General features: G+C 35.7%; 4 protein-coding genes and 1 long non-coding RNA gene across 29 annotated transcripts; 2 read left to right on the top strand and 3 right to left on the bottom strand.

Annotated features, from left to right (window-relative positions):
* Nucleotides 1-201,724: 201,724 nt before the first annotated feature.
* Nucleotides 201,725-862,614, top strand: TENM3 (teneurin transmembrane protein 3). Of its 23 annotated transcripts, XM_087936357.1 has the most exons (34): nucleotides 201,725-201,864; nucleotides 388,955-389,031; nucleotides 539,437-539,736; nucleotides 554,184-554,462; nucleotides 582,455-582,544; nucleotides 666,362-666,571; nucleotides 706,022-706,259; nucleotides 724,407-724,645; nucleotides 756,593-756,715; nucleotides 772,116-772,327; nucleotides 775,685-775,895; nucleotides 776,281-776,382; nucleotides 776,558-776,752; nucleotides 781,195-781,395; nucleotides 784,449-784,634; nucleotides 799,045-799,071; nucleotides 800,610-800,630; nucleotides 801,539-801,685; nucleotides 810,223-810,439; nucleotides 811,904-812,023; nucleotides 812,380-812,641; nucleotides 818,752-819,019; nucleotides 820,819-820,962; nucleotides 823,556-823,805; nucleotides 824,299-824,319; nucleotides 826,958-827,190; nucleotides 827,876-828,030; nucleotides 831,729-832,603; nucleotides 844,125-844,300; nucleotides 844,886-845,121; nucleotides 850,276-850,572; nucleotides 852,225-853,836; nucleotides 855,537-855,667; nucleotides 858,151-862,614. In XM_087936357.1, exons 3-34 carry the CDS (start codon nucleotides 539,505-539,507, stop codon nucleotides 858,904-858,906), a joined length of 8,466 nt encoding a protein of 2,821 aa, XP_087792483.1. In that variant the 5' UTR covers nucleotides 201,725-201,864; nucleotides 388,955-389,031; nucleotides 539,437-539,504; the 3' UTR covers nucleotides 858,907-862,614. The 23 variants fall into 23 exon arrangements, with proteins under 23 accessions (XP_087792483.1, XP_087792482.1, XP_087792491.1 ...); XM_087936356.1 differs by lacking the exons at nucleotides 201,725-201,864; nucleotides 388,955-389,031 and adding an exon at nucleotides 439,334-439,456; XM_087936359.1 differs by lacking the exons at nucleotides 201,725-201,864; nucleotides 388,955-389,031 and adding an exon at nucleotides 439,529-439,977 and having other exon boundaries at nucleotides 800,613-800,630.
* A 54,945-nt stretch (nucleotides 862,615-917,559) lies between these two features.
* DCTD (dCMP deaminase) lies at nucleotides 917,560-947,307 on the bottom strand. Of its 2 annotated transcripts, XM_087936354.1 has the most exons (7): nucleotides 947,140-947,276; nucleotides 944,792-944,991; nucleotides 941,442-941,553; nucleotides 938,764-938,899; nucleotides 933,871-933,987; nucleotides 927,937-928,033; nucleotides 917,560-918,773 (listed from the first exon to the last, which is right to left on the bottom strand). In XM_087936354.1, the coding sequence occupies exons 2-7, from the start codon at nucleotides 944,905-944,907 to the stop codon at nucleotides 918,695-918,697; spliced, it is 657 nt and encodes a 218-aa protein (XP_087792480.1). In that variant the 5' UTR covers nucleotides 944,908-944,991; nucleotides 947,140-947,276; the 3' UTR covers nucleotides 917,560-918,694. The 2 variants fall into 2 exon arrangements, with proteins under 2 accessions (XP_087792480.1, XP_026555407.1); XM_026699622.2 differs by lacking the exon at nucleotides 944,792-944,991 and having other exon boundaries at nucleotides 947,140-947,307.
* Nucleotides 947,308-991,250: 43,943 nt separating this feature from the next.
* On the bottom strand, nucleotides 991,251-995,149 carry LOC148125455 (uncharacterized). Its single transcript, XR_015744145.1, has 2 exons — nucleotides 995,026-995,149; nucleotides 991,251-994,291 (listed from the first exon to the last, which is right to left on the bottom strand). It is a non-coding gene; the product is annotated as an uncharacterized LOC148125455 (long non-coding RNA).
* Nucleotides 994,631-1,138,948, top strand: WWC2 (WW and C2 domain containing 2). 2 transcript variants are annotated; one of them, XM_026699665.2, is made up of 23 exons: nucleotides 994,631-995,119; nucleotides 1,040,762-1,040,871; nucleotides 1,059,425-1,059,628; nucleotides 1,063,239-1,063,315; nucleotides 1,065,334-1,065,413; nucleotides 1,070,382-1,070,511; nucleotides 1,071,084-1,071,230; nucleotides 1,072,519-1,072,592; nucleotides 1,076,353-1,076,592; nucleotides 1,086,963-1,087,052; nucleotides 1,089,351-1,089,964; nucleotides 1,097,200-1,097,323; nucleotides 1,098,793-1,098,873; nucleotides 1,098,968-1,099,054; nucleotides 1,103,725-1,103,917; nucleotides 1,106,303-1,106,461; nucleotides 1,109,703-1,109,896; nucleotides 1,116,059-1,116,254; nucleotides 1,118,053-1,118,214; nucleotides 1,120,056-1,120,148; nucleotides 1,128,518-1,128,760; nucleotides 1,132,145-1,132,272; nucleotides 1,135,166-1,138,948. In XM_026699665.2, exons 1-23 carry the CDS (start codon nucleotides 994,989-994,991, stop codon nucleotides 1,135,230-1,135,232), a joined length of 3,624 nt encoding a protein of 1,207 aa, XP_026555450.1. In that variant the 5' UTR covers nucleotides 994,631-994,988; the 3' UTR covers nucleotides 1,135,233-1,138,948. The 2 variants fall into 2 exon arrangements, with proteins under 2 accessions (XP_026555450.1, XP_087792479.1); XM_087936353.1 differs by lacking the exon at nucleotides 994,631-995,119 and adding an exon at nucleotides 1,014,290-1,014,375.
* A 2,282-nt stretch (nucleotides 1,138,949-1,141,230) lies between these two features.
* On the bottom strand, nucleotides 1,141,231-1,142,082 carry LOC113435655 (claudin-22-like). The gene has a single exon (XM_026699621.2). The coding sequence runs from the start codon at nucleotides 1,142,019-1,142,021 to the stop codon at nucleotides 1,141,353-1,141,355; it is 669 nt and encodes a 222-aa protein (XP_026555406.1). The 5' UTR covers nucleotides 1,142,022-1,142,082; the 3' UTR covers nucleotides 1,141,231-1,141,352.
* Nucleotides 1,142,083-1,153,433: the final 11,351 nt, after the last annotated feature.

Genomic DNA, 1,153,433 nt, shown 5'->3' with positions numbered 1-1,153,433 from the left:
GAATGCAGAGTTTTGATGTCACAGGCCAATGTTAATGACAGTCTTAAGTGAGCCAGTATACCTGACAGAAGTCAAATGCTGAACGTCCCAGTAAATGGTGAGATTGGAGAAGCTCTTAGTACAAAGAGAGCCATAGTGGCAGATGTTCATAACCACCCAACAGACCACCTGTAGGAAGTGTTGGCACTGGTTCTTATCTGAAATTTTACAATGTTGTTTGTTGTTAACATGAAAAGGGGAAGATGTTACAAGTGTTATGTCTACTTTATATGCAGCTTTATCATTCCAATTTCAAACCTTTATTGTCAATGCACATGTGTACAATGAGATTGGCTGAGCCTCCCTTAGTGCAACCTCCCAACACAAATATACCTCAATAACTCACAATGAAAGAAATAAAATAATGCAAATGTCAGCTAACTGTAAAGAGTATACATCCTTCTATTCCCCACCATCCAGTCAGAGGTGAAAAAGTTGCTTGGATGAGAAGTGAGATGTCTTCAAAGAAAATCCAGGAAATCCAGTTGCCTCTTGAAAAATAACTTTGGATCCCCTAAATAAATAATGCAGGCATACCTTTGATGGGAGTGATGATGTCCATGGCCTGATATTTTAATACTTCAAAGCCCTGGTTAACTTGTTAAATATATGTGCATATTAATAAGTTTTATAAATTCACATTATCACATAAAATAGATCAAGTTCTGCCTGAAGGGGTTGCTGTTAGAAATACAATTGTTTAAAAAGCAACAAATAAAAAATATGGTTCTGCATAATTTCAGAGTCTGGATTAAGTTAATATTTAAGAACATACATTTTGGATAAAACCTTGCTTTGATAAAATTTAGATTTTATTTTAAAATAAAATCTAGAAATATGTTCCATTAGGTTGACTCAGTCTTCCATCCTTCCAAGATTGGTAAAATGAGGACCCAGATTGTTGGGGACAATATTCTGATTCTGTAAACCGCTTAGAGAGGGCTATAGAGCACTTTGAAATGCTATATAAGTCTGTTATTTTTATTGATGACATTCAGTATAATCTTCTGAGAGCATTCAATACTTTATCACATTCAAACAAAAGTCCAATTATTTAAAATGTTACTTTGTTCTTTGGGGGGGAAAAATCACAGACTTTTGAAGTTATTTTTCAAAAATCACAATTTTCATTTCAGCACAGTTAATGTTAAAATTTCATTTTTGCAATGCTGTCCAAACGTGCAGCATTTTTGTAACCAACATTTTTCCATCCAACTAAATGACAAAAGATAATATTATCTGCATGAATTAAAATGAAGACTTAGACATCTAATTAATGGAATGTAAAAAGAAAACAAAACACTTACTATGCAAATTCATAAATAAGTTTGCAAGAAAACATCTCTGTTTACTCCAATTTGGGATATTAACATTTAAAATCGGATGAAGCTGTTTACCTCTTAAGATATATTTCAGTGAGGCTGTTAAATCAGATATGATATCTAGGATTATATCAATTGCTCCTAATTATTTTCTATTCAGAAACAGGTATCAAATCACCAAATGCTATATATAAATTACTATAGTGTAAAATGCAATAGAATTAGGCAGAAGTTGTGGATTTCATAATGTTCATAAAATGTATTTGTCAATGTTTAATAATATTTGCAATCCAAGATAAATATCCTGTAATCAAGTAATGTATAATGTGTTATGTTAAACAGCAGTACATTCCAGCCATTCTGTTCCTTCTACAGGAGGAAGTTCTAGTTGATATATTTGATACATCAGAAGGGGTCATGAATGTTGCCAAAACATGTGAAGAGAAAGGAGTGGGGCTCCCAAGACATACTTTCTTGCTGGTTGCAGAATAGAAGAAACCCAGACAGACAAGTCTGTCAACTTGAATCAGCTGGACAAATAGGCAGTACTCAAATAACCTACATCAAAGGGTGTTATAGATGATACCCAACACTTCAGATTACAGCAGGAAACAAACTGCCAATCAGTACAGCTTCTGAAACAGAAATGTCAGTTGGGTATCTAAAGCTATGCCCATCACTACCCATATTGCCGCATTTTCTAAAAGTTTAAGCTTCCAAGTGGTCTTTCAAGCAGTCCTATGTAGACCAGTGGTCATCAACCTTTTAGACCTCAGGGGCCACCAAACTCATACTTTTAAATCCCAAGGATCACTAATACGATTTTTTTAAAAAAGGTAATATATTTAATGTAAAAAAATATTTTTATATTAAATATAAAATTCTTCACATTCGTCCAGACCTGGCTTGCTGAGGGGGGAAGGCAGCCCTGACGTCTCTGCTGCCCCCCCAGGAAAAGAAAGCAAGCAGAAACATAGTTCTCACTGGAGTGAAAGAGCTGAGATCAAGGAAGGCACAGGCAACAGAAAGCGGCACTTTTCAAAGGTGGCATCTTCCATCTTCTTTTGCCTGTGTCTTCATCAATCTCAGCTCTTTTGCCCTAGCGAGAGTGGTTTCTACTCGCTTTTCCTGTGCTCTCCCCAGGCAGCGATGTCTGGGGCTTTGGAGGGGCAGCGAAGAGAGCACTGACAGGGATGAGAAAACTGAACTGGATGGTGATTGCAGACTTGCCCACTCCACCCCCTCCCACCACCACCAAATGGTACTTATCCTGCCCTGGACTGTCCCTACAGCCTGTGGCCATCGAGGAAGAGCCCAGGCCAGGAGACACAAGCTGTAAGGTGCGGGAGTGCCATGCAAATGCAAGTAGCATGGTGCTCCTGCACCTTTCTGCCCACCTATGCCTCCAGCCCCTCTTGCTGCAATAGCACCATTACTTTGTCCTGCCTTTTGCAGGTTTGCGCTCAGCTAAAGGGTGGAGGCCAGTGGGTGGGTGGGCCATAATCCAGGGCACAGACTGGATTAATTGCTTTGGGGGGTGCTTTGGGGGGACATTTCTCTGCAGCCTGCAAAAATTTTCTCATGGACCACCAGTGGGCTGCAGCCCACCCACCAGTTGGCGGCCACTGATGTAGACTATATTACCTTTTTTGTGTGCGTGTGTGAACAGAGGGACTTGTTCTATTTGAGATGAACCAATTGTGAGTTCTGAAGTCAAAGTAAAACCACAAGACATTGCTTGGTCAAAAATGCTACAGGTAATGACTATTATATTGTCTGTTTTGAGAAACTGATATATGTCAAAAGAAGTAGCTGTATTATATGAGTGGGCTGCTGTCCAATTTATTACATGGAGTGAAAGTTGACTGTCAGGAAATATATATATAAATTGAATGCAGCTGGAATTGAGTATTTAAGAAGTGTATCAGGTGATAATGCTGTAATTTTTCCCATTGATCAGGTTTTTTTACCAGCCTCAACAGCACTTTTTTGTGGAGAAACAGTATATTTAGATTATACTGGTCAAATATTAGAATTTTATTTCATTATTAAATGGAGTTTCTGAATAGAATATAGTAGTTACATTGAACTGTTTGTACTGAAGGGAAAAGAAACACTTACATCTTGCAACCACACCTTGAGTCATTCTGGATTTTTAGAGTCACGGTATGGTGCATTAATTTCTCAGTTTGTAATTTGCCAGCTGCATTTAATGGAACCAATTTTCATTACATCTGTTCTGTGGTTCAAAGAGCTGTTTTAGTTGCCAAAGGGGGCCAGCTTCATACAAATTCAAAATGGTGCTAATACTTCTCTTGAAGTAATTGGTAACTGGGAGGAAAAAAACAAACATTTTATTTTTGCTTAAGTAAACTCTACATTCATGGTTTACCACTGTAAGATCAAAATTAAATGTGTTGTAAAATGCTCATTTTAGTTCATATGATTTGAAAAGACAAACACTGTGAAATGTTTATTTTTCTAGAAAACTGTGGTTAAGGAAAATTGAAATATATATTCTGTATTCAGTATTCCTTAACAATAGTTTTCTAGAATAATTAGCATACTTCACCTTGTTTGTCTTTTCAAATCATATGAACTATATATAGGAAAAAAGTCATGTAACTAAAAATTTCATTGATTTAGGTATTGCATGAATAGGCCATATTTGCCATAGGAACTCTTATGCCTTGTTGCATACTTTTAATTCTCATAAAATCTGTAATAATTGTATAAATGCAAGGTCCCAAAATGACAGCTACTTTCAATAAAAGAAAAAGGGTTTTTCTCATGGGCCACGAAAAATTTGAAATGTTCTACTACACTTTGAAGCTCTAAGCATCAGCCAAGTGAGAATTATAAAGCGTTAATCCTGAAAAGTTTTCACCTGACAATCATAAAATACTATACCTAAGTGTAAAGTGACTCAATTTTACTTCCTCAGGCAATGTCTTTTTAAAAGAAGCTTCAGAAATACTATGCATCATGTCATATTGAAAATATGATCTTGGAATGGCTAAATCTATTTGAAATCATTGAAGTCTATATTATAATGTATTTATGTGAAAAGTTTCAATGACATTTTTAACAACAACAGGACTTCCTGTATTTCAAATTATATTTTAGCTGAACTGACTGCTTAAATTAACCTTAGCAATTAAATAAAATAATTAAAATTGTCCTATTACTTAAAAAATGAAGCAGTAGCAGCAGTAGTTTAGGAAATTTCTATTAACAGCTGCACTGGGGAAATAAAAGATTCCGAGGAAAACATTTTTGTTCCAGATCCCCATAAGAAGATTAAGTAGTAAAAGTTTTTATCTATTCTATTATATTCTCATTTATTGAGAAAGACAATATTAATTTTACAGTTGAAAAAATGTAGGTACAATATTTCTTATAGAATGTACCCCTACAAACTTACAACGAATAGAGCAGGGCTGTCAAACTCCCTGTCCACAGGCCGGATGCATCACGCACTGGTCATGCCCATGCACGGTTTAACAAAGGGAAAAATGTCCCGATACATCACATGACATGAACATGACGACATGAATTTGACACTCCTGATATAGAGGATCCAAACAGTGAGGCAGTCCTTTCCACTGTTATGAATTCTTGAACCACCCACAAGGTCATTGAACATGAAAGTGAGAGGAAGAAGTGTTCCATTTGAAGAAAAATGTTTTATGTGCTTTGGATTCCATTAGGTTTGCTATTCTGAAGCTGAATCAAAAAAAAGGCAAGCTTATTTGCTTATTTAAGCAGATTAAATTTATGGCAAAATGATCAGCTGACTTTGTTCTTCAAAATTCTTGAATTATAAGATTGAAACATACTAATTTATAAGCCTATTTGCCTTAATTAGTTCATATTAATCTGTCATTCTAGTTAACATTTTAATATACTGTATTAAAAGGGGAGAAGCAATATCAGAGGTGGTTTTCGGCAGGTTCTGACCAGTTCTGGAGAACCAGTAGCAGAAATTTTGAGTAGTTCGGAGAACCAGCAAATACCACCTCTGACTGGAGATTTTACAGTATCCTTCTCCTGCCATGCCCACCAAGCCACTCCCCCAAAATATAAATTTACCTACCTTTCCCTTCTGTTGATTGATAATACAATGGTTGAGAATTTATTAAGCCAGTCTTTGGAATCTGCCATGCACATATCTTTACAAAAATGCAAAATTGTCTTTTTTCAATAACCAAGTACAATATATCTACAGTTGTTTTTAAATGGACAGTTTGGAGAAATAAACTTAGTAGCGCATGGACATATTTAAAGTTTAACTTTCTATCTATCTATCTAGACCTAAGCTAGCACAGTAGTCATGTATAATCAGGGACAAGTGCACTCACTTATTGCATATCCATTATAAGAAGGCATTTTATTTGAACATCCATTGGGCAATCCAATAAATCTGACAAAGCTTTTTGGTTCAATTAATCTTATTTTTAAATTGTAAAAAAAAACTTACATTTATTAATACTTGAGACCATTAAATTGCAATATACTCAAATACATTTTTCCAAGTTTCTTGTATTATATGCAAATTTATATTTGCAATTGTTTTTTTAATTGCTGATAATATTGGCCTATCAGACTGGGCACAGAAATTCAATGTATATGGTCACTAGAGTTAATACCAAATTGATGGCACATAATCAAAATGCAGAAATGTTACTTTTAAATATTTTTATAACAGGTAAAATATTCAGAGGAAGTTAAAACAGTCAAGGAAGGTAATTTTATATATTACAATTCAACTTTTTCATGAAGTATCTTCATGTTTGTTTTTAATATTAACAAATATTAATAAATTAATAGCAGTTTAAGTTTAATTCTTTAATGACTATCATACACTACTATACACAGGTTTGTTATTTGGAAACTCAGTGGGTGGCTATGTTGTGGTTCTCCAGCAGCCAGTGCAGAGGGCAGCAGAGTCGGACTGTGAGGAAGAAAGGGAACCAGTGAGGGGGTCTGGAGAGGACTTGGACAAGGGTCCTGTGTCTGATGCAAGGATGGGGCCAGGACCATCTGGGAGTTGGGTGCTGCCTTCGGACCCTTCGGAGTCTGGCAGCAGTGAAGCAAAGGACCCAGGGGCACCTGTTCCCAGTGCCCATGTGCACAGAGCTGCTAGAAGGCGAGAGCAGCTGAAGCAGAAAGGGTGACTCGAGAGAAAGGCTGGGAAATGATTGCCCCTTCCATAAGGGATAAAAATCAGACCTCGATGACGAAAGCTTTGCAGGAAGCAAAGCAGTTTGATTAGATTCCGAGTCCTTCTTGAAACTCTGCGTACTCTGGTTGTTTTTTTCTGATACTTTGGGTGGGTTCTGTTATAATTAATTGAAGACTTCTGTTTTTGGAAGCATTTCCCAGCACTGAAAGTGTGGGCTTATCTTGGGGAACTGTTGTATAATGAGTTCTGGATGGAAATGAAAGTAATTCCCAGCATTGCATTAAAATAGGTTTTGCTTTTGAAACAAGTCTGTGTTTCAGTACATTTGACAAAGCCTAGGATAGAACAGGCTAGGAGCCAATCATGGTTATCCAAACCATTTTACTGAATTGTTTGAAGTAAATTGAGGGACCAAAAAAACTGTTACTTGGAGAAAATAAAAAATATTAATGTAAGAAATGACTAATAAATACCAAATAAAAAATAGACCACGTCTGATTAAAAATTGGTATATATACCAGGAGCATTTGCAGTCAAGATATGAGTCACATATAGGGCACACTAAGAGGAGACTTCAATTGCACAGTCTGACTACTTTTAGATTTTTTTGGCCACCATAAATGTAGGATTTCCTAATATTACTATAATATTTTTTTCATTGATCTTTGCAAAACAAAGGAAGGAAGATTGTTTTTGTTAAGTTTGGGCAATGAGAGGCTGAACCAGAGCATGAGTGCAACAATACTTTATTATAACAATAAAGGGCTGACCGTGCTTGCCACGCCTGGAACTGGCTCGCAGCAATCAGCAACTGGTTGGACCCCGCAGCCTGCTTTTATAGCTGGCTGCTGGGGAGAACCAACCAATGAGGAAAGGGGGAAGAACGCCCACACAAAGTGAGTGGACCTGAGTGAGAACTCCTAGAGTTCTCAGGACATAACACCCCTTCCCCCCAGATGCGAACATGCATAGTCTTTGAGGTAGGCAGGAGGTTTATGTTGGCGCCCGGAACGGCGTAGCTCTGGAACGTCGTCTGTCCGTTCGGGGTCTGCCTGGGAAGGCAGAGTTGGCAAAGTGTCACCAGTGTGCCCCTCGGTTCGGGCCTGCCCGGGGCTCGTAGGGTTGATCACTGGGGATGTGCCCCCGTAGACTGGATCGGGCTGGTCAACTGTCTGGGCGCCGCTGTCTGTGTTCGGGCTTTCGGAACCGGCTGTAGGTGTGAACTGATCGCCGGGCGGGATGTGGATGTGAGGCTGAGGATGAAGCCTCCCCTCGTCTTGTGCCTCTGGGTCCCTGCTGGCGATGGTGCTGAGGCGTCTACGCAGTTGGTCTATGTGCCTTCTCCAGACGCGGCCATCCTCCAGTCTGACCCGATACGACCGCAGCCCGGTGATAGCTACGATCTCGCCCGGGATCCACAGGGGGTCTCCCGCGAAGTTCCTAGTGAAAACTGGCTCCTGTAAGATAAAATGTCTAACCCCCGATGTGGAAGCGAGGGGAGAGTCAGGGCAGTATTGTGGGTGTAGTCTGTCCAATACAGTCCTCAGGCGCCTGCCCATCAGGAGCTCAGCTGGGGACTTATTGGTGACCGAACAAGGAGTTGAGTGCTGGCTCATCAGGAACCGCGAGAGTTTGTGGTGCCAGTCATCCTTGTTGAACCTTGCCAGGGCTTCTTTAGTGGTCCTGACGGCCCTTTCAGCCAATCCGTTACTGGCAGGATGAAATGGGGCTGTGAAAATGTGGCGGATACCCAGGTTGGCAGCGAAACGGCTGAACTCAGTCGATGCGAACTGTGGGCCATTGTCGGAGACAATGGAGTCGGGTAGCCCGTGCGTTACGAACAGGCGTGTTAACACGTTGGTGATTGCTAGTGTGGTGGTCGTGGATAGCTGTGCTACGTCAATCCATTTGGAATAGGCGTCCACGACCACTAGGAACATCTTCCCATGCAGAGGGCCGGCCAGGTCGATGTGAATTCTGGACCAAGGAGCGCTGGCGCTTTCCCATCTAGTAGGGGTGGCAATGGGGGAGCAGGACGGGATTCCTGGCAAATGCTGCAGGAACTTACCCAATTGACAATGTCCTCGTCTAGACCCGGCCACCACACGTAGCTGCGTGCTAACGCCTTCATTCTCACGATGCCAGGATGTCCCTCGTGCAACGCTTCCAGAACTCGGGTACGCAGTGAGGCCGGGATGACCACTCGAGTGCCCCATAGTAGACAGCCCTGCAGACTGGACAACTCCTGCATGCGAGTCTTAAAAGGTGTGAATTTGTTATCAACATTGCCACCCGGCCACCCCCTCCTCACCCAGTCGAGCACCTGGGCGGCGTTTGGTCTGCCTTGGTTTTAGCAGCAATGTCCAGAGCAGTGATGGGTAGGTCCAACTGGGTGATCTCGAAAATAGCGTGAACAGGAGCAGGGTCTTCAGCCAGGGCCGGCAAGGGGCAGCGACTGAGTGCATCAGCGTGGGACAGTGTTTTACCCGGGCGGTGTATAAGTCTGTAGGAGTAGGCTGCTAGGAAGAGAGTCCACCTTGTCATCCTAGGGGAGAGGACTTGAGGGGTCTGCTTGTCCCGGCTAGTAGGCCCAGGAGGGGTTTGTGGTCCGTGACCAGCTCGAAAAAATGGCCAAAGAGGAATTCGTGAAATTTTTTCACGGCTGCAACAGCTGCTAGGGCTTCCTTATCGATCTGGCTGTAATTGCGCTCCGTTGCAGAGAGCGTCCTTGAGAAAAAGGCGATGGGAGCCTCGGTGCCATTGGGAAGCCTGTGACTTAGTACCGCCCCAATTCCAAAAGGGGAGGCGTCTGCTGCCAGTACTAAAGGGAGGTTAGGGTCGAATTGAATAAGTACCGCCTCTGACGTGAGTAGTGATTTGACGGCGTGAAAAGCATGGTCTTCTTTGTGCCCCCAGTGCCACGGTGACTTTTTATCCAGTAATCTGTGTAGGGGTTCAGCTACTGATGCTTTATGGGGCAAAAAGGATGCGTAAAAGTTCAATAGCCCCAAGAACGCCTGTAGTTCAGTTTTGGAGGTTGGAGTGGGTGCCTCGTGGATTGCCTTAATCTTGGACTCCAGGGGGTGAATGCCAGAGGCGTCAATTTTATAACCCAGAAAGTCCACCTGTCTAGTGGCAATGGCACATTTTTCTTTTTCAACTTGAGGCCATGCTGTCTGAACCTCTCTAACACAGCTCGAACTCTTTGGAAGAGTTGGGGTCTGTCCCTGGCCGAGACTAAGATGTCGTCGAAGTAGGGTACTACACCAGGGAGGCCCTGCAAAATCCGCTCCATGAGGGATTGAAAAATACCGGGGCAACACTTACGCCAAATTGGAGACGCTTGCATCGGAAGGCACCCCTGTGAGTGACAATTGTCTGGAGTTCCGCTGTTTGGTTATCTACAGGGAACTGCTGATATGCTTGAGACATGTCCAATTTAGCAAAAATGCTGCCTGGTTCGAATGTGTGTAATAAGTGCTGGATGACGGGCACAGGATAAGCGCTAACTTGTAGAAATTTATTGATTGTCGTCTTGTAGTCCGAGCAAATTCTCAGGCTACCGTCTTTTTGAGGGTGTGACAATGGATGTCTCCCACTTGGCGAAATCTGTTGGCTCAATGACCCCTTGTTTTAATAGTTTATCCAATTCCGCATCTAGTTTTGGCCGAATAGCAAATGGGACCCTACGCGTTTTAGCCTGATTGGGACTGCTTGGGGGTCAACTGAGAATGAGATGGGGTACCGTTATAACACCCCAGCTCTTCTCTGAATACATCTGAGTAATCAGCGAATAAGGAGTCAGTGTCTGAGGTTGAGACAGCATGGACTCCTGTTAGCCCTAGGCCGAGATGGGGAAACCAATCGAGCCCCAATAAGGTGGGTAGATTGCCGTTAACTACCACTAGAGGTAGGTGACCTTTAAAAGCTTTAAAACTGACAAGAAACTTGCCTCTGCCGATTACAGGAATGGTCTTCCCTGGTAGTCCTTCAGGCCAAACTGGCATCTCTGGAGCCGGCTAGTGGATAGGCTTGGTTGGAGCCTCTTAAGGGTGTTCCACGAGATAATTGAGAGCGCTGACCCTGTGTCAACCTCCATGCGGCACGGTTTACCTTCTAGGGAGACGGAGAGAGAAATTTTACTAACAGTGTGGCAAGTGTGCTTGGCAAGGTGGTGCGTGCGACAGTTCAATACTTGCCTCTGTGGTCCCGAGTGCGAGGGGGGGTGCCTTTGTGCTGCGCTTTGGGGGGCTTGGCAGACTCTCGCAATGTGTCCCCTTTTATGGCAGTTATTGCAGGTGGCTCCTTTAAACTTGCAGGTGGCCCTCTGATGAGATCCCCCACAGGCTAGGCACAGGGTGATGTGCTTGGGTGGACCGATGTTTTCTTGTTTGGCTCCTACCTGCGGCCGTCTGTCATTGGAGAGGCGGTGGACTTCGTTTTCATCACTGATGGTTTCCTTTGCTACCACCTCCTCGGAGTGGACTGGGATTGATGTCAGCTTGGCACTTGGGCCCTGGATTTCGGTGGCTGAGTTTGTTGCCAGCTCAGCTGCCAAGGCCTCCTCGACTGCTTGTGCGAGGTTGAGGTCTTTTTTTGCAAGAAGGTGCCTTTGCAGGTGGAGGTCCTTGACCCCGCAGACTAATTGATCGAGGAGCATGTCCTCCAGGTAGGTTCCAAACCCACAATGCAGTGCTGCTGTTCTGAGAGCGGCCATATATTGATTGATGGTCTCCTTGCTCGATTGCTTCCTCATACGGAAGGTGAATCTCCTGGCAATCTGTGAGGGCCTGGGGGAATAGTGGTTAGTGAGAATTTCAAGTAACTCAGACCATGGAACGTTTTTCAACTCACGAGGAGCCACGAGTGCCGTGGCAGTATCGTAGACGGTGGCTCCACAGTAGATTAGGAAATACGATTTTTTCCGATGCTCTCCCGCATCCGCCAGGCCAACTGCATCGATATAATGATTAAAGCGGTTCTTATACGATTCCCACTTCTCCTCGTCTGGTTTGAACGCCGGGAAGACTGGATTGGAACTCATGGTGCTGGGACTGGTTGAACAACCTGTGGAAAAAATCTCTCTGGGGCAGCAGACAATGTTTTAGTGCCCGTGGTGGGCAAGTGATTTCAGCTCAGGAGAGGCTGTTTGCAATCCTCTCTTTCTCTCTGGGTTAACCACGTTTGGCTGTTAGCCGTTGATGGCGTTTGGATTCGCGCCTGTGTGGGCGTCAGTGACTGGCTACAGCGCTGTGCTGTACCTTTTAGGTTTGAAATTCAAATGACAACCGTTTGAATTTCGCGCCTGATACTGAGCGGCTGCGGCTCGCAGCGCTTCACTTTCCCTGTAGCTGGGCTAACAAGCGGCTACAGACGCTTTTAACTTTCGATTCTGACCGCTCTCTCTGGCTGCAGATCAGCGTTTGCTTCTTATCGCTTGCTGGCCGCTTTCTCTGTCAGCGGATCAGCGTTTGCTCTTTTTGTTTGCTCTTTTTGTTTGCTGACCGCTCTCTCTGGCTGCGGATCAGCGTTTCCCTTATAGCCGGCCGATCGCTCTCTCTGGGCTGCGGATCGGCGGCTAGTGACTCAGCGGTTGCATGGTGCTTCTGGTAGCTATCCCATCCTCGTCGCCAGTGTTAAGTTTGGGCAATGAGAGGCTGAACCAGAGCATGAGTGCAACAATACTTTATTATAACAATAAAGGGCTGACCGTGCTTGCCACGCCTGGAACTGGCTCGCAGCAATCAGCAACTGGTTGGACCCCGCAGCCTGCTTTTATAGCTGGCTGCTGGGGAGAACCAACCAATGAGGAAAGGGGGAAGAACGCCCACACAAAGTGAGTGGACCTGAGTGAGAACTCCTAGAGTTCTCAGGACATAACAGTTTTGAGATTAAGCGATATTCTCTTTATATAAATAACTTCCATGCCTTTGGGATGTTGACATACACCTTACCCAGCTACATTTTGGAAAAACAGCATTTTTAGCAATATACAACTTCAAGTGTTTTTCTTCCCTACAATGAAACTACTTTCTCCTTATGTCTATCACTATTTCATTATACTTGCTTCTTCCTATTCTAAGGGATTGGGAAAGGTGCTATTCCATATATAATATATAACATTTATTTTTATTTTAGTGTTCCCTTAAGAATATTGATATATTAAGGTTTTTCTTAAAAATTTGAAGAAGCCATTAAATCTTCCAAGTTCAGCCGGTATCAGTTAAAGGGCATCTTCCTTTTCTTTGCTCCTTCTCCATGTGTGTATTTGTGTTCCCATAAGCAAGTACCTTTAGCAGCAATAGTTTTTGTAAGATAATTTTCTTATAAAACAGTTGTAGACCAGAAACCAGAATTCCATCAAAGCTATCAGTGATGCTTCTGTCTGACCAAAATTTCCTAATTACGGCAATTAAGATGGCATGTAAATCCACATTGCAAGTCCTTTGCTGTTCTTCTTTCTCATTGTTAAAATTGTTCTTTGGTCATGTTAAAACAACTTTAGAGCAATTAGCTTTACATCATTTATGTCCTTTTCTTGTCCTTCCCCATTTCTCACTGTGTCTTAATAACTATTTCCACAATGGCTGTGTGCCATGACAATTACTGGCTTCTCACTGTTATCTTAGGAATTGGATTCATCTCTGGATAGCAGACCAAAACATAAATATGCATGTCTAATTTTCATGGGCTAGAATAAAAGATATGCTTAAATGTTTATATATTTAGCACTGCTTATGATAATAATTAAACAGGTGTAGATTAGGAGAAAAGGCAGAATTGATTTAACTTACACCTTGTTCACTCTCAGCATATGGTTCTAATTACTATTCATTCTGCTGTTTCTGAAAGCTATATACTGTAAGAAAGAAACATTTTGTCATCAAGGGTTGAAAGTAATAATTAGCGGTTAATTAATTAGTTACATATGAAATTACAAAATAGTTATGCAGAATGTATGAATCATGCATTTATAAGATTTACATATATTTCTCAAGTTTGTGTCACTAAATTATAGGTATTTACTGCAACAATCTAAAAAACAATGATAATGTTTTGTCCCTAGACTTCAGCCTACTTGAAAGTAATATTTCTGTCTTAATTTGTATTGGTTTATATTGTTATACAAATGCTTCATTTGATATCATTTGATACTGTATCATTTGAATACAGTAATATTACTGTGGAGTCAAATATTTTTTTATGTATTGGAGTTTTGCAAGTCTTGTGATTCAGTTTCCAAATATTTTTAGGAAGGCACTAAATACAAAAGTAGATAGGTCTGCAACACTTTAAACCAGCCATGCCAAAGATGTACCTGTACAAAAATGCAACATTTATATTTTCACAAAATCTAAAGCTTCCTTCGATGAATCATTCTGAAGTACTACAATGCCCTTTTACATGGATGTTTGAGACATTATACTCCTTGATAGGTTGCAGTCATTCATATAAAAAGGAAGCCTTTGTTGCCTTCACTCATCATGACATTGCTTTCTATCCGCGTGGGTAATTTTCTTAGTTAAATATGATTGTGAAGAGTGCAAACAAAAATAAAGGTGTAAATAGTGCCTCAGAGGACTAATAATAATACTATAATCAGTAGGAATTCATTATATTTAGTGTTTTTTTTAAATCTAAAGTATGTTTTATATGTAAATAAATAATTTAAATAAATAAAAATAAATACTGTATATGTTCATATTCAATTTAAAGGTAAAATAAAAATTGTAAGAAACATATTTGACTAGTATTTAAATAAATGAAACAGGTGATAATCATCAGTTTGTGGCTCAAACTACTGAACTAACTTTTTGCAAATGTATACTTTTCAATACCTTAATGTTATGTTTTTCTGCCATATGGAAGTGAAGACACAAAAATTTATATAGTAATCTCTGAAATAGTCAATATAATTTATAAAACCAAATAAAGTCCTATAAAATAACAAATGGAAAAAATTGGAAAGTTCTTACTCTATCCATTTCACAATATATTCTTTCCCCCTCCCTTCCTTAGGTTGGGATTCTTGCTCAATCTTTTAGGCAACTAAATATTTTAGAATGTCTTTCTCAACCTGTTGCCCATCAGGAATGCTAAATTACTAATTCTACTTTTGCAATCCATGAATAGAACATTATTGAATTTTTAAAAATTGCTTTATGTTTAAAACAATTAGAAATGGATAAGATACTATAAATTTGCTATGGTGTTTTGATTCTTTATTCTTTTTCTGTGTTTTTAATGACTATTTATGTGACTTCTCTTACTATTATTTTTTAAATCTTAAGGTTGTGATTTTCAGCTTTAATTTCTTCTCCATATTACTTTTCTATCTTTGCTTTGGGACCATATGCATAAACCATTTGTGGAAATAGCTGTTTATCCTAATAACTTAAAACAAATTGGTTTCTGATACTGATGTTGCCTGTCTTTTAAATGTTTAGTTTACAAAGTAGATTTGTCATGATACATCAATTTCAACCAATTCACAATCGTAAATTATAAATAGTATCAAAATGATATCAGTGATGAAATAGTTTTATTTAATAAGTAAAATGCTCTTAACCTTTTTTCTAATTCATTTATATTTTCATATTATGTGTTTGTATGTTTCTGCTTGCAGTAGTAATAGCATCATTTTGATTGCCACTAAAAATATTTAATGGTGGAGAATGCAAAACCTCTGATGAAAATAAACTTCAAAGTCTATGTATAAAAAGTCTATGTATAAAATCAATTTTTTCATATAAAATCAATTTCAGTGAATATATTTAATTGAAATCCAAATAAGTTACATAAAATTTGCCTGTGGGAATTAAATTTTGCAATTACCCAATGAAACCTACACTTCCTAATCCACAGTATGCCGTACATTTATTTATATGCTTGCTTGCTTACCTGGACAAATACATTGTTTGATATCTACAGACAAAGTCAAAGTTGAACTGCAGCTCATTGCTGTCATGATAAGCCATGATTTATTAAACATCAAAATGAAATCAATATGTTATCTATAGTTATAAGCACGGAAGAGCCATACATTTCATAATACTTTTTAGAAACTGCCATAGCAAAAATTTAGCAACATAAACCTTAGTTTAATATCATATTTTAGAAGATATATTAGATTTATTTTCTTAGTATTTGAAGGCCTACTACAAACTGAGGTGGCAGCCAGGATCAATGCAACGTGGGGCAAATGGAAGTCCGTCACGGGCGTCCTCTGTGACAAGAAGATGCCGATGCGCCTGAAGGCGAAAATCTATAACTCTGTGGTGCGCCCCGTGGCCATATACGGCGCAGAGTGCTGGCCGACGACCAAAGAAGTCGAAAGCAGACTCCAGATAATGGAGATGCGAATGCTCCGATGGTCGGTAGGCCTCACCCTACTCGATCGCGTCAGGAGCGAAGAAGTGCGAGACGGTTCAACGTCGTGCCCATCCCCACGGTCATGAGGCAGTCCCGGCTACGATGGTTCGGCCACGTGAGCGCGCCAAGGAAGAATCCATCATCAAATCTGTAATGAAGGTGACTGTCGGAGGAGCGAGACCGCGTGGTAGACCTAAACAACGCTGGATGGACACGATCAAGGCCGATCTAGAGATCGCAAAGGCAGACCCGACACACGTGGCAGACAGAGAGGTGTGGAAGCAGTACTCAAGGACATTAGCGGACCTCGCCCGAGCGCGAGACAAACGCTGAAGAAAAAGAAGAAGAAGAAGAAGTATTTAGAAATAATATAAATAAGTACATTTCTGGGTTTTATCATAAATAATATAAACTGCCTGTAATCGATATGATGTATTACTAAGTATTGTTGTCAAGCAGCATTCTTTTAAAAATCCTTCAATTGTTTATGCATGGATAGTATCATTTAATAAATTTATATAAAATCCCATTGTAATGCAAATTAACTAGAACCATTTGAATTTTATTCTTGCTCTAGTGCTTCCTCCTTAAATTGTTAAACAAAGGACTTCTGCAGTGATTTATAAACGATATGTAGCACAATACATTTGGATAGATTTAATTAGCTTGCCAATATAGTTCCATGTTTTGATAGTGTTTTAGAAGCTTCCTCCTACCACAAGTAGTAACAATGATTATTAACTTCTGTTTTTATTTTCCAACCCAAAAATGAAAATATTAACAGCTTTTTTCCCTATGAATATTACAGATTATATAAAGCAAACAAATTGTTAGATGTTATAAATAACTATTATAATTATGCACTCCGTATAACTAAAATATATCTAATGTCATGCCAAACCTCATTATCCCTGTCACATTCACATTCAAACAGAATGGTGTTCTACTTATTTGTGTCCCAGCAAATTAGAAATTTTGACTTTCAACTGCTGCAGGTTCCTAATTCTATCCATATATAACATGGACATTCTGGGGCAGTTGTAAGAACTCCTCAAAATGAATCTGAGATATTCAGTCTGGTTTGAAATCTTGGTCTGAAGGAAAGTGAAATATCCTGGCTTTTTACACATAGCCTTTCAGTTTTTCTGTTTTTCCAATAATATTTTTTCATTAATAAAATATTTCTGTTCTCTTCTTATCTGATGCATGGCAAGCTGCTAGGTTCTTCAACACAAACAATATAAGATAATGTATTGTATCTGGCACCACTAAGTTATGGTAACGTTTGCATATATCTATTAAGGCATCTGTGACTAAGTTTATTTATTTCCTTTTGCCATTCAAATAATATTAAAATAAATGGTAGAAGAACATTAGAGGGATTTTTAACTGAAAATATGTTCAGAGTATTGCAGCATAAATTCAGCACCAGAAAGCAAGCACAGATGACTGAAGCTTCATTTAACTTCTTTATAAATACAATGTCAGTAAATTTTACAATACCAGTTGTAGATTTCTCCAACATGGAGCAAACTCAAACAGAAGCAGACATGTTACAAGTTCAGAGCAGAGCAGTAATTCAACTTCAGCAGACAAGCAAGGAAATTAGTTTCTCATTCACTTTAGAGCTAAGCACAGAACAGAGATAAACCATGCTCAGATTATCTCTTTAAATTTCAGCCTTCAATTCAGCTCTCATTGGCTGACCTTCTTACTAAGCTCTATTCTAGTTCATGAATATACTCTGACAAAATACAAGAGCAAATGAATGGATATCATGTCTGATATAGTTCAGTATGATAGTGTAGTTCAAACTAAGGTGCAGAACTATACTACTACTATTTCTGGTTCCCTCTTCATGTGACTGAAGATTTATCTATCGATGTAGATGAGGAGAGAGGAGGAATAATAAGTACTTTCTACTCATTCAAAAATGAGTAGGAAGGCAGGAGAATAACAGTATTTTTTCCTATAAAATGACTTTAGTGCTTTTATTTAACTTTTGAATTATTTGTTGAGATCAAATTAGAGTTGTAAAGCCTTTGGTTCATTTATTATTGGGAGGAAAACTGTACTAAATTAGTGAAGCTAGAAAATTACCTCAAAAGCTTACAAGATTTATAATGCTTAGGAAACAAAACAAAACAAAACAAAAAAAGCAATTCAAAACCTAATGAGACATTTTAGGCCTCATTTACATCTATAACCTGACCCATTTTTGCAAATGTAATTTGGTAATTTACATACTAAATGCTAGTAATTTATTCATCCTTAACCAGTAAGATGAGATTACTAATACTATAGCACAATTAAGATTATTCATTCCATATTGTCAATATATAAGATGGCTACTTTTACACATTTACCTGTTAATATATTTCATTGAAACAAAATTTTATTCAAAACTCCTTAGAGTATTTCAGTATCAGATTTGTTATTCAGAGTAAGTACTTCATAAGCAGTGAGGTGCCTGGAAAGTATATGTAGGTCACTGTAAGAACTTTTTTTTGGAACTTGGTTGCAATGCTACCAGACAGATGGTAGGATATGCCACCATTTTCATAAGAAACTTGGATTTTTGAAGGCTTTGCAATGGAATGTGGATTCTTGTAGAATAATTCTACAAGAATCAAGTAGCAAAGATAAACATGTTCAAAATGACATAGTCACGATTCCAAGAATTACACTCAATTGATCAGAAGATGAAGATGTCCCTCTTCAGTGGACATAATTCCCAATACAATCATGCTTTGCTCTCATTAGACGTAAAATGCAAATTCACAGAAAATAAGCTGATATTCCAGAAACCAGTATGGTTAACTATATGTCAGTTTAAACCAAGGAAAAAATAGTGAAAACCTAAGAGTATTTTTACAAAATGGTTCATCAACTCCAAATATCACCAAAAGCATCCTACACATCTTTTTTCTTTAATAAAAAGTTGTTTTCTTTTAAATTTTAAAATCAAACAGTAACAATATACCTGTGATTATTTTGTTTTTCTCTTTAAATTATGAAATTACTGAAAGAATGAGGTCATGGGTTATCTATTATCTGATAAAAATGAATATATTTTGTCAAATATAATCTTAGTCAAACTTACAACATATCCATAGAAATTAGAAAGAGTTTAGTTGACTGTAAGTCACCTAAAACATATAGTTTCCAATTGTTTTATTCATAAAAATAACTATACATACATATACACACACACACACACACACACACATACATATACATATGCATTCAGCTTTATTCCGGTATTTTCCCACGTCATTGTAGTTGTGCTTTTAGAGTTGTAGCAACGTTACAGCAGAATCTCATCTGCCATCATCAGGCTTCTGTATATCAAAGCACAGCAGCCACTAAACATATCCTGAAAAGCACAGCAGTATTCCATCAAAACACAGCAGCCACTAAATGTATCCTGAAAAGAATTGAAATGGCTCTACTAAGGAACGAGCTCCACAGCAAAAGAAGCCTGATGATGGCAGATGAGATTCTGCTGAAACGTTGCTACAACTCTAAAAGCACAACTACAATGACGTGGGAAAATACCCGAATAAAGCTGAATACCATACATGTAAGTACCCGCGAAAACTTAAGAATATATATAGTATAATATATATATATATATACACATATACACATATAATATATATATATATACACACACACACACACACATATACACACACATACACATACACATACATACATACATACATACATGTATGTATGGTATTCAGCTTTGTTCGGGTATTTTCCCATGTATTGTGTTCGTCTGTGAGTCAGACTTTCACAGCCATATCTGTTTTAAATTTGGTGCTAGCCATCTGCTGTGCCAGAAGCCTGATGATGGCAGATGAGATTCTGCCGAAACGTTGCTATAACTTTAAAAGCACAACTATAATGATGTGGGAAAATACCCAAACAAAGCTGAATACCATACATATAAATACCCGCGAAAACACACATACATACATACATATATATATATATAATATATATATATATATATATATATATATATATATATATATATACCATCATTAAATATATTATTAATATTATTATTATTAATAATAATTTTTACTTTCATTCCTACATTTTTTAATTTTCTGTCAATAAATGAATAAATTTATGTTTGTAGAGAATACTTTCTTATTAATATTTTTACCCTTTAATAGATCCTTACTTTTAAGACATTTACTTATGTTGAGGATGCAATCCAGCACTGATTTATTGAATTTGCTCAGATTATCCTCTGAGGGAATATGTATGAGATAGTTCCAATTGCCTTATTTCTTAGAATTTTCTTTCTCTGGCAAATACCCAGCATGCCAAACCTCCTTACAATAGCCACTCAGTAGCAAAGTAGACATGTGCTGTGGTGGGTGGAATATTATGGAACTCTTGTTATAAAGCAATGGTACCCTACAGTGTGATTTGCATCATGCTGAGTGAGACGCCTACACTTTTCAGCAGTTGGCTTTGCGTCTGTAATTTATTGCTTCAGAAACCATTATAATAATGCAAGAAATGCTTCAGCAAGCGTGGAGGGAAGAACACATCACAGTCAGGCTGTAATAACTATTTAGACTATTTAAACTCACTCAGCTTGTGCTACATTAGAAAAACAGGCCCTATTAAATTATTTTATATATTTTATTACTATTTTGGCTTCATTGTAGGTGAGATTGAACACCTTATTACTTTTCTAAAGATAGAAATTTATAGAAATAATTGTTTGGAAATTACTGTGTTAGATATAAAAGCGGGTGGGAAGGAATTTGATTTTTTTACTTTGTAGATCTATGTTGCTATATAATCTAGCCACAAAAATGAGAGCTTGATTGATCTGGGTCCATAAAATAAATCTTGTGTTCTTTAAAGAAACATTTAGAATCATAATGTTAATGTGCTTTTCACTTGTAATATTAACTGAGACAAAGACGCCAGCATGTAGAGAATTTTGTTTATTGCAACTGCAATGCCTTACTCTACAGCATGCTATGTCTGAAATTTCATTATTTTTTTATTTCTTTTTTTTTTAAAAATCCGTGCCTCTTCTAATACCACATCCTTTTTGTCTATGTGTTCCTCATTACTTTCTTATTGATAAGTGAAGCATCTACCACTGCATTTTGAATTCCATAATTTCATTGTTTCAACATGAAGACAGAGATTGAGATGCAGGGAAGACAGAGATTGAGATGCAGGGCTTATCATCTGAAACAGCCTAGGTTCTAGACCCAAGTGTCATGTGATAGCAGTTTGAAAGCATGCAAATGTGAGTAGATAAATAGGTACTACTTTGGTGGGAAGGAAACAGCACTCTGTGTTGTCATGCTAGCCACTTGACTGTGGAAACATTTTCAGACAGTACTGGCTCATGGCTTCAAAATGGAGATGAGTGCTACCCTACACTCAGCAACAACTAGCAGAATAAAATCTGCAGGGACTTCTAACATGAAGACAGCATAAAGTACATTTCTTTTCTTGTTACAGTGAATAAAACTACAGATGAGAAAACCTGCTGTTCTTCTCAGTTTTCAATATATGCATAAATTCATTCTATTTCAATTGTATATTAAGCTATAATTTTTAAAATATCTAAAAACTTGTTATTATAATCATTTTTTTTCATTTAGAATATATGGTTATACACAGTTTTAATGCATGAATTTTGTATGCATGCCATAAACACAAAAATATTGTTACATTTGGATGCACAGTCAACCAGATGTTTAGACTAGGTTTAGCATTTTTGCCTGCCTATTGAGTCTTTTCCAAGAACCTAAGATAGGCAATTTTTGAGAATGTTAAAGGTATTATTGGAGGATATAAGCTGTTCCTTCTTTTGCAATTGATTCATGGTAGTTTTGTCAATGCCAATGATGTTCACAGGGTGCTCCAGTTGTTTTGGAATTACATCTAAGACAGCTATTATTATTGGAATTGTCTTTGCTTTCTTTTGCCACAATCATTTTGTTCATATTTTCAGAACTTTGAATTTTGTGATTTTTCTCCAGTTCTTTGTCTTTTTCTACATCTCCAGATATTGCAACATTTTTGTCTTTCCTATAATAATGATTGATAAGACAATTAAGTTATTATTACATCCACAAAAATATGAAATACAGTCACCAGTTCATTAGCTAGCATTTCCCTTCATACAGATTGAATTCTAGGATGAAGATGTTGGCTTTCAAATGCATTGAGAGTCTAGGATGTCATAATGTATTGATATAATATATGTGCAGATCCAATATCCAATTTTCTAGAATATGAAGATTTGTATAGTGCTATTCAAGTTATTTGTTGAACAGCACTCAGTGTTCTGATAACCATTGGGACCACTGCAGCCAATTTATGGAATAGTCTTTCAGTTTTGTTTTTGTTTTGATACTAAGTGATCTTGTCTAATTCTTTGTCTTCTTACTCTATTCTTTTCAATTACTTTAATAACTATTTGTTCCCACCAGTTTTTCATGACTGGAGCATGATATGTTTTACAGATGTTCCAGCAAATCATCATCATCATTATCATTATCATCATCTAGTGTCTAAGCACAAATTGGCTTGAAGTAGGACCTAGAACAAAATAACAAATGTGTAATTTTTAAAAAATCATAAAAAATTACATAAAATGATTAATCCAATCAAACAAAAAATGATACATCCAGCAAAGGGTTCCATCTACCCTAGCCCAGAGCCTGAGACAAGATCCAAATCAAGTGAGAGCCACCAGATTTTATTTCAGAAGGAAGGAGCTGCAAGAGTAAAGTAGATTTGTGGTTATCCTAATAGTTGGAATTGTTTAATTAAAGAAATGTGGAACCATGCCAATCCTAGCAGATCAAACTGGCTCAGTTGTCACCATAGAAATTATATGATTTCTTAAGAAACTAAGCCATATGCCATGAAGTCATAACATTTTGAATTATAGCCAGAAGCAAATTGGCACCTAATGCAGCTTATAGGACAGATCTGTCACATGGACAGAGGTATATCACAGCTCATGCTGCTCCTTTTTGGATCATCATCATCATTTCAATTCAAAGAATTTCAAAATTGGATCTTACAATACTATGATTTCTATAGAATAAGGGATTGGTTAAAGATTTGTAGAAATTTAAACTCTCAAACATCACAAAAGCTCTTTTACAGCTTCTATAAAAAAGGATTGGATGTGGTCTTTGTTTTTAATGAAAGTGTTCATTTCACACGGACTTATTTTAGAATACAAGTAATTTTGTATTCTGTGAAACTACTGAATTAAGCTGAACTACAGCTTAATTCTAAATATTGACAAGAAAAATTAATGACAGAATTATTAACAATTGTAAATTAAAATTAATTATAAAAACAATATTGTTAGGAAATAATGTAAATATTTGGTTGGACCTGGTGCAGCTACAAACTTCTTCCTACAAAATTGTTCTTTACAAACAAAACATTTTATTTTGATCTCCAGAAGCATGTGGTTCCTTTTATGAAAGTAGCCTTGTAACATCAAAAAAACATGAGTCAGATTCATTATTTGCACAACTGTCAGTAGCTTAACTAGTCTCTCTATAACACAAAACACTCTGGCATGCTAAGCAGGCATTAGGAAATAGTAATAGCACTTAGATTTACAATATATACCACTCCATAGTCCTTTACTAAGCACTCTCTGAGAAGTTTACAAAGTCAGCATGCAATAATATGGGTCCTCATTTTACTGCCCTTAGAAGGATGAGTCAACCTTGAACTGGTCAGGATCAAATTCTGTGGGCAGAGTTAGCGAGCAATACTGCATTCTAACCACTGTGCCACCCCAGCTCCTGCTGTTAATTTTGTATTTGTGCTTTTGAGTTTGTTTTATAAATTATTTTGAATTCATGGTGAACAAAGAGGTAACTAAATTTACACACGTATGATATAAAACTGTCATCATCATCAGATTTAGTTGTGTCTGACCTTCAGCCACTCTGTGGATCAACACTCTCACCAGCACTCTACCTTTTTCCGCTGATCATTCCTAGCATTGACTGTTTCAAGTGAAACAGTGACATGACCAAAGTACAATAGCCTCTATTCGGCGATATTGGCTTCAACTGATATTTTTGATGATGTTCAGTCTGGAACTTCTTTGTTATTTTTGCAGTCCATGGAATCCATAATAGTCACCTTCAGCACCACAGTTCAAAGGTGTCCACCTATCTGCCTTTATCAGAGTCCACATTTTGCAGGCATGAGTAGCAATTGGAAAAATTATTGGGTTAAATAATCTGCATTTGTTTGTGAGGCTGATGTCATTATTCTTGCAAATATTATCCATGCCAGACATTGAATTTTTTCCAAGTACTATACACCTTCTGATCTCAGAGCTGCAGTCACCACTTTGATCAATTTTAAAGCTTAGGAAGATGAATTCCTTTTCTGTTTTGATGGTCTCATTGTTGATCTGCACCAGAGGTAGAATTCAGAAGGTTCTGACCAGTTCTGGAGAATCGGTAGCAGAAATTTTGAGTAGTTTGGAGAACCTGCAAATACTACCTCTGATTGGAGATTTTACAATATCCTTCCCTTGCCATGCCCACCACACCATGCCCACAGAATCAGTAGTAAAAAAAAATGAATCCCACCACTGATCTGCACTCATTATCTTTGTTTTCTTGATGTTAAGGTGAAGTCCAAATTTTTCATTTTCAACTTTGACTCTCAGGATTAGCTTCTTTAACTGCATTTGCTGGGGGACTCTTTTCAATGTCAAATTTCTGAATCATAGGTAGCCTTGGCAGCTAAAAGTTCATGGTCTGACCCATAATCTGTACCAGTGAATGTTTTCACAGTGAGGATGGAATTTTTCCACTTCTTTTAACATAATACATAGTAATTTTGGTTTTGATGTTCTCCATTTGATAAGCTGAAATGTATAGTCACAACTTGGATTATTGAAACCACATTTTCATTATGCTTCTCCTCCTGATTTCATTCACCAAGTTCAAACTCACCTGTGATCCCTGTTTCTTGCATGTATCTCACCTTTTCATTGAAATCTCCAGTATAGATAATGTCTTTCTTTGATGTTCATTTCAGAGTTTCCTGAATTTCATTGTAGAATTCTTTGATGTTTTCTACTGCTGTGGCTTCTACATTCCTGATGGTCATATGTATACTACTCTTGAAATGATACCATCAGAAGAAGAGGAGTGGATTTCATACTGCATAAAATAGTGGGAAGAACCATAGAAGTACTCTATAGTGGGAGTGTAAACTTGCAAAATTATCATGTTGCAAGGTTTTCCATTGGTAAATATTGCCATTATCCTATCATTGACTGTTCAAAAACTTTCTATGTTTCTGCCCACTTTTATGTAGTAAAACCCATGCCTCTTCTTCTGATGGTATCATTGCAGAGTAGTATACAATATGACCATCAAAATTGAAGAAGCCACGCCCAGTCCAATGAACTTCACTGATGCCTAGTATAACAGTGTTGAGCTATTCATTTCATCCTTACCAATGTTCGGCTTTCCTAGGTTTAAGCTATTGATATTCCATGTTCCTAATTTGAAAATCAGAGCAGGGAGATCTCTTCATTAGGAGCTGTGTCAACAGCTGGTGGACCATTAGGATTTATCCCATCTGCATCGTGGATGCTCCTGCTACTGTGATAGTCTCTCTGCTCTTCCCTGTAGCTTTATTGGTACTTTGCAACCAGGGGTACCCACTGCTCTGTACCATATCTTCCACATATTTGAGTTGATCCATAAAGTTTTTTGGTGGGGAAAACTGAAGTAAGTCACCTCTGGCCTGGAGTAAGGATTTTTTTTCCAGGCCAGAGCTGTGTTGGAAAATATAATAGGTGTATACTGTTCATCTCACCACCACAGTGAAGTACTGTTGAGGGGTTTTTTTTAGGCAGACCAAACTGTAGGATTAGTAAAATCATAAAAGGATTGGAAAAATCCAAAGTAATATAACCAAAATGCTTAATTGGTCATCTATGAAGATTCTCAGTCATCCAGGTCATAGTTATCAACTGGACAACTGGGCCTTTTTGTTTTTCTTTGAAGACATTTCACTTCTCATCCAAGAAGTCCAATGTGAGCACTGAAAACAAACTTTATAATTTGATTCATTAAAAAGTTTTTTTTTTAATGTCAGTGTAATCATAACCTAAACATTTGGAATATTGTGCAGCATCCTAATAATCAAAAATCATGTTGTAAAGCTAGAAAAGCTGCTAAAACTATATCAGGCTTGGTTAAGTGGACTTCACTGGGCTAAGTGTCCCAGTGGTCCATTACTACGTTCTCTATCTCAGTATTATATGTTGTTTGATGGTGGTGAGAAATGAAACATTTTACAAGATACCTGAATATGTCTTTTTAAATAATGGCCTATTTCCTATTAACCTAAATGGTATTTCCTCTTATTATCAAAGAGCAGCTGCATGTGATGGACATAAAATGATTACAAAGCTCCCTGATAATGACATTTTTTCAGTATAACTTTATTACATTACTTCACTAAAATTCTGATTAAAATTATAGCCAAATTTATTGTACCACTTTTTTAGTTTCTTTATGATATTATTTCGTTAGTTATATTAAGAATGAAGTAGTTAAACACATTTATAAAAATTAAAAGTTTTGTTTGTGGATCTTTGATAAGATAACATATTTGAGAGCCAAATGTCTATAATTTGTTTTTATTTTAGCAGACGTTTTAAGGTTAACAGCATCACAAATAACTGACAGTTTACATTAGCTTGGTTTCTTATTTTATGTCCATTTACAATACATACCATGAGGTTTTGTTTGCTTTTGTTCATGTTCCTCTATTTTATTTTTACAACTGCCATTTCTCTGTGCTTTTTCATTTCCAAACTTGAGCAAATATAAATCCGAATCCAAACATATTGATATTATCTCAGGCATATAATTAAACACTATAGCTCTCATGTATTAGAACTTTTCCTTCTGTTTGCATTGTTTTAAATTGTTATCATATACTAGTTCCATCTTAATGACTATTTATTCTCATTTCAGAAAAAAATCATTATTTTATGAGCATCTCTTTTGATCACTTTAGTTCTGTCCTACTAATTTTGTGTTACTTGCTCTGTACTCTTTCTTTTACATTTTCTAGTTAGTCCTTGATTTTCTCTAAACAGCATTTGCATTTTATTTATACATGGAACTTCAGATTACAATCACTTCTGTTCACGACCAAATAGGGTGATGACCAGAATTTTTGCTTCTATTTTGCTTCTGGTCACAAACAGATCTTTGGGGGATGACCAAGCAAACCCAAAAATTGCCGTGGTGATTTTCCCTGCCATGGTGATTTCCCCTTCAGTGCCAATTTTTTTTTGGGGGGGGGGGTTGGTCTGTGCATGCACAGACAGTTGTGCTTCCAGTCACGGTTGTAACCGTAGTCCTGGAATGGATTATGATTGTGACCAGAGGTTCCACTGTATCATCCAGTTTTTCCATGTGATGTATCTGGCCTGTGGGCCGCCAGTTCAACACACCTGATATAGCTAATAAGAGATTTTAGCTAACTTCAGGACTTCTGGCTGACGTCATGGTGCTATTGAATGTGGGGAGTGGGTTTCCACTCTCCCATGCCAAGTTCCCCTGTTGGAGGGCTCTGAAAGGAGCTAAAGCCACCCTGTAGGGATGATGAAGAAAAGAGGGGTCTCCTTCAGCTCATGGAGGAAAGCAACTGTACTGCTGGACTCAGGGCTTCTTCCCACTCCATCAACAAGGAGAAGAAGCAGTTATCATGGATGCCATAAAGCTGGGACAGCAGAGGCAACAAAGACCTGTGCAGGAGTGGTGCAGATGATCAGTGATTGGAGCTGGATTAGAAGATTCCTTTTTATTTAGACTCTAACTTTAAAGAAAAAAAGAAAGAAGAAAATCCAGGAAAAGAGACTCATAGAACTATTTTTCAAAGCAGCAAACAACCAGAGAGAGAAAAATCCTAGATCCGAAAGAAAAGAACTAAGGGGAGAAAAGCTAAAGACCTTTTAAAACATAGAAAACTGGACTTTTAAATTGAGCAGACATTGTTTTGGAAAGGCTGGACTATCTGCTTGAATCTACTTGAATAGCTTACTTTGTTCCCATAGAATGAACTAAATTTGGATTAATTAAATCTATAAGACTTGAAACAACACTGAAATCTAAGCTATCTACTGGTGAATGGAATATAGCATACCCCTCTAAGTTTAGAAAAAAATTTGATGAGAGAAATAAACAACATTCATCTGGAGGACTACTTTAAGATTATTGGAGAATTTATTATGAGAATAAGGAAAACTTTTAAGTAAAGCAAAATGACTTTTGATTTGCAGAAGCTTCCTGGACCACTTAAATAGAATTGATTAATAATCCTGAGATTTAAAAAAACCATGATTATTGAACTTTCTGAAGAGTAACATTGGACTGAAATATATTGTTTTTGGACTTGAGTAAGAGTGGGACTTATTAAATTAAGTCAAGATGCTCCATAAGGGGGAAATGAGTGAGATTTCAAGAGAAATGGCATTGATATTTCAAAGCATTAGGGGTACTATGGAAAAGAATCACAGAAAGATAAAGTACCTAATGCAAGGCATATATAGGAAAATAGAAAATATGCTACAACTGATAATGAATGAAAATCAAAGAGTCTACAAAACAGAGGAGATAACAGAATGAATGGAAGAAAAGACAGAACAGACAAATCAGCAAACAAAGCAAGAAGTTGAGAAGATGATAAAGACAATAATGACTGATGAAATAAACCAAGGGAAAATCATTTTAGAGATTTAAAAATGGAATCAGAAAACCTGGTTTGAGTGGATACTCTTGAGACCTGGCAGCTTAGGAAGATACAGATGGGAGAAATATTCAGTCTGAATGGTAAAGATACAGGTGTTGTTCGAGATAAAGATCCAAGAGAGGAGTTTGGGAGGCAAGCCAAAAAACTAATAAGAATTAAAGTATTAAAATGGACCAGAGATGATGAATAGAAAGGATGTGTGTGTGAGAGAGAGGGGGGGAGGGAGGGAGGGAGGGAGAGAGAGAGAGAGAGATGATGGCCTGATTAAAGGTAGAAATTAGAATGCATACCTTTATATGAAGCAAGTTAGATGGAAAGATTGGAGGTTGAGTGATGGTATTATTAGGTATGTTTAAATAATAGGAAGACATGTACTTGAATGGAGTATTGTGACTTTGAACAACCAAAAATGAAGGGCTATGTCTTAATATAAACTTATGTATTAATACCAGGATTAGCAATGGTGACCTGATTAGAATTTAGAATCAAGGTAAACATAAGAAATAGGGGGAATATTAGCAGATATAATTTTTGTTTAACAGAATACAAATAATAATTTGATGGAAAAGATCAGAGGTTGAAAGATGTATGCTTGTAATATCACTGGCATTAAAATGAAACATTGAAATATTGAATAACTATTTTTAAAGAAGCATGTATATTAATAGTACAATTATATAAGTTTGATTAATATAGCAACTATTATGATTATGATTATTTATGTTTGTATCAAAATGAATTATACCCAGGGGCCATACTGTTCATGTATTGATATTGATGTATACTTAAAAATAAAAACCTAATAAAACTTTGGCGGGGGGGAAGAGATTTTAGCTGACTTCTGCTTCTTTTATTAGTTACTATATAATACAGTAAATATATGACTGTCATATGTCATGACAGTCATTAGGTGATACGTATCACCTAATGACCTCTCTGATCTCTGCTGTCCCCATTGAAACATAAAATGAATGTGCAGGTAGTTAAGTGGAGTGTGGGGTGCATCCTGGATGGAAGATGCCATTGGAGACCTAGTATAGGCCTACCTAACCTGGCTTCCATATCCCTGAGATGCCTGATGCCCCACTTCCTGCAACTTGGGTCCCAGTGGCTTTTTCCCACTTCCACCAGATCCTCCCTGGCCTTAGGCCAAATACTCTTCAAATGCCCAGAAGTTTCTGTAGCACTGTGCAGACCTTTCTTAGTAATATGAAGCAATTCTTCTGGTGTCCACCATTTTGTCCCATCCACAAACAGGCATGATGAAATGGTTACTGCAGTTGGATCATCACCAAACAGCTCAGGGACACATGGGCTGCTTCCTTCCACAATCTGAGTTCCACAGAGTTTCAGAAAGTAATGTGGGGCATGATGGCCTGTGGAGACAAGTCTACTACAGGTTTCCGGTAAGGTGGAATAGGGAGAAATGATGGATAGCACTGCAGTGACCCTGTGGTGGCTTATAAGACTTAACTATAGGCCCACTGCATCCATCATAACTTTGAAACAGGGTCATATGTAGCTTTGGGGGAGTCGGCTACCATAATTTTGAGCTTTCATTAAATGGTCTTTTATACCTTGAGGATTACTTTTATTACAATTTCTAAAATACATCACATATAGTTAGTTACATTATTATAATTACATTTTTATACAATTACATTATTATATAATTTCTGATCTAAGAATTACATAAGGATGTCTGTCAAATTCAAAGGTTAATCTTGTTTCAACTCTCATATTAGCTTGTAAAGTGATAATTAGATTGGAGTGCTCAAAAATGAAGCAAAGTTTGTTTTCCGTTTTTAATGCGCCACCAAATCCAAAAGGCTGGCTTACATTTTTGTGTGTATGTGGGAGGGTTACATTCAATGGTAGGATTCAGCTGGTTCGCACCAGTCTGGGAGAACCAGTTGTTAAATTACCCACCACCTTCTATCAAAGTGGATCCTGGGTGCTGCACTGTGCCGCAATGGAAAAACAGGCAATGGAGTGGCCAGTGCAAGGGAAGGACAAGGCCGCTTTCCTCTTTCTTTTCCCTGCTCCTCCTCCTTCCCTTGTGCTGCTGCTCCATTGCCCATTTCTCCATTGCAATGCAGTGCAGTGCCCAGGACCCCCTTTGATAGGGGCAGCTAATTTAACAACCAGTTTGCTTAGTGTCAGATTGGGCCACCCCTCCCCCCATGACAGCCAATATCACCCTGGGTGAAACAGTTGTTAAATTATTTGAATCCCACCTCCCCCCATATATAATCTAAGAGCAGCTGTACTTTTTACATTAATGTTCCTATTGTTTTGTTTCATTATGTCCATACTTACCTGACAACTCACAAAATATTTTTATTATAGAATTATCAGTAATAATCCAAGCAAACATTCCTAATCATGAAAGCCTCATTTCTCAGGGTAACCAATCAATAATATGATAAATTGAATATAAGTAAATACAGAAATACATACATAGTTGGTGATAGCTATTTGTAATAGGCAGTTTGCTATCCGGTGGTATACTTTATTATTTTTTAGTTGAAATTTTTTCTTAGCTTTTTACTACGCTGCATTTTTTCAGTATATTTAATTACTTAATAAATTTTGGTTTTAAAAAATCTAAACTTGGCACTCTTTACATTATACTCATCTTTGCATTATTAGCCTACCTCATCTATAAAAGCTAATTTCCAAAGAATGAATGTGACACAAACCCAATGAAATGAGTAAATTAAAATGTATATATACATGGATCTGAATCCTTTATTCTCACAAAATGATTGTAAAAAGCAATCAGTATTTTAAGGTTTCCTTTGACAGAAAAAATATTTGCAGTGCAGTAATCATTTCCATACATTTTCTCAGTCAAGCCATTTTTTTTCTCTTAGATCAAAGTATATTTCCAACTGAGCATTAAAATCTACTTAAACCACAGCACCTCATGCTCAGCATGGGCATCACTTTTACTGTATCTATCAATTGATGTTAAGTTTTCCCACTGACGTTTTCAGCTTTGTACCTTCACAATAATTCTATGAAATCTGACATGCACATTGGATTTTTTTTCTTAGTCTTTTATGAGTTACCTCTATTTTTTTTAGTAACTATAAATAGTAAGAATGATTACATTTGGCTGAAATTTCTGCTTGAATAGGTAACTTTTTGCTAATTTCCGATTAATCCATATTTCCACATGTTCCCAGCTCACATCATGGGGAACAAATGCTAGTTTCAAATGAAGATTGGCTAATATTTTCTCTTTGATCAGTTAATAAAAAGGAGGAAGGCAGTGTTGCCCTTGTTCCAAAAAGTTTGTGAGATATATGTTAAATAAAAAAAATCTCTTAGCTAAGAGTTGGAGCTCTTCTCCAAAACCATGCTTTTATTATTATTATTTTTTTGGCCAGTGAAGTATTTCTGTGGAATACTCATCGAATTATATAATATTCCAGGTCACACATACAGTACATTCCAAGAAAAAAATATTGCCCAAAACAGGGTATCATCAGTGAAAGGCTCATCTCCTAAATACTACCACTATCTCACTAATTTTATTCGAAAGATTACTTAAAATGATTATAAGCTTCCCAGAGTCATCATGATTAAATTGCCTGGCCATATGGTTTTTCTTAATAAATAAATAAAAATAATTATTGTATCCTTCTGATTAAAATGAGGAATAAAATAGGATCACTTCAAGCAGCACTAATTTTCCCTTTATAAATTTAAACACTGCAGCTTAGAATGCACTACAGTAAAATGGAAGCACCCCCAGTTCTTTTGTGGAAGTTTAGTTAATCTCTTAGTTCTGCCTCACTTAGTACCAAACTAAACGTAGTGTGCAGCTACATTTATTTTAGCAACTTATTGTTAGAGGGTGTACAATTTTACATTATGAAGCCAAGGAAAGCTATTCTTTCACTTCCTAATCATATTCAACACACACTCAAATCCATCTACATTGCTAAAAATTAGTCTCAGTTTTTTAAATTTGTTGCAATAAAATAAGCAGAGAGATATTGGATAACAGTCCTGACACAATTTTTGTTGGACCATAGTATCTGTGTAGGACCATAGTATACTTCATGTTAATTCTTAAACAAAGGACAGATTACCATTAGTAGTCACTCTGCTGTAGTAAAAAAAAATTCTGATGACTCAATAATATGTTAAATAAAAATGAGGAAATAAGAAAAGCAGCAGATGTTTTTCAGTTATCAAACTGAATCTGGAAAAAAAATGCTAATTCATTCTAATATTGCCACTGACTTTTGGCAACAAAATAAATGAATTTCAGTTGCAATGACCCATTTTGAGATGGTGAGCAACTTTAAGGGTGAAAATGTGAACTTGAGCTTTCTATCTTTCAGAGCCATTATAAATCCATCTTTTATTTTTTAGAAAAAAAAGGAACATGACACTGAAAATCTGCTAATTTGCTATTAAATTAATCTTAGTGTGTTGAAAGCTCCAAATGAAGTATTTCGAGAGGGGAATGTGGTCTACAGATCACGATTTTCCCACTTTTGCCTTCAACCATTATTTCAAACTTCAGTAGCTGAATTCATGCATCAAGAAATAAAAATCAAACCACAATAGCCAATCAATATGTATGATTTGGTCTCCAAATTCTACAATTCATAATAAACCTGGAGGAATATTTGAAGATTCATTAAGAACACAAGTATTTTGCACTGTAGAAGAGAAACAGACAAAGAAATGCAAAAGTTGTAGCAGGGAAAAGCAACAATACTGAAACGTTACCCTTGAAAAGATAGGAATATAAAACAAAAATTCAAAATAACCCTATCTTGGTTCTATATAATATAAGAGAGGACAAAGCGAAATGTTGACAGGCTTTTATGAGTCTATTATTTTATGCAATTATAATAGAGATTATTGAGGTATCTCTCCTGACTTGGCTTACTCTAAGGGCTGACATATGTGCCAATACAGAGACAGGCATAGTAAAAATAAAATTGATTTAGGTTTGCTTTTTAATTCTATTTTCCTTAACTAGATTAAAAGTCTTATTATATTCTAGCTGAATTTTGATTGTTGAATTGTAAAAATTAATATAGAATTAATTAATAATAGAATAATTATTTATACACAGACATCATTGAGTTGAAAATTGTATCTACACATCTGACATTACTCTTTTACTTTTAAACAGCTTGTTAATTATTTTGTTCTACACTATTTTTTTTAATAAAATAAACTTAGATCTAAACAGTCTATACCCAAAAAAGGAGTAGTAATTAAAATTATGAGATTAGAAAGAAAATACTCAGGGAAAAATAATTAATAACTGTTATTGCTAAGATATGTACTTGCCAGATATCACATATTTTCTATTAGACAAAAATAATCAGATTTATAAATAGTCGGTAAACAATCTCATTAAAATAACATAAAATGAAGGTATTATAGAGGGTCAGTATTTTCACAATGTTTTAATTAACAATATGAAATTTAATAATAGAATAGATTAACGGAGTTGGAAGGGACCTTGGAGGTCTTCTAGTCCAACGCCCTGCTTAGGCAGGAAACCACTTCAGATAAATGGTTATCCAACATCTTTTTAAAAACTTCCAGTGTTTGAGCATTCACAACTTCTGGAGGCAAGTTGTTCCACTGATTAATTGTTCTGTCAGGAAATTGCTCCTTAATTCTAAATTACTTCTCTCCTTGATTAGTTTCCACCCATTGCTTCTTGTTCTCTCTCAGATGCTTTGGAAAATAGCTTGATTTCCTCTTCTTTGTGGTAGCCCCTGAGATATTGGAACACTGCTATTGTGTCTCCTCTACTCCTTCTTTTCATTAAACTAGACATACCCAGTTCCTGCAATCGTTCTTCATATATTTCATTCTTAGTCCCCTCATCATCTTTGTTGCTCTTCTCTGCACTCTTTCTAGAGCCTCAACATGGTGACCAAAACTGAATGCAGTATTCCAAGTGTGGCCTTATCGAGGCATTATAAAGCGGTATTAACACTTCACGTGATCTTTATTCTATCCCTCTGTTTATGCATCCTAAGATTTAAAATTTAATTTTAAATATTTCCCAATCAAAATGAGGGAACATGTTTAAAATTGCAAATATTTTTCATGGATTAGCTGGTTTCTGAGCAACAAGTTGTACAGAGATTTGGAAAGGTATGAAAAAAAGTATCAATGTATTTTTAGTTCCAAAAGATAGGTAAAATTATCTCGGCTCATTTCACCCCAGTTTACCATTCATACTGGAAAGTGGATAAATTTGATGTTCTTTAAAGATTCAAAATTGCAGCAGATATTGTCCATTCTTAAAATGAATTTGCCTCTTATCTACATCAAACTGACTTGATCCAAATTAGGATCATCATTTTTAAATCCATTATGATATGGGAAAGAATCTGTTTGTTAGAATGGTTAAGGCGCCAGGCTAGAAATTGTGTGTTCTAGTCCTGCTTTAGGCATGAAGTCAGCTATGCAACTTTGGGCCAATCACTTTCTATCAACTCTAAATAAGTAGGCCAATGGCAAAGCACTTCTAAAATGTTATCAAGAAAATTGCTGGGACTAGTCCAGGCAATCACCAGGCATCACACTAACTTAAAGGCATAAAAAAGCGAGAGAATTAAAAACAGACTTGAAGAGGAAAGTATTTGTTGCTGCTGTTGTTAAATTAGGTGACAAATAACTATTACACAAGGTCAGATCATACGTTTTTTTTAATTAAGTAAAGGCTTTTCTATTGTTAGAAGAACAGCAGTTCTGTTCTGGTTCATTCTGAGCCATGTTCAAAGAGCACAGGACAATTGCTTGAAGTGAGGGAAGAGTTTATTTAATAGCAAAACTGACAGCATAGTAAAAAAACAAGTTAAGAGGAAAAGGTTGATTACATTTATAGGAAAAGTCGCCCCTAGTCTTAGGAGGCACACAAGTGTGATCCACCAGGGGAATGTACAGGGAGGAAATGTGTTTCCTCACCTTAAGGTGTTTTGTAATTTCAGCCCTCTGTAAGTCCAGATATTGACCTTGAGTGATGAGTTCAGAGTTAGGGGAATCCTATTTCAGGCTGTGAAGGATTCCATATGTTGAGGGGAGTTTCTTATTGACTTAATTTCTTGGTATTTGCCAATTTTATTTATGTAAAGATGTGCCTTGAAATTTCATCCAAGGTGTCAAAATTGTCTAAGGGCTTAAGCAGTTTTTGTTTCACTGTGTTGTTCACTGACAGGTCAAGATCAGGTCCAGTTAGCAAGTGGCATGCATAGCCCAGGGTAGCATGGATGTTTTTTTTCCTCTCCATGCTACATTGCAACCTTCTGCTGCTTTTTTCTGTGTAAAACATAATAGCTTGATGTTCTGTCTAGATTGTGCTTTCTTCTGAAGAAAACATTATTATACTTTATTGTGTTTTTTCCCCCAAAAAAGGTCAGTTGTTTCCTTCTCTTACCAATGAACATATTTTTTACAAAAATCAGACCCTCACAAACATACATACTCATGTTTTCCCCAAAATAAGACCTTTCGTTTGGGCTACGAAATAAGCACTAGGGCTTATTTTCAGGGGATGCCTTATTTTTTCCCATGTACAGTTGGTAGCACTCATACAGGGTGGAAAGGAATTATGTTTAGTACAAACAGTGTGGCATAGCCTGTGCATGGGGTGGAAACACAGAGCTTCAAAGCACAAGAGCAATTGGTTTAACCTCAGAGCATGAGTGTGAAACAACTACTGGTATGAGAGAGTTTGGGCAGGGGCGTGCATGCCCTTCCCATGCCAGGCTGGCTCCTGCAATCCCAGGGCAGCTTTGCTAGGCTCAGTGGGAAGGGCACTGGGGCAGACTGATGCTCCTCCAGACAGAGGAGCTCTGGGAACTATCTTCCTGGCCCGGCCTGCCCAAGAAGTGAGCAGGTTGGTGACAGCCCAGAACCAAAGTGCTGATGGAGCCCCGGATGGTCAGGAAGTTACTGAAGCTAGTGGACATCCCGCTTACAATTCCTGTGCCAATTCCCCTTCCCTGCCAGAGCCAGAATGCCACCACTTTCAGTAGATGTCAGCCTTACCCTCCAGAGGGCCTAGGTAGTTGCTGGATAGAGATGGGCCCATTTCAGCACCTGGAGCTCTTGGTGGATTTGCCTTGTCATGAGGTGAAGCAAGGGAGGTGGGGGCTTGGAACTTCCACATGCACCTCAGGGCCCCCTCAGCCAGGCCACTTCTCACTCAGAGACCTTTCCTCATCCATTGAATGAGCTGGCTGTTTCTTCCCTTTCATTCCCCTCATGAGGCAGACTGCCATGCTATAGAGGATGTGCAGGTGGGACTCATTTCCTTTGCCTGGTCTCCTCCACTGTTTTGAAGCCAGGGACAGTGATGGTGAGAGGCCTCAGCTGCCTTTGTGCATCAGCTGCTGCATCCGCTGTTGGAGGTCCTTTCTTTGGTCCTCACCACTCCCACCCCACCCTGCAGATCATCTGCCTGGCAGTGGCAGCTGCCTTCTCCTCTACCACCTGCCACTTTGGTGCTGCAGTGCCGCTTTGTGATGCATAGTCCCCATTCACTTTTTCAGAGGCAGCAGCTCTGGAGATCTGCAGCTCTGGAGGTCTGTAGCTCTGCTGCTGCATTTCAGTAGATGCCGGCCTTGCCTTGAGACGGCACCATTTCAGTGCTTGGAGCCCTTGGGGGATTTGCCTTACCATATGCTTTCCAGCTCTGTTGTGTTTCTCAACTGTTGCATGCAGGGCAACAAAAGAAGTTTGTGGAACTAAAAAAAAAGTTCAACGAGACCTTCCAACTTTGCGAGTTCCTATTTTTAAACACATACCATTATATATTTGTATATAATCTGCACAAATACATACAAAAACTTTATAAATATGTGATAGTCTTAAAATTATCTCTTTGTCAGTTTGAGTGGAAATGTTTGCTGGTGTGTCATTTTTAAAGGTTTTTTTTTTTTTAAGTGAAAGCCAAACTTTAAAAATGAGATGTAACAGTTTTCAGTATTTGCAGTGAGGTCAAAGGCCTGGGCACTTCATAGAGTGGGTAGTGTGGAACAGCAGCAAAAACTCCAGGTACTCTTGCTGCCTTTTTTCTCTCCCTCCTTTTCTCTCTGCCCACCCCTACTGTCAGCATGGTAAAGTTGTAGATAAGGCTGCAATTTTGACATAGTGTGAGATGCATATTTTGGAGCTCCAGCAAACTGAGCACAGCAGCAAAATGAAGACATTTTTATTCAGAAGGATGAGATAGTCCAAAAGAGAAGAAAATAAGTATAATGGTGTGCACAGCAAGATAAAACTAAATGTAAAAAATGCAAGAGCTTATGCTGACCATTAGCATAAAAAGAAATTTCAGACAGAGATTGCTTCTGAAATCATAAAATAATGGCTTTAATATAGTGAACAAAAAAGCAAACCCAACCTGCATAGAATTTTATTCCATAATCTTATTTTCATTGTAAGATTTTGCTTTTTTTAAAAAAAAACAAATCATGCCTCCTTGTCCAGTTTTACTGAACTACAGTACAAACATGCTCAACAACTTCTTTTTGCTGCCAATTCATAGCACAAATTTAAGTCATTATTGGCTGTTTTCGTGTTTCAGTTCTATTTTCACTTAACCCATAGCAGTTTTAATGTGCTCTTAACCATTCTGTTGGTGGTACAATCAGCTGACCTGTTAGAAGTGGGATTTTTTTTGCCCTATATGGTGGAAACATTTCAAACTTCATCATACATTCCCCTTCTCAACTAGTCAACTTGTAGCTGTCAAAATCATTCTTTTCCTACTAGAATTTGATATGAACCCATGTGGATTGCAAATTGCATTGAATCTATGGAGTAAGTGATCTTTTTTTCTGTTCAACATCTACATGAAACCTCTGGGTGACATAATCTGCCAGTTTAGATAAGTTGTTATCAATATTGAGTAATGCTCAGTTTATATCTAGATTACTGGTCATTTGAAGTCCTGACCCAATGCTTGGACAGGCAGGAATGGGTCTGGACAGGCAGGAACAAATTGACACTCAGTCATTACAAGATCAAAAGTCTATATCTATCTGGGCCCCTAGATCTATCTGTCCCATGCTATGTTTATCACTGACTCATTTTCTTATTATGTGAAATCTGGACAAATTCTTCGACTCAAAGAACAGGTGGAAATTGAGGCCAAAGGCCCTCTTGCAGCATTTATTGCATTGGAATGGTCCTTAGACAGTCAGTGTCTCATGCCTTCTTCATGTCCTCATGCTCAAATCTTAACTACTTCAGTGTGCTCTAATGGGGCCCTATAGGAATTACAGCTGACTCAGAATGTGCACATCACCCCACTGCTTCACACCCTGCAATTGTACTGGTTGCGAGTTGGCTTCTGGGTACAATTCAAAGTACTGTTTATCATTTTTAAAGTCCTGCGAACACAGAGCTTAGATATCTGTAGAGCCACTTATCTGCAGCTACCTCTGTTCATCCAGTATGGTCAAACAGATCAACTGCACTTTGGGTGCTGTCAGTTAAATAAAGTAATCCCCTATATCCAAAGTATGTCTACTCTGTTACAATTCCTGGCCTGGAATGATCTCTCCCCTCTCCTCCAATATACTCCTTGTGACTCCACCTTTATTCCACACAAAACTATTGAAGACCATGATGACTTTGGAACCCACTTGTGATCTTTGCCTACTTTAATTTGCTTTGTCTTTATTTCTTGTTGTTGTTGTAGGAAAATTTTCTTCTTTCAGTCAGTTGTATCTTTTATATACATATATATGTACATATTAAACAGTAATACTTCCAAACCACAGAATAATACAATATGACAGGATGCTTTCAATTGTCCCTTTATAGAAAGTGATAAGGATGGGGAAAGGAAGATGTGCTCTCCTCATGTGAAAATGCAGGTGCAGCTGTGCCCACTCACCAGTGTCTCACTGTTGAGTGGCCAACCTGACCTGCCCATCAACTGCACACCCAGAACTTGATACTATTAACCACCTCCATAGTCGAATCATTAATACACAGAGGTATATGACATTTATATTACTTTTTGATATATTACTGATACCAACAGTCATATAAAGTATACTTAGACTAATCACACTGTGATGTTTAAATTCATTTTTGCTACCTTTTTTTTAGGATAAACGCATAATTATATTCTCCCAATCATCAGCACTAATAAAGTTTTCGTATACATATTAAACACATTGCAAAGCCACTCCATAAGGACGCTACATTTTTACTTTAACATTTGTATATTTTCATAATACCATTTGATCTTTTTTCCCAAAATACAAGGATAGAATTTGTTTGAATTGCATACCTTTAAAATATTACTGTTATTCTTATACATATCTCTATTGTTTAATTTGGTTCATTCCACTGGAGGTTCCTTGTTTAGCCTCACTCACCTACTTCATTTTTTAAAATTTCAAATGCATTAAGTTAGTCTGCACTTTCTCTGGTTCTTTTAATCTTAAATATACTTTACCCCTTATCTATATTCCTTTTCGATATCTTTTTTCATATTTTGTGTACACATCTTCAGTCATTCTCTTATATACATTTTTTCTCATTCATGATCTCTTTCAGTTAATCATTTCACTAGCATAGGTGTTGGGATGTTAGTATAAGGATTCTAGTATGCAAGTATATTATTAGTGGCTTTACTGAGTCTTGATATAAATTTATTTATTTAGATGAGAAGCCATATACATTGGATTAATAAATAATAAATAACTTTTTTGTTTTTTTATTTCATAATAACTATAGAATCTTCACCATTTTTTTACATTCCAACCTGCAATATTCCATAAGCCATGATCATCACTAGTTACACTTAGCTTTTTCACCTTCCATGTATTTAAACAATCGAAGCATTAATCTGTTTAGTAAGATAGAGAAGTTGTTAAATTATATAGTTATAACTATGACTAAGAAAAAGCATTTTCTATTACTAATAAATATTATAGTGGTTGTTTGGGCACATTTAAGATAGTATCCCACAAGTATAATCCAAGCCCTGATTAATCGTGTATGCTTGCACTATTTTTTTGCAGACCAGGATGTCTAATCCAGGGACTACCTTGCAAAGCAATATATCTCACTAAAGTTATGTACCTGACTGTCAGAACTGAACACATATTGTATTCAGCAATAAAACATTCAGTATAAGAAGCTTAGCCTACTTTCTTTGCTGGTCTTAAAGATGGAATTTATTTAAATATCCTTTATTAACTATCAATAATACTGTTTCATTTTTTGTACTCTAATATATTATACAGTAGTCTTATTTTGTAACCTTTTATCTCAGGGTGCTAACCGTATTCATGAAATGAGCTGTGTTAAACCACGTGCAAATGGATTATCCTGCAATACAACCCTTTATGTATAACGCCACAAAATGGGAAGCACCACTGGGTATTTCATTTCAAAAGAAAACTCTTAATTGACAAAGAAAAAAACTATGGAATTGGGGTGAGGGAGATGCAGATTTGTATTCTTTCTCATGAGACTCAGAGGTGTCTCTGGAATAATTTTGCCACCGTGTCACATTTGAGATGTGAGAAACTTTAACAAAGAGGAGGGCTTAAGGTGAAAATCACTCTGAATCGTAGATGGTATTAACTGCTATTTTAGCTGGGCTGCAAACTGCTGAAAAATAATCCTTTTTGTGCCCTTGTCAGAGGCTTGGGCCTGAAATAATAGAAAATCTGCTTTACTTGAGTCGGATACTCATTACAAAATGAATTTTGCTCTTCACTTGTTCAAAGAAATAATTGGGAAAAATATTTTGTAGAATGATGACTATAAAGTTAGAGCTTACTTGAATGTAGAACATAAGTGCTGCTAATAATTAATCTAGCTGTATGCATCTGTAAATTATCTGCCTTGATAGAAAAGAAGGGGATTACTTTTAAAAATCTCCTCTTCTCTCTCTTTCATGCACACACATATGCACATTCACACATAGCATTTTTCAAGTCACAAAGGGCATCCAGTTAATCATACTGAGATCTCTCCCTTAATACAGTAGTTGCTGATTACCCAGCAGGAGATATAGTTACAACAGGATAAGTCAGAGTGGTGTTGCCTATTCCCTGGAGAGGGACATCCTGTAAAAACACCAAGGTTGAGAACTGTCATAGTCACAGCGGTAGGTGCTTTTTTCTCAGAAATTAATGGAGCAAGCTGGGCAAAAAAAATATTTTAAGCTACATCTTCCCTAGAGTAAGATGCAAATTCAAAGCCCTTTGAAGCACTGGAATGAAAGTTGAAGATAGGATATTTTTTCGTATTGATGATCTAGGCAAACTCTAGCACTACAAATATTAAATTGAAATGGATGATAAGTAGGGAGGATGTTGGCTCAAATGCAGTCATAACTGAGAATTAGATAGATAACTTCATGAAATCTTACAGGTTTAAAACAAAATGAAAGTGTGATAAAATAAACCTCAAACTATCAGGATCATTAAAGGCTAGGCAAATGATGTGATATTTCAGACCTGCTTTTAAAAATGTTGTATGCCTGAAAGATCAAAACTGCCTTTATACAGTGCTATAATTATGATATTAATATAGATCAACAAAGCTCCTTTCTTACAGAAGATGTGTATCACTGATTCTTACATTTAGATTTTGTGAATTGATAAATTTAGTTTTCATTGAAAATTTGTTCTAAAATACTTGAGAATGAAGAGATTAATAATTGTAAAGTCAATAGGGTCCAATGAGATTAAATGGCATTACCATATCGCAGAATCTAACTTAATCTCTTCCAGTTATGACTCTGGTAACATAGTATATTCAATTTGGTTAAGGCATAGGTTTAAAAGATGTTCTAATGAATCTAACCCTCTTCATTAGCAGTTTGTTTTGTTCATTAATCACATAGTTTTTTTGAAAGCAATTTTATATCTAATTTAATTCCTAATTTGAATAACCGATGTAGTTATTGGTTCTTCTTGTGCATTTTTTTCAATTCAAATGAAAGACAAAATGTATGTGTCTGGGTTCTTGTGTGCTTATATCAATAGCATTGTCCTTGGTGTTTGATGTTTTAAAAAAACAGTATTTTTTGTCAAATGATATATAATGTATGCAATTTTTTATAAGATTCTTTTTATCTGAACAAAATCATATGATAATCATCTACTTCAAAATGTTATATTGTCTAATAATCTATGTCCTCAACAGATTCAAATCTTGTTTTTAATCATTCATTCTTTATAGTTTCTTTCCAAGCATATTTCCATCACAGAAAATCAGTGTGGCCATCTGTTCCATATACTTCAAGAAAGTCTCAGCAAAAAGAGACTGTATAAATAAATGGAAAAAGAAAGAGCTGTCTTAATGAAAATAACTGAGTTTCTAGAACTAGAAAATGCAGTTATTCAGCATATTCAGCAATATATATACATACATACATATATATATATACATACATATATATATATGGATCTTTGTTGTTCGGGTTTTCTCCCGTAAGATTGAGTATCTAGGCAGCGTTTGATGAAGTCTCATTCATCATCTTCAGGCTTCTGTCTCGGCTCTGTGCTTTCAGAGTAATGTGAGATTGCAGCTGCTTCCTCCTTTTAACTGCCAGTGGGGTGGGACTTGATTGGGTGGGGGCTTGGCTGTGTTCTGATTGGGTGGGGCAGTTAAAGGCAGTTAAAAGGAGAAGCAGCTGCAATCTCACATTACTCTGAAAGCACAGAGCCGGAGACAGAGCCTGAAGATGATGAATGAGACTTCATAAGCGTTGCATACTGAATCTGCGGAGAAATCCAAAGATCACATATAAATACCGAGAACCTCAGAAAACATATATATATATATATATATATATATTTCTTAACTATTAGATTCTCCTTAGCCTGATGCCCATATTTATTAAACCAATTTCCAGTCAGCATTGGTCTGAGAAGCTGTAAACTGGATCTGTTATTTTATGAGGAACTCAGGTAGTGGTGTTCTTTAGTTCTTTGGCTTTGTTACAGTTGACCTCTGCATGCTAAATGCAAAATCTTCATTACCTCCCCAAAGTATTACCAGTTTTCTATGGACAATTGAGGTTACTTAGAAAAACAATTAACCTGTATTCCTTGATCTCCTTTAAGAATATTTCAGAATGTTATACCATAGCTATGTTGCAAGACAGAAGTAAGAAGTTTAAGTAAGTAAAGTTTATGTTTAGTGAGTAGTTATTCTCAATAGTTATCCTCGAGAGGTTATGTAATCATTGTTAATGAGAGCGGGGCTTGTTGGTTTGTTGTTTCTTGTGCCTTTGAATAAGTCTTTTGACTCCTGGTGAAGACCTGGATAAGTTCCTGCAGTTTTCTTGATGAAGTTTTTTTGAAAGTGATTTGGCATTGCTTGCATCCAACAGCTGAAAAAGAATGATTAACCAATTTTATCCAACTGGCTTTGTGTCTAAAGGACTGATACAATTAAGACTGATTCTGAATTTGATTCCAATTAGATCTGGTCAAGCATTGTATCTGTGAATACAGGTAGTCTTTGTTTAATGGCTGTTGAAAGTTACAGTGCCACTGAAAAAAGTGACTTATGACTTATAATTATTTTTCACACTTACAAACACTGCAGATCTTCATGATCACATCATCAGAATTTGAATACTTGGCAACTGGATCATATTTATGACTGTTGTAGTGTCCTGGGGTGATGTGATCACCTTTTGCGACCTTCTGACAAGCAAAGTCAATGAGGAAGCCAGATTCACTTTAAAAAACATGTTACTAATTTAACAGTGATTCATGTAAAAACTATGGCAAGAAAGGTCATAAAATTGGGCAAAACCCACTTAACAAATGTCTTGCTTAGCAACTTAAATTTTGGGCTCAATTATGATCATAAATCAAGGACCACCTATAAATTTACAACACTTTTTCACACTATCATCATTAAGGACAACACAATAGTTTATTTAAGCAACCGTTTATAAAAGATAAACCAAGAACTGGAATCAATATTATATAAATATTAACTTTTTAATTTTTCCTGATTAGGCAGTAACTAAATCTAACTGTTATTTATACTAATATTCTTAGTGTGTTCAAGATGAACAGGGAGAAAAAAGAGCAACTCATAGGGAAAAGCAATTGTATCTGATCTTCAATTAAGTAAAACATTAACAATGCTGTCTGTTTAGAAATGATATTCAGAAAAGTAGTGAAATGGAAAAATTTAAGTGGACTGAGGATTAGGGACAGCTGACCTCATTATGATCTCTTATTGCTTCATATTGAAATTACAAATTATTGGCTTTGTGGAGCACACTAAGCATATCTAGTTTAATATCTGATTCCACAGCAGCCACTGGATGCTTACATAACAAGAGAGAGAGTCTGTTATGCTATCTTTTCAATGGGCATACCCAAGATCTTTGAAAATAGAGTTCAAGTTATGTTTATTAACTCTACATGATAAATAAAATTTGAATATTATAGCCTATTTATTGTGTATACCAACAAAAAAATCTTTGTGACCAGGGCATCAATGACTGAATGAATATATCATATATGGTATAATTTTTAATTCATATAAATGTTCATAGACTTGTACTGTATAATTATTAAAATATCAAGAAATATATTTGTCTTTAAAAATATATCTACTGGCCTGGCCAGTTCTATAATATCATTATTAAAGTAGGAATAAGAAAAAATTAAACAGCCAGTGGAAATAGTTTGATCTTTATAATAATGCAATCTAGACTTCATAAATATTCTATTTGTCTTGAATGTTGCATGACTATAGGGATCCATTTGTCCTAAAATTACATATTGCCATAATATTTAAATGACACAACAGTATAGATAGATTCTAATAATTTGAGTTTTCATTATGGTATTGGATATACACTATCCTGGCAGAAAAGTACAGGTCATGTTCCACATAAATGATTAGGATTTTTATTTCTAATTCCATTGGGGGGGGGGGAGTTCACTGAGAGAACAGAGTAACTTACCCATAATAGCAACTTGAAAGAGTCAAGATTCATTTCTATGACCTATTGGGAGCCACCTACCACTGTAGGTATGGTGCAACTACTCGTGTTAGAAGGAATATAGAGAATGACTCCTTATTGTCAGCCATTACAAACAAGCAAACAAACAAATACATACAAAGTAATTTCTGAATTGAAATTGCCCACACAGATTGTTAGCTGTGGCTTGATCTTATTAGGTGATCTAATAATAGTGAACATTTATTAATAGTGATCTAATAATAGTGAACATCTATAAATCTGACAGCATGGCAACATCGTGTCTTGAACATCAAGCCACAGCTAACAATCTGTGTGGGCAATTTTAATAGCCATCATGTTAAGTGGAAATACTATTCCACTGATGACAATGGCAAATTATTATCCTTTTGGGCTGCAAGAAACAAAGCCCAAATAAATTTTGATGCTAAAGACAAGGACACATTTAAATCAGTGGCATGGAACCAATCCAGACGTGCTTCAACACAGAAGGCCCAAACTCGCTGCCAGTCCTGATGAACAGGAAAGTAATGGATATATTCCTCCACAGCCAAAACCATCCTATCTTGTTCAAATTTGGAATCCAAATTACCATAATTTGTAAATGAAGAAAATATATATGTCCCAGGGTAAGGTCACAAGATCCCATCTGGGTCAATCACCAGGACTAGAGATTTAATCTTCTGAGATTTTTGGACTCATGCTAGAGGGTATTCTCAGGGAACTTCTCTCTACCAGAATGTGTGGATTATTCTATATATTGTATTTATGTGGGAAAGCTGAGAATCGATGGGACGGAGAAGGTGGGCGGCAGCAGATGGAGGCAGAGGAGAAGGCAGTAAACAGGCAATCCCAACACACCACGTGGGCTGCAGGCAAGCCAAGAGATGCAAAAATGAGCCTCCCATGTCCAGCCCACCAACCCTTGGCTTTCCCACATTCCATGCAGTGTATCTGGATCACGTGCCTTCCCCCCCCTCAACGCCTCTGCCTCCGTCTGCTGCTTGGACAGGAAATCAAATGACCCGTGCTGTGTGGGCTGCAGCTGCTAGCAGACACAGTTGGCCCATGTGTGTTCACTGCCTCCTGGTGAATGGCCAGTACCTTTCACTAGGGCTTAATTTTTGGATAGGGCTTATATTAGAATATTACACTTAAAAATCAGGCTAGGGCTTCTTTTCAGGGTAGGTTTTATTTTCAGGGAAATACAATGATTGATCTTATACATTCTTTTTTCTTTTCTCTTACTTGCATGTAATAAGTGCTTGTGGGTACCCATTCTTCCTGAATTGTTCATGTTGGTACCTTCTCTCCAGTTGTCCCAAAGTGCTTTTTTCAAGAGGCAACTAGACTTTCTTGTTTTTCTTTTTTCTTTTGTTTCTCATCCATTCGTCAGAGCAGAAGAAGCTTCTTGGAAGATCTGGATAACTGAGAATCTCCATAGACTTTTTCCAGTTGTTTAACTTACTGGGTATTACAGTGGGTTGTCACCCTGCCATATAGTATTCTGACACAACTCTTTTTGTGTGACAGTGGATAGTTACTGTTGAAACTAAGAAAGCATAAAGTGTTGGTGGCCTTATGATAAACTATGGTTTATCTTCTTGCCTGTTTACAAACATACCTAAAATGGTAATTATCTAGCCATTTCTTTCTCTATTGTGAATTGTATGTCTGGGAAGATGGAGTTCACTAAGGTATAAAAGTTTTTCAATGCATTCCTTTTGATGATGACACATTTGCCATGCATGTAGTGGCACAAAAATGCAGGTGTGTAGCTTTGAAATGCATGGCATTCTAGTTCACATGGAATAGTTTCTGCAATGATCCTGATATTAGGGATCCCATGTGCATCCCTTTTATTTGCTCATACATTTCCCTTTTGAATGTGAAGAAAGTATCTTGGCAGTACTGGTTGCTCTGACACTTCTAGTTTTTTTAGCTATTACTTCATAGGTTAATTGAGGAGGGATGGATGGAAACAGGGACAGTATACACACATATATACACATACACATGTACACATGCGCGCACGCACACACACACACACACACACACACACACACACACAGACACCTCAAGAATTCAGAAGAGACTACATCCCAAGATGGAATGAAGACACTGAAGGACTCTAGTAGACCTTCCTGGTAGTGCGGTGATCCAGAAATCACTAATGATTTCTTTCATAACCTGGATGCAGCTTAAGATAAGAACTGGGAACATTACACAGAAATTGTAGCAAATCCAACAGGAATGCTTGGAGCCTATTAAAGCAACTAGGTGGAGCTAGACAACAAATACACAATGTCACTTCTAACCAAATAGCCTTTCAAGTTGTATCACTCTCCAAAGCTCCAAGGGACGAAGGATACTCCACTCTTATCAAGAATGCACTTTCAGCTTTTCAGCAGTTGGGCCAAATGCTTTCTGAGTACTCTTGTCCCTTCTCTATAAAAGAAATCAACATTGCCATTGGTGGTTTTAAATGTGGTAAAGCACCAGTCTTCAATGGCATTCATCCAGAATACCTATAAGCTACAGGAGGTACCCACAGAATTGGATTGATGAATTCCTCTCAGATGTAGTTTTCAATGAATCCCACTAGTATTCAACAAAACTAAAATAATATCATTTCTAAAATCTGGCAAACCACAAGACAGAGTTGAAAGCTACTACACAATTGCCCTTTTCAAACTCCTACTACAAATTCCTGGAAAGATTAATTAGAAATAGGATAGGTCCCATAATAGATGTCTGTGCTTGTCTTCCGATAAAATCCAGGTGTTAAGCCTAACAGGCTATATTAAAGCAGGATTCCAACAAGGCCTCAAAACGATGGGTTGTTTGTAGACCTAACTGCAGCATATGACATTTTGGAAGACAGATTGTTATACAATCTATGCCATATCATCCCATGCAAAAATAACTGTTGACTAATTAATAATATACTGAGTGATAGGTTATTTCAGATAATAATGGGGGACCACATAAGTAAGGTAAGAAGATTAAACATCAGTCTTCCATAAGGCTCTCATAACGGCATTACACAATTTAACTTACACATATTAGATATGTCAGTGATAAGGGGATGCGAATTTGGATATGCTGATGATTTGACCATAGCAGTACAAGAAAAATACATGGAGGTGGCATACAGCCTCCTGTCCAAAGATCTTAAAATCTTGGGGAAATCCTTTACTGACTGAAAGCTCACTCCTAGCACCAGCAAAATGGTAACTACATACTTTCTTAATAACAAATTAGCATATGAAGCCCCAAAGGTTTACTTAAGCAACAACTTACTCCTTTAGGATACCCATCCAAAGTACCTTGGAATAACATTGGACTGGAATCTCTCCTATAAGATACATCTAGAGAATACAGAGGCAAAAATCAACACTAGGAACAATATGATCCAGAATTATGTGGAACTAAATAGGGAGCTTCAGTGCCACCCACAGATATCACTTCGCAGCAGAATACTGTGCCTCTACATGGCTTAATTTAAACAACTTCTTTCAACCAGTGCCTGCTTATTTTCCTCATTTGTCAGCCAGAAGGCTCAAATCCAGGAAGCTCCTGCTGGCATTTCCACAACGTCTTCCTAACATCTTTGACATTGATTCCCAATGGAAAGTCAAATGGGTCGCTGAATACCTTGGCATAGAAAGATATAAAAGACCCTATAAAAATGGTGCCAGGCTTTGAATTATCATGTCAGCAATGGACAATCCTGAATAGGATTAACACCTCATACGGCGTCTGCCAGGACTCACTGTATAAATGGGCCATAGTATCCTCTGTGAAGCCACGTCAAACTGTAGATCACATTGTAAACTGAGAGCATACAGTATATTGGTCCAGTATCTGATTTTTTAAAAATACAAATCATGCTGCACTTTAATGATTAGATGGTCTAGACATTGGTATTTGAACATAGGTCTTTTTAACATGTATATTTTATTGTGTTTTACTAATCTATGTGAAATATTAATTGATATTGCTAGTCCATGTATGATATGACATACACTAAATAAATAAGAACAAATTTAGGACAGCAAAAAAGAACAGTGTATTTTGTTGTACCATTAAGAAATTTGCCTCATTATATTTCATCCCTCATTTGTAGACAATAACCTATCAAAGAGATACACATTACTTGTGCTCATTTATGTCAAATTTTATAAAATCAGCTTTTCCCACAAGTTCTTCCCTTAATGTACTGCAGTGTTTAAATTTAGATACCAGGGATTCTCTCTAGACCACAAGTTATTAAAACATCTGCCTTTCCATAAGTGGCTCTATTCTCTGCCATTCCATGTGTCCTTTTCTACTTTACCAGCCAAAATTGCCCAATCTAAATTTCAGCTCAAGTGTTTGATGGTGATCATGCTGAGCTCAAATTGTTAGTGCATCCCTAAGAGAATAGAAATTGAAACAGGGTTTAATCTAAAATAGTAAAATAGAATACAGGCTTTCCTAAGAAATAAGTAATGTTTTATATATTTTTATGCACATTTTTCTAGATTTTTCATTCAGAAAGAGATAATTCTAATGCAAATTCCATCAACATGACTATAATATTATTTATTTAACACATTTATTTAGCTGCCACTCTCAGAAAACATGAAATACTAAAGAAAAAAGAAAAAAAGATAAAAACTTAAGATAGTGGGAGAGACAACCATCACTTAACATTATACAATCATCTTGCTGACTCACCATTGGACTCTCAAGTTTGATGGAAAAATCACCTCTTGATATTTTTGTACTGGTATTTGTCTTTCAAGTTTTTCAAGTAATTACTACAGACTCCATTATCAAGTCTCTTTTACATTCAGTCCTAATGATATGACATGGAAATGGCTTCAGGTGAATTTCACAGGATATTTTTTTAAGAATTTATTTTGTTTACCTATGGTCCACAACCAAGTCACAGAATTTAAAAACATAGAATATATTGCAATGATTCAGTTACAACCAGAAACATATACTGATAATGACTTATTTTTGGAATCTGGCTTCATTCTGTGATTTAGTTTGATCTAGACACAGAATAGGAAGGATTACAATGATTCTGACTGTGGCATCAGAATAGTATATTCTAGCTTTAAATAATGGAGTTAAAGAAATCAACACAACATCATATTTGAATTGTTGATTTGATTCAGAATATCGAATCAATTCTATTCCAATATTAATCAGATTTGGAAAATGGATTGTAATTTTTTTTCAAATGGAATTTTTCAATTTTTTAAATTAAAAATCTATACAAATGCATGATTTATTTTATTAAAAATAATTTAACACTTTTGTTTTTGGAATCATCATGTATATTTTTACTCCAACATTTTACTGACAACAATATTCAGTTACTATTAGGTATTACTTATCTTTTTGCATCCTAAATGAAATAATATCCTGCCTCAGAATAGCCATGTTTCAGTTTATAAACTGGTCAGGCTTCACCCCACAGATCAGAATGAACTATTCAATCAAGTTTGGAATAGAATCCAGGGATTACAAATAAGTAATTTTTATTGAGAAAAGAGCAGGCTATGTATATATACATACACAGAGAGAGAGAGAGAGATCCCTCATAGAGTAGATTGTTCAGAGACATTGATTTCATTCTACTTTCTATAACAAAATATTGGGTCCCACTTTTAAGACGCATTGCAATATATTGGGTACCTTTAGAAACTAATTTCAATTACGTTTGAAATATGGTTATAAGACTGGTTATATGGTTATAAGACTGGTGTTAAGATATATTGTATATAAAGGACAGTCTCTTTCTTATGTGCCTGTCTTTTATGTCTTCATTAGAAGTCCTTCCAAAAGAGTTATTCTATGACAGTTTTTGTAAAAGAAATTGCTTGAATTTAGGAACATAAGACAAGAAAAATGTTTAGTTGTGTAATTAAAAACAAAATCCATGTCATTAGCCATTTTTGACTGGCTAACGCAGACTAATTTTGCTAGTCTGGATAGATATTTTTACAGGATTTTAAAATACAGAAAAATGTGATAAACTTTATTATATCTTTAAATAATATTACTGAACACTTGTCTGTTAAACTGTAATTGTAAGACCAGGTTCTACATTTTCAAAAGTAACAATATTAACATGTTTACTCTTCATATTGGTTTTGTTTATTAATATACCATTACTTTTATTAATTAATTTTATTTTTTAAATATTAATTAATTAATTAATTTACATAGTTTTACAGTCTATATTGATTTTCCATTAACTTTGGGTAGAGTTAATTCTCCCAGGCAGACTTCTGTAGGATAAGAACAGGCAGAGCCTAGGAGTTGATTCAAGAGAGGACTTAGAATTGTTACATGTGCACAGATACTCTAAGTCCATCCCCACCCCCCCTTGAATTTCATTAACTTTTATATAACACCAATTTAGTGTTGACCATTAGTTGAGCAGATTTTTATGTAGTTAATCTTCTGAGCTGGATCATATGTGGACTTAATACTTTGTGGTCTGTAGAGATTCTCAGTGATTCAGGTCATGGTTGTTCCAAAGGTGCTGTCAACCTGCAAAGCATCCCTGACCTGCTCTCGAGTTGCCATGGGCAAAGAGGATGGGAGAGCGAACTTCGCTGCTGCATCAAGGAGCTGGTATCTCAGTCAAAACAAGGCACATTCCACCTGACATACCAAGCTTGTCTCCACGAGAACCCACAGTGGCCGAAGGGAGTGATTTTTGCAACCCATGAAATTGCTTCGTTGGGGAATGTGACTGATGACACATATTGGAGGGAACGGAAAACAGGGTCAGAGCCAAAGCATGAATTAAATGAGGTCAGAGTTGACTCCACCTGGTCTGTGCTGGCATGAAGCTCCTAATAAATAACTGGATTTCTTTTTAAGCTTCGCTTGAGACTCATGATTTAATTAGGGCATCTATTGGAATCTTGACAGGTGCTTTTTTAGGAGTCAGCTGATCTTTCTTGTTTTTTCTTTGAAGATGTTTTCCTTCTCGTCCAACAAGCTTCTTCAGTTCTGAAGGATAAGGGGGAATGGAAGGATTTATATTCCTTGCATCCTTTTAGAGGGTAATTGAAGCACTTGGAAGTTTATCTGTGTCCTCAGGGTTACCTGAGTAGTGCTTCTGGTTCCTGTAGTCTGCATTTTGTTCCCCTGAAAATCCATTCCTACTGCCACACCATTCCAAAGGTATTCATCCAAATTGTATAGCTAAAACTCGGTAGAGATTCTCAGTCATCCAGGTGATGGTTGTCCCAAAGATGCTTTTCATATTTCGTGCATGACAATGCAAAAAATAAGCTTTTTCCTAAACCAGTTGGTTCATGTGCCAATTGTGAACTGAAAGCCTTTGCATAATCTTTGGTGCCAGTTGTGCTTTTTCCTAAATAGTGAGGGAAGTCTTTTTTATTTATTTATTTATTAATTAAATTTATATGCCGTGTATTTACTCTACAAAGTGACTATGAGCCTTAATTATCTCCCAATATGGACAATGTATACCAGGTAGATAATATTGCTCTGGTGTGGGAAGGATGTGTCTGGTATTTGACATGGAAATTTTGTCCAAAAAATCATTATAATTAATATTATCTTTCTAGATTGCAATGGATAGATATAACAAGGGCTTTTAAAAATTATGTTAATAACTCTATACAGTAGTTAAAATTAATTAAAATTAAAATAAAAACTAAAATTATTTTTGTCCATTCTTATTAGTCCAAACAATAGACATATAATACAAAGAATAATAAATTTGACAATACATACTTTACAATGCAAAAATATTTGCACTCCCTAGATTTTTTTTGTTAGTGGTGATAAGTGATGAAACATGGCCCATAGCTTTTTAACAGAAATCCCATTAGCTAGAATCAGGGCAAAAGGACAGTTTGTTTGCAGCCTAACATTACAACAATCTGCTATTTTTGTCATAATGGCTGGCAGCAGATGTCTGTACACTAAGTACACTAAGAGTTATGTTCAACTGCATAACTTTAGTTTTGGAACACTAGAAACTTATTAAAATAACCTAGTTATTTTAAAGCACAGGAAAATAGAATGGAATGGAATAGAACAGAACAGAATAGAATAGAATAAAATCTTTATAAATGTGAATTATTGCAATTCATATGGCCTGATTAGTGTTGTTGTCTGGATTTTTAAAAGATTGTTTTTATTTTTTTTTAATGAATCTTCCAAGTGCATGATTCATGCCTAGAAGCAAGTTGTTTTGTATGCCAGCACTTGGCTTTTTTCATTCTTGTGTTATAATCTGATAACCTGGTTTTATACTGTACTTTAGCACCATATAGTCATCTTACTAAAGCATCACAATAAGTTGGCACATTAGCCATCCTTTTGCTTGATCACTTGGGAGAGATTAAATTTATTCATTTTCTGAACAGAAAATTAAATATTTAGCACATGGAAAATAAATGAGAAGTGTGCATTCACATGCATTCACATGCTTATTGAAAACAGAATATTAGATACTAGACATGTACAGTTTCTGCCAAGATTTCAGCAGACATTTTGGCACATTTGCATTTGGGTTATCTACAGTGAAAGCCATTCACTTTTATTGAACTGTAATTCTGGCAGTTTACAATATTTACATGCTGTGGTTAAATTGAAAATCACTTCTTAATTCAAATTCCAATCTAAATGTACTTCATAGTAATTAGGAGTTTGTTACTGACACTAGGGGCCTATTGATTTAATGAAAAACGTAACCTTACAGTAAGTGCTTAATTAGTTGCTTCAGTAGAGTCTGTGCTGTCTCAAATTATGGACTTGAGAATGAGTGGTGATTTGAATTACATGACATAAACTATTGAAACTATTTTTTAATAACAAATATATTTCACTGCAGCAATATTTTCATATGGTATGGGAAATGCTTTTTGTGCCAACTAGAGACTCCAGCTCATAGGTTTTTTTGAAACCAACTCTTGATCACCGGGAATATCATTTTTTATCTCTCAATAATATCTGCTGTGATATCCTTTTTATTTAACAAAGAACCTACTAATAACTGGTTGTAGTAAAAAAAATTCCTAAGTAAAATATGTAGAGTCCCACTTCCCTTTTCTGGAACAGAACAACAGAATTGGAAGGGACCTTTCAATCCAATCACTGTTCGGGCAGGAAATCCTATACCATTTTAGCAAATAGTTGTCCTAAAAACTTCCAGTATTGGAGCACCCACAACTTCTGGAGGGAAGTCGTTCCACTTATCAATTGTTCTGTCAGGAAAGTTCTCCTTAGTTCTAGATTGGTTCTCTACCTTGATAACACAACATGTTCTAGGAATAAAATTACAAATAAAACTACTGTTTGTTTGTTTGTTCATACTATTTATATACTCACCAATCTCATCATAATTTTTTAAAAAAACCGTAATTCAGAATCTCCCAGAGTCATCTTATATGTGAGAGTGGCGGCAAAATTTAATAAATTTAATAAATAAATTTAATAAGTAAATGAGAACAAAATAACATAATCATACCGAGAAAATACAGTATTCCAATGTAAACAAACTAGTCCGCCAAAACTATACCCACTGAGAATCTTATGTAGATTGGACTTAATTAACAATGTGCCCTTAACACCTTCAGGAATTAACAAAACCTTAGGCTTTTTCTAACTGAATCAGAATTGTCCAGATCACAAAGGATTGCTGTTCTATATGGCAGGTTCCATATTACAGAAGGCATTTTCCTTTATATTTACAGCAATGCCACTTCACACATTTAACTTAATTGTCACAGACTTCACATTTTTCTTCAAGGCCTCTTTTTGAATTTTACAACTGCTCTTGATCATAACATTTTTTTAAAACTAAAAAAAACCCACTAAATGTAATATAACTTAGGCTTTCTGACTCTTATATTATTGTACAGTAGACAGAAAGTCTAAGTTATATATAGGCTTACAAATCCACAAACAATCTTCTGATATTCAAATTGAACAATTCCTGTTCCCCATTTGATTCTTCCACAGTATATTGCCTTCCACTCTTTTTTTTTCTTACACAAAACCACTTTTATGCAGCTCCTTTAAAATTTCTAATATCTTATATTCATGTTTTCCCTGTCCCAATCCTGTCCATTTCCCCTGTACATCTTTCATGTTTCCTTTTTTCCCTTTACTCTTGCTTTTGATGTTTGCCATCTATCGAAGTCAGGTACTTGGTAAAGGTGTTCCTAGCCTCTGCTCTACTGACTGCAGTAATAAGGAACAAATTAGTAGTATCTCGATATTTCACAGTAAATGTGTGAAATGTGATTATAATTAACAAACACAATTAGCATACTTATCACTACAATTAAATGCAGCCTACCAAGGTGTTTCAAACCAGGATCAGCAATTATATATTCACTATCAATCTACTATCTAGGCTAAGATTGTTTATTCTACTTATGCACTGCTGATTAGGAAGAACACAGAACTATTACCTCACATATATTCTGAAAGAAAAGTTACATAGACAAGTAGTATACAACTGTCTATTCTCATTGACCATCTATATTCAAAGTTGTGGTTTCTGTTTAATAGCCAGAAAATGGTGACTAGATTTATATTTTTAAAAATGCTATTAGTTGAATTAGTTTCTTTTCATATGATTCATTTAACTGTACTAAACTTATAACTATATGAGGAAAATGTATATTTAAAAGTGTACTTGATTTTCTGAGCAGGTTGCATTCTACCATGGTAAATATGATTTTAAAAATACACTCTGTGTGTGTGTGTGTGTGTGTGTGTGTGTGTGTTGTGTGTGTTGAATAAGAGAGAGATAATTCATCAAAGCATATTTCCCCAAAATATATCGTTAATGTTTTCCCAAAATATATTGATTTTCTGGGCATGTTGCATTCAACCATGGTAAGTATGATTTTAAAAATACGCTATGAAATAAGAATAAGTTGTGTGTGTGTGTGTGTGTTTATCTGCATCTGTGTGTGTGTGTGTGTGTGTGTGTGTGTGTGTGTGTGTAGTATTCAGCTTTGTTCGAGTATTTTCCCACATCATTATAGTTGTGCTTTTAAAGTTGTAGCAACGTTTCTCATCTGCCATCATCAGGCTTCTGTATTGTGTTCGTCTGTGAGTCAGACTTTCACAGCCGTTTCTGTTTTAAATCTGGGGCTAGCCTACTGCTGTGCAAATGGACTGTCTCTGAGTGTTGAGTGGATATGAAGAGTTTCTTTGGAACGCTGACACATTCCCTGTTAAAATGGCCTGTGAAAGAAATAATAACATTCTATTACTATGATAATAATTCAGAAAACCTAGATCTGTTTGGTTTTGGCTTTGGTTTGTAATAGAGAAAGACACAAATAGAACTGTCAATGTATAAAAAAGATTAGGGACAAGGGGTGGACAAGGCTTGGCATGATGAATTAGGAGGCCTAGTTTTGTCAGTAATAGCCTAGTTTAGTAGAAAATATTTTGATCTGTTCAAGAAAAATGTCACTGTGATATAGTTTAGAATAAAACATCATAGCCTGATCAGAATGTTAAAAAGCTTGAAGCTTGAAGATTAATATTTGAGAGTGGGTTAAAATGAGAATTACAAACAACACAAAATATTAAGTGTCAATAGGATAGTGATAGACACTGGTACAATATTGCTATTAGATTGTACTTATTTGGCTCAGCACATTAATTAACACTAGATTTGCAGGAAAAAGTGTATTTGAAACTAACATGCTAGTTGCATTCATTAAGACCAGTGTGTGATTACAATGAATGTAAAATCAATTAATAACAGTGTTACTTTTTCAAGTTATCATTATTTTCTCGGTATGATGCTGTTTTATTTTTACAGATTGTGAAGTTAAATGACCGTCTAAATTTGCCAAGTAGATTAATAGTGTATTAATAATTAATGGGTGGGCCAACATCCAGCAAGCACTTAAATTTTACTGACACCTGGATACTGGGAGATTATCTTCATTTTCATGTTTCAGTAGAAAAATGAGTCACATGAAATCATTTTAGACTTAATTAAATTCATTGTATTAGTTTATATTCTTTAAGCTCAGCACAGCACTGTTCTATTCCTTGAACTAAACTTTTCCTATCCATATAGCCTGTTTTTTAGATAAAAGTTTGTATTTACTTTGCTAAGTTTTCACCTATTATTTTCTGATTAGTACAGAATTATTAATGCTGATTTCTGTGTAACACAGGCTCTGATTTTGCAAGACTCTTATATTAATATATAAAAATAGAATTGTCCTATCATTACTTTATTATGCAAGAGATCTAGGAGCACTAAAAATTAAAAAAGGAATAAAACATTAGATAACATCAAGGTAGTTAACAAATAAAGCAAATTAAAGGGATGTCTTTCCATTAGTTGCTGTATCATTTCAATACCACTACACAATATTTTGCTACAACCTGGATTATAGAAGATTTCTGATAAGAATAAACTCACATAAAGTTTATCATTTTCCAGCATTTTATTGAATAGGAATAAGGACATATTTCCATTTTCTTTCAAAATTTGCCATATTCTATGAATTGGAGGCTATTTAATTCTATGAATTGTATAATTCATAATCATCTTGAGTTTTTCAGCAGGGATCTTTAATTGTTCTATTCAGCCAAACAAGCAAAGAAAAAAATGCAGCAAGTCTGAAATCATTTCTCAACATTGAGAAAATCAGAGAAAAACAACTGTGCTGTTCAGGTACTGTGTGACACCAGCTCAGAAAAGAAGGAAGAGATGGCTCCAGGGACTTCGGACGAGGAGGAGCATCAAGAAGAGAAGTGGTATTCAGTAAGTTCTGACCAGTTCTGGAGAACCGCTAGTGGAAATGTTGAGTAATTCGAAGAACCGGCAAATACCACCTCTGACTGGCCCTGCCCCCATCTCTTCTCTGCCTCCCGAGTCCCAGCTGATTGGCTGGGTCTTCTTTTGTTGCCCTGCACAGGGGAATGAAGCTGGAAAGCAGGTTAATGGGGTGGGGATGGAATGGGGATTTTCCCCTGCCATGCCCACCAAGCCATGCCACACCCATCAAGCTATGCCCACTGGACTGGTAGTAAATTTTTTTGAATCTTATCACTGATCAAAAAGTTGCTGAAGACTCTGGGGGGTGAGGAGGGGCCAGATACAGAAGAGAGGTCACTGGAGAGACAATCAGATGAAGGGCTGGATGAAGCAGGAACAAGAGAGGGGCAGGTGCAAATGGAGAGTTCTGAAGCTGGCCAGTGCAGTTGAATAGAATTGCCTCCTCTACTTGATCCACAGGCACAAATAGCAGAAAGAAAGCAGTCTCAATGGAGGTCAGTGCAGCTATTCGTGAGGTGTCAGGCTTGTTCCTCCGAATCAGATGGGACCAACTAGCAACTTATTTAGCCCAGCACATGGAGCAGAGCACATTGGAAACAATTTGTTTATTTCATGTATATGTGTTCATTCACCCTTCATGAATTCATGTATTGACTCTGGAATTGGATTCTTTGCTCTTTGGGTCTTTGGACTTTAGATTTGACTTTCGGAACCTTGTACCTGGATTCTGGTGGTTTGTATTTGGGTTGTGGACTTATCAGTGACATGAATTTGGTGGAGAGAGCTTGACAGATTTGTGCTGTGCTCTGAGAAGGGAGAGTTGGACTCTGTTGGGGGTTTGCACTGGTTCCTGTTTGGGAAGTGATTCCAGGAAAACACTAACTGGAGTTGGCAAAACCCCAATAAATACCGAAACTATTGAGGCTGTGAGCCTGTGTGAAGCGGGACAGGACATGCTGCCTCTAACAACCAAATCCAGCATGAGCGAGTCAATGAACCTCTGCTTCCCTAAAGGTGCATTGTTGACATAACTTAAGAGCTCGTTTGTGAGATAGATACAATGTAATTCTCACCATTGTAGGCAATCAAGTTGTAAGAGGGTAAATTTCTCATTAATGGCACCAGCACAACTTGAGGGCTGCTCACCATTAAGTGTGTAGTGGGCTGTACACTCTTTGTAATTATAGAACAGGGCTCATCTTCATAGAAGATTTCTGTGGAAAAAGTCCTGGAAAATCCAGATTCAGAGTACCATTAACACATTTATCTCAACTCCCTTTTAATTTTTTTTGAAAAGCATAATTGTAAGCCCTCTTTAAAATTAATAAAGAATGTCCTAAACTCCCCTGCATTTCTCTTCAAATTTAGGAAATAAAAATCACAACTCTGTCCACATTCTTGAAATGACCCCATCAACAACTATTTATCTACTCATATAATTTTCAGCCTTTCTAAAAATATAAATATAAAGCCCCTGAGCAAGTTTTGCCTATAAAATATTAATTAAATGTTTTGATAGAAATTACTGTAGGAAATGAATACCTCTTTTAGAAATATTTATAGTAGAAACAATTGTGAATATGTTATTGCTATACAAGTTAAAAGCATGCATCTGTTATACATGGCATTTTATTTTATGTCTAATGGATGCATGCTTGAGGGTCTATGTCCAATAAATTTATTGTGATACAAACACTATAATTCAGAATTCATTTGACTGGAATTTTAAATGAAGTACTTATTAACTCCTGGATGCTTCATTAATTAGCAAAGACAAATAGCAAGACACTATTTTTGTGAAAACTGTCACCTAATACAAAAGAGAAGTATTTTCTCACCCTGATTTTTAAAATAGAATAGATTTACATTTACATGATAAAATGTCATTTCTAATTTTTAAAAGAAATATTTACTACTTTCCCCCCAAATGGTGAAAGTTTAGTTTGGATTTGTAGATGGCTTAACTGTTGTTGGGGGGGCAGCAAGAACAGAATCAGTATCAAACTTAGAATAAGTTCCTATAGTAAAACAACCTTCACGTTGAGTTTGTCTCTGGATGACTTTATGTCCATGTAATATTCCTGGCAATATTATGGAAGTTAGAGCCCTTAAGGTTTCTGGCAATGTTCCATGTCATAAGGCTTGGCCTTGCGTAGTTTTTGAACACAAACATGGCTGGCATTAATTCATGGGGTAAATTCATTGTCCCATAAATTGAAAGTTTCTATTCATAGCTTTGTAAAGATTAAACCAAAGTAGGACATTGTATTGTGATTCAATGCATTATGCAAATTGATAGCCAAATGCCTCAATTTTGATCACATGATCATGTTGACACTAGGACAGTTGTAAGTACTGGTTATGACCAGTACTTACAACTTTTTGTAAGTACTTTTTAAAGCACTGTTGAAACTTTGAATGGTTATTAAATGGCCATTAAGACTATCTGCACTGCTTTCTTCATATTGAATTCAATATAAATTCATATTCAGTATTCTTGTCCTCCAGCATCCTCTTAATTAAGTCTTCCAAACTTGATTTCTTCCAGAAAAGCTGTCTCCTGCTTCCATTATCCAGTGTTGTCATTCTGATTATGATTACATTACAGTCCAACAATATAACGGGTATTAGTTTACAATATTATAGTTTGGGATTTTTTCTTTCTTTCGCTGTTCCAATAGCCACTTCTATTTAAGAATTTAGAGTCCTGGTTTATACCAAATATGATCTACAATATAATTGAAATACTTTTAATTTTATACTGATTTTTTGAACAGTATTTTAGTAGCACTGTTCTGTACTTTGCTATTTGGTACCTTTTTGTTGTGTAACTTTGAAACATTTTCTTTTCTTTGTTTAACGAGCCACACCAAAGAGAGCCATCAAGTGTGTCAAAGAGAGTTTGCTGGAAATTGTTATTCACCAGTATTAGTGAGTTATTATTGAATTATGGAGTTTTCCTTGTACCTTTGTAATTGTGGCATAGAAACTCCCTTGTAGTGGTTTTTAATGACACTTTTTCAGGTCATTTCCCTTGTCTCATCTGCAACCCACGTAGAAGCAGTTGAATGTTCTAGTTCCAGTCTTAAAACAGTCATTATTTTTCCCAATATATTTTTTGCCATGGGCACAATGTAGTATTTTATTGATTGTTTGATAAATGATATATATAGCTAGAACCTGGGATAATAATTGTTGCATATTTTAAGTACAATGTCTATCTTTAAGAAACAATATTTAAATCAGTAATCAGAAATTCTATGTAATAAAAAGAATGTTTTTTAGTTAGTACAACTGCTAAATATTTTGGGGGGGGAGGACTGGTATAAATAAAAGCTACATTGTGAGAAACAAGGTTGTATACCTTCCCTGTCAATTGATGTAGTGTAGTTACTTGTCCATGTACAATAGCTGTAAATATAGAAGTATATTGAAGCCACTTTTACCATATTATTTATTATAACTCTGACTTTGGTTCCCCCAATTAGTGATTTACATGTTAATAAAATCCTAGTATCTAGGAAATATTTTTTTCAATCTATTGTACAAAAATATTCAGAAATAGGAATGTAGTACAAATAGTGAAAGTGATAACTTTTAATAATGAATGACTAAGTAGTTCTCATTGATTGCAAAGGCTGGGTCAGAACAGCAGTGAAGAATTTATCGCTGCCTGAACACACCTGCTAATCACTGTCCTGGAGGCTTTCACCAACCAGGAGGGACAAGAACCTAGTTGACAGGTGGTTGCAGTAATAGAGTCAAGAACCTTGTCCACTTTTTCAAGTCCAACAGGATCGAACTGTTCTCAGATAAAGGAGCAAAATCCTTCTTCCCCAGACTTCTCACTCAGATCTGCACCATGCATGGGTATCAACTGGGAACAAATTTGAATGATTTTGTCTACCAGGTGTTGAACAAATTCCTCCACATGGCCTTGAAGATAATCACTCAAGCTTCCTGTTTCAGAAGGAACTGGGTGAATCAGAACAGAGCTGCTGGGTGACACTCTGAAGAGGCAATAAGGGTGGAGAAATAATGCTGTTTCACCACTCTTATTACCACAAGATAGGTCTTAATAGCGGCTCTAAGTCATGTCCAATCAGATTCATCCATTTTTATCCAGTGGCATTCTAGGGGTCTCTTAACCCTTTTCAGAACCCACAACTCTATGATCCACAGCGAGTGTCAGGAGTGATGAGTCAAAAGAGGCCGCCCAGGTATGAGCCTGTCCAGGGCTTCAGCACCCTTTGATTCCAAGTTGTTATTAAGGCTTCAGCAGGGCCATGTAGCAAAAGCCCAAAAAATTCCCCTGTTCCCTCTTGAACCCATTAACCCAGGGGAGGATGACTTGAATGTGGAGGGGATTGGTATAAAAGTCTCAAATATATCAAGGCAAAATCACCATGACAGACCATGATAATGTTAAATCTCCCACCAGATCAGTGCCATTGCTCCAACAAGATCATATCTATTGTGTGACCACTATCATGAGTCAGACCCATGATGATCTGGAATAGGCCCATGGCTACCATAGTGGTCATAAACTCATGGGCTGTTTCCAAGACCAAATTCAGGATGGCAGGTTGAGGTCTCCCAGAACCATAAGTCTGGAAAACTCCACTGCCCAAGATAGTCTCCAGTAGCAGTGAGCTGGTATGCAAGCAACAATCCCAACAGATCACATGAGCCCAAATTTAGAAATAGGATATCACAACCAAAGACTGAAAACCAAACCAAAAGAGACTGTCTGATGACCACTGCCACCATACCTCTCCTGGCCCAAACCCCAAACCCAGCTGGACATATCTCTGAGAAGTAGCTCTAACATGGATTTAAATTAAAGTTTTGATTATGTTACCATTGACTCATTTGCCTTAATTGGAATACTATTTAGGTTCAATGGGAGGCCTATTGGGTGACTATATTCATGCGAAGTTGCATACATATTTTATTTTAATTATTATTAATTAGTTGAACAAGTATGAAAAAGTGTAAGTTTTTATAGTTGACCTTTTTCCCTTAAATTTGTTCCATTCTAAATAATTTTTTGCTTTTTTCCCAAGGAAACCCAAAACAAATTTAAAATGCAGACTGTTATGCTTTATTAGGAAGAATTAAATAGTAATAAAATATGTTCCATATATTTCATCTTAGCATTAGGAGTGCATTTTTCACATATCTCCTAGACAGTGATGTTGAGCCACACCTAATTAAAAGTTGCTGATTTGCAGTTCTAGGATTAAGATAAAAGAGCCAGAATGGTGTAGTTGTTTAAATGTTGGATTAGGGTAAAGGAAACCAGATTTAATTCTCTATTCAGCCATAGGATTTTATTGGATTCCTACAAAGCAATCACTGTCTCTCAGCACAATCCATCTCACTGACTTGTCATGGAAAGCAGTCAGAGAAGAAATTGTTTGGCATGCTGACTTGAAGTCTTATAAAATCAGCAATATAAGCTTTACAAATAAATAAAACAAACATAATAAAAGCTCAGAGGTCCAAACCTGAGGTTTAAACACTTGGCAAAGCAAACCCATGCTGTTCTCTCTTTTACACTGGCACTTCCTATTCCAAGAAAGTAGAAGGAAACAAGGAATCCACCTTCATAAAACTGAGGGATCCATCAGGTTTCACATCATATTAATGAAATAAAAGATTCAAAGTCTGTTCTTACTATTGAAGAAAGGGTTTCCTAGACTGGTATATTGATAGATTTCCTCACACCTTAACGGTGCAAGTAATGTCCAAAATTGTTTTCATGGTGAAAATCCAATATGTGCTAAACTGTTGTTTATATGGTACTTGTCTTTGAATGTAGAACTGCTGGATATGCTTATACTGAAGTTAATGAAAACAATGAAAAATATTAGAAAGTTGTTTCAGAGGAGGAAATTAATTATGGAGAACTTGAATCCTCCAATTAATGAAAGGGTATTTGAATTTGGACCCAAATAAAGTAATTCCCAGTAAGTTATAAACTTCAAATTTCCCATGTCTACATTTCTAATAAAAAATACGTTCCCATGTGGTATCCCCCTTTTATGCTATATCTAACCCTTATCTCTAAATCTCCTAGCCTTGTCATTGCTCTTAGTTTTAGCCAGCTTTCCCTTTACTAAGTTTCCCTGGCCTTTCCTCTTTATCCCTCTTTTTTCCTCTAATATTACTTTTATTTCCATCTGCCAGTCCTCTAACTTTCCTCCCACCCTTTTCTTTTCTCTTTTAAGAAATTTCTTCTTGTACAGCTTCTTCTTCTTTTGCTTACTCTTGGGAGCTTTTTCTTTTTTATTAATTATCTCTGTCATCAATGTCTTAGTTTTAGTTCCTTTTATGTCTTTTGGCAATGTCTCTGAATCTTCATGTCCATCTTGGCTGTTTTCCTCTTCCTTTGGCTCCTCCTCTCTAAGGTTCCTTTGTTCTGCTATAAATTGCAATACTTTTTCTGCCAGTATGTCCAATAATCCCTTTCTTTTAACATTTCTTTCACAGATTGCAGTTCCAACTTAAATTCTTTGCTTGCTTCTTCCATTTTTTAAATCAATTGTGTTATTTTTTATTTTATTAAAGTTAATTGTAACCCTTGCCAAGAGACTCCGTTTATTTTTTTCCTTATTAGTCTTTCAATTTCCTTTGCTCAGTCAACCCCCAACAGTCCCAAAATCTTGCCTTCATTTATCCTCTTGCTGCAATCTCCCCCTTTTTCACTTTTAAGCTTCCGGGGTTCTTGTTCTGTTAAAGTTTTCTATTTCATATATTTTCTCATTCACACATTTAAAAGACCAGTAATTTTCCATAAAGTCATCCAGGAAAAAATATCTTGTACCATTAGGTGGCACTCTATATCACTTCCACTTTTCAAAGGTCTAATTTCATTATAGCTCTTTTATAGTCCAGTTTTTATTTACCTTATATTGTCCTCTTGTTTTCCATACGCCGCTGTTATACTCTCAAGCAAGGAATCCTTCTTTCTGCTTTTCGGGGTTATTAAAACAAAAAGTTCAGCTTCTCTTATCTGGTTACATGCCACTCACCATTTCACCACTCCAGCACACACTTATGTCCCGGTAGCTTTACGTCTTCAGGGCAGCCATTAAAACTGCTGTTTCTCTCTGTCTTCCAGGGGAGTATACCAATCCAGGGAGGGAAATGTGGCTCCCCTCAACCCGGATGGTGGTCTCCCCTTCTTCCCCCACCCCTCCGAGGTGGGTCTGATGGTTCCAGTCCCATAGGGAGCCCTCCAACAGAGTAAGCCTGGATTGAAGCCACGCAAATCACAATCTCCGTTTGTCCTCAATGGAAGTGCCACCGGAAGTCTCAAATTAGGAAAAACTTTTCAAACATCCACACAAACAATAGCCAGAAAACAGATTCTATGTAATGAAATTGGGCAGAATTACATTTAGGATTTTTAATTCATTTTGTTCTCCTTCTCATAATTGAACAATTCATACACTTCCATATACTAAATTGACTTTTTTTCTATATCAAACTGATGCAAATGGAATCAATGTGAGGTAAGGATATTTCTCATGTATCCTGTTAGTTTGACCTATACATTTTTGATGTCCATTTTAAGAAGGTTTAGAGCATCTTATTCAGATTCTCAAAATATTTTCAATTTTATTCATTTATTTTTCGCGTTTCTGAACTGCCCATTCCCTCAGAGAGGGACTTTTTACATGGCCTTGAGTATTTAAATAGTATATATGTTCATATTACATTTCAGAAGGAAGTGTTATTTTTATTTACACTTTTTTATTCATTAATTTATCAGTTAGCTGAATGACTGAATTATATAATATCTACAAAAGTCTTTTATTGTGCTTTGAACAGTTTTCACCAATTTTCATGTTTGAAACCCCACTATTTTTGTGGAGAGTATGAATCAAAAACTGAAAATAAATAAAAACTGAAAACAATATGGGCTTAAAGCCAAAAATGCTTTATGTAGTCTCCAGTGGTAAACATCACACCGGAGAAAAGCTTCTGCTCTGTTGTACCACTAATGAGAAAGGCATAGGCAGGGAGCAATGCACATTTGTCATCTGCTATTACATCATAAATGTGAGTAGATCCGTGTTAAAAGCAGCTAAGTGGCTGGCCTTTTATTATGGTTCTTCTCCTGCCCCCCATATCTGCTTACCATTATTCCTTAATCACAGATGCAACCTTTCCCACTTCCACTTGTTAATTCATTTGTTATTTATGCAACTCTGATCTTTGTGACATATTTATCCTTTGGCCTGACATCAAATCATTTTTAATACATGATCTGTTTAAAGGTGGCCTTTGCCCAGTATTCTTCCTTGCAAATCTCTGACACACTCACATATGCATTTTTTATTATTCTCACATATTGCTTATCACTCTGCATTATTACCGCTTTGAAAGCACAACAGATGGGGTTCCTGCTTTGTGATGAAACAGATGAGATATTCAAATCGATTGCTTTATCAACAATCAGTTGTAGATAAAAATCATTTTAATGAGGGAAATTAATGGTGTTTGCGAACATGATGTTAATTAAAGAGCATTGCTTAGGCTTCCCTCTTCTTTTTCCCCCCTTGCAACACATTTTTTGTTACCCATGACATCTTTCATTATTGACTCATGCCCCAAAGAAAATGCGATTAAAATCTGCTTTTGTTTGATGTAGCTTTTATTGAAGAAAGGAATAGATCTTTCTGAAGTGTCCTGGTGAGATGAAAGTCTAATTATCTCTGCAAATGAAAGGAAAAGCTTTAATTAGGTCTGTACTGAATCTCTGCACTGTGAATTTGTGCATTGTGATGGATGGAGCTTACATCTCCTCGGTGGATAAGGTTGAAATAATGAAAGAAGAGAAAACGTAACCTGCTCCCATGATTCAACAGGCAAGGTTGAGCTAGAGGTACACCTGTGTTACATGAGTGTGCCCAGAGCAGCTGCCATAGGCCATGTTTCAGTGCAAGGCATTCAGCTGTTCTACAGCCCCCTCCTGAGCTTTGATCTTTTCTCAGACAGCAGGGGACCTAACAAATCAAGCTTTTCATGTTTCACTCTTTCACTCTCTTTTGCTTCACCATTCACACTCTAAATCCAAAGGGAAAGACAAAATATTGTCTTTTTCTGATGCCATAATGATCAGTAGCTTACATGACTCAAGTTAGCATTATGCTTTACATGAGCTATTTTAAGGTTTTCAGGATATAAAAATGGGAAGGGGAAATAACGTGTGTGTGTGTGTGTGTGTGTGTGTGTGTGTGTGTAATCTTTTCTTATTTTGATGGTTAGTTAACGGTTTATGATTTTAACATTGTTCTTGAGAATAATACATAATTTCCAAATGCATTGTTTTTCTGTAGGACTCTAATACCCATCCTGGTGAGAAAGGTGACATTTAAGGATATTGTTATGATTCTAATGGCCCCAGGAGGAAATTCTAAATGATGACAAATAATGCAATAACCCAATTTTATACCTGCTCTACTCTATTTTTACTACGCTGTTTGAGGCTTACTCAGTCTTCTTGTAGTCCAGCTGATAGCAGAAGGTCAAATTGCTACTTATTCACATCACTTGCAGCTAACACTTTCTTTGTCGGGAATCATAAAGCACCTTTGACATCAAGGGCAGTCAAGGGGATTACTTGCTCACCTTTCCAGACAGGATAATGAGGAAGATGGGAAAGGGAATTGAAGACAAATTTGGATCAGCAGGAGCACATTGACCTTTCATTCTTATAGTGTTTGATATTGTTTTACAAAGAATTAGTGTAATTGACCGTCTTCTGCAAAAGCCAGATGTTCCCTAGCAAGCTAATCATGTGAAAGAAGGAGAATGTGCGATAAATAGGATAATTGTGACCTCTATAATTGTTTTCTTAGCAGGTTTAGAAATTAAAATATGGTGCTGATCTTCAGTGTGTAAATATTTTTTTATTTCTACTTAAAGTTGGAAAATCTGAAAATGAATGTGATTATGTATTTTTCCAGCGCAGATTATAATTTGGTCTTTGTCAAGAAAAGCAGCATTTTCCCAGGAATTTGTTTTTTTATTTTTCTGTCGCAAAGTTAGAACTAGGTTTCTTTGTACCTCGTCTGTGTATGCTTTCATAATTGGCTTTAGATATGCAATAAACCTTACGTTCTATATATGTGTCTTAATATAGACTTAGCTTTCTGTTAATCTTTTTTTTTTGTTTCTTTGTTTTATTATTATTTTAGTTAAAATACAGAATAGCATCCAGGAAACATTACATTGTATGTATTGTACTGTGCTGCACTATATTTTTGTATTACTGTAAATAAAACGCAGACATAGAAAAATGTGTAATCCATACATTGCTTGGGACAACACTGGGTATGAAATGAGTCCAGTATTAAAACTTAATAACTGCCCTAAAGCAGAATGTTGATATAATAATTTCCTGAAAGAGAAACATTTTTGTAGGGGTGATCTAGACAATAATAGGATTTCCAATATCCTGATAGATCTGATTCTGAGCAAATGCACTTTACTGTAGACCAGGAGTGTCAAACTCAATATTGTTGAGGGCCACATTAGGGTTGTGTTTGACCTCGGAGGGCCAGGGGACAGGTGGGTGTGGGTGTGGCTCAGATGGGCATGGCCATGGTGAGCATGACACGGGACCGCACCTCCACACACATGGTTTTATACACTTATAAAAATAGAGAGGTGTACATTTCTGTGATTTTGTTTTTTAATAATTACTTGATCTACTTGAACACCTTATGAGAGAGAGAGAGAGAGAGAGACCAGATAAAGAAACTGACTCCATAGGAAGACTAAAACTATAAATTATTGACATAGGCTACAGTAGCAGAATCCTGCAAGCCTGAAAGGTAAACCTTCTGAGTCAAGGACGGCCTCCGGCAGCACCCTGGAAGTCCCATTTTGCCCCTGGAAAGCCTCCTGCAGCACTCTGGTTGCCAAAACTGGTTGCGGACCTCCATGCCCCATTTTTGCTAGCAGAGGCACCATTAGCCAGTCCTTTGCTATTTCCAGGCTGGCCCTGTGGGCCAGATCTAAGCATCCTGCAGGCTGGATGCAGCCTGCAGGCATTGAATTTGACACCCCTGCTGTAGATTAAACTCTCACCCAGTCATAATTTTGAGATAGCCCCACTATATAAATTAAATTGCTGAATTAAATTGCTCTTAGACATTTATAAACTATGAAAACATATTTGATTGCTTTTTAGGAGTGGAAAAATTTGAGAGGAAAAGCAACTGGTTTGCTTTTTATGTTTGTTTTGAAAAACTTTGTAATGTCTCATTGAGATCAGTACATATTCCTGCTCTGCAGTCTTCCAAGCCACATCACTGTTCCGTGAGTAAAACTGACTATTTTGTAGCATATTTCTGTGAATGTTCTAGACTACAGAACATTTACTGAAAGCTGGAAGGAACTTTGCCAATGGAAAATCTCTTTTAAAAAAGCGGGGAAAAAGAGTTGTCACTTCATCTCAAGTTCAGGATGCTAACAAAGTAAATATTATAAACATTACACTATCTTCCCCTACTTTGCCTCCCAATCATTGAAATTTAGCTTTTTCCTCCATTCCTGAAGCAAAAGATATGAAACAGCTTTATACAAACAAAGTCTTTCATATTATATAGCTGTGTTACACATATATCTTATATTTTCTTTTCTGAAGTTGATTCTCTGATTTTAAAAAAAGTAATAATGAAGTACGTGACTACACATTTTTATTAAAGATTATTGAGCTAAATAGAGAAGCCAAGTATAGGTATTCTCTGAGCCTGAAATAATGTTAAGATGCTACTAAGAAAATGTGTATAGTGGCAAGATAAATAAAACAGTTTTTATCATAAATGAAAAGAAATAGATACAAGCTGTGTTAATAATGCCCACTCATATACACATACCGATTTAATATTAAGAATGAACAAAATGCACTGTTGAAATGCCATTGGACTTCATACTTTCTGATTCTGTCAAACAATACGTACTAGATTCTGGGCAATACTTTCAAGTGCTGTAAGTCAAAATATTGTAGCCAATAAATAAATAGCAGATTGTCTTTTGTATGGCAGGAATTCGTGGACTGATGGCTCTGGTGAAAGCGCTCCACGCTACCTAGATTTTATTGAAGCTGGCATGAGTATATCAGATTGAGGATGTGAGCCAAACTGTCATATATATGGTAAGATTGCATTCTTGGATCTGATTTGGTCTAAAAAGTGTAGAGTTTCACAGTTCAAATTATAATTGAACTTTTCTGTATATTGTGAAATTAATGTAGTTTTATCATGTCTTCTGACTGCCAATTGACATTAATTATCAATGATATAATTTTATGAAGTGATATGTCAGGTTTATGTATTTTAGTGTGCTTATAGAAGCATAGGGGCATTCATCCACAGTGTTTCATACAATATGGTTCCCTTGTCTTTTTTTATTAGATTTTTGGGTGTTTTTTTTATTATGTTGCCTTCTTTTTGGAAATATTGTGATGACACTAGTTTGCTCTTTGTTTAATAGGAGGATTATGTTGATTTTGAAACACTTTCATGTTTTTAGAGATGCCCTTTCTTCTGCCTTGAGGTTGTTCTGTTTCTGCATCTGTTTTGTCAGAAATGTACTTGTCAAATATACATTTCATCCTCATTGTTTGGTCCAGCTGTTAAAAGATTCAAGTTCGTTAGCATTCTCTATATTATAATTAATTCCATATGGAAGATGCTATTTTTTGAGAGATAAATTTGTCCCTCATTTTGGACCATATTCTCCTTATTGCTTTTCAAATTTAGTTTTTCTTTTTTTTCCAGCTTTTTTAATGAGATAATTTGATAGTCGTTGTTAGTATCTTTCTGGATTTGGGATTCATTCTGATTTATCTCTTAAGTCATTAATGCTTTATTGGTATTTATGCTAGCAAATATCCACTATTATCAGATACATCATTATTTCTATTCTGTTCTGCTATTTTTTGCACAGTTTATTGGAGGTCTGTATCTTATCTTGGTAGCATGGTCTGCTATTGTAGATGTTATGCAGAAAATGTAGTTGTGTGGACTTAAGGTATTTAAGCCCCAAGTTGTTTCAATAGAATATAGCTCAGGGTTCAATTGTTAGATTATATGATACTAATTGAAGTTTATTTTAATTTATTGAGAAGAGCTTATACTGTGCTTTCAAGTTAGAACACTTGATTAATTCTTCAATTGTATTTATTATGTATTATGATTGAGTTGTGTTGTATTCTTCAGTAAATTATTGAGCAAATCATGGTTATTCTTCTTCACATTGAACACTAAACCATAAAGCATAACTTTTAGGCTATACTGGATGGATTATGACGATGAATAAAAGCTAATATATCTTAATACTGATGCCCCTTTAAATCACAGTTGGCATTTTGGGGGGGGGAATGTGAAGCCAGCATCAGACCATCCAGCACAGCGGTCGCCAACTGGTGGGCCATGAGAAAATTTTGGTGGGCCACAGAGAAGTCTTACCCCCAGAGCACCCCCACAAAGCAATTTATCCAGGCTGCGCAGAAACACAAGGCTGCGCTGCCCACGTGGCCCGCTGGAACCCTCCCCACCAACTCACTCCTTACCCGGTAAACTTGCCTTGTAAATTGCTATTTTTCCTTTTTTTTCGACCATCATCTGTTCTGCTGTGCCGGGAGATTTAGATTAGCTAGGAAGCAGGAAATAACTGGATTTCTTGCTTTCTAACTAGTTTTTAGATCTTCGGCTCAGCGCAGCCGAACCTCCCTTAGGACTGAAGGTTTGCTTGCAAGCAAATTCAGTGCAGACTCACAGCAAGCAAATTTGAGAGACTGAGCCAGCCGATGGCAGATAGATAGATCACTGAATGATTCTTTGAGCAACTCAATCTGCCTGCTTTGCCTGATTTGGGGTAAAAGTTGCTCTTTTTTAATAAAAAAATCAACATTTATATAAATATTTATAATATTTACATACAAGCCATGTCCAGCCAGTCACATGACCACCAAGCCACACCCACAAATTAGGCCATGCCTACAGAACTGGTTAGTGGTCCCTGGGATCTAAAATTATGAGTCTGGTGGTCCCTGAGGTCCAAAAGGTTGGCAACCCCTGATCCAGTACAGGGCTAGGATGCTACCAGTTCTGCCCAGCTCTATAAAACTGTTAGCTCTGAAGAGCAACAGACACAGAACCGGTTCTGTGTCTGCTGCTGTTTGGCCCACCCGTCTGGCTGGGCTCTTACCTGACCTTTATTTCCTGGTTTTTCAATCTCAGCTGCTTTGTGCAGCACAGCTGAGGTTGAAAAAGCAGTAAAAAAGAGGTTTTTTAAACACTGCACACCTGCGTGTAGCACTTATCAGCTATCCGCACAAAACGTAATCACTGAACCACTAGTAACACCAGTTGAATCCCACCCCTCATCAAGCAGTTCTTTGCAAAGGAGCATTTTGACATTCTGTAGATCAAGAGATGCTTTTAGGTTGTTTTTTTGTCTTGTCTTTTCGCAATGTGGCACCAACTTCAATCCATCCCAGTACCATTTTGGCACACCACAGCTGCTTTCAGAGTTTTCTTTATTTATTTGTTTATCACAGCATGAAGTCAACCCCACCCCATCCAGGAGCTCTTTGCAAAGGGTCATTTTTGCATGCTATGGGTCTGAGACTGTTTAAATAGCATTGAGCTGCAGTGCTGTGCAAAGCCCAGCCCAATAGGCAGGTTGGGCATGCCTCATAATCAGCAGGAACAAGAAGATGGGAGAGTGGTTTCCAGAAATGCCTGCAACTTCTTGGGCAGACTTGGATATTTTATGTCCCACAGACCACATCCAGCCCATGGAGAGTCCCAGTCCAGACCACTGCATTGACATCAGTGCTGAGGTATGACATTGGCAGGGACAGGGAATCAGTGGTGTGGGAGGAACATTGTTGGAGGAAGCGGTGTGTTGCTGGCGGAGAATGAGGTATTAGTGCAGCCTAAGTAGGAGAACTTGCAGACAAACCTTTATACTACTGAGGCTCACACCTGGGGGCCCAAACCTGGAATGACTTGGATTTGGGTGAATCCTTGGCTAATGTCTTGTAAAATTCCCTTAATGATGGCAACAGGAATTGCCAAGATTGCATTCAGTAAGCAATGAGGTCACATTATTTCTTTATGACATTGCTTAGTGACCAAAATTCCACTCCCACCTTTGGTTGTAAGACCAGGACTGTTGTCTGTGTCTGTATTTTATATCATATTATATTATCTTTATCATATTATCTTTATCACTAACCCAGTCTAGTGCCTATAGTATGATATTCTCATCCTGTAGTTATAATCAAATAGATGTATCAACTTTTTAAATAAATATATCTGTGTGTTAAGCTTAAAAACCATGATATTATTATAAATAAGAATACCTATGAACAACACGAATGTTCTTTAACTATAGACTTCTTAAATAAAAAGCTACAAGCTCAAATACGCTCTGGGAGAAAACAGAAAGAATATAAATATTTTAGTTTGTAGTATATTTGTAAATAGTTGATTGACATGATATGCAAACTGAATGAGATATAGAACAGATTTTCTTATTCTACAGTTCACAAGAGATTCTAGACTTTTAAATATAAGTTTTAAAAAAGAAAGACATGTTTTAAAACATATACAGGTAGCCCTCAACTTACAACAGTTTATTTAGTGACTGTTCAAATTTACAAAAACAATGGAAAAAGTAACTTTGGACCATTTTTCACATTTTTGACCATTGTAACATCCCTAGGATCATGTGATCAAAATTCAGATGATTGGCAACTGACTCATATTTATGATGGTTGCAGTGTCTTGGGGTCACGTGATCAATTTTTGCAAGCTTCTGACAAGCAAAGTCAATGGAGGAAGAAATCAGAAGTGGTATTCAGCAGGTTCTGACCGGTTCTGGAGAACTGGTAGTGGAAATTTTGAGTAGTTCAGAGAACCGGTAAATGCCACCTTTGATTGGAGATTTTACAGTAGCCTTCCCCTGCCACGCCCACAGAACCAGTAGTAAAAAAAATTTGAATCCCACCACTGAAGCAAATTCAATTTACAAGTATGTTACTAACTTAATAACTGCAATGACTCACTTAACAACAGTGGCAAGAAAGGTAAAATGTGGCAAATTTTATTTCCCAGAAGATACAGATGTTGTACACATCATTGTTGAGCCCATCTTGGAAGCATTCTATCAGGATGTCTTCCAGCCAATCTGCCAGCTCCTGGAACTCTTGGTTGTAAGCTGCTGCCCCCTTGCGAACCTGGTTGATGGTTTTGATGTGGGTTCAGGCTTTGCATTGAGTGAGTGCATCTTCAAAATGCTTTTTCGGGGCCATTGTCAATCGATCAAAGCTTCAGAGCTCTGACATATCATCATTGTGAACAGAGACCATCTATTCTGCTGCAGTGCCTTCCAGGGCCATAGTTACACATCTGACCCAGGTTGCTTCAATAGCCAGATCTGCTCCATATTCCTGCATATAGTTCCATATCTGGATGTGGAAAAAACCCAGTTGCTTTGGGTCTCATCCTCCTTCAAGTCCAAGTCTAGGAGCCTTAACATTCCCTGCCATGGGATAGTGCTCCCTCCTTGTGGAAGAGGCTGTGCTGCTTGAGCAGCTGTTAGTGGGACTGCTTGGGCTGGATCGAGTCCAGGGGAAATTGCCACCCACACACACCCCCAGCCATGGCTGCCTGTGCTCCTGTGCCATCTGCTGCTGGTCCCAGCATGGGTTGGCCTTGTGGGCAAGAAGTTCTTTTCCTCACTGGTTTCCAAAGGCATCTGTTAACACTCTTTGGGCTTGTTCCACCACGTCTTCCTTCTCTTCTAATCATACTAAATTGGCATTGATCTGAATTTCATACATTTTAATATAATATAGATATACAGATAGGTAAAGATAATTTGAATCAGTCTTTGTAGATATATTTCCTTTCAAAATATGCATATTTGTCTCAGTGTACATGAAAGTTAATAGATAATTTTATATCTGCATATTAGTCCAAGAGGTGCAAATTAGGTCTGTTTATATTGATATTTACACAGGGAAAGTTTCAGGAACTCTAAATCCTGTATAAATAACGAAGATACATTTCCAGTGAAATTGTAAAGTTTGATAATAACAATAAAATATTGATTTTTTAAAAAGTTTAATTTCCTAAAGCGTTCTTGGAGATATATTAAAATTTAAACATGTAAATTTATGTATTTTTACAATAATAGCAGAGAAGTAAAAACTTGTTTCATTAGGAGACAAATTAGCCCACTTGGTGAACATTTTTATTAATGTGTGCAATTCCGAATGCTTTGCAAATGTTTTCTTTAAACTCCAGTTAGAAAAATGTTCTTCCTTGTCAATCAAAGACTGCAAGCTCTGGTTAAATCAATTATAGTGATTTGTGTTTATCCAATAAGAATGTGCATGTCACCTTTTGGGAGACCCAAACATACACATACAGGTATCTATGCTAGAAACCATGCTCTCTTCTCCCTACCTCCCACCTCATCTAACAGTTAAGTATATATGTATTATTAATTTAATAATCACTGTTGGGAATTAAAATAAGGTACTCTGTTTATACAATGAATTAATTTTCATTTGCATATACCTACCATTTTTTTTTATCACACACAGACTATCCACAAATGAGGACATTTTCCCTTTATCCATTCTGCAGAAACAGAAAGACCCTTCTCCTATATTTATCATCTGAGCAGAACAAATTGGACCAAGTTCCATGTATAAGAAATTCTCATCTAATAGGACATTGGAACCATGCAGTTTAAATCCGTAACTCATGCTTTAAATGTCATACTCACAGAAATCCATTCTTGTCCTTCTTCGTGGGTTTTAGGAGAGTAATTATGAGAATAGAATAGAATAGAATGGAATGGAATGGGAATGGGAATTAGAACTGGAAAGGACTTTGGAGGTCTTCTAGTCCAGCCCCTTCTCAGGAGAACCTATATGATTTCAGATAAGTGACTGCCTAATCTTTTCTTAAAAAGATGATTTCAGAAGGCAAGCTGTTCTACTGGTTAATTGTCCTCACTGTTAGGAAGTTTCTCCTTAATTCCAAGGTTGCTTCTCTCTTTGATTAGTTTCCAGCCATTGTTTCTTGTCCTTCCCTCCAGTGCGCTGGAGAATAATTTGATCCTATCTTCTTTGTGGCAGCTTCTCAAATACTGGAATATTGCTATCATGTCTTCCCTAATTCTTCTTTTCTTTAGACTAGCCAAACCCAGATCCTGCAGCTATTCTTCATATGTTTTAGTTTCCAGGCCTTTGATCATCTTAGTTGCTCTTGTCTGAACTTTTTCCAAAGTCTCAAATCTTTTTCATAGTATGGTGGCCGAAACTGGTTGCAGTATTCCAGATGTGGTCTTACTAGGCTTTTATAAAGTGGTACTAATATTTCACATGATTCTAGCCCTCTGCTTATACAACCCAGCATTATATTAGCTTTTTGGGGTGCTGCTGCGCACTGCTGGCTCATATTCAAATGACCATCCACTAGCACTCCAAGGTCTCTTTCACAGTTATTGTTTTTGAGCCAGGTCTCACCTACTCTGTACTTATACTTTTGATTTTTCCTGCCTAAATGTAAAACTTTGCTTTTCTCCACATTAAAATTAATTTTGTAGGATAGGGCCCCTTGTTCAAGTTTGTTAAAAAAAATGGATTCTGAATTTATCTTCTGAGGTGTTGTTTAGTGTCATCTGCAAATTTGATGAGTTCCCTTCTGTTCCCTCATCTAAGTCATATATGAAGATATTGAAGAGTACTGGGCCTAAGATGAAGCTTGTGGTACCCCAATGCTTATTTCTCTCCATGTGGATGTAGTACTACTTGTTAAGTAAGGTTTGTCAGCCAGCTAAAAATCCATCTGGTGGTGATGCTGTATGTTCCACATTTTTCTACCTTACCAAGAAGTAGGTTCTGGTCTACTTTGTCAAATACCTTACTGAAATCTAAGTATAATCTGTTCACAGCATGTCACTGGTTTATTAATTTAGTCAATTTATCAAAGAATGAAATGAGATTGGTTTGGCATGATTTGTTTTTAACAAACCTGTGTTGGCTACTAGTTATAATTATACTTGCTTCTAGTTGTTTGCAGATCTGTTTATTTATTATCTTTTCCAGGATCTTCCCAGGTATTGATGTTAGACTGATTGGCCTATAGTTTTCTGCATCTGTTTTTTTCCCTTTTTTGAAGATGGGAACCACATCAGCCCTTTTCCAATCCTGAGGTACTTCCCCAGTGCTCCAGGGTTTTTGAAAGATAAGGTACAGTAGATTTGAGATAACATCTGCAAGCTCCTTCAGAACTCTGGGATATAATCTGTCAGGTCACCGTGATTCGTATTTGTCAAGGTCAGACAGGTGTTCTCTTACCATTTTCTTGCTTAGTTTTATTTTTATTTCTCATTTGTCTTCTCCAGTTATGTTTTTGGTAGGTTGGGCTATAGTTTCTTCTTGTGTGATGACTGATGCATAGAATGAGTTAAGCAGCTCTGCTTTCTCCCTACTGCCTGTTACTTCTTTGCCATCTTTTCTCTTAAGAGCACCTACTTTTTTGTTGTTATTAATATGTTGAAAGAATCTTTTTTATTATTTTTGACTTTTGTTGCAAGTCTTTGTTCACTCTGAGCCTTTGCTTTCCTGACTTCATCTTTGCATGTTCCGGCTATCTGTTTATAATCAGCCTTAGTTATGAGTCCCTTTTTCCATTTTTTTGACTTGTCCTTTTTGTCTTTCAGTTTTTCAGAGAGAGATCTTTATGCAGGTTTCTTCCTGAATTTCTTGTTTTTCTTTTTCAGTGGTATTGGGCTGGACTGGGCTTTTATGATCGTGTTTTTCAGAGTTCCCCTTCCTTTCTGAGTTGTTTTCTCCTTTACGATTTTCATCCATGGAATCCTTCTTTGGGTCTCTCTGAGTTTGTTAAAATCAGCACTTTTAAAGTTTAAGACATGGGTTGGATTATTTTCTATTGCTTGTGTTTGCAAATATGACTTATATAGAAGGAGGATATTTTGTGGATAGAAATAGTGGACACATGCTTTTTTATATTTTTGCTTATTATTTTAATATGAGTTCTGTTTATATTACAGGAGATTTAAAAAATATGGGTGGCACACAATAAAACTAATAAAATAAACACCTTAGTTTTAGCCTTGATTTTTAAGTTAAACGTTCTTGTACTTCTTGTACAACAGTATTTGCCTTTTAGACACATTATCCTAATCTCAAACCATTTCAACTGTCAGTATAGATATGAACTTAAGATTTTAAAAGAACAACAGAACAGAACTATTGATAACTAAGATACAATTCATTCTCATTTAAAGTGTTCTATTGAAAGCCAGCCTGGGCAAATCAAAAGAAGAAAAGATATATCTCTGCAAAAAAACCAAAGTAATACATAGTTCTTCCAAGCATCTGAACTATTTCATCTTAACATACAAGAGTTTTTCTTTTTCTTTCTGACATTGAAAATTAACTGTTGGAGATAAGTGAAGCTTCTCTGAATCTTAAGGTGAATATTTCAGATGTTTCCCTTCATTGTAATATTGGTGGTCAGTTGAAGAATTACAGTGAGGTCTGTTTTGGTACCAAGGTTTGTTTCACATTTAAGAGAGAGCTGTAAATGTCGGGTTGCAATAATTGAACCCTATATTCTGGATTTAGGTCATGGCAAAAGCTTTGCCAATTTGAAACACAACAAGGGGAGAGCAGGATCAAAGAAAAATCAATAACAGAATCAGAGTCACCAAAACCTGATGGAAATCTCCCCCCCATGCATTATGACATCATATGTACAAAGCAGGCAGATTTAGTATCATAAAGCATGGTACTACTTTCATCATTTTGATAAAAATGCTGAATCTTGTAGATTCCTTTGCCACTATGTGGCTTCATGGTAAATTAGATTTGCCTCCATCAGAAAACAGACATAAAAAGCAGGGGTGGGATTCAAATTTTTAACAACTGGTTCTGTGGGCATGGCTTAGGTGGTGGGCATGGCTTGGTGGTCATGTGACTGGCTGGGCATGGCCAACTCAATATCACTCACAGGCACACATCTCCTCGCCTGGCCTCTCATGACTGTGGGGCTGCTGCAACAGTCGTAAGTGTGAAAAATGGTCATAAGTCACTTTTTTCAGTGCCATTGTAACTTTGAATGGTCACTCCACACAAGCAAAGTACCAGCAAAGGAAGGAAAAAAAACTCCAGAGATGTTCCTGAGACAGGAAGTCTAGTCCTGCCAAGAATGTAATAAGGGTTAACAGAGAGGCAGTTTCTGTAAGCAACACCAGAATGTTTCCTTCCTGAATCCTCACAGGATTAGGCCAATAATTTCTTCTAACAACCGGTTCTCCAAACTGCTTAGAATGTTAACAACCTGTTCCAGTGAATAGGTGCCAACTGGTAGAATCCCACACCTGATGAAAAGTGTATGTGTATACACACATGCATGTATGCACACCCTCATGCACATGCACAAACGATTTTAAGCTTAAGCACTCTCTTTTTTAGCCAATAAACTTTTAGCTGTTCTTTTCTCAGTAGAAAAAGTATTGTCTGGTTTGATCAGTGTTAATTCCTACTTTGCCAACTTCGGTGCTTATACTTGCATATAAAAGTCACTCTTAGAGAGGTAAGTCAGTAGTTTAGAGTGAGAATAACCTCTTGGGAACAGAATAGTACTAGCTATTTGCACCAGTAGCATAATTAATCCAATCTGATTCAAGAAAACCCTTGGATTAACCACTGGATGGCAAAAAAGAATTAGAGATTTATTCATTGCTTTGCTGCTCTTGTGTGGTCTCTTTTGTCATTACACATTGAACTTGGCTACCATACTTATATATTCTGTTCTGTCCCAACACATTGGCCATTCTTGGCAGATTCTTAAATTACCCTGTGCTTTAGCCCTGTGCAAGGTCACAACTAGGTTTGATTTAAAAAGTGGGGGGGAGGATCTGGTGAAGCTTTCTGGTGCCTGCATCCCCATGAAGATCCCAGCCCTTGATGACACTGGCGAAGTGCATAAGAACAGTTACATTTGCACTAAATTATAACTTTTCCAACCTTTCTGATTGTAATCTGGGTATATTTTGTTCTTTTCTTCCTGGTTTTACCTAAATTAGTGTCTCAAGATAAATCTATAATAAAGCATCAATCTTCATTAGTTATCAGAATTTGATATCTATTCTTTCTTGCACTTCAATCTTCATTAGTATTTATGAGGAAAAAAGCATCCCAGTGGGTATGCAGCATGTGTTCCTGCATTTTAGTCCTGCTTCTCTGGAGTCCTTAGCTGCTAGAGGGGAAAGGGGGTTGGGAGGAATTTAATAGCAAGCATATGTTACCAAGCTTTTTATCTGAATGCTTCTGACTATATCAAAAGGCTCAGTCTAAACTTCATAATCCAGAAGAAAAATTATCTCTACATATCCATGGAGCTAAGGTATATATCCTGCTACTAACCATTACTTGTATTCTGTAAGACTAAGTGTGAATTATATTTTCTGTGGTAATTCAGTGATACCAGATATCATATTCCAGCTGATATTTTTTAACATTCATACAATACCTATGACACCTCACTCTGAGCAAAAATATATTATTTTAAAATATATAATTTATATGTAATACAAATAACATAAGCCTGATATGTCTGGATCAATTGACTGCAACCATATTGATTCTAATAATTTAATAATTTTTATCTGACAATTAATGGAAGTAGATGAAATAAAAAGAATGAATCTTTCTTTTCTTTTCTATGTTGGACATTTTCAGTTTTAACCAAAAGCTTACTCCACCATAATTCACGATATCTATACTTTAAGAAGCAAATTATAATAGCTTATTGGAATTTGTTTTACATGAGGCTAATAGAGGACTTAATCTAAATTAAGCATTTGAGAGGCAGAATCATTCATTCATTCATTATCATTACTATGCATGTTGCTGCATTCTGGACCAACTGAAGTTTCCAAATGGTCTTCAAGGGCAGCCCATGTAGAACGCAACCCATAGCCATTTCATTTTGCCAGGATTGAGTTGAACTGGTTCCTCCCCATTCAGACCCTCAACCAGCACCTCAACAGTATTACCCATCTGACTAGGAATGGAGATATATCACTGGGTATCATCTGCATACTGATCATATTCAACCCCCTACTGACAAATGTTAGCTTCGTATAGATGTTAAAGAGGATTGGTGAAAGGCTTAAGCCCTAGGCACCTCATATTGCAGAGACCATTCCTGCCTTCCTTACAGGATTAGGACAATATTTTTTTCTAAAAACTGGTGCTCTGAACTGCTTAGAATGTTAACAATTGGTTATAGCGAATAGATATGAACCTGTAGAATCCCATCCCTGCTCTGGCCTGAACCCAGATTCAAAAGGGTCCAGAAAATTTGCTTCATCCAGAGCCCTTTGTAGATGTAACCCAGCCACCCTCTCAACAACCTTCCTTTAAAAGGGAAGATTAGAAACTGGATGAAAGTTGTCCAATACTGGGATGGGGGGGTGTCCATGGCTAGCCTAATGAGAGAAGGACCACAACCACCTCCTTCAGAGTGGATGATATCACTCTGTCCTGCAAAGAGGAAATTACTTACCGCTTAACCCAACCATATCCTATTCCTGAAGTGTCTTAATCAGCCAGGACGGGCATGGATCCAGAATTAATAAGGTTTACCTGACTTGGAAATAATAGGAGTTACTGGAGCCAAAGCTTTCAATCAAATATGGATTGTTCTGTGAGTAGTCCAGTCTGATAAATTAACCAGATCCAGAATGCAGTTTCATTTGTCCCAATTGCCTAGCAAAGGAAAAACATAATTGGCTGTAACTTTTTAAAAAATCATTTGAATGGGAAGAAATTTGTAAAAGAATGCTTTCTCAAGAATGAAGCAGCTTTATTAAAGCTGTGTCCTGTTATCTCCATAAACCTTCTATTTTGAGTATCAGTCTGAGTAAAGTTGAACAGATTATAACATTCAGGATGTATATGGCATTCCTAAATGTATTTAAAGCTAAAGTGTTATGCCATCTGCATGCAACTACAGGCATAACTGTGGAGGCCAAAAATGGGGCATGTGGAGGCAGTAATAGGCGATGGTGATCCCTGCAGCCTGAAATAGCTGATTGTTGGGAGGCACATCCAACCGACAATCAGCTGCTTTTGCTAAATCAGGCTGTGCTGAAGCTGACCAGGCTGTTTGCTGTTTGATGCAAGGAGGCAAATTGCTGGGAGCCAGAGGCAGATTTTTTTTTCTTGTTTTTCTTCCCAAAAGCTAGGTGCATCTTCTACTTTGGAGCATCTTATAGTTTGAAAAATATGTTAAGTACTTTTGTTTCCATCTGGCGACCGCTTCTGAACTTCATGCTTGAAGTGGAAAAGAATGAAAATTTGATTTTGTTTTTTACCAAGTAGATTGATAGATCTTTACAGAAATGGCTTGTTCATATTATTATGAAAAAGCAAAAAGTTGTGAATTGATGTTAATGCCTTATTTTACTGCAACAGAGTAAGTCAGAAGTCAATGCTTCTTTTTCTTTTTTCTTATCCTTTTTCATCTCTCTTCCCCCTTTTTCTTCCACTGCTTTTCTATTTACTTTTGTGTTTTACAATATTTTATAACTCAATAAAATGTTAAATTGTGAATCAAGGTATATGCTATTTGAGTTGAATTATTAAGAGGATATAAGTTTCCTTGTATGTACAATGTGGTACACCATGTAACAGCAAACTTAAAAAGATCTCTTTGACTATTTGGTTGCTGGAGGTATAAAATTATTGTTTTTTTGCTTTTAGGGCTTTAAATCTGATAATCTCAGAAGGTTTTTGCTCTCCTTATAAGAGTGAAATTTGGTTACTCTAAAAGATATATATTTTGAAATGAGTAATAAATGTTTAGAGTCCTTCACTTGTTAAATAGGTTTATCAGTAATTTTCCAAATATAGAAAACGATAAGAATGTCCAGTGAACACTACTTACTTTGTTTTAGTACAGTTAATTTTCAGATTTGTTTCCTAGAACAAAAGGATGTTATTGCTCCTAGGCATTGTTTTAAATCCGATTTGTGCTTCATAAAAGTGTTTTTAAACAGCAGCATTATCTTCCTGAGAAGAAGGTGATCAAAGGAAGAGGCAGGTAACTTCCTCTACAGTTTGTCCTGAAGAATTAAATTCAAAGATGCCACAAAATGGTATGGAGTTTGAATATTTCTTGTCCAGATGGTATAAGATTATATACTGATCAACCTGGTCTGAATCTGCTTATTATGCAGCCATCTGTTTTCCTGGATCATCCAGTCAGCAAGTTTATAACATTTGTTTTCTGTATGTTTTGAGCCTATTAATTATATGTAAACTTATTGGGAATAGGGGAATATCCTTGTTATTAAAGATTAAAGTTGTTTGAAAGTATGATGGAATAATTCTAGTCTTTAGGTAGCAGTAAGAAGGTGTTGATAGTTTTAAATAAGAGAACTATCAGGATTTATTCAAGAATTCTAGAGGAACTAAGTTTCTATTTACCATTTCAAATTCTTCAATAGAAGATAAATTTAAGGATTTCTGAATATAAAGCAGGAAAGGGTATGAAATTCAGAATGCTAGATTTTCGTTGCTGACTGATATAAAATAATAGATGGCCCAAGTCTCAAGCAGGATAGAATTATTAGAACTGGAGCTAGGTATAGAAATTTGTGGGATATAAGATGCCAAAATATAAATTTTGTCAAGAACTGGTTGTTGGATCTTTTGCCAGTTTGCTGACATGTAACTCTGCTTTTTCACAACTATACTGGACCTAATTCTTACTACTAGAGAATACCTGATAAAGGGGATTGAAGTTGCAGGAACTTTGGGAGACAATGATCATGTAATGCTGAAATTCAGTGTAAGGCAGTTGCAGACAAACCACTCAGCCTTTAAAACAGCTAATTTTAACACACATAGAGAGAACTTGAGAAGGATTCCATGTAATAAAATCTTAAAGGGGGAAACAACTCAAGAAGCCTGGGAAACTTTGAAAAATGTGATTATAAAACCCAGTCCAACTCAATATCACTGAAAATGTAAAACAAGAAATCTAAGAAGAAACCAGCCTGGTTGCATAAAGAACTCTGATAAACTGAAAGAGAAAAAGGATAACTACAAACAAAAAATAGCCCGAACCTGCAAATATGAAGTCAGAAAAGCAGAAAACAATGAATGAACAAAGATTTGCAACAAATGTTAATAACAATGATAAAAAGATTCTTCCAACATATAAAAACAAGAAAAAAGTCAAGGAAATGATTAGTCCACTAATGGGAGAAGATGGCAAAGAAATAATCAGCAATAGAGAGAAAGCAGAGCTGTTTAACACATTCTTTGCATCAGTCTTCACCCAAAAATAAAATACAACCCAACCTACCAAAAACAGAACTGTAAAAAAACAGACTAGGATTACAAATTAAAATAAGCAAAAAACTTGTCTCCTCTAAATGCATTCAAGTCACTGGCACCTGATTAATTATATCCCAAGTTCTGAAAGAACAGGAAGACATGACTTGGAACCATTGAACCATATATTTCAATGTTCTTGGAGCACTGGGAAATTATCAGAGGACTGGAAAAGAGCTGATGTGATTCCCATCTTCAGAAAAGGGGAAAAAAACAGAAAAAAACCTTCAGACCGATCAGCCTGACATCAATATCTGGGAAGATCATGGAGAAGATAATCAAGCAACAGATCTGCAAAAATCTAGAAGCAGGGAAAGTTATAACCAGAGCCCAACATGGGTTTGTTCAAAAGCAGATCATGCCAAACAAATCTTATTTCATTCTTCGACAAAGTGAATAAATTAATCAACCAGCAAAATGCTGTGTACATAGTATACTTGGATATCAGTAGGGCGTTTGACAAAGTAGACCACAATCTACTTCTTAGTAAACAAGAAAAGTGTGGGATAGACAGCAGGATTACAGATGGATTTATAACTGGCTGAGAAACCACAACCAAACTTTAGTCCTTAATGGAACTACATCTACGTGTCAGAAAGTAAGTAGTGCGATACTCTTCTGTTTTAGGCCCATTACTTTTCAATAGCTTCATAAATGATCTAGATGAGGAAATAGAAAGGGGGCTCATCAATTTTTCAATCACTAAGCAGCAGGAATAGCTAATACTACAGAAGATTGGCTCAAGACTAAGATGAACCTCAACAGACTCAAACACTGGGTGCTATTTAACGATATGAAATTCAGTGGAAAGAAAAGTAAGGTTCTATACTTAGGGAAGAAAAATCAAATGTACAGGTACAGATTAGGTGAAACCCCCAAAACAGTAACTGTGAGAGGGATCTTGGAGCCCAAGTGGATGATCGCTTAAATATGAGCCAGCAGTGTTAAGCAGCAGCAAAAAAAGCCAATACAATCATGGATTGCATTAACAGAGAGATAGAATAAAGATTATGTGAAATATTAGTACTGCTTTATAAAGCCTTAAGACCACACTTGGAAAACTGCATCCAGTTTGGTCATCACATTACAAAAAAGATGTTGAGACTCTAGAAGGAATGCAGGGAAGAGAAACAAAGATGATTTGGGGGCTGGATTCTAAAATATATGAAGAATGGTTGTAGGAATTTGGTATGTCTAGTCTCTTCTTAGAAGCCTCAAATGATGCAATACCCATAGTTTCTGAAGGCCATTCCACTGATTGATTGTCCTCGCTGTTAGGAAATTTCTTCTTAGTTCTAGGTTGCTTCTTCCTTGATTAGTTTTCATCCATTGTATCTTGTGTTGTCTCCTGGTGCTTTGAAAAATAGGTTGATGTTCTCTTCTTTGTAGCAGTCCCTCAAATATTGGAACACTGCGATCATGTCATTCCTAGTTATTTTTTATTGTTATTTAGTTAAGTAATAAACAGAAGTCTCAGAAATGTTGATACTTACCCTATTTCACATCTACTTAGATAGAAATTACACCGATCTTTCCTGAGAAAATTCTTTATAAAACCAGGATTGGAGATTCTAAAATAATTACTCTGTGCATTTTAAATGTAACTACACAAATAAGTGTTTTTTTCTTTTTTTTTCTTTGAAGAAATTTCACTTCTTATCCAAAAAGCTTCTTCAGCTCTGTCTGGATGGTTGTAAATGGAAGGATTTACACTCCTTGCAGACAGCTGGTCATTTGCATTCTTTTAGTGAGTGTTAAGGCCACCTGGAGGTTTATCTGTATCATCAAGGTCACCTGGGTGGTGCAAATGGGTGTGGAGCCTCCTTGGAACTGCTAAAAGGACTATAGTGTAGACTGGATATAGATGATGTCACATCTCAATTTTGACATAGATGGCTCGTTGACCTCTTTCAAACCAGTGGTCCTCTCTGTCCAAAATGTGGACTTTGTTGTCTTCAAAAAGTAGCCTTTGTCTTTTAAATGCAGACGGATTGCTGAATCTAATCCTGATAGGTTTGTTGTCCTTTATTAGCTGTTTATGAAATGGTTGTTTTGTTTTCCAAATGTATAGATCTGCACATGGCTCACTGCATTGTACTGCATGGATCACGTTGGTCAGTTTGTGCCTGGGTGTTTAATCCTTGGGGTGGACAAGCTTCTTGGGTTTAAAGTTTGCACGTATGTTGTATTGGCTGAAGATCCTCCTGAGCTTTCTGATATTCCTGCAACATATGGAATGACAATGTGGATTCATTTATTGTTCTATTTGTTGTCAGTTATGGAGGAGCTGCTGTATGGTCTTTTTTGAGATTTGTTGAAGGCCCACTTGGGGATAGCCACACTTTCTGAGAACTTCCTTGATGTGTTTTAGGGGTTTTTTTTGTTTCCCATCTTTGATAGTAGGCAGGACTTTAGCTCAGTGGTGTAGGGTTCTGATAACTCCCATTTTATGCTCCAGTGGCTGGAAGGAATCAAAATGTAAATATTGATCTGTGGGGGTGAGTTTTCTGTAAATGTCAATGTTAAGGCTTCTGTCTTATTTAATGTGTACTGCACAATCCAGGAAGGCTAGACTATTTTCCTTAACAACTTCCCAAGTGAATTTGATATATCTGTCCACAGAGTTGATATGTTTAATGAATGCTTCCAATTCCTGTGTTTTGATCTTGACCCAGATATTGTCTGTATAGGTACACAAGTGAGTGGGTGGAATTCCTGTGAAGAAGTCTAGGGTTTTGGTTTCTACCTCTTCCATATAGAGATTGGCCACAGTGGGGGACACAGGTGAACTCATGATGCAGCCATGTTTTTGTCTGTAGAAATCTTCATTGTATTTAAAATAGGTAGTGGTCAAGCAGAGGTCCAGCATAGCACATATATGATCTGGGCTGAGGTTGGTTCTGTCACCTAAGGTGCTGTCTTGTTTTTTTCACTATCATGACAGCTTCAATTGTTGAAATGCAGGTGAAGAGGGAAGACACATCATAGGAAACCATGGTCTCATCCATGTTCAGTTGTACTTTCTAAAACCTTGCTGGCGAAGTCCTGTGAGTTGCTGATGTGCTGGGTGGTGTTGCCAACTAGAGGAGCTAATAAAGTGGTCACAATATTTTGCAGTGTTGTAGATGACAGAGTTGATACTGCTGACAATTTGTCTGAGTGGAATTCCCTTTTTGTGGATTTTGTGGAGTCTGTATATGCATGGGATGGCTTCCCCAGGGTAAAGACAGTAATATTGTGACTTGTTGATTGCATTGCCCTTTAGTAGTTGTTGCAAGAAATCAATGACTGTTTTCTTATAGCTGCTGGTAGAGTTTTTCTTCAGTCTCATATGTAGCAGTATCCTTCAGAAGATTGTTCACCTTGGCCTTGTCATCATCTGTGTTCAGGATGACTATGCATCTTCATTTATCAGTTGGCAGGATGGTGATGTTCCATTCCCCACCACACAGTCAGAGCTTAAGAAGCTTCTTGGATGGGAAGCAAAATGTCTTTTAAAAAAAGAAAGTCCCATTGCCTGTAGAAAAAATAAAAATAAAAAAGCATCTTTGGGACAACTATGACCTGGATGACTGAGAATCTGCATAGAATCTCCATAGACAATAATTCTTGGAAGTGTTTAGGGTTTTGTTTATTTGTTTGTTTTTGGTATCCTTTGCAACAATCATAGAGGGTTTTAAGCAAGTTGCTTTGGAAGAATTTAGAAATTAGATGACAGCACATGCAGATTTCTTTTATCCATGGAAATATATCTCAGATTAAGGTTTTCACCAGAGCTTTTTGACTTTCGTCTCATGGCAAGGTTGAACGAAAGATGGTCACTGCCTAGGTGAGAGGTAAGGTAAAGTCTTCACATACAACTTATAAGGTTGTATGATATTAGTGTATAATTGAAAATTGTTGCCCCTCATCTAACCTCATGAATATTTTATGTGCAATCATGTTTTCCTCCCACAAACCTCCCTATGGGCCACACTGGCAAATTATTTTAGTGTTCAAAAGTGTATGCTTCCTTTGTTTGCCTGTTCTTTTATACTGTTAGAAGTATAAACAGAAACCACTAGTTTTAAGTGCTCCTTTAACGTATGTCTTTTTTCATTTGATAATAAAACAAGTCTTTTAAGTTTCTAAAGAGGCTTAAAATGCTCTCTTCTTGCTTCACTACATTTTCCTCTAAATACCCTATATTTATCAAGAATCATAACTTTTATATCAAAATATTTTACATATAATCCGCTAAAAGTCTGCATACATGATGGGACTGATACTTTTTCACAATGTTCTGCAGTGACTAAAACTAAGTGGTGACTGTATGGTCTTTATCATTAAGATTGTTTCAGATTTTATTTAATACACATAAAGTGACATTTCAGAAATATGGAACTATAGGGCACAGTAGATCATAGTCTTTCTTCAGTTCATCAAATCTGTGTTATTAGTAGTTCACTTTGTGCTGTTTAATCTCAATCTGGACAAACTTGAATGGAAAGTGGGACATAATATGAATTAAACTAAATATTCTGTTTGGTTACTAGCTGTGGTGGGATTCAATTTTTTTTACTACCGGTTCTGTGGGCATGGCTTTGGTGGGTGTGGCAGGGAAAGGATACTGTAAAATCTTTAGTCAGGGGTGATTTTTTCTGGTTCTCCAAACTACTCAAAATTTCCACTACCGGTTCTCCAGAACTGGTCAGAACCTGCTGAATCTACCTCTGGTTATTAGCTGTCTAGCTCAACTACTATGACAACTATTTTAAGATAGAAATAGCATAATCTAAAATGTTGAGAAATAGCTTTAAATTATCATGCAGGATCTCCATTGTTGTTTTCTGCTATGGGATGGAAACAATTAAAATTGAAATTAAATTAACTAAAATCTAGCTAATATTCTTTGTATATTAACTAAAGTTAAGTTTCCTGCACCAGGATCGATCCCTCTGACATTAATCGATGATTATAAAACTAGATGAAAAAAATGGCTTAGAGAAAATTATATTTTTATGGTCTTTCTCAAGAATTCTTTCTGCCTATGGAGTATAAACTCACCAAGAAATTGTTTATACAATGTATTCTGGACATGGAGAGGCAACAAGATCAATGCTATGTTCCAAGAAATGTTTTCCTCAGCAATTAGTCAGAAATGCAAAACCATGAAATTTAATCCCTTTATATTGGATTAATTTAATATTTACCCTCAGTTATCGATATACAATATATAATAAAGAATGATACAATCTTCAATTATTTACATGTAAATGTAAAATCCCACATATTTCTGTATTTCTGGTTTTATAGGGACACTAGACAACCCAGAAACCATTGTGTCATTGTTTCATAGATGTTCCTTAACTAAACAGGAAAAAAAAAACAGAATGACTTTAGGCAAGCAAAAAACAACAACAACAATGGGGCAGGAGCAACTCCTAATTTCTTGAACTTTCTGTCAGCTTGTCCACTGAGTTTCCTTATGGGAAGCATACTCTGAGCATTGAAAATCCTTCCTTCCTTCCATTTTAGGCACCCCAATTCAAGTGAGATTATAGTATTAGATATATATGGTCAATGAGGATTGCTGTTATGGAGTCAATTGCACCACTTCCTTTAGTTTTTCGGTGGCATACTGTAGCAGTGGTGGGATTCACATTTTTTTTTTTACTACGGGTTCTTTGAGGTCCTGCCACAGGGAGGAAGGGGTCAAGCTATTTTCTAAAGCTCCTGTAGGCCAGACAAGGAATAATGGATGGAAACTGAACAAGGAGAGATTTAACCTGGAGAAACTTTCTGACATTGAGAACAATCAACCAATGGAACAGCTTGCCCTCGGAAGTTGTGGGAACGCCATCAGTTGAGACTTTCAAGAAGAGATTTGACTGCCATTTGTCAGAAATGGTATAGGGTCTCCCGCTTGGGTGGGGGGTTGGACTAGATGACCTACAAGGTCCCTTCCAACTCTGATTATCTGTAAATCTGGCTTGGTGGGAGTGGCAGGGGAAGGGTACTGTAAAATCTCCAGTCAGAGGTAGTATTTGCCAAAATATCTGCTATCAGTTCTCCAGAACTGGTCAGAATCTGCTGAATACCACCTCTGTACTTAGTTGTTTACCTATGTTTCATATAAATTTTAAGCTAATATTTTAGTTTTAGTTTCAAACAATCCTAGTTTAGTTTTAACCTTAAAAATTATTAATGCAAAAGAATGGATATCTTTCACCTTCCTGGTTTAGGGCATGAAACTCCAAGTTATTAAAAGATTAAAGACCATGGAACTAATACACAAATTGAACAAGAACAGTGTCAATATACATTTATCAGCATGTATTCTATCTGACAAGCCCTATTGGACAGTACCTCACTTACAAAAAATGGTATAAATAGCTTTAGAGTATTATGTTTTTAGATGTTCACAATTTTTAGTAACATCATACAAGAGGTAATTGTTTCTGTGACTTCATAAATACACACACACACACACACACATATGTATACACACACACAGAGAGAGTTTTCTTTCACTCATGGTTAGTGTATAGCTGAAGCCATTTATTATCAATCAACTGTGTTTACTCTTTTTAAATCGTAATGACACCAGAAACTACCCAAATGACAAACCACTAACCATGAGTGAAAGAAAAGTTTTGTGTTATCAGTCATATTCTCTGAAAAATGGCCAAGAAATCATAAATTCTGCCAGGGTATGTAAACTTATGAGCACACGTGTGTGTGTGTGTGTGTGTGTGTGTGTGTGTGTGTGTGATCTTGGAGTTTGCTGTGTTCTGCTTGATAAACACAGTCCAAGACTCCAAGACTCCCAACCAATCAGGATGAAGAAAAGACATTCTGGCACAGCAGTAGGCTAGCACCAAATTTAAAACAGAAACGGCTGTGAAAGCCTGACTCACAGATGAGCACAATACACAAGCTTGATGATGGCAGATGAGATTCTGCTGAAATGTTGCTACAACTTTAAAAGCACAACTATAATGACATGGGAAAATACCCGAACAAAACTGAATACCATACATATAAATACACACGAAAACTTAAGAAAACAAATATATATATATATAATTTGTCATTTTTAATCCCAATAATTTATTTTAATCAAATTGTTTGGCTAATTGTGTAATGCCATGCTGGACAATGACCAAACTGATTTTGATTCACATTTCATTTAATTTGATATTGAAACATTTACATTTTTGACACAGTATCAGATTCCTTATCTAAAAGAATTAGATTGATTGGGACTGTCAGATGGGATCAAAATTATTACAGCATATAGCAGATTAGAAATATCTGACTACAAATAGTTTAATAGATTTTCATTGTTCTTTTACACACAAAGACTTGAAAAATAAAAGAAATTATACTGCAATAATGAAAATTAAAGAACTCTCTTTCCTTTCTATTTCATTTTGATTATCCTGGATATGTAGCACATTAAATGTTCAACAGAATGTTCTTTGGACATATACTCATCAAAGAGTATCACTTGGACTAGTACATCTGCGTGGTATAAATAATGGAACAGAACAGGGGGCATTAAATATATTATTTTGTTTTTGTGCTAGGAGACTGCTTTACGTGGCAGGGGGTATCCTTTAAAAAAAAGATTTCTGAAAACTGCTTGTTTCAGCCCATCCATATATTTAGATTGTAAGCCCTGAAGCTCTGAAAAACCTTGAATATTTAGAGGTGGTCAATAGTGAGCCTCAACCAGGCTTGTTTGTATCTCAGGGCTCATGCGGCTCTAATTTCATAGATAAATACGTACGTCCCTAACATCAACCACACTAAGAAATTCTTAATTTAGCAATTAAAACTAAGTCACCAATTATTGAGTTACACTATATCATAAAGCTTGAATTCATATAGTACATCAAACATATAAAAATTTGTAAATGCTAATTAGCAATTGGTGTAGAGTAGGAGAGAGAGAGAGAGAAATACCGAAGTGTTTAAAACATGTGTGTTCCTGACTTATAACAGTGTTGAAAAGCGGCTGGTTGTACATAGATAATTACCATGACTCAGTGTGACAGACCACTATTGTTTACCAAGGTTGTGTGTCTGTCTGTTAGACTGTTCAAACATAGAGCTCCAGTAATCACGTCTAAAAAGTCTTGTTCATCCAGCTGCTTTGTTAAATCTCTTTGCCTATTTGTTCAAATGTGCATTATCTTTCTTTGTCTGCTTCAGTGCTCATATTGTGATAAAGGCGGGCATATGAAAAGACTGGTTCTTTCAATCCTATATAAATGGCTCAAGTTTTCCATAAATGTGTGACACTAATTATTCCTGAAGTTTTACAAAAATACTGCGATTTTGCAATATTTGCCACATTCTATGAAGTTTGATCTTTCTTTTATATTGGTATAAATAAGAATTAATTGAGCTGAATTGAAGCCAGGTTTCCTGTTAGGTAGAAACCTTCTATAGTTGTAGTGTAATAGAAACAGAATTCTTAATCCTTCTTTTAAGCTGAAGCCTAATAATAGTTTTGCAATTAAACAAAAAAATCTCAGAATCCACATATATTTTGCATTTAGAAAACCTTGCAAGGAAGATTGGGGAGGCTCTCTACATCCCTATGAGCAAAATATTTAAGAATAGTCATCTTAAGTGTGAAGTCTCATCATTTTAAATATAATGATCTATTTAACTACATTTGCTTATGAAAAGCAACATGTGTACTGATGGAGTTTGTTTAAAGGCAATGATAAATGCACCTTGACAACCATAACATTGAATTAATATTTTACTCAAAACAAATTGTTCATTTATAGTCTCACACTGTACATCTTATCCCATGGTTCAGTGATTTTTAGACTAATAACATTTTTAATCGCTCAAGTGAAAAACCAATTGTATAAAGGAAATCAACATCCATCTATTCTAGCTTTTCAGCATGACTTCAGGAAATTTGTACAAAAATTTTCAAATTCCTAAAATCTTAGCAGCATCACTTCAAATACGGAACAGAATGTTCATCTGTGAGAAAAGGAGAAAAAAATATCAATCTGGCATGTAAAAAATTAGATTTTTTTTCTACAGTTAGATTTAATTCCAGAAACTTAATGTTGAAGGATATGGAGCAGCTTGAAATGTGTGGTTTTCCTCCTGAGTTCTGGAATTAACCTATGGAGGAAGAACTGTTTCTTTCTATTTAATGGACATTCAGCAAGAAGAATATATTTTAATATATTTTATTTTTATAGCTGTTTTATTCATAGAGTTTAAAATTAACTGAGAGAATAGGTATTAATTATATGAAATGATTATTAAATTACAAGCCATTAAGCTATAGGAATGTTGGTTTATACTGAAAAATTGCTGCATAAAACTTAGTTTAACAAAACAGGAAATAATATCAGAACTCTGAAGAAATTTAGTGCTTGATAAATTTATTGAAATACTTTTTTATTTCTGTGCTTTTGATTTCAGTGTATGTGGCTGATCACACAGTAGTGGATTATAATATTTCAAAAAACAATTTTAAAAAAATTAAATTTCAAAAAAATATCAAAATGTCTTACTGTACAATATAGATAGAACAATTAAGATTCCAAAAACTGATGCTGCGTGTACTCATATCATGTAATCAATTTCATATGGCTTGTATACTAAAGACATAGTTCTGAAATTCATAAAACCAACATTTGACAACACTATCTTGCTTTTTTTATCTGTTGTACAATTTTTTAAAAATAAACTCTATGAAGATTTTAATAGCATTGTACATAACAGCTTTTGAAATGTTATTATTATATTTTTTAAGGATCATGTTGTCTCTCTTTTGCCTTATGGACTGCCAGAAGAATTAACAGATTTAATACTGTTTAGTTTACATTTTGTAAGCCATATTCAGTTCTGTGTTTATTGAGTTTGACATGAAAATAATGTCAGGTGGAAAAACATTTTATTTCATAACAAGCGGTAGAAATATACAGAACCTTTCTAAATAACAATTTCTGCCTAGAATGTAAGGGTAAAAGCATGCCCTGTTTTAACTATTTAAGTGCCTGGAAAATTAAAATTAGGCATAATTTTTTTAATGTAAATTTCATAGGCTGAAATTAGAAAGACCAAATGTATTAATAGGTCATTGAACCATATTTTGTCAATGAAAAGCATAGTTCAAGTAGGTACTTTATAAGAAACCATCTAATTTAACTCTGAACATTATCTTATACATATTTTTTTCCTTGTTTTAAATCATTTTTTTTCTAAATTTCAATCAGGAAAGAGGGACTTGTAGGTCTCGCTTTGAAAAACATTGAGAATATATCTTAATCAGGTCTGCAAATGATATATACAGAGAACAAACTGTCTGGTTTTGTATGGTCCTGTTGAATTTTTCAAGTAGCACAATACAATTCAGAAGTGACCCAGATATTCTTTAAAATATACCAAAGATATACAAAAAATTAAAAGTTACAAAGCTTTACAGTGAGGTTAACAGAAAATAAGATTTTAAAGATTCTCAAATTAAGGATCTCAAATTAAGGATTACAAGGTTGGAAAAAGGTGCTTTTTTCAAGATTGTTTATATTCATGCACAGATTGTGATAAGGATAGACATATAGATGAATTACAAGTTTGAACTACAAACAAATTACAGTATTAAAACATAAACATAATTTTATGACTGGAAGTTACAAACTTGGACTGCATTCTCCATGCCACCTGCTATAATATAAGCTTTGTTTGTTTGTTTGTTTGTTTGTTTAGAATAGAATACCAGAGTTGAAAGGGACCTTGGAGGTCTTCTAGTCCAACCCACTGTTTAGGCAGGAAACCCTACACCACTTCAGACAAATGGTTATCCAACATCTTTTTAAAAGCTTCCAGTGTTGGAACATTCACAACTTCTGGAGGCAAGTTGTTCCACTGATTAATTGTTCTGTCAGGAAATTTCTCCTTAGTTTTAGGTTGCTTCTTTCCTTGATTAGTTTCCACCCATTGCTTCTTGTCCTACCCTCAGGTGCTTGACTTCCTGAAATATTGGAACACTGTTACCATGTCATCCCTAATCCTTCTTTTCATTAAACTAGACATACCTAATTCCAGCAACCATTCTTTGTTTTAGTGTCCAGGCCCCTAGCATTACTCTTCTACACTTTTTCTAGAGTTTCAACATCTTTTTTACATTGTGGTGACCAAAACTGAATGCAGTATTCCAAGTGTGGCCTTACCAAGGCATTATAAAGTGGTATTAACACTTCACATGATCTTGATTCTATCCCTCTGTTATTGCAGCCTAGGACTGTGTTGGCTTTTTTGGCAGCTGCTGCACATTGCTGGCTCATATTTAAATGGTTTTTTCACCACTGAATTTCATTTTGTTAGATAACGCCCAATGTTCAAGTCTGTCAAGATCCTTCTGTATCTTCTGGAGTGTTGGCTATTCCTGCCAGCTTGGTGTTGTCTACAAATTTGATGAGTTCCCCATCTATAAACAAACTAATAGAGTTTGTTTATAATTGTTTGATTCATTTTTATAGAGTTGCACCCTCTTGTCTTTGCATTTTTATAGCCAATATGGATATAGTGAGAGCAGGCTAGATTGAGACATGAAGAAACAGTCCATTTTTGGTTTTTCCTTATTGGAATCAGAATTGGAACTACTTCTTCCACTCCTGGAAAAATACTCATCTCTAATCTTACTCATTATGTAGCTCCTCTCCCCGTCTACATGCAACAATTATTTTTTTTTAATAAACTTTAAAATAATAGATACTGATAGCATAATTCTAATCTAGAGCATAGCAAGAACAAACTTAATTTCCAATCCTACTCATTTTCCCCTCTCAACCACACATTCCAGCACTTGCTTAACAAAATTAAGCCACAGAATGTCAAGCTAATCAATTCATATCTAATTTGGCCATTAGGTCAAACCTTATATTTAGCGGCCCAGATATGGGCAAACCTTGTATTTAGAATGGTTTTAGATTACAGAATGCAGCTTTTGGGATTACATCTGTATAGATTTGCCTCAGTATAGGTAAAGAATCAGCCTTGGGGGCTTCTGGTTTGAGCTTCTTTGGCAACAGACTGAAATCTGCGATCATGCGCTGTTTCGATCTGTGCTCGCTGCTGGAGTGCCCCAAGCCAGCTGGTTTCAGGGCCAAGCCACCCTGTAGAGGTGGTGAAGATGGGGGAGACTGCCAGCAGGGTCGAGGAGAGTCACATCTCTCCTCCCCAGTTGGCCATTACTCCCTTTCCCGAAGGCAGTTACAGCGGTGGTCAGAAATGGCCACCTCAAAGAAGAACTCAACTGGAAAAGAATGTGCAGGAGGAAGATAAGAAGAGAAAGTTTTGGCTGACCGGGTTGAACTGAAAAAGCAACAATACAAGGTACCCTGGAATTTGAATTATAAAGAACAACATTATTCCCCAAAAGACTTTGAAGCAGTGAATAAGAGAGGGAAGGTAAAGGATTTGGGTTTTTTTTTCTTTTCTTCCCTACATTGACAACTAAGAGATTTAAGCAAGAAACCAGCAAAAATCCACTTTGACATTAACAGGTATTTAAGCTGAAAATAAAATGCCAAAGGGATAATAAAGATTTCTGGATTCTCAAAAACTTTTAAAAGAAGGAAAAAAGCAAAAGGGTGGGATCTGGAAAAATGGAGGAGACCACCTAGAAGTGAAAGGAATTAACAGTGAAACTTTAACAAGATTCCTAAAAGATCTATTTTAACTGTAACTTTGTAACAAGATAAGAGAACTCCAGGAAGTGGAAAAAAGAAGCAAGAAGAAACAGCGTTGGATTATTTGGATTACTTGGTGATTTTTGGATTTTTGGCTATTGGATCTAAAGGACTAAAATTAATCGGGTGGTTGTTTAAAAGTTTTAAAATGGAATCACTCTTGGAAGAAATGGAACTTAAAAAACAGAAAGAAAATGCACAAGAAGGAAGAGGTTCTTTTGGCTTCGTATTTCAATTTTTAGAAATGGAGATCCTGAACTATGAGAAACAACAAGATATGCTTGTAAAACAAGAAGGGCAGGACAAAGAAGAAGCCATCTTCAATGACCAAGTATTTCTATGTGGGGAAAAGAAAGGAAAGGGGGAAAGAGAGTAGAAAATTTAAGATCTGAAAAAACAAGCCCAAAAAAGAATAGTTTGAAAAGTAATTACAACATTAGGAAGAAACAGAAGAGAGGATTACAGAAGAGAGAATCAGAATAGAGAGAGAAGGGTCAAAAAGGGAAAGGAGAAGAGGGAGAAGAGGGAAAAGAAAAGAAAAGAAAAAGAAATTATAAAGGACAGAAACAGGACATAGAAAAACAGGGAAACATACAAGGATTAAGGGTATAAGCCTATTTAGAAGACACAGAGATAATGGGTGAAAACTTAATTGAAAGGGGAATTCTGCAAGAGTACATAAGATATTGTTATATTAGAAATAGCAATGAACTTTGAAAATATGAAACAAGTGTGATTAAAAGGATAGATAAAATACTTATTGTAATGGGATGGAATGTTTAATAAATAAACGAAATAAAGAGAATAAGAGAATGAAATTAGGAAAGATGGGGAACATTTTAATTATTATAAATGTGTTATAAAAATTTAAGTGAAGAGGAATATGAAAGAAACATGAAAAAAATTATGGAAATATTATAGGTATTCCTAGAAGTATGATACCCTATTGAAAAGAAATGATAAAGATGTCAAAGATCATAACTAACATTAATGATAGAGCTGAATTGGAATAGAATAAGTATTTTATTTATTATTGTTTTATATATATATATATATATATATTCTCTGTAAGAACTTAGTGTGTATTTTAAGAATGTACCAAGCAGAATTTGACTGGAAATTATGTGCTTTAAATGAATGTTATAATTGTAAAGGCATAAATTGAAATTTAAATAAGAGTTGAATGGATAAAAATTAAAAGATACAAAGGTGTCATACTCCAATTAGTAACTACAGGGAAAAATTTTGTTTAATGAGAAAAGAAAATATGAAATTGAAACAGGACAGATAAAAGTATAAATATAATGACTACAAAGGTATTGAAACTTAGAAAAAGATATATATATAATTGAATTTAGAAAGGAATGAGATAATTAAAAGTAAGATTGAGAAAACTAAGGGAAGGGAAAATTATTGAGAAAATGTTAAAATAATAATAAGATATGGAATAGAACACAAAGATGAATAGGAAATTGAATTTGTGTCTGTATGGAGAAGTGATAACCATGCTATTCTCAAAAAAAGAAATTTTACTTGTATTATGTTTTGTGAAAACCCAAATAAATTTTTTATTAAAAAAAAAAAAAGAAGCAGCCCTAAATGTAGAAACTGAAATCTGTAGAATAATGTCATTTACCCCATTCCGCCTATTTTTCCTTCCTAAAAAGCAAAATACACCCAAAGATACTCTCAAATATTTTAGTGTTATCATTAATTAAAAAATAATGGTAATCTGTATTCTCTTTAGATTATTAAAACTCACAGTTATTTCTTGTGTAGATATGTAAAATACTCATTCTAAAGTCACTGCTATAGCATGTCTTAACATGCTATATTAACAGCAATTTGGTTTGAATTTTGTCTACAATACAATTATTTTTATAACTGTAATCTAAAAGACTGCATTTGCCCAATCTTTTTAATGTATTGGAATGGTAATGTATTTAAACGCAATGCATTAATAGTAGTAGAGTCATAACTGGGTGCAGAGGTATAAAACTAAATGTTTTTAAGTAGCATTCTAAGCACCAGAGTATTAAACTATTATTTCTCTGATGTCAGAGAAATAAACTTGAAACAATAGCAGTTAGCTGACTAAATAGCCTTGCATATATTAGTTAATAAATAATATGAATAAATAATTGAAATGTTGTATTCTGTGAGCATCATTGCTTACTTTTTGGGGGGGAGTGGAATAGATTTTTAGTAACCTCAAAAACTGATTTTGTAGCAATAAATCATCATAATGAGAGAAGATAGCTTACATGACTACCTAAAGCTGGATTAGCTAATATATGCATACTTGTAGTTAATTGTTTTATAAGTAGAGTAGAGTAGAATAGAGCTGGAAGGGACCTTGGAGGTCTTCTAGTCCAGCCCCCTGCTCGAGCAGGATAACCTACCTTCAACCCTGAAGCTGGCCTCCAATTGCCTCGGAGTCTAGATTACAATAGATTTATTACTTGGAACCCTGACATTATACCATCTCAGACAAGTGACTGTCCAATCTCTTAAAAACCTCCAGTGATGCCCACATACAAACATGATGAAATTTACATAGCTTAAGCAATCAAGATTCTTTAAAAAAGGAAAGCTCACATCTAATGTATGTACCCCATTGTGTTTTTTTAAAGTCTTATATTAAAATGACTTTGTTAAAATCTTTAGAGTATATATGATTTTTAGTAGAATACAAATTACCTACACTATTACATAATTACAAAAAATACTAGTTTTAGATAAGTTTGTGTTCAAAGAAATTGTTTTATGTTTCCTATAATTTAAAAACATACTTTCCCAAAAAGAAACAGCAATGCATGTATTATTTTCATGATGAAAAATGGATAATTGGTTTCTGCAAGTTCAATGTATACTTGTGACAGCCCTGCTGTGTTTACTAGTCTATGTCTAGAAAGCAGATTTACATGCATAATTGTTAATTTTATAATATAATCCTTTAATTGTTCATACAAATGTTGATTTCTAAAAAACATCAAGTTTAGTGTTGAAAACATTGTCAGACTATGTATGAATACTGTAACAATAATAATTGTGAATGTTAACACAAGGTGAAAAGCCCAAGGATTAAAAACCAAATAATTTTACAATATATTTCTACTCAGAATGAAATCTCACTAAGATATATAGAATTTATTAATTGATCTTTATGTATAATTCATTATAATATTGTAGCATTTATTACATCAGGTTCTTTTAACCATTATAGACATAATTTTAATGTTTCCTTTTGTTTGGAGCTCATTTTTATTAGGTTTGGTATTACTGGCAATATATGCTAGTCTTATTTCATAATAATATAAATATAACAATATATTAATTGGAAGGGAGGTAATCTACAAATAGCTTTGATTTGCATTCTCTCTCTCTCTTCCCCCACTCCCTCCCCCCCTCCCCCCCTGTGTGTGTGTTTTCTATTGGATGATATACTCTGGTTGAGATTTACAGTGCTTAAGAAAAGGAATTGGTAGTAGAAACATATGCATTTGTTTAACAGCAAGTGTGATTTGGTGATATTCAGTTCCACTGGTATACTGCACCTCTAATGCTTCTAATCATCTAATTGTACCTGTCAAGGAATCAGAGCCTTGAATACTGCTTAAACTAAATAATGAGCTAGTTAAGGGAAAACATTTTAAATTAAATCCATAAAATATGAAATATTTTTGAATAAGGAAAAATCTAGTCTTCGGACTGACAAATGCAGTCTCTCTGTGGTTAGATTTGTACAGTGCAGATGTGTTCCATGACTACCACTGAAATTACAGTTAGTGGTAGTGACCAGATTAAGTCCATTTATACAATACAAGTAGTACTGTACATAAAGTGTGGTTATTTCAGACTACCTTAGATTCATGCCTTGGATGTAATTTATCCTGATCATTTCAAACATTGCAAAATGTTTGAAAATTGCATGGGGTGATATGATTCCTGTACTGAAACTTCTGAACTTGCTACCAGTTTCTTAACAATTCAAGGCACTTTAATATCTTGAATTTTTTTCTATTCCATTGTCTACCTAGTATATGGTAAAGGGTGTGCTTCTATGCTTGTCTTCTATTGTCTTGTTTTCTATTGCCTTCTAGTCTCCCAGATATATTTATTTTAATATTTGATTTTTAATTTTATTTAAAATGTATTAGTATTGGTTTGTTATTTTGCACATTAACATTGTAGGCCACCTGGTTTGTTAAATTAAATAAACTATTATTTTACTAACAGTTCTTATACTTTTCATAAACAAATATTTTAAAAATTTTATAACTACAATTATCTAAAGATAGTGTACAGTTTAAAAAGAAAACCAATTTCCTTGTACATTGCTAATTGAATTCTAAGTAGTGAACTAACATTAGGCTAGTTCTAAATGCTTCAGATCCTACAAAGGGCCGGAACGGGTGTTTTGAAGTTCTCACTGAATTTAGTAAATTGAAATGTATTCAGGACTTATTTTAAATTCACCTATTCTAATTTTGCATTTTCTTAAGCTAATTTAATGGAGTAGAGTGAATTGTGTAATACTCTGATGTCCTTCACTAGTCTTTTTTTTTTATTTCGGTTCTGGCAATTTTATTTCCTAATAAGTTTAAGTGGCTGTGATCCTCCAGAAAATGGTATCTTGAATGGCAGAATCCTTTTTACCCTCTACTGATGGACAGCTGGTTTTTGCTGTCAAACTGATTTTTGGCAGCCAAAGTTTTCAGTTTAGAAGAGTACTTGGAGGTTTAAATGGCAATGATACATACAGATAGCTTCATATATAGTTTTTCTAAACTATTTGCTATTGCTATTTCAGGTATGTTAGTATTTCTAGTTTGCACAATATAAAAACTGAGAGACAAGGAGTTGACAGGCAAAAGACTTAAATCTTTCTTTCTTGAAAGTTTCTCAAACAAAATCTCAACATAGGTCTTATAACACCACTTCTGCAACAAAAATACTATGTGAGCAGCTGTTAAAACATTTGAAAGTCATGCAAAAATGGTTAAGCTAATATACAATTTCAGCTAAGAAAAAGTGTGTCCTAGAATTAAGAAGCTACATGATTTCTGCCAGACATTTTCTTTAAGGCTGGAGAGTTCTTGTAACTACCAATTCTTTGCGGATATCACTAGTTTAATATTTCCAATAAAACGTTTTTGAGGATTTGTGGATTTAGTGGTTTCTAAAGTATTGCTGTTGGCTACTGAAACCCTTTAGTGACTTAATACCGAGTATTGACTTGGATACTCTGTATAGAGTTGAGATAGTTCAGGTAATAAATCAGTACAAGGGAAAACTATGTAAAGAAGACCGATTCATAAGTACTTTTTAACAGCAATAGCCATATAGTTTTTTAAGCAACAACAAGGCCACAAGGCCAAAAATATGTCACAAATCTCTATGTAGAAAATATAGAAATAGTAGAATATAGATTTTAACTAGCAAATAATGAGACAAACATTGATCGAATGCATTCAGTTCCAGACTTTTTTTTTTTGCTTTTTTAACCATTGTTCCCGCAGTGTACAATTTCTGTTTTATATTAATTATCCTTTACATCTAAATGAGTATGGAACCTACTGTGGATTACAGATCAGTTATTGTATATAAGTATTAAGAAACTTTTATTAATAAATATAGGCATACATGTTCATGAACAAATAAAGTGTTTAAAAAATCAGAAATATATATTTTAGCATGGGAATCAATGAATTGATAAACAAATTGATAAACAACAACGCTTTGTTGTTGTAAACTAGTACAATTTTGTTTTTTCATCAATCACACTTTATTTACTTTACTTCCCACTTCCAGTTTAAATGAAAAAATGTTTAAAATTAAGTTAACAAGGAAATCTTAAATATATTATTGTAACTTTCTATCAAGCAGCATACAGATGCAATAAAATGTCAGGAACCGAACAACAAAATAGCTACCTGCTGTGTGTGTGAGAGAGAGGCGGGGGGAGGGAGGGAGGGAGAGGGGGAGGGGAAAAGGAAGGAAGGGAGGAAGAGAGAGAGGGGAGGTGATCCTTATCAATATTGATCATAACATGACAAAATCTGATGTGATTTCCCATACTGGCAAATTGTTCCTGAAAGGTGATAAATTAAGGCCATAAAAATAATCAGGAGTGAGATAAGTTTTTCAACACACACAGGGATTTTCATAAACGGAATATGAGGGAGTATAAAAGGGTTGATTGTGTGTTGGCAGTAGTCCCAACTTGGATTCTTTTGGATTTGAAAACAATAAACTCAAACCAGGATGAAATGACCAAAAGAATGCTAGGAATAAATATTAAAAGTGCTACATACAAACAGAACAACAATCTTCAGTTTGCCAGGAATCTGAAAGAAATGGCAGCAGTTGTGACTATGTTTCTTTCCCAGGTCTTTGAAAAGCATTGCTGAAGATTAAAGTGCCTGTTGGTTTTTCCACCTTTTAAAAGTTTTCTAAGGGACAGAAATTTAATACTTAGAGATAGATTCATAGCACAGCATACCAGTGACTTGATCACAATTCAGACAGTTGACCCACTCTTAAGGATATTATAAAGTAACAATTCCTAGCAACGAATACATAGGGATGGTCTGATGACATATTTTGGTAGTTGGGAGAAATACTTTGGTCTATGATAAAGTCATGGATTTTTTTTTTGAAAAAGGCAGACAACTTATCACAAGACCAAAATACTTAGACAGAAAGTGGGGAAAATGCTAGATGCATCTATAAAGTATAAGAGTAAGGAAAAACAGAAAAGTTGGGAACTTACATTTTTGGACATGCTGATATAAACGACATCATCTGGCTAATGTGGAATGGAGTGGAAGAATGCCCGGTCAGGAGTTTTAACCCAGAAACAAGGAAGAAGATCAAGTGAAAACAAACAGATTGTAAGAGCATCAAAAAATTTGAAGGATAGACTATGTGGTGTGTACCAAGATTTATATGCTGGTCAGAACTCTGTGAGTTTAAAGCCTTTGTTTCGCAGCAAGACAACCAGAAGAAACTGACAGATATTCTGGTATTTTGATATCTCTAATTTATATAAGGAGCAACTATAAGGAGCACAAGCAAAAGGAAAGGAGAAAGAAAGAGAGACTAAAGAAGGAGAAGTAGCTTAAGGCCTGCTTTGTTATATTTCTTACACTACAATGTAAATGCACAAAAATACCTAGTTTTATAAATAATACTTTTACTTATATTCGATCATGCTACTTTATTAGGTATTACAATGTAATAAAATCCTTTATTTGTTTAACTACTGCCTGTGTGTCAGCTTGGGAAGGTGGACAGATAACACTGTGCCAAATATTTTTATTCATGAGAATTTTTTTTCAATCATAGTTTTACTTTGACTAATATATCCATTTATCTTAATTGTTACAATTAGCTATACAAATAAAAAGTTCAAAGGTGATTTATATTACAATTATGCAATCTGCAAAACTTGCTAAGTATTGTAACTTTTTCTAAGCATACATATGGACAAATTCACAATAAATCGTTATAAATTATTTGGCTTGGTAAGAAAGCCAAAATACAAAAATAATTTCACCTCCCTAAATAAGAAAAGGGGAGAAAAGGTGCTCTCTGAATAATTTGCAGACAGCTATATCATGTGTGCAAAGGAATAATGTAGAGCATTATCTCCTTCAACAGTCTTCTAAAGTGTCACTAAACAATTCTCCACTATCCTGTCAGAGCTGAAGAAGCTTCTTGGATGAGAAGTGAAATGTCTTCAAAAGAAAAAACAAGAAAGTTCAATTGCCTCCTGAAAAAACACCTTTGAATCATTAAACAAGGTTTATAGTTTTGGCTTCTTTGACATTATTTATAACAGACAAGTAAAGAACTACGTTGGAGACTTTGGGTGAGGAATTTGATGCTGTGTTTTCTCATGCATCCTTTTTATAGCAAGGAGAATTAAAGTACATTTTGCTGTAAGTTTCTTTCTAATGCCTTCTTCCCTTCTACATTTTAATCTGAGATTTTCTAACTGTCATGCCATTCTTCTCCAGAGCATTTCCATGGCTTACTGAAAAGAATATGTATTTGTGAGGGCAAAGAAAAATCCACAGGGATTGTAACTATGTAGCATTAGATACAAACAAGAGCAAAGAACACTCTCACAGATATTGATTCTTGTTGAGAAGGTATACTTTATCTAGTTCACTGCTTACTTTTGAATAGACCTGATACTTAGCAATTACCTTTTACGATTAAATACACATAAACTGGGGGTTGCAAGAGCTAGTTCTATTATGTCTAGATTTTGTTCTCTGTTTTTTTCAATATTTGCATGACTTTAAAAGGAAAATATTATCCAATTTTATTTTCAATAATTTTATTTTCAATAAATAGTAATAAATAGTAGCAATCCAGCAAAAAATCAAAGCCAAAGTGATTACAGATAGTTCTCATTTAGCAATCACAATTGGGACTTGCAGTTCAGTTGTTGAGTAAATCCATAGCTAAGTGAAATCGTGACTGTGTTCATGATCCTAACCAGCTTTTTCTTGCTTTACAGACCTGCAAAGGTATCAGATAAGAGGATTGGTCATATTTTTATCACCATTGTAACTCCAAACAGTTACTAAACAAGGCAGTCAGAAAACAAGGACTACCTGTAACAATAGAAATCAGGAACAAGATTATCATGAAAAATATAGTATTCCTAGGAAGTATCAGTTGCACTCAACCAACTGTTATTGCATAAGCTAGGACTGAATTTTATTTTAAATACATAGGAAACAGTGCAAAACAAATGAATAGAGACATTGAGAATAAACTACCTAGGCTGTATTTTTTTTTGCACAAAGATGAAACCCATGTCAGAACCATCATGTACAGACCAACTGGATTAAACTATCTGACTCATTTCTAGCCTTAATTCTCACATACTTTTGAAACATATTAGAGTGTGTTAAGATGCATTATTATTGTAGTGCTAAATTTATTGAAATAAATACTAATGAAGAAATATAACTAAAATTTATATTTTATAGTTAAAGTCTTATATACAGGGGTGGGATCTGACCAATGTAACTACTGGTCCGGTGATTTTACGTTTTGCCCCTCTTCCAGCACCCCTCCCTTGAGCCGAGCATTTTAGATGAGTGCACACCACCACTGTGCAAGCTCCATGGCCTGGAAGATCTGCTCTCACAAGGCTTGACTCGCATCATTCTCACAGAGGCAGTCCGCATTCAGCCAAAGCGCACAGGCCAGTGGGTGGCAGAGGAAAAGGGCAGCAGACAAGGGGCAATGCGTGTGGGATAGCATCATGCTCCCTGGTTGTCCCCCCGCCCCTAGCAGGCAAGGCCCAGCAGCTGCGGAGAACCCAGGTAGGACCCAAGCGGCAACAGATCAACCCTGGCTCACCTTCCTCTCAGCCACCAGCAAGCCAGGCAAGTGGGGTGGGGGGGAAGCTTTCCAGGACACAAGCACTGAGGGCAGTGGTGGCATGGCAGTGGCGGCCTAGGCTGGCCCAGGAGTTAGGGCTTTATTGGCGCCACAATCAGTTAAAGAGGTTCCCTGGGAAGCCCTTTAGGAAATCCTGAGTAACCATTATGCCCCCAACCCCTCTCGAATCACTAGGTGGCATGCTTTTAGGCAACGGGCACAAGCTCAGGGGGAGACTATCAGTATGTATATATGGCGGCTCTCCGAATGGCTGCATTACAATGCGGGTTTAAAGAGCTAGATGGCATGCTGCTTAATCAACTAGTATGCGGAGTGAGAGAACTCAGACTCCAAAGACGTCTGTTAGCAAAAGGTGACCTCACTTTAAAAATTGTCATTGAAGAGGCTCAAGCTGCTGAGATGTCCAATCTCTCTGCGGCTGAGATCCAAGATGCAAATAACAATCCAGTGGCTAAACCAAATGCTATTGTCCATTTTGAAGAGTTTACCCCTGATGAATTTTTAGATTATGGCGAAGACGTTAATTGCCTCACCAATAGCCAACAAACTGCAACAACAAAGAGGTTGGAACCCAGGGAACAAACCACAACAGCTTCCTACAGTGCAGGTCATTTGTTTAAGTTGCGGGGGTAATCATTTAAGACCTGTCTGCCAGTTTAGAAATGCTATTTGTTTAAATTGCCAGCAAAAGGGCCATAGAGCCAGGGTCTGCAAATCTGGAAAGAGAACACCACAGTCGCAGCCTCAGTTACCAAATAGGTTCCAAAAACAAAGGGATGAATGTTTTACTGTGACTAGAGCATCTTCCACTGACTCTCTCAAAAATTTATCACAACAGCTGCACATTAAAAAACTTCATGTAACCATCTCGTTAGAAGTTTAAGATTCTCCAATGGAGATTGAAACCGGTTCTTCTCTGTCCATACTGTCTTGGAACACCCTAAAGAGATGGATTCCGACCATCTCAAAGAAACGGCTTCAACCTTGCAATTTGTCTCTCAAAGACTATCAGAGGAGGAATAGGCAAGTTTGCAATTAAATTTCAAGACTTCAAAGGACTGTTACCCCTTACCATTGTAGAAGGCACCTTGCCTAGTTTAATGGGATTGGACTGGTTTGACGCTTTAGGGCTTAAAGTGACAGGTACACATTGCACTCAAAACCAAGATATTGAGGCATTGTTAGCTGAATTTAAGGACGTTTTCAACGACCAGTTAGGCCAGTATGTAGGCACCCCAATTTCTTTTGTGTTAGACCCAGCAATAACTCCTATCAGATTGAAGCCCCGACACGTCCCATTTGCATTAAAACCAAAAGTTGATGCAGAAATTGATAAATTGACCTCCCAAGGGGTCCTGGAGCCTGTGGATTCTGCACGATGGGAAACCCCTAGTGACCCCTCTTAACCATGAGGGTTCTATCAGATTATGTGTAGACTATAAGAGCACATTAAATAAGGCCTTATGCACTAATGCATACCCTGTGCCTGTAATTCAACATCTCCTCCATTCAATGGAAAAGGGCTCCATATTTGCTAAGCTTGACATGGCCCAAGCATATCAACAGCTGCCTGTCACTGAAACAACTGCTTTGACCCAAACCATTGTAATGCACAGGAAAGTGTTTAAATGTAAACGCTTGCAGTTGGGAGTAGCTGTGGTTCCTGGAATATTCCAATGCTTTATGGAGCGATTGCTGCAGGGTATCCCTGGCATTATACCATACTTTGATGATGTCATCATTTTGGCACAACACAAGCAAGACCTTCTGCAACACCTTAGACAAGTCCTCACTTGCTTCCAGACCCCAGGACTCAAATTTAAAAGGAACAAATGCAAATTTGGTGTTTCCCAAGTGGACTTCCTGAGCTATCGCATTGATTCTCAAGGGATTCACCCTACAGACTCTAAGGTTACAGCCATTAAAGAAGCACCTGTTCCTAGCAACAAAAAGGAGCTACAGGCCTTTTCAATCTGCACTCAAAACTGTATTCAATCTGCACTCAAAACTGTATTCAAAACTGGGTATGGTTAACTAATATATTGATCTATAAGCTTCTCAGTTTTTACTTTTAGTCCTTCTGGATAGAAATCAAAGACCTGAAGTCAATAGGGGCAAAATCATTTGTCCAAAGGCACCATTCACAGCATTTTGTCTCCTAATGTTGAACAATTGTTTCAAATAGTTTAAAGAGGTTCCATTTAGTATATGAATATGTAACAATTCCCCTCAAATACTCTATAATATCATCTGAGTCACTCCCTAATCCTGAAAATTCTGTTTCAGTTGCATATGACCTCCTAACTCTAATTGTGACCAACACTCCTTCCAATAAATATCTTTTAAAAATTAAAATCTCATGAAAAAACAATGTTAAGACTAGCACTGTATGTTATAGGAAATCTGCATGCCTTTATTGAAGCAGCACATTAACCATTAAGAAAAGGATTTTGCTTTGAAGTCTACATGAATTTTAAAGAAAAAATAAATAAAAATCAATATTTGCAAAGCTTTTAATTATCAATTTACTTGATGTAATTATAACAGGTGAAGTTTTTCCTCCCCTATGAACCTACATCTTTACTATTTATTTATTTTTTTATTTTACCAAAGTGATTTGCGTAAAGCAATACGTTATATTGTTAATTACCAATACTTATTTTTCTTATAATTCCTCATTTTCTATTATATGTAATATTAAAAATAGTAAAAGCATAATATTAGAAACAAGGAAATTGCTGTTCTTCTAATACTTTGATGTTATGTCTCCTCTTGGAGATTCAAACGAACAAACACAAAGCAGCCGTTTCACAATGAAATCAAACTGAAGGAAAATAACAAGATAACGACTGGCAGAAACGGTTAGAACTCCCCTTCAAAATTCAAACAAACAGAGATCTCTTTGCAGTAATGTCCTCATTCAAAATAGTCATTTTGTTTCTGGCAAAAGGCACCAGCTCAGCTGTGTCCTTTTATACCCATTAAGGCAACGTGCTAATTAACTGGCTTGCCCTTCAGATTAACGTTTCCTGGTTCTGACGTCAATCCACGATCTAACAGTCATCAGATTCAAAACTCTTAACAGGACCAATCCTTCCAATCACAACACTTTGAGTTCTTAATTCTCACATACTCTTCAGTTAGGCTTTCCCTGAAGGAATGTATGAGGAGTTAGATTGTACAAATATTGATAATTAAATAATCCACCCAAATGGTAGACCGTTACATTTTGAATCTTACTATTAAAGTTGTACTTAGGAGATCGCTCATAGCTTACTAGTATTGCATAAAGACTTCTTCAGTTTTATTTTGGGCAAAAATTTTACAACACAATAAAGAGGTATCATAAAAACATGATTTCCATGTTTTTACAATGAATTTTGACATCTGTATCATTCTTGTTTCCCAGTGTTAAGATGGTATTCCAGATACTATATCTTCTTCATTCATGAAAATATACATCATCAAGCAGCAGTAATCAAAAAATTGAACACTACATCATTGATATTTTTCATTATTTTGAAAACTTGGAGAACTAAGGAATATTGTAACATTATGAGACTTTCAAAATTCACATGTTTTCATTTTCTAGAAATGCTTTGACCTTTTCTTGCTCCTCTACAACTTGACTGAAATGGTGTTAAAAGTTCAAATTTGTCATGCAGTTAATCCTTGATGAATATGACAATGTGTGTGACATGTCTAAAAAGGTTTGGTTTAACAATAAGAAGTTAATGCTGGTCACATTTTTAACTCATTCAGGTTCAACTTTTCTGTGGTTTAACAATCTGAAAGAGACCTATGTTCCAAATGATACTATACCTTACGATGCTCCTTGAACTGATGAACACTGATCCATTTTTTTAGTTAAGAAAACGGTATGTATTGTTCATGTTTAATTTCTGCCAACTAAATAGTTTGTGTTACTGGTTGAAATTGTACTGGTTTTGATTTTCTCCTTTGTTATCTTTGAAATATAATTTTATTAAGCTTTCATGCTAAAGCAAAGAAAAGAGAGAAATCATGCCAGTTCATGAAACCTTAACTGGGGCATATATGCCTCTATTTGGAGCTTTCATATATACAATTCTAAATATTCTATAGCTGCCAATATGTAAGCCTAGGTACAAGAGGTTGATTTTTACTTTTAAGATAACAGACATTTTGTAAACAGGTTATTTCTATTTAATCAATAGATGCTTTAGAAATGTTGCTGAAATATTTTTTTCAGCATAACTTCTTATCTCTTTGGTAGCTTTTAATTTTGATAAAAAAATACTATGATTTGAAAGAGATAGGATGTAGAAAGGGAGAGGAGAGGAGAGAAAGAGAAAGAGAAAGAAGGAGGAGGAAGAGAAGGAGAAAGGGAGGGAGGGAGGGAGGGAGGAAGGAAGGAAGGAAGGAAGGAAGGAAGGAAGGAAGGAAGGAAGGAAGGAAGGAAGGAAGGAAGGAAGGAAAGATTGGTAGCTTTTGAACATAATGGATGATTAAAATATGAGATGTAACATTTACTTATCAACCAGTAAAATCAACAATGTTGTGACTTATGTCCTTCCCATTTCTCCAATAGAAAGATTCTTGATGAAAGATAAATGGTTAGCTCCATCTTACAGCTGCATATAAGAGGCTAGTTTAAATCCATTTTAACTGAAGTTTATTGTATTATATGTTTGGAAATTTATTCATACTGCTTATTTACATTCTTTCAATTTGTTCTCTTAGAGAAGGGATCTTCTTCCCTTCCTTTATCCCTTCTCATATAACAATAAGTGATGGACAATACTGTACTCAAATCCACGGACTGAAACCAGTGTTTTAATCATATATCTACCTCCACATTTGTACTAGAATTCAAAATGAACATATTAAAACACGCAAAGGACCAATAATATGATGATCATCTTTAAAGTATTCAGAATCCCTACCTAGCTGTAATATATAACTATTAATACTAGCTGTTGTTCTCAGTCCATCTTATTTTTTGAAATTCCTATTATTTTATCCAAGGAACTGCTCTCTAATGTTAACATTATAAAATCAATGATTACTTTCAGAGTTCTTAACAATAGGAGGCTCTATTATGCACACAGAGAAAACAAATGGAACCAATGAATGTAATTTTGATTTTCATTATATTTACGCATCATACCCTAAAGCTGTAGATGTCTTCTTCATATTCATTCTTCTGGTATAACATTGAAGGGTTTAGGGATTACAGAAACCAATAAGTGCAATGGAACTGAATTATAATTTAATTTAATGTGAAAATAAACCCCTGCCTATGTAAAATTAATGATGTTATAACTTTCTAAAATAGTTTTAGAACTTTAAAATAGTTTTATATTTGATAAGGCCTAGAAGAGTGGCAATCTTCTGTTAATTATTAAATTTATACCTTAAATAGTATAAAATAAATGCACTGTAGAAGCATGACACTGAAGATAGGAATACATAAATCAAATGTTTTCTGTGACCTCTATACAACCTTTTTTCCATTAAGTTTTTCTTCTTTAACTTCACTATCAAGTGTATTTTTATTCTTATTTTTCTAGTTTGTTTATTTCAGAAAAATGTGACATTGAAGTAGCAATTGAATTTCACTTGATTTTATTAAGTGAACTCATATTTAAACTCATTGGCATAAATAGGAATTTATGATCAAAGCTCTATAGGAATTAAAATATTACATCCTTATGCCACTTCCTATTAGGACAAAGTTTCTTTATAATTACAGTGTATATTAGTTCATTTTCCCTTCCTCTTTTATTTTTTCTATATATATTTCTAATTTTTTTCTGGACATGTATATTCTAATTCTAATTCTCTTAATGATATTTTTAAAAGATAAAGAAGCCTACTTCTGGAGACATGATTTAAATATATCTAGGAATTGTTTAATTTCAAATATACGTTAGAAAATAATTCATGAATCAGAAAAACAAAAACTTAGTGTTGGAGAAAGTTGCTGTTAAATATAAATACTGAACTATTATAAATAGTACTATTAGATCCAATGATCCATATTATGTTCTGTTTACCAAACTAACATTTTAAAAATCTCACTAAGATATTGAGATCGCTAAATAAGTCCAAAGTCAGGTCAGTTTACTCTTACATATTGTGACTCTAGAATCTATACGCCATAATTTTTTAAAAGATATATTAAAAACCTGAAATGAATATTTATATGTATTTCCATTTGTATTTTACTGAATGCACATGTTTTCAATGCAGAATTATATAATGCTTTTTTACTCTGATGCACTTTTTAAAAACAAAACTTTGTGAATGGAGACTTGTACAAAAGTTGCTGGAGTATGAAGAATGCTAATGGAATTCCATGTATTCCATAAGAGTTGTTAATGCACATATTTATGATGCATTGGAAGGTGGCAATCTTAGACATACATATATAAGGCTCATTGAGCATCGTGATTCTTACTTCTGACTACTAGCAATTGTTCTATGTATGTTAAACAGCTGGGAACAAAAAAAAAATCACACTATCCAAATATTATTCAACATGTGCTAAAGTCAATAATGCAATAATATTAAAGCAAATAAGTTGAAATATAGTTGTGGCTTTATTGTGGAAAGAATAATAAAGAAAATTACAGTATGACTATTGGTAATATATCTTATCTCTGTAAAAATAAATTGAGGGTTGGCAGTTTTGAGCAATTATTCGAAAAAGAACACCTTGTCATGAAATAACCTATTCTCCTGTTTACTGTCCATATTTATATTTTATATATAATTGTTATGCAATTGACAACTGTGGAAAATGTATAGCTGTCATGACAATTAGCCTGTTGTTTTTTAGCTGACAAAGAACTAGATATACAAAAAGTGCGTGGTACTGTTAATGACTTCTATTATTTAACAGATAACAGAGTTGGAGGAGACCTTGGATGTCTTCTAGTCCAACCCCCTGCTCAAGCAGGAAACCCTTCAGATATTTCAGTCTAATGGTTGTCCAGTCTCTTCTTCAAATCTTTCAGTGTTGGACCATCCACAACTTCTGAAAGCAACCATTCCACTGATAAATTGTTCTGTCAGGAAATTTCTCGTTCATTCTAGGTTACTTCTCTCAGTAATTAGTTTCCATCCATTCATTGCTACTTGCCCTGCCTTCATGTGCTTTGGAGAATAGATTGACCTCCCCTCTTCATTGTGGCAGCCCCTTAGAATATGGAACATTGCTCGTTCTTTACATTTCCTGTTACAGTTTTTTGTATGTTTTAGTTTCCAGTCCCTTAATCATCGTTGTTGCTCTTCTCTGCACTCTTTCTAGAGTCTCAACATCATTTTATATCATGACAACCAAAATTGGATGTAATATTACAAGTGTGATCTTACTAAGTAATTATATACTGACACTTCATGAGATCTATTAATGCAGCCTAGGACTGCACATTTCTCACATATGAAAATTCAATGTGGCATAGAAAAGACTAGATTAGAAATCAAACTCATCTACTGTGATGTTAAAAGTTTGTTGTACCTACTTCAAGGGCTTTCAGAATTCTATGATTTTATTGTGTATTTTGAGTCCTACTTTGGGGTTTGGACTTGTTAGCCTATGACTTTTTAAAATCATCTACAAATGCTTCTGTGGTTATGCCATTGTGCCTTTATTGATTGTGGCAATTTTACCACTTCCAATAGAATATCTAGAGAAGTCAAGCAGATAAATGTGTACAGTCATACCATACAAAAATGAAGTTTCATATAAATTTAATTTGAGTTAAAAATAAAATAATGTCATTAAATGTTCATGGTTTAATATCTTTACATTTCTGCAAGATTAAGACAATAAACTCTTGATTTAGCAGACTTAGTAGACTTCAGATATAATGGAAAATATTTTCATCTAGTTACTTGGGGAAGCAGCCTCGCCCTCCCCAAATAGGTACAATTTTCCCTAGAAAATGGATATGTTTCTTCAGACATTTTGATTTGGAAGAAAGACAGTAGGAAGATTAATTGGGCTGTAGAAATGGCAGAAGGCCAGACTTAATTGACAGAGGGAGGCTGGGAAGTTCAGGTGAGTGTCATGGCTAGGCAGCAATGGGCAAAACAAAGAGGACAGAATTGTTGAAAGAGCTATTGCAAGAAATAGCGGGTGGATTTATATTAGACTAATGGCAAAAGTGGTAACTTCTTTCCCTTATCTTCATTCTTTCCTGACCAACACATATTTGTTCACAAAAAGTTTACCTAATGTCGATGCTAAGAATGATGTCTCTTGGAAGTTTGTCTTCATAAGTACCCATTAGCAGAACTACTGGTATGACTTTGTTCTAAAAAAATATTATCATGATGGATTCAATTTTCTACATATGCACATTTTGCAATAAATAAATGAATAAATAAATGAAATCCTCATGCTTCAGTTTGCATTAAATTTTATAACCCTATTATGTCAGTGATTGAACCTCATATGTGTTTGCTCATCCAAAATTATGAAAAAACAAAATATCTTTTAATAACTTCTAAATAAGTAACATTACTTTTCACAGAAATCTGTGATGGATAAATTTAGTGGCAATGCATTTTAATTTTTAAATATTTGTTACCATGTATTCAGATTTTAATAAATACATAAATTAATGCAGCATTTTGAGTTTTAAACATCCACAACAGATTCTCTAGACTTCAAAGAATTTAATATTGGTATTATAAAGGGCTTTTGAAGAAAACTATTGTAACATAAAAAAAAATAACTGCCTCAGTGTGCCATCTCGTTTTTGAAAGTGTTTTATTACTTTAATTTCCGACTTAGGAAAGTAACAAGCAGCACACTAGAAGAGACACTGTTACAGTATTCACAATTTATTAGAATGCTTAAGCTGGTTAAAAATGTTATGTGAAACAGAAACCCAATATCTACCTGAAAAAATTGGACAAGCTCCAACATTAACATTGTAGTAGTTTTCCTTAGAGTACTGTCTATGACTGATAAGTTGCCAGAGTATGCACATTTTAATAAATCTGTGAGTTAAGATCTCTCAAACTTTTTAAGTTCTAATCATTTCTGAAAGTTTATTCTATTTAACTTGAAAAGTATATCTCTGATGGCTTCTGTTTTGCTTCTAATAATGAAAATTATTTTTCTATATGAAATGACCCAATATATTCTGTACCGTTATTCTAATTTTGTCTACATGACTATTAACTCCTAGGGTTATAGAAGTGTCAAGCCAGGATGGTTGTATTTTTTGTTTGTTTAAACCCTGCTTTATAGCAACTGTATCCCTACCTTTTTAAGTTACGTCACAGCATATAAAAACAGAAACTTATTCTGAGATACAGTCAGTTTCATTATAGAAATTGTGTGTGTGTGTGTTATTAAGACATTGTTATTAAACAGTGCTTGAATTGTTTTAATATTTGTAATGTTTATATAAATACTTTATACTTTGTTAATTGTTTTAATTGTAAGCCACACTGAATCACAAACATGAATGGATAAATTTAAAAATTGAATTAATTAACTTACAGAAATATGAAATAATACATTAATTCAGAAATAACCAGTGATTCTTTAGAAGGTGTACTAAATGTCTTACCCTAATATGTGGAATAGTTCTGCAAACATCAAGTTGACAGAAGTTACATGTTTATCAGTGAAAATCAAGGGATACATAGAGTTCCTTAATCCCACCACTATTTTGCCACAAAAGGATTACAAGACGTTATTCAGAAATGGGCAGTTAGTTTTTCTACAAAACCAAACATAAAAACACAATGCAGCTTAATAGAGAATTATAAGACTTGATTTATAGTATAATGCTCTTCAGTGCATTTGCAAACTCTGTGAGTCATTTGTGAACTGCTTTTATCTTTATTGATTATATGTGGAAGGATTTTTTTTAATCATCTCATTCAATATTTCAATATCCCCAATTATGAAAGATGGAAAGCTATCATACCAGGACATGGACTAAATGAATATAGCTTTTAAAATGCCGCAATATTACATTAAATTTAAAGCAGTATTTGTTGACTAAGGGCTAAAGTACAAATGAAAGCCCTACACTGTTAGGATCTTTGGTCATCTATGCTACTCTTTAAAAGAATAACGATTTGGAAGTTTATTGCTAATAGAAGCATAAAAAATCTTCTAGACTTACCACAAACAATCCTGAGCAATATTAGATGAGTCAATCAGAGCTAGTTGAAAGTAAATTGCTCCATTTTCATCATGAACATATCATCCTTTCAGTCAATAGACTGCAATGGCATATTGTCAAAAAAAAATTTCTTTTAAGTATCCTGATTATGCTTTTTCAAAGCATATTCCAGAGATTCATGATAATTAAGAGTTTGTCAACAACCCTTGTGACTTATTTGTTTCCTTGTGTCCTTTTATACTATTTTGTCCTGAACTTGGGCTTTTTGTCACTTCTTACTAGCATGCTTTATGATCATTGCATTTTGGTTCTTTTTATTGCATTCTGTAAATGCAATTTTTTAAAATTACATAAAAATAGCATATTTTGTCAGAAAATAGACATTTCAGTTTATTTAATGAAAAAAGTAGTTGCATTTTATCATTTCTAAGGAAGTTAAATGTTTAATTAAATGTTGAACTTTAAAAAAACAATTTTTTTTGGTCTAAATTAGTGCAAGACTCAAACTCTGCCCCATTGCAGTTTTATTTGTGGAATTTCAGCAAAGGATATGCATAATTTGGAAACAAAAAGAGCATTTTAAAGGCATTACAAATATATTTGTTTAGGTTCAGGTTTATAAAGGAGCAGTATTTTCACTGGAGACAGACAGTGGCAATTTATCACTTGCAGAACTAAGCTCTTTGATGAACTGTTACAGTTAATCACAATATAACAACAATCTGAGTGTCAGTTAAATCTGATTAGCTGTGAGTAACTAATCACAATTTAGTTGACTGGGAGTGTGTGAATGTTTTTTCCCTTGAGCTATCTTACATGCTGCTACTCAACTTGGCAGTTTTCCAGTTGTATATAATAGCAGAATCAGTGGAGGCTTGCAGCATCTCCAATTTTCTTTAATGATCAATAATATCCTTCATGAATTTTCCTGACTCTTAAAAATTGTTCTCTTTGGAAATGATCTCTGTTGGTTTTATTTAATTATCTCCCAATTTATACAAGACTATCCTCAGTCTTCCAGTAGTTTAAACATAGTTAAACTTCATAGATGCTGCAAACTATTTAAACTATATCAGATACAGTGCTTCCTGTATTTATATTGTCCATACTGTCAATAAAACTGGAGAAACAAAACCTCAGAAGCAAAGATTTTCTGGGTTTTAGTATGTTAATGTCAACAATACTAAATGTTTTTAATCAACTAAAAATGAACATAACATTATGTTTTTGTAATAGAACTTTGTGTTCAAATTTGGTTTCATAATTTGATATTTTGAATTATGTAATCTTTTTTTTATAAGGGTGTTATTGTTCTACAATTTCTCCATTTTTATATTTGGGTTATTTTCTTTTTCTGCAAACCTATAGTGGATAATTTTACACATTTTTTATTTTTACATTTCACATTATAATTACAGATTATACTAAACATACATGCATTTATTAAAGATTTAGTAGGAAACTATGAAATTAATTAAAGAAAAACAGAAAAGAATGATATGTTCTTTAGCCTTGCAGAGGTAGCCCTCAATTTACAGTCATAATTGATCCTGGTATTATGGTTGTAAATCATTGGTAAGTGACCACTCCCAATTTTACAAACATCTTAATGCAACCACAGAACACTGCAAACTGCTGTACAAGTGGGTTGCCAACTGCTCAAAATGTTGTTACATTAGGAGTGTTGCAGTTGTCATCAATTCTAATTGGCTCGTAAGTATCTTTTGGGGTTCCATCATAACTTTGAATGGTTATTAAGTGATTGGTTGTTAAGCAAGGGTTACCTGTACTATATACTTCCCAACTTTACCTATAAGTTTGAAATTGGTTTGAAAACCATGTGATTACATATACACATATGCATATATACAGAGACATACTTTTCTGAGTAGATAGATAATATCTAACAATATGACTGTATGTATGTGTGTGTATACATACATACATACATACAGTGGTTGGATTCAATGGTGTAACAACCAGTTCAGTGAGTGCGCAGCAATTATAAACTGCCCAGCAATTACAAACTGCCCATTTTTGCTAAAACTTACCTTCTACTGCATCTTGTATGAGTGTTGTGGTCCACCAATGGCCTGCAGAGCTGACAGTAGAGTCGAACAGTGGGGAGGAACATGGGCTAGTTCTGGAGTCTGGGGAGAACTCGGATGAGGAATCTCCATCCGACATAGAGATGGGGCCAGGGCCATCTGAGAGTGATGTGTTGACTCTGGAACCTAAAGAATCTGACATCAGTGAGGCATAGGAACAGGGGAAGCCTGTTCCCAGTGCGCACTTGTGCAGAGCTGCCAGAAGTCAACAAAAAGTAAGACAAAAGAGGTGACTCGGGAGTAAGGCTTGGAGATGATTGGGTCCTCCCATAAGACATTAAGGAGGAGCAAAGGGACATGAGTCTTTGCAGGAAGCAACTTTGTTCATTCTGGTTGGTTTAAAACCTGAAGCTCTGTGTTGTCTTTGTGCTCCATTTGGCCTTGTACAGTTAATTGGCAATTTAGTCATTGGCAGCATTTCGAGGGAGATAAAGGTGGGTGATTATCAGTCTTGTCCCAAAAGACTGTGGCAGACTTCTGTTGGACTAGTCATAAACTGTTTGGGACTCATTATAGGCTGTGAATGTATATAATTCATAGCCTTTGAAATAATAAAAAGGGAGGGTTGGGAACAGTGTGTGATTTTTAGTGTCTCTCTTGGTCAGAACAGTGAGCAATCTGCTATGCTGCACAAATCAGCAGAGCTGAAAATGCGGAAATAAAGGATAGACTAGGGCAGAGGTGGGTGAGTGGGGCCATCTAATCACTGGAACTACTGGTTTGCCCAAACCAGTCTGTATTGGCTGAATCCAACACGTGTGTGTGTGTGTGTGTGTGTGTGTGTGTGTTTATTCAGTCACATTGTAAGATATTATCTACCCACTCAGAAAAGTTATACTGTATATAATTCATATGTCCTATGCATAATTATATGTAATAAACACTTTGAATGACTACAGCACCAAAATTTCTTTACTACAGTGTTTAAAAAAGTAGCAAATAGAGTATGTGTCAATTCTGAACCATATTTTATGAATTTAATTCAACTTAAATATAGTGAACCATAATGGAATACAAAAATGGAAAATTATTTATGAAAATGAAGTAGGCTTGAAAATTATGCAGTCAACCAAAGTTAGTACCAAAGATTTTTCATAAATACCCTAAACAACAATAAGAGGTGGAGAAAATGACATATTTTAATGAAATGAGAAATCTAGCTCCAAAACAATAGTAGTTGTGTTTCCTTAATTTAATTGTGCACTTTTTAGCGTCTCCCAGTGTCTCGAATTTCAATGTGTTCCAAAGGTTTAATATAAATCTGAAAGCTCTTAACTGTTTAATCATTGAAAACTGTTGGGCACTTTTCTTTGATGGACAATTTCTAAAAATGCATTTATGACCATTTAAAATTATATATTATTTTTAAACCACACACACACACACACATTCATTTGTGTATATTTGAAGAACCAGAATGTATGTCACTCTATGTTTCCAGAGAACAGAACTAGTCCTCACCTGCCAATTGAACGTCATCTATTGTTTATGACAAGTAATGTATCTTTAGTATAAAAGAGAATGTGTACAGTTTATAGCTTTTGGACATGTATATCTTTCATATTAAAGTTTCATTCTCATGGATTCAGCAGTTGTAGAACTTTAGTTCTCCTAAGATGTTTATACAGTTTATATATTGTTTGTTGCTTGCAAACTCCTTCAGATATTAAAATATGAAAGATTTATAAATACATATAAAAATAAATTCTAATAATGAAAAAAGCACTTCATCCATTGATCATTTAGGTTTTTAAAATTGGCATTAGAACCCTTCAATCTTTGTGAAATAAGAAATTAGCATGATTGATGACAGAATACAAAATATAAAGAATACAAACTTGCTGATGACTTTTTAAAATATTTTGAAATCCTCACTTATATTGTAAACCTTAGAAAATGTCAGTCTCAGGAGTTTTGAATATCAAAAGAAAACAAATTGTATTGTTTAGACTAAAGATGTTTTTCAAGGTAGAACGGTAAAAATGATGAGAAACATATTTGTTTGTTATGGTTTTATATTTGTGCAGTATGATGAAGTGAACTGTTCCTGCTTTTCAGTCAGAAAAACTGAAAAACTTATTTAAAAAATAAGGTTTTGACAAAGTTAAAATATACTTAATTGAAAATATTTAAGAGTTATAATTACAGGAAGTTTTCTTGAATTGGGATACTTCTTTTTAACAAACTAGTTATTAGTATTGAAGGAAAATTGACATCCAGTCAATCCTATTCATTCATTTTACAAGGAATTATTGGTTACACTTTTTAACAGATCAACAGAACAGAGCTAGTTTGGTGTAGTGATTAAAGTGCTGGCCTAGACACCAGGAAACTATTTCTAGTCCTGCCATAGGTATGAAAGCCATCTAGGAGACTTTGGGCCATAACTCTTTCTTAGCCTTATCTCACCTCACATGGTATATGTGAGAAAATAAAAGGAGTATTACCTTGAGTTATTTATTAATAAAGGCAAGATTTAAAACTCTACAATAAATTAAAATATGTGGCTTAATTTGGCATTGGAGAGATAGGTTTTTCTCCTTATCATATTTGCTTTTGTCTATGAGGTTTAACTATGTTTTAATTCATTGATTTGGCAATCTATTGTTATCAAGAGGTCTAATTTGAATATAAGAAATTATCAGTATTATAATCCATCTGTATAGGAAAAATCTCTTTTGAGATGGTCAATAACAACATCGTAACATACCAACAACCCACCAGTGGGAACATCATTAGTAATGTCAAAACTTCATTATAACAAAAGAGAAAATTGTGAACCACATACCAAAATAACTTTATCTGTAAAGAAAATATAATTAATTTGATAACTTTTTAGAATGAGCTACATATTGCATTATTATTCTGTGTATTAAAATTTTATGGTCATTAAAATATGGCCTCGGATCATACTAGAAGTTACCACTTTAAGAAATGTTTCTTTAAAATAGTGTTATAAGTTAGAATTTTTATTTTCTTGCTTTGCAAGTTCTTGATACTTCAGTGTATTAGAAACAAATAAAACAAGGGTTTCTTATGTATTTAAGTCTGTAAGTAATAGAAGTAATGTAATACTGAAGTGTGTGAAGCTCTTTTTTCTAAAAACCAGTTGATTAAATGATTGGCCCAATGATTGGGGGGGGACATAATGAATATTACTGATAGAGTATCAGATACATGTTTCATAGAGAAATTAAATTTTATTTTTATAAGTTAGTTTTGATCCGAATGAAAAATTACGAATTCACTGGTGTGTATAAGAAGTGAAGGAAAAGTACACTAAAGCTTTCAGTTTTCTGTTACTGTAACCTGTATCAATGAAACTTCTGGCATTTGTTCTCAAGCATAGCCTACCTTGAAGGGCAGATATCCTGACCATCCCAACTTTCTGCAATTGCCAACAATTGAAATAGCACAGGAAGAGACATGTCAGAGGGGGAGGTTTTTTTTCATCACCATGGAGCACAGGACTACTTTGTCCATTTTTTGGACTGGTAGGCATGTAGATTATCTGGTATTTCTATTTAAAAAGAGAGAGAAACAAAGAGATCTTATTAGCCCCAGCAGAAAATGTAGAATGGAATATTTCTGATATTTCCCAATCTCCTCTATCACCCAAAAATACAATAAAAGGACAACAAACACCCTTCCCCACTTTCTTAAGAACTGAATCTGGGTGAAAAAGCTAAACAGATATTTGAACCTTAATGAAACTTCCATCATAAATATTAATATTGAGTGAAAATATTTCTTAGAGTGAAAAGTTTATGTTATGTCACACTAACATACTTTGAGGAAACTTGTTTATCCCAGAGACCTGACTTTGCTACTCTGTATGGCATATAGCAATTATGGTTGCTAAAGTTTCAATTGATATAAGAGTTTAAATAATTGATATTAAATTAAATTTAGATAGATCAAGGGATCGATATATTTGATAGTGATGCTATATAAAGCTACTGGATGATTAAGGGCTTTAATAAAAATATAAAAGCAATTAATTGGTAGAAGATTTGGGCAAGGAAGAAAAAACCCAAGAATCTCTTGATTAGAAGAAAAATTTAAAAACTGAGAAAATTGCAAGGCTCCTATTTTGAGACAATCATCTTGAGGGGGGACTTGAAATATGGAGAAACTAAACTAAATAACTGAGAAACTAAAAATGTCTGTAAACAACTGGTTATGAAGTATGTTATAGAACAGGGGTGTCAAATTTAATTTCAGTGAAGGCCGCATCAGGGCTTTGGCTGACCTCTGGGGGCAAGGGCATGGCTGACTGATAGGTGTGGCCGACTAGGTGGGCGTGGCCAGCTTGTCGCCACTTCCCAAACTGCTGGCTTGCTTCCTCTTCACATTAAGTAAACTGGGCCGAAGCCATGCTGTCCTAATTGGGTAGACCAGGCTGAAGCTACATTGACCCGATCTTTCTTCTTCTCACCAGATAGACCAGGTCAAAGCTTCACTGGCTTTTCTCTTTGCACCAGGTATACTGGGCTGAAGCTTTGCTGGCCTGATCTTTCCTCTCTGCATTGGGTAGATCGGGCCGAATGTTGCTGGCCTGATCTTTTCTCAGAATTGGGTAGACCAGGCCTAAGTGATGCGAGTAGACCAAGCCAAAGTGACATGGGTAGACCAAGACAGCCCTGTGGGCCAGATTCAACCACATTGCAGGATAGATCTGGCCCATTGGCCTTGAGTTTGACACCCCTGTTATAGAACTTTGAACTAAGAAAAATGTTAGTGAGTGCTTGTTTAATCGTATTCTCCTAATTATTATAATTAAACATATTTATTTTTTACTATTCTTACTTAAATGATCATATCTTATTGTATAAAGCAATGCTATATTTTCCTTATAACTGTTAGAATCATGTTAATACTTATTTTATTAGAACTCTTCCTATGTCAGTTTAATGATTATATATTAAAAAGAGTATTGAAGGTATTGTCATTTATTTTGATGGCACTAATGAAAATACTATAGTTAAAAAAGCATTCAGTAAATATAATCTTTAATGTATACATTATCAGGAATTTCCAAACTTTTAACAGGAAACACAGGACTGTTAGTTATATTTGTTTTCTTTAACTGTGGTATACATCCGCTAAACTGCGTTAAAGCTCATTGAATTTGGTTTTCAACACATTTTAAAGCAGAAATCTTGTCCTGGCACTCATCTTTCTCCTGGTAATTTCTCCCAGCTGAAATCGTGAGTTATGTGGTAGTTTTCTCAATACCCATCAGTTTTAATATTTGGTACATCTTCCAGAACAAATTACTGATGAGAACCAAAGTACCACTGTATAACTTCACAATTTCCATATCAAATTTTACAGCACAGTGTTTTACATACACTTTCTGTTTGTTTTGAAAGGTGATGTTCCATTTTAAAATATGTAAGCAATTTGTGTTGTATTTTATTTTCATTTCCTAAATTAAAATTAAAATTATTGGATTGGCCTATAATAATGGTAAGGAAAAAAATACCCATAGATCTGTTTCATTTTTTTTTTAAGTAACTGCAATCTTCCTGGAGGAAAAAACCATGCTATGTCTATTTTAACCAGTTCTTGCTGATCTTTTCAGATTCAGTAAATCCCTTAAAGACCACACAGATTCTGCCAGACAGGTTATCAAGAAATGAAAGCACTGATTAAAATCCACAATTCAAGGAGCTGCATGTGGCATTACTAATGGGCTGGCTGAAGCCATTCTGTCATTTAAAAATGGCTAAATAAGAATTCTGTCACATCTTACTTATTGCCTAGTTTCACCTGATCTATTTATATCACACAAGTTGAAGCTGATGTTATATAGAAAGTAAATAGTTCTGGGATTTTCGTTAGTTATTTCATTCACTATATTTTTTTAATCTAAAAGAACAGGACCATTCATTCATTCAAAATACAATCAATATTATATGATACTATTAACTTCAAAGATATATTAATTTGATTGCTTTAATTCACCTTTAAATAGCTTTAATAGATCCTTTCTAATCTTTTCATGAAATATTTGAATGTTGATATACAATTAGTAAAGAAACAAAATTCTCACATATCTATGCCAGCTAATTTTATAACTATATCTATTTCAAGCATAGAAAAGCTGAGATGAGTAAAGCTATCAGTTTTGCTTTCTACTATATTCAAATGTGGTGTGTGCGCGCGTGTGTGTGTGTGTGTGTGTGTGTGTGTGTGTGTGTGTGTATTCTGTCCCAAAAGATCATGCAGTTGCAGTAAACTAGAATCATGTTATTTTTTATTATTATTGCGATCATATTGTGAATCTGAAAAGCATACAGGAAGGCTGCTGGGAAAAGGGAATGTTAATATTGTCTGGTGTTAATATTGATATTAAAAATGTTTATTAAAATGGATTTTTAAGAAATGGATTTGTTATGCCAGCAGATGGAATAACAAACATTTTAAGAAGTACTGTACAAAAAGCAGAATACATAGTGGGCAAATTAATAGTATCATCACCACTGGGGAAAAAAATCTGAAACAAAGAATGAAATTAAAGAAAAAGCTATCCAGAATTGCTCAATGGCAAGATGAGCAGTGTATAAATTTAATAAATAAATAAATAAAAATAATAAAAGGGTGCAGGAAAATTTGCATTAAAAGCTCAACATTTAAAGGAAACTGGCAAACAAATTTTAAATTAATCATTATAAAAACTAATGCTTTCAATGTAAACATAAATAATACAACAAGAGATTAGGAAACCAAAGACAAAACTGTATTTTATTCCTGTTGATCCCTTCAAGAATGGCCAATCAAGTTGTAGGAGTATGCTTCGATTCTAGAACATAATATCTTAAAAATAAATATGACACAGAATTTAATTTCGGGGTTACAACTTGATACACAGACATTTCTACCATTTTGGCTTCTCTCTACATTAAACCTTAATAAAATCCAACAGATATAAAAGGCTTCTTATATTAGAGTAGATTCTTATCAATATGGCATAATTTAACATTTTCAATTTCATTTTGTATCAGAGTTATCAGAGTTCCTGATATTGACATTTTGTTTAGTGATTATAGTAATCTGTAGGTTTTTAAAATGATATAATATACTGTTACTTGAAATTAATTACATACTAAAATTATCATTCCCGTGATATTCTTAAATCCAATGTTCTTTCATTACTATCTTAGTCGGAAGAATTTAAGAATATCACGGGAATTATAATTTCAATTTTTTTTTGTTCTTTGTGACATATTTTTCTTCAAATGTTTTGTATATTCAAAAAAACAAACAGATTTCTTCTTTTAAATCAATTGCTAGGGAAACTGTGTGTGTGTGTGTGTGTGTGTGTGTGTGCGTGTGTAGTTCTGTCCCAAAAGGTCATGCAGTTGCAGTAAACTAGAATCGTTATTTTTTTATTATTATTGAGATCATATTGTGAATCTGAAAAGCATAGAGGAAGGCTGCTGGGAAAAGGGAATGTTAACAACATTAGTTAAAACAGAATTAGAATGGGGTTATATTTTAAAAATATAAACTTTCATCAGTTTTCACAGAAATTCAATCTCCTAACATGGTAATAGAAATTGAAATTTTGAATAATGGATAAAATAGCCCATTCACAATGTTACAGTCTTAATATTGTTTGAGTAATTAATATTTCTTTTATTGAAATTCAGAGAAAGCTAAAAGAACATATGTAGAAACAAGTCCTTTTACTTAATATTCAGTTCAAGAAAGGAAGGTTACTTTAACCTGAAGTCTCTAGCTGGTATAACTTTCTTCAAAAAACTATTCACAGTGAGAAACTCTCTTAATGTTTATCAAGCAAAATAGAAGAAATATGTCTTTTTTATGAGCCATTTATTTTTCATACAGGTCAAAAACAATCTATAAAAATAAAACAGAATTCCTCTACGAAATAAATGTCTGGTATGATACCAGGGGAAATTCAATATATTTTTTTCCAAAGGATTCCACATTGGACCAATCTTGGTAAGAATTTGGAGCATTTAACCAACTGGTTTTTAGAAAAAAGAATCTCAGACGTCAATATTGCATTACTTATGTTACTCACAGACAGACGAATATACGAATCCTTTCCTTTATTTGTTTTCTTACACACTAAAGCATTAAGAACTTGCAAATCAAAGGAATAAAAAGGACAACTTATAACCTTTTTGAAAGAATCATTTGTTAAAAAGGTTACATACTATAGTCCAACACCATATTACACCAGCCATACATTTTTACTACACAGAATATATTGTACTACAGGCCTTGTAGTGCCAATGAAGCTCATTCTAGTAATATATCCAATGAATCATATTTCCTTTACAGAGAAAATTATTTTGATATATGTTTCTCAATTTTCTCCTTTGTTATAATGTAGCTTTAATATAACTGATAATTTTTACACTGGTGGATTGCTCAGCCATGTTATCATGGAAAAACTGAAACCTAAATGAAAGCAATCATAATCTATTATGCCGAACCTTTTTTAAGAAATTCCTGTAAGAATGATCTCCCTGCTGAATAGATGTGTTTTATATTAAGCACTTCTTCTGGGCATCCATTGTTTTACTGATATATGTATTTTTGTATCATTGCTGATAATCACTCATACTGTACATAAGAACAATTCCTGGAAATAGATCTTTTAGAATTTAAATCAGAAAGTTAATACTTTCAATTTTAAAAATAGCAAAGTCGAATACCCAATGGCTGATTCAATTGTAAGAATTATTCCATTTCTAAGCATAAATTACATTGGTGACTAAGATCACCCTCCAACAGCTTTTATAGAAATATCTATAATGAGATTTTATAAGCCTGAAATTGAAGCTGCTTATCATTTAAGTTTTCATTTCTATTCAGCTCAGAAATTTAGTCCTAAGGTCCATGGAATAGATCTTTAATAGCAAGCAAAGAAGATAATTATTGTTCTAGATCTTCTTTGCAGCAAGATCAGAAGTTGGTCAACAGAGCCCATTTGGTATTTAATCCATTTTTAAATGGATTAAAACTTTTTCAGCATTCTTTTTTATTTATCCGCAGATATTGATTTTAAACATTTGTGATTTTTTGAGAAATTTATTTTTACTACTTACCATGCTACCTGGATTAAGGATAGAATCCTATATTATAATTTCAATGTGTCCAATCCAGGATTCCTAATGAAAACTTTGTTGCTATTTGTTGTTGTTGTCTGTCTTTCTTTCTTTCTTTCTTTCTTTCTTTCTTTCTTTCTTTCTTTCTTTCTTTCTTTCTTTCTTTCTTTCTTTCTTTCTTTCTTTCTTTCTTTCTTTCCAGACAACCTAAACATATGCAAAAATTTTCTTTGAGTCCTCCCATTTTTGTAGGTTTTTTTTATTAACAATTATTTAACAATTAAATGTTTATTTATTTTCTGTGACCTACATGGACCTATGACTGTTTCCCCATTAATGATTTACAATTTCTTCATAGCTTTACCCAAACAACATTGCAGTGATATCAAGTCTATCCTCACTGGTGTTTTGGTTCAACAGTGATTGAATGTTTCTACAAAACACTATAAGGCTAGTAGAATATGACTTAAATATATAATTTAAAAAAAAAATTAATCCAGTATTATTCCCTTTTTTCATGGAACTTATCAAATTGTGCAGTGTAACTGGGTGATGAAGTTGGCCATTACTGGGCTTCAGGGTTTAGTGACAATGACCTGTAGGACAAATTTTGATATTTCAATAACTGTGGCTGACATCTTCAAAGATCAAGAGCTCTGCTCTGCTCTGCTGACCACTACCACCCAGGGACAGATTAGCTTTCTGTCTTTATAGCCAGGTATCTTAACATATAATTGGCCTTTAGCCAAAATGCTGGTGAGGGCTAGTCTTGAAGTTTTGGGGTTTTTAAAAAAAAACTAATATTGTTCCTTTAAAAATATTTTTTATCTAGGGAAAATTGTTAGCTGGTATACATAAATGAAATCCAAACTCTACTTCATGTACAGTAATTTTAATTAACAAGCACTCAAGCTTTCTGATTGAATAAGAAATTAACAATCCAGATTATTAGTTAATGTTTGTAATTAAATGTTTTATTTAAAATATTTAAGTTTACTAAGAATTTTAAAAATATATTACTTATTTGCTTTTATTGTGGCAACACTAATTAAAACCTTGATGAGTGCTTTTTGAGCCTTTTTTTATCTCCATATTCTGGTCTTACAGTGGCTGCCTGATCAGAGTACAATGACTGAATGAACTGGATGTGTATGCTGATATTCCCAGTTCTCTGAGGCAATTCTTTCTTCTTTTATTGTTCAGCCCAATACTTTTCTTTTCTTGTCTCTTTGGAACTTTGCATTTAGTCTTCTCATTTCTTCCCTGTCACCAATGGCTTTTGCTTTCACTGATGCCTAGTTTATTGATGTTGAGCTATTCATTTCATTTTTAACAATGTTAAGTTTTCTTATATTTAGGCCATTGATATTCCGTGTTCCTAATTTGAAGATCTCTGAATAACGAAAAGAACTCTTTTCACTAGGAGTTGTGTCAACGGTTACAGGGCTCTTAGGATTTACCCGATTTGCATCATGGATACTTCTGCTACTATGTCTCTTTACTTTATTGGTCCCTTTCAGCCAGGGATACATACTGCTCAATACCATATCTCCCACATCTTTGAGTCAACATTTTATTTCTTTTTCTGAGATTATTGCAACAGAATTATTTTTTATCTGTTAAGAGTCTTATGGGATTCATCAAAGATATCCCTTATATTTTCTTTTTTTTAATTTTATATTGAATCCATTGGTTTGATTTATTACCTGAATCAGATGGATACAAATTGTTACTATGTTACTGATGTATAATTGAGAATTACATATTTTCTATTTCAGAATTTTTTATTATGCAACAGTTGATAATCTATCAATTAATTGACATAAATTTCACATAAGTATTTCTATACAAATGTGTAATTATTGAGGTTTAAATTGCTGTTTGAACTCTTTTTAATATGTGGAAATTATTATAAGGAAATGTGTTTTTTTAATATGGATGTTAAACATTATTTACTTTGTTTCAGATCCAAATTGACATACAATCCCATTGAGTTTCTAGGAAAAGTATTTCAAGAGTGATGAATTTTAAAGGTCACCTTGTGCTAACATCTTGATTATGTTCAGAATTTTTATATAAGAAAGATATACCCTTAGAATTTCATTACCTAAATTATTACAAATTTCACTTTATCATTGAACAAATGTTTACATTCAATGTCTTTATGAAATCAAAGTGAAGAAGTGAAAAGAACATGTGATGTGACCCACTTGACAACATGGAAGTGGCTTGGCTACATTTTTGGTCACAGCTCCATGGTACTCTACACATGTCTGCAAGGTACATTTTTAAGAATTTGAGCTGAAATTATAAATTTCAGTTCTTATTAACATGGCTAGCACTCTTGGATAACCCAAGTTTAAAAAATGCAGACTAATCTCAGCGTATTAATATTTTAGATCAATGTATAGGAATCAGTCTAAACCATCTTGGAATAGTACAAGTTATTTGATTGCCTAAACTTTGGCAATTGCAAATTGTAAAGTTATAGCCAATCCATTTCTAGGACTACTAGAAGATGTAAGTGGGAAACTATATAAAATTTCAGGAACTCCTAATAACTTGTGCTTCATGAAGGCACTGGACATAAAAGTCACCAACCAAAAATCTGAACTATAACAGGAAGCTGAATAGGCAAAGTGGGACAGCATATTTGACAGCAATGGACAATTCTATAAAATTGTGAATCATGACTGTTGTAAAGCATGTAACTTTATTTTGGCCCACTTTTTTTTCCAAGGTGATAGGTGACTGTTTCCTAGTCACTAGCTCTGCAAGTATGAGTTCCATTTAATTTCATTCCTGTCCCAAGTGTGGAACCATTGGAGACTGGAACCATTCTGAACAGTCAGACTGGAGTATTTAAGTTAATGCTGGGGAAATGATCCCTTCTCCAAGATACTTTAGAAGGTACTTCAGAAGGTAAAAGGAACAGTCAGCAGGGCATTTGTTGTGTCCCTGCCCAACCACAGCCCCAGCCTGGGCTGCCATGTCCCTAGCTAAGGGGGAAGGGGTGTTGTGTCCCTGACAGTTTCCGTTATGTCTTTGGAACTGGTTGGGGTTTCCCAACCAGGTCCGCTGTTTGAGCGGGAACACCAGCCGTTCCCATTGGTTGGCTCCGTTTGACAGTCGGCTATAAAAGCCGGCTGTCGAGCAGAGCCAGCCAAGCGAAGCGAGCGAGCGAGCGGAGAGCGGACCAACGGAGCAGCGCTCGCAAGAGCTCCTGCCCTCCGGGCTGCCTGCCCGACCGGGGCAGTTCTCGCCCTCCGGGCTGCCTGCCCGGCCGGGGCAGTTCTCACCATCCGGGCTGCCTGCCCAGCCGAGGCAGCTATCGGCTCCCGGACTGCCTGCCCAGCCGAGGCAGCTATCGCCTTCCGGACTGCCTGCCCAGCCGAGGCAGCTATCGCCTTCCGGACTGCCTGCCCAGCCGAGGAAGCTATCGCCTTCCTGACTGCCTGCCCAGCCAGAGAAGCTCTCCTGCTCGGGACTGCCTGCCCAGCCAGGGGAGCCGCAGCAACCTGCTTTGCTTAAATAAATCATTGTTAGCCTTCAGCTCTGTGTCTGCCTCGTGTGTGCCTTCCGACTACACAACACTGGCGACGAGGATGGGATTACACGAAGGAGAGGCAACTGGACTGAATCAGCTGAACTGAAGCCGCAGCCGCCGCCGACGCTCTCAAGGAGCGCGAATTCAAAAGCCTCTGTTGCTTAGAGCTGTGATCACTAAAAAAGCAAAGCCACGGGCGCTGAAGCTGCAGCCGCCCACGCGCGCACAAAAAAGGGCGCGAAATTCAAATGGCTGTCACTAGCTGAAGTCACTAGAGCGAAGTTACGGCGCTGAGAGCCTCAGCCGCCACAATCACAAAAGAGCGCGAATTTCAAAGAAGCCCCCTCAGCCGAGGAGGCTGACTCTGCCTGACAGGCGCAGCCGCAAAACGCTCTTCTCAGAGCGCGATTTTCAAAAGTCACAACTGCTGATGGTGACTGACACTGCTGAGAGCACGAAGCTCTGAACCTCCGTCTGCTGAGGAGAAAACGCCCCCCCCCGCTGGGCGCTGCCGCCGGCGCTACTGAGAGCGCGAAGCTCAAGCCTCCGTTTGCTGAGGAGAAAACGCCCCCCTGCCGGGCGCTGCCGCCGGCGCTACTGAGAGCGCGAGCTCAAGCCTCCGTTTGCAGAGGAGAAAACGCCCCTGCTGGGCGCTGCCGCCGGCGTTACTGAGAGCACGACGCTCAAGAACCTCCGTTTGCTGAGGAGAAATGCCCCCGCCAGGCATTGCCGCTGGCACCACTGAGAGCACGACGCTCAAGAACCTCCGTTTGCTGAGGAGAAACGCCCCCCCAGGCATTGCCCCTGGCGCTACCGAGAGCAAGACGCTCAGAACCTCCATTTGCTGAGGAAACAGAAAAGGCCACCGCCAGGCACTGGCACTGGCACTACTGAGAGTGCGGTTCAAAGCCTCCTCGCTGAGGAGACGAACGCCGCCCACAGGCACCACTGCCGCCATTTCCAAAAGCCGCCGAGACAGAGCCGGTCTACCTGTCAAACCTCGAGGAGCCGATCTACCTACTGAAGGCAGAGACGGGCCAGCTACCAGTCAAGCCCAGCGAGCCCGATCTACCAAGCAGCCGTTCAACGGGCCTGGTCTACCTGTCAAATCCAGAGAGCCCGATCTACCAAGCAGCTGTCCAACGGGCCTGGTCTACCTGTCAAATCCAGAGAGCCCGATCTACCAAGCAGCTGTCCAACGGGCCTGGTCTACCCGTCAAATCCAGAGAGCCCGATCTACTTAGCAACCGTCGACAACAGCTACCAGTTGAGTCCAGAGAGCCCGATCTACTCAGCAACCGTCGACAGCGATCCCCAGCCTAAAGGGCCCGGTCTACCTGTCAAACACCGAGAGCCTGGTCAACCCGCCAAGAGTTCCCTGAAGGCCCCGGTCTACCTCACCAATGACGACAGTTCCCTGCAGGACCCGAGCTACCTCGCCGACACCTAGAGCTCCCTGCAGGTTCCGGTCTACTCAGCAAACGCCTAGAGCTGGTCCCAGCTGCCTCGCCGACGCCGAGAGCTCCCTGCAGGTGCCGGTCTACCAAGCCTAGAGTCCCCTGCAGGGCCTGGTCTACCTCACCGACGACAACTCCCTGCAGGTGCCGGTCTACCGAGCCAACGCCGAACGTTCCCCGAAAGGCCCCGATCAACTCAAGAGACACTGAGCACTCCTCAGCCGGACCCGGTCTACCGGCGAAGGACTCTGCCCCAGCTGGGATCCCCTGGGACTGGAGGTCTATATGCAAGTCTATGTGCAGGTCTAATTACAGGTCTACCTTGTCCCTGGCCAGGGGGAAGGGGTGTGTCCCTGCCCAACCACAGTCCCCAGCCAGGGCTGCCATATCCCTAGCAAATGATCCCTTCTCCAAGATACTTTAGAAGGTACTTCAGAAGGTAAAAGGAACAGTCAGCAGGGCATTTGTTGTGTCCCTGCCCAACCACAGCCCCAGCCTGGGCTGCCATGTCCCTAGCTAAGGGGGAAGGGGTGTTGTGTCCCTGACAGTTTCCGTTATGTCTTTGGAACTGGTTGGGGTTTCCCAACCAGGTCCGCTGTTTGAGCGGGAACACCAGCCGTTCCCATTGGTTGGCTCCGTTTGACAGTCGGCGAAGCGAGCGAGCGAGCGGAGAGCGGACCAATGGAGCAGCGCTCGCAAGAGCTCCTGCCCTCCGGGCTGCCTGCCCAGCCGGGGCAGTTCTCACCATCCGGGCTGCCTGCCCAGCCGAGGCAGCTATCGGCTCCCGGACTGCCTGCCCAGCCGAGGCAGCTATCGCCTTCCGGACTGCCTGCCCAGCCGAGGCAGCTATCGCCTTCCGGACTGCCTGCCCAGCCGAGGAAGCTATCGCCTTCCTGACTGCCTGCCCAGCCAGAGAAGCTCTCCCTGCTCGGGACTGCCTGCCCAGCCAGGGCAGCCGCGGCAACCTGCTTTGCTTAAATAAATCGTTGTTAGCCTTCAGCTCCGTGTCTGCCTCGTGTGTGCCTTCCGACTACACAACAGCATTGTTGGGCAAAGTGGCAAGGTTCTCATAGTACAAATATAGGCCTTTGTGTACTAGCACAATTTGTTTTGGAAAGTCTTTACAGTTTTGCAGGCTTTCAGCTGTGTGGGTTCAACTTCTAAAGTGTGCGGCAAATGGGTACAACTGGAGGAAAGAATGCTAGTGCCTCTCTCTTTTACTTATATTCTTCAGGGCTCAAGCAGACCCAGATTAATATAATAATTATATTTGTGGTATTTGGTTAATTAGTTCATTTCATATTATAAACAATCCCTCTTTGTTCAGTAGAACCTTTTTCACTCTAGCCATATTTTGACATAATAACTGAATTCTGTGGCATATTCCCATGCCAAATGTGTTACTTGATGGCCAGAAATGGCCAGAAACAAAATTAAGTTTTAGAAATGACAAAAAATTATGATAGTTGTTCAGGTCCATTATTAAGCTGCTTTAATCCTGCACAGGATTTATCATCTTGGAAGTCTTCTGTACTCAGAAAAATGTACAGTTCACATTCATTGATTAAAAAGCATGAGTTGGTTATTTGCATTGTCCTCACATTCATCTGATTTACAGTAGAAGCAGGCATTCAGTGTTAAACAGCTGCAGAAGAACAGCTGCAGAATTTGCCTGGATCCATGCTGGAAGAGTGGCCATCTGTGATAGTGATTGATTCTGATTCTATCCCATTTTCTGGGCTACCTGTTTCACATCTGAGCTAACAGCTTCCTCTATGTAACCACCAGGATATGTTGCTTGATTGATAGTCAGCAGAGTTTCCAGAATGTCAGTAGCCATTATACTGATCCTTGATCTGCACATGACAGAGCTATTCCTTTTACATTACAGAAAAGGCAATCAAGCTGTTAGACTCCCCAGTCTAGGGCTGAACAGTAATTCTCAAGTTCCAATTTGACATAGTTTAATTTGGCTGTTTAGTTTAGATTGACTGAAGTTTCTCTTGTATACATACACATTATAGCTAAATTTCATGTTAAAAGGAAGCTAATTTAATAGTTGATTGTCTTCTATAACACGTTCTCACAATCAGTGGACTCTTTTTCTTGGTTATTTAAATAATAGTATTTATAGCCTTTAGAACAAGCAGTTGTTCTTTGTTGACATAATTGATATCTCTGCCCTTGAAACCACTGGCTGTTGGCTTGTCTCTAACATAAACAGGATTTGAAACAAAATATTGATGAATTCCTATTAAGGATTCCAACCAGCCAGCTTGCATTTTCCATCATATTTAACTCTGTTTCTTCCTCCCACAATACTTTTCTGTTCCCTCTCCCAAGAAACATTCCTTGCCAATTCAATCTTTTCAGGTTTTTGTTTAAACTTGGTTTGTTGTTGTTGTCTTTTTTTGAATGAGAGATTGTCTCTTGGGATTTTTCCTGGAGTGATTTCTTTACCTTGGTAGAACTTCCCCATCCAAGCTGATTGTACTATCGTGTTTCTCTGTAATATCATGTCTACTCCCATGTTTGTTTTAGTATCTTCATGTCTACACCATACTATTATTTAAAAAACCATGGTGAATATTTTTCAGTTCATGAAAATACCAGATGCTTTGTGTTTGACAAATGGTTGGTGATTAAATTTGTTTTTGTTGTATATGTTTATAAGCTTACCATCTATTTTGATTTTAGTGTGACTGCAATGATAATAAGCATAGTAAGAAAAATGTTTATCTTAATTTATCAATATCTTCAGTATTAGCAGGCTGTATTCAACTATAGATTAAAGATTGTTAGAAGTTATGATAAGAAATCATCATTAACCTCTTTTGAATACTGCAGTACTTTTGAATAATCAATATTACATTAAGACATTTCTTTTCTGCAAAATCAGATTCCAATAAAGACTTATCCCATATAATAATATAAATAAAATAGATGGTGCTTTATTTTATTTATTTCTACAGGCTCACATTATATAGCTATCTTCTAAAATAAATATTGTGATAATTTCTCTTGAGTATCACCACACTTCATTTGAAATCAAATTAAAACAGTGAATGGTTTTTAGTGTTTTGTCCTAATAAGCAATAATGCAATTCTTTAGTGATAGGTAAAACGATCTGTGCTCTTACAAAATTAATTGTGCTTAATCAGTAATTTATATCTAATACTAATTCATACTGTACAAAACTTAGTGTACTGGTTTGAAGGTAGTCACTAACATTGGTCCTTCCTTTTCAGTCTTTTTCATGCATTGGGAGCAGTTAATGTGTTGCTGTCCCACAATATCCTCTAGTTAAATTGTAATTGCTCTATTGACAACATTACTGTAAATTTTTGACACATCATTATTCATACTTAACCACTTGACCTGGAATAAATGTTAAAGCAATTACCGCTGAGAGTTTTTCTATAAGAAAAGTGAAGCAAAGTTTAAAGATAATCAACGTGCAAAACCTATCACGATAGCAATTGGAAAAATGGCAAATCCTATTAAACAGATTTTTATTAGCCAAGTTGATGCCAGTAGATATTATCTGGCTATTTAGTCTTATTAAAAAGAAAATAAAGCATCTAATTGTTTACTATCCTGGAACTTATTGCAGTTTGTAATTTGCAACAGAAATTAGATTTTATGTGGTTCATCTATTTCCTCACATTGCAGTATGAGAATTATTTGGTACAATGAACATCTGCTCAATTCTCTTGTCAGAGGAGCAACACTCAAAACAACCATTTCTATGTGTATATTTATATTCAGAAATATTTCTTTTTACCTCTATTTTAGAACATTTATTTCAACAAATTTCATTAAAATGAATGTTCATTTCAGAACATTTTACTGGTGCTAAACATTTTTTTTAACACTGAAAAATTCATGTCAATTAAAGGACGAGAAAGAGATATGCTCCATTTCTGACAAAAATAATATTTTCCAACAAATTCATTCCATTTTTACCTAACAGGCAAATTTCCTTTTTATGTGAGCAATATTCCTTACACTGAAGTTCATGGTATATTTTTTTCTTGTTGGTTTTACAATAAGTATATGGCCTGCCATCAGTTCACACCCTGCTGATCAAAGCCCAGACATGCTGGGTAGGCCATGTTGCAAGGATGCCAGACCATCATATCCCTAAACAGCTCCTCTCAAGGAAAGTAATTGCATGGGGGACAAAGGAAGCGACACAAAAACACGTTGAAAGCTTCCTTCAAGTCCCTGGACATTGACACCACCTCCTAGGAAACCCTAATACAAGATCAATCAACATGGTGCACATTGATCCACTATAGCTTCCAGAGAAGCCTTAGGAGAAGAACAACCACAGCACAAGAGAAGCTCTGCAAAGCCAGAGCTGCAAATGCTGCAACAATGGTACCTACACATGTCTGCCCGACAGGTGGCAGAACATTCCGTGCCCATATAAGCCTTACCAGCCAACTGTGGACACACCATGGACAGCCCACAACCTGTTAGATGTCAAGGTTCTTTTCGAATATGGTGGATGAACATCATCATATAGATTTACTAAGAACAAGGATTTCTTTTTTACTGTTTCCGTCTTTACTATGCACTTTCTTAAAAACACCATTAAAATACAGGTTACTAATTATTGATATATCATTATTGTTGTTAGGTAGCAAATTGTTATGGGAAGCTAACAAAGTTTCAACTTTTGGTATATTATTGAAGCTTCAGTTTTCTTCCCCCAAATTTAAGAAAGTAATTCTTTGGAAATTTAATTAATAAAGCTTTTTTTAAAAAGGCTTCTACTGTACAAAGTTTGGGGAGAATATGAAACTAATTTATTGCCTGCATTGAAGGGGATCATATCTTTTATGAATCTGAAATAGCCAGTGGCACAGCTATTAATCAGATAAACAAAAGATTTTGGTGTTAAAAATTTTAATATAGCCTAATTCAGCATGTGCTTATTAGAGTGGTAAATTTAACAGGAAGAACTTAATTGTTTAAATTTAAACTTTTCATGTTGTATTATTTCTGAAGAGACTTATTTTTAGACATAAACCAATAAATGTGAATCATAGTTTCAGAGGCAGGAATGGAAATTAGGATTATAGGGACATGACTCTAAAAAAAATTTTCTTTACAAGAAAAAAATACTTTTAGTAATCTCAATGCACAAATAACTTGCTGCTGTTGGAGGATTTGTTTTGTTTTTTACTTTTCCCCAGCAATGACAACTGCAGATGAAGAATATAGCAAAAAGAAATACGCAAATGTTAATAAATATATAAAGAAATGATATTTTTTCATTTAGAGATGATACAGATATGAGAAGTATTAAAATATAGAAAACAACATTTTTAACTTAAAGATTTAAATGAGCTTTTAAAACATTTTTGCTGTACATGAAATTTAGGGAACTTGAACAATAGATGATGAGACAGATTTTCCATTCACATTAACAAAAAATCTATATGTCTGGAAATATCAAATCTTGGAAGCATTTTCAAAAGTATAGGCAGCATATTGTATTCTGCACTCTGAATTAGTGAAAATTAGAGTAATAATTCAACTGTAAGTTCAGAGTTATAGACAGGCCTGAGGAGAGGGAAGTTCAGCCGGTACATTGTTCTGGGGCCCATGGAGCTCAAAAGGGGCCTATGAAGGGGAACTTTTTTTAAAAAAAAATTACAGTGTGTCAACATGGATGTGCTCGGGCAAGGGTGCGGGTGGGGGATGATGGGGGTGGCTCATAGCAAAACACTCCCAAAATTCATCGGAGGGCAAACAGCAAGGAAGGAAAGAGTGTCCTTCTCATGCAGCAGGGGCAGCAATGATTGCTACCCCTCCACCTCCAGGCTCCACCTCTTCCTCTCTCTTTCTCCCTTTCTCCCCAGTTCTTGAATGATTAATATCCACTTCTCGTCCTATCAAAATCCTTCATGCCAAAAGGAAGGAGACACCATTGTTAGCTTCGTTGGAGGATCTATGCATGCCACAGAAGCATCACTTTTCTTTCATTTGTATATACTAGAGTGAATCATTCTTCTGCCAGTCAGAAAAAAAAACCTACTTGTGGGCTGTGCAGACTCCAATGCCCCTTCCCCGTACTTCATCCTCACCCCACCACCCCGTTTCTCAATCTACTTCATTGCACTGGCATTCCCACCCTTTTTCTAACCAGCCTCTTGGTTACGAGTTACAAGGAGATGCAAGGAGTAACGCGAAATCCACAGGGTGGTGGGGACAGGGAGGAGAGACCCTCATGGTCATGTTAACTTAATGGGTAGGTGAGGGGGCTGATATTGGTCTTGTTCCAGCACTTAATAATCCTCTTGGCGGCCCTGGTTATAGATACTACAGTATGTTTAGCACATATTACAAAGGCATGATCCAGTAGAGAAAGTGGTATGCTCTTTGTAATAAACATAATATATAAAGATAAAGACTACAGAAATAAATTAATTAAAATTTATTACAGTTATAGATCAACTTCTTGGAGAAGTTAGTTTTTACTAAATAAAATGTTTAAAAGATATTTTAGAGTAGCCAAGAAAACCTGTGTGGTTGACAATGTTGGCTCACTGTAGTAAAATGAATAGCATTACAGTGGGAATGGAAAAGAAATGTTATTTATGTGATTATAAAGATTTTGTTCCTGAGTTAAGACCACAAATGCATTTACTTCCTGAAACAGAGATTTTTCCAACCTACATTAAAGAAAATTATAAACATGTGGGGGAGTACTTATGGGCATAATCTATGAACTAATGTTGCATTTTGAACTAAGCATTTATTTCTAGCTAAACTTTTATTGCTTCCTAAAATATATATAGGTACCCAATATAAACAATAAATATGCAGAGGCTAATGTACATAGTCTTTATTCAGTTTTCTATAGACCATGCTCATGTACTTGGATTTTTATTTAGAATATTCAGTATATTTTACCAATAACTAATATAGGTTTATTTTGTAAAAATATATTCAGTTACCATTACAAAGGGATTCTGAACCTCTTAGAACTGCTGTCTCATATATATCAGTGAAACATCTATTAATCTACCATTTTTGGCAAGCTATACATATGTTGCAATTCAGCAAATAACAAAAATTATTACCTAATCTTACTAATGTTCAGGTATCAGCAAAATTATGAATATTTTATTAATATATCACCTGTTTAGTTTAAAAGGCCCAGAGCAACGTATAATGAAAAGAAGTATATTTTTATTTTACAATCATACAAGCAGCAGTTTCAATCTTGAATCCTAATCTTAAACATGGCACTAATAAACTACAAACAAATTCTTTGTTGCAGACGAAGCTCCACATCCCATCTTATTTTATGTTTTAAATTCTTTTAATTAAAAATAAAGATATGGGAAACTGCTATGCTGCAAAGAAAAGCATTAGCCTGAAGCATAATCATAATTTTTGAATGAATTTTTTAGAATGATTCTTGTACTTGGTGACCTTCTTAAAAAGAAAAAAATTGCAAGAGCTATGGCCCACTTCTGTTTGAAAGTGAATCTACCTGAATACAACAAATGACAAAGATAAGTTGTGTGGGAGAATAGAATTATACAAAGCACTTTGCTGATGTTTCATCTGGACACATTGAGATGCTTCAGTAAGTGTCAAGAGACAAATTGCCCCAATCAGCCTTCTTATCTCAGTGATCGTAGTTTTGTATTGCACATATGTATTGTAGTGCACGTAGGTAGAAGACCACAGGTTGGTTGGAGTAAAGCAGAGCAATCAAATCATTGCAACAACAGAACAATGAGGAGTTTTTATCACAACAGAAAAAATTTTCCAGCTCCTGCAGGGAGAACCTTCTGCATGCGATTCAAATTACTAATTCCTCCACATTCAACTGCACAGTGGCATATGAAATACAGCTAACAGCCAATTTTTAAAAATATGTGTACATTTCTCCCACTATATCTCACCAACGTTCACACTCATACAGTCTTAGGAACATTCCTGTTTGCTCCTTTGCTCTGAAGTTTTCCTCCAGTAAGGTTATATATCCTGAAACAAAAGCTGTGATGTATTCAGAGATTTTTCCAGACCGTATCTTGTCAATTTAACTGCTTAGCTACTGCATTTGACAGATGTCAGTGAGATATTCATATAGCGACGAAAACATTTTCTCCTCCCTCCCCCGCCGCCCATTTGATGACTATCTTCCCATTCTTGCCAGGTAGAAAAAGTCAAACAATAGGAAAAATTGACAGTTAAGAAAACTGGTAGAAATGGTGGGAAAGAACTGTTTCCACCACTCTTTGACACTTCATCAACTATTGCCAGCAGGGAATAGCAATAAAGAGTTCTTTTTTTGCTACTACTTCCTGATTATCTCAGCTTAAAAAAAAACCTGAGTACTGCAAATGTAAAATAATGCTTTTTGCCCTTTATTCCACTTGCCACATGATGTCTAAATGTCATTTTCTGCTTTCTAGGTATGTGGATATTGAGGTTTGGATTAAATGCCACAAAGAAAACTTGATAAAATATCATTTGTATAATCTATATATTAATCTATATATATTATTATATATATTTGTTTTCTGAGGTTCTCGCGGGTATTCATATGTGGATGACACCAGACCCACACCCATGAGAGCCACACAAGATGCCACCACCACACTTCCATGTAGAAAAGAGACTCACACCCACTCAGAAGATGAGACACGACCACGGACCAGAGGCCGCACTGCAGCTGCATCACTACCCACTTCAAACCCCTCCGAGCCATACATGAAGCAAACCGACATCCACTATGAAGATGCAGCACGACCACGAACTCGAAGCCAAACAGCAAGATCACAGCTCACCAACTCAAATCCCCCAGCAACTAAGACTAACCTGAGCACAACCAAGCCCCCACCTGAACAGAACACGCCTCCAGCCAATCAGAACATGACCAACCCCCAACCAATCAGAACACAGCCAAACCCCTACCAATGAGAACACACCCCCACCCAATCAGAACACAGCCAAGCCCCCACCCAATCAAGTCACACCCCACTAGCAGTTAAAAGGAAGAAGCAGCTGCAATCTCACATCACTCTGAGAAGCACAGAGCTGAAGACAGAAGCCTGAAGATGATGAATGAGACTTCATCGAAACGTTGCCTAGATTTATTTTATTTATTTTATTTATTTATTTATTTTATTTTATTTGTCAATTGTTTACAAGATAATAAGTATAAGTGTATACATAGTTATGAATACATGAAATGGGTACATATAAGAAAAATAAAGAAAAATAAAAGAAACAATAGGACAGGGACGGTAGGCACGTTGGTGCGCTTTATGCACGCCCCTACAGACCTCTTAGGAAAGGGGTGAGGTCAATAGTAGACAGTCTAAGGTTAAAGTTTTTGGGGTTTGGGGAAGAAACTACAGAGTCGGGTAGAGTATTCCAGACATTGACCACTCTATTGCTGAAGTCGTATTTCCTGCAATCAAGCTTGGTGCGGTTAACCTTGAGTTTGTATCTGTTGTGTGCTCTTGTGTTGTTATGGTTGAAGCTGAAGTATTCATTGACAGGCAGGACATTGCAATGTATGATTTTATATACCATGCTTAAATCAGACCGAAGACGGCGTAATTCAAGGTTTTCTAGTTCTAGAATTTCAAGTCTGGTGGCATAAGGTATTCTACAACGAGTAGAGGAGTGGAGAACTCTTCTTGTAAGATACTTCGAATCGTACGCGGGAGAAAACCCGAACAACCAAAGATCCATATATATATATATATATATATACACACATATATATATATATTCCAGATTAGTTTATTTAATAGTGTATTTAATATTGTTCATTTTCACCCTGTCCATAATGTAAGGTGGCTCACAATAAGTATTATTTTGCATGCAATAAACTCACTGTGGCCTTTATCTGATCATAGCTGCCGTGTGCTAGCCATCTGGTCTTCTTGAACAAAACCTCTTGAATAGGGGTGGGATTCAAATTTTTTAACAACCGGTTCTGTGGGTGTGGCTTAGTTGGTGGGTGTGGCTTGGTGGTCATGTAACTGGGTGGGTATGGCCAATTCAACATCACTCACATCAAGGGGCACTTCTCCTTGCCTGGCCTCTCATGACAGTGGGGATATTGCAACGGTCGTAAATGTGAAAAATGGTCATAAGTCACTTTTTTCAGTGCCTTTTTTAACTTTGAATGGTCACTAAATGAACTGTTGTAAGTCAAGAATTACTGGTACAAAAATACAAAAAGCTCCTTTGCTTGCAAAAAGCTGCCCTAAATACCAATCATTAGATTAAAAATACCTGCAAGCCAGAGTTACCTTGCAGAATTAAAATAGTTAAAATGCAATTATAACTATCAGCAACCGACTCTTGCTCATAAAGTGAAACCCTTTAGCAGAGAAGTCATTTAAGCTCTCCAAAAAGAGCACACCCATCCAATTGCACCACTTAAAGATACCAGCTGGTCTCACTCATCTCACAAGATATCCTAAGGAAATCATCCAGATTTAAGGAAAGGTCTCATGCCCCCCATAAAGGCAGTAAAAAAATCAGTGCCAAGCTTGCATCCTGCCTCTTGAAAGTACACCCCAAAAGTACAGTTCCAGATACCACTAAAGCAGTGAAGGAAGGCCCCTTCCCCAGGTAGAAAAAGAAACCATGAGACAGGAAAAAATTCAAACACAACACAAATAATTAAATCACAACAATATCCGTTGCTTGTTGAACCAGTTACCAGAACAAATAGACACAGGAACTAGCCAGATTTCTCAACCCAGTTTCTTTTCAGGAACAGAGATTAATCTTTTTTCTTCCAAACAAAGTTGAATAGGGAAAATTATCCCATCAATAAACATAGGATTAAATGTCACCAAGCACAGAATTAAACTTCACCAAAAACCAGTTTTAGACCAAAACTCAGAAAGGGTATGTAAACTCACATTTGAATGTCAATCTTTCTAGCTAGCCAAGAAGCCTTGCTGAATGTCACTCATCTTGGTTCCTTGTCATTAAAAAGCTTCTTTCCACAGCTCTGCTTTGTTATTCAATTATTTCTTCAAAGTGCTGATCATTGCATGTGCTGGAAGTATTTCCAGGAGAGTATTTCCTCCCAACAGCAGTGTAAAAAGCTTAAAACAACCCTTCCCCTTTAAGAGAGTATCAAGAAAGGAAAAAAGCCTCCTTCAGAGACAGTAAGTCTAGGCATATTGCCAAGAATGTAATAAGGGTGGGAAAAAAATAAAAGGAGATTTCTTGTAACTACCGTTTCTCCGAACTGCTTAGAAAGTTAACAAGGGGTTCTATAGAACTGGTCAGAACTGGTAGAATCCCACCCCTGCTCTTGAAACTTTATTGCGTTATAATTTAATCTTAAATGTATGCATATATTATAATAAATTTGTCATAAATCTTAGAAATAACAATTGAGTCCATACATGCCTACATTACTTGTAGAACACTGTCAGTGAACGGAACAGAAAATGAAACACATTTTAAAGATCCATAATTTAAAAACACAAAAAAGTAAATGTTTCTAATACATAACCAGGAGTGGGATTCTACCAGTTTGCACCTATTCGCTAGAACAGGTTAACATTCTAAGCAGTTCGGAGAACCGGGTGTTAGAAGAAATTACTGGCCTAATCCTGTAAGAAAGGCAGGAAGGAAACATTCTCGTGTTGCTTACAGAAACTGCCTCTCCGTTAACCCTTATTACATTCTTGGCAGGACAAGACTTCCTGTCTCAGGAACATCTCTGGAGTTATTTTTCCCCTCCTTTGCTGGTACTTTGCTTGTGTGGAGTGACCATTCAAAGTTACAATGGCACTGAAAAAAGTGACTTATAACCATTTTTCACACTTATGACTGTTGCAGCATCCCCACAGTCATGAGAGGCCAGGCAAGGGGATGGTGCCTCGATGTGAGTGATATTGAGTTGGCCACACCCAGCCAATAACATGACTACCAAGCCACATCCACCCAGTCACATGACCACCAAGCCACACCCACCAACTAAGCCATGCCCACAGAACCAGTTGTTAAAAAATTTGAATCCCACCCCTGTACATAACTGTTCCCATTAATGCCAGTTAAATTTATTTATTTATTTATTTATTTATTTATTTATTTATTTATTTAACTAAACTAATTAAAACCAGGTTTTAGTAATATGTTAAATATAAATAATTTTGCCAGGATAGAACAGCATTCACCAGAAAATGGATTTTTATTCACAGATTCTCCTTGCTTCCAAACTGCTCAAAGGCTAAAAGACCTTCTATATTAGATTTGCAGGTTATGCAGAGATTCAGAGAGAAAAGGACAAGAAAAAACTTGATTCATGAACAGAAACACACGTTATCAGTTTATATATTTTATGTAAAATATTTCTTTTATATCTTGACTCAAATGTATTTCATGTTCATACATATATGTGTGAATAGATACTGGCCCAAGTTGTTTTAAAAATTGCAAGGGATGAGCTATGCAGTGGAGCACTAAATGTGAATTAAGCTTTTGTTCAAAAGTGTTCTTTGTCCTTTTCCATTTTTCATATCTATTTAGTATGAATACATTTTATTTCCACTGAGAAATGGTACAATTTTAGGTCCTGACCTCTGTTCCAATATAGTCAAGGAATCTCATTATATAATGATTCAGGATTTTAATAGGGAATTTTTACCACTAATATTCAGAATGTTAGAGTCTATAGATAACATAAAGCCTAGTTTCATTTTTAATGTACAAGACTAAAATGTGTTAGACAATTTACAATTAACTACTTTGTTTTCTTCACGAAATTACAAGAAGCTGGAGGAATGTGGATTTTTAAAATCCATGCAACTTTATATTTCTGGCTTTCTGTCCTCCTACTACTGTAGCTTTGTATGCCCTGTTGAAGTCATTTAGTAATTTGAGACATGTCAAAGAAAACTGACAGTCTTCTTTAAAACCACTTCTTTTCTTAAACAAAAAAGGGGGGGGGGACATGAAAGAGTACAATCAACAGAATCTTAAAGCATGAACGTGGTTGGTTTAAAAAGTAATTTTCTAACCTTAATTTCAGGATACTCCCACCAAGAAAGACTAGCCAATATTAAGATAACTAATTCATACACTTTGATTTGGAAATATAAGCACCTAAGAAGAAATAGGTCTATAAAACTTTTGCATATTTTAATTTATATAGGGTATAATTTAAATCAAATAAATAGCAACAAGATACGTATTTCTATATTGAATAACGAGGTAACTAGGAGACTTTGTGCCTCCTATTCAGTCTGCTGTCCTAATGCTTTGATTATTATTGCTGGTCCTTTAAACCAGGGGTATCAAACTCAAGGCCTGCAAGTAGGATTTGGCCTACGGGGTGCTCAGATGTGGCCCATGGGGCCGGCTTAGAAATATCAAAGGACCAGCCTGCGGTGCCTCTGCCAATCAAAATGGGCCAAGGGAGGAGCCCCCATTTCTTATTTTTGGCCTCCAGGGCCTCCTGCAGCACTCTCTTAGCCAGAAAGGCCATGGGGGGGTCATACAAGGCCCCCCATGTCCCATTTTCAGGCGGCAGAGTGTTGCAGGAGGTTGTAGAGGTCCCTCCTGCAGCCCATTTTTGACCACCAAGGTGCTCCAGGAGGCATCCATCCCATCAGGCTCCTGTTGGCCCACAGAAGGGAATCCAGTTTGGTCACTTCCGGTTGTCAGCTTCGGTGACAGCAGGGATTCGCCTTCTCTGCGATCCCTGCTGTGCTAGCCGCCTTGGTGCCTCCGATCCTGACGGATTTGGAGGCTAAGGCTGCCCTGTTGGGGCAGCTGAAGATAGGGGGGATCCGGATGGGGGTGAGGGGCATCGCAACCCCCCCCCAAGCCGGCAATAACCCCCTTCTCTCAAGACGGTGCAGCAATGGTCTTTTATGGCCACCATAAAGAAGCCGGCAATTGGATAAAGAATGCGCAGGAGGGAGAAGGAGTTTTTTTTTTTAAAGAAAGTTTTTTCTTGGTCGAACTGGGACCTTAAGGATATATTTAACACCTGGGAAAGTAATGACTTGGAAGCTATAATGTTCCCGATTGATGTTTTCAGCTGCGAAGAAAAGTGACGAAAAGGGGAAGTCACTCTCCCTCCCTTATGGAATTAACAAATGGACAAGGGAAACCAGCCTTTTGATAGAAGGTAAAACCTAAACTCCTTTGTTATAAGTGGGAAGGGAGAGGCTTGGGGAAACAAATTTTTACTCTAAGACTTTGCTGGAGGAGATGCCTTGAAGATAAAGAGAATTGAAATTAATTCTAAGAAAGATTTAAAGCACAGATTGGACGTCTCTGCTTTCCCTAATTTGACTTCACTCCTAGAAGAGAAACTGTAAAAAGAAGAAGCTTGTACTCTGCCTGGACTGTTTGATGACTGTGGGATTTTGGGACTTTTGGGAACTGTTTTAAGCTTGGAAATAACTGATTGGCTTAATAATAATAAGAGGATACAGAAAGAGAAGAAGAAACAGTTCAAAATGGCTCTATCTCTTGATGAATTAAAAAAACAATATCTAAAAACAAAGAAAGAAGGCAAAGATGTTATGGGAGAAGCCCTTTGTTTTCTAGATATGGCGCTTGTCATGTGTCAGCAAATTAAACAACAGCTGGAAGAAGCCGAGGAAGAAGAAGCCATTTTTAATGAACTAAACGGTGTGACTAAGAAAGAAAGGAGAACGAGGAGCGAAAAGGAAGGACTTAAGAAATAAAAAAATGTTTATGAAAGAGAAAAAGAAGATGCAAAAACAACAGAATGCTAGAAAGCAAAAGGAAAGAGGAATGCAACAGAAAGGGGAAATCAAGAAGGCAGAGGTTTGGAGAGGAGGGGGTAAAAAGTTTAGGCGGGCTAAGAAGGAAAGGGAAAAGGGGGAAAAAAGTTACAAAGGTATAAGACAAGATGGAGAAAAGGAAACTTTTTTCAGGGATAATGGGTAATATATGGGATTTTTTTTTAAAAAAAGGGGGGATTCTGCAAAGTACACATGAGTATTGTAATAGTGGTATTTGTATTATAAGTAGATAATCAGAACTTTTTAAGATCTAATAAAAGACTAAAATATCAAGGTATAACTTTAAAAGGTTTAATAATGAATGATAATAAGTTTTAATAAAATACTAAAGGAATGTTTAAAATATTAGTTTGAATATAGAGTTTAATGGATTAATGTGTTGATTGTTATGGATTTATTATTGTAGTATTGGTTTTTGAAATAGTAGAATGTACTAAGCAGAATCTGATTGGGATTTAGGTGTTATTTTAAATTTTAACTTAGGGGAATGATAGAAAGGCATCATACTCCGATTAGTGATTCCAGGGGAAACTATTCTTTTTTAAATTGGAAATGAGACAGATGTAAATGGAGAAATGGACAAAAGATATAAAAATATTTTTTTAAAAAGCAAGATTAAATATATAAAACAGAATTAAGATGAGGCAAAAGTGGAGAGGAGTTATATAATAGATATAGAATGGTAAATAAGATGGGTAATGGTATATAAGAAGAGCGTGAATTCAATTGAGTCCATACAAAAAGAGGTAATCTGGGGCCAAGTTACTTTCTAGAAGAAAGTTTTATTTTTTTATGTCTATGTTTTATGTGTGTGTGTTTAATTAAGAATTAAATAATACAATCTCGGAGGAAGACTAGATGAGAATAATTATAAACAAGCCAGAGGAAAATATAAAGTTGATGACTGGATAGCAGATAAATCAGAAAGGAAATATGATTGAATAATGATTAAAGAGAAACAATGTGGAATTTGGTAAAGGGAATTTACGTGTTTATATGGAAATGGGATAAATTATAAGTACGTGATATAAAGCAATATGTTACCTGCCTTGTAAGGATCTACAATGGAAAGAGGTTTTATGTTTTTAATGTTTAATGATGTTTTGTTTTGTTTGTTTGTTTGTAAAATCAATAAAACTTATTTTTTTAAAAAAGAAGGGAATCCAGTTTGACACTCCCTGCTTGAAACACTCGACCTGGACGTGATAGTCCTTTAAGCAAAGATCTTCAAATAGAAGATACAGCCACTGTCTTCTCTATTTCAGTAAGAAGTCATTTAAATTCTACCAAGGATATCTATAAAGCTAACTGTCATTATTGTAAGAAAGTTACTGTCACCTGCATTCGAGTTGTTAAACAATTGTTGCTGTCTAGATGGAAATCATGTTTCCAAAAGATTGGTCAAATAATTTTGAAGCAAAGTATGAAGTAAACAAGTTACACCTAGTTTGTACAGTTCATGGCATTCAAAAATATACTGCCTCAGTAAATTGATTTTTGTTCAGCCATCATTGCTAAATTGAAATCTTTGCCTAATACATTTTGGTCAGATTTTTAATACTAATTTACAGAAGATGATCACATTGATTTCATTATTGGATGAATCAGTCAATATGACCAGCAGATAAAGGTCAGTCTAGTTTATCTTTGTCACTGACCAACCAGATATCCCAGAAAACAATCTCAGATATCTCATGATAACAATCTCTTCTCAAGTTGTTTAGCAACTCCATGGCTTGGTCCAGGTTACTTGACCTTTCTTGTACCATTAAGACAAGCTTGCCGTATCCAGGCATACTGCAGATGCCATTGGTAAAGGAACTGGCAGGATCCAGAAGATTATCTTCGTCTGTTGTAGCACCTGACCCTTGAAACATCCTGATCCCCAGGGCGCACTTTGCGCCTATCCTTTCTCAGGGGCCTGAAGTCCTGGCTCTGGCGTTCTATTGTTCATCTGATAATAATAGGAAGTACATTGTTTTAACTGTTCTGATGGTTTAGCAAGTTGACTATAAGACATACTTCTTTTTATATAATTTAGTATAACATTCTGAATGAAAGTCATGTTTGCTAAGGGAATGCTTGGGCAAAGTTTGATATTATGAAATAATGTAAGGGTTAGATGTGTATTGAAGATTTGATTGTATGTCACTGAAGGGAAAATGCATTTAGAAGATAGAATCAGGAAATTCCTTCTAACTGAAGGAAACATCACAGATAGGTAAAATTGTTTGAACTACTGACTTTATATATTCTGACTTATCTAAGACTTGTTGAAAGGAGAGAAAGATACCAAATGAGACACCACACATTCATCTGTATAGAAAGAAAAATAAAGCAAACATTTTAAAGCCATCCTCTAGAGGGCCACACAATGGTAAAAACTGAAATAAGCCCCTTTTCTAAAACATAAAAATAGTTAATATAGGAGAATTTTTGAAATCATTAGTAGTTAATGTGTAGGGTTTCATCATTATCCCAGAAATGTTTTAAGACCGATGTATCTAAGAACAATATAGAGAACCTATTATTTCACAAATGAAAACATTGGAAACAGTGCTTCAACCTAGTTTATGATTGGATACTGAATAAAAATGTACATTGTAAGAAGCACTCTATTCTTTAGAAGTAGAAATGCAGAGGGAACAAAAATATTACAACTATAGGGGAAACAAATCAGAGTCTATTACCAGTGTTTTAAAATGAATGGCAAGCTACAAATACATCCTTAGCTTAGATATGGTTACCTGCTTATAATTAAATTCAGCCATATTATTATATATTTTGTTTTCCTACATATTTTGTTTTCCTCATTGGTTTAGCTTAATATACTATTCATTTCTGCCAATGAATGGGATTTTGAATCACGATACAATAATGGAAAACTGGAAGAATTTTCTGTATATACACGATAGATTCCTAGCTACATGCTGTTTGGATATTCATTTTTTATTATTTTCTTTTACAACCTAGATATAAAGTATTATGGTGGTAGCAGCTGAAAGAGTAAAATAAATTACCACATATAAAATAAATTTCTTCCACATATATAAAACTATGTCATTAATCATTTCCAGACCCAAAACAAGATTATTACCTTAGTGACAAATAGTATCCCTTCAATTAAAGTAAAGGAGAGGAGATATTAATTCATATTTTATCCCATCCTTTTTCCAGGTGACAATAGATAATACATAATTAAACAGCTTTCTCCAACTAACATCCTCCAGATGTTTTGAATCACTGTTATTATCTTGAACTTTGGCCATAATGATTAGGTTCATTATGGAAATATGAAGTGTAATTCAAAATATATGGAAAGCAACAAAAATAAACTTTTTAAAGTTTTAGTCTCACATTTGTGATCAATAGATAATATTGATAGTTGTGTCCCTTCTCATTCTTTTCTGTTTTTTGAGACAGTTTTTCCATTTGAATCATTATGCATATATTCTAGGAATTCTGATAAATATATGCAGTTATCTTTCAACCTAGGCGTTCTTAATAATAATAATAGTGTAATCAATATGGAAAAATGGTCCTTTTCTTCAAAAGGAACAGGGAAGAAGAAACTTTACAAAATGTATGGGACACTGCTGAGGTATACATTCAGGGATTAGTTATAACATATACAGGAGGGGAAACAAGAAAAAGAAACAAGATCAAAAGATGCTAGTAGGAGAACATAAGAGACTGGAATTAGAATTACAGAAAGAACCAAATAAAAAGACTTTTAAAAAATCAAATGGAACGAATAAAACACAAAATGAATCTACTAGATAAAGAAGAAGTGGCATGAAAAATCAAAAATATCAAACAGATATTTTTTGAAAATGTGAAATGTGAACATGCAAGATGGTTGGCATATAAATTGAAAACAGAGAAAGAGAAAAAACTGATACAAAGACTGGTAGATGAGAAAGTAACTTTATATTATCAAAATCAGGATCATCATCATCATCATCATCATCCAAGACTATTATGTAAAGTTATATGAGGAAGAGAAAGTTTCAGAAGAGAAAATTAAACAATATTTGGAAAAAGTGGAATTACCCAAAGTACTAGAAACAGTGAAAGCAATGCTAAATGAACAAATATATATGATGGAATTATCAGAAGCGATTAAGAGACAAAGGAGTAATAAAACACCAGGACCACGTGGGCTACAAACATTTTATAAACATTTACAAAATAATTTAGGCCCATCAATATTGGAAGTTTATAATGAAGTATTGATTGACATGAAGGTACCAAATTCGTGGATGTAAGCAAACATTACTCTTATCCCCAAAGAAGTTTCAGATTTAACACAGATAAAAATTATAGGCCCATATTCTTACTGAAAGCTGATTACAAAATATATGCTTCAATAATAGCAGAGAGAGTAAAAAGATTTCTAAATTAACTTATACATCCAGACCAAAATTGCTTTTTGCCTAAGAGACAGATTAAAAACAATATGAGAATGATTTTAAATGCATTGGAATATTATGAAGCACATCCTGGGAAACAAATGGCGTTGATCTTTTCAGATGCGCAGAAAGCATTTGATAACGTAAATTGGCAATTTATGCTGTTACAACAAAAATATATGGACTTCGTTGAGAAATTTAATAATATGATAAAGGCAGTATACTATAAACAAACGGCAAAGGTGATGGTAAATGGAGATACGACAGAGAATTTTAATATTAAAAAAGGCACAAGACAAGGATGTCCACTATCTCCTTTACTATTTATATTGACATTGGAAGTGTTAAATAGAAATATTAGACAAGATATAAAAATTAAAGTTAAGGAAATAAAAAAGGAACAATATAAATTACATGCATTTGGTTTTTATCTTGGAAGACCCACAAGAAAATGGAAAATATAAGAATATGGTGAAGTTGCAGGACTGAAAATAAATAAAGAAAAAAACCAAAAAAAGTAGTTCAAAATGTTACAGATAAACAGAAAAAAGAATTAATGAGGAAAATAGGCATATACAGTAGATAGTTAAGAAAGTTAAATATTTAGGAATTCAATAAATGACAAGGTGTGTAATGATTAAAGAATACAACTATTATAAATTGGCTCAACAAATTAAAACGAATTTGGAGAAATAGAAAAATTTATAATTGTCATTGATGGGAAGAATAGCTACTATAAAAATGAATATTTTGCCAAGATTGGTATATTTATTTCAAGCAATATAAATAAAACTGGGAGGAAATATTTCGAAGACTTTAATAAAACAATATAAAATATATATCTGGCAAGGGGAAAAAGAAAGGATAAGTTTGAAAATGTTGCAAGACTCTAAAAATAGGAGTCGTTTTGGGCTACCAGATTAGGAATTGTATAGCCAGGACTCGATACTTACTTGGCTGAAGGAATGGATTGGTTTGAGGAACAAAAGACTATTGACCTTGGAGGGATGTGATCTTGAGCTAGGTTGGCATGTTTTTTTCTATGGTATGAAAAAAACAAAATACATAGCTATTTTCAAAGATGTTATACTAGGAATGCATTATTATTAGTATGGGAGAATAACATTATTTGAAGGTACCGGTCTGGTTGTCCACAATGGAGACACTGATTTATCCAAATGTTATTGATATAGAGAATGTTACCAGATATAAACTTATTTTAAATGAAAAGGGGGAACTAAAAACTAAGCAAGAATTGAGTGATCAAAAGACTGCGTTAACACAGTGGTCATATGTGCAGATACAATCTAGATATGAGAAGGATGGTTTATATAAAGAATTAACAGAATTAGATCAGATTTTAACAGGAACAGATGAAAAACAAATAAAGAAAACATATAGTTACTTGTTAAGCATTAAAATGGAGGATGAACAAGTAAAAGACAATTATAGTATGGGAGAAAAACTTTGGAAATTCGATTGAGTTAGATAAATGGCAGAAATTATGGGATAGAAACTATAAATTAACAATGTCTACTGCGCATAAAGAAAATATTTATAAAATGTTTTATAGATGGCATTTTTCCACCCTCAAGATTAGCAAAGACATTTAAGGATAAATCTGTAAAATGTTAGAAATGCCAGCAAATACCCAGTACGTACTATCATACGTGATAGATATACCAAAAAGTAAAAAATATTGGACTAAAATACATACATGGAAGAAATGATAAAACAACATATTGATTTGGAACCAGAGACATTGGGCATTATACTAGACAAATATAATAAAGAAAATACATATCTGTTTTTACATGTACTGACTGTTGCTAGAATAATATTTGCACAACAACGGAAAAGGTAAGAGATACAAACAGATGAAAAGGTGATTTAGAAAAATACTAGAATGTGCAGAAATGGATAAGTTAACACTTACAATTAAGGAAAATAAAAGACTGAATGTATTTTGACTTGGGACTTATTTTATCAATAGTTAGCAGACTAAAACAGGAGCTAAAAACAGGGAAATAGATGAAAGGATCAGTGATACAAGGAAGGTATGTCAAATGGATTAAATAAATATTGTTGTTATTGTTATTGTTGTTCTTATTATTACTATAACTGATACTAATATAGTAGATATTGTTGTAAACACTTTGATTATTATTTCCTAAAATGATTTGTACCCAGACAACACACTGTTCAATTGAAACTGGAATTTATGGATGTTATAAAATAAAATAAAAACTTCCAAAAATAATAATAATTGTGTAACTGTATGACAGTAGTGTATCCTTTTTTCTATAGTCCAATTGAAGTGGGGTCATTACCAAAGAAAATTCAGAAAATGAAGTAATTACTTCAAAGTTGTTTCTCTAAATCTAAATGCTTTAACATTTCCTAAGACAGAGCTCTGCCATTAATTCTCAAGATCCTAATAATGCTTTGCAAAAATATTTATTGTATTTAAATTCCCAAAGTAATTTTGTTGTACACTTCAGGTGTAATTTTGCTGTCATTGCATTGGCATCACACTGTGTAAAGGCTCTGTTTCCTCAGAGCAGCAAGAATAAATTTCCAAAGAAATTCAGTAGCCTCAGCATGAAAAGAAGAACACTAAAACTATATTCATAGTTATTTGACATTGTCATTTGAAAATGCATTCAGTTGGAATAAACAAAAGATGTCCAATTTTCTTGCTTTGCTTTGAAATTGTTTACTGAATCTACAAGTAAATAGTGTCAGTTTTTGGAACAGCTGCTTACACGTGAACTGAATTTTTTGTCTCATAACTGGGATAGAGGTAACTAATTGAACTAATCAGCATAGTAAGGAAGTATCAGATGCAGGGAAGTTTCAGTTCACATAATTTCTGAATGATCCATTTACATATTTACTGACTGAAAACAGATAACAGATAATCAGAGTTGGAAGATTCAAATTATCCAAAAGCATGTATTATTTTAGAAGTTCAAATTATCTGAAATAACCCCCAAAATGTTGGTGAATATATCTATTTGCTAATGATTATCACTGTTCACAAGAAAAGGCAAGGGCTGCAATTTATTGATTGACAGTGATTTTCGGGTTCTCATATTTAATCACTACAATAATGGGGAGGGGATTATCCTATAGCCAATCTATGTGGCTAATACTGAATCAGATGAAGTGACTGGTCTGACTGGTATAGTTCCTAATAACCAAACTTATTTGGTAGAGCAGTTTTCTTAATTTTGAACATAAAAACCTTTTCCTAATAAATTGTAGGAGAAGAGCAAGCAGAGCTGGGGACAGAGTTAAACACACCACCAGTTTAGAGTCCTTGCATTCCCACAAGCACTCCAAGTCCAACCCCCACCACCTGAATTCCATTGAACCTTATCTGGTACCAAATTAGCATTAAACTTTAGTTGACCAGATTGTTGTGTACAGAATTGAATAAAACTTCCATGCTCCAACCTTACAAATAAATCCTGATTCTTTGTGTCTCACATTAATCATGTAATATTCTTAAAATTATAAAAAAACTGGTGTTGTCAAAAATACAGGCTTTGCTATACTGTTTGTTTTTGTAATGTAATATGATCATTTCAAAGGTGCTTTTTCAAAAGGCAACTGGACTGTATTTTTTTCCCTTGAAGAAGAAGAAGACATTTCACCTCTCATCCAACAAGCTTCATCAGTTCTGGCTGGATTGTGGGGGGTGATGGAAGGATTAGTTCTGATGGCATGTTGGGGAGTGGTGGAAGGATTATTATTTATTTGCAGTCATGTGATTATTAGCACTCTCTCCAAGAGCCATTGATCCTACTTTAAAGTTTATCTGTGCTCTCAGAATCAGCTGAGCAGCACAAATCGACCTGGAATTTTCCTGGAACTGCTGAAAGTACTGTGTTGTAGACAGAAGATAGATGATGCCGCTCTGTTGAGGAAGAGCTGTTCAATTCTAACATAGATGGCTCTATTATCCCTCTTTCAAACTAATAGTCCTCTCTATCCAGAATGTGGACTTTGCAGTCTTCAAAGAGTGATCTTTGTCTTTCAAATGCAGATGGACTGCTGAATCTTGTCCTGGGTTTGTTCTCCTATGTTGTACCAGGTGTTTATGAGGTTGTTGTTTTGTTTCTCCAATGTACAGATTTACACATGTCTCATTGCACTGTATTGCACATACCACATTGCTCAGTTTGGGTGTTTTATCCTTGAGGTGGACAAGCTTGTATCCTTGGGGTGGACGAACAGATACATCAAGTTCATACTGGAAGATCTTAAGGAAACCATTATGGCTTTCCTATACTGTGCAGCCTTAACATTGAAGTTTACCGAAAAACTTCCTACACATATCAATATTTACATTTTGATTCTCACCGCCCACTGGAGCACAAGATGGGAATGATTAGGATTGTACACCACCAGGCTGAAAGTTTGCCTACCAATAAAGAAAAGAAAAGAAGGAAAAGAAAAGAAAACAAGGAAAAGGAAAAGAACTAAAGCACATCAAGGAAACCCTCAGAACTTGGGACTATCCCAACTGGGCCTATATCAAATCCAGAAAAAGACCCAGCAGGAATTCCTACATAACAGGCAGAGAAAAAAAAAGAACAAATAAAGCAATATTGTCATTCCACACTTTGCAGGAATATCTGAAAAAGTCAGGAGGATTTTCAAGCAACACAGCACACATGCAGACTTTAAACCCAAGAATACACCAAGGCAAAAAGCTTGTCTACTCCAAGGATAAACTCCCCAAACATAAAACTGAGTAATGTGATATATGAAATACAATGGAGTTAAATGTGAAGATCTGTATATTGGAGACACAAAACAACCACTTCATAAACACATAGCACAACATAGAAGAAGCCTGTCAGGACAATATTAAGCAGTCCATCTACATTTGAAAGACAATGGTCACTCTTTTGAAGACCACAAAGTCCACATTCTGGATAGGTTTAGTTTGAAAGTGGGGTAAAGAGGCATATATGTTAGAATTGAACAGCTCTCCCTCAATAGAAGCAGTGGTGGGATTCAGTTTTTTTACTACCGGTTCTATGGGCGTGGATTGGTGGGCGTGGCAAGGGAAGGATACTGTAAAACCTTCAGTCAGAAGTGGTATTTGCCAGTTCTCCGAACTACTCAAAATTTCCGCTACCGGTTCTCCAGAACTGGTCAGAACCTGTTGAATACCACCTCTGAAAAGAAGGGAAGGAATATAACACCACCTACCTCCTGTCTATAATGCAGTCCATTTGCATTCTGATTCAGGTGACCCTAAGGGCACAGGAAAACCAGCAAGTAGCCTCAATGGCTCTCAGAGGGAATGCTAACAACCAGATGACTGCAAAGAAATATAATCCTTCCATTTTCCCCCAACCAACCAACCAGCCAGAACTGATGAAGATTCTTGGATGAGAAATGAAACATTTTCTTCTTCCTCAAGGGAAAAGCATAGTCCAGTTGCCTTTTGAAAAAGCATCTTTGAGACAACCATGACTCGATGGCCGACAATTTCCATAGACAATGTAATATGGTGCACACATATACTTGGTGAAAGACAAACATATTGTTAAAGAATACACTAAGCTTCTTTTATAACCACATTCTACATTACATTTGTCCCCTGGAAAAGTTATTACAGATGTAAGCCTGGGTTATTTTCACATATCAGAAGTTCATAATTAATGCAAATAAAATTGGAAGCCAGTTTTAAGGATATGATTCTTATATATCAAAAAAAGAACAAAAGTATTATGTGTGAATAATCTTCTGCTGAAATTAATTATTTGATAGTCATGTCACTTTATCTTTTCTGCTATGTTCATGATTCAATTGTTTTACACTTTCTATAATTTCTTTACTCTTCAGGTTATACTTCATACACAGACTACTTTTAATTTTCTTATTTTTCAAATTTCCTTGTCTCAAATTCTTCAAATACCTCAACTTCATAGAGTTTTTATTTATCTTCAATTCCAAGCACATTTGCCATTTAAGCTTCTTTTCTTGATTCCTCAACCAGTTCTTGATTAACTGATAGTGCTTGAAGTTATTTAGAAACTTCGGTTTCTTCTCTTTGTGGCTTTTCATTAATAGTCTCTTCACTTTCTACTGCTTGCTGCTTATTTTACAATTTGGTATTATCATTGGTAATTCGGTTCCTTGTTTTTTCCTGAATTTTGGGTTCCTTGTTTTTCAACTGTTTCACGTTCAGTGGTAGAGAGCTTTTGTTTCAAAATTACAAACCTTTGGTCAATAAGATTTTGATGTCTAAATCTAGATGTCTCTTTTTCCAAAGCTTTCTAAATGCTTTGTCCAGCAGAAGGAGGTGAATCCAGTAGCACATTTTCCAGTAAATGTCTAGCTGCCAACATGACTCTTGTTAAACTGGCAGACAGTCAATCCAGCATATAATTTGAATTGTGAATTTTCAGCAGATTGAATGGGTTTTTGGAACATATCTGTTTTGACACTTCAGCTGAGATTTGTCAGATATGATTGTACCTGTTCAGAATACCATTAGCACTGGGCACACAGGTCCCTCCATCATAACAAGGGGAAAATATTATTGTTGTTATTATTTGTGAACTTAAAAGCAATATGCATTGCAATATAATTAAAAACAATAATTGAAAAGTTTTATGAATATATGATAAGAAATATTTTCGAATATCAACAAATAATGGAGACATGCAATCAATATGAAAGCAATTGACTCAGTTCGATTGACACTGGTTTTTCCACTGCTTTATTTCTACAATGTTATAGTTCAAACAATTGATGTGTGTGTGAGGAAGCGAGGGAGGAAGGAAAGAAATGTTTGAAGTATTATAAAACATTATTTATTTACTTACTTACTTACTTACTTACTTACTTTTATTTATTTGCAACATGTATATAGCTGCCATCTTATAGCCAACACTAGGTGGCTTCCAATCAAAAGTTAAAACAACATAAAACATGGTAAACATATTTTAGATAAGTTCTAGTTCATGATTAAATAACATTGTAAAATCAACACAGAAAACAAATATCTGCTAAATGGAAATAAGCATCATAGCTTCCTAATTCAAAGTAAATTGCTTTTCTGTATTAATTCTAAATGTCTGAATAAATGCTGTTCAAAAGTTTTAATTAAACAACAGCTCTTTTTAAGGAATAAAAGATATCAATAATGATTTTTTAAAACAAAAAAGTGTTTTTTTTTTTAAAAATCAGCTTCAGTCATATTTATGGTAGAAGCAGTTTCAGAAAGTAACCAGTTAGATGCTGTGTATTTTTCCTTCCAATTCAAGATTATTGATGTTTCCAAGTACAAAGAGATACTGATGCATTTATTCCCTTTGCACACACAGGAGATCTATAATGCAATTTAGGAACCATGTACTTCAGCTCCATTTTCAACTAATTGATCTTGCAAGGTTTGCCATGTCTAAGAAAAGATAGAAAGGAAGTTCGGCAATTACAAATTAATCAGGGTACATTATTTTCCTTCAAAATGCTATGAATGCTAAAGAAAATATTGTTCTCTATTATATTGCTAACATGTTATCCAGGTGAAATGTAGGACAAAATTATTGACTTCACCTTATTTCAGGGCATTAAACATAGCTATGCTTTCCTCCATGGAAGGAGAACATTTCTCATATAAAACTGAACATAACACACCATAATCGGTGTAAAATGTGCTGTGCTTCTATTTATTCAAATACAGTAACTTGCAGAGTTGGGTTATATCAGGATTATCACTACTGTATGTATTTTAGACAGAAAACAGAATTTAAACAAAGCATTTATGCCTTACCTGCCCTAGGGCAAGTGTAAGAAACATTAATATTGCATTGTTTATATCAAATACTTTATTACAACATACGTTTATTACCTACAAACATCTAAACATCAGCAATTGCTCATATATAACATTCCAGACCAGTTTTTGTTTTAGATTAAGAATTTTTTGTTAGTGCATATCTTTCTCTTTTAGTGACTTCACCTGTGATACTATCAATAATACATATTTATTAAAGTAATAACAGTATACAATGCTATTTGTATAGTACATTATTTACAGATACTGATCTCTTGTGAAGTGTGCAAGTAACGTTCTGCATAAAAATATAAATCAAGTAAGAGAAAGAGGTATAAATCAGCTTCCCTTATACTGGTAGCCATCCAAATTTCAATTCAGCACAAAATTCTGATAATCGTAATCTAACTGAAGTGTAACAGGATGAGAAAAAATGGTGTACAAGCAGTGGGGCAAGACAGAGACTTTTATTTGCAGTAGCAAATAATTATAATAAAATTCAAAATAATTTCCTATGGTACTTATAAATCAGAACAACATAATTTTTCTTCACAGCAGACAGATACTTTTGGAATTTTAAAAGCATTTTGTGGAATTTTTCAATTTGCTTTGCTCTTTACAAAATGGCTATTATGGATGTATTGGCACTCAGAAAAAAGGGAGATAGCTCAAATAAAGCTGTCTGAAAAACTGTTTCACTTTTCTTCATTTCATTTCATTTTCCAGTAGCTGAAAGAGGCTGCTTAACTACCAGGGAAGGCTTAGAAGCAATTTGAAATAATGTCATTTTGCTTCAATAAGAAAAATAATGAGTTTTGATTCAACAAGAAGAATTGTATTGTCCCCACAACACCTTGTGATTCATTAAAGTATTTCCAACCACCTTCTATATGTCTACAAACTTGTTCTGTTTATAAAAAGGCAAAATAGTAAGGTTTCTCTCTAGCATTGTCTCTATCTTTCCTGCCCTTGATGTTTTTATTATCCTATTTACTTTTTCTTTGTTTCAGCTGCTGTTAAAGAAATGTTGGGTTCACCCAGAGATAAAGCTTCTTTGTTTTACTAAAAAATGCTGTGAGATTAAAGACACTTTACCTGTTGCACCACATTATGTTAAGACATCTTTTTCTGCTGATGGGCATAGAAGAATCACATTGAACTACTAAGCATAATAAAGTGATACTATCAGATTATTTTTTCCAATACAAACCCATCAAAAAGTCTAAGATTAAATTAATATGTGCATTGGCATTTAACACCGCCTTAATTTTCTGAGATTCCAAGATATGGCCAGGCAAACACATAAATAGTAAAGCTTTCAGCCCATACATATCTGCAAGCAGCATCACAGCTTAAATGGACCTCTGTATACCTGCATATTTGTAATGCATACATTAGCAAATAACAACTTGAAATCTTTTTCTGATCTGGATGCTCATATTGTGGACACTCACATAACTGATTTGAACTATATATAACAAATCTGGGACTAGAACAACTGGGAACCAACAACACTAGACTTAACAACTGCCTCGGTCTCATCTTCTGCAATAGTTTGAATTCAATTTACAGAATACAAAGAACCCTTTTCCAACAGTGACCACAACATGATTGACTTTTGTCTCAACATACGTCCACACAAAAATCATCACAGTGATGGAATCCCCAATTATAACTTCAAAAAAGGCAATTATGATCTTATAAACAACGATTTCTCATCCCTTGATTGGCAATTTCTATTCTCTGGATGCAATACTGTAGAAGACCATTGCAACGTATTTTTACTTGAACTCAAAAGAGTCATCAAACTATATGTACCAAAAACAACTCCCAAAACCAGAAAAGACAAATTACCCATAACAATAAGGAAGCTTCAATCCAGAAAGAAATCAATTTGGCAGAAAAACAAATCTGGTCATGTTGCCAACTTCAAAAGCTGATACAGAAATTTATGCCACCAGATAAAGACTGAATGTACCAATTATCACATTAAACAAGAAGAAAACCTTCTACGCACCAATTCTACCTGTGCTTTCAACAAGTTTGTAAAAAACAAACTAAAAGATTCACAGTCCATCCCACCCCTGAAAGGACCTAATGGTAAAGACTGCAACAACGACACTATTAAAGCCAACCTCTTTAACACATTCTTTGGCTCAGTATTTGTAAATAGCAATGGATCATGCCCAGTATTTCCTAGTCGAACCACAGACAACTACAATGATCTAATACATATTGATTTTACAGAAGACAATGTTGAAAAAGAACTACGCAAACTAAAACCATCTCTATCTATTGGACCAGACAGAATATGTGCCTACTTCTTAAAAAAGATATCCACTGCCATAGCCAAACCTCTAAGCATAATCTTTGAAAAATCTTTCAGGACCAGCTCCTTGCCAAAACTATGGTCACAAGCCACGGTCATTCCCACCTTCAAAAAGGGAGACCCCAGCCTAGTTGAAAATTACAGACCAGTCTCTTTATGCTGCATCACCTGTAAAGTCATGGAATCAATTATTAACCAATCCATCATCCTCCACTTAGAAACAATCTACTCTCTAATAAACAATTTGGTTTTAGGAAAAAACTATCAAGTAATCTGCAACTCTTAACACTGCAAAAACTTATGGACTACACAACTCGATCAGGGCAAAGCAATAGACGCAATCTACATAGACTTCTGTAAAGCCTTTTATTCAGTGGTACATGACAAACTACTCCTAAAACTAAAATCTTATGGTATCTCTGGACAACTGCATAACTGGATAGAAGCATTCCTGTCAAACAGACAACAAATGGTCAAAATTGGGAGTGTCCTATCAAATTCTGTACCTGTCAACAGTGGTGTCCCCCAAGGCAGTGTTCTAGGACCAACTCTTTTCATACTCTACATAAATGACCTCTGTGAGCATATCAAGAGCAACTGCGTTCTCTTCACTGATGATGTAAAGCTATTCAACACCACAGACAGTATTGCTACCCTTCAAAAAGATCTTGATTATGTATCAGAATGGTCAAACAAATGGCAACTTACAGGTTGTACAGGTATCGGAAGTGATTCTGCCTAGATTCACCTGCTGCTTTCTGTCTGTTAGGAAGCTTATGATACATTTACAAGTGTGTTCCGGTACCGCTAGTTGGTTTAATTTACTTAGAAGAGTATCTGGAATGATGGTATTGAATGCTGAACTGAAGTCTACAAAGAGGACCCTTGCATAGGTATTTGGAGATTCAAGGTATTGTAGGATATCGTGAACCCCAGAGACGCTGCCGAGAGGTGGCGGCAATACTTCGAGAAGATCTCCACCGAGGAGTTCCCACACCCACGAACCCCGCGAGGTGACCCAGTTGAAGGCCCAGTCTCAGGCATTTATGCCAGCGAGGTCACCGACGCCATCAAGGCCATGAAAAACGGTAAGGCAACAGGACCAGACGACATCCCTGCCGACTTCTGGAAAAAGGCACTACCGGGCTCGGCATTGTGGCTAAGCGAGCTGTTCAACAACATCATCTCCAAGGGAAAAGTGCCACACGACTGGTACCGCAGCACCACTGTTCCGATCTGGAAGGGAAAGGGCAGCCCAGCGGACTGCTCCAACTACAGACCGGTCAGGTTACTGTCACACACTATGAAGATCTTCGAACGTGTCCTTGATAAGCGCATTCGGGACATCGTCGACATCAGCGTCAACCAGGCCGGATTTATCAAGAACTGCGGCACCACCGACGCCATCTTCGGTGTGCGGATGCTGATGGAGGCTCACAGAGAGAAGAAAATCCCGCCCACACCGCCTTCCTGGACTTGGAAAAGGCCTTTGACCGAGTCCCCTCGACCTCATCTGGTACGCACTGCGAGATCACGGCGTGCCTGAGCTGCTCGTACAATGGGTCCAACTCCTATACAGATGTCACAAAAGCCGTGTAAAGCGGCAGCTGGGATATCAGAGGAGTTTAATATCACCGTCGGCGTACACCAGGGCTCTGCTCTCTCACCACTGCTGTTCATTCTGGTGATGGACACAATTACACACGACCTGTACACGCCCGCCCCATGGACGCTGCTCTATGCCGATGATGTGTTCCTGGCTAACCTGTGCAAGGCTGAACTCGAGCACCTAGTCCAACAGTGGCACGACTGCCTCGAGCAGTTCGGGCTCCGGCTGAACCTAAAGAAGTCCGAATACCTGACCACTGACAATGAAATGACAGGCTCCATCCACGTGAACGGGCAGGAGCTACCACGCGCCTCCACCTTCAAGTACCTGGGAACTATTCTTGGGGAAGAAGGCCTACTACAAACTGAGGTGGCAGCCAGGATCAACGCAGCGTGGGGCAAATGGAAGTCCGTCACGGGCGTCCTCTGTGACAAGAAGATGCCGATGCGCCTGAAGGCGAAAATCTATAACTCTGTGGTGCGCCCCGTGGCCATATACGGCACAGAGTGCTGGCCGGCGACCAAAGAAGTCGAAAGCAGACTCCAGATAATGGAGATGCGAATGCTCCGATGGTCGGTAGGCCTCACCCTACTCGATCGCGTCAGGAATGAAGAAGTGCGTAGACGGTTCAACGTCGTGCCCATCTCCACGGTCATGAGGCAGTCCCGGCTACGATGGTTCGGCCATGTGAGCCGCGCCAAGGAAGAATCTATCATCAAATCTGCAATGAAGGTGACTGTCGGAGGAGCGAGACCGCGTGGTAGACCTAAGCAACGCTGGATGGACACGATCAAGGCCGATCTAGAGATCGCGAAGGCAGACCCGACATACGTGGTAGACAGAGAGGTGTGGAAGCAGTACTTAAGGACATTAGCGGACCTCGCCCGAGCGCGAGACAAACGCTGAAGAAAAAGAAGAAGAAGAAGGTATTGTAGGATATAATGCAGAGCCAAGTTAACAGCATCATCTGTCGATCTATTTGCTCGGTATGCAAACTGCATGGGATCTAACAGCGGATCCATGATGGTTTTCAGGTGGGACAGCACAAACCTTTCAAAGATTTTCATAACTACAGATGTTAGAGCAACTTGTCTGTAGTCATTCAGTTCCTTGATGGAGGGCTTCTTTGGCACTGGGATGATAGTAGAGTGTTTGAAGCAGGAAGGAACACAGCACATCTCTAGTGATCTATTGAAGATTTGGGTGAAGATGGGGGCCAATTGGTCAGCACAGACTTTTAAGCAAGAAGGAGTTATCTAGTCTGGCCCTGGTGCTTTTCCTGGCTTTTGTCTGTGAAATTGATCTTGCCCTTCTTTTTCTGTGATCACCAGAGGTTGTGAACCCAATGGATTGGGGCCAGTTGTAGGAGGCTTGGCTGTTGTTAGTGTGTTTGAGATAGGGTGGCTGTAGTTTCCTTTCAAACCTGCAGTCAAACGTAATCAGGTCATCTGCTAGTTGTTGATTTCCTTCTGTCTGGGAAGGAGGTTTGCTGCATCCAGTGATGTTTTTAAGAGTTTTCCACATGTTTGCTGGTTCATTTGTTGAGAACTGATTCCTTAGCTTTTCAGAGTAGCTTTTTGCTGCTCTGATCTCTCTTGCTAATATGTTTCTGGCCTGGTTGTATAGCTTTCACCTTCTGTCAGCTTTTCTGTAAGCTTCCTCTTTGGTATGATGTAGCAGCTTAGGTTTAGCTGTAAACCAAGGTTTATTGTTACTATATATTTGCAGGTTCCTTGTTGTTACACATAAGTATTCGCAGAAACTGACATCTGTGAGACTCTGTGAGCTCATCTAGGTCTGCAGAGGCATCTTCAAAAACATTCCATTCAGTGCAATCAAGGCAGGCCTGGAGTTCAGCTTTGCCTCATCTGACCAAGTCTTCACTGATTTAATTTTTGGTTTCATGGTTTTAAGTCTTTGTCTGTAGGCAGGTACAAGGTGAATCATACAGTGGTCAGAGTGTCCCAAAGCTGCTCATGGTAAAGACCTTTAAGCATCTTTTACTGTTGTGTAGCAGTAGTCTAAAGTATTTCTGCCTCTGGTGGGGCAATTTACATTCTGGAAATATTTTGGGAGCTCTTTCCTTACATTTGCTTGATTGAAATCTCCTAAAATGATGGGAAGGGAACCTGGGTGTTTGGCTTCAGCCTCCATAATTTGATCAGCAAGAGTTCCTAATGCCTTGTTTACACAGGCTTGTGGAGGAACATACACAGCTATTAGGAGAAATGAGGAGAAGTCATGTGGAGAGTAAAATGGCTTGTAGTTGATATGTAAAGACTCTAAGTTTTCATGACAGAACTTATATATTATAGTTATATCCTGAGACCTGACAAGCAAAGTCAATGAGGAAATCAAATTTCCTTAACAACTGCATGATTCACTTAACAACTGTAGTAATTCACTTAAGAACCATGACAAAAGATTGCAAAATGGGACATGATTCACTTAACAACTGCAACAGCTGCAATTCATTTAATTATCTTTCCCATCTTCAATACAAATGCATTGTAGATTTATAAATTCATGCAAACATGATTTTGGGAATAGTTTGTACAATCATAAATACATGTAATCTGCTCTTCTTTAGCTACTGGTGGTTTAATTTAATGTGATATCTTGGTGCTCCTCATTTAGGTGTTAGATACATTGTGGGTAATCCTTTGGTATAAATGTCTTTATTTCTATGTTCTAATTATTTTATTTGTGGAAGCCATTTTGAGAAGGATAGCAATTTAAAAATAATGCAGTAAGTCTTTAATTATTATGAAATAGGGTTTTAACATATTATAGTTATTATTTTTAATAACTTGTAATTACATATAATAATGCTTTAATGAAAAGAATTGACCTCAAAGTCTTGTTGAAGCTGCAATACTACAATGGGGATCCAAATTATAATGGGGCAAGAAATGTTTCCAGATCCAACATGTTTTTTTCCTTGATTTTTTTCCTTGAATTTAGGAAACCCAAAGTAGCTTATTGTGATAGTTCTCCGTACTGAAATGATATTGCTTGGAGCTACTGGACACCTGTCTAGGATTGGAGATAGAAATGGGGAACAGAATCCAGCTGAAGGATTGCAGACTTTTCCAGAATCTTTTGCTGGCATGGTGATATTGCTGGATGAACTTCAGAGCCATTCTCCAAAATAAATATTGTTCACAAAATTTCTTCCATGAAAATAATAGGATTTCAGTATGCCAATATATTTTAAAACAATCTAGCAATTTTAGTTTGCTTTTTATATGGAATATTGTTGCCAACAGTATATGCAGGATACTCAAGGTCAGAATGACGCAGGCATTGTCACAGTATCATGACTCATGCCCCTTTTCTATGTGCATTATTATATGTCAAAGGGAAGGAACTTGCAACACAATTCTTTAACATTTCTTTCATCCTACTAATGAAGGTGAGGGCCTACAGACCCTGCTGATTGTTGCGACGTTCTTCTTCCATAGATCAGAAAAATCTCACCTAGGAATCATGCTAACATATATACAAATAATGATGTTTTACTCTGCAAGAAAAATAGAGGTGGAAAATTGAACACCATGTATCTTTCAAAAGTTTTCTTTTTGTTAATAAATCGATGTTATTACTCTTGAAAACTAAACACTCTTGAGTAAGGTTTGGAGGGATGCAATATTCTCACTTGCTGTCAAAAGGAAGACAGGGTGAAAATATGTGCGATTAATATCACAGTGATGAGAAATCTGCTTGATTTCCTGAAGCATTTTATAAATTAGAAAAGACAGCATATAAGGATAGAAAGAAAGTTATATTTTCTCTGTTCCAAAGTATATTACTCTCAGCTTCCATCTTTTCTCCAGTAATGAGTTTCAAGCTGTTCTTTTTTTGCTACATAAATATATCTTTCTTTATTCTAAAGTATTTTCATTATTTTCCCCTCTTGTTTTATGCTAACGAGAACAATCATTTGATAGCCACAAACAGTTGTCCTTAACAAGGCCAGCCTTTGATACATCTCCTAATTTTTTCAAGTAAGAATGAAATTCTATGTATGTTCAGTTCAATTAGAAATAAGTCTTCATTAGCATTCCATGGCATTTATTTACATATACAAATATGAAAATGATTGTGGCATAAATTTGGGGAGGAAATTTTTGCTATACACTTACAAAATTATCTAGCACAAATCCTTTGGATTTTTCCTTCGGAGACAAATGTTTAAAGCAGAACTATAAAATTATAAAAAATAAATACTAGAAAAATAATAGGAGAGTTTAAGGTATGGTGAAGTTGGTGGCTATATTGCATTCCTTTGTGAATAAATATCTGAGTTTCTTCTGTGTAACATTTTTCAAACTATTAAAGCAAAATTAACCAGACATGCTGATATCTCCAATAGGTAATCCTACATTAGTAAGAATCTACATTCATTGTCATATTAAATGATTTGAAATATTCTTAAACTAGGAGAATTTTTAAAATACATGTTTAAAATAAAATTAATTAATGAGGATAATGAATGGAAAGTTATGGGAAAGTTTTGTGTTCTGCCAAATTAACATTTTAGTTTCAAGTCATATGTGAATCAGAATCAGACTGATGAGTCTGAATGTTAATAAATCCATGACAAGATGACTTTTAAAAATATATATATAAGCTAGAGAAACTCCTGGTTGGATTGGGGTCATTTCGTGGAAGAAGGAAAATTAGTTTTTTTTTCTGCTCATCTCATTTTATAACATGTGTACACAGAAAATACATAGAGAGAAAGAGACTCACAAAGACTTTTTCGTTAAATTAATTATTCTTCATTTATATATTTATTCTTCAAAGTGAAAGCTTTTGTTTGTTTCAATTATCACCTAAAATAGAGTAGCCTTTCTTTCTTGCTGACTAGAGGACTAAATACCTCTATAACTAATCTACTCAGTTTGAGTTGAGAAACTTTCTCTAAAATAAAACTTAACTTCCTTATGGACCTGCATGTGGACAAATGGTGAGATAAAAGGACTATGTATTCTGTGAATAGAAAGCCTGTGACCTATTTTATTATGCATTATCTACTAAATAAAGTATATATAAACATCTTGTGAATGTAAATAGTTTCTCATACAATGTCTTACAACATGCTTTATGAAGCTTTTTGCAACTTAAATGTAAAAACTTAGATAGTGGGTGTATCTTTTTTTTTCACTTATAAGACAGCAGAAATTGCTATCTCTTTACTGACTTCTCTCGCATTTTAGTAACAACATTTCTTTATGTGTGGAAGACAAAGTAGAATGGCAAATGAAAATCTATGAAATAGTATCAGTATGCATCATTTCTTATTGACTCACCATGCTCTTTCTAATACTTGGGCAAGCTAGATTCACTGTATTCAACAATGCACAATATAAACTACTGTTACAGCTATTCTTTGAGGCACAGCTGCCTCTGATTGCTGAAATTACTTAAATATAAATTATTAGTAGTGTGCAGATGCTTGGCATCTCTAAATCTGCTAAAAATGTTGTCTTTCAAAAAAACAAAACTATTTGCCTTTTTATCTTTTTTTTCTCCCTAACAGTGAAATACACTACATGTGTGTATATGCTTATACAAAAACAAGGACTGGTATCTACATAGAAACTAAAGTAAATTCAATAATAAAATAGCAGGTGACATTAGACAGAAAATATTTTTTACGCTTTTTCATACTAAAGAAGATAATGATAGTCATCTGGTGTTCTATGGGAAACCCCAAATAGTCATCGGTACTAAATTTGATTCCAAAGAGACTTAATATCTTTATTATAATGGTTTTACTTTGTTATTAAAAATGCTTATGCATTTTTTTAGTGTTTGGTGTCTTTGACTCACTATGAAAATGAAGTTGTTTCTATATGTCAGTTACTTTGTTAGATTTTGGTTGTATATGTGATTTACTGGGATTTTTGTTTAAAAAAATTCTTCAAAAAAATACATTTCTGGTGTCCTCCTCTCCTCCTCTACATTTTCTTTCTAGCTTCCTTATTCACCCACACGTATAATACTTCTCATATGCCTGAAGCCCGGAACCATTCTATTAGTGTTTCACTCTTTAAGAAGTGTAATCATGAACTCATCCAGCTATTGCCTAATTAAGTTTCTTTGTGTTGCCAGTAAACTATATTAATTGTTCTTATTTCATTAGTTTCTTGACTGGTTAGAATTTCTTCCTGTTGAACAAGCAGGCTTTAGGGAGACCTGATCAAACATCGATCAATTGAATATCCTGTAGTCTTTTGCAGAGAAATATGCATATAGAGACTCCCTATGTGTCAAATTTATTGTTACAAAAATCAGCATTTGAGTCTATATCTAGAGAAAGGCTCTAATGGAAGCTGTTGCAATCATTTATAGATCAGAGATTACTTATCCTAATTAGGATGCTGCATGATAATACTACCAGGTATTGGATGTGTCAAGCTATATTTATTTTATCTGCCATTGTAATGAGGAAAATTGTATAAATTGTATAAAATTTTAATACTTAGGAATTTATTTTTGTATTAAATACAGTGAATTTTTTTAGTTTACCTGGGAGGGCAAAAAGGATAGAGAGTGGAGAGAAATTGATATTACTGATGCTTTAAAAAGTAAAACAGAGTAGAATAGAATAGAATAGAATAGAATAGAATAGAATAGAATAGAATAGAACAAAAAAAATTTTACATCATAGAGTAGAGTTGGTGCTCTTATACAAATAGAGTTGGGAAAGTGACAGACTGCTATACCTGAACATGAAAGTTACATGAACAAAACTAGATTCCATCTTTTAAAAAAAAAATCAGGAATTTGGGAATAATGCAATGAAACACTGAATATGCCATCTGGTAGCTAATAGCAATTTAAAAATAAAACAAACAAATGCACTTTTCCATATAGGTTCTTTATATTTTCACAATATGAAAAATATGCAAGCAGTTGATAGATTATGGATACGGTAGAAATGAAGTTATTCTGAAACTTTGAAGTTTTGTTGATAGGTGTCAGTGTCGCTCATATTTTGTGATGTGAGAATGAGGAGTATTGAGTGTACACTGTGAACCATAAATGTTGATGTTATTCTGTTGAATATACTGACTTCAGCAATTTTTGTTATAAAATGAACAAGGTTACATTTTCTTCTCTTCCCAAACAGTTCTCTGCTTTGGCATATATCCTTTTAGAAGACATTATTAAATGTATTTATAGTCTGAATTATTCAATGGACTGAAGTAATAGATGAAAAAGAACAGTGTTTTGGAATAAACTACTTTTCAGTTTCTAATCCACTTCCCTGTTTGCAGAGTATAGCATCCAAATAATGAATTCATCATGAAACTCTCCATGCTTTGTCTCTTTCTTTCACACACATGGACATAACAAAGATTTTGTTTTTTTGTAGAAGCACTTCATTTTGCAAAAAAAAAAAAGAGGTAACAGGAGTTCCTTGGAAATTTTTTAAACAGATCAGAAACTATAAGGAAATAGCTTGATAGCAAACTAAAGTCTGGTGAAAAGAAAATATAACAGAATATCAGAGTTGAAAGGGACTTTGGAGGTTTTCTAGTCAAACCCCTTGCTCAAGCATATAAAGGTTAAACACCTAGGTAAATGTAATAAAACAATATCTATCACATGGCAATCCCCAGTCAAAGTGTGAAGGACTTAAGTTGGTACTCTTAAAAAAGGGAGTGGGTCTCTGAAATATCTTAAAATGACTGTTGAAAAATAATGCACCAAGAGTTGCTGAATGCAGCATATATATGTAGTATAAAATAGTCTGGAATGGAGTTAAACAAGGTATTAATTAAAATCTACCATGTCCCATAGTTGATGATGCCCTCCAAAACTCAAGCCAGGAAAAGAAATCTATTGTCAATTCTCCATTACAGGTAGTCCACAACTGGGACCAGGACTTCTGTCAGTAAGTGATGCTGTGGTTAAGTTAGTTGGGCCTGCCTTAAATACTTTTTATCCCATGGTCATTAAATAAAGTGACCATAGTTTTTTATTATGCTTGTTGGAAGCTCTCTAGGAAGATCCTGGGGGTGATCATATGACCCCAGAATGCTGCAGCTGTTATAAAGACATACTGGCTGCTAAGCACTCAAACGTTAATCATGTCACCACAGGGATGCTATGAAATGAATGTGAGGACTGGTTGTAAATCACTCTTCAGTGCTATTTTCAAATGGTCATTAAATGAAATGTTGTAAGTTGAAGACTACCTATAATGTCAAATCCATTGTGCCCGAATGGACTGGCTATCAATGCTGTTAAATAATGAGCAATACCTTCCTATTATTGCTGTGAAAACTATCAAGATTAACTAGAAGCACATTTTATATAGGGCATCATTTTTTTTTCACAAAAAATATTTTAATTGTTATCTTGGAGATAACTGCTAAACTGCCTTTGTGTTTCTTACTAGATTTAAAATTTTCACACTAGGGGGACAATGTATACAACTGTGCAGAGGTGGTATTCAGCAGGTTCTGACCAGTTCTGGAGAACCGGTAGCGGAAATTTTGAGTAGTTTGGAGAACCGGCAAATACCATCTCTGACTGGAGATTTTACAGTATCCTTCCCCTGCCCTGCCCACCAGGCCATGCCCACAGACCCGGTAGTAAAAAAATTTGAATCCCACTATTGCAACTGTGTTTGTGTGGGTTGGTAGGTGGGTGTATATGCAGGGTCTTGTGAAAAGCTACAACAGATGCGGCAGCATGAATGTAGATTTTCTCCCTGCAATGCTAAACATATGTCTGTAAGGAGCTAGTATCACAAAACGAATAACTTCAAGGAGCAGCAGGCTTCCTTCAAGAGCTCATATTGAGTGTGTAAAACTAGTAATGTCTGAATGGGTCTAGTGTGCTATTGCCTCTGTTGTACCAAAAGTTGAGCTACAGTATTCTAGTGCTATTCCTTCTTCTAGCTTCACATACAACACAGAATATTTGTGTATTTTTATGTAATATCTCTTGTTTAAATAAAAGCCCTGTTTCTACATAGTTTACAATCTGTATATTATTTCAGATACTTTAACCCTTTAACAATTGATAGTGTGTCATCATTTTTCCATTACAATTATTTTCTGTAGCTGAAAGCCAAAAACATTATATACTAATTCATAATTTATGCCCATTTGATGCAATTGTATTTATGTACTTACACATAAGGGAAGTGAAAATTACAGAGAAGCTTTTGTAAGCTACCATCACCTGAAATACACGGATAAGAAAAACTGTAGGACATCTTTATTCATTCAGTGAAATATCAAGACGATAGATTGATATAAAGTACAAACACCTGATCTGAGCTCTGCTAAACCTGCCACCTTTTGTCATAATCTAAATCCAAAGATTTAATGCTACCACATTGCATGTTCCTTCATTTTCACTGGATTTCCCAAATGAAATGTCATTGTATTTGATGGATATCATTAAAGACAGTTTGATGTATCTGGGCTCTGCTGTGAGTGAATAAAAAATTCAGGTTGTGATAGTAAATTTAGATGGAAATATTTCAAGGTATGAGAACAAAGAGTTAAGGGAAGTTAGGGACAATTTACTGTTTTTCCCAAAGTAAGAAAGAAAAAATGTATTGGAAGCTTGAATCATTATAGATAACACAATTTGTTTTGCAAGAAACAATGTTAGTTGTAATTCTCAGAAGAAATTAAAAAAAATGCATAAGTATATTAAAATTTTATCCCAGGTTTTGAATGTATAACTTATTGTGTGAAGATTAAGACATTGATATAAATATTCCATGGTACAAAAGTGTAATTATAGTGTCTATTCTAATTGTGAAAGCTGGGTTCATTCAAATCACAGATTAATCAGGCAAAAGTGAACCAAGAAAAAACAAACAAGAGGGGAAATAATGTAGCTGTAAATCATGCAACCAGGCTAACATGAATCACTGAAAATAGTACCAACTTCTGTGATTTAGATGACATATTAAAAATGGTCCTTCCTGGATTGACAGTTATAGGAATAAATGATAGAATTATTCAGCACTGGTATGTTCTCTTCTTACCATTTATCATCTTGCGTCTGATTACTTCTAAGAATTTAATTAAGGGGGCAACTGAAGCACACAGACCTTTAGTAACTTGGCAGTCTGATGCCTTTTTAGGCCTTTTAAAAGGAAATGTACATTTTGTTTAATGCTGTATTTGTGTTAAGTGTTGTGTTCTTGAAAATGCATTCTTTTTCTATTGCTTGCTTTAAGCTGTTGATGGAAATAAAAAAGTGGGATTTAAAAGCTGTAAGGAATAGCCAGCAAGGCAGTAAATGTAGTGAAAGATTAGGTACTGATTTAAATAAACAGTGAATGGCAAATGAAATTTCTATGTGTCAACAAACCAGAGTAGTCCTCCCAATGAAATCTAAGTATATTTTTCAAATATAAAAATTTTACAGCAAAAGTAGTTCTTTGAATTATACATTGGTGATGTAGAAATGGTTGTAACTTGGCAACTACTGTGCTTAAACCTATATAAATGAATCATAGCTTAAGGGAAATGAGTTTTTCATAACTATAATTGGAATGTGGGATTAACTAGCATGTGTGCAGCTGGTTTGTTTTCAGGATGGCACAGCCTTTTGTTTATTTTCACTGGAACAGAAGCTGATTTTTTTAAAAAATATTGTTATACCAATTCTCTCCTTCAATATTTTTCCTTGAGAAAATAATAACCAAGACTTGTAATGAAAGCAACATAACCAAATTGAAACATCACTCTTGAAAAATAACCTTGATGTTATTTTTTTAAGCAGTTAATATCTTAAAAGCATTCTTTGTCTTTTAAGGTTAACTTCAGAATAGCTTTGGTGTTCTAAGTGACTAAATTAAAGCTTTTTAGTGTTTTCCTTTGTCTCTCAAAACAGAAATTAAATCAGATTTAATTTGTTTTATTTGCTAACACTACGGAAGTAATTATTGCAGTGTTTTTAATTGTCTACAAATAGGTGCTTGATTTTAACTTGTATTTGCCTTCTGATTGCACATTGTTCATATTCCCTTTTCAATTGTGACAAAACATTATAAATTTAAGTATTTAGGTTTATTGAATTTTGAAATGAGGTGATTAGTTGTAGAATGCATAAATAGTCTGTTGCAAAGCAAAATGAATTTTATGATTGACTGTGTTTTATAGGTTCCCTTGGAGCCATTATGTGTAAATTGCAAAAAAGCATTTAGAAGTTCTAATATTTATAATCAAGGATATATGTGTATATTGTCTGTAAATATATTCCGAGAGGAGTAATTGTTGACTAAGTATTCACACAATTGATTCTTATTATCAAACCAGCTATATGTTTTATATTTGAAAGATAGAAGTGTGCAATATTAAATTGTTATAAAACATTTGGGAACAGTTGCTCTTTTATATAAATTAAGTTTTCCCTGTAAGAATACATCATATATTCCCATTTAGTCTAATAATAGTCTATCAAAAAGATTACCAACTAGTGATTACATTGAAACCTTGAGGCAATATTGAACATAGTGGCAATAATGATTATTGACTATTTCCACATTTGAAAACTGAACAATTCATCCTGCCTGTAACAATATGTACCATGATTTGGAAAAAATACTAATACATGCTGTGACACGATCATCTACAGATCTAGTCATAGAGGGCTTGATCAATACAACAGTAATAGAAAAAATATTAAAATGATGGAATAAAGTAATTGAGATGAATTCATATCTGTCACTCTACAAATCCTGTGGTTTTTTTCTTCCTTTCAATAGGAAGATATTATTCTTGGATGACTCAATATTCAGAGGCTGCCAGGATAAATCTTTGCAGTTTTCTTGGTTTTCAGAAGAAATAACCAAATCTACAAGTTAATTATACTATGAGATCCAATCTTTAGTATTATTTTATAATATCTGGCAACAGAATGAACTAAGAATAATTATGTGGCATAGAAGTTATATCCAGTGAAGTTATGCTCACCTTACTTGTACAACACACTTTTATATCTTTTGGAAAACAGTTAGAACAGTTTTTTTTTTCCTGGTAGCCCTAGTATTTGTCATCCAAAACTCTAATTTAGCAATTTAAGAAACAGTGAGAGATTCAGTATTTTGTATTATTTATTATATAAATTTTACAATGGAGACAATTGATTTTCATAGTATATGTAATTTTAAGCATGAATCAAACTGACAATCTCCTTTCCTTTGTTCACTTTTTTGATTTACCTCTTTAGGATTCTTAACACCACAAAAAGGCAGTTTTCCGAACATTGCCAAATGAAATAATTCCTCTTATAAGAAATATTTATTCTGCCCACATACCTTGCCACATTCTCTCTCCACTTTGCTGCTGCCCCAGCTACAATGAAGTTATTTTAAAACTTCCAGTTCAGTAATAAGATTAGTAGCTCCTTTAACTGCAGGCTGCAAGATGTTACAAACTGTGGTAGTGATCTAGAATAAAAATGTCTGCAAGTGTTACAAATTCCAAATAAAAAAATTGAAACACAAATATTTTAAGATGGCCAAGACTTAAGAATCAAAAATGTCAAAGGTACACAGATTTGAAAAGTTTATGACCCTTTGATTATCACCACATGTTGAAATTGGATTATTTTTTGTCTAAAAGTTTGAACTTTTTTGTTTTTTAATTTGATTTTTCTCACAACCTTTTTTAGAGGTGAAACCCAATATGTAATTGGGTACCTGCAGTTCATTAGTAGCAGCTCAGTGAAATAATAGTGGCTAATCTCACAAACTGTTAACATTCATGTTGACCCTGCGAAAGGCAACAAAGGTTATGCTTTAGTTCCACAGATTGCCTATTCACCAAGAAAACTGACAGAGTAAAGTAATCTTGATTTGTCACTTTCTGTTAATCACACTATTTTTCTGTTAAATGCTAGCAGATAATTGTTACTAAATGCGATTTGCAACACCCTCTGCTGTGGTTGAAGGGCCAAAAATAGACAAACAGATAAAAACATTGTTTAGCTTCCATGCAGCAAGTGTTTGCTATTCAAAGATACATCATGCATAAACATTGCTTTTGTCATGAGCTGACACTTAAAAAGCCTTTGCTGTTTTCAGAAAGCCTTCAACAGCTAAAGACAAAGTCTATTACCTGTCTAGTAAGGCTGCACATTATATAAAATGCCCAGTATTAAATGCATCTATATATTGATTATACATTTTTGTATCATCAGTAATAAAAATAATAACAATATATTTTCATTGGAAATGTGTCCTAATTTATGTTACATGGTACAAATATTGTATCATGGGCTTAAACTCTTTTAACACAAATGAAAGCCTAAAGCAACTTCTGTGAAACAATTGCTTTCCAAATAGAATTTGTAGTTATATAATACCACATGCTTGATTTTGTGCAAATTATTTCAAAATGGGCAGGGGGTGGTGGTAAATCTGTATTAACTATACGAAAAGATTTTACATCAGATATTGGGGCTAAAAATATATCTATTTCCAGGTTTGCCATTCATATTTCTTTAGCTTGAATTATAATGTAGGTATCTCTTAGATACTTTATCTAAATAATGTAGCTCTCAACCACCAGTGCCATGCTCATTTATAACAAATGCAGGGATTTATACTGCAGGTGAAAACAAAGAAAGGTTTCCAATTTTTTTTAAAAAAATGGCAATTAATCTGATACAGTGGAAGAATGAAGAATAATAATCAGGAAGGCTTAGTTGATACTAGAATTTCCAATGAAAGCATTTAATTTTAAATGGCTTAACAAAAAGAAGACATCACTGATGTCTTATCTGCTATGATATAGATATATATACACACATATTTGAAGAATATAGACATTGAGGGATAATTTTCCTTCATTTCATCTTTGGTCCATGAAAATGTATGTAGAAAACTTCTACAAAAAGCATTTCAAGTTTTGAAGAAACCTTCCAGTGGAGAATTCCTAGTGACCACGTTCTCTTTGCCAGGCAAAGTTGTTTTTATTGTCTTATGTCCCCTAATATATTAATCATTTTAATCAATCCATTAAAACTCTTATTTTTAAGGAGGCCATACACATGTTTAAAGAACAATAAAATAAAAAGTAATTGTAAATAATAGGAAGATAAAGGATAAAATGTGAATACAAAAGGACTTAATAAGAATCTTTTAAAGGAAAGCAAGTACCATATTTGCTTATAGTAACTTTAATAGATTATTTCCATTGTTTATGTACATCTATGGATGGAAAAGGGATTCTTTCTCTGTCCATTATACCAGAAAAGTTTGATCTACCACAATATACCACTTTTAAGAACAGCAATGGTTAAAATATTTTTATTTTATATATATGTATTATATTCCATTTGTGCTTTTTGGTTTGTTGCATGATTAGAAATGATTAGAAAACCTTCTTTTGAATTTTCCTGTATACTTTATTCATTCAGTGCTTTGCAGAGAATAAAACCTGCAAAATATGTAAAGCCACATTGTATGTGCATATTGGCAAAATATCCTTCTATCAGCAGCTCATATAATTCTATATAAAACTGCTTTCTCACAGCAGAGCTTTTTCATTCCATTGAGAGAAAGGTTGGATTATTTCCAGTGTGCTGTTTCAAACCTTGGTGGATAAACAGACTCAGAGACCATGCCAGCAAAGTTAGCCATTCTTGATCTGAGTCTTAGAGCTTTGATTTGATTCTGATCCCTCACCATACATTATGTGTTCAGAGATATGTGCATTTGAATTTTGGAGGTAGCCTGCTGATTTCTAAGTAAACAGGAATTTAGGCAAGCAACAGCTTTCTTATAATTATCTCATTATAAAGTGCCTTGCTCGGTCATACATTAAGAGTATGAACAGTGAATGATTCTAGGACATAGGTTTATAGGTAAAATTATCTACATTTATGTGATAATTTACATAAGTGCTGAGAAATTATTATTTTTACTTTATTCTGTCCAGAAACTAGAAATGTTAAATTGAAATTGTGTCAAAGAAATTGCAGTGCACTATAATGATACATTGTACTAGGCAAACATATAGCTTAATTTTGCAATGTTGCATTGTGGTAAAACTAGAAACATGAAGAGCAAACATTCTAGCTTAATCTATTAGGCAGGGCCACTGACTCCTAGAAAGTAAAATATGACAAGGGAATATTGTATTCTGATACATCCACTACTTACTTTTCTTCTTCTTACATTTTCCCTGGTTGTATTGTATTTATGTTTATGGTCCTATGCTCTTTAGAAGCTTATTAAAATAACAGCAATAACATGAAACAAGAGATAATGTACTGAATGAATGCAAGAGCTGAGCAATTAATATGACAAAGTCAGATGTTGGCAAACACAATGGAGATTTCTTTGGAGTATAGAAAATCAGAATGAAAAGAAGTTAAATGGAATATTATCACTTAAATTGTGGAAGCTTTTGAAACAAAGAGACACCAAAGTTGCCTGAATGCCAGTTGTCAATCAGAAAACATTGTGTGATGAGGCAGCAACATGAACAATAGCCAGTGGAATGACAGAGATCAGTAGACTTCTAGTACAGTTGTTAAAAGACAACCAGGTATCATGGCAACATTTGAACTGGTTATTTATTTTCAAACTGGGATGATCTGCATGAATGAGACTTCTGAAGATTTTGCCCTTCAGATGAAGGTCACCAGAGCCACAGTATCAGCTGGATTAGATCTAAATGTCCATGAAGATTCTTAGTCATTCAGATCATGGCTGTCCCAAAGGTGCTTTTTCAAGAGGCAACTGGACTTTCTAGTTTTTCTTTGAAGACATTTTGCTTCTCATCCAAGAAGTTTCTTCAGAACTGATGAGAAGTGAAACATCTTCAAAGAAAAAACAGAAAGTCCAGTTGCCTCTTAAAAAGCACTTTGGAATTAGATCTAAATGTTTTCCCAGCTCTGTTTATAACTCTTGAACTGAGGCAAAGAATTCTGGAAGAGCAAAGATGTACCTTGCAGGTGGAAGGAGAAGAAGATCTTGCAGTGGAAGCTGCTGGCATCTTCCTTAACTTGCGTAACTGATGTAGAATTACTGAGAAGTGTCTCTAGTGATATTTTTACTACTATTAGTCATAGTACTGTATTTGTACATGTACACTTACATTTGTAAATAGTGTATTATTGCACTTAGAAGATGGTCTATTATGACAATAGTTCAGGATGATTACTGGAATTGGCTAGGACTAGTTTAATGAAAATAAGGACTAAGGGTGACATAGTGTGACTGTAATCTTGTTGCTTGTATCCTAACTATTTTATTGACTGCTTCCTAGTATGATTTAATTACTTATTGTACCCTATGGCTATTATTAATTGTTGTGACTTATTGGCTCTTGATGAATGTATCTTTTCTTTTATGTACATTGAGAGCATTTGCACCAAGACAAATTCCTTGTGTGTCCAATCACAGTTGGCCAATAAATAATTCTATTCTGTTCTATTCTATTCTATTCTATTCTATTCTATATCAGTGATACAACATCTAAGAGGCTGCCACAAAGAAAAGGGAGTTAATCTATTCTCCAAAGCACCTGAAGGCAGGACAAGAAACAATGGATGGGAATTAATCAAGGAGAGAAGCAACCTAGAACTAAGGAGAAATCCCACTCCCAGTTTGTTGGCCTTAAACCTGGGACTCCGTGGTTAAATCACTGGTGATCTTGATCTCAAACTCCTGATGTCAGATTCTGCATCTATTTGCAAAAAATAACTTTTTAATCTATGACTTCAATCTAGCTGGACATTTGAACCTGATGGTTAACGTGATTGCCCTCTCTCCTCTTTGGAGAAGCTTTATAGCTTTATTTGCCTTAAGAAAGTTCAAAATATTCTCAAAAATCCATTTCATCCTGGGCATCCTTTTTTTTGAACTATTACCATCTGGCAGATGGTACAGAATATTAAAAACAAGCACAAATAGGATGAAAAACAGCTTCTATCCCAGTGCAGTAGCTCTTTTGAATTCTATTGCATAGTGCAGTGTTGGTGCAGTGTTGCGGGTTTTCGGTTCAGTGTGTGGAGTGTGAAGGATGTGTATTTGTGTTTATTTTCATGGTCATGATGTGCACTGAAGATGATGTTTGATTTCATTGTATGAGGTGCAATGACAATAAAGTAAACCAAACTAAAAAAATTATCAAATTAAGACTTACTGTAGAAACACCAAAGTTTCATTATGGCAATTAATATTGTAAATAGATGGCATGGCTGAGGGTTCACCATTATCACCATACCTATGTACTACTCCATGGTTGATCCTGAGTGAAATATTTTTGTTATATCACAAAAAAGTGAAAAAGGTACCAGAATATACTGGCGGTATTTTGTGCATTTGGACCATTATCAACATCTTTAAGAGTTTCTGCAATATTTAAATTAACAAAATGCAGCAATAACATTTACAATAACAAGAAAAAATATAAACCACTTTTTCAGCATGTCCTCATCAAGAAACTACTTCAAATAAATCACCAAAAAAGCCTAAAAACATTTATCAGTACCTTAACTATGATTCAAATCACCAAGAAAAAATATCGATCCTTGATAATAAGAAAGAAACTAAGTTCAGACACAATAAAAAGGTAACATAGGCATTGTAAAATAAAAATATAAAGGAAGACTTCAAGAAAGATAACTATACTTCAAAGCAAATGCCAAAACCCAAAATAAAAAAACAATATTATATTGTGACAGTCACTGTGTCACATACAAATATGCAATGGTATATACATGCATCAGAAGTTACCCAAAGTATAATTTTGTCTAATAACAATGCATCACAATGTGATTCATAAATGTCATCAAAGTGCTATCCAAAAGACAGAAGAATTGTCAGATTCCCAGGCCACCTTGCAATAAAGTATATATTGTGGAAATGTGGTGAGGGCAAAAAAGACCAAGTTAGAATATCACAAAACCAAAGTAACCCAAAAAATAGAGTCCCTGAACATTGCATAAACTGCTTCTTGCAGACTTCCCTGGGAAAATATGAAAACTAACAATCTTTGAAGCCAATGAACAGAGAAGGAAGATTATGGAGGCAATCAAAATGGAAATCCCTGGCTCAAAAAAATTGAATGAAATAAAGTTTGGAAAGTTATGGGAAGCAGATTTCTTTCTGCAATAACAAAAAAATTGTGACATAAAAAATGATGACCCATCTATACTTAAAAGACTATACATTTACTTTCTTGGGTGATGGTGTTTGGTTTACAGACAAATGTTCCTTTTTGTATATTTACAGTTGTACAGTTCATTTAAAATTGTAGTTTTATATGACTGAAAATGGTCGTTGAAGTAGAATAAAAATGTAATACATACTGTAAATAGTAAGAAAAACGTCATCAACTAAAGTGATATGAGCACAAGTTGGTCCAGATATTGCTTGCAGTGTTAGAAAAATATAAGAAGAAAAATTATAAATAGAAGCTTCCAGAATGTGGTTAGCTTTCTAGCCCTCAAATAACTCCTGAAAAATCCTGTTTCTTAGATGAGAGTTGTGTTTCTGTATGGCGCATACAAATAATTTTAAATTGCCATGTTCCTTTCCATCTGCATTTATGATTCAGGGAAGTAATTGATTTTCGTCTGAAGCATTCAACTTTTTGGGTATAAATTGGCATCATTCAGAGTTTGAACTGGTTTTTTTCCCTATAGCTTCTATAAGGAGTCTCAAATGCTGGCTTACATTATGAAGTGATATATATTTCTGTCTAATTGGTCCAATTGGATAGTTTCGGTTGAGAATCTGTTTTTATCTAACAGTATCATTTTGTATCAGTGGTAAACATAGCAGGTAGACAGTATAGAAGATCTCGTGAGAAAGGAGAATTTTGGGAGAATTTTTATCTTCTTAAAATCAAGCAATGAAATACTAAAAATGGTTATAAGAGAGAATGATTTATACCTCGGAACAGAACAAGTATTCTACAATACTTTCATCCTCTGAGATTATAAATGTGCTGTGGTCTGTTAAATATGCCATGGACAAATTGATAATAGTAGCCCATCTTGGGAATCTTAAACTGCCACACAATTCTTTTTTAATGTCCTGTAAGACAAACTGCAGCATTTTTATGACAATTTTGTATATCTTTCAGAAGATAAGAACTGTATGTGGCTTAAAAGTAAGTCTATTTTATTACATTCTGGGATGGCATTTCACAGAAGGTACTAATCTCTGTATTTGAATTTTAATAAAATAATTTCACCAGTTCCTTTACGGCCTGCACTTCCCTCCCATCTTCAGTTGAAACATCATCCACAGAGCACACCTGGAACTGATTCCTTTCCCCACCTAAGAATCCAAGAAATGTCCTTTCTTATTGTAACAATTATGACCTCATACAAGGTGAAAAAATCTAATGTATAACACTGTATCGCCGGGGACACCAAGTAACTCCTTTCTCTAAGGGAGTGAACAAATTAAATTTGTGCATTCCACTTGAATAGAGAAGTCCTGTCATGGGATATAAATATAAAATAGAAAGAAATGCCAAATGCACTGAAATGTTATCAGGCTCAGACAAGTATTCTAATTGTATGAGAGAGAAAAAGAACTGCAATAACAAGGGCCCTTAATGCCTGCAGGCAAGTCTTTGATTTTGTACCTTTCCATCTTGTAGCTCTGTATACCCTTTTCAGTTTAACTTAAAAGACCTTTAATAATTAAAAAAAAAAAGAGTGGTGCTATCTTATTTAATATGAGCGTCAGTAATACATACCAATCAATGGTATTTTTTGTTCCTTCTAAAATAGAAAATATGTTCACTGGCAGAGCGGAATATCAGCGTTGTTGGTTTTATAAAGGCCAGTTAATGTTTTCATATTCAAATGTACAAGTGGCTTTAAATAATTGTAAAACTGTCCATGTTTAATTTGAATTGTGTTACATTGACTTAATTAAATAAGGAGTTTGTACTGTAAACTTGTATTTCAAAAACTAGCAAACGTGAGTAGAAGCCATACATCTCAGCAAACCATCTTATTATACAAGTGTTTTTCAAGTGTCGGGATTCTTTAATTGATTTTCTTAATCAATAATTTCATCATTGCTTTTATTGCATAATGTGCAGATTACGTATAGAGCTAGATGGCCTTATTTTTTTAAAATGAAAATGAAATTTCTCCTAGGGATAAGATAAAGGTAACTTCTATTGTTACTTTTCTGGGTGAACAATTAAAATGGAATTCTGATGCTCATTCTCAAAAAATGCATGTATCATGTAGCTTCCATGGTAGTCTAAAAAGAACAATCTTGTTGACCCCATGCATACTAATAATCACACTACATGCATAATAAAACAAATAATTTACTTTAAAAAATATTTCCAATGAGAAAATATTTAGGTTTATAGTACATGGAGAAGATAATTTATTCACTCTGATTATATCAGGATAAATATACTGAATATAATTTTTGCGGAATATTATAGACTTGGTACTATAATTTAAATAGATACTTTTACTTCTTCAAGGAGAATGCCCATAGTAAATAGAGATTTGGAAGGCATTTTTTTTCCAGGAATGTGTGCAAAGTAAAAATGAATTTCTTTGCTATTGGCCATTTTTCCAGTTCTGCTTAGTGGACAAGGCTGCTTACATTTTTTTAAGTATCTAAATTACTTTCATGTAATTACATTAATTAGCTAGATTAATGTAGCATAGCTAGATTCTTATACCAATATTGTGGAAGGACTCATTGGGTGAAAGGACAAGACATTCTTATATTTTTAGAGTTGTGTAGAAGAGAAATGTTTATTAAAGATACACTTTTATATACACAGCAAAAGTTAGACTTTGAAAAGCAGGATAGGAAGAATATTGATGTTTTTAAACTTTAGTGTTGGAGAAAACTCCTGAGAATACCATAGGACAGAATACGAACAAATGGTCATTAATAAATCAACATGGGATTCTTACTAGAAGCACAAATGACTGGATTCAAATTATACAAGTAGTCCTCAACTTATGACACAAATGAGCCCAACATTTCTGTTGTTAAGTGAACCTTGCCCCATTTTATGACCTTTCTTGCCACAGTTGTTAAGTGAATCACTGCACTTGTTAAATTAGTAACACGTTTGTTAAGTGAATCTTCCCCATTGACTTTGCTTATGAAGGTCAGAAAAGGGGATCACATTATCCCAGGATACTGAAACCATCAAAAACATGAGTCAGTTGCCAAGCATCTGAATTTTGATCAGGTGACGCTGCAACAGACATAATGTGGAAAACTATTATAAGTCAATGCAGTCATAAGTTACAGTGCCATTGCAACTTTGAATGGTCACTAAATGAACTGTTGTAAATCAAGGATTACTGTACTATTTCAGACACGTTACGTAGACTTAGATCTCTAGAGAATGTTCTAATGCTGAAAAAGGTGGGAGGAAAGAAAAGAAAAGGATGACCAGCATCAAGGTGGATGGACAATCAGTTACAGTGTTGATGGGCCTGCCATTGGAAGACCTAGAAGATCAGATTAGAGGCTTCTCATCATGGAACAAATTTATCTATGCATTTCATTAAGAATTAACATCAGTTTAATGGCACACAATCAATCAATATATATATAAACTTTGCATCTGATAATCCAAAAAAACCTCTACAGTTCTATTAAAAATTAAAGTGATTTTATATGTTGTACCAAGTCCCAATGTACTTTGAACTTAAGTTAATATTATATATGAATCAAGCCATACAATAAACCATGATTAAACTATGTGTGAACCCTATTTAAATGTCTGAATGATGCACTAATGAGAAAAAAAATAAGGATAAGTCCCAAACAGAAGCATAAATTTTCTCCAGTCCTTTCCCTCTAAAACTATTTTGTTCTGAATTATTTTTTGAGCAAATGAAATGAGTCAGAACATGAAGGAATGTGATTACTGTCATTTCCAATTACTAACTTTTCAGCATGTATTATTTACACTCCTGCTTGGTAATTCATTAGAAGCTGTAAAATAAATCACTAAGCCTTTTCTTCCTTTGCACAGAAAAAAGATATAGTAATAAAATTTAGCACTTAGAGATGAAATATGTAAAATAATGTTGAAAACTCATGAAATTGGTATGCAGAGGAAAAGGTTTTTGTGAGATTTAACTGGGCACATAGATTAATCAATATTACATTTATTTCAAAGTTTTGTTAATGTGTATATTTTATTTAAATTGTTAAGGTGTTTATACATGTGCATATGGACACTCAGATGCATTTCACATTTTTAAGCAGCCCTGCTGCTCCTAACAGAGATATAAAAGAGAGAGAGAAATAATCTATCATGTTATTATATCTTCTGTTAACTCTTGAAACTAAGAAACTAAGAAACATGTTAACAAAATACTGTGAAGGTTTTCTCTTTTTTTCATTTAGACCACTGTACATCTCAGTGATATTGCTTACAAATAAAGGTTCTTAGTGAAGTAGTACAAATCTAAAAGCATGAAATGATTACTACACTAATACCTCACCTTGTGTATTAGTTTTATTCTGACACCAGATGGCACTATTCACACAGCTCATATTCTCATGAAGTGTCGTTTAGGTACTTACACCCTATTTCCTAGGGCAATGGTGGAAATGGTAGATTCCCATGGATCTTCTTTCCAGAATCCCATAAACTTTCAAAAGAACAATATGTCACCGCTAAACAAACATTTAGATGTTGATATGAACATTTTATGTAATTAGTCAAACTTTTCTTGAAATTCTTGGCTCAGCATTACTAATTTTCTGAAACCATACATGGTACTCTGTTGTATCATATGAAAAAGAACTTAGCATTTAGATATAAAATATGCTCAATTTTAATGAACATAGACTTTCTTATTAAGTTTTGTTTTAAGACTTTTGCAAAAATTGGGATTATGCATTTTGTTCTTTATTTTAGTTTTGAAATAAGAAAACCAATATATTCTAAAGTAGAATTCAATGTAAAAATAACTGAAATATGAAAAGCAAATACATAATGCACCATTATCCATGTACAGCATGCATTTAGCTTTAAAGTAAAAGTAAAGGTTTGCCTTGTCCAGTCATGCCCACTCTAGGTGCTCATCCCCATTTCTTAGCCAAGGGAACCAGTGTTGTCTGAAGACATTTGCATGATCATGTGATCAGTATACGCCAAGGCTCATGGAATACTGTTACCTTCCTACCGAAGTAGTGGCATCTATTTATCTACTCCTGTTTGTATATTTTCGAACTGCTAAGTAGGCTGGAGCTGGGCAAGTAATGGGAGTTCACCCCATTGTACAATGCTTGGGCTTTGAACTCAGTCTTTAACTGCTGAGCCATCCCTCTCTCTCTGGTTTTAGCATACATATAAAGCACACATATAAAGCTTTTAGCTGTATTTGTGCTGTATCTAAAACAGACTTCTTGAAACAATTATATCAATCTGATTTTTATTTATATACTATCAACTTTGTTTTGAGCAACTTAGCATCTTATATATAATGCTTTGAACTCCTGCTTTCTTGACAATTACCTTGTGAAGTAGATTTGGATTAGAAGGAATGACTTGGCCATGGTCACGCAGCTGACTTCCCTGGGAAGGGAGGACTAACAATCTCCTAGTTTCTCCTAGTCCAGTATCAGGCACTAAACTGATTTTTCTTTCAAAAGAACTGGTCAATTTTGAAAGGTTTCCAAGAAAAAAATTCTGCTTTTCAAATAAATGTATATTATTTATTTTCCTGAATTGATTTGATTAACTTCTATTTTGTTCCTTGGAAATGACATTCAGCTTTCACCTGTTAGAGAAATTTCCAGGCAGATCTTAAAAGATCAGTTGACTGCAGTAATTTAAATCAATGATGGGGAATTTGAAGCCAACTAGATTTTTGAATTATAGCTGCCAACATCCTTCATCAATGATATCTTTCACAACTAGATATCCATAGCTTCCTTCTTCCATAACTTAGATACTAATGTTTGTAGAAGGATGAATAAGTAGACCACTATAAAGGTACCATTTAATATGACAAAAATATATATGATCATTTCAGCCTACTGTTGGTGGGTAAGTCATAGAGGGACAGTCTTCCCAACTCTCCTACTATAATATACACTTTCCTAATATATGGCTATTTTTGCCTATGTTAACTAATATATAGGCTCATACAAAATACTGCATGCATAGGATCTTCTGATAATTAACATTCACTGGAATAGTGAAACGTTAGCAAGTAGACTTTGGATCTCACTTTTCAAATATAAAATGAAACATAGATTGTAGTAGCTAAATAACTGCAATGATTTACTGTTTGGAACTCAATTATTTCAAATTAGCTATTTACAGAATACAGAATAAACCAAGTTGTAAGCAACCTAGGAAGTCTTGTAGTCCAATCCTATATTTCAGACAAATGGCTGTCCAGTCTTTTTTAAAAAAAATCTCTAGTGATGAAGCATCCACAACTTCTGTAGGCAAGCCATTCCGCAGATTAATTGTTCTCACTGACAGGAAATTTCTCCTTAATCCTAAATTAGATCTCTCTTTCTTAAGCTTCCATCCTTTACTTCTTGTCTTAACTACAGGTGCTTTAGATCCCCTCCTTTCTGTGATAGCCCCTCAAATATTAGAAAACTGTTACCCCTTCTCTTCATTAGATTAGACATTCCCATAGCCATTCATTGTATGGTCTAGCCTCCAGTCCCATAAAGATCATTACAATGATTTTTGTTGCTCTTCTGTTCACTCTTTCTAGAGTCTCAACATCTTTTTTGTGTGTCATGCTGACTAAAACGGGATGCAGTGTTTCAAGTATGGCACAGTATAAAGCAGTACTAACATTTCACATGATCCTGATGCTATCCCTCTGTTGGTGCAGCCTAGGACAGCACTGGCCTTTTAGCTGTGGCTAAATTACATTTCTCTTTATTTCTTTAGATTAATTAAATCTTGCTGGATTAAATACAGACAACATTAGCTAACCAAAAAATGCCAAAAGAAGTTATTCAAGATAAATAATTTGGATTTCTTTTTGTAAAAAGCAGCTGAATGGATGTCAAGTGATCTTACTAGGGGCTGTTCTTGATTTAATCTGCTACAAATAATTAGTTACAAAAGCCAGACAAGGAAAATTATATTAAAGCAACGTTAAGAGAAATAACTTTGACCTCATAATATTTTCTGGCTACATTTCTAATTTGCAACAGCAATCACAGCTGTACAATTTCCAGACATGACTCATAGTTCATAATAGTTTCTGATCCAAAAGAGAGGTGCCAAACAGATTATTCAGACTTCATCAACTGTAAGGTCTCCTTTCAGCTTGAGGAACTTAGTAGATTTATATCTGATATCTGTTTGTTATTTATTACTAATGAAGTTCCTATACAAATCTCAAGGGAAAGACAGAGAGATCTAAGGGAAATCCTTCAGATAGATTGAGAAGGTTAGATCTGAAGTAACTCAGAAATTATCGCTTATGAGCTGATTCATGGACTTACTGTCTAAATGATAAATTGCATATTTACCAGTTGACAATAAACAATGTTCATAATAAAGGCATTATCTGAAAAACTATATAAATTGAACAACATAAAAGGCCATTAAATATCATTAATGGCTAACAAATATTTCACATTAGAAAACTCATTTTCTGTAAGAATCAAGTAGAAATAAGATACAACATGAAACTAAATTATTATCCATTTAAAAAAGATTTTTGATATACTGGCCTTCCAAAGACTGTAGTTTGATTTAGTAAACTAGGAGCTAGATTAAACACTATATTTCCATCTGTGGCAATTTTAAGGTTCAGTTGTATTCATCTTCATAAATACAAAAACTACATCATTCAGACAGCTAAAATGTATAATTGCCATGAGCTGTGCCATACTCATTGAGGAATTAATATGGAAAAGGAAAAATTTGCAACAGAATATAGAAAAATTGAAATACTGAGACATTTTTTTGTGAAGCTTGACAAAATAGAGAAAAACAGAAAAAGCTTTAAAATATATTTAGTGTCCTCAGAGTCATAAATTCTGATAATCTTATTCTAGATTAAATTTAATTTCTTGACAAATAATGAAGTCTACTGGTCTAAACTTGTCTTTGTTTGAATGCTAGCTATAGCAAAAGGAAGCCAATGGAAGTAAAATAAAACATCCTATGTTCAGGGGGATGAATGTTTCTGATGGGAAAAAAAACATTCTTCATATGGATCAAAATTCAGAAAAAGGATTGTTATTCAACATGTTGATAAGTCAGATTAGGATAAAGAAAATACTATATATCTTAAAATGACTTTAGTAAGAATGTTTAGACTTGGCAACATAACACTTACCTTCAGCTAGGAAGAATTCCAGAGATGTCTCTCTGTAATGAACAGTTGGTACTCTTTAACAGCTAAAATTTAATAGCTCTTTAAAGACCAGTTAACAAACAAACTGAAACAATAAGAGATATTAACACTTTGGGGATATCTATACTTACTGTAGAGGCAGAATTTTATATTTTTAAGCAAGCAGAAAGGGAAAATATTGTATCATGTATCATGCTTGTTCAGACAAGTTCATTTTCCCAGTTTTAGAATGAAAGGTGCTTCTTTTTCTTTTTGTAAATATTTTAAAACAATCTAGTTAAACTCTTTTTAAAAAATTGTTAGACGTGTTCAACAAAATAAATTTAAACCCGTAATGTCTATGAATGTTAAACATGTCTGAATCAATGATTTAGTTGATTCAAGAATCAGCATTGTCTCCCGGGAAATGATAAATATTCACAGTATTCAAGGGAAATATGCTTCATCAAATCCCAAGATAAGTTTGAAAAATATGCATTCTTGAAAGCATTTCTTTTCTTTTTTTAAATCATTCTAAATGATATATTTACATTCTAGTCTTAACTTATCATGATTTTATACCTCATTCCTGGGCTTTTCTCCAAGTTCAATTTTCTTACACAGTAGTTTGTAGCACAGATGGAAAAAGCGGTAAATTATATGGCCTCTTTACTTTTTAAAAATACATTCATACATTTTTTATCATGCCTCTCCACCTGTTTGATTTATTTCATATATTTTCTGTGTAACCTAATATTCACATAACAATATTTTTTATTCAATATTATATGACTGAAACCTGGCTATGTCCTTACTTCTTACCTATTTATGAATTATTTTTGATCTAGCTTTCACTTATATCTATTTTTTCATGACAAGTGAAAATACAAAGTTGAACTTAGTTATACTGTAGCTCTGTAAGTTGTTTATGGTTGATTCAAGTTACTTTTTAACTGAAAGCAAACACAGTTTAACCACACAAGGGTAAGAAACCAACAAAAATGAAGGGGGTACAGGTCCCTTTTGCGTTGCCAATTGTTTTAATAAATAAATTTGCTGCAATGGAACTTTTTTTTATTACTCTCTGAAATATTAAAGGTTTTTTTTTCCTGTGATAATGAAAGAGTTCTGACACCCTTACTTTTATTTATTTTTTTAAACCCTGAGGCGTTATATTCAGTATTACAAGAAGCAATCCATTCGTTTGACGGTTTCCTTTCTTCATTGCCCAGTTATCCCATCATCAGAATGGATAGGAAATCATTTCTGGAGAGCTGAAACAGACAACGTCACCATATTTTGTGTTTCACTTCCAATTTGGAAGCTTGGAATAAAACCCTTCTAATTGAGATCACCAATACGAAAGAATGACAGCTCTTGTTCTACTACAGCATTCATGTAAGGGTACATCTAAAAGGGGGGAAAGTGAAAACAAAATTTAAATCTGTATACTATAGTTGCATATAGTGCATTTTTATGCTTTAACACTTTTAATTAAACTTTATATGTGAATATATTAGAGAAAGTGAGAGAAATAGGCAGATGCATACATCTAAGAAGACTTGTCAATAGGAAGGAAAATGATTAACAATTATGTTTCTGGAACAAAGGTGAAAATCAAATTGTTCAGTGAAAAGATATAATAGCTTAAATTCTAAACTGAATATTCTGCAAAATATCTCAGTCCACATATGATTTTCTTAAGTTGCTTTAGAAACAGGTCAGCCTAAGTATAGAACAGGAGCAACTTAAACAGTAAATGCAGACATGCCCTTTGATACCCTGTAGGAAAAACAAAGTTGTAATTATTTTTAAAATTATAGAGAAACTTGTCAAACTTCAGGAATGTCAAAATGAAATGAAAGACATTGCACAGGCAACAACTAACACAGCCTGTGTATAAGCAGACATGAGACCTTTATCCTAATTCAAACTTTCCTAGTGATAAGGACTAAAAAATAAGCTTGAAATGTGTATTTAAAAGAAAGGCTTATAATCTAGCAGTCTACAGGATATTATTGGTTAAAGGTCTTTTTAAAAGAAAATTAGATTTCATAGTTACCAAGTGAAATTTATAGCTAGTGGATCTGATGCCAACAATAAATATTAACCTTGTCACCTATTTCCTTAGACTGACAATCTTCTCATAAGTGTATCTAATCAAACTTGTCTAATCACACTTATGTCTAATCACACTTATTAGAATTATTTATTTATTATTAAGTATGTTTAGATACCAGCTCCTCTGAAAGATTCCTTTAAAATATATAGCCTATGTGGATGAAACCAGTTTGCATAGATTAGGACACCAAGCTAGAAATCTGTCTCCAGGTTTCTCACTTGGTGCCTTCATATGCTCACTTCCACATAATTGTTATGTGAATAGTTTCCCTCTTGGACATGAAGCGAATTGGACGATTTTCAATATTATTTTCTCTCAGGCCTAGAAAAAGACAGTAGCAAACCATTTGCCAATAAAATCTTGCCAAGACAACTATAAGGAATAGCAATTGCCAGGAGCCAACATTGATTTGAAAGCACATACATGCATACAAAAGCTACACATGTGTATAGAATGTATATATATTTATGTGTGTAATGTGTACGTGTGTGGCTACACACACACATTCATATTATTCATATAAGAATATGAATCACATACACACATGCATACACACACACACACGCACATGCATACATATTCAGATATAAAAAAGGATCAATTAGGAATTGGAATAATTGTTTTAGGGGACTTTTCTTCCTCTCTTGCTGGGCTTTGACCCATATTTTTCACAATTTCTCCTGCTGAGTTTATGATATGTTTCAGTAAATTACTGGGGCAATGAAAATTGCGTGCAAGTGGAGACTGGGAAAGACATACATGCATATTTAGACCAATCCAAAGTACTCATCCACATTTATTATCACCCATAGACAAATAACTGGATAAAAATAATTTAAGAGAACAAATGTATTTATCTATTTATCTTTTGCTTTCATTCAGAATTATATTTCATGTTTATTTCATTTGGCAACTAATATCTGTGATGAATATAAAATATTATTTTAATGTGTTTGTAATTCATTTTGGTTTAATATAATTTGTAAATCTAGTGAATACATTTTTCAACATTTTTCAGGTATTAAACATTTGCCTGCTTGATGTTAAGAAATCAGGTTATGGTATTGTCCTAAATCAATATTCTAAATTCCATACCATGCTTCCTCTTTATCCACTTTCTCATTTTCAGATTATGCTTTTAAAATTAATTCTGAAATTATTTTTTTCAGGATCTGTCTGCTATTCTCTCTTATTTATTATCGGTCAATGTTGGTTTAAGCAGGCAAAGGAAACAAGGCAGTTTTGAGTTGACAGTCTTTTTATTGCTTGCCTTGTCTTCTTTTTTGAAGGAATAGAAACCCATATCTTAATGTCTGACTCTTTGTTTCAGAAACCGTACTGTTATTCTATGTCTAAAATAAACCTGACCCTTTGTCTAATAAAAGAAGACCCTTTGACTGTATCCAGCAGTCTGGATATATGAGGCAACCTGCCTACTGAGCAGTAATTTGTTCCTTTGTGCTCTGGGTCCTGATCCTTGGATAGGCCATTTAACAAGCAATGCCAACATTATTTTCTGTTGCCACACTCAGACAAATGAGTTGCCATGGGATAGAGAAACTGAACCATAGAAAGAGGTGAGACACAGAGCTGCAGGATATCTACTCTTTGCCCTCACCATTCTTCAGCTCACTGTGCTGCCTGCCAGCCTTCTAAAACTGAACTCCACGTTTACTATTCCTGCAAGAAAAACAAGATAAACCTCAATGTGCTCTCTTAAATGGGGCTCTTGTTGAATAAGTTAGACACTAAACAACTTTGTTTCCACTTTATATAGCTTAATATGAGGTGCTATAATAGCAATCTAGAAGTATATTTCCTTTTAAAACAAATATTCACATTTCCTTGCAATATCTGGTAAAATTTTAGTTACTCCTTTTTCCTTAAAGCATTCTTAATATTTGTGCATATCCCACTCTGGTGCTTTCAAGATGTATTAGAGCATTACAATATTATTCCCTAACTAGCTTGGCTCCTGCACTTGTATTTCAACATGACTATAACCAAGTGGATTACGGAAGGTAATACAAGTATTAGTAATTGATGACTAAGACAGAAATATATGCATCTTCTTAAGATACTAAATACACTAAAAGAAATAGGTAACAACAAATAATATATACAGAGTTAGGATACAGATTCTAAAACCCAGGATTACATAATCATATAAGAAGATGTATGAATCTCATTAACTTATAAAGATTATCTGATCCTCATAGAAAGAGTTGATACATCAAAGTATTTAATAAAATAAGTATATAATATCTCTATATCCAAGTGTGCAGGCTAAGTGTTCCATAGTTCTTGTTTTGAAGGGCATGTAGAACATCTGCACAAATGCACACCAATTAAAATAGAAATATATTAGTTGTGTGATACAATGAAAGGATAATAAGAGAGACAAAATGCAAGATGCAGAAACTGAAGTTACAAGTGCATTTTAAATCAAAGAGTCCTTTTTCATTAGAATCAGCTCTATTTGTTCTCTAACATATACAAAATAGTGAGCCATATGTTTAATGGTTTTTAGTGTCCACAAAGGTGCTTCAAAAACATATCAAAGTAATACCAGATTAAGTAATTCAGAAACAGTTTATTCTTTCCAAAACTATTAATCACAAGGCTTTTTGCATGTAAGGTACCATACACAAACATATGTGTGTGTATATAATAAGATATTATAGTGTAATATGTCTATAAAATGATTAATGTCACTCCTGAAATAAAATTATATATTTCATTACATTGATATTTTAGCCACATGTTTTCAGAAACATGATATAAATTAATCCTATTGCATAGAAATATGTCAAGTCATAGTCACATTAATACTGATTGTAATCTATAGACTCTTCTTTTTCTTTTTATATTACTTTTGTTTTATCATAATCTATGTTTAATGGCACAGAGACCCATCACAGTAACAACTTCCCATGAAAACTGATCAAACAGTACATGAATTATGTGAAATGTGAAAACTATTGTGAAGGAATAATGTAATTGTGACTGAAGAATGCAGTTAGGACAATAGTGCAGGCATTCCAGTGAAACACATAGAATCATTAATACATCCAAAAGATACCAGATGGGAATTTCATTATTGCATCTCAATTTCTCTAATTTGTAAGTGGGGATTTTTTTCAGTGTGCTTTGTACCAAACAAAGATTTTCTATGTTTAGTACACATAGGAGGCTAAAATATATATTTATTTTATGTGGTAAAAATACAAATAAATGAATACATCTAGTTGTTATAATTATTTCATGGCCGCACATGATGTCTGATGGTTCCCAGCATGGTTCATTTGCAATATTTAGTACTATTGTGTTGACATTCTGTCAGGAACTTGCTGATAGTTATAAGGACTTTTGTTGCTGAATTTGATTTGCCTCAAAGCAGGTCACAAATTTCAGTCACAGTTCAGTAGATCATCAAGATTTCATTGTTTGAGTTAGCCTTTTTTCTCCCTAGCTTGTTTACCAAGCTGCAAACCCAGAGTTTGGTTTCAGAGAGAAACATGAAGGAAAGGCACAAGAAAGCAACCTGCTGCTAATAACTTGATTCCAATTCTGACACAGCTGCACTTGAATGACAGCAATTTCTATGCTTATAAAATACATGTAGTTCTTTAGAAGAACAAAGATTAACTGTTGCTTCTGGAGTTTGATTTTTCATTTATTTCTGTCATATTTGTAATTAAGAGATACAACTGACACAAAATATGCTAAATGTGACTAAGAACAAATTGCAGATAATAATGTTGATATAAGTGAAACTGACAGAACACTAATATATATTTTTTTAAATTCACAGGCTATAAAAGCAAAATCTGATCACAATAGCATCCAAAATAAGTTCTAGGTAGCATGAAACAAAGAGAAAGTGTACGAAAATACTTAAGTCAAAGACTTCATTCTCTTGTGCATTAATCTATTATTTCAAAATGGCAAATTAAGACAGTGATAGTCACAATGTAGTATTATAGAGAATGTGGAAGGGTAATTGTTATCTCTAATCATTGGCCTGTATGCATCAGGGTATCATAGACAATTGGCTTCCAAGAACACCCCACCAAGATGTTCAGATCAATGGAAATCCACACTTTGTAATGTCATATGCAGATAAAGCTTTAAAGTTAGAGGAGAGACATTCCACTTAAATGTACATAGCCTTTTCATTCCCAAAGGATGTTGCTATGACTTACCCTTTTTAATTGGCTGTAATTATTCAAAGCAGCCTCTGCTTTGAAAGGGGCCAGTCTTAGAAGCTTTTGCTAGTTGAAAAAAATTTCCTCCATGCAGAAAAAAACCCAGAATAAATATATAAAAGAACAAGTGGGAGCTGTGACCAGGAAGATCTTTGCATAGCTTCATATAGTGTACTTTTCCTAGATCAGAAAAGTTTGCTTCTGGGTATAATTTATTAGTCATTGCTAATACAGCTCTGCAGAGCCAAATTAGTTGAGGGACTGCTATAATACCTACCTGCTGATGTAATCCAGTAGATTTCTATGTTTCCCTGAAAATAAGACCTGGTAGTGGAATGAGAGTGGCAGCAGGAGATGCCCCACTGCCACTGCCATGGGGTTGGGAAGGGGCTGCTTTGGCCACCACAGCCTCACTCTGCCAGTATCAGTCTCTCTGCAGGCCAGGCAGCCAAGGATACTGCTGGGGCTTCATTGTCCATCCACCCATTGCCTCATTTCATCCACCATCACACAACCACCTCCGTGGCACCAATGCATCGCTCAGCCTCCTGCTCTATTTAGCAGTGAGCAAAGAGAAGAAGCTTTGTTCTCCACCCCCCTCCTCATTTTATCCTCTATCCACCACCTCACTTAGTGGCCCTGCCTTGTGTTGGCAGCAACCAGACAGAATGGGCAGACAGCCAGCTGCCAAGGCTCTTAATAGGGCTTACTTTAGTGGTAGGGCTTATATTCGGCACAGGCATGAAAATCAGGCTAGGGCTTGTTTTCAGGGTAGGTCATGTTTTCAGGGAAACACAGGTAGCATGTTCCAAATTCCTTCAAATGCCATCTATCAGGACCTCAGAGCCTTTTCTTTAGTAGCAGATGGAATGAGGGAATATTTACAAAAATACAGCAAAAAGCAGAAGAGAAAACTGTACAGTTTTAACAAAACTATGCCAGTAAATCTGGAGAAAGACAAAGTGATCAACAGATTGGAATATATCAGTTTGTGTACCAATACCAAAGAAAGGAGATTTAACAGGATGTTCAAACTATTAAACAAAGAATTTCACATTCTGATAAAATAGTGCTTAAAATCTTCCAGTGCAGATTAAACCCCTACATGAAAAGAGATACGTCATATGTTGAAGATGATTTTAGAAAAGGCTAAGGGAAAAAAGATACTGCTGACATATATTGGGTAATTTAGAAAGCCAAAGACTACCAAAAAATATTTCATATATTGTATGCTTTGTTGATATAGAAGGGCCTTTGGTTGCGGAATATCTCTAAGAAAATGGGATCACTAGAAACATCTTGTTGTCCCCATGCAAAATTTGTATAAAGTCAAGTAAAGTCCTACTCCAAATGGAGTATGGCAAAAGAGACTGGTTTCATGCTGGCAAAGGAGTAACTTAAGGCTGTATCCTATTGCTTATCCAATCTATATCATGGGAAGCAAATGCACAACTCTACTAATGTAACTCAAGGCACATAATGGAAAGAGGTACTAAGTTTAAATATAAAGAAAATCAAATTCATGACAAGTAACCTACTTTTAAATTTACAATGAAGATACTAAAGTGGTAGAACTGCCTTTTAGGATTGATAATCAACAGAAAAGCAAATTGTTAGATGCAAATTGGCAAATATTACTGCCAAGTCAATGGTCCTATTGACAGATTCTTCCAATTAGATATAGAAGCAGATTACAGATAATCAGAGTTGGAAGGTACCTTGTAGGTCATCTAGTCCAACCCCCCACCCAGGCGGGAGACCCTACACCATTTGTGACAAATGGCAGTCCAATCTCTTCTTGAAAGTCTCAACTGATGGCGCTCCGAGGGCAAGTTGTTCCATTGGTTGATTGTTCTCACTGTCAGAAAGTTTCTCCTTGTTTCCAGGTTAAATCTCTCCTTGTTCAGTTTCCTTCCATTATTTCTTGTCTGGCCTACAGGAACTTTAGAAAATAGCTTGACCCCTTCCTCCCTGTGGTAGCCCCTTAAATATTGGAAGACCGCTCTCATGTCTCCCCTGGTCCTTCTCTTTACTAGATTAGCCAAGTCCAGTTCCTGCAACTGTTCATTGTATGTTTTAGCTTCCAGTCCCCTAATCATCCTGGTTGCTCTTCTCTAGAGTCTCAACATCTTTTTTATAATGTGGTGACCAAAACTGGATGCAGTACTCTAGGTGTGGTCTTACTAAGGCTTTATAGAGTGGTATTAGTACTACCCTTGATCTTGACTGTATCCCTCTGTTAATACAACTTACCATTGCGTTAGCTTTTTTGGCGGCGGCTGCACGCTGCTGGCTCATATTTAGCTGGTTGTCCACTAAGACTCCAAGATCCCACTCACAGTTACTGCTATTGAGCCTGGTTTCACCCAGTCTATATGTGTACTTTTGGTTTTTCTTGCCTAAGTGTAGGACTTGACTTTTCTCTATATTGACTTTTATTTTATTAGATATGGCCCAGTGTTCTGGTCTGTCAAGATCCATCTGGATCTTGAGCCTATCTTCTTGGGTGTTAGCTATTCCTGCCAGCTTAGTATCATCTGCAAATTTGGTAAGTTCCCCTTCTATTCCCTCATCTAAGTCATTAATGAAGATATTGAAGAGTACTGGGCCTAAGACAGAACCTTGTGGCACCCCACTGCTTACTTCCCTCCATTTAGACTTAGACCCATTAAGGACTACTCGTTGAGTATGGTTTGCCAGCCAGTTGCAAGTCCATCTAGTGGTGGTGCTATCTATTCCACTTTTTTCTAGCTTATTAAGAAGTAGATTGTGGTCTACTTTATCGAATGCCTTACTGAAATCTAAATATATTACGTCCACAGTATTTTGCTGGTCTACTAATTTAGTCACTGTATTGAAGAATGAAATAAGATTGGTTTGGCATGATCTGTTTTTAACAAATCCGTGCTGACTGCTAGTTATTACTTTACTTGTTTCTAGATGTTGGCAGATCTGTTACTTGTTACTTTACTTGTTTCTAGATGTTGGCATCTCAATTCACTTCTGAATTAGTACTATATGCTGCATTTTCTTTAAAAAAAGTGTAGAAAGCTCCTGAAATAAAACATAAACTTTTAATTTTCATTACATGGATCCTCACCCTCACTGCTACCACTATCAGAAAAAAAAAGATACAACTTAAATATTTGATCATTCCTTTAGAGGTATAAAGCTCCAGATGTTCATGGTCCTGTTGCAGAATCAATGGTGCTTTGTTATATAGAGAATGGATGAATTTCACTATAAATGACATTCAGAAAAGAACAAATCTCTTTCCTGTACATTTTCTTTCTAGCCTTACTTTATTATTTAGGTGAAATAATTTTATTATCATTAATTTATTATTATTTAGGTGGAATAATTTTTGTAGAGTATCTGAAAGCATCCTGTTTTGTCAGTTTCAGAACTGTAGTGAAGTTTATAACTAGCATACTAATTACATAATAAAATGTAGCACATTACAATAGCAGTAGCAAAAACATGCTAATATAATGAAGAAAACATGTTTCAGTATTTGGGAATAGCTAGTTAATCCACTCCCAAATTCGAACACATATTCTTATTGAGCAATTTATCCTTGAAACAACTGTCTTTATTGTTAATTATGCCATCTAAGAGGTTCAGTATGTACTTTGGCTTCTCTTGCTAATCGTCTGGGATATTTCCCTGATAAAATCTTGTTTTATTTCTGAGTTAACATATTTTTTCCTGTCTTGAATTTGTCTCTTACTACTTTCCTGATTGCTAAGACCTTTTAATGTCCTTATTTTATTTTACCGTATTTATTTAGCCACTAACAAGCTAATTTGTTCTTATATTTCCAAATGTAAAGTTCCTCATTAATTCATTTTTCCCCTCCCTTTTGCTGCATATGAGCTATTAGCTGACATGTTTATTTTCTAGAGTCTGGACCAGCTTTTAAAATTTGTTTTGCCTCCTTTAATTTATAAATGTTATAATTAATTATTTAGGTATTGTTTCCCATGTGAGTCCTCAGCAGAATAGATGATAGCCCCCACATAGGCCATTCAAAGAGACCAGGCGTCTCTGAAGCAGCTGACACAAGTGAGCCCAGCTAACTTCCAACCTCTCTTGAGTGCCAGTATTGAGGCCAGCTAGCAACTGCACATTCTGTGTATCACTCAGCCAATGAAAAGGAAGTGTGGTGCATGTCTATTTGTTTGGCTTTGCTGAGCTTGCATTGTTTTGCCCATTGACTATTCAGCCTCAGGATAGCATTGAAAGAAAATGCTGGTCATCAGAGAGAAATATCATCAAATATGTAATTGCAGGCAATCAGCATCAGCTCGGCATCAATAATTAGGCATGGACCAATAATAAGGAAATAGTCTAGGCCTATCAGGAAAATTGGGAGTTGTCCCCACTTTAGGATTTAGGATTTTGTTCAAGAAAAATTAACATACAATGAAGCAACTTCTTTAACTATTAAAGTTAAATATGAACCAGAAGTTCCTGTTATTAACAGGATATTTGGATTAACAACGTACTTTTTCTCTTCTTAAAATTTCATGAAACAATTTTCTTACTTTGCTTATGACATGCTGTCTTTTGAATCTAATTAAAACTTTCTTCTTCTGGTTCCTTAGGTGGAAAGATAATTCTACAGAGATGAGTTCTTAATTAATGCACAGGGTCTTTGCGAGTCCCACCTTTCAACAGCAGAGATTGACATCCAAGGATACATAAATTACACTAATTGAGCCTTGCATTGACACAGTCTTTCCACAACCAACTCATCAGAGAAGGTAAGAAAGCAGACCAGCATAAAATGTACTGCACTATGCTTTTATGCTTTCCTTTTAGGAATGGAAATCTTTCCAGATTACTGAACATATGACAGTACAATAAACAGATTTTTTTCTCTTTCCTTCAAAAAAATAGTTTTTGCTCTTTATTTAATATTAAGCATTTGAATATAACCATCTATTAATCACATTGTGATGGATGCCAGCACTGAACTATTACAAATCAGCATCTTTATGCAAATAATCACTTGGCAGTATTGATTTCAATATAATATTGCACACCAACTGAAATTATTTTCAACTAAATAGATAGGAATTAAAAATGACACAAAAATCATTTTTGCCAGCATATAAAGGCTATATTCAACGAAAATTCTCCTAAAACATACTATCATAGGTTAAATGAGGTGTGTGACACAAGTCTTCCTCTTTAATATTAAATTTATCCCCAAAAAATCCCTCACTTTGGACCATATACTGTTTCACATTTCAAAGTTCTATTGTATAACAAAAGATGTGAGTCCTTTCTTAGCTATGGTGATGTTTTACAAGCCTCATGACTATAGAAAGTTCATAAAGCCAGAAGTAGACCAAGACTGCAGCTGGCCATTTCGGATTTGAATGACAATTTGTGCACAGAAGCCAGCTGGGTTTTTTTTTTTAAATCAAAGAACTTGTTGAGATGCACACTAAGAAAGTGGCCTTACAAAAGCTCTTGAGAACCACAAGATAATTCTCAGTGCTTCTGGCAATTCCAGAGAATCAGAATTGCAGCATGCTTTGTCTGCAGCCAAAACAGCTTATAGAATTCCCTGAAATGCAGACTTGATTGGGTGGCTAGGAAGATTACTGTGTGAGATGCTACATTCCACTGGTATATTTACGGAAGAATTGTGTAAACTTTTTTTTATAAAAAAAAATGTTTGTTTGGTTTGTATCACTTCACTATGTGTGCGTATGTGTGTGTGTGTACATATTTAGCAAATTTGTAATACTGTTCCCTCTTTTAAAACTAGATAAGGTGGTCTAACTGTGCAAAATGCTTTTATTTATGGCTTGCTGTTGAATAATTTTTGGAAAATTTGTTAGGAATGTCTATAAAGCACACTTCCATAATATTCTCCCTTAATTTTAGACCGGCTGACCAGTTCTACAGTATACTTTGATCTTTTGTAGGAAAAGTTATTTAAATAATGTTTGAATTACATTCATTAAATTTAACAAGACAGTTTCACTAAAATTGAGACTGCAGAGCAATATGCAGCAAGGCTGAAATCATTATACATTTGAAAGGAGAAATACCAGCTGTAAAAGAGTGGTTAGAACGATAGGGTGGAAGGAGCTGCATAATATCAACATAGTTCTTGGTAGAAAGTTAAAAATCATGAAGGGTAAGTGCTGGAAATCATCAAGCCGGAAAATCGATGGAATCCAAAACATGCCTATTTAAAAAGAAAAGAAAACCACCTTTTATGGATTAAGTAACAGTTCAAGCTATAAAGATAATCTGTTTGGTCTGGGAACATGGCTTTTGTCCAGATTAGCGCTTTTGTCTAGATAAGTTAAGATCATCTTAAAAGGAGTGTTTGCTTTCTCCTGTTTTGACATTTCTTTTCATTCATTAAATTTTTTCCCAGTGCCTTATGTTACATTATCAGTGAAAAGCATGTCTGGCTGGTAGTGTTTCACTGCCAGTCTAGTATTTTGAACCAGTGTTTTAAAAGCTTTTTTTGGGGGGAGTGGGGGGGATGATAGGTTTGAAATTTTCTAGAAGTTTTCTTGTTTAGGGGACACTGACAGTTTAGAATTATCAAATGGTGTCATCATGCACAGAGAGAAAGCAAAGTATGTACGTTGACTCCTGAAATCTAAAGAGATACTGTAGGTCTTTCTTAAATTGGGCAAATATTTATTCTAATTCATATCTGGATCAAAATATTGGTTCACACTTGTACATTAAAGGCAATTCTACGTCAGACAAATTACAAAGAAGCTTACATTTCTAAACCGAGTGACTTTTAGTTAAGACATCCAGCTAACTTTATTTTTAAAATTCTGATTCGACTTGATGAAGTTCTAGAATCTGAATGAAGAAAGAAGGAAGGAAAGGAACTCAACTTATCTGTTTATTTTAATCAGCTCTTAAGTAAATGCTTTTAAGTCTGACATTAAAAAAAATATTGAAAATACTTTGCAAAAATGTACAGAAACTTGAAAAAACTTCATACATATGAAAATGACAATTATTCAATATAAATTTAACATGTCTTTTAAGAGACATATGAAAGTTGTAAAAATACAGATTCACTGAGATATGCTTTTTAATAGGTCATTCATAGTTCATTGAATTATTCATTTAAATTTATTGGCCACTCAACTTCAATGGATTCTGGGCAGCATACAAACCTAGAAGAAAAACTAAGAACAACTAAAACATTAAATCAGACAGACACCCGAGTTTAAAATGGCAATGTCTCTGCTTTCCTATCCTTAACCATGATCATAGCTTGTTCCTATTTGGTTTTTGTGGTTTTTGTTAATCATTTTATAACAAACAAAAGTTAAAGTTACAAGCATGTCTTCCACTATACTAAATGAATACTGTGAATCCATGGCTTTCTTAATCAACAACTGTACCAACTTTTTACCTGATTATTGCAATACTAATTGCAATACTAATAGCACCCATCATTATTCTAGTTACAACAAGCAGGAATCCGTTTCTGAAAGTTGATATTACATCTTGTTAGAAACTCACATATCTATATCAATTCATTTTTCTTAAGCATTTAAGGATGTAGGTTTCTGAACCAAAAAGACTAAAGAAACCTAGATTGAAGTCAATATATATATATATATATATATATATATATATATATATATATATATATATATATATTGTGATTGGAAGGATCGGTCCTGTTAGGAATTTTGAATCTGATGACTGTTAGATCGTGGATTGACGTCAGAACCAGGAAACATTAATCTGAAGGGCAAGCCAGTTAATTAGCACGTTGCCTTAATGGGTATAAAAGGACACAGCTGAGCTGGTGCCTTTTGCCAGAAACAAAATGTCTATTTTGAATGAGGACGTTACTGCAAAGAGATCTCTGTTTGTTTGAATTTTGAAGGGGAGTCCTAACAGTTTCTGGCAGCCGTTATCTTGTTATTTTCCTTCAGTTTGATTTGATTGTGAAACGGCTGCTTTGTGTTTGTTCGTTTGAATTTCCAAGAGGAGACATAACATATATATATATATATATATATATATATATATATATATATATATATATATATATATATATATATATATATGGCATTCAGTTTTGTTCGGGTATTTTCCCACGTCATTGTGGTTGTGCTTTTAAAGTTGTAGCAATGTTTCGGCAGAATCTCTTCTGCCATCATCAGGCTTCTGTATAGTGTTCATCACCAGAAGAGATTCTGCCGAAACATTGCTACAACTTTAAAAGCAAACCACAATGACGTGGGAAAATACCCGAACAAAGCTGAATGCCATACATGTAAGTACCCGCTTGGTGTGTTTGGGTCTTCTCCCGTCTAAGATTGAGAGTATCTTGGCAACGTTTCAACAAGGTCCCACTCGCCATCTTCAGGCTGGTGCTTTCGGCTTCGTGCTTGTGCGAGCCAAGTGTGATCAGAGCTGCCGTCTCCCTATATATGGGAGAGGTGGGGAGGTTGGCTGTGTTGTCAGTTCTTGATTGGTTGATGGAGTTGATGTTTGCAGATTGGCTGGCTTTTTTGTAAGAACTAATTTACAAAAAACCCAATGGTTCCCTAGGACACACCATCCACCGGAAGAAAACACACAACAACCGCTACTTAAATGCACAATCCCATCACCACCCTGTACAGATCAACTCTGTAGCCAAGACCCTCATCTCCAGAACCAAACGTCTAACTGACAAAGACCACCTGAGAACAGAATTACACACCCTCACTCACTTATTAATTTCCAATGGCTTCCAAAGAAACACAATTACCTACCTAATCCTAAAGGAGACACCCCCCAGAAACAGAACAGGACAATGGTATCACCCTCCTCCCCTACATCCGAGGCACCACAGATAAAATCAGCAAAATTCTCCACAGGCATAATATTAGGACAGCCTTTGGCACTGAAAAAAAAATAGCCAACATCCTAAGAAACCCCATAGACAAGATCCAGCTAGAAAACCAAGGAGTTTATGAAATACCATGCAACAATTGCCCAGCCACATACATGGGACAAACCAACAGGAGAATAAGTGCACGCATTGTAGAACACAAGAACGCAGTCAGAAAAGAAGAAAATACTTCCTCCCTTTTCTAGCACCTTAAAACCACAGGATATGAAATTTATTTTGAGGAAACCAGATTAATCTCCAATACTGAACACTGTTCAATACTGAACAGATAATAATCAAGGAAGCCATCAAAATAGAGAAACACCCCCATAACATGAATAAATGGGATGATACGTTCCGCCTACCAGACATCTGGAAACTAGCCCTTATCAACAAACGAGTCCCAGACACGAAAACAAACACTGGACCCAAAACAACACATGTCACCACCACCATACTCCAGACTCAAACTCAAACCCACCCCATAGACAAAAGGTAACCACCGTCCAGAAACCAGACCTTGGCTGCATCACCAGCTGCCACACACCCCGACCCCCAAACCAAGCAAACTGACACACTCCATGAACACATAACCATGCCTCAAACTCGGAGCCAAACCAAAACCCAGAATGTCACATCACAGCCACCTGCTCAGGATATCACATCATGGAACTCAGGAGGTTACACCACAAAACCTCAGGATGTCACAACACAGCCAACGACCCAGGAGATTACAGCACAAGACCCAGGATGTCACAACAATAGAACTCAGAAAGTCATCACACAGCCCATGACCTAGTTCATTAAAACCCAGGACATAACAGCACAAGACCCAGGATGTCAAAACAATAGAACTCAGAAGATCATCACACTGTGATGATCACACTGTGATGAACACAATACAGAAGCCTGATGAAGGCAGATGAGATTCTGCCGAAACATTGCTACAACTTTAAAAGCACAAGTATAATGACGTGGGAAAATACCTGAACAAAGCCGAATACCATACATGTAAGTACCTGCGAAAACTTAAGAATATATATACCCATGTTTGTGCAGAGATCAATACTATATAAATATATAAGTATTGTATTTTAGTAGCTTAATACCTTAAAGATATGGAAGTATTTTTACTAACAATAGTTCTGAAGGATAAAAATGTATTAGAATATATACATTATTATAGTAATGAATGTGAATTATCTATATAAGTGTAGCCTTCCAAGTGGCAAATTAATTCATAATTGTTGTATTGTTTCAAGAATTGTGTATGTATGTGTGTGTGTGCACGCACATGTGCATGCACATGCATGTACACATTTTTTAATCTCGTTTGTTAGGTTCTTTTCATAATATCACATTGTCTTACTAGGATTTAAGTACTCTGGAAGAATTGCTATACTTTTGTTAGTCTTCCTCAATAAATCTAGGCCTTGTTGTAGACCATTTTATGATGACCTGTTAATTTTTTTGACATAATCCTAAAATCACCCCATCTATCAGGTTAATAAAACAGAATGTGAGTTCACATAACTATTTATTTGATTATTTTTATTATGTTTGTATGTTTTGCCTTTCCTCTGGGAATTCAAGACAGCATATACAGAAGATTTCCTTCATTTTGTCCTAAAATAAAAAGTTTGTGAAGTACGCTGAGCTGTCATGACTGTCCCAACGTATCTCAATAACAAATGAAGTAATTTAAACAAATATCTGTTTGATCTTTGACCCAACCCCTCAACCATTATATCACACTAGATCTTCTATTCATTAATATCAGAGATCAACTCTGTCCTATTAAGTTTCAGTAGACACATTCTCATCTATTGTAGTTAATTTGGTCAAAAACTTTGAATATACATGATTTTGTCATTTTAACTTCAATTCTATATATTTGGGGACACTTATGATACATTTAAGATTAGAAGTCCAGAATATATTATTGTTGTGATGTTATGTATGTGTTACTAGCATTTTCTCAAAGTTATTTTCACTTAAAGAATATAAGCATTTTTATGCAAATTATCCTCTATTTCTACTAACACAGGGATGTCAAACTGGCGGCCCACAGTCTGCATGTGTCATGCACAGGCCACACCCACCCCAGCTCCGTGAAGGGGAAAACGTCGTAGTATGTCACATGGTGGTAACATGACATGGCGAGTTTGATAAATGTGACAATTATCTAGCCTGGAAGATTCATATTGTGTGTGTGTGTGTGTTTAAATCAGTGTTAAGTCCTGTTGACTGCCTGGACAAGACCATACAATTTTCTTGGCAAGGCTTTTGGAAGTGGTTTCCCATTGCCTGCTTTCTAGGACTGAGAGATATTGGCTGGCTCAAAGGCACCCAGCTGGCTTTGTACCTAAGATGGGACTAGATATCGTGTGCTTTCAGTTTCTATACTGATGCCATAATATTTGGCAATATTTGTCAATATGAAAATGAGTGTTTATTATTTAGTTGCTAGCCTTAATTTTTTGCTTACAGTTAAAGCTTTTATGGATTAATTCAAAAACATTTTTTTTCAGCTAAAATATGAAAAATCTTGTCAAATCATGTAAACACATTTCATTCCCTCAATAAATGCAGTTATAAAACTAATGCCAATGCAGCAGTTATCTTTTGCACTAACAGAAGTGCAAAGCAAATATTAATACAGTTTCTTTAGGAATTAGTTGGGAAAAAGAGAGAGAGAGAAATAGAGAGATAAGAAACTTAATATTTTAGAGGAGTATTGGCAATTATGAGCCAAACTTCCAAAAGGTTCAGATCTGGATTTATTTTAAAATACCAGAAAATTTTCCTCAACTCAAAACAAGATATCATCTAAACATATCTAGGATAATGATTAAAAACATGCATATGAAAAGTGTACCACTCTATGATCGAAAATACTTCTATCTGTTCACCATTGAGCCTAGCTGTTATTTCACTGATAGGTGTTAAAATAGCTATCTAAAAGGTAGGTAACTGTAAAAATCAGTTAAAGTCTAAACTAATGTCTAGGAATAGTTGAAATGTTAAATTTCTTATCAGAAAACTTGACAAGATTCAATTTTTCCTTGAAAATTAAAATGTTTGGAATGATATCTTTGACAATAAGTATAATCATTCTTTATATTTACTGACTTAATAATCATTAATACAGTACTGGATTCTGACTGCATGTGAAAATTTGAATTACACCATCACGGATACAACCTCATTGTTCCAAATCCAATAATGATTCTCTATAAAAGCAATTGACATAGTAACATTTGGAATTGAGTTTAGGATTGTACTGAAAATTTTTTGCTTGCATCTCAGTTATTTCAGAGTACTTTCTAATTAATCCTTATGATTTTCAAAAAAGAAAGAGGGGATGTCATTATGTGGGACAACCTGGTGACCTTATCTAGTCAGGGAAATGAAGTAGTTAGTACTTCTAGCAGAGATCACAGGAAATCTAAAAGTCATAGGTGAGTCTGGGAGGAAGATTGTTTCTCAAGAAAATTGCATGAATTTGGACCTGAAAGACATGGACGTTAACAAGAGTCAAGATTGACTACAGGAAGGAAAAAAAGAGTTTCTACCAAAATAATAATAATATAATAATATTCTCTTGTTCATACAAATGATCAACCTATATATTGACAAGAATAGCCTGTAAAGAAAAAGAATATCCAGTCAGATTTGTTATAGTAATTCATGAATTATTTGTTATGTTAAGAAGGAGTTTGATTTAATTAAGCAGTTAAGGCATGATAGAGTGTGAATGACAATCTAGTAGTTCTTATTCAGATTATGATTGGGCAAGAGACCAAAAGTCAGCCATTCAGGACAGTAAGCAACCATTATTCCTCAGTGCTTTATATTCAGCAATACACTATTGAAAGTTTTTAAAATTGTTTCATTTTTTAACAAAGAAATGATGGAAATGTATTTTTGCAGATAGACACATTTTTCACCAATTCACCCACTTCCTTTCTTTGGAGGTCGTCTCATTTGGAAAGCCTTTAAAATTCATCTCAGGTCACATAGAAGAGTAAGTTTTTAAAAACCTGCATTTTTAAAATCTCTCTTTCTAGCAGCATCAAAGGGGATGTCAATGGGGAGAGGACTGAACAGCAGGCAAAAGAATGCTCCCACTGACTTTATCTGCTACAGAGCCCTGAAGACAGTAAAACTTCAAATAGGGGCAATCATTTTGAAAAAAAGTTTTGACTTAGCATAGTTTTTCTTCTGTCTACTCAGATGAGGCTTCCAGTCACAAAGTAGTTTTTCTTCCCTTGCCATGTATGCAAAAGCACTTCCCCTTTCAAACTGTGATAGCCAATTGATATCCATCTTTCCTTGAGAAGTTAATATAGTTTAATATATATTTGAATATCTCTGTATGTGTATAATAATGAGCACTAACTAAAATTGATCAAACTACTGTCCTTCAGAAATGGAAAGTTTGAATTGTTGAAGAGTGTTTGGCTGGTTAAAAAAAAAGTAGCCATATGTTAACTTAGATTAAAGTGTTATGTTCACTCACAACACAATTGGCTGTCAACAGATGCCTTCACAAGAATTATAATCTAGAATTTTGTTGCCAATGCTGCTGGAGTAAGGGGTGCTGCCATCTGAACTTCAGCCAATGAAAGGAAATTGATCTCTACCAAAAGAACAAGAATTTTAGGAGACTGGCAGACACCATAGTGAATGGAACCATGATATTTGGCATTAAATATTTCACATTGATTCTGTTCTATTTAACTGAAGCAGTCAGCTAGTTTTCCTCTTCTCTGTCACTAGTGGAATGGTTAATCAGATGTAATGAATTTCTGGCAGGAACAAGAGTTCAAATTATGAAAAGGGACTCGACCCTGATTAGACCTTTCTACACTGAAGCCTGGGTAAGAGTTAGATCAGTGGGAAGAATACTAGAGTGTGATCTGTGAAAGAAAAATAAGATAACTGTAGGGTTAGGAAGCATATGTGGAATTCCTGGGGCTGCTGGTTTCAAATTGCAGTCTAAAAGAGATGGCATGGGTGGGGACCATTATTGATACTGAAAACTTCTTTTACATGTAATAGGAAACAAACAGCATTTAATTGCTGGAAGAGTATCTGATATTAACACAGTTGAGAAAGTCCAGAAATATTTCACAAGAAGAGTTCTCCACTCCTCTACTCGTTGCAGAATACCTTATGCCACCAGACTCAAAATTCTAGACCTAGAAAATCTAGAACTATGCCGCCTTCGGTCCGATCTAAGTATAGTATATAAAATCATATATTGCATAGTTCTACCTATCAATGAATACTTCAGCTTCAACCATAACAAGACTAGAGCAAACAATAGATACAAACTCAAGGTTAATCGCACCAAACTTGATTGCAGGAAATACAACTTCAGCAACAGACTGGTCAATGTCTAGAATAGTCTACCTGACTCTGTGGTTTTTTTCCCAAACCCCAAAAACTTTAACCTTAGACTGTCTACTATTGACCTCACCCCTTTCCTAAGAGGTCTGTAGGGGGAGTGCATAAGCACGCCAATGTGCCTACGGTCCCTGTCCTATTGTTTCTTTTATATATTTTTATTTTTCTTATATGTATCCATGTATTCATAACTATGTTTTTACTTATACTTATTATCTTGTAAGCAATTGACAAATAAAAATAAATAAATAAATAAAAATAAATAGAGGTTGTGGTGGAATGGGTGGAATGAAGTAGGAAGGCCAGGGTGGAATGAAGTAGGAAGGCAGAAATGTGGAAGGGATGAAAGAAATATGGGAAGTATTAGGCATGTGTAACATGGGAAACTAGACTTGATAGTTAAGGTCAATCCTACATTTATCTTTCTGAAGTTCTATCTGGCCTAGGTTGTTAATTGTTGGGATCCTTAACCTTAATTTGCTGGAAGGAAATATCAGGCCTATAATGAATCAGGAATGTGGCTAAACTAACAAACTTCTCTTCTATCTGGGCATATTCATTAAACAATGGCAGAAGGTATATTTTAGTGAATTAAATAATTTTATCTTATATAAACGTGTGTGTGTGTGTAACTCACAAAATATTTATTGTATTTCTTTGGGGAACACCAAAGATAACAAAAATACATCAAATTATAATGACTAGAGCTGACGAAATTAGCATCCCAATTTAGATAAAAATAAAGAATAAAATGCAAATTAAATGAAGCACTAAATAAGTATTAGCAGTGTAGAATAGAAAAAGAAAATGAGAGCATTTAAAGTAAGTGAAGAGCTTAATTTAAGTTTGGGTGGCAGGTTTAATGGTGTTTTCATCTCAGGCTTTAGTTATTTTGCTTTCCTGGACCATCCACTATGAGTAGCTTGGTATGATTGGAAAAGGATACTTCCAGACAATTGAAGATTTTGACACCTATTAAAATTTTCAATTAGAATATCTTGAACCACTTTTCTTGATTTCAGAGGAATGCCTCTTCCCATTCCTCCCTAGCTTTGCATCAAACATAGAACTTCTTATTCTTAGAAGTTCCCCTCAATGTCATTTTATGATTCTGCCTATGCCTCCTGGCAGAATGGACAAATCTAGGACTTTTGAAGAAAATCCAAATCTACAAGAATATTATTTATTGGAACTATCAAAATAATTTTGAGGGGATTCTCTCACTGCTTATAGTCTCTCTGGGGTTTTTAAAAAGAGTGAAATGGAGGATAAAACTACAGCAATGTTATTTCAGGACTACTTTATAATATAAGTTAACTGTCTTTAGCTTAAGGAACAAAGAGGCTGTTTCACATGGCATACTTTATTTGACCCTTAAACTGGGAAACAATATTTTAATTCTAATTTCAATAAAGATTACAATTACAATAATAAAAACTAATACAAAAAATGGAAGAATATAAAGAAAGAGTAGAAGATGCAGAAAAGAAAGTAAAGAGAAAACAGAAAAGAAGCAAAAAATAATAAGAGTAAAGAAAAAAAAGAAACATATAAAGAAGAGACCCCCTTCGTTACAAATAGAAATGGAGCATATGGGGGCCTTGTCCAGAAAGAAATTATTGAAGAACCACTCTTTATTGGCTCTTGCTGGCTCTTCATTCTGCCACCATCATCAGTTCCACTTTTACTAGAACAATCTTCAGTCTGGCATTTCTACCCTGGAAATCCAAACTGAGAAATAATTAATGACTGAAGTAGTTAATATGGAAAAGGCAACATTATATACAAGCCTGATTGGCTATGTACCTCCCTAGTAGTCTGCTTATATCCAGGTATATCCAAATATTCCAGAATGCATTCAAAAAGGCATAATTACTTTCTTCTTCAGAAAGAATGTTTTAACATTTCTCAGAAATCCAGCTTGGTATAATCTAGAAGAAGATTGCATTTTAAAACCAAGCAGCAAACTAAAGTACAATATTTTGAACATATACACAAAGAATAGCTTCTTAAACAGAACTATGAAATTAAGCACTAAGAATTGTACCATTAAATTTCTCAGTCAACTCAAATAGATCCCTTCCTCTTGAAATGAATCAGCTACAAAGTGCCATTTTGACATCTGTTTTGAACATCAAAAACATACAAAAAGCCATCACAAATGAGTCAAAGTGACAGTCTCAGTTAAAGACTCAAATGTTCAGGTATTTCCACAGGTTCCAAACAAACAAAAATATTTTCTTTGCTGAAAAAAAAATGTCCTCTTTCTGTTCACTTTGCTGAACTAGTCCAGTTCTTAGGGAACTATGTCACTCTTAGTGTCTGAAGGAAGAAAAGGAGTAAAAAAACAATTCCTCTTGCTAATTATCATAAATAACATGAAGATAAAGAACCAATGGAAATGGATAAGATGTTTTTTAGATCCTTAAATTAAGTTATAGAAATTACAATATTTTTAATGAACTTTTTAAAATTGCATGGAAGTCTTTGTGTAAAACGCTTTTGTATGGCAAGAATAACCATCTGCCTCAAATCAGCGCCTTTAAAAGAACACCAAGTTTGCATACTTCCTTTTTAAATCACTTTTGGAAATTGCTTGTTACTTACTTTTCAGCTATTAGGAACTTTTGTTACATAGTCATCCGTATTCTCAAATAACATATTTATTCCTTTATTTATATTTACGGATCAACTGTGACATATATGTACACTAAGATTTTTTTAAAAGTTGGGGTGGAGGAATAACATGATAAAATTATTCAACAGGCTAAATAAACTATTCCACATCCAGTCAACATTTACGTATGTTTATTTACATTATTGATTTACATAGCCGCTCATCTAACAATCATAAGACAAGATTCAAAAGTGAAATAATAATTTAAAAAAACCAATAACACATACACACACACACACACACACACACACACACACACACACACAAACAATGGCACCTAAGAACAATGAAATTCAAACCACATAATCCTAGTCATTTTAGAGGAAAAAACATGATTGATTCACTCAACTTACAGACTCAGGGAAGCATTCAGGTTTTAAAGATTTATGAACATTCATTCATTCAATTCCTACACTGTCCGTCTCACCTAAGTGACTCTGAGTGGTTTACAACAACATAGCTGAGAAATATAAACGCATGAATAAAGCACAGTTAAAACAGAATTAAGAACAAGATTAAAATTAATAGTTAGAAATAAAAATCAAAGTTTAAATATTTCAGAAGGCGAACAAGGTGGAGGAAGTATCCTCAAGCCATCACCCATCCCCTGGGTTGCATTACATTCTTAGACCACCGTGGTAATTGGCAGACATGGGCCTTAACACTCTTTTGAAAAACCAGAGTAGGCTCACCTTACCTCTGTAACTAAGATGTTTCAAATGGTGGGAGCAAAGCAGAAAAGGTCTTCCTTGTAGATCCCATCAGTCAAAAAATTTTGAACAAAGGGATTCACAGCAGGTTCTCCCTGCTTGATTGGGTGGGTCTGATCAATGTAATTGGGACAAGATGGTTCCTAAATATCCATCAGAATCAGGGTCAAACAAATATTCGGGTGGGGCATGATAAAGAGAAGGCACTATAAGAGAGAGGGCCAGGGGAGGGGTTCTACCAGTTTGCACCAATTTGCTAGAACCGGTTGTTAACATTCTAAGCAGTTCGGAGAACCGGTTGTTAGAAGAAATTACTGGCCTAATCCTGTAAGGAAGGCAGGAAGGAAACATTCTGGTGTTGCTTACAGAAACTGCCTCTCCATTAACTTTTATTACATTCTTGGCAGGACTAGACTTCTCAAGAACCTCTCTGGAATTTTTTTCCCCTTCTTTGCTGGTACTTTGCTTGTGTGGAGTGACCATTCAAAGTTACAATGGCACTGAAAAAAGTGACTTATGACCATTTTTCACACTTATAACTGTTGCAGCATCCCCACAGTCATAAGAAGCCAGGCGAGGAGATGCATGCCTCAATGTGAGTGATACTGAGTTGGCTACACCCAGCCAATAACATGACCATCAAGCTCTGTCCACCCAGTCACATGACCACCAAGCCATGACCACCACCTAAGCCATGCCCACAGAACTGGATGTTAAAATTTTTGAATCCCACCCCTGGAGAGGGCCCACTTTCTGGTCTCACCAGATGTCACTGCTTAGTATATGTGAACCAGATATGCCTACCTTATTGGATTTAGTGGGTAAGGAGAAACAATTGGAAAGATGCAGTCCTACAAATAACCTATTCCAATGCCATCAAGGTTTTTGTAGTTAGTAATCATCACCTTGAGTTGCATCCAAAATCTTCCCAAAAGCCAGGGCAGTTCATGAAGCAGTGATGTAACATAGGCACAGCAATGTGTGCCCATAATTCTCCAAGCATTCTTGAAGGGCAGTCCCATTTGGAACTCATTACAGTAATCCACATGGAAGATGGCCAAGGTCTTCCAATCCAGAAAGTCACAATAGATACTTAAGACAAATCTGCACAAAAGCTCTTTATCATCTGCTTCTCAAATAGGAATTGTCTGGTGCAACGTGGCCCCATTGAGAACTGAAACTGGAAAAACTTTAAAACCCAAAGTTACTTGTTCGGGGGTTTAGCTGAAGCCTATTCTTCCCCATTCCATACCCACAGCCTCCAAGCATCATGGAAGAACTTCATCAGCATCATTTGGTCAATCTGAGGTTGAAAAGTATAATGGGATATCATCACATTGTCCAAGTAGCTTCATGTAGATCTTAGTCAAGAATGGGGAAATAACAGGATCCTGAAGGGACCCTCTCTCCCCAAAAAACAGATTTCTTGGGTTAGATCTTTCTGTCCCCTTCTCCCATTAACACCAATTACAACTGACTCTGAGGGAATGAAGAGAAATATTGATTCATCTTGCTCCCTACACCTGAATTGGTCCAGAACACAGGTATCAAACTCAAGTGTATCATGTGACGTATTGCGACTTTTTGCCTTTGCAGTACTTTGTAGTTTGATACCCCTGATTCAGAAAGAAGCTGGATCAAAGTATTGCACACTGCTGAGTGAAGAAAGGATCCTGCCTCTATCAGATATAATCTATAAGTGTGATCAATGCTACTTAGATATCTGACTGAAAAAAGTAAGTAGACTGAAAAAGGTCTAAATAGATGATAGATAATAGTTGATATATGAAAAATGAGAGGGGGTGGCAGGCAGGCAGACAGGCAGGCAGGCAGATAGAGTTAACAATATCACAAGCCCCCTATAGCAATCGCTATCATCCTCTTATACCATTAGCAAGACAGATGAGTCTTACTTAGAAAGGATGCAGTCTCATCAACCAACCTGCTCTAATGTTTAGCTAAAAAGGTATTATCAGACAGTATTAAGAGACTGTTTTCAACATTATGTCTGGTGTAATGTAAACAGATGTTATACGTTTTTGTAAAGTTATTGAGACTGACTGAAAAAAAGCTATCCTATATGAGTCATACAAGTTGTTAGTAAAATAGTTGACCTGCATAAAGAATTGCTTTTATTTTAGGTTAACTCTTTGATGAACCAGTTGATAAAAGATTTGCACTAAGTGCCAACCATGTTTCCCCCAAAATAAGACCCAATCAGAAATTAAGCCCTAGCATAATTTTATGTGCACCTAATGTAAACCCTACACCCAAAATAAGCCCTAATTAAGAGCCCACGCACTCTGTCTCACTGTCTGGTTGCTCGCGACCGCAATAGGACAGATGCCATGAGATGAGACGAGGCAGGTGGGGGAAGTATAGCTGCCCCACACCCTGCACCCATCCACCTTAGGGCCCGTGCAGCCAGGCCACACACTTCACCTCATGGCAGAGGCACTGACAGCAGCAACTCCGTCCAGCAGGAGCCCACGTGGCCGCCCACCCACTCCGTTATATTGTCTGATTGCTTGTAGATGCAACAAGGCAGGCAGCCATGTGGCACACAAGTGCCACTGCCATTAGGTCAGGCAAGGCAGGGGTGGGGGTGGTGGAGCTGCCCCATGTGGCCTGCACCCATACACCTCAGGACCCTCACAGCCAGGACACCCATTCCCCATCCCCTCTTTGTCCTGAAGCAGTGGCACTGACAGCAGCAGTCCTATCCAGCAGGAGCCCATTCAGACAACCACCCACTCCATTCCACTGTCTGGTTGCTTGTGGCCACAATGGGGAAGGAATCCACATGGCATACCAGTGCCACTGCTATGAGGTCAGACAAGGCAGGTGGTAGGTGGGTAGAAGTATCCCTCATGCCTCGCACTTGCACACCTCAGGACCCCCGCAGCCAGGCCTTCCACCTTGCCCTTCTCCCAGGTGACTGGAGAGCAGCTGGAATGAGCTGCCCCTTGCAACCCAGAAGAAGGTCTCGCTTCCTGGAGGCTCCCCTCACGTCCTCCTCACTCCTGGCAGCCCACTGGTCTATGTTGCCCCATCATGGTGAGCTGTGATGAAGGCTGCTGTGGACACTCATTGCTTCCCTGGACAGGCACTGGTGCTGCTGTTGCTGCTGCTCCCCCCAGGAGTGGCACCTTCAGGGCAATGGAGCAGCAGCCCAAGGCCCAGCCTTGTTCGGCTGCGCATTGCCCAGGGAGCCTGACATGGGCCATGGGCCTGACTGATTGTGAGGACCTGGACCAGTTGGCTGATGACCATCTAGTCAACTTGGGCCAAATTGGCAAGCTGAAGGGCCACTACCTCTTGACCTACAGGACTGCAGGCACCTTCGACCCAGTTCCCAGAGTGTGCCAAGGGGCTTCCAAGGCCCTCTTTGTGTGGCATGCTGGTATGGGATGGCACAAGATCCAGCATCTCCTCAAGTGCTCAAAGCATGTCCTGCACTTTAACAATCCCAAGTTCCCACAGCAATGGCACCTGGTAAGCAGGTGGCGGGGCATGGATGGCCTGAATGCGGGGGTCTTGAGGTGCCAGGTACAGGCTATGTGGGGTAACTCCAGCCCCCCATTGTGGCTGCAGGCACGCGGGGCTTTTGCTGCTGCTGCTGATAAGACATTCCCTGAAAATAAGCCCCAATGGGTCTTTGGACCAAAAATAAATTAGATTAGATTAGATTAGATTAGATTAGATTAGATTAGATTAGATTAGATTAGATTAGATTCAACTTTATTGTCATTGCACATGAACACAGGCAATGAAATGCAGTTAGCATCTAACCAGACGTGCAAGACAGCAATGAAGTATAAATATATATACAGATATACAAAATATGTAACTATATAAGGATATATAGAATATCTATGAATATACAGAATATATGTCTATGGAAGGAATATATATGACTGTACAGGGTGTTTATGAACATATTGAATATAAGTATAATGCACAAAGGGTTTATACAAGATATATATTATCAGGGAAAGTATCAGTGTGTGTGTGGGAATAGATGAGTTGAGTTCAATAAAGAGACTGCTGTATGGTAGAAGCTGTTCCTTAGCCTGCTGGTCTTAGATTGCAGACGCCTGAACCTCTTCCCAGATGGAAGAAGGGTAAACAGTTTATGCGCTGGATGGGAGGAGTCCTTAACAATGCTGTGGGCTTTTCGCAGACATCGTTTCTTCTGAATGTCCACAATGGCAGGAAGTGGGATCCCTATAATGCGTTGTGCAGTTTTCACCATCCTCTGTAATGCCTTCCTTTCTTTAATGGTGCAATTTCCATACCAGACTGAAATACAGCTGGTTAGGATGCTCTCGACTGCACAGTAGTAGAATTTGATCAGAATAGTTGGGGAAAGGTGGTTCTTCCTCAGTAATCACAGAAAGAAGAGGCTCTGGTAAGCTTTCTTAATCAGGCTGGTGGTGTTGATCTGCCAGGGACAGATCCCCAGAGAGGTGGATCCCCAGGAACTTGAAGCTGGTGATACATTCTACTGTTCTCCCGTTGATGTATATAGGAGAACATTCTTCTTCCTGAAATCCACAACGAGCTCTTTGGTCTTGTTATTGTTGAGTAATAAGTTATTGTCAACACACCATGTAACTAGGCTCTGAACTTCCTCCCTGTACTCTGATGAATGACAGGCCTGGTCTTATTTTCAGGGAAACACAGTAAAGTAACTAGGTGCAATATATTATCCCATGAGAGTGACTGATATAGGCAAATGTTTAAAGCGATTGTGTTTATATTACTAATAAAAAAACAATGTATTGTTTATATGAGTGCCAGTTTGGTCTAGTAGTTAAGGCAGTAGGCTTTAGAAATCAGGAAACTGTGAGACTGGTCCCACCTTGGAGACTAGAAAGCCAGCTGGGTGACTTTGTCACTAGTCAGTCTTTTTCAGCTCTTAATGTCAGGCATGGGCAATGAGCCTGTTGGTCAATTCCTGTTACAACACATAACACTTCGTTGATTAAAAAAAAATAGACCTTGTATTTGCAGAAAAGTGCAAGGAAAGAAAAAATAAAACAGACATTGTAGTTGGAACACAAAAATTGTTAAGTAATGTTATATAATGCTATATCTATAATGTTATTTAATAATGTTTGTATTCCAAATACAGGTAATAAATGCACTTTCTTTCCAAAATAGAAATATATTTAATTTTCAGTGACTTAAAAATTTGCATTCTTAATAAGAAAAGGAAAGAATTTGGATTGAGAAATTAAAATGAATATCTTTCAACCCGTTCTCCCTTAATATTAATCTACTAGCAATCAATGGTTGTAGTTATGATGGCTGCATTATTATCTCTGCTGTCAAAGACAGTATGTTCTATATTGCCAGTTGCCTCTGCATGGGAAGGATGTATATATGCATTTATATAGTCCTTGTGGGCTCCTGATCAGCATCTAGTTGGCTACTGTGGGAATAACATGCTGAATGATAACCCTTTGATCTGATCCAGTAGGACTCTTCTTAGGATCTTCGGGATGCTTGAAGAATTTGACCTTGTGAATTCCAATACAACTGACATAATCTATAGCTCCTTGATTAATGTGCAGATCAGAATGCACTTACCAGACCTTTTGCATTTCATTAATGTTCAGACACAGTTTTCAGTTCAAAGGTCTACAGGAGAGGCATAGTTTGATATCAGGTTTAAAAATGGTTATTCTAGAAAGGAATGTATTAAGGAACATATTTAATTATGGAATTTAATACACTTTAATTTATTTTAATCACATTTTGAAGGAGAAGAAAGGATTACTGACTTATCAATGAACGAATGAATGAATGAATGAATCTATATGAAAGTTTTATATATATAGCCAAGTGAAATGATCTAATAAAACTATAAAAATGTTACATCCAAATATTCTAAAGCTGTTGATGAAAATATACAGGAATTATAATAAATCATTGTATTAAGCCCTGGTAATGCAGTGGTTAACACATAATATTTCAGACAAACTCTACCCCTTAGCCCAGAGTTTGATCCTCATAGGGTTCAAAGTTGACTTAATATTTCATCCTTCAGAGGTCGGTATAATGAGGACCAGATTGTTGGGGGGGTGGGGGGATGCAAATAATGCTTACATTGTAAACTGCTGAGAGAATGCAGTTACCATAGTGTAAAGCACTATGTGACAGTATTTAAATCTAACTTATATTGCTATTTTAAAAAATTCCCTTCTCAGCCTTATGGGTGGTCTTTGTCCTCCTCTGTCTCTATTCTACCAGAAGCATGGGAGTTTCAGGGTTGGCCAACTCATTACACTGGCAGAGTATCTGATGGCTGGCATGGCTTACATGTTGATGGTGTGAAGCTTGTTCTTCCCATTGAGCTGACTTTTCAGAACTTATCTTTTGGTAGTATTGGGGTATTGCTATATTCCTTGCCTCCTTATCATGATTCCATGTGACTGTGGTATAGCAAGGTACCAATAGCTCATCTATATGTCTACTGTACTATGTGGCCCACTTGTAATTCCACCTTATCAGTTTTAACTACCTCCCCTTTACTACTACTACTTTACTACTATCCAGTCTAAATGACACCTCTGGATCCTTGTTGTAGATCTTTATCAAGTGGATTAGCACTCTATGTCTCCTTTATTCTTAGCATACAATTTGATGTCATCCTTGTAGATGAAGTGGCTGATAGCAGTTCCATTCCTGAAAGCATATTCATATCCAGTCCTGATGATTAGCTGACTAAGCAGACTCAAGCTTTTGCAGAACAGCAGCAGAAACAGTATCACCTTGTTATATGCTACACTTGATGGCCACTGAATCACATGCTTTCCTGTAATCATTCCTGATGGTTGGTGGCTATAACACCTGGTAAGACTTACATATTGTGGCGAGACAGATTATTTGGCCAATAATTGGATGTGTTATTCCTTTGTGGGGGTCTACTGTTAGCAACTGGTTCATCTAGGCTCCTGGGTATTTATGTATTGCTGTTAATTTCTTTAGCCAGTAGGTATGGATCATGTCTAAGTCAGATGCTGTCCAGCTCTTCATTTTCTTGACATGCTGTTGAATCCCATATATTCCTTCTTATTAGATCTACTGTTGTAGTAGTATTCCATCAATTCCAGATTCTGTTGCCTCACCATGTATGGTTTGTTCCACTAGTCCACAGATTGCCAGATTGTCCTATATATCTAGTGTGGACTTTATTAATCCAGGCAATGTCAGAAACAGCATGGCTCTCTTTGTGACATTCTCAAATTCTAGGTAGGCAGGTGAAACATTTGTGGGTCTTTGCACAAACAAAGGGAGTTGACCCACCTTTATGCTAACCTGGCTGTGTTATAGCAGTAGTATACAGTAATATAAAATATATATTTATAGTATATATTTTCCAAATCTTGGTTGAGGAATTTGCAATAGCATTTTATATTTTTTATTGGCAGTGAATGTATCTGCTTAACTAATAATATATAATGTTGATCAGTGTGAGATATTTGACAGAGAGGGAAGGAGGGAGGGAGGCAGAGAGAGAGAGAAAGAAAAAGATATGGAGAGAGATATGGAGAGAGAGAATTAAAATCTATCACTCAGGGTAAAATGAATGGAAGAGACACTCTAAACTATTTGTTTGAGATTGTACTAAATTCAAAACTGAGATCTTCTTGTAGATGCTCAATTGAGTTTCATATAGCAACATACCAAGAACACTGACTTTAAATAACTCAATGACAGCTGAGACAAAAATATTTTTAAAAATGATTTTATTGCAACATGCAGTCCTGACCCTCTAAATGAGTGTCATCATCCACCCCTGCAATAATGTTGATATCCTGGAATATTGCAAGATCATTCATTCATTCATTCATTTAATGTATATTGCTCCCTATTCACCTATGGCTTATATAAATATAAAACCACATTTAAAACAATAAAAACTAACAAAAAGAATCAAATGAATTAATAAAGTACAATGTAACAAAATCATCCCCCGACTCCCACCTCCCGTCCCAATGACAGCAGATCACACAAGCCATTTAATGGGCTCCATCCCGCTCTGGGTTTCTCAGGTCTGCTTCCAGAACCAGGTCTTCAGCACCTTCCAGAAGAGTATTAGAGTGGAGGCCATTCTAATCTCTGGGAAATGATGTTCCAGAGAGAGGGAGCCACTCCAGAGAAGGTCCTTCTTCTGGGTCCCACCAGATGTATCTCCCTTGGGGATGGCACCTGCAACATTCCCTGCCTCCCCGCTCTGATGGTTCAGGTAGATGTGACTGGCAAGAGAAGCTCCCTCAGATAATCTGGTCCCAAGCTATGAAGGGCTTTAAAGGTGACAACCAGCACCTTGAATTGCACCTGGAAGCAAATCGGCAATCAATGCAGATCCTGCAGGAGAAGTGATACATGTGCACACCAGGGCCTGCACAAAACCATGTGGGCCACTGCATTTTGCAACAACTGGAACCTCCAGATGCTCTTCAAGGGCAGGTCCATGTGGAGCGTGTTGCAATAGTCAAGACAAGAAGTGACTAGGGCATAAGTGACTGCGAGTAGGGACTGTTGGTCCAGGAAAGGGTGCACAAACCACAGTTGTGTAAAGGCCCTCCTGGCCAAGACCACCATCTGCTCTTCGAGCAAAAGCCATGAGTCCAGGAAAACCCATAGACAGGATCTGTTTGGGGTAGTGCCACCCCATCAAAGACCAAAGGTGGCAATTCTCCCTGAGCCAACAGATCCACAGCCAAACCCACAGCCACTTAGTCTTGCAAGGGTTTAGTTTCAATCCCTTTGCTCCCCATCCAACCCCTAACAGCCTCCAGGCACTGCAAGAGGGAGGACACAGCAATACTTAACTCACCACAGGCTGAGACATACAACTGAGTATCACCAGCATATTGGTGATACCTCAGTCCATGGTGATGGATGATCTCACCCAGCGGCTTCATATAAATGTTGAACAGGAACAGAGACAGTACTGAGCCCTGTGGAACCCCATAAAAGAGTAGGCAAGGGCTGGATCTCTCCCCTCCTATCAACACTGATTGAGAGTGGTCACAGAGGAAGAAAATAAACCAGGACAGCACAAGGCCTCCCACTCCCCTCCCCTGAAGCCACCCTAGGAGAATCCCATGGTCGATGGTATAGAAAGCTGCCAAGAGGTCAAGTGGAGCAAGGTTGGATGCACTACCCCCATCCTACTCCTGCCAGAGATCATCCAAAAGTATGACCAATGCTATTTCTGTCCCAAATCCAGGCCTGAATCCTGACTGGTAGAGGTCGAGATAATCAGTTTCATCCAGAAATCTCTGGAGCTGCCGTGCGACCACCTGGTTTTATCTTCTATTCTTTGCTGGCTGAGGAATTCTGGGAGTTGAAGTCCACAAGTCTTAAAGTTGCCAAGGTTGGACACCCCTGCTCTAGAAGATAACATATTTTTAATTCTCTGGTCAGATGATCCATAAGTGTATAGAATTTGCTTTCCCATCAAGTCAACCAACATTGTGTTTCATCTATATATATAAAAGTGAAATACCACTCATGCATCATCACAAAATCTCCAGAACCGTAAAGCCCACAAACTTGAAATTTGGCATGTATGTTCCTTTTGGCTTCTAGGTTCTCACTAAGAAAGGATTTTTTTGAAATGACCATCACAGCATTAGTATTTCTTATACAGTAATTAACACATTCTGATGCTAAGGAGTTCAACTCTCCCTCCCCACCTGGAAAGAAATCTGTTTCAAATGCAAAACACAAGCAGAGGAGAGAAGTTTCAGTTTTAGTTTCACAGCATCAAGCAATTTTAGTACAGAACAGTTGAGCTACACCAAGCCCAAGGTCCTTGCTGTCTCCTTCTTGCTCACACAGCAAATACTGCTTCAGTTTCCAAACAGCCCTCAAGTCTCTCACACACTGACAGGACTCTAGCCTGATGAATACTGATGGATGCTGGTAGACAGAGGCACAATTTCCCCCCCTTATTTTCTTCCCGAAAAGCTCGGTCCAACCACATAGCTTCATAGTGAAGCACAGGTATCGAGCTAGTAATGATATAAAATAGAAAAACTGGTTATACTGTATTACAATAAAAATTGCTTTAAAACTATTAAAATTAATGGTTAAGCAAATTGAAGGTGTGAAGTAAGCTTTAATAAAATTAAAATAAGGCTAAATAATAATTCTAGTCAGAAATGAAGTGTTTTTATGTGTCCGTGAATGTGCAATTTAGTAAGTAAGCAAACAAAATTATTTTGTTTTGCTGATCTTAGCAACTCAAAAATTTAACCTTTAATAACATCCTTGAATTTTCATTCAGAAACAAATAAACAAATTTACATATTGTTTCAGATATTTAAATATTCATTTTTAAAAAAAGGGAAGGAACTCCCCATACTCATAGAAATCGTTTGCATAAACAAGCCTGAATCTAGGAATAACCTTCTTCAACATCATATCTGGTGCTACAAACTGGAGTCTGTCTTTCAAAGGAATATTCCTTTCCTGGAGGGAGCAACAAAGTACCATTAAAACTGCCCAGTAAAACTTCATCTTTGATTGTTCCATGTTAAAGTTCTGGAAGAATTCCACACTGTCATATCATGAATACATTCTTTTTAGTTAAACAAGAAGCTATGCCTGCTTGTTTCTCAGTTTTATCAAACATAATTTCATTCATGCTGCTAAACGACTTTCCATTAAAATAATAAAAATAATGATTAAAAACATTCCACTAAAAGTAGAGTGCAATAGTTGAGTAAACCCACTTTTCCTTTCCATCAAGTAAGGACTTATTTCTATAAAATGTCACTTATTGTTTTTCAGCATAGTCATCCTGTTTACATAAACTACAAGTTTAGTAGAGAATCATTTTCAAAGATGAAATGGAAAAAGATGTACATATTCATATTATTACTACTAAAAATTAATACACTTTTTTCTGTAGAATTATGATAATAAAAATGAATATGATAGTGCTCAGGAGGGATCTAGCTGTTTTGGGAAGTTTCTTTTTAGAGAACAGAGAAAGTTTCACAAAAAAGGAACTAGAAACAAAAAAATCCTTTCCTTCTGCAAGCTTCCTTAATTTAAGACTGAAGATGTAATCTACTATTCTCTTACTTGAAGACCATAGAAATCATTGTTGGGTGATGATTCCTTGCCTTTGTAGAGCTGGCTTGTGGTGTATTGCAATGCCATCTGTCACTTGTACACTCTAACTTCTACTTGAAGTCTCACAGAGTGATTGTCTGGAGGTTTGCAATGCAATGTCATCAGTATGCTGATGAATCCCTCCTCTGTTTTTTTGTTTACATTGGGTCCTGGTACAGGTCCAAGATTAGTGTCTGGGGGCTGCAACAGATTGGATGTAACCTAGCAAACAAGTAGAGTCCATGAGTGGAAATTCTGGGCTCAACCACACAGCAACTATGGTCATATTGCAGTTACAGATGGCAAATGGTTAGCACTTAACTGACAGTGACAAGAAACCTGATTCTATTCTCTGATTCCCATATTTCACACATATTTCTCATAAGGATTTGAATATTGTTGGCAAATCAGTGTTGTGGGATTTAATTTGGAGAAAATGATCTAGTCAGAAACACATGTTAAAATATTGCCTATCGCATAAAGATTTGAAATTTACAATTATTTCCCTTTCCGAAAGATTCCTTCAACTGTGTATCTAAGCTCTGGTCAGATGGCCAGGTTTCATCACTGTAACATAGCATTTCTGGTTTGTAAAACAAGGATACTTTACCAGTTAGTATTATATACTGTATCCTTCAAAATGGCCTACACAGCCAACAGGAGTTCATCAGCCAGGGAAGTTTTCAACTAGACAACATAAAATTTATTTTCATAAATTTCTGCACAATTGGCAAGGGCAGTGCCAGTGTAGCAAGATTGTGATTTATCACAATTGATATTTGAGCCAGTGAGTTGCTATATAACTAGTTTATGACATATGCACATAAATGTCCTACACCATGTTTGCCACATGTTCGTTCTTTCAAAGAAAGCTCTTTTAACCTTATTGCCACTCAGTTATCATTCAAATATAACTTATCATTATTTTGTAATTGCTGTGTTTTCTTGTTATCTGGAATGATTACAGGCAAGCTGTCAAAAAATAACAATGTCCATTTCCCAGGTTTGTCATATTGCTACAAGACTGGCTCATATTTCAGCTACATAACATCTAGTCACTGAACAGAGGATATTAGCGTCATAAGTGCTTCAAATGCATCATTCTAATTTAGCAGAATGGAGATTAGTCTGAAAGTGAAAGCCTGTCTAAGGGAAAACAGCATTTTTAATTGTATGTCATGTCAATTTAGAGGATCTACAGAACCATGAACATATTGACAGTAGCATACAGTTATTTGTGATTTAACAAAATACTTTTTAAAAGCTGCACCTGGCCAGTGTCTACCATACATGAAACTCTAGGACATGATATCATATTTTATCAAAAAGTTTTATCAAAATCATATTTTAACTTCAGAAAGCCAATTTCCAGTTGTTTTTTATTTAGTTTAGTTAAATAACACTTCCTGTCCATACAACCTAAGCACCAAAATGATCTTGGTTGATCTTAAAAAATGTACCATATGTGAACTTGACTAACCATTTGGGCAATGGGGCAGACATAATCCACATCTGTAAATTCCAGAAATGTGGAAGAGAAGCAAACTTGTAGTGTGGATTTGGTGAAAACCGCATGGATTTTCCATATAGAGAATCAATAATCAGCTTGAGAAAGGATCTGTCTTCCCCTCCTCTTCCCTCCCCTATATGTACTCAGGATTACAGTGTACAAGCTGTTTCTTCTTCAGATAGCAACTCTCTTCTATAAAAATAAAATAAAATAACCCATGTCTGTAAAACAGACTGATAAATTGATGCATAGTTAACTAAACTAGGCTACAAAATTGCAGGCTGTTTTAAATAATACATGAAAATATGCTGGTATTTTTAATATTGTCCCTTATTTATTCACAATACAAAAAGACTCTAAATAATTCCATGTTCGCAGTTATGTATGAAAATTTTTTAGAGCCAGTAAATTAGACTGTGCTGTAAGAAGCCACAGTTTTTACTTCTTTCTTTTACAACTTCCACTGTTTTTCTCTGATCTATGATTTGCAAGCTGCTATTATTATTTGTATTCTACAATTACTAAAAATGATATCTCCCCTTCCTTAGTCTCAAGCATTTACTCTGAAATGAGTAAATGCTGTTTATTGTGACAGTCTGTTTTGCCTGTGGAAAAATGATAGACTATACTACTGCCAGCCAATTGCTAGTTTTTTACTGGTTTCTAGTTGGGAAATCAGAGACTATTTAAGCCTGTGACAAAAGATAACATAAATAGTGAGCAAACATCTCTATAGTTTATTTTTATCTATATTTTTTTTGATTGCGTTAGTACACTAGATTAGCAGTTTTAATTTTAAAAACATTAATATCAAGTTAAAATAGCATTTTAATTAACATTATACTCTGAATAAGTATTTTAGTACATAGAACTGCTAATGAGAACTACTACTTCAATTTGATAGCGAACTGTATATTATTAGTTCCATTTGAGAATGCTTGAACAATGTCTATGAAACCAATTCTTGAATGTTTCAGTTTTATGACTATAAAATACTACATTCTGAACTATTGAAATTCTATATAAATGCCCGAGAGTAATTGAAATTTTGCAATGAACTAAATTTTTTAAAAACTATTTTTAACTATTTTGACTAATCAAATTATAGTGGAAGCTTGTGTGTATTTACTCAGAATCAATTCTACTGCTTTTCAATTTCAGTGGAAGGTTTTCAATAAAAGGTGACTAGAATGCCAGCTGCATCAATACAATTTTGCTTGCAAACTAGATTGGGCAATTTCATACTTTTTAAATATTATTGATGTTACAGTTTTTCAGACAAATGCTATTTTCATAGATTTCGCTATCTTTTTAGTTTCCATGCATCTTCTTTCCTGTGTATTTTACGCATCAATAAGTACAAAAGCCACAACTCTCGTACTAAAGCCACAGTACTTCCTCCTTTTTCAGTTTCCTGAATGTTTATAATTTAAGAAAAAGGAAAGCAAAATAAATGTTGTTTCCTAAGTGTACCCATTAGCATTCCACTTAGGTGAGACAATCATTCAGATAAGGTTTTAGTGAGAGGAATGTTTTCTCGATATACTATCCCCGTCTCCTGACTAATGACTTTTCCCCAATTCTCCTTAAGTCTTTGCCATATTATTTTCAGCCTAACACAATTTGTTCATTCAGCTCTATTTTAGTCGCATATAATTTTTGCAAGGTAGTCTAGATTAAGAAGCATTTCCAGAAAACTAGCTCTAACTTTATTATAAGGTTATTTTAACGGAATCTTGCAAGTCTGAAAGTCCATCTTTCCCCATTCACCTTTAAAATCTAAGAAATTACAAAGGTTCCCTCCTAAGATATTTACTATGCCAACCTTCCTTCTGCAGAGTCATTGTCTAGATTACAGCTCTTCCTTCTGTCAATCCCCACATACCATTACATATAGCAACTTATTGTTGAGTTTTTACTTGTTGAATTTGGTTTGGTCTGGTTTTCTATGGCAGAGGTAGTGAAGGTTGTTGTTTGTTATGGAGAAGGTATGTATTTCAGGATCCACAAATGTGAAATTCCAAAGGGGAAGTTACTGCGGATGTATCAGAGACTTCCCCATTTTCTCTTTAATATTTCAGGCATATTACTGTTGGACCTGAAGATTTTATATACCCATCTTGACTTGATAAAACTTTCTGGCTCCATGATTGTGTCTAATTCCCCTTTAAAGCTGTCTAAGGTAATAGCCATCAATACATCTTGTGGCAGCAAATTCCATAAATTAATGATATGCTGGATGCAGCAATAATTTCTTTTTCCTATTCTGACCTCATCAATTTAGCTGGATGCCTCTGCATTCTAACTGCATTAGATGTGTTTTGAAAAGTGTACTTCAGCTTTTGCCTCAGCTTTTATTTTAAAGGAAAAACAGTTGTAGAATCCTATTCTCAGCTGTAATTTTATTACAGATTGGAATAGCAGATCAAGTTTTCTCATGGAATATAAGAAGAAATGTCTTCCAAGGATGAATAGTCAATATAAAATAATATGCTATTTGCTTCCTATGCCCTACTATGTTCATATATGGCAACAACATGGAAATGTGAAGGCTTATGACTATTATCCCATTTCTCTTGCTGTCACAGTGGGCTCAGATTCAATGTCTGAGGAGGGGGTTGATGATGAGCACTCAGTGCCAGAGCCAGCTTCAGAAATCCCAACAGATGAGCAGCCAGCTCCAGCACCACCAGATGGACTGCCAATTGAGTAGGCCAAAGAGAAGGAGCAAAGGAGCAAACATAACACAGCTTCTGTCTTGCTCTGGAGATGAGGGCACAGAATTACTGTCTCCTCCCAACACTAGAACTGGGCAGGCTGCAAAGAGACTAGAGCAAAGGCACTCTGCAAGCCTGCTTGCACATGAGTCTCACCCTTCTAAAAGAACTACACTGGAGCTGGTTCTGTTACAGCAATAACCACAAGCTCTCTGTTGATGACAGCAGAAATACTAAGACCTAAACCTGGTTCTAAACCCGTGATTTTATAACTTGCATTATATAGTCAAGAGCCAAGAATGCTGATGATTGTAAGTTATAATTTTAATGTGAGAATATGGCTGTTTGCTTTACATTTCATCAGCAACAATTAACAAAAAGAAAGATACACCTTCCCTTGCGTTATACCATTCAGTTCTAAAATGTGCAGTAATTTATAGAGCTTTGTCTGACTCAATCGTTTAGCGATTCAGATTTAAATATTCTTAATGAGACAATAAATGGAGGCTGTCCTGCAGAATTGACAAAATGATCAGGATTTAATATGAGTGGACTTCTATGTAACAATGTCTTTGTAACTTGCTACATTTCTTAGATTATTTTAAGATTAATTGCTGCCTGCCTGAATGGTAAATCTTAACTTTAGGCTTTGTTTAAATCTAAATTTAAATGCAGATATAAACCTACTCGTATGAGAAGGATAAGAAAAGAGAGAGTCTTTCCTATCTTGCACCTAAGTATGGAATGAATATGCCTTGGCTATGCATTATTACCTCAGTAAATTCTGTTGTAAAAAGTAAATATTTTATCAAATTTCCAAACAGCTGTACATTGCTTATATAGGTATTTCCTAATTGTTCCTGTTTCTCACCTTAGAATGTATTGCAGCAAATATCAGGAATTTTGAAGTTCACTCTTGTAATAATGCATTCCTACCTTCTCTTGCTACCCCAACAAATTTCAAGTTCTTCCCAAAGCAGAAGGGAAATAGCCTCATTGTTCAAGTGAACTATTGCTCAGATAGTTTGAATTAATAGTTAAATCAATATTTTTAGCAAAACATGTATAGCTAATTTTCCCTGGTAGAAGTTAAATTTATTTACTATCAACAGAAAGGCCATACAAATCACATGGAATTTGAAAATATTTGCATTTCTTCTTAAAGGTAGCAATGATTGTGGAAGTGGTTAAAGATCTTGCCTGAGCTAATGACCCTTATTTTAAAACTCATCAGTATCCAGCAAAATATAAATATGGCAGAAAGTCAATTTTGCACATAGAATGGAATAGACACATTTCTGTAGAGGAAAATAAACAGTGGTGCTTAAGAGCACTTGAGAGCTCAGCTGGCCCCAAAACTAAGAATTATTTGAATTCTTTTAATCAGTATACAATAAAATGATGTTGTATTTAGGTTTTAACAAAGTGTTCAGGGGTAAAATCAGGTCAAAGATGGCATATTTCTGTAATCTCAGTTTGATCTCAAGGGAATTAATGGTATCATAGCCTACTTACATTGAATTACAGAAATTTAAGAAGTTTTCTATCTTAGCCAGTACTGTGCTTATTTTATCTTGAAAAAATGAAATGAAGCAGGTTGATGGAATCCTTACTTGACAGTCTCCTTCTTGTTTGAAATATGCCTAGCCAACTCTTTTTTATCATCTGCAGCATGGAGCTGTAATAGTTCTTAACATTTCATTTTTATTCCACCTGTGTCTGTCACTGGTCCCCTATAGTTCTTCACATTCACATATCCTTTAAAGTTTAGCCAATCACAAAGACCAGAAGAAAATCTGATTGATGATGTGATCTTTCTTTGACTGCCAAAGGAACAGATTTTGTTGCAGCAGTCACTTGGGAAACAGATTCAGGCCACATGGTGTGCCAAAATACATGCTTTATAAAAATACACACAATAATCATTCTGTTTGCAGATATTATGATGACAGAGGTCAATAACTAAATAGTCAAGATGACAGAGCTTAGTACCCTAAGCAACAGGGGGAGAGTGGGAGGCAGAAGTTCAACACTCCAGCTGTTTAGCACAAATTCTTACTTTTTTCCCTGTCCAGAAGTGAAATGGGATGGAATTGCTATAGAATCAGTCTCTATCTCAGAAATGTCCTTATTTTTTTGGATTGCAATACTCCTGTACTTAAAAAGAATTAATCAAAAATATAATGTAAGATGCAAATATGCCTTGTGAATAATTTTTGCACTTGGTGATATAAAGCAATTTGTTGGATGATTATTAGAGATATGAGGATCAATGGCCTTAACTATTTAAGGACACTATCAGACAGGCTAGCGTTATATTACAATTGTTCCATATTCTTTTAAAATGTTCTGCCAATGATGGAGAGTTATTTGCATGCTAAAGTAGGACAGTTATAAATTCCAGAAATAAATATTCTTGTTCTTGAGCACAATAGGTTGAATAGGAGGTTTGTTTGTTAATTTATTGCTTACTAAATAATATTTTTTCTATCTAAAATTCAGAATAACATGGAAGAGTTAAATGAATTTCTATATATCACCAAAATTGTGCTTAAGAATTATTTATGTATGGATATTCATCTGGTATAGCAAATGAGACCAGAGCCCTATAAAATCAAATATACCTGTTAATAGTTTTTTTAAATAATATAGCAAAAAGAGGAATAGGAAATCCAGTGCTCAGTTTACATAACTAACCCAAGCTAATTAACTGGAATAGAAAAAGAAATTATTTGATTCAAAATGAAGAAAAGACAATTTGTCAGTAAAAATGGAGAAGGAAGAATGATGTTGGGAACACAAAATGCTAAAAGTGAGAACTTATACAAAATTTCAAAGGCTGGCACACCAGCAGTTGAGGTGAGTGCATGCACCATTTCCATAGTGGCTTTATATGTTAATCATTCTGTGTGCAAAATAGAAAAAGAGTATTCCATCTGAAGAAAGCTCAAAAAAAAAAAGAACACCTTGGACATCGGTTTATTCTCCATCTTGTTCTATGCTCACTTAATACATTGATTTCAGATATTTATGACAACTATTGATAAGATTTCAGGACAGTTATAATCCATTAGAAAGTGATAGAAAACATTAACACCATGTAAAAATAATTGAAGGGTGTCTATGTAACAATCTTGTCATCACTTCTTACATTGCATGACAGCTGTTCTTGACAGCATAAGTACCTTTAGGAACTATATTTGATTTCTATAACTATTCTTTGTTTAAATATAAATTTAATTTTTCCAGTAAAAATAATAATCTTTTACTGTTATATTTATAAACATAAAATTTCTTATTTTAAAAAATGTAATTTAATTTTTTTTTTCTTTTCCAGCTAGTTGGAATTAATTGCCTCATTTTCTACAGCAATATCACTTCAAATATTGTGAATTTGATTAATGTGAATAATTTGTGGGATTAGTTTCAGCACTGAAATCTGTCTGTATTGTGTTAATCTCTCTAACATTGAAGAGGGAGGTATGAAGAGAGATTGTGACTGTGTTTCATTGATGGTTAGTTTACCAAGATAAGATCTCTATCACCAGCAGAACTGTTATTATGTACATCTGACTATGGATGCCCTTCAGGTTTCCCATTCAGAATGGAGTAGGCAGTGTAAGATTTTTTTCATGAATGAACGGCTGATTAAAATATTTCTCAATATATTGGTTAGGTTCTAGCAAGTCAAAAATACTAAATCATTCTAGCAACATAAAAATTCCTTTGCCTTAATATTTTTGACAGAAAAAAGTCCCTCTTATTTACAGTGGAACACACCCCTATTAAAATACCAGGTTTTTGATATGTAAAAAAAAATCAGACCAAGAATAATCACATCAGAATCCTTTCCGCTTTTAATATAAATATAAGTTGTACTTAATGAAAACTCTTAGGGGGGAAATAACAATAACAACAAAAAATTAGAATAATGTATCTGCATAAATGTTCACACTCTCTTATAAATAGTGATTTGGCTGTGTGCAAAATTTTCAATAAAGAGTTGTCCATACACACCTGTCATCAGTTATAAAGTGACTCTGATCAGGCCCCCATAAAGTTCAGCTGTGCTAGTAGGATTTTTCTGGTATTTATCTAGTTGCCCCATACAGAAAAAAATCATAGTCTGCAAAAAACTTACAAAGCATGAAAGAGAACTCATTGTTGGAAGTTATTAGTCAGCAGAAAGATACAAAATATTTCCAAAGCATTGAATATACCATGGAACAGAGTGAAGACAGTTATTCACAAGTGTAGAAAATATGGCACAATAGTGACATTACCAAAAGCTGGGTGTCCTTCCAAAATTGATGAAAAAATAAGAAAACTGGTCTAGAGGATGCCAACAGGCCTGTAAGCAAGATTAAAGGAGCTGCAGGAATTTTTAGCAAGTACTGGTTGTGTACTACATATGACAATTATTCTTCAAATGTCTGGGTTGTCAAGTAGAATGGCAAGATGGTAACCTTACAAAGAAAAACATCCAAGCCTAGCTAGGTTTTGCAAAGAGCTACCTCAAGTCTGACGAAAGCATTTGGGAAAATGTGTTATGGTCTGATGAGACTAAAGTTGACCTTTCGGATATGATTCCAAAAAGTATGTTTGCTGCAAAAACAAAACTGTGCACCACCAAAAGTACACGGGTGAATCTTGGTGGTTGCAGCATTATGTTTTTGAGCTGCTTTTCTTCAGCTGGAACTGGGACTTTAATCAAGGTGGAAGGAATTATGAATAGTTCAAATATCAGTCAATTTTGGCACAAAACCTTCAAGCCTCTGCTAAAATATTATAGAGATTGTAGAAATTCACCTTTCAACATGACAACAACCCAAAACATATCTCTAAATCAACAAAAGAATGCCTTTACTGGAAGAAGACCAAAGTTTTAGAATGGCCCAGCCAGAACTTGGGCCTGAATCCAATTGATAATCTGTGGGGTGACCTAAATAAGGCTGTGCATAGGAGATGCCCTTGCAATCTGACAAGTTTGGAGCGCCTGTGCAAGGAAGAATGGCAAAGTTCCCAAAGGCAATATGTGCCATGATGATAGGCTTCTACCTCATAAGATTGAATGCTGTTGTGAAATCAAAAGGTGCTTCAACAAAGCATTAGCTTAAATGTGTACATCTCTATGTAACTATGTAACTCTATATTATTCTAATTTACACTTTATTCCAAGAGTTCAAACATACACATTTGTATAAAATTCATGCAGACTTTTCTCTGAGTCAAATAATATGGTAATTTTGTATTTTATAAATGCAACTTTTTTCTGCATTAAGACAAATAACCCTTTGATTACAGGTGTGCTCTATAAATGTTTGTGCAAAGGATGATGCACTCACCATCTAAGGACATCCAGCATCATATGAAAAAATCTGGAAGTAATTAACTTAAATAGTTTATAACTTTGCAAAAGCAATGGACATGCTAATATTTTTACCAATGGGCTTAATAGCCAAGGTCATGTCATCTTAATTATCCAAATAATTGAGTTACATAGGATCATATGTATATACCAACTGTAATTAATATAAAAGTTTTTATGTTCCTTTACCAGGAAATAGATATAAATATCTATAGATACAGATATATAACATAATAGTGCATGTTTGGGTATTTTTTAATCAGAAGAGGAAAAAAAATGGGAGACATTAGAGGGTATAATATGAAAAAATGGTTAGAGGCAGCACTTTATTTTTTATAGTAATTTTGTTAAATACTAGAATTATAACAGTACAAACTAGTACAAAGTAGAAAACAAAAAGTGTAGGAGAGAAAAATATAAAAGGAAAAAAGAAAAGAAAGAAAAATAAAAACATAATAAAGAAAGAAATATATAAAGAAGTTACTTCATCACAAGAAGTATAAACAATTTTAATAGCTAATACACAAGGGAATCTTTTATAGAAAAAAATTAAGGAACAATAGCTTATTGCAAAATATGCAACATTCAAAATAACTGTCTATATTTTTCTGCATTATTTCAGCAATAAACTTTAAATATTTAATTTATACAATATTTAAGCCTAAGAGCTAAGTGGAAAAACTTAATTAGATACACACATTTTGTATATGAATATTCAAAGTTGTACATAAGCCTTCTCATTAGAAAAAATAACTTTTGGCATATGAAGGAAAAACTTTAAAGACCCTGTAAAAATCTAGATAGTTTTGCAATTCTAACTTTAATATTCTGTTTGATATTCTCTTTTTCTAATAATCGTGGTACAGTCAAGTAGATTAGACATTATGATAGCCTTGTTTATTGATACTAAACACAGATTTAGTGACCACTTCATTTAGCAACTGTTTGCAGCTATGACAGTGACAAATAGCTTTATGAACAATTCTCACATTTACAACTTTCAGAGGACTGTAAAGCGAAGGAAAGCTGAAGTAAAATTATAAGCACAACACTTAGCAACCACTTTGCTTAACAGCCAAGTTGGTGACTCCAATCGTTCACTACCTGGAGATCAGAATGAAGGCAGTGCTAATATGCCTACAAAGGTAAATACATTTATTCAGGTGAGACCCTGCTTTTTGGTAGAAACATTCATACTCCCTGAAAAGAGGATGTAATAGCTACTTTTATGACATACCCAGATACAAAGAATTTTATAGATGGAATGATGCTTTCCTTAAAAGATGAGGTAGACTCCTTTTATTTTCTCTATTTTACAACAAAGGCAATCAGTCATAGGGCTGATGGAAATTCATTAAATCATGTTGAAATGATCTCAGTAACCAATGGAACAGGTAGCCATTTCCCTAACTCCCAAGATTCTCATTTGAAACTAAATGACATAAGATTGCCTCATTCCTGTGAGGCAATCAATCCAAAATTACAAAAACTCAAAGAAAGCAGACTGGTTGCTAAACATAATGATAACAAAGATTTCTGGGACTGTTAAGAGAAGGGAGGAAAAGAAAACGGTTCCCTCGCTTCACAATTTGATAAATTTGTGTATTTTTCAATGAAGCATTCTCCCCTGTACCCTGAATGTAACAAAAATATATAAAATACTTAAACCGAGATCTAATTCATTTTATATATACTGTATAATCAATGTTCCATTTAATAAGCTCCATCTAACTTTGTCATATACCTCAGGTACCAAATGAATAATATGGCATAATAGTCTTCATTCCACATTACTAGTATTGCCAGCAAAACTTGTTCGGCTAAAGGCCAGGTAAGACCTTTGGGAACTTATAATACTCATCTTGCAGAAGCGGCAGGCATTATGAGATCCTGAATTATTCACTATCTTAGATTAAAATTTCAACCCAAGCAGAATTTCTTAGTTCTCCTAAGGGGCTTCCAAGTCAGGAATGGAGTTTTTCTGCAGCCCATGATCAGGCAAAAGAGTTAGCAGCTCCAAAACTGCCCAATGGATGAAATATAATTGGCGGTTTTTGTTTACTCACCCCCAGAAATTCTTAATTCTTTGTAAAATCTCTGCTCTCAATTAAATGGAGACATCAGGGATTTTTTGCTGATTTAATTGGGAATATTACAGAAGTTTTAAGCCTTATGATAGTGTACAGATGATTACCCTGTCTAAAAATATTAAAAGAAGGTGCTTTCATGTACCTTCTTTCTGCTTTTATATACAATTTAATTTAATTTAAATAATACAATTTTTAAAATCTGAGTTATCATATTAATTGATAACTATCCAGTTGAAAATACTATTGAAACTTTAATTCTTAAAACAATAAAAAGGAAGAAATGCAGTTTTAAGGGATACATGCACTGTTTTTTTATTTTTAAAATCTGCAGAAGTCACTATAATTATTATAATAATGTACACAATGGGAGAAAAACATTCTGTCTGAACATTGAACATTTATAATTATTAGGTTTAAAAATAAATTTTGAAAATTAGTTTTACCATTATTTCAATTTGTCAGGAACATCTGGCAATTTTCAGGACCAATGAAATTAAATGATAGAAAGCTAGGTAGTTGAAACAAATTAATAGATGGCAATCAGATTTGTTTATTTGCCAGCAAAATAGAAAAGAGGAAGAACAAAATTAACAAAACAAAAAACTCTGACCTATAAAGAAAACAGATATCTCCTAGTGGGGGGAAAATCTTCTATCCTTATTCACATGCCAAAAGCTGAATTGCATTGAATTGAACTGAATTGAATTGAATTTGAAGCAAAGTTTTAAAAAAAATCTTGTAAGCAATAAGAATAGACAGATTGGCGGAGGCAGATATATTTTCACATAAGAAATATTTAACTGAAAGTATTTATTAGTATGTAAGTAATTCTGATGAAGGTGTTGATTAAGCTATTCTAAGATCTATGGTTCTGAAAATTATACTGTATATATTCTTGTCTCAAAGCAATACTGTTTTGCAAGTTGCAAGCATTCAAAAAAGATGAGAATTATAATTACTGTGTTTTGGGCTATTGAAAAATATGATGAACCTGTTGAATGGCAGCAGCTGGAACTCAATTCTAAAGTACAATAACCATTCATTTTGTTATGAGAGGATGAGTTAGTTCCATATATGCTTTAGTTACCATAATGGGTACATTTAAGCAAAGGACACAAACATTATCAAATGATTTATTATGATGTGATAGCAGGAGATAAAATATTTATGGTCAGAGATGTAGTCACAATCATTCTGGGCAATTAAAACTTTCATAGTTTGAAAGACAAAAGAAGGCACTAGACCCATTTTGCCATTTACTTTGGTTTTCTTCTTTCATGTTTTTTTTCCCCCACCACAGCTTTTTTGCATAATGTACATTTGTTAGCAGAAGAAAATGATTTGATTTAATAAGACTGAATCTAACATTTTACTATTACTACTACTACTACTACTACTACTCATTTATTGTTTTCTCACAATAAGTTATGAAAGTTTCTTGCATTAATTGTGCATTAAAAGGTACTGGTTTTTCATTAACAAGTGAAAGGAAAAAAAAAAACCTATATTCAGTACTGAACATATCAATCCTAAAAATGATATTCCAGTAATCTGAAAACAATGTCAATATATAATCATTTATGATATATAAAAGTTTACAGTCTCAGCACAACACTGTTTTTGGCACATATGCTTCACTCCACATATGCTCCACTCCACTCAGTCTCCACCTGTCTGAAGTTCCCCAGCCGATCCTGGGTTGTTTGTCCTATAGTTACACTGTAAATCCTGAACTTAAAAACTAGTATTTCATTTCTTGCTTCAAAAATTCAACCGTGTATAATCTAAGGATTATCTGCAGAGCATGGTTAGTGGTTGGTGACAGAACATCTGGTTCATTAAGGTTATCAAACATCCAGCAAAAGGACATGTCCTCCTCTTCGTTTTCATCTACGATCTGACTTCTTAACTATCAAATTAAGCTGCTTTTGTCTGTGATACAGAGCTTCCTTAATAGTGCTAACTGCAAGTTAACAAGCTCCATTTGAAATTGACAACACTGTAGTCAATTATAGGACGAAGTCTTTTGCCTCCTAACTGGCTGGGGACTCATACCTGGGAGTGCATTAGGCTGAGGGTGCACTAGGCAACAGCCAGCACTACTGCATTGCTCTCAATGTATATTTCCCATTGTACGCCTATTTATTCATGTGTAGTCCCTTCTTCTGCATTAAATATTAATACAAAAATATTCTTCTTTTCCCCATTTTTATTCTTTTTTTAACTATCCATATCCTTCTTTACTTGTTCAGATATCAGGATTACTGCAGGATGAACTGAATGCTAGTCACAGGAATCAGTAGACTCAAGCCATCACATTCTACTGAGGTATCCTTGCCTGTCACACTTACCATATTATTTTTATCATCCCTTTGACAACACTGCGTTTATGTGGATGGCAACCTAGATCCAATTCCATACATAAAGCATGAAAGGTGCCTAGGACAGCCATTGGTGAAAGTGTACTGTAATGTAGTAGAGGGAATTCTTTAACAGGAAATGTACAATATTAATATTAAAGAAGAAAATTGTTACTTTTGAATATTGCTGGGATCTTGTTAACTATGAAGCAAATTCATAAATTAGTGAAAACTTCAGACATTTGTCTCACACAGATGTTTAAATGTGCATATTTGAGCAAGGCAACCAGTTGTTTTTACTTTCTTTAGATTTCATTAAAGATAACTCATTTAAATCTTAATGGACCACTTCTCACAGTAGGAAAACAGTTGTGTTAAGTAGAATAGATTTTTGGAAGGGAACTCCCTTATTCTAAGCTGCTCTCAGCTAGTTTATTGTTATAACCATAGCTTATTAAATAGGCACATAAAACATAATGCATGAAATATAAAGCAACCTTCCTAATTAAACATAAAAAATAACAAAATCTTTTTCTGTATATCAAATGTTATGACACAACATGACTAAAATTTGTATAGAGCTAGCTCTAAAGCTGTAACAAAGCCATGAGTCTAGAAGGTCTCATAGATCCACATATTTTTTATCATTTTAAAACACCACATAATATAAATGACCACTTGCTAACCACTAAAATAAAATAAATTTTAGGATGTAGTGTATAATGTAATAATTTCTTGAAAGAGACACCCATGTAGGAACCATATTATATACAATGTGCTCTTATGCCTGTGACTAAAGACTAGCATTTGGATTTCATAGTCATCAGTCCTGAAATTTTCCCTTTTGCAGTAAACAATAACTAGTATGCTCTGAAGCCCATTTTTAACATGGCTTAATTGCCATATAATAGACTTAATCCAAGATCAGTACTCTGCAACATTAAGTGAACTGATGTGTGTGGAATGGCTATGCCTCTATGACTAGAAGAAAATCATTAATATAAAAATTGAACAGGAAGGAAACCAATAAAAGTTCTGCTTGACTCCTCCTTTTATTAATATAAAATCCAATAGGTAGCCTTGCTGGACTACAATATAATTGTAATAAAATAAACTTTAGTTGTAGTTGTAGGTTCAGTTGAACCTGAGAATCCATTTTTCAATATTTAAATCTCTATCAATAAATACATTAAGATATTGTTTAGTGTGAGTGTGTGTATGCTTGAATCAAGACCTTTAAAGTAATCATGTTTGTGCATAGATGATATCAAGAAATAATCTTCTCTTGATGTAATTTCCTTAGCCAGAAAAAAGAAATATACACACTCAGAAGATGCCTCCACTGTGGCACAATTAGTCCACATATATTACTTTTTTATGCACATTGAATTTTTTCACTTTCTGTGAATTGGAACTAGTAATAAATGGTATCAAGATCATCAGATAATAAAATGTTGTAAAAAAGATTCATTCTTAAAAGGAAAAAAAAGTTCATAATTTTTTTTATTTACCCAAAGGACCTCTGATAATTTAAAAAATCTTTGGGGACAGATAACAGTATTTAAATTCAATAAATGTTATGGGATAAATATTAGAAATGGTGTTTTACAAATTGTGGCTAATGCCATACTTTGAAACTCCTCTATATAATACTTTTTCATACTATGACATGTTTTCTTACCCAATATAATATATTTGCCACTTTTTCCCAGAAGGTTTTATTTCTCTTTTTTTACGGCTTCCTACACTGTAGAGTTAGGAATCCTACAGGTATTAATCTGAGGAGAGCCACAGCAGTTGGTTCCAGTAGCTTACCAACGCAGACTCTGGAGAATTGTGTGTGTTGGTGCAACAAAGCAGGTGTTCCAGGTGGTGAGTCAACACATAAATAGTTGGGGTCTCAGCATCAACTTCCAGCCCATTTCCATCCATTATGGTAAAGCAGTGCTTCTTTTCCCTAGATGATTAGATTCTTTAAACTTTAATCTCTGCCAATGAATTAAGAAGAAATACATTTTTATTCCTCATTTACTGCAAACAAACAATTTATTTCTTTGTTCCTGGATTGTAGATGTCAAGACAATGGGCATGAAAAATGAAGAAAGGAAAATGCAACTAAATTCTTCTCAACAAACTCTGATCCAAAATGAAAACTCTTAACATTTACCTCTTCAAGAGTCTTTTAACCACTCCTTTTCCTTCTGGAATTACTTGTCACGGTTGGGGAAGGTATTTTGGCATAAGGGACAAATTGAATTCAGGCAAGAGCATCTGCCATCAGTAGTAAGGAATACCCCATTATAGCCATACAGACTCAATTGTATTTGCCTGGAGACGAATACATATAAATGTTCCCATGGCAATTCAGATTCACTGACATCAGGTGGAAACTCGACAGCAGCACAGGGGCCATTTTCTTTTTGGGTGGAATCAGAGGTAGTGATAAGAGAGATAAAGATTTTCTCTACAGATATATTGTCTCTTAATTAACCCTTAAAGAAAGCATTTTTGACAACCACTGAAAAGAGCAAGCTGTGTGTGATCAGGAAAGTCTTCTACTTTTAAACATCTTTAAAGGGGGGTTGAAAAACTTACGTGCATTATATTCAGCCAATAATCCACCAGTTGGCTACTCCTAGAAAATTCCAGGGTGACTGTATTAGGAAAATGTACCTTAAGAAAGAGAAATTTTAATGGATTTCATGCATTTAAAAAGGGAATGCTGACATTTATGCATTTTTTAAAAAACATATAATTATTTTTGTATATAACCCAAATTATTCTTTAAATAGAGGCTATCTTATAAAGTAACTGGATGTGTTGCAAAGCAAATGTCAATGGTAGTTTGTTTTAGTATGTTGCAGCAGGCTGGTGATGTAGAAAGTTAGACTAACAAGTGATGGAGTTTATGTGGATTTGAGTTTTTCTTCTAATCAAGCCTGGCTGCTGCTGCTGTTTGTTGCCACAAATTGTCTCCCTTGTTAGATTATGTAGTGTCTTGGAACAGAATTGCATGCAGTGCCTGGAACTCTCCTCTTGTTTGGACTGTTGCTGGCTGGACTGTTGGTTGGATTGTTTTCTCCCTTGGAGCAGCAGTTGGATGATTGGATTGTTGGGTGCACCAGGCATGTTGAACAGCTGAGTAGCATTAGGCTATGCAACAATGGAGAAGGGTGCCTTGGGCAATAGAGGACTCCTTTAGCTGACTTGTGCAAAGATGGTGAGCTCCAGGTTGGTTGCCCCTTGGGAATCAATATAAAGTGGCATTTAGGGATAGTTAATGGGCTGCAGCAGACCCAAGAACAGGTCAAGGTGCAATTTTTGACATTGTCTTTGTGGCTTTACATTTCTTCTCCTGTCCACCTGTGCAACCAGCTTGCCCTCTTTCATGACTGGAGAACCAACTGAAGACAGACTGTACAAATCTATGGACTAGGATAGATAGGGTTTGTGGTGGGAAAGAATGTTTGTCCCCTGAATAGGAGCTGTTTCCTTTTCTATAGGTGAGAAGGGGATTGATTCACTCTTAGTTATCTGGTGTTAGTTGCATGGGTGAGAATGGATAGGTGGTGAGGTATGGTTTGTTATAGAAATAATTCAGTAAAAGAGGAACACAGACAAACCACAAGCAATAAATCTTACTTTGAGATCAGTGATTTATTTCATGAGCAATTTGGAACATGAAAAGCCATCATGACAAAACAACATTTCAGTAAGAGTACTTACTAACAACTCATTGCAATGAGGTCCAGAGATAGCAGCTAAGTCCAGTGAGGAATAGCTACCATCAGTAGCCCCAATTTGAGATTTATCCCCTTCTTTTATCCCCTTCTTCTTCTGAAATCCATCCAGTAGTATTACTTAACTATTCCCTCATACTCTCCATATACCCACTTGTAGGTATATGCCACGCTTCCCATCTGCTACTTTCAGTTCCCCTTTTTCTTGATGCCCCAGACATTCATGATCCAAAATAGCTCTATTTTTGATTGTCCAGCAAATAGATGATGTTAGCAAACATGTTGCTGTTCCTGCAAATTCAGCTCGGCAGGTTGCAAATATTATGCCATGCTTGCAAAATCAGCTCAGCCGGCATTATTATATATTGTTAATTTGAGGCCTTCAATTAAGCAAAGGCCTACATCAACTTTAGGGCCTAGTGGTCCTCTTATCACAGTTGCACCTCTTTGTCCTTATAGGACAACACTAAGTTGATAAAGATTAAGACATATGCTGAAGCGTATAATCATTATGTGTGTTAAATGTTCATCCTTCATGTAAGATGAAAGATAAATCTACTTTAATTTGCAGCATTAGAGCAGCAGGACCTGCATTTAATTTGGCTGGAAACAGTTGCTCTTTCTCATAGTGGTATAGCCATAGTCACTGGGGGTCATAGATGCAATGGATAAGGTCCTGTATCCTTGAGTAGAATGGGAGGATGGTCCAGAGACCTGAGAGGCAACAGACTTTGCAGAGGGCACTCTACTGACCTCTGGCAGGGAAGAGCTACGAGATTCTCCCATAGTGGCATGAGTTGTGATTGTCATGCATTGCAAAGGGGATAAACTTTTCCAGCATAAGTTGGAGAAGGCTACTAGCCACTTTCTGGGTGTACCATGCTTTTGCCATTGATGTTGCAAACATAGATACCATGTTATCACTTTCCATAGCATAATTGCAAACCCAACATTCAGTTAATTTATGTGTGGCATGTGCAGCTTGACAGGATTCAACCAGGTTCAAATAAGTATTTTTAGTGAGATCTTCAGTTAGGGGCTTTTGTACAACTGCCCTTGGCTTGCTCAGTGACGACGCTTGGTTATGACAATCATGGTGCACCAGGTGGCTCAGGCAAAGCAGGTGTCTCATTGGCCCTGGTTTGTCGCCTATAGGTTGTAATGCCCAATAAAAATGTAAAGAGCTATTAAGCAAAAGCAACACAACTATTGGCCATCAGGCCTTTTCTTATGCAGGCGGGTGCTTGCAAATGGCATTGTGCCTCCATAGCTCAGGTGCAGATTATTCAATGATGGCAGATAGAGATGACATTGAGCTGCTTCGTCATGGTCTCAAGCGAAGGTTGTAGGATGATCGGGGGCAGAGGTTACTAGCACTTGCCTTGGCAAACTCATTCCTGGGCCCTAGATAACAAATGTTCAAGGTGATGGCTATTGGCTACTGTTTCTGGATGCCAAGTCAGTCTGTAATAAGGCCATCTGCATTTATTATCTGATTGTCAATGAGACCTAGCATGTATTACTGAGACCTGACTGAGAGGATAAAAAGGTTCCCATTTCTGAGATGTACCCAGCTGAATTGATGTGGCATCAACCAAGACAACAGGGTAGCGGGTGATAGGATGGCAGTGGTCATCTGATATGTACTAGTAACCTCTCTGACTGAGCTTCTTGATTTTGTGTTCAATTTGATGGTGGAATTCCACAGAATTGGGGAGATCTCAACTAGCTTTCTCTTGCTTCAGCTTGCTGAGTCAGAGATAACTCAGCTCAGCAACTGTGATAGCCATGGGCCTTTCCCAAGTCATCCATGGTCCAACACATAATAGTGGTCATCCACTTGGACTGATATTCCTGTCAGAGCAGTGGAAAGATGTTCTGAATTTGTAAAAGTTATTGGTGTCTGCCCTGTCATGGTTGAATTACTCTTTGATGAGCCTACAGTTTTCTGCTACCACTCCACTTCTATAGGAAGCCTGCGTCTATTAGATTGGGATTGTTCCACAAAGTTTGATACATGATTCAGCTAAGCCCTAGGTTTCCCTCCAGAATGGGAGAGTGACTATGGCTTTGGACTGAGTCATCCCTGAACAGCCTCTCCATGCCCATGGTTCCCAGAATTATCCATGGTATACAGAAGAGCAAAGGGAATTGAAGAGGGCCAAGAGACCTAGAGCACCAAAGAGTAACATCAAAGAACAACATAAAGATGATTGGACATGGACTAGAACCACAATTAAATCCTATCTCATGATGATAAGGGTGATGAAATGTAATTATTTCTCTGTCCTTATCACATCTGCAGTTAGCTTCTCAGTGGCCCTGTTTCAGGTGACTTGGACCCTCCTTGGAAGACATAGTTCTGTGGTTCGTCTTCAGGCTCACTGTGATAATATGCAGAGCATCTGGCAGATAAAGTCACTTGTATTTGCTTTATTTTGGACTCTAGCCTTGGTGCAAAACCAGTGAAGATTACAGGAGCTAACAATCTTAAAGGAGTTTGATCTCAATGAATCTGAGGACATGGTACTTGTAGCTGTTAGTGCAGCCACTTCTGTGTAAGATCTGTACCTTTCCACACTAGTCAGGAGAAAATGTGTGATTGGGTCTGAGCAGTACTTAATTCTTCCTTGAGAGAGGAAGAGTCACACTAACAATTAGTGGTGTACCCATTCCTTCATGGGCCATTCTCAATCCAACTAATTTGGATAGTTCTTGTTCAGTGCCCAGCTTTCCCTTTTTTAGTGAAAATTTAGAGAAAGTGATCATATGGCATCTTCAAAAGATTCTGATGAAATAGTTTATCTGGATCCCTTTCAATCAGGATTCACATCAGGATATACAACTGAGATGGCATTAATCTCACTCTTGAATTACCTCTGGTAAGAGTTGGGTGGAGTAATGTATCCATCCTTGTTCTTCTTGACCTTTTGATAGCCTTCATTACCATCCACCATGGTATCCTCTGGACCAGCTTTGAGAGTTGGGAGTGGGTAGCAGTGTTATACTGGTTCTCCTTCTTCTGGGGTCAGTATCAGTTGTTGTTGAGGGTAGGGAGAGGCCCAGCCCACAATTCCTGCTTTGAGGGGTGCCATAAGGTTTAGTCCTTTCCCCTTTTTTATTTAACATCTAGATGAGACTGCTATAAGAGTTGATCAATGGTTTGAGATGAAATATCATCAGTATGCTCCAGTCCTATTAGACAAGAAATATTAGCTTGCAGAGATTGAGAGACAAGCCTTATTTGCACCTGCCCAACGGAATCCCCCTTCCTAAGGTAATGATCCAATGACCCTGTTGGCCTTTTGGAAGATCTGGAAAAAATGATTATGGATCTGGTCATGGGATCCTGATGAAGGGTCACATTTACAGATTATAATATTTCTCGGCTGTTATATGTATTTGTGGTTTTTCTGTATTGTGTTTTAATTGGTTTAATTGATTTTATGATTGCTTACCACACAGACTCACTAATTTGTGAAGGGCAGCTATAAATAAACAAACACAATAAACCTTTCTACACAATTATTTGTGCAGATGGAGTAATGTGTCAATTGTGCTGTATATGAGGGACTCCTCTGTTTATATTTTTCCATTGTGAAAATTCTCCACTTAGTCTTACTTTGCTTTCCTTATACTACTTATTTCTCTAAAACAAGACTTCTCTTATTCTGTAACTGCTAACTTTGCTCTGAATCTTTGGGATTCTGTCAGAAGTAGTTTGAATTTCTAAATGAACAATAGCCACTGCTAATCTGACATAACAATTGTATGTGTATGTTTAAAAGGAAAATTAAAGAGGAGTGCTTAGAGGTTTAAAATTTTATATTATGGCTTCATTTGAGGCCTTTCACAAAAAAATAAAAAATAAAAACTATAAATGGAAAGATTATCTATAAGAATTTGAACATGGGATTATTGTAAGACCTGTCAAAATAAATAGGAAAATATTTTTCAATGTGTAATTATATGACAAGATTTGGTAGCTAATGGACTTTTTGTAGGCACATCAAGGTCAGAGGAGCAATTACTGTTTATGAATTATTTGAAATCTTTTATAGCTTTTTCCAGTTTTATAGCACCTGTTTATATTAGACATCTTTGCCATTTCACATATTTCTTCCCCATTGTTTTCTGCTAAGAGCATTGTAGAGCATTTTGTCAATTTTGCACTTGTTTGCAAAGCCTTCCTTTATTTCACCAAAGAGCTTGCAATTAGCCCACTTCTTCCTATTGAGAAGCATCTTTGTAATAACAGCTTTCCTGGCAGATCTTTTGTTAGGCAGATTTTAAAATCAAGAGGCTACAAAGGATTGGGGGGAGGGGGAACCAGCCTTAGAAAAGTTCAACAAATCCCCTTCAAGGTCATATCAGTAAAGATTATAGAGATTTTCTACTTCAGTAGGCATTGCAGTTTTGGTCTTTTCTAGGTGCTAATTTGGAAAGATCAAATTAATAGAATAGAGTCAACTTGCAGAAGATGATTCCTAAATCTAAGGAAGAGCCTCAAATCTTATTTTCCATGTTTAATAGTGTTTATTTTCTGTCTTTTTCCCCCCTGCAGCTTGCTTTATCACTTCCTTTGAAGCAGTTCACAGTATATACTTTGACAGCCACTGGTTGTGAGAAATGTAAGACTGCAGCAAGCAACCCCATAGCCTAATCCATCCAGTCGCTGTTGGTCACTGATCCAGCTGCATGCATCAGCTTAGTACTCAAAAGGGCATGGTAATTCCCTCCTTCTGCTTTTTCTTTCTTCGAAGGCAAAATCTTCACCTGGTGTTTTTTATTCATGCATTCTAATCATGATGGTTGCCATCATCAGCCCTGTGGGTGACAGTAGAAATTCTGTGAGCCAAGACCTAATGCCACTGCTTGTTAAGCGACCATGTCAGACTGATTTTAGGGCCCATTTTGCAGTTCACCACAGGCCTATCTAAAAGCATCAGGAGCCTCTGTCTAGCAGGACAGACTCATTGTCTTTCTAAATGTCTCCTTCTGATAAGCAGTTCCAAATATCGTTTATTCACTGTGGATTTGAAGGCACAGTAGGGAACTTAGCTTGCAGAGCAGATACCAGAAAATGCTTAATATTTTCACTTGGTAGAAAGATAAATAATCCATTTTTGAGATTTAATAAATGCAGTGTTTACTCTATTTCACTCACACACAAATGAACTCTGCTTATGTTAAAAAGTTTGAAATTAATATCAGAAATTTTAGAAGGCAATATGTTATTTAAAGAAATGTCTCTTATCTGCTGAAAGAATATGCGGGGAATTCTTATTTACAGTTGTTCATAGATATTTCATTACAATGACTCAAGATTTTCCCTTATACTAGCATTTGAACTATGAATCCTGCTTTATTAACAACAATCAATTTTAGATATTGCTTTTTGTTTATTCAAATCCTACCAGTTTTTAATATTTGATATTTCTCACCTCTCCTTTAAAAAGTTACATGAGAGTGGGGGTGAAAACTACTTACTAAAACTCATTGTGTGTATATTTTGAAGATGCTTAGAAATAATAGTCTTCATGTGCAATACATAATTTGTTTTAAAACTGGATGCATAACTGTTTTGATTAACAGGAACAGCTATTTGACACTTGCGGTGTGATTATGTTACAAATTCAATTTTGTCTAAAGATAACATAATGCTGTCACAGTGTGCAACTATACTCAGAATGAATGCCTGTGATCCACTGTGTAGTCAGATATAAGTCCTTCTGGAAAGCAGCCAATGGAAGTTACAAGATAGCATTATGTTTACACTTAGGGCCTATTCTTTTGACCAATTCAGCCCTTTGGCAACAACACTTTTTAGGCAGCCTGAGATAGCTTCCAGCCATGTTGCCACAGGCTGGGTTGCATATATACACACATCATGTGCTGAATTAGCATAGAATATTTGCAGTTAAAAACGACGAGAAAATTCAATTGAATTTAGTTTTGTGTTGAAATTTGTCCATAAGCATCTTGTGAAAAGTGTCTGAGCACAGCCCAAAAATCCAGTTATGCATTAATTCATGTTATACATTAATACTAAGCAGACATTAGCAAACAAACTTTTCATTATATCACAGGGGAAATTAGGATAACTGAACAAATGTTTGTAATTTAATACAACTCAGCACTGATTAAAAGAGTCAGAAATGTGAGGAAGTTTGATTACCATGAAAACGTTTTTGGAGTGTCCCCTTATATAAGGAGTGATGCTAATTTGTATTTGTTGGTTCTTTTCTCTTGTGCAACACAGACGTATTATAGGAGGAAAGATTAAGAGTTGGCAGTCCTTCAGAGAAGATGGATACTTTCATCTTCGTAGCAATTATAAGTGCAATTAGAAATTTGTCTCTTACTCCATACTTACAACATAACTGTCTCTATTCTATAATCTATTCTGTGTACTCATCAAAATCATAAGTTGATTTTTTCCTGTTTTACTCCAAACAGGACTCCATAAGGGATTTCCAGTCAGCCATAAATGCAGATATTGTCTTTTCTCTCATGAAAGAATCAATTTAGCCATCTCAGGATGTTAATTTTATGACAAAAATAATGGGAAATTATGCTACTGTTTCCTGGTGAATTGCTACCAAAGTTCTGTGTATGATTTCTGGTGCATTTTTTTTTAAAAAAAGACCTGTTCAGATCAAAAAGTACATGCATTCCACAGTTTATCAGACCCTGTTTAAAGTATTAGGCTTCATCTTTCTACAGGAATATAAAAGCATCCTGTCCCAGTTTTTTAGTTATATGTATTATCTACCAAAATCAAATCCATCATGATATGAATAGGCATGTAATGCTAGTTTCCATTTTCACGAGAAGCATTATGTTTGGGAATATGGTATTATATAAGCAATTGCAGATTTTGAAGGAAGGAATCATGGCTGTGTGCATGCCTTACCAAATCAGTATCATCTGGATCATACTGGATATAAACTATTGCACAGATTTCTGTCTACACATACAGAGGAGGCTTCCCATTAAGTGGAATAGGACAAATGGTAGTTGGCATATGACATAAACAAGATGAAAAATAAACATCCAATGTTGTAGTCAATATGAAACAGAAAGCAGTGTTAACGGAAGACCTGTGCATGAGCCTAGCTATTATAGGGAAGAAGTTTTTATTTCACCAGGCTGAACATTAAGTGGTATAAAGAAGTTCAAATCTGATTTCTTTTAATTTCAAGCTTCTATCCCTGGATGCCAATGCAAATCCCTCTTTTCTCAATTAGATGTCATTTTAAGTACATGATCAGAGAAATAGTCCCCGGCCCATAGCTAAGGTTCCCCATTTACACTTATTTAGAAATAAGTTATTGAAAAACATGTTTTCCTTCTTTACCCTTGTGCTAAATTAAGGATTGAAAACCCTCTGAGCAGAGAGAATACAAATATATATATTTGTTTTCTACAAATATAGGCATATTGGTGTACATATCTGTGCCTTGGTAATAAACGAATGTATCTTTCATTGCTACAGAAAAGCATTATCTCTTAGCCTATAGCAATCTTGTTGGCAACTCTATAACACCTGTATAGAATTTCGGAATAGGTCCTCTGCATATATTCTAAAATCATTATGCTTATTTATGGTTTTTGTTAAGATTCATTAGATTTCAGCCCAATCAATTTTTAACAATCACTGTTTTTATATTGATTAACAAAGATGTTGGACAATACATCAAACAAGTCAGACATTTTACACCAACTTCCTTTATTTATTTATTCATTCATTCAATTTCTATAGACATCCATCTTAATCAATCACCTTGATTACAGTCCCAAAAACAAAAACAATAAAGATCATTTTAAAAACAATAAAAACATCCCAAATAAATATATACAGTTGCCAAGATACTTAGCCAGTTAATAGTAAAACCAAGAAATAGGGCCCTTAACATTTTTAGCACCTCAGGCTTAGGAACACAGCCAGATTTTTAAAGGTTTATGAAAGGCCAACAATGTTGCGTCCATTATAATCTCTGTGGGGGGGGGGAGCGAGGGCCAGATTAGAAATGGATTTGCTCACCCATAATATATGTTACTGCCTGAACACGTTGCCTGAGTACAAGTTATTCTAATTAGAGAATGTTATTATATTTGAAATTAGCATTTAATATGAAGGCCCACTTTTCACTAGCGTTAGTTCATCTGCCTCTAGAGACATATGCATTTCTATTGAAGATACCTAAGTGTAGGTTCTTTTCCCATAAGTATATGTAATGCTGCATGAAATTTGGGCTGTACATCATATATATGTAACACCTTCTGTTTACTGACCATAACTTACATTAATGAGAAAGATATTTGTCAAGGAAAAAAATAAGCTTCAGCATCTGTACCTGAATCTGAGCCACAGGGTTCAGATTATTAGGTGGCTAACTTATATAAAAAATGTATTTTGCCTCTGACAGGATTTTTATATAGTTACAAGGTTTTTGCTATCTATATTTCTGCAATGGAAAAAAAATATGAATCACTGTTATTCAATGTACATTTCTTTCAACACCAAAACATGCAATATACAAAGCTCTAAGACAATCGTGAAATGCGAAGGCAAGATGCAAACCGTGCTCTAGTTTAATGGATGATTCGTGATGTAGCTGTCCTGTGAATCATGCTTTCTTTCACTGCCCATTTCTGAACCTGTTATTTTCCCTCAGTTATGTCTATTATTTACTTTACGCACGCACACCAGAAACACACACACACAAATACATAGACATATTTAATTTAATGTAGGAGCAGATATTAAAAATGTTACATTCTCTCATGTGATTTAATTGCTACTGTATCCTGTAAAAGAATTATTCACTAATCTTTCAAGTTTAGCTTTATTCTTTTAATAGCTTTTCTGGTTGGTTAGTTAGTAAGCTTATATATTTTAGGGAAACTACCTTTGAGTTTTCTGCTCCCAATCAGAATTCACTCTCTCAAAGCACTGTGAGTGGGCAAACTGATTAATTTTTCCCTCTGTTTTCAAGGTAGATCTGCCAGTCTGCGTTAGCTATTGCTCTTACTTCTTCAACTCTTCACTTTAAAATTTACCTTCCCCCAAAAAAACCCAACCACAGAAGCTATAACTAGTGCTTGTTTTTAAGAATTTGCCTGACTACATTGCTACAAATCACCTATAAAAAAAAAAAAGCACAAAATCCTTATGAACAGCTCAGTTCTGTTAACTTGTAACACCACAGCATTGTCCAATGCAAACAGTTTTCTGAGGATTCAATATCTGGCCAAATATGTCATATAATCCTTTTATGATTCCCAGAGATTAGGAATGGGTCAGTTTGTATTGGAATCTGCAAAAATATAATACTCAAACTTTGTTGTATCCGTTTCTTCTCTAAAATTCCATTTACAATTATATCAAGACAATGTATCTTACCTATATTTATACAATAGTATAGTACAACATCTGATTTTGTATGCTAGTGGTATTCAATGAAAGTGGAAAAGTGGATATATGACAATTTTTTGCATTAAAACTGAATAAGCATAATTAAGTTCATATTGTCACCAGCAACTGGTCGCACGATATATCTTTAATAATGGTTGGGAAGTTAAAATCAAAAACTGGTACATTAAGCCTTGCAGAATTTTAAAGCATAATTTGCACCCCTAATAAAACCCACTTCCTCTCCAAGTCTCATTTTTTTCTCATTTTAGGTGAGCTTAGGTAGGTAATAAAATAGATGCTTGAAGTCTTTACAGGGCCACAGTGTCACCAGCCATGCCCTCTATGACCTTCAAATACAGCATGAAGACAAATTGCTGGCTAAAAAGGTTGTTCGTCCCTATAGTATATCACAGAAACAGGACTGACTTTTCCATACAATTTCATTTGTCTTTCATGGCCATGTTCAAAATAGTACCCATTAATCTTTGTATCTATCCAATGCAGAAAGCACACTGGAATTTGTTAAAAGGAAGAAGCTGATGCTCAGGAAGCTCAGGTATCCTACAGGTTTTCCAGCATACCTTTGTACAAATAAATGATTAATGATCTGCAAAGAGAGAGAAAAAAATAGATGGACCCAGTATCATGCCCTTTGAGTTGGGTGAATTTGCTTTAACATTTCCCAATTTTTGTATTAATCTTAAGGCTTTCTGAATATGAACATTGCTTTTTTTTTATAAAAAAGGAATGCAATGGTGTCAGCGATCTGTCTTTCCAATACAAAAAAGACAAAACTACTTAGATATTTTGGAATGAAATGATCGTTTATTTATTCATTCATTCATTCATTTCAGTACCTACAATTAAATAAACTTTGAAGGGATAACTATAATTCTCAGGGTGGGATAAATAGCCTAGTATTCTAAAATAAAAATGACAAATAAATACTGTTCTTGTAGCTATTTCCAGTAATTATTTAATAAGAACTACTTTGTAAGCATGATGGAATTAAACAATAAGAAATAATAAGCAGCTAATGGCCAAATATTTAAAGAAGAAAGATTTTTTCAATAAATGTATTCACAGTTTAAATCAACTTGTATCGGACAGCAAATATTCTAACAAATTATGTCACATTTAAATTACAAACTATCCAGCTTAATAATGTCATATTTACTTAATAAACGAATTATCATTGTTTGACAATCACTTTTACAAAGTTCCATGAAAATGTGGTAGATATTATTTTTCATGTGTATTAGCTAAGCTAGGCAGGCAAATGATAATCCTGTACTGCTATCCAGAGGACTTAAAGAATTTAAAAGAAATTTGCTGTAGTAAGAAAATAATACCACTGAAGTACATGACGGAATTAAAGTTTAACTAATCTAAGTCATGGGGAAGAATTCCAATTGCAAGAATCCACAGACAGTAAAAGAATTGAGGGAAAAGGTTTAACTACAGAAAATGTATGGATTTTCTCTAATATAGACTGTCCCTGCAAATTAACATGCATGGACCAAAACATTAACTAGGTTTCTGTAATACTCTTATTTTCCTTCTTGTCTATTATTGGTTCTAACAAACATTATTATAAACTCGATTTCAAACTTAGTCCATGGTAATAAGAGAGCAGCAGCTATATTTCTTCTCCCATTCTGCATTACTATCTTAGAAGCCAATTGCTTTTTTCAAGATGACCAACTTTCCATTTTTAAGCTGGGCAACTCTGCAGGGCTGAATAGTAAAGCTATTTAGCACTCGTGACTATTTGTAAACATTTTGCTGCCAAAGTTGCTCAGAGTTACCAAAGGTTGTCACTTGGTGGAATTCATGGTGTTCATCTTGTAAATGTCTTCCTTGTGCACCAATGCTATAATTAGGGTGGTCTGTAGCATGATGTCTGCCACCTTTGATCATTGCATATATCTGTTCTAATTCTTGCATAGGGACAAGTGACACTGTAACTGGCTGGATCCAGAAATGGTCTATGTATCACTTTAGAAGGTTGAGTTGCGTGTGGCTTTGAATGAAATTATGATGTGGTCTCTTCTCAAAGAATTTTGCCTTGTATTCAAATATACAGTCCTCCCTTCTGTGAGAAGATTGTTGACAGGGAAGTAGGGGAACCAGTTATAAAGTGCTGTAAAGAAAGCAGATTATCTAGATGCTTTTCAATGAAAATTCATGCCTGAGCATGCAATCAAGGTATCATTTCTATCATTTGTCAACCTGGAAGATGAACTTAGTTAGGATCTAGATGAAGTATATATCAGTCACATCTCTTGGTTGCTTTTTATATCATTAACTATGGTATCTTTCTGAGATGCTTATAAGGAATAGGGACATTGCAATCTGCAATCTGCCAGAATTGATAGTTGGCGATAATCCGGAAGGAGATATCTAACTCATGACCATTATTTTTAAACATCACTAGATTCAATACCCTTTTCAATACCTACCTGAAACTACTGGTGAGGTTATCCATAATTTCAGGTTACAGTATTTCCAATATGTTAATAATTCTAAAAGGTACATCACAGCATGGACCCTGCCGGTTACGTAGTGAAGATCTTGAATCCAAATGAAAGTAAGGTTTTTGCTTGTTATCAACAGTTTGCTCTGGAGTTCTTTCTTGAAGAAGTAATACTCAGTGACTTGGGAAGTCCTTCTGGAAAGAGATGGAGATTTCTCATTGGGAGGTACTTAACAGAATCTTCAATGTACTAGAGTAGCTCAACAATTTTCTAAACAATTACATTTTCATCATTATGAACACCTGCCATCTATTCTGCATAGGGTTGACTCAAAAACTAGTTTGTACAAATGTAGTTGCCTACATATTAATTGGAACTTGATGCCTACATTAAACCTATGATTTGGATCCGGAATGCTTACAAGTAGATTTATAGGTACATAAAGTTGTGGCTTGGACTTATAAAAACTCTATATGACTTGTTGCTGAAGTATTTACAGAACCATTAGTGATGTCCCTGGGGGAGGGGAAGCAGTCAGTGAAAGCCCTGCATCTTTAATGTGCATGCAAGATTTATTTATTTATTTATTTATTTGATTTGTCAATTGTTTACAAGATAATAAGTATAAGTGTATACATAGTTATGAATACATGAAATGGGTACATATAAGAAAAATAAAAGAAAAAAGATCAACTGGGTGAATAGATCCTGTTTTTATTCTAGATCATCCGCTACTAATATCTACTGTGGATGCTTTACTTCTACTTACTGTAGAGGTTTAGTGATTTTAACAAACTGTTACACTGCTGAGAGTATTTAAAATTGTGGAAATATAATGATTTTGGGAATAAGCAAGTAAAATTGAGGAAGGAAGAAAGGAAGGAAGGAAGGAAGGGAGAGAGGGAGGGGGGGAGGGAGGGAGGGAGGGAGATGGATGTTTAACAAATATGAAATGTAAATAAATAAAAAGTAGGCTTATACAGTATAAGTTACAGTAGTGGTTCCTTTCTCTGTTCAACATCCTTGGGTTCTTCTCTAACTAAATAAACAGACCGAATAAACGATTTGATGTAAGTTATATTTGCTAGAATAGAATATGTTTTGGTCTTAGTCCTTTCTCAGAATTATTGTTGTGGTCAATGACTATTTCTTCTACAGTGAAAGTTCTCAGTCAATGAAAAAAGATTCTATTCTTAATGTCCTGCCATGTGTGCCCTGGCTCTAATAGGACAAAAAGTCAAATCAGGTAATCTGTTCATTGTAACAGTGATCAGCCATTTTATAAATTCTCCCAACTATAGGGTTGAAGAATAGCAAAATGTTTTTGGACTGGGAGAAAAAAGAAAAAAAATGTGGCTTGAACATAGTTGGCACCATTACAGAATTTACACATTCAAAAGTGAAAGCAGCACTTAAACCTACAAAGTAGTCCTGGGCAAGAATTCTGTCACAATTATGATAAAAACCTACGGTTGAATAAAGAAGAAACAGAACTGATAGAATTCTTTATTCAGAAATAAGCTATAAGTGCTTGCTTAGAGTGTGCAAAATGCTTTTAATTCAGAATGAATATTTTAATGTTCTGATTTCAAAATGAACACAGTTGTTAGAATTTTATTTCAAGGTAAAGAAAAACACACAGTTTTTGTTCCCCCTTAGGAACAAAATATACTTTCTAAAGAGTGCTACCCTCAGAAATGTTTTGTACTATTCTGAGTAATGTGATTTGTGTCTTCTGACTTAAGATTCTTAAAACAAATCCTGCCTGGGCCAGCATACCAGTAGGAAATTGTTTTTGTCCCTGTTGCTATTGGCTTAGGCTAGATGAGATGACTGAGAGGAGGGTAAAGTGCTGGAGTAAAGCAGTCAGCATTTAGAGGAGATGAAGAGACATTCTGGATTCATTCTGTGCTGCAGAGAGAAAAAAAAGGAAACTGCTGCGATAAATAGTTGTGACTAGGCCAATACTCTTCCTGCTGCTGCTGCTGCTATGGTAAGTGTATCTGGAGATTGCTCACCTCTGAAACAACATCTCGATTATAATTCTACTGCTCGGTTGTAGTTTAATACTATACTGGTTGGTAGTTGGAAAGAAAAGAGATAAATTCCTACTTTCCATTGTTTTTCAAATCATACTGAGCTGCTCAATCTTGTTTACACATGTATAAAGCTGGTTATCATAGGAGCCCAACTATTTGCTTCAATTTATATGGTCATTTCATCATTATGACTCTGGACAATTAACAGTAATTGAAAACATGAACTATAGCAAAATAATTGTTTCGTGGAAAAACTCACAAAAGCAATCTGTCAAACACAGTTCTTCAATATCTGTTGCAATTGTTCATGAATTGTACTTCATCATGTGAAATAGCATTGACATGGGCAGGCCTACACCATATTTATTCTATTAATAAATAGCCTCCAGTGGCCTTATTAACAAATGTCATAGATTCAGTTGTTATTTCTATTATATTATGTAGATGAAGTGGATTCTAGACTAATTCTAGATTGATTTCAACCAACTAATGTTCTGATATTATGACTTCACTTACAGAAATGGCCCAACCTGTTTGAGTTTACTATAAGACATGACAAGGGATTTGATCTTGTTAGCAGTTTTTTAACTGCTAAGACAACCATATTATACCCTTACTTCTTTTTTTAGAAAAGTTCATGGATGATCTCCAGGAAAAAAAAATAGACTTAAAGGACAACCAAGTCCTGGCAACATACTTTTACATTGTAATAATGTGATGGATGAAACTATTGGCTAATTAATAAACATTATGCATATCAGTCTATGTGACCCAAGCGTAAAGGGGATCATAAATAAAATAATTTATTTAGAGAATATGCCTGATTGTAGATGGTTCTTGTTAAAGAAGAGATGTCATACCTAGGAGAAACAGGTTGATATGTCCAGTAGACATTCAGCTCCCAGCAGTATGAATAGCTAAGACCCCATTCCCAGCATGAGATTCTTGGCAAGCCAAAAGATATTAAACACCTTTGGAGACAGCATGGTTGCTGCATTACTCAGGAAAAGAGAGACATTACTGCCTCAGTTGGTATGATCTGTGATAACATTGAGCAGGAAAATGCAAACCAGCAAATCTGCTCTTGTCCTGGTCACTCAATACTTGCTTTTTGCAACAGTGTCCAACGTAAAAGATTTCCCAGGTAGAGAGTGAAAATCCAGCTGAAGAAATTAGTAATAATATTATCTGGAATTCTTATATATCAAATACACAGAGACATCCACATTTGTATTTTCTAGATAACTTGAGAGCATTTTCACCTTGATCAGGGAAGTGAACATTTTGGCTTTATGTTTAATACCGTTTGCATATCATAGAAAAACATTCAGAGTTATTTATGTAGTCTTTATCTTAAATGAAAACTGGTAAGTTTTCCAGCTGCAGCTTTCGTTGTCTTGGCATGCTATCTTGACACCGGGCTGGCCATTTGTTGTTAAATTATGGTACAAGCAGTTCTTATCGACTGAAGTTTTAAAACCACTTTTAGTGCAGTTTTGGCCCCATGGTTTCTCTGTGGCTATACAATTGAGAATAGTTTCATTGATGAGTATTATTATAGCCATTGTGTGAAGTGGAATCTAAGACACTACTGGAATTTGTACAAAATGTCTCTTAAAATTACACACAAGATATAAACCTTAGAATATTGTTTGTATCTTTGTAGATTTTATGGTTATCACTATTTAGATTCAAGCATAGAATGGACTGTAGAAATAACAATTATTTTTGAGATGTGGTGGCTCAGTGGCTAAGACGCTGAGCTTGTCGATCAGAAAGGTCGGCAGTTCAGTGGTTTGAACCCCTAGTAATGGATTGAGCTCCCGTTACTTGTCCCAGCTTCTGCCAACGTAACAGTTCGAAAGCATGTAAAAAATGCAAGTAGAAAACTAGGGACCACTTTGGTGGAAAGGTAACACTGTTCTGTGCACCTTCAGCATTTAGTCATGCCAGCCACATGACCATGGAGATGTCTTTGGACAGTGCTGGCTCTTTGGCTTTGCACTGCCCCTAGAGCCGGAAACAATTAGCATGTATGTGCGAGGGGAACCTTTACCTTACTTTTAACCATTAAATGTCACCCCCAAATTAACTTAGGTCAAGATATTGCTTACTGATGCAGTTTAACAGGGTTATTTCTTTATTCACTCTTGCTCTGTCAAAAATTTGATTTTTCATGTCATGGTGATATTTAGTATTATCAACCCACAAATCATAATGTACCATGTTTATTAGAGTCCATATTATATTTGTATACAACATATTTCTATGAACAACAAAGCATATTAGAAATAAATATTGGACTATTGTAAAATTTGCATTTTTCAATCCATTATTTCCAGCCTATAAGCCTGTATCAATTATTGATGAAAATCTACTTTTTAAAAAATTAAAATATGTCTGAAAGGTAGCAAAAGATATCATGTTCTATTTGCATGAGATTTGGTTTTTCAAACATCTGTCTTCCATAATTCTAAAAGCCCTAATACTATTATAACCATTTATTATCATAATGCCTTATCACTTCTTCATGGCCAATGTATCTTCTGGGGATTGAAATACTGTCTGTACATCCTCATAAGAGCTATGATGTGAAATATTTAGACTTACTGTGACTAGATATTTCAATGATTTACTACAGGACAAAAAATGAAACAGCAAAAGGAGAGCAATACTTTTACAAAAATGTCAATAAAAGAATATGCTTTTTTAAAAAAAAATTCTCCAGAATTCTTCACTGGGCAGTAGTGAAGTTTCCTTATTGCTGATGCATACTCTGAAGTTTGCTCTCTTTTAAACCAGATTGGTTTTTCTTCCGTATCCATGTTTTACATTGAATATATGGCAAATCTCATGCCCAGTTTAGCAAGTGCAATTTCTAAATCAAGGCAGTAAAAAATTAATTTGAGCAGTTGTTCTGTTTTGTTGTGTACTCTTTTTACATTGCTATTTTGGTCAGTGTCTTTAATGTGTTGCAGTAGCCATTGCAATGCATATAATGGAACGTTAATTTCCCTACGTGTTCCTGAAAGAAAAGGAAAAACTCAGATTGCCCTGCATCTAATTTCAGTTGGTTTTATAGTGTAAGTAGATTGCCTGATTCTCCTGCATTTATAAATGTCTCAAATATTAACTGCAATATAGACACTTGCATGACCTAAGTTGGAATGGACCAAGCTGAGATTGTGTAAATGCTGTAATTGGGACATCTCTTTTTTTTTTTTCCCTCACTCCTTTTTCCCACCCTCCCCAATTATTTTTCTGGAAATGAGAATTGAGATTGGAACCTCCATCAGCTTTTCCCTTCCAGTTGAAGATTTCTTAAACTGGCAATAATTTTTTAAATATTTTTAAATATTTTTTATTTATCTCTAAAGTTAAAATATAAACTTGGGCGGTGGGGGGAGAAAAAAACCAAGCAAACCAACCTTGAATGTTGACATAAAAATAGAAAACAGGTGTACAAAAATATAACAGATAACAAATATATCACTAACACGTTAAACATAAAATGTCTACCCTGGTTGAATGCTGAAAAGTATATCTAAAATATCTGATATGTTCTTCTCCCTCCCATTACATAACAGGTGTACAAGTAATTAGAATCTTTCCCATCTATATTCAATAAAAATACTATGTTGCATAGTAAAATGTCACCAATATAGAAATCTATTAATCTATCAATCCATCAACCATTAATAGGAAATAAAAATGCCACTTTTCTATCAGTTTAAATGTTGTATTTAAAAGAGCCCATAAAATCCTCTAGAGGTCATCTAGTTATGGTGCTCTTAAGGCAATATTCATTCTTAACATCTACAGTCCTACTAACCATTCATTTCAATGTGAAAAAATGTAGACACATTTTAGACACTTTAGACACTTTTATAGGTAGTCTTCAACATACACTAGGTTGCTTAGAGACCATTTGATTACTACAGACATCCCAAAAGTTACTTATAACCCATTCAAAGTTATGGTGGCTGCAGCACCTCCACAGTCATTAACCTTTACAACCAACTGTGGGGATACTACAGAACTCATCCACTCATCCATCTCACCCCACGGGGTCCCTACAGCCACCTATCCTTCCAAAGGAGATCAAGCAGTTATAATAGGTGTGAATCAGCTGAGACTTGTAAGCAGGGGTAGGATTCTACCAGTTCGCATCTATTTGCTAGAACCGGTTGTTAACATCCTAAGCAGTTTGGAGAACCAGTTGTTAGAAGAAATTACTGGCCTAATCCTGTAAGGAAGGCAGGAAGGAAACATTCTGGTGGTGCTTACAGAAACTGCCTTTCCATTAACCCTTATTACATTCTTGGTAGGACTAGACTTCCTGTCTCAGGAACTTCTCCGGGTTTTTTTCACCTCCTTTGCTGGTACTTTGTTTGTGTGGAGTGACCATTTAAAGTTACAATGGCACTGAAAAAAGTGACTTATGACCATTTTTCACACTTACGACTGTTGCAGCATCCCCACAGTCATGAGAGGCCAGGCGAGGAGATACATGCCTCGATATGAATGATATTGAGTTGGCCACACCCATCCAATAACATGACCACCAAGCCATGTCCACCCAGTCACATGACCACCAAGCCACACCCACCACCTAAGCCACACCCACAGAACCAGTTGTTAAAAATTTTGAATCCCACCCCTGTTTGTAAGCCTCCATCTTCCTTTCCACTCATCAAAAAAGGGGAGATCGGACCATCTGGAATTTGAAAATTCTAACAAACAAGGGGAAGTCAGCTAACTGGAGTGTGCAAACTTCAGCAAGCAAGCGGAGGTTACAAGTCTCCAGCTTCCCACTCAAGAGTTGCAGGACTCAGCCTGCTCCAAGCCCAACCACACCCAACTTACCATTCTGGATTTTTTTTGCACCTTCTAAGAGAGGCATCTAATCAATATAAAATCAGCTTTCTTCAAGATCTAGCTTCGTGGTAAAACACATGTTATTCTACAGACTTCTAGGGGCTCCTTTGATCAAACCTTTTTAAGAAGGTTTGATAGACGCCACAAATAAAGCTTCCTAAAAATTAGGAGCCTTCTTTAAAAAAAATATCATGAGAATAGACCCTATTGCAAAACAGGAGTTTGCCACAAGGCTGGATCTATAAGAAATTGCTCTGGTATCATCAGGCCAGTTTCCTCTCTTCAGAAGCTGCAGAAATCAAAAGGATAAATTGGGACTTGTTAGAGCCCTGAGCAGGCTGAGTCCTGCAAGTTCTTGGGGTGGGGATTTACCCTTGTTCCCTGGAGACTTGCAAGTTTCAGCTGATCTGATCTCCTGTTTTCACTGCATGGAAAGGAAGCTGAAGGTCTGCAGGGTCTACTTCTTCCCTGGCAAGAAGTAAAGCACATAGTATCGCAGAGGGTGGGGATAGACCAGGGCAGGTGACCCTGAGACTGCATAAATCTCCTACTCATGAGGAACCCTATGCTCTATTTAACAACCCTTGATTCATTTAATGATTAGGGAGAGGAGGGGTGTGTTGTTAAGTGAGGCTGCTCCACTTAACAATCATTGTGACATGCAACCATAATGGGCAGTTTCCATTATGATCATACCTTGAGGACTACCTGTATATTGATTTGAAGCCGGCACAGATTTGTGCAGCAAAAAAACCATTGTCCAATTTGGTAACTTTTAAATCAATGTGTCATATCTGAAACACCATGTGAAAATTTTATATGGCTGCAATATTTCTATGCATACATGTTTCAGTTTTCCACTTGTTCCATTTCTGTCCTATAATTCTGGCTTGCATTGCCATCACCAAGAGAGCAAGAAAAAGTAATTGGACTACTTGATTAAGATCAGTGCCACCTTTGTTTCCTCTAAAGTTCAATACTTTTGAAAGAAGCTGTAGGCTGAAAAAAGGAAATCAGAACATAGAGGTAAACTTGAGTTACAACCATAACGGAGCTTGCCCATTTCAGTCATGTAGTATTGGTTGTAAAACAGGTCAGTCATGTAACTAACATGATTTTGGATGTTTTTTGCAATGGTCATTAGGAAAACACCACAGTTGTTAAGTGAACACTGCAGTCATTAAGCAAATACAGCAGTAGTTAAGCAAATATATTGTTCTCTATGGCACAGTTTTGATGAAAACCATAAATAAGCGTAAATGCAGCCAAGTTGCTGAGCACCTGAAGTACAGTCATGTGACCATGGGGGGTAATCATCAGAACATTGGATCTGGGTCATAAGTCCCCTTTTTCAAGTAGGTTGTAACTTTGAACAATCACTAAGCGACTGGTCATTAGTCAAGAACTATGTGAATGGCTGTATCAGAGGAGTACATTTACTATCCATACTAAATGAAGTATTAGGAAGCAGATCAAAGTGGTATCAGTAAGACCCAAAGCAACAAGACATTCTTGGCCCAGCTTTCACCATTTTAGTAAACCTAAGGTTGGATATAGCATCAGGCCAAAATCCAAAATCCTGACAGACATCTTCCTGCTTGCAGCTAGCAACAATCAAACTGGCAGGCCATGAGCAGATCTAATAAAAACAGGTCACAAGCTTACTTATCATTATTTGGCAAAAGAAATAAGGCTCTGAGACTGCTTCCTCTTCAGTTTAGCTTCTTGACAGGATCCTTACCTCAAGAAGTACATCTAACAAACTTGCAAAATTGCTAAGCTGTGTACATGGCCCTTTGTGGCTTTTGAGGCTAGATCTGTTGAAAATAGAAAGGGCCCATGACAGAACAGTGAAACAAGGACAGGGAACTAAACTGAAGCCTGATCCAATTTCTTGCAATTTGGATTTTTTTTTTTACTATAAAGTACATCCAGCTTCTATTATCACAATGTGGAATTGAGACATTATAATCCAATCTTACTTCCTTCTAGTCGTGTTTAGAAAAATTACACAGCATGTCTGCTGTTAAGCAGCTAACACAAAACATACATCAGAAAGCAGATTCTTGTACTCTAGGCTTGCTGTAAGATTATTTGCATGTTGCTGTCCACAAATTGCTTGTTATTGAACCAGTTGTTTACCATATCAGCCCATGATCATCATACTTCAGGAGACGGATCCTGATAGGCCTGGGAAGATTTAACATAATGTACTCAGGCTGTTCTTTTATTACGCCTCAGTACATATCCCCAGTGCAAACCATTCCCATTCTAAATCAATAGCAATGACTTTAAGGTATCTTTAAAAAAAGAAACAAAATATTTTTTTTGCATTAACCCAAGTCTTTAAATGAATAAATACAATTAAGTCTATATCTCGTACTATGTTGCATACCTTAGCAGGCTTCTGAAAAATAATCTGGCTTAATGTTCTGATAAATTATGCTCTTTATTAAAATCAGTTATTTTTACAATTAGAAGTTTGTAAGCAGATGATCTCTATATCCATTTTTTTTTACTGTAAGCAAAACACCAAGAAAGAAATCTAGAAGTCTAGAACAATAAAATAGATTGACTAATTTCTTGACCAAGACCACTGAATTGGGAATATCTGATATTGCACCCCTCTTTTAGACATTAGAGAATAAGAATCAGGGCTATAGCTGAAGTGCTGAGAACTTTAAATCCAAATAATCAAATCCTTTCACAGACCACCCAATACACTCCTAGAACAAGGCAAAATTTAGATGAAATTATCTGTTGTTGCTGCTGTTATTATTTTATGTGATTTTTATATCTGCCCATTTCACACAAGTGACTCAGGGTAGCTTAGAAGACAATAAGCTTGAGTGAGGCAAGCCTCCACACTAATTCCTTATTTATTCAACCTTTATGCTGAATAGATGGGAAAAAATGCATTGGAGGAGGAAAATTTGTTTTCACAGCCAGTCATCTCACAATAAAATCAAGGGCAGAAACAGCCTATAACAACTAACAGCAATAGAGTAAACAGTATAAATATGTGTGATGTCTAAACATTATTCTGATACTGCTCTAATAGCTAGAAATGCAAATGATCTACAAGCTCAAGTAATGGAAGACAAGAAGAACAGAGCAAAAGGTCCACTTATAATGGCAATTGGTTTGCCATTGGAAGGCCTCAAGGACCAGGATGGGGTCAGATCACTATCTGGTCACAAAGAGTTGGTGTAAAATCGAACAATTGTCAATTAAACAATCATTTTACTTATTTCAGTATTTTTTCTCAAAATATTAGGTAAAAAGTATTTTATTTGGGTTGAATTGTATTGTATTGTATTTTTTTGTTTGTATGTTTTTAGCGTATCACATCCAATTTTATTCTGCATATATGTTCTAATAAGCCCCAACCGTTGCCCTTCAGATTTTATTTTAAAAAGTGTTTCCAGCAAATCTAAAACTATTGACACTCTTATCTGTTGACAACTGCATCTTATTCTGAGATTGTGGGACTCTGTAACCGTGGCACAATCCTCGGAGTAGATATATTTAATTCCAGGATTTGGCAATAGGCATCATACATGTACTCTAAAACACTTCAAATTCAAAGGACTGCACAAACAGAATTTTCAGAATGCTTAAAATGGGCACTACTTCTTTCCCAATTGCCTTTATCTATTCAATTACATTGCATTTTTCTTCCCTTTCCTTCCATTTTGAACTCAAAGTAGCATATATTTATTTCTAAGACAGAATGTCACAATTATTCTTCATAGTCAACCTACTTATTTGCATTAAAGTTGGCTGCATTTACTCCAGAAAGGAAAAACCTTCAACTCTCTATGCATACATTATTTGTAAGTTAGTCATAATATATGTATGTGATATATGGATATCAGCTCTTAGATTCACAGTTGTAGAAAATACACCCCCAGGGAGAATCATTTTACAATATGGCTTTTTTAGCAACAAACTGTCAACAACTTTCTTGAATATACCTATTACCATGCTAAATTTATCTGAGGATCATACAGTAGTTGTGTATATAATTCAGTACTGGACAAATGTTTTTCCTAAATAAGAAAGCCTTACCATGTAAAAATATCTATTGGTTTCTTACTTTGATAAAAGATAAAAAAGGATAAAAAACAATTCAATAAAAATCTATTGCCTATGACAGTGTTTCTTAATTATTATTATTTTTTTTTTTGCTTTTGGGTGCCCTTCCTACTTTTAAAAATTATAGAGGACCCCAAAAGAGCTTTTATTGATATGGGCAGTGTTTACCAATATTTATCATATTAAAAATTAAAATGGACATCTGTAGAATATTTATTCATTGAATATTTATTTATGGCAAAATAAGATTAAATCTATTTGATAATCATAAAATGTTTTCATGAAGAAACTCTATTTTTAACAAATAAAAAACAATGAAAAGAGTGACAGTGTTTAATTTTTTTGCAAATATCATCCATATCTGGCTTATCTTGAATTGAGAGGTCTTGGGGGATTCCGGGGGTCCTTGAAATCCACTTTAAGAAGCACTAGTCTATATAACAACTGCTTCAGAGTGATATATAATAATAATCCTCATGAGAAAAGGTTTTTTTTTTAAAAAAAGAAATTGCTGGCTTCAGAAAGTAATGATTTTATTTCCTAAGCTACAGCATGCCATGAAAGTATAATCTTGTACAATACTATCCATGCTTTACTGGCAGTTGATAACAAAATTGCTTTGCTATATTTCTCACAGCTTTCTTCTACGGTGTTAATGGTTTTCTATGGAAACACAAATTTCACTTTGCATTAAATCTTGCCATTACAGCAGGATCTAGTGCATTGGAAAGCATCCAGAGATGTGCAACTGATTGGTAATAAGGTTTAGCTTTCTTTACAGACAGATTTGAAGCGGCAACTGGTCACACTTGCATTTATCATATACATAGATTTGCCTTGATATTGATTTGTTTAAAAATGTATATGCTGTAAACCAAACCAAACCAAGAAAACAACAAAAATATGAAAAGAAAAAAAGTATAATCTTATAATAATTTTAAATACAATACTAAAAAGTAATATCCTATAAAATGATACATGTAATTCAGCCATTGTAAAACATATTCCTTAGAAAGGGGTTCTTTGTGGCATCGACACTGCAGAAATTTGAAAGTTCTAATTTTTTTAAAAAAATGTTATATTTACTGTTATGAACAATTTTGGAGCGAAAAGGGATCATTATAAATTGACAGGAAACTTTTATTGTCAAATATAGGAAAATGGTAGCAGTGGTGGAATGGAGTATCCTGTTGAAACTTTAATTTAGTATGCTGACCTCCAGATAGAACATTTCTGTTAAGTGCAAATGCACTTCAACATTTTATTTCAGGAGTTGCTTGAGAGATTTTATAGTAATAGCTTATTAAAACCATGTTTTCTTGTTATATAAAATTGAGAATCAACAAAAATGTGTCTTATATAGAATTGTTCCATTCAGAAACTACTTAAAATGCACTAGCAAAAATGTTTTACAATTTGGGAGGCTGCAAAATTAACCATATTTATTGAATTTTAGATTACAGTCTGAATTACAAACCACATTTTGATGCCTTACTTAAAACAACCATTCGTTTGTAATCATTAATGGCATTCTCAGTCTCATTTTGTATTTAATTTGTCCTGTCTATTAAAAGATATATCAAGGAGAAAATTGCAGTTCTGCTACAAGCACAAATAGGTAAATGGCAATTCTGATAAAATTGGTGCATTAAGAAGCCAAGTGATTAATATTAGCATACAAGACAATTCTGTATTTTGTTGTAGCACCAAAGAAAAGGCTTGTCATACACGTATCCAGAACATATTCCAACTAGGACCTGCTGTCGATGTGACTGATGAAAACAACTTGACATTTAAGTATTTCAACTGCCAGTTTATCACATGAGTGGTTCCAGTGATTAGTTTCTTAAACAGATACTTTACAAAGACAGAAACTGAAAGAGACTCATATACTCTACAGAGTAAGCTGCAAAGGGAATAGCAACAAGCACACATTTGCTTAGATGATAAAAAATTATAATTATTTCTGTTTCAGGACAAATGGTAGTGGAGTGGAACTTTCCCTAATCACACATGTATACGTACCCACATATATACACACACACTTAAATCATAACATTAATTTACCAAATATCACACTTATAATGCTTAACTTTCTTTCTTTTAAATTGTTTTCTATACTACAAATCAAATAATTTGTTCTAAGGTAGACTGAAACTATTTAATTTGCTAGTAGGCAACCTGTGCCCCATTGGGTTATTACCTTAATAGGTTATTGCCTTACCTAAACAGGAAAGCAGAATGACAAAGGCAGGGCAAAATAACTGTGGAAGCTGGAGTAACTTCCAACTTCTTGCCAGCTTCCCCATTGAGTTCCCTTCCCTGCCATATTTGACCAGTTCCTGGAAGCAAATGGAGGGATTAAAGAGTTAATGTCTCTAATGAGAAAACACGTCAATAAGCTAGCTGAAGAAGTAAACAGCAAAGCTCACATTCCAAAGCTTACCCATGATGTTCTGCCAGCCTGTGTGGACTGGGGGTCTCAGGGCAAAGAAGATGTGGTGGAGATGCTGGTCTTGCAGATCTTAGTCCAGGTTGCTAATACCCCTCTGAACAGGGGCAGGTGGCATAAGAGGAGAGAAGTTTTGATTTATCTATCCTTGTGGGAATCTGTCAAGGAACATCAGAAATTTTCCTTCCTTCCTTCCTTCCTTCCTTCCTTCCTTCCTTCCTTCCTTCCTTCCTTCCTTCCTTCCTTCCTTCCTTCCTTCCTCTCTCCATTTCCAGCAGGCAGGTAAGCTGCTGCTGCTGGGTGGAAGAGGAAGCAAGGAATTGTAAGACTGGTTGGAAAACTGTCACAGAACATAGAAAGTAAAGAATACATGATCATAACAGTATGGCGGCAGCAGCCAGTAGCACTGAAGCAGCCATGACGTTTCCCAATTTCATTCCCTTGGGAGAAATGGGTCCTGGATTTTGGACAAATTCCATATGTTACTATATTTGAGGTACCTTGGTTCAAAAAATAGTTGCCCTGTTATGCACCATTTTGCCCAGTTAGAGGTAATAACAGTGAGAGTTTAGTAGTATATAGATATCTCAGTGCTATTAATACTCCTTAGGATGAGGAGAAAATCACATGCTGTGGGTGCCATTTCATGGAATTATAAAATACATCTTTCATATGCATACAATGTCATCTCAATATAGGCTTTCATCTATACCCTAAACTGTCAATGGGTTAATAATGCAATTATAATTCATCAATGGATTAGCCATCAATTTTTTGTTGGGTCAACTCCTTCAACTGGTTGTTGGAGTTTTTGGGAAAAAAACAAGATGCTTTATATATTCATGAACTATTAGACACAAAACAGGTCTGCTTAAAGTCAAGAAATCCAGAACATTCATTCTTTTCTGATTTAAAAAATATTAATGTGTCAATACAATACATAAGAAATCAGTAAAGGCTGCATTCTCACAATGTAGTTGCAAAAGCATAGATAGTACATAATAATTGCAAAGCAAATATAGAAGATGTATTAAGCTACTCTGAGTACTCAAGTGGATTATACAATTGTAGGAAACTTTAAACAGAAACATTATTACTACTTACTTGGATACCTGTAGAGAAGAGACTACAAACATATGTTTGGTTACAGCTGAAATATCTTATCTTCTTTGTAAGCTTATCTAAGAACTCAATAGGGGACACTTAATCTATGGCAGTTGTAGCTATCTTTTTTATAGGATAAGGCTAAATAGGCACTGGCCTAGAGTACCAAAACTTAGGTTTTATCAATGCTGTCCCATCTTCCATGCTTTCCTTCCTTTCAAATTATTCGTCTGAAAATGCACAAATCTTCACATAAGCAAGAAGTAGCAGCCTTAGACAATATGGCCTAGGAGCACCATATATTGATGACACTGGTTAAAGAGCATAAATGTTTTAGTTGGCTTCACAAATGATGCTTTTTTAATATTTTCATTTCTATTATTTTGTAAATGCCCGCTTATCTTATGGAACATATGTGCTCAGATCCACTGTTGCTAGAAGCTATGAAGATACAAAATATATCAATAAGTTCATTTTGAAATAAGCATGGGAAGCTGGGTGTGTATTGCATGTTTTTTAATAAGTGTAGAAAAATAAATCACTACTCTCTCCACCCACCCACCCCCACCCTTTTTTTTAGTTAGGCATTGTTGCTCACAATAAAATATTAAGATGCATCTATACTTAAATATTATATATTTAATTTATATATGTATTTCATAGGACACTCATGACTCCATTTTTACTTATGGCTCCATTCTGAAATGTCAGAGAGCTGTGATTTATCACTTATATTTTAGGCATCCTAGTCTAGTGTCCCAATATCCTAGATTTTAAAATACAAACTGGAGATAGCAGCATCAACAAGATCAGAATAAGAAATGAGGACATAGAAGAGAATGACTGTAGATGTTTACCTCTCGTAACAAGAACAATTCACATGGGGACAGAGTATCTCAGAGTATCAGAGGGTCATTTTGTGCTATGTTGTTCTTCAGCATTGTTACTGTTAATGGTGATATACAGAACAGTGAACAGTATATTGGTCCCACTGTCCATATAGCGTAGTCATCGACTTACAGCAGTTCATTTAGTGACCATTCAAGTTACAATGGCACTGAAAAAAATGACTTATGACCATTTTTCACATTATGTCTGTTGCAGCATCATCTGATCAAAATTCAGATGCTTGCCAACTGACTCATATTTATGATGGTGGCGGTATCCCAGGATCATGTAATCAGCTTTTGCTACCTTCTCACAAGCAAATTCAATGGGGAAGCCAGATTCACTTAACAACCATGTTACTAATTAAACTGCAGGGATTCACTTAACAACTATGGCAAGAAAGTTTGTAAAATGGGGCAAACTTCACTTAACCAAGGTCCCAGCAGCAGAAATTTTGGGCTCAATTGTTGTAGGTTGAGGACTATTGTAATTAAAAGGAAAAGAAACAAAGAATTTCTATGGTGAGAATTTTTAGGAAAAGCATTTAACGATAAGAGAAGCTGGTAAGGAATGTTCTTTTTAAGCTTTCAATGATCTCTGTTTTGTTTTGTATCTTTATCTCTGAATCTAAAGTGAGTTGGGCAGATGCAATTTCTATCATGGCCTTGCTTTCTTAATAGAGTTAATGTAATATTACATTGTAACTATTGCCCCTGTGCATTAAGTAAAACTATAAAACTATATATAAAACATAAAACTATATGAATTTACCTGAGACATATTTACATGTAGTCCTCATTTAGTAACCACAATTAGGACCAGCAACTAAGCAAAGTGGTTATTAAGTGAAACTGTGACTATGCTTTCCTTTGCTTTACACACCTGAAAATATAAAAATGAGGAGTGGGTCACAAGGTTACTTTTTCATCACTGTTGTAACTAAACAGTTGCTATATGAGGTAGTCATTAAATAAGGACTTTTTGTGTCAGTTACTTTTTATGAAAATTAAAACGTTGATCCCTATATCTGTTCCAGTTTATAACTGATGATGGCAGCGTTCATGGCAAATGAAGCTAGCTTTAACTTCTTCATCTGCTGCCAGTTTCTGATCTATGGCAGGTAGAAATGTTATGCAAGTAAAAAAATAATTCATTTGATACGTTGCCTGTATCTGCTGAATAACACCAGCATTTACATTCACAATGAAAATTTATTGTGCTTGTGCTTCAATTCTTGAAAACTTGGTTCAACCCAATTCACTTTTGAATTAAGAACATTTCAGTTGGCAGTCCTCCGGCACCCAATTTCTGTACTATGGTCTGAGGTTCTCTTAGGGATATGCATCAGTGGGCTGAAGGGAAATTGGAGTCTTCTGAAGTACTCAAATGAATCTAAGTCTTATTGCAGTTGTGAAAAATTTCAGAGATTCAACAGAACATAGTCACTATTTTTGCAAGAAGTTGATAGCTCCCTAGTCAGATGTTCCTTAGAACATGTAACACTGTATACATTGATACTGTTAGTAGTTGTACTGCTATGGAAACTCAGTGTGTGCCTACAACTCAAATCAAACAAGTTTAACCCTTGATCTCTGTCATTACTCCATTATGTATGGAAACCGGTGGTGGGATTCAACCAGCTCACACCAGTTCGGGAGAACCGGTTGTTAACTTTCTGAGCAATTTGGTGAACTGGTTGTTAGAAGAAATCATTAGGACAGAGAACCGGTTGTTAAATTCTTTGAATCCCACCATTGATGGAAACTCTTTACAACTCAGAATAGAAGGACATTTCCAAAATTTACAGGCTGCTAGGAGATGTAGTTTCAAATGAGGGGGAGCAGAAAGATGGATTGTCTATTTCTTCCTCATATTTCCTTTATTTCTTATTTTTTATTGCAAAATATTGTTAATTAAGGGTTTTAGTTATTCTGAAATTCAGCACATATATATGTACTCAAAAGAAAATAGGATGCAGCAGTTCTGACAATTTTATAGGCTTATAGGAACACACGGTTGCAAAAGTATTACTCTGATACTGGTTATATTTGTGGTGAGCTTCAAAACCAGTTTTTGTTGATTATTAGATGGAAAACATGAAGTGACTTATGAGAACAAATAATACTGATTTTTTTACTTTAATCTGGAAAACTAGAAATGAATTTAAGTCCACAGATTCCAGTCACTGACTACTGTCATCTTTAGTTGTCTCATACTTAGATAGTGGTTAGCTAATGATAATGTATAATCTTTAAAGCAGGTTCATAGAACTTTATCAAGAAACCACAACCACCTAACCTGTTCCACTTCTTTGTACCTATTGTGATACTGGTAAGAACACTAGGGAAACAATTCCAATATGTAGGAGCTATATCCTATCGGATGTTTATGTGAATTACTCTATATAATAACATGTAGTAGTATATGGGAGAGATCTTGGGAGGCAAGACAGAGAAATGCTGTCTAAGGTATGGAAACAGCATAGCTTGCAGTGCATAGTGGGTAGAGCAAAAGTCTCAGAATGCATCCTCCCTAAGTTTCTCAGACTATAAAGGTGACAATGGGAGAATTTTACTTTCAGAGTTGCATCATTTTGCTGTTATGGTTGTTATTGATCTCTATTATATTCTTCAGTTTCATTACTTCATTGTTTATTATAAGTAATGATATGCAAACTACAGCCTGGAGCATAATAAGACTGAAAATGTACTTGAAAATTCAAGGAGCTATACAGTGGGCTTATTTATTAACGAGTTCTTACTGGTCAAGTGGGTTTTATGATACTTCTGAAAATTCGTTTTATTTGAACTTATATTCAAAAACTTCACATATCTGAAGAATAATATTTTTTACATAATTGCTAAGTTGCACGTGAAACTCTTTTTCTGTGATGTGGTGCACCTAATCCTATTGAATGGACAGATTCATAATTAATAGACTTGAAATTGAACCCTTCCCAAATAAAAAATTATGTGATAATTTTTTCTATATCCAGATAGAAGGTTCAATTTCAAATCTGTCTGAGTCAATTTAATGGTTTATTTATTTGGTACTCAGAAAATAGATAGGTATATCTGTATTTTCATTGGCCGAAGACCCTTAAATATTATATATATGGATATAATCTTGAGTTTTCTTGCTTGAGGGGCTTGCCTTCTTGATTCATTGATGGGGAAACCCAATATACTAAGTTGTTGATAGTAAACTCCCTGGGAAAATATTCTGCACATCTATATTCTTACCAGAAGTATTGGAATTCTTGAAAAGTTACAGAAATTGAAATTATGAAACCACTGAAGGAAACTATTGCATGTAATCACCATACCCTTTTCTTCACAGCTGGACTCTATGACAATTTGATGGGTTTATTGCATGGATTGCTTTGGCTAAACTAAATGGCAGCTAGTTTCCTTTCCTTTGATTGTGCTGAGATTAATGAAAAGCTTTTGAAGCAATAACGTAGCTACCACAAAAAAAACATTTCCTTGATGGGTGTGTTTTAAATACAGTATATCCAAATTTTTCAAGATCGGTGAGCTATGGTAATGAAATTCTTTTAGGGTATTATTATTTTCCTACAGCAATATGAAAATTGAAACACATGTTGATGAGAGTGATATAACTCACATGCTTTTTTCTTTCCACCAAAAAATTTAATCATAAAAGCAGAAAATGAAGTACAATTACTATTCAAACTTTAGAATAGCAATTTCCCCCCAAAAGAGAAATAATCCTGGGCCTATCCACTTGTATCATGTTGTTCTACATGCCTCACTTTATAACTCCACTCATTGCAGCAAAGCATTCCCAAAGAAAGGGATTAGAAAAAAATAATAAGCCAATGCATAGTATCTTTTTTAAAAAGTTACTTCACTTGTCTGTCTCTGACTAAAGATACAAAATATTCTTGGAAAAATCACAGACTGAATTAGAGATAGCATTATTATTTTTTCTTCTCTCAGTTATAAAATCCCTGGCTGATCATGGTATAATAAATATGTCTGAATATCTCTAGTAATACACAAGTATTTTTTGCTTTCCTTGTGATTTATTAAACAATCAAAATTAACAATTCTTCTCAGCAAAAAAAATAAAATGGTCTAACATTTTCAAATCAAAATTCAGCCGTTTTTTACTATGGAGTAGGAGGGACATTCAACAGTGCTGAAATGGCCAGTGCATTTTTAAATATGTGTAGACATTTTAAATTGTGTTAACAGAGGATGAGAGTAATGAGATCAATTACATGTCAATATCTTTACAAATTAGAAGGACTCAAGAGAAGAGAAATATTAAGTGTCCAGAGAGCATGAATGGAAGTGAAGATAACTAGAACTATATCAAATAACATTAGAGCGAGTTAGTTCACAGTATATAGTTACATGTGGCAGTAATATACCTTGCTCCAAAATTATGTATGCTTTCTTCAGAGCTTTTTGAATCATTGATTAGTGGCATTATTACAGGAAGCGTCAGTGTTCTCATCTATTTCAGTAGAGAGGATCACACTTTCGATTAATTCTTTTCATAGTTCTACTAATCCCAGCACATTATTTTCACTGACATCAACAGATGTTAAAGAACAACCTTGAATTCTGAGAAAAAATAAAAAGCAATAGTAAACGTCCATGGTCATTAAAGGAAGCTGTCATCATTCATTGAATAACATCATACATTTAGCTGAGTGATACAAATTTATCTGAGATGTACAAATATAAACTACACATATAGACTGCATGAAACCTGGTTTAATAGCAGTAACTATGAGAGGGATTTTGGAGTCTTAATGGACAATCAATTAAATATGAGCCAGCAGTGTGAAGCAGCAGCCAAAAAAGCCAATAGCATCCAAGTTGCATTAACAGAGGCATACAATCAAAATCACCTGAGGTGCTAATACTACTCTATAAAACCTTAGTAAGACCACACCCAGAATACTGCATCCAGTTTCGTCACCACACTATAAAAAAGATGTTGAGACTCTAGAGTGCAAAGAAGAACAACAAAGATTATTAGGGGACTGGAGGCTAAAACATATGAAGAATGGTTGCAGGAACTGGGCATGGTTAGTCTAGTGAATCTAGGACCAGGGATGACATGATAACAGTGTTCCAATATTTGAGGGGCTGTCACAGAGAGGAAGGGGTCAACCTATTTTTCAAAGCTTCTAAAGGCCAGACAAGGAATAATGGATGGAAACCAGGAGTGGGATTCTACCAGTTTGTGGCTATTCGCTAGAACCGGTTGTTAACATTCTAAGCAGTTCAGAGAACCCGTTGTTAGAAGAAATTACTGGCCTAATCCTGTAAGGAAGGCAGGAAGGAAACATTCTGGTGTTGCTTACAGAAACTGCCTCTCCATTAATCCTTATTACATTCTTGGCAGGACTAGACTTCCTGTCTCATGAACTTCTCTGGAGCTTTTTTCCCTCCTTTGCTGGTACTTTGCTTGTGTGGAGTGACCATTCAAAGTTACAATGGCACTGAAAAAAGTGACTTATAACCGTTTTTCACACTTACGACTGTTGCAACATCTCCACAATCATGAGAGGCCAGGCAAGGAGATGGGTGCCTCGATGTGAGCGATATTGAGTTGGCCATGCCAATAACATGACCATGAAGCCACACCCACCAACTAAGCCACACCCACAGAATTGGTTGTTAAAAAATTTGAATCCCACCCCTGATGGAAACTGATCAAGGAGTAATTCAACCTAGAAATAAAGAGACATTTACTGACAGTAAGAACAATCAACCAATGGGACAGCTTGCCTTCAGAAGTTGTGGGTGCTTCATCATCAGAAGCTTTCAAGAAGAGACCGGACAGCCATCTGTCAGAAATGGTATGGGGTCTCCGGTTTGAGCAGGGGGTTGGACTAGATGACCTACAAGGTCCCTTCCAACTCTGTTATTCTATTCTATTCTATTCTATTCTATTCTATTCTATTCTATTCTATTCTATTGTTCTGTTCTAAATTGCTTGATTGTTCACCACCAATAATAATACTAAAAAAAGAATAGGTTCCTTAAAAAGGAAAAATGGGTAATTGAAGCAGTTCCACACTTCATTTTGACCTTATACTCAGTTATTAGATCTATTCTTTCAGGATATTAAAGGATATCTAGACATGAATTAGAAGGAGATATAGGCATTTCCCCCCTTAATCTTCAACCTTTTACTGAGTAGAATGACCTTATACATTGAATAGATAGGACCAAAATAGATATCAGAGAACTTTGTGATGTAGTTAAAATGCTCTGCAGTCAGAATGCTCTGATTCATATAATACTGTGTCACATATAAATTGTAAACTGAAACTCTTATAAGACAATTTAATATTTGGATGCCCCATCACAAAGAGTTCTATCAAAAGAGGTGTTCCATCCCCCAATCCCCAGTCTTCTACCATTTATGTAAACTTCATCTTTTTTTTTTTTGTAGCAAATAAATATATTGATGGAAAGTCTTTGGTAATATTCAAATAAAGCTTAAATAAAAAAAATAACAATAGCCATATGAGAAAGAACATTTATTCTTAATCCTTTGGCAAGCATTTGAAAGTTTCTTATTGCCATATTATTTTACAGTGTTGTGATATATATTTCCTATATATTTGATAATTTTATAGGAAATGTTCCTGCATTCTCTTAAATCAATGAAGTTACACCAAAATAAACAGAATTAACTCTATAGCCAGAATCCCTTAATATGCTGCTGGAAATGTTTGGAACCCCAAGGAAGAAGACACTGTTTTTGTAACTTTGGTGGATGCTTTTTCAGAGGGCTGGGACTACAACAGAGAAGGCATGTTTCCTTGGTCCAGGACGTCTTGGACATGACACTAAAGAAAACAGCCTGAGACCATATTCTTTGAGCTTTATTTGGCAACAGTTGAGTTGCCAAATCTAGTATTGACTTTGACATCTACTGATAAGACCTTGCTCGAAATGTCACTTGATACAGTGAAAGTTAAATGATATTCTACAGATATAAAGAATTTGGTATAAAGAGAAAAAATACCTCATAAATTGTTTAGGGAAAATATAAAATTAGACAGTGTTTTTTTCTGTTCTATGTATTCAAACCAAATATATATATTTTCATTTGTCATACTGAAAAAGAGTAAATGACCTTTCATTGATTTTATTGCTTCAAATACTTACACTTTATCAGCTTAATTTCACACATTTATACTTTGTCAGAATCATTAATGTCATAATAATTACAACAATTATATATGAATAATGTTTTTTTATGCATCCCTGAAGAACGATGGGCAAAAACATGTACTAGAGTGATCTAGGAAATCAGTTCCAAGTTGTTCATTAGGAGCTTAAAAATATTTATTTTGGATGGATAGCATGTATTTGTATATCCTGCTGACATATCACAGAATTAATAATCCAACACCAGTTTATTTAATGAGGGAAATAAATTGATATTTCATGTTATCTCCTCTGAGCAATTGGCAAAATGTCAACTTCTTAAGCATTTAAAAATACATTTGATTAATACGTTTAGAGATGAATGTTATTTTTCTTCAAATACATTTGATGCCAAAAATATGATTAAAGAAATGCAAGCAAAGCTAGAGATGTGATTGGTGCTGAACAAAATGTCAAAGTAAAGGCAGAGGAGTTCATATAATAGGGATGGAATAAATAAGAAGGAAAATGAGAGTCACCCTAACAAACTGAACAGTTACTCAAGGCAGTTCACAGGCCCAAATATCTAGAAGGTAGTCACAGTTTAAGTGAAGACTGTTTTATCCAGGAAAAGAGTTCAGGATCTCAGATTCCACTATGAAAGTGCAATGTGATGGAAAATAACATTATTTCCAGCAACTGTTTCCACTCCCTTATAAAACTTTCTGAAACCAGACCCTCATTTGGTGTTCATCATTGTTCCGACTCCTATTTTCTTTATACATGAATAGACAGTAAACATTTAATTAAAAATGTGATATGGTTCAGTATACATATTACTCTTCTTTGTTTTTTTAGACACCTGTTCTGACCTAGACTTCACAAAATCACGAAACAGACTCCTTGTCCCAATAAAACCCCTTTTATTTGGCTAATGTGAATTCCTATCATTCACAACCAGCAAAGTCCCGGCAAACAGTCTTTTCAAGGGTGAATTGCAACCACAGACCTTATCAGGCTTGGAGAGTTGCCAGGCCAATAGCTTCCAAGAGCAGCGCTGTACAGGGAAATACTTGGCAAGGAGTCTCCTGCAAACACCAGTCCCCTTTCGCTCCTATTTATTCCCTATGGGAGCGGCCATTCACTGTCCACCTGTGCCTTTACTCCCAAGTCGATCCTTGTTCCTTAACTGTTCCTGACAGCTCTGCACATGCGCACATCAGGAACAGGTTCCAGCTGTTCTTCTGCCCCACTGATCTCTGACTCCGCTGATAACTGCCGGATGGCTCTGGCCTCATCTCTGCTTCTGAAGCAGAGCACTCATCAGAGCTTTCCCCAGACTCCAGGACTGGCCCATGTTCCAAGCCAACCTCCTCACTGTCCAAGTCTGCTGCCAGCTCTGCTGGCCACTGGCGAGCTACAACAACACCTAGACATTTCTTCTTTCATAAAAGTCCATTCATTTCTATTCTTTCTCCAATCTTCTATTTTTGTGCTGATCAAACATGCTTGATGTTTATTTGGTCATGTTTTTTTCCTCCTAAAGCTTTTTAACCTTTTGAAATTTTGAATTCCTGCAGCATCTGTTATCCTGATATTGTCTGTAAATAATGACGTTAGGGTCATAGAAGGATATGTATATGAAAAACTGAGATCTCAATTTTGTAATCTATTGATGATTAGACAGATGGAGGCTGAGAGGGGGAGGGAGGGAGGGAGGGACAAAATGTTAAATACAACCTAAAGTCTCGTGCAGTGGGAAAATATATAGAGGCAAAAAAGCCACTAGCTATGAAATCTGTCTAACAGTAAATTGGCTAACCTTCCCAAACTAGCACTGTTTAAATATGTAAGGATTATGACTCTATCTATAACCACTTTTAAAATCTTTTCTATACAATTTTCTATATTAGATATATATTGTACTACTCCTAAAAATGTGATTTTCTACACAATCATCGTAATAAAAAACATTACGCTAACAGCTTTTTATATTGCTTCAGTCTGAAAATATTGAACCAAAAGCAGAAAGAAAATCCCTTAACATCTAAATGGCCTCAGGATTTTTGCCTCCACTACACAACAAATTGAGCTACATTTATATGACTTCATGCTTTTCTTTTATGTAATCACGTTTTGTTATCTTCAGATACCCAAAAGCAGCTTGTAGCTATTTTATATTGATAATGTTATGAGATATATACTGTTAGGAAATGGTTTGCATTAAACAAAGATGACTAGATAATAAAAATAATTATTTTAACCACTGTTCATGGATTTTTACATGAAAATCTGATCACAGACTTATTGATGGCTGTTTCATGACCCTGCAAGTTAATTTTCTATTTAGAGCTGACAGTCCTATGCATTTTAAACACTCCCTTAACCAAAAGGTATAACTTCAAACCATCCTTTAGTTTAACATGAAAGGGAGAGGATGGAAAGCAAGGAGAGGGTTGTTTATGAGAAATAGTCTGTTTGGAAAATATACATACAAATTTTCCTTAGCATACATTTTAAATAAATAACTAGTGATCAGACGAAGGTAATTGATCTGTGTACAGATATAATGCACAATTTTGGCATGAGGTTATTCAAACGTTGTAATTCTATCAAAGGTTGTAGGAATTAATATTGGGCAAATGACTTGTTTATTCATTTAAAACTATTAAACATGTTTTCAATTGCATATAGTAGCTTATGATAGAAGTGAAATAGGAAAAATATAAAATGAGTCTATTTTAGAATTACTGGTGCTGAAAAGTAATGCAGCAGCGTTAATGAGTAAAGAATAGTATATGCACAAATAACATATATAATGGAAAAGAGGTGTCCCAAATGCTAGATATCACTCCCAGAGTTTCCTTCCAGTATCTAGCTCAGATACAGACTAAGATTCAAGAAGCTGGCATCCGGTACCTTAATTTGAAAATACAAAAAATTCTCTAAGCAAATGTTTAATGAGAAGCCTGAAAGTACAACATAAGTGCAATATCACTTCACCATTTATATTCCTAGCAATTCATCCTGAGAGAAATACTGCTTCCATTGCTGAAAGTAATCTATAGCCATTATAATTATTCCCCATGAATTTGTCTAATTATTGTCCCTGAATCTATGTATATTTCACAGTTAGCTATACACTTTCTCAAGAAGAAGAACTGCCTTTTATCTATCTAGAATTTGCCAGTATTTAACTTTCATGATTGACTTAGGGTTCTATAATTCTGATTAGCAAATAAAGAAGTATTACTACATATTTGCCCACCTCACAAACTATATAATTTTATATACATTCATTATTGTCCCTCCTTTCTCACATTTTCCCTAAATTACCCCCCCAAATGTCATAACCATTTTTATTTAGCTTTTTAATGTGGATCAATCAAACTCTATGCACTATTTTAATTTAGATGTATTATTTACATATAATTATAATATTGTCAGTTTTATTTTACTTTTCAAATCCCCCAAAATAGAACAACCTGCCCTTTTTGTAAAATCTGTATATGGGTTGCTTCTAGGTGGAAAGAATTCTTAGTTGGGGGCGGGAAAGAATCAAGCATTATCTCTAAGAAATCTCTCCTATCCTTCCCCTTCTTCCCTGCTCTCAAACGATGGAAATATTGGAGAAAAAGAGATTACGAGAGAGCACACAATGGGGAAGACACTAGGCTGTTTGCATAGCAGGCACCAACCCTGTGTACTCTCCATTGTGTGCCTAGAGATCTCTTCATCTCCAATTTTTCCACTGTGCAATGGTAGAAAAAACAGCAACAGATAAGGTATGGGACAGTATGTACTGACAATAATGTCAAACATATAACTAAGTGATGCTGCAAAGGTCATAAATCTTGGCATTGATTGACAATTTATTTTTCAGCACTTGTGTAACTTCAAATGTTTACTGAACAAGGCAGTCAGTGCAGTTAATGATTGCCAAAATTGGACTGCTCTGTAGGTTCCATATACAACTGTCTGTTAACATTCAAATATGGTATCCTATATCTAACATTTATACATTAAAGTTATATGTATCAAATAATTAAATAATCTATGTATCTCATAAATATACAATACATCTGATACATGAAATAAACCCAAATCCTTTCCCAATTTGCTGTTTGGGATAAATAAAAATATTTTAGGAATAATTTTACAAAATAACATTTTTGTATCCATTAAAATATTTAAAATTATTGCTAGCATTTCAGTTATATTGATACATTATGTATTATTCTTTGGCTGATTATTCTCTCGCTATATTGTACTAGATTCCATAAGTAATTTTTAGTTTTGTGCAAAGCTTTGCAATGTATTAGTGTTTATTTACACAAACAGACTATTATTTTACATAGATATGCCATATTATTTATTTTTGTTAATGTGATCTGGTATATCTATTAGGTTTAAAAAAAACTTTTTAAAAGACTATACAATCAAATTGTTATTTTAAAAGAAACATATTATTTAGACTGCAATTATACAAAGCTTTGATTATATGAGGCTCCATTATTGATGGAGCTTTATTGGTTGATGGAGGGCTTTAGGGTATAGTTAAATTGTGATTGTCACCTAACAATAATATATGGCTTGGAATAAAAGTATTCCTGCAACCACCTCCTTTGAATGTAATATTTTGGTAAGAATCAACTGAGAGAACATGTTGTGGTGCTTTTTTTTTGATGAAGGGCAACAAAAAACAAATCTTTCCTGTAAAATACTGATTCATGTGTTAGTTGTTAGTAGTAGGTTTAAACAGTTGATCACTTTGGGGCACGAATTATTTGGCTTTCTACAATGAAGTGACATAAACTTAGCCTCAAAGATAAATAAATCTGAGCATCTGAAAGTATTGTCTGGATGAAATAAGCAAGAGTTCCAAAATGACGATAGCTGAAATCACATTCTAATAGGTAACTTTAAAAAATGAAGACAACCCAACACTATACAAACTGCAAAATTCTGGATTAAATCTAAAAGATAGAAAGAGGATAAAGAATATCAATAGGAGAATATTTGATCAGTTGTGAGCTGTCCTGAAAAGAAACAGGATGCAAAAATAATGTAGAACACTTACATATGGATGGTATGTGTTGTAGAGCGATGGTAAGGAAGAGGCAAGAGACCAGAGCGTGCAAGTAACAGGCTTTATTGCAATGAATAAAGGGTTGTCGCGTCTGCTAGCTAACTCGCAGACCAGTGGGCGACAACGGGCTGGTTCTGCCCGACAGCCGGCTTATATAGTTTGCAGTATACATGTTGAACTCACATGATGTGAACTGTGGGCCATTGTCTGAAACCAGGGTGTCTGGGAGCCCGTGGGTAACAAACAGTCGGGTCAGGGCTTTCACTATTGATTGGGTGGTGGTCGTGGGGAGTAAGGCCACATCAATCCACTTGGAGTATGAGTCCACGACCACTAAGAAGGTCCTGCCATGCACCGGCCCAGCTAGGTCAACGTGCAGGCAAGACCAGGGGGCGTTTGCGCTCTCCCATCTGGTGGGCGTGGCAGCTGGAGGGGCGGCCCGGGTTTGTTGGCAAGGTTGGCAAGAGCTTACCCAGTCGGCGATTTGAGCGTCCATACCGGGCCACCATACGTAGCTGCGGGCCAGGGCCTTCATTCTTACGATGCCCGGATGTCCTTCGTGAAGTACCTTCAGGATGGGCACTCGCAGTGATGTAGAGATGACCACTCTTGTTCCCCACAGGAGGCAACCTTGTAATTTGGACAGTTCCTGCTGGCGGGTTTTAAAGGGGACAAAATCAGTTGAACATTGAATTTCCGGCCACCCCCTCCCCACCCAGTCCAGAACCTGTGCGATAATTTTGTCCTTTTTCGAGTGCACCGCGATGTCTTCGGCTATCACAGGAAGTTTGAGTTCGAAAATGGCATGGATAGGTGCTGGATCCTCGACTGGGATCCTCGACTGGGACTGGCAGGGGGCAGCAGCTGAGGGCATCGGCATGGCTCAGGGTCTTGCCTGGACGATGCACTAACTTAAACGAGTAAGCAGCCAGAAACAAAGTCCATCTGGTCATTCTGGGCGAAAGTACCTGCGGAGTTTGCTTGTCTCCAGACAGAAGTCCTAAAAGGGGTTTGTGATCAGTCACTAACTCAAAGTGGTGGCCAAACAGGAATTCGTGGAACTTCTTAACAGCAGCCACTGCAGCCAGGGCCTCTTTATCGATCTGGCTATAGTTCCTCTCGGTAGGAGAAAGAGTCCTGGAAAAGAAAGCAATTGGTGCCTCGGAGCCGTTGGGGAGTCTGTGGCTCAGGACAGCGCCAATGCCGAAAGGGGATGCGTCAGCGGCCAGGACTAGGGGGAGACGTTGATCGAACTGAACCAGGACCACTTCAGAAGTGAGCAAAGATTTGACCGATTTGAATGCATGGGCCTCTTTGGGTCTTTGGGTCTTTGTCAAGTAATCTATGTAATGGTTCAGCGACCGATGCCTTGTGTGGAAGGAATGAGGCGTAGAAATTCAAAAGTCCCAGAAAAGCTTGTAGTTCAGTCTTGTTGGTAGGTGTGGGTGCCTCATGGATGGCCTTGACCTTGGATTCAATAGGATGGATGCCCGATGTGTCAATCCTATAACCCAGAAAGTCCACCTGCCTAGTGGCGATGGCACACTTCTCCCTTTTGAGTTTGAGGCCATGCTGCCTGAACCTCTCTAGCACTGTCCTGACTCTCTGAATGAGCTGGGGCCGGTTCGTGGCTGAGACTAAAATGTCATCGAAGTAGGGGACCACTCCTGAGAGACCCTGGAGAATCCTCTCCATGAGTGACTGAAAAATGCCTGGGGCCACGCTGACCCCAAATTGGAGGCGCTTATATTTGAAGGCTCCCCTGTGTGTGACTATTGTTTGTAGCTCCGCTGTCTGTTCATCGACAGGGAACTGTTGGTATGCCTGGGACATATCTAACTTCGCGAAAATGGTGCCGGGTTCGAAAGTATGTAAAAGGTGCTGAATGACGGGCACGGGGTAGGCGCTGACTTGCAGATAGCGGTTGAGCGTGGTTTTGTAATCAGCACAAATTCTCAAACTGCCATCTTTTTTGAGTGGGGTGACTATGGGGGTCTCCCATTTAGCGAAATCAGTGGGTTCTAGCACCCCTTGTTTGAGTAGTTTATCTAGTTCTGCGTCCAGTTTTGGACGGATGGCAAAAGGCACCCTACGGTGTTTCAAACGAAGAGGAATTGCCTGGGGGTCTACTGAAAATGATATGGGGGTCCCCGAGTAGCAACCCAGCTCATTGCTGAATACATCGGAAAATTCTGAAAATAGGGAATCTACATCAGAAGTTGAGACAGCATGGATCCCGGTTACGCTAAGGCCGAGAGAAGGAAACCAATCAAGTCCCAATAGACTAGGGAGAGTACCGTTAACAACCACTAGGGACAGGCGTCCCTTAAAGGTTTGGAATTGCACAAGGAACTTGCCTTTCCCGAGGACAGGAATGTTCTTTCCCTGGTAGTCTCGCAGCGTCAGGTTGCATCTTTGTAGCTGCTTCCTGGACAGCCTGGGCTGGAGTCTCTTCAGGGTATCCCAGGAGATGATTGAGAGTGCAGATCCCATGTCCACCTCCATCCTGCAAGGCTTACCTTCTAGGAAGACAGAAATTTTAATTTTATCAGGGGTTAGGGAAGTATGGTTAGCGTGGTAGCAGGTATAGCAGTCCACCACTTGCCTTTGGGAGTTAGAAGGTAGTAGAGGTCTTTGTGGTAAGGATCGCCCTGCTTGGCAGACTCTAGCGATGTGACCCTTCTTTTGGCAGTTCAGGCAGATGGCGTTTCTGAACCTGCAGGATGCCCTAGGGTGGGAGCCTCCACAGGTTAGGCACATGGGAGGTTGCTTGGGGGTGAAGTTATTTCTCTGCCCCGCTCCTACCTGTGAAGGCTTCTGATGGATTAGACGGTTAACGTCAGAGGCGTCTGTGGGGTCATCTTCGCTGATTACCTCTTCAGAATGGACAGTTTGCGTGCTGGATTTGGGTTGACTTCCCTGAATTTCAGCTGCTGACTGAGCCGATAGTTCAGCAGCCAGGGCTTCCTCCATGGCTATGGCTAGAGTCAGGTCTTTCTTTGCTAGTAAACGCCCTTGGAGTTTCAGATCTCTTACCCCACAGACGATCTGGTCCAGCAGCATGTCTTCTAAATATTCTTTAAATCCGCAATGCAAGGCGGCTGTTCTTAGGGCGGCCATGTATTCATTGATTGACTCCCCCTCTGTTTGTTTCCTGACCCTGAAGGCATACCTTCTGGCTATTTGCGACAGTTTGGGCGAATAGTGGTTTGAAAGTATTTCCTGTAGTTCGTCCCATGGGATGCTTCTGATGGCGCGGGGCGCGACTAATGCTGTGGCTGTGTCGAAGACGGTGGCTCCGCAGTAACTCAAGAAATAGGACTTCTTCCTATGCTCTGCAGCATCGGCTAGACCGATGGCGTCCAGGAAATGGCTGAATCGGTTTTTATAGGAGTCCCATGTCTCCTCGTTCGGTTTGAATGGAGGGAATGTTTGATTCGCACTCATCGTGGAGAAGGGAACAGGTTCCTCTGCTTCAAATTGTTATTTGAATTTGCGCTCTTAAAAGAACGCGCTGCGGTTGTCTCTCTGGGCTGCTTAGCTCTTTTTGAAAAACGCGCTCTTGGTGAGCGTGGGCGGCCTCGGCTGCTGTGCCTGTGGCTTGTTTCAGCGACTCAGCTCTTACAGTATCAATTTTGAATTACGCGCTCTTTGTGAGCGTGGGGCGGCTGCCCTTGCTAACTCTCTCTGTGACTACAGCTCTTCATGAAAACGCGTCTGGCTAGCCTTCGACCATCCCATCCTCGTCGCCAGTGTTGTAGAGCGATGGTAAGGAAGAGGCAAGAGACCAGAGCGTGCAAGTAACAGGCTTTATTGCAATGAATAAAGGGTTGTCGCGTCTGCTAGCTAACTCGCAGACCAGCGGGCGACAACGGGCTGGCTCTGCCCGACAGCCGGCTTATATAGCCAGCTGTCAAACAGAGCCAACCAATGGGAGCTGCTGATGCTCCCGCCTAAACAGCGGACCTGGTTGGGAACCCCAACCAGTTCCACGGACATAACAGTATGAAGAGAAGATAAGAAATATCAGAAAAACATTTGGCATAATGATCCTACTATAAAAGTATGCAGCTAATTTTTATCTCATGAAGCCTTCAACACCTCTGAAAAAGTAGGTAGAGCCAGAAGATGATCTGGTGTTGAGAGGCACTGCAACAAATGAACCTGGGGAAAAATGTTCACACTGCAAACTATGTCTGTTTAGTAGTATCAGTATTTATAAAATAAAACAAAATCCACCTGTTTTCCATGCTGCTCTACTGCCTATGTTCACAATCTATTAATGCAAAGCATGTCATGATTAAGAGAACGGCCTTCTTTGTGGAAGGTATATAAGCATGTCGTATCTAATGTAGAAGTAGGTGGTTAAAAAAAAAGAATATTGAGTTTGCTGAGGAGATAGGAAAATCTCCAGGGACAAAATTCAGATTTTCCATATATGTCGTAGCACTTATTATTTAATGGTAGGGCCATGCTCAGAAAATTTGCAGCTCTGGAGTTATAATACCATGCCATAATTTGCAAAATTGACTTCCTCAATAATCCTTATCTTCAGTTCTGCCTGTTCTTCAGCCAGTGTTAACCTCAGGCAATTTAATGTTGCTGCATCTTTCATATCCCAATTCCTGACTTTATTTTTCCCCTACTCATGGTTCCATTTAAATAATGTGGATGAAAGGACTAGCCTTTGTTAATCTTCTGGAACAATTCATAACAGCTTTCTGATCTTTGGTGGCACCAAATCTGTTTTTTAATCTTTGTAAACAGGTCAACATGCATGATGATTTTATAAATACATCACAAAGATTTTAGCTATGAAGTTTCTGGATATGAAAATGATGAATATCATTTCTATAATATTCAAAATCACGTGAATTAGGTAAATAAACAATGGTATCTCTTCTTTAAAAGTAGTAAAACAAAAATATAGCAGATCAAATTATTTCTTTGATTCCTAGCTAATGGGTTTGTTAAAAACAGATCATGCCAAACCAATCTTATTTCATTCTTCAACAAAGTAACTAAGTTAGTAGACCAGCAAAATACTGTGGACATAATATATTTAGATTTCAGCAAGGCATTCGACAAAGTAGACCACAACCTACTTCTTAGTAAGCTAGAAAAAAGTGGAATAGATAGCACCACCACTAGATGGATTCGCAACTGGCTAGCAAACCGTACCTAACGAGTAGTCCTTAATGGGTCTAAGTCTATATGGAGGGAAGTAAGCAGTGGGGTGCCACAAGGTTCTGTCTTAGGCCCAGTACTCTTCAATATCTTCATTAACGACTTAGATGAGGGAATAGAAGGGGAACTTACCAAATTTGCAGATGACACTAAGCTGGCAGGAATAGCGAACACCCAAGAAGATAGGCTCAAGAACCAGATGGATCTTGACAGACTAGAACACTGGGCGATGTCTAACAAAATGAAATTCAATGTAGAGAAAAGTAAAGTCCTACACTTAGGCAAGAAAAACTAAAAGGACACATATAGACTGGGTGAAACCAGGCTCAATAGCAATAACTGTGAGAGGGATCTTCGAGTCTTAGTGGACAACCAGCTAAATATGAGCCAGCAGTGTGCAGCCGCTGCCAAAAAAGCTAACGCAATCCTAAATTGTATTAACAGAGGGATACAATCAAGATCAAGGGAAGTACTAATACCACTCTATAAAGCTTTAGTAAGATCACACCTAGAGTACTGCATCCAGTTTTGTTCACCACATTATAAAAAAGATGTTGAGACTCTAGAAAAAGTACAGAGAAGAGCAACCAGGATGATTGGGGGACTGGAGACTAAAACATACAACGAACAGTTGCAGGAACTGGACTTGGCTAATATAGTAAAGAGAAGGACCAGGGGAGACATGATAGTGGTCTTCCAATATTTGAGGGGCTGCCACAGGGAAGAAGGGGTCAAGTTATTTTCTAAAGTGCCTGTAGGCCAGCTGGACAAGGAATAATGGATGAAAACTGAACAAGGAGAGATTTAACCTGGAAATAAGGAGAAACTTTCTGACAGTGAGAACAATCAACCAATGGAACAGCTTGCCCTCGGAAGTTGTGGGAGTGCCATCACTTGAGACTTTTGAAGAAGAGATTGGACTGTCATTTGTCAGAAATGGTGTAGGGTCTCCCGCTTGGGCAGGAGGTTGGACTAGATGACCTACAAGGTCCCTTCCAACTCTGATTATCTGTTAAATCTGTTAAATATAAATCTATTTCCAAACATTCCATTGAGGTTGTGAATGAAATATTTGTAAAGGGCATTGTCTCTTGTAATCGAGTCTTCCTCCTATAATAGTCACCACATTTGACTCTAAAAGGTCTCTAGGGAGAAAGATTAATTAGATTTAAATTGTGTTACAGAAAAATGTACTTTACATAGTTGCACTCTAGAAAGCATTATGGTGTTTCTTTAATGTGTTTAAAAATTCAAAAATGTTTTTAAAAGCCACTTAAAAAGTCAAGCTAAAGGCAAGCTAATGGAAAATTGTGTCATCCTTCGAATTGATGTATGCTCAGTTTCATGAGGCCTTACTTGTTGTATGATGTTAGGCAGATGCAAAAGAAATCTTTGTAAATGATCACCGAAGTTTTTCGAACAGGCCATTAGAATCAACAGAAAACTAGAGAAAATCTCTTGCTGTTTGCCATGAATCCAGATTAGAGAGGCAAGAAATATAAACACACTGAAAAGTAAGATCATGCAGTACATTTAGCGTTAGCTGTTTATGGATTGTCCTGAATGTAATTTATTTTTACATTTTTCGTTTTCTTCTTTTTCTATGTAAACACAGATCATTCAAGAAGTGTCTTATCAAAAGACACATTTAAAAAGTCAAATATTTATTGAAGAAATGACAAATTCCTCCTAAAATCTCACTCTGGTCTTCTGCTGTCTAATATGTTGTTATAGAAAGGTTCCGAAATGGTTCCGAAAGTTTAGCACTGATGATGTTACCTAATTTGGAATGCAAGAAAATAACCAAGCTCAGAGAGCACCAAGGACCCTTCAGTTCTGAAATAGTTTGAGCGGGTTTGAATGTTTTCTTGCTATAAAAGTGCATTAAATAGAAGAAATTGAAAACAGTAAGAACAGAGAGCAACCATTATGGAACACCATAGAAACCTAAGCCATGTAGGTCTTTCAAACTATTATTACAAAGGAAGACAATTGTTGCTTTCTTCCCTCACAATTTTCCTTACATCACATGAAAGCACATTAGTTAATGCGCTGCTTTCCAACATTCCAAGAGCGGCATGTCTCTCTTATATATACAAGAACTTAGACCCATATTTGGGGAATAAATACTGTAGAAATAATGGATATGCACTTCAAGAACTCAAGGGCATACTTGAATGAAGAATATAATCTACTACTAGTTGAATCCTGTATCTAACTATACAAATCTGGGTTTTTTTTGTGTGACAAAATACCCTTAGATTAGTAGAGATAGCTATAACAATAGAAGGCTTGGAAGATTTAGAGAAGTCCATAATAGTTGTCTGTGACTTTGATCCGAGATCTGGGGTGTAAAATATATTGTTTGGGGCACAGAGTATGCTCCTGTATACTGCTTTTGGAGGCAGAAGGTCTCTGCGCTTATTGCCTTCTTTAACAAAGTGACTAAAAAGTGGATCAGGGAAATGTTATTACCATAGTTTATTTAGACTTCAATAAGACATTTGACAAAATAGACCACAGCGTACTTCCTGGTAAGAGAGCAATGTAGGAAAGACAAAACTACCACCAGATGGGTTCACAATTGACTGACTAACCAACCATATTAAGCATGTAATCCTTAATGAACTACATTTACATGGAGTGTAACATGCAATGGGGTACCTCAAGTTTATTAGCACAGTATATTTCATAAGAAAGACTCCAAGACTCCCAACCAATCAGGGTGAAGAAAAAACCATTCTGGCACAGCAATAGGCTGCCCCAAATTTAAATCTGAAACCACTATAAAAGCCGGACTCACAGATGAACACTATACAGAAGCCTGATGATGGCAGATGAGATTCTGCCGAAACGTTGCTACAACTTTAAAAGCACAACTACAATGACATGGGAAAATACCCAAACAAAGCTGAATGCCATACATGTAAGTACCCGCTGTCCCCTCCATATAGAAGCATGGCAAGTGTTGGGTGGGGAGTTTTTAGACTCTTACCACTGGGTTTCTGTATTTTTTGAATTTGCAAAATATCTGGAGTTTACTTCTATTGAATGTTTTTATAATCTTGAATTGAAATATAGAGGAAAACATATTTTCTTTGTTCTTTGTTCCCTGATCAAGTTTCACAGATTAAAATGGCTGAACAGTGGTTGAAACCTAATAAAGGAGGGAGGGATATTGAGCCCCTAGCTGAATTTCTCTTTAAAAAACTTGATGAGACAATAATGATCTTGCAAAATATGTTAGGGCATACAAAAATACAGTACAAAAAAGAGCTTGATCCAGCTCCAGGGCAAAGAGAGGGCAAAGAGAGGCTGGAAAACTGTTATTCCTCTGTTGCTCCAAAGTTTAAGTCTGCATATTCCTACAATATCAGTATCAATTTCATTTCTGACTGGAATGAAAAGTGACAAATTTCTTTCTTCTATGAACATTGAGAGAGAGAGTAGGAATTTATTACAGTTAACTGGTAACCACTTCTATTTGAACTTTGATCAAAAGATAGACTTATTCTGGAGAATAAACATATTATATTTTACTAAACAACAATTGATAAGAAAGAAATGTAGATATTTGACCCAGGACAAACTATTTATTTACTTTTGGGATAATTTGGGGTAGATAAGATGCAATAACAGTTTGTTAACAGAGATTTTTGAAAGTTTAATTTTCTTCTGTTTTAGTATTATTATTATTTCTGTTAATTACTTTGTTACTAATATATAGAAGACAGGTCAATAATTTGCAAATAGATTTAGTAGTTTAAAATTCTTGGGAGGACCTGTTTCACAAGGTGTGGGAACTAATGTTGCAGTAATGTATTAATTGGTATTCCACTAGAGGGGATAATAATTGTATAGATGGGGGGTTGATGCACCTTTTTACTGTTTGGATTATTTGGGTTTTTTGCCTTTTTTTGGTTCTTTTGTCTTTATTTGGATTTTGTTTGGAGTTTTGTATTTTGTATTTGAACAAAATAAAATATACAATAATTAAAAAAGAATCTGAACTACTAACAGTCAAAGCAAATACGTGGTAGATAAGAGACAATGGAATTCTTGTGGGAATGAAGGTACTTGAGCTTGATGGTGCATTTGATGCCTCCCTTTGGGCTCAGCCCACTCATTCTCTATATTTCTCCCTGCCGTTAATAAGCTAAATCTTTTCTTTAAACCTTATTTGTTCTTTCTTTGAACAAGGCTATTTTGACTCCTAAGGCTAAATCAAGCAATTTGGTAGGCAATATAAAGGAATGTAGATACAATCTTTGGGAAGAAATAAATGGTTAAGGGATGAGAAATGGCAACCAAATCTATAAAAACATAAAGTATAGTAAAGAAACATATTCTTTTGTGGCAGAGATTTTATCTTGCTTATCAACAATAATTGAGATTGGGAACTCTGTCACTAAGCAATGCAACCATAAGGCACAACATTAGGTGACTGTGCAACATATGATGAAGTTCTGGAAATCCTGGTTGCTGTCAGTAGGCAAATCCCATGTAGTCACAGTTCCCCACCACCACAGGATCACCACTTGCAACCTCCTACAAGCCTTTCCATTAATTTGTTTGTTGGCAATGGGCAATTAAGGTCACAAATGGCAATCCCATGACAGCAGAATGTTGTGACATTGTGCTGATGATGTTTGTCCATCGTATTCGAAGAGGACCTTGACATCTAACAGGTTGTGGGCTGTTCACAGTGTGTTCACGGGTGACTGGTAAGGCCTATACATGCCAAAATGTTCTGCCACAAGTCAGGCAGACATGGGTGGGCACCAGTGTTGCAGCATTTGCAGCTCTGGCTTTGTGGAGTGCTCATTTCCTTTGTGCTATGGTTGTTCAATGCCTGGCAGCCTTGGTGGATCAACATGTGCTATGTCAATCGATTTTGTGCCAGTGTTTCCCAGGAGGTGGTATCAATATCCAGGGACTTAAAAGAGGCTTTCAATGTGTCTTTGTGTTGCTTACTTTGTCTCCCATGTGATCGCTTTCCTTATGACAGCTCACCATAGAAGAGTTGTTTAGGGGTGCAATGATCTGGCATCCTTGCAACATGGCCTGCTAAGTGTGTCTGGGCTTTCACCAACAGGGTGTAAACTGATGCCAGGCCTGCTCTGGAGAGGACTTCTGTGTCTGTCACCTTGTCCTGCCATCGAGTCCTCAGAAGTCTATGGAAGCAGGTCATGTGGAAGTTGTTCAATTGTCTAGCATGCCTCCTGTATACAGTCCAAGTCTCACTGGCATACATTAGGATAGTTAGCACTACTGCTCGGTAGACTTTGAGCTTTGTAGCAAGGCTTATTCCAGGGTGGTCCCACACGTTGGTCACCAAATGCAGAGCTTGTCTTGGCAATTCTGTAGTTGACCTCAATGTCAATTGTCATGGGAGAGGGTGCTGCCAATATATGTAAATTGGTCCACTGCTTGCAGGTTTTATCCCTTCACTGTGATGGTGATGTTGGGCTCTTGGTGTTGGGCTTTCGGAGCTGGCTGATGCATCACTTCAGTCTTCTTTGTGTTGATGAGGAGGCCGAAGTTGTCGCATGCTGCTGTGAATTTTTCCACACCGGTTTGCATTTCCTGCTCTGATCCAGCATTCAGGGCACATTTGCTTGATGCCATTTGTAATGGGAAAGCCCTCTGAAACTTCTCTGTTGTCCAAAAAACAAGCTGTCATGCCACCATGGAATTGATGTACCATTAGGATGAATCTGTAGGGCACCCAAACTTCGACATGATGCACCATAGACTTCGAGACTGACAGTGTCAAAAGCTTTGGTGAGATCCATGAAAGTGGTATACAATTCACAATTCTGCTCTCAACACTTCTCTTGCAGCTGTTGGGCTGTGAAGATCATGTCCACAGTACCACTCTCTTTGCATAAACCATAATGCGTCTCAGGTAATAAACCTTGTTCCAGGTGGTCAGTAAGGCAATTCAGCAACACTCGTGCAAGGATCTTGCCTGTGATGGAAAGCAGTGATATTCCTCTATGATTATTGCAGACCTGTCAATTCCCTTTCCTCTTGTGGAGGTGTACAATGGATGCATCTTGCAGTTCCTGAGTAATGGATCCTTGATTCTAGAAGGACTGGAACAGCTGAGTGAGTTTGTCGACAAGCACTGCACTGCCATCCTTGTAGGCTTCCACTGGGATCGTGTCAGATTCTAGGACCTTGCCTTTTTACAGCTGCCTGATGGCCTGTAGGATTTCAGTCTTTGATGGTGGGGCATCCAGGTTGTGTTTGAAATCCATCTGGGGCATTCTGTATATTGCCTCGTTGTTGATTGAAGATGGGTGGTTCAGTAGAGATTGGAAGTGCTCAGCACAACACTGTAGGATCAGAGTCTTCTCAGTAATGAGAGTTGCATCATCTGAGTCCAGTAGAGGAGAGCTCCCTGAAAACTGAGGTCTGTACAAGGATCTGAGGGCTTCGTAGACTGTTTAGCATTGTTTCTATCAGTAAACCTCTGAATTTCATCTGCTTTGGCACTCAACAAGGAGTCCTGCATCTTGCGAAGTTTGCTCTGTGCAGTCCTGTGAGTGTTGTTGAAGGCATTTTTCTTAACTGTTGATGACAGGTCATTCTGAAAAGCACGGTGAAGGCGGTGCTTTTCAGCAAATAGAGCCTTGATCTCTTCATTATTTTCATCAAACCAGTCCTGTGGTTTCCTGTTTGAGAGTCCAGGAACCTTTACTGCAGAAGAGTGCATAATATCCCAGAAGTGTTCCCGGTCCTTCTCAGCATTTCCCTCTAATTGCAGCTCTGAGAGTTGGTTGTCAAGATCTTCTGCTAGTGAAGCTGCTGTGTTGGGGTTCCTCAGTTTACTGAAGTTAGTCCATTTCATCAGAGCTTTGTTTCCCTGAGGACATCTCTTTATCTTGATGTGAAAGCTTAATTTGGAGATGATATGGCTATGGTCAGTCCAACAGCCAGCACTCAGCACAGCTTTGGTCACCCTTACATCCTGTCTGTCTTTCCTGCACACAATGACATAATCAATAAAATGCCAGTGCTTGGAGAGTGGGTACATCCAGGACATCTTTTTGCAAGTGGGCAGGTGAAAGATGCTATTGGTGATGATCGGATCATGAGCCACACATGTCTTCAGTAGTAATAGGCCACTGCTGTTACATTTGCCAATTCCATTTTTTCCAGTGATGCCATTCCAGGCAGAATGATCAGATCCTATTCTCGTGTTGAAATTCCCAAGTAGAATCAGCTTGTCAATATGCTTCATGGATGAGAGTAAGGCGTCAAGATCTTCATAAAACTTGTCCTTTACTTCATCTGGATTTGTCATTGTGGTGTGTAGGTGCTGATCAGTGTGGCTTGTTTTCCTCTTGGTAGTGAGAGATGCAGTAATGAGTCAGTTATTCACACCCTTGGGAAGACTGGCAAGTTTGCGGATAAGACTATTCTTAACCTCAAAGCCAACTCCAGATTCATGACGTTTGTTACTGCTGCGTCCACACCAAAAGAATGTATAACCGTCTCCTTTTTTCTGTGAGTTGACCTTCGTTGGTAGATGAGTTTCACACAGGGCTGCAATATTGATGTTAAATCTTGCAAACTCTCTAGAGACCAGGGCTGTTCTTTCAGGTCAATCTGCTGAGGGGTTGTCTTGAAGCATGTGCAGGTTCCATGTGCGAATAGTGACTGGTGTCACCTGACGTTTTCTTTTAAGTTTTGTTATTCAACTGCATGAAATGGGATCCCCTCAAGCCATGGCAAGCTGGCCAGAGTTCTATGAAGCAACAATGTTTAGGGCATCTTTTTAAGGTCCTTCTTCTACTGCAGAGGTGAGCAGTGTGGTCCTAAAGAGGGCTGCTCAATCACTCAGGTAAACACCAAATCTAGCTGTTGCTTTGGTCAGCAAGAACACGATCATTAGATCTGAGCCACTTACGTGCAAGTCCACAGCTACAACTCCCAGTGTAACCACACCTGCTACTTCATTGCTTGCCCATCGCCACAGGACTATGAAGGTTTATGGGAGTTGGGGGATGTCAAGACTTGCGCATGAATTGGATTAAAGTGAGGAGAGGTGCGCATAGTCAGCCTCACACTCTCTTCCCAGATTCTATCTTGCTTCAATGGCAGGACAAGAGTTGAGACAGTTGGATATGGACGCAGTGGTTGACCAGGGTGCTTTTCATGTCTTGCCATGCTCTTAGTGCACCACATCATTTCATGAGCATTGTCCTATTCTAGAAGGTTTCACCCACTCAACGTGACATTGTAATTGCAAGCCAGTTGCCAATCATCTAAATTACAATCACTTTTCTCCAAAGTACTTCCAAAGTACTTCTAAAACAAGTACCAGAAATTCTAGAAATTTAAATGCCTATGATATCTATAAGAAACAGAACTTTAATTAAAATTATGTCATACTATGTGACAAGGTTGTTGTCATATAGGTTGCTTAAAGGTTTTCATATTTAAGCATGTTGCTTTAAATATAGGTTGCCCACTGTATGTAATATTTCTTTCTACACTACATTAATGAATTGATGAGCAATATTCATAAAAAGTATTTCATTGATATGTTGAAAACATAAGATGATCATTACAGGTGATTATAATATTTACTGGATTTTAAAAACAATGAACCACACAATGCTCACATTACATAAGAAAACGTGTTTTTAATGTGAAATTTTAGGAATTAATATATGTGCAACTAATATTCAGTAACAGTAAATGTTACATCAGGGACACAAATATCATTGTTGAAAAATTACTAATGGCACAATAATATGAAAATCACCATTGACTGATCATCAATCACAATCACAATGAACTAGTGTCCAAGTGCGGGAGGGTGTGTCTAAATTGATTTATGTGTAATACATTGAATTTTGAATTTTGATAATACATTTGAATTTTGAACTAATGTTCAACTGGATTTTATTTCCCTGTCATTTAAACCCATTGCTTTTTTGTTCTGTCTTCTGCATGTAGCCCTTCAGATATTTGAAGATAGTTATAAGTTTCTCCCCAATTTCCCCTCTCCTGGTCAACATACTCAAAAACTTCAATTATTCCTCTTTATTTGTTTTTTAACTCCTTCCATGGTCCTTATATTCTTGATTGTCATGTTCTGGTCATGTTACAGTTTGTCAGTGTTCTTTGTAAAATATGATGCCCAGAACTGAATCCATTTTTTCCAAGGTGCACAATAGAAAGGAATAATGATTTCTCTTGTGGAATAAAAATATAGGATCCAAAGCAAATATAGGTAGTCCTAGCTTAGTGACTGTCATTTCCCCATGAGAAAGATTCATTTAATTAATTTCAAAATCCCATCTAGATCCTCTGTCCATTTGTAACTTTTCAAAACCAATACTCTATTCCTGGCCACCAATCTTTGCTGTAATGCCATCCACACTTCTTCAGGAACATCTAACTTATGATTTCCTCATTGGAAATTTGCATAACATACCTGCATGAAGTGCAGTAGGTTTAGCGAATACCCAAGTATTTGAAGGTTTTTACCAGCATTCAACTACCATATGTGCATTCTAGTTCATATTGCAGTCATTAATTTGTTTTAGAATAAAGGTCGTCACTATTGAATGAACACTTGTTTAGTGCTTGTTCAAAATTGTATCAGCCTAACTGAGAGGAACTTATGATGGCTCCTCTTAGTTGCAGCAGTCACAGCATCCCCAGAGCCATGTGATTGCAATTTAGGCACTTGGCAACTGGCTCACAATTAAGACATTGCAGTGTACTGAGGTCATGTAATCATCATTTGTGACCTTTACTGTCAGCTTCTGACAAGCAAAGTCAATGGGAAAGCTGGCAGGAAGTCAGAAATAGTAATTATATTACAACAGGATGCTGTTACTATGCAGGATTCATTATTGATAGTAACTGGGACTGCTGCAAATGCCATCATTAGTCAACCTAGTCATGTGACATTGAGCTTTATGACATCATTTAGTGACAGAGATGTCAGTTCTAATTACCATAGTTAAATGAGAACCACATGTGGTTAATCTTAAGTGCTTCCTCAGAGCAATAATTGACTAGGGCATCCAGGATTTGTTGATTGAAATGTTTTTGAGAGAAAGTCTATATCACGGGTGTCAAACTTACAGCATCACATTGCCATCACGTGACATGACTTTTTTCCCCTTTGCAGAGCTGGGGTGGGCGTGGCCTGTGTGCGACACATCCAGCCCGCAAGCCACCAATTTGACACTCCTGGTCTACCTCATCTTCCTACAGTAGGTTGCAATTGGTTAATTTCTGAAGTAGTGCCCTAATTTAGTTGTTCTGACTACAACAGAATTAATATAGAAATTAAACAAATTAATACAGAAACAAATAAAATACTGTACAACCTTATTGCACTCTTGAGAGTATATGTATTCTAGAATTCTCATAAAAGTCATGCATTAACAATAGTAACTTTCCAACTACCAAAAGGTATTTATCAATTTACCCTGCAACCTTTTTCTGGAAATAAAATCAGATACAAGCCTAAAGCCAATGAATGTTATTATATAATGCAGAACATGGCTTGGACAAATATTTTTCAGTCAAATGTTGCAGTATCAGGGCAAAGACAAGAACAGAATGTCCAACTCTACAGTCTGCTTGCTCATCTGCCAAAATATACTCTAAATCGATCCAGTCAATCAATTTATTTTATAGTTGTTTAGCTAGATTTTACTTATAATGCTTAGAAGACTGATGGACTGATGGATAATCATTAAAAGACTGCATTTTATCCATTTGGATTAGTGTTTTGAAAAATATAGCCAATGAATCAGTGTGGAACAAATGTTCAGAAAAAAAGTGGCCTTAAAATGCTGGCCAATTCATTTTCTTGGCACCACAGGAAGTTACAAAATACAGAAATGTAAATATAAAAATTTCTAGATAATTTTACCCTTATATAACAGATATTTAAAATCTAAATAAAAAAACCGCCCTTACTTATATAGGATGAGGATTCTCAGCATTGTGTCAAATTCTGGATTCAAAATAGTATATTGTAGCTCTTTGTAATCATTTAAAACTTTCTAATTTTAAGTATAAAGGAGGAAATGAGCACATGCTATGTCCCATCTCCCCAATCTCTAAAGCTAGAAATGTAAATATATTTGGCTAAAAGAAGTTACAGTTCTCCATGAAATCAGAATTCTTTACAACTTCTAGTCCTGTAAGTGATCTTAAACTCATTCAGTTGGAGTGATTACAGAACATTCCTCTTCATGGTTAAGTTGGAGTGTTAGGTTAAATACCAAACTACATAGCTTTATCTCCCTAAACATCTCCATATGGCTACCCTGTTGTTTTGAAATCAATTAAAAGAAGCCTTACTGCTTTCATTTTGTGGTCCCATCTTGTCACTTTTATTCCCTCATAAATATTCAAGAAAGCAATAGGAGACCAAGTGTCCCCCTCCAAAGAGCTTAGTCTTTTAGCAGCTCCCTATTTTGGACTACTTGAATGTTTTAATTAGACCTGTTCTTCTTTGCTGTTATTCAAGCATCAGATAATGGTTCATGATTTGACTAAATCAAATCCTCATAAATTTGGTCTGTCAGTACCAAATTCTCAATGGGGAATTGTTGAATGAAACAATGTTTCAGAAAAGGAAATGTATATGAATAAATCTATTTACTATTGCCTAGAAACTAGCATGTGGAACAAAGCTACTATTGACCTCACAACTTTCCAAACTGTAAATATAAGAAAACAACAAGGGAGAAATCTGTCTTGTTTTATCTTTTCTGATAACTTTTTATACATCTATGCTTTATAGCAATATGGCATGCATTTGGAAGAATTATAAGCAAGCTCCAGAGTAAGTAAAACCATGCCATTGAAAACAATTTGGACATGGTCTATAAAACCTATCATTTCTAAAAAAGAAAATAGGCAAAGGGTTTTTTTCCCTTTGAATTACATAATTTCTTCACTGTCTCTCTATTGCAGCCCTAACCTTTAAAAAATTGTCCATCCCTGTATACATTCAGAAAATATGTTCGTGAAATATAGATGATGCATAATTAATGATCAATTTCATCATAAAGTTTCAATGTTCGTGGTTATTTTTTCTGTTTCCAATAAATTATAAGGGTTTGAATGAACTACATTACACTCTAGTCTGTAGCAATATTTATATTCACATGCAGGTATAAGCAAAAATAATGTCTACAACAAATTAGCTTATGTAAACATTATAGTCACAACCCATGAGAGTTAGTTGCATCAAAGTCTCCCTTTGAAAGCAGTGGAACTAAAGTGCTTGGTTAAACAAGTTAAGTCCCATTGATTTCATCTCCTCATTACATGTACTGCTGTGCTAAATATCCTTGACCTTATACATGCTCTGTGGGTTGTATCTTTTGCATACGGTGGTTTTTCTAACAACCTTTCTAGCCTGCCAGGAGCTCAGAACATTCAAATGATTTACAGTCTTGTCTTCTGTGCAAATTGGAATCCTAGTTTTAAAGATGGGCAAAACTATTAGAAATATTTTCTAATATTTATACTAAAATGCCGTCATACTTAGGGAAATGATACAAATAGCATAGATCGTTATTTTGTGAGAAATCGATAAAGATACCCTGTTATGACTGAAGAAGAGCTTTTTAAAACTGGTTTTATCCCTAACACAGAGCAAAGTGGGGTGATCAAGTTTGCTGATCAGGACTTTTTGGAAGAAGATTTTGAGGTACATTTAGCATCAAACTATTGATGCAGGCTAGATTTACATAAAATGAAAATCAGTTCTTAGGATAAATGCAGAATTTATATTTCCTAATTCATGATTATTGTTATAAAATAGATAAATTTCTTATTTGTAATTACACATTATTAGTAAGAAAGAAGAAAGACTTACTGCAATTCTGTTTGCTCAATTTGATGTTTAGCTCCCCACTATTTATTACTTACCTGATCTGCTTCTTCAGATTGCTCAGGACAAGTTATTATTGCTGCTGCTGTCTTGTTATTGTTATAATTGCCGCTTTCTTGTGTTTTTATGTTGCTTACCATATTGTGAGACTGCACTTCGTTTATTATTTTTCTCCTGTTTTCATGATTCTGTTTTGTGCAATGTATAAGCTAATATTTTCTGGTAAGAACATAGTGTTACAAACATACAGGCCTTCCTACTTGTGATTGATTCCATACTGCAGTCACACAGGCTGTCTGACATCCAATTTGTTTTCTTTTCTTGTTTATGTGCATGACAGAAATATTATGGTTATCCATAATATTTTCTCTGTTTTCTCATCCTTTGTCTGTTTTCTCATCCTTATTCTGGCCATGTTAAACAGTTCCACTTATTCTTTCATTGTATAAACCAACAAGTATTTATTTAATAATAATTTCATATAATTGTCATATCAGAAAATGATTTGCATACTTGAGCTGGTAGCTATAAACTTGTAGCATTTTTCTCTGGTTGTTAAAAGGTCACAAGGGAGAGTAGTTCTCTGTTGATTGGTGATAGTGATATAACCTTATGTAGTTCTGCCAAAGGTAAGATAGCTTCTTCCACAAGTCTTGCACCATTGATTTTACTAATGTAATTATATTCCTAGTATATGGAGGTTGGATTGACATAATGTAAGTCAGATTCATAGTACTGTTAACACAAATCTCCTCCCACAAATTGTAAGTTCAGTGCAGAATTTGATATTGTCACTTAAATCTGAGTTTAAAAGCTGGATGTTATCTGTATTATCCATAAGACTCCTGTCTGTCAGGAACTTCTGAGCACTGTTCTGTAACTATTACCAATATGACTGAGGTTGGTTTACATGTGGACTGTCTTACAACAGGTTTATCATACATAAAAACGGCTTCTGTAAACAAAGCCTTTTACCATACCTAGCATACTTAAATCCCAGATTCAGAGCAGGTTAAGGGTTAAATATTGATCTTATGTATACAGAAGCTGTTGCCCAAAAGAACTGTAAAAACACAAACTATGTAGTCCAAAAGCCATAGCTCAATCCAGTTCTAATATTCCATTATGATCTAATGACTGTCCATACTTGATTTTCCATCTTTAAGTTGAACATCCTTAGAGTGGAAATTTTTTTGATTGGGAAAGTCATAACAAATAAATTGGGAATGTGATATGGCAATATCTCCTACTGCCTTCAACTTTACAGAGCCCATTGATCATTTCTATAAAACAAAGTCCTCATATATATATTATAATCCCAATAGCAGTTACTTGCAAATATTCCTTCTTACTGGGATTTCCCGTGTTCTATTTTTCCCACTGAATTTTATGAGGCATAAACAATTATATTTTTTAGGAACTTCTGAAGTCTTACTCTTCTCCCAAGCCTTTCCTGTACATCATAAACCGTGTATAAATGATCTTCATTTGTTTCTGCTTTCTTTCTTACACTCACTTTTAAATTGAATATATAATTTTTGCGCTGTTTTAATTTACTGTTTATATTTTGCTTTTTCGTTGCTGATTGTAAAACACTCATAGATTTGAGACAAAAGGAATTTGTATATTTGTATGTTATCATCATAATTTCTTCTTAGCTTTCTGAATATCATGCATACCCAAAAAGACTCAGAAGAAATGTTCGATGTGCTAGACCTACAGAAGTTATATCTTGAGACTTAGAACAATATAATTTTTATAGTAGAAAAATAAACTGATGTGTTATTTTTTGAATATATTCAGTAAATCAGGCTATATTAAATTATGTATTAATTTAATAAAGGCAGGAAGATTCTAGAAGCATATCAGGGTAGCATGCCATATTTTAATAAATATTTACCTAGAATATCTTACTCCCTACTTACCTAGATACCTTACTCCCAGATCATCAATATCTTCATCCATATTTACATAGAGGTAATAATTTGATGCAATTTATTATTATTAATTTCTGTTTTATGAATATTGCATTCATTTCTCATAATTTGGAAGTAAAATTTTAAGTCAATCTATTTACAATCTCAGCATATGAATGTATTGTCCAATATGTCCTAGAAAACATGATCAGAGCCTCATTTCAAAGGTAGTTTTGAACTATAACAATAATGTGCAATGCAGTCTGTCTCTCTGTCTCTCTCTCTCTCTCATTGTATTGCACATTATTGACTGACATCTTGATTTTAGATATATTCCTTGAACTTGCATTTTGCTTTCATGTAAATGTTTATGGGATAGCCATTTTTTAAGGCAACTAATTTCTTTACAATGACATAAATATAGGAAGTAATTGTTTGTCTGATTGATTTCAGTGGGACTAAACTGGCTTTAACCCAAGAATTTTGACTTAATTGGGTCACAGCTTGGGCTGCTGTTTTTCTTATATGCAATTCTAAATTCCATGGGTGAAAGTGATTCAATCTGTTTATTTCACTAATGCAAGTCAATCCAATTTTGGCTAATTACCAATGTGAAGCTCTCCAAATGACAAGAATTGTGTGCATGTTCATAGCTCTATTAGGCAAAGAGACTGAGTGTAATAAGACTCCCTTCATGTCTTTCTTAGATCACAGCTTGCAAGCTTTTGTTCAGTGTTGACATAGTGCTGTCTATGATTGATTCTTGGCATAGTATAAGGTTTTATCTATTTGGACTTTTCTTCAACCCCCGCCCCCCCTTGCTCACATTCTTTGTTATTCCTTTTCCTCCTCCACTACTTTTTGATCAAATTGTACCACAAAAGGGAACCATGAAAAAAATACAAGTTTGGAATAGAAAGCTTCACTTTAGTGTTACCAGACTATAGTAAATTACTTCGTAATTTGATGATAGAAGAGAGATACTTTATGAAAAACGTTATTTCTTTCTTTTTTCTTTCGTTCTATCTAAAGTCACCAGAAACTTCCATTCTCATTTGAATGAAACAATGCATAAATATACATAAAGTTTGGGAATCTCTAGATATTCATGTATCCTAGAAAAAGATTAACTTTATGAAAAAACTTGGGGTTGAAAAAGCACCATACAAGAATCCTTGAAGTACTTTGGATTCTCCAACATAGCATCAAATACCCTAACATGTAACTTTAAAAAGGCTTGGCAGAACTGCATATCCTTACGTTTGTCCTTAGAGCTGTTCCTGTCTTTAATAAAGGCACTTTGATATATATATATATATAGGATATGCTTGCACCAATCTGAGCTTGATAGTATTCATCTGACATTGTAAGGCTTGGATACAGCTTAGACGCCAAGCAGATTAATTATCAGTTCAATTCCATTTTCAGAGGAATAATTGAAAACACCATTTTGTAGTTCTTTAGAGCTTTGGGACCAACAGTTTTCAGTTGGTGCTAGCCTTTACCTTATTTGGCTACCTACAAGCAATTTTTTTTTACCAGTTTTCTCCTTACTTTCACAGGCAAAATGCCATGTTGTGTTGCAACCTTCCACTCTGTTCTCTTTAGTCTTTCTGATTAGCATTGTTGTCTTTTTTCCCCTTTCCATGTGATAGGCAGTTGATGTTCATTTCTTTTTAACCTTGCTTTGCTTATATGGCAGGGCACAAAGAATGTGGGAGCAAAACAGCAGTGGCTGCCGATTTTTCTGCCTTTCACTGACTAGCTAGAGACTACTAGCCAGCAACATGGGAGGATGGAATTCCAACTGTAGTAACATTTACAAAGCAGGACAAATTGCAAAAGAGTTTATGAAACACAAAACTGACGGCTGTGTTTGTGTTCAAAGTTGGGAGAAATATTAACAGGACCAAACATGATTAAAACTTTGTATCTTATAAATAGGAATATATTAATTTCATTTCATATATGTCCATTTTACTACTAGATTATTCTCTATAACTCTTAGTTCTGGGGAGAAATCCTCAACTTCATCTGTATTATACTTACTGTTATTGTTTTAAGACCAAACCTCTGTTTAATATGGATGAAAGACATAAAGTCTTGGTTTTTTATTAGTTTGTACAAGTAACAGTGACTGTGTTCCAATGGCTGATGCTTTGTGTTCAATTAGAATTCCAAAGGAGTATAGCCAAATATATTCATGCTGTCAGGTTGCACTATAATCGAAGCACTTTTGTACCTATTTACTTTGTAATTCATCCAGCAGCAATGAAGTCATAGTGGGGAAGGAATATCTAATCAATTTTATTCTAACAACATAGACATGGTTGTTCAGATATATAATGAACAGTGGTGAGATGCATTCTTCTGTTTGTTATAGAACAGCTAAAGCAGAAGTCTTCAAACTTGACAGCTTTAAGACTTGTGGTCTTCAGCTCCCAGAATTCCTCCTCCAGTCATGTTAGTTTAGGAATCCTGGGAGTTGAAGTCCACAAGTCTTAAACTTGCCAAGTTTGAAGAACCTTGCACTAAAGCTTCATGAAATAACAAAGTACATAAGAACATGTGAACCTACAAACACTTTAAAAAGCCCCAGGTGATATTTCTTTAGGGCCCCAAACAAATTAACACTTAGCAGTAGTACATAGAAACCAGATTGTGATATAAGTCTGTAGAAACGGTTGCACCCTGGAAAACTCTAAACATTTCTGAGAGTTCCTTTATTAAATGGTGCTATTAAGAGCAATTAGAAATGCTAAATAATATTGGTCCCATAAGTAGGTGACATCTCATTTATATCTATCTGGCGAACTCAAATGAAAACACATTAGGTTCTACTGTACAAAAATATTGACATTGGATATATAACCCAAATTGTTCATACAGTGTTAGGGCATATTTACTACCTTCTAAACAAAGATGCTATATATTGAAATTCTCCTCAAATGGGAAATAGAGGAAGAGGACAGAGAGATTTAAACTATCTATATAGCAACTAATGTGTACTATGTAGAAACTATAACAACTAATTTATTAGTTCATAAATTAGCATAAATTTGCATGGAGAAAAATTGATTTTTTTTCATTTTTCTATTTTCATAGTGAAAGGAAACAGTAATGCTAAAACCCCATTGTGATTATTATTGATGATTGATAGATTAATTTCTAAGGCTACCCACTAATCAAAGAACTCTAGACGGCTTACAAAGGTTAAAAACAATAAGAACCTCAAATAAACATCAAAAGACAACCATTTGAGTAGTAATGTAAGAAAAAACTTCTCATTTTAATTGTCCAAATATAAGGAAGATTAGTATAACACTTCATAAATAAAAGCAACAATGTTTTCATGATTAATTTCCAATGTTATGATGTGGTGATATAATTGGAAAGTAAAGGTCATTAAATACCTAGGTATCTATTTTCACTCTTCTTTGTCCTGGAAAGTTCAATCCTCTAATCTTATGTTCTATGCACAAGAAAAATCTTAACAAAATAGCTGTTAAATATTGTGTTCATCTCCAAGCAATTATTATGTGATCTGGATGTGAGGGTATTATCATCTTCATTTGTCATCATCAGATCACTTCCTGGTCCAGTTGTAATTGATAGCTGTGGGGCTGGACCATTTGAAAAGCTCACCTTAGGCATCTTGTTACTCCAATTTGTTCCAGTGGTTGCTTGTGGATCGTTCAAATACAAAGACTGCCCAGTAACCAATAATCTTTCCCTTTTTCGCTATCAATTACGGATGCTGGATTGGATTATTTGAACTGTTATCAGTCAGGGTTCAGGCACAGACATGGAACAGACAACATGGATACTGTGTCATCCTGTTGGTACATCGTCTCTTTAGACCCTTAGGTCGTCTTTGGATGAAACTGCATTGCCACTGAAGAACCAAATTCATAGTTTTGGGGTTCTGCTGGACTTTGATTTTTGCTGGATCTGCAGTTAGAGATTGTATCCAAGAAAGATTTTGCCCAATGTCTGCCCTTGAAGGTAGAACAGACTAGGAAGCCAGCATGAATGCGAAAAACACTTTTACTCTACAATGACATCTTGCGAATCTGAATATGCTTCTCTCCTTCTTCCCTTTTTCTTCATGGGACCTAGGGAGGGTCAAATCTGAGAGCCTTTCTTAAATTAGATTTTTGCTCTGGACTCAGATTTCATTTATCTAACCATTTCCTTGTTTGTAGCTTGTTAACTCTTCAAGATAGTGTAGACAAGAAACATGATCAGGATGCTCAGCACTATTTTTTTTCCTTCCATTCAGTTATGTCTGATTCTCAGAGACTACTTGGACAAGTCCTTGCCATTTTCTTGGCAAAGCTTTTCAGAAAGGTTTTTCAGGTTTGCCATTGTCTCCTTCTTACAGCTGGAAAAAAATGACTGTCGCAAAGGAACTCAGCTGGCTTCATTCCCAAGATGGGACTAGAACTCTTGGTTTCCCAGTTTCTAGGCCAACCCCTTAACTACTACATTAAAGGCTCTTATCTTTATTGTACAGTTGCATTAAAAAGAGTGCTGTAAGAGTGAACATTTTTCTCCTTTTAGTTTCTAGAAAACTAGAGAGGCTCCCTTCTGAAATGCTTCCCTTGCTTTTCCCCACCTGCAGGCTGAGCTGCCTCTTATCAAACTGAAGGTTGTAGATCTTCCTCTATGTCTCACGGTTATTTCCATATGCTATCACTTTGTTTTTTCTTTTTCTCATCAAGGTTATTTCTACTTCCCATTATATCCAACTTTGGTTGATGTTCCAATACAATCTTAGTTGGAAAGGAGGATATGATTATAATAGGAGATTGGTTCTCTCACCACCACATGTTTAGATTGTAAAACATTCTACAATGGACTGCCTATAAGCACCACTCATAAGCTCTAGTTGATGCAAAATGTGGCAACAAACCAGTTCATGGATGCTGGTGGGTACATGTTATACCTATCTTGTTGATATTGAATTGACTTCCTATTAGTACTGCTATTGCTTATTTAAATCTGTAAAGCCCTGTATGGCTTGATCCTGGGTTACCTGCAAGACTGCATCTCTCCATTGGAGTCAGTCCAATAAATTAAATCTTGCAACAAGAAGAAGCTATCTGTCCACCATTTCCAGGAGGTCAAGAAGGCCCAAACATTCACACAATGTGTTTCAGTACTGAGAACCTAGAAGGACACTTCCACTGGTATTTTTAGGCACTTTGCACTAAAAATTATAGGTCGGGAGATTCAATAATGTCTTTTCTGGAATGTTTATGTATATGTTCAAACTCTGAATGTGAGACAATTACATGTTGTTATGCCCCTGGTGGAGACTGACTCTGAGGGAGAGGAGGAACAGCCAACAGGGAGTGGAAGTGTAGCTCCGGAGATTGTGGAAGAGGCTGGGAAAAGGCAGACACTGGCTGGGCAGTCAGAGAAGGACCCAGGCCCATCCCCTCTCCATCCTAGGGCACACAGGGAGGAGAGGGCATTGATCCTCTTCATGGGCTGCAGCTATGACAACTGAATAAGAGGACGGACATGCGTACAGGCGAGTGCTGGAAACAAAGCATGGAAATATCTCTAGTTTATTGCTCGTCCCTACATTTGGCATCCTTCCCAGTGTGTGTTCTGATATCTGTGGACATCTTCCAGCCCTTTTCTTGCCTGGTTTGTGTTGTTTTTTACTCTTTATAATTTAAACGGCATTTCCTCCTTCTTGTAACTGCTTGTGTGGGAGTTTTTTGTCTCCAGTCAAGGATATTTGGAGCTTGGAAGCAAAGTGAAGGGATAAAAGGGGCTTCACCTGTTTTTTTGTGAGTTTACTTTGTATCCCACCCTGGGTCATCAGACATGTCTTTTTAACATGCTCTATCTATTACCTTTGGAGGAAACACTAATCTCTCTTCTAATCTCAAATTACTAAGACTAAAGCATGTGTGTGTTCCCTATTAAATAATCAAGAGGAAAAGGGACCAAGATCTCTAAGAAGATTGCTAAATTCTGTGCCATACAATAGTGGTTAGAAGCCATTAGGTCTGAACTTAATACAGGTACTGAAATAAACTTGCTTTTTTAATTAATAAAATTAGCCAAAATCAATGTTTAGGCTAATGGAGAGAAAAAAATGAATGATTAGAAATCTGCCACTCTTTTACCTAAGCATAACAGGATATGCATCAGCTGAATGCTGGGTTCAAAAGGGGTAATTTTATTTTTTATGACTCTCTCATACAAAGGAAACACATTTATTTATCATAATAATAGTTTGCAAACAATCTGTTCTAATCAGGGCAGAAGATTCTATTGAATTCCTCAATAATTAGTTTATAATTTGCATATAATGCAGAGTGTGTGTGAATCCCAAAAGACAGCCAAAAACATGAAGTGATGGAAGTCTTACATAAGAAAAAGATAAAATATTCATAGTTCATTGATTAATGTGCAATGAATCGGTCTTAGTCAGTTTGTTATGACATTTACACAGTAAGTTTGCCTCTGAATAAAAGAGGCCAAATGCTCATGAGTTGTTGTGGATAAGTGAATAAATTAGTTGTTAATTACTAATACTGACATTATAGCAAGTTTTTTCTACTTCAGAATCCTTTTGTATTTTAGACTTGACTAATCTGTTTCAGAACTGTATTAACATCTGTCACCTATACAATTAGTATAGTTGCTGAATTCTTGTTTTGAATAAGCAAAATTATTGAAAAAATAATCAGCTAAAGTCCATGAACTTGTGTGTGTTAATACAATTTATCAGTATAGAGAGGTGGCAATTTGATATGGCAAAGGAAAGAAGTTGCTACTTATGAGCAAGGAACGAATTATGAGTATGAGAGAAAATAATAAAAGCTATATAAACAAACATAATTGAAAAGTAGAAATCAGAAAGTCCAAATTAAATAGTCAAATATATGGTGTGGCAATGTAAGGCTATAATCAAGGACAAGCTATTTCAGGAACTCCAACAGAGCAGATGGAAATTTGCCTTTATATGAATCATTGGTTAAATTTCCTCTCTGAAAACTATTCATTTGGAATCTGTAAGAATTCATCTGTGTTTTGGACATTAAGAGAATAAACCTTGTACTAGATATATCAGGTCAATATAACCTTTTATTAAACTTGTCAAACGTGTATAGCCTTAAGGTTGTAAATTATGCTTACATTAGGGACTGAGGGTAAGTATCAGCGAATCTGTTTTGAACAAAGACTTTATCATTTTGATTATACTGAGACTGAGAATTTTCCCCATTACCTTTTATATTGCTCATTATACAGTATTTATCAGTTTGTATTGAAAAAAAGTCTCTCATAACAATCTCTTAGCTTCATTTAGATGAAGAAAATGCTTGTTTCTCTTTATCTGAATGATGAACTTCTGTCATAGAATGTGGTTCTATTTGTACCCTCTGCACAAGAGATTTGTCTAAGTCCCATAGAAATGGAAAACTGTGGCACTATGGATTTCCTTATTTTAATTGCATTATAATTTTGTTTCATTGTTTTATTCTTTGTGATATTAATGGCAGTAATTTCCTATGTTTAATAAGTAAACCACAATCTCTATCACAGGTTTTAGGCGAGGGTTGGTACATGTTTTTGAACATTCTATATATGACATAATCTTTAAGTACTGCAGTACTGCTGATAGGGTGGCATCCATCAACTGAATGTCATTTTCCTTGCTTCTACTTATTTCCCAATTTGTTCTAAAGTAACATGGCATCTTCCAGAGCAGCACAGAAGCCAGAGGGCAGAAAAGTAGAATAAAGCACAGAAAGGAAACCTGTTCTGCAAGCAGATATTCATATGGAAAGCGTATTTAGAAAATATTACTGCTAGGCTGAATATAATTTTACAGAATTATGGTCATTTGGAAAGAAATTTTCAATAAAAATTATACAGGTTTGTAGAAAAATGGAGGTTACCATTAGAATTGAGTTTCCAGAGATTTTCATTTTTTTTTTTGCACAAAAAATCCTTATCACTATTTGGCAATATAACAGAAACTTCTACATTCTTAAAGCTTAACTATGGCATTTATGTCTTAATAACATTTTCATTATGAATTAACATTTTCCTTCATACATTGGTTATTCAGTCATCAAGAATCAACAGAGAGCTGATATCTTGGACAACCCATGAATTCCACATTTCCTTAACACCAAATTTCCTTGATTCAGAAACCACATTCATTTTAAATGTTAAAGTCAGTGTGTGCCATACTCACCGATATAGCTTATTACATTTCTCCTGATAATTGCAATTATAAATATTAATTATGGAGAACTTACAATTCAATTACATTTAACCCAAAACAAAGAGTTCTGAGACAAGAAATATTTTAGATGGGAGAATAGGGGCTTCCTTCCAGATATTTCAATAAACACTTTCAATTCCACATTCACAAATAGATACAAAAAAAGCTAGATTTTTATTTTATTTTTTTGCTGAACTTACATTCTCAGGATCATCTTTTGCAGGTAAACTGCTCAGGGTCAAAATGCTTGATTCATTATATAAATGAACATTACAGTCATGTAAGCATATAATGATGACTCTGTCTTCCAAGCTCCAGAAAATTTACACGTAAGCAATATTATTATCCTGAATCAAATATTCCTTTCTCCCCTGCCCCTGATACTGGCAAATTAAACAACAATCTCTCTCACTAGACTTCAGAGATCTACTAGGGTTTTGTTGCTGATTATTTAAATATTTGGGGACAAAATAGCAAGCATTTTGCTGTTTGCTATAAAAGAGTACACTATGAGTGCTACTGGACCAAAGCCTTTGAAAAAGTCAGACAAAATAAATGAAAATAAGTTTAATTTGATCTTTTTTTTCACCAATATTAAAAAAAATTGAAGAATGGTGCAATGGACTAATCTAGAATAAAATGGCATTTCTTCACCTTATTTCATATGCAGAATTTGACCATTCATTTAAAGGAGTTAGGTTTTTCCTTCATGGGAGAGCAACAAATTAATTTTCCAACACAATGAATTAATGGTGGGACAAGTGGGAGCAATTCCCAGTTTTTCAAGACATCAACAGTATGGTTTAGTTGCATGAATCACTGTACCTAATTGTAAGGAGAGCCCTGTTTATTCTTGCCTTCAGTCTGATTAACCTTGGTTTAATACAACTTTTGAAAAACAAATGGCACTTTTTTCACCCAACCAGTAGACAACATAATACATAGTAGATTGTATTTCATCTGTAATCATTTAGTTCAATCTGTTCTAAAACCATATATTTTTTATATACATCTTCACTAAGTTAGACACAACAATTCCTTGTATCCATTCAAAGTGCATTTATAACACTCAAGAGGAATGTTAGTAAAACAGTAATATCTGTAATGTCTTTTCCCCAAGATCCAAGAGATTGCTTCACCGATAATATACCTCCCTTTACTTTTGAAAGTTAGTAAGAATTCATTTTCCCTCCCATCCGCCTGCTCCTTCCATAATTATCCCCATGGCTTACATTCAACCTTTTAGTATTTTAGTTTCCTAAAGGCTATGCATATTATACCAGCTTTTCCATCTTGGATAGAATCACCAGAGCTATCTTTGCAGACTGAGGTCTAATGGATCCACTCAGAAATTGAGATTCTTCCCTTGAGGTTATAGTTTGTCCAGTTATTACTCCAGAATGGCATACTTAATCTGCATCTTGTTCTCTCTGAAATCTTCTTTATATGCTGTATGTACTTATATGTTTGCTAAGACAAACACCAGAATTGAGTATGTCAGCTAAGAAGGAAGTCAGATCTAGTAACTTCTCCTGTTTAAATATTTGCCATCTTGCCTAACAGTGAATTGAGACACTTTGTTTGCAAAGGTTTGTCCTTTGATTGCCTACTGATGTAAGAAGCTTGAGTTTAGCTTCAAGTGATTGCAGTCTTTATGACCACTCCAAATAAGTGAAATGTAAACCTATGTAGTTCTCCAGCACGACGATTGGCGAATCCACGGATGGGTTGACACATGCCTTTCTACCCAGAGACTGAGTCCATAATCTTTGCCACGCCCCTGTCAACTGTCACTTTTCCCCAGTTCACGACTCAGTCTTGCCCTAAGAGGTTGTGGCAAAGATTGGCTCACAGATCTTCGGTCAGAAGCATGGATTCTCCAGTCCATTATTTAGTGCTGGTAAGTTAGATCTTGCAGCGCTGTCAAAGCACTGCGGAGGCTTGGTTTTGTTTTGTTTTTTCTGTTTTTCTCTGGCTTTCTAGCCATTCCCTGTAGCCCTCTAGCTTCCAGCTGGGGAGTAATTTCCCACATGCGGGAAGCCTGCTGTTCACCTGAGGTGCCGCTTGTCCAGGCGCTGCTTCTTAGAAGGTCCGCAAGCCGCTCAACAACTGTTTTCAAAAAAAAAATTCTCCACCTTGCGGCTCTGTGGCTATTAGAGGCTTTAGCAGCTTTTAGCAGCTCCTTTCTATTGCTACTTGCATTCTAGAGGCTATTAAGGGAGCCCTTTTAAATTTGGCCATCCTCTGCTGTCAACACTTCAGCAGCCTTTTGGGAACGTGTGACAACAGGAGGGCTGTGCTGGCTACTACTGCTGGCTTACCTCTTCTTCTTCTTCTCCAACAAGAGATCCAGCTCCAAAAAGGGCAGAACTGCTAGCCAGGAGAAAGCTGAAAAAATTAAATGCAAGGTTATCTACTCCAGGAAACCATCAAGGGCTGAAGAGAAAGATGCCAACGGAAGGCAGAAAGCCATGGAGAGACAGTTTTCCAAAGTGCAAAGAGAAGGCTGAGCAGGAAGGTATCACTTTGCTTGCCTTGACTCAAACCATTATTCCCCCGCACCCTCAGCTAGCTTTGCAGTTCCTATGAGCTGGTCACCAGAGGATGATGGGAACATTTTTCTATTTTTCCAACTGAAGGTCAGGTTGAGACAGAGCAGTTTCCCTTTGACTTTTGGGTTTTTGAAGGTGCTGAACGCCAGATTAGGGAGAGGGCTTTCACCCCGGAGGCAACTTTTACTCCCACTACGGCAGGGCTCCACCCAATAGATAGGCAGGGGCCTGGTCTGTCTGAGGAACTCAGATTCCTCATTTCACAAGCTATCTCCCAAGGAGTAGCCAATATCCTACATCTTGGGAGTCGTACTGCTTCTGTTACCTCTGAGCCTTCTCCTCAGCAGTCACATAGTCACTATATGTATACTAGAGAGGCTGGGTGGTCACATGGGGCCACATCTCCCGCCCATTCAGTCAGAAGCAGGGCATATGTCTTAGAGGAAGTGGACCAGGTGGAACAAGGGTTCTCGGATGATGACCTTGACCTTGCCTCTGACCCCCCCACCTTTCACTGGACTCTTCCGTCCAGCACTGTTCAAGTCCCTCCTTCATAAGGCCAAGGCCACAGACCAAATTGGGACTTCTTCATCCACACCTGTGGAACCATCAGGTCCTCAGGTGTCAGGCAAGGCTGAATTCTCTGAACCCATCGTGATGCAGGAAAACATCCTCTGCCCCAGGTTCTTCCTGGAAGTAGTTCAGAGGCAGTGGAACTGGCCTGGTACTTTTCCCAAGCTGGGTAGCAATGACAGGAGGCATTTTAATACAGCTCCTTCTTTGTCAGACACTTTAGAGTTGCCTTCAGTGGATGACCCTCTAGCCTTCCTTGTTTCCCCCTTAGCTGTCTCTGGGGACATTGCTGAGGCTCTGAAGCCTGAGGACAGGAAGGCGGAACTGAATTTCCTCCAGACACACTTAGTGAACACTTGGGCAGTTAAAGTGGCCACTGCCACCTCCTTTTTTGTTAGAATCTCCTTACTTTGGCAAAAGGAGTTGCAGGAGAGGGTTCCTCCAGAGGAGACACGCATTCACCAAGACATTAATAAACTGGTGGTAGCAGCTGAGTTTCGGCTGATTCCTTGTTGCATGCTGTCCATTTCTCCTCTAGGGCTCTCGCCTCTAACATCACCTCCCGATGTCTTTTATGGCTTCGCCAATAGCAGGTGGACAGCAAGACCAAATGGAGGTTGGCTTCTGCTCCCTATAAGGGTTCCTCTCTCTTCTGAGAGGCCTTGAATCCATTCCTAATGGAGAACAAGGAAAAGCATAAAGTCTTGTCCTCTGTCACTAGGAGGGCTGATAGGCAGGCTTCGCCTTACAGGCGTCGGCCTTCCTTTCATCAGCCAGACAATGTTACCAATCATTCCTCCTTCCAGTGCCCTTACCCCGCCCCCCCCCAAATATGACTGACAGGACAGATCTACCTTTAGGGATAGTTACAAACAGCAACAGAAACTTCAGGCCAAGCGGCCCTTTCATGAAGCGGGGGGCTCCCCTTTCACCGCTTCAAGTGACTGCCAGAGCTCATCCCCCATTGGCGGGCATCTAACTCTATTTGCCCACCAGTGGGAGAAGATGACTTCAGATTTGTGGGTTCTGAATACTATAAGATTTGGCTTAACTCTGGAATTTCTCTCCATTCCTCCAAGGCACTTTATCTGTTGCCCCATCTGCAAGAACTCCATCAAGAGGGATCTCATGGACAAGGTGACTCAAAACCTCCTGGACCTCCAGGCCATTGAGCCAGTCCCAGAAGATCAACAGGGCATGGATTTTACTCGATTGTATTCCTCATTCCGAAGTCCTGGGGGTGTGTGGAGACTGATTCTGGACCTCAAAAGATTAAACGTCCATTTGACATACAAGAGGTTCAAAATGCACTCTCTGCAGTCAATCTTGGACGGCATCAGGGAGGGCAACCTCCTGTCATCCATTGACTTGATGGAGGCATACCTCCACATCTCCATCCATCCTCAGGTTCTGTTACTCGGATCACCTTTTCCAGTACAGAACCCCACCCTTTGGACAAGCCTCAGCCCCCAGGTCCTTCATGAAGATCCCGGCAGCACTGGCCGCGTACCTCAGAACCATCCTGGTGCACCTCCAGTGCTACCTGGGTGATATCCTCATCCATTCATCCTCACCCCAGCTTGCTCAGGAGGATCTGGAGATGACAATCTGTGTTCTACAGGAACAAGGATTTTCCATAAATTTTCAGAAAAGTTATCTGATACCTACCACTCGACTGCTTCATTTAGGAGCAGTGATAGACACCAGGCTGTGCGACATCTATCTTTCCCAGGAGTGACAGGGCAGTATCAAGTCCTTAGTCACTCAAATCAGGATGGAATGCCTTGTTCCATTGGCAGTTCTCTCTCAGCTCCTGGGAAAGATGGTCTTGCATATAGCCATCGTTCCATGGGCCCGATCACACCTAAGAGCTCTGCAATGGTTCCTCTTACCATTCCAGAGAACAGGCGGCAGCAATTCAATCGCCAAGGTCAGAGCTCCATTGGAGACGCTCAAGTCCCTCAGGTGGTGAGGGATTGCCAAGCAATAGCCAAGGGGACACTGTTCAAGGAGCCCAGCCGCCTGACCTTGACCTCAGATGCCAGCCTGTTTGGATCGGGATCCCATCTCCAGCAGCAGCTGGCTCAAGGACCTGTCTCAGGCAGACCTAAAGAACAACATCAACTGGCTGGAGCTCCAAGCGATCCACCTCACCCGTCATCACTTCGAAGCCACATTAGAGGGACAACACCTATTAAATTTGGCATACAATGTGGCCGCAAAAGTGCATATCAACCACCAGTGGGGGCACCCATTCAAGGTCTCTCATGCATGAGGCAGACCAGCTATTTCTCTGGGCAGAGACTCACCTGAGTTCTATCAAAGCAGAGCACATTTGGGGGCTGGCAAATGTGCAGGCAGACTTTCTCAGCTGGAGCACAGTAGACCACTCTGAGTGGCGGCTGCACCCGGACATCTTCCATGAACTGTGCCAGAGGTTCAGCTGCCCAGTCCTGGACTTATTCGCCACCCTGATGAACTCACAACTGGCCAGATACTTCACATGGTTTCCGACTCCGGGAGCAGAGGGAGTCAACACCCTTCACTGTCCATGGCCCAAGGGCCTGTTGTATGCATTCCCTCTTCTCCCCATCATACCAGGAGTGATCAGGAAACTTCATATGAAGCAGGTAGAGAACTTGCTCATTGCACCCCATTGGCCCAGACAGCCATGGTATGGAGACCTCACCGGTTAATTTAAAGCCACCTGTTGTTCACAGTTATCCAACCTGGAACTTAGCTAAGGTATTACAAGTCCTTACTTTACCACCTTTCAAACATCTCAGGTCTATGAGTCTGCGATTTTTGTCTTTAAGGTCGCCTTTTTAGTCACCATCACATTGGTCAGGCAAATCTCAAAATTGGCTGCTCTCTCCGTAGGAGCGGAACTCTGTACCTTCCACACAGACAGGATCCCTCCTTCATCCCCAAGATGAACTCCTGGTTCCAATGGGGCCAGGAGATAGTGTTGCCAAATTTCTGTCCAGGTCCTTCCCATCCGCTGGAACAGAGGTGGCACACTTTAGACATAAGGAGGACTCTACGCAGATACATAAAATGGACTTTGCCTCACCAAAAATCCGAATCACTGTTTGTTTTGTTCCAACCTTCTTCTCTGGGTTCAAAAGTCACTTCATCGATCATAGGCCATCGGATAAGGGCATGTATTGCAAAGGCCTACAAGACACAGTCAATTCCGGTCCCCAGACAATTAACTGCCCACTCTACTTGAAGCACTGCAACCACAGCCGCATGAGCAATGCAGGCTTCGATCAAAGAGATCTGCAGGGTGGTGATGTGGTCCTCACCATCTCCCTTTGTGCACCACTATAAGTTGGACACTTTTGCTTCGACTGAGGCTGCCTTTGGGAGTTGGGTGCTTCAGCGAGTGCATGTAGCTAGGGAGACAATCGTCACCTGTAGGGACACCAGGCTTTGCTATGTCCCATCGGTAGATTCTCCAATTGTCGTGCTGGAGAAAGAGCATTGTCTTACCTGAATGCTTCTTCTCTGCACAGCAATGGAGAATCCACTCCCTCCCTGGGAGACAGCCAGGTCCCTTGTCCAGCACAGGAAGAATGGAAGAGCCAACGCCCCAATGAGTCCTTCTGATGACTACACCTTCATTGTGAACTGGGGGAAAATGACAGTTGACAGGGGCATGGCAAAAATTATGGACTGGGCAGAAAGGCATGTGTCAACCCATCTATGGATTCTATTTCCTTTATACAATATATTAACAATGCACATTGAAGTTTAGATTTTTCATGAACTATAAAGAATTCTTGAGGTTGAATCAGACAGTTGATTACTGGCATGGACAGAGTTTTCTTGGGTTTTCATTTTCATCATAATACTGTTTTAGAATAAATGCTAGATTGTGCTGAGCAATGTGCTGCAGGAAATACTTCTAGCATTTTCTTCCCACAGCTATTGCTTTAGGCTTGCATTGCCAAGTAGATCTGGAAATGATGCAATTTTTGAATGAAAGAAAAGATGAATCCAATGCTTTTAATTTAATTTAATTTAATTTTTTTTGTAAATTTTATTTGAGTTTTCACAAAAAGAAAAGAAATACAATTAAAACATCTTTTTTGAGAGCAGCATAATCCCGGGTTACATTTCTTCGTACAGACGCAAATTCAGGTTCATCTTCATTTTTATATTCTATTCCATATCTTATTACTATTTTACATTTTCTACATAGCTTCTCCCCTCTTTTAATTTCCTCAATTTTATTTTTTTTATTTCATCTCAATTCAAATCATTATATTTATATTTTTTGTCTGTCCTGTTTCAATTGTCTATTATCTTTTCTCATTAAACAAAATTTCTCCTGTAGTTCCTGATTGGAGTATGACGCCTTTATATCTCTCCCCTAAAGTTATAACACTCAATATAATACATAACTTCCATTTGGATTCTGCTTGGTACATTCTTAAACTACACACAGTATTCTTGATCAAAAAGAAAAAGAAAAAATTATAAATATATATAATTAAAACAACAATCCATTCCAATTCAATTCTATCATTAATATTAATATTCATTAAAGTCTTAACATTTTTCACGTTACTTTTCAATTAAATATCATACTTCTATGGAAACAATTATAAACTTTCCATAGTCAATTCGCCCCCCCTTCACTTATATTTTATAAAACATTGACTAATTAAAATGTTCCCCTTCCTTCCTAATTCAATTTTCTCATTTATGTTATTTCATTTACTTTATTCACAAACATTTCACTAAATTACACTAACCATTCTATCCCTCATTCTAATCATATGTTATTTCCAATTTTCTAAAGTTATTTCTATTACAAATATAACAATACAATCTCATGTGCCTTTACAGAATCCCCCTTTCAGTTAGATTTTCACCCATTATCTCTAAATAGGTCCTGTTTCTTTATATCTTGTTCCGGACCTTTGTAACTTCTTTTCCTTTCCTTCTTCCCTCTCCTCTTCTCTCTCCCCCTTTTACCCCTTTGTCTCTATACCTCTATTTCCCTCTTCTGTATTCCCCTTTTCTGTTGCTTTCCAGTATTATACTTATTTTTTTAATTATTTTTCTTTTCTTTGGTTGTTTTTTTAAGTCTTAAATTCTCCATTCTCTTTCCCCCCTTTCCTTTTTCTTCCCCACATAGTTACTTGTTCATTAAAGATGGCTTCTTCTTTGTCCCAGTCTTCTTGTCTTGCAGTCCTTTCTTGTTTTCATAGTTCCAAATCTCCACTTCTAAAAATTGAAAAACGAAGCCAAAAGAACCCCTCCCTTCTTGTGCATCTTCTCCGTACTTTTTAAGTTCCATTTTCAATTCATTCAAAAGTGATGCCATTGTAGAAATTTTCAAACAACCATCCGATTGACTTTAGTCATTCAAATATAATAACCAAAAATCCAAAAGTCACCAAGTAATCCAAATACACACAAGCTGTTTCTTTTTGCTCTTTTTTTTTCCACTTTCTCTTCCTGGGGTTACTATTTAGTTGCAAAGTTTCAGTTAAAATGTATCTTTTAGAAGTCTTATTGAAATTCTACTCCAGATTCTTTTAAAGTCCAGGCAGTCTCCTCCCTCTTCCAGATCCTGCCCTTATTCCCCTTCTCTCCCCTCTTGCTTATAGAAGAAAAAGTTTTTAATGTCCAGAAATCTTTATTGTCCCCTTGGCATTTAGCCATATTTTCAGCTTAATTGCCTATCAATGCCAAAGAAGATTTTTCCAATTTCTTATTCTTAATTGTCAATATAGGGAAGGAGAGAGAAGAAGAAAAAACAGCCAAACCTTTCCCTTTTCACTTTCTTTCGCTGCTTCCAACTCTTCTTTGGGAACGATGTTATTTCTTGTAAAATTTAAATTCCAGGGTACCTTAGTTGTTGCTTTTTCAACTTAGCCTGGTCAGCCAAAACTTTCGCCTCTTATCTTCCTCCTGCACGTTCTTTTCTGGTTGAGTTCTTCTTTGAGGTGGCCATTTCTGACCACCGCTCCTACCGCCTTTGGGAAAGGGAGCAATGGCCAGCTGAGGAGGAGAGATGTGGCTCCCCTCGACCCTGCTGGCAGTCTCCCCCCTCTTCACCACCTCTACAGCATGGCTTAGCCCCGAAACCAGCTGGCTCAGGGTGCTCCAGAGGCGAGCCCAGGCAGAAACCACGCACGATCGTGGATTCCTATCTGTCGCTGAAGCCCTTCAAACCAGAAGTCCCAATGCTTTTAATTTTAAAAGCAATTAAAAAATGTGGAAAATAATTTGTATATATCCCAGATGCCCCCACAATGTTGTCTTTATTTAGCTACTTGTGTTTTCACAGTCTCCATTTTAGATATTAAAAATGCAAATTGATGTCAGGTTATATCATAATTCATGTTCATATATAGTAGTTCTATTAAGTCATTTTTCAGAATGGGCATCTTTTAATTGAGATATAAACCATGTTCAGATACACATAGAACAATCAATTTTTGCTTCACTCGCTGCATCTATTCTTCATTTTTAAAAGGTTAATCAACTAAAATAAAAATCCAAATGCAACTTCTAATCTGTTGCTATAAAATTATGTCCTCACTTCTGATTTTTATTAACTGTTTATTATTAACCTTATGTCTCTCAGACATAGGTTGCATTTTAAATGTCATCTATAATTTCATTGCATTTTCATTTTTATTCTCTGTTTGTTTTGGTATTATGTTTGGCGCTTCTCTTGAGGGCTGACTTATGCTGGTTGTAATTTCCAATGATAAAACAAGTGCTCTCTTGAGCAAATAAGAATGAAATCTGATAACTGGAAAAATGAGGAAGTTATCTTTAAACTGTACCTTGGCAACTCAGAATGCTTCAAATTTTCAGTTCTTTTTTAAACAGACAACTGCAATAGAATTTGTCTTTGAGGTAGACTATATTTATTCTATAGTTCTCTCTCCTTTTTCTCCACTACTCTGTGGTATATACCTTGGACTGTTACCACATGTTAAATGACATGTTCCTTTTGAAAAACAAATAGCCCTACCAATTTACTAAGCCCTGGTGTTTAGCAAATGTAACATAGTGAAACCACTTAAGGGCTTTCTTTGGTAAGTTGTAGATTTGTGGTGAGGACTAGTTTTCTGGCACAAGACTACTACACAAATGTTATGGGAAAAGTTATAGAACTGAAATGTTTCTTTTTACATTAACATTTAAACATAAACTATCTTCATCTATGTCTTCACTGTCTGTCAATTATCTTGCTGCAAACATTGTATCTGTTGAAAATCCAGAGAAGGATAGCAAATTAGTATGTGTTTTCTTAAAATACTGAATCACATCCTTCCACTTCCATGAAGAATCTCAGCAATAGAATTATTTAGAAACTGAGTTTTTAGAGCTAAGCCCCCTTTTGAAAAATGGAAGATTGATGGATGGATGGGTTGATCGATCGATTATATGCCTTGAAGTTGATGTTAGCTCTTACTAACCGTATAGATATTTCTCTCCAGGACAACTTTGTACCTATCTTTGTTGTAATTTAGTCCATCCAACTTATTGCTGGCCATCCGTCTTCTTCCTACCAAATAAAATGCTTTTACCTTATTTATTATTATGCATTTTCTCATTTTACCCAGAAAGGCATTGAAAACAGGTAAAACTGTTAATGTGTTTTCTTTGTGGATATTCAAATCTACTACTTATTTTGGTTGCATAAGAATATTATTTAAAATAACTTCATTTTTCCTGCAGGAAAGATTGGCAAAATTCTTGTAGCAACAGTGCACATTACATTTTCTCAGAGGGATGTATACTATTAATTTTATGCTGTATTTTATTTATGGAATAGAAAATTTTCCCTGATGTTCCTATTGAACAATTTTTATGCCAAGCATCCTTCTACAAATCTTTTGAAAGATAGAAAAATCTTCTTTTTCCAGACGGGCATTCAGAGTGAGATAATAAGATAAGTTGTGAATTTTTCCCTTGTATGCATTAGATTTTTGAAGTGTTAATGTTTTATATATTTTATTTTATTTTATTGCAGTTTTGTGGTTTTTATCATAGCCTTTTGAAGTACATAAAAACAAGATTGAAATAAATAAAATATTGCTTCAAACTATTGCAAACATTCACTTATCATGAAGCAAATAACACATTTCTAGGCTTATGACTGAGAGAGCCCATATCCAGATTTGATGGATGGATACATAGTATTCACTATGGGGATATACACCATAAACTTACAGAAATGAGGACAATAATATGTTCCTTCGATTTTTTTCATTAGAGCTGCCATAGGGGAAAATGTTAACTGTGTTATAACAAGTTGCTTTGTAGGAAATGGAGGGTTATCTCACATGTTTTCTGGAAAAAGGGATTATATTAGAGTGGGAGAGTTATCATTGCATCCCACAGTGCCCTTCCCAATTATCAGCCAGTTTTAAGACAGCAATTTATCTTCAGGCTTCCCTTAAATAATACTGATTATCTAGATTCTTCCAATTTGATACAACTCTGGTTTTAAAAAGAAAATTATACTTGTATTCAACTGATATCCAAAAATGCAGTCATGTATTAATAAATGCATTTCTAATTAAAATGAGCCATGCCTTTAGGATATCAGTGGACAGAAGATCAATCAAATACAGAATGTGTATACTGAAATACCATACAATACAGATTTTAATATCCAAAATATCTCAGAAGACATTCCCTAATTACAATAACTTTTATTAGCAGAAAATAAAATTAGATTAGCAGTTGAAGACTGCAGGGACTGACATAATAATATAGAATTATACAGCAATAGAAGAATCAGTCAAAGTTCTAAACAAGCTATGTCAACAAATCTGGACCTCACTGTGGCCAAGAAGAGGTCAATCTATATTCCAAAATAAAAAGAGAAAAACCATTACAGAACGTGAAAACTATTACACAAAACTCTTAATTTCACATGCGTTGGGATCATCCAATAGAGAATAGAGCCATACATGTGTGTGGTGGGGGGAGAGATGCCAGATAGTCAAGCAGACTTAAGAAAAGATCCAGGAACACAATATATTATTGCTGATGTCTACTGAATAGTTGATAAAGCTAAAAAATATAAAAAGAAGTCAGTATGTGCTTCATCGATTATTAAAAAAAACCCTTCAGTTATGTAAATTGTGTCAAGCTGTGTGATATGCTTAAAAAAGAAAATCCCAGGAGATCATTGTCCTCATGCAACACCTATGTAGTACAGGTCAGAAAGTCACAGTACACACTGACTGTAGGTTGTAAAAGGAATGAGACAAAGATGCATTCTTTCTTATCTATTCAACCTATATTTTAAAAAGCTAGATTGGAAGAAGGTGAGTATGGGAATCATCAGTAATCTACACTATGCTAATGACATTATTCTGGTAGCCAAAAAGGAATCTGCAAGCTCTTGCAATAAATGTCAAAGAACACAGTGAGAAAATGGAATTAAAATTAAAAATAAAGGAAACTAATAACAAGTGCAGCATGCAGTTTTAAAACTCAAAGGAAAATATTAAAGTGGTAGATAGCTTCTAATCAAGTAAAGGAGCTAGCAGCCAAGAAATACTGCCACAGACTAACACTTGGTAGAATAGCCATTAAAGTCTTGGAAAAGATATTTAGAAGCTTGACGGGTTTAGGCCTACAATGATCAGAATCATTTGGCCAATGGTATTCTCTGGAAGTAAAAGTTGAACTTTGAAGAAGCAGATTGGTCAGAATATTGATGCTACAGGATCCAATCTGATTTGCTCACTGGGACTAGAGGTCTTTTGAGCTTTCAAACTCATGCTAGAGCCCATATTCAGAAAACTTCTCTTTGTTCACAAACTCTGTAGAGAGAAGTTCCCTGAAGATGGGCTCCAGAATGAGTCCGAAAGCTCAGAAGACAAAGCCTCTGAGTGAGTCACTCTTATCTGAAAACATTTCCATGGTCATGTTGCCAGGATGACTATACACAAGGTGCACGGAACACTGTAGTAGTCTAATAAATAAAAAAGGCAATATGATAGTACACTTACTTCCTATTTGTTTCTGAACCCTACTGGGTTGTTGGCTGTAATCTCTTGATGGCTTATGATCAAGAACCGTGGTGGCACAGTGGTTAGAATGCAGTATTGCAGGCTAATTCTGCTGACTGCCAGCAGTTTGATTCTCACTGGCAGAAGGTTGACTCAGACTTCCATCCTTCTGAGGTTGATAAAATGAGGACCCAAATTGTTGGGGGCAATAGGCTGTCTCTGTAAACTGACTAGAGAGGGCTATAAAGCACTGTGAAGTGGTATATAAATCTATGTGCTATTGCTAATATACCTGAAGATCTGTTTTTTTCCAACATGATTGGAATTATGTATTACGTTCATGAGACTCTTCCTATTTCTTGACATCATGAGACTCTTCCTATTTCTTGACATCATGAAAATGAATGTTGATGCATATATTCTTTGCACTAGAACCTAACTGTAGGATTCTCCCTAGAAAGGACAAATACTCCAATCTGTTTATTGTGAATCAGCAAGCTGGAAAAAAAATTATCTGACTTTTAAAATTCTTTTATTTGAGATCACTTTCCATTTTTTCTACTTTTAAGATTATTTTATTGTATTACTAATTCCTTTTGTCATACTTCTGTTTTTAAAATTATATATTCTCCACTTTTAGGTTTTAATACAGAAAAGGCACTGGATCACATAAGATCAAATGTCATCTTGAGGCCTTCCCATAAAAGTTTTGAACTAGCCTTCAGAGATGGACGTAAACATGGAAAATCTAAGGCTATGTACAGCTTGGAGTTGGGTATGGCCTGAGCCAAGATCAAATTATTTCATACAGGGTAATGTGATATAAATTGTCTGGATTGACATTCAGTTTAGGAACCAAATTATTTTCACCAGAAAAGGTGGCTAGGAGATAGAAAGGAATATATTTGAAACATTTTTCAAAAAGCAAGTTTTCCTGGCTCCTTATATATAGGCAATACTTGTTTTGATTTTCTAGAAAGCAGGGACTAAAGGTCATATGATAGAGCAGGGGTGTCAAACTGGCAATCCACGGCTGGGTGCATCATATGCAGGCCAAACCACCCCAGCTCTGCAAAGGGAAAAAAACATCATGATACTTCACATGACGGCAATGTGACATGGCAAGTTTGACACCCGTGTGATAGAGGGAACACTTATGGTCTCCATGGAGAATTCCTTCTGTTCAAAATACTTAAAAGGAGGTGGGAGTTTTAAACCATTTCTTCAAAACCCTGGCTGCAGAAGAGTTCTTTACAACATCCTGGCTGGAGCTATTCCCAATCAAAGAAAAAAGAAAAGATATATTACTAAAAGAAGTAGGAGCTGTTGTTTACACTGCAAGAATAATATTCCAATAAAGGTAAAATTCACAACAGATAATGCAAAACTATCTGCAGTGAACTAAGCTATTTCCAGAGCTAGGAATACAATCCTTACAGGATCTCTAGTTGTCACATATAGCTCTAGTTTAGACATTACACCTCTCTAAGCACAAGTAGAAAAACATATCTGTGCTGAAGGAGGTTACTTTATTATTGTTCAAGAATCAGAAAATAATTGAAGGAAGAGGATAACTGTATAATTGCTACAAAGGCCAAGCAATCTAAGTAGTTGCATTAAGTTTGGGAAAATGTTGTTTGGGAAAATGTTGTTTGAAGGATTGGCACACTCAAGGCACAGTTCAAGTACAATTGAAATGAAAATTAGCTATTTAACTTTTCTGTCTAACCTTACAAGCTTCCATTATTCTTAGAGTTGCAATACTTTGATTATAAATAATAATTTACTTTATCTTTTTGTCTCATACGCTGTATTCCAGAAAGTTAAACACTTTTTAAATTGTCATATGTGTGGGGTGGAGGATGGCACATTTAATATATTGATACTCTGCATGATCAGTGCTTGGGTTTGAACCCATTTGAGAACACCAGCATATTACAGTAATAACCTACAGAGCACTAGAGTTCTTAAAATCAAAAGAACATGAAAAAGGAATCTTTATCAATTCCAGCTGTGGATAGAAGACACATTTTAAAACATTAAAAGAACTTCCTTTCAAGACTACAGGTTCCTGCCTGTGTAGCAGACTCCCTACAATGTTCTCATTTAAGGGTCTGACATGACTGACTTCACCTGGAAAGTTACCCATTATTGGCTGGCAGTAGATAAACCCATCAAAAGATATTACAAATAAGTAAGAATATATCAGAAAACTGCGGTTATCCTATTCCTGTCAAAGTGGAAGTCAAATAGTTATCTGTTAATAGATTTTTAAAAAGGATAATTATTTGGAAGTATATATTTTTAAAATCAGCGTCCTTACTCTGTGGCAGCCAATTTGATAATTCATAAATGGTAGACTTTATGGATCATCCATTTTGGCCACTCATTGTTGTTGTTTTCTTTTACATGTAATGGTATTAAACCAGAGAAACAGGAATTAGAAGATACCTTGCTGTTATGACTCCCCTTCAAAATTCAAACGAACAAAACAGAAAGCAGCCGTTTCACAATTAAATCAAACGGAAAGATAACGGCTGGCAGAAACCACAGCATAAACCTTTACTCTGTCCAGCAAACCAGTCCTGGCAATAAATCTCCAGCCTCAGAGCTTCTTGCTGTAACGTCCTCACTCAAATAGTCACTTTGTTCTTGGCAAAATGTACCAGCCCAGCTGTGTCCTTTTATACTCATTGAGGCAACGTGCTAATTTACTGACTCGGTCTCCTCATTCGCTCCAGCTGATTTTGCCTTCTCAACCGTCTTCTGTTTTTTACATTTAACCACAAATTTTCCAAGTTCTCATCTCCATTAGAAGACTCTCTCAAAACTTCCCTGTCAGCCATTCCCGGCTGTTGATCAGATAAGGAACCAGAGGAGGTCAAAGGTCCTGACAATTCTAATACATCAGGTCTGTCGTCCTTTGTCACGTCCATCTCCTCATCCTGGTTACCAGTCCAATCACTGAGCCATGCCGGCTCATATTTTTCTGCCATGACCTCCTCACTTGAACTCATATCAGTCACAGGAGCTGAATCCAAGCCCGGAGCCACAACACCTTGCATTCAGTTTTATTCAATTATTTTTATTATTATTATTACTGGGAACTGCTAACAACCACAGAAAGCAAAAAAAAAAAAAAAAAGCTTTGAAAGAAAAAAAAATAAATTCAAGAAGTGGAACCCAGTCTAATGATAACATCAAAGAATAGAAGCAGTTTCTGCTGTCATATATATCTTAGCCCAAATATATTCTTTCTTCAGTTTTGCCCCATTCCTTACTAATGGGTTCATCTACATGCTGGCAACAGGAAATCTATAGTGTGGCTAGTAACAAGCAATGTGGCTAGTAACAAGCAATGCTACCAGTGCTTTCAAAAAATTGTCTTAATACCAACCACCATCTTCACTACTGTTAGTGCCTGGTTTCTCTGCCAGCAATGTCTTTGGAGCTGCCAGATAATTATGTATGTTGGGCAAACAAGAAGATAAGATTTTTTTATTCCCTTTCCTACATTTTCTTCACCTCGCACAAATCCTTATTTGTAGAATGATTCTATCTGCCTTGTCAGAATCATGAATCTATTCATAAAGACTGCTTATTATGAGTGGATCTGTTGTGGAGGCTTTCAGAAGTAGATATAATATGAATCAGACAATAGATCTTGTGGTGGCAGCCTGCATTATATGATGAGTTTTGCCCTATTTGTGAACCAGCCAAAATATGACCCTTAAGTCCAGTAGTTTCAGAGGTGGTATTCAGCAGATTCTGACCAGTTCTGGAGAACCAGTAGCAGAAATTTTGAGTAGTTCAGAGAACCAGAAAATACCACCTCTGACTGGCCCCACCCCCATCTATTCTCTGCCTCCTGAGTCCCAGCTGATTGGCTGGGTCTTCTTTTGTTGCCCTGCACAGGAGAACAGAGCTGGAAAATGGGTTAGTGGGGTGGGGCGGGGATGGGATTTTGCAGTATCCTTCTCCTGCCATGCCCACCAAGCCATGTTCACAGAACTGGTAGTAAAAATATTTGAATTCCACCACTGAGTAGTTTGGCTATGAAGTTTTTGATAGCTTATTGAGGTTTTAAACAATCCTGAGTTGTATTTATTTTCTATGTTATTTTTGTTCCGACTTTACTATTACCTGCCCAAATGTCCATTTTAGCTAGCAGGCTATATTATAGATAAATAAGTAATCATGAGATTTGAAACAACTATTTAAATCATAAGTCTAACCACAACAACTATGCTTTCTTCTTGTTGAATCTGCCTTCCTGTAATATAATGCGTTTTTCTGTGTATTACCTTTTTGGATAGTACAAAATAGAACTTCCTTCTAATACCAGAAGGAAGGAAGTCTTATACCTTGAATAATGCTATCATGCTCTAATTATAGTCAAGGATGGACATTCACAGTTCTTCAATCTCTTTTTGTAGGATTTTCTTAGAACTTGATTAGATCTTAAATTCTCAACTTGTTTCTTAGAACTTCTCATTTTCTGAATGATTTGTAAAGTGAACATTATGTTCAAAGTATGATCCCTGAAGAATAAAGTGAAATTGTGATTTCCTATGATTTAGAACTTATGTTTCAGATGCAGTCTGAAATTAAATTCGCCTTTTTGTAGCCACATCATATTGCTAAATCCACCCATAATCCAATGTTTTCACTATTTCAAGCAGAAAATACATTCTATGTAATTATATTTTCTGTTTCCAAATTTTTTACATTTGTTTTATTAAATCTGTTTTTGTTACTTCCAGGCCTGTATTCTAACTTACCAGCACTATTTACAAATGTATCTCTTTATCTGAACATAAATACCTCTCATGGATCAGGCCAAGATTTATCTTAGTTCAAATTTTGTTTTTTCTCAGCAGCTAGTCAGATCCTTCTGGGTTATTTCAAGTAGCACATGGAGATATATACATCTTTCCTTGAGCAACAATAGAAAGGAAGAAAGCCCTGAAACCAAAGCAATTTTGAATCTTCAATATTTCAGGGATTAATTATCCTACCCAATTAAGTTATTCACAAATTTCACAAATCTTCTTTTCCACATTTCTTTTAAAAGGTTGAATATATAGAACCCAACTCTGAAGTTTGCACGACTCCACTTAATATCTTCTTTCAATTCAAGGAGAAACCATTTATGAATATACATATTTTCAAGCCTATGAATCATGTATTTAGCCCAGAGCTATCAACTCCTAGCCCATGGGCTGGATGCGTCACATGCTGGCCGCACATACACCCAGTTTAGAGAAAGGGGGGAAAGTCCCGATTTGTCACATGACACCACCATGATGATGTGAGTTTGACATCCCTGATCTAGCCAATATTAAACGAGATTGCCAGTGAGAATTTCATTAGCTACTTTGCCTGGAGTTTCATGTGTATTGAGATGTATTGAGCCTACAGTACTCTGCAATTATGGAAGCTAGTCAAACAAAGAAGCATGATAAAGTTCATCTAACAAGACTTGTTATTGACAAGTTCATGCTGAATATTGGCAATTACTGCATTGTATTCAAGGTGCTTAAAGATCAGTAACTTTATCATCTGTTTTAATAATCTTCTGAGGTATTAATGTCAAATTGTTTTGGTTCCCCATATCCTTTGTTTCTCTTCTTTGAAGATAGAGGAATTTGCTCATTTTTAGTAATTTTACTCACAATTCTCTATGCTTTTCTTAAAGGTACTACTTGAAGATGTAGCTAAATTATCAATTGTAATACTTTCAGTACAGTTCATGTGGGCCATTCAAAGTTCATAGGGATCCCTTATAGTTTCTAATAGTCTCAGAATGACAGTCTTGTTCTGTCATTCTGCTTTTCAAATTACCTGATGGCAATATCTTCTTCTCATCGGTAAGTGAACAGAAATAGCTTCTGAGTATTTTCCCTTTTTTGTGTTATCTGTTTATCATTTGCCACCTTCACTGTACAACTGATACGATATTCTTTTCTCTCTTTTTATTCGGAAAAAAATAATAAGGACTCTTCCTAAATTTAGTGTGACAGTATCTTTATAGTTCCTTTCGATACATTCCCTCAGTAGTCTTTTTATTTTCTATAATGTTCCTTTTTTTACATTTTCCCTAAACTTTTTATGTAATTAGACATTTTATATTATTTTGTCCTCTTGCTGGTATTTTTTGCAGTAGTGCTTTCAATGTATTTATTTATTTTTAAGAGTTTACACCCTTTGACCAATCTTATGCATCACCCCTTTCTTGAAATCAAGATACATACATATGGCATATTTTACACCAGATTATGTTACTCAGACCATGTGCTCAATGCTATAAATGCATCTGGTTATTTCCTGTTCTGTTAATTAAATATATCTAGGTGATGAATCTATCTGTCAACCATAATATGAAATAAACATTGGGGAGAGGACTTCCTGGATGGGAATGCTTGAACATTCCATTGAAATGAAGTGTTCAAGAGTTCTGTCATGATACCTACCCTTTAGACCACTTGCTAAAATGGAAAATATTGCCTTATGCCCTTTCTAATTCTATGTCTGTTTCATAGACATGGGTGATAAACACTGCTTCATCTTTAACAGTAGTGCAAAGAGAGCTCTATTTGGGGACCAAGATGACACATAGACAGATCTGAAAGGCTTCTAAAAATAATTTTTAAAATGGTGAAACTCTAAAAAGGGAGAGAAGAATATGCAATCTCTTTAGACTCGCCCCAAAGTCAGTGGAATATATGAATGACATGTCATATTTTGTGTGGGTACATTGTATACCAGATAAACATTTTCAAACTTTAAAGTGAGCAGAAGATCATACCATGTTTATAATACAAAAGTGGTCTTATATAAAAATTATAGAGAAACAATACCAGAAAAAGATTGTACTCTTTAATAAAAGTAACCTCTCCTGCTCACCCAAAATCTATGGTGATTGATACAAAGGAAATCCACAAAAGGAAACATTTAGTGATGCATAGTGAATACCAAGGAAGAGTAAGATCATTTTGAAAGTTATTCAGTGCTTCTGAGATACTTTTTTTGTTTCTTACATCTTATCTTTCTCTCAATAGTCTTTTAAATTTGACCCAATTTCTGTATACAACTACATTCAGATATTCATTTAGCTTTACATCCTTTATAATACTGAGCCTCTCAACAACTGTCTGCTCACATAAAAAAAACTGTCTACTGCCATTGCAAAGTGATTGAAGAAAGGGGAAAGGATGCCTTATTGCACACTCTCAATTCTTCACCAATTCTGTAACATAGAATTTATTCCCTATCTATGGAGTCACTTTGTATAAAGCCATTCGCTTTTCAGACAATTTTTCTTCTCTATTTACTTTGGACAGAAAAGAGCTTTTGTTTCCCACATTGATCTGCTCAATAGGCGACCATGTCCTGTATTGCTGCGTATAAAAGGGAAGAGATGTCCCTGCACTGTTCTCTAGATTTCAGTTCTCTACATAACTAAAGAAGTAATTGTTCCATATACGAATACACACCTGTGCAATTTGAATCATTAAATAAAATAAATACTTTCATTTAGTTAGTTTACTTATTTTATTATACATTTATTTTTTTAAAAAAAACTGACTAGCATGTTAAGATTGATAGATGTCCTTTAAATGTCTGGAATAACAATCACCCAATTATTACAAAACAGTAATTTTCTATTATTACAATGCAAAATATTTTAAAGAATTTTTCTTTAAAAACTCGCTAACATAATGCTGTAACAATTATACATGAATAGTTAAGTTACTGAGGACAACTGAACCAATAAATATTTTTACTAGCACTTTAATATTATATTTCAGAAAATAAGGACATTGTTTTCAATCTATTTTCTTATATGATACTTTGGTGGCAGACTTATCTTTTAACGTTTTATGTGCCCCATCCAGGGAATTCTGTTTAAAACACAAAACTGTTAAGTATTTTCTTAATAGACTTATTCATTAATAGCAGCAGTTTTGAACATGACAGTTATCATAGCCCTTATGTAATCTCACATATTTCTTGATCTTCATTATCATGCAGAACACAGAGCAAACTTAAAAATAATCCCATATGAAATTAATAAATGATATATTTATCAACTGAAAAAGAACTGAACAAATCCTATGTATTATAATTACTGGCATGTGAAGTGTGGATTTGTTCTTCATGAATAGAGGGGTTCTTTTTTTGGATCACTTGGTTTTTTTCCTCTTTGTCACATTGAAGCCTTATATTTAGCAGACATTTTTACAGAAACCCTTAAGGACAAATCCAAGGCTTTTGATATTTCCTTGCTGCCAAGGCTGTACCCATGGTCTATGTGTGTGTTCTTCTTCCTGTCCCTTATCAACTAATTGGTCAATTAATTTAATTTGAATCAACTATGTGCTAGTTCAATCACCTGCTCAAGCAGGAAACCCTATACCATTTCAGATAGGTTCAAAAAACTCTATCTGAAGGCAGCCTATTCCACTGGTTAGTTGTCCTACGGTTGGGAGTTTTCTCCTTAATTCCAGTTGCTTCTCTCTCCTTGAGTAATTTCCATCCATTATTTCTTGTCTTACCTGTCTTACCTAACTTATTTGGAAAATAAATTGACCCTGTCTTCTTCTTGCCAGCCCCTCATATATGAGAATACTGCTATCATGGCACTCATAGGCCAGTGTTGGTATTCAGCTGCTTCGAACCAGTTCAGATGAACCGGTTGTTAAATTTTTGTGCAGTTCGAAGAAACGGGTAATCGCATCACTGGCTGGTCTCACCCCCATGCTCCATCCACCATGCCCTGTCCACCCCACACCACCCAGTCACCCCTTATCTCACCTCACCTTCCTTTGCCATTCTCTGCTGCCTCCCATGCCGCCCAGCTACCTGCCTGCCTGATGAGCCTTTGCCTCTTTGCCGGTGCAAGCAGCCACTGGCTCTTTGCCAACCTGAACTGAGGGAGCAGCTGTCGCCTCTTTGCTGGTGTGAGCAGCTTCCACCCACCACCTCTTTGCCAGTGTGAGGGGCCTCCAGCCACCACTCTTTCCAGCATGAGCAGCCTCCAGCTGCTGCCTATTTGCTGGCATGAGAGGCATCCAGCCACTGCCTCTTTTCTGGTGTGAGCAGCCTCCAGCCACTGCTCTTTCCCTCATGCCAGAAAAGAGCTGTGGCTGGAGGCTGCTTGCACTGGCAAAGAGGCAGCGGTTAGAGGCCCCTAATGCTAGCAAAGAGCTGCAGGCCAGTGTCTGGGGTGGAGTCATGCCCAACTGCACCAACAAAGGCCGGAAGTAGCCACCACCATTTCCTGCTGCAAAAATCTTTTTAAAAACCCTGACTGTCAGGCAGCGAGAACCAGCAAGAGATTAAACATCGGCGAATCACTGTTGCTGTTGCTGTACAAAGATAAGTCTAAGGCTCCAGCCCAGGGGTTGGATGCTACCAGTTCAGCCCAATTCTATAGAACCAGTAGCTCCAAGGAACAACTGACACTGAACTGGTTCACTGTGACGACCGTCTGGTCATCTATTTGGCCCACCTGCCTGCCCAGGGTCTAGGCTGTCCTTTATCCTATGCTTTTACCACCTCAGCTGCTTTGCGCAGCACTGCTGAGTGCCACTCATCAGCTGGAGAAGGTAAATGCTTGCCGGAGCCAGTAGCGTGCACGTGCGCTCCTCGAACCAGTTGTTATCCCAGCTCCAGCCATCACCATCACTGCTTCAGCCCATCTGCACCACCCCACCTTGCCGTGAGTGACATCGAGTTGGCCATGTCCACTCAGTCACATGACACCCACCCCCCAGCCTCATGCCCCAATCATTAGGAAGAACCAGTTTTTGAATTAGTTGAATCCCACCACTGCCCTAGGCCTTCTTTTCTCTAGACTGGCCATACTCAATTCTTGCAACTGTTCTTCATATGTTTTTGTCTCCAGACCCTTAATCATCTTTGTTGCCCTTCTTTGCATTTTTTTCCAAAGTCTCAACATGTTTTTTGTAATGTGATGAGCAAAACTGGTTTATCAATTACCTAAAACTTATTATCAACTAATTGATAGCCACTGATTTGTTAGTTTTTGTATCAACCCAAGTCAATCTAGGGGTAAGAACATGATTTGTCACAGACTATAAATTTTTCTGATATTCTGATATCATGAATGACTTCTGTACTTTAAATTATATTGGTGATTTAAAAATAGAAAATATGTAAAAAAGGAATATATATGTGTGTGTGTGTAATATATAAGACATCCTTTTTCTATGCAAAGATTGATTTTTCAGTTCTCTTAACTGAAATTATTTGCTGAGCTCATATTTCTAAGTAAAAGTTATTTCTCTCTACCTTTAGAACATACACCTTCAAATTCTAGGAAAACAACATAGCAACAGCAAATTAAATATCATAAAGCTGAAGTCTCTCTGCTGTGATTTATACAATTTCTTATTTCTTGGTATTCCTCATTCCTACTTCATCATTTCTCCCCACCTTGCTTCTTTTTATATGGCTATATGTCATATGTTTTTCTTTAAACATATAGAAACATGTAGTTATAGAGGCCAAAGTGAATGGACAGCAAAGTAAGAAATGTGGTGGAATGGTATTGATACAAAAGATATAGGTCATTAAAGTAATGACAAGTTACAATAGCAAATGCTGTTAATATCAATAAACATTTTATAGTGTACACATCTCTTGAATTGTTTGTTAGTTATTTCAAAGTTATTTTGGAATTTTGCCAAGAAGTCATTTTGATCTGTTAATGAAACCATCAGTATATCCTATATTATGCTGGAAATTCCTATGAGATTTACACGAGTTTATGCTACATTTCTAGCATGTTAATATATTCTTCCATAACTAGCTGAGGATGGTGATACATGGACATGTATACAGTTATAAAGGAGTGGAGTACGTTACGTGCAGATACTGCATATGATACAGATTGCAAATTAAATAATTTAATATTTAAATTGAAGAGCAAGTAATATTTTCCTTGGCAAAGACAGCAGTTTTCTGATGAATGTTTTTAATTTAAAGAGATGTGTAGTACACAGTATAATAAAACTGACAGTTTGGGTTAAAGATGTTAGCCTCAATTCACATGAGGCTTTTGGAAAATTTCCAGGTTCACATTTATGGGAAAGAAGTCCACTAATTAGCCCAACCAACTTTCTCCTTGTTTTAAATGATATCTTATTCCCAATTCCCAATTTAGCGGCTGTACTGCATATGTGCCAACTTTTGGCATATTCGGAGTTATTATCCTAGTTAATATAATATTTATAAAATACTCAAATATATTTGGAATATAGGGAATTATAACTGCACTAAAATTAAATTGGCAATATATTTCTTTCTACTGAATACATAATTAAGACATTTGAAATAATTTATTTTCTACCTTTAATAATAAATTGTCTTTGTCCTTCTTTCCTTCCTTCCTGCTTTCCTTCCTTCTGTTCCTTCCTTTCTTCCCTCCTTGCTATTTATTTTTGAGTCTTTAGGATACAGAGAAACTGTCTCAACTAGCAGGCAAAGAGCATTTACATTTCTTTCCATCCTGAAAAGATTGTTAGTACTACATTGTTGTTAGTATATGTGGTTCCTGTCCCACTTCAATCTCTTATCTACCTTTATTATTTGTTGAAATAAAGTATAGTTTTTGATATTAACAGTTAAGTGTAAGAGAAGAGCAGGCAGAATTTGGGAGAGGGGGGCATTAAATTCATCATATGCTTAGAGTCATTGCATTCCCACAAGCATTCCACTTCAACCATTCCTTTGCTGCCAATTTAATGTTGAACTTTTTGTTGACCAGATTCTTGTGTATAGGCTTGAATAAATCTTGAATAGGAAGTAAATCTTGAAAAGTAAAGCAAAGCAGTATTTCATTTTGGCTGATCACAGTATATGTATGGGCCTCTTATGTGTGCTGGATGGATAAAATCATTTTCCTTCATTCAAATTCTCTTAAAATCAGAAATCTTAAAAGTGTTTTATTTAATATATCTTACAAAATTAACTTCTTCAACTTATTTTTCTGCTCTTAACAGTCACACAAATTTAAATCTGAAAGGATTGTATCTCATGTTGTATAATATTTTTATTATTTTTTATTAATATTTCTATTAATAGGGTGTTTAAAACTCTAATTCTCCAAAGTGAAGGAAATAAATATCCCTTGTGCGGTTTTCTATTTTTCATTGGCTAATCTTTGCCAATTATATGGAGAAAGAAAGGACGTACCTGTTGAATGAAATAATGATAGAGCAAACCTTTCAAAAGATAATTAAAAGCATCATTACTGCACAATGGCTAGTGATCTGGGAGTGGCTTTTAGGAAAGTCAGAGCTGTTTCAATTAGCATTTTTTAGGCATGAGAGAAAGACATTTAGACCTTTACTGTACAGATGAATTACAATTTTTAAAAAGAAGATAAGCAGCTAATGAGTGCAACTATATTTCGAGTGAAGTCTTGGACATTTCTTTTCTTTGAGATTAATATATTCTTTCCACTTTGTTCTAGTATTCTGTTTTTACTAAAAAAAATCAGAGGTGTTAGAATTCTACTACAAAAATACTTATATTCACAAATCATACTCAACCATAAATGACAGTGTGCAGATTCATACTTTATACTACATTAAAACCAACAAACCACAGGATGGCTTGGTGTAATGTGTTAATCCAGCCATGAAATAATAGGTTTTAGGATTAATAACAGTAGAGAGTTTTGATAGCTGGTTCATTAACAAAGGAAAGCCTAAAGTCTATAAAATGATCCAAATCAGAAGAATAATCTTAGAAGAATCAAGTTACACAGATCAGGATAACAGGAAGAAAATAAAGAGAAAAATAGAGAAAAGGTTGTGTACCTTTAGCTGCTTAAACAAATAACCGATGACTTTGAGTAAGATTCTGCTATCATAGCAAAGTCTGGACTTGACATGGGTATATTTGTAATGAATTATTCTATTATCATATGCTTCTTTGGCAAAAGAGGATTGTATTTACCATTTAGTCCCTTTAATTCTTTCCCCTATCATTCAATGAGCAAGAAGTTGATATCTTGTTCTCAATGCTCATGGGATGAGTTCTTTGATAGAAACTTACCACTATATTAACCATCTTTCTTCTGATTAATATAATTGGCCCGTCTCCTTATTCTTGTGTCAAAGAAAGGAGAGTCAGAGGCCACTTAGAAAAACATATTTTTTTGTTCTGGTTTAAGTTATAATTATAGAAGCTCACTAAGTGATATTCATGATTGGATTTAATAAATTCTATGAACCTCAGACAACAATATATTCAAAGATGACATGTTTAAAAATACTTGTTCAATGCAGGGGAAGAAAATATAGAAACAAACTTTTAAAAAAAGAGGAAAGCGAGATTATTCCCTGAAATGAAAATATAATGCTTCCTTTAGGTTGAAATTATCATCTTGTGACAGCTTGGACATTAAAACATTAATTCTGGAAATATCCTGCTATATATTGAAGCTATGTGACACCATCTGACATTCTGAATTACTGATTGCAACTGTTCTTCCCATACAGTCCTGTGGTAGGTGGGAAATAATTTTTTCAATGCTCTATGACATCTTGAAGGGGTTGCAATGACTCAGCAGTTACAGCTTGGGTTCAAGTTCCAAATGCCATGTGATGGGGTAAGCTCCCATTACTTTCCCCAGTTCCTGCCCACCTAGCAGTTTGAAAGCATGCAAATGCAAGGAAATAAATAGGTATCCCTATGGTGGGAAGGTAACAGTGTTCTGTGCACCTTGGTGTATAGTCATTCTGGCCACATGTCCACAGAAGTTTCTTAGGACAACACTGGCTACCTCAGCCAAGAAATGGAGATGAACACTGTCCTAGGGTTGGACATGACTAGACAGGGGAAATCCTTTTCCTTTACCTATGATCTCTTGAGAAGAGCATAAGGAAAGGAATATTCAGTTTTGGAATCCAGGTGAAATAATCTTGCTCAAACAGATATAGCCTTGTCTAACCATAGGCAGTTGTCCAAGCCCAAAATCTCAAGCCTGGTGATATAGGGTATTCTGTTGCAAGCAGAGGAGTGTAGTACTCTTCTCATGAAATACTTCTGGACTTGCTTGATTGTATTAATGTCCAATATGCAGTGCGGATTCCAGACTGATGAGCTGTATTTGAGTATTGGTCTGGCAAAAGTTTTGTATGCTCTAGTTAGCAATTTGATATTTCCGGAGATTAGATTTACAACTCTTAATGCCTTTTTGGCAATGCTGTTACAGTGAGCTCTGGCACTTAGGTCATTTGATATGAGAACTCCAAGGTCCTTGACAGAGTGAGGATCATCAACGAGGTCATATCCACCTAGTTTGTATTTGGTGTACTGATTTTTTTTTTACCAATGTGTAGGACAGAACATTTGTTGGTCGAGATTTGGAATTGCCAATTGTCTGACCATTTAGACACATAATCAAGGTCACTTTGAAGGACGGTAGCATTGTCAGCATTGTCATCATCCGCAAAGAGGACACAATTGCTTATAAGGTGATCGCAAACGTCATTTATATAGAGTATAAAGAGTGTGGGTCCTAGAATGCTGCCTTGGGGGACACCACTGTTAACTGGAGCAGGGTTTGATATAGCGCTCCCTATTTTTACTATTTGTTGCCTGTTTAACAGAAATGCAGTAATCCACTTATGAAGGGATCCAGAAATGCCATAAGAGTTTTGTTTTAACAGTAGTTTGTCATGTACCAATGAATCAAAGGCTTTGCAGAAGTCTATGTAAATTGCGTTTATAGATTTACCCTGGTCAAATAGAGTTCATATGTTTTTGCAGTGTAGGACAATTTTTTCCTGAAACCAAATTGTTTTTTGGAGAGTAGGCTGTTTGACTCTAAGTGGAGGGTGATGAATTGGTTAATGATTGATTCCATGACTTTGCACGTGACACAACACAGTGAGATTGGTCTGTAGTTTTCAACCAAGCTGGGGTCACCTTTTTTGAAGATAGGGATGACCATAGCTAAGGACCATAGGTTTGGTAAGGAGCTGGTTCTGAATGATATCTCATATATAATACTTAGAAGTTCCGCTATGGCAGAGGAGAGCTTTTTTAAGAAATATGTACATAATCCATTGGGGCCAATAGCTAGGGATGGTTTTAGGTGACATAGTGCCTTTTCTATGTTATCTTCTGTAAAGTTAATATGTAGTAGGTCATTACAGTTGAGTTGTGGTACGACTAGGAAATGTTTTTCAAATAATTTTGTTGTTGCTTTTTTTTCTTGTAGTTAAACTTGGGTTTCATTATTTTGCTTTAAATAAGAAAGACCATGGGGATTGAAAATCACCTTTTTATTTTGTAGCATATCCAGAATATAATCATTTAAAAATGATTTTTAGACATGATCCTTGAAATACACTGTAATCTTGTTTCATGTTTAATTGCCTATTATTTTATAGTAATTCATATTGCTAATTATTAATAATTATCATTATAGCAATGCTATTACTTTTTCCCATAATATTCACAAAAATACTTTTAAGAAGGCTTTCAACCTTGGTATTATGTATTTCTGTACAAGTACAGTAATTCTTTATGTACAATGCAGCTCCTTCTCCTGTTTTGCTTGATCTATTTCTTTTGAACAAATTGTATCCTTCTAGTAATATAATCCAATCATGGGTTCCCTCCCACCAATTTTCACTAGTACCAACAGTATCATTGCTGCCCACATGTATTAGGACTTCAATTTCTCCCTATTTGTTCCCCATACTTTGGGCATACTTTGTACAGCTTTCTGATTCTTTATGGCTGATCTTGTGTTTACTTGCTGTGTTTCCTGTTTTATATACCTGAGTTCCCCTTCTTTTTTGCACCTTCCTTCTTCGTTGTCAAATGTTTTTGTATTAACAATATATCATCAAAGTATTATGTATAAATAGTTCATTGCTTTTAGTTTATTCGATTCTTTGCAGCCAACACAGCCATGTTTCTCAGTCATCAATTCTTATAACTATTTGGTACATTCTATATAAACCCATTATGCCTTGTTACAAGCTTTGTATGTTATAAGCCTTGACATCCCCAGACAATTCTGAAAGGATACAGCAAATTTGAATGTTTAGCCGTTTTATCAAGGACAGCATGTGTTAAGATTCTAACTTAAAAACAATTAGTTTTCTCTAGATTTCAAGCATAGCCTTGAAATATACTGTAGAAGTTGTTTTATCCTTGCCTCAAGTAACTTTAAACACCCTGAATAGTTTAACATATTTTTGCTGATTTGATATAAATAACCTTATATCAATTATAACTTTCTCACATTTGAGCATTGGCAAATTAAACTATCAAGTATAAAGACTGGCTAATCTTAATTTTTAAATGCTACTACAAATTCCCTTTAATAAATTTAATGGCAAAATCTTTCTTTTTGCGCTTTGTGTTCTGAATAACATAATAAATGGATTATGGAATTCAGATATATTGTGAGTAGAGTAATAAAATCTGAAATAAAATATATGTGACAATATCTGTGTACTTCTTTTCTTAAGAGATTATCATGCCATGCAAATAATAGCCCCTCTAAACAAACAGAAACAGCCAATGCCTAAAGAATGAAGGTATGTGTATTAAAAATATAAAAGGAAGTGGAATTTACATTGTAAACTCATTCAGAATAGCTGCAGCCTGTGTTCACTCTCTTGATGTGCTATTAATATTACTAAATCATGTAAACCATTTCATTAAAATATTTTGAGTTAAAAATGCAATGTTCTGAATTTACAGGAAATGTTTTGACTCAATTCCGTTTTTTATAAAACAGTTTCAAACTTGAAACAGCAGATAGGATTTTTAGATATTACTGATTGGGTTGATTTTTTTGTTGTTGTAGAAATTGCTAGTTTATAATATTATGGAAAAGTAAAAAGTTGAGGTTCAATATTAATGCTTTATTCTACTGCAACAGAGAAAGTCAGCAGTCAATACTTTTTTTCCTTTTCTCCCTTCCCTCCTCACTTTTCTTTCCCTTTCTCCTCTCCACTGTATCCTACTATTTGCTTTTGTATTTTATTCTATAATCTAATAAAATGTTTTAAACACTGAAATAGCAGACAGGGTTTAGAACAGATAGAGAAGACATCCCAAATGTGACTTCCAAGATTCTTCCACATACCCTATTATTAGCTCTGCTCTGGGTTAAGCAAAAGCGGGAGCCTTAGAAAGAAAAAATTAGAGCTTTCCAAAGCACATTATGGATGTATTGAGGCATGATGATGATGATAATTGTGGTGGTGGTGGTGATGGTGATGGTTTTACCTAGTTTTTTTTTTATTTGCAATCTCTAGTGCACAGAGAATATTATATAACTTAGACTTTCTTGAGTTCTGAGTACCTTTTTACTTAATTTCTTTCCAACATGATGCTGATTTTAACAATATCAAAGTTATTACAGCTGTGCAATTCTCCAATTGTGTGTCATATAAGTAGCATGCATTTGCAGTGCTTTAAAGAATTCCAGCATTGTATATTTGCCTTCTGCAGCTGCCCTATGATCCCAAGGGGAAAAACACAACAGTGTAGATGATGTTATTTTTATGCCCCGCAGTCTCTGAAACAGGAGTAGAATCTGAAGGTCTGGACAAACTTACTTGTTTCTTCAACTCATCATAAAAAATTTTTTCAAAATTTCTAAAACTCTTCTTTGTCCTGCCCTTGTTAACTTACTACTCAACAACAGCCAGAAAGTCTCAATAGCATTTAGCACACCATAATTAAACCTTTTTGAATTTACATAACTACAATACAGACAAGTTTTCTTTATATCCCGAGTCCCATGTCCACTATAGTGGTATGCAGAACTTTGGATTCAAAAGGAAAGATTGCATTAAAAAAACATGTGACTATGCATGGAGTGCTTGTTGGCATTTCCTTAAACCAAACACATCTTTTTTCCAGGATAATGCTACAGTTGCACTCACACTATGCCAAGAAATTAAAACCCCATAAGGATTTCCCAACAGGTGTTGTATACATTCCTTTCTCCAAAGCACGCTTCTTGAAATCCAAAGTGTTCCACAACTCTAATAAGTATAACTATTTAATAGAAAACAAAATGAAACACAAAGGATTATTTTGAGAGCAATTAAAATTAGAAAAAAATAGTATCATTGGCCTCTGACTACAGATAAACCTCAAAGATTCCTGAAGTTTGTCTGGATCTCAGAGTTCCATCCTTTTTCTATCCTTTATAAGAATTGAGATTGCAATCTAAAATTCAAAACTGATTTTCCAAGACTTTTTAAAAAGAAACATGTATTGAGGTTTTAAACTGAAATAACTGCTTCTTGCTTAGCAATGGTTTTTATTTATGGGGGTTTATCTGAGGCAAATCGAAAGTATGGTTAATCTAAGTTTAAAATGGAATCTTTAAATAGCTCTAATTATATTCTCTTTATATTTGTACATTTTAGACACTTCAGATTTTATCGGTAGCATTTCTGACAAAACCTGGTGTTTATTGGCTGGTTTAAATTATTGTTATAATATATCAGTTGAATGAGAAAATAATTTATGTTTTGGCTATTATTTAACTACATAAGTAAAAAGAGACCAACAATGAAAAAGATAATAATAGAGTTTATTTTTCTGTCAGGTCCCCATAGATCCCTATCGGGATGCGACCATTCTGGCAGAGAGGTTCAGGATGGCCCTTTACAACCTTTTTCTGTATCTGGCCTTTCTGCCACTTTGATGTACCTTCTTGGGAAAGGGAGGAGGGGGGATAGACCTGGGGGCCTCTGTTTTGTCTCAGCTCTGAAGGAATAGGCAAAGCAGTGCCCGAGAACAGCTTCTTATCACCTTCTCAGCTGAAGTTTTCATAACAACTTTCCACCTATGGAGTGGCTCTCCTCAGACTGGACATAGGGGAGAGGTTTCTGCAACATTTAATCTAATGGTTCTGAGCGGGAATTTCAGATCCTGCCTTTTTCTTCTTGCTATCACTATCTCCCAATAAAAGTTTCCTTTTGAAATGTTACTTGTTTCAAGGGGTCTGCTTTCTTGAGGAGAGAGGAGAGGCAAGTCCAAGTTCATTCTTTCACTTAAAACACAAGTAAAATCGAAATCATTTTAAAGGAAAGATAATACTTTCAAGATTATTATTATTATCGTTTATCACAGTCAACTAGATATTTTGGCATTTTTATCCGCTTCATAAAGTCTTCCTAATGGCCTGAGATAGATAGATGTTTTTGTTTGATGATGTCAAAGGTATTGTCAAGGATGTAGGCTGTTCCAAATAAAGTTGCCTTTTGTAATTGACTAATAATGATTTGGTCAATACTAATTGTTGTGGTTGTTATTTTTTATTTAATTTTCAGTTCAATTCACAGCCTGGGACTGGTAAAAATTTAACAGTTCAAATCCTAACCAAGGACTTAAGAGCTGTTAAGATAGCATCTGAGTATATAGGCAGTTCCAAGTAGGTTGGTTTTTTGCAAAGTCAAGAAATTCATGTCTAATAAGTTCAAAATTTCCATGTATCTAGGCAGCCCTTTGGGTATTGTTCCTATTACAATTGATTCAACCAGTGATTTCATCCTCCATAGTCGCTCAACTTCAATTTGCAAATCCCCCCAAAGCTTGGGTTGAGCCAAGTCTTCAAACCCTTTGAAATACCAGCAGGATAGAAGCCATTTGGATCTCAAGGGGACCTCATTCCAGAATCAGGCACTGTGACAGAGAAAACATGCTTCTGGGGTCTCTATGATGGCATTGCTTATTCGAAGGAATCTAGAGCATCCCAACCATACCAGTTTTAATGAGCCTGGCAGATATTAGAGGTGATAAGCATCTTTTATCTAAGATCTATAATGCTTGTGCACATATTTCTTCATAAAGCAGCTATCATGTCATGTCTGCTTATAGCTGCTGACTCAGCAATTAGCTCCATTGGATACGCAAGGGACAGAGAATCCTAAAGTCAAGGCTGAGCATTTGAATAATCTTTCCCAAACCCTAATGATCTGCTGCCCTCGGGAAAGAAGGGACAATGTAAAACTATTCATATCATAATCTCCTTCCAGAAGGCTTTTTTGAGGTGAAAGAGGATCCTTTAATTCTTTAGGTATCCTCACATTTTCTCCAGCACACTTGATAATTTCCTGACAACAGAAAGGCCGAACCGCAGATATTATTGAACAGGCACAGGGAAGATCCATTGTTGGACATTTCTATCTGGGTCTTTTTTCCAGTGTAAAGAAGTAGATTTCCAAGAAACCTTATGGTTCTGGTATTAGCACACCTGGCTTATGATATAATTGCATTAATGTAGGCTGAATATAGAAAAAAGTTTTCAGATAGAAATAGTTCTGACAAAATAGTTTATAAATTGAACAGCTAATTGTTTAATACAGAAGAAATGTACAATCACTATTTGGAGATACTGATCCTGCATCTTACTGTTTCATAAATTGTGCAATACCTTGGTTTAACTGACCATTTGATGAAGCATCATTATACAAATTGTCATTTGTGGCAAATTGCCATTACCTGAATTATGGAAATTGAGTCAAATGATACAAATGTAACATAAGATTATAAGTGCCTTATCTGAATTACTTCAGATGCTATTATCGTCTCTGTTATTTTGATGAAAAATAAGCAAAATCTATGTCCACTGCATTGAACTCTGCTTAACAGGTTTTGATTGAATTGAGGTTTTCCTATAGATTACTTACATTATATCAATTTCACATATGGGACTCTGGATCCTTCAAAAGAAAACAAGGGAAGTAATTGTACTCTACCTATGATTTAAAATAGTGTGGTTTTAAACATTGTAAAGGTTAATTGTTTAGGATAGGACTATAGAAATAATTGTTTAGGGATGGAGAATTTCATGTGGTTCTCAACTAAATCTCAGAAGCCCCTCTGTAAGTCACCAATTCAGACTTTTGATATATGTAATTGGTCCTAACATGCTACCTTGGGAGAGAGAGGAAAAAGTGTCAAAAGTGAGAAAAGTAGATGATGAAAAAAGAATTGTCAGAATAGTCAGAAAAGTAGTGGTCTCATTTACTTTTTACTCTGGTCCTGCCCATGTTTAAATTTTTCCATTACTGTTCTATGATTCCTTTCAGATTATTCCCACAAGAATTCATTCCTCAGCAGGATAAAATAAAGGTCCCTTTCTAACTTAAGGTAGTTAATAAAATCTGTGTTACAATAATCACTTTTCAGCTTTCAGGAAACTTTAGATTACAAAATAAATCAAGTCTGGAATCCATACACAAGGTTAAGTGATGGTTGCTTTTATTATGATTATTGTCAGAAATGTGTACTAAGTGTCCACACTCATATGAATGAAATATTAAAAATAATATGCTCAAATATCATTGTTGAGCTATAAATAGGTTTGTGCACAATTTTAGAGGCTATCTAGGTTTAGGGACATAATGCCAGAGTATGTTTTTTGTAGAGGTGTTGCCTCACATTCTAGCAAGACTTCCTCAATGCAGTACAAATAGTACAACCACCTTGTCACCATGGTCATTAAGTGAACTCCACAGTCATTAAGCGAATGTGATACTCATAAGTGCAAATCTATTCATTCAAGGAGCATATTTTGCGTGGATCAATCAAAAAATGCCAGAATTGACAAAAAACATCATGAATCACAGTCCATTAACTGTGGAATGATCAATTGTAAAGGTGAGCAGTTGCCAAGCACCCAACTTGCAATCTAGTGACCATTGGGGATGCAGCTATTTACAATGGCTGGAGGTGCTTTACAACCCATAAAATACTCCTTCTATGACCAAGTAAAATTCATATAGAGATGGCGAGGGCAAACTAGTGGATCTTTGGTCAAATATTTTTTTTTAATCCAGTTGAACATCTCTTTAAATCCAAAGAAAAGGTGGTATCAGAAGGACATGTCTGTCATTGATTTACATATTTATAATTGAAAACAATTACAAATTAGGTTTTAAAAAGTTATAGATTTGACTTTGTAAAAAAATGAATTGGAAATTGTACTCTGTGGCAATGATGAACATAATATTCCTAAATTTATAAAATGTTAATGAAATTGAATTTGGACAATGAATATGTGAAACATTGCCTGAATCAGTGGGCAAAGAATTTTGGCTATAGTATAGTACTTACACAATGGAAAAACACGTGAACAAGAGATTTAACTTTTACATTAAATTATAACTTAAAAGAAAACTTTTATAAAATGATGTTATGTTGATATTTAATACTGGATAAATTGTCAAAAATGTATAAAGGCACTTCAAATATATATTGAAAATAAAGGAGGAACTTTTTATCATTTTTGGTGGATCTGCAATAAAGCAAAGAAATAATGGGCTGGGTTCATAACTTAATACAGATTAAGGTGAAGATAAAGTGAATTAAAAGATAAAACTAGAGACTTTTCTTTTGAGCTTAATGGACAAATTTAATTTAACTTGAAAAAAAAATGGAACTTTGTGTTCTGACCCAGCCTTAGCAAGTAATGATAAGCCACTAAGTTGTGAATAAAAACACATCCCTTTTCAAACAGGATAGGAACAGTCTTTTATTCACATGGATAAATGAAAATCAAACGTAATTAGTCCCAACAGACCAGTGATGGGATTCAAAAATTTTTACAACCGGTTCTGTGGACCTGGCTTGTTGGGTGTGGTGTGGCTTGGTGGGCATGGCTTGGTGGGTGTGGCAGGGGAAGGATACTGCAAAATCCCATTCTCTCCCCACCCCACTAACCTGCTTTCCAGCTCCATTCTCTTGTGCAGGGTGCCAAAAGAAGACCCAGCCAATTAGCTGGAACTTGGGAGGCAGAGAATAAATGGGGGCAGGGGCAGTCCGAGGTGACTTTACTGGTTCTCTGAACTAAAATTTCAAAATTTCCGCTACCAGTTCTCCAGAACTGGTCAGAACCTGCTGTATACTGACTACCTTCTATCGGAGTTCAATTGAGAGTATATTATCCTACTGTCTCTGTGTATGGTTCTCAAGCTGCACAGTGGCAGAGAAAAAGGCAATTCAGAGGGTGATTAAGATGGCCCAAAACATCATTGGCTGCTCACTCCCCTCTTTGGAAGAACTGTATAGGAATAGATGTAAGAGGAAGATATTTAATATATTGAATGACTCCTCTCATCCGGGACATCAGCTCTTTGAACTATTACCATCGAGAAGGAGATTCAGGGTATTAAGAACAAGGACGACTAGATTTAAGAACAGTTTTTATCCAAGTGCATTTTTGAGTTTGAATGCAGGGTCATAAGATTTTTGTGGAATTTAATGGCTGAGAGTAATGGGGTATTTACATTTTTAAACTGTATAGAGATTATTGTATGGTCTGTTGTGTTTAGTTTTATTTTCTTTCAATGGTGTTGTCCAGTTTTACTTGTGGAAGAGCACCTCATTTCGTTGCACCCGCTTGCGAGTGTAATGACAAATAAATTCTTATGTCTTATGTCTTATACCACCTCTGCAACAGACTTGGCCAAGAAATCTGAATTGCTTGCCCTATCCTAAAAGCGAATTGTTGTCTGCAACAACTGACCACTCGCAAACCCCTATTATTTATTTCCTAGCCAGGGAGGGGCTGTCTAGTGTCCATGTCTGCTTTTCCTTGAGAGTTGGCTTATTGTTTTCCTTTGCTCTCCTTTCCTTTCCTCTCTGCGCATACGCCCATCTTGGATGAGTCCCATCAATTTCTCCCCCTTACTCAGCTCAGGCCCCAAAGAGAGCTGCCTCTCAACCTGAGGGAGGATGGAAGGCCCTGCCTCTGCTTCTACCTCTGATGCTGTTTCTTTATCAGAGCCTTCCAAAGGCTCCAAAGCTGGTCCGGGCTCTCTCTCAACCTCCTCCTTGTCTGACTCTGCAGCTAACTCTGCTGGCAGCCAATGGGCCACAACACTATATACTATATGCTGACAGAAGCAATAATGCTTTACGCACAAAAATGGAAAGACATTTTAATTCCCACGATGATTGACTGGTTGGAAAAACTGATAGAATTAGCAGAGATAGACAAATTGATTGTTTTAATCAAGAAACGGATACATCTAATTTTGTTTGCATTTGGAAACCGCTTCTGGATTTTGCGCTTAAAAAGGAGAAAAAATGAAACTTTAACTTTGGGGTTTGCTGATTAGATAGGTTTATTGTTACAGAAATGACTACTATATACTATTATGATGGTCCCATCAGCCCAATTATTCCAGTTGGCAGGGTCCAAGAGGAGAACCTACTCTGCTGTTGCTCCTACCCTCTGAACATCCTGCCTGCCAATGTGAGGTTGGCCTCCTATCTTTTCATAAGAGTCTAAAGCTCTACCAATCAGCTTGGGGCACCAGTGGACAAACAGCACAATGGAGATAGTTGATTGAATAAGAATAGATCCCACCTCCCTCCCACTCCACCCCGCCTTCTCCACATGTCCTTGATTTTAATGTCTAATTTCAACTTTTTATGTTTTAACTGCATATGTAACCATTAGCTGCTCAGATTTAGTCTATGGTAAGATGGGCGACCTATAAATTTAATCAGCAAACAAATAAATACTATATAAAAGTAAAAAGTTGAGGCTGCAAGTTATTATTTATTGTTATTGTTATATTATTTATTGAAATCAATGCTTTTCTTTCTTTTTCCCTTTTTCCCTACACTTTCTTCTCTTTCCTTTTCTCTCCCCTACTTTCTCATTGTTTTCAAATTTATTTTGTATTTTATATTCGAATAAAGTAATAAAATTCCTGAAAAAAATAATAAAATAAGTACAAATGGTTGCTAAGTGCTCAGTGGTAAGTTGAGAACTACATATAGTTCAGACACTTGGTTTATCTTACACTGTAAAAATTCAAATGTGTATATTTTATTAGATTTTTTTTTATTCTGCCTTTATTTCTGAATAAGTAACTCAAGGTGGTAAATATACATATTTTTTCTTCCTTTTTTCCTCCAACTTTCCCAACAACAGCTTCATGAGTTGGGTTGAGCTTAGAGAAAATGACTGGCCCAAAGTCACCCAGCCTAAAGATCAGAACTCAGAGTCTCCTGATTCTAGGCCAGTGGTGGTTAACCTTTCCAGCACCAAGTGCAGTGCACACGCGCACCAGAAACCAGAAGAGCAGCTCTCCGACGTGTGCACATGGGAGCGCTAGAAACTGAAGATTGGCTTCCCAGCGTGTACATGAACACTGGCCACCTGGTCTTCTGGTTTCTAATGTGCATGTGTGTGTGAAGACCAGGTGTCTGGTGCGTACATGAGCTCTGGGGAGCTGCTTTTCCGGTTTCCGGTGCTCCTGTGCACACAAAGACTAGCTGGCCAGTGCATGCATGCAGGCTGGGGGAGCTGCTCTTCTGGTTTTCTGCACTCTCACGCTCATGAAGACCAGTTGGCTGGCATGCGTGCATGCGCCAAAACCCAGAAGAGCAACGGGCAATGGCTGTCGTGCCTGGAGAGATGATTCTGCATGCCCATTTCCAGCACACATGGCATAGGTTTGCCATCACAGTTCTAGGCCAACACCTTAACCCCTACACTAAACTGGCCGTGATTGGGGCTTTCTTGGGAAATATGGATGTGTCATTTTATCAGTCTGTTAAACCATGTCCTTGACATGATAGTAGATTGTGTCCAGTTCCAGTGAACTATTAATAATTCCTTTGTTTGAATACCAGATTTCCAGGAAATCTGATTGCTCTGCTGTCAGCATAATAACTTATTTCTGTACTTTCCAAGTTGTTCATAGTGAGGACATGACTGGCTATTAGGTATTGCTGATCTTGGTTCTTTGTTACAGTTAGGCATCCCCTGATCCTTTGTAATTGTATTGTCTCTACATGCTACAGGTTTGAATATTAGTGCAGTTTTTCTGAAGTAGGGTATCTTTATTGTAGTTTTTGAAACAAGATTAAATGAATAAATGAATGTGTTAACCCTAGTGCCATGCCTCAAATAAATCACTTTATTCCCTTTTAAAGGATGAATGGAAAATATTCTTCTAATAATTTACATTATAAAGTATAATATTAATAAAAACCAGTCTTTCTTATGTTTACGCTGGCAAGTCCACCTAAATCTTATGTAAACCAAGACATTCAGGAGTGCATGCCAAAATGCAGATGGACTATGGTAAGCCAGTATGCAAAGAGGAGTCTGTCTAAAAATTTATTTTGTCTGCTTGCCATGTTACACTGAATCTGGACATAACTGTGCGTAAGGGGTTTTGAATACAGTCTCTGTGGACTTCATCCAACATCACATATGCAAGTTAATGACCAATTGTTATGTTTGGATGTTGCTAGCTCTTTTTTTTAATTGCTATTCTAACATTAAAATACAGGATTAATTAAACTCAAATCTCAGTTAATTGTGCAGGGGTCTTTTCTTTTTTCTTTTCTGGTGACAGTGATTTTTTTTTAAAGCAACTCTACCCCATCATTCCTATGTATGTTATAGTTTTGTAAAATAGAACTTTATTATCTGTTTTATTTGGAGCTAGGAAAAAGAGAATGCTGCAGACTTTTAATAGTGTATAGATCAGCAACTTAATCACATTTATAATTGCTATGTGAGACTCATGTAGAAAAATGATTAAAATGCCTATATCAAAATCATATGACAGTAGTGATGTTAGTTTATTAACCTCTGACCAAATAAATTGATCTGTGCAAATGAACTGAACTTAGATCAGGAAAGTACATTATTTTAAAAATCTGGGATTTGATCAACAAAGATAAGCAAAGCATAACAGTTATACAATGTATTAAGAATTTTGATGAAATATGTTAACTTAATAAGATTGTGCTTCCATATTTTTTTAAAAAGTGCATTGTTTGCTCTGCAATGTCACTACTATATACGGTCTTTTTCTTCACCTATCATTAATATTCATCGTCAATCATGTCCTGATCACCCCTAAATTGGACTACAACAATGCACACTACCTGACCCTGTCCTTGAAGAGTATCCAGAAACTTCAGCTGGGCCCAAATGCGATGGCATAAGCAGTCTCTGGTAGAATTATGCTACACCTCTGCTTTGTGAGCAGCATTCATTATCATCTATTTCTAAATTCAAGGTGCCGGTGTTGATTTTTAAAACCTTCATGGCATTGGACTGGATTAGTTGAAGGACTGCCTTTCCTGGATTTAATTTGTATTACAAGATCCAGCAGAGAGGGCGTGTTGCAGCTTTTATCAGCGAGGGAGAATCATTTGGTGGACTCTAGGCATCAGGCCTTTTTTGTAATGTTGCCTATTGATGACTGATTGGTCTGAGTGCCAAGCTTCCAGGAATTCCTTCCCGTTTTTGGATTTAGATTGCTCTAGGATGCTCACAGTTTCCCAGTTGAAACTATGGTTGAGTCTGTCTATGTTGTGAAATTAAGGAGTTTTTAATCATATCTCTGACTGTTAGTTGGTCTTCATGGATGCTCTCTGCTAGTCCTCTGCCTGTCCTACGTAATGTCTGTTGTAGTCCTTATGCTTTGTGTTGTAGATGTTTTTTCTTCTTGTACTACTGGGTCTTTTGTTTTACTTAAAATGTTTTGGAGGGATTTAATTGGTCATGTGCTGTTGTGAAGTTGTTTTGTTGTAATGTTTTGTTTGTTGTTTCTGAGATTTTTTTTGATGAATTGGGGTGCTATCCTTTGCATAGTTTGGTTGGTTATGTTGCGCTGGGTTGAGTACACAAGCACTTTTAATAAATTTTGTTGTAGGATGCTGTATCGGCAGTATGTTTCCTTTTTCTAGTGTTAATTGCTCAGTACTTTTGTGCTCATCCAACAGTGCTTTCTATTATTAGGTATTTGATTTTCTGGAAGCATTGTAGTGAGAAGTTGATAGAATATTTGTTCCCCTCCGTAAATGTCCACATTTTTGCATCATCTTTAAATATGTTGCCTTTGGGATCCCTGGTGACAATATAATACAATTAGACAAAGAGGTATATCAGGCTTGGGTTATCCATGCAAGTGTGGGAACATGGACCCATTGCTTTTCACCTGCCACTGTTCTTTTGTGATTTGACCTTTCTTGAATAGACTATGGAGGGATCTTTGCATCAGGTTATCTAGTTTATGTATTGCATTAGTGTTCATTGGAATTTAGGTTTCTTTGTCTTCCAGTATTTTTCTGACTGTTAGTATGTATTATGATTATGTTAGTATGTATTTTTCTGACTGTTAGTATGTATTATGATTATGTTAGTATGTAACCTTGATTCAGTCTTTCTCTGCTGGGAGCATAATGATAATTTGGACCTTCTTTGGGTTTTTGGTTTTTTTTAATAAAGTTTTATTTGGGTTTTCACACACAAAATACAAGTAAAACATCTTTTTTGAAAATAGCATGGTCCCGGGTTGAACTTCTTTATACAGACACAAAACTCAATTTCATGTTCCTTTTTGTATTCTATTCCATATCTTATACTATTTTACATTTTCTATATAGTTTTTTCCCCTCTTTTAATTTTCTCAATTTTATTTTGATTATCTCATCTCAATTCAAATCGTTATATTTATACTTTTGTCTGTTCTGTTTCAATTTCATATTATCTTTTCTCATTAAACAAATTTTCTCCTGTAGTTACTAATTGGAGTATGACACCTTTATATCTTTTAATTACATCCATTCAACTCTTATTTAAACTTCAATATATACCTTAAGTTTATGACCTTCAATATAATACATAATACATAACTTCCAATCGAATTCTGCTTGGCACATTCTTATAATACACACTATATTCTTTTATGTAATTATAAACCCTCATTCCATTCCAGTTCAGTTTTATCATTAATAATCATTAAAACCATAACATCTTTAACACTTCTGTTCAATTAAATATCATACTTCCTTAAAAACATATAATCTCCATAATTAATTTTTCCTTTATTTCTCTTCACATATGTTTTATAAATCATTAAATATACCCTTTGTTACATTTATTTATTGACAAGCATTCCACTGAATTACGATAGCTATTTTATCAGACATTTTAATCATACATTGTTTCATATTTTCTAAAATTATTTTTGCTTCTAATATAACCATACTATCTTATGTACCTTTGCAGAATCCCTTTTTCCATTAAATTTTCACCCATTATCTCTAAATAGACCCTGTTTCTCTATATTTTGCTTTTGTCCTTTATAACTTATTTTCCTTTCTTTCTTCCCTCTCATCTTCTCCCTCCCCCTTTTTCCCCCTTGTCTCTCTAGTTCTAATTCTCTCTTCTGCATTTCCCTCTTCTGTTGCTTTCTGATTTTATACTTATTTTTCACTCTATTTTTTTTTTTTTGGAGTTGTTTTTCCCAATCTTAAACTTTCCATTCTCTTTCTCCCCTTTCCTTCCCCCCCCCCCATCTAAGATTACTTGTTCATTAAAAATGGCTTCTTCTTTGTCGCAATCTTCTTGTTCTGCAGGCATTTCTTGTTGTTTCTCATAATTCCAAATCTCAATTTCTAAAAACTGAAATACGAAGCCAAAAGAACCTCTCCCTTCTTGTGTATCTTCTTGGTACTTTTTAAGTTCCATTTTCAGTTCTTCTAAAAGTGGAGCCATTTTAAAAAGTTTTAAACAACCACCCGATTGATTTTAGTCATTCAAAACAATAACCAAGAATCCAGAAATCATCAAGTAATCCAGATAGTCCCGAGTTATATCTTCTTATTTCTTTTTCAACTTTCTCTTCCTGGGGTTTTTGTTGCGATATTTCAGTTAGAATGTATCTTTTGGAAGTCTTGTTGAGATTTTGCTGTAAGTTCTTTTTTAATTCCAGGCAGTCTCCTCCCTTCCAAATCCTGCCCTTTTATTCTTCCTCTCTCCTTTCCTGTTTTCAAAAGCTTTTAATTATCCAGAAATCTTTATTATCCCTTTGACTTTTTATTTTCAGCATTAAATACCTATTGATGTCAAAGTGGATTTTTTTTTCCAATTTCTTGCTTAAGTCTTAGCTGTCAGTATAGGAAAAGGAGAAAACCAAATCTTTTCCCTTTTCTCTCTCCTTCGCAACTTAAAAATCTTCTTAGGGAACAATGTTATTGTTTTTTAGCAGTTTCACTTCCAGGGTACCTTATTTGTTGCTTTTGCTGTTTGACCCGGTCAACCAAAACTTTCTTTTCTTATCTTCCTCCTGCGCATTCTTTTCTGGTTGAGTTCTTTGTGGTGGCCATTTCTGACCATCGCTGCAACCACCTTCGGGAAAGGGAGTAATGGCCAGCTGGGGAAGAGAGATGCGGCTCTCCTCAACCCTGCTGGCAGTCTCCCCCCTCTTCACCACCTCTATGGGGTGGCTTAGCCCCGAAACCAACTGGCTCGGGGCACTCCAGCGGTGAGCACATATCGAAGCCTCACAGAGACAAGGTTTCGGTCTGTTGCTGAAGAAGCTCAAACCGGAAGTCCGACCTTCTTTAGGTTTTGAGGGCTGCTTTGCTTTCAATTTGACTCTGAGTCTGAGTTCTTGTGGTTTGTGGTATGACTTTCTATACAGAATATTCTTGGGTCTCTCAAATGCTGCTTGGTCTTAAATGCTGCTACTAAAGCTACATAAAATTCTAACTGATTAACATAAACTGTGTTATACTTGAGGTCTTTCTGGAGGATATTGTTTTCTGCAGTGAATAGTGGGTGATTGAATATGTTGGCTACCTATTTAGATACTTTAGATACTTCTTTACTCTAGATACTTCTTGGGTTTAACTTGAGCAATTTGGTTAGCGTTTTATTTTCCCTTTTTCACCTTGACTTAGAGATGTATTCTTGATGGCGGTTGTCAATATTTCTGGGTGTTCTGGAGTTATGTTGCTAAGCTATTTCTCATGCAGTTTATCGAAGGTTATATCTAACACTTGTGGGCAGGGCATGTTGTCTTAACCATTTGTGCAGGAAAAAAATAGTTGTTCCTTATCTGTGGAAAAGGCATCACACAACAAAAGAAAAGACATTGCTTCTTTTTATTAAGTTGATTTAAAATCTCAGGTTCAGATTTGAGAACATTCTTAATGCTTCTCAACACTTCTAATTGAGTTTTAAAAAATAATTATTTGATGCTTATTCAATTAATAGTATGGTGCTCAGGCTGAAAAATAATAAAGTTCAAATGCAAAATAAATTAAAAGAATTGTAAAAGAAAAAACATCCTAACAAAAGTACACACCTTAAAAAATAAAATATTATTATATAAAATATTTTATTAAATTTTAAAATAAACTTTACTGTAATAACATGGTTTTTTAAAAAATAAAGAATGCAGATATTCTAATTAAGTTTTCTTGTTTTTGTGACAACAAAAGCAATTATAAATATGACTTCCTTTAGAAGATCCTCTTCTGCAAATCTTAAAGTTAGAATCCTAACAAAAGACACAGTTCCTCAGATATTAATAACATAAAGCATTCAAAGCTTTAAAGTGTAATTCCATATCTTGAATTGTACCTAGGATGCTTTTCCATTTTGGTATGATGTAGTTAATAGCCTAGATGCTAAATTTTGCACCAGATAAAATCTCTTTGAGGATTGATCTTTATAGAGTATAAAATAATAGTCTTTAAAAATCCTAAACGTTTGTGTACAAGGGTTATCCAGTTCAAAGGATTCAAGTCCATAATGATTCAACAACTTTCTTTAAAAAAGTTTAGCTTTAAAGTAATTTTATTGAAAACAGTCAGATCATTAGTCTATCTATGCACAATTCTCTGAATAATGTATTCCGATTCTGGTGCTCTGCAGATGTGTTAGACTGTAACTTCCTCATTCTCAATGGCTTTTCAGATTAAGAATGAATTATTTAAAAAATCTATATTTGGTTATCTGTTAGTTAAAATACAAACTAATAAGCCCCTAATTAAGCTGCTCTCCTGCCATTACCCTGATAAATAAAAGGAACATTATTTTAAATGTTAACAACAAGTGAATCCAAACTGATTCAAAAGACTATGTATATGCATTATGTTTTTAAAAATTGGTCATGATTTCTAAAATATTATCAAAGTATGCCTTTGCTACATAATTTGATTTATCTTTGTTATAAATTTTAACAAAATGATGCATTGTGCATTTTAGTTATCATTTGCAATATGAGCAATTCTCTTCCTTTTGCAAATGGCAAGTAATACAAAGTGTACAAAGTGTCATCTTTTTAAAGTGAACTCTGTGTCTTTTTCTAATTTAATATTTCAGCTAACATATTTTCATATTATTCAGAAAGGTTTTAGAAACATATGACTCCAAAGCTAAGTACATCAAATGAATAATTATATGTGTTGAAGACTGTCCGTCATTTGGAGGACTATATTGTCAATATGACTGTTCACAAAACGGCTTCAACTTATCTGTATGAAACATTTAATATTTTTCAAAACATTTAATGTACTGCATATTTTGATACATTTGCAGTCTCTAATGAGGAAATATGCAATGTAACACCTGCCAGCAATCTATCATTCTAGATATCTGTAATCATGATCCTAGAAACTAATTTTTCCAATCAACACAATTTTTAAAGCCAGTCATTCATCTCCAAAATTTTTCTTTTCTTTATCTGTCATATTCCATAGATAAGAATCTCATCTGAACCCCCACATTCTTTAGCTTCCTTCTTTGATGTTGCATAGGCTGAGATGCTACAATTATAATAATTCTTAGCAATGTCGTCATTCTTTGTTCCTGTGTGGATCAGCATGAAGCATCATTGTCAGTGGACTTATTAACTCTTGGAAGTTATCATATAATCATAAAGTTGAAATCTTCATTTGGACCATCTAATTCAACTCCATTTCAATGCAGAAATTCAAATTAAGTCATCCCCTAACCTTTGCTTTAAAATGTAGAGAAATTAAGTTGTTTCCTGGGAAATTAGTTCCACTGTTGAACTGCCCTTTACTGAACAGTCCCTACTGTTCAGTCAGAATCTGCTTCCTGTAATTTTCACTCTAATTCCATTCTATTCCATACTTTGGAATGAAACAATAGCAATTGTTTCTACAGGTATTATAACACCTACCTCCTTAATTGTCTTTTCTCAAGATTAAACATTTCCAACTCTTTCACAATTTCTTCATAAGATTTAGTTTTCAGTTTCCTGATAATCTTCACTGCCAATATTTAAACCTACTCAAATTTTTCTCAATTTTTGAAGACTTGTGGTGTCCAGAACTGAATACAATAGTCAAGGTGGGAGCTGATCAAAATAGAGGAAAACAGAATATTTAGCAAATTAGATTTTGTTGATGTAGCCTATAATTTGCATTTGCCTTTTTTTCACCCAGATAATATTGCTAGTTTATATTCCGTTGACAATCAACTACTATTCAATATCTTTTTTTTCATAAATACTATTATTAATCCAAGTATTCCATCTTATCTTTAAAAAAAGAATTGTACTTGTCTCTGTTAAATTCTATTGCATTAATTTTTGCCCATTCTTCAAACTTATTAAGATCATTTTGAATTTTATTTCTGTCTTCTATGATAATAGGTATTCCACCAATTTTATAATCATATGTAGATTTTGTAAGCATCTATACCCTGACATCCAAATCATTAATGAAAACATTAAACAATAGAGTATCCAAACTGATCTTTCTGTTGTGACACCCCATCTGATATGTGTCTTCAATTTGGAAAGGGACCACTGATAAGCACTATTTGAATAAAATTTTATAGGTGGCTAGATATCTACCTGAAGTTCTTGCCATCCATCCCACATTTAACTATTTCACTAATCATGTGATGTGTTCAGAATTTTTAGATATTGGTTCAAACTGATTGGTTTGTACTTTGCAGAAATTTCTTTTCAAGATAAGATTTGCTTTCCATCACTCATTTGGAATTTCAACAATCATGATACTCCTCAGATGCTCTTACATCAAGTTTTCATTGGTGGATCTCAATAAAAAGTAAAGTGACTCCATTCTGATATTGATTTAGTTTAGTTTGCTATGTTTAGCTTTTAATTTCATTACATTTTAGTAATTTTATTAATAATTCATTTAATTGTATACAACCTTAACTTTTTTAATCATTCTCATTTATTTTAGTAAATGCTAATTTAAAATTCTTATTTACTGCAGTTATAAAATAGTGTGATTCTTTTGATCTTGATCTTTCAATAGTTTTCAGTTCCATCAATCATAATATCCTTTTGAACACCACCAAGGATGAGAGGTTTGGAGCTTTACAGCCACTGTTGGTGGGAGTTGACTAGTAAGCCCTCAATGGGGATGTTACAGGGCTCCACAATTTCCACACTCAATATCTACATGAAACTGCCAAATAAAATCTTCCATCAGCATGGAATCAGATTTCATGAGTATGTTTATGATACCCAACTACCCTGTTTTCCCAAAAATATGACCTACCCTGAAACCAAGCCCTAGCCTGATTTTCACACCTATGCCTAAAATAAGCCCTATCCCCAGAATAAAGCCTAATTAAGCCCCACCAAAATTCAAGTTGTATGAGGTGGGGCAAGGCACAACTGCAAAATTCAAGCTAGGCCGGGGATGGGGGGTGGAGGATGAAATGAGGGGGTTGGGGGATATGGAGGATGGAATGAGGCAGGGGATGCAGAGCTGCACTGGCTTACCTGAGGGCCCTGCAGCCTGGCTATCAACATCCCGACAACTGCCTGGCCTTGCAGCGACAGCTCAAAAAACCCTGTCCAGGACCCCACATGTCTGCCGGCCTACTTCTCCTTGCTCACCACTGCAATGAAGCAGGAGGCTGAGTGATGCACTGGTGTGGCAGCCACAAAGCAAGGTGGTGGGTGGGGATGGAAAATGAAACAACGCACGGGGTGCAATGCTGTCCCCCATGCCCCACACCAGCTTACCTGAGGGCCTCATAGCCAGGCCATCAACATCCTGGCAAGTGCCTAGCCTTGGGCCAGCATCCCTAGAGACCCAGTTCAGGACCCCACATGGCCACCAACCCACTTTTCTTTGTTCGCTGCCACAATGGAACTGGTGGCTGAGTGATACATGTGGGGTCCTGGATGCGGCTACTGGAGCTGCTACAAGATGAGGCATGTTGATGTTGATGGCCTAGCTGCAGGGTGCTCAGGTAAGCTGGTGCCCTCACCTTGTTTCGTTCTCTAACCCCACTACCTTGCTTTGTAGCCGCCACACTGGTACATCATTCAGTCCCCTGCTCTGTTACGGCAGTGAGCAAGGAGAAGAATTGCCAAAGAACAAAGTGAGACAGTGGGGGGTTGGAGGATGAGGCAGGGAGTATGGAGCTGCACACACCCTGCACTGGCCCTTCAGCCAAGCCAACCATGCCAAACCCTCACCTCATACCTCTGCACACCAGGGTAGCCATATCCCTTCACTAACCTGTTTCCCAGCTCCATCCTCCACCGCTGCATGCAGGGCAACAAAAGTAGTACATGGGACTATGGTTTAAAAAAAAGTTTGTGAGATCTTTTATTTCTATGAGAAGTTGGCATTCAAGCCCTGGAAGATATGGTAGTTTAAAGGGACAGCATTGCTTGCTATTCTCGTTATTCATTGCTTCTAAACACACACTTCCCGCAATCTTTCAGTGATGCTCAGTTTCCCACTTCACTTCCACCAGACTGGTCTGTCTGGTGGGAGGGGATTGCCTTCTGCCTTCTCTGCTATGCCATGAACAGGAATTGACCATCCCCAAGCCCCGCTGCTGTCAAAGTAAATTCTGGGTGCTGTACTGCAATGGGCAGATGAAAAGCGCAGCTTTTGTCTGAAGGAGGAGAAGCAGGGAGAAGAAAAAAAGGAAATGGCTGAGTGAGAAGCGCTTTGCTGCCCAGGCACTGAAGCACTGCCAGTGACAGAGAGCAAGAGAGCAATCCAATCCAATGTGTGTCTGTGTGTCTCTCTGTGTGTGTGAAAGAGGGAGGGAGGGCTGGCAGTGGTGTGTTCTCTCTCTTTCTCTCTTTCTCCCCCTCTCTCTTTCTCTCTCTCTCTCTCTCTCACACACATACATGGTTGTTTGATCAGATCATTCTCTTGCTCTATCACCCCACTTCATGGCAGCAGCACCAGCCATGCTCTCCACAGTGGCCTGCAGCTGATCTGAAGCTCCAATGCCCTTTGAGCGCCTTCGTCCCTCTACCTCCTGCTGCAGTTTACCTCCAAGCAATCGCTGCCTCCTATGTGTGTGGAGGAGAGCAGGGTACCTGGCTGGGCCAGGCCTTGTGATGAAGAAAAATAAGAGTGCTTATTTTGGGGGCCAAAAGAAAATAAGACTGGGTCTTATTTTCAGGGAAACACAGTATACACCTTGACACCTGGCAAATAAGTGACACTGACAAAGAATTGCTCAAGTACCTTCAGGCTGTTTGAGCCTAGAAGGACAAAAGCAGGTTGAGGTTCAATCCCAGAAAGGTAGAGTGACCTATTCCTTTTGTCTTTTAGAAAGATACCAAAAATCTAGCTCTCCTTCCAAGCTAGAGAGGCTTGATTGCTGCAGTAGATGTCAGTTGTGAAATTAGATTCATTTATTATTGTTTGATGATTAATGATTCCTGGTTCCATAAGAATATTTTGTCCATACAGGCTACATTCTGACAGTGAGTGTAATTGAACTCTCTCAATTTCCAGCTGCTCCAATCACCAATCAACTTTGGTTCCTGCATTCTACTCACAAAAAGCAGTTGTCTGGCATATATGAGTGAAATCCCATGATCCCTCCTTTCTTCAGAGAGATTTTGTCAGACAGAATCCGTCCTGGCCATTGATTTTGGCCAGAATATGGTTCTTATTCTTTCAGGAACCTCTGAAAGATGTTTCCCCCAAAATAAGACTCAATAGGAAAATAAGCCCTAGCATGATTTTTCAGAATGCTCATAATATTAAGCCCTACTCCCAAAATAAGCTCCAGTTAAAATCCTCAGTCAGATGGACACATTTAGTATCATATTTCTCCCAAAATAAGACCTAATTGGAAAATAAGCCCTACTGTGTCTTTTGGAGCAAAAATTAACAAAAAACCTGGTCTTATTTTCAGGGAAATAGAGTAACTTGCCATGTCCTCACCAGAAGTTGGAAGAAATCAGCTTTCTAAGTTCTTTCATGGGATGAAATGTGTTTCTAATGTTCACTTGCATCTGGAGCAGTTCTTATAAAAATGGGGAAAAGTCTTAGTAATATGTGTTTAAATATTAGCTAAAGATTAATTTTTATCCTTAAGCTAATATATTTTATGCTGACAAATTCATGAAAATGGCAAATAGAAGGCAAATTACAAAAGTGTGATTTTCGGCTGAAACGCTGAAATCCCTGGGCAAGAACAGCTGTCATAGACGTCTTAATACACCATTACCAACATATTTACAAACAGTAAATTCCAACCAAGAGTACAATTGGGTCATACCAACATTTATGTTAAATGGGGATTGTATCTTGACAAACTTATAGTAATAAATTTCATAGAGTTTAATACTGTTGTTGTTTGATAGCTTGCCATCAGAAAGCTATACTATAAATTTCAGATAATCCACTATGAAAAAAAGTTTTGCCCTTGCAAAGATGTAAGTATTAAATCTCAGAAGCATGTTTTACTTTAATTTTTATGGAGACATGTAATTAATACTAACACCTTTTCTTCAAACATTTCCTGGACAGATGGAATTTTATACATAGAAGCTTAGGATACTAAAATACCACTTGTTATTTCTAATATTGTAACTGTACCTTAGGCAATCCAGGATTTGCTAATAGCAAAGGAGACTCAGCAAAATCAGGCCTTTTTATTGCACATATTATATAATGTTTTTGTATGGTCTGGGTCTGTGACCTGTAATTGCTCCTTGCTTGCTAAGCAAATGTTATATTCGTTACCGCAGTACTGGATAATATTATTTGTAACAGTAGCTGTGGCAGACATTAGTGAGCCTGTGAAAACTAGGAAAATACAAAAAGAGAACTTTTAGAAACCTCTTTGCTGTATCTGAATATATGTATATTTTGATAATGTAAAGGAAAGGAACTCACAAATGAAAATAATTGGCAACTGATTTTCTGGTGCAGAGGTTGTGAGGCCAGAGCGATAGGAGAATTTTCCTTTCAAGTCTTTAACAGTGGCAGTTTAGATTCAATCCCTGATAAACTGCTCCCAAATTTTCCATTCCACAAAGAATTTTGTTAAACTGGTTTAGAACCAGTGTAAAGATGGAGAGGAGCAGGTGCAATATTGAGGGTGCAATATAGAAATATCTCCATTGCACATAAAACTAATAATCCAAGTGAGAACCACAATTGAATGGGCAGCAGAAACCATTAGCTGAAAAACTACCTTAGGTCCCTCAATGCAGGACATACCAGAGCAGAGCAGAGCAGAGCAGCTCTGGTCTGCAAAAATTAGTGTACAATAATTATGTATATCAATATCGGAGAATGCCTTCAATGGATACAGAGTAAATGCAATCATATATTGATGCACATAGTGCTTGCTTAATATTTTCAACAAACAATACTTACCATGTTTTTTTTAAATGCTATAAAATGTAAAATTGACCTATTGGATTCCATTAAACATAGAATCATTAGTAGCATTTTTGCATATTTTAATTATGGAATAAAGCAGAACCTATGTGAAATAATAAAACTGATGAACTGCAGAACAACTACTGCCATTATGTATCATTTATGTAATGGTAATATTAAATCTATCTATCTCTAAAGTGCACTTGGATATAACTAAAGTATTAAAGGTAAATTGCAGAGATTTTCCATAACTACAGTAAATCCAAGACCAAAACTGAAGCCAAGTATGTCACTCATGCCATTTTTTAATTCAGTGAGTACACCCTACAATGCATTAACATTTCCTATTACATACTTTATTAATTATTATTTCAATTTTTTGAGAAAATATTTAAAATGACTACACAAAAAGCATTCTCATTGTTTGGTAGCAATATATTTCATGATGTTTGTGTTCACAGCTAAGACTTTTAAAGCAAACTATGTTAACTATATTTGCATTGTTTGCTTGTCTAAGCCTGATGACTCTGTATAGAATATCTATTTAAGATCCATTCAACTTCAAGAAATTGCTAATTGTGCCCTTCTTGTCACTAATGTGTCCAGAAAGCACAATATCATAGCTTTTGTTTCCACTATGTCTACCAAAAGATTTATGTACTGATGGCAAATTCTGAATACAAATGAATTTGCTTCTTATATATAAGAAATTGCTTGAATACCTGTACTTCATGCACTGCTGACTATTGTCAACATCTGACTGAATCTCAGCTATAAATCTTGAATTAGATACAGGTCAGGGAATAAGCATAGATATAGCAAAATATTCATAAAAATATGAACACTAAATAGTAAAATAAGGTCAAACTATAGGGAGTATTATAAAGCTATCACATAAATGTAATTTTGCAGAACACATTACTTCAAAGTATTATAAATTTATAATAATGATAACTTATTATCATAGTTTTATTTTGTCATTGAGTGTATATGACATAAATAGAAATAGAGCGCTAAATAACAGGGTTTAGTTGAGATCCAAAGGACTAAATAAATAAGCATTTTTTAATCTAGAAACAAATGCAAAGTAGAACATATGTATAAAAATCATAATATCTGGCAAATTTATGTGGATTTTTAAAGCTCAAAGTAACACTTTTAGTTGTGACCAGAAATTGAAAGCAAGTATGTGCAGCTATTTCCATAATAATGAAATATGCTTTGAGTCAAAATTAAACGCATACAGTAGTTGCTGTGATTTGAGATAATTGCACTTTCAAAACAGACTTAGCAGGCACTCCATAAAATGCCTGTGGCAATCAGGTGGTGTTTTTTTCACCTTTTGTGAGTTCTTAGAAATTTTATTTAAGACAAAGCATACAAGACAAATATTATTTTCTATATGTTTACTCATCAAATAGAGCAAAACAAATCTCTAGTTTGATCCTAGATAGCAGTCCTTTAAGCTCACTGTTCTGCCTCCTAGCACAGATAACATCAGTAGTAAAGCAATCAGCAGCAGCAGCAGCAGTTCATTTAAAATCAGTTATTTCTCTACAGGAAGCTTCTCTGAAACTTCCTGCTCTTGGTAAAATCTATCTTGTTTGTGTAGTGTACAGCTTTGACTAAATGTAAACATTATTATTATTATTATTATTATTATTATTATTATTATTATTATTATTATTAACCTATTTTCTACTTAAAGTAAGGGCAATTACACCAGATGAATTTTTCTCTTGTGGGTGTCAGTCTCTATCTGTCTGGCAGAATAAGGGCTCTCCTCTGTCTTTCCACAAAAGCCGTCTATGTAGATTTGCCCCACAGCGGTCCTCTTTTTCTTTCAGTGAGTTTTTGGATTTAACCGCCTCATAGTCACTTCAGGAGTTTTTCAATATCTGGAAACAACAAATCTTCAACAATCCCCACTCTCTAAGGTTAACATTGATTTGCCAGCCATTAGAACTCAATTTTTCCTCTTTCTTCCCAGAAGATATACTATCTTCACCTGTCATTTCTTTCACTCCTGGTTAACGCTAGCTACCACTTTTCTTATGGGAAAATGCTGCAGGTATGAACATTTTTACAACCTTTTCTATCTCTCTTACACTTGAATTCTGCTTCAAATACCTATGATAAATAGTTGTAACTAAACTTTTCCTAAATTGAGACAACAGTTAAGATCTGTGACTTCATTTCATCCTGTGCTCAGTTTTTGTGACAGAATTTTTGTTTCTGCAGGACCTTCAACTGGAGCAATTATTTTCCTTCTTGTTATCAGTCTTTTGGATATTAGAAGTAAAGACAATTACATATTACCTTTAAATTGCTTCTTGATGTTTGAAGGGGATAGTGTGAAATTGCTCTTGATTGATTGAATTAATTATCTCAGAATATAACCTACATCACAGGATCATTGTGAGATTAAATTGGAAGAGGTAATGCACACCCAGAACAATTTCTTCTTTCTGTTTCCTCTGGTTTCATGTTGATTAATTCTTTCAGTTTGATCAAAATTCTCCTTTCTAGCTTTCCTAAAATAGGCTCTACATGAAATTTCAATACCATCTCATAGCACAGCTTGCTTATAACTCAGATACCAGCTCTAGAGTTTTTCTAGCTGTGCTCTTTCAAATTTAAAGGCTTCTTTGTGCCTAGGTTTTGTTCTCTTCAGCTTTAAGATCCTCTCCTTCTACCTATTTAACATTACCCAAATTGCAAGTCTATCTGTCTTTTCTTGTTTTAAAATATTCTAATTACCAATCTAATTTAAAAATATCATTTTTAAAGCAGAACCTTGGAATCTCCTTTTCATGGCCCCTATAAGCAAGATAGCCAACTATTTCATTATAGAGTAACATTATGTAGTAGCCAAACCAGATCATTCTCAGAAGACTAATACAACATTGCAAAAGAAAAAAAGATAACATGTTTCTTCACAAGTTTGTGTAGTATAGTATATGCGCTAACAATGCAATGCTGTCTTATTTCTTTTTTTTTTTTCTTAAAAGGGTTATAGTCATGAAAGATGAGACTTCATTGTTGGGGAAGGTTATTAAATGTGAGAGAGCTTAATCTTTAATATCCAGAATGACCAATATTTAGCTGATATTAATTAAGATGGCTAGTATTAGTAATTTCAAACTCCTTCCAATCAGAAAGAGTTGGAATGTTTAGTGTCTCTTGGGTTTCCTATATTGAACATTTCGAGATATTTTTTTCCTGGCATTGTGAACATCCATCAATGGGAGCCCCAAGATTACTAGCACTAAGCATGCCATTTCGGGCCACTGTCCTGATGCACATCAATGTGCCCTATATTACCTGCACATAGTATCTTGAGGCAGGATATTTAGAGCAAACAATATTTCTAGAGTAGAACACCTGTCTTAGCTGCAAGAGGAGATACATGCAGACATATGCTTCAGAATTGGTGAATTGGGATCCTTGCACTAAGGTAAGGAAGCTGTGGATATTTTCACTACGTATCTCTGCCATAGATGTGCATCCATTGGTATACAAATACTTCCCATCTGAATTTCATTTTATGTAGGCAGGTAGTTTTGTTGGAAAATGATACACTCTGGAATACAGGGCGATTTTTTTTTTTTTTTTGCATTTAATAAATACCATTCATGCTGAATTTCAAAGCCCAGAAATTTGTATTAAGGAAGGACATAAATCACCAGCTGATAGGCCGTTTGGACACAGCAATATGCCTTGCTAACTTACCATTTGCTGCCACTTAGACATTTCAAACATAATTTCAGCATTTTATGACCTAGATTTTCTTTTATTTTTGCATGGCTTTATAGCTTTGGGCATTTTCCCTAAGAAAACAGGATTCTGGAATTTTAGTATGTTGTCATATCATATATTATTGTTTTCCCCATATCCTCATTCCATTTCACTGATTTTTACAAAGCTTCTTGGTGTCAGTTTAATCTTTCCCTATTTCAGCTTCCTGTTCTACCAGCTCATTTTGCTATTCTCTTTCTGTCAATTCCCCTGGGAACCATGCTAACTCCAGCTTAACTTCATGCTCTTTTTTTCCTTTCATCTAAATGTTGCTGCTATGCAGCCATATTAAACCCAAATAAATATGTAGGAAGCAATTTTCACACAAGTGTATGTTTGAAGGAGCCTTTTGGCCCAGTCTTCAGATGGAAGACTACAGATGCTGTTAGTAGAATTATCATTAATAAAATTAATAGTGTTATTAGTGAACTGATTACTCGTAAAGTGAGAAGTCATTTGCATTCATGCTGAGATTGTAATGTACTTATTTTCCATTTGTACAGTTACGAAGAGATTGATTTTTTTTTTACCCATATTTAAATGCAATCACATTTACAGTACAATGGATACAGTTAATTCTAATAGATATTACTATGTATAAGGAACTTAAGTCTGATGTTCTTTACCCTTAAAGCAATCGAAATGTGACTAGTCTGACTGTAGGGAAATGACAGTAGGGAACACGGGCTTCACATAGGTTTCCACTGCTCGTGAGACAATTAATTTGCTCTGAGCTGGATTGGATAAGTAGGCTGAACAAAACTCTATTTGGAACCCGTTGCTTTAGATCAGATGAGGGCAAATGGTACATTGGTCTCTAACTATATTTGTAATGGATGAGCAAAAAAAAAATCTGCCTTCCTGTTGTTTAGCAGTAGCAATAAAATGTTGGTAAATTAATATCAGCCTGGATTTAAATGAACTTTATATTTACTCTATACTCACTCAAAGAAGCCTGATTTAATTCACAGACATTTCCTGATTCCTAACCCTGTTTATTTTGATGTTCTTTAAAAAAGAGAGAGAGATCCTTCATAGTTCTCTTTAGAATTGCTTGTAACTAATCAGCATCAGTAATAACATAACATAAAATATATTGATAGACTGTGGTAGGATGTAGTCAGCCTATACTTTATTTGATCTACTGCTATTCTCTTTTTGAAACAGCGTAAATGTTTTTTCCAATGAAAATCCATGTTTTAGTGTTGTTTAAACTGAAACTGAAGTATTTCATATTCTGGTGTGGTCACTCATAATTTTTTCACATAAAAAGTGTTCATTCTTGCAAACAATTTATATTCAGGCTCTGAAGAACTAATAGCAATCTTTCCCTAATAATCAAAATAAATTTTATTTGTTGATGTTTGAAAACTAACTGAAATTTTCAGATACAAAGATAATTTGAATGTATTGTATTCATAACTTTAAGCAGCACAACAAAGCAAATAAGAGTACATTTAAATCCATTTTCAAAGAAATCATATAGTTCTATGTTTCAGAGAGATATGATTTTTTTCTGAAATAGTGAACCTCTTCAAATAATATTAAGTACCTGATAATAAAAAGAATGAGAAAGAAAAAGACAAAAAAAGATTGGCTACTTAGTTATCAACCATTTTTTCATACATGATATATTTTAGTTTGGACAATTTGCAACCTATTGAAAGAAGTGGAACATTAAAAAAATTAGAGATTTATTTTTTTTAAAAAAAAAAAAGAAAGTTCATGCATGATGCCAAAAGCAACTTTGGCTTGCTTTGTTTGCTTTCACATTGAACATGTATAAACAACTAAACCATAAAAGGTGTAATTTTAAAACCAAAAGTATAATTTAATCATTTGTTCAATGGATGCTAGAAATAAGAACTTTAAACATAAATATGTTTAAAATCCATTTATATCTACATTATTTCCAGAATCTTTCCTACTCTGGAACAAAATTTTCTGTCTAAAACTTAAGGGAAATAATGTTTAGTAATGTTATGAAGAGTAATAGTTTGATTACACATTAACTGTGGGGATACCTATATGTTGTGTGATCAACACTCTAGCCATTTCTTCCTTATCATTCAGGCTTCACTGTACTACAATACTTACACTGGTTATCATAAATATCTTTTATACCTTATGGATAATATCTTCCAATAAGATATGCATACAGGTGTGAACATTTTCCATTTCATAGCAGACACTAAAGTACAATTCAAAGATAATATACCTCTGCAAAAAAGTATCCCATAGAGCTGTTTATAAGATGAACTATATCTTAAATTCAAAGTGTTATAGGTATCTTTTTATTATTAAACATATTTTACATATTTACAACAGTCTGCCTTTACAAATTATATGAAATTTAATCTTTTAAACCTTTTAATTTAATTCTTTATCAACCCTGTTCTTTATAGATAATTAAGATTTGATATCCCTCCCCACAGTCATCAGCACTCCTATTAAGAACTATTCTCCTTTGTTCTTGCTACAATAATCAGATGTCTATTCAATTCACTAATATTATAGATTCAGTATCAAATCCCATTTCCATATTTCTCACAATAATTATACATGGGTTATATTATTATATACAGATATCTTGTCCTTATTATTAAAAATATAGTTGTAATCTTTACCTTTCTCTTTTAAATTATATAACTGTACCAGTTACACCATTGTAACCCTTCCTCATTGTAACTTGAGGAGAAAAGCAAAGCATGCACTTTTAAATTGATTTATTTGCAGTGTCATACTAATAAAAATAATGCACAAGGTCCTATATTTTTTTAAGATGGGTGAACAGTAATCCTTGATTGCAACTGTAACAATGTCTTACTGATGGCCATTTTCTTTAAAGCTAATGGGAGTTCGAATAGTTAGTATATTATCTAACAAACTGCTTATTTCTAGTCCCAAACTTAGTGTGTGAATAAATAATAAAATTTTAAAAGGACACCTAATGGATTCAATTAGTTTCCAAGGGGTTCTGAGGAACATTCATAGCCCTGTAGCAGACAACTCTATGTATTGAGTAGTGAACAACTGAAAACAGGAAGGAAACCAGATGCTGAACAGATGCCCCTGAGCAGGCCCTCTTTCTGAGGTTAGTTCCCAGAAGCTTTTTGGGAAATGAAGCACAAGAAATGACACAAGTGAATCCAATGGAGTATGGGTACATGCCAAAATTCAGTGAACACTGTTAAGGGATATGAAGCACTCACATTCAGCAGGGAGACAGTGAAGGAGCAATGACTGGAGGCTGCACAGAGGTAGTAGACCAGCTGAGCACAGAACAGAGCAATATGACTGAACAGGAAATACGACTTCAGCAACAGAGTGTCAATGTCTGGAATACTCTACCTGACTCTGTGGTTTCTTCCCCAACCCCCAAAACTGTAACCTTAGACTGTCTACTGTTGACCTCACCCCTTTCCTAAGAGGTCTGTAGGGGGTATGCATAAGCGCACCAACGTGCCTACTGTCCCTGTCCTATTGTTTCTTTTATTTTTCTTATATGTACCCATTTCATGTATTCATAAATATGTATATACTTATACCTATTATCTTGTAAGCAATTGACAAATAAATAAGCAAGAAGAATACATCCAAATTGAATTTAATAAGGAACAAACAATTTCTAAAAGAAATGTCTCTCTGTATAAACTTTTAGAGGAAGACAGATAGAAACATGTCACTCACAGAAGCAAATAGCAACCAAGAACAATTCTCCTGCTGTCTAGTCCAGTTCATTCCAATGCAACTCCTTTGGAACTGAGCAATCAATTTCACATCTCCCCTTGAAAGAAAGCATGCAGACACCTAGAAAAGAAGAATCATCAAATGTCCCCGTAAAAAGAAAAAAGGGAGCCCAGACTTCCCTAGATGAAAAAAGACCGGTGTTGGTGATAGGAGATTCAACTCTCAGGAGAACAGAATTAGTCATCTATAGACCAGACATTCAATCTAGGGAGGTATGTTGTCTCAAAATCAAAGATGTAGCTGAGAACCTTACTAAAATAAATCAAGCCCACAGATTACTACCTCTTTCTTCTCCTCCACATAAGAGCAAACAACTTGACAATGAACTTGAAAACAATATTGAGTAGCTAGGCACAAAAATTAAGGAGCAGATTAAAACACAAGTGGTGTTTTAATCTGTACTTCCAATGAAAGGTCAATGTCCAATGAGGAAACAAGGGATTTTAGAAAAAAGTACTGGCTTAAGAGTTGGTCCTGTCAAGAGAACTTCAGATTCCTAGACCATGGTCTGCATTGCACACATGAAGGGCTCCTGGCAAGGGATGGATTGCACTTTGCAAGAACTGGGAGAAACATATTTGGAAAATGACTGGCTCAACTTATCAGAAGGGCTTTATACTGAAATTGAGGTGAGAGGGTGATCAATCCTTAGGATCTTTAGGACCTAAACCCCAGAACAAACCCCAAGAAAATCAACCAAACAGTGAAGTAGGAAGTAATAAAAACTCAGAAATAAAGTAGGAGATATAGGAAGCATACTCAGAGTTACCATACAGGACTCAAATGTCTAAACACAAATGCTCAAAGTTTGGGGAACAAACAGGATGAATTTGAAGTGTTAGTACATGAAGACAGATATGATATAGTTGCCATTACTGAAATCTGGTGGGGTGAAACTCATAACTGGAATGTACTGGTGAGAGGATACAAATTGTTCAAAAGAAACAGATCGAACAAAAGAGAGGAGGAGTTGCATTATATGTAAGGGATCACCACATCTCAACAGAAATGCACAATATCAAGAATGAACGCTTCCTAGAATGCACATGGATCAATATAAGAGGGGAAAAGTATAACATTGTCATAGGTGTATATTACAGGCCACCCAATCAAACAGAAGAAAGAAATGAACTTTTTGCTAACCAGTTACATGTAGAAAATACACCACAGTAGTAATGTGGGACTTTAACTACTCTAACATCAAATGACATCATTTAAAGCATATTTTAATTCACCTAAAATTAATTTGAAATGTAGTGCCAAAACTACTTTAAAAGAGTACTGTAAACAGGCTGAGAAAAATGATATTTTTATTCCACCTTTATTACTTTATAACTAACTCAAGGCCACAAATATACATAATATTTCTTTATATAATATAGTACTTATTTTCCCTACTAACCCTTGTAAGATGCATTGGGCTGAGAGAGACTGGCTCAAAGACAACCAGCATTGTTTCCATGCCTAAAATGGGATTAGAACTCATAATCTCCAGTTTCTAGGCTCTTGGGCCAGCAACTTAACCAGACACTAAATTGTCTCTATGAGAGAGTAAAATATGAAATACTGAAAATAAATTGGAAGGTAATAATTTGTGTGCTTTCTTACTAATTTACAAATATTGAATTGAGATGACCTAATGCATTATATTTTTAAAATGCAGCCCTTAAGAATGGCAGAACTTGAGTAACTAGTAGTACTAGAGATAAAACTGAAAGTGAATGAAAAGAATGATAAACAGTTGCAACTCATTTTTCTTTTGTTAGGCTCTTCAAATTTCTTTTACTATTGATTTGTAATGCTGTAGATTCCATGTATTCCATTTTATTGCAGAAATACATTGTGTAATTTAATGCCCAATGTATTTGAATATGTATTCTATAGATTGTTTTCAATAATTGCATTAACGGCTACCATTTGTTTTAACCATATTATAGATTAACTCAACTTAAGATTTTGTCTTAATGTCAGAAATATGCTAGAAATCAATACAGTAGTCCCTGGAAATTAAATGAATTCTAAACTCTAAATTGTACTCTCAAACATCTGTGTCATGGACGTGCTCATTAATTTATTGTTGTGACAAAGAAAAGAAACATTTTGTAGAACAAAGTGCCTCTGTAATTTAAGCTTGCTATTCAGTAAAACATGACGGTTTAAACGCTGCAAATGTTTATGTAATTTCAAATATTTTTTTGGTATGAAAGTTTCATTAAGGTATATAAACCAGTACTGTTGTCAGAAATGGCATTAAGTATTCAATACGAGTAGACTTTATGCAATTAATAGCAATTAAAATTATACTTTTATGATGTCAGCCACCAACACTGGAAAGACGTAACTGCCCATAAGGACTTTTGTACCATATCTTTGCCCTAAAACTGTCCAATTTATATGAAAAATGCCAAAAACACATCCCATATGGGTGCTATTATCTTCTAGGATTTCAAGAAATAATCTGTCTTATCCTGCATGTGCACATTAAGCTAATTTGCTTTAATTAGTTTTTTCCCCACCCCTATTATGTTGATGCTAACCTTTGGAGATAAGAGTTGTTAAATTTTTATTATAAAATCAGTACAAACATTCCATACAAACTGTCTTGAAGGGAGACTGTTTTATTTGACTTTCTTCTCCATTCATACTGCAGAATTTATCAACTGCCTCGAACTACCGTGGAACTTTAATAGTTAAATAGGAAATATTGAAAGTTTAACTTTCAACTATTGCAGGGAATCTTAGCCTGATTATAAATAACCAGTCAAGTTAGAAACATGTTACACTTTGTTTGTATCCATAAAATTTATGATGGAATGGTAGGTTCTTTTTTGACCATCAACGTTTTTATGTTAATCTGGTATTTTATCCAAACTTCATTTTTTGTCACTGTATATTTGTCAGGTGCTGCAGTACAATCAAACATTCTAAGTCTCACTAAACCCAGAGACACAGATCAGGAATGTAGAAGATTCTTTTCTTAATCTTCATTAATGTTATTCACATTAAAAGCAATAATATTTTACATTTGTCAAATGATATTTACATTTTTCCTTCATTCAGGAAAGCAAGAATTTCTACGGAGGTACAATCAGAAACAATTATACCCAATGAATACATTTCTATCAACAATCAGTATAATACTTTGATAGAGAGCTTAATAATGTACAATAGGAACAGGATAACAATGCATGGGTTCCTGTATCTGTGCATTGGAGTAAGAATGTTATATGTTGGATCTGTTGACATAATGTTTGAATGTGTTTGTGAAATTATAGACATGTGATATTCAACTAAATTAAATGAGAAATACCTGCATGGAACAAAGTGAGAAACTAAGGATTTAAAATACATTCCGAATAGTGTTGCTTTGTTACCATTACAAAAGTTAATGCATGTAGACATTAAAATAGAACTGTCTTAAGCATCCTCATTTCTGAAGTTCAGGTACAAGAAAAGGGGGGTTTGTTTTTGTTTTGTTAATGAATTGATATTCTCAACAGCAGGCAATGAATTGGTTCACTAGATGAAACCACTAGTAGCTACAACATGGCCCTCAAGGGAAAATGGAATTTTCTAGCTAGCACTATTCAAGTGCCTGATTGCTGATTAGATAGTTATCTGGGATGCATTCAAACTGCTGACATCAGTAGGGCAACTATCAATTAGCAATTGTATGCTTGTATAGTGCTGCCTGTAGTATCACCTCTCCCTGGTTCTTAAAGGTAAATAGCTTCTCCCCCACTCCCAATCCTCAGTTGCTAAGTAGAGACTGACTGCCAAGTGTTTTCTCAAGCAAACTGGTTCACTGATTACTGTCCAGTCTGTTTTTAAAAAGTGGTCTGCTCACTAACTTTAGAAAACCTTCACCATGGTATTATTTGCCTCATTTGAAACTATGTTAAGGCCACATTTTTCATTTTGTTCAATAAAATACACTCCCTTCATGTACAGTACTGCCAAGAAAAAATCTGAAGTTTATCAAATATATATATCAGGATCTTTTTTCACTTTAGAATAAGAATAAGAAAATGTATATTTCTGTAAGATGCCATATATTTCATTGCAGACAAAAGGAAAAGAAAAAGTCCTGTCAAAATCCCTTTAAAAGTTATTGCAGCACTGTCTTCCTCTTTTTTTTCCTTATTGAACTCAAAGCACACAGAAAACCTAATTGCCATCCAGGTGCAGCCAAACTTCAGCTGTAATTAAATCAGCTCAGTCAAAGGCTGTAGAAATATATAGTGTATGTTGCATATGCAAGAATCAAAATAAAGGGAAATGGTGGGGAGAGAAAATTTTCCCTGGGAGATGGCTCATGAAGAAATATTTTCTGAGAAAGGTTTTCTGCATGAAATCTGATGATATTCTGGAATACTTACATATATTAAACAGACTTCCAGAATTGTGATACTTCAAGCTGGCAAGTTTCTATCCCTGATTAGACCTATCCTTCTTTACATGCCATTAGTGGGATAACTTACCCATGTTTCCCTAAAAATAAGACCAGGTCTTATTTTCTTTTGAGCCCCAAAATAAGCACTAGGGATTATTTTCAGGGGATGTCTTATTTTTTTTCCCATGTATGGGAGGCCCACTTCTGCTGGCTCACTGTGGGGCAGGACACCACATGATGTACCAGTGCCACTGCCACCATGAGGCAGTGGAGTGGAGCTGCCCCCACACTCATGCTGGCTGGCCTCAGGGCCCCCACAGCCAGGCCAACCATGCTCCGATGCCTGCCTCAACTCATGGCAGCAGCTCCATCCAACAGGACCCTACATGGCCGCCAGCCCACTTCTTCTGTTTGCTTACAGCCACAACAGAGCAGGATGCCAAGTGACATGCTGATCCCATGGCCACAAGGCAAGGCAGGCAGGGTGGAACTGCCCTACGTGCCTCACATCAACTTACCTCAGGGTCTCTACAGCTAGGCCATCCATGCCCTAACAGTTGCCTTGTTGAGGCCATGGCACCAGCCCGCTACTTGGCCTCCTGTTCCATTGCGGCCATGAGCAAGCAGAATAAGTGGGCCGGCGGACATGTGGGCTCTTGTTTCATGTGGCTGCCAGTGCTGCTGCCATGAGTCAGGTGTTGGGGTATGAATGGCCTAGCTGCAGGGAACCTGAGGTAAGCTGGTGTAGGTCATGGGGGCAATTCAATCCCCTCCTTGCCTCATGACCATGATACCACAAGCAACTAGATGGAATGGGCGACCAGCACAGGCTCTTATGTAAAGCTCATTTGGGGGGGTAGGACTTATATTAGGTGCACACATAAAAACATGCTAGGGCTTGTTTTCAGGATAGGCCTTATTTTCAGGGAAATGGAATATTCAACACCAACGTATTGGGAAGGGGGATAGACAGAAGAGATTCATGTCATCTGGCTCTACATTTTATGACCAAACAAATGAACAAGGGAAAAACTGCATGGTTACATTTGCTGAGTGTAGGGATCAGTTTTAGAAGAGACTGCAGGATAGTGAAGTATAAAGTAATTTCCATGTACTTTTTTGTTGAATCAACTGCAAATTGTGCTAGTTTTATGAAGACAATCTACAATTATTGCAGATGATCACTTTATCAAACATTCCAGATGCTCTAATATGCAACATTTGCTTGTCCTGATGTTGTTAACTGTGTATAGTATAGAGTCATATGTAACTTTATCCCATATTTTTCATAATTGCAGAAGGTTAAATGTCTGGACAAATTAATGTTCCTATCTTTTTATGGGGAAAACGGCAAGACCCTTCCATGCTAAGATGCTATATGGGACGGACAGATTGGGCAGGAGGATCATTTACTGACAAGGTTGTTTAGTGTGCATCTCACCTATGGCAGTGAAGGCAATATAGAGAAAGCAGACTGGCAGCTACATGATACAGATATTTGAAAATTAATCTAATTGCATTTAATGCAATCCAAGCTTGGAAAATGGCAAGTGCTTCCTGCTGCTGCTGCCACTGCTGGTTACATATTTTGCTATCCCTATGAAACAATTGCTGCTGTTATCCCACTAAGAAGTATGCCATGCGGAACGGTTATTGCCCTGTCATATCTTACCACAAGGAAGGCCATTTGAAAGAAGTAGCACTTAATGGCCATGTAAGATTACAAAACACAATGCAAAGCACAATGTGTGGAATCTGTGATTTGGACAGAAATTGGGGAGAATGACTGCTGTTTTAATAAGTCACCAATTATACACCCATTCTTTAATTTCTCCTCCGGGTCATAAGTTGGTTCGGCTGAAGAGCCTAATTCTTATATCAAACACTTTCATAATAGATTATAATATCAAAAAGAGGAAAACAATTTATTTTACAAAATTGTAAAGAACCTTTCATATTTGTTACTTCAATGTCCAGGGGTAGAATCTTGAGCTTTATTTAATAAAAATAGGCAAATGCTTCATTTTCTTAAATGTCTTTCAATGCCTTTCTACAATAGATTGTAATTAAAAGCTTTATTTTCTTGAATCTACAATACTGGGATTCCTAGCATCTTAATGATTTAAGAATTAGTATTTTATTATTCTAATGCATAATGTTCTTATTACTATACTTATAAAAAGACATATTTATTGTTTCAGGGAATTATATGTTACCTGTTATAATTTCATTCATAATAGGAACAATTGTTTCTATTATGTTTTCATTCTATTTCTGTTTCTTCAATATGTAAATAAATAAAAATGAGACTTCATCAATGTACTTTTCATTTGTTAGAGCTAGTTGAAACTTGATCTATAGCTGAGCCTAAAGGTAAAGTATTTTCTTTGATAGAATATATGAATGCCTAAAAGCAAGTTTGGCAACTTTAACAACAAACAAATTAGATTTCATATGGATAATTTTGTTCAAAAGAGACACAATTTCCACAAAGAACGATCCCACATTTTGGGGGTGTTCCATTTGATTGGCTCTAGTCCCCCAACTGCCATTCAAATAATAATGCAAAGCTCTCTGGGATAAGAATAAAAACTATACTTGCTATTATGGATACAATTTTTGCCAGAAGAAATCACATTTTGAAAGTAGACATGTTAATAGTTCAAGATTCTCTAGGTTTTTTGTTTGTTCATTTTGTCACTGCAAACCACAAAGGGAAGGGGAAGAGGCCAATCTACCTCTTCTAATAACTGGTGTTGGTTTTTGAATGTTGCTCTTTTGATAATTCTCACATGCATATAACCTGTTATCAGTCTGTTGTAATGATGAAGTATCATCTCCATGATCTGCCTCTTTGCAGCCTAATATATTTGATAGCTAAAGTGAGCTTCTCTGCTTATAATTGGATGTCTGCTATTGATATGGATAATGGATCTCTCCTATGAAATGCAAACAGCAAATACGTGCTCAGCATGGAGGTAAATTAAGTACCTATGCTACCTGGGAATCAGCAGGTAGCTCAGCCTCATGACTTTATATAAGGATGTATTTTTTCGGGCATCTCAGCATATCTCTAATTGCAATTATATTTTATGCCCTTCTTGTCAGAATTCATAGAGGAGAGCTGTATGTATAAATCTTTTAAATACAAATACAAGCAGATGAGCATGAAAGGTTTTACTGACGATATAACAGTGCTTAAAAATATACGTTTTGATCAGTATACAAATTCAAATAATCTAATTTCATTTTTAAAATAATATTTTTATTAAGCTAACAAAATACGATTTTAAAAATCATGAGTTTGCTGAAGTATGTATTTTTATATTTCACCTGCTACGATTGTCTGATGGTTGTTTGTTGGTAGAATAAAATGGTCAGTTTATAAGGCAAGAATATTCCAATTAACAAGTAGACAAGTATTGCCTTGAAATTTAGGTTTCATTTAGCCATCAGATTGTTGTGAATTTATGTAAATGTGGGTTCCGTATATTACTTTATACATCTTGCATTTATAATAGAAAGAGCATTGTGTTTCTTCCTAGGGAAACTGCATTACTGCAGAATAAAATAAAATGTTTTCACAATTGCAAGTTACATTGCTGCTTGCTTTTCTTTTGGTATCAATAGCCTTAATCCATTAGTTAACATAGACTGCTAAATCAAGTTTTCACACCATACATTTATTTTTTTGGATTTTTTTTAATGTAAAGATAGAAATATGACAGTTATGTGCAAACCTGGTAAAATATTGATTTTATTTCTCAGGGTCTCAGTTCACTCTGAGTTCAAGGTTGACAAGGGCAATAATATCTTGTAATTGTTTATCAGTCATCATACTCATCCGGGGTACTTTTTCCAACAAAACCTTTACTGGATTTATAGGCATTCGTCTTTTTGTTTGTCTTGCATCTCTCACCTTTCACACTGTCCCTAAGTGGTAGTAAAAAAAAGATTCTTTAAAAATAGATGGACATGCATTTGGTAATTAGCATAAGCTTTTCAAACATTTCCTTGGTTTCATTCAGCTAATCCAGCCACGGATATTGTACTGCAAGCCATCCAATCTTTCAAGTCTTATTCCCCACTCCACCTCCTTTTTTCCCCTTTAGCATTCTATAAGGGGAAAAAAACTAAGAAAAACAACTTGTCCCAAACTAAATACTTTCCTTTTTTCTGTGAGAGTAACTTTTAATTTACTTTAGGTGACTGGGTATAGTAACCTGATTAGAGATGAGTGGCCTCTAAAATAAAACTCTGTTTGCTTTATATTACATTTTACTAAGTTATCGCTATTAGCAATTTATAAAAAAATAAATTCTAATGTATACTCATTGGATTTAATGTTATCACTGCAATTCTCCAAAAGCAAAGCAACACCTCATTTTGCACTTTGTTCAGCATTTTGGAGGTGAACTTTGATTTAGGAAAAATGATTTGAAATAATTCTGTAAAAGATATAGTTCAGTAATTACAGTTAAACCATATATGCCAAATATTACAAATGGATTATCACCTTTTCAGTAGATATTACATGAAATTCCACTATCATTTAATTTAATTTAGTTTATTTTTTAAATGTATTAAAATATTTTATTTAGTTGTAGATCTGTGCCAACAGTTGCTTGCCTTCATTTTCATACATTTTTACCTTTAGACTGCCTACTGAGGACTTTTGCCTTTCTTAACTAAGCTTTGCTTTTGTTCACTATATTAATTTCACATATTCTAGGATTTTTCACCATCTTGGATTGAATTTTTAAAATATGTTTCAGAGTCAGTGAAATACAAATAGAACACCTGGTCTACTATTCTTTAAAGCAGCTTTATCTCTTCCCGGGATACTGTAGTAGATGCAAAGGATAACTGCTCAATCCTGGGAAAACCTGGCTGCTTTAAAAAGTTATAGCGAGGTACTACGTTTGTACACCAGAACATCTGTTTGCACTTGTGTAGCATATTCCATAGAAAACAATTTCTAAAAGCTAGAATCTATTTGTATATCAAATCTAGTACAGTTGAAAATTTGTCTTAAAATGATATAAAATAAAATAGACATGCTGTAAAGTAAGACAGAAAATAGGGGGAAGGAATACTTGGAATGCTCATCTCTAATGATCTAAGTGCTAGAGCCCACTATAACTACATAGCCAAAAAGGCATTAAGAGTTGTTAACCTGATCCTACTTGGGTTTTTTTTCTGGTAATATCACACTACTAACTAGAGCATACAAAACATTTGCTAGACCAATATTCGAATACAGCTCATCAGTCTGGAACCCACATTACGTATCTGATATTAGCACAGTTGAGAAAGTCCAGAACTATTTCACAAGAAGAGTTCTCCACTCCTCTACTCGTTGCAGAATACCTTATGCCACCAGACTTGAAATTCTAGATCTAGAAAAGCTAGAATTATGCCATCTTCGGTCTGATCTAAGTTTAGTATGTAAAATCATACATTGCAATGACTTACCTGTCAATGAATACTTCAGCTTTTTAAAATTTATTTATTTTGATTTGTCAATCGCTTACAAGATAATAGGTATTAGTATATACATAGTTATAAATACATGAAATGGGTACATATAAGAAAAATAAAAGAAACAATAGGACAGGGATGGTAGGCACTTGGTGCGCTTATGCACACCCCCTACAGACCTCTTAGGAAAGGGGTGAAGTCAATAGTAGACAGTCTAAGGTTAAAGTTTTTGGGGTTTGGGGAAGAAACCACTTCAACCATAACAACACAAGAGCACACAATAGATAAAAACTCAAGGTTAACCACACCAAACTTGATTGCAGTAAATACGACTTCAGCAACAGAGTCGTCAAGGTCTGGAATACTCTACCTGACTCTGTGGTTTCTTTCCCAAATCACAAAAACTTTAACCTTAGACTGTCTACTATTGACCTCACCCCTTTTCTAAGAGGTCTGTAGGGGGCGTGCATAAGTGCACCAATGAGCCTACCGTCCCTGTCCTATTGTTTCTTTTATTTTTCTTATATGTACCCATTTCAGCTATTCGTAACTATGTATATACTTATACCTATTATCATGTAAATGATTGAAAAATCAAAATAAATAAATAAATAAATAAAAATAGTTGCATTAAAAACTAAACAAATACATATGAGAATGGGATAAGCAAGAGTGGAACTAAAAACATTTTCAAACTAAATTAATTGACAACAATAAGAGAGCCAGAGAACACAATCACACAGAACCAGACATGATTAGGGTTTGATAAGGTATAACTGAAACAGCTATACACCAAATAAAATGGATGTAGAAAAAAAAAGCTCTAATAGTGGTCTGATTGAAGGTTCCTTCTGATCTGAGAACTGAGTGCATATTTCCAGAATTTCCTCTCTTGTCTGCTCACCATCTGTTATTACAGATGACAAATTATGTTTTTCAATCTCCTTTTGGCACAACTGCTATGGTACTCTTTTAGTGTAGTGGAACCCCAAAACTGAATATGGGAGAAGGGCTTAATGGAGGACTTATGTTAGGGTGTACTGGGTAACTTAATATCTGTTCTATGGAATCCTATGCATTATTTTTATTTTTGGAATGGAATAAAATTAAAAGTAAACACATAACTTTATGCTGGCAGATGTTGGTGGGAAAATGTATTTTAACAGATTTTTTAAATGCAGAGAGAATGGGACAAAATATAATTCCAAAGAGAGTTTTCCATAACTTATGAGCAAGAGAGGAGAAGGCCCTCTCTTGCATGCCAGAAAAATCTTGCCTCTGATCTTCTAAAAGGTCTCTCCTGCAGCTTTTATGAGCCAGATTCATAAGAAGAGAAATTGTTCTTTAGATATTCAGACTCTAAACCAATTGGGGCTTCTAAGATCATTGCCAAGGCTTACATTCCTCCTGATAAAGTATTTCAACTTGATATAATTGCTGTAACGGGACCCCATCATCATCCCAGCTGTTCTGTTTTGTACCAGTTGAAAATTTCAGACATTTTGGGGTGATACATGGTGGGGGCTTCACCCAGAGTGTCTTCAAAACAGGATATAACCACTATTTGGATAACTTAGCAAATCCACGCCAAACTATAGCCTGTTGTATCATAAACACCATTATCTCACATGAACAAGATCATGATATATACCAGGTAAGCACTTTAATCAAAGATTAAATTATGTATAATAGATACTTTACCACTACCACAATTGATTAACACTAATCAATCAATAAAAGAAATTTTAGGCTTGAAGAGGTCACCTTCACTTCCTTACTGCTATTTGAAAGGAGAAAAAATTTAACAAATACTTTTCCAGCTACACATGGGGTTACCAGATATTGTATCTGAACAAGCCAAGGAGGACATGGACAATTGGAAAGGAGGACAAATTGGGAGGGCATAAAAATTACAGCAAAAAACTTTCCCAAAAATGTGCATGAGCCTACAGCAGGGGTGGGATTCTACAGGTTTGCACCTATTCGCTAGAACCGGTTGTTAACATTCCAAGCAGTTCGGAGAACCGGTTGTTAGAAGAAATTACTGGCCTAATCCTGTAAGGAAGACAGGAAGGAAACATTCTGGTGTTGCTTACAGAAACTGCCTCTCCATTAACCCTTATTACATTCTTGGCAGGACTAGACTTCCTGTCTCGAACTTCTCTGGAGTTTTTTTTCCCTCCTTTGCTGGTACTTTGTTTCTGTGGAGTGACCATTCAAAGTTACAATGGCACTGAAAAAAGTGACTTATGACTATTTTCCACACTTACGACTGTTGCAGCATCCCCACAGTCATGAGAGGCCAGGCGAGGAGATGGGTGCCTCAATGTGAGTGATATTGAGTTGGTCACACCCAGCCAGTCACATGACCACCAAGCCACGCCCACCAACTAAGCCACACCCACAGAACCGATTGTTAAAAAATTTGAATCCCACCCCTGGCCTACAGGTATCTGAAATTATTTTCTCCAGCATCAGAAAGATTGTTTTTTCAATCTCACAATGTGCAAGAGCCAGTTAAACGCAAAAACCTTCCACATGTAACTGATTAAGGTCTTGTCAATTTCAGGCAGCAGTGTAAACTGGCTGGAGAGTACTAATCAATTAATAGGGGAAGTGCTGTGCCACAGAGAAAAACTGTTCAGGAAAACAGAAAATATTAATTTTAGGGGTATGCCTGCTAGACAGAGGACTTGAGGGGAAAATGAAATACTTTTGCTGGACATTTAATAACTCTAGTTACATGTAGAGTGCATCCTGCACTATTACCTCCTCTTCAGTTATTCACCTTCAGCTTGAGAGATTTCAAGGGACAATTTCTTTTGCAGTTGTTCCTTCTGTAGTAACCCCAGCTATGGTAACTTTGCCATTCCTAGGTAGGGCTCATTTGAAGATTTAAGGCTAGGAAGTAGCTAGGCAGACAGCGTCTGTTGGAACATGTACTCAAAGTTCTGATCCTGCCCCCCCAAAATATTTTTCCACAAGCAAATAGCAGGTAGGATGATAGACTACCAACCCAAAAAATCCAGTACATTTTCCTTCTACTACCTATCTGGACTATGTAATAGATAAACTTCTCATTCTTCATTTAAAGCAGGGTGTTACTTCAGAGCAGCGTTCCTTTTGAACACTGTTTTTTAAAACAACCATCCTTCAGGCCCTGACAGATGACAGTTTAGTCATTGCTTATTTAGATACAGTATATTTCTACATATGAATGTCCACAAGCTAATGTATTTCCTTTAAATGAAGAGCAAATTATGTGCTTTTATTTATATACTAATTTATTTTCTTCATTCATACAAATGTGTTATGTTGAATAGATTACATAAAAATGCTGCTTAAGAATTAGTCAGGAATGTTCATCTAAAAAGGAAAGAGTACAAGTTACTTTTTAAATGGCATTTTATCTGTATTTTATTTATTTATATTTGCTATTTTTTAAAATAAAAACTGATACTAAATAATATACAAATTATCTAATTCGTAATATTCTTGTATTTTTACTATTTTCTAATATTAAAATATTCAGTTACTTTCCAGAATTTATAAAGTTTCTTGCAGATACTTACAAGATAATAATTAGAACTAGTAATGTTGCACAACTTTTTAACTTCAGTTAATCTAATTAGTAGCAAGCTACACAAGAAAATGGAAAAGGCAAAAGGTCTTGATTATTCCCTGAATATTTTTGGACAGGTGTTCATACATATATCACAAGAAGGACAGCTCTTTCATGTTACCCTGTCATATGATACCAATTATTTTAAACGTGTGTGACAAATCATTGAGACATTATAAATGGGAGGTTGCATCTCAGCAGGTTTACCAGTAATCCTGGTGAACCAGAAAGAAAGTGTGTGGGCAGAACAGTATCGCAAGGAACAATATGCTATGAAAAAATTCTCATTCCTTAAGGAGACTTGCATTTTAATCAGTGGAATTTTGTCGCTAACTTTATGTATTTTGATTGCACTCTAACACAGAACCCTATGCATGTTTATGAAGGATTATATGTTTTAACACTTAGGGCAACATCATTACATAAAGATCCAAGAACTTACATTTTTCTACAACATATAATTGCTTGAGTAAAGTATCTGTAATCAGTTCCTTAGCTATTATTATGGATGTTTGCTAGCAATAGCTTTAGTAAATGTATTCTAAGGAAGAAAAGAACTTATTAAAACTGTACACACAGATCTGAACATTAGTAGAATAAGAAATAACCTACACAAAAGCAAAAAGTGGAAAAAAAGAAAAAAGTTAAAGAAAAATGAGAAAGAAAAACAGGTACAAAGAACTGGCTTCCAATGTTCTTCACAGAGCTATAAGTTAAGTACAATGATATTTTAGCTCACTCTTATAACATGATACTGTTCTTTGTATAATCTCTCCTGTAAAATCCTTAAAGCCATAAATCACAAGTTTCTTTTTTTCATTTTTATGTAAAAAATCCATAAGAGGTTTCCAGTCACCAACGTAATGTCTTTTCTTTAATAAAAAAAGCCATTTATACATTTTAGCAAAACTATCAACTTCACCAACCATTCCTCCAATGGGTAGTGTCAATGCCTTTCCATCTTTCCATCTCTGTGCATGTAATAATCTCACTTCAGTAATCCTATACTCTATTGAAATAATACTTTTTTTCTAACTGGCCTAGTTTCTAACTATCGTTTTATCAGGCCTAGAACTAATAGTTCTGGCTTCAATTGAACAACCTCTGAATCAATATATGTATTTAAATCCTTTTTATATGTACACCAAGCATGATAAAATATCCCTTCATGTTGTTCACATTTCCAACATACATTTGAAATGCCTGTATACATGGTTTTACATATTTTTTCTGGTACTGGTTTGGCATCAGAAGCAGCTTGGTCTAGTAGTTAAGGTACCAGGTTAAAAACTGGGAAATTATGAGTTCTAGTCCCATGTTAGACATGAATGTCAGCTGGATAACCTTGGACTGCTCTCTCTCTCTCTCTCTCCCTCTCTCTCTCTCCCCCTCCCTCTCTCCCCAATCCACTTCACAGCATTGTAGTGGGGAAAATAGAAGGAGGAAGCAGCATTGAATATGTTCACTGTCTTGAGTTATAATAAAGGTGGGATAAAAATAAATAAATATCAAGTATTGGTACATCATATTAGAAAAAAAATTACTTGAGATCATAATACAATGTAAATTACACCATTTTAACTACTTGTTTTCCTATGAATCCATCTGTATATAATAATCGAAATTCTTGGTCCATCTTATCACATATTTTTCCTTTGTTCTGTTTGTTTCAAACAAAAGTGTATACATTCTGGCAATTACATGTTCACCATCAGTGTATAACTATGCTTTAAATTCTGTCTTACTTTGTGTCATGTTGTAAGTCTTTTTGTCCATCCTGAATCTTTAAAACCAGGAAACCATTCATAACTATATCCTTCTGCAATTAATTGCTCTCTTGATTAGATTTTCAATTTTCTGTGATTTCCAGTAATTCCTGGAAAATAATTCCTGGAAAACCATCGTCTCTTCATTCTTTCACCCAGACCAAACAACAAGCATCAAAATACCGTTTCAAATCTGGTAAACCCAATCTTCCTCTTCCCTTTGTATCTTATAACCTTTTATATTTAATTCATTTTTCCTTCCCATATAAACTTATAAATATTTTTGCAACTGTATAAATGGTATATCTGTTTCCAAAACAGATATTGTCTTAAACAAAAACATTATCCATTTTTATCACAGAGATTCTCCCCAACAGTCATAATTCCAATTTCTACTATTTGAATATGTCTTTCTTCATTTCACTCTGTCTTAATATAATTATTTTGAAATAGTTTACAATTCATACTTATCATAGCAATATCCAGAAATAGTTTACTTTTTTCTCAATCTTAAAACCACTTTTCTTCATCAATTCTATTTGATCTTCCAATTTCATATTTTTTGTTAACATCTTTGTCATCTCATTATTTATCTTAACCTGTTAAAGTCCTTTTATTTTCACATTCATATTCTATCTCTAGTGGATCTTCCAAAATTAACACCAAATCATCCGCAAATACCCGTAATTTATGAGTTTCTTTTTTAATCTTAACTCCCATAATTCTCTCCCCTTATTTTATATCTCTATTCAGCACTTCAGGTACTAAACAAATGTGGAAACAGGGAACATCCTTGTCTTGTATCTTTTGAAATTCACAATGTTTTGTTAGTTCTTCATTTATAAGTATTTGTGTTTTTTGAAAAAATACAAGTTGATCTTCCTCATTCAATAAAACTATTTCCAAGGTTCATGTGTTCCAGAACTCTAAACAAAAACAAAAAAATCCAGTTCAAATTATCAAAGGCCTTCTCTGCATCTAAGAATATCAATGCTGCTTGTTTTTCATTGTGTTGTTCCAAGTACTCCAAAATATCCAAAACATTTCTTTTATCTTGCAATTGTCTTTTAGATAAAAACTTGCAATTATCTTCATGAAAAAGGTCCTGTAAAATTATCTTTAATTAGTAATAATAAACAATTTATAATCGTTATTCAATAAAAGTATTTATTGTTAAAATCACATCTTGTCTCTCTTTAGATATTGGTGTTATATTAGCCTCCTTTTTTGCTATCAGGAATCTTTCCATTCTGTAGAATAACATTCATCATTTGTGTAATGATTCTAAAAGCTCACCTTCAAAACATTTATAGTAAGAAGCTGGCAATCCATCTGGATCAGATGCTTTTTGTGTTTTAGCATTTTTAATAGCTTCACAAGGTTCTCATATTGTTAAAAGTCAATTCAAAATTTGTTTCTGATTCTCTATAATCTTTGGTAAATACTTTTTCTTTGTTTTGCATAGTTCATGTTTACTCATTTATTTTCATCTCTCACTTTTAACATCGATAATTGTGTCTGTAAAGCTTAGTTGATGAATAATAGTTGTCATCCCTTGGATTTTTAAAAAAATATTTTTCTCTTTTTTATTTCATCCAATGTGATTTATACTTTCTCTTTTCTTTTCTTTTAAAATTATTAGATATCTTGTATAAAATATCTTTTTACAAAGCTTTAATTGTAACCCTCCTTACTTCTGTGTCTTTATTAAGATTTTTCTCAAAAAAAAAAAAAAATTCCATTAACTTTTTTTTAACAGTCTTCCACAATGGTTTCTTTTTGTAACAACATCTCATTCAATCTCACCTAAAACATACATTCTTTATTTTCAAAGTTAAATCCATTGTATTCAAAGTAATGGTAATGTCTCCACATTATAAGCATTATTAGCCAAATCCTTAGACATCTTGTTAAAGATATTTTTCTGTCTTTCAAAAAAATAAGTATATTATTTTGAATCACCATATTTATATCTGCATATATCAATAAGCTACAAATTATCCATTACATTAAAAAAATTCTTTGATAGTTTGCTCTGTGTATTTTTAAGAAGTTCTGCATTTCTATAGAAAAATCATTTCATCCCAATCTCCCAGGAAACATCAATTTTCATAAGAAAAATTTATCCATAAATTGTAAAATGCTACTTTATCTTCATTTGAGGCAAAAATTCACAATATTAAAGTCTTAGCCCCCTGTAGATTACTTCCACCCCAACTTATCTGCCTTAATCATCAGTCAACGTAGATTTTGAACATAGCTGTATTTATTTATACATAAATAACTCAATTTTTTCTTCCTGCTAAAATAAATTCTTAAGCCAGATTCCTGTGATTCAAATATTTTATAATTTTTATTCCTAATACAGGTTTTAATCAGATTATGTTTTGCTTCACCCTTTTCAGATAATGAATTTTTTTTAATTTTTCGCTCTATTTATATTCTATGTTAAGAATTTATAATCCATGGTTAGGCCAATATTTTTAAAAACTCAATGCCTGTAGCACCCAACATAGAATTTTCACATTGTTGTCTTGTTATATCTGTTTTGATATATTTGTGGGTTATGTGTATTCATAAAAAATATTTTCTGCATAAAATAATACCTTTGTGTTAAATATATTTGATGGGTTTATAATATATTTTCTATAAATATTCCCAAACACACAAAAGATAGGCACTTTACCTACTTATATAAAGCGTAATTATTAGTGGAAGGAACAAGGGCAGATGATCAAAGCAGCATCGGCTAATTCAATTCAAGTTTCACCCCTATTGTACTTGCAAACAAAAGGGGCAGAGCTTGTGTTGTGATGGTATAACAGAGTTTTTGGCATTTTGACAACAGTGATGGATCCTGCAGACATCTCCATAATTTACACAAAACGTCTTATTAGGAATAATATTACTTCTTAAAAACATACAAAATAAATGCAAAATTTATGTTTCAAAATCCTTGATTTTTTTCCCCCTCTGTGTTAATGTTTTACAGATTTAATGAACATAAGTATCTCTGAGAATACCTGGCATAAGCAGAAAACAAAGACAGAGTGTTTGAAAGGAAAAAAGGTAAGATAGTATATTTTATGATGGTATATTTCAAACTGAATTATTTTTAGTAACCAGACAAATCATAAAGCTATGAAATGATTATTTCACCTTTAAAAATATGGCTATGCTTTATTTTAATTTTAATAATAACTGACAATCATTTGTGAAAAACAGATGCGACTTTAAAGAGGAGCTAGAGTAATAAACATTGTCAGTGAGTGTGACAGAGCTAGAAGAAGGTTGGCTGTTTCAAACTAGAAATTTAAGTATTTAATGGGCAAAGAAGACTTGATTGAATTCTCAAGTTGTCCACAATTAAGAGAAACTGTTGGAAAAATACTGTTTAAAAGATGAGAGGAATTTAGCTGTTATCTCAAAACTATTATTCCAATGTAAATTTTTCTACTCTAGAACTGAATTTTCATGTTTCCCCCTCAGGAATCATAGGGCAGAAAAATGAGTGAACATCATTATATTTTAATCCTGTAGGCATGTAAGTGGAGGAGAGTAATTTAGATCGGAAACTAAGATGGTGGGGTTCCTTTCTAGATTAGGGCCCTTTGCAATTAGATTGGACTTGCAGGTCTTGATTATGCTGAGCAAAATTTATGAAATAACCATGGAGATTTGAAGGTGATTTTATGATCCCTGCTCCACCCTCAGTTTTCTCAAAACCAGACAAACCTAAGTGCAAACCTTGTGAACTTTGAACAATGGATAAATAGGATTCTATGAATTCAGTATATTTACTATTTCACCAGCATATTTTTCAAAGCCTTATTTAAAACTGATGCAGAGTTTTGCCTTCAAAAGTCACTGTAATTTATGCATTGTCTGTTATTTTAATCATTTTATCTAATCAACCAAACAACAAATTAAGTTGTTACAGGAAAATGAAGAAATTATTGATATGGGATTTTAGCAGTTCCTCCTCAACAATATCAGTGTTATTGCTGGAAAGATTCAGACTCCAGTTCTTATTATGCAGATGAAATTGTTTTCTGTCAGAAAGTAGCTTCTTGGATGTGCCTATACCTATATCTGAGTATGTTCTTCTCCTTCTGTCTCCTCTCCCTCTCTCTCTCTTTCTCTCTCTATCTTGCTGATTTCTCTATCACTTCATTAGGTCTTACTATTATGTTTAAAAGTAGATTATGGATGCACTATGTAGAAATATTAATCAAAGGATGTTGAAGAGCAGATTTTCCATATACAGTGTGCTCATTCTCTTATCCAAAGCACCACTTTAATTTATGTTATCCAATCTTCTACTTTGCAGTAAAATTATGGGTTTTTTTAAAATAAAATGTGGATTATTATATCTCCCTGTTACTTCGTTAAAAATTAAATAAGCTTCACAAGGGAATATATAAATCTTTGACCACTAATTTTGCTAAGTTGTATAGAAATGTAGTTGAGTCTTATAACCTAAACATGGACAAGCGTTACCTGTCACAAACATATTGGGCAATGTGCCTGTGCAAGGAGTGAAATGTTTCTCTGTAAAAAATAGAATAAGACTACAGTATTATAATTCAAAGATTAGAGTGGGTACCAATACAAATAGTCCTTAATTTAGCAACCATTCAAAGGCATGACAGACCTCTACAGGGGCACTTACAATCCATTTTGGAAGTTCCAACAGCCACCCCATCACATGACCACATGTTGGACACTCAGCACCCAGGCTACATTTACAGTGGTCTGTGGCATCCACAGTCATATCACCATGTTATATGTCATTTTTGCCAAAAGCAAAGATTTGCTTCTACTTTTTTTGGCAAAACTAGCCCATAGCCAACAATTGCTCCTTAACAACTACAGTTTGCTTAAGAACCACCACAAAAGTCATAAAATTACATGGGTGACCCACTTTATGACCATCATGACTTAGGCTCCATTATTGTTGTAAGTCAAGGATTACCTGTATCAAAGACATATAGTAATATCTATTCTATATTCATTTTGTAGCATTACTTATCCCAGTTTTGAGAATGAAATTTTATCATAATTTACGATGTTAGACTTTTTCCTGCCAATATTATAAGTATCAAAATGGCCTAATTATACAAAAAATAATTTGTGCTGGAAAAACATTGTTAAATTAAGAGAAAAATTTCTTCAGCTATCTACTCTCAATATAACTTTGAATCTTGTGGAAATTGCATTTTCTAGTACTAATATTACAGTAGACTGTGTCTCAGGGCAATTTTCCTATAGGATAATTGTAGTGATTCTTCTATACTTACTAATAGGCATCATTGTACTTAATTTGGAATATCCTCTTTTAGGAATACTAGTATTTGTGCTGCTATCTATATACTACTATATACTACTTATAGAGTTCATCCAAAAACCAGGACCCATGACTCCGATGGGATTGGGATTTGCCAAATTTGTGTCTAGATCAGTGCCATCATGGCTGCTTGCCAACAACATTTCCTAGAAACCTGAGATTGTATAACGCAAGGAAGTGGTATATCCCCATTGTCTTTTCACCTCTGTATGGCCCCGGTTCTTAGTGGCCCCTGTTCCTAATAGGCTGGTAGGAAGTGCCGATAAACAAGCAGCTATTAGTTGCTTTGGAACCAACCCAAAATTTGAAATCTCTTTATGATGGTGCCCAGTGAAAAAAGAACAAGAAAGCAACTTGGATCTCTGCTGGCAAAGTAGAACTTGCTGGGGGTGCTGGCATTTAACAGGTGAGCCTTCGTCCTCCTCAGAGAAAGGAGACTTGTGGCACAAGCCAGAATAGAAGATTCACAGCTCCTTTTGTTTTTCCTCCCCACCCCCACCCCCGCCCAGCACAAATGGCAAACAGGAGGAAGAGGAGGAGGGAGGAAGAAAAGGAGGCTTCATCAGGGCTATTCTTAATATAAACGTAAGCCTATATTATATGTGGAAAGAATAATAACCTAATGGAGTATGGACTATCTAGTAAACAATACATTAGATATAGAAGTACTTTCTTTGTAAAACATTATCAATAATGTCTTTCATTTCCTTCACACTTTGTCTAGTGTCTATTTGTTTCTTCAGAAAAACAGCAATTTGTATGAGTACCGATATAATAAAGCATGTCAATCTTTAACTACCCATTCTTCAAACTTATCTCTTGTCAGTTATTGGAAAATTGCTCCTGTCCTACAGTGAATTTTCCTAGGGTTAGCATTTAGATTTAATAGCTAATGTAGAGACTTGAAAGTTCTAGTGCCCCTGTGAGAGGCACATTGATCAGTAACTATTCATAACTGTCTACTTTCTGGGACAGATAAGTAGTTACTTAGATATGCTGCACCCTAACAAAACAAATACTGTACAATCATTTCCTTACAAAAAATTGAAACTCAAAAATGTAGCTTACATCTGTCAGACATGACAGCACAGTCTTTTTTAATTGTTACTGTGAGCTTGTGTGTGCTTCTACTGTCACATATTCCTTTTTAAATATGTATATAGAGTTCAAAATCAAATATGACAGGGATGAGCAACGTTTAAATTTCTGGTTGAAGTGGAGCTGTAATTGATCATAATCCCCCCCCTTCCCTCCCCTCCCCCCTCTCTTTCCTTCCCTCCCTTCCTTACTCCCCTGAATGAATTCTGGGCAGTAACCAGAAATAAAATCTAATCGAACTATTTAAATCCACTGCAAAAAAAAATTGAGTCAAACCCCTTAAAGATCACATTGTTAATGTGCCAAACAAAACCACACCTATGCCAGAGCTCCATCAATATCCTGATCCCAGTGCCTGGTCTTAATAGTCTTCTGAAAAATTAAGGCAATTCCTCATGAGAGAAAGCCCTGCTTCCTGGGGCCCACGAGGTGACACAGCTTCACTGATGGGAGTTGGGGCATGCCATGCCAGAATCAGAGTTAGAGGACCTGACTCCATATCTGTAAAGAACTTTAAAGGTGACATGCCACACCTTGAATTACCCTAGAAGTCTACCATAAACTATAAAAACCCATCAGGCTTTATGCTAAAAAGTAAATATTAAAAAATTTACCTTTAAAAAAAAATTAAAAGGTTCTCCTCCCCTTACATATTAGGTTTACAAATAGTTATAAGCTTCCCCAACCTTGTCTAACACAAATACTATGTTAAGTAAATAAATATTCCAGTTGACGAAGTCTTCGTCTATAAAAAAAGAAAAAAAGTCAACAAGTTAGCCCAAACTTTATACTAATCTTCAAATTTCTCTGTTAACCATCAATGGTTATTAATTCAGTGCATTACAATAGTTTAAACAGGTAATGATAAGGATATGATCCAGTATACAGAAGACTTTTTGCCCAGTGTTAACCCCACTAGGTAGCCCAGACCAGGAGATTGAGATTGGCTGTAATATCAGGACTTTGCAAGTCTGATTGTGCTACATTTCCTTTCCCTTTTTATACCGTATTGAAGCAGGGAGACACCAGTTTATCCACCTCTGAATATTAACATGTTTCTCAGAGGCCATGGGGCCACTAGGATCTCCAACTTGCAAACCTCCATCTTCATAGGTAATATGTGCTCGTGAGAAGATAACATTGAAACAAGCAGAGATCATGTTTTGCTTGGGTTAAACTGTACTTAGCTCTGCCCAATTGAAACACACATTATCTAGGCACCAGGACTATATAGGAACAGCACCTCCAGCATGGCACAGTAAGAATTTCAAACCATCTTCCTTAGCAACTTTGAATGGCCTTCCTTAGTAACTTTGTATAGATATTAAAAGTGCAGGGGAAAGTACTGCCAGGCCATTAGGCCAACTTCTTCCCCCACACATCAGTGACTGGAAGCAGCTGCTATGGAAGAAGTAGAACCATTGTTGCACAGTGGTCCCAATTCTCACAATCACACAAACTCGGGAAGAGACAAACCAGTGGGATACCATGGTGGATTATGTTAAACTGCTGAGAGATCTAAGAGGACTATCTGGTCCTGACAAAGATGATCCAATTGATGAGTGCTTCCAGGTCTAAACTCTAGCTGGAAAGGATCCTCTTTTGTAGCTGCACCCACACCGTCAACAATATTCTCTAAAAAGTCATCTAGCTGCAAGGTACAAGGGGCACTTCCAAGGATCTTGCAAAGAGGTGTTGACCTTATCCCAGATCCAGGTAACCATCTCCTCACAAGTTTCCTGTAAAAGCCAGAAGGATTGAGCCCACAAGTGGCAGAGGACATCCTAGACATATACTTCATTAGGGGTTATAGGGCAAAAAAAAATCCCCAGTTAATATAGAAAGACAGCTCCTGAGTTATCTCCTGGAGTCTAGCCATGTAGAATCAAGAACTGAGTGAATTGCCAACAAAGCAGATCACAGCAGCCAGATGGAGATCTTTAAATTGGCTTCTCCCCAAAATGAATTAGCCATGCTTAAAAAAGACTGTTGAATGACAGGATGCCAATGCAATAAGAGAGAAGTAAACACAGTTTGCTTCTCTTATCATGGTCAGATCCACTTTTTGTTTCCCTGCAACAACACTCTAAGAATTGTTTCTGTTTCTTCAGTTCCCACAAATACTTGTTAAACCAGTAATCCTTCAAAGTTTGCCCACCCACCATCTTTCTAGGTAATTAGGCTGTTTGTCACCATTTTTGTTCTTAAAATGATTACTTGGGACATTCTATCAGGATATCCCTTTCTTTAAGTTAAATCTATATGTCCATGTTCTCCAAAGAATTAGTCTTGTCGGAGTCTCTATTCTAGCAGTATAAATACCCACTTTGAAACTTGAATATGTATCCTATCTTCCAAAGATATGTGATTATTCTTTAATCAGACGTATATCTGAGGCAACAGATCTTAAAATATTGAACCTATAAGGACAATAATCTCATGGAACAAAATAGTTCATAAATAGCTAGAGAAGGGGTAGTATAATTTGGATTTAATCTTTTAAATATTGTTAGTGTCTGGGTTCTTGAATGCCCAGCTATATAAAAATATACCGGGTCAAACATTCTGTACTTTTTAGATTAATTACAAATGAAACTAGAAAGCAAATCACCAAATTCAAAGTTGTTCCAGCATGTAGATTCAGTAATTCTTAGAAAAACATTCAACCCTAATCTTTCGTTGTTTTCTTGGATATGAGTGTTTTTATCATTGGCCATACCCACCATACCCTTGGTATAGCCAGTAGGTAGACTTTGGTAAACATCGTAGGAAATTGACCATATCACAGTCTCAACTTTCCAAGTGTAAGCTCTCCCACACAAATTGTTGAAGATTTATGCATTAGAAATGATAATATAGATCAAGATGCCCCTAAATATACATTTTAGAATCACTCTTTAAACTATATTCATTGTTGTAAGACTAGATGCTTCTTGAAGTGAATATTTTCATCAGGCTAAATTCATAACTTTCTTTCATGTATGCATCCATTCATACAATATAAATTGTGCTACCACTGTTTAAATAGATAATGGTTTGTTGCCAAAGTGAGTGAACCAAGGGCAGCTGTCACTGTCGTAATGGAGACCAGGAATTATCAAAGTGGTTATTTGTCCTGGGTATACCATATTAGGCAGCTGAGCATGTGAAAATCTGTTTTAAATTCCCATATTGCCTCATTATGTTACTACATTGAGCATTTGAAGGCTTTGTGGGAATTTAAAATGATAGCTCCCAGCCAGCTTTTGACTGTGTTTTTGCCACCCCTGCCAAGAAAACCTGGCAACTTCAGTAGTGGCCCACCAGAGCACAATTTGTCCAACACCCCTTAAGCCTCAGTATCCACAATTTATTATTTCTCTAAAAATATATATATTCCAATTGATTTTAAATCATTCTTTTGAAAAAGTCACATTCATTGTAAAGGATGACTTTTATTATAACACATAGGCAAATTTTATGAATTTTAGAAGAACTAGAATAATTAATTATCTGTGCTACAGAAATGGTTCAAAATTGTATAATAGAAATAAGGAGATAAAGATGCTGCAATGACCAAAATAGTCCTCCAATTAAAAAAAAAATCCAATGCAAACATCAGCTTTGAGAGGATATCAAATATTTTTGAGAGTAAAGTACAATACAAAGAATTACACTTCTTCTCACCAATGATTTCCTTCTACAACTTTTTAAAGCTGTATTCATGTATTTAATATATCTCTTATTAATAATAGTATTTTTACCAATACCCATTTTAATGGGATTTTTATTTATTTTTAAAATTGTTTTAATTACTAAGATATTCCATTTTTGTTTTTGATATACAGAGATCAAAGCCAATTAGATTGAGGAAATTTATAAATAGTAAAAAAATAACATCCATTTGGGATCGTCTCTTCTTTTTAAACTTAAAGAGTAAGAGGCTAATACTCACCAAGTCTATAAATGTTTGTTGAGACCTTAATAACTGACTGGCTTCTACTGTAAGTGTCCTCTCCCTGTTTGCCAGTTGCAGTTTTCCTTAGTTTATCAAGGAATTTCTACAATGAATGATACAAGAACAATAGCTAGAGCCTTGCTAGCCATGTTTAGCCATGGCAAACAAATGTTAGAATCAGACCCAGCTCAGAGCTCCTAACAGTATGGAAGGAAACTTTTTGGAACCGTTCAGGAGCTGTGGAAAGCATTCTTAAGCCCTAGATGTGTTCTAGCAGAAGCCAGCTAGCATCAACCAAGGATGCTTTGATTTGAATTCCTACAAATCAAATAAGAAGATGGTTGGAGAATATGCCCTATATACCCCTTCCAAGAAGATGCCCTATATAACCCTTATGTTTCTTTAAAATAGCTATACCCCCAATTTCATATGTGAGCTGGAAAATTAATTCCTCAACTAAACTCATATTCAAAGCAGAAATAATACGATGGAATTTAAATTACTGAAATGTTGTTTAATCATTATGTTTGCTGTTAACTTGTTAAGTTATTTCAACACAGTTACCAGAGAAAATTCTTAATCTATTCTGATATTTTTCAATGGTTTAGATACCCTTTTTAATTGCAGAAGTCCATCAATTGCCCACTGGATACTGGGAAATGATTTAAATAATGTACTCTATTATAGAACATTAAGGAATTTACAGAGAGTTCATAAACTCTCTGTGAATTCCGTAACACATGACACAGATTGTAAAATTATATACATACTTTAAATGCAGATGTAAAAGAGGGTAAAGTTGTTCATAAAATATAAGATAAAAAAGACTACATTCAGGGACCAAAAAAGCAAATTTTTGAAAGTTGTAAAATAGTTTATGTGCATAATTTTAATGATATTTCTCTTCAAGCAAACATTTTTTATTTGCTTATCCAGATTTTAATCCATATGTTTTTCACAGGCCATCCTGCCACTCCTCCCCCATGCCATTAAAATATTAAAATACAGTCAGTCTGTGTGCAAGAAATGAAGGTGACGGGAAAAAACCTTGAAATCCACAGCAAAGATTAGTAATATCTGAAAGTGGTTTAGAATTCCTAGTGGGATTTCTCCCTCTTTTAATAACAAAGTGCAAAGGGAAAGAATATGCACAGCTTACTTGTCTTCTTATTTCTTTTGATCTGAAAGAACAATCAGATAAGGGTGATTTCTGAAGACAGTTGCCCCCAGTGATAACCATCATCATCAACAGGAGGTATTCAGGTACTGTCACTGGAGCCTTCCACGTTCAGAGGAAGGGTATTTTATCTTTTTATAGTTAAAAAACTACTGCTGGGTTTTCTGTTTATAGCATACATGTATGTGGATGATGAGTGTGTAGAAGTAAAATGAACTTTGAAAAGGAATAAAGTCTGAACTTCAGAGACTGTCAGAAGGAAATCATAATTTAAGGTTAAGGTGGCAAATCTCATGCACACACAAAAAAATGCCTTTGTCCGATAATGGAATAAATAAACTAGTGTTATGTAGTGCACAAAATACCTTATCCAGAGTTTAGCTGGCATTTTTTCCTTCTTATCTGAAGTGTAAAAAAGCAGTTGAACTCTGACTGATATTTATCTATAGACAAGATGTAGATTGTCAAAGGTTAGTGTCAGCTGAACTGAGAAAACTGAACATAGAAAGATTTTGCCAATGTAACAGAATGTCCTCATAGTAGGGTTATGTGGGATACTTTCCTTGTTATATAGTCACAGTACTAGGCATAGTTTTTCTACAAAATTATAGGCAAAAGGTAATTGGATTTTGTGTTATGGTATGTATTGTCTATCTTACTCAACTTGCTACTTCAAAGCAGACATACATTCCATTAATGAAAAAGATTTAGCATCTAAGTACATATATTCCCACAACATTTATCTGCCAGACAATCAGACACTTTATTTCAGTCAATGACTAATAAAAATACTTTCAATAAAACCAACAAGCAAAATTAATCCATAATATCAAAGACTGTTGATAACTATTTATAGGTGAAACCTACATATAATGTAGCAGAATTTTGTTACTTTTACAGAAAAAGATTTCTCCTAGTTATTTAACAAATAATGCAAGTAAAAATTATTGCAACACACTGGGAATTTAATTTAAAAAGAACTAATCAGACTGTTGACAACTGTCCATATAAAACTCTTGATCAGAAGACCATAGGCAGTATCGAGTTTTCTAAGGGGAACCAACCATATCTTGAGTGAATTAGCCTTCATGCAGCCATGTTCTGAGTCCAGAAGTAGCTGCAGAGCTCCATCACTACCATCATATGTTAGATTATATTGGAATGGCTGGGCAGACAAGTGACAGTGTGGCAGTACATGGCTTAGCTCACATCACAATGAAATGGAAAAATGTTAAGGAGATATGCAATTCAATTAGACAATATCACAGAATTAAAACATTGAAATGTGCCACTAATGTATTTATTTTCCTATGTACTTTTGCTTATTTTAGCAATATGTGGCAGAAAAATAACTAGAGAAAAAAAAATCCTGCATAGTTATCTAGAGCTTATTCTGGTCCAGTAGAGATAAATTAATCAAGGAGTTATTTACAACTTGCCTATGGAAATTTTCAGTTATCCCGGTCATGGTTGTCCCAAGGTGCTTTTTCAAGAGGCAACTGTACTTTCTGGTTTTTCTTTGAAGACAATTCGCTTCCCATCCAAGAAGCTTCTGAAGAATTTAGTTGAGGAATGAATTTTCCAGCTCACATATGAAATTGCAACTTGATTTAAGTCAGTTGTGACATGTTGATCAAATGTTTATGCTGTGTGTTTGTGTGAGTGTTTGTGTGCTTATGTGTGTATGTATTCCATCTGCAACCTTCCTTGACAGTTTTTCATAAGCAAACTCAATGTGAAAGCCAGCAAGGAAGGATGCAAGTCACTTGGGTTACTTCATCCTACCCTAGTCTCTCTCATTTGCATACATTGTATCCTCTTATCCCACCTTCTCTAGGTCTGTCTGCATTTGCACATGCTCCATGTGCTCCTTCCCCAGCCTTCTGGTACTCACATTTGCATCCTCCCCTATACACACATGAGTACCCTGCTTCCTGAGTTGCCCTCCCTTCCCGAGTTTCCTCGCATACATGGATAAAACTGCAGTGCCTTTCACCCCCACCTGTCTGTGGTATACCGCAGCATCCCTTTCCCTAACACACATAATCATCACTAAGGGATGAAAACATGTCACATCACATTTTATGACTGCATTATTTATTTAAAAATCTGGTTACAATTGCCATCACAACTCAAGGATTGCTTCATTTAATCTGGAATCTTTGAAATATGCCATGATTGTTATTAACATTCCTTCATTTATAATTTCATGCTCAATTGGAATCCAAGCTTTAGAGATGACCAGGGAACCAACTTATCTAGTTATCTAGGGGCAGTTTGATTCCATTAGACCTGAGGAAGTGAACATGATCCTCAGGGATGTTAGGGCAACTACTTGTTTATTAGATCTTTGCCCCCACCCCCACCCCCGGTTAGTAAAAGCCTCCAGGAGAATGACTTGCAATGTGAGTCCAGGCAATAATTAAAACATTGCTGTAGGAAGGAGTGTTCCTAATACCATTTAAGCAAACCTTGGTCTGCCTCCTCCTTAAGAAACTTTCACTGAATCCCACCTGCCTGGACAATTTCCACCCAGTTTCCAACTTCCCTTTTTAGGAAAGGTAATGAAAAAAGTTGCACTGCAAATGCAGGTGATCCTGGATGAAATGGATTAGCTGGATTCCTTTCAGTTAGAAAGCAGGCTTGGTTATGGGTTGGAGATGGCATTGGTCACACTTGTAGATGATCTCTGGTGGAAGCAGGATGGGGACAGTGCATCTCTCCTTGCTCTTCTTGACCTTTTGGAAGCTCTTGATACTATTGACCATGGTATCCTTTTGTGCTGACTGCAGAAGTTGGGGCTTGGTAGCTCAGAGTTGCATTGGCTCTTCTCCTTTTTTCAGGGCCAGTCCCAATCAACCGATAGGGAGTAAGATGTCCAGTTCACAGCTTCTCCTTCCTGGCATGCCACAAACTTGACACTCTCTCTGCTCCTTTTTAAAATCTACATGAAACTGCTGGGTAACAGCATCATCATAGGATGAGATATTATCAAATATGCCGATAATACCAAACTTTATATTTTCATCCTTAGTGACCCAAATGATGCTGCAGCTGTACCTCACGGTGCCTGAAGGCTGTGGAGGTTTGGATGGGGGAACAGGCTTCAGCTGAACCCTGATAAGACGGAGTCGCTTTGGGTTCAATGGCCCTGGGATCTGAATGTCTATCATCCTTAGTTCTGAATGGGGTTGCACTATTCCAGACATGTGCAATCTAGGAATTCTCCTAGACTCACAATTCCTGCTCAAAGAAAAGGTGGCACTCATGTCTAGGAGAGCCTTTATGTAACCTCATGTTGTGCATCAGTTTCCTGCATTTTGAGGCCACTCATGTCCTGGTCATCACTCAGTTGGCTTACTGCTATGCACTCTACATGGGGTTACCCTTGAAGAGAATTTGAAAGCTACAACTGATGCAAAATGCAGCAACACAGACAGCTCTGGAGGCCTCTTGGGTGGCACATGTGACACGGCTGTCATGCACTGGTTGCTAGGTTGCTTCTGGGTCCAATTCAAGATGTTGGTCATTACCTTTGAAGTCCTTTATAGCATATGTGCAGGATATCTGAGGACCTGTTTTATCAAGATGGGATTAGCTGTCTCATTCGTTCCAGCAGAAAAGATCCTACATTGGATCTTGTATGCTAAAGAATTTCAGCTGACAAGGTCCAGGAAAGGGGCCTTTTCTGTTATGGCCTCACCCTCTGGAAGTAAGGTCTGCCCCCATATGCTGGGTCTTCCGAAAGAACCTGAAAATGTGGCTCTTTCTCTGGCCTGGGGCGTTGACTTTTTATTAAACTGTAAACCAACCAAAATTGCTGTATTACTGGGCAGCATAAACATTTTAATAATCAGTCAATAAAAATAAATTATTATTAGCATCTCTTCATCTAGTTTCTTGATTTTGCTCTGCTTTATAGTCTTTTTATGGTTTTTATGTTTTTAATAATTAATAATGTTAATGTTTTTAGGTATTTATTCATTGCTTAGCTTTGTTGTACCCTACTAGTTTGGTGAGATGGGCAACTATTATCTGAAAATTTAAAACCTGGAAAGTTGTCTACCATTTCATGCCCCCAATGCATTATCTAGTGCACCAACAAATACAAGTTCAGAGTAATATATAATGATTAATTTATAATTTAAAGATTTTCTCCTTCTGGATAAACTGAAAAATATTTAATACATTGGTCCTGAAAGTCAACATTGTCAGAAACATATCATTGTCATATTCAGTAAACTATTACTGAATATGTTTGGCCACAACTAATTCATAAAAATTACAGTTATTCATAGTAAAAACTAAATATTAATCAGTGGATAAACATTGCTTTTTCAATTGCTTTTATATTGCTCTACAAAATCTAATTATCTGTTACTTTATTTGAAGCACAATACACATGAGTACCTATAGTCTACCATTCAATTCCCATTAAAGGTGTAGATTATTGTGATGATGAAAATCATGACACCTTAAGGGAATATACAGATGTTCAATTGTGTGTATTATACACAGTCTGGCATTCCAGCAACATCCCACATTTAATTGCTCATATTTCTCATATCACACCTCTACTCATAGTTTCAGTTATAAATCAGTGCTATGCTCTCTGAAGGAATGTGCATGTAAACATTTTCTGATTTGCTAGTTCAGAAACACTGTGATATATATAACATGCTTCTGTGAATTTCCTATATTAGTATCAATTGCACTCTTAAAATATTGTATTATATAAACAGGCACATGAAACAGAATTAGATGACAATGAACTGGCATAGTATTTCAAGTACTGCTATAAAAATAGAGTCTTTTATCAGGTGCTATAAATAATGCTTATCAGAAAATAAACTACAGAAGGGAATGAGTTACAAATTTCCCTTCATGACATGTATGAGCCTGATCATTATTGTACCACAGCTGGTGCTATATATATATATATATATATATATATATATATATATATATATATATATATATATATATATATATTAAAATATTCACATAAATTGCAAAGATGGTGTTTTATCCCATTTGATTAAACTCTCAGTTATCCACATGTTTACAATGGCCTCTCAAAAAACAGCAGGCCACCTATGACAATTCAGTTGTTAGTGAACTATCATAGCTTAAGTTATTATTCTGACATGTAACAAGTTTAAACATTTAATGATGTACACTTTTCCTTTGTCACTTTTCCCTATTTGTCTATTTTTTAAAAAATAAATTTTATTAGAAGTCTCAGGAAGAAGATAAAAGCTAACAAAAACGAATACAATTTTGAAAGAGCAAAGAAAATAGAAAATAAAAAATAACAGTGCAGTGAGAAAGAATAAAAGGAAATCAAAAGTTTCCGATTTTCTCCGCAGCAAATACAAGTATTATTTCAAAATTATATTTTACTCTGTGATTGCTTTAAAAAGTTCACTTTTTTCTAGATTCTATTCTTTCTACTCTCAAAACTGTAAGTGATAAGTGCATTTTTTCATTTCGTGCAAAAAGTCTACAAGGGGTTTCCAATGAGCCATAAAACATAAATATTGTCTTTCTCAAAGAAATTTAATTCAGCCGTCTCTGCAAATTCCATCATCATTCCTCTATTGTGGGTAATATCAAAATTTCATATTTCCCAATATTTTGCAAATAGTAAAAAATATATATTCCATCTCTTTTTCTTCAAGTATTGTAAAAGGATGTTGCTACAGTTTCTACAATTCAAAAATATTAAAACTAATGTGGACAATCAAATGAAAATCAGAAATGTGTCACTTTTCCTACCCAAGTATCAGATCTTGCATTTAGTAAGTCCCCCATAGCACCCTTTTTATACAGTACACAAAACTAGTCAACTCTCCAGCAGTTATTGCAGTTCCTAGTCTCAAAATGTGATGAATACATAAATGAATAACTATACCCTGTATAACAAAGATCATTGCAAGAGAGAATTATAATCTGTTCTGATATAATGTATAAACATTTATACATTCTGACTTGTAGGCACTGAATTTCTATGGTATGTAGTGCTTTGATATAGCACGTCTGACAAATATCTTAGAAAGTTAAACGTGCATTTTGTAAAGAAAGACAATATCCCCTTTCATTTGAAATCTAGAGACCCAAACCCTGGTACACATTTGAGATATGAATCTCATGTTATTTCAGATCTTCATTTCTAGTACTAAATACTGTATGTGTCCTGCTTCTGGCTTTAATTGCTTATTCACTTGCACAGTTGCTATGATACTTCACAATTTCCTCAAGGTCAAGAGATAACAAAAGAATGCAAACTAGAAGAGAGTTTCTGACAGTAGCTTGTTCGAAAGATTTACTTTTAACAGGACCACACAGAAGAATAATCCAGATTCAGTCAAGATTCCAAGAGCCATTTTAGGATTGTCAGCAAATGCAGAGATCAAATGGCCAAGGTTTCTTACATGAACAAAATTTACAGAAACAGCATGCAATAGCCAGATATCAAATGGTTGTTTCTGGAAAAGGAACATGGATCAGGACTCTTAATTAGCAACAGCTGTCTGCAGCTTGATTTAAGTTTAGTAAGAAGTTTCAGAAAATGTTTCTTCTTGGCTCTCTACTGCTCTCTACTTGGGGGCAGAGAAGCCTTACATTATTCTCATCTGACTGTTCCAGTTCTCCAGGTGATCCCTATGTCAGGTGATTCTTGACTTTGTGTCTTCTGAAGCTAACATTCCAAGTTATTCTGGAGCAGCTTCTTCATATGCAGAGCCCTAGGCCATAACAAAATGTTTCAGTACACTGAGCAGAATCTCTTCTTGTTGATATTTTTCCTGATAACTGAAGTAATTATCCATAATTTTATTGCCAAGTATCTGATGATGAAAGATTATGTCATCCTTTTGTGATATAACATTATAAAAACATGTCTTATCAACGGATATTTGTCCTGGAGTGTGTAATTTGAAATGTGTCTCTTGAATCATATTTAGGCACAATCACAAACAAAGCTGACAACTAGACAACTATGGTGGGCTTTTTTCTTTTTAGCCTTTTATCTTTTAGTATGTATTAATTTTTATTTCTGTAATAGTAATTTTTAATAAAATTACTATTACAAAAGAAAGACCATCAAGTTTTATCTCAGCGCATGAATTTTCTTAAAATTTTGTATTCTTGACAAAGTTTATATGAATGTTTACAGGTGAATATCAATAAGATAAAATAAAAAGAAGGCAAGTGTTAACATGCTTCTTTTTAAAGAAAATAATTTCTTTTGACATTAAAATTCAAAATGAAGGTAGTTATGCAAATCATGAGGGGGGAAATCAGAATTCATATTCAAGCAGTACTATCATTAGGCCAATGTCGTTACCACAGAACAGGATATACATTTTCACTGTGCTGAAATCTCTTAATCAGACAAATTGATCAATGGAGGAAAAATAAAAAGCACCTAAAGTTCAAGCTATTAAATTTCCATATAGCCACAGATTTAAAATGAAATATAGAATTAAATCACGTTAGTTTCTGAAGTAATTTCACTTTATGCCAAGGTTTTCAAAGGACTGCTGGCTTGAAAAACAAAACCTGATTTAAGTTTGCTAACTGACATTGAATTGTTCAATAATGATTTTGCTATTATAACTATTAAGGTTTTTTTGTTGTTAGTAAAGATGTACCACCATCTGTTCTATTATAAAACTTCACTTTTATCTTAATATGCCTCAAGCCAGAAGAATTCTACCAGTGTCCCAGGATGAGCACACAAAATGTGCAAAAATAAAATCTTGCTAGATAACATTCTTATTAATGAATTTATTAGATAATATCAATAGTCCTAGTCCTAGTGAATATTCTATAGTCTGTTACATTCTTGTTAGAAGTACATTTGTGAATTTAGAAATGTTAAACTAATTAGAGAATAGATCTTTGGATTGTAAAATACTTTTTAAATTGTTTTATGATGTATTTTTAATTGCATGCAACCCAGAGTCATGCTCTATGAGAAGCTATATAAATGTGATTTATAAATAAATATAAATAAATATTACTGAAATGAATAAGTAGCATTATATTTGATAGTGTTATATTATTGCAAAGTAATATTTTAAAACCAAGCATACTAAACATTTCCTTGCCCTTATGAGTGTGTATTGCAAGTTTAATGAGTTAAACAGAGTTGTTAACTTTGAATTAATTATTCTAGGAGATTAATTTAAAATCAAACATTATTGTGGTATATATGGCAATATTTTGGAAAAATATTCTTTGAAGAAAAAGCACAATGAACTACATTTGGTAGACAGGTCTGATTTTACTCTAATAGCCATCTAGCATTCAGACCACTTAAAAGATGTACACTTACAAGTAATCCTCGAGTTATGGATGTAATTGAGCCTGCACATTCAATTCACAACCTGAGGATATATTGGAATAAATTGCATAACTTGAACACAATCACTTGCTCCTTTCATCCATATATTCACTAATTGAATGCCTAGTTCATTAAGTCCGTATGAGATAACTCAGGGTAGGAAAGGCCATGAGGGGGCCTAGTGATGGGCCACCTGCTTCAGACCACCCAAGGCCTCTCCTAACCCACTGAAATACTTCATTCTCCCTCCCCTGGGGTCCTCACAATTGCTCCCCGCTATCCTCTCACGCAGGATAGTTACTTACCATGTGAAGATCTGTCTCTTCTCCAGCCTTTCTCTTTCTTTGCCTGCTCCCAGCAAGCAGTGTTGCTCCAGGGTCTTCGTTCTCTTCGCGAGGGCCTTGAAGAAAGACCTTTCCCGGTAAAAATGGAGCTCCGAAGCAGTGCACGCACCCCTCCCAGCTTCCATTCTCAGAAGCAAAGGTTTTTTGGAAAGATGGCAAAAGGCTTTGCAAACAGAAAGTTTGGGTGTTTCAGGCCTTCTCTCCATTTGCAAAGCCTTTTGCTGCAAATCTTGTCCAGGATTCTGTTTGCAGAGAACAGAGGCCTAAAGTGCCATGAGATCATGCAAGATCAATAGTGTGAGATCTCATGCTACTGATCTCACATGATCTTGCAGTACTTCAAGCCTCCATTCTCTGCATACAAACTGAAGGACTGAAGTACTGAAACTGGCCAAGAAAATGAAAGCTCTCTGGATACTAACCTTAGACTGTCTACTGTTGACCTCACCCCTTTCCTAAGAGATCTGTAGGGGGTGTGCATAAGTGCACTAACGTGCCTACCATCCCTGTCCTATTGTTTCTTTTTATTTTTCTTATATGTATCCATTTCATGTATTCATAATTATGTTTATACTTATACCTATTATGTTGTAAGCGATTGACAAATCAAATAAATAAATACTCAGAAGACTATTGCCTATGGAGACCCAGCATGTGGTGGGGTGGAATAGGAAGGGCAAATGTTGCAGAGCTTTGATTGTAAGAGAGAACAACTGCTTTTGTGCTGCAACATTCGTAATTTCTGGACTTATTCATAAACATTAGGGGGTGCTTATAGCATAACTTCTCATATATGCTAAGGGGATGTTTGTAACTCGGAGACTACCTGTATTTTCTAAAAAAGCATGATCAAAAGTATTGTCTTTGAGGGGGGAGCATTAGCCACCCCATCTTCACCAGCAGAAGATCCATGCGCTAGACCCTATTGGCTAAGGATTTTTGGCTCATGGGATTCAGGAAAAAAACCTTTTGTGTTGTCACTCCTGCCATCTAAAATATCATTCTCCCCTCCTCCTCCTAGATGAGATTGGCACCTTCCTTTTGATCTTTGAAAGGGCTTGAAGACAAGGCTCAGCCAACTGACCTGAGGCCCCAATGGGCAGCATTGCATCCTGGAGGTTGTTAATAGATTAGATATAACCGTACCTCCTCCCCATAGACACTTGCTCCATTCCTCTTCATCTCATTCAATTTAATTTTAACTGAACCATAAATGTATGGCTTCTGTTTATTGGTTTATGTTTTATGTGGTACTTTTATTGATGTTTGTACGCTGCCTAGAATCACCTTTAGTAATTTAAATATATAAATTCATAACTGAAATATATAATGATGTCAAATTATGAATATAAGCAATCAAGTTAAACTGTCTATAAAAATTTAACTGCCTGCAGAAATGTTAATTTGACTTCAATATTATATAAGAGGCTAAACTAAAGCATAAATAAACATGTGTAAGGAAATATCTATGATGGAATGTGCATCAGGAGAAGCAGAGGGCAAGGGGAGTTTAACAACAACACGGAGCTTTTCTAGAGAAAAAGCCCACATCAAGAAACTGAGCTGATAGGGGAAGGAGAAGTTCAGGATAAGCACACCCTAGAATCTCTCAGGATTGATTGTTTGATTAAATCTATATACTGCCCATCTCACTCTGTAAAGTGATTCATAGGCTTCAAAGTTATAGCTTGAGTTTGGCAAAATTTATGTCTGTTAAATATAAGCAAATAAAGGATTGATTCAATTGGATATAGCTGTGTCATTTTTGGTCTTTAGGCCTGACAATATCATAGAATTAAAAGTAGTTCTAAACAGTTTTTTAACTATTTAGATGTTAGTTTATAAATGATTAATATTAATTTTTATTTTCCTAACATTATTTTACTTCATATAATACAATAAAAGCATTAATACAAATAAAATTACAATATCAAATGAATTTTAAAAAAGCAGCTAAAAACTGAAAAGATCATCAAAACTTAACTGTGATTACTAAAATAACAAGGAATAAATAAAAGATTTAATTTTAAAAAGACAAAATAGATCACAGATCAACTATTTATAGCAATTGAGCATGGGGGACAAAGGACTTTTGTTGCTATCTTCCAAACTTCTTGGCTATGGAATTTTTAAGATTGCCTCTCCAGTTGTCTTTAATGAGATGATTAATATGATTAATAAGATGTTGCTATATGTTTAGATGTAACATTGATGAAAATTTATAGCATAGCCAAATGATGTTCATCAAATTCTGAGATTGATTGACTGATTGATTGATCAGACTTATGTGACTGCATATCTCATACAATGACCCTAGATGGCTGACAACAATTCATAAAGTAGTTAAAAACACATCCTTTCTCCAGATGCTGGACCAACCATCCTGATAGCTCAATCCCTGCTCCTTAGTACTTTGGGGTCTTCACATACTATCAAGAAGCTTAAATGGTAGGGATCCCTCTGATCTCAAGTGGGAAGTTGAACTCAACTAGAATATAACAGTGCTGTTCCCAGTGCTGACAAGCTGAACAACTTATTTTCACCTGTAGTGTTCCAACACTGGTAGTAACTTTAGTTGTATAACAATTAAATGTGAATATAGTGTCATTTAACTTGTAATAACATAGACTCACATTATCACTGCAATTCTAAAGAAAAAAGCAGAAGTGTGATTTTGCCTAAGCACTAAATATGGCTTGTCAATGCAGACTTAAGAATAGTTTTGTGTTGTTGCTATGTGATATAAAGGTTTGCCTCAGAAGTATAGTTGGTCCCATTTGAAATGCCAGATGCCTACTTTATTATAATAAGAAAAGGACAGTCAATTCCAATCAGAATTTATTGTGAACTTAAAGGCTGGAAGGACTTTGGCTAATCACTTATAATGTCAAATGAAAATTAAAAGTTTATATTCTTACAGTGTTATATTAAAATACCTACAATTGAATTAAATTACATGAAAGTATACATTTATATAATAGTTTCCTGATACATGCATATAGGTGGTAGCAGGATTGTTTGAGTTACTCTGCAAGAAAGACCTTTGGGAACTAAATACAGACTTGTAATATTAACCAACTGTCTAGTTTTGTTCTGAGTATATTAGTTATGAAAGCCAAAATTTGCATATTATTTTTACTTAAAACATTAAAATATTGTCAGTTTACGCCACTAGGTCCTATAGTTGACATTTTCAGTTTTCTTTTCTTAAAATACGATCTTTTCAACAATCATGTCCTTCTTTTATTGATTATAGTGCTTCTGTCATTGGCTTATTCTTTTTTCCTTATAGCTCAGGATTTTCTTCTCCTTCTCTCCCAACCTTACCAAACAGTAAAAGCAAAAAAGAGCTGATATATATTTATTCATAAAAAAGTTTCTAGTGGTCCAATTTCCCTTTATTCCTCCATAGGAAACCCATCTGGAGCTTGCTCTGTGGCTAAAATAAAGACAGGCAAGAAAATGAAGCAAAGTATATATAATTATAATAAAGCCATGGATCTAATAGTCTCTATTGATTATTGAAAGATTATATGAAAATTGTTTTGATCATTTTCAATAATGTTTATTGGAATTTGATTATTTCCATGTCAGTTAAAACATCTAAAAGTATAATATATATATATGATAGGAAAGAAGCAAAGCTATAAAGAGGTTAAGATTCTGTTAAAATAATAGGTAATGAAAGGATCTTCATGCAATGTAATTACAGGAGATATGTAATGCAGGGAAATCCTTTCATTTGCTTAGAATACACTGGTTGTTGTTTTTTTCTATTTAGCATAATACATTTTGCATTTCTTAATAGTTTCTCCTCCAATCATTCTATAGCCATTTGTGTTAAGAAAATAAATGGATTTTTGGTGGATAATGCTAACATCATATATGATCCAGACTAATTTGAATTTTCATTTTAGATTTAAATTGATGTTAAAATAAATATTGTACATGCACAAAAAATATTTATATCATGCATCAAAACACACAACATCCTACTTTCATGTAACAATAAGCATAGAATTCTGTAATTAGTTTTAAATCTGGATTTTTTCCAGAGACTTCCACCTTGGCAAGGGTGAAATTTTCTATGGTGTTTTGTTTTTTGAGAAGATCTGATTAGGCAGCGGAAGTAATAGTATATCTTTTCGTCTAACATTAGTAGAAAATGATCTTATTCAGCTTTACAAAGTGGCCTGAGGGGTCATTTGTAATAAAATAGGTTTGCCACTTTTATGTGGGGATGGCATCATGCTGAAAACTGGACGTATTCTACATGAGGATATGTGTTCCACATAAAAATATTGTAAGACTCAACTTGATTTATAGGAACAGATATGTAAAGATATGGCCTCCATCAGTCTCACAAGGTAGACCAAATAGGAAACACAACCAGATAAGCTAATTCTACTTTATTATAAAGCTACATTAACAGAAATTTGAAGTCTGAAAGTACAGTTCTCCTGCCATCTCATTTACAACTTTAATAAAATAACAAACAGAACAACAGAGTTGGAAGGGATCCTGGAGGTCTTCTAGTCCGACCCTTGCTCAAGCAGGAAACTTGAGAAACTAAGAAGTGTCCCTTCTGGGCTTCTTACCCTGCCCACAATCTACTGCAGGCTATGCTGTCTCTTATCTAATGGTTCCGTAGGCAGCATCTCTTTACCCCATCTGCCAAGGTCTTTCCCACATACAATTGTACCTTTCTACAAACTCTAATTTGTTTTTTGCAGCTTGCTGCAAAAAAGTGAAACTTTTTGTAACTCCTAGTAGATAATTAATTCTGCTATGAGATGAAATGTTCTGTCCAGTCCTGTTTCACAGTAGCTTTTAGAGCCTGACTGTACAAAAAGGACATTATTTGATTGTTCCTTGTTGCCAGAAGAGCTAGCAATTGTATTTAAATAACAATCATCCCCAAGCCTGCAGACCTTAAGCTTTGATCAAATATGCAGTGCATAACTTCTCTAATAGATACTGATGTAGCTCATATAGTCATGGTTACTGAAAAGTAAACCCCGTGAAGTAACTCAATAATTCCAATTTGCATAGATGAAGGATTGTAACTCTCAGCATCTTATCCTGGATGTTAGATGGAACTGATAGGTGGATAGGCATGCAATGGCAATTATATTCTGATTCTGTGCCATTTGAATCACATTCAGGTAATGTTTCTTATGTATATAAAGAGCTGGATTGAAATAATTGCTTAGTTTCATATTAAAATAATTTTGATGAAATCTGGTAAATCATTGAGGAAATGAGATTAACAAATGAGTTTTCACAGTCTTTGGCTTATCTGCTGTTGCCATTGGATTTCTGGAATTCTAGAGTATTACATATTTTTGCAAAATACTTAAAGTTTACCAAACAATGTTTTCCATTCCATTTTCTTTTTTCTTTTCTTTTTTTATATACCGAAAGCACAGAATAAAGTATGCAAATAAACTAGCTTTCCAGAAATGTGTGAAATAGATGAATAGATTTATTTATTAAAGTTTATTTATTTGTATAAACTACTTATATTAAACATATAAACATACATTTCCTCCTACCTAAGGTTAGTATATGAAATCCCATAAAGATGGTATATATAGCCTCATAAATTCTTCAGTCAAAATTGAGTAGAAGCTAAAAATCTCTTGAAATTGCAAATAGCTCCAAAGCCAATCATTAGGATATAACAAAATTTAGGGGAAGTTATAATTTACCATTTCAACAAAATGTAAATAAAAGTTTCTGGCCAGTCTAAATAGATGTGCTTAAAACTCATTGAATGAAAAGCAAGAGAAAGAAAACGAAAACAAATGTGCATTATACATGGATTTCTGCAGTGTTTTGAAGTACTTTGTTGTACACAAAAAGCAATTGTCTTTTTTCAGTCTTTCTGTAAAACAGTTTTTTGATTAAACACTTGTATATATTGTGTCTTCAATCTCGAGAATTGATTCATATCACATATATTAACATTTTAACTTCCATAATTCTATTAAAATTAATGATGTCACATTGGGTTTAAAACAAAAATGGGGAATAAACAGTGGTGTTTCAGATCTTAAAACAGCATGAAATTGTCTGGCTGAAAGCTTCCAACTGCTAAAAATATTTTGAAGAATGTTATTTGATTCTGCTGTTTCTACTATAGGTTCATATGGTGTTTGCATATAAAGACTTTCTTTATGGTGGTTCCTACCAAGTAAAATTACCCTAAAGTCCTCAGTCATTTAATACCACAAGTATATTCCCTATACTTTCCTAGACTTAATATGCAAACTGTTTCCAGGTTCAGAGCTATAGTAATTCTAACATAGGAACTGTAATATAGATGTTTTATGATATGTGCCTTATATTAAAGCAATAGGAAATAACGTGTCAGTTTTCTCATTAGTAAATTGTTATAATAGCTTACATAAAATGAGACAATCTATTAATATTTTCCTTAGATTCACATTTAAAAGAAAAATACTGCTATCTCTGTAAGTATCCTTATGATACAACAAAGAAATTCATTATATTAAAATGATCTGGTATGTCTAAACTAGCTTGAGCTATATGAAAATTTAAAGATATTGCTGAATATCCATTTTTTAATTTTAGTAAAATAATGAAAAGCATATTTTATTTTAACTTACAGTGTAAAAGCTAATTGATATGAAACATCTAGTTCTGCATATTTGTTGCAAGTTCTTTTGTGGTATTAAAAACCATTTTTCTTGTTACATATTTAACTTACATTGGAAAAACAATTTAAAATTCCTATCCACACATCTACATTTGTGTTACCTGTCTACTCATGTCAAAAGAGCCTAGCCCAATTTTTAAAAAATTCTACTGCTAAGTTACAAAATTTGTATTTTATTTTTGCAGATAATATAATAAAAATTAAATGAATTTGGAATAGCAATATCACAACATATACTAGTTTTTAAAAAGAAGATTTTTACTTCGATAAAATAATTGCTGTAGTAGTAGGAAAGAACATAGTGCTTGACCATTATTTAGGAAAATACTAAACTGTATCAAAGATTAGGTCAAACAAAAAGCAATATTCTAATTAGTTTAACATTATTCATGTTTCCCATGTCTGTTTTTTTTCCTTGTGAACATAGAGTTTTTTGAAAACAATTATATTCACAAATGTAGTGTTTGTGGTTTTAAGTCTCTTGTATATTGTACTTCTATTGTATTTCTACAGGTTTCTCATGTGTTTCTACATGTCTTCATAGGATTACATGTAGAAATACAATAAAAATGTAATAGTCTATATAATTATAACCTGCTATAGAAATAAAATAGTTTATAATACTTGTCCATTACGGTTGGAAATGTGTTCAAAATAGCTAGTTAAAAAGGAGAGAAGAACTCTAGCATTTAAAGAAATCTAGAGATGACATTGTTTAAATACTTCCCACAATGTTTGGAAAAAGTCAACAAATATTTTTTCCTTTTGGTGTAATTAAGTTGCATTTGTCTTTTAATTTTATTTTATTTTCACATTTCTACCTTAGATGTACTGCTTCGTGTGTCATTTTTAAATTTTATTTTTGTCCCCATCTTTTCTTTCTTTCTCTCTCTCTCGTTCTTTCTTTCCTTTTTTGTAAATATGTTTTTGCAGAAATATATCTTCTTGAAGCTTATTTTTAATATGTTGTATTAGGACTTAGTGCAAAGAACTAAAAAACCCCCCACTGTTGCACATTATGTTGTTCCTGAGGAATACTTATGCATATTTCCCATTGTCTACCACTCATGAAGCAAAGCTTTTCAACTATAGTATGTTTTATCTTTTAAGCAAACCCACATACCATCATAACACTAGCACTTTTTAGCTTCTATAGCACCTATATGCTATGACTGCAGACTATATTAATATTAATGAAAAAATGGAAGTTTTAGATTTAGTGACTGTTGTTCCCTCCCTTCACCTCTCAAATCCATTAGCAGAGATACACATATATTAATAAATTTAAAAAAGAACAAAATGGGTCTCCATCCAGAAAATTGACCTTTGTAGTAGTATGCCTTCATATGATCACAGTAATGTTTGAAATTGACTTGAATGCTGTTGTTATCTTAAATGCAGCCTTATAAAATTCTTATTTTATAAAATGTGCTTAATTGTAGTGATCTGCTTTTGATGTCTGGTAAAATGTGTTGAACATTATTTTTATGAATATTATAATTACAAACAGAACTTAATAAGACATTTCTAATTATAAGTTCACAATTTTATTGTTCATTCAAAAAGACAGCGTTAGTTCAACTCATTTCTATATAACCATTGCAAAAAATAATAATAGGTGAAGTAATCCCAATAGATTTAATTTCCTATACTTTACTTCATAATTAGAGGCTCTCAAAATTTAAGCTTTCAAAATTATGAAGCCCACCTTATAGTAGCAATATGGCATTAATTCTTAAATATGGTAGATATTCAAATTTATGTTCACAAGTATAAAAATAAGACCTGCATAATTGCTCCATTTATATTTCTCTGCATAATGAAGTAAGTAAATCTTTTATAGCATTCAGCACTACTTGTTCGCAAAATCTTTATGTCAGTCTGTTGTTATGAAAAATGTGTTCACAATTAATTTTACACAAATTTGTTCAATCATAATTCTTGAATTTATATAAAAGTCAGTTTATTTAAAAGCATTTTACAATGTGCAATTTGCAATGTGCACAAAATATATACATTGAGTGATAGTATATTTATAAATGTAATAGAGAAAAATATTGTAAAATGTGCATTTATGAATTATGTAGTAGGAGAAATGTATATGAAAATGTATCAGGATTTTTGTATCAATTTTTTTTAATTTTTAACTCATACAGAAGTTAGGTAAACAAAATTAATTGAGAAGGGAGCTAAATAAAATGTACAGATTTGCCCATCCATACACTATAACAATTAAAATACAAATCTTCTGGAACCAGAAAGCAAACATCCACATGTATGTACTTGTATTTTAATTCCAATAAATATTGTAATGGATGGAATAATGAATACAAATAATGATATTTTATGCAGTATTTGACCTGTTCCTAGAAAGAATAAATGCAAATGGGTTGTTTAGTCACCAATATTTGGATGCGCAGAATATATACGAAGAATTATATTTGTACATTTTCTCAAGGTAACTATTATTGTTGATATATATATATATCCTTTATTTTCTCATGTTGTCCAGGTTATTTGGACTGGCTAATTCTGCCTGCTGTCCAGTAAGGTCAGAATGAAGTCATATTTTTAGAAGCACTTTTTGAAAATTAAATGCTTGTGGAAATTACAATCTAAGTTGCATAACACTCAATGCATATGCTGAAGATGTAACGTTATTTTTCCCTTGGTTTATATATAACAAGCGATATTCTCTTATTACTTGTTGAATCCTGACAAGATACAAGGCTACAATTTTGAACAGGCAGGTAGACAGACGATATTGAAGAGAGGGAGATAATTTTTTCCCTGTTGGTTATTTTTCCTTGTATCCATCTTCTGTTCAATATTTTTTCTTCACAAGTTCAAAAAAAGGAGTTTAGGATTAAAATAGTCACCAAGGGTACAGTGACATCCCCTTTCAATTCCCCCAGTGAAATTGCAATCTTAAATAAGTTTGTAAGCTTTATTAATGTTTATGTTTGTTATAAAATTGTATATTGCCCAATTTCATGGTTTTGGGGTAGCTTATAAGCAAACCTTAACTGTATTAACTGTCTTCTGCATAATCTCTTTTGTTTCTAGTTTATTTTCCTTGATAATAACAATATGAAAATCCCTGTTTTAATAATGCATTATTATTACAAAACTTCACTGAATTTCAATTTTATCTCATTAATGTTTATACAACTCCTAAACATCAGTACATTGTTTCCAATTTATGCAGAATCCTGAACAAAAAGGGCTACTATGATAAATAGCAGACAGGTGTTATGCTTGTGTGAGATCCAAAGTACTTCTAAAAATTCTAGATCCTTTTGAACTATGTACAACTATATGTATATGAGACTGATCCTGTGATGTATGTGAAATATTTGCACATCTTAAAGAGATTAATGGAAACATTTATGTATGAAGAAAACTTATTAATATAAACAATTGAAATCAAAATCAGTTTCCATTAATTAATTACCACTTGACTGTATTTTTTCTTTCTTCTACAATTCAGTATTTTTGCTATTAAGAAGCCACAGTTAAGATATTAAAGATAGAGCGCAGAAAATTGTTCTTTACGTGTTAATAAGAATATAGCTCTTGACTATTTCCCACTGTTTATGCTGAACATACTATCACCTCTTCAAGAAAGCCTTTGGCTTTGAGAAAGTGACTACTGCTCTCTGCCTGCAGCCTTACCTTCTGTCTTCTGTCAGTAACACCAAAGGAAAGAGGCCCCTTCGTATAACTTGGGGAAAATTTAGTCTCTTGAAGCTTATTCCTTCCTCTTAAGGACTCATTAGGTATTATACTACAAATAGAGCAATACTTATGTGAGCATATAATGGTAATTGCCTAACTAATAATCTGTATTAATGGAAATAGAAAAAGAATGTCCCCTTGATAGCTGAGTGATTGCTGTTAATCCAGGATTTTTTTGGCTTTCATTTTTTCCCTTCGCTTGCTATACATTGCTTAAAATGAGAAGGTATTTTAGCACCAAAAATAATACATTTATTAATATTGTGACCCAGGAGAATCTATAATGTATGATTACTTCTATCAGCAGACAGTTGTTCTTTTCTAAACCTTCTTTTTCACTAACTACTTCAAACTCTCTGTTCACTTATGTAAGCAAAATAAAATGTCTTAGCTAATTCAGGTTCACAAGTTCTTTTCAGGTTTTCTGTTTAAGAAACTACAATATATGAAATGAACATCTTCCTTTTTTATCCATGCTATACTAATTATTAGTTTCTGAGTAACCAAAAATAATAATTAGAATAGAATTAAATAGTGAATCCCCCAGTTGTACTTATTAACTGCCACACTTCTGTTATGCAAAGCAAATGTTCACGATATTAAATAAATTATTTGTTGACCATTATCTTTTGAAGCCTAAGTTTTCAATATAGACATTTTATATGCTTTTATTTATAAATAAATAAATTAGTAGCACTGTGATAGTATATGCTCATACTTGGAAGAAAGTATCATAATTAATTGAGATTGTGTTCTGAATAAACAAGTATAGATTTGTGTTCTGAAGCAATATCTAAAGAAGTACTGGTAGTATTTTAATTTAAACCTGCAATTGCAATTAAATTTAATTTTTAAAACTTGGAAGTAACTATGATCTGTATGAGGATCATACTGTTGATTACATTATCAATGAATATCTAATACGTTAAACAAAAGTAAATACAGTTACTCTTATTTTTTCTTTATTCAAAATATTTGCTGATTTTTGTGATAACTTGCAATCATAATTGTCTCTTATAGCCAATGTGTTTTTCTAGAACAATAATTACAGTAATTGCTGAATAAGGGGTTAATACAAACTATGATACTATGATATTTAATGGAGAAACTGATATTTAATGGAGAAATTTAAGAGCAGATAAAAAATATAGCATCCCACATATTTCTCCATAATTGTACAGTGCTCCAGAGATAATGGATATCATTATCAACGGTGCCTGTCCTAGGAAACTTGGCAAGGTTATGATTGTTTGTTACAGCTTTGGTTATATTAACATACACATTAATATTTATAAATATTTGATGTCATGTTAATTTTTCATATAAGATGATTTATGTAATGTTGCTGTGCTCTGTTAGAGGGCATTTACTGTAGGCTTCAGAATGGAACTGGATTGATGCATGTCCTTTAAGGGAACTTGACTATATATTACTGTACCTATGTACGATGAATCATTCCAGGGAAAAGTGATTCAAAAATAAATTATATAAATTGTAGAAAAGTGCCATTAATGTTTTAAATAAAAAATCATGAAAAAGACCACACTAACAATTTCATATGTGTTATTAAATAGCAGGTCTTTATATCAAAGAGAGCTGAATTTAGTGAAATTTTTGTTTAAATAATGTATTACAAATATTTCACACATTGCTTTAAGATGCTGATACCTTAAATTTAATTATGATAAAACAAAAGTAAAGTCTATTCTGATAGGATCCAAAGGAATGAATAGAATAACATCTATTGTTTCAACTAAATTACTTATTATTACTGGAATAGTAAAAATCATAAAAGCATGAAATGAAATACAATGCTCAGTTTCTCATTACTCCATGAACATTAGCATTCTACGGTAGAGTTATAACTGAGGTAGTTTGTAGAAAGTTTGGGAATTAAGTCAGTGGCAAAAAACTGATTTTATAATCATATATTTATACAAACACATTAATCATTTTACATCAAGCAGGAAATCTGATGTTTCAAAATTATTTTTATAGTATTACGTTAGAGTAATGGCAAGAAGCTTCCAGCCAATGAGCCAGGTCCATCTCACCAGACCTCCTCATTGTTAAATACACTGATTCCTACTACATATCCCCCCTCTTGAGAGTCTCTCAAAAAGAGTAAGGGAAACTTTTCTAGATCAGTGGTAGCCAACCAGTGGGCCGGGGACCACTGGTGGTCCACGAGAAAATTTTGGTGGTCTGCAGAGAAATGTCCCCCCAACGCACCCCCCCAAAGCACCCCCCCAAAGCAATTAATCCAGGCTGCGTGGGACCACAAGGCTGTGCCGCCCACATGGCCTGTCCACCTGCTGGCCCCCTACCCTTTGGCTGAACGCAAACCTTACCTTGAGTAGAGCCAAGCAAACTCGAACTAGAAGGTAAGATCAATGGCAGGGGAGGGAAATCCGCCCGGGATGGCTTGCTGCTCTTGGTGGGAAAGTCGGTCCCATATTCCAGAGCTGCAGTAGTCACAGGACTGGCCCTTTGGTCATCCTGGAGCAGCTGCTCCTCCCCCTGGGTGCACCGGCCTGCCATGGACTGGAGGAGCTGCTCCAGGATGACCAAAGGGCCAGTCCTGTGACTACTGCAGCTCTGGAATATGGGACCAACTTTCCCACCAATGTCAGCAAGTCACCATCAGTCAAAATTCATATTAGTGGTCCGCGGGATTTAAAATTATGTGTTTGGTGGTCCCTGAGGTCCAAAAAATTGGCAACCCCTGTTCTATATCATACAGAGGTCTTTAAATAAGCACTTTCCAAAAGTTTTCTTTGTGCATTGCCTTTGTTGCTTGCAGTGCTTCCTGAAGAAATTATTTCCTCTTTATTGCTCCTTAGCAGCAGCTTAAAATGAAGGCTATATAGCTAGGGCAATTTGTCTCTTCTTGAGGCTTCTTTCTCAAGAAATGAAATTTGATTCCTCAATTAAAATCAGGCATTTGATAACCAGGAAACAGAGAAGAATACAGAACAAACTGAGGGAAATTTAGCTTTTTGGCCCTGCGGTTCCTAGTATTATTGAGAACTATGATGTCTCCTTGGTTGTAAGTGATGGATATGAGAAAGTTGGTCTGACACAGATGACTAAAATTACCATATAGTTTCAAGTTTTCTTGAATAAAATTATTTTCCTTGAGTTAAAAACTTTCCCAGTTTTGATTTAGAAGGCTCTGTACATATTTTGCATCTATATCTGTTATAGGTTCCATGGAGTGAAGGGAGAGGATACATCATATATATGCACCATAATGCTGTTACACAAATGATACATTTGATGTACTTGAATAGATATGACATACAATGGCAACTTATTTAGCTTTTGTAGGTTTTTTAAAACTTTTTTTTTTAAAAAGTTTGATTATTTTCTAAACACTCACGTGATGGTTTTAAAACTGTTCTGATTGTTCTAATGCTGAGCTCTGAATAAGTGGATAAAATAAAGCATCCTTTTGGGGGTTGAGATTATGTTCTTTTGAGAACAATTTTGATAAGATCATGTCAGTGATGGGGTAAACTGGAAGAAGTGGTGGAAAGGCAAAATCAACACTATCTCAATAACTTTTGTTTTTTAACACCCAGTTTTGTCATTCTGACATCCCTTTCTGTATCTGTATATCCTCCTGTATCTTTTGTCTTAAGACAGTACACTGCCAGAAACGACAAATAAGTTTTATAATGTATTCTTTTTAAAGGCTACATAAAATTAAATCTTCTTCCACATGCCCATGCTTTAATAATTTCAATTAATAGGAATCTGTGCTTCTTTATGTGTACGAGAAACACTATTCCTAATCAACATCAAGAAAAAGCTTTAAACCCATTCTCTAACAATCAAGATTGCTCATTTCCTGCTGTTTGTAGAAAGGGGTGGGGGAACTACCTTACCCATAGAGATAACTTATTGGGTAACCTGAAAGCCTCTCTTTCCACTGATTATGATTAAATTCATTGGTAAACTGCCTCCTAAAAACCTGAAAATTTCTGTTTTCCTTATATATAAGGAGGACATCAGCAATCTGTTCAATTAATTGCTTTCAGAGTGTATGCCACCATTCAAGGCAGAATCTTTATCAGGATCCTTTACAACAGTCTGAAACAGGTTTTACTAATCTAAAGACTATTTTCTAAATTTAAAAGTTCACTTTCCATCAATGACACACTGAAAATATAATAAGTAAAAGTGCTATAGCGGTGGTATTGAGATGAGAAAAGCACTCATAAAATGATAAAATCACCTAACAACAGTAATTGGCATCAAAGATAACTGTCTTTCTGCCTTTGTCTTCTGGAATGATGATAATTGAAGCATTAAGGCTGCTTTTTTTCTTCTGCACAGTTGTTGTTCTTTGGTGGGGGTGGGCGTATTACACTTATGAGGGTTATACATTTTCATGGATCTCATTGGAAAATTCAATTCTTTTGAATTGAACTGTTTCTAATGCTGCAAATAATTCTTCACAGGACTAGTTTCCAGGGGCATGAAAAACCCAAGACAGTCTATGACAATGTACACAGCTGCTCAGATACAACTGTTAACAAAAATGATGCTTGAACCAATAGGCTTTCTCAGCAGGAAATATCAATGTGGGCGTCAGGTACTGTAAAGCCTTGATATATTCGTGTAGATTAGCAAAATAGGCAAAGATTCAAGTACTCAGACAGAAAAGGCTAAATTATATACAAATAACATGCTTATTTTGTTTCCAATATTGGGATTTTTTTCAAAGACTTGAAGAGTGGGAGAGCCATGAACATTCCCTTCTATTCACATATTTTTGCATATTTAAATAATATCTGCAAGAGAATTGTTTGTTTTCCTTTTCTTTATGTCTTAGCAGTGTTCATATTCTTGTATGCATGGGGAGATATAGTAGTCATGATTAAGATGTGTCTATACTCAAATAGCCTCCTGGAAATTGAACATGCTGGTTTGGAGATAACTAAAAGTTTGTGAGTTAAAGGGTGAGAATTTCTTTCTCTCCAGTAACAAATAATGTAAGCATAGTTCATAAGAACTAGTATCTTCAGAATAAAACTATCAGTAAAGAGCTCTTCATGAATTACAAGAGAAAGACCTTATTTTCTTCTGCTTGCCACAATGGATATTCAGAACAACCATATAATTAATATTCTGAACTGCCTGCCATATTTATCTGCTGTTCCATTAAAAAGCTTGACTTCTATCAAAAAATACCAGTGTCTTTTATTTTTTGGCTGGGTTATAATCCAAATGTTGAAAAGCCTAAATAAAAATACAAATTTTCTGCAAAAGGAAGGGAGGGAGGGAGGAACAAATAATTAGATAATGTCAAGAGTAAATATAGATGGTATTTGACTTATAACAAGTCATTTAACAACCATTTGCTGTCACAATCATCTTGGAGTAGGAGTTTTAGTCCCCTGGTCTAAAATGTTGTGTTGGCCATTTTGGGTACTTGGCAATCTATTTGCATTTACAATTGGTTGCAAAGTGGCCTAAGATTATGTGAATGCCATTTACAATGTTCTCTGCTGGCTTCCCCAAAAAGTGTGTTTGTGGGAGGCGGGGTTGCAAGTGGAGGGGATGTTAGATTTGAGGCCTGCCAGAAAGGCTCTGGAGGGGAGGAGAAAATGCTACAATACCAGCATTCTAAGACTTTCCAAATACTGGTGCTGGCATTTGCAGGCATTTTTACCAGATTTGAGCTCTATTTTTTGTAATAGTGATTCAATGTTATTGAATGTAATATTGTAGCCACACCAATATAAGTTACTTGAATGAATATATCTGTTCTACTATGTTCTGTTCTGTTCTCCTTTCCTACTTTATAGAAATACTGAAAGGAAAGCTACATTCAGCGATGTCCACAGAGGTGGGCAAGGGGTTCAGGCTGACAAAAGTAGTGTCATGGTACAATCTTCAACCTGTTTTCCATGAATATTGAAACATATGTAGAAGAGGCAATTTGCTGGTTTTCTTTAATGATTTTCTTTAATCAAATATGTTGGTGGGATATCAGTAGAAATATAATCATAACTTATTCAGACATATTTATAAAAAACATAGGAGTGCAGGAAAGCATGGCAAATTCTAAGCTACAAGCCAAAATAATTGGTAAGGTATTGCCAATTCGTAATATGGTAATTGTGCTTCTGTAGGTAACTGTATGTTTCTAATTCTTTGAAAGAAGACAGCAACTAGTATATGTTTATGGTATAGGAACTACTAATGGCATAGAATCTTATATTTCCTCACTTTTAGCTTCATCATCTATTTCCTGTTTTACACATAATCTAATAGTTGATGAATATTCAAGTCAGTGAAAGTTTGTTTATTGTGTACTGTAATATATGACCCTTCCAGCCGATTGGCAAGTTGCATTGCTGACATTCATGTTTTCTAATGGAAGCAGCAGATAACTGTGAGCAGTATAACCTTTATAACTTTCTTCTTCCATGATCAGTATGATTATAGAAACACTTGCCCCTGTTCCTTGAAAATACTGTTTCACAGGGTATATTGCTTTTTCAACTGGATGAATGAAGGAAAAATAAAAAATAAGGCTGCATTTTGCTTTGATTTTCTTTACATAATTTGTTTCTTATAAAGCAGACATAGAGAAGGCTTCAATAAAAGCTAGTAAAAATGTAAATCCTTCTATCGATAAGACCACCCTATTACAGTTTTGTTGTGTAAAGAAAGAACAGCTGCTATTAATTTAATAAAATATATAATTTCAGAAAGAACTTTTAGATGATTTTTTTGGGGGGGAAATACACCTCTAAAGTTCCACATATATTCATGAATTTTCATTGTTGCTATATGCATACATTTAGAAAATGATATTTTATTAAAATATTTGAATAATCAAGCTAATTTCATTTATGTGGTCCTTTCTGTTTACGATTTTATCATCATAATACTTTTATACATTGATATTCTAAAATCAAATTAAGTTGATTTTTATGACAATTTTTCACCAAATATAGATGAAAGACCAACCTGTTCTAAAACCATACATAATTAAATGAAACAATCCTTAAAAATGGAAACAAATAAAAAACTAAAACAAACAAAATATATTTTAAATAAATATTTGGCAGAATAATCAAGATTATTTGTAGGATTGCTCATCTATTATTTTGTCCTGTTCCATACTCTTCCAGATTGGGTATGCTCCAGATCCCTTTTCGGTACTAGGATAGACTTCAAAAGCATCCTTTTCAACTCAGGATTGATGGGTCCACTAAATTGAGCTTGATGTTGCTAGCCTTTCATAAGGAATAAAAACAGGGATCTCCCTTCCTAAGCATTTGGGATAGAGTGTTAGATATTTCCATCTTGGGATCTAGTGCGATGTAGTTGGATGATGTAGTAGATAGTGTGCCTGTTTATTTGATTTTTTAATTAGTTGATGAAGATAATTATAAGGAAGGATCAATAGAGATAATATAGGTAAACCTCGACTTACAATCACATTTGGGACTAGAACTTCTGTCACTAAGCAGTGTGGTTGCTAAATGAGTCATGTCCAACTTTATCACATTTTTTGCCACAATCGTTAAGTGACTCCTGTAGTTGTTAAACATATCCAACTTTCTTGGTTGATATGTCACATGATCCGAGGACACTGCTACCAACACCAGAAGTTTGGTCATGTGACAGTGGTAATGTTATGATGGTAAAATACAATGACTTACGAGTAAGTAAATCATTTTTTCTCAATGCCTCATAACTTTGAATTGTCATTTAATGAATGGTTATAAGTCGAGGATTACCTGTAATATTAATACCTGTAATTTGATAGAAAACTTTGATCTCATTTTAAGTCTATTGATAGAATCAATAAAATCTTATATAACTATTCCACATTGTGGAATATGTATTTTTATTTAACGAGTTTCATAGTTGCATTTTCTGAATATAATTCAGGAATGGGAATTACCACTAAGTAGGCTAGATGCATTGTCTGAGATCCATCGGTCTAAAAAAGTTGTTCAAGCCCTTTCAAGAGAGGCTTTCTCTTATTTCTCCAAGCCTTCATCTTTAATACAAGAAAATACCGGTCCTCTATTCAGATTAAGGGATTGGATATGATGGATAAGAGATTGATTAGGAGGTATCTTGGGAAGAAATCCAACCTATCCTGGTTCCTTATGCTGAGGTTTACAGCATAAACATTGAAATTTGAAATTAATATTAATAAAATCATATTGATAAGAAATAATTTTAAATGAAATTATACATAAGAAAAATCCTATTTCAAAGTAATCGTTAGCAAGAATTGACATAAAACTTTGCAATTAAGAGCTAAAAGAAATATCTAATTGGTAAAAACATGACTCTGAGTCTAACCAACCAACTACAGAGATATGAAAGCATCCAAACACTTATTCTACAAACTATACCAGTATCACCAGTCTTGGGTTGCAAAAACTGGATCTTTGTATTTCTTTGCTGATATCTAGATGTTTTTCAATCTAGAATTGGTTGAAAATGTTTAACAATTACACTGATTTGTATAAAATTCAAATCCCACAACTGTTTTTGGTGTAAATTATAAATAGATTTCCCAGGATTTTAGAAACTAGTTGAACACAGTTGTTGGTAACAGAAAAGTGAGCCTTTCATCTAATGAAGTAAGCTGTGGGTCATAAAAGCTTATGTCTTTTAACAAAAACAAACATATTAGAAGATGCTAGATTAAAAAGTTGCTATTAAAGTCTTTCTGATTTTAGGCATTTCTGACATATTTCAGTCAGTACATTCCCACTGCAAAATGTTAAATTTACTGTGAAGACGAAGGGATTGTGTTGATTTTTTATTGCTTCAGAACGAGGGCACAATTTTATAATGCCACCGAGATTCATGATTGCCAAGTTTTGGCTGCTTTCCATTCTCAATATTATATTAGTAGTGAAAATTGTTTAAATAATAGGTTATGGGACACTAGATATTTCTTTTAGCAGTTCTCTTACAGCAATTATTGTTCCATGTTTACTATGTCATCTAGATTTATAGATGGAATAATAAAATATTTGACATTCATATGAAATAGGGTTTAGGTTTAAGAATTATAGAACTTTAATAGGAATCAAATATTCATTTTATTGTTGGTAAAATTGTTAGATAGACCTGTTTTTTACATGAATGCAAATTATATTTCTAGCCCACTTACTCCAACAAAAGAGCAAGTATTTATTTATTCCAAATTTAATAGTACTGCCTTGTTGGGATCACTGTTCCTTCTTCTCAGTTATATTTATCAAATAGGCTTGTTGCTTCTATTAGCTCTTATTCTTTTAAACATTTCAGTTATCTGTTAGAGATCAAACCTCAACATAAAAGCTGGGCCGAGCATTTATCAGAGTTTGTAAATATCTTTATTTCAGGGATAGAACTTTTTGTGGGCCTCCCAGTATTCACAGAATGGATGAACCAAATGTTCTGAGGGGGGTTTTGTGTGTGTGTGTGTGTGTGTAGCAAATGTTGTGTCCTTTTGTGTAGTTTTTGGAGGGAAAGCTCCAAAAAAGGAGCAAGAAAGGCAAAATAGATCTCCTAAGATTTCCAGATTCTTAAAATTACATTCAAAATGGGACCAATCACTTTTGAAATATAACACAAAGTGTGTCTATTGTCCACAAGGTGCTTTCTTAATTCTTATTTGTTATATTTTTATATAAAACATTTATATTTAAAATATATATCACACTATTTTAAGTTGTACAATTCACACAGCAGCTTAAAGCATTTAAAAAAACTATATTAAAATATTTAACAATAAAATAACAGAGTTAAAAAAAATCACAATCACAAAATATTCAATAAAGGTTTTAAAGCAGAGAAAACAAAGAGGTTCTATTGGCAGAATGGACACACTTCCATTCTGGCCTTCTGAGGTTAAAAAAAAAAGTGCCACTGAACAGAAGTTTTCTATTTTCTTAATTTTTTGCCTCAGTTGAAACAGAAAAGACCCTTTACTTTAGGGAAATTTGAAAGGAAGTGGTCCCTGAAGTATCATAGATTGAAACTCTTTATTGTTTTGTATCAAAAAAGCAATAATAAACTTTTTTGAATTGTACCAGAAACTCACTGCTTGTTGGATATTTCCACCACCACTCTTTTCCCCCCTGGATTTCATTGTAGCCCATAAATTATCATCTCCTTAAATTAGTCCTGGTGATCTTATATGAATCAGCTGTTACAAATAATATATCTACAGATAGTCCTCATTTAGCGAGTGCTTCATATGTGACTGTATGCAGTTATGACAGTGATGAAAAAGTATCCAATCCTCCATTTACAACCGATGCAGGTCTGTAAAGCACAGGAAAGCTGAAGTAGGATAATAAACATAGTTGCAGTTTCATTTAGTGACCGCTCGCTTGATGATCAAGTTATCAGTCCCAATTATAGTTGGTAAATGAGACCTACCTATTAGATCCATTTGCATTTCATTTAAATACTTTTTCAACATATGTCAGCTAAATTTGCATTGTGATTGATTGTCTTTTTATTAATGTAGGAAGAAATTCTAGTTTTCTGCCCTTTGTCTTCAATCTATGGTCTCTGTTATAGTAATCTAACTAAATATTAACAAGTTTGTGAATTCTTGACAGAAACATATTTATTTTCTGGTACAGTTTTGTCCACCATTCTTTGATGTTCCTATTTTAAGAAACATCTGTTCATGTTTCTTTATATTGACAACTATGCTAAGGATCCTATTTTTTTATCAGTATGACTACCATGTATCAATGTGTACCTAATAAGTCATCCATGAGGAATTGTTGTGCCAAATCTAATCTTGACAAAAAGAATTATGGCGTGCATAAGCACACTAACATGCCTACCACCCCTGTCCTATTGTTTCATTTATTTTTCTTATATGTATCCATGTATTCATAACTATGTTTTTACTTATACCTATTATCTTGTAAGCAATTGACAACCCCCTCAAAAAAACTTATCTGATTATCCTAGTTCAACAGTATATTTTCTGCAAAACAAATGGTGTAACTCAATAAGGACTTGCCTCCCATTAAAATAAGATCTATTATAACCTGACAAATTATCATTAAAATGGAAAATAGTATTTAGAGCAAAGGTCCAACTTATGCTGACTGATTTCATGCGAATTTTCCTGTTTTACAATACAATCCTTTTATTTGTATCTTCTAAAGTCTTACATGTTGGACATAAGGATGGAAATTACATAATATATGTACATTGTTATAGACTAATACATAAAAGGATATAAAGCAATCCTGTCTAAAGGGACATAAAGCTTCTCATACCCCAGGTAGGTGTCAAAATCTTGCTAACCTTGAATTTTGAAAGACAAATAAGATCAGACCTGGTTGGTACTTGGCTAGGAAACAATCATGAGATCCCCAGGCTAAAGATTTTGGTTAACAGAGGTCTTCAAAGAAAATATTAGCCAATGAGCTATGTTGTATTGCCAGAAAATTACATAATAGCCTCCCTGAAGTGGCCAAAAGTTGAGCTCAGCTGAGTCTGCATCTCTACTGTCAACACAGCTTCTTCACAATATTGTAGAACATGATCTACATGCCAGGCAAACTGCATACTTTCTGAATCCACATTAACTTGTCAGGATTTGAATCAAGATAATTCCGAGAGAGATTTATGATTTTGCCCACATATGGAAGTTGATTACCCCTCACCCTTCCCTTTTTATAAGCAGAAAAAGGCCCTTGTATTTTGAAACAAATACAGATATTGAGAACTGAGACTGGGAAGATCAGTCTCTAAAATGAGCAAAATAGAATCCTCAGGGATTACCGGGAAAGCGGATCTAGGAATAAATGAAACACAGGGAAATCTGTTATAGGCAACAATTACCTAAGGTAAGAGAAATAAAAACATATTGTTATTATCTTGTGTGAGATGATGATGATTACTATTATTATATTTTATTTGGTGTGATGTTTAATTTAGTGCCCCTGATATTTATTGTATCTATGCAAGTTTAATTATTATATGCTCGATGCAGCTTGGTATCTGAGTAGCAGATCCATTACACAGTGTGATCACTTCTGAAGTTTTATTTCTTCTTTATAGTTTTTATGGAAGATTTCTTTAAAGTATTATTTATGATTTTATTTGTATTTCCCCCCAAAGTTAATTGTTTTATTGCATTATAAGATGTGAATAATACATTGTAGAATACAGATATGGGTACAAATATAGATAACAGCTAAGTAAATTTCTAAAATGTTAACAAAGATAAGATTACATGAATTGTACAATTAATGCTTAAGTATGATATTGATAAACTTGTAAAAAATATTAAATTGATTAAACATTTGTCATAGAACTATGCTATTAGTTTCGCCATTGCTTTATATTCTCCAAGTTTAAATTCCCAGTCAGATATTGTTAATTTGCATCTTTCTTCACAGCACTGTATTTTTATTTCATGCATCACTGAATGTTTTTACATAAAGACTACCCAAAGTTGAAAATGAATTTACATTCCCTTTTTTTTCTTTTTCTTAATACATTTGTTGAATTTAAATTATAGCTGGTGAAATTGATCTAACAGGAGAAAGAATTATATTCCCTAATCTCATGACTAAAAGCTACAAGAGCCAGGTGGTGATACTATGGAATGTATTTTTAATTATTATTTTGTCTTTCAATTTGTCAGTAAGGCTCATAGGTTGTGGGAGTCCTGTAGCTGAAATTAGTGGGAGAATCCCACAGAAAGTGCCACTTCCAGATATCTGATGGCAACATTTCATCTTAGTGGTTTAGCTCTGCTGCTACAATCTTGTCATTTCATTTTAATATAACTTGTCTTACTTGAACCAGACAACTGTCTACTTGTTAACTTGTGATTGACAACTGTTTGATTTTCTTTGTCATGCACTGAGAAATTAATTTGTACTGTTCTAACTAGAAATCCGCAGATGGCAATTGATTTTGGCACCTCAGAAATATAAAATGTAAAAAAAAATACATTCCATTGAAATACACGGAATGATTTCCTTTACTGAGTACCTAAGTACTTGTTTATAAGATTTTAATGAGAATAGAGCACAATTTTCAAATAAATGTGAGCCCAGAATTTCTTTTTGAATAAACAATCTGAATAAAAAAGTATATATATAAATCAAATGTGTTCCTAGGAGTGTAAATGCTGATATAGGCCCAAAAGATTCTGATCCCTTTTCCTTTTCAAGATATGTATAGAACTGAAATACTAAAAAACAAATTTGTTAATTGAAAAAAACATATTATGCGTTATCTATACTTTTCAGATTGTATGCATTAGAGTGCAATTCTTATACTGCAGTTCAGAAAGCAGATACTTCAGAGCAATCTGAAGTTTCCAAAAATATGTCTTTGGAACTCCTGCTAAGCAAATAGTGAGTTCACTGTTGGCTCACCTTATTTCCAGCAATATCTTGGAAGAAATCAATAGGCAGATCCATGTATGAAAATGTCAATCCATAAAGATGAGAAGAAATGGGAGAACAAATAATGAGGGAAGAGCTGTTCCCACCTAGCAAATTCTTTATGCTTCCTGTGCCTTATGAAACACTGCTAAATTATTCAGTTGACCCTCTGGATGGGCAATATTCATTTAAGGACTTTTAGTACTGAAAGAACATTAAGGTACATTATCTCATGAGCTGACATTAACTTTATATTGTTGAAACTAGGACGGTCCATGTCCATCTAGTAGAGCGAAGTGCTTTTTCGTATTGTATAATTTCTCAAGATTTCTCAAGAATTAATTACCTCTTTCTACTCATAATCTACATAATATGAAAATGAAAGCAATAACCTGTGATGTACTGAACTTTTAAAGCATGGGTTAGAGATTTCAGCAACTTGATTGCTGGACTTACCTGACTTGATCATACATCTTTTACATTTAAAAGCTTCATATTATATTCTATTAAGTACAATTTACAAGAAATAACAATATAGACGAAACATATCATAACTGTTGTAGAATACTGAATTAATGATAGATGCAGTATATGTCCTCCAGTATAATAGAAACCACTGCATAGAAAATGTCCATTTCCTCAGCAAATCCAGACCTTGGAATTATTTCCTTTTAGCAATTCACTGAAGGAATATTGTTGTGTAAACTCACAAAAGTATATTAAAAGTGAAGCTGCAATGTGTGTCATGCCAACCTGTGCTGTAATTCCTGTATCTAATAATGGTAGATAGAAATACTTCAGAAATGTGTGCATGGAAAAAATAAAAATGCACAATCTTGAGCACAATCTTTAAAATTTATATAACTAGAAATTGAATTTAAGATGATTCACAATTGATCCAAAATTTGGGATTTAGGACACATCCTTGATTGGAACCAAAGACCAATGCAGTTAATTTAATTTTTCCAATAAAAGTTTGGGTGTATTGCTTCTTATTTCTTACCCCTTAGTTCTATATGCAAAGTTTTTTCTGAAATGGAAGGATCTTCCCAAATTAATTCACTACAGTACTGAAAATAAAAAGAATCCTCTTCTTAACATGACCAAATCCAAAGAATCCAAAGGTGGCTGTTTGAGGCCCAGTCACTATTTTAAAGGAGACTTAATACATTTGCTTCATTGAACTGCCATTAGTGTTTATGCTTATTATCAACTCCTCCTACTGAATGTATGATAACTTTCTACAGTGCTATTTTAATATGCTAAAATTATCCTGGTATTTTATAACTATTTTTATTTCAAAACTGTTGTTATTTTTTTGAAAACCCATTTGATATGATACAGAGTTTGCAATAATACTGATTTGTACATTATAGGTATTTAACTACATTGAATCTCTTAGGCAAGTATTTTGGCTTCTCGTTAAAAGTGCAACATATGTCGTATATGATTTTGTTATTTTCAGAATCAGCAGAATTTTGTTATTTTCAGAATCTAAAGGAAATACTACCATGAGTCAAGAATGCCTTGCCAGTTCTTACTACCTGCTTCCTGAATGCTCTATGTTATTGTCACTCATCCTACATAGATCCACTCCAATAATTAATAGTAAACGGGGTGGGGAGAATTTTTCATGGTCCCCTACTCAAGATCTTATGTTAAAAAAAAGTTCCCATGAGTGAAGTATAAGTTAGCTTTTTTCAAGAAAAAGAAAAGGAATGAATTACATTTTTCTTCTTGTCCTTTAAATGAATAGCATAGTTTGGGTGAAATTATCAGGCAATTGCATGCCTTTTATGCAGATAATGCTATTTGATGAAAGCGGTGTTTTGATCTGCTAAGGATAATACAGATCCAGGGTTGGATTCATTGGTAAGAGTAAAGCTGTCTTCTGTGATAACTTCATCTCAGCATGAGGTCAGACGGGGAAAACTGGGATGGGGGATTAAAAAATGACACAGTCGGAGCAGTATTCAGTTCCCTGCTGTGTTCCTGGCTGCACACTATAGCTTATGTTTCTGATCTGTTATGGTATTGTCTGCTTTTCTCTCCCAGTGCAGAAAGAGATTGCTTAAAAGTTTTCTTTCCTTTTTTTTTCTGCTAGAGGGATTAGTTCAGTGCAGCTTTTTTAATTAAAGAAACTGTATCTTTTTCAAGGCAATTTAAGGCTGCAGTAGAAGGCCATCAGCATTCATAACTTAGTACTATTAACTATAACAAAGAGTAGCTGTACCTATTAAATTTTAAAATGGGATCCAATCTGTGGAATTTTAGGTTAATAATGGCTACTCAGACAAAATAAGTTGCACTGAATGAATTATTGTCCAGAACTACTGTAATAACTTCAAATATTACACATTGTATTCAGCTAAGTTTATGAAATCCCTAAGGCAAGAGAGGGTTTTAATTGCATAAACAAATGAAAACAGTTTGGAGTGCTTTTTTTCCTTTGGTGAAAACTTTCAGGGGGTATCTCCCAATTTAAAAATTGTGAGTTGATGTACCAGGTACACTTAAATTGTTTTGTACTAATAAAAATATATTTGCAGTTTGATTTCACCAAAGGTAATGGGTAGAAGTCTCCAATATTTCAGATAAGGCCCTGTGATTATCACTTTTCCAAGGTGCTTGGATTGCAACATAAGCAGCTTTTCTTAAATTCCTTGTCAGGTCAGAAACAGTTCTGGCAATAAATGAACAGAATATATTGTCTCAGATAACAAAGCAGAAGGACTAAGTCCTATCTATTTACAATTGAATATTTTTATGTAGAAAACAATATGTTATTAAAGTTCACCAGTTGTTAAAACAATACTTCAGGATCAACAAAAACAAAATAACAGTGTCTACTTTTCTCTCAATTTTTCCCTTTTGGCATTTCAATCAAGCTAGTACGTTTGTTGCTGTAAATCCTGTTTCACTGTATGGGTTTTGAGAGCAAGAATTTTATTTACAACTGGTGGCTACTGACGCAACTTTTTTTAAAAAAATCACCTAAAATAAAGAAGGAAAAGGAGATTAGAAAGAAACCTTTGTGGGGACTTTGAAGAATGCAAATGAAAATACAAATATAAAATATAGATAGTATAAATTAGTAGTTACTATTAAAAACAGTATAAATTGTACTTAATTGATATGAATGCCTTAACTATGAAGACTGATGACACTTCATATTCATGTTTTATCATTTTTGCATTAAACCTTGCAGCAGCTCTGTGTCACTGCATTCCCATATTCTGCATAATAGGTTGAGCCTGAGCAAGAACGATTTGCCCAAAGAACTGTTACTTCACCATGTGCACTAAATCAGTAGCTGAGTAATGGGTTTTACTCCCTTGACCTACTTTGTGTTCCCATCATAGAAATTCTGAGTAGGGCTCTGGCTATAATATATATGAAAATAGATCTTCTGAAATTTATTTCATTTTTAACTGTATGAAAGATTTTTAAAAAGACCTCAGGTCCATGTTTACCAAATGTTTGCAATTAAGTTGTTTCCTTGAATGGTGATATAGAATGAAAAGGAAGATGAGATCTAAAGATTACACCTACTTTTCTAAGTTAATATATTGAGGACTTTGCTCACAATCATGCTTTCACCATTAAAAACATAAATACATGTTTTATCTGAGATGCACATGAACATGCGCTCTCTCTCTCTCTCTCTGATAATATGTAAGGACTTCCCTTAATTTTTGTACACCATTAATAGTTTATCAATAAACATTTACCAGGATATTCATTGAATATAATGGTGTGTGTGAGTGTTTGTGAAGGAATATATATTATTTTATTTATATTGTCCCAATACTCATTTTTCATTAAAGCAAAGACCATGGTATATAGCAATATAGATGATACTTTACCTTAAAATTAATATATTCAAGGAAACATCAATTAACAACAAGGACAAAAAAAACAGCATACAAACATTTATAAGACACCATACAATTAAAATATCTGTGACTGAAATAAAAGTGTTTTTGGTGAGAAAGCACATTAAAGTTGCTTCCAGGTATACAAATTTAAGGAAATACATACCCAAATTGGTTTCTACTGATAAAAAGGTTGTTTCCTTTGAAGTGTTATATTTTTACTTAATCTGAAATACATAAGATTTAAAGGCTGGGCAGTTAAGAAATCTTACATATAAAGATGCAACATTGTTTTTGATTGGTGGCAGGAGCTTTTCAGTTATGACCCCACAACTATTAATATTGTTTTATTTTCCATTTGAAAGCAACTGAAAATATCTTGGCTTTAGAATTCTACTAGAAATTCTGTAGTTGGGTAGTTTTTACATTTAGCTTTTATATTATATTGCTTAAATAGGATTTATATTGTATTTTATTTCATTATTTGTAATAAATTGCTTCATGAATATTTCTGTGAAAGGATAAACTAGAAGTATATAATGGATAAATCAGTAAATAATTAAGATTATTAAAGTTGCATCTGTGAAGAAACAGCTATGTCATTTTTAAAAACTCACATGGGTTCCCAGTATTACAGTGTATAGAGAAATATTTTGATTATTTTCTTCTTTCATGAAGAAGACTCCATAGTAAAGAGGGTCAACTTTGGGGTGAAACTAAAGTATTTCACTTTTTCCAAAGGTCAGCCTTATACAGTATACTTGTGTATGCAGTGTAACACAAAGTAATGTAGGAAAAAAACATGACTCCATTTAAAGGTTGATTTATAGAACCAGGACATTCAGCGACTCTAGAATCAGAGTATATATACAACTCTAGTTTGCCTTAATTAAGGTAATTAAGACATATTTCTCATTGCAGGCAGCCATTTAATTTTATGGTTTGCCAGCATTCAGGTTAGAGTACTTGTTTTCTAATATTACCACAATGATTGTGTGACCTATCTAAATTATTTGAAATATGATAGGCAGCTTTTAATGTAATGTTTTTTGTTGTATAAATTTTTATGATCCTTCACTAATAATGCAATAAACTGGACATTTCAGGAGACTGAAACTTACTGGTATAATTCTATTTTATTTCACTTCAACCTATTAATACATCTATTAATTAGTGACCAATTTTCCACTTGTAGGTTAACAATTGCTTTAAAGTTTCATTTATTTAATTGGCTTAAATTGTAGCACAAAATATCATCACAATTTGTTTTTTAGCTGGTGTATATTGTGCAATCATACTTACTCCTTAAAATTCTGCTGCCTTCTCAAAAGAAACATTCATTTTATGATGATATCCTTAGGAGCCATTATATAAGGAACTTGTGGAGTAAAAAACTAATACAAGTAGATTATGCAAGATCTTTAGATAGGTAGAGAGGCTTATCTCATAGGAATGCTCCTATAATTAGGCAAAAACAAACACCTATACTGTGCCTCTTTCCTCTTTTTTCTTTTAAAGTTGGTAACAGTAATGTATAATTAGAAAGAGAGTACATTTTGAAAATGTTTGTGCAGGCTGAAACCCCACCAATCTAGAGAAATACTCTCAGGCCTTTGCAAACATGACAAAAGGCAAAGATTAAAGGGGAGACAGAAAAATTTAACTTAGCTATAATTTTTCAAAGAAAGTCATAAATAGGAGCCCAGATTGATCCAATTCAGGAATATAGAAACATGAACCTAATAGTACTGAGAACAAATGAGAATTGTAACTCACGTTATAGTCAGCCAATAAGATGGATGTAGCATCTAAACCAAGACTATCACCCCTCCCCTTTCATTTCTGTTTTAATATTATGCTTTATCCTTATCAACAGCAAGCATGAGCTCTTCAGCTCCCACCCAGGAAATCTCTGATCTTACAGTTTTTTAACCACAACTTGACACAAACCCCAAAGCAAACTTAGTGGTTAGAAACAATTTCCTCCTATGTGAGTTGTCTTACTATTCTATTTAAGATATTATTTCTTTACAAGCATTTGAGTGCCTGTAAGCATTTGAGGAGACAGACGGCAAAAGGATCAAGGCACTTTCAAAGAGATAGACGAAATAGATTGAGATGCAGATCAAAAAGAAGAGACACATTAAGGCAACTTTTTAAGTCTGGAGAGGATGTGCCAGTGCCTGGCATTCCCCCTCCCCCCCCAATGTTCATTTCACAAGTTTACTTCCAATAGGCAAAGCCAAGGTGCCTTGTATTCACATCGAACCTTTCAGTTTGCCTTCATTGACTTCTTGAATGGTCCTTGCCATTTTATGCGTGTGTGTGTGTGTGTGTGTGTGTGTGTGTGAGAGAGTATGTGAATTTCACCTGGCACTATACAAGTTTATTTGCAATGCTGGTGGGCAGGGAGAGGAAACAGCTTGTACAGACTGGTCTGCCGAGAATATATTTCTTACACGTTGTGTTTTACATTTAGGAACGTCTATTGGCAGATTAGAACAGGATATTAGCCAGTTAAGATTTGAAAGAAACGTGAATTAACACCCTTCAAATTAGCTTAAAGGCTAAATCATAATTAAAGTCCGGTAAGCTTCATCCTCCACTGCAGTATTAGACATTCCCTACGATCCTCCATGCGTTACTTGAAGTAAGTTCGAGAAATCTCGAAAAGACGATAGTGTCCGCTAGCTGTCTGCGTTGGTATCGGTATAACTTCAAGACTTTTCTTTTGCAGGGATACGTGGGCAAAAGTAATGGGGCTTCTCTGTTAGCCCTCTGTAGATCAGTCGATACAACCCCGGGAATAATCGGAGGAAATGCGAGGGAACCGTGGGCATCTCTATTGCCCACTGCCCAGGTGATGGTAGCAAGGTGCTTTCCAGGAGCTCAGTGGCGTTTCAAGAGTTGGCTGCGGTTTTCTTTTTACACTGACACATGCACTCACCACCTCTCCCCTCAGCCTCGTCCAGAACCACCTCTGGAGATCCAGAAATTTCTTGGCAGAATTTCCTCAGCTTCAAATGCTTTCCCGGGCTAGTGATTTTGTCAGGAAGACTTCGACGGTTTCAGATTCCAATTTTGGGCGCTCCGGAGTAACTTGGTAATGGTGGGTTTTTTTTTGTTTTGAGGAACTTCGAAGTTTGCTTTTCCCCAACTGGGAGGCTCTTCCTCCTCCCTTTCCACCCCCCTCTCCTTTAAGGGTATCCATTTCACCTGGCATAGGATACAGTCTCAGACTTATTTCACCTCTCATGGCCAGCACTCAAAATTTGAATACTATTTTGAATTAAACGAGTTGGCAAGCCTACAACTTTTGCGCCTGGATTATTAGAGATCTCTAGCGTTTAGCGTACTGGCGAAGGGATGGTGGTGGTTAAAATTGCATGTTTTCCGCTTGTATTTTGTATGTGTGCACGCGTCCTATATATGTATATATACTTGAAAACCTTACACACTGTAGTCCTATCCATTTCTGTTTTCCTCCTCTGAAAAGTAATGTACGGTGAGAGCAATTATTTTTCTTTAGTTACCCAGCCGGCAAAGTAGTGGTGGACTTGAGTCTACTGCCGCTGCCGCAAGTCATAACCGAGCAATATAATTCAACTTAAAAAGAGTTTATTTTCTCTTTTCGTTTGCTCTGCTGAACTTCTACCGTACCTCAAGAGGTAGCATTTTCCCTTCACCACCATCCCTTTTTCTTTTATTTCTAACATCACATCTGAATAAGAGTTCTGTGAATCTCTGCAGCATATACCGTTCTCCAGAAAGTTTCCGGCCCTCTCTTTCATGTTCTTCAATCGGGAAAAAACCCGGAGAGGGGTGAGGGGACAAAGTAGGAACACGCAGAGGAAAGTCCGTCCTTTCAAAGGCATTACAATGATGTGGAACAAGTTCAACCCTATCTGTTAGTCTTTGTTCTCAAATGAATAGGGTTAGTTACCATTATAGCGTAAGAACGACGAAATATGCTTTGTTTTTCAAGAGGACGTGCATTGAGAGGTATAGAGGCTACTCAGAAGGCTGAAGGTGAGAAAACTACGGAGTGCACTCTGTTTTTCTTGGGACGGAGAAGAGGCGCAACTTGAGAAGCGGCGGTCAACTAATTTACAACGGACTTTGGTTGTAGTTCTTCTGAAGCGGCTGCCCAGTTTCACTGTCGCAGCTTCGCTATTTCAGAAGAAAATACTTTCTAACCACCTTGTTAGAATGAGGCCGGCGTGAGGAGCAACTTTGTCAGGGCACACCCACCAAATCAAGCCACTCTCGAGTGAGCAACATTCCTGTTGAGTTCGCGGCCAAGTTATGATCTAGAGAATGGCCACGTCAGGGAGGGATTGGCCGTTGCCCCTCTCTAGGATATTGTTTCCAAACGCAACTTGGAATTCCCCCGGGCCTCCCATCCAGGCCCAACTTTATTTTCCGAGCCCAGACGTAGGAAAGGCAGCCGAATTCACCGGAGGGATACTTCACTTCGCTCATTCTAGCTCATCCGCAAGCATTTTTCAAGCGGAGAGTTGGGTGCAAACAGCGCCAGGCAATACGGTAGGGAGAAAGGGAAAAGCTGCGGTCCCTTTTGCTACACCTCTGCACTTGCAAGGAAGCGTAAGCTAATTTCTCTTTTAGTTGGGACCTTCTTTCTGAATAGACTTATTTATATGAAGCCGCTTTGTTAAGTACCGGCATCATTAGAAAGGAGCGCGAAGTGCGCGGTGGACTCGCTGCCTTAATTACAGCCACTTTTTTTTTTTTTTGCTTCATCAATCTCTCGGGCAACCGTTTGTTCTCCCACCCTCGCTATAACAACTCAGCTGACCTAACATGCCCAGCCAATGTAAGAGTGCAGGCGAGGGGGATTAAAATGTAAACGTTAAACAAACAAACAAACAAAAAAGAAGTATTGGCGAACAATAGCAGAGTTCCTTCCCTCGCCCTGAGAAATCCGAGTCAACTAGAAACGTTTAGTCCATTTATTCCCTTTCTTCCCTTTAGGACGCACAAATCAAATTACGGGGAGGGGGGGAACCTCACAAAGAAGCACCAGCCTCGTGTCCTAAGAGTAAGCGGCGCATCCGAAGCCCCCCCCCCTTTTTTTTTTTATTTGAGCGTCGGCGATTGTAGACGAATATATAATGAAGCGGTCTAAGTTCATTAGTGTTTGCAATCAGCGGCACGCAGACACCCTCATCAGGGCAGAAAGCTGCGAAGAGCCATTCATCAGTGTGAAGTGTTGTTCATGGATGACCCCTAAATCATGGCACTCGTAGTAGATGCACTGATTGGACACAGCATGGGAGACTCAGCACTTTGTATTAACCAACAGAGGCGGCGGGGATGAGAATGGGGGGCGACGCGAAAGTGGTTCAGTCCAAATGACAGGAGGAGGCAGCGAAAGAGGCGACGCGTCGCATAAAACTTAGGCGGGGAGAGGAGTTGCGGGCTTGCCAAATGCCGAAGCAGAGGAGCCGAGAATTATAAATGGTCACGTCCATTCTTCACTGCCCGCGCTGGGGAGGCGGCTCTCCCCGCGCTTTATGGTAGGCGCCTCTTTTCTGCGTGTGCGCCTCTCTTGCTCCCTAATAAGGGAGGCAGGGGCTGAAGCGGCCGCCGCCGAGCCAGCTCTCCCTTCGGGGTACCCCCCCCCCCCAGCTTACATTCGCTTGGCTGCCGCTGCTCCTCCCCCCCTCCCGGCTTCTGTGGCACTTTATTGGGGGGGCCGTGCTCTTCCTTTCCACCCCGCTTTCTTTCGTGGACGAGCGAAAATAACAGTTGGCAACAACACTAAACTCTCGAATCGGGGGAAGGGACGCAGCTCTGGAAGCTGCAGAGTGTGAATTCCCGAGGAGGCTCCTCTCCCCTCGCTGCCCGTCGCCTGGCAGGACCGGGCACGGAACTTGAAGCACTTCTCTTTTTCCTCCCATCCGTCCTGCCCTTCCTGTACGACGCCCCCCCCCGCCCCGTTCGGTCGGCCAAGCGGGCGGTGCTGCCGTTCGCCCCCGCGCTCTTGGGTTGACTGAGGAGAGAGAGGAGGAGGGAAAGTCCGAGTTGAAGCGCCTCGGTAAGTGGCTCCGTCCCGCGCTCTTTGTCGGTCCTAGCGCCCGCGGGCCCCCTCTGAGAACCGGAGGAGTTGCGGCGAATAGCCGGCCGGGGTGAGGGGGGGGGTTTCGAGGGACGCTCGGGCGGTTCTTTCGAACCTTTCCCAGTTTTCTGACCTAAAACCCTGCCTGCTTGGTGGAGCTTTAGCCGCGACCTGTCTCAGGTGAGGCTTCCCTCTCTCTGGAGTTGGTCGGAAACTTTTCTCCCCCCCCCCTTTTTTTCTTCCCCCTCCCGTTTTTCTTGGGCTTTTGTGCCGAGGCTCTTTGCCGGCGACAAGGCTTCCGAGAGGATTCAGTTCTTGTCCCAGAGAAAAAGGGGAGAAATGAAGGTGGAATTGGGGGATTGGCTGGGGAGGGGGGGGGAAAGGAGCTCCCCCTGGTTCGTCCTCTTGATGTCAGATCTGCTCGGCGAAAGGGGTTGCCAGGACCTGTAGAAAATATAGATCTGGTGTGCAATGGAAAAGGACGAGACTCCAAAGAAACGACAACGGGGAGTGTTGGGGGTGTCGCCAATTCAACTTGATCTCCTCAACTCCTAGAGTGAGGGAGCAGCACCGACAGGACGGGACGGACCCATCTGTTGAAGTCCGCGTTGCTTTTGTTATTCCGTCGGTGTTCCAGGTCTCAGTCGGAGGATTTGGCACTTTTAAGATTCAGCAGGTCGCCCTTCGCTGGCGAACTGAGCTGCTCCAGTCGCCTCGCCCGTTACTTAACCGAAGCATTTCCTTCTAAGCCAGTTATAGCCTAGCTTTCAGAGCTGTTGCACTGGAGTGTTCCACATAATGACAGTACGAATGTGACTGCTATAGCATTTTTATCCTGTTTGCCTTCACTCCCAGTTTATCAGTTCGGATGTTCGGGTATGAAGAAGGCGGAAGGTTTGTAAAAGCCTGTTTTGCTTCAACTTGTGTAGAGTTTTGTGTGTGTGTGTGTGTGTGTGTGTTTTATGGTGAGGTTTCATTCTTACCTTAAGAAAACATTATCAAACCTTTTATAGACAGTACTGAATCACTGGATAGGTTATTCATTTTCCAAATTAAACATTTGTAGTTTTACCTAATTTTTCTATACTTCCCTGGTCAAACACAATTATTTTTGCAGTATTTTTCACCAAACTTCATAAATTGGCTATAATTAATAGATTGTTAACTTTCAATTATGCAGCATAAGAAACCATAAAATTTTGTAATAAAATCATAAATTAAAAGATATCTAAATATAAATATGGATATCTAATACATGACTGTTGTTGCTGTTTGCAGAATTCCAGTGACATGATCTTATTGTGCTTTGCTATTTATTCAGTTAATACACACATACACCTTAATAAGTGAAGCTAACTTCTGAGACTTGAAGTGTCAGAATGCTTGCTTTCCTAGGCAAAACATCTATTCCAATATGAACTTGAATATTCTATTGATTAAAGAAACACATTCAGTTAAACCTGTTTCTTTAAACTTTGAACAGTAGTTTAAAATCTAACCTCTCTATATATTTAGCTAGATTTATTGTTAAAGGCATTAGGCCACAGTAGGAATTCTTAAGAGATAAGTATACAACCTACATTAGTACCTAGATAACCCTACAGTTATACTCTGTTTTCATGTGTAAAAGAGTGATTACTCTGTTCAGCTTGTGCTGAATAAAAATATGTAAGAAACTGAATTGATTAGATTGAACTCTGTGGCATTTACTGGAATGGTGTATTGGCTTAACTTGAAATACATCTATAAGTATAAACAAAGTTACACTGATTGTAACTTAGAAAACAGGAAAAATTCATAAATGTGTTGTATATAATGTATAGGGGACAGTATACTAAAGATTATCTGTAAGGAAATATTGAAAAAAGTACCAATTCTGACTCTTTAGCTGTTTATTATGGAAGAATTTTCCTCCAGGTGTTTTTGAAAATAATAGGTTAAATAAGGAAATGATTTATATATCCACCAATGGGCAGATTATGACTAATGTTGCAAGAGTACTCATAATCTAGTTAGTAAAGTGTTGATATTTCATTTAATTTTTAATCAAATTAGAGTTATTGTGGCTTAAAGATTAAAAAAAATGGAACTAATATAATCAGACATTCTGATTTTTTTTAAAAAAAGTCAAGTGAATTAAAAGAATACTGAGATTTTTAAAAGCTTATTGGCTGCCATATTTAGCACCACCCCAAAACAGTAAACATGGAGTTAAATGTTGTTAAAATGCAAGGATATATTGGGGGGAGGGAGTAACTAGTGTATTTTATCCTAAGCCTAAACCAAGATTCTTCTTTTGCCAGTGTATAAGTCAAGTCTGATACATGATTTGGGAAAGGAAGGCCTTACATATGGATACTAGTTTCGAATGTATACATGACAAACCAAACAAATACTTAATTTAACTTAAGAAAAAGCTATTTAAATATGATTCTTTGGAAAAAAAAAATGCTTAACGTATTGTTACCACATTTATTCTTCTGTTATTTTCGATAGAATTAGATAAAAACAGTTCAATATTAACATGGTAGAAAAATGATGAAATCTTTGCAAGCTCCCATGTAATTGAATGTTGAGAATTTTTATGAGCTGTATTAAAGCTTTTTATCACTAATATATTACAGAAACAATATTTGCACAAAAAATAAATCTCATAATCCTTGACGTTTTTGTTTTCTTCCCTTTGTCTCTATAATGTTTATTTTAATAGAGGCAGCTATATAAAGGTTCTTAACATATAAGATTGAAAAAAGTAGCCTCTTTAAGTTAAATTACACTGTCTTTCCTAAAAGATAGGTTTATCATATCTTTAAAATAATGCTAAATTTTGATTTAAAAAAAATCTTAGTTGTATGTGGCATTTAAAGAGGCAAATTAATAAACATAGCACAGATTTTTAGTGTTTTATATGTAAAAGTGCTATTTAGTGAAATATTTTGTTTTTCACAATTATTTAGAAACTGTTGAAAGTTGTATTTGGATAGTCAAATATGTTTTTAAGAAGTTGGTTTTGCAAGTTGCCAAATATGGACAGCATAGATGCATAGAAAGAGCCTAGCATATTTTTCTAGTTGAAAATTATGTTTTGAAATATGGTTTATTTTTAACATTTCTGTTATTTTTTTAATAATAGATGGAAATTTCTGAATAATAGTTATATTGGAAACATTTCAGATATGTTGTTTTACAGCATAAAAGTATGCATAAATATCTGCTTTTATGCTGAATTAACTTGTATAAAAGCAAAATTGCTACATTTTGAAGTCACTTGTTTGAAAACAAGTGTTAAAGATTTTGAGAGTTTTTTCAGACTGCTGTGTCATGCAACTCTGATCTTACTAGAATCTTAAGTGTCATAGAAAAACTGGGAAAATAGTTTTTTTTAGAAAGAACAGTTTGTTTAATATTTGTTTAGGTTGATCTTTAATTCACAATTAAGCTGATTTATTAAGCCAAACATCAGTTTAAGAAACTGATAATCTGATTATGTACTTACACTTATCACAAAATAAACATTTCCAAGAATAATATAAAAACAATAGCAAGTGAAATCACCTGTTATTCATAAGTTAACTACTTTAACACTACATTGCAGTGTTGGTAGACATTGTGCAGCAGTGAAAAGGTATAGTTTTTTAAAAAATTATTTCCTAGAAACAGTCAGGATAGTTGATGTTCTCATTCCTGCTGTGAAATTTGCATATTTCTTCTTTCTCTGTCTTCTTGTCTCAACTCTGGCAGTACTTGGTTACAAATAATATTTTAATGATGTTGGTAACTATATATAATGCATTTAAAACATGATTTTCTGGAAAAGATTAAAATCCATACATTTAAAAATAAATCAGAGGGTATAATACTATAGTTCTAACAAAGCAGATATTTAAATGTTTCTAAATATGGGTCTTTTCAGTCATGTGGTATAGGATAATATTTTATATATGTTGAGGTATACTTTTTAGATATGAATCTCAGAATTTTTTTTTGAAAAGGTAACATATTTTGAAAACTACAGTTTACTTTATATAGACCATACAAATATTAAAAGAGTAAAATAGATCCTGACTGACTTCTTTAGAACCCAGTATTTCAATAGAAAATATATATGTAATGTATAGCATTGCATCCTGCCCCCCAAATTAAATAAATGGTATAAAACTATTTGGAATATTCCCATTAGATGTTTTTTTTTTCATTCTACAGTTTGTACTTAATTATTGAAATATCTAAAAAAAGAATGGTATAAAAATATACAGTTAACTTTAATCGATTTTTGTACAGAAAGAGTTAAGTTGATCACAGAAATCTAACTTATTATTTTCTGTGTGAATCTCAAGATATGTGCAGGGGAAAGAAATCTTTATACTTAATGCATTTATTATGACACAAACTCAGAAGGCAGGTTGATACTACTGCAAATGATATTTCTTTCATTTCTTCAGCATGCTAAGTTATTCTATTAATTAGTGGTCATATACTGTTGGATTGTAAAGCTGAAAAAAGTGATTAAATTCAGACTTGATAAATAAAAACAACCAGTTATATTAATATTCATGAAATAAAACTAAGTATAATGTTCGCATTATCTGAATTAATTGTAAAGGCATATACTTTTGTTCATTTTTGTATTTTATGTTACAAGGAAACATAAAAGATAAAAATACGGCAAATATCCATATGAACAAAGGTTCTTTTAAAATTAAAAGTTGTGACTGAATAACCCAGAATTTATGCAATAAAACTTCATGTGTTTTTGGTCTTTTCTATAATTATAATAGTAAAATTTAAGTGTGCAATGCAACATGTATAATGGTAATTTATCTTACTGAATTTCTACTTTGAAGATATTGTTTTTTTGGATGACTGTTTTAACTCATTGATATAAATTGAGAATACTTATCAATAGGTACCTGTGGTGTAAACATCATTTGAAGAAATGAAATCACTTGTACTGTTGGTTTGGAAGATTATAGTTTGTGTCATAAATATTATTTAAAATTCCCACAGTGCTATAACATTTCTTGTTTGTAAGTCTCTTTCAAAATATTAATAAGGCGCACATTAAGCTATCACATAAAGAGGCTACTTTTCTCAGAACCTTAAAAAAATCCAACAACTCAGTTTTGCTGATTTCTCAAAAAACACCTATACTATAATTAATATAATGTTAAGGTTGTAATCTAGTACATATCTTTCTGGGGATAAGTATTTTTCAGTTAAACTGGTATTACACAGGAATGCTTTATTAAATGATGAAACAACCCTAATGTATGCCTATCTCCCTCATTACTTCCATTTTGCCAAGCTGCGTAAATAGTTTTTTATTCAGCTTTTGCCATTTAGTGATGTTGGCCTGTTACTATTTATTTTTAGGTTTTTATCATTTTGGGAAAGAAATCGTGGTTTGAGCTGGTATGGTTTATTGTATAAATTATGTTTTTATACAGCTAGAATAGGGAAAATAGGCAAAAATGCTGTAAATAAACACATCCTATGTAGAGTGATGAAAAGTTCTGTGAATTAAGCACAATGAAGAATGGCTATATAAAAATATTTAATAATTAAAGAATATAATGGATTAAAAGGTAAATAATGTATTCTAAGACCAAATAATTTAAGCAGACTTTGCTTACTATGCCATATTGAATTTAATAGGTCTTAGTTCTGGATAAATGTTTGGAATCTTGCAGGATATTCTTTCAACATTGTTGGGTGTGCCATATAATAGATGCAATAAAATTTAGGATCCATTGGTTGTAATAGGATATAGTGGAACTGTAGTTGAGAGTCAGTGTTTTTCAGGATAGATGTTAGGTTTGTCAACAATTGCCACCCAGCATTAAGCTGAGAACTTTAAACCACAGGGAAGCTAGAAGAAACAAATGCTGGAATTAATAGAAATTAGTGTGTGGCACCTTCATGTTGACTGAGGGTCATCAACTGTTTTAGTAAGTTTTGCCTAATACTTATCTAACCATATTGTGTGCTAAATAGTCTTATACTGAGTGCAATCTGGGCTTCTAATCAGACAATACTAGTAAGCAATGAACTGAACAACAACCATACATACCAGTGATACTGAACACAACCAGTTATGTATTTAATAGGGATGTAAGTTACAGTTGGGTCATAATGTATTGTTGCTGTTGCATTATGCATTATGAGTTTCAAAATTAGAGTTATTATATAAATGAAAACACTGTTTTATTAACAATTTGTTCCATGAAACAAAGAAACAAAGATTTCAAATAAAGTTCTATTTTTCATATTAAAAAAAACATTTTTGTGAGAGGAAATTTTTTGTTCCTTGGGTAGTAAAATCAATGTATGTTTATGTATGTAGTGGTTTATAAACTGAATAAAGAACCAAGAAGAGTTTGGTTCAGTTTATATGTAGTTATTTGGTGGCCTTTGCCACTAAATCACATTTTCCATATCATATTTATAATGTTAATGATAACTCTGGCTTTTAAAGGAAGACATTAAAGACTTCTAAAGATTGCTATTGGGAATCACCCCACCATCACTAGTAGAACATCAAATTATAGACAGTCATAATGGATAGCAGGTGTATAATATAGGTTTTGACATTATGGGATACCATGTTTTTTTCATTTCAAAGTTGACTTTATGGAGCATCGTATTGCTTTTTCATTTCAAGGTATCCAATATGAGGGAAATGTTATATAATACTGTAGATTTTAAAGTAAACATTGTGAATTTTAAAGTTTAAATTATATGAGGAATTGTTTTTACACAAATTATTCAACATAAGTTTAAGGTATTTTTTCTGTGTGTTTTAAAAATATTAATCTATCTTAATTTCATTTAGAAAGTAGAAGAAATATGCTGTGCTTTATTAATTACCAAAATTGGTTGATTTTTATTGTTAGAGGACTAACAATAAACTATCACTTTGGTAACTGTTGCTAAATTGTAATAGTATGTGTTTCAGGCCAGTCAGAATGTTTTCTTAGATTTATAATCTGGTAATGGTAAATTTTAAACGCTGAAAACAATGTGCCACTTATTCCTCAAAAGTGACCATTTATTTTAATTGCTTATATGTCCAAATATATTAAATTGCAGCTTATCAAACAGATTTAATTTAGGAGTTTAGATATATTTATTCAGCAAATATTCTTGCACTTTATAGTATAATAAAGATTCAGTTACCAGTTGTCTTCCCTTGTCATTGATTTGTGTGTTGACTAAACATTCAGTATGAAAATAAAATCCAGGAGAATTGTTCTGATTTTTCTAAATAGCTTTAAATAGATACCAATAATATTTAAGATATAACCATGAAATTACTGCAGTGTAGTTATTTTGATATGGTCAGTTCTGTTATAATGTATACTGTGTTTTTCTACAAAGTATTAATAGTTCATAATACAAGCTTCCTTTATTCCTGCAATGAAATTAGAAATCAAATATATTTTAAAATATTAATATGTAATAAAAAGTATTTTATTTCTCAAAACTGAAATTGAAAGCCAGTTTCTTCTCTTTAAATCATATTTTTGGTGATTCGTTAGTATTATTACATTTTAATTGAGGTAAGCATTATCATTTTATACATGACATACTGTGATAGAAATTCAGTATAGTCAGGTGCATCTTCAAATTTTGGATGGAGTGATAGAGGAGGAGAACCAATTTGAAGTTCTTTTACTTAACAGGCATCCTATCATACACTCTGCAACATGCAGTTACTCTTGGTTGGTTCACATGGCAAGTAACACTAAAAATTTAGAAAGTGGAACCATCATAAAATTCTGTTTCACCATCAATCTTGAGTATTTTGTAATATAAAATGTTGAAAAACAAGGCTAAAATTTTACAGAACAGATTACAGTATTTAGGACTTCAGGTGAGACTTGGGTTTTAGTTTTCTTTTATCTATGGTAGTTTAATAAAAAAGTGTTAACTTAGAATAAATTGTGTAAACGTTTAGTGTGACTTAATATGTATTAGTTTGATAATGGGAAACAATTCACAAGAATCTGGTCTTTATACAGTATTTTGTAATTTTGAATTCTTTTGAAGCAGCTATATAAGTTCTTAAGCTAAGTGACAAAATGAGATTTTCTCATTGATATATAGCTAATATTTGAAAACATAACTGTACTATACTTTCATTAATGATATATTTCTTTTTTCTATTTTATGATGTTTTGGGTTCAAGAAAATTGTGTTAATTTTGATAGTTAATAGAAACTAAAGACATATAATTTACCTTTTGAGGAGGCATTATTTTTCACTTTAAATGGCCTAATTAAAATATACACCCATATTAGTATTCTGCTGATGTTTATTCAGAACTAAGACTTTCTGTGCTCGGTAATAATGTACCTTATAGAATTAAATCCATTTCAACTTGCTGCCATTTCCGCTGAATATTTTTTTCAAGTGTAGATAATAAATTCTAACACTTCTATGAATTCCAAATGTTATTATACTCTAATAAGTAATGATATAAATAATTTTAAAATATTTAGAATTTTAATGAACTTTTGATGTATAAAAATGGAAAAGTAAAATTTTTGTGATAAGCTAAATGAGAGTTGCAAGCTGTTCTTGAAAATGCTAACTTAGTTCATAGAACTTTATATTAGAGGATAAAATATTGTATCCATTTGTAACGACTGAAATGGAAAACCTTTAATGTAATTATTGAATCTAATATAAGATGGATAATTTTTGTTACATTTTGTACATATTATCAACAAACTTGCATTCATCTATGGAAAATATTTATTATAATTAAATGTGACAGCATAAATGTTCTTAGCTTGTAAATGAAAAATTATCTTAATATATTTATACACAGAGAGAGAGAGAGATGTACAGAAATCTTTGAACTATAATAATGTATAACTATACTTCTAAAGCTTTGTTGTAACTGAAAATATTTTACTAGTGGCCCCCATAATGGCTTACAATGTTTCGTAGAATAAATGTCCATGATGCATTATTTTAATTAGAAAATTGAGGAGCGAACATAAGAGTCTTTAGGTGTATTTTGGTGTATCCTTTTAGTATCTTTGTTTGCAGCAGGTAAAAGCAGGTAGCAAGCAAGCAGGTAAACGTCTTTATCCTATCTGCACTGTAAAAAAAAAAATCTATCACAGTTTGGTAACAATTATGACAGGATAAATCTACAATTACTTCATTATTAAGAATAAATGTTATTTTGGTGACTTTTTGTTCTTAAGATTGGATTTAGTTCAGATTTTTATGCTTTAGTTATTTCTTGTGTTTAATTGAAATGCAATTAAACTATATTTCTTCTACTTGTTTTAAATGTGAACTGGGATATTTTGACATAAAATAACTTTCTGGGGAATTATATATTGTGCCTTATATTCTAATATTGTGTAATGATAATGTGTAATCTTATGCAGGTTTAATAAATTTGTTTCCCAATTATTTTTTAAAGTATTTTTTGTAGCATATATATGAGGAATGTGATTAAGCCATATAGTTTTCTACCTTGAAGTATAAAGAAAAGAATAAGTTTATGTACTTATGATACACAGTTGTTTCCATTCTTTATCTTGATTAAGTTGATTCTACATGTATGAGGCAAAAGCTTTGTTTTACAAGTTGCCGTAAATCAACTTCTAACCAATAATGACAACATTATTTATGATATTAATGCCTGTTGCTATAGTTCTAAGGGAATAATGTACTAGAAAATGTATTGCTGAATAGTAGCTTCATAAATGGAATGATGTGCAAGGACTAAAGGGAAATTTCTGAGATTAAGACTTTTGAGTCACAGGAATATGGGTCTTTTTTTTTTTTTTGCAAAAAATGCACTCATTTTATTGATTTTTTAAAAATATGTGTGATTTGTAGAAACATTCTGTTCCTTACGGTAATGATATGGGAAAAATAATATGCAATTCTCTTAAAGCTAATGATACCAAAGTGATATATATTCAAGGAGATTTCAAAAAGGAAACGGGGATGATAAATAGCTAAAATGTATTGAGTGTGGTAACTCAGTTGAAACATCTTGCTAGAATACTGAGTGCCAGTACATTTTTGTATATAGCTATGCTGAAAATATCTTGGAAGAGATTTAGCAAAGTATCTGTACTAAAGAAATACCAGTTTTCAAGTCACTAGGCCTGTCCTACTATTATACAGAAAAAAAGAGACTCTGTCAGTTAACTGATTTTATAAAATGTCTTTCTCTGCCTGAATATTGATCTGCTCAGTATTATGAAAGATGAAGTCTCCAGAAACCAACTTATGGCTAATATTGGTTTCATTTTAGAAATATGCAGATACTTTATTGATTGATTAGTTTTATAATCATATTAAAAAATAAAGGTAAAATGCAAGGTCTATTTCCAAAATGAAGTAAAGAATATGATAAAATGAAAGTGTTAAATGCAAACAGTCAGTGTTCAGATAGTCAAATACATTGCCTTTATGCAATACCCCAATCTGTTTAATGTAACAGATTCTTAGCTGAACTGCCTTCTGCATAAATTTAGCTATTCTGCTAACAATGTATATGTTAGTGTCCAGGAGGAAATAGGACAATCTGCGGTTCAGATGTTTTTTTGTTGGGAAGTACTTTTTAGTCATCCAGTGATTTTTTTATTTGACCAATAATTATATATCTGGAATTTGGCTGTTATGATTTTATAGTGAGTTTCCAAATCTTCGGATGCAGCTTTATATATAGTTTCCAAATTTGTCCAGGCTGTGATTCAGTAGGCTAGTAGTGCCTCATATTATGGAAGACATTTCATCTTTTAAAGCCTATTCGGGAATGGAGTATGCCATTTCCCCTAGGTAATATTCTCTGGGCTAAAATGATGCGCTGGCCAAGTTCCAAGATTTTGTTTTGGTTTGGTTTTTTTTTAAATTCATGAGGAATAAGCTGGCACATTCAGGTTTTCCAGATAAGTCTTAACCCACTCAACAGGAAAAATAAAACAGGTTATTTTTTATTTAAACCCCAGACATTTAGAAGAGATATTCTGGAAGCTACAGAAATATTGACAGGATACTTAGATGCTATTGGCCATTCATTTTGCAAATGTGCCGAAACAAGTTGGGTACTAGTTTTGTTGTCTTATGAAATATTCTAGATCTATCAGTCAAAATATAACTCAGAAATAATTCTTAATTGTTTGCATGAAAATATTTATTTAAATTTATACATTTTTCAAATCAGTCTATCAGATTGGACATGCTGATGATCCTATCAGCTAAAGAATGTCAGCTGACAGGTATTAGAAAATGTTCCATTTGTGCTATAGCCTTTGCCTTGCGGGATATCTTCCACTTAGATGTTAGAATGGCCCCAAACTTGCTGCCCTTTCCTAAGGTTTTAAAACTACTTGTGTTCCCGAGCCTAGGGTGCTCAGTGTGTTGAAGAGCTCATTTCTTGGCTTCATTATTAACTGTCCAAGTATCATGGCTACTGTGTATATTTATTTTGGTTATTGTTTATTGTTTTATATATTTTATAGATTGAAATTGTATCAGGGTCATTGATTCAGATGGGTGGATGTAGAAATTGTATTAATTAAAAAAAATAAATGTTTCTACTAAAACAAATCCTTTATCTTTTTAATTAGTGTGGGAATACAGTGAGTTAGTTTGGGTGACTTAAAATTTCTGCAGGATTTTCATCTTTGGAAACTGAAAGCCTAATTTATTATTTTGGAAACTGAAAGTAACCCAATTTCAACAAGCTTCAAAAGAGTTTGTCAGTATAGATGGGAAATGGGTCTGCTATCCAAGAAATACAAGGTTTTAGCCATAGTCATATGAAATTCAGGTTGTTTTTATTTTTGCACGTGACAATTTTGCATGTAGCTATTTTATTTTAAAAAGTATTTAGAAATAAGCACTGTTTACTTTGTAAGCTTTACCCTTAAAGTAAGCGTCTGTAAATTAGGAGCTGGAAAAATTCCTACTTACATTTAAATTAGTATGTAGAGTATTATCTACTAAATATAAACAATTTTATTTCAAGTGCTCCTTTAAAGAAGGAAATTGATATCACTGTAATCAATATGTTGGATTATTTCTTAGTCTGCAGAAGATATCCATAATAATTTATTAGATACAGACTTATGCCAAGAGTCCACTTGTTTTCTAGTGCCACATAGTTGAGTAAAAAAGCCTTTGTTGCTCTCTATTTCTCACAAAAAATATTGCTATCTACACAAAGTCCTGAACAAATTTCAACTGCACTGTTTATGTGTGTTTGATTTCAGTCACAATCTATCCTATATGTTAATCGTACAATATTGAATTATATGTATGTATTATATCAAACTTTTGAGTTCAGGTTTGAACTTATAGATGAAACAGTTTAAGGATTAGCTTGAATTGTATTAAGTTATTCTTTTGTTTATAGTTTTATCAAATGTCTGATCCAAGAATTGCTGTTAGAACAAATACATGATTTAAGCTGACCTAATATTGTTATTGATTAATAATATTTTCAAATTAAATAAATTTCCTAATTGTATGACATGAAGGTATTAAAGACTATAAAAGCTTCTTACACCAGTATATAAAGCAAAAAAGTATGTGTTTTGAGGAACATCATTTTGGAATGCAAACTATATTTTTCTATAAGCTAACAAAGTACTATATAGTTGGCTAATATGATGATTTTAAAAGGTAAACACATATTTGCAAGACTCATATCAGTCTAACAAGCATATTTTAAGACTAATAATATTTAAAGTGGTTCAGAGTGACCTGAGCTAAGTAGCATGATTGGAATGAGATCTGGTAGTGGTTCCTTTCCTACTGTTATAAGGTTAAAGGTTATCATTGGCTGTTTTCTCCGTAAATCACGGTATAGCAGGAATGCACTAGATGCAAAGTTTTCATTTCCATCATCACTTTTCCATAATATCGTGTATATTTGTTTTAAAAATTACACATATAAAAAGAGCCCTGATGGTACATTGGTCACTCTCCATAGCCTGGAGTGTGATCCTGAGGGACTGAAAGTTGTCTCAACATTCCAACCTTCTGAGGTCAGTAAAATGAAGACCCAGATTGTTGTGGCAATATGTTGACATTGTAAACTGCTCAGAGAGTGCACTGGGGGGGTATTTAAGTAAGTGCTATTGCTATTAAAATAGGAATATAAATCTATTCCTGAACAAAATCTAAACAATGGGTTGCATAGTCCATATTTATAAACAATATCTTGGAATTTTAATTAAATTATTGATATCACTGTACAGTATTCAGCCAATGCTTATTTTCAGGTCTTAAATTAGGCTCTGATAGTACTAGGGATTTCATCTCTTCTAATATATTTTTAAAAAATGAATATTAATACTCATGGTTCATATGTAAATGAATAGGAATATAAAATTCAGTGGATTACTTTTGTATGTTCAAAATGTAGTTCTAGAAGTTCTAGAAGCTATACATTAAACACCTTAGAAAATAATGTGTGTGTGTTAATATAACCAATATAACTTCTTCAAATCAAATTGAAAAAACACCATATGAAACGTGTTAACATAAATGGATTAATATTTTTTCCAGTTGTGTAAAAATATAATATTCAGTTTCTTGGTAGCTAGTGAGATGCATAACATCACACAGTAATATTCCCAATAAGAAGTATTTAGAAACATATCCTGCCTTTGATAATGGAGATGGAGTTTATAAAGTTACCAATAAATGCTTTTAACTAAACATATTTTTATTTAAATCATATTTTTAAAGTTAAGGTTATTTTTAAATATTTCCATAAAATGTTTTGTTAAAAAAAAATTGGACATTCCCAAACCTAACTTCTGATTGTATTGTGTTTGGTCATACGGAACTGAAAACGTATTTAACAAATCTGGTAAATGACTATTCCTTAAATGACTGTTCCTTAAAAGTGTAAATTAAAGAAGTAAATACAGAACTTGATATGACAAAATAGTATAATTTAAAAGCTAGTGATGGTGATAATTGTTCTTCTAGCCTGTCAATTCAAAAATATTCTGTAAAGATTTACAGCAATTCATTGAACTGTTCGTGTATGTATGTGCTTGCTTGGAATTAAGTTATCACCTGAAAATACATTTCAAACAGTAAAAAAGTAATTGATTTATATGTATCTCCTAAAAAATGAAATCTGCATCTCTGTGTATTTACATAAAGGCAGGGTGTAGAAAAAATAGAAATGTAGAAAATGAGGGCCAAAAAAATGAATCAAAGCAACGGCATTCAAGTTTTATCTAATACTAAGAAGGCACTTAAAGATTAAATCTTGCTGTGTCATAAATACATTTTGATTTTAGCTATTAAATACTTTTGCAAATTGATAATTTTCACAAATTTGATTTAAATTTAATTTGAATGAATACATCTGAAATAACAAACCTTAACAAACCTATCCCTCAGCAGTTTGTCTAATTTCCTTTCAAAGGAAATTAGTTGAGTATTTGTGTTTTCTTATAGTGCTTTGCCCTACTTATTCTGGTTGTGCTTTTCAAAATTTGCCATGTTTTTTTTAATATATCCATTAGACTTCTATCATTCCTAAGGCAACAAAGAACAAATATAGAAATAAAAGAATTTTATAAACAAAAACACAAAGCAAAGCACTTTATAATACACAAAACTAAAGTCATTCACTTCATTCTTGCAGAAGATGTATGTTGTAACTACTCTTCAGAAAATGTAGAAAATGAGGGTCACATAACTCTTTTTGAAAGGGTCTATAGCTTGGTTAGAGTACCCCTTTGAATGAGATATGGTTAACTGAATATACATTATGTCCAGATCTTTGAAACCTGAAAACAACAGTAATCTAAAATAATAGAACAAGTTAGGATGTTCAGTTATTCTTATGAAGAATAAAGTATTCCAAATGCAATTATATCACATAGTTCCTTGCTGAAATAATACATGATCTAAAATTGAATAAATAGATTGTATCAGACATGTTTTCTGGGAGTCAATTTTCTTACAAAGACACCACGTAAAATACTTTTAGGAAAACCTTATAAGTAGTTTTAAGTATTCCATTCTGGTACAATGCACATTAGGATGGATAAGATACCTACAGATTTGTGACTTAATTGCCATTTATTATGTTCATTCCTCCTCCTGTTTACAAAACCTGATGGACATATCTCATAACTTGGGCACGTGTGATTTTAGCACATGGGCAGCTCTGTTTTTATTCTTTAGCACGCGGGCAGCTCTGTTTTTATTCTTTAATACCAATAATTTTGTGTCTTAGGGTAGTATTAATGATTAAATCAGGGCATGATGTTATTTCATCTGAAATATTTAGTTTAACCACATTGGTTACTTATTAAATTCAAAGGGGTTAGATTCAGGGCAGGTTTAGATTTATATAAATATATTGCAATATTTACCTGATTTTTTTTTTTAAAACAAGTTTCCCAATAATCCCCAAACTGGAACACTTACTGTTATATGTGAACCCAGTTGTTGGTGAAATGAGTTATGGCTAATGCCAAAGTAATTCATCATTACATTTCTATTAAAACTACACTCTATAACTAACTCAGCCTCTTTAAAACCAGAGCTAAATAACTCTTTTAAAAAAATCATTTATTGCTTGAAATATTTCAAAGAGGAAAGGATCTTGGGGAACTTATTCTGTGCCTCAAGATCCTTCCCTGATCAATTACTATTAGTTTATAGAAACCTAACGTATTATTTTCTCAATGCATCAACATGGATTTTTAGTGCTTATCTAAACTCATTTATAAACAGTTTACTGAGAAAAGGTAGCATACTTTTTAATTGCACCATAAGAACCCACTATATCCTGTTCTTTAATCTGTTTTTATATGCTATGATTCAGTGGTGGGATTCAAATTGTTTTACTACCAGTTCTGTGGGCGTGACTTTGTGGGCGTGACAGGAAGGATACTGTAAAATCTCCAGTCAGAGGTGGTATTTGCTGGTTCTCCGAACTGCTCAAAATTTCTGCTACCGGTTCTCCAGAACTGGTCAGAATCTGCAGAATAACACTTCTGCTAAGATTGTAACATTATTCAGGAGTCTGGAGAAGAATCAAAAGGTTTTATGTAATATACACTGCCTCATGTTTTTTTCTCTCAAAGAAAGCTATTAGGTTAGGGAGATAAAGTGTTATTTTGTAAAAAGCATGTAATTTTCAGAAGTACTTTAGACATTAAAACATTTTTAATGTTACCGTAGCCAAGCTCTAAAGTAACATTGCTATAGAATACATATAATCCTGGTCAAAACACCCAGGAATTAATCATGGGAATTGATGGTTGTTTCAGGTGATTAAATATAAAAGTAGCTGTTGAAAGGACAACCAGGAAAGTGATTGGTCTATTAGTTTATTTTTGGCATGTTTCTAATGCTAAATTCCAATTGATTGTTACCTGATACTGGTCATCTTATGTTCACTTTACAATTAGGCATTTAAGGACTGTGTCATTTAAAGAACATTTCTCATTACCTTGTATAGAAGAAGATTTGGCAGTGTTTCTATTGGGCTGGTTGCTTCTGTTGTTTTACATAAATTTTAGTTCCCAATGTCTAGCCTTCAGGAAGGTCAACAAAAATTTCAAATGTTTTGCTGAATCCCACTATATCATGTTCTCCAAATATAACTTTTTATGGCCATCTCTCTCATATGAAGTAATTCTGGGCAGCTTCCAACATTTAAATTTTTTTTTTTAAAATGTTAAATTTCTATGGCCACTCATCTCAGTCAATGAGTCAGGGAAGCTTACTATTCAAATATACAAAAATAATTAAAATAGTCTATTAAAATACAATCACTAATACAGGATAGAGTAAATTAAATCCAACAATAAGACCACCTTAGAATATAGAACCCCAAGGTCTGATGACAAAACGAGGACTTGAGGGACTTATAGAAAATTAACAGGGATATTAAGCAGATATTGGTGCTGCATTTTCTTCTCTGCTGCTCTTAGGTATTAATTGATATTTGTGTTGAATTTAGAGAGAATAATATTATATGGGCCATGGTGGCACAGTGGTTAGAATGCAGTACTGCAGGCTATCTATGATACCTGCAGCTGCCTGCAATTTGTCAGATCAAATCTTACCAGGCTCAAGGTTCACTCAGTCTTCTACCCTTCCAAGGTCGGTAAAATGAGGACCCAGATCATTGGGAGCAATATGCTGACTCTGTAAACCATTTAGAGTCCTATAAAAGCACTGTGAAGTGGAATATAAGTCTTAAGTGTTATTATCATATCTTTTTTTTTTCTGTGGTGTTATACAGTAAACTAGGTTCTGGTGCCTTCCCAGGAATCTATGAAACTTATTATACAGATAAAGAGCCACTGGGGGAAGACTCATCTCAGTTGAAGGTTGAAGGTGAATATGGATTGGGAAACACCAGTATTGGCATCAAATGTGGATTGCTCAGTTTAGATGCCAGACTGGAACTCATTACCATTATATTACATATAAAAGAATAAAAGAGTTCACCAGTAAGTTTGCTAAGCATTTTAAATAAGCAGTATGCCTGCCACCTTTTTGAAAAAATCAGTGGATTGGATGTTGCAATTTTGGCAGTTGACGCAAACTGATTGCAGGGAAGGATAAACAACTTTCAATCAATGCCCAGTCCTCCTTTACTTAACTGACAGATACATCTTCTGAACTCTGGTTAATTTTTATATTGCTTTCATTGATCTCAAAACAACTTTTGATTCAAAACCCAGAAAAGGCTTTGTGAGAAATTGCTGCTTTCTCCACTGGATGTTCCTAATTTTGAATATAAAATTGTAGGAAAGTGGGTTTGTTGGCACTTTTCCAAGGCATTCTTTTTTTCATCTTTAATTACTAGTAAAAAGTGGTGAAATTAGGATGGCTGTAGACAGCTATATCAATTAAACCTTTTCAGAACCATAGTTTTATTTCCTTGCCTAGATTGACCAGTTGAACTGTCTTTGTTATTTTAGATAGATATATGCTAATAGTTTTTATACATCTAAAGTGGTCATGAAATTTATCTTTAAGCACATTTCCTCTACTAAAAAGAGGAAAACCTAGTCACCAGGGGTGGTTTCTACCGGTTCTGTCCACCTCTGTAGAACCGGTAGAAACCCACCCGGTAGCTCTGAAGAGCAGCAGACATAGAACCGGTTCTATGTCTGCTGATGTTTTTGCCCACCTGCCCTTCCGGGTTCTTACCTGACCTTTATTTCCTGCCTTTTCAACTTCAGCTGCTGAGCAAGGCACAGCTGCAGTTTAAAAAGTAGGAAAAAAAGTCCTTTTTCAAAGGCTGCTTCTCTGCAGGCAGCGTGCTGAGGATGATTTACAGGCGCGCACACGCTGCCTGCAGGGAAGCACATCGTAAATCACCGAACCTCATAAATTATTGAACCAATAGTTAACCCTGTCGGATCTCACCCTGCTAGTCACCAATATCAATAAAAAGTATTTTCCAAAAGCACTTTGATTTACCACCAAAGAACATTTATTTCTATAAGTAAGTTCAAGATCTTTAAATATGTGAGGATCTATTTTCAAGTTTCAGCTTTTTGGAACAAACAATTACAAAATTTTATTACCTGCACCAGTTGTTTTGCAAATAACATTTTGTATCTTGCAATGAACGTATTCCACTGGCAGTGAAAATATACAGGACAAAGTCATTTGGTTTGTGATGTTAAGATGTGTAAATAAGATAGTAAGATAATTTGACCAGTTTTGAGTCAGTCTACTCTAAATATTCAAGGGCTTTAGTGTAAACTTACAGTTTAATATCTATACAGGCTCTCATATGATCCTGTTGCTTAAAATTGATATAATCACTATCCCTATAATTACTATTACTATCAAGATAATCCTCATAATTGGTAGGTATAGATTTAAAGCTAAACTTTGCAAATTATCTGCCTGCTTTCTGACTGTATTCAGTTTCATCAATGTCTTGTGAACTGAATTTTTTTTTATATAGATATGAAGAATGATTTAAGTTCTAATTCTACCCTATATATGATGGGAATTGTGTGGAAAACCATTTTGAGCTGCAAAAAAGAGCAACTAAGATGGTTAAAGGCCTGAAGACTAAAACATATGAAGAACGGTTGCAGGATTTGGGTTTGGCTAGTCTAGAGAAAAGAAGGGTTGTGGGGAACATGATAGCAGTATTCCAATATTTGAGAGGCTGCCACAAAAAAAGAGGGGATCAGTTTATTTTCCAAAGCAACAAAGAACAGGACAAGAAACAATGGATGGAAGCTAATCAAGGAGAGAAGCAACTTGAATTAAAGAGAAACTTGCTAATAGTGAGGGCAATTAACCAGTGGAACAGCTTGCCCTCGGATATTGTGGGTGCTTCATCACTGGAGGTTTTTAAGAAAAGACTGGACAGTCACTTGTCTGAAATGGTATAGGAGAGGAATCTCAGGACTAGAAGAACTCCAAGGTCCCTTCCAGCTTCTATTCCATTCCATTCCACTCCGCTCCTGTGCAACTCATAGGAGGGAACTTGTTTTAACCAGATTTGATGGTTTGTTCTCATCATTGATTAAAGATTTAAAAACAATAATTTTCAAGAACACCGCTACACCCAGTAAGTTAAACAGTATACTTTTATACATCCTCATATGATGACTTAACAATACCTTTACAATCAGTCATCAGAGTCATTCAGAAAAGGAAATTATTCTTTTTGTAGGTGATAGGTCAATTGTAATTCCTTAAAGGTTGTAAAGTTTTGTTCAGTTGCAATTGCCATCTGTCATGCTTAATATTTCTATTCAATTTGTAATACTATTTGTGTGTGATTTGTATGTCTATGGGCCTTCAAGTATATTCCTAATGACTTCAGTATTGGGAAGATTTCCTTCTTCCTAAAACTCAAAGAGAGAATACTAGTTCCATCTGGCTTTATGTTAAATCCTGTACTAAAACTCATAGTCTTTTTGTTTCTGGATCATAATTTATTACATTAAACTGTGTGTCTATAATACTATTTACTAGTCTAAAATAACTTTTAATAGATAAAACTTTAGTAAAGTACATTTTCAGTTATTTGTTACGTATTTCTTTATACAAATTGTCAGATTTTATTTTACTTTATAAAAGATTTCAGAATATTAAATAATAATATAAGGACAGTTAGATGAAACATTGTTGTCCTTTTTGTTTTTTGGTAATATAAAGATACATTTATGCTGTAATAAAAACTTCCAGCATTTTTCCTCTAGTTCTTGCTAAGAGCCATCCTTTCCATTGGGGCCAAGAATATTTAATCCTGCAATGCTGACATATATAGCGCGGAGCCATGTCAGCTACAGCTGTTTCCAAACATCAGTAACAAAATTATAGATAGGTTTTGAAGCTTCCATTGTGGAAATGAATACATTTGAGGATTCAATTTGCTGACGGTGTTTATGTAATTTAATCTTACCATCTGGAAGAGAGTAAACATTTTTCAGAAAATTAAAGTTAAAAAAATAAACCTCTTGTGGTTTTAAATTTAGTTAACTTCATTAAAATGTAAAATTAAAAGTTCATTAGGCTATACATGGAAGATTATTATTCAAAACCATTTAGACCATGACAATACCAATTTGTTTGAAAAATTTTTTTTTGAAATCATTTGTTACAATTTTTAAATTTTTTTTTTACATCAAAACGGGCTAAACTTTCTGTTTTTAGGTAAAATGCAATTGATTATTATATTTGTATGAAACTGTATTCAAGTTTTGAAAGTAGAGGAAAATACAGAAGAAACATTCTCAATAATTTAAATGACTTTAGGTATATTTACAGTATAATCTTTATACAGGGAAAATTATTGGTGATTAACCAAGTTTAGTCTGTTAAAAATAAACATATATTAATATTCTTTATTTTGCACACAGTTTTAAATCTCAATTTTTATGTTTTGTGTTGTTTTTCTTTCCAAATACCTCAGTTATAACAAAAGAAAAAAAAGTATCTAGGCAAAATAAATGACTTGATTTATTCTAACATGAGTCTTTCCAGGGAAGAGTATAGATTTTGAATTTTTAGAATATAAAAAATCTAATACATTTGTGCTGCAGTTCTTGATTTTTTGTTATTTTATTTTATTTATGTGCTGCCCTCCTGAGCAGCTTATAAATATTAAAACCAGTCAACGTTAAAAGAAAACAATAACAAAACAATCACATCTACCTATCTAAGGTCTTTGGGAAAGACTTAATAGGTGGACAAAAATGCCAGTCTGAATATGTAACTGACTATATGTAATGAATTGTAATAATAATACTTTATCATTAAAATATTAAAAGAAGATGGGAAGAAAGAAGCATTAAAACCATGGGGGTAGTCTTCTCTCAATCTTCTAACCATATCCAGAGAGGCACCACCCCTCCCCCCGTTAGGGTCCAAGGCCAGTTGGCAGAATCAGGTCTTCAGGCCTTTAGGAGAGTCAGGACAGTCAGTACCAATTTCACCTCAGGGAATATAATGTTACATTGGGCAGGAGGCATGGCAGAGAAGGGTCTTCTCCTGGACCCTGCTGGCTGGAGAGTCTAATTGCTCTTTAATTAGGATAATCTTTCTGCTTTCCAAAGCAAGTCCTCAATTCTTGGTGACTGGACCATACTGTCAGTGCGAGTAAAAAGTGGGACCAGAGTGTGAGCCTAGAAATTCAGGGATTAGGTGTCAGTTGGGCAACAAGGTTCTTGATCTTTGACATTGTCACTGGTGCCTCCATGGGGAGATTTTTTCTACAGTTCAGGTATGGGATCCACTTTCAACAGAGATGTCCATGTAGAGTACCTGAAAGTATGCAGATGAGACAGAACACCATGGATGGACTATTGTTTGGGGATTTTGATATGATATTCCAGAATGAGGCTGAGTCTTTGGATTTGATTTTTAATTTGGACAATAAAATAAACTACAATTGTATTTTTTTTAAAAACACAAAATATTAAATGCTGCTATTTAAAAAATAATTTTACAAATATTACAATGTGATTTTTATCAGTTGAAATGAAAAAAAATACAGTAAGAAATGCCAAATATGAATCTTAAATTAGAAATAGGAGTTACATGTTTTAGTGCAAATTAGATTATGTAAATAACTTTTATCTTTCAATATCTTGCCTTGGTGTCTAGAGATCCTGTGTTGCTATCTACAGACTGTGGGGGTTTGGCTTGGAAACAGTAGGCTTCAGCTCAACTCAAGTAAGCCTGAATGGCTTTGAGTTTTTAGGATCTTCTGGCAACTTTCCATCTCTTATTCTGGATGTAGTTGCCTTTGTTCTAGACAGATGGTATATGCAGTCTGGCAGCTCTTGGATTCATGGCTCCTACTTGAAAAACAAGTGGAATCTATGGCCAGAAGGACCTTAGCACAGCTTCATGTTGTTTGCTAGTTTCACCTGTTCCTGAACTTGGAGGCCTTGCTCATAGTCATTCATGCCTTAATCATCTTATAATTTGATTGTTGTGAAATGCTCTACTTGGAGCTACCCTTAAAGCAGGCTCAGGCATTTTATAACCCTTGGATCACATTGCAATGTATGATTTTATATACTATACTTGGATCAGACCGAAGGCAGAATTTCGAGAATTTCAAGTCTGGTGGCATAAGGTATTCTCCAACGAGTAGAGGAGTGGAGAACTCTTCTTGTGAAATATTTCTGGACTTTTTTCAACTGTGTTAATATCAGATATGTAATGTGGGTTCCAGAATGATGAGCTGTATTCGAGTATTGGTGTAGCAAATGTTTTGTATGCTCTAGTTATTAGTGTAATATTACCAGAGAAAAAGCTACGTAAGATTAGGTTAAGAACACTTAACGCCTTTTTGGCTATGTAGTTCCAGGGGGCTCTAGCACTTAGGTCATTAGAGATGAGTATTCCAAGATCCTTGACAGAGTTTGGATCATCAACAAGGTCTTGACTATTCAGCCTGTATTTTATTTTCTGAATTTTTTTTGGCCAATATGTAGGACAGAGCATTTATTTGTTGAGATTTGAAGTTGCCATTTGTTTGACAAGGTCTTTTTGAAGAGTAGCAGTATTGTCTGTGGTGTTGAATAGCTTTACATCATCAGCAAAGAGAACGTAGTTGCTCTTAATATGATCACAGAGGTCATTTATGTAGAGTATGAAAAGAGTTGGTCCTAGAACACTGCCTTGGGAGACACCACTGTTGAGAGGTACAGAATTTGATAGGACGCTCCCAATTTTGACCATTTATTGTCTGTTTGACAGGAATGCTTGAATCCAGTTATGCAGGTGTCCAGAGATACCGTAAGATTTTAGTTTTGGGAGTAGCTTGTCGTGTACCACTGAATCAAAGGCTTTACAGAAGTCTATGTAGATTGCATCTATTGCTTTGCCCTGATCAAGTTGTGTAGTCCATATGTTTTTGCAGTGTAAGAGTTGCAGATTACATGATAGTTTTTTCCTGAAACCAAATTGTTTATTAGAGAGTAGGTTGTTTCTTTCTAAATGGAGGATGATGGATTGGTTAATAATTGATTCCATGACTTTACAGGTGATGCAGCATAAAGAGATTGGTCTGTAATTTTCAACTAGGCTGGGGTCTCCCTTTTTGAAGGTGGGAATGACCGTGGCTAGTGACCACAGTTTTGGCAAGGAGCTGGTCCTGAAAGATTTTTCAAAGATTATGCTTAGAGGTTCTGCTATGGCAGTGGATATCTTTTTTAAGAAGTAGGCACATATTCCATCCGGTCCAATAGATAGAGATGGTTTTAGATTGCACAGTGCTTTTTCAACATTGTCATCTGTAAAATCTATATGTATTAGATCATTGTAGTTGTCCGTGGTTCGACTAGGAAATACTGGGCATGATCCACTGCTGTTTACAAATACTGAGCCAAAGAATGTGTTAAAGTGGTTGGCTTTAATAGTGTCATCGTTGCAGTTTTTACCATTAGGTCCTTTCAGGGGTGGGATGGGCCTTGAGTCTTTTAGTTTGTTTTTTGCGAAATTGTAGAAAGCACCAGTAGAATTGGTGCGTAGAAGGTTTTCTTGTTTAATGTGATAATTGGTACATTCGGTCTTTATCTGGTGGCATAAATTTTTGTATCGGCTTTTGAAGTTGGCAACGTGACCAGATTTGTTTTTCTGCCAAAGTGATTTCTTTTTGGATTGAAGCTTCCTTATTGTTATGGATAATTTGTCTTTTCTGGTTTTGGGAGTTATTAGTACATATAGTTTGATGACTCGTTTGACTTAAAGTAAAAATATATTGTAATGGTCTTCTACAGTATTGCAATCAGTGAATAGAAAATGCCAATCAAGGGATGAGAGATCATTGTTTATAAGATCATAGTTGCCTTTTTTGAAGTTATAATTGGGGATTCCATCATTGTGATGATTTTTGTGTGGACATATGTTGAGACAAAAGTCAGTCATGTTGTGGTCACTTTGGAAAAGGGTTCTTTAATTTGTATTCCGTAAATTGAATTCAAACTATTGCAGAAGATGAGATCGAGGCACTTGTTAAGTCTAGTGTTGTTGGTTACTAGTTGTTCTAGTCCCAGATTTGTTTCTGCATTGTAGAAGGTTGCATGTGTGGGTTAAGTTGTACATTCGTTAAGGGTCCAGTTAATATGAGGTAGATTGAAGTCACCAAGAAAGATAAAAGCGTGTGGGCAGGATGCTGCCCTTGTTAGTAGTGTATTTAGTTTGTTTGCATGTTCGATGTCATAATCAGGGGCTCTGTAACATAGTAAGGACCGAAGTGTGATATTTAAGAACAGTTCACAGAAAATGGTCTCAGGAATAGCAAGCTCCTGGGTAACTTGGATGTTTTTTAGATGTAGGGACTTTTTATAAAAGATAGCAACACCACCTCTTCTACGGATTTCATCATCTGATTGGTAAACATGATATTTTATTACTGTGGTAATGGAGTCAGGGAGAGATGCATTGAGCCATGTTTCACAGACAAATATAATGTCGAATTTAGCCTTATTTAGTAAGAGGAGAAATTCAGGTATTTTATTTACAAGGCTTCTTGCATTGAGTAGCTTGCATTTAAGGCCAGTTGTGGTTGAAATAGAGGTAGTTAGGGGCGTACATGCCTAGTTTTGAGTGATGTTGGATTGGATGGGGTAGGGTTGGATGCAGAGTTGTGGGTTGTGTGACTTTCTTTTGATGCAATCAGCTTGGTAGACAATGTATAGATTATTTTCTCCATTGTCTAGACAGTTTTTGAGTACTTTGCAGAGTTCACGGGAGCGGATTCCTTGCAGTATGGATAAGTCTGGTCTTGAGCGAAGTTTTTGGTGGTTGGGATTAGTTTCTGCAATGGCGTTTATTATATGAATGAATATGCGTTTGTTGGACTCATTTTTGCATACAACTCTACAAAGTTTTGGGGCCACAGAGCCGTCATTGTATTTGAACTCAGGGCCATCTCTGGTTATTTCAATTCATCTACTTCAGGAGAGCTGTTTGTTGTATTTGAGTTGCTTATGATATCACGAACTTTGGTGATGTTGTCTGATTCGTTGGTGTCTTCGAGACCAAATAAGATGGCATTTGGACATTTCTGTTCACGTTCCATGGTGTCTCTGATGAGTAAGGGGATATTATTTGTGGAATTATCTGATGGGATAGTAATTGTGGCTGTGGTTTGGTGGTTATTTTTGGTTGTAGTTGTGATTGTAGTTGAGGTTGTGGTTGTTGTGGGATTTGATTTTGAGCTGATAGGTACTCACTTATCTGTGCTGTATTTTTTTTTTCCAAGAGAGATTAGGCTTGCTTGTATAGTTGTTTCAAAATGTGTTGCTAAGCATTCTTCTACTGAGTGAATGAATGATTCTATGCTTTCAACCCTGTCCTTTGTCCCTGTCTGGCCTGCAACAGTGAGAGGTAGCAGGGGGAGGTCGATGACGGGTGGCAGTGGAAGGATGGCAGCAGGGCAGCTCTCCACAACAGTCCCAGTTTCTCATGTGGTCCCTGGGGAAATGAATTGCCCTCCCTTTTCTTATGCTTATAAGTATACTTATGCTGGTACAAAATGTGGCAGCATTACCAGCAGTTATGGTTGCCATTCATTTTGCATATGTGATACCTCCAATTTGCAGGCTTCATTTGCTACTCTTGTGTGGGTCAATATAGGTTGTGGTAGTTACCTTTAAAGTGCTTCATGGTTTGGAGCCTAGTTACCTATGGGACCATCTCTCTCCAGTGTGATCTACCTGTGCTGTAGATCTGTTAGGAGAGGAATTCTCCAGTTCTCATTTATAAGAAGTGTTCCATCTGGCAGGAAGACAGTCTTTTCTGCTGTGGCACCTGTCCTCTAAAATATCATCCCCCTGATATTACCTACTTGGTCTTTTTTAAATAATTAAAAATCTGGCTTTGCTATTTGTTCTGGCAATATGGGTGAGCCAATTTAGCTATAGAAATAGCAATAGCACTTAGAGTTGTATACTGCCTCATAGTGTTCTATAGCCCTTTCTAAGTGCTTTACAGAGTCAACATATTGCCCCAAACAAACTGGGTCCTCATCTTACCAACCTCTGAAGAATGGAAGGCAGGTCAACCTTCATCCAGTCAGAATCAAACTCTTGACATTGAGCACTATGCCACCACAGCTCAGTAGCTATTTCATGCTGTTTATGTTGTTTATACATTTTATTTTTCTGTTTTTATTTTGTTTCAATTGTTAATTGTCCAGAATTTTTTTATATGAGATAGGCAGCCATACACATTTATTTAAAAAGACAGCATTTGTTTCAGTTATAAATATAGCTGGATTATTTTATCATCCAATGTTTGCCAGTTTCAATTAATTGTTTCATGTATATGTTATATAAAATTAATATATTGGAAACATTTTATCTAGATAAGAAGTTTTTAAATTAAGTTTTATTTATGAATTAAATTTATGCTTCATTTCCAGGGAGAGTTGTCAGTCATGCAGCTGCTTTTGTATTATATATAGCAGCATGCTCAAAGATATGGCTGCTATTGCCTGAAGTAGTATGACATTATTAGTACTTGAAAAATGAAAATATATATGAAAGTATATGTATTCTTCAAGTTAAGCATGACTCCTGGTGACTTCATGAACATATCCTTGTACTTATTCTGAGTAATCTCAGTATAGATGATATTTGTATTGCTGTCTTCTGGATTTTTAAAAAAATACTCACTAGTTAAATTTATCGTGTTATCCTGTGAACTATTAATCCAAATACTATATATGCCTCTAGGTAGCTTTTCAGTATCAGCCAAATAATGGATTTAACTTAATAATATGCAGTAAAATAAAACATTTGGTAAAGTTGCAAAAATATAATTGCTTTAAAATTATCATAAAATATTTTTGGGTTTATTTATTATTTCTGTAGCCACCACTCAACTAAGGGATTTATAGAATGATACTCTATTACTGAAATGCTTCAATTTATGAATACAAAAATGTTAGCATTTTCAAACTGATTTAAAAATTAAAAGGATTAATTTTAGTTAAATGGAGGATTGAATGTCATTCCATCATCATTGGGCTATGGAAATATTTTTAGGAAGTACTTTGATTGCCTGTACTATTGCTCCTCAAAATTACAAATCAATTGCAACCATTTAAAGGCTTTGTATGGGTGTTTCAAAACTTCTTGGTAGGTTCTTGGCCTGCCCACAAGTTCTGCCTGACAGCAAGGGAAGGCTCCAAGCAGCTGTTCCTGGTTTTGAAACAAAGAGTTGCTCTGGGTAGCAGATCATGTGTTGATTTATTCTTGAGTGAATATTTGTACAATTGTTAGCTTTAGAACTGAAATGAAAATATCTGGCAACTTTTGTAACACTAGTGGCAGGAATCAATCATTTAATATATTTATATGGCTGGTCATTCAATGTGATTGGGTAGCACCCAGAACCACTAAATGAAAAATAATACAAACTACTAAAGCAAACAAAAACAATTAGGTGATAACCAGCACTGACATAACTTATATATAAAACCAATTTGGAACTCCGGTTTGGAACTTTACTCATCCTAATTAAATGTGAGATCAAGGACAACTGTATATTGTGGGAAGGGAACATTCCAAAAGTCTCCAGACACTGGGACAAAATCCTGACAGTTTTAATTCGATGGCCAGTTATTAATAGAATTAGTGAATGTTAAATTGAAAAGTCTAGGAATCAAAGATGCATGAAATTCCAAAGAAAGATATGAAATTGTTAAGACTCTGGCTAAAAACATGGGTAGGGAGGGAAGGACATCAGTCTTCTTAGCATATTTCATTCTAAGAGTTTGTTGTCATAGTTATTGTATCAAGTATGAATTGCCCCAATTTGTTAAATAATGGTGGAGAGAGAATGGAATATAGAATTTTGAATTTAAAATAATTATAACAGTTCTTACAAAGCTTATACATATTTCCTTGGTGGACTTTCAAAAGCTTGGTATTGTTTCCTATCAACACAAAAGTACCTCAGGCTTTAAATTAACATGTGAGAGCTGCTTTTTATTTTTATCTACCCCCATATATACTGACTTCTCAAATTAAACTAATTTCTCAGCTTGTCAGTGATGCATTGCTTTATATTGAATAAAATTTAAAATTGTACTCTCTCATCTGGAGTTGACAAAAACCCTGAAAGTATATCTGATTCTGTGCTGTTCATTTATACAATATTTAAAAATGGAACATGTTCATAAAATGGAGTGATGCTTTGTCAATTATTCTTTATGTACTGGAATGCAATTTTGAGATCTGAAATCTAGAACTCTATAATGCAACATGACTAATAGAAAACATACTTATTCATGCCCTGAATATAGAATTCTGTGATAACATTTATTTGAAATTTGAAATGAGTAAAGGCCATGTGGTCTTCTAGGATAAATTCTAGTTCTTTTTTAAAATATTGGTTAAAAACTCCATTTATTACATTATTTAAACTATTGTGAAATATGTGGTCTTCACAATATAGTTTGGTGACTTTGTAGATTTTTTTTACCTTTCAAATTAGAATTTAATTTATCTGTTCTTAAATGAGGCTTAAAGAAATGAACAAATATAATGTTTTTGGGTCATTTGTTTAATTGCGTTCTTTTTCATCTGTTTTTTGGACATATAGAGAACATTCCACATTTTAGATGATACTTTTGCAGAAATATTGAAAAATTCAAGAGGGTTCACAAACGTGTAAGCATCATTGTATGTGAACATGATACCAGTGAATATTTGAAATGTTACTTACAATACTAATCATCATGTATTGCATGGTCTCTAATCTATGAATAATTGTAGTTGCCAGCCATTTGAAAAGTAATTATTTCATTATATAGTAGGTTTGTATAAGCCTTTATATAACAAATCTGATGTGTTAAGACACATTTTCATTAACAAATAAAGAATGAAAAAGAAATGTATTAGGGAGTTGAATGATTTTAAAAACATTTTTTTTTATCAACAAGAATAAGATACAAAACAGAAAAATGAACATTTAATACTAACAATGAGAAAAAAAATATTGTATACAAAAAAAGGAAAAGGAAAAAAAAACACCAGATGTCAAATAGATCTAACATTAAGCATAAAAAAATTTATCCTGGCTGGATGCTGAAAAGTACATTAAAAAGCAACAACTGGTAGATTCTCCTCCCCTTACGTAACAGGTCTACAAATAGTTGTAAGATTTCCCATCTTTATGTATTCAATATTATATTGAATAAACAAATATTCCACATTGAAAGTTTATCCAATAATCAAATTGACACAATCTAATCATAATATATATGTAAAAAAGAAAAAAGCCAGCAGGTTAGCCCAAACGTTACACTAATCTTTAAATCCCTCTGTTAAACATCTGTTATTGTATTTAATACATAGAAAGTCTACAAACAACTTCAAGACTCTTATAAAATTACCCAGTCCGTTGTTTCTAATCAAGGCACTTAATTTTGCATCTCTGTTAGTTCAGTCAATTTTAAAATCCACTCTTCAAGAGGTGGCATCTGTTTTCCTTTCCAATGCTTAGCAAGTACAATCCTTGTAGCAGTCATCCTGTAAAGAGCACCCCAAATTGTTTTCAATTGGTTTATCCATAATGCCTAAAAGAAAAGCTTCAGTTTTCATTAATATTTTATTTTAAATATTTTCTGCATTATCATGTTATCAAGTATGATTTAACATATTTACAAGACCATCACATATGATAAAATATTCCTGGATTTTGTTAGAATTTCCTTTATACATTCTTGCTAGTCAACCTGAGGTTAAATGCCAATGATTACATTGTTTGTAAAAGTTTTCTTTCAAAATATAATTCAAAGTAAATTTTAAACCATTGATCCATACGTTCTCCTGTTTATCTAGCATTGTGTTACATCCAAAATTTTTCGCCCATTTTGCCATATAATCTTTGAAATATTCATCTTCCAGATTCATCTTAAGTAACATTTTATATACTTTAGCAATTAGATAATCTGCAGAGCATAAGTTGATATCCAGTTCAAATTTAGCTCCTAGGAAAACAAAGGTTTTTTTTTGTCAAGTTTAAATCTTTCAAACATTCTATAATAATTAAACCAATCACAACAAATCCCTCCCTTACTATTTGTTCTCTTGTTTTTATCTTGTCCCTCTTCAAATATTAACAAATCCCAATATGTCACTCATTTACATTCCAACAGCATTTATTTTTTATGTAATGCTTCATGGGGTGATACCCAAAGTGGCACTTTGTCAACCAATCTTCTTTTATATTTCTACCATATATGTTCAATCAATTATCTAATAATATAATTCTTAAAATCAGGGTTAACTTTTACTTTGTTATACCACAAGTTAGCATGTTACCCAAATCTCAAATCAGAGCCTTCAAAGTCTAATAACCTTATGTTTTTCAAAGTTAGCTAATCTTTTAACCATACTGAACAACAAATATCATAATATAATCTAAGATTTGGCAAACCCAGATCTCCTTTTTTTTTAGCATCCTGCAGAAGCTTATATTTAAATTCTTGGTTTTTTATTTTGCCAAATAAATTTAGATATCTTTCTACCACTTTTAAAGAAGAATCTTTAATCAGTATAGACTGGAATAAAAATAACTATTTTTATTTAATTATTTTTTTATTTAGCTGGTAGAAGAATTATTGAATCTGTCATTTGTACTTCTATAACTGTCTGGTTTGGTACAGCAACTAAACAGGACAGGTACAGACTTCAACAGATAGCTAGGACTGCAGAAAAAACAACTGCAACCAGCTTGCCTTCCATTGAGGACCTGTATACTGTATGAGCCAGAAAGAGGACTGAAAAAATATAGATGCCTCACATCCTTCACATCCTGGTAAACTGTTTCAACTTCTCCCCTCAAGATGCTGCTATAGGGCATTGCATGCCAAAACAACTAGACCAAAGACAGTCCCTGCCCCCCCCCACATGCCATCACACTTAATTCCCACAGCACTGTCTTATGCCTAAGGATATCTAACCATGTAGTAGGGCTATATTATTATCCTTCTTATCTTTCCTATTACCTGTTCCTATTCATATCTTATGACCATCATTTTGTTGATTTATGATTTTATTTTATGATTTATCACTTTGTTGCTTGAATGTACACTGAGAGCTTATGCACTGGAGTCAAATTCCTTGTGTGTCCAATCACACCTGGCCAATAAAGAATATTCTATATTTTATTCAAGGTAGTATGTTCATCTTAATTATTGAAATTCTTCTCATCAATGACAAATTTAATTTTTCCCTTCTCTTTAAATCCAACTTTATCTCCTTTTAAACATAACTATGTTTATATAACTTAGAATTTTCATTGCTAAAAATCACCCCCAAATCCTGTACTTTTTTCATAACTTTAAAACCTGTTTCCAATTTCTTCAGGTCTTCCATATTCATGTTCTTGGTCAATAGGAGCTGGATGTTTTGATCAGTTATTAACAGTACTTTCTAAACCTCTTTAAGAGCTAGACAAGTAGGCTGCATTTTCAGAATGTATCAAATTTCTCACGATCTTTCAACACTTAAACGAGTAGAAGACAAAATTCCATTATTTTCTTAGTGTTAAATGCCACTTGCATACTAATTTTAATGATATTTCAGAACTGTCAAGAACTTTTTATTGGCCTTTTCAGTGCAAGTCAGATATTATGAGAGAGAGAAAGAGAGATTTTAAACTTGAATGTTAAACTAAGCATGGTATAGTAACTTAAATCTGAAACCTACAAGTCTTTGTATTTCCAAATCATATTATTTATATAATTTGTAGACAACATAAATTCTGCTTCAAATATGAGAAAAGGAAGAAATAGTAGATGGTAAAATGTTTTCTAAAATTTGAGAGAGTAATTGTAATTTGATGGAAAGGTAGTATTACCTTTATCAGATGACATATGAGGATGGATAAAATAGTTCCTGTCTATGACAGGTAATATAATAACTTATGGTATTTATGCTTTGCCCTGATTATGTGCTTTAAACTGAAAATAAGATAAATACTAAGTTTGTGTTTTGCTAGTTCTCTTTCCTTTAACTTCTTTTTTTAAAAATTAGAAAATCTAGAATGTTTGCATATTGATAAATAATTATATACAATTATATAATTATATATAGGAGTTTGCCTGCATTTGAGTTTCTCCACTGAGCTGAAGAGAATCCAGGCTGGGCTTTCTCTAGCCTCATTGCTCTATAGACTGAGTTTAATTCTGAGGAGATGCTCCCCTGGCAATGGTCCCCAGTTTTTCACTTGGTCTTAGCTTATTCAGACCACCCTAAAAGGACTCTGAATTATTTGACTTTATTGAAGAATTATTCTACTCCCTGATTTCCTCTCTTCGTTTAGCCTAGTGGAAAGATTTGACAGCTGTCCGGCTTCGTTGGTTCAGCCACTTTTCTTTTTGCACCTTTTTTTTTTGCTTTCGTGATTTTTTTCTCCGCTTGTTTATTGTGTTTTTGGTGTTTTTGGTGTTTTTGGTGTGGGTTGTGGACTATGAGTGCCTCAGGAGCCCGTATGGCCCAGGCTGGGAGCCAGAGTCAGTAGCAATTCTTCGATCTGTCTTGGACTTTTTTTCCTTGCATTTTGCAAGCCATGGAAGCTGCGAGTCGCGTTATACTGCCTAATTTACCAGTGGCTATTCCAATCCTTGGTAGCAAGTCCTGCTTTCGACCAGGCTTGTCTAATTTTGGGGGATTTGGTCTGGTTCTCTTGACATCCCCTAGAGCACTGTGGCAGCAGCAATGCTTAAGTCTGCCTCATTTTAATTGTGTTGCAGCCAGCCATTTTTTTTCCTTTGGCCTTTTGAACTGCCTCACTTGGGGAGCTGCGCTGAGATAATCACCAGCTTCTTGGTCGCATTTGCCTCCTGAAATGGTGGACAGCTGCTTTAGCCATAACAGCTAGCCTTTGGCTTAAATTTTTTTCATTTTATTTTTAAAATATTTTTCCTCTCTCTGTCACTGGCAGTTGCTTTTGGTGCACACAAGATGGCAGCCAGGGGAGCTGATCAGGAATTGTGAACAGCTCAGCAGACCAGAGAGAGAGCTGCCAGTCTCAGCCAAGCCCAGTTCTGCTGGTTTAGAGGCAGCAGCCAGAATTAGAGCCAGGGCCCTAGCCCCTAAAAGATCTTCTAGGGCAGAGGAAAGACAGGCCAGGTGCAGAGAGAAGGCCTTGGATAAAAAATTTGACAAGGCTCTGAGGGGATCCAAGATGGCTGACAGTAGTGCCATCTCTCCCCAGATTCCTCATGAAGCCATGCAGCAAGACCAATTGGCAAATACTAGACAGTACTTGACAGCCTGGTCACCAAATGGCTCAGTTTATCAGGATTTTCAGGGAAACCTCCAAATTATGGCAGAGGCTGCTGATTCTGTTTCTGAGCAGTCAGAAGGGCTTATGGCAGCTGGACTGGGAAGACAATCCTCCAGTAGAGTAAGATCTGTGTCAGAGTCTGTGGGACTTCACCCAGAGGAGGCTCAGAGTCAAGAGATACCAGCCTTTTTGAGAGCCTGGATCTCTCAAGCCATTAGACAAGAAATACAAGGAGAATTGAACCAGCAGTGCCAGTTGTCATCTTTGGACGTTGACAGGGGCATTCCTCAGACGCATTGGCAACCCTCAGGGGAGCAGCTGACCTACCACAGAGATCTTTCTCCATCTCCCTCGGGGAGGAGCCAGTCTTATATTTCTGAAATGAAACTACCAGGGGAAAGGGACTTTTCAGAAGATGAAACAGAGGCAGCAGGCACCTCCTCATTTAAGGGCCTTTTTCAGCTGACTCTGCTGGTTAAGGCTAAGAGCACGGCCCATCTAAAGAAGGACACGGTCACCCAAGACCACCCTCCAGAGGGAGAGGAACAGGAGGATTATATCTTCATTGAGAAAACAATACTGGTGGATGCTGTTCCTGTGCCCCAGATGTTTTTGGATGTGATCAAGAGGCAATGGGCTTCTCCAGGGGCATATACTTTCCCTAATGGGTCAGAGACTACTCTTATTTAATGTAGACCAAGAACCTTTGGACATTATTGATGTGCCAAAGGTGGATGGCCCAGTGGTGGCTCTAGCATCCTCATTGGTCCTACCACTGGATGTGGAGGAAGCATTGAAGGTGGAAGACTGGAAGGAGGAGATGGCGTGTGCATCAGGCTGACGCCTGGGCCATCAGAGCCTCTCTGCGGTGGCCAAGGCAGTTGCAGGGCAGAATTCCACCTGAGGACCTTAGGGTGCATCAGGATCTAAATAAGGTACTAGTGGAAGCACAATTGACAGCAGATGTTCCGCTCACTGCTGCCAAATTTTCTTCTGGGCCATTGCCTCTTCCGTAGCAGCATATAGGCTTCTTTGGCTATGCAATTGGCAAATGGATTCCAGGAACAAATGGAAGCTGGTGTCCCCCTTTAAGGGGGAGAGGCTTTTTGGGAAATCTCTAGATCCCTTTTTAATGCAGAGTAGAGACAAGCGCAAAATACCCCATTCTTAGGGGAGGCATTTTGATTACCAGCCTTAGCTCTATTTTAGGAGGACTTCCTTTAGAAAGGGGGAGGCTGGGGCAGCTTTCCCCATCAAAATAAGCCCTTCTTCCAGAGATGATCTTCTCGGCCAATAGAACAGCCTTTGGTGCCAGGGGGCAAGAAGTCTTTCTGGGGCTCTGATAGGCCCTTTAGATGCAACAGTGATGCCAGAGACATCTATCCCATAGGGGGGTGTCCGGGTCTCTTCTGGCAGAAGTGGGAGGAAACCACAATGGACGCTTGAATCCGGGCAACTATTCAATCAGGGCTTTCCCTGGAATTTCTTTCCTCCCCCCCCCCCCAGGTGCCTTTATGTGCTGCCCCATCTCCAAGGACCCGACAAAGAGGGCACTCATGGAATCAGTGATCCAGCATTTGCTGAATATCCACGCCATCCAGCCGGTTTCAACGAACCAAAGGAGACAGGGTTTTTACTCAATTTTGTTTGTCATCCCAAAGGCCTCAGGGGGTTGGTGGGTTGCATGCAATTCTCAACTTGAAAGGGCTCAACAGGCGCCTGATATACAGAAGATTCAAGATGCATTCCCTTCACTCAATACTTGAGGGAATTCGGGAGGGAGACTTTTTGGCTTCAGTAGATCTGATCTGCTTCTGGTGACTGTAGTGGCATACCTCAGGTCCCTACCCATAAGGATCCAGTGTTATCTGGACGACATCCTGTTAGAATCCTCTTCCCAACCCCAGGTGGAGAAGGATCTGATAACAACCATCAGGATATTATGGGAGCATGGGTTCTTGATAAACCTGGATAAATGCCATCTAATCTCGTTGACTTATCTCTTGCATTTGGGGGCTATCATAGACACTCTGGAAGAGCAAATCTTCCTCTCCCAGGAGTGTTGGGACAACATAAAGGCCGTGACAGACCAGATCCTGTCTTCCAGAGAGGCCCCTATCATCTTGCTGTCTCCGCTTCTGGGCAAAATGATCTCCTGTATTGGCATTGTTCCCTGGTCCTGCTTCCATGCCTGGACTCCGCAGTGTTCCTGCTCCCCTATCAGAAGGCAGCCAGGGGCAGCTCAGCGACAAGAGTTCAAGTGCTACAGGCTGTACTTCACTCATTTTGTTGGTGGCAGTCCTGGATCACGGGTGTTTGTACAGGGAGCCCCAAAGACTTTCCATCACCACAGACGTTAGTCTGTACAGTTGGGGGGCTCACCTAGGAACCCGGGTTACCCAGGGACTGCGGTCACAGGAGAAGCTCACCCACAACATAAACTCGCTAGAGCTTAGGGCGGCCCACTTAGCTCTCAAGGATTTAGAGCAGGAGGTGTTGGGGAGGCATGTCCTTCTCCTCATGGACAATGTGGCCACCAAAGCCCACATAAATCACCATGGGGGCACTCACTCCAGATCCCTGATGCAGGAGGTGATTCAGTTGTGCTGGTGCGTGGAGAGATATCTGTTATCTATATAAGCAGAACACATCTCGGGGGTTTCCAACGTGCAGGCAGACTGGTTGAACAGGGTCATGGTCGACCAGTCAGAGTGGCGACTGCATCCCAATCTATTCCAGGAGATGTTGGAATGGTTTGGCCAGCCAATTCTGGATCTCTTTGCCTCTCCAGAAAACTCCCAAGATTTTTTGCAAAGTTTCCAGCGCCAGAGGCAGAAGGGGTCAATGCTGTCTGGTACAGGGTTTATTGTATGCCTTCCCCCCCCCCCCTTCCTGTCATCCCAAGAACAATCAGAAAGGTACTGTTGGAGAGGGCAGAGGTTTTGGTGGTAGCCCCTTACTGGCCCAGGTGACCATGGTTCACCAATCTGGTAGGCCAGTCGTTCTCCAGATCTTGGAGGATTCCTCCGGAAAGAGTCTCTTCAGCCAGGAGGACCATCCAGAGCCAGAATGGTTCCAATTGACTGTCTGGTGCTTAAGTGGGGGCTCCTGAAATGGGAGAAGTTAAGGTCATCCAGATGATCCAGGCAGCCAGATGACCTTTCATGACCAGAATATATGATGCCACGTGGAAGATATTCTTCAGTTGATGCTCCAGCCACAGATTGGATCCCACTTCAGTATCAGTGGCAGACGTGTTGGAGTTTATGTAAGATGGTTTGGACAGAGGTATCTCCCCCAATACCTTAAAGACACAAGTGGCTGCTTTGCCCAACACTCCAGGGTGAGAGTTTTCCTTCGGGGAGCCACGAATTTGAAGCCACCGGTGGTTCACCATTACCCCTCCTGGGACTTGCCGAAGGTCTTGCAGGCACTGACTTCTTCTCCATTTGAAAACTTGCGTGAAGCCAGCCTGTGCCTACTCATGTGCAAGGTGGCCATTACATTGTCCAGGCATATCACAGGCTTGGCCTTATCAATTAGAAAGGACCTTTGTGTTTTTCATGCAGACAGGGTGGTTCTGGGGTTGGACCCCACTTTTCTACCCATGGTGAACTCCTTATTCCATCGCTCACAGGAGTTGATTTTGCCTGACTTTTGTCTAGAGCCTAAACATGCTCTGGAGAGGAAATGACACACTTTGGACATCAGGAAGGCCCTCTGCATTTACGTCAAGTGAACCTCTTCCTTCAGGAAGATTGAGTCTCCGTTCGTCTTCTTTCAGCCGTCAACTTTGGGCCGCAGGGTAATGCCTTCCATCATGGGTCACTGGCTCAGGGCTTGTATTGCAAAAGCCTATGAGCTGCAGGCTCTTCCTGTGCCCAGGAGAATCATTGCACACTCCACCAGAAGTGCAGCAACTACTGTGGCCTGGGCAATGCAGGAATTGGTTCAAAACATTTGTCAAGCTGCAACATGGTTGTCTGCGACACAGTTTATCAGACATTATCAGATTGACTCGCCTCTGCGGAGGCGACCTTTGGCAGGCAAGTCCTGCAGGGTGTACATGTAGAGGTAAGGACTTCAGACCAAACCAATTCCCGCCCATAAGACAGCCAACAGCCAGGTTTGGTATGTCCCAGCCTGGATTCTCCCTTTGGCTCAGTGGAGAAGGGGCGTTGGTCGTACCTGACATGCCTCTTCTCAGGGAGTCGAAGGGAGAATCCAGTCCCACCCCGAAGTCTGCCTGGTCAGAGTCAGAAGAGGGACTTTCATCAAGAGAACTCCCTTTCAGAGCATGATGGACAGCAGTATTCGCTTTGACTTCATTCAGAACTGGGGACCGTTACCAGGGTGGCATGTCCTCAGAATTCAACTCTGTCTCTAGAGCAATGAAGCTAGAGACAACCCAGCCTGGATTCTCCCTTCGACTCCTTGAGAAGAGGCGTGTCATATTGGATCAACGCCCCTTATGTTTGACTGAATAATAGGTAATAATTGAAATAAAAAATAATGGAATTCTTGTTTTATCATGGCTACACACTCTAAATGTGGTATTTTAATGTGCTTCATTTTCCAATATTAGTTTTTCCCTGTAGATATTATTAAGCTTTTTGTTATTAGTATTCTAAAAGGTTTTTAAAAAGAAACATTTCAATAATAACCATGAGAAATCCTGAAGTTTCATTATCATAAATATAATGAGATTTCAATAGAAGAGAATATTTGCAGCTCAGGTTTGAACTGAGATTTGTTTTATTCATTATGAAGTCTGATGTGTTATGACATATAATTCAAAAATTTGGGAGTTAAGTAATGTGTACAGATAGTTCAGTGTTATTTGAATAAAAAGCATTTTGTCTAGCATATAATTATGCCCCATGCTATCCATTAAATTCAACCTGTTGTATTAGCTGTGTCCAGTCAAAAACTCGCTAAAGGAAATATATAATGTCCATATAAAACCATCTTAGGCCTAAAACATTGTGATGGTCAGCAATTTGAATTTTATTTGGAACGTAATAAACCAGCATCTTGATAGAGCAGGAAAAATGGGATTTTTTCATAATTAGAATATTCTTGCATTACAATAGGTTTTATTTTAATAAAACTGATTATTGGTGGATGTTTAAGTAGGGATCCTGTCTCCTTTTACGCTTGGTATCTTGTAGGAATACAATGTTGGGCTAAATCTAATAGCTTTTCAAAGCAGTTTCTAAACTGTTAAAGCTCAAAAATGCTTTCTTTAACTGGCACAACTATAAAAAGGAACAATTTAATGGTATAAAATGTCTACAGAAGTTATACATAAATTTCACACTCATATTGATAACCTGTTTCTCACAGCAGCTAACATTAGTGAAACATAACTCTAAATATAGTTAAAATACAAGTTTCTAATAAAGGCCAGCTCCCTCACTCTCTACAGAGTAGTAGTACCCTTTATTTATTTATCAAATTTATTACTGCCTATATCAGTTCAGGCAACTTACTATTAATAAAATAGTGACCTGGCAAACAATGGTAAATTAATGAAACCCAAAAATGAAGACGTGAATAAAACATAATGACTAGAATTATGAACAAAAATAAGACTAGATTGAGTGATTTTATACTGGAGAGAGAGTCATTAAATTGACTCATTTCTTGAGGAAAAGATTAGCTAAATAACTAGTTAATATTAGTTACAGCTTATATTTAATCAATGATTAAAATATCAAATATGCTCAGATAAAAGCAAAGCAGTGAAAAACTAAAAAAAATTGATAGCTTTACAGATTAGAGAGAAATAAATCAGACAGCAGACATTGCTAGTATTGAACCTAAAACCAACTTACATCAATCATAATCAAAATTGGGCAACCTTTGTGGAGATTTCTGTAGACCTGCTAACAAAAATAAAGCATTATCGTCATCCTACTAACTGAAGTGGGAAGTTAGCAGAGGCTTTAATAATTTATAGCACTATGATGTTAAGTAAGAAGGGTAGTATAATAGAATGTGTGTAAAACTGTCTCTTTGTTTGCTGCTTCTAGGAAAATGCACAGGTAATCTTGGCAGTGTATTGTTTAATCTTTATTTCAAGACCATTGATAGCAAAGCATCAAGTCTGTACAGGGCAATGAATAATAGGTAAGGAGAAAGGTTCATTCCATTTGCTTCTCTCTGTACAAGTTCTGGTCAAAAACTTACAGTTAAACTTCATGAATTGCTTTCTCAAGTCTGAAATAGTAAAATATTGATCTGATGTATAGAATAAGAATAGACTCGAATTGAATTGAATCGAATCGAATTGAATTCGTTATTGGCCGAGTGTGATTGGACACACAAGGAACTTGTCTTTGGTGCATATGCTCTCAGTGTACATAAAAAGAAAGAAAAAATACATTTATCAAGAATCATAAGATACAACACTTAGTGATAGTCATAGGTTACTAAATAAGCAGTCAAATCATACTAGAAAACAAAACAATATAAATCACAGAGATACAAGCAACAAGGTTATAGTCATAAGTGGGAGGAGGTTGGTAATAGGAAGGATGAGAAGAATAATAGTAATACAATCTTTGTAAATAGCTTAACAGTGTTGTGGGAATTAGTTGTTTAGCAGAGTGATGGCATTTGGGGGAAAACTATCCTTGTGTCTAGTTCTGATGTGCAGTATAGCGTTGTCATGAGGGTAGAAGTTGAAACAATTTATGTCCAGGATGTGAGAGGTCTGTAGATATTTTCACAGCCCTCTTTTTGACTCGTGCAGTATACATGTCCTCAGTCTAGGTCCTTAATCGCCATCTTGGCTTCAATCCAAATCATTATATGCCATAATAATTCAAATTGAAGGCTAAGGGTTTTTTTCTCAAGTAAGGGTTTTTTTTCTCAAGCTCATCAACTAAGATCAGTTGAGTCAAAGAATTATTAGGAAAGTCTAATTTTAACCAATAACGTAGGAAGTCATATAGGAGAGTTTTCAGGAAGCTGAATTTTCATCAAGCATATGCTTTGGATTATTATAATGCATGCTGTGCTGCTCCTAGCATGCAACTTCATGGCTCAAGAAGGTTGCAACAGATAGTTCATCATTTCTCTTTCCCTCCCTCTTCTTAAAGATACTAATGATCTCATACCAGTATCTTTGGAAAGAAAATTGAGTTCCAGCTGAAGATAACTAGCCACATAATGAGCAACATATTGTAGAGTGTGAAGATGATGGCCTTGAGAGGGGATTTTTCAGATGCCTTCACAGAAACAACAAGAAGCATTCCTTATGTCTCAGAAAGGGGATAAAATTAGAAAGATGCTTAAGCTTGTTCTACCATACCCATGGGGTACAGTATAAGAAGGCACAAAGTAAAACACAGACCTGCAAGATTTTATTACTATAGTGTAGAGGTGTCAAACTCAATTTCATTGAGGGCTGCATCATGGTTGTGTTTGACCTTGGAGGTCTGGGGGAAGGTGTGGCCTGGAGGGCATGGCCATGATGGGCATGGCCGGGGTGGTGTGGTCATGGTGGGCATGACACAGGACTCATGACAGGAGGCATCTGTGGTGACCAAGTGCTAAGGCAGGACCTCCCTGAAACCCTCCCTCACGTTATACAGGTAATCCTTGAGTTACAAATGTAATAGGGTCTGCCAATTATATTCATAACCCGAGGATTCATTCGATTGAATCACATTAAATGAATGTAATCACACCCTGCTTTCCCCAATGCATTTGTTAATCGAATGTGCACGTCATTAAATACGCATGACGTATCTCAGAGTGGGGAAGAGAGAAGCTGGGAGAGGGCCGTGGAGGGCCGAATGGAGTCTTGGAGGGCAGGATGCGGCCCACAGAGGCTCCATTTTGGCCTGTAACAGGTTGGGGGAGGCCTGGTAGAGTGCTGCAGGAGGCCGTCCAGGCTGAAAACTGTGCGGGGGCCCGCATGCGGCCCTGTCGGGCTCAGTTTTTGCTAGTGTTCTGTCCTAGGCTTCCCCAAAAAGCACTAAGCAGACTCTGTCCCAACCAAACACCTTTTATTAAACAAATGTGAATTTCTAGCATTCACATTCAGCCAACGGCCTGGCAAACAGTCTTTCAAGGGTATAATTAGCAGCTCAAACCTAATCTATTTTGGAAAGCTATTTTGTAAACATTTCCAAACTCAGTGCTGACAAGGAAGGGCTTAGCACTGAGTCTCTAGGATGCACAGACAGATCTTCACAATGATGGAATGACTGAGTGAATGAACAAATTGTTTCCAGCAAAATCCCCCTCACTTTTTGTTCCTCTTTTAATTTTTATGGGAGGAGCCATTCATTGTCCATCTGTGGCCTTACTCCCATGTCAACTCTGTGTTCGTAATTGTTTGTTCCTTTCGGCAGCTCTATGCATGCGAAGGCTGAGAACTGGTTCCAGATGTTCCTCTGCCTCATTGCTGTCCGAGCCTGAAGGCAGCTGATGACTGCCAGCCTGCCCTGGCCCCATCTCTGCCTCTGATACATGATCCCTCATTCAAGTCTTCCTCAGCCTCCAGGATTAGCCTATGTTCTTCCCCAACCTCCTCACTGTCTGGCTCTGCCAGCCACTGGCAGGCCACAACAGCTAACAGAGGCACTTCGGTCAGTTTTTTGCTATTCCCAGGCTGGCCCTGTGGAGTAGATCTAAGCATACCACAGGCTAGATCTGGCCCACGGGCCTTGAGTTTGACTCCCCAGCTATATAGTATGTCACATTTCAATAAAGAATCAATCTAGTCTTTCTGTGGAATTGGTTTCCTGGTCTGATATATCTTGTTGTGTTAACACATGTAGTATAATATGTGAGATATTAAATTTGTGTTGTTTTCAATACTTTTTTGTCTTTACAAGTTCAAAGATGTATTTTATAATAAAACAGAAGACTCAATACTTTGACCCTAAATAATTTAATTGCAAAAGGGATGAAATAGTTGCTATTGCAGCTAGCAAATCAAATTATGACACTGGAAAAACTGTTGTCCTTCAGCTGTGGTTGAATCTTCCTCCCTCTCCCATATGTTAAAAAAAACCACACAACTATTTTATTTATATTTATATTTGTTTTTCCCCATTAAGCTAGTACACTGATATTTCTGATAGAACAAAAGAAATGTGTCCAGATTATAAATTTAGCAGTATTGTTTATTTAGAGAGTATTGCTTTACCCAGCTCTTTAATTGTGCTTTAGTACTGGTTAATTATATGAAATTTCAAGTTCTTTTAAGCATGGTTTAAAAGACCAGCTTGCATGAGATTCATGCCTTCTTCAATTAATCAGTGCAATTTCAAAGTTTTTTTGTTTATGTTAGGTATGCTCTCTGGATATAAGCATTGAAAAAGCTCTAGTTATATGCCTTTGTATTCCCTCATTGTATTCCTTGTTTTTGTTATTTTAAAAGTAATGTATTATTTAATAAGATATCTCAGTTATGAATTCTGTATTTTTGAGAAAAGTACTCCTTTTACATGTTGAGTTTTCTTATTGATGACCTTCAGAATCAGGCATGGGTCTTTAACTTTTGAGTAATTTTAAAAAATGAACACATTATCATGTTGGAATCTCATAGATTCTAATATTTGATCTGCTATTGTGATTTTCCAGATTTTCAAGCTTTGATTGTAGATCTATAATAGTTTCTATAGTATATTCAAAAGCTTTTTCTCTGTCACAGGAAAAATAGAGTCATCCAGTGCAGAGGCCGCTGTATCTTCTGTCATTTTTGTGATGGCTTTATGCAGTTTCCTGCCTCTTTGAAGTTCTTTTTAAAACTGTTAGAAAGAAGCTTTGAGTAATTGTCTAGTGAGTTATCAACCTTAGCTGTTCTGCTTTTTAAAGCTTTAGGGACGGAGGGAATGATATTTGCAAAAGAAGCTAGTAAAAGCTAGTAAAAGGTGAAGGTCTCTCTTTTGATAAAAACAACAAAAATCTTAAGTTTTATCTTTAGGATGATCTCGTATGTTCTATTCTATATTGTGAAAATATGTAACGTGAAAAATGAAAAAAACATGTTGTGCTTTAATAGGAAAAGTGTAGCTAGAAGGAGAGTTTAAGACTTATGTCCTTATCTTAGTTGAATGCTAGTGAAGTAATTCTTCCTCTTCCATATTGTTTAGATTGCTTCTCTAATCTATCACGGATCTAACCCTAAATTATCCATGTGATTTCTCAAACTGTATGCTCTGTTTATATTAACATATTATCCTAAGCCATCAAATGCATTTTTTATTTTTACCTAGCATAGGTTAATTTACTCACTATGGCTGAATTTGTGTTCAATTGTGGTTTCTTTTAACTCTGGTTTGTTGAATAATATAGTACTTCATTCAGAAAATGAAATAAGATTTGATTAACTAAATTGTAGCATTATGTGCAGGAGCCATGGATCTCTGCTATATACCTGTTCCCACTCCATAGAGAGAAAGAAGTTATACATGAGCGTAAGACAATATATAAAGCATAATTAGAGTCAACCATAAAATTAATTGAAAAAGAATTCGTTGAGTGCTTTTGAGCTGAAAGCTTTGAAGCTCTTTTGAAACTGTGCCAAAAGAGGATGGAAAGGTAACTAACCTAAAATTTAATCACGTACTACAAAATTTTATTGTAGCATCACATTCAGATAAGTATTATTAATTCAGATTGGTTAGTGGGAGCATACAAAATAAATAAGGGGACACCTTTTTCAATTTCATATCACACATAGAAAGAATATGTAGAAAGGAGGCATTTATTAAGATTTGCTGTTCATTATTTTTCAAATGATATGTTCAAATGAGTTGTGAATATTCTATATGGAAAACTTCATATGAAACTGGAGCACAGCTGTGATGTTAATGAATAAATACTCTATGTGCTCTTGCATTCTGGATCAGCTGAAGGTTCCAAATATTTTTCAAAGGCAGCATTATGTAGAACAGTTATATAAAGTAAATAGCAAGTTACTAGAGGGTGTGGGTGTTAGCAGAGCCTTCCAAACAATGAATGGTTGCAACTAGTGCAAAACATGAATTAATACTAAGATCTACTTAATTGCAGCTATCAGCTGCTTGCTCAGCAGGAGCCACAAGTCCAGGATGACTCCCAGATTGCCTACCAACTCTGTCTAGGGGAGTGCTGCCACATCTAGACCTGTTGTAATAGCTTCAGAAACAGTTTGTGATTACTTTTACAGCCCAGGATGGAGATGTATAGTTGAGGACTACCAGCGTATTAATGATATTCGTCCATGATAACAGATGACCTTGCCTAGAAAGTTCATATAGATGTTCAATAGTGGAAAGAAAATTAAAGCCTATGGTATTCCATGTAGCAAGTTCTACGTCTAGATCTCTTCTTCTCACTAGTGCCAACTGAAACTGACTTTGGAGGAAGAAGGAGAGCTACTGGAAAATTGTGCTTCCTACTCCCAACCCCCTAAGCCAGTCCAAAAGGATACAATGAGCCCTGGTACTAAAAGCCACTGAGTGAATCAGAACAGCAAGGAGAAACCGTTCCCCAAACTCTCCAAAGAGTATCATCAAAAGCCTCAAATACTGATTTGGTACTATATTCCAGCTTGATCCATCCTCTGAATAACTTTCCCTAAAAATGGAAGGTTGGAGACTGGATGGAAATTTTCCAATCCTGTGGTATCTTTCATGGCCTGTTTCAAAGGATAGAAAACCATCCAATCCCACAAAAAAGCATTCACCACAGCTTGGATCCAACCATGTACAGTAGAACCTCAGGTGATGACCATAATCCGTTCCATGAATTTGGTTGTCACCCGATTTGGTTGTCACCAGAAGTGCATACTCATAAAAAAATGGTGTGGTGTGGAAGTGCAAATCTACGTGGCTGTGTTTGGTCACCACCCAAGCAACCATTCACAACCAGAGGTAAAAAAATTAGGTTGTCACTCGATTAGGTCATGAATGGAAATGTTCACGACCAGAAGTTCTACTGTATCAGCTAATGGGAGGCTTTGAAGAAAAGATGTAGATCTAAAACACAGAACATACAGCCTCAGCACCTTGTCCATTTCCTCAGGGTCAATCAGTTAAAACTCTCTCTAAATAAGTAAACAAGAATGTGCCTCAGTAAGTATATAGGACCTTTCCAGCCAGAATTGGTCCTGAGAGGATCTGAACAATATTCAACAGATGCTTAAAATAGAGATCTTGCAAGAGTTTCCCAAGCCTTCCTTATTAAGACTGATCCTAGTAATTAAGAGCAGGACTTCTGGCTAGCTATTTATATTTGTAGATGAGTTAAGAACAGAAAAACAAGCTTTGTTTTCCTGCACTTATCACTATATAAAGCATTTTTTTTACAAAAGGTCTTATTCAGTGGTGGGGTTGAAATAATTTAACAACCAGTTTTCTGCCCTGATGACAACCTGGGTAGGTGTGGCTGGGTAGTCATGTGACTAGGTGGTCATGGTCAACTCGACATCACTCACGTCAAGGGGCACTTGGCCTCGCCCGGCCTCTTGTGACCGTGGGAATGCTGCAATGGTCATAAGTGTGAAAATGGTCATAAGTCACTTTTTTCAGTGCCATTGTAACTTTAAATGGTCACTAAATGAACTGTTGTAAGTCAAGGATTACCTGTACAAAAATACAAAAAGCTTCTTTGCTTGCAAAAAGCTGTCCTAAATACCAATCATAAGATTAGAAATGGGGGCATACATCCTGATAGCCACAGCCATCATGGAAACCTAAACCATTCCATCCAAATACCTTCCTTTTCATCAGCAATACCTTCTACCCGGAGTTACAAATCAGGAAGGGTGCCAGAGCACCTTGACGAATTAAAATAGTTAAAATGCAATAACTATCAGCAGCCAACTCTTGCTCATAAAGTGAAACCCTTTTGCAGAGAGGTCAAGGAAACCATGAAAGTCCAGTTGCCTCTTGTAGAAAATAATTTAGAAATACTAAAAAGGCTGAAAATTATATTTCTGTTGTAGAGCGGCGGAGGAACGAGGCTGAGCCAGAGTGAACGTTAAAGGCTTTATTCTAAGAATAAAGGGTTGCCGCGTCTGCCTTCTAACTTGGCAGGTTAGCTGGCGGCAACGGGGCTGACACTGCCCGACAGCCGCCTTTTATAGACGGCTGTCAAACGGTGTCAGCCAATGGGAGCGGCTGGTGCTCCCGCTCAAACAGCGGACCTGGTTGGGGGGTCCAACCAGTCCCAAAGACATAACAATTTCCCTAAATAAGAAATAGAGAAACATGCTCTTAAAGGCAGGAAACAGACTCAATCTTTCTTAATAACCCCAAAGATACTGAGGAGGTCACCTTTCAAAAATGCAGATTTGTTAATCAAAGACAGGATTGAAACCCCAAGAAAGCCAGCATCTAGGATTAATTACATTTGTTAAACAAGATTAAAACCCCCAACTCATTGCTGGCCTTCACAAGACAAACTAATTAAAACAAATAACAAAATACACAAAACCTGAAGAATCCTCATAGACAAGAGACTCCTGTGGTCAGTGAACTGACAAAGCATCTTTTCCAACCTAGGAGAAGCAATCCTTAGATCCATTTGCACCACTTACCAGCTGGTCTCATTTACTTCACAAGATATCCTAAGGAAATCATCCAGATTTAAGGAAAGATCACATGCCCCTAGAAAGATGGTAAAAAATCAGATAGATAGATAGATAGACAGATAGATAGATAGATAGATAGATAGATAGATTGAATACTTTATTGGCCAAGTGTGATTGGACACACAAGGAATTTGTCTTGGTGTAAATACTCTTAGTATACATAAAGAAAAGGTACAATCAACAATCAAATCATACTAGGAAACAGTCAATATAAATCGTAAGGATACAAGCAACAAAGTTACAATCCTACAATCACAAGTGGGAGAGGATGGGTGATAAGGAATGATGAGAAGATTAACAGTAATAGTAGTGTATACTTTGTAAATAGTTGAACAATGTTGAAGGAATTATTTGTTTAGCAGAGTGATGGCTTTCGGGAAAAAATGTTCTTGTGTCTAGTTGTTCTAGTATGCAGTGCTCTATAGCGTCGTTTTTGAGGGAAGGAGTTGAAACAGTTTATGTCCGGGATGTGAGGGGTCTGTAAATATTTTCACAGCCCTCTTTTTGACTCGTGCGATATACAGGTCCTCAATTGGTTCTCCCGAAGTGATGCGAACCGGCTGAATCCCACCACTTATCTTACTGGTTCTTAGTCAGACACACTTTATCTACTTCCAGAAATGCTCTAGATCTGTTTCATCTCATACAATTGCTCAGAAAACTAGGGGCCTTATGGAATTCATGAACACAGGTTGTCCTCATATGCATGATTGAATCCAAGCTACTCCAGTCTGCATTTAAGGTGTTAGTCTTCCATAGGACTAGTCAACAAGAGAAGTTGGACATTTCCTGGAAGGACTGTAGCAGTATGTCTCATATAATTTCTCTCTCAAATGATGTCACATAATAAAGTCCATCCCTTTATCAAGATATCTTGATGAGACCTAGCATTCTTTGGCTAAATAATTTTTACTATTATTTGCACTAATTTGTGACAGTCAGCTGACTCATGCCAGCTCTGAACAACTTAGATACAGGTAACCCTAGACTTATGACCATTTGTTTAATGACTATTCAAAGTTACAATGGTGCTAAAAATGTGACTTACAACCTGTCTTTGCATTTATGATTCTTGCAGCATCTCTGCAATCATCTGATTAAACTTGATGCTTAGCGACTTGCATACATTAACAATGGTTGCAGTATCCTGAAGTCCTATTGTCACCATTTACATCCTTTTCAGGGAGCTTCCAACAAACAAAGTAAATGGGAAAGCTGGATTCACTTAATGCACACATGATTCACTTGACAACCATGGTGATTTCCTCATTAACCATGGCAATAAAGGTAGTAAAATCAGAGTCCCGTCACTTAGTGATGGAAGTTCCAGTCTGAATTATGGTTGCAAGGGCTATCTGTACTGGTTCCTCAAAATATATTCCACAATTTTTATAAACAGTCATTCTCTTGTAGTATCCTTCTTTCCCTTTTGATTGTTCTCCATGGATGAAGAACAGATAAACTCACCATGGATTTGAATTTCTAAGAACATGTGGCACAATTTTATTTTTTCTTTCAATATAATGATTAGCAGAAAGAGATTGTCATTGGCCTAAGTAAGTTTTAGAAATTGTTTTGTGACATTTCTGATTCTTGCTAAAAGCATATTTCAGGTGCTAATAATCTGATTATTCTACATTTATTTGATTCTGTGCAGTACTGATGAATCAAACTACCACAACTATTTTAGAGCAGTTATTCTTAAAAGAATGGAATTACGTATCCTCTGCCTTTGTTCTTTTTGTTTCATATGCTATATAGTCTTTTTTTTCCTATCTGTGAAGTTTTGGACCCACTTTTCCTCCCAGGTACTAAAAATCATTTCTAAGTTTTATTAGTACAGAATATCTTATCCATCTCTTGGCTTTGTGTATTTATTCTCATCTACTGAATTAGCTTTTTCTTTCAAATCCTCTTGTAATGCCTTCAGGTTTTTTGTTTGTTTGTTTTGTTTTCTGATATGGGTAATTTCCATTTCCTTAATTCAATCCTTTGAACTTTCTTTAAGGATTATTTCAAACTTGCATTTCTCCAGTTGTGTATCGTAGTGATTTTCAGCAGGAACATAAACACGCTACAAATAATAATTTATATATTTAGCTTCATTTTTTTCAAAAAGCCTTTTTTTTGTAGGCATGTTTTCATCGCTCAGGTTACCCAAAATTCCCAAATTTTAATTTTTTAAAATCTCCCTAGATACTACTGACAAATTTCCATTTATTTTCTCAATGACTTTTGTTTTTAGAATCTGGCTGCCTTTTGGTTGGTTGGTTGGTTGGTTGGTTGGTTTGTGTATCAGATTTATATAGCCAACCATTTCGCAAATATGACTCTGGGCGTCATAGAATAAAAATAAAGAACATATCCTAAATAGCCTTTAAAAATAATGAAACATATATTCGTGGTCTCTGCTTCTTCAGTAGGAAGCTTTCAGTCATGACCTTTTCACATCTGAATATTGAATTGCTATTTTTCATATTTATATTTAATATGAAAACATTTCATATTGCTTTAGACTTTTAGTATGTTATTATTTTTCTCAATGTTAATATGTAGATAAGTATAACAAGTTAGAAGTTCTGATTTTTGTATTTATCAATAAAATAGCTTTACTAGAATTAGTATAATATTTTGCTATATATTCCAAGATTTTGCATTTTCTGCATATCCTGCTCTATAAAACCTACTGTATAAATAATTTATAATAAATAAACAATCTTATGCTTGCCTTATCTGTTCTTCTTCCGTGAATTTAAGGCTTTGAAGTTCAGTAAATAATTTATGACACTTATTAGAGTAGATGAATCAAGCAGTATCCTTGATCCTAGATGTTTTCTGTCATTGTTTCTGAGGAATACTTCAATATAATCTCTCTGATAAACAGGGTGATGGAGAAAATGGCATGATATATTATAAAACATGTTTATATAATAGGAAAGCATTTTTTCTTACTATGATGAATAACAAACTAATTTGACTTTGTAACTTCATATTTTAAAATACATGAAGTAGAGAATTTCTGGTTATTAAAAAAAGATTGGTGTGCCATTTTTAAAACAATGTTTCAATAAAATTTGAAATTATCATAGACTAAAATGAATACTTTTGATTATATGAAGCTGCAAGTAAAATTCTTGAAGGCATCTTACTGAATACAGTTCTTGGGCATATTCAAACAAAGTGTCTCTAATCGTTAAACTCTCAAAATATGATAATTGTTAAAATATAGTTTGATGTAAATTTTGAGTGAAAAATCATAAAAAATATTATTTAATCTAGTTTGGTTTGGTCTTGATTTGATTCATTTGGAATAAATGGAATAGCACTTTTATGTTTATATTCACATTGAAGCAATTCTTACATTAATGAGTTAGGTTTAAATATAGGTTTAAATATATAAAGTAATTATTTGGATACCTCAGTTTTTCTACTCAAGGATAGTCTCAATAAAAGTATTTATTCTACAATTAATACGGTTGTATGGAAATCAGTTTTGTGTCAAATATATAAATATAATTCTTAACCATGAATTGTTAAGTAGAATTCAGGGTTCTGTAACTTTAATTATTATTTTCTTCTACTGTCATGAATGCATCTTAGAAATGATCATGGGCCTTTGGATAGAAATGTATCTTCTGAATTTCAGCCCAAGAATAAGATAGAGGGTAAGGCTCTTCTTATCTCCTACTTTCTTTTGATCCCGGAGTTCTAAAGTTTCTATTTAATCCACAAACATCAATAAATCATTACATAAGCATTGTCAGTGTCTGTAATCACACTCTGCTCTTGAAATTCAAAAAGGAAAAAGGGCATTGGTACTTGCCTGATACGCCCGTTCTCTCTGAGCTGTGAAGAGCATCCAGAAGTGGGAGGTGCTTCAGTCTCTTCTGGAAAGGCTGGGCTTAAAACTCTGGGACGCTCTGCAAATTTCGTCTATGGAAGCCCGTGTGGCCCATACTGCTGATGTTGCCGCACTCCTTGTTGAGTGGGCTGCAATGCTCCTAAATTGCTTGCCAGTTGAAATGGTGGCTTCTATGATTTGTGTCTTTTCCTTAACAGGATGCCATTTAATTGTTTATACACTGGTGATCTCATATTTAGTTTATTGTAATGTACTTGGCAATGAGGCTGCAGCTAATATAGAATGCAGCATTCTGATTCCTGGATGTACTTGGATATTGCATGGGCTTTTTTATTTAGTTATTGAGCTATATTGCATCTAGAGTAAATGCCCCTAAGTATCTTGTGACCAAGATATAATGTATAAATATGCACACAGAGCACATTGGAGTGAGTAATGGTAAGGTGGCAGCAGTCAGGGGCTTTCCATATTCATAAGCCCTGCCGCCATCAACAGCAGACTGGGCTCTGATGCCTGGGATGCTGGCAGTGGTCAGGTGGTGGGTTGACAGTGGTTTATAGATAATTCTTGGGAAAATTGTATTTTATCCTATGGTTTTTAAAATCTATCTACTGGATAGAATACCCTACTAGGCCTGATGAATGGAGAAACAGTTTAGTAGTGCACTGTAGTAACTTGTACCTTAACACTAGTACAATGACTAAATCGTATAAATATAAACTTACTTGTATAGGATTTAAAAAATACTCAGAAGCTGCAATAGGTACAAAATGCTGTGGCCAGATTGTTACTTGGAAAAATCTATTATTGTAGAATTATTCCTAGATGCTATCTAATTATCAGTACTAATAATATTAATTTTAAGCTGGGTGACTTCTCGCTGTTTTAAATATTAGAAATGGCTGATGTTAAGTGTGTTCTTGTATACTACCCAGAATAATATGTTGAACTAGGCTATGTATCTGTTCCTTTCACAAGCCTACTGAGATTCTTTGGATGAAAATTCAGGTAATGAATGGTATAGTTAGATTGTTATGTTAAATATTGTAACCATTTTAAAGTATATTTTAAGATGCCCACTGATTCTTGCTTATGTTCTAGAGAAATCAGGCTACTTGGACTCATTTTAGTTAGGATTCTGGTCTGGACTTGGGATACAGACAGAATTCTTTTGAATTATCTTCATCAGGTCTTTGAAGGAAATAAGCCTTCGTTGGGTCTATTACACATTTCATCAATTTTTAATACCATCAATTTTCTATATACTTTATTGGACTGCCTTTAAGAGTTGTGGCATTGTTTTGCAGTGGTTTTATTCTTCACACAGTGAGAAATTCCATTCAATAGTACTGGGAGATGAGAGTTCATTCTAGTATCAATTGACTTATGAGACATACCTTTTTAAAAAAAATTTTTATTTTAAATGTAAATTTTAATGTTTTAAATGTGTGTCCTAAATTTACAGACCATTAGAAAGTCATTGTGCAGTGCTTCAAATTTTTGATTTCTTGCATGCCAAGAAATAATTTATGTTAAAAATGTTTAGTTTTGCTGAAGGCTTTTGAAAATAAATTGCTTTTCTAAAACTCCAGTTAATATATTTGTATAATTATCAATGTCATTTTAATACAGTGTTATAAAGATAAAATATTCATGAAATTGGGAATGTAACTGTTGGCAGAACCAGTAGACAATATGAAAGAGTCAAACTTATTTCTACCAAAAGAATTCCTTACACCTGTGATGGCAAACCTATGGCACACATGCCAGAGGTGGCACACACAGCCCTTTCAGTGGGCATGCACACCATTGCCAGCTGCTTTTCTGGTGCTCCAGCCAGCTGGTCTTCGCAGGCACTGAAGTGCTGAAAAATAACCTGAAAAACAGCCAAAAAACACAGTTTTGGGGGGGGCATTTCTGGCCCTTTTCCAGGCCATTTTCAGGCTGAAACGCCCTGAAAGTGCCCCCCAAATAGCTTAAAAACGGCCTGAAAATGGCCTGAAAAATGCCCTGAAAATGCCCAGAAAAATGGTCAAAAACCAGGCATGCGTGTACCGGCTAGCTGGTCTTTGTTTTCCGGAGCTCCAGCATGCACACATGCATGCGCATTCATGCACGTTCTGGTTTGACCACTCGGTGCTGAAGAGGTTCACCATCTCTGCCTTACACTTTGCTGTATTTACAGATTGAGAGTACAGTCAGATGCCAAAGTTTGTCTTCATATTTTGTTGAGAACATAATTCATCTTAATTCAGATATAAGATTCAGATTGCCTTGAATGCACACTTTAAAGTTTTTTTACTGCTTTTGTTACTTTTTCTAATATAGATTTTATTAGTTTACACTACATTGACTTTAACAAGGCATAAGAGTATCTCTGAAGAAATTTCAAAGACCATTCCATTATTAATTGGACACCATATTAAGCTTCACAATTTGCTTTAAAAATTGGGAGTATATTAGGTTGGCATGTTTCTGCTGTAAGAATTGCTTATGTGAATGAAGATGTTAAATGAATAATTCTTCCTTCCCCTTATAATCATTTTTGCAGTCTCAAAGGTTTCTTAGAGGATCTTCTAGCCTTTGAAAGCCAACTTTGAGATAATGCTACAATGGGAAGAAAGAAATCTATTGACGTGTCATTGGTCTTGATCAAAGTGATAAAAAAGGGTTTTGAAATATTTCTAGAGATTGGTCCTCGAATGAAATAATGCCACATCATCCTTTATTCAAACAATTTTATCAGATTTTATACACATATGCACAGACACACACCTGGCACACCCAGTGTGTGTGTGTGTGTGTATGTGTGTATATGTATATATATATGTACACACATATACATACTCATATCTACATATCTACATGTACACCTGTATAAAAACCCTATTTTTATAACATTTTGGTTTTATTTCTTTTTTTATATACTTTTCCTCAACCTTTTTCTATTTTGTTTGTCTAAATGTATTTTTTTTAAGTTTGTTGTACTAACTCCCCTCAATTCACTTTTTACAGATTTTTTTTTTTAAGGGAAGCTTGCAAGCTGTAGAGCACTAGTATCTAGCATTATTTACAAAAATATTTTTTGATTCCTGTAGCAGTTTCATAGGCTTTCTTATAAAACAAATGGTGAATAGTTTTTGTTTGGAAATGAAACAACTTGAGAGAAAGATGAAAAAAGCTAAGTAGCGGAAGACAACGTGCTTGGAACTAATGGCAAAGAGAAAGAATCTCACCATCAAAATTCCAAAATATCTATGAATGAGAATGAGAATAAACTGAAAAGCCTTACAGTTATTTGGAAAGGACTTCTCCAAAATAGTTTAGGTTGATTTGGGGAAGATCATCTGTAACATGGGTTGCAAGCAAAACTGTCAATCTTTACACTGCTTTGTTGGGATGCAATTTCCCCTCCTTCCATTTTTTGCAGCATTGAGTGAGCAGGCCGGATAGTGGAAAGCAATGCCAAATATTAGGGTTTCCTGTTCAATATGTTACTACTTTCTTATTTTCTAATTCTTGAATGCCTGTTTACTTAGTGCCACTACAAGAGTTTATTCTGGCAAAGCTGTTGGACATCAAACTAAAATAGATTCAGCTAAGTTTGAAGAGAGAACTAGATTGGGCTATGCATATGAGAATTTTCATCCCCAATGTAAAAGTGTGTGGCAAAGGGGAGTAGGGAGAGGAAGAATGAAATGAAGAGTGGCAACACATTCTGGAGAGAGAGGGTGGGATTCTCATTCCCTGAGGGAGGGCTCCAACATGAGCCCAAGCGCTTGGAAGAATAAACCTTTGATCCTGGTGACTGACTCAGATTGGATCCTGAAGAGTGATAAATATAGCTGAAAACTGTCACTAACTTTTACAGTTTTCTGAGAGAACATTTTACCTGGGGATGAAATTAAAAATCATTCTATTTTTCCATTCTTCGTTGCAACACTGACTGGCTTTGATGAAGACTCTAACTGAAGGCCAGAAATTAGGCAAAAATCATCTTACGGTTCTTTATAAATGGCATGACTTGGGCCAGTCAATCTCCTATATACTGTTTGTAATTAATAATTAATATTTTGGATATGTTATTGAAAATTGTTGTGTTCCTGGACTTTTTAAAACAGCACACATTTTCTAAAATTCTATAGGTTTGGTTCTTTTTCTGAAGGTACTGAAAGATTAACTGTGAAGACAGATGAGGATATTTCTGCTTGTTCCTTATTTTCTTATCTATGTGTGTAAGTAAAACCTTGGAAATCTGTTTGCTAAATCATCTGGTAAATAGTCTTGCTGATGACTGCAGAGTTGCTCTGGGGCTACTGTTGTTAAGTACTTATTACAGGAATCCAACCGGGTAAATTAACAAACCTGTGTTTTGCTTGTTATTTCAAGACTTTTATGCTTGGCTTCTGAAAAGCCCCTTACAGGACCTCATGACCTAAAAAAAAGGCTTGCTGTTTTGTAGTCAGGGATTGCCTTGTGAAATCTGAATCACTGACCTGGCAACAATGAAAATTATTACCTCCAAGGGAGAGTTTAGCTTTTGTTATTCTTTAATGCAGTGTTTGAATGTTTAATATTAAAAATGTATGTGTAAAATAACTATCCAGCATTGAAGGTAGTTTTAGAAAAACACATTAATAGATACATTTAAATGAATTTTTCTACCTTTCACTGTAAAAAGCTGTTAATAATTTTTGGATTTTTCAGTACAAATAAATTTGTTTTATAAACGTTTAATCATAATATAAGCAGGAGGTTTAAATATTTAGAAATCTAGTGAAATAAGATTATGTGTAACATTAATGCTGGGAACTACATGGAAATTAAGAGGAGTAAATTTATATAGTAATAAACCTACAGGAACTTCAGCCAAAGTTTTTGATTTACTGTGTGTGTGTGTGTGTGTGTGTGTGTGTGTGTGTGTTTGTGTTTGTGTAGTGTGTATTTGTAAGTAAATACTTATAAGTAAATAAAGCAGCTTTCCCCCCCAGCTTTTTGACTCAGTTCCTTGAAGGTCAAAGAGCTAATGTCTCTGGACACACATGTAGCAGTTACTTAGATTGAAGACAGAAAGCAAAAAGAAAAAGAGTCATCAGCACAGCTCCTGGGGATCTGGTGGAGCTATGCCATCGAGGAGAGCAGGGATCTACAGCGTCGAGGCTTTGGTGCTGGGGCTTCGGCCCGCTCGACAGAGAGGAAGGCTGTGAGTACTTGCGGGAGCGTTCGGCAGAGCCTCCCATGCAGTTCCTCTCAGGGTGCTCCCTTACTGCTCCATAGCTGATATTCGGAGAGCTAGTTCCAGAGCCTCTCAGCTGTTTTTCAAAACCAGGGCGATCACCCAGGGCCTTTGCTGGACCCACAGAGCATTTTTGAAGAAGCCATTCTACCCCAGGGGCCAAAGCACGTGGTGGGCAGCCATTTTGAATTTGGCCCAGAGCACATGGCAGTTGACCATTTTGGACAGGTCTCACTTTAGAGTGGCTACTTCGGGCTTCACTGCGGGGAACCAGCTCCCCTGGCCCAGGCTTTAAGGTGACATGGTTTCAGGGGAAACTGACAGCGCCTCTTGTGTCGAACCTTTTATTGGCAACATGGAGAGCAATAGAGCCCATTCTGACTATCCTGGCCTTGAGGAAGCCCATTGTTATGAGGTTTCCATGAGGCCATTAAAAAAGAAAAGGTAGCAAGGCCATTCTGCAAAAAGGGAGGCTGCAGACAAGATTAGAGCCAAGGCCTTTGCGCCAAAGAAGGCCTCAAAATCCAAACTCAGGGCCAAAAAAAGAAGGCATGCTGCAGTGGAGAAGCAGTTTGCTTTCTAGGTAGCCAAGAAGCCTTGTTGAATGTCACTCATCTTGGTTCCTTGTCATTAAAAGCTTCTTTCCGGCAGCTATGCTTCATTATTCAATTATTTCTTCAAAGTGCTTATTGTCCTGCCTTCCTTACAGAATTAGCCTCGTAAAGTGGAAAAAAACAAAAGGAGATTTCTTCCAACAACTGGTTCTCCGAACTGCTTAGAAAGTTAACAACAGGTTCTAGTGAATAGGTGAGAACCAGTAGAATCCCACCCTTGATTTGTATTTTTTAATACAGGCATTGTGTCTTTGGTTGCATATAAATGGCTCATTTTAATTCTTTTTAAAAAATAATAAATTGTGGAAATAGCTTGATTAATTTTACCAAGTTAAACATTTTATCTTTTTTTAAAATCTCAATTTATAAATCTACATATATAATGTCCATGGTATAAACTCATGTTCCATAGTTTCATTATTACAATATTTTGATACAACTCTCAGTTGTAATTTTACATTTAATTTTTAAGTATGTTAGGAAAAAAATGCCATATTTTTCTACCATTTCCCTTTCAATTCATTGAAAAAGAATTAACTATTAAAATTTGTTCAGAAAAGTACAGGTTTTCAGTGATGTTATTCGGGTATATGGTTTTTTCCACTAATGTGACAATTTCATTATTCTCAAATAGAAAAGATTCCTTTTGCGCAATATTTGGAACAAAAAAAATCTTAATTTCACAGTTATTTCTTCACTCATACCTCTAACGTCTTTCTACACATATGTGGAATTCCAAGGAAAATTTTGAAGTGAGTTATTTTTTTATTAAGACCAGCAATCAGCAAGTCTCAATAGACTTTAAACCACAAAATCTAAAACAAGCAATAAAGCAATAAAAATAAGATTAAATAACAATAAATGAAAGAGCCAGTACATGATAATAGCATTTGAAGAGGCATGTATTGGAGAGTACTTAGTGAAAATGAATTACGCAGCCTTAAAAGTGTAATTCAGAAAACATTTATAAAATTGATCCAAATGTATATAAAATGAATTTTTTTTTTAAAAAAGAAGCCTAACCATATGTCTGACTCCATTTTAGTTATACTAACTTTCAACATATTAGTAGGTATAAAGGCTATGAGAAATAGCCCTAATTGGTTTTTTTCTAGCAAAGGTGTGCTGCTTCTCTTTCTGGAAGAAGCATAGCCAATATAGTATTTTAAAGTCACAGTCCTCTTTAATTCTCCTTAAATCTTTGGTTATTTAATATCAGGCAGATCTAGAAGTGCTGCATTGTAGTCTTTTACTGTAAATCTTTTACTGTACATGACTGAAATTTCAACTTTTTCCTCTGTAAAACTAATTTTTAATCTTTGGAGCACCGCATACAAAACCAAGTTGTTCAATATCAGATTTGGTCAAAAGTCTCAGGTTGGCTACCTGAGTAGTACACATTAAAAGAAATAAAGAAAGCATCGTAAAATAGTGCTGTAACAAAATACTGTTAGTAGGTATTAAACACATAATAATTGACATTTTGGATCGATAACGATAAATTGTGTAGTATTGTTTTGAAATCAACTATACTATTTTCTAATAGAAATGGATAGATTACAGAACTAACCATTAGAACAAAACTAACAGTAAACCAAATGTCTATTCTATACAGTTCCCTGATTGGATACAGACTTCTAAGAAATTAATATTTATTCAAAATGTAATCAGTTAAGCTGACAATTCCTGAATTTACTAGCTTCGAAAATGTCATAATACTTTGGATATGTAAAATGCATCTTGCTCTCAAAAATAATTTGTATTGATAATAAAAAATAAAGCAGATATTGATCATTTGTAAACATATCTTTTGGAATATACCTTGAAATTATTTATGACAATATCACTATCTCATTCTAGCTCTGTGAATTTTATTTCTTTGTCATCCACCATAATATTCATATAATGTTTTCACTGTTGTCTTTCTGAACTTTGTTGCCTATTAATTCTTCTTCTAAGTCAATGACTTTGACTTAGACAATAATATATGTAAATGCAATAATGTAATTCTTTATAAAATAATTTTCAATCAAGACTGTTCTTCTTGAAAAAGCTAAACTTTATAGTCCTTTTATAATACCCATAGAGAGTAGAAAGATCGTTATTGTTTTCCATTTAAATTATTGTTTTCATTTATTCATTTTTAATTCGTTCATTTTGACTTTTATCATATTTAATCTTCTTGACTGAGCCATTTAGAGATCTTTGTAACAACAAAAAGTTTCCATTAACCTCTGACAGTTATTTAAAAAATATTATACATATAAGCTATCAAAATATAAACAATTTCTAAGAACAGCTCCAGGGATTCTGCTTATACATCTTTGTAAGATTTATTATAATTTGAGCAGGCATGAATGTTGATCAAATACAAAAAAAAAAATGAATTATATCAATTTACCAAAAGATTTTTGTAATCAAAAAGTTAGTGAAAATGTTATCTCATATGAATTCTTAATTAAGAAAACTATTAGAACAAATTGGAAGGAAGGACAATGAAATAGTAATTATGCTTTCAAGCTTTAGACCATAATCAAGCTTTTTGACAATTATTGTATTTCCTATGTTAGTAAGATATGTTGGAAATTGGAAAAAAACATATAAAAGCAAAGATATTAATTAGAAATTTTGCTTTAAAAAGGTGGCAATCTTAAGATAACATTCTTTTAGATATTACAATAGGTTTTTTTTCTGCCCTCTAGTCACAAAAAGGCTGCCTTTTGACCAATGGTAGAATGTTTTATTAATTCTGGAAGTATGAGTTCTTTCAGAAGTTCAGAATTGTATCAGGTATAATTCTAGTACTTCACTGAATCACTCTTTCTCAACCAAAACCATCTTACAGGGTTGTTGTTATGGGAAAAAATTATAGAAGGTAAATGCTATGTAACTTTCATAAACTTCTGGAGAAGAGGGAAAATATATCATTTAAGCCAGGCATACTCAATTTGTGGCCCTAGGCAGCTAATAATGCAGCCCCACAAAATTTTGTGTGATTCATATACATTAGCTATATTATATGTAGTTCATGTATGTAACACACACACACACACACACACACACACACACGCTAATTAGGGGAAATATTTTTAAAAATTATCCTTCATTTTTCACAGATCAGAACAGAAAGTCTGATGTTTTCAGTGACAGTTTCCTTTTTTAATATTGCCTTTAGCAGATTAGCATCTAAAGCATACAAACTAAAAGACTCAAGGTCCATCCCACCCCTGATAGGACCTAATGGTAAAGACTACAATGACGACACCATTAAAGCCAACATCTTTAACACATTTTTCGGCTCAGTATTTGTAAACAGCAATGGATCATGCCCAGTATTTCCTAGCCGAACCACAGATAACTACAATGATCTAATACATATCGATTTTACAGAAGATCATGTTGAAAAAGCACTTCGCAATCTAAAACCATCTCTATCTATTGGACCGGATGGAATATGTGCCTACTTCTTAAAAAAGCTATTCACTGCCATAGCTGAACCTCTAAGCATAATCTTTGAAAAATCTTTCAGAACCAGTTCCTTGCCTAACCTATGGTCACAAGCCACGGCCATCCCCATCTTCAAAAAGGGAGACCCCAGCCTAGTTGAAAATTATAGACCAATCTCCTTATGCTGCATCACCTGTAAAGTCATGGAATCAATTATTAACCAATCCATCATCCTCCACTTAGAAAGAAACAACCTACTCTCCAATAAACAATTTGGTTTCAGAAGAAAACTATCCTGTAATCTGCAACTCTTACACTGCAAAAACATATGGACGACACAACTCAATCAGGGCAAAGCAATAGACGCAATCTACATAGACTTCTGTAAAGCCTTTGATTCAGTGGTACACGACAAACTACTCCTAAAAATAAAATCCTATGGTATCTCTGGACAACTGCATAAGAATTTTCTATGACAGCAAATAGGTATTTGAATCTAAAATTTAAATATATTCCTAAAACTTATTTTAGTAAATATTTTTTCTGTCTTTCAATGTAGAGTATATTATTATGATATTCTCTTTTAACATGTTGATAAGAAAATTAAACATTTTAGCAGACCTTCCATCTTTTGATCTTATAAAATAAAAGTTATTGGTCCAATTTGCAAGCCCTCTTACAAAAAAAATCTAGCTGACATTTTTTTTGCCTAGTGAAAGATCTGTTATCAGTCAAAACTTGTATTTTAAAAATTTTGCAAAATTTTTATGTAATTTTCATATCATATAATAATAGCAATAGCACTTAGACATATACCGCTTCACAGTGCTTTACAGACCTCCTTAAGCGGTTTATAGAGTCAGCATTTTGCCCCCAACAATCTCTCAGCTTCTCTTTCTGAAAAGTCAACCTCTTTTTTTATTTACTTAAAATTATTTCTATTTTGAATGAGAAATGAAATCCCAAATTTGAAAATGAACAATTGAGCTGAAAGGCAATTTCAAGGTTAGGAATAATGCAGTAAATGAATATATTAGGACAAAAATATGGTTTTTTTGGAGCCCAAATAATTTTGATTTTATATGATTTGTCTGTCTGTCTGTCTGTCTGTCTGTCTGTCTATTCCTTTAGCAGTATTCTTCCTTCATGTTCATGAAATGATAACTGGATTAGTTAGATCTGTTATGCATCCTAGAAAACCTTGAGGCTAAATTGGGAATGCTCCCAATATATCTTTTGAGTTTTTAATTGTTTTGATGAGGTATAATTGCTTAAATGTAACAGTTAATTTATGTTTTGTATTCTAAAATGGAAGCTTTAAAGAAGGTACATTACCTTGATAATACAATGTCTTAAGTGTTGGAGGCATTTACTTCAAATTTAACTACTGTCTCCATATTTTATAAGGTACCAATATATAATTCTTGATACTGTTGTAACAGCAATAGCAATACCACTTAGACTTAGACTTTACAGCCTTCTCTAAGCAGTTTACAGAGTCCACATTGGAGCCGGTCAGAATTGAACATGTAGCAGTGGACATATACCTTGTTTCATATTTTTATAATGTACAATTTTTTGAACTGATGAGTGAACTGCCTAAAGCACGGGTGTCAGACTCGATCGTGTCACATGATGTATCTTGATGTATCATGATTTTTTTTGCCTTTGTGGAGCCGAGGTAGGTGTGGCCTGCAGGTGATGCATCTGACCCATGGGCCACCAGTTTAACACCCCTGCCCTAAAATATAGTATTCTTCTAATAGAACAGTAAGTACATTATCAAATATCACTTCAATATTAAATTTACCAATTATGAGAATGTAATATATTAAATTATGAGATATTTTGATTAACATATTGAAATACTAATTCATATACTGATTAGATATTATGAAACAAAACTCTTAATATATTGAAATGCTGCTAAATATATTATTTTTTTCTAATATAGCTTGTTTTAGGCATAGTTTTAGGCAAGTTCATCATAGAATAAAAATAGGAGTGCATGGTAACATAAAAGTGAATTTCAAGTGAGGAAAAAACCCTTCAGAAGCAGAACACAGAAGCATACTGTAACCTGGGGTTGCTTTGAAGGGGGACTAAACAGAAGACATCACCATCATCATCCTTGTTCTCCAGAAACATTTACTTGCTCTAAATGAATTTTCACAGATGATTTGGAAAGCAAGAACTAATCTGGATTTTGTCCCATCCATCCTTACTAAGTGAGACCATAGTGAATGAAAAAGAGCTTCTCTCTGCAGCAAGAAATATAATCAGAACATCTGTTGCATGTTGGAAATATTTGGGAGCTCGCTGATATATACTATATTTGTTTTCTCTTCTGTATTTTCAATCACTGATTTTAATAAGTGCCCTTCAAAGTTAGTTTGCTTTTTGCCAGCCTTTGAGAAATATTATCATCACTGTTGTTATTGCTATCAGAGAAATAACACAATCATATAAATAGAAAATAAAATGTTTTGCTTTGATTCAGAAAATATGCACAGGATTGTAAAAAGTTGCCTTTAAATTTATGAAAGATGTGCACATAATTATTACTATGCTAAATAGTGTGCTGAAATATTAAAAAACACGATAGTACTGAAATTGTATATATTATACAATATTTAAACTAGACTCAAATAGATATCTCGAAATCAAATAGTTTCTCAACTAAAATAAGCATAAAATTAAGCAGTAAAACATGCCTAACAAGACACATTATTGCTAGATATTTCTTATCAATAGTACAAAATCAATTCTAGCAGAAGGAAATGAAGAGGAATATGCAGCAATCTATTTTTCAGGAAAGATTATGTGCCTATGGTTAAGTAATTTTAAATGTTGTTAAAGCAAAGATGTATACCAACGTGCTTGCTAAAGAAGCATGCATTTAACTTTTTTAAAAAATAAAGTTTAGCCTACTATATTTTTCAACAAAAATGCCAATTTTTTTCATTATCAATCTTAAAAAAAACAATTTCCTCCTAAAGTTATAAATTTAGGCCATATACATTTCATAAATAAATAAAGTTGGATCTAGGAAACCAAATCTTTACTATTTATCATTATTATGTTTGAACTTTATTAGCAGTGATTAGAATGTAGTATTGCAGGCTAATTCTGCTGACTGCCAGTTGCCAGCAGTTCGGCAGTTCAATTCTTACCTGCTCAAGGTGGACTCAATTTTCCATTCTCCCAAGGTCAATAAAATGAAGACCCAGATTATTGGAGGCTATAGACTGACTCTTAGAAAGATCTATGAAGCAGTATATTAGTCTGTGCAATCGCTATTGTGATTGTTGTCTCATTTTCACAATTAGTAGGTCTATTCTTTTTAAAACAAATTTAACACAGCGGAAGTTAAGAGAAAACATCAGCAAATAATAAAATTTCTTGTAGCAATATGTTTAAAATTTAAGGACAATAGTTCTAAACTGAAAGCTGTTTAAAAAAAGTAGTAAGAAGGTTCTTCAGAAAAACAACTGTTTTTTTTCTTCTTTCCACTTGTGCTATCTCTGCTCCTATCGCCCCCCACCCCCTCAAGCCTTGGTATGCTGTCTTATCATGAAGCGGAGAGGTTTCCTGGGATGGATGAGTGAAGAACATTAGGACTGTTTGCTAAGCATATATGTTCCTGCAGGTTCACCCAAGGCATAAAGGTCACCCCAGGTGCCTAGCTAATATAGGAAGATAATCACATTAGTGGCAATGGCATCAATTCCTTTTTATGGGAAAAAGGAATGGTAAACCACTCCTCTATTTTTATCAAGATAACTGCATGATAGAAAATATAAAATAATTGATGATATTATGTAGGATTATGGGCCCCTTACTTCAACTGGCATTCAGAGAACTAGAGGAATTTTGGAATAAACTCAAAGAAGTTGTGAAGAATGAATGTGATAAGAGTCAGCCAAAAATGAAAAAAAAATGAAATCAAGCAGGATGGGTGAAAAAGCAGTGATATTTGAATGTGTGGAAATACCAAAAAGAGAAGACAAAGCCAAGAAAGAAGTTAAAAAACAATTTTAGAGATTTTTAGAGAAACAAAATCACAACATCTATAAAGACACTGAAGATAGAAAAAGATATGGAAAAATGAGGTAAATTTTTTGAAAGATCTCTGACACAGATGGAGGTTTGAACCTTGAATTGGTATCCTAAAAGATGTCACTTGGAGAATGACCATGACCAATAGATTGGAAGAAACCATTATACAATAAAAATGAGATGTAACAGTGTTGTACGAATTCCTTAATAAAATATCCTTAATTTCACATTCTAACTAAATAATGCTTAAGATCACTTAATACAGATGAAAGTCTTATATGAAAAAAAAGAGATGACACATGTTCAAGCTGACACAGAAAATATCAAAGAACTTCAGATATTATTTCTGATTATGTTGGATACTCCACTTATTTATCCAGTCTATAACCTGAATAAGGAAAAGTGAATTGGAAGAATATGAGTGTGATTTTAAAGCCGGAGGAAGAAAAATAAATTTACACAGCCCAAAGCCCTTTTCTGAGGGAGATGGGTGGTTAAGAAGTATGAAAGAAACAAATAATCAACCAACCAACCTAGTTGGTGCTGATGCTATCTGATAGCTGAGGAGGAATCGCAAAGTCTAGTAATTAATGTCAAAGAACATAGTTAAAATGGGTCTAAGATTAAATATAAAAAATGATGATCTGTCCTTAACCCATTTTGTCAACTCTCCCAATAGTCATTGCCAGTCTGAGTCTATCCATCTTAATGCTGGGCATCCTCTACTCTTTTCTTCTACCTTTCTCAACATAATGTGTTCAAAGTGAATTTGACCCTGGTTATTGGTCTTCAAGTGAGAACTCTGAGTTGATAAGATGCTTGACGTATATTTAATTGTTCTTTGATTCAAGACATTGATACAATTTTAGTTAGCTCTTGTCATGTGGAATGCCAATTATTGTTAATATGTGGTGACGTATGGTATTTTGAGATAGCAAAGATCCATCTTTTCTGTCAATTTAAAATTGAATATTTCACTATCTATACTAAGGTTTTCACCTCCACTCTCTTTGTTAGAAGTGCTAGATTTATATAATAGATGTTTAAAATGTTATTTCTAGTTCCAGACACTTTTAAGGTCCTTAAAGTGTCTTTGCAGGTTCTGTTGCTCTTAAACTATGGTAAGCTGTGAAGCAACTAGGGTTTTATTCCTTTCCCAAAGTGTGTCACTCCAAAGAATAGTTAACATGTATCAGAGAGAGAAATGAACAGGTAGTCTATGTTTTTCTGGGACTTTTTCCCCCTTCACTAAATTGGGTGTGGGCGTGGCCAGCACATGACACATCTGGCCCATGGGTCAGGAGTTTGACAGGCCTGATTTAGATGAGGGAATAGATGGGGAAATTTGCAAATGACACTAAGGTGGCAGGAATAGCCATTGCTCCAGGAGATAGGCTTAACATGTAGAAGAAGAGAGAGAGAGAAACACACACACAGAGAGAGGTCTTTCTTTCTCTCCCCCAAACTCCACCAGAAATGAGTCTTTGTGAGACTTGTCGTGCCGGCGCAGCCTCTTGGAGCAGGATGCCTTGCAGGGTCCCAAGGACCCATTTCTGGCAGAGTTTGGGGGAGAGAAAGAAGAAAGAAGCGGAAAGAAACAGTCCAGTGGCCAGGTGAGGCACGTGGGGCAAGTTTGCCCTCTCCGCCCCTTCCCCCTCTCCGCCCCTTCCCCCTCTCCTCACTACCTCGTGTTGTTCGCAACAAAAGTGATGCAAGCCTTGTGTTGCCACGGGCCATTTGGGTGGCACAGCCTTGTGTTCCCTTGCAGCCTGGATTAATTGCTTTGGGGGGTGCTTTGGGGGTGACATTTCTCTGCGGACCACCCAAATTTTTATCATGGACCACCAGTGGTCCCTGGCCCACTGGTTGATGACCATTGGTATAGATGATATTTGGCTCAACAGTAGTAATTGTGAGAAAGGTGGACTATCACTTAAATATTAACCAGCAGTGTGCTTCAGCTGCCAAAAAACCCAGCATAGTCCAAGGCTGCAATAACAGAGGCATAGAATCAAGATCATGTGAAATGTTAATACCAGTTTGTAATGCCTAATGACCACACTTGGAATACTGCAAGAATACTGTTTTGGTCACCATGATATAAAAAAGATATGGAGACTCTAGAAAGAGTATAGAGAAGAGCAACAAGATAGGGGATTGGAGGCTAAACAAAGAATGATTGCTGGAATTGGGTATTTTAATGAAAAGAAAGATTATGCTGTATTATTCATGAGAAAGGCACTGCTCATTTTACATCCTCTGATAACACTTTTAATGCCATCATACAAAACCAACCTAGCACAGGTCCTTAAGAAGGACTTGTTAGGGAGCTAAAAATGCCAAATTCAATCTAAACACCTGGCTCGCTATACAACAAATGTTGAGCACAAACTGAGTTAGGCCTTCTTATATAAAGGTTGGTATAAAATTTACAAGTTATATCTATGGTTGTGTTCACCAACTTGAAAATAATTCTGAACATAATCTTGAGATGGTGAGAGAAATGGATCCATGCAATGGAGAAGTTTGTGTGATAATGGGAGATTTCAGAAATCAAATATCTACATGTGATAAATGTACAAAGGAATCAAAGTTCCAGACACCATAAATATTAGAATAATTCATCTTGGAGTTGATAAGAGGGAACCCTAGATTTAATCCTAAAGCAAATTATGGTGATTGACTACAACTACTCCTTCTTTAATGACCACACCAGGGACTACAATCTTGGACATTAAGCAGAGCAGTTAAGCAAGATGCCCACAATACTGCTTTGCTTAGCAACTGTAATCCTGATACACTGATTGTGATCATTAAGTTAATTAAGTCCAAGGGAAGGAGTATGGAATATCTCAGAATTCTGTGGGGTTCCTGAGAGGCCCAGCACAAATTGTTCTTGAGTTAGAAGTATGCTGTTGTTTGGCATGAGTGCAGAGGGTTGGAAAAAGAAACCGCAGCCAGTCTGGAAACCTTAATTGCTTCAGCCTGGTCCAACAACATGGCAAAAAGTCCAAATGCCTGAGAAGCTCCATGGGCAGAGTGTGAAGGGGCCACCCCCACAAGGACCAAATATCTGAGAAGCCCCAGCCACTGCATCCCAGCCTTGCTTGAGGGCCAGTGCTCACAGTGTGTATTACTCTTGGCCATCTTGTAGTCAAGCAATTCTGAGCTAGGTCTTCTCAGGCATTTGGTTCTTTATGTGTAGGGGGTGGCTGTTCCATAAATTATGGTTGGAGTTTACGGAGTGCTAAAAAGCATAGATGCAAAAGGCAGGTGGATGGGGGGAGTTGCAGCACCCATGTGCTTGCATTTTCATCACCTGGCCATGGGAAGCTGTAACAGATATAACTTCAGGCACAGATTGTAAGTCTCTTCATTTAGGACTGTCCTAATTTCAAACAGTTGCTAAGCAATCATTAAGCAAGGATTACCTGTGTATGATATTATCTTTTGAGTAAGAAGTGCTAGCAGCATCCAATGGAAATACATGTAATTAAAAAAAGGTATTTCTACTGATTTGTATGCCATAATTCCCATTACTTGTCAAATTCACTTACACTAGATGTCTTCTCACTTGCAGTGCTGCATTGCATTCTACATGGGGCTGTCTTTGAACAGCAGCCAGAAATTACAGTTGGTCCAGAATGTGGTGGCATGCCCAATGTCGAATACCTTTATGTTCACCGATATTGCATGACCCTCACTTAATCCCAGTTTTCTTCCAAATACAATTCAAGGCGCTTGCTATTACCTTTAAATCCATAAATGGCACTGTGCCAGGTTATTTATGGGACTGTTTCTCCATGCCAATTTCACCAGATCATATAGAGTAGGCTGCTCCAGGTTACTTCTCTTAAATATTGCCATCTAGTGGGATCGAGAGAGCACTCCTTCTCTATGATAGCCCCTGCCTTGTGAAATACTCTTCTCCTTGATGTCCAACCCCACCCCCCTAGAAATCCTCTTAATCTTTCAGAAAGCTGAAAGCTGAAAACTCCCTCTTTCCCCAAGCATTGAGTTATAGTAAATTAGAGGTGGAATATGTTTATGTTTATTGCATCAGAGGAGAACCTCAGAAGAATGTGGAAATTACTGAAAAACTCCATGAATTTTTTAAATTTATTCTTATTTCAGAATATATAGGACAGATACATGAGCCTTAATTGACTTTTCAAGGAAGGAATCAAAACAACTAAAGCAAATTTTGAAATGGGGGGTATACTGGGGACATATTGAAAATCTACGTAGTGACAAATCACAAGCTCCTTATGGTATCCACCTGAGAGTTTTTAAAGATCTCTAACAGTGAAATTGCTGACCTCTTAGCAAAAATATGACTTGCCTCTCAAATTAGGCCCAGTGCCAAAGGACTGGAAGGTAGCCAGTGATACCATTTCTTAAAAAGGAACTCAGGGGAGGTTTGAGAAGTAATAGGCCAGTCAGTTTAACATCTGTTCCAGGCAAACTGGTGGAAATGATAAAGGAAAAATAAGCACAAGCCTTCTGGGAGGATAATCAGTATGGATTCTAAAAAGGTAAAGGCTGCTTTACCATCCATCTACTTTTTTTCACTGCCAAGAGGCACGTGGAGATATTCCTGTTAACACTGTACATTTTGATTTTCTAGAAGCTTTGACAAGGCTTCTCATCAAAGGCTCTTGAATGAGCTTAAAAGTCATGGGTTAATCTCTTTATGGATTGCCAATTGTTTAAAAAGTAGAAAACAAAGCATTGGCAGTTTTCTAGATGCTAATAAGAAAAGTCCCCCAAGGATCTCTATGGGAATCAATTTTTTCCCAATATTTTCATAAATTAACTCGGCATAAGCGTAAGCTTACTGGCATGTAGGATGATAAAGTTAAGATGGTAAAAAACTGTAGAAAGGATGTCCTGAAACTAGGTGAATGGTTAACATAGCAAATAGTGATGTTATACAATTAAGTAGTGCAAAGTAATATGCATTTGTGTAAAATCCCTGTTAATCTACACACACTAACGGAGTTTAATCTTTTTTCCTCAGCTGCATTAGTGTCTTTGACCAAAATGTGCAATATATATTAAATATACATTAAAATGACAATTCAAAGTTAAACCTTTTAAACATTTTATAGTAATTATAAGGAAAAGGAAAATATTTAAAGGTATTTAAAGGTATCAAAGGAATGCAATTTTATTTGTTGCCTTACTCTTGAAGCACCAAGGCAAAAGTTTTCTACATTATTGTTGAAAGTAGTTTTCTTATGATTTTCTGCAAGATAGGGGACATACCACTGTTTTTCTCTCCCTGGGAATTCCTTTATAAGGGGCTGAATTTATACATCATATAGGTTCATGTAGAAATTACAGCACAATAAGTCATGCTGAATATCCCCTATCTCACTATGATGTGAGAATCAAAAGAGAATGTCATTTATGAAAGGGAATGTTTTGATGTTTATGGTAGCTGTTGAAGGAAATGTATAGAATCTAGCTAAAGCAGAGGTGCTTAAATCTGGCCTGCGAGGCCGGCCCGGAAATATCAAAGGACCGGCCTACAGTGCCTCTGGTAGCTAAAATGGGCTGTGTGCACCCCCACCCATGCCTCGTTTTTACCCTGCATGGCCTCCTGCAGCACCTTGCTGGCCGAAAATGGCCTGAAAATGGCCCCCAAATGGCCTAAAAAGGGGCTTGGAAAATGACTGAAAACTGGCCTGGAAACAGGTTGAAAAACGGACCAACCATGCTGAAAACGGGCCTCAAATGACCAACAGAGTGCTGCAGGAGGTGATGGAGGTTGAAAATGAGATGCAGGGAGGCTGTGCAATGCCCCCCACACCCCATTTTTGATGACAGGGTGCTGCAGGAAGCATTCATCCCACCCCCCATCGGCCCGTGGAGGAGAACTACAATTCTGATCTGGCCTCTGAAGAAATTCAGTTTGACACTCCTGAACTTGAGCAATAGATTTGCATGTCTGTTGTTATTAAGCATTGGCAGTAATTGGTTGGCTTGGTGATAAAAGACTGCTAAACTAATATGTTGCCATTCTGTTTCAAAGATCTTTTCCTTTGTCAAGAACATTTACCTCTTCAGATTCAGCACTGTCTGAACATAGAAGCTACATGCCTCAAAAACCTTGTACAAAGAACAGCTGTGGACAAATGGTATATTTCTATCTCCTGCTTGCAAAACCTATTAAGATGAGAAATAGAAATTATTTGCAAATTATCATGTTGATAAGCAACTTGAAACTCATTTTCTCAATAAAATAGTAGTACAATTTCACTGTCTTTCACTCACAAGAAGGAAGACAATGGGGACCAGAAAAGAAGACAAAACAAAGCAGCAAAAAATGCTTATTTGTTGTTCACTTTTAGTTTTTATGTACACATCCATATCCAAAGAGTATTGAATGGTCTAATTGATATCAATCTTAATTTGACTTTATTCTCACATTTTGTGAGGCACATTTTGAACAGTTTCTTGCTACTGGAATATAAAAGAATAAGGTTTCAAATAAACAACAAAAGTAGCAAAAATACCTGTATCTGTACTGATATATTTAGACAGACATTCTTGGAATTTGTTATTTTAACTTTGACTAATTCACAACCAAAAGAATATATTTGTGATTTGACTTTAGATTTAAATTAAAAAAATTTAGACTCACAAAAGAGCATTCATATATAGTTTCTAAACAAGAGGCACAACCAATATTCCTGTGACAGGAAGAAAAAATATTCTAGGCTTCCCTATGAAGTAGAGAATGATGGAAACGATAGGAAACCCAGTTAAAAAGTAGGAGATATAAGAAACATAACCAAGATCCATAAAAGGACACAAAGGCCAGTATATGCTAAAAGTTTAGTGCACAAACAGAGTGAACTTGAAGTATTAGTATATGAAGGCAGATATGATATAGCTGTCATTGCTGAAATCTGGTGGGATTTGTATTATATATAAACGATCACCACAGCTCTACAGAAATACACAAAACCAAGGATGAAAGCATCCTATAATATGGGTCAATATGAAAGGGAAAAAAGAATGGCATTGCTATATACTACAGGCCACCCAACCAAGCAGAAGAAATAGATAAACTCTTTGCTAATCAATTAACAAATGTATGTAGGAGACATACCACAGCAGTAGTGGGAGACTTTAACTACCCTGATATCATTGGGAATCAAATTCTGCAGCAAGTGGGAGATCAAAAATATTTCTAACCAACTTAGCTGATAAATTCGTCACCCAAAAGGTAGAGGAGGGAACTAAAGGAAAAGCTATGCTGGATCTAATCCTTACAAATAGAGAAAAAAGAGTTGAAGTTGCTGAACCTTGGGTGAGAGTGACCAAGTCATACTGGAATTCAATATAATGCAAACACAAGCAACACAAGTAATCTAACCAGTATCTTAAACTTTAAAAGAGCTGATTTTAAAAACTCAGAGCCTAAGCAAAATTTCATGGGTAGAAGCCCTAAAGGGAAAAACAACTCAAGAAGCATGGCAAACACTGAAAAATATGATCATAAAAGCTCAGTCCAACACAATGCCACTGCAAAAGAAAAACAAGAAATCCAAGAAGAAATCATCATAGCTGCACAAAGATCCCTCTGATAAAATGAAAGACAAAAAGGATAAGTACATAACGGAAAGAGGGACACATAACTAAGGCAGAATACCAGCAGATAGCCTGAATCTGCAAAGATGAAGTCAGGAAAGCAAAGTCTCAGAATAAACAAAGGCTTGAACAAAAGTCAAAGATAATCATAAGTTTCAACATACAGATAACAAGAAAAAAGTCAAGGAAATAGTCGGTTCACTAAAGAAAGAGGATGGTAAGGAAGTAACAGGCACTAGAGATAAAGTTCTGTTTAACTCATTCTTTGCATCAGTCATCACAGAAAAAGAAGCTGTAGCCCAACCTACCAAAAATATAACTGGAGAAGGCAGATGAGAAAGAAAAATTAAAATAAGCAAGAAAATGGTAAGGGAATACCTGTCTGACCTTGATGAATATACAGGTGAAACTCGAAAAATTAGAATATCGTGCAAAAGTTCATTTATTTCAGTAATGCAACTTAAAAGGTGAAACTAATATATGAGATAGACTTATTACATGCAGAGCAAGATAGTTCAAGCTGTGATTTGTCATAATTGAGATGATTATGGCTTACAGCTCATGAAAACCCCAAATCCACAGTCTCAGAAAATTAGAATATTGTGAAAAGGTTCAATATTCTAGGCTCAAAGTGTCCCACTCTAATCAGCTAATTAAGCCATAACACCTGCAAAGGGTTCCCAAGCCTTTAAATGATCTCTCAGTCTGGTTCAGTAGACCTGACAGTTATGCAGAAAACCATCATTGACAACCTCCATAGGGAGGGAAAGCCTCAAAGGGTAATTGCAAAAGAAGTTGGATGTTCCCAAAGTGCTGTATCAAAGCACATTAATAAAGTTATATTGAAGGGAAAAGTGTGGAAGAAAAAGGTGCACAAGCAGGAGGGATGACCGCAGCCTGGAGAGGATTGCCAGGAAAAGGCCATTCAAAAGTGTTGTGGACTTTCACAAGGAGTGGACTGAGGCTGGAGTCAGTGCATCAAGTGCCACCACACACAGATGGATCCCGGACATGGGTTTCAAATGTCATATTCCTCTTGTCAAGCCACTCCTGAACAACAAACATCAGAAGCGTCTTACCTGGGCTAAAGAAAAACAGACCTGGTCTGTTGCTCAGTGGTCCAAAGTCCTCTTTTCTGATGAGAGCAACTTTTGCATCTCATTTGGAAACCAAGGACCCAGAGTCTGGAGGAAGAATGGCACACACTGCAAGATGCTTTTTTTTTTTTTTGTAAATTTTATTTGAGTTTTCACAAAGAGGAAAAAAAAACAAATAAAACATCTTTTTTGAAAGTAGCATAATCCCGGGTTACATTTCTTCGTACAGACACAAATTCAGGTTCATGCTCATTTTTATATTCCATTCCATATCTTATTACTATTTTACATTTTCTGCATAGCTTCTCCCCTCTTTTAATTTTCTCAATTTTATTTTAATTATCTCATCTCAATTCAAATCATTGTATTTATATTTTTTTGTCTGTTCTGTTTCAATTATCTATTATCTTTTCTCATTAAACAAAATTTCTCCTGTAGTTACTGATTGGAGTATGACGCCTTTATATCTTTTCCCTAAAGTTGTAACATTCAATATAATGCATAAGTTCCATTCGGATTCTGCTTGGTACATTCTTAAAATACAGACTGTATTCTTAAAAAAAGAAAAAAATATAAATATAAATGTATATAATTAAAACAACATTCCATTCCAATTCAATTCTATCATTAATATTAATATTCATTAAAGTCTTAACATCTTTAACATTACTTTTCAATTAAATATCATATTTCTATGGGAACAATTATATGCTTTCCATAGTTAATTCCCCCCCACTTATATTTTATAAAACATTAACTAATTAAAATGTTCCCATTCCTTCCTAATTCAATTTTCTCATTTATTTTATTTCACTTATTTTATTCACAAACATTTCACTAAATTACACTATTTTATTCCTCATTTTAATCATACATTGTTTCCAATTTTCTTAAGTTATTTCTATTACTAATATAACAATACAATCTTATGTACCTTTACAGAATCCCTTTTTCAGTTAGATTTTCACCCATTATCTCTAAATAGGTCCTGTTTCTCTATATCTTGCTCCGGTCCTTTGTAACTTCTTTTCCTTTCCTTCTTCCCTCTTTTCTTCTCTCTCCCCTTTTTACCCCCTTGTCTCTCTACCTCTATTTCCCTCTTCTGTATTCCCCTTTTCTGTTGCTTTCCAGTATTATACTTATTTTTTGAATTATTTTTCTTTTCTTTGGTTGTTTTTTTAAGTCTTAAATTCTCCATTCTCTTTCCCCCCTTTCCTTTTTCTTCCCCACATAAAATTGCTTGTTCATTAAAGATGGCTTCTTCTTTGTCCCAGTCTTCTTGTTTTGCAGTCCTTTCTTATTGTTTCTCATAGTTCCAAATCTCCATTTCTAAGAATTGAAAAACGAAGCCAAAAGAACCCTTCCCTTCTTGTGCATCTTCTTTGTACTTTTTAAGTTCCATTTTCAATTCATCCAGAAGTGGTGCCATTGTATAAATTTTTAAACAACCACCCAGTTGATTTTAGTCATTCAAATATAATAACCAGAAATCCAAAGATCACCAACTAATCCAAATATACACAAGCTGTTTCTTTTTTGCTCTTTTTTTTCACTTTCTCTTCCTGGGGTTACTATTTAGTTGCAAAGTTTCAGTTAAAATGTATCTTTTAGAAGTCTTGTTGAAGTTTTACTGTAGATTCTTTTTAATTCCAGGCAGTCTCCTCCCTCTTCCAGATCCCACCCTTACTCTTTTTCTCTCCCTTCCTGCTTATGAAAAGGAAAATTTTTAATGTCCAGAAATCTTTATTATCCCTTTGGCATTTTGTTTTATTTTCAGCTTAATTGCCTATTGATGTCAAAGTGGATTTTTTCGATTTCTTATTTAACTCTCTTAGTTGTCAGTATAGGGAAGGAGAGAGAAGAAAAAAAAAAGGCAAACCAAGTGATGTTATTTTTTGTAAGTTTAAATTCCAGGATACCTTAGTTGTTGCTTTTACAATTTAACCCAATCAGCCAAAATTTTCACTTCTTATCTTCCTCCTGCACATTCTTTTCCGGTCGAGTTCTTCTTTGTGGTGGCCATTTCTGACCACCGCTGCAACCTCCTTTGGGAAAGGGAGTAATGGCCAGCTGATGAGGAGAGATGTGGCTCTCTTCAACCCTGCTGGCGGTCTCCCCCCTCTTCACCACCTCTACGGGGTGGCTTAGTTCCGAAACCAGCTGGCTCAGGGCACTCCAGCGGCAAGCCCAGACAGAAACTGCACACGATCACGGATTTCTGTGTCACCAAAGCCCTTCAAACCGGAAGTCTGCAAGATGCTTGAAGTCCAGTGTGAAGTTTTCACAGTCTGTGTTGATTTGGGGAGCCATATCATCTGCTGGTGTTGGTCCACTGTGCTTCATTAAGTCCAGGGTCAATGCAGCCGTCTATCAGGAGATTTTGGAGCACTTCATGCTTCCTTCCACAGATGAGCTTTATGGGGATGCTGACTTCATTTTCCAGCAGGACTTGGCACCTGCCCACACTGCCAAAAGCACCAAAACCTGGATCAATGACCGTGGGATTACTGTGCTTGATTGGCCAGCAAACTCGCCTGACCTGAACCCCATAAAGAATCTATGGGGCATTGCCAAGAGAAAGATGAGAGACATGAGACCGAACAATGCAGAAATGCTGAAGGCAGCTATTGAAGCATCCTGGTCTTCCATAACACCTCAGCAGTGCCACAGGCTGATAGCTTCCATGCCATGCTGCATTGAGGCAGTAATTGCTGCAAAAGGGCCCAAACCAAGTAGTGAGTACATATGCATGCTTATACTTTTCAGAGGTCCGATATTGTTCTGTGTACAATCCTTGTTTCATTGATTGCATGTAATATTCTAATTTTCTGAGATTGAGGATTGGGGTTTTCATGAGCTATAAGCCATAATCATCTCAATTATGACAAATCACGGCTTGAACTATCTTGCTTTGCATGTAATGAGTCTATCTCATATATTGTTTTACCTTTTAAGTTGCATTACTTAAATAAATGAACTTTTGTGCAATATTCTAATTTTTCAAGTTTCACCTGTAAATCACTGGGACCTGATAGATTACATCCCAGAGTTCTGAAGGATCTGGCAGATATTATCTCAGAACCATTTACCATATCTTTAAAAAATGTTGGAGCACCGGGGAATTATCAGAGGATTGGAAAAGAGCTGATGTGGTTGCCATCTTCAAAAAAGGTGGAAAAAAACAGATCCAGGAAACCACAGACAATCAGCCTAGCATCAATACATGGAAAATACTGTGAAAATAATAATTAAAAAACAGATCTGCGAACATCTAGAAACAAATAAAGTTATAACTCGTAGCCAGCACGGGTTTGTTAAGAACAGATCATGCCAGACCAATCATTCTTTGACAACAGGACTAAATTAATAGACCAGCAAAATGCTGTAGACATAGCATATTTAGAGTTCAGCAAGGCATTCTACAAAATATATCGCAGCTTTCTTCTTGGTAAAGTAGAAAAATGTGGGATAGACATCATCACCATGAGATGAAATGGAGACTGATAAGACTCCCCAAGTTATGTCTACTAGAGCAAGTAAAATCACAATCTCAAATCTCCTGGATCACCAAACTAACAAATTTCCTGTCCCTTGCATAACAGGAGAATGATTTTTTAAAAAGCTGCCAAAGAATTAAGGATATAGAAGCACAAAATGATATAGCTATCCTTAGTAAGGTGGGTAATTTGAAATGGCTGAGCAAATGCAAACGTACTTTTCAAATAGACAGCTATTTAAAGTTACAACAGCCAAAACATCTTAGGGAGATATTTACGCAAGTAAGATTCGAAGAGCTTGACACAATGGTCAGATATGGGAGATTCCATTCTATACCCTACAACGGATGTCTATGCATTTGCAGAGCGGCAGAGGTAGAAGACCTGGCTCACATCCTATCTGATAATTGCCTGTATAAGAGGGTGAGAGACAGGTACCTTAATCTATATATCAAACAAATAACATTTAACACAGCATTGTACTTAAACAAAATGGTTCAATTGAAATTGGCATATGTGGGACTGATTGGGGTAGATTGTAAGGGTGATCCTGAAATATAATTTAGCATATTTTATTTCTCTATATATTAAATTATTGTACTTTATTCCAATTTCATTTTAAAGTGTATTTTATTCAAATTTCATTTTAAATCAAATTTTATTCCAATTTCATTTTAAATTGTATTTTACCCAATTCCATTTTAAATTGTTTTTATCAGATTTTACTAATAATTTGTATCTGGAACTCTGCACTTTGATATGGCCCAAGGGCTAATCAATAAAGTAAAATAAAATGCTGTAAACCAGATGTAAACACTTATAACTGGCAAAAGCTGCCAAAAATTGAAGTCATGTAACGTAAATGTTTACAAATATAAGCCAATGATCAAGCACCCAACATGACCATGGTGTTTGCGGTCATCAGAACTATGAAACCGGATTGTGAATACATTTTTGGGAGTTCCTTTTAATTTGACCAGTTGATAAGGATGACAAACTATATCCAATTTTTTAAGATCCTCATGACCTCCAATCTTCCTACTTTGACTTGTTTTTTATAGCTTCAACATTACAAAAACATTTATTGGATTCTAAAACAGAACCAATTTCCCTTTCTGCTCCAGATGTTATCATATTTGCAGTGGCAGCATGGGAAATGCCATGTTGGTATTCGCAAAGTGATGTTTTATGTAGTAATTCAGTCATTCAGAATGGAGAGGACAATGTATTAACATCAGAACAGGTGCTTTAGCCTCATCCGTGCACACGATAACTAAAAGGATCAAGCATAGTAACATTGTGACAATTGTCTTGCTTCTTTATTTCATACACCCCTTACAATTAATATGCATATATTTTTTTCTCAGTATACATGGTCTTATTGGTTTTAAATATTTGACATATTTTAAAGGACTTGAATGCTGGTACTATGTTTATAAACATAGAAGTCTTTCGTCTGCCTATTCCTTTATTTTTTGTACAATGCACTAAATCGACTATCTGCTGTTAAGAAGCTATTAGAACATTCACATCCAACGCTAGGAGTATCATACAATCAGACTGGTGTCAAGGTAGAAATTTTAGTGGCTAAGAATATGGAAGAGACTGACCTTGTTCTCTGCATGTTAGCTTTACACTGAACAAAACAGATGGCATTTTGAATTATTCACATCAGTGAAAGCTTATAACTGTTAGCATTGGTGACAGCAATAGAACATGCATACATGTTTTTATATCTTTTTTGTCCAATGTCTGACCTGCTAACACTTGAAAGATTTTCTTTCTTAAATTTGTTTATTCTCATGAGATATTCCCACTTTTTTCCATAATATTTGATCTGGTCCAAAAGGGTGAATTAAGATTAATTATTTTTCCATTATTCACTAGGACATGCCATAATGATTTATAGAATGAGTAAAACTACAAAGAATTCAGAATCTCAGACAGTGTAAGATTTTACTATATTCTGATAAAATTTATTTTCTAGGTGGACTATATATCTGTATTTCTTGCTTCATTTTATTAAGATGCAAGTGTAGCGTATTTAGTTTTTCTGTAAAACAAAGTAAACTGAAAATGATATCAGATAAGAATAAAAATCTGTAAAAGTTTAGGAGTAGAACTTTAGATTATGTTCTGACTCTTGTTTTACTTGATATAAGGCCCTTCTTAACTGGGGACTGATAAACTTCCATTTTGATGGAAAGAAAGAATATATGGATGGTCTATAACTCCTTTGCATTATTTTATATTTTATTACAATATTTCCTATTATGGTTCGCACAGTCAACCAGATGCTCAAACGTATTACATAATATTGAAGGCATCTTTTTGGCAAGTTTTACAAGATTTTTTTCTGTGTGTGACTGACCTGTTGAAAAGTTGTATTTTCTATATTTTCACACTTTGCGTTACTGGTTACTGGTTAGAACTGAGTTCTTGTCTGGGCTTAATTTGAGAGTTATATCTCATCTACATGAAATTCTGGCAAGTAATTGTTTTAAACGAATGATTCTACATTATGGTAGAAATTATGTTGGGAACAGCAACAATAATATGAGGCAAAAAGCCATTAGTTGTACCTTTAAGAAAGCTTGCAGTCTCCAATCTACTTTGTAAAATTTAATCTGTATCTCCTTCAGTACAAAATGTATCTGGCCTACAAAAAAGCCATATTTATTAGAAAATTGAACTTCCAGTGGAGATTATGATGGCAATATTCAACCTTTTCAGTTAACAAGAAAGAAAGACGGGGTAGGTGGGGAGGGAGGGAGGGGACAGGGGGGAGAGAGAGAATTCAAGTAATAAATCCTATGTAAAAGAGAATAGGAATTTCTAAGGACTTGTTCCAAAGCTCACAGCTACAGTTATAACCATTTCAGATTTTACAGTACTAGCAATAGTAATAATTTCATATATTATTGTTTTATATATATGATTTATTTTTAGATAAAATTTATTGTGTATACATTTCATTCCGTAATAGACATACATTGACAATATTTTTGGTAAATGAGACCAATAATCTAGCTTTAACTGACGTCTTAATATAATGTCAAATAAACCTGAATTGAAATTATGTTTATTTGATATTCTAACTTCAGAAGACAGCATGAGAGAAACAGTAATTAAAAAAACAGCTTAACAAGGCATTTGTAACTGAGAATGTGTGAAAAAAGGGTTAAAGATCTGCTGTCACAACTGCCCACCGAAGAGAGTTTGGCAGTCTCTTTTCACTATATTGTGCTTGCATTCTGATTAAAGCCTGTTGCTCAAGGTTTTCTATGGGAGTGAGTTGCAGTCAACAACCATGTATGGTGTGTTTTTTTCTAGGGATTTCCTAAAATAACTTATATAGAAAAATACATGAGAACATATGCATACTCTTTATTCATTTTTCATATAGAGTTGTTCCAGTTTTTTAATCAGACATTTACAACCTTTCCCCAATTCTTAGTGTATTTTTATCCAAAAAATATTGTCTGTCATGCTTTTTTTTTTTTACTTTTTGGCTTTTACAAGCAAATAGAAATTATATTGATCTTAATCCCTACCTTAAATCCAAAGGGAGTTTATTGTTAAATAAAGTTTGGCACTATAAAGTCGAGGTAATGATTGGGGCAGTTGGAGCAGATTACTATAATTTTTTTTCTAAAATTGCTATTTTATAGTCGAAGATATATGAATGTGAGCCAGCCATTAAATTTACTATTTAATCTCTGCTATCATGCAGCTTTATGAAAAGTACTTCATTTTTTATAATTACATCAAAAAGAATTTTTGCTAATTCATCCTGCCTGCATAATTTCTTCCGAAGGACTCTTGACAGTATAACAATAAGTAGATCAGAGCTGGAATCCTCTTCACTTTGACTTGTATGAAGTTTGGTAATTCACATGTTAGTGGTTTACAGACAGTAGCAATTATTCAAGTTTATATAGAATTTAAGTGATTTGTCTTTCCTATTCAATGTTTATTACTATTCATGAACCACAAGCCACTAGGGTAGGGAGAGTATTTGATCCTGGGAAGAATAAGTGAAAAATGCTAGGAGTGTGTGCCAAGAGCATATACATCCTAGAAGGTTCATCCAGGGTTTGAGGGCCATCCCTCTACCAGCTACATCAAGCAAGCACCAATATTGGATGACAGAAATATAGCAGAATGCTTTAGTGACAACAGCAAGGTATTTTGATTTTTTTTTTAGAATGGTCATTAAGTGAATGCGATGGGCATTTTTGGCCAAAGATGGAAGTATGCATTAGCAACCAGCAAAAATTAGCAAATTGCTCTCATGTGACCATGGGACACTGCAAATATCTGTAATGGTGAGCTGTTATCAAGCATCCAAAATACAATCATGACTTCAGGGTATGTGTGCAGCCATTGTAACTCCAAAAATGGATCATAAGTAACTCTGGGGTGGCCTATAATATCTTCAAATGGTTTATGAGACCTGTCATAACTGAAATTTTGCACAGCAGAGATATATAAATACAAGATAATTTAGAAGACATCCCCTATTTACAAGAACTTCTGGTATTAGAAAATAGAAATTAGATCAGGACACCGGTCATTACTAAGTCAGAATGCTGCAGCAGATATGCAAACGTCTGGCAAGGAATAGAAGCAGAATAATTAGAGGATCTAACCAAGTGGTCAGATTCAAATAATTTAACAGCTGGTTCTCTGCCCTAATGACCAGCTGGGTAGGTGTGGGTGGGTAGTCATGTAACTTGGTGGGCGTAGCCAACTTAACATCACTCACATCAAGGGGCACCTCACCTTGCCCAGCCTCTCCTCACCATGCCTGACCCCACCTCACTTGTCCCCTCCCCTCCCAGGCACTCCTTATCACAGCCAGCCTCACTTCACCTCACCCGGCCTCTCCTTGACTTACGACCACAATTGACCCCAAAATTTATGTTGCTAAGTGAGAAATTTATTAATTTATTTATTAACACAGTTTTCAACCATCTGAATTTTGATCATGTGACCATGGGGCTGCTGCAACAATTGTGTGAAAAATGGTGATAAGTCACTTTTACAGTGCCACTGTAACTTTGAATGCTCACTAAATTAACTGCTGTAAGTCAAGGATTAACTGTACAAAAATACAGTTCTCTGCTTGCAAAAAGCTACCCTAAATACCAATCATTAGATTAGAAATGGACGAATACACAGTGAAAATCAATGATACCCACAGCCAGCATTTGAACCTAAACCATTCTGTTTGAATACCTTCCTTTTCATCATCAATACCTGCAATCTGGTGTTACAAATCAGGCAGGATGCTAGAGCACCTTAAGGAATCAAAGTAGTGAAAAGGCAACAATAATTATCAGCAGCCAACTTTTGCTCATAAAATGAAACACTTTAGCAGAGAGTTCATTTAAGCTCTCAAGAAAGTGAGTGGGCATACTTGGCCTACAAAACACCAAGCTAAAGAGACAAAGTATATAGGGAACCCAGGTTCAAGTCTCTGTCCTCCCAGATTTTCAGGATCACAATAAAATTAGTACATGCCACAGATATCCAAATAAACTTCAAGCTTGGTGCCATGTTACTAAGATTTATTATCAGAGAGAAAACTAAAACAAATTGGATGGATGATCCACACCTCTACCTCCTTTTAAAAAAAATCTTACTATCAGCAATCATGTTCCTTGGCCACTCCGAAGTGATACAAGAGACTTCTATCCAAAAGGTGCTTTTTCAAGAGGCAAAGAGACTTTCTGGAAACCAAGAAAGTCCAGTTGCCTCTTGTTGTGGCCCGGCGGCAGTTGATGGAGCTGGCAGCAGAGTCAGATAATGAGGAGGTTGGGGAGGAAACTGGGCTAGTCCTGGAGGCTGAGGAAGGCTCAGACAAGGGGTCCGCGTCAAAAGCAGAGATGGGGCCAGGGTAGGCTGGCAGTCATCAGCTGCCTTTTGCCTCGACACCACTGAGGTGGGGGAGCTTCTGGAACCAATTCCCAGCCTGCCCATGCGTAGAACTGCCAAAATGAAGGAACAATTAAGAACTCAGGGTCAACATGGGAATAAGGCCACAGGTGGATGATGCATGGCCCTTCCCATGAGGATTAAAAGAGGAGAAAAAGGGGAAAGGGCTTTTGTAGGAAACGACTTGCTTGTTTGTTCATTTGTTCCAGCCTCATGAAGATTTGTCTGTGTAACCCAGCCCTTCCCTGTCAGCACTGCATGTGGAAATATTTGCCGGGCACCTTTCCAGGATAGATAAGGTTTGCGCTAATTAGTATACCTTTGCAATACTGTTCGCCAAGCCGCTGACTGAATGTGAATGCACTAAATTCACATTAATTTAATAAAAGAGATTTTGACAGGACTCAGAGTTGGCTTAGTGCTTTTTGGGGAAGCCTAGGACAGAACACCTCTTTAAATAAGCACCTTTGGGACAACCATGACCTGGATGACTGAAGAATCCTCATAGACAAGAGATTCCTGTGCTCACTGAACTAACAAAGCACCCTTTCCAACCCAGGAGAAGCACTCCTTAGGTCCATTTGCATCACTTAAAGATACCAGCTGGTCTCACTCACCTCACAAGATATCCTAAGGAAATCATCCAGATTTAAGGGAAGACCACGTGCCCCCAGAAAGGCAGTAAAAAAAAAATCCGACAGTGCCAAGCTTGCATCCTGCCTCTCAGCCATTCCTTAACTCAATCAGGCAGGTAGCAGTGGTCCGAAAAGATTACATCATTGCTTTCCTATCGGTTGGGGGGAGAGACCTGAAGCCTCTATTTTTGTAACTAACAAACAAGCCAAAAACTAGCCAGATCACTCCATTTAGAGAAGATTATGGATCAAGGGAAGAAAGAGGCACATGATCGCCCCTTCCCACCTTTAATTGGGAACAGAGAAGGCAAGGAGTGGCTGGGAGGATATTCAGCTGTGTTGGAAATACACTGCAAAAGGACAGTGCCAGGAACCACTAAAGCAGTGTAAAAAGCTTAAAACAACCCTTCCCTTTTAAGAATGTAAAGCCCTGGAATAAAAGTACCAGCAAAGGGAAAAAAAACTCCAGAGAAGCCACTCAGGCTATAAGAAAGTCTGAGCATACTGCCAAGAGCCATTAATAGCTGCTACAATGTAAAAAGGCTTAACAGCAGAGGCAGTTTCTGAAAACACTTAAGCAAGGCAATAAAGTTAGGCAGGATTAGGCTAGAAACAACACACAGAGGCCCAGCAGAACACTTCATTCCTGCCTTCCTGACAGGATTAAACCCATAGCTGGGAAAAACAAAAGGCTGTTGGAAGGAGGTTTCTTCCAACAGCTGGTTCGTCAAATTGTTCATAACGGTAGCTACCAGTTTTCTTGAACTGGTGCAAACCATCTGAATCCCACAATTGAACCAAGGTATGCCAAAGAAATGTGGTTGAAACACAGTCAAGAAGAGGTCAATCTATCTACCAATAGCAAAGAAAGGAGATTTAATAATATACTGTTAACTATGATAACTTTAAAGTTGCCAGGAAAATAATGCTTGTGAACATCCAATGGAGATTAGGGCTTTACATGGGGAAAAAAATGTCAGGTATTCATTTGATGTTGGAAAAGTCTAAAGAACATGAGACTTCACTGCTAATACATCATAGAATACTTGGGTCAGTCACTCTTTCTCTGGCCAATCTAACTCACAGATTTATTGTTGTGGGGAAAATAAGAATAGGAAGCAGGGGTGGGATGCTACTGGTTTGGCCCAGTTCTATGGAACTGGCAACTCTAAAGAGCAGCAGACACCAAACCAGTTTGCTGCAACCTTTTGGTCATCTGTTTAGCTCACCCACCCGTCCAGGCTTTTGGCTGTCCTTTATTTCCTGTTTTTTCAACCTCAGCTGCTTTGCGCAGTACAGCTGGGGTTGAAAAAGCAGGAAAGAAGAGGATTTTCAAACGCTGCACACCTGCGTGCAGTGCTTGTCAGCTGTCTGGGCAACACAGCTGATGTTTTTTTGCAAATGCTGTACATGCGCACACAAAACACATTCTCACCAAACCAGTAGTAACACTAGTTGAATCCCACCCCTGGTAGGAAGTAGTATTCTGTATGTTCATCACTTTTGAGTTACTTATAAAATAATTAATATTTATTAATAAATAAATAATAAAAATCTAATAAAGAAAGAAACAACAATACAAAAAGATGTATGTAAGTGCTTCATTGATGATAAAAAAAACTTTACTTGACAGTCATTTTAGATTATGTTAAAACATGGCGATACAAAATATTGTTATCACATCAAGCCTATACAAAGTGGAGGAAATCACAGTATAGACAGAACATGGCAACATAGATTGACTCCATGTTGATAGAGAAGTGAGGAAAAGCTGTATATTATTGCCTTATTTACTCAAAATATAGATATTGAAAAAAAGTGGACTGGAAGAAAGTGAGCATAATTTTAAAATTGGAGAAAGAAATATCAATAACCTGTGCTATGCTGATGGTACTTCTCTGTTAGCAAAATCTGCAAATGCTAATAATGAAAGTCAGTGAGCACAACGAAAATACAGGACTATGATTACAACCAGGAGTGGGATTCTACCAGTTCGCACCTATTCACTAGAACCGGTTGTTAACATTCTAAGCAGTTCAGAGAACCAGTTGTTAGAAGAAATTACTGGCCTAATCCTGTAAGGAAGGCAAGAAGGAAACATTCTGGTGTTGCTTACAGAAACTGCCTCTCTGTTAACCCTTATTACATTCTTGGCAGGACTAGACTTCCTATCTCAGGAACATCTCTGGAGTTTTTTTTCCTTCCTTTGCTGGTACTTTGCTTGTGTGGAGTGACCATTCAAAGTTACAATGGCATTGAAAAAAATGACTTATGACTATTTTTCACACTTATGACTGTTGCAGCATCCCCACAGTCATGAGAGGCCAGGCGAGGAGATGCGTTCCTTGATGTGAGTGATATTGAGTTGGCCACATCCAGCCAATAACATGACCACCAAGCCATGTCCACCCAGTCACATGACCACCAAGTCACACCCACCACCTAAGCCACTCCCACAGAACCAGTTGTTAAAAATTTGAATCCCACCCCTGATTACAACCAAATGAATGGCAGCAGGTTCAGCAATCAGACTTATAATAATCAATCCATTTAGGTGTACTGGTTTATGTATTTCATTACATAAGTAATTAGAGAATATATATAAATATAGAGGAAATTTCTTTTTTATTTCTATGTTGATTAAATAAGTAGAAGTCACATTTCATTTCCCTGTTAATAAAAAAGTACAATTGAATAAATGCCTTACGTTGCATAACAATCTATTTTCAAATAATTCCTCAATGTTTGACAAATGATGATTTCTTAATGTGTTCCTGAATGTTCCTTTTGTAATTTTTTTGTCATAGTAATATGTTTTTTATTTGCTCTTCTATAAGTGTCTCAAAATTGGAGCCACCCAGAATATAAGATGAGTCACTATATAAATGTTTTAAATCAATCGATCAATTATATTGTTAACTAATTGTCAGTTTTATAGAAAGTTATGATTACTAGCTAATTTTCAGAACTCTAACTTTACCAAAAAAACAACAACAAGAGAGAGAAGGGAATATATATAATCCACATTAATTAGTATAATTATCTTTATAGATGATTACTTGCTTGGATATTTAAGTTTTCAGCAACTATATTTTCTGAAATGGCATATTAGAAGAGAAGAGAGAAGAAAAGAGAAGAGAAGAGAGTTGGAAGGGACCTTAGAGGTCTCTACTTAGGCAGGAAACCCTACACCACTTCAGACAAATGGTTATTTAATCTCTTCTTTAAAACTTCCAGTATTGGAGTATTTACAACTTCTGGAGGCAAGTTGTTCTACTCATAAATTGTTGTAACTGTCAGGAAATCTCACCTTAGTTCTAAGTTGCTTCTCTCCTTGATTAGTTTCCACCCATTGCTTCTTGTTCTATCCTCAGGTGCTTTGGAGACTCCCTCTTCTTTCTGGCAGCCCCTGAGATATTGGAACACTGCTACCATGTTACCCCTAGTCCTTCTTTTCGTAAGACTAGACATACCTAGGTCCTGCAACCGTTCTTTATATGTTTTAGCCTCCAGTCCCCTAATCATCTTTGTTGCTTTTCTCTGCACTCACTGTAGAATCTCAACATCTTTTTTACATCATGTCGACCAAAATTGGATGCAGTATTCCAAGTATGGCCTTACCAAGGCATTATAAAGTGATATTAACACTTCACGTGATCTTGATTCTATCCCTCTTTTTATGCAGCCTAGAACTGTGTTGGCTCTTTTGGCAGCTGCAGCACATTGTTGGCTCATATTTATTTGTCCACTAGGACTCCAGGATCCCTCTCACAGTCACCACTATTGAGCACGTATGCTGTACCTGTACATTTTTTTCTTGCCTAAATGTAGAACCTTACTTTTTTCACCATTGAATTTTATTTTGTTTGATAGCACCCTAAAATAGTTTAGTACAACTATTTTAAGGAAACATAAAAACATCTTTGGATATAGGTTCAGAAGTAAATCTAATAGTGTTCAGGCTTAGATATGTGCTGAATTAATTTAGATTCAGTAATAGGTATCTTTTAGGAAAGCAAATAATGTATTTATACTTAATTGATTTTGAAGTTTAAGGGTAAGCTGAGGTCTTCCAGAAATTTTCTTAGGATGGACTATCATAGGGCATTTTAGATTAAAAATACCACCATTAAGAATACTTTATATTTGTATATAATAGTATAGGCTTCTGATACTAACTACTGTTGATGAATTAAGAGTCATACTTTAGTGAAAAGGCAGAGCTACAGATTGCCTTATGCACTTATTCAGAAAATGATTTCTTGAGTCACTTGATTTGTGACATATATCACTTTAAGTCAATGAAGTGAAAATTCCATCATTTTTTTCATGTGTTTTAAATTTTTCTGAGTGTTTATTTGTAATAGGTTTTATGGATGATTAGTTATGTGAATTGTTTCAGGAGGGGTTCCCCTCCTAGTGGGACCATTTATTACATTTTTTATAAACCTCAATTTACATTTAAACATTTTATGTTAAAGCACTGGTACTGCTTTCTTTTTTCTTTCTTTAAATTATTTGTGAAAACATATAAAACATTGCAGGAATAATCTCTTTTCTTAAAAACAAATTAGTCTAGTTGGCTATAATTAATTACCATTCCATAAATTTACAAGAAATAACCTTAAGAGGCTGACATTATATTTTAGCTTCAAAATAAGAATAGAATTGTTTGCTTTTTGGATTCTGTTTAATTGCTCTTTTCTGAAAAGTTGGAATGGTCATTTTATCTCATTTTTATCAATTAATGCTAGGATGCATTATCAACCTTATTAGGGTGCAGGAATACTTTACATAAGGTATGTCCAATCTAGGGCCCACAAGCGGCCCTGGACAGCAAGTAATGTGTCTCTATAAGATTGTAAACTTGTAATGTTTAGTGATATTTATATGTATACATTAACGATGTTATATATTTTATAAGTAACTCAAGACAATTCCTCTTCACTCAGTGCAACCCAGGCAAGCCAAAAGGTTGGACCCCTGTGCTCTCTATATATTATGATTTCAGAAAATCACTTTACAAAGTTACTATAGCAAGTTATATGGTATGACATTTAAAATGACACTTAGTTTACTCTAAAGCAGGGGTCTCCAACCTTGGCAAATTTAAGACTTGTGGACTTCAACTCCTAGAATTCCTCAGCCAGCTTCGTTCCAATTCTGGGAGTTGAAGTTCACAAGTCTTAAAGTTGTCAAGGTTGGAGACCCCTGCTCTAAAGTCATATTCAAAAGTACATGATGAAACCAAAGTGTCAGATGAACCATGAATTCCTCAATATTTTTATAACGTGTGAGAAGTAAATGGAATGCTTATTAAATTAACGGATGACACTAAATTAAGTGAGATAGATAATGCATGGCAAAATGCTATTTATATGTTATTTTTAAAATGTTGGAAATGATGGAATGAACTTTTAACAGGTACCGGTGCAATATTCTTCAGTTACAAACATAGCCAAAAGATCTGAAAGAATGCACTTCAGAAGAACAGGCACAAAAAAAGAGACTGAAGTTTGCAATAATGCACATTGACAAACCATGGTCCTTATTAGAGAATATTCTTTGAACAGATAAAACAAATATAGAGGTTTTTAGTAAGTCATATCCTTTAGACTCATAGAAGATGCTTTGAAAGAAAAGAACACCCTCTCTATTGTGACACATGGAAGTACCCCAAAATGTTACAGGACTGCTTTTCTGCCTTCAATATACAGCACTTTGAATGTTTACAGAGTACAATGAAATCAGAAGATTATTAAGGCATTCTGGAGTGAAATATAAAATCCAGTATTAGAAAGCTCTGTGGTCATAGTTCCTCCACCAGGATAATGACCCATGACATATAATGTTGATTGGCATCTATAAAATCCTATGTGGTTGGTAGGTCTGGTTACTTGAGGTAATGACTGTCTTCCATATTATCTGCTTGGCCAATTCATCTAGTAGGCTTGGCGCCCTCTGGATTTCATTAATTAAACAATGTCATCCGACAGGATCCTGAAAGTGTGCCTTCTTTGTGCCTTCTCTCTGGAATGAAATTCCCTGTGAAACTTGAATAGATTTCACAATACTCCTATTTCAAAGAGCCTTAAATGATTGGCTTTTCACCCTGGTCTTGGCAAGGATAACTGACCCCCTTTCTTCTGTTTTTATTCGCATCAGGGTTTCTTTTCTTTTGTTCTGTTTTGTGCTGTTTTGTTTTGAGGATTCTTCCTTCCTTCCTTCCTTTTTATTGATTTATGTTCTTAAATGTAATTTACAATTGTAAACTGCCCAATCGCTGGGGAATCAGATGGTATATAAATCAGCCAACTGTTTAGACTAACCATAATTTATTAAATATTTATGCTACCCGATATTTTCATCATCATCATCATCATCATCATCATCATCATCAGCAGCAGCAGCAGCAGTTTGATTCAGTCTGGGACTGGTTAAAAACTTAGCAGTTCAAGCCCTAACCAAGGACCTAAGAGCTGTTCAGGTAGCATCTGAGTATATAGGCAGTTCCAAGTAAGGTGGGTTTTTTTCAAAGTAAGAATATTTAGGTGTAACGAGTTCAAAATTTCCAGGTATCTAGATGGTACAACCGTTGATTTCTTCCTCCATAATCGCTCAACTTCCATCATGATATTTCATTATTTTTTCTACCTGTTTCTTTTCAATTTGTGCATCACCTGGTATTGGAATATTAATGAATCTTTTTTTTTTCTTTTCTACAATAGTAATGTCAGGCGTATTGTGGGCCAGATGTCTGTCTGTTTGGATTTGAAAGTCCCACAAGTTCTTGACCTGTTCATTTTCAAGAACTTTGTCAACTTGATGTTTCCAGTAATTTTTGCTGCATTCAAACCCAAACTTCTGGCAAAGCTTCCAATGTATAATTTTGGCAACTTGATTTTGATGTTGTACATAATCAGTGTGAAATTTTGCTGCAGCCACTGGCAAAATCATCCACTGGTTATGATTTTTATTATATTTTATTTTACTGTTTTTATTTTACTATACTTTATATTATTGTTGTTATAATTTGTCACACAATCATTTAGATATTTAGACTGGATTTGGGATTATTATTCATCTTTGAGTCATTCTCAAGGACCTGGGATAAGCAGATATTAAAGGCATCATCAAAGAATCTAAACAATTCCAAGTAAAGCTGTCTTTTGCAATTGACTGATGGTGATTTTGTTAATGCCGATGGTATTCAAGTGATGCTCCTGATGTTTTGATATTGCACCCAATGCACCTATTGCAATTGGTACTAAGTTTGCCTTCTATTGTCACCTTTGTTCAATTTTTATTTGCAGATCTTTGTGTTTTATGATTTTCCCCAGTTCTTTTTCTTCTATTCTGTTGTCTCCAGATCCTGCAGTGTCCATTATCCCCCCTTTTTTGCTCTTTCTTCTTGACATTTCATAAGTCTGGGATGTTATGTGTCAGATACCGCATACTGTTTGAATTCTAAAGTCCCAGAGCACTTTGGTATCTCCATTTTCCATTTTGTGGTCCTGCCAGTTCTTGCTTGCAGGCAAATTGTATTTCTTGCAGATATTGCAATGCATCATTGTTGTTACTTTGTCATGTCATTGTTTGTAGTCAGTCTGTTCAGTCTTCTTGATGCAGCTAACTAGGCGGTACATTATTTCTTTAACATCTTTGCAGACAGAATTTGCTCTCTGTTGCTGTGGCTTTGTATGCATTTTTTCTTAAGGCTTGATGTTGTGCAACCAAAATTAACCCCTCTGTGTCTTTATAAATTTTCCTGCTCTTGGCCATTGTAAGGTCTTCTGATTATCTGCTACTTTGTGTCTGTGTTTGTCTCTGTGTTCTATTTTCTATTGTGTGTATTTACTAGCCATGTGATACTTTGTCTTGCTATGTCTCTTTTTTAGTCTTCATTTGTTTTTTCTTGTAGGTCAGTTTGGTATCTCCAGTAGTCAGTAAGCCAGTAGTCAGTAAGCCTTCTTGATATACCAGCTTAAGTGTATGTTCTTTGTTGTCCTTCAGATATTCTTCCAATGCCCTGTTTCTTCTTCAGTTGTGTGGTGTATTTGCAACACTCCATGTCCACCTATTTTCTTTGGTAAGTAGCCTGTCAGTATCACTGCCTAGTTGAAGAGCATGATTCATTGTCATTCTTTTTTTCTAGTCTTTCTACTCAGGGCTTTTAGTTCTGCCTGAGTCCAGTTTGCTATTACAGCAGTGTATCTAATGACTGGAAATTACACAGATGTTAGTTGCCTTGGTAATATTTCCTCTGCTGAATTCAGACTTTAAGGTCTTCTTCACTCTGATGATATGCTCATTTTAATCTTCTTCTTGACTTCGATGTGCTTACCGTTAGCTTGAAGGATACCCAGGTATTTTTAATGATATTCCCCAGACTCTTGATGTTACTTCCATAGGGCATCTTGCTTCCTTCGGTTTTCACAATTTTTCTGCTATTGATGGTGAGGGTGACACATTTGACCAGTCCAATTCCATTGCAATATCTTGGCTGTAAATATGAACAGTGTTGAGCAACGATTCCTTTTCAGGAGGTGGTTTTCCATGCAATTTGTTCCATAGTAAATACCTGGCTGTGTATTTGATACTATAACTAGTTCTTCTACCTTTTTTTTTTAGCAATAATATGGTTAATTTTCTTTCTATGTGGTCTGTTTGGTGATGTCCATATTTATGGATGTAATTTTGATTGTTTAATGGCTGTATCAGGAATGAAGAAATAATTGGAATGGAATAATTTGCCAAGTCATATTTCTAATACATGTTGGTTTCCTAAACCATACAATCCAACTATATTTTCCTCCTTAATTCCAACTTTGGTGTTCCTCTCTCTAGTCACAGCTAGCATACTAGGCTTTCAAGTTATGTCAACTTCAGATTGAATTTGATGATAATTCTCATCTACCTCCTCTTCACATGCATCAATAGTTACAGTGATGAGCTGACCACGAAGCGTAACTGTTATTGTATTCAATTGTTGATTGCATTTCAGCCATACATTATTCTTGCCATATCTTTTTTAATTATAAATTTTAGTTTTCTTTGTTTATGTTCTGAATAGCAAACACTGTGATCTTCTGAATGAAAGTGTCCACTCCAGTCCACCTAATTTGTTTTCTATTGTGTGTATTTACATTGGTTTCACATTATTTTTCACTGTTTTGACCTTTTCTGTGTTCATGGTATTTATATTCCATGTTCCCAGAGTAATTCTGTCTTTGTAGTTTGAGATTTTCTTTCTTTTTTATAGAAAGCTTTAATATAGCCAAGTGATAAATACCATTAGTCCTGTTAAAGAACATAGCTCTTCCTCAGTAGCATGTTGAATGCAATCCAATCTGAGAGGCCCATCATCCACCACTAGACCAACAATCATTTTATATTTATTCTCCATAAAATTTTCTTAGTGAAAATTCAGGATTAGCTACCATTACTTTCTCCCATATATGATAGACTTCACTTAGCAACCACATTTATTTATTTAGCATAGGGCATATCATATATGGACTAGCAATATAAATTAACATTTTAACTAATTAGTAGATCCCAATAAAATATAAATGTTAAAAAGATATATATTCAAATATCAATGTGTAGGCAATTTAACTATTGAAGTGCAGCATCATTTATATGATACTGGACCGATATTTGTCCTCAGCGTATGATGTGATCTACAGTTTGATTTGGGACCCTCGGTAGTCACACTGAGGGGAGGATATTATGCCCCATTTATACAAAGATTCCCAGCAGATACCTTGTGAGGAGCAAATGCTGTTCAGGATTGTTCATTGCTGACATGGTAGTTCAAAGCCTGGCAGCTTTTTTGTGGAGTCATTTATATGTCTTCCTATATCTGGGCATTCAGCAACCCATTTGGCTTTTCATTGGGAATTAAAAGTTGTTGGGCAAATGTTGTGCAAGTGGCAGCGGGGCTCCCTGGATTTAAGTCTTCCTGCTGATGAATGTCAGCTTGCACTAGTAGAACTAAGTTGTTCATAATTTTTGCCTGAAGTGTTATGTGGTCAGAACAGGAAGCCAGCAAGTTGGAGAGGTTTTAATACAACTGTTCATGTCATAGAATATGATGTCTAACTTACTAGAATTACTTAGCAATTATATTTGGGACTGTTAATCTTCATTGCTAAACATTGCAGTTGCTAAGCAGAAAAATCATGTGACCACAGTGGACTTATAACACAATTTCCCATTTGGTTGTTATATCACATGACTGCAGTTTGAAATTTTGACTGCAGCTGTCAACCCATTTTTTCCATGTTCGGCTCATTGTGACAGAGTGGGAGCAAACAGGCTGATCTCAGGAATCCTTAAGGAATTCTTCATTGACTGGCCAGGAAATGTTACTTGACCAATTAGGATTTTTTTCTGGCTAAGTAAATAGTTCCAGAGAAATCTGTAGGCCGTTTTAAAATGAAGCTGCTAGGACTGCCAAAGATATTAACAAAAAAGATGACAGTGAAACAGAAGGAAGAATTAGAAAGGAAATTAGGGATCCAAACAACAACAAAAAATGAAATACCTTGGGGTATGGTTAACAGCTAAATGCTCATCGATAAAAACAGACAATTATGAAAAACTGCTAAAACAAATACAAAAAGATTTGGAAAATTGGGGGAAACTCCAAATATCACTGATAGGGAGAATTGCCACTATTAAGATGATGCTATTTGCCTTTCAAGTAATCCCAATAAAACTAGGTAAAATAACTTCGAAGAACTGAACAAAGCAATTAAGAAGTTTATCTAGCAAGGGAAAAAAGCCCGAATAAAACTTAAACTTCTGCAAAATAGTAAGGATAAAGGAGGGTTCGGACTTCCAGATTGGGAACTCTACTATCAGGCCGCGGTATCAGTATGGATTAAAGATTGGATAAACCTAAAGAATAAAAAATTATTGACATTAGAAGGGCATGACATGCAAATTGGCTGGCATGCATTCATGTGGGAAGGGAAAAGCAAATTTCATTCATATTTTCAAAGACACCAAATTAGAGATACACTATTAAGGGAATAGGAACAATTGAAACAAAATCATTACACAAAGATCCCAATCTGGTTGTTGACCAAGGAAGCAATGGTATACCCGAATGTTTTAGATCTAGACAAGAAAGTGAGTTATAAAGAGATATTGTATGATAAAGGGAAATTAAAATCTAAGCAGGAATTGATGTCACAAGGAATACAAATAAGCTGGTGGCCATACCTACAGATACAAACTAGATACAAGAAGGATATAGAACAGTATATGGGATACACTTAGAACAACAAGAATTAGATAAAAATTTACAAGGGCCAGAGAGAAAAATGATTTCTAAAATGTATAAATATCTGTTGAGTTATAAATTGGAAGAAGAAAATGTGAAAGAAACAATGACAACCTGGACCAAAATTTTTGAATATAGCATCAATTTGGAAGATTGGAAAAATCTATGGATAATAAAATATAAACTAACTTTATCAGCAGCTTACAAAGAGAATTTGTACAAAATGTTCTATCACTGGCATTTACCGCCAGCGAGACTTGCAAAAATGTTCCTCAATAATTTGGCAAACTGTTGGAAATGTGGCTATGAGTAGGGAAGCTACTATCTTATGTGGTGGACCTGCCCAAAAGCAAAAAAATATTGGAAGAAAATTAAAAATTGGTTGGAAGAAATCACAAAAGATAAAATTGAGTTGAAACCAGAGATATTTCTATTAGGAATCCTAAAACAGAAAATAAGTAAAAAATGATTGTACATAATACTTCATATATTAACAGCAGCAAGGCTCACCTTTGTTCAAAATTGGAAATGCAAAATATAATTGGAAATGCGAAATATAAATTTATTTAATAAAGTATTTTTAAATTAAAAAAAATAAAAATCTTTATATGCACTTGTAGAGATATACATGCATGAAGAATTCCAATAAATATGTAAGAAATCTTGTTTGTTTAGCACAAGTAAGATTATATTACTTACATTTGCTGTATCATCATGAAAACTGGAAACTTTGGCCTCACAAGTCATGTGTAGAAGAGTTTTTTTTAATTACTGTAAACTATTTCAAACTGTGTTATGTGGGGATAATATTAAGGGCTTACTTGTTTCAGACATGTAAATTGTATTGAAATTTCATGCATTACCTATACTAAAGAAATAAACCAAATATACTAAAGTAAATTAAATGTGTATAATTTTCATAAATAGGTTTACATTTTATGGATTAAAAGTAATCCAATTCATTATTAAAATTTGTATATTCAAAGTATAGGAAAATAGACTCAATATTTTCAGTATCTCCCATTGGAATATTCTCATGACAGTGATTTAAAAAAAGTAAATGAAAACATACTGAAGTTTTGACTATGGAATCACTTTTGCTGTAAATCAAAACATTAATTTTCAGGAAATTATTTTGGCATGAGTAGAGACTAGAGATTAAAAAATTGGAACTTCTATTCTCCAAATGAGTTCATATTTTTCATTAGATTATTCTGTTAAAAACATGCTTTGATTTTTTATCGAAGAAAGAAAATCTTATTTTTAAAAAAGTTCACAAGATGAAAAGGTCATGCAATAACGAGATAATTCCATCTGTCTGTCTGCCAGCCTGCCTGTCTAGCTAACTACCTATCTAATTAGTTTCAGGACACTCAGTGTTAGAAAGTCAAGAGAACATTATATCCTTGTATTTTAAGTTTTTTAAGTGTTTTAAGTTTCAATATTAAATACTTGTCAAAATTTAGGAGAAATACATGCTTTGTAGTTTTGTTTTAGGTTTTTTTTTTTTGTAGTTTCCACTTCATATGATGAAAAAAGTCTTTTTTATGATCAAATTTGCTTGTATTTCTAAATCTATATTAGAAGTTTTTTCACATGGGAAAACATTGTTTTCTTTTTCAACTTCTGCTAGAAGTCTGTGAATAATCTCAGGGTAATTCAGTAATGGAAATACTAAAATGAAGCTTCGCTTTGAGGTAGTGACATTCCTCCCAAATTGTCACCATTTTGAGGCCCCTCCTAGGTCATACAGAAAAATAATTCTATCAAGACTGATGAAGAAGCAAAGCATCTATTACAAATCTTCAGTATATCAAAAAGTGGCACATCATTTGCACTATTTTCACAATCAAAGCCTCCATAGCGTAGTATGTGCTCTATGTTCATTGTACATAGTGCATAATTCAGAATTAAAGTTGATTTCTACATGAAAGTATAGTCTGTACAATTTGAATACTACTTAATATTTTTCCTATTTTCTCAAACTTGCTTACAAATATAGGAAATATAATTCATTCTTTGATTTAACAACTACAGTTATATTTTATAAATAATGACCATTTTTAGTGTTTCTTTGTATCTGTACAGGAGAAAGTATACATATGTCCTACCTCTCTCCCATTATTATATTTGATAAAAGAATAAGAAAGGATAACAATTTAAGAGAATGAATGTGTTCGGTTTGACAGGATTATGTGAAGTGTGATATTGCCTAGAAATGTAGAATATGTTTCAACTTCAAAATACCCATTTTGATGTTTTGAGCTCACTAAATAATAAATTATTTCACCTATTTAATTTAACTTTATATTGTCAGTGGCCTATAAAAATAATATTTAGTGTTAATACTTATTTCAACATACACAAACATTCTGTGTATGCTTATTCTCATGCACATTCTTAGTCAATTTTAAGTTTCCCAGATGGACAGTGAAGAAAAATTGAAAGTTTTCTTTTTTATTCTCCATGCACGCACAATCAGCATAAGAAATGAGCAAAAGTTTCCCCTTTATTTTTGTATGCAGCCTTGGCAGTAGTTAATCCCATATATGAGAGACATGTAGCTGTCAGAGGAGATGGAAATGGCTGCCTCGTTTTAACCACGTATTTCATCTTCCTCTAAAAGTAGAATAAAATGAGTACATTCTGAGTACATAAACATTACAAATTAAATGTTAAATTGTAATTCTATGATGTAGCATGTCAGATGTTTATATGCTTAGTTACTGGAATATGGTACTTCTGAAAAACATTGAAGATAAATAGTCATATATGTGCCATTGAAATTTTTGTCTTTTTCAACATATTCAACATTCAGAAATTTGATCTTCATTTTGACAAGATAAAAGAGGATATGATACAACAAATATGTACCATTCACATTTTGTAATCTATTATGTAATCTAAATAAACATAAATGAATATTCACACATAGAAGAAATAAGTACATAATCTCAAATATCTCAGATTAGAATCAGGTACATCAGATCAGGTTCATGGTTAGGAGAGGAACCTGTCCTACTTAAACCTCAGCATTTAGTTCGATTTGCTGCTTGTTGCTGAAGATTGTAATATCATTATGTCTATATTAAAAGGGCTCTTTGAGGCTTTGGAAATAAGGTTATAGATTCCAAACCTGGAAATAGATTTTTAAAAATTGCAAAACAATTGAACAGCAATAATTCCACTGTCCAGAGGATCATTTGCAAGTAAAGAAGTTCTTAAAACAGTTGCTAACTTGCCCAGGCCAGGCTGTCCCAGAAAGTTCAAACCAAGTTCAGAACACAAAATACTATAACAAGTCTCTAAGAAGTCCAGAATTTCATCACATGGTAGCTTGTGCAGGTAGCTTGTGCCACTATTTAAATCAACAGTGCATGAACCTCTCTCATCAGCAAGAAGCTGCACAAACTAGGACATGTTACAGTGCCAGAAGGAAATCTTTGCTGTCCAGAAAGAACATCAGGGCAAAAGTAAGTCTTGCTCATGAAAACCTAGACAATGTGCTTTGGACATGCAACGCAAATATAATTTGTCAATAGTCCCAGAAGACTTGTTTGATGAAAATCAAAGTCAGCATTTTACCAAAAGAATCTGATACCACATGATTTCAGGCTGCTTTGCTGTATCATCCTGGTAGCTCACCACTATAGATTTCACTAGGAATACTTCATTATACCAAAAGATGCTTGGTATTACTGCAGTGTTCTTGGTCAATCCAAAATATTAATAAATCTCAAACCTGAATAATTAAGAAAGTAAAAGTCAGGTTTTGACTTTCTTAGGAGAATATCTATGTGCACACAATTATTGGGCAACTATTAGTGTGTGGTATTATTATGCAACTAAATAAAAAATGAAAATTTGCCCATCTCACTATTTACATCTGTTAAAGTGAGAATAATAAACAAACAACTCAAAATAAACTACTAATAAACATTCCTGATATTTCAAAAAAAAATCAGTGATCAATATACCCTTCTTTTCAATAACATACATATATAGGTTAATTTATATATAACATACATATATAGGTTAACAGTATTCCTAATATTGTTTCTACAGTCTTATACATATACATATAAAATTTATCTAGACTATTTACTAGACTATTTACTGTACCTGACTGAAAGCAAAAACTATTCTAAAATTAAATCTTAAGAACTAACAAAAGTGTGTGTGTGTGTTCATAGAAATATAGAGAGAAATAACATATCATCTGGGTTTTTTTGGAAGTACAGTTTTCGTAGAATTTGAAGAAAACTCTTGTCTGACTGAGAAAGAAGATGTATTATAACAAAAATGCCTGCTCATCTGCATGGTTAAACACAAAAATAGAAATAACTTTCTCCTAAACTGTAATAGAACAAACATTACCTTAAAATCTTTGTTGAGCCTGAACTAAAACCCATCTGGGTGGAATGAGTGAAGTTATCAGTTTAGAAGAAAGATTCGAATAACACATTTGATGTGGCATTCACACAAACTGGAGAAGAACTTCAACTGGAATAAGTACATAAAGTATAATTGGTCTTGTGTAAGAGTTTATATATTTGAAATTTGCACAAACTTCTAGATTCTAATAGCTTTAAAAGTTGGAAATTGAAAGGGAGTCACATTTCTCCTTCATGGTGGTATTTGGCTATGGAAAGAATGAATAAACTTCTAATACACGTGTGAGTTGCTCAAACACACACACACACACACACACACACACACACACACACAAACATATATAGAGGGAGAATCTGTTTCCAACATATACTCTATTTAATTCTGTTCCAGGTAAATAATTGAATGTATCGAAGAATTCCAGGTGGTATGATCTGACGCGCATATAGAAGGAATGAAGCATGGATGTGAAAGAACGCAGACCTTATTGCTCCCTGACAAAGAGCAGAAGAGACAAGGAAAGGCGTTATACAAATTCTTCCACAGAAAATGAAGAATGCAGAGTGCCTACTCAGAAGTCCTACAGTTCAAGTGAAACCTTGAAAGCTTTTGATCATGATTCTTCCAGACTGCTGTATGGAAACCGGGTAAAAGATTTAGTCCCCAGGGAATCTGATGAATATACCAGACAAGGTAGGCAATTAGCATAAACCTCCTTTATGACTGTGTACATTGTCCTCTGTGTGGTCCATCTTCTCATGCCAGTAATATGAATGATTCACCAATTGTATATTATATTGCTACCATATTAGTTTCAAACTTTAATGTGATTATTCATGTTAATACTTATTTATTTACCATCTATGTGCCTTATCAGTGTAAAAAAGCTATTTTGCAAAACATACACACTGTTGTTTCTAAGTTATGATACACGTATACAATTACCTGATCTCCAAAAACCACCTGGAAAGGAATTTGATAGCTGACAAGTTAATTGAAAAAGTGTTTTGATTTCTATATCAAATAGATTAATATGTTGCATGATATCATACAATATTGTATGATACCATATATATGTGTGGGGGGGTATTTATATCAAGTAGATAAATTACATAATTTATAATTTATGAGATTCAGTGTTCTTATAGATCAGGGGTCAGGGAACTTTTTTACCTCTTACCCCCCAAAAAATTTATAAACGCAGACGTTACCCCTCCCGGCCTCTCCCCCTCCCCGGCCACCTCAGGCTGCTGACACATAATTTGGAGGTCGAGGCGGGAGGAGGTGCCCTCCCCCGCGGCTGGGAAGAAGGCGGGATAGCTCGCTCCAGGGAATGAAATGTCACCAGGCTTCCCGAGGGCTTCTGGGAATTTTCTCGGGGCCAAGGCGGCAGTTGCAGGTGCCTCTTCGCTTCCTGTGTGCCTGGCAGTGATGAGAGGCTTCGGGGAGGGAGCCGGGCTGGCTGGCTAGTTGGCAGGCAGGCAGGGCCTGGGGGCGAGGAAGCGGGAAGGGAGGATGATATTTGGGAGCCACGGTGACACAAACTGCGCGCAAAGCGTGCGGTCATCGCAGCGCCGGGGAAAGCGTCCCTTTTCCCAAAATGCTCTGCCCTATGCCAGAAGCTCGCCTTCCCCTAAAAAACGGGCGGCGCGGCTCTTGCAGAATCTAGCCTGGAGTCATTTCCGACCCAGGAAACAAGGGTGGGGTGGAGGGGATAAATTTGCCTCAAGGGTGTTTTAATAACTGCTGCTATGCCGATAGTTCCGCCATTGGCCAGCGCAACCTCCTCATTACCCCCAGATTTTCACTTTTACCCCATTTGGGGTAATTTACCCCTGTTCCCTGACCACTGTTATAGATCATAAGCAGGGTTTGCAGACAAACTTTTCATGATCCCTTTATCATGATAGAACTTCTTTGTCTAACTGGATTTCCAAAATTTGAATGTCACATCTTATGACAGACTATTCAGTTAAAGGTAAAGAGATTTTATCCTAGAGATTTTATCTCATGACCAACTTTTAGGGCAGTCCTCATCTCTATTTCTTAAGCGTTGTCAGGAGACATTTCTGCAGATATGTGGCCAGCATAACAGCACACCACAGCACAGAACACATGGCAAAACACAGACCACTGTTATCTTCCTGCATGTTTAAATGTGCTCTCTATTCATCTACTTGCATTTGCATGCTTTTGAACTGCTAGGTTGGTAGGAGCTGGGACAAGTGATGGTAGCTCACTCCATCTTGTGGCACTCAGGTCTCAAACTGTCAAACTATAGATCTTTAACAATCTAAGACTCAGCCTCTTAACTACCGAGCTACCTCATTCAAGATCTGTCACAAATCAGGATGGTTAAGCAGGGGTGGGATTCTACCAGTTTGGACCAGTTCTATAGAATTGGTTGTTACGATTCTGTGCAGTTTGGAAAACCGGCAAATCACACCACTGGCTGGCCGCTCCCCTCCCCACTGACCCCACCCAGGAGGCTTCCCCGAGGCCCAGTCGGGGTGGTATTCAGGGGGTTGGGGGAGGGAGAAGTGGCCTGAGAGCAGAGCTGAACCTTCCTTAGGATTGAAGTTTCTATTTTTCAGTGCAGACTCAGGCAGCAGATCGCAGAAAGGTAGATCTGGGAGTGAAGCTGTGATTCTGCAAGCAGCTCAATCTGCCTGCCTGCTTTCCCTGATTTTGGGTAAAAGTTGCTCTTTTTTAAAAAATAAAAAATTCAATCTTTACATATATATTTACATTATTTACATACAAGCCACTCCCAGCCAGTCACATGACCACCAAGCCACACCCACAAATTAGGCCATGCCCACAGAACCAGTTGTTAAGAAATTTGAATCCCAACCCTGTGGTTAAGCAATGTAAAATCTCAGGGAGTTACTATGGTAGAAGGGTTGTTTTTGTAATCTGCAAATGCCAATTGTTTATTTGACTTCCTTGATGGATGGATTGATTGACTGATTATGTATCATCAAGTTAGTGCTAACTGGATGGATCTTCTCCAAGATGATTTATCCCTAACCTGGCTTCAGATATTTTAATGGCATACCCATCACTAGTGCCATTCACATTTCTCCTGGTCACTTTAAAGAATATGATAATTTGAACTGTCCTTATACTCTTGTTAGTCTTATTTACGTGCCCTTTCTCCTTATATCAAAATTTGATATAATTGGCAGAACAATAACAAATCACACACTAAATAAAGACCCGTGAACAATTTAACTTAGTGTGTGTTCATTGGAAAATTCTTCCAACTTTACCAGAATCCTATACAAAGTTCCACTACTATTTCATAATCATACTGTCATGGTCATAACTACTTGCCATGGAAATAACAAGATAGATGGGAATGATTATAAATTGTAAATTTATAGTTGAATTCTGTTGCATCCCTTCTGGCCTCTGTTTCCCTTCTGATTTCTTTTGAGTTTATTTATTATAATATACTGTCATACTCATCATTCTTAGAAAATAAAGTTGTGGGTAGATGTCTATAGTCTGGCATTTGTTCTATTTTCTCCTGAATTGTGCATCATCACTCAGGAAAAAAAAAGTGAGTTGGAGATAGTACTGAGTATCATATATGGTGTGTATGCAGAATGAAATATTTTGTTTATCTGATATGTAGGTGTTAATTTATTTTGTGAGTCCTTTACAGATAAGGTTTGTAACTTGGCTAGGAACCCAGAAACCATGAATTCTAGTCCCACCTTAAGTGCAAAACCAGCTGGGTGACCTGGGGCCAGTTTCTGTTGGCCCTGCAATGGCAAACCACTTCCAAAAAAAAAAAAACCTTTGCAAAAGAAAATTGTAGGGACTAGTTCAAGACAGACACTGGAAATCAATGCTTTGAAGACACACAAACATGTATTAATTTCTTATGTGAGTTCTTTGTTAGTTAAGTTTGCATTATGTACAGTATGTGTTTGGTTTATGTAATTTCTTTCCTCCACACTTCATTGTCCTAACTTCAGTAGTTTGCTTTCTGCAAAATGCATACTTCATAATTGTTCATATTCTTCATGGAATTTTTTTTTTTTTGAATGGGAGATGATGTAGGCATAGCAAGAATTGCCCAAAAGGCACAAATACTCTTAAAACATGAAGTGTGTCATTGAACTAGGAAGGTTGGGAAAGACGAAAATGGTTCTCTGAGCAAGTTCTAGTTCTATTGATATTTTTGATGATTGAATTGCAGATCATGTATAATAAACTATTAGTCCTGTTAACACTTCTCCATAGGGTTTTCTCAAAGGTATTAAATTTTGATGATGTAAGATTGAAGCATTGTATGTTTATGCAATATTAAAACAAAGCCTGCCCAGTGTTAACTTGCAGAGTATTCCTATGCTTGATTTCGAACCTTGACACCCAAATTATTGGAATACATCAGTTAATAAGAGGAAAATATTAACTATCATTCTTCAGTTGTAGTTGTCTCATTTTTTCTCCAAGAAAAGTTGACATACTTTGGGGGCATTTACTGTGGTACAGGGGTATCAAACTTGTGTCATCACGACGGCGTCATATCACAATTCCCCCCCCCCTTTGCTAAACTGTGCATCGGTGTGGCCAGCACGTGACACATCTGGCCCACAGGCTGCAAGTTCGACAGCCCTGATGTAGTGAATACATTTCTTTATTAGATTTGAAATGCTACTCTGTGAAAATATTCAATTATTTGTATTTAAAAGTGACATATTGATGCACTAGGTAGAATGTACTTTGTTATGTCAAATTATCTTCACAAAAGATGTTCTACGCTATGTGCACAATTATTAGGCAAGTTGTATTTTGGAGGATTAATTTTATTATTGAACAATTACAGTGCTCTCGGTCAATCCAAAATGTTAATATGCTTCAAACCTGAATATTTAATAAAGTAAAAGTGAGATTTTGGTTTTCTTAGGAGAATATATATGCATAATAATTGGGCAACCATTAATGTGCATGATTATTACGCAACAAAATGAAAAATGAAAATTTGCCCATCTCACTCATTTATTTGCACCTGTTAAAGTGAGAATAACAACAAACAACTCAAAATGTACAAAGAAGCATTTCTGACATTTCAAAAAATAATAATATTCAGCCACCTTTCTTTTCAATAACAGTCATAAGCCTTCCATTCATTGAGTCTGTAAGTTTCTTGATTTGTTGATGATCAACTTTTTGTGCAGCTTTCCAGGCACTGCTGTTCTGAAAGATGTACTGTTTTTCTTCACTGTAAATCTCCCATTTAAGAAGGGCCCATAAGTTCTCAATAGGGTTTAGATCAGGTGAGGAAGGGGGCCTTGTCGTTATTCTTAACTCTAATCCTAACTCTGGTTTCTCATCAGATTATATAAATCTTTTATCTTTAAGGCCTTTATTGGCTAGGTACTCAGTGGAGTATTTCAATGCATTGGTTGGAGCACCATCTTGCATAAACAACATGGTCTTCTTGAAAGAGGCAGACTTTTTCTTGTACCACTGATTGAAGAAAGTGTCTTCTAAAAACTGACGGTAGGCTTGGGAGTTGATTTTGAGTCCATCTTCAACCCGAAAAGGTTCAACTAGCTCATTCTTAATAATACCAACCCATACCAATACCCCATCTCCACCTTTTTTGAGAGACACAGATTCGAAGTGGAGGGCCCATCCATCTGGTCCATGAAGAGTCACTCTTATCTCATCAATTCATAAAACCTTAGAAAAATCTGTCTTCAGATATTTCTTAGCCCAGTCTTTCCATTTCAACTTATGGGTCTTGTTTTTGCGAAACTGTTGACTATTTACAACAAAATGTTTATTGTGATCACACCCCAATATTTCAAGAGTGCAGCATCCTTCTGGAAGATTTTTACAATTTTTGACTTTTCAATCAGTTAAATCTCTTTTTGGCCCATTTTGCCTGAAGAAAAGAAGCTGCCTAATAATTATGCACACCTTGATGTAGGCAATGTGTTGATATCCTTAGGCCACATCCTCCCTCATTAAACAAATACACATCACATGATATGCTTATAACCACTAAGCATTCAAGTTATACAGCTTAGAGGTGGAAAATATGCATAAAATGATGATATAGTCAAAATACTCACTTGCCTAATAATTGTGCACACAGTGTATTTCTTTAACACTCAGAAAGTATACGTACTGTAGATTTTTGAAATGCCAGTTTTTGATACATTTTCAATTACAACATATGGTCTGTCAGGTTTACTGATTGACAAGATTTATTTAATAGTGATTAAAAGTGTTTGAACTGGCTTATGGGCAGAGCTAATTAATTTACACTTAGCTTGTTCACAATATTTCATTAAGAACTAAAAAGAATTTGTTCCTAATAGTTTAGTGTTTAGGATCTTGTATAGATTTGAATAAAAATAATATTCTAATATTTAAATATTTTATTTATATAGGCTCTTCAAAAAACATTACTACATGTGTGTTAATTTTTAGAATTAAGGACTGATAAATCCATTGGTGTAAATTGTTTAAGCTCATATTTATGTCATTTTTGTTTTTAAACATGCTGAGGAAACATTTCTTGAACCCCCTTTTTAATAAATATCCCTTTTCCCCCTCCAAAACATGGTTTTAAAATTGATGTTTATCTAGAAAAAAGAGCTTGGTTGAATGATTTAAATGGCTTTTGAAATCTAAATTACTTTTGTCCGTCTGAGACTCTGAACAAGGAAGATCAGTGTGTGGCTTCATTAAAGTTTGGTTTTAGATAAATTTGGATAGAAATGATTTGGAAATTGGGATAAAGTGATAGGTCTAAATGTTAAAATGAATGTTGGATAGAATAGCTGTTTGGAGATATGTATCCTGTTTTTAAGCTTCATTGGATGGAAAAAGAAACTAAATCAAATTAGGAAATAAACAAAGAGAAATATGTATTTTTATGTGAAGTTTAATGAATTATCTCCTGCCTAGTTATAAATGTGGGATTACCCAGACATAGTAAGCGAATGAAAGACAAAGTGAGTCTGTAGCTAAATTATAGTACTTAAAATAAAGAAATCTATTTGTAAGTAGTATTTATCAAATTTAGCCCACATAAAAGATACCAAATCCTTTAAATGGTTAGATATATGCCGGGGGTTATATATATATATATATATATATATATATATATATATATATATATATATTCATATTTATTACATCCAAAAGAACAAATCAAGAACAATTAAGTCTTAGCTTAATTGACCAAGTAGAGAAGAGACTCATGGTTGAATTAGCATATCACCAATCATCAGTTGATGATTTTTGGGAAGGTAGTTTTTCCCTGCTAAGTAATTGAGATTTGAATTCACATGTTAATTCTAATTTAGGAGTCAATCAACAAGTGATGCTGTTTAAATAATAAGTGTCTTAAGTTCAGTAGCAGTTATACTATTATATTCCAATTACAAAAGTGAAATCAAAATTAAAAGAAAACAAGGTCCAAACATAAGCTTAAGACTGTAAGTATCAGCATTATTAATAAATTTCTGACTAGAAACAACTGCAAACCAGGGAAATTTTTCTCTCCCCAAGATTATCTTTAGTAGATGATAAAAGAAAAATGATTTTATTATGGTCTGAGAAATAAATTTCATTCTACAAGATAAGTGACAGAATTTTTGCCAAGGCTTTAAAGAAATTAGGTCAGTGAAGCAGATAGTTCCTTAAGCACATTTGATTCATGTGGACAAAGGTATATATTAAAAGAATATTATAAGAAATATGCCAAAGGCATATGCTTTATTCTCAATTGAATTAAACCTTATTAGAACCTTCTATTTTTAAGTATATTTTTATAACAAATTTCATTTTTAACTATAGGAAATAATGGTGAAATTTTATTATATACTGAGCTACAAACATCTAATTTGGCTGTAAAATTATAACCATGCTTCCTTATGACTTCCTGGGCATTAAAAGGAGAAAGCTGAACCAATAGTAATTTTGGACAAATGTGACCCAAGTATGCAATCATAGATTAGCTTGCAGTTATTCCAGTCAGCTTTTTTGTGTGGGGTTGATGGAGTGCCACAATTTTAACAATAGTTTTAAACTATTGTAGATCAAACTAAGTGTAGATCAGGCTAACTTATGTCAAGACCAGTGACACACAGTCTTTAGAGTGTGTGTCACTGGTCTTGACATAAGTTAGCCTGATCTACATTCAGAGAAAAGAGGTTGAATTACACCATTTCAGGATTATGTTCTGATATATTTTGAGGGTTGGAACTCCTGGAGAAGTATCCGTCACGATTAATGGAAAACCCATGTCTTGAGGGTTTTCTGGAAAGCAAGTATGATCTCACCTCAGGATGAATGATATTCCATAGGACAGGGGCCACAGTAGAAGCAGCATGCCACCAGAGATCCTGCCACAGATAAATTTTTAGCCGGCTGGGCTCTTGGCATACCCCTCCTGCTCCTCCTGATGGGTTAGATAGATGTAACAGGAAAGAGAAGGCCCTTTAACTATGCTATGTAGAGCTTTAAATTTCTTGTTTTTATGTTTTACATTGTGATTTGCTAGGAATCACAGAATTGAGACTGGTGGCTATATACAGTGCATTCAGAAAGTATTCAGACCCCCTTCATTTTTGTTAATTTTGTTATGCTTCAGCCTGGTTCGACAGTTGTTGAAATTCATTTTTTTCTCATTAATCTGCACTAAGTATTCCATAATGACAAAACGAAAACAGAATTTTAGAAATGTCTTTAAAGGTCAAAACCAACACCTTGTGTTGCATCCAGAAGCAAACTGGCAAGCAATGAAGGTTGTGGAACAGAGATGGAATGTGTGCTGTCCTTGAGGCACACATAATTGTTCATGCAGCTGCATTCTGCACCAACTAAAGCTTTTGAATAATTTCAAGTGCAGTCTCATATAGAGCACATTAGAATGATTTTTTCTAGAGCTGATCAGACTATGACTAACTATGAATAGAGCCTCGTAGTACAGGAAAGCACACAACAAAGGCACTCCTAACCACAAGTGCCACTCGGTTCTTCAGCAGGAACTGTGAATCTAGAAGGACTTCTGATTGTGAACTGGGTCTGTCTGGGGCAGTCACATTCCATGCAGGATCAAATATGGTAAAATGCCATAGCCAGGTGGCCTCAAACCCCAGAACCATTGCCTATGTTCAGTTGAAACCTGTTGTTCTCCACCCAGACTTCTATAGCTTCAGGTTTAGGGACAGGACATCAACAGCATCGCTTACTTTGCCTAGGATGAAGATATATAATTGAATATCAATGTACTGGTGATGTCTTATCCTATGGTGATAGATTATCTCATGCAATGGGTTCATGTAGATGTTAATTGGGAGTTTGGAGAATACCGAAGCCTGTGGAACTCCACAAAATAGAAGCTGGGGATAGGTCAACAAAATACCAAATAATCCAACTTTCAGCTTTCATCTGAGAGGATACTCAGTTCATACTGATGGATGGGGGAGGAGAGCACACAGGTCAAAAGTTTATTACCAAGCCCAAAAACTAGTGACATCTGGATATCAGATTTAATTGACATTAAAATGGTCGGCACATTATCTCTTCACGATTCCGATCATCTAGACAAAAATGACCTCAAAGAAGACAAGTCATATGATAGGTCTAAGGTACCAGCCTTCTTTTGCTGCTACTCTCTTTCAGATATCCTAATCACCACTCTTTCGACATCACATTGTGTCTGGGGAATTCTTCAAGTCCCAGGCTAAATTTCGGTACCACAAGGTAGACCAAAGCACAATAGTGATAATTGGTAAAGGCCAGGAAATCCTGTGCCTGTTGCTGTCTCCTGTTTTGTCCATAGCGCCTCTGCACCCACAAATGGCCACTGTAAGCACAAATGCTGACACAAATTCACTCAAGCAATCCTGAAATACAGAGCACACCTCTCACTGTCTTTATATTTGAGCCTCCAATAATAGACATTACTGTGATGTTTGCCCAACCAAATACCATCTACACTGGCCCATCAAGCCTCCTCATCTACCAGGATGGCTCCAGAAAGTCTCCACTTTAGTGAGATGCATCTCTGCTCCCTATAGCATGCAGTTAGGATGTGTGGTCCAGTTGATCTAGCCTGGAAACCAATCCATATATATCAATTGAAAAATGGGTCAAAAGGGGGCAAGTGAATGCAGAAACTTACCCACTAGTTGCATAGTCTAATCTCTCATTATCTTTATTATTTTTTGCTACACCCAAAATACTTTAAAAATATACCTATCCCTCTAACACAAAGAGACATATATCCTTCACTCTTGTTACCATCTTTTTGCAAATCAGTACCCTTTGCAAAACAACCATGAATGAATATAACTTTATTACGGTCTTAGACCAGGAATAGACATCACTATTTACCATTTGACAATTGTTTATGTAGATCAAGTCTATTTTCTACCTCCTGGGATTTGTCTGACCAAGAAAAAGAGCAGCTATAATTACATGCTGTGTATTAAAATTACTGTGTACTTTAGCTATATACTCTCCATCTGAAATGGTATACTGCTTCTAATCAGTTTGGAAACACCTGAATCTTGATAGTTATCTTTGGCAACACCTGGATCTTGATAGTTATCTTTCTTCATTATAGTATTTTAGCAGTTCCCCAGCTTCTTAATCCAATGTACATATTTTGCATGTACAGATTAATTTTGAAGATTAGTAGTCTTCACCTTTTGGTGCCAATTATCTCATTTTGAATTATAAAAGAAATACATTATAGGCATGTGGCTGTGACGAATGACAAAACCCATTTAACAAAATATACATGCCAGAATTAACGATTAGGTACAAGATGGGCTACCTAACTTGGTATTGGAGCTTAATAATAGTTGTAAAAATGGTTCTGAAATAATAGTATATTGCAAACTGAAAACGAGTCAGCATTTTTATATGGTTGCAAAGAAGTAAAATGCCTTTTTACATTGAATCCCAGCAGTATAATTTCCACTTTATAATACATTATTCTGTATTGATCTGATCTCATCTTGAGTACTGCATCCAGTTCTGTATATGATACTTAGGAAGGATTCAGACACATTGGAATGCATTCAGATGAGAGCAATAAAGGAAGATTAGGGAATTAGAAATTAAGTCTCTATTGTTTTTATTAAGACAGATTGAAGGAGTGGGGAATAAGAACACTCTTCAAATACCTGAAAGCATATCACACAGAAAGTGGTCAAGACGTACTCTCTAGAATGCCTGACACAAAATAATGGATGTAGGTTATTTTATAAGTAGGCAGTGAATGTTAGAAAAAAGAGTAATAGTTGTTTGACAATAGAACAAATTATGCCCTAAACCTGCCTCCCTCTAACTGATGAAATCAAGGAAGTGATCTTACAGAAGAGCTCAGATATAAATACAGGTAGGATGATGTCAAGCTCCAAGAAAATCAAGATACCCAAGTTAATATAAAGATTTATTGCAAGTTTAAGGTCTCTACAAGAATGTGAATTACTAATGATCAGGGGAAATTAGCGGAAGATAAGAGTAGAAGGAATTCAAGGTAGGCTGGACTTAGATGTCTTGTGGGCATAAAGGGACTCATAACAGATAACAGATAATCAGAGTTGGAAGGGACCTTATAGGTCATCTAGTCCAACCCCCCCCGCCCAAGTGGGAGACCCTACACCATTTCTGACAAATGGCAGTCCAATCTCCAATTCATCATGATTGATGATGCATTTGATCTCTCCCTCTGCCTGGTCATTTCCTACAGATGGATTCCTGTTGAGATCTGTAAAGCACTAGACCCAAATTCCTTGCAAGCATTCCAAGACATCTTGGAAGCACTTTGGAAGAGATACCTGATGATGTCCGTGATTTGCTCATTGTGGATTTCTTTAAAAAGGGAAATAAATCAGATAGCACTCTTCTCTTACACATCGCATGCAAAGTCTTTACTTGCATTGTCAAACAAACTAGTCATTGTATCAGAAAGAAACCTCCCAGAAGTACTAGTTGACTTTTGGCCAAAACAATGTACAGAAGATGTGACATTTGTTGTAAGGCAAGTCCAGATGAGTACATTGAGCAGAATTAGTCTCTTTACTCTGTCTTCATTGACCCAATGTAACCATGGAGGCTTTCTGGATTATTCTGAGATGTTATGGAAGTCTGAGGAAATTCCTGTAGTTGATTCAACCACTACATAATGGAGTGGCAGGACAGGTTTTTTACAGTGGTGTATATCAACTGCATTTGCCATTTCCAATGGAAGTAAGACAGGGTTTTCTGCTAGTCACAGTCCTATTCAATCTGTTTTTCATCTGCATGTTGTTACATCTTGTCAGGGCTGAAAGAGGAAGTCTGTGTCAGATATCAAATGGAGAGCTCTTTTTAACATGCACTGCTTAAATGTGCAGATAAAGTGCCTCCACACAGTCATTCAAAAACCGTTTGCTTATGATTGTGGTCCTAACTCACAAAGACAGCAGTTGGCTAACAAATTCTAAGAAGCTGCTATACTGTTTGTGCTAATTATCACCTGAACAAAACTGAAGTACTTCACCAGCTCATACCAAATCCATAGAAACAAATATAACTGTTAACAACATCCAGCTTACAAAAAACAGCTTCAAAAACATGAGAAGCATCATCTGGAGTGATGGGTCTTTGCAGAGTTGACCAGCATTGGTCCCTAATCATCTGAGCCCTGATGGGGACACATCGTCAGAATGGATGACTGCTGCATATTTTGCCAGTTGCTGTGTAATGTACTGGAATCTAGGTAAAGAACACAACTGCTCAAGGGCTACAAAGTCACTAAGAAAAAAAGCTTACATCACTGTAATATCCAGCCAAAGAAGCAGCAGCTGCCGACAGAAACTGGCGGTGAACTCTGTTATGAAGCCTGCACCAGCTTTGAAGATATGCTTAACCAACACTGTTAGAAAATTGTGAGCATTGCCAGGAACTGTAAAGCCATCTCTGTGTCCACAGATAACTACATACCACAGTGCCATTTTCAGATCCAAAGAGACCCTTAAAACCAATACAAAAATGCAAAAGGAATTTAAGCCAATTAATGAATGTGTATGAAAAATATTGGGATTTTTCAGAGCAATTAAGAGTTTTAAAACTGTGATAATAATGATTATATGGCTTATATGCAACTGCAATGAAGCCATGCATAAATGGGACAGATGCTTTATGTATATTTTTCCAAGCTGTGTATCATATCATGTTGTTTTCTTTTTTATGTCCTAGTTATTAAACTACATTTTTATGCTTGTACTTTAAGCACACATCTTGTGAATAGATAAAGCATTTACTCTTTTTTGTTCATTTATTTTATACATTAGTACAGCACATTTTATTTATTTTGCTTTTTATTCCAGTACAGAAAACTGTTGTAAAAACTCAATCCCAAAATACATTAGTAATAGAACAAATATATTTTAACATTATATGTTAAATGTGTATCTTTACAAGTGACATTCTTTAATAAACAAATTAACAAATATAGTTGATCTTTGGCAATTTCATTTTCTAAAGGTAGGTTGCTAGATCTAACTGACATGGGAATATACCATTATGCTAAAAAAAATAAATTAAGCATTTTTAGCACATAGCATATTTGAAGAAACAGACTTCCAGTCTGAATGTATATGCTATTTCTTGAAAGTCAAAAATTAAATTGTAAAGCCATGATTGACAGCTTACATAAATAAATATTTGTGAATTCGCAAGAAAAATTACAAACGTATACACTTTTAATTTGTATGCTAGTTTTATAATTTACACTAGGCCATAAAATATTTTGTCTTAGCATATAAGGTGATTGTTATTTGTAAAGAGCGTTTTATAGCTTGGTGAAATATGTCAGCCTACTTCTTAATGTACACTTTCAAGTTATGATAGCATTATCCCCTAGACATATAATAAAATATCTGTTTTGAATTTAAGTTATGCTAATCTTATATGTCAGGTGTCATTTGATTGCAGTAGAAATTTTCATTGAAAATTTTATTGTTTTTATTGTTCTCAAACAATATTGTCACTTTTGTCAATTTAGACCTAACAAATCTTAACTGTGCAACTGCTAAACATTGGTGATGATATGGAAGTATTCAGTGAATGTGCAGAGAATTTTAGATTTTAATCTTTAAACAGCCAACTGTAAACTATATAGTGTGATTCTTGTTTAAAGATTTGATTGCTTACTGATTCATCCTAATAGCCTTCACACAGTTTACTTTCCATTATGGACTATTTAGTGTAGAGACACTTATCTTTTTTTCCTCCATGCATTTTTATTCTGTTATGTATGTGCAGCATAGTGATAAGTACTCTTTGATTTGTAGATAATTGCAGCAACTGTTTACATTATTTATGAGTGTCTTAGAATCCATTTACAATCCTGACTCAGATAAAACTGATTGCAACAACTGATAAGACCACAACAATAAAGTAATTAACTGGCTCAGTTAAAAGCTGCCTGGCCAGGGTCATTAACCCAGTTTGTATTTCACCAACGATTCAGTTTTCTGTCCTTTTTGAATCAGCTCACTTTCAACAATATTGTTAGGTATACATATTTACATTTGCCACAGAAAGGTATATAAGAGCAACGTTAGATTACTTGTGGTAAATAACTTTTTGAAAAAGCGATTAGTATTATTTTTACTGTTTTATTCTCTATTTTTCTTCTAAAATTATGTGAAGTAACCTTCAAACATAAAAAAAAAACTATGAAATATAGTGGTAGTGAGGTGGTTAAGGGAATTTTTGTTGACCCTGGATTTTCAGTAGCTTATGGTGGACACTGATTATATTCCTTTTTTTATAATCTTCTTAATCTTTTTATAATCAGCTTGAGGGGCAGGACGACTGCATGTTCTCAGTCCTTCTAGATTTGCAGTGATATATATGAATACTTTGTAGGGGTTGAAGAATATAAGCAGTAATGATGTGAAATGAAGAAAATTAAAAGGTTCATCACATAATGACAACATTAAAATTGATATATTAACTATAGCCATGTGGATTTTAGCAACAAAATTTTAAATATTACTGTACTGGAAAAACTTATATAATTACTGTGATCTTAATTTAATTACTCTGTTTCTAAGAAAATAAAAAGATTCTTATGTTATGTTTTTTTTCCCCCTTATTAGGACAGAATTTTACCCTAAGACAGTTAGGAGTTTGTGAACCAGCGACTCGAAGAGGACTGGCATTTTGTGCTGAAATGGGGCTTCCCCACAGAGGTTACTCTATCAGTGCAGGGTCAGATGCTGACACTGAAAATGAAGGAGTGATGTCTCCAGAGCATGCCATGAGACTATGGGGCAGGGGGGTCAAATCAGGCCGCAGTTCCTGTCTCTCAAGTCGTTCCAATTCAGCTCTTACTTTAACTGATACGGAGCATGAAAACAAGTCCGACAGTGAGAATGGTAAGTTTGTCTTTATGTCTAAAGTTAAAAAAATCTATTTTAAAAGTTTATGTATGTATGAAATACATTTTTTTATTTTTTATTATAATTTAAACAAAAATTTAAATAAAATATTGGAAATAGAATTCCTTTTTAAATTTTACTCAATTGTTAAAGTAACAAGATTATTCTGGATTATATAAAACACAGTCTACGGGTGACATTAGAACACTGAAGTGTTATATCTAATTGCTTTTTCATTTATGCGACTTCATAATTTTGTGGTAGCATATATGCTTTGGTTGAAGAAAGCCCTATATAGACAATAGTAGATTTATCGGTCAAATGCCTGACAGCATAAAACAGTTTTATAAGAAATATAAATTGGGAGAGTTTGAACAAAAGAAGTTTCCTGGTGAACCCAATCCTTATTTTTGATGTTTTTGAACTCTGTTCATAAAAATATAGACTTTTATAAAAAATCATCTTTTTTTAGAATTCACAGTAATTTAACAATTACACAATTACAATGGGGGAATCTGTGAGTGCAGGGAGTAAGAAGAAGGACAAAAGGGGGTGAAACAGTTTTTTGAATCTGGAATATCCAGATGATATTCAGAAGTGACTCAGTGAAAGACCTCTGAAGCAGTGGTGGGATTCAATTTTTTTTACTACCGGTTCTATGGGTGTGGCTTGGTGGACGTGGCAGGGAAGGATACTGTAAAATCTCCAGTCAGAGATGGTATTTGCCGGTTCTCTGAACTACTCAAAATTTCCACTACTGGTTCTCTAGAACTGGTCAGAACCTGCTGAATACCACCTTTGCTCCGAAGTATAAGAAAAATGAGGAAGTGCAGCATTTCTAAGATTCTGTTACTACAACCAATTTCAATAGAAGTACTTGTATTTTTTGAGTGAAGTTGAATGTATGGTCTAGTATACCTAGTGGAGTTGACAATAAATGATGTGAATTTTGCATCTTCATTGATTTATTTGATAGATTTATATAATACTTTTGTAATGACCCCTATATGACTTATATCGGCATCTCCATTTGATTCTCACAACTCTGGAGAGAAAGGATGAACCAAAGGATGAAGAGAATGACCAGTCCAAAATCATTTAATAAATTTTCATGGCTAAGCATGCACTTGACCCTGGCTTTCCCTGGTTGGGTAACTCAGTACTGAAAATACATTTGTTTAGATTTAGACAAGCAATATAGCTTTAAAATTGTTTTCCCCAGGTGATATTAGAAGTTTTATGACATAAATATAAATATTGCATCTGACATGTAACAAAGTTCTAGAGTCTTTGTAATATCAGAACAATGTTCTAATTGTAGTGTATAAATTGTGCAAGTATTAGTAATGGTGATTATTTGTTTCTAGCATCTTAATATGTGGGGTCAATCATTCTGTTTCAAAGATAGCAAATCCAATTTCCACTGTCAATAGATAGTGCAAACTTAAAGTTTTATTTATATGAACAACTTTTCTGAGTTAGGATGAATGTTTGTGAATCTGAAATCTACTAGTTTAATATACTTATACAACTTGGTGCAGTTCTACTTTCTCGTGGTGTTTTTCTTTGTTAAATTGCTTTTTAATTAATAACAGAAAAAGAAAAAGAGCAGAAGCCCAAGATAATAATGATTGGGATACCTAACATGTCAAAGAGAAGATAAATAAACATAAGTGCATTAATTAAAAAAATGAAAAAAAAGAAAACCAAATCATAGTGTGATATGTCATTATAACAGTAATAATCATATATATATTTATCCAAATATCATTCAAATCTGTATATATTTCTAATATATTTGTACGACTATCACTTTTTAATCCACTATATTCTGTATAAATGAGTCCAATATTTCACTATAGACTTGTCTATACAAAGTCTGTCTCAAGTGCAGGAAATCAAGAATCCAGGCAGTTCAAATGAATATAGGTTTATTGTATGCTTATGTTCTCTACAAGAATCTACTAACAGTCAAAGCAAATTGGCAGTAGACAAGAGTCAACTGCATTCAAGGTGGGTTGGACTTTGATCTCTTGTGAGTATGATCTCTTTGATCTCTTCATACTCTTGTGAGTATGAAGAGACTCAAGACCAAGGATGTTTTTGACACACACATGCACATCCAGGCTCAGCCTGGTCATCTCCTACAGTCTATATCTATAGGCAATCCACTTGTAAGGCAAGTGCAATCAGGTCTTCAGTACACAATAAACAGAGTCATACATTTATCTTTCCAATGTTGCAATATCAACCTTGAAACATAGTAAGGCCACATTCATTTATGTTATCCATTTCTCAAGTTCCAAGTACTAGGTGTATAGCTCAAAAGAATATTATCTTCAGAAAAATTTAACTTTTGCCACTCAGATCTATATAATCATTGTTTTCTCCCAAAACTTGGTAAGTATAGGACAGTGTAGGAATATGTTTTAAAGAAGCATTTTCCATATTATATCTCCAATAAAGTGCTGTACTAGGCAGTGTTTTTTACACAAATGTACAAGATCCATTGGTACTCTTGCTATAGAAGTTAAGACACCTTGCCATTCTCTAGGTAATATAGGAACTTTTATTTATTATTCTACTCATTTCTTCATATTTGCATAACACATTGATTTATTGATAAATATCTATAAAAATATCATTTTTAGGTTTAAAGATTTAACATGGATCTCTTATTTCAACTCATAAAATATTTCTATGGTCTTTTAGAGTTGCCAACAGAAAGGGAGGGGGAGCAGTGCAGTAGCTTGGAAACTGAAAGTGCATTCCAGAAATAGTTTTCAAAGATAGTAACTAGGTGACTGAAGTTTCTGCCATGCAAAATTCTAACTGGATAACATGATTGATGATACTTGGCTATGGATGTGTCCCATTGGAGAATATGAATTATGATACATCCAGGGGGTGGGGAAAACCAGGATCAAGGATGACAATGAATTATATGTCTTAGAGTCGGCTACACCGAGGCAGTGCTGGATATTTTAACTCTCAATAAATCCTTTTGAAGTTTTGGAAGTTAGGCTCAAGAGTCATGATTTAATTGAGATAACTGCTGGAATCCTGACATCTTATGTGTCAGAAGCTGCTGGTCTAAATAATATTTTTAACAAATACATTTGTAAATAGTGCCATAGAGATTCTATAATTTTAATATATTTGGATTCTAATACTGACAATCCAACCATATGTTTATTCCAAAGTTTCCCAATTTGGAAAATTAACATCAATTTTCATCTTATAATTATTTTATTTCCCTACGGCTTGAGGAAAATCATCCAAAAATGTCCAGAAAGCCTTTTCCAGTAAAAGTGATTAAGAGAGAAGGTAGGCAAATCCAGCCTTATAAAAAACTGTTTCTCCCTTTGCATTTGAGCATCCAAGAAGGGACAGTAAAGGAGAAAGGGAAAGAGGAAAGACAAAGAAAAAAAGATGGGAAAAGAGCAAGGAAGGAAAAATAAGAAAAGAGGGGAAGGAAGAAGAAAGGAGAATGAAGAGGGAAGGAAAAAGGAAGGAAGGAAGGAAGGAAGGAAGGAAGGAAGGAAGATTATAATGAGAGGGAGGGAGGGTCTGAGGGAAGTCCTGCCTTAGCAGTTGGCCATCACAGGTGCCCCCGAGTGTCATTGACCTGGCCATACCTACCCTGGCCGTGCCAACCCTGCCCATGCCCACTCCACCTTCTTCAAGATCAAACACAACCCTGATGTGGCCCTCAATGAAATCAGTTTGACACTCCTGCTTTAGACTGTGTCATACAATATAAATGGGCTTAAAAGAAGAGATAGAAGAGGATATTGCTGAAAATTAGATTATCTTGGATATAGTTTTAAAACTAATAGAGAAATAGTACTGAAAAATATACTATACAAGACCAACATATGAAATTAGCTAAGGTTTCAATAGTTAAAAGGGACAAACAAATAGTAAACTAGAAGAATGATTTCAATATTAACTCAGAAAATTAAGTTAGACAATTTTCTTACTTTTGATTAACAAAGGAGATGTGTTATATCTCCAGCTATGCTGGCTGGAGAATTCTGGGAGTTGAAGTCCACAAGTCTTAAAGTTGACAAGTTTGGAGGCCTCTGATCTAATTTGCTGCAATGAAAAAATGTTGCCTAAATAAATGTCTTACGCGCACTTAGATTATCAGAGATTTGTTAGTAAAAGGCTGAGGGTGTATTAATTCCAAGGCTTGAAAGAGGTTTAAATCAACCATGTCATCTACTATATGTTGTAACATTTTCAGTGCAGCTTTTATGCATTATTTAAAATAAGATCCTATGTATAACCATAAAGCTATCTTAAAATGAATCTATTATTTATTATGGCTTTTGTAATAGCAGTTCTGTTTCTGGTATGAATATTGCTTGCCTTCCACTTGTGGAGATAGGTGTCCCTAATCAATTGAATGAACTAATAAATAAATAAATAAAGGTTTTGAATGTTCTGTGAGATGACAAAATGCTGAAGATATTCTTCTGTCATTTACTGATTTAAAATTAACAGATTAACAGAGTTGGAAGGAACCTTCTAGGTCATTTAGTCCAACCCTCCGTCCAAGCAAGAGACCCTGCACCATTTCTAACAAATGGCAGTCCAATCTCTTCTTGAAAGTTTCCAGTGATGAAGCTCCCACAATTTCTGAAAGTTTCCAGTGATGAAGCTCCCACAATTTCTGAAAGTTTCCAGTGATGAAGCTCCCACAATTTCTGAAAGCAAGCTGTTCCATTGTCAGAAAATGTCTCCTTTCCAGGTTAAATCTCTCCTTGTTCAGTTTCCAGACATTATTCCTTGTCTGGCCTTCAGGTGCTTTGGAAAATAGCTTGACCCCTCCTCTCAGTGGCAGCCCCTCGAATATTGGAAGACCGCTATCATGTCTCCCCTGGTCCTTCTCTTTATTAGATTAGCCATGCCCAGTTCCTGCAACTGTTTATCCTATGTACAGTGTGGTGACCAAAATTGAATGCAGTATTAAACTGATACATTGTAATTAAACTGATGCATTTGGGGGGAGGGAAGCACAAATGACATTAATGGACCTGTTTTTTAAAAAATTGATATAAAAAATGATGTTGACAAAAATATATACATATGCAAAGTAATACTTAAAATATTTTTATTGGAGAAAAATAACCCTTTTGGCTAATTTAGCTTTCTTTCAGTTTTTTCTTTTTTGATAGTGTACAAATATTTTTCACTTTTTTCTTTTTGGTAGTGTACAATATATTGCTAGTCCGTTTCATTCATTAGAAGGTATTTTGAATGTGTAATTGACCAAAGAATTTTAACACAACCTCTCATTACTTTCTAAATTTAAAAGTTTAATTTTTGATACTGCACTAAAAGAAATCTGTACTACACACCTATAGAACTTACATTGTAGTTTTGCTTTTATTTTTATTTTTTTTAATAAAAAAATACAGAGCTAGCAGTAAAAGGGTTTTAATTAATGAATCAGAGAGTAGCAAACCTGCTCATTCAGGATTGTTGATATAATTATTACTGGGCCAGGAAAGAAACTAAAAGAAAAAACAAGGGCAATAAGCTTTGTGCTTGACTTGTAATCTTAATTGATTAGTGTGATTAGAGTGTTTTGTGCAAATAGTGTGATTACTGATTAGTTTAAAAGATCAAGATTCATGTAATTTAATTGATTAGTAAAATCAGTGATTTAGTGAATTTAATTGAACAGTGTGATTAATGATTAGTGTAATTAATTGATTAGTAATTAGTGTAATTAATTGATTAGGCTGATTGTTGCTTAGGAAAATTATTTGACTAGAGAGATTACTGCAATTGATTGATTGGTGTGATATTGACTATATTGATTATCCAAAATTGTTCCATTAATTAATTTAATCAACGTACCATCTTAACAAACCTACCATGCCAAGAAAAAAATCCAATGCCAAACCACAACCTAAAGAGAAAGTAATCCCCACCAATGAACCACAAGACTCCTGCACATGCCTTAAATGCTATAAAAGGATAATGAAAACTCCATCAAATGTTCTCTACGTAACAAATACGCTCATCATGACTGCTTGGGATTACCCAAGCAAATGATTCAATACCTAGAATCATCCAATGAGTTTCCAAATCATGCAAACCCAAACTGGATATTTGGAAAGAGTTAATACCACTGAAACACGAATAACATCCCTTGACACCATAGTAGCATCCCTTAAAAGAAAGATTATCCAACCTTGAAAAAAAAGACACAACGCAAAAACTTGAACATCCAATAGCTACAAACCACATCTCTACCCAACAACCACAATCCAATCCACAAAAAAACATAAGCAAGACAAATAATGATATCCCAATCCTCATCAGAGAAGCTGTTGAGTGTGAACGAAAACGTCCAAACGCAATCTTATTTGGTCTAGAGGACATCAATGATAATGATGATATCACAACTGTCCGAAACATCATCAGTGATTATCAAGCATCAAACATCTCCCCTGATGAAATACTTGACATTTCCCGCATTGGCCGAGAGCTCAAAAACACAGACGGCTCTGTGGCCCCACGCTTCTGCAGGTTCATTTGCAAAAATGAATCAAGCAAACATAAATTCATATACACTATAAATTCACTCGCCAAAACCAACACCATCCATAAGAACCTCCGTTGTCACCCTGACCTAACCATACAGCAACATGCCCACTCCCGTGTACTCCGCACTGAGCTCAAAAAACATCTAGACAATGGAGAGAAGGACCTGTACATTGACTACCATGCTGACTATATCAGAAGTAAGTCACACAACCCGCAACTCAGCTTTAACCTTCAACCACAACCCTACCTCAACCAATCCACCATCACCCAAGACTAGGCACGCACGTCCCTAACTACCTCAATTCCAACTACTGCTGGCCTTAAATGCAAGGTACTCAATGCAAGAAGCCTTGTGAATAAAATACCTGAATTTCTCCTCTTACTAAATATGGCTAAATTCAACATCAAATTTTTCTCTGAAACATGGCTCAACGCATCTCTCCCTGACTCCATTACCACAGTAAGAGTCTATCATGTTTACCGATCAGATCGTGAAATTTGTAGAAGAGGTGGTGTTGCTATCTTCTATAAAAAGTCCTTACATCTAAAAAACATCCAAGTTATACAGGAGCTTGCTCTTCCTGAGACCATCATCTGTGAACTATCCTTAAATATCGCATTTCGATTCTTACTATGTTACAGAGCACCTGATTATGACATTGAACATGTAAACAAGCTAAATACACTACTAACATGTGCAGCATCCTGCCCACACGCTTTTATCTTTCTTGGTGACTTCAATCTATCTCATATTGACTGGACCCTAAATGAATGTACAACTGAACCCATACACGCAACCTTCTACAATGCTGTTACAAATCTGGGACTGGAACAACTAGTAACCAACAACACTAGACTAAACAACTGCCTTGATCTCATCTTCTGCAATAGTTTGAATTTAATTTACGGAATACAAACTAAAGAACCCTTTTCCAGCAGTGACCACAATATGATTGACTTTTGTCTCAACATACGCCTACACAAAAATCATCACAATGATGTAATCCTCAATTATAACTTCAAAAAAGGCAACTATGATCTTATAGACAAGGATCTCTCATCCCTTGATTGGCAATCTCTATTCACTGGATGCAATACTGTTGAAGTCCATTACAACATATTTTTACTTGAAGTCAAAAGAGTCATCAAACTATAAGTACCAACAACAACACCCAAAACAAAACAAAAAACAGATTACCCATAACAATAAGGAAACTTCAATCCAGAAAGAGATCACTCTGGCGGAAAAACAAATCTGGTCACGTTGCCAATTTCAAAAGCCGATATAAAAATTTATGCCACCAGATAAAGACTGAATGCACCAATTATCACATTAAACAAGAGGAAAACCTTCTATGCACCAATTCCACCCACACTTTTTACAATTTTGTAAACAGCAAACTAAAAGACTCAAGGTCCATCCCACCCCTGATAGGACCTAATGGTAAAGACAACAACGACGACACCATTAAAGCCAACCTCTTTAACTCATTCTTCGGCTAAGTATTTGTAAACAGCAATGGATCATGCCCAGTATTTCCAAGTAGAACCACAGACAACTACAATGATCTAATATATATTGATTTTACAGAAGTCAATGTTGAAAAAGCACTATGCAATCTAAAACCATCTCTATCTATTGGACCGGATCGAATATGTGCCTACTTCTTAAAAAAGATATCCACTGCCATAGCCGAACCTCTAAGCATAATCTTTGAAAAATCTTTCAGAACCAGCTCCTTGCCTAACCTATGGTCACAAGCCACGGTCATCCCCATCTTCAAAAAGGGAGAGCCCAGCCTAGTTGAAAATTACAAACCAATCTCCTTATGCTGCGTCACCTGTAAAATCATGGAATCAATTATTAACCAATCCATTATCCTCCACTTAGAGACAAACAACCTACTCTCCAATAAACAATTTGGTTTCAGGAAAAAACTATCCTGTAATCTGCAACTCTTACACTGCAAAAACATATGGACTACACAACTCAATCAGGGCAAAGCAATAGACGCAATCTACATAGACTTCTGTAAAATCTTTGATTCAGTGGTACATGACAAACTACTCCTAAAACTAAAATCTTATGGTATCTCTGGACAACTGCATAACTGGATAGAAGCATTCCTGTCAAATAGACAATAAATGGTCAAAATTGGGAGTGTCCTATCAAATTCTGTACCTGTCAATAGTGGTGTCCCCCAAGGCAGTGTTCTAGGACCAACTCTCTTCATCCTCTGTATAAATGACCTCTGTGATCATATTAAGAGCAACTGCATTCTTTTCGCTGATGATGTAAAGCTGTTCAATACCATAGACAATACTGCTACCCTTCAAAAAGATCTTGACTATATATCAGAACAGTCAAACAAATGGCAACTTCAAATCTCAACAAATAAATGCTCTGTCTTACATATTGGCAAAAAAAATCAGAAAATAAAATACAAGCTGAATAGTTAAGATCTTGTTGATGATCCAAGCTTGCTAGAAAAATGTTTTAATTCCTTAGGCAATTTGATTTTAACCACATTTCCTTTAATATATATATATATATGTATGTATGTATGTATGTGTGTATGTATGTATGTATATATATATATATATATATATATATATATATATATATATATATATATATATGTATGTATGTATATGTATATGTGTATATATTTATATATATATATATGTGTGTGTGTATGTGTGTATATATATATATATATATATATATATTAATGTGTGTGTGTGTGCACGCACGCACACACACACACACACACACTTTCCCTCAAAATATGACTTACCCTGAAAATAAGTTCTAGCTTGATTTTTACACATGGGCCCAATATAAGTCCTACCCCCATAATAAGCCCTAATTAAGATTCTGCCCACTCCAGAATGGACAGGTAAAAATCAAGCTATGGTGAATACGGAGGGATGGAGCTGCCCTACTACTTATGTTTGGACAGTTCTAGCCAGGCCTCGCACTTCTTGATACCTGCCTTGCCGGCCCATTTCTTCTGCAGCCGGCAAGGCTGGCAAGGCTTTCCTGAAGGCCTCTGTAGCTGAAAACAAAGCTCAGGATCAGAAGAACTTTCTGCAGGCTTCTGACAGCGAAAAGGAGGCCAGGGGCGACCTGTTTTGAGCCTTTCTTTTTAGCAGTTTTGGCCCATTTTTTGACCCAGTTTCGGTCTGGTTTCATCAGGCAGAGTGCTGCAGGAGGCCATGGATGGTAAAAACGAGGTGCAGGGAAGCGTACGCAGCCCGTTTTAGCCGCCAGAGGCACTGCGGGCTGGCCCTGCGGGCTGGATTTAAGCACCCCCTGGGCTGGATGTAGCCTTGACTTTGACACTTCTGTCTTAGATTATCTCATCAGTTAAGTAGATGACAAATGAATTAATTATATTATTATAATATAATGAGTGTACATAAAGATAATGTATTAATACTATAGATATTTATCAAGATGCTATATGAGCAATTGTGTTTTCACCTAGGCCTGCCTTTCTTTCCTTCTTTCTATCTTTTTGAGATTGACTATATGTTTTTAAAAACACATAATCTCAAAGTGCTTTTCTGTAAGTAATCTTTGTATGCTCATAATAGATCACAGCATTTGATTTATATTTTTAGCCTTTTTTGACTGTTAATTTATAACTTAATGGGATATCAATTTGTTTTTCTGGGAGACAAAAGGCAACTGCAAAGAAACAAATCCTTCCTTCAGAAAGTATAAAGTCTGAGAATTATTTAATTTTTTTTCTATGCATTTGCCTGAGCAGCCAGTTCTTATAATTAATGCTTGGTTAAATAAAACAAGGTCTAAGTGATAATGTGCTGATAATATTATATATTATATAATATAGAGGAGTCAGAATACTAATAATGATAATATTCTGTAGTCTTTTGAAATTCTAGCAATTTGGAAATAAATATTAAACCTCAAAAATTTAGTTATAGTATAATGTAGATGAAAATAAAATATTTATTTCACATGAAATGCACTTGGGAGAATGATTGAATGACAAGCATTAGAAAACAATTCCATTACTCACATTTCAGTCATTTTTATGCGGAGAGCAGTGCTTCTATGGGAAATAGATTTTAAATTTGCCCTTTATGAGAAACTACGTTTATTGCTTCCAACTCATCAGAAACAGACAAAGTATGGGTTTTATGATAACATACAATAGGCCTCATTGATTATAATTGGCATTATTTCCAAAATGCAAGTGTTAACAAAGAAAACAATCCTATTAATCTTAGATATTGATATTTAATTTCTTCAACAATCTATGAAAAGAACACTTGCTTCAGCTCCCATGTCAGAATGTAGTTTACTCTCATATCAGCACCCAATATAAAGACAAATAGGATTATATATGGTAAGATATCCTCTTAGGAGTAACATGCATAGTATACATTCTAGCATGAAACAAACAGAAAGTTTAACACAAAGAGTTATACTCATTCTCTCAGATGTGAACTGATTACTAAGTTTATAAGTGAACATATGGTCAAAAGCTCTCAAATGAATTTCCCAAATACATATACTTACTCGCTATATAGTCTCTTCTATCCACATACATGTGCCTACACACACACACACACACACACACACACACACACACATTACTGTCTACCATTGGATAGTCAATGATTTTTGAGCCCCCTTTCACTTATAATATTTGAAATACAACCCAGACAAGCTCATTTCCATTCCAATTCTTTTACTGTCTTGATATCATATATATTCATTTCTTCTCTAATCAATGTGCAGGCTTTCTATCTTGTAATGCCGAGCATGTATCTTTCCATGACTCTTTGCATAATCTTAGCTTTTGTATTGATTGTGAGGTTAGTGTCCATGTTTCACCAGCATATATTAGAGTAGGTAGCACAGACAGATCAAAAACTTTTGTCCTCAGGCATAGGGGGAGGCTGTTCTTGAAACTATGCTTAGCTTGCCAAATGCCTGCCAACCACATTTAACACACCATTCAATTTCCTTTATTATATCATCTTCCATTGAGATCCATTGGCCAAGATATATAGAATGTTCTGTTATGTTTAGTTCTTTTCCAGATATATAAATTTTCTTTCTATAGTGAATTTATTAAACATAATTAAACAGGTTTATTTTTCAGTCAAATGGTTGTCTTGCTACGTGCAGCTCTTGTATGTGTCTTTAAAGTTCTTCTAGGACTTGTGAGGAGAGAAGAACATTATCGGAAAATCTTAAATGATTTAAATAGGAACCATTGATTTTATTCCATCTTTTGCCCAGTCTAGTGTACGAAATACTTCAAGGCAGGCTAGAAAAAGATAAGTGATATTGTATCGCCTTGTTGTACATCTCATTCTGTGTTGATTTCTACTTTAAAATCATTAAGATAAATTGTCACCATTGTTTTTTTATATATTGATTATAGTAAGTTTAGGTAACCAGAATGTAACCAGCCATGGTTGAGCAATGCATTAATTATTAATTATTGCTTTCTGGAATACTGAGTCAAACTCTTTTCAGTCAATGAAAGCCATGCACACAGGCATGGTGTACTCATTGTGTCTTTCAATAACTGAACAATCTGGGTGTAATCGATTGTCCTGTGGCCACTTGTGTACCCTTCTTGTTCTTTGGCTTTATATCATTTAATGTTCCCAATATTCTTTTTGCTATTATCTTTCCATATGGGCCAGTCGCTTTTTCTTCAGGTCATGTGACTGCAGAATGCTGCAACTGGCTGTCAAAGTGAGCTAGTTGCCAAGCACAAACAATGTAGTCATCTTCAGTTATTGGCACTCCAGAAATGGGTTTGGGGGGATTTCCATCATAATTTTGAACAGTCGCTATGAGACCTGTTGTAAGTTGTGTACTTAACTATACAGTTTTTGCATTGGAACAAGACCCAGATTAGAATTTATTTTTGATTATATAACTTAGTGAATTATTTTGGAAAACTCATTCTCAGATAATGTGGTATTTTAATAACAGTAAATAATAACAATCACAATAACAGCTATGTTAAAACCATACATTTTACTATTATATGTGGTGATATTTAATCACTGAGCATAGCTGTTGTCATTAAATCTAGTCTGATTTTGGGACCCAAGATTTTGCTTCTATTCGAAAAGGCATCAATGATCTAATACTGGAAGCTTCATTTTATACGAATTATGCATTAAATTGATTGCAAAATGGATTGATGTACTTAGCATAGAGATACTGACATTGTATGAGCACTTCATTTTTTAAAAAATTATCAATTAAAAAAATATGTAAGTTTTAAAATTAAATTATCTTTTTACAAAAATATCCACTCAGTTTTAAAACAAAGCAAGCATTTATCAATTATTTCTTGTCAGAATTCTTTCCTGGTGGTAGATTATCATAAGATACAATAAAATAATATTAAGATTATAACATTTTAAAAGAAGTAGAAAGAATATTAGATGTAAGAATGTCAGAACAAGATAAAGCTAAAGTCACAACTAAGAATTTAAGTACATATATATATGTATGTATGTGTATATATGTGTGTATATATGTATGTGTGTGTGTATATGTAGATGTATATGTATGTATGTATGTGTATATGTAGATGTATGTATGTGTATATGTATATGTATATATGTATGTGTATATGTATGTATGTGTATGTGTATATGTATATATATATATGTGTATATGTGCATGGAAATGTATATATGTATGTGTATATGTGCATGTGTATGTATGTATGTATGTGTATATGTATATGTATGTATGTATGTGTATGTGTATGACTGTTAACAGTTGGAAACCTGTCTGCAAGAAGATAATTAAACTATTTGAGGTCTGTCCTTTAGTTCACATACAATGAATTATTTGGCCCTAATTCATTATAATTAATAATGTCCCCACTTGAGCAACTCTATGTTGTTGTTCAGCAAGTTAAGATGCTTACGAACTCTTTAAGATATGCTGAAAACATGCTCTGCAAATTGAGGGATGTAAGGTCCCTTCACAATGAGGCACCATAATATTAGCTACTGAGTACTGAGAGTCTTCTATGTTTTGGCAATGATACCAAGGTGAAAATTTAAATAATTGTACAGCAATGGCATCTTTTTGGCATTCCTTTCAGAAATCCTATTTCTAGTTTTTTCCCCCCCTCTGTTCCAAACTTAAGTGTTTTTCAAAATATTAATAAGGTTAAAATTAAAATAAAAAATTCCTGCAAGTTGGCTATTTTTAAAAGGGACACCTATGCATAAACAAATTAAGGTCCATACTCTAGTTTCTTTTTCTTTTGATGTAAAAAGCTGGAAGCTTGCCTCATTTTTAAAGGCAAAAAAGTCTCCATTTCTTTTCTTTTTAAATATTTTTTTCAAATGTGAGTAGTAACTGTCATGTTTCTTATTCCATAAACAATGTAATATAATAAAATATAACATTGAAGAAGGAGTGGAATTACTGACATCCAGAAACAGAAAAGGGCTTAAACACAGGGGTGGGATTCTACCGGTTCCGACTGGTTCTGTAGAATCCCTTGTTAACTTTCTAAGCAGTTTGGAGAACCGGTAGTTAGAAGAAATCTCCTTTTTTTTTTTTCACCCTTATTACATTCTTCGCAAAAAAACTAGACTTACTGTCTCCGAAGGAGGTTTTTTTTTCTTAAAGGGGAAGGGTTGTTTTAAGTTTTTTACACTGCTGTTGGGAGGAAATACTCCCCATGAAATGCTTCTTCTTGGCTAGCTAGAAAGATCGACATTCAAACATGAGTTTACATATCCTTTCTGAGTTTTGGTCTAAACAGGTTTTTGGTGAAGTTTAATTCTGTGCTTAGTGACGTTTAATCCTGTGTTTATTGATGGGATAATTTTCCCTATTCAGCTTTGTTTGGAAGGAAAAAGATTAATCTCTGTTCCTGAAAAGAAACTGGTTTGAGAAATCTGCTAGTTGCTGTGTCTATTTGTTCTGGTAATTGGTTTAACAAGCAACAGCAACTGTTGTGATTTAATTGTGTTTGAATTTTTTGCCTGCCTGATTTGTAACTCTGGTTTACAGGTCTTTTTAATCTAATGATTGATATTTAGGGCAGCTTTTTGCAAGCAAAGAAGCTTTTTGTATTTTTGTACAGGTAATCCTTAACTTACAACAGTTCATTTAGTGACCATTCAAAGTTACAATGGCACTGAAAAAAGTGACTTATGATTGTTTTTCATAGTTACGACTGTTACAGCAAACCCACTGTCATGAGAGGCCAGGCGAGGAGAAGCGCCCCTTGATGTGAGTGATGTCGAGTTGGCCATGTCCACCCAGTCACATGACCACCAAACCACACCCACCAACTAAGCCACACCCACACTACCAGGTGTTAAAAAATTTGAATCCCACCCCTGCTTAAACAACCTAACTAGGAATACCTAGCTAATTTACATTTCTAGTTAAATTATAGATCCAGAATAAACTGTGTTTATCTTCTATTTGATATTTATTATTTTAAATAAATGGGCACAGAAAGAAGGCCCCTGATCAAGATGGCAGCAGATTAAGTTGGGAGCTGCAGTGTAAGAGTTATTTAAATCAGTAAAAGGTTTTTTGTTTAAGTTTCATTTCTAAATTAAGGCTATAGCCTTGGCTACTGCATGATCCCAGGAAAAAACTATACTGCTTTAAGGAGTTATAAATGGTGCCTATATAGATTTATATTATCTCCTTAAAATTGACATAGCATTATGCTTCAAAAATCATATTAAGATTAGTTTTAAAATCACAATTTTAGTTTTTAGTTATAAACCATTTTTATATATTTCTTAATCAGACGGACATACTGTATTGTTTTAAAGTATTGGTCAAGTCCAACCGGAATCTTCCTTGGCACCAGTGTCTCTCAGTCCAACTTGACTCGGGAGGGTTGTTTTGCAGAGGGTGTGTGCAATGAAAGGAGGATATAATGTACATTGTCTTGAAGCCCTGAACTAAAGATGGGATGTAAATACATCGTCCAACATGTCTTTACTAAGTTGGGGAAATTTAAATTTGCTTTTTCTGATGATGCAGAATAGACAGCGATGTGCTATGACAGCCTCTCTCCCCCCTTTTGCAGCATGTAAACTGAAAAGGGAAAGTTCACACTTCATACCAAAATCCTACTTCACGTGGTAAAGTAGCTCTTAAATCTTCCTATTATTCTGTGCATATATAAAGGGATCAATATAGTCTCTAATAGTTTTTGAAAGATCAGTCTACTTATCTACTAAAATCATCTCTACATCTTTTTAAGATGTTTTTTTATAATTTGGTACATTTTTAGTTTTTTTAAAAATCCTCATATGAAACAAGTGAAGCATATTTTTAAAGAAGTTCTTGGATTTTAGTTTATATTACATTCATAGATTTTTAAAGGTTAGATAGGGTTTTTTTGCTACTATGTTGATAGTAAGGGAATTTCTACTGAGAGTATCACGTGGGACAGTTAAGACAAAGATAAAGACGTATTTAAAATTTTAATATTGAAGAAGACTACCAGGAGGAAAAAGTTACTAAGACATTCCCCTGTGCTCCCATTAATTTGTATATTATCAAGGACCTGGTTATGAATATGGTTACTGAAGTAGGTATGTAATAAACAGAATATAATTGAATTTTCAATCTTTTATCATGAGGGAATAATTTTCTTACAAGACCTCTGCTCTGTCTTCTAGCTAATTGTCAGCAGTTATTCAACATTACTACATAAATGTCATAAAATTGTGCAAGCCTTACCCTCCCTCCAAAATGTGATTACAAAATGAATCCATAACTCTACAGTACATAGTATTTTAATTATTTTAATCAAATATCTTTGTTGGAATGTAGTACATGATCTAAAGCTGCATAACCTTCAGATGAGCAATTTTTTCCTGTGGTCATTTCACATGAAGAGCTCACCCGTGTGAATTGAAAAGTAAAAAGGTTGCTAAGAAACATGTTTCAGTATCGAAAATCATAGTTGAATGCCTAGTGTATTCACCTACATGAATATTTTAAAAATGTCTGAATCGTGGCTCTGTTTTTAGTTATTTTGCAGTGCTTGGTTAGAGGTTGAGAGTTTGATCCTATTAGATATGTATAGAATGTACTTTTCTGTAGTAACAGGAACCTTCCAGCAATACATATTAGAATACGAGAGGCTCAACTATAACACACTTTCCCTTGACATGCTTTATCCCGAATAAAGTTTTTTTGGGGGGTCTGGAGGAATATCCATTAATTTTAGTCTTTACTACTTTAACTTTAGTCTTTAATATAGTGCAAAGCAATTTTACTACAAACTTTCTTGTTTGTAGGAACTAGATAAAATCTTTATGAGAATAAGACACTGGCTTTCCTGTTGGCTACAATTTTATTCCTTATATAGACAATGAAATGTCTTTTCAGGTTTTGTAAACCTTGTTAGTCATTTTAACAACCAAACATGAGCTATTATTGCTATATTTCTTTTTTCCAGCTGTACCCATATAGTCTCAGCAGTATTAGTATTAGTTAAGGTGTTAGACTAGAGGCAGGGAAAGCTCTGTTTTAGTCTGTGCTACTACAGAAGCTCACTGGTGACTTTCTCAACTCAATCATCATCATAAGGTTAATGTTGCATATATATACATGAAAGATACAGCCTATAACTATACTGATTAAATGTCAATAAGATCCTTGACAAAGCTGTGTAAATAATTAGGAAAAAACCTCAAACATTTTGAATATTTAGGGAAGCAATTATACTAATAGTGAAATATTAAAAATGACAATAGGTGTATATGCTATTTATTTACAAACATCTATAAGCTTTTACCTGAAAGTTACACTATGTAATCAATTAAAAAATACATAAAGCTTACACAATTTTAAAAAATAGTTTGCACATCTTCACAGAAGCGACTTTTTAATTTTGTTTCATTCAAGAATGCTTTTTGCATAAACATGCAGTAAGCATATAATCCTGATCTTGGAGGAAATTATAACTTATTATTATGATAATAAAAGAAAAATGTTTCATTTAAAAAAAATTGCTTAGCTTTTGAGCTTATGTAGGATTTACAATGCTTATAGTCAGAATGTAATATAAGAATTATAAAATATAATTATTATAGATAAACTACATCTATTTAGCTAATCCATTTTAGATGACAATCTTACTCTTTTTACAAGTGAGGAGTTCAAATGAGTTGATTTCATAAAGTCTCAATTGATTCCATATTTGCCAGCCTTCCTGCTTGGCATTTTTTCAATGAAGATTTTTAAGATAGAAATATGTGCAAGGCTTTGCCTCCTAATTGCTCTTCTTTAAAGCAGTCGTTTCTGTTTTTCACAACTTCCATTCCTGTTGGACTAGTGATATAAACTGCATCTTGAATCTTCAAGATCATTTGACTCACAGCATACAGGAAAAATTAGGAATAAACTAAAAGTAAGTAAAACAAAATAGGACAATAATGTAGTTTGGATCAACACAGGACAAGTTCTATCTGATGGTACTAAAACAGGGGTCGCCAACTTTTTGGACCTCAGGGACCACCAAACTCATAATTTTAGATACCAGGGACCACTAACTGGGTCTGTGGCCTAATTTGTGCGTGTGGCTTGGTGGTCATGTGACTGGCTGGGCATGGTTTGTATGTAAATATTAGAAATATTTATATAAATATTGAATTTTTGGTAAAGAAGAACAAGTTTTACCCAAAATCAGGCAAAGCAGGCAGGCAGATTGAGTTGCTCACAGAATCACAGATTCATTCAGAGATTGATCTATCTGCCATTGGCTAGCTCAGCATGTTACATAAAATTTGCTTGCAAGCAAACTCATAAAATTTGCTAGCAAGCAAATTCACAAAATTAACTCACAACACACCATGTATGTAAATATTGATTTTTTTGTAAAAAAAAAGAGCAACTTTTACCCAAAATCAGGCAAAGTGGGCAGATTGAGTTGCTCACAGAATCATTCAGTGATCTATATCTACCATCAGCTAGCTCAGTCTCTCAAATTTGCTTGCCATGAGTCTGCGCTGAACTTGCTTGCAAGCAAACCTTCAGTCCTAAGGGAGGTTCGGCTGTACTTAAAAGCTGTACTTACATTACTTATATAGTTCCATAGGAACTATAGAAAACAAACACAGTTCTGTGAAATGTCATCTCTGTTATACCAAATAGTATTTTTCTTGTAATGCTTAGTTAATTTAGATAAATTGCAGTTCTATATTCTCAATACTGAATGGTACATCTGAGCATATAAGTGACTATATGGTTTAACACTGTATGACCCAGGAAATTTATATTTAACCTCTGCCATTTCTTAGCCAGTGTTTGAGTATGTTTAAGTTAAAATTGTTTTCCTCAATATAGATATTTGTGGCCTAGAAATTAATTATTATATTAGCAACATTATATTTTAGTTTATGACTTGGTACTTCAAAAATTATATTTTAGAAATTATAATTTATTATTATTATTTAACATTTCATTTATTTTCTTACTATGACTTTCTTAATAGTATCCCATATATAAAAATATCACCTACATTGGGTTATGTTTTGGTTGCTCTGCTTAATAGACACTAACGCTAATAAAACACTAACAAGTAAATCACAATAAGAAAAATCTTCTAAAATGAATATTTAAATAAATATTAGTTCTTACGGCATTAATACAGAGAGGTTTGTGATTGGTACCAAAGAACTATTCCTGGAGAATAGATTGCTCCAAGACTGAACAGGTCTCCTGTTCAATTATCTTGGGGAGTAGTCCTTCATTTTGCAGGCAGGTACTCATCCACCATCATTAAATTCCTTAAGATGACATATGGCTACTATATACCTGCATCTCTCAAATTACTTTAAGCTATTAATACAACTTCTCTGTGAAGTCCAATTAGGCCCCTTTTCTATTGTTGCACTATTAGAATTTGTACAAAATGATTTTTAACATCCCTCTTTCAAGTACCTAATTGTGTCCCTTAATGCCCCTGTGACTAGAGACCGGTTTCATGAAAGTGAAGACTAGAGTGTGGGTGACCATGCTCAACTATTGCTTCAAGATATCTTTTTAATATGGTTTTGCCTGATTAACAACAAGTGATTTTCAGTCGACATGGAAACAGGAAGTAGAACTAAAATCATATCTTAGAACTTCTCCGCAGGTTTCTACTTAGCCTGGATACGATCAGATAAAACACTCATTAAACAGTACATAACAGACACAGAACTCAAATTGGAGGAAGCCAGGCCCCAAACATTATTGCCAGTGAATCTGATAGTAACTTTGCTACCTCAACCATACTTAACTAAACAGTAGTTAAATACAGAAGGCTTTTTACCGTGGCATGTTGTCATCTCTTTCCCTCAGATATCCTTGAAGGCTAATAAAGATTATTTACCTGGAAGGATAATGTCCCTGTGGCTGTGCACTCATTGAAACAGCAAATTTAGATTTTTATTTTTACTCTTGATCTATCCGTTATGCTTTTTTAATACCCTATCTTGATTATGCTGGTCCATAAAATATTTGAATTGATTAGTATCTGGTAGGCATGCTGAATTAATTGTTGACACTTTATTTTTTATTTTTAAATAAACTTTATTCAATTTTTAAAAAGTTTAAAAACATAGAAAAAAAATACACCAACTATGTGAGATATTTTAAGCTGCCACAAGAGGTCCATATAAGATTCTTGAAGAAACTCATAAGAGACGAAATATACAAAATAACAAGAGATGAGCCATTGGTTTTTAAGGGAAAAGAAATTGTGGCATTAAAACAAATTCCAAGGAGAATAAGAGAGTATAGAAAGAATTATTGTTTCCTGGTGTCACAATTGAACAAACATAACATCTTATTTAGGTGCTCATCCCAAAAGGGATACTGATATCGTGGCAGGATAAGAAATTTAAAATAGATAGTATAGAGAAAGCAAGGGAATACTATGACCTCTATGTAGTATCAGAAGAAGATCAAGCCAGCAAAGAAGAAGTCAAGAGTAGAAGCCAGGAAGAACAACTGTCAGAGCAAAGAGAAATAGAACAAGAAGAAAGGGAACAGGAAAAAGTTGAATGACAAGAAAGAGAGGGCGTAAGAACCAAAGAGAAGTAAGAACGAATAGACACCAACAAGTAACATACTAAAAGTAGGATGGAAGAAGAAATTCAGCTAATCTCCATTAACGTCAATGGCTTAAATTCACCAACAAAAAAGGAAGAAAATATTAACTAAACTACAGAAACAAAACACAGACATCATATGTCTTCAGGAAACACACATTCAAAAACACTATAGTAAAGTTTGGAATCAACAAAATTGGGAAATCTAGATGTATCTTTGGCTCAATAAAGAAAAAAAGAGGGATAGCAGTATATGTTAGAAAACAACTACAACCTAAACAGGTTTATGCAGATGAGGGGGGCAGAATTCTAATGCTTGAAATAATAATACATTAAAAGAAAATGTTATTTACAGTTATATATGCACCAAATGAAAAACAGAAGGAATTTTATCGTAAACTATATAGGAAACTGACAGAGATGGTGTATGAAAATATATGTCTGGTAGCCGATTTTAATGTAGTAGTGAACCCCAAAAAAGATCATGTGAGCAATAGTGTAGATAAGAAGAAAAGGAAAACATACCGAAAGTATTCTATGAAATGACAAATGAATTGGGATTGAGAGATGTATAGAAGCAAATGAATCCAGATTAAAAAAACAATTTACTTTCTATTCAGTACCACAAAAATCATGATCAAGATTAGATATGATATGGATGAATGTGGAATTAGAACAAAATATAAAGGAAGTAGAAATTGAGATAAACACGTGGGCAGATCACAACCCTATTAAAATAAGTTGGAAAGGACAAAAAAGGGAAAAAAGACGGATGTTAAATCAAGGAATTCTGAAAGAAAAATAATATGCCAAAATGATGAAAAAGAATTAGAGATCTTCTTAAGAGAAAATAGGAGACAACAAATGTCAGTTCAGAACTTATGGGACACTAAAAAGGCATACATAAGCGGCTTGACAATTTCATACACAGCACAAAGACATAAAGAAAAGAAAGAAAAACAAACTAGATTGCAAAATACACTTACAGATTTGGAAATAGCACTACAAAAAGAACCACACAACAAGATAATAAATGAAGAAAGAGCTATGATTAGACACAAATTGAATATACTGATGCAAGAAGAATGGGTACAAAATATGAGAGGGGTGAAGCAAAATCACTTTGAACATGTGTGTAAGCCAGGAAGGTGGTTAGCCTACAAATTAAAGAAAGAGAAAGAGCGGAGATCGATATAGCAACTGAAAGATGCTGATGGCATACTACAACATCAGATGGAAAAGAAAAAACATGTTGTTAAAACTTTTTTGGAGGAATTATATAGGCGGGAAGACATAATAGAAGAAAACATCCAGCAGTATTTAAAAAGGAAAGGGTTAGCTACAATTTTGGAAGAAAGTAAGGAAATGATGAATAAGGAGATAACATTAATAGAATTACAGGAGGCAATTAAGAAACAGAAAAATAATAAGACACCAAGACCAAATGGTCTCCTGGGGGAGCTATATAAAACATTACAAGAAATATTAGAAATACAAATGTTAGAATTATACAATGATACCCTAGCGACAGCGAAATTACTCAAATCATGGGAGGAAACCTACATTACATTAATTCCCAAAGAAGATACAGACCATCAGCAAATTCAAAATTACAGGCCCATATCATTACTGAATGTTGACTATAAGATACTTATGACTATTATTGCAGAAAGGCTTAAAAGAATATTAAATAAAATTATACATACTAACCAGAATGGATTTTTACCAAATAGACAAATTAAAAACAATACCAGAACATTAATAAATGTCCTAGAATATTATGAGATACACTCCGGAAAACAAGCAGCATTGGTGTTCTTGGATGCACAAAAAGCCTTTGATAATGTAAATTGGCAGTTCTTTACAAAATAATTAAAAGCCATGGACTTTGAGGACAAATTCATTAGGATGATATCAGCAATCTATTTGACTTAGACAGACAGTGTATTACTAAACAGAGATTGAACAGAAGCATTTAATATCAACAAAAGAGTAAGACAAGGATGTCCATTATCACTCCTACTCTTTATCCTTGCATTAGAAAATTTATTAATCAACATTAGAAGGAACAAAGAAATTAAAAGGGTTACAATTAGAAAAGAGGAATATAAAATACAAGCATTTTCTGATGATATAGTATTTTTCTTAGAGGAACCGGATGAAACCAGGATTGCATTAATAAAAGAAATGAAAGAATTTGGCAACATAGTGGGGCTTAAAATAAAAACAAAATGAAGATATTAACTAAAAATATGACAGATAAACAAAAAAAAAGGAATTAGAAGAAAAATTGGGAATGCAAATAGCTAAAAAAGTAAAATATCTTGGTATTTGGCTAAGATCAAGATGTTCCTCAATTAAAGAAAATAACTATAACAAATTAATGGCACAAATAAAAAAAGGAATTGGAAATATGGGGAAAACTTCAGATTTCACTAATGGGAAGAATTGCGGCAGTTAAAATGTCTATATTACCAAAAATACTATATCTATTTTAAACTGTGCTGGTAAAATTAGATAATTTTTTGATGGGGGTGGTGGAAATTGGATAAAATAATAGCTAAATTTGTTTGGGCTGGGAAAAAAGCTAGAATTAAAATGAAATTGTTGCAGGATAAAAGAGAGAGAAGTGGCTTTGGTCTTCCAGATTGGGAAACATATTATCAGGCAACAGCTATGGTATGAATAAGAGATTAGATCAACTTAGAGAACAAAAGGATACTATTAATAGAAGGATCTGACTTGCTAAGAGGGTGGCATAGTTTTTTATGGGAAAGGAAAAATAAACAACATGCCTACTTTCAAAGGTACCAAATTAGGGATGCACTTATCCAAATATGGAATAAATCAAGAAGAACCACTATACTAAAATATCAGGTTGGCTGTCAACGATGGAGGCATTAATATACCCGAATGCAATGGAACTGGCTAAAATGAGGAAATACAAGGACTTGCTCAACAAACAAGGAAGATTAAAAACAATACAGGAGTTAAAACAATAGAACATAGACGTTGACTGTGGCCATATATGCAGGTACAGGCAAGGTATAGAAAAGACAAAGAAGAATATGGATTTTATTTGGACAAACAACAATTAGATAAAATTTTACAAGGAACAGAAAAAAAGATGATATCCCAATTATATAATTTCCTTTTAAATTTCAAAATGGAAGAAGTAGTTAAAGAAACGAAAGTAGCCTGGGTAAAAATGTGGGACATAATATAGAATTGGAGTATTGGGAAAGAATGTGGGGGACAAATTATAGTCTAACACTATCTACAGTGTATAGAGAATATATGTACAAAATATTGTATAAGTGGCATCTACCCCCTGCTAGACTGTTAAAAATGTTTGTAATCAAAATCCAGAATGCTGGAAATGCAAGAAAGAAAGGGGTACATACTTTCATATGTGGTGGACCTGCCCGGAAGTTAAAAAGTATTGGAATAAGATTCGAATTTGGCTGGAAGAAATAATAAAACAAAAAATTCAATTTCAACCAGAACTATTTTTATTGGGCATAATAAAAGGAAAATATAGTAAAACTGATAGATATATCATTCTACATATAATAATCACTGCTAGGATCTCCTATGCACAACACTGAAAATAGGGAGATATACCACAAGAGGCAGCAGTGATGAAGAAAATATTAGACTGCACAGAAATGGACAGCCTGACCTTAGAATTAAAAGATAAAGAGGAATCGATATATTACTCAGTCTGGGATGCCTGGTATGCATGGTTTGAGAACAGAAAAAAAAGTAGTACTGTAATTAACTAAAGGATATGAAGTTGTATATACTGAATGTAGAATCAACAGAAATTATGTAATAAGTGGTATAAATATGGAATAAGAAATAGTGAATTAATGGGGAAAGTAATATGTAATAATTGTAATGTAATAGGAAACTAAGTATAAAAATAAGATTAAGAAATGTAAATGACGTCTTCAATGCTGTATAACTATTGACACTTTAAAGTGGATGAGATATATATTATTTTCAAAATATTCAACAAAATATTAATGGATAGCATTTAACTGTTTTAAAAATCATATCTGGCCCCACGGGGTGCTTAGATTTGGCTCACGGGGCTACCCTAGGAAGAGTGAAGGACTGGCCTACACTGCTTCTGCCCGTGAAAACGGAGCTCCATTTTCACTGGCAGAGGATTGCAAGAGGCCGTCACAGCCGAAAAGGGAGTTCAGGAGCCCATTTTCGCTGGAAGAGTTCTCAGACGACCACAGGTACCCCCAACATGAGTAACATTGAGCTGGCCATGCCCATCCTGACCTCCCGAGATCAAACAACACCCTGATGCGGCCCTCAATGAAATTGAGTTTGACATTTCCCTGATATAAAGAGTGTTCAGGAAACAGCAAAACTTCAGTTTACCAGATCTTGATGCAAGGAATTCTTCATGCAGTATACCACATTTCTCTTATAATTTACTTAATTCATTGTGTAAATAATGCAAAATATATTATTGGCATGATTTGTGTGATATCATTATGCAAGTAGTATAATTTGTTCTACTTATGAAATGTCATCTTCATGTATGTATTACTCTTAAGTTAAACTATTTAATGGCAATTATTTTCAGTTTAATTTAGTGAAATAAGCATATTAAACTGACCATACTCTGAAGTATTTTGAACATTCCTAGGCATGTGGTTGGGAGTAAGTGCTAGTGCTAACCATGTTGGTTCCTAGCTAGGATTCAGTATTTAAAAAAATGTACCATGAAATGCCACTTAGGAGGGCTTTCAAGCAGAAGTAGAAGCTAGAAGAATAGTAAAGGATGCTCAATTAGTGGGAGATGAAGATTTTGAAGACATTGAAGGAAACAAATAATTGTAGCTTCCAACATTTTAAGAAGACAGTATTACTTGTGCATTATTTGATAATTTGGAACCACCGTCTCATATTACTTTGAATACTCTCCAGGTCTCGTTACATTTTTGAGAGAAGTAGTGAATTGGACATATACAGTATTTCCGTGCCAACTTTAAGTATTTTGATAATTATTTAATCATTTGAAGGTAATGGTACAAGTGGAGTTAAGTATAGACAAGGATTTATTTTACATGACAAAGTTAATTACAGTTTTTTTAACCTTTTAGTGATATAATTTTCCCTATATTAAGAGGCATGAGAATTAGTATATTTGGAATTTGTCCATTTGTTTAGAAAATATCAACTGACTGATAATCTAAATGTGTTCTACTGTACGTTTGAGAAGAAATAATTGTCATCTACCACTACCTACCTCACCCAAGATACACCAAGTCATCAATCTTCCTTCATCTATCTACATCCTCTACCTTTCTCCAGGGGGTCCACCTCTGGTGATCTCAGAAAAAGATGTTTGAGGTCTATTTCAAAAGATTGGAAAAGCACCATGCTCAGACCAAGTAACTCCTTCTTGTTTGAAAGCCAATGCTGAACAACTGGTCCCCAACTTCACATGGATTTTTAATAAATAACTTAGATGTATTATGTCTCTTCTTGCTTAAAATATCATCCTAGTTCCTGAAATCCTCCATCAGGAGCTGAATGACTACAGCCTGGTTGTTCTGACATTTATAGTTATGAAGCTAATTTAGAGAGATTACTGCTGGCCCACTTGAAAGTCATCATGAACTGCTGTTAGACACCCTGCAATTTGCCTATTGAGCAAATAGGTTGACAGATGATGCTGTCAAAATGATATTGCACTGTATCTTACAACACCTAGAATCTCTGGGGACCTATGTATAGACTTCAGCTCATCATTTAATGGCATCGTTCCAGAAATTCTTCACTCTAAACTGATTTAGATCACTATGCCTATTCATACTTGCAGGTATATCACAAGCTTTTTGACAGATAGGAAGCAACAGGTGAAGCTAGGGAAAATTACATCTAGTAGCCAGGCAATGAGCACAGGCACCCCTCAGGGTGCTCTCTCTTGTTGTTCTTCTCTCTATATATATACCAATGACTGCATCTTAAGGTAACCTTCTTTAGAGCATTGAAGTTTGCAGATAATACAACAGTCATTGGCCTCATTCAAGATTGTAATGAGTCTGCATATAGATAGGAGTTGAACAACTTGTCCTGTGGTGCAGCTGGAACAATCTGGAGCTCAAAAACTATAGAGAAGAGAGTGGATTTTAGGAGGAACTCTTCTATTCCACCACCTCTTACTCTATTTGACAGCACAGTATCAGCTGTAAAATCCTTCAAGTTTTGGGGTTCTATAATCTTCCAGGGTTTAAAGTGGACACTTAACAATAGAACTAGCATTTTAAAAATACAACAAAGTATGTTTTTTCAGTGTCAATTCATGAAGTTTGGACTGCCTCAGGAGCTGTTGGTATAGTTTTATAGAATAATTATTGAGTCATTTGTTTTTCTATAAGTGTCTGGTTTGGTACAGCAACCAAACAGGACAGGTACAGATGCCCATGAATAGCTAGAACTGCAGAAAGAACAACTGCAGCCAGCCTGCCTTCCATAGAAGATCTGTGTATTGTGTGGATCAGAAGGAGGGCTGAGAAAGTATCTGCAGACCCCTCACATCCTGGAATAAACTGTTTTAACCTCCCCTTGAGAGGCTGCTATGGGGCATGCATGCCAAAACAACTAGACACAGAGACTGTTTCTTCCCTTGTGCTATCACTCTGCTGAACACCTAATTCTCACAGTACTGTATACTGTCTGTGTACATTTACCTATGTTGTGTGGCTGTAGCATTATTATTATCCTTGCTTACTAAACCTTATTGGTATTGTTATTATGATTATTATTACTTTGTTGCTTTGCATAGGCACTGAAAAATTCTGCACAGGAGACAAATTCCTTGTGCATCTAATCACACGGCCAAATAAAGAATTCTATTCTATTCCTATTCCTATCCTATCCCATTCCACTCCACACTCCACTCCAATTATTTTTATATTCTAGAGACGTAATTTTCTCTATTTTAAGAGCATGAGAATTAGTATATTTGAAATTAGTACAATATTGTACATTTGTTTAGAAAATATCTCACTATTAACTTATTATTAGCTCTGGAAACGTTTTATAGTAGCATTTTTTTTATATAATAGTTCTGATGGCACAGGAAATATACTGCATATAAAATGTATATTTGTCCTGTTTATTTAGAATCAAGAGCATTAAATTAAATTATAGTTTTATCTTGAACTATTTTGATAGTGTGTCATAAGACACTGGGTGTTCTTTGCCACTTTTAAAATGCCTTCAATTTCAAGGAAGGTTCAATCCCTCTAAATGCAACTTTGATGTTATGATTTTCTCAACAGGCACTGCTCAGTCCACCCTATGTTGGAATACTGCATATCATGATGAGGATCTAATCCTGATTGGAGATACTGAATCCCACGAAAATACAAGTAAATAAGAATAAAGATAATGATATAAGTAAATAATAGTAAAATGCTGCTTCATACGTTTATTACAATTCAGTAACCTTATATTATCTTTATGATGAAAATTGGATTTTGGCACTTAAACTTTCATTTAAATATAGTTTTTACAACAGGAAATTTTTGTCTGAATTGTCTTGCTAGGAAATTATGCCAGTAAAAAAGAAGTGTGTTCTGAAGTACAGTACTAGAATTAAGATTAGGAATCTGCTACGGTATATTTTGACCTACTGATCAATATCTTTCAAATGCCTATTGACTTATATAACATATGCAGTCCATAGAAACATTTTGAATATTGTACATGTTTATTGCACTTTCTCTAGAATATAGTAACAATTCTGTTTTCAACATCCTAATAATGCATGATTTCACTGCCAAAATTCCAGAGCAAAATGCCTATGATTTTCATATTTTTTTAACAAATAACATAAATAATGATTGCAATTAGCTTTTGGGAGACAAACAAATTTCTACTGCTTGCATTCAAATTCCACAAACTCTGATTTGGGCTCTGTTTGCTGGGATGGTGGAGGAACAAAGGTAGAAGTTAAAATAATTTTCTTTCCGAATGTCTTGATTATACTCTAACAATTGTTGTACAGGCAAATGCCTTTTGATAACATTGAGTATATACATTTGTGTACAAGGTTCTATAGGATCAGGTTTTATACAATATTTTGCATGGGAATTATGCTTTCCTTTTTCAGTTGTAATGTTAATTTTGTGAAGAATACACAAAATCTATTTTGGGGGGATAGTTTCAGTATTTCTGTGAAAAGAAATCTTTTCTGAAACTTAACATGCTTGCATGTAACTTGTTAGTCCATTTCCATACATACACACACACTCACACAAACATCATACACACACACTGTGTGTGTGTGTGTGTACATGCATGTATACTTGTATACATATGCACATAAGAGGTATGGTGACTCAACAGTTAAAGATGCTGAGTTTGTCCTCTGGAAAGGTCTGAGATGCAAATATCACACAAGGGATGAGCTCCCATTATTTGCTCCAGCTCCTGCTTCAAAAGCATGTAAATGTGAGCAGATAAATAGGTACCACTTCGGTGGGAAGATAACACCGTTGGCGTACAGTCATGCTGGCTAGAAGACCATGGAAGTGTCTTAGGACAATACTGGCTCCCTTGGCTCAGAAAAAGAGATGAGCACTGCCCCTTAATGTCAAAAATGACTGGATAGGAAAAACCTTTACACATACTCATGCACATAGGCAGAAGAAAAGTAATTTTACTGGGTATAAAATCAGTATAACATAAAATATTTTATAGTGTTGTCCAGGCAAGGTTAGCTCGAAATTTAGACAGTGTGAGATATGACTTGGGACTTCATAAAGTATCAGAGATCACATCGCAGTCTGAAAAAACATATTCCTACTAATAAAAAAACCATTCCTGCTGTTAAGATTACAATTGCCAACTATGTGCTACATTTTAATTCAAATGAAGATATAATCCTAATTGTAAACACGGTCAGCAGATGTTGCCACTTATAGGGGTTATAAATTTAAAACACACACACACACACACACACCCCTACACCTACTAAAATTATTTTATACCAATTTTATGTTGATTTTCTAACAGAAAATAAGATTAATCACTAAAATGCATATAGAGCCAGTAAAATTTTACATGGATAGCTATTAAAATCTGTATTGAATTTCATTTATTTATTAAATTGATCTTGCCTTTCTTTCATATTATCTTAGTGCTTGATTCTTATAAAATGTTACCATGGATCATAATGCCCTATGCACCACCAATTTAACCAGCTTTTTGGGGATGAGGGTGTGCTAGGAATTCATTTCTTGCTTAAGTCCTTAATTAGGCTTTATAGTTTGCGTATAAATAGAGGAAAATCAGAACATGTATAATAGTAACAACCTAAAACTCAGAAATTGTAATAGTAAAAGCGATTGATCTTTATTCTCTGGGAATCATTATGAGGATCGTCCATTGTGATACTAGGAAGGTTTTGTCCATTTGATAATGTAAACTATGTTTCAATAATAATATTTTAATACTGTACTGTAAAGAAGATGAAATTGATTTGAATTCTTGTTGACGTAACATTAATTTTATATTTGAATAATATTTATAAGAGAATTTTCACTGCTAACTTATTACTGAGGCAGATTCATCATTTTCTCAAATGTACTTAATTTCTTGTTAGTACTATACTGTCAATTCATATGCTGATTATAATGCACTTTCATTGTTGTTACTATGTTGTTGTTTATTTAGATTTTATTACTATTGCTTTCAAATTTTAAAATAAATGAGATAGACTACAGTATAGAAATTCATAAATGTTCACTATATCTAGAAATGAATTTAATGAAAGGGAACATAAAGATTTTTTCTACAGTTTTAAAATTTTAATATAACAAAAAAAGTGAGTTATAACATCTGGGAACAGATGTTAATAATCTTTTCCTACCATGAGTGAAATTTCATGTCTTAGAATATTTGACAAGAAATTCATCTGTGGGTAGTTTCTGACAAGATAAGAAAGTCTCTTGTGAAATGGGTGGGTTCATAATATACCCCAAATATATGATTACACTGGCTTGGTTTTTCTGTCTGGAAATACTGTTTCTCTTATGCTATTTATTGATACCCGCCATAATAAAAATGTACTTGTTAATTTACAACCAAGGTTATACAGTAAAATAGTTATTTAAAAATTAAATAAAAGTGTAAAGCAAACTAAAAATCCACCTAATGCACACAAATTTAACTCTTAACCAATGGCTTTACTTTGCATCCCAGAGATTCTCTACAAGAGCTTAGTTTTTAATAGAAAAAGCAACTGGTATGAAGACCAACCACATTGAGAGGAGGAGGAAATAGCAACGGCTTTTTTTACAGCTCATACATACTAGCAAAAAACTGTATATTTGCCTTCTTTCCCTTGATTTTCCCAAATTGGGGGACAACTAGCAAATTCCTCTGATTTACACAAAGGGGTTCTTTTTCCCCCTTCCATTCAATCATACTCAATTCTCTGAAACTGCCTGGACAAGTCCCTGTAGTTTTCTTGGCAAGGTTTTCAAAAATAGCTTGCCATTGTCTCCTTCCTAGGACTCAGTGAAAGTGACAGGCCCAGGATTATCCAGATGGCTTTGGATGAAGGAGGGATTAGAACTCCCAGTCTCCCAGTTTCTAGCTCTAACCACTGTACCAAACTGGCTCTTGCATGAATAGGACGGGTCAAAAAATTTTGGAAAAGATGCTCCTCCACATACTCCAGTACTAAGTCATACAGGGTTTCAAAGAGCCAAATCAACACTTTAAACTATACTCAGAAGCAAATGGAAAACCAGCTGAGGTTCTGGAGAACTGGTGCAACTTGTACATATTGGTGAATATCAATCAACAAATGAACTGTTCATTCTGAACCAATTAAACTTCTACGTGATTTTTTGAAAGATTGCATTAAGATGAGGTTTGAGTTACTTTTGCAAGATCCTGTTTCATTTATGTGTGCATTGTTATGTATGCCACAAAACTGTTACCAGAGAGACCTATACAGCTCCTCTATGGTGAGATGTATCAAGGAAAGTGATCACAAGGAGGACAAAGGAAGTGATACAAAGACACATTGAAAGCCTTGTTCAAGTCCCTGAACATAGATAGACACCGCCTCCTGGGAAATCCTGGTACAAGATTGATTGACATGGCGCACGTTGATCCATCAAGGCTGTCATACATTTGAAGACAAATGAACTACTACAGCACAAACGAAGTGAGCACTCTGCAAAGTCAGAGCTGCAAATGCTACAACTATGATGCCTACACAAGTCTGCCCAACATGTAGCAGAACATTCCGTGCTCGTATAGACCTTACCAGCCACCTGCAGACACACCATGGACAGCTCACAACCTGTTAGATGTCAAAGTCAAGGTCCTCTACGAACACGTTAGATGAACATCACCAGAGTGACCCATTTCCTTACTTTTGTAGATTTTATATACTAATATTTTTTAAAGCAATTACTCACTTGCCTTGTCTGGGAATCTTTTATCTTTAAACTCAAAAAATGTATACATTTTACTCTTCATGTATGCTTTCTTGCATGTGATACTAGTCTGAAATCTTCTAATTTTGTAGTGCAGTTTTTCGTTATTATTAACTTCCCTAAAAGTAATTTCATGAACTTTTTCAAGTAGAAACTTCTGAAACTGCTTGTTGCTTAATTCTCAGTTTTAAACATGGTTGGATTTTTTTCCAAGTATTTGTGCAGTGTCCTTCAAATTTTAATCTCTTGTCTGACACACCCAAGCATTTGGATCGAAACCTATATTGCTGGTCTTGCATATATAATATATGGCATTTCTGGATATAATGTTTTGCAAAGGTCTTGATTTTTACCCTTTTAACTAGTAAACACTAGGGATTGTTTTGTATAATATAGCTTGGAAATAGATATTCACATGGATAATTGTATATAGAATATTAATAATAAACAACAGAAGTAAAAAGTATCTCTTAATACTATCTGGTCCTTTAATTGTTGAATATTTAACAACCATATTTTTATGCAAAACAAATCTCATGACAATAAAATAAAAAGCCTGTCTTCAGATTCTGTTCAGCTATTCAAAAATTAAATTAGTCATTTACATTATATTGAAATTCGTTATTTCTCTTTCATAGAATCCTAAAGTTGGAACTAGTTATTTTGGCTGAGTATGAACCCCTGCTCAATGCAGGAATACAAATTAAATTACTATCTAACTCTCCTTAAACTTTACCACCATTTCTTTGAGCAATTAATTCAAGTATCAAGTTGCTTTTTATAAATGTAAGGTTTACCTAACAGTTAACATTTTTTCAGCATAGGAACAATTGGATATATGTCTTTATTCATCAAGCATGCATCTGATTTTCTAATATCTTTCCTTTGTAAATTATTCTACTTTTTTGTGGATGCCTTGTTAAAATAACATTAAGATTCAGGTTTTTTTTCTCTGAGTCACTGGAAGAGAAAACCACAAGTACTTTCTAGCTGTAGTGCATATACAGGAAGTTCTCAGTTAACATTCAGTGATCTTTCAAGGTTACAATGGCACTGCATCTATGGTGCTTATGAATGGTTTTGAGGTTCCAGCCATCCTAGCATTCTGGCAGTCTTGTGATTATGATCTAGATATTTGGCAACTGGGAAATATCAAGCTTACAATGATTGCAGCACCTCTATTCACAGGTTCACAATCTACAACCTTCCCTTTCTGCTTCCCACAACCAAATTCATTGAGAAAGTCATCAGAGAAGATCACAAGTTGCTTGGATATGTCTCCCTGACCTGGGCATCCTCTCCAAGCTGCTTTGTGCTCTTGCCTTACATCACTGGCCATCCACACATCCTTGCATGCCACTGCATACCCAGAGTCTTATTAAATTTGCACTCCAACTCTCTGGCCATTTACAACCTTTGTGCACCTTCCCTGAGCCTCTCATACCACATCTCACAGGCCACTCATGCTTCTTTTCTACCCAGCAGTAACCCCTGCAGCTCTGCCACACTCCTGTCACATTTCCCCAAACCCACTTGGGTTCTCACACCCTCTCTGACCTGGCAATAGACCCAAAGCTCTGATATTCTTGCACTGTACCTCTTTTCCACCTTTGAGCAAGCCCCCTCAGAGTCTTGTTGCACCTATCTCACCACTTACATACCCACCCTTAGTATCACTGCATTCATAGCACACCTCTCCCACCATTCCTCCATCCTTGAGCATCCTCTCCCATCCAGCAGCAGCCACTTACCTATCTGCCAGCTTGCTTGCGAATTGCCTGGGACTTGCAACTTGCTGCTGGCTTCTCCACTGATTTTGGTTGTTAAAACTGACAGAAAGTTGCAAAGAGGTGCTTACTTAATGACCCACCATCCTCACTTAGTGATAGCAATGGGGAGTGCAAGGATTGCCAACACAAGGATTGATTATCATCCGGTTGTACTTATCTCCACATTATGAATGTTTTGAAAATCTGATAAAGGACTTTGTTGTATCCAGCCTCCCTCTGGTGTTTGACTCACTTCAATTTGCTTACCATCCAAATCATTCCACGGAGGATACTATTTCCTCTGTTCTCCATCTGAGCTTGGCACTTTTAGAGGAAAGAGATACCCATGTGCAAATACTATTTGTCATCTTTAATTCAGCATTTAATATTATCATTCCTCAGCATTTGGTAGACAAACTGGGCCTTTTAGGATTCATTACTCCTTTGTGCAACTGAATTGTTGATTTTCTCTCTGATGGGCCCCAGTTTGTGCAAATTGGGACTAATATTTGTAATACCATGTTCTTGAGAACAGGTTCTCCTCGGGGCTGTGTCCTAATTCTGTTATTCTTCAGCCTGCTGACCCATGACTGTTGGGCAAGGTTTGCTACCAACCATATTGTGAATTATGCAGATGATACAACAGTGGTGGGCCTTATTCAGAATGATAATGAGGATGATGATCAGGAAAGGAAGTAGAGGGTTTGATTAACTGGCATAATAAAAACAGCCTGGTTTAAATGTAGGAAAGACAAAAGAGATCATTATCATTATCATTTCAGAAAAGACAGGCACAGCCATACACCTAGGTGTATTAATAATTTAACTATGTAAGTGGTCAGTAGTGTCAAGTTTCTGGATATGCAGCTGATGAGCTGGTTAGCTTTGTTGCTCAACAGTGAGACACTGGAGAAGGGGGCACAGCAGTTTCTGCCTTTTTCTGCATTGTATGAGAAGAGCACAGCTTCAAAAAATTTTACTACCTGTTCTGTGGGCGTGGTTTGGTGGGCGTGGCAGGCGTGGCAAAATCTTCAGTCAGAGGTGGTATTTGCCAGTTCCCTGAACTACTCAAAATTTCCACTACCAGTTCTCCAGAAGTGGTCAGAACCTGCTGAATACCACCTCTGGTTGGGACCCTCCAACGAGTAGAGCTCAGAGTGAAGCCATGGACGATTGCAGACCTTGCTTCGACTATGACGGAAATACAGCCGGAAGTCCAAAAATGTGACTCCTAAAAGAAACAATGTGGAAATAAATATAAATATATAGCTAATATAGTACTAGGGGTTCTGCTTTATTATAAGGGGCATGAGATTCAGTAAGTCTTAGCTGACATATTCCTCACTTCCATTTCTTTTGGCAAAGTATGGCATGCAGTTGGGAACTCTTTTTTTATACAAGGTGTAGCATTGCATCTGAATCCAAAATAGTATGTAAACCTGGCTGTGCTCTCTTAAACCACATTAACTGTATCACTTAATTTGAAATGAGTGTGATTCAAAGTTAACCTTAGCTACAGTTTATTAATTTGAATGAAATATTAATTTGAGATTAAGCAGCCACAACAGAGCTAGATGGAGGCCCAATCCAGGACTCCATGGCTGTTATTGTCATAGAAAGCCTTAATTTACTGATGATCAAATGCAGTAATGATTTAAATAAGCATGAGTTGTATATCATATTTGAAGAGCTAGTGAGTGTAATAACTTAGGTTGATAAATAACCATAATGGTTTACAGGATATATGATTCAAACATTATTTTTTTTGTTTTATGTTCACCTAGAACTACTTGGTAAGTATTTAGTTCTGTGACATGTACTACACAGGAAGAGTTATTTCTTGTTAAAGATATAAAGATAGTACAAATTGCTCTGCCAGCATTATATGGTCTCTCTCTAATATTCCATTATACCGGAAGTCTTTCCAGTTAGCATAAGAAAAGTTCATTTCATTTCATAAATTTGTTTTATTAACACAAAACTAAACCTTTTGTCTAAAGATTTAGCTAAAACAATAGAGCTTGACCAAAAATCTAAAGCTCTAAAGGTGATTAGAAGAATAGATATAAGTTAAAAATAACATACTTTATTATAGTCTTATATGTGAATTTAGGTATAATAGCTATATCATGTAGGCATGTCCAAGATGTCCAAGAATTTTGATACTATTGGAGTAAATAGTATTTGTTTTTTATGGTTTGTAACAAGTTATTCTTCCTTTACAGTATTCTACCTAAATTATAGGATTGTTGCATAGTTATCACGGAATAAAATAGATAAGCACCAACTGCCGAATTAGGAGTGTATGAGTAAAGCTCCTGAAAGCATTTAACCAGGGCGTTTATTGAACAAAAAACAGATAAAAATACATCCAACCCTGCACCATTGTAATTGGCTTAGATAGCTTTTTGGCACTGTTATGCCTAACTCTAGGTCTTGTTTTTTTTATACAGCTTACATGTGTAAGAGCAGGTGTTTATCAATAATGGAGCTTTTGAGTTTGCCCCATAAATCCACAAAAACTATGTACAGATGCTATTTAGAATTTCATCTCTTAGGGGATATAAAAGCAGACAGTGATTTACTGGGAATCTCCTGTCTCTAGAAGAAGCATCAGATAAAAAAAATAAAGTTCATAACATTGGAGCTGTGAATGATTTTATACACATATGTAGGATACATTATAAGAATGATAATCAAAAGAATTCAGAAATATAATGAATGGTGAGCATATTAGTGCCATATAGATAAATGATAAAAAGACAGGGTGCAACCTGATAGTCTTTGCAGCAGATCACCAAATAGAGTTTATAGTTGCAGGCAGATGGTTGATTCCTTTCTACATGTACTTTTTTCAGTTTTTATGTGAAGTATACATTTATATATTTTTCTAGATCTATAAAAATTAATCTCTCATCAAATTCTGTTATTACTTTAACCCTATTGCCAAGTTCAGCGTAGAACTATCAAACAAGTATACTTCTGTAGCTTTCCCCCCAAGAGGGCTGGTAGAGTCCAGGTCTGTCTTCATTTTCTTCAGGCAATTATACTTTCCCCGCTCTTAGTCATTCACTTGTCTGCTCAGTGCAAATTTTATTGCATTCTTTGCCAAAGTGACAAAATTAATGGACCAGAGAAATGCTATGGATATAATTTACTTGGACTTCAGTAAGGCATTTGATAAAGTAGACCACAACCTACTACTAAATAAAGTGGAAAAATGTGGCTTAGACAGAATCACCACCAAATGAATTTGTAACTGACTGACCAACTGCACTCAGTGTGTAGTCCTTAATGGAACTGCATCTGCATGGAGGGAAGTAGAAGTAGGATACCCCAAAGCTATGTGTTAAACCCAGTACTCTTCTATATCATCATCAATGATTTAGATGAGGGGGTAGATGTGGAACTCAAAAATTTGCAGATGACACCAAGCTGGCAAGAATAACCAACACTAAAGTACAAAAGAATCTTGACAAAATTCAACACCGGTCCTTATCTAACAAAACGAAATCCAGTGTTTAAAAAGTAAGGTTCTACACTTAGACAAAAAAAACCCAAATGCACAGGTATAGTATAGGTGGTACCTGGCTCAATAGTAGTAACTGCGAGAGGATCCTGGAGTGGACAATTGCTTAAATGTGAGCCAGAAGCGTGCTGCAGTTGTCAAAAATGCCAACAGGCTGCATTAACACAGGAATAGAATCAAGATCGCATGAAGTGTTAATATCACTTTATAATGCCTTGGTAAGGCCATACTTGAAATACTGCATCCAGTTTTGGTCACCATGATGTAAAAAAGTTGTCAAGACTCTAGAAAGAGTACAGAGAACAGCAACAAAGATAACTTACCTGTCAATGAATACTTCAGCTTCAACCATAACAACACAAGAGCACACAATAGATACAAACTCAAGGTTAACCGCACCAAACTTGATTGTAAGAAATACGACTTCAGAAACAGAGTGGTCAATGTCTGGAATATTCTACCTGACTCTGTGTTTCTTCCCCAAACCCCAAAAACTTTAACCTTAGACCGTCTACTATTGACCTCACCCCTTTCCTAAAAGGTCTGTAGGGGGCATGCATAAGCGCACTAACATGCCTACCATCCCTGTCCTATTGTTTCTTTTTATTCTTATCCATTTCATGTATTCATAACTATGTATATACTTATACCTATTATCTTGTAAGTGATTGACAAAATAAATAAATAAATAAATAAATAAATAAATAAATTAAATTAAATTAAATTAAATTAAATTAAATTAAATAAAATTAAGGAACTGGTGGCTAAAACATATAAAAAACAGTTGCAGGAATTGTTGGATAAACTAGAACTAAGGAGAAATTCCCTGACTATTTGAACAACTAGTCAGTGGAACAACCTGCATCCAGAAGTTATAGGTACTCCAACCTGGAGTTTTTAAAGAAGCGATTGGACAGCCATCTGAAAACTCCAACCTGAAGTTTTAAAGAGGCGATTGGACAGCCATCTGAAGTAGTAAAATGTTTCCTGACTGAGGAGGGGGTTGGAGTAGAAGACCTCCAAGGTCCCTTCCAACTTTGTTATTCTGTTAGTCTGTTATTCATTTTACTTCTCATGCTTTCCTCTCATCTTTGCATGTTTTTCCTTAAGTGCTATATGTTCAATTTCTGAATATTATTCCATTAAAATGTTCTCTAAAAACTTTCATTTGAGATATTTTTCTTATTATATCAACATTTTAAAACCTATTTTGATATTAAGTGCTTGTTTTGCATGTTGTCCAATATTAGAATGTTACAGGCAGTCATTGACCTACAACCTCAATTGGGATCAGAATTTCCATTGCTAAGGAAGGAGATTGTTAGGTGAGTTTTGCCTGCTTTTGTGGCCGTTTTCTCATGATTGTTAAGAGAATCATTGCAGTTGTTAAGTGAATCAGCAGTTGTTAAACAAATATAGCTTTACTTGTTGGAAGCATGCTGGGAAGGTCACAAATGGCAATCATATGAGTTCAGGATGTTGCAACCATCATAAACACCTGGCAGTTGCCAGCGCCTAAATTTTGATAATGAGACCATGGGGAGACTGCAAAGGTTGTAACTGTCAATACTGGTTGTAAGTCACTTTCTCAGTGCTGCTGAAACTTCAGACCGTCCTAAATGGATGGTTGCAAATCAAGGACTACTGACAGTGAAATGTTGCCCACTAGTTTTTGCATAGACTTTGTTTACATTAAAATTCACTTCTCTTTTATCCCTACGTAATGCTATATATGTAAAGTGAATCCTGCATGATAATGTCTTGATTATCATTCTCTAACTATTCTAAATGGAATACCAGGAAATTGATCAAGTACAACACATAGTCTTATCCAGGAAGATTTATTTTATTTAGATTCTTTGGGTCTTGTTGAAGCACAGGCAGAGGAAAGGTACCTGTTGGAACTATATAAGCTGTACAATCCAGAAAAGTAACCTAACCTGTCCAAAGTTATTCCTGTTTTGATCTTTCTTAGCCCTGAGCCTTGGAAAAGTAAAGGACTACCTCTACTGCCATCTCTTGAACTCAGTACCACTTATCTATCCACCCCATCTCTGCCTTTTTGGCCCCATGCCTACCCGCTGCCATCAGCTGCTTCCGCTGACCAGTGCTGGCCACCACACTACCTGCCATACTTCATACCAGTACTCTACTACTTGGAGCCTTTTTTGCTACTTCTTTCACATCAGTGCAGCTAGGACTTTTCTTGTACCCAGCCAGGGTTATGTTCATTCCTTGCCCATTTTCTCCATTTGTATCCCATCTAAGGCCTCTGTTTCATCCCAGCCAGGACCTCGATTATCACACTGGCCAGAGTCTCCATTTGCTTTCTTGCACAAAACAAGATGGTATGAAAGAAAGCCCCAACTGGTATAGCAGTGGCGCATAGTGCAGTTGGGCACAGGAGCTGGCAGGACCAAGTGGTGGAGGCAGCTAGTGACAATAAGTAAGCAGTCAGTCAAAAGTTGGTCATAAATGCAGGATACTTCAATAGCCAGAACTTTAAGAAACAGTCATATATCTCTTAATTTAATGTTGTAACTTCGGTTGATTGTTGAATGAATGAACTTTAAGCAAGACTAATTGGAACACATGTAATTTCAAATACTAGAATGTAAGGAGCCAAATATATGTTGATTAAAGCTGAAACCTTTATCTGTAGCATTCCTGTAGATCACAAGTGTCAAACTCGATCGCATCACGTGATGTATTGTGACAATGTTTCTTCTTTGTGAGCCAGGATGGGTGTGGCCTGCTTGTGATGCATCTGGCCCATAGGCCACCAATTTGACACCCGTGCTGTAGATCCTAAACCAACAAAAAAAAATCAAAACCTAGTATATGTGGAGATTGGCTTTGGAAGGTAGATGAAATTGGAAATATTTGCCAATCACTTTGAATATTGGCTTTGGAAGGTAGATGAAACTGGAAATATTTGCCAATCACTTTGAATATTACTGAGTTCCATGACTAATTGCTTGATAAACTATAATGTATTATGCTAATGTATTGGGTTATGAAATCAATGTTAAGAAATCAGTTATGCAAAAGTTGATCAGATAAAGAATATTGTTTTGGCAAAAGGAGGTATTTATTCTTTCCTTTGATACCCATCTTTTATTATACTTTTCTAAACATTCTCAAAGAGGTACAGAATTTTGTTTCCTAAAAGTAGTAACAGTGCTCACAAAAACTATGCAGTACTAGCACAAGTTACATTCCATGTTTTTACTAGCTTGGTTGTTTAGAAATAGAGATCAGAGAAATAAAAATTGTTGGTTGGGAGGATGATCACTTGATTGTATGAATACTTCAGTATAGATAATTAGAAAAAGTTTATGGGATAAATTGGGTAGTCTTGTGGATTAAAGTAATAGAAATGAAATAAGATGTAATAGTACAAATGAGAAGAATATTAAAAGAAAGTATTTGGAAGCCCTTGGGAGTTAATAATGAGTTTTTCTGTTATCTATGGTGAACTGGAAGCTGAAAGCAACAGAAAAAGACAAGACCTGGGGTCTTATTTAATCACAAAATGATTATAAGCTACTATGGTATGCTATTGTAAAAAACGAATGAAGTTTTATAATATGTCAGACCTAATTTTTATAACAGCAAAAGGGACAAGTTAGACAGTACAGTTTAATATAGTCAATTACCAGTTTACAATTAACATAAAAATTTAGTAGATTTTTTTTTAAAGACATAACAAACACTATAGTGTTGCTTCAAAGCTGAATAAGTTGTGAATGGTGCATACAGAGACAAGCAACTTAGCAACTGCCAGGTAAATATTGGGATTTTATCAGTCAGTAGTTAGTATGGGTAAGAATAAATAGAAAATATTACCTGTATTCTCTGAAGAATAGAATAAATTAGCAGAACCTGCCAAACCCTATATCCTATAGAGACCAAGGAAAATATGGAAGGGAAGGTCATGAAATAGATAAAAGGAACTGGGGTATTTTTTTTAATTTCAGAAAAGCCATATAACATTAGAAGGGGACATACTGTAGGTATACACCTCCCTAACTGAACTATAAGAAACAGGAGGAGATATAGCATAATCAGACTGGCAAGATTCTGTTATAATCACCAATCTCAATAAAAGTTGTTTCCGCCTTCCTCTTAAATTGATTTCCTGGTCTAGTCCATCTGAAATAAAATTAGTAATACAGCTAGGGGTGGGTTTCTACCGGTTCTGTCCACCTCTGTAGAACCGGTAACTCTGAAGAGCAGCAGACATAGAACTAGTTCTGTCTGCTGAAGTTTTTGCCCCCCTCCGCCCCCTCTGAGCTCTTACCTGATCTTTATTTCCTGATTTTTCAACTTCAGCTGTGAACAAGGCACAGCTGCAGTTAAAAAAACAAGAAAAGAGGGCTGTTTCAAAGGCTGCTTCTCGGCATGCAGCGTGCTAATAATAATTACAGGGAAGCTCATAAATCCCGAACCAGTAGTTACCCCTGTCGTATCCCACCCCTGAATACAGCATTATATTACTCAAAGGTACTTGAATCACAGGGATATCAGTGTTCAAAATAAGAATGTTAGGAAATCCACCATACAACACTAAAGAAGACAGACTGTTGAATCTTGAAACAGATGCATACATATTTTGAAGCAATTTTGTTAACAAGAATCCAAGCTGATATAGACCTATTTTAAAATCCCCATAATTCAAGAAGTTGTCATCAGTTTGGCAGCTGCCTGAGAGGTCTTTTGGTATTGCCAAAACTTAAAAGAAAAATGTCATAATTCAACATTTCATCATATTTCATTTTATTTATCATTTTATTTATCTAAATGTTAAATAATTTTTAAAAATAATTGAGCAAGGCCTATTAAGGAAAATATATGATGCTAGGTTCTGGCCTTCAAAGGAATATCTCCATCTCAAAGTGAAAACCTGCATTTTATTTATTTATTTGTTTGTTTATTAAATTTCTAACAAATTTGGGAACAGCAAAGATAGACAAAATGTTTTTAATATAATCTGTTGTCTATGAGTATCCCATACAGAATCTGATGGATAAATGTAGCTTCAAATATATTACAGGACAGATTCTAGGACAGAATAACCTCCCTCTCTTTATATGGAAAAGTATAAAGTATAAAGTTGTCATCATATTCTTCTAGATGAAAATAGTAGAATATTAGTGCTTATTTTGAGACAGAGAGGTATGAAAAAACAAGCCAAGATCTTTATAAATAAATATCTAGTGCTATTCCTATTAACTTATTAGGTATATATCTTTCAATATTATTTTGCAAAAATGATCATCCTGATTTTCTGGAAGTTAACAATTAGTTTTTCATCTTTGCCAAAGATAGGTGAAAACTTCAGTGTCCTTATCATGTGCCTTTATCATACAAGATTCTGCATTGTCAGTGTGTAGTATAATTGGAATTGTTCTACTGCCAGAAAAGGATAAAGACTTGGCTCAGGAAATGTTTCCACAATTAAGTAAATGTATAAATTGAAAGAAGATAGGCTAAATACATTCCACCATGAGGGTGGTGATGTAGTCTAACAAATTACCATGAATAGTATACCTAAAACTATAATACCATAGTATATAACTTTTTGGTAAACATTAACAACTTCTTATCTCTCTGGGCCAAGTTTGTCTCTCTATAGATTTTAGATTAAAAATCAACTATACAAAAGCCACATAGAAAATTCCTCTTGGAATCACTATGTTTTTTTTTCTGCCAGATAACAAAGAACAAAGCATTGGTCTAAACCTGCTCTGTACAGATTCAAGACAGTAAAAGTAAATATTTTTTGCATATAATTGATCAATTATCAATTAAGAATAATACTAAAGTTAGGAACAGTTAACTGGCTTACTATCTTCATTGTTGTAAAATAGACTGGAAATTATGTGTCTCCTTTCCTCAGGATGATGGGCTTCACTATTTATCCCCCCACCAAAAAGGGCTGCCAAAATATTCAGATGTGATTCCTTTAATGCTAGAAAAATGACCTGGCTTTTACTTCAGAGCATTAGCTATGTGATCTGGAGTTGGTGGATATTTCCATCCATCTGTTGTCATGAATTGATCATTACAGGTAATGTTGGAGTTTACCACAGCTTACATCCTTCCACAGGGAAGCAGAGCCTCCTCAATTCGCCTGTCCCAGGAACCTAATGGGTTCCTTTGTGTTTTAGAGGAAGCTTGAGGTTTTTCCTGAGGTTTTGATAATAATGTCTTGGGATTGCTTGGAATGAGACAGTGACAATCTATACAGATGCTCTCTTTGCATAGATCCCAATACCCTCCCCCCCACAAGTTTTCACAGGCAGATGAAGTGATAGAAGAGACAGATAGATCACCACTGGTAGTGAAGTAGGAATGAATGTGACCAGATGCAAGTGACAGCTTTTCCTTATGAAGTTATGACAATAAAGCTAGCTTTAAAAAAAGCTTGTACTGTATCTCTGCCTTTATTAATTCCTCCAAGTGTTGGCCAACAGGACAAGCCACTCTCTTCTTGGTCAGGAGGTACTGGTAAAGCCCTTGTAAGGGTTGCTGTGAGGACTGTTATGGACTCTTGGCTAGTAAAATCACTCAACTCTGCAAATTGCATTCCAATTCAGCAGGTCTTCTGGAGATAATTGAGATACACTCTTGTGATGTTATATGGGAAGAGTTTAAATCTGTTAATCCCAAGGAAATGGACGTGATTCTCAAAGCTGTAGGTGCAGCCATGTATGTATTAGATCCATACCCTCCTGCTTGGTTAAAACCACCAGAAAGTGGGCATTTCAGTGCACCCATGCAATGATAAATGCATCTTGTGAGATGCAATTTTGAGATGGACAATTTTATCTAGTTTCTAACCTTCCCCTTTTAGCTTGTTGCTAATCTGTAATGAGTTTCTGGTAGGAATTGTGCTCCATCATGCTCTCCTTGATCACTCACTGGCCTTCAGTATCACTATGGTATTCCTCTAGATAAGCTGAGTGGTTGGGAGTGGGACATACCAGTTCTTCTTTCTCCAAGTTGCTGTTGGTGAAAGGAAATGGTGAAATTCTAGGCTCTGCTTTCCAATATGTCTCAAGGTTCTAGCCTTCCTCCTTTTCAATATCTAGAAGCTATTGGGGAGATTTCTACTAGTACATGGTGAGGTATAAACAATATGCAGATAATGCCTAATTGTATATCTCTATCCCCAGTCATCCAAGTGAATTTATTAAGGTTCTTTCTCAATGTATAGAGGCTATAGATGAGGAAAAATAGGATGCAGTTCAACCTTGCCAACACTGAAGGATTATGAGATTTGAGCCCCCCAGATCCAGGAGTTGGAGGATTCCCTTTTTAGTACTGGATGGAATTGCACTATCCCATACAGACTTGGTGCACAATCTGGAACTACGCCTGGATGCACTTTAAAGAGCAGGAGCCTTTGTATAATTACATCAGAATAGAATGGGAATGGAATGGAATGGAATTCTTTATTGGCCAAGTATGATTGGACACATAAGGAATTTGCCTCCAGGAGTTGAACTCACAATGTTCATATAAATAGCAAGTAATCGGTCATAGGTCATAAATCATAGTTACAATGATTAATCATGTTACAAACAAACAATTGATAAGTTGTAAGAAACCAATAAGAGAAGATAGTAGAAAAGATGAGAAGATGAGAAAAGATGAGAAATGAAACCGTGCTGTGGGAATTAAGTGTACAGCAGAGTGATGGCACAAGAGAAAAGCTATGTCTATTTTTATGGCAGCAATGCTCTATAGCGGCATCCTGAGGGGAGAAATTATGTATAGAATGTGAGGGGTCTGTAGATATTTTCTCAGCCCTCTTTCTGGTTCATGCAGTATACAGAAATGGAAGGCAGGGTGGTTTTTTTCTTCAGTCCTAACTATCTGTTGAAGTCTGTATTTCCTTGTTCGGTTGCTGTGCCAAACCAGACAAATGACAGACTCAATAATTCCTCTTTAGAACTGTATCAACAGATCCTTGGACAATCTGAGCTTCTAAGTTGATGCAGTAGGAACATTCCTGTTGTGCCTTTTTAATGATGGTTCTAATGCTAGGTATCCATTTCAAGTCCGTTGAGATAATGCACTAATTATGCCCATTCCTGGAGCAAGAGACCCTGTTAATGATCACTAACATCTTATTTGCCTCCCGATTGGACTATTGCAACATGGTTTACATGGAGCCACCCTTGGGAACTTTAGTTGGTCCATAATGCAATGGCATGTATATGGCTGTAGTTCATTTTGGCTTTGCAACACTGCTACTTCATGAACTGCACTGCTTCCAATTGACTTACATGTGGATTCAGGATGCTGGAGCCTACATGGCATGGGGTAACGGTAGTAATAAATAAGATCCTTTACTTCTGCTTTAAATACACATGGCCAAATGGGCATTTGGAGTACAGTCGCTATAGTGGTTTACCATGAAAACCTGTTATAGGAATATTTTGAAATAGCTTTCCTAGGATCTGTAAAAAAATTACAGGAAAACGTGACCATATGATATAAAGCAGGGGTCTTCAAACTTGACAGCTTTAAGATTTGTGGACTTCAATTCCCAGAATGCCTCCTCCAGTCATGTTAGCTCAGGAATTCTGGGAGTTGAAGTCCACACGTCAAACTTGCCAAGTTTGAAGACGCTTGATATAAAGAAAGTGTTCATAACACTACAAAAAGCCATGTGATTTTTAAAAAAAAAAGATAATATGGAAATACAATATGAACTTGTCATTTCTCCTTCATTGTAAAAATGTTGAAGTGTTTATAGCTTTTTTTAATGCTTGGAGAGAATGGAGATTAACAGGCGAATTGATGTGAAATAATGTAAGAGCTGCCGTAAAGGCCTTTTAGCTTCTTCTATTAAACCTGACCCTTATTCTACTGCATGGATGATTGGGGTTTATTGAGATTTTTTGAACAGATAATTTTGCAGTGAATGGATTATGACTTGACAGTTGCCAGTATCGGTTTGGCCAATGCTGCTAAGAAAATTTGAGAGTGAAGGTGCAGAAAGATTTAGTATCAAGAGTATCTTTTACTCTGCCAGGTTTTGTCAATTTTAGTATGAACATGATTTTGCTCAAATTATCTAAATGAGCAGGGGCATTATTCTGAAAGCATCACCTGCTCTTTTATATTAAAATGGAGACTTAAGGGAAAAGATAACTTTACTGTTTATAGAGTCATAAAGTCCCGTGGGGTTTTTGGATTATGGCTATGTTTTGCTGACTATATTCTGATAGTGTGTTTCGCAAAACAGGCTTAGAGGAGTTTATTTGTTTTTTGTTTTGTAAAAATATTTCTTTTAGTAAGCCAGTCTTGGGTCTGAATAACAGTACGATATTGGAAAATATTCACTGTTTGGGACCATTTCATAACTAATTAGGTGACAAATAATGTAGCTTCCATCACCAAGAAGCAGCCTCTGCTAATAGATAAACTAAGGCAATTTTGAGCCGAATATTTCCAGAGGGAGTAGCTATATTATTTTTTGCAACATTTATTAATAATCTTACACAATCTCAAAGATTAACAAATTTAATATGTCAAAAAATTTGTGAATTAGGGCCATTTGGGGGTCTAAGAGAATTTAAAAAAGACTTTAATTCTAAATTAATATGTTCTTGGTGCAGCTAAGTAGTACAGCTAAGAATGATAGTTCATATGCTGACAAGAGAGGACTCACAAGATAAGAAATATCTGGGTACTTGCCTTTTTTTTTGACAGGATTGGAAGGTCAGTTTTTCCTTAAAGCAACTGACATTCTGTTTGCTTTATCCATAGATGATGAGTATATAGATTAGCTTGAAAGCATGCTTATAGTTCAAAGAGACAGACACAACTACACATCTCAAATGGAGCTCTTCAATGCTAGCTTTTCTGATCTTGAGATATAGTATCTGAATTATGATAATGAATATCTTCAGCATTGCATCTATATTTGTCTATGATAATTTCTACACAAATAGATAAGAAATTCCTTTTAAATAGTGTCAGGAGTTATAAGCGGATTGGTTGTTTAGTTTTTTTCAGAATTTAAGAAAAGATAACATGTAATTTACTGAGTGTAACACAACTCTAGCATTCCTTCCTAGAGTCAACAAAGGAGCGATAGAGATGTCTGAAGTTAATAAGTCTGTATCTGCCAAGTTAATATAGTGTTTTGAGAGAATCTTTTAATTCACAAAAAAGATTGAATAAGCAACTAATATTTTGCATATCACCTTCTTCTAGCATCCTCTTTCTTTCAAACTGTGCCTCCAGGCTTGATAGAGAGGTGCAGTTTTAAAATGCCCTTTAAAAAAAGGAAGTTGAGGCAATAGAGGTAGAAGGTAGCTGGGGAAGAAAAGTCACTAATTTACCTTCCATTTGTAAGGCAATCATTCTGTCAGAATACCTACAACATACTTAAAATTTCAAATATATATTCTAAAGTACAATTGCAAAGATAAAAGAATAAAAATAGTGCAGAAAAGAACAAAATGAACAAATGAAAAAGAAAAATATGAATAAAGAAAAACAAATATATGAAGAAATTATTTCCGCCTTCACCACAACAAATATAAACTATTTTAATTATCATCTCTTAAAATACAAGAAATGAATTCTTCTTCCCATGGCCCATCTATTTATAAACACATCCTTAAAGCCTTATTGTTCAGTCCTGATCAGCACACCTTCATTAATGTTTAGCAGTTACCAAATACTAAATACATATCTTAACCTTGCTCAAATAAACCAACCTTCTATTCCCTCCTTTTATTTTTAAGTCTTTTATCCCCTCTAATAATATTCTAGAATTTGATTTATTTTCATTTTGTCCTTTCTTACAAAATTCTTCAAAACTTTAACAAGCCCCCTTTGTAAATCCAATGTAAGAGTGTTATCTAGCTCACTTTTTTGGTTTGTTGTTTGTATGTTCTTTTTAATTATGAAGACATTAGCTGGTTTCATTTGTATGGCTACTGCAGCATTTTAAAATCCAATTACAGGTCAATCTTGGTCTTCTCTGATAAAACTTGTTCATCTTCCATAACATATTTTAAACACAGTCCTTCTACAGAGAGAGAGACTCTTAAAATTAACTTTTGGTTCCATTGTTCGAAACTATTTTCCAGTATGTTCAGTGTTAAAATATTTTGCTCCGTTATGTGTTAGTAAGTCCCATCTTGTTTTTTTTATTTTAGAAACATTTTATGTCTTTCTTTTCATAATTTTATTTTGCACATTTAATATCTCTATACCATAACTTCCTCTAATTTTCTGATATTTTCACAATATATTGCTTCATATAATTTATTTCTGTAGGTCTTTTCACGTGCCACGATCCTTTTGTCCAGGACTATAGTAGCTTTCCCAATAGCATTGAGAGTTTTCTTTCTTTGACTTTAGCAGAGCCTCCAGCCTTTACAAAATGGAGATTGTCAGAACAATGATATCTTAACACTGTTTATTCTTTAAACAAGAAAACCAGGTTTATCCTGGATCAGAATATGTTTGGGTTAATTTAAGGTATTTAAGATGCAACCATGATAAATGATCTGTGTTCTTTATTCTTATTTGCTTGAAAGTCAAAAGCAAGGAAATAAATCATTTTATCATAGTTTTTCATAATGACTAATAGTTAATTAAATTTGAGATAATTTTTAGTTTCTCTATCTCATATTTTCATGCACTGAATATTTTGGGAATTTAAGGAGATCATTGACAGTTGAAGAGATGTTGGTAAATTGTCTCTACATTGGTGATTGCCTGAATTCTGGATAGAGAATCAAAAAAGCTGTCATAGAATGTTCATAAATACATTGGTATTTATGAATCTGAGTAGTATTTTGAATTATTTGAAAATATTTCCAAATTTGGGAAATTCTTAGTAATATACACATAAAGAACAATATAAAGAACAGAAGATTTCAGAATATGAAAATATTCATTTTGAAAAAATAATTTTAAACCTTAAATGTATGAAAATTGCCCCTCAAACTCATGTGAAACCAGTGGAAAAACATAATAAAAACAAACTTAGTTTACATGTAGTAGTAAATGTTGCTTACTTGCAGAAAGTTGAGGTAAAGCTGAACCATCTAAGAAACCATATAAATTATATAATCAAGGAAAAAGGTTATAAATAAAAAGACAGGTAAATAAAGTATTTACAAATATGATAAAGCTATGATTTCCCATGTTCGTAAAAACATTTAATGATTAATTATTAATCTTCAAAAATTACTATTGATGCAGAATACAAATATTAGGAATACCAAACAATGCAGTATACATCACAGAATAAAATTATTAGATTATGAATTATGATCATTTTTTAAAAAAAAATTGAAAAGGAAAATATTTAAATGTTCCTGTTGTAAATTAGTGGCAAGAACTGTACAGCCCCCTGTTGGTTGATTTGGTGATGGTGGTGGAATAAACATAAATTGAACAATGTGCACACGTATGAACTAATTCATACACAATGTTCATGCCAATAATAGATGGGTTTCTAACTTAGGTAAAAACACTTCATATATTATGTAGGAATAATGGATAAATAACACAATTGGCCTGTTTCTCCAGAAGAATCAGGGTGCTAACTTGCAAAAATCTTTCTCCATTTAACCAGGAGATGAAACAGAACACAAGATCTGTTAATAGTCCCATCGTTTATGATTAAGATCTGGGGCTGCAGGCATTCCAAATGCAAGAGGCCTCCCCCTCTTTATTCTTCTGGATCCACAACCTTGTAACCTTCGAAAATATTTGCCATGAGCTTCCAATGGGTTTTCCTTACTTCCTGGGGATAAACTCTTCTTTTTAGCAATATTCTGGATAGTTTCAGTTTTGCATTTCATCTAAGCTCCTTAAATTTTTTTAAAATTCCAGTTCTCGGATTCTGTATTTGCAGTGCTGATAGATCTGTGTCAATCATTCTCAAGAAAATTATGCACGTATATTAAAAATGAATCCTGTTCTTTAATCCATTTTGCACTTTCTGCAAAATACTTTTATTCGGGCTACTATATTTGGTCTGCAGAAATCTGGAGGACCTGGCAAAAGAGACGGGGGGGGGTGTCCTTTTTTTTGGGGGGGGGGGATAGCTCTTTGCTGTTTGTTGGTTGTCCGGATTTCTGCAGCCAGAAATGGTAGCCTAACGTAGTAAAACCTAGATCGATGCAAATGCTTTAAGATCCGAAAGGGAAATGTTACGGATCAGATCATCAGTTTGTGATTATCACGTATCTTTAAGGTTGTTTGTGTCTCGAGTAGCGCAGAACCCGCCAGGCACGGATCTCCGAGCCTTAACGTTTGCCGACCTTCCCCTGCTCTCAGTCAAAGGAATTCTAAGGCGCCCGTTGGAAAGAATTGACTTCTTCAATTTCAGACCATCGGAGAAGATCATTCTTAACAGTCAAAAGAATTAAGTACTTTGAGAAATGCATACTCGCTTAAAAAACAACAACAACCCAAGCACCCATCTTTAGCCAGAGATTTAGTTTGCCCTCCTTTTTATTCTTTTACACTTTTTGCTCTGCCACAAGAGACGAATTTTATTTTGCCTTCCAAAGCTGTCCCCGTTCCGGCTCCTCTTTAATGCAATAGGTGCTGCTGCGATGCAGTCCTTCGGCGCGATAGCTTATCTTTGGGTCGGGGCCTCCGCCAGTCTCTGCACATCTGAAAGAAGAGGGGGGAGGTTCGTTTGGGGCGGGGGGGAGAGACGAAGAAGCCCGAGCGGCTTTGGCCGCGCTCAGAACTCCGTCCTCCTCCGGCAGTCCGAGGAAATGGGGAGAAGGAGGCGCCCCGTGGCTCGGCAAGGGTTAAGCGATGGCAACCCCGCCCCCCCCCTCCCCTGCTTGGATGTAAACAGAGCAGCCTCAGCCTATCATGTCTGATTGCTGCTCGGTGCCTGAAGAGAAAGCCAGGCTCTGTAACATGATACATTATAGACTGATTCAACTTGGAAGGGCTGCGCTCAGCTCGTCACATCCAGAAGGCGGAATCACCACGGAAAGGTGGGTGACTGAAAAGCTACCCTTCTCTGACCTTACAGCCGAGCCGGGATAAAGTGCGACTACTTACTTCCAGAAGATCCACTTAAAAACATTCAAAAACAGAAGCGCTTAGTGCTGCTGTAGGTAAATGTGCGGATTTCTCCCCCCCATCCCCTTCTCCTTTTATGTATGTTTGTTCCGATGCGGTGTTATAGAATGGGAGGAGGCTGCTCTTCGCTTGGAATCGGTGCAGAGGCAATATTAGCGTTGGAAATGAGAATGAGGTGGCTTGTTAACCCCTGAAGAGCTAGATGGAGATCTAGCAAAGGAGTAGCTTAACTTTACCTATTTCTCAACGTGCTAATAATGCTCTTGCAAAAAGCTCTCCGGTTACTTAAGTGGCTCTTTTTTTTCGTACAGCACTTTTAACATTCAAAGAATTCTTGAACGGGGGTGTGTTGCGTTAAAAAAAAAAAAAACACCAGCAAATTATTGCATCCAAGCCTTAGAATAGCACATCTAGTCTTCATCGCTTTCTGATGTAGACAAAATTGGGTCGAGTTCCTTGGGCTTTTGGACTTGATTAGTGCGAAAGTGTCGTGGCATTCTCAGAGGGTAGTAAATATTTCTAATGAAGAAATCGGCTCCGTGTAAAAATAACGGACCTCACCGTATAAGCACTGTTTAGCGTACTGCTGGTTTTTTAAAATAGTGATAATTAAAGAGAAAATATAATTAAATATATAAATCGAACTTTATAAACGCAAATATAATGTACTTTTATATAATACCGGAAAATGTTGATTTAAAAATAATTATTAAGTATTGCTAGGAAATATAGGACAGTTATTATGCTACTTGAAAGGGGGAGAAGCATATCATATTTTCCACTCCACAATTGCAAATCCAATGTTCTTATTTATAATTCTCTTTTCTTTTCTCTCATAACAGACACAGAATATGCAGACTATGTGATCCTGTCACAAAGTCATTCTGTTTATAAAGCTTAATATAATTGCATTCATTGCCCCCAAAATTGTATAGCTGTAGACTTGATCCCTTTCCACTGAAGTGGAAATACTTTCAGTAATTGAAAACAGATTCATGTCTGGAATTGTATAAACCACAGTTCTTGTTTTCAAAAATAAATCTTTTGTTCTCCACTTATGAACATTTGACTAAAGTGTTAAAAATTCATTGTTTTGTACAATCTTTATGAAAAGAGAAATATTTAAAAGAAAATATAAGAATTCATCCAATTTTGAACAGCTATTCAGTAATGATCATAAAATGTGTATTGATTTTTTTTAAAAAAAATACCTTATACTAACATCTCATGTTATATGAATTTAAAGCAGTATTTTTAATACATTTAATCATTTCCCCAATGCAAATGGAAGTACACACTGGTTTAAAAGTGGGGAACCTGTAGAGGATTTGATGGGATACTGATCTACTTCACTACAGATCTACACAGCTGCTCTTAATTAACTTTGCTTCAGTTTCCTATACATGTTCTCTTTCCAAGATGTTTTCTAGTTAGTTCAAAAATAGTTCAGTTTAAACTTTGTGGGCCTTCAGGCAAAAACTAATCCCTGCAAACTAACCTGTTCAGGAATTTGAAAAGCAGAGAACAATAGAGTTATTTTACTGCAGAACTAGAAAGAAACAAAATAAATTAATAAAATTATGTAGGAAAAGTTGCTATTTGGAAGATTCTGTACATAGCATATTACACCTAGAGTATTTTTTATGCTTATTGTATCATGGAATGAATCACTATTACTTTTTTTTACAGACAATCATAAAGGTGTATGCACATTTTTGCATTATATATAAGTGCTAATGCTTCTAAATACTGTGCAGAAATAGCACAACGTTCAGTTAATTTTGGAAAACATTTAGGTGAAAATTTTCTTCCTTCATTTTAATATATCTAAACATTCACGTTAATAAAATAATTTATATATCTATTTTATGCATTTTCCTTGTTGCAAATATTTCTAGAGAAAAATACCAGTTAATCCAAATCATTTGTAATCAGGAATAGGGGGAAGCAGCTTGTTTAGACATTTCTTTTTATCTATATCTTTGTCTCTCTCTCTCTATATATATATGTATAATAAATATGGTGGAAATTTGCATTTCCTTCAATAGAATGCTGAAGAAACAGATTCAAAAAAGGGGGATCTAAAATGAATGCATTTTACACATTGGGATAATAGCTGTCTAAATACAATGATCTGGATAATTAATGCCACATGACATATTGCATGCTTCACTCAGGTATTCATTCCTCTATAGAAGAGAATGGTTGCTAAGTATCCATCACCACTGGAAGTAATACAAAATGACAGAATTATAGATCCATATTTTTTTCATTTGTTACTGTGTAATTAGTGGAGGAAAGGTTTCAGAATTAAGAATTAAATTTTGAAATACAAATTGCTAACTCATACTTTTATATTTCTACAAACATAGCTGGTTAGTGAAACAGAATATGGCCATATTTAATAGGAACTTTGTTTTTCCCATATGAAGTGTTAATGTGAGAGAGCACAATCTACTGTAAAGATTTTCAGTTGACCTGCTTAAATCACACTGAAAAGAATGAATAGAACAACAGCAGCAGAACCCTATTTGAAAAGCCTATAAGTCTATATATTTTATTTTAGATTGGAAAGGTTAAAAATACAAATTTTTATATTGATAACAACAAGTCATATGTTGGTAATATTAATCAAAATAGTTGTTTTCCAGATCTTTTTTATTCTAAATCCCAAAAATTAGAATTTGAAATTTTTAAAAATCACTATTTAGATTGATTGATCTTTTAAATCTCATTAAAATTAAAATCTCATTTTATTAAAATGTAAATACGTAAAGTTGCACTAATTTTTTTCTGTTGGCATTCATATATTAGAAGTACATCCCTATTCTTTTGTATATGCATTCTGTTCAGAGCTGTAATTGTAGAGCTAAAGAGAAATAAATATGTGTTGCACACACGTGTACATATTTCAGTATATAAAATCCTTTAGAATTGTTGCAGAACCAATTTTATATTTTGAATTCTGTAGTTTCAAAGTGTGTACCTTCAAAGGTATATCCAAGAAAGGACAGACGTGTGTGTGTGCGTGTGTGTGTATGTATGCATTATAGGTATATGTATGTAGGTATATATTTTACACACAGGTGCACAAATATAAATTTACAATCAAGTATCATGGGAAGCCATATTCCATATTGAAAGAAACAAAATAAATTAATAAAATTATGTAGGAAAAGTTATTAGTTGGAAAAATTGCAAGATGAAGAACCAAATTGAAAATTGTTTGATAGGGTAGTGAAACCAAATGGAATAAAGCCCACTACTAAGTATAAATTAATTGTGGATCCTAAATAAATTCATAAGTATAAAGCTGCATGGATTTTAATAAATTTGATTTCTGTATCAAATGCCTTTAGGATTAGATAGTAGTTGATTCATGTGATTTCATTTTACTATATTTATAGAATAAACAGAAATTAACAAATTCATTTAAGAAAATTATGTTTGGAATGTTCATTGGCTTCACTTTTTAATGCTTTATAATTGTAAGTAATTAGAGTATTTTTTCATCTTGTATTTTTATTTAACATCTGTAACAAAATAACAGTTAGTATAACTACCACTTGTGTATGAATGAGCACAACAAACATCACAGAACAGTAAAAACTGCTTCTCAAAAAATTTTTTGAGCAATAAAAAATTAGAGTAAAAAAAGGAAATTATTTGGATAGCTATTCAGAAAAATAACTTGATTATGGACCAATTTGAATGTAAACTTGTGTCAGGCTTGCTTTGTTACAGAAAACAAGAAAATATGCTTTTACTAACAGATTTTTATTTCTCTTTTTATATCATTTTCTAATACTTTTATTGATTCCTGATTTTTAAGTAAGCGGCTTTTTCTGTTTATTGATTTTCTTTTTTGGCTTTTTCTCTCAAACTATAACTTACAATATGTTGCACCTATTTTAGGCCCAGCTTCTATTGACTGTGATTAGCTGTGCAGTTCTCAGGTTTTTGGCTATAATTCCTGAACAAACATAATTTTTTAATATACTATAGCCCTCTAAAAAGTTATAATCAGTCAAAAGGCATAGTGGAATGTTTAAAAATAAATGGGTAAAATACCAAATATCTGTATAATGTTTTATTTTGTTTTTTGTAGATTAGATGTGAACCTATTAAAGGATTAGGATGTGTTTAAAACTATTTTAGTTCTCTAAATGGACATAAAATAAAATAAAATTACAAGATTTACTGAATTTTGAACATAGTTTAATAACTGTTAAAGGGGAGAATTGTTAAGTGTTACAAATTGGTTCATTTTTTTAATTAAAAGGGAAGAATAATTTCATTGAGTCTTCATTTTATATGATAAAATAAGTTATACAGAAGCTTCAAGATAGGCTTAGAATGTGCTGCTTTATACAGATTACTACATTAAATTCTTGAACAGTTGTTATACAATACTATTAAAGTACCTCAAAATAAGTAGTATTTTATACTGCTATTTCTAATATGCTATAACTTTTATTAAATATATTCACTTTTAGTCGTAAACCATTATTTCCTGGGAACTGTAAAACATAGCTGAGAACATTTTTAATAGTTCTCTTTAAATAAAATGAAAGTACCTTATGAGACAAAGTTAACATTATTAAGGCATTTCATTAATTTGGTGCCTAAATATTATACTGTCCATTATTGCAAAACACACAACAATGTGCCCTGAAAAGTTTGTCTTTCAGTTTTTGTGATAGTAAAGCTAGCATATCTCATTAATTCTGAAAGACCAAAGTGGTTAAACAAGTTGTTTAAATTTATGATGAGACTCAATGCAAATGCAAGTGAGGTAAATAAATAAATAAGCAGAAGAGTGATTGGTGAAGATAAACTTTGTATGGCTTTTTATTGTAGTTCCATTAGGCCTGTGTTATCACTGTCATAGAATTCAACTTGTTGTTTTAGTGTTTTATTCCTCTTAGTCATAATTAATTAATCAGAAATTGAAAGTAGGAGTAGATATTTTCTTTCTATGCTTTATTACTTGAAGATGTTCTCAACAAATGATTTTCTTTAACTTTTCAATCTGAGACCAGTTGATCAGTTTATATCTGCTCAAAGTATCTTTCTTTTAAAGATGACAATTCCTTATCATATACTTACTGCCATTTTCCATATGTGGAAAAGATAAAGAGAACATTAGCTGTTTTGGTTACCTATGTAAGATTTTTATTTTCAAACATGAAAGTATGCTTACTTGGAGATTATTCAAGTTAATATTGTATGAGTATTAAAATGAAGCTATTCCTATTTAATAATATTTAAAAGCAATATTTAAATACATATTGTATTTGCATTGTACATATACATGATACATTCTGGCACTTTGCAAGTTAAACGTAACAGATTTAACTAATCTCTTTCCAAATTTCAGAAACTATTTGGGCATTTTTGTGAACTTTAGATTCACAAACCATGTTTAGTCAACTGACAGGTAAAATTCTCTTTAAAACCTTAACTGACTTGATTTTTCAGATATCTAAACAGTAAGTATTATAGTAAGTACTATAGTATCTCAGCTTTCAGGAGTATATTTAAATAATTTATTAAATGAATATGACCCAGTTCTTAAGAACTTGTACTGTTAGGTGCAGTTGTTACACACATATAAAGTAGATGGTTTTTTTATCTTCAATATTGAATAAACTACAGTTGAATTATTTAAATTAAAAACATACAATGTAACAATATTGAACAGAATGTAACATAGATAAAATTATTTTATGAAATAATCCAGATTTTTTTCCAATCATAAAAATATCCCATTATGAACAGAGATTATTGGAACCACTTCCATTTTTTATACTGAAAAATGTTCCACTTTTTATAAGAAAAATTCTTATCACTAATTAAATGTATTTCTTAACTCTGTTAATTACCTAAAGCATTGGGCTTTATATGGCTGTTTAAAAGCTTTGGATACAGACCTTGAAACCCCTCTCAATATTGTCCAGATAATAATTTTTTTTAATTTAATAGATTGGAGAAAATGTACATACTAGTAATTAGTAATATTTATGTTAATGATTATTTTTAGTTATCCTAATCTTGCTTACCTTTGATAGAGCAATTTCTAAGATAGTGCAAAAGTCTAAAAGTACATCTCCATCAGAAAAATGTTGTATAAACTGAATCAGACTAAAATGAGATGCTCCCATTAGTATCCTAGGTATATGGTTGATATTCAGTCTCCATTTTAATCCATAAAAAATGAAATCCTCCATTGGAGAAGCTCTCTTCAAAAGACTTTTACAGAGAGTGCTATATTATGGATTTAATAGACAGAAGTACCATTCATATACTAATAACTGTGCTAATACCATTTTATAAAGAAAATTCAGCAAGAGCAGCAGCAACAACAAAATTCCTGACTTTTTGACATTTTCTGCTGAGCTGTAGACTTTCCAGAATAATATTGTTCAATAACAGCATCAATATATCACATGGGGAGTAATAAGTTTCAGTAAAACATTAAAATACGTTAAAGGATTGTTATACAAATGTTAGTATATAAACAATTACTGTACATCCCTGCTTCCTATCACTTTTGGTTGAATTATGTATGTTTCATATTTTGAGCTGGCTCTTTGGGGGTAATTTTGTTCATATTTGATATGCTAATAGAGGAGGAACAGCTTAAATATTTAAGCTAAAATTAGCTTAAATATTGTAGATAATTATAAAAGAAGTAAGTGATAATTTAATGCAGATAGAAGGCATATTAGTAGACCATTCAATGTGTGACATATATATGTGATAAAGGTGTTTTTTTTCCAGCAATTCAGTATTGAAACTTGAAGAAAAATATGTCTAAATATAAATACAAAACAAGCTGATGTAAATTAAAAACAGATGCAGATATGTTTTAAAAATAAAAGAAGCAATAAAATAATAGTAATGAAAAGTAATAAATTAATATATTAACATTAGGAATACTCTCGAGGTCAATATGAGGGAAAGAAGCTAAAATTATTTAGGAATTAAAAGTAAATTATTAGAAAAAATATTTAAAAGCTGAGTTGGTCATCACAGTTATATTTTAAAGCAGTATAGTTAGGAAATTACTGAAAGAAACTTGCAATGGTACAAGAAGTTGTAGAAAATTCCATTTTTAAAACGTTATTGTTAGATAGTGAGAGTTGTCTCAAGGGAATTGGAGTATGAAGGCTTTGAAGATTGCACAGTGCAGTGTACTGAGAATGAGGAATAAGCCCCCCCCTCAAAATAGGTCTTTTCGTATCTGCATAATTAGCATGCCATAATCCTACACACACACACACACATAATATTGAAGCTCATGGATTAAGCTCTTTGAGCATACATTAGAATTGAAACGAACATTAAAAACAATAAGATGGAATAGAATTATTAACATACATAAGATTTTTTTCAAAGTGCCATTAATTGTACTGATCACAGTAAGCAATTGATGCTTCCCAGAAATTTAGATGGATGTTTTTAAGCAATCCTATGTATAGTTAAATGTATTCTACTGATTGTGTGCAGCATAAAATTGTGAGCATAGGTTTTTATAGGAGAGCTGTGTAGGCAAAAATCAGGAACTTTGTAGCACCCTTTTAAATTAACAATTTTAATAAAAGAGCTAAAATTTTGTCTCATAAAAGCTTGTGCTGTTTGATGACATTTGTTAATTTGGAGAGGGGCCATTAATCTTCTGATTTTTAAATGTATGTTTAAGTGTATATCTGTCTTAGTTTTGCCAAACCTATTATTCTAAAAATTGTCCTTTTAAAATTAACAATGTAGAAATGGTCCATGTGTTTTACTAGTAAAAAATATTATTTACTGATACATTATGATTTTTGTCTGTGTAGATCATGTATGGAATTCTGTTTTCTTATAATTCTTACCAAGGATCATTGTGAAATCTTGTAACAAACAGTAGTACAGTTGAAGTGTGTGTGTTTTATGAAAGTGAAAGTACAGACCAAAAATTATGGAGTAAAAAAAGTATAGACCTTATATTACTGCTTCTAGAATGTCAAATGATATATGTCTTCATTCTGTAGTTTCTTTTCGGCAGTAAGTTGAATTTAGGTCAGAGGATCTTTTTTAAAAAGGATCATTTTGAAAAACTTACTTGGGATATTGGTATTGCTTAGAGTTCTGTTATTAGTAATCTAAAGTTCTATAATTAGTGAGTACATTTATTTGTCATTAGAGAGTATGTCTAATTAAATGTAACGTAACAAGAAAGTTGTCTTGCTCAAACATATTCAAAATTCAGTCTCCAATTCTAATATAATGTTAGCAGTAATGAAGTTTTTGTTCCTGTATACAAATTTTGAATGAATGCTATGAGGGATTTTTTCCCATAAATTTAGTTATCAATATTCTAATATAGTAAAATTAAATTAGATTTGTTAGATCAAAATTATTATTAGTCATTGAACAGAGTAATGAATATTTTTTCGATCCTCACCCGTTCATGGCTGACCCATCTTTCCGAGGTGGGTAAAATAGGGTTGGGAGCAATAGTCTTAACTCTGTAAACCGCTTTGAGAGGGCTATAAAGCACTACGAAGTGGTATATAAGTCTTAAGTGCTATTGCTACTTATCTGGTATATGTATATGTACATACGTATGTGTTGTATATGTGTTTGTTTAAGTAACTGGTAACAGACTTATTTGAACAATGTTATAGTTCACAAGCCTGTATTTTCCTGAATGCATTTTTGTATCTAACTGAAAAAAAAAATAGTAAAAGATCCCTTTTGGTAGACACCTTAAGAGCCTCAAATAATTATTTTCTAAGGCAATTCTAGGTCATGCTTGCTAAATTAGTTCAGATTTTGTTGGGTGAAACAAGCCATATAATTAGTATTTTGCTTTTGAGGAAGTACATCCCAAAGTTTAAAGATGCTAAAGGTCAGAATACCGTCGTTTTTGTACAATGATAAAACATTAATAAGTTTCCTTGTTAACTTTTATTTCTAAGTAGTCTTTTATTCAAAATTTTATATGTGGGTAAAATCTAACAATGATCAAACAGAAACTCTTTTTTCACCTCCAAATGCTCTTACAACTCTTTTGTACAAGCTTCTCAATCATCTGCTAATTTCTTTCTGTGCTCCTGCAATTTATTTGCACTTTAGAGACAGTAGACTAAGTACAATTCAGCTGGCGGGGGAGCGGGGAGAGTTTATTTACTTACTGGTTTTCTTGTTATCTTTTATGTACTTAGATCTTGCTTTCAAAAGTTTTTCAGGATCACGCTTTTTATTTCTAGCAAGATGAATGTGAGTCTCCTATAATTTTACTTCTTGTTTGTTCAAGAGTTATATCCTTAACAATGCTTTTCACTGAATGCTGCCTGAGTTTTCTGTATGTGGCATTTATTCTGAAGCTGCAAGGAAAGTTTGTGTGCTGTAGTTGCACACATGCATGGAAAAAAATGAGACAGCTTTCAAAACTTACAAAGGAGGCTTGTGAGAGACATAGCTGTTTTAATGCTTCAAAAATAAATGATTTGTTGTTGCTAATGTATTTGAGGACCTTTTTAAAATACTTTCCACAGCCTGCATTGATTAAAAAATGTCTTTAAACTTTACAGGTACTAGACTTGAATTTTACTTTTTGTAAAATGTATTCAATTTTTTTAACCTGTGATAGTAAATTAGTTTTATATAACATTATTATAGTGAGCATATAAAAAGTAATTATCTACTTTCTACAATTTTTAGATGACATAAAACTATATCTCTATCCTTTGAAACAATTCCTAGCTCTTATATAATGTTGAAGTATTTTGTCAATAATTCGCTGGAAAACTGAATGAGAAAATCCTTCTTAGAGGATTGTTTCATCCTGTTTGTTATGGTTGTCAAAACATTAGAGGCAAAGAAAACTTAGATCTTGCTAGAAGAGAATTTAAAGATTAAAAGAGAAAGAAAAGTATCTCTTCATCAGCAGAGAATCACTTTTACTTTGGAAGCTTCTTAGCTTTTGAAATAGAAATAAATTTGACTGTGTTTACACTAAATCCAGTCTTTGTATATCTTTTTTTGTACTGGGCATCAAATCTGTAGAGAACCTCTGCTGGGGTGGGTATTTTCCTTCATATTGGTTTCATTAGAATAACAATTTAAACAAGACAAATCACTAATTGGGAGGGAAAGATATTAGATTTTGCCCAGCCATTAACGAGTTAATAAAGCATGAGAAATTGTGATCTCCCATATAGATTATCAATGTCAGGACTCCAACAAATCCACCTCCATTCAAATCATAAGAATACTCCTTTGGTATTTTTAGCTGCCAATCAATTTGTTTTGGCTACCTTGTGCTTTTCCCCACAAAAAGATCAATGCATAGTTTGAATCAAAACAGTAGTTGATTTTTTAATGTAATGTAATTTTAATTTAATTAAAATTAAATAGTTGACCTAAATATTGTTGACATAACCTATTTGTCATAAGGAGCTCAAAGTGGTATGTAAGTTAGTCCTCAACTTACAACCAAAATTCAGCTTAAAATGTCTTGTGCTAAGTGAGAGGTTGAGTTTTGTTCCATTTTACAATCTATCTTGCCATATTTGTTAAGTAAATCTCCGCAGTTGTTAAGTTAGTAACATGGTTAAGTGAATCCGACTTCCCCGTTGACTTTCTTTGTCAGAAGGTTGAAAAAGTTGATCACATGACTCTGGAACAATGAAATTGTCAAAAATATGAGTCAGTTACAAATGTCTGAATATGATGCTGCAATGTTGTAAATTGAAAAATGGTCAGAAGTCACTTTTTTCAGTGCCGTTGTAACTTTGAACAGTCAATAAACAAACTGTTATAAGTCAGGGACTATCTCTATTGTCTTCTTTCTCCAAACATGAGTTAGGTTTGGTTGAGAGCATGATTAACTTAAAAGTGAGCTTTTTTTTGTCTAAATGGCAAAAGTTTTTGATCACAAATGGGATAAATAACATTGGCTATGGCTTATAAAGAAAATCTTTATAATATGTTTTACAGGTGGCATCTTCCACCAGCAAGGCTTTCTAAAATGTTTAAAAATATATCTCCAAATTGTTGGAAGTGTAAAGATGTACCAGGGACATTTTTTCCATGTAGTGGACTTGCAGTGCTACAAAAAAATATTGGAGACTGATTCAAACATGGATAGAATAAATAGTGGGAGAGTGTATTCCATTTAAACTGGATTTTTTTCTCCTTGGTATAATATCAGAAAAATTAAAGAAGGAAATAATGTATCTAATAGTACATGTATTGACGGTGGCTTAAATATTATTTGCACAATTTTGGAAAAATGAAATAATACCTTCAGAAACAGAAATAATAAGAAAAATTATGGCATATACAGAATCAGATAGGCTAGCTTTAGAAATAAAAGATAAAGGAGACTCTAAATATTGTAAAACTTGGAATAAATTTTATCAGTGGTTATATAGTTGAAGACAAGGTCAAAATATTAGTAGTTATGATTAGATTAATTAGTAATTAATATATTAAATAAGATTATAAATGATGAAGTAAAATGTATATATGTATAATGAGGATAAGTTGGATGTATTGTGTTGTATTCTCATGATTAAAATTAAAAATATTTTTTTTAAAACAGTGAGCTTTTAGAATGAGGGTGGGTTTGATCCCGGGTCTTCCTGCTCCTACTCTAATATCTTATCCCTTAAATAATAATGCATGAAAATAATAGGGAATGTAAATGTCTATGTTTAAAATAAATGAATTTTAGGAAAGCTTTCCCCCCCAATTTACTTTGATTATAGGTAGGAATTTTACTTTACATTCTGTGAAAAGGTTTAGTTTTTTAATGTTAATATCTGTTTGTGTCACAATATTGTCTAGCATAGAATTTATTTGAAAAGGTGAAAAAATATTCTCAGATTACTGCTAAAGCAGCATTATATAGAACTCTTTATTGTTCATTAACTTTGTAATAGGCACCAACCTTTATGAATTTGCTTTCTATAGTTGCAAAAAATTGGGAAGAATCTGGCAACATTTCTTTAGACTAACAAATATTATTGTTCATGCTTCTCAAGAATAAGCTGTAACTCACAATTGTTGATTTTTAACAAAAAAAAAAATTCCTAAAAAAGTGCTACCGCATTGTTTTCTGACATAAAAGTTTGTTTGGGAATTGTGGAATAGATACAAAAGTGCCCAACCTCCAGTCTGCAGACTGATACCAGTCCACAGCCTGTTGGGCCCTGGGTCATGCAAGCGACGAGCTCGCAAAGTTTCATTTGCGCATGCACTTGATGTAATTTTCACACAAGAAACCATCTCCCCCCCACACACACACACATACCATTGCTAGTCCATGGAGCCAGAGAGGTTGGGGACTGCTATTCTACACAAAAGCCTTAAATGTGTTCTTATGACAAATTTGCTTATAATTAACTGAATTATGATTTAATTACTTCAATTTTCTAGGTTTATATGACATGAACCATAAATGAACCACAGAGGCCATTGTCATACAAGACAATAGGCTGATATGTAATTGGATAGCTTATGGATCACTGTACTGTGAAAATATATTAATTCAGCTTAGCTTTATAATTTGAAGGTTTTTTTTTAACAGTAATAGTACCTCACTAGTTCTTGAGAATTCATAACATAAGAAAATCTGCAACCAAAGAAAGCCACTATCTCCTTGTCTTTCCTTCCAAAAGTGAAAGAATTTTAGTTTCCCAGATTGCTTAAGCAATGGTAGATTTATTGAATGGTAGATCATGATAGTTTCATGTTGACATAGACTGTAATAATTTTTAAATGATTTGTTTTTTAAGCCTTTACATTTATTTAGAGTGATTTACATAAAGACTTGTGATTCTTATTTAAAGTTCAGAGTGGCTATGCAAATCCTTTAAAAAAGGTGCTTTGCAACATGAAAACGAGTCACAGCAAGGTGGCTATGCATGAACCCATAAACAGAATGGTCAGAAGCTGCTTTCAAAGTAGCCATTTGAGCCTTAGAAAGGCAATTTTAAGAGAAGCCATTTGCTCTTCTGCATATTGCCAAGCAGTTATTTCAGAATATTTGCGTAGCCTTACGGTGTATTCCCCATATAGACAGCCATGTGGACTTAAAAATACAATTGAGCTTGCTGTTAGTTTTCTTTGGTAAACTTCTCAAGAATATCCTGATTTAAAACAAAAACAAAAACAAAATATATAATTTAGATACTTTTATTGCATTTTTTTCTTGTCACAGGAGTGCCTTTTCATTCTTACTTCTTTTAACCAAATTATTATTACATTTGTAAGGCCAACCCCCTCCATGACAATTCTGAATGCAGATAATGTTAAAAACAGATTAAGCAATATACAACAAAGAAAACATGATGGACTCCAACTTATAAAGCAAATACTTTATGTAATATGCAATATTCCCACAAGAGGACCATCACCTAATATAGCTTGAGGCCTGGGTAAGAGCCCGAGGTCAGGCACAATGACAGCGAAGGCCTGTTCATAAGGTCCAACATATGGTACTATTAAATTGACAGGATAAATATGTCAGCTATTTCAAATCAAACAGGATGTGTAGACACTGTAGGAGGCAGTCAGTCTCTCAAATAGACCAGCACTATGTTATGTTTAAAGGTAAATTGGACCCAGAAACACATTGGCGCAAGAGATAACTGCCCATTCTGCCCTTCTGAATGGTTTGTTCTGTCCTATACATTGGTAAAAAAAATCAATACATAAAATACAAGGTAGGTGGATATGACCTCATTGATGACCCCCACTTTGTCAAGGACCTTGGAATACTCATATCGAATGACCTAAGCACCAGAGCTCACTGCAGCAGCATTGCCAAAAAGGCTTTAAGAGTTGTAAATCTAATCTTACGAAGCTTCTCTGGTAATACTGATTTGCAAACTATGGCATACAAAACCTTTGCTAGACCAATACTTGAATACAGCTCCTCTGTCTGGAATCTGCACTGTATATCAGACATTAATACAATTGAGTGAGTCCAGAAGTATTTTACAAGAAGAGTACTACATTCCTCTGTTCGCAACAGAATATCCTACACCACCAGACTTGAGATTCTATGCTTAGACAATCTTGAACTATGCCAGCTAAGATTGGATTTAAGCATAGTACATAAAATTATATGTTACAATGTTTTACCAATTAATATTTCAGCTTTAACCACAACAACATAAGAGCACACAACAGATATAAACTTAATCTAAACCACTCCAAACTTGATTGCAGGAAGTACGATTTCAGCAACAGAGTGGTCAGTGTCTGGAACTCATTACCTGATTCTGTTGTCACATACTCAAACCCCCACTCCTTTACCCTCAAACTAATACCCCATTCCTAAGAGATCTGTAAGGGGCGTGCATAAGCGCACAATCATGCCTACTGTCCCTGTCTTATTGTCCCCAATTATTAGTACTCATTTCATGTATTTATACATGTTTATTCTTATTTCTGTTATATTGTGTTTGTCAAAATAAAATAATAATAAAAAAACAAGTACTTTGCAATAGTCCACAGAGGGTGGCCAAACCATGAATGATTGCCTGAGGGCCTTCTAGATCCAGAAATAGGTACAAATTCCCACCACCTCCTTAAGTAAATGCTGTGAGTCTAGAAAACTTACAGAAGCATTCATTTTGATGATTTGGTGCCTTTAGCACCCTACTCTGCTTGCATACAACAGTAGTTCTCAAACAGCTGACTCGTATCTTTCCTTGTTATATATCTGAATTAAATTTAATGAAAGGGTTTTCTTGGGTAAATAACTAAGCACTGTCTTCCATTCTTATCATAGATTACTACATTCCTACAGATATATATTTCTCTTTTCAAGCAGAATGGGATTCATTATCCTGTGTGGCTAATCCAAAAGTATCTTTGGTTTGCAGTACAGGTAGTCTTCAACTTACAACAGTTCATTTAGTGACCATTCAGAATTACAATAGTACGGAACAAAGTGACTTGTGTCCATTTTTTACATTTACGACTGTTGCAGCATCCTCATGGTCACATGATGAAAATTCAGACACTTGGCAACTGACTCATATTTATGATGGTTGCAGTGTCCCGGAGTCACGTGATCCCTTTTGTGACCTTTTGACAAGCAAAATCAATGGGGGAGCCAGATTCACTTAACAACCAGGTTACTAATTTAACAACTGCAGAGATTCACTTTAACAACTGAGGCAAGAAAGGTTGCAAAGGGGCAAAATTCAGTGAACAACTGTCTGACTTAGCAACAAAAAATGAATTGTAGTCATAAAATGAGGTCTACCTATATTTTGCCAGTTGCCCAACTCCTTGTTTTGATTCTTTCGACTTAGTTTTTCGTATACAGGCTTTTTTGATACGCCAATCATTACCTTTATAATGATTTTAGGATTATTTGAAGAAAACTGCAGGATGTCTAAACATCTCTAATACTGTGGCAATCATTTTATGTGATACATTAGACATATTTGTGAATGAACAGGATTCTGCATTGGTCCATTAAACTGCAACTCAGTGAAATAAGGAAATCTCTAAATAATTTCAGTGTAGTAAAATTTTATTATTATGGTACTTGTTATTTTTAAGTAGTCTTATTTCTAAGTAATTGAAACTTCTGAATTGTTACAGATTCACATATTTGTTTTGCCAGTGCTGACTGTTGCTTTCCAGTCTCCTCATCCTTCAACCTTATAAGCTTTTACTTCATTATAAAATAAATTTTGTTCCATTATTGAAATTTAGCATGTTTTAGGTAAAGGGGCAAAACACACTAATATTTAATACTTTATCTCTACTGGATAAAGTTTTAATATGAGAGTCATAGTAAATCATTTTATTATGTAAAGCTATTCTGTCTTTGCTACATTTTTCCTGGCTTAAACACAGTATGCCTAATCATACTTTGACCAGATATCAAAATACTAGTGTCAACTCATAAAATATTTTTTTATTTTGTTTTAGAAGTTTGGCTCGAGAGTCATGATTTAATTGGGGTAACTGCCAGAATCCTGACAACTAGCTTGGTTCATATATCATGACAAGCCAAAATATACTTAGCTATATTACAGCTTACTATGTTGTATAATCCCACTAAATTTCAGTTAGTTTATTAAAACATGTTTAAGGCCAAGTAATAGGATAGTTATTGTATGCTTGTAAGGATATGGAGTTCTTACATGATATTCAGTTATTATTTCTGGTCCCACCTTGCATGCCTGATTCAGTATTTCAGATTGAGATTGGAAAGGCCTCAGTGAGAACTTGAGCAAATAGCATAATTAGCAGTGGGCTTAAATTAATTTTCAGCCCAAGTAGTTTGGGTGCTCTTGGTGAAAATCATTTAGTAGAACCCAAGATACTGTAAACTTTCACCAATATACTGATCTCAATGAATTTTGAACAGGCCAAATAATTGTTTAAGCAATATGTTAAAAATTTTAACATCCAAATTGTTTTAGCAAAGCTCCACTTTATGTCAGTGAGAAAAAGCATTATACTTCCTGTCATAGGTTTAATAGCATACCCCAAAATACCAGAAGAACATTCACATTGGCCCGTTATGAGAACCATGCACATTCTTTGGGAGGGAAGGTTTTGCAAACTACATTAAGATTTTGCTATTACTTATTTGTTACTTTATGATCGCTGACTATAATAATAAATTAAAGCATGTTTAAATACTCATAATTGTATGATAATTTAACTTTTTTCTTTTTTTCCATTTTACTTACTTTTTAATTTGTTTTGTTTGTATTTTAAACTCATATAAACCTCTTTGAAATGTTTATATAAACTGGTATAAAAATGTATTAAATAATAAATAAAGTATCAGAGAAAGCTTGTGCTAATCTGGAAAATAAGATTAGAATTTCACTACTTTAATTTTTATATTTACAATCATTTTTGAAATAGGAGAGGAAAAATGAAGTAACATTTCATTTTTTTTTTGACCAAGTCTAAAACTGCTTAGTATTTTAAAGATTTTCCAGGATCTAGTGGATATAGGAGAATTTATCTCCTTACCTAAGTATTGCAGTTGGACCTAATTTGTATTTTCTTTCTCACTAACTTGAATTTCTTATAAATAAAACTATGTTAAGTTGCTAAGATCTAAGCTGTACAAAATTCTTAGTTTCAGTTAAGATAAATTAAAAATCTTCCAGTTTGCTCTAGTACTAATTTCAGGATGACCCAACACACATTGTTAGCTTTAGATACTTTTTCATAATGTAAGACCTTTCAATTGCTTCATGGAAAAATAGCTATGCATTTGTGAGGTGGGGTACAAAGGAAATAAAGACAATCTCACAAAGAAAGAATCTTCCAAATCCAGTCATTCACCATCCATTTCAAGACCAACGCTGTTTGTTCTGTCCCTATAATAGCCTGTCAAACTTGTATAGGCTGGAGTTAACGAAGAAAGAAAGACTATTTCATGGAGGAACGCTGGACATTTTCTGAGAATATCAGCTTCATTTTGTGATGGATCATGGATCTGGAATTATTTAAAACTGTGACATACAAAGCTGGTTAAATCTGTTTGTCATGTATATTGTTCGTGAAGTTTTGCCATGGTGATTTATAATATATAAAATAAGGGCAAAATTGTGACTGTATCCAATTGGAAAAATATATTGAAGTAGTTATAAATTATATTACTTTCATTTATATAATGTATACACAGATTGTAACTGTAGTAAGAAAATACAATTAAATTCCCAAATAGTTAGCACTTCTCTAAGGATTGACCAGAAGATATATAGAATTTGCCACACAAGCCTTTTTAACTTTGTCTGAATGGGGTTTTTTTATTGTTATATTATGCTATGCTTAGCTATGCTTTCCATTCATTTTTTGGATCAAAATCTGTCTATCTGGTTTTGGATTTCTAATACAGTGTAGCAGAGTATATCCTGTATTGAATCACAAGCATTATCTCTTTGTAAAGAAGTGTTCAGTTAGCACAATCTCATCAAACCACAACAAAAATACAGCTTTTTATTCAAGTATGTTTCATAGTTGTTGCTACAGCAGTTGTCATATTAGTACACACCTACCTGAAGGATAACATTGCTGTACAGTTAGCAGTTCGTTTGAGTATTCTATCCCAACTCCTTCAGTTAAAGACTTTGTAAAAATCATATTCTGAAAAATGTTACACTACTGATGTACACTGACAATGTTTCAATAGTGCCAATAGTCTACTTGCTACAGTAACTATATTCAAGGTGATAAAACAAGACTAAACAAGTTCTTAAAAAGACTGTACTGTATATATTTGTGAGTACATGTATGGTTTGTTTCTCCTGCCATGAGCAGTGCCCGAATGTTAAGAGTAGCTATTATTTGACAGCTTTGTGCAATAAGGAAAATATTATATTGAATTTATGTTAATTCCTTGGAGGTTTTCAGAAACTGCTTATGTATTTCTAAGAATACTGTCAAACAATTGTTTCCAATAAATCCACGAATTTATTTTATTGCCACTTGGATGACCGAATACAGGCTGGTTATCTTTGAAAGAATAAACTCAGTACATATTCATTTTTATCTTGATGGTAATGTCCTTCAATTGATAAAAATTGTATAAATAGATTTGGTTCATGAAATTATCTTTAACAATACTTTTTTAAATCACAAAAGTAAAACTGGTGGCATTCCAACTAAAAAATGTTGGTACTGAATTATTGACATTATAAAATTAGGTAAATTAATTTTACTTCCCTCTTTTTGCATCTTCCCTTCTAATGGGAACTTACTTTTATATATTCATATGATGCCTGCTTTAAATGACAAGTACTAACAGGCAAATGTTAATTTATATAGTTTTCTCTATTATGTGTTCATATTGGTTGCTATAATTTATTTATTATTCCCTAAACAGATGGGACTTTAAGATTTTAACGGCTATAGCATATTGAAAAAAGGAATACTTTGAATTCTTTGTCAAGAAGAAAAAGAGACATAAAATAGAAAATGTCATTCTAAATACGTGTAGGTGGGATGGAAAAAGATGGATCATACATTGACCTGCCAAATGTGACAGCCATTCTGTAATTTGTGTATGACAGATGAGTACGTATAAAATCTGCTTCTTTTTTGTCACTCTCAATTTATTATAGACAGTTTTAACTATGCTGCAGGCTGCAGCAGCTGTTGGAACACCACATATTAATGATGTGATAATGAGTTGCACAAAATTTAAGAGTACATTAAGATTATTTAGGCCAGAATATCTTTTATCATTCTCTTTACCAGATAAACTTTACAGTTGGAAATTCGTGGATCTGCTGCTATAAGTGTATATACCTAATATTCAAAACGTACTATAATAGATTCTACAGATTGTCTATTTTATCACAGACAGATCGTTAAACAAAGAACTAGCTTTTATTATTTTTCTCAGAAAAAAATGTAAGTTTTCAGTATATTTTTTAGGGATTTTTCCTGTATTTTACACTTTCAGAATAGAACCGAAGATATTTTTAAAATCATCAATTGGTGTAGAGCAAGAAATTCTTTGTAATAACTCTTAATAAGGAAAGTTGAATAACTGGATGAGTAAAACTGATGAAGTCTCCTTAGAAAAAAATATTCTAGTTCTAACTTTTAATGTTATGATTCTATGAAGTATTTAATAGATTTCTCCTGCATACACATATTTTCAATTTTCATATTTTCAATTACATAAGAGATGCAGAAAATAATTTGTGGAATCAACATTTTCCATGAAAATGATTCCACTTGAGCTAAGTTTAAAACTAGCGCTTACGCTTTTATTTCAAGAGCAACCAAATGGGTCTTAGTTACCTGTGTTTTTAGAGCTTGCAGTACACAAAGAACTTGTGGCAGCAAGAAATGACTCAGTAATCTAATAAAGTAATTCCTGCAAACATTCAGAAGAATATTCTTAGAAGCTTTTAGCTTTTTGGATCTAAGTTATAGTAGCATTCAATTTGCTAAGATTAATTTCATTTTATGAAACAGAGATTTTTACCTTCATCACGTCTTATCTAGGGTAGGAGATAAAAGAATTACCTTTTTTGTTTTCATATAGCTCATCTGGCAAAAATTGTCTTGAAAAAGATAATTCTGGAAATAGCTAAGAATGTTAATGTTTCTGATATTTGCAAAAAACGGTGAGGACAGATGTTATGGAGTGTCATGCCAAAGAAACGTTTTAGAGACAAGATTTAATCTGGCAGGTAGCATAGAACTTACTATTTCTGACAAAGTGGGAGAAATACTACAGAGCCAGATAGTTTTCCAGAGTTGCCATCAGGATTCTAAACTTTTGAACAGTAACAGTGTTTCATGAACATAGCTGGCAAGCTTTCTGTTCTGTTCAGTTAAGACAAAAAGAGGAATCAAGTAACAAATGAATGCACTTCTAAGCTAGTTTCTATTTCTAAAAATGAACAATTAGTAAGAAAGAGTTTACTAGTCATATAATCACAGCATGTATGAACAATCCTATGTGGATTTCCATTGAATTTTCTAACCAGTAGCAGAGAAAAAGAGGTGATCCCTCCCTCCTCATGCAGTGAATACAGCTATCTAGGATGCTATTCTTGGAGGTTTTCCTGCCTTCCAGCAGTTTTCAGAAAATATACTGGAAAAAATATGAAAATTTGTGACAGTAGAAATTCCCCATTGAAAAAGGCCTGTCTACAAGAGGCAAGTACTAGATTCAAACCTGCTGGATTATTAAGATCAAAACTTTTCTTGATTGAACTTCAGGCAAATTTGTATTATTTAGACACAACAATGATTAAAGAAACACCATTCAAAATTATGATCATACTGAGTGAAGAGCACTTACAGTTTCTCAGAGTTCTGTAATCTCTGCAGTCATGTGATTACAATTTGCCATCTTCCCACAAGCAAAGTCATTAAGGAAGCCAGCAGGAGGTCAGAAGTCACTACCATGTGAGATCCTCACTTAACAATCCATATGGATTTCATTTAATGACAGCAACCAAGAGTGCCAGAATTATTGGTAAGCAGGCTATATAACTATGTTGCTTAAGTAGGAGATTTTGGTCCCAGTTGGTGTCCCAATCACGTAATTTTATGACTACAGCAAATTAGTATATGGACTTTTTGTGCATAAAGATTGTATTTCTTTTTTAAAATTAAGGTATTTTAGGACCAAATAATTAAATACAAACAATATTCATTTAGTAACATAACATAAAGGACTGGCAGTTTGGTCACTAAGTGAAACTGTGACTACGTTTATTTCACCTTTTGCTTTACAGACCTAAGAAAGTCATAAATGCAAATATTAGTCATAAATTTACTTTTTCATCAGTTCCTAAATGAGGACAAGTTGTATAAAAATATTTGATTTTTGATCAATATTTGATCAAAACCTTATATTTGATATTCTAGTTACATTTTTTTATTACTTACAGCAAAGTTTATTAAATCTTGGAGTTTTAGTTACATTCATGTCCTAGTCACTTCACAGTTGGACTATTGTAATATACATGTTGCTGCACCTGAAGACAATCTGCAAAGGAAAGCTCTTCTAGAATACAGCAGCATGGGCAGTGATGGGGCATCACGTTATTATGTCCTGGGGATCCTAATGCTTTGTAAGCTGCACTGTTTAAATTCAAGATGTTGGTTATCGCCTTTAAAGTCTTTATGCCATAGGACCACACTATCTGAGGGACTGCTTATCTCCTGTAATCTCTGCCTATCAGGACAGTCCAATAGAGTATGGCTGCAATGTTATATTTTAGGATCTAAAAAGTCCATTTACCCTGTTGATGTACATGCTCTTTGGAATGATTCCCTACCACCACCACCAATTTGTGTGCTTCCCAGGCTTATGCCATTGCAGAAGATTATTGGAAGTTTGGCAACTGGGTAATTGAAGAACTCCATTTTGTTTTGATTTGTTTCTGTTTTGTTGTGTTTTGATATTTTGGTCTTCTGATCAGTTCTATTTTTGTATTTTAGTTTCTGAATTATTAGGTCTTCAGAGCTGTTCAGCAGTTTGGCAGCCCATTAATTAAATATGTAGCAAATTACTTGCACTATTAGAAATAAAGTGTCAACATATGAAAAAAAAAGTGTAGAATATTACACTGACATGTCTTTTTTTAAAAAAAAAAATCTTTACTGGGCAATTTTGAAGAAATTAATTCAGTTAGAATTTGAACCTCTGATAAAGCATTGAGGTAGGCATTGTTTATGAAACTGAAGTAATGGCTCTCACACTTGCATTTACTTTACTTTTACTTTACTTTACTGATTAGCCCTTGGGCCATATCAAAGTGCAGAGTTCCAGGCACAAATTATTGCTAAAAAATTTAAAATGGAATTGGATAAAATACAATTTAAAATAAATTTGGAGTAAAATACAATAATTTAACATATAGATAAATAAAATATGATAAAATTATATTTCGGTATCACACCTACTATCAACTCCAATCAATCCCACATATGCCAATCTCAACCAAACCATTTTGCTTAAGTACTTTGCTGTGTTAAATGTTATTTTCAGATTCTGGCCACACATAAGGTAAGTTGTTTTGATATGGGGGTCCCAATGGCTCATTCATTTGGTATATAGATCAAGGTACCCATCTCTCACCCTCTTATACAGGCAACAATCAAATAGGATGTGAGCCAGGTCTTCTTCCTCTGCCCCTCTGCAAATGCAGATATGTCCATTGTAGGGTATAGAATGGAATCTCCCATATCTGATCTCCCATTGTGTCAAGCTCTTCAGTCGTGTAAATACCTTCCTAAGATGTTTTGGCAGTTGTAACTTGAAATAGCTATTTATTTGAAAAGTACATTTGTATTTGCTCAGCCATTTCGAGTTACCCACCTTAATAAGTATAGCTGTATCATTTTGTGCTTCTATATCAGAGGTGGGATTCAGAATCTTTTATTACCAGTTCTGTGGGCCTGGTTTGGTGGGCGTGTGACTGAGTGGGTGTGGCTTTTTTATTTTTTGCAGCCCCCCCCACATTTTTTGGGCCTTCTGGGCCTCAGGCAAGCCTCCTGGGGGCATTTTTGCTCCGAGAAGGCTCCCTTGAGGCTCAGGAAGAAAAAAAACCAGAGCCTGGAGGGGGCGCATAGCACCCCCCTTGCTCCATTTTGGGGCCTTCCTGGCCTCAGAGGAGCCTCTAGGGGGACATTTTTGCTCCCAGAAGGCTCCCCTGGAGCTCAGAAAGGCAAAAAATGGAGGGGGCTGCTCTCCCTCCCTCCATTTTTTTGGCTTCCTCAGCAAGGGGAATCTCGGCACAATTGATCATATGAACAGCTGATTGTCTGGAGGGGAAAATACCTTAAGGGGCAAGCATCAGGCAGGTGGGGTGAGCAAGCATTGGGTGGGGCAAGCAATCCAGTGGTGACCGGGCAATCGGGTCGGGGGCATGGCCAGCCAGAACTTACTACCAGTTCGGCGACCCACGCTAAATCCTTGCTACCAGTTCGCGCGAAGTGGTGAGAATTGGCTGAATACCACCACTGTTCTATATCCTTAATTCTTTGGGTGGCTCTTTTTTTAAATTGTTCTCCTGTTATGCAAGAGACAGGAAGGCCGCAGCTTCTTACAAAATTCGTTAGTTTGATGATCCAGGAGATTTGTGATTTTGATTTTATTCGCTCTAGTAGACATAACTTTGGGAGTCTTATCAGTCTCCATTTCATTGAGTTTGTGCCAGTAGTTATATGCTCTAATTTTGGATAGTACATGAATTGTATGAATTCCCAATTCAGCTCTTAACTGCTGCAGTAGATGTTCTTAGATCTATACCCAAAATACATCTCAAGCAAAATCTTTCCACCAAAAAAAGCTACATTGAATAAAATGGATTCAGTTAATGACCTTAACATTCACTTAACGGCCATGGCATTCACTAAATGAAAGGCACAAAAAGACACAAAAAGACCCTAAATTGGACACAGTTACTTGATGATCTGTTTAACAACTGCCACAATCATAATTCCAGATTTAATTATGGTTGTAATTCTCACTTGCATTTGAAAAGCTGTATTTTGAAGTAGTTTAAATATTATGTATACATATATAGGAATTTCCAGCAGAAAATGTACTTACTGTGAAGCTTACAGATTTTTGCTCACTTGCTAGCTTGCTTGCTTGCTTATTACCTATCTATCTACCTACCTACCTATCTATCATATAACACCCTTTTTATAGTCAGGCAAGGTCTGGTTTACCCCATATGTATGAGAAACAGGATTAAAATACCACCACCATTTTCAAATTGATACACTGACAGAAGAAGTGATATTATAACCTTCAAAATCATTCTAATATGAATCATTTTCACATATGAAAAATATAAAACCTATTAATTTCTAGCATTTTTAAAGAAAAAAAAATCAATTCATTTTGGCAGTCACCACTGAAGTAATGCACCAGTGATAAAACATCTTTTACTAATTCTCTTTAAATATGATATCCAAGTCCATCAAAGTCTTACCTTGGGCCAGTCACTTCTATACTCAACTCATTTCACAGGGTTGTTGTGGGGAAAATGAAAGAAAGTGTGCTATATATGTTCACTGCTTTGAGTAATTTCTAAAAATAATAAAGATGGGATACAAATAAAATAAATATTCAAAGTAAATTTTATATTTACTTCTTCCATTGGAATTCTCACTTGCATATTTGTAAGAGGGCTCTACTTCTTCATCAGTTTAGTCATCCACTTTTAACTTGTTTTGATTCTGAATCATACTTCAGTAATGATTTATCAATGTACTAATAGATGTTCTGTATTAAGTTATAAGATTCACAAATTCAGCCAAATATTTCAGTCTTCCTCCTTTTTTCTATAGTTCTTTTATTGTAGCAGTACTTATTTGAGGATACAAAATATCAAATATAGTTGAGCATTACAGGTAGCCATCGACTTACAACAGTTCATTTAGTGACCATTCAAAGTTACAACGCCATTGAAAAAATGTGACTTAAGACCGTTTTTCACAATTATGACCTTTGCAGCATTCTCATGATCACGTGATCAAAATTCAGATGCTTGGCACTTGGCTCATATTTATAATTGTTGTTGTATGCTGAGGTCATGTGATCACCTTTTTTGACCTTCTGACAAAGACAGTGGGGTTACTAACTTATCAACTGGAGTGATTTGCTTAACAAATGTGGCAAGAAAGGTCGTAAAATGGGGCAAAGCTCACTTAACAAATGTTTCACTTATCAACAGAAATTTGGGACTCAACTATATAAGTCATATGTGATAGGGAACTAAAATTCTTATCCTTATCCTACTAAGAAAAAAGTCTTACAATATAAACGAATTATCTTTCCACTGAGCAAACTCATTAGTAACTTCAGTTTTGAAAAAAATAGAAAATAGATGCAATAAAGAAAGGAAAACTCTTAAGTTAATTTGTTCTTGTTAGTTTTTCCCAAACAGACAGTAAGTTACGTAGTGTAGCATGGCTTGTTTATTTTTGTTTCCATCAGCCCAAATACATCTGTGCAGCCTCCAGGAGGTCTTGTTCTTCAATTGAGTTATTCGGCCATATGGAGATAAAATCTATTCTGCACTCTAGCCTAAGTAACTTGATAATAGTCTATACCAGCGATGGCTAACCTTTTGGCCTTGTGTGCTGAAAGTGTGCGTGTGCCTGCAATGTACGCACTCCCTCCCATGCTCCCCAACCTCCTGTGCATGTGCGTACTCCCCCCGCCCCCCTGTGCATGCGCAGAGGCCTCCCATGTGCATCCCAGCCCCTGCACATGCGCAGCAGGTACCCCCAAATCAGCTGGCTGGTGGGAAGAATGCACAGTGGAACTGAGCTGGGCCGATGGCTCACGTGCCGGCAGAGATGGCTCTGTGTGCCACTTCCAGCACACGTGCCATAGATTCGCCATCACGGATCTATACTTTCAGACCACTAGGCCACATTATTCTCTTATATACAGTGCTTCAGATTCTTTTCTTACCCTTGGATGGCATTTGGGGGGTATTAGGGTGAGCCAGAAAGAGAAAAAGGCCTTTTGCAATCCAGGAGCTTATTTTGGAAGCTGCTAGTGTATTAGAATAGAATATAGAATAGAATAGAATACTTTATTGGCCAAGTGTGATTGGACTCACAAGGAATTTGTCTTGGTGTAAATACTCTTAGTATACATAAAGAAAAGGTACATTCGTTAAGAATCAAGAATCATAACGTACAACACTTAATGATAGTCATATTAACAATCAAATCATACTAGGAAACAGTCAAGTGGGAGGGGATGGGTGATAAGGAGTGGTGAGAAGATTAACAGTAATAGTAGTGTACACTTTGTAAATAGTTGAACAGTGTTGAGGGAAATATTTGTTTATCAGAGTGATGGCCACTTTTTTACCTTATCGATAAAATTTAAAATATGTATAATATCATTTCTCATCTGTCTTTTCAGATTAAAGCCTATATGGTTAGGATGTATTATTTCAAGTAACTGGCCACTTAATCTCTTAGCTAGAATTGCCGTAAAAAGTTCATAATCTATATTCAGTAGAGGGCTAGAACTATATGCTTCAAGATGGATAGAATCTTTCCCTTCTTTATATATCAAAGAAATGAAAGCTCTTTCTTTCTATGATGAAAGAATTTCTTGGCATAGCTGAATCTAATTCATTATTTGAGCTAAAGGTTTCATCAGAATTTCTTGGAAAGTTTTGTAATAAATTGCAGAAATACTTTCAGTCCTAGAGCTTTATTCATTTTCATGTTTATTGCCTCTTTGATCTCATTTTCAGTTATGGGTTAATTAATAACTTCTTTGTTGATTTGTAAATTTTTATAGTAATATGCCTTGTAGGTATAATTCAACATTTGCAACATGGATTTTTTGTTTGTTGTATTATTTCAGGTATAATTCATGAATTTCTGTATTCCGAAGAAATGATTCTAATAAAACAGGATAAGCAGTTACTAAGGTCACACCTTCCCTGCTTTATAATTAAGATAGAACCAGCTCATTTTGATCACAAAGTATTATTGAGCTTGCCCACAACTTATCACCAACTATCTGTTTACCTTTCTAAAAACAAGTGGTCCTTGCTTAGCAATCACTCGTTCAGCAACCATTCTTATAACCATGCTGATCAAGTGGTTTTTATGGCCAATTCTCAAAGTTACAACAGTCAGAACATCCTTTCAGACATGTAATTACAATCTGCAATTCGATTCACAATTACAATATTGCAGCATCCTATGATTATATGATGAAACCTACAGACAATCAATGGGGAAGTCAGTAGCAGGTTGTAAATGGCAAACATATTACATCTTCATTTAATGACCCTTGATGATTCACTTAACAAGGACAACCAGAAGCGCTGGAATTACCATTGCTAAGTGGCACGGTCATATATTTACACTTTACTATTGTGTCACTTAGCAATGGAAATTCCAGTTGTTAAATGAGGACATTTCATCTATTAAGGAGCAACATTGGTGTCATCTGTGTGAACCCAATAAAGGCAGCTAAGTAAGCAATTTTGTCTGCCTTCAGTCCTATAGAAAATAAATTATTCATTACTCAATAAACTGATCTATCTTAGTTTCTTCCAGTTGCACTCTTATCTATATTACTAGCTGGATACCTGTACTTTGCAACGAAACTGTGTGATTGGACTATGCAGGCGAAATTCGGTTCATAATCCTTTGGCTCAGTGGTGGTCAGTGATTGAAACACATAAGGGTTTCCTTTCCTTTCCTCCTTTCCCTTCCTTTACTTCTTTCTTCCTTTCCCTTCTTTTCCTTTCCTTTCCTTTTGTTTTCTTTCCTTCTTTCCCTTCCCTTTCTCCTTCCCTTCCTTTCCTTTCTCCAGCACGTCGATTGGAGAATCCATACTTGGGCTTGACACATGCCTTTCTGAGTCCTCAATCTTTTGCCACGACTTTCTGTCAACCATCACTGTCCCAGTTTTCAACTCAGTCTTGGCCCAATAAAGATGTGGCAAGTATTGGCTCAGAAAAAAAATTGGATAGAAAGACATCGGATTCTTTATCGACACAGAGAATTAGTTGGCAGGTTTGCAAGTGAAGCACAGTCATAGCGCTATTGCGGCTTCCGGCTATTGAGCTTTGCAGAGATCGCAGCCCTTTCTTCTTATTTGGCTGCTGGCTAACTTCAACAGCCACTTATAGGGAGTCTCTCATAAATGTCAGCTTGCCTGACTCTCAGGTAGGGCCCAAGCCACTCTCCTGGCACTCCGGCACCAATTGACAGCTGGCGTCTGGTTTGAAAGACTCCTCGAATCTCATGGCTCTAGTGGCCTCAATTGGGACTCTCGGCCAGCTTACCCGAGTAAATCCAGGAATGCCGCCTGCAGCCATAGCTTTCCAGCTGATCGGATTGCCCTGGCTTAAGCAGCCAGCCTGCTGTCAAATTGCCCATCCTATAGGCGCTGTGCGTGTTCAGGCTCCTCCAGCTTGCTGGTCTTGCCGCCACCACTTTGAGCCCCTTATCAATCCATCTTTCACACAGATAGGTGTTACTGCCCTGCCAGCTCACCATACACCAGATCAGGGTACAGTCATAGCTTTCTTCTGAAGAGGCACTCTTACTGGGACTAAAGTTGTCAAGATGGCTGAACACACTCTTATCAGCAGACAGCATGGAACAGCAAAGCGCCTCTACATCGGTTTAATTAAAAAAAAAAAAACTAGATCCAGAAGGGCTAGGTCAGCTAGTAAGAATGCAGCTGACAAGATTAAACTCAAAGCCATTTATTCTAGGAAGTCCTCTAAGGCAGAAGAGAAGAATGTCAGCAGAAGACAGAAAGCCCTGGAGAAACCAAATCTCCAGAGCCGAAAGGAAGGCAGAGCAGGAAACTGTGCCTACTATTCCTCAGATAGAAATTGCCATTTCCCACCCTTAGCAGCTACAGCAGTTGACTCTGTTAAATCCTGCAGTTCCTATGGCTTGGTCACCAGAGGGTGATAGAAAACAATTGCCTTTTCCTTTAGTAGCAGAAGAAAATAATGTAGAACAATTCCCTTTTTGTTGTATGGCAACTGAGTTTATAGAACCTCAGTTTAGGGATAGAGGCCAGAGCTACAGCCCAGATAGGAGCAGGGCTCAGTGTTCCCGTGGAAACTTTGGACTCCCACGGAACCCAATAATACAGTTTTTTCCGAACCAACTATAATGCAGGAGGACATTCCTTGTCCCAAGCTGTTCCTGAACGTGGTTCAAAGTCAATGGGGTCAGCCAGGTACATTTCCCAACCCGGGAGGGAACGACAAAAGATTCTTTAATATGGCTCCCATTCTCTCAGAAGCTGTAGAATTGCTTACTGTGGATGAACCTCTGGCCTCGTTGGTTTCACCCACTGCAGTTTATGGGGACATAGCAGAAACCCTGAAAGCGGAAGACAGGAAGATGGAATTAAATTTCCGCAGAACCCATCAAACTAGTGACTGGGCAGTAAAGGCTGCTACGGCCACTTCCTTCTTTGCAAGAACCTCTTTACTCTGGCTTCACCTGTTTCATGCAAGAGTTCCTTTGGAGGAAATTCGGATGCACCAGGATATTAAGCTGATGGCAGGCACTGAATTTTTGGTTGATTCATCCTTGCATGCAGCTTGTTTTCATCCAGGGCTCTTGCTTCCAACATCACCTCCCGCCACTTGCTATGGCTTCACCAATGGCAGGCGGTGGCTAGAACTAAGTGGATGCTCACCTTTGTCTCTTATAGAGGTACCTCCCTTTTGGGGGAGGCATTGAACTCATTCCTTGTTGAGAACAAGGAAAAACGCAAGGTTTTTTTCATCACTAACCTGACATGCAGATAGGTGTGCCTCCCCATATGTCTGTAGGCAGTCCTTTCTCACGATAACAGTCAATTTCCACGCTCATATCCTCCAAGATCCGACTGCCAGGCAGACAGATCAGGGTTTAGAGATAGGTATAGGCAACCATTTCGGGCCAAGCAGCCATTTTGTGGCTCAGGAGGCTACCCCTTTTGCCATTTCCAAGTCACTGCCAGAACTCTTCTCCCATTGGCGGGCGCCTGACCTTATTTATGAATCATTGGTGGGTCCTAAATACAGTACTAATTGGTCTCACTCTAGAATTTCTCTAGAATTTGCCCCATCTCCAAAAATATCATCAGGAGAGGCCTCGTGGATAAGGCGATTCAACACCTGTTGGACATCCAGGCCATTGAACCAGTTCCAGAGGACTAACGGGGGCACAGATTTTACTCTATCCTATTCATAGTTCCGAAGGCCTCGGGCGTGGTGGTGGAGAGCAATTCTGGACCTCAAGAAATTGAACGTCCACTTGACGTATAAGAGATTCAAAATGTATTCTCTGCAGTCAATCTTGGAGGGCATCAGTGCAGGTGACCTCCAGATGTCCATTGACCTGATGGAGGCCTACCTCCATGTCCCAATCCTTCCCTTCCATAGAAAGTACCTCAGGTTCTGTTACTCAGGCCACCACTTTCAGTACAGAGCTCTGCCATTTGGCCTGTCCTCGGCCCACAGGACCTTCACAAAAGTGCTAGAGCCACTGGCTGCGCACCTCAGAGCAATTCTGGTGTGTGTCCAGTGCTACCTGGATGACATACTTATACAGTCTAGTTCTTACCATCAGGCCCAGAAGGACATGGAGACGATGATCTGTGTCCTGCAGGACCACGGTTTCTCTATCAATTTTCTAGAGAGTCACCTAATACCACCCACTCGCCTGTTACACCTAGGCGCGATGATAGGCACCAAGTTATGCAAGATCTACCTTTCCCAGCAGTGCCAGGACATCATCAAGTCCTTGGTGAATCAAATTAGAAGGGAATGAACCATTCCCTTTCACAGCTCCTGGGAAAGATGGTATCATTTATAGCTATAGTCGCTTGGGCTCAGCTATACTCCAGAACCTTGCAATAGTTCCTATTACCATTCCAGAGGGCAGCAACTCCATTACCAAGGTGCGGGCACCATTAGAGATACTCAGGTCCCTCAGATGGTGGGTTTCCCCTGCAATAATCAAGGGAACCCTGTTCAAGAAGCCCAGCTGCCTGACCTTGACCTCGGATGCCAACTTTTTTGGCTGGGGCACCCATCTCCAGTCCCAAATGGCACAAGGACAATGGTCTCAGGAAGACTTGAAAAACAACATAAACTGGCTGGAACTCCAAGCAGTCCATCCTGCCCTATTGCACTCAGAATGCTGTAGCAGGATATGTTAATCCTGATGGACAACATGGCCGCCAAGGCACACATCAACCACCAAGGGGGCACCCACTCCAGGTCCCTCATGCATGAGGCTGGGTCTTTGGGCAGAGGCTCAGCTGCTTTCCATCAAGGTGGAGCACATCTCAGGGGTGACAAATGCACAAACAGACTATCTTAGCAGGACCATTCTGAGTGGCGACTGGACCCAGACCTCTTCAGGGAACTGTTTGAGAGATTTGGCCACCTGGCCCTGGACTGTTCACCACCCCAGCAAACGCTCAACTGCCCAGATTTTTCACAAGATTTGTGACACCGGGAGCAGAGGGGATTAACGCCCTCTGCAGTCCTCTTCGCCTCATTCCAGGGGTGATCAGGAAACTTCTATTGGAAAAGGCGGAAATTCGGCTTCTCACTACCCATTGGCCCAGATGGCCATGGTACACAGACCTGGTCAGCCTATCTGTGTCCTGTCCTTGGAGGATTCCTCAGTACAGGATCTCCCTCAGCCAGGGGGAGGTCTTGGTCCACCCGCAGCCTCAATGGCTCCAACTAACTGTCTGACACTTGAGAGGAGAATCCTGAGGAAGGACAATTTCTCAAGGAGGGTGATAAAGCCAATCTAGGCTTCTAGGAGACCTTCCACTAATAGAATTTACAACTCTGCTTGGAAGGTGTTTTGCAAATGGTGTGCTAGGAAAGACAAAGACCCCACTATGGTATCTATTCCACAGATCCTGGACTTTTTACATGAAGGTCTTGACAAGGGGCTATCTCCTAACACTATTTGCAAACAAGTGGCGGCCTTGTCCACGATGCTAACTTATGAGGACTTGGAATCCCTTGCCCACCATCCGATAGTATGTACTTTCATCAGAGGTGCGGTTAACTTAAAACTGCCTGTAGTACATAGGTATCCCACCTGGGACCTGTCAAAGGTACTACAGGCCCTTATCTCAGCACCTTTTGAGTCACTTCCAACTACGAGCCTGTGACTTTGAACTTGAAAGTGGCCTTTTTTATGGCCAACACATCAGCCAGGCGAATATCAGAACTGGCAGCCCTCTCAGTCAGAGAGGATCTTTGTATTTTCCACATAGACAGGGTAGTTCTATGATTAGATCCCTCCTTCATCCCAAAGATAAACTCCTGGTTCCACAAGGCCCAGAAGATAGTGCTACCGAACTTCTGTCCTGGACTATTCTATGCGTTGGAACAGAGGTGGCACACCTTGAACATGAGGAGGGCATTCTGCAGATATATCAAAAGAACACCTTCTCATTGTAGAACAGAATCCCTGTTTGTGTCATTCCAACCATCTTCAATGGGTACCAAGGTCACCTCATCAACCTTAGGCCATTGGATAAGGGCGTGTATTGCCAAGGCCTGTGAGACGCAGGCTCTCCCAGTACCCAGACCACTCTACAAGAAGTGCAGCTACTTTAGCTACGTGGGCAACGCAGGCCTCTGTTGAGGACATCTGCAGGGCAGCGATGTGGTCCTCTCCGTCTCCCTTCATAAGGCACTACAAATTGGACACCTTCACTTCGGCTGACCAGATCACTCCCTACCCATAGGGACAGCCGGCTTTAGTATATCCCGAGTGTGGATTCTCCAATCGACATGCTGGAGAAGGGGTGTTGGCTTACCTCATATGCCCTTTCTCAGCATGTTGATGGAGAATCCACTCCCACCCTGGCGACCGTCTGGTCCTACATCCAGGAGATACAGAGCCAAAACCATCGAGGAGTCCATTAGATAACTTCCATTCCTTTCTACCTATCCATCATCCATCCATCCATCCATCCATCCATCCATCTATCTATCTATCATGTTGTAAAATAAAATTTTCCCAACTGTTGTCCCAAAGGTGCTTTTTTTCGGAGACAACTGGACTTTCTGGTTTTCCTTTGAAGATGTTTTACTTCTAATCCAAGGAGCTTCTTCAGCTCTGACTGGATAGTGGTTAATAAAAATACTACAACCTTTGATTGCAAAGTAGCTTCCTGTTTGGAACAGAGTTCTTTTCAGGTGTAGAGGGGGAGTAAAACTCCTTAGCATCAGAGCGTGTTAATTACTGTGTTAAGAAATACTGTTGATTTAATGGTCATTTCGAAAAATCATTTCTTAGCAAACACCTAGAAGCCAAGAGAAACATACATGCCAAATTTCAAGTTTGTAGGCTTTACGATTCTGGTGATTTCATGATGCTGCATGAGTGATATCTTGCTTTGATATATAGAGAAATTAATTTAATTATTCAAATCTCCTCATTCAAGCAGTTAACCTGTCTCCATGAGGGGGCTTTCTCCATATTCATAGAATTTGAATAGATCAACTTCAGCATCAATAATTATATATGATTTGGCAAATTGAACCAGCACATTTTGGAAAACACCAAGACTTTTTTCTTTGCAATGATTAAAAATAAGGATCTTAATATATCAAAAGTCCTATTATTTTGTCCCTGGATTTGCATGCCTGCTGTAATACTTGTTTTGATCTGTTTCTTGTTCCTGGGTTGGATGCTTTATTTAGGTTTTTTTTTCATTTTTGTTCCTTCAAATCAGTGTTGCCACATGGTGGCTGCCTGAAGTCCCTAGAGTTTTCTTGGCAAGGTTTTTGGAAGTGCTAGGGGTGAAAAAGGATGCTTGGCCAAGGTTATCTAGTTGGCTTTATGTCTAAGAAGAGGCTAGAAGTCAAGGTTTCTTGATTCCTGACCTGGTGCCATAAGCATCACAGTATACCAAATGGGCTGGTTTTTTATTTTTGGTTTGCTTTAATATTTCTTAAAATATATAGACATCTGGAACAAGTGTGCTCATCATAAAGTCTGTATAGTATAGAAATATACATGTTCTTTGAATTGAATAGTTGAATGGTTGTGCTAAAGATAAACAAAAAGTTTCAATACAGCTGATTTTATAATATAAATATCCTGAAAGTTTGATATTTGTCTCCTTCAGTAACTTCCTCAAATTTAACCAATTTTACTTCAGGCAAAATTCAGTGAGAATTGGATGACTCAAATTACTCTGTTTTGAGAACAGTAATTCTTACTGGCATTTCTTTTACTTGGTTTGAATGTACTATAGATATTCCAAAAGATAATGGGATTGATATATTAATCTTTTATTTTTGGACAAACTGTCCCTTTCTCTTTGTCCCATTATTTAATAGCCAAATCTTGCAGATTCTTGCAGATTCTGTCATTCTTAGAAATTATGTTCTTTGGTCCTAAATAAAGGTAGCTAAATAAATTTATGTTTCCATATAAATTCTATAAAAAATGTGAATGTTCACATTTAAAAAAAAAAAAATGTTTATTGTTTTAAAAGTTTGGAAATAAGAATCTTGGTTCCAGGTCTAGGATTATAAAATAGCACTGTAAACCTCTTCATAGGGAAGTCAATTTGTACACTTACTACATCTGTAAAATTCACAGGTTAATATAAGATACAGAATGTATGCTGCTAATGTTGAACAGCATCTTGTGACTTGTTAATAAGCAAATAGATTTTTATGAACTTGTCTTTCCCCCCCTCCCAAATTATATTTTGAGGGAATTCTTCTAGGTTATTTGATATCTAGTGGAAATTCAGTGCTCCATTTTTATAATGGCTTAAAACTGAAAGTGATTTTATTTGTAATTCACAATAATGTAATTTTGCTAATATATGTGCTGTTGTCACAGTTCTCAGTGAATATTTCAGATCTTCTTCAGCAAAGATGCATAGTAAGCAATGCTGAATGCTATCAGTATAGTCAGAAAGTTTTACTTTGTCTGCATTTTGTATTCTAGTGGTTATGTTTAATTCTTATTTATGTTTCTGGAACAATGAAAAATGTTTTCTACCCCTCATTAATTCATTAAAGTTAGGTATTAAACCATACTTTTATGGCTACCAGAACTTGAAACATAAAATGATGGTTTGCTCCTTAAAGTTTTCAATATTGCAATTATTTATGAAGTTTATTGGATTTGTATGCCAGATGATGGTCAATGAATGCTTTCATTTCAGTAAGATTCTAAAGTATTTGAGTCACTGCATAGTGAAATACTTTTAGGTGTGTTTATCTCATAAGATTCTGTGTGAAATAATTACAATGTAACAAAATGAAAATATGAAAGTTAGAGGGTTTTTTTTGTAAATGTATTTGGGAATGTTGATAATGAATTTATATACAGCAAAAGAAATAAACTAAAAATTCCTAGTGGCTTTATTGTACTCATATAGATTCTACCGTAACAGTACAGAAGTCATTTGTCATCTTCCATATCTAATTCTGTAGTTCAACTGCATTGAAATTTAATAATTTAAATAGTAACTCTCCAGATATATGGGACTAAAATTTCAGAGGCCCTCCTTGCGATGAATTCTGGGATATTTGAAGGTCACTGGGTTGTAAAATGCTGATTTACTTTATTTTTAATCTGATACATGTGTAAGAGAGAAGCTCTGGTGTTTTGTGCGTGTGTGTGTAGAGAGAGGGGGGTGGAGTGTGAGAGTGTATTTGTTATAAATAATGAACATGATGTAAGGTGAGCTTTTGTGTTTATACATCCAGAAGATATTTCTGGGAAAGTAAAGTTGGCAGGTAAAATAAAGAAGGTTGTCTCAGTGCTTTGATGGGGCATGAAAGACAAATGTATTACTTTATTTTGCAACAGTAATTCTTTGTTACAACACTGACAGTTTCCCCAAAATAGTTCTGCTCTGAAGGACACACATACTTTACAGCATGAGTCTAGTTAAGTAGAGTGTTAATTTTTTTGTTGGAATTACATATACTGGTTAATGAAATAAAGCAACAGATTTTCACTAATTTATTTACACTATTTTTTTTTCTTATAATGACGTTACAAGTAGTCCTTGCTAAACATCATTCATTCAGCAACTATTCAAATTTATGACAGTGCCGCACAAGTGGTACTTATGACTTGTTGTCAAAGTTCCAACCATCACAGCACCCTCACATTTTTACATGATACAATTCAGGCACTTAGCAACCAGTTTACACTTACAGCAATTGCTATGTCTCACAATCATTTGCAGCCTTTCCTGCCAGCTGCCCACAAGCAAAATCAATGGAGTTTCCTGTAAATTGCTTTGAAGACCCCTGAATCTTGTACTCTGTAGAGCTCACAGCACCTCCCACCAACGTTCCATAGTGCATGCCCACCTGGGCTGTATTAATGCAGAACTGCAGACCATCATAATTACAAGCTGTTTGCCAAGCACCCAAATCATATGACATGATTGAGGGGACACAGCAATAGCTTCACCATGAAGTATTTGACAGTTTATAGTCCCATCTATAAAATATATGTGATATTATTCCTCTAATATATCTGGAAAAAAGGCTCAGCTTGTCAGAGTGTAATATATCTTTCATACATAAGTATAAAGAAGCAAAGAAAGTAAAGAAGAATAGTGAATAAAAAAATAGGAAAAAAAGAAAGAAAAGGTTTTAAAGAGGCAGCTTCCAATCTTTCTAATAGTAGTTAAAGAAATTTTCAATAAGATAAAAGCAGTACATATATTAAAAAAGAAAATGAAGAATAGTGAATAAATAAAAAAGAAACTACTAAGGAAAAAAATCACAAATTTTATTCATTTTATTTATTTATATCCCACCTTTATTATTTTTTTACAAATAACTCATTACCTTAATTGTTTCCACCATGTGAATACACATTTCTTGAACTCATAACCGTTTTGCTTTCACCACTCAGTATTTTAGCATCCTAAAAATTTAACAGCTTATTCTTTATCCCCTAAATCAAGATCATTTATGATCAAGTTAAAAAAAAAAACTAATTTCAATGGGCTGCCATTTTTTATTTATCTCTATTGAAAACATCCTTGGTTTTTTAATCTTTTTAGCTATTTGATGTTTCAGAGAAAAGATGAGTCTTCTTAGCCTCTAGCCGCAAAACTTGATTAAGAGCCTTTGATAGGGACATTTGTCAAAACTTTTTGAAAATCCAAATCCATTCATAATTCTGTTTCAGTTCTGAGAAACATGTAGATCAGTAAATAAAATTTACCTTTATTGGGTGTGTGGCATTTTCTTTCATGAAGATTTGGTCCTCTATAGTCAGTTTTTTAAAAAAAGTTATTGAGACAAAATTATTTTAAATGGATATTTTGCTGACCAGCCTACAATTTTCCAGATATCCCCTGATCTCTTTTTTAAGCAGTCTCTTGGACTTTATATCTTGTATCTTCTGCAGTAAAAATCAGAACAAACAATGAAAGTGTTTGTTTGCTTGCAGACATTTCATCACCCAACTAGGTGACATCATCAGTGCTTAGTTGGGACTGTACAAACTCTGACATTAAATTAATTACTAGGACACTGAGCTAATGATAGCATCATCAGCTTCCTGTACAAAAAAACAGAACCCCAAAAGGACTAGTGCATGTTTGCAGGGAGAAGCTGGCAACAGGACTCTTTATAAGTAAATCATGGTTTTGAAATATCGGACTGTATTAGGATGGATAAGTACCAGCTGTGCTAGGGCCAGGCTGACAGCAATTGAGCATATAAGGCTTTACCAAGTACAATTGAGTTCTTGACTGCCTTCCTGCTAATGCTCATTCTAGCGAGCCTCAGACTGTATTATGTACAATTATGTATGACTTCTGGAATCCTTGATCTGCTTCACCTTAACTGTGTTATTCCCTTGCCCTTTGAATCAAGCTCAGCAGTGTCTTGATCCAAATTGAATAAGACTGACAGTCTTGCCTTGTGTATTAATTAAGAATGCTTAATTAATTTATGACTTGCTGAAAGCCAGGTCACATTTAGAACTTAGTTTCTAATCTCCTGTTCATCTTTAGGGTTGATGGATAAGGGAATTTGTTTGTTACTATATTTAAAAGATTTAAAATAATAACAAAATCCAAAATGATTTCACAGACAGAACGTTATCATGTGACCAACAGTAGTAATGAAAACATAGGAAGGATGTCTCTGTGACATAAATATATTCCTATTTATTACTAAAGCTTTGTTATGAGTAAGTGCTTCACCAACAAAAGGATATGTCTAAAAAGTTGAATTTCATTTATTTAATTATTGGTTACACAAAAACCAATGATAGTGACCTGAAGGGAAGATAACTGAGAAACATGATCAATTTAAAGTCTCCTTTTAGTAGCAGTTAAGGCCACCTCCATTGTTTTCAAAACAAAACTTGTAATTTAGGAGTCAAAAACTTGTTGAAAAATAAATGTGTAAAAAGTAAGCTCCATCAGATCCATTTAATGTTTTAATATATTTATCTTGTTTTTATAGCGGTGTAAGCCACCTAGAGTTGATCCATAGTGCAACGGATGGCATATAAATTGAAATAAATAAATAAATATGAATAAATATATTTATGAATAAATATAACTATAAATTCTTTTTGTAGGCATTTGATTATAGCAGAAAGGACAACCTAATGATAAATAAGTAATAATGCCTGAATAGTACAGGTAGTCTTCGACTTACAACTATGATTGAGGCCAAAATTTCTGTTGTTAAGTGACACATTTGTTAACATATTTGTTAAGTGAGGTTATGACCTTTCTTGCCACAGTTGGTATGTGAATCACTGCAGTTAGTAACCTAGTAGTTAAGTAAATAGAGCTCCCCCATTGACTTTACTTATAAGTACTTTGCAAAAGATGATCACATGACCTTGGAATACAGCAGTAGTCATAAATATGAACCAGGTGCCAAGCACCTGAATTTTGACCATATGATCACGGTGATGCTGCAAAGGTAACTGTGAAAAATGGTCATAAGCCACATTTTTCAGTGCTATTGTAACTTTGAATGGTCACTACATGAACAATTGTAAGTCGAGGACTACCTGTATCTGATAGAGCTGTGCAAACCAATTAAAGGAAGTGTTTCAGTGGTTGCTTGAAGTATTGAGGTATTGCATCCTTTGAAAGGCTCATCATGGTGAGTTCTAAGGCCTTTTTGGTCACAGACTCATTGGATTTTCACAGCTATTAAAAACTAAAACTAAATTAAAATTGGTCGTGGCAGATTATTGAGAAAATACATTGCCTTAATGTTTTAAGAAATGTGTGCAAGGGAGAAAGATATTTCCCTTTGTCCTTATGTTTAATATTATTTTTCTACTGTTTACCACAGTTTCTTATTTTTTATTCTTTGAAGTAGAATAATACCACCTGCCAAGAGGACTCCCTCTAGTTTCAGATGCTGAAAGAGCTGCCTGCCAAGGAGAGCTGATCTTCTGAAGATTTGAGTTTCTTTCCTACATTCTGATAAATGAGTTCCTTTTCTCGTCTGGAAAGGCTAAACTCTTTTGGTGCAAAAACGGAGCTCAAATGCACCACACCAAAGGAGATTCTTTCCATGCAGGTAGTTGTGCTGTGGTCCGCCGGCAGACTGCAGAGCAGAATTGAACAGTGAGGAAGAACATGGGCCTGTCCGGGAGTCTGGGGAGGACTCAGATGAGGGTCCTGCATCCGATACAGAGATGGGGCCAGGGCCATCTGAGAGTTATGTGCTGACTCCGGAGCCTCCAGAATTTGACAGCAGCAAGGCAGAGGAACAAGGGGAGCCTGTTCCCTGTGCGCAGAGCTGCCAGAAGGCAAGAGCAGTTAAGACCACAGGGGTGACTCGGGAGTAAGGCTTGGAGGTGATTGCCCTCCCATAAGATATAAAGGAAATGCAAAGGGACAGGAACCTTTGTCATTGGCTCTGTTCGGGGAGGGAGGGAGGTGATAGTGTTCATTTAATCAATGGAATATGCAAATTGAAGTTTTGCTCAAAGTTCTGTTTTTAATTATAAACAGAACAATTGTTTTGATGTACTATCTGAGGAAGAAAGAATTTCTTTTAGAATTAGTATTATAAACTTCTTACTATATTTTATGTTATTTGTTTCAGTTCTGTGAGTAAGAAATCAATACTTTTTTGCAAACCAAATTGTATTTATTTTAATAATGTATTTTTGAGCAAAACAAATATAAAAGTGGATTTTTTTAACTTTAAAATATTTGGGCATGTCATATATTTTTAAGATTTTTAAGATTTAAGATTCTTTACATAAAGAAATGCTATAGTGCGTTATAAATAGGTTTGAGGACATATGATCATTCATACCTTCAAACAATTGTTCTATAGAAATAAAGCAATAAAAGATATCCACATGCTTTTTTGCATGTTTAATATTGTATTCTTCAAGACTTATACTATATTTGGTGAATCAGTTAAATGCAGTGTATTCAAAGTACCTTACAATAATGATCATACTAAATTTTCATATGCTTCCTTTCTCAGCCATCATGTATTATATATATGTATAATTGTGATGCAAATTTACTTGAAAATAGTCCCTTCTAATTAGTCTTAGTCACAGCAAGTTTGTCTGGCTTGTATCCTTTCAGCAAAGTCCTGGGCATATTGATTTAGGAATTAAGTCCTGTCAATTGTAACTGTCCTCTATTTTTTCAGATAACTTTAGATTTTTTTCCAAGATTTTTTTAAAAAAATCTTGCTTTAATATTTGCTTTTGGTGATTTTTTTAGCAATTTAATAATGTCTTATTTATCATTTTATTGGTATTGTGCTATGAAATGGATTTATTCCTGTAATTCATTTTAATAATACCATAGTAAGAAAATGAAATTATATTAAGAATCAGTATTTTCCATGTGTTGAGTTGAAAATATCAAATTAAATAACTAAGGAATTATCCCAGAAGAATTATCTCTTCTCTCCACATTCCTTCATTAGAATTTTCATTTGATACTCAGAATGATTTCATATCTATGCCAGTGACAAGAAATTGTGTTGTCATTTCATGGCATGCTTTTTATGAAAAGCAAAAATTATTTCCAAAAATAATATTAGAAATAACATTAACATGCAATTTTCCTGTGATAAGGTAAACTTATGTCAGCACATAGAACATCATGCTGCTCTTAAGAGACAATTATCTATAAGGAGACTAAAAATAATTTTTACTGTATATAACAGGCTTAAGTACATTAATTAATGGCTTAATCACACTATGTAAATTATAAGAATGTTCAAATTTAATTATTTGTAAAATTTATGTTGATATCAAACAGATTAAAGACTCATAATCAAAATGTGCTATATAATATATTTATTATTATATTATAATTAATAATAATATATTATTATATATATTAATGTATTAGAAAACCTTCTGAAATTACAAATGTATTAAAACTGGAACAAAACTTTAAAATTAAGTTGTAATGTTACATTGCCATTTCAAGTATTTTATACTTTGAAAGCATTATATCAATAAATACACATAGAACTTTATGCATTCCAAGAGAGATCTCTTTTCCCCCGTTTATTAAAAATATCAAAGTAAGTAAACTAGTAATTTCAGTCTTTGGCAAGAATTATCAAGAATAATTTACTGCTCTGAAGGCAAGGTCACTATAATCCCTCTTCTTTCTCTTGACATTTGAGATTTCCTCTAAATGCTTAAGTTTTCACACTGTTAGTTAAAGTGACATGTATTTATATATTCATAACTATTTATGATTTCTCACATTCTACTTTAGAGACAAGGGAAGGCTATGTTGGTTGCATTGTTTTGCAGCTGAACAGACACCATTTCCCTTAGATCTTGCTGGTAAAATACCTTCGTTCTCTTATGAGCTGTTCAGAGCAGTCTCTGCACATCTAGGCTGGGCTTAATTTCTGGGACACTCCTCCTCCTCCATGGCATTCCTCCCTAGCGTTCCCCAGTTTTGGCTCAGCCTCGTGAGGGATAGGCAGTGCTCGTGATTCTTTCTTGGCCAAAACAGGAAAATTCGTTTCTTTACTAGCAGGATTGAAAATTGATCAGCTTGTCTTCAGAATTCTTTAGCCTTCTAATCACATTACGATCTCTCGATGTTGGCTCTTTAACATCAGGCAGTTGGAGATCGCTGCATTACAGGGAAGCACTGATTCGCGCCCCAAAGCGGAGGGAGGCTTCGGTGCTGCTCCGCGCCCCCTCCCCACAACTGCTCTTCCTACCCCTGCCATTCCAACAGATAGCCGCAGAGTTTCATCTAAACAGCGGCATGAGCTCTTTGCTTACAACGGAATCATATCACTTTCCTCTCCCCCTCTGAACGCCTCCAGATGTAATTGTCAGATTATTCTTGGTTTTTTTAAAATACTCTTATACCAGCTCAGTAGCCTCTTACTGTACTCTGGAAAGATTATTTACAAGAAATTGCACAAATCCTTAAACTTAGCTTCTTTTGTCATCTACTGAACACAAAACTTTTGATTGGATATCTATGAATAATTATCAGAAAACCATGGCTGGATACAGTTTGTCTAGAGTCTCAGGAAGTTCTTCAGGTATCGTCTAGGAACCAGATGTATCCATTGAATAGCTGAAACAGACTGACTGAATAGGCCCATCTTCCTTGTAGAGATTGGTGGTGCTGGTCAACTCCATAACAAACAGAAATTGACAAATAAAAGGTATTAATTTCTTTCAATTTCATACCATGATGTGCCAAAAACCATGTTTATTCTCTGGACAATTTCATGAGTTGCTCTCCTGATATTAGGGCAAGCTCTTAGTTGTTTTGGCAACCATGAATTTCCCAAATGCCTCCAATCCCAATTTCAAGGAAGGCAAGTTGAAGTCACATTGAAGCCAAGCAGTTTGGGAGGGATGCTGCTATACAGAATGAGGGTAGTAGAAAAGCAACATTCCCTTTTTTCCTTTTGAACCCAACTTAAAAGCAAGGCTTGCACACAGTGATCTGCAGAACATTACCTTTAAACACTGGCAGGTCTTCCTGTATCATTGTTGCAGAGGTGGTATTCAGCAGGTTCTGATCAGTTCTGGAGAACTGATAGCAGAAATTTTGAGTAATTCAAAGAACCAGTAGCGGGAATTTTGAGAAGTTTGAAATACCACCTCTAACTGGTCCCACCCCCATCTATTCTCTGTGTCCAAATCCCAACTGATTGGCTGGGTCTTCTTTTGTTGCCCTGCACATGAGAACAGAGCTGGAAAGCAGGTTAGTGGGATTGGGAGATAATGGCGATTTTACAGTATCCTTCTGCCATGCCCACCAAGCCACGCCCACAGAACCAGTAGTAAAAAATTTTTGAATCCCACCACTGCATTGTTGCCACTCCACTTCATACATGCTAGGCTTGCGGCTAATGCCAAGCCCAAAATCTAGATAAGGAGATTTCTGAGAAGAGAACACTTCCTTCCTCAGCCATAAACAGGATTCGGTAATACCAGCCAGGTCTGTCCTCATACCCGCAATCGGATAAAGGATATAGAGCGGTTTATTACCATGAGGACTGGCAAGCAGCAGCAGCCGCTATCAGAGACTGACCTCTGCAAGAATTCGGCTCTCACACTGAGGTCCGAAGGCCTGAAGTATAATTGGTCTCAGATATCCAATTTCCTTTTCCCAAGAACGGCCCACTTTCTCCCTCAATGTGTTCTGTTTGTTACTACATCAGTCTTTATCCTTTCTTTTATCTCTCCCCTAAGGTCCATTATCTTTAGTCCCTGATCCTACCTGAAAAAGGCTTTCCAATATCAAACTTGATCCCTCTTCCTAACTACTTCAACCAAGGGCGGAATTGACTGGGTTATTTAGCAGCTTGTGCAGGACATTGGAATTGTATCTGTCGTCTTTGGTTATGGTACTTGCAAAGAAACTATTTCCTACAAGAATCCAGTGTCACCCAGGACTGTAATGAAAAATCCTTGATCGGTTATTCTAAGTGCCCACTTTCTTACAAATTGCACACTTTCCTAATACATCCTTTCCATAACTCACTTTGGCTAACTTGCAGGACTTAACCCTATATTTAAAACACGTTTAATTTTTGCTAATTAATCACTTCTTCCTCAGGTATCAATGACTAAATCATTGAAGAAACCCAGTCACAGCTATCTTATTAATAGATTTTAAAAACTTTTTCCTATCCATTTTTAAGTGAAAAACTTGACCAATGACTAATTTGATACTTAATATTTCGTTCAAGTACTTTGAAATTAGAGTCATACCTTTTATGACATACGGATATTTTTCTAGGCAGTGATTACTGCAGTTGCTAGGAACATTGATATTACTGTATTTTTTAGCTTGGTTCTTCTGGAATTCTGTTAGAGATAATATTCCATGCGTAGTGGGAAGAACAGTATCATACTCAATAGCTCTCTGCTTTTTGCTTTTCTATTTGAAGAAAACAAAATCAGAAACGATTGAGATGATTTAATATAATTTTCACAGCAAAGGATATCCATGAACACTAAGGAATTTGTGAAGGAAAAGTGGCAGAAGCTGTCCTTGATATTTTTTAATTGATATTTGTGAGGGAAAAAGAGATAGTATGAATTGTCCGGGTAAATTATAAAACCCATTCTGTGATCTCCCCCTGATAATACTGCTCATTATGTTAAACAGTGTTGCTCTTAAACCCTCTGTAGTTTTCATTTTATGTGCATTGGCCTTCATTTGCTGAAATGCTTCAAGTTCACAGCACTAAAGTCATTTTGAAAACAGGATGTAATTACAAAGGTTTCTTATGCTTACCCACCGCTTTTTGGGACCAATGTAATTATCATTACATGTGGATACTGTAAATTGAATATCTCTTGCCTAATTACATTAAACTCAAGGGTTAGCTGCTTAAGCATCCAAATAAAAAAAGTTCACCCTTTGCTACAAACTGTAGAATTGGTCTGTTAGTTAAGTTGACCTTTAAAGCTCAGCACTTACATGATATTGTCAGGTGTACATTATAAAGATAGCTTATAATGAGATCTGTAATGAGTAACCCAGTTATAATGGACTTTTCTAAAAGTTCATTTATTCAGCATTTTCTAATGACAGGATGAGATTAAAGTTTTAATCTGTATATGTCAAGCCCTTTTAAGGAATGAATTTCACTGTTCTTTGTTCAATTGCTGAAAATAGTTTAATATTACAGCTCAAGCAGCACAACTTGACATTACTATAAATGTAGTGAATTAGCCCTGCCTATTTAATCTATTTAAAAAATGTTTACTTTGATGTAGTTTTCTATTTCTTACTCTTTTGTGAACACATAGAAACACATTAACTCTGTATATTCAGCAACATGAATTCTTTAGATTTTTGTGTGACCTAATTTTAGCTGTAATATGCTATGTTGTTACAAATACGCTACTGATAATTTGATACTTTATTAAGAAAAACAGATAATTCTTTTTCTACAGAGAATTGTTATTTGATGGATTTCTGCTTGTGTAGTCATTAAAACATTATTCATAAATATCGCCTATTTAGTATTGCTTTCTGTGTTCTGACTTCATTAAAATTATGCCATTCTACAGCTGAAGCTTCTCCCCCCCCTTCCCCAAATGTACTTCCTGCTGAGTATCTTTTATGAGTTTTCAGTTGAAAAACAACAGCCTGCTTTATCTGGGACAAGTAGCAAAGCATGCATTATAAAATAATGTTTATATTGTACATAAACTGACTAGAATTTTGATTATACAAAATAAGGGTATCAAAATAAGCAGGTAGGACTGAGAACTGCATATCCTAACAGTTTTATCTTTTTATGTTTTAATCTGTTGTCACATGCTCTCATTATACTCTTAGTATAATTATACTTTGTTGATTTAATAACAAATTATTTTGTCTTCAATATGCTTTGTTAGATATAAAATTATTCATGTTAATATTTCATGTTCTGCAAATTTTATTAAAATTTAACATGAATATGTATTTCTACAAAATAATGTAGTGTAAACCTTTGTTCATGTTTAGTTTACCTATAAATATGGAGCAGTTTCATAATATCAGAAATTGAATATTAACATAAAAATAGAGAAAGCTATGGGCTGAAGTAGAGTATGGTAGAGATTTAACCGAAGCTGCTAAGTAGTATTAACAATGTAGATAAATTATTTAATTATAATGAAATATAAAGAATTTTGAGACAAACTGGCTCTCAGCAAATACAATGAAATCCATAAAGTCCCTTTTCCTGCTGATTTTTGGCTCATCTATAAGATATAAGGAACCAAAAATAATTTCCCATCTCTTGGTGAGTCACTTGCTTGAAAACTGTGAAATGTGACCCTACATTGCTAACTATTTTACTTGCAAGTATATTAAATTAGTATAGTGGGGCTTTCATTGATGTGGCCAGAGCAGCTACGTATCCCTATGGATATGGAGTCTATGGAGATTCTCACCTATGCATATCCCTAACTTTATTTTCTGCTGTAGTTACTCGATGCTCATGGAATAATGCTGAAATGACATAGCTATGTGATACAAACTTGGTATACAGCTAGCTTGGTTGCCTCACTTGTTATAACTTTTTTTATTTATTTGTTTATTTATTTATTTAGTCAAACGGTTATTAGATAACAGGTATAAGTATAAACATGGTTATAAATACATGAAAGGGATATGAATAAGAAAAAAAAAGAAACAATAGGACAGGGACAATAGGCACGTTTGTGCGCTTATGCACACCCCCTGCAGACCTCTTAGGAAAGGGGTGAGGTCAATAGTAGACAGTCTAAGGTCAAAGTTTTTGGGGTTTGGGGAAGAAACCACAGAGTCAGGTAGAGTATTCCAGACATTGACTACTCTGTTGCTGAAGTCGTATTTCGTGCAATCAAGTTTGGTGCGATTAACATTGAGTTTGAATCTATTGTGTGCTCTTGTATTGTTTTGGTTGAAGCTGAAGGATTCATTGACAGGTAGAACATTTCAATATATAATTTTATGTACTATACTTAGATCAAACCGAAGGCGGCGTAGTTCTAGGTTGTCTAGGTCTAAAATTTCAAGTCTAGTGGCATAAGGTATTCTGCAATGAGTAGAGGAGTAGAGGACTCTTCTAAAATATTTCTGGACTTTCTCAATTATATTAATATCAGATATGTAATGTGGGTTCCAGACTGATGAGCTTTATTCAAGTATTGGTCTTGCAAATGTTTTATATGCTCTAGTTAGTAGAGTGATATTACCAGAGAAAAAGCTACATAGGATTAGGTTAACAACTCTTACTTCCTTTTTGGCTATGTGGTTACAGTGGGCTCTAGCATTTAGATCATTTGAGATAAGTACTCCAAGGTCCTTAATAAAGTTTGTGTCATCAACAAGGTCTTGACTATTCAGCTTATATTTTATTTTTTGATTATTATTTTTTTGCTAATATGTAAGACAGAGCATTTATTTGTTGAGATTTGAAGTTGCCATTTGTTTGACCATTCTGATACATAGTCGAGGTCTTTTTGAAGGGTAGCAGTATTGTCAGCGGTGTTGAATAGCTTTATATTATCAGCAAAAGGAACTCAGTTGCTCTTAATATGATCACAGAGGTCATTTATGTAGAGTATGAAGAGAGTTGGTCCTAGAACACTGCCTCAGAATTTGATAGGATGCTCCCAATTTTGACCGTTTGTTGCCTTTTTGACAGGAATGCTTCTATCCAGTTATGCAAGTATCCAGAGATACCATAAGATTTTAGTTTTAGGAGTAATTTGTTGTGTACCACTGAATCAAAGGCTTTACAGAAGTCTATGTAAATTGCGTCAATTGCTTTGCCCTGATCAAGTTGTGTAGTCCATATGTTTTTAAGTGTAAGAGTTGCAGATTACAGGATAGTTTTTTTCTGAAGCCAAATAGTTAGAGAGTAGGTTGTTTGTCTCTAAGTGGAGAGAAATAACTTCTACCCAGTTATTTGCTGCTCTGCTTTGGGGATTGCTGACATAGTTCTTCTCACATTCAATTAACTGATCTATCAAAGGAATTCCATGATGTAGTGCAGTTGAGTTTAAAAATGTCACTAGTGGAAAATAACATTAAACCCCAAACCTCCTAAGTGGACATAGAAACTAAAACAGAGAAGTGAAACAATGCAAAGGCTTGCTGGAAGTTAGCATACAATTGCATTAGCCAAAGTTAGGCAATATCTGTGCAGGACAAGGTACAAGATGTTGGTTAGGTTGCCATACACAACTTCATTTACTATGGTATATACCAGGGACTAACCTTGTGCTTCTTAAATAAGTGGCACAAATTTTCCCAATATTTGAGGTTGATGAACCAATAATTTCCTATTATGACACTGCAGCATTTTTCTATATATTTAAGGGCAGAAAGATAGGTCAGATAACAGATGTAACACCTGTCTGTGAGTGCACTATGCATTATATGCACAGAAATGGTTGTGTTTGCAAACTAGACAAACTTTTTATACTGCTTTGCATTAAAAAAATCTCAAGGCAATGAAACATTTATAATTCAAATTAAAAACACTAGGCTAAAACAAACCATACTTTAACAAGTGTTTAGTAAAGCTTTTATTTTGAGATAAGTTTGCAGTATTAAAAGTTTATTCTTACTGGGACTGAAATTCAAAGAACTTTTAATATTAAGAGATGTATGTGTATGTATGAAAGGCACAATGGCTCGGCAGTTAAAGACACTGAGCTTGTCACTTGAAAGATGATAGCCCGGGTTTGAGATTCTAGTGTCACAAGACATGGTGAGTTCCCCTTACTTGCACCTGCTCCCGCATACCTAGCAGTTTGAAAGCATGCAAATACAAGTACATACATAAATAGGTACCACTTCTGTACACCTTGGCACACAACCATGGAAATATCTTTGGACAATGATGGCTAAGAAACAATTAAGCTGTGCCCACTAGAATTGGACACAACTGAAAGGGAATACCTTTGTATGTGTGCGTATATTCAATCTCAGTGCTCTTAAGGTCTTGTATTACTGAATAAAACTTCAAGATACCTCTTCATTTACAAAATAAAACGGTGTTCTAAAATAAGTGTTAAATAAGTAGTACAAAGAATTACTTCCACAGGAAAGACAATATCAGGTTGAAATTAAGGCTGTTTCAAGTTTTTTAAAAAATAGAACATATTTTCAAATTTTTGTTTTTGTATGAGTTTAGTCTAGTTTTAAATATGCTCCAAAACATTTGAATCCTTTTATATTTATTTTTGGAAATTTTATTGATATTTATCTTTATTTTTGAAATGCAACAGAGGAGAGTTATTTATTAAAGGAACAAGAAGAAAATCAAACCGGAAAGAGATGGGAAGTACAATTATGTTGTTAATTCATTTGACTCTTGAATCTCTTTTTGGTTTTTAATTCTTGGACCATATCTTGTTGCAGTGCTTAGGACTGTGGAATTGGAGTGGTTCTATTGCTGTCTTTCTAAGCACAATCAAAAAGTAACATTGGGAGATTTGGCCCTGCCTTAAGGATCCCCAGAGGATTCTATTATTTAATATTAAGAGAAAGCCCTGGAAGATTCATGTATATGTTTGCTACTAAATTGTTTTAGTATGTTCTTTTTCCTGCATAATATTATTAAGGATTATGTTAAACAAATAAAACAAATACAAAAAAGACCTAATAGAAAAATAAAATAAACCTCCCAAAAAAGGAAAAGAAAAAAGAATATGAAAAAAAACATTTCCTGCTTCATCCCCAACATGTTTATTCAACATAACGGATAATCACTCTCTCCTAAAAGTACAGTAAAATACCTTTTCATTCTATATCTCGTTCCATACTCTATAAACTCCTCTCCAAATCTTCAGCGCCCCTTACTAATTGGCAAAGATCCAGTAAGAATTAAGAGAAATACCCAAGTTCCCATCACCCTTCTCTTAACAATTAAACATTGCAAAAAAATAAAATAAAAATAAAAATAAAAACTATTTAACATTACCAGAAAATTATCCCTATTTAAATATCAAAAATAATAATGTAAATATTATGAACTAATCCATTAAACCATTAATACCATTAAACATTTCCAAAGGAAAAGTATCCAATCCAGATAACCATGAAGAATAATCAAATAGATGAAATTATTTAATCAAGATCTGATAAACCAGTTTTAGTATTTTTTTTTCTTCCTGTGGACCATTCTTATGTGCAATAAATAGAATTCAAACTTCTGTTTTCTTCTATTCTTTGCCTCTTCACTTAACATTCTTATGATACTTATTTAAGTGTATTTGTAATTTCCATGAAGTAGCTCCAGTAAACCTCTTTTTATTTCAGTTTAAAAGAGTAGTCAATGTCGGTCTTTTGATACATTATTTATATATCATAAATTGTCTTAATATGCTGATAGATTCTAAAACCTGAGTTTATAACAAATGGTTTTGAAATGGACTTCATAACTAAACTTTCTACATTTTTATTACCCAAATCTTAAATTTTAAAAAAAGAATTATTAAATTGTAAGCCGTCAAGTTCAGCAATTTTTTAAAGCTGTACAAGGTGCATATAGTACATAATGGAATGCAAATAACAGTAGAAATGTAATAAATGAGCATCACTACTTTAAAATTGCTGGAGATTACTGATACAATTTTCCTGAGTTGTTTTGCTCTCTTGCTAGTCAGACAAAAGTTTTCTCACATCCTTGTTTTCAGACCAGACCCATTTGAGGAGTTTTGTACTTTTGAAGCAGTTCAAGTCAAATGTTTTACTTTGAAAGGCGAAGCCCTGCCACTATATTCAAGCCTGATGCTAGCATTCAGCTGTGAAGGATTGAAGGAATATCTTGTTTGGATATTTCTGGGCTGCATTTTTCTTTCAAACTAGTTCCAATACAATATTTAAAATATCTTTTCTAGAATAGATTTTTAGGCTCATATACAAGAGCTAGTAAGAATATCACTGCTGCTATTTCACAAATTCTCTAAACCTTTTGTCTATAATCTGTTGCAGTATAAAACTTTATGTATCTTAATCACTTTTAATTATTTTTTATTTTCTGCTTTTTATCCAACATTTTCCTATGCCTCTGCCTCTTTTTTGGCCATATGCTGCTGAAATATATGGAAAGTGAGCTTGTAAAGTCTACATATCTCCTTTTCTTAGTTTCCTTTTAGGACTCCATCTGCTGTTTAGCAGATTTTAAATTATTTTATACCCAATATTACAAAAACCAGTGTTCTAAAACCAGAACTATTACCTCAGTGATGATGGGTTAGGTGGACAAAATTACATGCAAGCTAAAACACCAAGCACTATTTAAAATTGCTAACCAAGATCTTCACTTTAAATTTATTTTTCTTATATTTTTCATTGTTAATATTTATCTATTTTAACTGCTTTTTATTGTGGAGTGTGTATTTGCATTATTAAAAATAGTGTATGGTATATCTTTTATGTGCAAATGGGACAAATATTTTGTTCCAAACTGAAAATAAATTAGCCATAAATTTGAAATGTTTCATTAGAATCTTTCAACTGTTGTATGTTCTGATGGAAAAACACAGAATTTATTTGTCAAGCATTCTATACTTTGTTGAAATAAAAGCAGCCCTTGTTTTTCCCACTGTGGATAATTAAACTTTTGTTCTTAACAATTGCAAAAAAATCTGAGCATGAGTATTTTAAATTAAACTTGTAATACTCACAATTAAAACTCAAATTAATATTTCTATTTCAGAACATTACTGATTAAAATGTTTGAACATCTCCATTATATCTGCTATTTTCTAAATAAATTATTTGAATACCTTGAATCTGCATCCTTTGAATATTTTGTCAATCCTATTAGAACATACTGATATAAGTGGTAAGGGATAATCAATTTTAAATATGTTTATATCAGCAAATAAAGTTTAAACTGCAACTGGAAACCTGTCCTGAAACTAATGAATCCTTTACTTCAGCTACTATTAATGTGCCTTTTGAAATTTTTATTTTATTATTTATAATGAATTATTTTATGTAGAACCCAGATGCCAACATATATAGAGCCTTTAGGAATAGCAGCTGGTAGTGAAGTTTCTCATAAGATTAATCAACAGAGTTATTTGTTCCCTGCGTACAAAATGGCCATTAGTGTTTATAATCAGATGTTGATTGTAGGTAAGCTATTAAAATCTGAACTTAGCTCAGTGGTATGTGTAAATGTTGTTCACACTGTAACATAGATGTGAGAATTATGTCAGAAAAAAAAATGAGGTGTATAACAGGGAAAATAGGTTACATAAGTCTTTGTGTTAAAATGAGAAATATAGAGTCAAGTATGGATAGGTAAGAGGAGAAGAAGATTGGGAAAGTTGTAGTTAGAAAAAGTAATTTTTAATGAAAGTGATGAGAAACTTCAGAGAGATTAGAATTAAAGGCAAAGCATAGCTTGCAATAAAAAGGTATTGAGAGGTATGATGTACAGTACTGTATAGATACAAAGGTATAGTTAAATTTGTTTTCTGTTATTTTGTGCCTTAAATTTGTTTTAGTTACTGCTACTTATTGTTTGCACTTTGCATAATGCTTATTACTCCAAACAGAGTAGTCTGATGGATTTGGATAAATTGTGATGAGTTGAAAATATTCAGCCTTCAGAAAGAATGGAAAATATACCTTTGGTTTGTGTGCTTATTCTAGACTTTGCAGAAAAAAAATTGTAATTGACAGTGAAAGGTGAGTTGTTCCCCTCAATATGTGTTGTTTTGAACATATATTTAATATTAGATATTTCCTAACAAACTTCGCACATTTTAAGGTTTTTATATCAATTATTATATACAATTTGAGGTTACACCTTATATGTGTTTTATATTAAAATGGTTCTTTTAATGTTATACAAAAGAGATGGAAAAATGGACTTGTTTGTTTCAGATTGAAAAGTGTTTAAAAAAAGAAATATTTTTAGGATAATAATTATATTTATAATATCAATAATATTTCAATATACTGACTACATGTTTTTGGCACCATAAACTTTGCATATTTTTATATTTAAATTTTCCTGAGTAATTGTGAATTTGTTCATGTGAAAAAGACCATATTTCCTGGCTACTGTATTACATTTTAAAAGAATATGATGTCAGAATCAAACATTGGCTTATTAGGAAAGGATGTGCTCTTTTGTAAAGAAGCTAACATAATAATGTTCCAAGCACAGTCCATGATTATGGTTCTTCTGTATCTTACTTCGTGAGCATGAAGACAATTCAAAGTTATTGAGATTTATATGGACGTACTACTCTAGATGCCATGATGGACTGAATTTTATCTCAGATATTTTACTAGTTCCAAACAAGACAGAATGATCAGTTGATAAAACATAATAGAAACAATCTGGATAGGATTATTTCCTCTCTGAATGATGAGATTTTTGAGGAGTGTTACTCAGAATTGTAACGAAAGATTAGGAATTGGGTCAGTATTTTTCCCTGTCTGTAGCTGGTGTGACAATTGTACCCTTTCCTAGGAGTTTTGTCTGGTCATACAGATTTTCCTCTGTTTAGTTTGTAACTTGCTAAATTTCAGGAGAGCAAAAGGCTTACCTGAAGCCTTCAGGCATTCTTGCAGTCCTCAGGTTGGGCACAAACGAATTTTTTGGGGTTGGTTGGTTGGTTGGTTGCATTCTAGGGAAGTTTTAACCAGCAAAAGGAGTTTCTTGAATCTATTAGAGGCTTAAGATGCACATTAAGTTTCTCTAACCCTGTATCAGAGTAGCTCATCCTTTTATTTTTCCTTAAAGCTTATTTATCTTAAAACAGCTCAAAACTATGATTTTCTTTTTCAGCTGTTCTCCAGTGCTTAGATCTAACCAGTGGGGCCACTCTGGAAACAGCAAAGGTATGGCCTGCAGTGCCTCTGCCAGTGAAAATGAAGTTCGGGCGGCTCTCCCAAGCTTTGTTTTTGGCCACAACAGCCTCCTGCAGCCCTCTGCCAGCAAAAATGGAGGTCAAGGTGGGACTCTGATTTCTCTGGGAGTTGTTTGCAGGAGGCCATTGCGGTCAAAATGGAGCTTGTGAGGGCTGTACGTGGCACTCCCAAGCTCCTTGCTCGCTGGCAGAGGGCTGCAGGAGTCTGTCATAGCCAAAAATGGAGCTTGGGAGCCCCTTTTTGCTGGCAGAGTACTCTGGCCACAGGCACCCCCCCAATACAAGTAATGTGCCACCCCAGCCCCCCAAGGTCAAATGCAATCCTGATGCATCCCTCAATGTAATTGAATTTGTTTAAAACATTTGGGCCCCATGCACATAATCAGGTCTTTAAGGCCTTACAAAAGATCAACAGGATCAGGGCCATCCTAATTTCTGGAGTGAAAATGTTCCTGCTGGACCAAATTGTACAGATAGAAAGTGGTGATATGCTGTGATTCCTTAAAAAAAATTGAAAGAAAGAAAAATTTGAAATAAATGCTTCAGGTATCACATAAGGAAATATCTCTCTGCTGTCTGCAAGGTAGTCTACTTTTTTCAGGTACTGCATAAGCCTGAAAAACCACAATGCTTTTTAACAAATGAACTCATGTTAAAAAAATTAATCAATTAGTATATATTGCTAATATAAACCTGCCTATAAATTTGAGATTTGTATTGCTGCATCCTGCTAGCAGTAAAAGCTAGTTTGTAGGAATTTTTTTAAAAAAATTAGGCTCTTAGAATTATCCCTCAAATCATTGTATTGATTTCAGCTACTGTTACTGCTATTAGTGATATGTAGGCACTTGGAGGGCAGCATATATTTTCTGAAAATAAAATAAATGAACGAGTATTGTCCATGGCTTTTTAAGTTAGTACCTTGTTTACATTGTTTTTCACTTTTAATTTGCATGGATTTGTATATATCTTTAATTTTTTAATTTTTTAAAATATATATAACACTGTGTTATAATATTTGTGTAAACTGATGAATAGTGGAATCACCAGGATAAATTGTCAAAGAATTTCTTTATCATTCTTAATTGAAATAGCCAATGTTCCAAAAGGAAAGAAACTAGAGTGAGAAGCTTAGAAGATTCAGGAATGAAATTGCTGGATATAAAATAATATTTGGAACAAACTTTGAAGGATAGTTTTGATGTTGTATTAAGATCTCACAAAACTCTACTTTAGTTTTAATCAAAAGCAATTGTAAATAATTAGTCACAGAACTTTAAAATAACTCTTTTCAGAATGGAAAGATCAAGGGCCTAAGGTTTCATACTTTTTTTTTAAATGCAAGAATTGTCTTCTTTATTTACTACTAAAATTCTCATTGTCATGAACTTTGAGTAAAATGGTTATCATAGGGCAACAGCTTTTGAACCTCAAATGGGCTAACTTACAAAATGTATCCAAAATGTGGTATGCATTACCAAGGGACTCAAATTGAGAAAGTTGTGTCTGCTTTGATGCTACTGCGCTGCTGCTGCAATTGCATGATCTTCATTTTTAACATTAGGAGCCATGGCAGTGCAGGAGTTAGAATGCAGTATTGCAGGCTAATTTTTTCCACAGCCAAGAGTTTCATTCTGATTGGCTCAAGGTTGACTTGTCCTTCCAAGGTTGGTAAAACGAAGGCCCAAACTACTGGATTCAATATGCTGACATTGTAAACCACTCAGAGACTGCCTTAAAGCACTATGGGGCAGAACACAGATCTTAAGTGCTATTGGGAAGGAAGGGAGGGAGGATTCTGAAGCTCCCTGCCAGCTTCCCACAAGGAAAGTTCAGGAGGAAGCAGAATTTGTTCTCAGTCCCATTGCCTCTCCACCTGTAGTCATTCTGTTCTTCTGTTTAGGTAAGGAAATAACTCGGAAAAGATGACCCAATGGGGCACAGGTTGTCTGGTTCTACTTAATTGCCTAAAGACAGCTTAACGTCAACAAAGACCTTATGGAAGGGTTTTTTATTGGTCCACGCCATGCACCATGAAATATTAAACAAAATGCAAACCGCGTCTCCTAATGTTTAACCTGAGATTCCTATTCCATTCTGACTAACTGTGCGGGCTTTCTCTTAGAAACGGAACAATTTGTTATCCCTTTTTTATTCAATTTGTTATGCTTTTTTAGAAGTAGCATTGGGATGTCAAGTTAGTCTAACTGAATATGCATTATTCATTCCAGCAGGTTCATTTCCTCTTTGCCTTTCACATGTACATTTTTTGAGAACATTTAGCAGAACAAGGTTCACAGAATTGATTGTTCCTTCAGTTGGAGATAAACATCAATCCATTAAAATGAAATTTAATTAACCCAGTTTCATCAAATAATTGGCTTAAACATTTATAAAGAAAATAATTCTGAAGTTCCAGTTGGCTAATTTTAACTTCAGTCAACAATTGCTTTACCTTTTTGGGTTTCTTTTACCCTTTTCATTAGGAATACAGTAGATATTCAGTGAAGTATTAAGAAATTTTAGTTTACACTTTGCGCAATTGAAGGGAATGTATTTGATTTAATGTAACTCAGGAAAATATAGAAACTTGTTCTTTTTCTAGTCATATTTCAGACCAAATAAAAAATCACAAATACCTAAAAAATGAAAAGATTTAAAGCTAAAAATAAATAGCAAGATTCAATACATGGGATCTGATAGTATCTGTCATGATGACAATCTGAGTTTAGGAAGAATGATAAAAAGAAACTGAACTGACTGCAAAAAAAAGGTGGAATCTTTTCATGGGATTGGTAATGGAATATAAAAGAATCAGAAACTCAGTATACATGCTCAGGATGAACTAAGGATGCAATTGCAGCAAAAGTATCTTATTGTCTGGTACGAGTTTTGGAACATAGGTTCTTTGGAAGCAGTACTATTGCTGTGAGTTCAGATATTGACCATATCTCTTTTCACAAGATTGGTAGCTTTGCACACTTATTGATAAACATGGAATTTTCCCAGTAACTTGGATATAAAATATAGCTGTCTGTATTTTAGATACAGCTACAAACATAAGTTATAATTGAAAATTCATTGGAATTCAGAGGTACGTTAAATATTTTAAATATATTTTGACAAGGTTTAATTGGTCATTAAACATGCTAAAAATAACAGAGTACATATCCTATAATTAACATTTATCTGAAGAAGTCTCCATTGTGACAACTGTGTAATAACTATTGAACGATCTCTAACTATCCTAACTTAGGTAATGTATTTGTTAGCATATTTCCCAGAGGGAGATACAATGTTTGCTCAGTATTAAAGCAGTTGATAACAAGGTCTGTGCAGTTACAAATAATAGTGCTTTGTGTGCGATCTGCCACAACACTTTTCAGTAATGCTATTTGCATGTAGGCTTTTAATTAACATATAACTGTCACCACAGGTTGAGTACAGAAGGCTCTTGTATCCAGCAGAGAGATAAATGCCAATGCCACGTTACATGGGCTGGATAGCATACAGGAGGTCTATAATATAAAATGGACTTATAATTAAAAGCCACTCATTACAAAGTTATAAAAGAAAGAATGCCAGCAACCTGGCAATTTCATAGTAGAAGAGTATCATATTTACCTGAAAGAAAGATAAGCTTGAATTTAAAATGATTTTCCCTCCAAAAGTAAGAGTAGGTGGAAGTAGGTATGTGGGTATGTGTCTTGTGTACATACAAAACCAGAAAAAGTCCTATGTAGTGCTCAGTTTCTCCTTACCTTATCAATCGAGGGTTGCTAATTTTAAACAGAAACAATCTTGAATACTTGCTCTTTCCATAAATGTGTGCAGGAAGCACACTTAAATATGTATGTACATGTATCTTCGTGTGTCTTCAAAGCTTTCCAGAAAGGTAAAAGAGTTGGGGTATGTTGCTCTAAAGGGCACGGATCGTTGGTGAGAAGGTTTTATACTAGGATCTGATTAATGGCAAAATTAAGATAGGGACCTGGAGTATATCCAACCTATCTGATCTGATGGAATGACAAGATACTGTCCATGAGAAGCAATCCTGCAAATAACCTGGACTAGTGACCTTGACCTTGAAAGAAACTGAAATCAGAGCAGCTTATGCATCAGAAGTATAACATGGATAAACTGTAGAGCACCCAAAATGAGTGACTGTGACCCAAATCTTTCAATCTAGGAATGAGTACAATTGATAACAGCAGATTAATTTGCAGCAAAGCTTCCCCTAGCCATAGCTGTTGCCTGTTCCTCAAGCAGGAGTTGTGAATCCAAGAAGGCCTCCAAATTGCTTATCAGCTCTCTAGAACTAGGAGGACCACAAACCCAGAGCAACTACATTTTGTTAGGATTTTGTTGAAACTTTTTTTCCACATCCAAGCCTTTACAGTCTCAGACATTTGGCCAATACTTGGGTCAGTGTCCTTTGATTGGCAGTATCAAAGAGATATAGTTGGCTATCATTAGGATAGTGGTCATACTGAATCCTGGGCCATCAGATGGCCTCTCACAGCAGATGTTAAGGAGGAAGGACAAAAGATCCAAACATTAGGCATCAGAGAGCAGGTGTCAGCAGATGTCTAAGGCTCAACTCTCCCTTTTCCCCTACTAACAGTTGAATCTGCTACAGAGGAATAAGGAGAACCACTCTAAACCAATGCCCTCCACACTCAACTCCCATAGCTGGTGAAGAAATATTGTGGTTTCTGGTATTGAAAACTATAGAGAAGTCCAAGAAAGCCAGGATAGTTGCAATATCCCATCTTCGATCATTCACAATTTAATCCATAAGTGTGACTGACTGTCTCAGTGCTATAACCTAGCCTGAATATTGACTCCAAAACAACATAATTTCAGAAAAGATTCATCAGATAGTCTCAACAAATATATAAAAATAAAGATTAATATTCTAAAATGTTAGGTGACTGTGATAATTAACTTAGTTAACACCGTGGGCTGTATGTCTGATATTGTATTGGATGCCACAAGGTTCAGTTCTAGGCCTGGTACAGTTACATATTTACTATTATTTGATAAGGAAATGAAATATTCACCAAGTTTGCTGATGGCAAACAGTTGGTTAGGATATCTTGAAGACAGAAATTATACTAACAGGAGTGATATATTGGAAAAATATATTAAAAATAATAGAATGAAAATTAATAGAGACAAAATTCATCATTTAACAAACAGAAATAAAATGCTAGGTATAAAAGTTATCTGGTTTGGTATAGTAGTGGTAAAAATTCATGAATTGATTCTAAGGCTATATATCCAGATATAAACACATGAAGTATTAATTGTTTCATTTTGTTTTACACTGAACAAACCACATCTCTAGGTTGGGGTATATATGTCTTGGCCAGCATGCTTCAAAAAATAATTCAGATAAGCTGGAACAGTTCAGAGGAGGGCAGGGAGGCTGATCAGGAAATAGTTGAAAAAAGTTGAAAGTATTAGATGTGTTTAGCCTTGGGATAATTGACGGGATTATACTCTTCAGATAGCTGTAAAAAGAAATATAGGTGCTCAGAGTATATTTTCTGTCATTCTGCAGTACACAACATGGAATAATTAAGGCTTTACCTTAAGGAAGACAAATTTATCTGGGTTGTTTTGTAGTATTGTTTTCAAGATCATAGCTTAATATCATTTTAGAAAATCCATCCCAAGAAGTGCTTTTCTAGTTTTTCTTCTTTTTTCTTCCTTTTCTTGGCAGAAAGATCTTGTTTCTTTTTTCAGCAAAGAAACTCTTGCATAAAGTAATCAGGCCTGGTCCATCCTCTCATCCTTCTGTCCCTCTGGCAGTTTTAGCTCCTCAATTTGTCATCCATACTTAAGCTTTGTTTCCCGTCCGCCACAATCTGGAGATCCCAATACCACTTCACAGAGTGCATCAATGAGCAGAGATTCCTGGAAGATCTTAATACATCCAGAGAGAGAGGATTCAAAATACTAACTCTATGGCCCAGCCAAGTAGGACCCCTGTTGCCAGGAAACTTTTTTTTTTTCTTCAAGCTCTTCAGCTTACAAGTCTGCAGCCCTTGATGGGCAGCACTCTGAACTCCTATAAAGTGTTGTGCAAAACATTATTTGTGTGCAATTGATAGGTGGGGACTTGAGAACCCTGCTATAACTATCCTGCCATGTCTTTCTCTGCATGCACAGACTGTCAAGCCTCAAGATTCATACCTAAATTAGCATTTTCAAACTGGATGAAAATACAATGGGATCATAAAATGCAACAGATACAACTGATTTCTGCATTTAATTATTCAGGGAATGAAACATTTAATAAAGATAATCCTTTCCACAATGAATTTCAGAAAGCTGTAAACGTTTCCATCACATGCTATCATAATTTTGTTTAGCTATAATTTATCAAAATACTTTTAAAAATAATTACACGAAGGTAAGCAATTTCTGAACTATTCCGTGTGTTATCCTATTTTTTTAATATTTTTTCCTCAGGTCCTCCCATGCCATCTTCTTCATCTAGTCAATCCGTTATTGAACATTTACATTCCCCTCCTCCATCTCCAAATCTCCATGACAACCAGAGATGGTTGCTAAGTACTAGTGCTATCCAGCCAGTTCAGGACTCTGACACTGATGAGGACTATACTGCCAGCTCTTACCTAGTACAGACCGGTCCTGTTTCAGTTTTTGCCTCAGGTCATGGTAAGAATAGGACATCTTGTCCATAGTTTTTCTATTGCATCTTGAAATAAAATACTCTGACAAAACATTGTTTTTTTTACTTTTTGTTTGAAAATGTATATGAAATAATATAGATTTATTTTATTTATTAAACAGAAAAAAGTAGAACTGAATTATCTTTAACTTTTCCAATGTTAAAATTAAAAAAAAACACTAAACTAGATATAATAGGGTTCTAATTAGAAGAGCAAGGGGGTATTCTTAACTATAAAATTTTTTGGAACTTGTCAGCATTTGTCTAACAGTACAATTCAATGTAGAAGTAAACTACAGGACTACATTAATTGGGGTTTATTCCCTGGGAAGTTTGTAAAGAGTGTCAGCCTTAGCTCATATAATTTAAAGTAGACCTTTCAGAATCCTTGGGATCTGAGTTAGTTATGACTAAGTTCTATTGCTTACAGTAGGTTTATTTTAGATACAGGTACATACAACCTGACTGTAAGGAACAGGTTTTTCTGCTCAATTCTCCCCAAATTTTCTTTTTAGATTCTTAGAAATGCCCTACAAAGAATCAGTAGACTCTCTTGAGAAAAGGGGCATGGAAAAAGGAAAGGAGAATTTTGCAAAATGAGTTATATATTTTATCCTGAGAGTTGCTTTAAAATGTCATTGGCAGATATACCTCCTTTCCACAACACTATACATTATTTTCGGAGACCAGCAGGCTGTTATTGAAAAAAATGAAGGAAAAACCTGTCAGGCTGTCTGCATGTGCCTACATCTATATCCAATATCATAACTTTCATAATGTTCATAATTGTTGGAAGTTAGTAAGTTTAGTAAATATAAGTATTTATGGATATGCTAATTTAAGTATTTTATCTTTTGTATATGATAGTTCTTAGAAGCTTTATAATTCCTTATAAAGTATTGTTTTAACTGATCAGCTATTTTCTTCTAAAAAATAAACATCTCAGAAAATCCAGCACTGAAGGAATATTTGTGTCATGTTTTATCGATGACAGAGAATAGTGAAGGAAATGAATGCTACAACTTTGAGATAGATCAGCTGTTGTGTGTTAAATCTTTTACTGCATTATGCTATTATTAAAGAGCATATAATCAGGACAGTAAGGGATGCTTAATTTATTACTTCCAATTCAGCACAACTAAGTATTATTTTTCTTCCTTGGAACATAAGACAATAACTTGTTTTTTTAATTCAACCAATCCCAAAGTTTCCAATATTTCAAGATTAGCTAACTTTTGCTTTTAATGTATTTATTCCAACCCTTGTTCAGTAATAGAATTAAAAGGAACTTCAATAATCATCTAGTCTTATTCCTCATTCAGACTAGGATTTATTAAATCATTTCATAGAGCTGACTAGCCAGTCTTTGTTTAAAGACCCTCAGTGAAAGTGGACATACCAGTTTATGAGACAACCTATTGCATTTATTAGTAGTTCTTAACCATCCGAGAGAAATAATGCTAACATCTAACTTGAATCAATTTTTCAATGTTATTTCAAATCATTGGTTGTGCTCTGGTCCTGGCAGGTAGTAGATTTCAAGACATTTTATATAACAACTTTTTAGATATCTGAAGACTGTTATCTTATTTCTTTTTCTAAGTCTTTTTTCTCCTAAACATATCCATTAACTGATATCATAGGATTTAGCTTCCAGTCCCTCATAATTTTAGTTGTCACTTTTGAACTCATTTGATGATGTCCATTTTAGATTGTAATGGTCAGAACTGGACACAAGATTCGAAATGTAGCCTGATCAGGGTAGAGTAGAGTAGAGGCAATTTCTTCTGGTAATATGGACTATTAAGGAGGTCACTTATAAGACTAAATTATTGCATTTGATGATCATTAGGAAGCGTTAACTGATACAAAATGCAACAGCCTGTTATAATGTTTTTACTATCACGCTACACCAGGTGTATCAAACTGAATTTCTTCGAGAGCCAGATCAGCATTGTAGTTCTTCGTCAGCCGGCTGGGGTGGGGGAGGGAGGAAGAGAAGGGACAGATGCCTCCTGCAGCATAATACCAGCAGAAATGGGGCGAGGAAGATCACATGCACCTCCCCACTGCCTGTTTTCAGCCAGCAGCACTTTGCTAGCCAAAATGGGCCATGGGGAGCGCGTGTGCCCCTCTGCGGCCTGTTTTTGCTGGCAGAGGCACTGTGGGCTGATCCTTTGCTCTTTCTGCAAGTGAGATTTAAGCACCCCATGGGTCGGATCAGGCCCGCGGGCCTTGAGTTTGACACCCCTGAAGGAGGTACATATATTGCTAGTGTATTTTCTAGTAGAATTCAAGCTTCAGATTAAATTAAGTCCATCAGGTACCAAGTATTTCTAAGATTCTCTTTCCAAGACTTGACTATCCTGTTTAAGCCAAGCAGAGAAAATCTTACAAATATCCCTACTTAATCTCAAGCATTTGGGTAGACTGTTTTAAAAGGCATTCAGAGATTATTCTTTTTTATTGGAGTTTCCCTCCATTGGAAAGTATTGGCTCTTAAAGGAACAGTACTTCAGACTTTCACCATTATACTTTTAAGCAAAGATAAATTTTTGAGTGAGAATAAATATAGAGAATTATGGTCACTACAATATTATATGAAATTATAATTGCAATACAATTAAGTCAAATTGAGAACTTGTTTTTCTTCAAGTATCCTATGAAAGTGAAATCTACGCATCAAAGAATCCACATTTTAGATGGGGTATAAGTCTATGTCTTAAGTTATAGTACAGGAATGGTTTCCACTTTGAATTAAATTCCATGCCATGTGTTTAGGGGATCATTCAAAGTCTCATATCTGTTCCTTCATGTGACTGCTACCCTTTCAGAATTGCCATTGGAACAAAGTGTGAGCCATATGGTTTATGACAAAGGGTAGTTTATAAAAAATTAATAAGTGCATTCTTGCTCATATTCAGTTTCAAACTATTTTCCGCATCAAATTCCTTAAACCAACAAGGAGTTGTATGCGAAAGTCTAGGCACCTCTGGCCAAATTATTTGTTTCCATTAATTCCTTAGCAAGATAGAAGCAAGTGCAGAAGTTTGAATTCCAGCCAGGTATTTTAGCCAGGTTTTATAACATCTCTTTTAGCAGACATAAATATTTTTACATATTTTTCTGCTGTCTTATTTATAAATTTATTCCTAGTGCTTTCTTAGTTTCCTAAAAAAATTCCTGTACTTGTTTTTGGGATTCCCCCACCACTCTTCCTTATAAAATTCTATATAATTCTGCTATGACATTTCTAAAATATTCTTAGGTCTTCCTACATTGTACTACATGTTGAGATGTTTTTTTCATGGATGTCTTGATGCTGAAGGTAATTCCAAACCCCTTAGTTCTAAATACTTAATTATTGATGTGGATTTGAATATTTCAAATTGTTATCTTGCTGAATATCAAATATTTTTTCAATCTCAGTTTCTTCACTGTCTCTGGCATATTAGATTGCTTTCCAGGGAAAATTCTGAATTTTCCCAAACCAATCTACAAAACAGAAGCCACAAATCATTCCAACCAACCTGCTGAGAAGCTTAGCTGACACAGAATACTCCTCAGATCATACGCCAGTATTGTTTTTATAACAATTATTTGATTGAAAGAGTTATTAGAAGCCTTTTCTTCAAAAATCATCTGAAGTATGTAAAATAATGTTTTCTGAAGTCTGAAATGTTTTGAAAGAAAATACTTTGCCTTGATAAAACAAATATGGAACTGTTTTGTCACAATCATATGAGATAGATTTAGAGGAAAAGGTACAGTGTAGTATTTTCAGGAAAAAACCTTGTTAACTATTAAGCACAGTTTAGAGATAATGTTGGAAAAAACTAAAGTTCAGAATGAGATATTTACAAGATGAATATTAAGAACAAAAAACTATACTCAAGATAAAAGGAAACAAATCCAGTACACTAGTTCTCTACACAAATGTTGGAATGTTAACAAAAAGCAGAACTATTCAACTTCTGTTTATCGTCAGTTTTCTGCAATTAAGTAATATGCAACTATAAAAAGAAGATAAAAAGAGTATCTTTTTTTACTTCCAGTTAAATTTGAAAAAGATAATTACATCTTATGATATTAAAAATACTAGCTTAACTGGCACACACTATACTGTAATGGACAGATGGGATAGGAATAGCTTTGAGGAACAAAAGGATGAATCGCAACCAAGACTATGGTCAGATAAAAGTAATGCAAGTCTGAGACACAAATGTAATTTGAGAAGGTGTCTCAGACAGAACTCTCCGTATTTTCCACAAAGATAAAGAGAAGAAAAGTGGTACACCTATTCAAATTTACAGTATTCTCTTACTGAAGCCTAATAAAACTAGTGTTAAGAGTCATAACTGGTTTCCCAGTCTGACCTGTATAATGTTTAAATCATGGGTGATGGGTCAGATAACTGAAAGAGAAAAATGTTTGTATCTTTTTTTTTTTAAAGGAGAATCTGAAGAATTACAGTCCAATCACACAATCCATGCGCCTCTTATCAGGCTTCATTTTCATTTTCAGAACAGTAACAAAGCCCACATAATTTTTATGTTGAAAGTTGAAATGAGTTGAAAGTTTGAAAGTGCATCTGATTCTGCAATTGAATCTAATGTGAAATGTGATAATAGAGCCGTGCAGTATTTTGGATTTGAAGAGCATAAACAGAACATCTGCCTACAATTCATTAAAGCTGATGGTTGTTTTTTTGCTTGTTTGTTTAGATTCATGCAGTTGTCCTCTTGTGGGTGTCATGCAATCTTAGATTAAAAAAGATCTATTATGTTACCAAAATTCTTGTGCACAAGATGCTACCTTCACTTCCTAACCTAGCTATGACAAGGTACCTTTTAGATTAGAACTAGTTTGATGAATTTCTGAAGATTGCAATTTGTGCTGTGACATGTGAATCACCAAAAGAACATTTTGGAAAGAGCTGAAATATAGTTGAAATGACTTAACCATGTCAAAAGAACAAGCTGAATTTGGTTCCATTTGACTTTTTTGGAGTGGAGAGCTGCTGTAATGTATAATAGAACTGCTGCACTATAAGGACAGGTTTTAATTCTACCTAAATTGATTCAAGCAGTAATTCATGGAATTGATTCAGTAGTTGAAAAAAATAAGTGTTTTAATGACTATATCACACCCACCCTTGTTTCATTGATTGATGTTCCGACTATGCCATGGTTGAGATCAATAAACAAGGAATGCTTTGAATATGGGCGTGGTTAACGAGTATTTATATAAAAGCAGCCAATGTTGTTTGGTTGCCTAGGTAACAAAGGAAAATATTGAGAATTTTGTGTTCACAATATGTTATTCTGTCTGTATCCTTGTAGTCTTGAATTCTGACAAATTATTTTGTGGCCTATTTCACAGCAACCAAACTGCAGAAATAGTAATTACATTATTTCTTGTGATTGCTGCTATTAAATACAGTGCAATTCATTTCTGAATAAATAGGAAATACAATACAGATTGTAACCTTCAGATTGTAGCCTGAAAAAAATAGTATTCCATGGGTTAGTGAACTATATCAATTACTAGTTAATCACATGAAGAAAATGTTTGCTTGCTAATTGAGTACATATAAAGTAAATTTCATTTACACACATGAATGAAAGCTTATGTGGTGGAAATCATGTGGAGGCACAGATCAATTATTTTTTATCCCAACTTGGGAATTATTAGTAAGTAAATAAAAGGACATGTGATTTCATCTCAGAAGTTCTGTATCTGAAAAAAATATTTTTTCCTAATTTGCATTAAAGCACTGTGATAATAAGCAACAATTACACTTTTGATGTTATTGCACAAAGAATGTAATGATGTAATGATGTATGATATCTGATGAAAATGCATAAGTTGTATTGTTTGTGGGATGACATAATGGCATATCAGTTTCTTTTCTTGGCTTCTCTTAGACCATGGGTGTCAAACTCAATTTCATTGAGGGCCACATCAGGGTTGTGTTTGACCTGGGCAGGCAGAGTGGGCGTGGCTGGTGTAGGAATGGCCAGCTTAACCTCACTGGTGTCGGAGGCACCTGTGGTGACCAAGTGCTAAGGCAGGACTTCCTTCAGACCCTCCCTCACTCTCACTATAATCTCCTCCCTTCCTTCCTTCCTTCTGTTTCCTTTAGCTTTCTTCTTCATTCTCCTTGCTTCTTCCTTCTCCTCGTTCCTTATTTTTTGTTTCTTGCTCTCTTCGTATCTTACCTTCTTTTTCTTTTTCTTTCCTTTTTTCCTTTTCTGTCCCTTCTTGCATGCTCAAATGCAAAAGGGGAAACCTTTCTCCTTTTGTTTTGTTTTTAGTTTGTTTTGTTAGCCCTCTGCCAGCAAAAATGAATACCCCCCCCGCCCGGAGCTCTGTTTTGGCCAAGACAGCTTCCTGCAGCCCTCTGCCAGCAAAAACAGAAAATAAATATTCTTGATTCTCACGTACTATTATCATCATCCCTTGTTATTAAATATAGGCTATACTCTATCTATCCATCCATCCATCCGTCTGTACACACACACACACACACACACACACACACACACACACACATACACACACATATATATAGATTTTTCGAAATGACCAACGGAGCATTAGTATTTCTACTCCCCCCTCCTCATCTGAAAAGAAATCTGATCTATACGCAAAACACAAGCAGAGGAGTTTCAGTTTTAGTTTCACAGCAAGAAGCAGCTTTAGTACAGAACAATTGACCTAAGCCACGTCCAGGCTCCTTGCTGTCTCCTTCTTGCTCACAGCAAATACTGCTTCAGTTTCCAAACAGCCCTCAACTCTCACACACTGACAGGGCGCTAGCCAGATAATACTGGTAGGCAGAGATAGACTTTTTTTCTCCTTATTTTCTTTCCCAAAAACTAGGCCTGATCACATCGTTTTGGTGTGTGTGTAGAGGGAGGGAGGGAGTGTTTGGTGTGGAATGTATAGGATTGCACTAAAATTTAAATTTGATTATCTTTTTTACTATTTCTTTAGGAATTGATTAAAATCATTATTAAAACTAGCTTTAATTTCTATTATATAAATAAACATTAATTGATGACTATTTATTTGCTGTGAAATGAATTTACTACAATAAATTCATTTCAAAATATCAGTTAATCACTGATTTATCAAATAAATTTCATTCTATGCAAATTTGTTTACACCAGTGCATTATTCAGTTACATGCAACTTTTTATTTCTGTCTTAGCTATTCTATAATAACAGGTGAAGACAGGTAGTATACAGATGCACTAGCTGGATACCCACGCTTTGCAACACCACTGGGCTATGATTGGGCTATGCAGGAGAAATCTGGTCCACAATCCGTTGGCTCAGTGGTGGTCGATGATTGAAACACATAAGGGAATATCGCTCTCAGCGCCTTGAGTCTGGAAGCAGTACCATAGGTGGAAGATATAGACATTTTGGTGAGGTACTGACATTTAGTACCGTAAAGAGCCCCAGACCGCTCCTGAGTGAAGGAATGGAACATCTGCCAGTTTGAACTGAGGTAACGGAATATGAGGCAACTGGCAGTGATCAGGCTATGTAGAAGAAATCTGGTTCACAATCTGTTGGCTCAGTGGTGGTCGATTATTGAAACACACAAAGGAATATCACTCCCGCTGCCTTGAGTCTGGAAGCAGTTCCATAGGTGGAAGGTGTAGAAATTTTGGTGAGGTACTGACATTTAGTACTGTAAGGAGCCCCAGACTGCTCCTGAGCTCTCCAGTATCCTCTGATGTTCTGCAGTGGAGAAGATGGCTATTACATCAATATACCTCAGTGCGACACAAAGACCAAGGGTCCTTTCAAAAAGACTGTGTCGGCTGCTGACTTTTACAGCTACAGGATAATGGAGCGTGATGGTGAAGATACTACCTACTGCTCTTCTGCAACCTTGTGAGGTTGGCAGTTGGAACAGAGGCAACTGGCAGTTGGAACAGAAGATATTAGAAACACCAATCAAGCAGAACACAGCAAACTCCAAGACCAATAAACACAGACCAAGCCTCCCAACCAATCAGGATGAAGAAAAAAACCATTCTGGCACAGCAGTAGGCTAGCCCCAAATTTAAAACTAAAACGGCTGTGAAAATCTAACTCACAGACAAACACAATACAGAAGCCTGATGATGGCAGATGAGATTCTGCCAAAACGTTGCTACAACTTTAAAAGCACAACTGTAATGACGTGGGAAAATACCCGAACAAAGCTGAATACCATGTATATATATATATGTATATGTATATATATATATATATATATATATATATATATATATATATATATATATATATATATATATGTATATATATATGTGTGTGTGTGTGTGTGTGTGTATACATACATACATACATACATATACACATACATACACACACACACATACATACACACACACATACACACACACTATGATATATGATATGATATGCATTTGTCATCATTTCGGAAAAACTGGATGCCCAAAATTTGTATTTTTTTTATTTAAGTGGGGAGAGAAAATAGTTTTGTTCCAACCATTATGTATGAATTCATCTTTTTACTGTTGGCAACATATGTTGAAATATGCTCAGAAGGAATATCTTCCAAACTCCTAGATTATTACTTGGCTTCTTCAAATGCACAAACGCTTATATAAATACATGTTTCTTGATTTATCAAAAGGCTTTCATATGATACTAGTGTCATTTTTCAGAGGCTAGGTTTTCTAGAAGAGCTGCTTTATACAAAATTTGTTTGTGTTTTATATCTAGTATTCAATATGGCATATGCAACTTCATAAAGAAGTAATAAAAAAATTGTGAATGTTTATATATTGGAAAAATGTTAATTTGGATGGTGCAAACTTAGTAAAATGAAACATGCCTATTACATGTCTATTTTTCCCTGAAATATGTGCAATTTATTCAAATTCATTAATTTGCACTAGCACAGATACATCCAGAACAACAACAATGCTGAGTATTGTATCATTTACATACAAAGATCAATATTTTTTTTAAATTTCTTTGTTCAAAATGCTGCAGGAAAACATAATAACTTTTAAAAATTAATAAACCTTCCCAATCCTTCACAAATTATTTTTTCTGACTTTTTCTTATAATTGACTTGACTAATCTATCTTGTTCTTATCCTGCCAAAAAGCTGTCAGCATTGCACTTCCACTGCAAAAAAAGTATACAGTTCTGTTTAATTAAACATTTAGTTGTTCTGCCAAAAGCAAATTGAAGTCCCCCCTCATTTCAACTTTGTCTCACCAAAATCAAATTATACAAAGTGGTGGGCAATTAGTTATAATAAAAGTACTGGATATTAAATTTGTTTTCCATTTTTTAAACAGTATTTTCGATCTTTTATTTGAGTGAAATGCTAAAAACAATTATTTATTTACTAATTGTAACTATACCATTCTATTTTCCTCAGTATAATTCCAAGAAGGGGTATCTGCCTGTTGATAATAGGAATTTAGAATAAAACATGCATAGAGTGATAACCATATTTTACACTTACATTTGAAGTACAAGAAAGATTAACCAGAAAGATACATTCTCCATTGTGGAGATAGCATCCAGGATTGAGTTGTCAGTTGCTGCTTGCTGATTGGACTGAGTCTGTCAGATCTGTGAGGACACTCCCCTGTTGCTAAGGGTGGCCCAGAAATTGACTCAGTCAAGCAGCTAGGACGACGTGTTATTGAATGCTTTTCAAATTCAAAGTTTAATTTTTTAAAATAGGAAAATCCAATCCTGAATGCTACTGAACTGACAGCAGGCTCTCAGTCTACCAATTGAGTGGCTGAAAAAACACCGATCTCCCAGGGCTTCAGCCCGGAGTGAAGTGGAAAGATCGGCTGAGGGCCAATTCTCTTAAAGTAAGGAGAAGTTGGGACAATATGTCTGAGGAGATCTCCACACCCTGGTGGCTTTGGCTAGGGAGGGCTAGTGTGCAGCTTATACGGCCACCCGAGCCTTTTTATTCTGTGGCTGCATTTTGAAAGGGCGCGAAGCAGCTGTCATCGGTAAGGGCTTTTTAGCACCCTTTTTCCACTCTTGCTGTTTAGTGGTCTAGTGGAGGGTTTTTTGCTTGTGCCTTTGCAGGATAGGTCAGCAGTTAAACTCAGAGAGAGAAGGCTGCCTGTCAGTTAGCCAAAATGGCAGATTTGTCTGATAATGCCAGCCACGCAAACAGGAGAGCGGAGGAGACGGCTCGCTGGCTGTCATGCCCTCTAAGCCCTGTAAAAGCAAATGTCTCAGCCTCAGCAGAAGACCCCAAGCCAAGAGTCAAGGCTGCAGGAGCTCGAAAGAGCTCCAGGGAAGTAGAGTGAGATGACCATCGCAGGGACAAGGCACTGAACAGGCTGTGGGCTAAAGGACAGAGAGAAGCAGCCCAGGCAAGCCTGGAAGCAGTTCCCAACAGCACCAGTGTGGATTCCCACCAAATTGAGGAGCAACCGTTAGAAAGACAATCCAGATCTCGTCACAATGACAGGAGGCAGTTGCAGGAGCTGGCCACAGGGAGCTGAAGAGCAATTTAGCTGGCAAGAGTCTGAAATCTCTTTTAAAACTTCAGAGGGAAGAGAATTTTTTTCTGTCTGCCCAGCAACAGAACAGCCTGCAACAAATGTCCAAAGAACCAGAGTGGCTCCAGAGGCCACTTTCACACCCAAAGCTGCTGGTCTTTGTCTAGCAGGGGGACAAGATCCAGATGTGCAGTTCAACATGCAGGCTCTACTTGTGGGGGCAGTGAAGCGGGTATCTGCAGCTTTACAACAATCTAGGAGATCTCCCTCTGTAACCTCCTATGCCTCTTCCAGGCACAAATTAAGACAAACCTCTCAGTTTTGTGATGACATATCCAGCTATTCGCAAGATGATTATTACGCTCCCTCTCTACGTAGCCATTCTGCCCATTCTGATATGGAAGACCAATTAGGGAGAGATCTCTCAGATGATGAGGGCCTAGATTCTGAGGGCCCCATAATTTTGGGCCTTTTTTCAACCTGCCTTATTCAAGTCGCTCCTCTTTAAGGCAAAGAATGCCACAGGGCAAGGCATCATCTGACCCAGTTGATGCCTCTGAAGATACTAATGATCTACTCTTCTCAGAAAAGACAGTAACTGCAGATGTCACCCCTGCACCAAAGATGTTTACAACTGTCATTCAAAGACACAATGGTCTTCGCCTGAGTCAGGTCCCAGTCCTTCTTCCCTGGATAAGAGGTTGTTTAATGTGGGAGTGGATCTTTTCATAGCCCTTGAAGTTCCCACAGTGGATGCCACAGTAGTTGTCTTGCAATCCAACTCCGACATTCCTGGGGAGTCCGAAGACTCATTGAGAGTGGAGGACAAGAGGGCTGAACACACATTTCAGAGAACTCGCCAGTCAGCAGCTTGGGCAGTGAAGGCACCCACTGCCGCATCCTTTTTCAATAGGGCATCACTTATCTGGCTATGGGAGCTGCAAGAAATGATTCCAACAAATAATTTGAGGTCTCACCAGCATATTAATAAGCTTCTAGCAGCTGTTGAATTCTTGGCTGATGCCACCCTAAGTGCAGCCAGATTTGCCTCAAAAGTGATAGGATCTTCTATAACATCTCGCTATCTGCTTTGGCTCAAGCAATGGCAGGTGGATATGAGGCATAAGTGGAGGTTGGTGACTGCCTCCTTCAAGGGGGATAAATTGTTTGGGAAGCCCTGGACAAGGTGCTGATGTACTCCAAGGACTAGGAGAAGATCTTGCCTTCCAGGTCCAGAAGGAGCGATTTCCGCTTCATGCCTTATTTCCACCATCCCTCCTTTAGGATACCTGAAGCTGGAGGGGGGGTTTTCTTGACCCCAGAGGCCCTTCATCCCCAGGCAGGATCAACACCAGGACAGGACAGGTAGATACTGCCAGTTGAACAACCAGCGGCTCTTTCTAGGGGCTGGGATCGTCCCTTCAGATGCCCCAGATAAATCTGCTGCCAATCCTCCCATTGGGGGAAGACTGGTCTTGTTTGCCTGGCATTGGGATGAAGTAACCACAGACACCTGGGTCCTGGAGACAGTCCAATCGGGCCTTTCTCTAGAATTCCTCTCCATATCACTGAGATTTTTACTTCATTGCCCTATTTCTCAGAACAGAGAGAGAAGGGTCCTCATGGAAACAGCTATTCAGCACTTGCTAGAGATCCAGGCTATTCAGTCGGTGCCTGAGGACCAACAGGGGATGGGATTTTATTCTGTTTTGTTTGTAATACCAAAGGCCTCGGGGGGGATAGAGGGCAATTCTGGATTTGAAGTGTCTAAACTGCCAGGTAAAATACAGGCGTTTTAAGATGCATTCTCTCAGTTTATTCTGGAAGGAATTAGTGAAGAGGATTTGCTCATTTCCATAGATTTAACTGAGGCCTACATTTATGTTCCCATTCTTCTGGCCCATAGACAATTCTTCAGGTTCTGTAATAACGGTAGGCACTTTCAGTACAGGGCCTTGCCCTTTGGTCTTTTATCTGCTTCCAGAACATTTGTGAAGTTATTAGCAGCCCTGGCAGCCCACCTTTGGGCTATTCCAGTCAGAGTCCAGTGCTATCTGGATGATACTCTGGTCCAGTCCTCCTCCCCATCTCAAGCAGCAGAGGACTTGGAGATCACCATTCAGGTGCTACAGGAACGTGGCTTTTCTGTCAACAAGGCCAAAAGTCACTTCATTCCCACCAATAGCTTGCTGCATCTGGGAGCTCTAATAGATACCATATTGTGCAAAGTGTCTTTGTCCCAGGAGCATCAGGAGAGTATCAGGGAATTGATTGGGCAAGTAAAATCTAAGAACAGGGTACCCCTGGCTATGCTTTCTAAGCTTCTAGGTAAAATGATCTCAGGCATTAATAAAGTGCCCTGGGCTAGATTGCATGCCAGGGCACTCCAATGGTTTCTTCTCCCTTATCAGAGGACAGGCAGGAGTTGGTTCCAAATGGGAGTGGGGAAGAGAAACCAGGACATGGAATGCTTGATGGGTACAGAGATGATAGTTATTTGTGTTAACAGTTATTTAATTACTTTTTAATAGATCTGTCAAATTACTAATTTTAGTGGTGGCAACAATAAAGACTGTAGAAAGCAACCTTTTAAGGAAAGTGTTTCTATTAGCAAATGATGTCCTGAATATTGTTCTGTGATAAGCAAGATTGATAAATGTGAAATCTAAATCTCCTTAAAAATAATAAATTGCTGGTTCAAGTTGAGCTTCTACCCCTGAGGTTTAGTCCTATTAATGCTAATTCATCACTTTTAGATAGAGAAGAAAATCATCTATATTTCTAAACTGATTTGAAAATAATAGAAGTAAAACAGTGCTAAAACAGAATCATTTGTATTAGCCTAAAGTAGATGATAATATAATTTCCACAACTGTAATTAGAAATAGATTGTTAAAACAGAAGAAACATATTCCAAAAATCTTTATATATGAAAGTATTTTAGATAGTCATCTTGCCTTTGTTTGATATCCTATTTATAGTAAGCTTTACCCCAGGAGGGAATAAATAGGGAAAATTATTCTGCTCCAAAATTTTCAGTTTTGCTTAGGGATGATTTCCCCGAAGCCTGGTTCAAATTCATTCTCACATAAAATGACCAGTTAAGATTAGAATTAAGTTTCCTTTGTGTTAAAAATTAGCAGAAAAGTTAAATTTGGATTTTTTTCGGATAATGGAAGCCTTCTATTTCAGCTTAGTTTTACTCTGAGCAAATATTTAGGGAAAAATTATGCTGACCCAATATCTGCATTTAGTATTAAGTTTCCTTGACATCTCAGTTAAAACTGGCAAAAAAGTTAGATTCAGGGTGATCTTTAATGATTAGTGGGAATCTTATATTCAATTTTTACTAGATTTTTTTTTATTGAAAAGAAAAACAGGAAAAATTTATTCTATACCAAATTATGCAGTTGGTTTTGGGTTTTCTTGATGGCAGTGCTTATAAACTAGCAGAATAGGTGATACACGCAGTCTCTCACTGATTTTTCTAATTTAACATATTCCTGCAAAAAAGATTTCAGTCCTAGAAAAATAATTAGAGGAAAATACATAAGTATCCACTATATGCAGTTGGCTGCCTTGAAGGTTCTGCCATACTACAAGAAAGTTATATTTAGGATAATTTCTTTATGGATATTTCATTTCTTATATTTCTTAATTTCCTTGGATTTGGTTGTTGAGAATAATTTATAGAAAATACACAACTCAAAAAAATAAAGGGAACACTTAAACAACACAATGTAACTCCAAGTCAGTCACACTTCTGTGAAATCAAACTGTCCACTTAGGTAGCAACACTGATTGACAATCAATTTCACATGCTGTTCTGCAAATGGAATAGACAAGAGGTGGAAAGCATAGGCAGTTAGCAAGACATCCCCCATAAAGGAGTGGTTCTGCAGGTGGTGACCACAGACCACTTCTCAGTTCCTATGCTTTCTGGCTGATGGTTTGGTCACTTTTGAATGCTGGCGGAGCTTTCACTCTAGTGGTAGCGTGAGACGGAGTCTACAACCCACACAAGTGGCTCAGGTAGTGCAGCTCATCCAGGATGGCATATCAATGCAAGCTGTGGCAAGAAGGTTTGCTGTGTCTGTCAGCGTAGTGTCCAGAGCATGGAGGCGCTACCAGGAGACAGGCCAGTACATCAGGAGACGAGGAGGCCGTAGGAGGGCAACAACCCAGCATCAGGACCACTACCTCTGCCTTTGTGCAAGGAGGGACAGGAGGAGCACTGCCAGAGCCCTGCAAAATACCTCCAGCGGGCCACAAATGTGCATGTGGCTGCTCAAACAGTCAGAAACAGACTCCATGAGGGTGGTAGGAGGGCCCGACATTTGGCATTTGCCAGAGAACACCAAGATTGGCAAATTCGCCACTGGCACCCTCTTCTCTTCACAGATGAAAGCAGGTTCACACTGAGCACATGTGTCAGACGTGACAGAGTCTGGAGATGCCATGGAGAACGTTCTGCTGCCTGCAACATCCTCCAGCATGACCCGTTTGGTAGTGGGTCAGTAATGGTGTGGGGTGGCATTTCTTTAGGGGGGTGCACAGCCCGCCATGTGCTCACCAGAGGTAGCCTGACTGCCATTAGGTACCGAGATGAGATCCTTGTGAGACCATATGCTGGTGCAATTGGCCCTGGGTTCCTCCTAATGCAAGACAATGCCAGACCTCATGCGGCTGGAGTGTATCAGCAGTTCCTGCAAGATGAAGGCATTGATGCTATGGACTGGCCCACCCGTTCCTCAGACCTGAATCCAATTGAGCACATCTGGGACATCATGTCTCGCTCCATTCACCAACGCCACGTTGCACCACAGACTGTCCAGGAGTTGGGGGATGCTTTAGTCCAGGTGTGGGAGGAGATCCCTCAGGAGACCATCCGCCACCTCATCGGGAGCGTGCCCAGGCATTGTAGGGAGGTCATACAGGCATGTGGAGGCCACACACACTACTGAGCCTCATTTTGACTTGTTTTAAGGACATTATATCAAAGTTGGATCAGCCTGTAATGTTTTTTTCCACTTTAATTTTGAGTGTAACTCCAAATCCAGACCTCCCTGGGTTGCTAAATTTGATTTCCACTGATAATTTTTGTGTGATTTTGTTGTCAGCACATTCAACTATGTAATGAACAAAGTATTTAATAAGAATATTTCATTCATTTAGATCTAGGATGTCTTATTTTTGTGTTCCCTTTATTTGTTTGAGCAGTGTATATTGTGACCAAATATATTCCCTGCATTTTTGGTTCAGGTCAGTCTTTCTCCTTGAGAAACTATTCAAATAAAATTTGTTGAGCCTCAGTATTTAAAGTTGGAGTTTTATTGAAGTCTGGACTAGAAAGTCATTGGACTGTTAAGATTCAAAGGGTTTTTTTCCCCAGTAACAAGTTAATGTATTCCTTTTTGGTTGTTTCAACTTCTAGACAAAATTTTGGAAAAATACATAACAATATTCTTCAATTATTGTCGTTGTTAAGTTTCTATGAATGAAAAGTATTTCCATTGGTAAACCTTTATTAATTTGTCTGTTCACTGGGTAACTCTACTGATAAAACTGAATTTAGAGCCTTGCTAAAAATAGTTACTGGTTTATATTTGGCTAAAAAAGGCCTAGCCTTTTTATTTCTAGTTAATCCTGTTCACTTAGGACCTATATTCGGCTTTCACCTTAAATACTTGTAGGAAAAGATATGAAATTAAAACAGCATTAAGGCAGTAAATAATTGTTATTGATACAAAGATAATGAAATTTTTATAGATGCACTATGGCAATAATGTGTTGATATCTTGAAGACAGGATGTTTTGAATTTCCTTTTGTAGTAAAATATTGAAGATATGGTTCGATTTAATATCCTTTCCTTTGCATTTTCTTGGCATATCTAGAAGTGGGTATTTAACTAGGTTCCCTTTTGGAGAAGAGACATTTGAAATACTAGATTATGTTTTCTTTTTGAAAAAGTTTTTACAATACTTAGTTTATCCTATATTTTTTAACTTCCTTACTCATTCAAATAATTTTTATGTTAGCTGTTTAATTTACAGATCAAAATTATAGAATTGTATGAAAAGTCTGGGTGTTTGTTAAATCATAGTGTTTAGATAAGAATTGTTATTTTTAATCATTTAGTTGTGTCTGACTCTGGATGACTTTATAGGCATGTGCTCCCCATGCTACTCTGTCAAGCATAACTTCTTTCAATTGTTCAACTTTTCATCAGATTTGATGTCATCCAGCCAGCGTGTTCTTTGCCTGCCCATTCTTTTTCTACTAACAATAACATTGCCAAAGTAAATGAGACATAGTCTTATACCTTTAGTTTCTAAAGATATATCTGATTTTATATACCACTCTGTTGGTTACTTTGCCTGTCAATATTATACAAAATAGTTTACGTCAGCATCACAGTTCAAAGGAGTCAATTCTTCTAACAGCCATTCTTAGTATCCAAGTCTCACACTCATACATCATAAAAGGGAGGATTATTGCTCTAATTAGCCTGCTTTTTGTATTTATATCAACATATCTGCTTTTCCTGATCATATTCATGTTAACCATTCTAATGAGGCTTAAGGTTGTCTTGCATTTGATTTCAGGAGTAGAACTGCCCTTGTGAACAATTTTGGATCCAAGGAAGATAAATTCTTGAATTAATTCAGTTTCCTCCTTGTTGATTTTAAGTGTCTCATGTCCAACTGCAACTCTTATTATTATCTTTTATTTCCTAATGTTAAGACTGAATCCTACTTTTTCCATTTCATCCTTGATTTTTATACACCTCTCTGATTTGTTCTTGATCTCAAATTATTTATAATTCTTCCACCAATTTTCATTCCATCAGACACTTCCTTCTAATTTCTGCATGATCACTTCAGCATACAGATTGAACAAAAAAAGGTGAAAATATGTCCCTATCTAACTCCCTGTGTTTCAAATTACTTCTCTGTAATCAATAAAATGTTTATTTATTTATTTATTTATCAAACATGTACAAGAAAACAAGTATAAGTATGAACATAAACATGAACAAAGGAAATAAATACAGATAAATGAGGACAGTAAGACAGGAACGGTAGGCATGCTAGTGTGCTTATGCACATCCCCTTTAAGGACCTCTTAAGAATGGGATGAGAAAATTGTGGTCTCAAAATTATAAAATGAGAATGTCGACTGCATATAAAGAAAATCTGTATAAGATGTTTTACAGGTGACATCTACCCTGATGAGAATTGCGAGAATGTTTAAGAACAAATTGGATAAATGTTGGAAATGTCATCAGATACCTGGTTCATATTATCATATGTGGTGGACATGCTCGGACGCAAAGAAATACTGGACTAAAATTCACACATGGTTGGAAAAAATGATAAAACAACATATAGAATTTAAACCAGAGATCTTTTTATTGGGGATAATACCAAAAATATACAACAAAGAGTTGAAATATTTGATTCTAAATGTATTAACAGCGGCTAGGATTGTATCTGCTAAGAATAGGAAAAACGATAAAATACCTATGCAGGAGGAGGTCATTAAGAAAATTATGGACTGTGCTGAAATGAGTAAATTGACATTTGAAATTAGAGAACAAGAAGATAAACAATTTTATATGATATGGGACTGGTTTTATCAATGGTTGGATAAAAAGGCATGGTAATGTAATAGATAATTTTGTGATAGAAATTTAATAGATTGATATAAAACATAATATAGACGGGGACTTCCGGGTTGCCAGGCTTCGGCGACAGCAGGGATTTGCGCCTCTCCGCGATCCCTGCTGTGCTTGCCGTCTTGGTGCCTCTGATCCAGACGGATCTGGAGGATAAGACTGCCCCGTAGAGGCAGCCGAAGATAGGGAGGATCTGGGAAGGGGTTTGGGGGTGTCACAGACCCCGTCCTCACCCAGCTTAACCTCCTTTTCTCAAGGCGGTGGAGCAGCGGTCAGTGATGGCCGCCACAAAGAAGCCGGCAGCTGGAAAAGATTGTGCTGGAGGAAGAAGGAGAAAGAAGATTCAGAAGTGAAAGTGCGGGCTGTGCCGGGAAAATAACAGCTTCTAAAACCCTGGAGTGGAATTGTTTATTGCCTGAAAGATACATTGTATCCCTAAGAAGAGAAAAGCGGCGGAGAAAGCTGCCAAGGGAAAACTTTTTTTCTACTTACTCTCCCACCCCACAGAAATACTAAATGCAGAACTGGAAAATACATTGGGCATCGAAGATATTTTAACTTGAAAACTATCAGAGAAAGGACTCTGGACTTAACACCCTCAGAAATTGGAAAGCCCGCATTGGAGGTATGGATTTCTGAGCGTTTAAAGGGAAATTGCTGTTGTAAGTGGGGGGAGAGGAAAAAAAACTTTTTGGAGCAGAGCTTGAAAAAGGAGGAGATTGCCTAGAACTTTAAAGAAAGATACATTTTAACGGGAACCTTTTGATTAATCAGTAACCCCAGAAAGAGAAATTGAAGAAGGTAAAAAAAGTATTGAAAGAAATAATTTATTTGGATCTTTAAGTGACTTTGGAATTCTTTTGGAATTACTCTTGATTAAAAATACTTGGGTGGTTGTTTTTGAAGAAGTCTTTCTCTTCATGATGGCATTGCTTTTGGATGAACTAAAAACTCAATACCAAAACATAATATAGATGTATATAATCATTGTTTGAAAGTATAACATAAATTTTAAGATAAAACTTGGAACATCTCGTATAACATGATGGAATAAATAGTTTAGTCATGGATGATTAATAATTGATAAATATATAAGCACATGTTAGTTTGACAATGTGAAAACTAACATAAATTGTGAGTAAATGATTACAAAAGGATAGCACAAAAGATTTGCAACCAATTGACACACTGTATGTATATAAAATGGAAGATGGTTTTATGTTTTGTATGTGTATATTTTTAAAAATAAAAATTCTTTATAAAAAAAAAGAATGGGATGAGGTCCACAGTAGACAATTATAGATTGCAGCTGTGAGAGTTTGAGGCTGTAACAGTGGAGTCGGGTAGAGCATTCTAGGCGTTGACCACTCTGTTGCTGAAGTCATATTTTCTGCTATCACGTTTGACACAGTTTACCTTGAGTTTGTATCGATTGGTTGCTCATGTATTATTGTGGTTGAAGCTGGAGAAGTTGTTAACAGGCAAGATGTTGTACAGACAATTTTGTGTACTGTGCTTTGATCGGACCACAGATGGTGCAGTTCCAGATTGTCCAAGCCCAAAATTTCAAGCCTGGAGACAAAGGCAATTCTATTGTGAGTAGAGAAGTGGAGTATTCTTCTTGAGAGATACCTCTGGACCCGCTTAATCATGTTAATGTCCAATAAGCTATATTCAAGGTAAAGGTTTTGTATTCGCTAGTTAGCAATTCAATGTTATCGGAGAAGAAGCTTCACAAAACAAGGTTAACAACTTTTAAAGCCTTTTTGGCAATGTTGTTACAGTGAGTTCTGGGGCTTAGTTCATTTGAGACGAGTACTCCTAGGTCCTTAACAAAGTGAGGGTCATCTACAAGGTCGTTTTTGTCCAACTTGTATTTGGTGTTCTCATTTTTATTGCTAATTTGTAGGACAGAGCATTTATTAGTTGAAATTTGGAGTTGCCAGTTACACGACCATTCTGACACATAGTCAAGGTCACTTTGTAGGACAGTAGCATTTTCAGTGGTGTTAAATAATTTTATGACATCGGTGAAGAGGACGCAGCTGCTTTTAATATGGTTGCATAGGTTATTGATGTAAAGCAGGAAGAGTGTGGGTCCTAAAACACTGCCTTGGGGGACACTGCTGTTAACTGGTGCCGGATTTGATAGGACTTCCCTATTTTGAACATCTGTTGCCTGTTTGACAGGAACACGGCTATCCACTTGTGCAGGGATCCGGAGATGCCGAGAGCTTAATTTTAACAGTAGTTTGTCATGCACCACTGAATCAAAGGCTTTGCAGAAGTCTATGTAAATTTCATCTATTGTTTGACCCTGGTCAAGATGTGTGGTCCAAATGTTTCCGCAGTGTAGGAGTTGCAGACTACAGGACAAATTTTTCCTGAAACCAAGTTGCTTGTTATAAAGCAGGTTGTTTGTTTCTAAGTGGAGGGTGATGGATTGGTTTATAATTGATTCCATCACTTTACAGATGATGCAACACAGTTAGATTGGTCTGTAATTTACTACTAGACTAGGGTCTCCCTTTTTAAAAATAGGTATGACCATGGCTAATGACCTTAAGTTGGGCAAGGAGCTGGTTCTGAAAGATGCCTCATAGATTGTGCATAGAGGTTCGGCTAGGGCAGTGGCAAGCTTTTTCAAGAAGTAGACACATAATCCATCAGGGCCAATAGATAGAGATGGCTTTAGATTACATAGTGCCGTTTCAATGTTATCTACTGTAAAATCAATATGTGGTAAATTGTTACAGTTCGTTGTGGTACGACTAGGAAATGGGGGGCAGCAGCATTGCTGTTGACAAAGACTGAACTGAAGAACATATTAAAGTGGTTGGCCTTAATAGCTTCATCATTACAGTCTTCCCCGTTAGGCCCTTTTAGGGGTGGGATAGTCTTTGAGTCTTTGAGTTTGGCCTTTATATATATCTATATCTCCTTTTGATATTCATATGCCTTTTCCATAATCCATCAAATATTGGCAATGTGATCTTGAATGCTGCACCCCTTTTTAAAGACAGCCTGTACATCGGATAACTCAAGATCTGTAACTCTTGCATTCTGTAGCCTCTGTTTAATAATTTTTAACAGAATCTTGGTCACATGAGAAATCATTACAATTATGCTATAGTTGGAACAGTTTCTCACATTTCCTTTCTTTACTAATGGAATAAAAACAGATATTACAGGCCTGAGGCCACTGACATGTAATCCATATTGTTTGACACAGGGTAGTAACTGGCCTGTTAACTGGCACTGGTCTTAGTAATTTCACAAGTATTCCATCAACACCTGGGCCTTTCCAGTTCGGCAATATCTCCATGGCCCATTCTACATTTTCTTTCAAGATGTTTAATTCTTTATTAATTGGGATGTCATTTTCATGTTGATGGTAAGTCAAATGGCTATAGAGTCCTCCATATATGCTTTCTATCTGTTCTTGATCTTCTGCTGGCCACTTAATGCATGCACGTTGCAGTCTTTAACAGTTGCTTGCCATGCTGAAAGAAATAAGAATTAGTGCAGTTAAACAGAGTAGCTATCCATAATAATTGTTAGAGTTTATATTACCAAATTAAATTTGAACTTTATATTCTTTGTATTTTAGGGTGTATAAACTTGAGCATTGGTCCCTAATGGTAAGGAGTTCTGTGCCAATTTGATCAAATGATCAAGGCATTTTAGATATGTTTAGCCTATTGCATGAAGTTTTAGACTATTTAGACTTTAAATACCAGGCCAAGAGAAAGTTGAGAAAGTAGGTTGAAGGAGAAATGAATCTTTATTTGCCTCTGCAAATAAAGCAGTTGGGCAAGTATTAGTCATGTTGAAACAAATAGTACCTGCTCTATTGAAGAAACCTATTCTGAACCCTCATTAATATTAATTAAAATAGTAGGTGATTTCTTTCCTTTGAGTACTATTGTTCTGTAAATATGAAAGAGTTGCCAAAAGTATATGGAAATATATCTGTATAAACCATGCTAAGAGATTTGCTATAATTATTTGAGATTTTCTCATTCTTTCAGATTCTTTATTTTAGCACTGCTTACTGACTAATACATTAGAACATTGTTGAATGTCAAACTATTTTTTTTAAATCAAAGAACAATAATTGGCTACTTTTAAGTCTTAGACTTTAACAATTACAGTTACTATGATTTTCTTAAGAAAACCATCAAATGTAGTATGAGCATTTTAAAAGCTCCTTTACAGCCAGATTTATGGGTATCTCCATTTTAAAGGGATTTTTTTCCTTAGCATTGTTTTAATAAAATATTGTTAAAATTAAAATGGAAGCATTCAGATTACAGCAAAAATAACAATGACAAAAAGCTAATAGTTCGATAACCTTTCACCTTCTCCAGGAAAAAAATAGTTTTAAAAGAATAAAATTTTCTGCTCTTACATTTTTCAAGAGATTTCTCAATTTAGTATCTTTGTCTGAATGCACTATTGACATGAATCTTGCTGTCACTAACCCATTAAGAACACTCTGAAATAGTATCCTTGGTTTTTAAACAATACAGAGTTTTGGCTTGAAGGCACATCAACCTTCCTCCTTCATCCTAGCTCAAGGAGTCCTATTGTCAGATGCAGTGGCCATGAAAGCAGCAATTTTACAGCACAAAAACTCCAATAACATTTACTGCGGTTGGCTGAAATTGAAATGCACACAGACATTGCTCAGTCTTTTTTTAAGCACCAGTTTCCCTTGGCTTCTTGACAGTTTGTGCATTTCAAAGAGACAAATCCTTTAAGAGGAAAGAGTTTTCCTTATAACTTGCTGTGGGGTAAACGGACCATTCAGGCATAGTTTATTGCATTACATAGTTGACTGTGTGCTGCCAAATGAAACACCATAATTGGCAGAATTATTTTGATCATTGGAATTCATAAATATCAGATAACTGTATAAGCCGGAAGGAAAGGATTTGAAAATACATGATAATTTATCACAAAATGGTGCCCTTAGTAAAAACAGTGTAGCCATTTTCTTTTCTTCTATGACAAATTAATAGCTGCTTAAAAATAAGGGGAACTCATTGATTTAGAATGTATTGAACATATTTAATCCAAACTTTTAAAAGTCAGCAGTTCTTTCTGGAAAACATTCATAATATCATCTTCCTTTTGTCCTTCCCTTATGAATCCTTATTTCTGGTTTTCTGATTAATTCTTAGCTATAGGTTATTACAAAACACTACATACTTTAATGCAAAAATTGCTTAATTTTAATCGGGATCTTAACTATACATGTTGTCCTCATTGATTAACTGTAATTAGACCCTGAAACTTGATTGTTAAATAAAGTGCTTTCTAGATGAAACTACAACTTTGCTTTTGGTGTTACTTCAACTTTCCTTTTCTTTACAACCTGTAAAGGTCATAAATGTGAGGATTGGTTGTAAGGTTACATTTTAATCATCATTTTAAGTTTGAATAGTCTTTAAAAAGGCAGTTCCTAAATGAATATCTGCAGTTACCTCATTTTTTTAAAGTAACAAAAACAAGGGTCTGATCAAACCTATCTATATATTCCTTACATTTAAAAGTCCACTTAACTCCAGCTTAGAAAATGGGATCATATTTTTAAATTTATTTTAATTCATTCTTAAGTTATTTTGATATTTTATTATATTAATGCCTTTCTTTGCTTTCTGTTTCTATACCCACACTTTTCCCACTTTTGTTTTCAAAAGAAAGAGTAATGCTTTGGATTTAGATAAATCCATAGAGAAGTTGTTCATGTCTCATAAATTGAAAGACAACATTTTATAGAAATTAAAATATATCACTTGAAATGATGCATGAGAAGCCAATGTGGAATTTAATTTTGTAAAAGAATGTGTATTTTTTTAAAAAAAAAATCAGCTTTGTAGTAATTAAGGATCTATAGAATCCTCCTTGTTGTATGCAAGACACATTGCATGCTAGTAAGAAATAGTCTTTTATATTTCATGTCATCAATGTGATTGAATTATTTAAAGAGTTCAGTTGACACATTTGATTTTAATGTTACCAAGAGTTATTGTTATGCTGTCTGAATATAAACTAGCATGATTTGGTTATTATTGAATAAAACTGCAGCATTTGACTCATACAATTGCTTCAGATAGCTGTCGGTATAGTTTGCCAAAAATATTAAAATGATGGGTTTTTTTTATTTGTATAAATTGACTGCTTTATCAGAAATATATCCCGTGTCTGAATATATTATTTTTAACTGTGTTTGTTCACTGACTCTTAATATACACATAAACATTTTCTGTATCAATTTTAAATGATATCTAAGATAATTTTACTTTTCTTGATTGTTTAGGAATAGCTTCAGCTCTGCAGAGTTGGAAAATGATAAGAATAAAAATAACCTTGTAACTCATAGCCACCATGTGCCTGTAGCAAAAATGCTTCAGAAACCAAGTGAAGCACTTCTTATGAGTTGTGCTTTTGATTCTTTGAATCTGCACAGCATCTCCATCACGTTTTTACAGTTGGACTCTTGCTGTAATTGCTACTGGGATGAAGTGCACAGCATGGGGTGTTGAAACTAAGTACTTACATTGTTGTATTTCCCAAATCTATATGACATAGTAGAAACAACAGACTATATAAATTTCACACTTGTATATCTTCATATTCTTCACTTATTTGCGATATACTGCTGATTTGTCAGCAGGCACTCTAGGAAGAGTTGATAAAACCAACAAATCTTAAAGGTGTTTCTGAAAGATGCTACATAACCTTTGAGTACAAAAGTCCTGGTAATGCTACAAAATATTAGGTACAGATCTTGAATTGTATTTATTGGAATGATGACGATATTCTCAATAGGACAAATTTGTGCTAAAAATAATTTGTAACTCTTTGTGAAATTCTGGATTTTTTTAAACTACCATTTGATTACTAACTTTGGAAGCCTCACTATTTTAGTTCAGAATAATTAAAATATTGCAATATAACAAAATGAAATATAATCTCCAGGACTTAATTTAAACAATACTTGAATAATGTAATATGTAATGAGCATACAAAATAAAATGGACAAATATATAAACAAATTATATTAATGTTACCTGGTTGAATTTCTTAGAATTACTGTTTTAAAGAGGGAGCCAATAGTTACTTTTCTCTAGTGATTATTCAAAATATATAATACAGAAAGTGTGTATATGTGTGCTTAAATAAATAGACATATATGTGTGTTGTACTTTTGTACAAAATTGTGCTGAAGTAAGACAAAGAAATTAAGCCATGAGATTAAAAATTTGAAAGGAAAGCTAGCTTAATGTAATTTAGACCAACACCCTTTATTTCATCTCTCTGCCTATGCCTTTCTATCCTTGCAAACTATATCTCCACGTGCTGTTTCATATATTGCTTTTCATCATTTCTTTGTTTGACAATCTCCCCAACTCTAAAATTATCACACCACCCATTGGGTCATAAATACAATTTTGAGAATTTTTTATTTCATATGTGCCACAACATTCTAAATGCTCCAGGGATGTGAATACATACATAATGTATAGGTAATTATAAAGTATTGCCCTCTAGGCCATCTACGGATAAGTGAAACCCAATTTTGGGGTGTATTTTGGAACCTAACATCCTTGGTTTATTTACAAGTCTCTGCTATACAGTATATAAACACATACTTCAGTTTGTCTTTTTTACTATGCACAAATAATTCTAATCTTAAGAAATTGTATCTTAGCATATAATGCCACGGCAAGTTGATGTTTTACAAGGAAATTTGTGGCTGAACGCTGGATGCAGACCAGCAAAATATCTTTAGAGGAAGGAAAGATTGTTGAAATGACTCATAATTCTGGACCCTTGTACCTTAGCAGTAGACAGCAGGAGCTGTTGTTTACCTATTGTCTTATGAGTTGGGTGGCTGAGAGTCGAGAATATCATTAAGCACATACTCATAACAGCCTTTTAAGAACATAAAGCTCATCTGAGCCCCATTTCTTACTCCTGTCTTTAGATTATTACTAATTTTTTGTACTAGAAATAATTAAGACTTTTCAGATTAGCAAGGTTTTACTGAATTCTTTCAGGTAATTTAAGTTGCCTTTTCCTTGGAATAAGATATTTTAAATATGATTTTAAAAGCTGTGGAAAATATTTTTTAGATTAAACAGCAAAGCGGTGCTTAGAATATGGATTTTGACAGACATAATTGAAGTTATGACAGACATAGTTAAAATTACAGGTAGTTCTCAATTTGCAGTTATTCATTTAATGACCATTCAATGGCCTTTAAAAAAGGCACAGTCCTTGCACTTAAACAATTGCAGCATCCCCGTGATCTGATCAAAATTTGGGCGCTTGGCAACTGGCATCTATTTACAATGTTTGCAATATCCCAAAGTCATATGTTTGCCATTTGAAACATTTTTAGCTGGTTTCTGATAAACAAGTCAATGTGGAAAACTGGATTTACTTGACTGTGAACTATAGCTGCCCAGATTGACTTAGTAGTGTTGGGTGGCTATAGAAATTGAATAAATAAATAAACTGCAGGGATTCACTTTATAAACCTGGTAAGAAAGAATGTAAAATTGAGTGTGACTCATTTAACAACTGCCATGGTTAGCAACAGAAAGTGTTTGTCCCGATTGTGGTCCTAAGTGGAAGACTACCTGTATAGTTTTGATTTAATCAAAAGTATTCTTCCTACAGGAAATGATTGTTTGGGTTCTTTTAACAGGAAATATGATAATAGGACCGGGGAGGTAGCACTTTATTCACTTATTTATTTCACTTCACTTTATTAACAATGACAAAACAAATCAATCTTTTTGAATATTGGTCTTCAAAATTAGTTGATATAATAGAAGAATGTGTGTCATTAAAATTACAGAAGAAGTCAAATTACAACAGATAACTTGAAATTATTTTGAATGTTGGTTTGTGTCAAACAATAAAAAGGATATAGAGAAAGATATATTGGATACACAGATAAAACAGGCAAAAGAAGATTAACAATTGTTAAACAAGAAAAACAGTGTGGATAACTTTTTCTTACTGGATTTAAAAAGGAGGTCTATTAAAAACTTGAAAGTTATAAGAAATGATAAGTAAAAGGATAAAGTTTATTTACAGTAATACAAAAGACCAATGTTAACTTTTTTAAAGAAAATAAGCTCTGAGACTATATTTGTAGTAATTATATATTAAAATAGTTAAAAATTCAGGGAAGGAATACAGGGTTGGCTTAGATAATGAAAATTAATTATATGTTTTTCTTTACTGGACTTTTGCTGACAAAGAACGAATTAGAAGGCTTTTGAATTTATTTTCTTGTAAAAAAATTAATTATAGGATAAAAAGACTATATGTTGTGTTAACAGATAGTGATAACTTATTTAAATTGTTTTTACTTGTTGGTTTGCAGGGAGAAGTTATTTTTTTCCTTTTTCTATACTTTTTTCTTTGTAATTCTATAAAATGTGTTGTTTGGATTAGTGTTTATTCTATTCGTAATTCAAATTATTTGAAAATAAAATAAACTCATACTAGGTACTAATACATGCATATTGTACATTTATACTCTTAAGTTATTATTTTTCCAGATACGAATGCTGCAGCACGGGAATCAGAGCGTATGGGATCTTTGTATTTTAGCTCAGTAACCTTTATGTCAAGAAAATAACCTCTATTTTGTTTGGTTCCACAAGCCAAATTTTTATAAACTCTTGATGATTTATTAGTTCTGAATTGAGCGGTCTTTATAATATCATGGTTAAATAGTCTTTGGGGGAGATTGTTCCATCTGTATGTTGCTTTTAGATAGATGATGCCTAAGTAGATATAAAAAACAATGATTCCCAGATAAGGAAAACAAGTACTATAAATAATACTTCTTTTAGCAGGATTCCTTCCTGATACTAAACTACAATGTAGGAATGTTTTGAAGTTAAATGGCAAGCAGTATATTTTAGGCTTTTTCCCAAGTCTGCTTTTACTGATTGGAGAGAGGACCAAGATGGGATATCTGGAACTTAGAATTTACATATATCCATTTAATGTAGTAGGAAGTGCTAAGAAGTGAACAAACTGTTATCTGTATATCCATATTGTTTAAGACATCCCTGGACTCTGATCCCTGGGTATGAAAAACTGGTGATTTGTTTAGCTAACGGCTAAAATATTTAAATATAGAATACTATAATTCTGATCAATGTCTATTCATACTCCTTTTTTTCTAAATCTAATTGTTTCTCTTCTACAACAGAAGTAGGTAGAAAGAGCAGATTGATCCCTTTCATATCTCATCTTGTACTTTAAAAAGCATATTTAGTTCAGGAGAAATTGAATTGAAAATTCCTCCTGCTTATTTGTTTAGATCTTTCTCTTTCCAGATCAGACAAATTTAGAAGCCAGGTGAGTGTATAGACTGAACCTGTCAGCTACCAATTATAATCTCCTGTTACATGCACTCTATTGTTTCATGCGTAGCTTGTTTTAAAAGATAAGATAAATTATGGCTCACTTACCAGTAAGCCAGGAGCATGGGCATGAAACTCTTTGATCTTAACAAGCAAGAATGCCCAGTGTGCCAAGGAAAATTGTTCTGCATCAGCTAAATTTGGTTGACTGAAAAAGGTGGTATGGATTTTTGGAAAAGAGACTTTGTATTCTATAGCTTTGGATTACATTTCTCCCACATTGTATCTTAAATGATTGAGGATCAGGAGACAACTGCCTTCATTCTTCTTTCAGGTTTTCCTGATAAAGAAAGTTTAAGAGATTCCCCAAACATCTTTGCAGTAGTTTGAGCTTGTACATTTACTGTGATCATTTCAATAAGTATCAAAGTCAATTTTTACTCCCCTCCTTTGTTTCTGTAGAGAATTTCCTTGTGAATATTTAAAACCTGCATATATCTATCTGACCTGAAAATATACTATTGCTGTAAGATAGGAAGACCCTCACAGTTTATTGGGCTTTTTTTCTTAAGTACTCAAGATTAAGTACTTCTTTCACCCTAGAAGTAAAAGAAGAATTAATTCCCTTTTCTTGTCCTCTGCAAGAAGAGCAAAAAGTAGAAGCAGTTTGATGCAAAAAGTCTGTAAATATTTCCTTTCACATCTTGGCTGTTGAAACTTGATTTTTTTAAAAAAATTGCTGAACAGACTTGGAGAAAATTGGAAGTACAGAAATTATCAGTTTACTATGCTCATTCCTAAACTGTTATAGAACGCACATAACTTTGAGAAGGGCAAACTGAAAGCACAGTTTACTTCTGAATATAATTCTTTTATGTAGCTGGTATAGAAGACATTTAAATGATAGGTAATTATTAACTGCCTAAATATAACTAGAAGCTAATTTTATGTACAATTCAGATAAGCATAATTGCTTAAATGTAAGGTAGATTTTACAAGTGATAAGTACACAATAACATTTGCCTAGCAAGATAATGAAGAATCTGTAGATAGTTATACGACTAGTTTAAAATATGAATCTGCTGTTTTAGATAGATAGCCCTCTGTCAAACTGCATTATTTGTTATACAGAATTTGCATTAATTTCAGTACACCTTCTATAATATTCTCATATAAGCTTGTAAAGCAGCAAAACTAGGTGGGTTCTACTCAGAGGGGGTATTCAGCCAGTTCTAAAAGGTTCTGGAAAACTGGTAGCGGAAATGTTGAGTAGTTCAGAGAACTGGTAAATACCACCTCTGGTTGGACCCACCCCCATCTATTCACTGCCTCCCACGTCCCAGCTGATTCACTCGGTCTTTTGTTGCCCTGCACAGGAGAATGGAGCTGGAAAGCAGGTTAGTGGGGTGGGAAGGAATGGGGATTTTACAATATCCTTCCCCTGGAGTGGGGTGGAAATGGGGATTTTACAGTAGCCTTACCCTGCATGCCCACCAAGCCACACCCACCAAACCATACCACGCCCACCTAGCCATGTCCACAGAACCAGTAGTACAAAAAATTTGAATACTACCACTGGTTCTACTTGATACAGGTAGTCCTTGATTTATGACTACAACTGAGCCCAAAATTTATATTGCTAAGTAAGAAATTTGTTAAGTGAGTTTTGCCCCAATTTACACCTTTTCTTACCACATTTGTTAATTGAATCACTGCAGTAGTTAAATTAGTAATATAGTTGTTAAGTGAATCTGGTTTCCCCATTGACTTTCATTGTCAGAAGGTTGCAAAAGGTGATAATTTGACACTGGAACACTGCAGCTGTCATAAATGTGAGTTGTCAAGCATCCATATATAAATCATGTGGGCATGGGGATGCTGCAATGGTCAGAAGTGTGAAAAATGGTCATGTCACTTTTTTCAGTGTCATAACTTCAAACTGTCACTAAATGAACTATGGTAAGTCAAGGACTTACCTGTACTCCCTTACATTTGCTTGTCTTCTCAGTAAGTCAGATCTGATACATTTTTGAACTTGTAAAATAAATATTATTTTGTTTCTATTTAATAGAAATAATAAGTATTTTCCTTCTCTCTTTTCTTTTGTGTATTCCTTTCTTAAACGCAGGATTTTCATAACATTAATTAAATTTGCATTGTTAAAATATACCTTAAAAGTAAATCCCACGGAGAGACAGTTAGGTGTAGTGACTAAAGTGCCAGGCTAGAAACTGGCAGACTCCTGTTAAATCCTGCCTTAGGTGCAAAGTCAGCTGGATGAGTTTGAGCCATCATTTCTCTTAGCTCCTGGAAACAAGAAAAGGCAAACTACTTCAAAAATATCACCAGGAAGACTGCAAAAAGGCAGTCTCCAGTAGTAAAGACTGACTCAAAGGCACACATCTCAAATAAACCAAAACACCTGGATTGTGATGATGAGCGGATGGAATTGCCAGCCCTTCAAGTTAGGCAAGGTAAAAAAAAACAAGCAGGGCTGAGATTCCACAATGTTCTTTATGACTGTGGAGTTGAATTCCAAAATTTTAAAAGCCTGCCAGAGTTTCTCTTGGCTCATCTTATGCTAAACAAAATCAAGATAAGTTTTTGTTTAATTTTTTGTCACACGTTCTACTTCTTCAGTACTAGCCTATTTTGGGGGAAAGCTCTCTTTTAACCGATCACATATTCTTTGCTCATTCCCAAGGCCAAGCATAAAGGTGTTGAAGAGAAAACAGCTATCATTTAAACACATGTTCAGAGATTGAAAACTACTGTAGACTATTCTTTGCTGAAGAGATGTGAATGAGATGTGAATTACTGCCAGTAGAATACATTTGTCTGATGGCTGCCTCAGATAACTGCATAGTAGGTGAAGTTGAGGGAAGGCATCAATTTTTCAGCATAAGCAGAGGGAGAACATTGTATTTGATGTTCGCCCAGTCAGTCTAGTCTGCAATTCTAGCAATTCCTGAGCTGGAGATTAAGAAGAGATTTGACAAACATTTATATGAAATGGTATAGGGTAGAGGTATATGAGCAGGTGGTTGGACTAGAAGACCTTCAAGAATCCCTTCCAACTTGGTTAGTCTATTAAGAGAATAATCTATCACTTCCTGAAGAATAGTCCATGACTGCTAATGATGGCACTAAAGAAGTTTACTATAGTCCCAAGAATGATTCTACAGAGGATTACTTTCTACATTTTGAAGATCTTTCCTACATTGCTTCTAAATAGCAAGTCACAAACAGGAAAAGGAAGAACAGATGTATTTTGATATCAGTTCCTGAGCACATATGTAGGTATCATCAACATAGGCTCAGATTTTCCTTTGACTTTTTGTGCTGCGAAAAGTGCTAAACTGCTGCCTCAACTGCTACCTGTGGAATTTAAATTTTTGTAAATTGGATGGTAAGTAGCAGCCAACATAGTTTAAATGTATCATTAAAAGTGGAAATAGGTTCATATTATAACTAACTATTCTTCCAGTATAAGGATCTTCACAGTTCACATAGGAACCCTGAGTAAGATATTGAGAAGGTCTCCATCTTAGGAATCTGAAAAATAAATTGAACCGTAAAAGAAGAAAGCAATCGAATTGCTGAGATTTTCATCCTCTTTCACTGAATCTTAGTTAAAAAAAAAATCTTCGTATAAAATAGCAGTTTTCCTATTTTTTATAGACCTGAGTTGAAATAGGGAAGAACAAGGGACCATTGTCTGGAACACTTAAAATTTTTATTTAGATTTGATTTATGTAGAATATAAAATATTCAATCATTCTGGATATTTCAATTTTTCAACAAAACGTTACAAATCAAACTGTTTTGCCTAGATCTCAAAACATGACTCCTTTCTTGCTCTATGCATATGCCTAGTTAAACTACCAAATACATTACTTCATCCTGTCAGGCTTTATTCATAAAACACACATAAATTAACTGATTTTAATTTAACGCACACCCCACACACATAGACACACATGGTTGCATTTCAGGTGCTTGGCAACTGACTCACATTTATAATAGGTCGCAGAGGTCCACATCATCTGTCTGTAAATTGCTATTTTTTTGCTGTTTTCCAAATTAAAGCTCTTGAAGAGACCCAGTTAAATGTAATTCATAATTGTGACTTTATACTCATTATTTTGAAACATTGGAAAGGATTAAATGGTGTGCCTAGAATTCAGTAAAATCCTGATAACTTTCATATTGTTAACCATAAATTCAGCAAAAAGTTATTGGAGCCATATCTTGCTTTCCCATTAAGACTTTTTTCTTCTCATGTGCATATAGTAAAAGAAAAAGATGGATTTTTCTACGTTCGACTAGTTTTTATTTCTTTTCCAATCTTATTTTGTAAGTTCTATTCGGCACAGTTCTATTATGGTCCTCATTTAGAGACCATAATTTGGATTGGCATCTTGAGCACTAAGCAAAGTGGTCACCAAGTGAGAAATCACATGACCACAACTGTACTTTCTGGCTATTAAGAGACCTAGTTAGTCAGTTTCACAGTCAGTTTTCTTTTGTTTGCCGCCTAACCATTCCCCCTATTTTTGGAATGCTCACCCCAGCACTAATAAATGATTAATAAGAACAGAATGTGTGTGTGTGTGTGTGTATCCACTGAAATGGAAGGAATTAGAAGAAAGTAAGTAGGCACACAATGGGAAATGGACATCTCTCAGCAAAAGTCCGTGTGTTCTCCACTTTATGCTTGCTTACTCTACCTAATATCTTCCTTTCCAATCTCTCCACTCTGGGGGTGGAGCAAAAGAAGATTGCCTACAGAAATTGTTTTATGAACACCTTCTTTTCCGGGATGTTGGTGGTGAAAGAAGAGGTACTGTGTTTGGTGCATAGTGGGGAATGCACTAGCTGTTTACCTTGTGTGCTTACGGCTACTGGTTTTCAATGTTTATTCTCTATTGTATGCCTGTTTGCTCTCTTCTAATCCCTTCCTCTCCACTCTGCAAGTGAGGAGAAAAATTTTAAAAAGTCAGACACAGTACAATGTGTACTGACTGCAATGGCGATCACATTGGGGGGGGGGGTGTATAGTTCATAACCTTCGATAATCACTGAACAAGTAGTTGGTAAGTAAGGGCTACCAATATTGTTCAAACTCTTATATGGTAAATACATAGGAACAAGCTAACATGTAATTTATTTTCTTCCAATATAACTTTCATTTTGTATGGTTTTAAAAAGTTTCTCAATTTTCTAAAAGTTTAAATGAAATAAAATAAAATGTTAAAGATATTAGATAATGCTGTTCTTTAAAAACTAAAATATATGTTTTTAGTAGAGTTACATAGTGAGATAGAATATAAGTAGAGTAGATTTCAGGGGTTGAGCAGAATTTTTAAGTTGGGAGTTCTGTCTTTTCCACATAATCTTCATAAATATCAACATTCTTGATAGTTCACCAATATAGCACCTTATATCACAAACAATTTCTTTTGCCTGTTAAGAACAGTTCTCTATTATGAGAATTATTTGTAACACATTTTAAGGCAAAACTAAAATAACCTGCCACTGTAAATATTGTAATGGTTAACTCAAGTACAGTAATGATAGCATATAAGAAATTGAAGTACCTACTATATTTTGATAAAGGTTCTGATTTAAAAAAAGATCATACAAAGTGAAGTATGTCACATATTTAAGAGTTATAAGAATCGCTAAATTCAATTTAAAGATTCCAAGAACAAAACAAACACTATGAAACTATACTTTATGCTGACTGAATAATGGTTTGTTCATTACATTCTAGTGTATTTGATAGGTTAAAAAAATAACGAATACTGAAGACTATTGTAATTTTCTTTGTTGAATAATTCTGTGAAGCGGGAATAGTAAGTAGTTATAGTCCCAATCTTTTTTTATAGTTAGCTTAAAATCTTCAGTAAAGTCAGTGAAATCATGCATCAGAACATAAACCTTTGGAGACCAAATCCTCAGTCTAACTAATATTTTAAACTTTTTTATGTTTGATCTTGATTCAGTTCTGTATTGCGTGGAAACAGGAAAGCTGACAGATTACTTTTTTTGTCTGTCCTGTTTCAATTATCTATTACCTTTTCTCGTTAAACAAAATTTCTCCTGTAGTTACCAATTGGAGTATGACGCCTTTATATCTTTTCCCTAAAGTTGTAACATTCAATATAATACATAACTTTCATTCGGATTCTGCTTGGTACATTCTTAAAATACATACTATATTCTTAAAAAAAGAAAAAAAATTATAAATGTATATAATTAAAAAACATTCCATTCCAATTCAATTCTATCATTAATATTAATATTCATTAAAATCTTAACATCTTTAACATTACTTTTCAATTAAATATCATACTTCTATGGGAACAATTATAAGCTTTTCATAGTTAATTCCCCCCCTCTTCACTTATATTTTATAAAACATTAACTAATTAAAATGTTCCCATTCCTTCCTAATTCAATTTTCTCATTTATTTTATTTCACTTATTTTATTCACAAACATTTCACTAAATTACACTAACTGTTTTATCCCTCATTTTAATCATACATTGTTTCCAATTTTCTAAAGTTACTTCTATTACTAATATAACAATACAATCTTATGTACTTTTACAGAATACCTTTTTCAGTTAGATTTTCACCCTTTATCTCTAAATAGGTCCTGTTTCTTTATATCTTGCTCCGGTCCTTTGTAACTTCTTTTCCTTTCCTTCTTCCCTCTCTTCATCTCTCTCCCCTTTTTACCCCCTTGTCTCTCTACCTCTATTTCTCTCTTCTGTATTCCCCTTTTCTTTTGCTTTCCAGTATTATACTTATTTTTTGAATTTTTTCTTTTCTTTGGTTGTTTTTTTAAGTCTTAAATTTTGATGCCAAAATTCTTAGTTTGCAAATATTCACAGCATCTACTACCCCCCATAAAGTCCTGAAATCCCTCTCCAAAGAGATCATAATTCTCAATATGCCATATGAAGGATAATGTGGCTCTTCTGCTGATGAAAGTTACTCACTCCCTACTCTATACTAATCCTCTGTTTCTAAGTCTATATGATTTACCACAGATGTCTAAGCCTATTTAGTATACTTCTGACCAGTTCATACTACTGAAACTAGTAAATGTTATGGTCCTTTTCAGAAATTGAGTATCATATTTTTTTCATGATAATGTTGGATCTAAAACAATTGCCATGTGTACATGATATGAAATATTGATGTATTATCAGTGGAAGAAGGATTGCTATGGATAAGTGATTTTGATTTATCCATTGATAATATAATAAGCTCGGCCTGAATATTTTACTACTAAAGTTGCTAGAAGTCTCGTCAATAAAGAAGTGTTTTCAACACTTCCCAACTACACTATCCATAGCATTGAAAGTCTAGATTATGAAGAATCTTCTTTGCTATTTGTATAGATGCTGGCAAATACATGGTAGTCATATTACTATGATTAATTATTTCTAGGCTTGTGACAGCAAAAAGTTATATGTATATGCATTATGTGACAATCATTGATTTTGAGGACTTAAGTAATTTCAATCCCTCACTGCCATTCAGCATATTCTGTAGATTGTAGGACTGTATGTGCCAGCATTAAGTTTGTTACTGCTTCCACTTTGCTCAAAAATATCTTTAGTAAATATGAAAAATTAGATAAGTTATACTTAACCACTTCATTGCTTATCAGTGCATTATTAGCTCATCGGTTTTCATAGAATTGTGATTTTATCTTACAAAGATAATTTATACAGTGGAACATATTTGTTATGTATACTTCAGCCTTGGTTGAATGAGATTGCTGAACTACTTTTAGTGTATAGCAAGCATATGATATATTTTATGTTTTGAATGCCTAAATAATGTATTTTTCCCTGCCCTAGTTAAATTAATGTAGTTGTTCACTTCCATGATCCTTCATTTTGTTGAATATGTGGCTTTTTCTAATCATTCATTGTAGCTGTTGTCTTGAAACCAAGTAGGCTGAATATTTTTTTCCCTTTATTTAGCATCAAAATGGAACTGTCAGCCAAAAACTTAGAATGCAGTTGGCCACAGCTGCTTCAGAATCACTCAACAACTGACTGACATTTCACTAAGATTGAAAAGAATCTTTTACATGTATCAATTAGACCTGCCAAAACTTGGCTTTGAAAGGCGCTCCAGCATCTCTAATAGCTATATGGAATGAATAGGTTTTGACAGCTGTGGCTTGCCCTATCATTGCAGCAAAGTGACAAGAAAAACTGCACCTTTTGAACATTTGTCTGCCACAAAAGTTATGAAAGATATAGACCATCTTAGACTCAAGTGTCAAACTGCCTACATAGTTTTTGCCTGTGGTCCATTATTTCTATCTTGGAAGACTCAAGTTTTCAAATAAAAATCTTGGATCACTAATGTAACATTACCTTTAAAATCACAACAATAAGACAACATGTATCTGGCAGAAATAGACACTAGTCCTGTGTAATCTTCCCCATGTTAAAGGATCACTGATCTGGAGGACTGTTTGGAACTATTCCATATACAGGATCTTTATAGAAAGAATAGGCATCAATATTGATCCACTGCCAAGACTATTGGATGCTTTTCAGCATGATTATATCTTGATTGTATAAGGCCTGCTTGCCTTTTCTTCTCTAATAACCACTCTAGCTCTCACTTGGAGTTTTCAACAGCACTCTATCTGGCCAAATAGTCACATAAAAAACAGAGACCTCATTTTTGTAGAAAAATAGTGTATTTTGCATTATGTCAAGGTAATTATTGGGAATTTTACATGCTTTGAAAATGATGTGAAAGAAATGTTTCACACAAAAATACAGTCGTAATATATATCTATAGTTAAAATAGCCTGATTTTACATGGAATCTCCCCAAATAAAATCCCAAATGATTTTTAAGTTACTTATCTTTTTTTTTTTGAAGGGGGGGGGCTTCTTTAAATTAATTGTAGAGGTGAAATTTGCACAAGTACATTTTGTTAAACTATATGATGAAAATATTGTTCACTGGTTTATTTTACAGTAGCCCTAGGCTTAGTTCCCTGCTGACCTATTTCAAAGCAAACCCTGCTGAATTGGCAGGAGGGAAGTTTGATTAGCAATTAAAAATAAATATATAAAATCAGAGAAGGATAGGCCTGCGCTGTTGTTGCTTTTCTTCACTGGGAATTTACAGTTGCCATAAAGGGAGTTCCAGTTGTCTCTCCCCCTCTCCCCATTAAATAAAGTAATGAGTAAAACGATTTCACTTTCACCTCCTTTGTATCACTGGTGCTTTTATTGCTTAAAAGGAGTGGGGAGAATATGATCTTGAAATACTAGGATACTGTACTATAAAATGGTAGTTTGTATTGCTAAGATTTTGCTAAACAAAGCTACACTGAGAAAGCAGACTTGTTAAGTATGAATAAGCACATAGCAAAAATATTAGTCTGTTTTTCAGTCAGAAGGCAAAATTAGTATTCTATATATAGAAACATAAGATGTGGTTTCCTGTTGTGCAGCTGATCATTTTATATATATTTTCATATAATGATGAAAGTTAATTCTCTACTGACTGATAATTAACATCTAATCTAAATCAGATAAAGTTTTAAGTAGATTCTTTTTAAAAGCTGTTGTGAGCTTTAGTCTTTTAAATTATCCTGAAGCCCTAAAGCTTTCTATACTGATTTTAATCACATGCACTAACACCCACTGGTGTTGATAAGGGCATAGCTGATTAATTGTATGTTACCTGAATAATAACACATTCTTCATATGCATCATATGCTTTTGTTGAAGTATTTCTAAGCCAAATTCCAAGAAAAGGTTGAGAATGTTTTACATTTTTAATTTCGGTCATCCTTAAACTGTGTATATTTGTTTTCCACTTCACATTTTTGTTAGTCTAAAACAAATGACCAATTTGATATCTATAAGGAAAAAAATCCTTTTGCACATAAGGCAGAAACATACCTGGTCTATAATATCTGCCATGTGTTTCTGTTATATAAGCAAGGTGAAAAAATCTTAAATATAGGATATGATATTTTAAAAACCAATGCTAGTTATCCTGCCTGGGATATTTTTTTATTGTTGTTGAGAGACTTAACGTTTTTATACCATTGTTGTGATTACAAGATTCTCTGATTACCTGTGATTCACTTTGAAACATAGTTATATCACATAGTGTGAAATTGGAAAATCTGTTCTATATGTGTTCTAATGGATGTAACGGTCATTAAGTATATGAGTCTTCTGACATTGTAATCAGATGTGATTCAGTCTGTTAAATATCCATGAAGCAACATCTGCTTCACAGAGTGACCTTCTGCTAGAGGATAGTTAGCATCTATTAGCAGATCATAGTGCAGATCTGCCTGATTTGAAAGGCACTAAACTAGGATAATCTGCTGTTTAGCAGCAAAATTGCAATAATTTATTACAGTTAAATAAAGCTTGCTTTTTTATTTTAAAAAGATTCTTCATTACATAATTATAGGGATATATACAGAAACATATTCTGTTGAAATTACCTGTTTAATTTCAAAATTGGCTTTAAAAAAATAAGATCACATTAGGGGATATGTCGTGATTTCCTGTATAGATATTGATAAGAGTCATTAAAAATCAAAATAAAGCCAAAAGTAGTTGTACCATCTGCTGTATATTAATTAGATCTTTGCCTACTAAGGGTAAAGTTTTAAAGAATGTAACTGAAACCAACTGATAGAATATATGCTAATATTTTTGAAAATGGGCTATTAGTTTATGCTTTAGCTTTAGCAAAGATAAGGATGATCTATAACAAACTTTAATTTTCTTTCTTCTCAGAGCAACCTCCAAATAACCAAGGCCAGTCGACCCTGCAACCTTTGCCACCTTCTCACAAGCAGCATTCAGCACAGAATCACCCATCTATCACCTCCCTTAACAGAAATTCACTGACAAATAGGAGGAACCAGAGTCCGGCCCCGCCGGCTGCTTTGCCCGCCGAGCTGCAAACCACACCCGAGTCGGTCCAGCTGCAGGACAGCTGGGTCCTTGGCAGTAATGTGCCACTGGAAAGCAGGTAATCCTTTAGGACCTTTAAGACTATAGTTATGCTCAGCATACTAGAAATCTGGAATTTGTGGTTCCCTTGTTCTGTTAGCACAGCTGGAATTTTAATTTACCATAGCTACATATGGTGCTACCACCTTGTCCCAAGCTGACATTTGAATTTAATTCTTCCCATATATACAAGGTTAACCCTTCTCACTAGCGAGCATGTGGTATATTCAGTTTGGGGTTAGCTTACTGTATGAACCAACACTTAATGGTAGGGCTGTGAAGGAATACAGACCTGATTTTGGGCATGATAAAGGAAGGAGCAAGCTATTAAGGGGAATTGCATTCAAAAAATATTATTCAATCCAGAGAAAAAGGAAAGCATAAGATAGGGCAGAAATAAAACCTGACTAATTTTCAAAATTCTGTTATTCTACCATACAACAATAAAGAGTGTTCCTGCAATTCCCACTGTGCCTGTTTCTTGATCTTACCTATCTCAAAAGTTTAGCACAGGCCACTCTCTAAGTACTGTCATTATCTTGATGCATGTAATTTCTACTTTTTTTTATTTTGCTGGGCTTATATGCTGGTTTAATGGTCAGACAAGTCTTTAATTTTCATCAATAATGTTTCATCTTTGGTAAATAAGAATTAGGTTAGAAAGATGGTGGTGGTACTATTAGAGAGGTTTGCATGTATTTATTTTATTTATTTACGAATTTTGGACAATGCCAATCTCCCTTATAAGCAACTTTTAGCAACATAGATACATTCTGCTTTTTAAATTTTGCATACAGTTCTTATTATTTCTTGTCCTTTGAATTGTATTTGGTGGCATTCTTTTGGTCTGTTTTACCTGATTGCCACTGCAACAACAAAAAGTTTTTGGCACGTTAAAGGCTAAAAGTTTATTGTCAATGTAAGCTTTATCCCAATCCACTTATAAGATATATGGAATTTAGTTTTGATCAAGCAAATGTTATGTTAAAACAACTGTTGAGCATGGGAAAGGAAAATAAAAGAAAAAAAAACTAAAAAGAGAAGTGTGAGAATTATTTTACATAATGGTCCTAAGCAAAGCATTGCATATGATCATATAAGTATTTTGGAACACTACAGTGGACTGGCTTATACAGAAAATCCATTGATTGCTTTATAAGAAGAAAGGTGAGGCTCAATCATATTAATAAAATAAGTAGATGCTCCCATTCTTAACCCGGAGTTTATCAAACAATCAAATGTTTACAATTAAACCATACAGAACAAACATACCTATTCTACAGTCCATTGAAGAGCTGCTAAAGGATTTACTCATACTTTTCTCAAGCTATGAACCTATCCAATTAAGTTTTTTTTAAAAAAAGAAAAATAAACCAATCCAGGAATAATTACTTATAAGAGAAAAGAACAAAACACTATTTGTTGCCATAGAGCAGTTAAGTAAAATCACTGAATTCTATCAGCAATGTTCTATAGCCACAGAACACATAATTTATGTTTTCTAAAATACTGAAACCCCTAAACCTTTTGATTTTTTCCTTTATCACTATTTTAATTCTCCCTCTTGCTATCACAACAGATTTGATTCTGCTTTAGTTAATGATGTTTTATTAATTAAACTTATACAGCTGCCTGTTTACTAAAATGAACTTTAAACTAGTAAATATAATATTATGACAAAAGCTACAAAACTTTTTTTTTTTTTACTTCATTTGAGGATGTAGCTTAGCTCCTGAGCAGCTTCCTGCTGTCAGTATCCTTCAAAGACTTTTTCCATTGGAGCTGAATAAATTGTTTAAAGCAGGGGTCGCCAACCTTTTGGACCTCAGGGACCACCAAACTCATAATTTTAGACCCCAGGGACCACTAACTGGTTTTGTGGGTGTTGCCTAATTTCTGGGTGTGGCTTGGTGGTCATGTGACTGGCTGGGTATGGCTTGTATGTAAATATTATAAATATTTATATAAATATTGATTTTTTTATAACATAGAGCAACTTTTACCCCAAATCAGGCAAAGCAGGTGGGCAGATTGAGTTGCTCACAGAATCACAGATTCATTCAGAAATCTATATCTGCCATTGGCTAGCTCAGTCTGTCACATAAAATTTGCTTGCAAGCAAACTCATAAAATTTGCTAGCAAGTAAACTCACAAAATTAACTCACAACACACCATGTATGTAAATATTGAATTTTTTATTTAAAAAAGCAACTTTTATCCAAAATCAGGCAAAGCAGGCAGATTGAGTTGCTCACAGAATCATTCAGTGATCTATCTGCCATCAGCTAGCTCAGTCTCTCAAATTTGCTTGCCGTGAGTTTGCACGGCAAACTGAGAAAAGATACTCAATATCCAGTATTGTGTCTACTCTGTGAATAAGGCCTATAAACTATTTCCTCTCCTCCTTCTTGAATATGGACATATGATCTGGATGTGAAGTAAATGCACATGTGATGTGAGTATTCTGAGGAAAAAACCCCAATAAATGGACCAGAATTGAAACTGGCAATATTTGATGCTGGAGGTGGTTGTACTGTGACTAAGACATTGGGATATGATCAGTCAAAAGTGAAACTTTCAGCAAAGCCTTTCTTGGGAAAGAAGCTGTTTGAAAAAATAATTAGATCCCGTGAGAAGAAATCCTCACCTACAATCCCAAAGGGGAAAGAAAACCAATACAACAGAAATCCTGCATCTGTTTTTCTCTACTTAATAGTAAAATTCCTACCTTCTTGCTCTTCTCTCAAGATGGCCGTTGCTCGATAAGATCTTCTCTTTTCTCTTACCAATGATCTGCTGATTTCACTGCTAAAGCTGGTTCTTTACCAGTGCTGCTCTCTAGTTTTAAATGGGAGCACTTAGGAGTGACCTGAGATGACTTTTCGACGATCACAGACCCAGTGGGGAAGGGTGGTCTTGAACATTCCAATTCCCTCTGAAAGCAATTGAAAAATCATTGGGCATATCCATCTTCCTGTCAAGTAGTTTCGTTTTCTCAGCATGCCAGAGTTTTAATATTCACTTTTTGACTTTACTGTTTTATTTTGCTTTTTGCTTTAAAAGTTTAAAAGAGTTGCACTTATTTTAACCCCTTGCTGGACTCTAATTGCTTTTTCTCTTTTTTCCTTTTGCTATATGTTGTTCTGGATAACCTCTGATCCATTTTATCAAAATCATGGCAATGTTTGAGGGGTGAGGGAGGTGAAGAGACATTAGACTTTTACCCCTGGATTCTGTATCTTTTGAATGTGCAAAATACCTGGAGTTTATTTCTATTGAATTTTTCTTATAATCTTGGATTGAAATATAGAGGTGTTTGTGTGTTTGTATGTGTGTGTATTCCCTGGTTAAGTTCAACAGATTAAAATGGCTAAACAGTGTCTGAAATCTAAGAAAGAAGTGTGGGGAAATATGCATCTTCTAACTGGATTTTTCTTACAAAATCTTGATCAAAGTTTAATGATAGTTCAAAGAATGTTAAAATCTGAAGATTTATCTTTGGATAAAGATACACAAAAGGACTTTGATCCAGAAAAGTGAATTTCATCCGTTGTTCTGAAGTTTAAGTAGGCATACTTCTTCAACATTACGGCTTTAGCTGGAAGGGAGGGAGACAAATTCCGCTACAAAGGAATTCCTTTCTTCTAGAAAAATGGAGGGAAACTGGATGGATTTATTACAGTTAACTGGTAACTACTTCTGCTTGCACTCTGAGTGGAAGATAGATTTATTCTGGAGACTGAATTTACTACATTTAATTAAACAACAATATTAAGAAACAAACATGGATTTTTGTCCTTTTATAACTTTGCTGTTGATTCAGGATAGTTAAGATCCCATAGTAAGTTTTCTATGAGTGGATTACAATAACAGTTTGTTAACAGAGAGTTTTGAAGCATTAATTTTGTTCTATTTTACTATTATTGTTTTTCCTGCTAACTACCTTGTCATTAATATAACATATCGAAGATAGGTCAACAAGTTGCAAATAGATTTAGTAGTTTAAAATTTTTAGGAGAGTCTGTTTCACAAGTAGTAGGAACTAATGTTGTGCTGAATAGTAATCAGTATTCAAACAGAGGGGATAACAGGTGTATAATGTGTTGTGGGTTTTTTATATATATGCATCTTTTTTAATGTTCTATTTTGTGTGGTTTCTTTCTGTTGTGTCTTCTTGGGTTTGGTTATTTTATTTTGTATTTTAACTTTGTTCTGAATAAAATAAAAATATATTTAAAAAAAATTAAAATCCATTCCTTCTTTCAGTCTGCAATCAGATTTAAAACAACGCTTTAGAGAGGGTCCCTGTCTGAGGGTTCTATGCTCAACAACCAAAGCGCTCATCCAATAGACAATCTAAGGAGGCAAAAAACAAGATACATTCTGCTGAGCATGATGCTATAGTCTCCGAGGTGCCTGTGTAGTAGCAGAAATCTGAGTCCACCTGGAGAAACACCTGCCAGAAAGATGGGCTTGAGATGTCTCAGAAGGAACATACACTAGAGTTCACAAGATTGAAAGTTCACAAGAGTTCACAAAAAAAGTAAAATCCATCCTAGAACAAGCATAAATATTTCAGAATAAAAGAGGACAATAAATAATTACCAGAATGGGCATGCCCAATATTACATGTTTTTTATGTTATTTGTTCATGAAAAACTTGGGTCCTGGAAATACATTCTTCAATCCTCTCTTTGTTTAAGTCTGATAAATTTAATGATCATGGTCATCTGAAGGTTTGGGTTCACTAAACTGCAATTTATATTTAATATCCCAAGTTCAGTTTTGACTATTGGAGGTTTTTATACTTTAAAAAATGGGGGAAATGTTTTTCTGAGGTTTTAAAAAAGTGTGTTTTGGAAAGAATTTAAATATATACAATACTTATTTTTAGAAATATTTATTTAGAAAAAAATCTAGATCAAAAGTCAAAAGTAAGCAAGTGTATGAATAAGAATCAAGTCCTTCCTTTTCTCAAAGTTGTCACTGCCTATGGAAGGGGAAAAAAAATCATCTTTTTTTTCACTGAGAGTTACATTGCACAGCTTGTCCTAAAGGAATTTAATGTTAGGAGGTTGTAATTGTCTTTTCCATTTTAAGTATAATTTAAAATAATGGGAAATTTGATTAATCCTTTTAAAATATTTTTTGGGGGGGATTCTTTTTATCTCAAATGCAATATTAGCATTGGTTTAATTTTTCCCAAGTTAGTAAGTGAGCAATAGTACAATCTAAAAAGAAAATGTTTGAAAATGTGTGTGTGTGTGTGTGTGTGTGTGTGAGAGAGAGAGAGAGAGAGAGAGAGAGAAATCAGTTTCTAGTTATAGAAGATCAGATAGTCATGGATCTTTTTAAAATTTAGACATAGCATGATAAATGTGATGTGTTGTTCATTTGAACTGGCCTTGTTTTCAGATTGGTCAGAAATACCAGTGATATGCCTTTCAGAATTTCAGTCTGGAAAGCGGTAATCCAATGTGCATTTTAAATTAGGATATGACCTAGCATTTGACATGGACAGTTGAGGTAGTCCTCCAGGTATGAAAGGTCATTTAATGATTGTTCAGAGTTACAACAGACCTCCCTCCAAGACCTACATACGACCCTGTTTCAAAGTTATGAAATCTGCAGAGCCCATCTGGTCATTCGCCCTTACGATTGTCCACAGAGATGTTGTAGCATGGTCACCTATTTATTTCCCCCGCTCAAACTGCTGGGTCCCCAAAGACGCTGGACTTGCTTTGCCCCCATCGGATTCCATATGGTCCTCCTCCACCCTTCACAATCACTCACCTTCCAAAGATCTGCAGAGCTCAGAAGGAGGGGAAGGAAAGAAAAGCAGGCCTCTCTTGCTGGGCCATGTGGGAGAATTCCACAGGCGGTATCTTTTTTGAACCAGCTACTCATGCAGCCTTGTCACAAAGCAGCTGAGCAGCATGATTAGGGAAAGTCCTGTGCTTTGCAAAGAAACATTAAATTTACCAGCAATGCAGATCTTTCCCCTCTGCATAGACTTTCCCAAGCCAGCCAGTCATGCTGCCCAAGCTGTTTTCAAACCTGAGCTAGCTCAGATTTCAAATACCGAAGTTTGCAAAGAAACGTTTAATTCATTTCTGTGAGCTCTCTCCCCTCTGTGCAGAGAAACCTCTGCATTTTGAAATCTGAACTAGCTCTTGGCAAAGCAGCCTTTTCCCCTCCATGCAGTCTAACTTCTGCATGATTGGCTAGCTTGGGAAAGTCTTTGCAGAGAGAAAAGGCTCCTTTGCTGGTAAATTAAATGCTTCTTTATAAAGCATGGGATTTTCCCTGACCATGTTTTCAGATCCTTTGTAGCTAGGCTGCACAAGTGGCTGGATCGAAAAAGATGACACTTGTGGAATTATCGCATATGGCCCGACAAGAGAGGCCTGCTCTTCTTCCCTTTCCCCATCTCCTGAGCTCTGCAGATCTTTGCAAAGTAAGTGAGCTATTGCGGGGGGTGGAGGAGGAGGCCCAACTGGCTGTGGGGGACCCCAAGAAGTGAGAAGTGGAGAAGGTTAGGGTCATCCTTGAGGCACTAGGGTCATCTCTGTGCAGTTAACCCACACAGGGAAGAGCAGGGTTGGTGGTGGTGGGGGGCTCATTAATGATGTAGGTCATTTACTTTCTCAACTTCCAACAGTAATGGGGCAGGCTCCATAACTGTCGTAACTTGAGGGTAACCTGCATAGAATTAAATAGGACTTACGAAGTTGACACATCTGGCTTGTGAGTTCCACTGGTTATTACTTATTAGTTGGTTTCTGGGTGTAATTCAAGGTGTTTATTAACATGCTTATTGCTTTACATAGCTTTGGACCTAGTTATTATAAAACTTCCCTCCAATTGTGTCTATCCATCTGTAAAATATGGTAGACTGGGTATGTTCTTTCAGTTAAACAATGCCATCATATGGATTTCTGTAAATGGATCTTCTCAGTCAGTGCTTCTGCTATATGAAATACTATTTATCAAGAGATCTGTTTAAATCATCAATACTCTGTTTTAGAGAAGCATTGAAAACTTGGCTTTTCAAACTGGCCAAATTATTTGGAATCCTTTTCAGAGTTGAAGTTGAAATTATTTTTATGTAATCCCTGGAGTATCATTTATTTTCAGTATTGGTTTGTTTCGTGTTGCAACAAAGTGTCTGATTCAGTGGGCTTATAAGTGTATTATATTATTATGAGGTATCCTCAGAATCTGTTCCAGTAATTCCAGTAATTTATTTTTAAAGCAGAAAAATATAACCAGAATCTGGAATCATGGTTTAGGGTTAAGTTTCACTTGGGTGATATTGGAACAAGTCCGAGCAAATCTTTAAATTTTCATGCTAATTCCATGTTCAATCTTATTTTCAGATTAAAAGCTTTCCTTTCCATTTTTATCAGTTGCAATGTGTTGTATTATCCAATCCCAAGGAATTGTGGTGAATCTTAATTGTGGTTTCCTTAAGATAAACGAGTTTAATTATTAATACTGCTAACTTTAGTGTAAAAATGAAAACCAGCCTCCTTATAGGTGGAATTGTCAAAATATTGCAATATAACACAACTTCTGAAATAGCCCATTATATTTATTAATGCATAACATAGTTTTAATTTTGAAATTATTATTTTTGTTTCTCTATCTTCCTTATAAATACTTATTTTGGTTATAATTTATGTGAGCATCCTCCTGAATGCCTTTTCAGTTTTAAGTGTTTTCCTTAAAATTTAACTCTTCTGTGTGCTTCACTATATTGGATAAAAAGACAGGATTCAAATCAAATATGCAATAATAGCATTTGAACAATCTGTGCTGATTCAAACAAAATAATCATTTTATAATTATACTATCATCTTGTTTATCTGGCAAGACATAACCAAGAGCTATTTGCACTTCATTAAGAAAGCAGTAGAAAGCTGCTTATATCCTGAGTTTAACTTTGTATAGGGAATCTGCTCTTGTAGTTTCGTGCTTAGCTGCCCACCCCTAAGGAAGGTTGTTCACAACAAGAGATACAAAAACATCAGACACAAATATTAAAAGTCATAGTAATAAATAGTCTAAAAATTCAAAATTATAGGTGCAGTGCATGGGAAATGCTCTAAGCTCACTGTTCATTGACTGTACTAATATTTTACTAATATTTGTACTAATATTTTAAATGTTTACATTTGTCTAGCTATATATGGCATTTGGAGTGAAAGAAAGAAATACCTGTCAGTATATTGCCTATCAGTATTTTTTTCTTCTGTTTTCTTCTTTTATTTGAAATATACAATAGTTTTTTATCCAAAAATCTCTATTCAAAACAGTTTACAAAAATATTAAAAATTAATATACTGTATCATCTAGTTAAAACTAGTAGGAAAATTAAAGCAACACCTAAAAATCTTATAACAGTATCAATAGCATAATCAAATCAAGTTTTTTTTATTTAGCTTTAGTTGAGGCTATATAAAGAAGAAATCAGATCTAAGCTCTAATTTTCATATAGCTATTGCTGTTTCGCATTTATTAATCTCATTATGCTTCTTAAGATAGTGGCACATCCGAGAGAAACTTAAAAGGATATCAGATTAATGAGAAAAGAAATGTTCTTTAACAGTGAAAAATTTCAAATCATTCAAGACTTCAAAGTTTTCAAATACACTCAGAAACAATCTAATAGTGAAGACAGTTTAGCAATGTAAAAACTGAGTTACTATTTATTTTGTACTATGAAAAATGTCCAATCTAAACTATTCTATGTGTTCATAATCCTATGAATATAGAAGTTATATTTTTAAGATTGAAGAGGGATTTAAAAAATAAATTAACCAGTATCCACAATTCAGTTTAGAACTAAGACACTTCTAACAGTGTGGTGTCATTAAAATCTTAACATACCCAGTACTTCACACTCATATTTAATGTGTTCTTCTCTTTAAAGCAGCTATTTCACAATACCAGTCCATTTTCATAATTAAAATTTAACAGATGTATAAGCAGATGTATATCTATATATTTCTTATGGAAACCCAAGATACAGGTAATTGGCAGATGAATTGTTAGAAGATGAATTGGCAGATGAATTGTTAGAAGGTTTTAATATAGTAACATAAATGTGAGATGTATAAGCTTTTAGTTTTGAATTTCTATGAACAGGGGTTGCCTCCTGGTGTGAAACTTGTCCTAAAATAATAACCCATCAGTTCAGAAACATAATGGATTTTAGAATTCAACAGCCAGTCTGCTTGAAGAGATCATTATCATTCTTACAAATATACAACATAACAGATAGAATCATTACCCCTTTGTTCTTCATTTCCTATCTTGCATTCATTGGTTACATTGTAAAAGCTTCTTTTGTTTTGTTTTTGTGGTCAGGTATATGTACTTTCTATCTTTTCTGCAAAACCAAAAACGAAAGAAAGATTTCTGCAATAAAAATAGCAGCTAATTTTTGCTAAATTGGCTGGGTATGGTATTTCTGTAAGAAACCAGGAAAACAAAGTGCAACTTCTGACCTCCCCATGGTCTGGTCAAACATTGAACCTGGCCCCATGTAACTTTCTTTCCTATGAGCTGCCTCTGCATTTTGCATCCACTTTCCCTTTCATTTCATTTCACTGCTGCTTTTTCAAGACTGATTTATCTTTATTCTGCTTCCCCTATTTCTGATCTACTCAGGACAATATGAGAAGACTTCTGGTATGATTGGAACAATTTGATGTAAAGCTTATAAGGTGTTCTGAATGTGAATCATTTTATGTATCTCTCATCTCATTATTTTAAGTATTTATCAAATGGCTCTGTTGATCAGAATAGGAAAAGTTGGCTATTGTCTTTTTTCCTGAAACAAAAATAGTTGACTTTTTTGTTATGTGTTTAAATAATTTGACAGTCTTAAAGGTATAGTGCAGCAGAAAATCTTATATTAATAGTAATATTACTAATATTAGTAAGTAAGAATCACAAGAAGATATCTTATACCTTTGTATAGTTGATAAAGCATAAGCTACATATTATAAAAAGCTTATTTCTTGGCAGCATCTTTACTAAATGAAACCCAGAATAGAGAAATATTCACTTCCAAATTAATCCCTGCAATTTCAATTCTCATTTATGCAGAGGAGAGTCTTCCCTTCTTTTTTAGCTATTGTAAAGGAACAGGGTTTTAGATACATCATAATATATCTCCTTTGCTGCTTCTGGGAATTTAAAGAATGAGTACAGCTTCCAGGTTTGTGCCTAAATATTCAAATACTACACTACTGCAACATCAGCAGTAATAGGATTTTGTGCATTAGCAGTCATTTTCCTACTCGAATTCAAGTAATATGAAGTGTTTGTATGCATTCTATGTATAATTACATGCATTGAAACTGCAACACTTAAACCTACATAGAAGGCAATATTAGACACATCAATACAAAGCAAGCAACAGATACTGTCTTTTCATTGTTCATTCTAATCCGAAATGTTCAGTGGTAATTTTCTTTTTTAAACGTATAATCAAACTGGTAGAATACTTTTCTGCTGCAAATTTCTTCTACTGAATGGTTTTTGTAGATACTTGATTATCTAATTTACCATTTGTAAATGTAAGTTCATTGGGATAAAAAGACATTAAAAGTAAGAAAAGAAAGCAGCTTAAGGCTATATTCTGAGGATTTTATTGAAACTCTAGTTTTTTTCAACTTTATATACAATACATATATTCTTCTGTGAAACAAAATATACATTACTCCCCAGATTACAGAAGTACAAGCCCATTTCTTGGAATGAATGGTACATGTGGTTCATGAATAGCCTGCTGGGGGGAAAAGGAGAAAATAAAAGTGGCTAATTAAATACCTTTTTAAAAATGCAATAACATTAAGTTACCAACACTAGGTTTACACTTTTAAAACATGAAACTTTTAAAATGCTGCTAGAAACTACTTGCTTTCAAGGGCACATTGCCAATGCAAACTTAAGGGGATATAGGGATCATCTTGATTTGGACTGCAAGTAAACCATTATTTAGTAGCGTTTTGAACATCCTATAGCAGTAATTTATTATAGAATCATGGGATTAGAAGGGACCTCCTTGGAGGTTTTCTAATCTAGCACCTTTCCAAGGCAAGAGATCTTTATACCATCCCAGTCAAATGGTTGTCCAATCTTTTTTCCCCAAAAAAACTTCCAGCAATGGAGAACACACAACTCCAGGAAGCAAGCTGTTCCACTCATTAATTGTTTTCAAGAAAATATTGGACAAACATTTGTCTGAGATGGTATAAGAATTCCTGCCTTATGCAGTGGGTTGGACTAGAAGACCACCAAGATCCTTTCCAGCCCTATGCTTCTATGATTATTCAGTTGATTTTGTGATATAACCTTCTTTTAAACACTTTAGGTTAAATACTTATTTTTAAAATACAGGACATTGAGAAACTATTTAAACATAGGTTCAGCAACAAGTCTATTTCAATAGATATAATTGATTTAATTATTTAGTTGCATTTCCAGAGTCTCAGCTGAAGAAGTATTTTTCTTGCCCATTAGTGGTGCCCAGTGTTGAAATTTAGGAAATATCCTAAGGCGTAGAACACATACTTCATCCACTAAGAGCTCCAAATTATCTCTAAAAGAACACATTTGATCCACTTGCTTGAGTATTTATCAAGTGGAAATTTCTGACTATATGAAGATGTACAGAGTTGAATGACTAAAGGCTAATCTAGAACTGTAATAAAGCTTATGCTGTGCAATGCAGTGCAGTGAAATAAATGCTAGCTGTGACTTGACCGAAAAGCAATAAACTGTGATCTAGCATAGGAAATTGATGGTATTTTTTTTCCAGAAGTGAAAGACTAAATGTTCAAGAGGAGAAGCCTGGACACTTAGCCTTACTTTTACTTGGGGACTGAGAAGGTACCTATTTGTCAAATGAACAGCTCTGTGTGTTGTTTTTCTGTCAAAGTGAACAATCACTCAGTACATTCCACATGTGAGCTTGACATGAATGTCTATATCTGTCATGCAAGCCTATACTGATGAAAAAAGAAAGATGCTTTTCTTGTCAGTACAAAGTTTCTGCAACAGAGATGTACAGTACAGCCTCAGGTGCCAGAACCATGTACAACCCTCTGGTACAGGATGTAATTCCAATTCCAAAACTTGCTACTAAATAATACTTCCAGGGTGATTTTTACCATAAGGATTAAATTGCAAATACAGAGTTAGAAAGTGATAGTTTTAACTGCAGTTAAAATGTAATTATACATGTAAATTATGTAAATTCAAATTAAGTTTTTGTTTAGGTCAGACTATCACTTGGCATTTCATTCAAGCACCAACTATAGCCCTTAGTCAGGAGTGGGCTTCAAATATTTCAGCAACCAGTTCTCTGCCTGGTTGCTGGGTGGGTGTGGCCATAGTGGGCATGGTCTATTCGGCCTCCTGCATAATGGCGGGGGGCATTTTTGCCTTCCCAAGAGACTCTGGAGGCCAGAAACAGGCCCATTTTTGGCCTTCCAGAACTTCCGGGAGGCCCGTTTTTTGCCCTTCCCAGGCTCCGGAGGCTTTTCTCAAGCCTTTGGGAGAGTGAAAATGGCCTCCTCCGGGCTCTGGAGGCCCTCCGGAGGTCGGAAACGGGCTTGTTTCCAGCCTTCCGGAGCCTTCGGGAGGCCCATTTTTCGCCCTCCCCAGGCTTTCTGCGGGCCCTGTATTTACCTGGCATACAAAACAGGCTGCATGGGGACTCTGGGGAGGGGAGGAGCAGGTGGGCAGGGCCAGCCAGGTGTGTGATTTACCAGTTCACTGAACTGGTAATTAAAAATGATAAAATTAAGTACCTGTTCGCCCAAACCAGGGAAAACTGGTAGCAACCCACCCCTGCCCTTAGTCTGTCATAGGTTCTTCTTTTCTGTTGTATTAGATTGGATTATTATATACTTAGATTGACCCAGACTCAAGAGACACAAAAACGCTGGAATCTAGACAGATGTGTTTTTTTTTTATATCTCCCTGTAAGAGTTGGGAATATACTTTATTTTTTTTAAATGAAGATACAAAAGAGAAATATAAAATAAATCGGTATGTGAGTTTTTTCTATTGCTTGTTCTGCCTTGATTCCTCTCTCTGAAATTTCTTCTATTTTTTTCTTCTGTTACTGGCTATCATGTAGAGTACTTGCAACTTTCCACATTGTGCATTTATACTTGCACTTTTCCTTGCTGCGTCTCTGTACTTCTTTTCCTCTGGCCCATATACTCCCTTTAAAATAAAATTCTTTCTTTTATTTGGCTGTTTTTAGTCTGTTTTCTTGTGGATGCAGACCATTCAGAACATGTGTATCGTCCCTTCTCTCTCATCTCCTCTCACACCTATTTCAAGGTTGTAGTTGCAATTGTATTGATAATTCTGCCAATCTGGTACTGGGGAGAAAGCTCAAATAGGAGAGAAATAAGCAGCATAGATAACTTATGATTTTTCTAAGCAGCCTTTCACTTACCTCAGACCTTTAAAGAAAAAAATATCGACAGAATCTTCGATGTTTGCTTGTTTATTTGTTGTTCACACCATTAGTGCAACTTCACTGTCTTTACCATACCACAGTAAGAAGTCACAATGAGATTTTGCTCTCCAGCTTGCTGTACAGTATTAAACCAATATGTATCTTCAGATATCATCTGGTCAGTCATGAACTGGTATCTTTTATTTGTTATACCCAAGTGAGTGGTTGATGATCGGTTATCATAAGTCCTGACTCCATAAATAAATCTAGAGTATTGATTGCCTATTTTAGCATGTATGTCTCTTTTTTAATTGTATTATATTTTTGTATTCTTAGAAAGAGCATCTTCAAGAGATAGGGAGTCTGTCCCTTTATGGTCTTCAATAAGGTTTGCTCCTAAGCATACATTAGAGGCTTCTATTTGAGGACAAAAGGTTGAGTAAAATCTAATCCTTTTAATACTGGTTTATCATATAGTGCATTTTTTACTTTATCAAATGATTCTGGGCATTCTTTAGTCCACTTAATTTATGTGGGTTCTGCTTTTTAATGTTAAATCTGTGAGGGGTTGAGCCAAAATAGAAAAATGAGGAATGACCTTTAGTAATGCCCCACTACTCCTAAGAAAAATTGGACTTCTATCTTTGTTTCAAATGCTTCAACCTTTTGGAATCCTTTGGAGGTTTCAGGGTTTCAACCTTCCCTTCCCAGGCCCCTTTCCCACAGAACCCTAAATATCAGTTTCTATCAGATGATGCTTTTCAGGATTTATGGTTAGATCAGGTTTTTTTTTTAAAAAAAATTGTCAAGTATCAACCTTAGGTGTTGAAGGTGTATTTCCCAGCTTTGCTATAGATGAGAATATCATCTAGATACATAGCATACCATATCACTTTATCAGGTAAGATTTATTCATAAGACACTGGAAAGTAGGTAGTGTCCCATGTAGCCTAAAAGGCATTGTCTAGAATTGAGAGAGGCCTTGTGGCGTGGCAAATGTGTCTCCTTTGACTGATGTTCCAGTAGAATTTGGAAATATCCTTTGGGTCAGTCTAAAGATAATAAATTCTGATTCCATCTAGGCCATCCAAGAGGCCATCAACTCGAACCACTGAATATTTCAAATTTTGCCACTCAGTTTATATTCTGGAAATCTACACAAACTCTTATTTCTTCATTTGATTTTGTCAGTAAATGATTGGAGAATACTAGTGACTTACAAATAGTTCTATAATGTCCATTACGAGTGTCATATTTGCTTCACTTGTTAAATTGCTTGCCTACATTTTTTAGATGTTCTGGAAACCTGTAGGTAGGCTGTTGAATAGATTGCATTTTTCCCTTTCTGTACTATGTTCTATTCAGTGGTGGGATTCAAAACTTTTTACTACCAATTCTGTGGGCATGGCTTGATGGGCGTGGCAGGGGAGGATACTGTAAAATCTCCAGTCAGAGGCGGCATTTGCCGGTTCTTCAAACTACTCAAAATTTTCACTTCTGATTCTCCAGAACTGGTCAGAACCTGCTGAATACCACCTCTGGTTCTACTGCATCCATTAATCCTGGTTGCATGTTTAACATATTTTTAAAGTCACTTAATGTCTTTTCCATATTTTTTGATTGATTTGCAGATAAATTGAATGTATGTATTTGTTTGTTTGTTTATTTAGCAAATTTATATGGCTACCCGACTCCAGGTGGCCTACAGAACATAAAACCCAATAACCCTCACCCCTTGCAACAACAATCAGACAAACCACTTGATAAGCTCCCTATCATCCTGGAATGCCCAGGTCACTGCCAAGCCAAAGAGCATCATGGTGGATGACAATCTTATTTATATAGGGATGATATTCCTTAGGGGTGAGCCACCATGGAGAAGAACTTTAAGGAAGTCTTATCTAGGTCCCACTAGATAGACCACCTTAAGAAAGGGGAACTTAACTGTTGAGGTAATTCCCTGTTAGGAGAATGAGCACAATGAGCGCACACAGAGAGACGTAGTGAAGAATAACACACAACTAGCACACAGATACACCGTATTAAAATGTAGGTTTTTACTTCCAGTAAACGGTTAAGCAAAGTCCACACACAGTCCAAGTCATTCACAGTTAAAGCAGTCAGTTTTCAGTCCAGAGTTAATTCCAATATCAAAGTCCAGTATCAAAAACAGTTCTGTAACAGACTTACATCAAATCCAAGAATAACAGTCAATAGGGGAAAATGGAGGTACGGCAACACTCTCAGCAACAAGAGAACAAGACTAAACAACCCAGGTTTCTGGCTCCATCTTATGGCCGTTTGAGGAACCACACCCAATTACAATTTTAGCATTCCCTTAAAGAGACAGTATTAAAATGTCTATCCTGGTTTATATATTTTCCAACCCAACTGTTAGGTGATTTACATTCCTAACAGTAACATACCCTGCCTTCCCACTCTGGTGAGTTTGGCAGGTGTATCTGAGAAAAGACCTTCAAATAGCCTGACCTCAGACCACGTAGAGCTTTAAAGGTGATCATCAGCATCTTGAATTGGACCTAGAAGCAGATCAGCAACTAGTGCAGCTCAGTGGTAGGATTCAATTTTTTTTACTACCAGTTCTAGTGGGCATGGCAGGGGAAGGATACAAATCTCCAATCAGAGGTATTTGCCGGTTGTCCGAACTACTCAAAATTTCTGCTACCAGTTCTCCAGAACTGGTCAGAACTGCTAAATACCACCTCTGGTACAGCTCCTGTACACAATGTTACCTTTCTTGCACAAACCATGCAAGCCAGTTTTAATATGCACCTTTTCACATGATTGCATCCCAAGCTTGATCCAACAGTTCTGGTTTCCTTTTTTTTTAATGCAAATAAAGTTGTCTCAAGTTTAGTTTTATCAAGATATTTTCTTAAGAGATTAACATAATACATTTTCTTTTACCTTTATTCTAGTTCAGATTCATAATTCACTGGCTGAGTTCTTCTTGTGTAGAGATCCTGCTACTTAATTTGCAATTTGTTCTTTTACTATGTAATAACAATAATAGCTGGTTTCTCACATTGAATTGCTTTGATTTTAAACCTTTATCATACTGCCTCTTTTGTTCTTTCCTGGCTGTTTGTTACTGTTTCTGGGCAACGTGCCTTTAACTGGTTTTTCTGAGTTAATGTATATTCTATTAAGTTCTTAAGACCTTCTAAGTTTTCACACCAGCCTTCTTAGTAAGATCAAGTAATTTTGAGAAGATGTTCCTATGATGATACTGCAAGTAAAAATGCACCATTCCTCTTAGTTCTAGAATACGACGAACTTATTTACCTGGTCCGGTTGCTGGATTTTAGCAGTTACCCAATAATTGGCTAACTCTACTCTTAGCTAAAAATATCAGCAATATTTTTAGAGTTTATTTTTACCACACTCTTCACAAGAATAAATCATTTCTCATTCTTTTCCAAGAAAATTGCCTGTAGTACTATGGGACTGTATAGTGTAAAATAATGTATTGTTATATAATTTTGAGTTGACTAAACATGACATCAATATATCAATATTACTTCCACTAGATTTTGGGAGTGAGAATTTCAGCAACTGTAAGATATTTACATTGTTGGCACTTTTTTGCCCAAGCCTATTCTATAAAAAAACCTTTACTAGATGGCAGCACTATCTGACCTTGGAATACACAAAAAGTTAACTAGTGATTCTCCTGGTTAATATTTGTACTATGATATTTAAAAAAAAACCTTTGATATAGTCTAGATTAGAAAATGATAGGACATTACAGAAGAAGGCAGTAATGACCTTTCCATTTTTACATTATTTTTAAAACTATAGTATATTAGATTTATATCTTGTCACCACCTGTTTTCCGTCAATGCCAACTCAGTCAGGTGGATTGGACATTGTCAAGAAATCTATGTATGAAGTTGTGACAGTTACTTTTTACATGTTTCGAAGTATAAAACCAAATAGTAAGTCATACCATACCAAAATATGGAACAAATGGAAACCAGATTACTTAAAAGACCTTAATTTGGAGCAAGCCTAGGAAAGATATAAAAAAATTGAACAGTGATTAAAATGTAAATAGAATTCTCATTTGATACTTAGCAGTTGCTGGCATTCTTTCATAATGACTTCATAGTTTTACTGCAATAAATCTGCTTTTTTTGAGCTGTCGTGACCTACAAAATATATTCTTGCAGTATTTTGTTTTGCCAGCTGGGAGGTTCCTGACAGAAGTCAACAGGAGACTAGATTAGCCTATAGAACATTTACTTTTTCTTATCATGTAAGAAATTTATTTTCTTATTCTTGAACTCATCAGGCTTTCATAATACAGGGAATATTTATCTGATTCATAATGCAAACTACACACTGTTTTTTGGATATATAAGGTTTTACATGTTGTTTAGAAAATGTTTCCAATGAGTTTGATTTAACAATCCTCTCAGAAAATCATGTTGGAAGCATTAACAGCATCAATCAACAATTCTAATAACTTTTTCCACACAATACTTGATACTTGTAGTGAAAATATTTAATATCATATTTAAAACTATTCCTACCTAAGAAGGATTAAGTAAATATAGAGGGAAATATAATAGATAACAGATTAAGAAAATAATATAAAGCATTTTACAAATTAGTTTATGTAGGTTTTAAATGTATGCATTTTTTTCCTGCAGGCATTTCCTATTCAAAACAGGAACAGGGACAACACCACTGTTCAGTACTGCAACACCGGGATACACAATGGCATCTGGCTCAGTTTATTCACCTCCTACACGACCGCTACCTAGGAACACCTTATCAAGAAGTGCTTTTAAATTTAAGAAGTCTTCAAAGTACTGTAGTTGGAAATGTACAGCACTCTGTGCTGTTGGGGTGTCTGTGCTTCTGGCAATACTACTATCTTATTTTATAGGTAAGCTTTCCTTTTTATGATCATTATAAATCTGTATTCCAATACTGCTGGAAGTAAAGATCTAGATATAGATCTGGATCTAAAAATACAGAGTCAGCATCACACTTGTAGTTTAAAGATAACTTACTAGCAATTGCTGGAAACCATGTGAGTATTTTCATTAAAAAATTACATGGAATAGGAAATACCTGTATTTTATAAATATTTTCCTGCAAAAATGTCATGTGAAATGTCATTTTTAAAAATTGAATTATAATTTAGGAATGTTTTTCTTTTATGAAGGTTGACTATAATTCAGGCAACATTTTTATACACTGCTTAAAAAAATAAAGGGAACACAAAAATAGGACATCCTAGATGTGAATGAATGAAATAGTCTCATTAAATACTTCGTTCATTACATAGTTGATTGATGTCCCAGACGTGCTCAATTGGATTCAGGTCTGGGGAACAGGCAGGCCAGTCCATAGCATCAATGCCTTCGTCTTGCAGGAACTGCTGACACACTCCAGACACATGAGGTCCAGCATTGTTGTGCATTAGGAGGAACCTAGGGCCAACCGCACCAGCATATGATCTCACAAGGGGTCTCAGGATCTCATCTCGGTACCTAATGGCAGTCAGGCTACCTCTGGTGAGCACATGGAGGGCTGTGCACCCCCCTAAAGAAATGCCACCTCACACCATTACTGACCCACTGCCAAACCAGTCATGCTGGAGGATGTTGCAGACAGCAGAAGGTTCTCCACGGCATCTCCAGACCCTGTCATGTCTGTCACATGTGTTCAGTGTGAACCTGCTTTCATCTGTGAAGAGCACACCAGTGGTGAATTTGCCAATCTTGGTGTTCTCTGGCAAATGCCAAATGTCGGGCCCTCCTACCACCCTCATGGAGTCTGTTTCTGACTGTTTGAGCAGCCACATGCACATTTGTGGCCCGCTGGAGGTATTTTGCAGGGCTCTGGCAGTGCTCCTCCTGTCCCTCCTTGCACAAAGGCAGAGGTAGTGGTCCTGATGCTGGGTTGTTGCCCTCCTATGGCCTCCTCCACGTCTCCTGATGTACTGGCTTGTCTCCTGGTAGCGCCTCCATGCTCTGGACACTACGCTGACAGACACAGCAAACCTTCTTGCCACAGCTTGCATTGATGTGCCATCCTGGATGAGCTGCACTACCTGAGCTACTTGTGTGGGTTGTAGACTCCGTCTCATGCTACCACTAGAGTGAAAGCACCACCAGCATTCAAAAGTGACCAAACCATCAGCCAGAAAGCATAGGTCTGTGGACTGTGGTCACCACCTGCAGAACCACTCCTTTATTGGGGATGTCTTGCTAACTGCCTATGCTTTCCACCTGTTGTCTATTTCATTTGCACAACAGCATGTGAAATTGATTGCAATCAGTGTTGCTACCTAAGTGGACAGTTTGATTTCACAGAAGTGTGATTGACTTGGAGTTACATTGTGTTGTTTAAGTGTTCCCTTTGTTTTTTTGAGCAGCGTACTAAAAGTGTAGCAAATTGGTTTTACACAAAATAATTTTCTTCTAGCAAAAAGCCTTTACTGTCTTTACTTTTTAAAATGTCACTTACACATAAATAATGAAAAGCATTGCTTAACTCTTGTTTCTTTTTTCCATGCTTTAAAGAATAACATTTTACTGAATCAGTTCCTCGTGATTGCTTATGTTGTACAGTTGAGTATGTACTATATTAGCTGATTGTAGAATGCAATGATCCAACTCAGTATCAATTAGTGCATTATACCATAATATAATACCAGAGACTGTGATTATTACATAAGCAATGTAAGAGTGGAATGTCACATTTTACTGGTGTAACTGAAATGTCTCTGAACCCCAAATAAAATATTCGGTTAAGCTAAGCCCTAAACTTTCTGAAATCTTAAAACATTGTGTGTTGAAAAGCATTTCTTAAATTTAAGCTCAGTCTAAAGCACCAGCTGAATAAAATCTTTGAGCTATTTACTAGACCCTTGTTAAAGCTGAAGCCACTGAGAATAATGATGAAATGATAAAACAACATAAAAATAGTTCCTCAGAAGTCAAAGAAATTTTCTTTCCTTGCTGTTTGAATATGATTGCCTGAGATTATTGCCAGTCTCCATATTACCAAAGAGAATCAAAAGAGTTGTACAGCAGTGATTCTGATGCATGGTGATTTGATGTAGTAAATGGCAATACTGATAAGAAGTTTATTAGACTCAAAGACCTTCTGGTTCAAAGTATTAGGCAAAGACTTCAATTACTGTATGCACAAAAAAGGTGTAATTAGTAGAATTGGTTTATTTTTATGTTTTTAATCATTGGGATTGGATTCTTCTTTATTGATCAAGTGTGATTGGACACACAAGGAATTCGTCTCCAGTGCATAAGCTGTCAGTGAACATACAGACAGCAAAGTGGTAAGGCATAGATCACAAATCATGATACAATTATGTTTTTAGTTCGATATATGTGTGATTGATTAAAACTGATCTAAATTTTAATCACATTATTCTGCTAAGTAAATTATTGTTTTAAATAATTAATGTAATTAAGTTAAGGTATATTGTAAATTAAGAGTTTCCTATTAACTTGGAGGCATTTAAATACATTTAATTATTGTGTTGTACATATTTAATGCTACTTTTTCTCAACCTCAGTTTCAAAACAAATACGACTAACCATGAGTTTGTCTTATATTTTGATGCTACACTAAGTTTTCTAAGCGGTGGTTAAATGGGATGGAAAAAAGGTTTATGCAGTCTCTATAGTTCCTAATCCTTTTTTTTTTCATACTTGGCATTTTGTCAAGCATACATTTTGCTGTTAGCATGCATTAAATCTGTAATTCTTATTCAGCACAGATAATTTCCTTTTCTTTGAAAGAAAAACAGTATAAAGCTGCATATTTTTAAAAGGAAAGGAACCTATTAAGTCTTTGTTCTTGCCTTCTAATTATTGATAGTATCTAGAACTCCTAGCCTTCATTTGAACAGACATTAATGTTTCTAACTTCCTATATTTTGGAAGGAGGGGTTATAGCTGAAATAGTCATCTTAAATCTGTGGAATGCTAGTTGACATTCATGGATGTACTCTGTTACTTTTCTTTGTGTTTGTCCTACATAATGTCTTTAACAGCCTTATGTTATATGTTGTTGGTATGGTATATTGCAGTTAACTCCTGTTCTCCCCCATCCCCCCAAGCCCCGCTTTCTGGAGTTACAGGATCTTTTGGTTTACTTAAGATGTTTTTGAGGGCTTTAGTTGGTTTGTGTGCTACAGTGATGACTTCTATTGTCATCTATTGGTGCTTTCTGATAAGTTTTTTTTTAATGTAAAAATCTGTTTGTTGTTTCTGATATGTATCATACTAGCAGTTAGAAGACATGATGAAAACTCCTTAATCTCACAGAACATGGGCAGACTGGATCATAGTTTCAACTAGGAAACGACGAATCCAAGAGCAAGCTAAATCCAAAATGCTAGGGAATTCCTGGAAGGTTGGCATTCAGACAAATCAGCCATCAGTGAATATTTGGAGGTAAAGCACGTTCTCCATGGGGTCAACAGGCGAATCCAGGTTGGGTAGTCTCTAGCCTCGTTGCTCTACAGACTGAGTTGAATTCTGAGGACACGCCTCCCTGGTAACGGTCCCCAGTTCTTCAACTCAGGCTTAGCTTGTTCAGACAGCCCTAAAAGGGCTCTGAATTATTTGAGTTTTAGAAATATTATACCAGGGGTCCCCAACCACCGGGCCGCGGACCGGTACCGGTCCGTGGAACATTTCCTACCAGGCCGCCGGTTTGCTGGGTGCCGCCATCTTGTTTGACAAGAAAGTGCTTCCGGGTGAGCTTTTCCAGTTGGAAAGCGACGTTTGGGTGCTGAAAGAATCCTCGCACCTTAGTTTCATCGAAGGTGGGGGGGCTTCGAACGAAACTAAGGCGCGAGGATTCTTTCAGCACCCAAGGCAAGGCGAGCCGAGCGACCGTCCCAAAGCCGTCCCGAAGCGAAGCCCATCGACAAAGGTACAAAGGAGGAGTTGAAGGTGGCAGGGAGAAGCGGGGGACGGCTGGCTGGACGGTCGCTCAGCTCGCCTTGCCTTGTCATGCGTGCTGATGCCGGTACCGGGCCGCGGATCATTTTGTGATGCCGGTACCGGGCCGTGGCACAAAAAAGGTTGGGGACCACTGTATTATACTACTCCCTGGATTTCCTAGTGTGTTGGAATTTTGGAAATGTTTGACAGCTGTCCAACTTTGTCAGCTCAGCTGCCTTTTGTTTTTCACAGCCGCCTTTTGTTTTAAACACCTTTTTATTTTCGCAGCCTTTATTTTTCTTTTTAATTTTTCCTTTTTCAATTTATTGACTTTTTTATTGATTTTTGTGGATTGTGGACCTAGAGTGCCCCGAGGTAGCCCTTGTTACCTGGGCTGGGGACGGAATCATTGACCGGTCCTTCAGTCTGACTCTGAGGGATTTTTGACAGCCGCAGCAACCGCAAATCACTTAGGAGTGCCATTTTGACAGTGGCTAACTACGGTCCTTTTAGCAAGTCCTGCTCTTGATCCAGGCTTGCTTTTTGGGGGAGTTTGATCTGGATTTCATATCCAGATCAGCTTCATAACTCCCCACAGCACCGCGGCAGCTGTAAGTAGCTTAAGTCTGCCAATTAACTTGCGATGCAGCCAATGCTAAGCTCGCAAGTTCCTGATCCGTCAGGCCTTGCTGCAGTTTAAAAGTTCTGTTTTTTTCTTGGGCTTTTGAACTACCTCAATTTGAGGAGCGGCACTGAGCTAATTGTCAGCTTCTTTGGCCACTTTTGCTGCCTGAAGCTGTTGACAGCTTCTCCAGCCATCGCAGCTAGCCTGAGGCTTCTTTTTTATTCAGAGAGCATTTTTGGTTTCTCTGACAGTTTATTTTGGTGCAAACAAAATGGCTGCCATTGAATCTGATCAAGAGGTGACAGCACCTCAGCAGCCTAGATACAGAGCTGTCAAAGGCTCAGCCAAGCCCAGGTCAGCTGCCTGGAGGCTGCAGCCAGGATTAGGGCCAGGGCTCTGGCTCCTAGAAAGCCTTCCAGGGTAGAGGAGAAGCAGGCCACACAAAGGCAGAGTGCCTTAGAGGCTCTGAAGGGCTCCAAGATGGCTGGCAGCAGCTCCATTTCATGCCAATTTTCTCAGGAGGCCCTACAACAGGAGCATCTGCTGCTAATAGGCAGCGTCTAAGAGCCTGGTCACCAGGTGACTCTAATGAGCAATTTTTGCAAGAAAATTTCAACACGCATCTGATCTACAGAAGATTCAAGATGTACTCCCTTCATTCAATCCTCGAGGGAATTCGGGAGAGAGATTTTTTGACTTCTGTGGATCTGACGGAGGCTTACCTCCATGTGCCTATTCATCCAAACCACTGCCAGTTCCTGAGGTTTTGCTGTGGCGACCGCCACTTCCAATACAGAGCTCTTCCATTCAGCCTGGCATCAGCCCCACAAACATTTACCAAGCTCCTGGCGGCTGTGGCAGCATACCTCAGAACTCTGCCCATAAGAATACAGTGCTACCTGGACAACATTCTGATCGAGTCCGCTTCTCGCCTCCAGGCAAAGGAGAATCTGCTAATGACAATTAGTGTCCTTCAGGAGCACGGGTTCTCGATAAACTTGGACAAATGCCATCTAGTCCCAACAGCTCATCTGTTATACTTGGGGGCAATTATAGACACTCTGTCTGGTCAAGTCTTCCTCTCCCAGGAGCGTTGGGACAGCATCAAGGCCGTGACAGACCAGATTCTGTCCTCTAGAGGGCCTCTCTTGCCTTGCTGTCTCAGCTTCTGGGCAAAATGATCTCCCGTATCAGCATTGTCCCCTGGACTCGTTTCCACACCTGGGCCCTGCAGTGATTCCTGCTACCCTATCAGAAGGCCAGTAGGGGCAACTCTGCGATGACGGTTCGGGTGCCACAGGCTGTACTTCATTCGTTCTGTTGGTGGCAATCCCAAACCATTGGCCAGGGTTGTTTCTACAATGAGCCACAAAGACTGACTATCACAACAGACGCCAGCCTGATCGGCTGAGGGTGGCTCACCTCAGGCCCCAGGTTACCCAGGGGCAGCGGACACTAGAGGAGCTCAACCACAATAAAATCTGGCTCAAACTCAGGGTGGCCCGTTTGGCACTAAAGAATTTCTAGTGGGAAGTTTTAAGGTGGCATGTCCTTCTCCTCACAGACAATGTGGCCACCAAAGCCCACATAAATTGTCAGGGGGGCACTTGCTCTAGGTCCCTGATGCAGGAAGTTACCCAGTTGTGCCTTTAGGCAGAGAGACATCTTTCATCGATAAGGGCAGAGCACATCTTGGAGGTTTCAAACATGCAGGCAGACTGGCTGAGCAGGGCCACAGACCAGTCAGAGTGGTGCCTGCATTCCAGTCTGTTCCAGGAGATTTCGGAATGGTTCGGCCGTCTGATTCTGGACCTTTTTGCCACTCCAGGGAACTCTCCCAATAATTTTTGCAGGGTTACCAGCACCAGGGATGGAAGGAGTCAACATTCTTCAATGCAGGTGGCCCCAGGGCCTGTTGTACGCCTCCCCCCCCCTCTTCCTCTGATCCCAGGAACAATCAGGAAGGTGCTGTCAGAGAGGGCAGAAGTATTGCTGTTAGCCCCATACTGGCCAAGGTGACTGTGATTCACCGATATGGTCGGCCTGTGGATCTCCAGGCTTTGGAGGATTCCCCCAGACAAAGTCTCCCTCAGCCAAGGTCCCATCAACCATCTGGAGCCAGAGTGGCTCCAGTTGACCATCTAGCACTTGAGCTGGGGCTCTTAAAATGGGAGTTCTCCAAGAAGGTCATCCAGACCATCCAGGTGGCCAGGCGGCCTTCCATGACCAGAATTTATGATCCCATGTGGAAGATCTTCTGCAGTTGGTGTGCAAGACACCACCTTGATCCCACCTCAGTGTCAGTGGCAGATGTGTTCGAATTGTTTGGACAGGGGTCTTTCCCCTAATACCTTACGGTGATAGGTGGCTGCCTTGGCTTCAGTGCTTTCGTTCAAGGACTCAAACACTCTTGCCCAGCACCCCAGGGTGAGAGCATTCCTTAGCGGAGCCACAAACTTGAAGCCACTGGTGGTTCACTGGTACCCCACTTGGGACCTGCTGAAGTTTTTGCAGGCTCTGACTTTGGGCCTGTTTGAGCCCCTTTGTGAGGCCAGCCTGCGCTTACTCAGGTGCAAGGTGGCATTCCTGGTGGCCATTACATCAGCCAGACATATCTTAGAGTGGGTGGCCTTATCCATTAGAAAGGACATTTGTGTTTTTAATGCGAACAGGATGGTTCTATGGTTGGACCCTAACTTTCTGCCCAAGGTGAACTCCTTATTCCATCGTTCACAGGAATTGGTTTTGCCTGATTTCTGTCCAGGGCCTAAACATGCTGTGGAAAAGAAATGGCACTCCATGGACGTCAAGCGATCCCTCCGCATTTACATCAAGCAAATCTCTTCCTTCAGGAAGACCGAATCCCTATTCATCTCCTTTCAGCTGTCAACTTTGGGCCGCAGGGTGACACCTTCCACGGTGGATCGTTGTATTGCAAAGGCCTACGAGCTGCAGGCCCTCCCGGTGTCCAGGAGGATTACTGCTCACTCTACTAGAAACGTGGCAACTACTGCAGCTTGGGCAACGCAGGCCTCTGTTCAAGAATTTGTCAAGCTGCAACATGGTCATTAGCGACACCGTTCATCTACACTATTGGATTGACTCTTTCGCCTGAGCAGAGGCGGCCTTTGGCAGGTGAGTCCTTCAAGGTGTACACGTAGAGTTAGGGACTTCAGACCAATTCCCACCTGTAGGGCAACCAGCAGCCAGCTTTGGTATGTCCCAACCTGAATTTTCCCATCGACTCAATAGAGAAGGGGCATTGGTCCTACCTGTCACACCTCTTCTCGGGGAGTCAACAGGAGAATCCAATCCCACCCTGAACACTGGTCAGAGTCAGGGGAATGACTGCCGTTGGGAGGAAGATGGACAGCAGAATTCACTTCGCCTTTGTTTCAGAACTGGGGATCGTTACCAGGGAAGTATGTCCTCAGAATTCAACTCAGTCTGTAGAGCAACAAGGCTAGAGACTACCCAACCTAGATTCTCCCATCGACTCCCCAAGAAGAGGCATGTCAGGTAGGACTAAGGCCCCTTTACACACTATTTTAAGAGACAACAGTTTTTGGAGGAGAAAAAAAAAGATAAGAAGGAAGCAAAAAGACCAGACTATATCACTTTCAGCAACCAACACAAATAAATGGGGATTTTTTACAGATAAACAATCAGCAAAGAATAATAGCCTAATCAAGGAACTTTCAAGGAGAAAGCCACACTTCCACGAACACTACTAGGGTAAGCTACTGTATATAAGCAAGGAGGAAGGTCCCACACTCAGCAGCGCTGATGTTACATAAGCCAGTAATGAAATCTCAGAGAGCACCAAAGACTCCACAATTCAAACCTTAGCTTCATATTTTGTCTTTTAAACATCTTAAAACTTCTAGAGTTTTAATGCACTTGCTTCTTTTTGTTACTTTAAAAATAAATCTAACAATTTCTACAACTTTTCATTTTTAATTCTACTAATTTGTGCTATTTTGTTGCTATTTGTGGTGCCTTTGGAACTGCAGAATATGGTTTGGGGGTGCAAATGTAGTTGTCTGAGATTTCCTACTTATGAGAAAACTATTTTTCATGAATAAATAAACTGGAAAATAAAATGGTTAGATTCTTTAATCTGTTTTATAATTCCCAGTGGGAATTCGGTGAGAAACAAGGTTTTCTGGCATTTTTCAGGGTTTCTTCCCATGTGTTTACAGAATATTGTCATATTTGGAATATTGGAAAGAGAAACTCTATTATAACTAGATTCAGTCTATGCAGTGATTTAAATTTTGTTAGGCATGAGAAACTGTATATAAAAAGTCTGTGCATTTACAATTCCTGTAAACATCTCTCCATGACAACCACAAGAGATTGCTTGTTCTCTTCAAAATATGAAAAAAATATCTCTTACGTGACCTTAAATCTGATACAGTTTCTTTTGGCAGGCTATTAGCTCTTTTCTTCATGTTATGAGGATATCCTCCATCTAAACTTTCAATTCACTTTTTGTATAATTCCACAATAATTATTTGCTTTTTTCCTGGATATGAACATACTGCTTTCTAAGATATCCACTTTCAAAGTATAGTGCAAAAGTGTCTGCTGTTAGATTGCAAAATGTTTAAAATATATAACATTTCCTACTTAGCAAATTAGAAGGTAGTATAGCTCTGGAGTCACAATTGGCCCTGTACTTCTTTTGTTATAGAGTTTCAGCCCAAATCCCAACTCCTTTGGGAAAAATGCGTACTTTCTCACTTGACAATATTGTCCTTAGCAATACAGCTACTTCTTCAGAAACTGGAATTGTAGTTGGTTGTTCAACTAAAGCAAGTGCCCCACAGCAGAAGTCTGTTATTTCTTCTGCTTAAAATAATAGTTAATATTTCTGCTTAACAATTGTTTCTGATAGGACGTGAAAAATAACTTTTCAATAACTCATGGAAGGAATAACAACCTGCAATTTAATACATCTCCATCTTGCCAAAAGTCTCCACTTTACTGAGTTCAGTGCATATTTCTACTCAGTTAGCTGGCCTTTCACAAATCCAACAAAGGAGGCAGTCAGCAGGCTGAACCACTGCCAGAAGATTGTCAACCAAGTCTTTGCAGAAACACTTTTTAATTGAAGTGGAAGCAGTCTACTATTGATCAGTGTGTCAGAGCATCCATCCATTGGGGCAATTGTCAGATTCCTTCCCTTGACAGTATACTATATAATGGGATTAAACATAGCATATTTTTAAACTACTCAAATATCTATCCATATTAGTTTCTGAATATGTTCTATTGGAATAATAAAATCATTGAAAGATTTTTTTCAATTTTCATCAAAGCATGAAAGGGAAAATTTGATTAAAAAGCAATATTATAAATATTCAGTAAATTTCATCTTTTCATAAGTGACCCTCAGTTCAGCTCATCAGGGAGATTTACGATTGTTTTGTGCTTCTTTCAAATATATCACAATTGTACTGATTTCAGGTTAATTTTTCTCCCTAGAAGCAAATATAGGTAGTTTTCATTGGAAGTTTGCAATATTATGTCTATAAACTATCCATCATGATAAATCTGGTCTTACTAATCATTCTTGTTCCGTGGACATGGCATTCCTTCTCTAGCCACTCCTATTTTACCGAACCCATATAAATTACAATCCTGCATAGCTCTGCTTCAAAATATTATTACTTCTGTCCTGTGATGACTCCATCTCTATACCTGTTCTTCTGATAACTGGACACATACCATCTGCATCTATTCAATCGATTGTGTTCAGCAGGGATGAGGGTAGTAATTTGATAGGTTTGGGGTTAGGAGATGAGTCTTTGGAAATCACTGAATTAAGTTATGGTAATGCAAAACAAATAAGGCCAAGATGAATATAATTTCAGGCTTTGCATAGGATGAAAAAGATCACACTGAGTAGCAATTTATGCAGTGAGCATGACCAACAATATGTGACTATAAACCAATGTTCATGTGGCTGCAGTCCTAGGCTGCCTCAACAGAATCATAGTATCAAGATGAAGAGAATCCTTGTTATTGTGTCTTCTCTTGTTCAAATCAGATCTAAAACATTTTATCATGTCCGGGACACAATATTTTAAGAAAAACATTGACAAACTGAAGCATACCCAGAGAAAAACACCAGATGATAAAGTTCTGGAATAACAACAAAACTTATGAGGAATGGTTGAAAGACATTACAACTGTGGAAGCAAATTGAGCAGCATATAAATTTAACAAATAAAAATTAAATAAATTGTATGTGCTTATTTTAGTGTTCCTCTTGAATGCCAACTCAACCTGTAATAAAGCTTATATTGTTATAAGGTCAGCATCTCTGGATGGTAGATTAAAATCCCTGAGAACCATTAGCCTAGGTTAAATAAATTTTATTTATATACTATGATAATAGATGAGTCAGCCAATCTGATTTGCATCACCAAACCCTCGGTGGACCAGATGAGGGAAGATTCTTCTCAGAAATAAACCTACCTGGGTTTGGACACTGGCACAGCTACAGCTCTAGGGAAAAGGAAGTGGGACACGTGGTTGGCTTGGGGAGGGCTGGGGGGATCCATTGTCTCCGGCGGACGAAGGCAAGACCAAGGAGAGGGCCAAACCCTTGTCCTCCAGAGGAGCCTCACTGTCCCTCTCAGGCCAAGTGGAGCACCCATCTCAGCCCTCAAGCTCCCAGGGCATCAGGACCCCACAGACTAGACTAGCCCCGCCACCTCCTCAAGTTCTTCACGCAAGGAGACCCAGCTTTGTAACCAAAGCATCCTCAGCGATAGAATGGGAGACTACCAGGAGAGATCAGGAGGAGGAGACAGGGGATTACAAAAGGGTAGCAGGGCTGGTGGCCGAATGCTAAGGTAGGACTTCCCTCAGACCCTCCCTCCCTCTCATTATAATATATCTTACTTAATTACTTACTTTTTCTTTTTCCTTTTCTTCCTTCCCCTCTTTCCTTCTTTTTCCTTCCTTACTCTCTACCTGTCTTTCCTACTTTTTCTTTGTCTTTCTGCTTTCACTTTCTCCTTTCCTGTCTCTTCTTGGATGCTCAAATGCAAAAGGGGAAACATTTCTCAATGCCTTCTTGCCTGTGATCAAATGTCACTTTTGCTAGTACTTTGTTTTGCTAGCACTCAAGCTCCTTTTCGGCTGAGATTGCCTCTAGCATGCTGCCAGTGAAAATGTACGCACAGCCCTCCAAAACTCAGCTTTTGGCTGCAACGGCGTCCTCCAGCACTCTGCCAGCCGCCGCCAAGTTGTAGATCAGGTCCTGGTTGGCCTGCATCAGGCTGAGGCATCACTGGCCAGTCCTTCACTGTTTTCAAGGTGGCCTTGTAGGCCATATATAAGCACCCCACGGACCTTGAGTTTGATATCCCGACATAGCGGAAAGAGGAAACTTGAGAGTTCACAAAATTGATGCTATTTGGAACAAAAGTGTGGATGAATCTGGATATTCTTTGGATACTACGAAGCCTCCTCCCAGAAGGTAACAAGGAAAATGTGAAGAGGATGTATAGCTTCCCAGACTTGCAGACCCTACTCAAGCATCATTTATGTGCTATGTTCTGGATAGAATGAAGTGAACTACCAATAATTTTTTCTGCCATCCTCACCACTCTCTGAACCACCTTCCTGTCTAAAGCAGTAATGCTTCCAAAGCCAACAGTAATGCAATATGACAGGATGCTCTTGATTGTCCCTGTATAGAAAGTGGTAAGGACAGGGGAAGGAAAATGTACTTTTCTCATGCAGTGCAGAAGATGCGAGCACTGCTGTGCCCACTTCACTGTTGACTGATCAAGCTAATCTACCTGTTAGCTGCACACCCAATATTGTGAGACAATGTCCGTGCTAGGGACGGATGAGCTGCTAGATCATATAAAGGGCCACTCTGAGAAATATACTCACTGGCAGATAAAGTGACTTGGATTTGCTCAGATGTGGAGTCTCATGGATGCATCTAAGGACCACAATATGCAAGTAATCTGGAGCAGGTTTGGTTTTGTGACTCTTTGGGAGATGGACAGGATTTGCTAGAAGATGTTTATGGTGTGCTCATCCCTGAAGAAGTCATTGCTAAATACAACAGTTCTCCACAAGTAACATGCAATCAGTAGCTCAGTGGAGTACAGAGGCTGTTGGACCTGCCACATTTGCCACTTGTTGAGAAAGGTATAGCTTATTACAAATCTAGCATATTGCAGTAATGCAAAACCAGAACTGAAAATCACATGCCAAAATCCCTAAGTTCTACTTTTCCCTCCTTTAACTGCCTCTCATTGCTCCCCCCAAGGTAAATTATCTGGTTAAAGCAAGATGTTTTCCTAATGGACAGGGTTACCATGAGGCAGCATCTCAAAGACATCCAGCATTTACTTTTGTTTCCCAGAGCATTCTCCTTCCCCACAGCTCATGGCAGTCTGTCACCGAGAATGGTACAACTCACAGTGGCCAGGTTGGTGTGGCTTGGGTAGGCATGGCTGGGTGGTCGCAGCTGGGTCACCACGACTAGGTAGGCATGACTGGGTAGGTGTGGCTGACTCAAGGTGGAGGGCTTGATGTACTGGATGCAGCTGAATTGGGATAATTGGGTCGGCATGGAATAAGTCACACTGGCTAAGTCGACATGGGAGCAGCTCAGTGCCCCACAAGTTCCTCGTCTCCCCAAACTGCTGGCAGCCAAGCACCTGTGTGTGCACACACACTGCTTTCCAGGCTTGGGAACTTTGATCAACAGAGGAAGGAGAGGCCTTTCTCCCCAAGCCCAGGCATGATTGATAGCTTGCCAGCTAAGATGTGGATAAAAGTGTCCAAGCTTAGAATGGGATGAAGGTGCGCTCAACATGCCAAAGATGTTCTCCCAATCCCAGACATCATTAGCATTGGCATTTTCCTGTCCAGTGCCGCCTCCCGGCAAAGAAGGAAGCAGGAATAGAAAGTTTGCAGGAAGCAGTTTCCTCCAAGTCCGACTTCTGCCTTGATAAATCTCTGGAGAGAAGGAGGAGGTGGCAAGGGAGCTGCACAGGGGAGGCTGGCTAGACAAAGCAGGAGGTGGAGCATTATGCTGCTATGTGTGGACATGTGGAGTCTAACTTTTGCCTTGACAGATTTCTGGAGAGCAAGAGGAGGCAGCAGGGAAGCACCATTCCCCAGTCCTGCACAAGGGAAACTGGCCCTTCTCAAAAGGGAACCCCTGTTTCCAAACATGCACAGTAAGGATGTTGGCTTGTTGGGACAGTCTTTCCTCACACAGCTCCCTTGCCACCCGCTCCTTCTCTCAAGATACCTTTTTAATTCAACCAAGAAAAAAATGACATCATTAAAAAATTATAAATGAGTGCCATGAAGACTGCACAATGCTCTGGTACCAATCAGCAATGACTTCAGTAGTTTCCTTTTAAAATCTCTATATTGTTTTCAAACTCTATAGTTTAAAAATAATCTTCATGGCCAATGATTTTGTAATAAATACTTTGTAGTTAGGTTGGCCTGTATAAAATGGATGATTGCTCTAAGAACTAGCCACAAGTAAACTAGGGCCAGAAATGACAGCAACATTTATGACGATTATATATAAAGCAGATCAATGTATGAACTTCCATGACCTGCAGCAAATATATTTTTCTTTTTGGCATGGATCTTCTCTTGCTATTTCTAAGCAGTAAATCCAGAACCTGGATTTCCCTCTCCTCCCCCCACCCCCACCTGCAGGAAAATGCTCAATTTTATTCTCTTCTCTGAAGAGAGATTTCCCTGCAAAGTTTGCAATTAAAGGGAAAGGTGAGTTTCCATTCTTCCCCCGCCCGCACTTTTAGAAAATGTAAACTGCAAAGACAAGGCTGTGAGAATAAAAAGAGAAACTGTCCACGCACAGCAGTATCGCCCTCCTGCTTTATCTCCCCTGCACAGCTCCCCTGCCACCCTCTCCTTCTCTCCAGAGATCTGTCAAGGCAGAAATTGAACTTTGAGGAAACTGCTTCCTGCAAACTTTCTCCTCTGTGCTTCCATGCACAGCAAAGTCCTCCACCTCTTGTTTTGCCAGGAGGGGGGAACTATGATAACCAGGGGCAAGGCATGGAAAAAACACAGCGGGAGAACAGTTCTAACTCCTCTTTATTGCTCCAATTTTTCTCCAAATGTCCCCACATTTCCTGCAAGTCCTGGGGCAAGAGTCCAGCAAACAAAGTTAGCAAGTCAGTAACAAGACAAGAATTCTAACAAGCAAAGTTAGCAAGGCAGCAAACAAGGCAAGAAGTCCAGCGAGGCAGGCAAACCGGGGAGGGCACACAAGACGAAACAGATGTTGGCAACAGCACATAAGGTTCCAAGAATTCTATATTTGTTCCTGACAAACACCCTTCCCAATGGGGTCTTCTTAAGTCTCAGTCCCCAGGTGAGCCTTGTGAAGAGAGGTGGGGCACTCTTCTCCCAAGTCATTGCGTTGGCCTGCGCTGCTCTTGCCTCCACTCCGCTCGGAGATCAAGAGGGGGCAATCCTTGCTTGTCACTGGAGCTCCGTGGCTCCTCTGCCCAACTACTTGCCTTCTCTTCCCCCCTCTCTTGGTCATCCTGCGCCCATTCTTCCTCACTGGCAATTCTTCCCAGGCCCAAAGGATCCGGGGCTGCTTTGCCCTGCTCCTCCAGTCATTCCTCTGGAGCCAGTGTGGCCAAGCCCTATTACTCCTCCGGTTCCAGGTCTGGCTCATCCTCCTCCATGGACTTGGGTTCCAATGGGGTCATGACAGGCACTGGACAGAGAAACACCAATGCCAATGATGTCTAGGATTGAGAGAAGTCCTTTGGCGTGCTGCACGCCAAGCTTGGAGACTTATTCACATCTGAGCTGGCAAGCTGTCAATCATGCCTGGGCTTGGGGAGGAGGATCTCTCCTTTTTCTGTGGATAAAAGACCCCAAACTTAGAAAGTGGTATATGCGCATGTGTGTCTGTGTGCGTACGTGCAGACGCTTGACTGCCAGCAGTTTGGGGAGGCAATTGACTGGGTGGTTGGGCTTCAGCTCCAAAAGATGGGAGGGAGGGGGGGAGGGAGGAGAAGAAAGAGAGAGAAAGAGAAAGAAAGAAAAAGAAACAAAAAGAAAAAAATGCTTTAGTGACTGCAATGCCAGACTACAGGTCTGGCAACTTAGTCATTAGGTGTAGTGGTCTCTAACCATGTGACCATGGTCATGCTTGTAATTTTACTTCAGTTTTTCTTTGCATGGTAGTTGAACTAAGGTTCTTTCTCTCTGCTTATTTAGCCCGTACATTTTTGTAGGGGATAAATAAGCAAATTAAAATAAAAGCAGGATGACAGTGAAAGTCACAAAAGTAAGGTCTTGTAATCAAGTTTTTTTTAGCACAGTTGTAACTCCTGACGAGCACTAAACAAGGCAGTTGCTAAGTGAGGACTGCCTGTATTTCAGCTAATGTAGCATTCTAAATGCGGAATCTGATACTAAGGCTACAGTTTCAAGGTCTGGATTCTGTAAAGCAATTTACATAATGTAGTGGACCATGCTTGCTCATATGTGCAGTTAATAACATGAGTCATTTAGTATGAAGTAATTTAATTTAGCTGTTTCAAAATGGCATACATTAAGCAAACAGTGGAATAAGAAATTTTTGACAGAAAAATCAGATGTTAACAACTTAGATGACAAGTCACATTTGAAGATCCAGTTAATGACCATTTCTAATGTGGTATAAATGTTTTACTATAATTGAGTCATGTGTCAGTATATATTAATAAAGGTTCAAAGTTAATTAGAATTTTACACTGTGATGAAAACCGGGTGAATGTTAGTTTACATTCACAAAACACTTATTCAGGTAATTAAAAATAGGCACACTGTGATATAATTGATACAGTCCTACTTTCTAGCATAAACATGAGATATCTTTTTAAAAAACCTTAATAGATTGCATTATGTGCATTTATTTTTTAAAAAATGAAGAAAGCCGAGTAAAGTTGAGGTGGTAACTATGTTATTGCAGAGAGCACTTTATATTAAGAAACATTATTTGCTAGAGAAAAGCATCATCATATTTGCAACCTTTCAGCTATTTTGACTGTTTAGCTCAGTGATAGATGTGCATATGAGAATAGTTTTTCTTAGCTCTTACAATATGTCTTTCAATTCAACAGATGAAGCCCTCCATAGGTCTAAATGAGAATATATCCTGTGTAAATTGATCTATCCCCTTCTGTTTCAGTTCATACCATATTGAATGTAAAAGTCTACAAAGAGTTCTTACTTATTTCATTTAAAAATAAAAGAAGCCATTGTTTGTAATTGTGAAATTCAATAAAAGAAGGTATGCAATCCTAGAGTTTTATTTGCATTCAGAACATCTGAAAATGAGAGCGTGGAAAAGAAACAGATAAAAGAAAAACTAGTATACCTGCTGTGTATGCTTCTTCACCTTAATTTCTTAAGGATTCAGGAATTAGAGAAGGACAAGGGTATAAAATAAAAAATTAAAAAGCATTTGTTATTGCTATGACCTATGATCTTATATTGGTAAATGCATGTAAATAAAATATCAAAAATGTAGCCTCTTAATAAATTAATGTATTTTTGCTTTTTCCTTTGAACAAGCAAGAGAGAGAAATCAAAGGAACTAATTCCATACATTTTAAGTATATTTAAATGCAACTGAATACTGATTTTCAGCCAACAAGTTTTTGAAAATAAATTCAATCTTGAATAATCCCTTTTTAAGCTTAATTCAATTTAATTTAATAATCCTATTTAATGCTGCACTGCATTGGGTTTTAATGCAGAAATGTCTTCTTTTTCTCCTAGCCCTTGACATAATAACCCAATCATTGCATGGTATGGATTAATATAGTACGTCAGAGGGAACACTGGTAGGGTTTCTTTGTATCAAACAAAAATGGAACATTAAACTTCTTATGAAGTTTTTTTTTAAAAATACAGTGGATGCACTTTATCTGGCTTGCTTCTTTTATTTGCTCCAAAGGCTAAAATCAGAATTTTAACCAGTATTCCTAACTTGGAGGAAAAAAAATCACTACCTTCTAGTAATAAATTCACCAAAATTTCCTATACTGAAGAAAAGCCTATACAAGAAAAGCCTACCAACAGTCTCACAAAACTAAGATCATCTGTTAGGACAGATGACGTAGAGATGGAACAGATCGAAAGTTGTATGATAAAGATACATAACTTGGAGTAGACACAGTACAACAATTACAGGGGTTGTGGAAAATAACTAACTTTTCTCTAAGCTACAATTTAAGAAAACTTGTTACATAGTAAAATGTTTTACTGATGGCAAATGACTTTACCAATAATTAAAATAGATCAATCACATAACAATAAATGTTAGAAATGCCATAACCAAGAAAAAAACATTTTATCATGTATGGTGGTCATGTAAAGAAACTCAGACATACTGAAAAGAAATAAAGCGAAATATTCTGAACATTGTAAAAATTAAATATGTGTTGAAAAATATAAATATTTCTATTATGTATAATTCTGTAAAATGTAAGTGAAAAATAACACAATTTATTATTATTATACATGTTCATAGCTGAAAGAACAAATTTGGACAACATTTTCCTGGAAGACTAAAATTGGAAAACCTACAGCATTGACCAACTATAGCCATATTAAAAGTCTTAACCAGATTTAATCAGAAATGTATCTTATAAACTACATCACACATCAAGACAAACAGATATACTCTAGGAAAAGTGTTGTTTTCCTAGAGAAAATTGCATTAAAAATAATAGATAATTTAAACACAAATTAGCAATGTTTAATATAATATACAAATGTTTAGGTTGACATTGGGAAATGGAAGGGAAGCACCACTGGAAATAATCTTTTAAGATTTTTTTTACTTTATAGTTATTCTTTATACTGTGTGTAACTTAAGTATGCTTTAGCTTTTCTAAAAAAAGTCTGTCAAAATTTCAAAAAAGGGAAAAAAGAACAAGAACAAATAGCAATGGCTCTTAGACTTATATACTGCTTTACAGTGCTTTACAGCCCTCTCTCTAAGTGGTTTACAGAGTCAACATATTACTCCCCCCACAATTTGGGTCCTCATTTTACCCACCTTGGAAGGATGGAAGGCTGAGTCAACCTTGAGCCTGGTGGGATTTGAACTGCCAAATCACAGTCAGCCGGCAGTCAACAGAAGTAGCTTGTAGTACTGTACTCTAACCACTGCACCACCATGAATAGCTTACTAATCTAAGTACTAGAACCATCCAAGTTTACTTCATGAAAAGGAGTAATATCTTCAAAACTAAGAGAAAATGTTAGAATTCAAGCAATCTTTCCCTATTCATAAGATTGAAATCAGGCCAGGGAAGAGTAAATATTTTTTATTTAATATAAAATAGAATCTTCCTGGAAAGATCCATTTTCCTATAATGTCCTTCCTCATAATTGAGGCACACCTCAACTGAATTTGTGAAACATTTTTGTTTTCTTAAAAAAGGAAAAAAATTGCCATAGGAGCTCATTTAACGAAAGAAAGGAGATCATCACTGATGAGCAAGAAATTGGCATTTTCTATTGTTAGCCTCATCTCTCATTTCCAATATCTTTTAGGGCGATGAGGAAACTGTTTAGAGATTCTTTGTTCCTTAAGGGGAGAAATCACTAGCCTGTAGGGATGTCCTGGAAAGGTCTGTAGCAGTGTATCATAAAAGTTAAGATTTCCCTCCCAGTGATCAGGGAGCTCTTCTAATAACTCCAAGTAATTTGCTCGGCTTCCAATATCTCAAAAGCTTTCTGAAGAAAACAGGAAAGTGGACCAGCTAGGAGTAGATGTTGGAAGAACCCTGAGATCCTTCTAGAGAAATTAGAAGGAACAATTGAATTTTGAATTTCATCTATTTTACATAAACTGTAGAGCCCCTTTGATTTTCAAGTACAAATGCCCATTAATCGTAATGATTTTCTTCTTTAAAAGAGAGTATTCCTTCAGAATGTACTTTTAGACTATTTCTTTTACATGTAGATGAATTTTAAACTTAGGGTAAGACTTTCCTTACTTATGAATTATTTATTAGTTTATGAGAAAGAGTGCAGTATGATTAACATGGTGCCATAAAATTCTTGATCATAATTGATGGGATGTAGTTGTGGGAATGTTTATTTCACAGGTAGGGGTTCAGAAAGTAAATATATCATTGTAATCAATCACTACTTTAATAACATATCTTCAAAAATTGCATATTGTAGTAGAAAAGTATGATAAGTAACAGTTCATAAAATCATTGAATAAGAGTATTGAAACTATTACATTTGGGCTTGAAATCAATTCCAAGTGGAATCTTGAATTTAAAATTTCTGGATTGGTTTTATTGTGACAAATAAAGCTTCAAATAGATTATTCTGTGTACTCCCAAAATAAATTGAAAAATTTCAGATGTGTCACTTGGCATGTAGACCTTGCTTACTGACTGCCTTATTCAGTGACAGAAGTTACAGTGCTGAAATAATAAGTTTACCACCAATATCCACATTTATAACCTACAAAGTTTCCCTGAGTTACATGATCATTATTGAATGTGTTTTCCTATGCCTGACCCATTGTTTTTCTCCCTTCCCTACAGAATGGAGAGATTGGAGAGGAAGGGATTACAAGATAGTAAGCAGGCAGGTAGTATGGAATACATATCAGAAGGAATGTCACAATGTTTGCAGCTCTGAGCTTGCTATACAAACAGCCCAGTGTATTTTATGTTTGCCTGCTTGCTCTCTTGTAATCCCTTACTCTTAATCTCTCCACTCGACAGGCCAGGAAGAGGGGGGGGAATGGTCAGGTACAGGGTATACTGCCTATATAAATTGCTGGAGGTTTTTCTTCCTTTCCCTTCTTCTCTCACAGAGTGGAGAGTTCTTAAGCAAGGGAGGAAGGGAACAACAAACAAGCAAGTAATTTCTGTAGGCAATATCTCCTGAGCCTGACCTATTTTGCCAAAGATGACAAAATAGAAGAAGAAATAGTAGATGTTGGGACAAACTATGGAAATTGCCAAGAAAAAAGACAAAGACAAAAAAGACAAAAGTTCTCAAGAAGGAACTTAACAAAGAATTTTGGAGAGCTTTCAAGAGAGACAGTGTTGCAGTACTACAGCAACATCAGTAAAGGTGTTGAAATGGAAGCAGATGTGGGAAAACAAGGAAACTTTTTGATCTCAAGATTCCAACCTTGAATTGGTATCATAGGGATGCCAATGGATAGAGAGTAACTGACTCAAAAGTTTAAAGATGGGACACTTCCGCTTGCCAGCCTTGGTGACAGCAGGGATTTGCGTTTCTTCGCGATCCCTGCTGTGCTCACTGTCTTGGTGCCTCTGATCCAGATGGATTTGGAGGATAAGGCTGCCTTGTAGGGACAGCCGAAGATAGGGAGGAGCTGGGGAAGGGTATGGGGGTGCCGCAGACCCCCCCCCCGCACCCAGTTTAAACCTCCTTCTCTCAGGACGCTGTAGCGACGGTCTTATGGCCGCCATGAAGAGGCTGGCATCCGGGATAAGATTGCGCAGGAGGGGTGCTGAAGGAGAAAAAAAAACAGAGAAAGCTTTTGGCTGAGCCGGGACAACAATTAACATCTGAATACCCTGGAACTTTGGCTTTTCAAGTGATTTATTGCCTTTTCAAAGGATCATTAAGCTGCGGTGGATGAGTAAGGGAAAACCTTTTTCCTCACTTTCCTTCCCACGGAGGCAGCAGATGGAAGCCTGAAACACCCGTATTGGCAATAGAAGAATTGAAAATGCAGTTTGAAAAATTAAGACAGGAGGAAGATGGCTCTTTTGGATCTATTTTTGGCTTTTTAGAAATGGCGATTTGTGCCTACCAGGAAATGCAACAAGAAAGAGGCTGGGACGATGAAGAAGAAGCCATCTTTAATGGACATATGATTTCAAAAAAGGGTAAAAAGGAGAAGAAAATTAAGAATTTAAGCTCTAAAAAACAATTAAGAAAGGGAAAAGAAAGGTGAAAAATCGATATAATGATAGAAAGCAATGGAAAAAGGAATGCAACAGAGGGGGGAGATTAAAAAGTGGGAGATTGAGAGGGGGGGTAAAAAGGCTAGAATTGATAAGGAAGGAAGAGACAAAGCAAAGGGAAGTTACAAGGACTTTAAACAAGATGTTGTTTGTTTTGTTTATAAGCAACTTTTTTTCAGAGACAAAGGGTAAAATAAAGTTTTAATAGAGATTCTGCAAAGGTACACAAGACTGCATTTTATATTTGTATTTGAAATATGTGCTAATAAAATATTGTAGGGACTGTGTAATTGATGTGTATTTAACTAATTTGTTTAGGGAAAACTATTTTTAATATCTATAAGAATATTACGTTTGTTTTTTTTAAAAAAATGTTATTTAGAATGTACTAAGCAGAATCAGAATAGAAATAATGTTTAATTTTAAGCGTTGAATTTGGGGGGGAAATAGAAAGGTGTCATACTTCAACCAGTTATTACAGGGACAAGATTGTGTTCAAGAGAAAGATAAAGAGAAAGATTGAAAAAGAACGGACAAAAAATACAAGTGAAATGATTTAAATTGAGATTAAATAAATAAAGTAGAATTAAGAGAGTGAAAAGAGGGGAGAAGATATCTGTAAAATGTAGAATCTTTAACAGGATATGAAATAGTATATAAGCTGAGCATGAATTTAATTTAAGTCTGTACCAAAAGCTATAACCCGGGGTTAAGCCGCTTTCTAAAAAGAAGTTTTATATTTTTTATGTTATGTGTTTGTTAGTTTATATTTGTTTATTGAGGAGTAATACTGGATAAGAACATATGAAATCGTAACAATATGAAATATAGTAAGATGAAATATATGAATGAATAAAACTGAATAGAAATAAAGGAAGAAACAGTAAGAAGGTGGAAAACAATAAGATATGAAGTTGAATATATAAGATGCTTATTAAGTTATGTGTGGAAATGTGATAATTTAGAATTATATTGTACTTAAATGAGATGTTTTATTTGTTTGTTAAGTAGTTGTCGGAAAAGATGTCTTATGTTCTTATGTCTCATGTTTTGTTTGTGTACTGTTTTTTTTTTTAAATTAATAAAACTTTTTTTTTAAAAAAAAAGTTTCAAGATGGAAAGAATATAGTTAAATTCTGTACAATAGATACGTTGAAATCCAAAATATCTTAAGAACTTTCAGTACTGTATTAAAAATAAAGTTGAACAACCCTTTGGTCATTATCAAATCAGAAGGTTGCAGAAGCAGATGGCCTATCTACAGAAAAGCCAGAAAAGAAGAGCCAAACTATGCCAGAAAATCTGGAGAATTCACAGTGTCAATTAGATTGGAAGACATTAGTCTAATACCCATGTCAAAGGCGTATAATATTTTTAATTTTATATGCAAAATTATTAATTTTAATTTCATAGCAAAATTATTCCTAGGATTTTCCAAAACAAATTAGAGTTCTACATAGAAAAAAAGCTGATTTAGAAAAAGGCTGAGAAAAGAAAAAATTTTTTTAATAAAAGTTTCATTTAAGTTTTCACAAAACATACAAATACAAATAAAATATCTTTTTTTTGAGAACAGCGTGGCCCCGGGTTATCACTTCTCCATACAGACATAAACCCAATACATATTTATCTTATACATTCTAATCCATATCTTATAACTTATTTTCACAATTTTTCTCAATAGCTTTTCACTTTCTTTACTTCCTATAGCCTTATTTTAAATTATCTCATTCCTTTCTTAATTCAATTACATATCCTTTTCTAGTTTTTAAAATCTTTCTAATCAATGTTTTTATACTTTCGTCTGTCCTGTTTACAATTTCATATTATCTTTTCACATAAAATAAATTTTCCCCTGTAATTACTAGACTGGAGTGTATATGAGTGTATATGTATATGTATATATTTCTGTGTATATATGTATAACAATAGTAAATGGAATAATTATTCTATTCAAGTACAGCTCTGCCATTAATATTAATAACAATCTTTTACATTTCTATTTCTTTTGATAAACATTACCTAGTAATATCAGTTGTCTTTCACTTTAATCATCTATATTTCATATTTTACTTATTACTGTCTTTAAATAAAAAACCAAACAATAGTTATTAACAGTAGTCAATAAAGTTATTATTCTTATTCATGTTCATCTTGTCAACTGATAAAAATTTTCCATGTTTCTTTTCATTTTTTTTAAATGTTCTTTTCAAATCATTGAGAGCCTTATTCTCTTTACAAACAAATATTCCACTACACATCAATAGAAATTTTTTCTATCATTTTAATCATCTAACATATTTTCTAACTATTTCTAATATAACAATGCTATCCCATGCAGCCTTGCAGAATCCTCTCCTTAAGTTAAATTTTAACCATTGTCTCTCTGTCTTTTAAATAGGTTTATACCTTTAATTCTTGTACGTTTTTCCTGTACCTCTATATCTTGTTTCTGTCTTTTGTAGCTTCTTTACCTTTCCCTCTTCTCTCTCTTTTTCTCCCTCCCCTTTTTATTCCCTTTTCTATCTGATTATCCCTCTGTGATCCTCCCTTCTGCTTCTTCCTGATATTATGATTACTTTTCAAATTACTCTTTTTTGGTTGTTGCTTCAGTGCTTAAGTTTTTAACTCCCTTTGCCCCCTTTCCCTTTTTTACCCCACTTAAAATTGCTTGGTCATTAACAATGGCTTCTTCGTTTTCCCTTCCTTCTTGTTCTGCCAGCGTTTCTTGTTGTTTTTCATAGTTCAAGATCTCAATTTCTAAAAATTGAAATACGAAGCCAAAAGATCCTCTTCCGTCTTGTGCTGCTTCTTTTTGGTTTTTTAAGTCTCATTTTTAACTTTTCAAGGAGTGATGCCATTTTAAAAAATTTTAAACAACCCCCAATTGATTTTATTTTATTTCATTAGGATCCTCCATCCAAAGTTCCAGGAATCATCCAATAATCCAAAACTATTTCTTGCTTCTTTTCTCACTTTCTCTTTCCGGGGGCTTTGTTATCTTGTAACAAAGTTTCAGCTACAATGTCTCTTTTGCAAGCCTTGTTAAAATTCCACTATCAATTTTTTTTTTTAAGTTCCAGGTGGTCTCCATTTTCTAGATTCCACCCTCTTTTTTCCTTTTTCCCTCCGCTGCTTTCTTTCTTTTTTAAAAGAAAGTTTTTAAATTATCCAGCTAGAAATAGCCTATTAATGTCAAAGTGGATTAGTATCTTAATGTTCCAAGTCAATTAAAACTGTCGATGTTAGAGGGAAAAAAGCCAATTCTGCTTCCTTTCCCTTTTTCGCAGCTTAAAATCTTTTTTAGGAATAGTATTAGTCTGTAAAATTCAGGTTCCAAGTACCTTAAATAGATGTTCTCCATTCAACCCAGTCAGTCAAACTTTCTCCTTTACACTTCCTCCTGCACAATCTTGTCCAGTTGGGTTCTTTGAGGTGGCCATTTCTGACCACCACTGCAACCGCCTTTGGGAAAGGGAGTAATGGCCAGCTGAGGATGAGAGATGTGGCTCTCCTCAACCCCTCTGATGGCTCCCCCTTTTCACCACTTCTACGGGGTGGTTTCAGCCCCGAATCCGGGCAGCTCGGGATCAGTGGCGAGCACGGATCAGAACCATGGCCAATCACGATTTCGGTCTGTCACCGAAGAAGCCCTAACTGGAAGTCCGAGAAAAGAAAATATTATTGCTGATGCATGCTGGATAACTGAGACAGGTAAAAAATGTCAAAAAGATGTCAATATATGCTTTATTGATTGTAGAAATGCTTTTGATTGTGTCAGTCATGTAAAGCTGTCAGATTTTTTTAGGAAAATGGGAACCCAGAATATATCATTGTCCTTCATGAAAAACTACACACAGTCAAGGAAAATGCAGTCTAGATGGAACTTGATAAAACAGACGGTCTTCAAATTGTTAATGAGGGACACAGAGCTGTATTTTCCTGGGGCTTTTTTTTCATAATGGAGGAAGAAATGTCAATAATCTGCTAATGGTACAGATGTACTCTGAAAGCTAAAAATGCAAATAATCTGCAAGCCCTAGTTATGAAAGGCAAAGAGGGTTATAATTAGATTACAGTGTGTGTGTGTGTGTGTACAATGTGTCCCTAATACAGGACCTAGACTCTTATGGAATATTTAGGAAACCTGTAAGATATAGAAAATACAAAGTTTGACAGACTTAATTTTGGAAAATATTTGTAGCTCTGGATTTATGTTACCTATTTGGATAATGAATCATCTGCAAGAAAACAATCAAGCTCAGAGAGCACCAAGGACCCCTATTTAATTTTCCTTCATTCAAGTCTCTTCTTGCTTTCTGTTTTATTATGATATTTTTGATATTGGAATGTTTTCCAATATCCCAGTTTTCTCCCAGCTATTTTGCTACCAAGCAAAGCCTTTAATTCACAAAGTTCTGTAGTCCAGCATCAGAATCCTATCCTTAAAAGGTGCCCTAGGCGGGTGTTGGTGAACCTTTTCCGCACTGAGTGCCAAAACAGGAGCCACTCTCAGGGGTGGGATTCAAATTTTCTAACAACTGGTTCTGTGAGTGTGGCTTAGTTGGTGGACATGGCTTGATGGTCATGTGACTGGGTGGACATGGCTTGATGGACATGTTATTGGCTGGGCGTGGCCAGCTCAATATCACTCACATCGAGGCATGCATCTCCTTGCCTGGCTTCTCATGATTGTGGGGATGCTGCAACAGTCGTAAGTGTGAAAAATTTTCATAAGTCACTTTTTTCAGTGCCATTGTAACTTTGGATGGTCACTCCACACAAGCAAAGTACCAGCAAAGGAGGGAAAAATTACTCCGAGATGTTCCTGAGACAGGAAGTCTAGTCCTGCCAAGAATGTAATAAGGGTTAATGGAGAGACAGTTTCTGTAAGCAACACCAGAATGTTTCCTTCCTGCCTTCCTTACAGGATTAGTCCAGTAATTTCTTCTAACAACCGGTTCTCCAAACTGCTTAGAATGTTAACAATCGGTTCTAGCGAATAGGTGCAAACTAGTTGAATCCCACCCTTGCACACACTCGCGCGCAGGAAGCACCAGAAATTGGAAGAGCAACTCCCTGGAGCGCACGCATATGCACGCCAGAAACCAAAAGACCAGGTGGTCAGCATGGATGTGCATGCTGGGAAGCTGAGTTTCTGGTTTTCAGCGTGCGCATGCATGCCAGCCACCTGGTCATTTTATTTTTGACATGCATGTGTGCATGAAAACCAACTGGGCCAGCTTCCTGGTAGAAACATGCACGCTGGGGAGCTGCTCTTCCAGTTTTCGATGTTCTCATCGTGTGAAGACCAGCTGTTGGGCTGGAACCTGGTAGAGCAACAGGTGATGGCTTGCATGCCCAGAGAGATGGCTCTGCATGCCACTTTCGGCACATGTGCCATAGGTTCGCCAGCATGGCTCTAAGTTTTTCCTCCCAGTCTTCCATGTTCCAGAGCCGGAATCTCCAGATTTCAGTTTGATGAATTGCAGGTTGGGTTTTGACAGAAATACAAAGAATGTGATTTTGTAGTAATATAGACAGTTTCTTTTTAGTTGCTTTGTTTATAAAATAATTTGCCAGGCTCACCTTTACTTTGTAATTACAAATATAATTATTAATTAATTTAGCACAATGAAATGTGTATAAAAAGTGATTGAAAGGTAAGTGGCTGTTAAAGCATAACAGCAAATGATTAGTTACCGAGTAGTTCTAAAATTATGAATATATAGTGAGATTTTTTCGATTTTGAAAGATACATTTTCAAATGAACATTTTTTTTTATTTTTACGAAATTACTTTCTGGATTTGGGTAGCACAACTAATAGAATCTTTCCTTCTGATTCCATAATAAAGAAATAAATCCGTTATCAAAACAAAATTAATATTTTTCTGAAATTACCAGAAATATTGTGGGTATGTTTGTGTAGGTGGGGATGTGTGTTTGCATCTGTGTATCCATCATTTTAATTTACAAAAAAAATTGCAATTGTACCATATAGTCCTATGGAATCTACAATAATCTTAATCTTATATATTATGAGGCGCAATAATTTTAACAATACTTTGTGAATATGTATTTTGTAAGAAACAGAGATACAGACTGAACTTATAAAATGCACAATAAACCTTTATATACATATAAACATTTAACATAGATTTCAAATGCTAAAAGCACTCAGAAAATAGTTACATTACACTTTCTTCTTTCAGGTATTCAAAATAGATTATTTTTCTCTCCTTGTTTTTTCACTTTCCTATAACCTTTCTCAACATGTTTAATTCAAACTGTTTCCTGATGATTTAATAGAATTGTCAGGGAAGTTATTTAATGAATAAACAGGTCAGGGCACTTTTAAGAAATCACATTTTTATTTAGAGGAAAAGTTTTTGCTGCTATACAGTAGGATATTTTTGATGATCACTATAAAATATTAGGTGTGGACTATAAATGTTTTACTATAGCAGAAGTATAACAGACAGCTCTCATGGAAGCACTTCACATACTTACATTGAATATGCCTTTCATTATGGTAGTAAAGGCTAATAATTTAACCTATGTATTATTGAGTAGACCTTTCAGAAATAATTGAGTTCACCATAATTTATTTCTAAGTTTGTACATACTGGCTTGCAGTTACTGTGAGGCTGTGAGCACATTTGATTCTCCCTTGGAATATTGTGATAAATACACCTACCAGTGTTTAAAAAATAATAATAGCACATTCATTAAACTTGATATGGACTCATATATAAATTACAATTTTTCCAATCTATAGAAAAGTTTGCTGTAATCAGATTCTTTTTAATGTGCATTTCATTTGCAATTTCATGTTTTCATTTTATGTTCCAATAGAATAATAGTCCAAGCGGGTATAAAATCATTCAGTGCCTTTTGTTATATTATATTATATTATTATGGAATATTTGTTGTAATTGTTCCTTTCATCTTATTATGGAATATTAAAGAATTGCATTCTCTGTATCATTTGTGAATTATAACATGCCATGCAAATTTTATTACAAAACAGGGAATTTTAGCTAACTCTAATATTTGAATGTTACATTCATTTGACCTTGCTATATTTGACTCCATAAATCTTTGTAATAGATTTCATTACTTTTAGTCATTAACGTGTGAAAAAGCTATTTATCATGCGTATTTTCAACATGCCCAGCCATTTCACAATTATCTTGTAGCTTGACATGCACATACAAGTTTGTTTGACTTTTGTAAAATTATTAGTGAACTAATTTATTATATCTTTTAAAGAAATATATTTCAAATATGAAATTTTGAAAATCTACCAATATTTACAGGTTGATTACTCCACTTTTTCCCTTCTGTGCTAATTATCTAATATCAAATTAGCTTTGTAAACTGTCTTTTAGCTGAACGCTGTGGAAAGGGATACAATGTAAATGCTTTGCTGTAATCATTGTAGTCTGTGTGTGTAGTTTTTTGCTTTTAAAACAAAACTAGAGAAAAGCTGAAAAAACAGTGGATGTAATTTTCATCTCTGTTATGTCTTAATAAATTTTCATTTATCTGCAGTTCTGTTAAAATGTGTGTATATTATATATTAGGGTTGGGATAGCATTGTGTTGGGTTATAATCAAATAGAGGTCATGCAGGAGATATTTAATTGCTGCATTTTAATTTTTTTTAAAAAAATATACAGACTTTTCTATAAATATTTCAAATACACAAATTAAATATTGAAATTCTGTTAACATGTTTGTTTGGCTACAAACCTGCCCATATATTTAGATCAATGGAAAAGGTTTTCTGAAAATGTCCATACTGCAAGAAACTCAATTACTATGTGGGAAAGTATCTTCTCTTTTATAGTTTCTAAGCTATGGAATGAGCTCTAAGAAGGTTTTACCAAGGTTTTAATTATTAATTATTTTAATGAGTGATTTTAATTTTGTTTTTGTTTTTATACTTTGTATTTTTCATTGTAGTAAACTATCTTGAGCCTCCAAAATGGTTGCATTGTCCACAAGCTGTGGTTGCACTTTCCACACTTTTGTTTTTTTTATTAATCTTAATAATTTTCATAATCATTTTATTTGCATGAATGTATCATTTTTTTTTAACTGATGAGCTTCTCAGAATCACATTAGTAAGATGCACTGCTATGCAAATAAATAAATAAATAAAATGCTTTGAAAAAAGAACAAGATAATTCTAGCAGTATTCAGGAAATGATATTTGGTCAGGTGAGTTGCATTGGTAATGAGTAAGAATAAATGTTGAGATGTATATAAAAGAAAAGAAAATCAAAATCTGGACCAAAGTCCTTTATATATAACATAAAGAACACAAAGGAAAGCCATTAAAGAATCTTCATTTAATAGCACTAGTAGTTATAACATTCCAGTATAGGACTATACTCCAGTATAGTCTGTGGAATTATCATTAATATTATTGCCTAAGAAGAGAGTTTCATCTATATTTTTTCTATTATTGAAAAGAAACAACTATTTTAGCAATTCGTGTAGGAAGAACTTGAAAGAATACAAATATTTTCATTGACATTAGAATGCTATGGCTTGATGAACTTACTTTGTACTGTGACATTTCATTATAGTGAAAACATTGCAGGAATCATGGTTTAAATAGTGGCAATCCATCTTCACCTCTTCCATATTATAGCTGTTGATCTAGAAGCATCTACAAAACAAGAATGTACACTCGGTAATCTAGATAACAAAGCCAAGAATTGGGTGCCCAGAATTGGGTGCCGCAGAAGCTCTTGCTAATCAACTGAAATGACCAATCTTTATCTTCATGTGCTACAGCAGGGGTAGTCAACATTTTTATACCTACCGCCCATTTTTGTATCTCTGTTAGTAGTAAAATTTTCTCTAACCGCCCACCAGTTCCATAGTAATGGTGATTTATAAAGTAGGGACAAAACCCCTACCACCCACCATGAAAGCTGGAACACCCACTAGTGGGTGGTAGGGACCAGGTTGACTACCACTGTAGTACAGTAATGCACTAGTTCTCCCAACCTAAGATATTGAAATTTATCCATGGCAAAATAAAAAAGGTATCAGACCATTAAAAGAAAGCCTAAAATCTGTAGTTCAGTCATGCTTTTATTGGGATCGATAAAGTGACTCAGATATTTTGAGTTCTGTAGGACTTTTCTTCTGGCAAAGTGTCATGAATAATGGAAGGAAAAGTAACAGGAAAGTTCAGTCAGGCCAAATGGATCAACAATGATCTCACTTCAAATTCAAAGTATAAAATGTAGTCTGTATTCCATGTACTGTTCATAGAAGTTCTCACTGCGCTATATAAGATTAAGCCTATCTTTAAAAGACAACAAAAATAGTTGCTGCCTTCAGTGCTTTATTTTCACATTAAGGGGAAAAACCATATTTTTCCTTGTGTAGTTTGGAAACTTAGTTCAGTGATCCCAGTTTGTTTTGAGCCAGAAGTGAATTGAGATATGCTTGCATGAGGCCACATGTAAGATTTATTGGCTGCTATTTACTCTGTTCCCTGATATTTTTTGTATACAAACTTAAAGAATTAAAGTCATGTTCAGAAGGCAACATTGTGTATTTCTTCATTTAATTTAAAAGGTATGTTGCTTTTTATTCAACAATGTAGTATTTATTCCCAAATAATTGTGTTTATCCTTAGACCAAAGAAACAAAATTATTTTATTCCTGGACGTGTGAATAATGTTGAATTACATTGATTTTAAATGCTGTATGTATTTGATGTATGAATATATTTGTTTTTTAAATCATAGCTGTCTGTATAATAAATCAGAAATGTAGATGCAGTTATAAAGGTATAATGAAATTGGAGAGGAGCTGTATATTTTAAAATTAAAATAGTTTTGTTCATCTAAAGATGGTTTGGGAAGATATAAAATCACTAAATCATAGATGGAAATTACTAAAATTTCCATTTCAGAAGGAAAGGGGATGGTTTTGCTAAGTTTTGCTTCTGTTTCTATTAAATTGAGAATTTTGGAGTACTAGGGGTATTTTTCATTATTATTTCATAGATAAAATTAATTTCTAATGAATTTTATATGTCCTTTTAAATTTATCTAACATCTCTATGTTTCCTAAACCAAAAACAAAGGAAAACAATTTAGAGTTTATTAAAATATTCATTATATTGTATTTTAAAATATGAATGTTGGCTATAGAATAACATGTAAATGTATTCACTGTTCATTATAGATTTTTTCCCTCCCAATATAACTTGTGAAATGATATATTTTCTTTGTCAATAGCAATGCATCTATTTGGCCTCAACTGGCAGTTACAACAGACTGAAAATGACACGTTTGAAAATGGAAAAGTGAATTCTGATACTGTGCCAACAAACACTGTATCATTACCTTCTGGTGAAAATGGTAAGAGAACATGTAATATGAATTTAAGGTTTTTTTATTCCAATATATCAAGTTTCTTAGTATTCTCTGTTATCAGAAATCTAAAACTATAGTTTTCTAAAGCTATCTGAATGATCTTGAGCTAGGCCCTTGTTCTCAACTCAACTCTCCCGGAGTTCTTCTAAGGAAAATAGGCAGGAGCATTATGTACATCATTTAAATTATACAAAACAGGATGGGATATAAATCTTATAACAAAATCTTATAACAAAATAAAAAATAAGAAAATACTTTGAACATTTTAAAAAGGGAAAAGAGAATTATTGTGTTTATCTGATATTAAGTATTGTTTATAACAATAGCACTTAGACTTATAGTATTTTACAGCCTTTTCTAGGCAGTTTACAGAGTCAGCATATTGCCCCCAACAATCTGGGTCCTCATTTTACCACGGAAAGATGGAGGGCTGAGTCAACCTTGAGCTGGTCAGGATTGAATGCTGCAGTCAGCAGAGTTAGCCTGCAATATTGATTCTAACCACTGTGCCACCATGGCTCATAGTTGTATAGTTGTAAACTACTCAAATCCTATAATGATTAGGCCTCTTATACACCCCTATATTATTAAATTGGAGCAAGTGATAACAATATTTAGGCTGCATGTTTATGGATACCATTTCTTCTGGATTATAGATACAAGCAGTTTTCTTCTCTTTTGTTTTTTCCAGTTCTTTTTAAAGTACTGTTTTCCTATATGTGGTAGCAATATCCAGTGTCCCTTTAATATAACTATATACAGCAAAATATGTTGAGTTTTTGACAAACCGTGTGTGTGTGTGTATATCAGTTAGGATATGCATCTTCTGCCAGTGTTGCACTTTTCATGAATCTTTCCCTAGTGTTATGAACTGAAATAGTTATTTCTTATTGTACGTTATCTGTCCTTTATGTCCTTTCATGCATAATAGAGCTTGCCCTCAAATTATGACCAGAATTGGACTGGAACTTTCTTCGCCTAAGCAAGACTATTGTTAAATGAGCTGCATGTAATTTTAATGACCTTTTTTGCCAAAGTTGTTAGGTGACTCACACAGTTGTTTAGTGAATCTGGCTTCCCGTTGACTTTGCTTATCAGAAGCTATCTGGGAAGGTCATAAATGACAATTACATGACTCTGTGATGCTTCAGTCATTGTAAATACATGCTGATTGCCAAGAACAGAAATTTTCATCGCATGAGTGGAAGGATGCTGCAATGGTCATGTGTTGACCCAGCTACAAGTCACTTTTTTCAGCACCATCACAACTTTTGAACAGTCACTAAATGAATGATCATAAGTCAAGGACTACCTGGATGCCATTTTCTGGATGTAGGAGTAATAGATGGCAGCTGGCATCTTTATTAAGAAGTAAATATTTTATTGAGATGGCTCCAAAGAAAAAACAAAGCATTATACCACAATTTGTGAAGTCCTGAATGTCTGCAGATAAGAAAAGGAATTTCTAGATTTCTGTTGTGAGTTACTATTGACTTCAAAAAGTACATTTTCTTGTTTCAATATAAGCTATCCTTCCTTCTATGTTTCCAAGTTGAATCAAGTAAGTTATACTGATATCTGGGAGTGAATTTACACTCTCACAATCTTTTAAGTCATTCTCTCTTTGCCCTGTTTTCATATCTGATCTTGATAAATAGCTATGTTCAGAAAATAATGGGAACACATAAGGGAGTCAGTAAATAGCCAGAGGTCAAAACACAAGGCACCACATGACCAAAAGTAAATAGGAGTCAAAACTGGAGAACAAAAACTGAGATTCCAAATGCCAAGGTAATTGAGTATCAGAAACAAGACTTTATATTGCTATATCCTAGTAATAAAACACAGTCCTTGGGACACATCAATAACCATTTACTTCCTGCCTATTTTAGTTTAAGTAATTTCAGGAATGTAAATTATTTTTTCTCTAAATTGCCTCCTAGATCCTCAACCTCTAGCTATCTGTTCAAATATGTATTTGCTATCATGGTTTCAGAGACTTCCAAATATTTCAGGCTGAAATTCACATAGTCTGCCCAACATCCTGTTAAACTATTCTTAAATAAGATAGCTAGCCTTCTTTTCCAACTTAGTCCCATTTCAACTAATAATGGAATCTTTTTATTTTTAGTTTTCCTTTGAAATAGTACGCATATTGAGCTGCCTCCTGTTCATTCAATATATCTTAACTTAGAACTGCATTGTAGTCAAAGAATATTGAGAGAAGAGCTTTGGAATTTTAATTTCATTAACTGAGGTGGAAATATACCTTACTTAATTTTTTAAAAAATGATAATTTTCCTGGCAATCTTTTAATTGGGAATTCTGCCTACACACTCAATCGATTTTATCCTTCTGCCGTGGAGTATGTCCTTGAAATTTTGGAAAAAGCAAATCAGTATAATGATTTTGAGGCAACCTCCAGTAACTTGATAGGATATAAACATTTTCTGAATGTCTTGTGGATCTTTCCAGATAATCCAGTCAGTGTTTTTGTCGGGGCCCTATTCTTACAATGGGATAGTGAGGTAAGACAGGCTATTGATACAATTGTACTTAAGCATTATTAGTTAAACATTAATCACCCAAAGTTGCTGGAAGTTGGTAGCATATAAATTTAATAAATCATCATTACTTTATTGTGGAAACCAGAAGACCTCCTGAACAGTGACAGGAAATGGAGCTGCTCAAGAGAAAACTAGAACATATAAAGGGTAGAAAACTTGCGGTGAATACAATAAACAGGTGTAAAAACATATTATAATGTCTGCTGGGAAATTAAAAGCTGCAGATAAGCCTATTGTGCCACCACTGTTGCATCTTTGAGTAGATATATAAAGGACTCGCATGTTTTGATATGTGGGAGCAAATAGACAATCATTGTAATTTATTTGCAAGGTATTTGAAGGATAAAATCATTTATTTACATGCTGTCAGAACGCCAAAAATTAATACTAGTTCAAATTAGATGTTCATTGTTTCAACCTATACAGTTTTATGAGATCAGTTTCAGCAGCTTGTGCATCCAATCATATGTTGTGGTGTACCTGTCCTTCAGAGCTGATTTAGTCTTGTCAGAAGGCCTTGACTAAGTGAATCCCTGTATTGTATATGAGTTTCCATCAGGATTATGTATCAGAATTTGGCATTGATTTCTAGACACTGGTGACATTCCAGTTGGAGGAATAAAATTGGCCTACAAAGAAACTACTTTTCAGTTCCAATGCCAATTCATGGGAATAGTTTTCTTGTAAATATCAGAATTTTTTCCACTTTTGTCCTTTAAAAGATTCTAAAAAGCTTTAAAAAGATTTTGTGGAATAATGTGCCTTACGTAGTTGGAATATTATTGTGGTTCTGCTCCTAATGACTTGTATATAGCTTTTCACTTCTTTCTCTTATTTATAAGGTATTGTTTTATCTATGTTGGAGTGTGTAGTGTATGATCTTGTAGATTCTCCTTAATAACTGCAGTATTCATCAACACCATCTTTTTTGTATTTAAATGGTTTTCATTTGTATTTATATGGAAAAATATATTGAGTGATATATTTCTGTTCCCTTCTGTTGTTCAACATCTGTATGATGCTATTGATAGATCATTAGGAAGTTAAGATCAATATGCCAAAAGCACCCAGATCAGTTCCTCTGTATGTATCATTTGAAATTATCAGAGAACAGGCAGGATCTAAACTACTGTTTTTCAAACTTGGCAACTTTAAGATGTGTGGACTTCAACTCCCAGAATTTTCCAAGTCAGCATGAGAGATGAAGTCTATATATCTTAAAGCTGACAAGTTTGAAAAGCACTGGTCTAAACTGATATGTAGGTGCACTGGTTGGTAAATGAAGGTTAATAAATAAAAGTGAATCCTTACAAAACATTCCTTTGTAAAGAAATTAAGGAATTTATATGGTTTGAATGGGATTACAGTTCTGAAGGAATGGGTACATAACCTTGCAGACTACCACTATCACAGATAAACTCTACATTATGAGTAGTGAGAGGCCTCTTTATGTTACAGGGATAACCAGGCCAGAGAGGGCTGTTGCAATGTAATATATATAGGCTGCATTCAACATGAACCCAAAAGCACTATTACAAAATCTATTACAAAAACTCAAAGCAAAGTTGCTAAACTGTACCGCCTACCATAATGTTATTCTGAAAGAACTGCAGTGACTGCCAGTTTGCTGTTAACCAGGTTTAGAGTACATAAGACCTGTTTGGTATAGAACATGGATATATGATGCTCTCTTTTACTGTGTGTTCATCCTACCAAAGAAGTAGGGTACCCCCTTGCGCATGCCTCATGTTCCAATCTTAATACAAAAGACACAGTTATGGAGTTTCTTCCTTGTTCAATTACAGTCAATACCAAGCTTTTTAACCTTCTGGAGACAGCTGAAGGTTTACTCAGACATTTGGTTTAATTGGTTCTACTTTATCTGTCTAGATTAGATTGCTATTCTTGTTTTATGTGTTACATTTAATGGTTGTTAGAGCTATTAAATTATTATTGTTGTTGTTTTTTAACTCATTGTGAATTATTTGTTATTATTTTAACAAATCATAGCTTGCTTTGAAATTGTTTTAATATGAATGTACTAAATATATAATGACACAAATGTGTTAATATGGTTGCATCAGTATTCTTGCTTTTACTTTATTTTTTTTATACAGGATAAGATTTATACATACATATAGATAAAATTGCATTCTGTGAATGATTTGGGGTATAAAATAAAATGGTTGTGTAAATGAGTAAGAACACAATGAAATTATTTGTTTTTTTAATTTAATATGTATTTTAATGGTAATTTAAAAATCAAAAGATATGAAGAGAATCTAAATAGGGATCTCACTGCTTCAGTAAAAGTGATAGAGAAGAGGAACAGAAACATCAAGCTTTAAAACTGTTCTGCTAGGAGCAAACTCTATGTCTGAGGAAGCTTTTTGAGCATCTTCTCAATTATTCTGTGGAACGCAAGACAGAAAACACATAAATTGATTACTGTGGCTTTTGTGGCCTATTTATCTGTCTTTAAAGTGTTTCTGGCTATATTTGGGTCATACCAGAGTTGTACATTTCCCTCCTTTTGAGTGTTATGCACTTTCTTAAAACTTGTATTCTTCAGTACATTTTTCTGTTTTCAAATTTTTTTATTAAAGTTTTAATTTCAACAGTATAATACAAACTAAAGAAAAAGAAATGTAAGTAAAAGCTGCAGTACAGCAAAAACAAAAGAAAAGTGTAGAGCAGGGGTGTCAAACTCATGGCCCATACTTAGATCTGGCCCATGAGGGACTGGCCTGCGGTGCCTCTGCCAGCAAAAATGAAGCTGGGAGGGCCGCATGTGACTCTCCTGAGCTCTGTTTTCGGCTGTGACTGCCTCCTGCAGCCCTCTGCCAGAGAAAATGGAGCTTAGGAGGACAACAGGCTGCCTTCCCAAGCTCCATTTTCACTGGCATAGTGCTTGGGCCATCACAGGCAATCCCAACATGACATCAAGCTGGCTGTGCCTTCTGATCATGCCCCCCCGGCCCCCAAGGTCAAATACAACTTTGATGCAACCCTCAATGAAATCAAGTTTTTTCTGGTGTAGAAAAATTAAGAAACTAAGACAGCAACTTTCCACCTTCATCCCAAGTATAAGCAATTTCACCATCTCTTCCTCTTAATTAACAGATATAAAACTGTTCATCCCAAAAGTCAAATCATCCCATAACTCGATTCTTTAACTATTGGCAAATCCAGCAGTGTACACACTGTGGTTTAATGGATTTATTAATATTCCCCAGCAATTCCCTTCATCAAAAATCCACAGGGAAATGAGTCCATAAGGCACTTGAAAGTTTCCCAAAAAAGATAAATCCATCAGGCAAAATTAAATCCATAACACTGGAGGATTCACAAGGCAAGAAAAGTTTGCAAGGCACAATCCAAAGTTGTTGGATTCCTCCAAAGGCAGGAATCATAATAACCAGAAAACACTGCTAGAAAATGAACACATTCTCCCATGAACTGTTCAGAGCATCCACAAGCGGGAGGTGCTTCAGTCTCTTCTGGAAAGGCTGGGCTTAAAACTCCGGGACGCTCCTCCTCCTCCACGGGACACCTCCCCAGTGACCCCCAGTTTTAACTCAGCCTTAGTGGTAAGAGGTTGTGCACTCCCTGACTGGAATGGTTTTCTGATTGAGGTTTGCTCTTGGGTTATTTCGGCTTGTAAAAATCTTCCCCATTTAATTTGGCTTTTTTCAGGCTTGTGCCTCTATTAGGTTGCCTCAATCAGTTTAAAAACAGTTTCTTTGTAACTAGCGGAGCCTGCCACTCCGCGGGCAGCCTGAGGCGACCGCCTCAGGCAATTACTTTATCTAACTTTCCGATCGTCTTCTCAGCGATCATAGCAGAGCGCTCGCAGCCACGGCTCACTTCGCCTTGCCGTTTCGTCTGACAGGAGCATTTAACTTGCAAGTTAGAGCCTCAGCAGCAGCAGCTCGTTAGACTTCTCAGAAATTAGCAGCGGAGATTCTGGCTTCCCACCTTTTTCAACGGCTGGCTCAAGTTCGCGCCTAAATATCACAAGCGCCATTCCCCGCTGGTTTCCCTTTTTGGGGACCGGGGCAGTACCTTCCTACTTTGTTCTCCCTGGGTTTAGCTCTCCTTGTCTGGCTGACGTTGGATGAGCAGGCTAGTCATTAAACAGGAATTTCCTTGCAATTGCCTTTGGATCATTTCTTTGGAGTGAAGCTGCAAGTGCCATTTTAAACAGCGGGATGTTTTGTTTTGACAGGAAAGAATCCACCTCAGATCCTGTATAGCTGGTTTCCCTTGTTGGGGACCAGGGATTCAGAACGTTCTCGCTTGGAGCACTTGGCGGTTTCCCTTGTTGGGGACCCTTAGATACTGTTTACCATATGCACAGTTTTACATATAGATATAGGCATATGTATATGTATATGGGTGTGTATATATAGATATATATGTGCATGGTATTCAGCTTTGTTTGGGTATTTTCCCACGTCATTGTAGTTGTGCTTTTAAAGTTGTAGCAACGTTTCGGCAGAATCTCATCTGCCATCATCAGGCTTCTGTATTGTGTTTGTCTGTCGAACGAACACAATACAGAATACAGACGAACAGAGTTTAGGAGTGGATTTCGATCCAGGCAGAGTCCCTCCCTAAGGACAGGCCAAGCTTTGGTATGTCCCACTTCTGGATGCTCTGAACAGCTCATGGGAGAAAGGGCATTGGTACTTACCCACCCATTTCTTTCCGTCTGGGGGGGTTCCGTTCCAGTCAGGGATCCAGATTAGGTGACGAGTTCCGGACTTTGGCACTCAGTCTTTGCAAAACTGGGGGATGCTGGGGAGGTGTCCCGTGGAGGAGGAGAAGCATCCCGGAGTTTTAAGCCCAGCCTTTCCAGAAGAGACTGAAGCACCTCCCGCTTCTGGATGCTCTTCACAGCTCACAGAGAACAGGCGTATCAGGTAAATACCAACACCCTTTTTCCCAGCATCATATCCATCTGTCTGCTATGCTTAATAGCCAGCTTCTGGTGTAGCCGCCTGCTTCCTGTCAAGTAATCAGGCTGACCTTCGCTGCTCTTGCCTTTTCTCAGATCAGATACAGAAGGCAGTTCCTCTTCCTCATCTGTGATCGGCTGCAGCTTCATCCTTTTCCCAGCTGAAACAACACAGCTGTCCTGCTGTAGCTGTGCTTCAGCCAAATTACTCTCAGCCGGCTGTTGTCCAGTTTCTCTTCCATTAACCACTCACCTTTACTTGGACTCTCAGCCCCTGCCTCAGCCAACTCTCTTCCTGATGTTCCTGGAACTGGTTCATACTCCTCTGAATTGATATCCGGAGAGGTATCTGGGGGAGTCATCACACTATGCCATTTCCAATCAAGGTGTGAGATGTGCAACAAAGCCTAAAAAAATAATAAATTACTTAACAAATACAAAGTTCATCATTCCATATCTCATCTCTTAGATAAGCAAATCCAGTTCATTACATTTTTTTTCAGTCGAGATGTCAGCAAGTCCAAAGAGAACTGCTCAAAATATTATGTCTCATATAAACCGCAATCAAGTATGCCAGCTTTATATTCCTGCCTTTTGCATAAAATAATCTTGTTCCTTAATCCACTGAAATGATTATTGACCTTATTTTTTTTTCAAAACTATAACAAGTCTCAAAGTTCAGCAAGAAAAGAATTATTACAATTGTTCTCTTGGTTTAACATTTTTATTTCCTTCTTAATTTTTAAAGTCTCATCAATTTTTTTTCTAAAGCAGTAATAAAAGCTTGTTCATATTGCTCTCCATACTTAAATCAGATTTTTCTATAACAGATTTTTCTTTTGAAAACAGACTGTTCATAAGAGTACAGAACATAGCTGATGTTGCTGAAGTCATATTACAATTCCTCAAAAATATCTCTGAATGCCACTACAGTGTTTTTTATTTTGTTACATTTCCAAAATCAAGAATTGTATTTCTTCTTCAAAAATGCTTGAATTCTTTAAAATTAATTTTATAAAGTCTTAATATTTGAAATCAAATATTCTGTTTTCTATAGCCAAAACAGTCTTGATTTTTGCTGTTTACTTTAAATTCTTAAACGTATATAACACACTGTTTCATTTTCTTACACTAAGGATTGAAAGTAATCACCCATTGTTTCCAATTCTTTTCATTTTGAAGGTGTCCAACTTCTTTAAAGTAGTTAATAGGCAATTTCCTAAAGTGGTTAGCAAAGGAAATGCATCTGCAGCTGGAGCAAGAACAGTAAATTCCCTAATCTCCTGGTTCTTCCACTCTCCAGACTTCTGCCTTGCAGCCTCTCTTGTGAGCCATCGATATATACCCTCTCCCTTCCTCTAGAGAGAGTCAAAGGAGTCGAGGCTGCTTGTCCATTTCTTGTTCCTAGCTGCAGTTGTTGGCTGTGCTTTCTCAAAGCTGCCTTCAGTCTGTTATGTTCCCGATGAAATCCCTTCAGTCCATTTTTTCTAGATGATATATGAAAGTCAAACACTGTAGTAATTTTGATATGGGGGCTTTTCAGACTGAAACCATGTAACAGGATTATATTTTATTGACTTTTTCTGATGTTCTCCTTTCTAAGTTAATTCACTTTAGGCTAACAAATCAATATTTTTTAAAATGAAAACTTGATTTAAATGGTTAATGAATAGAACATTTGCTATATCATTTTGTTTAAATATGTTTTCCTGTTCACATTTTATAGATGAACTTTGTGTAACTTTGAAATAAGACAGAAGCTCTTATAATCAATGTTCTGTCCATCATAGTTTCAAAAGAGGCATGAAATTATTTAGTTTCTTATCTCTAGCATTTTTTTAGAGTCTAGATATTCAGACTAAGAAAATGTTCTCTATATTTCTTTTTCCATCAAAACATGTTCGTATTTAAGTATGCATTATTTATATCCTTAGATGGATAGAGTGGTCTCCTACTTATGGAAAAGAATGGAAAATCCTTCTGGGTATTCAACACAAAAACATAAACTAAAACAAGAACTACAGCTAACCATTTAGACTTTCATTTCACCACATTTATTGGTATTGGAAAGTGTGTATAAAGATTAGAACTTCGGTTATTGTTTATCTTTTAAATATTTGGGAATAGTTTTCCCAATGAAACCTTTTCTATAAAAGTTTCTATAAAAATCAGTATAAAGAAATGATTATAAGTTCCATTAAGGTTATGGGGAAGTTATAATTTAATTTAAAAAAATACTCTAGAATGGCTATATTTAATTAGAAAATTGCTATGTGAATATTTTGTAACATTTCAAGAAAATTGTAAGAAATTTGTTTAATAGGAGAAAGACAAATGCCCTTATATTCCCAATCTTTAGGTATTCATAGATAGAAGATATTTCTTAATTTTGGAAATGGGAATGTCAACAAGCTCTGTGATCCTTAATTTTTCATCTCAAGACAAGAATAAACACAATAGTAATCAATGCTGTCTAATAGCAGTCAACCAACTTTCAGAAAAACAGCAAAAATATTTTACAACCTTTGTAATGCCCCATTTAAAAAAAAACAATAGAGGCAATTGTTTCTTGTATAGTCAGACCAGTATTATTGACCTTGGTCAGATACAAATTGAAAGTAATATATTTTTTAAAAAAGAACATGCTAATCTTCCATATTTCCTTTCAGTTATCTCCAGGACAGAGTACCAAGTAGAAAAAGAATGTTATCTACCAACACAAATGGAGATGCATTCAAAAATATTTTAAATTTCTGTTTCCCTATTTTAATGTACATTGCCTAAATGTTCCCACCAGTCAGGAATATGACTGTATTTACTTTGAAAAATTTCATGTAGTTTTTGTTTTTTTAACGGCCAAACTACAAAATCACCCAAAAGAAAAATATATAGCTTCTATTTATTGAAATGTTAACACCAGAAAGAGAAAGATGGCAATAAGACTTCCTTTCTGGCTAAAAGAAAAAAGAAAAGGAAGGAAGGAAGGAAGAAAGATGAAAGAAAGAGAAAGAAAGAAAGAAAGAAAGAAAGAAAGAAAGAAAGAAAGAAAGAAAGAAAGAAAGAGAAAGATCAACAATTATTTCAAATTAGCACGCAACCTTAATAAAGTACTCCAAAGTAAGCAACATGTCCTTTCCTGATAAAAGTAGCCTGTTAAAAGCTACTTCAAAGACTTCACAATATTTAATTCCCAGAGCATTATGATCACCAAAATTTGAGTAAATGAACCAGTTACTATACAAAAAGTTAGTCTTTGCAAACCCATATGGAATTAAGTAGTTTCACAAGAATCTCATCCAGAAGAGCATCTCTAAGGCACTGCTTGAGGATTAGAAGTGATAGCATGACATTTTATCTTGGACATTTTTCTGAAATCTTGTGAGTCTGTCTCATTCTAGTATGATGAGTTCAGTAAGTTTTTCATTTACTAAGAATGATAAGATATTGTAAGAATAGCACCCTTTGCCATCAGCGGTGCCTTAGGAGTGAGCACGGGAAGACTGCACTCATTAATAGATAGGCTGAGATAAGAGAGCTACTTATCTAATAAGATGGGGAATGCCTAGCAAAATGAGGTTCATTTTGAAGAAAATGAAATTTCTACCAAAGCAGCACCTAGAACTGAATAATGGATTATTAGGGTATTTCATGCAGAAGGATTTTTCTGGTTCAGGATGCTGGTTATTATACAGAGATTGGCATTGGTTGTCAGATTTACCCTCATTTTTCTGTGATTTGGTAATGTAGAACAAAGTTTACAAGGGTGGACTATTTGAAATTCCTTGTGATACACGCACACACTGATTGTGACACTCTTGGTATTTTGCCAACTGATCATGAATTTATACTTTAATGCTAATATATAAAGAAAATCTTTATGGTCGTTTCTGTCAGTTTTTCTAAGAAGAAAACTAGAAATAGTCTAGTTTTCATAGGAAAGTAGATCTAGAGGAGTATAGAAATAGCCATCACATAAATGTTTTAGAATATAAATAACATCAACCTAGATATTTCAGAATGGTTGGGTGTTCAGTAAACATTGTACAATGTGCCACTGATTGACTTTAAACTAATGTTACTTTTTAAATACTGGTCATGATTATATTAAATAGTGTCCTGTAGCAGCAGTCACCAACCTTTTTGGCACCAGGGACTGGTTTCGTGGAAGAAAAATTTTCCACGGACCGGGAGGGAACAGTGTGCAATCTAAGTCTTTTACAGTTTACATTGGGATTTGTGCTACAATAAAAAATCTAATGCCCGATCAGCTGAGACAGTGATGCTGCCACAGAGGAGCATCTGCAAATACAGGTGAAGATTTGTTCACTTGCTCGCAGCTCATTTACAACTGTGCAGCCCAGTTGCTAATAGGACACAGTTGGGGACCCCTATCTGGTAGCAAGTGTTATTCATTTTGTAATGTCTTGATCAATCTTAAAATATATATTGATTTTTTTATTTATTTAAATTTCAATCATTTGTTTTGACTTTGTTGCATTGTAGGGAAAATTATTTCCTTTTGCAAATGAAGCGGAGAGAGAGAGAGAGAGAGAGAGAGAGAGAGAGAGAGAGAGATGGAATATTGTACAATTATTCCTGAAATAACTATATGTCACAATTACCACACTTTCTGTTCAGAATAAGTAAATAAAATAACAGATCTGCGGAATAACACTAGTATCCTTCATTAGATGACGATGCAGTTTAAGCAGTTGTGGAATTCTTGTATTTGAACGGGGGCATTATTGGGCCATATGCTACTTCTCCAAGCCTTCACTCACAATTCCCCCTCACTTGTTTTTCCTTTCTTAGTAATTTGACAATTCCAAACTTGGTCTGTTCCAAGTAAAATCATCACAGACTTCATGGGAAAAAATTGTGTTTAGTATTTATTCTTCTGTATATTTAATATAACAAATAAATTTAGTCTGTATATAGATGTCTTTATTATTTTCAATTATTTCTCCAAAAAGCTATCTGTAACTGACAGCATCTTCAAGGAACAATAAAAATATATTATGTTAAATTTTAAATTTTTGTCTGAACTGAAAAGTTACAGTTTGCCAAATTCAGTGAAATAAACTTAAATTGAAAGGTTTATGAATGTTTTTTACATCTTTTCATTACCTTTTCCTCAAAGCTTTATATTATTTTTCCTCTTAGAATTTTTTCTTCCTATAAGCCATAATGTCTTGATTCTCTTAACCTCTGCTTTGGTGTGTCAGTTATTTCTTTCTGTTCTAGAATCAGTCCTAGATTCTAACTAAATAATTCATAACAGCATGCATTCATTTTCAATAATAGCAGCATACTGATGATTCTAGTCAACCTCCAAATCGAACTATTGAAAACCTATACAAATCTGTTAGAGGTATAAACCTAAACCAATGTGTTATATTTCAGAAGTCCCACTGGACTGTTCTGAGTGGCCTGCACTGTTCTACTAATAATAGAAATGGGAGGAAAAATCTCTACTTTGCTGCAAATTCCTATAGGTGTCATTGCTGGAATATGTGCTAATTTCCAATAGCCATCAATACTAATTTACATTTTGTATCAATATGATATAAAGCTACTAGTGTGTAGCACAATACCCCATAGTTCTCTTCTCACACGATACCCAGTTTTTCCTTCTGTCCTCTGCTTTCCGTTCTATTCTCCTGCTTCAATCATTCTTTATTTCTAAAGAATAATTAATCCAGGTGGCAAGAAACCTGAGAAGAATCATTTCAGTATTTCAAAGAGACTTCGCTTTAATTAACTCAGTATAAATGAGGGTGGGAAGTTCCTGTAAAAGTTTCCAAAATAATGCAGACTTAGTATTAAAATCAGCTGAAATCTGTTAGCTCTTGCTTCCTTCATCTTTCCCACTTGTGTGAGGCTTGGCACCTTGCTATGATTAGGGGCCTTACCTTTCCTCTTCGAAAGGCTGCTTGACCTCCCTAGTTCTTTTCTGCATGTAAACAGTTCCATAAACTTTTGGGAATGAACATTTTGGCCAACTAGAGCATACACACACACACACACACACACACACAGAGAGAGAGAGAGAGAGAGAGAGAGAGAGAGAGAGTTAACACTGCGTTATTCTTTGAGAAGTTTAAGACATGAATTCAAACTAGAAACATTTTCTTTTTATCTTGTTTTTAGCATGCTAGAAACGCTTAGCATGCTATTTTTAAGAAAAAGGTTCGAACCACTGTCTTTAAATCCCCATCGTCTATATTAAAGTCCATTTCCAGCCTGTGAAAGTTACAAAGTGGGTTTTTTTTTCTTAATCCACTTCACATTGAAGAAACATATTACTGGCTGTGTACATTGATTGATGAAATAGGTATTTAATCAACACAACCTCATCTCATTATTTATTTCTTTGGAATATTTTAAATTTTCTTCTCTTGATTGTTAAGAGAACAGCCCATTGCCCTGTTGTCGGCACTGACTAGCCGAATAAATGACAGGAATTTCATTGCCTTTTTTTTTTAATCACCAAGATTTGTCTCATACTAAATTTATATTAGTGCATGAATTGGATATTTGTGATCTAAATTTTTCAAGTTTAATAATGATACTAAACTAAAAATTAGGACCATTGTTATTTATCTTCTTTTTCACTCAGTAAGTTTTTATTTGGTATAGGAGACTGGTGTTTACCTGAATTAAGGAACTTTTAAACACAAGCATATATAAAGACATTGCTGTTCTAAACATGTTTTGTTGTTATCTCTATTATCTCTTGCTATTTCTGATAAAAAACATTTAATTAGATAATAGTAACATGCACTTTTAAGTCATATTTATAAATATTGTTAATGCTGTACAGGAAACAGAAAACAGACTTATGAAAAGAAATATATGTTTTACTCTGAATAGTTTTGTTATCTACTCTAGATTAATTCAAAACTGGTTTTACGCTATATGAAGGCACCTCCTACTGTTCTCACCAGCACTTGAGACTGTTTAATTAAATAAAACACATAAAAAACAAGAGAATAGAAGTATTTCAAATAGCAAACAGCACAAAAGAAGCACATCTGCACAATCTGAAGAAATATTTGCATATGTAGCACAATACAGAAGTTAAGAATTTTACAAAGCAAAGGCTTTGTCTTAATCTTTTATTCTTTTAACAGGCAATATTTGTGTATATTACATACACTGCTACTTTACATGATCATCTCATAGAATGTTCTGCTTTGTGATTACAGAATAACAGTTATTATTTGTGCTGTTCTTTCTTGTGCTAGAATAATCTTGTACTATGTTATTTCTGATTGCTGGAATATGTTTGTTGCGCTTGTCTACACAACATAAGTGTAGATAAAATGTGAATTTTTTTTTGCTCAGATAAATACATTAAATGGAAGGTGAAGCTTTCTTAATATATAAATGTTTACTGTTGTAAGTTTGTAGTGTTAAACAGGGCTTACAATTTCTACTAATTGCTTTATTTACCTGTTTATGTAAGAATTAGTCTCTTTGTGTGTTTGTGTCTATGTGAATAAATTTGTCTATAAAGATATAATTCTTTATAAAAATATAATTAATACTTTGCCTAACAAAATTTGTCGTAAATAAATAGTTTATAAAAATCAATAAAAATTTAGATTAATCGTTAACCAAATGAAAATACAATTCATCCTATAACACTTTATTAAAAGTGGAAGTTGTAGGATTTAAGTTTGAAAATGTTTAATTGCATTTCTTTAACCTGTTATTTTTTCTTTAGTAATTCCTTCAAATCTTTAACATTCACTGAATAAACTGATTAGAAGCTTAGTTGAATCTAGTCTAAATGTTTGACAACTTATTGAAAAAATGAACAAAAGCTAATACTTTATATTTTTAAATTTTTCAGGTAAAGTAGGATTTACACAAGAAAATAACACTATAGATTCTGGAGAACTTGATATAGGTCGAAGAGCAACACAAGATGTTCCTCCTGGGATCTTCTGGCGGTCACAAGTCTTTATTGATCAACCACAGTTTCTAAAATTCAATATCTCCCTTCAGAAAGATGCTTTGATTGGAGTATATGGCCGAAAAGGTTTACCACCTTCACATACACAAGTAAGAGTTGTCTTTAATGAAAGTAATATTCAGAAATCACACCTTTAGAAATTGTTATTATTTTGGGTTTCAGAATTTTATAGGTTTTTTTATTATTTCATATATTGTGCCAAGGTATATTGGCCCTTCTGAATTACAATTTTACAGCATATAATTATGCTTCTAAAAAGATAATTCAGAACACCCAAATGTGAGCTCTCACACACACAAATACACATTTCTCTAGTTCATAGAAAAATAACATACATTTTTTTCAGAAATCTTAAGATAAATTATATGATAAGATATAAATGCCACATTTTAATGATACTTTAATATGAGATAAACTTGTTTAAGTTTAGAATTGTTTCTTTTTTAAAACAAATGTTTTCACAAAAGCATTAGTTATTTCTTAGTAAAAATCAAAGGAACTTGAGATCAGATTAGCATTCTTATAAATAACATTTATATTGTATGTTTATTCATTTCATCCTTCAAAAAACTTTATGATTTATTTTATTTTCCTTTTGCTATATTGCTGTAGGAAGTGATGTTTTGCAGCATTTGTGTCTGTGTGTGTTTGTACCAATATTCCCAGATGTAGCTGAATGACTGCTTCTTACATTTTGTGCAACGATGTCAGAACAATCTTTGTTGCACAGCTCTGTTTTCCCAGACATCACAAATAAGTCAGCCTGAAGTAATTGATAGTGGCTGACCATTCAAAAATAGTCAATGGTAGTTTCAAGTTGTTATGACAAATTCTTAGAAAGTTGGTTTTACTGCAGCAAGGCAGTCAATATGTTCATCTAAAGAAATTACAAAATAACAGATGACTTTGGTACTTTGAAATAAAAATGAATAAAATCATTAGAGGCACTTATCTAAATCGTAACACCTATACAGAATTTGTAAGAATTATAATTTGCTGCGAATAGCAGCCAGTAGCATTAACTCTATGACAAAGATTTCCAAATTTTATTTTAATAAAAGATGGTTCAAATGGTCATTGAATGCTTATAACTTAATACATGTTGCTATTTCCAGTGTTACTGCCAAGATCTGGAAAATTATTATGATGAAATAAGGCAGATGAAAAACAGAAAGGAAAAAATATGTTAATATAGAATTTAGCAATGTATGCTGCTCACTGATGCTTTTTGAATTTTTTTAAATAGCTCTGTGACTTCTGGGTCAACAGGATTGTTGTTTTTTTAGTACTCATTAATCAGGCTCGTGCTATTTCACAATCATATATAAAGAGAAATAAAATAAATTATACACAAATTCTGTAAATAGTCTGCCTCAGTCAATCATTCATTGAGTATTGAGATATAACAGTTGTCATTACAAAGTGTCTCCTCTAAAGTCTGCTGCCTTTTCATTTAAAAATCTGAGCTATACAGATTATACAGGCAAAAAAGCAATGAGGAAACCCAGCAGTGACACTGACATAGTGAGCTAAACTAACTAACATCTGAAGTAAACAATGGGAATGTTACTTTTGACAAACGGATGTGAAGAGAATAAGTAGACTGAGAAAGAATCTTTCTGTGCAGAAAACTGTAAGAAAAACTACTCAAAGAACAATTATTTTAAGCAAGGTAGTTAGCTTTAAAAGTCCCTGACTAATGAATTCTAGTGGTCAGTGGACTTATAATCCTTTTCCCTCCGATATCAGCCAAATGATAAATGATGGCTAATACTTCCCTCATGCATTTAAGACTTCCTCTTCAGTCAGGATAAGTACATAATAAGCTGCAGCTTGTGGCCAGTTCTGAATAGGGAGCAAAATCTCAGGATGCTATTTAAGAGAGCAAGCAATCTTCCTTCATGGTCACCCATTGAGCTATTAGCAAACTGCCTGTAGCTCAGAATTACTTGACACATAATTCCTCTTTAAAGACAATTTATTTTCCATCACTCTGGTGCTCATATGGAAAACTTCTTTTAAAATTACCTATCATGTTAACAGTATTTGAAACAAACATATTTTAATGCTATTTAAAGGTAGAGCCTAGTCTCCTTCATAAAATATTTTTATTGTTTGTCTTTTTATTACTGTTGCTAGCCAGTCAGAGTTACATGCCACAAAATAGGTGGCCTTATAAATCTTACTCATAAATAAATACCTATTCCTTAGAAAGTATACATTTGGTTAGCACTTTCACTTACCTGGTTAGAAGCAAGACCAAAGTATGCAATATTTGGAAGGGAAATATTTTTTGTAGCATACAAGTCAATGGCCTGAAATCATTTAAGATTTTACAGATTAAAATCATTTTCCTCTTATGAAATCATAATTACGGGGGCCAAATTTCAATGATATATCCTTCTTTTCCTTGAAACTTGATCAGACATGGAGATAAGAAATAAAATTACAAAAATGCATGTTGTTTTTGGAATAAGTTAGTGTATTGTTAATAATCAGAGTGCAAGTCATATCCTGAAAGTGAAAGAACAATGCCTCTGAATTTTTATTGCTTTGTTAATATTCCAATATTCATTTTTATTTTCAATCACATAGTTCAAATGAACACAGCCTACTTGCTATGTATAATGTATAAATGTACTACATATATAAAATTTATAAATGTACCCAGACAGTGATAGTGAACTATGCTCTTCTTGCCCATCTCTGATTTCTATGCATGCGTTATATTACCGGTATTACATTTTTTTTCACACTGCAGACAAGTGTAAAAGATATCCAGGCAAAGTAATGCGATTTCATACTCTCAAGCTTTAAAAGGCTTCACCTCTTTTTTCACAATTTGCAGAAATATATTAATAATTAACAAAAAAACTTTGTTTAATTTTCTGTAATAATTTTGGAAAAGTTGATGTTGCAGTAAACGTTTGATAACCAATTTGTTTCTTTAAAAAACAGATGCTTCTGACAGCAACATAGTATTTAAATCAAAATAATAATTTTCTTATTTATATATTTTTTTCTTGTGACTTTAAGACAGAAATATACAGTCACCATGTTTTTGACAATGGATTGTTCAAACTATTAATCCACTGCATCCATGTGTTCTCTCTTTTTATATTCTTAGTTGTGTCCAAATATGAAGATCGTGGTTTATCTTTAGCAAAATACAAATCAATATGATGCACTTCAGCCATGAATATATGCTTTTTTAATGAATATGTCAAGGTTATTTTAAAAGATGCTAATCAACTTTTGTGTTACACATTTAGTCAACAGTTAAAGCAAAATTGATTCAAGGCAACAAAAAGTCTAGTTTCAACATATTTTAAAAATGATATACTTACTACTGAGAACAATACACCAGTAACTATAGTTTTGAAAATTAATTCCGTAATGCATTGATATGCAATGTAGCAAGTGATTCATTTTTTTTCCCCTTGCAGTATGATTTTGTAGAACTTTTGGATGGGAGCCGATTGATTGCAAAGGAGCAGCGTAACCTTCTTGAAACAGAGAGAGCAGGCAGACAGAGAAGATCTGTTAGCCTTCATGAAGCAGGGTTCATTCAGTATTTGGATGCTGGGATCTGGCACCTGGCTTTTTACAACGATGGGAAAAATGCAGAGCAAGTGTCTTTTAATACGATTGTTATAGGTAAGTAGAGTATTCACAATATTCTTTAAGAACTGATATTCTGAATATCTCAAAACTTCTAAACTTCAAACTTTCTAACATAGCCTTTCTAATTGTACATGACTATTAAACAAGAAATGCAATTCCATGTTAATTACAGACACAAGGTATGAAGTGTAGTAAAAATGTGACATATGAAGCTTGTAAAATTTTATTCAAATATGTTAGATTTTTATTTAAAAATTTTTTATTTATTCTCTTGAAGGCATGCATACATTAGGTATATCATTTCTAAGAGTATGTTAATTTACTGACATTTATAGGTTGTATAAAGAGGGATTTTTGCTGCTTTATTTCAGTGCACTGATTGCTGCCTGTTAGAATTTTCTTCTTTTGGTAATTTCAGAGTCTGTGGTTGAATGCCCTCGAAATTGCCATGGAAACGGAGAATGTGTTTCAGGATCATGCCATTGTTTTGCTGGCTTTCTTGGCCCCGATTGTTCAAGAGGTATATAAACTGAATTCTTTCTTAAATAAGTTCAAATAAGAAGCAGAAAAAGACAAGTAGTTACTAAGAAGCAAGAAAAAAGATTTTGAAGTACAACTTGTCAAGATGTACCTCTGCCTCTAAAGCTTGATTGAAAAGAATTATGTTAAGTTTTCTGTCATGTTTTATTTCACAGCAGCCTGCCCAGTATTGTGTAGTGGCAATGGGCAGTACTCCAAAGGACGTTGTTTATGCTATAGTGGTTGGAAGGGTACGGAGTGTGATGTGACTACCACCCAGTGCATTGACCCTCAATGTGGAGGTCGTGGGATTTGTATTATGGGCTCTTGTGCCTGCAACTCTGGATACAAAGGAGAAAACTGTGAAGAAGGTAAATAAGCAAATATTGACTTAGGATTGAACTATTATACTATACACTATATTCCACTACAGCATATTATTGATCTAAACATAACATTAAGTAGATACCATGATGTTTTAATTTCAACAGAAATAAGTATTTCATTCATACATATAATCTTTCAAGCAAGTTAAATACAGAACTTAGAATATATATTCTAGAATAGTGAACTTTAATTGCTTTATTGATCTATAAGTGCAAGCTAATCTGTTTTAAGAGCACTGAAAGTAGAAAAAATTAAATTCTTGATAAAATACAGATTTTAAAAAATATATTTTATAATCTTTATTAACTGAACAACTGAAATGACTGATGTAACTAGTATTAACACTACAGTTGTATAAACCTTGCATTCTATCAACTGAATAATTACAAAACTCTTTCTACTGGAAAAAAAAAAGTGTGGTCATTTTTGCGGGATTTATTTAGACAGAGAAAGCACAACTTTCCACTCTCAATCAAATTGATTTTATTGATCAGCACACACAAAGTAATACAATTAAGTCTCTGGAATTAAATTTTCAGACCATTGACCCTACAAGTGTAACGTTTTATTGAGTCAAATTGCTAAATTAAATCTCATCATCTAAAGCACATTAAAGGGAATTAAGAAAGATAGAGCTGTGCAACTCATTTATTTCCTAAATAGGCTGTGGGTCAACCTGTAGCCTGCCTGCTTTTTTGGATCGGACAAGTACATTTCTAGGTTGGATTAATTTCTCTTGTATTTTTATATTTCTTTCTTTCTTTTTTCTTTCTTTCTTTTTGCCTACACATAGCCAAATTCTCCCTAACATTGGCAAAGAAGTATTGTGTTATTTGGAAAAGGAAAGCAACCTTCCTCCATTCCATGAAGAATATTAATTTACACAACAGACAAAATAAATATCTAACAAAACATTTGTAATAAACAGTACAAATTAAATAATTGCATTGTTCATATTCAGAGATGCTTAAAGAATAAGCAATGGATAAGAGGGTATTAAAAATAGCATGCCACAACTGGGGTCTAAAAGTAAAAACTGGTATGTCCGAAACTGAAATTTAATCTTGTTAGAAAACTGAAGAAAAGTATAAATGGAAGATGTAACAGGTATTAATTCAGCAATTGGGAATTGTAAAAAATAAGTAGGGTTTTCTGATTATTTGATAGATTATGAGTCAGTGCAGATTCCTGTTCAGAATCTTCTGAAGTTCATAGAATCATACCATGTAACTAGGCATGTTACATACCATGTAACTAGCCTACCACCTTTTGATTTATTTCCAAAGTGACACAGCACTGAGTTTGACAGTATTTTCTGTTTTTATGCATTATATTGCATTTAACTTGTCTATACACTTATTCATATATTTCCTTCAGCTGGAAAATTACTCATTGGGACATGTCACAAGTTATCTAGTTTTCAGCATAATAGCTTTAAAGTGCCCTTTTTTTAAAATTCAAAATCAATATTGCAGAAACAAGGTTCTCTCTTTTGATGTTATCAAGCTCTTCAAGGCAAATTCAGCAAAAAAGAACCACTTGAATTTCCAGAAATACCTTTATTGCTAGTATGGAATTATAAAAGAACTTGAAAGCCTGCCAAAATAGTTTTCTACCTCAACCTATATCTAGCATAATTAACACAGAATAAATTAGTCATTTCTCATATTTTCCCCTCAGGAATCCTTTTGGTAACTGTCAGGCTCATTTTTCCTTGTTCCCAGAATCTGTTAGATATTTTATGGGAGGTGGACATTGTCTTCTCTGCACCATCCAAGGACTCAGAAAATTGCCCAGTATGGTCTCAGAGCATCCTAAAATATTTGTGCTGCCTAATCCCAAGCAGTGAAAAAGGAACTGAATGTGTTACACACTGTGATTCACTCTTAATATCTGCTTCAGAGCCTTGCCATATTTGTTGCTTCAGATATTGCAGGTGCAGAATGTAAATTTACCACTCAGTACTATGTAGTCTTAAGGCTGATTAAGAGTTGCCCACAACTACCTACAGCCTTCATGACATGCCTATCTACAAAAGGGTTGACAGGTAAGCAGAGGTTGTAGAAGTTGCAAGATGTTCTAGAGGGCAGGAGCAACTGCAGAGAAAACCCTCCTTCAGGACCCTGCCAGCCAGAATAATCAGTCTGACAGAACCTTAAACATGCCTCCTCTGCCGGCACAAGTGGTATGGGCCAATGCCAGCGGGGTGAGACAGTCCATCAAGTAACCTGCACTCATGCCATGAAGGGCTTTAAAGATGATAGCAACACATTGAATTGCTCCTGGAAGCAGTGTACCTGGTAACCAATGCAACTCACAGAGCTGTGGTGTTACAGGGGCTATTTTTGGGTCCAAACTACCCGTGCTGCTGCAGTCTAGACCAGTGTAGCTTCAGAATGCTCTTAGAGCCCATTACAAATAGTTCAGACATGAGATGACTAGGCACTGAATGACTGAATGCAGGGAATCCTGATCCAGGAAGGCTGCAACTGGCGTATAACACAAAGTTGTGCAAAGGCTCCCCTAGCCTCAACTGCCACCTGTTCCTCAAACAGGAGTCGCAAGTCCAGGAGAACCTCCAGATTGCAGACTGAGTCTTTCTTGGCAGTGCTACCCCATCCAGAGTCAAAGATGACAAAGCTCCAGATCCTGGAGCCCCACATACCCAAAGCCATTTGGTTTTACCAGGGTTCGGTCAGCCTGTTGTCCCCCATCCAGGCCTCCACAGCTTTCAGGCACTACAAGAGGGCAGCTGCAGCATCACTTATATGCATCACTTATATTAACAGTTCTGTACTCAAACAATTTTTTTTAAATTTCCTATATAGTTATGTGTTTTTCATTATTTTTAATTTAATGTAGACAATATTTTAGATAGATAGATAGATAGATAGATAGATAGATAGATAGATAGATAGATAGATAGATAGATAGATTACATACATACATACCTCTGATTAGCAAATAAATAAAATACACAAAATAAATATTTTTGCAGATTCAATTCTAAAACATTCCTGACAGGGCTTTGCTGGGGTGCATAACTGATATCAGTTAACTCAGAACTGTAAAAGTGTCATGATAAGCAAAAATGGCTGGTTAATTAATATAACTAAAACTGAAATGATAAAGCAAATCATAATAATTCAAAAAGTGGTTCTTTTGATATAACTTAGGGTGCTTAATCTTTTACTTGCCAGATTAACCTAAGGTGAAGGGTCAGATGGACATAACCAATGGTTATTAACCACAGTACTAATATGGACAGGGATTTGCTATCCTATTTGTTTTTGCACATTTTATAAGATGAGCTGTTTTTGTTTCTAAATTACATAATGCGTACTTTAGCAATCATTTTCCTTAGTTCATGAGCATCTCACCTCCCCAAATGATAGAAAATATAACACTGATGAAACACACCAATTTAGAACATTGTTAAATATACCTTTATTTAATTTGCGAAGGTAAAATTGCAGAAATTGAAACTTACAGTAACAATCCTTTTTATTAGAAATCAGTGATATCAGAAAAGAATGATATTAGTATCAAGCTACCTTTACAGGTAGTACTTGATAGTTATTTAGTAACTATCCAAAGATATGACAGTGAGGTCCCTCAGTAATATGATCACCATTACAGACACTAAGCAAGTACACAATAGGAAATACATATCTAAAGCAGGATATTTAGTTTCAGACCAGTAAGCACAGTCATGGTTAATTTGCTTAGGCATTCATTTTATGTCTCAGTTGTAGTCGCTAAACAAAGTTTATCTGTACTGGCCAATTTTTAATTCCAAAATAAATATGTTCTTTACAAATCTGACGTTGTATCACTTTATATAGGGAGAGTTTTTCAAGCCTTCCTTTCTTTACATCCATTTTCTTTCTTAAATGTATTTCTCCTGAGCCTTTCTATCATCGAAGAATTATTCAACTGGAAGATGCTTTTCCTCCGTAGATGAGTTTTAGCACAAAAAAATCAGAATCGGCTACTATCTAAATTGTACTTCACTCTTTAGGCATAGATTTTTATGGATATCAGGAAATTAAACATGTAATGGGGACATGAAAGAGAATTAGGGAGGACAAGTTTAATTTAATACTATTACCTACTGTTTCTGTTTTATTTATTTAAAGGTTTTATTTATTGACCATCTTGCCTATGTAACTCTGTCCTGTTATATGTTCCATGACAGAGATACATTTGTCTTTTTCCAGGCCTCCTAGTTCTTAGAACATATAGCTTTGCATTATGTTACCCTGATGTTATCTCTGAGGATGAATTTGGGTTTCCTCTTTTCATTTTTCAGTACCTAATAAGATTCATTATTCATTTTTTTAGTCTATTCTATGTGTAATATGAGGAATATAGCCTGGCAAAAAATAGTGAAACTTACAGGTGCCAAACTTTTTTTTTTTTTCAGCTGATTGTTTAGATCCAGTCTGTTCAAATCATGGTGTATGTATCCATGGAGAATGTCATTGTAATCCAGGTTGGGGTGGTAACAACTGTGAAATACTGAAGACAATGTGTCCGGACCAATGCTCTGGCCACGGCACGTACCTGCAAGAAAGTGGCACTTGTAATTGTGATCCTAATTGGACTGGTCCTGATTGCTCTAATGGTAAGAATTTTGGGGAAATTATTTTGTGCTAATAATATTAAAAACTTCCAAGATTCTGCTGATTTGATTAATTTATAAATTCCACTAAAGCTTACCATCAATGTAAATATTGGTATAAGAAAGTTTTTATTTTCCATAAACACAGTTTCTTGTATCAACAACTATAGTTAACTTATTTACAGTTAGCATTAGTTGTTAGTTTTAACTTGTAATATACAATCTCTAGTACGCCAATTTCAGATCATCTGAAAATTGCTGTGAGTACAGCTGCCAAAATAGTATTGTATCAATGGCCAAATGTTTAAAATATTTAACTATTACAGTATTTTGTATATATGCTAAATAATCAATAGCATCAACTGAATTGGTGTTATCTTAGCATAAGCTATTCTCCTTGTCAGTGCCACCAACTAAAGTCAATGTGCAGGAACTGAAGAAAATTTTCTAGGTTCCCTTTCGTATGATAAAATTAGCAGAAATGCAAACAAAAGCCTATGAAAACCTAATTTTATATATTTCAAAGACAACTTGAGGGATATTTAGGCTTTCAGAAAATATATGGGAACTGTAGAAATATGAATATATGTTTTGACTAAATGCTTTGTTTCGGGAAGTTCTGAAAGAAAACAGTAAGCACAGAAGGCACCATATGATCTTGATTCAACTTTCCATGTATGTGTTCATCAGTTCTACTCCATATGATCAGATCACCTTCATTCAGATCTATAATATCTTTTCTCTTTTTTCGTAGTATCACGGATACATATTTTCTTTTCATTGATAGTGACTTGTTAATGTCTGCCCTTTAAAATTTTACATTCATGGCATTCCAGGTCAAAAATTTTCATATTCCATAGTCATTATCAGATGGGTCAATAAATATTGATCTTGCCACCTGTCATGACTTAAATTTATCAAGGATTTTACTTTTTTTTTTAGAAAGATAAAAAATAGTTTAGGTTACCAGCCTTAGTCATATCCATTTCACATATAGCATTCCCTGTTAACAGTAGGGACGCAATACCTACTTGTTATAATGTATTTTTGTTTCAAATTTAATCAAACCTCAGTTTTATCCCAAGCATTCTTAATCTAAAAATTAACTTGGAAACTAGTATTTGATCATATTTCATCAACTAGGAAACTAAACTACTTTTTAAATTAATGGAATGTTGTGAATATGTTATATTTGAAATTATTTGCATCCAATCAAATGAAGATGTTTCAGTTTAGAGAAATGGTTATCTCCAAAGCAAAAACTATAAGCTGTTTTGGTCTCTTTTTCTTAGTAGTTGTCCATTAATTAGCTCTCCAATTCCAGTTTTTTCTAAATTAACCCTAATTAATAAGCTCATTACAGAGACTGGCACACCTTGCTTTAAAGCAGATCTGCTAAAAGCTGATAAACACCTTCTCTTTAATGAAAAATTGATTAGACTGAGGAGAAAAGGCAAGTCTTTGGAAAATGAGGGTAATCTATCCAAACATCTTATAATAAAAAAAATCCAATTCATAACATAAAACATGATAGGAGGAAAGCTTTGCAGGTCAATATTCATTCTGACACATATACTGTCAACATACTTAATTGTACTTTGATGTTCTCCAGTTCTTTGAAATAGATAAAGTAGTCAAGGTGAATGAATCTTTTTCAGACTTTTATATTTTTTTACACCTCAATATCTATCACAAATAATTTCTTTTTGGGATTAGTGTTCTGGTTTATAAACAGGAAATTGTTCCAGGAGACTTCAACTGTGTTCTTCAGTTATGTTAGACTGTATTTTTCATGGAAACAAACGAAAAAGGAAAAACCAAGCATTTTTTATGTTTTACAGAGTAACATAATTATGTACCCTTTATAGTTAAAGCAGTTAGTTGTATTTTCCTGATTCATAGTGAAATTTAAGTTAATCATCCTTGCATTGCCTTCTTTTCTGTCCACTTAAGACATAAAATTGTTTGTCCTCAAAAGCAAATTTTCAAATAACAAATATTTATCATACACAATAGAAAGATCATTAACATTGTACGACTAAGACTTCATTATTCAAAATGGTTCTATTGATCAGTAATTGTAATAAGGCCTAAAATAAATGAAATTTCAGCATACAAAAATGCCAAGAAAAATCACAACTTAACAACTGTAACCAAGAGAAAGTTTGCTGTATGAACATACCTTTCATGCCAATCTCAGATAGCCACCCCCATAGAAAAACACACTCTTGCCACAATGATACAGTATAGGATGTTAGTGGGTTTTTTTAAATGACCAGAAGATACATCTCTGAAACATTATTTGGCTACTCTGTATATTACTTATACAAAGCCTTCATACTTAACATTTTTGAGATTATAAATGCCATGCATTTACTTAAAAAAATACAACCATTGTTCTTTTTAAAAATAACACGAGAGTCAGGAAGCCACCTCATCTGAAGAAAAATGACTGTGGAATTTACCATTGATATTGATACTCTCAAAAGTGCCTGAGTCAGCTGAATTTAAGCAAAAGATTTGTATGATTCTAAAATCTGATGAATTGAAATTGTATTGTATTTAAAGTCAAATATTAACATTGTAGTGTTTTAACCTTGAAGTATTTTAAAATCATCTTTGCATTATAATCCCATTTTTCAGAATATGTAACACTGTTTACTGAAAATAATCTACAAAAACTAATCTACAACAGTGTTATATATTCTGAAAAATGGGGTTATAATGCAGATATGTTTTTAAAATACTTCAAAGTTAAAGCACTACAAGTGTATAATTTCAGACTCCTAAGTAATATGTGATTTTTTTAAAAAAAATGGTCACATATTGCAAAGAACTCTAAGCTAACTGAAGAAATCAGTAGAGAGAGATATCACTAGATTTGCTGAGTAAATAATCATGTGTTAGGAAAAATATCATACTTGAATCACTTGAAATAAATTGCTTAATTTAATTTTCAAAGAATTTATATAGCTGGATTTTGGAGTTTAACTAATTATTGTGGTTTTTTTCCTTCTCCCTTCTCTTTTCATCTACATTCTTTATTCCTGTCTCAGAAATCTGCTCTGTTGACTGCGGTGCTCACGGTGTCTGCATGGGTGGAACATGTCGATGTGAAGAAGGTTGGGCTGGAGCATCTTGCAATCAAAGAGCATGCCATCCTCGGTGTGCTGAACATGGAACTTGCAAAGATGGGAAGTGTGAATGCAGCCAAGGCTGGAATGGCGAGCACTGCACAATTGGTATGTTAGAATTCTCAGTACTGAACTTAAAAAGTGTGAGTCTTTCTGAAGCAGAATATTGTTTATTGAAACTTATTTCTTCAACATAATATTTTCATTTACATCTTTATAAAGAAATATACTTTTTAAAAATAAAAAAGCAAGCAAGCATATAATGTAAATAGCCTTTGTAAATAGCTTGTCCCAGACAAGAAGGGGAAGAATTTCATTTCACATTTACTAAATTTTCTGTTTAGATTCAGAAGATAACATTAGAGAAAATTTGCTTTTACTGCTTGGACTCTTAAATCTCTAGCTAAATGAGTTAATGTTCACTGGCTTTTTTCTAATTTTTAGCCAATAATAGAATATCTAATATTAATGTTATAAAAAAGGAGAAGAAAAAATACAATATGAAACTTGGCTGCAAAATAGCCTAGCAGTCTGACATTGTTTTTGTTATGTTTTGTTAGCTAGCATAATGGATTATGTAGGATTTCCACTTAGCTATCTATTTCAGTACTGAAAAATTGAAAATGTGCTGGCTTTCACCACTTTCACTGAAAGCTGTGTTTAGGAGCAGATATCCTGTGTTTTACATCCTGATATAAAGGAAAGTTGCCTTTGATTAGTAACACAATATAAAAAGTACTCTTCTCTAGAATTCATGTAATATTTCATTCTAAAAGCTAGTCTGTGCCTAAATAAAACTTTGATCTCTGATCTCAATCATTAACCATCATATAAAACATCAGTGAAAAAAATACCACCGTAATTCTTCACATTTTCTCCATATGTCTTTCTTTTATAAATCTATGTGACATAGATTATAATTTATCAGCTGGCCACACGAACCTTAGTAGCACACTGCTGGTTTATAGTTGTTTTAATGGATTATCTGCTCTTGTACACATTTTTCCAATGCTTTTGACAGAATACACTGTAAAAGTAGCCTTATGATTTTCATCTATTTATTCTACGTGCTTGTAATTATTACACTGCTGCTTTTGCAACATAAAATTTTTTGATAATAAAACAATTGTTACAATATTGTAGATACCACAATAGCTTGTCTTGGGCTTCTGTTATTTGCACAAATTATCTAGTATGGCAATAGTATATGACTGTACTTCTCCATTTCTATAAGTTTATAATTCCCAACATTATATAAAATCAGCTAGTTAATTGTGGGTTATAAATTCTGCAAAATGCAGAGATATTCACACAAAATATATTATCATGTTTTGGATATTTCAGATCCAATTTTATTTTTAAAAATACATGTTTCATAATTTAATATCATCAGTGCACCTGTGCTGCTGTGAATCTATTGGTAGCAATCACATAAAATAAAGAATTGATAGAAAAGCAAAGACAGAATCAATTGGATACAAAATATATCTGCTAAGAAAAGGAACCATTTGGATAAGTATGGTGGTACACATAAAGAAAAATAAAACTGCACCAGTAAAACAAAAAATAACATCTGACTCTTAAAATTTTGGCATAAATTTATAAATAAACCTGAGAATTGTTGAATTGTATTTTATTTCTGATAAAGGCTGGTAAAACTGATAATTATAACCTAAATAAAAAGATAGATAGATAGATAGATAGATAGATAGATAGATAGATAGATAGATGATAGATAGATAGATAGATAGATAGATAGATAGATAGATAGATAGATAGATAGATAGATAGATAGATAGGTATATTTGTACAATTTGCAATTAGAGACACTTCATAAACCAAATAACAGAATGCACAAAATACTGTACAATGCATGCATCAGTTGAACTTGGATGCACTGACTATAGTCATGGTGGCTGGCAAAGTATAAGACTGGAATTCTGCCCAGACTTCAAACGCATCAGTTTATTTTAATACTGTTTAACAGCTAATTCCCAGCTGTTAGCATTTCATTTTCAATTTTTTAAACCGAATGGCTACCAAACATTCCAGGAAGCTTAGCACAGAATAGAGGCATGCTGACTGGCATGCCTGCATTTTTTTTTCTGAACAAAGCATGTCTTTGTGATCAGTAATGATCTTGCTTCCCAATGCAATAAAGAACTGGAATGAAAACAAATAGCTGCTCTTTTGTAGTTTAAAGGAATTAGGATTTCCCTATGGCCAGATTACCATTTGAATTGCCTGCATATACATGAAAATCAGTGTAGCTCAATAAACAACTTGATGTTTAAGGCACGTTAGTGGGGAACACCTCAAAGGACTACCTTTCCTTAAATTGGAGACATGGGATTTGAGGGGCTTGGTAATATGTGGCATCCTGCATACAAACAGAGCATCTAATTGAAAATGAGGCAGAAAGGAAATTAAACATTAAACATTAAAAAGAAATAGAAGTTCTCACTTTGTACTGCAATTTGCAGTTTAATAGCACAATATGTATTGTTGCATTGTGCATGGTTAAAGCATTCACACAAATTAATATGATCATGGAGCATCCGTGCTTCCTTTCCAGCATTGGGAACATGCTTACCCATTGTTCAATGAAACATATCCACAGTACTGCTTATTTTTTTAAAAGGGTAGTTATTTGTGGGGGAGATGGAGCAGGGTGAACCAAAGTGAAGAAAAGAGAAACAAAATGGCACCATGTTCTTACTGCTAAGTTTGGTGCATCCCTTGAGAAAGCAGCAGATCACAAGGCACTGGTAATGGTGACAATACATTGTCACCATTATTACTGTTGCAATTGTATTCATGAATCCTTTCTTTGAGCTGTCGGGTCCTTTCAAGCTTATTTTCAAATACCTATTAGCAAAAGTCTAGGCCTGACCCACATGAAAGATATAATTGAACAAATGGATTATATTTGTTATTCATTGTTTCAGAGTATAAAAATCAACGTGCACTTTAAAGAATTGTATTTAGCGAGGTGTAAGGTATAAGATACACTTATACAGTAAACAATAAGAGGTTTTGGCTACAGAAGAGGACTTTCCAGTCATGAAGCACAATTCTTTTGTTTGTGATAAATACATGCTCAGTGAATTGCCTTCTTTTAGGGATGCTACAGTTTTCAGATTCTAAAATAGTGAACGCCTAAATGCATGATCTCCATATTTTTTCTGCTCATTGTCCAGAAAAAAGGTTTCTTTCTGGATTATGCCCATAGACTATACATATAGAAATGATTAGCAAAAGTTATGATCAGGGCAAACAGTACCATTTTTATATGTCAGTTTCACATCTCATTCAAGTTTAAGAATATATTAAAGGATCTACAATTGTGTAATACATAGTCTTCTTTATTTCTATTTCTGTTATGATCATATTTTTTCCAATTCTGTTTTGAGATTTGGAAATGGATGTAATATAAACTTAATATCAGTAATTAGTTAAATTTGGCTATATCAGATGCACATCAGAAGCATTAAGAGTATTCATGAGGGAATTTTTGTATTAAAATAAATTGTTTAGCAGGATAAAATATAACAATCTTGCTAGTGTTTTTTGTGTTTATTAATCTATATCTTCAACTGTGAAATCGTTCCATATAAAAAGTTAAAAACAAGCAAGATAAATGCTTGTGGCTTAAATATAAGGAAATTTAAGGATGAAGAATTTCAGTGTTTTAGTGATGTTTTCAATTTGAAACATAGGCCCATATTTATCTATAACGTCAGTTCAAAACCACCAGTTGGCTTGTCCAACTAGAACTGATTATCAGACATTGAAACTGAACTAACACTAATGCTTGCTAGAATGTAAAGCTTCAAGGTGTCACGCTTTAATAGAAGTTTGAAACTATGTATGAAAACAGAAGATTATCCATTGATAGAATATGCTTGCAATGTACAGATAGTCCTTGACTTATGACCACAATTAAGCCCAAAATTTCTGTTGCTAAGTGAGAATTTGTTAAGTGAATTTTACAGCCGTTCTTGCCACAGTTGTTAAGTGAATCATTGTGGTTGTTATTTTACTAGCATGATTGTTAAGTGAATCAGGCTTTCCCATTGACTTTGCTATTCAGAAGGTCAGAAAAGGTGATCACATGACCTTCAACCATCATAAATACATGCCAAACGTCCAAATTTTGTTCACATGACCATGGGGATTTTACAATGGTTGGATGTGTGGTGTCTGAAAAATGATAATAAGCCACTTTTTTCAGTGCCATTGTAACTTCAAACGGTCACTAAATGAACTGTTGTAAGTCATGGACTGCCTGTAATCACTTAAGTCCTACATTAAGGTTTAACTGTTAATTACAGAAATGTTCTGATTTGTTTATGGCATTTGTCAAATAAAGATTGAGCACTTGTATTATTTTAAGTGGTTAAAAGAGTTTATGTGTGTGTATGACATTAATTTTTATACCAAATGTAATTGTCTTAAGTTATTATTATTCTAATAAGAAAGCTGAGTGATTTGGTTTTCCTGAAGCCTATTTCTTAATATTTTCTCAACTAGGACACACAATGAAGCTAATTAGTCTGTATAATATAAACTGCCTGGAAAAATAGGAAGAAGCTGGAAGGAATAGATAATGGGTGTGTGGAGGAGGATGTTTCAAGATTATGGCTACTAGCACAGTTTTTGGAAAAACTGCAATAAGTAGCAACATATAGCATTAAAAAATTAAGATTTTGAGGACTGCTGTCCTAGAACTGATTTGTTTGGCAGTCTGTTGTTCTTTGACTCTTACCTCAAGCTTGCTAGGTGAACTTTTGGAACATTTGTTCTTTTTCAGTTTTTCCTTATGCATTCATACATAAAGTTTACAGATACTTTAGTTGTCTTCTGACATGACGGATTAAAAAGGCACAGAAAACAGTTAAGAAATAAAACAGGCATTTCTATTTATATGATTCTTAGCAAAACTACTTCCTGAAATTCCAAGAATAATAGTGTGGTTACCAGTTACAAACTGACAATATAAAACTTTACACAAATGGTAAGAAAACAATTCTTGAGATTGAAAATTGCAGGCATGCTGTGAGTATGTTACTACAAGGAAATTGATATATATGAAAAGACAGAATGTTTAAAAATACAGCTGGTCTTGCATTCTACAAGGTATGCAAGAAAAAAAATGCAATCTATTACAATTGTAGGTTCAAATTCAGAATTATTCTTACTGCTGCAGAATTACAAAATGATGAGTAGGCATTCTCTAGGAAAAAATAAAGAACTGTCAGCATGGAACTTGGACTAGTTCATAAAAGGACAGCATTTTTATAATAAAAGAGAAGGTCTGGGCAAATAGAAACATAATCTGAAATTTGAAAATACTAAGTATTGCATAAGAAACAGAAGATATTATATGAACTGAATTCATAGTGTAATGATAGTGATTACAATTAAGGGAAACAAATTGTCTCTATGCCAATTTACACTCAGGTTATGAGATAGTTTAACTGAACTGAACATAAAATATGCGTGCAATCATATTATGGTATGCAGTCATCTAATTAATGATTTAACATGCACACAAATTACAGTAGAAGGTCATATTCATAGAAGCTACTCTATTTGAATTACATTCTTCATTTATACTCCTACTCCATGTTATTTTGAAAAAAATTTTATTTTTGTTTATCAGGTTCATACGGCACCTTTGATACTAAATGGTATTGTGATAAGACAGCTATCTTTTTATATAATAGTAAAATAATTCACATATATAGAGATACAACCATGTTAACAATATAATTTAATAAAAAAGTACGGGGAAAAGTAGAGAAATGGCCTGGAAAAATATATTATAAATAAACTGTAAAATATATAAACAAATTGCTTTAACTTCTCTATTTGCCTCTCCCACTACCATCAGGTTAAGACTAATTTAGCATATAAGGAAACCCTTGCTGCAAATTAAGTGTAGGTTTATTTTGCCAGTGTTAGAGACAGTAATTCTGTCAGTGATCCTCTAAATGTTAATATCCAAAATTCTTTATATTTGATAGACTCCGTATATTGTTGGATTGATCACCAAGAAGAACATACGTATCTTTAATGAACAATTTTATCAATTCTAAAGTCATATTAACAATCCTATATATTTTAGCCCAAAATATAATGTGACAATAACATGACCCTAATATTTAATATTTCAATTTCTGAATTGCAGAGTAATTGCAACTAACTTTTATTGAACTACTTCAATTTGTTTTTCAATCTGAATTGTGCAGTTTACAGTGCGTTCTGAAAGTATTCAGACCCCCTTTCCTTTTGTCAATTTTGTTATGCTACAGCCTGATTCTACAGTTGTTGAAATTCATTTTTTTCTCATTCATCTACTCTAGGTACCCATAATGACAAAGAATTTTAGAAATATCTGTAAATTTATTAAAAATAAAAGATTGAAATATCATATTGCCATAAGTATTCAGACCCTTTGCAACAACATTTGAAATTTAATTCAGGTGCCTCTCATTTCTCTTTATTGTTTCTGATATATTCCTACACCTTGATTGGAGTCCACCTATGGTAAACTAAATTAATTGGACATAATTTGGAAAGTCACACACCTCTCTATAAAGGTGTCACAGCTGACAACAAATATTGTTGCAGAGCAAAAGCCATGAGATCAAGGAAACTGCCTGCAGAGCTCAGACAGGATTATTGCAAGGCACAGATCTGAAAAGGCTACAATAAAATTTCTGCTGCACTGAGGGTTGGTTCCTAACAGCACAGTGGCCTCCAAAATTTTCAAATGGAAGAAGTTTGGCACAACCAGGATTCTTCCAAGAGCTGGTCACCCAGTCAAACTGAGCAATCGGGAGAAGTGCCTTAGTAAAGGTGGACTCCAATCAAGGTATAGGAACATGTCAGCAATGATCAAGAGAAATGGGAGGCACAAGAGATTAATGAGAAACAAAATGAATTTCAATATCTGTAGAATCAGGCTGCAGCATTGCAAAATTGACAAAAATGAAGAGGATCTGAACGTACTGTATATGTTATATTAAAGGTGGAGAGAATTCTGAAGTAATTTATATTGATCTAATTTTTTAAATATGTCAAAAATCTGACATTTTAACAGGTGTGTACACTTTCTATATCCACTGTAGATTGTTGTTATATAATATCAATAGACAAATATTTTAATCAGTGTTTAAGAATTGTTTTTTTAATGCTAAATCACTTAACTCATTTGAGTTATGGTATTCCAGTTTCATGAATTGATGCAATTGATGGTATATCAGTACAAAACTGGAAATTCTATATTTTAATTATAACAAGTAAAATAAATCAAAAATAGCACTTTTCTAAATCTGGATTGATTTCAAATATATTGGATGGCACAAGAGTTAAGTTGCTCTGCAGCAGCAAAATTCCTTTAAAGCTTCTCTATGACTTAATATGTGTAATAGAGTACATTTGCAACAGTCTACTAATAAATTATCACTTTGGAACTGATTGTTATTGAAACATCACAAGCTCTTCACACAGCTCTACATTAAGTCACTCTAGCTTATTTTTCAGTACCATATGTCTATGGAGACTCAGTCATCCAAGTGATGGTTGTCTCAAAGGTGCTTTTTAAAGAGGCAACTGGACTTCCTTTGTTTTTGTTTTCTTAAAGATGTTTTGATTCTCATCCAAGAAGTTTCTTCAGTTCTAACTAAATGGTGGGGAATAGAAGGATTTATATTCCTTGCAGTCATCTGGTCATTAGCACTCTTTCAGGGAGTAGGAGAGAAGCTCAGAACATACGTGCACTCTTTAAACCCAAGAATACACTGAGGCAAAAGCTTGTCCACATCAAGGATAAAACACCCAAACTCAAACTGAGCAATGTGATATAATGCAGTACAGTGCAGTAAGAAGTGCAGATTTTACATTGGAGAAACAAAACAACCACTTCACAAGCAAATGACACAACATAGGAGAACAAACCGGTGGTGGGATTCAAAAAAATTTACTACCAGTTCTGTGAGCATGGTGTGGCTTGATGGGCATGGCAGGGGAAGGATACTGTAAAATCTCCATTCCCTTCCCACTCCTGGGGGAAGGTTACTACAAAATCCCATTCCTTCTGTACCCCACTAACCTGCTTTCTAGCTCCATTCTCATGTGCTGGGCAACCAAAGAAGACCCAGATGATCAGCTGGAACTCAAGGAAGCAGAGAATAGATGGGGGCGGGGCCAGTCAGAGGTGATATTTGCCAGTTCTCCGAACTACTAAAAATTTCCACTACCAGTTCTCCAGAACTGGTCCGAACCTGCTGAATACCACCTCTGGAACAAACCCATTAGGACAACATTCAGCAATCCATCTGCATTTGAAAGACAAAGGCCACTTTTTTGAAGACAGCAAAGTCCACATTCTGGTTTGAAAGAGGGGTCAAAGAGGCCATCTACATTAAAATTGAACAGTCCTCTCTTAACAGAAAGGGAGGGATACAACACCATCTATCTCCTGCTTACAACAGAGTCCTTCTAGCAGTTGCAAGGAGGTTCCACACCCGTTTGCACTATTCAGATCACTCTGAGGGCAGAGATAAACCTTCAAGTGTCCTTAATGACTCTCAGAAAGTCCTAACTACCAGATGACTGCAAAGAATAGAAATCCTTCCACTCTCCACCATTCAGTCAGAACTGAATAACTGATCCACTTCTTGGATCAGAAGTGAAATGTTTTCAAGGAAAAACAAAGTCCAGTTGCCTCTTGAAAAGCACATTTGGTTCAGTACCATGAGATATTTCTAATGCATCAGTCATTGTGCTTAATCCTTGATTCTTATACAGGTAGATCAACACTGACTTTTGTAGAATGTTCATTGAATTATTGCCTGAAAATCCAATTTACCATTCCTTAAGTGTTGTTAGTATTAGTGTCAGTTATTGTTGAAATTTATGCAAAAAACAAGTTTTTTTTAAAGCTAACCTTAAACATGAAATATGTTTGGTAGAAATATCTTGTAATGGGTATGATTACACCAATATAAATAAAAATGCATTATCTTTCACTGAAATTAATGTCACTGTTATAACCTGTATAAGGTAATCAGTAATAAAACAGTGCACTGAGTATCAGTTAAGGACCATGAAATTATTCGCTCATCCTGATTTAAACAAGAGATGATGGGAATAAATGGATTTAATATAGGCTTCTTTGCAAGTTATAACTTCAATAACAATTGAAACTAGCATATGTAAATCTAATGATCCAAAGATACTGATTTACATCTTTAATCGATGATTAATGAAAACTCTTTAGTTTTAGAAAGCCCTTGCTGAGATCTCTTAATAAAACTTACTAGTAAATGAAATCTTTGTGTTAGTATAACAACATATTGTAAACAAAATTACAAAACAAGATTTTATTTTAATTATTTATATTTTATCATAAATGGGTAGTGATTAAATATCAGTAAATTTCCACATTTTTCCTAGTATTCAAATTAGAGTTTCTGATTGGTGTCAAGTCATTGTGCAGTTTCAACCAGTTCAGCATATTTTACCCGCGGTTTGAGATACAGAAAACACATGTTTATAATTTTATCAGACATTTCATATCTAGAGAAATGAACCTGATTTTTATAGTAAAGTTTTGTGATATTCATGAAGGAATGCTTAAAGTTGAGAAGTATATGTAATACATTATACTTTTTCCGCCTTTTACTAATTAGCACAATTATAGCAGGTTTTTTTCCATTACAAACTCCAAAAGGAGTATTTATTCTCAAAAAGCACATATTCTGCAATTCCTTTGCATCATGGCATTTCTTTCAGTTTCCTTTTCCATGAGACTAAAAATACTTCTTTTCAATAACTACGTGGTCCTTCTATGGGCAACTTACCCAGGTGGTTATTATTTGATATGGTATAGTAGTATTGATTAGTTTCTGTAATTGAACTTTTCACGTTCTAAAGAAATAACTCAGTAGGCAGTTTAACATTCTTCTATTCCATCATGTTCCTTTTAGCACTTTCATGTTCCTGTTTACATAAGGCAGGGGTGTCAAACTCGCATCATCACAGTGGTGTCATGTGACGTATTGGGACTTTTTTTCTCCTTCGCTAAACTGGGCGGGGGCTAGGCAGCACATGATGTATCCAGCCTGCGGGCCGCAAGTTTGACACCCCTGACATAAGGTATTTCATCCTCATGGCAGTCTTAAGGCACCCATTCGTTTTCCTTTCTTCTTTCATTGGATCCATTAGTTTCATACCTTTGATCATAAACTCACTGTTTTGCGTTTGATTTCCATTGAAGTGGATAACAATGTTTCCCTAATGCAGTGAAGATAAGAATGTATATAATCTGTTAATACATATTTTTTTTATTTTAGTAATTTTTAAAGATTATATCAATTCAGATCTTAGATTTGCATTTAAAAAAAAGGAATTGAACTTGAGAAATAATGTAATCTATTTGTCCATTATTGACAGAGATCATCTTTTTCTTCTAAGCTTGAGATTCTGAGGAATTTCTTGCCAGGTGTTCAAGCAATAGCCAAATACTATGCTTTATGTTAATTGATCTTTTATTTGTTTATTTATTCAGATTTGTTGTAGCTCCCCAACTCCAATGAACTGTAGGTAGTGTACAAATCAAATCTTCATAAAAAATAGATAAAATAAAAACCACACAGGCAGCCCAGACTAAAAGAATCTAAAAGCAATTCAAAACAAACTAAGCAAAACAGCCATCCCCACCCCACCCAAAAGACAATAATACATTACCCCTAGGGCTGGGACCAACATTTTAAGAATGTTTGCAACCCTAGGAGAAAGGAGACCACCTTATGTCTAGGAGAAGTCCTTCCAGAGGGTGAAAGTTGTATTAGAAAAGCAGCGTGCTTCCTCAATGTCACAAAATAACAACATTTAATAGAAACTGGAATGCACGCATTCTCAGCACATAATTGAGTGGGCAGAAGCAATTTGACATTATCAGTATCCAAACTCAATACTATACAGGTAATTAACCAATAGTACCCTTTGGCAGTTGCCTAGGAAACTTTAATAAGTTTGATTCATGATAATCATTCTATTTCTGGATATCAATATCCATTATTGTGATTATTGAATAATATCCAAAATATAAAAAACAATACAATATCATGCATATCTATAAATTACATTCAGCATATAATAACTAAAAAAATAAGGCCCATTTATAGTGTGTATGCATGTATGTATATGTATATATGTGTGTGTATATATGTATATGTAAATTGCAACATACCATTCTTTTATCATTGCCAAACCTGTAAAAAAATACACTAATCTTTATGTGAAATGGTAATTGGTCATTGTAAAACATCTTGAATTTTTGAAAAATGCCGCATGCCAAAATTATATTGCTTTTATCTGAAACCTTGATTCAGTTTCAAATTTTAAACCATCTGTTTCATCCCATTAAGAATAACAATTATGATAAGCTGATACATCAGGTAAAGAAAGATTTAGAATCGTGGGGGAAACTTCAAATTTCACTACTAGGCCGAATTGCTACTATTAAAATGAACATTCTCCCTAAATTTTTGTATTTATTCCAAACGATCCCAATTAAATTACATAAAAAGTTTTTTGAAGAACTCAATAGAACAACTCTGAAATTTATTTGGCAAGGGAAAAAACCCAGAATAAATGTAAAAGCAATGCAGGATATGAAGAGCAGGGGAGGGTTAGCATTTCCAAACTGGGAGTTATACCATATGGCCACCTCATTAGTTTGGTTGAAGGATTGGGTGAGTTTAACCAATAAAAGAATACTATTTCTAGAAGGCCATGATTTACAAAGGGGTGGCACGCCTTTCTATGGGACGTAGGAAAACCAGTCAAAAATATTTCCATAGACATTTAATTAGAGACGCACTATTAACAATTTGGAGGAAAATAAGGAAAAACATTATACAAAAGTACCAGTATGGATTTCAACAATGGAGGCAATGATTCACCCAAACAATTTGGAGCTTACTAAAATGATTAAATACAAAGACTTATTAGACCCACAAGGAAATTTGAAACCGAGGCTGGATCTTCAAGAGCAAGGACATAAAATTGATCAATGGGTTTATCTTCAGATTCAAAGCAGATATAAACAAGACAAAAAGAATTGAATTAATAACAAACTACAACAGTTAGATAAAATTTTATTAGGATCAAATAAAAAAACATAACAAAATTTTATAACTACTTATTAGAAACAGAACTAGAAGAAGAAATCGTAAAAGGAAATATGATTGCTTGGAGTAAGAATGTAGGGCGCAGCATCACATTAGCGGAATGGGAGAAAGTTTGGGGCAGAAACAATAAGATTACCAAATCGGCAGCATACAAGGAAAATCTTTATAAAATGTTCTATAGATGGCATCTCCCCTTCGAGGTTAGCGAAGATGCACCCCAACATGAGTCCGCATTGTTGGAAGTGTAGGAAAAAGAAGGAACCTTTTTCCATATGTGGTGGTCCTGTGCAGAAACCCAAAAGTATTGGAAGAAAATCAAAACTTGGTTGGAAGAAATCACCAAAGAGCAGATCGAATACAAACCAGAGTCCTTCCTACTAGGGATTTTTGATAAGCAAATTTCCAAAAACTAAATACATAACAATACACATTTTAACAGCGGCCAGATTAGCCTTCGCTCAACATTGGAAACAACACCAAATTCCATCAGAAGAAATGATTATTGAAAAAATCTCAAGATGCGCAGAAATGGATAAATTGACTTTGGCGCTAAAAAACAAAGACACTTCACTATACTATGACAGCTGGAATTGTTGGTATAATTGGATTGACCAAAGATAAATAATATATTATAAGGCATAAAAGGAAAGTACCAATACATAACAACGAGGTAGCGATATAAGTTAAAAACAGGTGTGGTTTTATGACACAAGTTAAGGTGATGAAAACAAAAGAAGATCTTGCAAACTGTTAAATAAGAATACTTTTAATCCTGTAACCTCTTTCTTTCTTTTCTTAAAATTCTTTCCTTCTCTTCCTCTTCTCTTTTCTTTCTTTTCTTTCTTTCTTTCTTTTGCTTATTTGTGTATGTATTGTGACTGGTTTTAATTGTAAAAATTAATAAACTGTATTTAAAAAAAAAAAAGAATAACTTGCTTTGTTTTGCATAATTAGCTGCATATTTCACAGAAATTGACATTTCTCAAAATGAAGGGAGTAAAAAAGTGCCAATTCCCAAGAATCCATATAGAAAATAGGCCTTTCTGAGTTATTTATGAATTACCTGAATAAAGGGGTAAGCAGTAAAATTCCCTGTTTGTGAATCACACAAAATTATCCAAGGCAGCAATAAAAATGTTAATTGGAAAAGCTGCAGAATTGTTTTCCGAACTGAAAATGGCAGCTATTATTCAGAGTAAGTAATGTGATCACCTGGGGAGATTATAAAGAAAAAACTTAATTTCTCCTATACAACAATGGAATATAAACAATTATTTACTGACCAGAAAGAGGATTTACTGAGGCAGTTGTTGTAGATAACTCAAAGCTATGAAAACAATGAATTCTGTATTAAGGGTCATTGTAAAAATGCAGGATTTAAAATCAAATTGGGATGCCTTTAAACAGTTCTATAATGCAGCTATACACTTGGAGTACTAGGCATAGTTTTCATCAACACGCTACTAGAATTCAAAAAGATGTAGAGAAGGAAAATCTGAAAATGTTTCAGATGGAACATTTCTTTCAAAAAGAGATTATGACATATAAAATTATTTAATTTAGAAAAATATGACTAAGGAAAGCTATGATAGAGATTATCATGTGGATATAACATAGAGAAATTTCTTTTCTCAATAGCAAATGCTAAATCTAAGCTCCAATTTAGCTAAATGGTTGAGAAATTGGTACAAATACAGGAAAATAATTCTTTACCCAGTGAGTGAAAACTGTGCTCCTATGAGATACATCTATGGCCACCAACTTAGAAAATTTTACAGGGGGATTAAAAAAATCAGAGAGACACTTACACTAATTAGTGGTCATGATGAGTAAGTATGTACTTTTTTTCTGAATCAAAGGCAATCTTCTGAATAACAATTGTTGAAAGTACAAAAGTGAGAACAACTTTTTCATGCTTTTGTGTAGATGTCTATGAAGAAAAGGTATATCAAACTTTTCCTAGGCTGTTAAGTATTTTATATCAAAACTATACAATTCTATGAAATATAGGCTTTCAGTTAGCCTTGGCAACAAAAGTCACAAACCATATAAGTGCACTACAATTAAAATTGTTCATGTTTTTCAGTGGATGTAGTTGTAAAAAGGTATAAATCAGTGTATTTGAAATCTAGACATAGGTTTTAATTGCTGAATGTTTATATGATTATTTACAGTGAGAAGTATACCGCTCTGAAACGAAGGACAATTCTTTTCATTATATCACTATTTTTTCTATTTGTGAATTCAGAAAAAAATTCCCTCCTTTATGAATGTTTTTAAATGTCTGTTCTTTTTCTTTTTTAATTCTCAAGCTCACTATTTGGATAAAATAGTTAAAGGTACTGTACATTTGCTCTTACTTGACATGCTTCCATGTATCTCTACATGCCTTCATATATCTTTGTGTATACTATAGTGGTCATTCCATTAGACTTGGCAAGTGCAACATATTCATACTCATTGAATTACAGATTTCATTCGTGTTATTTTCCATATGACTTGGATAAGAGAATATTTAGTGTTTTTGTTATCTGTTAACATTTTTACTAAGCGGTTTGTTAAGTTTCACAGTATGTGTATAAATAGATTCACTTTGATGGTCTCAGATGCTGAAGATTACAAGTATTTGTTGCTTGTGGTGTCTTAAGTGTCCCAACTTTATTGTTGGAACAAACATTCAATTATTCATGTATGAAAAAAGATGAGAAGACCACTTCACCTGGAAATTTATAATAGAAACATGAGTTCAGGTTTGATATGAAAAAAAACTGGGAGACATTTAATGCTTAAACTTTGAATTTTGCATTCAAATATCTTGACATATTTTGAATACTATCCACTAAAATTAACCACTAAGGTTTTTTTTACTTCAAAGAAAAAATTGTAAGAAAATCAGTGCAATATGTGAATTCTACTTTACATGCAAAATTGATGTGAATATAATATTTAATATAGATAAATACTTCTTCATTAGTAAAACCACTAAACAGCAAATATTTCCATATCTTCAGTTGTTGGTAGAAGTCTGGCTATTTAATTTATTTATTTTTATTATCATCAGTGCTCCCCTTTTTTTCCAGATTGCCTTTCTTCTATTCCTTATTTGTGCTTTTTCATTAGAGTATGGCAATATCCAGGCTTTCGTAGAATTATTCTTAATTGGATCAAATTGTCTGCAATACCTTGATGATAGGACAGATAAAGCTGTGTATCCTATGTAGTAATCAAGTGGAAAACATTATTTCAAAATTAAAATATATCCTCTGCCTGTGTATAGTTAAAAAGGGGAAAGTGGCAAAAATGCTAAAGAAAAAGAAGGCCATATATGATCTCAGCCAGGTAGGATTACATGACATCCATAACAATAATCATACCTGGCCATGAGGTGTTACTATAATTCCATTTCAATTAAATTATTGTTTAATTTGTACAAACATAGATAAATAAAGAAATACATTTATAATTGTTTTTGTCTAATAGACATAGGAACAGATTCTCTCAATAATATTGTCAATCCCTTGGAAAGTATCCTGCTCTAGAACCCAGAGATATAGTCAGAAAAAAAATGGCACATCTTAATGTGTGTGGAGTAAAAATTAAGTTCTAAAATCTTATTTGTAGCTAGTGATTATAGTTTTGCTTTATTTGCTTATGTGAATTGTCTTACAACACTCATAGATAAGGAATACTAGAATTTTACATATCTATATATAAACTGTCATCATTCTCATACAGGTCATGTTGGCTGCATGCCAGGTTTTCATCAATATGAATTGACAAATACTGTTTTTGATGTAATGTTAGATTTAAAAATAGATCTTGGATATATTAAATAATTTTAATTGTTTCCCAAATTTTCCCTCCTTGGCCATTAAAGCAGACAAGATAGGATATAAAGGTAACAGAACAAAAGCCTTAGGGAGATTGTCACAAAAAAAAAAAAATTATAATCACTCTCCGCTCTGTCTTGAAGCACGTCACTACCGTGTTTTTGTTCAGTCTATCAATGTTTTATTGTGGTCCTTATGGTATTTCATTTTGTCCGTCCTAAATACTCAAATACGCACAGCTATTACATTTAGTTAAAATCTTGTTGGTCCTGTCCCATCCGTATGCAGCCTGAATCCTAATGTTTGTTAGACTAGATGCTAAGCTGCTTCACTATTTCCTGAGCTTTGCTTATTCTGTGGAAAGGAATGTATTTTTGGCATAAAGTATAGTCATAAAATTGACATATACTTTGTGCAATTATTTAAAGCACTGTAATTTCACATGAATATACGGCAACTCTGAGACCAGATGAAATTAACATTCTCTTTTATTGAGTACTAAGGAACATACCTTCCTTTGAATTTTAAAAATACTTCTTTAAAACAAGGAGCTTAACAAAATCTACATAAGTAACTCATGATACAAATATATCAAATCATTATTCTTAAGAATAGAAGCACTATTGTTTTATCTTGAGGCTATGTTGTATACTGTGATGCTGTTGCCTGCTGTTTCACTAAAGAAAATGAAAATATGCTTTTGTCTGGCCCGCAGGTATTTAGTGGTTTCTTAGATATATTTCCTGCCTGCACAGGTAAGTGGTGTCTCAAAGTGTCAGACAAATCAAAGATGCCACTTAGTTAAGAATAAGAATCCCAGTTAATGTTGCTTGTTACTCTCCATGTGCAATTACAGTATTTGTGCTGTTCTGAAGGCCTGTTCCCAATAAGTGTCCCCTGTTTGTATTTTAATTAGATTGAAATATTTTTGCAATATTTAAATCACATGGAGTATCCTTTTTGTCTGTTTTAACAGAGGGATGCCCTGGCCTGTGTAATAGTAACGGAAGATGTACTCTTGACCAAAATGGCTGGCATTGTGTTTGTCAGCCTGGATGGAGGGGAGCAGGATGTGATGTCGCCATGGAAACTTTATGTACTGACAGCAAGGACAATGAAGGAGGTAGGTGTAGAGCAAAATTCTTGCGCTGCTAAAAAAAATGTAAAATTATTGGCTTCTTAATCAGCTGAACAAAATACTGCTGTGAGACTGATACAGAGCTTTTACTACCTGGGATGAAATACATGCAGAAATGTGCTTCAACATTTATTGCCTTCATTTTGTATGCTATCAAATCCTTAAGTGCTGGTTACAGCAAGCAAAATGTGTACATCAAAACCCATTAGTGAACATTAGATTATAACTGGTAGTATATCTATCAAAGAGCAAATACAATAATCCGATGAACTTTATCATAAAAGTGCATACCAACAAAAATGGTTGTGAAATCCATTTTCAGATTAAGTTTTGAAAAAGTTACAGAATATGCTGAGAAATAGCTACATAAAAGCTTTTCCTTTTTAACTGCTCTTTATCAGCAGTAGTGTCATCCCTAATACTGCATACAGGCTGTCCTCAACTTACCCTCATTGATTCCAACCACATCACTTGGCAACATAAATTCCAGTCTCAATTGCCATTCTAAGTCAAAGACAAGCTATAACTGTGTATTAACTATATTTTTCAACATTTCCACCAACTTGTTTAAAATTGAGGTCTTCATTATCCCTTTTGAATTCTCCCAACGTTCATATTCCTGACAGAAGCAAAAGTATTCTGTTTTTCAAATTACATTCAAATCTTTATTTCTCTTTCCCTTTCATATGGGCCATATCATAACTTCCTTTCCTGGGTTTTCAAATTGTTCTTCTCAGTATGCCTGGATAAAGTTTTTCATGTTGCCTACCTCCTCCAGCCTCTTCTTGTGTGTCCTCTGTTTCTTAAATCATTATAGTTACATTTTCACCTTGCATGTTTAAGAGGATGCTGAGGTATATTTCTAGTTAACCATTTTGTTTTATCTTTATATTTTACTTAATTACATAGGACAAGGTGAAATGCCTATGTGACTTTATTCAGATCTAGACCATATATATATATATATTCAAAAAGATATTCTCATTTTGTAGCAAATGTGAGTAATTTTTCTAGCCTATCCACACATTCAGCAACAGTGGAAAACTATGGAACATTAAATGTTGGACCATCATGTGCTACAGTCAGAATCTAAATATAAGTGAAAATATAAAGCAGATTCACAAAAACATTAGGAAAGTAACCTATCTCTTAAGGATAACAATGTAACGTTAGATTGAATTAAATACATGGTAAAACTCTGATTTCAGAGCATAACAATTTTAATCATCCGCCATGATGCTGATTTCTAATGTTACATAATAGTGGTTAAGAATTTAAAATTATCATAAGAAAACAATACATAATACCACTTTAGCATAATAAATTTTAATTTCTATAATAATCAGATAAACAGTATGGACACTGGTTTTCCTTATTATGCAGAAGCTCCATCCTGCCCAGCAATAGGTGTAATTTAGTATTCATGTAAATGATCCTGCTGAGTGTCATTATGTGTGTACAAGGAATTAAATAAAAATCTATACTTTAATTCCTCTTTTGTCTCTAGGTAGATAATACTTCTGCAAAAGATATTACCAAATTGTTGAATTACATTGATAGACATTAAAAATCTACCCTACTGAATTCAAAAGTTCCCCCCTCTAAATGTAAAATTCACCTTGTTATTAAAAAAAAAAAATCCTAGCCAGCGAACCAACAAATTTATCCCTGTTTACTGAGTTAAATATCCCTGACAGGTGAAAAAAATAATTCAGTAGGAAAATTAAAATCACTTAGGTGAGATGGGTGGTATAGTATGTTCCATCTTCAAAGATGCAGAAAGAAAAGATGTAGCCTCATTGGAAAACGGGGATGAATAAAACCCATAGAACCCATAGTGTTGCTTGTGTCACAGATATATCACAAAATGCTGAACAGTTTTTTTACTTCTTCAGATTTTAAACTTTCTCATGCTAAGCTGTAAGACAGATTTGACAAGTGAGATCACAGACTCTTAAGTAGCTTTTTCTATTGAAAAGTGATGGGACTAGCAAAACAAAACACAGATGTATTTATCATGCATTTCAACTATCACATGTTCTAGCCAGTTTATTTTAGTCCTACAAGATTTTCAAGTGCTAAAGCAACTAGAGATCTATCGTAGCATGTTTGAAAATGAAAATAGAACAAATAAAATAGAATGATCATTACATTTTTTCTTATTCTTCACCATCTGAGTTTCTAAAATCAGAATAAGAAACTTGAATTTCCATATCCTATTGTACAACTATGAATAAACCTTATCTGTGCTGAGTAAACCCAAGATCAGTGCAAAATAGTGGGACCTCTCCCTTTATTTTTTATCTTGTCAACTACTAATTTAAGGAATAAAAATACATCAGAGTCCTGGTTAAAATAAGTTTCAAACTGTGAGATGAGCAGCATATAAATTTAATAATAAGTTAAAATAAAAATTACTTTACCAATGAAATAAGATCCAGATAGTTTCAGATTCTGGTTTGTTCCAAAGTTGGTAAGTGTCAAATCATGTCAAATCTACAGCAGATCAAATGCTGCTATAGTTTATTCAAATGAAAGAATTAGGTGAACTCATAAATATCTCTACTTAACAGCAGAGGAAGTTTATGTGTTTATTTGTTTGTTTTAATTAAAACTATATATAGTGGCAAGGACACAATGTGTTACATATCATCTAATCCTTTCACTGCTTTCCAGCAATATATATGTATGTAAATGTTGTTAATATTATTTAGGCTGATTGAGACTTAATAATAATTGATTTTAATTATTCTTTTATGCAAATTGTTTTTATCCATTTCTTATTTGAAAGGTTTCAGAAAGCTCCTGAATATTCTGTACTTTTCAGATATATTCTGAACTATTAAAATCAAAGACATTAAAAAATATTCAAGAATATGGATAACAAATATTTTAAATGGGGATAATTGTTCTAGGTGATTCTCATAAACCCTTTCAGTTGCAATTAATTGTATATAATAATCATAATTTAATAGATGTGAACATTTTAAAGTTTTTGTTTAATTTATTTTTTATTCAGAATTTTTTAATTAAAAAAATGGAATAAGAATCCATTGTTGGTCCTACAAAGGAGGTGTGATATTTCCAGAAACGTTTCACCTTTAATTTTTTTTTATAGAGTGGCAATATAAAATTTGGAAAAAGTACTATGAATATAAAATATGTAGACAGATTTTTTTTAATTTAGATTCATAATTATCTATCACTCACTTCGGCAAACAACTGCTAAACTTCACAAAAATATAAGAAAAAGCAAAATGGCATGGTTCCTCCTCTGGTGAAAAGGAGATTCATTTCCTGATTAATATGAGAAAAGAGCCCTACAAAAATGTATCCACGATTGATTATTTCAGAAGATGTCAATCTCATACAATTTTGTTATCACAATCTACATTCTAGAATTATATTTGGGTTTTCTCCATAGCAAAGGTAACATATTAAATGTTAGTTTTTATTTGAGAAATGTTTTAAATTTTGCCTTCAGTTTCAAAAAGACAAATTTCAATTTATCCCACTATGCATCTTAAGAATCAATATGCCAGATACCAAAGTTAGGTAAAAACAGATTATAAAAAGAGCATGTTTTTCACAGCAAACCAGAACAATTTATTGTACATATTTCCTTCTCTTAGTTTGAGGCCAGGCTTAGATAGAACCTGATGCTGGTTCAGTTGTTAGTGATAACTATAGGAACTGTAGTCTTAGTCTTCTGTGTTCTGTAAATTTTGCAAGCCTATGAGTTCCCAGCAAAGTTTTTTCATTTTCTTTCATCTTTCCTTATTATTTTCCCTTCTTTATTACCTATCTCTTTCTTTCTTGAAGATGTGATACAAGCAAGTCCACTCAAATTGAAGAACTTTTGTGATAGCTGTGGTAAACAGAGCTCACCTCTAGCAGTATGCCAATGGTCTACTTGTTTCTCCACCAATTCTAACTCTAAGGACATGGCCAGCAATATTTAGAGTGGCCAGAAGGCCTGTTAGCATTCTTCTACAAAGTCAAATGGTTCTGGCCTTAAAGGGGGTGAAAGCTGATGGTCCCAGAAGGCTCCTGGATTGGGCCTGAAAGGTGGAAGCCTAACCCTAACCCATAATGGATAGACCAGGTTGCCCTGATAAAAAAAAAACACTTGTTTGTCTGGTGTTATCCCTGCCTATCTAGATGTTAGCTGCTGGAGAGGATGTGTCCTTGTCTTTTTCTTTACTTCTTAGGGTTTTTGTTTTGTTGATGATTTTTTCTTCTTAGCCAACCAAGCTCATAGAAAACACACTGAGGACACTACAGTTAAACTGCGAGCTTCATATATTCTCTTCTATTTGAACATATGATATGTATTTTACAACTTATTCCTCAAACTACATTGAGAACATATATGGCAATTATATTTGGACCCTATATATAAATTATTTAGATAGCATAGAATCCAGTACTCCATTTATTGAGAATCTCCATGGTTTAATGGAAGGAGGGTATTTGCCCTTCCTTGTCCCCTCTTACATAATGTCAGAATCTGGTAAAACTTTAGGAACAGATATTTTGGAAAAAGGAAGGTGAAGTGACATGTTTATCCCAAAGAAGAGAAGTTTAAATGACTAAAAGTCTTCAAATTCTTAAGTGCTATCACAGGAAACATGGTATTATTGATTTATGCTTCATACCTCCCAAGGGTAAAACAAGAATTTCCTAACCATAAATAAACAACAAAATGGCCCACCTCCTAATTTGGAGTCTTCATTACTGTTGGTTTTCAAGTAATGGTTGAAGAACCATTAATATGAGCCAGTTTGAAGAGTCCTGTTCTGGGCAAGAAGTTGCCTTAGAAGCTCTCCAAGGTTTTTCCAATTCTGATTCTGTTAGGAAAAGGAATGACAAATGCCGCAGTGCTGGAGCAAATGCACATTTACACAATATTAGATTGAGTACATAGTGAAAAAATAAATGGAAATGTTTTGGCAAAGTTTCTCTAACAAGCTCTATTCATAGGTATTTTTCCAGAATTTTCCATGGAGTTAATGTTATCAACTTTACATTGGCATTGCATCTTTTAAAAACAGTATTATATTTTCAACCTTAAAAATATGTTTAAAGGTTTTATATAGATGGAGGTTCAAATTGAAGTGTATAATATACTGAATGAGACTGTATGCAGTATACTGTATACTGTACTTGATTGATTGATTACATGCTATCCAAGTGGTGTCTTCTCTTAGTAATCGTGTGTGTGTGTGAGAGAGACAATCTGTCTCTAATCTGTTTTTTCAGGCTTCCAATGGTGCACACATTGGCACTGTAACTGAGTCCATTAGTCTTTTTATCTGGGTACCTCTGATTCATTTTTAGGGATATATCAATAAGCATGTAATAATTAGCATGTATTATTACTCTTGTGGTTAAATTTTATAGAGCTAGCTTTCTTGTTTTCAGATAAGTATCCTTTTAAATGTAAGGAGAAACTTTTTATTCTCATTGTCATCATCTTAAAAAACTGAGATTGAAGTTTCAGAAGTGGGTTTTTTTTCCCCCAAAACATTATGCATTCTATGTTTTTCATTGAAAATAAAAAAATATCATCCACACTATTTTTTTAACATAAGAGACTAAATCAAATGTAATTTGGGGATTTTAATAAGGTGCTTGAAATAAATAGAGATATGTAGATTTTTCATAGTGTTTCACAATGAATTTTAGGTCATAAAGTGATAGTGGGAAGTTACTTCTGTGAAAACACCCATTATAGGGTTGTGTAAGTTAAGCTATTTCAGTTTATTCAAAAATCTGATTAAAATATTATTTTTACCATTATGAATGAACACAGCGACACTACAATTACACTTTTATATAATGTCTATAAGACCAGGTTAATTTAGCATGTTTTCATTGGCGCCATTTAACTTAGTTAATAGCTAGGAACTTTTAAAAGCAGCTTCTGCTACATTTTTAATCTTGAGTAGTAAATGTCTTTAGCCAGTGGCTGAATATTTAAGGATAAGGTTTTGATGACTAAAGGCCATAACAAAAAAGGCAATAACATCACCCAATTGGGCAAGATTATGGTTTTATAGCAGGAATTTTTGTAGGTTTTGAGCACTGTGTTTCATAAATATTTCAGTGTTAAGCTAATGCAATAGCATTCATTGCTTTTACCTCATTCTTGCTGAAAATTAGCAAAAAAATGCATCCTGAAAATTTTATACTGAAAAATTCTTGTTCTAAAATATTGCATACTATTTTAATAAATAAATAAATAAGATTGATTTGGTGGCTACATGCCAGCTTCTAATAGTCCATCAAATTTCATGCCAGCTACTAATTGTCCATCAATATTTTGAACATTTTAAATCATTCTCAACAAATTATGGTTGTGTTACTTATGTAGCATATTCACATCTCTTTTAAAATACCAAAAATCTATTTTTTTAATAATATGGTGCAGTTTAGTCACACAGCTCATACTTTAAGATAATTTTTGCCAATATTTCTAAATATACATTTGGGATTTGAGATATACTTTGCTGATGGAAGCACAGAAATTGCATACAGGAATTAAACCTTGGGTTAATTGATACAGTGGACAAAGATACCCCTTTCTAAAACTCCGAGGAGTGCTTTTCCATCATTGTAGACGTGACTGGACTAGGACGATTCAAACTTTGATTCAATATATGGGAGCTTTCTTTGTTCCTAAATATCAATATTTTTATTTAATCATACCAATGGATTTTGAAGAAATCATCTTGACTGCTGCACACGTTTAATAAATAAATGGTGACAGTGTTCAAGAGTTTTAAAGAAAAATTGTCATTCTTTCTGTAACAATCTCTGCTCTTTATTTGATTATTATGAAATATATCTGAAAATGTAACATAAAATGATCTCTGCTCTTTATTTGCGATACATTGATTATTATGAAATATAACTTAAAAACATACCACTGAATTACTTCGATGTCATCATTTTGTTACAGTATGTGACTTACTCTCTTAAAAAAATTCTTCAGCACTCTCTTCTCAGAAACATTTGTACATTCTTCTTCAGAAGAATGTGTGGTTCTTGAGTCTTATGCCCTGTAGAGATCTTTATGTATTATTCCTAATTCCTTTTTAGTGAAAAATTTGTTTCTTCAGTGATATGTGATTCAAGAAAGAGAGTATATGTACCATGTACACCAAATTAATTACATTTATTAATAACATGTACTTCCCTTCTTTCTTCAATAACATAATCTAAATTCTTCCAGTAGTAGTGTGTCTGAAAAGGCTTCTGCATCTTATTAAATATTGATACTGTATTTGTTAGCATAGAGAACTATAGTGTAGTAATTAAGGCACCAGCTAGAAGCCAGGAGACTGTGAGTTCTAGTCCCACGCTGTATACCAAGCCAGCGGGTAACCTTGGGCTACTCACTTTCTCTCAGTCCTCTGATGGAGACAGTGTCAAATTGATATTGTAAGAGGTGGTAGAATATCAGGGCTCTACATAAAATGAACTCTCATCTCTACTGTTTTAAATGGGTTCAGCTCCAGATTGTTCTGACTACACCATAGGCCCGGTTGTTCAGCCTCCTGTCTGCATACAAATTCATCACAGTCTCAAATGAGACTAATGACTTTTGTATCATCTGCAACTTTCAGTACGTTATCAGAGGAATCCTTCAAGATGCAATCATTGGTATAGAGAGAAAAGAGTAATGGGGAGAGCACACAGTTTGGGGGGCGGGGCTCCTGTGCTAATTGTTTGAGTATTGAATGTGATTTTAACTGCTGCTTTCTATCTGCTGGAAAGCATATAATCCACCTACAAATGTGGTCAGGCGCAGCTAGCAGAGTCAGTTTGGAGATAGTAATTTTTGCAATGATGGTATTGAATGCCAAGCTGAAGTCTACAAAAAGGATCCTTGCATAGGCCCTTGGGGATTTGGGGTATTGTAGATGTAGTGCAGTGCAATGTTAACAGCATCATCTGCTGATCTGCTTGCATAATAGGCAAATTTCAAGGACTCTAGCAGCGGATCCGTAATGATTTTCAGATGGGGCAACACTAACCTTTCAAATGTTTTCCTAACTATCGTTGTCAGAGCAATCAATCTGTAGTCATTCAGTTCCTTGATGGAGGGTGTCTTGGGCAGCAGGATGATAGTGTGTTTGAAGCAAGAAAAGACATAACATATTGCCATTTATTTTTATTTTATTTATTTATTTATTTTAGTTTTTAAAAATGTGGGTGAAGATGAGGGCCAGTTGATCAGCACAGACTTTCAAGAAAGAAGAAATTACTCTGTCTGGGCCTGGTGTTTTTTCAGTCTTTACTCTGTGAAATAGAGACCCCACACACCTCTTTTCCTAGGATCACCGAGGAGGGTGATAAGTTCTTTTCCATAATCCAAGCTTCCTACTCTTTTTAAGAAGCTAAACTTCTAATTCTATTTCATATTACATTCAATACAGCAATCATGTAATTGCTCATTAGAAAAAAAATACTAATAAGAAGTATTGCTGTTTTTCTTTTGATTTTTTTGTCTGTAGATGGATTAGTTGACTGCATGGATCCTGACTGCTGTTTGCAGAGTTCCTGCCAAAACCAGCCTTACTGTCGAGGATTGCCTGACCCACAAGATATTATTAGCCAAAGTCTGCAATCACCATCTCAGCAAGCTGCTAAATCCTTTTATGATCGGATCAGTTTTCTTATAGGACCAGAAAGCACACATGTTATTCCTGGGGAAAGCCCATTTAATAAGAGGTGACTGTATCATTGTAGTCTTAAATAAAAAGTTAATGTCTTAAGGACTTTTTTTACATTTCTGATGCTCTATTCTCCCCTGCCCCCCAGGATAGTTGGAAACCTTCAAACTTTGAAGTCGAACTATGTGGCTATTATGTAAAAAACTTCAGTTCAGTTTACACACCTTTTCTTGTTTGCCGTTCTAGTAGGACATTAAGGCTCTGCAAATCTTATTCATTCAACTGATTTCAGTTAGCGCTGCTGGAAGTATATCATACATGTGAAAATACTTCTGAAGGGAAGGCAGTAATGCACTTTTAAAACAAAACTCACTGCATAATATAAATTATGAATTATTTTAGTAACACTGTGAACTCTATAACAACTCAGCGCATAAACTGCCTGTACAGGCTTTATTCAGGAGTTGCACATTTCAAAATAAGCTGGTAAGAGCAGGTATTCTGTGCCTTATTGACAGAAAGTAGTAATTTATTCCTATCTGGAATAATTTAGCTGCATTAATCCAGCTTGACACAGCAATTGATTAAAAGTATTAGAGGAATGTTTCTTAAGACTCCCATAAGTTCTCTATTTTGCATCTTTCAAAGCTCTTGCCTAAAGAGCTTGCCTAAAAACAAATTAGTAAAACACTTTTCTTTGGAAAAGTGCAAAAGTTAGGTCCTGATTTTAAAACACTAGTACTAATTTATACATTTTTCCAAATGACTCAGAATGCTTTGGTTACGATTCAGAAAGTCTTGTATTTGAAATCAGGGAATTGTACATAATAGTAGGCATTTACAGTTGTAGCATATCATATAAACTGAAAAAAGGCACACATACATATGTCCATACACACCACAAATTGAAATTCATAGAATTAATAACATTTTATTTAATAGCTCAGTAGTATTTGAAGAACGAAAAAAATTGTATCATCCATGTAGGGTGCATTGCTTCTTGAACTTTTCCTATTGGCTATTGATTTTGAAGTATTGGTTTTCTGGTTGAATGAAATCTGCACAGTCCAAATGTTTGTGCTCATATTTGCAGTTAGAAAGGAAGATGCCGCAGCTGAAAATGCAAAGACTCATATTCTAAATACATTCAGCATGGAATTAATATTTCAAATTCAATAAAGTAAATGTATTAATCATACATAGAATTTCACTATAAATTACTATATAGCCAATAACATTTTCATAGAAAGAAATATACTGGATCTGAAATAGACCTTTAGCAACAAAATATAGCTGGGCACAGCTATATTTACTTGATGCAACTTTTTGTTATTCAGATATTGCAAGTTCACATACATCATTAAGGTGTAACAGAAAGAGTCACTATAAATAAATAAGAATTTGAAATGAAGTTGAAATTAAATTGCATATAATGCTGTGAAACTAATATAATTTAATGTTTATTGTTTGACAGAAGTTTGTAAGATATCTGAATGATTTTGATTTGTGTCTTTCTCCACAGTCTTGCATCTGTCATAAGGGGTCAAGTATTAACAGCAGATGGAACACCACTAATTGGAGTCAATGTCTCCTTTTTACATTATCCTGACTTTGGTTATACAATCACTCGTCAAGATGGAATGTAAGTTTTTTTTCATGTACCTAAAATATAGCAGTTTTCATTCTTCTGTCTATACATCAGAATCATTTCACTGATAGGTTGCAAGATAGTTGACTGTCATAAGGTTGAAACTGGCTGGACTTTGATAAGTAACCACAAGGAAGAATCAGATTTATCAGCTACATTGGGAAGCAAAAAAACTATGGTTTGCACCAGTATCAAACTAGTGCTAAGAAAACTCCATAAATACATTCCTGAAGTCACAAGAAGTTGTGCTTATCTTAGAGGAGTTATTACCATTAAATCTTAATTGTATGTATCAGTTGGAAAGGTATAGATTTAAGATGTATTACTAAATAATTATCTGGTTTACCTAGGTTTGACTTGGTGGCAAATGGTGGTGCATCATTAACTTTAGTGTTTGAACGATCACCATTCCTTACTCAGTACCATACAGTCTGGATTCCATGGAACGTCTTCTATGTCATGGACACCCTTGTCATGAAGAAAGAGGAGAATGACATTCCTAGCTGTGATCTGAGTGGATTTGTGAAACCAAATCCGGTAATTGTATCATCACCATTATCTACCTTGTTCAGGATCTCTCCCGAAGACAGCCCTATTATTCCTGAGACACAGGTAAAATGCTATTTAAGTGTAAAGATCTTTGCGTACAAATAATTGAAATATATATTTTAAATCATTAAAATAACAATAAAACAATAATATGCAATTTGCATTGGTCTTATCAGTGTGCTGGTTAAAAAGTTTTAACTTTATCAATTCCTAAGTATTTATCAATAGTCAGCTAATGTCTTAATCTTCCTATAATTCATTCTGATCTCTTGAAGTCTCATTCGTTTCATTTTAAAGTTATGTGATCCCAGTTCACTCCTGTTTCCTGACACTGTGTTTTACCATTTTCTGACCAAACAATTATGTGACACCTAATAGTTAATCTGCCTAAAAGAAATTCCACGTTTTGCTTGTCAAACATCCAATAAGCTGCAGGAAAAGAATGAATAAATGTAAATGTCTTTTTTTTTCACCCTTTTATGTTATTCCTAGAATATCTGCCTATAAGAAAGACTAATTTGAGCAAGTATACTTACTGGAGAGAATTGCCTCTACATAATTTTTCAAAATATTGAAGAATTTGAATGAGGATAGTTGAGTCTCCAAATATAGAAAAGTTTTCATTCTTGGTTTTCTGGAAACCAGCTTTTCCACGATTGTGTTGTTTGTTTATGGGTTTTTTTATTTTATTTATGTATTCAACACCATTAAATATCCATCTACTTACCTATTCAGATTTGTCTGTTTTATAACTTGATACTCATTTCAAACCCATGTACATGTATTCACAAAAATACTTTTGAACCTTCTGACTACATTCTGCCTTAGTTCTTGCTTCGGAATTTAAGTCCTTGCCTCATTACTTCAATAATATCATTGTAGAGACAAACCAGCATTTCAAAGATATGTTTGTGAAAATTGATGACAATAGGCTGTTAAAACCTTCTTTATCACTCTCAAGGCTATCAGTATCTTCATTTTAAAAAAAGCTCTCAAAACTAAAATGACAGCACATGAAAAAATAATGTCTGGTGAGATTTAAAAATAATGATTAAACAATTACCTGCCCGTGCTATATAGTTATTGTGTCTCTGTGTGGTCTGCAGACCTTAATCAACTTGTTTGTAATCCTTTTAGTTGTTTGGCTCAAGTGTTGTTTCCAATCTTTCCAAAGATAAAACAGTAGCTTTTAGTAATGTAAAAACTAAGCCAGCAACCAATGAGTTGGTCTTTCTAGGTGCTTAGTTAGGCTCCTGAAAAGAATATATTAAATGTGTAGTGTAGGTTTTCAAAGCTGTTTATTGGTGAAATAACTTCCAGATAATGCCATAACAGAAACGATCTGTTGCCAAGTTCAGTTTCGGATCTGTTCTCAAGAAGCTGGCTAATAAAGTATCATCACATTTATTTTTCACATTTCTGAACCACCCTTCTCCCTCAATAAGCAGTAATTGTCTCATACAGCATTACTTGGAAGTCATTTCATCAATTATATTAAACTGTTTTCTAGTGGCATCCCATCATGATTAAAGTTCTCTCAGAATCTTTTACAGGTAGTCCTCGACTTACAACTATGACTGAGACCAGACTGTCTATTGGAAAGCAGGCAGTTCTTAAGTGATTTGCCCCTGATTTTATGATAGTTTGTGCCACAATTAAGTGAATCACTGCAGTTGTTACCGAATCAAGTAGTCATTCAATGAATCCAGTTTTCCCATTGACTTTGCTTGTCAGAAGCTGGCTGGGAAGGTCACAAGTGACAATCACATGACCCCAGGATGCTGCAATGGTTGTAAATAGATGCCAGTTGCCAATTCTGATCACATGACTGTGAGCATTGTGATGATTGTAACCAGGCGGTCTGATCAAAGACACTTGTTTCAGTGCCAATGTAAATTTGAGCAGTTGCTAAATGAATGGATTATCAGTCGAGGATTACCTCTACTTGTATTTTCTTACTTGTGCATACAATGTCATACAAGTAGTCCTTGACTTACAACAGTTAGTTCAGTGACTATTCAAAGTTACAACAGCATTGAAAATGTGACTTATGGCCATTTTTTCACAGTTACAACTTTTGCATCATCCCATGATCATATGATCAAAATTCAGATGCTTAGCAATTGGTTCATATTTATGACTGTTGCTGTGTCCCAAGGTCACATGATCATCTTTTGCAACCTTCTAATAAACAAAGTCAATTCACCTAACAACTGGGTCACTGCCTTATCACCTACAGTGATTCACTTACAAGTGTGGCAAGAAAGGTCATAATATGGAGCAAAACTCACTTAACAAATATCTCACGTAACAACAGAAATTTTGGGCTCAATTGTTGTAAGTTGAGGACTACCCATATATAGTTTCATTTCCAACATATTTTTTCATTTTCTTTGTTTAACAGGTTATGATGAAGACATTATGAAAAGATGTGTGAATGATTTTTTCTTTGCATGTTTTTTCACTATAGCTTATCAGTGCAGCAGTATAACTAGTTGATAAAGATAGTATTATATGTAATGTATTTTGGTACAGGAATACATTCCTAAGTTTCTTCCCAGGTTGATTGGTTTGAATGATAAGATAGGAAAACTATATTTGTTATTTGATTGTTTCAAATCTATATTTTCATGTTTCTTGATAATACTTTAATAAATTTTTAAGGGGAAAAAAAATTACCCAGTAATTCAGGTATTTGCTCAGATAGTCTACAATTTCCTATATTCTTGTGACTCTTTGGGAAGCTATTCAGAGAGTTCTAGATAAAATTCATTCTGTGAATTTCTTTTCATTCGTGGTTAACTAAATAAAAAGAATATTTTGCCTTATAAATACAATAATTTCACAAATCAAATAACCACAGGGAGGGAGGAAAATATTATTCTTCATGTCCATCAGCTCATTAATATTTCCTCAAGGTATTCAGTACTCTTCAAATGCTTTTGGGCTTCTGGCCATAATAAATATGAAATTTCTTTTATGAAATATGAATATGAATTTCTTTTATTTGGCATTTTTTTCTATTTTTTGTACCTTTTCCATCATATCAGTAGATTTAAAGTGGTGAGACTAATCTATTCACTATTAAATTTATATCTTGCCTTTTTGTTTATTCCTGTTCTCATGGTGGCCTACAACAATAGAAAAATAAGATGTAAATCTTAATAAAATTAATCAAAGTAATTTACAAAAACCAACATTAAAATCAACCATGTAAATAAAGATATGTTTTTGGCATCTTCCTTAATAGTAGGAGTAGGTCAGCGAGACCTCCCTCAGAGCATATTCCATAGACTGGCAGACACACAAGAAAATAGACCTTTTCCATGCCAAATGTTTGGCTGCAAGGACATCTTCAACAGTGTTTAAGTTACAGAGAAAATTCATATGATAGATCAGTTCCACAGATAATCAGGCCTAAGCCTTTTAGGACTTTTTAAATCAACACGAGACCATATATAGTGCTTGATGAATAACTGGTAGCCAGTGCAGGAAACATTTGATTTCTGTTCCTGGTACTAATAAACCTCCTCATTGTAATTTCTCAGCATTTCTCATATAAAGTGCATTGTGATGCAATAATCAATACATGTTGCATCTGTTCATAAGTTGACTAGATCAGGAAGACCTAGTTGTAATTATGGAGATACAGTCCTTGTCCCAGAAGAATTTCCAAGCAGTAGACCTGGAAGAATATTGATCCATTCAAGGTCAGCTTCACTTTAATTCCAATGTCTCTGTCTCTTTTCCCCAACAATTTTTCTGTCTTGCCTGGATTTAATTTCAGTTTGTTCTTCATTATATAGCCATTACTGAGATGAAGCCATGCTCAAGGATATTGATTGCCTCCTTGGTATTAAAAGACAGGGAGCAGTAGAGTTGGGTTTGGATTCTCACTTCATGCACAAGACCAGACTTCAAACTATCCGACTTGAGGTATATGCAAAGATCTGCTTCCAAAAAGCTCTTTAGAAAATCTAATGCTGGGAAAGGTGGAATTAAAGAGAAGATGAGAACCAGCAGCAAGGTGGATGGACTCAGTCACAGTGGCAATGAGTACATTATAAGGCCTAACAGAACAAATTTTCATGAAGAAAATCTTTGTGTTGCTAGGAATTTAAAATAACTTGATGGCAGATTGATTTTTTAAAAAAGCTCAAAACCAGCTGTTTCAGATTCACTGTTGTGGAATCAAATTTCAGATGGACCCTGAAAATGTTCCTACTCCATGTTTGATCTCATTCAAAAGGGAAGTTTCTCCATTTGTTCATCATTGGATTTCTTGTTGTGGAAGTGACAGTATTCCATTAATAGGACCCATGTATCCCAAAGCATATATGGATTTGAAGAATGGATTTGAGTAGTAGAGTAATATTTATATAGCATGTTTCCTCTAATGAAATGCATATGCTATCCACCCTCAAGAGCAGATGTTTCCTTTTACTTCGATGATACCAATGCTTAGTCTAAATCCAGCTTTTGGGGGTGAAATCTGGTGTTTAATAATATGTGGGCCTAACAAAGCTATATCCCAGTTACTATAAAAAAAATTCTTGCAACTCTGACAACTATAGTATTTACCTGGCTTGATTTGAGACTTAGAATTCTCTTTTTAGGAAAATTTTCATCTTAATGAGGAATCTTGGTAGCTTTATAGATGAAATTTAAACTTCTAATTTGTAATGTTTTTTTTCAACTCAGTACCAACCATATAAAATATAATTGTAACACTTGGAACTAAATTCTATAGGAATTAGAAGTTACAAAATTAAAAATGTTGTATTTGTACTTTAAAATAAGGTAGTTTCTATTTTACTAAGCATCACGTACAATACATATTTTCACTGGTATCAATAGAAAAACCTCTTACGTGAATGAATCTTGCCTTAGATTTGTCTTACTTTTTATTTTTTTCAAGTATTACTTATTAAATTCCATATTTTTTTAAAAAGATTACCTTTTCATAAATGAATACCTCTTTTAGGCATTTTATCCCTTTATGCTTAATCTTGCTTTAGTCTACTGTTGTAGTGGCGGAATAACCTTGAGAGATGTGGAAAGACATGTTGCAGAGGGAATGATCATACATAAGTGAGAGGAGCCCGCAAGTGCTTAACAGTCAGAAAAAGAAATTTAGGAGGGACTCACCGTGATTGATCAGGTTGTTGAAAGTGATAATGGGAGATTTGTACTTTCAGATTTGCAATTCTGTTAATGTAGCCATACAATAAAGTAGAATTAGCTCATCTGGTTCTGTTTAACAATTATTCTGAAAACACCAGAAGTCATACTGGCAATAGATAACATCAGTGCAAAGAGGCCAGTCCATGCTTAAAAGTATAAATCACAGATGCTACTACAGTGACATCATCAGTCCCTCCAAAATCATAGCCAAAGTAAGTCCAAGAATCCACGAATTTATAAAGATATTTAAAGCAATATATAATATATTAACATATCATATTTATTAGATGTAGACAAAAGTAAAACTAAAGGCCAGTTTGCTGTTTTGAGTTGGGCTTGGCTTCTGCGATTCCTGGAAATGTACCAAAAGCCATAGCTCCAGATACTACTGCCTGGAACAAGACAATGTGAGATTCAAGACATATGAAATCACATTATTATGGTTGTGTTCTTTTCTGGCAAAAACAGTTGGAAATTTTTGCCAGCATAGTCTTCTTCCAATGATAGTATAAAGATTTTAGGTTGTTGTGATATTGATCATATAATCTAGACAAACGTTAGTTTAAATTTCATGTTGATTAATCATCATCAATTGAGAATATGATTGAAGACGTACTATGTCAAACAGGTAAGAAATTTTCTGTAAAGTTTCAGTCCAGATTAATTTAAAATAAAGTTTTACATCTAATTAAATGCAATCTTAAATTTCATCAATATTTATATAATATGAATTTTCAATATTGCTGTATATGCTAAGGTTCCATAGATAATATTTTTAAAAAAAAATTGCACTTGTACATCTTTCTAAAATTATTAAATTATATTTCAAAATTCCAATAAAACTGGATAGTACATCATGTAAAACTGAATAGTATATTACTATTTATTACTATTCTTAAGTGATTGCTACAAAACTAGGTTTACAGCTATAGTCCTCTAAACAAATAGCAAACTTGGATTAATTGGTCTTTTTTTTTTTCATATTTTAGGTGCTCCATGAAGAAACTGCAATACCAGGAACTGATCTGAAATTGTCATACTTAAGCTCCCGAGTGGCGGGGTATAAATCTGTACTTAAGATCACAATGACACAGTCTGTGATACCATTTAATTTAATGAAAGTTCATCTCATGGTGGCAGTAGTAGGAAGACTTTTCCAAAAATGGTTCCCTGCATCTCCAAATTTGGCTTATACATTTATATGGGATAAAACGGATGCATATAATCAAAAGGTCTATGGTTTATCTGAAGCAGTTGGTAGGTTTTGTTTATCAGATTCTTTTGAATATGCTAATATTATGTAATAAAAATTATATTCAATAGTATAATTCATGGTGGATACATTATATAGAAAAAAACACACAAAATTATGCTGTAAGTTAAATACAATATTGCACTCTGTTGTACAAACCAAATGTAATTTTTATATACAAATACAGACACATGAAAGGAATAATCATATTGATTTTGTAACTATTGCATTGATTGTGATAAACTATTATTTTTACATTGAGGAAAGGAATACTTAGAAATAACTGCATTAAGTGTATCATTTCTAACACTAACTTACATGAAGAAATGTACATTTGTTTTTGCAGAAAAAGCCTTATATGGCCATGGTGTTTTCAAAATTGCCTGAAATTTTCTATTCAGCATCTGATACACATGGAGCTATAAACTTATTTCAAGGAAACATCAATATATCAATATATGAGAGCTTCTAGTTTTAATTATTCAGTATATTAATTAAATCTTCAAATACTGAGAAATGCTAATTAAATGTCCAGAACTGAAAATAAGCAAACCCAAGATTTCTGAATATGCAAATAAACAGTTGCTTACACGTTTATTCATTCTGTTTATAACATTCCTTCCTTCCAGGAGCTTACAGTAGACTATATCATGCTCCCTTCTCCAGTGTTCTTATAATAATGATGTTGTGATAGTCTAAGCAATTGTGAAACTCTAAAATGTCCAATGAATATCCACAGCTGGATCCTTCTAGCCCTAATCCATCATTTTAATTAATGTAGCACACAATTATTCCATGCATATAATGGATGTGAAAAAAGTTTTATTTAAAGTCATTCTAGCATAAGATTATGTTCTTAAGTCTTTCTAAAGTAAGACACAGGAGATGACAAACAGTAGAAACGTGCATCCATATTGGATGTATTCAACTGCTCTATTACCTAAATAAGATTTAAATGATCATAGTTACCTCTGTTGATAGACCAAATCAATGGGAGGAATAGACAATTTTTAAAACTACATAATTCACTGTACCAATTAATATTGACACAATTTTCAGAGGACTGGAAGTTATAGAATTACAAGAAAACCAACTAAATGTTTGATTCTTTCAAACACAATTACTTTGGTCAGAATTTTTAGGGTTAGGGTTTTATCTGTTTTATCACATGCAGGTTCAAATCCAACTTCATCCATGGAAACTTACTGCGTGAATTTAGGCCAGATGCTTGCAGCAAAACCTAACTCGTAAAATGGTGGGAAAATAGCAGAGAATGAACTCATAGAGGAAAGGTGGAATATAAATCTAGCAAATGGATAAATATTGTATTCCACAATAACTTGCCATACAAAATATATTGGTTTACATATAATATTTTTGTAATACTTTTTATTGAATTAAATAAATGAGAATAGTTATTATGATATTTGTATCAGTGATTAACTGTTATTTCTTGATTGGATTCTGACTCAAGGATCAGTGACCTTTTCAAATGCCAGCCTTCATGTCATATTTTAAAAGAAATCATTTAATTTTTTGAATTTAATTTCAAAATATTTAATTTCAGAATTTGTGTGTACCACATTTCCAGCTTCTGCTTTCTATATTATATAATTATTGCTTTAACATATATTTATTTAAATGTCAACATTTAAACATTAAAATTAATCAGATCAAATAGTTAAAAGCCTTTCATAGTCACTCTATATTAATAACACTGTAAAATGAAAATAAATTAATCATGACTATCAAACATTGCATTGCTTAGTTTATAGTAAAATGATTATTTTATTATTTATTTCAGTATCTGTTGGCTATGAGTATGAATCTTGTTTGGATCTAACACTGTGGGAAAAACGGACAGCCATTCTACAAGGTTATGAATTGGATGCCTCCAACATGGGTGGATGGACACTGGACAAACACCATGTATTAGATGTTCAAAATGGTGAGTATTATTAATCTTATAATGTTATATAGTGCATCTTAACTGAAAAGCCTAAAGTCCCAGATTCCACATCTGAACATAATTGCACTTTTTAAAAATAAGTTTATAGGCATTATCTTGGAGAATGCTGTTATTTCTTCCAATAATGTGATTAATTCATTATTCTGAAACACAAAATGTATTGCTCCTCTCCAAATCAATTAATTTCCATGCAATATAGCACTCTTTTATCTGATTCTGTCCCTCCAAACATACTTTATGTCTATGCAATGTATACAAACAAACAAACTGTGTGTGTATGAGAGAGAGGGAAAGAGAGAAAGTGAAATAAATTGTAAGAGGTTGGTAAAGGAATATCCCCTTCTTAAGAAAATATCTGTGTGAGCACTAAAAGTAGACACCAGCTTGATGACAAATAATCAAATAGAAATATGCTGATTCAATAGGCAAAGTAAGTAAAATATTGGCTCTTTCCCAAGAGATGGCATCCTACCCCTTTTAAATGGGCCATTAACCATGAAACAATATAAAATGAAGGTGCTATCCAGTCAATGCGGTAACTCATGTAAGGCAAAAGGAATAGGTGGCCAAGAACTTATTCATGCAGTGGTGTTTTTTTAAAGTATATGTATGTTCATTTATTTATTTTTCTATTGAGTATATACTGTTTGTAAATCAACTTCAGTACTTAGAGATGTGCTAAGGAGGCAGTTGGCAAATAATGACTTTTGAAAGTGTTAATTGAATAAATGAAGTGACTAGGATGAGTGAGCTAGAAAAATACATTGGCTTAGATTAGAGAAAGTACTGTTGGAAGGTTTTTATATGAATATCTTGAATGACTGCAATAGTCGAATGTTCATCTTTTCCTTGTTTATGTTAAAAGAAAGATGTGAAAGAACAACTTTTCAGTGTAATGAGGAAATGTTTAAATCAGATAGTATAGTGCTAACTCTAGGAAACATGATTACATTTATAGAACTCATGTATTAAGTGACATTGCAGGATTCCTGATAATCGTAAAGGATATAATCATAGAAGTGGGGAGTTCAGATTCCAGTAGTGCACTTTTTTCCTAAGTGTTTATGAGGAATTGAATTCCATATAGAGTAAAGATAAGTCTGCTGTATAGTCTTCTGGGAGGGAGGGAGGGAGGGAGGGTGTGTCTGAGGCAGATAGATAGATAGATAGATAGATAGATAGATAGATAGATAGATAGATAGATAGATAGATAGATAGATAATGTTTAATAGTATATGAAATATTTACCTAATGAAAAAAAAGTAACTTGGATTGTGAAACTTCATAAATATATATTTACCGGTAATGGTAAAGTATAATAATTATGAATTTCAATTTTAAGTTTTGTACAGTCAATGAAATACAAAGTGACATGTACATTGCATGATTTAAATTAGATTGACATTTAGAATGAAACCAATGTTACAATAATAGCTCACTGTTCTTGCAGCAGACTTAGATTGACTCATTAATCTTGATAATAATGAGGAAAGAAGTCTGTCCAATAAGCAGCATTAATTGTAAAAGTCTACATTAGGTACATATCTTCCGTCCCCACATTTCCTGTGAAGGTCATAAAAAATTATGCTGGCAAGATACTTTGTCTTTTTCCAATAATTGTTGATGCCTTTGAGCAGAACTAGGTTTAAAGGGCAGGTGACCTGCAAAAGCATTTTTGTTGTGTTTGACATATGAGAACGTAACTCCAAATACATTATAAAACCAGACTCTGCAGCCCAAAGTAAATTATTATAAAACCATTTTGCAATGTGAAATTGAGGCTGTCAGAAAACTGCTCTACAGTAATAATGTACTAATACAAAATTTTGATTTGTAACAGCACATATGTTTGTAGTTTATTCCAAGAAAAGAAAGAATGGGAAATCATTGCTCCAATCCAACATTCAGCCGAAACTAAAAGAGAAAATCTGCATGCAAATAAATTCTGCAATTCGTTTTCATGAAGCAGACTGAGAAGCAGCTTATGCAGAGATGCAGTCAACATTCCAGTTATCTGGAACAAAAGAAGACAAACATAGATTTGGATTCTGTCCAGAAACAGAAGAGTATTGCTAACTGGGATTACACGCACATACATAGCTCTTGTTCGTGGGCACACTTGAGAACCAGCAGTACATCAGCTGTTCGCATATGGTTCTGCTTCCACATATTTGGCTTATTATACATAATATTACAAGTGTAGATAAAAATAATTAGGAGAGATTCATTATGGATTATCTGAAGATCCGTGTTTGTCTTATTACTGAACTAGCTGTAAATATGAATTGTTGAGGACAGGATATCTAACACATTGTTACATAAAGTTACAGTTGGAATTGAAGGGACAATGCCAATGGGATTCTAAAGCAGTGTTTCTTGGTATGCGCTCGCAAAGTTTATGAACAAACTATTGCTGAATTTCATTGGTATGTGCTCAAATACACTATTCATATATTAATGTGAAATGCAATCACACTGTGAAATTTTAAGCTTACTCTATTTAAAATGTATCTAGTTATAAAAAAATTATTACAAAGAGAATGGGGATCATGTTTCTGTTTTTTTTTTTAAGGAATCCTGTATAAAGGCAATGGGGAAAATCAGTTTATCTCTCAGCAACCACCAGTTGTCAGTAGTATAATGGGTAACGGCCGACGACGCAGCATTTCTTGTCCAAGTTGCAATGGTCAAGCAGATGGCAATAAACTCTTAGCTCCAGTTGCCCTAGCTTGTGGGATTGATGGAAGCCTTTATGTAGGAGATTTCAATTATGTTCGACGGATATTCCCATCTGGAAATGTAACAAGTGTACTTGAACTAAGGTATATTTTCCCCTAATTTTAAATAATTTTTAGAATGTGGTTGTGATGACTCAGTAGTATCTCTTTATCAGAATATAAAAATTCAAATGGTATGAAAATATTATTTTACTCACACAGATAGAAAACCATTTAATATATCATAACCATTCAGGTGGCCATGCCAATGGAACCACTATATGTAATGGCCACAGTATTTACTATCACTGGGGATGCCAAGTTTGGGTCTTTTTTTAGCCATGAAAATTCACTGAGTGATTTTGAGTCAATGTGTCTCTCTCAACCCAAATGATTTCACAGGTTGGTTACTGTGGGGAAAAGTTGGAGGATGGAGATTGTTTATGCCGCCTGGAGTTCCCAGATCAATCTAACTAATAAATTAATACATAAAATTAAGGCTAAATTCTTACCAGCAACCTTACCAATTTTTGTTCTTTTAACTTTTTCCTTCTAATACTGTTCTTTTTGCTCTTCCTTCTTTTGCCTACCCACCAAGAAATAAAGATTTTAGACATAGGTAAGCATTTTAAGCACGTTCATACATTTTGTTGAAGCTATTATTGGCTTTAAATGAGTAAATAAAGTACTTCAAAAACTGCTTCAAACATTATTGCTTAAAATATTCCGAAATAATTCTTAGTAAGCATAAGGTGAAAACTTGCTACTGTTTATTATTAATCAAATTACTTTCACATTCTAGTTTAACTTGTTACCTTTTAAAGTATGACTCCTTAGGAAAATGTAATGTTTAAAACAGATAAAACAGTGTTTCATTATCTTTATATATTTCTGATCTGTTTTTAGGGTATTGGCTATGTTTTATTTCAATGATTGCTATCTTCATTCTGCTACACCTATCGCCCACCTCTTTGTCTTTGGGCATCCTCAATACCATAGACCAAGGGTCTTCAAACTTGGCAAGTTTAAGACTTGCTAAGAATTCCTGAGCTAACATGACTGGAGGAGGAATTCTGGGAGTTGAAGTCCACAAGTCTTAAAGCTGTCAAGTTTGAAGACCTCTGCCATAGACAGAGACTACCATACTGCCTTTTTATATGGAATCCATATACACATTTGACTCCTGGGCATCAAGGCTTGCAGTAACCCAGATACATAGTTGAGCATTGTATACATGTGTACAAACATGTCTGGGTTTCAACAGAATAGATCAGAGAATGTTTTAGCACTGTGATGGAAAATCTAGTATATAAAATTTAATCTCTGGCATCTCAAATGTGTCTGAAGCTCTTAACACTGGAATGGAATGGAATGGAACTGGGAACAGGGAGAAGAACAGAACAGAATACTTTATTTGGCCAATTCCTTAGACACACAAGGAATTTGTCTCCAGTGCAGAAGATATTAGAGATAATCTACTTTTCTACTTATAATTTTTTTTAAAAAAGTCAGAATTAAAATCGTTTGAATCCCACTTTTTCTAACATATTTTAATAATATACACGAGTTTGCCATTTCTCCAATCATAAAATGATACAAAAGGTAGCTTCTGTTAAAATATATATTCCTTGAGTTGTTCTCTCTCACCTTAAAAATGACAGTATTTGGGTGTTCACTTTCTTTTTCAGTGTTTTTCTAATGTAATAAAACTAAGCCAAATTCCACTATTTTGTGCCAGTTAAATATTCTTTTATTTAAATTTGTTCTCCAACCAAACTGTGTAAAATTATAATCCAGAGTTGAATTTTATATCTGATGACAGCTTTTATTTGTCTTTAGACAAAGTGTAAACACATTAGTCAGAAGATATGCATGAAAAGGCATATATTTGATCCATTATATTATTTACTGTAACCATTATTTTATCTTTAAAAAAATTGAAAAATATATTTTCCAGTTAATAGGTTTCTGATCTTCTTAAAATAAAAATCAGAATAAGCCATCAGAACCTTTAGTGCTTTGCCAAAATCTGTTCACAATTTAAAAATAGTTAGAATGCCTCCAGTTTAGGCTTATATTGTTCAATTGTCCTACTGCTTTAATCAAATTTTACCAAAACTTAAACATTACATTTTCCATCCAGATTTCTGTGTCTATTAAAATAACATATTAGTAATTATTCAAAACTTGTCCCTACTTCAAACCATAATTTAGTCACAACTTGTTTATGTTAACCTCTGACACCCTTTGCCAACAATATTACATGCAATGTGTTATTCTAGCACTTTTATATTTATATTTATGAAATACTAAGCACTTTTTTTGTGAACAGATGCTCCAATACCACCAAGTCTATTGGATACATGTTAGTAGCACATTTGCAAATAAATTAGAAATTGATCTGACGGATACTAGGGCTTTGTGTAGTGGTAGGCAGTCTAATATTATCAGCTATATATGCATTCATTATGCCATAAGTTAGATCTATTGTTATTGATGCAGCTAGTTAAACTTTTGGATTATATCTTTGAGCAGCAGATATATTCAATAAAGTTATTTACTCATTAGGAAAGAAAACTTTTTCTCCAAAATTGATTGAGCCTTGAAGAAAAGCTCCAAAATTGTATATTCTTTTATTTCATAGGAAAATATGGTGGCATATTTAGAGGTTTTTAAAATGCTGTAATATTTGAAAAAAGGCTGGATTTAATCACAAATATGTCTAATATTTGAAATTACGCTAATGATAAGATGGTGCTTTTTGATCAGAAGAAAACACAATATATTTATCAGTAATATGGATTGTGTATTCAGATGGCTGATTTATGAGAAAAGGTTGAGAACAAAAGAGCAATCTAAGTGAAGAAATCCAAATATGATTATTTGAAATTAACATTTCAAATATGTTAGAGATATCATAGAATTATACACAATTATAGAATTAAAACAAAAAGATCACAAAACAATTAATTTGATCCAAATTTTAAGACAAATGACAATCTATGTGCCTATAAAACTAGATCACTCATTCTCAAAGTGTAGTCTTTGCTGAGTCAATTATTTTAAAATTTCCCTGTTTTCTAAAAACAGTAAATATCAATAGATATAGCCCATATAAACCAAAGCTTTTTGGAGATCTTATTATTTTTTTAGAATGTAAAAGGATACCAAATGTTCAAGAACCGCTGAATTAGACAAACAAAAATGTGAAATGGGATTATAATCATACTAAAAAGAACTTGTTTTATTTTTTACAGTAGTAATCCCGCTCATAGATACTATCTTGCAACTGATCCAGTCACAGGAGAATTGTATGTTTCTGATACAAATACAAGACGGATTTATCGTCCAAAATCACTTACAGGAGCAAAAGATCTGACAAAAAATGCTGATGTGGTAGCAGGGACTGGAGAACAGTGCCTTCCATTTGATGAAGCACGATGTGGTGATGGTGGCAAGGCTGTAGAAGCTACTCTGATGAGTCCTAAAGGTGGAGGAAATTGAAAATTTATGAAGAAAAAAATACACAATATTAGTCAGTGCTCATGATAATATTTAACACTATCTAGTTGTTTACTCAATCCTGTACTTATATTTTGTTTTCTGAATGGAAGAACCTTCCAAAACTAAAGTGGCAAAAATGAAGTCTTTGATTTCCTATCATTAATAATTTGTCTTTCATTATCATGCATTTTGAATATTTTTACCTTCTACCAGGGATGTACATGGAAACCTGGAATGATACCTAAAAGATGGCATGTATATGATGCAATAATCATGCAAAACCATAATTATATACTTGCATCATAAATGTGTTGCGAATACGTAAATCATGTCAATTGCATGATTGCATCATTATGCATATATCATCATTTGTCCATCTGTATGCATGCTATAAAGATTTTGTATCCAGGGAATCATGAAGGGTTCAATTTATATTTAGACACAATGCTTAACAAACTGCAACAAGCAATGTTTTATTTTCATACATGATATCCCAGCAATACTAGATATATCTGGTTAGAACACAGTTCTATTAAATCTTTGGAATCATTCTTGGTGTTTCATGAAAAGACATTAAAAATAGTGTATATAAATAGAACAGGAAAAATGTTGATTGTTATAATTTGAAATAAAATCATATAGTATATCCTTGTTTGTTTGTTTTACTGAAGGAGTGGCAGTAGATAAAAATGGATTAATCTATTTTGTTGATGGGACTATGATCAGGAAAGTGGACCAAAATGGAATAATATCAACATTACTTGGTTCAAATGATCTGACTTCCGCGCGACCATTAACATGTGACACCAGCATGCATATCAGCCAGGTACTTTTAATAAAGATTTCTTTTTTTTCCTTTTGAGATAAGCCGTTTTCCCTTGAAACAGCCTGTATAGTTCACACAATAACAACATCAGCGTCTTCTTTATTGCATCTTCACTAATGAAAAAATAAGTACAGGTCTAAATGAATAGATTATTCATTCATTCATCCATCCAGGTCTAATCTATTCATTCACATGTCTTTTCAGCAAATAAAACTCCTGGCAGGAGACAAGGAAAGAAAGAGGGTTTTTAAAGATTTTTATGTTATAGAATGTTCTTATGCTAGCATTTATTTATGCCTTCTGTCTGTGAATTCCAGACAATTAAAAAAAATCAGCAATAAATTTTGTGTTAAGATATTGATAGTTATTTCACCTTTGATCACTCCTTAAAATAAAATTTACTGCCTTACACAAGAACATTGTGTTAAATTTAGTGTCCCTGGAAACAACCTTCAGTTAAATTATTTATTTAATTTTACAAAATGTAAATCATTAAAGTAAAACAATTATAAAAACAAAGATTGTATACATTTTATAACTTCATTTTAGAAACAATTGAGAAAAAACAAAAACCTTCAAGGTGGATTGTAACAATTATTTGCACGTGTATTAAAATATATTAGAAAACTACAAGACTCAGATACATTTAGTGCAAACATTTATTCATTGTTCTAGTGTGCTACAAACATTTCTTTCTTTATTTGTTTGCTTGCTTGCTGCTTCTTTGCTATGTTGCAGTGGGTCAAAAGCTAATGTAGAAATCTGAACTTTATACCTGAAAGCAATTTAACACATGACAAAAATCAAGAAAGACTATCAAACTTCATAAATCAGCATGTTTATCAAAACCTATTCTTGTCTGAGCATAACTCAGATGCTGTATCTCCTAATCAGAACTATGATTGCGATGGCATAGCATTTTACAACTTTTTTTAAATAAAGTTTTATTTGGGTTTTCACACATACAAAATACAAGTAAAACATCCTTTTTGAAAATAGCATGCTCCCGGGTTGAACTTCTTTATACAAACACAAAACTCAATTTCATGCTCCTTTTTGTATTCTATTCCATCTTATACTATTTTACATTTTCTATATAGTTTTTCCCCTCTTTTAATTTTCTCAATTTTATTTTGATTATCTCATCTCAATTCAAATTGTTATATTTATACTTTTGTCTGTTCTGTTTCAATTTCATATTATCTTTTCTCATTAAACAAATTTTCTCCTGTAGTTACTAATTGGAGTATGACACCTTTATATCTTTTAATTACATCCATTCAACTCTTATTTAAACTCCAATATATACCTTAAGTTTATGACCTTTAATATAATACATAATACATAATTTTCAATCGAATTCTGCTTGGTACATTCTTATAATACACACTATATTCTTTAAAAAAAAAGAAAGATTGTAAATATATGTAATTATAAACCCTCATTCCATTCCAGTTCAGTTCTATCATTAATAATCATTAAAATCATAACAACTTTTACACTTCTGTTCAATTAAATATCATACTTCCTTAAAAACACATATAATCTCCATAATTAATTTTTCCCTTCTCTTCACATATGTTTTATAAATCATTAAATATATCTTTTGTTACATTTATTTATTGACAAGCATTCCACTGAATTACGATAGCTATTTTATCAGACATTTTAATCATACACTGTTTCATATTTTCTAAAATTATTTCTGCTTCTAATATAAACATACTATCTTATGTACCTTTGCAGAATCCCTTTTTCCATTAAGTTTTCACCCATTATCTCTAAATAGGCCCTGTTTCTCTATATTTTGCTTCTGTCCTTTATAACTTCTTTTCTTCCCTCTCATCTTCTCCCTCCCCTTTTTACCCCCTTGTCTCTAGTTCTAATTCTCTCTTCTGCATTTCCCTCTTCTGTTGCTTTCTGATTTTATACTTATTTTTCACTCTTTTTTTTTGAGTTGTTTTTCCCAATCTTAAACTTTCCATTCTATTTCCCCGCTTTCCTTTTTTTCCCCCTCATCTAAGATTACTTGTTCATTAAAGATGGCTTCTTCCTTGTCGCAATCTTCTTGTTCTGCAGGCATTTCTTGTTCTTTCTCATAATTCCAAATCTCCATTTCTAAAAACTGAAATATGAAGCCAAAAGAACCTCTCCCTTCTTGTGCATTTTCTTTGTACTTTTTAAGTTCCATTTTCAGTTCTTCTAAAAGTGGAGCCATTTTAAACAGTTTTAAACAACTACCCGATTGATTTTAGTCATTCAAAACAATAACCAAGAATCCAGAAATCATCAAGTAATCCAGATAGTCCCGAGTTATATCCTCTTATTTCTTTTTTGACTTTCTCTTCTTGGGGTTTTTGTTGCAATATTTCACTTAGAATGTATCTTTTGGTAGTCTTGTTGAGATTTTGCTGTAAGTTCTTTTTTAATTCCAGGCAGTCTCCTCCCTTCCAGATCCTACCCTTTTATTCTTTTTCTCTCCTTTCCTGTTTTCAAAAGCTTTTAATTATCCAGAAATTTTTTATTATCCCTTTGACTTTTTATTTTCAGCATTAAATGCCTATTGATGTCAAAGTGGATTTTTTTCCAATTTCTTGCTTAGGTCTCTTAGCTGTCAGGATAGGAAAAGGAGAAAACCAAATCTTTTCCCTTTTCTCTCTCCTTCGCAGCTTAAAAATCTTCTTAGGGAACAATGTTATTGTTTTTTAACAGTTTCAATTCCAGGGTACCTTATTTGTTGCTTTTGCTGTTTGACCCGGTCAACCAAAACTTTCTCTTCTTATCTTCCTGCACATTCTTTTCCGGTCAAGTTCTTCTTTGTGGTGGCCATTTCTGACCACCACTGCAACCGCCTTCAGGAAAGGGAGTAATGGCCAGCTGGGGAGGAGAGATGCAGCTCTCCTCAACCCTGCTGGCAGTCTCCCCACTCTTCACCACCTCGATGGGGTGGCTTAGCCCCGAAACCAGCCAGCTCGGGATGTTCCAGTGGCGAGCACAGATCGAAGCCTCGCAGAGACGAGGTTTCGGTCTGTCGCTGAAGAAGCTCAAACTGGAAGTTTGCCAGCATTTTACAACGTTGTAAGAGATTTTGCTAGACTGATATTTTAATAAAAGGATCACAAATTAATATAATTTTAAATATTGCCTTTTTCAGTAGAGTTTCTCTAGAATTTTCTTTGCATAGCTGTGTTTGTCAGGAGACAAACTCTTAATATTGTGTGGGAGTTAGACCTGAAGGCCCTATTTGTTTCCACAGAACCCCATTTAAACAACTCTTCCATTAACTTTTAACAGATGAACATTTGGAAGGTAGGTTATCTAGTCCAACCCCCGCCCAAGCAGGAGACCCTACACTGTTTCTGACAAATGGCAGTCCAGTATCTTCTTGAAAGCTTCCAGTGATGAAGCTCCTTTAATTTTTTTAACTCTTTCATTCATACAAGTTCAGCTGCTAAAATCAAGTTGCATTGTTTCCAGGCTGTTCATTGTTTTTAATTTTTAGTCTAATTGTTTTCACCTAAGTTAAGTCATTTAAATTGTTGAATAACATCATTCTCTAGTAATTCCATGCAATTAAAAGAAAACAGACAAGTATTCCCAAAGTAGCAACTAGAGCTATTTTAAATTTCATTCAGAAAATGTATGTGGTTAAAGCCAGGTTAACTAAAGTGTTAATAAATTGTTCTTGTTTTGATAAGGTACGTCTAGAGTGGCCAACAGATTTAGCTATCAACCCAATGGATAACTCCATATATGTGCTGGATAACAACGTGGTGCTTCAAATTACAGAAAATCGGCAAGTCCGTATAGCTGCTGGAAGGCCAATGCACTGCCAGGTTCCTGGAGTGGAATATACAGTGGGAAAACATGCAGTACAAACTACCTTAGAATCAGCCACAGCTATTTCTTTATCTTATAATGGGGTGCTTTACATTACAGAAACCGATGAAAAAAAGATAAACAGAATAAGACAAGTAACAACTGATGGAGAAATCTCATTAGTAGCTGGAATACCTTCTGAATGCGACTGCAAAAATGATGTTAACTGTGACTGCTATCAAAATGGTGATGGCTATGCGAAAGATGCCAAACTCAGTGCCCCTTCTTCCTTAGCTGTATCACCTGATGGAACACTGTATATTGCAGATCTTGGAAATATTCGAATAAGAGCTGTATCAAAAAACAAACCATTGCTGAATTCCATGAACTTTTATGAAGTTGCCTCTCCAACTGATCAGGAGCTCTATATCTTTGATGTTAATGGCACTCATCAGTACACAATGAGTTTAGTCACAGGAGACTATCTGTACAATTTTAGCTACAGTAATGACAATGATATAACTGCAGTTACTGATAGCAATGGAAATACCCTTCGTATTAGGCGTGACCCCAATCGGATGCCAGTAAGGGTAGTATCTCCTGACAATCAAGTCATCTGGTTAACCATAGGAACCAACGGTTGCTTAAAAAATATGATAGCACAAGGACAGGAATTAGTCTTGTTTACATATCATGGCAACAGTGGACTCCTAGCAACTAGAAGTGATGAAATTGGATGGACAACATTTTTTGAGTAAGTATAAACTTTATGTGTACCATTTTGAAGCATGCACAGGCTGGTGTAATTGAAATTTGATATATATTAATAAGACTGATAAAGCAACTAATTGAAGAGGAATTGTGCACACAAAACAGAATACATGATCTACCTGATAAGAAATCCAGAGTAACGTTGTAACCAAAGCTGATAACCAAGCTAAGCCAATCAATCCCATTCGTGTACTATAGAAAAATAGCTAACCAGTACTAAATTATTTTGTCAAGTAGTGCCAAACTACTCTGAGGTAGAAAGTATGAAAGCAAGGTTTGTTGTTTCTTGTAGTGTGTTGAGCAGCTGTCCCTAATTGTTTGCACTGGTTCTGGGAAAGTTGCTTTCCTCAGCAAAATGTCAGCATGTGTTTTCTCAGTTATTCTGTATATGTTTTTATGAAAAGCGATTCAGATTATTCGGAACTCTGCTGGATTGGGTCCCAGATCCATCTAATGGCTTAGATTCAACTATCATTTCCATGTATAACTAGCCAGATACCACCTAGGAAACATACAGATTCTGAATGGAACAGCATCTTTTTCTGTGTATCTCAGAAAAGTGCTATGACTTATAACTAACAATTGCTGTCAAAAGATTGTTGCATCAATGTAATGTTCCTATTGCAAGACTAGCAGAAGAGACATAAACCTAAATGTCCAGTCTAAAAAGTAATAATGGAAATAACTTAGATTTAAACATTGCTAGGTAGCAATAAAAAAAGAGAGTGGAAGTTGGTTTTTAAGTTGATACAGTACAGGATGTGAAAGAAGACCATGGAATAAGAATGAAGACATTCAAAAGACAACAGAAGAAATTTAAAGGGCAGAAGAAGGATGTGCTATAATTGTAAAAATACGAAATTAGGTGAGTTGAAACATTAAACCGCCCATTTAAATAGATTAGGGAATTAAATAACCACTAATGGAGATATTTAGAAGCATATTGTCAACCCTATGTTAATTTAAAGAAATGAAAGAAACTTCCCTTTCCTTTCCAGTATAGCCACCAACAAGCATCTCAAAAGTTCTGTTTTTGTCCTAAACAATATGACACGCTATATATGGGAAAGAAATAATTGGAATCATTTCTTCCGTACAGTTTACTATGCAGGCTGAGTCCTATAATTGCTGCTAACATGTATCTTCTTCTATTATTCAAAAAGTCCATTGGACCATCAGATCAACTTTTATAGGTATGATAATAGAAGATTTATCTTGGAATCCGAATATAGTTTTTCTTTTGTTATAAGAAGCTGTTAAGAAATTCCTATTATTGAGGCATGTAGCTTCTTTTCAGAAAACAACTGAGGTATGATTCTATTATGTAAATCAGTTAAACATCCTTTTCAATAAATGTATGAGACCTGGTATTTTTTAATGCATTTAGACATCCACATGTTTAAATAACATGAAATATTTATATTATTTTGTGGTAAAAAGGTGCATAAATGATTCCAATTATTTCTTTCCCATATATAGCGTGTCATATTGTTTAGGACAAAAACAGAACTTTTGAGATGCTTGTTGGTGGCTAAATTGATATATTCCAATAGCTAAATATAAAATTAAGACAAAATATATGTATTGATCAAAATGAAAATAAAATCTTGCTTTGATCCTATTTCACTATTCAAATAAAGCATATTCTGTTTTTACTTTTTTCTTTTACAAAGTATGTGCTGCCCAGTCCATTTGTGGCTCTTGGCAGCTTACAAACACTGATATAAAAGCCAAAGTAAAAAGCCATTAAAGCCCACTTAAGAAGGCCTTAAAAATTCTAAATAACTCTTTAGAACACTAGGAGATCTCAGTAAAATATGTTAAGTCCCTTCCAGAACAATAACAATTACAATAGCAAATTGTTCTCACAATAGAAAAAACAGAATTAGCAAAAAGTATGATGCAAGCTATATAGGAATTAGCAATTCTTCAAGTAACCTGGTCCCCAGCTATATAAGATTTTATATGCCATACTGAGCACATTGACTTCGACTATGAAGCAATTGTTAACCAGTACAGCTGGTTTCTTATTTCCTACAAGTACCATTCATCATCCAAATTATTGCATTATGGAGCAATTGAAGTTTCAAAACTATTTTATAATGCCAATTTTAAAAAAAGCACTTTGCAAACTCTATCCTTGCAGAATGAGCGTACCTACTATATCAGCTAGTACTGATAAAAGGTACATCTTGCCACTAATATAATGTGGCTTTCTAGCACCAGTATAGTATCCAAGAGGACCTAGAAACTATACATCTGTTCTTATGAAGTCTAGTCCCAAGAAAGGAAGCACTTATACCTTGTCTGAATTCTGGTTTGACTTATTTTCCAACATTTAGCTCTTTGTATCTTAGTGAAGAACTCTAAGCATGCAATCCGGGTTCACAGAAAAACAGAGATAAATATAGATAAATATACAGCATGCTAAGCTGGTGTGACTTATTCCACATCAGAATGCAGGACTACTTGGGAAGAGTTCCCAATGTCTCTAAAATAATAATCTCTTCCTTGAAATTCTGCTGTCTGTTGATTTGGGGTGGTTTGGATTTGTTTGTTTGTTTGTTTTTTCAATCTAATGCTGCCATATTTGAAGGAATATTATTTTGTTACCATCATTGTTTTAAGTTTGGAGATGAAGGAAATGTCACCTGTGCTAGGGGCCTGGCTATTTGGAATCCTAATAGAGAATTGTGCCTATGTACAAAAGTTGTGGCAAGCAACCAACAGAGTAGATGGAATACAATTAAGTTGAGGAGATTCTTGTGCATGGATCTCCTTTTACACAGTTAAACATTTATGATTTAGTCAATATCTGGAACATAATCTTAATTATTTTTCTAGCCCTCTATTCTTTTAATTTTTGTTCATATTTTAGATGCTTATTTTTATTGTTTTATTATTAGCTATCATTGAAAATAAAGATTAAAAATAAAATACAGATTTATGTTCATTGCAAATTAGATTCATAAACAGCTATTTGAAGGCAAAACTTTCTAACTAAATATGTATCAGTCACATTAAAAACTTAATTCACATTTTATTTCCAGTGAAAAATCTTAAACTTCAGGAAATCCTTCCCATGTCAAGAAAAGGTTAGACCCTTTCATTAAACATTCTGTCATACTAATTATATAATTTCAGCAACACTGAGATGCCATAGTAAAATACATGATATTTTCTTCCAACAGATGGGCAAGATAAATATAGTAAGTCACTTAGTAGATTGAGTTTTATATCCTCCGAAGTAACATTTGAACTGACATTTAAATTAGTTAACTAAGATGCAGAAGGACCCAACTCTATTTCCTGATGGATGAATTCTATAGGAGACTGGGGGGTTGGTGTTCTGAAATAGGGAATTCCTGGCAGACAATTCAGACTCTCCCTTCATATAGTCTAGAGTCCCTGTATTAATCCCCAAAATGTCTTATTGAATCTGAATTGTCACTTAACCTTACTGCAAAAATTCCAGATAAAAGTTTCAATTGTTCTGAGGTTCTCTATTGGAATGCTGAAATACAGTAGTTCATGAACTATATGTTATACATAAATCTTTTCAGGATCACTATATTTTTTTATCCATACACTTTTTATACCTGTTCTAGAAACAATGCATGTCCATTGCCATGGGAATAATCTGCAGAACCATGTTTGCCTCTGGTCTGAGATAGCGTGGATTCCCCCCCCCCCAAAAAAAAATATTTAGTGAACATTTTGAATATCAAAATTTTACTTCATTTCATTGTTCAAAAATGTTGGAGAAACTGTAATAGGTATAGTATTATATACAACAGGGGTCTCCAACCTTGGCAACTTTAAGACGTGTGGACTTCAACTCCTAGAATTCCTCAGACAGAGCTGGCTGAGGAATTCTCGGAGTTGAAATCCACACGTCTCAAAGTTGCCAAGGTTGGAGACCTGATATACAGTATATTTAAAATTCTTGATTAGAATGCTGTGAGAGATTTGCATGTGATTGGTAATTTCCAGTAGCTTGACAGTTAATAAAATTTCCAGCACCAATGCTGCAAATGAAAAGAGTCAAATTGGTGTAATAGTTAAGGCATCAGAATAGAAACCATGAGACTGAATTCTAGCCCAGCCTAGGCACAAAGCCATATGGGGTGATCCTGGGCAACTGGGCTAGTCACTTTCTTTCAGCCTTAGGAAGGAGGCATTGGCAAACCACTTCTGAGAAACCTTCCCAAGAAAACTCAGGGACTTGTCCAGGTAGTTGCAAAAAACTGACTTAAAGGAACAAAAAAAAAAAAACCCCTCTTGACAATAATACTTATGCTTTACTAGGTTTGGGGCAATGAATACAAAAATAGTACTGTTTAGTTTTGTGAGACTAGCTGTTTGATGTCTCTGCTCTTTGCAGATGCTATGACACAAAATATTATTGCAAATAAGCAAGGAAATAGGTAATACTTGTTCATGCTCAGCCCTAAAACTTCATATTAGAATATTGGCCATTTAGAATAAATCATTATATCAATATACACCAAGCGATTGCAAATATTTATTTAAAATGTGCAGATATGAAAAGCTAATAAGTGGCTGTTAAAACATAAGATGATTATTATGATTTACTTTAGGTTCATTTTATTATATCACTATGGCTGTATTATACAACATATTTAGATTGGTTTTAATCAACTCATTTTTCTGAGTTTTTACATTACAGTACATGAAAACATATACTAACCACACAGGTGGGTTCACATAGTACAAAACTGACCAAGTTTTCCAAATTTATATGAATATAGCCACAAATTTTGCAGCTTTCCTGCTTGAGCATGTTATCTGAGTGTCTGATTCGTTTTTTGCTATTTCTGACTCAATCAGAATCAATATCTGGTTCAATTTATGTATATAGTAACATTCGGTGATATTTTTTCCTGAATTCTATTAATCCAAAAGTGGAAACCTAGATTACCAAGGCAAACAGAGTTAGAGTTGATTAACATTTGGATTATGAGAAAATACAAGGGGTAAATCTAAAATTAGATTAGGTCATTGGAAGAACATTGCAGAATAGAAGTAAAAAATTGTGTTGGCGCCAAAATATGTCAGTTTTGGCCCAGGAATCATCCCAGAGTTGAGTTTTATTCAAAAGGTTTTTCCTCCCTATAAAAACAAATACTAAAATGATCAATTAGCAAATAAGTACAATTTCCGTTGTGTTTTTAAAAGCTGTTCATCTTGCAAGACATTCAACATTGCAATTAAAAATTTAAAAAGCTGTTTAATTATCTGCTGCAAGGTCAGGTGAATACTGTATTGTCATTCAGTCCTAATTATTTTCTGAGTTGCTAAATATTTCTGTAATTATATATTGGATTCCAAAGCAGGTCAAGTTTTGCATGTTAAATAACACATTATATCTCTAATAAAACTCTTCCCTTTCTTACACATTCGTTTGGCTCACAGATTATTCAAACATGTAATTTCACTGATATGTGCATGACAGTTTGAAGGAAGATTTGATCTTAATTGTGTTTTGAGAGCTATCAAGAGTAAACTGTGAAATCCCATAATGAAATAGTCTTTGATCTCTCTGCCTGATATCTACTATTTTATAAATACAATTATTTCTGTATTCTTATTGCTGTAGGTACATTATCTTGAATTTAATGAAGCAGAAATGAAATGGACTGAGCAAATAATTTTAATCCATTGCATAGTCCCAGATTAATCATATTGAGCACATAAATAAAATAAAAGAACATGTATCTGACAAATTAAAAATCATACACTATCACAGATTATTTAAAAATTATCGGGCAAATGAATTCATTTTCATAATCAGTATTGATTGTTGTAGCATTGAGGTTATAATACAGATACAGACAACCATACAGACATTCTACTGGAAGAATATAGCAGCAATAGCAATAGCACTTAGACTTACATACCACTTTATAGTGCCCTGTCAAAGCGGTTTACAGAGTCAGCATATTTTCCCCAATAATTTGGGTCCTCATTTTACCCACCTTGGAAGGATGGAAGGCTGAGTCAACCATGAGCCTGGTGGGATTTGAATTGCCAAATTGTAGGCAGCTGGCTGCAGAAGTAGCTTGCAGTACTGCACTCTAACCACTGCGCCACAGAGGCTCCTATATAATATGGCAAAAAGCCATATGAATACAGTTTTTAATGTCTACCTTTTAGCTTTCAGTGAAAATATTTTGTTTCTTCCTGTATATTTAACGAACATTTTAATTGGCAGCTGTTGTTACAATTCTAGTAGAACTAGATTGTGTGTTTCTCCTTCAGGTCATGTAATTTTATTTTATTTTTTTAACATCCCTTTCAACTGACCTAGTACTGCAGCTTGGAGATACCTACTATAGGCCAGATTTGATGTGAACCATACAAAATGGCCAGTGCTGCATTTATTCCAACTTTATATGTACAATTCAACACTTGAGATTTAAGGATCTGGACAAGAGAATTGGAACCCTATGTCAGACTCCATGTAACTGACAAACCAAATAATCAAACAGCATACAGATTTCAGAAGAATAACTGATAATCAGGGATAAAAATAATTTTAAAAATGATAAGTTTAAATTCCCATCCACATATAGTAAGGTTCAGTCTCTTTGAAACAGTTTCTTCAACAATCCCCAAATCTAAGCTGCATTTCCTCTTCTCACATAAGCTAGACCAGGAATCCCTGGCCACTGACTGGTACCTGGCCCTCCAGGAACCAAGTCATGCAAGCAAGCGAAGCCCCATTCACACGTGCTCAGGATCTAGGCAGCACTCAAAACCACGCCTCCCTGGTCCACAGAAAAACTGCCCTCTGTGGAGCTGGTCACTAGCATCCAAAAGGTTGGGGGCCTCTGAGCTAGACTCTTCGTGCCCTGCTTCTTTCCCAATCTTTAATAACTAATTTGATTTTGATAGGAGAAATTCCTACGTATATTCTGATAGGGTAAATATATACAGGTGTAAAGGGTGCAGAAATTCCAAAGGTATAGAAGTTGTGCCACTTACTAAAAAATCCACACTCCTTTTCCTTTTCCCAATGCTAGCCAATTTGCCAGTTAGAACTATTGTCACAATGAAATACCCTGTGGCTAATAAACTAAAAATTGAATTAATTAAGGTGACTTTAGATGGTGATACTTTTAAACCTCACCCCAACCTGAGTTTACTTTGCATATTCAGCTTTATACAGCTAATTTAGCTAATTAAAGGGCTAAAAGGGTTATCTAGTGTTAGGATGGAAATATACTGGCTGCCAATTTGCTATAACGCCAGGTTCTAAGTGCTTTTTGTTGACATATAGCCGCCAAATGGGCCAGGATTTTATTTAGTTGATGGATCCCATCCTTTCCATATCAGTTAGGAATGTAATATCCAATAAAAATGTCTTCTTATGAGATTGTTCTTGCCAGTGATGTGTTATGTATCAATCCATAACTGAACATTCCTCCATGACTTTCTGGCTTGTAAACATTTAGCTTAGCTAAAAACCATTAATTGAATTGATGCTGCTGAATATCTTGTTACTCCTGCTGTCTGTTTTTAAAGTGTTGCAGTTTTATGGTTTTGAAAAATTAAAAAATTAGAGTTTTGGTCCCATTTGTGCATCTTCTTTAAAGTTGTGAGGACTGTAATGAAAGGTGATAATAGATCCTTATGCTGACTTTGATTTTAACAAATGAAAACATTGCACCCATACAACAAGCAGTGTATGTGTGTGTATACACACACACACATACATACACACACACACATATATATATATATAATAAATTATCTTCAACATTTTGATTGTAACATTGCTATACACAAAACATGCAAAAGATACTGTGATTTCCTTAAAATCTTTATCTTTTTACCTACAAATATACAATCACACTAAAGACATTAGAAAAACCCTGGGTCATCCCAAATATAAAGTTACAATAATACAAACCTTTGGAGCACCTAATTAATGAGATTTAGAATATCTGAATATACATTGTGAGGGAACTCTTAGCTCCTGGCTTGTAAGAGATAACTAAATGTTATTATCTAGCGAAAGAAGAGAACATTATTTTCAAAATCAACAAAGTGAAGTGAATTTCAAAAAGTACCTTTAAAAACTGCTTATTAAAGTATTCCTGGAAATTTATTGTGCTTGACATATTTTGAGGAAAATAATGTAACCCCGAATGAAAAGAAATTGTGAAATGGGACGTTTTATTTCCCAGAAGTAAAAAATGAAATGAAATAAAGGGAAGCAAAATACCTTTTTGCTGATGTTGTTACTTTCAAGTTGCACCCAATCCAATTCAGAAATACAGCAATGACATATACCTTGAAAGTTTAAAAAAGCAGATGTGTTTATTTAATAACTATTGTTCTGAAATAGTGTGAAAATCAGTTCATACTTTTAACAATGTTACATGCTTTCTTAATTAAGTTTGTTAATGTGTTATGGGTAAATGTAAAAATGTTAAAAATAAATAGGTTACTTCGATAATTTAGGGCTAGAAAATCCAAGTTTGGTATTCTTCTGTTAAAAAAAAAAGTTAGCTGAAAATATGCTGTACACCTAAGAAGCCAATGAATATTTGACTAGATTTTTAAAAATTGCCTATTAACCATGCAAAATAAATGCATATTTCTACATAATAACTAAGAAGCAGGATTTAATATGTAATTACTGCACACTTGATTTTAGCCAAAGGCAGAAAAGTAATAGTTTTTTTCAGATTGTATAAATTGTTTAACTTTTTTTGATACATAAGAATATATTTTCAGTACAAAATTTGTGAAGCAAGTGCACAAGTAGTACTGTGCAAAAGTCTCTTGTATTTAATTTTGCATCCTAAAATTAAAAATGTCAGTATATGCCAAATAACTATGAACCTATGGAAAAGTTGATATATTTTCTGCCAAATATCTAGACAGATGCTCTAAAGATTCTCTACCAATAGATTAATTAAGTTCAGCTGAATATGAATTTCCATATCCATATTGAGTATCTTGAAAAGCAGTATCAAGTTTGTCATAAAATAAATAGACATAAATTGGAGGTCATAAATTGGAGTAGTCCTCAATTTATGACCACAATTGGGCCCAGATTTTTGGTCACTAAGCAATTAAATTATTAAGTGAGATATCCTGTAACCAGACTCAAGTTTACAACCGTTTTTCCCATGATCATTAAGCAAACCCCATGACCATTAAGTGAATTGCATGGTTTCCCCGATTGACTTTGCTTGCTGGCAGCCAGCTGGGAAGGTCACATATCATGGTCATATGATTGCAAGACACTGCAACTATCACAAATGTGAGCCAGTAGCCAAGCACCCCTATTGAGATTGTATGACCATGGGTTGTGCGATTGTCATAATGTGAAAGACAGGTTGTAGATTACTTGTTTTGATGCCATTGTAACTTTGAACATTATTAAAAGCTTGTAAAGCAAGGATCCCCTATAGTTTAGTTCACCCTGTTGTTAATTGCGCAGATTGCTTCTGGAATTGAATTCCAAAGCTTGCATGCCAAAAGCTGGGAGAGGAGGGGCTGCAATTCATTTAGGGAAGAAGCTGTCCGTTTTGAAATTCATTTTTCAAACAGGCAGTAAGTTATGCCTTCCTTTCCTAATCACCTTCAACGATTATTATTCAGATCTATTCTTTTAAATATCTGTCACCATTCGTTAACAATGAATAAATATATTTCAATCTTAATCACATTATCTGATTTTCCTCTGTAATTTTCACATGATTTTAGAGACCAAACACATAACTTAAAAATTATTTTGCAGACATTTTTCTGATTTTTATTGCTTAGCATTAGAATAGTTATAAGATTTGCTCAGAGCTATAAGTAGACTGTCCATCAATTCAAAAAGGAATTCCTGGATGAGAAGAAATGAATACTTTTAGCACAAGATTTCAAGCTAGGCGTTTTAGCAATATCCTCAGCTGGAATAGAAAAGTAATAATATCAAAAATTGACTGCTTAAAATGCATGTAGATATAAAGAAGGGCAGAAATGGCTTAGACAGAAGAACACGAGGTAGCATAAAAGCAACTAAGAAGCATATACTTTACATGATATGACTTTTAATGAGGAATTCTTTTGCACTTTTTTTGTCTTGTACAAAAATCTGTGTAGTACAGAAAGAACACAATAGCAGTGATACCATTTTATAGGATTTAATGGGGTTGATGCCCACTCAAAAAAGTAGCTTTTATAAAGGTAGACCATGTCTTTTCTCTGTTGCTTGCCATGTTAGAGCCATTTCATGTCCAGCACTATAAACTCATCTCATCCTCCTACTTGAAAATATAGGGACAACGATGAGAACGAGAGGGCAGGTTGCTGATATTTCTTTATTTCTTCATAATAAACTCTCAAAATAAGCATGTGTCCAATATCAGCCTGCCTATTCTCTGTTTTTTAACCTCTGTATTTATAGAAGGCTAGCTTTACTTAAATATTCTATGTGGGGCGAAGAATTATTTGAAGAACACTACAGATCAAAGTGGGAGTTTTCCCTAATATACAGCTTGAAGATTCAATCTACTAAGTTATTTTGTACCAGAGATTTTACTACAAGAAACCCCTGCACTAATTTGCAAATGATCACATTTATTGTGACTTCTTTTAAAGAAATATTATTAAATACTTGAAAGAAATATATGAAATTATGCACAAAAGAAGGTGACCGGTTTCCGCATATCATGCCATTTTCTCTATTTCTGGATTTCAAGATATTATATGTATATTATTGCTTTATCAAACTATCCCCACAAAGGATATTTATTAACATCAATCCAGGTGTAAGGATATTGAGTACACAGATCACTCAGGAAATAAACACATGCAGTATTCAAATAAACATACCGTGAAAGAAAAGGAGATTAAGCGAACAGTGAATAGGATCATTCGATACTGTAGTATGTAGTTACAAGTACCACTTGTTCCTTTTATATTAAGAATTTTATCTTTTTCCATTCAATTTTTGTTCCCGGTGTATGCATCACAATGGTCCTATGATATTAGTATTCCTATCACAGCTTATTGTATCATTAAGAATGTGATGCTGTCAGGAATGTATATCAACAAAGTTCACTCTCTTCATAAACAGATAAGGCCCATACTAAATTAAAAAGAAAAAAATCAAAACCACTAGATGTAACATTTGTATAAAACTGAATTAAATCTACCCTTATAGAAAGCAAATTTGGATCATAAAACAATTTATCCCTATAAAATGTACTACTTTTAAATAGCAAATTAGATTGTAGTAGGGTTTGGTCACACTCCAAAGAGACATCTATGCAGACTTGAGAGCCATTGTTTTTTTCCTCTACCAAAAAGCTTTCAATAAATGCAACAAATTCTTCATTTTTTCATTGTGCATAATACAGGTGTAAAACCTCAAAATTTATCACAGTATTATCAGCAGAAATTTCTAGTTTGAGTCAGTGAGTAAAAACAATCCATTCTTGCTTCTGTTTGTTTGTTCGTGTAAATTGTTTTAGCTATGACAGTGAAGGCAGATTGACCAATGTCACATTTCCAACTGGAGTGGTCACTAATCTACATGGAGAAATGGAAAGGGCTATTACTGTAGACATTGAATCATCTAGCAGAGAAGATGATGTCAGCATCACTTCAAATCTATCCTCAATTGATTCTTTCTATACAATGGTCCAAGGTACGTTAACAAATTAAATGAAGCAATAATCTTCAAGAGAAAAAAGATAAAAGAAAAAACACTGTTATATTTATTACAAGTTGTGATGAAAACTAGCCAGAAAAGATGGTTAGCTAGGTGTGTTTTGTATAGGTATAGGGTTAAAGCCTTAATCTTCTATAATATACATACCTGAATAAAGTTATAAACCCTATAATTGTGTCTTTATTTTTTATTATTATACTTTCACTAGTTGTGGATACAATTTGCAAGTACAAGTTTAAAAAATATTTAGTTAATATTGATTAAAACCTTTTATATATATTCTATTTCTAAAATGATTCTAAAGATGCATCTAGATGTAAAAATAATGCTTCTTACAGCATATATTTGTCATACATTGGAATATGCATCAAGAAGTCAAATAAAGCTGAAAGGTCATAACCAAAAAAATTAAATTTTAATGTTTTAAATGTTTTAAAATTAAAATGCTTATATTTTAAATGCAACTGAATGTTGCATTAATGTTGATTTGGTTTGTGTTATGATTACTTTTGTATGAAAAATCTTAGTTTAGAAATACATATTTGTTGGGTTTCATTTCAGATCAGTTAAGAAATAGCTACCAGATTGGATATGATGGGTCTCTCAGAATCATCTATGCCAGTGGCCTGGATACACACTACCAAACAGAACCACATGTTTTAGCAGGTACAGCCAATCCAACTGTAGCAAAAAGAAATATGACTCTTCCTGGAGAAAATGGACAGAATTTAGTGGAATGGAGATTTCGAAAAGAACAAGCACAAGGCAAAGTGAATGTGTTTGGCCGTAAGCTCAGAGTAAGTTACATCTCTAATGCATTTTTAGTTTAAGATGAATAGTACAGAACACCTAGTGACAGTTTTCATTGCTTCAAATGAACTTTTTTTTTCTTTTATCAAGTCTTCTAAAACCAATACAATAAAAAGAGAAAGGAATAATGCTTGCTAATATAATTTAAAGTTACCAATGCCTCAGACAAGAATATTTTAATTCATATTGTTCTATGTATTTCCAGATTTATAACCCTCCGTTTTTACCATTAGCATTACACACTAAATATGAAATCCTTCCTATACAACCCTAAGTTTTATTGCAGATCATTTTAGATGAGAACATAACAGTGCTTTAGGTTAATCCTAAACATTAAACTGTAGTCATCAACTCTATAATTTCTTACTTTTAAAAAAATGAAGTTTATAACCCTAGGTGTGTTTAATTTCATTGCCTGTATGAAATGTGGGCTCTCCCTGTAGTATGTTGGTTTGTAGTATCCATGTTACAGATACTAGCTTCCATACCAAAGTACGTCAAGCATGCTTGAGAAATAATTGGGCTTTATCTGTGTTTGTAGCATACTATCCAAAATCTTCAGTATTTAAAACCTGACCTACAATGTCCCTAGTTTTAGCAGAAGCTCTTACATATGGAAAGAAGTTAGTAAGACTGGTAACCTAATCAGCACTGTCTCAATGTCATTTGAATGTTCTATGGAAAAACCTCAATTTACCAACACCATGATAGATAGCAGAGGTCAGTATCCATGAGTCCATCTAGTCACAGCCATGGCATGTGGAAGATTGCAAACTGGAACCTAAAAGCATAAATGGGAAAGACATAAATTAACAAATGAAATGAAAAGTGATGTTATATATGCCTGTGAACTTAAGAATGGAATGGTGTTGATAAATACAAGTAGGGAGGTTTTAATTACAGTAATAAAAAGGCTTAAATGAATATGAGAAAGTATGAATTTATGTCATTTTAGTTGTTGAAGTTGCTGAATGTAAAATTCGTAGGTTGATGATAATTACATATTATTTTTCAGTGAATGACAATAAGACATAAGGCTTGGAGAAATTGTGCAACATGTTGAATGAATGCAATCCAGGGGGAAAATATTCTGTTAGATCAGGGGTGTCAAACTCAAGGCCCCCAGGCCAGATCCGGCCCACAAAGTGTTTAGATCTGGCCTGCAGGGCAGCCCTGGAAACAGCGAAGAACCTGCCCGCAGTGCTCCACTCTTGCAACTACTTTTGGCTTCTGGAGTCCTCTGGGAGGTCTTCCAGGCCCAAAACTGAACCTCTGGAGTGCTCCAGGAGGCCTTCCAGGCCCAAAACAGAGCCTCAGACTCGGAAAGTTATAAGAGGGAGGAAAAGTAAAATACTTTACTTTTCAGGCTTGCAGGATTCTGCTACTGTATCCTATGACAATTTTGTAATTCTAGTCTTCGTATGGAGTCAGTTTCTTGCTCTGGGTCTGTTCATAAGGTGATCAAGTAAGTATTAACAAAACAAAATCACAGAAATGTATGTCTCCCTATTTTTATAATTTTATAAAACCATGTCTTGTTGATATAGGGTCCCTTGTTATGCTCACCATGGCCACATCCCGACTGGCCCTCCAAGGTCAAATCCAATCCTGATGTGGCCCTCAATGAAATTGAGTTTGACACCCCTGTGTTACATGATGGTGACATGAATAGATGATTTTAAAAGGCAATAGAGTATAGAAAAAATGTTACTGCCGTTTGGACATCAAAGGATGGAAAGATTCTGGTAAACATGCATTTACAAAAAAGTTGATTTTCAATGTCATTGAAGCAGCATGCATAGGGGAAGTAAATGATTCAAAAGCATAACTGATATAATTATTTATTATTACAAACTGAGACATTAGTGAAGAATATAGGGAAGATGAAAAGTTATGAATCTGGGACAAACCATTATTTGAAAGCATCAAAAGTAAATAAAAAAATAGGCATGAAAGAAAAGAAGTAAATGTATGAGAGTAAGTATATTACAGGAACTAAATGTATGAGTTGTATTTGAAAAGCTGGCAGAATATAAATTAATCTCTCAGAAGAATGAATGGAAGTGAATATATGGAAAGAGGATTTGGAAGTTGCCTGGAATTAAGTGAGAATTATGCTCACTGTGGAAGTGACAATAGTACCACAGAATGTGGAGGTTACTCTAATGAATTGTATACCAATGGCTGCTTTTAAGAGAAAGGTCTCTGCAAATAGTGCTGCTGAGAAAACGTTAATAGCAACATACTGCAAAAGATAGATGCAAATAGGATGTTGTCTTGATGTGCCATTGTGAGTAAGGGGTAAAAACATCCCCTCTTCTACCTTTATACTTTGAGTAAGGATTTGAATCACAGTAACATTAATTGACTTGGATCTTGGTGAAAGTTTGCTAAAAATGGGAAAGGAATAGTAACATATCAAGTGATACAAGTGCTGATAGAAAGAAGAATAGATAGTATGTATTATTTTGCGTGTGATGAATGTTGCATATAATATGAAATAAATTTAATTGTGTATAAGAATCGGCTTCTAACTATTTTGATGTGTGGAAACTGGACTTTGGATAGGCCAGGAACATAAAAATAAGTTGAATGCAGTAGGAATGAGGTAGTCAAATAAATGTATGGTAAAACAAAAGGTGGTAGGTGAAGAATTAATGAGTGTCAAAAGAATTAATGAGTGTCAAAAGAATAGTCAGTGACTAGCAGAAAGTGAAGGTTGGTAAGATGGTTTCATCGGGGTGGGGGGGATTGAATGAGGGTCCAATTATAGAAAATACATCTGAAGGAAGAATGAATGGATCAAGAGCAACTGGAAGGCTGAGAAAATTGTAGTTGGGTGGAGTGGGTAAGGTCCTAAAAAAAGAGACAAGTTGTGAGTGTAAAGAAGTAGTGCACAAATGTGTTAAAAGCAAGAGTGATTTGCAAGAAGAAAAGTATATGCAGACCAGTCATGAATAGTTTGGGATAAACTTGATTTAGATATACTCCTTTTTCACCTTTGGCATTTTTCTTATTTTATACCTATAATTTACTCTTTCTTACTGCTTTTCTGCAGTTTCCAGAAAAGCATGCATCTATACAATGCATGTGTATTTTGAAAGCTTTCAAAAACATTTCTTATCAAACAGGCTGATGAAAAGAAATACGTTGCAAACAGTTCTTATTGACCCTCACTTTTGAATACTTCAATCAAATTACAGGTGCCTAGAGGATTATTGAAAAAGATTTTGAACAGCAGGACCCCAACTTGGAATAGATTTTTCTGTCTGCATTCAGATAATTAAAGACTAGAAATCCACCGTCCTTATTAAAATGCTCTCCTTTTAAAAACTTCTGGAATATGATCAGAAAACTTTGGACTTTTGTTTCTATTGCCTACCAAAAATCATTCTTTGTATCTCTACAAAGCAGGGGTAGGATTCAAAAATGTTAACAACCGGTTCTGTGGGCATGGCTTGGGTGGTGGGCGTGGCTTGGTGTTCATGTGGCTGGGTGGACATGGCTTGGTGTTCATGTTATTGGCTGGGTGTGGCCAACTCAATATCACTCACATCGAGGAACGCATCTCCTCGCCTGGCCTCTCATGACTGTGGTGATGCTGCAGCAGTCATAAGTGTGAAAAACGGTCATAAGTCACTAAATTCAGAGCCATTGAAACTTTGAATGGTCACTCCACACAAGCAAAGTACCAGCAAAGGAGAGGAAAAATACTCCAGAGAAGTTCCTGAGACAGGAAGTCTAGTCCTGCCAAGAATGTCATAAGGGTTAATGGAGAGGCAGTTTCTGTAAGCAACACCAGAATGTTTCCTTCCTGCCTTCCTTACAGGATTACGCCAGTAATTTCTTCTGACAACTGGTTCTCCATCTGCTTAGAATGTTAACAACCAGTTCTAGCGACTAGATGTGAACTGGTAGAATTCCACCCCTGCTACAAAGTATATATTTTAGTTTACAGATCTTATCATCTTTTTCCTGATAGGTTCCAGAACTAATGATATTGAATCATTAATCAATTTTTCAATAGAATTATGTTTTCTAAATATAGTGGATGTCTTTATAGGATTTTGACATAGTAAAACCTGACACTAAATGAAAAATAGAACTGCAAACTTATAACAGACAATAAAATTATGGAATATAACAGAATTGAAATTTAAAAGGCAACTCATTTTTTCTAAGAAAAAATATAAATGCTTATACTTTATACTGTGTATCATAAGATTTTTTTTGTATCACTGAAATGCATTACTTTTCATTGCTTCTTGCTTCAGTGAAATGCAGAAAGTATCCAACTTCCTGTTCCTAATGATATTTATTTGTAAATGTCTTCTGCTGTAGAATTTATCAATATTTAATAAGTGAGGTTTTTCTTTAAAAAATGGCACGACTAGATAATTCTACAGTCCTTGGCTATTAGGTCAAAATATCAAAATTCATTTTTATTTATGAAAGTCTGAATAATTTATTATCTGTTTTAAGAATATTACTTTTCTCAGAGTTTGAATATTTCTTTCTGGCTTCAAGCAATACAGCTCAGATGATCCATTAGCCAGAAAATTTATTTCAGAACATTCTTCATATTATATTCTACATGTAATATAATACATCTTATAAAATTAAAAAATAAATGAACATTCAAATTTTCTTGCCTATAAAATAAGCTAATTTTATTGTGTGAAAGAATTGCTAGTGTCTATTTTTGATGGTCTATTTGAAAAACAATTCTTACATTTCATCAACATATTTGTTGGCCTTTATTTTGATTTTTCATTATTATAGTGATAATTCTGCTATATCTTCATAATTTCCTCTGTAAATCTTGTTATTATAAAAGTTCTCAATTTATATATTGTTGAATTATATTAACATTTAACTAAATTCTATCAGCATTAATTGAAAACATTTTGAATAAATGTCAGTGCATCTTTATTTAATGACACCTTTTAAAATGGCAACCTAATCCCTGGCTATTATGCCATGAAGCTGCTAAATTAGTTTACTGACAAAGAAAATCAATCATTGTAAATGATCTTTAAACAATGGTATTCAAACAGTGGCTGATTCTATAAAGAAATAATAACCAAGCTCAATGCTCCCCCCACATTATTTATTTTGTTGTCTTATTTGTTTCATAAAAGGTTAATGGTAGGAACCTCCTTTCAGTTGACTTTGATCGGACTTCAAAGACAGAGAAGATTTATGATGATCACCGTAAATTTCTACTGAGAATCGCCTATGATACTTCAGGACATCCAACTCTCTGGTTCCCAAGCAGCAAGCTTATGGCTGTCAATGTTACCTATTCATCTACAGGTCAAATTGGTAGCATTCAACGAGGCACCACTAGCGAAAAAGTAGAATATGATGGGCAGGGAAGGATTGTATCCAGAGTATTTGCTGATGGTAAAACATGGAGTTACACGTATCTTGAAAAGGTACCCGACTATCAGTTGGAATTTTGGTTTGCAGTTCTATTAATGAATTATTTCTGCATAAAATTTTAAAAATGATTGTTGCATGATATTTGCAGTTTTCAACAGAGAAGGGATATCCATGTTTGTGTGCGTGCACTTTCCTCCAAGATCTAAAAGTAACACATATGATTTTATAGTTCTTTCCCATAGTCTGTTGTATCTTTACAGCAGCTATTGCAAAGCCTTTCTAACTTTGTGGACATTTGAATCCTGATCTCATTGGTCCTAGCCCACATCCTCACTGTTGCACTGTAAGGAAAATCCATCCCAGAAAACTGATTTTGAGAAATACAGTATGTAAGATAAATTTGATTTCCTGGAATTTACTAGGTTGTTGCCTGTGGATATAATTATGTCATTGAAATCATGGAGAATGATTATACATGAGATTGAAGCACATTTAGGTGGCAACCAGAATCAGTGGATTTGGAGATACTCTTTATGAGTAGTCATGTTAACCTAACAGTTTTCTCAATATTGTAATAATTGTTTGTTTAATATTATATTTTTTCAAATGAAATTACCCTTAAAATGTCTGTTAACACAAACAAAAACACTGAATTTTATAATACAGGATAATAAAAAAAACTGTAGCTTTTCCACCCTAAATCTGAAAAGGGAATCTAAAAACATTTTCCAAACATTTTTTTCACTTTGCACCAAAAAAAGAACAGTATATTCACTTTCAAGTCAAACTTCTGAAAGAGTTCTAAACTGCAGCATAAATATAACAATTTAAACAATGATATGTGTCTCTCTGTCTCTTATACACGCATATACATGCACACAAACACTAATGTGTTTTCCTCATATTCGTCCAGCAAAATTTATTCTTGGCCCAGAATTTGCGGGGGTGGGATTGTCCAAAATGAAATATGGTATTAAATCAGTGCTGCATACTTAATTATATACTCCCTAGCATGACAATACTGAACAAAGCACAAGAAGTCTTTTTATCATTATTTAATCTGATGTCCTTTAGTGGGACAGAGCGAAATTTGCCTTAGGTGGAAATAGCTACCGACAGTGACAGATGCTGAGAGTTTTATACATCTTCATGTGAGTAATATAAAATAACAATGGTAGTGATGTGTAATGCCAAAGCTTTACAAACGGAATCATTTGGTGACTAATTAACTCTGCAAAATTTGATGTAAATAACAAGCCAATTGCTTCACCCATCTGACAAATAGATATAAAAGAGGAGGTTCAGGGATCTTCAGGCTAGTAAAATTCTCAGTAAATTATCTCTAATTACAGGAGTGAAATTGTCTCCTCCATATGTTGTTCCCTTCTTGAGTTGCTGGCTTAAGACAGCCTTACTTTTGTTGGTATTAAACATGACTTATCCCAGTCCATTGACAATCTGCTGTTTGGCATTGAGTACTTGATAAAAGGATGACTCAGTCACAACAAGAACACATTAGGAATCTGGAGCAAGTCATTATAGATCCTCTTACAATTAAGTATCCAAATGAATTAGGCAATTACCAATATGTAAGGTCAAGCATTACTCAATTTGAATAATGATGATTTAGTTAAAAAAACCAACAACAATGTTGCTAGTCTACCAATAGTTTTGGCACTTGATTAAACTCTGTTTTCTTTTTCAGTCCATGGTTCTCTTACTGCATAGCCAACGGCAGTATATCTTTGAATATGACTTACTGGATCGGCTTTCTGCAATAACCATGCCCAGTGTAGCTCGCCACACTATGCAGACTATCCGTTCTATTGGCTACTATCGGAACATCTACAATCCTCCAGAAAGCAATGCCTCTGTCATCATGGACTATAATGAAGAAGGACAGCTGTTACAAACTGCTTTCTTGGGCACAAGTCGGAGAGTCTTGTTCAAATACCGAAGGCAGACTAGGCTTTCTGAAATTCTATATGATAGCACAAGAGTGAGTTTTACTTATGATGAGACAGCAGGAGTTCTGAAAACAGTAAATCTCCAGAGTGATGGCTTTATTTGCACCATTAGATACAGGCAAATTGGTCCATTGATTGACAGGCAGATTTTCCGCTTTAGTGAAGATGGGATGGTAAATGCCCGATTTGACTACAGCTATGACAATAGCTTCAGAGTGACTAGCATGCAAGGTGTTATCAATGAAACTCCATTGCCTATTGATCTCTATCAGTTCGATGACATATCTGGAAAAGTTGAGCAGTTTGGAAAATTTGGGGTTATTTATTATGATATTAATCAGATAATTTCAACAGCTGTAATGACTTACACAAAACACTTCGATGCTCATGGTCGCATAAAAGAAATTCAGTATGAAATATTCCGTTCACTTATGTACTGGATTACAATTCAGTATGACAACATGGGCCGAGTAACTAAAAGAGAAATTAAAATTGGCCCATTTGCTAACACTACCAAGTATGGTTATGAATATGATGTTGATGGCCAGCTACAGACAGTTTACCTTAATGAGAAAATAATGTGGCGCTACAACTATGACTTGAATGGCAATCTCCACTTGTTGAATCCAAGTAATAGCGCTCGATTGACACCACTGCGATACGATCTGAGGGACAGAATCACTCGACTTGGTGATGTTCAATACCGGTTAGATGAAGATGGATTTCTGCGACAGAGGGGCACTGAGATATTTGAATACAGTTCAAAGGGCCTTCTTACCAGAGTTTATAGCAAAGGCAGTGGATGGACAGTGATATATCGTTATGATGGACTTGGAAGACGTGTTTCCAGTAAAACTAGTCTGGGACAGCATCTTCAATTTTTTTATGCAGATCTCATATATCCAACAAGAATAACTCACGTATATAATCACTCAAGCTCTGAAATCACTTCTCTCTATTATGACTTGCAAGGACATTTATTCGCCATGGAGATTAGTAGCGGAGATGAGTTCTACATCGCCTCAGACAATACTGGAACCCCGCTGGCTGTTTTCAGTAGTAATGGACTAATGCTGAAGCAGATTCAGTACACTGCCTATGGCGAAATCTATTTTGATTCTAACCTTGATTTCCAACTGGTGATAGGATTTCATGGAGGCCTTTATGACCCACTAACCAAACTAATTCATTTTGGTCAAAGAGATTATGACATATTGGCAGGCCGTTGGACTACACCTGATATTGAAATTTGGAAAAAAATAGGGAAAGATCCAGCTCCTTTTAACCTGTACATGTTTAGAAACAACAATCCAGCCAGCAGAATACATGATGTGAAAGATTATATCACAGGTAAATATGTAAATTTAATAAAGTACAATTCTCTACTGTTTTTGTTAAATTACATTATACACATATGTCACCTTGGAATTAAAGTATCTGATAGCAATGTACTATACTCTTTATATGAGTAGGAATATACTTTATTAAGATAAAAATGTATGTGTATTCTACCTTACTTCAGATGTGAGAGGTATACACAGTTGGGTAAAATAGTACATAATTATATCATTTTTCTTAATTAGATCTGTCTGAGATCTTGTGACTATAGAAAGTACTCAGGATGATCACTTTTTTCCCAGGGAAGAATTTCATTGTAGCCAATGATAGATGTAGTGACTTAATAGACAATAAGACTTATCAAAAATCCTCATAATAGGCCTTATTTCCTGTCTCTATAGAATACTTTACTTTGAGGATTCAAAAGAAAATGGGGTTTTGATGTTTCCGTTTGTCTAAATGGTTACTATGGCAACAGTTTATGTCTGCAAATTTATTGTATATTACGAGTGGAGTGCTATTTTGCCAGATGGCCAATACATCAAGGAAACATACTAGGATTTCTTGCTTGCATGATAACACCTTGGATCTTTAAAAGGAAAGTTTTCCAAGCAGTCATGTGTCAGTGGGAAAAATAATGTGCCAACATTCTTTCTTTCTATTTATGGTTGTAGGTTTATCTGTAGTTTAAATAATAGTGCTTTTTGATTTACATAGCTCTGCTACGTTTTCAAGTACTTAACAGAAAGGCTTTAAACTAAGAAATCTGGTATTTTAATGTTTAAGCATTTTTGTATCCAAAAATTTAATTCACAATATACTTGTATTTTGCTGATAAATATATATTTGGACACCATTGTATTCTTTTGAAATTTCTTTCAAAGAAATGGATTCAGTTTCATTGTAAATCACTTGAAATATTAATGCCAACTGCTTTCAGTATCTAAGAACTATGTTTCCCTTTTTCAGAATGAATTATTTGCATAATTTATTTACCTAATTATAACACAGCTATATGATTCTACCATATATTAGAGAGAATCATGCTACTCGTACATTCCTGCTTAATATATCTACATTGCAGTAACATTTAGGAATAAATCGCAGTTGCACTGTGGAATTATATAATTGGAACAGAAGGCCAAATATATTCCAAATTAGGATCTTTAAGATCTTATTAATTCACTAAAGAGGCTTTTTTGTCTAAAAGATGTCCAAATACTTTTTTTTTTTTTTTTTTTTGCAATAGTTGTGATCACATGTTCATAGTATCCTGTAGTTTCTTTTGTTCGTCATTGTCTTGCAATAGTTGAATTCATGGGATGTGAGGATCTAGTGCTCTCCCTATGTTTATTAAGTAGACAACCTTATATTCATAAAGAAATTACGTGGATCACATGGAATAATCTATAGTATTAGTCACTCTGATCCAAAGAATAATAGATTATTGTTTCAGATTATTTTGGATTGTATAAATAGTGCATTTAAAAAATAGCTACCTTACCTCACTACCTTTCTTTCTCTGGGTCATTGGTTGTATAGAAATGAGGACAACTTTTAAACAAATAAACTACAGCCCTGCCATGGGTTTTCTCCTCCAAATATATTTTAAAGCTCAGAACATTATCCAGTTCACCAACATTCATTCAAATTATTCAATCATGTTGAGGGACCTGTGACTTTTTCTAACTTACTTTATAATTGCTTTTTAGATGTTAACAGTTGGCTGGTGACATTTGGTTTTCATCTACACAATGCAATTCCAGGTTTCCCCGTGCCTAAATTTGATTTAACTGAACCCTCCTATGAACTTGTGAAGAGTCAGCAATGGGATGATGTACCGGTAAGAAAAAAATAAGGAAAATTAAACTGCAACAAAATATAATAAAAGATTCTATTAGAGTATTGAAAAATTCTCAGAGGCATACATTGAATTTTTAAAAAATTAAAACATATTGTAGAGATGTTTCTTGATACACTTTTGTCCCAAACTATATAACAGATGTTAATTCTGTAAGGAATTTTTTGTCCAATAACTTAAGACTATGCTTAAGTTTAGCATTTTTTAAACTGAAGTGAAAGGGAGGAAATGATTAATCAATAAATAATAGTATTTTAAAATCCTTTTTTTCTCCAAATTATGACATTCCCAGTGGAAGCTATAGAGATTAGATTGATAGCAGCACCCTGCCTCCAGGCTAAAAGTGAACAATGTAATAAAAAATAGAATGTGAAAGAAACAGAATAACAGGTGACATAAATTATGCATATTGTACAGCAGTACAATTTTACTTGTCTTTAATATTAACCATGTTTTATATGTGAAGATAAAATATTGAATATAAAATCACTCCAGGTAAAATGCATTACATTATATAGAGCCCAAACTCTATAAAACTCCTTGTTTTAAGAATATATTGCCAAACAGAAGTATAAAACTAAATCATTTACAAAAATTTATGAAATGTAAAATAGAAAATTATATGTACCATTTAGGAAAATAGCAATTATAAATTTTATTCAGAAATCAAAAATCCATTTACCCACAAATTCTCAGTACCAGAAATAAATGACAAATGTTAAATAGCTGTTAACCTTTCAGGTGTATTCCGAAGAATCTCTGACTTACCAGGCTATTAAAATAGTCAAAATAATTTCATGTTACATAAATCCAGAAACATTGTGTTGATGTTTTTGGAGCAGAAATTTTAGTCCTATCATTATAAAAATAAGTATAATTTCTTTTCTCTATATACAAAAACTAACATAAGCGATATGAAAGATTCATCCAGGGCCTTTTCCCAAAATGGATATTAAATCTTGGGATGAGTTATCTGATGTATTTACTTAATATATTTGAAGTTCTAATGTAAAAATGTTGTAGAGAAAACTGCAACTTGCTCCTATTGTCCTTCTTCTCATAGCTCATTTCTTCATTTTGTGAGTTCTCTCAGATCTTGTTCAAGATCAAATACAGTATAGGCAAAATGAGATAATGAAATCATTGATCCCTTTTATTGTTGGGGCCATGCACACCAGTGATCCAACATGCCTGTTTCCCTGTTGAAGTATGTAAAGGGAGCACAAAGACACAGTGCAGTGTCGAGAGAATGAAGGAAGGCAGACCCCCAAAAGCATTATCATAACAGTGGACAGGAGAGATTAGGAGGGAATAAGTACAAAATAAAGTCACAAAAGAGGATACAAAAAAGGAAATAGAGAAGAAACTCACAGTGTATGCATCTGCATGCATATTTAAAACCTCTGAAAGTCCACCAGCACTGAATGAAACTTTCGTAGCTTAAGCCCTCATAACAATTTAGAATTGAACTTCTATTGTGACATGAATATTCCAAAATAAACCTTTGTATCCTACTTCCTGCTAAATCAAAAGCAAGGCAAAGGTTTTGAAATTAAAGATGTAGTACATTTAAGCCAGTGGAGAAAATTATTTCACGGATCTACCAGTTGAAAATGCAGTGTATTACTATGAGATAGATTAGAATAAAGAGATAGTAGTAGTCTAAAGCTACTACCACATCCCATTGCAGCCCCAGGGTACAGACGCTGCTCTCCTGTAGCGAAGTTTATCACAAGTTTCTGCATCTGGTACATTTAAGATATGAAAGTTCAGAGATTTCAGGGAGGAACTTACATTGCCTTTCTGGATAAAGTTATAGCATATAAGAATTCCTGATAGTAAATAGATAATATCAAATATAATTGAACCAAATATATAAGCAAGCAAAAAACTCTCATGGCAGACCTCCTTTCATTTCTGCAATGAGGAACTCACTAAAGGAAAGCGCTAGAAAATTACTTATAGGAATACAGGTAATAATTATTTTGGCAATTATTTACTTTATAAGTATGCATCGAAGAGGTCTTTGTTTTTAATTCTTTTAGCAAATCAATTTATTGCATTCATCTTTCTATCTGGACAATATTTTATTTTTGTACTATTTCATGGTATGTAAATTAACATAATAAAGACTGATATAAAAAAAGGTAGTGAAGCGTAGCATTCAATGTTTCTAATTTTATTTTGATTGGTTAATCATCACAATAAGGAATAGTTTGATTAACTGAATTTTTCTTTGGAGTGATTCAGTGCTACTTTTTAAACTTCTTAATCGAAAATGGGAATAAATATTGAAAAATATCAAGCAACATAGAACTTATAAGAGTGGAATCCAGTCTGCGAATTCAATTAGCTACAGCAGTGTCATTGTGGCATATCATGTTGTCAGCTGCAGGCACCATGCCAATAAATGCTTGACTGTTGGAATTTATAGGCTTGTAAAAAAAATCTGTTCTTGTTTTCAGCCGATTTCTGGAGTGCAACAAGAAGTGGCAAGGGAAGCAAAGGCTTTCCTATCCCTAGGAAAGATGGCAGAAGTCCAGATCAGCAAACGCAGACCTGGTAGTGCGAAATCCTGGTTGTGGTTTGCAACTGTGAAATCTTTGATTGGAAAAGGAGTAATGCTTGCTGTCAATCAAGGCAAAGTACAGACGAATGTGCTTAACATTGCAAATGAGGATTGTATCAAAGTGGCAGCTGTTCTAAATAGTGCATACTACCTGGAAAACCTGCACTTCACTGTTGAGGGAAAGGACACGCATTATTTCATTAAAACCACTTCACCTGAGAGTGACCTGGGCACGCTGAGATTGACGAGTGGCCGGAAGGCACTGGAGAATGGCATCAATGTCACAGTTTCCCAGTCCACCACTGTAGTGAATGGCAGGACTCGTAGGTTTGCTGATGTTGAAATGCAGTACGGCGCACTGGCTCTTCATGTCCGCTATGGCATGACACTTGATGAGGAGAAGGCACGGATATTAGAACAGGCTAGGCAAAGGGCTCTCTCCAATGCCTGGGCCAGAGAACAGCAACGAGTGAGAGATGGAGAGGAAGGGGCCAGGCTATGGACAGAAGGGGAAAAGAGGCAACTTTTGAGTGCTGGAAAAGTTCAAGGATATGATGGGTACTATGTACTCTCTGTTGAGCAATACCCCGAATTAGCTGACAGTGCTAACAATATACAGTTTCTTAGGCAAAGTGAGATTGGAAAGAGGTAACACATTGGTTGATCTTGGCCTGCCAAAGAGACGGACCCTGTGCCAGTGTCTTCTAAGAGGGGAGACCAAATAGTTTGCTGCATTATTACTTGAGCCTAAATATACATCTTTGCTCAGATTTTTCTGTAGCACAATCTGAATGGACTCTACAACAAAGGGAGAGCCTTCCAGAAGAATGATAATATTAAAAACTGGAGTTGTGTTTTTTCTGAATGACCTTAAAGGTGATCTGCTTTAAAGAATATGTTTACATATGCATATCGCTGCACTCAAGTTGGACTGAAAATACTAAAAAGAAAGATCTAAAGAGTTTCCAACTGGCTGATTATTCCAGTAATTAAGAAAGAAAGCGATAACAGTGTTTCCAAATATTACTAAATTGTTGACTTTTGCTTACAAGAATTAGTCTTTTTTCCTCCTCTTCTTTCTCCCCCTTCCTCCTCCTCTTTTCTCCTTCTCACTCCCTTTCTCTGCCTAGGATGTGGTATATAATCTCTGTTCATGTTAAGAGGGGAACAAGACTCTTTGTGTATGGACACCCCAATGGCTTTAACAGTGCTGCTTTTTGAAAGGACAAAGGCACAAGCAATTTATTCTACAATCAAAATTTGGTAATGGATTTTACGGTGATCATGGGGTTTACCTTGGGGAAAATGGCAAATAGAATTCTTGTCACAGAGAAGCAAAGGAAGCTTGATTTTTTTGTAAATTATGTGAGACAAGTTGTTTATGGATTTTTATATGAATTACAATTTACTGTACATCAAATATTAGTCTCAGAGGAGTTAATTTATGTAAAGTGTTTAAAAAAGTTTATACTTAAATAAAATAATAAAAATATGCAGTGTGTGAATTTTTTAAAAGAATTGCACATTTTATTATGTTATAGCTGTACAGTATTAAGAGTTATAATGTAGAGATATAACAGTGTACAACAGTTGAATAGAAGTGTTAATATTTTTGTATTAACTTTAACATTGTATGTTTTTCTCTTTGGATTACTTCTGAGAAAGGATGGAGAAATCACAGACTAGAAGGAAACGGAGTTGCCACTCTTTTTCCTTCCCCTCCCTCTCTCTCTCCCCCCCCCCCTCTTTCTCGCCCTGGCAAACATGGTTTCATCAGTCGCTGCTAAAAAGAAGGAAGAACAATTCAGCAAGACTCATTTGTTATCATAAAAGACTTTTGTAGGCTGGACATGCCTTGTTCTCTTTCAGAGCTCAAGGTGTAATTATTCTTTTTACAGCTTTCTAATGTGTGCGGTTTTTTAAAAAAACATGGAATGTAAAGCTTTGTTATGTCATAAAAGGAACATTTCCATACTTCCTTACTGGAGTAAACTTTAAAGGAGTAAATTCCTTTGTGGGATTTATTTTTGATGAATAAATTTAGGACTGCAATCTCAGATATTTAGTGGTTTATGAAGACAAGTTGATGCTGTTCTAAACATACAGGATTGGTTCTCACAATATGCTTAACTGGGTCAGCTGGAAGTCAATTATATCATGGAAATACGGTATCTGGTGAACCATGTGGGAATTTATAAACATGGGGATGATTATCTCTTGTCTTCTGAGGATTAGGCATCATGCCATAGAAGCCTCATAAAAGAGGGTTTTTTAGGTAGTTTCTATGGATGTTTTCATAAATGCATTCCTTAGACACGGGAGAATGAAAAACAAGCCAAAAAATGGGCAGAAAATAAGTAAGAATCTGCCCATGATGACACCATGACATCATTATGGGGGTGGGTTTCTTACATTTTTAGTCCAACTTGCAAAGGACAGGATAAAGAAACAGGGCTACCAGCCATCCTGATTGTTGCCAATGTGTGCTGGTGAGAGAGCAATAACAGAGTTGCTTGTGTCTGGGAACTTGTCAATCTTTGATTTGTTTAGTTTTGGTTTTCTGTGTGTATGAAAAAGATATACTTAATTTTCTTCTGGAAGAAAGAAAAAAAAAGAATTCTATCTGGGGATGTTAAAAAAAATCCAAGAAATTGATAATTTTAGGATAGTATCTAATCAGCATTTGTGGGAATCATAATGTTTAAGACTTGCCTATAAAGACACGTGTTGGGCCTGAGATGTGGTCATAGAAGAATTTAATGTAAACCATGTATAATTTCCTTAAACCAGATTATATAGTATCAGATCTCTCCTGTTGAATACCTGAAAACAGCAACCAAAAGGAATATTTCTGGATAGTTTCTAAATATATCTCCATCATTGATAAAATCCAGAATGAAACATAATTTTCATGCCAAATGCCAGCCTCGCAGAGAGTTGATCCAGCACTTTCTTATTAACAAATCAGACAAAATACCTGTCTCAAGAAGTTTAACATACTTTTTCACATTTTTCTAGTTAGTTTGATAGTGCAGAAGTTTGTGTGAAAACTTGAAATGCTCAGCTTCCATTTAAAAAAAAAAACCCTTCAGGCACAAAAAAATATTGGCAGTTTCTGGTAAACCTCTTAATGGAAAAATACATTAAAATAATATTTTGATCCCCAATCCTTTTTTATAAGTATAATAATACAACTTAACTTGCAATTGAGCTGAATGTTGCATGATTTGAAAATACATTTAAACTTTTTATCAGTATTAGTATTGCATAATTTATATGTGGGAAGGAAAAAGGAAAATTTCGAAGGTCTAATTTCTCTCTTACATCCTTCATACTATTTTCAGCAGTGTATATTCAAAAATATTATTTATTTGGGGAAACCTAGCCCATTTTCATTTTTCTGTGCTAAAAAATCAAGATAGAAATGCCAGTTAAATACATTTGAAACATGTAAAGAAATTGCATAGATGATTTTTTTTTAAATTGTCTTCTAATTGCTTTCTGCACTGAGATTCTGTAATAGACTTCTGCTTTCATCTACACAGTTTGTATTTTGTCAAAGAATTATGGAATGATCAAGCAAGCCACAGTATTACTTACCTGTGTCTCGTTGGACACAACCTATAGAATAACAATCTACACGTTTAGAACAAAAGAGTTATTTTATTACATTTAAAGCATAAATAAATACTTTGTTATTTTTCAGACAAAAAGAATCCAAATTTAGAAATTAGGATTTTAAAAATGCTGATCAGTGCCATTATTTCGTATCTCAGTTTAAATCTCAGTACAGCCTGTCTATAGTTCTGTTTAATAGAATTGCAGAGGATTTTTTTTTGAAAGCACTGTGTCTTCTATTCTTTTGGATTCATACTGGAAATACAGTAATATGCTGTTCTATAGAAATACTGCAACAGATTTGGTGTATGACAAGTTGGAATAGCACTAAGATTTCTGTTAATGTGTCCTTGTACTTTCACAAATAAACCCAAACATTTATCTGTTGGCTCAAATTGAATGATGACCAATTAACCTTCTGCATAAGTTTTTAGTAGATTTTTTTCATACTATAAAAATATCTGATAACGTTCCTACATGACATAGTGACTGTGGGGAACATGTAAACTAAATAAGTTTTTTAAAATGAAAAACTGTATTAAAGTAATTAGCCTATGGAAATTCAGAGTATTTTAGGCGAAGCCAGTCAAAATGTTTTCATGCAATTTTGAAATGTATTTTTTGTCCAATTTGTATTGTTCTTTTCATTTGCCTTCCAAACTTTACATGTATCCTGAAGTTTTCCACAACTTGATGACTATAGATTGCATCTAGGCTTTCAAATAAAAGCCAAGCCAATGTGTCTGTGTTTAAATTTGTTTTCTTAACTATGTCTGTCAGACATAACTGTGCTGTAAATTTTTTGTTTCAACTTGTAGATGCAAAGTGATCTGATTGTACTAGTATTGGTTTATTTGCTCCACCATTGGGAGTTGTTTCCCGTGCCTTCTGCCAGTGTCTCAAACTGCTAGTTCAGCAAGGCAAATCATGGCAGCGGTCTCTGGAGACGTACTTTACAGAAGCATTAACTTAAGCTTCGCAAATTTTTTAAAAAGACAATGAAGCTGTGTCTCTCATGCTAAAAAATAATAAGATTCATTTAGCTAGCTGATCATGAGCAGAAACCTTTCACTGGGAAGTGGTTTCTTCAATTCCTTTAGTATGTTTTAAGTATAATGATAGCATATTTTTATGTGAATTGGAAGAGGGGCATTACAATATGTCAAGCAACCACAAATCATATTACTTGTCTGCTACACATAACCTTACATATATGCAACACTCCAACAAAGGAAATTAATTCTTCATTTTAAATGGAAAAAGACTGTCAGTGCGCTTATGGCTTTTTGCAAGTAATGAATGATTTCTTAATCATTCCAATTTGTGTATCATTGTAGGATGTCCAGTGTCTAATTATAATCCTTACAGGTAGGTCTGTAACATTAGTTCATATTTCTAAAGAAATATACATCTAAAGAAGTCACAGAAGACAGAAGACATAATTCAATTTTTCCTGATTTATATCATTTATTGTAGATGTCTCAACTGCATTCTATGCCAGCCTTCAGGAGATAACATGAAATAAAATACTGATTTATTTATTTTTAAAAATTACATATTTAAGAAAAAAGTGCAGTCCCAAATGCTAATGGCAGAGATGGTAAAAGTTATATCTATTAAAACATAATTTTATAATATTTCAGCAAAAAAAATGAAAGTTAACAATTGGTTTAATAAGATAAACTTCTTACCAAGCAATTTCCATGCCTTGGTACAACACACCATTCCCAACTCAAAACAGTCATTGGGCTAATATAGTGCCATAAGATCAGTTTAAAAACTCAGAGACTCAAATGGAGGCAAGGAATAACATGTATGAATATATATTGCACTGATTCATGAACAAATTTAATGGTTGTACCTGTTGCACAGATACAATCACTAAAATCAAATGATAACATTGTCAGGGTCGCTTGTAACTAACTTCAGGGTTTTTTTTATTTTTATTATTTTGGGGGCATTTTTAGGGTCCAAGTTAATTCATAAAACTAGATTGGATGTCTTAAGTAGCTTCTGTATAAAAGACTGGGTTCACTGCTTTGGAAATCTAACCCAATCCATGTTTGTCTCACTGCAGTGCCCTGACATTATTTTCACACTTAGCATCAGGCAATAGAAGTATGCTGACCAGCTTATCTACACATAGATTCAGCTCACATTCCATGTCAAAGTCCCATTAGATACTGCAGTTTTCATTGTCCTTTGAGAGGCCAAACCTATCAAATGTGCATTTTAAAAGCATGTTTTTAAGTAGCCATTTTTTAAAGCAGTCCTTTCATTGTCCTTTGAGAGGCCAAACCTATCAAATGTGCATTTTAAAAGCATGTTTTTAAGTAGCCATTTTTGGCAGACAGTACAAGAAATGGAAAACCTTCCACACGCTTTCTGCATTCTGACACCAACAACAATCAACAGCACAGGTACTGATTGCAACTATCTGCAGTTGTTTTGTTAGGGAAAGGGGTTGTTGTGTTTTGCCAATTAAAAAAATGTGTTAGGCATTAGGGCAACATGGTGATTTCAGAAGGAGCATGCATGGACATAAATGTCACACCTGTTGTATCTTCTTGAATCAAAACCATTTTCATTGGATCTCACTGTTTGAGCTGCATAAATCTAAGAAAGAATGTGGGTTCCTTAAGGAATTGTAATTTGGGCCTGTCAGTAAACCCCAAAACACCTTTTCCCTTTCCCCTTTTGTGTTCAGATTGTTGCACAGCCCTATGGAAGGCATTTAGCCATAAAATGAAATCCCAAATCAGACAATAGGCCAGCTAAATTCTGTGCAACAAGGCCTTCTGTCTGAGAAAGCACTCCAATTAAGTATACTTTTCCACTTAGGGCTCAGTACATGAATCATCACCAGCAGTTATAAACTAGGCATTTGCTTCAGAAGGAAAATATAATTCAAAAAGCTGCTGCAAAGAAGACCACAGTTACAACAAACTGTTTTGATGTTTTTTTCCAAGTTCTTGCACACTGAGCATAACGTTCATACTTTCTTTTCCGTTAAATTTGCTGACACTCTACAAACAAATGCAAAGGTCTAGACAACAAAAAGGAATACTTCAACTATACTTCCTAAGGCTCACAAAAATAAAAATAAAAAGTCAGCTAATTTTTAACCTGACATCTTTAGTTTTAAAGGGGGAGGGGCTTTTATTCTCACTGACCAATCTTCTGAATTTGAAATGTTTGGTAATTAACACTATAAATTGTGCAGGAGTTAGAACAATCAACTTAGCTCTACATGAAGTATTTTTTGTATTTGTATGTTAATCTTCAACATGTAAAAAGCATGTATTTCAGTGCAAAAAAAAAAAAATCAGACAAATTGCATTTTTATAAAAACAACATGAATACAGGTATGGCCATGTTATGTTTTATTTTTTAAAAAAATCCAAACATTAGAAACCTGAGATGTTATAAATCTAGCTTTTAAAACAGGCAGGGTTGGCATGCTCCAGATTCATCCAATTAAGGAGAGTGGAAGTGCCCCTTCTCTGTAGTAGGGGCTTCCCTGTGGAAGAAGGCTCCACTTGAGATTCAGATACTCCCATCCAGCTTGTATTTTGGAGGCTGTGAGAACCTGAATGAAAATGATTGGAAACCCCCCACCCCACCCCACTTTAGGCTGTGCGGATTTTGCTTTTTGCTTCTGTCTGATTTTTATTATCTTTCCATCTTTTGTTCTTGTTCCTTCTTGTATGTTGTATAGTTTTTGTTTTAATATTTTTTCCTTGTGAACTGCCCAGTCATTGGTTCTTTGTGAACCCTAAGTAGCTTTACAGACCTTTTTTTGGTGTGAATATGGAAACACAATTTAAGCATTTTAGACATGAGCAAGGTGCGCTCATATGCACCTCCCACTATGTGCATGTCTCCTCTATAAACAACCTTCCATTTCATATCAGTACAGTAGCAATTCTTCCAGAATAATTCTAACTAGTTTCAAAGAGCACTGATTAAAAATACATCAACTACAGCAGAATATATCTATCATCTATCAATCATCTATATCTATGTACCTATCCTCTATCTCTTCTCTCTCTCCCTCCCTCTCTTTCTCTTGCTAATTGATTGATAATTAAAAGGATCAAACTTACCACATATTTAATATTTGGGGATACAGAAAAAATTGCTTATAGCAGTGAAAAGAGGGGCTGGCACTAAACAGAACAGAACAGAACAGAAGAAGCTTTATTTGTCCAAGTATGATTAGAGACACAAGGAATTTGCCTCTGGTAAAAATGCTATCTGTGTACATGCAAAGCAACAGAGTAATAATAATACAAGGGGGTAGTAGAGAAGATGTGAATGATAATAATAATAGTAATACAGCCATACAATATGAGTAACTATATTTAGGCATAAGACAGTGCTGTGGGAATTAGGTGTTCAGCAGAGTGATGTCATGAGGGGAAATTGTCCCTGTAGCTAGTTGTTTTGGCATACAATGTGCTATAGTGGTATCCAGAGAGGAGAAGTTGAAACAGTTTATGTCCAGAATGTGATGGTGGCCACCAAATGTCCACCAAAATGACCACCAAGCTGTATTTATTGTTAGAAATGCAAACTTGACATTTTTTTCACTTGAGCTATTGAGGGTGAGACTAGGGGCCATTTAGTCATTTACTGGCAGAATACACACATCTTCTAAGAAATGCTTTAAATAAGCTATAGAAGAGCCCAATCTGTCTCAAGGGCTATTAAATTAGTGCTATTTGTAGAGCTGAATCTTGATTAAGATTGTGATGCAAAGTACCAGACAGGACATACTTTATATTTAAAAACCCAGTATAATCAGAGCCAGTTTTCTAAGTCATAGTTTGGTTTTTTTCTCTATTAGTACTTTTTAAAGCCATCCTCCTTTTTTTTTAAGAAAAAAAAGGTTGCGTTTGAAAGAGAGTCATTATTTGTTCTTGTAAACTAGGGTTTTCTGTGCTCTCAAACCAAGTTTGGATCAATTGTTAGACTGATATAAAGGAGAAAGTGATCGAAAATAATCAAAGAGAGAACTAACATGGAACTAGGCAGAATATTCCTGACAGAATAATTTTAATCTATGGAACAACTTGACTCCAGAACTTGTGGGTGTTCCAACACTGGAGGTTTTTATGAAAAGATTGGACAACCATTTGTCTGCAATGTCTGCGGTTTTCTCCTTGAGCAGAGGAGACCTCCAAGGCCCTTTCCAACTCTGTTATTCTGTTATTCTGATTGGACTGTAAATTGGGCAAGACTGAAAAAATATAGTAGCATTGTAACTTGCAGTTATAGATTGTCTCAAAGAATTAGCAGTTGGATCATTTAAAAAATTGAATTGAGATTGTAGACAATTGAGCAAGGCATAGGTTTATGTCAGTCACTACTCACCACTTGGATGAATATTAGCTAGTAGGGATTCATTTTGTTCTATTTAAATCGAGTGCTAACTTATCTACAAGCAGTCAGTGGTTACTCTCTAGACCATGGGTATCAAACTCCCAGCCCATGGGCTGGATGTGACACATGCTGGCCATGTCCACGCCCGGTTTAGCAAAAGGGAAAAAAGTCCCAATACATCACGTGACACTGCCGTGACGACGTGAGTTTGACACCCCTGCTCTAGACAAAAAAAACCCACCTCAGCAAGATGTGAAATCAGTAATACTAACATGTAATCTTGACTAGATCTAGATCATAAAATAAAGGGTTTGTTAAATAAGCATGTATATCATTTGGAGTCAAGAATTTAAATTAAATTTATAAATTAGACATTAGCTGGAGTATTTACAAAATACTAGAGTTGAAACCAAATAATTTTAAATACATTTCTGGAATTTTAGTGAAAAGATTTATTTCAAATTTTAAAAAGAGAGAGAGGAGAGAATATTATAACTCCCAGTCTTTCTGAAAGAGGATTTTTTTTGTTATTAAAATTTATTTTGTAAATATTTATATTTTAGTAAACTGACTTAAAAAATATCATTCTGAAATATAAAGCTTTCAATAATATGTTAATATTAAAGGGATCCCTTAAGAAGAGGGGGGGGCAATTCTTGATTGCTCCATCAGGGTCTTAACTGCAGCTATATTGCACCGTTTAAAATGTCACATATTGAAAAACAACTAGATCTTCAGAGGCTTTATCTTAACATTATTACATAAACATTCCTGTAGTGAATACCAACAAAACATTCCAGGAGGTGAAATTACAAGATCTAATTAACCTGAGACATGTTGGAACAGAAAACTCATGCTTGACCCCCTGAGAATGTGCTGTTTCCATCCTTCATTGAAATTGTCCCAATACAATTTAGTAGGCAATGAAAGCAATGGGTTTTCTGCAGGAATTACTTAAAAACCTATCTGGTTTAATAGAAAATGGGAGTGTTTCACTGGGTTGTTTGCTTTAAAACCACTTGAGAAAATTCTACAGGAGAAACAAAACTGTCTTTCACATCTCTGCCAAAAGATAGTTTTTTCAGTCATAATCCATGTAAGAACTCAATTGTTAAGTGGTCTGGTTATAAGCATTAAATGGCCTCTGTTCCAAATATCAGTACAACCTGAATCATGGAAGCATCCCTAAAATCATCCAATACATCTGAGCTTTCTTGTGCAGAACAATTTAAACTTATCTCTGCCTCTATAGTGGAGCAATTGGATGCACAATTATCCTGAGCCTAAAATATTAAGTAAAAGCATTCCATTTGTTTCGGTTGCCATGAAATCAAGGATAGCTCTTGAAATGTCATTTGTATGGCAGCTCACTAGCTAGCTTAGCAAGTTCTTTGCCTTCTAAAATATTGTGCCTCCACTAGTGGCTTAATAATGCCTTGCCCTTTTCTATCCACTTTCATGTTGTGTTTCTAATTCTTTAAAACACAAAAGGAGAGTATGATTGATGGTAACACCTGCCCAATTTTTACCTAAGTTTGGAGCTAAACTGGAATAAGCCTAATTAATACTTAGGAGAATCCTACACTTTGTGGAAAACTGAGAAAAATGTTGCAGAAAGCAGCATTTCTATATAGCCAAAATAAAAGACAAAAAGAACCAACCGTGATGTGCATGAGAAAAATGAGAAAGTGAGAAATGTTTCCAGCTGAAATGATATTATAGCCATCCTTCTGCAGCTGTGAGGCAGGGAAATAACTAGGAAAAAAGGAGCTTTGAAAATAGGAAGGTGTGAAGAGAGAGAAAAAGAATTTGACTCCCCTCTGTTTGCCATGTATGTTTCCCTTTAATTGCCTCCCAAGATGACACTTTACAGGACTGCAGTGGCAAATTGATTCGGCACACTCATTTGACATAATTACATCTAGTTTAGTCCTGACTGCAGTAAAACTAGTCTCAACACAATGCAAAGAACTGCGACTCTTAACAGCAATTTCCTAAAAAAGTCATTTCTAGAGGTTCTGGCTGTATTACTGCAAGCCTAAATCGAAAATACTGGATATCGTAAAAATATATATATATGTATATAGTCTGTGAAAGCGTGACACACAGACGAACCCAAGCCTGATGATGGCAGATGAGATTCTGCCAAAACGTTGCTACAACTTTAAAAGCACAACTATAATGACGTGGGAAAATACCAGAACAAAGCTGAATACCATACATATAAATACCCGCAAAAACTTAAGAATGAATATATATATGTGTGTGTGTGTGTGTGTGTGTGTGTATGTGCATGTGTATGTATGTATGTGTATATATGTGGATGTATGTGTATGTATATATACACACACACACACATACACACACACACACACACACACACACATATATATATATATGATATGTATTTTTTCCCTTGAAATTTATCCCATTTTATGGTAATGTCCAGATAGAAGCATTAGTCCAACATGCTTCTTTTAGCGATAGTAACCGCTTGGGGTGCTTCCAAAATGGGACTTTGACTTCAACCTGCATGATTTGCCCTGATATCAATAACAGGAGAGAGGAAGCAGTGGTCTTTGGGGAAAAAAACTTGGATTTTAAATGTTTATTAAGTTGAATGGATTCCCAATGGATTAGGGAGGCTGTTCCATATAAATGTGCTTGTCTTCAAACTATGAAGAGGGCTGTACCCCATAAGAAACCTTGTATGTACTCCATATGCATTCTACCACAAATATGACACCAGCACCCCTTAGTGGTGAGAAGAATTTGTAAGAGTAGTTTGGGGAGAAGGGGGGAGGGGAAACCTCATTCTATTTGAGCCAAGTCTGCATTTCTTTTCCTATTGTTTGAAGAATTCTAATTATCCCGCATTTTAACAGCTTAGCACTGCCCACAGAGTTTCACAAATAAAGGCTATTACTGCTACTTCATGCTTCAGCTCACTGATTCCTGGGCCTTACGAAGAGGAAAAAAGCCTTCTTAAGATCTCTTTTCACCCCCAGCAAAAACTTTATGGAACAGATTCTTTTCATCTGCTAGATCAAAATGGAGCTGCTGCCAAGAATTGTTTTTCTAGTCAGATGAATGTAGCAGGTCCCAGCATGAACTACCCCTGCTGCCATTTAGCTGTTCAGGCTACAAATTGCCAAACAGCAAAGAGGCCAAAGGAACTTTAAAAATCCAGACAGAGAGAGGAAGATTAATTTGTAATGTTAACCATGTAAAAATGGAAGCTTATGAGAGACATGAAACTGTCACCTAATCTTTGTCTCTTTAAAATTTTAGATTCAGATGAACAAAAAGAACCCAGATTGATGTGCACCTCAACCTCACCTCTGCTTACTAACCACATACTGTAAAAACAACAACTGGGAGTTTCTAAATCACTTCAGAAGCTAGGAATAATACAAGCTGCTTTGATTTTGATAACACTTTGATTTTATTCAATTTTGTAACTTTTTGTGCTTATTTCCAATGATGTTGGAGGTGAGCCAAAACTTCATGATGGCAGTCATGGCCAGATGATCAAAGGATTTGTACCTCCGTGTGATATTAACACACAAAAGGGACAGGACCTCTTGATTTTCTAATCCCATCCCACCTCACAGATCCACAGCAAGTCATTTTATAATCATAGTTTTGCCAAATTAAATATATTCATTTGAAATACAAGGGCACTGGATGGTGCTTAACTTCTCCTAAAGGGGTCCATATAGTAGTTGGCAAATTAAATAAGCTAAACTTTCATCATGAAAATAATCTTGCCATTTCAGAGAGGAGTAAATGACAAGTATTTCATTTTGAGGTAGCTTATTTGGTTGCTTGCTTGCTTGTAGCTATTTCATTACTAAACAAGGTAACATCATCATAGCAATAAATCATTTTGAAACGAGAAAACCAAGCTCAGATGCTTCCAAGAACACTATAGTTCAACCCTGAGTTGCAGACATTCTCTTCTATAGCAACAACAAGAACAAGTGTAGTAATATTTCAAGCATACAACTAGATATTCTGCAAGAATGAGGGAACAGGCTTTCTCCCCTTACCTAATAATCACACTAGAAATCTTTGCCATTAAGAGAACACTCTCTTTCAGGCATTTTAGCCCATTACTACTTTTAAAAAAGATATTTAATGTTTAGCCGCTGATTAATACCTGTGAATCATTTTAAACTGGACACCAATTTAAAACTCAGGATTGACTACCTTACATTGGAGAGCGGAAACAAATAATGTTGCTCAGGCTCCTAGAAAGGTGATTTTCACCCACATTTTCTCCATTCACATTTTTAACATAGTGGGTTTTCTGCTCTGCTTACTTCCTAGCAGCCCGGTCTTATCCACCAAATCCAACCCATTCTAGCCTACAACAATGTCTTCCTTCTAATTGGTGGCATTTCCAATCTTGCAGGGATTTTCCTGCCTCCCCCAATCTCCTGGCTCCTGCTTTCAGGGACCACCATTTGGGGTTTGGCTGTCTTCTAAGAAAGGCTGGACCTTGTTTTGTTTTTTATTTGTAACAGTTTCAATGATGGAAGTGAAATGCTGGTTACTGTCTTGATTTAATTCTGTTTCACAGGTTCAGACTAATGGTCATTTTGATGATGATAATGATAATGATGGTGATGGTGATTGCTAACTAAAATTACCAAGCATTGGCTCATATTTCCCATCCTAGCCCAAGTGACAAAAAGAGCAATAAACCTGTAGGAGGTTTTTCCCTCTGAACTAATCTCTAAAGATGACAACAGAAGGGAAGAGATTGGGGCTGGCTTTCCTGGGATGGTTGGGAAAATGAAGAAGGGGATCCACTAAATCCACCAACCACATTGGCCGTGATTGTGAGAAAACCTCTGGCCATCATAGTGATCAAGTAAGGAGGGGTTGAATTCAGAAGAGGGTTTCTCAAGTTGGCTTCATTTCTTAAGTAGTTTACTTGTGGGAAGCAAGCAGCTGAAGGTCATGTTGCAGAAAATGAAATATATGATATTATGATATACTGTTTTAAATGAATAACAGGCATAACTTTGTTTGAGATGAAAGGAAACACCTCAGCCACATAGCTCTCCTTAATCTTGCCTGGACTCTGACCAAAAGAACCCACAGATTTCACAGATTGTAGGAAGTCTGTTCATCTAGCCATCAGCCCTATTAGAAGTAGCTTCATAAAAATTGTTCATCACCACTTTCTCTTCTCTCACATAGGTTAAAAAAGGCTTGGCTCTGAACACAACACATTTCCAGACAGCCATATTAATTTGCCAGCACCACCTCCGGGCATTTCTCTCAACACAATAGCCATCCCATATGTAGCAATTATTTATGCCTCCCTCCTTCCACTTGTCACTTCCACTTAGGAGGTCACTGTAATTTTACAGTTTTAATCCTGAATCTACTGTGGCTGCCAGTACAGGAGCAAATGCCTTTGGAGTTCTGCAGTCCAGACTCTGGCTGCCTTTGCCCAGCCAAAATGTCCCCTCAGCTTGGTTAGTCATTACTTAGTAGCTGCAGTGAAACTTCTCTGTGATATGTCAGACTTGGCCAGAACGATGAAGTTGGCAGGACAACAGATTGGCATCTAAAAGTCTTACTGTACATTGTAGAGATGAGTGACAGAAGGTGCTTAGAAGGATTCTCAGGCAGGAAGGTGGAGATGATGAGCTCTTCTCTGCTACCTCTAAGGGTTGACATGCCCATTGTTAAAAGTGGTATAGCATCCCCACTTTTCCCTATCAGAAAAGGCTAGACAAGACAGAAGCATTATGATGTTATTTTCACACTGAAAAGGCTTAGGAAATACAAAGTCTAGTGGTCTGGAAAAGACTCACAATGGTGTGCCTGAGGCAGGAGAAAGGTTTTGCTTTGGATTTTTGATTTCCTGAAATATCGCTAACAGCACATCATCAGTATTGTACTGCGGCAATTATGTCTTTTTATAGCACATCACTTCCTAACGTGAGATACAATTTAAAGTCTAAACATACCAATCCTTCTAGAAGATTGCTGTTAAACTGTCTCCAACCAAGTGTCCATATACACATACTGCACTAAAGCCATTTAATTTGCTTAACATCAGTTCACTTGCAATTAATATGCCTGCCATAACAAGGCCCATAAAATCGCTAGCAGTAGGGGAGTGAAATGATTATAACATTTTTCCCCTTTCAGCAATACCCATCTATTATCTGAGCTCTGTCAAATCTTTTTAAAGGTAGAAATAAGAAGCTGAGCAGCATCTGAACAGCTGTTGTTTACTGAAGCAATAATTAGTAACAGAGATGGCATTAAAGTACCTGCTACCTGAAATAACAGCAAAACAGCAGATGAACACACACACGTGTGTCCCTGGCCTCCTGGCTAGACAAACCAAAACAACTAACAATACAAAGAATAGGCTGCTGCTGAGATTACTTAATTTGTTTTATTAAACATTCAAAAGCTTCCCAGATGATTCTGCTCATTTAAGACAGACCTGCTTGGTGCCACATAATTACATTCAAGTCATCCCACTTGACTCTACTATGCTTCTCTGGATAATTACTAGTTCAGTACAAGTATCTTTGGATTGAGGCAGATATTCCAGTCCATCTTCAGAAGATAATATGTGAGCTGAGAATATTTAATAAATTAAAATAGAGGTAAAACAAGCAACCTTTGGGGAAAAACACCAATCCATGGTATGCAAATCCAGAACAAGTAGGTTATTTGGAGCATAACTCAAGACTGGAAAGTATATGTTCCAGAGACAAATAACTTTTTTGTTTTCAGATATATTAGACATTTGGACATCCGACCATTCCCAGCTAACACATTTGAAAGTCTTGACTTGGGAGAGCAAACAGTGTGGAAGCAATTTAGGCATTTGTTACTGAATATTGTTTTGAATGAATTACTGTTATTAGTTAAGCAGCCCAAGGATGGGCAAGTATTTCTTTGATGGCTAAAGATCTCCCTTTAGTGTTGAAAGAGACAACAATGAGGGCACAAGCCAGCTGATTTCTCTATCCTCTACATACTTTAAGAAGATGACAATACTTAGCTGACTAGGGTTGGTTCAACTTATCTTCCATTAATGAATGTTGGCTCTAGATCTTACATGGAAGATCACTAAGAACTTCATGGGATTGTAAGACAGCATGGAAAATGAAAACAAAAATCCTTAGGAGAAGGAACCCATCTGAATCTGAGCTGCCAATAAAATACTTGGATGGAACCATATGGTCAATATGAACTGATCTTTACAATGAAAGTCTTGTGTGATAGAAAATAGGATTTAGGGACCAAAAAGGACTAAAGGAAAAAGGGGATTAGAAAAGAGGTACTTTGTGATTTTGAGACTCTTTGAGAAATGTGATATTTTGGCAGACTGACAACTGCTTGATAGCAATGTGCATCAACATTACAAAAACTGATTTTTGCCAGTCAGCATGCGGAATTCTGGGAGTTGAAGTCCATATATCTTAAAGCTGCCAAGTTATTTTATACAGCTCCTTTAAATAATCTTCAAAAGAAAATGGACCTTTTTAAACATTATCTAAAAGAATTCAGTAGCAAAACTAAGCTTAGAGCTTTCATACTGTTTCAGTGGAAATAAATGGTTATCAGTCTTGTTATTATGAAAAATCCATGAGAATGATAGCAATCTGTTCTGGGAAATGAGAAGAGTATTTTCTTTTTTATTTCACAGAAGAAAAGAATCCTGAACCCATGTAGCACAAATTCACGCAATCCCAGTTCAGGAAAACAACCAGTTCTGGGAGATTTGAGCCAATGCTGACCTTGACCACTTCCACAGAAATAAACAAGACAATACAACTGCTACATGGCCCTTATTTAGTCAAGGAGAAATCAAACTGGTAACTTTTTAATCGATGTTGTAACTGGGGGTGGGATACAACAGGGTGAACTACCGGTTCGGGATTTACGAGCTTCCCTGCACACTGGGAGCCGCACGCCTGTAAATCATCAGCAGCAGTCTGTGTTCAGAGAAGCAGCCTTTGAAACAGCCCTCTTTTCCTGCTTTTTTAATTTCAGCGGTGCCTTGATCGGGAACTGAAGTTGAAAAATCAGGAAATAAAGATCAGGTAAGAGCCTCGGTGGGAGGGTGGGCAAAAACATCAGCAGACATAGAACCAGTTCTATGTCTGCTGCTCTTCAGAGCTACTGGTTCTACAGAGGTGGACAGAACCGTTAGAAACCCACCCCTGGTTGTAACATTGAGTAGAAGTCATTATGAAATTGACTAGATCTGATTTTCTTAAAAAGAGGAGTTGTAAAATTGATTAGAAACAGGCACACTCAAGAAATTAATGGTATTTAAAGCCCAATTTGTATCCATCAGGGATTGGCAATGTGGTAACCATGGACATTGATGTAAAACAGACATCTTCTATCACCCCTGACAATCTTCCTGCCCACCTGACTTTGTATTGTTAAAACTTAAGAAGAAATTACAATAAATGGGAAACTACTATGCTACAAAGCACCATCCTCTAAAATCAACCTTATTTAAAAGGTCTAAATTCTCAGAAAATAAAGCAGTGTTTCAGTCTGCTTAGCAGAGAGTCCACCTTTCTAGTAAGGAGATATAGATGGATTCCATGTTAGGGGACATACTAGCAGAATAGAAGGAATGCCTCAGAGCAACTTTGTCAGTTTGAATTTTAATTGATTACAATAACTGGAAAAGGGGGCGGATAGCAAGAAGATAGGAGATTAATATTCCAATAAATAAATAGATTTTTCCTGACTGATATTTCCATGTCAAACAACAAAAAAAGTACCTAGTTTCCCTCAAAACCAAAACCAAAATACCAATAAGAGCCAGTGCTCCATAGCTACACAAGGATGGGAGCCAATGCCCACAGCAAGCTTTGGCAGCCAGCAGAAGCTAGATAAAGCTCTGCCCCTGACTGAATCATTATCAGCCTTGTCACTGAGACTGGTGCGACTTGTTCCATCCCAAATCAGCTGCACCCAGTAAGTGGCATCAAAGCCAGCCATGCCGAGCCAGCCACCCCCAGCCAGACATGTCCACCTTGCCACTGTGAGTCAGAGTCTTACATGCAACTGGCCCTTTGAAGGCAACCATAATGCTGATGGTTCTCAGTGAAATTGAGTTTGACACCCCTGCTGCAAATTGTTTATTATAGCAAGTCTTGTGTCAGGACAAGAGGGAAGCTACCACTTCAATCACTGAACAACTAAAAACAACTTCACAGTGCCTCCTTAGCAGGGTGAAAATGAGACACGGGCAATGTTATGAATACATATCCCTTAAATGTAGTGTGGTAGGCAGATGCAATTCTACCCTTTATCTATCTTGGCTTTAAGAAACAAATTGCATGGATTATTAAAGTTAAAAACAGCATCTGTGGAAGAAAGCAGCATCTGGTGAAAAAATAAATAAATAGAGAGATTATCCTATTCATGTAGAAACACCCTTTTTATATCAGTAAGACTATCAAGGCAAGTCTTTGTTGAACAATTCAGGATCTCACTTAAGAGAATGAGCAGTAAAGCCCCAAAATGGAGGATGGTTGGCTTTTTGTCTTTTGAAATTAGGAAAAATTCATTACTGTTGAGAAGGATCCCTGTTAGTCCATTAAAGAAAAATCTAAAATTTATGTATCATTAAAAGAAGATAATATATAACATATGTACTGGGCTATTAAAATTATAGTTGTTGGAAATCTACTAATTTCTTTTTCATCAGATGTGTTCATAATGTTTGGCCAACAAAAGCATATGTTTTCCTGCATTAGAATGAAAAAATGTTCAAAACCCTATGGGAAATAGATTTATCCACTCATCCATTAATCCAAGATGCATAGATAACAACTACAGTTAAAGACACTCAAGATAATAAAGAAATACGTTGTCACAAGATGAAGCAGAGGCTGCCTGTAGTTCAATCATGATGTTTCAATTAACTTTTAGAGAGAAGCAACTCAAAATATTTTCTGAAGCCTGTCCTATCTCTCAGCCAGAATCAGAAAAAATTTAAGTAAACACACAGCTAGTGACAGCACTGAGCAGCAAAAAAGAAATTCCTTGATAACCTGAAATTAAGGTGTATAAGGTAACCTGGAGTGCATAGTATTGTGTAGCTTGATATGATGGAAAGAATGCATGGAGTGAGAATCACAAAAGTTAAGAGTCTAAGTTTTGTAGAAAAAAATTCTTGAGGCTGCTGTCTGCATGAAAAAGCTTATTTAGAAAATAACATGGTGACAGAAAAGCCACAGTTACTTAAGTCTAGCTATAGTGTTAGTCAGAGATAGACTAAATTATTATGGTTTATCCTGGAGCCTGTAATGGTCTCCCCTCCATTATGAAAAGAAAGTGTGCAGGTGAGAACCTGCAAAGTGTAGCTAAAAGACAGAAAATTGAACTGAGAAAAGAATCTAATAATGAAGGCCCTGAGAAAATCAGTCCTGTTATGTCCCTGGAACTTGCCAAAGTCCACACCCAGGTCCGTTCATGCTGCGGGGGCGTTTGCTGTCCCTCATTGGCTGGCCTCCCTCGCCAGCCGGCTATAAAAGCCAGCTGCAGGGTCCGGCCAGTCGCTGATCGCTGGGAGCCTGCTCCAGGCAGAGCTAACACGTTCAGTCCTTTATTGCTACAATAAAGTCTTGTTGCATCCATGCCCTGGTCTAGCCTCTCATTGCTCAACTACAACAAGTCCAACCCAATATATGTTATGTAGAGACATGCAAAGTATGGTGCTTAGAAAAGGAGGGAGGCAGTTCTTCTGTGAACTATCTCTACATCGATTGTTTCCAGCAGTTTATAGGTTTATATGTGCACACAACCTAGACATGATTCATGAAACCATACGGTGCCTTGGAACCCTCAAGATGAGCAACCATTGCACTATGAGAAGGAGACTGGCATCATTCCTTAGAAATGTGAAGAGCAAAGTATCTTCTCAAATGACCTTCTCTTTGAGAATCTGCTCTTTGAGATGAAGTTGGAGAATCTTGCCTCTTGTGAATGGAATTTTCTGCTTGGTGTCCGTCTTGCACGGTAGGCTATTGGAATTTATTGGTATAGGTTATGCTAACAAGAAAGATTACCAAAAAATCTGGGTTTTTTTTTATGCCAGATAAAATCAAGGCAGAGTTATTTGGAATGTTTTCTTTTTGCTTGCCTTTCCCTGCTGAGATTTCATTTACTGTCTCTTTTAACTTTTGCAGCTTTCACATTCCTTTGCTCTCTCTGCCTTCCATCACAGCTGTGTTTTTCAACATGGAGAACTTTAAAATGTATGGACTTCAACTCCCAGAATTCCTCAGGCAGTATGCTGGTTATCTTAAAAATGTAAAGGTTAGGAAACATTGCACTATAATAGGGGTACATCAACCTGGCAGAGAACCTCTATATGTAGCCTTCGATTCAGGAATACAGTGGAGTCCAAAATTTCTATAGCTAAGTGAGATAGTTGTTAAGTGAATCTTGCCTCATGTTACAACCTTTCTTGCCAGTTGCTAAGCAAATCACTGCAATTGTTAAGTTAGTAACATGGTTGTTAAGTGAATTTGGCTTCCCCATTGACTTTGCTTTTCAGAAGGTCACAAAAGGGGATCACATGACCCCAGGATACTGTAATCATCATAAATATGAGTCAGTTTCCAAGCATCTGAAATTTGCTGCAATAGCTGTAAGTGTGAAAAACGGTTTTAAGTCCCTTTTTTCAGTGCCATTGTTGCTTCGAACAGTTACTAAATGAACCGTTGTAAGTAGAGGACTACCAGAATTGCCCGCACACTTGCTATTGGCATAAGGGATGCAATAATCATTTAAAAGAAAAAAAACCCGAAATCCATATCCAAGGTGATTGTAAAGAAATGTCCTTTGTTCTTCAATATATAAGGACCTTGGAGTCTGTATATTTGTCCCATATATAGTCTGCTGACACAACAAAGATATGTATACTTTCAGTTTGCTATGAGGGTTTCTATTGCCAGAATTAGGCACTTGACTTGTTTTTTTATAAATGTTTTTGGATCCTTGACTGTGTTCTTAACTGCAGGATTAAAAGCAGATGAAACGTACACTTCTATGAGTCTTACAGTAGCAAGCTTACATGCTCCGGCTTTATCTACTTAAAAATTCAAAAATAAGAAGAAACTAAGTAGATTAATTTTTGCCTGGCTTGAGGATGTCTTGAGTAAAATGATCACTTTCAAGTATCCTGTCCTGGCTTTCCTTTTTTCCTCTCAAAACTAATTTTTTGCAGAAAAAAAAGAGAGAAATACAGTTCCACACCATTATGCCCAAATCTTGGTGTTCCAAAAATATTAGAAAAATTTGGTTTGATTGAGTCTATCAGATATTCTACAATATTACCATAGCATATAATATTTCAATGGAATCAGAAGTTTCTTAGATTCCAACTATAGATTCCTCTTTGCATCTTTTTTTCTTTATTGTTATTGTTCACCTTCATGTCATTCAGTTAAAAAAAAAAAGTGAGGTTTCTGGGTTGTGCTACTTCTCTGGAATGAGAGAAAATTCTAATCTTCAAAGAGGAAATAATATCAGTCACTTATTAAAGTACAGCTTTAGCATGCTACTTCAACACAACTGTTTGCATCTCACAGGGCACCACCTGAGTTGAAGCATGTCAAAATTCAAAGGCTTCCAAACCAGCAAGTTAATTATCAGAATCCTGAAAGTTTAATAGCTTGTTATTTAAAGTACAAATGCATTAGAATGTATGCAGTAAACCCAACTATTTACCTGGACTTTGTCATTTTATTATTTTATTGAATTTTAATATATTATTTGGTCCTGTTAAAACCTGACATCTTCTATCTCTCCTCCAAGAGATAGAAGAAAACAAGTATGAAGTGAGATGACCATCATATCTATTACTTAGAATAGAATAGAATAGAATTCTTTATTGGCCAAGTATAATTGGACACACAAGGAATTTGTCTTGGTGCAAATACCCTCAGTATACATAAAATAAAAGATGCATTCGTCTAGAGTCAAGAATCATAAGGTACAACACTTAATGATAGTCATAGGGTACAATCACTTTAAAACAAACACCTTAAAAACTGTAGTAGCCATCATTTCCTTTCCTGGTCAATAATTGAAATGTAACATTGAAGCATGGGAAGGTCTTGACCAAAAGCAGAAACAGATGGAACTAAATGCACCCCAGCTCAGATCCAAAGAGCAACACACATGCAAATTTCTGCCCCTATAACTAAATCTCAGGGACACTCGGGGAATTATTCATCTATTCCAGAAAGGCACACCTTCCAAGTTGTAATTGGACAGAAATATTAGCATTACAGAACAGTGACATGGCAGCCTGAACATTATAAATGTTATGCAGGCACATTCCCCGTTCCAGAAAAAGCAGGGGGAAAGCAAAGAGGCTAATGGCTACCTGCTCTGCACCCCCTCCCTCCCAAAAGCACTCTGTGTTTAATAAGTTGATGGGTCTTTGTCAGCAAGTCCGTCCAAGCTAATACTCTGTGTTTGCCAATGAATCGTTTGGGTCAATGGCATTTTCAATGACCTGCATACCTACCACAGCTAATGCAGTTTCATGTTAGCAAAAGGGTAAGCTGAGGTGAGGGAATTTGTGGGGAGTACTCAAACTTTTGTAGTTAGTCAATATATCAAATTAATGGGGTCATTCTCCCAAGCAGAATTTTACTGCATCATAATTTTTGTCTTGAATATGTGTTGTATATGCCTCTTTAATTTCTACTTGGGGTTTTGTGTATATCCTATTCTGAACTCTTCATTTTAACAGCTCATAATATATCTGCAAAATTAATATACAGATGGGGAAAGTCTCAAATCTGTTGCTGTTCTGGGTCTCCAAGTCCATAAAACTGCCCCTAATTTTACGCTAGCGAAATGAAAACAGGACTGGCTCTAGATCAGGCTTCTGGATACACTCTATTGCCTGCGCCTTAGAGAGAACCAGCCATTTTACTTCTACTGTATTTTAAATGTAAGCAAGAGAAGTAGAATTATTTCCAGATCACACTTTCAGGACTATCAGATTGCCCTCAATGTAAATTTCACCAAGTTTGTACTCCCATGGTGCTGAGTTAATTAAATGTGCAATTACAAGTGCCTAGCTTTTCAAGATATGATGGAGAGCAGACCTCGCTAACGCTTCATATTGACTTTTTAATGCATATTGTATTGCTAGGTACAATAATATCATTATTAGAAAGAAGGCAGCTTACATATAGCAGAACATCTATGAGAAATTTTCTGTAGATGTATTTACAATGGAGGAACTAAGGAAGTCAAGCAGTAGTTTTTCTGGAACTGTTTTGATGACCATGTTGGTGGTCATTAATCAGTGTGTTGTTTACTGCCAAGTCTTGACATGCTGTAGGTTTTGTTGTTGTTTGATAATCTTATTTTACTTTCACTTTATTTACTGAGTACCTCAAACTAACAAAAATAGCAACATTGGCCATCACTAGAAGTTTAAAAGAGAATTGATCCCAAGTGATTGAGGAGATGAGAAGGAATGATGTCATCAACTGTATTTTGTTCACAAAGCAATCAGTACAGTTTAAGACAAATAGTTCTTGAAATCCCTGAGCTCGTCTTTCCTTTCCCAAAGGGGGAAAAAACAACAACTCCCTTTTCTCATCCTGGTATAGCTTCATATACATTCGTTCCTGTTTCACAACCTATGAAGGGGCACAATTAAGGACAATACCCTGATCCTTTTATCAACGTACTGTTTTTTTATACACAGAGAGAAGCTTGGTGAATGATTTCTCCTTGAAGCATAACTGTCTGAATGTCATCCCATTTTCTTACATTGAAATAGTTGCTCTTCTATTATATGTCCTTAAAATATACGTTTAATGGAAAAATGTAGATTACAGGTAGAAGGAGGAACCTGCTTTTTACTAATCTATTTATTCATACCTAAAGGGACTCTGCTCTGTGAGGTGACTTAGCTTAATTATATTTCAGTATTCCACATTCACATCAAGGCAGATCAGAATAGAAGAAACAGATTGTAACAAAGACAAATGTACTTTTCCTTAAACCCTTTTCCAATAAGACCAAAAGAGGTAGAAAGTACTAAGATAATTTTTGTAGGAAGTATAAACACATAATTGAAAGTCAGGTTGTGACATGTGACCTATATGTAGCGTATAAGGTCAGTTTTCATCCGTTAAAGCTTATTACAGCATATTTTTAATAGACATATAATTATAGTCCATTATTATTGTACTACTCAGTACACCATGCGCTACTAAGTACTGCACATTATTGTAACATATGGCTCTTTCAAAACACCACAGGAGTATTTCTATTAGGAAAGAAATAAAGTGGTTGGTAAAAAGGATTTCCATGTACAGTTATCAGGCCCTGTTTTGAATGGATTGCCTTTTTTAAAATGTCTATAGACACTGAGAATACATTAACACTCCATACATGCATATATCACCTTATACAAAATATAAACTGACAAATCTAGCATCTTATAACATTTTAGAAGTATACGGTAATTTGGTCAGATTAGAAATAAAGGAGTGGCTTGTGTGATCTTGCAGGGCTTTATAAACAATAGACTGATTTTGAGCACCAATTTGTTTTTCTCTAAGTGCTTATGGATTAGTTATTTGCTCTGTTATATGAACTTCAGAAGTACAGGAATCAAATAGGCCTGAGGTTTAAATATTGGTCATTCACCCATTATATCTGGTAAATCAGTCCACATAAGCGTCAGTCAGAGTGAAATCTTTTGTGTTTTGGAGTCCCTTTTTAAGTATGAAATCCACATATTAGATCTATAAAATAAGATAGCATTGCTGCCTTCCACCCCTATTTGTTTAAAATTAGCTCCTATAGACAAAAGGAACTTTTCGCTTCTCAAATGCATCATAATAGCCCCTCAGGGTCATAAAGTAATTAGTAATTTGACATGGAGAAAGATAGTGAACATTGTCTATGGAATGAAATGGCCCTATTTTTATGCATCTTCACGAGAAGCAATTTGCAAGGACTAAGCTAGTTTATTCCGTTTCTGAATGCATCACAAATGAAAATCCCTACAAAAACACCAAACAAGCAGTATGAGGAAGCCAGTTTTGAGAGTATAAACTGTTGCATTTTGTTGAATATGATTTGACAAAATTTCCAAGTAGCTAATAAATTAAGTGCATCTTTTTATACAGAATAGACAAAGAATCTTCCATGTCTTCCAATCTTCTGTATAAAAGGGAGATTAACAGCTAAATTTATTCTTAACGTTCTGTTTTCATGTTTGAAATATGTCTTCAATTGCCCTCTAGGTAAATCTCTACTCATTTGAAAAATGGCAACTTCCCTTAAAGGCTGACGGAATTAATAAGAAGCTATTCAAGTATGCTTTGAAAATATATTTTATTTAAAAGTGAATCATTCACAAAACAATCTTATAAAGACGGAGCACAATTTTCTTTAGTATTTGTTAAATTGTAAATTGTGCAGTGAACAAATTGAATGTGATTTTTCATTTAGCTACTTGAAAGATTGCAAATGATTAGTTTGCTATCAGGAATCCTCTCTCCTTGTCCTTCTATGACTTCTGCCATGTTCTTGCATTTTCTACTATGCATGGTAAAGGAACCATATAGAAATAGAATTGGCTACAAATCAAGAGCACCTTTTGAACATAATGGTTTAATTAAAAAAAAAATCACACAGGTCACTTACATGTTGTGGTTATTGAGTGTTTTGAGTACAATCAAAACACTGAGATGTAAATTCCCCCCCCCCCCACCCCACTATGCCTTCATACCAGTGGGGGATTCAACATATTTTACTACCGGTTCTGTGGGCGTGGCTTGGTGGGCGTGGCAGGGGAAGGATAATGTAAAATCTCCAGTCAGAGGTGGGATTTGCTGGTTCTCCAAACTACTCAAAATTTCCGCTACTTGTTCTCCAGAACTGGTCAGAACCTGCTGAATACCACCTCTGCTTCATGCCTCTCCTCAAAATATCACATCTCTCTATCTATCTCCAATGTTTTCTCTAAGGCTTCAAGGTGTAATGCAAAGTATAAAATCAGAAATTCTCAAATATTGCAAGATCATAAACATTTGTATACAAATTATTGGACAAAAGGCATTATTTGAGAGGCCTATATGAAAGTCTATTCTGCGTTTCACACAGATATCTTTTAAATCAATAGCAATTGCTTTTAGACATATATCACTTCACTGTGCTTTACAGCCTCTCTAAGCAGTTTACAGAGTCAGCCTATTGCCCCCAACAATCTGGGTCCTCATTTTACCCACCTCAGAAGGATGGCAGGCTGAGTCAAGCTTGAGCCTGATGAGATTCAAACTGCCAAATTGCAAGCAGCTGGCAGTCAGCAGAAATAGCCTGCAGTCCTACACGCTAACCACTGTGCCACCTCTGCTCTTAAATCAATGCTTTGCTTCTAGACAATATGCCATGTGACCAGCATCTATTAATTTAAAACTTAATTAAATGTCATACTACTGGTATGTAGCATTTCTATTATCACTTAAAACTTCTTTTAATTGCATGAAATTTCTCATATAGAGAAATTTCTGAACGATTGCAACAATTGTGTTCTGAGGTGTCTTCTATAACTTCTACTGTGCACCTCCCATTCTCCATAATGGTAAAAGACATGGATCATCCTTCCCTTTCAAGTATCTTCAGATTATGTAATATTCTATCACACAATTTTTCATATTCTATAAAAGAAACAAGTCAGACATTCCTACTTGTTAAATCAGTGGTGTAGCCAACCTAGAGGTGGTATTCAGCAGGTTCTGACCAGTTCTGGAGAACCAGTAGCGGAAATTTTGAGTAGTTGGGAGAACCAGCAAATACCACATCGGACTGGCCCCATCTCTTCTCTGCCTCCTGAGTCCCAGCTGATCAGCTGGATTTTCTTTCGTTGCCCTGCACAGGAGAACGAAGCTGGAAAACAGGTTAGTGGGGTGGGAAGGAATGGAGAGTTTAGAGTATCCTTCCCTTGCCATGCCCACCAAGCCACGTCCACAGAACTGGTAGTGAAAAATTTTGAATCCCACTACTGAGCTAACCTAGCATTTTGAGTTGCTAGTTCCTTGACAGTCTCACTGTTTTGTAAATCTTGATATCTCACTGTTTTTCAGATCTCATAGAAGCAATAAAACAATCATCTTACTGTACTGAAATGCATAGCTTGATTGTGTGTAAATTATACAGGCTTGATATACAACTGAATAACACACACGCGCGCACACACAATTTTGGCATCCAAAAATAAGTTTTGCTTATAATCACATTCTCAGCCCTGCTTCCAGATCTTGTCCTTAAAGCAATTAGGAACCCTTAATGTACCTTGGGAGCTCTAAATGAACTTTTTAGGCTAGGCTCCAAACAAAAACCGAGGGAAGCTGCAGATGTTTCTGGGCTTCATTTTCTCTCCCAACAATTGCTTTAATGGGTTGGAATTCCTGGGAGACAATTTGACTTTTGCTCAGACTCATGCCACGCTTTTTTAAATGCTGATTGTGCAAAAGCATAACGCTGTCAACAACCTGTATTCAGTAGTATTTCAAGTAAGGAAATAAAGGGCTATCTGATCTGTCAAGAGGAAGGTGGAGATTTTGTTTGGAAAATAAAAAGCAAAAATGTTCTTGCAGAATCAATAGTCAAATCAATACCAGGCCGTCCCGCCGAAAGCTCCATTCAACAGTGGGCTTCTTTCCACTTCCCTGCTCCCTCATTACAGCAATCATCCATTAAAGGGAATGGATGATACATGCATTGCCAGGACCGCATCTTTGGTAAGTGTTTCTGTAACAATAGAGTAATGATTATTTTGCAGTATTGCATTTTAATAATTAAAATAAAGCACTGAACATTATGCCTGCTACTCTGTGGGAAATGTTTCCCAGTAACTAGGGCCCTAAGAAAGCATAATTTACATTAGCAAAGAATGCTTCCACAGAATAAAAGCCTAAGGTGAAAATGTAAAGGTGACCCTGACTTATTCACCCTCTTTCTCAAATAGAATCAACAATCAATGCTTTAAAACATGTTTTCCACCCCCCTCAAGGAATTACTGTATTTCCACAGCAGCATTATGTGCACAGGAAGAATATTTTCATAAAGTATCAGTGAGGTTAGAAGAGAGTACAGATCTCGCTCCCCCCAAAAAGGAAGGATATAGAAGAGTTTTATAAAATGCAATTTTAAAGGTACAAGTTTTCTTTTTTAACAGATTGTAGCCAGTGAAGAAGTCACAAGCCATGGTCCTGTTTCAACTTTTTTTGCTTTGTGTATCATCTGTAAAATGTTATTCTATTGTGAAATGTACTTTCTGTGCTATGCTCACCATTGATTTTTGAGCTTTAACACTTAAAAGTGACTATTTCACAATTCACTTATTATGACCAGACATATAAGAGAATAGGTCACTGATCTAAACCATTAACAGTTATATAAAAAGTAAATTTTAAACAAGGGTTATTGGTCATGCTAAAAATGCTGAATCCTCTCTTTTAGAGAACTACTAAAGACAGAAGAGCTCTATCTTCACTTACATCTAATACCAACTTCAATCATTATTAATACTAGAGCTTCCATATTTCAAACTTCCTCCTTTTTATGATAATGAGCACAACCATTTGTCTTTCTACGGGATCTAAAAGTAATTTCTAAAACTAAACAGATGTGGTCATTGCTTGAATTAGAGACCACCCGAGAAGCTTACACATCATCTTGACTTCCATTATCAGATTAATCATTATGACATCCAACATTACACAAAATTCTGTTCTAGAGGATTAATTTCCACAAAGATTGTGAGCAATTAAGAAACATTAAGCATTCCTTCAAAACAGCAGGAAAATCTCCAATTGCTTCTTGCCTTCCCTGATTCCCACACAAATGAGAGCTTATTTCACAAAGCCCTTGACCAAATTAATGGGAGAAAGAGTTAATCGTGAATACATACAATGGCTGACTATTAAGCGGGGTCACTATTTAGGGCCTTTTCGAAATGACTGGATTTTTAAAATGTTATGGTAAAACTAATATATTCAGAAACAATTCAACATAATTTGTCCTTCTCTTAAAAAGAGCATGAAGGTTCTCCTGGTCTATAATACTACTTCAGGATACATACCTACATACATACATACATGCAGGTCTTGCCGTGTTCGGGTCTTTTCCCATGTAAAATTGAGAGTATCTTGGTGACGTTTCGACGAGGTCCCACTCGCCATCTTCAGGCTGGTGCTTTCGGCTTCGTGCTTATGTGAGCAAAGCGTGATCTGAGCTGCTGTCTCTCTATAAATACCCCACCAGTATTTATAGAGAGACAGCAGTTCAGCTCACGCTTTGCTCGCACAAGCACGGCCAAAGCACCAGCCTGAAGATGGCGAGTGGGACCTCGTCAAAACATTGTCAAAATACTCTCAATCTTACACGGGAAAAGACCCAAACACGGCAAGACCTGCATTCCTATACCTGTGAAAATCTACGAATATATATATATATATATATATATATATATATATATATATATATATATATATATATATATATATGGCATTCAGCTTTGTCAGGTATTTTCCCACATCATTGTAGTTGTGCTTTTAAAGTTGTAGCAACGTTTCGGCAGAATCTCATCAGGCTTTTGTATTGTGTCCGTCTGTGAGACATCATCATGAATCTTCTTCAGACGTCCCAAGATTTGAGAATCTTCAAGGTCAAAGATTTGGGGAAACAGCAAGGCTTTCTTCTGATGTTAATTTCACCAGTATCTGGGAGAGAAGAGAGGAAATTGCTACAGTTAAAAATTGAAGAAACTTTGCTTTTGTCAGTTTTATTAAGTATCTTGAATCAGAATGATCATGTGATTACAGTTGACAAGGCAGAGAGAGAGGTAGCGATAGATTTATCGTATGGCACATCATATATGGACTAGTAATATATATTAATATTTCATCTAAATTAGTAAAACACAATAAAATATAAATGTTAAAAAGATCTATGTTCAAGTACCAATTTCTAGGCCATATAACCACTGAAGCACAGCATCATTTATATAGATGTAGAAATTATAGTATATATAGATATACATCATGGATATAAATAAATGATAGATTAATGATGATATAGATAGTTGATAGTTGATATACATGATACAGTTGATAGATAGATGATAGAGAAGATAGATAGATAGATAGATAGATAGATAGATAGATAGATAGATAGATAGATAGATAGATAGATGGATGGATGGATGGATGGATGGATGGATGGATGGATGGATAGATAGATAGATAGATAGATAGATAGATAGATAGATAGATAGATAGATAGATAGATAGATGATGGATAGATAGATAGATAGATGATAGAGAGACAGAGGACAAGACAAACTAGTAGATATAGATATAATTAGAAGAGACATGAGACGGAGAAGGAGAGAAAGAGAGGGGGAATCATTCTCACATTGTCATTAACTAGGTCTTAATGAATTGCACTTCAAACAGGTTATATAGCTGTGCTGAACCATCACTAAGAAGACACGTGCTGGAAGGAGTTTCATGGGAACTTCAATGGTATAATTTCAAGAAGGAGGCACATAATTTGTGAATAAACCTGGGTAAGTTGATAATGTGCATTAAAGCAAAGAGGGAAAGATAGCAGATGAAAATGCATATGAAATCAGCTTTAGAAATATAAATGCAATATAAGGACAGCAACATTTGTAAAGATAAAAATATACATTTTTTATACCAGCCATAGCTCTAATTAATTACTTTTCGTAATATATCCTGAATCTATTCCTCTTTCTTTCTTTCTTTCTTTCTTTCTTTCTTTCTTTCTTTCTTTCTTTCTTTCTTTCTCTCTCTCTCTCTCTCTCTCTCTCTCTCCCACACACACATTTTTCTAGCTCCCATATTTTATCCTATGACTCTTGGCAGTAAAAAAAATATGAAATTCCATAATACAGATAAGTTAATATATAATAATGTAAAGCAATAAAAACAATAATACTCTTAAACCTAAGCTATGTAAATCTTTAATAAGTACTTAATTTTATTAAGTAAACTTTATTGGGAAATGCTCTCTTAACTTGCTTTTAAAAGGCTAGGAGTGCCTGAGTTAATCTAATTTCCTAGGGGAGACTATTCCACAATACAAACACATCTTCCTTGTTGGCTAATTTCATGGCAGTACAGAATTACAAGTAACTTTCCACAAGATGTTTATATTGGGTGGGACATTCTAGTTGAATAAGGCAGTCCTGGTGGTACCTTTTCCTCAAACCATTTAACACTCTATGGGTACAACCAACACTTTAAATTGTACCTGAAAATCTCTTGGTAATAATTCAGAGCACACAATATTGGTGTAATGTACTTTTATTAATTTTAGTAGAAAAATCTATGCCTGAAACACTTGCAAAAACTAGAGCACATCCCAGTCTGTCTTAATAGGCGTTAGATAGCACTATTAAAGAAGCTAGTGTCCTCCAGCTATGGTATTTGAAAAAGTCTTCCAGGATATTGTAACGGAATGTTCATTATTTCATCATGCACAAATAATTTCCTTTTGCAATACAAATATATTTTGCAAACAAATACATTTCCCGAAAGATATTGGTATGATGCCATTTGATATCCATTTTTGAAACTTCTCAAGAACTTCTTTCCTGTAACCTCTCTACCTTCCAGAAATACGAAATTTAATTTTGCATGCTCCGCATTGAATTGTTTCTGAACTTCATACAATTGCATTCTACATTGTAAATGGCTGTTCAGTTGGCATAAATTGAAATAAGTAAGATAAAGGATGTTGCTTTAATCTAGGAAACTACTCAGTGAAGTGCTTGCCATGTTTTTATGTGCAGGTTTCATTAAAAAGCCCAGGTATTATTAGGTTTTGCATTATCAGTAGCAGACTTATTAATGCTTCATGAACAAATGAAAAGAGCCACTGAATGTCTATTAAAGTGTAACAAAATTACTCCAACAAGGAAATGGTTCCATAGCAAAGGTATAACAATTAGTGGCTGTTTAAATCAAACATTTTACATCTATCTCAACAATGAATTATTTCCAGATCCGCTTCCATTTAGGTTTTTATCCATGTTACTACCTGAGATTGAAAATAAATTTTCTTCTCCTGTTTTCTCTAAATCTAACCAGAAGAATGGAAAATGGAGAAAAATCTATATATATAAATCTGTATGTATGTGTATATATAAGTATGCATACATGCATGCATATGTATATGTAATGTATATGTATATGCATATGTATACATACTTTGGTATTCTCCAAGACAGTTAGAAGGCAGACTATAAATGCAATATGTGGTGTTCACTATGGTGGTGATTACTCATTTAGGCATAAAGGTCATTTCAAATTGCTCTCATTAGAGATGGATATTCACACCCAGTTGTAAGCCATCTTTTAGAGAAAATGTTCCTTTTGGACAACTTTATTTAGAATGGACTGGCTCTGGAAATAGATATCCAAATTACATTTGCTAGAGTGGTTTAGGCTACAGATGAGATAGCTTTTCCAACCTGTTACTCCTCACATGGTGACTATGTCAGCAAGTCACAACATATCTTTTTCTTCTGTTTGTTGTGTTGTTGTTTTTTAATGGGTTGGAGTATTTTGGAGTGTTTTTTCTCATCATCTCCCCCCCCCCCCTTTGTTCTTTGTTGGATAACAAATAGCACTGATTTCAACAAATGCATACAAATGGCCTCCATTACAATTTTAATGTCCTCATGGAATTGGAATGAAAGAAAAGCTTAATATAAATCTTCTTTAAATAACCAGAACATTAATTCAGACAGGGACTTCACCACCAAGGCTGAGCTGGAGAGTTCACCGTCTGCTGTCCTTCTCATAAATTAATTGAGGTCGCTTGGTGAACAGCGAATCCTGGAAGGAGTGTATCTGTCAAGATTGCAGATTGCTTTTTTTTTTTCCCCTCTGAGTTTGCAAAAAGTCACAACTTACAATACCTTCATTATGGCAATAAGAATGGCTTTCCAGTTGGAAAGAAATGTGTGTTTTATTCCGTGAGGCCCAAGATTTATAGAAAAAGCAATTTCCTTTCACAGCCAAGTGACAACAATTCCCATCCCCACACAAAAAATGTCATTTCACGTCTCTCACTGTCACCTTTTTCTGACAAACGTATATTCTTTCAGCTTCTTGTATACTGAGGAATTGTGACATTTAATGGCCAAGTAAGGTTAATCATAGGTGAGTGCATATACTGGATGGATATTGCTAGGAGTGAGGTATCCTCTGGCTTCAGAGAAATTGAATGATCTGGGTATGTAATCTGATGTCTTATACAATTCCGCAAACACGGGGAGCTAATATTTCAATTCCATCTTGGGAGGCTGAAAATCCACCTCAAAATGTTACAATACCCAAGGACTGTGACCTAAAAGATGAGGAAGGAAAGAGATACATATCACGCCCCCAAGTCCTTGTGGGCTGCTGCTTCTCTTCCTGACTTTCACCACCACTGTGCACTTTCAGGCAAGTGTAGAACAGCTTCTGGGGTAGCTTTAATTTATTAGTTTCTGTCACAATCTTGAACATTATGTGCACTGACCTTGTAGTTGGATACGTGGATGCAAATAGGCAGTTTTCTCAGGGCAAAGTGCTCTATTAGCATTCATTAATGCTAATGTTACTCCTCAATATAACATAAAACTCTTAATGCCAAGTTATTTGCTGAGGAGCAATATAAAAATTGCTACTCCACAGCGAGTCTAAGCCACCTGCTGATCCAAATCAGCAAGGAGATAATGAAGTGCATGTCTGCTTCCTTTCATTACATAGTGACTCTCTGAAAAGAACGGCAGTTCCAAGGCTGTCCCCCGAGGCTTTATGAGAGGCCTGAGACAAATGAGATTCCTCCTTATCTTCCGGCAGTCCAGAATTGTTTGATCTCACTATCCAGTTCTTAGAATGGCTAGTTTAAATTTTTTACTTTTGTATTACTTGATTCCTTTTCCCACTGCTTCCTTACAGAATAGCAACATTCAAATAAAAGCTCTTGTTTTCTTTTGCCCATGGCTTCTTTCTGGTCAATCTGAATACTTTCTCTATAACTCCCAGGCAAATGCCCTTTTCTGTAAATTACTCTGAACCTCTGTTTTAGTCAAGTGTAGATCAAGTTATTATCACAGGCGCATAAGCAAGATGAAGCCGCTGGTTTTAGAACTTAGCAACGGACCTCTTTCTCTCTTTATAGTATGTAAAACAGTCTCCAACTAACACTCACCCAAAGGCCAGAAATAAAGAAGGAATTCAAACCAAACTTATATTTCCTCTGTTTTGTTGTTTATGTTTTAAGGCTTATGAGATCAAGTCATTATACTTAGTACATAACTGCTAAGTTCAAAGAGATAGACAAGGACAGGTAAGGGATAAATGTTTGATTGAGTGGAAATTTCAGTCTGGATCTTCTCAAACACACAAACCGTTGGAGTAGTTACTCCAAAGGTGCTTTTTTCAAGAGGCAACTGGACTTTCTTGTTTTTCTTTGAAGATGTTTTGCTTCTCATCCAAGAAGCTTCTTCAGCTCCAGAGCCCCCTTTTGTCCAAGGAGCATTGCTGCATAAACCTTATTTCTATATACTTTCCCCCAATATGAATCTCATACTTTTCAACTTATTAAAGGACAAAGAAAGCTGACGTTTCCATATCGCTGCATCTTTACCCAAGGGTTATCAGTTATAGAAGCATGTCTCAGCTTTGACAATTTTAAGATAGGTGAAGATTTCAGCTCCCAGAATATTGGAAAAACCTGAAGTCAACAGGCTTTTTTCAGTTGGCAAACTTAGCTTGTTACCTAGGATTGTTTTTTAAATTAAGTTTTCTCCTTTCATGATTTGTGCTATGAATTCTGAGAGGCATCATCTTATCTGCTCTGGCAGGAGGAGATGTATGACTCAAGTGCTGTTGGCAAAGACGTGTCTGCTGGCAGGGCCTAGGAGGAGCACCCTTTCTGCCAGAGATTAGGTAAGCCCTGACCCTGCTGGCCTTTCACAAGACTTTGAAAACTTGGTTTTTTGCATGGACCTATTGCTCCCCTTTGGGGTGGGTCATTTTATGATGCTTGAATGCTATGTTTTTATTTTTATGTTTTGTATTTTAACTGCTTTATCTATTTTATTACAAACCACAGAGTCATGTGAAATTGGCAGCTGTATTACTCAAGTAAATATAAATACAAATCCCAGAATATCTGTATACGTTTAGTGACTTTCAAAAAGCACAGAATATTGTCAGTGGAAAAATAAATACAAGGAAAGAAGAGAAAATTGGGGTTCCAGTGGCTTGCTATATTCCTGTCCTGACATAGCTGACTGGCTGTAACACAGTTTGAACAGAAGGATTCAAACTGGCTTGAGCTACAACATGACCTTTCTTCTTGGAATATTTAATTCCTAACAGTAACATAATAAAACAGAATGGTAAAATACTACAGATGGATACCAATTTATGGAGGGCTGCTGTAAATTGTCATACTATATTGCATAGTATTGGTTTAGTTAGTTTGTAGAATTACATAACTTTGTAGAGCAGTAGTCCAGGATTTCAATATATGAATATTTTCATATATAGCAAAAGATGTAAATCATTCATTTGGAAGGTGTTTTGAACATTCTAAAGCTTACTGTATGTGAACAACTAATGTTATTGCTATTACAAGAACATGGATTATGCTAATAATTCTATTGTTTTCTGTTTAATGCCTTCTGTCACCATGAAATAGTGGAATATAGCAGCCTATGCGTGATGTGAACAATATTGCCAAGCTACTGCTAAGTACAAGTGACAGAGTTCCTTAAGTTAACAGTACATTGGAGATAGCCAATTGATTTAGACTACTACTTCTTATTTTAATTGCTTACAAAACACTAACAAGCTCTGATAAAATTCAACCCCAGCTGTGACGCTTTGTAGCTTCCCATCATGATGCTGCATTTTCTCACCATGACTCTGCATCATCATGCCATGAAAGTAATTACAATACTATTTATTTATTTTATTGCAAGCACTAGTATTATTCCCAGTACAATATTTAACAGTTTGAACACTGCTTGTGTTTTTAAATGCAGATCATCATGTCTTCAGAGTGAGCATCAAATAAACATGATAGCGAGAGCAAACAAATTGTATTCGGGAGTCGTGTGGTTGCTGAGTTTGGAACAGTTTTTCACTGACCTTGTTGATTTGAATTTATATTGCTTTGGGTTTTCATTATGCTGTTTGAATATGTGCTTATATATTTTACTTTATCACGTTTGTAAGCCACTGTAAGACGCCTTTGGATTAGTCAGCATGATGTTAAATATTAGAAATACAAATATAAATAATGTTTTACTTGCAATGAATTTAGCACAGCAGCCAAATTGTTGGCGAATATGCCTAAAAGCTGAGTGCATATTTTCTGCAATCAGTTTTCATATCTGAAATATGAAATATAAACAAACATAATATGGTATCTAAATCAAGACACAAACACATTTTCAGCAATATTAGCAATTAGGCTTAGCACAATTGCTAGTAAATATAGAAAGAACATTAAATCTTTATTAAAGGACATTAGGTTTCTGAACCAACAAGAAGGGTATTAAATAAAACCTTCCTTGGTAAAAGACCTTTGGCTGGATGCAGCTAAAGAATTTCAGATCCACAATTCTAAACTTATTACCATAGAAAAATACAAGTGAATTAATTTCTTTTAGTAAAACTATATGAACACATAATATTAATGGGTATATTATAATTACGGAATATCATAGCATTTATTTGCTAGAGATGTGACATTAGTCCCATCAAAGAAAAACTTCAAAATAATCATGGAAAAAATTAAAGTACATAGAAAGACACAGCGCTAATAATTGGAATTAATAAATTAAAATGTATGGATTTAAATATGGAATCAAAAGAAACTGGATCATCAAACAGAATTTGTTGTATGAAATAAAAGTTTAAATTACTTAAGGTTTTATTTCTTTCATATCACCAAATTATTAAAATTAATTTCAACCCTTTTATAAATCAAATCACTAAAAAAATTCAGGAATATACAAATAACAATCTATGAAAGATTCCAACCATAAATATTAAAATATTACTTAAATATTTATTTTAGACTCTCCCTGTGCATATTTCCACATAATAACTGGCAGGCAGGTAAAATATTATAAATACTAGATTAAATAAAACTATATATAGCAATTTAGAAAATCAACTCCTGCGCTAATAATGTTATCTATGGGTATAATAGTTAACACTCAGACAATGTAAGATTGCAACATTGCCCAAATGTTAAAAACTTTGTGGGAGTTTCTTTCCAATTAGTTACCAATGGAAATGTAGTTTTATGATTTCATTTACAGATTCTAAAACACTGAGGCAAGGGAATTGCTTGTATTGCTTTCTGTTAGGCATAATATCTTACATTAGGTTGTGAATCAGAAGGTTTGGACTTCAACTTCAAGCTGAAACATTGGCCAAACAATTCAGAGCATAAACACTGAAAACAATGCAGCAGATGAATATTAGGAAGAGTGGTATATGAGGTTTTCTGCAGGATCCAGAATATTATTATAATGCAAAGTTTGTTCTTTTTGTACATAGTGCAACACATATCCAAAAGATACAGAGCTTGTTTAACACCAGTGCAACATTGCTTTCATAAGTTGCACCTCATTGACCTTCGCAGTGGAAGCACATTGTAGAGTTCTACATATTGGGTGATTTGATAGAACCATGCAGGTTTATCACCAAACATTTCAACTTTTTTGAAGTGATGGAAAGACCCGAATTGTAAGAATCAGCCAACAATGTAATGTCTCTGTTGAAAATTCTATGTTGCTCATTTGTTCATCATTTACTTTGTAAAGTCATGTTTCTATTGGAGAAATGAACATATTGGGTTCTCATATGTGTTATATGATAATAGTCATCAATGTAATAATTCAAGACAATGATAAAAAAGTAATAAATGGGGGAAAATCTCTTTGAGAAATTATATTACACTATAGAAGTTATCATACTTCGAGAATTATAATGTGCTTAAGAGATTTGGCAAATTACCAATAATTTTAAAAATGTTAATGTCAATTGTCCAGCTAGTGAATGCAGGGATACCTGGGACATTATTCTTCCCCAAAAGTAAAACTTTATTAGATAGAACTTTATTAGATAGGTGGAAGAGCAAATCAGTCTTGATAGTTATATACATTTCTTTCTCAATTGATAAGAAGTAATCCACATTATTATATCAACTTTTTCAGAGATGACAGCAAGCATATTTATAGAAACACCTATATGCCAGAGAATCATAATAAGAAAGGAGAAGAGAAAAGGAGACCGACCCTCTTGTATGCAGTGCTGTCTACATTACAAGCTTGTCAAGTTATGCTAGAAAATTCAATATGGTGGCCATGGTGGTTTAATCAAAGTTCTGCTTGATCATCATCAAGCAAATGACCATCACTGTCATAATGAACCGGCACAGATGATCTAGAGGAGAAAAAAGAACTAGAAGAACTAAATTTTAACTACAAAAACTAAAGTCACTGGGATACTCCTAGTGTTTTTCTAATGGACTTCTTCTCCATTGCATGCTGTTATAGGTAGTCCTCAACTTACAATAGTTCATTTAGTGACTATTCAAAGTTACGACACTGAAAAATGTGACTTAAAATCCTTTTTCATACTTCCGACCTTTGCAACATCCTCATTATCATGTGATCAAAATTCAGATGCTTGGCACTGGTTCTTATGTATGACTGTTGCTTTGCCCCTAGGTCATGAAATGACCTTTTGTGACCTTCTCACAAACAAAGTCAATGGTTCATTTAACAACTGGATGTCTAACTTATCAACTGCAGTGATTCACTTAACAATTGTGGCAAGAAAAGTCATAAAATGGGGCAAAGCTCACTTAACAACAGAAATTTGGGGCACCATTGTGGTTGTAAGTTGAGGACTACCTATATTATTCTTATAAAGAGTGTTGGATGTTGACTTGGTACAACAGGACAAGTCTTATATTCTGTTTAAAAAATACACATCAGGCATCACTAAGCATAGATTAATTATATTCCAACTTTTGGGATGACAGTTAACATGTGTACTTATGCTCTGCAGATTCAAAGCACATTAATAGACCACCTCAAAAAGATATCAGAGTACTTGGTTTAATTTAAATAGTCCATAGCCTTCTCTTCAGAGTAATGCCTCCTATCTGGTGCCAAAATAGTATTTTGGGGATGCTGCCAATTAGCTAATAGACCTATGGTTGTGCTTTTCAATGCAGACACTATTTTATATTTATCGAAAGCCAAGGCAGAGGGCTTTGAGCCTTTGCTTCTTACTATAATGAGCAAAGCTTAAGAGAGAATGATTTTTTTAAAAAAGTTATAGCATTCATTAAGAAACTACAAAACATAAGCATAAAGATGCTCAATTAAATTGAGCAGAATAAGTTTTAAATATTTCAGGATTTCCCCCTCCTCCCCCAAATGATTTACCTCTTTAGGTTATCCTTAATGTATTTATTGCCAAACATGGTAACTATATTCTGGCTACATTGAAATTATTTAGAACTAATTAACTAGCCAGGCTTTATACAGATCACAAATTGAAATGTATAAGGACTATCAATCTCTATGAGTTGTATTGTCAGCCTTTGTTAAGTGCTTTATTTAGGATGCCCTCTGGGTATTTCAAATATCACACTGCCTATAGAAACAGGGCTAGTCTCATTGATGTCAGAACTTTGCTCTACCATTTATATTTTTGGTTCAGACTACTTTTCCCATAAATCCATGCCATTACCAACTCTAGTTAAGGTGACTTTAAATCCTCAAGTAGTGAGAGCAATTGGGACCAGAATTTCCATCGCTAAGCGATGTGGTCATAAAGCAGACATCATGTGACCATATCAACAATCCCTGCAATTCCCAACAACAATCCCTGCAGTCCTCTTTGCCATCACCAAGTGAAAATCGTGGCTCACAGCTACCTGCTGGCTTCCAGCAACCAAAGTCAGTTGGGGGAACTGACAGGAAGTTGCAAGTGTCAGGGAGCCCACAAGCAGGCCAGCAGACAGGTGCTGCTATAGAATGGGAGAGGAAGTGAGGGGCTGCCAAGGAGACAAGGAGAACCAGGGCCAATATGGCACTGCTTTGGGAAGGTGCATGAAGATATATAGGTATCTGGCAAGGGGCAGTACAGGCACAGGAAGACTGGGGAAGTGTGTCTGTTTTTACCGAAACAACCTGTAACCTTCCCTGTCAGCTTCCAGCATTTGTTTGTAGGAAGCTGGCAGGGAAGGTTATAAATTATGATCACACGATTGCAGGATGCTGCAATCCTCATAAGTGTGAGGCCTGTTGCCAAGCACCAAGATTGTGATCACATGACCAGAGGGCAGTTGGAACTTTGAAAACAGGTAGTAGCCACCACTTGTATAACACTGTCATAATTTCAAATGGTTGCTGAATGAGTGGTCATTAACTAAGTACTATGTGTATTTATCTCATTGGGATTAGAGATGAGTATAACAGCTGTTAACTAAGGAGCATTGGGCCCTGATCTTCCAGGGTTCCTCAAGATAGGAATGGGTAGAAATTTGATACAATTCAACTATACAGTCAACTTTTCTTGAATCTGATTCCAATGCAAACAATAATTGGATTTTGAAATGTTGGGACGGAATTATTATACGGGCAAAAAAAGTTATTCAGTTATGAATGCAAGGGAAAAAACACTATTGATTTCTTGTCTATAGTGGTTTATTTTCTTTCTTTCGGAACATTTTTGAAAGTAAAATTAGGCATTGCAAAATGTTGTTTCTATGAGCAAACTGTAAACATTCATAGAAATGATTTAGATCACAAGTTTTGTTCCTTAAGTAGAGACACTAGAACAGTCTAAAAAAATGAAAAATTCTGCACCATAGCAATCACAGTTCTCATATTGGCTTGTAACATTTTTGTTACTATTTACTATTAATTATATTAATATTGTCATTACTGTTTTACTTTGTTTTTCTTGGTTTTTATACTTACCTCTTAATAGCAGAATAAGAATTGTTTCTGAGTTCTTATTCTATTATTATCAAAGTAATAAATAAATTGCAAGTATCAATGTTTGACAAGTTCAGGGGTGTGTGTGTGTGTGTGTGTATGCGTATATCTATAAATTCTTGAAATAATTTTAAATTTTTTAATCTGCTATAATTTGTACTGTTTGTAGTAGAGCGGAGTATAAATTTAATTAAAAGTCAATTAAAAAAATAAAAAAAATAAAAAAAATAACTAGTATCATATTTCTAACAATTTTCATGCACCAGTAAGTTCAGCATTTTCAAATGAATGTCAGCAGAAATTGGTTTATAACAGAAGTTCCCCAAATGCCATTTCTGATGGCCTTAACTACTATTAATACTTATACATGCGGTTCTTACGGTATAGTTTTTACTGAAATTATTTACACTAGATATCCCACAAGAGACATTTAGATAGCCAGAGAGAGATTGCTCTTGAGGCAATAGAGCATGAATTTGTCATCTGAAAACAAAAGCTGTAACCATGAATGCCGCTGTCGCTGTTGTTGTGTGCTGCTTTGTTAGCAATCAAACAAGCAAAAGGAAGAAAAAACAAAAACAACCAAGCAGGATATCAGGAAAAACTGGACAAGAAGCACATCTGGGAAAACAAATCTTCCAGCCCTTGTCGGCTATTATTTGGAAGAAAGTGATGCGTTACATCTCAAAATGTGCTCATGAAGTCAGGAAGAGTGAGTTATGGCTGCCCTTAACAATTTAGTAACTAAGAAAACAACATCATACCTGAGCAGTGACTCTCCTAGAGTAATAATTTCACCCATTCAAATATTTTTATGAGATAGTGACTGGTTTCCTTTCCTCCCTGCACAAATAATAAGTTCACATTGTCTCTCTTGGCATGAATCCACTGGCCTTTGCTAGAAGGTGTTGGTCCATAAATCATTTCTAATCTCTTTTTTTAACCATTGCTATAAATCTATATATAGTTATATGAAAAAAGGTTACATTTTGCATTTGTACAAGCACTAATAAAATCTAAAAGACATAGAGACCATCCAATGGGTTTTAATAAGTTGGATTTGCAGGCAAAGAAAAAAGACAACATTGAGTCAATGTGTTTCAATTAAACTTGCCCACCTTCACATCGCTTCATTCAATTGGTTCTCTCCAATGTTAAGAAAGGAAGCTATCCTAAGTCATGAACAAGAGATTTTATAGGTAAATCCTTAGCAAAGTTTGTCTCTCAGCAGCTACTAGAAAAGTTGGGATCTATCCCTAATTAATTTTTTGCAGTCTCTGGCTACAATATTATGTTTTTTTTTTCTGTCCATTAATTTTTTTAAAAACACTGTCCACAAGGCTATAGAAGGCTCTTCTGTTCAACCCATCTGCTACCCAGCTCTGCTAACTTCAATTTCAAATATACCAGAGAACTATTCAACTATCTTCAGATCAGTTCAGATTTCAGGATTATAAACATGAATATATTTCTATGTTTGTGAGTCTAGAACAGTGGTTCCCAAAGTGGGTGGTACTGCCCCCTGGGGGGCGGTGGGATGCCTTAGGGGGCTCTGAGAGGCAAGGGGGCCAGTGGGGGGCGCTGGAGTTGAGCGACAGGGCACAATTCAGGGGTGAGAAAAAATCCCCCCGCCGCCGCATTCGAGGCGAGGCCCCGCAGGATCACCCCATTGACTTGCACACTCTGGTGCAAGGAGCTCAATGGGCTGATCCTGGGGGCCTCACCCTGAACGCAGCTTTGGGAAAGGAGAGCAAAGCCAGAGTGAGCAAAAAGCCAGAATGGCTTTGCTCTCCTTTTCAAACATCCCGGGGCTGCAGCATTCGGACCGAGGCTCTGCAGGTCTACCTCATTGAGCCCCTTGCATCGGAGGCACCTGCCCAAGCAAGTCCAAATGGAGCGGTGTACAAAGTCAATGGGGCGAGACTGAGAGAGGAAAAGAGAGAAGAGAGAGAGAAAAGGGACAAAGAAAGAGGGATGGAAGGGACAGAAAGAAAAAGAAATAAAGGAGGGAGGGAGGGAGGGAGAGAGGGAGGAGAAAGATATCTATTCTAGTCTAATCACCTGCTCCAGCAGGGTTAGAAGGGAGTATGTGTATATGTGTGTGCATGGCTGTCAAAACTCCCAAAATAAGTCAAGGAGTTCTGGGGAAGCCAGTCATAAATTAGAACACTTGCTAAGCAACCGGCCATTAAGTGAGGACCACTTGTATTTGGTTTGCCAGTCACCAAGCCACACCCACCCAGTCACGTGACCAGCAAGCCACGCCACCAGTCACGTGACCAGCAAGCCACACCCACCCAGTCATGTGACCAGCAAGCCACACCCACCCAGTCACGTTACCAGCAAACCACACCCTCAAATTAGGCCACGGCCACAGAAATTTGAATCCCGCCCCCGGGTGGGGGACATTGAGGATGAGTTGGTAGCACCAAGGGGGCAGTGGACTGAAAGTTTGGGAACCACTGATCTAGAACTTGCAGAGAACCACCAGTTGATCAGTGAGTGTTCTTTTGGCCACTTGCTGAGCATAAGAACTGCCAGCTGATTGAAGCAAGGATGATTGAGGCAGCCAGAAGCCAAAAGCAAGGAATTAGTGTGAGCCAAGAATCGCTTACAATGGGAGCATAGAAACATTCTCATTTCTGAAGTTTATGGATAATATGCCTCCAACATGAAGATATGTAACAATTGCAAACCGCCATTATGATGTTATTTTATCAAAGAGAAATTCTTTGGTTCCCACTCCTGGGACTACATTTGCCTATAGTATACCTTGACTTCCATGAATTTCTTTGTGGGTGCACAAAATATTTTCCTACCATATTATTTATCCTGTCTTTTGCACAAGTTTTTTTTTTTGAACAACTTGCATTTTAATTATTACTTTCCTGTACCAGGAGCTCAAATTAACATTGCTTATTATTCCTACTTCAGTAATACTCTGTTGTGAGGTTTGCTGGATATTCTTATGCCTTTGCTGCTTCTCTAAGTCCCTATCTTTAGTAGTTAGCTTTGCATTTATCTCAGGTTTTTGTTTCCATCCTGCATATGATTTGATTAAAAGCTCCCTTCATTAGGATTGCCATGTTTTTGCTAAATGCAGTTTTCCCAGTCCTTGAGAAGTATACCTTTTGCCAGAAATAAATTACTAAGAAAGCTCTTTGACCAGGGTCCAAAAATTGAAGCTTTTATGTTGGCAACATCTGTCTAGAAAACCACAGACTTGTAGTGACTCATATCTACCAAAGGCTTACTACAGTACATATATTTATCACTCATCCATTTCTTCAACAGAACTCAAATATTTGCCAAATGCTTTCTAACACCAGATATGCCTAATCAGACTTATATTCTTTAAAAGCGTATCTTTCTTTCAAGGCTCAAGAATGAACTGTGGGGGGGATGGAGACCAAAACCCTCAAATATAGATCATTTTAAGTACAACCATTGGGATCTAGTCCTATGATCTAACAGAACTGGAATGGAATTAAATGTGAAATATGCAATCTTGTAAAAGGATACCTGCAACAATTACAGATTTCTTGCTCAAAATGATTGCTAGGTAATATCTTATGTCTTTGAAATGTACTACAATAAATTAAAATCTATCTTATTTTTCTGAAAGAAATGTATGGCACGAAATAAAGCATATGCAGGTTATCCCTGGGTTATAGCGTTCCCTTAGTGGATGTTCGAAGTTAAGCATCAGCGCCCCCTAGTGTTTACAAACAAGTTCCGAAACTACAAATCTTGCAGCACCATGGTAGTTGTTCGACCTTACAAACACAGAGGCCCTGCACATTCGTCCTGCACTTTGCTGGGCAAAACAGAGCTTCAGAGGGCACCTCTCCAATGCTCCATTTTAGCCTGCAAAGGTCTCGCCCGGCACTTTGCAGGCCAAAAATGGCACTCCGTTTAGGCCTGCACAGGCCTGCCCCTCTGAACCTCCATTTTGGCCTGCAAAGTGCCGGGCAAGGCCTGCGTAGGCCTAAACAGAGCTCCATTTTGGCTGGCAAAGTGCCGGGCAAGGCCTGTGCAAGCCTAAATGGAGCGTTGGAGGGTCACGCATGGCTGAGAGCCTGGAAATGGGACAGGTTCCTAGATGTTTGCATAAGTGACCCGGCACAGCAAGTTGAGTGGTGGGAAAGCAATTGTGAGTAGCATGAGATATTTCAGTGGGTCGGGGAGGCCTTGGGTGATCTTAAGCAGATGGCCTGTTCCATCACTAGGCTCCCCCCATCCTGAAATACCTCATGTGCGCTTAATGAATCATGCATTCGATTCACAAATGCTTGACAAAAGGGAGCGATCTCGTTCAAGGTATGAAATTCACTCCCATGAATCCTTGGGTTACAAATGGAAGGGGTAGGCTCCATTGCTTTCATAACTTGAGGACTACCTGTAGTGAGCGTGCATTTGTTTATTTATCACATTTATACACTGCCCATCTCACTATTGACTCTGGTCAGTTTACAAATAAAAAAGTAAAAAATCCATACAAAAGATAAAAAGACAAAGTTAAAAAGAGCAGAGTTTTAAAAGCATGATAATTTTGAAGTCTCTAATTTCAATTAATAACTTCCTCCATTATTAGCATGCTCGCACGACTCTATATTCTTGGGAGAGGTGGGAACTTTTTCCATATTATGCTCACTTTGAGCTAGGCTGGAATTAACAGGGCACTGAGAAAGAGCATTCAAGTGGTGAGCAGATAGCTATTTAGAAAGTTTTTTACAAGATAGCTTTGGCATAAAAATTAGCACATCACGGGAGTCACGTTGAAAGAAGAATGCATCTTTTATATTACTTCTCTTATATTTCAGACACTTCTAGATGTTGACTGGGCACCAGTCATGCTTAATTTTAAAGAAAAGACAAAATTCCCTGTAAAATCCCAAGGTATATGGACATAATTTCCACGCTGGCATATATTGGGTTAATGCAGTAACGATATTATATTTGTCTTCTGGGTATTCATCAATGATTTCACTTAAAAAAATTTTTCTCACTGTTGTAAATTTAGAACAAAAAATAGTAAACATTTTAGGTATTTATTTTCTCTCCTGTTATTGAAGGAAAACAATTAGTCATCCTTAGTATTTTTGCTATTTAAAACACAATTGTATGTTATTTGATGTGCAATACAGAGTTTGTATTATAAGAAGAGTACTTTAGAGTATCCTGCTTGGCACACATTCCTCATTAAAAGTCCTTTATTCTGTCCAGGTCCATTCAATTACAAGGCGTGTATTTGTATTTTTATCATGTATTATGCATATGCTTTTAAGCGTAGCCATTAGTCTTAATTTTAAGGCTTAAACTGCTATTTAATTAACATTTATTTTGGCTGCAATCCTAAATTATTTTTCATGAAATAATTCTACTACATCTATTATAGATAGAATATAAAAAAGAATAAATTCTCCTGTAATCATTCAGTTCAAACATATTCCTTTCTTTTTTTCCATCCATCCATCCATCCATCCGTTGGTAGTAAACACCAGATCTTTACCTTGTTATTGGGCGATTATGAACATGCAGACATGGTGCATATTATTAAAACATGGAAGAGTAAAGAACATGGAAGAGTACAGCACCGGAGTGGAGTGGCATTGATATTTAAGACATCATTGCAGTGACCAAGAATTCTGCTTCTGAGACAGAACCTTCTGGATCAAAGGGACAGTTCAGGGATACTGATAACACTGTGCTCAGCAGGATACCTCCCTACAAGGTTCAGATTTTGGAGCCTCCTTTCTGTTACTATTCAATAAGTTTAATCCGTGCTGCAGGGCTGGGTCAGGAAGAGCCTGGAGGTTCATGGTCCTTAATAGCCACCTTATCTGAAGTAATCTTAGGCCTGATACAAATGGGCAAAAGGCTTCCTAATTGATAGGTACCCATGACTGTATTGGAGGGTTCACCCCAGCACATTATCTTTTTTAAAAAAATAAATAAATAAAGTGCATCTAAGTTTCATATATTTAAAACATTTAAAAAGAAACAAACATATGAACAAATATATATACATATATACATTTTGCAGCAGGTATTGAACATTGGTTACACTTTTCTTTTTTTCTTTTACCCCATAACATTGATGTGATCTACCTTGTTACAGTACCTTCCTCATTCTTTTAATGTTTTAATTTCACAGAATACTTTATGATTAAACTCATGTCCTTCATAGTTTCATAACTTATTCAGTTGTCAAATTCTGCTTTTTCTTTAACCATTCATACCAACAGTTCCAAACTTTGTAGTATTCACTATCATTGTTGTTTTTTAGTAATTTGGTTAGGCTATCCATTTCTGCACACTCGTGATGGTCATTTTTTTTAATGACCATCTCCTCTGAAGGGACAATAGAGTTTCCAATTTTGAGCATAGCTTATTCTGGCTGCCGTTATAATGTGCAAGATGAAATATTGATATTTTTTTCTATTTTTGAGTCTATCATACCCAGCAAAAAGGTTTCGGGTTCAAGTTTTACATCAGGGGTGTCCAACCTTTCACCTTCCCTGGGCCACATTAGAAGATGAAAATTTGGTTTGGGCCGCACACAAAATAAAATAACAGTAATGATACCTGATCATCCAAAAAAACCATAGAAAACATAGTTAACATATTAAATTTATTTGGAAATGAAGTTAGTGAGATCTTTTTTATTATTTATTATTAATTATTTATTAAAAATTATTTATTTTTTATCACGGTTTTTTTATCACGGTTTATCACGGTTTATTTTCTGGCCAAATTTTGCGGGGGTGGGGGTGGGGGGGAAGAAAGCTCACCCACCTCGCGCCTACCTCTCCTCCTGCAAATGGCCCGGCTGGATGAGGCAGGACTGGAAGGCAGAAGCAGCAGCGACAGCGGCGGTAGAAGCGGCGGCAGGGGCAGCGGCGGCGGGGGCAGAAACGGCGGCAGCGGGGTAAGCGGCGGCGGGGGCAGAAGCAGCAGCGGTGGTGGGGGCAGAAGCAGCAGCGGTAATAGAGATATTAGTAATTTAGCCCAATTATCCAAGTCTTTAAATATTTGAATTGTTAATTTATCATAATTATCTTTTTTAATTGACGAGCACCTAGCTGTCAGCCATATCCCCAAATATTTTACTTTACCACCTGTATCCCTAATCTCTTTGTTAGTTCTTCCTTTTGTTCATTTGTAGTTTTTTGTTATCACGTTTGTTTTTTCTTTATTAATTTTTAACCCTGCCACCTTTCCATATTGTTCTTTTCTTTCATCAAAATGGGTGTCATTTCCAGGGGATCTTCTACTATAAATGCCATATTGTCAGCAAATGCTTGAAGTTTGTACTCCTCTTTAACTTTTAACCCCCTGATCTCTTGATTTTGTCAGATTTGTACCAGTAGCGTCTCTTCTACTAATATATAAAGTAGGGGAGCCAAGGGGCATCCTTGTCTTACACCCTTATTTATCCTTATATTATCTGTATTTTCCCCATTTATTAATATTTTTGCAGTTTGGGTATTATATATTGTTTTAATGAATCCTAAAAAAAATTCATCAAATTTCATGCCTGTCAATTGTTTAATAAGAAAATTCCAATTCAAGTTGTCAAAAGCCTTCTGAACGTCTAAAAACATCAGTGCCATTGTTTTAGTTGTGTGTACTTCATAGAATTCTAAAACATCCATAATTATTCTTGTATTTGTCTTCATTTGTCTATATGGCAGAAACCCATTCTGGTCAGTATGAATAACCCTGCTTAATATTTTCTTTAATCTTTCCGCCAATATTGTGGCCAAAATCTTGTAAACTACATTTAAAAGTGATATTGGCCTGTAATTTTGAATTTTTTGTGGGTCTGATTGCTCTTTGTGAATAAGGGTTACATACGCTTCGGTCCATGACTTTGGTATATTAGCACTATCCAAGGCTTCATTATATAAGTCTGTCATTAACTCCTCCAATAACTCTTGAAACTCCTTATAGAATTCAGATGGAATTCCATCCGGGCCCAGGGTTTTATTTGGTTTTTTGGCTCCAATTGCCCAACTAATTTCTTCTATTGATATTTTATTATTTAAAATACATTTCTCTTCATCCATAATTTCTGGCAAAAAATTTTCTTTCAGATATTGATTAGTAAGTTCTTCTGGTACTTCTTCTTGATTGTATAGATTTGTAAAAAAGTCCTTGGCAATATCTTTCTTTTCCTTAGCCTGAGTACATACTTTCCCTTCTTGGTCTTGGAGCTACAGTCGTTCTTTTTCCTTTTTCTTTTTTTTTATTTTATGGGCTAACCATCTCCCTGGCTTATTTGCATTTTCAAAATAATTTTGTTTTATTAATTTAACTTTTCGGGCCAGGTCTTCCTGCATACTTAAATTTATCTTATGTTTTACCAAATCTGTTTCTTTATTGATATTTTGATTATTCGGATCAATTTGTCTACTTGCTTCTAAATGTTTTAAGTTTCTCTCTCCACACATTTTGTTGTTGCCTTTTTTCTTTATTCTTTTTAATACTATAGCCAATAGTTAAACCTCTCATGTAAGCTTTTGTTGTATCCCAGAGGTTTTGAAGGGACTATGTTCTCTCTTATTTATTTCAAGAAATATTTTCAATTCTTTTTCACCATTTCAATTTATTTGTTATCTTTTTGTATACTATTATTAAATGTCCATCTTCCAATCATTCTCTTTCCTTTCCACTTAATTTGAATAGGGTTATGATCAGCCCATACATTTGGCAAGATCTCTATATTTTCGATGTTTTCCATTAAGCCTGGGTCCATCCATATCGGATCTATTCTAGACCAAGGGTGATAGGGATTGGAAAAGAAAGTATATTCTCTTTTAGTTGGATATAGTTCTCTCCACACATCCTTCAAATTTAATTCCCTCACCATGTTATTAAAAGAAGATGGGAATAGTCTCCTTTTATTTTTTTATTTGTTTGGAGCTTTTATAGTCTTTGTCCTTGTCTGAAACAGCATTTAAATCTCCTACAATACATACACTTGTATATTCAGTTTCTACTATCTTGTGATGGAGTTTATTATAGAATTCTTTTTGATTTACATTCAGGGCATATACTGTAACTAACAAGATCTTTTTCTGGTTTAAAATTATTTCTATAAATAACATTCTCCCTTCATCATACTTGTTTGTGTTGCAGCCAATCTTTTATATATACTACGATACCCCTTTTTCTTTGATTTGAAAGAGCCCAATACATTTTTCCCAAATTGATATCCTTTAGAAGGTCTGCCTGTTTATCTATGATGTGTACTTCTTGTATACAAATTATGTCTGCATTTTGTTTTTTAAGTTTTTCAAATGACTGTTTTCTTTTTAATGTTGAGTTTAAGCCATTGATATTAACTGAAAATAGGGTGATTTCTCTGTTCGTGTTACTGTCTGTGTAGAGCCTTTTTTGTTTCTTTCCTTGTTCTGGATTCTCTTGTACTTGGTCTGTTGTCCTCTTCTACTTCTCTAAGTTTCTGAGATTCTGACTGTGGTGCAAGTTCTTTCTCTTCGGAGAGTTGTTTCTCCTGACTTCTTGTATTTGAATCTTCTCCACTTTCACGTTATTCCTCAGGTCCCAGATATTGTTCCCAAAATTGATGCGCTTTCTCTATTGTATCAATTTTATATTTTTTATCCTGCCATGCTACTAGGAGCCCTTCCAGGGTGAGCCATCTGAACGATATACCATTCTTAATTAACTGAGATGACAAAAACTGGTAGCCCCTTCTTTGCACCATAACTCTCCTAGGTATTTGTTTCAACGTTACCACTTCATGATCTTTATATATCAGTGGCTTATCTCTGGTCTTGCCTTATAGCATGTCTCGTATTGTCTTTCTCGCGAATTGGATGTGGACTTCTCAGGGTAGTCTGTGCCTTTGGGCATAATGCGTAAATACTCTGTAGACCTCATCGATGTCATTCTCAATTTCCTGTTTGTCTTTCTGTAGGGTTGTTGCTATCAAATTTGCCATTATTCCACATAGATCTTCCTTTTTATCTTCAACGTTCTGTTGTTGAATGTTCTGGAATCTCAAATAAAATGATGCTTTTTCTAATTCTATATGCACCACGGAAACCCGAAGTTCACAATATAAGACTTTCCAATTTTGTTCCGATTCCTCTAATCTCTTTTTCACCACCTCAGTTCTTGCCTCTACTGTGTTTAATTTTTGTTCATTTTTGTTATTGTCTCCTGCATCTTTCCAATTTTACTATCCAAATTTTGTATCTCGTTCTTCACTCCTCCTATTTCCGTTCTCATTTTTAATTTCATGTCTTCATGATTCCTTGCTATCAGTTCATGGGTTTTTACCATCACTTCCTGCATCATAGTAAGTGTTGACTGTACTGCCTGCAAACTTACGGCAGAACTTGTCTTTTCCACCAGTAACATTGCATCAATCGATCTCTGTCCCAGAGGTGAAGATGTCACTGTTGTAGGTTTCTTCCCTGATTTTACATTTGTAGTTATTGTTGCCATTTTAACTATTTGTAGAAGCTCTCTCCAATCCACCATCAACTATCCCTAGTAAAGTTATATTGTCTTCTCCTTTGAATACACTATACATATTAATACATATATTGTTAAATAAGTTTTCTATTATAAATAATCCCAGACAGATCTTATTTCTATTTCTTAAATGCTCAAAGGTTTAGAAAGTTAAATATTAATCCAATATATATATATATATATATATAGTTAATCCACTATAAATACAATTAAATAGATACCAGTATGCTTAACCAGAAAACACCAGACCTATATAATTAATTAGTTAATGTAAATAGTTAAAGCACCCAGCTCATTAATATAGTTGAATTCCTATATATATGAATTTATCTATTTCCTTAAGATTATATATTTAATTGAAATAAGTCTAATTTCTTTTTTCCCCCTAAATTTCTTATATATTTTTAAACAAAAAATGATTAATATAATTTATCAGTAGAACGATAAAATAATAACATTATATAGTTATTCTTTGACCAGCTAATTCATATGCTTATAGAATCACTTTCCAACAATTATTCAAATAATCCAAAAACTTCAATCAGTATTAAGCAATATTCTGTATACAAATTTTAAATATATTTACCTCGATCAAATTAGTCTTCTATCAACGTCACTTAAATAGGTTTGTATTTTACCAATATCTATTAAATCAGATCCAAAGTTTTTTGTTAACTGTCTTACAAGTCTTAATTCAAAATGTCCTCATTCCAAGTTTCACAGTCATTTTCTATGTTTCATTTCTTCTTTCTATTTGTATTTTCTTCTTACTCTTTTGTTCTTTTACTCCCACACAGTCACAGTTCCACTTATAAACCTTAAATAGATCTTCCTTGTTTTGTTGTCAGAGTTGCCTATTAATATTTATCAAATTAAAGTTTCTTTTCCCCAGTCTTTTCTTCTGATATTTCAATGCATCAAAAGTTCTTTTCCAAGTTTTACACTCTAAACTGTCCTTTCGTTTTCCTATACCACTTAACCACTTTCATTTCTTTTTCTTTCTTTCCCCACTTCTCAAATAAACGGACAATAAGGTTCTATAATTCACTCCTCCGCTCGCAAAACAAATGTTATCTCACCCTTTGTATCCTCAGATTTCACGATTCCATCAGTCAGCATAAATCTTTGCCATTGTTTCAGTCAGCGCTCCTGTCAATAGTTCCACTGCTTCACCACACCACTCAAATCGGAGCTTCCTTTACAATATATACCAATATTCTGAAAATCTTCTTTAAAAAAGCCTTTCCAGTGCTCAGACTGCTGTTTCCCTCTTTTTGTTTCTTTTAATCAGCTGGGCTGCTGCGTCTCTGGTTCCGATTGTCATGATCATCACAATCTCCCTCTTCTGCCATTGGTTTTCAGGGGTTTCTTCTTCCAGTCTCCAGGATTGAGGCACCTCCCCAAGACCTCTGTGTCTTCCCCTTTCTTTTGCCTACCTCTCCGGGGTCCGACACGCTCCCCAAAGCCACCAACTAATGAAAATCAGAATCTCTCAATCCGTTCCTCAGCTCCGCACTGACACAGCGCCCAACCAGAAGTCCACCCCTAGCACATTATCTATTGAGATGATTTCTGGCAAATACCTGGGAAGGTTCCCGGTGATTTTACTAATAGTTCCGTTCAATGCTTGGTTGCCTCTAAGAATGACTTTGGCATTTGGCAACATAGTTTTTGAGCAACCTGTCTTCTGTACTTATGGTCCCTTGGTATACTGAGAATCCCAGGAGGAAAAGTGGCAGAACAACTAGCAAATAGAAAAGGGAGAAATTTGACCAACCACCACGTGAGCTCATGTTCAAGCCTAAATCAAGGCAATAAGGAAGGTGAAATGCCTTTATTCCTCATGTTTTATTGTGTTGGACAGCTGATAGCAAGTAGCATGTTCATGGTAGCCTTTTTAGGGAGGAATATCAAACAGCACTCCTCCTGATCACTGTTACAAGTTTGGTTGATACAGTCATTCCTACAAGTTTCTTGATTCTTCAAGGGAAGAGTCCAATCATGTGATTACTGGGGCAATATCTTGGCCAATCTTTGATTCCTTTTAGCCTCCATGGATGTAGATAAAATATTTTCTAGTATGTTCTCATCCATCAATTGTTTGGATCCATGCCTTTATGGCTTTCGGGTGCAGGATGGTATGGCATTGGCTACTTCTTTGTGATTATTGTATAAATCCCTGCTGTTTTTGGATTTCTGAAACCTTTTGAAAATCAATTTATTCCAAAGGAACTAAGATTAAGATGCCCAGTCTGACTAATTTATGGATATTTGGTTTAGCTTTTATTTATTTTAACCATGGATTTGTAAAAGTTTCTTAACTGCAAACTATCAAAGTCTAATGATTGCAGCAGTCATCAATTGACATATAAATTTCTGTGCTCCATTGTGATATTTTAACTACAAACAGTAGCACTATCAAGCTCAGGTGGAAGGTGGGATTATACTGGCTCCTTCTTTGCCCAAGAGAGATATTAAAAACTTACTTTTCTTTCATTTATGGGTCACCTAAGTTACATATAGGAGACTGTTGTACATCTGAGACCAAATAAAAATTGAATATTGCATTTAAACCTACAGCTGTGATTTTCTCTACATGCAAAGGTGCCATCTGGTCATAGCTGCATTGCTGTCATTTATCATTATGTTCAAATACATTCATACAAACATAAAACCACACTACACAAAATAATATATGGTGTTAAATTGTTACTAGTAGTCTTCCTATATATACATCAAGATACAGAAGGATTCTACCAGTGAGTAGAGCATAAAAATTGCAACTGAATTTGAAAATCTGATAACTCTGAGAAAATATACCCATACATCATCAGAGATTAAATTCTGAATTTATAAAGACACTTTTTTCTAAAGTCATGTCAAAATAGTTACCAAATCTATGGCAATGAAGGAAATGTATTTTCCTTCATTCATGCATTGCTTCTGTAAACTAAACAATGATTGCACATAAGTTTTTATTCTGCATTTCTTCAATACAGTTGTATCAGTATGATGTAAAGGTCAACTTCATTTCCCATGTTAATTTAAGCCTTCTTTCCAGACTGGAAAAATCAGACGTTTTAATGAATATTGCTCCTGGCTTCTTTTCAGAAAAAGGCTCCACGTTCCCTCTCCACAACCTGTCTCCTGTGCAGCAGTCATTGAGGTTTTTTTTTCCTCCCCCAAATCAAAACCGACAGCCCATACAGGTAGACATTATTTTTGCATTGCTTACTCCTCACATCTCTACATGCCCAGCTGAGATGCCTGCAGTCCTAGACGGATGGAATACAGCATAGAAAAAGGCATTTGCCTGATATGTGTTTAAGAACACATCTTCAACAAAGCTTGTTTTTCCAGAGAATACAATGAAAGCTCAAGGACTATAGGACTTGTAGTGTTCTCTTTAAAGTAAGAAAAACATTTCCCAAATATGACTTCTAAAGCATTTTGGTGTGCATGTGTGTGTCTATGGATTTAATGCAAAAGCCTAAGATATGCATGTGTTCGTACTACTTCTGAAGTTCTGATACAAGAATTAAGGTTGTATAGTTTTGTTTCTTTGGATCAATATTTTTCAAACTTGTTGACATTAATATGCTTGGACTTCAACTCCCCAAATTCCTCAGCACAGGGAATTCTGGAAGTTGCTCCACACTTCTTAATATTAAAAAGTTTTAAAAACACTGCTTTAGGTGGTCATTCTCTTCCTCTTTTCTTTTTCTGTTTGCATTAGACTCTTTCAATAGAATCAGAATTTTGGAATCTACAGATAAAAAAGAAAGGAAAATTGGACGGTAGAATAACAGGGTTGATATTTTGAAATGATTTATAAGTAGTGTTTTAGAACTCCTATCAAAATCACACATCTCTGCTATTCATTAAATCATCTATGTCTTCTTTCAGGGTTTTCCATGTGGACCTGTAAAAAATGCTACTGCTTTAAGAATCACATTACGTTTCTAATGTGGAAAAGTGGGGGGAAAAATGCTGCTGTTTGGTAGCAGAAAGTTGTTCTAGTCACACTTACAGATTTTCACCCTTCCCATATTCAAAGTATACATGGTCCTAGCAGTTATTTTATTTCCTTCTAAAACAGGGGTCCCCAAACTTGGCAACTTTAAAACTTGTGGATTTCAACTCCAGAATTCTCCAGCCAGCATAGCAAGTCTTAAGGTTGCCAAGTTTGGAGACCTCTGTTCTACAATATAACAAAAATAACATTATAGTTACTACATTATAAAAGTTAGATATTTCAGAATAGAAACCAAGGTAGAACCACCAAGTTTATGTTAGGTTGCCAAAGGCCATACCTGAGATTGCCTTTGACTTCTCCTTTTCCTTTTCCCACAGGTGCAGGATTCTTTTTTTGGATCACCTGAAAGTTGATCCATTGGTTTTGACAAGAATTAACCAACTGGCTTCCTATTTTGTTGACCTATATCTTCCATTTGCCCTCTTGGTACAATAGATGATTGGTTTGACCTTATTTTGTAAAGTTTATTTTGTAATTTAGCTTTAAATTCAAGTTTCTTAACCGAATAACTCACCTCAGCAATATGTGTTTGGAACAAAAGCTGTACCTTTAATTCAGGGTACAACTACTTTGGATTCTTCCTAGTTAAAGGAGTAATGACAAGGGAATATAAATATTGTGCCAGTAATTAAATTCCATGTACATGTATATTATTCTTTAGTCTTTATATGATTATTTTATTGGACATAAACGAATGTCAAAAGTAGCCTGGAAAAAAAAACTTTCCTCCTTATAACATGGTGTCTTTGAAGATCAACAAAGGAATATTATAGTCACACTGGGATTTAAGCTTTCTTACCTATCTCCCCTTTGAATGCAGTAAGCCTACTGAAAAGTAGAGACCTTTTGTTTATCCATTGGTAATGACAGTCTGCAACATTCTTTGTTTCATGTCATGATGCTGTAATTGTTAATTAATGTCTTACAAATCTGTAATCCTTGTATATATGGAATGTTTCCTTCAATAAGTATCCACCAGTGGTGTGATTCAGTTTTTTTACTACCGGTTCTTGGGTATGGCTTGGTGGGCATGGCAGGGGAAGGATATTGTAAAATCTCCAGTCAGAGGGGGTATTTGCTGGTTCTCCGAACTACTCAAAATTTCCACTACCGGTTCTCCAGAACTGGTCAGAACCTGCTGAATACCACCTCTGGTATCCACTTACAAGCACACTATCAAGAGAAATTAGAAGTCACCCCTTACTCGATTCCCAGTTTGGGACAACACAATTCCACTCATCCTCTACATCACAAGAACTAACAACAGCGCAATCAGACATTTAATGCATACAGGCTTTGATTAACTTTAGCCTTCTTAACTCATAATGATAGCTAGAGGTAGAACTCTTAAAAATGCAAAGACAATCTGCTATTTTGCTTTTTAAAACATAGACTTCTTAATGGAAGTGTGTACTTTATTTTTCTGGATATAAGGAATGTAAAGAGCATTCTTCTCAAGTTATTAGTAAATCTATAATCCCTTGATAGTATGACTGTCCAAACTGAGAGACATCTGGAAATGCTTGTTTGATGCACTGGTAATACCTGGTATGGAAATTGCCATATATTGGCCTTGAAGAACAAAATTTATTTATAACAAATTATCCAACAAATTTCATAGCACTGCAGCAGCTCTTCTGTCAATTCCTATGTGTATCATTTGGATTATGAAACAGGCAAACACAAACTCTTCAAGTGAAAAGACTAAAACTCCCAGAAATCTTAATTATTGACTATGATATATTGAATTCAAAAAACTATCACTCCAAAATATAAGTTCCTTTGCTAATTCCGTTCTTGCAGAATTTAAAAATCTTGTGAAATATACTGGCTTACTATTCAGAGAAAGCTAACAGAAATGTTTATTTCAGTGCTCAGGTTTGGATCACTAAGTCCTTTCTATTTCACATTTTAAATTAAAAATACATTCCTTGAAAGCCAGTTTTTGAACCATTGCCATTTTAAGAATGTAATCTTTTTTTCTGGCTACATTAGCAATTTGTTTCCTATTTTCAAATTAATGAAAATTTTCTTAGTTCTACATAGAATCTACTCCTGTCATTAAAAAGCTGATAATATTCATACATTTTCCACTATGACCATAAGATCTTTCTCAAGATGTTTTGGCCAATTACACTTATTGGTGTGAAAAAGGGTATGACGTTAATAGCAGATTATACGACTTACATTTACATTTGCCTAACCAGTAGTAATGTATGGATAAGCAAAATAGCACCAATCTCAGAACAGTCCTATTTTCACCTACACTGGATGTACCTCCACAGAAAAAGAGAGAAGGTTAGAAGAAGTTTAATGAAAAAACCTGCAAAGAAAATATTTTACTGCTCTAATATTGTACAGTATATTTAATCTTGTATTTCTTTACGGCAAAATACTGACTAGATATTTTCTGTTTCACTTTAGGAACAATACTCCAGAACTACACAGCATTTACATTTCTTTAATGAAATTAGCCCTCTATTCCAAGAATGGCTCTCCAAATTTAACCGGATTCTACTAAATATGGCTAGTATGATCAATGATTGAAGTTATTGCCTTCTTTAATTATATCACAAATATTACATATTATGTAAAGGGAAGGGAATACATTAGATTTTTGACATGTCTTTCAGCATTCAGCCAGGATTGTTTTTTCTTATGTTTAATGTCAGATGTATTTGTTATTCCCCCACCCCTCCGCCGGGTCTTTACAGGTGCTTTGTGCCTGTGGAGACTTACTTACCTTGCAAAGATCTCCTCTGTCACGGTTTCCTTGCCTGGATTTGCAGAGAACAGAGGCCAAACATACTGCGAGATCATGCAAGATCAGTAGCGTGAGATCTTGTGCTACTGATCTCCTGTGATCTCATACGTTAGGCCTCTATTAAAATTGAGGCCTGCACATTTGCAAACAGATGGAAGGTTTTGGTCCTTCCTCTGTTTGCCATTTCCTTGCTGAAGCCTGCAGGGAGATTGAGTTCCTGAAGGCTTTGGCAGCTCTTTGCAAAAATCTTTTGTTGGCACCAGCGGAGCTTGGGAGAAGCGGGTACGTCCCTATGAAGCTCTATTCCTACCAGCAAAGGCTTTTTGAAAAAGACTGCCAAAGTCTAAATCCTCAAGCACGGGAAAAGAAACACGGAGGACCGTGTGCGGCCTTCCCAGCCTCCTTTTTCATCACAGGAAATGTCGTCAAACCCTTTGCTGATGAGAAAGGAGGAAGCAGGCAAAGAAACAGGCTGGAGAGAAGACAGATTTTCATAAATTAAGTCACCTGGTGTGGTAGGATGGGGGGGACAGCAATTGTGGGGACCCCAGGGGAGGGAGAATGAGGTATTTGTGGGTCAAGTAAGTCCTTGGGTGGTCTGAAGTAGGTGGCCTGTTCTGTCACTGGGCCTCCCATGGTCTTGCCCATTGCAATACCTCATGTGCACTTAACAAGCCGCTCATTTGATTATCAAATGCGTTGGTGAAAGGAGCGAGTGATCGTGTTCAAGATATGAGATTCACTCCTACAAATCCTTGGGTTAAGAATGGAATGCCCAGGCTCCATTACATTTGTAACTCGAGGATTACCTGTACCAGGATATAGAACCAAGCACAGTAATATAATAATAAAAAAAATTATATTTCACAAAGTAAGATTTTAATTGACATTTTATAATGTTTGTATCATGCCATATTAAAAAATACTCAATGTATAGAATATTTCAATACAAATATACGTACCAAACTTCAGAAAACATTTTCAATACAAATATACATACCAAACTTCAGAAAACATTTTCAATACAAATATACATACCAAACTTCAGAAAACATTTTCATGAACATTTTCATGTTTTAAAATGAAATAATTTGAGTATCTAAATATATATGTTATCAAAATCAAATAAAAGAACCTCTACTGAAATCTTGTGAAAGCTTTAATCAATGTTTCTTAAACCTAATGCCAATTTCAACAAACAAAAGCAAGCTAAAACCATGATCCATTTGGTATATGTAGCCTCAATATGGATTAAGCCTGTTCATTTCTCTTAGAGGAAAATACTGACTAACTTAGACGCTAGTTTCAACATTGCAAATTATTAGATTGTCTCCCAAGAAGTTTAGATCAATGGACAAATTACTTTTTAAGGTATAAAAACCATCACCAAAGAAGTTCTTATTGGTTCTGATGATTTATTCACATCTTCTAAGAAAAGTAAGATGTTTGGGGACAGAGGGATGAAAGCTATTGTAAAATTTTATCCAATGCAAACCATTTTCAAATGTAAATCATAAAAAGAAGCAATTAAGTAGTTGAAGATTTCAAAGTGTTAAAGTACTAGTTATATAACTGTCTAGCCAGTCTGAACTAAATTAAGCTAGGACATGTGTTGTTTCAGTTGTATGCTGCTGAAGTGATTCTTCAACTGTTCTTGTACAGTCAATATTCACAGAATATGCATTGTAAGTTTAATTCCCTTCAAACCAGATGAGTTCTTGGCTAATTGACACAATACACTGAATGCATTTTGCATTGTTCACCCACTAATATAAATCTCCCATACATTCACAGAAGATTTAGTACAATCCTGGAAGCCAAAGTTTAAATGTATAGCAGAGATGGCACAAATGTTCAAGTTCTGACACATTCCTTAGATGTCTGCTTAAACTGTGTAGTGGCTATTAAAAAGTTATGCCTAACTTCAAGATGAAAAGCATTAGCAGCTTCTAAGAAAAGGATAATCACACTCTTCTGGAGATTTAATTAGACATAACTCACAGAGGCTTTTGACTTGGTTTGCTGTTAATTGAATCAAAATCAATGATGATCTTGCTGCACTTTGGTTTGAATTTTCTAAAAACAACAAAGAGAGAGGAATATTAGCTAGTGAAGTAGTTAAACATTTTGTTTGCTTTGGCTCCCAACTAAATTTTAAGAAGGAAAAAGCATATCCTTGGATTCGTTCTATGTTTTATCTCTATAGGAGCCAATTATAGGGCACCATACTGAGAGATACCCGGACAAAAAAGACTAAGACAAAAAGACACATGGGGTTGCTTAGTCTGTATGTTCTTCAGCTATTGGAGTTCATAAATTAGACAGGAGTTAGACGGATTTCTAACAACTTAGCTACAGGGGGTAGCATCTCTGTAACATTTTATATGTTCTTTCCATGCCAATTTTTAATAGGAAACTTCCAAAGTTTGCTTCTTATAGTCTTAAAAGAAAGACAGAAAACACCGCATTATGCAAGGGGGACAAAATACAAACTATTGAAGCTAGAATCATTTTAGGACTGTAAAATTAATACCATCACCATAGCTCATCCTTTTACATCATTAGAGCATCTGCTGCAGCAATTAGCAAGAGAGGTATTTGGGGACTTTGTATATATTTTACAATCTACTAGTAAACAGAAGAATATGCAAATAATGTGGATTTAGTGTCTCATTAAGCTTGACAATTCAGTACTAGAGATTCATTAAACCTAGCCAAACCTCACAAATCATTACAAAAGGCAGAAATAGTCAACAATGAAGGACATGCTTGAGAGAATGACTATACACAAACTTTATCCAATCAATTGGTCAAAAATACTTGGAGGCATGCCACCAACATACAAATTTTTGAAAGATCTTGTAACAGAAGGGGCGTTGGCGCTTACCTGATACGCCCATTTTCTGTGAGCTGTGAAGAGCATCGAGGCATGGGAAGTGCTTCTGTCTCTCGTTTAATAGGCTGAGTTGATTTTGAGGACACTCCTCGAGGCTCCTCCTTAGTGTACCCATTTTTGGCGAAGTCAAAGTGATAGATTCATTATTGTTCTCCTTCACCTTTGCTCAGTAAACTTGGCCAGGATTGGACTCACACCAGACGGACTCTGGATGCTCTTCACAGCTCACAGAGAATAGGCATATCAGGAAAGCACCAACACGTCTTCTCCAGATGAGCTGTTCAGAACATCCAGGCATGGGACATACCAAAGCTGGAATGTCCGACAGGAGGGTCTCTGTCTGGTTTGGAGTTCCCTTTTTACGTGTGGACCAGTTGCAACACCCATCTGCTGAAGGTTTATAGTGCCTTATGAAAGGCGACATTGCCACCCTACAGATCTCATTGATCGACGCTTGGGTAGCCCAAGCAGTTGATGTTGCAGCACTCCTAGTTGAGTGTGCTGTAATACTTGTAGGTACGGGCAATGACTGAGTCTTGTAAGTCTTTGCAATCGTGGCTTGCAGCCGCCTGCCAACTGTCAATGTGACTTTTCTTCCTTGAGTAGAAGGTTGAAAGAAGATGAAGATTGCCTCTGTCTCCGTAAAAGAGGCAGTCCTGTCTATGTAGATTCAGAGTGTACGTAGTACATCTAATAGGTGCCATTGTCACTCTAAACTGTGAGATGGCCTAGGACAGAAATTGGGGAATATCGACTCCTGTGTTCTGTGGAAGGCTGAATTAATGTTGGGAATGAAGGTTGGATCTAAGCAAAGGACAACTTTGTCAAAATGAAAAATGTAGAGATCTTGTCTCAATGATGGGGCAGCTAGCTCAGAAATTCGGCCTGCAGATGTTATTGCTACTAAGAACACCACCTTGTATGTGAGTAGGTGGAGACTCGTGGCTCTCAGAGGCTCAAAAGGTTGTTTTGTGAGTGCTGTGAGAACCTTGTTTAGATCCCAGGTGGGGTATCTGTGGACCACTGGGGGTCTCAGATTAGTGGCTCCACGTAGAAAACTGAATATTCTCAGATGATGAGAGAGGGATTGTAGGTCACCACAGGTAATGACTGATGCTAAGGCTGCCACCTGTCTATGTACGGTGTTTGGTGAGAGTCCTTTGTCCAAACCTTCCTGGAGAAAGTCCAGTATTTGCGCCACCGATGGAGAGATGGGGTCTATTTTCACTTTGTCACACCACCTGCAGAATATGTTCCAGGTAGTGTTGTGTATATGGTTCGTGGAAGGACATCTGGCCACTTGGATCATAAAGATGACTTTATTGGAGAGCTTCTTGCCTTTCAGACATCTCCGATCAAGTGCCACACAGCTAGGTGCAGCCATTGTGGATCTGGATGTTGAATTGGACCCTGTGTGAGTGAGACTCTATCCGGTGGGAATCTCCATGGGTCTGTGATCAATAGATCCCCGAGAACTGTGAACCACGGATGTCTGGGCCAGTAGGGTGCCACCATCAATAGTTCCGCTTTCTCCTCTAGAAGCTTCTGGACCACCTTGGGAATCAGTGGGAGGGGAGGAAAGGCATATAGGAGACTTTGAGGCCAGCGGTAGAGTGTTGACTCCCTCCGCTCGTGTTGGAAATCTGGAAATGAACCTCGGGAGCTGTGCGTTGAGGGATGGGGCAAAGAGGTCTATGATTGGTCGGTCAAACCGATGTGACATCTCCTGTCTCGGGTGCAGGCGCCACTTGGAATGGTCGACAGTGCCCCTGCTCAACCAGTCTGCCTGGATGTTGGACTGTCCTGAGATGTGTTCCACTTTGATGGAGATTAAGTTCCTCTCTGCCCTGCGGCAGCCTCATTAGTGATTTTGAATGCATGCCCCCCTGCCTGTTTATGTGAGTCTTTGTGGCCATATTGTCGGTCAGGATGAGGACATGCTGTCCCTGGATCAGTGGTAGAAATTTGTGGAGGACCAGATGGGCTGCCCTAAGTTCTAGCCAGTTTATGCTGCAAGTCTGTTCTGTCGTGGACCAATTACCCTGAGCTACAAGGGACTGACAGTGTGCCCCCCATCCAAATAGACTTGCGTCTGTTGTGATAGTCTGCCTGTGAGGGTCTTTGAAAATGCAGCACTTGTTGACGTTTGCTGTGGTCCCTCAATAAAGCAATATGAAAACCTTTGACAGAACGGTGGCCTTGGACTTGGCATTGCTCCTTGACCATTGATATGGGAGCAGAAACCATTGTAGGGTTCTGGCATGGAGCTGGGCCCAGGGAGCAATAGAAATGCAGATCATTTTTCCCAGGGGTTTGGATAATTGGGCCAAGGGTACTCATTTGAGAGTCCTAACCTCTTGACAATTGCCTAATGCTACTCTGCCTATCCGGTGACAGGGATAGCTTCCCAGACACTGTATCGATGATGGCTCCCAAATGCAGGAGACCAGTTGATTCTTGGCCGAATTTATTGAAAATCCGTGCTGTAGGGTGACTTGAGTATCCAGTTCAGCCAGTTTATTTTTTCTGGACAATGACAAAATTAATATGACATCGAGATAGCATTGTAGCCAAACTGGCTTACTCCTAAGATTGCCTGCTAATGCCACCAGAACCTTTGTAAAGGTTCAGGGAGCTGAGGCCAGGCCAAATGGAAGGGCTACATACTCGTAGTGGTAGTTATTATAACAGAATCTCAGGAATCTGCAATGCATGGGTCTGATAGGAATATGAAGTCTATTGACATTAAGACACCTCCTTGTCTGATGCTGAGAAAGATTGATTAGAAGGAGCTCATCTTAAATCTCTTGTAGACCAGGAAGCGATTCAGGCATTTTAAGTTTAGAATTGCTCTCCACCCACCCCACTGAACTCTTGGGGACCACAAATAGATGTGAATAGAATCCCTGTCTATGTTGATCCATCAACACAGGTTGGATTGCCCAGATCCCCAACAAATGCTGGATTGCAGTCTCCATAAGGGACCTTTTGGTAGAATCCTTTGAGACAGGGCACTGCATAAAGAAGTTTGGAGGTGTGGAGAGGAACTCTAGGGAGAGACCAGATCTTATGGTCTCTCTGACCCAGGCATCTGATGTTGTAGATTCCCATTGATCTGCAAATAGCCTTAATTGTCCTCCTACGGGAGGGTCAAAATTGAAATTATTTGGGATGACGAAATGACTGTTTCCCAGCCCCATGAAAGGGTCTTTTCGTCTATCCTCCATGCCTATTTCTGTCCCCAAAGTCAGATCTTTCTGCCAGCTGTTTCTGTCGGTACCCAAAGGATCTCTTAGAATGGGTTCCTTGATAGAGGGGACAAAAGGAATTCTTCCAAAAGGACTGGGATGGTCTGATTTCGGGCTTAATGCTGGATTGCGGAAAAAAAAGGGGGGGAGTATCTTTTTCTTATTTCAAGATTCCACCAGTAGCAGATCCAAGGCAGATGCTAACAGTTTGTTCCCTTCAAAAGGGGCGGATGCCACCCTCCACTTATGTTTGGTATCCACTTGCCAATATCAGAGCCAGAGTAAGCATCGTGCTGTGACTTGGGATGCTATAGTTCTTGATGAGAATTTTACCAAATTAAATGTGCTGCCATCAATTTGGCTATATCCTGATGCGCCTCGGTATTTGATGAAGGAATGGAATCTCTCAGGTGACGAAGCCACCTTAGGGAAGATCTGGTAAAGAATGAAGAGACTATAGTCGCTCTGATAGCCCATCCGTCTGCTTGGTGAGCCCTGCGAAGAGCTAACTCTGCTCTCTTGCCTGGTTTGAGAGCTTCCCCCGCTTCACTTGGTATAGTGGCGGAAGAGGCTAGGGCTACTAAATTCATCTACATTGGGGGCTAACAGGGAGTTAGAAAATTCTGGTGCTAGGCTGTAAAATCTGTCATATCCCGTTGGATTGGGATAAGTAGCAGTAGAGGTCCACTGTTTTTTAATTAAGTCAGTGAACATTTGTGGGACTGGTATGATCTCCGCTTCAGTGACAGGTTGTGAAAAGATTAAGTCATCCGACTCCTACTGCGCTGAAGATGGTTGGGAGGCAGAAGTCAGATTGTCAAGGCATGTGGTGTTTTTCGCCTTGAATAATAAAGACTTAAATAGGTGAGGGCAGAAGAGCCCTGTGAATGTAGGTTGATCAGGGGCTAAACCCTCATCTTCTGACATGTCCTTCTCTAGCTGCTCTGCCTCCAACAAAGACGAATCATTGTCTTGAGAGGACACTGATACAATTTGTTCCAACTCGTCTAGTTGGTCTTTCCTGTATTGCAAGATCTGGTTGGGCATGTGAACTATTGGTGGATTCGCCCCCTGGGGTGGTACTTGAAGTTGAATGGAATCCAGCCTGCTTAGCAACTGTGGTGACTGAAGATCATGATCAGGACCTGCTTGATGTTGCCTTGCCAGGAGGGTCTGTTGCACCCCTGCTGTGATACCTTGTTTGATAGCTAGCTCCATCCAAGCCCTAATATGTGCGGGAATTTCCTGAGGAAGAGATTCCTCTGCACGAAGTCCCGCTGCCATGGGGGTGAATGTAGCCTTAGGAACCCTCTGTGGTGAAGGCAGTGCAGTTGAAGCGCCTGCCTGGTATAGCAAATTAGTACTGCCCCTGGGTTGCATTGACATATCCAGTGGAGGAGCTGTATTGGAGCTTTGAACAGGAATGGCTCTTGGAGGAAATGTTTTTTGTTCTTTTCAGCCTCACGAAGGCACTTTTTCAGGTGTTTTTCTAGTGCCCTTTGGTATCTCTTGGCATCTTTCTCAGTGGCCTTGGAAGGCTTCTTTGAACCCGTTGACTTACTCTGGGTTCTGGCCATGGCCCTCCTGCCTGCCGCTCTAGTGCCTGAAGCAGTGGAGCCAATAGAGTTTCTACTTGCCATCATAACCTTTGGATACAGGAGATTTAAAGGGTGAGGCTTGAAATTAGGAGCCTGCTCCGGAATGGTCAGGGACTCCCTAAAATGTATTAGATTTAATTCTCTTTCTTGTCTTTTTCAAATTAAATAATTAATGCCAAATAAATTTGAATTAGTACAAATTTTAGATGCACCTTAACAGCCCAGAGTATAATCAAGAGCCTAAATTACACTGGGCCTGCAATAGCTTTAACGCACAGGTGGTCACAGGCCTGGGTGCTAGCTGTTGTCCTGCTGACTGGATTTGGTTGTGAGGGAATTGCCAACTAAAAAACCTCCTTCAGGCAGCCTTTGACGTTTGTGAGCTGAAACTGAAGGTCCTGCAACGCTATGCTGGTCAGCCCTGTTTAGGGATTGCCTCCTCACAACAGTCTAATTAATATGGCAAGGTCCTGCTGCCTTTTTAATGAGGCTCAAGTTATATAAAGTTACCTTGCAGGTTGCCACACAAGGAAACAAAATGGCAGCCATTGTTATTAATGAGGCCCCAGTTGCTGAATTCAACTGTAGAAAGTCAAACAAGCACAAAATGGTGCCAAACTTTATTTTTGGCGCGCAACCTCTCAGTCAGCAGTGAAATCCCTGGCAATTGCTCCGCAATTAACGAGCTCCAATTAACTGTGCCAGGTAAGAGTGATGGCGCTGATGCCAATCCCTTTTTTGTTCTTTAAAGGGGAATAAGCTTCAGCCATTTTTATTGCTTTACTTTCTTCTGGCGTGATCGCGAGCCTCCACTCATCGCGCCGCAATGGCCCTGCTCTTATCCAACAGTCAGCTGATTTTAATTGTAGCCAGGAGTAAAGAAGTGTCTCCGATTTCTCTCTCCCTCATTTTTATGCGAAGCGGCCATTTAAGTGAGGCGCTAACTTGAGCATTCTCTTGTAGTGCCTTTACAGCCCTCGCTGAGGGCTTGAGAGCTCCAACAGCTAGCTGGTGTTAAACAGCTTCAGAAACTCTCTATGGTTCTTTTTAAATGTGATGATTGTAGGCAGCCAAAAGCTGCGATCTGACCTGCAATTGATATTTTTGGTTTTCTCTGTCCTTTTTCAGCCAAGAGAAAAATTGCCTTGTTCAAACGAAGCCTGAGCAAAATCTGGGGACATTAAGGAGGAGCCTCAAGGATGAGTGTCCTCAGAAATCAGCTCATCCTGAACAGCTCACCTGGAGAATGACTTGTGCCTCTGCTGTATTAAGTGTCTTTCTCACACACATATCACATTTATATAACATTTTATCACTTCATGTTTTCTACTTCATAAATTAGGGTAACACTGTCTGTCAGAACAGTTGAACGTATAAAATTAACTAATTTTCAAATTCTGAAAACTAAAAAATTAGATTTCTATCACATTAGGAATTTGCCTCCAAGTGCCTTTGAAAGTCTATCTTCATTTCATAATGCTGTAGCTTTAAAGAAAGACATTATCAAGAAATTGTTTCAGATATTGCATTAGTCTGATTTTACTTTTGAGATAAAACTGTTTTCATTTGGAATTGTTTTATTTAAATCTATTTTTATTTAATAAAAATATTTGGTAGATAAAAATGAGTTTATTTTTGAAGCATATAAAACAGATAAGCTTATCCTTTCATGAACATTATCGAGATGTTATAAACATCAGAAATAATCCTCATCTTAGAAGCATCATTTGTCAATCGATGCTCATTCGATGTAAACCTCACATTATATACTTAGTGTACTTTCATGCTGTCACTTTAAAAATATGAGAAATTGTGTCATTGTTAAGCTGATGACATACAATTCCGATTTTCTGTCAAATCTGAATGAAAGGTTGCCGTGCATAATCAAGTCCAACACACTGTAATTCAAAGTTTGAATCCAGAGTAAATGAAAGCAAATAAGCTACAACTGAATCCTGGTGGATCTGAATTTCTGTCCATAGGTAGTTCTCAGGTTCTGTGGGTAGTAGTTGTTTGTTTGTTTGTTTTTTGGATGGAGGAATAGGCATGTAGCCTAGAACTAATAGATTCAGATTTGTTAGTGGAGATCCAAAGCAATTTCAGTGACCAAGGGCACCTGTTGGAAGTGTGCAGTGGTTGCTTCTGCCTTCATGTTCAAGCATAGCCATCTTGACAGCCAATCCAATGGAAGTATTGTCTATGTATCCCTGTAGATAACCTAGAAAACTGTAGCCAGCCAGAGCCTTTCACAACACCTGTTTCAACATTTCAAGGATGGCTGCTTTGTTCATACTAATATGCTCTGCAAAGTGTCTTTCATCGAGACCTTCCTTTGATTTTGTCACATCCCACAATTAGAATTATTTTACAAAAACTATATTTTTAAAAATGATTTCTATAAAAGTTTTTACTTTATTTATAATTATCATTGTAAACCAAATTGGGATAGTTTAATTAAAACGCAATAAAGTGTTGCAAATAAAAGTATCTCTCATTTTCTATTTCCGAAACTTTCTTTTCACCCCCTCCTCTTCTGCGATAGATGGTAAGCTGTTGGTCTATGGCAGATTGCTCAATAGAGGCATAAATTTATTTTTTGTAAAAGACTTTGCCAAATTTAGAGGCTGCATTAAGACACCTGGACTACTCACTTTAACCCAGTGTGATTAGGTGAGACAACCCAGGAGCAAATACAGTACACAAAAGGTTTGTATTTACATATAGTGGTTTTATCTCTACAAAAACATATATACATACAAATAATTTGAGACAGGCCCTGAACAAACAGCAATCAGTAATTTACAGCATGGAAGCACACACGGAGAGAGAGAGATGTCCACACAGGGCCTCTTTTATATTACAGCGGTAGCAGTCAAATAAACCTGCTGACTCATTGTTACCATTGCATCATCATTACAGCAGCTGATCAGCTGTTTGCGGTAACTAATGCAGTCATAATATATTTGCTGAAGCACAAAATTTTTCTGATGTTTGTTGTTTATGAACAGCATGAGTTGCTTTTTTTGCAGAACAGAGGCTATTGTTTCCACAATAATTCCTTGTATTTTTGCTTATTAAGTCCCAGTCATAAGCCACTTTTCTCTACAGACAAGTTTGCTGTATTTTTCAAAGAAACTAAATCTAACCTACAATTTTCTGCATGCTTTGATTGTATCAAAACCATAGCAGCGTGTCCAATACAAGAAAATCGGTCCGTGAAAAACAGCTTATCTCTGCTTGTTCGGTATAATAAGAATACTTTGGAAAAGTTCACAACAATCAATCATTTTCCCATTATTGTCCCAATCCTACTTTTAGTGCTAATAACATTACTATCTCAATATATAAAAGGGAAAAGAGAAATTATTGAGTTGAGGCAACAGGTTCCTTCACAATTTTAAGACAAAGCAATAGCAACCCAATGCATACAAAAGGAAGACTGGAGATAAAGGGAGGTGTGTGGGGTTAAGGATTTATATTCCCATATGTTGACTCACCTGTACAAAATTCCAGCGAGATCAAACAAACGCCGTGCAGCTATCATTTCTGGAGTATCGTGATATTTATCAGACATAAAAATGACTTCTTGTATCCCTAGAACAGTGGGAATAAATCAGAATTGAAAGCAAAAACATCAAGTTCAAGCCAAGAATAAAGCAGTTCATTTAGACATGTAGACAAAAAAAATCCTGTTCAAGATCTTCAATAAAGTTTCCATGCAGCTAAAGAAAAGGAAAAAAAGACTATCGTACAAATCTCTATATGCCAGAGGCAGCAACATGAGTTCTGTTGATCGCTGACATTATATTTTAATTACTGCAAAGGGAATAGTTACAGATTTCTTTGATATAAGCCCTCAATATGTTTGACTCCATAACTAAGCTTTTATAAAAATGGACTGAAATGTTTGCCCAGAAGTAATTACGTGTTCAGAGATTCAGACATTTACAGGTATGGGGAATATTCCCCATGTTAGAAACATCACTTGTAAATTAGTATCCTATTCAATGAAACCCCTACACTACCTATGCATGCCATTTACTTTAAATTCACCTATTGAATGCAACCAGTTAAAATGCAGCATGCTGATCCTGCACATTATAAACAAGCTAAAATAGGTCATCTAACATGATAGCAACAACTACAATCAGCATGACAGATCTGGATCATGTATTCTGTAATTTAGATGTTGCTATAAATAAAAATATCTTTAGAAAGGAGTAGTGTTGTTAATGAGGCAAAAAAAATGTAGTTGTAGCCTCAAGGCTATAGGGCTTTAGAAAGAGGAAAATATAGTATTAAGATTTCAAGGACTATCATACAAATAAATTATTTTTTCTCTTTACCTAGGCAACTGTTGGAGGATATATAAAAACTGTAGACATATGCCATACATTCAGCAACAAACTGTAAATATGAAACTGCTGCTACCAAAACGTATTGTACTTTGATTTCTGTATACACATGAATAAGCTAAAATACTGAAGTCTGCTGATGACACAACAGTGATTGGTCTCATTCAAGACAATGATGAATCCACATACAGACAGGAGGTTATACAACTTGCCTCGTAGTGTAACCAGAACAATCTGGAACTGAACACGCTCAAAACCGTAGAAATGGTGGTAGACTTTAGAAAAAACCCTCCCATACTACCACCTCTTACAATACTAGACAACACAATATCAACAGTAGAGACCTTCAAATTTCTAGGTTCTACTGTATCACATGACCTAAAATGGACACCTAACAACGCCATCAAAAAAGCACAACAAATAATGTTCTTTCTGTGCCAACTCAGAAAGCTCAAACTGCTGATACAAGGAGCTGCTGATACAGTTCTACAGAGGAATTATTGAGTCTATCATCTGCACCTCTATAACTGTCTGGTTTGGTTCTGCAACCCAACAGGACAGACACAATCTTCAGAAGATAATTAGGACTGCAGAAAAAACAATTACTACCAACCTGCCTTCAATCAAGAATCTGTATACTGCACGAGTCAAAAAGAAGGCTGTGAAAATATTTACAGACCCCTCACATCCTGGACATAAACTGTTTCAACTCCTTCCCTCAAAATGACTCTATAGAGCACTGCACACCAGAACAACTAGACACAAGAACAGTTTTTCCCTGAACACCATCACTCTGCTAAACAAATAATTCCCTCAACACTGTTCAACTATTTATAAAGTTTGCACTACTATTACTGTTGATCTTCTCATCACTCCTTATTACCCATCCCCTCCCACTTGTGACTGTAAATTTGTCCTGATATCCTTACGATTTATATTGACTGTTTCCTAGTATGATTTGATTGCTTATTGTACTCTATGACTTTCATTAAGTGTTGTACCTTATGTTTCTTGACGAATGTCTTTTCTTTTATGTATACCGAGAGTATTTGCACCAAGACAAATTCATTGTGTGTCCAACCACTTGGCCAATAAAGAATTCTATTCTACGAGGAAGCAACTACTGTCCATCTGTGAGCATAGAACCACAATTTTTCTCTGAAGAACATAATTTTGCACACATCCAATACTAATTCAAAATCCTTCTATCTGCTGCTTCCAGCTCTCTATATCTCATCACTAACAGTCTGAGCCAAACTTAGTTCTGCTCATATCTTACTCTGTCAAAAGGTTATATTAACATGCAAAGGTTAAAAATTGCTGGTGGAAGTCTTGAGTAAGGGCATTATAGTTATCTAAGAATACATCAGGATGATCACCTGATATCAGGACAGACTATATGCATTGTAGGCAATCTGTGGCCAGGAATTCAGTTATCATTTGATTTAGCTGAATGAATTACTTGGCTTGCCACTAAATTCTTCCTGCTGGGATTAACAGAGGCTGGCCATAGTTTGCAGTGTGTGTGTTCTTTGAATGAAGTTATTTAAACTGGAGCAGGATAAGGAAGTCATAGCTATCAAACGTAGATAGGACTTCTAGACCCTTGGCGTAAGGGAGAAGGTCCCTAAAAACTATTTCTAGTCAGTAGTATTAGAGTTAAATAGGTAAGTGAATTCAGATGGGTGAATTCAAGGGTACCACTTATGATTTGAGGATTAACTGGAGTCAAGGGCATCACTTATGATGGATTAACAGGAAGGCTGCTTGAGCCAGGCTGAGGCCTCAAAGTTTAATTTCTGATCTTTTGAGTGGCAGGTAAAGAGGAAACCTTGGGTATCAGGGTTGGGAGGGGGACATTTGTGTTAGGTATAAAGGGTTTTGCTCATTAGGATCAAATGTGACATTGGAAATCTCCTCCCAGGATACAAATGCTTTTAAATTCAACAATGTAAGTTCAGCAACATAAGACTATTTGGCCCATAAGGCTCTGATCCTGGATTTCTGCCTCATTAGGGGCATAAAAGCATTTATTATCAATAGGGCATTGGTGATTGATTTGGAGTAACCCTGTAATAGCATGTAACTTGAATGTGGGAAGGGCCATGACACGGCACATAGGGTAGTGAAGAGTAGGAACCCCAAGCCCCCTTTTGGTCTTCCATGCTTTACACTTGGTTCTGCCCCAATTGTAAATGAATGACATCCATTTATAGGAGTTCATCAGCAGTCCAAATTACCTGAATCAGTACGGTGTCATGGCAAGAGAAGAAGTGAACAAAACAGGGAAGCGAATCATCCAGCCACATTCCAGGTTAGAAGGATGACATTATGGTGATCACATGGATATCAAACAAACGTGCAGGGGCTGGGTGAATAATGTCTGTAGTAGCTTCTCCCTATGAGATCCTATTCTTCCTATTTTGCCTTCTTTTTGTCTGCCAAGCTTCCCTTCTTTTGAAGGAGCAATGGAGCTTATTCTGGTAAAGAGAATGCAGAATCAAAGTAGCATGGGCACCAAAATGTGGGTTACTAGTGCTCAACAGTAACCCATATTTGCTGTCCATGCTGATTTGATTCCCAACTCCTTAGCAAGGGAAACATTCTTTGCCTTATCCAGTAAGGGAAAGATGGGGAGAGAGCTCTTTATCTTGAGAGTCAAGTTCCTGCAAAGGCAGGGTAGTTTGGAAGTAGATAAGGATATGCCTCCAGGCTGGGTTTTTGGAGAGCTTGGCTGAAATTTGTTTTGCTTGTGAGACAGTTCCTTCTGGGTATTTTTGAATATAGCTAAAATGGAGCTTTGGATCACTATCAATGTCATTATCACTGTTACTGGTGAAAAAGTTACAGTAGCGTGCTGACAATTTTTTACCTATCTGAGTCAAAGAAAAGACAGCAGTGTGAGATGATTTGAGCATCTCAATAGGGCAGATGTATAAAGTTGGTGCTGGACTTCCATATCAGTGCTGGGGTGGGGTAAGTGGGGAGATGTGAGGATTGTTGATTTTCTACTAGTTTCTTCCTCAGATTAATGAGTTCTGTGTTTATATTCTCGGTCTTGACACGTCTGTCAGAATTACTTTTGGAGCCTACGTTTTTTATGGCTCTTATCTGCAGGGTCCTGACCATTTGTCACTTTCCTAGTGATGAGATCACGGATTAACTCGTCCTTAAAGACTCTGACAATTTGAATGTGGTGAGTCTGCCACAGAAATTCACTCATTTGTATAAGTCTAGAGGGGAGAGATTATTGTTTGAAATCCAGGAATATGTGTTAGCATTTCTTGAGCTGGGTAAGTAATGAAAGCCTTTCAAATCAGTTTCTCTATTCTGGCAGTTTAGAAGCTGAGATAGGGAAGTCACAATAGACTTATGGCAGTTCCAACTATGAGCATTCCGATATATTTCTAGGAGTTGTTTTTTTCTGTATAATGGTAGTTGGCTGCTTCTGGATGCACAGTTGACATGGGACAGGCTGCTGAGTGCCAGCATGATCAACTTCTGCTGCAAATTTAACCTCTTGATTGCTCTGGAGGATTTGCGAAACAAACACTTATTGGAAGCTGCCATTTATCCATTGCAGTATGAAAACCAATCCATTTGTTCTGCAGACAAAAAGCAGGCCTCTTGGTAAGAGGGGAATAGCATAGCTGTAAGGGGAGGGAACTGCAGGAGACTTACTCCAGAAAACTATTCTCACTCTTCCCTGCTCTGGGGAGTGATTTGCACAGAAGCTTGGAGGACTGGGATGGGAGGCAGGTGCTCTTATTCTTGGCTTTTGTGTTGTCAAATTCTTCAGAAATGAAAGGGATTCTGAGGTCAAATGCGATCTGCTGCTCACATTTTTGATTGCCTCTGCAGTGGGGAGATAGGAGTCAATCCTCATCTGGTTTTTTTGTTTCTTTCCTTACCTCTGGATTCCATTTTTAAGTTGAAGGACTGCACCAAAATGGTGAGAGGATGAAACTCATTTCAGGAGCTGCTAGATTGTTTCCATGTTGTCTCTCCCCTCCCATTTTTTAAATAAGAGCAGGAAACAAAACAAGGAATGGGACTATGCAGATGTGAGCAATGGATGTGTTCTCCATCCAAATGATGCATACCTTTTTTTTTCCTTTTAAGTGAAGTTAAATGAAGGATTCACTCGTGGAAAAGATGACTGCATGGGAAATTTGCTAAAATTGTCACGCAAGTAATCTACCAAGCTACTACTGTGCATATTGACTGATAGTGATTCTTTTGTATTCAGGTGGACTTATTTTCCCCAGAACTAATTGGAAATGTCACGAATTTAACTAGAGATCATTTTTATACTACGCATGATCTCTACAATGATCTACAAAATCTCTCCAGGTAAAAAACTGGAGACAATGGAATCATAAGGGCAAAGAAAGACTACCACTGATGACAGGAGGTAGTCTGGCTCTCACTGCCAAGGAACCTGTAGAGATGTACAATAAGCACAACTCCAGATGGCTAAAAAACATACACGACTTTTCTCTGAACACTGTCACAAGGATGAGCATTTTACCATTATCTAATAATCTGATGAAAGGCCCAGTTGTCACACTTGCACTACTGTAGTGATGGGAAAAATGTGTAACTATTGTAATGAAAAACATAATTATAAGAGAGATCCTGGAAGTCTTATGACATTTATGACAAAAGAGATAAAAAATATTCAAGCGCTAACCATGTCTGATATTCAAATTAAAATGTAACATATATATTCCCAGGAGATCTTATGTCACACAAAGTTTATTCTTCAATCTCCTCCCCTTACATTCTATGCACAGTGTGTCAGCAATGTAAACCGACAGTAATGATATGCAACATCTACAGTTTCTTGGCAGCTGTTGGTCTAGAAAGTTAAAAACCTAAATTAAAAACAAGTAAGAACACAGAGGATGCAATTAGTATGGGAAAACCCAGCACCAGTCAAGGATAAAAAAAATACAAGGAATAACTTAAAGATTGATAGTGCAATTAATTTAGATATAAACAGCTGCACTTGTAATGATGTGTCCAAACAAGCAGCACTCTAATATCAAAAATAAAGCTGGCGTTTTTTCTTACCTGCCTGAATGATGAGCTTTGCACATTCATTACATGGAAACAGAGCAACATATATGCTGCAGCCTTTCACATCAGCAGAATTCTTGTTCATTATGGCATTCAGTTCAGCATGACATACTGATTAAAGAAAAAAGATTTCAATAAATATTATTATGTGTGTTCATTAAAGAAGATCATCCATCTAAAACTTAACTAAGTGTTAGCTGCAAATGCCCAATTTCTTCCAGAAGCAAACACCAATACAATTTGTCACACAAGAGAAATTTAGCAGGGGAGACAGAAAAGAAATACTTCAGAAAACCAAGATCAATGGAGGTCAAGTGGTCTGGCCAGAATAGTAATGAGGAATGAAATAATTAAGAACATTAAAAGGGCCATTCACCAACAACTACAGGACAAGTCAAGGCCATAGGTTGAATGCTAAGTAATTTCAGCCACCCCAAGTGTGCCAATATGTCATAGCACTATTGCCCCAAGAGAGTATCTAATTGCCTACATAAAGGAACTCATTTAGGGGCTTACATGCATGGATACATTCTTTTGATGAGGCACGTGTACATTGTATTCTTAAAAATGAGAGTTATGACAAAAAAAGCAAGCATTCTGTCCTCCAAAAAAGATAACTGGCAACTACAGCACAGAAAAGATAACTAGCACAAAGAACACCATTTAGAAAATTATTCTGCCCTATTACTATTATCAATCTCCAGTAAGAACTCTGAAACACAATCAAAAGTTATTTGATAATCAGACCATCATAAACAATCAGAAAATGAATATTTATAAATTCCAGAAGGCACAAGTCTTTATAAAGAAACTATAAATTTATCAGGAGAAAATTTATTCTTTTGGCAGTATATGTGTTAAACAAATTAGCAATGATTTGCCTATTTGTGATCCCTGTCTGCAAGCGACGTCTTCACTATCTAAAAGCCAAAGCTGGCAAGTTCAATTATCTGCAGCATGTTCGGTGGGACTGGAAATCACTTTAGTTTCACGCATTGTTTGATATATTGGCAGCAGGAGCTGCTGCCTCTGATATACCAAACCAGTTCTATGATTCTTTGGGTGTTGGTCTATGTAGTCAAATTCTTTAGAAAGATTTTTCTCAAAACCACTGAGAACCAGACTCCTGTGGAGTAAAGATTTATTATGCTGCTATGATAATGCCATGAAAAGCAAATTCTATGTACATGGATTTCAAGATATTCCTTGGATAATCAAGTTCAGCGTGTCACTATATTTTCCCTTGCACCAACCCACCCCTCCCACCACTAACTGAACTGATAATTCCCACATTTCCTAGTCAGAACAGTAATTGCCAGCTGAGAGTTTCAGAAGCTGCTGTCCAAAAATATACATTTAACTATATCTGTAAAATGTAAGACAGAAAACTTTGGCTAGTAAACAGCAGTTAATATTTTTAAAATGCATATATTGCCATTTTGAACATTTACAATTTTATGGGAACATACATTAATAAAGAGTGTTAATTTCTAAGTACCATTAAAACAATCCATGATCGGATGGGTCATCCTTTCAGAGATATTTCCTTACCTAAACAGAAAAGCAGGATGACCATGGCTGAACAAAACAACTGGGAATGGCTTGACTTTGCTTGTGGGAAGCTGGCAGGAAGCATTGGAAGTCACAATCGTGATTGAAGCTAACTGCAGTTGAGGCTCTTGTGGCTACAACTTTGCCAATATAACTGGTGTGAACATCTTTGAAATTTCAATTACATAGGTCTAATGGGTTCCAGATTTTGTACACATTCTTTAAGTTAATGGATTTGAGGTACACGGATTCAAAAAACTTTGCACTATGATGCACCATTTGGGCTACTTGAAGGTTTCAAACACATGAGTTTTAGTAGTGTATAGATGTTTGATTCAGTATGTCCATATAATCAGTAAAATTTACTTTCATTGCAGTAGTTCTACACAATAATTTAGAGATACATTCTAGGAAATTAATATTATAATCGTTTAAATTCACATTCTGTTAGGAAGAGAATATACCCGTGCTGGCGAACCTATGCCACACATGTCGGAATTTTATCATGCTTGGTGGGGTTGTAAAAAAAAAACCCAGAAAATTCAAATATCATATACTTTGTATCAGATACAAAGGATTTTAAAGGCTAACATTCAACTGAAAGAACTATTTGCTGGGGTTAATGGACAACTAATAAAAACTATGAAGGTTTATTTTTAGGTATAATCTCTGCCATTCGAATTATATGTGCAAAAATGGAAAGATCCCAACAGAGGAATAACTGGTGAAAATGATGAAACCAGTAATCAGCAAAGTTAACTTGCTTGCTTACAGAAAGATCAACTACTACATTTTATTAGCAACTGGAAACCTCTTACAAACTCGGTTTAAAAAATGAACTAATTATTTATAATTTGTTGATGAGAAAGGGTAGATTATGGAAAAAAGGAAACTTTCATGTAACCTTAGAGAGAGGGAGAATAAAATGTAAATGTACTTATAATTGCTGTTAAGAAGACCAGAAGTCATTTCTTTTATTTTTTTTACTTCTTTTCCACTTTCTTATTTCTCTATCCTAAAGTTTGCATTGCTTTTACTGTGTGGAAAAATCTCTCTAATAAAAATTAAATACATATATAAAGGAAAACTAGAATTGGCCATGTTGAACCTTAACATTTTTGCACAGGCCTAGACAACTGTCATTATGGCAACCAATTTGGGGCAATATACCTTAATGCTCTGAAAATTCCAAATGTCCTCCAGACAAAAATAGTTAGGCACTCTGTGTTATACAGTACAGATTTTAACAGTATCAATGACCACAGTAATCCAAGAACAAAGCAAGTTTGGATTTCAAAACAAATAAACAAAATAAAACAATATGCCCTCTGGAAATAAAGAAAATGAAGATCAGAATCACAACGATCATACCAGAGATCAATTTGGATTAAATTCCAGAAACATGATTTGGAACACTTCAACAGTTGTCAGCTAACCTTAGGAAAATACAAGAGTCCTTTAAGACTTGGGAGACTTGAATGGCATCTTTGGAATTGAATCCAAAACACTGTAGAGCTTTCATTTATACATTAATGTCATCCAGGATGAATTGGATATTCACCTTGGATTTTAAAATTATTGGGAATGCTCTCGGGACACTCTTCACATGATGTACTTTTGTCATAACATGATTTATTTTTTTCTAGATCTTGAGTAGACATTCTTAGCATCTCAAATTACTCAATAGAAGGATGAATCATATACACAGGTAACTGACTAGTCAATACAATAAGAAATCTAAGTACATTGAGGTTAGATGGGCAGAATGCACATCATACATTGAAGCAATAGCTCTGAATAGTTAGTAAAATTATTTTAATCCAAAAATCTAAATGTCAGATATACCAAATAATAGAAAAGATAGGACAAAAATTACCAAAAATCCCTCAAAGAAATTAAGAAAACAGAATAAAAAACTGGACTTACCATGCAGTTCCTTTTCCTACCATTGCAAATATTCATAACTGGACTACTTTTCCTCTTGGTGAGGTAGGTAGGATGAAAGTATTTTATTCTATGCTCCATAGATGGCAGCAGAGAACAATCTCCAGACTAGTTAAGGGACTGATAAAGAGCACCAGGAAGAAATACACAAGATTGAAGTGGAAGAAAAACAAGACAGATATTAGATGTATTTAGCAAAAAAAGTCTTGTTTTCACTAAAATATAATAAACCATCCATCAACAGAAGAAAGAGGCATTTCACCTGTCAGCTTATGCTACAAAATCTCAAGTGAAAATGGCAAAAGGATGGTAAGTGAAGGATAATCTCTGCTCTGTAGAAGGTAGTTATCTTCAATGTGGGCCTCTTCTATTGTTCCAGGATAAGAAAAACCACTGAGAACTAACAGGATGATTGTACACTTTGGTCCCACTATTGCCAATGTTTTGTCATAGGGTTGTGATCGCGAACATGTGGCATGTGTGCCACAGGTGGCACGCAGAGCCATTTGTGCCAGCAAGCAAGCTGCAGGCAAACTTACCTCACTGCACATGCTTGTGCTTCACAGCTGATTTTCGGCCTCCCAGAGGCTTGAGGAAAATCTTTGCAGGCCAAAAAATAGGCCCATTTCATCACTCCCTGTATTTCCGGAAATACCGGAAGTGACAAAACAGGCCCATTTTTTTTGGCCTGCAAAAGCTGCAGAAGCTTTCCTCAGTCATCAGGTCTCTTTCATTACAGCTCCTCTTAGGCCCTGAGCTAAAAAAAGTCTGTGCATGGTGACTGCCCTATGCTCAGGCATAAGGCCAGATTGATTGTAGGGAAGTCACTTTTCAGAGACCCACAGAGACGAGGGAACACTGAACATGGAAGGGGAAAGTTCAGTGAGAAAACATCTACATTAGTCCAATCTGAAGTGGCCCTGTCAATCAAAAATAACATTAATTATGCCCTAATCCACAGGTCCCATGGCTGCTTGAGGATAGCCCCGTAATTCCACTTCCTGAATAGGTATTAAAAATGGTCCTTTGAGCAAGAATGAGAAAAAAACCACCCGGGTGAGTATTTATTCTGGTAAAGTGACTGTCAAAAAACCCCAGGTGTAAGAATGACAGCCCCAACTATCTAAGACTTCTGCTGTATCCAGGGAAAGTCTTATAGGAAGAAAAAAATCAACAGAAATTGAGAAAGGAGAAAGAGACTCACAGAGTCTCACAGAGACAGTCTGCTCACAGACAGGAAATATTTTGGGGGTTGCTCTCATCCCTACCATGAAGGAAGTATAAAATAAAATACTTTGATCCTACCTAAAAGGTGATAGGCACTTCCGATAATATTGCCTTCTGTTTCCATCAGGAAAAATAAAGACCTAATTAAATCATTACATTCCTTACCATAGGGATATTTTGTGTTGAGTTTATTATCTGCTGTTCTTGTCCAAGGCAGAAGATCATCACTGCATCCATTAGGCATCCCATTGTATCCAATTCCAACAATCTTCTTTTCTGAATTCACAATGCAAGCACCAACCTAAAACAGCATCCAGTTTACTGTTTCACTCCTGTCATCCATTTACCTATTGACTATGGCTCAGAAGGGTAAGAGTAACACAGGAATATTAACTGATGTATCAAATTTTGAGGATTTTGCGGTTGCCATATTTCATATCTTGCTCAATGTTAGTCCAAATGATATTATATTTATTTATGCTGGCAACCAACCTGTAGAACATAACACCAACTACAGACCAACTATAAATATATGAGGCTCCACAATCACCTATCTCAAGGCCATGAGAACAAACAGATCTTTAACAATTTCCAAAAGATTGGGAGTCACATGAATCTTCGTGGGGGGCGGGGGTTGGGGGTAGAGAGAGAAAGAGCTACAACACAGTAGGTGCACTTTCTAGGTTCCCTACGATGACATGGTTTACTCAATGGAACCTGGAGCACACCTACCTGCATTCATGCACCTCTAGCATTAGAGGCTCCGGTTATCTCAATGTGCCTTAAAAGTTGGTACTTTAACTGCAGATACTCCTAGACAGAAACAACCTTACTTGTAATCCATGTATACAATGCATTGTATATATGATGGCTTTTTAAGCCTTCCAAGAAGTTACAATTGCAAACACAACTGCAAAATTTTAGCAGGTACTAAATCAAATTATTAAATGCACATATGATCAATACTTCCAAATATGTATGTTTCCGGGAGGGGGAGATAATGTTATTGTTAATCTTATACAATCACAGAAATTAAGACTTTACTATATTTCAGCAAGAATTCTCAAACTGTGGGTCAGGATGCCAGGGAAATGTATGAACAATTCATTTTTACTTATTTTATAATAGTTTTTATTAAATTTTTAAAATTAAAATAAAACAATTAAAATTAAAATAAAGCAATAGAAATTAAGAAAAATATAAAAACAGCATATTAAAAGTGCATATATACTGTGTACATATGAAAAAGGCATAAAGAAATAGTTTTTCCCTTTTTATCAAGACAACTAAATTTCAGTAGCTTATCACCTTCTCTAACATGCAAATAAAATATTTCTTCTCATCTTATCTCTTAAGAAATTATAGCTTCATCATTCAGTCCTAATCAGTAAAAATCTACTCAGTTACCAAACCCCAACACACATTTCAACTTTAATCAAATATGTTTCATATGCCTTTCCTTTATTTTTATCATAGTAATTTATCAATTATCAACTGCAACAAAAAATCTACCTGCATCATCTTATTTATAAACACATCTTTAAAACCTCATCATTTAGAATGACTCATGTAAAATGGATTAAAAATTACCAGAATCAACACATTAAGAATCTTAATCTTTAATCCCTTCAGAATGTCCAAAAAGTTGATTTATTATCATTTTCTGTCTTTTTTCAGAAACTCTCAGAAAATGTAACATGTGCCAGAAATAATACCTACTTTTTAACCTTAATCAAATACATTATAATCTTTTTTATACCACTTTTTCTTTAAAAAAAACCCTCTTCCTCTTATATTTTATCTGTAACTAAATATTTAAAGTCTTATCATTCAATCCTAATCAAGAAAAACCTATTAAGAGCTATTAGAAAAACCATATATATTTTAGTCTTGATCAAATAAGCCAACTTTATATATTTTTTGTTTTAAAAAATATTTGATTTATTGTTGTGTCTCTTTTCATTATTAAGATATCAGCCAAATTCATTTATAAATCCAGTGCAACATCTTTGTCCATATTGTTCCATCTGATTATCAGTGCCGCAGCCACAAGGTGAGCTGGGGGTGGGGGTGGAGCTGCCCCACGCACCCCACATTGGCTTCTCTCAGTGCCCTACAGCTAGGTCACCCACGCCCCGACACTCGCCTTGCCTTGCAGTGGAGGCTCCAGCAGTGCCATTCAGCAGGATCCTGCGTGGCCGTTGGCCCGCTTCTTCTGGTTGCTCACAGCTGCAATGGAGCAGGAGGCTAAGTGATGCACTGGTGCCACAGCCACAAGACAAGGCAAGGGTGGAGCTGCCCTACATGTCCTGCATCAGCTTATCTTAGGGCCCCCATAGTTGGACCATCCACACCTCAGCACTTACCTCACCTCGTGGCCATGGCACCAGCACATCGCTTAGCCTCCTGCTCCACTGCAGGCACGCAAGCAATCAGAAGAAGTGGGCTGGTGGACAGAGCTGGTGGAACTGCTGCCATGAGGCAGGTGTCACAGCATAGATGGCCTGGCTGCAGGGATCCTAAGGTAAGCTGGTGCAGGACACGTGGGGCAGCTCCACCCCCTCACCTAGTGACAACCAGATGGAATGGGCGGGAGAGCAGCTGTGCAAGCTCTTAAATAGGGCTTATTTTGGGGGCAGGGCTTATATTAGGTGCATGCGTAAACACATGCTAGGTCTTATATTCAGGATAGGTCTTAAACATTTTGGAGACAGATCTAGTCATATATTTATTCAGAAATAAATCCAAATGAATTCAAATCGATGTGATTATTCCAAAGGCAGCTTGCCTAAGACTTCAGCTTCATTGCCTTATCTTAGTCTGCCCAAATATCATTTTCCTACCTGGGAATTTGGATCCTTGCTTCTTTGTGCTGACAAGAATGCTACAGCCATGAAATATTCAGGCCACTCCAGGTAATCATCTCGTTTTTTACAAATCATCTCACAAGCATACCTACAGAAATTACACAATGACAATAAATGGTTAGGGTTTGCATGAACTAAGATTTTTTTTTTAAAAAAAAAATCTGCATAAGATGCACTTCAACCTCAGTGTTTGAATCTGCAGAAATAAATCAATTATTGCCATACAGAAGAATGGCACCAGAGTTTAATTAAGTACAACTAAAAGAGCAGAATCTGACCTTAAAGGTTACAGACTCAAATCATAACTTTTAATAGTTGGAAATATTGGTGTTTTATATCTGCCTAGTGGCTTATGAACATTATTACTTTTCAGACCAAAAGGCCAAAAAGAGACTGAATTATCTCATTTAAAACTGTAATTTATAGTGTTTAAGTCATGCAATGTTAACTATTATCTATTCCTCAATATTATCTTCTTTGGAAAAATATGAAAAAGGTGACTTTACTTGCCCCAACATTACTGACATTAAGTTGTTTGAGTAAAGATACCCTCAACCAGCTATTCTCACAGCAAGTATCTGATGCAGTTTCATTAGTTGCAGCTAAAAATAAACACTGAACATGAAATATCTTTTTGCTGAATATTCTTGAAGTGTCAATGCCTGCTAATAACGATTATACAGCTCATAAGCCATGTTGATAACATATAATCCAATGTCAGAAGACAAATGTTCCATTTTGTCTGCTTTTGTGGTAGTCTATAATAGCCCTTTTTTACTTTGCATTTTAGCAAACATGAATAAGCAGTAGAACAATGACCCAAAAAGCAGCATTTAAATAAACAGTTTTTCAAAGCATTGTATTCTTTCCAAAAAGAATAATCCATGTGCGCTATTTTCTAATTCTCTAGATAAATAAATACAGATTTTCTGAATGTTGAAAGTGGGTTATGATTTGTGAAATATTTTGCTATTCCTGCTCTACAAGACATAAAAACCCAGGAAAATATTTATACTCATTCAAATTCTGCCTGCACTGTACAATGTGAACAGCTGTATTCTTCTAACTCTCTAAAAAAAACCCATCATTTAATGCAAGCTCTCAGAAAGCCAACCTCATTTGATGCCATTCAACTCTAGTATCTAAAATCCAGTTTGCAGGTTTTATATCCATCAACATTTATATCCATTCTCCCATGTCAATATTAATACCTCTTTCATTTACTGATCCTTAGAAAACATCTACATAGATTTTTCATTTTAGAAAGTAGAAACTAATGTAAAAATCCTACAGAGCTGAATTACAAGGACCGTGAAGTGCATTCTTTTATTTCACTTAAGATATTTTTAATATTTTGTCTATGCCTAAAGACTATACTAAAAATAGATTAACCTGGTGAGCATTTGTCCTCACCCTGAAGTTTTTAAAGAATATAATAGGCAATTCTTACATTTAAATTGAAAGATGCATACAAACATAACAATGGATTTTTTCTGCTGCATGGTAAGCTCTGCTTTCCCCAAACATAAGCAGATATGCAAATAATAAAATATACAAGATTTTTTTTAAAAAAAAATATACCACCAAGTGGCCTAAGAGTATCCTCTCAAAAACACAAATGGTGTCCTTCCCATTCTGGCTCAACTCCTAAGGGAAAAGCCATTTCTTAACTAGGGGCTCTGGAAGACAAAGAAGATATCGGCCCTCCATATGGGGAAACCTGCTCCTTGGGGTAGATATGCTACAGAAAATGTCCTTCTAGAATAAATGACAACAGTTAATAGAGCATTCTGGAGCAAGCCTACCCCACCCAATTTAATGAGATAGATAAGTAGATGTTTTTAGGAAGAATTGGTCCCTCAAATAACAAATGTCATTCAAGGCTATGAAGATGATAACCACATATCAAATTCCGCGTGGAAAGAAACTGGGTATCAGTGAACTCATATAACAGACAAATGCAGTACCGGTGAACCAAAACTACACACAACTGCATCTTGAGTGGTCTTCAAGGGCAATCTGATGTAGATGCTTTGCAGTAGTCCAAACAGCAAATAACTAGCACATGAGTGAACATAAGCAGTGCCTTCTGATTAAATGGCTGAGTACATTAATCTGTTCTTTATATGGTGTATCTGACCTCGGATTTAGTTAGTTTTTCCTAGATCTCTTCATACTTAATTGTACCAGAAAGTATTTCAAACATTCCGTAAACACTTTCTCAGTTCTTTGTCAGTTACTTTATAAAAATTACTTAAAACCTGAAAGGAAGCTTCACTTCATACAGAGAAGTTTGATGCAGAGGGTCTCCAATATGCACTGTACAAATGCCTCCTTCTAAAAAACATCCCCAAATTTGCTCCAGAAAAAGAAGCTGTATAGCTATGTTCACATAACATGATAGACTAAGCTACAATGGTATTGGACCGTTTGTAGTCCAGCACCTGCAAAACCAAGTCACTGTCTTAGTATATTGTGTAAATTGGACCATCATACTAACTTATATTACACTGTGTTTGTTATCTAGGCATCTTTTGTTAATCTGCTTTTAGAATTTAATATGTAGTATGAACTCTATCATGGTTTAACAAAAATACATCCATATATCTGTAGAGAGTTCATATTTTTCTCATGAAGCAATATCTTCTCTGATTTTAAGAGAAAGACTTCCACTAATGAAGAACAATGTTGTTTTTCAATATTTTTTCCTTAGGGAAATCTGAAGAAGAATAATTACTTTATCATAAACTAAGATATACTCTAGAACAGGGGTCGCCAACCTTTTGGACCTCAGGGACCATCAAACTCACAATTTTAAATCCCACGGACCACTAATATGAATTTTGACTGACGGTGGCTTGCTGACGTTTTCCCAGGATCTCTGCAGAAAGCAGCAGACCCTGGGAAAAACCCCCCAAAAGTCTGCAGCAAAATTCCCCACCCCGTTTTCCTACCGATCGATCATTCTTTATTTGAGATTACAGGATATTGTCTCCAGCTCCATTTTCAGGGGGAAAGAGCAAGAGAGAGCGGAAGACTTTTGGCTTCATGCAAGGAAAGCAGCAGAAGCAGCGAAAGTCTTTCTTTCTCTCCCCCAAACTCCGCCAGAAATGAGTATTTGAGACTTGTCGTGCCGGCGCAGCCTCTTGGAGCAGGATTCCTTGCAGGGTCCCAAAGACTCATTTCTGGTGGAGAGAAAGACAGACTTTTTCTGCTTTCCTTGCATGCAGCCAAAAGCAGAAGAAACAGAAAGAAGCAGCCCAGTGGCCTGGCGAGGCGTGTTGGGCAAGTTCCCCCCTCCACCCTTTCCCATCTCCTCTCATTACCTCATGTTGTTCGCAATGCAAGTGACAATGTTCCCGCGGGCCATGTGGGCAGCGCAGCCTTGTGTTCCCACGCAGCCTGGATTAATTACTTTGGGGCGGTGCTTTGGGGTTGACATTTCTCTGCAGACCACCAAAATTTTCTCATGGACCACCACTGGTCCCCAACTCACTGGTTGGCAACCACTGCTCTAGAAATTGGACTTAGATAAAAAACTAGTCAAGATGACGCCATTTCTTCATTATTTTATGATAGTGGATCAAGTTTAAACACGCAGGTGACCCTAATCTTAACATTATATTAGTCATTGCTGTAATATGACTTCAGTATTTCAGGTTTTACAATGGTTGTATTCAAAAGACTTATTTCCCCACAAGAATATATTTCAGTAATTGCTAAATTTAAAATCTTCATGAGATTACTTTTTAGGATCAAATCTGATTTGCAGAATTCTTAGAATATATCCTTTTTTAATTACTGCATAAATCAACTTTCTTTCCTTTTTCAATTTGAAGCGTAAGATACAAAAGTTTATACAATAAACATTCAGCAAGGCATTAAAGTAATTAAACTACTTTAGATTGTATATCTATTTGTAGCCTACTTTATTGTTTTTACTAACAACTCAAGAATATATCTCAACATACCTCTTCCTCCTATTTTCTTCACAATTACAACTCTAAATTATGAAGGGTGTTGGACAGAAAGTGACTAGTTCAAAATCACCCAAGCCTGGCTTTTATGGCCAAAGCAGCACTTGAACTCACAATCTCCTTCCTTCTTAACTGGTGCCTTAACCACTAGACCAAAGTCAAACTGAAAATGATTCTGAAAGCAAAACAATATGAATACATTTAAAGCTGTTTAGATCAGAGCAAATCAGAACATTTTCTTCATAATCTTGAAAGATTGTGTTTGAAATCCACAAAGGTGCAGAAAGCAAGCATTGTATGTCATAACCTATGTAAATTTCAACTGAGTCTTTACTACTGTACTACACCTAAAAGCTGATTCTACGTCTATAAAGGATGCTTTTATTTTTTATTACTCTAATTTTAGAAGAGGGAATTCTGAAAAAAATTATTGAGCAAGAAAATTTCAGATATCAAATACCTCCAGCAACGTAATACTTAACACTAATCTTATATTTAATCCCTAGCAATTTAACCTGAATGAAATGCCTTTCCTCCAAGTTGCAAACAACCACAATTCTTTAGATTTGACAACAGCAGGCTGCATAAAGTATTGCTTTTGGTCAGGGTTTCCTGCCAGGCAGAGCAACAAAACTGTCTGTGCTCTGCATTCCTAAGCAGACACAAGCAGGATAAGTGATTTTCCTCCAGACATAAAAGAAGCCATACATGTACGCAAGTTACTTAAATACAGTTGCCTGTATTACCTCTGGGTGTTAACATTTCATTGTGTGCACTAATAGTGAGCTGGTTTTCAGGCTTGTCATATTATGTTGGAGTAAGGAGAGACTCCCATTCTAAATTCCAGTTCTAAATTCTAATTCTAAATAATTGTAAATCCTTCTGTCATTCAATTTTCAGTAATAATCAAGACATTACACTACTTTATAATATGTGAAATATATAATCATATAAGGTCACTCTGTCCACAACAATCAAAGGTAGGCCACCAAATACGTTCAGCAATTGCTTAAAAATTTGCATTTGAATTTCAACAAGAATTCTACAATGTAATGTTACTATTAAAATAAAAGGTTTCAGCCAGCCAGCCAGCCATCAAGCCATACCAGCTCCAGCATATGCCATTCAATTCTTTCTTCTCCCAGGCCCAGGACTTGCTTTTTTTTCTTTGCTCTTACCATTTCTTTCTCCTGATTTTTCTTTTACTTCACTCACAAACTTGGGATTCAACGAGGTTTGTTCATTCTTAACTTGAATAATGAAAAAATGGGAGCCTACAAAATAGGTTATACAGTACTGTGATCCGCATGTACCCTTCCCTCACTGTGTTTGTGAATGCACACTTCGGGTTCTCTCCTGCACTGCGGGCATCTAAAATCAAAAGGGACCTGGCACAAAATATAGTGAAGAGACTGCCTCTGTTTAGTTCGTTAAAAAATAATAAGACAAGAGACGGAGAAAAAGAAATGTAAGTTTCCGAGAAAGGAATAAATGATTTCACCGGGATGCGTGTGCTTAAGTAGGCTTTTGGGGGACCCGATTCAATTGCCCAAGCAAATACAGGGGTGCATACAGGGGTGGAGGGGATGCGGGAAAAAGGCATAGGTTTAAGCAGTCATGGTGGATGCGTAAGTGAGTATAAACAGAAAGAATCGCGTTATGCGAACGCGCAACCCATCGACAACCCGTGCCCCTACCCATTGAGGGAGCTGGTCTGCAGCTGACCGTCAGCGTTCATCGCGTCTTAGCCACGTCGGGAACAAACCACGGTCTCACCGGCGTCCGCCTCCCAAAAGAGAACTCCACCTTGCAGCTTGGCGCCAAAACTGGTCTCAAAATTGGCGGGAAAGGAAGGCGGAGTTCCACTGGAAAACCCCGCCTCCTTGGGATACTTCCTCAAACTGCAAGCATACTGGAGGCCTGAGTGTCCTCGCGGACTACATTTTCCAGAATGCATTGCTCCGACGACCTTGTCGGACCATCCCGGCCGGGAAGTTGCCGCGCAAGGGAAGTTTGTGCGTTGCTGACGGGAAAGCGACTAAGATTTTTATCCATTAGTATCTAATTTAATGAAGGAGTACAATGGAGCCATGTGTCATTTCAGTAGCCCTTGCATCATGTTCTCTAATGAATAGTCTTGATTTAACCTCAGTGAGACTATACCACATAATTCCTCGTGGTTTTAGCTAACATAATGGATAAATGAGTACGAATAAATGGATAAAAGGGAACAGTAGGACAGGGACGGTAGGCACGCTGTCTGGAAATTGTCACCCGACTTCCCTAACTTTTTTAGGCTACACTGAGTAGTAAAACAGCTTGGTCCTTTATTTTCGGATTTTGTGCTCTTATGAGCCATATCAGTTATTTGCAAGCATATTGCACTTGATTGCATCTTATTCCCTTCCTGACCATTCCTTAGTACAAGTATGCAACTGATTTAATCTATAAACCTAATCCATACAATTGCAAGCATTAGAAAAAGAGAATCACTTTATCACATGATGACAGAATTGGGCTAAAACTTTTGTTGCATAGGCAAGGGGAAAAATGGTTAACCCTATTGTTTAGAAACTGACAATGAAATCTAACGTATAGTAAGGCTACCATATTTGAGCTACAAAGATAAAGTTTTTGGGTATCATCTAGCGGTGGTATGAATTTTTACAGAGTAGATACTCTGACTAAATATTTGGAAAATAAGAGAGACAACTAATGATCACAGAAATATAGCAGTTTTAAAAGTTGGTGATCTGGATTTTGACTTCATCCCCTCTGGCTTCTGTTGCATTTTTGGTGCTGAAATGTGTTACAGTACCTTCACTATTCAGTGTGCCAATACTACACCTGAAGTTATCTTCTTCCTGGAGTTTCTGCACAAATCAATGAGTTGTAAGAATAATGGGTCTCCTGTGTTACTCTGATATCATTTCTGATTTGAACAGATCAGCTTTACATCAATTTACCTTTACCTTTGCAAGGGAACTCTAACTGAGAAGACAAAATATAGAAGAGAAATGCCAGTAAATGCTATGAGCTGAACTTCAGAAATCTGGATGATGATTTGATAGTAGAAAATATGATGAAACCTTTTGCAGCCACATAGTGATTTTCCGGATTTTGCAACCTAAGTACGGTACCCCTAGCAAATGCTGATTATGAACAGAAGGAGACTATACTCAAGATGTCCACATCTGTGGAAACATTCAGAAGCAGGACCTAACTGTTTCAAAAACAGAATGCAAGGTAAAATACACTGCTCAAAAAAATAAAGGGAACACAAAAATAAGACATCCTAGATCTGAATGAATGAAATATTCTTTTTAATTACTTTTTTCATTACATAGTTGAATGTGCTGACAACAAAATCACACAAAAATTATCAATGGAAATCAAATTTAGCAACCCATGGAGGTCTGGATTTGGAGTTACACTCAAAATTAAAGTGGAAAAAAAACACTACAGGCTGATCCAACTTTGATGTAATGTCCATAAAACAAGTCAAAATGAGGCTCAGTAGTGTGTGGCTTCCACATGCCTGTATGACCTCCCTACAATGCCTGGGCGTGCTCCTGATGAGGTAGCAGATGATCTCCTGAGGGATGTCCTCCCACACCTGGACTAAAGCATCCCTCAACTCCTGGACAGTCTGTGGTGCAATGTGGCATTGGTGGATGGAGCAAGACATGATGTGCTCAATTGGATTCAGGTCTGGGGAACAGGCAGGCCAGTCCATAGCATCAATGCCTTCATCTTGCAGGAACTGCTGACACACTCCAGCCACATGAGGTCTAGCATTGTCATGCATTAAGAGGAACCCAGGGCCAATCGCGCCAGCATATGGTCTCACAAGGGGTCTGAGGATCTCATCTCGATACCTAATGGCAGTCAGCCTACCTCTGGCGAGCACATGGAGGGCTGTGCGTCCCCCTAAAGAAATGCCACCCCACACCACTACTGACCCACTGCCAAACCGATCATGCTGGAGGATGTTGCAGGCAGCAGAACATTCTCCACAGCATCTCCAGACCCTGTCACGTCTGTCATATGTGCTCAATGTGAACCTGCTTTCATCTGTGAAGAGCACAGGGTGCCAGTGGCGAATTTGCCAATCTTGGTGTTCTCTGGCAAATGCCAAACGTCCTGCACGGTGTTGGGCTGTAAGCACAACCCCCACCTGTGGACGTTGAGCCCTCATACCACCCTCATGGAGTCTGTTTCTGACCGTTTGAGCAGCCACATGCACATTTGTGGCTTGCAGGAGGTCGTTTTGCAGGACTCTGGCAGTGCTCCTCCTGTCCCTCCTTGCACAAAGGCAGAGGTAGCAGTCCTGATGCTGGGTTGTTGCCCTCCTACGGCCTCCTCCATGTCTCCTGATGTACTGGCCTGTCTCCTGGAAGCGCCTCTATGCTCTGGACACTACGCTGACAGACACAGCAAACCTTCTTGCCACTGCTCGCATTGATATGTCATCCTGGATGAGCTGCACTACCTGAGCCACTTGTGTGGGTTGTAGACTCAGTCTCATGCTACCACTAGAGTGAAAGCACCGCCAGCATTCAAAAGTGACCAAACCATCAGCCAGAAAGCATAGGAACTGAGAAGTGGTCTGTGGTCACCACCTGCAGAACCACTCCTTTATTGGGGATGTCTTGCTAACTGCCTATTCTTTCCACCTCTTGTCTATTCCATTTGCACAACAGCATGTAAAATTGATAGTCAATCAGTGTTGCTACCTAAGTGGACAATTTGATTTCACAGAAGTGTGATTGACTTGGAGTTACATTGTGTTGTTTAAGTGTTCCCTTTATTTTTTTTGAGCAGTGTAGATTATGCATCCCCAGTTGCTGTAATGGGACTTCTTGATTTAATCAAGAAAAAATGTTTATTCTGTATTATCTACCATACAGAACGATGACAAAAAAACTTATCAGCAGCACCTGAGATCATATGGCTAACATCCTGTGGATAATGGAAAAGGCAAAGGAACTCTAAAAGCTATTTCTTTTGATTTATTGATAATTCAAATGCTTTTGATCATGTAAATCACAAAAAAGTATGGGTTGTCCTTAAAAATATAGATGCAGTGGGCTATTTCACCTGTTTATATGGTTATAGTTAAAACAGAATATGTAACAATTCAACTTATTTAACAGATCCATCATATATTGTGAGAAATGGTAGATAGGAAAAATAGGATTTGGATTTAAAATATCTATAAGAAATATCGAGCCGATATTTCTTATAGATATTTTAAATCCAAATCCTATTGTGGATAATACCACTTTGATGGCTGGATGCAAGGAAGACTTTAGGAATATCTTGTTGAACGGGCAGCTCAAAATTGGGCAGGGGGAAGCTAAAAGAATTTTTGACTTTAGAAAGATACTGTCTGCTCTTATTTCTTACCTATTTGCATTAAGCTGGCATTGCTTAGAAGAAATAACGGCAGACATCATTCTAGAGTCAAAATTTGCAAGGATGGTGACTGTAGCTGTGAAATAAACCAAAACATTATTTGGGAGGAAGACTGCAACAGATGTAGACAATCTGTTAAAGTGCAGAGATTATAACAAAGATTCTTAGAGTCAAGGTTTTCTCCAATATAACATGAAAGCTGAATGAAGAAAAAATATGCTTTTGAAAAAGTGGAAGTTGGAAAAATGTGGAGCATACCTCTAGCTGCAAGGAAAATTTTATTCTCTACGAGATAAAGAAAAGAGAGTGCTCACTGGAGGCGCTAATAATAAAGCTAAAGTTCAGCTATTTTGGACATATAATGTGAAGGCAATCAAAGAAGAGGCTGACAGAAGATAAAGTGTCTAGATATTATCACTGATTACACAAATATTAGCTTACAAGGACCAAAGAGGACCATCTTGGTGAAGACCATCAAGACATAAATAGTTGGAACAACTGAACAAAGTTAAATAAGATTAGTACTGTGTAATCATAGTAAATATTAAGATTGCAGGGACATAATGCTGTTGATTTAAATTACGAGTACATCTGGCCAGATTAAGGAGTACAGATCTGGCTGAATAGTATACACAACACTCTTGTTCAAAAGAACAACAGAATGACTCAAGATGAGCATCAAGGGAGCTGTTTTTGCCCCCGTAAAAACACATCTAAGACAATGACCAGTGTGTCTAATGGCAAACAACCCATGATGGAGACTAAACTAGATTTTACAACAGACTTATATGTGAATCCATTTGCTATTATATTCATATAATATAGGAACCAGGGCATTTGAAACATAATAAAGACAGGGTGCCTCTTTTTGCCACCTATTACTACCTAAAATGGGTCACTCAGTTATTTGTTTTAAATCAATTTTGGCATAACCCACTGTGTAATGGTATTGTATACTTGTCTAATGCAAGTAGTAATTAATCTGTGATGATGTGGTTGTGGTGTACATGAACATGATATTTTCCATACATGAGCAAGTTTTGGTACAGTCTATACATGTACTGCCATAATTACAAACTTGCAGAAAACATTGAGTGAATACATTTATATGTAATGATAATGGAATGTGTGAATGACCTTGGGGGGCAAGAAAAAGAGATGCTGTCTACGAAACAATCAGACAAGAAAAGAGGGAGCCCCCATGGGCTTCTTAATGATTGAGAAAGAAACATAGGAAGGATCTGTCCTAAATTCATCTGATGATTAAAAGTGAAAGCAGGAAGTTTATACCTTCAGACTTGCAGTATTCTATTAATGCAGCCTTACAATAAAGTAGGTTTAGCTGATCTTGTACTTATCCTCTCATATACCCAGAGTGCTGATAACAACTTACTTTATTAAATATGATTACCTGAAGTAGAATGTGTGAGCAGACTGCCTGAGAAACATTGTGTTTTAAGAAATGCATCTTAAGAATTGTTAAGGCAATACTTGCAGAGATGAATTTTTGCTAAACGATCATAAATTCAAGCCATCTCTATGCTTCGCTTTCACATGATATGTAAATCTATTATCAATTAAGCCACTACGCTAGATAAGGAAATATATAATAGATACTTCTCAAAATGGCTGTAGCCATTCATTGCTATCATTCTAGAAGTTTTCCTTCCTCCCTGAAGGCACACACTTTTGTAAGTCAGGGAATGTACAATTCGAGTTGCATTCTTAGGAACATGGCATCCAAGAACTCCATGTAGTACCCTTGTAGCCTGGTGAGAACTCAGTCCCTGGCTGAGGTGGCAGAGCAACCACATTCTGACAGCAATCTCATTCTGCCTGTGTCAGGGAGATTAAAAATGGGATGAAGGCCTCACTCCATGATAAATTGGAAGCTTGCCTACTCACTACTATCAAAAAGAAGCTCATTCTTTATATAAAAAAAGAATCACACAAATCCATTTATCATTTTAAAGGGTCACAGCCTCACAATGTTTAAGAACCCTTGCCATAACCTTTACAGAGTGAGAAAAGGAGGATGTTAATCTCTAACTGGGACTGTGACAACGTTACTAAAACATGCCTCTTTAAAGCTATCTTTACACTAAGGCTGTGTTTTGAAGTATAGGTGAAGGCAACATAAATCTCAGATAATTTCTTTGCCCTTTTCTTTCCTTTTTTTAAAAAGCTCTTTCATTATTTGATTTATTCTTTGTTCTAGAAATAAAAGGTACTTGAAAGGAAAAGAAATACTTCATATCTGTGCACTGGTGATTTCTATAAGTGTAAAAAGTTTCAGCAGCAGCCATTTGCAAAAAAAGTTGTTTTATGTGAAGAGAATAATGATCTAATCTATAATGTGCTATCAAGTCAATTTCATCTCTTAGCAACAACACAGGTAGACCTCCAGAATTATCTGCTACCAACCTGGACCTTCAAGTCTTCCAACAGCAGTACCCCTTTCCATGTAAAGAAATCCATTTGCCTTGCTGCTGGTCATCTTTCTTCTACTTCTTCTAGCATTATAGAGTTTTTAAAGAGGTCTTTGCGTAATGCGTTAAAAATATTATAAACATTTGCACCTCAAGTGAGAACTCTAGATTGATTTGTTCTGTGATCTATTTTGTTGCTTTTCTTGGCTATTCATGATATCCTCAGGAGTTTTTTCCAACACCAAAGTTCAAAAGCATCAATATCTTCTTCAAAGTCCAACTTCTACTTCTATAATGTGCCACAGGGAAAAAAAAACAATTTCCTGTGTGATTCTGATCTTTAAAGATATAGACAAGCCAGAGCATTCAAATATCTTTTAACGAAGTGTCTGTTGCTACGCTACTATTAATCTGCAGTTTATTTCTTGATTGTTGGTTCTTTTACTGTAGATGTCAGATTCTAAAAAGCAGAAGCTATCCAGCAGTTCAATATTATCAGCCGTTTGAAGTTGCCCAGACGAGGAAACAGACTCCATAAGAATACTATAACTATATTGAGTTATATTGAGTTATACCATAATAACAGAATCTTGCAAGTCTGATTACATTTTCCTTCCCTCCCTTTTATACCACAGGGAGTCAGATGGAGCCAATATTTTTCTAATACTTCTTGTTTCTAAAGCTCAAGTCCTGCTTCTACACATTGTGGTTTTGCAATTTTTCTGAATAGTTTCATCATTTACATGACTTTCTACGATACCTTCAATGTCATTCTTCCAATCTAGGTTTCCTCAATATATATTCAGCATATAGTTGAATGAGTAAGGGAGAGTATAACTTTAATACAAATACAATTTAATACAGAGACTAATTGCAAGCATTAGTTCATTGCACTTTTTCTTCTTATAACATATATTGCCCATTGCCAAAAAAATGTTAAATATTTCCATTTTATCTATAAAAACATGTAGCCATATTTTTGCACTATAAGACGGTCCAGACCATAAGACAAACCTAGCTTTTGGGGAGGAAAACAAGGGAAAAAAACTGCCTGTGCCTTCCAGCAATTTGCCTCCTTGCAGCAAATAGCAAACAACCTGGTCAGCTTCAGCACAGCCTGATTTAGCACGAGCAGCTGATTGGCGGTTGGATCGGCTTCCTGGAATACCGCTGATCAGCTGTTCCAGGCTGCCACCTCCACCTCCGCACGTCCCATTTTCAGCATCTACACGTCCTGTTTTTGGCTTCTGCAAGGCCCAATTTTGGCCCATTCCAGGCGGCAAGGATTGTCGCTGCTGCTAGTTGCCACCTCTGACATTCGATGGCAGTAGGCAGCAATCAGCAGTGATCAGCAACACGCAAAGGCCGAAAATGAGGCGCACAGCCGAAAATGGGGCACACAGAGGTGGCGATGGCAGCAAACAGCGGCAGTGATCCCCAAAGCCTGGAACAGCTGATTGGCAGTATTCTGGGAGGTCAATCCAATCATCAGTCAGCTGCTCGTGCTAAATCAGGCTGTGCTGAAGCTGACCAGGCTGTTTGCTATTTGTTACAAGGAGGCAAATTGCTGGAAGGCAGAGGCCGAAGGGTGGAGGCTGGTGGGGGGTGGGACTTTGGCAATATTTACTCTATAAGATGCACAGACATTTTCACCTACTTTTTTTGAGGGGAAGTGCATCTTATAGTGCGAAAAATACAGTATATCTCAGTTTTTGATTCCAGAACCTTTAAGGTAACTCACAATTGTAAATAGAAAATGCATTAGCTTACCCAAAAAGAGGTCATAATTAAAATTGTGTTCTATTGAGTTGCTTCTTTTTATAACAAGTGATTACAGAGAATCTGGAATTTATTGCTAATTCTTCTCAACCTGTTTGAGACTTCACAATTATTAATTTCATGCTCACAGAGATCAGGTCTTAATAGTTCTACTTAGAAAAATTTATTACCTAGTGGTTAGCTTTACAGTGATTAGCTTTCAAAAACAAGAAGTCACTTTCTGTATAATATTTCTATTTCATAATAAAGAGGTAGATGCTTCCATTAAATACATTGATTGTGGATATTCTGGTGAATCTACTATTTAATTCAAAAATGAGTGCACTGATGATGATAATGATGCAAAAAAGATTCTGATTTTAAATAACTATTTTTTTAAAAAAAATAAAATACGTTAAGATAAGTGAACTAAGGAGGTTTTGGTATGTACTGGATGGCATGAAATTGATTTGAGGAAAGCTTGCTCAATTAAGGACCCATCCACATACTGTTCTCTCTTTTTCTAGAGGGAAGATGTTTCATTCACCATGCATGTCCACTAATCACATTTATCTCATTTTCCATAGATAAAACAATTGAGAGTATTCTGTGTGGAAGTGATATTTCCATTTTATGCCAGCACAGAAGTGTTTAATAATGTACTGGTCCCTCATGTACTGAAGTACTGCTCCCTCATCGCCCCACAAACTGCACTATCAGAATCTTGCCCAGGGTCAAGTTACCCAAACCTAAAATTTATTTGATGATGCCAAGGGAATTAGAGGTGCTCAGAGAGTTCATTGATAAAAACCTAATGAGAGGGTTCATTTAATCATGAAGTTGCATATGGCAGCACCTGTATTATTTCAAGAGAAGAAAGATGGTTTACTTGGATTATGTGTGGACTACCAGGATTTGAATGGCATGTGTGTAGAGAACATGTAACCTATGCCTTGATGAAAGACATTTTGGCCTACCAATCTAAAGGCAAAATTTTTACTAAGCTGGGTCTGAGGGAAGTGTACTATCAGGTGCAAATTAAAGCAGGTGATGAGTGGAAAACCACTTTCAATTGCCCACTAGGTTGTTTCCAATTTAGGGTCCTTCCCTTCTGCTTTCAAGGGGCACCCATAGTATTTATGCAACTAATTAATGAGGTGCTACACAAACATCTGTTCAAGGGAGTCCTGGTTTATTTAGATGACATTTTAATTTACACTGAAACCATGGAAGAACATGTGAAACTGGTGAAGGCTGTCCTGAAAACTTCTAGAGGCACAATTATACATAAATCTTTCCAAATCCAAGTTTCACCAACCCACATTGGACTATATCAGGTGCCAAGTCTCCCATGAAGGGGTGGAAATGTATTAACAATACTAAAGAGGGAGGTGCTAAGCATCCCAAAGTAGCTGCAGAGCTTCCTAGGCTTTGCAAACCTTTAAAGGCAGTTCTCCCAGATTGCTGTACTATTAATCAACTTGCTCAAAACAAAAAGGGAGGGAAAACCCAAACCAAGGAATTGGTCTATGGAATGCCAAATGGCTTTCGAGAAACTCAAAAGACTGTTCACCACTGAGCCTATTCTTAAGCACCCAGATCCTGAGAAACTTTTCATCATCCAAGCAGATGCAAGTGATGTAGCAGTAGGGGCCATTCTGCTGCAAAAAGAACACCAGGGCCATTGGCAAACATGCACTTACACCTCTAAAAACTGCCCAAGACTGAACACAGATGGCTTGGGAAAAAGAGGCTTGCACAGTGAGATGGGCATTACTTACATAGAGACATTTCCTAGAAAGGGGTAAGGTATGGACTGAGTATAAGAACCTAGAGGCACTGAAATACCCTCCTCACAAAAAACTTATCCAAACAGGAAAGGTGGACGCAGTATTTCAACCAATTCAACTTCATACTGAAGTACCTTCCTGGGGGAAAGAATTTCCTAGCAGATGCCATGCCCAGGTTGCCCTGATATAACAATACCAAGGAGGAGGTAGTGAGGTCCATCATTCTCTCTAGCCAGATAGTACTAGTCACAACCAGAGCATAACCTGTTTTGGCTGATGACCTAACCCAGGCAATGAAAACAGCCCTAGCCACAGAGAAGTGGTTTACAAATCATAAGGAGGAGGTCTCCTTGTACAGTGGTCTCACATGGGATGGCAGTAAACTATGTGCCCACCAGCTAACAGCTCATAATTTTATGAAGAAGCCATGATTCTAAAACCATACGGCATTGTGGTTTTGTGAAAACCCTGTATCTCATTAGACGTCAATTTTGGTGGACAAGCATGAAGAAACATATAGAGGGTTAAGTGTCTAGTTGTCCCATGTATGCATCAGCAAAAGATCATGCCAGAAAACCACAGGGTTTCAACTGTTTGCTAACCTCAGAGTGCTCTAGGAAGAGGTCTCCATTGACTTTATTGTGGAATTACCAGAGAGGTCAGGAAATACTGTGATTTCGCTCACCACCAACCTGTTTTTGAAGCAGGTACATTTCATAGCATACCCCAAGATCCCATCCACACAAACAGTTGCAAAACTGTTTGTTTAACACACCTACCACCTACATGGCACCCCTGAAAAGATTATCTCTGACCAAGGGGTGTAAGTCACTTCCCAATTCTGGCAAGAATTCCTAAAATTACTTGGAACTACCCAGGGGCTCAGATCCTCACACCACTCTCAGACTAATGGCACCTGAGAACATACTAATGGAACAATACTTCAGGTGTTATATCAATTATCAACAAAACAATTAGTCAGACCTTCCATTCACAGAGGTAGCCTACAATAACTCAGTACATAGCAGCATTGGTTTTGCCCCTTTCTGGGTTGCTGCCAGCCGAAAATTTGTAGCCATGCTGGAACTCACACAGGAATTACCTCAATGACTCTCTCTAGCCAAATGGGTAAAACAATTGCAACTACATGGCCTGTAGTATGCAAAGTGTTGGATAAAGCCAAGAAGGCATATAAGAAATACGCCAACAAAAATAGGTCCCCCATAGAAAAAAAATAAATTAGGGAGGAAGTGTACTTGTCCACTAAGAACATGTAATCTAGATAACCTTTGAAAAAACCAGGGGTGAAATTTATAGGTCTTTTCCTCATTGTGAGAATTGTCAACCCAGTACGGTCGAACTAAAATTACCAAAAAACCTGAAGAAAATGCATCCTGTCTTCCACTGCAATCTGCTGAAGCCAGTGAAAACCTCACCATTACAGCTGCTGGCAGAAGCCTGACCTCCTCCTGATCTCATTGAAGGTGGACAACACTTTGAAGTAAAAGAAATCTTAGACTCACACTTCTACAGAGGCAAACTCCAATATCTAATTTCATGGAAATGTTTCCTCTCATCTGAAGATAAATGGGTTGCCACCTGGCATGAGCGAGTGCTGAAATTCTTGCATAAATTTCATGATCAATATCTGGACAAACCACACTCAGTAATTAACATTTTTAGCTTTTCCATGATACCCAGTTTTGGCAGCCAATTTATTTGCTCTGTTTTGAAGGGTGAGCCAAATGATCCTCAATATATACACAGCAAAATCCGGGGTAGGATTCTACCGGTTCAGCCTGGTTCTATAGAACTGGTTGTTACAGTTCCCGGTAGTTCAGAGAATCAGTAAATTGGGCCTCTGGCTGGTCCCACCCCTCTCTGCCGCTTCTCCACTCCCTGCCCAGTCAGTCCCTATCGTGCATGCGCAACATTGTGCACGTGCGTGACATGCCTGCAGCCTGCTTTTGTCCACCTGCCAGGCCAGCCCCTGCTGCCTGCCTTTCGCTATGGCAGAGCGAAAAGCTTGCAAGTCCCTGGCCCCTCCCTTCGGGAACCGGCTCCTGTCTGCTCACAGGTAAGCCTATGAGTTGCGCTAGCCCCTCCCCCAATATCCCCGGGCCTGTGGCCATCTCCGGGGCTCCCCAGGCCTCCTGCAGCCAGCTCTGGGGCTTCCGGGGCCTTGCCCAGGCTACCTACCTGCTCCCCCATCCCTGGGCTCGGCTGGCTGGCTTCTCCACCAGCATGGCCCCATCTCGCCAGTGGCGCTGGCTGGGATCTGCCTACCTGCCTCCCATCCCTGGGCTCAGCTGCCTGGCTAAGCTGCCACATGGTGCTCTCCCAGCTCTCCCTACCACATGGTGGCCTCCTATAAGAAGCGTCATTGCCGCAGCATGTTTGCTGCCTCTGCCACCTCTGCCCACTTCTCCCGGGCCAAAACGAAAGGAAGCAGGGAAAGATAGCCAGGTCTGCCACCTCTGCTCCCTTTCATTTTGCTGCCACTGCCACCGCCTCCACCCCAGCTGCCTCTCCACTTCTCCTGGACCAAAACAAAAGGAAGTGGGTGGAAGCAGCCAGGTCTGCCACCTTCCTTTTGTTGCTGCTGCCGCCTCCACCACCACCCCAGCCCCCTCTGCCATTTCTACTGGGAGCAAACTGAAAGTAAGCAGGCAGAGACAGCCAGGTCTGCCAGAGGCGCTTCCTTTTGTTTTGCTGCTGCTACCCCAGCTGCCTCTGCCACTTCTAGTGGAAGCAAAACAAAAGGAAGCGGGAGGAGGCAGCCAGTTCTTCTGCCTCCGCCTGCTTCCTTCATTTTGCTGCCTCCACCACCGCCACCTGCAGAGATACCATATTTTGCGAGGGCTTAGGGGGGTGCTCCACAGTCCCACTACCATCACATGCCTCCCCCCTTCTTCCTTTTCCGACCACCCACTGCTATCTGGAGCTCTCAGGGTCATTAAGTTTGTCCTGGACCAGGTGTGTGTGTGTGAGTGTGGGTGTATGAGAGAGAGACACACAAAGAAAAAAAGAAAGAAAAAAGAAAGAAAGAAAGAAAGAAAGAAAGAAAGGGCAAGAAAGAAAGTGGAAGGAAGAGAAAGAGAGAAGGAAGGAAGGAAAGAAAGAAAGGGAGGGAGGGAGAGAAAGAAAGAGCAAGAAAGGAAGGAAGGGAAAGAAAGAAAAAAGAAAAAGAAATAGGAAGAAAGAAAGAAAAGAAGGGGGGAGAGAGAAAACTCTGTGCTATTATTTTTAATTGTTCCATTATTTATCATATATTAATATTTTACACTGTCCCTACACCTAGAGTGATTTTACTGCCTTTCTTTTGCCCAGCTATTTTTCAGGGTTTACATGTCTATAGTTCAGAGCATAAATACATGTGTATTTAACAGAGTTTGGATATCTTCCAGTCCAGGGGTCACCAACCTTTTGGACCTCAGGGACCACCAAACTCATAATTATAGATCCCAGGGACCACTAACTGGTTTTGTGGGTGTGGCCTAATTTGTGGGTGTGGCTTGGTGTGCCACATGTGACTTGGTGTGGCTCATGTGACTGGCTGGGCATGGCTTGTATGTAAAAATTATAAATATTTATATAAATATTGCCTTGTCACCCTGCAGAATCCCCTTTTTAATTCATCAACCATTATCTCTGAAAAAAACATTTCTTTTCAACATTTTTCTATTTCTATATTTCTTTATTTCATGCACCTGTTTCTTATTGCTTCTCCTCCCCCTCTTTTCCCCATATCTTTACTCATTCCAGTTTATATCCCTCTCTTTCTTAATATCTTCCTTTCCCCTTTTCTGCTGGGTCTTTCTGCCTTTCCTGACTTCACAGGTATTCCTCCTTTTGATGGCCTTCTCAAATTTCAACTTTTTAACCTTCCTTCTTTCCCCACTTCTTTGTAGTGTTCTTTGTGTTAATTGTCTATTTAAAATGTTGAATCGACTTGAATCGACTCCTCCTCCTCTGAAGCTCTTTCTTCTTGTTCTTCAATCGCCATTTCCATTTTTTCTAACACAGAGCAAAGTGATTCACCTCTTTCCTGTAGTAATTCTCTCATATTTTTAAGTTCCATTTTTAATTCCTGAAGATATATCATCATTACACACTCTTATATTTTATGATTATTAAAGTCCACAAAAAAACACTTTTACTTTCCTTCTTTCTTCTTTCAATTTTCAGTTCTCAGTTATTCCAGCCGAAGGTCTATACCACAAACATCAATCAATCCCACAGTCAGTCCTTCCTTGCCTTTTTCTTTATTCTGGTTCTGCTTTCACTTTCTAAGATTCTTACTTTGTTTCAATATTTCTTTAATGTTATATCCACACAAGTTCATTCAGAAACAGGATGCTTTCCCTTTTGTTTGAGCTCAAGTTTTTTGTCAAAAGGTGGCACTCTCCATTATACAAAGTCTTCACCTTTTCCCCCTATTTTTTTATTTAGGGTTTTTCGAACCTCAATATTCCAGCACAGTCTAGTCTCCAATTTGTAAACTTTATTATTATCATTTTTTGACCATGTTAAGTCCAGCTTTATTTTATGCCTGTTTATTCCCAAAATATTTTAGTCCAATTTAGTTAAATCTTTAGTTCCAGCTTCTTCCTTTCCTGCTTAGCTGTTAAAAATATTTTCTTTTTTTTCCCCTGTCCCTTTGTAATTTCACCGCTCACTTTTCTTTTCTTAAAAATTCCATGTTACCTTAATCCATGGGTACTTTTGTTTAGTTGTATTGCCCAGTTGTCCCGGTTCAGATGTTATCCACCTCTTTCTTCTCTCCTGCACAAATCTTAATCCAGCTGAGTCCTCCTCTTCGGGGTGGCCATTTTAAATCACTGCTGCAGTCGTCTTCGGGGGGAAAAAGACCAAGCCCAGGGGGGGAGATGCGGCTCCCCTCAACCTGGCTTGTGGCTTCCCCTTACTCTGCCGCCCCTCCAAGGCATCTTCAGCCCCTTATCATAATAATCAGGGCTCTCCAACGAAAGAGCATGGACCATAGCCGCAGAGAGTCGCAATCTACGGTCCATCAGTGAGGAGGCTCCGCCTTCTTCTTGCTTCTTTGAAATTATTTTCTAGCTCTTGTAATTAATAAATCAATTGCATCTTATGGAAAAAAAATGTGTGGGTGTACCCAAGAGCATGCCACAATTTAGTATGTTTCCCAGAGACCAAAATCTGAGAGCACTTAAGTAGCAACTGCATCTCAGCAGCAGAAATCAGGGAGACTTCCATGTTACAGTCAAGAGAGGCAAATTCTCTGCTGCCACTTAGTTGGTGAGTTGCATGGTTACATACTGGCAGCACAGCAGGAGGATCCAATCTGGAAGTACAGTCAGAATGTGCAATGACTCTCCAAGATTTGGAACTATAAGTATCTCTCCCAGTTCTGGAGGGAAAGTTTGGTTATCAAATAACTACATACACTGATAGTGGAATCATCATGGTTAAGTATGATATACTTGAAGACTTAATTGCTAAGAAAGGTTGCTTTACATCAGGTAGAATAATTAGATAGCTACACTAATTTTATCTTCTCAGTTGTGTATGAAAATCAAGAAGGTACATTCTTTATATAAATCAATATTACCTAATTCCAAATCCTTCTGTAAGCATTTCTTTCAAAGATCTTATAACATGAACTTTTGCTCAGACCTTCCATCCTAGAACAGGGAATGCAAAACAAAGAATACAAAACAAAGGATTCATGCCAGACTGACTTTTCCCTCAGCAGAATGTCTAAGTAAGTACTTTATTCCTATTCATTGAATGCCCCATTAATTTAGCTGCCACATAAGAATATTTTTCTTTCTATGAGGAACTCAGAGTAAGGAGTTGCCACTGTTATCTTTCAATGATGATGTACAGTCATAGGGATGAGCTATAATGACTACAGGAGGAATAAGAGATCCCATCTCTCTCAGTTATAGTCTTTCTATCTATTTCATCATCTGCTTTTTATTCATCCCTGATCTTTTGAGCTTTGCAGTACTGCTCATAAGTACATGAGTGAACAAAAAGGATGAACAGTTTTTCAAATCAATCTAATAAAGTCAAGCAACTTCAAAATGAGTCTCTTTTAAGCAACAGGAAATCATATGGCATCCTGCGGTACCTTTTTGTGGTGCAATTTAATGGTTTAATATTAGGTTAAAAAAATAATCTGAAGTGCTTGTTTCTAGCAATCTTTCATCTCTGGTATCTCCCCCATTCTGGGGGCAAGGGGGAAGCCTGATTCTTCTTGCTAATAGGAGACAGGATGAGCTTTCAAACAAAGGTCATCTTGTGTACAGACAATTTTGGTTTGCAAATCTCATTCAACTGTACAGCACACCAGGTGTTCTCAGGATCAAATCACTATCTCTGGCAGGTCTGAGAAGATGAAAAAGGATAGCCACTATTGGCTACCATAAAGTCAGAGGAAGAACTACAGAAACATGATCAATCAATAAAAATTTTAGCATCACAATAAGAAAAAAAAACTAGCATACAGCACTGGAGGTTACATGGTAATTTACAGGGACAGATATAAGACAAAGTACAGTAGATGAAATGCTGCCTTTAGAGAATGACCTCTACTTGCGAAAGAATAATTCCAAAGAATGAGGGCTATTACATCAGTTCCCAATTTCAAAAATGCAGATATTATTAAAGCAATACTTCTACTCAATATGTTCATATTAAAAATATCTCAATCTGCTATAGTGAATGTGCAGGAAATAAGAATATATACAGTATTTCAGTTTCAAACCAGAGATGCATTCTATGTCAACATATACGTCAAGAATGTCTGCAGGTTATGGTTAAGAAAGTCTAAATGGTAGTAACAATGATATAATTGAAATGGCACCCAGTTGTTTTATGCAACACACATAAACAGCCAAAATTTCTATTGACTCTTTGTGGCTGCTATCTTCTTGATCCATGCAGATTCTCAATCATCCAGGTCATGGTTGTCCCAAAACAGAGGTGGTATTCAGCAGGTTCTGACCAGTTCTGGAGAACCAGTAGCAGAAATTTTGAGTAGTTCAGAGAACCGGCAAATACCACCTCTGACTGGCCCCTGGCCCCATCTATTCTCTGCCTCCTGAGTCCCAGTTGATTGTCTGGGTCTTCTTTTGTTCCCCTGCACAGGAGAACAGAGCTGAAAAGTGGAGTTGGGAGGGAATGGGGATTTTGCAGTATCCTTCTCCTGCCATGCCCACCAAGCCATACCCACAGAACCGGTAGTAAAAAATTTTGAATCCCACCACTGTCCTAGAGGTGCTTTTTCAAAGTCTACTGGACTTTCTTAGTTTTTTTCCTTGAAAACATTTCACTTCTTATCCAGGAAGCTTCTTTAGTTCAGACTGAATGGTGGGGAACAAAAAGATTTACATTGTTTACAGTCATCTGTTTGTTAGCTCTCTAAAGGTCTACTTGGGGATTTATCTTTATCCTCAGTCACCTGAATCCGAGTGCAGATGGGTAGGGAACCTTCTTGGGAGTGCTGAAATGATCCTATGTCCTTAATCCTACTTGGCACTGATGTAAGTAGCATTGGAAGAAAGGACACCTATTCACAGGGATGGACCAACTTTTTGATATCTAGGAATCTTTTTGTAGGCATGACTAAAGGCTGCAGTTGGAATGATTATGCAAAACAGACGATGTCAGCATTTCCTGAATATATTTACTTAGAGTTTGGAGTTGTCTATATTATATACATTATCGTAAGCCCTTTTAGGCCAGGCTTCTTTCATTTATCAGTCTTTGTCCCATCATGGCAAGAAATTGGTACCATAATTCAGAATAGCTCCTGTGACTTCAAAACAGAACTACAATATGCGCTTATGGCATCAGATTATCCACTTCTGATGTATAGAAAAGTAGAGTGGATTTGGAACAAATTAGGGGTGGGTGGGGGGAGGAATCTAGCTTCCATTCATCCAGGATTTAAGAATCTATTGAGCCTTAAGTAAAGAAATTATATTAAGAAATTAATATCTAGGAACCTTATACACATGCCTAGAGAAAGATATGAGTAGCATCAAATGCAGGCTGCCTGGGAAATTCTGGGAACTGGAGTCCTTATACCTTAAAGTTGCTACGGTTAAGAAACACTGCTGTTTTTTATTAACCTTTATTTTCATTGTATTTTATGTTATAATAAACTTCAATAACACTTTGAGAGACAGAGAGGGAGGGAGGGAAGGAGGGAGAGAGAGGACACTGCTGTAGAATTTTCTTGGTATCAATAGACATGAATCTTGTTTCTTGAAAGTGCTTCAACTATATGAGGGGAGGGAAGCAGATAGCAAAAGTATGAAGTATTAATTTATTTTTAGAAGATAAAGCAGACATCAGCTAAAACATTACATTAGACTGAGAGTATAACAAATTATCACATTTGGTGGTCTGCTTCCTGGATATCCATGAGCTGTATCACTCTTTCAAAAAATACATTGATATATTTTAGAAATAAATATCTTGTTCAAGCACTATCAAAGCATAGTTCACAATGCATCAAGATTTAATTTCCCACTTTTAAAGTTGCTGTATTTATTATCTTTTTGTACAAGTTAATAATCTAGTTATTCCATCATAAGAGTGCAAGAGTGCATGTATTTCATTTAGGAAGAATATACAATGAATAGATTGATATCATTTTAGCTGTTTTTTCCAAATCCAACAGACTTTTTTTTTCAAAGCATCAGTCGCCCTTTAATCCCCCTTTTGTAATTTTCATATCATGTATCATGTTAGAGATTAAAGCAAAAGAAATAGATTGGGTTTGCCTTCCATTTGCCCCAAATTAAGATTACCAAAATCATGCAGCTGTAGCCCCTCCCCCATATGAAGGACTTCTATAAATGTCACATTTTCTGTGATGTGCATAGTATATTATTGTCAACCATGCATCTATACAGCAATATCAAAAAATTGCACACTTCATGCAACTATTAAGGAAAGCAACAATATATATGTTAGTCTTTAAGATGCAATAGGACTTCTGGGCTGTTTTTAATTTTTTTTTTTTTTCTATAACATAAAATACTCTCGTGCTACCATTTTATCCTCCAGCTGGGACTGGCAAAATTGCTGTTGGGAAAGGAAGAGTTTGCTTCTTTGTTCTCAAAAGATACTGCACAATTTTTTCTAAGCAAAACAAAGCTTTCAAATAAAGAGCCAGATACAGTATTTTATCCAATATACTGTAGTATCTTTTCATAGGAGGTAGCTTTAAAAAGACTGAGGTACATCAAGGTAGGATGGCCATCATTATATGCAGTGTAAAGTTAAAGGGCTCCAATTACAAAATACAATCCACAGCTTGATGTCTTTGGTAAATGATCTCACACATCCATGGTTTCTGGTTTGTATTTACACATGTGGTAAATAAATGTCTCCCAGATATTTGGGCACGCATTTTTCCACAGCTTTATTATCCACAATTTCATTATCCAAGTTGTTTCGCTAGAAAAGATATACCCTTACAAATAATCAGGATTATTTTATTTTATTATTTTTTAATTTCCCACCTTTATTATTTTACAAATAACTCAAAATAGTGTACATATTCAACACATTTCTTCTCCTATATAACAACATATTATTCTCCTATATAACAATATACTATTGCCAAGCACAAAGAAATTGCTTCTACGTACCAACCTTTGAAGAGATCCATTTCATCAAAAACAAATAACAATGCTTCTTTCTTTGCAGTTTTTCTTTGTAACAGCTAATTTAAAAACAAATGACATTCTAATTCTTAAGATCTATATCAAGATCTGAAAGTAATCTTATGCACATGGACTCCCATTCTTCCTTACAAAGAATCTCTCTTCAGGCATTGGCTCAACATAATTTAATCTAAAGTATACTTTCATCTATACATCTATCTTTCTGAGAACAATTTTGCATTACAGCCTAAACTGCTTATGTTCCATGTTGCTCCCAACTATTTCCTAAGCAAACTTCAATGAGTTTACAATGAGTTAGCAACAGGCTATGCTAGGGCATCTTTTATGCAACTTAGAATATTATGTATTTCCACCTATATTTTCAATTATTTGCCAATAGTCTGTTTAAACTAGAAATAAAAAAGTGTAAAAATTCTCATTTACTGAATTATATGTTCCCTTTATACATTAATTCTATGAGTTTTTTAAAGCTATAAAAAGCCACATAAGATATTATTTTAAAATATTTTATAGTTAATACTGAATAAATGTTTGGGATTTTTCTCTTGATTTATTAAATCCTTACCTGGGATCTTAAAATTGGGCCAATTGTAAGTAAAACTAATATTGTGTAGGTGGACATATAACTTTGCCTTATCTAATACTGACCAAGACATTATAACTGTTTTGAAAATGTTCCTGATTAGTTGTTATATCTGTAACTGAATAAAGTATACCACAATTATAATACCAAGAAACTATTCTTTGATTGAAAAGATTGTTAGCTGGGGTTTTTTTAAAGTGGTTTTTACGTGATACTCTGTAATGTTTAAAGTCTAAGGTCTAAAACTTGGAGTCTCTAAAATGTAGTTGCACAATCAAACAATAGCGGAACAGCATTGTGGAAAACTGGATTTATCTAGTGCACTGGAATCAATATCAAGCAATATTTTTCTCTGAAAGAAATTCAGTCTGACAGAAAGGAGCAGAAGCAATATTAGGAAAGTGAGAACATAACTAAAGAGCTGTATATGGTGACAAAGTAAAATGTCATCTAGGTACTCTAATACTTTATCACCAGTGTCAGTCACTAAACTTCATAAGCCATACCCAACAATTTTGCTAGCAATTTATAAGCTAACAATGGTAACAAGGGAGTTAGGTGCTTTAGTGTACTAATTATTTACGGAGACACCTGGGTTCAAACATAGTTTAGGACATAAATGAAATAGGATTGCTTATCTCAGCCTGCTCTCTAGTGGACAGTGATACAAAAACTAATACAGAAACAGGAATATCTAAATAGAAATAAACCTCATTGTTAAAAATATTATCACTGCACACATGCCTTCCTCTCCTGATTTAAGTTAAAGAGAAATACATGCCCTGCTAATTAAAATGTTGATCATATAGAAATATAATTGGTAATCGTTGTCAAAACTTACTCAGCAAGTCACCACCAGTAAAATGTTAGGTTTTACTGATCCAAAACCATGATGGTCTTAAGGGCAGTGGTGGGATTCAGCCAGTTCAGACCGGTTCAAACAAACCGATAGTTACGATTTTGCACAGTTTGGAGGACCAGCAAATCCCACCATTGGCTGCCCCACCCAGTCACCCAGTCACTCCTCATCTTGTCTGCTCACCTGGCATAGCTGCTGTTGCTCTCTGTCTGGCTCCTTAGCTTGCCTTGACCACATAGTCTCTGAAGGCCAGCCAGCTTGCCTGCCTTTGGATGCATCCCCCATGGTGCTTTCTGCGTGGCCCAGCTGAGCTGCCCTGATCTGCCTGGCAGCTTGAGTGAGCCTGCAAGCAGCAAGGCCAGAATCCCAGCCTAGCTGCCCCCCATGTGGCCCAGCAAGCTTGTCTATCTTCCACATTCACACAGCGCTCTCCGCATGACTCAGTTGAGTGCCCTGGGTGAGCCTGCTAGCGGCAAGGCCCAAATCCTGGCCTAGCTGCCTCCCACGTCACCCAGCAAGCTTGCCTGCCTTCCCTGCTGCCTTCCCCGTTGCCCTGAAGGCCCAGCAAGCTTGCCCGCCTTCTCTGCTGTCCCTGAGGCCCAGCAAGCTTGCCTGCCTTCCCCACGGTCTCCAAGGCCCAGTGTGCTTGCCTGTCACCGCCACCACCTCATTGCCTGCCTGCTGGCAAGCAATGGAAACTGCAGAGACAGATTTCCTACATACTATTCCGAGCTCCTCCCCCCATACACTTTGACTGACAGAATAAAAGCCCATCTAAAGATTGCGACTGCCTGCCGAGCCTGTCTACCGAATGCTGGCAAAAGGAGGCTAGGGGAAAAAAAAGAAAGGCTGATGGAAAAACCCCGTTTTCCAGCTCCATTGGACTGTCTGCACTGCGCTGGATTGGGGTGGTGGGGAAGCAAAACGCCTACTCAGTCCATACGTACTCACCAGCATGACAGTGAATCTCTCTTCCAGCTCGCCGGTTCAGGCATTGGGAGCTTGAGGAGTAGATCGTTTGCCCTGAAGTCTGTTTGCTGCTCTTCCTAGCCCGGCTCTGGCTGCAGTCAAACATCGGCCAATTTTCTTCCAGCACTCATTCAGGGAATTCTGGGAGTGGCAGCATATTGCATGCTTTTTACTCCAAGCAGCCCGGACTGGAAAACGCATGGCTGGGGCAGAGGAGAAGTTCTCCTTAACAGTCAATGCAAACTGTTGCTGTTGCTGCAAGCCTGGGTCCCCTGCACTAGTGCTGGAAGTCAGGTACTCCTTCCCTGCCCAGTCAGCCAGTGCTCTGCTCTCGCTCCAGGCATTGATTCTCCCAGTACTCCATGTGCATAATCTCCCAAAATTTTAAAAAATTGGAGCAGTGGGGAGGCAAGGTATTCACTGTTTCTCTCTATGATTGGCCTTGGAAAAGCCTGCCCTCACAATGGGGCTTCCTTTTTTCCAGAGCTTGTTCAGGGACTCCCGGGAGCAGCAGCACACTGCATGATTTTCATTCCAAGCAGCTGGACTGGAAAACACATGGCTGGGGTCAGGGGTGGGGTTCAAATTTTTTAACAACTGGTTCTGTGGGCATAGCTTGATGGACGTAGCTTGGTGGATATGGCTTGGTGGTCATGTGACTGGGTGGCTGTGGCTTTGCGGTCATGTGACTGGGTGAGGCACCAAAATAACCCAGATGTCTCCTATTGGAGACAGGGAATTGGACTAGATGACCTCTGAGGTCCCTTTCAGCTCTGGATTGCTGTGCTGTTTCAAAGCATCCTCTGAAGTTGGGTCTAGTGCCAGGGTTTGTGGTCCTTCCTTCCTCTCCTTTTTCTTTCCCTCCCTCCCTCCCTCATTCACTTTCTCTTCCCTTCCTTCTTTCTCCCTTCCCTCCCTCCTACTTTCTTTCTTTCTCCCTTCCATGTTTCTTTCTCCCTTCTCTCCTTTTCTTTCTTTCTTTCTTTCTTTCTTTCTTTCTTTCTTTCTTTCTTTCTTTCTTTCTTTCTTTCTCCTTCCCTCCCTCCTCCCTCTTTCTTTCTCTTCCTTCCTTCCTTTCTTCTTTCCTTCCTTTCTTTCTCCCTTGAAGGCTTATTTTCTCCCTGGAAAGCCTCCCTGGAGCCTACTGACAGCCAAAAAGGAGTGTGGGGAGGCAGTGCCATACCCGCCATGCCCCATTTTTGGCCTAGAAAGCCTCCTTGGAGCCTCTTGGAAGCCAAAACAGAGTACTGGGGGCATATCCCACTTTTTTGCTTCCAGGAGGCCTCCCTACACTTACCTGGGAGCCAGACGGGCCTTGTGGGGACTCCTGAGTGAGGCAGGGTGGGGAGGCAGAGCCAGCTGGTATTCAGAACTACTGGTTTGCTGAACCGGGTGTAAAATTAACATCTGGTTCACCCAAACCAGCCCAAACTGGCTGAATCCCACCCCTGGCTGGAGTGGAGGAGCATTCCTTCTAAACAAGCTCCAAACTATTGCTGCTGCTGCAGCTGCTGCTGCTGCAAGCCTGGGTTGTCCATACAAAGACTGGAAGTCCGGTACTCCTTCCCACGCTCCCTCCTCGCTCCAGGCACCAATTCCCCCAGTGTTTCATGTATGCAAGCCCAATTTTTTTTTTTAAAAAAAAATTAGAGCCACAAAATTAGAGGCAAGGCGCACTCATCTGTTTCCCTCGACGACCGCCCTCCCCCCACAATCATATGTCTGCAGCCGGGTTTGGAGCAGCATCATTAGTTCGGAGCTTGTTAAGAAGGAACGCTCCTCCACCTCAGCCGTGTGTTTTCCAAAACCAGCTCTGGCTGCAGGCATGTGATTGTGAAGGCAGTCTTTTCTAACACCAATTATATATTACTCCTGGATTCTAAGTTCTGGCTCTGGATATTCTATACATGTATCATACTTTATATTATTGTATATAAACAAGTTTCTTCTATAAATGAATCCTGCTGAATTATTTACTTGTGTGCTGGTTGGATTGCTGCAAACTCTGATAGCCTCTATACCAGGAAAAAAGGCTGCTACTTGTATTTTCTTTAATTAGCTGATATCTTGATATCTGTGCCTTTTTTCTACCACCTGTGCAAGCTTGGAAAAAACAAAAAGGAGCTGCTTTAATTTATAGTGGAGAGGTGCTGTGCTTATACTGTATGAGACCTTAAGCACTTGTTAATCATTTTCTTCAAAGTCTGTTTAGTCCTACTGGAAAATTCTGTAGAACAACGATGTCAAGCACAATTAGTATAAAATCAAGCAAAATCAAAACTTCCAAGCTGTTACCAGTTTTTTTACACTGATGTGAATAATTTATTTTATAATGATATGATTATTATGTATGAGTGAGCTAGATGCGGATAGATAATGGAAAGCAATAATGAATTTTGTTTGTGTATCATGTATTGTATCAGAAACTTTGGAAGAGAGATGCTGTTAAAAGTTATATTATGATTAGAAAGTAAGGGGAAATGTAGAAAACATAACTAAATACATGATGCTAATTTTTCAATCAACAGACCCAGGGTGGGATTCTGCTGGTTCATACAGGTTTGGGCGAACCCCTAGCTCCAATGATTAGCTGGCTCCAAACCAGTTTTCTCCAACAATCATGTGGGCCTGCCCACCCGCCCCTGCACTTTACTCACCTATATCTGTTCAGCTGATTTGCGCGGCAGAGTGAATTGTTGTGCCTCAGCTGTGTTACTTCCCCAAAGTAACATCAAAGGTAAGTAATTTTGAAAGCTGCACACATGTGCACAGCTCACATCTAGTACGTGTGCGCACAAAGTGCGCAATTAGTGAATCAGTTATTACATTGGCAGCATCCCTCCAATGAGTAGACCCAGCTTTAACATTTTTGCAGCAAGCAAACCATCAAGACAGATATATTAAGTTATTGTGTCATAACTGTACAAACTTTGAAATTGTTGGGCAAACCTTCTGACAGTCCTGCCCCAACCTGGTCCCTTAAGCAAGAACAACCCTTGACTCCATTCAGTGTGAAAGGTTTATTTTACTAAAGGCTAATAATAGCAAATCCAGAACTGAAGTTTGTGTGTCAAAATTATCTTATACTGTCTTTATCTGTACTTGTTCTTTTTATTGATTTGCTCAATAAGTCCTCTAAAACATGCACATTGGTACTAGTACCAATACAACTGGATACGATGGAAAAGGTTGCTAAAAAAGACGCAGGATTCTGATAATTCTCAAATGATCTTGAAGAAACCTATATTTTATTCCATGTACAACTACGTATTAAAATTTGTATAAATTACTTATTAGAATTTGTATATTTTAGGGGAATTAGAGTAGAAATATGTTTGTAAACCAATTTCTCAGTTAACTTTCCCCATTCAGTTCTTCCCCCCTGCTTATTGTCCAATAATATCTGAATACATTGTTTTGGTAACAATGGCAGTTGAGCCCGATAACCCAAAGGAAGCAAGCATCTTGTTGATTGGCTGCTGCTACTGCCTCAATCCCTGAAGCAGGAGGCTGCTGTGGCCCAGTCCAGGCCTTTTCTACTACCAGAGGCCTCCTGTCTACATGGCCCCAAGTTGAAGTCTTTTACTTAGAAGCTGGTGAAAATGTTTTCCTTAGATTTCATGTTCTTACAGCTTTGCCATCATCTGAATAAAATTCTTTGGTTTCTCTGTCAGTGGGTCAGTCTCTTCTAGAGCTCTGGAGATCTTCAAAAAGTAAGTAATCCATGGGAAATGGGGTGGGGAGGAGTAAGTGGAATCTGGGATACTAGGAAAGCAGGCCCAGTCTGTGGGGACCTGACAGAGCAGGATGGGGGGAAGCAATTTTGGGGATCCCAAGGGAGCATGAGGTATCTCAGTGGATTGGGGGAGGCCTTGGATGGCCTGCTGTAGCATTAGGCCCCACATGCTCTTCCCCACTCCGAGATACCTCATGTGCATTTAATGACCTGCACATTCGATTAACAAATGCATTGGGAAAAACAGGGAGTGATCACATTCATTTAATGTGATTCAATCAAATGAATCCTTGGGTTATGAATGGAATTGGCAGGCTCTATTCCATTCGTAACTCGAGGATTGCCTGTATAATGAGTGAGGGAGGGTCTCAGGGAAGTCCTGCCTTAGCACTTGGCCACCACAGGTGCCCCTCCCAACATGAGTCCCATGTCATGTGACCATGACCATGCCCCCACACCCACCATGACCACACCCCCTGGGCATGCCCCACCCCTGGCCCTCCAAGGTCAAACACAACTCTGATGTGGCCCTCAATGAAATCGAGTTTGACACCCCTGATATAGTATATATAGACATAAAGAACCTTATTTCTTAATGTAATTGATTAGATATAATTAATTTAGAAATAAATAATTTAGAGCAGGAAAATAAAAAATGTTCCAAGGGATGTTTAGATGCATTTTGTCAGGAAGAAGACAAGAGATCAGGTTTTGCAGCAGAATTTTAATTCAAGATTGAAGATTGATAATACTGATATAATTTTCCTTTAAAATTTTCTATCAGGATTTTGCTTAAGAGAAAAATATATTTTTACTGCAAAACTAAAGTAGAAAAAGGTCCCATTTTAGTAAGACAAATTGGACGGTGTAATTTTTACTTTTAAACCACAGAGTTTTCAATTGAGTTCTATCCAGAAGGGAATTTCTGGAAAAATTGAAATAAGATTTCAAAGAAAATAGTTATCACAGGAGACTACACAAAATCTCTAATGAGTGCAGCAAGAAACTGAAAGAGATGGTACTGAACTAGGCACTACAGGTATCAATTTTTCTAAATTTGGGGCTTGGTTATGGATATCAAAATGTGAAATTATTTATATTTCACATTTGAGTATATGTTCCTCAAAAGAGCTTTTGCAGCCTGTTTCTAATGGCACAAAATGTTATATATCTAGAAATGTGATATAGATTTTATGAGCATAACTTGGGCGCCTGCGAACTCAGGTTTTCAGCCCTAAAGCTGAAAGAAATATTAATAAAAGCATGTGTTTTTTTGCTCATTATGCAATTTTTAAAAATCTGTTAATGTAAGACCATTTTTGGTGGATGTCATGTTCTATTGCCATCTGGCATTAACCATTATCCTTTTAAGTTTTCCCCCACTTTTCTTTTGGAAAAGAAAAAAGTTGATGAGCTGCTAACAATAAAATAGATAGGTATTTGATTAAAATCCTGCTGCTTTGTAAAGTATATTATTCAACTTAGATTTCTTTTAAAATCTAATTTGCAGGATAATACAAATAGTGATGCGCAATAAATTGTATCTTTATTTCTAATATCTATAAAAATTTACAGGTAATAAAGCATTTTTAATGTAGCAAAATGGTGAAACAGAGTTTTTAGTTTTCTCTGTATTTGTAGTGTATGCAAATTTATATTCCCTGTAACAGATGTAAAGTTGCAGGGTTACTTATTAATGTCATGATAGCTAATTACTTTAAAACTACTTTAACTATTAACAACAGCAACAACTTACTATGAGATCAGAGTGGAGTTGGAGGTGAATCTGCAAATCCAATCTTGCTAGTAACGCCATGGTCAATTGTGATCAGTTAGGAAAATATGAAAACTAGGTTAAATGAAGAAGATTCAGATTATCATTCTGGTCATCCATGTCAGAGGTGTCAAACTCATGTTGTCACAGCATCATCACATGACATATTGGGACTTCCCCCTTACTAAACTGGGAGGGAGAGGGCATGTGATGCATCTGGGGGCTGGGGGCTGTGAGTTTGACACCCCTGACCTATATTATTCACAGAGATTGTAGATTTAGTGCAACATTGTGAGAATTTTATAAAACCAGTAATCTATTTTTGCAACTGTAGGCTACACAGTAAGTGAGAAGGTTGCTAGGTAGTATAATTCTTGTAGAATGGTAAATATGAAGAGAGATTAAGGCAACTGAAAACTTGAGTTTTAACAGAGAAACAGGATTTTCTGTTGTTAAAATGTTTTATAATTCTGGGTATTTTCATAAAATTCTTTCCTACTACCTTATATTCCAGCCTTCCCATTTTCTGATTGCTAGTAAGAGCTTACATTTTTTTAATGTTTTCCCATACAATGTTACTCATATTGTTGCTAAATATAGTTACATGAAATAATAGAATACAAAAAGAAAGATGCTTTGGAACTTTAATTCAGTTTACAAATCATTATAATCTTCAGTTAAAGATATATGAACAGTATCTCTGACAGACAGCTGTTCAGTCTCTATTTAAAATCTCTCCCTTCCCCCATCAATCTCTATTTGGGCAGCAATTGTGACTGACAGTTTATTGTCATTGCAGGTTGCCTAGTCACTAGAACAGCCACATGGCTATGCCTAGAGAATAAAACAGATAATTTACCTTTGTTAATCCTCCCCTCACCATCAAAATGCACTCTTTGTTTTGCTCCATTCAAAATACAGGTTTCCATGTTAAGTCACATGAATGCTCCTGTTCATTTGACATAGTGGATTTCAATTTGTTGCAGCTTAACACTAGCAGCTACTCTGCAGAGGAAGGAACACAGCTGAGTCAATGCTTACAATGCTCTCTAATGTCTCTTAAAGCTATATTTTATTGTTCATTCATGGATCACAATATTTTCAGTATGACTAGAGCATTGATGGTTTGAAAACTATTGAATTACTATTGTATTTTCCATGAGCTTCCTGATTTTTCCTATGATTTTTTTTAAAAAGTCAAGTAGTAAAGCATTTCAGTTTTTCCTGTCTGAAAAGCATTCCTATAGATTTTGAACCAGCAGCTTTCTATTTATAATGCAAGAGTTATAGCCACTGTACTATCGCTAATATTCTTCAGTGATAACTCAAAGATTTTAGAAGAAAACAGAACAATAAGTAAGGGTATTCTTTTTTAAAAGAAAACTGTTTATTGTACCTAGATGTATATACATTTTGATGCTTTAATTTTGCATGTATAAATTCAATTTAACTGTCCAGAAGATTCATCTACAGTTGATTTTCTGGAACAAAAAGATGGGAGGGTAAAGGAGGAGAACGGAAAATGTGCTAATCTGTAATCCAGACTAAGTACCTTAGATGTTGCTAAAGTGTATTAAGTCTCAACAGAATTTGCTTAATTAGCTTAGAGTCAAATAGACCTGAGCACAGGGCAAAAACAATTCAAATGATATGTGGGGATATGCCCTGGATTGCTGTATATTCCAGTCAAACATGGGGATTTCTATCTAGTATAACATTTTAGTCTGAGCACAAATAAATCCCAGTTTAAATAATTATCAGTGTTTTATATATCTAATTTCAATGCTATTCAAGTCAGAAATTGTTATTACCAAGAATAATTTCCAGTGTTTATTAATTTTATAATGGGTCTGCTTTCTATCATAAAATCATAATTTTTTTTCCAAAATTTGAAAAAGTTGTATTCTGAAAAAAATGATGATGCAATGAGCAACAAAATCTAGAACTTGGGTGTCATACTCATGGTGTCACGTTGCTGTCATGGGACATTCCATGACATTTTCCCTCTTCACGGAGCTGGGGTAGGCATGGCCTGTGCATGGCGCATGGTGCATGGCCGCCAGTTTAAGAGATTGGACTACCATTTGTCAGAAATGGTGTAGGGTCTCCTGCTTGGGCAGGGGGTTGGACTAGATGATCTACAAGATCCCTTCCAACTCTGTTAATCAGTTTGACACCCATGATCTAGAAGCTGCCTTGAGTATCTATTTTCTACTTTTCCCTGAAAGAGAAATTTGATTTTCTTGTCTTTCTAGCAGAGTTCATTGCTGCCTTAGAGCAGGGGTTGGTGCTGAAGAGAAATCAATAAGCAAAGAATACTATTTAACTTTGAAATGCAATTATTGCCACCATATTACCAGTCACTCAAAATCAGAATTTGTCTGTAAATCAGACACCTGACTTTATTTGGCTTACCCAGGTTTGGTAAAAATGTTTCATACTTTTCACAGAGCATAGAGTCTTTATTGCAAGCTACAATGACATTATGTTAAAGAATACCCTGTCAGTGGGAGGATGCAATTCCTTCTTGTATTTATGGCAGCATAATTCATTACTTTTTTCTTTGAACAGATTTGTGCTTCATAATCTGCATGCATTCAGGAAGATCCTGAAGATTGAGTTGTTCCAGAGAGCATTCTAACCAGATTGGGCCATCTTCTGTCTCCCCCCCACCCTTGCATTGCTATTTTACAATTATTAAAATTTGGGTTTATTTTTATGCCCATTGTGGATATTTCAAAGTGTTTGTTTGTGTCACATAAGCTGCTAAGAGTGAAATAGATTACAGTATGTCAATGCAATAAAGAAATTGTTTTGATGCCAAGAAGTTGTTTGTTGACCTAACTGACATCACATTATTGAGAACCACTGCCCTCTGTTTACATCATTCATCAACAGTTAAGTCTAGCATTAACTGGTAATTTGGTCCATGGCTATGCAGTCTCTACATCAGTCTTGCTTAATTTGGCTGCCTTCAGTCCTCAGAATTCACAATATTCCTGGTAGGTTCCCAAGTTAGGGGCAGTTCTATCCAACCCATTCTATTTCACTATAGTTCCAGAAAATCCAATCACATTTTTTCAGGATTCTTTCAAGTGAGAACATCAAAATGTTCCTGATGAGAACAAAGACTTAATCTAACCAAGCTATTTGTTCCCTAAGCAACTAAATACCATATGGCATACATGAACACAGTAAATGCCCTGGTTCATGCTCAGATGTAACTTATATTCATAGGCATTAGATATGATATGGTATCCATCAAAATTAGCAGCTATTGGTAATTTTATGTGCCATGAATGTATTCAATCTTTCTGGCCTTTCTAAATCCTTGGTATGGTACAAACTTCTTTTTCGCTTCTGAATTTTTCTTGTTGATTTTAACTGAATGATTTCATCTTCTATATGAGAAGGAAGAATGGAGGGAAAGAAAAACTTTTACCTATTCATATTGGCCACAAGAATCCCAATTTTTATACTTGTGTATCTTTTTTCTAATCTAAAGTGGTACAGATATTAGATACCTTAAATGTGCATATTAATTGGTATGACTTAATTCTTTCTTTCATGGTTATATTCTTTAATCTCTTAGGGGTTTCTCTACATGTCAGTCGGTACTTAAGAATGGAACTAGTGTCATTTCCTCTCTTTTTGGCTCCTATTCAAAAGCAGTAGATTAATTTGACTGCCACAGGAGGCCCAGTCTCTGGAAGGCCGTTGATCTCCTTACTTTCTGTTCTTTCTCTTGTAGTTCCGTTTTGGCTAATTTTACAGATAAATGGCTGGGCTTATCTTGTGAGTGTAATACTTTTATGACATTTTTAGTTCTGCTAATAGTAATTTCAAATTTACTTCCTAAATTCACTGCATTCTCTTCTCCTCCTCCAACCATGCTTAAACAAATGAAACCTACTTAGGTCTTAAACATGATTCTATAAATTTGGAAAAAATGAGTGTATGGTTAAATAATTCCCACAAGTCTAGAATTACATTCAGTTTAATGCCTTCTCCAAATAGTCTATCGTGTGTGTGTGTTTGCGTCTGTGTGTAGCCACCCATCTCATACAACATGACTCTGGGCAGCATACAATAAAAAAACTATAAAATGACAATCTTAAAAAACATTCCACAATTAAATCTTATTATTATTAAAAGAATAAGAGGGAGTATTAGATATTACATACAATGTAACCACTTCATTAAATCACAATTTCCTTGAGTCTCCCAAGCCTATGAACACAATCAAATTGTGAGGGGCCAATTATTACTAGTGCCATCATAACTGTCTTCATATAAGCACTGCTAAAGACTTTTAATGTTATATAGATACATGTGGCATTTATTATTTGGTTATCAGGTGTTTTAATGTTTGCCTCATCACTCTACTTCCATGTTAGGAGTTCTAAAGCATAGGAGCAAAATGATGTTGCCCCATGCACCCAAAGATCTCTTATTTGATTTTAAAAATATTCTTGGTGCAGAGCCATGATTGGCTTTGGGGTCAGAGGAATCCTGTGGGTCTTTGGGCTGTATTGGGATATAAGCATCTGGAAAAATGATCTGAGATACAGCAGTAACTTCAGTGGGAGTACTTAAAAGTTAAGCCACCTGTTTTTAACACTGATGAGTACTTCATATCAGCAGGAAGGAACTGCAACACAAGCATAATTTTTCTGTTTGTGTAGGATTGCCAGTAGAAGACAATTTAGGACTGCGGAAATCCTGTCTCCCTTGGATAGATGCTAAGACATGGATATGGTTGCACTGCATGATTAAAATTTTGCTGACATCACATTTTATGATTTTTTTCTCCCCTCCCCCTGGCTTTTAATTAATTGGACATTTACATGAAAGTGGAATCTTTGTTTCTTAGGAGCTCATCTGCTTCTGAACTTGTCACAAGCAAAATGGTATATTTTCAGGTGAGCAATAAGGATAAGGAACAGATGTGCTCTTAAGAAACAAAGATCTTTTTGAATGCAAATTTAGTTCTAATAAAAGTAGGTGAAGATAAAAACAGAAAATACATTCTACAGAAAGTAATGGCATTTTAAAAAGAGACAATGGTGTCTCACAAGAGCAATCTCAGTGCGGAGTGTTAAAATTTAAAACAGAGTATAAAACATAAAAGCACAGTATAATATCAAAGGCATATGAGACTCTGGAGAGGAATGAAGTAGGAAGGATTATGACTTTTATTGGCCTCAGTCCCACTGGTGAAAATATTCTTTTTATTATATTTTTTTAAATCAAAACCAGAACCCAAAGAATTCTATTAAGCTTACAAACAGATACAGACACTAGTTTAATAAAGTATTTTCTTTGGGATAAAGACTTGGGCAAAATACATTCAAGCATATTCTAAATTATTAGCAAGGTACTGGTGGATAGCAGATAGATTGTCAAGCATCCAGACAGTATCCATGATATCAATCACTCCGAGACATTATCTCTCCAATTGATTTATTAGGAACAGATCTGGCATGTTCAAAAGCAATTTCCCAAGTGAAAGTTTTTTCACGTATTACACAGAATCCACCTTCTCCCTTCTCTTCTCCCACTTCTACACTTCATAAATCACGAGAACCAATTAACTGCAACTGGAAATTCTTAATACGACACACAGAATAACCTTGAACTTTTCAACTCCTCAACTCTCTAAAAATAAATATGTGGCAGTTGAATTTCAAAGCTGACAGGCGTCCCCCCTTGAAAACTCCTCCTCCTAAAAGAAAAGAAAAAAATACACATATAGGGGTTAATACATTGTCCTTAACCCCCTCTCCCCCCCTACGAGGACCCTTCAGTTTGTGGGGAAATCCTCATGGAATTGGTTAACCAATTGATCAGCATGAACATCCCAACTCTTTACCCAACTAGCATTTGAGAGGGGGTATCCTTTCCATAAGACCAAATATTGCAATCAGCCACGGGGTAATGTAGAATCAAGAATTTTTTAAATCTCATAATGTGTTTCCCCATGTACCGTCAACGATTTAGGGGGAGCGAATGGTAGTGGTCTTTTCATCGATGTAGTAGCTGGTTTTAATTAACTACAATGGAACACTGGATGAATTTTCCCCAGTAGTCGAGGAAGATGTAATTGGACAATGACCGGATTGATTATCTTTGAAATTGGGAAAGGACCCAAGAATTTTGGACCCAGCTTCTTACTGGGCAGTTTCAACCTAAGATACTTGGTTGACAAATACACTTTGTCCCCTACTTTAAAAGGTGGTTGAAGGGATCTATGTTTATTCACCTGTTTTTTATACATTTTTTCAGCTTTGTTCAAAGCTTTTTTGTATCTTCCCACCCTTTCTTTAATGAGTTCATCCATTCTGTCAGGGACATGGATGAGGGAGGTTGTCTAGGTAACTCTGGCATCGGGACAAAATCCATTCCAGTATTGATTTGGAATGGAGTCAATCCCATGCTGCTATGTACTGCATTATTACCTGCAAAAGATAATAACTCAGCCCAATTTTCTTGTTGATAATTTACACAGCATCTAATGTATTGTTCAATCATGGCGTTAGCCCTCTCCGCTGCTCCGTTACAAGGAGGATGGAAAGCTGAGGATAACTCTTGAGAGAAGCCAATGGATTTCAGAAATTCCCTCCAAAATTTTTGCGGTAAATTGTACCCCTCTGTCTGATATTACTCTGCGAGGTATAGATATGTTTCACAAACAGCTTTGCAAGTTTTTTCGCAGATGGAAGCCCTTTGCAGGCTATAAGATGGGCCTGTTTAGAGAATAAGTCAATTATAGTCCAAATGTCCATATTCCCTTTACTCTTAGGTAATTCAACAATGAAGTCCATTGCAATTTCTTCCCAAGGTTGGGTTGGTTCAGCAACTTGTTGCAGGAGGCCAGGGGGCTTTCCAGTTCTGTGTTTCATCGTGGCACAAATTGAACAATTTTTTACATTTTTTTAGTCCTTGACATCAGGTTTCATTTTTGGCCACCATTTACATTCTTAGTAAATGTAAGGTTTTTAGGAATCCAAAGTGGCTTCCCAGCCATAAGTCATGGCTATGTTTTGGTAACAGTAGTCTTAGGGTTGTGGGCACATAAACCTTAGTCCCTTTCCAAGCTAGTCCATCATTCATTGTCAACTCAGTTTGATGGTCCAGGAACCAAGGATCAGTCAATAGGGCCGTTTTCAATTCCGCAGTCAGCTGATCTTCCAGGCGTTTGGGGTTATGGTTAGCTTGGGTTCTAGTGGTTACTTGGGTGGCCAATTGAGTGTCTGAAATTAAGTCTTGTACTATTTCCTCTCGGTGTCTGTCAAACTGAGGTTTTCTGGACAGAGCATCCGCCAGTATACGTTTTTCCCTCCGGCGATATATTTAATGTTGAAATTGAATCGCTTAAAATATTGGGCCCAGCAGACTTGTTTGGGTGATAATCTCCTTGGGGTCTTTAGAGCCTCAAGGTTCTTATGATCAGTCCATATCTCAAAGGCCTCTGGCACCCCTTCTAGAAAATGCCTCCAAGTCAATAAAGTGTGTACAGCAAATGCTTCTTTCTCTCAGACCTCCCACCTGTGCTCTGCGTCTGTCAGCTTTTTGGACACATAAGCGCAAGGCATCAGTCGGCCTTGAGAGTCTTTTTGCAGCAAAATGGCTGCCACCGCTACATCACTTGCATCTGTTTGGACAATAAAAGGCTTGGTCGCATCTGGGTGCCCGGTGTGAGGCTCGAACTCATGACCTTCAGATTATGAGACTGATCATAAGAACCTCGAGGCTCTAAAGACCCCTAGGAGGACCACCCAGTCTGAAGTATCCCCTTCATTCATCCCATTTGTTATGGCCATAACCAAATCGTGTTCTGTGGCATATTGATCTCCAAATTGTTCTATATGGGATTGGATTCAAGTGAGGAAGTAATTGAAATGTTCGTGGTGGCCATCGAACATGGCCTCAAAGGGTATTCGGTCCGGCCTGGGTCATGGTTGCAAAGGTGGCACATACCAGGCTCCTGTAGGTTGTACTGGAAATAAATGCCAAGCATCCAGACAGTATCCATGATATCAAACACTCCGAGATGTTATCTCTCCAATTGATTTATTAGGAACAGATCTGGCATGTTCAAAAGCAATTTCCCAAGTGAAAGTTTTTTTGTGTGTTACACAGAATCCACCTTCTCTCCTCCCTTCTCTCCTCCCACTTCTACACTTCATAAATCATGACAACCAATTAACTGCAATTGGAAATTCTTAATACGACACACAGAATAACCTTAAACTTTTCAACTTCTCTAACTCTCTAAAAATAATTATGTGGCAGCTGAATTTCAAAGCTGACATAGATTTTATCTATTTAGCTTTAGATTTTATCTATTCTAGCCTATTATATATTTTTTGTTCCTCATTGTTTGTCATCCAAATGTTTGTAGCCCATTTATGGAAACCTTGGTCAAAGTAATAGCAACAGAAATGTTTGAATATTGGAAATACATAGTGTTCCATGGTAGTGGTATTTGTGTTCTCTGCAATAACCATATTGTAGTATTACACAGGGTATGGAGGAAATTAAAACTACAACTCCATGGTGAGTTGCAGATAGCAGACTGCTTGTGACTCATGAGTCCTCTCCATTTTCCCTATGAAAGTCCTAGTAGAGTCATTTTCCTTTCTGAAAAACTTTTCCCACTCTCCTAAACTCCCCATAGGTAAGTTATTATATCTGCAAAGATGATTGCATTATGCATGTCTGTGTTTATATATTATTCTGAATTAATAATAATACTATTGGCCACTTGTGTTTCATTTACAAACAGGGAAATAATAATAGGGAAAGAGACCAAGTCTTGACTCTTTGGGCACTGAAATTATTAAACCTCTGAATGCTGTCTAGGGAGAATAATTATCCCATTGTATCATAACCATAAACCAAAGAATTGGGGAAGCTTAAATGAAGGCACCTATTAGATTGCTAGCATTTTATAACTCAAAAGCAGCAATAAGAGCTTCTCCATTCATCCAATCTGACCCAAAGTGAAAATGTCTCCTTTACTGCCAGTTCACTAATGCCACAAATGGAATATTCCCTTCTCTGTGTGTGTTCTCCCACTACTTGTGGTTTGGACAGAACACCTACTTCATTGTTGAGACAAAATAGGAGTTGAAAATGCAATCTCCCTGCTCCTACATTGATCAGCAGCATTTTAATACTGATATGTAGAAAATCTGTAGCAAGGCAGATGATTCAGATTGTATCCATACTGCATATGTAAAGAGGATGGCATTGGAGTGGAATTTTTAAAAAATGGAATTATTGTTTGAGTACAGAAACATTCCAGAGAAAATAAAAATGATGTTTGCCAGATGGTGAATATTGCTACTGGCCATGACAAAAAAAATGAAAATGAAGAAAAAGCTGAGATGGGAGGGGAGAACATCAAATGGATTTCAAGTAGAAAACTAAAGCGGTCTTAACCAATAAGTAACAAACTAAATGCGATTTTAATGGAATAGTGCTGTTAACACCGAATTATCGGCAGTAGAAAGATCTGAGAGTATCAATAACAAGTAATTGCATTCATCTCTGCAAAAATAATGGCCCCAGTGCTGCAAGATTGACATAATAGCCACAATATAGGAGAAAAAACAGGCAAGTATGCAAACTTTGGGAAGGATCTAAACAAGCCTGGAGCTTATGGAGACTGGAATTTGGAATCAAATCCCTCTGAATAGAATGCCTGCAGTTTGGGAACATTCTGGGCAGTACTCATATCTTTCAAAGTGACACCCTTAAAGCCTTAACTAGCAGTTCACCTAATGGAACAGGAGCAGATTGAATATATAATTCAAAAAAAACAAATCCTTCCACATTTATGAACTGAAAATATTAACACTAATAAAAAGGGAAAACAAGAGTCCCATTTGGCATGGCTTCATTCTGTAGAAAAGGCAAACATTTGCACATGGCAAATCACAAATGGATAAAAGCTCCAATGAGAACTTCATAAGCCATCTGCTAGTTGCCTAATGAGGCCAGTAACTACCATTGTTTACAGTCAAACACTGGGGGTCATGAATTTTTGCAATAATGAAAGAGTCAGTGCATCACTGCTGAAAGAAAAAGAGTATTTACCCTTGCAGAAGACTAATTATAAATACAATAAAAGAACAAATTATTCTTCCCAAAATCTGCTCAGGTCTATAGAGAAATTGAATTTGGAAGGCAGGATACAAAATCATGAAGCCTGTTGTTTTCCATTGGTCCTAAGTTCTGATGACACAAACTAAATCATGGCTTTTTTTCTTTTCATAATCTGCAAGAATTAGTTTCTTTTAAACCTTATAAGCTCCATGTTCTTTGCATAGTGTTTTGAATCTAGATTTATTTTTGTACAGGTACCAGGATTTTTCCTCTTCATTGCAACAAAAGGGCCAATTCTATTTGTGTTGACAGAGTTAACCACAAAATAGAATATTATCTGTATTTATTTAATTTTAACATATACATATAGGAGCCAAAGATGGTTTACATAGTATTTCTCTCAAGTTTTTCTGTGGTGAGGTAAGTTGAACTGTGAGAGTGACTCTCCCTGAATGAGCTTTTGTGTGTCAGAATGGACTTAAATCTGCATCTTCCAGACCCTATTTATTTCAATAAATCTCACAGAAAACAATTCTAAAGGGATAATAGACAGAAAATAAAAGTGAAGTCTTCTTTAAGTTAATCTGAACATTGTGAATATTTAAAAAAAATAATTTTTTAGCAACAATATGGAAGTAGTTTGTCAATGTGATTTATCAGTACTTTCTTCACGGATATTTTTTAACTTCCCAGTCTTGCCTGCAGCCCTGATTTCAAGATCCAAGTACTACTCTGTGGTCGCCCAATTTAGCTTTTCAAAATATATATTACTTAAATGTTAAAATATTTATGTAATGTTCACCAATACAGAATAGCGATTAAGAGGGACTAAGAACATCTTACTCAACCATAAAAACTCACTAGATCAGGGGTGTCAAATTTGCAGCCCGCGGGCTAGATAGATCACGTGCTGGCCCCGCCTCTGCCCAGTTTAGCAAAAGGAAAAAAAGCTCTTCATTGTCACATGACAATGTTGTGACAATCCAAGCTTGACACCCGTGCACTAGATGATTTTGTGCTAATCATTCTCTCTCAATCCAACTTACCCTACTTATTTACTTATTTATTTTATAGGCTGCCTATCTCACTGATAAGATGACTCTAATGGGGAAAATGAACTGGAAGAAATTAATTAGAAGATGAGGTGTAAATATAAACTAATGCTGTTATGGCATATTATTCAAACTGAAAATTTAAAGACTGAATATAAAGCTTAAAGGAGGCCAATATGTAATGTAGAAAAATATAGAAACAATTAGGTTGTTGATCAGTCTGATCTGTTTCAAGTTATTTTCAAGAGCCCATCTGTAATCAAATCTTCAGTCAAAAAAAATCCTGCAACTTCCCAATAGGGGTTAAGCTGAAATCATTTCTCAGTAATTTAAAAAACATATTCCATTATTGAAATGTTTTAAAATCATGAGAGTCATGATACAAAGATTCCTCAGGAGATATTCTGTAAGACTACAGATGTAAATTTGCATTTTGACTGCTGGAGAACTGAAGGAATCAACGTTTCATCTAACTGGAAAACTGTAGATGCCTTGCATTCTGAAAAAAATATCATACAATTATGGAATTCAGAACCAGATGGTGTGATCTTTCAGCATCTATTCCAAGTTGATGATATTACCCTTTTCCTGTAAGCAAGTTTCCCTTTCAGCATATTATTTGGGCATTCCTATTCAAAGCCTTGAATTTGTTGGTAGTCTTTACAAATCTGGTCTATTTTATTTTATAGAGCACAGCTGATGGCTTTAAGAGCGGCCAGTTGCCATGATGATTTTAGAAGGCAAGAAATATATCTTCTTTTTTATCTTTTCTTGGTAGAAAATCATGTCATTTTTGTTTATATGTCCATGCCTGTACTCACCATGCCTTTGGTGGCTGGGAACTGCATTATTTCTATTATTATTTTAGCTGATACAAATTTCACAGTTCTTGGTAGTGATGTGGTAACATTACGGGGAGAGTAGGCGGGAATCATAGAGAGTCTTTTTCGATTTGGTGTTACTTTGTTTGTATACAAAGGTCTACAAAGGTTAAACACCTCTTTTATAGCTTATTTTTTTAAAAAGGGAGAGGAACTACTTCAATTTAGAAGTTTGCCATCAAATTTTGTTACTTGAATGGTTTGCAAATTGCTCAGCTGTAGTTATGAAAGATAGAATAGCAATTTTGAAGGCATAGTACATTCTAAGACCATAAAAACATTTTAAAGTACTGTCTGCTAAAAAATAATAATGAGAACAATAAATCTATGACAGCAGAATATGAAATTATCTCAATTTATGCTTAATAGTATATAAATAGCTATTCTTCCAGGAAGAGAACTGATTCCAAAATACCATATTTCAAAAAGTTCTCATCACTCTGCATACTAGGAAGCCCATGGCAATACGCAGTCTACCTGATAGGATGGTTCACAGCTGATTGCTGTTCAAGTAATTTCTCAGTAGTCTCCATAGGTTGCATTATGGGACAACATATTCAGCCCTGAATTCTAAGAAAACAATAACTTTGTGCACACTGGACAACTTGCGCTAACCTGCAGTGGTGAATATTTGTGGATTTTGGATGAATTGTCTATATTATGTACAGAAAAACAAACTCTATTGAAGTTATATTATTTATGATGAACCAACCACTACACTCTATTGCTATGAATACTTTAAAAAATAGTATTACAGGAAAAAAATGACTAGGAAAGATAATTAATAATGGCTCTTCATTTTTCATTTTAGATTTGTTAAGAAATACCAAACCATATTTTTAACTTTATAAGCCCAATTTTACTAAATTAGAAACTGCTATCAAGCCACTAGAGAATTTGTTTGATTCTATTTTATAAAGAACATAAGATAAAGATCTTGCAATTAGATAATCAAAATATAAGCCACTTATTAGAATAATGACTTGGGCCTGGTCTCCCCTTTTCTCCTTCTGCCTATTTAATTGTTTTCTCTATAAAATGCATGAGACAATACTTATTTACCTAAATTACAGGGATATGTGTAGGGATGTACTTATCTAAATTATAGGGAGTCCTTCAAGGATTAATTAGTTAATTAATGTTTGCAAACTGCTTGAAATGGGGGAAATGTAGTCAGTGAATGTCAATTATTAAATCACAGGTTTATCTAGCTTTGCAACTGAACCCCTAATAAAGTAAGTTACACAATAGTTTCAGGTTTGAAAAGCTACTCTTACTGTCTAAAAGATATAAAGGTTTTAATTAGTAACAGTTCTAGAAAGTGCTTTTCAAGAGAAAAAATACTAAATATTATTAAGGTTTTCCCTGAAGAAAACAATAACAAAATATAAACTCTCAAGATATAACTGCTATTCTGGGATCTATTACCTAAGGGTTTATTCAGTGGGAATATTAAGTGTATTTGACAAGTTTTTCCTGCAAATAATTATATTTATTGCATAAATGGTAAAAAGCAAAAACTGTGCAATATAAGTGCTATAATTTTAAACAATGTTCAAAAGCAGTAGATTAAAGAACCATTCCTATTGGGGAAAAAAATCTAATGTATCTTAAGGCACTGTTGCAAAGACACTTTTAACATATATTATTCTGGCTGTGCAGTGCATAGTAATGCTGAATTCTTAATGCTACAGTGGAAATAAAGGGGAACAGCAGAGGATTTAATCCAGTCTCTTATAGATGCAGCTTTACATATGAGACATTCTAGTATATTTAACATAATTCCTTTTCTTGGCCATAAACACAGAGATGCCTAAGGTTCTCTTAAATGAACAGGAAGTCTCACATTCCCATTATCTTCCACTTGCTTTGACTCAGAACATGAGTTCCTTGCAATGAGAAAATAAAAGGAGAGAGGGTGATGGACTTAGATGCACAAAGTCTCCCACTAGTGTTTTTGCTGAAGTTCCCTTAGCATGGCTTATATGATTGAAATAGGGACAATTGAAGAGAGATGCCATAGACTTTATTAATCTTCTGTCCCTATCTTTAAGTTCCTGATTTTTTGGAAAACTGATACTGTATTAAAAATGAGTTCTTCAAGATGACTTTTGCCAGTTTCATGGATATTTTCATTTAGCTATCTGGCTAATAGTATGGAAGGAGCTTGACATTGTTCCTAGAAACAGAAATTATTCTAGCCTAAAGCCATGATATTACCTGGAGATTTCCCTTTCAAGTATTAACTGATTCTGCTTAGCTTCTGAACTCAGTAAAATCCATCAAATAGTGATATCATGCATTTATATGATGCAAAGGATTTGTTTCTTTTCACTTCCTCTTGAAAGTAAGGGGACAGGTAATATGATAAATACTCTCATTAAAGGTTCATGAATGAAATTTACCGGTGTGTATGGTTCTGATTGATGCCTGATTAACTACAAATGCTAAAATAAATAAATAGCTTACCTGATATAAACAAAATAAACCTGAAAACAAATTGTAGTCTGCAAAACTTTAGTATTGATTCCAGAAAACTACATGTATGTGTCCATGTAATTACTGAAAAGTTTTATACATAGATCTCTATAGGAAATTACAAAAAAAAAAAAAAAAATGAAGACTGCTATTTACATATTTAATGTACTTCCTGCATTATCTAACAATCCATTCTTTTAATGCTTTCCCAGTACTTGAAAATTACAAACTTAATTCAGTTGCACTCCAATACAGAGAGGATTCTTTTATAGAAAAATACATTTAAGGTACTGAATTGATTCATAGAACATGTATGCCAGACCCTGTCCTGACTTTTTGAAGCTAGTAGAGGAATTAATGTAAAGTTCTTTCTTATTCAGATATGGAAATTGTACATCATATAATTAATTGCAAGAAAAGAAAATAGTACATGAGATATCTGCATTGACCCTGCATTATTTATTTTACAGGTCATGCATATAATTACAAAGATTCTTTGGATTAGAATGTGTATTACTTGTATAAAAGGTTACTTTCTCATGCTATAATAATTTTTTTTTAACATAATAGGACAAATTCAATATTTGGAAACCAGAATCAGCTAACAGGAATCTTCGTTCTGCTTTTTCCACCATATACAGTAGTCTCATGAAAATAATGATAATTAAAATGTAGTTTATTAAATTAAACTGATATGTTGCTGTATAAAATTTGTATGAAAAGTATATGTGTACTACCATTTAGATTTAGATTGCTTGACATTCTCTGAACAATGTCCCCAGGGGTGGGCTTCAAAAATTTTAGCAAAGGGTTCTCTGCCCTCTTGCTGGGTGGGTGTGGCCATGGTGGGTGGGGTGGTTGCCCTCTCCAGGTTCCGGAAGCTTTCCTTGAGCCTCCGGGAGGGCGAAAACAGCCTCCCCAGGCTCCGGAGGTTTTCTGGAAGCCAGAAACAGCCCCATTTCCAGCCTTTCCGAACTTTTGGGAGGTCCGTTTTTTGCACTCCCCGAGCCTGCACTCCCCATTCATGCCTTGCACTTACCTGCATCCAAAATGGGCTGCGTGGGAATTCCTGGGAGGGGAGGGGACGAGTGGGTGGGGCCAGCCAGGAGTGGGATTTCGGGGTTCTCCAAACTGCACAGAATATTAGCTAGTGGCTCTCCTGGATATTATTATTCACTTTTTGTTCTTCTACTATATGTTAACAAGCAGATTCATGTAATGTTTCTGCACTGATTAAGTTATCTGTTGCACCAGTGGTGGGATTCAAATTCTTTTACTACCAGTTCTGTGGGTGTGGCTTGATGGGCATGGTGTTGCTTGGTGGGCATGGCTTGGGGAAGGATACTGCAAAATCCCATTCCCTCCCCACCCCACTAACCTGCTTTCCAGCTCTATTCTCCTGTGCAGGGCAACAAAAGAAGACCCAGACAATCAGCTGGGACGCGGGAGGCAGAGAATAGATGGGGCCAGTCAGAGGTGGTATTTGCTGGTTCTCCAAACTACTCAAATTTTCTGCTATCGGTTTCCCAGAACTGGTCAGAACCTGCTGAATACCACCTCTGTGTTGCACTGAACAAAATGTAAAGCCCCATTTGTTGATCCATCTGGTCCATTTCAATCACTTCAGCTCTAACTGGAAGATTAGTGGATCCCTAGCAAACCTCAGTAAGGCAGTGTGTACCATAAGATTGGGGAAAAAAACCCATCCTGATAATTAAAATCTTCACTCCTGAGCAATATCCTTATTTCTAAAAAAAAGAGGAAATTACTTCATTGCACTATTTGAAGAAAAAAAATGATAAAATCTCTTATCAAAAAAAACATTGCTATACCTATATTTTTGGGCTATAGCTAATTTGTGCTTTATTAAGAGAAAAAGTAAAAAGTACAGTGGCTCTTCTCATTAGAACATTGGATTGCAGGTTAGCAAGCCTGCGTTTGAGACCCTAGTGCTGTCATGGGGCAAGGTGAGCTCTCATCCTTTGCTCCAGTTCCTGTCGACATGAAAAGAGCCCCCAACTGAATATCATCTGGGAAAATGATAATGTCACCAGCTAATCTTTTCAACCCAGTGCCTCAGTGCTTCTGACACAAGTGCAAAAGGCAAAAAGTAGAAATTGGGAACTTTTGATAAGATTACACAGATTATGGAAAGCAATTTGTGCATGACTGATCATATTGAAGAAAAGAAAGGAAACTATATTACCTGATTTGTTTCAGAAATAAGATGGAGAATGCTGATACATTATTGGAACACATCAGTTAAATAAAAAAAGCTTCAGTATATTATTTAATATATCTATTATTATGCATTGTTTCCTTGTATTTTTCTGTTTGGAGTGGTGATAAAAAAATAGAACAAGATATTAATAGACTTATTAAAAATAGATGGACAAATGATCAGATATTGATAGAAAGACAGTAAATAGTTTGTATTCTAATGTACATTGGCTTTGGGGGAGTAGCAGATGATGAAATATGGATTGTGATGTCATAAAACATGATATCATGATGCAAGTATGAAAGATGCAAAACTTGTGCCATAATAATTTAACATACATTTGATAATTTTGACATCATATTGATTAGGAAAACGTGACAATGATTACTTGACAAGATATAATGTATATTAAAAGAAGTGAAAATGTCTTTTATTTGATTCTGCCCACTTTGTTATGTTGAAGTGAAAGTTGTGTGTGATAGGATAAACAAAAAATTAATCTGAACACAGTGGAATGGGGTGTATGTAGTAAATAAATAAAGGAATGTATTAATGAAGAGATAGGATGAAGAATGATTGATGCACGAGTGTAGATTGAATTCAAATGTGAGGTCAAAGGTCACACAGAATGAATGAGGACCAAATTACAAAAAAAATGTATGAGGAAATAATTCATAAAGAGGAAGGAAGGGCAATTAGAAGGAAGCCATACTTAGACAGAGCATGGAAAGAAAGAAAAGTAAGAAAGAGAAATATACAAAATGGTTGTATGGGCAAGATGAAAGCAAACAAGGGCATCCTCATACACTATTAATAAGTGTGGCTATGCCCACATGACTGACATCCACATAAATTTTCTACTTGCATTATGATATATATAAAAAGGGGTGCTGCCTCCTTGACTTTTTTAACCTCTCTCTATGGGTATCCCTATAAGCAAGAATGGCTTACAAAAATGCAAGTTATGGGGAATACACTGAACAGTGTAGCTAGATTTCCCTTTTTTAATTTCTTGCCTGTAATTCTTTAGCTCACTATTTCCCAGTCTTTGCCTTCACTTCTCACAATTCTAGTTATGTATTTATGTATATCTGTAACAGTATAATGATACTAAAACAGCATGATAAACTATCAATAAATATGTGAAAGATCCGTGTTACATTGTTTTTCTTTGCCATCCTTTGCTTTACCTTCATTCCTTGTATTTTTATTTATATTTATATATTGCACTTAAAAAACAAATAAACTCACTCACAGAGTAAATCTGGGCAATGTACAAATAGGTGTAAAAATCTATATTGTACTTAAATATTACAGGGAAAGGCAGTTGTAAACAAAAATAAAATAATTAAAAATAAAAAGCTAGGGAGCGGCTTCAGGGAACTAACCAGCCCTATGGCTGCATGCTCCTCTGTGGGCCACAGGTGAGTAGGCAAAACCAGGTCTTCAGGTATTTCCAAACCACCAGGAGATTGGGGTCCCTCTTCACATCTGGGAAAAGTATTCCAAAGGGAAGGGGCAACAGTGGAGAAGATTCTTTTCCTGGACCCCACCAGTCAGAATTCTTTAACTGACAAGCGTCTGCTTTTTAACTGTTAATTTCAGTACTAATGTGTTAATAAAAGGAAAGGGGGTTAAAAAGCAAGTAATAGAGAAGGCAGGAATAGAATGATCAGTGTTGACCTGCAACATATATGGCAACAACGTTTTTTTTCTGCATTTGGCATTCTTGCAGGCCAGATGTAATAGTCCTGGGCAGAAGTAAACTTTAAATTTGGGTAATGTAAAGAAAAGAGTCATATATATTGTTATCATTAAAATAACTACAATTTACCTATCTTTGCAGTATTGAGTACTAAGATTTGTAGCTCCAAAGTAAGGCAGCTACTTTCACTTTTTTCTTATTATAGAAAATGGAGCTCTGTGGTAAAACAGGCATTTTTAACTGTTAAAATCTGGCATGCAATAATCTCATTTATATGCCATATCAGTCCTTATCATTTGTGTGTACAGATTTTGGGAAGAATTGTAGCGTAGACTATTATATGGAGAATGGGTAGATATTATCACAAAATATTAAGAAAACCTGAATAGCTTTTTGTATATTTGATTAAATATAATCTGGGATATACACAAGCGTGGATGTTAAAATGAATAACTTTTAAAGGGGTTTTAAAAATAAATTGAATGAGTAAATTGTATGGAAAATTCCAGAAAACTAGGCTATAGTATGTTGTTCTAGCTATTCTCAAATTTCCTAAGAATGGAGTAGAAGAATCATAATAGTGAATGAGCATACAGGTTTGTGGAAATTTTGAGTGTGTGTTCTCAATTGGTGTCCGATTTTTGAAGTAATTGCTACTTTTGAAATGAAGTACTATGGGATTTCTATTTGTTGACAGACAGGATTTCCCAGAACTAAGGGTACTATTTTTTTTTCCTCTGTACTTTCCATTATTTATATCCAACAGTGAGCTACAGCTTGTGATCTAGTAGTATTAACACTAGGCATATTGGCAATATGTCAGTGTTCATTCAATATGGCTTATCCCAAGATATGAATGTCTATTACTCTCCTTCTATCAAAACTTCAGCAGATGTGTAGAGGTCACAACTCCCAGCATGAAGACCCAAATTAAAGTTGTGAAAATTGCACTGCAACATACCTGGGGAATGCCAAGCTGGGTGATGCAGTCTATTAAGTACTGAATTCCACCTGTTTTAGGACTACTAACTTTGTCTTCCTATTAAAGCTAAGTTTTACGTTGAAATATGTTGCTCTGCTGAGAGTACATCTATAAATGTATACAGACACTGCCCTGTCCATAAACAAAAATAATATAAAGTAAAGACATTACTGTGAAGAAAAACAGTTTTTCCAGTTCTGGTTTCAGGGTGATTTGTGGATATTTCACTATTCCGGCAGCAACTTGGGAAAACATGAAGTCTTCTGGAAAGTAGAAACTATCAATCCTTAGGTGCTGAAATACACAGGAAAGCACGCACCCACGACTACAATCACAAGGTTACCTGGGGAAAAAAAATAATCATCGGAGCCGAGAATTATTAGATTTTCACCATCAAATCTACGGAAAAACTCTAGAATGAGAGAGATATTATTTTGAAAAAAAAAAGTTGCGCACGCCTCACCTTTCCCCTCTTTTGGAACTTACAGTCCCCCCACCCCACCCCCTTTTCAAGCGACTTTTTCAAAAGTCACTGGAACTTGCGCTGCTCAGTTCGCCTCTCCTTCCGTCTCTTCTAATCTGACCCACTCCTAGTCCCCCACGCCTCCCCCCCGGGGTGGGATGTGCGTGCTCGCGCGTGCCTCTTCCTCCCCGCGCAGCACATTCTTGCAGGACGGGGGCTCTTCCAAGTCTTTCCGTCGAGTAGCGGAGTGGCACGGAGAGGGTTAACGCTCAGGAATGCACCCGCCAGGAATGTGCATGCAGATGAGATGGATGCTAATCTCATGCTAATGAGGGGCTGCTGCTGCTGCTGCTGCCGCCGCCCGGGACTGAGCCGGTTCTCCCCCCCCCCCCGGAGCATAAGCAGCGCCTCGTCTTAGCCTGAAGCCCCTGACCCCCTTGCTGCCAATACGAAATAAGGCCCGAAGGCGGAGGCGCCGTCCAGACATGGTGGACTGAAACTCAGGAGAGTTTCCTGGCCCATTGCACGATTCTGCCTCCCTCCACCCGCCCAGAGCTCCAGGGGAAGGAGGGGCGTCTTTTCCCGCTTCCCTCCTTTTCTTTCTTGTTTGTTGTCCCTATGGAGCAGCTATACCCCGACTTCGACCATGCCTAGAAAAATGGGGAATGGGCAATTGCCCTTACCCGACGGTTGGGAGGAGGCGAGGGATTACGACGGGAAAGTCTTCTACATCGACCACAACACCAAGCAGACCAGCTGGATCGACCCTAGAGACAGGTGGGTGTAGATCGCCTCTCCAAATCCCAGTGCGCGAAGAGGAGGGGGTTGAACACGGGGGGTGGGTGGGGGGGAATTGGCGTCAGGCGCATTTTGTCCTTCTAACTTTAGGAGGAGTTGGGTTTGTTTTTCCCCCGCCTCTCTCGTGCCCTCCCCGGTGTAAGAGTCTCACATGCTTACATAATAAAGATAATGATAACAACAACAACGACCCGCAAGGAAGAAAAGGGGAAGTGTTCCCTTCCGCCCCAGCATTATCTTGGAAGGAGAGGAAGGTGGTAGCGTGCAAGTTTGTGTATTTCTGGCATGCGTTGTCTGGCAAGGGTGTGTATTGGAGACAGAGAGGAAAAGTGGCTCTGTAGGTTGCAAAGTGAGAAAAAGAGTAGTAAGAAAAAGCAAGAACTCCGGTGAACATTCTCTTTCTTGTGACTGGAATCAATTGGTCAATGCAGATTTTTTTTTAAAAAAATGAGTATATGTTGAAATGTTTCCCACCAGACTATGATTTGCCTATAGAACTGAAACTGAGGTTCTCTCTTTTTATAAAACTCCTAAGTAAAGTTGTGGGGTTTTTAAAAACAAGTTTTTCTTTTAAAGAATATTTAATTTTCACAGAAGCACTTGGCAATGTCTCTCTGTGGCTATTAAAAGAAGTGGGTCAAGTCAGAGGATTTTTAAACTTAGTTTTCTCTTTACATACTACTACACAAAGAAAAAAGATGCTGAATCTTCAGAGATATTGGCATTCTGGGTTTTGAAAGTTTGGCTAGAATATAAAACATCTTCCTGGTGAAAAGGTAGAATATATTTAACAAATCCTCTAGGTACACAATAAAAAGGGTTAAATTAGTCAATTTGCTCATCTATTTTTGGAACTGAAGATTTTAACTGGAATGGGTTTTAACATTTTAATTTTTCTGAAAACCTGGCTTATTCCAGACAAAAGTATGTTACCTTGTTTTGAGCCTCAGATTTGTACCATCTCATCCTTTTCAAAGGTAAAGCCCTTGTAAAGAAATTGAGAGAAATCTAATCAGGCCTGGCACTTGAGTTTTTAAAAGTAGGCCTCAACTGAATCCTTTTATATCTCTTGGTCTCCTTAGATTATAAGAAGAGAGATTTATTAAGATAATAGAGGAAGTTTAAACATTTCTTTAAAAATAGACAGGAAAGTCTGTATTAATTTTACAATAGAATGCCTCATATTTAATACTTTTTATGAAGAAAGTAATTTTCTTTTAATTGCTACCATCACAATTAAGTGATACTGAAATCTAAGAGATTACTTAAATTAAGGAAAATATTGCTCTGATATATACTGTAATCATTAACATACATAATTCTTCAATCACTTTTCAGACGTGCTGCTTATCTTTATTAAACTAATAAAATCCAGTATCACTTAACTAATAAAAGCCATTAGAAATTTATGTCACAAATCATGCTGAATGATTAATGCAGGACTTGTTTTAAATTTCCTGATTGAAATAAGAAAGGATAGCTGTAACATTTCTGATAATATCAGAGTCATGTGCTTCTATACTGAAAGTTGTTATATGCCTTGGTTGCAGTGTCAAAACTTCCTCCCTGATGAATGGATTAATAAAATTGATTTATATTTATATATGTTAATATGAAAATTTACACTATATTGTTTCTGAAAACTTAGAAGAACTTCTTAAACAGAATAGGAGCAATCCTTGACATGGTTGGGTATTCAAGTATACACATGCTTGGTATTTTAACATTCTACTTTTTCAGTTGTTTCATTTAGCTGATCTTATAACTTTTTATGGGCTAAGCATATTTTTTCTGAAAACAAATACAGTATATTATGTACATTCAGATTTCTTGATATTCAGACTAAAATTAAATACTGATTTGTTATGTTGGCTCTCCTAAAATGTGACTACAACTAATCCTATGTTTGGTTTTTCTTTTCATCTAGATTACTACAAATGCAACTCTATAACCATTTTTTTTCAATAAAGGAAAGACATATAACTTATATTTTGTGATAATGAGGCTTGAAATAACTACTATTTCATTAATGTCCCTATTTCAGAAGGCTTGAGACATTTTCAGTCCTTAGCTTGACTGTATTTTCTTTCAGAAAAGCTAATGAAGTGAAGTCCTTGTTTAAATAGCGTAGGAGACAGTGTTTGGAGTAACTCTATTAATGCCTGTCAATCTCTTTACTCACTGTTACAAAACAAACAGACAGAGGTTGTACTTGGTACTTGAGATAATCGATAACTAATGTATAGGTCTTGACTTCAGACAAAATTATGTACAAAAAGAAGGAAAAATAGGTAATTCTCTTTTATCTGAATTCAATATATACATAGTTTGATTCTTATTCTCTGATAATATACAGTCTATTTAACAGGTGAACTTCTTATTTTAATTCTAACTTTGAAATTAAATCTTATTATGTTATCAAGTGACTTACTCCCAATAAAATATACACAAATGTATATCAGGTTTGTTTTGTATGATTACACAGAAGTAAAGAATCTACTTTCAACCCTTATGCACGGGTATATTTGATCACAGTTGGCATAGTTTTAGATGCAGTCTTATTCACACTAGTGTCATTTGAATTATCATAATCATTCTATCTGAGGCTGCTTTGTAAACCAAGTGGAAACAATACTGTTGCAGCAGCTTGTATTATTATGGATACATTGCGATTTGGTTATAAACTACACTGATGCTAGGACTGCATTGGTTACAGTTTGCTTTGAAATAAATTCAAAGTGCTTATTTCACTTTTAAAACTATGACTATTGTAGCTTACGACCTACATATCTTTGGAATTGCTTTGTTCCAATTATTTATGTCCATCTAAAATACCAGGTAAAAAAGGTTTCTTAGAACCTCTTCACCCAGGTAAAGTAACCTTGAAGATGGGATGCTGTTCCTGTTCTTTGAAGTAGCATTCCTCCTAAGAATTGTACCTTGGGGTAGATGAATTGATTGTGCCTTTGGTTTGAATTGGGTTTGTTTATTGGAATTATGAATTGTCTGTTACTTATTTTATTTTTATGTATGTTTTAAACCTTATTGTATAGAATAGGGCATCTAAGCCACTCAATTGATTTTATGAGGCCCAGAACGTATGCAAGTAGTTTTCAGCTTACAGACATGCGTTTAATGATGGTTCAAAGTTATGATAGCCTTGAAAAACTTGACAAATGATCTGTACTTGCACTTCAAACAGTCAAACTAGCCCCATGACCACATGATTGTAATAGTGGTGCTTGGCAACTGACTCACATTTATGACAGATTGCAGCATCTTATGGCCAGTGATCACAGTTTGCAACTTTTTTTTGCCAACTTTAAGCAAAAAAAGTTCATTGAGGTAGCTGGATTCACTTAATGACCATGTGAGTCATTTAACAACATGACTCACTTAACAATCACCATAAAAATTATCAGAAAATCAGGTCCAACTTGTTTTATGATTCCAGTTATTTATGATGAAAATTTCAGATCCAATTAAGGTAATAAATTGAGGACTACCTGTCTTGATGTCTGGAGCTGCTATAATAAAGACCAGATCCACCCTAAATCATCTTCTTTAAAAAATAGTACTTGTTTTCATTGCTAGAACTGCTTTTATGATGGGCTGTTCAGGTTGCATTGATGGCCCTATTGCAATATAATATTTGGCATAAATCTGAGCCATTTTCAATAGAAAGTTAAATATTCTTCACTTCATATAACAGAACTGTAGTCATTTGCAATGCAACAAGTTCATAATGGTCTTAATAAAATCAACTGTTCCAGAAATACGTATCTATAATTAATTTTTGACCCCCATGTGTTGCAATATTAAAACTTGTATGCCACTTTATTCAGTGTCTCCTGGTGGCTCACAACAATAAAAAATTACAATCAAATCACTAAGTGTAGGAGGTAAAAGAAAAAATATGGCATGCACAATGAAGTCTTATTTTCTCTTTCTAAAGGCCTGGATGAAGTGCCAGGTCCTTGTGGCTGTTCTAAACAGCTTGTTCCAGAGGGCAAGTGCTGCTATAGACAAGGCAGATTTCTAGAGTCTGAATTTCTAGAGTATGTTTAACTGAAGAAACCTGGAGTACACCAACCCTGCAGAATCAAATTAGTCAAGCAGATTTGACAGGCACTCCCTCATTTAATCATTGTCTGTGCCACATAAGGCTTTATCTGGAATTACCTGGAATCAAACCACCAACCTGTGCAACTTGCTCATGCTGGTGCATTCTGGACCAGTTGAAGTTTCTGTGTGATCTTCAGGTGCAGCCCCAATTAGCAGGTATTGCAGTAGTCAAGCGGGGCGAGGAGGGGGGGAGCTTTTTTACAAGTTCACTAAAGGTGGTGGAAATTCCCATCTTGGCACTTAGATTTTCCAACATAGAAGTCCCATTATACATTTTCTACAATCTGTCTGATGATAAATACTGTCTATACATCATTTTTTTATAATTGTCTTTCGGATTGTAACATACTGTAAATTTTACCCCCTTTGTTCATATATTTTCCCTTTGCTTCATTTGTTCATTATATCCAAAATGTTTAGCTTCATCATGCTCTATTTAACTTATTCAGGCTATGTTTGCAGTTTCAAATGTATATGCTTTAGCAATACGATAGTGATTTTTGGTATGTTACTAAATATCAAAGATAATTTTATCATATTCAAAACCATAAATTATCAAGTTTAAATCTTTCTGAGAGTTGCATATATGTAACCCACTGACATTTAAATCCTCCTGATATCAAATCTTCTCTTGATTTTATTTTAAATGCATCTGGTGAGTATTCTAGCAAATCATTACATTTTAGCTATTTCTGATTACTTACCATTTCTGTTCTATAATGTTTCTTGTGAGAATAGCCACAAGGTATTTTGGGAAATATTCTAGGTTTATGTTTATTTCACATTCTAAAAAATTATTTGTAAAATTTACATTAATTTTAACCTTGTGATAGCATAAATAGGCATGCCTCCAAATTTCTAGTCATGTCCTTCCAAATCCAATATCTTCCATCTCTCAGCATCTCCCAAACTTTTAACCAAACTAAGCAGCAAACCACAAAACACACTTAAATCTGATAAGGCTAAATCTCTTTCCTTGGCATAACTGGAACTATATACTTAGCTCTTGTTTTTTTTTTTTTTACCTTGCCAAACAAATTTAGATATCTCTTTTTGTTGTTCTTTGAATAAATAGTCAAAATAGATGTTGTTTGTAAAGGAATAGCATTCTGGATATTCAAGAGTGAGAGTTGAGCTCATGGTTTATTATACCTGCTAAAAAAGCAGTCATTCTTTCTATTTTTATTTTTTTTTTGCATTTCTATCTGCTATTTCTCTCTATATTCTGACTCCCTTTCTGGTCTCTTTCTTGACTGTTAGCTTTTGGTTAGTTATTTTTTAATGCTTTCAAAAACCTTAATAAAGTTATAAAAAACAAATCACATAATCAATTAAACCTGCAAATGAAGTAGTATCAATAACAGACATTCCAAGCTCTTTTGTGATAATCTGTTCTTCAACCAGAATGACATCAATCATAAACTGAGCCTTTATACTTGGGTATAAGAAACATGAGGTTACAAAAAGGATATTTTGCACATCTTAATTTAGCGGTTGATCCTAAGGTTGAAATTATGTTTCTCAAATTTGGCAACTTTAAGATAGGTGGACTTCAACCCCCCAGCTGTACCTTGTGATGACCCGGAGTGTAATACAAATGTAACAAAATCAAAAATGTAAATAAATGTCCTTTAAAGCCTCCAACTTGGCCCCACTGTTCAATAATTCTCAGTTGGAGATAAAACATACTCAAAAATAGTCTTCAAAAGAAAGCAATACAGTCTGAACTTAATGAGCAGATAAAGATGAAATAAAAAACCAAGCAAATTACAATGATGAAATTTTCACAAGGGACCAGGATAAGTAATTACCAACTTCAAGGAGATAACAAGGCACAATGTGTTGGAAGGACACCAACCAGGATAACTTCAGCCCAAAATAAAACACGCTTTGCTTCTGGCAACGCTGTGTTGTAATCGTCTCTCTCCCCAGCTGCAACCAATGAGAAGGATCATGGCTGCTTTCTCTCGCATAAGCCAAGCCTTTGCCTTCTCCATTCCTCCCTGCGTGTCCTAGGATGCAGAGGGGATAGGCCTGGTTCTTCCTCTGACTGCTCAGCCGGCCTCTGCTCTTCCCCAGCTTCCTCCACTACCTCTGGAGCCACATCTCCACTCCCTGTCGGCTGTTCCTCCTCTCCCTCAGAGTCTGACTCTACCAAGGACATGACAACCCTCTGGAAATTGGAATCTCTCCCTCTTATAAGTTAAGTCTGAGAAACACTGGCATATACTTTGGGGTAATATATTCTAAGTAATTGGGGGAATAAGCTTTTTTTTTTGGTAGCTTTTGCCTCTAATCTTGGGAACTAGAAACTGAATGCAATGCATTCTGATAACCTGTACAAAAATCACCTGACATAATTGGGCATACTGTTATCTGTAAATAGCATCTCCTTGCTTTGGGGATTGTCAATTTGGTTTCTTTCATGCAGTGTTCAAGGTTTCTTGTTTTTCTCAAAGCAGCAGTCTGTTAGTGTTCAGGAAGAATAACTTGTAAGAGCTCAGAGTGATGTATGAAATAGATTTTATCAGTGTTGAGAAAAGAGAGAAATAGTTTAATAATTCATAGTAACAATAATGGAATTATAAAAAGATGGTATGCTGCTCTTTTTTCACTTGAGTTACTTATAGTACAAAACTTCAGTTCTAAAGCAAACATGCAATTTAGTATCATGATTTATGGTCATGCACTTTTCTTAAAAGGGAAATCCATAATTCTGTTGCAGGGTGTACATTATTCATTAGGATTAGGATAGCTCCCATTAAAACTTTGTGAATGACATGATTAACTATTTGTTTAAAACCCTCCTGTAGTACCACTATATAATTCAGCTACTTTAGCTTCAAGAAAAACATGTCTTCTTGATATTGCTAGTCTTTAACATTATAAGTGTTGGTCATATTTAATTTAATAATTTTGATGAGTTGAAGCCAACTGTGGTGCAGTTCTTTTGATTTACTCATAAAAAGCCAAAGTAGTTATTTATTGGGCAGATAAGAATATAAATGCAAATATACAGATAGATAGTTCTGACTTATGACCGCAATTGGAACTTGAATTTCCAATCGTAAATTATTGTGGTTGTAAGTTGAGGCACTTGTGAGTGAACCCAATATTATGACACTTTTTGCAGCATGACAAAGCTAAAGAAAACTAGCTGGTCAGAATATAACACTTTTAGGTTATAAAACAAGAGATGTAAAGGAGTTCTGAGAAGACGTGCAAAATGTGTAATCCATGAGATATGTGTGAAATGGGTAAGGGTATATGTGTCGAGTGCAAGCACTTTCAATTGTATAGCTAGTTATTTTATTTGCTCTTTTTGTTTGCTGTTTTTCTTGAAAATCTTGAAAATCTTTCTAGAATCAAGGAGCTATAATCATCTGTTCAGTAATTTAGACAATTTCTTTGCTTATATATTTTGAGGACAAAATACACTGATCAACACTATGTACATCTAATTATTTGTGTGAAATTAAAAAAACTTTTTTGTTAGGAGGAGGAAATATAAATATAATAATTTATTTTATTTTTATTTTATTTGGTTTGTCAATTGCTTACAAGATAATGGGTATTAGTAAAAACATAGTTATGAATACATGGATACATATACGAAAAATAAAAGAATAGGACAGTGACCGTAGGCACGTTAGTGCGCTTATGCACGCCCCCTACAGACCTCTTAGGAAAGGGGTGAGGTCAATAGTAGAAAGTCTAAGGTTACAGTTTTTGGGGTTTCAGGAAGAAACCACAGAGTCAGGTAGAGTATTCCAGACATTGACCAATCTGTTGCTGAAGCCGTATTTCCTGCAATCAAGTTTGGTGCAATTAACCTTGAGTTTGTATCTATTGTTTGCTCTTGTATTGTTATGGTTGAAGCTGAAGTATTCATTGACAGGTAGGACATTGCAGTGTATGATTTTATATACTATACTTAGATCGGACTGAAGGCGGCATAGTTCTAGGTTTTCTAGGTCTAGAATTTCAAGTCTGGTGGCATAAGGTATTCTGCAACAAGTAGAGGAGTGGAGAACTATTCTTGTGAAATATTTCTGGACTTTCTCAACTGTGTTAATATCAGATACATAATGTGGGTTCCAGACTGATGAGCTATATTCGAGTATTGGTCTCGCAAATGTTTTGTATGCTCTAGTTAGTAGTGTAAAATTACCAGAGAAAAAGCTACGTAAGATTAGGTTAACAACTCTTAATGCCTTTTTGGCTATGTAGTTACAGTGGGCTCCAGCACTTAGGTCATTAGAGATGAGTATTCCAAGGTCCTTTACAGAGTTTGGATCATCAACAAGGTCTTGACTATTCAGTCTGTATTTTATTTTCTGATTTTTTGCCAATATGTAAGACAGAGCATTTGTTGAGATTTGAAGTTGCCATTTGTTTGACCATTCTGATACATAGTCGAGGTCTTTTTGAAAGGTAGCAGTATTGTCTGTGATGTTGAATAACTTTACATCATCAGCGAAAAGAATGCAGTTGCTCTTAATATGATAACAGAGGTCATTTATGTAGAGTATGAAGAAAGTTGATCCTAGAACACTGCCTTGGGGGACACCACTGTTGACAGGAGCAGAATTTGATAAGACGCTCCCAATTTTGACCATTTGTTGTCTGACAGGAATGCTTCTATCCAGTTATGCAGGTATCCAGAGATACCATAAGATTTTAGTTTTAGGAGTAGTTTGTCATGTACCACTGAATCAAAGGCTTTACAGAAGTCTATGTAGATTGTGTCTATTGCTTTGCCCTGATCGAATTGTGTAGTCCATATGTTTTTGCAGTGTAAGAGTTGCAGATTGCAGGATAGTTTTTTTCTGAAACCAAATTGTTTATTAGAGAGTAGGTTGTTTGTCTCTAAGTGGAGGATAATGGATTGGTTAATAATTGATTCCATGACTTCACAGGTGATGCAGCATAAAGACTTTGGTCTGTAATTTTCAACTAGGCTGGGGTTTCCCTTTTTGAAGATGGGGATGACTGTAGCTTGTGACCATAGTTTTGGCAAGGAGCTAGTCCTGAAATTTTTTTTGAAGATTAAGCTTAGAGGTTCTGCTATGGCAGTGGATAGCCTTTTTAAGAAGTAGGCACATATTCCGTTCGGTCCAATAGATAGAGATGGTTTTAGATTGCCTAGTGCTTTTTCAACATTGTCTTCTGTAAAATCGATATGTATTAGATCATTGTAGTTGCCTGTGGTTCGACTAGGAAATACTGGGCATGATCCATTGCTGTTTACAAATACTGAGCCAAAGAATGTGTTAAAGATGTTGGCTTTAATAGTGTTGTCATTGCAGTCTTTACCATTAGGTCCTTTCAGGGGTGGGATGGACCTTGAGTCTTTTAGTTTGTTGTTTACAAAATTGTAGAAAGCACGGGTGGAATTGGTGCCTACAAGGTTTTCCTCTTGTTTAATGTGATAATTGGTGCATTCAGTCTTTATCTGGTGGCATAAATTTTTGTATCAGCTTTTGAAGTTGGCAACGTGGCCAGATTTGTTTTTTCGCCAAAGTGATCTCTTTTTGGATTGAAGCTTCCTTATTGTTATGGGTAATCTGTTTTTTCTGGTTTTTGGAGTTGTTATTGGTACATATAGTTTGATGACTCTTTTAACTTCAAGTAAAAATATCTTATAAGGGTCTTCAACAGTATTGCATCCAGTGAATAGAAATTGCCAATCAAAGGATGAGAGATCGTTGTCTATAAGATCATAGTTGCCTTTTTTGAAGTTATAATTGGGGATCACATTATCGTGTTGATTTTTGCATGGACATATGTTGAGACAAAAGTCAGTCATGCTGTGGTCACTGTTGGAAAAGGGTATAATAAATAATATAAAATGAATACCTGTATTCAAGCTTTGCAACTGTACTGCTGCAAATGTCTTGTGGTGATTGAGGACAAACATCCTGTAAACCTAAAAAAAAGTTTTCAATCTTAAACAAAGTAAACTTAGACGTGGTCTGTTGCATGGTTGGCATGCATCTATAAAGTGCACAATGAGTGACGGGAAGCAGCAGCCAGCCTCAGTGCATACAGACTAGTATAGAGCAAATTGCATTGAAGGAATACTGAAAACTTGTTGATATTTAACATTTATCTGGATTATTTTGCAGCCCAGATCTCGTAACTCTAATACTGATGCAACTTGCTGGTGCTTCTTTGTCCCTGAGCTTCTTCTGCTATAGTTTCCTTGCAAGAGCAACTTGTGTATGAAATCCCACAGCACAAGAAATGATCTATTCCTTCAATGTGGCTATTAGGTCCTTAGTTCATGATATTGTTGGGATGGGTGATCCTATCTGAGATGTGTGTCTTAGGCTCAAAGCATTCTAACTATGTCTTAACACATTATATAAAACTTATTATGAATTTTTTTTTACAGGAAGTGAAAAGTAAAAGAAGTTCCCTCTCATAGATCATGCATCAACCATTGCAGTATTTTTCCTTTACAGAAAATAATAAATTTAGCCTTTCAGAGAAGATTCAGGCATTCTTACATAATGGTAGCTTATTGTTACAGGTTTTCATATTTTTATACAGTATATGTCAGGATTCTGGCACTTAACCCCATTTAAATCATGAGTCTCGAGCCAAACTTCCAAAACTTCAAAAGGATTTATTGGGAGTTAAAAGGTGAGGCATTGTCTGGGTGTAGCCAACGCTGAGACACATCATTTGTTGTTACCCTAGACCCAGGTTTTCCCCCACCCCCCAGGTGTATCATAATTCATATTCTCCAATGGGACACATCCATATCTCCAGTTAGAATTTTGTGCAGCAGAAACTTCAGTCACCTAGTTACTATCTTTGAAAACATTTATGGAATGCAGTTTCAGTTTGCAAGCTGTTGCACTGCTCCCCCCTCCCTTTCTGTTGGCAATTCTAAAAGACCATAGAAATGTTTTATGAGTTGACAGCATATGCCTTAAATTTTATATAATGTAAGCTGTCTAGACTGGCAGAATAGGCAACATAGGAATGTGAAAATATAAATACTCAATTCTATGGGTTTAACTGTATTGTCTAATTTCTCCATTTCCTAAATGAACCAGCAACAATTTTTGAAGGGCAAGACGATGATGTTCTTTTATGCTCACTCTTCCCATTGTAAATGCAATCTTGCGTATTCTTGCTGTGGTTTTGAACTATTCTTTTCCCAAACAGGTAGACCTAGTTGTATAATCACAGTTAAGACCAGAATTTTGGTGGCAAGACCAGACTTGATTTTATGATCATTTTTATGACAGTCATTAACTGAGTCTCCATGATTATTAAGTGAATTGCATTGTTATAAGTCGAAACACATTTTATCCAATGGAATTTTTTGCCAGTTTTTGCTAGAAAATGGCAAAAAACAGCAAAACTTGATCATGTGATCGCAGGACATATGTTGTAAATGAGAGCCACTTACCAAGGACCCAAAATGTGATTGTGTACCCTAGGAGATGGTGCAGTGCAGTAGAAACTTTAAGAACTGGGTACAGGTAACCTTTTTAAAGTCCATTGTAGTTTCAAGCAGTTGTTAACTCACTAGTTGTAAGTCACCGATAACCTATATGTTGTCTTGAGTGCTCCTATTTGCTTGGCTAGTGTTTTTTTTTTTAAGTTTGTTACAGACTTGACCTTTGCACTTCATTGGCTACTTTGCAGGGGTAGGAACACATTATTTGAGTCAATAGTCTCTTTGGTTTCTAATGACTTTTAAAACCCTGTAGAAAGATCACTCTTTCTTGCTTTCTAGCTAATTTCCCTAATTCTCTATTTAAAAAAACACCAGCAATATACTATTTCGTTTTTCTCAGTCACTTGAGATAATGTGTTAAGAGCTGAGGGTGCCATTTTGAAAGGAAAGGTTGAACAGTTATCAAGTACATATATTCTCTTGCTTCATTCAACTATGTAATGCAGCAATCTACTTTGAAACAATTTCTAAGGCAGTTATATGCACTTTGTAAATGAACAGCTGCTTTAACTATTCAAAAATAAGAGCTTCAGAAGTGCCCACATGGTTAGATATACAAAAGGCACACGTACACTGGTATTTTGTGCCACATAAAGCAAGCTAGATACCTGGATATTTAGAACATAAACAGATGTGTAATAGCTATTACTCTCCAACAGTTAATATTTGAAAAATAAACCTTGTGATTCATTAAGCAATATAATTCATAGAACAGACATTAAGACTAAAATCATTGATAGGCTGTCCTCTATGAATTTGTTCAGTCTTCTGTTATATTTATAAAAAATAGTCATTGTTATATCTGATGGCAGTGGAAGACATTTAATTGTGGGGTTGGAAAATATGACAATTCAGAAGTAGTAGTGGCATATGGTTACTTGAGAAGATTTAATAGATTGTGCAAAAACATATGGCTAATATATCTTGATTTTGTTCCACTTTAACAAGATTCTTGATGTAAGAATAATGAATTAACTTTTGATGTTCTTAAGTCATGGAAGGAGTTAATGGGTAATTTCAGTCCTTCCAGTGCATATAATGATTATATTAAAAAAGGATGGGTCCTCTATAACTGGTTTTAATTATTCTTTTCTTAGAGTCAACTGTATTGCCGACAAAGATATCCCCTCCTCTATATTAAAATCAATGCTATACACAAAATGGTAAAGATTTTAGAATGAAAAAAGGAATGCTGTGGAGATTAACAATAATCTAATTCATTTCATCAAACATTCCTAAAATTATTCAGATGATTAGGTACTTTATTATGTACAACAAAAAGAAATAAACCTTTAACACTTTTTGGTGGACTTTAATGTAACTAAATTGCAATTTAATTGTAACTAACAATATTTATAGGTACTGAACCAAATTGATGATTTTATTATTATTTTATTATAAAGAACCAACTATTATTATAAGAGTTGATGGTGGCACAGTGGTTAGTATGCAGTACTGCAGGCTGCTGACTGCTGGCTGCCAGCAGTTTGGCAGTTCAAGTCTCACTGATTCAAGGTTGACTTAGCCTTCCATCCTTCCAAGATCAGTAAAATAAGGACTCAGATTGTTGGAGGCAATATGCTGACTCTCTAAGCTGCTTAGAGAGGGGGCTATAAAGCACTATGAAGCGGTATATAAGTTTAAGTGCTATTGCTATTACAACAATATTCATAGAGATTTTTTTTCTTATATACAGTATATTGTATATAATATTATATCATTTTGTTAAAAAAATTGAAAACTAGAAAGTTCTAAAGTTTTTGTGGTTACCATTAACTATATTTGGTATTTACATCACCTTTTCTTCATGGAATCCAGGGTAGTATATATTCTTTGTGCCTCCTATTTTATTCTTAGAATAACCTTTTGATATAGATTAAACTGAAAGATAGAGGCTGCCCTAGAGCCATGCAAGGGACTTTCTAACTGAATATGGTTAAAAACTATCATCAGAAATTTCTATTTCTTTCCAAGCATTTCCGAAACAAATGATTATTACATAGATGAATAATAAAAACTTAACATTTAAGATTGATAATTCATTAACTGGATATAAATTATTATTTCAAATTATTTCAAGGGGCTGAGGGTCATCCCTTCCGACACCCAGATAAAATGGAGACCAACCTTCCCATTGGGGGACGTCTGGACTTGTTTGCCAGGTGTTGGGAGGAAGTAACCACTGACAACTAGGTCCTGGAGACAGTCCGCTCTGGACTATCTATAGAATTCCTCTCTATGTTCCCAAGGTTTTTCATTTGTTGCCCTATCTCTAGGAATACAGAGAGAAGGAACCTTATGGAAACAGCTATTCAGCACCTGCTGGAGATTCAGGCTATTCAGCCAGTGCCTAAGGGTCAACAAGGCATGGGATTCTATTCCATATTGTTTGTAATCCCAAAAACCTTGGGGGGATGTAGGGCAATTCTGGATTTGAAGCTCCTTAACCGCCGGTGAAATACAGGTGGTTCAAGATGCATTCACTCCAGTCCATCCTGGAGGGAATTAGGGAGGGGGACTTCCTTACCTCCATTGATTTAATGGAGGCCTATCTCCATGTCCCTATTATCCCTGCTCATCGACAATTCCTCAGGTTCTGCTACAATGGGAGGCACTACCAATAAAGGGCCTTGCCCTTTGGACTTTCCTCAGCCCCCATGTCATTCACTAAGATGTTGGCAGCTCACCTTAGGGCTATACCAGTTAGGGTCTAGTGTTATCTTGATGACATATTGGTCTAGTCATCTTCCCCATCTAGAGCTGTAGAGGATTTAGAGATCACCATTCAGGTGCTCCAGGAGCATGGCTTCTCTGGCAACAAGGCCAAAAGCCACTTCACTCCCACCAATACCTTACTCCATCTGGGAGCTGTTATAGATAGATATTAATTCCTGCAAGGTGTCCTTATCCCAAGAATGTCAGGAGAGTATCAGGGAGTTAATTGGACAAGTGAAATCTAAACCTAAGGTATCCCTGGCTATGTTTTCTAAGCTCCTGGGGAAAATGGTATCATGCATTAATATAGTGCCCTGGGCTAGACTGCATGCCAGGTCACTCCAATGGTTCCTTCTACCTTATCAGAAGACAGGTAGGAGTTGTTCCCTCTTACAGGTCAGATTAACTCCGTTGGTTCTTAAGTCTTAAAATGGTCATCTGAGGCGCTTTCTATGGGAATCCTATTCAAGGAACTGAGCAGATTAGTGCTGACCACAGATGCCAGTCTTCATGGCTGGGGTGCCCACATTCAATCCAGGGTGCTCCAAGGACAATGATCCCAGGCAGATTTGGACCATAATATTAATTGGTTAGAGCTTCGAGTGGTCCATCTGGCTCTGAGGACATGGTCTCAGGTAAGGACATCCTAATCTTGACTGACAATGTCTCAACCAAGGCACACATTAACCGTGAAGGTGGGACTCATTCAGGGCCTCTGATGCTGGAGGCAGAGCAGCTCAGTTTATGGGCAGAGAGACACCAGGTGTCTCTCAGAGCTGAGTACATTGCAGGCATGGCCAATATTGAGGCTGACTGGCTTAGCAGAGTCACCATTGACCATGCAGAGTGGCGTTTGCATCCCTTTTGTTTTTTAACTACCAGCAAAAAAAAGCAAGCTATTGATTTTGTTTTCAGGCACTAACTTGTTATAGTACAGTGACTTCTCCCAACCATCTGCAGCTGATAAGTAGCTATAATAAAACAATAAAAAGGGGTTTGGCTTAAGGTATTGCTAGGCATTTTCAAGTGAGCTCGTTCTCTTCTGACTATGGATGAAACCTTAGGTGGACTAAACGTAAGTATTGCTATTCCAAAGTTTTTAAAAAATGTGTCAAATACAATGGCTGGCATTTTCCTAAGTTATCAAGATGTGATTTCCCTCTCTTTGCCTTCTCTGTATTGGATAAATTTTCCCCACAATGCTCACTTACCTTCTTCAGAAATTTTGTGTCAGAGTTTTCTGCCCCATCTTCAAAAGACAATGCTGTCTAAGGTTCATTTTGTATTGCCAGCTACTATAGCTTCACCTTTCCTTCTTCTTCTTCTCAGAATATTTTTTTTAGTCTTTGGCTTTCTCATTCTCGTTGCCTCACTGTGGTTTCTCATCATATAAATATTTTGTCTTTCTCTGTTTCTCTTACTGTTGTTCTTAAATATATTCATTTTTCATATATTTCATTACATTTTTGTTGAAAAAAGTGTATTTCCTTAGATTGAGATCATACTTGAAAATAATATTTCTATTCAGAATATAATTTTACATTTTAAATACTTTTAAATACTAGCATGACTTGGGGTTTGAATATTTGTCTTAAGTTACAACTCTACTTACAAATTATTAAAAAACACAAAATAATGATGTTTTAAGTTTTTAATTATTTAATGTTTTTTAAATTCATTATTTAATTTATTATTTAAACAAATAAATTATATTAAATTAAATAAACTTTAACCAAATAAAATTAAATATTTATTATTTTAAGTATTTAAGTATTTCCTTAACATTTAAGAAATTGAAATGGAAAGATAGAATGATGTGGAATTATTTGCAATGGAAGATCATCAAAGTGAAGCCTCTTTAAAGTATGTGATGACCCCCATTTCATTCTGGTTAGGAGGAGGAGGAGGAGGAGGAGGACTGACCATCTGATGGGGATGGCACACCCTTCCCAGAATGTCAGGAGAATCCTATGCCTGAAGACATTGCAATCCTGGCCCATCCAGCATTAGGAAGGGAGGCCAACTGGACAGGGAGCCACCTATTGGAGAGGATCAGCTGTGGAGGGTCAGCGGTGATGACAGGCTACAGATTGCCACTGATGAGGAACAGCTACCTTCCCTATCTGATCTGCAGGTGCAGAGAGCAGAGCAGAAGGACGCACAGGGGAGGTCAGCAATGTTGCTCGTGATGAAACAGCCATGTCCCACTCACAAGGAACACCTGGAAGGCACAATTTTAGTTGAATGTTTGTTGTGATCACCTTCCCAGCTTTTCTGCATGCTGCCTCATGAATATTGGTTTGTGTTTCTTGGGTCTGAACTTTGGACTTCATTGTATACTTTGGACTGGACTGTATGACTTCAGACTCTGGGACTGTGCTTTGTTTTTTGGAACCCTGGACTTTGTGCTGTGGACTTGGTAATTGTGGCTATTGGGATTTCTCTCTTTGCCTTGTGCGTCACATAGGATATAGTTTGTGGAACCAGGACTGAGGGAAAACTGCAGACTAGAGTGGAGCTTCATTGGCACCATTGGTGGGCTGTTTGATGCTGTGTTAATTGAGCAATAAATGGACTACACTTGACCGTTGCCTTTCCAGCATGACTTGGGTCAGAAGCAGAGTAGTGTTATTTATTTATTAAGCTGAGTATTGAATGATCAGCACCAAAAATGGATACACTTCTTCAAAATACTACTTTACACTATAAGTTAAAATCCTAGGGTTTTGTGGGGTGGGGGAAATTTGCCTAACTTTTAACTTCAGCAAAATGTGTCTTCTTCTTTTGAAGACTGAAGCATTGGTATTAATGTTAGTGTACACATTCTGAATGCTTCATCTTTCCTACCTGTTTTCAAAGGAACAGAGAACAATATATGAAAGTGGCAAATTGCAGTAGTTTAAAAAAAACCATAGTGAATTATGGCCTTGTACATATATATTAATTGTTTCTAGTTTAAAATTTAACAACTGTTCTGTGCTCATGCCATCTTTAAAATAGAATGAAAATGGGATGCAAACCACAAAATAAATTATAAAATGGTGTACGTGTTAGGTATTTAAAATGAGGTAAACACACAGTACTGTAAATCTTATCTCCATAGCCAACACAAATTGCACAATCTGTATCAAGAAAACCAACAGTGAATAATCCTTCTGTTATACTGGCTAACTTAAGCTTTTACTACCATAGTACAGGTGTAATCTACTTGCAATACACAAACTCCTGCCCCTCACTCTAAAGCTGATGCTTTAGACATATAAATCATATGAAAATAGGACTTTGGTATAAAAGGAAAAATCAGTGGATTGTAGCCAGATTATTAACATGATATGAAATCTTCCTAAAATGGGCTGTCCCTATTTATAAAGCAAATGCACCTAAAATGGTTGAAAAATTGAGAAACTTTTTAAACTATTGGCTGGGAACAAGAGAAAGACCTTAGCCCTTGCCATTCCTGCCATTTCCATGTTTAACCTACACCGCCCGGAAAATATTATTTACTTATTTATTAAATCCCACTTTTATTGTTTTTACAAATAACTCAAGGCAGTGAAGATATCCAACACATCTCCCTCTTCCTGTTTTCCCCACAACAACCCTGTGAAGTGATTTGGGCTGAGTCAAGTGAATAGTCCAAGGTCATCCAGCTGGCTTTCATGCCTAAAGCAGGATTAGATCACACGATCCCCTGTTTTCTAGCCCGGTGCCTTAAACATCAGACCAAAGTGGCTCCAAACTTCACCAAGATCACCCTCCAAAGCATTTTGTATTCTTATCCGGTTCAATTAATTTGCCTGTCTGAGGATCAGCAATGGGCAAGGACTGCTTTATAGTCTGTTTGGACAAGTTATTTCCCTTATATTTTTCTTCCCTTTTCGAGGTATGTTTGCAACTTGTTTCTGAAGACTCTAGGAAATGTTAAACAACAAAAAATAACTTGTGATGACTGTGCTTCTTTTACTCAATCAAAAAAAAACTTTCCTTAGTTATATCAAATATTATATTTTAATTACTTTCATGAAACAGTATAGCAGGGTAATTTAAAAAACGTGTAGGTTCACTTCCTATGACAAGACTCAAAAAGCAGAGGTTTTTTTTTTCTTTTTCTAAATATACCTGTAGGATTGAGCCCTGGTTAAATACATTGGAGCAATATATTGATGTGAACTTTGACAGCCAGTATCTGTTGGTAATTATGGAACTTCCTGATGTTTCATTGAAGATGCCAGCCTCTTGTTACTGGTGAAAATCTGTTGTATAGCTCAGGGTCCCCAACCCCAGTCCGTGGATCAGTGCTGGGCTGCAGCATGCCACCGAGCCGTACAAACAAGCAAAGCCCATCTGCAGGATGCAGGCAACACGCACAACCACACCCCCTCAAGTCCACAGAAAAAAACCTCTCCACAGAACAGACCCCTGGTGCCCAAAAGCTTGGGGACCATTGCTCTAGATCATATCCAGTAAACCCTAAAGCTCAGTGCTGCCAAAATGACAGCAAGCTGCTCTTAAAGGAGTGATAATCTGTTAGTAATTCTGTGTGATGATTATTATTTAAGGAATCAATTTGTGTTCACGCAATATTTGGAGAAATAGGCAAAAGAAGATAAAGACATGTAAAGTAGAAACTGGAAACCTGTAAACAGTGTAAGAAGTTTCTTTCTTTATGCAAAATAAAGCTGAAAAAAGCTCATCTGCCCCAAGGATGCCTCCAGTCTCACTTTGCACAGAGAAGAGAAAAGGTCAGAGGCAATATAAGAAGGTTCACAAGCTGCATGTCTAATTTCTTCCTAGGAGCCTAATGAGAATATCTTGCCTGAGGACTCCTTCAGTCTTGAAGCAGGAGCTCTGGATTACTGTGACCCCAGCAAAGCCAAATTTTTGAGCATTCTCAACTACTTTTACAAAATCCTGAGAAGTAATTTTACTTTATGAAATAGCTTGTTTTGGCCACTTCTCTGTTTCTTCACATAAAATCTGAAATAAGTAGACTGTTTTTAGCATATATGCTTTGGTTAATAATTTTATTTTCAGTGCATACAGGCCAAGGATTTGATATCCCTGGGGATATATTTTTTTGCATGTATGAGCTTTTTAAGAAGCAGAAATAATACTACTGCTTAACTATCAATTAAATCTGCTCATTTTTAGCATGAATTGAGAGATTATATATATTTAAAAGCATTACAAAAATATATTTCTAACCAGCTTTTCCTTTTCCTTTTGAGAATTTATCCTTTTAGCTAATAATTCTTGTTTCTTGGTTCATTTTAAATTGTTCATATTTTCTAAATCATGAAAATATTTCATTTTCTATAACTCCTACTTATATTTCTTATGGTGACCTACCATGTCTATGACACCTCAGTTTCAGCAGTGCGTCAACATTACACAAATTAACTTTTATTCTCTAAATGTAGAAGATTTACTTTGCCAGTGGTTAGCTGTCAAGTATACATTTATTTCCATTATCCTCAGATAACAGAGGAGGGAGTTTAGGGAAGAGGGAGACTAGGGAGATTCATGACTTGGTCAATTTGAGACCAATCAAGATCTAAGTTTTTATGGCATCTATCTACAAGTATGGCAACAGAGTGTGAGACATATCTTAGGATGGTAAAAACAGTTATTTTCCAGTGCCGTTTCTTTTTAATATATTATAGTCATGGCAGTCTTACAGTTTTAAAAACCATGTATTTTGCAGCCTAACTCCAAATGATAAAATGATAATATCCTTACAGATTTCTGATTTTCAGCTATTTATAAATTAAATAAAAGTCATCACTTGAGACTTTCAAGAAGAGAGTGGATTGCCATTTGTCAGAAATGGTGTAGGGTCTCCCGCTTGGATGGGGGGTTGAACTAGATGACCTATAAGGTCCCTTCCAACTCTGATTATCTGTTATCTGTTAAAGCTTAGCTTCCATGATACATACATTTGACGCAGATAACAAGCAAGAGAATGCGAACTTGTTTGTTATGTTTGATGACATAGAGTGATATTCTTCATTTTTTTCAACAGGGCACTTGGTCCTGTATGCGTATGTGATATAGGAAGCTATATCCCTCATGGCAACTAGAGTTTGGGCTCCCTGTCCTAGATTTTTGGCATAGGTCAGTTCTTACATTACATTAACAGACACTTGCAAGACTTGAAAATATTTTTCCTTTCCTTTCCTTTAACTTTAGAAAACGAAGGAGGATTCTTTCAGAAACATTTCCCTGCCTTTCCACTCCCTTTCTGTGGGTTGAAACATCTTTTATATGTGAAAATCTTCACAGCATATGAAGGAGAAACAATCTTCACTTCCACGTAAACCTAACACTTGGAATAATTTTGACAGGATGGGAAGATTAACAGTTAACTCAAATCTTAATTTTAAAACTATGTATGTGATTGTGGATCAGAAGGGATTAAGATCTTTAGTAATGATTTTGTAAACTTTTCCAGATTGATAGAGGCCAATGACTTCCTTTTTGAGTGAAACATGATGTGCCTAGAATTTGTATGGTAGGAACTTCACTATGATAACAGGAATCAGAGAGAATGTGAAATTTATATAACTGCATATAAAAGCTCAGTTGTTTGCTACAGTGAAACGTTATGTGAACCAAAACTGACTTAGCCTGTACATAGCATAAAGTTAAACATGACACTTGTCTGCAAATTTCAATGCATACATATGTTCAAATGCATACACATTCAAAATAAGAAAAGAATGAATATGACAAGCACAGTTTTTCTTATTTTTAACTTGTAAAAAACTGCACATAAATAGTACAGGGAGTTCTTGACTTATGACCAGTCACTTAGCATTTGAAATTACAATGGACTTCCCTGGGGCTACTTAAGACCCAAGATTTGAAGTTCTGACACTCCCTCCTCCTCAGCAACTCTTTGCAACATCTCATAATCATATGACTTGTGTGTTACAACAACTTTGCTGAAAACTGACGTTTACGTTTGCTTTTCGGGCAAAATTGGTCCTTAGTGAGCATTTGTTCGCTTAACCACCACCACAAAAAAGATCATAAAACTGGGTCAATCAAGCAAGTGACTCAATATAAAACTGTCATAAGCTACAACCATAATGGGCAGGCTCCATTATCTCATAATGTGAGGACTACTTGTAAGCATTCAGATATGCAGAACATTTTATTGTTTAACTTTGTGTTATATAGCCACCTTCTATTAGTTAACCAATTGTCTTAATTTGCATGCAAGTTTATATTTTTTTAAAGCAACAATTTATTAGCTGTCAACTATAGTAGATTCTGGATGGCATATACGATCAGAAAAACTGTAAATCAGATGAAACCATCAAACCCAAGAGACAGTCCAGGCTAAAAAAAAAACTTACATACAACAAAAATCAAATAAAACAGCTGCCCCACACAAACAATAATACATCAACTCTAGGCCAGGTTTTCTGAGCTTTCTGGAACTTTAGGGCAAATCCACACCTCTGGGGAGAGGATGAAATAAGAAAAGGCTTCCTTGATCTTATAAGTTGACAATGTTTAATAGATTTGGAGAACATCCGCTCTGCCAACACTTACTGGATGGATAGAAACTGTTGGAGGCAAATGTTCCCTCTGTTCAGAGCCTATGCCATACAGGGTTTTATAGTAACAACTGTAGGGTGGGACTGGCCTAAACCATCCCTGATTGTTTAAGAATATATACCACTGACCCTAGATTCCTCTTTGACTGAATTGATTGAAGGAGATTTGGGGGGGGGGGAGGGAGAGGAGAATCATTTCCTATGTTCCCATTGCGCATTGCATAATTTTTTTAAAATTAGATAAATGGAACTAAGACTTTGTTGTCAGTTGATTACTCATGTTCTTTCCACATCACAATGACCAACATGAAGTCTGATAACATTCACAGTAAAGATTTATCAAAATTCAAACAATCCTATATCCAATATTCTTTCTCCTATCCAAAGGAATTAGAATACTTCTCCACAGAACTGAAAGATGTTTAATGTATTTGTCTGACTCTCAGATATAGTATTGTTTTTCTATCATTTATTGCACCATAACATTGTAAATGATAGTGATTCTAAAAATTGGTTTTATTTAGGAAATCATACTAAAAACAAACATTAACAAAAACTGCATTTTCAAGAAAAAAACAGCACATTGGACATGCAGTGATATTTTATTAACATCTGTGGCATTGTTCATTATATAGTTTTGCAAATGTTCAAAAGTCAGTTATTTCATATAATTATTTTAATACATCTATTATTGTTTACATTACAAATACCATGGCACAACATATTCAATTACTTAAAATACCTCTCCACATAATGGCTTCTATAATTCTGCTTCTTCAGAGGTTTCATCTGGAAAGCTCAAAGGTCACACCATTTGGTTTATAGCTACAACTGATGCCTACATAGGGAAATTCCTAGCATTCCATTTGTCTAACATTTTAGACCTTATATTCATCTCATATAGAGTATTGGGTTTTTTTCAGACATGCAGTAAAATTGGCAAGAGCTAAAACAAATAAAGCTCAGCAAAATATTTTCTCCACTTTGAACCAAATCTGTTTTGTGGTCTGAAAATATGCAGTTCACATGACTCTACATACCTAACTTACTTACTTATGGCAGTTTTTAGGAACGTGTAGCAAAAACTTTAGTAGGTTTCAGAACTCTTGTTTTCTTTATGGAAGATAATTTCTGACTCAATACAGAAAAAAGCCAAAACCTGTCATACATCGTTCTTTTAAAAAACGATTCTCTTGTTTGCCAGGTTCCAGCAGTTAATGTTTAACCCTGCTTAGCAACTGCCTAAGGTAAAAAAAATTGACTTCCTTAATTCTCTCCCCCTCAATCATTGTTTTTATTTATTAAAGCATTAATGATACAACTCCAAAAGTCAAATACATTGAATTCATTTGAAAAAAAATAGGAATAAAGAAATATGATCAATATAAATGAATATTATTTAAATGAATGATTGAAACTCATGTTTATGGTAATATTTAAATATATTAAAACTATTAAATGTAACTATAAATATAGATGTAAAAATAACTTTTAAAGCAACTTTGCTACGTGTATCCAAAAAAGTAGGGAACCCTAAATTAAAGATTAAATTAATCTTTTTTAAAAAAAATTAAAATCTTTATGAAGATCATTTTATATTCTCTTTTATAAACTAGGGTTGCCAACTTCTATTAAAACCATGCTTGAAGATTTTTCCTCAGACAATTTGTGTGTGTGTGTGTACGTGTGTGTGTGTGTGTGTGTGTGTGTACGTGTGTGTGTGTAAATGCACCTGAAAAGAAATAAAGCTATTATAAAAACATAGAGTATTGAAGTTAATTGCCTGTAAAATAGGCATCACATTTGCAAAATTGCTTGGTCTCTTATCTGCATCTACACACAAGTGCAGAATAGATACTTGGAGAGATTGGAAATCTGGGGCCAGAAAATAAAAATCAATGAATGCCTACTCTTAGAACTGCCAAACCAGTGGTGGGATTCAATTTTTTTTTACTACCCGTTCTGTGGGCCTGGCTTGGTGGGTGTGGCAGGGGATGGATACTGTAAAATCTCTAGTCAGAGGTGGCATTTGTCGGTTTTCCAGACTACTCAAAATTTCTGCTACAGGTTCTCCAGAACTGGTCAGAACCTGCTGAATACCACCTCTGTGCAAACTTACTAGAGCTTTCTAGTTTCCAGAGAAATATTCATTGGTGATTTTACAATGGATCTGTTTAGTTCAGTTTACTCTATTTAAACTGGGAAAGACTAAAGAATAGATTCTTCTGCCTGCAACAAGGAAATATCTTTGTGCTAGGCTAAGAAGCAGAAGAAAGCAATGTATGCTTATTCTGTATTAACTTCCATTGAGTTACATGGTTTTTATTCCAGAAAATATCAACAGGATTCATTCACAGGGTACTTTCAGTCCTTTTATGTACAGTGGAGACTTTCTCCATCTACTGACATTTTCTACCAACTGAAGAATTTGATTTTCCATCTTAAATAGAGACCATCGACTATAGATTTTCATTCTCTACAGTGCAGTCCAATTAACAATTTCAAAAAGTGATTAAGAAGAGAAGCATGCAAACTTGTGTCCTTTTTAAAGATTCTGAACTAAGGTTTGGGCTACAATAGCATTATCCCATCTCCCAATGCTGCAAACACACCGGATGCTGCTATTTTGTAGTCTCCTTAAAAGGAGAAACTGTCTGGAGCATTTGTGGACAATCCCACTACGCTTGATGTCTAGAGAGGAACCACACAGTGTTGCTCTATTCATGGACTCTCCAATCTGCTGTGGTCATTGGCTCTTCTTTCAGCAGAGAGCAAGTCAGTAGTGGGCTATTTAGTTTTGCTTAGTCTGCTCCCTTTAGAGATTATGCTTCTTGCAGAATGCCATTCAAAGCCAAAGGGTGGCTTTGTACTCCAAAATTGTACAAACCTATAATAGCACAGTTGGGCCTGTTTTATAGCTGCAAAACTTATCAATAGAAAACAAGAAATAATTAGACAATTTTTAGAATTTTGGAATTCTAATACAAACTATTCGAATATTAAAAATATAGCATAGAAATATTAAACAAAACATTTCAAAATAAAAATAGCAATATATGCAGAAATAAATTTCACCATTGTTTAATAAATGGCAATATCTTCCATTCTTTAAATGTAAAAAGGAAGTTTCAATAAGTGACGACATTTTTCACACACTGTTTAAATTCATATTTAAAAACTAAGCACCGATTTATTGCTATCACAAGTATAACTGCAGCCAGAGAACAAATATATTTTGCACTTTTCCTATTTTTCTTTCTTCAGCAACAGTTTTCAAAATGTGTCAGCCAGTTTACTTTAACAATTCTCTGCACAGGGCACAAATTTAAGCAGAATTAAAGTTTTGATATTTTTCTAAACCATTTATTGATTATGTGCCATCAGGTTAGTATCAACTCCAAGCAACCAGATAGGTAGATTTTTTTCCAGGATGATTTGTTCCATTCTGGTCCTTCTGTTTTTCCAACACTATACCCATTGACACTATAATTAGTCTATCAATCTTGCTGCTGGTCTTCCTGTTCTTTTCTTTCCTTCCAACCTTTTCCAGCATTAAAGATTTCTCAGGGGTGCTAGGTCTTTGCATAATGTATTCATAATATGATAATTTAAGCCTCGTCATTTGTGCGTGGAATGTTAATTCTGAACTTTATTTGTTCAGTTATCCATTTTATTTGTTTTCTTAGTTACTTATAATATCCTCGAGAGTCTTCTCAAACCCCAAAGTCCAAATATGTCAATTTTTTAAACTTGCTTCTTGAACTGTTCAACTTTTGCTTCCATTGAATGTCACAGAGAAAACCATTGCCACCTTAATTCTGAAAATGACAATGTTCCCACTTTCTCTAATCACATTCTGCAGCTTGATATGGTTGACATAATTGAAAGGCTTTCTCTAACCAATAGATTAACATTTTAATTCTCTGTTATCTAGCATGCATGAGCAATAATGTCTTTCGTTCTTTAGGATTTTCTAAAGTCGGTTTGAAGATCTGGCATCTCCTTTCCATATCTGCATTGGATGATTTTAAACATTTTGCTAGCATGTGAAATTAAGGATAGCGTATAATAATTTGTACACTCTGTTAAGTATTGATATGTAGACGGACTTCTTTCAATCTCTTGGACATTGTATTGTTCTCTGGATTTCCTGGCATAGCTTGGATGGAACATTTATGGATACGACTTCCTTTGCTTGTTATATTCTGTAGATACTGCATTAGTTGCTATAGCCTTCTAAGTTGATAGTGACTGGAGTACTAGTACTAGAGGAAATATCTTCTAAATATCTTAGATTTTGACATCTGTATTCTATAGATCAGTGATGGTAAACCTTTTCGTTGTGTGCTGAAAGTGCGTGTGTGCACACATGTGCCTGCATCCATAATGCAATGCATGTGCAATGCCCATGCCCCTGTACATGTGTGCGTGATCCCCATGTTCCCCCCACCCCCATGCATGTGTACGTGACCCCCCCTGTGCATGCCTTGTGCCCATGCGCATGCATGCATGTTTCCCGCAGGCACCCTGCGCATGCATGGGAGATATCTGACAAACAGCAGGCTGGCAGGAGGTGTGTACGCATGTTCAGTGGACCTGAGCTGGGGCAACAGCTCCTGTGCCAGCAGAGATGGCTCTGCATGCCACTTCCAGCATGCGTGCCATAGGTTCGCCATCATGACTATAGATCCTCTTTGAATCAGTTAGCATCTGTCCATTGGTGTTCTTTAGCATACTGTTAGTCCTTATTTAGTGACTGACTTTTACAGAAATTGTTGATTATAATGCTGATAAGCATCACCATCACTTAAAGCAAATTTGACACCAATCCTTACATTTATGTCCTTTGCAGGTTTGTAAAGCAAAGGAGAAAGATAGATTAAAAGCATAATCTCAATTTCACTTAACCATCAGCCTAATCATCAGGTTGTTGGTCCCAATTGTAGTTGCTAAATGGAAACTACCTGAAGTGAAATCTCCTTCTGAGCTTGGAGTTCTTTTGGAGGAATTTTCTTGTTTTTCCGTGATATTTCCAGTTTTTATGTTTACAGATGTTCTTATAATAGTACTACTTACTAAGCTGTTGAGCGTGAACGGAAACATCCAAATGCCATCTTATTGGTCTAGAGGACAATGACAATGATGACATCACTAATATCCACAACATCATCAGAGACTATCAAGGCTCAACCATCTCCCTTGATGAAATACTTGATATTTCCCACATTGGTCCAGAGCTCAAAAACAAAGATGGCTCGATAGCCCCACACCTCTGCAGGGTCATTTGCAAAAATGAATCAAACAAATGTAAATTCATTTTCTCAATAAATATAAATAAACCTATACATTGACTACTGCACAGATTGTATCAAAAGCAAGAGCCACAACCTACTTCCTAATAACTATCACCCAAACATCCAATGTTAGGGATGCATGCCCCTTATTTCCTCCAGATCCACTACTTCATATCTTAAGTGCAAACTACTCAATGCAAGAAGCCTCACAAATAAAATGCATGAATTCCTCATCTTACTAAGCACGGCCACATTCAACATTATATTTGTCTGCGAGACATGGTTGAATGCATCTTTCCCAGACTCCATTACCACTGTAAGAGAATATAACATTTATCGCTCTGATTGCAAAATCAGTAGAGGAGGTGGAGTTACATTATTCTATAAAAAGTCTCTAAATCTAAAAAAGATCCAAACTATACAAGAGCTTGCTTTTCCTGAGACCATTGTCTGTGAACAATAAATAAATATCTCAATCCACTGCTTACTATGGTATCGAACCCCTGAATATGATATAATTCATGCAAACAAGCTAACTTCACTACTGACGTGGGCTACCTCTTGTCCACACCCTCTTATTTTTCTTGGTGACCTCAACTTACCTCTTATAAATTGGACACTAAATGAATGTACATCCAAACCCATTCATGCAACCCTGTACAATACTGTTACCACACTGGGACTGGATCAATTAGTATATAACAACACTAGACTAAACAACTGCCTCGAGCTCATCTTCTGCAAAAACTCAAACTCAATTTATGGCCTACATTGAAAATGGAACCATTTTCAAACAGTGACCATAGCATGATTGACTTTTGTCTAAATTTATACCCTCTCAAAGAGGATCATAGTGATGGATCCCCAAAATATAATTTAAAAAAAAGCCAATTATGAACTCATAGCTGCCGTCTTATCATCTCTTGATTGGCACATTCTGTTTTCTGCTGTAATACTACAGAAGAACATTATAACACTTTCTTGCTTGAACTCAAAAGAGTCATTAATCTATATGTTCCATTAGCAATCCCCCAAAACAAAACAAAAAAACTATTTACCCAAAATAATAAAAAACTTCAATCTAAAAAAAATCCTTATGGCGTAAAAGCAAAACTAGATACATAGCTAACTTTAAAAACTGATACAACACCTTATGCCAACAGATAAAGGCAGAATGCACCAATTACCACTGCAAGCAAGGAGAAAACCTTCTATGAACAAAATCCACCCACGCCTTCTATAACTTTGTAAACACCAAAGTTAAAGACTCAAAAACAATCCCGCCCCTAAAAGGCCCTAATGGAAAAGACTATAGTGATGAAGCCATTAAGGCAAACCTCTTCAACAGGTTGTTCAATTCAGTCTTCGTAAACAATAAAGGCTCATGCCCCACATTTCCTAATCATACCACAACTAAATGCAATGATCTACTACATATTGACTTTACTGAAGATAACATAGAAAATGTTACCTAAAAACATCCTTATCTATTGGCCCTGATGGCTTATGTGCTTACTTCTTAAAAAAGCTCTCCACTGCCATAGCAGAACCCCTAAGCATAATACTTGAGATATCATTCAGAATCAGCTCCTTACCGAACCTATGGTCTTTAGCAACAGTCATCCTTTTCTTCAGAAAAGGTGACCCCTGCCTAGTTGAAAACTACAGACCAATCTCATTGTGTTGCATCACATGCAAAGTTATGGAATCAATCATTAACCAATGCATTACCTTCCACCTAGAGTCAAACAACCTACTCTCCTAACCTAATAAACAATTTGGTTTCAGAAAAAAATTGACCTGCAATTTGCAACTTCTACACTGCAAAAACATATGGACTAGACTATTTGACAAGGGTAAAGCAATAGATGTAATTTACATAGACCTCTGCAAAGTCTTTGACTCAGTGGTACATGACAAACTACTATTAAAATTAAACTCTTACAGCATTTCCAGATCCCTTCATAAGTAGATTACTGCCTTCCTGTCAAACAGGCAACAAATAGTTAAGGAAATGCCCTACCAAACCCTGCACCAGTTAACAGTGGTGTCCCCCAAGGGAGTGTTCTAGGACCCACACTCTTTACACTCTATATAAATGACCTTTGTGATCACTTTATAAGCAACTGCGTCCTCTTTGCTGATGATGTAAAACTTTTCAAACCATTGGCAATGCTACCGTCCTTCAAAGCAACCATGATTATGTGTCTGAATGGAATTGGCAACTCCAAATCTCGACCAACAAATGTTCTGTCCTACACATTTGTAAAAAAAAAAAAATCAATACACCAAATACAAATTAGGCAGATATGACTTCGTTGACAACCCTTACTCTGTCAAGGACCTTGGAGTATTCAGATCAAATGACCTGAGCTCACTGCAACAACATTGCCAAAAAGGCTTTAAGAGTTGTAACTCTAATCTTACGAAGCTTCTCCTCTGGGGTAATACTTTGATTTGACCATTTGCAAACTAGGGCATACAAAACCTTTGCTAGACCTATACTTGAATACAGCTCTACTGTCTGGAATCCACACTGTATATCAGACATTAATACAATTGAACAAGTCCAGAAGTATTTTACAAGAAGAGTTCTACACTCCTCTGTTCACAGCAGAATACCTACACCACCAGACTTGAGATTCTAGGCTTAGACAACCTTGAACCACACCGGCTAAGATTAGACTTAACATAGTACATAAAATTATATGTTACAATGCCTTACCAGTTAATGAATATTTCAGCTTTAACCACAACAACACAAGAACACACAATAGATATAAACTTAATGTTAACTACTCCAAACTTGATTGCAGGAAGTACGATTTCAGCAACACAGCGGTAAGTGTCTGGAACTCACTGATTCTGTTCTCACATGTTCAAACCCCTTCCTTTACCCTCAAACTAATCTCTATTGACCTCACCCCATTCCTAAGAAGTCTATAAGGGGTATGCATAAGCACACAATCATGCTTACCAGCCCTGTCCTATTGTCCCCAATCATTAGTTCCTATTTCATGTATTTAAACTTATGTTTATTCTTATTTCTATTATGTTGTAAGCATTTGACCAAATAAATAAATAAAATAAATACTTCTCTCTTCTCATAGCTCTCCTAAATTATTTCCTGATATTTTTGTCTTTCTTGGCTTTGGCTTCTCTTCTCTGCAATTTCCACTTGCAGTTGTTCTTGAAAATGGTATGTGTTTTCTCAAGATCATGTCATAGAAATGGATTGGCTTTCTTCTATTTTTGCTAGAATGAAACTTGCAAAAAAGGTACAGTTTGTGATCTGTTACATAGCCAGCCCTTGGCAATGACTTTGTTACTATAACTGAATTTTTCTACCTTCTTGTATCAATAAGTTACTGCCACAGATTTCTGTGTATTCCATCTATTAATGTATGTGTTTTTGTGTGTGTATGTGTGTTTGTGTATGCACGATTTTGATTGTTGGAAGATTATGTTAGCAGTTAGGAAATTAATTGATTAGAAAAGTTGATGTCACCTCTTGCTTCATTTTAATTTCCTAAACTATTCAATCCAATTGCGTTTTAATTTTCCCTCATTTTCGGCATTCTAATTTTCAACCACAACTTGCACATTTTACTTGCATATTCTGTTGATTTCAGATTAAACCTGATCATAAAACTTGTCAGATTCCTTCTTATTAGTCCAAATAATATTATTTAGTCATTGACTAAATTGTACTCAAGTACTGTCCTTGCTAAGTCACATTTTTCAGCACTATCATGAATTTGAATGGTCTCTAAATGAATGGCTGTAATAGGAGGATTACCTGTATGGATTTCTGACCACAGAGGTTTTTTTCCCTCTCAACAATTTTATTTTATTCAAAAAGTTAAAATATAAAACCCCAAAGAAAAAAAAATTAAGCAGATATAAAACTAAACTAAATAAAAACATTAAAAAATGTGAATTTATAAAAGGACAAAAACAAATATTACCCCTCCTAGTTGAACACTGACAAATCTATTGCAATAATAATAGCTTCCCCCGCTTACAAAGTGGGTGGAAAATTTATAAGTTTCTACATCTGTTTGCAATCCAGTTGACCTGTTGTATATTACACTTATGAAAGAAAAAATGATTAACAGGTTTAAAAACAACTCAGTTAAACTCTGTTAAGTGACTGTTATTGTAATTTACTTGTAGAAAGTCTACACAGTTTCTTATTTACTACAAATTACCCTGACCATTATCTCTAAGTCCAGAATCAAATTCTCTTGTTTGGTTCTTAATAGTGAAATCTTTCTTTAGGTTTTTAATTGGGAATTTTCACAACAATTGTATCTCCTTTCAAAGTTCATAAGTCTCTGTTGTAAATCTTTGCAACATACATTGTTGAATAATTTTTCCTGAGAGTATAACATTCCTTTTCCCGAAAAAGTCCAGCCCATCCTTCATCATATTTATTATCTCAACATTTCTTATATTTGTCTTCTTTTCAATCTTTTATGGCAGATTATATTTTTCAAACCAAATGCTTTTTTTCAGATCCAATAACAACAAATCAGATTCCAATTCCTCAAATTGCAAATCAGATCCAGCTGTTATTTCCTGCTTTTGGATATCATTTTGTGTTTGCATATCTGTTATTGACCCATCCAATTTTTTTTTTGCAGAGCATTCTTTTTTCAGTTACTGTCCAGAATATTTTGTCTGTTTTTAGAGGCATGAGAAATTAATGAAAGGATGAAACAAGCAAATAAGTATAACTGCTTCCATAGGGAAGGGATTCCTCTTCCAACCCCAGGCTTAAAGAAAGGGGAATTTTCTCATCAAAAATTAAGAGATAAATATCAAGGTTCTTTAAAAAAAGAAAAAGAAAAATGCTAGAAAGACCAAATTTATAGTATAATCCTGTGCAAATGTAAGTCCCATTACAACTTCATTACAGCTAAAAATAATTTAAAATTAGATAATAAACAATAAAAAACAGAAAAGAGTTGTAAAAGTCCAGCAAGGGCTTATAAAATAGTCAGAAGAACTAGTCATAAATCAAAAAATTGTAAAGTTTCAAAAAGTGTTGTTAAGACATAGGCATGCTTCAGAAAAATGAGCAGCTCAAGGAAAAAGATGGCAAGAGACCAGACTTTCTGATTGCTCCTTACTGAGAATTGCAGGCATCTAGATCCCCCCCCCCCAATTCTATCCATCAGTGCACAATCATCTGAAGGTTGTCTTGGGTCCTTCCTAGTCTCCCCTTCAAAGGCTGGAGAGTAAAGCCACCAAATAACCAACTTCGGTGGCAAAAATCAGCTGTTTGTCTGTGGGAAAAAAAGAATCTCTGTCCGTTCAGCACATCATCACGGGGGCTGATCATAGGCTTTTTAGTAATAATTAAGGTAATACATTCATATTTCATGACATACTGTTATACTTTTTCTGTTTCTGACTAAATATAAATCTTTTCTCAGTGTAATAAAATGTTTTAATGTGGTAGCCTTAGGCACTTGTGGCGATATGTATTTGAAATTTCTACTCAAGTGTATCCAAGTTGCTGAAGTATTTTGATGCATTGGTGAGGAAAACTCACATTGTTTCCAGCCCTGGTTATATATATAAAACAAAATGTTGCAGGAGTCATTTAAATTTGCTCTTTGCTCTAAAAAACTTCAAAAATATTTTAAAATACCATTTGCAAAAAATGGTATATATTAAAACAGATTTAAACTAAAAAAGATTAATAACCTGATGAAATGTCTAGTTCCCACTCACAATGCCTCTTGTGTAACTGCAGTAAAAAGGCTTGTAAATAGAGAATAGTTCTTCCACCCCCCACCTACTGCCTGCAAAAATGCAGAAAATCCTAGCCATATGTAGCTGTCAGTTAAAGAACAATGATTTGATAGCATTAGGAGTTGCCATCTGGAGGCACGTTCCACGGTTCCATAGCCTTAGCCTGACCTGCTAACCTTTGTATCCAAAAGCTTCTACAAGAGATGAATCTTAAATATGACTGGGTGGTGAATTCCACTTTGCTTCCTACATTGCATTCTTTGGACATAAAGCATTTTCGTGGAAAGAAAAGCTCAAGGCCATCCCAAAATTGATATAGCCTGCTAAGAGAAAGGATAAGATTGTGTTGTATCATGCTTCAGTTCCTTGAATAGAACTGCTGGTTGAATTTTACATCAGTACAGTACCGACAAAACATTAGGTAGCCACTGCCATATTTATAAATAGAAATATAGTTTAGAAGACAGAAAACAAACTGAATAGGACATAAAGATTTCTTCTTCCAAGGAGGAAGACATATAGAAGCTGCCAGTATTGTGCCTAAAGATAGGACCAGCTCCAGAAAATAACAGAATAACAGAGTTGGAAGGGACCTTGGAGGTCTTCTAGTCCAAATCACTGCTCAAGCAGGAGACCTTATACCATTTCAGTCAAGTGGCTGTCAGTCTCTTCTCATAAACTTCCAGTGATGGAGCACTCACAACTTCTGAAAGCAAGCCGTTCCACTGATTAACTGTAACTGTCAGAAAATTTCTCCTTATTTCTAGATTGGCCCTCTCCTTGATTAGTTTCCATCCATTGCTTCTTGTTCCGTGCCATCACAATAATATGTTTCTTACATTTCTTGTTGTGCAAATATGACAAATATATATGTGCTGTCACTGGCACATGATGAAAAATGAAACAAATGTTTACACTCTTTTTACATGAAAAGCTTTGCTATAAAACAGGCAGTTCTTTGGTTCATCTGAAGTATTAACAATATAGTACATTGTGTGGCTGTTGCCCAGGTAGTTTGTTTTGTTTTGTGCAGACAAGTTACTGAATATTTTAACTCTTCTTGAGTTGCCTCATAGAATAAACAAATTGGAAGGTTTCTTAGTGCAGGATTTACTTGACATTTGACCCTATAGCCTCCAGTTGGAATTCTAGATGTGTGGGACTGTGAATGCACTCATGGGAAGACCATAGTACCAATAGGCATTGTCTTAATGGAGCGTGCTGATGTAGAACATTATTTTTTAGCCTTCTATACCGGTACAACCACTTGCTTAATGACCATTTGAAGATACAATAGCATTGAAAACAGTGACTTATGACCAGTTTTCACACTTAGGACCATTGTAGAATCCCCATGGTCACATGATCAAAATTCAGGACTTGGCAACTGGCATCTAATTATGACAGTTGCGCTGTCCTGGAATCATGTGATCACCATTTGTAACCTTCCCAGCTGACTTCCAACAAGCAAAGTCAATGGAGAAAGCCAGATTTAACTTAATGACCACATGATTCACTTAACAACTGCAATGATTCATGTAAGAACTGTAGCAAAAAGAATCATAAATTGGGCCAAAACTCAATAACTGTCTTGCTTAGCAGCGGAAATGTTGGGCTCAGTTATGGTGATAAGTTGAGGACTGAATTGCTTTCATATCTACAGAGATATAAAAGCTCTTGTTCTGTGTATATTTGCCAGTTGAAACAACTGAGGGTGGGAATGAACTAAATAACCCCTAAACTATTGTTGCTTTTAATAACACCTTTATCCATGTGAAAGTCACAAATTGTAAATATTACTCTGTAATGAATTATGAGATTAGTAGCCAATTCCATGGAATGTTAGGAAAAAAACATTAATGATAATAGCATGCTGACATACATAGTTAAACTTTTTAAAATGCAAGTTACAATATTTCTTCCCCATTCCACTGGTGGATGATTTCTGAATTTATGTGAGAATGATGTAAAAAGTATGTTTATTAATGAGCTTGAAATAGTTTATCTTGCCTGAGTGTCCTCTTTATAAATTGGTCTATTGGGGATAATTTGCTGCAAAATGTTTTGATCAATTGGTGCACATTTTTCTTACTAAGTCTAACACAACGCTCTGCTGTTAATCACAACTGGCCTTCATGGTTTATAAACTCTGGGTAGGAAACTAAGCCCTGGCTTTGACTCCTGCTGCTCCACCAAGGCACTGATTCATTGCCCTCCTTTTACTTTTGCTGCCCAACTACAATTTATTTCTCAGTTTATTTGTACCTGTATGTATAGCAGCATTTTCATAGGTGGAAAAAGTAGCATTAAAAGGAGAAAAATGTCACATTTTATCCAGGTTCCTTATAACAACTTCCTTTTATAAATTAATTTATGATTGTTGTTCAAAATAAGGCTGTACCAAATATAAAACAAATATATATTTATGAGCATATAATATTGTATTACTATACATTTATTTATTGACAATTGAAAAAATGTGCCTGGCAGGAGATCAGAATTAGAAAATGCCTAGCATGTGAGAGATGACAAAAATATTCCTTTTACAAAACATGTGTTTTCTGTTTCCCACTAGCTACAATCTGAACAAATGCAGAATTGTGTTATCCTCAGCAATTTGTTTGGAGGAAAACTCTTGGATAAAGTTACCTGTGTGCATCTGTGTTAAGATGAACCCTTATTGCACTATTGCCTTCCTATAATGGTTGCAAACCATTTTAGGCTTTTGTTTAATTAGGCTTCTTATAGTTGCTAATTGTGTTATATGCCCACTTCCTCATTAAAGAAAGCTCCATTATACTAGCTGCTTGTTCCTACTATGAGATGGATGGGAGCCTCTTTCTGAAATTTCACTTTGAATGTTTCATCTCTGCTAATTTCTATTTAATCAGAGGAAGGATTGATTTCAGAGGGGAGATTGTGTACTTTCCTGCCTTCCAAGTAAATGTATAATAATTTCTTGACAACACCCCCCCCCATTTTTTTTTATTTTAGCTTTTACTGGGTATTTGTATATATTTTACCAGTATACTAGTAAAACTGTATATATAAAAACACATGTGTGCAATAATATATTCACTTCTCTATATACTTATCCATGATTGGATACTGTTGTTTTGCCAACTGGTGCAAACTAGAGTTCCAGAGATTGAAAAAAAAATGAAGAAAAAAATGAGCATCCCTATCTAGTACCTTTTTCCTCCCCCAAAGGAGATGAAAGAATGTTATTTGGCTTAATTTGTAACTGGGAGAGATATAGGATAACAGCATATGATTCAAAGCTTTGAAAGTGCTTTAGAATGCATTTTTAAATAATTTGTTTTCATTTTTTTAAAAAACAAACACTTTTTCAATCAAAGTTACAGCACCTGGCTTTAATCATTTAGAGCTATGAAATTTGTTGGCAGCTAAATTGTTTGCACTCTGATGCTAACAAATTAACCCAGCTTTACTGAAGTGGATAAGAGTTGCAATCACATCTTGAATTCTTTTACTGAAACAGCCACTAGACTCTTTAAATCCCCATTAATAAGGAAGATTAGATGTTACTATAATTCAGGTTCTGCTATTACATTTGGCCAGTAGAGGGATGACTATATTACGAGGGAGAGGGAGAGAGGGAGAAGGAGGGAGAGGGGGGGTTAATGTGGTATATTTCAAAGCATTACAGGGAAATAAAGTTGTGTAATGTATGATTTATACACTTCAGTGGGAAATCTATATATTATCATTTTTTCCATTCTTCATCGTTTCAACCACTTCTTTTAATCTCATTTTCCTGTTAAGACTGCTAAATACAATTTGCTTTTCCCGGGAGCTAAATCCAGGGAGGAAAGAACCAGGCATCTCCTATTGTAATAAAACTCTGTCATCTTTAAAATAAAACTTCTGCCTTGTACATTTATGTGTGAAATTTCTACATGCATAGTACAATGTTTATCTTCAAATAATGGAGCAAAACTCTTGAATTATTGCTTGCAGTAATCAAATAGCATACTTATTTTTTTCTTTTTAAGTATTTGTGTTGCAAATATATACATGCAAATCTATACCTGTGAAATCTGGCTTGGAAAAGAATAGACAAGGTTCTGGGAGGTTGCAAAGTAAGTCCTTAATTATTTTTTAAAGAATAGGCATATTTATCAATGTTATTGTATATAAAAACTTGACAGCTTTGCATAATGTGACAATTGCTTGTCTTTCTATTGTGAAGCCATCTGCACTTCAAAATCTTTTCTAGGATATTATCTTTTGAGAGTATACTGTTTTAAGTACATTAAATAAGGAAGAACAACAGTTCCCAGTACTTCTTAGGTTGAAATTATTGAGAATTGCAGTTCAACATTGTTTGTGTGTGTGTGTGTGTGTGTGTGTATACAAACACACATACATATTACATACATACATATATTTATGAGTAATTGTATATTTGCTCTCAAAGATTGATTATGTATGTGCATTTGTGTTGTCTCTGTGTAGATGTCAGAGAGTGCCAAATCATAGGGACTATATATATTGCTTCTGTGTGCATGTTTCTGTTGTCCTCTCAATGGCATCTCAGTATTTGTATGTGTGCAGTAGAAAACACAGGATAGACTCTATATATTCTGTCCTGGATCATGTAACAGGGAGGTTGGGGTTTAGAAAGGAGCACTCAGCATTAGGAGAATTTTAGAATTGTTCTTCTAAACCTCCAGCCTGATTTACATTATATATCATTTTTAACCAATTTTTGTTTCACTGCATGAAATTATCCTCCTGACAGAAAGACTCCCAAACAGCAATACATAATTTCTTTCAAACATTCTTTGTGAAATGAAGAGAGGGTGAGAGAGGGGGAAATAAAACAATAGTGGAGGAGGGGAAAGACAACCTTACAAACCTTCATATGCTTACGGTTCTTAGAAGTTCTGCAAAATAGTTTGATATGGATCTTCTTTTTCACAGTATGAGTTTTTCATTTGTAGCAAGATCTAAATATAGCCATTTTTTTGTGAACTAGCTAGAAAGATTTTTTTACTAGCAATCCAGTTTGGTTTCCTAGTTTTTTATTTCTCTTCTTTATCTGTTTTACTCTGTATTCCCATGCAGCAGTGTATGGAAAACAGAAGTGATTGCTTGCAGAAGGCTTTGGAAAATTGAGCTGAGGGCTATAGTTTGCCCATTTCTGTTGTGATTTAAGAGCTGTCCAGTTAAAGTACAATTTGTAGATAAAAATCAGATGAGAGAATGGAGTCTTTGAAATTTCTCATCAGTAAATATGACGGGTACTATCTTCCCTGATGAAATATATTAGGCTCATCAGCACATAACTTCAACCTCTAATGTGGTTTGTTTGGTTTGGGATTAGTGTGATACGTGATCAGATCCATTACAATTTAGCATTATATTACAACTTAGTGTTATATGGATTGCATTCCCTCCAGAGTTGTATTCAATTGCCACTCTTTATGCTTTTAGGGAAGGAATCAAGATCTTCTTCAGCCGGGGCTTTTCAATTAAGTTAGTTTTAACAGCAGTTTTAATTGTTTCTGTGACATTCTAATTGCTTATGATTTGTTGTTTAGTTTTAATTGCCATGGGTGCTGCTAGCAAATAAATAAAAACACCGACAAGTAGACATTACTTGTTCAATGAAACAAGATTTTAAAAATCCTGGCTTAATATTATACGTAAACAGAGCCGGTATTTGACAGTACTTTTTCTATTGTATCTTGCTGTGTTTGTAGTGTTATCACGCAATGATTGCATCAAAAAAACCCTTTCGTGTAAATGGGTCTACATTTTGTTATTAAAAGAATACACTGGATCCTTGCCTAAAATGTCAGCATATGTTTCCTGTTTAAATTTCAGCCTGTTCAAATCCAGTGTGTTTTGTGATTCGAGGATGAAAATAACCATGTTTTTAATTCATTTTTTCTTCCAGTTAATGAGGCCAAATCTCAGTCAAATAGACTTTTATCCTAGTTGGGCTATTAGACATACTGTTCCCTGACCTGTTTGGATGATGAGACATGCTGTTTCTTGACATCCTAACTGCAGCGATAATTGGAAACAAAGGAAGGATTTAATGTTTTATAGCTTCCTTGTGCAAAACAAGATGAGAAAATGGCTGAAACTGATCATATGCCTTTTCTCAGTGTTCATCCTAATTAAAGTTACTTCACACTGTTATATGGAATCCTAGGAGATAAACAATATTACTCTAGCTTCCTTTCATTCAGAAGAATTCTGAATATTAGAGAACTATTTCTGACATATTTATAGTATACATGTTGCTTTTTCATATTGAAGAACATAATCAAATGTGTCAAGTTTTAATTAAGTGATCTTGTATTCATACTTTATTGTTGGTTATGCTCTGATAATTAGTCTATTTAATTGCTGAATATATTTTTCCATATCACTGTTCTATTTTATTTTTTAAGATACTATAATTAATATGGTATTTTATACATTAAATAAAAAAGCAGCCCAACACCTACCCACCCACCAACGGTAATTTCAATAAATGGATTACATTGTCTGAGCTTTGAAGCTAAGTAAGGTCAAACCTGATCAGTATTTGGATAAAAGACTTCCAGATTCTCTACACAGATTCTAGACTAGATTATGAAATGGGGAAAAGATTCATGGAAGAAGATAGAAAAACATATGTTGACATTAAGATCCAATATATTCTTTTCATTAAAAATGATGGGGTAGCATCTGTATGGCCCCCATTTTAATGTACAAATGACTGTGTACTAATATTATAATCAGAACAAGATGTTAAACATGAGAATTAAAAACCTTAGAGGGAAGGGCCCTTCCATTCCCTTCCTAGGTGATCTACAAGCAGGAGGGAGAGTGGATTAAAACTACAAGGTAATAGGTGGTCATTAGGAGGAACTTCCTGGCTGTACCAATTTTTAGTTAGTAAAAAAAGTTGCCCAGTGAAGTGGTAAATTCTCCTTTGCTAAAAGGTCTGAGTGGTCATCTGTCAGAGATGGTAGTGCCATATTGAATAAGGGTGGATTAATGTCTAATATTTATTCAAGTTTTGTGATTCTATGATTCCACTGTTTATAACATAATATTATAATATGTATTAATTTCTGTCAATTGATCAGCCTTTATTATGGTCAGACAGACCATCAAAATTAATTTATATATTTTAACTCTCATGCTATTTTGATTGCAATTAAAAAATACTTTTAGTAAAACCTACTCTTTCCTTTCTTCAAAAGGATGAATTTCTAATGTGAATTAGAAGCAACATAAAGTTGAATCAACTCTTCAATCAGTATCAGACGAATATAATTTGGCTCACAAAACACGTAAAGTCCTCCATTTTGGTTTAGCCATGCCATTGTTTGGCACAATGAATGAACATTTTGGAGGAGTCTTGGTAGTGCAGGAGCTGTGGGTGGTACAGTGGTTCAAATGCAGTATTTCAGGCAAATTGTGCTCACAGCCTGGAGTTTGATTCTGATGGGCTCAAAGTTGATTCAGCCTTCTGAGGTCGGCTGGGGGCAATATGCTCACATTGTAAACCATCCAGAGAGTGCTTTAAAGCACTGTGGGGCGGTATATAAATCTAAGTGTTATTGCTATAGTGTTAACATAATCTGCAGAATTGGAAATTCAGAATTCTGTTTCCAAAAGTAAACAGCCATAATCCTCTGAAAGTTTATAGTAAATTTATGGTAATAATATAAAATGGCTCAGTCTAGCTCGGTTCTTAATTTACATCTCCCAACCTGAAATGCCTCAAATCTCTTGGTATTCCATGTCCTGAAAGATAGAAACATAAAGATTCTATTTAACTACAGGAGCTAATTGACACAGCAGTTATTTTCTATAAAGTTGTCTATGATATTGGTCATTACCAATTGTATCCTATTTTACCTTTAATACTGTATATATTATTGTGTCCTTGAAAATTTTGATGACCTAGACAAGGCAGAATGATTCAGCAATGATTTGAACTATAAAAAGAGTTGACCACTATTATTATATCAGCACAGCTGAATTTTGTAGAAATTCTCTAGAGTCTAGAACCATACTTGGAAACTAAATGTTTGGATTTCACCTACTGGCACTAATTTTTTTTGCAAGTGCCAGGAATGCATAATTTGCTTCAATTAAAAGAACACTGAATATTCTTTAAGTGTGTAGGTGTAGGTGAGGAGTTTCCCTCTATGTGCTTACAGTTGATTGTGTTGGTAAGCAATTTTAAGAAATCAGTTTAACTTTTGTTTGCATATACCCTGTTTTCCTGAAAATATGACCTACCCTGAAAGTAAGTCCTAGTTTGATTTTTACACGCGTGCCCAATATAAGCCCTGCCCCAAAGTAAGGCCTAATTAAGATCCCACCACTCCAGAATTCATGGGTAAAAATGAAGCTAGGCTGGGGATGGGGGTGGTGGAGCTACTTACATTTGGACAGTTGTAGCCAGACCTTGCACACCCCGACACCTGCCTTGCTGGCCCATTTCTTCTGCAGCCAGCAAGGTTGGCAAGGCTTTCCTGAAGGCCTCTGTAGCTGATAACAAAGGTCCAGAGCTCTGTTAATGTTTGCAGAGGCCTTCAGAAAGCCTTGCTGGCCGCAGAAGTTCCTGAAGGCCTATGACAGTGAAAAGGAGGCTGGGGGCGATGCACACAAGTGACGTTACTCAGTGGATGACACCACCTGAAAATAAGACCTGATGCCTTTTTTGATGGCAAAAAAAATATAAGACAGGGTCTTATTTTGGGGAAAACACGGGTAGTACAATGAAATATTTTCATAATAATCTTTGTAGCAGTCTTTCAGGATCTGATTTCAGCATACTAATGAATTTGAAATATAGCAATCTGTCTTCTATCTTTATCATACACTTTAAAGTATGATTGAAAACTAGCACATTACATATTAATTGAGACTTAAATTAATTCTTTTCTGCAAGATCTGATAACATGTATAAAAATAGAATTGAGAAAGATTGGAAGCTGAATTGTGTGTAGAGTCCATCAACACATGAATGCCTTTACAGCTCCCATGTCAAGAATAGGTTATATATTAAACTCTAATCAAGCCCTCCTTTTTAGATGGTGTGTATTTATATGTGATCTCTGGTTAAAGTTTTCTTTAACTATTGGAAGTGCTTAATTCCGCCCCCCCTCCATAGCAATGGAATATTATCTCCATTTTTTGGTCCATAATTGATTCAGTGCTGTTTTTTCACACTGAACCTCACTTTATACAATATAAAATTCTTACACGAAAGCATCTGGATAAAATTGTAGATCTTGATGTATATATGTAAATTGAAATTCATGATATTCCCATAACGGTAAATATTATTGTGTTTACACAGGATAGAATCTTTCTCAACTTTGCTTATCCTACACAATGATTTTACATTTTTTCAAGATCATTTGTTCACAGCCCTATGTTTCAGGGCCATGGCTCTTCTCTGGAAAACTTTTTTCAGACCCTGTGACTCAGTTCCTAATGATATGAGTGCTTTGTATCATAGCTACAAGGACACCCTCCTCTGCTGTTTTAATTTTTTCTTGGATAGAGCAGGGGGCAAAGTATCAATTTAGTATTTCAGTCAGTGTATGTGATTAGTGATGCTCCTTTATCATCAATTGTCTGTTCAGGATTACCAGTAAAAAAAAAAACCTCTGCTTTTAAAAAGTTTTCTCACCCTTTCTTTAAAAAAAATTGCTAAGGACTTTAAAGTATGCTGTTGAGCAGGTATAGTTCTTGAACTTTCTCTCTTTTCTGTTCATCTTGGTGAATAAGAATTGAGAGGATTACTTACAGTGAACATACTGAAATGTAATTATCTTGTGAAAATCTTTCCCATACATAAAATGGTAAATTGGCAAGGCTTCAGATTTTTAAGCTTCGGTACCAAGCCTCCTAGTTGGTTACTAAGTCACAACAGCCTTCTGTGAAGTACTGTTGTAGTTTGGAGATGATGACAGACTTTAGGCAGCCAACTATACAAAATAAAATTCTCTTTGACCAGAATTTCTCTCCTATCTTTGGCTGCCTGGCTATTTGGGACAAACCCTTTATAGCTTTTTATTTCGCACCCATAAATTGTAAACTCGTGTTCAAGTCATTTTGAAGCCTCTTCTGGTTCTCCTTATTTAGCTCTTTGTCACATTCATCCACCGTTCTTTGGTTTCTCTCTGCCTCATTTCTTGTAGACTCCACATTATGTTCACTTCTCCATCTTTTTCTCCTATTTCCACTTCTACCTTTATTCAACATGCTTTTGGGGGGGGGGTATTTTATATCTGCTGACTTGATTCTCTCCATTGTTAAAAGGAAGGCCTTTTCTTCTCCTTCTCTTTTATGTTCTCCATTTTCTTTCCAATTTTGTTTTTCCTCACTGGTCCATTTTTTCCTCTGTACAATACCTGCACATTTGCTCTCTCTTTTATTTCATTTATAACTTCATTTCTACCCAAAACCCCTTCCTTTCTGAAAGGCTCTTTCATGCCAAAACATCTTTGCAATTAACTATTTTCACAGTACTTTTATTATGAGCTTGGACAAGGAAAAGGTTTTGCAAATGTCTTATCCTAACCCACAATTCTTAATTTTCCTTGGTAACAGAATAACAGAATTGGAAGAGATCTTGGAAATCTTCCAATCCAACCCCTGCTCAAGCACCCTATACCATTCCAGACAAGTGACTATCCAGTCTCTTTTTAAAAGCCTTCAGTGGTAGAGTACCCATAATTCTGAAGACAAGGTGTTCCTTGATTAATTGTTCTCACTGTTAGGAAATTTCTCCTTAGTTCTAGTTAGCTTCTCTCCTTGATTAGTTTCCATCCATTGTTTTTGGGGTTGCCTTTTGATGCTTTGGAAAATAGGTTGACCCCTTCTTCCTTGTAGGAATTCCTCAATATTGGAATATTGCTATCAGATCACTCTAGTCCTTCTTTTACTAGACTAGACATACCCAATTCCTGCAACCATTCTTTATATGAGCCTTGGGGCCCAGTGGTTAGAATGCAGTACTGCAGGCTACTTCTGCTAGCTGCCGGCTGCCTGCAATTTGGCAGTTCAAATCTCACCAACTCAAGGTTGACTCAACCTTCTATCCTTCTGAGGTTGGTAAAATGAGGACCCAAATTGTTTGGGGCAATATGCTGCTCTCTGCTTAAAGAGGGCTGTAAAGCATTGTGAAGTGGTATATAAGTCTAAGTGCTATTGCTATATGTTTTAGCCTTCATCCCTCTAATCATCTTTGTTACTCTTATTTGCACTCTTTCCAGTGTGTCAACATCTTTTTATAATATGGTAACCAAAACTGGATGCAATATTCTAAGTGTGATCTTACTAATGCTTTATCAAGCGGTACTAATGCTTCACGTAATCTTGATTCTATCCCTCTATTAGTGCAACCTATTGGTTTTTTTGACTGCTGCTGCACACTGCTAACTCATATTTAAGTGATTGTCCACTAGGATTTTAAGATTCTTTTCACAATTATTGCTATTGAGCCAGATTTAACCTAATCTGTACCTGTATATTTGGTTTTTCTCACCTAAGTGATGGAAACATTTTTCACAATTGAATTTCATTTTGTTAGCTAGGGCCCAATGTTCAAGTCTGTTGAGATCCATCTGGATTTTGAGCCTATCTTCTGGGGTGTTGGCTATTCCTGTATTTAGTGTTATCTGCGAATTTGATGAGTTCCCTTTTTTCCCCCTCATCTAAATCCTTTATGAGGATGTTGAAGAGTACGGGGCCTAAAATGGAACCTGGGGACAGCCCACTGCTTACTTCCCTCCACTGTAGATTATTAACCTGTGGTTTGTCTCTAGTCTTTTCATCTTCTCTTCCAGGGGGGAACCAGTTAGCCTCTACTTGCAGCATTTGTATATGGCACATCCTCTGCAGATCAGAAACATCGTTCTACATGCATGTTATTCAGATTAGGAGAATAAAAGAAAAATGTTTTCCTATTGATGTCTACTACCATCTTCCATTTGTTCTCCCTGTACACTTACCAAAATGCTTTGTTTTGGGCAAGCAATAGATGGCTGTATATTGTATGATTTCAGGGGCAGACTTGCCACTCATTGAATCCACTTCTGTTCTCCATTTTCCACCAAAGATCAAAAAGTAGTATTAAAAAAAAGATTTTCAGCCATGATGGCATGTGATGCCTTCTTTTCCCTGAAATGCTAAACTCCGATTTGTATATCAAAGGCAATTTATTTATACAAAGACCATGAAGAATTTTTAATCAGAGACAAGGTGAGTTAGACAATGGTTCCACCTTGAAGGAATTGAAAAACACCCTGAATTTTCCCATTGTACATTGGCTTCAGGATTTGTAGAGTTAGAGCACAGCCCAAGAGAGCTATAATGAAAAAGAATTCAGTGCTGGGAATTATGAAGAAAAAATATGCAAAAATAAAACAGTTATGTTCAGCTAAAAATATAATGCAGGAAAGAGCATGGGATATCCTTTCTGCATAGTGATCTTTTAAAAATAAATGCATTTAGCCCTTATCAATGTTTTTTAATCAACCTTTTCTCACTTATTCTTTAAAGTGGAGATATTGAACAGGGTAGTGCCTGAAGAGGCACTTCTGAATTAAATTGCTTAATTTTCTCTCTGTCTGTATCGAGGAAAAAATTCTATAATCTTAATTCAATTATTTTGTTATTTTGTTTTTAGGTTAACAAAGCCATTATCCTTTGCAGACTGTGTCGGAGATGAGCTACCATGGGGATGGGAAGCTGCATACGATCGTCAGATTGGTGTCTACTATATCGACCACATAAACCGTAAGTGTTTTCTGTAAGTGCTGTATTGATTATATAAGAAGGCTTATCCAGATTAGGCTCTGCTGTTAGACTCTTAACAAGGACTTGAAAACAGAAGATTTCTTATGAGACAGTTGAAACTCCCCACAGCAATTCACTTGGTTTATTTTCTTAGGAAAAACATTATAGCTTCTACTGCTCCTGCTTTTCTTCCCACTTCATTTTGTTAGTGCCGTTATATCCTATCAAGTGCATTTCAAAATTACTTAGAATTGTCTATTAACCTTAAACTTTCATGCTGCCAATTAAAACATTATGTTTTCTGTTTGTGCAAGGAACTCCCCAGGTTTTGACAAAACGTTCTAATTAATCCCGCAAATCTGCTTTTTTTCAATGACAGAACTAGGAGTTGTTGAAGAACCTTCTAAAAAATATATTCATACAAAATTGCATTAGTTATGTCAAATACCCTATGTTCTTGTGCTTTAGGCTTTCAGTATCATTGTAGAGATGGTCAAAGTGGCACTAAACACATAAAAGAAGAAGTTGTAAGAACAATCTGGTAGAAATCTCAAAAGTTTTCAGAACAGTAATAAATAATAATTTAAAAAATGTTTGGGTGGAAAAGAAGCTATTAGATTCAGAACTGGTCAACTATATCCTAAAGCAGTATAGGTAGTCCTCACTTAACTATGATAACTGGGACCAGCAACTCCATTGCCAAATGACACAGTTGTAAAGCATGATGTAACATGGTCATACCAACTTATGACAGCACTTGTAGTTCCAATTACTGCTAGGCAAATCTTCAATAATTGCCACGTCCCACATGATCACTGTTTCTGACTTTCTGCCAGTTTACCCATTAACTTTGCTTGTTGGAAGCCAGCAGTGAAAATCGCAAATGGTGATCATGTGACAATGAGACCCTGGGACCATTATAATTGCAAGCCTGTCACCAAGCAATTGTATTATGACCACCTAACTGCAGGGATACTGCAACAACCATATCTATGAGGAACAGTCATAAGTCTCCGTCATTCGGTGCTGTTGTAACTTTGAACAATTTGTCATTCAGCAAGGACTAATTGTACATTGAGGACTAAATCTAAACCTAGTCAAAAAAAATTGTAGGATGAGGGTAGAACAGGATTAAAGTGTTCAGAAACCTGGGTAGTAGCTTTCCATGAATTAGCAATCCATTAAAGGTTCCACTTGCATTAATATATCTACTGACATAACTTTCCTCCTCCTCATTTGTGTATTTACTATAAATATGAGAGGTATACAGTCCTGTGGTAGTGCAATACAATGTTATTCCTGGATGAGTTCCGATAGATTTCATGAGAGAAACTGTATGGAATGATGATTAAAGTGTTACACTGGTGGGGAAACCAGGATCTAGATTCTAGTCTAACCTCAGCCATGGAAGCTTACTGTGTTACATTGGCCCAATTACTCTCATTTAGCTCAACTATCTTATAGACTGTTGTTGAGAAAAATTAGAGTAAGGAAATGCTTTGTATGCATCGTAAACTCCTGTTACAAAAAATGAGATATAAATGTAATAAAAAATAAATAACAAAGTCATTTGTGAAGACCCATAGAGGCAATTAGTTAATTGATGTTATTAATTTTAATACATTATATTATTTTTAGTGGGCATAATGGCTCAATGATTAAAGATGATGAGCTTCTCACAGCCCAGGTCCGAGTCCCGTGTGACAGGGTGAGTTCCTGTTGCTTGCCCCAATTCCTGCCAAACTAGTAGATCAAAAGCATGCAAATGCAAGTAGATAAATAGGTACCACCTTGGTGGGAAGGTAACAGTATTCCATGCACATCAGGAGGGGTTGGCTTCAAAAAATTTAGCAACCAGTTCTCTGCCTGGTTGCTGAGTGGGTGTGGCCCTGGTGGGCATGGCTTAGTCGGCCTGCTGCACCACCCTGAGAGAGAAAATGGGCCACAGGGAGCCATTTTTGCCTTCCCCAGGCTCTGGAGGCTTTCTTCGAGCCTCCGGGAGGCCGTTTTCATCCTCCCTGGGCTCCAGAGCTTCTCTGGAGGCCAGAAACGGAACTTCTGGGAGGCCCATTTTTTGCCTTTCCAGGGCTCTGGAGGCTTTTTGAGCCCCCAGGAGGGCAAAAACAGCCTCCCCGGGCTCTGGAGGCTCTCTGGAGGCCGGATACAGGCTCGTGACTGGCCTTCCATAACTTCTGGGAAGCCCGTTTTTTCACCCTCCCTGAGCCTTTGCATGGACCCTGCGATAACCTGTGATCCAAAATGGGCCGTACGGTGACTCCTGGAGGGGCAGGGAGGGGTGGGCAGGGTCAGCCAGGGATGGAATTTGCCAGTTCACCAAACTGGCCATAAAATTAACAACTGGTTCACTTGAACTGGTACGAACTGGTAGCAGCCCAATCCTGCAGATTAGTGTATGCTGGCCACATGACTATAAAAGTGTCTCTGGACAATACTGACTCCCTCAGCTAGGAAACAGAGATGAATATTGCTCCACTGGACACAACTAACAGACGAAACCTTTACCTCTATTTTTAATTACTTTGAATACTCATCAGAATAAAAATACAGGGAATAAATTGAATGAATAGATGAAAGATTAATGTAACTTCTACAGTGAATGATAGCAATTTTGTTATTTCAAGAAAACATCAGTATAAGAATGTGAATTGTTAAAATATTTTAATAGAATTATTTCAAATAAATATTCAAAAGTTGACAAAAATAATTATTTACTTAGGGTTACAGATTAAAAAGAACAGCAATAGTTAGGAGATATTGTTCCAGAATATTAGACTGCCCCTAGAAATAAAACATTAAATATAAAATCAAATATTTTAGAGATATCACGCCACATTCTTAAGGTTTAGAAAGTAAGCAAACAGTAATAGTATGGATTATGCATATAGGTAAATAAAATAGGTAGATTGGAATTTAGTTATACTTTGCTTTTGTTTTCATAGGACATAACCATTAGAACAGAATGCAGGTATTTGTGGAGAATTATCTCCTCACCTGTTGTGGACTTTTGGGACTTGAAATGTATTTTGTGGAGAGTGGTAGATTGGTGTATTTTTTCCCTTTAAACTGGTTTTTCCTCATCCTTTTTCAAGAATCAGATACTTGAAGCAGTCTCAGTGATACATTAATCCCTTTGATGTTGCAATTTGAGTAAAAATTTTCTGGAGTGCAGTCGCCATTGGTATGTTGGCTATAGGAGTGGTGCTCTGAAGAGAACACCCTTTGTTTGAATTAGTGGAAGGTAAGCTGCCTATGATAAGGGTCAGAAGCAGGTCACATGTCTTACATGGTAAAATTGAGATTATAGCTTTTAATTCACCTGACTGGAATGCAATAGCCTGATAATTATGAACTGCACTGCTCAAGAGTTTATGAAATATTTCATTAAAGTTTAACTGTAGAAATAGTGACTTAAGGGAAGCTACATTTTTACCTGTGTAATAATATATGTTTGCATTGGCAGTTACTGCTGCAACTGTTAAGGATTGTACTGTTTCAACTCCACAAATATTTCCCTCTTACTTTTTTTAGTCTATTAATAACTTGTTTTTTAAAAGAAACTTCTTAATCTTCCCTAAGAAAATAATACATACCAAACTTTTGTGCAGCCTACATTGTTTTGTGGCAGCTTATGAACTATAATATCATGGCTAAGATCGAAAGTTATAAAATGTTATTTCAATTAGGATGTGTAAATTACAATTTCATTTTGTTTAAGCACTAGTTACTGAATAAACCACACAGTAATTAGTGGATTTGTTCAAAATGCTAATGTTGGAAAAATGTAGAAGTTGAATTAGTTTCTGTTTGCCTAAGGATTAATTGGAACATATCATTTGATCAGGCTTAAACTTTTACATTCAATTATTAAAGTTTCAGACTCACCCAAAATAGACTAGAAGCATTATATAACATAGTTTATGGCCAAATAAACCACTTTTAACGTATGTTAAAACATGCTTAGCATGTATTGGTTCTTGAAGTTTCTTGAAAAACAGCTGTCTTATTCCACATGTTCACATATTGTACATATTGTGAAAAATATAAATTGTAATAGTACTTATATACCATAGTCTTTACAGCACTATCTAAGCAATTAGCAGAGAAAACATATTGTCCTCAACAATCTGGGTCCCCAATTTACCAATCTTGGAAGGATGTAAGGCTGAGTCAACCTTGAGCCTCATCAGGATCAAATTCCAGGCTGTGGACAGCGTTAGACTGTACTGCATTTTAACCACTGTGATGCTACAGCTCATAGCATTATACTGGAAGTAAGCAAAACTTAGCTTATGATCTTGGTATATAAATGGTGGTTTGTTTTTTTAAATGTCTTCCTCATCCAAATGAAAACACAGGTATAGAAGACTAACTGTAAACACACATTTTATTTCTCTTCATCACATTGGTTATTTGTGTCCATTGTTGTTCACTGCAACTTCACAGGCTCCATTGAAGATTATCAAAAGTAATGAAGCAAACAGGCTGTTTTTCACAAATGCGCTATTGTTAGCAAATACTAGCCCGAAAATACAACCTGAAAATAAGTCCTAGACTGATTTTTTGGGATGGGCGTAATATAAGCCCTACCCTGAAAATAAGCCCTAGTGAAGGGACGTGGCCAGCACAGGAGGCAACCCTTCCCTTCCCCAGTCACCTCATGGAGGCTTGGCACCTTAATCACTGCCCGTGGATCAGCTGAGCCAGCAAGGGCAGGGACCTTCTCATTCTGTCTCTCTATGGAGGCCTCCCAGTGCAATGTGCTGCTGCAGCTTCAGAGCAAACCTCTGCCTTCCCTGTGCAGAATTGCAAGGCTGAAGGCTTTGGAAGGAGCATTTTTGAGATGTGCATCCAAGCAGATAGAACAATCAGCAGGGAAATGGGTGGGGGGATTTTCCTGCTGATCGGAGCAAGGCGAAGTCTCCAGTCTTGCAATCCTCTGCAGGGAAGGCAGAGGTATGCTCTAAAACTGCAGCAGAGTGTTGCACCAGGAGATCTCCGCAGGTAACATTTCTGAAATGTTAACTTTTAACACCGTACTTACAGGAAAATCCCCACCCCCCTTATCATGGTTTGATTTGCTTTCTGTGAAGCTTTGTGCTGAGAAAGGTCTGTGCTTTCTTGTTCCCTTCTTCCCCCTCCCGTCTTCCAGCTGTCCATTTCAGCTTTCTCAGACAACTGTCCAGCAGAGTGGAGGATCCCTTGTAGGGTGCAATCAAACTTCCAACCCCAAAGGCCCCAGTGGGCGTGAACTAACCCAACCAGAAAGGGGAAGGAGCTGATGGGGGGGGGGCTGTGGGAAGTTCTGCAAGTTGAAATCCACAAGTCTTTAAATGGCCAAGCGGCTGCCCATGCTGCTGTTGGCATCTTTGCCCTCCTGGTGGCACTGCTTTTGGCAGTGCCACGGGACTGCTTCTGCCTGGCCAGGTTGAATCATTCCAGATTGAAAACCTCCGAAAACATCCTGAGCGCCACCAGCCTGCCAGGGCCCTTTTGGGAGCGGCTGCCAGTGGGGCCATGCTGACTGTGTCTAAACTTCATGCAAGAAGTTGGAATTGATTGGTTGGTTGAATTTTTTTTTTATGGGAGTCCCACAAACCTATTTCCCTACCCACATGGGTGAGAAACATGACAGAGCTGGAAATCAGGTTAGTGGAGGGATGTGGCTGCCTTGGGACAGGTGGGATGGGTGGGTTAGGGACCTCTATATGTGTGTGTGTGAGAGAGAGATAGTAAAAGAGAGAGAGAGCCGCCAGCCATGGATAACTCTCTGAGGATGGATCAGTTCTTTCTTTCTTTCTTTCTTTCTTTCTTTCTTTCTTTCTTTCTTTCTTTCTTTCTTTCTTTCTTTCTTTCTTTCTTTCTTTCTTTCTTTCTTTCCTTCCTTCCTTCCTTCCTTCCTTCCTTCCTTCCTTCTTTCCTTCTTTCTTTCTTTCTTTCTTTCTTTCTTTCTTTCTTTCTTTCTTTCTTTGAGGCAGTGGGTTACTATGCCTGAATTCCTTCATGTGATGACCATCACTGTCACTTCCTCAGGCTGCTTCAGGTGAGGGATGAGTGATGTGCAGGCACAGAAAAGCATTTCTCCTCCCACCCATCTATGGCCGCCAGCCAACTGAAGGAGCACATGGCAATTGCACAGAGCCGGACCTGGTTCAACTTCCTCTTCCACCCGCTGCAGTGAACTTATTTATATTTGATTTCTAATTTTTCAACTGACCTCACACAGGCCAAAATAAGGATAGTCAAAGGCCTGGATGTGTCCCAGAGGCTGTAAAATGCCAGGTCTAAGCCAGGGTTCCCCAACTCCCAGGCTGTGGTCCACTACTGGGCCTCCACTTATTCAAAACTGAACCATGCAAGCAATGGGCAATCACGTGTGCATGACACTCCATTCACACGAGCAGCAGGCAAGTGCATGGGTGCAAAGCTCCACTTATGTGAATGGTGGGTGGGCCCTTGTGTTCATGTGTGAAGCTCCCCTCACATGAGAAGAGGGCGCTTGTGTACGAAGTTCCATTTGTGTGAATAGAGCTTTTCATGTGAGCATACTCTGCTTGCATGAGTGGATCTTCACGCATGAGCACAAATACCCCCTACTTGCACGTGAAGTTCCATTTGCACAAGTGGAGGATGCACGCACCTGCCTCATGCCAATGGAGCTGTGTGCACATGCGTGCGCCTACCACTGACATGCTGCCCCCTCCTTCTCACACTGGGCCAGGCCACCAAGTTGGAAAGGTTGGGGACCGCTGGTCTAAGAAGTTTAACCCATTAAGTCCCAATGGGAAGTCTGTCTGTCTTTATTTAGTAGGGCTATTTTATTGCAAATTAAATCAGAAAAACTAAGTAGTAGTTACATGTAGCCTTTTATAATTATGTGACAATATAATTATAATTGTAAATATTGTATATTGTGGTAGGTATTGATTTTATTTATTGCATAATTTTAATTGCTGGTTAATTCTTGTTTAGTAATTTTTACTGTTACTAGATTGCGCCCCAGAGAGAAGTGCTTTGCTTTGTTTGTTTCTTTAGTTTGAGATGAGACATCTAGTATATGCTGGTAATGTTCAGTTCCATATCTCTGTTATGGGTTGAACAAGGAATACCAGAGATGTGGTTACCTGGTGTCTGAAGGCTATAAGAAATTGATGGGGTAAAATATGTTGAAATAGGTTACTGGCAAGACTATGTTCCTATTCACACTTGCTTTGGATTGTGTCATACAATAGCATCTCTGAAGGAAGGAGCCGATGACTTCAGAGCTTTTTTGGATTAATAACTTTTCATTTAACAGCAAAACCTGGAGTGGCCTTTGTATATCAGTTGCAGCCCTTTTTGGATTGAGAATAACATATATTCATGCCTTCATAAACTCAAGACTGGTTTATTGCATTATTGTGGTGGAATGAACAGCTGAAGGAAGGAAGCCCTGGTGGGTGAAGTTAAGAGATATGGCAGTCTGGATTTTATACGTGGGAGGAATGATACAAAGTCAAACACTTGGGCCTATATCTGGTTTCCCAAAGGAAAGCAGGCAGTCTGGCGACATTCTTGAGTTACAGTGGAGTCAACAATAAGAAACCTCTGAGCCTGAGTTCAAATGCCACTTGATTGCTTGCATCTGACAATTATGCATTATTTGGCACTGCCTTTGAAGACTTGAGAGAGCTTCCATAGGTGCAGATTACGGTAATCTATTTGCTGATAGGTGAGAGTGCTTCAACAGAGCAACACATATTTTGTAGCCCCTGGATTGGTTGCCAATATATTTCTGATGCAATTCGAATTATTGGTTTTGATTTATAAAGCCCTTTGTGGCTCTAGTTACCCTGATACCATTTTTTTTTTGCAGGCAGAATTACTGCCTGTGTAACTAGCTTGAGAGATGAATGTTTTGGATTCTGTCTCCTTGACATGGGGGGAGGAGGCAATCCTTTTTTGCACCCTTTTTATCTGTTCAGCTCGCTCTTTGAGGGCCAGTAGAATATCAAACATTCTGGCATTCAGGCAGAAAATAAAGATCAACCCTCAAGCATTTGGGCTTAAAGTGTGTTTTCATGGGGTCATTTTAATCTTTAATTTGTTTGCTTTAATTTATTATTCTTAGCCTATTATAGTTTTAGGATTTCAAATGAGATGCCCCGGAAACACAAATTTCCTATGACTTAGTTTGGTCTACTAGCTAGAGCTAGCACAGGTCTCACTAAAATAGCTTATCTAGAGAAAAGCTTTTACTGCAAGCAAGATTGAAACTGATAGCCAAATCTGGCCCTAGGTTCTGCCTCGGTTTACCTTCCCAATAAGCAACAGAAAGATCATTTTAAAGCAGTTTATTAGAATACTCTAATAAAATGGGATCTCTCTATGAAAAAGAGAGAAAACCCTGAGCCTCGTGTTACATTCTTTTTTAGAGTTAACACAACAAAGAAAATGCATGAGGAAAGTTGATTGGACAGGATAAAAGAAAATCAGTTACATGTAGTCAAACATATTACATATTTGCAATGCCATAATATCACACATGTTCATTAATTGGAGGTCTGATGTCAGAAAGGGCATACATTGTAAGGAAAAAGATTGATTGGAGTTCACAAAAAAGATAAACCAGACTTCAATTTGTACTAACAATCTTTTTCTTATCTGGAACTAGTCTCCAGCCTCTTTATCAGTTTAGGAATGTTAAAAGCTAACAAACGTGAAGATCATTTTAAAAGACAAAAAATAAATCAAATTAAAATACAAAGTAATTATGTTAGTTAGCGATTTACAAAATCCATGTCATGTGCCCTTCAAAACCAAGTGGAGTGAAACTTTGTAGCTCTTACTATATCTTACATTTAAATATCTTTTGCGAAGAAAGACAAAATGGTCACAGTAACTAAATGCAGGGAGGAATTGGAGAACATGGAAAATCTGGACCTATTCTCTAGGAACATGAACTGGTTTGTTATTGCTATCTTTTAGGATGGTTTTTTTTCACAAATTTGATTTTATAGCCATGGGATTTCCAAGTAGTATACCACTTATGGTATAATATTCTAAATATTAACTAGATCTAATCCAGTATAATGTTAACCAAAGCCATCTATATGAGGCTGTTGTGATTGCAAAACCATAGCTTGACTAAATATGTATATGTGCCTCCAAGTATATAAGATTGCAGAAAGAAGAATTTGTATCTGTGCATAGGATGCCAGTCAGAGTGCACGTCTGCAGCAGATATTCTTTTTATGCAGTTGAAGTAACAGACATTAGACAATATTAACAATTTCCAATGGAATAGTCTTATTGTTTCTTTTCAGTAGAATCCCCAAAGAATCTTGTAATGCCTTGAAATTAGCAAGTTTAATTTTGGTTGAGCACAATCTACTTCAACAAAAACACAATCTGCTTATCAAGTGCCATTAAATAACTCACTCTGCCATCACTTAAACATGTTAATCAATAACATCAGAGTGTTTTCTTTGCTGTCTCTGGAACTATAAGGTAGACATCCTAATTTTAAAAAGGCTTAATTCAATTGCTACTGCAGAGTTACGTTTTTACCTAGCACTATTATTCTTGTTTAAAACGAATCTTTTATTCTTTTATTTATAGGAAAGGAAAGCTCATCACTCATTGCTTGCAATAAGCACGTAAGAATTTTATTAGAATCAGAAGCTTAGGAAAGAAAATGGATCCAACAGTTTAGAACTGTCTTCAAGAATAAGAATATTATTAATGATCCCCAGGAAAACTATATATTTTATTCAAAGCAGTTAGCTCAAAGAATTGCTATCAATTCCATATTATAGCATTTCTGTTTAGCCAAAGACAGTAAAGAGAAATGCTCTTCATTACAGAGTGATTTTTGCCTTGAATTTTCTCTAGATTGATTGCAGTACCTTACAGCAGAGTTGCCCAACATTTCTGGGTTGGAGTCCCGGAATGGAGTGGAGGGGGAAAAGGTTTTGTGGGAGGGGTGGCACCCACATGAGTGGGGCCAAGAATGCCCACGATCCTCACATGAGTGGGGCCACCACTGTTTATGTGAGTGGAGCCTCGAGCACTCACACAATTGGGGTCTCAAGCAGCCACCGTGTGCAAGTGGGACTGTGTGCACATGCACACACACCAACTAGCCACTCACACGGTCCAGTTGCAAATAGGCCATGGCCCACAGGTTGAAAATCCCTGTGTTACAGTGTTAGATTGTATTGATCTTTTTTTTTATTTGCTCTGTTTTTTGAAGAAAAAGTGTTTTTTCCTAAAGAAGGATTATTTATCAATATGAGTGTTAGCAATTGTGTCATTTATGAGTGTTAGCAATGAGTGTCATTTATCAATATGAGTGTTAGCAATTGATAAAAATGCCACAGAGTAAGATATTTCTGTTATCACTGTTAGTCTTAAAGTGTTCCTAGTAATAGCAATTCTGCTGTCGCATAACCAGAGTGCTAACTGCTCCGCTACCTAAGGAAACCTGAATTATGTCTGACCCATCTCAATTGCTTTTATCTGAAGGAAAGCAAGGTTGCGGGAAACGTTCTGCAGATGCTCACAGTGTGTCATATTCAGCTTTGAGTTAGCTATCTTGAAGTGGAAGTGAAACCTTTTTCTTTAATGCAGGCAGAACTGGCATTCATCCTGCTGCTTCATGGATATAGAAGTACATTAGCCTGCTGTTAGGAATGGATGGCCTGCAAAATCTCCACAAGGCTGAAATTCTTCCATATAGCCTTAATTCATATACCTGTTGGCCATGCTGTTTCTCTGAACAGCTGCAGAATGAAAATCATCTTTAGAAAATGTGCTTTAGAAATGGTTCTTGTAAAGATCCTTATTTTTTTTCCTATCCCAGTATGTATTTATTTCAAAGAGTTCCTTGCCAGGGTTTCAGATTTTGGATGGCCATATCTGATTCTGTTTTCTTCACATTCAGAGACAAGTGTTGTGACTGTATGAGATCTCACAGAGAGGTGGAAATAAATATAATGCTTGATTTTGAGTCAGTTAGTACTGAATCGCCATCCCTACCACTTGCCTTGAAAGTGCTTTGTCCTTGTCCAGCAATCACAAGGACAGTGTTGCTGTGGGCCACATTTTAGGACTCTGCAGGTTATTCTTGCAGTTTGGGCCACATATTGAGCAATCTCAACTTAAACCTACTGGGCAATTACCTGAAATGTGTTCAGATATGGTTTTCTCTTGTAAGATTATTTTCCATTACAGTTAGTGCGGCTCTTAAAGTAGAATCACAGCAAATACATCGGTTCACTGACTGTTTGACTATTGATTTGTTATAAATCCCATTTGCTACTTCGTGTTTGCGTCTATTAAACAAACTTATTTTCCATATATAGGCACAATTAGCTTGAAAAGATATAGGAAAAATATATATCCTGTTTTGTTTAGAATTCTTCTAAAATTCTAGGTTTGGGTTTCCTTCCCAGAATGTTTAGTGGATAGACACAAGGTGCCCCACTTTTACCTTCCAGCTGAAATTTGAGAGGCACAATTTAGTACCTTTAATGCACAAGGAGAAATCAAATTAAATCAATCAAAAAATTTAGTTAACTAACTTAAACCAGAAAAGATGCCTGGTAATGATTACCTAACAGCCAAAAATATCCATAACTGAGATTAATGGACTTTAGTACTAGTCTTTCTTTTCTGTTTTATTGATTAGACTACAATGGTTCTAAAAGGTTGGGGGCACAGCTCTTATGATCTCTATTTATAAAGAGGAGGAAAGAGACTTATCAGATAATTATCAATCAGCAAACTGTACAGTAAATGCAAATACAGTAAATGCAAAATTGATGGTTTGTTTGGAAACAACAAATCCTCGCTGGGGAACAGATTGGCTTTAGAGCTCATCATTTCCTGTATATCCTGCTGTCATAACATCTGGGAGAGGAGTATACGGCTCAAGCAGGATCTGCTCTATATGCTGCTTTTATTAACTTTAGATTCACCTTTGATTCAGTATTGTGAACTAGATTATGGGACAAATTGGTCAACTCTAATCCCCTATTATTCCTGATAATACTAAAAATTCTATGTTAAAAATTAATTTTATTCCACAAGGGCATTTAACTAAAGCAGGTTGCTAAAATAAGGGGAGTGAGCCTGGGATTGCAATGCATACTGGCACCATTATTATTCAAAGTTTATATAGATTCTTTGGTTGACCTTTTCCCCAATGTTAGCTCAAAGGCATATATGTGTACCAGTGATGTCATTCTTCTGTATCAGACCTCAGTTGAGCTAAAATGCATTTTGAGATCCCTCACCATTTCTTGAAGGGCAGAGAATTAGTCATTATGAAAAACAAAAGTCTTACTATTCGTTAAACATCCCAGAATCCACTAGCCATTCAGCAGTCACAAAAATGAGCAAACAAAAGATTTTTAAATATAATAGAATTGTTTTTCAGGCCTTTGGTGAGAGAAGTGCTCACTCAAACTATGTAATCTATAATGTCCCAAAATCAAAACTTTCTACTATGTTTAAAAAGTTTCTTATCCATTCCTGCCGCTTTAAATTTATTCTTTACCAAAATGTGCTGTCAGTTCCTATAGCTCGGTTGAGCTCCATAGTAACTACTCAGAATTAGACTTGACACCTTTGACAATAGCAAATAATTTCAGTACTAAATGGAGGAAATATCTCCTTGAGAAATGATACTTCTGTGGATAGTCCAGAGAAGCTCTTCTTTTCCTAGAACATGAAATTTAAAAGATACATAATGTACATACACTGTGTTAGACACAGAAAAACAACTAGAACTTTCTCAAATACAGTACTCAAAAATATTTTCTGAAGTAGTTGTTCTTCTTCACTCAGACCTGTGGGTTATTTAAATTCTATCACAGTTTCCAAGCTAAGAAAGTCTCTAATTTAATGCTCTGCCATCTACTATAGTAGAAAGTATATACTGTATAAAAATAATCTACACTAATCAGATGTGCCCTTGTGGCACAGGTGATATTGAATCTACTGCTTGTGTATTTTTATATTACATCTACTATCAGAAATTCAGCTTTGTTTCATTTACCATCCTCCTTTCAGACAAATAAGACTGTATTTATTGGATATTGCTAAAATGTGCCCTATAGCTATTAAAACTAGACAGAGCTGGCCTCATCTGAGTATATTTTCCAGACTTTTGACATGTAATTTTGATTACTGACAAAATTGCTGTTTTAAACAACACTATAATTTTACTCTCATCTTGTAGGTTATTCTAATTTGGAAGAGCTTTATAACCCCCGCTGCCCTAAGAAAGTTCAAAATATTCTCAAAGATCCATCTCATCCTGGGCACCCTTTTTTTGAACTATTACCATCTGGCAGATGGTACAGAATATTAAAAACAAGCACAAATAGGATGAAAAACAGCTTCTATCCCAGGGCAGTAGCTCTTTTGAATTCTACTGTATAGTGCAGTGTTGGTGTGGTGTTGCGGGTTTTCGGTTCAATGTGTGGAGTGTGAAGGATGTGTGTTTGTGTTTATTTTCATGGTCATGATGTGCACTGAAGATGGTGTTTGATTTCGTTGTACAAGGTGCAATGACAATAAAGTAAACTAACTAACTGAGCAAAATTTCTAGGTCCCTTTTGTTAACAATAGTATATTATTGTCTATATATTATATATATAGATACACTATATTTGTACCTTCAAATCAGTGTTGACTCCTAGTGAGTGCCTGGATAAATTGCTTCAGATTTTAGGGTAAGATTTTTCAGAAGTGGGTCATCATTGCCTGCTTCCTAGGGCTTTGTGATAGTGACTGGTCACTCTCTCAAGATCACTCAGGTGGCTTTCTCCCTCAGGCAGGATTCAAACACACAGCCTCCCACTTTCTAAACTAATGCCTTAACCACCTCACCAAACTCGCTGTATATCATATCCACAAATAAAAAGTGAACAAAATTGATGCTCTCTGTATGGTGTGGTTTCTAAATTGTTTCTATTTTGCTTTGTTTTGCTTGTTTTTATGCTGAAATAAAGAATTGATAGATTGACCTAGTAGCCCAAGCTCTAACTTGACATCTCATATTTAATTGCTTAATCAGAAGATTCTAAGGGAGCAGCTAAAAATCTCAAGAGTATATAACAAAATTCTAGAGACGGAGACCCTATTTGCCATAGAACCTATCTTTCAAAGTTTAACTCCCATCATTTCTTTTTGCAATATCAGAATAATTCTACTAAGACTCTGACAGAGGAATGAATTGCAGTGGAAGAATAATAATATTTCTGTTTATCTTTATTCCAGAATGCTTAAGGCCACATAGCTGCATAGTTTGATTTTTATTCTCATGGCAGCATGTTCCAAATATTTCCAATGAACTTTGTGAAGCTGGAATTCTCCAACTATAGTGGGATACGTTCTAACCACTCTTTACACTATGCTCATTCCCAATAAGTTCAGAGTTAGGTTAAAAAGGGCTGGAATCCTATGAGACAGTGGAGTAGGATAAATAGGAGGATACATTTGCAATCTTTTTCTTTTTTTTTTATTATTAGTCTTGGGCAGTCGGGTTTTACCCCTAAACTAGATATGACAAGAGATATGTGGAACTATTTTTTTTAAGTTATAAAAACAATTTGCAGCAGGATGAGTTAAACTGTATTAGGCTCTGATACTAATTCAGACTTGTCATCTGGATTCATTGTTATGTCAAGAGCAGTAAAGAGACCAGGCTATTTTACGTATTGGTCAAAGCCCTTAATAAAAGTTTACCAACCTTTCATGTGAAAATGAAAGTATATTTGTCACGTGTTGTTGTTCAACTGAGATTATTTTTAACTAATTTTAAGAACTGCTAAGGACCAGGTGATTTTTACTATGTCCTGATATGTAAAACTGTAGGACTCAAAGAGGGTGTACTTTCATTTTGACATGACTGCACATGCCGCACTCCCCACTATAATAGAGAAGAACACTTGATTTCACAGGAGTCAACATTAGAAAATTGAGTTGACTTACTTTTCTTTTATGAACCTGTAAAAATGCAAGTGCTTTTTTCTCTATTTCTTTGAATTTTGAAGGAACTTTTCCACAGAAATGTGCACATCTAAAATATATTTTATTAGCATTGACAAAGAAAAGACATTCTGATTATTACCCTCACTCTCTTTAGAACTGTTGTCTTATTTTCATTTGCCTCTTGAATTCACATCAGAATGTCACACTAGAAAGATTAAGTGTCTGGAACTATCAAGCATTATTGGCAATTTTTACCACCAGGGACCTTTCTCTGCTACAGCAGAAGCTAACCAAACATAGTTTAAAGACTATTGTACATATTTGAATTACTGTTTGCTCTGGATAATTTAAGTAGTCAAAAGTAGAGAAAAGTGTCTTGGTGGGGGATATGTAACTAATGTTATTGGGTAAGAAGAACTTAAATCAGTAGCTTAGATTAATTCCTTCTTGAGAGTTGTGAAAATGTAAAATATCTCCTAAGAGGTATATGCTATAATGCTTTTCATCAGCTGAAATTGAACTAACTCATTGACTGAAATCTGTTAGAAATCTGAATCTTTCTCTGAAATTCCCCAGGAGTTAAAGTAAAAAAAAAAGATTAACAGAGTTAGGGGAAGCCCACTGAAACACTGTTGTGTATTTCTCATAATTTACTAATAAAGACAAAATCTGTATTGTATAGGTCTTTGTGTATTACTTCGGAATCTAAGTTTACATTGAACAAGCTGGTATTAATTTTTAATCTAAGAATGCAATATTTATAATGCAGTGTTTAAAATTTACTAAAACTTTTCTTCATTAAATACATGGTGTTCTAATCTTGAAATTTTCAGTGCAGCTTCTGAATTCTTCTGTTGTTTTCTGCTGTTGTTTTATTCAACATAAATATGACCTCTGATCATATTAAGAGCAACTGTGTTCTCTTCGCTGATGATGTAAAGCTGTTCAATACCACAGACAATATTGCTACCCTTCAAAAAGATCTTGACTATGTATCAGAATGGTCAAAGAAATGGCAACTTCAAATCTCAACAAATAAATGCGCTGTCTTACATATTGGCAAAAAAAAAAAATAAGAAAATAAAATACAAGCTGAATAGTCAAGACCCTGTTGATGATCCAAGCTCTGTAAAGGACCTTGGAATACTCATCTCTAATGATCTAAGTGCAAGAGCCCACTGTAACTACATAGCCAAAAAGGCATTAAGAGTTGTTAACCTAATCCTACATAGCTTTTTCTCTGGTAATATCACACTACTAACTAGAGCATATAAAACATTTGCTAGACCAATACTCAAATACAGCTCATCAGTCTGGAACCCACATTACGTATCTGATATTAGCACAGTTGAGAAAGTCCAGAAATATTTCACAAGAAGAGTTCTCCACTCCTCTACTCGTTGTAGAATACCTTATGCCACCAGACTTGAAATTCTAGACCTAGAAAACCTTGAATTATGCCATCTTCGGTCTGATCTAAGTATGGTATATAAAATTATACATTGCAATGTCCTACCTGTCAATGAATACTTCAGCTTCAACTATAACAATACAAGAGCAAACAATAGTTACAAACTCAAAGTTAATTGCACCAAACTTGATTGCAGGAAATATGACTTCAGCAAAAGATTGGTCAATGTCTGGAATACTCTACCTGACTCTGTAGTTTCTTCCCCAAACCCCAAAAACTGTAACCTTAGACTGTCTACTATTGACCTCACCCCTTTCCTAAGAGGTCTGTAGGAGGCGTGCATAAGCATACCAACGTGCTTACCATCCCTGTCCTATTGTTTCTTTTATTTTTCTTATATGTACCCATTTCATGTATTCATAACTATGTATATACTTATACCTATTATCTTATAAGTGATTGACAAATCCAAATAAATAAATAAAAATAAAATAAAACAATAAGGGAGGCAACATTCTCCGCCACACTGCTGCAAGAGTCCAGGTTAGGTTAGGCAAAACTCTTCCTCCTTCCTTATAGGGCTGAATCTGCCAAGCTGATAAGACTTGCCTCTGTTGCCATGCCATCGGGGAAGGATGTGTCTCTAGAGCTCTAGTTTAACGAGTGAACAAAAACTGATCAACTAAAGACTTTAAATTAACCATCAGCTGCTCCCGGTGGAGCCTGCACCATTGCGGAGAGCGGGGATCAATTCTCCAGCAGCGCCAGAAAGACAACCGTGGACAGTGAGTACCGGTGTAAGAGACTCGGCTCGTGCTGAGGTTTCACATGCCGGCCCAGGACTTTGCGCAGCAGTAGTGAGGGCTTCTAGTGCCAATCAGCTGATTTCTAGCGCCAATCAGCTGTTTGCCAGGCACTTTATCGCAGCACCTCTCAGCTGTTCCTGAGGAAGTTTCGTCCACTTAAAAATCTCAGGCCTTAACCCCTCAGTGTATTTACGGCCTCACAGTGGTGATCCCGCTCGCCTGGCCTACCTAACCAGAAAGAAAGAATTGATAGGCTGTTTCCGGCACCTACATTGACAGGCAGTTAGGAAAATGGAGGACACCCAGGCCTTGTCAGAACTCTCAGGCCACAATGAGGCCTACTGCTTCAAAACTTCTCAGGGGCCGCCCAAGCGAAAATGACATGCAAAGCCCCATTCAACTAAGTGACAGGCGCCAGCCAGAATTAAGGCCAAAGCCTTCGCTACCAAGAAGGCCTCAAAAACTCAGCTTAAGGCCAAAAAAAGGAGGCATGAGACCTTGGGGTGGCAATTTGCCAAAATCCTGGAACAAATGGATGGGCGGAGCCAACTGTCTCCTCAATCTGGTAATTTTCAGGCCACCCCACAAACTCTATCCAGGGCTGGAGAGGCAGAACTAGGCTCAACTCATCAGCTTGGTGTCCCGATGGAGCTGCTGAGGCTTTTTTCCCTCAAGATTTAAGCAGAACTGGCCCTAGTTTCAGACAGGCAGTCTGGGCATCAGAAGCACCTCATTCCTCATGGGAATTTTCATTTCCAGTAGTAGAGATAGGAAGCAAATGAGGTGCAGACACACACTAGATTTCCTGCAGCTTTGACCTTATTACAAAATAAAAGTTGCTGGATTGATTATAGAGTTGTCCCTCCTTTCTGATCCTTTCAAACTGCTTGGGCAAACAACTATTATACACAAGCTTATGCCCAGTGCTTAAAATGCATTTTGGATTGATATAGATTTGACTTATATAGACTCCAGTCTGAATGAACTCTTGAGAAATAGTTTTGCAAAAGATAAACAGACTATTTATCTACACAAATTCACATACTTGTCCAGTATAGTTGAATGATGGCATTTTTATTTTCTCTATTAAAGTCTGCTTTCATTTTCCTAAATATGATTCTAATAAATGAAACAAAGAAAAGAAATGGGGACCAAGAAATAAAGCCATTTATACATAATCAGAATCAACAAATTCTTTAAAAAGCATTAGTTATTGCCTGGTCTCTCTCTCTCTCTCTCTCTCTCTCTCTCTCTCTCTCTCTCTCTTTAGATTTAAGACACTAATAGATTTAAAGTGCTAAACTGAGTGGAAGATTTTCTTGTTGTACCTTTACAGAAACTACACAGATAGAAGATCCAAGAAAGCAATGGCGACAAGAACAAGAAAAAATGTTAAAAGATTACCTTACTGTAGCTCAAGATGCACTTAGCACTAAGAAAGAACTTTTCCATGTGAAAGAGCAGAGGCTGGCTCTTGCCTTGGGTGAATATGTACGGCTGAATGATGTTTACAAGGAAAAATCAAGCTCTTATACAAGTCGTATGTATCAAATACATATGTATGATATGTGAAATATACTATCTCTCTCTTTTCATATTTTTTTAACTTTCATTTCTCGATTCCAAAGATCTTGCTGATCTTCAAGAAACAATTGTGGCCAGCCCTAGTTAAACTATCCCAGTCCTGGGAGCTGCAGCACCTGATTCTGGAAGGGTAAATGAAATCAGAGGCTTCTCATTTACTAACTAGTTCGGTTTTACAGAGAATTTGAACGTTTCTTTACCTGTATGAAACACATACAGGTAGTCCTCCAATTACAACCACAACTGAGTCCATAATACTAGTCATTGAGCAAAATGGTCATTAAGTGAGATGCTACATTACTGTTTTACTTAATGACTGTATTCCCTGCTTTCCTAGTTGCAGTTGTTAAGTGGAGTCCCACCACACCCAGGAAGCCTTCTATCTCTTCCCCATGGTCTCTGCTCCATTGGAAATCACAATCACAAGAATTATGGCAATTCAGTAGTGTTTTCACCAGATTTGAGGCGTATTCCTCCAGCACACCAAGGGATTTTAACTGCACGGTAAACCAAGGAGGGGAAATCCTTTGGTACGCTGGAAGAATGGACCTCAAATCTGGCAAAACTGCCAGCAAATGCCATTATTGTGAAATGCTCAAAATGCTGGTGTTAGCTGCATTTTTTCATCTGAAAGGGCAGAAATCTGTTTATTGATTTATTATTTGTAAAATTTATTGGCTGCCCATCTTACCTTAAGGTAACTCTGGACAGCTTACAATCATAAGAGATAAAAATTAAGTTAGTACAAAAAAATCAAACACTGCAGTGCAATTAAAAGGGGGGGGTGGTGGAAGCAGGATGGTGGGGAGGTAAGATCTGATTTTAATCAATGACATCCACTGTGATGCTCACCGTTGGAGCCCCCAGCTAACTGGCAGAGTCAGGTCTTTAGGCTGTTATATATGGTCAGGGCAATTGGAGCCAATCTCACTCCAGAAGGCAAGATGTCCCAGAGGGCAGGTGTAATGACAGAGAAGGCCCTTCTCTTGACCCCACCAGCCAGTATAATTGGGCCAATGGGGCTCACAGCATGCCTTCTCTGCCAGCACTAGGTGGAGTAGACCAATCCCAGTGGAATGAGATGGTCCCTCAAGTAGCCTGGTCCCATACCATGAACGGCTTTAAAGATGATTACCAACATCTTGAATTGCATCCAGAAGCAGACAAGGAACCAATACAGCTCACAGAGCAATGGTGTTATATAGAGCATTCTTGAAAACCCACAATTGCCCACACTGCTGCATTCTTACTTCTGAATACTCTTCAAGAGTATCCCATATAGAGCGCATTGCAATAGTCCAACTGTGAGATGATTGGGATCTGTATGACTAAGGGCACGGAATCCTGATCCAGGAAAAACTGCAACTGGTCTTTACAGAAATGCTGGTAGTCGCTTGAGTTTTCTCCTCTGGATGGGCAAAATGTTGTCATTTGCTAACATTTTTCCCTGCATGGAGGGGAATCTCTTCATTCACTGTGGGAACAGGTCTCAAATCCAATATTTCCTCCGCTTCCCTATTTACTTTTGGGGAAAACTGGAAGAGAAGATTGCAAATGGTGATCATGTGATTGCAAGGACGCCTGGCAACCAGTTGTAAATGCAAGCAGATTGCCAAGCACCCAAAATGTGGTCATGTGATGGGGGTGTGCCTGGCACAAGGTTTTACAATAGCTAAAAGTGTTTTATGGACCATAAAACACCTTTCCTAAGACTATCATGACTGGGAATGGTAATTAAACACCGGTTGTAAATTGAGGATTACCTGTACAAGCAATTATTTCACCATATAGTTGAAAGGTTGGAAGCATCCAGATCTGAGATCAGATATTGGGGCAGAAATAATGCCGATTAAAAAAGTTGGTCTTGGCCAGCTCTGGAAAACAGACCTCCAGAAATCTATTCTGAGATTGCAATCTAATGTAATGTCAAAGTCTGCAATTTTAAGAATGTTTGATTGGAGAAACAGATATCCAGTGCAGGCTAGATTCAGGATAATAGTGAATTAACAGGAGACATTATACAGTTGCAATCACAACTGGGACTGGGTTTCCTTCACAAAGTGATGCAGTTGTAAAGCAAGATGCCACATAACCACAATGATTTACAATGGCAATCCCAGTTGCAAGGCAGGGTACAAGAGAGAGGCAGGTGGGGTACTGTAGTTTAGTACCCCTGCAATTGTAAATATGGGCGGGCTGCCCAGTGCCTGAATTTTGATCATGTGACTACAAGCACAGTACAACAGATGTAAGTCGGGAACAGGTCCTAAGTCCATTTTTTCACCACTTTTGTAACTTTGAACTGTCATTATCATATGGTTGTAAGTTGACTACTTGTATACAAAGGTTTGCTAAGGAAGAGTCCTAAAACCCTTATACTATAAACACTATAGTATAGACTCTGTTGGTTTTATATATTGAATTAGTGGACATTACAGGGCATTAAAGGGACCCTCAGCCAAATCTGATTCTTTGGCATAACACTCTGGCTGTGGTCCTTAAATGAGATCCTTAAATGAGAATCTTCCAAATTCTTATCAGTCAGAATGCATGTTAAAAGTGCCCAAGCTAAAGGATCTTTAAGGGTAAATCTATCTTAGCTCTTCTGGGTCTTCTTAAAAGTAGAAAAGTGCCATACAATTAAGTTTCTATAGCCACCTTAGCTAGAACATGTATAAGCATGTGGGAAAATACCAGGTGGCAGTGACTGGCAAAGCTGTACATTTAGATACGATACTTATCTAGTTTACCCAGAAAGACTTCAGCATTTTTGCACATTTTTCCAGAAGAATTCCAGTATACCATATGACAAGTGGAGACCAGCACTTCTCACTTTATCTTACATGTTATCAAACTTCATATGACAAGGAGAACTACTGTAGAGTGGGACAGTAACATACCCTTTTCTCCTTGAAAAAAATGAATAGGATCAGGAGGATGGATTTGGGCTCTTTGTGCCTGAGTTCACTCAAGTTCATGAATATAGTGAAGATTTAGAATCATATGTAAGTTAATCCTGATTCAGCACCATAATTCTAAACAAATCTCCATTCCTGTGCTATAAATATCTCTTGTACTTGCAGAAGTAATTATTTATTCTGTTAATGGCTTCCCATGAACAAGCAAGCCATCTGAAAATGAAGTTGGATTAAATGCATCAGTGAGAGTGTATTGTTTTGGTTAATGCTAAATTCGGAAAGATACACCTAAATTCAAGGCTACCTTCAACTGTAGTTGTCACTGAATTAATCTGAGCCTATTTGCTTCTCTCAGTTCATCCTACTTCAAGGGCTGCTTTATGGGAACAAAAATAGATGCATACATCACTAATAGCTCTTACAGAAAATGACTAAATAAAGGAATTAAATAAATAATCCTATCCAAATGATAAAAGTGAAAATACTTTGTTGAATAATTGCTCCTTACATTTTGTAATTTTCATTGTAATATCGTAACAAATCTTTCATTTTGCCTTTTATAATTATGTTGAACTGCTGTTTTGAATATTTTAGGGAATTGAAATATAAAATGGTTCATTGTCTTTTTCCCCTTATTCCCCTAATAAGTTTTCTCAAGCTCCTCTTCCAGCACAAAATATGATCCTGATATCCTGAAAGCAGAAATCTCCACTACAAGATTAAGGGTAAGAATGCTTTGAAATCTCCCAATAACTCAACTAAATTGTTTTCTAATAGTCTACATATACAAGCCTATATTTTTGTGGACATTTGTAGCGCTAATAATTTTAAAAGTAATATTTGCTTTAGGACTTGTTCATGATCAACGTATGGAGATAATATTAAACCAAAGATATCTGTTTTGAAATGAACATTGTCAAGTGTGCCCATTTGGATTTTTTTTTTCTTTGTATAGATTCTATTTCCCTGCAAACTCCTTTCCTCTCCCCACACACTGATGCCTGTCAGGAGTCCTCCCCTAATCTTATTTGTGCTTTTTTTCTCTTGAGCCATCTCCCTATGGCTATGTTGAGGATAAGTCCTCTTTTGAATAAGAATAGCTTGCTTAGACACATAGGCATTGACAAGTTAACCTAGCAAGCGAATATGAATTTCTTGGTAAATGATGTTATCCAAATAAAGATACATCTTTTAATCCAGCATATCTCTCATACCAGATGCTTGTCATGAACACCCTTAGTGTTCAGCAAATGCTAACAATGGTTTATTTAGATGAGGTAGTGGTGCTGACTTTATTGAAACACAAGTTATGCCAGCATTCAGAGCTGAACAGTGGTACAAATATATGAAGAATTATTTTCAGACTAATTAATTATTTATGAATAGTTAATTTTCACAATATTAGTAAGCATTAGCATATCCAGAGCGGTAACAGTCCTTTTTTCTGTAGAAATGAATTCTGAACACTAATAGGCAAATCTAGAGACAGAGTTCATATCCAATTTATGTATGTCTGCTGGAGAAAGCACTGACCTATAAAAGTATTTCCTTTGACCCACTCATCATGTTTATTAGAACTTAATAAGAACATTAGTTATATATGTAGCTATCTGTTTTGGAATTGCTGACTGCTAGCACCCTTAGTAAATGAATTTGAATGTGATTGAAAATAGCAATAAAAAAATGCTGGACTACTGATTGACTAAATATTTAAATCTTTGACATAACTAGTGTTTTAAGATACAATATGTTTCGTAGAATGTCTCTAAACCAAAATGTACATATACAGTATTGTGGGGCAGGATTCAAAATAATTCCCTCACAATTTTAGTACATACATCCAATCATCTCATAAATAGTTGTTGTTCTTTTTGGACCTCTTATTTTTGTTCTCCATGTTGAAATACAAAATAATTGTTTTTTCCTATTTAAAGGATTTCCTCCTTTTTCCATTTAGAGTCAGTTGTTGCTGTCAGTCTTCTTTTGTGGAAGAAAAATTTCTGCAGAGAGAATAGTTTTGAAGATTTAGTTAAGAAGGGTTTATTTATTCATTTGTATGATTTATAAAGCTAGCCATCTCACAGCAGTGACTCTGTGCAGTGTACAAAGATTAAAGCCACTATTACAGAATACAATCCTTCATTTCCTTTTTAAAACAACAACACTGAAAACAACAACAACAACAAAACTGACATCACTAGGAGAACTCACCTAGCCTCTCGAACCAAACACCTGGGAAAATAAAAGGATTGGAGCACCCATATTTTGGCAGCGAGAATGTTTTTCTACAGGACAGGTGTAGTCACAGGAACGGATTTAAAGCAGGGGTGTCCTTGGCAACTTTAAGAGTGGTGGGCTTCAAATTCCAGAATTCTAGGATTTGAAGTCCATAAGTCTTAAAATTGCTAAGATTGGACACCCCTGAGTTAAAGGGAAGAAATTTCCTGCCCTATGATACCATCTATAGTTGTGGAACATTTGACCATCATTTTAATATTATGAATCAGATGATGTTGAATTAAGTCAGCAGGAACTTGAAAGAAAAATATTTTTTCCACAGAATATCATGTGACAAAGTCAATTTCATGTGGTCTTACATGTATGGTAGTAGTATTTAAAAAGCAGGAACAAGGACAATTCAAGATACCAGGTATTATTTATTGTTCATGTTTAAAGGTGCTAATTATTCTAAACTATTTTACACTTAAAAGCAGTGTCTTAAACTTTTATTTTTACATACAAGGTTAAAAAACTGAAGAGGGAACTCTTGCAGATGAAGCAAGAATTATTATATAAGGAGCAAGGCTATGAAACATTGCAACAGTGAGTATAAAGAAAATAATTGAAATTGACTTAAATAATTCATCCCATTGGTTAGAAGTAAATCAAAGAATAATTATTTCCCTTGAAATAGGTGAGAAAAATCTACATCCAATTGCTTATGGAAAATCTAACCATCTTTAGAATGCCCTGTTACTAAGGAAGAAAAGCAGAAAGCTATTTAAAAGGTGTAAAAAGTGAAAGAATTGAATAGGTCCCTGTCTGCCACTTGTGTGATGGAGAAAAGCAAAAAAGCAGCCAAAAAAGACAGGAGAAGCAGTATTGCAGGCTGGTTTTTTGGCACCATGCGCCCTTTAAGTATAATTAGACCTTTACTGAATATTTAACTGTCATGGAAAAGGACAAGCTTCAGTGAGAAGGTTGAAACAGGAAAGATGGGGCTGAAATAAATCAGAAATTGGAGAAATCCCATGTTCTTTTTGCTTCACTGATCTTTGCATTCCCTAAGTGCCTGTTCACTCTACTTGTATTTGGCAAAGTTTAGACAAGCATAATACGAATATCTATTTGAAGACTGCCCTGCCCAAAAGGAAAAGTCAATCATCTAAATTGGCTGGGTGGCAAATAAATAGCAGCTATATTAACTCCCGTGGCATATTACAGAATACCCAGTACTAAATAAATGTACTTAAAAGAAAGTTGAGCAGATTTCTTGCAAGTGTTCCTTTTTTATTTTTTGTAAATGGTTAAGAATTTAAATCTTCTGGTAAACTATTATTCCAAATTATCTTAAAATATGAAATTAAATAGAATTAAAGTTTGAACAATTCACAACCAAGACTTTTAATTTTTAAATGAACGCTGGAGATAATAAAAAACACTGGTACTTCTTTGTTCCCAGTTTGCTTTTTCTTTTAAAGCATAAGTATACTTACAGCTTTAGAATTTCTTTTTCTATTAAAATTAAAGTTACTCCAACACACTGGTTGTTTTATATTAATGTAAAATGAAATGTTATTTGAAAACCAATTTGCTCGCAAGTAATTTCATTAGGAAACCAAAGCAAGTTTGGGGAACATTCAGCAGCGTACAACAAATAAACAATGAACATTTGTTATGAAAATTGTGGCTGTCAGTTTATGACTAGCACTAATTCTATTTATTGAAAGCAGGGAGTCAGGATACATTTTATACTGGAAAGACCCTTTATTCATTTCTGCCATATCTGTTATAAAAGTAGTTGCAAGTTAAAATGTAATACTTTGTAGCAATAGGACTGCAGCATGCTGAAAAACGTCTGATTCGTATCACTTGTTTTTATGTTCAGTTAATCCAGTTTGGATGATAATGCAGCAAAAATCAAACATGATTAGGAAGTAAATACTCTGCTGTCAATAGCATATTTAAATAGAATCCAGGTATAGATCATGCTTAACGTAATGTTAAATTCTAGTTTAATGTTACAAGCTTTGGACTAGTTTTCCCTTCTTTTCTTTAATTTGGGATAGTAAACTAATCTCCACCATATATGTATTTAACTGATAATATTTTAATCTCTTGTTTATACAACAAATAGTCATCTCTATTTCCTGCATTACAGCGCAGAGGCTCTTTTCTTTAATGAAATTTAACACATGTCAAATTATGTGGATAATTTTGTTCTAAGCAAATTCTTGAGTAATTATTTTTTTAATTGGAAGCCCATAATAAAGTCAAGAAAAGATTTTATTTTCAGTGCAAAACTCCTCTAAGATTATATGTAAGGTCTTTCAAGTTTTAAACTGTTTGTGAATCTTTTCCTTGAAAATATAACTTGGCAAGCAAGAATGCTAGATTATATTGGAAAAAAGAAAACCATTCCTTCTTGTAGAAGAAGGACAAGCAGAGGCTGAGGGAGAAGTGAAAAGAAGGATCATCCTAAAATCACTATGTAGCCACAAATGAACTACGTCCAACCCACTTTGACTACTGTTGATTTACCCTCAGTCCACAGCTAAACAGCCAACCCAGTCATAGTGGATTTTTTTTCCACAAAAATGGCTCACTTCATTCCTTGTAAGGGATTGCTTGCCAAGGAAACTGCTCAGCAATTTTTCAATCACATCTATTGATATAGAGGCATAGTCTTCACTAGAGGAAATCAGCTCTTCCAGATTTTGGAGGGCACAGTTCCCACTTTTGAATGTTCAGGTTATCTTGTCTTCAGCCCATCACTCTGGAATGAATGGCAAAGTGCAAGGCAGAGAAAACAAACCAACTCTTGCAGCAATATTTAAGATATTACTGCAGCTAAAGCCAAGATAACTGGTCCTCATTACTGCTGTTGCCAGAATTTTCATATAATAACTGTCTCCACACATCAATTGCTATGGCCCATTTTCAAGCCTTATATGGCACACATCCTATTCTACCAGAGAACCCAAGGAAGAGTCCATCCTAGAGTTGTGGATTTTTGCAAGAGCAGCTGGCTGCCCAACCACTGTTGAAACTGCAGCTAGAACAAGTTGAAGCAGTCATAAAGAAATATGCAGACGTCCATTGACAGGAAGGGCCGCTGAGAGCTGAAGAAGCCAAGTCTGGCTCTCTATCAATTTTTTTGTCTGAACAGGACCATCTAAAAAACTGGATGCTAAATTTCTGGGACCCTTCAAAATCATCCAGTAGATCAGCCCTGAAGCAGTTAATTTGCAGATACCACCCTCCATGAAAGTGCATCCAGTTTTTCACTGATCCTTGTTGGTCAAAGATAAATCCCCTAGCACAGAGGTAGGGAAACTTGGCTCTTTTATCACTTATAGACTTCAACTCCCAGAATTCCCGAGTGAGCTATAAAAAGTTCCTCACCCCTGGCCTACTGGTTTTTCAGTTGTGGGGGAAATCAATTTTTGACTTGAATGGGACTGTTTAATTTGTATAATGAAGGAAATATATGTCCTATATTTGTATATTAAACAGTCCCATTCAAGTCAAAAATTGATTTCCCCCACAACTGAAAAACCAGTAGGCCAGGGGTGAGGAACTTTTTATAGCTCACTCAGGAATTCTGGGAGTTGAAGTCCGTAAGTGATAAAAGAGCCAAGTTTCCCTACTCCTGCCCTAGCACCTTACACTCCCAGCACCCATTCTCACCATCTGTAATTGTGAAAGTAGAAAAGGAACATCAACTATAAGAAATCTGGGATTCTAGGGAAAGGGACAAAAGCACACAATATCTGATCCATTGGAAAAGGTCCTCAGAATCTGAATGAACCAGGGACAATGTCAGGTATGTCTATGCCTCTCGACTTGATTCAGCAGTTTCACCATTTCCCACCATTTTCCTAAAAAGCCATGACTGACCAAGCTGCCGGCTCCCCCACTTCACCATGTGAGGATTCTGTATTGAAAGGATTAACCAGCCTCTGTGAACATGTCCAGGGGAATGCAGAATGATGCCATGGAAGAAGGGGAGACTATTTTTGAAGGGGAGGGTGATGTAGGAAAAGGAGTAACAGAACCAGGGGCAGGAGTGAAAAGAGGAATCAGCCTAGAAACCCTATGTAGTCACAAATGAACTAAGTCTAACCACCACCCCTTCACTACCATTGACCCTTATCTAACTCTAACCAATTATATCATTAGTTGAGAAGATTCATATACATGGGCTTTTAGCAGTAAAACAGTTAAATTGAACCTTCACATGTGAACCTGGTCTTTCACACCTGACATTTCTTTATTGATGCTGTTTTCTTTTTATTATTTATTTTATTGAAGCACATAATTTTAGTTGTTTCTATTGGACTGCTGTTTTTCTTGCTTTCATTCTACTTTTTAGTATAGTGATTGAGATTAGGTTTTTATTAGATCCATTTTGGTTATGAATAGACATGTTTATTGTAAATTTTAAAAATCGATCTTTTAAAATTCCAATTATTTTATAAAATTGTCTCCCTGGGAGTTAATGTTATAGATGCAGATGAATACTTTAAAATAATTGATCAGTAATATGTAAAACACTTCATAATTCTTTTTTGCTTTCATTCTTTGAAAAAGATATGTTACACTAGAGATACTAAAGTCTAATTTAGGCAGTAATACTAGCATTTAATTTTGGGAGGAGACTTTAGTTCAAGTTACTCAGTATGGTTTAGTATTTTGTGGGAAGCAGGCCAAGAAATGATAAGTTTAAAAAATCCTAGATTACTGGTATGTGTTATAAATTGGTCTAACAAATAAAAAATCACATTCCTGGATTATAATTATTTCTAATTTCAATAACCTCCATTTGCCTATTTTACAATGTAGAATATATTTTAGGAAGATGTGGATGTAGGGGTGTATGTGTGTGTGTGCATGTGTGTATGTACATACATTGCTGTAATATTTGGATGAAAATGGAATCTGATTCAGATGTGTGACAAAGCTTTTCAGTCTATAGAAAAGTAAAAGTAGGAAAAGGAGATTGGACATTTATATTTGTTCATACTTCCTTGGTAAATTTTGACTTCATAATATTGTTTTAATTATAAAATATCAGGTATTTAATGTAAGTGAATCCCAAGAAGACAAATCTGTGAATAATGACAGATCTTTTCTTCGTTTAAGGGAAGAAAGTTGATACTGTATCTATATTGCAACTTAGGCATTTGACCAATTTAGATATATACACACTATGAACTTTATTGTTATTTCCTTAGAAGCAAAATTCACTGGGATTAAAAAGGCTTTTTCCTAGGGAGGTACATATAAGAATATAGATTTAATTTCCAGATGATTTGAAGCTTTGTGCTGTCTGTTTGCCAAAGATCTCTATTCCCACCTATCTATTAGTAGGGATAGAATTTGGAAATATGGTATTACTAAGATTAAAGTACTCTCTGATGCTCCTATATTTTGATTGAAAATAGTCTCTCTTTAGGGAAGATAATATTATTAGAAATTGCCTGTTTCTCTTTTCCTCTGTAGAATAACCTTCTAAATGCCAGTAACAACACTTTTTTTAAGAGTTACTATCAATGTACTATTTTACAGAATTGACCAAAAAATGTCTGGAGGCCAGAATGGATATGAGTTAAGTGAAGCCAAAGCTATTATGAATGAATTGAAGTCTATCCAAAAAGCTATAAGCTCTGGTGAAAAAGAAAAGCAAGATTTAATGAAGGTATTTTGATATTATTTTTATTCAGCATTGATAGTGGTGGTCTTTTGGGAATAAGGATACATTAGGTCCTAACACTAACATCCATCATAAGTAAGAGAGGTAGTTTCTAAGGTCTTACTAAATTTGTAGAAAAGACAAAAAGGAGAGATTAAATTACAGAACTGGATCTTGGAAACTGGATATGTCTATTTTAGAATCTCCCATAGGTTTGGTAGGGTGGGGGTATTTTGACTGGGTTGCTTTATTGGTTAGAGAGTTATGAGCAGATCTTTTGGTCTTGTAAAATGATTGCCATTTTCATTTCCAGACTTTGGAAACCATTGCAAGATAATATTGCCATAGTTAACCAAAGTTTCTCACCATGTCTTTTTAAATATCTTGTTTGAGAGACAGAGAGGAAAATTCATGCACCAAGTTGTCTTTCAAAATAGATACGGTAAATGTTGATGAACAATTATAAGATATTCCTTACTAAATATTATTCTGCCTCTCTCTTGCCTATGGATTTCTTGGTGTGTGTTGTTCTTTTTTAATAACAAAATCTGCAGTGATTTGTTATTGTTGTTCCCCAGAGCCTTGCAAAGTTGAAAGAAAGATTTCTTCTTGGTCAAACTGTTGCCCAATCAAAATCAGACTTGAGATGCAGCCTAGCACATTCCCAACAGTCTCTCTCCAAGCAAACTTTGGATGCAGGGTCTCAGACAGACATTTCTGGTGATGTATGTTTTTCCTAGTATCTAAAGGAGGGGATGAAAAAAATAGCTATGGAACACTCTTGAAGAGATCTGAGTCAAATGTTAGTCAAAATATCAAAATGTAACCACCGAACTGGTCGTAACACTGGGTGAATCCCACCCCTGAGGGATGGTATCACATTTTCTAGATGGGATATTTGGAATATGGTTTATCTACAAATAGTATCTATGTTGTTATCATTAATAAGCAGAATTGGAATATAATTTTCTATTTGCAATTTTTTTCCTTGTGTTTTTCTCAGATGTACATTTTATTCTAGAATATTAATTCTGATCCAAGTTGGTTTTAATTTGGCAAAGTAGCTACAACAGTCATATTAAAAACTTGCAATTTTTTTTGTATTCGCAAGAATCTATATCTTTAATATACTATGGAATACATCATCTTCTATTATTTATTTAAATCAAGAATTTCACTGGACATCTTCCCTCCCCTCCCTGCCTTCTCCTCCTCTCCCCTTCTAGGCTTCCTGATATCCTAAATTTAGATTAACAATGTGAGATTCAGTCTAACCACATCTCCCTCTACCCTCCCAAGTTTTCTTAGAGCTTATTAGTATCACATTCCAAAAACATTTTAATGTAATATGAATTCATTTTTGAAGTCATCTAACACATTATGTCAAATAGGTCTTATCCAAAATGACATGTATTCAGTGAATATTGTTGTATATAAATATAAGTGAACCTTATTTATTTTTTCTCCAAAAAGCAATGATCAAACCCCAAAGTCCAATTTTAAAAAGTCCAATTTAGTCACTTTAAAATATTTCTCAGTGACTGGAATGATTGCCATAAGTTTATATTCACATATGTTTTCTGAACTTTGGTCTGTTTCTTAAGGTGGAATCATAAAAGGCTCTGGGAATGATTGTACTAGGCTTTTATTAGAAGCAGCCCATACTTAAATGTGGTTTTTAACAATTTCAGTCTCACTGAAGTCCTCCTTTGAGCTTCATCGATCTCTTGAGTTCTGAGTTCAAAGTGCTAAGCAACAACTTGGGATTAAATGGAGATTCAAAGTTGGCCTTAATAGAACTGTACCTTCTTCTGTTAAAATACATCCTAAGGTTATTTAGTAGTAATGAACATATATTCTTCTAGAAAACATTTGAATTAGGCATTGAGCTGACAAATAGCAATTAGTGTTTTGAAATGTGTTTCTATTTATTTAGCTCATTTAGCTAAATGAATCAAATTATTTCATGTATCCTTAATGATATATGCTGTGAGATGGTGATTCTTTCAACAGGTCAGTGTAAAGAACATGGCCAATTTAGCTGAAAAGGTCAGATTGAGTCTTCACTATGAAGAAGCTAAAAGAAGGTAAAGAAAGAGTTTATTTCTTTGTTAGAATATACATTTTGTTTGAGTCTATAAAGCCATGTAGCCAATATAATGCTTGCAGTGACATCTACTGGATGCATCTATTGAAAACATAGTTTAATATTCTTATCAGGATCATTTATTTGTGTATATTGGATCATTTATTTTTGTATATTGGACTATTAGTGAATACTTGGAGCTATTTTGTTTCCACTAACAAAAGAATTGTAAGCAAAAGAATGTGAACCAAATTAAACAGCAAATTCAGGGAAACAGGTTATTACTAGTAGTTTCCTCACTTGCAAAACAAACACTTAACACTTCGGAACTGCCTATATGTTTAGGTAGTAGTAGGAATATTAGGATATATAAAGTAGTGGCTTTAAGAACATAATCTTAATTGTAATGACATAAAATGTAACATAGCAATCTCAAATTCAGTATTAGAACCAAGGTGCAAAATACATACCACAGTTTATTCAAAGGCAATCTGAATAAAGTGAGCATTTCAAAGAGAAATACCAATTGTTTATCAGATGACATGGAAATTCTTATTGATACCTACAGAAATTGCAAATGATGATAAAAATGTTACCCGAAATGATAAAAAGCAACAAAAAATGTTACTAGAATTCATAATTGTATAGGAAGTCCTAGATCTTCAATCACGCTTTCAGTGACTGAAGTTACGACAGCACTGGACAAATGTGGTTACCCCAGTCCTTAGAGTTCTGGCCATCCCAGCACCCTGCAGTTATGTGATCACAATCTGGGGACACCTGGCAACCAGTTCACACTTATAACCAATTGATGCACTCCATAAACACATGATTGCTATTTGCAACCTTCACTGCCATCCTCCTGAGAAAATTAATTGGGAAGTTGGCAGGGAAAGTTGCAAATCACTAGGATAAATATCCCCTCCCACATACTCTGCCTCACCACCTCTGTGTTCATGCTATACCTGTCTGTGCCCTCCCTGATTCACACTGCTTCCTCATACACCCTTGCCAATCCACTCTTGCTCAGTCTCCCCGACTCACTTTTATAAATAACTCAAAGCGGTGAACATGCATAATTCTCCTTCCTCCTTCTATTTTCCACACAACAACAATCCTGTGTGGTGGATGGAGCTGAGAGAGTGTGACTGGCCCAGAGTCACTTGAGTCAGCTTAGAGCAGGGGTGTCCAACCTTGGCAACTTTAAGACTTGTGGACTTCAACTCCCAGAATTCCTCAGCCAGCAGGCTGAGGAATTCTGGGAGCTGAAGTCCACAAGTCTTAAAGTTGCCAAGGTTGGACACCCCTGGCTTAGAGTCTCCTAGGATTTAGGGCAGCACCTTAACCACTATACCAAACTGACTGTCTACTGCCACCACCTCTACTGATTCAGTAGAATCAATAGATTCTACTGGTGATCATGTGATTGTGGGATAGTGATCATGTGACTATAGGATGCTGCAACAGTCATAGATGGCTGCCATTTGCAAAGTGCCTGAATATCAATTTTGTGACCACAGGGGTATCACAGGAGTTTTCAATCCAGAGATTGGTTTAAAATTGCTTTTTCTGTGCTGTCATAGCTTTGAACGGTCACTACACAAGGTGATACATCTACATGTACAATAATGTAAAGGATACAGCATAAATGATACTTTCAGATCACCATCTTTTTTTCTTATCACATTAATAAATTGAGAATCTTGTTTCTAAAAGGCTTCAGGAAGCCTTCAATATCCTATTCAAAACATATAAATGGTTCAAATATACATAGAAATCTTCCATTAAAATAACATTTGGAATTGACAAGCAGTATCAGTGAAGACTTAAAAACTTAATTAAGTGATCAAGTACAATATTAAAGGGAAGTCATCCAATATAAGAAGCTAAGAGGCATGCTCTGGTAGCTGGAGAGATGATCAGCCAGTGACAATTACTGATAAGTAAGCATTTTAAAGAAGAAAAAAAACCATTGAGACACCATCCCACCTTGCATGTCACTGTAGTCAGGGATATTTCTAACCAAGCTTGGCTAGATATGAACTATTGATAAAAATGAAATAAATCTGATGCGTTCCATCAGTATGGACCTTCATTTAATAAACCAGAATGATTTTATTTCTTTCCATGTTCGTTGTACATAGCTTTTAGAGCTGCCGCTTAGATACTTAAGAAATCAAAATAAGAAGGCTGAGCTGAGGATATCACTACTATATAGTAGACACCAACTTAAATGGCTTTAAAAGTGATTAATCAATGGATTATAAATGCCTTAATGGGTACATTAGAACTCCATATATTTCCTGTAATATGGGAAGCAGTATAATACATAAACCATGAGTAAGGGTACTGATGCACTCATGATCTTTTGTTAAATTTCACCATTTTGGCAGGGGGTGGGTGGGACGGACTATGTACATGAAATAGTGGATCAGATTTTTGGCTTAGTCTATGCCAACAACACATTTTGTACTTTTATGCTGGAAAGAATTTGAAACATTCTCTTTAAGAGAACATTCCATAAAATGAATGTCAGAGAAGGCTGACAGCTGCTATTTTCATGTGATAGTAATTATAAAATGGAACCCTTTGTTCATTAAAAGTTTTCATTGTCTTGCAGTTAAAAACCTTATCAATTGGAAAATCACTTTGTAATAAAACCAACCATCATGTGAATAATGCACTTCACTCGAGTCTTGGGAATTTATCAAGGTTCTTATTTTTCCTGTCCCTAATCATTAACTAAGATAGCCCTGGACTAGATCAGATTATAGATCTAGTATGGTGTGTTGGTTAAGGTGCTGGGAGTTCTAGTCTAGTTCTAATCCCACTTTAGACATGAAAGCTCACTGAATGACTTTGGGCCAGTCACAATCTCTCAACCACCACCCCCGTCATAGCGTTGTGTATTTTATTTATAAAAATAATAAAGGTGATATAAAATCAAATAAATAATAAATGATATGAATTTGATTGATTCACTTCATGTGAAAAAAGTTGCTCACTATCTCATCCTCTGGCCTTTACTCCACCAACTGTGCATACTATAGTGAAAAACTTCATCAGAATCCAGGATGCTACATGGTATATTTATTTAAAATATTTTTATATATTGACTTGCTAGAAAAATGAGGTGTGATGGCTCAGTGGCTTAATGACACTGGATATGGTGTCTGCTCTGGTGGTTCAAGTCTGATGGTTCACTGCATGATGAAGTGAACTTCCATCACTTGCCTCAGCTTCTGCCCACCTAGCAGTTCGAAAGCATGTTATATGCAAATAGATAAATAGGTACCACTTCAATGAAGAGACAAGCCAGCACTTCATGCAGCAGTTAAAATCCTGCTGGCACCGAACCTACCAGGTTGTGACACCCATTTGCAAAGTGGAGGGAGAGGACCTTGGATGGTGCTTCAGGAAAAGCCACTAGTCTTTCTTTCTGGTGCAAAGCTAGCTCACCTCCTGTGCTGCATCTTGAGAAGTGCACAGGTGTGTACTTAACAAAGCTGGTAAACAGGCAGCCAAACTACTCTGCATTAGCATTGTAAAAATGCTAAATAAATAACCAGAAAAATGATTAGAAATTATCTGGATGATTTCAGCCTGCACTTGTTAGGCTTCACACATATAGGTCCTACTATATTATTGAGTCACTGAAAGTGGAGAAGGCAAGGAGATAAGAGACCTTTTGGTTTATCCTTTGTTTTTGTCCTACTGGAATTCTTGTTTATCTGTTCTTTGTGTCTGTCTGTCTCTTTTAGAATGGCAAACTTAAAAATAGAACTTTCTAAGTTAAAAAGTGAAGCTTGGCCTGGGGCACTGGAAATTGAGAAGGAAAAGTTGATGCTGATAAATGAAAAGGAAGAGCTTCTGAAAGAACTTCAATTTGTCACCTCATGTAAACGCACGCAAGATGAATTGAAGCATTTAGAAGCAGAAAGGAAGAGACTGGAAGAGGAACTATCTATGAAAAGCATACCTAGTGATGAACTTACAGAGAGGTATAGAAAAAAAAACCTTCCCTCTATCATTTATTTATTCCTTCATCTTAACCTTTATACTTACTGGAGAGCCTGAGTTGTGCCCTAATGGGCCATTTTCTTTCAGTAGCTGTTCTATGTACATTTTAATTAAATTTAAAATTAGTCTAGTGGGCAGTAATACAGAAAAACCTTCACACTGTGACAGAATTCACAGAGTTCATATTATTTCAAGCTCTCTGTTGTTCTTCATTTGCAACCAGCATGAAAATAGCAAGTCCTGATGTTAAATAGCTGAAGGAAGTCATCAGAGTGCAATATATCATTGGCAAGTTTGGGGATAATAGCTGAGACCTTATGAACTTCTTACTGCAAATATTATTCTCATTGCTTCTGCACTGAAGCCATTTATAGTTGATAGAGATGTTTTTCCACACACGTGCAAAGGAGTTAGCTAAATTCAGAAGGTGTACACTGTGGCAGCTGGATTCTATTCATTTATAGCAAAGTCCACACTGAGATGATTTCGCCTTCTAGTATACAGTATATTTTTAAAAAGAAAATAATTGGAAAACTATAGAATGATAAGAATTGCATATAAATGTTATACTGCATATAAATGTTCAACTTTTGATAAATGGAGAGTGATGACTGTAAAAGTGTCACCATCTGCCCTGCCCTTTTTGCACACTGATCATGTTCTTACAGGATACGCTGTGGGTTTTTGCATTTTGCCTGTAAATGCAGCCCATTTCCTTCTATTCTTTGTTAGTGAAGAAAAGACAAAGAGAGGTTAGTTTGAACTTTGTATAGTTGCTGTGCACAAATAAGATAGATTTTTAAACCTTGATTTAAACACATTTCTGGCTTGTTTGGACACAATAAATATAATCCTGGGCTTGTATGTTATACCAAGCTGTCTAGTTTGTTTACCCACTTATGTAAAGAGGAGGTTAATAAGCAGCATGCAATTTGATTTCCTTCATTTCTTGGTATGTCATGATCCTTGGCTTACTGTATGATCATGTTAAAACTGACCATGGTAATTATAATTAAAGTAAATTTTAAATTGTCATGAAATTTTAAAAATTGTGGTGAAAAATACTGGTGTACGCTTCCATGGCTGATATTTGTTACCCTGTGTTTCCCTGAAAATAAGACTCGGTCTTATATTTTTTAGGGATCCAAAATAAGCACTAGGGCTTATTTGGGGGGAATGTCTTATTTTTTCCCCCATGTACAGGATGTCCACTTCTGCTTGCTTGAGGCCACAATGGAGCAGACAAACCAGGAGAGGTGGAATGGAGTGGGCAGCTCGCTGCGGGAGGCTTGTTGTCACATGGTGGCATCAGCAGCAGATGGAGGCACAGGCATGGGGGCAGGCATGCAATCCGGACATGCCATACAGCCACAGGCAAGCCAAGAGACGGTGGCTGCATGAGGCTCATCTTTGCATCTCTTGGCTTGCAGCCCTTGCAGAGCATTGGGATCACCTGCCTTCCCCCTCCTCTCCCCTGTGCCTCTGCCTCCATCTGGTGCCAATGCCACTACGCAAAGACGAACCTCCCATGGCCGGCCACCTGCTCCAGCCCACCTACTCTTGGCTTTCCCACAGCTCATGTGGCACAGCTGAGTCACCTGCCTTCCCCACACCTATGCCTCCCTCTGCTGCTTGGACAGGTAATCAACTCACCTGTCCTGTGCAGGCTGCGGCTGCTGCTGGACACCGTTGGCCCCTGCTCTGTCACCACTTCCTGTGTTGGCCATGCCCACCCCCCAGCTGATGACAATTCTTCACTAGGACTTATTTTGTGGGTAAGGTTTATATTAGGCACACACACTGAAAAATCAAGCTAGGGCTTATTTTCAGGATAGGAAATATTTTTGGGAAAATACAGTAGCAGTATTGAGCTTTAGGCATTTCACTGGCAACTGTGGCTGCAATCTTCAGAGGCAAAGTGGTCTGCTAGTAAATCAGATAATTCTGCTTCTGAATGAGGATCTATGGCAGACTAGACATTCCTGAAAAGTGGGGATAGTATTGTGATGAATAACAGTAACCAGTTAGTGAATTTCTTTCACCAGACAAGGAAGGAAAGTGAAATCTCCCACTTGCACTCTGGACAGATCTTACAGGAACTGGGGTTTTTGTGGTGAACTCATGAATTGAGCAGCTAGGACCTGAAGCATTTCAGTCAAGCTCACAGCTCTAGTGCATCTCGCATGGACACATTAGCATAAGTTGCAGATGGTTGCAGAAAGATTGATGTGCACACCTTCCAAATCTCAACTATGCATTGTATGGAGATGCACATCCTGCAGTCTGACTGGTTGATCCAAATTCTTGTTCTTGTTTGAGCGCCCCCTAGACAACACATTAACATTTGCAGACACATAAAGGCAACAGCTACACAATCGTCTCAGAACAACAGATGCATGCGTTCCATAGGTGGTATTCAGCAGGTTCTGACCAGTTCTGGAGAACTGGTAGTGGAAATTTTGAGTAGTTTGAAGAACAGGCAAATATCATCTCTGACTGGAGATTTTACAGTATCCTTCCCCTGCCATGCCCACAAGCCACACTCATAGAACTGGTAGTAAAAAAAAATTGAATCCCACCATTGGGACACAAGGTTAGCAGAAGCCTCACTTTCTTAAACAGTTTCAGTTATAATCAATTTACAGATAACAAAAGATTTTCTAAGCAGTGGGCTAAGAGAAATTCACTTGTTGAGTCAACATTCTTTCTGGATTAAAAGGAAAAATCAAGTTTCAAAGATTTAAAAAGTTTGACAAAAAGCTTAACAAGGATTGGATGTAAGAAAGTTTAAAAAGGAAAAAGAGATTAGTAATTTTTGATTGTTATAAAAAAGTTACTTTTTGATAAAAATGCTTTTGAACAAATTGGAATTAAAACATACAAACAAACCAGACCTTTATGGAAATGCTTTTTGTTTACTATCAAAGAGTACAAACAATTGATGGATTTTAGAAAATAGAAGATGAGGGTAATTTGAGCCAGAGGGGAAAGATGACTATAACCACTGAATGCCATTTGAGAGGAGAGTATTAAGAGCTGAGAAAGAAAAAAAAGAGGAAACTCACCTTTCTTTTGCAGTATATCTTTTGGGGGGAAGGTTGGGGGATGATTGAGAGAGAACAGTGCACCACTCACAGTTGACTCTGTCTGAATCCTCTGCTTGTTTCAACTTATCTTTCAGCTAATGAGATTCAAAGCAGTTTGTGCATGACCACTTTCATTAGTGGAACAACTGGTTACATGTGGTTTGTGCATAAATCGAAGCAACCATGCTTAGTCTGGATATGCATTGAAACAATGGGTAAAAGCTCGAAGAATCTAATGCTTTTGATGCCACTGATACGAAGGAAAGGAGAGAAGCATGAGGTTGGGGAGGTTCCAACCATTCACATTGCTTTTGTACAGTACGGACTCTCTTCATCACATAGCCACAGGTTGCAGTGGTTGAAGGGGAGCAGAGGAAGAAAGACACAGGAAAAAGATGAGGAAGTAGATGCTTGGTGAGATGCATTCAAGGACACTATAATTAACAGCTCTGCTGTGAAGTAAAAGAGGGACAGAAAGGAAGGCAGTGGGCTAGTGGATTATGTCACAGTGAGAATTTTTGAGACCATCAAGGAACAAATTGCATAAAACTAACAATATTAGCTTCATGTATCCTTTCTGAAGGAAAGGAGTAATGTACCATTGCCAACTCACCATTAAATATTTTTGGAATATTCAGGTTTTTGTTTTGAAGCTAGAAACACCAAAATTGTTCCAAGCTTTTATTTTGTCAAAACTGCAGCTGATCCAGAAGAATTTCATAGAATTTCCAGATTGCAATTTGTTTCTTTAACTTTCAAAATAAGACATATATTTTGTTTCATACACATTCCATCTTTAGCTCTTAGCAGATTAGCCCTGACCAAATGCAACCATTGAGGAAAGATTGCTTATCTAACCAGGAGCAGATGGAATAAAAAGAATGACAGAAAAGCATTGAACTTTCACCTTGCAGTATATATACAGTTATGATTATTTGATTTATTAAATACCTTTAAAACTAAGATGAGAGCCAGTTTGGTATAGTGATTAAGGCACCAAGCTAGAAACCATGAGTTGTAGTCTCACTTAAGACATAAAGCCATCTGGGTGACTTTGTTTTAGTTACTTTCTCTCAGCCATGCGGCAAACTACTTCTAAAATCTTGCCAAAAAAACCTGCAGTGACATGTCCAGGCAATTACCAGGAGTCAAAGCTGACCTGAACACACCAAAAAGAAAAAGAAAAGAAAAAAACCAACCGCAAAATAATATTTATTTGGTTTAGATTTTTTTTCTGCAGTAAAAAGATAACAATCTTGCGGGGCGGGGAAATCTTTACAAAAAATGAACAACTACTAAAGTTAACAAGTTAAATATTTTAACAAAAGTGTCACAAATGATTTGTGGGAGGTAAGAATGCCAAAGATTAAACAATTGAAAAGCATCTTGAAAAAGGAACATATGTCTTCCCTAACTCTTACTTGAGCATAATGCACATAGAATTTGATAACTTTAAATCTATTGAGATGAATCTTTTTACTCAATGGCTAATAATTAAATATAGTTCCTTTTTGGAGGAAAAAAAGCAAATATTTGAGAAAAAGAACAATTGAAACTAAGTGTTAGCTTAGGATTCTTATGCCTGTTCTCATATAGCCAATTCTATGACAGTTGTTTTTGTGTTATTTCAGCCTTATTAAATTTGGCTCTTCAAGCATAGATGAAACATTACCCTGAGGAGGAAATAAACATGGGTGGGTGGGAGAGGCGTTCATCTTTGCTTTTGTGGTTTTTTTAATTGTTGCCCTTAAAAATGAACGTAGAATATAGTTTATGAATGTTTTTAACAAAAACGATTTCATCTTTCTTTCCATCCACCTCTGCATGGCATACTTTTGTTTATTGAAAAGATTTTTATAGCTGCCCAACTCATACACAGTTACTCCAGGTGGCATAAAACAATAAAAAGCCACAATTTGAAAACTCCCCCAAACTCCGCCCTCTCCCCTGTGGTGGTAACAAACACAAACAAGCCACTTGATTAACTCTGTAGGAATCTGGGATCTACAAGCCTGCTAACAAAACCATGTCTTTAGACCTTTCAGAAAACTAACCAGTCTTGGAAGAATGATGTTCCACAAGGATGAGCCATTACAGAAAAGGCCCTTTTTCCTGGTCCCATTTTATGTATTTCCTTAATAGATGGGACTCACAACATATCCTGCTTTCCTGCCTTAGTGGGCCAAGTAGATGTGGTGGGGGAGAGGTAGTTCTTCAAATAACCTAGCCATATAGGGTTTAAAGGTGATAGCCACCATCTTGAACTGCATACAGAAGCAAATTGGCAACCAATGCAGTTCTTGCAAAAGAAGTGACATGTGCATAAATTAGCAGGTTGCTGCATTTTGAGCCAACTCTTCAAGGGCAGCCCCATGCAGAACATATTACAATTGTCTAAATGAGAGGTGACCAGGGCATGGATGAAAATGAGAAGAGCCTATTGTGCAAGAATGGGCATAACTGGCTCACACACAGTTGTGCAAAGGCACACCTTGCCACAACTGCCGCCTATTCCTCGAGCAGGAGTCATAAGGCCAAGAGAATCCTCAGATTATGCACTGTATCTACCTGGAGCAGTGCAATCTCATCCATGGCCAAAGCTGATAATTCCCCAAGAGACAAGGAGCCCTATAACCAAAGTCACTCCTGCCAGGGTTCAGTTTTAAACCATTGCTCCCAATCCAGACCTCAACAGCCTCCAGACACCAAGACAAGCTGTCACAGTATTGATTAATTTGTCATATTCACCAGACCATGAAAAGAAAACAACACAAGTAGCCACATTGTTGTTTTTTTATTTTGTTTTTTTCCTCATTGGAATTACTTGTTTTTGCTATATAGATTTACTATATAGGTTTACTTGTTCAAGAATTCTCACTTACCTTTGGGTTCTTTTCCTATTAACCTTTACGTCTGTGTTTTTGATGTCCAAGATATATCTTTGACTACATTCAGCTTTTCTTAACGATCAGGATTTTTGAATTAAATATTCATTTTCCCTCAGAGTCAGTGCTACTTTGACTTCTTTGATTAAGTCTTCCATATTATTTAATATAAGGTAAAGGGTAGCGGATTGTTTTATATCTTCTCTACTTTTTCAAGAAGGAAATTATCAGCAAAACAGGGTAAGAATTTTTCAAGAACATGTATAACAGACTTGCTTTCCAAATAGATGTTGATATAATTGAAGTCCTCCATCTCTACAATTCCATGACTCTTTGAAGATCTGCTTATTTTTAAAATTCTTGATTGAATGAGCCTACTAATATCTTTTAATCTAAATATTCTCTATAGATGTGGATATATCCTCCCTTTCTATTTCTCCCGTTCCTTTCAGACAAATTGTACCCTTCAATCATATTCAGTTCAGTCTTGAATATTCTTTCATTTGGCAACTATTGTCATCCCAGCCTCTCAACTGTTACGGACTACTTTTTGTGATATAAAACATTAGAATTGAAAGTTAAAAGTACTTGTTAAATTAAGTTAAAAATCTCTTCCAGTTCAGAAGAATGCTTTAGACCTTAGCAACATTGGTTTTTCTGAAATCCATAAATATTACTAAAATATTTTATATGAGGAAATATCACTTTAAATTTTACTAATTATATTGTTTAGGTTTATCTCTGGTTTGTTCATTTGTGGCAGCAAAAGAAGAAGTGTGGAAATAAAATTAAAATGAGAGCTTCCAAACTCCTTCTGTGGCTTTGCTGAAAGAAAATGGGAAAGTGCTAGTATTATTATTTGTTTACAAATATGTAAAGTCACAGTTGCCAGTTCTTAGCTGGCATTGGCATTCATATGCATTGAGTTCTTTCCAAGAACCTAGGATGTCATAATGTATTGGCATAGTATATGTGTGGATCCAAGCAATATGTCCTTTTGCAATTTATTGATGGAAATTTTGTTAATGTGCATATTTTCTAATGCCATCCACAAATTTTTGGTATTGGCACCCTGTGTGTCAATATGGTTCCACCATAGCCAATTTAGGCCATATTCTTTCAATTCATTGCCATTTTCATATATTTTTTTCTGGGTCCTCATTTTACCAATGGAAGGTTGAGTCAACCTTGAGCTCATCAGTATCAAACTCCAGACTATGGGTAGAGTTTTCCTGCACTACTGGATTCCAATCATTGTGTTACCATGGCTCATACCATTCCCTGGTATTGCCACATCAATTATCACACTTTCTTCTTTTCAATCACAATTAGATCTGAATATTATGAGTCAAGACTGAATTCAGAAATCCCACAATATTTCAACATTCTCATTTTCAACTAGTTTTCCAATTGTATAATTCCAATTTTTCACTACTGGTGCATGATAATCTTTACAGGTGTTCCAGTGAATCATTTTGCTGACTGTGTTATGTCATTGTTTACAATCAGTCTGTGTAATCTCCTTGCAAGAGCTGAATATATGGTCTACTATTTATTCTCCTGTGCACTACTTGTTCTTTGATTTTGATGGTTCTTCAGTTCTGGCCTTAATCGCTTTAGTTTGAATAGCTTGCTCTCCAGCAGCCAAAATCCAGCCTTCAAGGTTTTTTTTAAATTGCTCCAGTTGAAAGCCATTGCCAGGTTTTATCTTTATCCACTTTTCTCTCAGTCCCTTGTAGAAATTGACCTGTAATGCTTGTCCTTATCAACCTTCCAAACATTATTTAGAGGATCATGTTTCATTTTTAACTTGCATCAATACTTGTTCTTGGTTGTCTTTGACATACCATAGTTTTCACACTATGACACACTTTCTCCCCCTAAAAAAGTGGCTGGAAATGTTTGTGTGTCTTATAGACCAAATGTTGCCGAAGCCCCCACCCTTTGGCCTCTGCTTCCCAGCAATTTGTCTCCTTGCAGCAAACAGCCTAGTCAGCTTCAGCAGAGCCTGATTTAGCATAAGCAGCTGATTGGAGGTTGGATCGGCCTTCCAGAATATCGCTAATCAACTGCTCCATGCTATGGGGATCGCTGCCATTGCTGCTGATCGCCACCACCTGGAACGGGCCGAAAACGGGATGTGTAGAGGCCGAAAATGGGGCATACTCAGGATGAAAATGAAGCATGCAGAGGCGGTGATAGGTGGCGGTGGTGATTGGCGACAGCAGTGATGGGTGGTGGTGATCCCCTGGAACAGCCTGGAACAGCCGATCAGCGGTATTTTGCAAGGCTGATCCAACCGCCAATCAGCTGCTCGTGCTAAAATCAGGCTGTGCTGAAACTGACCGGGCTGTTTGCTGCAAGGAGGCAAATTGCTGGGAGGCAGTGGCAGATTTTTTTTTCTTATTTTCCTCCCCAAAACCTAGGTGCATCTTATGGTCTGGAGCATCTTATAGTGCAAAAAATATGGTAATCAGCCTGTGCATGTTTTTCTTCTTTGACAGCTTGTTTTGAAATGAATTTCTGCTTCCATTTCTGTGGGCAGGTATTATCTATCTATATCATTGCAGGGATGTAGTACATAGTGAATAGTCATGGATTTTATTTTTATTTTTCAGTCTAAACTGCCTGATTCAGCTTGTGTATCATCATATCACATGTATGGCCCAGCCATTGATAATTTTGATGGTGTTTCCACCATTCAATTTTACCTTCAGCACTATGCTCAGTGTATAATTATTATTAGCATCATCCAATACTATTTAATTATTACATAAATTCCATGGTCAGTTATTTATTAAAAGAATTTCATGTACTAGGTATTTCAAATAGGCTTATGTAGTATTATATGTAGATGATGCCGTGATTGTATCACTGTTACAAATAAGACTAAATAGGTAGAAAAATCCTAATTTTTGTAGAAAACTGAATTTATCACCTCATCGTATAGTGTCACTTAATGTTGTATATTCTGAGGAGAGGGGTTGGACCAGGGGTGAGATTCTATAGGTTCTCACCTATTCGCTAGAACTGGTTGTTAACTTTCTAAGCAGTTCGGAGAACCGGTTGTTGGAAGAAATCTCCTTTTTCCACCCTTCTTGCATTCTTGGCAATATGCCTAGACTTACTGTCTCCAAAGGACTTTTTTTTTTTTCTTTGCTGGTACTTTCTTAAAGGGGAAGGGTTGTTTTAAACTTTTTACACTGCTGTTGAGAGGAAATGCTCCCCTGTTGGAGTTAGCACTTTGAAGAAATAATTGAATAATAATTGAAGCAGGGCTGCCAGAAAGAAGCTTTTAATGACAAGGAACCAAGATGAGTGACATTCAGCAAGGCTTCTTGGTTAGCTAGAAAGATTGACATTCAAATGTGAGTTTACATACCCTTTATGAGTTTTGGTCTAAAACTGGTGACCATTGAAAGTTACAATGGCACTGAAAAAAGTGACTTATGACCATTTTCACACTTAGGAACATTAAAGCATCCCCACAGTCATGAGAGGCCAGGCACGGAGAAGTGCCCCTTGATGTGAGCGACATCGAGTTGGCCACACCTACCCAGTCACATGATCAGCAAGCCATGCCCACCAACTAAGCCACGCCCACAGAACCGGTTGTTTAAATAATTGAATCCCACCCCTGGGTTGGACAATATCCAAATGGGAGTTTTCTATCCATTTAGGATAGATATAACTGAGCTGGATAGATAGTGAAACAAAAATTAAAAGATAGGAGTACAAGGGCAGAACCTTTCAGAATATGGTTCTCAAGAATTGGCTGTATCCAGCCCACCTAATTCAAAATATCACAAATTAATGTAGTAGCTCACCAGCTCCTTCAGGATAAATAAGAGTATAATTACAAACAGGCTTAGAGAGATATTGCCTAAAATACAAGCATAATAGATAGAGGCTACCTTCAAATGATTATTAGCTAATGGACTGCACAGTCCAATATTGATTACATAGAGTGTTCTTCATCTGTAACTTTCATTTGATCAGTTAATTTTTAGCAGATTGAGAATTATTATGTCCTTACCCATTAACCAGGGCTAATATATTTCCAGAATCATTTTGTGGTCAGAATCTGAGAAAGAGGACAAAATGAAAATATTTTGAAAGATTTTCAGAAACACACACCCCACAAAAGAGAGAAAATGCCATTAACAAACACAAATCAATTAAACATTATATAAATGGTATAGTACAAAAAATATTTCGGTACCATAATGCTTCAGTTGCCCTCAAAATTTCCATTTGAGTTGTGCTTTGGTTGAACTTGAACAAATTGCTTTCAGCTATTTGTCATTGTGCTTTTAAAGCAAGGTTCTCTTTGCAAGGTATATGCACATATATTGACACACAAACTCTTTTATCTTCTAGGTTGAAATTAGAAGATAGAAAGAATAAATTGGTTAAAAAACTTGAAGAAACTAGTCATCTAACCACCCATTTACATTCCCAGCTTAAAAGGTGAGATAACTTTGTTTATACTAGACTTTTGACAAATGGTAACAGTTTGTCCAAAACTGTTGTTGACATACTGTATTTCTGAATTGTCTATTTTGATTTAAGTGGAATATTAACTTAGAAGTCTGTCTTACAAAAATGTCTTCATACTGAAAGCTTAGTTAGCAATTGTCTAAGTCCTGAACTGCAAAGTAAAGAATATATATGACTGATCTGTTGTAGCCCTTTCCCTATATTATTCATGCTACATCGGTAGAAAATTCAATTCAATTCAAACCTTTATTGTCAGTGTACAACATGTGTATAATGAGATTGGCCTCCCTTAGTGCACTCTTGGTGTACACACACCCCAATACAATGCAACTCACAGTGAAAGAGAAAATCTCTAACTGAATGAATCCTACTAACAAACACACCAATGTGAACATATTGGAGATCACACTGGCCCTTTAAGTCAATCATACTTCGTTGTTATGTGATTATTTCATATTCAGGAAATAATTCTGACAGCCCATGGATAAAAACTGTTCTTCAGCCTGTTGGTGCAACTAGCTATGCTTGTATATCTCCTACCCAATGGTAGAAGAATAAAGAAGTGCTGACCAGGGTATGAATTGTCCCTGAGGATTTTCCTTACTCTAAGGCACCAGCCCTAGTGATGTCATCTAGTGGTATCGGGACAGCCCATGACGTTTGTGCTGTGCTCACCACCCTGTGTAATGTCCTTCTATCCGTGGCTGTCAAGCCAGCATACCACACCGTAATGCAATAAGTGAGGGTGCTTTCTATTGTGGACTGGTAAAAGGAGGTCATCAGTTGTTGTTTCACCTTGGCTTTCCATAAGACCCTGAGGAAGTAGAGTCTCTGTTGGGCCTTCCTGGCCACCTGGATTGTGTTGGTTTTCCAGGTAAGATTGTCGCTGAGATGGACTCCAGGAATTTAAATGAGGAGACTCCCTCCAGCCACCACCCCCACCCCCCCGATGTAAAGTGGAACAGGTTCCTCTTTCTTCTTCTGGAAGTCTAGCACTATCTCCTTTGTCTTGCTGATGTTCAAGTGCAAGTTGTTTTCTAAGCACCATGTCTATAATTTTTGAATCTCCCCCCTGTAATCTCTCACCTGTAATAAAGCCCAATATGGTGATATCATCTGCGAACTTGATGATCACAGTGGATGGGTCAGAAGAGACGCAATCATGTGTGTACAATGAGTATAGGTAGGGACTGAGCACATAGCCCTGAGCACCCCATCTGGACCTGCAGCTTTGCTGGGATTCACAAAATTGTGAAACAAATAGGTTGGCTGTTTCTACTATGAGCATCAATCAGTTCTGCATATGGAAACATTGTCACAAAGAAGGGTCATAAAACGAGGCAAAATTCACTGAACAATTGTCTGCTTAGCAACAGAAATTTTGGGCTCAATTGTAGTGATAAGTCGAGGACTACCTATATCATTTAGGCAAAAGTGAAAGGTATAAATCATGAATTTAAGTAAATTGCATCTTAGTTCAAGTGCTCATTTTCTCAACACATCTGTGCAGAGATGCAAATGACAATCACTAAGGAATAGCTTGTATTAATGTTCTTTTTATTGATTTCATAGTACTGTATTTCTTTAAGGGCAGCACTGCACTAATGTGATTCCATTTATTGAGAGAGTGTTTACTATGATTAATAACAGTGATCTAAAACTATCTAAATTTAGATTGGAGTTGTACATTGCTAAATACAAAACTACTTTCTTATTGTTCTAATTGTACTTTCTAATGTGTCCTCATGAAACTATTACAGTACTCAACAATATTTTAAAGTGGCAGAGATTGTCATACAATTTTGTGCAGTATTACACAAAAATTAATATATTTTAAAATCATGGATTTTAAAAAAAAAGAATTATAATTAAAGTGACTGAATTTTTCAGCCATATTTGCTTATATGTTTTTTTAAAAGGAGCTATCTATCTATCTAATGTTGCTGATAATAGAATAGAATAGAATAGAATAGAATAGAATAGAATAGAATAGAATAGAATAGAATAGAATAGAATAGAATACTTTATTGGCCAAGTGTGATTGGACACACAAGGAATTTGTCTTGGTGTAAATTAATACTCCGTCATCTGAAATTTATTTTTGGTAGTATTCAGACATCGCAAAATATGTTTCTTTTAAAAGGTATCATTATACTTATCAATTTCATGACCAACATGGATTAAATTTTAAGTTTTACCTGTGATTTGAGATCATCCGAATATACTGCTGATAGAATAGAATGACATATCTTTGCTTCTTTGTTGCAGCCTCTCTGCCAGTACGTTATCTGTGTCTTCGGGGAGCAGCATGGGATCCTTAGCATCTAGTCGAGGGTCTCTGAATACATCTAGTAGGGGATCACTGAATTCTCTTAACTCTACAGACCTCTACTACAACCAAGGTGATCAACCTGTAGATTTAGACTATCAATATAAGTTGGATTTCATATTACAAGAGAAATGTGGTTATATTCCTTCTGGCCCTATTACCACCATTCATGAAAATGAAGTGGTCAGCTCTCATGAGAAAATGGGATACAGTGACTCTTCCAGTTCTTTGGCAGCAAGTCATGCACCCAAAATAACTGAACCTCCTAAATCTGTCACATCATTCTCTTCAAGATCTTCCCTTTCATCATTGTCTCCTCCTGAATCACCTCTGGTTTTAGAAGGTGGCTTTTCAGTCCCTCCTCAAGATTCTCCATTACATCATTTTGCCACGGACTTTGAGGACTGTGATTTACCCAGTGACTTTACAAGCATTACTACCTGTGAGAAACAAATTTTGCTGGATTCTGAAACTAGAATGTCTTCTCAATCACTTAATGATAAATATCGCAATGAAAATGTTTCACAGAGCATATCACATTCAAGAAATACAGGTAAATATGTCTTACTATTCAAACTCAGCCAATTCTCCCTCTCTAGATTGAACTGAATTTCTGAAACTTAGCATCCAATATGTCCTCAGAAAATTTTTCCTTGATAATCTGAAAGGTCACTGTTAACAAATAAAATCATTAGCAGCTCAGCACATCACTTCTTTATGAAACTTTAAGAAATAGGACTAGATAAGAAAGATCCTGGGAGATTATATTTGAGAAACTACTATAAAAATGGGTGGAACTCTAAAAACTGGTTGTGGTGAAACAGCAACAGCAAACAAGCAAGCAAAAAAGAGATGGTATATGTACTAGAAAGAATTCACAGCAATAGGAAGATATGAAATAGTGGTGAATACCTGTAGTTTGAGTGTAGGATGAAAGTGAAGGCTCAAAGAATGAACCTTCACTCTCATAGGAAGATATACTGACAATAGAGGCACTGAGACAAAAACATTGGATAACTTTATAACAGGAAGATGTTCACAAAACCAGTGAGCTGCAATGGCATGATACAATCCCTTGAGAGCCTGTGCTGATGATATCTTCACTATTCTGTAGTTTCAAATGGCTCATTTAACAGCACAGGTAGAGAAGCTTTGCCCCAAATCTGTATAAAGATCTGAACTTAAACAGTCCATCATTTCCCCCATATTTTCTACTATCTGTTTCTGCCTATTAATTACTGAAGTTAAAATAACTTCAGGTATCTATGTGGGTTTAATAGTCCTTCCCTGTTGCAGTGAAACATCTAGAAAAAGATAATTTTTCCAATCTGGCAGCCTATTCTGCTTAGCTATTTGCAAAAGGGAGTTAAAAATAAGTAAGACATTTTAAAAGACAAATAACACTTTCATTATAGCTTGATTTTTCTTCATTACTGTTCATTTCATTAAATGAATAAAGTATGATGCTGTCAGATGAGAACATACTATTCATGGTTTCAAGGATTGGCTGAAATAAGGCTGGGGGAATGAATTGGCATGTTGCAGAGAAAGGTGTAAGTATATATTGAAAGCAATCATTCAAAAAAAGTGTGGATGTGACATAGTCATTCTAGAAATCTTATAAATTCATTAGTATGTTAAGTATTTGTTAGTGGATTAACAAAACCAATATTTTTAATTTAAACCTAATTATTTTAATGATGTTAGTAATTTTGCTCAAAAATACCCACTTTTAAGGCAGTCACAGTATTCTGTGTAGTTCCAAATATTCCTTCATTTTCCAGGGTATTTGTTTTATCACACAGTATGTATGCATTTCAGTCTTCCAGTTTTGTGACTGACCAAGGAGTTTCCATTTCTCTCTGTAATTTCTGCATTTCATTTCTTTCCATTATTTACTTCTAGCCATGGTTATTTGTTTGTGTGAATTATTTGTATGCTGCTTCTTAAAGTCATTCTAGGCAGCCTACAACAATATATTAAAAACAGCCATAAAATCCAAGTATTACAAATCTTTTTAAACATCCTCACAAATCTAATGTAGTTCAACTTTAATCCCCCCTCAGTTCCTGAGGGTTGTATGTATCTCTTCCTCATATTAATATTTCTGAAGAAGCGCTACATGCTGCCCAACAAATTATATTGCGATAAATAAATGCTGCAAGATTTTTTGTTGTTTTACAATAGTTTAACAGACAGTTCTTTGAAAACTGTAATGATGTCTGGTGTACAAATAATCACACAAGGTGATATTTCAAATTTGGGAGCAGCTGGTTGTTCAGAAGTTAAGTAAACTGCACGAATTTATTGTGAGTGAATTTGGATTTATTTGCCATCACAGGATCTTTATTTTTATTTATTTTTGCAAGATCAAACAATTTGTCCTTTAAATGTATAGAGATGTAATTTGCTCCCCCCCCCAAAAAAAATTGTACCACAAGGGTATAATAAGAAAGACAATAGTAATTCTTGTATCTCAAGGGAAGTTATTGCGAAGGAACTTTTCCCGTTGGCTTATTTAAAATCAAGAAGATAGGGCAGCCAAAGAGGCTGTTGCAGGGATGGAGATAGGAAACAGGAAGAAAACCAATAGCAACCATTTTTCTCACTGTAAAATGTGTCCAAAAATGAACATATTTTAAAGTAAAAATCATTCTGGATATGTCAACTTCTTAGAATGTTATACTTATGGTTGATTGTTATACTTATGGTTGGGATTAATATTTTAGTTTTCTTTTTGGCCTATATTCTGGTATGTAAGATAATGAAATCTATGATAGAAATATTCTAAACAATGCTAGATTAGTTTTAAGAGTTAGATTGAAGATACATGTTCAAAAACTTTTTTGCCCAGATTTTTGAATAATGTATTGCCATATTTTGGTTGAATACTTCAACCAAATATATACCTTTTCACATACAATTCTTTTAGTTAGAAATCACTGTTATTTAGTTACATGTGTAGAAATAAAAACATTATATAACAATGAAACTACATTTTATAGTGTCCTTCAACCAAATGGTGTTCCCAAAACAGTAATAAGAATGAATGTATAACATGTAACGTAAAGTATTGCTCAAAGCCTTGAGTGAAACCTGACCTCCTGGTGACTACATGAACATGCCATCCTATTTGCTTGGTAAAATACAGGATGTCTTTTCAATTTCCTAATGAAGTTTGCCACTCTATGGTTTCCTGATGTTTCCCTTTAACTACAGACCTGTTGGGACCCTTCTTAGATTTTCCAAAATCAGTTGAGAGTGGCTAGCTACTGTCACTTGCTGTGTCGGTTAAATAATTAAAATATGTAAATTTAAAAGTGTGGGGAAATAAGAAAGGAGTGTTTGCCATAAAGACAGTATAATGGATGCCATGAGAGGAAATTCTAGAAAACCTGGTCCAGCAGCAACCTGCCTCAGTTCAAATGGCAATAATACCCAGAGCAGCAATGAACTCAAAGCCAAAAGAAACAGACTGTAGGAACAGGTGTTCCCTTAAGTATTTCAACTCAAGTCATTGTATTTTGAAAGTAAGCCCCAATATCTTTAACTGTTCTTTGTGGCTAGGGTAAAGAATGGAAGTATCACTGACATTGTTGCTTAATTATGTAGATTAATGTTGGGGAACTTTGGGATTAAAGTACATTGTGTAGCAAGCAAATATTTGTAGTGAAAGAGGCTGGTTTACACTTCTGACACTGTGTCACTTGCCAACTTGTCCAAACCTGGCTCCCAGTATTGACAGTCTGCCATTTGCTCAGTTCCCTGAGCAAAATGAAGGATGGGGAAACTTTGCAATGCATACAATAATATTTCAGTGCTTACCTCAAGCTTAACACACTTAGTGAATGTACTAGATATGAAATGGTACATTCTGTAGATTATCACAAAACTGCTAACAGTGTAGAACAGGGTGTCAAATTCACGTTGTCCTGGCGGCATCACATGACATATCGAGACTTTTTCCTCCTTTGCTAAACTGGGCGTGGGCATGGGTGTGGCCAGCACTTCACGCATTCAGCCGCAGGATGGGAATTTGACAGCTCTGGTGTAGAATCTGCAGATGGTTGAGGACAGATACTTTTGGGATAGAAGTTTTTCTCACTTAGTTTGCAGGGAAAGGGATGAGAAAGATGGTAGATGTCTACTTTTTACAGCATGAGATTTTAATTAGCAAACTCTAACCCTCTCTAGTTCTTGAACAGCAATAATTCTACAGTGAGAATGACCATTTCAACCAATAGTGTGAATGACCATTTCAACCAAATACATCAATTGGAACATAGTAGAATTTCATTTTTGTTTCCCAAATCATATATGCACTTAATATATATATATATATATATATATATATATATATATATATATATATATATATATATATATATATATATAATATATATATATAAAATCCAATAATCCAAAAGGATCTTATGATTGGGTTTACATCTTGTCAAAACAAAGGAGAGAAAAAGGAATTATTTAAAGGGATCATGAATATGGCAGTTTGGTGTAGTAGTTAAAGCACCAGCCTAAAAATTGAGACCATGAGTTCAAATTCTGCCTAAGGCATGAGGCCAGCTGTGTGACCTTGGGCTAGTCCTTCTCTTTCAGCCATAGGAAGCAGGCAGGAGGAAAACCCATGAAATCTTGCAAAATAACCAAACAAACCTGCAGGGAATTGTCCAGGCAGTCAATACTGATATGAAGGCAAATAAATAATTATTTCCCATCACCCTTGGCCAGATCAAGCTTAATGTTTAATGATGTTTTGCTGATTCTTCCCCCAACACACAAAATGTGATCCCATTCTAAGGTTTTGAGGAGTTATCCCACTACTGAATGTTCATTCAAAAATATAAAACATATATTCACAAATATAAATCATTAGTCATTGATAACAATTATTAAATTAGTTAATTGTCACATCAGTTGGCAGTAGCTATAGTAGTCAACTTTTAGGTCAAGGGGCTTTGAGACTGTGTTGACTCCTAGAAACTGCCTCAATGAGTCTCTCCTGTTTTCTTGCCAGTGATTTTTTTTATATTTAATTCGCCATTGTCATCTTCTTTCTAGGCTAAGAGGGAGGGACCCTCAAAGTCAGCCCATCTGGTTTCCTGTGGTGGGACTAGAGCTCATGGTCTCCATGTCTTTAGCCTGGTACCTTAAGCTAAGCAGGGCCAGCTGTGGCCAATTCTTGAACATAGGCCATCAGGTAATTTTACTATAGGTTAGCCTAGATTGTAAAACAAAACAAAACAAAGCAAAAAGATGGTTCATGAAAACTCCAGAATGGATGTTGCTTGTCTTTAGTTTGAGTTTTAATTGCAGGTTAACCAGAGTGGGAGAAGAAAGTGAAACGTCAGAGAACAATTTGGAACAATAACAGTATTGTACAATTGCATGTATATTCAATCAGAATTACCCATTACATTTAGAGGATATGAATGCATAAATAAGTTAATTTTATCTAATTCTCAAAATTACAAAGCCCCATGTCAGGTAACATACTTTGGGATGTTAAACATTTTTTGTCAAAATTAATTTTGAGGATTATTAAAAATTATTTTGAGACTTTTATTTCTGTATTTATAATGTACATTCTCCATTATACAAACTCTAATTTCCTGAATTCAGTAAAGGTCCTTTAACTGTCATTGGAAAAACATATTGGTTATCCCATCTCCTCTAGTTTAAAACTCCAGAACTTGCAAGGCTCTCACTCAGGCCTACTGATGGACTGAATATGCCAATGCAGGTACAGAGCACCAAATTAGGAAGGGTTATTATAGTCCCTGTCTCATAATCAATCGAATGCAGTGAAAAGCTTCCTAAAGTTATGCAAATACTTGAATTACATCCAGTTTCAAATTTATATCTTGTAATTCTACTGATTTTTGATAGATCAATAAAACTTGATCTTTAGTTTTGCTCGCTTTGAAATCAATCAGTTCTAGATTTGATTTGAACAGAGCCTTTGATAATGCTGCACATGCTTGTATTTTCTCTGCAGCTTTACTTTGGTCAGAGGAAACTCTGTCTCCTGCACACTGCTTTTTTTCTGTGCAGAGTTTCTTTTGGAATAACAGATTAAGAATAACTGTAAAGTTCTCTCATAGATAGTCTCTGTCATTGTCAAAGTCGATTCCAGATTGCTGTGCTTATTCCTGAGGGTAATCAATAAATCATGTCATCACCTTCACCTCTCTCAAAGTGGTGAAAGAAAAAGCACTTCATCATCAAGGAAAAAGCATCCCTACTGCTATAAATGAAAGGAAAAATGCAGCAATCAATCCTCTAATCTGAAGCCTTAAAATTTAAACGTCTTAACAAGATGTAAAGTCATGACTCAAGAGAGGGGGGTTGTAATGCATACCAACACATTTGGTTCCTTGATAGATAAAAGAACTCCATGCACTTGCAAGTTATCACATTACAACATACTGCTTACATTGATTGTATGTACTATGGTTTCTGCAGGAAAACTAGCAAGAATCAGGAGAAAGAAATTTGAATTTTCTCTTAAATTTTGTGGTAGAGTCCTAGATTCTGTCACTGGTGAATCCAAAACAGAACTGGGATTTGTATCTTACCATATAGAAATTTCAGAAAGGAATTTTTTTTAAAAAGTATTTAGAATCTAATTTGTTTGTTGTCAAAAGTCTTTAGTTTATTATGACACTCTGGCATTCCATTTGAAAGCACTCTCAAACATTGTGCTTTGCAGTGTTTCTCCAATATGATTGTAATGGCAACAATGAAACTGGGAAAGATTTCTGAATAAAGGTGAACCTGACTTTGGTCAGTGGTGAGCTGCTGCATGGTTGCACGTTTCAGTCGAACCCTTAGTTGTGATCACTGGCTGGGCCCGCCAACCCATCCTTGTGCTAACCTTTCTATAGATAACTAACTTTCTGGCTTGTTTCCCCTGATCACGCTGCCCAGCTGAGTTCCGCGCAACCCCTGCTGTACTCACCGTAGCTGCCTGAGTTAATTTGCTGTTTGTTTAGAGCTCTGTTTCAGTCCCAAAGGGGCGTGCATGCTCACAACCAGCAAACCGGCTGGTAACGTAAGTGCAGCCCACCTCTGACATTGGTAGACATTTTAAGCTGTTTAAATCTCAGAAATTCAACCATTTTGTATAGATGTTCTGATGAAATTATATGTTCCTATTTCCTATTAAGCAATAGGTTGGGACTCGGGGTGCATTATAGCTTAAAATGTTTGTTGCTTAAGATAAAAAGGCGTGGTCTTATATTGTTTGTGCAAAAATTAAGAAATTTCAATAGTAGCTATACAGCAAAATTACAACTATATATCTCGATAGCAGGTTAATGGTTGGAAGATGAGACAGATAGTTCTGTTGCCAAAAAATCCATTGAGCTCAGCACTATTGGTTCTGAAAATAGTCCCTTATTCTGAAATTGCCAACTTATTCTACCTAATGCTAGGACCTGACTCAACTGGCACATTCTTCTAAAGAAGAGAACTCTCTGGCTTTTTTGATTTTGAGAAGAGGAAAAATTGATGGGTGAATGATAGGGATCCTTTACTTTTAAGAGTTTCAGAAAAATAATATGTTGCTTTTTAAGCCTTATAAATTCACATAGTGGTAAAGAAGCCTCATTCTAAATCTGAAAAGTTTGAATACTATTTCAATACATATAATGCTTGTGATGAAATTTAATTACACTTTTGGAACACAGAATCTTCTATTTCAGTCTGACCGGAAGTTGAGAATGCTTTTCTTATTCACAGCCTAAAATGAACATTCTTTCCCTGACCTAGGTATTGACTTTTCAAGAAGAACAAGAGCTCATTTGCTTGATGAGAAGACAGACTGTGTATCTGCTGCTGTATCTGATGAGTCTGTGGCTGGAGACAGTGGTGTATATGAAGCTTCTGTAAAACAGTAGGTTTAAAGCCAGGAATATTCCTATTTGTCAGAAAACAAAATTTACATTACATTCAAACATTTGGCTTTGCATCCTCCAGAAATTTCAAAACAAATTAGAAAAATTAATAAAATGATTATAATAAAAAAAAATAATCAGAAAAATTAACAATCAGAAGAATAAAGAATCAGTGGAACAGATTAAGCATTCTCCTAGGTAAAAAAAATAACACCTTAAAAATCTGTGTATTAATATCAACACTGGAAAACATTCTCCGTAGACCTAATTTAAATTTTAAAATAGTACAATTGAAGAGTTTGAAAACTGATCAGTCCTCATTATGGAACATTCTAATATGTTTAAAAAATAATTAAATATTCAGATAATTTTTTTAACAAGACTATGCAGGCATTTAAAATGGAGAGTACATGCTTTATTGAAGGATAATATTTTAAAAATGCACAATAATTTTATTTTATTTAAAATTTTCATTTGCCACCCATCTCATATACAACAACTCTGGGCAGTTTATAGCATAAAGCATTAAAAAAGAAAAGATATTAAAATTAACAGTCATGGCACAGAACAAATAAAAATCATTCACCCTTGCAAACTGTTAAAATAAGATGGGAAAGGTGGGAGCAGGACACACAAGGGATGGGGAGAGGGGATTAGATACTAATTAATCAACCATCTCCAGCATGAAGTTCCTCTACTAGGTCCCAAGCCACCTGGTAGAGCAGGCCTTGAGACTCTTTCAAAATTACAGGAGGGTAGGATGTTCCAGAAGGCAGGAGCTATGACAGCGAAGGCTCTCCTCCTGGAGCCGACCAGCTGAAATTCCTTCGCTGACAGGATCTGCAGCATTCCCCCTCTGCCAGTACAGGTGGTATGGGCCAATCCCATCAGGATGAGACGGCACCTCAAGTAAGGTTAATGAACATAGCAAAAGTAATACATTAATTTAAGCAAAGAAATAGAAAACAGAAAAGTTGTTCCAATATTGACCTAAAAATTCCAATGTAATCTTATAATCCTAGTTTAGTAATTTCAAATACATGAGATCATGTCTGTACAAACTATTAACGTTTTTATTTTGTCTTTTTTCCAAATTCCATTTGTTTGTAATCAACGTATGAAAACTTCCTTCATTTTATATAGCCAAACAATATGCAGATCATGCAAATTATTATGATCTTAAAGTATGAGACCTTCAAATAAATTGCTGTTAGTAAGATAATATTTAGCATTTTACCGAAATGCATGTTACCTAAATATCACATTTCAATAGCTTCAGTATTCATGAAGAACATTCCCCACACAAATTTATTTCTGTATAGTAAAAATGAAATGTATTAGCATTACAAAGAATAAAACATTGAACAAAATTTACCAATTATGTGCTCAAGTATGTTTGACTTCAATTTCCAGTCAGCAAAAGTATTTCTATCATTGCCATTGATCTATCTTAAACTCTGTTCCCTAGACCCAATAGTAATGAAGAAGTCACATGTAGTGAAAATGATACCACAATGCTGGAAACTGCTCAAGTACAAATAGGACTCCGGTGAGTCACTACATATATTAAGATAGTTTCTACTGACCATTGTAAATATGTGATGTCTAATGCAGGGTTTTTCCTCTCATCATCTTCTTAACAGATATGATACAAAGAGCTCAAGTTTTGTGATCGTTATAACGCAGTTACAAAATCTTCAGGCTCTTTCAATATTCCCTGGTAACAAAATGTAAGTAAAATGCTTTTCTGACAATGCTACTTTTTGAAGTCTAGGAATTCATTATTAAGCATTTGCCTTTTCAGGAAATCAAAGTGCATTTATAACACACAGGGAGCAGGGAGCATAGATATGTCAGCTTGAATCTTCTTCCATTTTTTAAGTGCTACAAGTGTGGGCTGCTAGAATGTGCATCCAGCCAACCACCTTCATCTGAATTATCAGTGCTTTCATGAGCCTATTAGACATCTGCTGCAGTGGTGGGATTCAATTTTTTTTTACTACCAGTTCTGTGGGAGTGGCTTGGTGGGCGTGGCAGGGGAAGGATACTGTAAAACCTCCAGGCAGAGGTGGTATTTGCTGGTTCTCCGAACTACTCAAAATTTCCACTACTGGTTTTCTAGAACTGGTCAGAACCTGCTGAATACCACCTCTGATCTGCTGGCTAATTGGAACACAGGATATGATTCATTCTTAGCTAGGACAGGAATGTCCCCTTTACCATTTTTATTTTATTCAAAAGATTAAAATAGAAAATACAAAAGAAAAAAAATTAAACAGAGACAAAACAAAACTGGACAAAAACATTAAAAAATGTGGTAAAAAAACCCAAAGACAAAAACCCATATTCCCCCCCCACCCCAGTTGAACACTGACAAATCTATTATAACAATAATACCTTCCCTCTACCTGTACAAAACAGGTCCAAAACTTATAACCTTCTACATCTATTTGAAACCCAACTGACCTGCCATATATATTACATATATGAAAGAAAAAAAATAGTTAACAGGTTAAACAGCAGTGAAGTTAAAGTTCAAAGCACTCTATTAACAGTTATTGTAATTTATTCATAGAAAGTCTGCACGGTTTCTTATTTACCACAAATAACTCAATTATTATCTCTGATCAGTCCAGGATCAAATACCCCTGTTTGGTTCTTAATAATAAAACCTTTCCTTAGATTTTTAATTGAGAACTTTCCCAACAATTGCATTTCATTTCCAAAGTTCATAAGTCTCTGTTATAAATTTCTTTAATAACATCCATTGTTGAATAATTCTTCTTGACAGGAATGAAAAGGATGGAAATTTGCCACATTAACATGTTCTTTTCTTTTTATATTTCTGGATTTTATCCACAATAGTTTTCAAGTCTTGCTTTGCTTTTATAGTTTTTTCTGTAAACCATGGGTCCCCAACCCCCAGGCCACAGTTCAGTATCAGTGGTCTGTAAGGAACTGGGCCACACAATCAGTGGGCATGCAAGCAAAGCTTTATCTGAGCATTGCAGGATCTAGACTGCGCGTGAAACCATCTCTTCCCCTCCAATATGTGGAAAAATTGTTTTCTACAAAATTGCTCTCTGGTGCCAGAAAAGTCTGAGAATGGCTGCTGTAAAGGATGACTGCATATCACTGAACCACATGAAAATGTATGCAGTTTCTGATTAGAAAAAAAAACCTTGACCAATTTAAGATTTTCCTTTTCTCTGAAAATCTCTTTCTTATTCTTCCTTTCAGTCTTTTTCTTCAGTCCATACAGGTAGTCCTTGACTTATGACTGATTGCTTCATGACTATTTACATTTAAGATAGCCAAAGAACAAGTGGTTTATTGCTGTAAAGCACCTTCCAGATATTATAAATGATTGCACTCTCCCCTCCCTGTGATCACATATTGGGTACTTGGCAAAGAGCTGGTGTGGTATCCTGTGGTCACATGACCATAATTTGCTATGATTTTTGCAGGCTTCTGTCATTTCTACCATTTGAATGAATGGATTTACTTAAAGACCGCCATGGTCATTTACCCACAATGAGGGAAAATATCATGAAAACACTTCTGGTCACTTGTGAGTCTCAACTTATGAGTGTTATGAGATTATCAGATTTCCTCTCCCAAATGTAGTCATAAGTTGAAGACTCCCAGTTCCATTTCCTTATTTCCTCAAACAAATAACCTTCTCTTCCACCTTGTCTGCTGTCTGCTGTGATAAGGTTTTTAAGATTTTAGGGATGTTTCCATGACACTTCACAACAACTGTCAAAAGTCAGGTGTGCTTGAATCTAGCTAAATTAAAACAGAGTGAGATGGGTAAAACACACCAGCTTTTTAATCTTTTAAAATCATTAAGTAAAGAGCATTTTGACTTTTTGGCTTTTAATAGACTCCAAGAAATACTCTTTAAATAAAATCCATTTGATAGTGAGCAGAAAGTACTTCTCCAGAAGGAGCTGTTCTTAAACTGAACAAACTTTTGTGTTGGGTTTGAGATTTGCATGCTGCCTGGAGACATTTTAAGCATTCATTGTCTGAATGTCTGAGTTGTATTTGCATTTCAAAGAAAATACAGTTTCATTTTCTCATTTGAAGAGCAAAGCATGAAATTCTGTTTTTACTAGGAGCACTTATTTCAGCCTAGATAGTTTAATCTCTACAAATATTGATAATTGTGAGAACTACTGTTTACACAGCAATATAAAACAGGTCTGCTCCCCAACTTCATTTCACACTGGAAAATGTTTCAGGAGCTTGAAAAAAGATAGGAAAGCCACACATCTTCATTGGCATATGTTTGATTTTGTTTTTACATTCCCTTTTTTTCTTTTCAACAATACATGAAAAGTACTCCCATATTTCTAAATTATAGTGTGGAAAGAAGTAGCTATACCTTGATGTGATGATGACACAGCATACCTCTGTCATTTTGATGATTGGAAAAGTAAAACCATGTGTTGTCTCTCATAAAATAGACATGAATCAAATTAAATTACTTCAGACAGATAGCTCACTGCCTAATCTCTGTCTAAGAACACCCAACAAAGGGAAGCTCACCAATTCCATGAGTAATCAGTACAAGAGATGTTTCTCTTACTTGTTAGAATGTTTTTCTGACATTTAGTCAGAATCTGCCTTCATGTAATAATCAGTTCATTATTCTGTATCTTGCATCCTTTCAGTTGTCTTTTTCTCAAGTTCATTCAAACTCTCTTCATTGAACTTACCTCCCACTTGGAAGTTTGAGAGTTCAATCCTAGGTAGCAGCAATTTTTTCTCTCCTAGGGTTCAAAGAAAAAATACCTACTGCAAACTGTATGGCATCAGGAAGGGCATCCGGCCAGTAAATGCTCAGCTCCATCCAGTCATCCTGAGTCTACCCCAAATTAAGGAATTACAGGGTTGTAAAAAGGGAGTGAGTTTTTTTTATGCTTTGGGCATTACATTTTCACTGACGCAGCCTAAAATTGTATTTGTGTTTTTTACAGCTATATCACACTGCTGGATCATCTTCAGTTTGCAGTAAACTTTTTCAGAAGTTCTGTTGCTATCCTATAAACTCTGCATTTAATTTTTGCTTTCTAATTCCAATTAAAACATATTTTTATTTTATTTAGTCAATGATCAGCAACATAAGAAAGGAAGTAAAAGACAACAATTACAACCAGGATTGACAGGGAGAATTGAATGTAATTGCTGTATATATCAGCAACTATAAAATAAATCAAGTATGATATATCTGAAACATCCATATTACAATAATAATATACTTATTTACATAATAAATCTAATCTCATAAAACTATGCATTAAAATATAGGTCCTTTAAAATTATTTAGAATTTGGCTACTGTGTGAGCGGTGTCTGGATTTGGATCCTGGAGAAGATGGCGCACATAGAAATTATTTGCTCTTCCAAGAAATCTCTCTAATAGAGGGAATATATGCATTGATCTGATGCCCCCATAGAACTCATAGCACAATAAGACAGGTCTTCAACTTTTCCATTCTCACATGTACACATTCACGTGCAATTGAGGTTTTATCATACCTGCCCTGCAGGAGTGCTGAGAGGAGAAAACATAAAGTTCCTTCATTTCCCTCAGTATTTATAGGATGCTGAGTCCTGTGCTTCCTGCAGAGATGTTAAAGTGACACAGAATATTATTGTAGCAATTCTTTGCACTATTGTTTATCCTGAGCAGTACCAGCAGGAAAGGATCATTGTTAGTAGACTTGATAAGTCTTGGAAATTGTTCTGTCATGTTCCTAACCCTGGCATCTGACAGACAGAAAATTTTACAAGCCATTTGGTTGATTTGTCATACTTTTTTTTTAATTCCCTGTAGTGGTGAATCATTAATGTGACTCTTCTGGAGATTTACCCATAAACCCCTAGAGAATGTGCTTTCCTGCTGTTTTCAAGAAAAGAGGAAAGCATGTTTTGAAAACTGATTCACAATGTACCTGTTGTTGTGACTCGGGAACAAAGCTGGTAGAGCTGCTACTCTCACATAAGCATTGCTCCTATTGTTGTTGACTGTGGCAGCAATGCTCTCACCTGTCAATGACTAGAGCATTGTGGAAATGAGGCAGGAACTATTCCTTCCCTTCTAATTTACAGATTCTGTTTGTTCTGTAGAAAGTCACTTGTATCTGTCAGGACCCACAACTTGCAATCAGCATTTGTGAATGTGAAATAAATAGAAATTCAAATTTAGTGTATCTGTGGAGGAAGGAAGAAGCTTATATTTCCTGCCTGTTGTCTCCCATAATTTTCTCTTCCTTAAATGGGAAAAATATTTTTATGTCATTTCTAAATAAGTATATTGCATAACATAATATGGAAAGACGCTTTACAGTGAATTTAAGTTATCTTTCTGTTATTTTTCTTCTTATCTTTAGATATTTTAGACTTGCACTTCTTCCACCTTCAACTGACATCAGCTGTCTATTCCGTACAAAGTTCCATCCTGCTACTGAACCTCTTTTATTTAGTGAGATGTTCAGAACAGTTCTTTCCCAGGCAGTCTTGCAGAAAAAAACTTTGAGAGTAGATATCTGCTCTGTCAGTAAAAGTCACCAAGAAGAATGTCTAGTAAGTATCATTTAATATGATAATTGGTTTTATTTTGATCTTTTTCACCCTTCTTGTGAATGTATAAGAGTCTTTTGAGCAATGTATTAACAATCTTTATAGGTCTGGGCATAGTCACCTTTGATCCTAAGTGATTCTTCTTGCCACTTTCATGAGAACTACACTTCCTAAAGATTTAAATAGCAAGGCCCTAGTGCAAATATTTCAGCAGGGTGGTTTAAATGTGATTTCCCACACTTGCAGTTCATGTTTTGTTTCCTATGCTATGTTTTGCACTGTTCCTAGGCCTGTGCTCTGGACTGGACTAAAAGCTACAGCTAATCTAATATATAGAAGCTCAACTGCTGATTAGAATACTGTAGATACATCACATCTATACCAAAATATCTCCATTACCTGTCGTTCTCCTACCAAAGAGATTCAAGATGACGAAATTAGTATTAGTCCTAAAAAGGGAGCATGTTGCCTTAGCATCTTCATGTATGTAATATTCCTGGTACTTAATGTTCTTGAGGCAAGGTCCTGCATTCTGTACCACACGTGGCATAAGTAAATCTCAGCAGTCCTCTGCAGAACATCACTCGAATGCAGCCATTTAGGTACTTTTTTAAAAATATATTCTTTTTTTTAGGGAGCTTTTCACCAACCAACTTGTTTTTATTAATATTATTAGTCCTTTTAATAACTAGTGTTCTAGCACTTTTTACTAGCATTAACTCTTTCTGGTATTAATGCAAATGAGAAATGGCATACAAATATTTAAATAAATAGAAATAATTGAATTTACTTTCCTTGCCCCATTTACTTGAGAGGCTAAATGCTTGAATAGTTTTTCACACTCAAGATAATGAAAGAAGCACTTCTGATGCCACTGCAGAGAAAAACTGCAAGGCTTTGCTTGTTATAGTTTCATTTAAATGAGGAAAGGGAGAAGATAAATATTTTTTTCTGTGGGTTTTATGATGATGCAATTTCCTAGGTTAATATTTATTGTGGTTAACCTTTTCAAAGAGCAGTCATGACATACAATTTGGCCAATTGAATGTCTATAACTTCCATCCATCCATAACTGTGCTTAATTTATTTGAAAGGTTTTGCAGTGACTTTGGTCCGTGGAAACTATGGTTACTATTTTTGACAAGTGGTCTTTCAACCAAATATTAGCCAGGAAATTTAACAATCCCATGCTTGGGATTTCTCATGCGAGGGCATTGAGCCTAGGACCTCATTTATGCAAAACTTGTATCTGACTTCAGTGGCAAAGGTGCATCCAGTGAAAATGTTCTACTTCTTGTACATAACATTATCATACTTAGAAGCAGACTTGCTATTTTTCTTAGAATAGAATTATTCCTACCTGTAATTGATTGTCAAAATGGAAGTGTAATGATTAATAATTTCAGACATAGGCAATATAAATAGATGGTGTCCAAAGCCTTTTTATACAATAAAGCTAACAAAAACTCTAGATATGAGCTTACATTTTCTTTTCTTGCATATAAAGCCACATTTTTTCCTCATGAATAAGATGGACTGAGGCCAACTGTATTTTGCCTCGGGCATTAACCTAGCCAGTGCTTTCTCCTGCATCGATCTATTGCACTGATTAGATTTATAGTGTATAACTCTGTTTTCTTTTTGGATATGTATTGTATGTCTGATCTGTAATTAATCAAATGATCTGTTTATTTTTGATTTAAATAAACCCCTTAAACTTCCCTTTTAATTCAGATTGAGCAACAAGTAAGAACAAAAACAAAAAATTTACCAAATAAATTCACAGGATAAATAATAATATCATAATCTTTTCTGTTTTCATGTGCAACTCCTGACTACTCTCTTGGCACTTTAATGCTTTACATCCTTTTATCTTACAAGCCAAGGACTCTTGTGCCCTTAATCCCTCAAGATTTATCATGAACCAGAATTACTTTAACACTTGTGCCAACTGCTCCAAATAAATTCCATTCATCTTCCCTCTTTCTTTATCTTTGTGCTTTCCCTTCACTTTTCAGTTTAAAACATGTTTCTGAAATTTCCCTCTTGAGAGATAGATGAATCCTATTCATCGGGCTTTTATAGAATGGGCACCTCACATATTGCATTATAACCATAATAGAAAAGATCACTCTGCATCACGTGGAAAGTCTTCCTTACCTAATACTTATAAAACTTAGTTGCATTGTTATTTGACTTCAGTTGTAATATTGGTCTTAAATGCTATATTTTAATGCAAAAGATATAAATATATAATTGATGTTTTAAATAATTCTAATGTAAAAAGGCTTTGGAGAATAATTTTTGATTGCTGAAGCAAACATTTCAATGGTATCATTTGTTTTTACATAACTTAAAATTCTGTAACAAATATACATTGTTTTGTAGGGTGGAATCCAGATAAGTCTCGGAGATGTGTCCTTTTCAAATGAGCTATCTACTCTGTGGTATAATTTGCTATCTTCTAAACTCACTGCTGGAAAAAGGCATGTGAAACCAAAGAAGTATTCAGTCTTTGTGGCAGCCAATCCATCACCTGGTTCCTTGGTAAGCTGATTGCTAGAAAAAACAGTGGCACCAGTTAAATAGTTGTGCTACATTATTATGTATAGCCTCAGTTGCTATATGTCTCATTATCATAAATAGAAGTATAATTAGGCTTCCAGTTGACTTTTTCTGCTTGCAGCAATGGCTAAACAAACAATGAACGTTATAAATGAATTGCTAAATCTTGATTATGAGAAAAGCAATAAGCCAGAGTTCCTTGTCAGAATATATTGCTAAAAAACAGAAGCAAATGCAGTCAAGCTTATGTACAACTTCTTCATTATAAGGAACAGCATGCTTACCCTAACATTCAAACATTATTTATTGAAGTACAAGGGAATCAGGTGTAAAATGCATATTGCCACATTAAACTTCTTCTGTCAGTAGTTTGCTCACTTGTGTAATAAAATGATTAAGGAGTTTGAGAGGACTGGAGAAACTCAGATTCTTAAATATCTTCATAAATGATCCAGATGTGGGTCTAGAAGGGGAATTCATAAAAAATTTGGAGATGACACTAAGCTGGCAGAAATAGCCAACACACCAGAAGACAATCTCAAGATCAGATAGATCTTGACAGGCTTGAACACTGGTCCCTATATAACAAAATAAAATTCAGCATAGATAAAAGTAAGGTTCTACACTTAGGTAAGAAAAACCAACTGTATAGATAAAGGTTAGGTGAAACTTGGCTTAGTGCCAATAATTTTGAGAGGAATCTTGGACAGTCATTTAAATATGAGCCAGCAGTATTATGCAACAGCCAAAAAACCCAATGCAATCCTACTCTCAATCCTTTCCAACTCTGGAGAAAGGTGGGTATATTTAGTCTAATGAAAAGAAGGACTAGGGGAGACATGATAGCAATGTTCCAAGATTTGAGGGCATCAAACTATTTTCCAAAGCACCAAAAGACAAGACTAGAAACAGTGGATGAAAACTAAGGAGAAGCAACATAGAATTAAGGAGAAATTTCCTAACGGTGAGAGCGATCAACCAATACAGCAACCAGCCTTCAGAAATTGTGGGTGCTCCATCACTGGAGGCTTTCAGAAAGAGACTGGACAATCATTTATCTGAAATGGTAACTAAATGGTAGCTAATTTAACTAGAAGACCTCCAAGGTCCCTTCCAACTCTATTATTCTATGTTCTATGTTTCGTTGTCGGAAAACATTGGAGGAAGCAATGCTATGTATACCACTGTGAGTTCCTAGGAGAAAGATGAAATATCAATCACTCAAATAAATCAATAAATGAAGAGTAGTGAAATATAACAGATTACAGATAATCAGAGTTGGAAGGGACCTTGTAGGTCATCTACTCCAACCCCTCCGCCCAAGCGGGAGACCCTACCATTTCTGACAAATGGGAGTCAAATCTCTTCTTGAAGTCTCAAGTGATGACACTCCCACAATTTCCGAGGGCAAGCTGTTCCATTTGTTTGATTGTTTTCACTGTCAGAAAGTTTCTCCTTATTTCCAGGTTAAATCTCTCCTTGTTCAATTTCTATCCATTATTCCTTATCTGGCCTACAGGTGCTTTAGAAAAAAGCTTGATCCCCTCCTCTCTGTGGCAACCCCTCAAATATTGGAAGACTTCAATCATGTCTCCCCTGGTCCTTCTCTTCACTAGAGTAGCCATGCCCAGTTCCTGTAACCGTTCTTCATATGTTTTAGTCTCCAATCCTCTAATCATCCTGGTTTCTCTTCTCTGTACTTTTCCTAGAGTCTCAACATCTTTTTTATAATGTGGTGACCAAAATTGGATGCAGTACTCTAGGTGAGCCTTACTAAGGCTTTATAGAGTGGTATTAGTACCTCACGTGATCTCGATTATCCCTCTGTTAATGCAACTTAGGATTGTATTAGCTTTTTTGGCTGCTGCTGCATACTCCTGGCTCATATTTAGCTGGTTGTCCATTAAGATTTCAAGATCCTTCTCACAGTTACTGCTATTGAGCCTGGTTTCACCCAGTCAATATGTGTACTTTTGTTTTTTCTTGCCTAAGTGTAGGACTTTACTTTTCTCTACATTGAATTTCATTTTGTTAGATACAGCCCAGTGTTCTAGTCTGTCAAGATCCATCTGGATCTTGAGCCTATATTCTTGGGTGTTAACTATTCCTGCCAGCTTCATATCATCTGCAAATTTGGTAAGTTCCCCTTCTATTCCCTCATCTAAGTCATTAATGAAGATATTGAAGAGTACTGGGCCTAAGATGGAACCTTGTGGCACTCCACTGCTTACTTCCCTCCATGTAGACTTAGACCCATTAAGGACTACTCGTTGAGTATGGTTTGTCAGCCAGTTGCGAATCTATCTGGTGGTGATGCTATCTATTCCACTTTTTTCTAGTATACCAAGAAGTAGGTTGTGGTCTACTTTGTTGAATGCCTTGCTGAAATCTAAATATATTATGTCCACAGTATTTTGCTGGTCTACTAATTTAGTCACTATGTTGAAGAATAACTGCTCTTCCTAAATGCTATTTTTCTGCTGGCAAGCAGCTGATTATTTTTTTCACAGAATGTAATATTCATAAGTGTTTATAGTCTACTCTATTTTCCCCATTTTAATTTCATTATACTTGAACACCTATTCCAAACAACTAAATGTAGGTTAATATAGTACTTCATTTACACCAGACTTCAAATCAGTGAATATATTTTTCTGTTTCCTTTGAATGATAGTGAGTGAAAACAAAACATTGTTTTAATGAATGTACATGCAAAATCTAGGGTATATGAATCTCATAATATAGATAATTCCCAGTTTTAAACTGGAAAATCAATTGAAAGATCTAGATTAATGATTTGTAAGTGTCAGAGACCAATATAACTTGTTGCTTTTGCCTACAAATTGTGAATTAAAACTTAGTCTTTAGTGATCTGCATGTCGGTATTTTTGTTGTCTTGTCTATGTCATTTTTGAAAAGAATTTTATTTATTATATTCAAATATAAAGTTTTGTTATAGGTCTGATTTTCACAATATATGTAACGAATTCTAAGAGGATGTCATGCAGCAATTCAAGGTTTAAATCAGTCTTGAGTGTTTCATGATGTAATCCACCCTCTGTAAATACTTGTGTCCTTGTTAAATTTAATCTGAAAGGTTTCAGCAGCTTTGTGATTTTCTGGGCTCAGTCCATCTACATAATCATTACAGACCAGGTGTATTACTGGCATTACTTCTTACATATTTTAGTACAAGTAGAGCTGCTTTCCATGTCTTTGTTAGGATGCGGTCTCAGCATTGTTGGAAAGGACATCAGTTGAGCTGCAAGCTGTAGAACAAGAATTGGCAGAGAAAGAAGAGGACGGGGAGGAGGAGGAGGAGGAGGAGGAGAAGGTGGAGGAGGAGGAGAAGGTGGAGGAGGTGGAAGATGAGGAAACCCAGGATACCCAGGAAACACAAAGTTCTGAGGAAGATTGGTAAGCTGAACTCTTTTTATTTATTGGTTATTCACAAAATAGCATTTAAAACTACGAGGCATAAAAAAGAAAAATACAGAAAATGCTGCTTGTTCTCCACAGTAAGTAGGTAAGAAAAATAGGAAGAAAATCTATTATTCCTTAGGCAATTTAGGCAGTAATATTTTTTTCTGCTGTTTTGTTCAGTGACAGAAACACAACACAAATATTATAGGGAAAGCAACAATGAAAATGCACCTTGGAGAATGGAGCCATGTTGTTGTCCCCAATTCAATGTGTGGGTTCTGTGTTCAAAAGGATACAGCCTGGTGAATATGCATAATCATTCTTCTTAAATAGGAGCCCAGAAAGTAAGGAGAGAATGCGTCTAGCTAGAAAAATATAGATGATATGCAAAAAGTATGATCTGGGGATGTATCCTATCTACATTTTGCTTTTGCTTTTGCTTTTGTTATCATGAGAGCAGTCCTTCCTCTATTTTTGATCAGAACAAAGATTCATATTTTACTTCTGGTAAGCTTAAGCTGGGCATGAAGGCAATAGACTTTTCTTGCCTCTTCTCTTCTAAGAAATGCTTATTGGCAGCATTTGTCTCTGAAAATGTGAATCACTTGTTTCTAAGCAGCCTTTTGTTAACCACTATTTGGAATATGGATCTTTCATGAAACATATAATCCAATATGTGTCAATATACTTGAATTAACAAGTTTTTATACAGAAACATCCTAGCTTTTTTTTTTCAAATGTGGAGAATTAACTGTGGAGTTATCATTATCATGTGGAGAATTAACTGTGTTAAAAAATACAGGTGCATGCAAAACTTTGGTCAAAATGTATGTTTTAATGAATCCCTAAGTGAAAAAAAGCTGCCATAATCTCAACATGATATCATTCTTCAAATTTCAATGCATTCCTACCATTTGTATGCTGCATATTCAGAGTAAGAAAAAAAGATATGTGACAGGTGCAGATGTTTCATTAATAGTTGATTCAATTTTTGGATCTTTTTACTATAACGTTTTTGAAGGTGATTGACTTATTGGGCTATAATTAGCTGGGTGAAATATTTCCATAGATGAATGGTTGCCCTGACTTTCTATCCACTCAGAATATTGTTGTTATTTTATCTATTTTAAATATCCATGGTCTCTGTTAGATATTTACATATATGCCCTGATTGGTTGGCCTGTGGCAGTGGGAAATTGAAAAGCTGTCACTGGTTGCAGCCGCAGCAGCCTGGAGTAAAAAAGGAGCTGCCGTGGCTGCTGTTCTTTGTTCAGAACAATGTAATAAAGAAACTTAAATGATCGGAACTCCCGCGTTTTTTCTCACCCACATCTAATGCTAGTGACGAGGATGAGATCCTAAGAGAAGCGGGAGTGTGACAACATGGCTAGCTAACCAGACAAAGAACTCAACATGGCAGGGAACAATACACCACCTGCACCATTCGACCTGAGGACCAAGGACTGGGAATCCTATGTCAATCGTGTCCAGATGTTTCCAGAGATCAGCAATCTGGTAAATATTACGGAACAGAGGAAAAGAGCGGTTTTCCTCACACATTGCGTCCCCACCATATTCAAAATGGCTAACGCCCTCGCAGCCCCAAGCAATGTAAAGATGATGGCCTGGCCAGATCTAGAAAGAATTCTGAGGGCACATTACACTCCCCCTGTATCCAGCCTGGTCAAAAGACACAAGTTCTACAGGAGAGATCAGAAGGAAGGAGAGAATATCAACGATTTTGTCACTAATCTGAGGGACATTGCCAGGGCATGTGAATTCCTGAATGTGGATGAGGCAATGAGGGATCGTGTTGTTCTGGGACTGAGAGACCTAAGATTACAGAGCTGGCTTCTAACAAAACCAAAAATAACACTAAAGGAGGCCATTGAGGAAGCAGCAACAGTAGAAGCGTCACAGAAGTCCGCTGCAGCTATGAGGAAAATGAATAAGAATCAACAACGCCCCCCAAAAGGACACCACGAGGACCTTGAATCTGGGTCGGGGTCAGCAGACAAGAAGTGAATCAACTTCACCCTGAACGGCACCAGAAAAGTCGAGAAAGTATGGGTTGTATGGGTTGTGAAAGAAATCACCCTAGATTGGAATGCCAGTTCAGAGAGGCTATTTGCCAATGCTGCGAGCGGAAGGAGCACATTGCAAGAGCATGCTAAGCATTCAAGCCAAACAACCAAAGACCAAGACAAGGTACTCCCCCAAGAAATCGGGAAAATCAAACTGAAAACCGTGGGGGTCAAAATAGCAGAAATTGATGGAATCACGAGCCGAGCACAAAGAGAAGTGAAACGCACTGGATGGTAATCGTGGGCCACTCAAGCATACCAAATGCCAAGAAAGTACATATTCACATCACAATAGAAGGTGAACCATGTAAAATGGAAGTGGATTCCGGATCTCTTCTATCAATGGTGTCGTGGGACACCATCAAAAGAATATTTCCCCAACTGACAAAAATACAACTGAAGAAACAAAAAATAACCCTAAAAGACTACCAAGGGAACAAGATTCCAGTCATTGGCATTGGAGAATTCAGAGTATCCTTCCAAAATTACTCTGGGATCCTGCCTTTAACCGTGCTTGACAGGGACTGGCCAAGTCTGCTGGGGCTCGAGTGGTTCAAGCCATTGGGAATTGAATTCACTGGCATCCACAGCATCACTGACACGAGTGGGAGGACCAACTGATAGAGAAATTCTGGGACGTTTTTGATGGAAAACTAGGCAAATACTTGGGGTCCCCTATTTCTTTTAATCTAGACCCAAATATTGCCTCTATCAGACTAAAAGCAAGGTGGGTTCCATTCGCAATTAAACCAAAAATAGACAAGCAGTTAGACAAGCTCATTTACCAAGGGATTCTAGAACTCATAGATCATGTGAAGTGGGAAACCCCAATAGTCACCCCTATAAAGCCAAATGGATCTCTGCGCATTTGTGCTGACTACTGCGCAACTCTTAACCGTGCTTTACAGCAGAGTGCGTACCCCGTCCCATTGGTACACCTTTTGCACTCCTTGGGGCGGTGAAAGATATTCACAAAGTTAGATCTTGCACAAGCCTACCAGCAATTACCGGTAGACGCTGAAACGGCGGAAGCACGGACAATTGTGAAACACAGAGGGGCTTTTAAATGTAACCGTTTGCAATTTGGGATGAACGTTGCCCCAGGACTATTCCAGAGCCTCATGGAATTCTTACTACATGGACTAAAGGGGGTGGTGCCTTATTTTGATGATATCCTCATTTCAGCCGAGAACAAAGAGCAATTACAGGATTGTTTGAGGGAAGTTCTCAACTGTTTCAAGGAGGTGGGGCTTAAAGTAAAAAAAAGAAAAATGCCAGCTAGCAGCTGATAGGGTGGAATTCCTGGAGTTTTCAATAGATGGCATCCACCCCACGGACAGTAAAACCAAAGCAATCAAGAATCCCTCCAGACCAAATGGTAAAACTGAATTACAAGCTTTCCTGGGGCTGATTAACTTTTACCAAATATTCTTGCCACAGAAGGCAACTGTGGCAAAACCACTCCACAGACTGCTTGACAATAAAGCAGCCTGGGTTTGAGGGACATAGAGAAGAGGCAGCATTCAAAGAAATAAATAACTTAATTACATCAGAACGTGTACTGATACAATATAATGAGACTTTACCGATAATTTGTGATGCATCACCGTTTGGGGTGGGCGCGATACTCAGCCACCTTTTGCCAAATGGAAAGGAAGACCCAATAGCATTTTATTCAAAGACATTATCGAAACCTGAATGGAATTATAGCCAACTAGACAAAGAAGTGTTAGCTGTGGTCACCAGAATCAAGCGATTCCATGAATACATATATAGATGAAAGTTCACATTGGTCATAAGCCACAAACCCCTTTTGGGCATCATCGTGGGGGATAGAGCCATCCCGAACATCGTGTCCCCCAGAATGACCCGTTGGATAGAATTCTTATCCTCATATGATTACAACTTGATCTATAGACCAGGAAAAGAGATTGATCATGCAGATGGATTAAGCAGATGTTCCCTGCCCATCGAGAATAAGGATCCAGCATCAGCCACCACTACACTCCTGATAGAGACAGTTCAACGAATGCCAGTCACAGCAGCTGATATCGTGAGAACAACAGCGAAAGACAGAACTCTGTCATGCTTTTTGAACTGGGTAGGGAGGGGGTAGCCTGAACAGGAACAAACTGAAGAAACTAAACCTTTCAAAAACAGACAAACTGAATTATCCATACTGAAAGGTTGTGCATTGTGGGGTGATCAAGTTATAATTCCAGCCATTTTAAGGGATGATATAATGGAGATGTTGCATGCAGGACATCTGGGGATAGTTAAAATGAAATCATCAGCAAGGAGCTACGTGTGGTGGCCAGGGGTGGATAAAGAAATAGAGGCCTGGGTCTCCGCCTGCCAGAATTGTCAGGAGAACAGACCAGCACTACCCATAGCACCCAAACATGAGTGGGAATAACCCAGGGGACCACCCTGGTCAAGAATACATATTGATTTTGCAGGACCAGTAAGGGGGCACACGTTTCTTATCATTGTGGATGCATATTCTAAATGGCTGGAAATCAGCATCATGCAGTCCATAGCAACAGAGGCAGTAATAAGAACCCTAAGGAAACTATTTGCTGCACACAGCCTTCCGGATGTAATCGTATCCAGCAATGACCCTCAATTCACAACCACACAGTTTGAGGAATTCCTAGCACAAAATGGGATACGACATGCCCTCTCGGCACCTGGACATGCATCCACGAATGGATTGGCTGAGCAGATGGTCTGGCATATGAAAGAAACACTAGAGAAACTAGGGCCAGGGGATGTGCAAGCAAAAGTAGATAAGTTATTAAGTATACAGCACATAACACCTAGCGCATCAACAAATAAAAGCCCCACGGAACTTCTTATGGGAAGGAAACTGAGATCACAATTAGACAGAGTACACACCAGAAAGACTACTAGATTCATCCAGCAAATGCCGAAATTTTAAAATGGGTGACTCAGTATACGCTAAAAATCTAATGGGTACCATTATGGGTACCGGCAATGGTGGTACAAGTAACAGGGCCTCGTTCATACAGAGTCGAGACAATTGAAGGCAGAAGTTGGAGAAGACACATTGATCAACTACGGAGCCAGGGGACAAAGGGAACAAATAGGGAGGAAGGGGGAGACCCTTCACACATGTACATTACAAACAGAGAAGAAGGGGGAAACCCTTCACACTCAGCCAACAATAACAGAGGAAGGGGACCACCCTAACCACCCAGACCACATAAGGAATAACACAGAACAGGCCCTAACAACTACACAACCTCAACAATTATGAATAGCTCTGGAAGAACCAAACAGAAGTAGCAGACACTCACCAGACACACATAGGCAGCAACAAACCAAGGAAGGAAGCAAAAGGGTGGCATCTAGGGGAAGTAGAAAGGCTGCCATGACAAGAAAATTCGAGGAGGTTCAACAGGGGGGAACAGGAGAGGTGATAATCCCAGCCGAGCAGCTTGGAGACCAACCCATGACTGAGCTGCGCAGGTCTGGTTGCACCCATAAGAGTCCCACCTACTTATGTGATTATGTACAGTAGGTGGAACAGGATTGGGTGAGCTGGACCAGGTGGGGAGGGGTGTTAGATATTTGCATATGTGCCCTGATTGGTTGGCCCGTGGCAGTGGGAAATTGAAGAGCTGTCCCTGGTTGCAGCCGCAGCAGCCTGGGGTAAAAAAAAGGAGCTGCTGCGACTGCTGTTCTTTGTTCTGAACAATGTAATAAAGAAACTTAAATGATCAGAGCCTCCCGCATTTTCTCTCCCCCACAATCTAACAGTCTCCACTGTGACTATGTGAAGGTCCTATATCTATCTCCAGAAGTAACCTTGAATATCAAATTTACATTTAATTTTATGTTGTTCCAACACAGTAAATTTACAACAGATCCTTCTGCTTTTTCCAAAGAAGAGAATATTGAAACCATAGAAATGTTTCAGGAAAAGTTTACCTCTGGCCAACATGTTGTTGATAATGACACATTAATTGTATGAATATTAGGTTCCAAATATGCTGGTATTTTATTTTGCAAATACCTTAGTAAATTAAGGGTAGATTTGTTCTTACAGGGTAGGAATACTGGCAGAAGTATCCAGAGAAATGAATGAAGAGGAGAATAAAATTAAAGAGACCAAAGAAGACAAATACACAGATAGCAGGAGATTGAGCTTTAATTTGGAACAGGCAGGTGGTACTGAATGTGAGAAAGACAGTAACTTTACAGAAGTGGATCTCAGCAAAAAAACAATAGTGTCCCCAATACTGGTGAGTATTTTAAAATATATTTTCTATATTGCCCAGAATGCCTTTTATAGCTGAGCCATAATATTTGTCATCGCAAACTTCTCAAAAAGTTTTCAGTTAAATGTACAAACTTAGTATAGCATTTAATATATGTAGTGATTTTGAGTCGGTACTTTACAGACTTGGAAATGTTTTTGTTGCATAGTACAAAAAAGAGAAACAACAAGGAAAAAAAGTCCTTAGAGCAGCCATAGAAAAATATTTAGCTTGCTAGTTAACATTTAATGCTTATTTGTTCGATAATTCATGTTTAATAATGGATGTTTTAAATATTTAATAAGTTATTTAATGTTTAAATTATACTAGCATACACACTTAATATTTTTATTTTTGCAACTGTTTTGAAGTTTTAATAACAAGGGCCAAGCTCTTAAAAACAGTGCTGGGGGCGGGGGTGGTTTTATATATATGATGAATGGATGAATCAGTTCATTTTCAGTGCATGAACTATAAATTTTGTTCATTTGTAAATCTGTTATGCCCTACTCCCTCTTTAAAGTGAATTTTTAAAAAAATAATCATATAAAAATCTGTATTTAAATATTTACATTTGGCTACATTTTTCTAAAAAAAAAAACACCCCATATTTTATATGATTTGTGATTTTTTTTAAGCCTGGAATTTAGACTGCAATACAACATTTAGAAAATTATGGAAATTGAAATTCACCAGAAAGTGTGAATTAATTTGTTTCTCTTCCAATGTACGTTGTTCAGGCATTCAGTATGCTAGAAGCCTAAATACTGATATTTAATCCAAGAAACATATTACCGGAAGTCTTTGACTTGTGATCATAATTGGGACTAGAATTTCTGTTGCTAAACAAGGCACTTGTGACCTTTCCAGGTGTTTCTGATAAGCAAAATCAATGAAGGAAAATGTATTTGCTTTTTGATTGCATGGTTTGCTTAAAGATCATGGTGATTTACTTAATGATCATGGCAAAAAAAAATTGTGAACTTGGGCATGACTCACTTAACAACAAACAGCTCTTAGAAGCAGAAGTTCTGGTCCCAATTGTGGCTGTATGTCGAGGACCACCTGTATAACGGGAAACACTTGAAAAGTTTAGAAGTCTAATTCAACAATTGAAATTAGTTTAGTCAAGTTTTTTTCTTTGGGAAAGGCAGTAGTCAAAAATAGAGTTCAAGTATTCATACAAAAGTCCTACATTCAGTCCATGTGCAACTAGTGAAGATTCTTCATGAAACCCTGAATAGCCATTGCCAGTTGAGATGAAAACCACAAGGTCCCAGCCATTATGTTGGAAATTGTAGTTCAACAGCAGGAAGTCTACAGATGCCCTGCTATGATGCTGAATGAGACAGTTTCATTGCTTTCTATGTTTTTATGTGTTAACTGCTACTTTGCCAGTATAATTTCATCACATCCGAATAAGACAATGACATTCCTAAACGTGCAATAGCAATCACCATTTAAAAGAAAACCTAGTTTTAATTTTAAATAGACAAGAGATTTGTTTGATTAGAATAAATTCATTTTAGGAATCCTGAAAAGAATATTTTCTAGTATATGGTGCTTTAGCTAGTAAAATATACAATGTGTCCCACATAAAAGAAAGGTTTTTTTGGAGCAGTAAATGCATGTCTACTTTTTAATTCTTAAGAAATTAATGTATTTTGAGCCTTGGGGTTTTTTGGCTTGAATTTAGCTTATTTGTGTCATAACGGCACAAATTGATATAACTTAAGCAGATTTTGGTTTTTAGTATTCAGAATGATGTATAATATATCCACAGGTTGATAGAGAAACAAATACAGAAGATAGGATTGAGTATGTAGCTATACAACCCAAGGACAAAGCCAGCCTGAAGTCTCAACAGCATCCTTTTGTCAGAAACAGCATGATAGTACGTTCACAGACGTTCTCTCCAGGCGAGCGGAACCAGTACATCTGTAGGGTAAGATAAAGAGTGTTCTCAATGAACTCTTGCTAACTAAAGACTCATTTAATTTCTTTGGCAGTGGCTCATTGCTGGCAGTGGGCCACCTCTACAGAACTTAGTGTCCATCTGCCAGCTGCGAGGCTATGAAAATTATTGCTTTCACCTATAAAATAATGTGTAACTTTACACATGGATGTTAGCATTAATCTTTTTGTATTAAGCTAAAATAAAGTTGTCGCAATTAACATTCCTTCACTTTCCCCCCCTCCTTCCACTTACTGACATGCAAACACATGGTTTGAACAGGATGCTAAGGCATGAATTGTTTAACCATGATTTACTGAAGACAATCGCAATTGACTGTGTTTGCACCATATGCCACATTTAGTGGAATATATGAACCCAGTCATTCTTTCTCAATAGTCGTGTAGAATTGGCTTGCAGATGCCAAAAAAAATTTTTGCATGTTTTTTTTTTTACTGTTGATATCCATTTCAGTGCAAATATTTATATTCATTTAGCTGCTATATGACATTTTTAGCAGCATGGAATTTTTGAATTATGATTTGCAAAATGAAAGTAGCCCTTAATTCTAAGAATACATTCCCAAAGAAAGAAGGAAGAAGGTTCAACAGATTGGAATCTATCTGCTTTTTAATTTCATGACAAAAATGAAATACTTGAAATAAAGTTGCTGTGTGCATGTGAAATCTAAAACAATATGTTCACAAGACAGGGACAAAATATCAAAAACTCTGTGCTGCGTATGAGTCATCAAGTAATCTGCTTTTCAGTATTTTCAACATTTATTTGCCCTCCAATGCAAAAGACCGTTCTTCATTGTAGTCTCTGTGAATCATTCCTATTGGTATCTGGCCTTGAACAGTGCTCTTTTGAGAATTTTCTAAAGCTGAAAGAGACTTGTGTATTTGTCTTCCATTGTCCTTGCAGTTTATCTTTGACTGCAGTAGTGGTGCTCCTCCAGGAGTTCTCTGACACTGTGACAGCAATTTTTTCTCTTGATACACACATCTACTTAAAGGAAACCATGTGATCAAGACTTGACTCTCCTCCTCCAGCTGTTACAAAACAGGATGGTAGGAATTGATCGTTTCCTGATAGGGCTTCATAGTAGAATGAATTCTCCCATCCAAACTCCCTCCAGTACCAGGATGATCAATCAATCTCAACCAAGATCTGTAAAAATAAAAAAAACTCAAATGTAAGAAGAAAAAGACAATCAAGGACAATCACTTTGTATGGTCTGATTCATCATTTCCTTCAGTTTTAAGTCAGGAAACCAATCATGTCCATTGGTACAGATTTTCTGTATCAGCCTCCTGCCTCCTTTTATGTGTGCTTTCATTTATTTAATAATGGGAGTCCTTGTTACACAAAACCTCTTTTTCCTCTCAGATCACTCACCCATTTTATTCCATACTGGAAGCAACATGGGATTTATCTGGTCTACGTTCATACCAATCAGTCCAGCTGAAAAATAAAATTACTAATGACAATACTCACTGCACATATATCATCTCTTTGGGCCATGTCAATCCTAGATCATACCCTTTCAAGTAGGATGCCACATTGTTGCCATTAATAACACACAAAAACCTAGTACTGTTAACAGCATCTGCCTCACTAAAAATCAAGAAGTGAATATTTTTGTGTATATTAAGTTATTGGTGTTTGAACTGTAACGTTTTATCAGTATTGCATTAATTACTTCTTATGCAAAATCGTAGTCAAATCCAACAGAATATGCAATGGTTGCTTTTGTTAGTTACACCAGTAGCTTTTTTATTTTAGCTCTACCCACTCTGTTTCAATTACTGTCTGTACTATTTTAACAGTTGAACAGAAGCGATAGCGATAGCTCAACATTGGCCAAAAGAACTCTCTTTGTGAGAAATTCCACAGAAAGGCGGAGCTTGAGAGTCAAAAGGGTAGGTGTTGTTTGACCATTTATTGCTCATTTATTTATTTTTCTCAAATATATTCAAACATATAATAAAGGTTTATTTGTAAATCTAATTGCTCTGCATATTACACAGATTGGTATGCGTGCATGTATAATCTCTAACTGAAGATGTAGATCATTATCTTGCCTCTTCTCTTATTCCAAGGTTGTATTCTGTTAAACAAAAAACAAAGATTTATTTCTTTGAGAACAAGAAGTAGCAAAAAAAGTTTTTTGATGTTGCATTTCTACTTTTCTCAGAACTTTCATAGTAAAACGGTGGATATCTAAAGGATTTTTCCAGGGTAGGAGTTAGGCTGCAATATAAGGTATAATCATAACTTGTGGTTAGTTATCCACAATATACTTTCCAGTTGTTTTTGTATGTGGACATTTTTCTGGCAATCTTTTTCATACATTTGACAATGCCACCCAATTTGTCAAGAAAAACCTGGGACTTGGACACAAAAATCTGCTACATGATGGTTCAGATCTTTGTCCGGTTCACTATTGTTTACACTTTCTCCAGGGGTGGGATTCTACCAATTCGCACCTATTCACTAGAACGGGTTGTTAACATTCTAAGCAGTTCGGAGAACCGGTTGTTAGAAGAAATTACTGGCCTAATCCTGTAAGGAAGGCAGGAAGGAAACATTCTGGTGTTGCTTACAAAAACTGCCTCTCCGTTAACCCTTATTACATTCTTGGCAGGACTAGACTTCCTGTCTCAGGAACGTCTCTGGAGTTTTTTCCCCTCCTTTGCTGGTACTTTGTTTGTGTGGAGTGACCATTTAAAGTTACAATGGCACTGACAAAAGTGACTGATGACCATTTTTCACACTTATGACTGTTGCAGCATTCCTACAGTCATGAGAGGCCAGGCAAGAAGATGAGTGCCTCGATGTGAGTTACCGTATTTATCGGCGTATAACACGCACTTTTTCCCCCTGAAAATAGGGGGCAAATGATGTATGCGTGTTATACGCCGATGTCCAGGGAGCGGAATCCTCTTTAAGGGATCCCGTTCCCAATAGTGCCTAGCGGCGGCGCAGCGTCGTGACGTGATGTCAGCGCTGCGCCCGCCGCATATTTTTTTCCTGAAATTTCCCTCTTAAAGGGAATGTGTGTTATACTCCTGTGCGTGTTATACGCCGATAAATACGGTATGTTGAATTGGCCACAACCAGCCAATAACATGACCACCAAGCCATGTCCACCCAGTCATATGACCACCAAGCCACGCCCTCCACCTAAGCTATGCCCACAGAACTGGTTGTTAAAAAATTTGAATCCCACCCCTGACTTTCTCCCAAGAGATATAGACTGGAATCTTTCCCAGCCTTACTTGGAGAGATTAAGGATTAAATCTAAGTAAAGATTCTGCAATGTAAATCTTTCCTTCAAATTAGAAATTTATCACAGCAGTCAGTAGCAAATTCTTTTCAGTTTACTTTAACTTTATATTTGAGGCCACCTGATTTCACCGCAAGTCTGGACAATTTATAATTAAAAAGAATTATAGAGACAACTATATAAATCAAAGAAATTGGGGTGGCGAGAAATTTACTTTACCAGAATTTTAACTTTCACATTGTTCATCAGACACTTTTTTCATCAACTAACAAATTTATACTCCGTATCTATTCTTAGAAATGTGTTTTGTTCCTGGAACTGTTAATGTTATGTCCTTTTACACGTTTAATTAAAAAGGGAGAGATTGTCTGAGATAGTGTCAGAGAAAAGGCCTGTCATTTCCAGTTCTAGTAACCTAGCTGACTCGAGAGCTACTACTAAGATTGATAGATCCATCTCAAACAAGATATATTTTTTTTTTTTCAGATTGTAAAGCTAACATCCAGACAATTTATTTCCAAATACATATGTCCTCAAACAATATTTTATTGATATAAATTTATGCTTAATTTTAATCACATAGAACCCCTCCTGATTAGTTAAAAGGCAGAACAAGCTAATCACTTTGAGCACCATTTGGGAAGGAAAGGTGGGGTGTAAATTTAACAAAATAAATAAATTATTTCCTTGGCTTTCTTTAACTATGTAATAATGTATTTAGCACAAATTTACCCATAGGCTTGGTTTATTCATAACTTTATAACAGAGTTCTTTACAGTATGAGATAGTACATGAATTTCAGAGCAGCCACCTATTGTATAGCCAGCATTAAGAGAGAAGCAACCCTGAAAAACTAAATGTTTCCTTCTTACTTAACACTATATATGCATACACCAGAACCTTCCCTCAATCTTTAATAAATCGCTGCTAGAGTTGCATTGCTAAATTGCAGTGATCCCACTAATATTTCCCCAAGCAAAAACCGTTCTAGGAGACTGGGTAGCAGACATAGGATGAATAAGAAAAGTCCTTTGGCCATTGTTTCATTTACTCCAGCATTCTGTCCTGGAATGGCCCATGGAAAATTTATAAGCTTGGACCGCAGGGCTATTGTTAGGGATATACCCCTAGCAAGATCTGCAGGGCAGTCAGGCAGGCAGGCAAAATATGTGAGATAAGTGTTGTGTAGCTTACACTCAGTAAAAGCAGATACAGTGCCAATTAAATTAGTTTTATTCCAGCAATAGTTTAAGCATAGTCAAAAACAGTCCATATGTCATACACTTATTTCAGTCCGTCCAGGGATTATCAAGTTGCAAAATTCCAATGTCAGAAATGAGAGGTCAGTACACTTACAAAATAACAGTCCGGTAATTTATCTCCTCACAGTAGAGAGAGATATGCAACAAACTCAAACTCCTTTCTTCCGTCTGCAACTTAGTAATTGCCAGCAAAGCGTCAGGGAATGTCAGCTTCTCGTCAGCATCTCTTGCTGCCTCTTATGGTGTTTTCACACCACACCCAAAATACATGCTCAGCATTTAAAGTAACACACACTTTAAACTAAGAATCATAGCTTATATATTATTTTTATCTTACCCAAACTAGTTAGGTGACCAATGTTATACCTAACATTCTCCCCTTTTGGGTAATATAATAATATATATAGCTATTTACAATCTTAACCCATAGTCATCACAGCTCTCTTTGTGTTTCACTGCACCTTGGGCTTTTGTAAACTGATCAGCAATATTTTGCTCAGTCATACAATACTCCAATCTTATTAAACCATCTTTTACAGATTGTCTTGCATTCAGATATCTAAGATCTGTATGCTTAGATCTCGTTTTTACAGCAATATTTGTAGCGAACTGTATGGCTGCTTGATTGTCCTCATACACAACAATGGAATCATTTACAGTTAATCCCATATCTAACAACAACTGTTTATACAGAATTAAATCAGTACATAATAAAGATAGACATGAAAATTCTGCTTCCATTGTGGACATACTTATGTGTTGCTGTCTAATTGACCTCCAACCAATCAATGCTTTTCCTAATAGTATAGCCATTCCTGAAGTTGATTTCCTAGTGTTTATATCTGTTGCAAAACTTGCATCAGCATATACACTTAAAATCAAATCATCTTTTGGCTCCAAATACAATGCATAGTGCATTGTCCTTTTAAGATATCTTAAGATACGTTTTGCTGCTTGCCAATGTCGTTCATTGGGTTCAGCGTTGAATCGAGCCAATTGATTAATGCTATAGGCAATATCTGGCCTTGACCAATTACTAATGTACGATAGACTACCAATTAACGACTGATAGATAGTCTTATCAAATTTTGAACTCTGAGCATCAGTCCGGCAAAATTCCTGACTCATTGGAGTTTTTGCTGGTTTACAAAGTTCCATCTTATATGTTTTTAGTAATTGATAAATCTTATCCTCTTGAGATATCTTATAGCCACTATTGGTTTTATTTATTGTCAATCCGAGATACTGTTTTATCTCTCCTAATTGCTTTAATTTTATCCTCTTACCTAATAATGATATTATTTCAGTAGCTTCATTATTAGTTTTTGTAATTAAAGCAATATCATCTGTAAACAACAATAATAATGACACTATTCCATTTTTTCTCTCTTTTGAATAAACATGGATCAGCTAAACCTGCTTTAAACCCTATATTGTTTAACTCCTTAACAATATATTGGTTCCATTCATAACCAGATTGTTTTAATCCATAGAGGCTCTTTTTAAGTTTCCAACAGTCATTATTATTTTTATCATCCTTAATCCCTACAGGTTTCTTTAGGTATATAGTGTGCTGCAATGGTGCATGCAGATAGGCAGTTTCTACATCTAAATGATTTATGATATAGTTTTTCTTAGCTGCCCACACTAAAGCTGCTCTCAAGGTTGTTGCTTTTAGACTTGGTGCAAACACTTCATCATAATCACATGCAGTTTGATTAAATCCTTGAGCTACCAACCTAGCCTTATGGGTAACAGTCCCATTTGTACCTGTTTTTAATTTAAATATCCATTTGCATCCAATGGACTTTTCACCTGGAGGTAATCTAGCATTCTCATAGACTCCCATCTGTCTTAATGAATTCAGTTCCTTTTTCATTGCTATATGCCAGTTCTCCTGATCCTTCGCAGGGTACAATTTTAGTTCCTCCACAGTGGTTGGAATTTTACTAATCTGGCACACCATACTTGCCTGATACCTATCAGGTGGTCTACTTACTCGTGTTGACCTTCTAGGTAGAACAGGACTCACAGGTGGACTTGTATCTATAACCTGTTCCTGGTCATCTATTTCTTCTTCACTTATTTCTTCTTTAATTGGTTCTATTTTCTCTTCCTTTACTTTTTCTTTAATTGGACTTTTACTAGTATGGTGGTTTGGGCCCTTGTAGGTTTCTATGACTACACTTTTATTCGAATCTTCTTCCAATTTTTGCCATCCCACATGTTCCAGGAATTGAGCACTAGCACTACAATAAATTTTAGTTGTGCCCTCTTCCCAGAACCTGTAGGATCTATGGTTTGATTCGTAACCTACAAAATATAATCTTTTAGCCCTATGCTGTCCCTTATGTCTCAGTTGTGTGGGAATATGCACCCATGCTGGTGCACCAAATGTGTGCATGTAACTTAGGTCAGGTTTTCTACCATGCCACCGTGTGAATGGTAATTCACCTGTTGTTGAGTTAACAACATTATTCAATATATGATTGCCACACATTGTTGCTTCTCCCCACAAATTCTCAGGTAATCCTGAATCTGACAACATAGTACGAGCCATTGCCTGCAGTGTTTGGCCTGGCCTTTCTATAAAGGAATTATGTTGTGGCCTATATGGTGCAGACTTTTTATGTTCTACACCTGCCATCTTCAGTCTATTTTGGAATTTATTATTTATAAATTCCGTACCATTATCAGTTACAAGAGTTACTAGTTTCCTTTTAGTTTTTCTCTCTGCAAACTTCAACCAATTAAAGAAATTTTGATATGTTTCCGTTTTACTCTTCATTAAATAACAGAAACCATATCTAGAATAATGATCCATTATACTTAATATATAACGAGCACCTCCCACACTTGGTTTTTTAGGACCTATCATATCAGCAAATACGACCTCTAGAGGCTCCTTAGTCTTAAATCCATTAATTCTATTTGCTGGTATTACCTTGCTTTTTTCTTGACTGCAAGCATTGCAGTGCAAATACTTACTGCAAGGCTTCAGTTTTATACCTTTAGACAGTTCAACTGTTTGCTTGAGCATTTTAAAATTTATATGCCCTAAACGTCTGTGTAACAAATGTATGCATTCATCATGAGGTTTAACGTTATTATACACTGTGTTAGCCACCTCTAATTGATCATCATTTAACACATACAATTCACCTTTTAAAGTTGCAGTCACTTTTTTACCTTCCTTTTCTATTATGCAGTTTTCTCCCCTAAAGGTAACTACATAACCTAGTTTAATCAAAACTCTAACTGAAAGCAAATTAAACTTAAGTTGTGGTACATATAACATTTTTACATTTTCTTTTATGCAAGGACAATATGCAGTACCTGCAGCTTTTGCTTTCAGTTTCCAACCATTCGCTAATGATATCTGCTGTGAACTCGTGGACATCTTAATAAATCTTTTCTTATCTTTTGTTATGCAGTGCGATGCTCCACTATCTACAACCCAAAAATTATTATTGTTTACAGTTTGGTTGCTATACATGGCTAACTCTAAGCATTTTCTATCCTTTTGATGCCCTTTTGCATTCTGGCTGGCATTTTGGCTTTTTTCTTTCTTGCAGAATCTGGCCAAATGTCCTTTTCTTCCACAATTAAAACATTTTCTAATTGTGTAGGCTGACGAAGATAATTCCTCTTCTTGTGGTTGTTCCCTTCTGAGTTGATCCCTTTCAAGCCTTCTCCTGGCTTCTTCAATTAATCTGCCAGTAATGTCAGTTAATGTGAGGTTTTCCTTTGGCAACACTTCCAATGAAGTTACGTAATCATCATAACTCTGATCCAAAGAAGACAAAATTATATAAACCTGATGCAGTTCAGTGAAGATAAGCTCTTTTTCATGCAGCTCCTGAAAAATTCTCTTCATAGTGTTTATATGAGTCAACATGTCTCCATTCTTTTGAAGATGTGTTCTGAACAGCTTCCGTGTAAGATTTATATGAGCTCCTACACTGTCTCGAACATAAATCTTCTTTAAATTCTCCCAGCACTTAGCAGCTGTTTCTTCTCCACGAATATGGACAAGCTGCTGGTCACTGAGTGTCAGACCTATTATACAGAGAGCTTGTTCATTTTTCAGTTTCCATTCTTGTAACTTCTGGGCATCATCTTCATCCTCTGGATCCCAAGCATCTACCTCTGGTGGGTTTTGTATTATATTCCACAAACCTTCTCTGCGTAGAAGTAGGCTGCATTTCATAGACCATGAAACATAGTTTGTTCCATCCAGTTTGGATATTAAAGACAAACTTGGTAAATTGACTTCTGCCATCTTACTCTGGATATTAAACTATAATTAAACACAGCTGTCTGTTTACAGTATTGTGTAACTACACTAACTCTCACTTTATATAAGCCTGTTATATCCTGGTTAGTCTGACTGTGCAGCTGGGCCCATAACCAGTGTTAGGGATATACCCCTAGCAAGATCTGCAGGGCAGTCAGGCAGGCAGGCAAAATATGTGAGATAAGTGTTGTGTAGCTTACACTCAGTAAAAGCAGATACAGTGCCAATTAAATTAGTTTTATTCCAGCAATAGTTTAAGCATAGTCAAAAACAGTCCATATGTCATACACTTATTTCAGTCCGTCCAGGGATTATCAAGTTGCAAAATTCCAATGTCAGAAATGAGAGGTCGGTACACTTACAAAATAACAGTCCGGTAATTTATCTCCTCACAGTAGAGAGAGATATGCAACAAACTCAAACTCCTTTCTTCCGTCTGCAACTTAGTAATTGCCAGCAAAGCGTCAGGGAATGTCAGCTTCTCGTCAGCATCTCTTGCTGCCTCTTATGGTGTTTTCACACCACACTCAAAATACATGCTCAGCATTTAAAGTAACACACACTTTAAACTAAGAATCATAGCTTATATATTATTTTTATCTTACCCAAACTAGTTAGGTGACCAATGTTATACCTAACAGCTATAACTCCCTTTTCCTGATGTTGTCCAACCAAATGCAGTTAAGGCATGCTGCTTAAGGACTCAGGAGGGTAATAAAAAGCTATGCCTATTCATGGTCATTGATTGCATGATCCTCCATGAACCTGTCTAATCCCTTTTAAGAAATCTTCCAACTTGACAATCTTCCATAACTGCTAGCAGTGAATTCCAGTATAACTACTGCTATAAAATGTTTCCCTCCTGTTGGCCCTGAATCTTCTCTATAACATTATATAACATTTTTCTCTCTCCCATAAATGGACAAAGCACTTACTGTGAGGGCGGATAGAACTCAGAATCTCTCAACTTTTGCCCTTCCATGTGCTATAGTAATGTATTTTACTTGCATGCATTAGCAAGATGTTTTAAAAAGTCAGCCTTTTTAAAATCTCAGAGTTAAAAATATTACAAGCTCCTATTCTGCCCCCCCCCCGAGGAATACCCCTCATCATGGTTGTACCAAAAATGTTGTGTTTTGATATTGAAATAGTTTAAAGATGTTGCAGAATATGTTTTTACTATGTTATGTCATTTATGTTGCCTAAGGAAAATTGTATGACAGGTTCTTATCTTATATGGACTGAAAAATATTTCAGTTCCATAAAAACAATTGCAAATAGCCGTCCCTTAGACTTTAGTCTGCTGCAACTTCATTTGCACAAAAATAGTATCTTAAGTGCCCATAGCAAATTTGTTATGTTTCACACAAGTATTGGGCTGTTCTCATGCAGTGCATGTGTTGTATTATATTCTTATTTTTCTGGAATTCCTGACAACTATAGCCTACTTGCCAGTCCAACTTGCGAAGAGCAATGCGAGAGCGCCTGGTCCGTACTTCTCTTGACTTGGAGCTGGATCTTCAGGCATCCCGGACCCGTCAGAGTCGCCTGAATGATGAACTACAGACTCTTCGTGCTCTTAGGCAGAAGTTAGAAGAGATGAAAGCAACAGGGCAGACGGATCTTCCTCCATGTATTTTGGAGGATGAAAGATTCCAAAAGCTTTTGAAGCAAGCTGAAAAAGAGGTAAGAACATGAACTAATAAAGAAGCAAATGTATAATGTTTTAGTGTCTGCATGTACAGTTTTGACCAAGTGTTCAAATCAAATTGAAATGCTCAGAATGTATACTATCTCTATATTATTGGTATCATTTTTTTTCCTACTACCAGGTACTATTTGCATGGAGTTTCAGGGGTTTTAAATTTTATTTATTTTTATTTTTATTTATTTGATTTGTCAATCGCTTACAAGATAACAGGTATAAGTATAAACATAGTTATGAATACATGAGATGGATACATATAAGAAAAATTAAAAGAAACAATAGAACAGGGACGGTAGGTATGATTGGTGCACTTATGCACGCATAAGTGCACCAAATGTTCAAAAGTTGCACCAAATATTCAGAAGTCAGCGGTTTCTTGTCTTAGAAGAGTGCAGGCATTTATCAAATTGTTCAGAAAAATGGATAATGGTTAATGAGGTAAAGCATTTTTTTTCCATTTCATGCAGCCTATAGTGCAGGGGTGGCAAATGCACATTGTCACATAACATACCACAACTTTTTTCCCCTTCGTTAAACTGGGCATGGGGTGGCCAGCACATGATGCATCCAGCCCACAGGCCACGAGTTTGATACCCCTGCTATAGCGGGGGGTTTGCTGAGAACTTTACTGTTTTTTTCTAACACTTCAGAACTTATTATATAGCTCAAATTATTGAGCCCAATATCCAAGATGGTAATGTAATCTAATTTAGTAATTAAATACATTTGGATATCAATAATCACAGAATTCCCTTAGGAGGGTTAATTTTAGATGTTACAGGAGCTCAGGAGGTTTCTACAGTATATTTAACCAAGAGGATACCTACTTTTGCAGTGGGTGAGGTGGGGAGTTATTTCCATTCTGCCTTGAAGAAACTGCTTCCTAATTTTTAAAAACATTTAATAATATGGTAGATCTGATTGTAAAACTGTTGCCTTCTAAATATAGAAAGATCATGTTGCCTCAAATTTAGGAAAAGCTGGGTTTTTTATTAAACAACTTTATACTTCTATACATAACTATAGATTCTTAAGAAATTTCATTATAACCAAATTCACATCATCTTACTTATTTATCTAGTTTACATTAGCTGCTCATATCACAAAACAATATACAGTGGTGTACAATGAAACTAAAACAATAAATATCAAAAACAATTATCAATACTGATTATTTAAAATGTTAAAACTATAAAAAAACAGAGCTAAAACTAGAAATAAATAGACAAAGGGAAGTTAATAGTAATGGTGTTACCACACTAGTTCATCCATCTCCTTGGGGTCCCCAGGCCTGCTGGTGTAACTTGAGGGACTTTCAGAAGCTCAGAAGGATAAGGCCAATCTCATCTCAGGGATGAAGATTCCATAAAGTGGATACCACAGAAGAAATGGTCCATTGCCAAGGGCCCACCAAATGTTGTTCCCTAGACAGTGGGGTATCATCAGCCCCATGATGTCCTGTTGCCTTGTCCACACTTCTTTACTTTATGAGAAGAGGATCTCTAGTTTTACAATGACTGGACCAGATTGGAAATGTACACACTTACAGTGCAACATCTGTTTTAATATTTTCATGGTCATGTACAGCTCTGAATAGTTAAAAAGCATTAATGTAGTACCATCTTCAGTTGTAATATGTTTACAGAAGCAAGCGTACCATGGAAATACTGTACATCATCCTATCCTGACAAAGCTTCCTTAATAAGAGAAAAAGGAATATATACATTTTTTTGCTGATATAATTAAAGTGTGTTTGACATACAGGTGATCCAGAACACAGGTAGTTCTCGATGTACAACTGTAATTGGGGCCAGAATTTCCATTGCTGTACAAGGCAGTTGTTAAATGAATTGTGCCTGATTTGATGGCCTTTTTTTGCCATGATGCTTAAGGAAATCACTGCAAATGTTAAGTGAACCAAGCAGTCATTAAGTGAACCCATTTTCCTCCATTTACTATGCTTGTTGGAAGCCAGCTAAAAGGGTCAACTATCATAAATTCATGCTAGTTGCCAAGCACCCAAATTTTGATCACATGACTGTGGGGATTCTGCAGTGGTCATAAGTAGGAGAATCGGTTGTAAGTTGCTTTTTTCAGAGCCATTGTAACTTTGAATGATCACTAAACAAATAGATGTAAGTTCAGTACTACCTGTACATCTCTATATTCCATACTCAATATTTTTAAAAGTATCTCCCCCCCCCTCAATATCCTCATCACTTGAAATCTAGATTGGATGTTTGTTTGTTTGTTTGTTTGGCAAAAAAATTTCCATGCCAGACTTGTTTGTTTGGACAGAAACAAGTGAAGAAAAAATAATGCACTGACATGACTTCATCAATATGAGATTATTCTTAAACTGCACTGATGATGCCCACAATCATCTTAGGTCAAAGGCCCAGTGAAATAAGATTGTTTTCCTGTGTTGTAAAAAAACAGGAAAGTGGAGCCTCATTAACTTATGGCAAAAGCAAATTCCATAAAATAGGGTCTACTATAGAAAATTCCTGCTGTCTTACCAACCACCCATATATGTAATGAGAAAAGGAGTCTCTTTCTTTGTAAATGACCGGACCAGATTGGAAATGCACATGATAGCAGGGCAAGATTTGCTTTAAACATTTTCATGGTCGTGTATTGCTTTCAGTAGTTCAAAAGCATTCATATGGTGCCCTCTTCAGTTGCAATGTGTTTACAGAAGCAGGCCTACCACAGAAATACTGTACCTATTACAATGCCAAAGTGAGTACTTTAAAAGCTTTTAATATACTAATATGAAAAGGGAAGGGAAGTATTAAAGCAGTGGAGTACTCTATTAACACAAAAGGAGGGCATTTAACAAAACCAATCAACATCGCAGGAAGCAGGTAAATGAAATATAATTTAGACTGTGTATTATATACTTTTAAATGACAGATTTTTTTAAAAAAATGATTATAAAATTCCCGATTGTATTTGTTTCTTAGCTCATCCAAAGGATAATTAGATAGCTTATTGGGAATGCAAGACCACTTTGCCATGCAAGGTTTTTGGTGACTTGCTGTCGTTTTTAGATGCTGTTAATCCATCTACAGGTGCTAATAGGAAAGGTTGGCATGCTAACAGAGCTTCTATTTGGAATATCACTTTCTGGTATTCAGATATTTGCCCACGGATTACAGTACCATTAAAGAAACTGTCAAGAATCAGGTAGACCCTTTTCATTCATTCAACATCTTAATTAAATCAGACCAAAGTCATTTGAATTGCAGTGCCAAGATGCCTTTCCTTTTATTTTTGCTGAAGATGGTTTGCAAGGTGCTTACTTAAATCCTCTATAATATTACGAGTTATTAAATGTGGCTTGTAATTGTTTCCATTAGGCTGAACAGTCAAAGGACAAAAAGAAACAGGGATTAAATGCAGAAAAATTGATGAGGAAAGCTTCAAAAGATGTATGCCGATTACGAGAGCAAAGCCAGAAAGTGCCAGTACAGGTGCAGTCTTTCAGGTGAGAAAAATTTGTATCTCTATGAGCTTTGTAAAACTGTTCAGCAATTTCTACACTGAATTTTTCAGCTTCACTATGCAGCATATAGTTCTAAAATTAGCTCTATGGTAAATTTCATTGCAGTTTCAATCATTTACAAGACAACTTAATTCAAATGTTCTGAAACAAATAATCAAAGATCCATGATTTAGCTTTGGGGTCCCATGTTCATAAACAACTCTTTGGATATAGAACTGTTTTTTCCAATAACAAATATAATACACTTTACCGTCAATTAACAAGAAATTATTTACACCAGAAATTATTTATACTTGTTTTCAGCATCCTGACTGCCAATAGTCAGTTTTCCCTAAGTAAAATGGGTGAATAGGCGGTAATATAAATTCAATAAATAAATAAATTCACCTGGCTAGAAACACACTGATGACGAGAATAAAGTTCTATCTATCAGTCTGTCTTTCTCTGATGAAATAGTGGTTATAGTTCAAATTCAAACCATGGCTATTTTGGTTATTGGAAAATCTCTTCCCTAAATGTTAGCCAATCTTGCTTTTAACCACTAGCTAAGGGAACTGTTACATGATGAAGAGAGCTTATCCCCAGTAAATGCTTTTACCTCCCTGACCCAGCCCCCAAGGCGGCCGGAAAGAAATGTTCTAACAATGGATCTTCCATCTTGGAACCAGCCTGCTGCTGAGGAGGCTGAAGTCAGACCAAGGTAATTTGGCAGGAAAGTGGTATTTTCCATCAGAAAACAGAAAAAAGACTGAAATGAACTTCTTATGTCAGCTAGATGTCATCAGAGGGTCAGTGACCTGCAGTTGTTCCTTTCCATCTAACCATGGGGCTCTGTATGTCCATGGCCATGTTTGCTTCAACTGCTACAGAGAACAGAAGAGTTGGGATGTTTTGTTTTGATTTTGTCTCAAGGAATACTGGCCTTGTATAAGTCCTTCTATGATGTCATTGGTAAGCTTCAGCTGGGAAATAGTCCACTAATAGTCATTTCCCCACTCAGAATTTGCTGTGGTTGTCCCTATGAAAACAAAAGGTAGGATCAAGTCATTGCATCCGCCTGGATCACAGTGATTGGCTGCTGTCAGAATTACCAAGCAACTCCAAGATCTGGTCAAAATTGCTCCCTCCATGGTGGATCTAGTCTACCCAAAATTCTTCTGCCCATTACAACCTGAATGCTACTACCTGCATCTCTTTTCCCCCAATTCCACTCTTCCTCAACCCCACTCTTCTTGGCTAATGAATCCATGCAACCACTGTCATTCCCCACCATAAATCCTAGTAACTATTCTCAATTGCTGTTGCTTCCAGTCGTGTAGTAATCAGAGAGGCTAGCCTCACCAACCATTTCTACATCTGCATTCCTCTCTTCCCATGTCCAAAAAGCCCATTCCTAAGTGGACGGTTGATCAGGCCTGCCAACACTCCAAATCTGCACACAGAAAAAAAGACCTCTTCAGTGAACAGGAGCCTGAACCAGATCCCAGACAGCAAAATACCTGAGATTTATTTATTTGTTTTATTTATTTGATTTGTCAATCGCTTACAAGATAATAGGTATAAGTATAAACATAGTTATGGAATTGATACATATAAGAAAAATAAAATGAATCAATAGACTAGACTAGACTAGACTAGACTAGACTAGACTAGACGAGAGGAGAAGAGAAGAGAAGAGAAGAGAAGAGAAGAGAAGAGAAGAGAAGAGAAGAGAAGAGAAGAGAAGAGAAGAGAAGAGAATACTTTATTGGCCAAGTGTGATTGGACACACAAGGAATTTGTCTTGATGTAAATACTCTCAGTATACCTAAAGAAAAGGTACATTCATTAAGAATCAAGAATCATAACGTACAACACTTAATGATAGTCATAGGATACAATAGGACAGGGACGGTAGGCACGTTGATGTGCTTATGCACACCTCCTAGGAAAGGGGAGAGGTCAATAATGGACTGTCTAAGGTTAAAGTTTTTGGGGTTGGGGAAGAAACCACAGAGTCAGGTAGAGATCTAGCAGGGTTCAGTGAGTCAAGCTGTCTCTGTTCCATTTGCCCCAGCTCTCTCCAGCCATATCTCAGGTTTCCACTCTGCACTGCTTCTTGCAGGGAAAGTAGAATAAAGGTGCCAAGGAGCTTAGTGGCATTGCTGCACTGGGTCTACTCTGTTCTCATGTATAAAGATAGACTCTCTAGCCAAACCTTGCCAGCTAGCACAAACAGAAACCTGATGCCAGTTAAGGTAAACAAGAATCACCACCATCACCACCACCACTGTTACATTCAAATGCTGCCCAAGTATATAACAGAATCCAGTGGGGTGAGTAATGAAGCTGACTCTGCTGGATTTGCTGGGTATCTCATTGCACTCTCCTCTATATTGACTTCCCTGGTTACTAAGTGCCTCCTGCATCTGTCTCTTCTGTTTCCTTGGAATGCAACACACTTGTAAGCAGCCTCTTATCCTTTTCATTCATCCAATCTACAAAGCAAACTTAAATCTCCCAAAGCAAATCCCAATCTTAGTGTGTAATCAACATTTATGTTTTTATTCACCATGTTGCTTTCCATGTAGAGAGAGAAACTATGGAAGCCCTTGGTAGAAGAAGGGCACATTGTGTCTCCCATAACTTTCTAAACTAGTTAAGTGGCCTATCGCAAAACTAAATATTTTACAGAAATATCATTTGAGCACTGCCCCACTTGAATTCAGTTAAATTGTATTTCTAATCACTGTATATTAAAAGCCTAAGGATTTGTTACATAATGCTTTGATGTACTATATCATTTGCTTCTTTATTCTTTTATCTTCTAGTATTGGAGTCTATTATATATTATTTTACATTTAAATACATTTTTGTTTCCCCTTATATTTTCAAGGGAGAAGATGGCATACTTCACAAGAGCTAAAATAAGCATACCAGCTCTACCAGCTGATGATGTCTAACAATATTTTGCATCAAAAGTGTTGTTCATTTTTTTAAGTGAATGCTTTTATATTATTGTTCTACAATCTTTTAAAGACATATTTTTGAATTCAATTGTAGATATTGTTTATAAAATACAGAACACTATGCTCTAATGTAACATTTCAGACATGCAAACTGTTCCCTCTGTCTCTCCTCTAGAAATATACAGCAAAATGCATTTGATACACCAATGAGACTAACTTTGTACAGTTTGTATATGTAAGAACAAAGGAAATCCTAGTATGTATATATCATTGAACTGCACTGCTGCTCTATATATCATGCAATGTGTCCCATAAGTTTCATTTCTCTGCTTATTTTTTTTTTCACAAGGACAGACTGTGAAAATGGCTGTTGAGCCATCTAAAGGGTTTTGAAAAAAAGTGGTGGTGGTGGTGGTGGTGGTGGTGGTGGTGGTGGTAGTAGTAGTAGTAGTAGTAGTAGTAGTAGTAGTGTGTACATAGCTTTCAGGAAATGTCCGTCCTCTTTCATGCCAGCAGATCTGTCTAGTGCATACAGGTGCTGTTTAGATTTCTGCTGTCTACATGGGAACTTTCAACTCTGACAAAAAAACTTTTTCCCTTTCTACCTTTTTTTTTTTTTTTTTTGAATGAAGGAAGAGGTCTAGAATACTAAGCTGGAAGAGTATCCTTTTTGAATATACTGAAGCTGGGGCTGTTTTTCATGTCTCACTGTATCTAAGAGCTTGGAGAGAACACGAGGGAAGTATGTATAGCCCTCCATGTGTTAAAGTTGATAATACCCAAATGGCAGCTGTGTTAGGGAAATCGACTCAAATTCAGTTTCAAACCTGAGCATACAAAGAATAAAAATTAAAACTAATATGTAAATATATCTAGTAAGTATTAAAATAGTTACATTCATGAAGACCAAACAGACCCATTTTCACAAGAATTGTTTGTAACGAATACATTTCTCTAAGGCAGTGTTTCTCAACATTGTCAACTTTAAGATGTGTGGAGTTAATGTCCCAGAATGCTGAGGAAATCATGGATATGAATCTCATACATCTTAAAATTGCCAAAGTTGAGAAACATTGTTCTAAGCACCCATTGTATATTATTGTTATAGAGATTTCTTCTAAGAAACCTTGATAATGAGCACTTAAAATAATATTAGTTGGGTTACGATTAAATAGACCATGTAAGTTGGTACCTAAATTAATTATGGCACAATAAGGATTAAACATGATCAATAATCTTAGTTTGTTTAACCAGCAACAGGTTTAATACAAAGTAATTTTTTTATTGATTATTCCCCAAAATCAGCTTCTGGTTACAAGTTTACAATAGGCAATAGGCAAAGTATTTGAAAAGGATCTGTGACAATTTGCCGTGACCACCTGCCATGGCCAACTCACCATGGGACAAGAGTTACACTAATATCAAAGAAATTGTGGAATAGAATCATTAAAGAAAGGATGAAAAAGGAGGGACAGAATGAAAGGTGAATGGTAAAAGTTAAAATATTTTTAATTTTATTTTAAATAATTAAATTGAATGGTTAAATTGCTCTATAGCAAGTTGTTCTGTGGTGAGTTGGCTGTGGCAAATTGTCCCACAGCAAGTTGGCCATGGTAAATTGCCCATAGCAAGTTGGCCATAGCGAGGTGGCTGTGGCAAGATGTCCCATTCTGATTTGAAAAGGTGCTGCACAAAGCACATTTGGGCATATCTGAAATCCCACGCCACCCCTATTTCTCAAATCACTGAGGAAGCTACTGCAGATCTTCCAGGAGGCTCAAGTTGCAAGTGGCTGCTTTATCAATTATTATTCTATGTAGAGGTACTTTTCTAGCTGACCTTCAGTTGTACATGTATACACATGTGCAGAGTCTGTGAACATGTTTAAAGTCTAGAAAATCTGTGCCAAAACTTTGGAAGGATCTCTTCATTCAGTCTGCTTCATTCAGTCTATCAAGGGGTTTTGCTTCATTCAATCTATCAAGGGGTTTTGCATAGCCGTAATACAGACACACGTTTTCTTGGCATTTTCACTTCCCTTGGTAATTCTCATCTGATAACCAGGTACTGATTAGTTTTGATGTCATCATCATGGAATACATGGCTATTAACACTTTATTTCAGCTGGGATGTCACAGTTTTGTAGATTAGACCAAAGCAAGGCATTTAATTATCTAAGAAGGAATTGAAGAGTTAGTAGTGATGGGTTTCTTTTACTAAATTAAATCTGCATGCCATAGTCCCCACTGACTAAAATAGAACTACTCAGTTTATAAGATCAGGCTATTTAAACAATGTAACTATTACTTCCAAGCTATGGAACATAAGATAATGAGAATATAAAAGTTATTTAGGCAGTTTAAAAGCCATTTGATGAAAGTGACACATAGTTCAGCATGTAAATACATACTCACATACACACAAAAAAGCCACAGATGAAACAAAAATACTTCTACTAATTGTGTACTTGTTCATTTTGCAACATAATTGTCTATTGACATGCTGTATTTTATTTTTCAAGGATTGAAATAGCATTGTTGAAAAAAATAGGAGAACATTTATAGTATGTTCATTGCCATCCTTAGAATTACAGAAGGAAATAAATTATTGTGTCTTAATTTATTTTTGTAAATCTCCCAAAGGGTCTTATTATTATGCACAACTATGTGTAATTATTTAGATCTTTTCAACATTACTTCTACTTGGAGATAGGAAACTAATTGTGCTTAATATTTCCTGGGTGCCCCCCCCCTTTTAACCCACCTTTTAGAAGTGATCTAAACATGTACATGCCATTTACTCTGTCAAGGTCAAGGTCTAAAAGCTGAAGTCACAAAGTTATTTAATATAGAAATGAAGGCTGATAGTTTCAGCTTCTCAGTTTGACAATACAGTATAATAATGTTTTAGAATGATGTATAGAGTTATATCTTGTGGTTTATTTATTTTCAGTCTTATTTATGTACAGTACAGCTTAATATAGTTCAGTTCTGCAAATTTAAATGTGTGGGTTAAAGAAAGCTACTATGCAAATTGTTTTAGGGACACATATAAATATACCTCCCTCTTTGTCTTCTGAAGGTATGCAACAATATTTAGAGAGAAACAAAAATAATAATATAAATAAATAAATAAATAAATAAATTGGCAAGACAATTTTTATTGGCTGTTTATAAAAAGGTTCTTCTATCCATGTCTTCTTTCACATGCTAAAATTGCAGCAATCTTGACTAATACTTAAGAAAACATTTTGAAGTCCTGGAAGTCTTACACAAAATCTGTTCAGCGTCTGAAACATATTTGAAAACTGTGATCATGGACAAATACCAGTCAAGTCTCATGCTATACTAATAACATTTTATCACAGAAGTTACCTATCAGAAAATAGAATAAATGTAATCATGTCTTGATTATCATTACTTCAGTACAATACTGTACATCATATTGCAAGTATTATACAATATTGTTTAGCCAAATGAACAAAGTGTTAGCAAATATTTTATTGGTGAAAATAAACTTCCACTTTATACAGTCATATTATATTTAAGTATTAAATGCTCAGAACTGAACTCAATATTTAATCAGGTTGTATCACAAATGTCTTCTATCCTAATATTGTCTGTATATGTACACATCACCTAGATTAACCTTTGTCTCTGCACTTTTCAATTGTTTCAATGATTTGAAAAAATACAGTTTTTTAACAGTAACTTTTGCATGCTTCTATTTTTTACCAATACCAGTTAACTCAAGTTTATGTGATTTGTGCAAATGTTCACATAAAACATTCACCAATAAGACTATGTAATAATAGTGGTCCATTAATCAGTGTTACGGATGGGTTGTTTCTTCGGTAACAATAATTATGTAAGCTGTATTTATGTAAGTGAGGTCCTACACAAGCCATAATCCATGAGAGTGTATGATTTTTTTTTCCTGATAGCATTTTACACACTAAGATGTAATATAAAACTGACTGGATCTGTAACTCAGAACTGCAGCAAGCCCATGCTCTGTTTTTATTTTATATTACTAAATGCAATTTTTCATGGAACTGAGATCAATCCCTATTTTCAGAATGGGAAATGGGCTTTGTAATACAGAAAAGTCATTTTTAAAAATACATTTTATGACACTAGAAATCTGGGCACTTCCAATATTAACAGATATGTATATGATAGATAAGGTAATAATATTTTAAATCCATTTATATAATACAGTGAAATGTGTCTATTTAACTAGTAATACAAATTAAACTACATAAATTAGATTTTATGCTAAAAAGAAATAGATTTTCATCCTAAATTTAATTTTAATATACTTGGCAGATTGTTTTTTAGTTTAAAATGATTTAGCAATTGTCAAAAAGACTAACTCTTCTGTGGATTTCTTCTGTGTCCTAACAAAAAAGAATTATGATCAATTCTGTGCAGAGAAGTAGAAATCTACTGGTAACCAATGAACAGTGTATTCTCATATTCCCATCTGACAGCAATCTTTTGAGTAGCCTCCTATCAAATTTCAACAGTGGGCATACTTCAGAGCAACAGAGCACATCAATGCTTATACAACTAGCACTTTTTGTAGCTTTTATTCTTGATGTTCTGACATTAGATAACTGTCCATTTGTGAAGAGTGTTAAAATTCTGTAAATGTTGACTTCTTTAGGCAAAGCTAAAAGGAAAAAATATATATTATATATTATATCCATTGTTTCCTTTTTGCACTACCTATGTAACTTTCCAGAGCACATTCCTTCATTTCATAAAAAGGCTATTCTAGCCTTGTAAGCTACTTAATAGGTTTAACAATATTCTCTTATAAAATAACATTAACATTTCTGTTAAGCAATATAATCAGAAGTATGCAAGTTTAAGCATTTGTGAATAAACTGATAAGAGTTTGAGTTGGGGAACAGTGAAGAAATGTTGTGTTATTACTGTCTGTAAATTCTGTACAGATATGTACTGTACTGTGCTGTAAATGTTCTCACAGTTAGATTATTTGTTCTTTCCAATGATATTTTAATAGAGAAAAATGACAAATCATGATTTCAAAAGTATTAGACTCATAAGATCCATTCTACACCAAAAATACAGTTCAAATATTAATATTTTACTTCTTTTTAGGAAACAATAGTCAATCCCTTACTTGGATCGATTTAACTACATAATTGAATTCATATTCATTCAGAAGCAAATCCGCAGAGTTCAATAATGTTTTCCTCCAGATAAGTACAAATATAATTAACCTAACACTCTTAAGTTTGCAAATTCAATTATGTAACTTGGAACTGCTTAATAAAAGACATTACACATTATAAATGGATGGCACAGAAGCAATCCAGTTTTTAAAATATGTAAACAAAAAAAGAATGCTGTCATCACACAGTAAAATTAATACAGTTTTTCTCAGACTTTAGAAAGTATATTGGGATCATATATACTTAACACTCAAATAACAACACATAACACAACAGAACTGATTCTTTACAATACCAGTATTTCACATCTAATTAAAATATTTTGTTAGCTACTCCCTTGTATCTTAAAAATAAGTAGAGGCAACAGCAAACCTTGATGTTTTCCATGCTTTAATATGAATTTTGGTCTGTAGATACAACTGAATTCTACTAACCAGCATTTCTAATTGAAGGTTTATTTAAAGGTTTTGCTGCATATTTGAATTTGTAGCAGAAAGTTTAAATGATAATAGTCGTTGAATTTTAAGACAGAAGAAAAACAAAGCTATTTCTGAAAATCAAGTACCAAACTTAGCAGTGTATGATTGTGTAAGATGAGAATTGATATTTTATGACTTATTTGAGCTTTGGATATTCTTGTTTTTACAGTACATTTTAAATTGAAGTAGACAACAATATATGATGACATTTTCTATAGTCATTTTAATCTACTCTTGTTGTGAAGCCAGCATTTTCAGCCTTGTAATAAGAAGGACAACACTACTCTTGAAATAAAAAGTTCAGGAAAAATATTAGAAACTCAAGTGTAATTAATCGAGTAAGGAACAAAGTGTCCTTTAATCTTAATTGGAATAAGGTTCTGCACACTGTGTTTAAGTGCATGAGAGGAAAAATAGGCTCTCCTATGTCTCTCAGACTCTTAGACTTTGGGGTCTGTTGTCACTTTCCAAGTGTTGACAAGCATCTAGCACACCTGCCACTGCATAATGGACCGAGGACGATTGAGTATCAACCGAACAGATGCTGCAATTTAGCAATGAGCCTCCAAAAATGAGACAGAATCCAGCAAACCAGCCTATAAAAAGTGCTTCCCCAAAATCCCACCTTGGAACGATGTCTGGAATAGTTTCATCCCAAAATTCCTGCACAGTGGTATGAGCAACCCAAGACACTGGGACTAAGGTTGCAGCTCCTGAAATCCAGCAGAATATTCCTCCCAGCAACAATAACCGCTTCTTTAGATCCTGTTGTTGTTCTCCAATCTTTAAACAATCCAATCCAACACTTGAGAGTAAGAGACCAGAAAGTCCTAATCCATTGGATATGAACATTAGAATCCTAGAAATTTGGAGCTCTGGGGGTAAAGCTAAAAAAGAATCAAATTCTTTGCACTGCATTCCCCCTTCTTCATGGACCACACAAGCTTGCCAGAGTCCCATTGTCCAGATCTCCAATTCATTCAATTCTAAATTGAGATTTTTCCACTGAGGTAAATAAGTAGTGAGGCAGGATAAGACCCATCCTAACAGGCAAAATAAAATCCCTGCTAACTGCATTATGGTTCGGTTCACTAAAGCCATTGTAAAGGATGCAATCAACTGGCTGGAAAATCTTTTGGCCAGGTTTTTTTGGGACTTTGACTTTATATAGTGGCTGCAGTTCTGATGATGGTTGCTCTTTGCTCTCCTGAATATAAGCTTTAGCTATTAACCCTTTAAGAACTCTGAAACATGTTTTTGTTCTTCCTGAATATAAGGTTTCTTGCAAAGGACGAAGGACTCTGCTTAACCATGAGTTGGGTTTTGTGATAAGGATTTGATCTGTTACCTTTCAATTTGCTTGGTAAAATTATATCCCAGTGCCTGATGATTGCAAGTCTGAGGATGAACAAAGAAAGCTCTATGACCCCTCACCTAAAAAAAACAACAGCAGAAATCTTTGTGCTTCAATACGGATTAATTAGATTTTAAATGGTGATAAAAAAAAACAGGTCTGTCTGCAACAGGACTTCATTGTAATAGCTAAATTTGAGATTTCAGGGCTTCAAATCAAGGCCTTGGAGAGAAAGGCATCCTGTTTTTCTATCTTCTATACTACTACTATACTTCCTTAGTTAAATGTATACATTGACTTGTCTTTCATTCTCCTCATTTTTCTGGAAAGAAAGCTTTGAGATATATTGATTTTCTGTCCTGTCTGAAGTTCCCTTTAAATAGGTTTTCTTTACATCTGAGTTTTTCAAGAACAAAAGGTTTGGTGTAGTGCTTAAGAAGTTGACCTAGAAAACAGCAGACTATGAGTTTCAGTCCTACCTTAGACATGAAAAACCAGGGGGCTGACTTTGAGCCAGTCACACACTCTCAGCCCAACTCATATCGCAGATTATTGTTGTGGGGAAGATAGGAAGGAGTATTGATGTGCTTGCTGCTTTGAGTTGCATATGAAATAATATGCAGGATAAAAATCTTTTTCAAAAATAGAAGTTTGAGCTAACAACTGATGTTTCACAGTCCTCAAGAATCTACTATTGACAAGGATTATTCATTAACAGGTTTTTTAATATAAATCTTAGAAATTGAGACAGAGGCATTTGTGACTGTTTGGTAACCCATTTCCTCAACAGGTATAACTACAGTCTCATTCATTTATATTACTTTCACAAAAAACACCTTAAACCTTTTCTACTAGGAGCATGAAGAATGAGCTATGTAAATTAGGGCATGCATGTACAACTGATTTTCTTATTTTAATAATGTGCTTATACTTGCTGCTAACACATAAGAAAACGGCCTCTTCACCATCAAGAATGTTAATCCAATACAGAAAATGTTATTTACATTAAGAATTGTGTCATTGCTTTATTTGGTTCTGCAAAAGTGGCTTAAATGGGTTTAAATTCTTCATTTAAAAAAAACACCTTTTAAGTTTAAGATAAGAGAGGAAGAATTTCACAATTTCCATTTCTTCTTCATAATATGGCAGTGATATCAAATATTGTGTTGTTCTGTGCTGAGTGTCTCTTGCAAGGTTGTGGTAGATCTCACAGAAATAGTACTAGTTGTTTTCTTTAATGGAGTTCATGGTATTGCCCTGCTACTAAGTGTAGGATTACAACTATGTTTCAGTATAATATATGCATAATTAAGTTTTAGAATTGCATTGTCTTTAAGGTAATTGAACCTTTGCAAGATAGAGACACTGTTTGATCAAAATCAAACACATTCTCATCATTTCCAGGATAGATTACTGCAATCTACTTTATCTGGTGCTGTCTTTGAAGACTATTTGGAAACTGCAATTGGAGCAAAATATTGTGGCCTGTGTTTCTAGTGAGTAAGAGCTACAACAGCTCTAAAACACCAGTGGGCTTTGGAGTACAACTCATAATGCTAGCTCTAGCTATAAGGCCCTTCACAGCTTGGCTATTGAACACAATCCAGATTATCTCCTGCAAACAGACACCTCATGCTCTCATCTTGTACAGCAGAGGTCTCCAACTTGGCAACTGTAAGACCTGTGGACTTCAACTCCAAGCTATGCTGGCTGGAGAATTCTGAGAGTTGAAGTCCACAAGGTTTAAAGTTGCCAAGTTTGGGGACTCCTGTTGTAGAGGGATGTTAGACTCAATGCTGCTTCAGTGCAGTGCTAGAAGTGCCTCTTTTCAGAGATTTGGTTGGTGCCCATGCTGATGTCCTTTGGAAAGGATGTAAAGACAATGTAATTCAAGAATTATTTGTTATGGTCACCAATCATCCCCTGCATAGATATAGATTATTCTTAACTGATGCAATTATTTTAACAGTTTTATTTTGTTCTTGTTTTTTATAACCTAATATGTGAACCACTGGGAACCACACAGAACTATAGAAATATTGTAAGTAAGTAAATAAATAAATCTATCTAACAGGAGGCAAAAGCAAACAAAAAAACCTTCACCAGTAATGCTGTATGCTGCATTGTGAACTACTGAAATTCTCTACAAAATCCTGCAGTATGTAGCGAGGAACCAAAGTCTCAGAAAAATTTGATGAACATATAAAATACTTAAAGGCTAAAAGTACACCTCTAATACTGTTAGAAATGTTGGTTGTGTTTGCATTAATTTTGGTACACATTTATTACTTTTTCTCCTTATATCTAGACTAACCATGCTAGAAGTTATCCTAAAAAAGATTCCATTATGTAGAATATGACACAATTCTCTTTAAGATGATTGCTAGCCTAAGAATAATTAACATTGTGATTGATCTTTTGGAAATGCTGAGAACATAATATACTCCTATAATGAGAGTTGGCTGCACATTGCCATGGTTAGCGTGGAAGCCACATGAAGTCACATTCAAGTTGAGTTCAACTTCTTACAAATTCACAGGTATGTGAAGTCTTTGTTGCAGATTGTTTTCTTCTTTGCGTCTTTGCTTCTGTTTCTCACTTCTGTCCAATTTGTTGTTATTCTCTTTAGAATATTTAGAATGTACTAGAAGGCCTCACTTTTAGATTTTCAACTCTAAATTACATGTTTTGCAACCATTTGGTTTGTCTCCAGCAGCAGCAACCTGGGGTGGAGTTAAAAAAAAAAAAGACAAGATGATTGCCAAAATTGCACAAACCAAGTCCCATCCTTCTTTTATGGGTTGCTGCACATTACCTTGATCCCCAGAGTGCATACCTAGGCATCTATTCCTCCCATCATCCTCTCATTGCCTGTAGCTGCACAAAAATCCTGGCATGTATTGCAGCTGATACCCAGTTTTAAATCTGTAATCAAAAGATTGAGCCCAGGAAATAGCTTGTAGCTACTGTGTGCTCCCAAATAATCATGGGATCCTTCCTTGAAAATAAAACTGCTTTGTGTCTGTTTCCTTATCTTTCTCCTTGCTCTACATTTAAAGCTTCTATTCCACATGGTTTATGATCACTGCCAACACTTGGGTTCTCATGGAGCTTCTCCAAAACTTCCATGTTATTTCTTTAATATTTCCACAGTTTTTCTTTTGAAAATGTTAATTTACCTGCTTATATTTTTTTTCCTGACATTGTCAATATTATCCAATATACAAGTTCATATTCTAGGATTAAAGAATATTCAACTCTGCTTTGTTCTCTTAAGATATCTGTTATTAAATCTGTTATACAATGATTTCTCTGAGTAATCACAAGTTAATTTTCTCTAGCTAAAGTAGTTGCATATTCATTTTGCAGAAATGCAGTGTACTATGGACAATATGCCCATCACATCAGTGCTGGTATTCAAAAATTTTTACTACCAGTTCTGTGGGTGTGGCTTAGTGGGCGTGGCAGGGAAAGGATTCTGTAAAATCCCCTTTCACTTCCCACTCCTGGGGGAAGGTTACTGCAAAATCCCATTCCCTCCCCACTGCACTAACCTGCTTTCCACCTCCATTCTCCTGTGCAGGGCAACAGAGGAAGACCCAGCCAATCAGCTGGGACTCAGTAGGCAAAGAATTGATGGGGATGGGGCCAGTCAGAGGTGGTATTTGCCGGTTCTCTGAACTACTCAAAATTTCCACTACCAGTTCTCCAGAACTGGTCAGAACCTGCTGAATACTACCTCTGCATTACATGTCTGGGAAAGGGCCTGGTATTTCCAAATTTATCATGACATGTGAATAAATATTAATTGCACACATAAAATATATCCTCATCTTTAGCAATATTGAATGCTAGTAATGATGTTAAATAATCTTGCTGGTGATATGGCTGCTACTTCTGCTGATGTGGCTACTGCTGTTATATGAAAATTTTTTGATGAAATATTGCACAGATATTCAAAATAACTTCTATAAATTTTATGTGAGTTAGTTATACTCAGTTGTGTGCTGCTAAATATTCAAAAATCAGCCCTACTGGCTCCATTGCTGCTGCCACGCAGCATCTCTAGATGAGGAAGAGCTGGCACGCTAGATGTCAAGGCTCAGCTCTGCTCTCAGCAGGCTTACAAAATTGCAGAAAATTAACTATCAGCTCTCATCAGCTCTCATCGTAAGTTGGTCCAGCACGCTACTAGTTATATTCATCAAATATTAAACAAATCCATTGTAAATACCCTCACTACCAGAGCACATATGGCATATGGATACTGCAACAGATAAACTGTTGTCCCTGTTACTTTTTCAGTATAATCCAGCTCTTATTGTTTAGATCCCTAGAAAAAAGAAACAAGCTTCTTTTTTCTGTCAAGGGTGTATTTGGGAAGAGGCTGAGTCAAACTACTTTGAATGATCATTTCCCCCTGGGTCTCACAGTCTTAAGTGTTAGATTCAGTTAATATAACTAAGTTGTAAGTGAATTATCAAACCGGTTTTCAGTGTTTATTGTCTGTTCATCATCTAGATAGACTCTTTGAGGAACTTCTTCCATATTGTCTTGATATCCTGATTATGAGGTTGAAGAAGCCCTGAGCCAGTGCTTTATTTTGTGAGACCACCACTACTTTGACTTTTTCATTCAGATGTCTTTAGAGTTTGAGCTGTTATGAAAGATGATGCTTGGCTTGTTCCATTTGATCTGTAGATATTTCATGCATCCAAAGGAACACTTGAAGGCACCATCATGCATATGTAAGTTCCCCTTTCATACAGAAGCAGTATTTTCCGCTCTACTAGTAAAACACAAAGATTAGTACAGTCAAAATCCCATTTGTAACTCACTGTTTACACATGATGAATAGTCTATTCGTTTGATGACAGCATACAACAATGTGAATGGAAATAATGAAGTTCATGGAAAAGGGCCAAGAAATTTTTCCAGGGGCAGAAAAAAGGGAGGACTTGATATCTTTTGAAACTTGATGAAAGGAAGTCATGAGAGGATCAGAGACAGGGCTGACATTGTTAAGTACTTCATTGTAACTGGAAATATTTGAAAAACTCAAACCACTAAAACCAACTGAAATATTCTCTAAAAAGAGGAAAGACAGCTATATTCAGCATGATCAAGACAATACTTTTGATATCTCTGCCAAGGTCAATCAAAGAATGTTAGATTTAAAAGATAATGCCAAAAACAATATGTTCAAGGTCCAACAGCAGCAGTCCTTCCATCCACCTATCCATCTATCAATCTTACTTCAGGATGGTGAAATGAAAAAAATCCAAGTATGACTTCATTGAAGTGTCTTACAAAAATATAGCAAATTGAAACATACCAAAGATTATTTGAAAGACTAGCAACGGTATGTATTCAATAATTAATATTGTACCCTTGTGAGACTGTATAGACCCAGGCATCAGAAATAGATCTTCCATTCAAAGAGACACTGTGAAAGTCTTTTAAGAGAAAAAGTAAAAGAATGTCTTTACCAGAAAAAAAAGAAAATGCTATGGTCTTAAAACTTTATATAAGTGGCACCACAGGACATTACAAGAACAAAAGTGTGACTTCTTAGAGCATCTTGATCTTCTGAGTGTAATGTTTTTACCAGGTCATTTTCTTGCCTTTGCCTCCTTCAGAGGAAGTAAGTGGAAAGCTACAATAGCAAAAAACTACAATCAATGTTTCTAAAATGTGTGTTTGAACAAGCTTGGTGTTAAAAGTACATTTTTGTTTCAGACCAGATAGATGGCCATCATTTCAGTTTCTTCTGTTCAAAAATACACTGATATTAAATGATAATAACATAAAATTAACAAGAAATACCATAAAGATACTTTTTACAGGCATCCAAGAAATATTTGGACTAGAGGTTTACAAAATGACTGTTCCCACTTCCAAATTGCTTAGGTTGTGAGATTGGAAAAGGACTGAGGGAGCTTTAAATGAAAAAAAAATCTAATAAATTGGAACTTTATATACACATTTCAAATATTTTATTATTATACATTGTTTTAAAAATGAGAGGATTATTTGTAGGGTTTTTTGTGAGCAAGCTAAATGTCTTTGCCATTTTAAAATGGGAAATAGAAGAAAATGTAGCACAAACTTAAAATAGACTTAACATAGACCCCCCACCCCTTGCCTGCATCAAATTCCAGCTCCACTAATGTTTACTTGCAAGCTTAGCACCATCAGTCCATTCTCTGCAGCTGTTGGCCATCCCCAAACCATTGAGCCAGGCCATTAAATGCATTGCTTCAGACATTAAAAAGTTATTCACCCATATTAAGAAGTCTTGTTGTGCTTAAAGCTAGCTTTTGTTTTGATCATTGCAAAAAATCTGTAGGCAACTCTTCTATGTGTAACCATTTAATGAATTCATAAGAGACAGTATAGAATTGTCCCAATTAGTCCTATGCCCTAATCATGTTTATTTTGCTGTCATTGTCAAAGAGGGAAACAACATAAAGATCTACTTAAGCAGAAGTCTTCCATGTATGTGGGTTTCCTTATTGGCATTTTTCCTTGTGTGGAAGAATCCTACCTGCACAAACATTCAAAGTATTGAATGTGCTTCATGCTGAATACATGATAATGCTCACGGTACATGGTAGTGAGTGCAATGCCATTCTATAGGAAGCTAGGATTTTCTCATAATGTAGAATCTTAAACTGTAGATACAGTGGGCATCATTCATAAGGTTGAATGCTTCCAACAGATTCTATTCTGATATGGACAAGCAAAATTTATGTCATAAATGAACCAGAAGAGAAAAATATATGGATTTGGTTAGGGCATGGAGTTAACTATAATCTATAACTTTTGGTAATGTTCTGGTTAGGGGCTAAGAGTTTCAGAGATACTACTGGAGTTAGTATACATTAATACTGTGTCATCAGTTTATTCTTTGGATGTGATACTACAAATACTTCAATCTTTGCTTGGTTTCCCTCCTTAAAATATCTATAGCTATGACCAGCAGGAAATTAAGGAGTGTTTTTCTGATGTGATTTGCAAATCGCACAGAGGCTTGGTGTCAGGCTCTGGGAATTTACTCATGTCTGGCACTAGCTCGGAGCCTGACACATTGCTGGGGCTGTGAGACTGATGGATGTGTGGACAACTGTCATTTATGCTGAATTGTTGAGACAGCTAGACAACTGAGAGGCACATGGACACTAAGTAGTCATCAGGCTTATTTCCAGATCACGCGTTGATGTAAACCCATACATGATATTCTTCCGACTAAAATCGGAATTCCGATTTTTTTCTTTGTTGTTAATATGTGGAGGTGTGGAAAGAGCCAGATGGCTGCTGCTCCCTCCGGAGAGTGAAAGCAATGTTCATTTACCAGAAAATTCCCCTATGGGAAGTCGCGCAGAGGGGGAAAAAAAAAAAAGAGCTTGGAGCGACGACTGGAACCAGAACTCCAGAATTAACAATTCTGAATTTTTTTCCCTTTCTTTTTTTACTCCCTTCCCGCTGTTGATAATTAGGATCCGGTGCCTCCAGGGTCCTGTCAGCAGTGTGGGGGGGGGGGGATGATTAGATTTGGGGAGGAAGGCGAGGTCGGAAGGAAAAGGCACCCCTGGCTACTTTTCAGATTTTTTTTTCAGAGGGGAATATATCATGCCTGAAACCACAATGTGGGGCTTCTTCTTGGGAAGAAGGTAAAAGTTCCACAGTGCTGACTCAAAAAGAATAATACTGGTAGTCCTTGTCTTACAACGATTTGTTTAGTGACTGTTTGAAATTACAACAGCACCGATAAAAAGATTACCATTTTTCACACTTATAATTGTTGTAGCATCCCCATGGTTACTTGATCAAAATTCAAATGCTTGGCAGCTGACTGATATTTTTGACTGTTGCCATGGCCAACCTTTTGTGACCTTCTGACAAGCAAAGTCAACAGGGAAACCATATTCACTTAACAACCATATTACCAACCGAACAACTGCAGTGATTCACTTAACTGTGGCAAGGAAGGTTGTAAAATGGGCAAAACTCACTTAACGCATGTCTCACTTTGCAACAGAAATGTTGGGCTCAATTGTGGTTGTAAGTTGAGGACCATCTGTAAAAGTACTGTGTTGTCTATGAATGCCATGGCAGCCTGAGTAGAATTTTTTAAGCATACAGATTAAAGATGAATGATTTAACTTGAAATATTTCTGACTATAGTGAAAGAAACAAACATCTCACGTAAGGAACTGCTGTAGTTTTTTTAAATCTCTGGTCATTGTCCTCTTCAGATACAACATCAATTTTTAAGGACAAGCCAATCCAACTTTTTCTCCCCCTTGTTCAAAAGAGACAACTCATAATCATTCTTCTTTAACCACTTAAAATATATCACAACTATCAGATTTCAGTGTTGGTTAAAACAGAACAAATCTGTTTGATTCATCCTAGTTCTGTGAACTGTTTAAAAACATTCCCACATTCTAAATTGTTTTAGCAAACTTTACATTCTTTCACATGAACATTAATGTTTTCATGAATTTGTGGTAATAAGGTGCCTTTTATTTCTTCAGAATATATATAAAATAGATTAGAATGTTTATTCAAAACCAACCGACAGAAAGTACCAACCCTTAGCATTTATTTGCATTTATAAAAAGATATAACATATTTCATTCTATTTTTCTCTTATCTGAAGTACATAGTATTACATTTGCATTTCAAAAAGTGCATCTTGCCCAGATTAATTCAGGCAATACATCAAAAGAACAAGCAAAAGAATGGCTGAACTGAACAGACCTAGAGTTAGAATCTAGTTTTGTAGAGAAGTGATTGGCTGTTATATGATATAATATATCACATTCTTGCCATACCCATTGGTACAAATGAGTTGGGGCTGAGATAACAGTTTAGCAAGATTACCTGTGCTTCCAATTAATGGTGTTTGTATAGGTAGGCTTTACAGACAGTATCTCTGAAGGAAAAAAAAAAGACTAAAATACAGCAGAAAATTCAGTTATTTTTCTTGATAATCAGATCTAGCAGCAAACCTAGCAATTTGGTGTTGAGACAAAAATACAACCTCCTATTTCAAGCAATCAGTGTCTCAACTTGTATAGCCCTTAAGCATTGGCAGTCCTGTATTTTCTTTGCCAGCCAGATTGCTACACCTGAAAGCAAAGACCTGTCATGGTCCATCTTATCAATCAAGATGCTCTAATAGAATGAGGCATTGGTAGTGGCCCAAGAGCACTCAGTACCTGTGACTTATATCCATGTTTACTTTAGGACTGGATAAGCCACGTGAGAATATCTTATCCACTTTCCCTACATTATAGCAAGAGTATAAATAAGGGGAATATAATTGGAACCTTAGAATGGAGGCTTCGTATCTTTCCTTGCCCTCCCGAATCTGCTGGGTTTTCACTCTCTGAAAATCTTCACTGCTTTTAGAAAGCAGGTTTCTCAGCAGAGGATAAAATAGGTTCTGTGATTTGAGCAATCTTTTATTTACTATCTGCTTGACCTTTCCAATATGAGACACTCTCTAAATTATTTATAAAGTCAATAATATAATATAATTTTTAAAAGAGTAAAGAAACACCTCCGGTAAGGTGATAAGTGGCCAAACAAGTAGATATTAATTGCTTTTAAACAGGGCTGTCTGGTTGGTGAATGAATGAAGGCATTGCAGAATGACTATGTCCAAAGCAACCTTCCTATTCCAATATAGCTAGAGGGTACCAGACTGCGAAAGACAGGCTGTAGGAAAAAGAGGACACAACATAGAAAAAAATCCATTACTCTCCAACAATCAATTGAATAACTTCCAAAGGTGAGTACAAGTGGTTAAACCATTCAGAGGAGGGTGTTCTTCCTACTCCAAGATGATTTGTTTGGGGGAACTGGGAAGAGAAATCTTCCCCTCCCATTTATTCATCAATGTGGAATCTCTTAGAGAGTATTAAATATTATTCCCAGGTTTCTTGCCACTTGAATGGAGTTGCCTTTTAAGACATAAACTACCAGCAGACTCCCTTACTACCTATTAGTTGTTTATGCTTAGCATTTAATTCAGTAGTCTCCCAGGTGCCTGACAATTTCAGATTGCTATCTTCCACAACTGCAGGGCAATGCGATCTCCGCAAAAACTATATTTGCTTTAAGTTGCCCAAAGGTACTAAAGGAGCACTCCTGCATTATCCAAAACACTTTTGCTCCTTCAAGTATGAAGTACTACATAGTGCTAATATATTAGAAATATTAATATCCTGCAAATCCAGTGAGCTTACCATGTTTTTATGCCTGTGAGTCACTGTTAACTCCTGGTAAATGTCTGGCAAAACTTTATTGGCAAGACTTCAGAAGTGGTTTTGCCATTGATTGCTTCCCAGGACTGACAAAAAAGAAGTTGCCCAAGGCCACTGAGCTTGGCTTCGTGTCTCCTTGTTTCTATCCTGATGTCTTACCACTACACTAAACTGGCTCGAGTTTACTATAAGCAGAATCTTTACTATAAATAAATCTGGATTTCACCCATTACTTTTATTTATGTTATAATTATATCAATTTGAAATACATAGTGGGCCTGTTCTTACCTCATTGGGAGATTGGTTTAATGAAGAGAGTTGTGTATTGATCTATACAGTAGATCAGGGGTGTCAAACTGGGGGCCCATGGGCTGGATGCATCGCATGCAGGCCACACCCACCCCAGCTCTGCAAAGGGGGAAAACCAGAGGTGGTATTCAGCAGGTTCTGACCGTTTCTGGAGAACCGGAAGTGGAAATTTTAAGTAGTTCAGAGAACCGGCAAATACCACCTCTGACTGGCCCCACCCCCATCTATTCCTTCCTCCCAAGTCCCAGCTGATCGGCTGGGTCTTCTTTTGTTGGTCTGCCCAGGATAACAGAGCTGGAAAGCAGGTTAGTGGGGTGGGATGGGAATGGAGTTTTTACAGTATCCTTCCCCTGCCACACCCACCAAGCCACACCCACCAAGCCACACCACGCCCACCAAGCCGCACCACAGAACCAGTAGTAAAACTTTTTGTATCCCACCACTGTGGAAAACATCACGAAACGTCACGTGATGGCAGCATGATACCACAAATTTGAAACCCATGGACTGGATGATTAATCCAATAGAAGTTGCATAGAATAATTCATAATTTATTAGTTCATTCCCTGAATG

The sequence above is a fragment of the Pseudonaja textilis genome, chromosome 6 (assembly GCF_049901715.1).
Source record: "Pseudonaja textilis isolate UNSWEBS1 chromosome 6, rPseTex1.2, whole genome shotgun sequence".
NCBI classification, from domain to species: Eukaryota; Metazoa; Chordata; class Lepidosauria; order Squamata; family Elapidae; genus Pseudonaja; species Pseudonaja textilis.
This window is presented reverse-complemented; position numbering and strand designations above follow the sequence as displayed.

What these genes read in the sequence shown, in the direction of transcription:
- LOC113435655 (XM_026699621.2), bottom strand. Translation starts at nt 1,142,021, where the DNA reads ATGGCTTTAGTGAACCGAACCATAATGCAGTTAGCAGGGATTTTATTT.
- TENM3 (XM_087936357.1), top strand. Translation starts at nt 539,505, where the DNA reads ATGGATGTGAAAGAACGCAGACCTTATTGCTCCCTGACAAAGAGCAGA. An exon ending in AGGAGAAAACTGTGAAGAAG is followed by an intron (nt 776,753 to 781,194) that starts GTAAATAAGCAA and finishes TTTTTTTTTCAG; the next exon opens with CTGATTGTTTAGATCCAGTC. An exon ending in CCAGCATGCATATCAGCCAG is followed by an intron (nt 828,031 to 831,728) that starts GTACTTTTAATA and finishes TGTTTTGATAAG; the next exon opens with GTACGTCTAGAGTGGCCAAC.
- WWC2 (XM_026699665.2), top strand. Translation starts at nt 994,989, where the DNA reads ATGCCTAGAAAAATGGGGAATGGGCAATTGCCCTTACCCGACGGTTGG. An exon ending in CAAGTACAAATAGGACTCCG is followed by an intron (nt 1,098,874 to 1,098,967) that starts GTGAGTCACTAC and finishes TCTTCTTAACAG; the next exon opens with ATATGATACAAAGAGCTCAA. An exon ending in GGAACCAGTACATCTGTAGG is followed by an intron (nt 1,118,215 to 1,120,055) that starts GTAAGATAAAGA and finishes CTATTTTAACAG; the next exon opens with TTGAACAGAAGCGATAGCGA.
- DCTD (XM_087936354.1), bottom strand. Translation starts at nt 944,907, where the DNA reads ATGTCAACCCCAAAGCACCGCCCCAAAGTAATTAATCCAGGCTGCGTG. An exon ending in GCAAGGATCCAAATTCCCAG is followed by an intron (nt 938,900 to 941,441) that starts GTAGGAAAATGA and finishes ATGCTGTTTTAG; the next exon opens with GTTGGTGCTTGCATTGTGAA. An exon ending in CTCGCTGGAATTTTGTACAG is followed by an intron (nt 918,774 to 927,936) that starts GTGAGTCAACAT and finishes TGTTGTTTTTAG; the next exon opens with AAAATTCAAACCAAAGTGCA.